Genomic DNA, 1,027,469 nt, shown 5'->3' with positions numbered 1-1,027,469 from the left:
ATGAGATGGCACATTTGTCCAAGTGTCTGTTCACTATTCTAATTTCCTCGGGTGTAAGTGTTCTTATCGCTTGGGTGTATATTATTAACCTGCCCCTAAAGACAGCGCCACCCAGTCCTCAGTAAAGCCCAGTACTGTGTCTATCTTCTCTGGCTGAAACAGTTCCAGTGAATAATAAAGGAATTGGTGGCAGCAGGTTCACATATCCTTTCAACTCTTTCCCATGTGTACTGGCGTGGAGTAAAATGACTGTTCGAGGCTCTTCATAATGTGGCTAGTTTTCCTTTGCTACTTCACCATCAACCCCCATGCCTACACTGACCCCTGTACCTCCATAAACTGGTATAGGGTTTGGCAAATAACAGGTAATTTAATCCACTGTAATAGAATGAATGAAATCACAGGCTGAGCTAACAATGGTTCCCAGAGTGCTTTTTTTGTTTCACCTGCTGTGAAAGCTGTTTCTTTCACCTGCATTGCCTCTACCTTACTTCTCCTCCTACTTAGTTTTCGAGATAGACTATCACCTCCTTTGAAGACTTTCATGATATACACTCTCTCACTTCGCAGAAATGACCTTTCCCACCTCTGTACACAGTGTATCCTATATATCTTATTATAGTTCTTATATCTCCTATAAGTTTTTGTGTGTCTGTTACACTCAGTACAATGTGAATATCTTGAAGTACTCACTTTACTTCTTGGGTATCTAACATGTTTCATGACCCTGGTAGGCACTCAAAACAATTACGTTAAATGAGTAAATGAATAAATGAACAAATAGATGAAGATTTTGGCAGGGGGGCGGGCAGAAAAAGCAAATAACAGGCATTCAAGTAAATGGCATTTGTTGAATCTGAGCCAAGGCATCTTAGTGAGAATCAAATGCACTTTTCACTTTTCACATCCCACTGAAGTCGATTGGCAAACTGTATGTTGCTTTCTGTGCTGAGGGTTATAATGGAGTGCTGCAGCAAGAATGCCAGGTGATCCCCATGCACAAACAACTGCTTCTTAGAAGGATGAAAGCATAAAAGGTGTCAGGGGAAACACATGAGGAGGCAGTGTTTATAATCCTTTACACAGTGCTTTACAGATTGGTAAATTGTTTCACAAGCATTATCTTATTCGGTTCTCACTACAACACTGTGGGGGGCCTAGGTATTCCTACCCCATTTTCCAGTTGAAGAAACTTACATAAAAATAAATTAAGTGACTTGTCCAAGGCTACACAGCTAATACAAGGCAGACAGAATTTGAAACCAGGTCCTTTATCTCCAGACCCAGAGCTCATCACTACATACAAAATATTTTAGTGAGCCTAGTATATATGTGACAAAGAAGGAAAATAAAGAATAAATCAACCTCCCATCTTGACATGCCTCTAAAAATGGTTTTTAGTGGAGTTATGGATACATTCGACTAAATTTTCTTTGACCACCTATCCTGCTTAAGTCCCAGCCTAGGTGCAGGGTAGGACCCCTATGCTCAAGGTACCAACACTCTGAGTTACAAGGTCCTTACATAGAAAGATAAATAATAACAAAAAATGTTTACTAAGTGTAATAAGAATAGGCAACAATTCTAGGGAAAGTGAACACCTAAGGATGAATCTATCAAGGCAGGTTCAAGGAAGAAGAGGAGGAGAGAGTTCAACAGGCCAGTTGATTGGCATGAGTGAAATTTGAAGGCCCGACCAGCAAAAGTGCAGGAATCTTATATTTAGAGGTAAGTCTGGAGAAGAAGGCAGGAAGGAGGTAGCCCATAGCAGAGCTTTAAGCCTGGGAGAATAGGAAAGGCATTCTACAGAGGTCAGGTAATGGTGTGCACATCCGAAGAAACACAAGCAGACAGAGGCATTCTGGGATAACAAAGGCAAATGTGGGGGAAGAAAGTAAAACTGCCAAAGATCTCAAATGCTGGGCAAAAGGTTATTTGTGAAATGTTGGCTCAATGTTTGCCTTGCATGTTTTAAATGGGCACACCTATGAGCTGGGTGAGACATTTCAAGGGAAAATGTCGCATTGATGAGATGGGGTCCCTCCCACTAACAAGCATCTATAAAGGTAAAGCTAAACCATCATTTCTCCTTTTTCCTCCTTTTTGGTGTCAAAGCTATCAGGTCAAAGCAATGCCACCACAGGAGTGCTATTCAAAGTGCTATCATCAAGGAATACTATCCTCAAAGGAACACAGAACTTGGAGTAAGAAGATCTGAGTTCAAGTCCCAGCTCTCCTACCTACTAGCATTGTCCATAACAATTCAACACTCAAAAGCCTCAAAGTCCTTACCTGAAAATTGGGATGATAATACCCACTTCTCAGGATTGTGGCCAAAAAAAAAAAAAAAGAGAGAGAGAGAGAGATTGTGTGAAACAACTTTTAAATGTAAAAACATTATTTTCCATTGTGTTTCTATGTACTTATTGGACTAGAGTACACACCGGGGTCTGAGGTAGTTTTCATCCTTCAATCCAATCATGTTGACACTCAGTATTAACCATCACAAGCACCGTTTGTTGAAATGGCTAGCCTTTATCTATTGAGTTGCTTTGCAACTTTGTCAAAAATCAGTTGGACATATTTGAGTGGTCTGTTTCTGGGTTCTCCATCTTGTTCCATTAACCTATGTATCTATTCTTCCACCAACATCAAGACAGTCTTTAAAATGATATAATGTCTTAAAATCAGATGACTCCTCCCACCTTGTTCTTTTTTAAAATTGTTTTAGCTATTCTATTTCCTCTGCCTTTCCACATACATTTTAGAATAATCTTGTCTATATCTACAAAAATCTTGCTGAAAATTTGGCAGGAATTGCATGAAGTTTGTGTATCAATTTGGGGAAAGTTGACATCTTTCTTATGTTGAAGTTTGTACATGCATGAACACAGTATGCTCTCCATTTATTAGATCTTCTTTGATTTCCTTCATCAGCATTCTGTCATTTGCAGTGTGCATCTTGTACATATTTTGTTAGGTTTACATGCATATCCTTTTTAGCAGCTGTAAATAGTATTGCATTTTAAATTTTGTAGGCTGGGCGCGGTGGCTCAAGCCTGTAATCCCAGCACTTTGGGAGGCCGAGATGGGCGGATCACGAGGTCAGGAGATCGAGACCATCCTGGCTAACACGGTGAAACCCCGTCTCTACTAAAAAAATACAAAAACACTAACCGGGCGAGGTGGCGGGCGCCTGTAGTCCCAGCTACTTGGGAGGCTGAGGCAGGAGAATGGCGTAAACCCTGGAGGCGGAGCTTGCAGTGAGCTGAGATCCGGCCACTGCACTCCAGCCTGGGCAACACAGCGAGACTCCGTCTCAAAAAAAAATAAAAATAAATGTTGTGTCTATATGTTCATTGTTAATATATAGAAATGCAATTTAATTTTGTATGTTTATCTTGTATCCTCTAAGCTTTGCTAAACTTAGTTCTAGGAGGGATTTTTTGGTCATTTTTTGAATTTGGGGATTTTCAGGGTTTTTGTAGATCCTTGGAACTTTGCACATAAACAATCATGTTATCTGCAAATAGGGACAGTTTTATTTCTTCTTTTCTGATCTGTATACCTTTTATGTCCTTTTCCTGTCTTATTGCACTGGCTAGAACTTCCAGTACTATATTGACAAGAATAGTGATAATAGATATCATTGCCTTGCTCTTGATTTTAGAGGGAAATGACTCAGGCCATGATTTTAAGTATAATGTTAGTTAGCTGTAGTTTCTTTGTAGATTTTTTTTTAAGACAAGGTCTCACTTTATTGTCCAGGCTGGAGTTGCCAGGGCACAGCTATGGCTCACTGCATTCTTGGCCTCCCAGGCTCAAGTGATCCTTCCACCTCCTCCTCCTGAGTAGCTGGGACTACAGATGCATACCAACACACCCAGCTAATATTTTTAAAATTTTCTGTAGAGATGGGGTTTTGCCATGCTGCCCAGGCTGGTCTCAAACTCCTGAGCTCAAGCGACTGCCTGCCTTGGCCTCCCAAAGTGTTGGGGTAATGGGTGTGAGCCACCAAGCATGGCCTCTGTAGATGGTCTTTATTTTTAGTTTACTAAGAATTTTTATCATAAATGGATGTTGAATTGTATCAAATGCATTTTCGGCACCAACTGATATCATGTGGTTTTTCTTCTTTAGCTTCTTAATATAGGATTACAGTGATTGATTTTCAAACATTAAACTAGCCTTGTATTCCTGGAATTAACCTTAATTAGTCATATTATGGTGCATAATTCTTTTTATATATTGGGGAATAATCCTTGATAATATTTTGTTAATGATTTTTGATCATACTCATAGAGATTTCATCAGTAGTTTTCTTTTTTTGTGCTGTTTTTGTCTGGTTTTGATGTCAGAGTAATTTTACCTTCAAAATATGAATTGAGAAGTATTCCCTTCACTTCAATTTTCTGGAAGCAATTGTACAGTATTAATGTTATTTCTTCAAATGATAGAATTCTCCAGTGAAACATCTGAACCTGGAATTTCTTTTGGGGAGGTAATTGTGAATTCAGTTTTCATAATCATTATAAAGTTATTCAAATGATCAACTTCATATTGGCTAAATTGCGGTAGTTTGTACTTTTTGAGGAACTGGTCTGTTTCATCTAAGTTGTTGTCAAATTTCTATGTGTAGAACTGTGTGTGGCATTCCCCTGTCATTCTTTTGATGTTTTCAGAGTCTGTCGTGATAAATTATCTTTCATTCACAGGCTAAAACCACTTGTCCCATTACTAAGACTATGGCAAACTATAGACAATTCATCTGGAACACTAATATGTCGATATTTAAATATTTTCCACAGATGCAGATGGCATATTTCACATATGTTTGACACAGTGATTTCATATTATAATTTTTGTCAGTCTATAATTCCAATCATAAAAGGTAACAGGGTCAGGTTCATTACTTTTCCATATGTAATTACAAGTAATAAAATGGCAAAATTAGTAGAAGGAATTGCAAGAAATCTGAAGGTGGGATTAAAAGGATCTCTGTAAGATTGAAATGCATTTGAAGTTGTTCTTGAGCGAAATAACCAATGCTTCAAAATATAGTTTGAGTTTTAATAATAATAACAAGTTGACATTTTTGCTGTAATTCATTTATGGTTACCTGAAAATCTGTACTTATTTCTCTGCAAATTAGCTTTGCCTTCCTGACTAACCCAAAGCCTCTCTAATGCTTTTAGGAGCTTGACTCTCTTCAAAGTCCTCTGTGCTGGATGTACTCCATTTATTTGCCCTTCCAGATCTCCCCCTCTAGTCTTTTCCATCCCCTCTGTTCCCAGGAGGCTGACCTCCAGAACTGCATCAAGGAGCTCCCTTGCTCTCTGTCTTCAAGTTGCTTGGGCCAGTGGAGAATCCCAGCAGGAGATAGATAGGGAGAATAGACAAATGTTGGGTTATTAATGCCCCTCACTGCCACTTAGTTGAGTCAGCAGGGCTGATTGCATTCCTCCACTACAGGCCACAGCTCCTAAAAGGCAGCCCTTGCACACAGCTCCCTCTCCAGATTCGGTTAGCTGTTCTTTCCCTGTTTCCCTTAATTGGCCCCAGGGCACTGCATTCTCCCTCCTGATTTCCCTAAACTCTGTCCACACCTTTGTAAATAGTCCCTTTATTAAATTCACCTTGAATTATCCGGTTTGATTGAGCCAATGTGTTTCCCTGATACATTTTACAAATGACAGTTTCCAAATCCCAAACATCAGACATATTCTGTCAATTGTCACAAAGCAATAATCATTTATTTTTTAAAGTCATTTACAGGTATTTGTAGGCAAACGGATTTCCACTTTAAGACAGATAAAGAATGTGAGATTAAATAAAATAGCATGCAGACATTCCTTTTATTGTTTCCTTTTGTTTTAACTGTGTCTGTGGTATTTTTAAGTGCCGTATTTAACTACTATACTATTACAGTCAAATACTGATTATCCATGTGTACTGCTGACACCATTTACAGTCATTGCATCTATTTGTATCAGGAACTCTTGCTACCAAGTTAATACTCTGCTCAGCTACACTGAGACGACAGCCCTGCTCTGTCTCGGATAAAAGTGGTTAGACTACCCATACATTTCTAATGTCTATACCCATGCTGATCCCCTTTTTAAGAACAAATGATCAAGACCTAAAGTATATGGAAAATTGGTGAAAAGTACATTAATTCTAGTTGTATAAGAGGAAACAAATCCATCTAAAAAGTTAATGGCAGTAGAAATAAAAATCATAAGCCTTTACAGTAAAATATTAGAGTTCAGTATGCTTGGTTTCTAATGATTTCTATCCAAAAGAAGTTCTATTTAAAACTTAGCAAATATATCACAATCACAAAGACTAAGTTGTATCTACATAGCCAAAATGAAATGGAGTTAAGGCAATATCCAGATAACTCAAGATTTAAAAAAAAAAAAACACACACACACCAAAAAAACAAAAACAAAAACATTTTTCTTGCAAAGGCAAGAAAAGGACAGAAGTAGTTTTCTGCTACTCAAACCAAATCCACTTTTATCATCATTCCCTATATTATTCCAAAGTTTCAATATTTTAGACCAAATGGTTTGGAGTCTCAACTTTGTGAATGTTGATCTCAGGTGTGCCATTCATTCTGTGAGTATGGACACAGATTATAGAAGAAAAGCTTAATTTTTTTACCTTAACTGTACAGACTGGTTATCAATAACGACCTCAACAGGAGATCGAGACCATCCTGGCTAACATGGTGAAACCCCGTCTCCACTAAAAACTACAAAAAACTAGCCGGGCGAGGTGGCGGCGTCTGTAGTCCCAGCTACTCGGGAGGCTGAGGCAGGAGAATGGCGTGAAGCCGGGAGGCGGAGCTTGCAGTGAGCTGAGATCCGGCCACAGCACTCCAGCCTGGGTGACAGAGCGAGACTCCGTCTCAAAAAAAAAAAAAAAAAAAAAATAACGACCTCAAACAAATGAAAAACTTGCTTTTTAGAGACTTGTACTAAGTTAGGACTGAAGTAGTCCTCCAAATTCACCTACCCCATTTAGCTCGTTTTATTGCCAAGGAAACTGGAATCCAAACAGATTCAGCAACTTGCTGAAGGTAACACTGATAAGCCTCAGCGTCATGCTTTTCTGTACACCATGCTTAATCACTCTGTTAGTTTACCAGTTGGTCTACATGTGGCAAATCTTTCCAAGTGCTTCATTCAATATGTTTTTTTTTCTTTCTGCATTTTGTCTGATCATATGTATACCAGGTGCTAAGGATATATGTAGGTGAGGAACTATGATTCAGTGTCAGCCAATCAAGAAGAAATTTTCCTATAATTTCAAATAAATTCTGTACTTTTACTAAGAATGAAACCAATTTGAATAGTAAATATGAAGAATACTGGTTTTGTTTGCCATCTTTTAAATCCAAGCACCCATGAGGTTTTTTGTTTTTTTGTTTTTTTGTTTTGTTTTGTTTTGTTTTGTTTTGTTATAGCAGGAAGATGGGGAGAATATAATGAAATCAGAAATGACTGATAGATTTGGCCTCTTCAGTTTGTCACATGCTGCATCTGAACAGTCTGAATAGCAAACACTGAGAAATGCCAGGCCAGAGAATTTGGGGCCCAATCCTTTTAACCAGCAAATGGGACAGTCCAATGAAACAGACAGCCACATGAGTGGCTTTTGATTTGATTCCACTGACATCCACACAGTTCAAATTCAATGTCATATTTATTTTAACATTGCAGTGAAAAACGCTACTAAACAGACAATGTAATAAAGTCAATAAGGCTCAAGAAAAAATGCTTATTTTTTGTAGCAAGAAAAGCTTTTTTTTTTTTTTTTTTGGCAAATGGTTCTGTAGTCATAGAACATGAAGATACTTAGAATTAATCTCCCAATATGAAAATGTCCCCAAATTATCAAGTTGAAAGGCACATACCACTGCCCCAGCAGTTCATTCAAGTTGTCGTTAGCATGTGAAATTTTAGTTGTGCTTTTAGCTTGTTATCAATGCAATATGGCCTTAAAAAGTGACATTCGTGCATACATATAATTTCTTTTAAAATGACCAACCCTCTTCCTCTTTTCTGATTTTCATTACTGAAGATCAATTTTTGTTAGTTCTTCATTTGATAGAGGACCTGATCCATGATGGTCTTGGAAAGATGCACTTCACGGTTTGTGCTCTATTTTATCTACAAACAAAGTTTCAATTATCTTTGTGTCCTAACACAAAATGGGGTTTCTTGAAATATCAGTGTGATGGTGCTTCAATACTGTCATTTGTTGGAATGCAAAAGTGCTGGATTATTATCTTTTCTCACTGGTTGTTTAAGGCTTACTTCACTTCCAGAAGAGATGATTGGCAAACTGTTATCCATATGGTACCTGATAAGGTGGCCGACGTTATCAAATACATGATCCTTGGTCCTCACCTTGAAAAAGAAGTACAAATATATTTAGGTTAAATTATAGTAGTTCTCCTGAAAGATATAAACAATCAGGGGGGAAATGCCAGATATATACTTTGCTGAAGAAAAGGTCCTCTTTTTTTTTTGGAGACAGTCTCACTCTGTCGCCCAGGCTGGAGTGTAGTGGCACGATCTCGACTCACTGCAACCTCCGCCTCCTGAGTTCAAGCAATTCTAGTGCCTCAGCCCGAGTAACTGGGACTACAGGCACGGGCCACCATGCCTGGCTAATTTTTTTGTATTTTAGTAGAGGTGGCGTTTCACCATGTTGCCCAGGTTAGTCTCGAACTCCTGAGCTCAAACGCCCACCTTGGCCTCCCAAAGGGCTAGGAGAAAAGGTGCTTTTAAATAGTTGACTCTGTATTCCCTAGTCAACGATTTCCTCATTCCTCATTACCATTGTAAAGCAACCTTTCCAATAGGTTAGGAAAATGGTAGGCACTTGTCACCCAATCCAAATTTGCAATCAGCCTCTTTGCAGTATTATTGCTTGGTATATTCTATGTTACTATCTCTATGACTATTTTACTGGTTTGCATACAAGCATGAATCCCAGGATTGTAATTATCTTTGTTAACCACAGTGCTTCCATATCACCTTGTCTCTGTCGGAAGCAGGCCTTTCTGGAGAAGTCCTACCTCCTGCCTCTCTTTGGAGGCTCAGCATTCCTGTCTTCTCCAAGAAGCCTCCTCAGACCTTTCTAACAGGCATTCACATCTCCTTCCCACAGACTTCATAGTAGCTGATTCACAGATATTTGTTGCATGGAACTTACTGTCTGCATGCCAAAGAAATTCAATTTTCTTATGGCATGCCTTCTAGGGAATTCCCTTCCTAGTACCCTGTGCATAGACAGAAGATGTACATTACTATCCATTGTGGCTCCACCAGTTTGGTGGCCTGGTTATATATGTGCTCCTGTTTGGAGGGTGGCTAGTAACCATCCAGGAAAGGGAAGGCATGCAACAAGGCAGCTCCTCGTTATGTATTTCTGCTAGTTCTCCTACAAAGGATTCCTGGAGTTCTGTCTAGATGTTGGTTTTTGTCATATTAAAATCATGCATAATTACTGGAATAATTAACACAATTTGAATATGGACTCTGACTTAGATAACAGTATTGTATAAATGTTAAGTTTCCTGATTTTGATCTTTGTACTATGACTGTGGAAGAGAATATCTCTGTTCTTAGGAAATACACATTCAAGGATTTACAGGAAAGGACACAATGGCACCAATTTGCTCTCAAATGGCTCCAAACCTCAGAGAGGTTTTCATCTCATTCCCATCCCATACCAGATGAGCTGACCAATCCTGCCATTCTATGTTCTTACTGCGAAGTTACTCTGCCTTCTTCTTTGTATTTCTTCTGCCTCCATTTTGCCTCAGGCTTTCATTCCTTTTTACCTAGAAGCCTCTAATTACTTTCTCTGTCCCTGGTCTTTCCCGTTCTCTTTAATCAATCCTGTATACAAGTGTCAAATTAATCTTTCAAGTACAGAGATTGTAAACAGGCCACTCTGACCAAATGCCCCATATGCTTCAGTCTGCTAGGGACTAGGATGGGGGTGGGGGGGTTATGCACAGAGAGTTTGAACTATTTTGAATTAAAAATAGGGAGAGTTCCTATAAAACTCTGGTTTTATGACTTATTTGAAAAAAATAAAATCTGGTCCCACTGGGCCTCTGCTCTGCATGACAGCAATTGATTGGAGCTGAGTGGTGACTGCCCCCTTACACAGGATATGTGCCTTTTTTTACACAGCCCACTGTACCTTATGCTCGCTCTATCCCCTGCCCAGCTTTATTCACTTACCGTACTGGCCTAGCCCTGCAAACACTTGTGTTTGTAACCTCACCCACACAAGATTTTTTCCTTGTGGTAAGAAACATATAACATGAGATCTGTTATATATGTATTTAACAGATATATATATGTATTTATAATATAATTCAATTAGTCAAGGATTCATTTTATTTATTTATTTATTATTTGTTTACTTATTTATTTATTTTTGAGACGAGTCTTGCTCTGTCGCCAAGGAGGCTGGAGTGCAGTGGCACCATCTTGGCTTACCGTAAGCTCCGCCTCTCGGGTTTATGCCATTCTCTTGCCTCAGCCTCCCGAGTAGCTGGGACTACAGGCGCCCACCACCTCGCCCGGCTACTTTTTTTGTATTTTTAGTAGAGACGGGGTTTCACCGTGTTAGCCAGGATGGTCTCAATCTCCAGACCTCGTGATCCTCCCGCCTCGGCCTCCCAAAGTGCTGGGATTACAGGCGTGAGCCACCGCAACTGGCGGATATATATGTTATATAACAGTTAACAAGACTGTACACTTAACAGATTTTTAAGTGTACAGTACAGTCTTCTTAACTGTTAAGTACAATGTTATACAGCAGATCTCTGGAACTTTTTCATCTTGCATGTATGACTGAAACTTTTACCCATCAGACAGCAACTACCCATTTCCTTGAGAACATTATAGCATAGGACAGGATTTCCTTCTTTTCTATGGTTGTTCTATGGTGTTCCACTGTATGGATATACTATATTTTCTTTATCCATTAGTCCTGTGGTGGATCTTTGTTTTCACCTCTTGACTATTGTGAATAATGCTGCAATAAACATGGGAGTGCAAATATCTTTTCAAGATCCTGCTTTCGGTTATTTTGGATAATTACCCAGAAGTGAGGTTGCTAGATCATACGGTAGTTCTATTTTTAATTTTTTGAGAAACCTCCAAACTGTGTTCCATAGAGGCTGTACAATTTCACACACCCACCAATAGTGCACGGGGGCTCCCATTCTTCAAATCCTTGCAAACACCTCTTATCTTCTTCCTCTTTTTTTAAAATAATGGCCATCTTAACAAGTGTGAGGTATTATCTCACTGTGGTTTTGATTTGCATTTTCCTGATGATTAATGATGTTGAGCATGTTTTCATATACCTGTTGGTCATTTTTTGGTCTTTTTGGAGAAATCTCTATTCATTCAAGTCCTTTGCCTATGTTTTAATTGGTTGCTTTTTTTTTTTTTTTGCTATCGAGTTGTAGGCGTTTCTTACATATTTTGGATATTAACTCCTTATCAGATACATTGTTTGCAAATAGTTTCTCTCATTCTATAGGTTGCCTTTTCACTAAGCTGACTGTTTTCTTTGCTGTGCAGAAGCTTTTTAGTTTAATGTAATGCCACTTCTCCAGTGTCCCTTTTATTGCCGTGGAAATACCACTTTTCCTTCTGCCTCTAGTTTCATTCCACTGATATTTGGCATGATGTCAGCCTCTTAAATTTGTCAAGACTTGTCTTGTTATCTAACATGATCTACTCTGGAGAATGTTTTGTGTGTACTTGAGAAGAATATGTATTCTGTTGCTGTTGCATGGAATGTTCTGTATATGTATGTTAGATCTATCGTGTTGTTCAAGTTCTTTTTTTCCTCATTGATCTGTCTGGTGTTCTATCCATTATGGAAAGTGGGGCGTTTAATCCCCCTACTATTATTATTTTGCTACCTATTTCCCCCTTTAGTTCTGTCAATGTTTGCTTCATATATTTGGGTACACTGATGTGCATATATATTTATAATCAATATATCTTCCTGAAGAATTGATCCTATTAACATTATATCATGTCCTTCTTGGTCTTTTTTGACATTTTGACTTAAAGTTTATTTTGTTTGATATAAGTATGACCACTCCTGCCCTCTTTTGGTTATCATTTTCATGAAATATCTTTTTCTAAACTTTCACTTTCAACCTACGTGTGTCCTTAAATCAAAGGTGAGTCCTTGCCAGCCATGGTGGCTCACGCCTATAATCCCAACACTTTGGGAGGCCGAAGCAGGTGGATCACCCGAGGTCAGGAGTTTGAGACCAGATTGGCAGACATGGTGAAACCTTGTCTCCATTAAAAATATATAAATTAGCTGGGCATGGTGGCAAACCCCTCTGGTCCCAGCTACTCAGGAGGCTGAGGCAGGAGAATCACTTGAACCCAGGAGGCGGAGGTTGTAGTGAGTTGAGATTGTGCCACTGCACTCCAGCCTGGGCAATAGAGTGAGACTCCATCTCAAAACAAACAAATAAATAAAATAAAATAAAGTGAGTTTCTTATAGATAGCATGTAGTTGGATCTTGTTTTTTTTAAATCAATTCAGCCACTCTATGCTTTTTGATTAGAGAATTTAATATATTTACATTTAAAGTAGTTAATACTAGAGAAGAATTATTACCATTCTATTAATTGTTTTCTGAATTAAAGCTTTTTTTGGTCCTGTTTTTCCTTTCTTGCTGTCTTCCTTTGTGTTTCATTGATTTTTCATAGTGAATAGGCTTTAATTCCTTTATCATTTTGTTTTGTGTATCTTCTAGAAGTATTTTCTTTGTGGTTACCATGGGGCTCACATAAAATGTAGCTACAACAATCTATTTTAAACTGATAACAACTTAACTTCAATCACATACAAATACTCTACACTGTTATTTCTCCACACACAATTTTATGTTATTGATGTCACCAATTACGTTTTAAAGTTTGCGTATTCATTAACATATTTTATAGTTATATGGTTATTGCTGCATAATAACATTTTGGTTAACAACAGACTGCATATACAATGGTGATCCCATAAGATTATAATGAAGCTGAAAAATTCCTGTTGCCTAATGGCAATTGTCCTAAAGAATTGACTAAAGAGTTATTGGAACTGAAACAGGAAGGCATAGCTGAAGAGGAGGCAAAAGGAAAGGAAAGTGCAGGCAAAGAAAAAGAAGAAGAATCCCCTCAAAAATTAACAATAAAGAGTTTAGCAGAAGCTTTTTCAGACCTTAACAAGCTTCTTGAAAAGACTAAAAACATGGACCCCCAACACCAAAAGGTTTTCATTAATAGAAAAGAATGCTCGCCTGTAATCCCAGCACTTTGGGAGGCCGAGGCGGGCGGATCACGAGGTCAGGAGATCGAGACCATCCTGGCTAACATGGTGAAACCCCGTCTCTACTAAAAAAATACAAAAAACTAGCCAGGTGAGGTGGCGGGCGCCTGTAGTCCCAGCTACTCGGGAGGCTGAGGCAGGAGAATGGCGTAAACCCAGGAGACGGAGCTTGCAGTGAGCTGAGATTTGGCCACTGCACTCCAGCCTGGGCGACAGAGCGAGACTCCATCTCAAAAAAAAAAAATAAAAAAAAAAAAAAAAAAAAAAAAAGAATGCTCATGTTGCATTATCTGCATACGAGCAAATCTATGATGAAAAAAGAAACAAAGCAAGCAAACTGCCATGGTCATATTTCTGAAAATAGTGACACTTTCTCAAGAGACTCAGGCAGGTCCTTTAGGAGACATTCTAGAATAAGGCATTGTTATCATAGGAGATGACAACTCTATGCAAGTTATTGCCCCTTGAAGATTGTGGAATAATATGTGGAGATAGAAGACAGTGATATTGATGATCCTGCCCCTGTCTAGTGCTAGCCTAATGTCTGTGTTTCTGTCTATATTTTTAACAACAACAAAAAAGTTTAAAAGTAAAAAATATAAATAAATTTAAAATAGGAAAAACCATATAGAATAAGGATATAAAGAAAAAATATTTTTGTACAGCTGTATAACCCATATTTTAAGCTAAGTGTTATTACAAAAAAGTCAAAAGATTAAAATAATTTAAATGTTTACATGTTTACAAAGTAAAAAAATTACAGTAAACTCAAGTTAATTTATTATTGAAGAAAGAAAATTTTAAAAAATAAATTTAGTGTAGCCTAAGTGTATAGTATTTATAAAGTGTGCAATAGTGTGCAGTAATGTCCTAGGTCTTTACATTCGCTCACCACTCACTCGCTGGCTCACCTGGAGCAATTTCCAGTCCTGCAAGCTTCATTCACAGTAAATGTTCTATATAGGTGTGACATTTCAAATCTTTTATATCCTATTTCACTGCACCTTTTCTATGTTTACATACACAAATATTTACCATTGTGTTACAATTGTCTACAGTATTCAGTACACTAACATGCTGTACAGGTTTGCAACCTACAAGCAATAGGCTATACCATATAGCCTATGTGTTAGTAGGCTATACTATCTAGGTTTGTGTACATATATTCAAAAATGTTTGCACAATGAAAAAACCATCTAGCTATGTATTTCTCATAACATTTCCCCACTGTTAAATGATACACAACTTATTTTTCATACTTTTGTCTTTTAACTTCTATAACCAGAATTATTTACACACTGCCATTACAATATTACAGTATTCTGTATTTTTCTATATATTTACCTTTACCAGCAAGATTTGTACTTTCATATACTTTCATGTTACTGTTTATTATCCTTTTGTTTCAACTTTAAGGACTTTAGCATTTCTTGTAAGGCAGATCTAGTAGTAACAAACTCCTCATCTTTTGTTTATCTCAGAAAGTCTATATTTCTCCTTTATTTTTAAAGGATGGTTTTGGCCAGGCATGGTGGCTCATGCCTATAATCCCAGCACTTTGGGAGGCCGAGGCAGGTGGATAACCTGAGATCTGGAGTTCAAGATCAGCCTGGCCAACATGGCAAAACCCCGTCTCTACTCAAAATACAAAAAATTAGCCAGGTGTGGTGGCAGGCACCTGTAATCCCAGCTACTTGGGAGGCTGAGGCAGGAGAATCGCTTGAACCTGGGAGGCAGAGGTTGCAGTGAACCAAGATGGCGCCATTGCACTCCAGCCTGGGTGACAAGAGTGAAACTGGTCTCAGAAGAAGAAAAAAAAAAAAAAAGAAAGGATAGTTTTGCCAGATAGAGTAGTCTTGGTTGGCAGTCTTTTTTCTTTTAGCATTTTGAATATATTGAACCCACTGATAGTCTTACAGGGGTTAGGATAAATGTGCTGATAGTCTTATGGATGCTCTCTGGTACATAATGAGTCTCTTGCTGCTTTCAAAATTCTCTGGTTTTGACAATTTGATTGTAATGTGTCATGATGTGAATGTCTTTGGGTTCCTCATAGTTGGAGTCCATTGGTCTTCTTGAATCTGATGTTCATTTTTGTCCCTTACTTGGGAAGATTTCAGACATTATTTCTTTAAATAAGCTTTCTGTCCCCTTTCCCTCTCTCCTTCTTCTCCTTCACTCTCTTCTCCTTTTTGAAATCCAATAACGCATAAATTGATCTGCTTGATGGTGTATCATAAATCCCTTAGGCTTTCTTCACTTTTTAAAATTTTGCTGTTGTTGTTGTTGTTCCTTTTTCTGAAGAATTTCAAATGACTTCTCTTTGAGTTTGCTATTTTTTTTCTTCTGCTTAATCAAGCCTGCTGTTGAACCCCTCTAGTGAGTTTTTCAGTTCAGTTATTGTATTCTTCAGGTCCAAAATTTCTGTCTGCCTCTTTTTTGTATTTTCTTTCCCTCTGTTGATATTCTGACTTTGTTCATGGATGGTATTATTGAGCTCATACAGCATCTTTACCACACTTATTTTGAATCCTTTGTCAGTTAATTCATATGCCTCTGTTTCTTTAGGATCTGTTTCTAGAGATTTGTTTTGTTTGTTTGTTTGTTTGTTTGGGCCATGTTTCCCTGATTATTTTTGAGTTTCATAACTCTGTGTTGGGATCTATGCATTTGAGAAACAGCCACCTCTCTTTTTCCTTACAAACTGGCTTCATACAAGGGAAGAATCACACCAACCAGCCCAAATAGAGATTCTGGGGGTCTCTAAAATCTTCTGTGGGAGGATGTGACTTTTCTGGGCCTGTGTGTTCAATTTTTCAATTACAGAAGTTTGCCAGTTTTTCAGGAACTTGTAATCTCTTGCTCCTTCTGATGTCTGTGGCACTGCAAGTTCTCTGGTTCTATAGCAGCAAGCCACCCCACTCTCTCTGTTCTCCGTGGTCACAGGCATCCAAGGTATGCCAGCTTCCTTTCAGTGCCCCAAGCGGCAGGACAGATAACTGGTTCATCAGTCATCCCTCCAAAAAGCTGGAATTCTGGACATACTTCACTCCCCTCCCTCCCTTCTGAAGGAGAACCTTCAAGTTGTGTACTTTCTCCTATTTCTAGTGAGGAGTGCCAGCTGCAGCAAGCTACCCTGTGCTCTTCTTTGTTCTCAGTGGCTCCTGGCATCCAGAATATGGCAGTACCATGAGCACTCCATGTGAAGTGAGACAGAAAGCAGTCCCTCAGGCAACCCACTGAAAAGCCAGAACATGGCATGCAAGCTCTACTCTTCTCTTTCCCCCATTCCCCCAAGGGAGAGGTCATGAGACATGGAATTCCTTCCTGACACTGAGCTATGCTGATTTAGGGAAGGAGTTGATGCAGATAAAGTGAAATTGTTCTTCTTACCTGTTTCAACATGACTGTTTTCAGCTCTATGCTCACCTGAGGTACTACAACTTTTGAAGTGAATTCTGTGGCTCTCATAAAGGTATTTTGGTCGATACAGGTTTGTTAATTCTTTGTTTCTGTTGGGGGAATGAGGGCTGGGACTTCCTATTCTGCCATCTTGCTGATGTCACCACTCACATGGGCTTTGATTGCATCATTTGTCTCAAAACTGCCAATGCCTCCCCACTGCCTGGCAAATTAGGCATTTCTGCCCCATATTGATGGCTCTAACGTGCGTTTCCCAGGATAATTTTCTGTCTACAGGCATCCTTTGCTACTGTCATTCATCTTCTCTTGGCTTAATACCATTCTACGACTCTGTCTGCACCTATGGTTCCTTCCCTATACTCCAAATGTCCCTCTTTTGAAATCTTGCCTTCTTTCAAGGTTTGCTTTACATGATGGACCCTATAAGGAGCCTTCTCAGTTTGCGTCAACCAGAACGACCTCTCTGTTCTGAGAAACACCATAATGCTTTGGTTGAACCATTCTTATCTCATTCAGCTTTACATTATAATTATTTGTTTCTTTTATGAAATTATCAGCACTCTGAGAGCAAGGACTATGTATGTGATACTGAACAACAGTCAGTTGCAAATTCCTTTACTTCGATATAGCAGGTATTCATTTAACTAATTGAATTGAACTGAAAAGGGTAGAAAGAGTCTGTCCTCTGCTTGATACTCCAGGGTGGCCTCCTACTCTAACTCCTCTACTACCCTCTAGTTAGCATGTCCTGCTCCAACTAGAAGGTTCCAGAAAAAGCAAACACTTAGCCTTGAGCACTATTCAATACCAGGTTTTGGAAATGATTCAGGTTATGCTTAATAGAACAACATCCTGTGAAACCTCAAATGAGAAGTCAATGATACCTTGCCTTCAGGATCCACCAGAAGAAGATGTTTTGCTTGGCCTCCCTGTAGTCCACTCAGCACATATTGGCCAGGGGATGTTGCACTCTCTCGAACCAAAAAGTCCCCATCCTTTACCAAGAGGCTCTCTGCCGCCTTCCTGCTCAGCTTGCCATGATAGCATTCTTCACTCCACAGCTGCTGCTTAATGTGTGGCAAAGAATGTGAGCTGGCAGGCTGGGCCGTGGCACCTGGCTGAACAGTTTCTGGTGCTTCTGAAGTCAGAACACAAAGAGAGACATCATCGAGTTACCTCTTCATCCATCCATTCATTCATTTATTCACTCAGCAAATGTAACCTGAGGTCCTACTGTGTGCCAGGCATTGGTTAAATAATACTGCCTGGGAAGAAATGAGATTTTTGTTTTCAGAACTCCCAACAGGCTATAATTTAATGGTAGATCCAAACATTGCCTTTGGCTTCTGTTACCAGGGAAGCCTCGCCCAGGTGCAGGAGTTTTTCTTTCAGATGGGAAATGGAACAGACCCATGAGAACTGCTTTTATAACTGCAGAGAGAGGCTCTTTATGTCCCAGGGGTTGCATGTTAAAGAGAAAAAGGCTTATGCTGTACCTGGATTACAAATAATTTCTACAATGTTTCCAAACGCTTTGAAAATAGCTATAATAACTTTAGGCCATCTCCACTTTTTAGCATTTAGCTCTTGTCCCCCCTTTTTAAAACCAAATTATTAATGTGTCTAGTCATTCTTCTGACCCAAAACTTCAAAACTTTGCTAAACCTCACAGCATTCCTACTGCAGGACCACTTTGTTGTTTGTGTCATTCACCTGCCTGGACAAAAAGAGCTGATGAGGTAAAAGAAGACAAATCATCAGGGAGGAATAGCCCAAGGCAGCTCCCCAAGGCGCTGCCTACTAAGTGTTGTCCAGAGTTGAGAGCACTGGGGATGGGAAGGGACCTCCAATTAGCAGTTTATAGTACTATCTACACTCATAATAGTGGTAATAGTTACTGCATAGTTCTCATTTATCAAGTATGATAGAAACTGCTAAATGCTTTACATACATTATGTTGTTTAACTCTCAAAATTAGACAGGCAAGGAAATGAATCTTTAGAAAGGGTGGCCAGACAGGATGGCTCATGCCTGTTATCCCAGCACTTTGGGAGGCCGAGGTAGGTGGATTACCTGAACTCAGGAGTTCGAGACCAGCCTGGGAAACATGGTGAAACCTGGTCTCTACAAAAAATACAAAAAAAAAAAAAAAAAAAAAAGCCAGGCATAGTGGCACATGCCACGAGGCACATGGCACATGCCACGAGGCAAGAGAATCGCTTGAACCAGGGAGGCAGAGGTTGCAATGAGCCAAGATCACACCACTGCACTCCATCCTAGGCGACAGTGAGACCGTGCCTCAAACAAACAAAAAGGAAGGTTCAGGGACTTAAATTTACACTGCTAATAGTTGTAGATCTGAAATTCGAAACAAGGTCATCTGACTCCAAAGCCTAGATTCTTAATTACTAAACTCTAAGGCCCTTGCCTTGGATGTGAAAATCTTTCTTTTAGTAGAATCTAGCCACTCTACTTCAGTAGTATGGACAAAGATCCCTAGCAGGTACCTAGGCTATCTTATTTGGGTTAGCCTTCAGCATCTCCAAAAGTAATAACGTAAAATCCTTATGTCTGAAACCAGGTTCTTATGTCTGAAACTTGTGTGTTTAATAAGGCAAATTTACCAGGAAAATAACCATAGAAACTACACTTTGTTTTTGTTTTTTTTTAAACACAAAGGGTCTTTTAAATAGAAACCAGTCTTTACCTTTATAAACTCAAAGAAGTGTTTATGTGTCCTTAGGTAAGAGTCTTGCAAATGAGAAATTCTCTTGACTATGAGTTTGTATGACTACAATTTACACATGATCATCCCATGAAGTCACTGGTGTAGGCAACCAGTGTCCTGTAGTCGTAATTCAATTCTATTAATACATTACAGTTTTGTCCCTACTTGAGGGCTTCTTTCTGCACACAGTTATAATGTAGTATTCACAAACACATCTTTTAAAAACTATCATTAATCTAAATCTAATGGCTGGAAACATTCTCTTCTAAAATCAAATCTTTCTATTGTTGCCAGAAATAGCCTGACAAAATGTATGCAGATTTGATGAATAATACTTGTAACTGGCCTTAGTGCTGCCTGCTTTCAGGCACAATGGATAACTTCTAATGAGTCGCTATGTGTGTGTTTGTGTGAGTGAAAAAGCGTGTGAGTGTGGGAGGAATGCATGCACGCATTGTGTGTGGGTATACACATCTTAATGCGTGATGGCTTTTGGTTTATTCTGAGATTATGGTGAACAGCTTTTGGACAAAGACAAAACAATAGAAAAACAGACATTATATCATCTTGAAAAGAGGCAACGGATCATGGGCCAACCAGAGGAAATGGACAATGTTTTCCTAACGGTTTCCCAAATTAGCAGAAGGACAAGGTACTCCACTGGGAGATTTCAATGATCCAAACATTTGCGGAAAACCTGATTCTGCCAGAATAGATGACAATTTGTTTATTTTGTTTAATTTTAAAAGTTACACATACTAGCTTTTTAAAATCTAGCAAAGAGAAAAACAAATAAAATTAATTACCTATGGTCTCATCACTAAATAAAACTGCTCTTAACACTGTGGTACATTATCCATTATCTTGCTCCTTTTCTAATGCATAAGTTGACATTGACAATAATACTTATAATCTAAATATGGTTATTTATATATAATTTATGTATAATATTTAATAAATTGTTGAATTGATATAATCTTATTTTCTCAGAAGAAGTAGTGAAGGTTAAGGAAGTAATAAGGAAGGCCAATCTAGATTTAATTGAAACCATAAAAAAGTGATAGGAATTATGGAAGAAAGTAAATCATATCATCTTGGAGTTCCTATTGGCACTTAAAGACATATTGTTCACAATCAGACCTTAAAGAAAGCACAGTATAGATATGGCTATCCACATCCAAATGGATCTAATGGGCAAAACCTCTAAAAGGGAAAATACAGTTTAAGGAAGAGAAAAAAATCTAACATGCAAAATCTGGATTAAATAATTGAAAGTAATCTCAATGAGAAAGAAAGGATGGGACATTTAAAGAAACCATTATGAACTGTAAAGATGGCACACTGATGAATCCCATTTTTAAAAAGCACCTGTAAAACAATTTTTATAGTATTAATTATTATTTTAGCAAAGCACTGGAAAAATTGGTATGTCCTTCAATAAGGTACTGATTACATAAATCATGATGCACTCATACAATACTATAGAGCAATTTAAAATAGTGAAGATCGTGTGCTTATAGAGACAAATTTCTAAAACAGAGAGTAAAATAAGGAGGTATACAAGGGGATTATTATAACTGAGAGCTGAAACAAGAAAGTGGAACGTTGTCTTGTTTGACATCAGCTGAGAATGTGCACATTGGGTGACTGAAAATTTTTGTTGCTCCGTGCATGGCCACACATGACACAAAAGGACCATGAGTATTGATTTTGGAGTTACAACTAAATTTTAGCAAGTAAGCTAATTCTCGAATATGGAATCTGTGAATAATGATAATTGACTATACTGTTTATTAGTATGGATTATTGGGTATATGAAAACTCTAAAATAAAAATGTATTTGCATTGAGAGGAAAAATATGTGCATTTACACAAAGTATCTGAAAATTTGGTAGAAAAAGATGTTAACATGAAATGTTAAGCATAAATGAGAGAGAGGTTCAGACAGTACCCAGAGAAAAATTATTTATAATGTAAAGAAAGAATTAAATGTCTGTTAGACACGTTACTACGGCATAGCAATTAGTATATAGTAATTAAGATGCTGGTTGAGAAAAGGCAAGGGGCCTAATAGAAAAAACGTAATAAAGATCCCAGAAACAAATTCACATATATACGAAGAGCTTGACATAATAGAAAGTAGCATCAGGGAAAAGAGGAGACCACTCAATCAATAGTGTTTGGAAAATTGACAAACATAGATAAAATTAAGTTAGATTTCCAACCTCACATAATCTATAAAGGTCAAGGGGAATAAATATTTTATTATGAAAATAAAATGATGAAGCCAATATTTAAAAAAATAGTTGTTGGATAAAAAAACAAAAATTTAATCCAAAGCAAGTAGAATGAAAACATGATAAAGATAAAATGGAAATCAATGAAATAGAAAACAAAAAACAACAGAGAAAATTAAACCCAAACCTGGGCACACTGGAAAGATCAATAAAATTAATAAACCTAAAAGAGGACTGATCAAGTAAAAAGGAGAAAACTACCGATAACAGGAAAGAGAGAAGGGATATCACTATGGATGTTTTGGGCAATAAAAAGACAATAGGGAAATATTGTGGAAAGCTTCATACAGAACTGCCTCTAAGCTAATAAAATGGAATGCTGCTAAGTTTTCAAGGAAACTACATTGCCAAATAAATCACAATCCCTTCTTGTCCATGGCTTCTGGCCCCTGAAGCAAACTCGAATCTCTCATGACCACAGTGGGAAATAGGCTGTAAAAGTGGCAAAGCCCCCAAGAAAGGCACATTCTCCAGTATCTACTTTAAGTGTGCACATGGAGAATAATGGCAGCAACAACCCAGATGGCACAGTCTGGGTCCACAGATGACAGTGGACACCAAAAGTCCTTTCATAAAGCCGAACCAGGATCCAAGCAAATTGCTTTCTCCACTTCCAGCTCAGGTAGTCTTCAGAACTCCAGCCTGGCCAGATTTGGTCATCGCTGTGGACCAGTGACTGCTGTCCCATGCTGTTGCATTCCTCCCTTTTGTGAATGTGAGTTTCTACTGCAATTATCTTATTCCTATTCCCCCGTTAATTTGGGGTATGGAGGGTGGCAGACAACTTGGCAGATAATAAGGATCTTCATCTAATCTTAGATGCTGTAATTGTATAAGTACTTGCAATGTCTTCCTTGGGGAGAGGGCAAATATGTTTTATGTGAAAAGAAAAGCTCACGAATATTTGAGTGGCAGATAGGTGTACTGTGGCAGAGATAGTTAGTCATCTACCAGTATCTATCCTCCCTTTCATTACATCACAGAACTCCTAAGTTTAGCTGGGCACCCAGCTAGAGTAATTTTTCTAGCCTTCCTTGCAGCTAGGTGTGGCCACATGTCTATGGTCCACCAATGGCAGGTAAAAAGAAATGATGTCTGCCTCTTCTGGGTCATGTCCTTTAAAGAAATATATATGTGCTCCTCTTGCTTTTCTCCTTTCCCACTAGCTGCATGCAAATGTGATGATGAGCCACTTTGGACCAGAGATGGAAGCCAGATGTTGAGAATGACAAAGCTACCCTACCAATCCCGTGGCACCAATCTTTGAGCTTTTAGGTAAAATAAATAAATGTCAGCCCTTTTTACACTACAGCATTTGGTGGGGGCGGGGGCGGGCAGTATTTGTTATGGCAACTGAGACAGAAACTAACAATAAATCAAACTAAAAATTAGTACCGGAACTCATGGTATCTTTGTGCCATGTTTGGTGAGAATAAAGACTTTGTCAGAACCTTTTTCCTGTTCGTAGTGTGACAGGATGAACTGAGGAGCCCTATGAGCCTGCCTGAGAGATATTTAGTAACTCTGGATGTGTTTTTGTTTGGTTTGGTTATACTGAATTATCAAAAGCTTTTTTTTCCGGCTAAAGGAGGCTAAATATGCCTAAAGAAGCTAAAGAGGATTTTTGAGGGAGGAAGGAAGAAAACAGAAGGATCCATTATGGGGGAAGGTTAAAGGTGAAGTTAAGACATTTTATTAAAAAGTATGTACAAAGCTATCCCCACTCCATCTCTTCATTACTAGACAGACGCTTTAACCAGGTAAGCCATGAAGCCTCACCCCATCTCTTTATTAAATGTTCTTAAATCAACATAATTTAAGGTTTTGGAGTGGATTTGTTTTGGAGGGAGCAATGTTGAATTTAATCTCAAGAAGGCAGCAAGGAGCCCAAGAGGGCTATGGTACATTAAATCCTAATAGGAAATAAAGAGTAAGATCGTACCAAAGGCCTAAATTATTAAATATGTTGCCACCAAAGCAGGGAAAGGGAGAAAGGTGGGGGAAAAAGTCAGAGAAAATACATTTTGACATTACAATTTTGGACAAGGCAGACTTTATTTATTTTCAATGAATGACAGGAATTTTGTTATGTATTAATTTTGCCATTTCATATTATTGAATGACCTATGACAAAAGGCAAAGTTCCTTTGCTTGGATTATGAATAATTTTAACTTTGGAGACTAAATTAAAAAAGAACTGGAGTTGTGAATCAGAGAAAATTCCAAATCACGTAATTTGGGCTACCCACTAAATAAGTTCTCTGATAATATGTGTGGCTCTGAAAAGTCCATGAAATGAAAAGTATCAAGAATATACTCTTATAAAATCTAAGGTCCAGAAAGGGTTTTTTTCCAAAAAGTTGTAACAAACATTACCTATCCACACAGGACATTGCCCATTGCACAGATGAGTAAGCTTAACAGCAAAAATCTAAATTTGTTTTACATCTCATCACCCGCCACATAAGATGTCTTCTGTGGTAGCCACAGAGATGCACTACCCAGATCTCCCTTCAAAGAAGCACCATTGCCCCAGGTGTCAGCAGTCAGCCTGCAGCTAACCAGCCCTTCTGGCTCTGCCTCAGCTGCCAGGGTTTGACCTTCCTGGTGTGGCCCACATCCCAAGACTGAGATAAATGGGGCTATATAGGGCCAGCCATTTGGGCCCAATGTAGGACAACTCTGACAGACCACATGGGCTTTTTGGTGTTGGCCAAGGCTTTGTCAGGCCTGCGTTGTAGTCCCATCTCCCACTCCAGCCAACCCTACTTCCTCTCCGTTGCTTCCTGATATTGATCATGTTACAGACCCTGCCTGCCAAGCTTCATCTTAGCATCTGCTTCCAGAGAATCCAGCTTGGTTGGATAGGGTGTCAGGAGTGATCTTAGACAGTCAGCATAAAGAGGGACCACTTGTCACCTGGCTGACAATGAGGACCCTGGTTCTTCATCTAGACAGTTAAGACGGTCTGCTGAGGTCCAGGCTCAACAAAATCTTTTCAATTTTGTCTTGCATTGCAGCCACACTAGCTGGAAAGCTGTCTTTGGAAGTTCTGGAGAAATCTCCCGGACTATTAAAAGGATCTTCTCAGTGACTGGTTCTCCATCATTGGAGCAAACCAGATTTGACAGCATGCCAATCTCTGAACACAACAAGCTTCAATATTTTATGAAAAGCATTTTTGTTTGTTTATTTTTCCATTGATTATAGACTTTTGGCTTGTTTTATTTTTACTTATGTTCCTGTTTATGCATTTACCCCGATAGTAATTTGACAGGAAAGATGTTTGTCTTATTGTGTTTTACCCACAGTACATGGGTGAAGAAAGGAGCCAACTTATTTTAGTGCTTTATAGATGACTTATTAAGGGGTTTTGAAATGAATAAAATTAATGCTATCCCTAACAGAAACAGTAGCCACTGTAACTCATGCAAATAAACAAATTCAAAATTATCTCCTGGCCTTGACAGCCCTTCTTTCAGCAAAAGTACACAGCAGAAATCAAAAGTTGGAAGTAAATTTAAAGTATTTGAAAGGATTATTCAAAAATCAACATTTCCAAACCTTGAAACCCTAAACAACTCCACAAAGCTCTAATCAATATTAACTGTGGTGAAGGATGGAGGTAAAGAAAGATAACTCAACACCTGAAAATGAGACCAAGAAAACAGCCTCCTTGAAATGCGAGATAGTACAATTAGTTAAACAGTAACCCTCAAAAAGATAAATTCAAGGCTGGGCATGGTGGTGCCTGTAATCCCAATGCTTTGAGAGGCTGAGGCAGGCAGATGGCTTGGGCCCAGGAATTTGAGACCAGCCTGGGCAAACATGATGATACCCTGTCTTTACAAAAAATACAAAAATTAGCTGGGCATGGTGTTGTGTGCCTATAGTCCCAGCTGCTCCAGAGGCTGAGATGAGAGGATCGCTTGAGCTCAGGAGGCAGAGGTTGCAGTGACCTGTGATCATGCCATTGTACCCCAGCCTGGGTGACAGAGTCAGACCCTGCCTCAAAAACAAACAAAAACAAAACAAAACAAAAAAAACACAAAGAAGATAAATTCAAATTCTAATCCCTGGTACCTGTGAACATGACCTAATTTGGCAAAAGGGTCTTTACAGATGTAATTAAATTAACAATCTTGAGATGAGATTAGTCTCATCTCATCCAATCATTTCATCTCCTCCTAAATCTAGTGACTGTTGTCCTGTAACAGGAAGAAGAGGGAGATGAAGAAATAGAGACACAGGGCCAGTCAGTATGAAGACAGTTGCAGAGATTAGAGTGATGTGTCTACAAGCCAAGGAACATCACAAATTGCCAGTAGCCACCAAAAGCTAGGAGAGATGCATAAAATGAATTCTCCTCCAGAGGTCCCGGAAGGAACCAACTCTGCTGACACTTTGATTATGGACTTCCGGCCTCCAGAACTGTGAAAGAATAAATTTCTGTTTGTGGTAATTTGTTACAACAGCCCTAAGAAATGAATACAGACAGTGAGTAGCTACTTACTTCCGCAGTGCCAAGGGCTCCCCAGTGGTTGGGCTGAGCTTTGATTTCCAGCAGAGCCAAGTGTACTTTGAAGAGCCTGTGTATTAATGTAGCAGGGGTCATCGAAGAGATCCACTCGGCACGTGTGCTTCAATAATGAGGTATCTCGCTGGGACTGCACCCCTCTTGGATGGACGTTACCTGTAGTGATTAGTAGTGATCTATACATTATGTTTTTTGCTTTGTAAATAGTAAATAGAATCATGTTTGAGTCTAGAACTGATAGAAACCTAAAGGCCATGCCCCACCCTATACAATGATTGAACATTTAACTTTTAGGTTTGACCTGGAAAATCAAAAGAAGTACCAGTCTCTGAGGGAAAGCCACCCTCTCACTGGGCTTCTTTCCCCTCTCGGGCCCAGCCCACAGCTGACCAATTGTGTCAACAGCAGACAAGACAAGCAAGAAGATCCAAAGAGGACTGACCGGCCATGGAAGAAAGAGGGCTGATAGTCTCAGCAAACAGCACAAACCCACACTCAACATTGCTCAGAGGGGTTGCCCAGGAATCAGGAAAACACACATGTCATATTGAACTTGAATATCTATAATTAAACTCCTTTTCAAAGCTGATTAATTTTAAATCCTTATTTCCTGTGAACTAAATTAATTTATAAATAAGAAATGAATGAATGAATACAATAAAATCCTTAAGAGTAGGAAGTCTGGCTTCTCTCTATGCTCAAAGTTTGTTCTTGCCAACCTCAGCCTTGCACCAACTGCTGATGTTTAATTCTGTTATTCAATGAAAAGAACTCAAGCCTCAGGTTATCTCCTCCTCCTCTATTAATCTGTCCTCTCCCCTTCCATTCTATTCTACACATTGTAGCCCAAATAATCTTCTGAAAACTGCAAATCCAGTCATATTTCTCAGAAGTTTCATGTATCTCTTCAATTGCTTCCCATGCTCTTTAACAAGCTGTAGGCCCTGCTGTGTCTACCCAACTACCCTTCTTCCTCTCTTCTCCCCAGCCTCTGTCTGGGATCACACTGGCTTTCCTGCAGTATGATCTCACATTGAAAGGCTGTTACCTCTAATTAACATGTTCTTCCCTCCTTTTCTCCATCACCGTCATTCTTCAGATGTTAACTTAAACATCTCTTTCTTTAGGAAGGCCTTCCCTGACTTTCCAGACCAGACTAGATCTCTGCTTTCCTAGCAGTTTTCACTAGACCTCTGATATGGTTTGGCTGTGTCCCCACCCAAATCTCACCTTGAATTGTAATAATCTTCATGTGTCAAGGGCAGGGTCAGGTGGAGATAACTGAATCATGGGGGCAGTTTTACCTATACTGTTCTCCTCGTACTGAATGAGTCTCAGATCTGATGGTTTTACAAATGGGAGTTCTCCTGCACAAGATCTTTTGCATGCTGCCATGTAAGATGTGCCTTTGCTTCTCCTTTGCCTTCTGCCATGATTATGAGGCCTCTGCAGCCACGTGGAACTGTGAGTCCATTAAACCTCTTTCCTTTATAAATTACCCAGTCTTGGGTATGTCTTTATTAGCAGCATAAAACCAGATGAATACAACCTCCAAAGTCCATATCACGTGAGTAATTCATTCTATTATTTATGTTCTATTCTATTATTTAGTTAAACAGAGTATGTGCTACCCATATAGCTAGCCAGCTGTGCTCAGGGTCATCATGAGGCTGCACCTGAACTAGTGACATTCCTTTGCCATAATGAAAGACAACATTAGTCCTTCTATTGCTTTAGTCATTAAACCTTTTCAGTGTGGTCCAAGGACCAACCACATATTGAATTTCACATCAGGGTGAATAATGCTATGATACTTGTAACTCATAGTATGGAAACTAAGAATACAGCAAGCAGGAGAAGCCCAGTCAGAAGTCTGCAGTCTTACCACCTGCTTCTCCTTTACTCCTTGTCTGTCAGCTGTGACAAGTCATCTTGAAATGTGCCATGCTCTGTATGTGGGGTATCCTAAAACAGGAGTGAGGTTTCTACAGAGGGAGGAGTTGACAGGGTGCCTCATTTGTTTTGTACATTTTGCCACATATAAGACAGTTTCCATTTGCTTAAGTGGGTTTATAAGTTATATTATCTAGTTTAAACTAAACTTGCTTTTACAAATGGAAAGTGGCTAAAAAATTACTGCAAAGAAATGAAGGATTAAGGATAATTCTTTTAGTACAAGCTCCTCCTTAGCTGCATTACGAGCTTATAAACAAGAATGATCTAATCAGATCAGAGCTTTGGCCCCTCAAATGTTCAAATTATCAGGAATTAAATCTATTTTCTTTTTCAATAAATGCTCTAACTGCATACTAGACCTTGAGATATTATCTAATGATAGCATCCAGCTGTTGTAATTAGCAAGTCTTTGTAAGAAATGTTTATGTATCATCTACTCTAACTTTAAATTTTCCTATATTTGTGTGTTTTATGATACATGCATATTAATATATTAGCACATGTGTATACAACTTATACATTATTAAATAACCATTTATGTAGGAATGCCTGCTCGTAAAAATTTACTGAAAGTGAAATAAAATCAAAAGTGCTTGAAAGAGGCTAAGTCAGTTTTCTTTTTTTTTAAGTTAACATCTCACCCTGTCACCCAGGCTTCAGTATATTGGTGCAATCACAGCTTACTGCAGCCTCGAACTCCTAGGTTAAAGTGATCCTCCCGCCTCAGCCTCCAGAGTCATTGCGATTACAGGTGTGAGCTACCGGGCCTGGCTAGAGGTCAGCTTTTAAATTCATATGGACCTGAGTTCAAGTCCCTGTGGTATCTCTTACTATCTGAGTGGTCTGGGATGAGTTAATTAACCTCTCTAAGACTCAGTTTTCATATCTGTAAAATGTGGGTGCCTGGCTTAAAATACTGTTGTGAGAACTAAGTGAAATAATGTTTGTGAGACACTGCGCATAGTGCCTGCCTTATAGCAGGTATTCGATAAATAGTTCCCACTGATGCTCAGTTATTACTTAGTCATTGATGCTGGGCCTCCATACATGATGCTTATCTCTTACTGCAATATCCTCCCCCTCCTTTTCTTTATCTAATTCTTATTTGTCCTTTAAGATTCTGCTCTGAAACCATCTTTTTTCAGGACGCCTTCCCCTGAATCCATGGTGCCACTTCATGACATACTGCAAGAATCTGTTTACTTCTGTCTTCCCCTTGAGACTGCAAATTCCTCGTGTCCTTGAGGAAAGACTAGAATCCATCTAGTCTGTGTATCTTCTGCACCTTCAGTGCTTGGGATGAAGCTCGTGCTCAAAAGAAAAATGTTTATCAGCTGACTGGACAAATAACTGCATGTCTATCCAATCTTCCTTTGTTGGCATATTTAACCCCACCACGTTTTGAAGACTCTGGATCAACCCATAGCACGGGGTGCTAATGCATCTGCCCCTCACAAAGCGTTAGCCTGAGCTAACCACATCAATTTTACCATCCTGTAGGATGACACCAAAAGCATCAGTGTTCATGTCCAGCCTCTCTTGAAAACTGCCACCTTTAAGTGCACAATAGCGTGCTGAAAAGAAAGAAAGAAACTGCCATCCCTTTCTTTTTCATATGTGCCATCATATTTAAGTTGGTAATGTTGCCTTAAATCAAAAAAAAAAAAAGCCCACCCAGACCCAAATTTAAAATCATTCTAGGCTGAAGTGTATGGTTCACAAGGGCTTAGACACACGTGCCAGCTAGTATGCCTTCCAAAAGTTCTTTGTGCCAAGTATTACTCCAAGACCCCATCCAACTTTCCTAAGAGAAGATTTGTAGAGGAAAATAAATATATACACAGTGTATACACTGTACGTAACAACATTTCAAAGTGTAAGCCCTTAGGGTTTGTGGGAACTTAATGTCTTTTTGATTAAAAATATCAACATTTCAATTTTAACTGGAAGGTCAGGGAAACATTATTCTATTTCGCTAATTATTGTTTTTCATGAGGGAGTTTTTCCACAAGTATGAAGGATAAGAATCTTTTCTATGTCTAGTGATACATAGAATTAACTCTTTCAACAACCAGAGGCTACGGCAGTATTTATAATACACTGGAATTCAAGTTTGAAGTCAATATTTGAATAAATGAATGTCTTGGGAGGTTACTGAAAATATTTCTATAGGTATCTCTCAAATGCCTATATATGAATCTCTGGGAAAAGCCACAAAAACTACGTATTTGCTATTCTGGCAACTGTTCTTAAATTACTCATTGGTAAAGAATTTTGGATTACTTTAAAAACATATGCCCAAGTAGGCCAAGCGCAGTGGGTCACGCCTGTAATCCCAGCACTTTGGGAGGCCAAGGCGGGCGGATCACCTGAGGTTGGGAGTTCGAGACCAACCTGACCAACATGGAGACACCCCATCTCTACTAAAAACACAAAATTAGCCGGGCATGGTGGTGCATGCCTGTAATCCCAGCTACTCGGGAGGCTGAGGCAGGAGAATCGCTTGGACCCAGGAGGCAGAGGTTGCAGTGAGCTGAGATGGAGCCATTGCACTCCAGCCCGGGCAACAAGAGGGGAATTCCATCTAAAAAAAAAAACAAAAAACAAACAAACAAAAAAACACATGCCCAAGTAATCACAGACAGGTCTCAAGGTAGGATTACCTGATTTATAGGTGCCTAGGGATAAAATGACACTGTAGTAGGAAACTCCCTCCTGCCATAGTAGGAGGGAGACCTTACATGTCATGGCCACTGGGACATGGGTTGAGTCCTTCTATCCCACCATGGTTTTACTAGTTAAGGTTTGGAGATATAGCCTCTGAGCATTCTGGTTCCTCACTGGAACTCAGAAATGGCTTTTTTTTTTTTTTTTTTTGAGGCGGAGTCTCGCTCTGTCGCCCGGACTGGAGTGCAGTGGCCAGATCTCAGCTCACTGCAAGCTCCGCCTCCCAGGTTTACGCCATTCTCCTGCCTCAGCCTCCCGAGTAGCTGGGACTACAGGCGCCCGCCACCTCGCCCAGCTAGTTTTTGTATTTTTAGTAGAGACGGGGTTTCACCGTGTTAGCCAGGATGGTCTCGATCTCCTGACCTCGTGATCCGCCCGTCTCGGCCTCCCAGAGTGCTGGGATTACAGGCTTGAGCCACCGCGCCCGGCCAGAAATGGCTTTTTTATGGAAACGATGTTGTAATTCAGTGATTTACGGGGGAGCAAAGTATCTAGGCGGAGGACTTCTCTTAACTGCAAACACCATCTCACCTCCTCAAGATTCTGAAGTTCCCAGTTACAATCATTACCTTAGAGCCACCATTAAGAAAAGTAGTATGCAATAGAACTTTCTATTGTTTTATCTGTCATTACAAAATATACATTTAAGCTTCAATATAGGCACACCAGAATAGTAGAATATAGTATACTTGTCTAAGAGTCAACCATCATGGCTAGGATTACTTCTATAAAAATATATCCCAGGCTCCAAACAAACTTTTATTAAAGTTTGTTCATGTGTTTGGATCTTCTTATAGTGGCTTAGGGAAATATATATGTAAATAAGATTAAGGGGTTATATTGTTTGTTGGTTTAAAGAAGAAAAAAACTAAGATAATCTGAAACAATAAATTATATGGCAAGACTACACTTACAAAAAGAAAAATCTTGAATAAACGTTGAAATACTTTCATATCTATTAATTCCTTCATAAATTTATGTTTTTAGAGATGGGTGTTTTAATAATTTTTTTAAATTAATCAAGTTGAGAACTCTTGGGGGAAAAAAGAAGGGAAGCCATGTCCCTTTTTTCTAGGGGTAGTATTGTGATTTAGCCCATTCAACATAATTCTAGAAATGTCCATTTCTAGACTTTCATTCAGTGAGTTCCCTTCAGAAGCTAGGTTATTGAGGACAGGACGGATGTGGCTATGCTGACTATTTAATGGAGAGGAGGGAAACAAGCTGGGAAGGGAGGTATTTGGGCAGGACTGAACATTATGAAGATCCTTAGGACACTGCTGTAGGTTCGACACTCATCCTTCTCTCTTTACTCCTGAGCTCTCTCTCTGTCCCAGTGATCTGGGAACTGGTCTTGGCATACTTAGTGCTGGTGTCCATTTTTTTTTTTCTCTCTCTCTCTCTCCTTCCCCTGCTCTCTCTTCCTGTCTCCCTATGTTCCTTTCCTACTTGCTTCCTACCTCCCTCTCTGTGCCTGGATAATTCCCACTCATCCTTCAGGCCTTGGTTTGATTGTCACTTCCTTAGAGAGAGCCTCTACAGCCTCCTAGATTAAGTTAGGTTTTCCCATTATTTCTTCCCATAGCATCTTGGGCTTTGAAGCACTCATCATACTTGTAGGCATTTGTTTAAGGTGTGTCTTCCTGGCTAAACTGCAAACTACAAGAGTGCCAGTTGTGTCTCTAGCTCTAGCACCTAGCACAGTGCCTGACCCATGGGAAGTCCTCAATAAGTAGTCATTAAATAAAGAGCTGAATAAATTAAGAATATATGCATGAGATAAAATAGGACATGGAAGTATTTCCAAATGAGCTTCAGTACAGGGGAGAACATGGTTGCAATACCACAAGGCATGCGTGATACATTCCTGACTATTAAATCCTTAGGTTAAGAACCTCCAGGATGAGGGAAAGGAGAGAGGAAGGAATTATGGCTGCCAGAGAGGGTAACTTTTAAGAGAGTCATACTTACCATTAATTTAATTTGTTTAGTAATATTATTAAAGATTGGTTTGGAACTTTAAATAACTTTAAAGAATGGCATGGAATTTTAATTTCTATCATAAGAAGGCATGCTTTTACAGAACTTCAAATACTGCCTTAGCCCTGGCATGGTGGCTCACACCTGTGATCCTAGCACTTTGGGAGGCCAAAGGAGGCGGATCACTTGAAGTCAGGAGTTTGAAACCAGGCTGACCAACATGGCAAAACCCCATTTCTACTAAAAATACAAAAATTAGCTGGGCATGGTGGCAGGTGCCTGTAATCTCAGCTACTCAGGAGGCTGAGGCAGGAGAATTGCTTGAACCTGGGAGGCTGAGGTTGCAGTGAGCCGAGATTGCGCCATTGCACTCCAGCCTGAGCCACAGAGTGAGACACTGTCTCAAAAAAATAAATAAATAAAAATAAAATAAAATGCTGCCTTAGTTCACTACTCTGTTTACAAGATAGAGGAAGGTGGTAATCATACCTATACCAGAAAGAATAAATCTTCATATAGCCTTCATGATATAAAAATAATAAACTTAATATATTACATTGGTGTAATTCCATAAGAAATAAAAAAGTATCCTTGGAAGTGACTGTCTTGTAGATGGCAAGTTCCTGCTAATTTAGTTTGAGTTCTTAAATATGGTTATCCATCTCTATTCTCCACTGCATTATTTACACAGTTCAGTCATCTCCCCCTCTAAAACTATAAAACTTTCCTTCCTGAAGAAATAAATATGCTCAACAACTAATAGGAATTAAAATAACTAACTCACAGTATACTTTGTTTTAATTAAAATATATTTCCAATCTGATAGTTGATGCCGTGGAAACGTTTTGTCCAACATCAATGATCACATGCAGTAATAAAACATTTAATACTCTGGCAAGTATGGGGTGGACAAGCTCCTAATTGAGACTCTCACATTTCAGACATCCTTTCGTTCCCTGTGCCATGCCAGAATAAAGGTTTTATCTTAATCCTAAAGGATCTGACAGGCATCAATTTTCACATTAGCTTACTCCTGATCTTTGAAGTAGAACTCCCTTGGGTTTCAAGCAGAGAAAGCACCTTTCCAGAGAGAGAGCTTTCATGATGTCAAGGCAGTAAAAGACTCCATAAAGCAAAAGCATCAGCATGGCAGATCACACAAGAGCAAGGGAGAACCATGAGCCTTCCTAGTGACACATATGCAACATTCTGGGCCTCTCTGAGAAGCCTACAGCCAAAGGATTGTGTGTTTAGTGGTAGATACCTGACTTTTCAATGAAATATTTAAGAGCAAGGGCCACACATGTCCATAGGACTTACAAGGAATAAGGAGGGTGGCAGATGGAGAAGGGCATTGTACCTACCTATTGCCCTGCTTTGTTCTAAACAGTTCTCATATACACTGCTGCACTTGGAGTTTCCAGGCTGCATGAACAACAAATTATGAAACATTTACAAACATAGTACACATTCATAAACTTAAAAGAAAAAATTAATAATACTCCCAGAAGAATATAGCAGACTTCACTTTCTGACACAGGAAATGTTTGACAAGTAAGAAAAGTAAATGGATATTTTGGGTGAACAGTGTACACTCTTCATAGTTCATCACCTTGGAGCTGCAGAGTTGGTTCTGATTGGGCTGGGGGATTCTAAAGGCTACCAGTGTCCTGTGTCCTGAGGGTTACTGCTTCTGCTTGAGAAGTCGCATTCCAGAACTCAATCCAAGTCTCAGCCAGAAAGTGATTTTCAGGACATTGTTATAAACATTGGCCATGTAGCCAACCTCTATCTAACTTTGAATTGGTAGATTGGATCTCTACTCTACTCAGGTTTGTGCCAGACTCACGTCTCACCCTTGAAAATCTCATCCAGAGAGCTTCGATCATCCCCGTACATACAATCTCATCAGCAATATACTGGGGGGAGGGATCCGCTTGATGCCTTTGAGATGGGCAGTGCCTTTGGAAAGATTAGTTTGGCAGCACTGTGCAGGAGGGTTTGAGGGAATGAGATTGGAGTCAGGAAAGGGTCTTTCAGAATCATCTAGGCAAGTGAGGACCAGTACTTAGAAAGAGGCAGTAGAAGTGGAAAAGTTTGGATAGACTCAAAACATAATTTCATGGTAGAATCCTAGGTCTTGAAGACTGAACTGATATGGGGCCCAAAGTGTGAGAAAAACAGAAGATTGTAGATTAATGAAAGATTGTCAGTGCCATTAATAAACACGAGTAAATCAGTAGAGGAATCAAGTTTGGAGTCAGGGAGAAAATGCTGAGTTCAACCTTGATATAGGTAAGCAATGTAGTGCAATGCGGCATTACAGCTACAGAGATACATAAGAGCCAAAGACAGAGAAGTTAGAGGAAGTGTGTACACAGCTGGCCTGCCAGAAGCAAGATAAAGGCCAAGGGTAGAGCCTGGGAGAGTGCTAATGTGGTGGTATGGCAGGGCTTGTATTTTTATTGGAGGAGATGAAATAAATGATAACGTAAAAAGGTACGACTTACTTTGAAACATATCAAAAATAAGATGGATCAATGGATGATAATCAGCTATATATGTAATAAAGCAAATATAATAAAATGTTAATTGTAGAACTGAGATGGTGAGTTTGTGAGTGTTCACTGCATAATTCTTTCAAATAGTCTATACGTTTAAAAATACTCATAATAAAATGTTGGAAAATGTGAAAAAATGAAAGGACAGCAGCGACTAGAGATGCAGAAAGAGAATGATAAGGTGGAAATGTTTTGGAAGCTTACAGAAGAGGTCTCAAAAAATAAGAGGTGGGGCCGGGCGCGGTGGCTCAAGCCTGTAATCCCAGCACTCTGGGAGGCCGAGACGGGCGGATCACGAGGTCAGGAGATCGAGTCCATCCTGGCTAACACGGTGAAACCCCGTCTCTACTAAAAAATACAAAAAACTAGCCAGGCGATGTGGCGGGCGCCTGTAGTCCCAGCTACGTGGGAGGCTGAGGCAGGAGAATGGCGTGAACCCGGGAGGCGGAGCTTGCAGTGAGCTGAGATCCGGCCACTGCACTCCAGCCTGGGCGGCAGAGCGAGACTCCGTCTCGAAAAAAAAAAAAAAAAAAAAAAAGAGGTGGGGCCAGGTGTGGTGGCTCACGCTTGTAATCTCAGCAATTTTGGGAGGCCGAGGCAGGCAGATTACCTGAGGTCAGGAGTTTGAGACCAGCCTGGCCAACATGGCAAAACCCTGTCTCTACTAAAAATACAAAAATTAGCTGGGCATGGTGGCATGCACCTGTAATCCCAGCTCCTTGGGAGGCTGAGGCAGGAGAATCACTTGAACCCGGGAGGCGGAGGTTGCAGTGAGCCGAGATCACGCCACTGCACTCCAGCCTGGGTGACAGAGTGAGACTCTATCTCAATAAATAAATAAATAAATAAATAAATAAATAAATAAAATAAAAAATAAAAAAATTAAGAGGTGGAAGTCTTAGCCATAGCAATCAGGCAAGAGAAAGAGATAAAAAACATACAAATAGGAAAAGAATAAATCTATTTTTCTTCACTGACTATGATTCTATACCTAGAAAACACTAGACTCTGCCAAAAGGTTCCCAGAACTGATAAACTTCAATAAAGTTTTGGGACACAAAAACAATGTACAAAAATCAGTAGCATTTCTATACACCAATAACATTCAAACTGAGAGCCAAATCAAGAACACAATTTGACTTACAATAGCCACCAAAATATAATAAAATAAAATACCTAGGAATACATCTAACTAAGGAGATTAAAAGTCTCTACAAGGAGAAAAAGAAAACACTGCTGAAAGAAATCACAGATGACACAAATGAAAAAGCATTCCATGCTTACGGATTGGAAGAATCAATATAATAAAAATGGCCATACTAGCCAAAGCCATCTACACATTCAGTGCTATTCCAATAAAACACCAACATCATTTTCCCCAGAAAATGATGGTTCATATGGAACCAAGAGCTCAAATAGCCAAAGCAATCCTAAGCAAAAAGAACAAAGCCAGAGGCATCACATTATCTGACTTCAAACTACACTATAAGCCTACAGTAACCAAAACAGCATGGTACTGGCACAAAACCACACACATAGACTAATGGAACAGAATAGAGAACCCAGAAATAAAGGTGCACACCTGCAGCCATTTGATCTTTGAGAAAAATAAGCAATGGGGAAAATACTCCCTATTCAATAAGTGGTGCTGGGATAGCTGGCTAGCCATATGCAAAAGAACGAAACTGGGCCCTTACTTTTCACCATATACAAGATGTATTAAATATATAAATCTAAGACCTCAAATTGTAAGAATCCTAGAAGTAAACTTAGGAATCTATTCTGGACATCAGCCTTCAGAAAGAATTTGTGACTACATCCTCAAAAACAATTGCAACAAAAATAAAAATGGACAAGTGGGACCTAACTAAAGAGCTTCTAAGCACAGCAAAAGAAACTATCAACAGAGTAAACAGACAATCTACAGAATAGGAGAAAATATTCACAAACACTGTGCATCCAAATAGGTCTAATATGTAGAATCTATAAGAAACTTAATTCAACAGGTAAAAAAACAACCCCACTAAAAAGTGGGCAAATTTCATGAACAGACATTTCTCAAAAGAATACATACAAGCAGCCAACAAATATAGGAAAAAATGCTCAACATTACTAATCATCAGAAAAGTGCAAATCAAAACCACAATGAGATACCATCTCACACCAGTCAGAATGACTATCATTAAAAAGTCAAAAATACAGATGCTGGCGAGGCTGCAGAGAAAGGGGAATGCTCATACACTGTTGGTAGGAATGTAAACTAGTCCAGTCACTGTGAAAAGCAGTTTGGAGAGTTCTCAAAGAACTTAAAACAGCACTGCCATTTGACCCAGCAATCCTAACTGCTGGGTATACACCCAAAGGAAAATAAATTGTTCTATCAAAAAGACACACGCATGCGTATGTTCATCGCAGCACTATTCACAATAGCAAAGACATGGAATCAATCTAGGTGCCCATCAATGGTGGATTGGATAAAGAAAATGTGGTACATACACACCATGGAATACTATGCAGCCAGCCACAAAAAAAGAATAAAGTCATGTCCTTTGCAACAACATGGATGCTGCTGGAGGCCATTATCCTAAGTGATTTGACACAGGAACAGAAAACCAAATACCACATGTTCTCACTTATAAGTAGGAGCTAAATATTGGGTACTAATGGACATAAAGATGGCAACAATTGACACTGGGGACCACTAAAAGGTGGAGGGAAAGAGGGGGGCAAAGGCTGAAAAGCTATCTGTTACTATGCTCATTACCTGGGTGATGGGATCATTTGTATCTCAAACCTCAGCATCGTGCGATATACTGATGTAACAAATGTGCACGCATACTCCCTGAATCTAAAATAAAGATTGAATTTAGTACCCATGGACTCAAAGAAGGGAACAATAGACACACAGGGGCCTATGTGAGGGTGAAGGGTGGGAGGAGGGTGAGGATTTAAAAACTATCTACCAGGTATTATGCTGGGTGACAAAATTATCTGTATGCCAAACCCCCACGACAAACAATTTACCCTTGTTAACAAACCTGCACATGGACCCCTTGAGCCTAAAAGGTGGAAAGAAAAAAAAAACTAAAACTGAAATAAAACAAAATAAAAGTTGAAATTATAAAAATAAAAGCAACAACAAAGAAGAGGGGTCAAACATTATAAACAGACACAGAATACTGAAGAAAAGATTTAGCAATTAAACCACTGGTGACTATTGTAAAAGTAACTTCCATCAAGTTGTCAAGCCGAGCTCAGATTTTCCAGTATAGTACACATGTTAACACAAAGACAGAGACGATGCTTTCTAGAAGTTTGTGGGTGAAAGGAAAATGACAAGGAGGTGGAACATTATTAGGTTGGGTTGAGGGAGTTCAAGTTTTTTGCAGGCAGAAGGAACCAATAGAGAAAGAGCGAAGACTGAGACAGAGGTTACTGGACAGAACTAGGACACAGAGTTGGCAGGAGAGGATTGGATAAGAAGCACAGGGAAAAGATTAGCTTTGGAGATAGTTGCTAAGGAAGAGAAGCAAGGAGAACCTGGGCAGACTTAGAGCTGTGGAGGGGTGAAGCTGAGGATAACATGTTGGATCACCTCAGTATTCCAGTGAAGCGAGATATGAGATCATCGGCTGAGGCTACAATTGGGGGATTAGGAGTAAAAATGATCTAGTGCAGCCTCTGACAGTTACTCACTCTCCGGCTCTGTATTTGAGGAAGACAGGACTTTCTCTAAACTAGCATTTGGAAATCCTCAAAGTAAAGGCTCTAGTGATAAGAGCAGAATTGCACTGCTGGGTCCAATAACAATAAAACATTACATACCAAATAGCACAACTTTTCACACCGTATGGGGCAGTAAGCCATTTGTTCCGTGGCTTGAACTTTGATCCGCATATCGGAAACACCACCTACTGGTGGCTGCTTCCCTGGAATTTCATTGTAATATTCATGATCTTCTCTCTCCTCGGCATGGCTATCAATATGCACCTCCTCACTGCAAAGGAAAAAAGAATCCTCAAAAGGCTGGGCGAAAATTCAAATACTGTAAGGGATGCAAGGGGATCAGAACCAAGCAAATCATCCTGAAAAACTTTGCATTCATGTTTTCAGTTTATAGCTGTGCCTAAGTGATGTTAAACATCTGGATGAAGTGGTCAGATGGTTGAGTTGTTTAGCTTTCTGTAGACAAAATGGGGTAAGCCAATAGAAAGTGCCAAAGGGATGCTTCTGTGTCTCCTCCAGTGATAAAAACAATGATAATAACAATATATGAACTCCCTAAATGTAAGACATTTTTGTCATAATATTATAAAAATACAAAGTATTCTTGAGTATCTCCAGCACACTTTGATTGTTCCATTTTGGAAATGTTTTGCCCATATAAAATTTAAATATTGTTCTTTGGGTACAGGGCCTGTCCCAGTTTATTAATCCAAGATGAAAAAAAAAAAAAATAAGAGAGCTATGGCCAGCTATCTTGTCTGCACAGAACTGGAGGGGTATATGCGATTAATAAAGAAATATTAGAACCGTATGTGGTAAGTGGGTAGATTTATATAAACATGGAATTGTTTTAAAAATTGAAACAGGGCAAGACAAACAAACAAACAGAATTTTCTTCCAAATTGGAATCAGGAATAGTTTCTTACAGAAAAAAAAAAAAAAAAGAATAAATCAAGTCTATTTGGATTGAACTGATTCAACTGACAACTCACACAGTTTTGTTGGGTTCATTACATGCCAATAAAATTATAGCACTAAGACAGAAGTGCTATCCTGGGAAAAATTCAGCATCAAGGCCTCCTGGTAACCGCCTCTCCTTTGCTACCCTAGACTACATCATAAAAGGAGATCTCCAAACTGAGTATTTGTTGATACACAAAGTGACAAAGCAGAGGAAAATGCATTTTAAAGTACCTAAGAGTTTTGTTTCCCCGGCATTAATTGTGTGAGCCAGAGGCATCACCGCATTCCATACTTGGTGGAGTCTGACAGGCCTGAAAGGGTTCAGCTTTCATTGCAGACTTTCTGTGCCTTAGAACAACCAAATTCTTGGGTCCCATCATGTTCCACTCCAACCACAGTTTAGCTGGAGCCTATCTATTTACGTCGCAAACCAACTGACAGGAATTCCTACAAGAGACATTTAATTCTTATTTTGTTCTTTGTTCTTGCTGTTTTTTTTTTTTTTTAACTCATATGCAAAGGATCTGGGGTTGAATCAAATCTAAGAAGTTTATTGATGTTTATTATTTTGACTTCAGTTAATTAATTCAAAGCTCTTTATAGTGCTAGAATAACAGAGATAATCTCTTCTTACTTTTAGTGAGAAGGGATCTACTCTTTTGATCTTGTTATAAAGCAAGAGGATATAACTGGATAAATGTGAATGGAAGGAAAATATTATTTTGTACTGAGACTGTGTCTATTTGTAAGAAAAAAATTACTAATTTGATTAGTTCATTTTAAAATGCCACATGAATGTTATATACACACACAAATAAATATATACAGAAAACTGCACACATATATATATACATATTGTCAAATTATTATAAAACTCTTGGCTGACCTTTCGCAAGACGTATCTAAAGAAGGATTTTTCAAGTACTGTTTAAACCGCAGTTCAAAAGCCTGCCCTATGGTATTTATGACATCTTGGGCCATTCCATTGTGGCATTCCAATATGTGACAGGCTGCAAGAGGACATACAAAAAACAGTATTATAATAAATTTTTAGAAAGAGAAGATTACATAAAATCAAAATACTTCAAAACCATTAACTGATATGAATAAAAAGGAGCAGGACTACAAGTTCTCTGCAGCCATGAAATGGTATAAGGAATACTTCACATTTCACATGAATCAAAGAGAAGAAACATTCAAATTTTACACCAAAATATATCCAACACTTACAAATTGGGGGCTCAAGGCAGGGATCTGGGGGCCACATTTTTATAAAAGTACACTGATTTGACTAACAATGTGACTAATGTTTAACTGCTAGCTCTTGAATTCAGCGTAAATGATGCTTAGGGTAGTAATCTACACAGAGGGCGAAGTTTGAGGTTTCATCTTTGTCCTCTTTGCATGGTATGTTTTGGAAGATTGAAAAAATATGACTTTCCAAATCGCTTCCAAAAGTGGGGAAGGAGCTGTTGGTAAAGATAGGGGCTTTGAAATACCAACCCCCTCCCCTGCCGCCACCCCTTTTTCCTGTCATTGCTACTACAAAACACTGAAAAGTACAGCAATCCACATCTTTGAAATTCCACTAAAGAACTATCTTCAGGGCCGGGCGCGGTGGCTCAAGCCTGTAATCCCAGCACTTTGGGAGGCCGAGACGGGCGGATCATGGGGTCAGGAGATCGAGACCATCCTGGCTAACACGGTGAAACCCCGTCTCTACTAAAATATACAAAAAATTAGCCGGGCGAGATGGCGGGTGCCTGTAGTCCCAGCTACTCGGGAGGCTGAGGCGAGAGAATGGCGTAAACCCGGGAGGCGGAGCTTGCAGTGAGCTGAGATCCGGCCACTGCACTCCAGCCTGGGCGACAGAGCGAGACTCCGTCTCAAAAAAAAAAAAAAAAAAAAAAAAAAGAACTATCTTCAATAAGCATCAGAATCAGCATTGGGTGAAGGTGTCATTACCAGAAGATAAAAGAGTTTATATTAGATACTTTTTCTGAAACACAGTCACCGGGAACTCGCTAGTTTTCACACAAAAATAAACAAGTTGGGGCGCTGGCAGGCATCCGACTATTATAAATGGGTAAACAAATCTGCTGCTGCCACTGAAAAGAGGAGCTTGTGGTTAGGTGCTGTAAATTAATCTCTCTATACCATATGTAACATCATTCCTGCCTTGGTGAGAATATGGCCTTGCAATATGAAGATATAATGACTGAAGTTTCCTAACGATGACCTAGAAAGAGTCCTAAGGATGGCTTAAAGACAGAGGCAATAAGTCTCATGATGAAGTTTTACAAAGGAACACTGGGATAACCTGAAGAATTGAGAGATGAGGAAAAGCCCAATAACAGTTTAATATACACAAGAGTGTTGTAAAAATTGTCAGCTATTCTCTGAGAATAGGAAAGCAGGGAAGAGGCAATGGAGTGTATTGAGAATCAGATTAAACAATAGGGAATGAAATACTCTTAAAGGAGTGCATGGAGAATCAGATTAAATACCAGGGAAAGTATCTTGGGTCTCAGCATTTTGAAAACAAACCTGGAACACATTACTAAGAGGGATATCTGAGGAGAGGAGAGACAGCTGTCTTTATGGACTGGTTTAACTAGGCTAACTTGGAAGCATGATTTTATGCTTTGCATTGTCTTGGAAAAAATTCGTATTTATTTGAAGTAAAAGGCAATTCATTGACATCTAATAGAATTTGTAGAGTTGATAACAGTAAGTTATAACAGAACCTATAACAGTGTTTCTTAGCCTTATGTTAATAATCATCTCAAGGAGTCTCAGATATTCTCATTTCAAAACTAATTTGACTTCTATTTAAAAATTTTGTCTGAACACTTTTGAAAGGGGTGTGTGTGTGTGTGTGTGTGATGGTGGTGTGGTGGCATTACTAAATCAAACAAGGCTAAAGTGTCAAATCTTCATTCTTACAAAGTTGTCCCTTGAAAGTACAAATTGGATCCTGAAATAGACTTAGGAGCTAATTCCAGTTTTGAAACCCAGTTAAGAATATCTATAAATTTATCTTTCCTACCAAAGGAAAATATTTGGTCTATCTTTAGACTGCCATTTTATATTGTTCCTATATTTTTCTCCACAGTAGCTTTACATAGTGACCAACAGATAGAAAGTGCTCTAAACATACTTGTTGAATGAATAAAGACTGATTTCTCTGAATCATATGAATAGTTCTACTGTATGAAATTGTCTTTGAGTTGTTTGAAGTGAGAACTGCAGTGGGTCCCTGCAGTGGGACATGTTCTTATAGCCACTAGGTGATATAAATGATTTCTTTGGTCATTTGTGGAAATAGTCTCCTTTTTGCTAGTCAGGCCTCGTATCCTGAGACCTAAAAAGTACCCTTGGAGATGTATCCTCCAGTTGAGCCAAGAGAAGCTGTGTTACATTATAAGAAAAGGTAATTCACTAGTCCCAGATACTTGGGAGGCTTAAAGGAGGGAGGAGAGAGGTTCACTTGAGCCCAGGGGTTACAGGCTCTAGTGTACTGTGATCACACCTGTAAACAGCCACTGCACCCCAGTCTAGGCAACATTGCAAGACCCTGTCTCTAAAAAAGAAAGGAAGAAAGAGAGAAAGAGAGTTTACACAATATGGCTTAAATTATCAAATATGGCTTAAATGGTAAAATACCTCCTAACACTAATATGCTAACAACCTAACCAAATCAATACTTTTTTTTTTTTTTAAAGAAAAGGTAATCCTTTTGTTTTTAATCTCATAAATTCTCAGTCCAATCAAAAATGAAGTCAAGGCCAGGTGTGGTGGCTCACGACTGTAATCCCAGCACTTTGGGAGGCTGAGGCAGGTGGATCACTTGAGGTCAGGAGCTCAAGACCAGCCTGGCCAACATGGTGAAACCCCATCTCTACTAAAAATACAAAAAAAAAAAAAAAAATTGGCTGGGCATGGTGGCAGGTGCCTGTAATTCCAGTTACTTGGGAGGCTGAGACAGGAAAATCGCTTGAACCTAGGAGGCAGAGGTTGCAGTGAGCCGAGATGACGCCATTGCACTCCAGTCTGGGCGACAAGAGTGAAACTCCATCTCAAAATAATAATAATAATAATAAATAAAAATAAAGTCAAAATAAAAAGTCATATCAAAATGGAAACAACAATTTTTGCAATTTTATTTTTTCTTAGGATTGAGGAGATGTTGAGAGATAAAGATGAGGACGACAATGAGAGAAAAAGGATACTTAAGTATAAATAAATGAATAAATAAATAAATACGAAAAGCTAAATTGTACTTCCAGTAAGGGAGATGAGAGAATAGGACATTTAAAAGAACTCCGTGAAAAGATTCAGATCTGAGTTCAAGTTCCAATTATGCCACTATTTATGTGACCTTGAACAAGTCACTTGATGGCAAGGTTCTTTTCTGCCAAGACAATGCCCTGAGTCATCTTTGAAGCCCCTTTTTGTTTTACAGAAATCCTATTCTTCCTCTGTCACAGAAGCTCAAACTCTCTGAGGAACAGGGCGGCATGTGGGTACACAGAAATGAATGAATCAATCAAACATATCAACTAGCCTCTACCGCTTCTGGCGTACCTCTAGAACCTTTTACTTATCTCAACTTTTCTGATTCTGAGGCCTTAAGGTTTGGGTCCTGTTCATAAGCTGATGCTATCAACATAATTTTCTGCTTTTCTTTGGATTAGCCTATTACTACCATATTACTTTATTTATTATAGAGACAGGTGTCTCACTATGTTGCTTAGACCGGACTTGAACTCCTGGGCTCAAGTGATCCTCTTGCTTCAGCCTCCCAAGTAGCTGGGACTACAGGCATGACCCAGCACACCCAGCTCGAGAAGACTGGACAAAAATAAAAGAACAAACAGTGGTGTCTGTCTGTCCCCAGGCAAGAAGCAACAGCAGACAAACAGACTGACCCCATGCAGATGTTCTGCCCAGTCTCACTACCTCCAGGGAGCACACGTACTTTCACAGTTCCATTGTTGCCACTCATAGACATGCTATGTTGCTCTACGGAAATGGTTTTTTTTAGGTTGGTCATGGGACAGGATAGAGGTGGGCTTTGAATCACATATAAATATGCCCATTTCCCAGGATTAGAACCAATTCCAAAAGCTTGGCCAAGAATTGCCCAATTTTCAGCTAAAGGGAAAGAAGAAAGACACACATATATATGTCTGTATATAAAAAGAGCCAAGTTACAAAAATGCGGGGGCCTTTTCAGTGATGTGGTAACCTTGTTGCCAAGGCCTGAGCTTGGCTTTCTGTGTCGGGAATCAGATGAAAGTCTGGATTTTTTTCATCCCACCTGTAGCAGGATGGGCTCACACTTCCAGCCCTGGGTATCAAGTACTACACTAAGATTCAAAAGAACCTGAGATATATATTAGTCTGTCTTTTTAATTTCGAATTAGGTAGTCATAAACAAGAGGATTAGGTAGTCACAAACAAGAGGATTACAACTATTCTTAAAGGGTAATAGACCCTTCTTTACTAGTTTTATATATGTGTGTGTGTGTGTATGTGTGTGTGTGTGTGTGTGTGTGTGTGTGTATGTGTGTTTGAGACGGAGTCTCTCTTTGTTGCCCAAGCTGGAGTGCAGTGGCGCGATCTCACCTCACTGCAAGTTCTGCCTCCCGGGTTTACGCCATTCTCCTGCCTCAGCCTCCCGAGTAGCTGGGACTACAAGTGCCCGCCACCACGCCTGGCTAATTTTTTGTATTTTTAGTACAGACGGGGTTTCACCATGTTAGCCAGGATGGTCTCAATCTCTTAACCTCGTGATCCGCCCGCCTCGGCCTCCCAAAGTACTGGGATTACAGATGTGAGCCACCGTGCCCGGCTATATTTGTTTTTAATAAACAGTGTTTTGGTTTTGTTTTTGTCTTTTCCTTTTTATACTTAGAAAACTAGAAATTCAAAAGTTCAGCTTTTCAGGTCAACCACCAGATGGTGCTATGGGATCAAAGCAGGGAATCCTCCACACTTTAGGAAAACAACCTCAAAGAGGCAAGCCAGTATTCAGTTCACAGTTAATTAATACCACCAGGACAGTCGTACGCATACTGTATAACTATAAACATAACTAAAAATAAGTGAATTAATTTAAGTTGGTTTTACTGGTTTTGGGTTTTTAAAAAAAAAAAAAAAAAAAAAACTTTCTTCAGAGACCCAGAAGCATGGCCTTCCTATATCCAGGTAGTCCAGGCAGTCCAGTCCTCTTCACAGACTACATTCAGAGAAAATATTAAAACATTCCTGGACCGCCACATATTTGGAGTAAGACAATGTGGATGTCCTGAGGACATTTACAGCAATTACAGAAGCAGAGTGTATTAATCACTAAGTAAACTCAAAATATTCTTACTGGAACTTACCTTTTCTACAGAAAAGGCCTTTGATAAAATGAAGAGTTCACTAAAAGGTCCTAGCCAATATGGCAAAAGTGGAAACTGCCCTGATTTAAATGCACTAATGCTAAAAGCGAATCAAGCAAACGGAAGAATGGGAAGTTTCAGGATTGTCAGCATGAAGCCCAGTCTCCTCTGCTCATCTCCACTTAACATCAACCATACTCTCCTCATACCTGCAGTCTGGCTCCTGCCTTTAGAGTTCCACAGAAATTGAGCTTTCCAGAGTGACCAGTGGCCTGTTAATTGCTGGGCGGAATAGCATCTTCCCACCCTCATGCCCCTTAACTCCTTTCCAGTGTGTGACCATCTGAGATGTCTCCTTCAGAAGAAACTTGCTCTTCCCCTTTGTTAGGTAATACTCATTTCTTGACGTCCTCCCCTCACCTGACAACTCCTTAGGCAAATTACTGTCTCCTGTGGCTTCTCCCATTCCCTGATATCCTTAGCCCTCTTCTTTCTGGGTTCTGCTAAGAAGTTGTAGTTTTTTCCGAACCTGCTGGCCTGCCCTGCCTCCCTCCCCTCCCTGCCAGCCCCAACCCCAGTCCCACCCCTAGCCCTAGACCTACTCTCTGGGCTTCTCTTATCTGCCATTTTATCCTGGATGAACCAAACTTGCTAGTTAATTTTATAACATCATCTTTCTGATTTCACTATTTTAAAACATTTATTCAAGGGTTTAGGATATTTTTTCTTTTTATAAATGTAATAAATATTCACTGTAAGTTTTAGAAAACAAAAAGGCCCCAAGAAGAAATAAAAATTACAGAAAATTTCACTATCCAGTGGTTATCTCAATAACCACTAGGAACATTTTGGAATATGTCTTTCTCATCTTTTTATAATGTGTATCTACCCAGAAAAGTCACCTGGGATTATACTACACACAATCTTCATAATATGTTTTTTGTATTAACAGCATTGTGAATATTTTCCCTATATAATTACTTATTTTTCTACTACTAGCTTTAATTGCTGCATCATAGTACATTCTATGAATTCGTTTAATTTGCTACTCATGAATACTAAATTAATTTTGTCTTATGATATAAATAATATACAAAAATGATCTATATTGCTTAATCTTTGTACATATCCTAATTATTTCCTCAGAAGTAAAACTGCTGGTTCAAAGGCATTTACATTTTTAAGACTTTTGATGCAAATCATCAAATTGCTGTTTAAAATGTTTGAATCTAAACTCTTTATCAGCAGTGTTCAAGAATAGCTACTACTCTAAACCACATCTTATCTTTTTTCAATGTTTGAAATTTGGAGATGAAATATGGTGTCTAATTATAATTTGTGTGTCTTTGATTGCTAGTGAGGCTAAAGTTTTTTATTTTTCAAGTGTTTCTTGGTGCCTTGTCATGTTCTTTTGTGTGCTCAGGACATGGAATCTGTCCATCCATTTATTGGCCGGGTAAACTTAGGAAAACTGCCTTATTTTTCTCACCTCCACTGTTTTCTCCTATAAAAAAAAAAAAAGGAATGATATGTTTACATACTCCCTAGGGCTGCTGTGAGGATAAAATGAGATAATGCAGACGGAGTACTGAAAATGCCTGGCACATAGTGAGCATGAAATAAATGGTAGCCATTTTTCTTTGCCTAATTTTTTACTAGATTATTTGTTTTTTCTATTTATAAGAATCCCTGTTTCTTTAGTGGCAACACCACTCCATATCACACAGAATAGTAATAATAGCTACCATTTATTGCTTAGGTGCTATAAGCCAGGTATTGCGACATTTGCATTGCATACGATATCTCATTAAATCCTCGGGAACATCTGATTCCTATTTCTTCATCAATTTAAATATCTAAATAGTCATCAAGTACTATTAGTTCACAAATTTGATCCAAACTGTTCTTTCCTCCTCCAGTGCCATTTAGAACATTACACACTGCCCGGGACTAATGAGATGTCCTCTAAACTGAACTCTATAATTCCAGACGGCTTTTCTGCTTTCCAATACCATTTTTGTTTTGTTTTGTTTTTGAGACGGAGTCTCGGAGTCTCGCTCTCTGTCGCCCAGGCTGGAGTGCAGTGGGGCTATCTCAGGTCATTGCAAGCTCCGCCTCCTGGGTTCCCACCATTCTCCTGCCTCAGCCTCCTGAGTAGCTGGGACTACAGGCGCCCACCACCTCGCCTGGCTAATTTGTTGGGGTTTTTTTAGTAGAGACGGGATTTCACCATATTAGCCAAGATGGTCTCAATCTCCTGATCTCATGATCCACCTGCCTCGGCCTCCCAAAGTGCTGGGATTACAGGCGTGAGCCACCGTGCCTGGCCTCCAATACCACTTTTAAAGACACAACTGCCAGAAAAATGATCATTTAGTAATTTCAGAATAGCAGAACCCATTATAATTTTTTTAAAGCTCAAAATATTTGATGGCTCCAGTGACCTCCTGGCCAGTATTCAAAGCCCCCCACAATCTGTCTCTGGTCTAACTTTTCAGCTGTGGGACCCCTACTTCCACTCTTTCCTTTCTCTGCAACCCCGCCTTTACACACACATTCACACACTCTGCAAACACTTGGCTGTAAGCTCTCATTACACTGCTCTTTCACCTGTGTCTTTTTTCACTTAACTCCACAAATCCCAAGCATCTGCTATGTTTCAGGCACTGTTCTCTAGGCATCTCTCTTTCTCTATGCGAATCTTATGGGTTATGTTTCTCCCTCCTACTGAATGATATACCATGGTGGGATTTTCCTTCCATATTCTTTAATAATTATTTGTGTATTCAAAAGCTGTGTCATCACCTCTTTGCAGGTACTGTTAGTCCAAGGGCTCAGGTTGGGGGAAAAGATGTAGTACTACAGGAGTGTGTGCAAGCAGGAGGTATGTTGAGAACACAGTGTCTTCTCACAGAGATTTTTATAGCCAACCTATATGAGAGAGGACGAGGAGACCAAAAAAGGAGGAGTAAGTGATAGAGACATATTAACTTTTAAAACCAAGAAAGCTACCCTATGTTTCTAAGTTATCTTCTTGGACACACCCATTTTCCTACAGGAAAGAAAGATGTAATGAGGGAGGAAAGAAAACTATGCTTTCCACGTGTTATGCAGATGTTATTATTCCCACTTAAAAGATAAGGAAATCCAGGTTCGAGGTTGTGAAACAATCTGCCTAACTTCATACAGTGAGATGATGAAATAATTATGATTCCAACCCAGTCTTTTTGACTCCAGCATCAATCTTATTTCCTATACACAAGCTAATGGCTAAAGAAAGAAAAAACTGAAACCTTGATTTGGACCGCTTCTATCCTTCACCTCCCAGCCAGGACCTCACTCAACAGTTCTCACCATCCTGGCTAACATGGTGAAACCCCGTCTCTACTAAAAAATACAAAAAACTAGCCGGGCGACATGGCGGGTGCCTGTAGTCCCAGCTGCTTGGGAGGCTGAGGCAGGAGAATGGCGTAAACCCAGGAGGCGGAGCTTGCAGTGAGCTGAGACCCGGCCACTGCACTCCAGCCTGGGCGGCAGAGCGAGACTCCGTCTCAAAAAAAAAAAAAAAAAAAAAAAAAAAAAAAAAAAAAACAGTTCTCACGAATGGGGATTCTCAAAATCCCCATGCCAGGATCCCCAGGGGTCCTCTTCAAGCAGCTCACTCTGACAAATGACTCAGGCACCAGAACAGGAGCTTTCAAAGTGAATATGCTGCATCATAATTTTATTTGCCTCTCTTGTTTCACTTAAGCAAAGGGAGAGCTTTGCAAGCATGTGGATCTTTCTTGGCCATCACCCTTAGCAACGACATACATTAATCTTTGAACTCTTCACCATCATTTACTTAAAAGCAATGACATGCCCAGAGATATTCCATGACTGATGGCAAAGTTACTAAACATCTAGATTTCCCGATGCATTTTTTTCTTTCTTTCACCCTGTCATTTCCATGTTAAGACAAAAAGTGTTGTTGTTCAGAGGCCTTCCCAGAAATAGCAAGCAGTTATTATTTAGGGAAGTTCAGGCAAGGATTAGAAGTTGCCCTTTTCTGGTATCCTTGGTTGCGCCCTGTTCCTACATCCCCACTGTCCCATTCACTAGTTCCTGTCTCTCTTGCTCACTCTTTGACCATGATTCATTCTTATTTAGTTTAGAGTGGGTCAGTTTTAGTGGAGTATTTTATAGTGTTTATCCTCCATTCCTTCCTTTTCATCTTTTTGCTGCCACATTCTTTTGGCAAACATTTGCTGAGGATCTACTGCGTGCCAGGCTCTGTGCCAGCAGCTGGGCTTCATAATTTCATTTCTGACCATCACAATAGCTTCCAAATGGATATCCCTGCCTTAAGTTTCTCCCCAAACCCATCTACTACATCCTGCTGCCAAACCAATCTGTCTAAACTCTACTTTGTAAACAGTACTCTCCACCCATCTGTCCATGGGATTAAGTCCCTACTTATTAGCTCTCTTGTATCTGTCCTATAGATGCCTTTTAGACTTTTACATTGTGAGGTCCAGGGTGTTCTATTTATTTACTCCCCAGCATGCCATGTGTATTTCCACCTCGGTGTCTCATAGCTCTCTAAATTTTCAAGTCCTACTCCATGTCCACTTAATAAATGTTTGGGGGCAAACTCCATCCCTGGGACAGCAGAGGATGTGGCCTAACTAATATGTTCTAGTTAAGGAGGAGAAGCAACTTAACACTTCTACCTAAGAGGAGTCTGAATGTCCCGGCCTTAGGGATGAGAAGCAATACTAACCATGTGACCTTGCTAAATCCTGAAACAAGAATTCCCATCAAATCACTCTTCCATTCACTCAGTCATTCGATAAAATAGTTTTTGAGTATCACCTATATGCTAGGCATCGTGATGAGTGCTAAGGAACAACAGCAAGTAAGAGAAACAGGTTCCTGCCCTCATAAAGATTTTAGCCTAGGAGAAAGGACACACTAAACATACAAACAAGTGCAATATGTGAGTAAATAAAATATTAGGTTGGTGCAAAAGTAATCGCAGTTTTTGCCATTAAAAGTAATGGCAAACTGTGATTACTTTTGCACTAACCTATAATAGAAATGAGGAGTGTTAATGAAAAGAGAAATAAGTATTGTGATGCAGCAAGGTAGGATATGCTACTGGAGACAGGAGGTGCTATCAAAGAAGGTCTCTGAAAAAGAGGCATTTAAGCAGAAATCCAAATGGTGAAGTCAAGCATTCAAAGAGATACTACAGGCTCTTGAACAGCAAGTACACAGACAGCCAGCCCCATCTACCATAACCACAATAGCTTCTCCTTTGAGTACACAAACAGCTAAGCCTTTGGTTTGTGGATCTTTAAAATGATTTAAATTTCATCTATATAGTTTTTCTACTTTGCTGTGCTAACAGGGTGATTTATTTCCAACTCAAATTTGCATAATATTTCTAGAATCCAACATAGCACCCTGGTGATACTCATCACTCTGTACATTGAAAATAATTGTTGGTTACTTTTTAGAGTTGGTATATACCAGCTCTTTAAAAAACCTGTAAGTTGCTTTCCATACCTCGTTGATTAACTGGATCTTTAGCTACGTAGGCAACATAGTCTGTAGTATCCTATAAAAAAGGGAAAATGACTGTATTTAAAATGGATGAACTGCACTGTTGAAAGAAACATATATTTCGGAAATGATACTGAGGCAAGGACTTAAATACAAATGTTATTATTTAAAGAGACAAGAAAAGCATTGTAAAAGGAAACATAAACAAATATACACTATATAGTTTAACAATTATGGAGTCCATGTTCTCTGTCCATTGGGGAAAGAATCGGAAAATTAAAAATTTAGAGGCAGACTGTCATTAAGAATAAAATAGAAAGCAGATAGGGAATATGTGAGGACATATTCTTTAAAAATGGCTAGGGACTATGATGCTATCCTAGATTGAAAGTTGAAGTATCAGGGATTATGCAATCACAAAGGTGACATAAACTAAGATAGGGCATCATGATTTCCTGTTGTCCAAACGTATACCACATATATCAGAAAGTAAGTTGACTAAAGAGACATGTTGGATTTTGTGGTTGTTAGCTTCCTTGTATGCAGTGCAAGTTAACTTAAGGGATGATAAAGTGAAAACACAATGAATTTATGTGATCAATATACAGAAAAGAAGAATCATTTTTTTAAAAAAGAGAACCCCTGAAAAACTTAAGAAGTTCAAAAAGACATGCACTGCTGACTTTGTAAAAACAAACAAACAAAATGCCACTTGGTAATCTCAGTTTTTATTGAAAACAATAAGCTGATGAATGATAAGGTTTTAATAATTAAAGATGCTTTTTGTTATCTAAGTTCTCGGGAAAAAATACACACAATGCCATTTGCAGATCAGAAGTATGACTCTCTAGAGGGAAGATGCAATCAACTGGCAGGAAATAAAAGCCCATGTTTGTAATACCCTCAAGGACAATCACTTAATAACCCACAATGAATCACACAGGAAGCGGATCTCAGGGTCAGCATAACTCATCTTGGGCAATTAAAAAAATAATAACACATACCTAAGTAAATTTATGCAAAAAGAAAAAAGGTTTTAAATATCCGCTAAATAAATAACGCCATATCTATGGGCTTTGTTTTATATGAATTTAGAAGGAAAACCACAATTGCCGGGGACTTTGCCACTCTTATTCAAGTGAAGAGGTGGTGTGATGCCAGTCATGCTGTCTGGTAGGTCCAATTATGGGAAAGAGGCTGTGAGACCTCTCCAGACCTCAGTTTCCTCATCTTCAAAACAGCCTCCAACACTGGTATAGTTCTAAAATTCTATAGCTGTAAACATTTGGGAGAATTTACAGAATGCTAAAAGTAAAGCACAAATAGCAGGGGAAAATATGTTTAAATGTATTTAATTTTTGACATATTCACAATGCATTTTTTAAGTGGAGAAAGTATATATAGCCATAGAGACATTACCAACAACTGTTTTCAGGGCTGACGGATGGAAAACAAGTTAACTGTTTTTGCAAAGAGAGTAAAAATGAGGGCGAGCAAAGGCCAAGAGATGAGAAGACTTCATTATTTTTGAAATTTTGGAGGAAATCTTGGAGAAAAATTACTATGTTGGACCACAGGGACTTTTAAGTCAGCTTCCAACCCTTGTATGTAGTTCGCCCTAAAGCTGTAAACTATCTCAGTTAGTATCCTAAAACAAATATGGGCATGTGTGAGCAATAGTGATAGTAGTTACTTCTTGTGACTGTGTGCCAGGCACTGTGCTAACACTAACCACGCATCATTTCACTTAATTCCCACAACACTGTCAGGCAATAGGGATTATCCTCCGTTTACATATGAGGACTCTGGAGTTTAGGGAATTTAAATAAGTCAAGTCTACTTGACTCCAAAGCCTGGCAGTACATCACACTGCCTCCCTGACCTGACGGTAAAACTTCATAGAGATGATTTCTAATGCCAGTGCTTAGGGTGGCTCCAGACTTCTATTTTACTAGACAGGTGCTTTAACCAACTAAGCCATGGCACTGCTGCCAGATTTCTATTTTAAATTTGAATCAATAGGCTTTCTCACCAGCTTCAGAGAGCACCTCTCAATGCAGCAGGTACAAACTTTCCCCATAGTGGCCACAAATTATTTACTGTTTGTTTTCGATAGGAACGGTGCTTTGGTCAATTTAAAGAACTAAAGGCACGTGAAGAGAGTAGGAAAAAATTTAAGATTCTGGAGAACAATAATAGAAATCATTCAGGGCATGCCTTGGGTAAATGACTGTTTGCACACCAATTCTAACATGATGACAACCCGGGAGAAATTTAGGGCAAACACCAATAATTATTTTTCATACTACACGTATAAACACTACTTTAAATCTCTTAAGAAAAGTATTTGAATTCCTTCATGGATGACTGAGCTAGGAAGACGAGAAAGTGCTGGTATTTTTCAGCCCGGATTCAGTTGACCCTCTCTGTCAGCCACCATCCTTGGTGTTCCTAATGAGGCCAGATTACAAGGCTGGATGGAAAAGAGTCCAGATAGGCTCTTGGGCTCAAATAGCAGCTGCTAAGCACCTGACACCTTGTATGTCCCTTGTTTGCTAGTGGGAATTCACAATTAGGCATCTGTGGAATTTCTTGGGGAAAAGGTAGAACTCTTAACATTTGGTTTACTTTTAAAAATGGCAGCATCATGGAACTAATATATAATAGTTATTTGAAAATAACTACACCCCAGGCTAAAAGATGAGGAAGTAGTAATGCCTAAAGGGGAAACCGAATATCCATTAATTAGAAAACAAGGGTTTGAAATCCTATGAAGGCTGCTTTTCTTCCATGTGCTTCGTGAGCCAAGATCATGCCACTGCACTCCAGCCTGAGTGACAAGAGTGAGATTACAAAAAAAAAAATCATGTCTTGGGTTGACATGCTTAAATACTTTGGGTCATTGGTAGCCAATGTGAAGACAAGTAATTATTGAAGTGTTTTTAAGAATTGCCTAATTTAAATAGCATTAGCTACATATTTTATACACAGGTAAGTTACACCAACACCCAAGTGGAAGAACCTGCTTAAATACTTTAGATGCCAGTAAATGAAGCAATGATTACAGAGTAACTTCAGAACTTTACTTCCTTTTGCAATATACAATTATTTCTCCCCCATTGAATATTTAGCAAAAATTTAAAACAAATTAAAACTACCATGATATCAGCTGCCAGATTTAGTTTTTAGCATCTTCTATATCTTTCTTGGGTTTCTAGGTTGTCGTCCTATTATTGATGACTCTACATTTTATTCCTCAATTAGAAGTGAAAACTAAATGTGGTAGATAGAAAACAATCAGTTGCTAAACTGAATTTTACTGGTTCGTTCCTGAAGGATATAATTTTTTTAAAAGAAATGCTTTGCAGAAAAGAAGGTAATACATTCTAAGAACAAGGTCTGTGTATGTTCCCCCTGTTTTCTTGACATTACTGATGTTTAACCCCTATGAAAGTTGTACTCTGTCCTCTTCTAACCTTTCATCAAAACATATAGAAGGTTAGAAGAGGAAAGAGTACAATAAAAAGACCGATAATGTCACAGAGTGGCAAAAGCATTCTTCTACTCCCTCAGTTTAAACAGATTTGCTTCTTGCTCAGTTGCAGGCTCCCTGGCTTCAAAGCCCCTCTCCTTTTACTCTGGTCCAGAAATGGTTCAGTAGGGAGTCAAGGAATGACACTCCATTCTGCAAAGTAGGCTTGGAGAAATCCTGTACAATTTCCAGGAAATGAGTACCACACGACCTCTTCTTAGTAGAGAAGAACTACAAGTTCTCTCTCCCCAGCTCAGCATTTCCTCCATGAGCTCCTGCAAACCTGGTTGCTCATTCCAGATTAGACTTAGTTAACTTGGTTGATATACCAAGTCCAGTTGATTAGTAAAGTGTGCCAGAAACTCTGTTGAGAAGAAATTCTAAGGAAGGATTGAGCAACACATGGGTGACATACTTGCTTTTCATGACCTAGACATTATCAACAAGAAGCTTATTAGATGATAACTCCATGGCTAATAACATAATGGAGCACTACTAGTTTCATCTACTAATCCAAATATTTTAAAATGTAATGATAGGAAATATTTTGCCCAAGGTAAATTTTTTATTATCTGCTACATGTAGCTATTCACAGACTGTAATCGTATGTTAGGAAAAGACATGTAGTGGCTAATATGGTTTATGTAAAAGTTATTTTATTTTTTTTATCATCCAGCCCCAAACATCAAGAAGTTATTTTAACTCATAAAAAGAACTTTTGTGAATCCATACTTACAGGATCCCCTCCAGAGGCAAATGAAATAGACTGCATATGATGATTTGCAATAATCTGAAAAACATAAACATGTATGCTAATATAATCATTATTTCTAGTTACATACAGTGTAACAGTAATAGACATACATTTGTTTGTTTTGTTTTTACCTGATCAGCATCCCTTTGGAAACCACCCCACCTACGCTCTATAATAATCTCATTTAAACCACGAGATTCTGGTGATTTTGTGATGCCCATCTCACTGCCCTTGCCCACCCAGGTGGAACATTATCTAGGGCTAGCCAATCAGAAAATACCATCTCTCTGGATACAGCAGAGCCAATCAATGTCTTTTGAGAAGAATTGAAATGAATAATAGGAGAGAAAGCCTCTCTCTCTGCCATTAAAAACTATGTAAGCCCAAAGCTTCTGGGGGCCATATTATGCTGCCATGTGAGAAAAGTCTGCTGGAATATGAAGTTTTTCTTCTGATGAAAATCAGAACGGAGAACTAACAATAGGAAAAAGGTCTGCTGGTAACATTTGTTCCATCACTTTAATCAATATATTTCACCCTGTCCCTTTATATTTTTGTTTATTTTTGCAAAAGTTAGTTTGAATTTGATTTCAGTCATTCACTACTAAATGCATCCTGAGTAAGGCACTAACATTAAGACTTCTAATATGAGTAAGAATCGCCAAGTAAACTGCATTAATCAGCTAAGAAGACTGTCTTTTCTTTGAGAGTCTAGGATTGCTTGTTTGGAAACCACAGTGTAATGACCATTGGCAGAGCCATATTTGTCATGCCATTTTTAAGGTTCATTAAAACACCAACTATGCACCTATTGACCTAATCCTGTTTTCAGAATTGTGTGACAGAATCTACCAAAGCTGATTACATAAGATGACCAAGCAGTTCTATTCCTACATGTATATCCAACACAATTGTGTAAATATGTGCAACAAAAAATATTCTCAAAGAAGATAATAACTGCCCTATTCATAACAGCCCTAAATTGGAAACAATCCCAATGATGACTATTGTAATATTCAAATGGTGGCATACTATATAGCAACAACATGTTTGTTGAGCAAAAGAAGCCTAATACAAAGAATATATACTGCATGGCTTAATTTATATGAAGTTCAAAACTAGGCAAAATTATGGTATTTGAAATCAGAATAGTGGTTATTTCTGGAGCACAGGAAGAAGGGGCAAACGGTTTTCTGGGGTGCTGGAGTTTCTTGATCTGAGTATTGGTTATACAACTGTTCATTTTGTGATAATTATTATGGACTTGTGTACTTGTCTACATTTATATTTCAGTAAAAACAAAGTCAATATACAAAGATCAATGTCACTCCCATATATCAACAATAGTCGGCCGGGCACGGTGGCTCACACCTGTAATCCCAGTACTTTGGGAGGCCGAGGCGGGCAGATCATGAGGTCAGGAGATCGAGACCATCCTGGCTAACGTGGTGAAACCCCATCTCTACTAAAAATACAAAATATTAGCCGGGCATGGTGGTGGGCGCCTGTAGTCCCAGCTACTTGGGAGGCTGAAGCAGGAGAATGGCGTGAACCTGGGAGGTGGAGCTTGCAGTGAGCTGAGATTACACCACAGCACTCCAGCCTGGGCAACAAAGCGAGACTCTGTCTCAAAAAAAAAAAAAAAAAAAGCCAAGTAGACACTGTATTTGGGGGAGAAAGGTACACTTGTAAGAGTACTTTAGTATAAAACTAATAAGGATCATGTAATGCTTTTTGGAAAACTTAATTGAAGAGTATAAATAAGACCTGAACAAATAGGAAGATATATATCACTTTCACGGATGAGAAGATGGTATGACAAAGCTGTCAATCCTACCCCAGATTAATTTATAAATTCCATGCAATTCCAATAAAAATGCTTCTAAAATTCACATGGAAGAATAAATGTGCAAGAGAGCTAAAGCAAATTTTAAAAGAACAAATGCATATGAATTCCCTTACCAGATAAGAAATATTATAATATCATATTCAAGATGCCCCTAAATTCACATGAAAGAATAAATGAATAAGAAGAGTTAAGGCAATTTTTTAAAGAACAAAGACAAAATATTCCTGATCAAACAGCAAGATATAAAAGTGTAGAAATTTCACAAGAATTCAAAGTCTAAAAATAGACTCATGTATTTAAGAACTTTTAGTCTATGATAAATGTGACACCAAGCAGCAGTCAGCCAGAAATTATGTGTCCATGGTGAGGAGAACTAGAACAGAGGCTCCCAACTCCCCTGGCCACAGACCAGTACCAGTCGGTGGCTTGTTAGGAACCGGGCTGCACAGCAGGAGGCGGGCAGTGGGCGAGTGACAGAAGCTTCATGTGTATTTACTGCTGCTTCCTGTTGCTCACATTACTGTCTGAGTTCTGCCTCCTGTCAGATCAACGGTGACATTAGATTCTCATAGGAGAATGAACCCTTTTGTGAACTATGCATATGAGGGATCTATGTTGCATGCTCCTTATGAGAATCTAATGCTTGATGATCTGAGGTAGAGCTGAGGTGGTGATGCTAGCGCTGGGGAGTGGCTGCAAATACAGATTAACAATAGCAGAGAGGTTTGACTGCACAGAGACCATAATAAATCAATTGCTTGCAGACTCATATCAAAACCGTATCAGTAACTAGCAAGTGACACTTAAGCTGCATCTGGTGGCAGGCTACATAGTGGCAAGTGAGTTGATGTACTTCAGTTTGTACAGCTGCAGCTGATGGCAGGCTTTAAGTCAGAATCTGACGATTTTAGTTTGTGCCTGGACCGCCCATTATCTTATTTACCACTTCCATCCATGCCTCTTTCCTGCACCGTGCACTTTCTCAGTCACAGTTTTGGTAAGCCCATAAGCTAACCCCAGCCAAAATGAGTAAAAAACAAACTTCACTGGAGAGCTTCTTTGAAAAGGGAGAAAGATCCACGATGAGACTGCAGAAGACTTTAAGGCTGCCAACAAAAAGAAAGCTGCATTTAAAAGAAAATACCAAGAGTCCTACTTAAAATACCAGTTCATTACAACAGGTGATTCACATTCTCCAAGCTCACTTTGTATAATAGGTAGCAAGTGGCTGTGTAACAAACCCATGAAGCCTTCTAAACTGCTTTGTCACATGGAGACCAAGCACCCTGCATTAATACTAAGCCTTTGCAGTTTTTCAAAAGAAAACAATGTGAACATAAAGAATAGAAGCAATTATTGAAGGCTACCACTTCATCAAATGTGTCTGCACTGAGAGCATCATTCTTAGTGGCTAACCACAAAACTTGCTTACTTGCAAAGTGGCTGCTTTCAAAGTTACACTGGAATCATGGGGGTGACAAATGAACACTGAGATTTCTGACATTTCAAACATTAGCAGAGATTTTGAAAGAGACTGAGCCAGGGTCTTCTTTCTCCCAGCTGGTGCATGATCACCTATCTCAGCTTTCCAAAGATTTTGAGCATTACTTCCCGTATTAGTCAGGGTTCTCTAGAAGGACAGAACTAATGGAATATATATATACACACATATATACATATACACACACATATATATACACATATATATATATGTAAAGGGGAGTTCATTAAGTATTGACTCACACTATCACAAGGTCCCACAATAGGCCGTCTGCAGGCTGAGGAGTGAGGAGAGCCAGTCCGAGTTCTAAAACTGAAGAACTTGGAGTCCGATGTTCGAGGGCAGGAAGCATCCAGCACGGGAGAAAGATTTAGGCTGGGAGGCTAGGCCAGTCTCTTTTCACATTTTTCTGCCTGCTTATATTCTAGCCAAGCTGGCAGCTGATTAGATTGTGCCCACCCAGATTAAGAGTGGGTCTGCCTTTCCCAGTCCACTGACTCAAATGTTAATCTCCTTTGGCAACACCCTCATAGACACACCAAGGATAAATAATTGTATCCTTCAATCCAATCAAGTTGACACACAGTATTAACCATCACACTTCCCATCCACAAAAGACAGAATGGATCTGTGACCCATTTGTGAATAAGCCAGGTGAATCCACTTTGTCCATGCTAGAAGAGGATCAACTGCTTGATATTGCAAATGATGGTGGCCTTAAAAGTATGTTTGAGACAACTTCAAATCTCCATATGTTCTCGATTAAAGTCAAGGCGGAATATCCTGAGATTGCCACAAAAGTACTGAAAAGCCTCCTTTCATTTTCAACATCCTATCTTTGTGAGGCAGGATTTTCTGCAGTAACAGCAACCAAAATGAGATTACAGAATCCACTGGACATAAGGAACACACCTTGGGTGTCACTGTCTCTCATCACCCCCAGATGGGACCATCTAGTTGCAGGTAAACAAGCTCAGGGCTCCCACTGATGCTACATTATGGTGAGTTGTATAATTCTACATAACTACATTGTTATAATAATAGAAATAAAGTGCGGAATAAACGAAATGTGCTTGAATCCTTAAGTATATACAGTCATATAATTCATAGAAGTATATACAACTTAAAAGCTGAGGCTTTTAAGTCGAAGACAGGTAAAACATGTTTTTAAAAAACACACAAAATAGTGTTTTGCTATGAATACATAATGATACATGTAAATGCAAATAAAAAGAATTTAAAGAATACACGCCGCATTGGTAATAGTGGAAAGATACCTACCCGGAGAAAAGAAATGGGACCAAGTATTTCTTCGCTATAACAAACAAACAAAAAAGTACAATATATATATTGTTTGTGAATTTAACTTTTTAAATGACAACACTAAAAGGACAGAATGGAATAGTTCTTAACATGCTGATCTGTGGTTATGGATGTTGTCTGGTTTGGAAACGTGCATGTAGAAGTCATCAGCACATAGATAAATTGCCCTGGGGAGGAGGAAGAAGGGAGGGGAGGAACACTAATGTTACGAAGGCCATGTAAAGTTATTTTCCAGTTTGCTGCATCACAAGCAGCAGCAGGGTTAAGTAACACAGAAACTGTTACGCTCTTGCCTACAGGGTCCCTAGATACGAAGTTCGAATCGATGGAAACGTAGCTCAAAAAGCGACGCCCACACCCCGGGAAAAACATTGAGCTACTCCAACCACAGTGGCGCGCCAAGCAGGAGGCGGTACCTGAGGACCACGCCTGCGCGCGGGGTTACGCAAGCGCGCAGCCTTTGCGCACGCGCACAAACGCACGGCCGCGCAGCGTCTATCTTGCTGGAAGCTTTTTCCGAGAGGTTGAGCGGTTTGCATAATGTCGGAAATGGCCGAGTTGTCCGAGCTATATGAAGAGAGCAGTGACCTGCAAATGGATGTGATGCCTGGCGAGGGTGACCTACCGCAGATGGAGGTAGGCAGCGGGAGCCGGGAGCTATCCCTGCGTCCCTCCCGCAACGGGGCCCCGCCACTGCTCGAGGAGGAAGGCCCAATGGAGGAGGAGGAGGCCCAGCCAATGGCGGCGCCAGAGGGGAAACGGAGCCTTGCTAACGGGCCCAACGCTGGGGAGCAGCCAGGCCAGGTGGCGGGCGCAGACTTCGAGAGCGAGGACGAGGGCGAGGAATTTGATGACTGGGAGGACGACTACGACTATCCCGAAGAGGAGCAGCTTAGTGGTGCCGGCTACAGAGTATCAGCCGCTCTTGAAGAAGCCGACAAGATGTTTCTGAGAACAAGAGAAGCAGCCCTGGATGGCGGGTTTCAGATGCATTATGAGAAGACCCCGTTTGATCAGTTAGCTTTTATCGAAGAGCTTTTTTCACTGATGGTTGTCAATCGTCTGACCGAAGAACTCGGCTGTGATGAGATTATTGATAGAGAGTAGTTACATGCTGTTAAAAGAGGAGGAAACTACTTGAGGAGGGACCCAACTTTCCGCTATCTTTTGGGTTCATTCCAAATAGTTTTGTGCCATGGAAAAACTTGACCTTCAAAAAAATTTGTTTTTCAGAATAGAAGACAATAGGACAGTGACTGCACAGTTGTGAAAAAGGAGGAGAATCATTAAAGAAAAAGAAAAAAAGATTTTAAGACCGTTGAAATCTCTTATCAAGAATGTCCTAAAACACCTATGGCTTTGACTTTGTTATTGATCCAGATTATTTTCCTTGCATTGGGGAAAATAGCTTTCATATTTGTTTGCTGTAAAGATGGTTTTGCAAGAATAAGTCATGACCAAGACAAACTGCCAATACAAGAGCCCACTGATATTAATTATATAATGAGAAAAAATGTATCCAACTAGGACACATATCTTTTGAGTTATTTGGACTGAAAGTTTAAGAAAACTTGGGATATTCTATATTGTGATCTAGTCAAGCCATAGTTATCAAAGGCTAAATTTTCAGTGTAAGATAAATGGAGTATTCTTCATTATTCCAAAAGGATGAGTAAACTCAAAGATGTATCACGTGTGCTCTGTATCTTAAGATGTGTTTCCAAGAGCGTCTGAAATTTTGTTTGTACATGTATCTTGATCATTTATAAAGCCACTGTGATCTATAAATCAAGAAAATTCATTGTCATAACCATTTTTAAAAGTAAAAATTAAGACATCTTCAATTAAAAACTTTGAAATCTAGACACTAAATGTGTGTGAATGTACAAAGAAACCATTGCTCACGCTGTTATATACTAGAGAAATTTTTTTTTGCTTGCTGTTTTAACTTGACAGGTGAAATACTTTAGTTGAACTTCATATTGTAAGAACTGTTAATAAAAAGTTGTCAAGTAAAAAGCCCTATATCTAAAAAAACTTTATGAACAGTTATTCTATCAACTTTTAAAGGTTTTAAACCTACCCAGAAATTACCTTGGTATCTGAAGTTTCCCTCTGTCTCCTCCTCTAATTAAGCTTGTTATTTGTTATGCACCAGCATTGGAGATAATAAAATTTCTTGTTCTGTGTATTTTGTTTGGCTAATAATATTGCATACATACTTTATACTACCTTTTATTGTATGTGTTAACCAGTATTAAGGGAAAATAATCCAGCTTCAGCTATCTAATTCACAAATTAATTTCTGGAAATTAAACTTTGTAAATTACGTTTTTGCCCTACAAGAATTTGCTGGTCTAGGAAAACCTGCCCTATCAATGAGTAGGTTGCCCTGGTTACCTTACTACGATGCTGAGGTTCTAGGAGAGTAATGATTACATCAGAAGGCTATGTTCAGCAAAATGAGTATATCAGCAGGTTTTATCATGATCAGTAAAAAGTTTCCAGATGCTTCTGCTCCATTATAGCCGTAAAGAACAAATATCCAATGCAACAGGATAATTCAGAGCCTTATTTATTTTATGGTCATCCTGTCTTTTGGGGAGAGAGATCTGTAAAAGGTAGGACTGTGACAAGGATGATCAGAATTGTTCAGACACTAGCTGGGTTGGGAGGGAGAGATGGTGGAAGTAAAGTGTTGGTGCTTAGACTTCTTCATCCTACCACGTCCACTGCTATCTCAATTAGCCTGTAGCTACGGTCAGATGAGTGTGGATAGGTAATTAATTGCATGCGTCATGTAAATTAGTGTGGATGGGGGTATGCTAGTGCACAATAAACTGGCTGGTTGTATTTACCTCCAGATGTTTATCTTTACTAGGAAAGATAAACTCTTGGAAAAAAAAAATCTGAGGTCCACAAACCAGAAGGTTGTGATTCTGTTTCTCTCTAGAACTAAGTAGGGCACAAGAGTTGGGGGTGGGAAACACACCCTGTTGCATCTGAAGGCCCATCTTGGGGAGAAAAACCTGGGCTCTGCAATTCGCTGGGTTGTTTTTCAGTCTTAAAAATAGGCAGTAAGCTGAGAGACAATGAAAATTGTAAATACTTAATTGTATTTATTGAGGATAGAAAATTAACATTTTAACACCCCATTTAGGGGTGTAAAATCATTTGTATTTCCTTTACGTGCAGTTACCACAGACAAACCAGACTACTTGGTTAAAATTTGGGTTCTACTATTTGTTAGCTCAGTAACTGGGAAATTAATCTCTCGGGCTTGGGTCCTAAACTGAAAATAGGGAGAATTGGATGTACCTTACAAATTTTGAGGACTAAATGAAGATGTGTGAGAGAGTGTGTGTGTGTGTGTGTGTGTGTGTGTGTGTGTGTATCTTCATTTAAGGGAACTAGAGAAAGGAGTTCTGGGGATAGGGGATTTAAAGAAGCTTTTGAGTACATAGTGTGATTAGGGAGAGTTTTGCAAATTTATCCGTATGTATTATAAATGTTCACTTAGATCAGATATCCCATGTTGGCTGTCTTCAGACCACAGATCTATTTTGTTTGGTTCATGCTTATAATTTTAAGAGACCAACATCTCAGTACAGAGATAGCAGCTAAAAATCTAGATTCTTACCTTTTTATTATTTTTTTAAAGTAAAAGATCTGGGAGCCTTTGACCTATAGACCTATGTAGCCAAAAAACAGACAAAAAAGCAAAAAAAGAAACAAAAAAAAACCCATCTGATTCACCTTTAGACAAGGAAGGTATTCTGTTTGCCAAGTGTCAGTGTTATCTCCCCAACATAGAGGCCAGGTAGCACTTGATATTTATCACTGGACTTGCACCATTGTTTTTTCTTGTGCTTGCACAGCTTGCGTTACCTACTTGGCCTCTAAATATCTCAAGTTGCCTCTCCTTGTGGAGACTAAAGGATGTCTCAGTTTTTGCCTGTTTTACCTTAACTCTATTACCCTTCTGAATTCAGTACCTGTTAGAGTTGTAGAAATCAGTAAGGAATTAGTGGGAGTGTGAGCTACTGAGACTCTGACATTTTTGCTTGAGGCCCTAAAATACTATATTAAAGTATGTCAATAAAGTCTGTTGCTTGAATTTTGAAACAAGGAAATACCTATAACTTACCCTTGCGAAAGTTTATTTTCCCATCCTGATATATGGTAATATTTAAAAATTGCAAGCATTGCATGTTTAATATTTTCTGCCTCTGGAGGTTTGTAAAATATTTTCTGGGAATGAATGGTTATATTCTTGATGTTCTCAGTGACCAAAGATAAATGTGAACTATCTGTTCCACAAATGCTATCATCTATGAATACATCCATAAACTTGAACCTTTGTTTTTAGTCCAAAGTATATCTTAGAAATTAAGTGGGTATGGGGAAAGCATTAGTATTTCTTTGTATTTATTTTAGAACTTCCAGTGGTAGCGTTAAGGATTTAATTAATCCTTTTCTTGTGCTATATCCACAAGGTCTCTAATCTTTGCTGCATTCATTTCTTAAACATTTTAGTTGCCTTTCTCACAGGACATAAAGTTTCTTGAGTTTAGGCCTCTACAGTGGCACATCTCTCCTACCTCCCAGCTATTTCCCCTAGGCCTGCAGAAAAGCTCAAAATAGTTATTAAAAATCAGCCCTCAGGTCTGAGATAAATGAGATCTTAACTTTGGTCCCCACTCCAGCAGTGGGCTGAATACAACACCGTTCCATGGCACCAGTGCAGAAAAGATGTGGATTACTTTAAAAAGCACATCATATTACTACAGTTACTGGTAATGAAAATCAGCCGTTATCCTCACCTCTGTTTTGCCTGAAAGGTTATGGATGGGTAGTAATAGTTTGCCCTAAAGAAGGGTACTGAAGGGGAAAGAGAGGCTGAGAATAAACTCTGCCCCACCACATACACCACAATCCCATTCTTCATAAATTCCTCATTCATTTCAGGAACCCCACAGAAAGGGCCAACTTAAAAAATGATCATTAGATTCTACCCAAAAGGCTGTCATTATGATGGCTTCAGCTTTGCCCACTCTTCCTCCCTTACAAAACTCCGAGATAATCAGAGGGCTGCTCTACTTAGTGAGATCTCATAACTAACAGCATTGAGCTTTCGTGGTACCATCCATGTGAATGAAAACTAAAAATAAATTTTGCATCTACATATGTACTGAAGTCGAAATGTGAGAATGACTGAATGAATGTTTTACCACTCCTATGTGTCGTATCTTCCAAGCGCAGCCCAAAATGTTATGCTCTCATTATACCAATGGCATCACCACTCTTGGAAGATCAATCAGGACCCAAGTAGACAAGAATTTACTTGTAACTGTTTCATATTAGCACTTTTCCTCTAAGGTGTTGTATACTACTGCTTAAACAGTGTATTTTTTTCTGTTTTTTAATTTAGAAAATAAAATAGCCCTCAAAACCTGTACTTATATGTACTGATAATTTTATAATCTTATAATATGTTCTTCCTGTTAAGTACTGAGTATATGAAAAGGTCTCTGAGAATATTTGAGTAAATAATAATAGGTATTATGTGACTGGCACATGCTATATAATTTACATCTATTATCTCATTGAATCCTCTAAACAGACCTATGAGACACTTAAAATCCATCCTCTCAGAAACCTTATAAGTAAGTACCATAATCCTCATTTCACTGATGAAGAAAACTGAAGCCCAGAGTAGTAGAGTCACTTGCCAGTAAGTGGCAAAACCAGCATTTCAACTCATATGTAACCTCAGAGCTTTTAGCATGTTATTATTATTAAGTACACATTAAACCTTGATCAACAGCACTCCACACAATAAAACCTTAACTGTAAAGAAACTTGGATCACAACATATTAGACAAAGAGGAAAATCAGATCCTAATACACATACATAACCTGATAGAAGGAATTTAGTTTAAAAAATTAAAAGCAAGCCAAACAAAATGTCCTTGTTAAGGTACATATTTAGCCCATTGCCTACGTATCTTCTACATTTGCTTCAGCAATGCTGTTCTTTGAGAAATGAGGTTCACAATGAAAACTTAGGCACACCACAGTATCATAAATTATTAAGGAAGAAAACATTATCTTTTATACAATAACATTTTAGAAAGCTTCTCAACCACAAGAATTGGAGGAAAATATTTTCTGCTTAAATTTCAGTTTGCTAGAACACTAACCCCAACATCACCTTTCCCCTTTGTCCCTCATCTGCACCCTGGCCCAACACACAGTCTGTCAGTTGTGATAATAGAATTGCTATCCATTTGGGGAGGGTTGGTGGAGACATCAATGATCAATTTAAGGATATGAGTTGCTAAATGATATTTTCTATGTTCTTTGCACCTTAGTTCTTCATTCAAAGCCAGTTAGGTAGGGGCACGTATGTAGGTGGTTACATGCCCCAGCGATGGGTTAGTAATGCTGTTGTTCTAATGATTGTTATGCATAAATCTTCAACAGATTTTTCCCTTGTGCTGTATTAAGTTGTAGGCATACTCTGTGTAAAACTTTATTCTTTTCATTATCCCCAGGCTTCTCTGGAAAAATAGATATGTTAAACTATAAATGACATTTGTGATCTTACCTGTTGGTTGTCAAGATTCATCAGTGTGAGACTGCATGTTGAGATGGTCAGTTTTATATTCATTCCTGAAAACTGAAGATTACTTTTGCCAAGAACTGTTGATAGGAACTTAACTGGAGGCTTTAAAAATTAAAGAAGAAAAACAAAACACTGTTAGGAATTTTGTCACAGAAAGAATGTTAATGTTTTTTAAATGTTAAAAATGAGTCAAAGTCCAAACTCTTCCTTTCTGTTTTACCTTATATAAATCAAATGAAAGGGAATGATTTTTATTAAATAAACATTTTTTTTGAAATTAGAATGCAGCAAATTCTTTATTAAGTAGTGAAATTTAGGACCTCAGAACTTTCTCATAATTTCTCTCCTCCCCAGGTGCTGGGATTGGACTCCTGCTTGAATGTAAACAAATTCCTGTGAGAGTTTAGACCAGCTGAACTCTTGAGTCCTTTTCAATACTGCAAATCTAAAAAAAGAAAAATTTGACAATCCACTGAATCTAAAGCCACAGAAGGCATTGATGAACTCTCCAATTACACAACTGCTTCCTTCTCCGAAGCCATCCCTGTTCCTCCCTCATCTTTCCCTTGCCAGAGTTAAAAAGTCCTCTCTACTAGTCTAATTGTTACCTTCAGATAATCATGATGCCTGAAATTCTAACATTGGGCACTCTTTTAGGTTAAATCGTTGTTTTCAGAAGGTCCTAATTGTTAAAATGAACAAATATTACTAGGAAGGGGTTAGCCCATTCCACATTAACTTATTAATAAAGATGATTTACCAGAAATTACTAATAGAGATTTCGAAGAAGATCCTGAGGAAAGGGACATTTTTTTTTGTTTGTTTTATTTTTGTTTGTTTGTTTTTTGAGATGGATTCTCGTTCCTTTGCCCAGGCTGGAGTGCAGTGGCGTGATCTGGAAAGGGACATGTTTTGATAAAAGTCAAAATTCTGAACCAGGCATTTCTCAAGAAGAGGAGGTGTGGGGGTTTGGTGAAGAATCATGAGAGTAGGGGGTAACCAGGAATTATAAAGAAAAGCACTGGGGTCATGTGTCCACAAAGACGTACCAGCAGGGGGTCAAGAGGGTGGGCTGGCAGATTTCCTCAGGCAGAAATGCCACTTACCAACTGATGACCTTGGACAAATAACCTTTCTTTTTTTTTTTTTTTTTTTTTTTTTTTTTTTTTTTTTTTTGAGACGGAGTCTTGCTCTGTCGCCCGGGCTGGAGTGCAGTGGCCGGATCTCAGCTCACTGCAAGCGCCGCCTCCCGGGTTTACGCCATTCTCCTGCCTCAGCCTCCGGAGTAGCTGGGACTACAGGCGCCCGCCACCTTGCCTGGCTAGTTTTTTGTATTTTTAGTAGAGACGGTGTTTCACCGTGTTAGCCAGGATGGTCTCGATCTCCTGACCTCGTGATCCGCCCGTCTCGGCCTCCCAAAGTGCTGGGATTACAGGCTTGAGCCACCGCGCCCGGCCGACAAATAACCTTTCTAAGCCTCAATTTCCTTTTATATACAAAGTGGGGGAAAAAACAGTAGCCACATCATAAGGGCTGTTGTGAAGATTAAATAATAACTGGAGAACATTTAGCACAGTCTTTGGCTGGGTACATGAGAGCTGTTATTATTATTATTACTTATTTTTTTAATTTTTTATTTTTTTATTTTTATTATTATACTTTAAGTTCTAGGGTACATGTGCATAACGTGCAGGTTTGTTACATATGTATACTTGTGCCATGTTGGTGTGCTGCACCCATCAACTTGTCAGCACCCATCAATTCGTCATTTATATCAGGTATAACTCCCAATGCAATCCCTCCCCCCACCCCCTCCCCATGATAGGCCCCGGTGTGTGATGTTCCCCTTCCTGTGTACACATGTTCTCATTGTTCAGTTCCTACCTATGAACGAGAACATGTGGTGTTTGGTTTTCTGTTCTTGTGATAGTTTGCTAAGAATGATGGTTTCCAGCTGCATCCATGTCCCTACAAAGGATGCAAACTCATCCTTTTTGATGGCTGCATAGTATTCCATGGTGTATATGTGCCACATTTTCTTAATCCAGTCTGTCACTGATGGACATTTGGGTTGATTCCAAGTCTTTGCTATTGTGAATAGTGCCGCAATAAACATACGTGTGCATGTGTCTTTATAGCAGCATGATTTATAATCCTTTGGGTATATACCCAGTAGTGGGATGGCTGGGTCGTATGGTACATCTAGTTCTAGATCCTTGAGAAATTGCCATACTCTTTTCTATAATGGTTGAACTAGTTTACAATCCCACCAACAGTGTAAAAGTGTTCCTATTTCTCCACATCCTCTCCAGCACCTGTTGTTTCCTGACTTTTTAATGATTGCCATTCTAACTGGTGTGAGATGGTATCTCATTGTGGTTTTGATTTGCATTTCTCTGATGGCCAGTGATGATGAGCATTTTTTCATGTGTCTGTTGGCTGTATGAATGTCTTCTTTTGAGAAATGTCTGTTCATATCCTTTGCCCACTTTTTGATGGGGTTGTTTTTTTCTTGTAAATTTGTTTGAGTTCTTTGTAGATTCTGGATATCAGCCCTTTGTCAGATGAGTAGATTGCAAAAATTTTCTCCCATTCTGCAGGTTGCCTGTTCACTCTGATGGTAGTTTCTTTTGCTGTGCAGAAGCTCTTTAGTTTAATGAGATCCCATTTGTCAATTTTGGCTTTTGTTGCCATTGCTTTTGGTGTTTTAGACATGAAGTCCTTGCCCATGCCTATGTCCTGAATGGTACTACCTAGGTTTTCTTCTAGGGTTTTTATGGTTTTAGGTCTAACATGTAAGTCTCTAATCCATCTTGAATTAATTTTCGTATAAGGAGTAAGGAAAGGATCCAGTTTCAGCTTTCTACTTATGGCTAGCTAATTTTCCCAGCACCATTTATTGAATAGGGAATCCTTTCCCCATTTCTTGTTTCTCTCAGGTTTGTCAAAGATCAGATGGCTATAGATGTGTGGTATTATTTCTGAGGGCTCTGTTCTGTTCCATTGGTCTATATCTCTGTTTTGGTACCAGTACCATGCTGTTTTGGTTACTGTAGCCTTGTAGTATAGTTTGAAGTCAGGTAGCGTGATGCCTCCAGCTTTGTTCTTTTGACTTAGGATTGTCTTGGCAATGCGGGCTCTTTTTTGGTTCCATATGAACTTTAAAGCCGTTTTTTCCAATTTTGTGAAGAAACTCATTGGTAGCTTGATGGGGATGACATTGAATCTATAAATAACCTTGGGCAGTATGGCCATTTTCACGATATTGATTCTTCCTATCCATGAGCATCATATGTTCTTCCGTTTGTTTGTGTCCTCTTTTATTTCACTGAGCAGTGGTTTGTAGTTCTCCTTGAAGAGGTCCTTTACATCCCTTGTAAGTTGGATTCCTAGGTATTTTATTCTCTTTGAAGCAATTGTGAATGGAAGTTCATTCATGATTTGGCTCTCTGTTTGTCTGTTACTGGTGTATAAGAATGCTTGTGATTTTTGCACATTAATTTTGTATCCTGAGACTTTGCTGAAGTTGCTTATCAGCTTAAGGAGATTTTTGGCTGAGACAATGGGGTTTTCTAAATATACAATCATGGCATCTGCAAACAGGGACAATTTGACTTCTTCTTTTCCTAACTGAATACCCTTGATTTCTTTCTCTTGCCTGATTGCCCTAGCCAGAACTTCCAACACTATGTTGAATAGGACCAGTGAGAGAGGGCATCCCTGTCTTGTGCCAGTTTTCAAAGGGAATTTTTCCAGTTTTTGCCCATTCAGTATGATATTGGCTGTGGGTTTGTCATAAATAGCTCTTATTATTTTGAGGTACGTTCCATCAATACCGAATTTATTGAGCGTTTTTAGCATGAAGGGCTGTTGAATTTTGTCAAAAGCCTTTTCTGCGTCTATTGAGATAATCATGTGGTTCTTGTCTTTGGTTCTGTTTATATGCTGGATTACGTTTATTGATTTGCTAATGTTGAACCAGCCTTGCATCCCAGGGATGAAGCCCACTTGATCATAGTGGATAAGCTTTTTGATGTGCTGCTGAATCCAGTTTGCCAGTATTTTATTGAGGATTTTTGCATCGATGTTCATCAGGGATATTGGTCTAAAATTCTCTTTTTTTGTTGTGGCTCTGCCAGGCTTTGGTATCAGGATGATGTTGGCCTCATAAAATGAGTTAGGGAGGATTCCCTCTTTTTCTATTGATTGGAATAGTTTCAGAAGGAATGGTACCCGCTCCTCCTTGTACCTCTGGTAGAATTCAGCTGTGAATCCATCTGGTCCTGGACTTTTTTTGGTTGGTAGGCTATTAATTATTGCCTCAATTTCAGAGCCTGCTATTGGTCTATTCAGGGATTCAACTTCTTCCTGGTTTAGTCTTGGGAGAGTGTAAGTGTCCAGGAAATTATCCATTTCTTCTAGATTTTCTAGTTGATTTGCATAGAGGTGTTTATAGTATTCTCTGATGGTTGTTTGTATTTCTGTGGGGTCGGTGGTGATATCCCCTTTATCATTTTTTATTGCATCTATTTGATTCTTCTCTCTTTCTTCTTTATTAGTCTTGCTAGCGGTCTGTCAATTTTGTTGATCTTTTCAAAAAACCAACTCCTGGATTCATTGATTTTTTGGAGGGTTTTTTGTGTCTCTATCTCCTTCAGTTCTGCTCTGATCTTAGTTATTTCTTGCCTTCTGCTAGCTTTTGACTGTGTTTGTTCTTGCCTCTCTAGTTCTTTTAATTGTGATGTTAGAGTGTCAATTTTAGATTTTTCCAGCTTTCTCTTGTGGGCATTTAGTGGTATAAATTTCCCTCTACACACTGCTTTAAATGTGTCCCAGAGATTCTGGTATGTTGTATCTTTGTTCTCATTGGTTTCAAAGAACATCTTTATTTCTGCCTTCATTTCGTTATGTACCCAGTAGTCATTCAGGAGCAGGTTGTTCAGTTTCCATGTAGTTGAGCGGTTTTGATTGAGTTTCTTAGTCCTGAGTTCTAGTTTGATTGCACTGTGGTCTGAGAGACAGTTTGTTATAATTTCTATTATTTTACATTTGCTGAGGAGTGCTTTACTTCCAATTATGTGATCAATTTTGGAATAAGTGTGATGTGGTGCTGAGAAGACTGTGTATTCTATTGATTTGGGGTGGAGAGTTCTACAGATGTCTATTAGGTCCGCTTGGTGCAGAGATGAGTTCAATTCCTGGATATCCTTGTTAACTTTCTGTCTCGTTGATCTGTCTAATGTTGACAGTGGGGTGTTGAAGTCTCCCATTATTATTGTATGGGAGTCTAAGTCTCTTTGTAAGTTTCTGAGGACTTGCTTTATGAATCTGGGTGCTCCTGTATTGGGTGCATATATATTTAGGATAGTTAGCTCTTCCTGTTGAATTGATCCCTTTACCATTATTTAATGGCCTTCTTTGTCTCTTGATCTTTGATGGTTTAAAGTCTGTTTTATCAGAGACTAGTATTGCAACCCCTACTTTTTTTTGTTCTCCATTTGCTTAGTAGATCTTCCTCCATCCCTTTATTTTGAGCCTATGTATGTCTCTGCATGTGAGATGGGTCTCCTGAATACAGCAGACTGATGGGTCTTGACTCTTTATCCAGTTTGCCAGTCTGTGTCTTTTCATTGGAGCATTTAGTCCATTTACATTTAAGGTTAATATTGTTATGTGTGACCTTGATCCTGCCATTATGATATTAACTGGTTATTTTGCTCGTTAGTTGATGTAGTTTCTTCCTAGCCTCGATGGTCTTTACATTTTGGCATGTTTTTGCAATGGCTGGTACCGGTTGTTCCTTTCCATGTTTAGGGCTTCCTTCAGGGTCTCTTGTAAGGCAGGCCTGGTGGTGACAAAATCTCTAAGCATTTGTTTATCTGTAAAGGATTTTATTTCTCCTTCACTTATGAAACTTAGTTTGGCTGGATATGAAATTCTGGGTTTAAAATTCTTTTCTTTAAGAATGTTGAATATTGGCCCCCACTCTCTTCTGGCTTGTAGAGTTTCTGCCGAGAGATCTGCTGTTAGTCTGATGGGCTTCCCTTTGTGGGTAACCCGACCTTTCTCTCTGGCTGCCCTTAAGATTTTTTCCTTCATTTCAACTTTGGTGAATCTGGCAATTATGTGTCTTGCAGTTGCTCTTCTCGAGGAGTATCTTTGTGGCGTTCTCTGTATTTCCTGAATTTGAATGTTGGCCTGCCCTACTAGGTTGGGGAAGTTCTCCTGGATGATATCCTGAAGAGTGTTTTCCAGCTTGGTTCCATTTTCCCCCTCACTTTCAGGCACCCCAGTCAGACGTAGATTTGGTCTTTTTACATAATCCCATACTTCTTGCAGGCTTTGTTCATTTCTTTTTCTTCTTTTTTCTTTTGGTTTCTCTTCTCACTTCGTTTCATTCATTTGATCCTCAATCGCTGATACTCTTTCTTCCAGTTGATTGAGTCGGTCACTGAAGCTTGTACATTTGTCACGTATTTCTCGTGTCATGGTTTTTATCTCTGTCATTTCGTTTATGACCTTCTCTGCATTAATTATTCTAGCTGTCAATTCTTCCACTTTTTTTTCAAGATTTTTAGTTTCTTTGCACTGGGTACGTAATTCCTCCTTTAGCTCTGAGAAGTTTGATGGACTGAAGCCTTCTTCTCTCATCTCGTCAAAGTCATTCTCTGACCAGCTTTGATCCGTTGCTGGCGATGAGCTGCGCTCCTTTGCAGGGGGAGATGCGCTCTTATTTTTTGAATTTCCAGCTTTTCTGCACTGCTTTTTCCCCATCTTTGTGGTTTTATCTGCCTCTGGTCTTTGATGATGGTGACGTACTGATGGGGTTTTGGTATAGGTGTCCTTCCTGTTTGATAGTTTTCCTTCTAACAGTCAGGACCCTCAGCTGCAGGTCTGTTGGAGATTGCTTGAGGTCCACTCCAGACCCTGTTTGCCTGGGTATCAGCAGCAGAGGTTGCAGAAGATAGAATATTGCTGAACAGCGAGTGTACCTGTCTGATTCTTACTTTGGAAGCTTCCTCTCAGGGGTGTACTCCACCCTGTGAGGTGTGGGGTTTCAGTCTGCCCCTAGTGGGGGATGTCTCCCAGTTAGGCTACTCAGGGGTCAGGGACCCACTTGAGCAGGCAGTCTCTGTCCCTTCTCAGATCTCAACTCCATGTGGGGAGATCCACTGCTCTCTTCAAAGCTATCAGACAGAGTCGTTTGCGTCTGCAAAGGTTCCTGCTGCTTTTTTTGTTGTTGTTGTTTAGCTGTGCCCTGTCCCCAGAGGTGGAGTCTACAGAGACAGGCAGGTTTCCTTGAGCTGCTGTGAGCTCCACCCAGTTCGAGCTTCCCAGCGGCTTTGTTTACCTACTTAAGCCTCAGCAATGGCGGGCGCCCCTCCCCCAGCCTCGCTGCTGCCTTGGGGTTAGATTGCAGACTGCTGTGCTAGCAATGAGGGAGGCTCCATGGCCGTGGGACCCTCCCGGCCAGGTGTGGGATACAATCTCCTGGTGTGCCCGTTTGCTCAAAGCGCAGTATTGGGGTGGGAGTCACCCAATTTTCCAGGTGTTGTGTGTTTCAGTTCCCCTGGCTAGGAAAAGGGACTCCCTTCCCCCCTGTGCTTCCCAGGTGAGGCGATGCCTCGCCCTGCTTCAGCTCTCGCTGGTCGGGCTGCAGCAGCTGACCAGCACCAATTGTCCGGCACTCCCTAGTGAGATGACCCCAGTACCTCAGTTGAAAATGCAGAAATCACCAGTGTTCTGTGTTGCTCGCGCTGGGATTTGGAGACTGGAGCTGTTCCTATTTGGCCATCTTGCCACGCCTCCTCTATTATTATTACTTATTTTTGCCCTTCCCAACATTAAAAATTCTAAGAAATAATTTGAGAGATTTAAATGCTTTGATAGATGCTTGGATTAAGTCCTGAAATCCTCTGCTGGAAAGTGGACCAGCTGATGGAAATCAGTGATTCCTCAGCATATGAATCAATACTTTGAGGCAATCAATGAAAACACAATTTGTTTCTTTCCTAGTTTTGCTCTCATTTGATTCATTCTGGAGCCATACCAAACTGTTAAACACACACTGTTGAAAATTTTTTTTTTTTTTTTGAGACAGAGTCTTGCTCTGTCGCCCAGGCTGGAGTGCAGTGGCCGGATCTCAGCTCACTACAAACTCCGCCTCCTGGGTTTACGCCATTCTCCTGCCTCAGCCTCCCGAGTAGCTGGGACTACAGGTGCCCGCCACCTCACCCGGCTAGTTTTTTTTTCGTATTTTTTAGTAGAGACGGGGTTTCACCGGGTTAGCCAGGATAGTCTCGATCTCCTGACCTCGTGACCCGCCTGTCTCGGACTCCCAAAGTGCTGGGGTTACAGGCTTGAGCCACCGCGCCCAGCCACACTGTTGAAATTTAATGTAGAGTTTTGTTTTTAATTCCAAGCTCATTCTAAAATGTAGTGCAAACAATGTGGGGAAAGAGCCCTAAACCTCACAGCTATCACCACATCATAAAGCTGACTCTTGGTTTACCTTTTTTGCTTCTTACTCGGCTCTGGGCAAAGTGAGCCACTCAGTCAGGGATTTTGTGTTTCCCACAGTGATTTTATCAACAGCAAGTTGTTCATTTGCTTCTCTAGAGTTTCTTTTCCATGCTAGTTTAAAAAATATTATTAAGAGGCTGGTGCGGTGGCTCACGCCTGTAATCCCAGCACTTTGGGAGGCCGAGGTGAGCAGTTCACAAAGTCAGGAGTTCCAGACCAGCCTGACCAACATGGTGAAACCCATCTCTACTAAAAACACAAAAATAAGCCAGGCGTGGTGGCACGTGCCTGTAATCCCAGCTACTCAGGAGGCTGAGGTAGGAGAATCACTTGAACCTGGGAGGCGGAGGTCACAGTGAGCCGAGATCGTGCCACTACACTCCAGCCTGGGCAATAGAGCAAGACTCTGTTGCTCAAAAAAAAAAATATATATATATATATATATATATAAAATTATGAAATACAAATTAAATTATAACACTATCTCATAGTTGAAAAGCATTTTGTTATCTGTAAAGAACTTTTATATAAGTCATCTTAATTTTGTTCTCACCATAACCTTAATCTCGTGGGATATGCCCAAAATATATTTATTATATAGGAGACAAAGTCTTTCATGCCATTATTAGAAATGTCCTAACAGTTAAAAGACCCATGGAAGAGAAAGGAGTGGAAAGCACACAGGATGGGCAGTGAGGCAACTGGAATTCAAGTCCCAGGTGTGATCCTAACTTGTCAAGGGACCTTAGATAACTCTGGAACCCCCTCAATGTCTTTGTTTACAAAACAGGAGTAATGCTATCACTTCCATTCTTCCGCCACTAGCCATGGGAGGTCTTAGGAGAATCAAATTTAGTATTAATAATAAAGTATATGGAAATGCATAGTATACAGCGAAGTGCTAACAAACTGTAGTGATTATAATTACTACTTTCAAAATGAATTTTGGCAATTTTGCTACAGGATTTCTTCTTCAAGAAAGAGATGGGGAGAAACTGTAGACCCTGGCCTTGGGAGAGGTCATTATGGGAATGAGAGGAGGAAGCAACAGAAAGGGGAGGCTGAGGATGGGATACTGAACAACTTTTACAAAAGAGTGGAGGCAGACCTGGCAGAGGTGCTTATCCATATTTTACAAAGAGAAAAGCATTAAGATAGGGAAACATTAATTGACTGTATCTGGGTCAATTTATTGGTACTGACATAGCAGCCTAGCTCTTCTTACTCTATATGGCATAATCTCTCAGGAATCCCCAGTTCTTTCGGTTATTCATTAACTTTTTAGACTTCAAAACTCATGGGAGATCACATAAATAGATAAATCATTTATCCATTAGCACTCCAAACTGCTAATGATGCAATATCTAACAGACCTAAGGAATCAAACAAAGATCTGACTATATTCAACTGGCCCTACATCGTTTTTTGGCTCCCCCCCCACAGGGCAGATGCTTGGCAAAGAAGCAGATAACATCGTGATTAAGTGTGTAGATGCTGGACCAGACTACCTGGGCTTGACCTAGCATCTCCACACACTGACTGGGTCACTAAGCAAGTTACTTAACCTCTCGGGGCCTCAGTTTCCTCATCTGTAAAATGGGGACAAACAATAACACTTGTGGCTAGGTTTTTTGTGATGATTAACCACAGCATGCCAAAACTTATGGGATGCAGTGAAAACAGTGAGTGCTAGGAGGAAAAATCATAGATATAAACACTTTTATTAAAAAAGCAGAAAGATCTCAAGTCAAAAACCTAACATTGGAACTTAAGGAACTAGAAAAAAACAAAACCCAAAGCTAACAGAAGCAAGGAAATCATAAGGATTAGAACAGAGATAAAATAGAGAATAGAAAAATAGATAAAATTAATTAAACCAAAAGTTGGTTCTTCCAAAAGATCGGTAAAACTGACAAACCTTTAACTGGATGAATTAAGCAAAAAAGAGAAAAGACTCAAATTACTAAAAGCAGAAATGAAAGTGAAGACATTACTACCAATTCTACAGAAATAAAAAGGGTTATAAGAGACTACTGTGAATAATTGTATGCCAACAAGTTGGAGAACCTAGGTACAATGGACAAATTGCTAGAATACCTATCAAGACGAAATCACAAATAAACTGAAAATGTGAATAGGCTTGGTGAGAATACGGAGAAATTAGAACCCTTGTGCATTATTGGTGGGAATGTAAAATGGTACAGCTGCTGTAGAAAACAGTATGGTAGTTCCTCAAACAATGAAAAAATAGAATAACCACATGATCCAGCAATTCCACTTCTGGGTATATACCCAAAATAATTGAAAGGAAGGTCTCTAAAAGATTTTGTAACTCACATTCGTAGCAGCATTATTCATAATAGCTAAGCTGTGGGAGCAACCTAGTGTCCATCTACTGAAGAATGGGTAAGCAAAATGTGGTATATACATACAATGCAAAATTATTCAGCTGTAAAAAGGAAGTAAATTCTGACATCTGCTATGACATAGATGAACCTTGAGGACATTATGCTAAGTGAATTAAGCCAGTCATAAAAGGACCCATACTGTATGATTCCATTCATATGAAGTATCTAGAGTACTCAAAATCATAGAGACAGAAAGTAGAATTGTGGTTGCCAGGGGCTGGGGAGATAGGGGACTGGGGAGTTATTGTTTAATGTGTAGAGTTTCAGTTTTGCAAGATGAAAAGAGTTCTAAAGATGGATGATGGTGATGGCTGCACAAAAATATGAATGTACTTAATACCACTGAACTGTACACTTAAAAAGGGTTAAGATGAAGGCTGGGAGTGGTGGCTCATGCCTATAATCCCAGCACTTTGGGAGGGTAGATCACTTGAGGCCAGGGAGTTAGAGACCAGCCTGGCCAACATGGCAAAACCTCATCTCTACTAAAAATACAAAAATCAGCCAGGCATGGTGGCACATGATTGCAATCCCAGCTACTCGGGAGGCTGAGGCATTGAGAATTGTTTGAACCCCTGGGAGGCAGAGGTTGCAGTGAGCCGCTGGACTCCAGCCTGGGTGACAGAGTGAAACTGTCTCAAAAAAAAAAAAGGCTAAGATGGTAAATTTTATGTTATGGATATTTTACCACAATAAAGTGGAGAGAAGTGGAGAGAAAATAAAAGAAAAAAGGGTAAAGTGCTGGAAAGAGTCCCTGGCACACATTAAGTACTCAATACATGCCAGCTGCTTTTCTGATTTTCTCTGCAAGTGTACTTTCCGGATAGATGATAGCCAGGTTTGCTTTGTTTTATTTTGGGATGGGGAATCCCTGCTCCTTAGATGAGAAAATCTTGCCTGTTAGTTGGAATCATCCAGTTGAAGTATCCTAATCAGAAATTATGAGAAGCAGGAAGAGGTTAGAGATTACTTTGGAATCATGGATTCTATGAAAGAAACTAGTCACAGGGAGTCCTTAATAGAATTTAAGAGCCATTTGTCAGAATGTTTCATACCATGTGGGTTCTCTGAGTCACTCTGGGTGACACTGGTTCAGCCCTATGTAATATAATGAAGAATGATAACTGAAAACGGGGCAGAATGGTATAGAAATAGAATCCAAAGCTGGGAATCTGAAGACTTGGCTTCTACAACTGACTCTGACCTTAATCACCCTAGTGACTCAGACAAATACCATCTCTTGTCTCAGACTCAGTTTAGTAGCTGGCAAAATGAAAATGTTAGACCAGAAGATCTCTTAAAAATCCCTTCTCGGCCAGGTGCAGTGGCTCATGCCTGTAGTCCCAGCACTTTGGGAGGCCGAGGCGGGCAGATCACGAGGTCAGGAGATTGAGACCATCCTGGCTAACGTGGTGAAACCCCGTCTCTACTAAAAATACAGAAAAATTAGCCAGGCTTGGTGGCAGGCGCTGTAGTCCCAGCTACTCAGGAGGCTGAGGCAGGAGAATGGCGTGAACCTGGGAGGCAGAGCTTACCGTGAGCCAAGATTGCGCCACTGCACTCCAGCCTGGGTGACAGAGCGAGACTCCGTCTCAAAAACAAGAAACAAAAAAACAAAAAGCAAAACAAAACAAAAAAAACCCTACACTTAAACAGTCTGCAATTCTGTATGATTTATATAGTTATCTTAAGAGCTTTTGCATTGGCCCTTTGGACTTTTCAAACCAACAAAATATTCTAGGGCTTATAGCTTAATAGCAATAACACTAGCTACCATTAACACAGAAAGTGTAATAGATGCCAGACGCTGTGGTAGGTAGTAGGTACACATCACTTCATTTATTTCTTACATAACCCTATAAAGTAAGTGCTATTTTCTCCCATTTTACAAATGAGTAAACCAAGGATCCAAGAGGTTAAGTGACTTGTCCAAGAGTACACCGTTTGTAGGTGGCTGAGGCAGGACTTCAATCCGAGTCTGTCTAACATCAAAACTTTTGCTTTCTTTCCATGGGGAAAGCTACTCTACCTATGCATTATTAGCTCACCTTTACCACTATCCATATTTATACTAGAAAACAGGCCAGAAAGCCTAAAAAGTCTAAAATGTTGTAATGCAGAATACATACATTATCATATGTGGGAACTAGAAGGTACTAAACTGGTCATTCAGTTCAACTCCCTAACTCCACACTCCACAGAAAATAAGAACAGAGTCTCAGCAAGATGAGATCCCATGCTCCCTGGTCAGTAAGAGCCAAGTCCGGCACCCTACATTTCCGACATAAAGCCCAGGGGCTTTCTCCCCTCTGCAGCTGGAGGCATCGCCACATCAGACAGCGTCAGGCAGCTCGGAAAGATTTGAGGGACAAGGGTAGCTTTGAGTGCAGCTCTGATATCATGCCACCTAATAAAGGCTAGGCTGGACTTTGGGTCATAGGGTGGGATGAACTAACAGTGATTTTCATACTCTCTTTGCCATAATGAGGGACACATAAGCAAGAAAACCACAGCAACATTTACCTTTCGCTTTTTAATGGCTCCATTTGCCCCGGGGACAGCTTCACACAGGCGACTTATTGCTTCCCTAAAGAACAGAAACCATACAAATAAAGACTTAGCATACTACCTCTACACAGTAAGGGTTTAAGAAATGTTAGAAATTATCATGACCAAAAAGTACACATATATAATAGTGAGTCCAACACACATGATATTCTCCCAGCCCCACAGGAGGAAATGCTGTACTTACTCCTTCTGCAGGAAAACCTAGCAGCACCCTAATACTGAGCAATTGCTTTACAACAAGGAGCTCTACTATTCGCTTTATTCATCTCTGTTTTTCCTTGGATTTTCAGATTTTGGTTTTTGTGTTGCTGATTTTTAACCAAAAAGGAGGGGCAGGGCATTGTCATCTGGAAATACTTTGCAGTGTTACCTCTAGCAAAATCATCTCTGTAATGTTATGAATAAAAAGCTTCATAGTATCTGAGAACTAAAGACAATTAGATACAAAAATAACCTGACACTAGAGGAAATTTAAAAGGATCAGGAGAACGTTGAACTTCAAGGTGGTCTCAAATGGAGCTTTATTGACTAGGTTGCTGCTACAAGCCATTGAGCTTTCATGTAATTTCACAGAAGAAAAGAAATCAATATCAAATTTCCTCCTTTGCTTACTTTTCTGCCCTTCCTATATATTGCACTTCCTGAGAGAAAGGCACCACTAAAATAAGTAGTTGCTCCTTAATGGAAGTGGTGAAGGAACTGGCGCCCTCCTTTCCAGAAATGCAGTTAAAACTAAAAGCTTTTGTCTCTGGGACTCTGAGCATTCACAACTGCCCAAGCTTTCACTCTGTGTAATTTGAACCTTAGCCTTGTGGCTTTGATCACATATATTAAACTTTTCACAAGGCAAATGAAAATCTCTTCCGGATTCCCCAGAGATCATTGTTTAAATTAATAAACTATATTCTCACACACACACACCCCAGCACACATACACATGCAACATTGTATTATAGTTTATATATATATTATATTTCACAATAGTATTTTCTACAGTTTAGATTCCCAAAGGAAGTGGGGAGACGTCAGAGAGAGGAATGCAGACCCATTTTTGTTTTGTTTTGTTTTTGTTTTGAGACAGAATCTCGCTCTGTTGCCCAGGCTGGAGTGCAGTGGCACAATCTCGGCTCACCGCAAGCTCCGCCCCCCAGGTTCACACTATTCTCCTGCCTCAGCCTCCCGAGTAGCTGGGACTACAGGTGCCCACCACCACGCCCAGCTAATTTTTTTGTATTTTTAGTAGAGACGGGATTTCACCATGTTAGCCAGGATAGTCTCGATCTCCTGACCTCGTGATCTGCCCACCTCAGCCTCCCAAAGTGCTGGGATTACAGGTGTGAGCCATCGTGCCTGGCCATGCAGACCCATTTTTAAAACTACAGCTATGGTAGGTTGTAGTGCAGAGCAATGTTCTTCTAAAAAATACTTTTGAAAGATAATTAGAATTCTCAAAGATTCTAGGCATTATTTTGCACTTATAAATGTATGTTTTAGCTCAGATCATATTTCTATATAAATGAAACTCTTCTTCAAGGTATTATCTTGTTAGATTTTTGCAGAATTATCTGCAATTAAAGGATAGAATGGATCTTTGGTTAGCATATATTCTCAGGATTTCATATTCATTGTTTCTCTAGGATTCTATCCTTTGTTCTCTGGAATCAAATAGAAGGATAACACAGAGAGTCGGGCTCTCTGGCTTGGTTGGTTGATTGATGTTTTGAGTCATCTTAATGATTACTCAGTAATTGATAAGACTCATCATTAATCCAAATTGGCACTGATATTGCCAAAATAGCCAGTCCAGGCACCTCACTATATTGACAGTATTTAATAAAGAGGTATTATAAGATAGGGCAGATCCTTTACTCTATGAGAGTGATTTGGATATTTTGGTCTAAAAATACAAAAAACTAGCCAGGCGTGGTGGCAGGCACCTGTAATCTCAGCTACTTGGGAGGCTGAGGCAGGAGAATTGGTTGAATCTGAGAGGTGGAGGTTGCAGCAAGCCGAGATCGCGCCATTGCACTCCAGCCTGGGCAAAAAGAGCGAAACTCTGGTCTCAATAAATAAATAAATAAATAAATAAATAAGTTGACTATAAATGATGTGAACTTAAAGTAAAAACAAAGGTGAATATTGATGCTGCCAAATATAACAACAACAACAATAATAATATAACAATAATTATATGACAACTATAGTAACTTTTTATTAGAAGTTGTTACTTTTATATAGCGACTTGTAATTTCACAAACTGTTTTCTCACACATTTGTTTTTTTGATTCTCACACCAATTATCAGTATCTTCTAACAAAAAGTAATGCAGTGAATTTAAGTTGAAGGGAATACTTTACAGCATGAATACCTCTCAAGGAGGTTTTAAAAGGATGAACCTTCCTGGAAGGGAGGGGATTAGAATTTCTAGACAGACAGAAGAACATAGGTGAAGACACCAAAACACAAAGTATCATGATATGAGGGGAATTACAGGTACTTTGATATTGCTGGAGCATAACATATGGTAGAACAAGAGTGAATATGAACTAAGAGATAAGAGTCTAAATACTGTTTCTATGAAGTGCCAGACAGTAAATATTTCAGACTTTGCTCTTTTGCAAGTACTCAACTCTGCTACTGTAGTGCAAAAAGCAGCCTTAGACAATATGTAGACAAGTGAGCATGGCTGTGTTCCAATAAAACTTTATAGAAACTGGCGGCTGGCCAGATTTGGCCCATGGGCCACAGTTTCTTGACCCATGGATCCAATAATTCACACAAAAGGAGAGAGAAATCACTTGGTTTTTTAAGATAGGAAAATATTCACATTCATTATAATTTTAAAATTGAAAATTAAAACAACAAGATACTTCACTCATTAAATTCGGGGAAAAAAATACAAAACCCAGTGTTGGAAAAAATGGGAAATATTCTGCTTTAGGCATATTTATCCATTGCCAGGGGCCTCGGTTAGTGTTAATACAATCTTTCTAGAGAGTAATTTGGTAAAAGTTGACAAATGTCAAAATTTCTCAGAGCATGGGCGGGGCATGGTGGCACACACTTGTAGTCCCAGCTACTTGGGAGGCTTGCTTGATCCCAGGAGTTCAAGGCTGCAGTGCCACTGCACTCCCGCCTGGGTGACAGAGCGAGACCCTGTCTCTAAAAACAATTTGTTTAAATAATTTATTACAGCCTTTGACAAGGTGGGGAGAAGCCTGTATTGGGATAGCATTGAGTATATAAGTAAAAGAAACACTTCACATAAGAAACCAACCCAAAGTCTTGTGATATAGATAAAACATATCAAAATGGATATTGCCACTTGGACTACAGAAATATGAAGAAGTCTATAGAAATTAGTGTGAAAAAGTAGAACTTGCAACAGTATATACACATTGGTAGCAGCTATATCAAATTAATCCTGTGTAAAGAGTAATGTAGAAAAAGCTTATGAACTATGGCTTGGTTTTAGGCGTTTTTTGTGTGTGTGATTTGCTATTTCATTTCTGATTCTACTGGTGTTTAGATATAAACAAGGTAAAAAATGTTATGTTTTACTTTCATTGTGCACTTGATTGGATAAGTAATCCTTTAAAATATTGAAAACAATGCACAGTAAGTTCCTTCAGCAGGAGTTTTGCTAGTGTGAGGCAAAGGTGTTGAGATGTGAAGGCACATCAAAAATGTCCCAATGGAAAGCTGACACCCATAGAGAGATGGGACAATGTTCATGTTATGGATACTAGCAGGTGTTCTTTATTTCTCTCTCTGCTCCCATTCCAGCTTAGCTTTTAACCCCTCCATCTTTGTAGCCACTAAATCCATATTTCCTTTTTCAGTTTTTTTTAAGTAGAGCTACCTGTTTCTATTCCCAAAAGTTTCATAAAGATAAAAAATTTTGAGCGCATTTAGTAAAGCCTTTAAGAATTGTACACCTTGCAGTAGCAGGGAGCCCAAGTTTCAGTGAAAGAACAGCCCCATTTATATTTATTTGTTTAATTTTTTGTTTTTGTAGAGATGGGGTCTCACTCTGTTGCCCAGGTTGGAGTGCAGTGGGTGCGATCATAGCTCACTGCAGCCTCAACCTCCTTGGCCTCAAGCAATCCTCCCACCTCATGTAGCTGGGACCACTACAACTGGTAAGCACCACCATAATTGGCTAAGTTTTTCTTTTCCTTTTTTATTTTGTGTAGAGACAGGGTCTCCCTATGTTGCCTGAGTTGGTCTTGAACTCCTGGGCTCAAGTGAGACTCCCACCTCAGCCTACCAAGGTTCTGGGATTAGAGGTGTGAGCCATAGCTCCTGGCCAGCCTCTATTTACTGAGCACTCTCTATGGTCAGGCTCAGAAGTGAACACCTTATGTACATCATTTCATTGCGTCATAACAGTATCATTCCAAGGTATGGACTTTACCCTCATTTTACCAATGAGGATACTAAAGTTCAAAGAATTTAAATAACTGTGTACAAATAAGGCAATTGACAGTGGGAGAGACAGAATGCAAATCCGCTTCTGACTTCAAAACCCACAAGCACTGGGAAGGAACCACACTGCCAGATGGATGAAAAGGAGGGAGTCATAGGCTCTAGAGGCTAGGGGAAGTAGTACATTGACTGTCCTTCCCTTGCTCACTCCCCTAACACAGTGAGGGGAGGCTCTTTGGCCAATCGCTAACACCAGCGTGGCTGGGGTAAACCACCCAGGCAAAAGGACAAAGTGGTAGGGGTGGACTCTAGAAAAGACTTACTCAGATGCCCCTGCCCTTCCCCAGCCCTCTGCTGTCTATGCGCTGGCTGCCACCTCCTGGAAGAAACGAGCATCTGGAGCCAGGCTCTGCCCACATGGGCAACATACATGAGTACTCACACGCTCACTGAGAACTGTATATTTGAGGCATGTGAGGCTTTACAGAGCCCCCAGAATCTCTTGATGTACAAAACTCTGCTCAAAAGAAAAAAAGGGGAAAACTTGTGCTTATGAACTTGCTTTAAAAAGTAATTATCAGCCAGGCACAGTGGCTCATGCCTGTAGTCCCACCACGCAGGGAGGCCGAGGCAGGAGGATCCCTCAAGGCCAGGACTTTGAGACAAACTGGACAACACAGTGAGACCTTGTCTCCACAAAAATATATATTTTTAAATTGCCAGGCATAGCAGTGCACACCTGTGGCCACAGCTACCCAGGAGCCCAGTGCAGGAGGATTGCTTGAACTTAGGAGTTCAAGGCTGCAGTGAGCTAGGATCACATCACTGCACTACAGTCTGGGTGACAGAGCAAGACCCTGTCTCAAAAAAATAGTACTTATTAATTGTTTGAATTGGAGACTCCAAGGTGAGTCATGCCTCTCTCCAGTAAAAGGCCTATTTGTGCAAACTTTTCTTTCTTTCTTTCTTTTTTTTTTTTTTTTGAGATGTAGTCTCGCTCTCGTTGCCTAGTCTGGAGTGCAATGGCGCGATCTCGGCTCACTGCAACCTCCGCCTCCAGGGTTCAAGCAATTCTCCTGCCTCAGCCTCCCAAGTAGCTGGAATTACAGGGCCCGCCACCACGCCCCTCTAATTTTTGTATTTTTAGTGGAGATGGGGTTTCACCACGTTGGCCAGGCTGGTCTCAAACTCCTGACCTCAGGTGATCTGCCCACCTGGCCTTTCAAAGTGCTGGGATTACAGACATGAGCCCCCGCGCCCGGCCTGTACAAACTTTTCTATTCCGTTTAAGAAGGTCCACTCCTCACCCCAAAGCTCCCCACAACATTCTGTGGACCTCTTAGAAATCACAGATCCCGGGTTAAGAATTACTGCTTTAAATTAACCTCTCAAATTCCACTTGCCTTGCTGATAGCAGCGTTAACAAATCTGAAATCCCAGCGAGGAAAGGCAGATAGATGCCTGCATTCTGTTGCTTTTGTTCACAAAGATCTTTTCTTCCCCTACTACTGCGACCAAGACATTAACTGTAACATTTTCAAGAACAAATAGTACTTTCAGTGCTTTTCTGGAGTCTCAGCCACACCCTTGGGCCAACTTTACAAATGCTGAGGAAAAAGAAAAAGACAACAGAGCTGAGCGCAATTTCTCCTGGGACCGGGGAGGGGGCCCCGCCATTCTTGTAGCCCCAAAATTCCTGCAGAACCTTTTTGGAGCTGAGTGGCGATGAGACTTTCTCCAGCTAGCAAACATTCAGCGAGTGTCTGCTCTTAGAGGAGCAGAATTTTTGGGCTTTCAATGGCTAAAGATTTCCATCTTGGGAGCCTGTATTAGAAAGAAAGAGAAACGCCCCAGAGCACCAACAGTGGCCACTTTGTTTATTGTTTTGCCACATGAGAGAGAAGGGGAGAAGTGGGCTGATGTAAGAGAATGAGAATGCCGTTGAAGATTTGCTTTTAAGCATATAAAACCCTGCCTACGCCATAAGACCAAAAAAAGATATTTTGTCTGTCTTAACAGAGTCCAAACTAATCATCCAAACAAAGCCACCTTTCTTCACCAACTCCTGGCCACTACGACACTGAAGTTAGAATTCTTCTGTGTCTTTAACCCTCAAACAGTTAAGCTCCTCTGGAAGCAATGTCGCCTAACACACACACACACACACACACACACACACACACGTGCACACACACACTTTTTAAATTTTTTTTTTAATTTTGGAAGGCAATATCACAATCCAAGACAAAGGGGAGCATTTAATGGGAGGAGAGGCTGTGGGGCAGATTTTTTCTGGTGAATGTCAGGATGCAGTTCTTCAGTCAATAGGAAAGCCAGAAAATGTGCAACATGAAACCAGGCAAAGGGGCCCAGCTGGAATGATTAAAGGCAATGATCCCCACATCCCCCACCTTTTGACACATACACACAGACACACACACACACACACATCTATAGTCACATATGCAGTGAAGGAATAGTTCCAGTTTTGTCCCTGCAAACAGGAATGAGAATAAAATTTTAATCACAGCAAGAGCCTTTCCAAAATAAAAAGTCAAAGATACTCAGCTAAAACAAATTCACCTGCCATTTCCCAAAGGACTTTCTTTTTCTTTGCATCTCCAACGTAAGTCCTTAAGGAAATCAGTTACCAAAGTCTAAGGGACATGTTGCGCCCTGAATGTCTCAGATTGCCTTCTTGTTATGAATGAAGAGACTTTGAGTAATTCAGACTGCATATCCATGTGGTATTATGCTATTCTGATTGTTCTAGGGAAACCAGCACCATCTTTTTTTAAATCTTTGCCTCCAGGACAGCAAGGCTCAGTGATCTATGTGTTCAATTTTGTCCAGCTCAGTGAAATTAAAGACATCCAAGAATTTGTGAAAGCCCTCAGACCGGACACTTTAGAACAAGAGCCTGCCTCTGTGGTGATAAGCACACAATGAATGCAGTCAATGCCCATAGACCAGTTGAAAATGGAAAGCCTCAAATTTGCTTTGTGCTATTATCAAGGGGCATCACCCGTACACTCCAGGAGGGTGAACTCAGCTCATAAAATACATCCTTTCACTTTAGAAACAGGCACCACGAGTCCCAGGATGGTCAAATAAAACCTTTGAGTACTGCCCACAGCATTTATCCCCACACTGTCTTAGTGTACCCCTCTGTTCACCTGAATTGTATTTAAAGTCCGATTCTAAAGTATAATTGCTAGCCAACCCAGCTCAGTAACCATAGGAAATGGGTTTGTCTGTCTGCTTCATGATTCTGCCCTTTGGCTCCGATGCAAATGTGAACCCATTAATCACACTGGAATGAGGTGAAATACCCTCTCGTCTAGAGTATCACATCTCCCCTATAAATCTCACTAGTTAACGGACATTAAGTGCTGGTGTTCTACTGTCCCCAAAGTGATTTCCTGTAATACAATCATGTATCTCAAAATTCAAACACCTACATCCACAAGCTGATGGCTTATAGGCTTTATAAGTGGTTAAGGAAATGACAATAAGAAGATAGAGTTGGTTTCATATAAAATACATTGGAATTTGTAAATTCAAAAGATTGTTCTCCTTTACTTTAGGATAAACTGGGCTTCTTTAAAACAACTCTGTTTTTGACAAAATATTCAAAATATTATGAAGGTGTGTCTTTTGGAGTTAAAGAGTGCACTGATGCATAATGTGGTCACTTACGAGCCAAAGCTCATTAAAAACAAACAAACAAACAAAACAAAAACAAAAACAGATCTTACTTAGTCACCCACTTTATTCACTCAAGCTCACTCTAAACAATGTATATCTACTTCCAAAAATTCTTCAGAGAGTAATTGGAATTTTAAAGACATTTAAAACAGTTTGGCCAGGTGTGGTGGCTCACACCTGTAATCTTTGCACTTTGGGAGGCCAAAGTAGGCGGATCACTTGAGGTCAAGAGTTCAAGACCAGCCTGGCCAACATCATGAAACCCTGTCTCTAGTAAAAATACAAAAATTAGCCAGGCATGGTGGTGCATGCCTGTAATCCTACCTACTAGGGAGGCTGAGGCAGGAGAATTGCTGGAACTGGGAGGTAGAGGTTGCAGTGAGCTGAGATTGTGCCACTGCTCTCCAGCTTGAGTGACAGAGCAACACTCCATCTAAATAAATAAATAAATAGTAAAACAGTTTGTCATACAGGTGTCTATACCATTGAGCAAGACAGCAATTGGTGTAATGAATATATTACTTCTACCACTGTTTTTTTTTTTTTTTTTTTTTAATAACTCTGGTTCTTTTAAAGGCTATTTGGCATATATGTTGTAAATTTTATTGGGAATTCCATTTTTTTAAATGTGTGTGCACCTCTGGAAGGAAGGAACAACTGGCCTAACCATTTAATCCACCTCAACAAATAATAGTAGGACAACTTCAGCCTGCACATCCACAGAGAGTACACCATTTAGGTAAGTGGTGATCAAACTGTAAAGTTCTTAAGAATCACCTGGGTGCCGGTTAAAATACAGATTTCTAGGACCATTCTTAGAGGTTTTGATTCTGGGGTGAGGCCTAGGAATCTACAGTTTCACAAACCTTCCAAGGGATTCCGATACAGAGTTCATGAACCACACAGCTGATTAAACCTTCTCCTCAGACTCACTGCACAGAGTAACTGGTGCTGTGCTCTATAGCTTAGACCAGATGATTGCGTTAGAGGGTGTTAAGGAATTAGGTCACCTATTCGTAGAGGTTAGAATAGGGAAGGTTACACTGCCTATATGTTTGATGATATTCCATTCTGGGGAATTTTGTTTTCAATGTAGTCACTCTATATTCTGGGATACATATTTGATATAATCCTCTCTTCTCCTCTCTGCCTCCTCCATCCTCATCTCCTCAAGAAGAAGGGCTTTATGGCTGGGCGTGGTGTCTCACGTCTGTAATCCCAGCACTTTGGAAGGCCAAGGTGGGCAGATGACCTGAGGTCAGGAGTTCAAGACCAGCCTGGCCAATATGGTGACACTCCATCTCTACTAAAAATACAAAAGTAGCTGGGAGTGGTGGTGGGCGCCTGTAGTCGTAACTACTCAGGAGGCTGAGGCAGGAGAATCACTTGAACCTGGGAGGCAGAGGTTGCAGTAAGCTGAAATGGTGCCACTGAACTCCTGCCTGGGCAACAGAGTGAGATCCTGTCTCAAAAAAAAAAAAAAAAAAAAGAAGAAGAAGAAGAAGAAGAAGAAGGGCTTTTACCAGAGGGCACATGGAGGTCCTGAACATCTTTGCTTACATCACCCCTTGCACACACAAGCAGTGAGAGAGTGGTCAGCATTCTCTCTCTTATCTGGAGGCAGCAAGGACATCCTGGAGGCAGCAACGTCTAATCCATTTGCCCCTCAAATGCATTCAACACTGTAGGCAGTGGTTGTCAGCCTTGGCTGCACATTGGACTATACCACCAAGAATGTTACGAAGTACTGAAGACTGGGTCTCAGCTCCAGAGATTCTGACTTAATTGGTACAGGACAGGGCTTGGGGATCAGAAGTTTTAAGATCTCTTCCAAATGCTTCCAACAAGGCTAAGGTTGAGAATCACTCTAGCAGCAGTTGGCAAACATTTTCTGAAAAGGGCCAGGTAGGAAATATTTTAGGCTGTGCAGGTTACACAGTTTCTGTTACAGTTACTCAATTCTGCTGTTGTAGCTAGAAATACAGCCATAGGCAATACATAAACAAATGGGTGTGCTTGTGTGCCAGTAACACTTACGGACACTGAAATTTGAATTCCATATGATGTTCATGTGTCACAGAATATTCTTTTGGGGTGTTTTTTCCAACCATTTAAAAAATGTCAAAACCATTCTTGGCTGACAAGGTGGCAAAATCAAAATCAGGTAGTCGATGGTATTTGGCCTGCAGGCTCTTGTTCTCTGATTCTTGCTCTAAAGCAAACCAGGAACAAATGTGAGAGGCTTTGGGGTCGTGGTCAGCTATTAGCTAGTGCATGGTGCAAAGCTTATTAGAGTGCAATCTTTTGCAAGGATTGTTTATACATATTTTGAACTTTGTCTTGTTTGGTTTCTTGCTACAAGAAGTTGTTAAAATTTGATGGCTTTAATTTATCTATAACTCTACTTTCTTACGATAATAGAGAGTGAGGAAAAGCTAGTTAAGTAGACTCTGCAGTTAGACAGCCAGAGTTCAAAATCTAGCTGTCTCTTACAATCTCTGTCACCTTGAACAAGTTTTTTTTTTTTTTTTTTTATGCTTTAAGTTCTAGGGTACATGTGCATAACGTGCAGGTTTGTTACATATGTATACTTGGGGATGTCATGTTGGTGTGCTGCACCTATCAACTCGTCAGCACCCATCAATTCGTCATTTATATCAGGTATAACTCCCAATGCAATCCCTCCCCCCTCCCCCCTCCCCATGATAGGCCCCAGTGTGTGATGTTCCCCTTCCCGAGTCCAAGTGATCTCATTGTTGAACAAGTTTTTAAAGCTCTCTATGTCTCAATTCCTTAAATATAAAAGGTAAGAATAATAATAGTGCTTTGGACAATACCTCAGTAAATGCTAGCCATTATTATTGCTTTATCCTTATAATGGCTATCTACTTTAAGAACTAGGCCGGGTGCAGTGGCTCATGCCTGTAATCCCAGCACTTTGGGAGGCCGAGGCAGGTGGATCGCCTGAGCTCAGGAGTTCGAGAGCAGCCTGTGCAACACGGCAAAACCCTGTCTCTACAAAAAATACAAGTTAGCCAGCTGTATTTGCTTGCGCCTATAGTCCCAGCTACTTGGGGAGGCTGAGGTGGGAAGATTGCTTGAGCCCGGGAGGTCAAGGCTGCAATTAACTGAGATTATGTCACTGCACTCCAGCCTGAGCAAGGAAGTGAGACCATGTCTCAAAAAAAAAAAAAAAAGAACTGGGTCTAACCTAATTTGTACAACACCTAGTACCCAACAAAGTATGCTCTGTATTATAACTGGAATGCTATAGTTAATATGTTACATAGTAGGTCAAATTATGTCTATCATGTGTGTAGTAATGGATAGTATAAGTTTCTATAAAGGCAGAATGCATGTCTGGCTTTCTTTGGCTATTGCATGGAACCTAGTAGGCTGCCTTGGAAATAAACAACGTATTCAATATATGAATGTTAGGTAGCTCTATGTCATCAAAACAAACTGTAACCTTTGTCTCCCTATAGAAATCAAATCCCCCTTCAGGACAGAGGTATTTATTCCACCAGTTGCTGGAGTGCTCACTTCTCATGGATCTTAGCTGAGTTCCTTCCGCAGAAATTGTGCTCTCTAGGGGAAGTTGCCTTGCCCATGTTTTGTCCCCTCCCCAGTGGCAACAGGCATCCAACGACCTGATTGGTCAATATGGGGTTCCAGGGCCTGGTACCCGTCCCTCAATATGGGACAACTCTGAAGGGCCATCCTAGCCCCAGAACTGCCCACGGAGCCTGCTGTGACTTCATTGCTTTTCAGCCTCTCCCTCTGCCAGGCCCTGCTTCCCTCATTCCCTTTACGGTTGATTTCAACAGCCCTCTCAGTAAGTCTTTTGCATTCAACTCTCCATCTCAGAACCTGTTTCAATATCCAGCCTGAGACCTGCTAACAAGCTGTAAGTGTAAGTTAGGCCCCTTACACTTGCATACACTTGCATCTTGAAAGATGATGTCTTTCAAGAATCTGTTTTGTCACAGACAACAGTGAAAAAAATCATTTTCAGAGAATTTCTCATAAGAGACACATATGATCTGGATCAAAAACACCCACTTTTTAATTGTGCGAACATACACTACAGTACACATGTCCTAAAGTAAGTGCAGCTCTCAGAAACTACAACTCAATCACATATAATTAAAGGGACCAGAGCTGTGCACTTACTTAGGCATTTCTCAGCTTCCTGAGAATACCAGCAGGGAATGGAACAAATCTGCCTGGCAGGTAGAGAGATGCACCAATTGTCCTGCATTTACTTTGGCACAAAGCTCTCCTTTTATCAATGAAAAGACTTTCTCTGGATGAGATTAGTTTAGTTTTTTTTTTTTTTTTTTGAGACAGAGTCTCACTCTGTCACCCAGGCTAGAGTGTAGTGGCGCAATCTTGGCTCACTGCAAGCTCCGCCTCCCGGGTTTACACCATTCTCCTGCCTCAGCCTCCCAAGTAGCTGAGACTACGTGCTCCTGCCACCACGCCTGGCCAATTTTTTGTATTTTTAGTAGAGATGGGGGGTTTCACCATGTTAGCCAGGATGGTCTCGATCTCCTGACCTCGTGATCTGCCCGCCTCGGCCTCCCAAAGTGCTGGGATTACAGGATTTATGGACACTGAAATTTGAGCCACCATGCCCGGCGAGATTAGTTTTTGATGAGTTTTGGGTGCCTCCCATCTAACTCACTCTTCCCAAAAGGAATTATATCATTATTTTTTTGTAGCTATTTAGGATGTAGCGTAGTTGAAACTCACTGCTCTCACATTCCCTGATATTCCCATTTTCCTTTCTTAAAAACAAAAACAAAACAACAATTAAAACTTGCAGATGCTTTGGGAGATTTTCTGGGGAACCACCTGCTCACAAATAAGGAGCCTCCTTGTAATCTCTGGTCCAGATTACATGGAGACCTCATTTTGAAATCACTGGATTCCCTTGCACATGTGGGCCTCAAAGTGCAGTCCCCAGACCAGCAGCATTAGCATCGCCTGGAACTCATTAGACAGGCAAATTATTGAATCAAAAACTCTGGGGCTGGGGTCCAATATTATGTGTGTGTGTGTGTGTGTGTGTTTGTTTGTTTCAGAGACAAGGGCTCACTGTGTTGCCCAGGCTGGAGTGCAGTGGCTATTCACAAGTGTGTGATCATGACACACTACAACCTCAAACTCCTGAGCTCAAGTGATCCTCCCACCTCAGCCGCCCAAGTAGCTGGGACTACAGGTGCATGACACCAAGCCCAGCTAACATTCTCTGTTTTAACAAGCCTTCGCATCCTAAAGTTTGAGAACTACTATCTCACACATTTTTTTCTCCTTAGAAATCACAAAAGGACATTAAAGTATCTTTTCCTACAGATTTATGAGTATCTTTATGAAGCCCTTCCAGAAAGAACTCACAAACAAGGAATCTGGCATCTTAAACCCAGGATTAAACATTTCCTTATTCTGTCCCTTCTGGCTTTCAGCACTTCCCCAAGATTTGTTCCTTAAAATTATTCCACTTTGGTCGACCCATAGTGCAAAAGAGGCAGGGCAGATCTGATTTCCAGTTCCACCACCTACTGACTTGCTAGATGACCTTGGTAAATTTTTTCATTTCTCTAAGTCTCAATATTCTTATGGACAAAACAGGGTTAATAGTAATATCTATTTTATAAATGTTAAATTTTGTGATGACAAAGTTGATAAGAGTCACTATAGATTAATAATAAACTGCTATTTCAACAGCGCACTAATAGTTGAAACCATGTTTGATCTCTTCAACTAGAAAGAGGTTAAGGCTCATCCAGTTCCATGTGATTGAAAAATCCTTCCCTTCATCTGAATCAACTTGTGGACCCCAAGGCTGTCTGATCCAAATGAGTATCTTCACAGAATTTATTTTTATTTCTTTGTTCAAAAATATACCTGGCTGGGCACAGTGGCTCACACCTGTAACCCAGCACTTTGGGAGGCTGAGGTGGGAGGATTGCTTGAGGCCTGGAGTTTGAGACCAGCCTGGGCAATATAGCAAGACCTCATCTCCACAAAAAAAAAAAAAAATTAGCCAGATGTGGTGGTGTATGACTGTGGTCCTAGCCACTTGGGAGGCTGAGGCAGGAGGATCACTTGAGCCCAGGAGTCTGAGACTGCAAGGAGCTTTGATCATGCCACTGCGCTCCAGCCTGGGTTACAGCATGAGATCCTGTCTGTAAACACGACACACACTCGCGCGCGAGCGCGCGCACACACACACACACGGATGGCACCATAAACCCAACACTCTCCTGTTGAACTGGGGACCTGACCTAATTGTCCAAGAGCTCCTTGTTTTGGAATCTGGCCGGGTTCAGCATGTCAAATCCTATGTTTTAGATTCTCTAGGTCTTTTCTGCTTTTCTCTAACCAGCAGTGACCATGGAAACTTCAGGACCTCCGGGGGTCATCTCAAGATCTGTGATCCAGGCCTGAGACGCTTAGAAACCTCTCCGTTACACAACAAATAATTATCAACCCAACTATGTCCTAGAAACTATGGCTCTGAATCCTTCCAGCTCCAGGGACTGGGTTTCTGAGGAAAACCTTCAAGCCCAAAAATGATGGATGATGGAGCCCTTGTGGTTGTTGCACTGAAAAAAGACCTTAGGGAACACAATCCCTTCCAGGCCAGACACCCTCCAGGGCACACTGAGCTTTCTCAGGAGGCTGCCTTTCAAATGCAGCTTCTGTGCTTCACGGAACAATGGTTCAAAAGGCCTATTCTTACTTGCATTGTAAAATGATTAAGACTAGAGGCTGGCCACTGTATCCATCAAAATCAAAATTAGAAATCCAGGCTTAAGGAAAGCAAAAAGGGGCCACCAAACAAGAGATACTAGAATGTATTTTCATCTGACTCTGCATGGTAAAGAAGGCCTGGGAAGAAATCACTGGAGAGAGCTATTTCATTCAGCAATCAGGGCTAAAAATACACATGCCTAGGCTTTAACATTCATAGGTTTTAATCTCTGAATTTATTTGTTTCTCTTCAAACACTTGAAGCCATCCATTACCATCTATATTTCAACATGGACAGATATATAACTATTCTTTCTTAGGCTAGTGAATGTGTATATATTGCCTGATTGAGGAGCTGTGTTTGTGTAATAATATCTGCACATCTGTATGTTTCTATAGATTTATATGGATAAATTAGCAGGCCCTGCTTTTAGCCACAACATATTTTTAGAAACCACTTCATAATGTAGATCATATTTTCCATGGAAAAGATGTTATATTTGGGAGTTTCATTCCTGACCAAGGACTCCTCAGCAAATGAAATATAGAAACTGCCAACAGCTTGTCATGGAACGAAAACTATGACTATTTTATATACCCCTATAAATATCTAAAACACTAAAACAATGCCCTAAGTCCTATAAAAGGGACCTAAATATATACAGTACCCATACATGGAGTCTCAAAGTTTAGAAATGTTTACCCACCACATAAAAATATAGCTCAATTGAACTATGTTCTACAATTAACTCTCTGCTATAATAACATCAAACATTTGATTAACAATTTTGCAAATATTAGATTTTAGTAGAGCATATTTGGGGATAATTTAAATAGTCCAAAAAAATTGATCTAATGTCTTCTTTTCCTTTTGAGGGGGAAATCTATTTTTTACTGTATCTACTACCTTCATTTTACAAGCTTCTTTTTCCACCTGATTTTTCTTGTCCTTGTCCTTCCCCCATTTCCCCCTACTCTTCCCCTCTCCTACTCCCCTATCTCATCCCCTTTTTCCTACCCACTCGCCTTCTCAATACAGGATTATCATGGAATTACCATATTGCCACAATACAGTGCTGTTAAAGATGTCTGATCCTGGGTTAAGCCTCAATTGCCATATTTACTGGGAATTAGTATTTGGAATGGAGAGAACCAGAGATGGGGGCATACCAGCACTCCTGCTGCCAAGGCCTCAGAAGACCTGGCCCCAGTCCTTTATTAGTTTGATTGTTTACTGCTCCTCAGGTTCCACGAGGTGCCCCAATATCCTTTGAAGGAATTCCCCTTTTTGCTTAAGCTAGGCAATCATTTTCTGTTACTTAAAACCAAGAAGTAAATATGCCTAGGGCAAGCAGATGAACCGAAAATTATTCCCTCTATCTTAAGGCTCAAATCAAAGCAATTACTGCTCACACTCAATGACCTAGAAAATGTGCCCAACAAGTGACAAAAACATGTTACAAATTATATGCACCATAGGATCCCACTTTAGTTTTTAAACATGCAATTAGAAAAACCATACATCAAACTGTTACTATGAGTTGTCTCCAGTGATTTGCCTTTTTTAAAAGTTTATTCTACTTACCCATTTCTACAATAAGCCAGATTTACTTTTCATAATCAGAAAGGAAATGCAAAAAAAATTAAGAATTAGATGTGGCCCAGAGGATTGACCTTACCAATCAATGATAATGGTCATGGTGATGTGTGATTTCTTTCTTTCTTTTTTTTTCTTTTTTGAGACAGAGCTGTGCTCTGTCTCCCAGGCTGGAGTGCAGTGGCGCTAGCTCAGCTCACTGCAACCACTGCCTCCTGGGTTCAAGCGATTCTCCCCTCAGCCTTCCCAGTAGCTGAGATTACAGGCATGCACCATCATGCCCAGCTAATTTTTGTATTTTTTCTAAGTCTATGTTTTTTTTTTCCATAAGTTATTGGGATACAGGTGGTATTTGGTTACATTAGTAAGGTCTTCAATGGTGATTTGTGAGATTTTGGTGCACCCATCACGTGAGCAGTATACACTGCACCAGATTTGTAGTCTTTTATCCCTCGTCTTCCCCCACTCTTCTCCCCAAGTTCCCAAAGTCCACTGCATCATTCTTATGCCTTTGTGTCCTCATAGCTTAGCTCCCACATATTAGTGAGAACATACGATGTTTGGTTTTCCATTCCTGAGTTACTTCACTTAGAATAATGGTCTCCAGTCTCATCCAGGTCACTGTAAATGCTGTTAATTCATTCCTTTTTATGATTGTGTAGTATTCCATCTCATATATATATATGAGATGGAGATATATATGTGTGTGTGTGTGTGTGTGTGCGTATGTGTATATATCTCACAGTTTCTTTATCCACTTGTTGATTGATGGGCATTTGGGTTAGTTCCATGATTTTGCAGTTATGCTGCTATAAACATGTGTGTGCAAGTATCTTCTTCAAATAATGACTTCTTTTCCTCTGGGTAGATAGAAGGGAAAGTTGAGGCTCAGAGAGGTAAGTGGCCATTCTAACACCACCAGCAAATACCCAGCTGGATCCAATGGTAGTCCTACTTTTAGTTCTTTAAGGAATCTCCACATTGTTTACCATAGTGGCTGTACTAGTTTACATTCCCACCAGCAGTGTAGACGTGTTCCCTGTTCACCACATCCACGCCAACATTTGTTTTTTGATTTTTTTATTATGGCCATTCTTGCAGGAGTGAGGTGGTATTGCATTGTGGTTTTGATTTGCATTTCCCTGATCATTAGTGATGTTGAGCATTTTTTCATATGTTTGTTGGCCATTTGCACATCCTTTTTTGAGAAGTGTCTATTCAAGTCCTTAGCCCACTTTTTGATGGTTTGATGATTGTTTGTTTTTCTTACTGATTTGTTTGAGTTTGTTGTAGATTCTGGATGTTAGTCTTTTGTCAGATGTATAGATTGTGAAGATTTTCTCCCACTCTGTGGATTGTCTGTTTACTCTGCTGATTGTTCCTTTTGCCATGCAAAAGCTCTTTAGTTTAATTAGGTCCTAGCTATTTATCTTTTTTCTTACTGCATTTGCTTTTGGGTTCTTGGTCATGAAATCCTTGCCTAAGCCAATGTCTAAAAGAGTTTTTCCAGTGTTATCTAGAATTTTTATAGTTTCAGGTCTTAGGTTTAAATCCTTAATCCATTTTGAGTTGATTTTTATATAAGGTGAGTGATGAGGATCCAGTTTCATTCTCCTACATGTGGCTAGCCAATTATCCTAGCACCATTTGTTGAAAAGGGTGTCCTTTCCCCACTTTATGTTTTTGTTTGCTTTGTTGAAGATCAGTTGGCTGTAAGTATTTGGGTTTATTTCTGGGTTTATTCTGTTCCATTGGTCTATGTGCCTATTTTTGTACCAGTACCACACTGTTTTGGTGACTATGGCACTATAGTATAGTTTGAAATCAGGTAATGTGATGCCTCCAGATTTGTTCTTTTTGTTTAGTCTTGCTTTTGCTATGTGAGCTCTTTCTTTGTTCCATAGGAATTTTAGAATTGTTTTTTCTAATTCTGTGAAGAATGATGGTGGTATTTTGATGGGAACTGCATTGAATTTGTAGATTGCTTTTGGCAGTATGGTCATTTTCACAATACTGTTTCTGCCCATCCATGCACATGGGATATGTTTCCATTTGTTTGTGTCATCTATGATTTCTTTCAGCATTGTTTTGTAGTTTTCCTTGTAGAGGTCTTTTGACTGCTTTGTTAGGTATATTCCTAGGATTTTCTGCTTATTTGTTGTTGATGTATAGAAGAGCTACTGATCTGTGTACATTAATCTTGTATCCAGAAACTTTGCTGAATTCTTTAATCAGTTCTAGGAGTTTTCTGGAGGAGTCTTTAAGGTTTTCAAGGTAAACGATCATATCTCATATCGTCAGCAAGCAGTGACAGTTTGACTTCCTCTTTACTGATTTGGATGCTGTTTATTTCTTTCTCTTGTCTGATTGCTCTGGCTAGGATTTCCACTACTATGTTGAAGAGGAATGATGACAGTGGGCATCTTTGTCTTGTTCCAGTTCTCAGAGGGAATGTTTTCAACGTTTCCCTGTTCAGTATTATGTTGGCTGTGGTTTTGTCATAGATGGCTTTTATTACATGAAGGTGTGTCCTTTGCATGCCGATTTTGCTGAGAGTTGTAATGATAAAGTGTTGCTGGATTTTGACGAATGTCTTTTCTGTATCTGTTGAAATGATCGTGTGAATTTTAATTTTATTTATGTGGTGTATCACATTTGTTGACATTTGTTTGTATGTTAAACCATCCTGCATCCCTGATATGAAATCCACTTGATCATGGTGGATTATCTTTTTTGATATGTTGTTGGATTCGGTTAGCTAGTATTTTGTTAAGGAGTTTAGCATCTGTGTTCATCAAGGATATTGGTCTGTAGTTTTCTTTTTTGGTTATGTCCTTTTCTGGTTTTGGTATTAGGGTGATGCTGGCCTCATAGAATGAATTAAGAAGGTATGCTTCTTTCTCTATCTTGTGGAATAATGTCAAAAGGATTGGTACCAATTCTTCGAATGTCTGGTAGAATTCTGCTGTGAATCCATCCGGTCCTGGAGGTTGGTAATTTTTAAGTTACCATTTTGTCTGTTATTGGTCTGTTCAGGGTATCTAATTCTTCCTGGTTTAAGCTAGGAGGGTTGTATTTTTCCAGGAATGTATCCATCTCTTCTAGGTTTTCTAGTTTATGTGTGAAAAGGTGCTCATAGTAGCCTTGAATGATCTTTTGTATTTCAGTGGTGTCAGCTGTAATATCTCCTGTTTTGTTTGTTAGTGAGGTTATTTGGATTTTCTCTCTTCTTTTCTTGGTTAATCTTGCTAACGGTCTATCAATTTTATTTATCTTTTCAAAGAACCAGCTTTTTGTTTCATTTATCTTTTGTATTTTTTTGTTTGTTTGTTTCTTTGTTTCAATTTCATTTAGTTCTGCTCTGATCTTGGTTATTTCCTTTCTTCTGCTGGGTTTGGGTTTGGTTTGTTCTTATTTCTCTAGTTCCTTGAGGTGTGACTTTAGACTGTCTGTTTGTGCTCTTTCAGTCTTTTTGATGTAGACATTTAGGGCTATGAACTTTCCTCTTAGCACTGCCTTAGCTGTATCCCAGAGGTTTTGATAGGTTGTGTCATTATTGTTGTGCAGTTCAAAGAATTTTTAAATTTCCATCTTGAGTTTGTTTTTGACCCAAATGCTTATTCAGGAACAGGTTATTTAATTTCCATGTATTTACGTGGTTTTGAAGGTTCCTTTTGGAGTTGATTTCCAGTTTTATTCCACTATGGTCTGAGAGAGTGCTTGATATAATTTCAATTTTCTTAAGTTTTTTGAGGCTTGTCTTATGGTCTATCACATGGTCTATCTTGGAGAAAGTTCCATGTGCTGTTGAATAGAATGTGTATTCTGCAGTTGCTGCATGAAATGTTCTGTATGTATCTGTTAAGTCCACTTGTTCCAAGGTATAGTTTAAATCCATTGTTTCTTTGTTGACTCTCTGTCTTGATGACATGTCTAGTGCTGTCAGTGGAGTATTGAAGTCCCCCACTATTATTGTGTTGCCATCTATCTCATTTCTTAGGACTATTAGTAATTGTTTTATAAATTTGGGAGCTCCAGTGTTAGGTTCATATATGTTTAGGATTGTGATATTTTCCTGTTGGACAAGGCCTTTACCATTATATAATGTCCCTTGTTGTCTCTTCTAACTGCTGTTGCTTTAAGGTTTATTTTGTCTGATTTAAGAATAGCTACCCCTGCTTGCTTTTGGCATCCATTTGCATGAAATGCCTTTTTCCAACCCGTTACATTATGTGAGTCCTTATGTGTTAGGTGAGTCCCCTAAAGGCAGCAGATATTTGGTTGGTGAGTTCTTATCCATTCTGCAGTTGTGTGTCTTTTAAGTGGAGCATTTAGGCCATTTACATTCAATGTTAGTATTGAAGTGTGAGGTTTAGATTGAATAGCATTCATTGTGCTCTTTGTTGCCTGTGTACTTAGGGTTTTTTTGTTTTTGTTTTTGCTTTTTAACTTGTATTTTTGTTTTATAGGTCCTGTGTGATTTATGCTTTAGAGAAGTTCTGTTTTGATGTGTTTCTAGGATTTGTTTCAAGATTTAGAGCTCTTTTTAGCAGTAGTGGTGACTATCAGCATTTGTTTGTCTGAGAAAGACTGTATCTTTCCTTCATTCATGACGCTTAGTTTCACTGGATACAAAATTATTGGCTGATAATTGTTTTGTCTGAGGAGGCTGAAGATAGGGCCCCAATCCCTCCTAGCTTGTAGGGTTTCTGCTGAGAAATCTGCTGTTGATCTAATAGGTTTTCCTTTACAGGTTACCGGGTGCTTCTGTCTCACAGCTCTTAAGATTCTTTCCTTCATCTTTGACTATGTGCCTAGGCAAAGATCTTTTTGTGATGAATTTCCCAGGTGTTCTTTGTGCTTCTTGTATTTGGATGTCTAGGTCTCTAGCAAGACCAGGGAAGTTTTCCTTGATTATTCCCCCAAATACGTCTTCCAAGCTTTGGGAATGCTCTTCTTCCTCTGGAACACCAATTATTCTTAGGTTTGGTCATTTAACATAATCCCAGACTTCTTGGAGGCTTTGTTCATATTTCCTTATTCTTTTTTCTGTGTCTTGGTTGGATTGGGTTCATTAGAAGACCTTGTCTTTGAGCTCTGAATTTCTTTATTCTACTTGTTCAATTCTATTGTTGAGACTTTTCAGAGCATTTCACATTTCTAAAAGTATGTCCACAGTTTCCTGAATTTTTTATTGTTCCTTTTTTTTTTTTTTTTTTAAAGCTATCTACTCCCTTGAATATTTCTCTCTTTACTTCTTGTATCATTTTCTGGATTTCCTTGTATTGGGCTTCACCCTTCTCTGGTCCCTCCCTGATTAGCTTAATAACTAACATCCTGAATTCTTTTTCAGGTAAATCATGGATTTCTTCTTGGTTTGGATCCATTGCTGGTGAACTAGTGTGATTTTGGGGGGATGTTGAAGAGCCTTGTTTTGTCATATTACCAGGGTTGGTTTTCTTTCTGGTTCTTTCTTATTTGGGTAGGCTCCGTCAGAGGGAAGGTCTAGGGCCGAAGGCTGTTGTTCAGATTCTTTTGTCCCACGGGGTGTTCCCTTGATGTAGTTCTCTCTCCCTCTTCCTATGGATGTGGCTTCCTGTGAGCTGAACTGCAGTGATTGTTGTCTCTCTTCCTGGTCTAGCCACCCAGTGAGTCTACCTGGCTCCAGGCTGGTTCTGGAAGTCATCTGCACAGAGTCCTGTGATGTGAACTGTCTATGGGTCTCTCAGCCATGGATACCAGTGTCTGTTCCACTGGGGGACTGGGGGCAGGGACAGGTGCAATGGACTCCATAGGGGTCCTTAGCTTTGGTGGTTTGATGCTCTATTTTGGGGCTGGTTGGCCTCCTGCCAGGAGGTGGCACTTTCCAGAGAGTATCAGCTATAGTAGTATGGAGAGGAGTCCTCAGTGTGTGGGGGCCTAGAACTCCCAAGATTGTATGCCCTTTATCTTCTGCTACCAGAGTGGCAGGGAAGGACCACCAGGTGGGGGTGGGGCTAGGCATGTCTGAGCTCTGACTCTCCTTAGGCAGGTCTTGCTGTGGCTGCTGTGGGGGATGGGGGTGAGGTTCCCAGGTCACTGGAGCTGTGTACCTAGAAGGATTACCGCTGCCTCTGCTGAGTCATGCTGGCTGTCAGGGAAGTCAGGGAAAGCTGGCAGTCACAGGCCTCACCCAGCTCCCATGCAAACCGAAGGTCCGGTTTAATTCCCACCGTGCTCTCCCAGTAGCCCCCAGTCCATTTCTAGATGGAGAGCGATAGGGGCTTGAAAACCTGCCCCAGCTCCAGGCTACCTGCCTCCCAGCTGCAAAAGAAAAGGGCTTGATTCTTTCTCCACATGTGGAGTCTGCGCACCGGATTTGTGCCCTCCCCCAGGTTCTGGCCAGGTGGCTTCTCACCCCATTCAAATTGTCACAAAGTTCAACTAGAGAATTCCTTCTCCCTGTAGAGTTCTACCCCCTGCTCCTCTGGTCACCCTCCCGATGGATCCCTGTGGTTCCAGGCAGGAATGGCCTGCTAGGGAGTCCAGCCAGCTCCCAGGGCCTTTCTGCTGCTTCCTCTACCCCTGTATTTCGCTCAGCTCTCCAAATTGATTCAGCTCCAGGTAAAGTTGGAAACTTCTCCTGCAAACAGATCTTCAGCTTCCCCAGTGGGTGTGTTTGTTCAGGAGAGGATGGTCTCCCTTTCCCACTTCCGCATCTGGGGCACTCACAATTTTGGGGGTTCTCCTGGGTCCTGCAGGACCAATCTGCTTCCTTCAGAGGGTCTATGGGTCCTCTCAAGATTGCTGGTTTCCAATTCTTGTATTTTTGGTAGAGACAGGGTTTCACCATGTTGCCCAGGCTGGTCTCGCACTCCTGGGCTCAAGGGAACCGTCTGCCATGGCCTCCCAAAGTGTTGGGATTACAGGCGTGAGCCCCCGTTCCCGGTGTGACGGTGTGCTTTCTAAAGACTTGAGCCGGGCCGGGCGCGGTGGCTCAAGCCTGTAATCCCAGCACTTTGGGAGGCCGAGACGGGCGGATCACGAGGTCAGGAGATCGAGACCATCCTGGCTAACATGGTGAAACCCCATCTCTACTAAAAAAAAAAAATACAAAAAAAAAAAAAAGACTTGAGCCTTTCGCTTGATTGTCTCCCACATTAGCTCATTCACAGCCCACAAGAACCGTTTCTTAGTTTCAATCCAAAGCAATCTCACTAGGAAACATTAAGTGTGGTAGAGATTTGGAGTGTGAGTACACAGGTGTGAGTCCCCGCAAAACAGCTGTGTGGTCTTAGAATGGCCACTTACCTCTCTAAGCCTCAACTTTCCCTTCTGTAAAAGGGGAAATCACTCCTTTCGGGGTGATTTTGCGTGTGCAGAAGCTCTGTGCAGTGCTAACAAACATTAGCTATTATTAGCTACTCTTTCATTGTCTTGTTCTGCTGCAGCTCCTCTCTGCCAGTGTGGCTTTTGGTTGGGATTCCCTGTCAAGAAATTACAAGAGGCCACTACACACTCCTTACCAAATTCTCTTTGCTATGTGACCTGCTGGAAACTTAAGCCCCGAAGCCTCAATTATCCTTTTCTTATTTGCTTTGCACCCTTTTTAAAAAATAAAATGTATACAATATTGAATACTTCAGTACTCCAGAAATATAACTCATCTAGTAACTACACTTTTAAATATATATAATAAATATACACAATACAAAATTTACCATTTTAATAATTTTTAAGCATACAGCTCAGTGGCATTAAACAGATTCACGTTGTGCAACTATCACCGCCATCCATCTCCAGAACAGAACTTTTTCTATCTTCCCCAACTGAAACTCTATAAGCATTAAACAGTAACTCCCCCATTCTCTCCTTCCCCTACTGCCTGACAGCTACCGTTCTACTTCCTGCTTTGGATTTGACTACTGTAGGTACCCCATTTAAGAGGAATTATGCATATGATTGTATACCTTCTTCAGAGAAACATCTGTTCAAGTCCTCTGCCCAATAGGGTTCTTTATTTTTTGTTGAGTAATAGGAGTTCTTTACATATTATGGATATTAATCCCTTATCAGATATGTGATTTTCAAATATTTTTTCCCATTCTGCGGGTTGCCTTAGCAGTTATGTTTCTTGACTTTACACCTGTTTATTCAAACAAATAGTAACTATGTGCCTGCTATGTGAATGACATTGGGCTAATGACAGAGCAAAAAGGTACAGTTGACTTTCATACCCTCTCTGTCCGCATTTGACTTTGTCATGCTATCAGAACCATTCCCAATTGATTGGAAATTATTTTGTTTAATGACTAGTTCTTTGAAGTCTTCTAAAAGGTATTTAGTTGGCCATTTCAATTATCTCAGGTATCTGAAAAGTGAGATCTTAGATTGGGAAAAACTGGAGAGCAGTGAAACCTGCAACTAGAAGAGGTGGTCACTGTGCATACACTCACATACACAACATCAGACTTCCAGCAAAGGCTTCCTGACATCTGCACGTGTGTGAAAGGAAATCCTCCCTCCACTGACACCAGTGCTCGCTGAGGGGAGACCAACTTTGGATGTTATGTTTTATTGCATGGTTTATTGTTCTAATCAGCGGATAAAGGCCATGAACCTTGACCCTGGGACAGCAGACCATTGTGGGGGTCTTAACACCCTTTCCTGACCAATGAACAACATAACCTGTTTTAACCAACTGTGGACATTCTGCCTTAGCTACAGTGCTTGTTTTCAATGATTGTAATCACTATAAATTAGAAGTTTAAAACTCCTGATTTTTTTCTCCTTAACACTCTTCTCAGTAAATTTCTTCACTGGCGAGTGTTCCTTTGCCTGCTAAATTAATCACTTGGCCTTTTATCCCCCTCTCTGGTTGTCTTTATTTCACATGACATGTGGCTGCAATCCTACTCCAAACTGCAACAAGTCAACACAGAATCCACATACCATATGTTGTTCAACTACTCCAAGGCTTAGCAGAGATACTCTCACTTTATCCATGCATTGCTGTAACTAATCCTGTTCCCACAATCCTCAGAAAATTTAGACAAATGCCAGCCTGTTTCCAAACAAACATATCTTAATTTAGCTACCTAATATACAGATACTTGACCTCTCCAGAATGCTTTTCCTTCTAGAGTTCACATTTCTTGAAACCACATGTACAAGACTTTATGTAATTGTTCAGCTGCATCTTGAATCTGCTTTGCAGCTGATGGTTGCTCACATACACACGCGCGCGCTCACACATACACACACACACACCCATAAGTATGCATTTGTCATTAAAGGCATTTGTCACTGCCTTTAATGTCCTGTTGAAGCCCAGTAATCAAAATTTTCAACATAGTGAATGAAATTTGCAGAATCACTGCTCAGGAGCAATAACATTATACACAGGAAATTAGTCCAATTACAATATCTTCTGAATGATGATCTCTGTTTCCTTGTTGCTTTAGCTAGTAGCAAATCACCCAGAGTGCCTCCTTGCTGTCTATAGTATCAGTAAAAACAAACAAACAAACAAAAACACCACTCAGGGTTTCTTCCTTCACAGAATGGAATGGGACAGATACACCACCAGGCACAGGTCGAGATCAGCTGGAGAAAATGAATCCGAAGCCAAGACCTCAAAAGGCAGCACTTGCCACCCATTCTTTAACAGTTCCCCATTTTCCTTCACCGACCCCCAGATGGCAATCACACAAAGGAGGAAAACCCACTCCAAGCCACTGCTTCTTAGTTGCCCCGTAAGCCTGGCCTGGGCAGATCCTGTGCTGGAAGCCTGGCTGACTTTATTACTGAATACAAGTTACACGTGTAAGGCACTAAATATCAGAAGAGTACAGTGTAGTAAGACAGTGATCTGGAGGTCCCTCCTGCCAATGGTGTGCGCCGCCCCTCGGGGTGAATTATGTACTGTGATGATGAACTAAATGTTCCCTTTGCAATTTCCTTGGGGATCAAAATGTATTCTGTTCTTCAGGGTTGAAAGGCAAGCCCTTTCTCACCAGCTCCACTTACTGGGTTTACCCTGATGTGCCTATTCCTCCTTCAGCGTTTGAGGCAGGTTCCCACCTAGACACAAAGAGGTAGCCATCCTTAGAGGAGAAGGAAGACTTTTTTTCTTCTTTGCTTGATGTGGATGCTTACTCGAGGGAAGGAAGCTGACCTTTAGGTTTTAGTGACCTGATTTCTTGTGTGTGTGTGTGAGATTCCTGATTTAGGTCAGGAGTTTTTGTTGTTGTTGTTGTCATTTTATTTTCTTTAACTGTGTTTTTAAAAACACAAGGAGAACTTTTTTTTTTTTTTTTTTTTTTGAGACGAAGTCTCCCTCTGTCGCCCAGGCTGGAGTGCAGTGGCGCGATTTCGGCTCACTGCAATCTCCGCCTCCCGGGTTCACGCCGTTCTCCTGCCTCAGCCTCCCGAGTAGCTGGGACTACAGGCGCCTGCCACCTCGCCCGGCTAATTTTTTGTATTTTTAGTAGAGACGGGGTTTCACCGTGGTCTCCATCTCCTGACCTTGTGATCCACCCACCTCGGCCTCCCAAAGTGCTGGGATTATAGGCGTGAAGGAGAACATTTTTATAGGAGAGATTAAGTAGCAATGTCATTTTTAGCATAATCTTCACTTTCTTCTCTTGTTTCCTTTTGACACAGTTCCAGACATTTTAAAGACAACCGTGGCTAGGAACCTTTGTTTTCCTAATGATCTTGTTTCTCTTTACTATCAGTAAAAACCTCTTCCTTTGCCCTTTTGCATGAATATTCTATTATTAAAAATTGAGATCTGGTCCAGAATCAGTCAAGGGGATGAATGCCTGGGTGAGAATTAGTGGAGGAACAACAGTAAAAGCCGCTCAAGTGGCTCCCCCAGGGACTAAATCTGGAGTCAAGGTAGGGAAGCAAGATGAGAGCTTTGAAAGGAGTGAGATCCGGGGAATGGCTAAGGAAGTCAATGGCCTCTTGTCTTTTTATTTTCCTCTGCTCTTATTTGAGTACTTTCTGTGTTCTGAGTCTGTGGATTCAGCCCTCAAATGGTTGGCAGAAAGGTTCCTCATAAAGACAAGAATTCTGCTCTATCTTTCTCCTTTGTTTCAAAGGCTCACTCTTAATCACGGCTCTTCCTTTATTACCAGGAATTTCATGTCACTGTCTCCCCGATATTTGGAATCTAGAGAAGGTGAGATATTTACAGTGAGTGAGACATCAGCCTCCAATTGTTTGTATCTGTAATGGTAATTACTCACACCAGTTTGTCAGCATTCACACCTGAATTATTCTATGTTTGGTGATATGTCAATGTCTACAGACAGCTGTGATCACACAAAATACAGTTTTTTCTTGTGAAATCCTAACTCGGTCCATGGAAAATTTTTTTGAAAAAACACAACAGAAAATCCCGTCCATCTCCCTCCCACCCAAATCTCCCATATGTTAACTGGATGGGAATATTTTGAGTGCAGTATCCGTAGGACATCCTCTCACCTTGACTTTAAACTGGCTCATTCAATAATATGTGTTTCTCAAGGCCATATGGACCACTGTCTCAACAACCTCTATTTCCCACCCAACTTCCCAAATACTTCTCTTCCTTCTGATTTTTCCTTTTTTGTCATTCTCCTTTCTTCTTTCAACTGAAATGTATTTTTGATGTTCAACCACCGTTCAGGTTGTTTTGTTATCATTTGTCTTAGATGTTATCATTAAATATTACTGTTGAATCGTTTCCACTTTTTTATTTAAATTTTTTTACATTCATAAAGTCTTTTCATTTAGCTCATAGTCCTATTTAGTTCAAGACCTAGAGTTTCAAAGAAGAGTTTCAAAGATCACCCTCTCTTTCAGCAATATGTGAGCTCCAGAGAAAAAATGTGAAAGTAATTTATTTCCATACCAAACGTTATTTGAAACACCAAGGAATGTACCATTTAAGGAAGTCAGAGGTGAATTTCACAATGTATTTTTTCTGTTCAACAAATTTTGATGTTTGCTAATTCTTTAAAGTGAGAGATAATCTATTTTATATCTTCTCTCTCTTTTTATTTTTTGAGACAGAGTCTTGCTCTGTCGCCCAGGCTGGAGTGCAGTGGTGCGATCTCGGATCTCGGCTCACTGCAAGCTCCGCCTCCTGGGTTCACTCCTGCCTCAGCCTCCCGAGTAGCTGGAACTACAGGCACCTGCCACCACGCCCGGCTAATTTTTTGTATTTTTGGTAGAGACGGGGTTTCACTGCGTTAGCCAGAATGGTCTCAATCTCCTGACCTTGTGATCCTCCCGCCTCAGCCTCCTAAAGTGCTGGGATTACAGGCGTGAGCCACCACGCCCAGCCCTTCTCTCTTTTTTTTAAATTTACCCTTCTTAGACGGGGTTTTTCATTCTCCCTGCTGGGTCAGGGAGTGCCAGGTCTGCTCTACACTCAAGTAGCCACAAGTCACAGCATTTCAAATTCAACAAGCCCCAGGGAAATAGTTCAGGAAGCCAGGACGGGGACAGGATTCTGAAGCAAGGGACTGATGTTTGGCCCTGGCACTTGGAAATCAGCCTCACTGCTTTTAAGGCCCACCGTGGATAAGGTCCCCAGTCTACTGGTGGCTGGAATCTCCAGACTTCAAGTAGGACCACTTGACACCATAGGATGTTTTAAAACTTGATCCTCCCCTCCAGTCAGCCTTTCCCTCTCCTGAGTTGGTGACCGCTGAATGTTTTTGCATCCACTGTTGGGAGAAGATACACATCCTCTCACACTCTTTTAAAAATTTATTCTAATTTTTTTCTTTTTTTTTTTTTAGAGATGGAGTCTTGCTCTGTTGCCCAGTCTGGAGTGCAGTGGTGTGGTCACAATTCACTGCAACTTTGACCTTCCAGGCTCAGGTGATCCTCCCACCTTGGCCTATCGCATATCTGGGACTACAGGCTCGCGCTACTATTCTTTATTTTTGGTAGAGATGGGATTTCACTATGTTGCTCATGCTGATCTCAAATTCCAAGACTCAAGTGATTCTCTCACTTTGGCCTCCCAAAGTGCTGGGACTATAGGTGTGAGCCACCATGCCAGACCTCTCTCACATTTTTATCAAACTCCCTGCCTGAATGTTGCCACCGTGGACCCATGATGTCCACGGCCATCTTCCCTCCACCTTCAGCTCTCTTCTCTCAGACACTTTCATGGCTGGATCCCTTACTTTATTCAGGCCCAAGCTCAAATGTCCTCTCCTTAGATAGGACTTCCTGACCACCAAATCTAAAAATAAAAGACCACCACCCTCGAGCTTCCATAACTGCTCAGAACACAATCAGCCATGCCCGAATCATGTATAGACACATCTACAAGAAACAATATCCAGATACCATACCAGACATCTTCACCTGGCTGTGTACATTAGACATAAACTGAATCCTCATAGCAGAGGGGAAAAAAAACAGTTCACCTTTTACTTTTTATGAAATAATAGGGAAATATAGACTTAGAAGTTTACAGAGATTTTTTAAAGTAGATAAAAATAGATAAATGCCTGGGAAAAGGGGGTATCAATTAGTACAAATAGTCTGCAGAACCATCCAGCAATACATACCAAAAACCTTTAAAACATTTATATTGCTTGACCTAGTGATCCTAATTCTAGAATTTGTCCTTTGGAAATATAATCAAGATAATGTTAATCACAGCATTACTTATAATGATGAAAAGTAGAAGAGGCCAGGCACGGTGGATCATGCCCGTAATCCCAGCACTTTGGAAGGCTGAGGTGGGAGGATCCCCTGAGCCCAGAAGTTCAAGATCAGCCTGGCCAACATATTGAGACCCTGTCTCTATACAGAAAGAAGAGGAAGAAGAAGAAAAAGAAGAAGAGGAAGAATGAGGAGAAGGAGGAGAAGGAGGAGAAGGAGGAGGAGGAGGAGGAGAGAACGTTATGCAGTCACTAAAATTTTAGAAAAACAACCCACATGTCTATTGACTGATGGATGAATAGACAAAATGTAGTACAGACATACAATAGAGTAGTACTGAGCCTTAAAAAGGAATGAAATTCTGACACATGCTACAGCATGAATTAATCTTGAATACATTGTGCTAAAGGAAATAAGCCAGACAGAAAAAGACAAATACTGTATGTTTCCACTTTTATAAGGTACCTAGACCGGTCAAATTCACAGACAGAAAAAGTTGAACAGTGGTTGCCAGGAGCTGGGGAGGAAGAGGAAATGGGAAGTTATCAGGGTTTTGTTTTGTTTTGTTTTGAGATGGATTTTTGCTCTTGTTGCCCATTCTGGAGTGCAATGGTGTGATCTTGGTTCACTGCAACCTCCGCCTCCCGGGTTCAAGCAATTCTCTTGCCTCAGCCTCCCAAGTAATTGAGATTACAGGTGTGTGCCACGAGGCCTGGCTATCTTTGTATTTTTTTTAGTAGAGACGGGATTTCACCATGTTGGTCAGGTGGCCTCAAACTCTTGACCTCAAGTGATCCATCTGCCTCTGCCTCCCAAAGTGCTGGGATTGCAGGCGTGAGCCACCGCGCCCAGCCAGAAGTTATTGTTTAATGGGTACAGAGTTTAACGTGTACAGTTTTTCATCTTTGGGAAGATGAAAAAGTTCTGCAGATGGATGGTGACGATAGTTGCACAACGATGTGAATGTGCTTAATGCCACTGAACTATACACTTATAAACGATTAAAATTGTAAATCTTGTTATATATATTTTACCATGGTAAAACATGCTTTAGAATCTTTAGCAACAGGAAATTGCTCAATATGGGAGACTTAGTATATAATGTTGTTCAGATTTTGTGTAAAATTCTTTGTAAGCTCATGTATAGAAAAAAAATACTGGAAAGGGATTTCAAACACAGGATGTTAATAAACACAGTCTTTAGGAAAGATTCTGAGTAATTTTCTCTTTCATACTTTTCTGTACTTTCCAAATTGTCTAAATAAACATGCAACATTTTATAACTAGAAAATAAAATTAAATTAAAAAACCCGCCACCTAAATCTCTATCCTCATTTCCTGCTTTATTGTTGCAGTAAATAAGTACTTCTTCCTACCTGAAAGTATATTGCTTATTTATCTGTTTCCTTGCCTATAGTCTGTTTCCCCAGCAACAATGCAAATTCCATGAGGGTAGAGGCTTTGTCTTATTCACTGCTTGATCCTTAATGCTTGAAGAGTTTCAGGCACTTTTTGGGTACTCCATAAACATTCGAGTGAAAGAGAAAGAATCAATGAATGAATGGTGAATGAACAGAAAATTAGTCATCCTCAGTGTCTTCGTCCATTCCTGCTGTTAAAACAAAATACCCCAGACTGGGTAATGTATACATAATAGAAATGTATTTCTTACACTTCTTGAGGCTGAGAAGTCCAAGATCAAGGCACCAGTAGATCTGGTGCCTGATGAAGGCTCACAATGCTTCTTAGATGGGTGCTTCTTGCTGCATCCTCACATGGTAGAAGGTGCAAACAGCTCCCTTGCACCTCTTTTATAAGATAACTAATCCCACTCATGAGGGCTCTGGCCAATGAATTAGTCTCCTCCTAAAGGCCCTGCCTCTTAATACTTTCACACTGGGAATTGAGTTTCAATATATAAATGTTGAGGGGACATATTCAGACCATAGCTCTCAGGTTAGGACAGTGAGAATTCCTTTGTCCTGTGCCCACCTGGGGTATCAGCCCTCTTTCTCTCATCTGTAGCCTGCTCAGGATTGGAAGAAAAATTGTCTCAAGATTAAGAATCATCAAAATGGAGTAAACCCTGAAATACATCCACCAACAGGCTAACAGTTTGGAAAGTAGTCTAGATACCATGTCATCTGAAGAGTAATTGAAGGTACTGAGAATGTGTAAGAGAAGATTTAAAGGGGAGAAGAAATGTAGCTGTTTGCAAATACTGGAAGTGTAGTCAGGTGGAACCATGAATTTATTCAATAAATATCCACTGAGCCCCTGCCATGTGCCAGTGACTGATGTAGGTACCAAGAGTACTAAAAACAGGATTATATAATATGTTTGACTTCAGAGGAAATACCAAGGATAGGTTGAGAGAGGTTTGGAAAGGCAGATTTGAATGCATCATAACGCGGAGAGTCCAAATCAGCATTTCCTAAGGCACATTTCATGGAACCCTTGGATATACATTTCTTTTATGTGAGAAAAGGATCCTAGGCCCAATACATTTAGAAAATCTTGAGGTAAGGCCATGAGCGGTGCCTCACGCCTTAATCCCAGAACTTTGGGAGTCCAAGGCAGATGGATCACCTGAGGTTAGGAGTTCAAGACCAGCCTGGCCAACGTAGTAAAACCCCATCTCTACTAAAAATACAAAATTAGCTGGGCATGGTGGCATGGGCCTGTGGTCCTGGCTACTCGGGCACTACAGGAGAATTGCTTGAACCTAGGAGGTGGAGGTTGCAGTGAGCTGAGATTGCATCACTGTACTCTAGCCTGGGAGACAGAGCAAGACTCCATTTCAAAAAAAAAAAAAGAGAGAAGAAAAAGAAAATTTTGAGGGGTAGAGTTTTTTTCAACTACAGTTGCATAGGACTTTTCAGTCTTCTTTTTTTTTTTTTTTTTTTTCAAGAGTCAGGGTCTTGCTGTCACCCACACAGGAGTTAGTGGCACAATCATATCTGACTGAAGCCTTGAACTCCTGGGCTCAAGTGATCCTCCAGCCTCAGCCTCCTGAGTAGCTGGGGCTACTGGCATATGCTAACATGCCTGGCTATGTTCTTTTTACTTTTGTAGAGATGGAGTCTCACTATGTTGCCCCAGCTGGTCTTGAACTCCTGGTCTCAAGCAATCCTCCAACCTCGGCCTCCTGAGTTGCAGGGATTACAAGCGTGAGCCACTGCACCAGGCTCAGAGTCTTCAATATACTATTGTATACTGTAGTCTCCTAAAGAGTGATGTGGCTCCTTTCCCTAAATTTTTGGACCACAGGACACTTCTTTTTCTAGGCCTAGAATTTCACGGGATGAGCATTAGGGAGAGTTATTTTCTACATGACAACATTCACCTTCAGAACAGGAGGCCTGCAAGCACGGATCTAATGTGGCATGCCCCTGAGACACACCTTTGGCACCACATCCAATGAAAGCCCAAGTCTTCATTCTGAACCACTCATGTCAACCCAGTCCTCTCACTCATCTCCCTCACCTCACATTTTTTTCCACCTGCCAGTCTGCACTCACTCCTTCTTTCCATCCTTGCTTTGGGCTTAGCTTTAATGAACCATGCCATATATTTCTGCTTCTGACTTGAGCTCCACACAACAAGGATTCTGATTTCTTCCCCTAAGTTCCCTGGGGTCACCCTGGATAAAGCTTCCCTGGTTCCACTGTTCCATTTGGCTCACTGTACATAGAGGAGGGAGACCCAGACAAGGAATAAGCAGCTTCTCATGTCAGGAAGAGCTTGGGGAAAGCTTAGGCTTTCTCATGTTGAAAGTCTTCCTTGGTCTGATTTTCTGCTACCTCCTTGACAGGTCTGATTCTGTAAAGGCTTCCTGCCAGGCATCATTTTAAATAGTTTTGGTACCTGGGAAACCAGCTATTTCTGTAGACTGTATCAGCTTCATCGTCCTCACAGGAAACACAGAGGCACTACCACACAGTTGAGAAATCTTTCACACAACGAGATCCAGCCGCTCATTGAAGGTCACTGGACGAAGCGTCTGCGCTCCAGTCACATGAAGAAACGTGTACAATGACTTGGAAGGTTTGCATGAAATTCCCGTGGGAGAAATTATTGTGACTTTAAACCATATTCCTCAAAGCCCCTCCCATTTTTGGCTTCTTACCTTGTAACTTGGGTTCTCATCCCAAAATCCAGTGACCTCATTGATTGCAGCACTTCAATACAGCCCATGTACTAGAATAAGAAGAAGAAAAAAAAAGAAGTAGGACAAAAATTCCAAGAAGCTGTCTCTTAGCTTCACAGTGACTTTCGGGGAAGCACCTAAAATCAGCTTCTGCTATCAAGTTACATTTGCACCCTTCGCCTACCATTGATATTTCTGACTATTAATGGACACATGCCTAAAGCTTCAATTCAATGATAAAACACCAGTTAAATCCGAACCATAATATAGATAACACAAGTAACAAAGACCAATATGGGTTCAGTGGTTAAGAGCATGAGCTCAGGGGCCAGATCATGTGACTTTGCATCCTGGCTCTGCTACTTCTTAGTTATGGAACCTCAGCAAGTTAACTTCTGAGCCTCACAGTTTTGTCATTGGTAAAGTGAGGATACAATAGGAATGGTTAGAAGAGTGAAATTATTTCCTACATGTAAATAAAGCTTTTAGAACAATGCTTGGTACATAGAAAGGCCCAAATAGTAGAGGAAGCAAAAATAAAAGTGAGATAAAGAATACAGGAATGTCAAATCTTCTAAGTGGATAGAACAAGCATATAAATGCATAGAATGCCAAACTTAGTAATATAAGATCTTATCATTCTTTTCAGCTGATTTAAATATTAAGGGGGTTCCTGAAAGGACAAAAGTCATATGCTGCATCAGTGATGGGTATGGTTAGCTTGAACACCATGTATTGCAAAAGGAATTGTGACTTATAAAGCTGAAAGATGGTTTATATTTAGTGTGGCAGCAGTGAGGATCCATGGCAGGCTGCTGGCAACAGCATGATGCGATTAGATCTGTGTTGGAGGAGGCTTAAGTCAGCGGCAGTATGAAGGTGGGTTAATGGTGAGGGAATAAGTTAGGATGATCCTGTGGCGAGGGAAGTAATGACAGCCCACACTGAAGAGGGATGGTGTCAATAGGAAAGAGGGGACAGATTCAAGTGACATCATGGAAACAGATACTACAGAACTCGGCAGTTGATTTGATACGGAGAATAAGAGAGAAGGGTGAGTCAAGGATGACTCACTCAGACGTTTCCAGCCAGAGTAGCAGAGGGAACAGTGATGCCATCAATAGAAACAGGAAAGCCAGGAGAAGAGAAGATGATGAATTGGTTTGGGAGCCGTTGACTTAAGGCACTGGTAGGGTATCCAGGAAATAACAGGCTGGCAACTGAAAATTGGATTCTGGAGTCCTGAGAGGATTCAGCCTAGGGATGTGGACTTAGTAGTCTTCTGTGTAGCTTTGCCAGGTGAGGCTGTGAGAGTCAATCCTCCCAGCAGAGCCTGGTTGATGAGGGAGCGTGCTTATTTGAGAATTGCCTTAGAAATGTTACTAGAGCTAAGAGTTCCAATTGAAAGTGATCTGTTGGCTCCTTGGAAATGATATGCTTCCTGTTTAGCTTTCCTTTGGAGGCTTTCCAGCCTCTCTATGCTTGTGAATGGCAAAAGCACTGTCAAAAGATGTCAGGAGCTGGTGGGGAGGGGGTACCTGCCCAGACACTTCTTGTATAATAGTATTTCTTTTTCTTTTTCTTTCTTTTTGTTGAGATGGAGTCTCACTCTGTCACCCAGGCTGGAATGCAGTGGCACGATCTTTGCTCACTGCAACCTCTGCCTCCCAAATTCAAGCAATTCTCCTGCCTCAGTCTTTTGAGTAGCTGGGATTACAGGCATATACCACTGCACCTGGCTAATTTTTGTATTTTTAGTAGAGACGGGGTTTCACCATGTTGGCCAGGCTGGTCTTGAACTCCTGACCTCAAGCAATCTGCCCACCTCGGCCTCCCAAAGTGCTGGGATTACAGGCGTGAGCCACCACGTCCTGCTGTATAATAGTATTTCTGAGCAGATTGTGCAGATAGAACTTCTCAATGCACCAAGTGCTGCCTGGAGCCTGGTGCTGGGAAGAGCATGCTGGCCGGGACAATCACCCTGCCAGTCTCATCCAGACTCCTGTTAGTCACACTCAGTTACACTCCTCTTGGAATCTCTACTACTGATACAAGAACTATTTTAGATATTTTACTCTGTCCCCATCACTCTTAACTTCCCAAGCCTTGGGTACCTTAAGGAAGTGGTGTCTAGAGATTTCTCTTCAACCATAAGGGTTATTAGGAGAAGAAAGCTAGATATAGGAAGTAGGTTAGAAAGCCCGTCTCAGAACTGTCAAGAAAGGAGATTTCAAGCATCCAAGCTTCACGTCCCAGTGGTGTGAAAAGATTGTCCATATGTCTTCACTGACTGCTCTGGCTTTTGGTGCCTTCCAATGCCCTCTTCCGCCCCAGAGCCTAGGTCTTGCTCCCCTATTTCCTGCACTGCTGGCCCTAGAAAGAGTGGACTCCCCACACAGGGTGGGGAGCAGGCCTGGATCCCCTCCAATACCTCCAGGAGGCCCTGTTGGTGAGGAGGTGGGTATCGCCTTTCCCTTTAGCTGTAAATCACCGACTGAAGACAAGGTGATACCAACTGGCCTATCAGTGCAAACTCTTTGAAAAAGTGACCAAGCACCTACATTTTTCACACTCTTCCACAGTGTTTCTTCAAAACAGAATGATCAGATCATGTTCCTCCACCACGTGAAACTCCTGGCATCTATGATCAAAACAAGCTCGTTACTATAAACCCCTAGACCCTGGGGTTCCTGGCCCCGTCTCATCCCTTCAGCTTCAACAGTGTCACTGTCCCCTTGCACACTTTGCTGCCACATTGGCCTCCTTTCTACTCCTCAAATACACCCAGCTCTTCCCTGCACTTGACATTCCCTCCGCCTGGCTCTCCTACACTGTTCTGCAGGACAGATCCCTTCTCATCTTTCAGTTTTCAGTTCGAATGGCACACCTCAGAGGCCCCCTCTTGCCACCCTTCATCTCAGCCCCTATTCATCAGTGATTGATTATTGGTTTACTTGTTAATTTGCTTGTCTAGGACGTCTTTTTATTCCCTTGGCTATAACCACCGTAAGAGTAAAGATCACAATCACTGCCGTATTCCCTGCAACAGTGCCTAGGATCTGGTGGGCACTCAATAAACACATGCTGAAAGAATGAATGAAGCATCTTTTGTTCAATTATATTGTACCCTTACAATGAGTGGGGGGTGGGGAGAGCCGAGGGACTGAGGGAGGTAAAGGCTTGGCTGGTCTCTCCACCCAGGAGTACAGGAGCACCAAGGACTCAGCCTCAGGTGCTACAGGCCAGAACAATGTCTTTGCAAGGTTTCTAGATTTCTCAGCAATGTACTTCATATTTGTTATTTTTGTTGTTCTTCATTTTGGAGTGGTAACACATAACCTAGACCGAGGAGGTTTTGTAGTGAAGTGGGAAGCTGGCAAGAATGTGCCCTACTTCTCAGGCGGGCTATAAGCCGTGGGTGGGAACAGCCCTGGATGATAGAGTTGACAGTGGGAACTTTAAAAGGAATGGAGAGTAGGTTGCACATCTGAACAGGAGGGGGACAAAGGGACAAAAAGAAACAACTGGAACAAGGACACTCAAGGCTGACCAAGTTTGAGACCCACGTGAGGACAGTGTCAAAGTGAAGGCTATCTCAGCCCAGTTATTAGGTAAGTTGCCATTCATTTTGGTTATCAATGAGGAGAGGAATTTTTAGTGTCTTGGGGGTGAGAGGAACCCCTCCAAGGTTTCGTTCTTAATCACGCTTCATGGCTATAATGACCTTATCTGCTTTGGACTAAGGCAAGCCCAAGCATTGCTTTGGGATCCCCTTCCCTTTGTGTGAATCTCTGTTTTGATCCATACACTTGTCTGTCAGCTATGGCACAGGTGACTTCAGCAAGCCTCAGTATGATACAACGGAAGTTTCTGGAAAAACATGAGTCATGGCCTGAGATGACTGACAATGAGGACAGGTCCCCTTCCACTGTGGGCATGTGTCAAGAAAACCACAACTCATTTTTGCCACAATTACCCCAAAGACAACAATGGAGTGGGTCTTCCCATTGACTCACACAATCCATTTCATTTAAAAACCACTGCTGTGAGGAAGCAGGGAGGGGGCGGTGCATAAAAATACTCTGTCCACTTCTTTCTTTGGGTGTTCGATGACTGCATAAGCAGATAGTGGCTGAATATCAAGGCCCGAGGGAGGAGAAGTTTAGTTTGTTAGCTATAAACTGGAGATGACAATACTTCTCATTCGTGTATTAAATGCGGATCTGCATAAGACATGGTCTCTGTTCTTAAGAAACCTGGCCCCTTTCAGATAGGACAACCATGAAAAGAGATGACTTATCTTTCCTTTTTATGAGGTTAGTCATTGTTGCTAACTTTATTTAAGAGATGAGGAAATTGAAGCCTATTAAAGCAAAGTGCCTGGCTCAGTTTCATTTATTCACTGGTACTGAATTAGGGTTTATTCTAGAGTCTGCAGTCCATTGCTAGGACCCTGTATAACAGAAAAATTGAAAAAGAGGAGTTATCCTGCTGGTTGCCACTACTCTCCCTTTGGTCTACCCAGGAACATGGTGACACAGTGTTGAGACGGGGGACCACAATGGTAACAGCAGATGTGAATCCAAACTGCTTTGGGAACTGCAGGAGGTGAGACAGAGGACACTCCCTAATTCCCCACCCTGTGGTGAGGAGAGGACACTGAAGACCTTTATTTGGAGCCATACAGGAACGGTGGGAAAGCTGCGGTGCTCAGACAGCCTGCCCATTCAGCCCCTGGCATGGGTTTACCTAACTCCCAGCTGGCTTCCTCCCTTTATGCCCCAAGGCAGTCATAATATTTTTGTACTGTCTGAGCTTCAACCACTTGCTCCCAAGGAGAGGTGAACAGCCTATTTATGGCCATGTGTATCTTGGGCTTTGCTCTCCGGAGAAGAAATTACTGGGGTTTTCAGAGAAGAGGAATGATAGTTACTTATGGGAAGTCTCATCCTAACTCTCTTACAGAATGAGGACGGCAAGCACATTACCTAAAGAAAAAAAAGATACATATTCTTATACTCTTAGAAAGAAGGTCTGCAGGATAATAAGAAACTAACAGTGGTTGCCTTTGGAAATGTGAGAGAGGCAGATTTTTACTTTTTACTTTATACTTTTGTACTACTTATACAAATAAGTATAAACATACTTATTTTTTAAATAAGTATGTAGTATTAGTTTAGATTTGAAAAATAAAATAAGCAAAGCTCACGACTTTACCAAAAAGAACCACAGTTTTATTAAGTAGGGTGAAATCCCTTTTTATATGTGGTTTATTCCCTTTCTCAGAATATACCTGCCTCTTAGCTAGGAGTATGGGAGAATATTGTTCAAGAGAAGTTTAAGGCACAGGCCCTGCACTTGATAAGTTTATAATAAGAGTGCTAAGACAAGGAAGAAAATTACTTCAGCTACTTGGAAGGCTGAGGCAGGAGGATCACTTGAGCCCAGGAGTTTGAGGCTGCAGTCAGCTATGATCGTGCCATTGCACTCCAGCCTGGGGGACAGAGTGAGACCTTGTCTCTAAATAAAAATAAATAGTTAATGAATTTAAAACAAACACTGAAGAACAGTATATAGTCAACTATGATATAAGGAGGGTCTGATCTTCATGCAATAAATGTTCAACAATGGTAGAGGCCACCAAAATGGCAGGAAAACACAGCAGGATATTTCTGCCACCTTTAAATAATTTTTAGTCTTTCCCATTCTTTAAAAAAATGGGAGAGTAAGAAACAGGGACATTCCCTTCATAACCTTGAAATATTGTCTCTACTTCCTTCCTTTCACTCATGCCTCAACTCACAATAGTAAAGTTTCTGGCCTCAACACTCTAGTGAAATTGCCTGAGCAAACCAACTGCTTCCTCAAAGTTTCTTTAGTGAACGGTTTTTGTTTTCCTACTCACCTATTGGGGTCACCTACCGCTGTTGACCTCTACTCAACCCCTTCATTTTCCTCTGAACCTTTCTTCTTTAGCTTTCCTGAGAACATTTTCTCCAGTTCCTCATCTTTCTTCTCTGACTATTCCTTCTCAGTCTCCTTTGCTAGTTTCTTATTTTTTTAAAAACAATGGTTCCTTCTCTTCTCTCCCTATCCCAGTGGTTCTCAACCCTGATTGCATATTAGAATCACTTGGGAAGTATTAAAATTCTGATTCCTAGGTTCTACTCTAGCCTAATAAAATCAGTCTCTAGCACGTACACTTGTTTGCTTTCAATTACTACCTCATGCTCATGCCACACACATTTTTAGCCCAGGTTTTCTCCCAACTTCAAATGTGTATCAGCATATGAATATTCTAATTGCATCTCAAATTCGGTGCATTCAAATTATTCCTCTACTTACATTTCTGATCTAAAACAATAGTATCACTATCCACCTAATTACATAAACCAGAAAAGTCAACTCTTACTTTTTTTTCAAATCCATCAACCAATCAAGAGGCAAGCCCTGTCCTTTCAATCTCCCTATCATCGTCATAACTTCCCTGTCTTCTTCCCTGAACTCTGCACACCACCTCCAACATTTACTATCCAAGTTTAGGCACATTCTGTCTCTCAATTGCAATACTGGGGTCTCACATCATATTCATGGGCAAAGCATATGAATTCAATTGCATCCACTTGGCAGGCAGAAAGTGAGAGATTAGTCCCTTTGTTCATCTCCTCAGTCTTGCAACCCTACTTGCCAGAGAGTAGGGTAACCATCTGCCCCAGAGAAAGAGTATCTGAATTTATGGAGAGTTAAATAACGTCTTGTGTTTCTGTTTGCAATAATAAATGTCTTGTGTTTCTGTCTGCATTTTTGGAGACATACTCTGCCCCAGAGAAAGAGTATCTCTCCATAAATGCAAACAGAAACACAAGACATTGATTCTGACAACTGATTGTCCAGATGCGCAGGTGTTGGAGATTTCAAGGATGAGCCAGTGTATTCTTTATTCTGAGTTTTATTCTACTGTTGACTTTAGAACATGGCCCTCCCTAAGATAGGGTTTCTGGTGTCCCACTTTTTGAATCTCTTTCCCAGTGCAGCCAGCACGTTACTAAAACACATATATGGCATGTTATCATTCCATCCTATCCCCCAATCATTCTCACTTAAAACACTCCCAAGACTCCCATCCTCAAAGCAGAGCTTCCTAAACTTTAGAGAACTTCAGAATCACCAGGGAAACTTACAAATCAGATTTTAAAAATAAAATTCCCAAGCCCTGAGAGATTCGTCTTCAGTAAGACTGTGAAACTGCATTTTAATAAGCACTCAGGTCCTTCTATTACAGGTTGTCCAGGAATCACACTTTGGAGAAAACACCAGTCTTCAGGAAAAGAGCCAGCTTTCTTAGAATGAGGTACAGGGCCTCTCATGATTTGGTTCCTGCTGAACTCTTTATCCTTTTCCTCCCCGCTTTTGCCCTCTCATTTTACACTCTAGTCATTTGCCTGAACTCACCATGCTTCAAAATTCAGAACAACCCCTTCCTTTACTCCTTCCTCTTGAAATGTCTTTCTTATCCATGTCCATCTGATTAACACCTACTAATCATTCACAAGGAAATGCAAAAGTCGCTTCTTTTATGATATCTCTCCTCTTCTTCGCCATCTCTACCTGCAGCCTTGACCTTCTTTGGGCCCTCTTCTATAATCTGTATGAACTACTAGCAGACCTTTAATAAAACTTACATTGCTAATATAGAACTACTTCTTCGTCAATGTGTCTGTATCTCTTTTATAGCAGAAACAGTGTCTGTTTCTTCTTTATATCCTCTATGTAAAGCCTGGATCAACAATATTCTTGAGATGAGAAAGTAAGATATGGCTTGAGGTAACTTTTAAGAAAGAATGGGGGCCGGGCGCGGTGGCTCAAGCCTGTAATCCCAGCACTTTGGGAGGCCGAGACGGGTGGATCACGAGGTCAGGAGATCGAGACCATCCTGGCTAACACGGTGAAACCCCGTCTCTACTAAAAATACAAAAACTAGCTGGGCGAGGTGGCGGGCGCCTGTAGTCCCAGCTACTCGGGAGGCTGAGGCAGGAGAATGGCGTAAACCCGGGAGGCGGAGCTTGCAGTGAGCTGAGATCCGGCCACTGCACTCCAGTCCGGGAGACAGAGCGAGACTCCGCCTCAAAAAAAAAAAAAAAAAAAGAAAAAAAACAAAGAAAGAATGGGATACGTATATAAAAACAATCACATTAAGGATTTAGATAATATTAACTGCTCTTTCATATTAAATCTCTTCTAACTTAGATTTCCCAAAAGAACAATCATAAAGGCCAAAAACTCAGTGCTTAATAATAAAGATATTAATGAGTAAAGTAAACTAGATATAAGAAAGTAGCTAGATTAGGACAAAGTTGGAACCATATGGCCTACCAAAAGAACAAGGCCCAAACCAATCATTCCAGTCCCTCGTTACCATTTGGGAAACCAGACCCTATGATTTTTCAAAAGAGGTCAGAAATCAGACTTTATTTGTAAGTTTTCCTAATTTTTAATTCCAGCAAGTCACAATGAACAATCCAAAATGAAATTAAGAAAATAATTTCATTTGCAATATGTGATCAAAAAGAATAAAATACTTATGAATAAATTTGACAGGATAAACTTACACTTTGAAAACTGAAAAACATTGCTGAAGGAAATTTAAGAAAAGTGAAATAAATGGAAAAAACATTCCATGTTCATGGATCAGAAGATTTAATAATGTTAAGATAGTAATACTCCCAAAAGCTGATCTAAAACTTCAACACAATCCCTATCAAAATCTCAGATGGCTTCTTTGTAGAGACTAACAAACTGATCCTAAAATTCATGTGTAACTTCAAATTCATGTGTAATTTCCTAAAATTTCATGTGTAATTTCCAAACAATCTGCACAATCTTGAAAAAGAACAAAGTTAGAGAACCCACGTGTCTCAATTTCAAAACTTACTGCTCAGCTACACAATCAAGATAATGTGGTACTAGCATAATGATAGACATACAGATTAGTAAAATAGAACTGAGTCCAAAAGTAAACCCCTGCATTTACTGTCAATTGAATTTTGATAAAGGTGACAAAACAATTCAATGGAAAAATGACATTGTTTTCACCAAAAGGTACCAGAGCAATTGTATATAAAAGTTGGACCTCTATCTCATACGATAAGCAAAACATAAACTCAGAATGGTCACAAGACCTAAACATAAGAGCTAAAACTGTAAAACTCTTTAAAGAAAGCGGGCATAATCACAGGACCTCAGAATAGGCAATGGTTTCTTAGATATGACACCAAAAGCACCAACAACCAAAGGAAAGAAATGTATAGGTTGGACTTCAGAAAAATTAAATTATTTTGTGCTTCCAATGACACTAAGAAGAAAGTGAAAAACCCACTCAGAGAATGGGAGAAAATATTTGCAAATGATATATCTGCTAAGAAACTTGCATCTAAAATATATTTTACAAAACTCTTACAGCTCAATGATAAAAAGACAAATAACTCAATTTTAAAATGGGCAAAAGATCTGAACAGACATTTCTCCAAGAAATATATACAAATAGACAATAGGCACATGAAAAGATGTTCAATGTAATTTACCATTGGGAAGTGCAAATCAAAGCCACAGTGAGGTACAACTTCACACCCTCTGGAATGGCTGTAATTTAAAATACCATCCAGCAAACTGAAAATAAATGTTGGTGAAGATGTGGAGAAATTGGAACCATCATACATTGCTGGTGGGAATGTAAAATGGTAATGCCACTAGGGGAAACAGCTTGGCAATTCCTCAAACAGTTAAACATAGAATTACCCATATGACCCAGCAATTCCACTCCTAGAAATATACCCAATAAAATGGAAAGCATATGTCCACAAAAAAACTTGCACTTAAATGTTTATAGCAGAATTATTCGTAATAGCCAAAAAGTAGAAATAACCCAAATGTCCATCAGCTGATGAATGGACAAATAAAAGGTGGTATATCATGCAATGGAATAGTATTTGGCAATAAAAAGCAATGAAGTATTGATACATGCTACAGCATGAATGCACTTTGAAAATATTAATTCTAAGTGAAAAAGTATAATCATAAAAGACTGATTTTATTTTATTTATGTGAAATGTCCAGAATAGACAAATTTGTAGAGCTAGAAAGTAGGGCTATGTGGTTTTCAGGGAATAGAGTGTGACCTCTAACGGGTACAGGGTTTCTTTGGGGGTTGATAAAAATGTTCTATAATTGGTGATCGTTGCACAACTCTGTGAATATACTAAAAAAACATTGAATTGTATACTGTAAATGGGTGAATTATATGGTATGTGAATTACATCTCAATAAAGCAATTACCAAGAAGCAACAACAACAGAAAGAATCCAAACAAGCAATATCTGCAGGCAGTGTGTGATCCTTGGTATAAACTATTCAGGAAATATGTATGAATGGATGAATAATGGATAAATGAATGAGGCATCAGCAGTTACTACAGTTGTTTGAAATATTCTCCAGCCTTGAGGTAGAGTGCATTGCTCTTCCTTTGGGCTCCCAGAGCATCTCGGTCACACCCCTAGGTTGCAGTCACCCAGTGGTGCTGCAATTTATCTGTTCCAATGTCTATGCCTCCTGCTGGACTATGGGCTTCTCAAGGGCAAGGAGTGAGTCTTAGTCATCATTATGCCCAGCACCTCTTACAGTGCAATTAAATGATTTATTTGAATGAACTAGCCAAGAAATGATGTTCAGGAAGTCTCAAAATAACCTGCATCCTAACTGGACCATCTGTAATGTGTTCCTTCTTAAAGGGGTATATTGTCAATTAAAATAATCCTGAAGTTAAGCTGGCCAAAGCCCTCCTTGTGCCGGGTTTGAGTTGGAATGTGGGTCATGTAAGAAGGGAATGGAAAATTCTTCCCCTTTTAGTGTAACACCAATCAAATGAAAACCTGGGCAGGGTTTTGAAGCAGTGGGGTTAGGGGATCTCCTGATCTGAAATAGAGAAGCAAGTTTAGAGAGAGCTCAGTGAGATGGACAGACAGATGGGCTGCTTGGGACACATCTTTAAGGAATAGGTGCAAGTGGTCTTGGCAAAGACTGACTTTTCTTAGGAAAAATCTTGTAACACCTTTGAATGCTGTAATAATACCATTACATAATAATATATATATATTATAATCTATAGCATCGAGGAGCATAGAGCTGCTAACACTTTCCCCTTCTTCACTATTCTCTTATATTTGCTTTTCTACAGAGCACTTACTGCTGAAATTATTATGTTTTTTTGGCTTGCTCTCTGTCTCCCCAACTAGAAGATCAGTAGCAGAGAACAGGGAGTGTTTTATCCCCAACACCAAGAACATAGTAGATCCTCCAAATATATTTTGATTGATTGAATTGAATATGTATTTTTAAAATACAAACATCTATTTTTGTTGAAAGCTCCTCCTTCTGCTCCAGGTTCAAAAGCCTGAAAACGTGGATTTGTTCAGTCATTCCCATTGCAGACTCAGCAACCAGGAAATTTCAACCCTGTAAGTCATTAGTCATTACAATGATGGAATCTTCTAACAGTAAGTTGGGAGTTCTGTTTGCTCTTACAAAAGGAAGATCTCCCTTCTTCAGGTTCCTGCCCAAGTCAAAAGGCAGGGTTGTGAAGTGAGCAAGGCCTTTCACTTGGCCCAATCCCTCTCCTTCGATGTCTTTCCCTGCTAAGCGGACTCCACCCCAGCAGATGGAGAGAGTCCCATTGTCTCCATCCCCAAGATTCTATTCCCAGTCCCCCTAAAGTAAGCTGAACCAAGATTGTGGCTGCTTCCCTTTTGCCTTCTGCCATGATTGTAAGTTTCCTGAGACCTCCCCAGTCATGGCTCCTGTACAGCCTGCAGAATTGTGAGTCAATTAAACCCCCTTTCTTTATAAATGACCCAGTCTTGGGTAGTTCTTTATAACAATGTCAGAACAGACTAATACACTGGGAAATGAGCTGCCTACAATTGTCCAAATATATCTTTCAATTTCTCTGAAAAAAGTATTGGTCATCTGTGGGCAAGGAAAGTATGACAACCATCTGCATCCCATGAGGCAGCTATGTGCTGTCTCATTCCAAAAGTCCTACTCCCATTGAAAATTCCTTACACAGGGGAATTTCTTTAAACTAAGAGAGGTTTCATCTCTGCCTACAGACTTGAGCACAGACAAAGTCACCCAGCTGGAGGTCATCCCCGTGGCAAAAACTATACTGATAGCATTTGAGAGCTATGACTTCTCCTAGGAATAACTTTGCACCAATGTGTTGGGAGCCACAGGTGGCTCGCTCTGCTGCTGGGCATGGCCAGAAAAGTTGTGTTGTGTGATTGATCATGTGCCTTTGCACAAACAGAGATGTATATTCTGTTTAGTCTCGGGGTATTATATCATTTGATCCTCATAATGAAACTGTGATGAGACCTGAATAGGTAGGTGATCTTCTTTTTTATTTTTGTAAGATGGGGTCTCATTATGTTGCCCAGGTGATCTCAAACTCCTCGCTTCAAGTGATCCTCTCACCTTGGTCTCCCCAAAACCTGGGATTACAGATCTGAGCCACCAAACCTGGCCCTGATGCCTTTTTCCAGGTGGAAGAACTGATTCTCAGAGGTTCAATGCTGTGCTCAAGAGCCACAGGGCTGATTAATGGATAAGAACCCAGATCTTTTGATGTTTAAAGCTGCTGTTCCATGTCATCTCTCTCACCTAAAGAAGTTTACCATCTAGGGGATACTCATGCCCTGCATGTATTATATATGGAAGATAGTACTCCATCACACACACACATTGATAGATAGATAGATAGATAGATAGATAGATAGATAGATATAAATGATATACATAGAGATCTACCTATCCATATCATGAAGAGAAGAGGAGTGGTAAGGCCAGATACCCCCTGTATGTAGCAAATGTTTTACATTATCTAATAACTTATAGTGACTTGACAAAATATTGCTGCATCCAATACCTAAGACAGTAAGTGTTGTGCTCAGTTTTATACTGTGTCAGCCATTCTGTGTTCTCTGAAAACAGGAACTGCTTTGTGCAAAGGTGAATTCTCCTTGACCAAAATATTCTTTGCAGAAATATATATATTCCCAATATATTCTTTGCAGAAATTCCTTGAGGGCTTGTATTTTATATTCAATTTTAATGTTGCTATTGAGATCTAAAAGTTGCAACCAATAACTTTAACCCAAGTCTTTTGTGGGGAGGAGCAAGTGTTGGCATTGTAGCCAAGCCTCCTAAGAAATTTTTAAGATCTTTATCACCACGTAGGCCTAATCCTAGGAAACCAGGAATGCTACTCTGTGTTGTTGGAGAAAGTCTTTAACCTGGTGGGACTGGTTCTCCATAATGAAAATGAGAGTTGGAATACTGGCTTGCAAAAGTTGACCCTATTCAAATGAAGATGCTTTTGTAATAGCAATTGACTACTCTCTCCTGATAGATCCAGCAAAATCCCAGGTTGTGTCAAAGTATTAATCCATTCAGAAGAGAAGAAGGCTTAACAATGCAACTTACAGGAAGAACAACTGAATAATTGATCCCAGCAGCCGTTTAACTGGAGACTTATGGTTTCAAAAGGCAAGCTTTCTCCTATTCCCTGGAAGGCCCTTATTCCTCTGAACACTTTATCCTCTATTATTTTCATTTCTCTATTTCCCTCACTCCTTTATTTTATATTGTGGGAGTCATTGGTGCCATGGCACAAATATTTCCAATTCTTCACTTTCCCAGTACACAGTAGCATTGCACTTCTTCTGCCCCTTTGAAGTTGGGTACAGCACCTGATTCGGCCAATGATATCACTGCGGGAGTGATTTGTTACATCTCCTTTCTCTTGCAACTGGGGAGGCACAGATAGAGAGCCACCTTCAGCCTTGGTTGCTGAGTGAGAATGACATAGAGCGGACGCCCCCAGCCAATGTGCTATGGACCATGGCATAAACAAGAAGTAAACCTTTTTGTCTAAGCCACTGAGATGTTGGAATTATTTGTTAACATAGAATGACCTGCCCTATCCTGACTGATACAATAACCATGAAAGGGGAGAAGGAATATGGCTTAGAGTCTAGGAGTATGGGCTTAGACAGTCAGAAATGCCTGGGTTTGAATCTCAGCTTTGCACATACTGGCTATGAAACCTTGGACAAATAACTTTAATTCTCAAAGCCTCAGTTTCCTCATCCATAAAGCAAGAATAATAGTTTATGTGTTTCATAGGGTTATTGTGAGGATCCAATCAGGTAATGCGTATGCGGTGCTAAGCACAGTGACTGGCACATACAAACATCTCAGCATATGTTCATCATTATAGTGGGATGACTATACTGCTGTTCCTGATTGTCTTCAGTTTCTACCTGCCTTAGTTTGGGGAGCTGATAAACAAGCCTCAATTACTGTGAAGGCACCTTAATCAACAGCGCTTTATAGGAATGTGATGCGCACTGGGATGCAAGGGGCTATGGGAGTGTGTCAGAGAAGCTCCAGACCAGCCTCAGGGAATCAGGGAAGGAGGGTCAGAGGAAGGATGCTGGGGTGAGTTATGAAGGACAGGCAATGAGAGGTGGTGGGGGAAGAATTTCCAGACAATGGGCACAGCATGTGCAAGAGGTAAGGCCAAAAATAAGGGGTGCTCCAAAAATACCAAATACTTCAATTTGACTAATGTCCAGGGATATGGCTGAGATATCAGCAGGGGCAACATTACGTTAATCATCCAATTAACCATCTGCCCACACAATTCAATGAGCTCTTGGAGGGCAGAAGCTGGTTCTCATTTTCCCTTTTGTTCTTGGAATCCAGCACAATATGTGACACGTAGTGGGCTCTCAATACACTATGTTGAATATCTGAGGACGTCCAACCAAGTTTCAGGCCACCATCGCTTAGATGTGATGCCAATTTCTTCTTATTCTTTCATGAGTTTCCCAACTACACTTCCACCCAGCCCACTTCTCAGACCCAAATAAATAAAAGCTAAAAATACAGCCCAGGTCATGAATCATAAATGAGATGGAAGAGCAGTGACTCACAGAAGTTAATCTGCTTCCCAGGAGAGTCTTGCTGAATGTCCTTTGCTCTGAAAGGTTAGGCAAAAAGCCAGAATCATAGCTGTGCAGACAAAGCTAATCTAATGACTAGGCCTGCCATTGGAAGCCCATCTGGTATTCCAAGGCTCCTAGGCAGAGATGCCAAGAGGCAGAAGCCCTGTGTACCCCATCATGGGGCAGCAGAGGGATGGGCCCAGACACAGATGCTAACAAGGGTGCTCTAGGTGTCTGCTAAGAAAATGGCACAGGGCCCTGTCGATTTTCTGAGGCCCAACATATCCACCATCAAGTTGGTTATGGTTACTGCTGTAGCCAAGGCAATGCCCTTGCAGGATGGCTTAGTGAATGACCTAGCAATTATATTTGGTATTCTTGTCTAGTTAAGTTGAGAATATGATATAACCTAATAGTGACACTGTGTTTATGGTCTCTCCTGCCAACACATAATCCACTTACTATTGAACATTTTTGGGGTATTGTGACCTTCATTCTCAATTATAAGCTCCTCAAAAAAATTAAATAATTATATCCTACCCCCTAAAATCACACAAATCTAACTCAGCTTTGAGTACCCAGGACCTCGAGTTTCTATTTAATTAAATATTTATTGGAGGAACTCTGTGTATTCACAAATAAGAGCATCTGCAAGTACTGCCACAAGGTAGACAAACAGCAGCTCAATCAAACTCTTTCTTCTATTCCATTTTCCTCTTGACTCAGCAGTGTCAAAGGCCAAAATTTTTGTCATCAGTTGCCATGTCTGGTCAAAGTTGATATCCCTAGTAGCAGCATTAGTATGATGATGTCCCTAGTAGCAGCATCAATCTTCCCAGTGCTCTAGGACTTTGCATGTCCAACGTGTGGTCATGTCTGGAGACCACGTGGGCAAAGGACCTCATTGACGTCACTCTCTCTCTATGTCACAGCCTGAGGTCCTACATGAATGGTCAATGTTCGTTATACTGAAACCATGACTCACATTAGTCATTCTCCCACATGGTGATAAACTGCTGAATTATGCTGTACTAGTTTTCAGCTTTTATGACTTCTTTGAAAAAGTGGCAGTCAACAATACGGCTTTGCAGAAATGTTAATCAGCTCAAATGGTAATCATTTCTCATTATACTTCTTTTTACATGAAACACAAGAGTTGTCTGTACCTCGAGCAGTGAATTCTGACTCCTGATAATATGACTAAAAGCACACCAGGGCTTGAAGCTACCTTAGAGATGATCTATTCCAACTTCTCTACTTTTGTGTGCATAAAAAATTAAATGGTTTATCTGATGTCACTCAGCATTTAAAGGGAAGGCAGAGAACAGTCTACTAAAGTCACAAAACAAAAGTCAGAGATGTACAAAGAGAATCAGAAGGGTATGAGATAGCAGCAGTCAAGGGTACACAGAGCTCCATGGAGGAAGAAGTTGTTGACTGAATTCGGGGCAGTGGAGAAGGTCAATAGGCTAAGGAACTGGAAAATGTTCATAGGAGTTTGGCAACTGTTGGCTTTTGTGGAAGAATGTCAGTGGAGTAGTCAAAGTAGAAGCCAGGTAGCAAGAGATTTAAAATTTGATATGGAGATGAGGCAGTGAACCGGTGAGCACAGTGCTTTTGTTTTTGTTTTGAGAAATTGGTATTTTAACAATAGGGGAAAAAAAGCTTAGGGGAGGGTGTTATTTTAAGGGCGGAACAGATTTGAGCATATTTGTTGATAGAAAGATTGACAGTAACAGGAGAGAAGAGAAATGATGGTGAGATCACAGTCCCTGGGGAGGCAAGAGTGAAGACTACCCATGAAATGTGAAAGACCTGATTCAAATAAATTATTTTAATTATGAATCAGATTCTCTCAAGTGTTCAAATTAAGTAACTTTGAAAGTTGAAGATACAGTCGCCCTTTTCACGTCTGGATACCTTTTGGGGAGTCTTCTTTTGGTGTTGATTTAAGGGGTACAAGTGCAGTTTCTTTCATGGATATACTGGGTAGTGGTGAAGTCTGGGCATTTAGTGTAACTATCACTCAAATAGTTCACATTGTATTCATTGAGTAATTTTTCATCCTTCCTTCATACCCTTCCACCCTTCTGAGTCTCCAATGACTATCAATTTCAACTCTATGCCCATGTGTACATATTATTTCATTCTCATTTATAAATGAGAACATGCAGTATTTGACTCATATTCTTGTAAATAATCAGGATTGAGCCTGATTTTATGTAAATGGCAATGCTATGAGGATGAACAGAAGCAGGATCCTGTGACTTCAGTAACTGTGGGATTGCTTCAGGATTACATCACAGGGTCATCATGATCAGAGTTAGAATGAGGTGACCTGTTAGTATTTTTTTAAAAAACAAAAACCCCAGATTCATAAAAAACTTTGTGATGGACAACACTATTTGTCCCAACCCCTTTATTTTCAAAGCATTTAAGTGACTTGAACAAGATCACCCAGCAGCACAAAGCTCTAAGCAAGCATAGAAATTTGCTAAGCTATTTGATCACAAACATCAGGTTCCCATTAAAATCAAACATAGATTTTTGAATCAAACTCAAATAACGCCCTTATAACTTAAACAACCAACACCTTCAGGATACAATGTAAATAGGATCCTAGATTCAAGTTACTTATTTTATAGCTTGCATTCTTTTTTTAAAAAGTCAGCATTTTTAGCTAGGAAGAAAGGGCACAGGGAGATCTCTATTTTCCTTTAAAGTCTGCTAGCATGAGTGAATTATTATTAATCATTGGTTATTATTATCCAATTATTTTTTACATTGCTTGAAGTTGTCATGATAATCAATTATTATCATTTGTTATTACATTAAGTAATGACTTTCTGGAAGGATACATAGATTGATGTAAGTAATCAAAAATTTAGGAATGCTGAAGTAAGAGTCTAGGAGAAGGGAGAGGTCAGTTGGTTAGAGCTAATAAGAAGTCTAGTTCAGGCTTGAGATGTTCATAGAAGTTAGGCAGCTTCTTTTCTTGCCCATACTGACTACACACCAAACCTTCAACCATTGCCCTGAATTCCCCTGACCAATGGCATTCATGAGTATACCAATGGAAACCAAGTGTAGGTGATACCATGCTGGCTCTAAGCCAGCCATTCCCACAATACCTAAAGAGGGACTGCTGATAGCATCACTTCCTTTAACATTCTTCTGAAACCCCATATCCTCTAGAAAGTCTCACTGAAGAACTGAGATAGACAATTCAACCATTACCAAAAACAATCCTCTCAAGAATCTCTACGTATGTGGGTAAAAACATCCAACATCTACTCCCTTAGCAAATTTTTCACCTGCAATCCAATGTTACTAACAATAGTCCTCATGCTGCACATTAGATCTCTAGACCTATTCATCCTACATAACTGCAAGTTTGGGACCTTTGACCTATAACTCACCATTTTCTCCCGCTCCCTGGCCTTGTAACCTCTGTTCTACTCTCTGCCTCTATATATTCTAACTTTACAAGATTCCACATGTAAGGGAAATCGTACAGTAGTTTTCTTTCTACATCTGGCTTATTTCACTTAGAATAATGTTCTGTAGGTTCATCCGTGTTGTCACAAATGACAACATTACCTTCTTTTTTAAGGCTAAATAATATTTCATTGTATATATACCACAATTTCTTTATCCATCCATCCATCAGTGGACACTTTGGTTTTTTCCATATCTTGACTACTGTGAATAATGCTACAATGAACATGGGGGTGCAGATAGCACTACAAAATGCTGATTTCATTTCCTTTGGGTATATACCCAGCAATAGGATTGCTGGGTCATATGACAGTTCTACTTTGAATTTTTTGAAGAACCTCCATATTGTTTTCATAATGATTGTGCCAATTTACATTTCCACCAAGAGTGCACAAAAGTTCCCTCTTCTCCACACCTTCATTTATTGTCTCTTGTCTTTTTGATAATAGCCCTCTTAACAGGTGTGAGATGATATCCCATATAGTTTTGATTTGCATTTCCCTGATGATCAGTAATGTTGAGCACCTTTTTACATAGCTGTTGGCCATTTTTATGTCTTCCTTAGAAAAAGGCCTATTTATTTTTCAACAATCTAAGCCTACAAACTTTCAAATGGTAAAGGGATAGACTCTTGCAAAGCTCTGCCCAGCTCTGTGTGCAACACCATGTGGTGTCCACCTCTGTTGCATCCATCTTAAAGCATGAGAGCCTAGGCGGTCAGGGCAGAGACTCTGGGTGTCCCACCTACATCTTTTGTTCCTTTTCCTTTGACTCTTTCTTCCTTACTAACAGATCCCCAATGTACCTAGCTTAAAAACTGCCATTTCTCAGCTTCCCTGGAAGCCAGGAGCCCAAGGAGATGTGAGAGGATGCTATTGGGTAGGATTTCAAGGAAAACTATTTGAAAGGGGGCTGACGCAGCCAGGAGGTACACCATTCGTATTTGCCATTCCTTCTTCCTGCTGCTTGGAAAATGGGTATGATGCTGGGTGCTCCAGCGGCCTTGTTGCAATCTTGAATGAGCCCAAAGATGGAAGCCATGTGTTAAGGATGGCCAAACAGAAAGCTGGAAGAATCCTGGGTTATTGATGACCGAAGCCCTGGCCAACCTACCTAAATGAACAAAAAGGGAAACGTCTATCTTGTTTAAACTCCAGTTATTTGAGTTTTGTAGTCATCTAATCTGAAGTGATAAGGGGGATCTTTCAAACTGTGCTTTCAGATGGCAGCTGAGAAGCCGGGGTTCCTCTGCAGCCCCCTTCCTACCAAAAAAGAGCTCTGTGAAAAGGTTTCTTACTAGAATCAGTTCAGCAGCTCTTAAATAGACTTTCCTGTATGTCAGCAAAAGTAACGTTTTAATCCCCATTATCTGAAAGTAGAGTCTTTATACAATAACATCTTACTGAAAGTATTACACCTAACAACTTCAAATGTCCTAAGCATTGCTAAGAATACAAAAATAAGCACCCAAAAACATCTAAAAATACTACTAAGTCAACACTAATGTTTATGCTTATGTTTTTCTCTTAGGAGAGCAACCCAGTCTTTCATTCAGAGCCCATTTACCCTTGGTTTCGATAACAGTGGTAACAGGCTGCCCTCTCCAGAGCTCAAGAGCCCAAATTGAAATGTTGGGTCCTCCCAGAGACAGACTCACTCTGAAAAGCAAAAAGTGATAGCTGACTGAACAAAAGAAATCTGAAAAAGTATAAAAGTATAGACAGATGAGCTCAGAAAGCTCAACCATTTGGGAACCCAGACTTCAGGGGCAACCAACCATTGCATTCCATGGCTGTTAGAATGAAGGCTCCATTTCCATCAGTAAAAAAAAAGGAGATTGAATTCCAATCAGTATCCACTTCTGGGTGTACACCCAAGAAAGTTAAAAACACATGTCTGCACACCGGGCGTAGTGGCTCATGCCTGTAATCCCAGCACTTTGGAAGGCCGAGGCGGGCAGATCACGAGATGAGGAGATCAAGACCATCCTGGCTAACACGGTGAAGCCCTGTCTCCACTAAAAATACAAAAAATTAGCTGGGTGTGGCAGTATGCGCCTGTAGTCCCAGCTACTAGGGAGGCTGAGGCAGGAGAATCACTTGAAAATGGGAGGCAGAGGTTGCAGTGAGTCAAGATGGTGCCACTGCACTCTAGCCTGGGAGACAGAGTGAGACTCCCGCTAAAAAAAAAAAAAAAAAAAAGCATATCTGCACAAAACTTACCCCTGAATGTTCATTATAGCACTATTCGCAATAGCCCAAAAGTAGAAGCAAGTCCAAGGTCCAGTAACTGGTGAATGGATAACAAAATGTGGTATCGCCATACAATGGACTGTTATTCTGGAATAAAAAGAAAGGAAGAACTGACACATGCTACAACTTGATGAATCTTGAAAACACTGTGCTCAATGACAGGAACCAGACACAAAAGACCACATATTGTACGATTCCATTTATAAGAAACAGCCAGAAGAGACAAATCCACAGAGACAGGAAGTAGATTAGTCTCTGCCAGGGGTTGGAGGGGAAGAAAAGAGAGTGACAGCTAATGGTTCCAGGGTTTCTTTTTGGAGTGTTAAAAATGTTTTAAAACTAGACAGTGGTGATGGTTGCAGAATTTTGTGACTATATGAAAAACAATTGAATTGTACACTTAAAGAGTGAATTTTACAGTATGTGGAATAAAACTGTTACAAAAATAAACCATAGATCTAGAAAAAAACCTGACATTTACCTCCCAAATTTTTTTTCAAACAGTATCATCTGTCTACGAAGAGAAAGAAGCATATAATCTTCATTATAAAGAGGTTTCTATGTAAAATACTACGTTTTTAGAAGACTGACATCTAAAGGGAGAAACTTCAATTATCTGAAAAAGTCAATGATTGCCTGGTGATGTCAACTAAATGAGCTTTACTGTGTCAAGATTCTTACTGGTGACAATGTCTGTGGGCATCTTATTCAGAAGAAATAGCTCCCTTCTCCCTCTTATCACTTAAACAGTTGGGTGATGACTCACAGAGTTTCTGCTCTTTCACTTGCTTAGAGTTGCTCAGTGTGTGTAGGAAGCATTAACTCACTAGCAGGTGAGCCACCTCAAACCTTTTTGGAAGTCAGCAGGGTATAAATCATAAATAAATATATTCCCCATGACTGTGCACATTACGCTTCCTGGAGGCCTCCAGAATCAATACTCACTGCTTGCCAGGGCCCAGGGGCCTCCCACAGCAATGCCCACGTCCTTTCTCATCCTTCCTCTTCCTTCTCCCTCCTCTTTCTCCTCCCCCTTTCCTCTTCCCCTCCTCTTCCTCCTTCTTTTCTTAAGTGATAGCCTAGTTGTAAAATCGGATCCTTATTTTTTCTGAAGAGAAATTTGGAGATTTATCACACATCCCAGGCCAGAATCTCTTTCAATTCTTTCATGTTGAGATTTTCACTGGATGACTGTTCCCCACTCCCTGCTTATCATCTTTTTGCTCTCTGGGCAATGCATTTGGAACATTCTCTCCCTAGAACATTCCTATCACTGGACTAGGCACAGTGATATGGTGTTTGCCTTTATTTCACAGAACTTTGTAAATTATTGCTGCTTGTCACAAAATATAAAAAAAATTCAAGATTTAGTGTTGAATAAGAGTTTCTTTGTTTTTAAGTGAACAGCAGATATCTACTTCAGATGGATTAACATTTTTTTAAACTCACCTCTGCATTTGAAAGGGTTGAGAAGAGACACTTGACATAACTTAGGTCCTGAGAGTCCAGCATTATATAGATAGGCTGGTGAGCTCCTATGAGCTATATAGAACGCTTATGCTGGGGGGTTTAGCAGATGAGGCTTCAGTTAGAGCTACTCTGAAAATGTTTAGTCTTTTATTTCCAACTGTCAGTATTTCCAAGATACATATTTTTTCAAATCAAAAACTATTTCTAAGCATGTCTTCATTTGGCCAAAATGAGTATCTTTAACATCATTTCAGAAGCCAAAAGAAAATCAGCATGAAAACAGACCAGCCTCTGGCCAGGGTCCTCCAGCACCTCTGGGTCTTGTCTTTCAATAGAGGAATGGCTAGAAGTGTGACCCCTTCCCCCAAGACACTCTCCTGCCACTGATGAATCAACAGGTACTGACATTCAAGGGTGCCCTGATCCACAAGAGAGAGAGAGAAAAAAAAACACACATTACAGACAAGCACGCACAGTATAATTTTCATCTGTGTCAACAATTATATTTGTGTGTATATACAAATATGCAACACTTAGGAAAAAAGTCTGAAAGAATACAAAACAAGCTGTTAATAGTGCAATTAGCCCTCAAAAAGTCATTGTTTGTTATTCTTTTTTCTTCTCCTGACTCCTCTATTTAAGAAATACAAGTGAGAGAACAATCTCATTCACCAGGATCTTGGAGGCCTTTGAGTCCCTAGAAGCATTGGGTAAATAAGATCTAAAATATATCCACTTTGTGGGTAAAGTATCTTGGTTTTTGACAGTGTATTTCTAATAGTTAACATCATCACACCTGAGAAAGATACGTATTTTTTTCCAAATGACAAACAAAAGCTATTGAAAAAAATTACACCTACTTTTGTAACACCTTTTATTGTAATTTGTTTAATGTTTACAGTATGCTATGGAGATGCAAAGGGCCCTCCAGAAGATTGAGGTTGTTATCAAGAAAAACAAAAATCAAGGCATCTTCACTTAGTCTTCGGCTGATAAAAACGTTGACAACAGTGGGAGAAACTCAAAACTCACATGTTTTGGCTTTCTTTATAAAGGGAAAGGCCATAGATGAGTTTCTAAATTTAAACCTCTATCCCCAGAGATACCCTTGTAGTTGCTGATTCAGTTTCATCTCATGAATACACAGGGTCTTGGATATTATTCTGCATGGATAGCCAAGATATCTGTTATATTCCTAGCTATGTTTTTTATTTCTAGGTTGCCCTGGGACACTCTTTATATATCATTTTCCCTGAACAGAAACCGTTGTGAGAGTAAGTAGTAAGCACAAGAGCATTTGTTAAATGCTCTTTGCTCTTCAAGGACAAGATGTTGTTGTCAAGTTTAGTAGAAAGGCAATTGAATGTAAAATGGGCTCATTGATTAAAGCTATACAACATAGCATGGATATGTGATGACAAAAATAGGAAACACATCATGAGACATATCAACAAATCATGTTGCTGAATTGTTAACACAAAATTCAATACCATAAAACTCTGCTGACTGATGTCCAGTTGACAACTTGCTTCATGAAGCCAGCAGTCTACCAGTATGTCTATACTTTTTGCTGTGACTATTTGAATTGTGGACCTACCAAGAATTCTGCTGTGTTTGTGCAATTATAATTGCTGTATATGGCACCTGTATATTGCAATTGTAATTGCTATTGAAATCACATAATTGAAGTAGATATTCAACACACTGGGTTGGGCACTGTGGCTCGTGCCTGTAATCACAACACTTTGGGAGGCCGACACAGGAGAATCACTTGAGCCCCTGGAGTTTGAGACCAGCCTAGGCAACATAGCAAGGCCCAGTCTCTACAAAAATTTTAGAAATTAGTCAAGCCTCATGGTGTGTGCCTGGAGTTCCAGCTACTTGAGAGGCTTAGGTGGGAGGATGGCTTGAGCCCAAGAGGTTGAGGCTACAGGGAGCCGTGACTGTACCACTGTATCCCAGCCTGGGTGACAGAGCAAGAACTTGTCTCAAAAAAGAAACACATACACACACACACACACACACACACACACTGATAACATATGAGTGTGGATTTGGATAAGGTAGCCATTCTATGAAAATAAGTCAACAGCTTTGGCAAAACGTAGGAAAGCAAGTTGCTTTTAAAAATAGTATTAAATTAAAACTAGATAAGACTATTTTAAAAGACATATTTAAAAAATGAAACTGCTTCTGTAGTTTCAGATTGCTTTGAAGATGTCTCTAAGAGCTCATCCCACTTTAAAGACACTGAAAGGAGGAATGTGGATTAGGCACTAAGGGCAGAATTTATGCAAGAAGGATGAAAAGGGATATGAATCATTGTATCTATAAAATTCAGAGAAAGAGCCTTGACCCTACAACACAAATGCACATTTATGTACATTTAATTTAAGGGTCAAAAGTATATATGTAACATTTTTATTTTCTTTCTACAATGACAAGTCTCAATAGTATCAGAGAAGACGTCTTCTACTATATAATATTAAGAAACACTCCATTCACCACCTAAAATCTCTTTGCCTTAACAGGATGGTTGTTAGATAAGTGTCCCCAACTGCTTGGCTTGACCAAAAAAGTGTGCCCCAGCCCAGATGTTCTCCCTAACTCTGCCTGCCTGCTGGTCACCTCCCTCTCATCTAGATAACTCTGCCACCTCGAACTCAACATGTTGGGAATGGAGCCTCACCTGTTCTGTCTCAACACGACTTGTCCTGTAGTCCTGTGTCTTCCACTGGCATCTCTCCCATCCCATCCTAGGCCACACACCTCCAAGTTTTAGGCAGGCTGGACTGAATTCTACCATCTCCCCTTACCCTCTTCATCAAATTATTCTTCCATGATATCGCTATCTCTTATGTCATTGCCTCTATCAAGACCCTGATACACACACTTCCAGTCTTGACGATTGCTGTAATCTCCTCTTAATGGGCTTCTCCACCTCCAGGCACTTCGTTCGCCAGTGCAAATCCTCATGCCTCTGCTCAGACACCTACACTTCTTAGGCTGATACTTAAGACTTGTTATAATCTGGCTCAAATCTCAGCATTATTATCCACCATTCTTTGCCAAGCAGCCTTTACTCTGGCTCAACTAAAATTGGTGACCTCCCTTGTGGATAGCCTATAGTTCCTTATCTATGTTCTCTCACTTAGAATACTTAAAAAAAATTATATATACATAAAGTAATATAATTTTATAATTATAAATATGAATTATATAATATAAAATTTATATAATAATTAGTATATAATATATAATTATTCTATATTATATAATTTTATAATGTATATAAATTATAATTATACATGTAATTTATATAACATATTAATATGCATATTTATATTATATATAATTTTTAATATATAAAATATAAAATAGGTTAAATATAAATATGTAACATAACATATTAATAATAATATTCAGATATTAATATTGAAATATTTATTAATAATAAATAATAATATAAATATAATGAATATAATAAATGCAATATATTTATTAACATATGATAAACATATTAAACATAATTTATATATAATATATTAGATATATAATATGTTTATTTTATATTATATAATTGTATGTATATTATTTTCTATTATATAATTGTACTTATTTTTTATATATTTATATTATTATATATTTACTTTATATTATATAATTATATTTATTTATATTATATATATAATTATATTTATTTATATATATATATAATTTATATATTAAATTTCATATGTATTTTAGATAATATATAAAATTCTATGTATATATTCCCTATGGTTAAATTTCTAACCGTTCACTAGGGACCATCTCAGAGGCCATCTCCCTAGGAAGCTTTCCTTGACTACTCAGCTAGAAGACATCTCTACCAGAGAGAAGACATATCTACTTCATCACACTGATGTATCTGACTGTTTTCTATAGGCATATATCATTTTCTACTTTGTATTATGATTATTGATCTCCTAGTTTCAAATGAAAGCTACAACAGCAGAGTTTCCCAATCTGTGTTTCACAGAATATTAGCTCTGTAAGAAACTGATCAAATAAGTTTTAAAATGCTGCATACTAGAGCCCCCACCTTAGAAACTGCAGTGGGGATGGAGGAAAATGGGAGTGTGTGAGGAATGTCCTAAAGGTGGAATTGACAGTTCATGATAAAAGGAGGCTGCGTGCGGCAAGACAGGGTGAGTGGTCTCGAATGGCCCCCAGACTTCTGACAACAGGGAGGCACTAGTCACTGAGCGGGCGGAGGTGACAGTAGAGGTGTGGGATATCCAATGGTGTGCTTGGGTTGTGATGGTTGGCGTTAATATCCTGGAGGAGGGTAGGAGTAGGAAAACAAAAGACCAAGCCCTGTGGTTCTTTCTGAGTTCTCATCTTCCTTGAACCCTCCATGGGTTTTGACATGGTTTTGACCAATCTCTCTCCTGGAAACTCTCTCCACCCTCTCCCTAGGTGACCTGTCTTCTCTCCATCCTGCTCCTCATACTGCCCATTCCCTTCCTCCCTTTCCATAGAACACCTAAATCCTAAATCCTGCTCTACCCTCTCCTTGTGGCAGCCTTGTACATTCCACAGGCCTTGATGACAACAACAACAAAAATAATTTCTCCCCAATCCTAACTATTCTATTTTTTGCTGGAGATTTCCACCTGGATGCTTTGGGTTCACCTTGAACACAGCATGTGCACAATGGGATTCATCCCCAGCCCCATCCATCCTGCCCCCTCACTTTCCTGCCTGTGACCCGTTTCTGAATGGGTGAGAAGCTGGTGGCTTCTTCCTCCTTTAGGTGTCCCATCTTTCCCCTCTCTTCCTAGTGCCACTGCCTTTGTTACCACTCTGCTTTTCTTCTGGTTGCCTTTCTCCAGGCCCCTCCTCTTGCATCCTCTCTGAGCATTGCAGCCCATGTAAACTTCCTAAAGCATATCTCTGCGTTTGTCATTCCCCCCTTAAAAAAATATCCAACGGCTTTATGTTGAAAACCCAGCTTTTCAGGTACTATACAACCTTGTTGTATCAGTCCATCTTATTTTCCCTCTGATTTCCTACATATGCCTCTTGCACTCTTCAACCAAGTCAAACCACTCACTGCTCCCCAAATACATCCTCCACTTTCCCACCTCCATGCCTTCACTTTGCCTAGGGTGTTCTCTCTCCATCTCAGCCTATGGAAACACTACCCATTTCTTAAAACTCAGGTAAGATACCTCTTCCTCCATGAAACTTTCTCTAATCATCTCAAGTGGAAGATGCGCCCTTTCTTCTCTGAACTCCCATAATCCTTCATTGGTATCACGTTGGTTTCATTTATTATAACCTAACATTTATTACAGTAATTTATGTGAACATCCTTGCTTTACTTTCCTACTGCACCTACTTATGCAAGAATTATGTCTCATTCACATAATGTAGTGGAAAGAGCACTGGCTTGGGAGTAAGGAGATGTGAAATTTAGTCTTTGCTCTGCTGCCGATGAGTCCTGTGACCTTGGAGAGTTAACTCACCACGAAACAGAACTTTGTAGTCTAATGTATCAGATGAGTTCTGAGTCCAGGGTTAAAGGAACCAAGCTGAGAGGGACGTGGGAGAGACAATGGCATTTCAAGGAGCCAGGATTGGCATTAGGTTAAAAAAAATTAAGTTTGAATTATGCATTTCACCACTTCCCAATAAATGATTCATCTATATAATAAATTATTCTCTGATGATATTGAGAGTAAAAATCCAATTTCTGGGGTTGTCCTTAAAGCACATGGGTTTTTCAAATCTCCTGCCTTCTGGAATGTCAAACCCTCTAACTAGAGGAAGTTTTCAACCCCAAGACAGGCTCTGCTATTAAAATTTACTTGTAAATTAGTTGTTAAAAATCTTAATGCATTTCTCTGTGGAAATGAAGGTACTGATAACAGTAGGATATGATGATTTAGATACAAAGCTATCTGCATAGCAAAAGAAACTATCAACAGAGTAAACAGACAACCTACAGAAAGGGGGAAAAGTTTTGCAAACTGTGCATCCAACAAAGGTCTAGTACTCACCATCTATAAGGAACTTAAACAAATTTACAAGAAAAAAACAAACCCATTAAAAAGTGGGGACAGGATATAAATGAACAGACACTTCTCAAAAGAAGACATCCATGTGGCCAACTATCATATGAAAAAGGCTCAACATCACTGATCATTAGAGCAATGCAAATCAAAACCAGATGCCATCTCACACCAATCAGAATGGTTATAAAAATGTCAAAAAATAACAGATGCTGGTGAGATTGTGGAGAAAAGGGAATGCTTATACACTGTTGGTGGGCGTGTAAATTAGTTCAACCACTGCGGAAGACAGTGTGGCAATTTCTCAAAGATCTAAAGACAGAAATACCATCCGACCCAGCAATCTCATTACTAGGTATATACCCAAAAGAATATAAATCATTTTATTATAAATACACAGGCACGTGTATGTTCACTGCAGCACTATTCACAATAGCAAAGACATGGAATCAACCTAAATGACCATCAGTGATAGACTGGATAAAGAAAATGTGGTACATATATGCCATGGAATACTATGCAGCCATAAAAAAGAATGAGATTATGTCCTTTGCAGGGACATGGATGGAACTGGAGGCCATTATCCTTAGCAAACTAATGCAGGAACAGAAAACCAAATACTGCATGTTCTCACTTACAAGTGGGAGCTAAATGATGAGAACACGTGGACATACAGAGGGGAACAACACACTCTGGGGCCTATCAGAGGGTGGAGGATGAGAGGAGGGAGAAGATTAGGAAAAATAATTAATGGCTACCAGGTTTAATACCTGTGTGATGAAATAATCTGTACAACAAACCCCCATGATGCAAGTTTACCTATGTAACATGTACCCCTGAACTTAAAATAAAAGTTAAAAAAACAAAACAACAACAACAAAAAAAAAACACTGTGTAAAGCAAATACAACAATGGAGTTGACATGTCGGACTCCCATTTCAATACTGATGCTTGCTACTTACAAGCATCAAGGCCAGATAATGGACCTCTCTTGGTGTCAGTTTCCTCTCCATCTACCCACTCCACAGGGTCATTGTGAGGTAATTGATGCAAGCTTCCTGCAACATACACAGAGCTCAACAAATCATAGCTATTATGTTAATGAGAATGTGATGTTGTGTTCCTATATTTCCAAACAAATGCTAATAAAATCTCATATTTCCGTCCCCCTCCACAGAAAAAGAAACTAAGCTAGCCTGTCAATGCCATTTAGCCCGAGTGCCCCTGGGTTAAGGTAGAATCTGTCCTAATGTGGACATCCTTGATATACGAGTTGCTCATAGCAACATATGGCTCACGTGGTCCACGTTCATCCCATGACCTGAGATCCTGATATGGAAGCCACAGGAGTACTGTTTGGGTGGAAAGTGGCGTGAACTACAATTTTTAGAGAATCTGTAGATTTTAAAGAGGGGAAAGAAGAAAAAGAGAACATTTAGAAGTGGTTTAGATTAGATTTACAGGAATCACTGAACAGTTGTTTATTTTTCCATTTAATATTGCCTCCTAATCTACATCCCTGGTTCATACAGTTCATCCCACTGGCTCAAGGTTTCTTAGCCTCAGCACTTCTGATGCGTTGGGCCTCACAATTCTGTGTTGTGGGAGCTGCCCTGGGCCTTGCAGGCTGTTTAGCTGCATCCTGCCCTCCAGCCACTAAAGGCCAGTAGCACTCACCTCCCCTCCCAGTTATGACAATCAAAAATGTCTCCAGACATTACCAAATGTCCCCTGCATGGCAAAATAATTCCCAGTTGAGAACCATTGCTCTGACTGGACTCAGCAGAGGTTCCCAAATCTTCTCTGCCGCAGAATCACATAAGGAGTTTGCCAAAAATGCAGGTTTCTGGGCCCCAGCCTCAGACATTCTGGTCCAATAAGTCTAAGATGGGGACTGGGAATCTGCATTTTTAACAAGCATTTTTAACTGATACAGGTTGTCCTCAGCAAACTTTGGGAAATGCTACAATAAAGAGTCAGTGAAGTAAATAAACATCTTTCCAAAATGCAGATGCTTTTCGCTGTGCTGCACTGGAGGAGCAGGGGACTAGCGGATAAACATTAGGCAGCTTTAGAAAAGGCAGGCAGGCCCTCCCTGGTGAGCAGTGCATGGCAAGACTTAGGGAAGAAAGTTCTGCCAGGGTGGCGCTGCTGGCCAGGAGAAAGTATGCCAAAGGAATGCAGGGAAATGCCAAAACCAAGTTTAGTCTATCCTGAGTTTTTGGCCCAGAGGCACCCCTAGGCTATTGAAAATCCATTCTCCTCCTTCCACTTGGGACCTACTATGAGACAGGCTCTGTGCTAAGCTTTTTACATACAATTTGTTATTTTATCCTCTCCCTAACTATGAGAAGGCTTATCAAGTTTTAGTTACATTTCTCTGGGAAATTTCATATCTCAAAGAACTGATGTACAAATTAACTCTTCACCTGCAATCTCTTCATGAAATAGGAACAGTCTGTACTAATCCTAGAGTTCTACTACACTTAAAAAGTCTTTGTAACATTGTTAAATGAGAAAAAGCTCCCTGAGTTGAGAAGGTAGGATCCCTCTCTTGGGTCTCACGCAGCCCCCAGTACTCTTTGTCCCTTTGCATAAAAGAAAGACGTCCCAGTATGTTTACCCAGGAAGAAGATGTTCTCAGCTTCTTTCCCACATATTCTGAGTGGAAAATGAAAGATAAAGGGGCTAGAAATGTCTTCACGTTCCAATGCCACTGGTGGGTGTGCAAACCTAGCCATCTTCAGATGCAGATGGATGATGTAAGTAAGTGAAGCTGGGTGGGGCGGGGGCGGGCGGGGGGTGCCCAGCCTGTATGCATCATTTAGATCACCCTCCTGGTGATGGAACTGTCATATTGGGATCCAGGCTTGGTTCGGTCCTTCCATATGATAACACTGTATTGGCTTCAGAGTAATATGAACGTGGAAATGAGAGGAAGCCATATTGGGGAAATGACCCTAAGGTCATTAGAGTTGTAGCAAATGAATGAAATGGGAGCCAGTCCATGCATGTGGTAACAAGTCCTGGCCCAACATGAACCCACAGCCATCCACAGGGACCTCCTTAATCAAAAGGTTGAAACTAGCCAAGTCAGTGCTCTTTGGGCTCATTGCCACTCTTCTATGCTCCCTCTTTTCTTCTCACTGCTATTTTAAGACAATTTTCCTATTAGAAAGAAGTTTTTGTAATTATCTTTCTATAAAGCACACCCAGCATTTTAATCATGTAGAGGCATTTGGTGTAGCACATTTAGTTCAGAGAGTGGGGGAAGATGAAGCAAGATGGAGGTAGAAAATACAGTGCTGTACACAGAACTAGGAGCTCTTGTCTGGGCTCCACCACTGGTAGATGTGTGGCTGGGGGCAAGTCACTTCACATGTCTGAGCCTTAGTTTCCTCAGCTGCAAAATGAAGTGTGTGGACTCACTGATCTCTAAGACTCTTTCTTGCAGTTAAGGCTCTAGTCTAGAAGGGCATGGAAGGACTGGACCAATCAAGGGATATGTGAAGGTCTAGAGAGAACAGGGGAATGAGTCAAACCTGCCAGGCTTTCTCTAAGTTCTAGCAGAATCTACTTCCACATCTACTCCAAGAAAGAAATAGGAAGGAAAATATAATACCCTCAAAGCCAAGTCATCAGTTTTAGCTGGAATTGTTTCCTTCCATCCACACTACCTCCCTCTCAACCACCAATAACTTAGAAAAGAAGGAAATTTACAGAGGCAGAAAGCGATTTCCCTTCACTGTGGGTACCTGAGTGACCCAGGTCTGGCTTCATTGTATAAACCATGGGACTGTCTTTCCAGGAGTCTCCTGGAGTTACAAATCTCCCTCTTTCAAGGTTAGAGTTACCAGGCTATGTGTGCGGCAAGGCCTTTTTTTCTTGGCTCTTTTGTCCAGAGAAAATAGAGAAGGCTTAATTTCTGTCGCTTCTGCAGTCCTCCTGTTGGACACCAAGTCCAGTCAGACCTAACTGGCCAGACACGTGAGGAATGAATGCCATGTTCCCACAATCCCATCCACTATCACTCACCTCTTCCAACCCTGGCCTGCCCCCAAGCTAGCCCACGCTTCAGCCCTCCCTGGAATGCTCTTGGATGCTGTTCTACCACCCTCCATCTCTCTAAAACAAACTGCCTCCACCCATGCCAGTATAACGCCCTCCTTTCTGCCTTACTGGTGAAGCCAGCTCAGTGTTAGCAAGAGGGTGCTAAAATAGAATTGAATGCATCCCTGAAGGACATTCTTTCTCTTCTCTGGTAACACAAAGCAGATAAACATTATTTCCTCAAGGTAACTCTTTCTAACCAAAAGAGATCCTAACAGTAAGGGGGTTCAAACAGGTAGGAAAAAAGACCTGGAGTCTCAGGATTTTAAGCAGCATTTGTTCAAACTACTTCTTCTCATTCTCCTTCTCCTTCTTTTCTTTTTCTTTTTTCTTTGAGACAGAGTCTCGCTCTCTTGCCCAAACTGGAGTGTAGTGGCACAATCTCAGCTCACTACAACCTCCACTTCCCAGGTTCAAGCAAACTTCCCACCTCAGCCGGGTCCCAAGTAGCTGGGAGTGCAGGGACATGTAAACATGCTCGGCTAATTTGTATATTTGTAGTAGAGATGGGGTTTCACCATGTTGGCCAGGCTGGTCTCAAACTCCTGACCTCAAGTGATCTGCATGCCTTGGCCTCCCTAAGTGCTGGGGTTACAGGTGTGAGCCACCGTACCTGGCAGAAACTTCTTTTAAATATGAGAATATGAGGCCCACAGAGGTGAAGTGACTCACCCAAAGTCACACAACTTAGTGTCAGAGCCCTTACTTTAATACAAGTCTTCAAATTCCTAGACCTGTACTCTCCTGTGGAAAAGCTACTTGAGGTAGACATAACATTTGGTACTGTGGACTACATCTAGTCTAGACAATAGATGATTGATAATACTAGTTTACTGGCTCAGTGATAAGATACCTTAGACAGGAGAAGATGGATGGTAAGAGTATACTGTGGGATTTACAAAGGAAGTAAAGAAAATCTTTCAACACAAATTTCTATTTGCACATAAAGCTGATGAGCTTGATACCCAAGAAGGCCTATGTGAGCAAACACATTGCAATAAATGCTCTTGGGGACTGTTTTGGGTTGAATTTTGTCCACCAAAAAAGATATGTCCAAGTCTTAACCCTCAGAACCTGAGAGTGTGACCTTCTTTGGAAAGAGGGTCTTTGCAAATGTCATCAAGTGAAGATGAGATTATACTAGATGAGAGTGAGTCCTAATCCAATGACTGATGCTCTTATAAAAAAGAGGGAAATTTGGCCATGGACACCCAGAGAGAATGCATGTGAAGACAGAGGCAGAGACTGGAGTGATGCACCTACAAGCCAAGGAGCACCAAGAATTGCTGGCAATTACCAAAAGCTAGAAGAGACAAGGAAGAGCTCTAAGAATCCCCCCCTACAGCTTTTAGAGACAGAGTGACTTGACTGATATCTTGATTTCAGACGTCTAACCTCAAGAACTGTGAGAGAATTGATTTCTATAGTAGTAAGCCACCCAGTTTGTGGTACTTGTTACAGGAGCCCTAGGAAACTAATACGATCTAGGAAACAGTTGGCTGTGCTGGGCTGAAGTAAAGAGACTGAAATCACTCACATGGATATGACAAGCAAGTTCCATTGGCTGGTGCTATGATGAGGCTATCCTGCACAGTGTGGCCTTTCATCTATGTTACTCCATTCCCATACTTCAGAGATTGCCCGTCTTGCTTGGAGTCAAGTGAGAGGTTGGGAAGAGGAGGAACATTGGAATGAGACACACCTGGATAGGAATCCTCAGTCTGCTACTTACTAGTTGTGAAGTAGCCTGTGGATCACAAACACCTGGGCTCTCAGTGGCCTCACCTGGAGAACACAGCCTTCTTCAGGGGGTTGTGGTGAGGGCCACTGCGGTTACCTGCCACAGCTTGTCGGGGTTGGTTTCTTTGCCTCTGCTTTATTACGTCTTTGAGCCAAGTTCAGAGGTGGAAAGGAAACTGACATTTTAAACACCTCCTGTGTGAGAAAGGAGCCCTTCATTCATTAAACACTGGTGCTGCGAGGGCTTTCAAGCCAATTCCCTCATTTTAAAGAGGAGAACACTGTCATGGTGTAGACTTTCCACATTCCCCACTATGTTGGGCACCTGGGAGACCTTTAAATGAATGTCTGCTGATGGATGAATGGACTTGGAAAGGCCTCTAAAGAAAGCAGACTTAGTCTTATGGGGAGAATGAAATCATATTTCACACCGTTTAATGGGCTTTGCCCACCTCACTACTTTGCCCAGACTGGGATCTCACTGTCCTATTCCTGGCTCAATATCTTTCAAAGAATGGTTAGGCCCCCTTCCCTGAGAGAACTTCGGGGGGGTCCAAAGTCTGAGTTTACATTAAAGTTACTCAAAACAGGTGCTCAGGATTCATAAAGTGTTTTCAGCTGTATAATTGATTCTCCATCATAAGACCAAATGAGCCATTTTTAAAAAAAGAATGTTTAACCCAAAGTCAACTCTAGCTTAGTGCAGATGGAAAATATAGTCCCTGTTGTAAAGAGAAAAGATGCGAGAAAACAAAATAAAGAGTAGCTATAACAATTCCACTTTTTACCCAAAAGGAATAACTTCCATTCCCACCCAAGCTACTGCCTTTTTCACTTACCCCACTTTATTGCTCTCCACAGCACTTATTACCAACTGAAATAGTATATTTTTTCATTTATGCAATTGAACCTATCTCCACTCACTAAAATATATCACAATGATTCAGACCTAGTCTCTTTTGTTTACTGATGCTTAGAAGTGATTCGTTTTGTTCATAGATGCCCAGTGCCTAGAACAGTTACTGCTGCATAATTGATTCATAATGCAATTTGCATATTTGTATTATTTGTTGAATAAATGGATGAATGGATTAGCAAATAAGTTGGGGCAGGGAGAGGAGCAGTCACATGATATGGATAAGAAGGTAGAATATGAAGTGGCCTTTTTCCTGTAAAATTTGCCCCTAAATCCACCAGCCGTGTGTCAACTAGCCATTAAGATCATCTTTCTCTCAGTTCTCTCCTCTGAATCCATTATTACCAAGCAAGGTTTGATTTAAATGTTTTAACGTGCTTTTTCCTACAGATGGGAATACAGAGCTCACAAGTTTGGTTCATTTGGTATGATATTTTTACTGTAAATTAATAGCTTGTCATTTCATTTTTCAAAATTGGTTCACATCTCAAAAGAATTCTGAGTAACAGAACAACCACCAGCATGGAAACTTGTGGTGAAGACAGGTAAGAATGGCACACAGGAGATTGGGGCTCTAGATCTCACTCTGCTTTAACTCACCTGTGTGGCCTTTGAAAAACCCCTTCTCTGGGATTTGGTTTCACCATAAAGGAATTGACCTTGGTAACTTCTGAGTCTCTTCCATCTTTCAAAGTTAGGATTCTATAAAACTTAATAAAGTAAGTTCTTTCACGTATTTTGACTTCATAAGAGATGTCATTAGCTTGTATTGGATGTCACAGATATTGGCAATCTTGTGAGGTTCATTTGGGTCACGGGGTCGGCACTTTTTCTGGGGTCAGTGATTATTGCCATGAGAAGACAGATGGTGGCCACTTTAAAAATCTAAAATGCCAGAGGAGCCAATCCCTAGGGAAACTGGAGATCACACAGCAACTCTTTTCACATTTAAAATTGTACAGGTGTGTGGGTATGGAGAGGTTGCAGGAGGTACAAGAGGAAAGGAAAGCTGAGGCAGAGGCTAGAGGATATGTAGGTGACAGTAAGGCAGGTGCAGAGAGCCCAGGTTTGGAGAGTCACTCGTTTTCCCATGAGGGCCTGGCACACACCTAATCTTGACAAATGAGAATATGCCCATGAACTTTGAGTAGAAACATGAAAGTATTTCCATTATGTGCCATGTCACTGTGGGGGAGGGCAAGAGCTGCATGTCCCATACATTTATTTGCTTTAGAGGTTTTAGTTACCCATTTGCCAGGACTGCCCAAGCCTGCTCTCTCTGTAAGCCTTCCAGTGTTTACTATTTGGCCTTCCTTGAGATCCTAATTGTCTGTTTGTAACACAGTTATTGGGCTAGCTCTGTATACCTTCAGATCAGACATCTCACCTGAGTGCTAGTCTTATATGACTGTCTACCTACATATTAGCATTATTTAGAGATCATTACATTAAATTTAATATGTCAAAAACAAACTTAAAACGAGTCCACTTCCTAATTTACTCTGCTTCAGTCATTGGCATCACTGACGTCATTCTGAGACTTCAATTTGAAAGGCTTTTCTTCACCCTTTACAACCCTCCATCAATAATCTTCATGACCCCAATAAACAACAATGGTAACAAACCAATCTACCCACTGCTCAATAAATGTTCGCTATTCTATTATTTATATTATGATCTGAAATAATCTGCTTAATCTCCCAGGGTTGTTGAGGTTTCTCTCATTCTTCTCTCACAGAATGGCTTACCATTCACCTCCTTTCTCTCCTCTCCACCTTAATCAGTGTTCTCATTCCCTCATACCTAAACTCTCAGAGTATCTTTCTTACTGCCCTCCAAGTCTCTAATTTTTCCCTGCTTCAATCCATGTCAAATAAATCAACTGACTGGTCTTTTAAAAATTACTTTCAGCAAGTCATGCCCTACAAACCTAGGAGGATTCTCATTTACCAGTCAGAGTATTTACAATCTCCTCATTTGGCATTTAAGAGCTTCGGTCAACTTCGGTCTCTCAAGCTACTTGTGATCTCTGTTTGTCTTTATTCAATTCGTACTTGTTTGAGTACTACAAGCCAGCCCCTCCCTCAGTCCCCCACTATTCTCCAGCATTCCCCTTCCTTTTCCATAAGGCCCAGCCTGTGTGATGCTCCCCTGCAGCCACTACAGTGACTTTGCTCCTATTCTTGGCCTACCAGGAATTTCCTCCTTTCTGCCAACCCGGATTTGACATTTCTTCCAAGATTCACCTTCTCCTGAGGGTTCCCCATGTGAATGAATCCCAGATCACATAATCGTTCCTTTTTTCTGAATTCCCTCAGCATTCTCATATTAGCTATCTATTGCTAAGTATTATTATCTTAGTATTTTGCATGTATTCATTGATCTCCCTCATTGAAATTTGAGCTCCAAAAGGGCACAGGCCAAATCTTCATTTGCCCAAATCTTGATTGAGCAAGGACAGACGCAAGGCCAGCAAGGACCTTGATTTTGCCCATAGCTCATGGACAAGGCCTACTTGCTGCAGCGTAGGCAGTAAAGGCAATAAATGTGCAATGGAGAGCTAAGACTAGCTCCTAGCACAAGGTTAGAGACTCGGACATGTTTTGAGAAGTGTTTGCTAAATGCTGAAATAAATTTTTAAAGAATAATTCAAGCCCCTTAAACACCATGTGTTTCTATAGCACAGAAATCTTTACTGTATTCATCCAAAATACAATGGCCAGTATAACCTATCAAGTCTCAATCACTGATCAGATTTGAAGTCCTTGACTCTTTTTGGCCAGAATACTAGGTCCAGTGGGGACAAAGTGGTGCCATCAGCTACCTCTGTCAGAACTTGCCTCTACACCTGCCAAGTACCCACAAGTTCATGTCCTACAAGTTAGCACCAGTTCATGTCCTTGAACCAAAGGCTGCCTGACTCCGGTACAAGTCAGATAGTTGTAGGGACATTTGTAAACTCAGCTCCCCTCCCCCTTGGTCCAGTTGAATCATGTCCTGTCCAAACACAGAACCCAGGCAGGTAACATTAGACCCCTTGCAGAAAGCAGAGAAGATGCCCCCTTCCACAGAAGTTCTTAGAAAGAGTGCAGAGAGGAAAATGGACTTACCCTCACACAGTAGTTCATGCCCATCCCCAACAGGTGCTGTAGAAAGTGCCTGTCCTGCCTGCTCCTAAGGGGTGGCTCCCCAGGGCCAGGAAGCGGGCACGAATCAGGGGTTAGGGTGGTTGCCCTGTGGCCCACCAGGTCTGGCTGCGGTGGAGGTGCAGTCCCAGACCTACTTAGACTGGTTTCTGGGGAAGAAGGACTGCTGGAACCTGGGTCCCGGCTTTCCTGGAGCTTCAGCCGAGGCACCTCTTTGGTACCCAGGCAAAAGTTTTTCAGACTCAGCAAAGTGGCCGGGTTGGCCAGCTTCATGCTCGCCATGCGGGGGATCAAGGTGCACAGTGGGGTGGGGCTCTCCTGTGACGGCAAGGCGGCATCTTCAGCCGGCAGGTGAGGTGCCAGGGCGGGGTGGGGAGGCTGCGGTGAGCCCTTGTTCCCGACCGAGCCTCCGGAGCTACCTTCGTCCAAGGACGTGATCGACTCGTTCCGAAAGCGGCTGTACTTGGCCCTGTGCAGCATCCCGGGGTGCCCGAAGAGTCCTACATACAGCACGAGTCCTGCCAGGCTGTCCTGGCTGCGTTCTCGCATAGCCTTGGCAGTGCTGAAACAGGATACTGTTGCATAAATCGCCTCGTTGTCTGGTAGATAAACGGTGCAGACATCAAAATGCCTCAACGCCCGGTGCAACTCGCAGCAGCCACCTCTCCAACTCTGCTCTCGAGCTCGCCCACCTCGGCTCCCGGCCCCTTAAGGGTGACAGCCCAGCAGGGAAACGCCTCCCCTGCTCTGATTTCAGTCCCTCCCTGGCCCAGGCAGAGGCACCAGTGTTCTCGCCTTGGAATCCTTGTCGGGAGAGCCTAGACCCAGGCTCCCGGCGGCGGTGGTCGCTCACGGCCAACTCTTAGGCACAGAACACGGGCGAGCGCCGGCCAGGGGGGCCCGCCGCATCACTAGCCTTGCAGGAGCCTAGTAGAAATATTTAGTATTTCTCCCACCCTTACCCCAGCGTTCTGTTCTGCACACAGGAACTTTCGAACCTGCTCCCTTCGGCTCCCACAGGGCGGGGCAAATGACTGGCCTATTAACCCTTTATTTGTTCCAGTGATTGTTCATTCAAAAAGAAAAAAAAAAAATTATATCTATGAGCCAAAGGCCCTTCTGCCTGGGTTCGTTGATTCCGAAGGCTGCCCTCTCTTGGAAGATCTTGTCTTGCATCGTTCTGGGCCACCAGCCAGGAGTACTACTGACGGGCGCTGCTCCGCATTGTTTCACTGACTTGTGATGGGTCCGTGTTCCTCAGATCCCCTCCCAGCCTGCCTACCCTCGCTCAGAGCTTCCCTCCCTCCTGGACTCCTCTCGGAGCTTTTTTCAGAAGCCCATTTGCAGCCGAAAGCTGAGATGTGCAGGATGATACGCAGCGTGTTGAAATTTTTATGAATGAACTTTGCCGAATGAATTTCTCTCTGTGTGTGCAAGCTAATAAATCTGTGAATGAAGCTGAGAATAGCTGTAATTGACTGACGGTCTCAGAGGTGCTTGGTTTTTATCCAATCAGGAGGCAGCTTGATGACTCATAGACCATAAATACACTAAACTAGTAGCCGAGAGAAATAAAGCTAGCGGGAGAGGAGGGACATATTTTATTTTGTGGTATCTGATGAATGAGTTAAAAGGAAAGGCAATCTTTACTACAGATCATTAGCTGGGGAGCAGCAGGTTAAAAGATCTATTTTCTTTCTTGTTGAGATGGCTGGGAGGGCAGAGCAGAAGAGCTAAAAATTAGACCCATTGTTCCAGGGATATTAGGACATATGGTTCACAACTCCTGTGGGAAGCCATGATGCATTTTACTTAGAAACATAGTTCTTTTTTTATTGATTGTTGGTTCCATCTTCCGTCTGGTGCAACTTCCTGTACCTATCAAATGCATCCTGAAGACATGATGACAACTGCAAAGGCTTAGCACACAGGAAGCCAAAACCAGAGCTGGGAAAAGAAAATGCAGGTTCTTCAGGAATGGAGAAGAGGAAACTGCTGAAACACCGGGGGTGTGGGGTGTCAGGGTAGGGTGGAAATCACACATAGGAAGAGATGAAGAACTCTCAGAAAAGATTGCACTATTCCGTGGCTCAAGGTTTTGTCATCTGAAATTGTTCGTTAATTAAAAAATTAAGACAAACTGGCAACCAAAGGAATCAAGGGTGCCACCTTCATTACCTTATTGACCCTAACGCTGCATTAGGCTCATGTATATTGATGACTTTGGGAGCCTGAGCTCCCTTGGGATCCAAACACAGGCTCTGAATTAAATGGTTGAGAGTGACCAGTGAAAGCGGCATCGTCCTCCCAAGCCCCCTGCTCCCCAGGGAGATAACACACCTATCTGCATCCCGTCTGCCAAGGCTGTTCAGACGTTTCTCTAGCTGGAAAGGCCTTTCTGCATCTTCATAAATCTTCCCTTCAACCCTTGCTGACCTCCTTGTCCCTCCCCTACGTCTCCTCCTGGCACAACTGAGGGAAGTAGCTAAACCAGTTGGACCCCACATCCCTAGGGCTGAGGAGATAGGCTCTGGGCAAGATTATTTACCTCTCATTCCTCATCTGCTTTCTTCTTCTCATTTTTCTTGCCTTCCCCTGGTCCCTGCCTTGCTTCTGCTATGCTGTGATGATCTCATCATATGCTTCCTTTAGAAAGTTACTTTACCTCTCCGTGGTTGAATGTCCTCATAGGTCGGCAGCAGCCATCTAATGCGGGTGTTATGAGGGCTTATGAATAATCCTCATCCCTGTAAAGTCTTGGCCCAATGCTCCACACAGTGCCTATCTCACTAAGTACATGTGGGCAGTATGAGAAAATGGCCATTGGAACCAGAGCTGCCTCCCCCTAAGATCATACTCTTACCCCTCACACTGCAGAGTTTACATCATTCTAGGCAACTAAAAAGAAAAATTAGTACAAAGTGGGAGAAGCCAAGAAAGCTAACATTGTCCAAAGAAAACAGTTTTTTAAATCAGCTGGGCCTGGAGAAGGCTGGAAAGGACAGGGACCTGCATGGCTGATAGGAATCCTCACAGAGGTCTCATGACTGCAGGATGGGGTGTCCAGGGGAGCCAGCTCATCTAGGTAGGCACCATGCTGGCCAGACTCCAGGAGCTCAGACCAGTCTACATTCCTCAGAAAGCCTGAGTCCTGGGAGGGTTGGGGGTTGCGAAGTGGGACTAGGTAAGGTAAGAAAGCAGTCGTGGCCATTGTGGGCTCTTTCTCTTCTGAAAGCCTGGAGACCTTGGCTCTCCTAGGTAGCTCTGCCACAGCATTTTATGAGGATGAAAGAGATCAGATCCCCAACTGGGAAGTGGGGAATAGCCTCTAGGCTGAGCCTGCCCAGCTGGACCATTCTCTCAGTCCTAACAGCCCAAGAGAAGGCTCACTGATTGAATTGCTTTTCATTCTAGGTAGATGGGTGGGCAAGGCAGATGGTTTGCTTTTTTCAAGGCATTAGAACATCCTCTTCAATTAGTAATGATTAAAATAATATTAATAAGAGCTACTATCTGTGGAACACCTGACAGTTTACCTACATTCTGTTTCAATTATTGTAACAAATTGTGGAGGCTGGGATTATGTTCCTCACTGCCTTACAGATATGAAAATGAGGCTGAGAGAAAGGGCAGTGACTTGTTCAAGGTGCTCCAGCTGTTGAACAACGATCCTGGGATCCCTCTGGGCCTGGCTGCAAAGCCTGTGCTAGCAGCCACTGTACTCTGCCGCCTCCCAGGGGACCAGAGAGCTCAAGTCTAGTTTCCAGGCCTATGATGGCTACAGGGCATCTTACTACTTCCTAAAGCTCTGAGAAATGACTGGGCAGGAAGAAGACCTGGGGATTTTGGGAGGTTCTAGGGTTGTTGGGAAGCCTACTCCTGAGCTGGCCCTCACAGATCAATGAGATCAGGGTGGGCAGAATATTTTCCTATCTATGGTTTTCCTGTATCTACCCCTCCAAAATCCCCAGGGAAAGTGTATTTAGCCCAAAGATCATTTATCAGAAGATAATACTAGACTAGATGTCTCAGGAAACCTTGATAACTGGGCCACTACCTACAAGCAGTATGCACTCAGCAGCAAAATGTAATTGGATGAACATTTATCTGGGAATTACAGAACCAGCTGTGGGATTTTGAGTAAGTTACTTAACCTGAGACTCAGGTTTTGTATATGTAAAATGTGCACAATAATAATCAATAATATCTGCTGAGCACTAACTCCAAAGCAGGTCCTGAACTAAGTGCTTCACATTTAAGCCCCCCAGCAAGTCTATACAGCAGGTGCTATCTGTCATTTACTGACTTGCTCAAGTCACATAACCAGGGAGTGGTAGTTGTGGTGTAGAACCAAGCACTGACTCACTCTAAACCATGCCCTTAACCACTGTGATATGATCCAGTGTATATGAACCTAACTCCTACTGTATGCTCAATAAATGTTAGTTCTTGCTCCTTTCTCCTCCTTGGATAGCATACCTATAAAATTCACCCTAAATACCTCACAAGTAAAAACATGAATAATAGATAAGAAAAACCACTACTGTCATTAAATCATCTGAGAACCATGAACCCTCATCTTTGCCCTTGGAAAACAGAGTTCTGCTTAGACCCCAGTGGTATGCCTCCTTTACTTTGAGACATCCCCCCTCCAAGGGCATCTGCTAGGAAACAACATGTCAGCTTCTTAAGAGACATCCTGTGCTGGCTGAGCTTCTTGAGTAGAACAGGCAGTTTCAAGGAAGACCTGGGTCAGGCTGGGCCGTGCTAGAATTAGCCAGGTCCAGGAGGAGGAGAGAAGAGAACCTGGCAAAAATGCCAGCCCAGCTTTTGAAGATAATCCAACGTGGAATTTGGAGTAGAGGAAGGTTGTGCTAGAGGATATGGGGAAAAGGAGAGAGAACAAGGCAGAAACATGATAACTCTGGGGGGCTGTAGGCCGATTGCTACTTTGGAACAAAGTGGAGCAGGGGGTATCTGAGCGCTATAGCACAAGGAGTCTTACTCTGTCCCTTCACTACAATTTCTATCATACAGCAGACCTACTAGCGAAGGATTTTCACTGAGCAATACCCACAATGAGTCTAACAGCCTATCAGTTGGGAATGAAAACATTGCTGAAGCTCTATTTTGGGAAAAAAATTCCAAAAATATTTATATAAAGTTCTTGGTAGAGACCAAAATATCTTTTTCAGGATGGGGAAATGAGATGGTGAAGAAGAGTTGTATCTCCAAGGGTAAGGGCCTAGCCTCCCCAAAATTGAGGCAGGATCATATCCCCCAAAGTTGTCACTGACTCTGGAAATAATCACCTTTTGCTTCCTGAACCCAATGTTTTCTGTTTTTTCACAGTCTCCAGCCCTATAGATCGACAGTTTTCTGATGGTTGCTGTTGATCTCAGACTCCTAGAACTTGAACCAGCTAAAAAAATGTACAGGAAAATAGATATTTTCCTATCTGTTGAAAAGAAAATAATGTACCTGGAAAGGCTATGTAAAGAATTAGACAGCATGCAGATGACAAGTAGATGAATTACTTAGGGTCAGGTTCAGTTGAAAATAAAATAAAAATTAAAAATTACAATGGATTAAATAGAAAGTTTATTACTCTGGAGGTGGGAAATCCAGGGGCAGTGTTAGCTCTTGGCTATCCCTGAAGTATAGTCCTTCTCCTCATAGCCCAAAATGGCTGATGGAGCTCCAGATATTTCATCTGCACTCCAGGCAGCAAAACAGATGAAAGGACAAAGAATAATATGCTCTCTCTCTTTAAAGAAACATTCTAGACACCCCACACAATGTTTTAATTTATATTACATTAGCCAGAACTTAATCACATGCTGTACCTAGCTATAAAAGAAGATAAAGTCTTCTTCATCTGAGAATGAAAAAGTCTTTTGTCTGGGTGCATAGTTGCTGCACAAAAAATCACAGTTCTGTTACTGGGGGGAAGAAGATAAAAATAGATATTATCTGCCATGGTAATATTTTTAGAAGACCTTCTACTTTATTAATTTTAAACCTAGCATAGGATTAAAATGTTCTTCGCCAATGTGGTCCAATTTCCCCCTTTTTCATACACGTGCGCGCGCGCGCACACACACACACGCACGATGCTTATAAATGACCCAAGTGAAAACAGGCACTGTTAGAATAGAAGCTTACCTCTGCATAGCCAGGGGACTGATGGAGTCTCTAGGCCTTGCCTGTGAAAGGTGGTCAGGTGCTTCCATGGGCCAGCAGCAAGAAGCAACAGAAAGTGCATCCAGGCCATGTCAGATGGCAGGCCAAGTAGTTAATTGGGGCCAGGAATATTTTATAAGGAGTGAGTGGGTGTTAATGCAGTCCAAGTACAATCATCAGGTGTCTGATTTAGGAGCAGGATCTCCACTCTAACTGTGTCTGGCAAGAGAAAAAGGCAAAGATAGAGTCCAGATAGGTTGAAACTCTGACGCTATGAATGGGCTAATCCAATCCTTTTCCAACTTTCTTTTCCTTTGCCCACCTCCACCAGGAAAAGGCTTCCTTGCAACTGCAGGGAATAGGGGCATTTGATACAGTTCTGATCTGTGAGATGCAAGTGAAAATATGATGGGAACTTCTGGGAAAACATCTGCTTCCTAATTAAAGGGGCACACAAAACTGGAGCCCACTCTCTTCACCCCATGTCTTCTTGTCTTGAATGTGGATATGATAACTGGAGTTGTGGTAGCCATACTGCAACCATGAGGGAAAGACCAACCAAATTATGAAGCCAATGCTTTGACATCACTGAATCCCTGAACCAAGACCAGCAATCACCTCTAGATTTGTTATGTGAGAAAAATGAACCTCAATAGTTCAAGCAACTCAAGGAGCTGTTAGCTGTTAGTTATTACTTATGGCCCAACACACTGCTACCTGACAAAAATACAATGGCAAGAACAGGATCATAAGAAGAGCAGGGCCTCCAGGCATGAGACAGAAGCACAGTTATGAGAGGAGACTATGGAGTCAGGTGGGAAAAGTCCAAAAGCAGTCAGATCAACCTGGGTTCAACTCTGGATGTTGACAGTATGGTAAACAGACTAAACACTCCCAAAGATGTCCACACCCTAATCCCAGGAACATGATGAAAGAAACTTTGCAGATGTGATTAAGATTACAGACCTTGAGATGGGGGAATTATCTGTGTGGGCCCAATCTAAACACATAAGTCTTTCAATGCAGAGAACATTTCCTCATTGTGGTAAGAGCTAGGAGATTTGAGACATAAAAAAACGGAGGAAAAATTTGAAGCATGAGAAGGACTCACCCTACTGTTACTGACTTTGGAGATGGAATAAGGGGTCATGAGCCATGGAAGGGGCCATGAAGACAGGGTCCTCAGCTGACAGCCAACAAAGAAACAGGGATCTCAGACATAGAGCTGTAAAGAATTTAATTCTGCTGAAAGTCTGAATAAGCAAGAAACCAGATTCTTCTCTAAAGTCTCCAGAAAGAAATGTAGCCCTGCCAGTACTTTGATTTAAGCAGGTGATTGGAGAGACCTGTGTCAAACATCTACCCCAATCCTTACAGTAGCAAGATAATAAATGTGTGTTGTTTAAGCTAAATTGGTGATAATTTGTTATGGCAGCAATTGAAAACTAATACAGATTTGGCACCACAAGGGAAGTACTACTATAACAAATATAAAATGTGAAGTGATTTCAAAATTGGGCAATAGGCAGTGGTTGGAAAAATTTTGAGGAGCATGACCAGAAAAGGCTAAATTAAGAATCAATATCATTGTAATAGCCAAACTGCCCAATACAATCTATAGATTCAATGCTATTCCTATCAAAGTACCACCATCATTTTTCCCAGAATTAGAAAAAACTATTCTAAAATTCATATGAAATCAAAAAGGAGCCCAAATAGCCAAAGCAACCCTAAGCAAAAAGAACAAAGCTACCCAACTTCAAACTATACTATAAGACTACAGTAACCAAAACAGCATGGTATAGGTACAAAAACACACACATAGATCAATGGAACAGAACAGAGAACCCAGAAATAAAGCCACACGCCTACAGCCATCTGATTTTTAACAAAGTTGACAAAAACAAGCAATGGGGAAAGGACTGCCTGTTCAATAAACGATGCTGGGATAGCTGGTCAGCCATATTCAGAAGAAAGAAACTAGACCCCTACCTTTCATCATATACAAAAATTAACTCAAGACAAAAGATTTACATTTAACACTTCAAACTATAAGCATCCTAGGAAACACCATTCTGGACGTCAACCTTGGGAAAGAATTTATAACTGAGCCCTCAAAAACAATTGCAACAAAAGGAAAGATGGACAAGAGGGACATAATTAAAGAGCTTCTGCACAGCAAAAGAAACTATCAACAGAGTAAACAGACAACTTACAGAATGGGAGAAAATATTTGTAAACTATGCATCTGACAAAAGTCTAATATGCAGAATCTATAACTTAAGCAATTGAACAAGCAAAAAAATCCATACAACTCTATTAAAAAGTGAGCAAAGACATTAACAGACATTGCTCAAAGGAAAACATACAAGCAGCCAAAAACCATGAAAGGATACTCAATATCACTAATCATCAGAGAAATGCAAATCAAAACCACAATGAGATACCACTCATACCAGTCAGAATGGCTATTATTAAAAAGTCAAAAAACAATAGATATTGGCAAGACTGCAGAGAAAAGGGAATGCTTACACACTGTTGGTGGGAATGTAAATTAGTTCAACCACTGTGGAAAGCAGTTTGGAGATTTCTCAAAGAACTTTAAACAGAACTACCATTAGATCCAGCAATCTCATTACTGGGTAGGTATCCAAAAGAAAATAAAACATTCCACCAAAAAGACACATCACTCATATCTTCATTGCAGCATTTCATTCACCATAGCAAAGACATTACATCTACCTAGGTGCCCATCAATGGTGGATTAGATAAAGAAAATGTCATATAAATATACCATGGAATATTACGCTGCCGTCAAAAAAGACAAAATCGTGTCCTTTGCATTGACATGGATGAAGTTGGAGGTCATTTTCCTAAGTGAATTGACACAGGAACAGAAAACCAAATACTGCATGTTCTCACTTATAAGTGGTAGCTAAATATTGGGTGCTCACGGACATAAATATGGCAAAGATAGATACTGAGACTATTGGGGGAGATGCCAGGAGTGAGGCAAGGGTTGAAAAACTAACTGTGGGACCTAGAAGTAGCTTCTCCGTTCCTTCTCGAATCTCTGCCTGGTTCAGCCTGCCTGCCTCCACTCCTGCCTCCACCATGTCCATCAGGGTGACCCAGAAGTCCTACAAGGTGTCCACCTCTGGGCCCCAGGCCTCCTAATGGGATCATTAGCACCCCAAACCTTAGCATCATGCAATATACCCTTATAACAACCCTGCACATGTATCCCCTGAATATAAAAGTTAAAAGAAATTATTGACTAAGCTTGTTGAGCTTCTCCCGAGTGAGCAGCAGCAGCTTCCGAGATGTCCTGGGCACCAGCATGGGTCTGTGTGGAGGCTATGAGGGGCCAGCGTATGGGAGGCATCACAGCCATCACAGTCAACCAGAACCTGCTGAGCCCCCTTAACCTGGAATTGGACGCCAACATGCAAGCCATGGACACCCAGGAGAAAGAGCAGATCAAGACCCTCAACACGTTTGCCTCCTTCGTTGACAAGATACGGTTCCTGGAGCAGCAGAACAAGATGCCAGAGACCAAGTGGAGCCTCCTGCAGCAGCAGAAGACGGTTTGGAGCAACATGTTCTCGGACAACATGTTCGAAAGCTACATCAACAACCTTCTGCGGCAGCTGGAGACCCTGGGCCAGGAGAAGCTGAAACTGGAGGCGGAACTTGGCAACATGCAGGGGCTCTGGAGGACTTCAAGGAAAAGTACGAGGATGAGATCAGTAAGAGTACAGAGATGGAGAATGAATTTGTCCTGGTCAAGAAGGCTGTGGATGAAGCTTACATGAACAAGGTAGAGCTGGAGTTTCATCTGGAAGGGCCGACTGACGAGATCAGCTTCCTCAGGCAGCTGTATGAAGAGGAGATCCCAGAGCTACAGTCCCAGATCTTGGACACATCTGTGGTGCTGTCCATGGACAACAGCGGCTCCCTGGACATGGACAGCAACATCGCGGAGGTCAAGGCGCAGTACGAGGAGATCGCCAACTGCAGCCGGGCCGAGGCTGAGATTATGTACCAGATCAAGTATGAGGAGCTGCAGACACTGGCTGGGAAGCACTGGGATGACCGGCGTCGCACAAAGACGAAGATCTTTGAGATGAATCGAAATATCAGCAGGCTCCAGGCTGAGATTCAGGGCCTGCCTCAAAGGCCAGAGCAGAGGGCTTCCCTGGAGTCCGTCATGGCAGATACTGAGCAGCGCGGGGAGCTGGCGGTTAAAGACGCCAACGGCCAAGCTGTCCCAGCTGGAGGCCGCCCAGCAGTGGGCCAAGCAGGACAGGGCACATGGCGCGGCAGCTGCCTGAGTACCAGGAGCTGATGAACTGCCAGCTGGTCCTGGACATCGAGATCGCCACCTACAGGAAGCTGCTGGAGCGCGAGGAGAGCCGGCTGGAGTTTGGGATGCAGAATATGAGTATCCGTAGGAAGACCACCCGTGGCTATGCAGGTGCGCTGAGCTCCGCTACTGGTGCGTCACAAGCCTTGACCTCAGCTAAGGCCTGGGGCTCCAGCTTTGGCTCTGGCCGGGCCTCCAGCTCTTTCAGCTGCACCAGCTCCCTCAGGGCCGTGGTTGTGAAGACGATCAAGACCCGCCATGGGAAGCTGGTGTCCGAGTCCTCTGATGTCCTGCCCAAGTGAATGGCCAGGCAGCCCCGCCCAGCCTACCCCTCCTGCCGCTGCCTCAGAGCCTGGGAGGGAGGCCGTTATGCAGGGGAGCACAGGGAACAGGAGGCCCACCTAAGGTTCAGCCCTGGCCCTCAGCCCACCCGTGGGGAAGTTTACGGCCTGGGGGACCTGCCTTGCCCATGCCTCCAGTTACAATTCCATTTCCCCCCCAAAATAAAACCTCAGTTAGCTCTGCCAAAAACAAAAACAAAAACAAAACAACAAAAAACCTATGGGGTACTATGCTCAGTACCTAGGTGATGGGATCATTAGTACCCCAAACCTTAGCATCATGCAATATACCCTTATAACAAGCCTGCACATGTACCCCAGAATATAAAAGTTAAAAAAAAATTTGACTGAGCTTGTTAAACAATGCTTCAGTATTACATTGAAAGGACATGCTGTCTACCTTTTTGCCTTATTCTTAAATTTTTAGTGATTTTTAAAAACCTATCACTAAAGGAGACCAAAATGAAGGAATTTCAGGCACCAGTCAATAGATGTATATGGATAGATACATACAAGTAGATACATTAGAATTTTAATATATAATTCTCCCCTAGAAACCACCTATATGAATGGCTTTGTTGATAAAGTAAATAATGAAATTAGAGAGGAACTTTCCTGAAAGGCTAATTCCATCTGATGAGCTCAGTGATTTTTCAATCAAAAATAAAATTTGACCCACTGGGTGTAGTCTGGTGATCCAAGCATAGCCAAGACTTTCATTTGCTTTTTAGTTAGGTTTTCTCTTGGTAGAATCACACTGGCAACATGGTTAGACAGAAGCAATCTGGAATAAGAAAAAGCCACTGGGAGCAGACAGACTTGAATTTGATTCTAACCATTCCATCAGCCGGTGGTCTGTAAACCTTGGCTTCCTCACCTGCAAGTGGGTAACTCTAAGTATCAAAAACAGTGGAGCACTGTTCCCAAACCACTGATTGTCTGTAAAAAAGTTTTCTCCAGGCCGGGCTCGGTGGCTCAAGCCTGTAATCCCAGCACTTTGGGAGGCCGAGATGGGCGGATCACAAGGTCAGGAGATCAAGACCATCCTGGCTAACACGGTGAAACCCCGTCTCTACTAAAAAAAATACAAAAAACTAGCTGGGCGTGGTGGCGGGCGCCTGTAGTCCCAGCTACTCTAGAGGCTGAGGCAGGAGAATGGCGTAAACCTGGGAGGCGGAGCTTGCAGTGAGCTGAGATCTGGCCACTGCACTCCAGCCTGGGCCACAGAGCGAGACTCCGCCTCAAAAAAAAAAAAAAAGTTTTCTCCAGTTTATATAGAAATGGTAATAATCGTAAAGTACATGGGGGAAAAGGAGGACCTTGTAGTGAAGTTATATTTAAATACTGCTTTTTAAAAAAAGTTTGGAGATTGTCCTTCCTATTTTCTGTGTGTGGTAAAATGTCTTTTGTTATGCAGTAATGGCAAACATGGATACTAGATAGTATCTAAGATACTAGTAGTATACCAGGTAGTATCTAGGATACTAGGTAGTATACCAGGTAGTATCTAGGATACTAGGTAGTATACTAGGTAGTATTCAAATGGCTCTATGTGGCAAAACATAAGTTAGCAACCCTATGTCTATCTCCAAATGATTTTGGATATGCTTTGGGAATCACTGTAAGGGAGTCTGTGGATTTACTTTGTGAACTGAAAATACATGTACAAAGTGAGCTATTATAACTGTAGTCTCCCAAAGTGCCAGTGCTTGTGTAGTGATGAAAATATCATCCAGCTGGTCCTAAAGATTCCTGAAGAACCCACACCAAAAAAAAAAAAAAAAAAAAGCTTTTTCCTGGGAGTCTAACTGGGACAGGCCTCTCACAGAGAGACACGTCAGGGTCTGCCTCTGGGTTAAGCCCCAGACTTCTTTTTAAGAAGAGGAAATTTATCTTACAAGACTTTTGCTTTTAGTGGGAAAAGTGAATAGCATGGTAGGATTCTGTCTTTATAGAGACTAAGGAACCTCTCTGGCTTAAGAGTAAGTGATGAGAGGGAGGAATGCGGTTTGCTGCAGGAAAGCAGGGATAACAGAAGTGAGGATCTAGTGCAAATTTGGGAACCTGTGTGGGGCTGGTGGAGCTGGAAATGGCCAAAAGCGGCGACACAGTAGTGTTTGTATGTGGGCTGGGAGAGCCTAGGACTTCTATCATGATAAATAGTGCTGAAATAATCCCAGGGAGTCTGGTCAGCTTCTTGAGTTGACCACGTTTTAAATTTCTCTTTTTCATTTTGCATGGAAGTACTTCATAAGTCAGATATGAAAACTAAATTCATCCATATCCTAATTTAGCCACTATCCTTATTCACATTTTAGCAACAAAAAACACCTCAGGCTGCTCTTTCCCCTATAAATAATTGCTTTTTCAAACAAAAATAACATCATATTGTGCATACGGTTTTCCACCTGCTTTTTTTTAACTTAAAAAAATCTCCATATCACTGAATATACGATGTTACTTTAAAACGGCTATGTAGTACCATTGTGCAAATGTGGCATAATTTAACAAATCGGAGAGGGGGGATTTAGATTCTTACACACACATACAATAGGACAGTGATAGCCACTGTTGCTAAATCCTTCCATACAAAATGCTAATTGCAGACGCCAGATAGCGGGTATATAGGTATCTATTGTAACATTCTTCCAACTTTTTAGCATGATTGCAAGTTTTCATAGAAATATTTGGCTGAAGAAGTTTTTTTTGACATATCCTCTCACAGATCCCAATCTAATTATCTCAGAATCGGCTCCCAGAGGTACCATTGCCGGGCTCGCGGCTGCCTGTTTTCCGTCTGAAAGGCGTGCCAGGGATGAGTTTCCCGGATGAGCTCCTGCTGCGTGGGCTCCCCGCGGGCAGGCGCAGCGCCCCCTCGGTGCGGCGGAGGGAGCTGCAGGCCGCCGGCTCCGCGGCCGCCCCGGGCTGTGCCCCTCTAGAGAAGCCCCGGCTGGCCGCGGGAAGAGCGTCTGGTCCGCACTTTCGCATGGTCTCCCTGAAAAAGACCAGCGGAGCACCCGGCTGCCAGGCGCGCAGCATCAAAGCTGCGGGCGCCCCGAGAAGAAAAGGGCCAGTGTGCATTCCGTGAAACTCCAAAGCCCTTCTCCAGGCACAGCGACTCAGGGGGAGAGGAGAGGGGGCTGGAACTGCGCTTTCACAGTGTGGGCAGTCAGGCCCTGGGTGCTCCGTCGGGACAATAGGGCCTCAGTGCTGGATACTAGGCGGCCCGGGGGCCTGGTGGGAGCATAAAGGGAAGCTGTGTCTCCGCAGCACTCAAGTTCACCTTTGTCTTCGGAGTCCAAGTCAAAGAAGGCTAAAGAAGGAGCCTGCAGGCTCTCCTCCCTCGTCATGGGTCTGTTTGATAGGAAGGGCCAAGTTCTTTCCCCAAGATGCTGGGAATTCAGATGAAAATAGAAATAGGCTTGCCTGCTAGCTGGGACAGCGGTCAGTGTTTTGTCGAAAGTTGTGTCCTCTGGCCAGGACCTACGAGGAGGGGTACGCCAGTACAAATTACTGGAGCCAGCGGTCCGGAAGGCGCCTGTGCACACGTGTGGTATAGCAATGCGAACTTGTCCTGGTTGGGGAGAAGTAGCGGGTGGGTGGTGGGCAAGTTTCTTCCCACCAACTATCTGCTGTCCAGACTCGGCTACTGCCTCTTCCCCAGAGAGAGAGGCCGCCCTGTATTCTAGCAGATAGCAGCAGCCCACTGACCAGTGCTGGAAGGTGACTTAGGCTACGGTCCTTACACTTGGCCTTGGCCAAGTTTTCTCCTGGAGTTGACACAAGATCGGCTGGCTGGGGTCAGGTCTCTGTTGCCACTTAAGGGAAAACAAAACCTGGCTCTTGGCTGAATTGCCTAAATAATTCCAATGGCTTGCACCAGACAGAGGAGTAGCTGTGATGAAAAGCAATTCACAACACCTGCCCCGCAACACACGCACGTCCACACAACCCAGTTGTACATCAATTTCCTAATCCTACTCTTTGTTATAGAGGGTCAAGATAGTTAAAACAACAACAACAACAACAAACAACTAACTCAAACAAACACAGAAACTTTTTTTTTTCCAACTTTTCTTTTAGGTTCAGGAGTACATGTGCAGGTTTGTTATATAGGAAAATTGCTTCTCATGGGGTTTGGTGTACTGATTATTTCATCACCCTGGTAATAAGCATAGTACCCAATAGATAGTTTTTTTGTTTTTTGTTTTTTTTCTCTTCCCCTTCCCCCCTCCACCCTCACACAGACCCTGGTGTCTTTTGTTTCCTTCTTTATGGCCATAAACATGCAGTATTCCTTCTTTATGGCCAAGAACATGCAGTATTTGGTTTTCTGTTCCTGCGCTGGTTCTTTTAGAATTTATGGCCTTTAGCTTTGTGCATGTTGCTGCAAAGGACATGATCTTGTTCTTTTTTATGGCTGTGTAGTATTTCATGGTGTATATATACCACACTTTCTCTATCCAGTCCACCATTGATGGGCATTTAGGTTGATTCCATGACTTTGCTATTGAACACACAAACTTTGAACTCTTGATCTGAGTTTTGTTCTGACTTTACCACTTACTATGACTTTGGACAACTAACTTAACCTCATTCAATTGCGTGACTTGGTGAAACGGGCATATGAAATCTGCCTTATAGAGTTGCTGTGACAATCAAAAGAGAAAGCATATGTGAACATTCCTAGCATGGTAGTAAGCTTTCAAACAAAGGTACCTATTTATTTGTTTTTCAGATAAAGGTATCTTTTATTTGTTTTAAAATTTTTGATTATTCCTAATATTGTTCCAAATGGATTTGAGGCTACTTACACAAATATGGAGAGTACTATGATGTAATAAATGAATACTTTCAAGTTTTGTTCGGTATACTTCTGAGTTCTTTTCATTATTTACAACAAGAATGTATTATTCATCCATTAACTTATGAAAAAAATGAATGTAAGAAGCAACTGATGGGAAAAAACAAGAAGGAACTTCAGACGAAAGCGGAGGAGATAGTATTTAAAGTGTTTCACAGAAGGGCAAGTAAACTTTCTAAAAGTTTAGGCTGTCAATTTAATTCTGAGCTGCCAAGCAAATATGTCAAACAGGGGAACGTGACTAGTTTCATAATTCATGCTGTTCACTGATGAAACCAAACCTGTTTCTCAGGGTCACAAGCTATTTCTTTGGAAATCTCTCTTGAAAGTTTTTGTGAAAATAAACACTGCAAGAGAGATTAATTTAAGCAGTTAATTGAGGAGAACCCCAGAGAGAAAGTCTTGGGTAAAATACCTGTGCTCAATGCCTTTAGGTGAAGGTGGAGGGTGGAGATTTAGGACGTAGTACCTCTATTCGTCTGCTCAGACTACCATGACAAAGTGACACAGACTGGGTGGCTTTAACCACAGAAATTCATTTTCTCACTGTTCTGGAGGCTGGAGTCCAAGATCAAGGTGCCAGGGTTGGTTCCTGGTGAGGCCTCTCTTCCTGGCTTGCAGATGCGCCTTCTGGCTGTGTCCTCATATGACCTTTCTTCTGAGCATGCTTAGAGAGAGATAATTCTGGTGCCTCCCTCTCTTATAAGGACACTGGTCCTGTCATATTAGGGCCCCATCCTTATGACCTCATTTAATCTTAATTATCTCCTTGGGACTATTTCCAAATGCAGTTACATTGGAGGTGGGAGCTTAAACATATGAGTGGAGGCAGGGGACACAATTCAGTCCATAACAGGAGCCAAAGTGGGTATGGGGGAGTGTTAGTAGAACATAGGGAAGGAGAGAAGTCCACACCTGCCATGAGGACCTTATTTCCTCAGGACACAGCCTAGTTCTACCTGGTAAAGAATGTGGAGAGCTAAGAGGCTCTTTGTCACAGGGTGAAACTTGGGCAGAGTCTGACAAGGGGCCAACATGTGGCATCACTGCATGTCAATGTGAGGACCCTTCTGACCAAATCCCTGGTTCGGAAGCAAATGACCTCTGTGACCTCAGGCCAGTCACTTAAATGCTCACGGCCTCAGTTTCCTTATCTGTAAAATGGGACTGATAATACCTGCCTAGTTTACCTCAGAAGGTAGAAAATTGAGCTACAGTGAGGAGTAGCAGTAGTGAGAAGTAATTCCCAATCTCTCCTGGCCCACCCACCCCAATTGTACATAAATATTGTATATAAATATTACATACAACAAATAAAATGAAATGGTGGATGTCAAAAGTGCTGGGTAGACTAGAAGCTGCCATGTAAATTAGATGTAAAGAATATCTTCAACAATGCCACCCATGACAGCAGTAGAAGCTACACGCTCAGCATCTTGTCAGTTCCACACCCTCCTTGGCTGTGGGTGTGAGAGGCGTTGCCTGGCCAAGGTCAGCGCTCCTCACAGCTGTGGCAATGGGAGGCCCCCAAGGGGACTGCCCTGTGATCTCTGGGTTGAAAAGAGACTTTCTTCCCCTTCAGGCAATAATAGGCCCAAAGACTTCTACCTCTGCTCATTGTCTCTTCCTCTCTACCCTCCAATCTCCCTTATCAACAGAGACGTTGGGAAGGCAAGAGCAGATGGAGATGGAACCTCACATCTTCTTGAACCAGATCAGATCCGAAGCCAGGCACATCCCCTTCTGTCTATCATGGCTGTGAGTGAATGATCAGATGTGTAGTGAGACTTTGAGGTCTGTCCAGCCACGGGGATAGAAGCTCCTCGAGGACCGGAGTTGCCGTCTCTGCTCTGGCACGGGGTGTAGCATAGAGGCTCGAGCACAACAGGGCTCAGCACCCATCTGAAGATATGTGAGCAAGTGAGTGAATGTCACCTACGAAGTGCCCCAGGTCCTTGACGTCTTGGTTTTAGTGGCTCTTCTCTGGGGAGCCAGGTGATAAAAGGAGAATGAGAAGGGAATTGCCATTTCTGCCTATGCCTTGGAAGAAGTTCTCTGAGCCTTGATTTTCTCTTCTGTGAAAAGGGGGTAACACAGTTCGCAGAGGGAGTTTGAGCATTCAGCGAGAGGATGCGTGTGACACATCAACTACAGGGCCTGGTACGTGGCCGTTCTCATGTCATTGCAAGGCTTGCCCTCTCCATGTGCCACCTTGGTGCCTTGTACATGTTTCTACAGTGGCACTTCTTCTATACAATTCTGAAAATCACCCTTTATTGAATGTCTATCACGTGCCGGGCACTGTTTTAAGTGCTGTGCATTCTTTCACTTGATCCTCACAACTCTGTATTATTATTCCTATTTTACAGACAAGGAAGCTGATGCTCACAGCCAGTTGAATAACTCATTCAAGATGAGACTGGACCCCAAGAATGTCTTACCTGCAGGTAAGAGTCTATGTATGCTCTTACCCTCTTTGTGAACGACTTCCCAACTGTTCTGCCATAATATATATATAATATAAAATATTTAGTATAATATAAATATAAAAATAAATAAAGTAAACTTGTTTGTTTAGATCTCCTTCTCCAATCTTCAGTTGTAAGCATTTTAAGAGCCGACACCTCTTTTCTCCAGTACCCAGGAGAGTATCTGGCACATCGTAGGCATATAGTTAAGTAGCTACCATTTATTGGACACGCTATGTGCTAAACGTGTCACAGACATTGTCTCACTTATGTATTAGCGATCGTTATGTCCATTTGTCAGATGAGAAAACTAAAGCCCAGAGAGGTTTTGTCACATGTACATGATCAGTGCTAAGTCTATCCTAGATCTGCCTGACTGCAGAGTGCCTGTGCACTTAACTGTAAGATCCACTGCCCACCTTCCACACAAATAAGCATTATTGATCCCTTTGGAATGTAGCTCCACATGGGCTGAAGTGGAAAATACATATGTTTAAGAGAATAAAAGCTGTCTCTCATTTGTGTTTATACACATGCACATATACACACATACAGATGTATTTCCATACACATATCTCTTGTTGGGATGTGCATAGATGGGCTCTGGAAGGCTGCATCTCTAGGGAGCTGCCTTTGGGGAACGAAGTGGAGAAGAGGAAAGGGACTTGCTTTTCATTGTGCATCTTTTGGTATCTTTGGAATTATGAACCATGTGTAGATATTGTCTATTCAAGAACAATAAAAAATTTTCAAAAGACCGCTCTGTGTTTGTTGGGAAAGATACTGGATCCAAGAGACTCGGGTTCTGATCTTGCCTCTGCCACTGGATACATTTGAAGAATAATCAGATTTATTTTCAGTTTCTTTATCCATAAAATGGGTATAAGGATCACTTCCCTTACCTCCCTCACAGGGCCACCTAAGATCATTTACACAAAAGCATTTTTCAAGGTGTGAACAGCCTTGCACATGGAATACATTATTATACCATAGTTGGATCATTATGGCCAACTCCTTGATCCACCCACTCTGGCAGCCTGAGGACCTCGTAAAGAGCAGCATGGCTTTGAGCAAGATATTGGGTGTTTCCATGTTAGAAAAGAGGTTTGGAGGCTTTTCAGACATCTGCAGACAGAGGGCCGTGGAGAACCAGTGTTACATCTTTTGACAAAGTGTTTGTATTTCCTCTTCCATCACCATCATACACCTACAAAGAGCAGTCTCTCTCTTCTTGAGATTTAAGAACATTCTGGTCAGAAGATGGCCAGAGTGGGGGCAGCTCCTTTCCAACAAGTGGAGATAAACATGGTGAGGATGGGAGACATGTGCCGGTGGTTGGTGGTGCTGCCAATTGCTGATTTCTGCTTGGGAAAAGGAAGATTCTAGGTGCAGAGAAACCGCAGCACCTGTGGTATCATGGGGTGGCAAAGCTTGGCAATATCTGCCTCAAGAGTTCTATGACCTCAACTCAGCAAACACAGCTATATTAGCCAGAAACAAAGCTTCTCTTAGAGAATGTGTTTTGCAAAAGTAGAACTGGGTGTTGGAAGGAGCCCGAGGGGAATTCTAGTTTCTGAGTCTCAGGATGGAGGGACAAGAACACAGTCTGGGGATTGGTGGATCTGGAATCCCAGCCCTAATATGCCTCCACAAAGCTAAGTGGCCTCGGCCAGATTCTTTCACTTCCCTGGGCCTCAGTTTCCCCATCTGTAAATGAGGGGCTTGGACCGAATCATCTTTACGATTTCCTCCATATTAAAGATCCTCTAACCTGGGAACTCTGTGTTGGGGAAACCTGCCACCTGCCCTGTGTCTCTTTTTGACAGACTTGGGGAGTGTGCTGTGTTTTCTTATCCCTGTCATTGTATCCAGAGGCGAGCAGGGGAAAGTGCTCCTGACCTGCCTTTGTACCGGGAAACCTTGGTCCTTGATTCTCACACTGCCCTACTAGAGTTTGGGTAACAGAAAGACCGTGTGTGTATATGTGTGTGTGTGTGGTGTGTGTGTGTGTGTGTGTATTTATATGTGTGAGTAGGAGGGGCCAGGTAATTGGAAATGTGTACTTATTTTCCTGAATTATACACTTTTCTCCTAGAAACAAGGGGAATTCAACAACAGTGTCAATGTATGAAGCTGAAACGCATTTGTAGCAGCATAGTTTCCTATAACTGTGGGTTTTCCCTATCGTTTCAGCTCCAACATGAGTTATGATTAAGGGTTTCTAGGACTTAGCTTGGGAATATAATGAGCACTTTAATATGGCTACTCTGGAATAACGTTCTATGTTTCAAGCAATTTAGGAACTCTCACTACACAGCCATGTGTGAGATGGGGCAGCCTGTGTGTCTGTCAACTCTGCCAGGGCACCTAACTCAACCCTGGCCCACAATCAGCATCAACCAACACTGATTTGATTAAAATATAATAGAGGGTCCTCAGTTTGTGGCTTAGTAAGTCTCCGTATGTCTTGAACAGTAGAGGGACCTTAAGAAGGGAGCTTCTTCTTTGTAGACAGGGGCTTTGTGTTCCATTCTCTCCAGAATTACGGGAGCTGCTCAGGCATTTCCAAGCCCCTGTCCAGTGATTCTCCTGAGGAACTTGGTTCCAGGGCAGCCATTCCCTGAGAGGTGGCTGGAGTATCCTGCAGAGGCGTTCTTGTGTCTGCTTCAGGGATGCTACTCAGCAGGGCAGGCAGCTGGACTCCATGTCACAGTGTCTTAGAAAACTCAGTCCCTGCCACCTTTGCTTGATTCAGTTGTGTAATGGGGCCAGACCAGTGAATTCCTTTGGCCTCCTGTTCACACTTGAGCTGTGCTTTTCTTGGAGTGTTCACTGAGCAGCCCTTGCCAGAGGTGCCTCCTTGCCCTTTTGCTCCTCACACGCCTGCCCACATGATGGGAGGAAACAAGTGGGAGACATGGGAGGAGGTACTGGCACGTCATCAGAAGCTCCAGGCCAAACTCTCTTCATTCTCTTCCCCAGGCGGTTGAAAAAAACTTTTTAAAAATAAGGCCTATTGTATCAGGAAGACCTGGATGTCTCTGGCTAAGCCAACTCTGGAACATTAGAGAATGTATAAACACGTGCCAGAAACATGTGCCAGAAACAGCATTTGATGACTCACCATATGAACACATGCCCACCTGCTTGGGGCCCTGAACCTAGATGGGACTAATGCAGTCTACCAGGGTTGAGTTAGTGCAGGGCCTTTCAACCTCTGCACTGTTGACATTTCAGGCCAGATAGTTCTGTCTTGTGGGGTGGGGTCGCTCTCTTGTGTACTGTAAGGTGCTTAGCAGTATCTCTGGTCTTGACCTGTTAGATGACAGTAGCCCCTTCTTCAGTTGTGACAATCAAAACTATTTCCAGACATTGCCAAATGTCCCCTGCGGCGAAATCGCCCATGGTTGAATTACAGCAGTCCAGCATTCCTTACGTGTCTCATCCTCCTGGACCTTCAGAGTTCATGCAACATAGATTTTGTTGCACATTACATGAAAAACTAGGATGTTCATAGTTCTTGCACAGAAAAAGTGCTCTGTGACTAAATTTGGAGAACTCTGTGTGCCATGGTCCAACATGTTGAGGAAATGCAGCCTGATATATAATAAATCTTTCCTTCATGGAGAGTCAAAATACATGAGGATATTGGAGGCTGTAGAATGTCTGACAGTAAGGAAACCTGTTCAACACTGCCTAACCCAGATTTTGCTTTTTCTTGGCCAAAAATGACTTCAGAGATTCCTCTCTTTAAAGCCAGGCACCCCAAACCATTTGAGCCAAGCTCTCTCAGTCCCAAGTCCAAAATTCCCAAAGAAAAAACCCATTGGCCCAGCATAGATCAACTGTTTCAGGATTTCCAGACTAATCAATGGTTTCAGGGTCATTTCATTGCCTGCTCCTGTTGCAATTAAGAGATTATATCGCTGGTGGGTGTGTAAGGCATGAAGTGTTGCTCCCTGAAGAATGGATGTACTAACCAGACAAAACAGCAGAGGCCTCGTTGACAGTACTTTAGTAGTGATTTCCTTTCAAAGTTCTTTTTTCTTTCTTTATGCTTTTTTTCTAAATGCCTGAGCAGCTTCATCATCTTGATTTGTGTTCGGATTTCTTGGAAGCTGGTGGCAACTAACCTAAAGTGCTGCAAAAGTTACAAGGACATGGAAACACTTTTTAAATTCTGGAATTAAAAGAGACAGTTTGTTTTGTCAGTATTTCCACAGACTGGGCCACTGCAGGGCCCACTGCAGCTGGCCAGGGTGAAGTTGGCTGTGGATACAGGTCCAGAGTGTTCACTATGTTGTATTCCAGATAGTTGCCCCTTTGCTACCATTTATAGGTTTGCTACCATGAATTGGCAGGTGAAAAATAGTGTTTGAAGAGGTGAAGCAGCCCTGAGCAGACCAGGAGCACCATGATCAGCTTACTCAATTTCTATTCCGAGCAAGGAATGTCATTACTTTAAATACTGTGTTCTGGTTGCTAAGGAAACCAAATAAGTGGGTTGCTAACACAATCTTAGAACTTTCTATGAAGATTAAAGCACTTTGCTCTAGCTAAAGAGCAGATGGGAGAGTCATAGATGGAACCCATATTTCTCACTACGTGGGGGAGGGTTAGGCCAGGGAAAAGATGAAGAGTTTTTCATTCGTGGGAAGAAGATAAAATTTGTAGCTCTTGGCTATTTAACAAATAGTCGTTATTTGCTAAATCAATCAAGATAGGGGTTTAAATCTGGCTTCCAGTTCCATTTCCACTACTAATTTTTTTGTTGTTTGTCAATGTATTGAAGTCAGTGCAAAGTCTGAGAAGTCAGTTATGGGATAGAAAATAGTTGCATTTTAGTTGGCCCATTCCTTTTGGTTATTCTTATAAAATATTTTAAGTACATAAAAAGCTCTACACAATTAAGGAAAAGTCGTGTTGATTAAAGCACAGCATGGGCTAAAAAAATGCAAAGTGGTCAGTCTTGCTTTGTTACTTTCATAGCCTCTCTACTTTATGCATACCTGCATACCGTGCACCTGTGCCACTCTGCTTTCTCTGGCCTCCAGTTCAAATTTTAGCAGGGGTTGGAGCGGTAAGAACTAAGGTGATCAGCTTAATTGTCATGACCCATTCTGGGGACAGGACCCTTCCAGGCCACCTTGAGGGTGCTGGCAGTCTTTGGCTATGGTGGCCTTAGGAAAGTGCCCAGCTCACATCCAACTCATGACCATCCTTGACCAAAAAATGGCTTCACCATTTATCTAAAGAGCCAAGTTATGATTCACCCAGTATATCCCCTGATAGAAGAGGAAATCAAGAACCAGAGATTCCAGGGGCTTGCCCAATATTAGAGAATAGAGAAACAAGAATTCAGGCCTTCCAAACCCCAGTACTGTCAAAGCATCCAGGCTTGCTTCTGGTGGTGCTCCTCCCATGCATCTGCATGTCTTCTACCACTGGGCAGAGCTTGGTATGTTTTTTAATGTGTAAAACCACAATAAATGTATCATCTCTAGAGATAAAAGAACTGGGGGTGGGAATCACATGAGTGTAAAATGTTGGACATCATCTCAGTTTTAGAGGTTGGCAAACCGTTTCTGTAAAGGGCCAGAGAATAAATATCTCAGGCTTTGCAGGCCATATGATCTCTCACCTCTGCATTGTAGCACTGAAGCAACCATGGACAATATGTAAATAATGTGTGGCTGTGTTCTAACAAAACTTTATTGACAAAAAGAGGCTGCTGGGCAGAGTTGGCCCACAGGCTATAAGGCAATAGTTTGCTGATCACCTTATCTAAAAGATTATATCATTTAATTGGTACACTTTATTAGGAAAAGAGAACATTAAGAAAACAGTTTTATCTTTCTTGGTCATCACGGTGTTTGAGTATTTGTAAAATAGGAACACAGTAATTTCTTACCTTTCTAATTACAGATGTCACAGGATTTGTTAGAAGTTCACCGTTTTCCTTACAATATTGGCTTTAAGGAGGGGGAAGCAAGGAAAAGGAACAATGAGAGGGATGATGACCTCTAATATTTCTGTGATTGAGAAGCCAATATTTTAAAAGTTTTCTCTCTTTTTATCCAGAGCTAACAAACATTAACTGCTTTAATTTCAATTCATTACTCCATTCTCAAGCTGAGGGTTTACAAGGGAATGAAATTCTCTAACTCAGTTAAACAGAGAGAAGACTGAGAAGTGAAGGGTGAAAACAATTACCTGGAGAAATCTGCACAAGGAAGTAGGAACCGCCTTACTCACATCACTCATCTCCTGGTAGATGAGGATGCAACTGACACTGCCTCCAATCAGAGGCCTACCACAGGAATGCTGTGGCTATCATCTGCTCCCTCTGGGTAATTCAAAGCCATGGCTAGATGAAGCACTCATTCCTTCCACAGAAACCTATTACGCCAGCCTCCAAAACCATAGCTCACCAGATCACAATTCCATTCTTTCGTTGCTTCCTCAGCAATTACATGAAGAACATCATGCTCAGCCAGAAGCTCCAAATTTCACGCAGCTCATTATCTTATTTGCTCTGATCCTCTGCTTTCAACTGAAACCTTAGATACAGGTACAGCCAGTTTATAGTCGCACAATTATCCAACCCATTTCTGCAAGAGTAAGCGTCACCTTGCTTGCTACATGGTTGCCAAATAATTACTCAAAGTGTCAAAATGGAAGGAGTGGGAAGGGAGAAATACAGAGGTTGAGACTGGGTCCAGAACTGAAACACCTCCCATTTCCCAAACCATATTTGGCTCTGCAACCACAAGGCTGCCACTGATGCCTAATACATAAGCCAAGTGTAATATTTCATGACAATAACATCAGAAGAACCCAAATTAAGCCAAAAGTACTGACTGAATTGCTAATCTAGAAATTTCACGTGACCTATTCACCATGTCTAAATGTTCTTTCTAAAATGAAATGACACGCATAGGCACGGTTCCCAGTTCTGAGCTTAGACTCAACTAAGCACCTTTAATGGCAAGGCCCATAGTTCAGGTTACTTCTCCTTCGCCTTTTCCTGCTTTAAAAAAAGTATTAATGTTACATGTAACTTTTGACTGTTTTCAGGTGTGACGCACACCCTCTTCTGGTCAGTCAGGAGAAAAACTGATCACTATCGGGAAAAAATTAGGGAGTGGTACATGTACTGGTTAAAAAGGAAGTATCTGATAACAACTGATGAGGCATCCTCCTTTTCTTTGTGATCACCAAAAAATTCATTTATGAAAATTAGTATCATTACTATTTTCTGGAAGATTAATGTACTCTCAGATTCCCTACATTTCACTGTGACACAGTGACAAGGTCTGGGGCTACTTAGGGAAAGAGCGATGAGGTAAGGCCCAATAACTGCAGTCCCCAAAACCATTTTCAGTCCTCCTGGCTCCACATTCCTGAAGACACATGAAGGTGAAGGAAGCATGTTTGCTTTGCACACCCTATGCACTTTGTGCCAAGACATAACAAAGTACAGTGACTGGGGCGTGGGCTTTCGCATGCGACTGGGTTAACATCTCCATGACTCTTCCATCATCTGAAAACTGAGAAACAGTAACCAGAATCTACTTCCCAGGATTGTTGTAAGGATTAAATGAGTTAATACTGGGAAAAGACAGTGCCCAGCACAGGGGAACTAATATAAAAAGGTGAAGGAATCTACAGAAGCCTTCTCCTAACACTAGGATGGTTTCTGGCTAAATGCCTGGGCCCATGCCACAGGTCACACCAACCACCCCAGATGGAGATTTTTATTCTTAACTCCTTCGTGCCGATTTTAAAGCCTTGTCTGGCAACCCCATGTGACCACCAATCAATACTTGAGCTGGACTCTTTCTTCTGTCTTCCACATGTGGGGAAAGTCATGAACTCTTTAAGTATCTCTTCTGAAAGGACAGATTTCATTTCAATAATTATTTTATTAGTACAGAAGAATCCCCACTAGTATTTACATAGTGCAAAAAAGCTGTTATTACCCCCCAAATGTGATATAACAATTATCCTTCATAGAGCAAAAGATGAAAATCCCTTCATGTTATAACTCACACTAATTTTGCTAGTTTTTTATTAGAGCATTACAGTTAAGACATTAAATTATAAACTTATGTGGTATATTTAGAAATTAAATTATAAAATAATACAAATACTTTCAAGGTGTGATGTGCCAACAAAGTTTAAATTTTTCTCATTAAGATTCAGATTTCAGATTAGGCAAACAGTTTGGTTGATTCTGTGATGTACGTAAAGGTTGGAAGGGATGAGGGAGGAGGAAGATGTCTGTAAATAAATTATTTCACAGAATTTTTTTAAATCAAAAAAAGATAAACATTTTTAAATGGGTTAATGTTCTAACCTGTTGGCCCAACATACAGAAAATACATGACAAGGGTGTTTTTTAAGCAAACAGCAGCTTTACAAACAGTAATACTTCTTTATACATATATTAAAGTAACAACGTGTTAAGACTGAACAGTTGTATGTTAAAGAGTTGAAAATGAATGTAGCATTCACTACTCATTTGCACATTTCAATTCCCACCCCTCCCTCCTCCCCCAGCTTATTTAGAAATCAGACAAGTACATATTTGGATATTAATTTCTCAGTATTTAAACTATGTGAATTCCTTTTGACTAATTCTTTTCGAAATACTGGAATCATATAAAATACCATCTCTGCAAAAACAACCTCCAGTCAAAGCCAGTAAAAACTTCCCAATGTATAACACACATTACTTTTCCATGTTTAGTCAAAAGAAATATATTACATCATTTACAAACATATTTAAACCAAAAATTAAGCTAATATGAACATTTGTCTTTTGAGAAGTAATCTTCACAGCAAACAAACCTACTGAAGCAGAAATCTAACTTTGGAAGTGTAATTCATATTTTAGTTAATATACTTATATACGGAAATAGAAATCTATTATTAATTATTGCCAGTAAAACCACCTCTACACATTAAGAAAAAGAATCACTATGTTTTTTATTTCTTGTGATGATGAACCCTTACTCTTTCCACTGGATCTCTTTATAGGTCTTCAAAGAGCCAAGCACGCCCACTTCAAAAAATACATAAAAACTTTCCTGATTTTCACAACTCCTCCAAAGTCTGTAATTCAATATTCCAAAATTTAAAGGAAACAAGTTACAAAGACATTATTAATATTTATTTAAGCATGCTCTCAAAATGGTAACATTTCCTTTAATAACTCTTGGGTTGTCCTCTAGAGGTGACCTGTCTCATGAAAAGGCTATGGTCCCTTGGATTTGCTGGCAGAAGAGGTACTGCATATGTGAGAGCATTTACCGAACATATAAATAAACACTTCTGAAGTCTATAGCAAAATTAAAAGTTACCAGTGTTCTGAAGATTTCCTCAACTTCTCTTTTGATACAAATGTCAAAAATCTAAAATGACAATTCATGTTCAGAAGAGATATAAAATATAAGAAACCTGTGAAAAGCCATCATCTCAAGGTCAAGAGTTATCTGAATCACTGACATCGAGCAAAGGAAATTTACACCATAAAAAGTATGAAAGTTTTGAAATTCACTTTTAAGACTGTCAGTAGTTCAAAACCTCTATCATTTCTTTAAATCAATGAAGACTTCCAAATGTGTAGAGACAGTAAGATCTGCCACGTATAAATCCATGAGTACTATTTCAGAGGCTTCATTCCTTACCTGCTGTGTTCCTTTAAGTATTGGCTATTTAGTGCCTAGGAAGTCTATACTGGAGAACAGTTTAGACAGGACAGTATAATGTCCCCTTTTAGCACAATAATAAAGTTGATTGACTAACAGTTTCTACACAGCAATGCTCCTAAACTTTCACAATTCACAAATACTAAATCACCAACCAAGAATCCAATCTCTCCAGTAATTAAATGCCAGCATTATAAAACATCAAAACTAGCACAGTAGTCCCAATGAGTTCAGTAAAGAATCTGCCCAATTCTTCTCTCCTGCCTCTGCGAGGCAAAGCCCTGCCCCAGATAATCAGGGCAGGGAAAATACCCCTTCCTTCTCAGTTTTGTGCCTGCTTATGGAAGCTTGTAAGTGGAAAACTGGCATACACACACACACGTGTGTGTGGGGGGGGGCAGTGGGGGGACAGTTGGGAGTGGTGGGGAGTTGGATGGAAGACAAAAAAAAATACAGTTTGTCATTCTTCCACCATTACATAAACTTGTAAAGTCACTCAAGTCCAGGTGGTGACTGACTAGCAAATAAAACATTTAGCTCATTTATTGTCTCCTAAGCAGGTATACAAACTCCTAGAGAAGGGCAGAGATAAATAGTAGTGAATAGAGAATTAATACCTACATATCTGTATACTCTAAATCATCTAATAATTTCAGCACAATTAGAACAACTTTCTCTTATCTTCTAAAACTTCCTCATCTAAGCCTTGATTATCAGGATACATGTCACAAGTTGTGCAAAGTTCCTTTCCCTGACCTCCTGACAGTAACTACGGTCATTGCTATGTGGAAGGTGCTCAAGGCTAGGTGCAAAATAGGTAACTTTTTAAAAGGTGAAACGGTTTTGCACTCAGGACAAGTTTGGATACTCAATCAAATCCATATCTCAAATCAAGAGTCCTGAACCAGAAGCATGCAAGAGAACACACCAGTATAAGACTTTGTTTCTGAAGAGTTTACATGTAAGTGCAGCAGTCATACAATCGGTTACAGTTATTCACCTGTCAAAATGTGCCTAACTTTTTGTAAATAAGTCTATGTACAAGAGCATTCCTGAGGTAAGTAAGAAGCAAATATGAGAGAACCTGGAGGTCCTATCATGGGTGACTGTTCACTATTATAGACAGCATCTATCACTTTCCACAAATGAGGCTAGCTAGCTATAATCTAAGATGGTGGCTCCACTGCTAGCCGAAGTTTTGAAGACTCTGTTTTAGCCCATCCCAACATTAATTAATTACAATAATCAGTGACTTCTGACTAAACATTTGTGGACCACATAAACGTTGCATCGATTTTTTAACATACAACACTGGTGGACTTAGTTACCCTCAGCCTTTCATTTAGTTTTCTGACTCCACCCCCAGTTCTTTTTTAAAGAAGCCCAAACAACTTTTTGGTCAAATCAGAGTACAAGAGGTGGAGTCCTGAAGCAAACACTGATAACTGCTTCTATCCTGAGAACCTTGTTCTTTAATTTTCAAAATAACTTTAAGTAAGCATTTGAAATTTATTTTCTTTAAGATCTGGTCTTCTTTTTATCATTATTTTTGATTACAAAATAAGCTGAAACAGATCTGAATTTTCCACACAGTTCTTAGAAAGAAAGACACTTGGATGCTAATCAAAAGCTAAGCTACAGATCATAACAAAACAAGTAAAAGCTACAAAAATATTGGTTGGGAATTAAATACGTATATTAAATACTGGACAGTGCAAAATGTTGAGATGAAGCATAAATGGTAATGGCTGCAACCCTTCCACAGCTGGAGATAGAGAGCCAACATTTCCTGAGTTATGTAGTTTGGGTTGTGTAATTAGAATCAGAGTGCTCTTTGTTGAGCGAGCTGCAGTTGCTGGACTTCTGCTGCCCAGGACTGGCCTGCTGGTCAGCAGTCCATGCCTCACTATCCATCCCTGGCTCCAGCACCTCGGGCGTCTCTGCTTCCTCTTCTCCACTTTGCTCTACATTGTCTTCCTCAGAACCATTAAGGGTTTTTCCAAGCTGAAGGGTTTCCATAGTTCTCTGGGTCTCTGAGACCCAAGACTCAATTCGACTATTGAGCTGCACTTCTACAGATATGGGTTCATGAGTATAATCTTCCTCCTCCTCCTCATCTTCATCATCTTCTTCTTCAAGCATGCCAGGTACAAGAGTGCTGGTGGTGCTGGTGATGGAGGAATTCAAAAGGTCTCGGCAACTGCCATCCAAAGAGCCAGTCTCTGTACTCTGCTGTGAGGCCCATTCCAGGTCATCTGGCTTCACTTCCTCTTTATCACTTGCTGTGGATTTCCCAGCACTTGTAGCTGAGGTAGTACTGCCTGTAGCCACTAATGATGGCTGCTTACCAATAGGGGGTGTGTCAAATGGGAGTTTACTGGGTTTTTCAGAAGTGCTGTGCTTACAGGATATCTCTTTCTCATTTTCTGATGTTTCCAGTCCATCTGAAGTTTCTACCATGTTTCTCCAATTTGTTTCTACAAATATCAAGCAGATTTTTTAAAAACGTTCTGGAATACTGTTTCAAAATCATGCAACTCTTTAAAAACCCCCAAATAAGAAAGAACAACAAAATATATAAATTTGTTGGCTTAGAAACTGGAAAAACTACAAATTTAGTTTGTTTAGTACTAGTTTGAGAGAGAGAGAGAGAAAGTGTGTGCTTGTGTGTGTTTGTGTGTGTATTTCAGATGGGGTCTTGCTGTCTTTTAGGCTGGAATGCAGCAGCATGATTTTGGCTCACTGCAGCCTTGACCTCCTGGGCTCAAGCTATCCTCCTATCTTGGGCTCCCCAAATGCTGGGATTACAGGTGAGCCACTGTGCCCAACCTAATTTAAATGTTATAAAGGGAAAATAATTCCCAAAAATGTACATTCAAGATAAAGAAACAGGGAGGTAAAAATAAGTATATTAATGCTTCAGAATGCAAGAGATCTTATACCAATAGGAGCTCACTGGCATTCATAAATAAAATCCATACATTCATGAAAATCAATGAACTGCCTAACTTTTCTGTGGCCTAGAGGTGTACTGGGCTCAAGGACCCACAACCCAAGAGATAGAAGAGCCAAGATGTCCAGCAACAATAGTTCTGATTTCATATGTTTGTACCATGCTCACTCAGCAAGTTATTTAAATTATCTTTTGGCCTGTAATGGGACATGTGTTTCCAATTATAAGCAAAGAATCCATCTATACGTTTCTAACATCTGTGAAAGGTTGTTTTATAACATATATATAGCTTGGCTTACAAAGTGATTTTGGAAGACAAAAAAAGTATATACTAGAGTGGTGACAAACTAAATTATTTCTCATGATAGGAAATCAGTTGAAGGCAAAAAACATACCAAGAATCAGTAAAGATCTCTCACCCTTCTATTTTTTCAATTTTTTTTAAAAATAAAAATTCTATCATATTGACATTACAGCTACTATTTGCAGTTTATAGGTATCAGTTGTAGCAAACCTATTCACATTAATATGTTCACTATGGTTACCACCTATGGACGATATATTGATACAGAACGTATTTTGGGCACTTCAAGTCAGGATACATTGTCTGGGAAAAAATTTCTTTCCTGAAGCTTCTTTAGCACAGAATGAGTCCTTTCCACTCTCATTTCTACCTCATGAAAAAACAAACACAGAAACAAACAAAAAACGGTTCCTCCTATATGCTCATTCTCAGCTAATGACATTATCATTTACACGATCTCAAAGCAGAAGAAACCTTATAGTAACCCTTGGTTCTACTTTTCTCTCCTATTATATTATATCCCTTTAGTCCACTGAATTCACCACTATACCATGACACTGGTAGCTCAAAAACTACTAAATCTGTTTACTACTGCCTTAGCTCAGGCCTTCTTTTTCTTGCTGTTCATTTGTAGTATCTTCCTAACCGGTTTTGTGAATTGATTATATCACTGTCTAATTGGCTTTTTATCACCCTAGGATAGAATCCAAAATCCTTGGCGTGGCACAGCAAAGCCCTCCATGATCTGGCCCTTATCTATCACTCTGGTCCTATTTCCTTCTGACCCTGAACCATGGGCCACACGCTCCCTGCTCAGTATCATCTAAATTCTCACTGTTCCCTAAAGTTGTAGATGTGTTTTCCTCCTTTCCCCTTCAGACTCCTATTCATCTTAAACTACTCTTAAATGTTAGTTCCTTCATGAAGTTTTTCCTGACTCCTGAGACAGGCAATCGCTAACCTGAAGTCCCACAGCACTTTTTACATATACAGTCAAAAGCTCCCGTTTTGTGTTTGCTGTTTCACCTTCCTCATCCCTCCTCACTTCCACTCCAGCTCATCTCTGTGTCCCTATGACTGGCATATAGTAAGTGCTGGAAAAAAACAAAAAACAAAAAACCAAACAAACAAACAAAAAGTCTAGTAAGTGAAAATGTTCCCACATATATTTAATCATATATAAAAAAAAAACTCTGAAAGGCATAAAATGTTTTAAAATTTTAGATGCACATTAACATTTCCTTTCAACAGTTTTTTTTCTAAAGAGAAATCCAAGACCCCGAGATTAACTGATTACACCTAAAACCTTTAGGCAGAATATAGAAAAACCAAGGCTTCAATCTTTGAACACTCTGAATCTGGTGCTTTTTGAAAACATCACCTCCATCTCTGAGGCTTTCTTTTTATACTACCTGTGTTCATTTGTGCCCGTATGAATATTATTGGTTACTCTGTCATCTGTCCAAACCCACAGCTTTCTAGGTTTCTCTTATGGCTTGCCTTTGAGATGTGGCATTTCACTCTATAGAGAGGATCGCGCTCATTTACAATGTTAGCACTCTCCCTTTATCTTCTTAATTTTCAACCAGTATCACTCCTGCAAAAGAAACATGGCTGCCTCTAAACCAGTATCACCTGTCCCTGGCCAATAGTTTCCTAAGGGCCCACAACAACTTGTAAATTGCCTCTGCTCTGAAGCTTTATTGAAAGCTTTCCAAACATCTAACTACAATCACAGACAGGGAGGCCAGGAAGGGGACTGTGGGAAGAAAATGAGGACTCACTTTTTTTACATGTTAAATTTTAGGTGGCAACAAACTATTTGATAACCTCCCAGAGAAAAGAAAAAAAGAACGAACAAAGAGTCAAATGAAAGAAGGTGGCTATACTATTTAAATTTTAAGAAAAGAAGAAGAAAGAAAGTTACATAGGGAACACAAATCATAAACTAAACCAAGAAAGAGAATTAAAGAGCTCAAAGTATTATAGAATATAAGGCAAAGAAACTACTGAGATGTAGACTTCAATAAACAAATGTTAAACATTAAGTACTATTTTTTAGTCTGTATCTCTTTTTGATTACAATCTGACTTTACTTAAGGCAAATATCATGTGTAGGTTTTACAAGCTTAGAGTGAATAATATTCAGGTCTGTAGTTTACTTAGTAAATACAACATTAAAAATTTTTTTTAAATTTTTTTCTTTTTAAGCTTAGTGCAGTAGTGAGAAGCAGGGAAAGAGCAGAACAAGGAGATCAATCTGTAACTGACTGTGAACAAATTAGATAATTCACTACCTTCAGACCAGCCCTTAGGAAATATAAAATTTTAGTAACTGAGCATAAAGTATTGGAATAAAACTTCCTAGTGTTTACTTAGTGACAGGTCACAAGTATGGTGTGTTATGCTTTTTAAAGCCCCTGAGGCTTTTTTAAAAATTTGGAACTATGATTAAATTCCAGTGTCTCGTAAGAAGTCTCAGTCCCAAATATTCTCCTGATTTTTAATGAACATGTTTAATCCAATGTTTTAAACCAAATTTTGAGCAACATTTGACTAATCAAGAATAAAGATAGAAATAAAAGGCAGAATAGAAAGTCACTGAAATCATCTCATAGTTTAGGTCATTTAAAACAGTATTCAACAACTTACCATATTCCTTTTCATTTACTTCAGAGATGGGTTCAGAAATGACACTGCAGAAAGAAATGGCACTTGCTGCAGAGGGGTTCCGAGAATGTCCCATGTGGTGTGGCACCTTCTTCACATTCTTCAAGGCTTCCTCAGCCTGCTCCTGTTCCATTGCTGCAACCATATCTTTATATGCTTTCCTGGCTTCCTCAGTGAGTTCTACTAACTTATTAAACAGGCTCTGAAAAGAAAGAGTATTTTGATGAATCCATTTATTGTTACACTTTTTATTCCTATTATGGATAATAAATATCTCTACTGTTTGTTTCAGGGTCAGACATACTTTCAATGGGGATAAAATCCAAATGGTATGCAAACCACAGAACCTTATGAAATTACTCTATAACTTACATTTACTGTTCAATTCTCACAAGTCTGAGGAAATTTCTTGATTCCAACACTAGCCACTAAATGTGATATATTAAAAGTTCTTACAACATTCAGCCAGTGCACTCTTCCTTTAGTGTCTGCCACTACAGAGGGTACAAAGATGACTGAACATCAACTCTACTCTCAAGGAACCTTCTATGTGGCTGGAAAACGATGGTAAGAGACACCTATAATCCAAGGCATAATACCTTAAATGCCTTGAGAGGTGTAAAGTGTTACGGCTTTTAGATGAGACATCAACTCTAAACTGCTGGGCATCACTGAGGAAGTCATGAAGGGAAGATGACATCAGCATTGGCCTGGAAAACGGTACAATTTTGAGGGGTGAAATCAGGGCCTTCAAAGCCAAATATGCAAAATCATTAATAAAGCTACAGACATAAGAAAAGTATAAGGCTTGTTAGGGGAGCAGTAAAGAATCTTATCTGGGTTACAATATAAGGGAATGAGTGTATTCTGAGTGATGTTCAGGAATGTAGAAGAAGATGGCAGTCTCTATAGGAATTAAATTTTCCTGTATTGTTTATTTTTTGGAAGAACTAGACGACAAAAGTAAGTTGGTGATAATATGGATACCTAGGACCTTGAAGATGATGAAAAGATAACACAAGATAGAAAAGCATGACTACTGGGCCAAATGCAAATTAGAATATAGAGCCTGGAAGGAGAATATGGAGCTAAAAAAACCAGAAGTTCTTTCATTGCTGAAACAAAAATAGGAACAAAATAAATAATTTCCGTGAAGTGGTAGGTACACTGAGCATATTCCCATTTAATGAGATGGCAACATTCAGCTGGGCACAGTGGCTCACATCTGTAATCCCAGCACTTTGGGAGGCCGAGGTGGGTGGATCACCTGAAGACAGGAGTTCGAGACCAGCCCTGACCAACAAAGAGAAACCCTATCTCTACTAAAACTACAAAATTAGCCGGGCATAGTGGTGCATGCCTGTAATCCCAGCTACTTGGGAGGCTGAGGCAGGAGAATCACTTGAACCCAGGAGGCGGAGGTTGTGGTGAGCCAAGATCATGCCATTGCACTCCAGCCTGGGCCATAAGAGTGAAACTCTGCCTCAAAAAAAAATTAATAATAATACTAAGATGGCAAAATTCATATAGCATTAAAGTTGTACTTCAATAACTATGATACCTAATGATGTCCAAAGATTTAAGTTTCCACAGCCACCAGAAGGCCAATCTATATGACTTTTAGTTATGCCATGATTCTACAGCATCCCACTCCTGTTAAATGTCCAATTTAGTATCACAATGCAACATACAACATTAAGTAAATAATTTCAAAGAATTAAACATAACCTGGACATTTTTGAGAATCTGTTTAATTTTATAGTAAGTATAAACCTTGAGATGAAAGCACGGCAAAAGGTGCTACATTGCTGTAGAGTAATACGTCTCTGAAAATTCATCTCAAGAAGGAAAAATATAAGTAGCATCCTTTATCCAGCTGCACCTTAAATTGTTTAAAATAGCAGGTATAATATAGGATGCTGCTAATTGTATTAATTTCGAAGAGTGGTGGGTGTTACCTACTGGTAGTGTAAAAAAAATATTCAGGATTTATTATTTTTAAAAAGGAAGACAGATTCTTTTAAAAACAAAAAACAACAGCCCCTATGTGGTTACACGTAACAGGCTTGACAAATATTTGCAGTGTTTAATAAACCATGCATTGAAGTGAAAACAGTAAAAAAATATGCAAATAGATATGTGAGTTTAACATTGGTTTTACAACAGAAAAGAAAGAAATAAATTGTTAGGAATAAAAGAATATAAGGAAAGAGAAGAAAAACTGAAGAGAGATGCTAAGATCAAGGAATAAAAGCCTTGAATGTGAGGGTAAAGATTGGAAGCTTAATTCAAAGATTAGTTGTATCAGACGGTAAAAGTAACAGGTGCACTACCATTCACTGTGAATAGACGTACTTAATAACATACCAAGCTAGTCTGGAACTCCTGGGGTCAAGCGCTCCTCCCACCTCAGCCTCCCAAGTGACTGGGCTAACAGGCAAGAAATTCTCACATATAGTCTAGCATAGCGGTAGATATACATCTATCTCGCAATTTCATTCAACAAACATTTATTGCCTGCTTATACTCAAGTAATGTGAAAGGTGTCAGGAATACAAAGACGAAGGGGGCTGTCACCAAGGAATTCACAGTTAAAGGGAAAGAAACATACATAACCTACAGCAAGGCAGTGTGTTATGCTAAACGTGACAAAAGCATGGGCTATTGTGAGAGCACAAATATTATTTATATGCTCATAGAGCAGGTGGGTAGAGAATTTCATGGGTGGTGGGAAAGAAACAGAATGGACAGGGGAATGTAGGATATGCAAACATGGTGACTGGATAGACACACAAAAATAGTGTGGTTGGCAAAAATAGTCTGTCAATGATATCACAAAGTACTTTAGAATCACCTTCGTAAAAAAACAGTCTTAAACACTACAGTTGATGAGCATTATGCTAAATTAATAACCATTATATTATCAGCTCCTACAGATAAAGATCAATATTAGCAGATTGCCAGAGAGATGATGGTTGATAGTATCATGGCTACAACTATTGTGACAACTGGTTTAGAAATTTCATTTTCTAAAGGAAAATCCCTTCCAATTAAAGGATTCTTTTGTCTCCTGATTCCTAGTAGCACAAAATATACCCATCTAGAGACTGAAGAAATTACGTTACATAATATCAGATATCTTTAACCAGCAGTAAAATAAATTACCAAGTACTATGCAGTTGAGCCCGGAAGAAAAAAACCACTTTGGCAGAAATAGAAACTCAAACCTTTTCAAAATGCTTTAGGATTCATCTACATAAATCTTTTCCACCACTAAAAAAGGAAATGTAATACTCAAAAAATTTCCACTCATTCTTTGAGGGTTGTCAACTCACTCCTTCAAATGCTTAAACATAACACTGGCATATGTCAATTGAAAAATGTGCTATCTGGGGGATGTGCTGGAGAGCAAGAGTGTGTGTCTTCTAAATTCTTACCTCAGCACCAAAGTAGTTGAAGATTCCCACTACGCTAACAGGAACCAGCTTGTTCACACAGCGTCCTAGAGCTTTCCTTCCAAGGGCAAACACAAAAGGAATTTCTTGTTCCCGTGCCATGGCTATAACATTATAGAGAGCCTCATCTAGACCACCTGAGAAAATCAACACATACAGAGGCTTTTAGTTGTTGCCTACATGGAGCTAATTGCACACCCGACAGCTAAAGCATAAAACATTGCAGCAAAGAATTCTATGAACACTTGCAGCACTTAATGCTGTTACATACATTATCCTATTTGATTTTATACTACATATGGAAGTATATACGTATTTTCTTTCTCCCCTATTAAATTCTGAATTCCCTCAAATCCAGTGTTTTTCTTTCTCCATAGGGATTAGCATAGCAGCAATCAAACTGCAATTCAGCCAATATTATAAAGAAATTAATTAAAATTGTTAATGGCTGACTCACAAATCTTTCAGTTCAAGAAAAGATCTCTCACAATGCAATGAGACTGATTACACATTACTGGTCTCACTGATATTCCTCACCATGTATATGCCTACTACTACCTGCTTTGTCTACTATGGTCACCTAAAGTTGCCCATCAAAAAGGACAAATAAGGATGCATGATGTAGTTCAAAGTACTTGTGTGCTGGTTTGCATAAGTGCCTCTAAATGAAACTGCTGCTGAGAGACAAATCATAAAATTTTAAAAGCAGAATATATTTGCAGAAGAAACGCATTCTGGCTAGACCTCCATCTGATCACAACAGAAGGGATAGTTGGTGGGCCAAACTGAAATCTTCCACTGGTGTTCATACATGAGGATTTTATTTACAATCCAGTCTCAATTCTACTTAATTTCAGGTACTGAAAGACTGCATTTTCTTTTCTCATGCTCCAATATTCTGTTTTATACCCAAACTCTGATGAGAAAGACATATGGTTTCCACTTTATATTCACTGAATATCCTACAGCTATACTATCAAAACACTTCAAAAGCAAAAAGCGCATACCTTTTGACTGGATTTTTTCACAGTTTGGAGAAATTATAACACACTTGATCTTGTTTAACTTCATATGTTTGGTAACTTCTCTTAGACCCATAACGAGTCGTCTCCTTGCTTTTGCTCTTACAGGATCTTTTTGGTAGATGCGTTCCTGGAAACTGACAAGCTCTTGGAGAAGAAGAGTCACACATTCATCAATCTCTTTACAAAGAACCTGATTACAATACCTGTAAAGAAAACCAAAATGGGTAACTCCATCCTAATTTTTCCCCTATAGTTATAAAACTACATTAAGGAAATATCTCTAAGAGAAAATATATCCGGTAAGAAGTTTTCATGAAAAGACTTTCAAAGAAGTGTTTAAAACTTCTTAAATCCTTCAGTCAATTACAAAAACAGAAGGGTGATACAGATATTCCTTGTTTCTGCATTTCAAATAGGCAGATTTGATTCCAAAATTTTTTTAAGTATTCAATAAATGCTTGCTTTTATTATGACATTGGTTTTATTCATCACTTTATCCCCATCACCTAGAAAAAGGCACATACTAAGCACTCAAAAATATCTGATAAATCAACAAATATATTTGTTGTCTTCCACGTTGTGTTTTTTTTTTTTTTTTTTTTTTAATTATCCTTTAAGTTCTGGGATACACGTGCAGAATATGCAGGTTTGTTACATAGGTATACACGTGTCATGGTGGTTTGCTGCATCCATCAACCCGTCATCTACATTAGGTATTTCTGCTAATGCTATCCCTCTCCACCCCCCACCCTGACAGGCCCTGGTGTGTGATGTTCCCCTCCCCGTGTCCATGTGTTCTAATTGTTCAACTCCCACTTATGAGTGAAAACATGCGGTGTTTGGTTTTCTGTTCCTGTGTTAGTTTGCTGAGAATCATGGTTTCCAGCTTCATCCATGTCCCTGCAAAGAACATGAACTCATCCTTTTTTATGGCTGTATAGTATTCCACGGTGTGTATGTGCCACATTTTCTTTATCCAGTCTATCATTGATGGGCATTTGGGTTGGTTCCAAGTCTTTGCTATTGTGAACAGTGCTGCAATAAACATACGTGTGCATGTGTCTTTATAGTAGAATGATTTAGAATCCTTTGGGTATATACCCAGTAATGCGATTGCTGGGTCAAATGGTATTTCTGATTCTAGATCCTTGAGGAATCGACACACTGTCTTCCACAATGGCTGAACTAATTTACACTCACGCCAACAGTGTAAAAGCATTCCTATTTCTCTGCATCCTCTCTAGTGTCTGTTGTTTCCTGACTTTTTAATGATTGCCATTCTAACTGGCATGAGATGAGTCAAAACTCATCATGGTTTTGACTTGCATTTCTCTAATGACCAGTGATGATGAGTTTTTCATGTTTCTTGGTCGCATAAATGTCTTCTTTTGAGAAGTGTCTGTTCATATCCTTTGCCCACTTTTTGATGGGGTTGTTTTTTCTTGTAAATTTGTTTAAGTTCTTTGTAGATTCTAATATTAGCCCTTTGTCAAATGGATAGATTGCAAAAATTTTCTCCCATTCTGTAGGTTGCCTGTTCACTCTGATGATAGTTTCTTTTGCTGTGCAGAAGCTCTTCAGTTTAACTAGATCTCATTTGTCAATTTTGGCTTTTGTTGCCATTATTTTTGGTGTTTTAGTCATGCCGTCTTTGCCCATGCCTATGTCCTGAATGTTATTGCCTAGGTTTCCTTCCAGAGTTTTTACGGTTTTAGGTTTTATGTTTAAGCCATTAATCCACTTAATTTTTGTATAAGGTGTAAGAAAGGGGCCCCGTTTCAGTTTTCTGCATATGGCTAGCCAGTTTTCCCAACACCATTTATTAAATAGGGAATCCTTTCCCCATTGCTTGTTTTTGTCAGGTTTGTCAAAGATCAGATGGTGATAGATGTGTGGAGTTATTTCTGAGGCCTCTGTTCTGTTCCATTTGTCTATGTATCTGTTTTGGTACCAGTACCATGCTGTTTTGGTTACTGCAGCCTTGTAGTAAAGTTTGAAGTCAGGTGGCGTGATGTCTCCAGCTTTGTTCTTTTTGCTTAGGATTGTCTTGGCTATATGGGCTCTTTTTTGGTTCCATATGAAGTTTAAAGTAGTTTTTTCTAATTCTGTGAAGAAAGTCTATGGTAGCTTGATGGGGGTAGCACTGAATCTATAAATTACTTTAGGCAGTATGGCCATTTTCACAATACTAATTCTTCCTATCCGTGAGTATGGAAGGTTTTTCCATTTGTTTGTGTCCTCTCTTATTTCCTTGAGCAGTGGTTTGTAGTTCTTCTTGAAGAGGTCCTTCACATCCCTTGTAATTTGTATTCCTAGGTATTTTATTCTCTTTGTAGCAATTGTGAATGGGAGTTCAGTCACGATTTGGCTCTCCATGTGTCTATTATTGGTGTGTATGAATGATTGTGATTTTTGCACATTGATTTTGTACCCTGAGACTTTGCTGAAGTCGCTTATCAGCTTAAGGAGATTTGGGGCTAAGACGATGGGGTTTTCTAAATATACAATCATGTCATCTGCAAACAGAGACAATTTGACTTCCTCTCTTCCTATCTGAATACGCTTTATTTCTTTCTCTTGCCTGATTGCCCTGGTCAGAACTTCCAACACTATGTTGAATAGGAGTGATGAGAGAGAGGGCATCCTTGTCTTGTGTTGGTTTTCAAAGGTAATGCTTCCAGCTTTAGCCCATTCAGTATGATATTGGCTGTGGGTTTGTCACAAATAGCTCTTATTATTTTGAGATACATTCCATCAATATCTAGTTTTTTGAGAGTTTTTAGCATGAAGGGCTGTTGAATTTTATCAAGGGCCTTTTCTGCATCTATTGAGATAATCATGCAAGTTTTATCATTGGATCTGTTTATGTGATGGATTATGTTTATTGATTTGCATATGGTGGACCAGCCTTGCATGGAAGGGATGAAGCCGACTTGATCGTGGTGGATAAGCTTTTTGATGTGCTGCTGGATTTGTTTTGCCAGTATTTTATTGAGGATTTTCGCATCGATGTTCATCAGGGATATTGGCCTGAAATTTTCTTTTTTTGTTGTGTCTCTGCCAGGTCTTGGTATCAGGATGATGCAGACCTCATAAAATGAGTTAGGGAGGAGTCCCTCTTTTTCTATTGTTTGGAATAGTTTCAGAAGGAATAGTACCAGCTCCTCTTTGTAACTCTGGTAGAATTCAGCTGTGAATCTATCCAGTTCTGGGTTTTAGGTTGGTAGGCTATTAATTACTGCCTCAACTTCAGAACTTGTTATTGCTCTATTCAGGGATTCGACTTCTTCCTGGTTTAGTCTTCGGAGGGTGTATGTGTCCAGGAATTTATCCATTTCTTCTAGATTTTCTAGTTTATTTGCATAGAGGTGTGTATAGTACTCTCTGATGGTAGTTTGTATTTCTACGGGATCAGTGGTGATATCCCCTTTATCATTTTTGATTGTGTCTATTTGATTCTTCTCTCTCTTCTATTAGTCTGGCTAGCGGTCTCTTTTGTTAATCTTTTCAAAAAACCAGCTCCTAGATTCATTGATTGTTTGAAGGGTTTTTTTGTGTCTCTGTCTCCTTCAGTTCTGCTCTGATCTCAGTTATTTCTTGTCTTCTGCTACGTTTTCAATTTGTTTGCTCTTGCAAACAATCAAGTTCTTTTAATTGTGATGTTAGGGTGTTGATTTTAGATCTTTCCCACTTTCTCCTGTGGGGATTTAGTGCTATAAATTTCCCTCTAAACACTGCTTTAGCTGTGTCCCAGAGATTCTAGTATATTGTGTCTTTGTTGTCATTGGTTTCAAAGAACTTATTTATCTCTGCCTTAATTTCGTTATTTACCCAGCAGTCATTCGGGAACAGGTTGTTCAGTTTCCATGTAGTTGTGCAGTTTTGAGTGAGTTTCTTAATCCTGAGTTCTAATTTGACTGCACTTGTTTTGAGAGACTGTTTTTTATGATTTCCATTCTTTTGCATTTGCTGAGGAGGGTTTTACATTCCAATTATGTGGTCAATTTTAGAATAAGTGCGATGTAGTGCTGAGAAGAATGTATATTCTGTGATTTGGGGTGGAGAGTTACGTAGATGTCTAATAGGTCCGCTTGGTCCAGAGCTGAGTTCAAGTCTTAAATATCCTTATTAATTTTCTGTCTTGTTGATCTGTCTAATATTGACAGTGGGGTATTAAAGTCTCCCACTACTGGCTGGGTGCAGTGGCTCACTCCTGTAATCCCAGCACTTTGGGAGACCAAGGTGGGTGGATCACCTGAGGTCAGAACATTAAGACCAGCCTGGCCAACATGGCGAAACCCTGTCTCTACTAAAAATACAAAAATTAGCCAGGCATGGTGGCACGGGCCTGTAGTCCCAGCTATTCAGGAGGCTGAGGCAGGAGAATCACTTGAACTTGGGAGACGGAGGTTGCAATGAGCCGAGATCACGCCACTGCACTCCAGCCTGGGTGACAGAGCAAGACTCCATCTCAAAAAAAAGTCTCCCACTATTGTTGTGTGGGAGTCTAAGTCTCTTTGTAGGTCTCCAAGGACTTGCTTTATGGGTGCTCTTGTATTGGGTACATATATATTTGGGATAGTTAGCTCATCTTGATGCACTGATCCCTTTACCATTATGTAATGCCCTTCTTTGTTTCTTTTGATCTTGTTGGTTTAAAGTCTGTTTTATCAGAGAGGAGGATTGCAACCTCTGCATTTTTTTTTTTTTTTTGCTTTCCATTTGCTTGGTAAATATTCCTCCATCCTTTTATTTTGAGCCTATGTGTGTCTTTGCATGTGAGATGGGTCTCCTGAATACAGGACACCAATGGCTCTTGACTCTTTATCCAATTTGACAGTCTGTGTCTTTTAATTGGGGCATTTAGCCCATTTACATTTACAGTTAATATTGTTATGTGTGAATCTGATCCTGTCATTATGATGCTAGCTGGTTATTTTGCCCCTTAGTTGACGCAGTTTCTTCATAGTGCTGATGGTCTTTACAATTTGGTATGTTTTTACAGTGGCTGGTACTGGTTTTTCCTTTCCATATTTAGTGCTTCCTTCAGGAGCTCTTGTAAGGGAGGCCTGGTGGTGACAAAATCTCTCAGCATTTACTTGTCTGCATAGGATTTTATTTCTCCTTTGTTTATGAAGCTTAGTTTGGCTGAATTTGAAATTCTGGGTTGAAAATTCTTTTCTTTTAAGAATGTTGAATATTGGTCCCACTCGGGCTTGTAGGGTTTCTGCAGAGATATCTGCTGTTAGTCTGCTGGGCTTCCCTTTGTGGGTAACCTGACCTTTCTCTCTGGCTGCTCTTAACATTTTTTTCTTCATTTCAACCTTGGTGAATCTGATGCTTTGTGTCTTGGGTTTATTCTTCTCGAGGAGTATCTTTGTGGTGTTCTCTGTATTTCCTGAATTTGAATGTTGGCCTGTCATGCTAGGTTGGGAAAGTTCTGGATAATATCCTGAAGAGTGTTTTCCAACTTGGTTCCATTCTCCTCGTCACTTTCAGGTACACCAATCTAATGCAGGTTTGGCCTTTTCACATATTTCATATCTCTTGGAGGCTTTGTTCCTTCCTTTTCATTCTTTTTTCTCTAATCTTGTCTTTATAATTTATTTCATTAATTTCATCTTCAATCACTGATACCCTTTCTTCCGCTCGATTGATTCAGCTATTGATACTTGTGTATGCTTCACGAAGTTCTCGTGCTGTTTTTCAGCTCCATCAGGCAATTTATTATGTTCTCTAAACTGGTTATTCTAGTTAGCAATTCCTCTAACCTTTTTTCAAAGTTCTTAGCTTCCTTGCATTGAAGTAGAACATACACCTTTAGCTCGGAGGAGTTTGTTATTACCCACCTTCTGAAGCCTACTTCTGTCAATTTGTCATACTCATTCTTCGTCCAGTTTTGTTCCCTTGCTGGCGAGGAGTTGTGATCCTTTGGAGGAGAAGAGGCGTTCTGGTTTTTGGAATTTTCAGCCTTTTTGCGCTGGTTTTTCCTCATCTTCGTGGATTTATCTACCGTTGGTCTTTGATGTTGGTGACCTTCAGTGGGGTTTTTGTGTGGACATCCTTTTTGTTGATGTTGATGCTATTCCTTTCTGTTTGTTAGTTTTCCTTCTAACAGTCAGGCCCCTCTGCGGCAGGTCTGCTGGAGTTTGCTGGAGTTCCACTCCAGACCCTTTTTGCCTGGGTCTCACCAGCAGAGGCTACAGAACAGCAAAGATTGCTGCCTGTTCCTTCCTCTGGAAGCTTCTAGTTAGCAATTCCTCTAACCTTTTTTCAAGGTTCTTAGCTTCCTTGCATTGAAGTAGAACATACACCTTTAGCTCGGAGGAGTTTGTTATTACCCACCTGATGCCAAGCCGAAGCTCTCCTGTATGAGGTTTCTGTCAACCCCTGCTGGGAGGTGTCTCCCGTTCGGAGGCTCAGGGGTCAGGGACCCACTTGAGGAGGCAGTCTGTCCCTTAGCAGAGCTCAAGTGCTATGCTGGGAGATCCGTTGCTCCTTTCAGAGCCAGCAGACAGGAACACTTAAGTCTGCTGAAGCTGCGTCCACAGCTGCCCCTTCCCCCAGATGCTCTGATCCAGGCAGATGGGAGTTTTATCTGTAAGCCCGTGACTGGGGCTGCTGCCTTTCTTTCAGAGATGCCCTGCCCAGAGAGGAGGAATCTAGAGAGGCAGTCTGGCTACAGTGGCTTTGCCAAGTTCGATTCAGATAGATTCTATGTAAAGGATAAGTTAACCTAAGGACTATCAGAATTACTAATTATTAAATTCCTAAGGATATAAACCAAATGACAGCTGCTATTAGATAAAAACAAATATAATGATTTTGGTAAGAGTTCCTAAAGATGCTCCTAGTAGGAAAGATACACGATTTCTAACTGAATGTCCTATTACCAACAATTCCTCCTCTGGGCTTGGATAGATTTCCGGGCATTGGCTTTCTCAGTCATAAAAATAAGGAGCTAGGTAAAATGGCCTCAAGGGTCCCTAGAGCTCCGAAAAGTTATGGCTATGGAGGATGAACTCAATAATTAAACTGAAGCCAAAACCAAAGAGGTCATGAGGTAAAAATCACATGCCTCTACATCAGACAAAGCAAATGAATAGGGCTCTCTGTGAGATTATATATGACTATAATGTGAGAAACAGAAAGTCAGAAGTGTGAGGCCACTACAGCACCTAATTTCTGGGATAAAAAAGTCATCTAAGTATATACTTCTCCTGTATGCTGTTTCCATCTTTTCTAGTAATCGTCCCTCATGTCTACCATAAGCAGGTACTTAATAGGGAGAATCGGTGTTTCTTACCTATGAATAACCAAGGCAAGCAAATTGCTACTTTTAAATTATATTATATAGTGGGAAAATCTGTGCCTCTTCTTCTTTACTGCAAAAAAATTCGCAGTGGAATTTTTTGTATTTCTGTGAAAAATAGTTAAATAAGTACAAGTATGACACTACTTCAGAAGAATATATATAAATGGAGAGACTGAGGAACATTTAACTGTCAAAGTATGCCAAATTCAAGAATGCAATCAGACTAGAACATCCCAAAATGCAATTTTCTTCATTCTTTTTTTCCTTTTTTCCTTCAAGCTGTTCATTTCATACATAACATTTTATCCCCAAGTGTTTCATTTGCTCCACATCTGTGATTTGACATTTAATTAGCTTTCCAAAGCTAGGCAAGAAGTATTTGCTCAAAAACAATGGTATAAGGAAACGGAATAGAATAAACCAAAGTAATTTGGACTCAGATTATACTTTCACCCTGGGATTCTTTCATATGTCATTTCTAAAGGTAAAATCAATTCATCAACATAAATGTTAAAATCTTAAAATCCCTCAAGGCAATAACTATTAAAGCTATCCACAGATGGGGTATCATTTTCTGTGATCCCCCAGTTATCTCAATTTAAGAACTTAGAAATACTTGCACAAATAGTTTTATGTAATAGGTTCATTTCATATAACAGGGTCTTAGAAACCTATTATTAATTGGTTAGAGCGATCTTTTGAAGGGACAATAATATAAACAAAAAAGCAAAAGCATTTGTAGGAGGAAAACTGATAGTACAACATTTAATATATAAGATGTTAAGAGTCTAGATTTGTAGAATAGAAATACTATCTGATATAAAGAGAATATACTCACTGTAAAATCACTCTCACGTGAATACTAACAGCAGACAGAAGGCAATGCTTTAAATAAATAAACTCAGCTGTTAAACAAAATTCGAAAGGAGTTAAAGATCTCTGGTGTTTTGTCTGCTCAACTCACTGAGTAACAATGACAATACTAAATTCACAACTACAATCAAGATCCTTAAACTATTCAACCTCAATAATGAGTATAAAACTTACTCTCTAAATCTTTTGCTGTGGATTTTGGTTATTGTTGAAGATGCCATTGGACTGCCTATTCCAGAACTAGCTGGAGAGCCTTGTGACACAGGTGTCATACAGTATGGAGAGTTCTGACTTGCTGGAGAGAGTGAAGTATCACTGGGCATGCTCAGTCCAGTATCTGTGGAGACGTGGAGTGAAGGGAAAAAATTTAGAAACTTCAAATGCTAAAAAGCTCTACGTTGATCAATGTAATTTAGAATGGCCGTTGTCTTTTGGATCATTTCCAAATTTTCCATAAGCTAATAAAGTGGGCACTTTTCATATCACAAATAAACATGTTCCATACACTAAAAAAATTAAATTCTCCTATTGTCTGTTGAAGTATACTCTTAGCCAGGTGAGGTGGTGCATGCCTGTGGTCCCAGCTACTCGGTAGGGTGAGGTGAGAAAATCACTTGAATCTGGAAGTTTGAGGTCAGACTGAGAAACACTGAGACTTCCATCTCTTTAAAAAAAAATTCCCTCTCTCTTTCAAAAGTTAAGCATAGCCCAGAAGTCTCCACAGGGATGAGGAAGAATATACATTATCTAAAACATGTATTCCTAGAGAATTTACATTACAGAGCAAAAATCTGCACCTCTTAGGCCAGGCCTGGTGGCTCATGACTGTAATCTCAGCACTCTGGGAGGCCAAGGCAGAAGATTACTTGAGGTCCAGGGATCAAGACCAGTCTGGCCAACATGGTGAAACCCCGTCTCTACTAAAAATACAAATAAATTAGCTGGGCATGGTGACACATGCCTATAGTCCCAGCTACTCGGGAGGCTAAGGCAGAAGAATAGCTTGAACCCGGGAGGTGGAGGTTGCAGTGAGCCGAGATCGCGCCACTGCACTCCAGCCTGGGCAACAACAGAGATTCTATCACTCACACACACACACACACACACACACACACAAATCTATACCTCTTTCCAGATCACATTACTCACTTCTTCATTTCTAGTTTTCCATCTGTTTCTTAGAAATCTTTTTTTTTTTTAAACAATCTAAAACGTCCCATTATTGTTGGCAATGACAAATTCTACCTTACCCTCTCCACACCACTCCTGATTCTCCAGGCACCACCCCGGTTTCTCTCTTATTTGGTCTTTGCTTCTGTGTTCAAGAAGCTACATTATTAAATGCCATTTCTTGACTCTACCATCTCCTTCGTTTAGTTATTGCTTCTTTCCTAAACAGTCAAACTCAGGAAATTAGCTCGTATTTGTATATCTAGTCCATTAATTAGCAAAGTTACACATGGTGTTTTTTTTTTTCTTTCTTTCTTTTTTTTTTTTGATACAGGGTCTCACTTTGTCATCCAGGCTGGAGTACAGTGGCATGATCTCCACTCATTGCAGTCTCGACCTCCTGGGCTCAACCAGTCCTCCCACTTCAGTGCCCCATGTAGCTTGGACTGTAAGCATAAGCCAACATGCCCAGCTAATTCTTTTATTTTTTTTTGTAGAGACAGGGTTTCGCCTTGTTGCCCAGGCTGGTCTCAAACTCCTGAGCTCAAGAGATCTGCCCATCTTGGCTTCCCGAAGTGTTAGGATTATAGGCGTCAGCCACTGCGCCCAGCCCACGTGTATCTTCTTACCTTCCTACTAGGCTGTAAGCTCTTCAACAGCAGGACCTGTCTACTATATATCTTTATTACATTCCCCAATGTCCTCTTGCTACTCTAGTTACTAAAATACATGGGGTAAGCATTCAGTAAACATTTGCTGAATGAATGGATGGACGATTACACCTAAAAACAAGGGGAATCATTAAACTGAGAATAAAAGCGAACCCTAAACAAACTTCCCTGGTGAACAATCCTTAGAAATCAACTCATTTTTCTAACAACAATGAAACATTGTTGCTTAATCTACATGTAAAGCAGATTTAAATGTGTTGCAAAAACTTGGGCAATAAAGATATACTAGCAGAAAAATCTTTCTTCTGTGGTGGTATAAATATTAGAAGAAATCTGTAGTTTTGCTAAGTTACCAATTGGAATCATGTGTTGCTACTTAATGTACGACACTGAATCTTACTGACCAACTAGACTCTGCTTTGCAATTGCACTCATTGTGGCATATGTATTAATTCCACAAAAGCAAGAAAGTCAACAAAAATGACTCGATGAAAAATAGCCCCACAAAGAAAGATAGCCAACAGTGTTCTGGATGTAAAAGAAAACAAAATGAAAATACTTGTGACAATTCCAGAGATCTCATGCACTCGTGAGATCTTAATTTTGAGGGTTCACTACAAATTCAGGATTTAAGCTTCAAAAATGTCATAGGCCTACTATGTAACACCTGTCCCCTTCTCTTTAACCATCTCCCTACAAAACCATCTTTAAAAGAAACCACTGTAAAAAATAAAGAGATTTATGTAAAATATGGAGCACATCTTCCAGTCAGGAGCATAACTAGTGATAGCTTACATATCTATTAAAATATTTCAGACCATTCCATGAGAAGAGGAGAAAGGGGGACCTCCTTACCTTCCTGGGAAACAATCTCCTGTGGCAAATCATCAATAAAATCTAAGTGCATTTCTGTTGGTTCCTCAGATCCCAAAAGATTATGGTCCACAGTTAAGCGCCCCTTCTTTTCCTCTCTCTCTTTTAAAATAACCTAAAAGTTATACCAGTCTTTAATTACTGATTACTCTTCAACTATGTACAAATGATGACAATATACATTATAACACAGGTATAGTAGTTCACTTAAACATGAACATGAGAAGTTTGGCTAACTGGCAAAAAGGCAAATGTAATTTCAGACACTGTAAGTTGAAGGAAGTACTGCATACAAAATAAAGAAAAGCAATTATATTATAGAATATACAGCTATCAAACCATACCCATCTGATTCTTTAAATACTGGGTGACAAACTAGTTTCAAAAAAAAAAAAAGAGTAAATTAAAAAGTTTAGAACCCAGGTCATACAGTTACACTTGATTGACATTCTACAGTTTTCAATTATCTGGAACCAAATTATCTCATTTTGAACCTCTCAACAATAGTGAGTTAAATAAAACACGATCCCCAATTTATAGATGAGAAAGATGAGAGTAAAATGGTTGCCTAAAATGATATATAGCACTGAAGTTAGTACTGAAATCCAGGGCTTCTGATTCCTAGAGTCTAATGTTTTGGGATACTAAATATTTAACCTTTTTTTAACCTTATACAAATAATTCATTTTCCAGGGTCCTGTTCTACACCGAAAGACAGTCATGATACTGATGATATCCTGAGCTTCTAATTAACACATTATCGTCAAGATTCATGTGTATGAATACTTCTCACAACAATCTGTTAGCTAAGACACCACAACCTACTTTTACAAAACAGATTAAAATCCTTATTCATCTTATAAAATAAATATCCCAACAGATTTTGGTTTACCTTTTTAAGTGCCGTGGGTCGTTTTAGTTTTGCTATTTCCTTCTCTTTTCCTTTTTTTGCTTTAGAAGAAGCAATGTCCACAGAATTAAAGGATGTCAAACAGGGCTGACTTTTGGTTAAAGGTTTTCTATTAGCAGAGTCTTTAGTGTGAAAAGAAGCTGCAGTAACCACTAAAAACAAAGAGGAACATTAGTTTCACCATTAGGGCCAATCCCACATACTTTCAAAATTTCCAAGGATAACTACAAAAACAAGAACATCCTCCTCCCATGGAAAAAAACGACATCATTAACAGTAGGAGCACTACACATGGCTAGGCAGTGTCCCTCAGATACAGCTTTTACCTATCCTTTAGAGACCAAGCCAATGCAATTAACCAATTTAGAGGTCCATTATAGGGATAAATAATTAGTTCTTCTCTACATACAACCCTCAAACATGGCAATTCCTTGCAACTGATCTTCAGTCAGAACCATTCTACCTTTGAAACTTCACAATGCTGCACTCGTTTTTATTCCTACTGAATCTATTATTTGTTCTTATGTAAGATACCTTATCTACCACTTCTCTCCTTATTTCAGTTGGTCAGTAAAGAATGATGATTTTACCCACTCAGCTGTACTCAGTCCCATTCAGTAATTATTTTTATTTATTTTTTTAATTTTTTGAAACAGAGTCTCACTCTGTCACCCAGGCTGGAGTGCAGTGGCACAATCTTGGCTCACTGACACCTCTGCCTCCTGGGTTCAAGCAATTCTCCTGCCTCAGCCTCTCGAGCAGCTGCGACTACAGGAACATACCACCACGCCCAGCTAATTTTCATATTTTTAGTAGACACAGGGTTTCACCATGTTGGCCGGGATGGTCTCAATCTCTTGACCTTGTGATCCACCCGCACCGGCCTCCCAAAGTGCTGGGATTACAGGCGTGAGCCACTGCACCTGGCCTCAGTAATTCTTTTATGTCTGGCTGATACCCTCAGTTTACACTGGCTTCTTCCAATCCTTTACTATTCCTAAATCCCCAGCCTCAATCCTCTCACTCTAGCAGAGCTTTCCTGCCCCATCCCTGAGAAGATGCTATCCAATATAAACTTACAAACCACCTGAAAGGAGGTGGCAGACATCCTTACTCGTGTCCAAGGCTCACTGACTGTCTCTATTCTTAATATCCCATCTCAGTTTCTCTAGGATCTAACTCTATTCCTATACCCTTGCATCTTTCAAGTTCCTCCCCGACCCTTGACTTTTTTCTTGATCCCCTAATAAGATGCTAAAATCTTCTATCTAAAACTAAGAAAGGGTTTTTTAAAAAGGCAAACCAACTAAACCCTTCCCTTGACTGACTTCTCTTCAAGCTAAGGTGCCATCATTCCCCTTTCCTTCCCTATTAAACTTCTAAACAGTTTTTCTCTCATTATCACTTTTCAAATCATTACAATTTGACCTCTGCCCAACCCATTCTCTTGAAACTTATTGTCAAGGTCACACATAATCTTACAATTGCCAAGTATAATTCTCTGACTCTTCACTCTACTCTAGTTTTCTTCAGCATTTGGTACAAGGACTATATCCTTTTCCTCAAAATTCTATCCTTGCCTTCTGTAACATTACGCTCCTTTATTTTTCTTATTCTTTCTCAAATCTATGTTTCTTATTCTTCTTCATCTCATCCTCTAAATGTGAGCATTCCACAAGGCTTTGTCTGTGAACATCTTTTTCCTAATTTTTCTTTCCCCCAACAATCTGATTTCCACAGCTTCAACAATCATCTGTATTTGAAACTCACTGACTTGTAACCTAAACTATACATTCATAACTATATGCTACATAGGAACCACCAGAATCTCCCGTGCTAGCATTTAAAACACAACAGGCAGCATCTGCTCTTCCCAACAAAATTATTCTATAATCCCTATCTTGTGTAGTAACATCGCAGCCCTTATCACCACCACAGTCATCCAAGATGGAGAGTTTGAAGTCGTCATTGACCTGTTTCCAGATCCATCATTTCCCTATAATCCTTCTTCATCATGATCAGTCTCATCCTTTTCTTGAACATGTGTATATATGGGTATACATATATTAAAAAGATATATATAAAACAATATATAGTTATATAATTTCTAATAATTGTATAATTATATTAACATTTAGTAACTGCTAAATATGTTTATATATGTATATTAACAGTATATGTATATAAACTTATATATTTAGCAGTATATACTGTATATATGTATATTATAACATACATGTATAGTGTATTATATAGCATATACGCCATATATAACATATACAGTATACTGCATATATAACATATACATTATATACCACATATGTATATCATATATACGGTACACACTGTATATATGTACATAATATATATGGTATATATACTGTATATATGTACATATATAAACAAATACATTAACAGTTACTAAATAAAGTTGTAATAAGCCATCTGACGTATCACAGGTTAACAATCTCATCTCCATAATAATATTAAACATTTATTGAGTGATTACAACCCGGATACTCTAAGTACTTTACATATATCATCTCATCTAATTCTCAAGACAATCCTGAAGTAGGTACTCTCATATTAATGTGAGGAAACTGAAGCACAGGAAGGTTAAGTAACTTGCCAATGAAACACATGGAAGAACAGGATTCAAACAAAGGCAACTGGATTCCAGAACCCCAGCTTTTAGCTACTAGGCCATACCCCACCAGAACACTGCTAACTCAGTTTTATTCCCTACTTTTACTCTTAAGTGAGAGATTACTGCCACTCTCCCCAGCTCAACATGCAAGTCTAAAGCTTTATATACATTCAGTACTATTTGTAATAATAGTTACTCAAAGCAAAGGTTGATAGTGGACTGGTAACTAGATAGGTTTAAACATTTTGCACACAGGTTAAAATTATACACTGTAATTTATCTTTCTAATAATAGTCCCTTCACACAGGATCAGAAGAAACACAAAATTCAATTGTGCCTCTCAGCATCGGTGCTGGTACTGTACATTGGTACCTTTCCTGTTCCTTTGTTCTATTCCTCACCCTCTAAAAAGACAATGAAAAGAAATGAGGGAACATGGAAAAGCTGAGCTCTAAATCTGACAAGGTTTGTTAAAATAGAAATTACTGTTTCAGTAGAAAGCCAGATCATTTTCTCATATATACACACACACACAATCTGATAAAAACCCTTGTTTGCAAGTGAGTTTTAAACTGGATAATGTAAGAAAGCCAGATTACTTGTGATTTTTTAATTTCAATTTTGAAAAAGAAAAAAATTTGGGTGAGTCAAAATGCATACCAACTGACATTTATGCAGAGATCCAAAGAACCTGAGGGAAGCAAACTATGCTGATACCTGGGGAAAGAGCGTCCGAGGTAAACGGAATAGCAAGCCCACAGATACTGAGCTAGGATCAGGCTGGGTGTGTCTGAGGACTGCTCACATGGCTAGAGCACAGTGTGTTAGGAGAAAATGGTGACGAAGGCAAAAAGGTAACAGGGTCAGCTAAAATATGGCTTTAGTTAGGAGCCTGGCTTCATGCCAAGTGAAATGAAACACTATTAGAGGATTCTGAGCAGTAAAGTGATATAATCCAGCTTACATTTTAAAAAGGTCACTTCTTTTAACACAGACTAGAGGTTGGGGGGAGGGAAAAACAGGTAGTAGTAAGGAGGCTACTCAGTATAGTATTATACAATAATGGCGGCTACGGTGGTGGCAGGAAATGTGGTCAGTAGTTAGAGTATGGGTATGTTTTGCAGGCAGGACAGACAGGATATGTTAAAGGACTAGGTGTGGAAAGAAAAGGAGCATGGAGAATTTCAAGGCTTGTGGTTTAAGCTGACTTACTTAAAATACACACACACAAACACACATACATATATATATATAGACACACACATACATACATATATAAAACTTTTAAAATTTCAATTAACAACATCTAACATATATTACCAGAGACAAACAGCAAATTGCTCAGACTAATGACATCACCTGTATATGACAGAGGTCTGGTGTTAGTAATTTGCCGTGCTTTCATTGCTTGCTGTTGTTTTTCCAGAGCAGCTAACATGTCCCCCAAATCTAGCTGCACAGGTGTTTTATTCTTTTTTCCAGCTGCTTTTGATAAAGCTTCCTACAAAATAAATATAAAAAATTAAGTTTTTTGTTACAGTATCAAAGTGTGGCATTTTAAGATGACTATATTTATCACTCCTTCTATCTGTTCCATCAAACCTAGCAAGTAAACTATCACATTTGTTCATAAAAAGGAATATGTACCTGTAATTTTTTTTGCTCCATACTTATTTCTGAATATTCTTGAGCTGTGGCAAGGGCTGCTGCTAAAGCTTTCTTCTTCTGACTTTTTGCGCGTTTCGGAACTGAGGTGGTAATGGGAATTGGAGTCTGAACTATATTGATTGGTGAGTTTTCAGGTAAATCATCCAACTATGATAACCAGAAAAAAAACATTTGTTAGTGACCCCATAAAAGTCAATCATAAGGAAAAAGGATCCAGAATGTGGGATGTTCTGCAGTGCAACTGGACTAGACTCTTCAAAGAATTCAATGTCATTAAAAAAAAAAAAAAGAAAGAATTCAATGTCATAAAGAACAGGATTTGACAGTGGGACCATTTCAGACTGGGAGATAATAAAGGGAAAAAACAGCTTAATGCAGAGGGTGATGGTTGCCTGGATCCTTGAATGAAATAAAACAAAATATCTCCAAAGTAAAATTTTGAAATAATTGGGAAAATTTCAGTACAGACTGTATGTTGCATGATGGTATCATTTAATTAATGGTACTTTAGTAACAGAGCTGTGGATTTCATAGGGAATTATCTTTGTGCAGGCTATGCTGGAAAGAAATATTAAAGATAGGTACTAAACACCATCTCCTGCACACTCTGCTGCTCCATGTGCCTTTACATTTATCTTTAATATTTCCCTTCAACATAGCCATTGTTCAAAAGATGTTATATTTTGCTTTTCTTTTTAAAGGGTCACTTACTACTTTAGAAGAAAGTTTTTGTTGAATATTCTCATCCTTAGCATTTCCATTCTCATTTAGTTCTTGAAACCCATCTTCATCCTGAAATATTTCACATTTTAAGTAAAAAGAGTTCAAGGCAAACTCCTAAAAAAAACTTTTTCTAATGCTTAGAAGTACTGAAAAATGAGGAAGTTATTTCTTGTAATCTACTACTGAATTATTCAAAGTTGGTCTTAAAGAGGAAATGTCATTTCTCACATGCTAAAACATCAACAATTTAATTATTCAAGGATGGGGGTGTATCCACACATCTCCATTTTTTGGATTTCTGCACCTACTATTTCATTTTTATTAATAGTTCTACCTTCAGATGGGTGGGTAATTGAAAAGAAATTCAAACTGGATTTTATCACGTTCAGATAATTTGACAAAGTGTTTAATAGACAGCTTCATGTAAACTTTATTAATATATTCCTTGTTCTGCATTACTCCACATGATTGTCAATAAGGTTAAAAAAAAATTTCCATTGAAATTAAGTTCTTAATATCTTCCTTTACCCTGAAAATTATATCTAGTATCTTTAAATATAAGTATGGAACCAAGAGTACAGCTGAATACATGTACTACAATTGCCAGATCTGGATATATTGAAACTATTCTTGAGAGAATAATTGAGATACTCTCAAGTCCTTTGGCTCAATTACTAAACTTATCTAACATATTATTGTTTTTTTGTTTTTTTGTTTTTTTTGAGATGGAGTTTCGCTATTGTTGCCCAGGCTGGAGAGCAATGGCACAATCTCAGCTCACTGCAACCTCTGCCTCCTGGATTCAAGTGATTCTCCTGCCTCAGCCTCCCAAGTAGCTGGAATTACAGGCACCCGCCACCATATCCAGTTAACTTTTTGTATTTTTAGTAGAGATGGGGTTTCACCACGTTGGCCAGGTCTCAAACTCCTGACCTCAAGTGATCCGCCCCACCCTCGGCCTCCCAAAGTGCTGGGATTACAGGCATTAGCCATCACATCCGGCATATTATTGATTTCTATCCTCTGACCTCAAGTAAGTTTTCCAGTGTAATCTCCATCTATTAACTCATTTAATAGAATCCACCCAAAATGAGCTACTCAAATGAGTTTCCAGAGATATGTGGTGAAAAACATCTTGACACATACAAATTCTACTTGTTCTTTAAATTCATTTCAAATGTTACCTACCCTGCCACAAACCCAAAGTGACCTGTCTCTGCGCTCAACTCTAACCACACTCAACTAAGTATTAGGTGTGTATATGCCTACGTTCTCCTACTACACAGCAACGTTCCCAAAGATAGCAGGTCTATCCACCTTTATGTATCATTCAGAGCACCTTACTGCACATATATAGACCACCAATAAGAATCTGTTAGATGAGTAACAATGCAATTAGGATATGAACTGTCTACCAGAGAAAGTAAAACATCTTTCCTCCTCCTCTAAAACTCTCCTGGCTGACAGCACAACTTAACTACATTGAACTACTCAAATCTGAAAAGCCTTTCAAATGAATTGAGTAACAACAAATATTCAGTGAAAAAGCTCCATACCAAATAAAGTCCACATGAAATCAAGTTCTACCTCTACACATTACCTCAAAATGATGAACACACAAGACAAAAATTTATAAAAATAAACATCAGTAAAATTGTTAGATTAAATATATATAACCAAGACAAAAATGAGTTAATACTTCTGAGTAATTTATAATTTAATACTAGAATCACATGTTAAGACATAAAAAGTATTCATAATGTTGACAATGTAACAAATTAATTTCTTAATGGGAACATTTCCTATAACAGCTTACAAATAGAGTTTGAAAAAAATACCTCAAAATATAAAGACTCAGAATTAGGATCGCTTCTATGGGATTGACTAGAGCTTAAATGCTTATTATCTGGTCTCTTTTGCAAATTCTGTCTTCTTTCTGAGGAAGTACTGTGTCCTCGGCATCTGAATCCAACCTAAGTAAACCCCAGAGGGGAAAAAAAAATCTAATTATTTTTAAATAAATGTTTCACTCAAGTACATAACATACTGGCAGAAAAGTACGCACAAGTGTACAACTCAATAAATTTTCACGAAGTGCATCACTTATTTTAAAGATCAAGTTTCTGACAAATAAGGTACTTATAAGAAAAAAAGAAAAATGAGACGATTAATGCACATTACTTTTTTCCCCTCGACATGAATATTTATTAGCAGCTTTATTCACAAAAGTGAAAACAGGAAACAAACCAGATGTTCTACAGTGGGTGAACAGTTAAACTAACTGTGGCGTATCCAGATCATAGTATAGAAGTCTGTATCAACCACAAAAGGGAATAAACTACAGTATTGATAAACTCAACAACCAGAGAACCATGGAAGTGAAAAAGGCCAATCCCAAAGACTGTACAAAGGCATACAAAATTATTGAAACAGCAGAATTAGAAAGGGAGAACAGATCGGTGGACTCTACGGCATAAACAGCAGTTGGTGTGGCTATGAAAGCCAACAGGAGGGTCCTTGTGATGATGAATCTGTTCTGTGTCTTGACTGTATCAAGGCCAATATCTGGGTGTGATATTACACTTTAGTTTTGCAAGATGTTACCACTGGGGGGGAACTGCCTATTACTTATTATTATTTTTTTTTAGAGACGTGATCTTGCTCTGTTGCCCAGGCTGGAGTGCAATGGCTTGATCATAGCTCACTATAGCCTGAACACCTAGGCTCAAGTGATTCTCTTGCCTCAGCCTCCCAAGCAGCTGGGACTACAAACACATGTCACTATACCTAGCTAATTGTTTTATTTGTAGTTTTGTAGAGACAGGGGTCTCGCTATGTTCCCAGGCTGGTCTTGAACTGCTGACTTCAAGCAATCTTCCCACCTTGGCCTCTCAAAGTACTGAGATTAAGGCATGAGTCACACGCCTGGCCTTTTACATTACTTTTTGAGTTAGGATCTTACTCTATCACCCAGGCAGGAGTGCAGTAGTGCCAACAAGGCTCACTGCAGCCTCAACCTCCTGGGCACAAGTGATTCTTTCACCTCAGCCTCCCAAATACCTAGGACCACAGGTATGCACCACCACACCCAGCTAATTTTTTTATTTTCTGTAGAAGCAGGGTCTGCCTATATTGTCCAGGCTGGTCTAGAATTCCTGGGCTCAAGGGATCCTCCTGCCTCGCCTCCCAAAGTGCTGGGATTACATGCATGAGTCATCGTGCCCAGCTACTCTTTAATTTAACTACTATAAGTCTTCTCATACTTGCAGTTTATTTTTTTATAAAATAGATACAACAATTAGGAAAATTATTTAATAAAAACCTTGTTTCCAAGATTTAAGAGAATAAGCTTTTCATTCAATCACATAAATTAGTATTATTATTGTATGTTATGAACTAAAATGTTTCTATGCCCCAAAATTGATGTATTAAAATCCTAACACTCCCTCTGCCCATGAGATGGTATTTGAAAGTGCGGCCTTTGGGAGGTGATTAGGTTATGAGGGCAGAGCCATCATAAATGGGATTAGTGACCTCATATAAGGAACCCCAGAGACCTCCTTCACCCCTTGCACCACATAAGGACAAAGCTAGAAGACAGTCACCTAGGAACCAGGAAGCAGGCCCTTACCACACATCAAATTTGCCAGTGCCTTGGACTTCCCACCCTCCAGAACTGAGAGAAATAAACTTCTGTTGTTTATAAGTCACTGAGTCTACAGCATTATTTTATAGCAGCCAAAACAGACCAAGAAATCCCATTAACAAATCTGCAAAATGTTCAATTGTCATATGGGCAAGAAAAAAAGCATTAAGCATTCTAAGACTCTTAAGACATTTCAAGTTACCTCTCTTAAGTACCAAATGCAACTAACAGTAAATGCCTCTCTTAACCAGGACACTTAAAAGATATGAAAAGTATGATCTTCAGTAACAGCTACTCCAAAATTCTAACAATTGCAAATTGGAAGCAGACCTGGAGAGAAGGTGCTGGTACACAGGCCTTGGATTATGAAATCAAACAGAGGCACACAAAGACCTGGAACCACCTGAATTCTCACGCTTGCTGTTGTAAACCAGAATTAGTATATATGCATTAATGGTGTTACAAATAGTAAAACTATTTCCTTTAAAAACAAATGCAATCTGATTCTTACACTTCGAGACATAAAGCACCACGATTAAATTAAAACCCCCAAACTAATGGTCCCAACAAAGTTCATGTGAGCCAAATGTGCAAGTATTCCAATAAACTCATTAATGAATCAATAACCTCATGACATCTAAACACTTTTTGTCAGCTCTTCTAAAAAAGAGTTTTGTTGATAGAAAGTGGGTATACTGAACAAAACAAAGCAGAAGCTACAGCTCTGAATATATATAAAGATTCCTAAACGAGTAGCGCAAAATTAATTTAAAAATTTTAAAGTTTTCATACCCCATCTGCAATAATAAAAAGGAAAAAATATTAGAAATTGCCACTATGTACAAACTTATTTAAGGAAAACTTTACAACACTTCCATTTATTGACTGACTGATTGACTGCTTAACTGAGACGGGGTCTCTCTGCTGCCCAGACTGCAGTGCAGTGGCGCCATCATAGCTCACTGTAGCCTCAAACTCCTGGGCTCAAGCGTTCCTCCCACCTCAGCCTCCCAAGTAGATAGGACTATGGGTGCATGTCACCATGCCTGCCTTACACCACTTTTCTAAAGAACACAAAAAAATGATTTAAGCCAGGTGCGGTGGCTCATGCCCGTAATCCCAGCACTTTGGGAGGCCAACGTGGGTGGATCGCTTGAGGTCAGAAGTTCAAGGCCAGTCTGGCCAACATGGTGAAACCTGGTCTCTACTGAAATATAAAAATTAGCCACGCATGGTAGCAGGCAACTGTAATCTCAGCTACTCGGGAGGTTGAGGCAGGAGAATCACTTGAACCCAGGAAGTGGAGATTGCAGTGAGCTGAGATTGTGCCACTATACTCCAGCCTAGGCAACAAAGACTTTGTTTCAAAAAAAAAAAAAGATTCAAAAATAGGAAGACATACTGTTTTTGCATAGAAAAATGACACATCATAAAAGGTAGCTGATTCTCTCTAAGTTTATAGATTAATTTAAACACCAATGGAACAGAATAGAAAGTCCAGAAATGGATTCCAATATATTTGGGAACTTATTAAGTGATAAAGGTAATTAAAGTCAGTGAAGAAGAGACAAACTTTTCAACAAATGGTGCTGGAAGATTTTAAAGTCACTTTGAAAATACAAAGTAGGATAATGTCTCACATCATATACCAAGAAAAACTCCAAATGTAATAAAGATTTAAATGTAAAGAAACAAGGCCATGAATACACTAGAGGAAGAAACAAGCAAATTCCTTTACAGCCTTGGGGTAGGGGCAAAGCTTTTCCAACTATGATTTAAAACACTTTAGAAGCCATCAAAAAAAAAGGACCAATAGAGTCAATTTATAAATATAAACTTCTTAATGGTTTTTTTTTTTTTTTTGAGACAGAGTTTCACTCTTGTTGTCCAGGCTGGAGTGCAATGGCACGATCTCGGCTCACCGCAACCTCCGCCTCCCAGGTTCAAGCAATTCTCCTGCCTCAGCCTCCCTGGTAGCTGGGATTATAGGCATGTGCCACCACGCCCAGCTAATTTTGTATTTTTAGTAGAGACGAGGTTTCTCCATGTTGGTCAGGCTGGTCTCGAACTCCCAACCTCAGGTGATCCACCCACCTCGGACTCCCAAAGTGCTGGGATTACAGGCAGGAGCCACAGCGGCCGGCCTTAATGTTATTTTAAAAATAAACTGTGCATGGCAATAATCATGATAATAATGAGCAAAGTAAAAAATAAAAAGGAAAACCTAGCAAAATATTTGCAACTTGCGTTACATATTAAAGACTCCAAGTAACTTCAGGAACTTGATAAAAACTTGATCAAACTGATTTTAAAATGTACCTCAAAAAAGAAAGAAATAGATCAAGATTCAAAAAATGAGCAAAGTATAGGACCAGGTAAGTTCACAGGAAAAGAAGTAAATACAAATGCTCCTTAAACACATGGAAGAATGATCAACTACATTAAGACATAACTTTTATCTAACTGCCATACACCCCAAATCCTGAAGACACACTGTATCTGAAGCCGTATGAAACTAGGCACTTTCCACATTGTTGCTGAGGATGCAGACTGATACAATCTGGTGATATTTACCAAGACAACAGATGAATTTATCTTTTGACTCAGCAGTCCCTTATCTAGAAATTGATTCTATACATACACATTTTTAAATGACACAGCAGCATGTTTACAACAGCAACAGTTTGCAAACAACTCAAGTATCCATTGATAAGACCAGAGAAATCAACAAGGGTATATCCACACAATATTACGAGTTGTCTAAAAGGAAAAAGTGTGGAAGCCCTTTACGTGGTAATACCGAAATTATGAAAATGTCTCCAAGATACACTGTAAAGTGAGCAAAGCAGAGAACACAGTAGATATGCTCTTTTATGTAAAGAAAGAACAAAAATAAGATATATACATCTATTTACTTATAATAAAGTGAAAAAACTCTGGAAGACTACAAGAATATACTCAAAGTGGGAGAGGTATGGGGGAGAGGAGAAGTCAAGGAGAAGCAGGGGTGAAATGAGACTTTTACATTGTATATAATCTTTTTTTTAAAATATCTTTTACTTTTCAACCTATTCTATAAAATAAAGCCGTTTTAAAAGATTTCAAGTTTTTGGATTCTTTCCATCATTTAAAATTAGACTTATACCAGACTAAAGAAATGATCTATGTTACCCAATCTTAAAACACTGGTAAGGATGTTTAAAACTCCTGTAATTAAACAGCATGGTACAAGTGCAAAAATCTCATAAACTGAACAAAATAAATAGCCCCAAAACAGCATATAAGAAATCAGTAGGCCAGTCGCGGTGGCTCACCCCTGTAATCCCAACACTTTGGGAGGCCGAGGTGGGTGGATCACGAGGTCAGGAGTTTGAGACCAGTCTGGGCAACATGGTGAAACCCCGTTTCCACTAAAAATACAAAAATTGCCCAGACGTGGTGGTGGGCACCTGTAATCCCAGCTACTAAGGAGGCTGAGGCAGAAGAATCACTTGAACCCAGGAGGCAGAGGTTGCAGTGAGCTAAGATCGTGCTACTGCATTCCAGCCTGGGCAATAAGAGCGAGACTCTGTCGCAAAAAAAAAAAAAAAAAAAAAAAGAATAAAAGAAAAAAAGAAATCAGCAAATCACTAAAATGGAAACAAAAACCAGGGAAAGAATGTTAGGACAACTGGTTAACTGCTTTGAAAATCCACTCTATTTTGTTTTACCATGGAACAAACTAAATCTCAGATAAAAATGCCCTGAAATATTATATTACAAAAAGTAGCAGAACATACAGGTCAATATTTATTTGATTTCTAAAAGATGTCTAGAGTCTAAAAACAATCAGAAATTGCAAACAGGGAAAACATTTTGACTTAAAAAGATTCTGCATCTCAAAAATCAAACAAATACACTTAAGTCAAGTACAAGGATAACAAAGCATCAGAAGTAGAAAGCAAATACATTGCCAACCATCTGGCTCCAGTTCTTTGGTGCCATATATATTTGCAAAGTTTTCTTTTCTGTTCTTTTAACATTCCTCATCAATTTTGAGAAAGAGATAAAATGTTTTTCATCTCAGTATTATTTCCTCTCTAGTGAGCTACTGATACCAAAACCAATAGTACTGAAACTGTAAACACGGGTAGGACTAGGAATTACAGTCTCAGCAGAAAATTTCAGCCCATATGTAAATATTATGTTGAATTTGTTTATCTAACCTGTATAAATGATTCCTCTTTTAGCTCTTTTGTTTTTAATCAAATAAAGTTAGACTGCCTCGCCAGCTTGCCACAAATGATTTATTTTTGCAATAACCACAGGGAAGAGTGAATTTTGTTTTTTTGACAGCCTAATTAATTAATGTTAAGGTACATATGAAGTACAGGTTGAATTATTCCTTATCTGAAATGCTTGGGACCAGAAGTGTTTTGAATTTCAGATTTTTTCAGATTCTAGAATATCTGCATATACATACTGAGGTATCTTGGGGATGGGATCCAAGACTAAACACGAAATTCACTTGTGTTTCATATACATCTCATACCACACAGCCTGAAGGTAATTTCATACAGTATTTTAAATAACTGTGTGCATTACACAAAGTTGTGTTAAGTACTTATGCATAGAATTTTCTAGTTGTGGTGTCATGGCACTAAAAAAGTTTCATATTTTCAATTAAAAAGTGGGCAAATGATCTGAAGAGTCATTTCTCAAAGGAAGGCATACATGAAAAAATGCTCAGCATCACTATCATCAGGGAAATGTGTATCAAAACCATAATGAGGTATTTTCTCATCTCAGAATGGCTATTCTATTCTCGAAAAAAATGCTGGTATGCTGGTGAGGATGCAGAGAAAATGAAACTCGTATACACACTGATCTTGGGAATGTAAATTAGTATGACCACTACAGAAAATAGTATAAAGTTTCCTCAAAAACTAAAAAAAGAACTACCACATGATCCAGCAATCCCACTAGTAGAGCCAAAGAAAAGGCCATCAGTATGTTAAAGAGATATCTGCCTCTCGTTTATTGCAGCATTATTCACATTAGCCAAGATATGAAATCAACTTAAGTGTCCACCAGCAGATGAATGGATGAAGAAAATGTGGTATATATACAGAATGGAATACTGTTCAGCCAAAAAAAGAACAAAATCCTGTCATTCACAGCAACATGGATGAGCCTAGAGGACAATATGTTTAGTGAAATAAGCAATGCACAGAAAGATAAAGAACACACGTCGTCACTCACATGTAGAAGCTAAAAAAGTTGATCTTACAGAAGTAGAGCGTAGAATAGTGCTTACCAGAGGCTAGGAAGGGTTGAGGGAGAGGGATAGGGAGAGGTTGGTCAATGAATGCAAAATTACAGCTACAAAGAGGGAATAAATTCTAGTGTTCTATAGCACTGGTAGGGTGACTACAGTTAACAATAATTTATTGTATATTTTCAAATAGGGGACAGGATTCTGAATGTTCCCCAAACAAAGAAACGATCTATGTTTGAGATGATGGATATGTTAATCACCCTGATTTGATCATTACACATTGTATACATATATCAATATATCCCATTATACTTTATAACTATGTACAGTTATTATGTGTCAACTAAAAAGAAAAAAGTTTCAGATTTTAGATTTGGATTAGGGATCCCAATCCTAAATCCAAATACTCTAAAATCTGAAACTTTTTCTTGGATGCTCAACCTGTATTCCATTCCAGGAAGGCAAAGGAACAGGCAAATAGTTGGCATATTTAACCCATTAGTAACTTGCTCCTATTTAAGTTTATTCACAGATGAACATATCCATATAGTCATATGATAGTTTTAATTCCTTAATAGAGTTAAGGAATCCAAGAAGGCCATCTAAAAAAATGAAAAGGAAAAATAATGACCATTAAACAACTCCCTGATTTTACAGCCAACCAAAGCAGGAAGATACAGTTATTTGTAGTTCATGGCAGTGCACAGTCCCCTCTACTGTACTGCAGTTACACCTTGTTCCTCTGGGCCTCAGGAAACTGCCCTGACTACCTCATGGCAAGCCATCACTATGGCACTGCCATTAGCACAAAACGGCATTTACAGTCAGGTAAAGACACGTGGACAAGGCTACAATCCCTAAGATCAAAGAATCAATATTTAAAGCACAAAATACTTTTGAATATTTATGTGGGAAAAAGACATGGCAAATGAAACAGGATTAAAGGGCATCCTTTTTTAACACTATAAAATATTTAAATATACAGAAATGTAGAAAAATGGTACCATATATACCCACTCAATACTTTGCCATTTTGTTTCATTATTTAAGTTTATTAGCTAAGCCATTTTAAAGTTACACATGATAGTTCACTTTCAAATCACTCAATGTGCATATCCACTACACCATTGTAACTAACAAATCTAAAATGGCTCATCGCATACCTAATTAATTTTCTCCACCCCAATTCGAATTACCTGTGAATTATTTCTTTGTTCAGTTTGCCTTCCACCTCTAGAAAATGTCTGATTTTTTTCCATCCAAGGTTTTTTCTGAGTTGCCTGGCAAGTTACATTGGACCAATTTACACCACCTATAACAAATAAAATTTTAAATTATAATTTACTTATAAAAGACAGGAAAACCTAAATCGACCTGACTTTATATACTGAAATTCAGTCACTAGAAATGCAATACTGAAAATTTTTCTATAAACCTTTTTTTTTTTTCTGAGACGGAGTTTCGCTCTTCTTTACCAGGCTGGAGTGCAGTGGCAAGATCTTAGCTCACTGCAACCTCCGCCTCCTGGGTTCAAGCAATTCTCCAGCCTTAGCCTCCCAAGTAGCTGGGATTACAGCCGCTCACCACCACGTCCAGCTAATTTTTTTGTATTTTTAGTAGAGATGGGGTTTCATCATGTTGGCCAGACTGGTCTCAAACTCCTGACCTCAGGTGATCCACCCGCCTCGGCCTCCCAAAGTGCTGTGATCACAGGCATGAGCCACCTCACCTAGCCCTATAAACTTTTAAGTAGTACTACAGTTCTTAGTAATACAAGTGTCCTCTTACAGAATATCTCCAGCTGGCATTTTCTCAAGCTGATCAGCAAAACTGTACTTCCAAATTACCTTGAATCTCTGCAAGATTTCTAAGTTTTGTTTGCAGTATCAGCAAGCCTCATGCTTAAAAGGAAAACTCTGATAATGGACAAAGTAGAAAGTGTAGCAAAAACACAATGCAGAAAATAAGTACCTGCACACATAGATGATTCCACATGCTAAAAAAAGAAACAAAAAGACAATTATACTCTACTTGAGAACCAACATTATGTACTTTGCTAAATGTTTTATAATTTAGTGTGAAGCATGCATATCACAATATTATCATACTTATTCAAAAATTAATATTTTTATTAATAAAATACAAAATACATTTGTAACTATCCTATTACTATAGTAATTGTTAATAAAAACAGATACTTAAGCTTTAGCAGAGGATGCAAAATAATAATACTGATATCAATGACCAATAAAGAAATCAAGACGATGCCACATACATTCATGGTCCCAGAATCAGGATTTCTCAAAGCTCCTGCTGCAGGCTGGTTGTTGCTGTGTTTGGGACTGCAGTAACCACTGTCACTGTCAATGTCAGCTTCACTAGCCCCCTGCTCACTAGAAGATTCAGCAGTGGGGTGGGATGCTCTTCTTCTCCTGCCCTTGGACTTCCAGAGCATTGTGGCAGTGGTCTCTGAGAGAGACTTGTTAGCGATATCTGATGGGAAATCTACAAAGGCAAGGAAAGTGTGACAATTCTTTGTGATGAGCAAATTGATAAATTCTCATTAAATCATCATTAAGATTGTAAGAATATAGATACCAAACTTCATAAATGAAGAAATAGGTGACAACTTTTTGAAAAGTTCATTAAAAGGTAAGATGTTCCTGGTAAGTTGGTTAATGTTTTTTGTTTTTCTTGAGGCAGGGTCTCAGTCTGTTTCCCAGGCTGAAGGGCAGTGGCACAATTTTGGCTCACTGCAACCTCTGCCTCCCAGGCTCAAGCAATCCTTCGACCTCAGCCTCCCAAGTAGCTGGGACTACAGGCATGCACCACCACCACACCGGGATTATTTTTTGTAGAGACAGGGTTTCGCAGGGTTTTGCCATGTTGCCCAGGCTGGTCTCAAACTCCTAAGCTCAAGCGATCCACCCGACATGACCTCCCAAAATGCTGGGATTACAGGCATGAGCTACCTCACCCAGCCTGTATGTTTTTATTATGAAGACAGAATAAAATATATCACTAAAATACTAAAATCACCACCAACCATTTAGGAAAGAGAACGTCATCAATCTTTTGAAGGTTGCTGTGTGTTCCCCTCCACTACTATACCATTTTCTTACCCCAGAGCTTACCATCTATTCTGAATTCTGTGCATATCATTCCTTCACTTTTCTTTATAGATTTACCATGGATTTCTGTATTTCTTAAACCTAAATCATATAATTTTCCAGTTTTCAACTTTATTTTAAAATACTACTTTGCCCATGTGACTTCTCAGCCCTGCCACGCCTCAACACTGGCTTTGAGATTGCGGTGCATGTGTTATAATTCATTAATGCCACTGGAATCTAGAATGCCTTTACATGAATATACCTCAGTGTACTTATCCTTTGTACCACTGATGAGACACCTGAGTTGTTTCAGAGTTTTGCTACTAAGAACACTATTACTGTTGACACTGATACACAGACACACGAATGTGCATACATGCATATGTAAGCTTCTCTACTGCCAGAACTTAGGGGATGCACATATCCAACTTTACTTGATGCCTCATCATTTTCAAAGGTACTTAATAGACAGTTACACTCCAACAACAGTATATTCACCCAATGATCCATATATTCATTAAATACTTTACATTATCATCCAGACTGTACCTAATCTGTTGGGTATAAAATGGTGGGCCGGGCGCGGTGGCTCAAGCCTGTAATCCCAGCACTTTGGGAGGCCGAGACGGGCGGATCACGAGGTCAGGAGATCGAGACCATCCTGGCGAACACGGTGAAACCCCGTCTCTACTAAAAAATACAAAAAAATTAGCCAGGCGAGGTGGCGGACGCCTGTAGTCCCAGCTACTCGGGAGGCTGAGGCAGGAGAATGGCGTGAACCCGGGAGGCGGAGCTTGCAGTGAGCTGAGATCTGGCCACAGCACTCCAGCCTGGGCGGCAGAGCGAGACTCCGTCTCAAAAAAAATAAAATAAAATAAAATAAAATGGTGGCTCATTGTAGATTTTAATTAGTACGTTCCTGCTTAATAATGAGGCTGATCTTTTTTTTTCTTTTTTCTTTTAGCCACAAGTGTTTTCCCTTCTGTGAAATTTTTATTAATATTACTTTTGAATTATCTGACTTCTGCATTTTTCTGAGTTGTATTTCTTATTTCACAAATTATAACTGCAGCAAGACATTCCAAAAAAAAAACAAAAAACAAGACTTTCTTTGAACAAATTACAAGTTTTCCTTTTTCCACATTTCTGCTCATTCATAATACAACACTGATTTAATTTTGAGTTGTGCTCTCCTTAAGATGATGTCATATGATGACAAGTCTTCGTAATTATAAGATGACTCCATATTATTCCACTGAGCAGGTGTCCTGTACTTAGAGTAGTGTCCAAGCAGGACTTGTTACCTGCTACTAGTGGACACTTTGAAAGCTGCAGTACTTTTGCTGCACTGCGGCAATATGCACCTTTAATCAAATAGCCCCCTCCCTTTCTAGGGGGAGGCTCCATTTGGATACATTCAAAGGAATGAGATGACTGGGTCTAAAGAAAAATTCCTATATTCCTGCAAAATTGTTGAGCCTACGAGCACAGTGTTCCACGGGCCCCAAGGACAGGGTGGGATCATTCTCTTACTGATTCATGTTAATTCTTTATACATCTCATGCTAATCCTTTGTCAGTTATATACATGGTAAAAGTCTTTTCCAAGTTGGGGCCTATTCTTTCACTTACTTTTAATAAACAGAAATTCTTAATTTTAGAAACAGTTCCCTCCCTGCAGTCATAAAATTATCTGCCTATATTTTCTTCTACCATTGGGCTTCCCTAAGTCCTTAATCAATCTGAAATAGATTTGCATGGGGCCCAAATCGGCAGTGCTATCTCTGTCATCTTCCATATACGTGTTTTCATACACAGGTGGGGTCTGTTTCTAGGCTGGCTGTTCTGTTTGACTTCTGTATACTGCATCGACAAAATAAACCTATAGGAATTAAGATGGCTTTATAAGTTTCCATATCTAGAGGAAAAGTTCTTTTCCAGGGATGTCTTGGGTCTTCTGAGACTACTGTTCCTTTATTTTAGAATTAGTTTATCAAGTTTCCCCAAAATTACTTTGAACATGGTATTTAGGTTTTTCTTAATGTCCCATAATAAAGACTTATCACTTTCTTTTTTATTTTTCTTTCAAGACAGAGTCTTGCTTGGTTGCCAGGCTGGAATGCAGTGATGCAATCTCAGCTCACTGCAACCTCCGCCTCCCAGGTTCAAGTGATTCTCCTACCTCAGCCTCCCAAGTAGCTGGACTACAGGCACCTGCCACCACACAGAGCTGATTTTTGTATTTTTTAGTAGAGATGGGGTTTCACCATATTGGCCAGGGTGGTCTTGAACTCCTGGCTTCAAGTGATCTGTCTGCCTCGGCCTTCCAAAATGCTGGGATTACAGGTGTGAGCCACCACACCCAGCCTAGTCTTACTATTTTCTGCCTACACATCCCATACGTCTTCTCTAAGATTTCCAGAAACTCTCTTTTTCAGTGTTATTGTTAATGACATCTTTTTTTTAAATTTTGTGGGTGACAAACTGAAATGCAATTAACTTTTGTATATTATATTAGATCCAGCCATCTTATTATAAACTCTTATTAAATAATGAGCTTGTGTTCAAATGTAAAAATCTGTTACAAATGGAAAGACATTCCTAATAAACTATAATATTTAATTTGATCTCTGCTTGATACCAATTAATCCTCAGAAATTACAAACTTAACTGAAGAATAAAAATACTGATAGAATTACAATCCTTGAATTTGAAAAATAAAAATAAAAATACTAACAGTATGTACAATATGTAATATTCTATCCAAATGCACCTTTATCTTTTCATTTTCTAATTCCTATGCCTCAGAGTGTCTTTGTGGTTAAAATAACAAGCAACATAAAGAAGTAAGGACATTTTAAAGTCTTCCCAGGGTTAAAAGCACATAGAAATGGGTCACTATGACTAAAGACAACCAAACCAGAAAACTTTGTAATATATTACATTGTGATTCTTTTCCATAGCCACTCCAAGTATTTGTCAGTCTGCTAATCTCAAAGATGCATGCCTTTATGCTTTAACCACACAATAACTGTACCATCAGCAAGACTTTTTAAACTGATTTTCATATCCCTTCTCTGCTCCTAATAGATCTAAGCAACCGTAAAAAGATAAATAGATCTCCAAAAGAAAAGGTATAACCTAAGTGAAAAAAATATAAGTCATCTTATTCATTTCAACTCAGACCTCATTTGAATGGAGGCTGTACAGAGATAGAAAAGCTAATTATGCCTTTGAATGAATCTTGGTCTTGGATCATGAACAAAGACTGTTTACTAGTGTCACTGACTATGGATGAGAGGAGATAAACATCTACTCTACAGATAATAAACTGAGATCAAGGATACAAAGTGAAATTTCATAATATAAACTGCAAAATAGCACATTGTAAGAGTATTAATTCTTGTCTATTACCAGGTGAAAGCTTTTTTATTTAATGCCTGTACAGTCCTCTAAAAATTTTTGACAAAATGATATTTGACTAGTTCAAAATTTATACTTGTTTAACAGGATATACATGACATACATAGGTTTGGTTCAGATATATGCTAAAATATGGCATAGAAAATTTGCTAAGTTCTTTCTATGAAGATGTATAGGATATCAGGATGTTTTATAATGGGTTTTAATCTAGTTATAAAAACATGTGCAATTTTAATTTCAATCAAAATGAGTTCCTCAAATTTCTACAGTACTACAAAATTCCATCTCTGGTTTCTGAACTGCTCCATTATTACAAAAGGAAAAGGACACCTTAAACCCGCCCAAAATTGTACACAAGGCCAGCAAGCAAATTGAAAGAACATTAAGGACATAGATTGCTTTATCCTTCCTAGAGAATTTCACAAAGTGGCAGGACAAATGAAAGGATGAAAGTCTACAATTCAGACAAGTGGTACAGACCACAATTATAAAGTGATGAATGAAAAAAGATCAAAATCAGTGATGCACATGTAAGAACCCTTGCCTTACCAGTTTGCTGTGAAGCATCTACCAGAAGCACAATTTTTGATCGACTATCGGGACCTGCTGCATTTGTTTCTTTCTGAGTAGCTACATTTTTCACCAGTGGCCTTTTGCTTTTTATGTGCTGTTGTAAAAGTTGTTGCTGATTTTAAAAAAACAAAAAACACACAACTATTCAATGTATTAAACATTATAAAATACACATCTATTACAAAATACAGCTAAGTATATGTTCTAAATTCTTGGCTTCCATGGGGCAATAGTATTAGGGTTTCATGAAATATCTGCAGCAAAGCATAATAGCCTAAACAATGTATTATACACACATTTATACACTTTTTCAAATAACAACATAAGTATGATTAATAAATGAATTCATTTTTAACTGCTACTTGTATTTTTTTCCTCAGTCAAAAAGTAATTAATAGCAGGGGTATAATAATGTCATACAAGTATCATTAATAAATGAATTCATTTTTAACTGCTACTTGTATTTTTTATTTTCTCAGTCAAAAAGTAGTTAACAGCAGGGGTATAATAATGTCATAAAAGGGGTTGTAAATTTCTTTAAAAAGGTAGTAACTTATTCCAAAGTAAATTTTAGTTTCAGAAAAGCAATGACACGAAAAATGATTTCTGCTTCAGAATTCAAAAAGAAAATATAAAACAGTTGATTCTGTCAGGGCACAGTAGTTCACACCCATTATCCCAAACTCCTGGGCTCCTAGGCTGGAAGATCACTTGAGGTCAGAAGTTTGGGACAAGCCTGGGCAACAGAGAGACCCCCGATCGCTACCAAAAAAAAAAAAAAAAAAAAAGACATCAGTAGTCTCAGCTACCCAGGAAGCTGAGGTAGAAGGATCACTTGAGCCCAGGAGTTTGAGATTACAGTAAGAAATGATGGTTCCACTGTACTCCGGCATGGCTGACAGAACGAGAACCTGTCAATCAATCAATCAGTATTAAAAAACTGATCTCTTCCTTTACTTTTAAAAATATAAATATTCATCACTTAATAGCAACTTACACAATAGAACTCTGAATTTAACTTCTTGAACTTTCTAAGTTGACGTGCTGGGAATGTATTCTGAGAAATCACGTTCCTTCAACATCTGGAAATTATATACTACTATCTTATTTCCAACACTTTTTTTTTCATTCTGAGTTCCCGAAAGGATATTCCTTGACCAAGAATGTTTCCATGAACAAAAACTAAAAGCTTTTTAAAGCAATCTCTGCTGCTTGTATTTCAATTTTTAGAAATTATACGAGGAGGCAGCAAAGACTTCACTGAAGAAATTGGGCTAATGGAATCTAGGGAAAGTATCAACTCCTTGATGATGCACTCGTAAGATATGTCTAAGATGTACCTCTTCTATCAGCTAAAAAGTGCTAACTTAGAAACATGTTCCTTCTTCCCATTAGCTTTGACAATAAGGCTTCAACTGTAAAATAGCCTTTTAAGTTAAAAAGTTAACTAAAATTAAATCTTAATTCTCTTGTGATTCAAAGCCTTCATTTCTTTTTCTTTTCTTTTTTTTTTTTTTTACTTAGTCAAAAGGCTGGTACTAAATAACTGGTTTCACATATTTATCTTTCATTTTCTTCAGTCCTAGGAGACTCTTGTTCATATAAAAGAAAAGCATCTCTTAAATAATAAACTGCTATTCCTACTAAAAATTCACAGATTAGGAACAATAAAGTTGAAGGGATCTAATGAATCACAAATGTTCTTTTCCATAATGTCTCCTGCTAACTTTTGAAGATTGAAAATATATCTTTTGGGTTTTTTTTTTTTTTGAGACAGGGTATCACTCTGTCACCTAGGCTGGAGTGCAGTGGTGCTATCTCAGCTCACTGCAGTCTTGACCTCCTGGGCTCCAGTGATCTTCCCACCTCAGCCTCCCAAATAGCTGGAGCTACAGGCATGCACTAACATGCCCAGATAATTTCTGTATTTTTGTTAGAGATGGGGTTTCACCATGTTGCCCAGACTGGTCTCAAACTCCTGGGCTCAAGCGACTAGCCTGCCTTGGCCTCCCAAAGTGCTGGGATTATAGGTGTGCGCCACTGCACCTGGCCAATTGAAATATCTTGAAGTGAATTAGCCATTCAACACAACTAGCACAAGATCCACACTAATCACTTATGAAGGTTGGTGTCACCATGCAACTTTTATCACTAAATTAATTTGTAAATATTTCTGCCTTATGTTACGTAAAACTCTCTAAAGGGAACATGAAAATGATTATAAATCACATCACGATTAAGAATGAGGAATAAGCAACACAAAGAAAATTATTTTAAGAATTACATATCCTTTACCATTTCACAATAGGAACAATATGTTTTATAGCAAATTCAGCATTAACAGTCAATCAACCCAAGTAGCAACTTACTTACACTAATTAAGTAATATCAAATTTAAAAGCCAATCAAGACCAGACACTTACTTTTGGGACCACTGATCCTCTGTTACTGTTTCTGTTTCGATGACTGGACAATGGGAAGACCTGTCCAAGCTGACTTGGACGCTCAGTGCATTCTGTGGTAATAGCATTTACAGTATTTGCAGCTTGAAAGGTGTTGGAGTAAGGTGTAGGAAAAGGATGATAGAAACCCATAACCTGGGCACATGGTGCTGGCATCAGCTGATAATATGTATACTCTGTAGAAACAGGTGGCTGAGCAGATATAATGGGGTAGGCAAAGTATGGTCCAGTAGGGTTTGGATTGGGTTGTTGCCATCGTATATCATTGTTATATAAAGGAAACTGTCTGTAAAACCAAATCATAGAAGAATACATCTATTGACAAGTCTAAAAAAACCACTAAAGCAAAATCTCTTATACTAATAAAAGACAAAACAGTACAGAACAGTGGTTTTGTGATAATTTTGGGAAAGGAGACAAAACTATCATCATCTTATACATTTTTTTGCTATAGAGATCATTATGTACATGTAGTAACAATGTAAACAACAGTATAAACAAACCCAACCTGATGGTTTTACAGTATTCCACGTACCAGTATTGTTTGTAACTCTGTCTTCAACTCCCTCAAGATATTTCTGCCTAAAAGTTAAACACTTAGCTACTGGATCTACCAACAATGGCAGTCCAAAGTTCCCATTCAAGGTAAACAACTGTGACAGCCTTCTGTAAAGAACAGAGTAAAGTGACCATTGTGTAAGGTGACCGTTACATAGGGTGATTTAATTCCTCCACCTCTCATTCTTCAGCTCAATCCCAGAGCCTACTCCTCCTCCTCTCATACTCCCCTAATCACTTGGCCAAGTCCAGCTCTTTTCCTGGCTGCCCTCCTGGCAACAGAAGCAGGCTCTGGGTCCAAGGGGAAGAAGAGAAGAGGCAAATCTGTTCACGGACATCTTCAGCGGTGGAGCTTCTTCTAGTGCAGTTCATATAAAACACTAGCAAAATTCTTCCTATCCCAGCAGCCCCTCACCAAATCAATACGGGGTCCTAGGGAGTAGGGAGCTGAAGCATAGAGCTTTTCCTCATTACTCCCATGACAAAGCAAAACAGTAAAATGTTCACGGCCATATTCCTAAAAATATTTTTTAAATAATCTGTTGGCTGGTTTATTCATGAACTCACAAAGATTATTTGGTAAACCAAGAAAATCAATTAAGTTTATCATACTGTATACGTGGCCATTTTTTCAAATAGAAATATAGTAGTATTAAATTCAGTTTCATGAATCAGTTTGCACATTATCCAATATAGGCAAAGATATTTAATATAATACTAACTTCAATTGAAAATGATTCCTTAGTTCCTACTATTTGTCTAACCCTCAAGAGTCTTTATTAAGAGTCTCAGAATATTAACTTGAACACTTAATATCTGAGTAGTTGAATGGCCTTATACACCATACATCCACAATTTCTCAAAGAATGTGCACTGGCACACTAGTGTGCAACAATGGTTTAGAGGTGGGGTAGAAATACTGATTGCCTCAGCCCTCAGGAATGAGAGCCTATAGCCAGTCACCAGCTGTCTCATCCATGCATAGTCCTAGACAAACAAAATTTTCTGTGTGACATAACTTGAAAAAGGCTGAAAGTACTTTTATACAGCAATAAAATAAACTCTACCAATGAAGTGCTCATCACTCAGACAGTGTAAGCAGGGTTAGAATGGCTATCATGACTCTCATAAGTAACACCCTAACCACTAGGTTACACATGACCTAATTGCGGGCAATTTTGCTAAATCATCCTGTAACTATAGCACAGACATAAATTTAAACTAAAATCTGAGTCTAGAAATATTAATATATACTAACCATGACAGCTTCAAAGTTAAGGACTATTGCTTGGTATTTTCTTTTACACCAGAGACTGTCTTGGCAGCTATGAGATTAGATGTTTAATCTCAAAAAAAAAAAAAAAAAAAAAAAAAAAGTTTTTGTTCACCTCTGAATATTTTATTTCTCCCTTTGAGCTGACTTACTTCAAATAAATTTCAATGACTTACTGAAGGAGACACAGCCTAAGAATTCAATTTTCTCTTAGAAAAAATAAGAAACTAATTCATATTAACAATTTCCAAATTTCAATATCATTTTATTTACTCCTAATAGAGAAATGATTAAAGTCTAAAAGTTACAAAAGAAAAATATTAAGTGCACTTTGCCAGCTTTTATAGCCACCCCCACAAAAAAGAAAATAAAAATAAACAAATTACCTATTAGACTGGTTTTCCTGCACAAATGGGTAACAGGTAATCAGGTAGCTGGGAATTGGAGTTGGTTCTACACCAGAAACACTTCCGTTATCATTTGGGAGAGCCATCGGGATCATAAATGTATCAGGACTCTTCTTCTGGGGAATAAATGGCTCTACCTCAGCTGACAGCTTGACATTCTTCAAAGAGAAAGTAGAATACATTAATAACAAACGAGCAAGCAACTTCCTACAAATTCACAATTTAACAACAGCAGAGTCAGTCCTTATAAACAGTAATTAGGTCTCTTCTCAGCATTCAGAAAACATCCAAAAGGAAGAGCAATGTCAATTTTAAAATAATTGAATAATAATCAAGTTATTTAGACAAAGCCACCAAATAAGGAAAATAAATCAAATGTTACATTTCAATATAATTAAAGCTGTTAAAACAATCAAGAAAATACAGAAGTCATACATCAGGGTCTAAAAATAAAGTTGGTAGTAAGAGATGTAGCTCTTCAGACAACGTGTTTTAAACTCATTTTGTTGGGGGAAAAATTGAACAAAATTATGAAGGATAATTAATACTCTGTATTTGTTTCAATAGTCTTAAAAGTTGACTATTTCTGTCCATTTCTGGAAATTAGATCGGTATCATTAAAAGAAAAGAAAATGTCTAAGATGAAAAAATACTTAACATTAAGAAGAAAAAATCTGCACAGTTACACTGGGGAAAATAGGAGTACTTCAGTTTCCCAGTACACATCTGAGTAAACTAAAGTAATCCAAGACATGTAATCCATTTTAGTTTACTTTGTATCTTTTCTTATAAGAAATCTATAGAGCTTTAAAAGACATAAAAAAAAAAAAAACTGTAGTATTTAGGGATGCACACATGGGCGACAAAACTATAAAGAAAAGTAAATAAAATCCATAAAAGTCAAGATAGGAATTATTCTCAGCAAAAAGAGTTGTGATTAAGAGGCATCTGGAGAGCTTCCAGGGTGCCTGGCAACGTTTTATATGCTAACCAGGATAAAATTTACAAGGCGTTTGTCCTGTAACAATTCATCAAGCTGCACACTGGTTTTATGCAGTTTCTATATATTATAGTTAACAACAAATTTAACATTTTAAATTATTTTTTGAAATCCTTAAGTACATTCTGTAAAAAATCATATAAATATAATATCAAATGATATGAACATGTTTTAATGAAACCAGTAAGTGAAATGCAAGTTAACGTTTTTAACTACTCTAAAAAATTACCTTAAAAGCCACGGCCCTAGCCAGAACTCTTCCCCAACAAACCCACTAGGGTGATAGTTATTAGAAGCTCCCATCAAAGCATAGTTGTAAGAATAAATTTCATGTTTCTCACAAAAGCAGTTAGTAAGGAATCCAAGTAAAAAATCTGAAGATGAGATATGTTCATTTGTTTCAGAAAAATTAAGTTCTCTAAAAAGTTCACTGTAAATACTCGTAAACGCTTGTTAAAAGGGATGGGGTGGGGATGGTAAAATCTGAACTGCACAGCAGTGTTAGTTCAGTATCCTTCCTCCCTACCTGATTTGAGGTTTACATTTGTACAATTAACCAAATCAGAAGTAGATGTGCTATAATAATAATATAAATATTAGTGAATTGAAGTTGGTTTCTTAAAGATTAACACAAGAGGCAAAAATATCTTCAAACTCTAATGATACAAGCTAGTAATTTTCACTCTGTGATATGCATTAGAACCCAAACTTACTTATATAGGACACAATATATCAAAACAATAAATATTTCCCCAATTAGGAAAAACAAAAGCCGACTTACAGCAATAATATAAAGATAATGGAAGCTTGCTTTATACAATTCACACATATATGCCGAAGAAAAGAAACTGAAATCACGTTTTAACTGCACTAAAAATATAATTTTTAGGATTTTTTTTTAAGGGTCTCGCTCTGCCACGGGGTGGGGGTGGGGGTAGGGTGCAGTGGTATGATCATGGCTCATTGCAGCCTCAATCTCCTGGACTCAAGTGATCCTCCTGCCTCAGCCTCCCAAATAGTTAGGACTACAGGTGCACATTACCACACCCAGCAAACTTTTTAATGTAGAGATGGGGTTTTGCCATGTTTCCCAGGCTGGTCTTGAACTCCTGGGCTCAAGTGATCCTCCCACCTCGGCCTCCCAAAGTGCTGGGATTATAGGCATGAGCCTGGCCAGGATTTCTTTTAAAAACGAAAAAGTCCTTTACGACATATGAGAACTCACTGAGCAGTTTTATAAATCTGAGCTAGTAGACTTTCCGGGTTTTTTTTCAGCAAGGTATATGGGTACACCAAATTATCAGTCTTAATCACACTAATATAAATAAATACTATTAATAATACTTTTCCTGACCTCTCATAATTATGAGAGGTCATAATTATGACCTCTCCTCATAAATTACTTTGGTAGCAATAAATTCAAATTCTTGCTCAAGTCGAAAGTCGCAAAAAATTTTTATACCCCACTTCATTTGTACTTTATAAAAAGTTTTATAAACTTAGGCAACCTACTGTTTAAAAGGTATTCTGTATAATTCAAAGCTAATGTCTGTACATATATACACTATGTGCCTTTAAATATTAAAGTTTGTATTGGCTTATATTCTAAGTGCAATTCTAGATGTCAGAGCTCAACAATGAAACTCACAAACACTAAAATGATCCTTTGTTTTCAGCACAAAAAAAAAAGAGAGAAAGAGAGAGAAGCTGCTATAGTCAACAGCTGCACAAACAGAAGATGTCACTAGTAGGAACAGACTGGCAAACTTTCTCCTATAGCTACAACTCTGTATGGTTTCAAAAAGCTGTTTATTGTGACTTTGGGGCCTTCAGTAATATACATCAAAATGCAGCATCTGCTGTTCTCAGGACTGAAAAGGAGTGTTAAGACCCCAAACTATTCTTAAAAGTCCACATAATAAAGCCCATATAAATAACATGTTAAATAAATAACAAATTCTGGCAGTATTTTAATTATATTAGTATAGAAATCAAAGAAAAATGCTTTGCATAGTGAACAACAAAATGTGTGAAAAAACTAGACTGGATACATTATAGAACGTTATTCCTCAGTTTGAATTTCTGTTTTGTCTCTCTACTTTCGCCAAGATCTATTTTTTAGGAATAAGAACGTTCAAAGCAGGGAGTTGTCTTCATAAAGGAAATAAATATGGAATAAATGTAAACTACACTTAACAAAGTATAATCATTCTTGTATTATTTGCTTCACAAAAAAGCACGACTATCTATATAGTAAAACTATCATCTTTCAGAACTTATTTCAGAATTTTCCCAATTAATGAAAAAAATCATAGTCCCAGAATCTTTGTAAAAATATTTAAGCAGTTTCATGTTCATTTTTTATTTTGTGTATATTAAGGTAAATGTCTACAAACAAAATGCCTTTGATGTAAATAATCTAGAGAGTTTAAGACTCTGTTAGAGTATGAAACAAAAATATTATTTAAAAGAGTTTATTAGACAAATGTATTCAGATCATGGAGAGCCTCTATACATTCCGGAAAGAGTGCTGTGCTGGACTGGGTTAGGGAAAATGGGCAAACATTACCACAAAGCACACGTCGGCAGAGAATGTACACTAAATTCCTCAGAGATGGAACCTCCAGATGAATGCAAATAATTTTCCCAGATTAAGCAATAAAAAACTGACACCCACTTAAAATCAAAACTGAAGTTGGAACATAACGAGACACTCTCCCACAGTGAAACTCCAGAGTATGTACCATACACCCACAGAAAAAATATGACCATGGAAACCCTCCATATTCTTTCTATGTTAAAGTAAAAATAGGATATCTCAAACTTTAAGATATTTTATATCTCATGGCAAAAGATAAAATAAATATCCTCTGAAGCGAAAAATGATTAATGTTTAAGAGATAACTACTAACTGTGCTGTTTTTTGATTAAAATGCCAAAACAAAACACAGTACTTATATGTGTAAGTTGTACACGCTCCAGACAATAATGAGGAAGAAAAATCAAAGAATTTAACTTAGATTCTGCCCATACTGGGCAGAATGTTTTGCAACCCATATTTTCCTTTTTAAAAAACACACCAAATCTAATGTTTTTTAAAATCTGATGGTTACTTTTAAAAAATAACACCTTTCTAGATTTAATATTAGTTTCTGAATTATCTATTACTTTGTTTTTAACTTATTATTTTCTCTTTTGATTTGATGGCATTTCCCCTCTAACTTCTTGCCTTGGATGCTTAATTTTCATTCTCCTTGTAAACTGTTTAACAACGAAGGCATTTATGACTATGCATTTGCCTCAGAGTATAGCTTCAGCCACATTCCATAGGTTTTTTGTTTGTTTTAGAGATGGGGTCACACTATGTTGTCCAGGCTGGAGTACGGTGGCAATTCACAGGTGTGATCTCACTACTGATCAGCACCAGAGTTTCTACATGCTTCATTTCTGACCTGGGCCAGTTCACCCTTCCTTAGGCAACCTGGAGTTTCCCCACTCCAGGGAGGTCATCATTATTGATGCTGAACTTAGTGCAGACACCTGATTCACATAGCACACTACAGTCCAGAACACCTAGCTAGGGTCAAGCGATGCTCCTGCCTTAGCCTCTTTAGCAGTTGGGACTACAGGTGTATACCACCATGCTGGGCCCCATAGGTTTTTCATATGTGGTATTTTATTATTAACATATTTTTAATAACCTGTCATTCTATTTTTTATTCCTTTTTGACCTAAGAGCTTGAAAATGTCTTTTTGGCCAGGTACAGTGGCTCACACCTGTAATCCCACCACTTTGGGAGGCTGAGGCAGGTGGATCACCTGAGGTTAGAAGTTCGAGACCAGGTTGGCCAACATGGTGAAACCTCATCTCTACTAAAAATACAAAAATTAGCTGGGTGTGGTGGTGCACATCTGTAATCCCAGCTCTGGGAGGCTGAAGCAGGAGAATTGCTTGAACCAGGGAGGCGAGGTTGTAGTGAGCTGAGACAGTGCCACTGCACTCCAGCCTGGGTGACAGAGTGAGACTCTGTCTCAAAAAGAAAAAACAGAAAATGTTTTTCTAAATTTCCAAATGGTATTTTCTCTGAATGTATATATTAATACTTTCCTTTTATTATGAACATACTATTTTCTTAATCTGATAAGACAGGTCATTTACTTATATCTTTACGTAAGGGCCAACTATATGTATTACTGAACAACAAACATTTTAAAATAACTTATTTAGAATATATTTCATTTGCAGTACTGACATTATTTCAAGTTTACAAATTATTTAAAGGAAACAATGAAAAGCTAGACAATTTTGTATCCTTATTGGTAAAAAGCATGTTGCATGAAATCATATGTATTCATTAGTTTTTCCAAAAATTAAAGACATTAATAACCAGTAATTTTATAAATTCTTTTAAAAGAACTATCTAATGCTAATGTACTAAAAATTAAGCCAACAGTTAAATTATTTGTGATAACAGAAAAGAGACTGTTAACCTCAAGTGTCCTGTCACTTCTAAGCCCACTGTTTATTTTTTAAAATCTCAATAAATTTCCTAAAAATAGAAACAGTAAGCTTTTATAAACAAAACAAACTCCATGATTTATTCACATCTCATAATGCAAGTTTTTTTGTTTTTTTTTTTTTTTAAGGGGAAAAAATGCATTATATACCAAGCAACACATCTTCTTAGAACATTTAACTCTGGCAGTTAAAATTAAGCTAGCTATTTTGATTAAATACAGAGAACATCCTATAAAAAGTGCTGAAAGAGGATACTCCTGAGATTTTCTTCTAGTTATAGCATTCTTTCAAATAATCATCATTGCAATTAAGATCATCCATCTAGCACTGTATTCCCGGTAATTTACTTTTTACAATCTTGATCAGCACACATACAATTCACCTTTTCTATAAAAAGATTTTATGTATTTAAAAAAGGTAATTCACAAGAACAAGAACATGAATGCCTTCAGGCAAAAAGAAAGTTTATTTTCTTTTGTAGTTACACTTGTAAAGTACGCAAGGATTTAATTAGGTTAAGATAAAATACAGAAAGTCTATATTAAGTACTACTTTTTAAAAATCAAACTTCTATGAATTGCTAACTACTACAATACTATAATGAGTAAGTTTTAATGCTGTAGGCACTTAGGGAAATTCTGGGTATGTCAACAGTGGTCAAAAGGGAAAAAAAATTCTGTGAGGAAAAATGGAAATCGGCACATATTATCATACTTTTCAATGACTTTTATCTACCTAAATTCACTTCAATAGTAGAAATACAAAAGTATAATCCAAATATCCTGGAAAAGCCATTACATGACTCTATGGTATAATCAAGAATTCCACAAAATTGAGAAATCTCAGTTCCCAATCTACTATTAAGTTAATGGTTCTTAGCCGTCCTTTGAGAATATGATGAAAATAATGGATTCTTGCCCTAGAAAAAGACATATAATGAAGCATACTCCTTCCAGGTCATTCATGGACCCCTGAATTAACTTCCTATCGCATCAACGAGGTGAAAACATTACTTTTCTATATCTATTTTCTGAGTGTATAGGGGAGTGGAGGATTTTCAAATTATTCTTTCATTTAGGGTTAGGTTGGGGAAGAGGGAAGAGGTATTGGAAGAAAAAAAAGTCAACAGAAAACCTTCCATGTTTTTTTCCTAGTTATTAAATTTCTACAAGGTTTTAATAGGTCATAGACTTTGGAAAGATGTGGGATGAAAGAGGAAAAGGCTCTCTAGTTTAAATAATTTGCTCACAGCACTTGCTGCTAGGATAATCACAAACAGCTATGCTAAAAATTACCATCTAAATAGTTAATTATATTTCCTCTAGGATGAAAGGAACTCTAAGTATACATAAGGTAGCATTACTGGTTTTAGTCCTAGCATCCTAGTGAAGGAACAAAATGTTGAACCCTTTCATTAGTAACACACGTACAAGGAAATGATTCAAGGAAAATTCGTATTCATTTGTCAGGCTTTGAAATCTCAGGTATTTTTGATCGATACCTTCAAAAATGTTTTAAAATCAAACTAGATACAGGCTGTATACAGAATACTTCTGGGTCACATAAACGCCTAGGTGTATTTGCCAAGAGGCTCCATATCAATTTCTCTTTGGTAATTCCATGTATTGTTTTACAAAATTCATTTGTGTCTTCAGAGTTATATTCACATAAAGCTTAAAAAAAAAAAAAAAGTCTTGTGTAAAAACAAGTATACACAACTAGGAAGCTGTGCTTTGCCAGCTAAGAGTCCGATTTCAAAATAAAAACGGCTTCAACTACATATAGACACATACAGGAATTTGGGAAATCTTATCTCATTAATTCAGGTGCTCGTTATCCATCTGTAAAATTAATAGACAGAAATTACTAGCCTCTCTTCTTCCGTCATCTAGTCATCAATGGGCAAGGCCTTCGAAGAAGGGAATAGAGGGAATAAACTTGGGCTTCAAATTAAGTCGTTTCGCAGAGATCTTAAGAGTGGAAAATACTGGGGGAAACTACTGTTTTCGATTACTTTTAACACTGTTATTATCCCTGCCTACTAGCACCTACTAGCATGGATAATCAGGAATTTGATGCAATTAAAAACAAAACAGAACACTAATGGGACTACTTTGCGAATATGAAAACGGGTTCGAAAATAAGCTTATGCTTTACACCCTTAAAATAGAAACTAGCTTAAAAAAAAAAACACTAATTACAATTCTTTGCAAAATAACTGGATAAAAGGACAAGGGGGAAATCGTAGTATCGTTTCTTAAAAGAAACACCTCCGTAAAACCACTGCAAAAACAATGCTTCATTCCATTGAACATAGATCTAAAAGGCCCGTGACTTCCCTTCATCTGTAGTTACCACACATTCTCCTTACAGTCTTTCTGGGTGAGAAGCCTTCAAACGCCTTTCCACCTTGAAAACACATTCCAGAGCTGAAGGGAATGGGGGAAGTGGGGAGACTGCTGGAAGTTATAAGCCCTCCTCTCAGGAGAGCAGGGACAACTTGGAGCCTTCTGACCCCTGCACCAAGCCGGGGAGAAGCGGCAACTGCGAGCCCTCCATCTGGGAAGTAATCAGGGTTGGAAAAGCCCCCAAGCCCCAGGCAGCAGCTGGAACAATGAAGGAGAGCCGGGAGCTGCCAGGCTCCCAGGTGAGAGGGTCTGCGACCGCAGGACCGGCCCTCGGTCCCCACGTTCGGAGACCTGGGCCTAGCCTGGAAGGAAGCGGCGACCCCAACCCCCGGCTCAGCGGGCCCAGCCCAAACCCGCGTACCTGCTCTGCGGGAGCTCGGTCCATGGTGCCTGCAGCCGCAACGGGCCCGCGCTAGTCGGTGTAAACAGCGCCTTGGGCCGCTTTCTCCATGGCCCCCCGCTCGGGTCCAGACTGGGTTCCGGACCTCCGCCCCTATCTGGCTGGCCGCGACACCGATTCGGCTACGCCACTGGCCGAGGAGGCGGCTCCAGCTCCAGGAGATGGAGGAGGCGGTGGCAGCTTCGGGGAGGGATCATCTGGGACGGAAGCCGAGGAGGGCCCGAATGGGCGGGAGGCGTAGTTAGAAATGGAGGCGCACGGAAGGGAAAGGAGTAGGGAGGAGGCAGAGAGGGGCAGTGGGCGGAGTGACAGCAAATGGCCTCAGCAAGGGTAGCAGGAACCCGGCCTGGCCTAGAGGCTGAAGCCAGGTGGAGGCGCCCAGGAGCAGGTGCCCCGAACCACACGCCACCCCTGCGACTGTTAAACGAGAAGTGTCAGAAGACCACCTGGGACCCAGGTCACACGGGCCCTCAAAGACCTCTTCAGGATCTGAAACCACCTCTTAAGAGATGTTGGAAAAGCTTTCATCTGCCCACCGTACATCTGCTCCTTCCTTATGTTACGCAAATAAAGGGAGTCATGACTATAAAGGAATGAGAATATTCTGAAAATAATGGAGTCTTGCCCTAGAAAAATGCATATGTAAAACGCATACACAGAATGACTGGAAGAAAGGGCTCCCCACAAATATTTATTGATTAGTTAATTCGTTATCCAGGTTCATGCCCACCTCTAGGCTCACATCCAGGCTGACCTCGCCCATCTCAGAACTCCTAATTTTATGTAGGGTCTCTATAACACCACCCAACAGGTAATTATTTTATCTTCAGATCCTTAGCTCCATAAGGGCAGACACTGTCTTGAAACTGGGCACTACCGTTAGCATGGCAAATACCTTCTGGGCATCTCCTCAGACACACCCTCCAACACCCACACCCTCCGTGAAGATTCAGCCAACCGCGGATAGAAATATTTTGGAGAAAAAAGAAATAACAAGTACAACAATAAAATACAAGTAATACAGTTTAACAACTGCTTATACAGCATTTACACTGTATTATAAGTAATCTAGAGATGATTTAAAGTATATAGGAGGACGTGCATGGATTATATGCAAATACTACACCATTTTATATAAGGATCTTTAGCACGCATGGATTTTGGTATCAGCAGGGATCCTGGAGCCAATATCCCCCTGGGATACTTAGGGACAACTATATAAGCTAAATTACACTTCAGTGAAGGAAGAGAGTTCAGGTGGCTGCTGTTTGGGGCACTGGTGTGGAGATCCACAGCTAGGAATGGGAAGGAGATTTTAAGAAATTTGCTTTGTCATGCTTCAGGAGACATCGGTAAAGACTAATTAGTCTAGGTTATTAGTCTGGTTATTAGATTCCAATATGAGGCTTGTTATGTGAAGGCTCCTTGCTGTACTTATGTTGACACAGGTTGGGTATCTCTAATTGGAAACTATGAAATCCCAAACCCTCCTGAATCCCAAATATTCCAAAATTAGAAACTTTCTGAGCACAGACATGACATTTAAGAGTAATGTTCATTGGAACATTTTAGATTTTGGACTTCCAGATTAGAGATGCTCAATCAGTAAGTATAGTGTAAGTCCTCCGAAATCCCAAATCTGAAACACTTATGGTTTCAAGTATGTTAGATAAGGGACATTCAACCTGTATTATATATTGGCCTGCTGAAAGGAGCTATATTGTGTCAGCAAGACTTACATCAAGGCTGGCAATAGAAACAGTTTGAAAGGAGAAACATTCATATTTACACATTTATATTTAGATTTAAATATATTTATTTAATTTTAGTAACTTTTCTACCTCCTCAAATTTAATATAAATGCATGTGTATTTGAATTGCAAATGTACATAACATTTGTACATATATGTGCAATTAATGTTAGGTCACTAGTGCCTATCACATACCTAGTTGGGATTCAATGAATGCTGAATGAATTTAGGGTTGGTTGCTCAGAAAAATTAAGTTATTTATAAGGAGTAGTTATGTAAACTAACAGATGACCATTCTCCTTCACAATTGAAAGATAAAATAACTCTGAATTTTCAGATTGTCTTCCTACTGGTGGTCTATAGCCATAATATACCCTCATCTGAGTAAAAAGATAATAGCAATGCACTCATAAAAATACTATAGTACTTTTGCTTTTCTTCCTTCTTCTGAGGAATGATCTGAGGAAATTTAAACATAGGATTCCCAAGGATCTTTCCACATTGTCGGATTTTTTATGACTGTAAAATCGTTTTCATTGAGAATCTTCTATGTACAAGACATTCATTAAAATTATAAGAACAAAATCATAAGAATTATAGGAACAGAAATGTCACAATGCCCTTCTCATTTAACGTAATCTTTTAAAAGATGGCAATAGCTAGTAGATAAAAAATTAAAATCTGTGAAAAAAGGAAGGCATTTAAAAAATACTACATTTTACAGATGATATAAATGAATGCAAATTATTTTATTCACCAATAAATATTTAATGTGTGAGGTACTATGCTAAATACTAGAGATACAGCAGTTTATGAGACATCTTGAGGGCTGAGACCATGTTTGTCTTGTGGGCAAGACATGCATAGGACAAGTCGTTATAAGTGAGATGAGTGTCATGAAAAAGGAAGTACAATAGGTGCTACCATGGTAAGGGATGGAAGGTCAGGAAAGGCATATTTGAATAAATAGCATCCACAGAAAGACCTGAAGAGTGAGTAGGAGTTATGATTAGTAAAGGAGAAGAAGTAGGAAAATTGTTTCAAGAAGAGGAAATGGCAAATGTTAGCATTCTGAGGAAAGAGAAAATTCAGCCTTTAGTACTCACACAAGCTCATCCCTTGAGATGAGGGTTCAGAATGTGAGGGATAATCCAACAGATGAAGGCCTCTGAGAAGCTTGGAGGGGATAGAATACAAATACCAGGGGGAAGAAATAGGCCTTTGATGGGAGTAGGGGCATGTTTTCTACTGTAACAGAGGAAAGGAAGAGAAGATTGATATGGCTACAGATTATATACATTTATAAGTTTGGTGCCGAAAGTTGAGGGAATGCCTAATGGCTTCTGTTTTCTCAGTGATGCAGGAGGCAAGGTTACCTGCTGACAATAAAGAGAAGTGGAGTTGTGATGACTAGGCACTCATCAAAATTCAGCAAACATATAGTTAAGATAGGTACATGTCATTATATGTACATTTTATCTCAAAAGAAAAAAATATAACCAAATATTGAATTCTAGCTTTAACAAATGCATACACCTATGTAATTCAAATCTCTATCAAAACATAGAGTGTCACCATTACCTCCAGTGACATTTAAAACTTTTCTACTTATATCAAATGCTTGTCTTAGACATTGTTGTTATTCTTACTACCTATACCAAAGTCTAGCATGCAGCAGGTGCTCAATAAATATTTATTGAATAAATGAACTGTAATATTATATTAAATCAGGATTCTTTCATCCAGGGTTAGGGTTTTGTTAGGCATGTGCATTTTATTGAAGGAGCAGGATTCACTAAGGTGCAAGTAGAATTATTATTTATTGTCCTGTACCTTCAAATTACCTGAAGACTATTTTTCTGCCTTGGATGAAATCTCATGAAGGTCACACAAACTTTATTCGACGTCAAAACTTCTCCTTTTCCCCAGCTCAGTCCTGCTTCAGGCTGGAAGCCTGCGGTGAAGGACGTGGCTTGGTCCACTTCAGTTTTGTTTTCTACGTTTTATGTCTCCGCCTCCTCTACCTTAAACACTCTCTGATTAGGCTTTTAGATTTCTCCAGGTTTGGACTCTGAGGGGGAGGATGGCAGAGCTTCTCAGATGTTTAATTACTACTTTCCTGCATGTTTACATGCAGCAAAGTCATCTCAGAGCAATCACTTATGACCCTAGCCCTCAGCCCTTGGACTTCTGAGGGTTTAAATCTCAACTTGATCACTTTGGGGAACAGCAAGGCAGCCTTATTTGCTGGATTCCCTTTTAAAATGGCTTCAGGCAGAATTCCTGGGATCCCATCAATCTCTGGGATCATTTTGCTACCCTTGATTTATCATATAACTATCCATCCCTCCCTGCCTTCATCCAGCTATTAATTCTTCTTATTTTTGGTGCATGTCAAAGTAGATTGCAGACTTCAGTACACTTTGCCCTGGGAAAAATTCATATAGACACAGTAGGCAAAAATGCAGCTTGTTCCCACTGTTTCTCTCAGATCCTTGCATTCTACCATGATCCAGGCAACATGTATCAAGTTCTCCAAGTGTTTCCCAGAAAGCTTCTCTCACATAGCTTAAGGTAAGCGGAAGCATCTCCTTTTGCCCATGGGAGGTGTGGGTATGTATAAGGTATACAAAACAGTACCCTTCCTGAGTCATTGTCTTAGTCTGTTTTCATGCTGCTGATAAAGACATACCCAAGACTGGGCAATTTACAAAAGGAAGAGGTTTAATGGACTTGCAGTTCCACCTGGCTGCAGAGGCCTCATAATCACGGTGGAAGGTGAAAGGCACATCTCACATGGTGGCAGATAAGAGAACAGAATGAGACCCAAGTGAAAGGGGTTTCCCTTTATAAAACTATCAGATCTCATGAGACTTATTCACTACCATGAGAACGGTATGAGGGAAACTGCCCCATAATTGAATTATCTCCCACTGGGACCCTCCCACAACACGAGGGAATTATGGGAGCTACAATTCAAGATAAGATTTGGGTGGGAACACAGCCAAACCATATCATTCTGCCCCAGCCTCTCCCAAATCTCATGTCCTCACATTTCAAAACCAATCATGCCTTCCCAACAGTCCCCCAAAGTCTTAACTCATTTCAGCATTAACTCAAAAGTCCACAGTCCAAAGTCTCTTTTGAGACAAGGCAAGTCCCTTCTGCCTGTGATCCTGTAAAATCAAAAGCAAGTTAGTTACTCCCTAGACACAATGGGGGTACAGGCATTGGGTAAATATACCCATTCCAAATGAGAGAAATTGGCCAAAACAAAGGGGCTACAGGCCCCATGCAAGTCTGAAATCCAGCAGGGCAGTCAAATCTTAGAGCTCCAAAATTATCTCCTTTGACTCTATGTCTCACATCTAGGTCATGCTGGTGGAAGAGGTGGGTTCCCATGGTCTTGGACAGCTCTTCCCTTGTGGCTTTGCGGGGTATAGCCTTCCTCCCAGCTGCTTTCATGGGCTGGTGTTGTGTCTGCCACTTTTCCGGGTGCAGAGTGCAAGCTGTCAGTGGATCTACCATTCGGGGGTCCGGAGGATGGTGGCACTCTTCTCATAGCTCCACTAGGCAGTACCCCAGTGGGGACTCTGTGTGGGGGTGCCCACCCCACATTTCCCTTCCACACTGCCCTAGCAGAGGTTCTCCATGAGCAGCCCCGCCCCCTGCAGCAAACTTCTGCCTGGACATCCAGGCATTGCCATACAACCTCTGAAATCTAGGCGGAGGTTCCCAAACCTCAATTTTTGACACCTGTGCACCCGCAGGCTCAATACCGCATGGAAGCTGCCAAATCTTGGGGCTCACACCCTCTGAAGCCACAGCTCAAGTTGTACCTTGGTCCCTTTTAGCCACAGCTGGAGCGGCTGGGATGCAGGGCACAAAGTCCCTAGGAGGAAGAAATGGACTACATTAGATGGTTGACCACTGAAGAGGTGATATCTGACATGAGATTTGAGAAATACAAAAAGACAGGGGAAAGACAAGCAAAGGCCCCAGGAGGGGAAATTCTTAAATTGTGGAAACAGAAAGGAGAGACCAGTGTAAATAGTGAATGGCAGGAGGGAGAGAGTAGTATGGACAATAGATAGAATGGAAGTCTAGACCAGGCCAGATTTTGTACTAATTTGCAAGCTATGGTAAAGAATTTGGATTTAACTTTAAGTCAAAAAGCCACTTGGAGAATTTTAAAGAAGTGCACTGAATTCACATTTTGTCTGAATGTGAATAGGTGAAACGTTAAAATTAATACTTCTGGAATATAAAAACACATCTAAATGACTATTGAAAAATTGGATTATTACAATTTTATTATTAAAAGGTTTAGTAGTGTTCAAAGAGAAACTTTAGACAAGTTAAATTTAAGAATTTAATTAAGCAAAAAATGATTTGCCAATTGAGCAGGTCCCCAGAACCAGAATAGGCTCAGGGAGACTCTGGGGCTGACACATGATCCAATCATATTTATAGAAAGTGAGGTACAGAAAATGGAAGTGGGGTACAGAAACAGCTTGACTGGTTACAGCTTGGTACTTGTCTTATTTGAATATGGTTTGAACAGTTGGCCACCTATGATTGGCTGAAACTGCATGATTAGTACAAGAGTAAGTTACAGGGCCGGGCGCGGTGGCTCAAGCCTGTAATCCCAGCACTTTGGGAGGCCGAGATGGGCGGATCACGAGGTCAGGAGATCGAGACCATCCTGGCTAACACGGTGAAACCCCATCTCTACTAAAAATACAAAAACGAGCCGGGCGAGGTGGCGGGCGCCTGTAGTCCCAGCTACTCAGGAGGCTGAGGCAGAAGAATGGCGTAAACCGGGAGGCGGAGCTTGCAGTGAGCTGAGATCTGGCCACTGCACTCCAGTCCGGGCGACAGAGCGAGACTCCGCCTCAAAAAAAAAAAAAAAAAAAAAAAGAGTAAGTTACAGTCTGTTTACACATCCTGTTAGGTGACAGTTTACTATATGTGTAAGGAGGCAGCTTTAACTTAAAATTCACCTTTTGGTCACCATCTCAGTATAGAGGGTGACCAAAACTTTAGGCATTAATGTCAAGGGTTAGATTAGAGAGGATTTCCTTATTAGAATCTCCTGTTTTCAGGAGAAAAAAAAAACAAAAACACTGATCTGTTTTGGGATCGATCTGCTTCCATAACGTTTCACTTTGATTATGCAGCATTTAGCATGAGTGACTCCATGTTGATTTGGTTTGGTGTGTTGGGGCCTACTGCAGGAGCTCTGTCTAGAACAATGGCTTCCTATAATTTTGAATAATAATTCCACCCTTTTGCCCAAGTTCTTACCTGTGAGTGTAACCAAGATTTAGGGTTTAGCACTCCCAGTTGCCATCATTTTGGATTTCTAGTCACAGCACGTCATTCATAGGTTACAGTGTCTTCATGACCACTCATTTCTTTGAGTTTTTGTCATTCCAATAAAAGGGAGATCATTTGACTTTCTACAGATGGCTATATGCAAGCATTTAAAATTTTGGAGAAAATACAGTGCACCAGGGATACTACTCTTACAATTATCAGAAAGATGATACCAAGAGTTGGGAGTATGCTCCCTAGCCAGGGTCCTCATGAACTAAGCCAACTAAAATCAAATAGATCTAAGAATAAGCCTGATAAAGAATCTTGTTTTAACCAACCAGCCCATTTGTTAATCCCCTGCAAGTGAGTCTTTATAAAACCTGATGTATTCATACAACAAGAAGTGTCAGTAACCGCACAGATCCTTCCCTGTTCAGTCTAAAATAATCTAGAATAATTCAGTCATCTAGCACAACTTTAGGAAGAGAATTTTAAAATTTTGTTGTGCAACCATAGCCTTTGCAGTAAAATCTTCTATAAAGTCTATTACAAAGCACACATTTCTAATCATTGTCTGATTTATATTTACCCCATGCCACAGAAAAGAAGGCCTAACAATGACGCCCATCCAGAAAGGTGAAGTCCTCCTGGCAATGTTCTCTTTAACCTATTATATATGTTAAGAAGAGTGGACCAAGGTTCTGTTTTTAACTGGTGGCGGAGCAACAAAGGTACCGTTAAAATTTCTAGTCCAGCTGGCCACAGTGGCTCATGCTTGTAATCCCAGCACTTTGGGAGGCCAAGGCATGAGGATTGCTTGAGCCAAGTAGTTCAAGATCAACCTGGGCAACATAGTGAGATCTCAATTCTACAAAAACACAAATAAATGAAAAATATTTTTTAAAATACCCAAGTGTACTTATGCGTGCCTATAGTCCCAGCTACTCAGGAAGCTGAGGTGGGAGGATTGTTTGAGCCTGGGAGGTCAAGGCTGCAGTGAGCTATGATTGCACCACTCCACTACAGCCTGGGTGACAGAGTGAGACCCCGTCTCAAAAAAAAAAAAAATCCCTAGCACACATTGGCCCCTCATCTTCCATTTCTTAAGGCAGGGGTTCCCAACCGCTGTACTATGAACTTGTACCAGCTAAGGACCTGTTAGAAACTGGGCCACACAGCAGGAAGTGAGTAGTGGGTGAGCAAGTATTATCACCTGAGCTCCGCCTCCTATCAGGTCAGTGGCAGCATTAGATTTTTATAGGAATGAGAACTGCACTGTGAACTGTCCATGTGAAGGATCTAGGTTGCACACTCCTTATGAGAACTGAATGCCCAGTAATCTGGGGTGGAACAGTTTCATTCCAAAACCAACACCCCTACCACCCAACACGTCCAGTCCGTGGAAAAATTGTCTTCCATGAAACCAGTCCCTGGTGCCAAAAAGGTTGGGGACTACTGCATTAAAGCATAAGGTTTCCCCTGTATAAAGTTAGCCATAAAATCCTCCACACATAAAAGTATACCCTATGGGTACACCCAAAGCATCTTTTCCAGTTCTATTGTTCGTAGAGGCATAAGCAAGAAGATGTAAGCGTCACATGATGGCAGGGCCTTGATCCATGATCTTGAGAAAGTTCTTCATGTCTAGGATTCTGTGTGCTTCTGGGGAGAAAATTCCCAGTTAGCTTTACCTTAAGGTCTCCAATAGGTATACAGTAGCAGTCTCCAACCTTTTTGGCACCAGGGACTGGTTTTGTGGAAGACAATTTTTCCATGAACCCAGGGGTGGGGGATGGTATTGGGATGATTCAAGCGCATTACATTTATTGTGTACTTTGTTTCTGTTATTATTACATCATAATATATAATGAAATAATTATACAACTCACCATAACATAGAATCAGTGGGAGCCTTGAGCTTGTTTCCCTGCAACTAAACCAGGGGTCCCCAACCCCAGGCTGTGGACTGGTACCAGTCTGTGGCCTGCTAGGAACCGGGCTGCACAGCAAGAGGTGAGCAGCAGACAAGCAAGCATTACTGCCTAAGCCCTACCTCCTGTCAGATCAGTAACTGCACTAGATTCTCCTAGGAAAGTGAACCTTATTGCCTATGAGAGGGATCTAGGTTGTTGCTCCTTATGAGAATCTAATGCCTGTTGATCCCAGGTGGAACAGTTTCATCTCAAAACCATCCACCTCCTCCTCTCCTCCCCCGTTCATGGAAAACTTGTCTTCCATGAAACCAGTCCCTGATGCCCAAAAGGTTGGGGACCGTTGAACTAGACAGTCCCATCTGGGGGTGATGGGAGACAGTAACAGATCGTCAGGCATTAGATTCTCGTAAGGAGCATGCAACCTAGATCCCTCGTGTGCACAGTTCACAATAGGGTTCACACTCCTGTGAGAATCTAATGCTGCTGCTGATCTGACAGGAGGTGGAGCTCAAGCGGTAATGCCAGAGATGGAGAGCAGCTATAAATACAGATGAAGCTTCACTTGCTTGCCCACTGCTTACCTCCTGCTGTATAGCCTGCTTCCTAACAGGCCATGGAGCAGTACCTGTTAGGGGGACTCCTGGTATGCAGTCCTAAGAATCTGGAAGGACTGTTTAGAGTTATGAGGCTATGGATTCAAGGTTTGCGGTCCCAAAGTTTTGCTGCAGTGTGGGTGGCAAGGGCAGTCTTTCTATTGGGAGATATTTCTCCCAATATCTCGGTTCTATATCATCAATGGTTTAATTATCCTGAGTCAATGGGTCATTAAAATTTCCTTTGCCTGACTAAAATACACTTTGGCATAATGCATTAAAGCCTTGCAGCAATTAGTCATATGAGAGTATAGGAGTGGAAGAGATATAATGTTCTACTATTAGGAGGATAGGCCTTCCAGTGACTGTTTCAAAAGGGCTCAACTTATGTTTTCCTCTGGAAGTGGATCTGATTGCCCTCAATCTTCAATACTTTGGACCAAGGCAATCCAGTCGACTCATTTAGCTTTGCCTAATGTTATAATACCTTATATAACTGTTCTACAACCTGTCCAGTGAAACAAGTACCTCCATCACTGGAGATTTCTTCAGAATTCCCCATGAGGGAAACACATTTTAAAATAACCTTTTAGCTACTGTTATAGCATTGGCCTTTTTGCATGGGAAAGCTTCTATGTAATCAGAAAATGTGTGTAGAAAATGGCAATTGAATGAAATGCCCCCATAAATGTTCAAGTGGCTCATCATGTAGCAGAAATGTACCTGAAATTTTGATATTTTCCCTTAATTACGAATTTGACAAACTAAACATTGATCATAAGCCATTTTAGCAATTTAAAATAGTCATCATACACACACACACACACACACACACACACATATAATTTGAATCATTTTATCTCTTTCCTAATGAGTTATAGGATATACAGCTCTTAATAATGGAAGCTATAAGGACTCAGGAAGGGCCAGGCAGCCATCCAGGCTCTTCATGAGTTCACACTTAACATTGGATTTTTATCATTCTTAAATAGCAATTTTGTTGCACAGCACTGTTTGTTAAATCTGTTATAGGTAATTTGCCTTGGGCCATGGAGTTCATTTAAGTTGAATTTCTTAAGAATTTCAGTACTGGCTCATTTTGCATAACATTTGGCAACATTTTTTCTTGATATTCAATCAATTCTTGTCCTGCTTGGGTTAGCAGTTTTATGAATCAGTCAGTCTCTTCATGAGGGTTCTAGGAATTCTTACCCAATCCAAATGATATGATCCTAAAGTTATCAGAACCCTGTATTCAAGAATGCTTCTCAGGGTCCTTTCTATCCTTTCCACGAGCCTCCTTGAAGGTGCAATACTCTAGGATTTTACTTGCTTATAAATAGCTTTTGGAAAATACACCAGAATTAAGCAATTAACGGGAAGCAAGACTTAAAATGGTCATGGTTAAAGACACGATCCACAAGGACATTTGGTTATTTCTGTGACCTACAATTATTAAACATACTAACTGTAACTATGACTGATAACATATACCAAGACACATCAGAATTTTAGGAGTTTCATACAATTTCAGAACATACATTAATAACATATCCTTAAAAATATAACATGAAGAAGGTTAAACATCATTTCTTATTTGGCAGTAGTCAAACTTCAGAAGCTTGAAATAATGCAGGAACAATTTCTTAGCATTACTAAGGTTCCTACAGTCATGATACTGCACATTGCAATTTTAAATATTAAAGTCCACTATTAACCAAAGTCAGATGAGGAACAAGATTATTTTTGGCTAGCTCTGCTAGTATAGGATACTTCTGATAGTGATGTCATCATCTGTTATTAAGCTTCCATTCCTTTCTAATAGAAACTAAGTTTTATCCTGTCTTCCACTGCTGGACTTGAAGATTTGGCCAATGGACATGATTCCATTTCATTGAAGCCCACTAGAAACTGAAGTTTGTGCTGTGCTTGAAGAAGATGCTTTGTGGATATTTTCAGATGCACACCTAAGATTGTTATTCTCATTTAAAATTTTAATTTCTAATATGTGTTTATTTCTGCATGCCTTTCATTATTAATTAAATTGTATGTATATTGGTGGTTCAAAAAGATGTAATTTTCTTTCTAAATTTATGTAGCCCATCTTTTGTATAATTGTATTAATTTTCAATTATTTTCTTATCTAACTACTTGAAAGTTCTACATTTTTGCATAAAATTAACAATTTTCACAATTACCATTATTACTGAAGTTTATATTAAACCATTAATAGAATTCCAACATGAGGAAATACATCCAAAATGCTTACCCATATTTGAAAGTGCATATTCATATATTAACACTAACTCTGACTAACATACTTTGTTCTTATAATTTACATAGTTATGCTGATTAGATATAATGGTTACCCAGTGAGATCACTTGATGGGGAGGCCATACCAAGTTTAGACTTGCCAGAAGGTGAAATAGAAATTTGACAATATGACCTTCCAAACGCCAAAGCTGAAGGTGAAACTAAAAAGCAAACTTCGGCCAAATACTGAGGCCAGGACACAGCTGAACTGGAGTATATATCTCTCATTATTTGCAGGAGAGTAACATGATCTTATGGCAAGAGGGTGGTTAGGGTGACAGAACAGACCATGGAATCAAACCTGAGTAAAGATAGTATAAATCAAAATTACTAGAGATAGTATCTTTATGTTTTCAGCATATAAGATGAATCCACCAAAATTCCTATAAACTAGTGGCAAACTGATAAGAAAAAAGATTCCATTGATAGTATAAGTGTTATGATGGAAAGAGCACTACTAGACTAAGCCCTGATAACGTGGGTTTAAATTTTATCTATACCCATTTCAGGCCATGTGCCCTCAAAAGTCAGTTATGCTTCCCTGGGCCTCAGTTTCCTCATCTGCACAATGCACGGGGTTGTTCAGGGGTTCAAGTTGAGGAAATGAATGTGTGAACACATTGCAAGCCCTAGAGAAGTGGTTCTCAATCTGTGGCACTTTTAAAGGTAGAATGCTCAGTCCCCTCTTAGACCGATTAAGTCAGAATCTCTGGAGCAGATAATCTCCCAATCAGCCATAGTCAGCCATAACATTTTAAGTCAGATCATGTCACTCTTCTCTTCCAAGGAGCTCCAATGGAGCTTCCTATCTCAGAGTAAAAGCCCAAGTCCTTAGAGTGGCCATTGAAGTCCCTGTGATCAAGCCCCTACCATGCCTCTGACCTTAATTCCTATTCCTCACTCACTTGCTGTTCACTTGCTCACTCCTTGCTGTTCCCCTGTCATTCTAACCACACTCTCATCTTGAGATCCCTTGGCCTTGCTGCTTCCACTGGCAGGAACTCTCTTTCCCCAGTTAACCCACATGGCTCAAGCCCTTACTTTAGGCCTTTTCTTAAATGTGACCTTGGAGTGAGGCCTTTCCTGACCACCTTCTTTAAAGCAGCATGCAATACAGAGTGATATAATGGACGATGGAGACTCAGAAGGAGGAAGGTGGAAGAGAGGATGAGGGATTTAAAAAACTACATATTGGGTATAATGTACACTACTTGGGTGATGTGTGCACTAAAATCTCAGGCTCCATCACTCTATAATTCATCTATGTAACCAAAAACCACTTGTACCCCCAAAGCTATTGAAATTTTTTAAAAAGAAAAAAAAAAAAAGCATGCAAACACACACACTCCCTCTCCTTTCCATAGCACTTATCATCATCTAAAATGTTGTATATTTGTCTTTTTGTTTATTGACTGTCATTTTCATCTCAAATATAAGCTCCAGGAAGGCAGGGATTTTGTTTGTTTGTTTTGCCCAGTGCTCGGTGTTTCCAGTGCTTGGAACACTGCCTAGCACATAGCAAGCCCTCAGAACACATTTAGTATTGCTGTTCCAAATGGAAGTTCTGAGCATTCACCTTAATCTACAAACTTCATTGATGGGTCACTGCCTATCCCAAATGTATTCCGTGCTTTCCCATCTCCCTGACTTTGTTCATACATTTTTTTTTCTAATTAGTGTGTCCTTTTTATATTGAAAATCATTTCCTCCATTTCCTGGATGAAACAGATCCTCCTCAAAATTCCTCTAGCTTGTTGTGCCATATCCTGCCTGAAATTAGTGTACTGTGTATACTTATTTATGTAATTATTTCCTTTCTAAGAGTGTACACCACTTGAGAAATTACTCACCAGTGTTTTTTGAATGAACAAATGAGCTTGCCTTTAGAGCTGAGTCAGACATATTTACCAGAAAAAGGAAGACAGGTAATTAAATGGTGAGTTTAAATGGAAAACTCCCTAGCTCCTTTGAGAATATTAGATGCATGTAAGTAAAATGAAAACAGAAGATGATAACATCAAGAAATGATTTTTGGATGGTAAGATCAACTACATAATTAGCTGTCTTGTGAACAATCTAGTTTAGGTAACAGCGAGTTGAAAAACAAGGAATAAATGCATAAATGGACTTGGAGAACCAGACAAAAATTGGACATGACATTCATTTTTAAGGCAGTGAGGTCTTCAGACCTTTCCAGCTAAAAACAGGAAATAACTTCCCAGATTTATTATGATGTCCTTGCGACTGTTTTCTTTTTTATTTTTGAGACAGAGTCTCATTCTGTCACCTAGGCTGGAGTGCAGTGGCACAATCTTAGCTCAAGACTGTGAGCCAAGATTGGCTCACTGCAACCTCCTAGGCCCGAGTGATTCTCCTGCCTCTGCTTCCCAGTAACTGTAACTACAGGCTCATGCCGCCACACTGGGCTAAATTTTGTATTTTGGTAAAGACAGGTTTTGTAATGTTGCCCAGGCAGTCTCAAAGTCCTGAGCTCAAGTGATCCGCCAGCCTCGGCCCCTCAAAGTGCTGGGATTATAGGCATGAGCCACTGTGCCTGGCCTATCAGATTATTTTCATAAACTATTCCAAATCTCAGTCTTTCTCTAGAGGATGCTGTCTTATGATAGTGAAAACTATAAATCATTTAGAAGTACTGTACAATCTGAAATTGAAAAATCTCCTTCAAAACTCAATGTTTTCTGGCAGGCATGGTGGCTCATGTCTGTAATCCCAGCACTTTGGGTGGACTAGGCTGGCAAATCACTTGAGGCCAGGAGTTCTAGACCACCCTGGCCAACATGGTGAAACCCTGTCTCTATTTTTAATATTTAAAAAAAAAAAAAACTCAATGTATTTTTACTCTGTCTTTAGAAACCTTTGCAAACAAGCTATCTAGATTTTTCATGTCAGTGACTCATATCCACAGCTCCCCAAACCTAACATTCTTTCTGGAATGTCCTTTCTAAACCAGTAGGCGCTTTCTTCATCCGCAGGCCCTGATTCTTAGAATCAAAATGTATAAATCTCAACCTGTGAATGTGTAATTCTTGTTAACCGTGATGTGTCATCAAGTTTCCTTAAGGCTTCCAATGATAAGCAAGATATTGCCAGTTTCAGAGGGAAAATAACAAGCGTTAAATAACTAAAACTAGCAGAGATACCATCTCTGAAAATATTCCTGCTTCAAAGAATACGATGACAGGAAGCATGCATTATAGATGACAGAATTTGTTTTTTTTCCCTAAAGAATGAGTTTTAAATGTTTTTGCATAAATAACATCAGAGCAATAACAGCACAATAAAAAGAAAGAAAATCCACCAACTTAACTTTCTAACATAAGAAAAATATTTCTTAGTTTCTGTTCATCTATGTGCGTGTGACATGATTTTTAATCTATGTGACCTGGAGGTTCTCAGGCCTATTGTGCAATGGAGTGTCTGCCCATTCTCTAGAAATGGGGAGGAAGAAATCACTGCCTCCTTCTCTGGGGCCTGTATAAATGAGGTGTGGAAGCTTAGGAAGAGCCTAAAATAGTCAAGGGGAACGTGAGAGATGAGGCCCAGAACTAACCTGACGGTATGTATCACTTGGCTTGATGCATGATGTGGGATCTCCAGAGATCCACCACTGACTGCAAAACACAACAGGGTATACCCACGAGAATATCATTTCCATCCATTTAAAGGATAGCTAGAATCTTCATGTTGACAGTTATATCAACTAAATCCTCCCTTGCCAAACTATCTAGGCCCTGTGTTATCTGGGTCCTGGGGGTAGAAGGTAGTATAAGATAAATATTGAGGGAAATAAGAAATTGTTTATAATAATATAAAACCCTAAAATTGTTTTGGAGATACAGAGAAGGGCACCAATACTATCCTGTGGAGCTGTAATCTTAAAAGACCCATCAATACCAAAGTCAACCAGAAACTATACTTACTTATAAAACCCCAGCCTCTTCTCCAGTCCATCCTTAATCAGAGTTGGCAGAGCTCTCAAGGAAGACAACTGTTGCAATCCTGGTCTTGTTGCTTCTGGCTGACCTGCCCTGCTTCCTCACATTGATTTGTAACAGGCAGGCCATTCACTCGCCAGCTGACCATGGGGTCTCCAGATTTCCAGCTGTGCCAAACTCTAACAAGTTATAATTCACAGTCTTTGAACTGGTCAAGGACTCTAAAAGAAATAATAGGAACTACAGCCCCTGGCCATCGAGAACAATGAGTGATAAGAGGCTGTTCACAACGACCTCTTACCAAGTAGGAATAATAGCTTACACTGATTGTTCCAGAAACAGTGCTGAGCCCTTTACAGAAAACATTTCATTCAGCCTTCACAAGCACCCTTGAGGTTAAAAAAGCTACTGTCCTTTTTTTCTCCAGGAGAAACTGAGACTTATAAGTTATATACCTGGTATAATTACCATGTATATATGGTAATTAGCTTACACAAAATTCCTGTAGAGATAGAAGTGGCAGAGCTGGAATTTGAATACAGCAAGCAAAAGAACTTGTACATAAGGAAACAACTCCTTCCTGTTGGTGAGACTAATACAGGAGACATTTCATACTTTAGCTTGGAACTCACAGGCTGTTAGGTCCTGGGCAAGGCCTCCTAAATGGTTCATCTCATCACATGTGCCCTGAGTTGTACTATTTGCTCCTCATGCCAGCCAGAAATGCCCTGGCGTAGAAAATAACCACAAACCTAGTGAAGGTGAAATGGGAAAAGTTCCCTTGTTTCCCTTGTAGGGCATGCGATGGGGCTGTGGCCTGCTTCTTCAGTGCTCCCCTGCTCAAACCTCTAGGGGAGCATACAGACACCCCAGGGCAGTGTCTAGGGGTGAATGTTTACAGCCGAAGCCCCAGTGGGCATGTGTTACCATGTGCTCTTTTAGTTTAGCTGTCCATAGGCAGCTTGTGTTAGTCAGCTCAATGAGACCCCTGCCTTATGGCAAGAACAGAGGGCTTTCTGTATCCCAGGGTTCTTTTTTTTTTTTTTTTTTTGAGACGGAGTCTCGCTCTGTCGCCCAGGCTGGAGTGCAGTGGCCGGATCTCAGCTCACTGCAAGCTCCGCCTCCTGGGTTTACGCCATTCTCCTGCCTCAGCCTCCCAAGTAGCTGGGACTACAGGCGCCCGCCAACTCGCCCGGCTAGTTTTTTGTATATTTTAGTAGAGACGGGGTTTCGCCGTGTTAGCCAGGATGGTCTCGATCTCCTGACCTCGCGATCCACCCGTCTCGGCCTCCCAAAGTGCTGGGATTACAGGCTTGAGCCACCGCGCCCGGCCTATCCCAGGGTTCTTGCTTTGGTGTACCGGAAGAATTGGATCACGTGTGGGCTTGGAGAATTAGTGCAAGGTTTTATTGAGTAGAAGTAGCTCTCAGCAAATGTGGGAGCCAGAAAGGAGATGGTTTTCCCCTGGATTTGGGCCACTGGGCAGTCCCGGCTCTCCTCGGACTGCCCGAGCCAAACTCCTCCTCCTTCCTCCAGTCCATAGCCTGCCCTCGTGCCGTCTGTCATGTGCTCTTCCACCAGCATGCTCCCCTCCACGTCCTCTCGTAGTCCAGCTGCTTGTCTCTTCTTTGACCGATGTGTTCCTCTCGACGTCCAGCGGTCTGCTATGGTCTTGTCCTGGGCCTCACCTTTCACATTCCCCTTGACTATTTTAGAGCTCTTCCTAAGCTTCCCACCTCATTTTTACAGGCTCCAGAGCAGGGGGCAGTGACTTCTTCCTACCCCATTTCTAGAGAATGGGCAGACACTCCATGCACAAGCCTGAGAACTTCCAGGTCACACAGATTATAGGCACAGGATGGGGGCATGGTGGGCCAGGGAGGTCTTGGGAAATGCAACATTTGGGCACGAAGGCAGGAGTGCCTGTCCTCACCAAGGTTCGTGAGCATCGGCAGGTGGGCAGAGCCCTAGCCAGGGACCCGCCCTTCCCTTCCCAGCACTTCCCCGCTCCCCTTCCGCATCAATGTGATTCGTCTGGGACAGAAAAGGGAACGAAGCCTCCAGGAGAAAGGTCCTTGTGACAAGTTCGCAACCTGATGACAGTATGAGGAAATGATTTTGGATGTCCCAATCAGCTGGGATTAGAGAAGAGCAGCTGCTGCTTCAGCAAAGCTGCTCCACAGGTATGGATGCCCTATGTCTGTTCATGTATTTTCCCAGGGCCCAAGAAAAATCTAGTGTCTCCTTTGCAGGCAATAAATGTGTCCATTGCAAATGATGGTAAGACAGGGTGTTTGTCAGGAAAGCACAGGGACGAGGAACATGCAGAGGAAATAAAGAAAGGAGAGGAGAAACAAGAGCGACAAGGGAGAAGAAACAAAAGAGAAGCCACATAGGGCAGAGCCCTGTATGTGAAGCTCTTGTTTCTCAACCTACCCGTTACCAAAGCCTGACTGCAGCACCAGCACCAGGGAGGTGTGCTGATGGAACTGCTCACATGCTGACCCTTCTCTGCTGCTCTGTCCCGGCCCATCAGGTTTCTCCTTCTTTCTCTCCTGCTCTTCCTTCCCCATTCTGCCACTCTCTTTCCTTTTTCCATCTGTCAATCACTTACTTTTTTCTTCTCTATTTTCTCACCCTGTAAATGCTCTACTCAGAAGCAGGCAGCACTGAAAGAGCTGCTAGCCCTGGCTGTGGCATGTGGCTCATTACTATGTTGTTGTACTAGGAAATGGACTGAGTGAAATCAAGCAAGTCCGAAGCATTCAGCACCCTTATTCTCATTGCGGTCAGGTCCTAGGTCAGAATTTGATGACATCCTAACACTTTCAATGGTATAACTCAGTCCTGAAGTCCTTGCCTACTCCACCCAGGTCCCTGTGACAGCCTTTGATCTTTATCACATGTAACATTTTGCAATCCCACTGCTGTAGGGGAAAGATGTTTATGTGCAATGGGAATCTGAGATTCAGTGCTGTTACTCTGATTTCTTCTGAGATCTTTGCTGGTGTTTGGGCACTTTCGTGTTCTTGAAATTGTATATTGGTGTGATTAGTTTGTACTCAGTTTCAAGAGCATTAAGATAATCTCTTTACTGCCGGAGGACAGTATGTTTTGAGGGAACATATTCAGAGGGAGAAGATGCAATGCCTTTATATATAAAGTGGCACAACATTAGGTGGTGAAAATTCACTTTCTAGCACTATTAGGAAGTCATTCATTCATTGGACACATACTTAAATATATCAGAAGTTATATATGCTATGAATAAAAATAAAACATGGTAAAGGGATAGAAAATGTAGGGAAGGCTACGTTAGATAAGGTGGACAGGGATGGCCTTCCTGAAAAAGTAACATTTAAACAGAGCCCTGGAAAAAGTAAGGTAGTGAGCCACGAAAACATCTGTGGAAGAGTAATGTTCTGGGTGGAAAGAACAGCAGATGTGATGGCCCTGAGGTGGAAATGAGCCTGATGAATTTGAAGACTAGCAAGAGGGCCAATCAAGTTAGAAAAGACTCATAAAGGTATGCAGAGCTTGGTAGGCTCTATCTCATAGTTGTGAATGTCTTGTAAATGTGAGGAGAAATCACTGGAGGATTTGGGCAGGAGAATGACATAATCTGCTTTATGTTTTATAAAGATTACTCCGGCCTCTGATTAAATAGTAGACATAAGAGAGCAGGGAGAGAAGCATGAAGGCTGTTAGTGTAGCCAAAGTAAGAGAGGGTAGGAACTGTCAGGAATGGGATATATTTTGTAAATAGAGACAAGAGGCTCCCTCTGACTTTGTCTCCTTTAACTGGGTCAAGTCTGTGTGGCATCTCCTCCACCAAGGTTGCTGTTCCACAGCAAGACCCCGCCATTGCACTCATTCACTTGAAAACTAGACAGGTCTATTTCTGCAATTAGAAAAACATGACGATGCTTTGGGTGTGAGGGAAAGAGAAGATTCAAAATCACCCCTAGGTTTTTAGCCTGAGCAATGGGTGAATGATGGAGCCATTTACTGAGATTGGAAAAGTTTGGGAGGAAGGTAGTAAATCCAGTGCTCAGTGTTGAACATATTAAGTTTGAGATGGCCTAAGACATCAAAGTGGAGATGCCAAGTAGGCAGTTGTAAAGCAATTCTGAAGCTTGTTGAGAGGTGCTATGTACTAACTAAAACACAAAATAAATTCAGCCCCTGGCAAGGGCACGGCACTCTCTATCTGGCAGAGCCCTGTTCTCTGTTTCAATTCTATAGGTGAGGGACTGTTAGATGAGATGTCAAGGGATCACCTGGTTTATGGGGTTCACAATCCTACTCTGATACTGCCTTTTGAGCAATTAAAATCTGACATTTAAGAAGGGCTCCTTGACAGGCATGGTGGCTTACATCCATAATCCTAGCACTTTTGGAGGCTGAGGCAGGTGGATGGCTTGAGCTCAGGATTTTTGAGACCAGCCAGGGCAATGTGGTGAAACCTCATCTCTACAAAAAATAGCAAAAAACTTAGCCAGGCATGGTGATGAGCACCTGTAGTCCCAGCTACTTGGGAGGCTGAGGTGGGAGGATCACTGGAGCCCAGGAGGTTGAGGCTGCAGTGAGCTGTGTTCATGCCATTGCACTCCCGACTGTGTAGCAGAGTAAGACTCTGTCCCAACAACAACAACAACAACAACAACAACAACAAAAAGAAGAGCCTGAACTAGTGAGACTATGTGCTCCTTAAATATTGTCCCTAACCTAGGCAGAAACTCTGGACAACAGAGGCAGCTGAACACAAGGAACGCCTGTTCCATAATATCTGCAGATCAGTTTCAAACATCCTAACCTTTTTCAGAGGATGTGGTGAGTCACAGATTTAAAGATATGGAGTGTTGATTCTGAATGAGGAAAGGCCACCTTGAAAGAGCATACTATTCAAATGCTGATGGATGGAAGCCCAGGACTTATGCCATGGGGTCACATCACCTGACATGATGAACTGGATTGTTGACAGGGCACTGAGATCCAAGAGTTGCATCATACTCAGAAAAATTGAGGATATATGCCTTAGGATACTTTAGAGTATATAATAGGATAAGCGAATAAATGAAGCATAGCATGACATTTCAATAATCAATACAGGCTTTGCTCACAATACTTTTTCATGAGATGTTTTGCCAGAATTACCAAATTAGCCAAAACTCCTTTAACATTATAATGCTCACATAGCTGATCTTGCAAGGACTCCTTTGTGAAGACAGTACCATCTATCCTTTCTAGAGGTAACACCTTCTGAGAAGGAACATAGAGACCTGGGTACACAGCATCTGTACCATGAGAAAGTCTGATTGAAGAAGGTGTCAGTAGATTTCTCATGGTATTTCTCCAGACATTGAAAGCTTATAAGGCTCACTCTGACTCTGACTTTGTCTCATTTAACGGGGTCAAGTCTATTTGGCATCTCCTCGACCAAGGTTGTTGTTCACCAGCAAGACCTCATCGTTGCACTCTTCCACTTGGAAACTGGGCAGGTCTATTTCTGCAATTACAAAAATATGTAAAAAGCTTGCTTATCATATCAAACAAGGTTTCTTTACATCAGTTCCATGTACTACCATGAACTGTGTCATTTGTGTCCTTGGCATTATTAACAAAGGCATAGGCTTTAAATCAGTGAGATTAGAGTTTTGAATTCAGCCTGCCCCTTATTGCTCTGGTGGGTAAACTTGGGTTACTGTAAAATTAGAATGATAATGGTACCAACCTTATAGTGTTGTTATGAGAATTAAATGAGTTAATACCCTCAGAAAGATTAGTAGAGCATCTAGAATATAGTAAACACAATAACTGTTAGCTATTATTATGACGATGATGAACATTATTAATTTAAAGCCCATTGGAAAACAGACTGTTGGAACTATAGATCCAATACAAATAAGATACTTAAGTAGACCCATCATCAAGTTTCTGCAGTCAGTTAACACTATACTATTTGTAATTTTAGAGAATAAAGTTTGTTATAAATCTTGACCCAGTTCAAGGTTGTCAGTGATTTTTTTTATTGAGGTGAAATTCACATAACATAATATTAATTTTTCTTTTTCTGAGACAGGGTCTTGCTCTGTCATCCAGGCTGGAGCATGGTGGTGCAGTCATGGTTCATTGCAGCCTCAACTTCCTGGGCTCAAGTGATCCTCCTGCCTCAGCCTCCCAAGTAGCTGGGACTACAGGTATTCACCACTGTGCCTGGCTAATAGAATTAACCATTCCTATCCAGAGGAAGGACAAAGCTTCCAGAGGAAGGAAGTGTATGATTCAGTGGCATTTAGCACATTCACAATGTTTTGCAACCATCATCACTATCTAGTTCCTGACCATTTTCATCACCCCTGAGGAAGACCCCCTATCCTTTAAGCAGTCACTCTCCATTCCTCTCTCCCCCCAGCCACTGGCAACCACCAAACTGCTTTCTGTCTCCACGGATTTACCTATTCTGGATATTTCATGTAAATGGAATAATACCATATGCAACGTTTTGCTTCTGGCTTCTTTCATGTAGAGCGACTTATTATTGAAGATGAAGCTGCAGACTCCCAAAAGAATCTCCATCCCTTCATCTCTGATAGGCTTGGAATTTTCCAGTGCTTCTAATGGAGACTCTGATCTCCAGGACCTCAGATTCTGTCCTCTGTTAATAAAGTACTTGAATCAACAGTGGATAGATTCTTGGGAAAACTTCAGGAAGTTCTAAATTATTTGAATATATCAAGTATCTGAGACAAAAGATGCCCTTTAGATCTATAGATCTTGGCAATCATGCAGTTCAACCCTGTCATTTTATAGAGAAGGATTTTGAGGCATAATATTGTTTTCTTTGGCTACCGTAAGACACATACAACCCTTGATGCACTTATTTTAAAAAGTTCCTCTTATGAGGTTGTATAATGTTCTAGTGCCTAATGAAAGACACAGTCCCCAACTTCAAGCTGCCTACAGTCCACTGGAGGAAAAAGACAAATGATCAGACATTAAAATGCAATATATAGGGAGGTCACTTCCAAGATGGCTGAATAGGAGCACCTCCAGGCTATAGCTCCCAATGAGATCAATGTAGAAGACAGGTGATTTCTGCATCATTTCCAGCTGAGGTACCTGGTTCATCTCATTGGAACTGGCTGGATAGTGGGTGCAGCCCACGGAGGGTGAGCTGAAGCAGGGCGGGGCATCACCTCACCCGGGAAGCACAAGGGGTTGGGGGATTTCCCTTTCCTAGCCAAGGGAAGCCATAAGTGACTGTACCTGGAGAGGCGGTACACTCCTCCCCAAATACTGCACTTTTCCCATGGTCTTTACAACCGCCAGACCAGGAGATCCCCTCCTGTGCCTGGCATGGCAGGTCCCATGCCCATGGAGCCTTGCTCACTGCTAGTGCAGCAGTCTGAGATCAACCTGAGACACGGGAGCTTGGTGGGGGAAGGGGTGTCCGCCATTGCTGAGGCTTGAGTAGGCGGCTCTGTGCTCACAGTGTAAACAAAGTGCCAGGGAAGCTCAAACTGGGCAGAGCCCACTGCAGCTCAGTAAGGCCTACTGCCTCTCTAGACTCCATCCTTGGGAGCAGGGCATATCTGAACAAAAGGCAGCAGACAGTTTCTCCACTTAAACATCCCTGCCTGACAGCTCTGAGGAGAGCAGTGGTTCTCCCAGCATGATGTTTGAGCTCCAATAACAGACAGACAGCCTCCTCAAGTGAGTCCCTTACCCCCATGTAACCTGACTGGGAGACATCTCCCAGTAGGGGTGGACAGACTCTTCATACAGGCAGGTGCCCCTCTGGGACAAAGCTTCCAGAGGAAGGATCAGGCAGCATTATTTGCTGTTCTGCAGCCTCTGTTGGTGATACCCAGGCAAACAGGGTCTGGAGTGGACCTCCAGCAAACTCCAGCAGACCTGCAGCTGAGGGGCCTGTCTGTTAGAAGGAAAACTAACAAACAGAAAGGAATAGCATCAACATCAACAATAAGCACATCCACACCAAAATCCCATTTGTAGGTCACCAACATCAAAGACCAAAGTTAGATAAAACCACAAAGATGGGGAGAAACCAAAGCAGAAAGGCTGAAAATTTCAAAAACCAGAATGTGTCTTCTTCTCCAAAGGCACACAACTCCTCGCCAGCAAGGGAACAAAACTGGATGGAGAATGAGTTTGATGAGTTGATAGAGGTAGGCTTCAGAAGGTCGGTAATAATAAACTTCTCTGAGCTAAAGGAGCATGTTCTAACCCATTGCAAGGAAGCTAAAAATCTTGAAAAAAGGTTAGACGAATGACTAACTAGAATAACCAATGTGGAGAAGAGCTTAAATGACCTGATGGAGCTGAAAGCCACAGTATAAGAACTTCGTGAAGCACACATAAGCTTCAATAGCCGATTTGATCAAGTGGAAGAAAGGGTATCAGTGATTGAAGATCAAATTAATGAAATAAAGTAGGAAGACAAGATTAGAGAAAAAACAGTGAAAACAAACAATCAAAGCCTCCAAGAAATATGGGACTATGTACAAAGACCAAATCTACATTTGATTGGTGTACCTGAAAGTGATGGGGAGAAAGGAACCAAGTTAGAAAACACTCTTCAGGTTATTATCCAGAAGAACTTCCCCTACCTAGCAGGACAGGCCAACATTCAAATTCAGGAAATATAGAGAACACCACAAAGATACTCCTCAAGAAGAGCAACCCCAAGACACATAACCATCAGACTCACCAAGGTTGAAATGAAGGAAAAAAAATGTTAAGGGCAGCCAGAGAGAAAGGTTGGGTTACCCATGAAGGGAAGCCCATCAGACTAACACTGGATCTCTCTGCAGACTAACAGTGGATCTCTCTACAGGCCAGAAGAGAGTGGGGGCCAATATTGAACATTCTTAAAGAAAAGGATTTTCAACCCAGAATTTTATATCCAGCCAAACTAAGCTTCATAAGTGAAGGAGAAATAAAATCCTTTACAGACAAGCAAATGCTGAGAGATTTTGTCTCCACCAGGCCTGCCTGATAAGAGCTCCTGAAGGAAGCACTAAACATGGATAGGAAGAACTGGTACCAGCCACCTCAAAAACATGCCAAATTGTAAAGACCATCAATACTATGAAGAAACTGCATCAATTAATGGGCGAAATAGCCAGCTATCATCATAATGACAGCATCAGATTCACACATAACAATATTAACCTAAAATGTAAATGGGCAAAATGATGCAATTAAAAGACACAGACTATCAAACTGGATAAAGAATCAAGACCCATCAGTGTGCTGTATTCAAGAGACCCATCTCGCGTGCAAAGACACACATAGGCTCAAAATAAAGGGATGGAGGAAGATCTACCAAGCAAATGGAAGGCAAAAAAAAAGCAGAGGTTGCAATCCTGGTCTCTGATAAAACAGACTTTAAAACAGCAAAGATCAAAAGAGACAAAGAAGGCCATTACATAATGGTAAAGCAATCAATGCAACAAGAAGAGCTAACTCTCCTAAATATATATGCACCCAATACAGGAACACCCAGATTCATAAAGCAAGTCCTTTGAGATCTACAAAAAGACTTAGAATCCCACACAATAATAATGGGAGACTTTAACACCCCACTGTCAATATTAGGCAGATCAGCAAGATAGAAAATTAACAAAGATATTCAGGACTTGAACTCAGCTCTGGTCCAAGTGGACCTTATAGACATCTACAGAACTTTCTATCCAAAATCAATAGAATATAAATTCTTCTCAGCACTACATTGCACTCATTCTGATATTGATCACATAATTGAAAGTAAAGCACTCCTCAGCAAATGTAAAAGAACAGAAATCACAACAAACTGTCTCTCAGACCACAGTGCAATCAAATTAGAACTCAGCATTAAGAAATTCACGCAAAACTGCACAACTACATGGAAACTGAAAAACCTGCTCCTGAATGACTACTGGGTACATAACAAAATGAAGGCACAAATAAAGATGTTCTTTGAAACCAATGAGAACAAACACACAACGTACCAGAATCTCTATGACACATTTAAAGCAGTGTGTAGAGGGAAATTTATAGCACTAAATACCCACAAGAGAAAGCAGGAGAGGTCTAAAATCAACACCCTAACATCACAATTAAAAGAACTAGAGAAGCAAGAGCAAACAAATTCAAAAGCTAGCAGAAGACAAGATAAAACTAAGATCAGAGCAGAACTGAAGGAGAAAGAGACACAAAAACCCTTCAAAAAAAAATCAATGAATCCAGGCGCTGGCTTTTTGAAAAGATCAACAAAATAGATAGACCACTAGCAAGACTAACAAAGAAGAAAAGAGAGAAGAATTAAATAGGAGCAATAAAAAGTGATAAAGGGGATATCGCCACTGATCCCACAGAAATACAAACTACCATATAAACACCTCTATGCAAATAAACTAGAAAATGTAGAAGAAATGGATAAATTTCTGGACACATACACCCTCCCAAGACTAAACCAGGAAGAAGTTGAATCTCTGAATAGACCAATAATGGGTTTTGAAATTGAGGCAATAATTAATAGCCTACCAACAAAAAAAAGTCCAGGACAAGATGGATTCACAGCCGAATTCTACCAGAGGTACAAAGAGGAGCTGGTACTATTCCTTCTGAAACTATTCCAATCACAGAAAAAGAGGGAATCCTCCCTAACTCATCTTACGAGGCCAGCATCATCCTGATACCAAAACCTGGCAGAGACACAACAACAACAGAAAAAGAAAATTTCAGGCCAATATTCCTGATGAACATTGATGCAAAAATCCCCAATAAAATACTGGCAAACCGAATCCAACAGTACATCAAAAAGTTTATCCACCAAGATCAAGTTGGCTTCATCCCTGGGATGCAAGCCTGGTTCAACATATGCAAATCAATATGCGTAATCCATCATATATACAGAAAAAACAACAAAAACTACATGATTATCTCAATAGATGCAGAAAAGGCCTTCAACAAAATTCAACAGCCTTTCACACTAAAAACTCTCAATAAACTGGGTATCGATGGAATGTGTCTCAACATAATAATAGCTATTTATGACAAGCCCACAGCCAATATCATACTGAATGGGCAAAAACTGGAGGCATTCCCTTTGAAAACCAGCACAAGACAAGGATGCCCTCTCTCTCACCACTCCTATTCAACATAGTATTGAAAGTTCTGGCCAGGGCAATCAGGCAAGAGAAAGAAATAAAAGGTATTCAAATAGGAAGAGAGGAAGTCAAATTGTCTCTGTTTGCAGATGACATGATTGTATATTTAGAAAACCCTATTGTCTCAGTCCCAAATCTCCTTAAGCTGATAAGCAACTTCAGCAAAGTCTCAGGATACAAAATCAGTGTGCAAAAATCACAAGCATTCCTACACACCAATAATAGACAAACAGAGCCAAATAATGAGTGAACTCCCATTCACAATTGCTACAAAGAAAATAAAATACCTAGGAATCCAACTTACAAGGGATGTGAAGGACCTCTTCAAGGAGAACTACAAACCACTGCTCAAGGAAATAAGAGAGGACACAAACAAATGGAAAAACATTCCATGCTCATGGATAGGAAGAATCAGTATCATGAAAATGGCCTTACTACCCAAAGTAATTTATAGATTCAATGGCATCCCTATCAAGCTACCACTGACTTTCTTCACAGAATTGGAAAAAACTACTTTACACTTCATATGAAACCAAAAAAGAGCCCGCATAGCCAAGACATCCTGGGCAAGAAGAACAAAGCTGGAGGCATCACACTACTTGACTTCACACTTTACTACAAGGCTATAGTAACCAAAACAGCATGGTACTGGTACCAAAACAGATATATAGGCCAATGGAACAGGACAGAGGCCACAGAAATAATAACACACATCTACCACCATCTGATCTTTGACAAATCTGACACACACAAGCAATGGGGAGAAGATTTCCTATTTAATAAATGGTGTTGGGAAATCAGGCAAGAGAAGGAAATAAAGGGTATTCAAGAAGAGAGGAAGTCAGATTGTCTCTGTTTGCAGGCTAGCCGTATGCAGAAAACTGAAACTGAACCCCTTCCTTACGCCTTATACAAAAATCAACTCAAGATGGATCAAAGACTTAAACGTAAGACCTAGGACCATGAAAATCCTAGAAGAAGGCCAGACACGGTGGCTCACACCTGTAATCCCAGCACTTTGGGAGGCCAAGATGGACTGATCACAAGGTCAGGAGATCGAGACCATCCTGGCTAACATGGTGACACCCCATCTCTATTAAAAATACAAAAAAATTAGCTGGGCATGGTGGTGGTTGCCTGTAGTCCCAGCTACTTGGGAGGCTGAGGCGGGAGAATAGTGTGAACCCAGGAGGCAGAGCTTGCATTGAGCAGAGACTGCACCACTGCACTCCAGCCTGGGTGACAGAGTGAGACTCCATCTTAAAAAAAAAAAAAATCCTAGAAGAAAACCCGGGGAATACCATTCAGGACACAGGCAAGGGCAAATGCTTCATGTCTAAAACACTAAAAGCAATGGCAACAAAAGCCAAAATAGACAAATGGGATCTAATTAAACTAAAGAACTTCTGCACAGCAAAAGAAACTATCAGTAGAGTGAACAGGCAACCTACAGAATGGGAGAAAATTTTTGCAATCTATTCATCCCACAAAGGGCTAATATCCAGAATCTACAAGGAACTTAAACAAATGTACAAGAAAAAAAGCAAACAACCCCATTAAAAAATTGGCAAAGCATATGTACAGATACTTCTCAAAAGAAGACATTTATGTAGCCAACAGACATATGAAAAAATGCTCATCATCACTGGTCATTAGAGAAATGCAAATAAAAAACACAATGAGATACCATCTCATGCCATTAAAAAGTCAGGAAACAACAGATGCTGGAAAGGTTGTCAAAAAATAGGAAAACTTTTATACTGTTGGTGGGAGTGTAAATTAGTTCAACCATTGTGGGAGTCAGTGTGTCAATTCCTCAAGGATCTAGAACTAGAAATACCATTTGACCCAGCAATCCCATTACTGGGCATATTCCCAAAGGATTATAAATCATTCTACGATAAAGACACATGCACACGTATGTTTATTGCAGCACTATTCACAATAGGAAAGACTTGGAACCAACCCAAATGTCCATCAGTGATAGACTGAATTAAGAAAATGTGGCACATACACATCATGGAATACTATGCAGCCATAAAAAAGGATGAGTTCATGTCTTTTATAGGGACATGGATGAAGCTGGAAACCATCATTCTCAGCAAACTGTCACAAGATCAGAAAACCAAACACCACATGTTCTCACTCATAAGTGGGAGTTGAACAATGAGAACACATGGATAGAGGGAGCGGAACATCACACACCGGGGCCTGTGGCAGGTGGGAGGCTAGGGGAGGGATAACATTAGGAGAAATACCTAATGTAGGTGATGGGTTGATGGGTGCAGCAAACCACCATGGCACGTGTATACCTATGCAACAGAACTGCACGTTTTGCACATGTAACTGAGAACTTAAAGTATAGTGATAATATTAAAAATGTGATATCATAGGTGCTGTGACTGAATGACGCACAGGGTGCTGCGAAAGCACATATGAAGCTATCCAGCCCCATGGGACACATTGTAGGAACAGTCCTCATACAGATGGTCCCAACACATGATGGTTCAACTTAAGATTTTTCGATTTTATGATAGCGCAAAAGCAATAGGGGTTCAGCAGAAATCATCCTTTGAATTTTGAATTTTAATCTTTTCCTGGGCTAGCGATAATCAGTTTTATACTCTTATATGGGATATTCAACACTTTATTATAAAGTAGGCTTTGTGTTAGATGATTATGCTCAACTGTAGGCTAATATAAGTGTTCTGAGCACATTTAAGGCAGGCTGGGCTAAACGATGATGATCGGGAGGTCAGGTATGTGAAATGCATTTTTGACTTAGAATATTCTCTACTCATGATGGATAGATTAGGATGTAACCCTACTTTAAGTGAAAGAGCATCTGTACTCTATCTGCCTTCCACAAAATAACAAGTTATTGCAGTGCTAGTGGAAAAGCAAATTTTATGCATCACAAAGCAATATTTTTTAGAATGTGAAACAGTTGTTGGCTTCAGAGACTGTGCTAATTTATTATCAGAAAAAGAAAGCACTGTTACCATAGGTGTTTCTCCTTATATTGCTGGTTTCTGTTTGGACACCAATGCCATGTGGCATTAAGGTACAGATTGTTCCTAAAGATAATGTTTCCTGTTGAGTGGAACTACAGTTACTGACCAGGAAATCCTTGCTGGTATAGTGGGAGTTATTCTATCTGACTAAACTCTAACAGCTTAAACTCATCACAGGCTCTGGGGAGGATTCTATTCTAAGAGTAAACATGGTCTCTTAATTACATTCTGTCTCAACTCTTTGCTCCAACCATGACTTTACTCCCATTGTTTGCAACATACAAGTGTTGTCATACTTGACCTTGTCATCTATGCTCAATATCAGTCCCTAACTGGATATCAGCTGATAATATTACAAGTCCCCCAGCATTATGGGCACACCCATTTTCATAATAGCAAGTACAAATGGCTCTGAGCACCATCTCTCATCTCTCTTCTTCCTCAGGGACTCTTGGGGCTTTCATTTCTGCTAGTCATTTCTTCTGACATCTTGTTTTTGCTGAATTATTGATCGTTGCTCTTGGTCTCACCTTCTGTATGTGTTTCTCCTTTTCTGCACCACATCACTGCATGTTGGACACTTCTGATCTCCATTTCCCAAAATACTATTGACTAAGCAATATCAAAATACTTGGAGACAATTGAATGGTTTCTATTGCAGAAAAGGAAAGCAAATAATTTAAAATGGAATATTTCAGTATGTCCCAAAGTCCTTTTGTCCACTTATCTCTAGTCATTTTTCTTCCCCATTTCTATTTTTTTCCCTAATTTTCCCCAGAACTCAAATGTCCTCCCACTCTATTATTATGCAGAGCTCAGTACCTTTTGCTTCTACCTCAAACTCTGCTACTGACCAACTTTTGTACTTACCAAAATGGCCTCATAAATAAATAGCCATTTGCTTTGGAACACTACACTTGAACAGCACAAAGTACCTGTAGAGACTTTACAATTTGTCCTTGCTTTAGCAAGATTAAATGATCAGGCAGTGGTTCTTATAGTCCCCCAACCAACAGCATTGGCATCCCCTGGGAACTTGGTAGAATTTCAAGGTCTCAGGTCCCACCATAGACCTACCAATTGCGAAGCCCATCCACAAGCCCTCCAGGTGATTCTGATGCATGCTAAAGCTTGAGAACCCCTGACTTAGGCAAACTTTGAGTTTATGTATTTGTAATAGGCACATATATAGAGATCTACTTCGTTTTTAGTGGTTGTATGAATTTAATGATTCCATACTCATGGACATTTAGGTTGCTTCCAATTTTGTTTGTTTGTTTGTTTGTTTTGAGACGGAGTCTCGCTCTGTCACCCAGGTGGGAGTGCAGTGGTGTGTTCTTGGCTCACTGCAACCTCTGCCTCCCAGGTTCAAGTGATTCTCCCACCTCAGCCTCCCAAGTAGCTGGGACTACAGGCTCCTGCCACCACACCCAGCTAATTTTAACGAGGCTGGTCTCAAACTCCTGATCTCAAGTGATCCGCCCACCTCGGCCTCCCAAAGTGTTGAGATTACAGCCAACTTCCAATTTTAATACATGAACAAACACTACAAGTGTATGTGGAAAAATAAAAACAATTATGAAAAGATCTAGCTATTTTTTGATAATTTTTTTTCTTAAATCCTCCAATGTTAGAATATTGTTTTAACAATAAACACAAATTGGAAGAGAGAACAATGTTAGGTGAACTAAAGAAGGGAGGGAGGGATGGATTCTCCATAAAGGGTAAAGGGAGCCCACTGCAGTAGGCTGGAATAGCCATGAGGCCAGAGACCATGTCCAATGTGCTTACTTCTCTATGCCCAGTGTCTTCAATGGTGCCTGACACAGGATAGGCACTTAGAAAATATTAAATGAATAAATGGCTTAATCAAATGCTGGCGAGGCTTCAGCTCCTATGTCTGGATTTGGCACAGTTCATGCTCTAGGACTGGAGCTTTTTGACTACCCAGGGCTATAACTGTGGCTCTACTTTGTGCCCAGGTCTCAACTGGGAAGACACTCATGATAGTAGTGCAGTAAGGAGCTGGGTATGCATTTCAGCACAAACCTTTGTTCGTTTCTGTCTTCCAAAAGACCCTACCTATGACCTTTCAGTAGGCAGGGTCAATAATCTGGTTCTACAACAACTCAATAATAGAAGATACTAAGGAATTAGTTAATTTTTAGTTAGTTTGAATAATGGCATAGTAATTACATGTCTGTTTTAAAAGAGTCTAGGATTTGCTTCAAAATCATCTGGATAGGGGAGTTGAAGAATTGGGGTATAGATCAAATAAGATAGGCCATCAGTTGATAATTGCTGAGGCTGGGAGAGTGAAAACATTTTCCAGTACATGGGGGCTCATAATGAATACAAATTGAATACATATATATATTTATTTATAAGGAATAGAATAATGATTGTATCATTATTAAAAAAAAAAAAAAACCTTCAAGTCAGCAGCAGGTGCTCTCCCAATGAGCACAGCATGGCTGTCACACCTGTCGCCAACTCCTGGGTACATGTCTCTTTTTCCTTTTGGTTACAGTAGAAGAACACTCCGGATCCCAATCTTTCTTACATTTTGATGCACTTAGTGACATCAGTTATCTCTTTCTATCCTGTATCAATGTCTACCTCTCATCTGGAGATTTACACTCAGACTTTAAATATAACTCAATTATCTTCCATATTAAAAATCACATAAACATCCCATCCCCTCAGCTCAGACACTTCCTCCAGCGATTGCTTGATTTTTCTTTCATCCAGAACAGCCAAACGTATCCAAAGAGTTACCTATTTTTCTTTTATATTTCTTTGCTTCTGCCTCAATCTACTGGAGTCTGGCTCTGTCCTCACCATTCAACCTTAATGGTTGCTTCATAAAATTTCATCTGCATATTTCAGGTGTAAAATAGCAGCTCTAGCCCAAATACTTCTCCTTAAAGAGACTCTAGTATTCAAAACTTACTGACTTCTATATTTGGATATTGTATGGCTCTATTCAAACTCAGCACTGTATGTCCAAACAGAGCTCATCGTCTTCCTCCCAACCTGTGGTCCTTTCAGTGAATAACCAGTTGCCCAAATAACAGAAACCCTGGCAAAATTTTGCTTTGTTTTGTTCTAAACAGCTTTACTGAGGTATAAGTTATAGACCACAATAAACCACACATATTTACTGCTTTTCTGTCAGTATAGATTAATTTGCAGTTTTCAGAATTTCATATAAATGGAGTCATGCAGCATGTACTTTTTTGTCTGGTTTCTTTCACTAAGCATAATTATTTTGAGATTCATCCATGTTGATGTGTGTATTAATAGTTCATTCCTTTTTATTAGCATGTAGCATACCATTATATGGATATATCATAATTTGTTTATTCACTTGCTTGTTGATGGCCATTTGGGTCATTTCTAGCTTTTGACTATTGCAAATAAAACTATTATTTCATGTACAAGCCTTGGTGTGTACAAATGATTTCATTTCTCTTGGTTAAATTTGCAGGAGCAGAATGTCTAGGTCACATTGATTTTGTGTTAACTTTTAAAGAAACTTCTGGGTGTTACTCTTGACTTTTTGTGGCAGTCCTAGTTGGCTGCCTTCCCAACAACCATCTCATATTCCATCCTCTACTTTTCACTGTCTCTTACACTGCAGAAGCGGAAAAGGTGACATTTGCTTTCCCAGAACACTTTGCATCTGTGGCCAGGGCATGTGGCTGGACCTGGCTGCGGATACTTGAAGAAAACTCCGCTGGGAGTGAGGGGTGGAGAGGGAGGTTCTGAGAAGCCACGAGGGGATGTAGCAGAAGGACTCCCTGGCACTCCTCTAATAGCGTCCTTCCCTGTAAAGGGTGGTGTCTTAGAACCAAGGGGACATTCCCATGCGGAGCTTGTGGCCCCCATCCATACCACTCTCCGCGTACCCAGGACGCAGAACTCCTTAGGCTCATCGCCCCGACCCCTGCCAGGGGCTCAGAGGGCCTCTTCCAGTCCTTTCCCTGACCGACAGCAGGCCCTACCGCTGGCGTGCTTATCCCTAGACACCGAGGGAGGCCAGTTGCAGGAGGAGATGCACTAGGGTGGTCACACGCATGCGTGTAAGGTGCCTAATGGCGCAGGTTTCTACACCGTGTGGAGGAAGTTTTGGGAGAGTTCTGCTTATACTCTTAGGAGCAGAAAGTCTGCTTGTGACACCAGAAAGTGAAACAGATATTCCGAGGCTATAAGGGGCACAGCACCGCCAGCATGCTGAGAATTGTCCTAAAGACACCTCGGAATCCCCCAAACCTTCCCTTCCAACAGCTTTGCCTCTGGTTTATATCATTTTTGTTTTGTTTTTAGAGACAGAGTCTCCCTCTGTCACCCAGGCTGGAGTGCTTTAACATGATCATAGCTCACTGCAGCCTCAAACTCCTGAGCTCAAGCGATCCTCCTGCCTCAGCCACCCGTGTAGCTGAAACCATAGGCCCTCTCCCCCACGCCAGGCTAATTTGGTTTTTAAATTTTTTTGTAGAGACAGGGTCTTGCTCAGTTGTCCAGGCTGGTCTTGAGCTTCTGTTCCTTGCATTGCAAAGCGTCCTGACTGATACTCCCTTCCTTCCTTCCTTCCTTCCTTCCTTCCTTCCTTCCTTCCTTCCTTCCTTCCTTCCTTCCTTCCTTCTTTCCCTCCCTCCCTCCCTCCCTCCCTCCCTCCCTTCCTTCCTCTGGCTCTCTCTTTCTTTTTCTTTCTTCTTTCTCACTTCTTTTAGCCAATCACTAAGTCCTTTCATTCCTATTTCCTTAAGAGTCTTCAAATCTGTCCACTGTTCTCAACCCTTCTGCCCTTGCCTCAGGAGAGACCACTGTTATCTTCGCCTGAATTACCACAGATTCTGAAGGTTACTCTCACAGCACAGACCTAGAGTCACTGGGGTCAAAGGCCAACTTGCTCCTTATGAGCTTAGTGACTTCTCTGTGCCTAAGTTAAAAGTGCTTTTCTGCCGAGATTATCGTGAGGACAAAATGCAATAAAATACATGGAGCATTTAGCACAGTTTCTGGTTTAAAAAAAAATTTTTTTTTTCTTTTTTCTAACTTCCATAAAACCACTTGCATTGATTTTTTTTGTTTGGAAAAGCTTTACTTCTACTTACAAAAACAACAACAACAACAACAAAACTTAAGTGTAAAACAGCCTTAGGCAGGTCCTCCAGGAGATATTCCATAAGGCATTGCGATCACAGGAGATGACAGCTTCATGCGTCATCTGTCCTTGAAGACCATCCAGTGGGACGAGATGTGAAAGTGGAATATGGTGATGTTGATAATTCTGACCCTGTGTAGGCCTAGGCTAATGTGTATGTTTGTGTCTTTGTCTGTAATGAAAAAACTTAAAAAGTTAAAAAAATTAAAAAATGTAAAAGTAGAAAAAAGCCTACAGAATAAAGATATAAAGAAAGAAAATATTTTTGTGCAGCCGTACAATGTTTGTGTTTTAAGATAAGTGTTATTACAAAAGAGTCAAAAAGTTGAAAAAAGTTTAGTTTGTATATAAAGTAAAAAAAATTCACATTGAGCTGAGGTTAATTTATTACTGAAGAAAGAACAAATTTTGCGTAAATGTAATGTAGCCTAAGCGTACAGTAGTTTATAAAATCTATAGTTGTGTACAATAATTTCCTAGGGCTTCTCATTTACTTACCACTCACTCACTGACTCACCCTCCTAGATCCAATCATAATAAGTGTCCTATACAGGTATATCATTTTTTATCTTTTATACCATATTTTTACTGTACTTTCCTATGTTTAGACATACAAATACTTATCACTGTGTTACAACTGCCTGCAGTATTCAGAACAGTAACATGTTGTAGGGGTTTGTAGCCTAAGAGCAACAGGCTACAGGGTATAGCCCCGGAGCATAGCAGGCTACACCATTTAGGTTTGTGTAAGTACACACCATGCTGTTTGTACAGTAAAAAAAATTACCTAACAATGCATTTCTCAGAACATATCCTCACTATTAAGTGGTCCACGACTGCATACATATTTTATATATCTAATAGATATATAAAATTAGGAACCTAAGCACAACTCACTGAAATGAGTCAATTTGGCACTCATTTGCCTCTTATGTGCTAGGGTGGTGGGAATGTGTCTGTGGAGAAATCATCCTTGCCTTTGTAGAGGCAGACATTAAACAAATAATACAATACTACTACTAATTATTATTATTTATATACATTTGATGAAGTGCTATGGAGCTCAGGATCTTCCATAGAAAGTAAAATTTAAGGTGATGCCTGAAGGCCAAGGAGGAGTTAACTCAATAAAAAGGCTCTTCAAAGAGCCTAGGGCCCAGAGGCAACAGTATGTTCCAGGACCCCAAGGCAGAAAGGAGAGGAGGTGCAGGCAGACCAGGCTAGTTGGAATACAGTGAGTAAAGGTGATGAGACTCAGCGGGGACAGAGTGAGCAGAGGGACAACCATACAGGGTTTGAAACCACAATTATGGTTGGAGGCTGCATCCTAGGAACAGTGGGAAACCACTGAAAGATATTAAGTAGGCAACTGATGTGGTCAGGTTTGAATTGAAACAACAACAACAACAACAACAACAACAAACCCTGGATCAGAACGGATCAGAAGGGACAATCTGAAAGTGACTTGACCAGGGAGGAGAGTATTGCTATATTCCAGGTAAGGTAAATAGAAAATGCAAAATACTTAGCTCTTTGTAGACATACTCCAAGTGGCTATGGGCAATGCAGAAGTGGCAAAAGAAAGAGGAAAAGCATGTGGAAATGGCATGAAATATGAGCAGACAGTTCATGGCATGACAAAGCTGAATAAATTGATAGAGATTTTGATACTAATGCTTTTTAAAATAATACCACTTTTGTTACAACAAGTAATAATAAAACAATAACCATAGTAGGTTAATATTTATTGAGTACTTAGCATGTGCCAGATAACTGTTCTATGCTCTTTATATAAATTAATTAATTTCATCCTTGTTCCAGTTATTTCTTGCTTCAAAACAAACCACCTTACAATTTAGTGCTTAAAACAACCACAATATATATTTTGCTCCCAAATCTGCAGCTTGGGCACAGCTTAGGGGTTGAGGGGAGTTCATTGCTACTTCACTTGGTGTCAAAGTGTGACAAAGTCCAACTTCCAGCTTACAGTCTGAGAGCTGGAATCTGAATCTTGCTCACACACATGCCTGTGATTGATGCCAGTTGTGTGCATTCTTCTACTATTACACTCAACACACCACATTGCAATGATTTTGCTTAAATGTCCAATTCTCTGCTAGACCTTGAAATAAGTCTTATTTAACTTTGTATCACCACTGTTTGTTTGGGGCACCATCCACACAGTGGGTGCTACACAAATGTTTATAGAGTAAAGAACAAATGAATAATTCTGATCTTCACTAATATAATGTTTCCTTCCCCAAACCCTTACAGGAAATTCTCCATCTTCTATTTGAACACTCACGGTGACTGGATTTTTTTAACTTTGCAAGACTACCATTTCAGGAAGTTTTCTTTGATCTTCAGCCAAAATCTGCTTTGCATAACTTTTACTTAGTTGTTGTAGTTAGGATTCATAGAACTGCACAGAATGAGTCTAAGTTAACTTCCATAAGACATCCATTCCCTCTAAGCTAAACACCCTAGTTCGCATTTCTGGGCCTCATGGATATGGTTTCCATGATTACCTCATTCTAGATGCATTCTCAGATTGTCATTGTGGTTCACAGAGGTCCAGAACAAAATGCCTGGGGAAATATTAATAGTGAGCCTGTGGACAAAGGAACAAAGTGGGAGAGAAAACCATTCTGAAACTGTCATAAGCAAGTGAGCTGAAAAAGGAAGTGCAGGATGGGAGTGTGGATTGAGGACAGGATGAGTTGGAGACCAGATTCTATCATGGGCCTTCCCTGGAGAGGCTGCCTCTCTGTTGAGAAGTGGAAGGAGAATGTCTAAGAAAGTAGTCTGAGGCACTGACTGAGTGGAAGTGGAGAAGGAAAAACAGGAAAAATGGGGAGGTCATTGAAACCTAGCTGCCCACTTCTATCTGAAAATAACCTTTTTCAAAGCATAGTTTATATTGATCGTGTACGTAAGAATCTCATAACCTGTGGGTTAACATGCAATGCCAGAGCTCAGCTCCATAACTATGGAATGTGCATTCTTCACAAACTCTAAGGTAATTTTTAAATGTGTTGAAAATCTTGTTTTAAAGAATGAGGTAAGGTGGGAACTACGTATATGCAGGTTTAGAAGACTGTTTTTGAAATTTTATGTTTTGCTAAAGACTCTCATGTTCTTCAGAAATTTCTTGGAAATATAAAAAACCCCAGCTTAAGTGTTCCGTTTGCATAAGTTCCAGCCCATAGGTCCTTATCCCAACCCATAAGGGCCTGAAAAACCATTTAAAAAGAGCCTCTTTTGTCAAAAGATCCTATCACAATAACTCTTAGAGTAAGGCCTCCCATCTGCAACCCCCTCCAGCCCTCCTCCAGAAAAATAAGCAGTTGAAGAATTCAAACTCATGATACATTTTTTCCATTCCAAGTCCACCGTTTTATTGAAATATTAAATCCCTTCTCCTTTTCTACCGATGGATTTGAAGACAGATTTTACAATAAATTTTTAGTTAAATAATGAGTAAAAAATGTGAGGTATAGTTGTAGCAAGTACTTTTTGCTTAGAATTAGAAAGAGGCTAAAATGAAATTTAGGCAAAAAATATGGTTTTTGCTCTTTTAGGAAAATGTTTTAAGCACCCTTACAGAGTGTCCCAGGGAGATATAAGTGCATATTTTTTAATGAAGTTGCAACAAGTGAAAATCTAACATTATTACACAAAAATATAAGGACACACTTTTCATATGTGAAAAGATTTTGCCTTAATAAAATAATTCAGCAATAGCATTTCTTTAAATTTCTTATTTGACCCTTAGCCTATCTCCCAGAAGCATTTATTTACAGAGCAGAAGGAAGATCAATAAGAAACAGATTCTTTTAATGAGATAATGTCAAGTGAAGAGCAGGCTGAAATGGGGAGAAGGCATTGGTGATAATTTTACCACAAATCATTGGGGGGAATAATGGATTTAAAGTGGATTCACCTACAGCCTTTCAGAAGCACTGCTTTAAATAGAAACACAGACTACTTCACTCACTCACTGACTCTTCAAATGTTTATTAAGATCGCCTATTGTATGTCAACTGGAGATATAGAAGTTGCCAAGACAGCCACACAGTTCCTCCCTTCAAGATAGAGCTCATAATACCAGGGATCAAGGCATTTAGTTATAATTGTGATAAATATTACAAAGGAAAAGTGCAAAATGCTTTGAGAATGAATTTGTCATCATGACAATATTGAGCCAGAGGTTAATCTAAATGAGGGGACAAATTTAAATAATTTTCCCCAAGCTTCAATGTGGGCTTTCTTCTTTAAGTTTTTGAAAATGGTTTGGGAGAGTGATTTTTTAAAATGTGTATTGTGAGCTAAAGGTAGAACAGGTAGTGAGTCCTGTCGATTGTTTGCAGTCAGCTACAACTCGAACTCCTTGTTCTACTCTGTCCCCACTTCTCATTGCTGCACTAGACTAGTTAAAAAACAACCACTACCACCACTACCGTCTTTTGTGTGTCAAAGCCTGGATGTAAAACTCAGATGAAGAGGTGACTTACTGTTTTCCAGTGACTTTGCTTTGCTGGTGTAATTTCCTACAAGATCCTTCTCTGAGGGCAAGGACATTCACATTTATTGAGTGCTGATTCTTTTGCAAGAATTGGATCAATTTTGCTCAGCAATCCTAAGATGGTGTATTTGCAAATGAGAAAACGGAGGTTCAGAAAGACAAAATAATTCATTTCAAGTCAGCTGTGCCTGTTCCTGTCACTACACTAAGCTAGAAAATGGAGGAGGGGAGAGGGTGACAGATAAAACACAAGTTTCAGTGACAATTAGTTTATTGTTAGCAAAGCTAATGGGTTGAGCCAAACCTAATTACAGCCAACAAAATGCTGCCTTTTTATTAAAAGTAAACGCAGAGTCTACAGGTGAAAGAATAACTGGAGTTTCCTGAGCGAGAAATAGTAGTTGAGATTTTGTGTGAAAAATAGTTTGTAATAAAATTAGATTGTACTAAAATGCATGAGGAGACCGAGCATTGTACTCAAGCACTTTTTGAGATGTTTATTTTACCTTTAGCAAAGTTTGCAATAGATAACAAGATAAGATTGTAGAGAATTTATTTTGTGAAATAGAAGAAATTGTGCAATGTCAGTTTACACAACCAACTTCAAGTTTTTAATTCTAAGCAAGGAATGAGGGGAAAAGCTAAAGTAATTAGACCAGAGAAAGTATAGAAAACTAGAGATAAGCTGAATATATAATGTTTGTTAACAAACAGTAAGGTGAAAGATCAAGATTTGCTTTCTCCCGGATAATCAATCAAGAACAGAAAGCAACAACTACCAAGATTGGCAAATTCTAGTCTTAGCTCTGCTACGTCTACCCAGTGAAGACCAGATAGATGTCAGTTAATCAAAAGAGTTTGAAGATTGTATAAACATCTCAAAACAATTGGTGAGAGTCAATCCATTTTCAATTCAAAGCCACCAGGGTCTCATCATTCAACGTGACCCACAGGAAGGTAGGCTATGGTGGAAATAGATTGAGATTCACCTTGAAATTTTATTCTCCACCAAACTGTCACCATTTTTATTTAACTTATTGTGCATTTGTCAATAGAAGTGAGGAAATGCTAAGTATATATTTGTATGCCTAGAAGTATATATTATATAATATTAATATGTTATAGAAAAATATGTATATTTGCACAACATTATAAGAAAGGTTCACTTCTATATACAAAAGAATAGAGTTTTAGAGAGTCTTCAACAATACTATTCTGTTGAACTGGCTACAAGAAATTCTTTCCAATGATAATTTTGCTAGCAAATTGTCTTACAAAGGCTGATTTTTCTGTCTAAACATGCCTGATGGTAATGAGCTCATCACCATTCTTTTATTCTACTACCAAGTAGTAATGACCTGTTACTCTTCCCCCTTTCTCCACTAACCATCTCAGTCACTTCCTAACCAAAAGCAGATCTAAACTCTTAAACCATTTACCAAACAAAATAATATTGTAAAAGGCTAAGACAATTAAAAGAGAAAATAATTTGAGATTAAATTTCATATAGGACATAACCTACTTTCTTCTGTATAAGATAATTTAATCTTTAATTTATTTACTAGATATCATATCAAGTCTGCTCAGCCTCTAGTTCCTATCAGCTTGTGTAAGAATTTTAGTAATTCATCCAGAACAATAGAATCCTACTTCAGTAAAACAATGTGTATATAATTTTAAATATGTATGACATATTTCTGAATACATTTAAATGAATTTGAGTTCATAGTTTTTTCTTTACTAATGTAGTCTTTACTTTCCTTTTGACATGGACTCTCCTGATTGTCTTTTCAATTCTCTTTCAACAAAAAGTAAGAAATGAGTAGCAGAAGGAGGTAATTGATAATAGACTTTTAAATATCCCAGAAAGCAGCAGTCTACACAACTTCTTTTTTTTTTTTTTTTTTGAGATGGAGTCTTGCTCTGTCGCCCAGGCTGGAGGGCAGTGGCGTGGTCTCGGCTCACTGCATACTCCGTCCCCTGGGCTCAAGCAATTCCCCTGTGTCAGCCTTCCGTGTAGCTGGGATCACAGCTACCACGCCCGGCTAATTTTTGTATTTTTAATAGAGACAGAGTTTCACCATGTTTTAATAGAGACAGAGTTTCGCCATGTTGGCCAGGCTAGTCTTGAACCCTTGACCTCAGGTGATCCACCCACCTCGGCCTCCCAAAGTGCTGAGATTGCAGTCATGAGCCACCATGCCAGCGCAGTCTACATAACTTTAAACAGACGCCCATTCATAAGAATAGCTCTTCAATGTGACAGCACTAAATCAGAACTCTTTCTGTTCAGTATGGAATGATAAATTAATTATTACTAATAAGAATAGTAATGATTAAATTATTGACTTACACCAGAATTTCAGGTGGTTTGCAAAAATACATAAAATTCCCATGACAGAGTTGTAACAAAGAAATATAGTGAAAAAAATACTAAAGCCAGCCATGAGATTAGTACATGTGCCTTAAAGTTCCACATACTTGCCAGAGCTGAGTCACACACGTGAGTCTGATCTTTCCTACAATCAAGGGGCCAAAGTCAGTCGCCTGATTCACAGGATCTGTGAGACAGAAACTGGTGAAACACAGCCACACAGATTGGACGTGATGGGTTGACTGAATGACCCTCAGTCAACATGGGGACACGTCAGTGATCCGAGGCCAAATGTCCTATGCCATGGCAGCACAGCTGAGATAACACTAGTGGGGAGCAATTTTTTTTTTTTTTTGAGACGAAGTCTTGCTCTGTTGTCCAGGCTGGAATGCAATGGCACAATCTCAACTCACTGCAACCTCTGCCTTCCAGGTTCAAGAGATTCTCCTGCCTCAGCCTCCTGAGTAGCTGGGATTACAGGCGCCCGCCACCACACCCAGCTAATTTTGTTTTGCATTTTTAGTAGAGATGGGGTTTCACTGTGTTGGCCAGGCTGGTCTCAAACTCCTGACCTCAGGTAATCTGCCCGCTTCAGCCTCCCAAAGTGCTGGGATTACAGGTGTGAGCCACTGCGCCCGGCCAGGAGCATTTTTAAAGCACGTTTTACCAAGTTACAAAAGTGAACACACAAGAAAACTCTACATAAACACCCACAGAAAGCCTAACCATTAGCAATAGATTTGCTGGTGAAGCTTTTAGATTAAATTGTTTGTCAAAGGTATCCCTGGGTAGGTACCTGAATGAAATTCTTGCTGAACACAGTCATTCAGTTTCAGCCAGTTGTATTTTGAGAGATAGCTACCAAAATGGACCACTTTGGCCTTGGAATAATTGGCAGTTCTACGCAAGCATGGCCCTGCCTAGCATCTCACGACAGAACCAGTTCATATGCAACCAAAGAAAATGTAATCTCCTGTCTTCCATAGCTGGATACTCATGCTGAAGGAACAACAGCCCACCACTTTGAGGTGGGTGCAGGAAGCTGTGTGTGGTTGCTGGGTATGTTAGTGTTAAGCCTGCATTCAGGAGAGATAACGTGTACAAGTTACAGGCCTGAGGAGTGGAGAGACAAGAAGCCGAGGAGGGGAGTTACAATTGCAGGCATTGTGTTGAGCTCAATGCTATGTGTGACTTCTTATGGTGCTTGGTATAACAGATTTTGTGGGGGTGCTATGAAAAAGCTTTTCATCCTTTGAAATAATTAAATAAAAAGGAGGATGGTCTGGCACGCTGCATAACTCTGGGGAATTTGTCTCCTCTGGAAAAAAGAGGAGACAATGTCCTGAAAATAGGACATTGACTAGGATACGACTTATGAAATGTTAAAGATTTTCTTAAATTCCACTTTAAGGAATTTGCAAATCCTCGGTTTATAATTTTAAACAATGACATTCAAGTAGGATGGACAACTGCCTTCAAATGTTTAATTTAAAGAGGTGGCACGGGGGATGAAGTCAGGAGGACCCTAACACTGTAGGACAAAGAACTAAAGGAAAAGGAAAGAATGCTTCTTTTTACCAAATGTCGAAGGTCTAACCAAGAATATAGGTTAAAAAGAAGCAAGAGTCAGAACTGAATATTTTGTTTGCTTGTTTTGAGTATGCTCTGGGTGGAAGAATGCTAGAACTTCACTTTCTAGTTTTTCTTATTTTACTTAATGGTTCCAGTACTTATTTAAGTATGCATGTATTGGTGAACCTGAGTCACTTTCCCTCCTCTATGGTCTGGAAGGAAAGGATTGCTTTAAAAAGAATTCAAACAGGGCTGAGTACGGGGTGTCACACCTGTAAGCCCAACACTTTGGGAGGTCGAGGCAGGAGGGTCACTTGAGCCCAGGGGTTCGAGATCAGCCTGGGCAACAAACTGAGACACCCCCCACCACATCTCTACATTAGAAAAAAAAAGAAAATAGCCAGGCTTGGTGGTGTATACCTGTGGCCCCAGCTGCAGGGGAGACTCAGCGGGGAGGATCAGTGGAGTCCAGGGGGGTCAAGGTTGCAGTGAACCATGTTTGTACCACTGCACTCCAGCCTGGGCAATAGAGGGAGATGCTGTCTTAAAAAAAAAAAAAAAAAAATCAAACAGATGACGTCCATGGTTATGTTTTTCCAGTAGTAAAAATACCATCCCTAGCTACAGCGTATCTTAAACTGTGTCATGTGATGCTTTGGGTTGATTGGTTTCTTAGCTGGGCTAAAACTAAATATGGCTTTGTTGTAAAACAGATTCTTTCACAGTCCAGCAGGCATTTGCTGTAAGACTTTTATTTAATAATCTGCACACAGCCTTAAGTTCAAAGTAATGTGGATAAATAAAAGTCAAAAAATTTTCAACATTGGCTGGGCGCGGTGACTCACGCCTCTAATCCCAGAATTTCGGGAGGCTGAGGCAGGTGGATCACCTGAGGTCACCTGAGGTCAGGAGTTTGAAACCAGCCTGGCCAATATGGTGAAACCCCATTTCTACTAAAAATACAAAAAATTAGCCGGGTGTGGTGGTGGGAGCCTATAATCTCAGCTACTCGAGAGGGCGAGAGGCTGAGGCAAGAAAATCACTTGAACCTGGGAGGCAGAGGTTGCAGTGAGCCAATATTGTGCCACTGCACTTCAGCCTGGGTGACAAGAGTGAAACCCCATCTCAAAAAAAAAAAAAAATTTCAACATTAAAAGAAATGCTTAAGTTAAACAGATTATAAATGTTTCATCTTTTTCTTTTTTTTTTTTTTTGAGGTGGGGTCTCACTCACACCTAGGCTGGAGTACAGTGGCAAGATCTCGGCTCACTGCAACTTCAACCTCCTGGACTCAAGTGATTCTCCTGTCTCAGCCTCCTGAGTAGCTGGGATAACAGGTGCATGCCACCACACCTGGCTAATTTTTGTGTTTTTAGCAGAGACGAGGTTTTACCCTTTTGTCTAGGCTGGCCTCAAACTCCTGACCTCAAGTGATCTGCCTGCCTCGGCCTCCCAAAGTGCTGCGGTTACAAGTGTGAGCCCCCTCTCCCAGCCTTCATTAGTTTTTAAAAATGTCTTTTATCAGATTAACTACATACTTTGATTTTAATTTGCTATATTTCAATAATTTTATTGATATGTAGCAATAATTAGGCCATAATCAGTTCACTTACTCAAAAATATTTGTGGAGGGTCTATTATATACAAGGTATCATGCTGGCCTTGAAAAGCAGGGTTAGGTGCTGGGGTAATGGTTAGCTTATTTTCCTTAAATCATAGGGAGTTAGATAGTAACACAACTGCTACCAAAAAAAAAATCTCTTATGCAAAGTTTGCCATTTACAGAGCAGCCCATTCCTCTGCCTATAGCAGTAATTAAAAGAAGTTATTTCTCATTATGGCCCAATATCTACTTCCCACTGGGCTCCTAATTTTAACTTTTAAAGCAACACCTTGCAAGACCAATTTCTCTTTCTCTGAATACATTTTAAATACTTGAAAACTGCTATTTTCTCCCTGCTAAGTCTTCTCTCATCTACACTAAAAATTCCAAGAGATGCAAAATTTTCTGGAACCCAGTATAAAATTTTATATCAATTACTGCTAAATTTTACTTTATTGCTTTCATCAGCTAGTCCACTTTATGGAAATATTTAAATATTTATTCTAGATTCCATGTATTAGACATCTCTTTAAGTTTATCTTCCTGCCTTTGAAATATACTGAGAAAATATTTAAGAATTTTAACAGTAGGAGTCATCTTTCTTTTCCAGTTTAAAATAATAATGAAAAAAATAGGATAGTGAAGATAAAATGATTTAATCTATTTTAAAAATGTCTCAGCTGGGCATGGTGGCTCACGGCTGTAATCCCAGAACTTTGGAAGACCAAGGTCAGAGAATCACTTGAGGCCAGGTGTTTGAGACCAGCCTGATCAACATAGTGAGACCCCCATTTCTACAAAACATTTAAAAAATTGGCCGGGCGCGGTGGCTCAAGCCTGTAATCCCAGCACTTTGGGAGGCCGAGACGGGCGGATCACGAGGTCAGGAGATCAAGACCATCCTGGCTAACACGGTGAAACCCCGTCTCTACTAAAAATACAAAAACTAGCCGGGCGAGGTGGCGGGTGCCTGTAGTCCCAGCTACTCGGGAGGCTGAGGCAGGAGAATGGCGTAAACCCGGGAGGCGGAGCTTGCAGTGAGCTGAGATCTGGCCACTGCACTCCAGTCCGGGCGACAGAGCGAGACTCCGCCTCAAAAAAAAAAAAAAAAATTAGCTGGACTTGGTAGTGCATACTTGTAGTCCCAGCTACTTGGGAGGTTGAGACTGGAGGATGGCTTAAGCCCAGGAGTTCAAGGCTGCAGTGAGCCATGATTGGTCTACGGTACTCCATCCTGATGGACAGAGTGAAATCCTGTCTTAAATAAATAAATAAACCTTTCTCATGTGAACCCATCTGAAGTATTTAACTTTTATTTTTAAATGGCACGTAAAAGTCATATATATGCACACGTGTTTTGTTTTTTAGGTATCTGAAACACATTTTTAAAATTCTAATAAGATAATGTAAGTAGTGACAGATGTTTTACTGTCTAAAAATATTTCCAGAATAATCAGATTAAGCTCATGAATTAGAGATGATTTCTTTTAACTTCATAAACATTAGTTTGGTTTGTCAAATAATAAAATAAGTTCAATTTTTCAGTGATACAAATTTGAAATATGCTATATTACGGCTTTAAATAAAACCTCCAAATACATATATATCTTTTATATATATTATATATATTTTAGATATATGTATACACACACACACACACACACATATATATATATACACACACACACATATATATATATACACACACACACAATTTTTTTTTTTGAGTCATGGTCTTGCTCTGTCACCGAGGCTGGAGTGCGGTAGCGTGATCATAGGCTGCTGCAGCCTTGAACTCCTGAGGCATGAGCCTCTAGCTTTTCCTCCTCCCCTCCCCTCCCCTCCCCTCCCCTTCCCTTCCTTCCTAGAGACAAGACCTTGCTAGCTGACCAGGCTGGTCTCAAACGCCTGGCCTCAAGTGATCCTCCTGTCTCTACCTCCCAAAGTGTTAGAATTACAGGTGTGAGCCACCATGCCCAGTCCATCTATCTTTAGGTTGCGAAGAGTATGCTTTAGGATTTTTCCAAACAATACTATATACCTTTTTTTTTTTTTTTTTTTGAGACAGGGTCTCACTGTGTCACCCAGGCTAGAGTGCAGTGGTGTGATCTCAGCTCACTGCAGCCTCAACCTCTCAGCCTCAAATGATACTCCCACCTCAGCCTCCTGAGTAGCTGGGACTACAGGCACTCACCACCATGAGCAGTTAGTTTTTGTATTTTTTGTAGAGATGGGGTTTCACCATGTTGGCCAGGCTGGTCTTGAACTCCTGAGCTCAAGCAATCCATCTGCCTTGGTCTTCCAAAGTGCTGGGATTACAGGTGTGAGTCACTGTGCCTGGCCAAAAGCACTTTTAAAATAAGCAGATTAGGTTACATAATCTTTAAGGTCACTTCTAGTTAAGAGGGAGAGAGTAGCAGCTGTATTTGGTATTTTCACAAAGAAAATATTTGCCAGTAGAAGAGGCCAAGATGTGAGAAGATAAGTCAGGTTGTCCTACATAGCTATAATCTCAAATTGACTTTTTTTTGGGATATAATTGAAAAACCAGACAAAAACTCTGCACAAGAACAACAGAAGGTAACTTTATTTGCTCCCTTATGCCCCTGCTATTTTTTTCTCTTCTTTTAGCTCTTACAAGCACCCTGCGTTTTCATATTTCCCTGGATTCCTTTTGTCACAGGAGAAAAGCACGTCTCACAGAGCAAGTTCTCTGAACCGAGCTGAATGTGTTGCCTCTCCAGAATAATTCATCCTTAAAAACCACAGAATGGCATCTCTTGACAGGCAAAGAAACATTAGAATAAACATTGTTAGAGAAAAATCATTCTCCTCTTTCTCTTACACTGCTGTTAGCATTTTAATTTCTGCTAAAGATTTTTCCTTTGCTTAGGCTTTTTCTATGTGTATAATATATGGATTCCACAACTTGGTTTTCCACAGACTTTTTTTTTTTTGAGATGGAGTCTCACTCTGTAACCCAGGCTGGAGTGCAATGGTGCGATCTCAGCTCACTGCAACCTCTGCCTCCTGGGTTCACGTGATTCTTGTGCCTCAGCCTCCCGGTTAGTCACCATGCCTGGCTAATTTTTATATTTTTAGTAGAGACGGGGTTTCACCATGTTGGCCAGGCTAGTTTTGAACTCCTGACCTCAGGTGATCCACCCACCTCAGCTTCCCAAAGTGTTGGGATTACAGGCATGAGCCACTGGGCCTGGGCCATTCCACAGCCTTTAATGCCTATGCACTAAACCCTTCAGGGACAAGTAGCATGTATTCTTAACCACCATTTCTCTTTCTTAGCCCTGGGAGTTGGGTATCTCAGGGTAGCTTGACGGTTAGATGAAGCAATAGAATGATACGGAGGAATCAGTTCTCACTGTTGAAACCTTATGTTCATTGGGAGGCAGATGGGGTAGAGATTTTGAACATGGGGAGAAGTTCATAGGCCCTATCCTCTAGATATTAAAAGACTAGTCCATCACGGTCAGTTTCTCTTTTTGAGATAAAATTCACGTATAATACAATTCACCTATTTAAAGGGTACAATTCAGTGATGTCTAGTATAGTCACTGAGTTTGTGCAGCCGTCACCATAGTCAATTTTATGACCTTCAGGGTCAATTTCTATGAGTGATGAGAAAGTGACTACTTTTATTTCACAAGGCATTTGAAATCTGTACCCATTCATTACCTTTATACAATTATTTATTTAAAATGACATTTCTCACACCAAGACTGATGGGTTAACACCCTCTAACTCCAGTCCTACCTCTGGATAGGTAGGAAGGTTAACTAGAGTTTCTATATACCAGCACACAGTTCCTTTGGGTCACCATGTGAGAGAGCATTTAGCAAACAGTCTTTGCCCTAGGGCCAGGTTCACTTCTGGTTCCTGGTGCTGTGTTTCGATCTACCTTTGTTTCTGCCAGGAGTTGGGAGAGCTGATGACTTCTTTCTGCTTCAGACCCTTTGGCTTCCAGACTCCAGCCCACTCTTGACTATAGGTTACCCACTGACACCCTGGAGCCTGCTCTGTTGCCTTGGCCACTTTTCCTAGGGCTCTTGGCCTTGTTCCTGACCTCTTGCTGCACTGGAGTCCTCACCCTCTATTGCAGATCCCAGTCCCTGACACTGGCATGGCCTTCTCACCAGAGCAAGCAGGCCCAGCCAGTTTCATTCTATTGTAACCCTTGCCCTATTTTGAAATCATGAGTGATTCTCTGCACTTCAGCAGGGCTCACTTCACCAACTGAAGATAAGGAAGCCCCATTACCAAGGTCATATTTCTAAATTCAAGACTTGTAAGATAGACTGAGAACCAGAAATAAACTAGATTGAAAAATCTAGTTTAGCCTTAGTGACTTTTTTGTACAAATATATTCAGCACGTGTTATTTATAAAATTGAAATGTCCAGCAATAGAGCGTAGTTGAATGAATTATAATATATTCCCATGATGAAATATTGCTCAGCAATTGATATTTACCAAATGGCTTTGATGAAGGTAAATGCTTATCATATAATAGTCAGAAAATCAGGATATAAAATTGCACACAGAATGGTATCAACTGTGTAAAACACACACATTTTTAAAAAAAAGACCAGAAAGAAATAGCTAATTTTTAATCTCTGGATAGGTATTATTTATTTTTCTATACTTTTCTGTACTTTCTGAGTATGCATTCCTTTTACAAGCAGAAAAAAGGTAATATTAACTTAAAAAAACAATTTTAGGCTAAGCGTTATGACTCACACCTGTAATTCCAGTGCTTTGGGAGGCCAAGGTGGGAGGACTACTTGAGCCCAGGTGTTTGAAACCAGCCTAGGCAACATAGCAAGACCCTGTCTATAGAAAAAAAAAGTTTTTTCAAATTAGCCAGGAACACACCTATAGCTACTGGGGAGGCTGAAGCGGGAGGCTTGCTTGAGCCCAGGAGATACAGGGAGCTATGATCACTCCATTGCACTCCAGCCTGGGCAACAGAGTGAGGCTCCATCATAAAATTCATCCATTTCAAGTGTACAAATCAATGTTTCTTTTCTTTTCTTTTCTTTTGGAGACAGAATCTTGCTGTCACTCAGGCTGGAGTGTAGTGGTGTCATCTCAACTCACTGCACCCTTTGTCTCCCGGGTTCAAGCGATTCTTGGGCCTTAGCCTCCTGAGTAGCTGGGATTACAGGTGTGCACCACCATCTTTGGCTAATTTTTTTATATTTTTAGTAGAGACAGGGTTTCACCATATTAGCCAGGCTGGTCTCGAATTTTTGACCTCAAGTGATCCGCCCGCCTTTGCTTCCCAAAGTGCTGGGATTACAGGCGTGAGCCACTGCACCTGGCCAAATCAATAGTTTTTAATAACTCTCTCAAGTGGCACAGCCATCATCATAAATCAGTTTTATAACATTCTCTTCACCCCAGTAAGAATCCTCATGTTCATTTATAGTTAATACTCCTCCCCCTCAGCCACAGCACCAAGCAACCACTAATCTACTTTCTGTCTCATTACTTTTCTGAATATTTTATGTAACAGATTCATACAACATGTGGTTATTTGTGTCTGGCTTCTTTCACTTAACATAATGTTTTTGAGGTTCATCCAGGTAGCATGTATCAATTTATTTTCTTTTATCGCTCTGTATTCTATCATATGAACAAACTACATTTTATGTATTCATTCCTCCATTGATGGACATTTAGGTTGTTTCCATTTGGGGGCTATCATGAATACTGTCATGAACATTTGTGTACAAGTTTCTGTGTGTACATATGTTTTCATTTCTCTTGTTTGTAGATACTCAGGTGTGAAACACTGGGTCATACAGCAACTTTGTGTTTAACTTTTTGAGAAACTGTCAAACTGTTTTCCAAGGTGGCTACATTAACATTTTTTTCTGACCCTTTTCTGTAAGTATATATTAGCTTCTAGAACTCCACCCTAGAACTCAAAGTGTACCTCTTGGCATTTAGATAGACAGCTGGATCCGGCTTTTTCATCCTCTTCTCAGCAGATTTAACTGGTGACTGAGGAGACAGACTATTACAAAAGATATAACCATACTTGTATTGGCCTAAGACATCACCTGAGAAATTATTGATGATTCTTGTGCGTCCTTCATATTTCCTTAAGCTTCCAATAAACAACAGACCCTTTGGCTTGGCTTTTCCGGGCTATGAAAATCTCTGTCATAAAGAATTTGAGGCCGGGCGCGGTGGCTCAAGCCTGTAATCCCAGCACTTTGGGAGGCCGAGACGGGCGGATCACAAGGTCAGGAGATCGAGACCACCCTGGCTAACACGGTGACACCCCGTCTCTACTAAAGAATACAAAAAACTAGCCGGGCGACGAGGCGGGCGCCTGTAGTCCCAGCTACTTGGGAGGCGGAGGCAGGAGAATGGCGTAAACCCGGGAGGCGGAGCTTGCAGTGAGCTGAGATCCGGCCACCGCACTCCAGCCTGGGCGACAGAGCCAGACTCCGTCTCAAAAAAAAAAAAAAAAAAAAAAAGAATTTGAGTGTTCAAGAAGGAAGTATACCTTTGGCCTACTTGTCTGCCCCTTTGAAAATTTTTATAGTTATCCAATAGGCAGCCTCACCTTGAAAGACTCTAGTTTACTGTAGATAGAATCTAATCATCAAGAATCTAATGAATGTTGACTACGTGCCCAGCACTCTGCTAGGAGCTGTGGATTGCAGAAAAGAAATCCTCTGTTGTCTTTGTCCTCAAAAGTTACAATTTGGCTGGGAAGATTTAAAAAACAAGCACATGTTAAACAGAACAACTGACGTCTGAACAGATTGAAGGTGACAGTACTAAGGTTCGGGATAGTAAACCAGAAAAATTAAATCAGACAGGAAAAGAAAGGCAGAGGCCCTGGGATTCATTTAATTTGTTTTTCTTGAACAGTCAGGCATTGCTCTAGTCACTGGAAATCTAGCAATGAATAAAGTTGACAAAATCTCTACCCTCAGAGAGCTTACATTCTAAGGACATGAAAATAAGAAAAAATAAAGTAAAATAAATAGTATGACAGATGGTGGCCATGGAAAAATAAAGCAGAAAGTGGGATGTGTGTGTGCAAATTAAAATAGGTTGGTCAGGGACCATGTCTCTTAGAAGGTGATATATATGAGCAAAGGGCTGAAGAAATGAAGGAAGCAGTCATGTGGCTGTCCAGGGGAAACAGTATTCCAGACACAGAAAACAGCAAGTGCAACAGCCGGAGGAGGGATGTGCCTGGCAGGTTGGAGAAACTACAAGAAGACGAATATGGCGGGGGCGAAAGGAACAAGAAAGTAGTAGGTGATCGGGTATGAAAGACAATAGGGGAACTTTTTGGGCAGGGTCTTGGGGGCTGTTTTAAGAATATGATCTTCTACTCTGAGTGAGATGGGAATGCAATGGGAGGTTTTGGACAGGGGAGTAAGATATTTGGCCATGCTTTAATGGAATCACTTGACAGCTGTGCTAGGAGTAGACTGAAGATAAACTGAAGGTGAAAGGCACAGAGACCAACTGGGAGGCTGTTGAAATAATCTGTTGGCATGGTCCTATTTTGAAGCAGGAGCCACCACGAACAAAAGCTAGTATTCAGGAAACACTGAAGGGCCATACTTGACTGCAGAGAATGCCAAGTTGGCGATGATATGTAACTATGGTAGGATTGGATTTGGTAGGGGGTATAAAGGAGTCTAGAGTCAGAAAAAAGGGAGTTACCCTAGTATACTAGTCTGGTAGGGTTGCCACAAGAAAATAACATAATCTGGATGCTTTAAACAACAGAAACTTATTTTTTCACAGTCCTGGAGGCTAGAAGTTCCATATCAAGGTGCCAACTAATTTAGTCCCTGGTGAAGGCTCTCTTCTTGGCTTATAGATAATTGCTTCTCACTGTGTCTTCACATGGCCTTTCCTGGGATGGCATAAAGAGAGAAAGCTCTGGTCTGTCTTTCTTTTCTTACAAGGGCACCAATATTGGATTGGGAACCCACTCTTATTACCTCATTTAACCTTAATTATCTTCTTAGAGGCCCTATCACCAAATACATTCCCATTAAGGGTTAGGGCTTCAATGTATGAATTTGGGAGAGGGGGTAGGGGGAGCAACATAATTCAGCTCATAATACGTAGGTTATCAATTAGAGAATTTTGGGGAGACAAATCTGATATTGGCTACTAGGATGAATTGAAAGAGAAAAGTTTAGGGGACTAATCTGGAAGCTGTAAGTAAGGATCAAGACAAGAGATATTGCAAGCCTTGACTAGGGCACAAGTTAGCTAGTGAGGGAGAAAGACAGCCTTAGAGAAATTCCCTAGCTCTACTTTCACATTTCTGTTATAGGAAAGGAATTTTGTGTCTTTATTAGCACTTATTTATCACATTTCTTGAACATATACCAGAGCATATATCAGAGAGTGAATTGGGCACAGAAATATGCCATTTGCTCATCCATACACATACACACCAAGACACTCCACTATATGTACTTTCACTCACCCTTCCCCACTTGCACATGCCTATGAGCATCTATGAAACAGTATTTCAAGGATGCAAATACAGAAGAAAAAGAACACACAACATTCGTTTGTGAGAGAAAAGACTGGGTAGATAGGAAGGAGAATCGGGAGTATGACAGTTGAGAGAATTGACATCCAAATTTCTTAAGCCCAGGAGAAGAGTCATGACCAGGTAAGGTGAGTTTCTCTGTAACATATTCTGCTACCGAGTTACACTCATTTTCCACTATTTTGTGGATGTAGGTCATATTAAAAGCCAGTGTTTTGTAAACGGGCATACGTGGCATACAGAGTTGGTATTCATTTGATGGTTATCTTTGTTCCAGTTTCAGAAAGAGACTACCTGGCCGATGTGAACTCCCCACTTTCAGGTTAATAGCTAGTGTCTGCGGACCCTTCTTGTACTAGGGTGGTCTGAGCTGAATGAGGACAGGGTTTTCTAAAAGGGAGATTCAAAAGAAGCAAACAGAAGGTAAAGGCAATCTGCTGCTTCAGCTAACACTGCAGAGGTGCTGAGTAGGGTGCAAGGGCAATAGGTGGGAAGAGAAGGGACACAATACTGCACAGGAGAAGCTAGGTAGCACAGAGGTTAGCAAACAGCCTTGGAGTTACACACATCTTGGTCTCAAGCTCAGCTTCTCCACTTAGTGATGTGGTCTTGAACACATTATTTAACCTTTGTGTGCCTTTGTTTTGTTAACAGAAAGGAAATCAGAAAAGAACAGTATTTACCTCATAGGTTGCAGTGAAGATTAAATGACATATCATATCAAAAGCATTCATCATAGCTTGGCACACAGTAGGCATGAAAATTAACTGATGGAAGTTGTTTTTCTAAAAGCCCAAAGTGGAAACATTTGCAGTGCTAAAAATAATAAGCATTAAGCTTTCTGTTTACAAATCTAACTAGATTATAGGTCTCGAGAATGGTGGGAGTATCTTGGTCAAAAAAATTTTTGTGAAACATCCCACTGGTAAAATGAGTTTTCTCACAATCTCATTCTTTGTGAGACTGAATATGGAATGCCACAGAACTAGACAGGAATCTCACTCCAAGTTTGCTGACCACCAGATGCATGATGACATTTTCCCAAGATATTTGCTAGGTTTTTTTCCTCCAAATAATGAGTCATTATTGTAAGATATTGTTTATTGTAAAACTCTTGTGTTCCTGCCATACATACTAAAACAAAAGGTCACTTTAAAGGCACACTATGTTGTAGTCAAGAATAAAAGAATACAATGTTGTGAAATGTCATACTGTATGATGGGCCCTGTCTTGCTGTGCCTTCTTTGTATCTATTTAAAATAGACATATTAGATACAAAGCAAGTGGCAGAACATTTAGTTGGACCCCACTTATGCAAAAATTATATGTTTCCATATGCACAGAGTTTCTGGAAGGACAGAAAAAAATCTACTGATAATGATTATATCTAAGGTCAAGATTCTTTTGCTTTGCTTTTTTTTTTTTTTTGAGACAGAGTTTCACTGTTGTTGCCCAGGCTGGAGTTCAATGGCGCGATCTTGGCTCACTGCAACCTCTGCCTCCCGGGTTCAAGTGATTCTCCTGCCTCAGCCTCCTGAGTAGCTGGGATTACAGGCATACACACCCGACTAATTTTGTATTTTTAGCAGAGACGGGGTTTCTCCATGTTGGTCAGGTTGGTCTCAAACTCCTGACCTCAGGTGATCCACTCACCTCAGCCTCCCAAAGTGCTGGGATTACAGGTGTGAGCCACTGCACTCGGCCTGATTCTTTTGCTTTTCATGATATATCCTGTGTACCTTGAGTTTTTTTCTCTTTTGTTTTTGTTTTTTACCCAATGAACATGTATTATTTGCAGAATAATTTTCTAAGCCATATGAAAATGCATACAGAAAAAAAAATTACACTGCCAGATTAACAGTAGGCTTCAAAACTGTAGAAGTAATTTAAGGAGAAGGCATAAGAGATGTCATCTGAGATTGTCTTTCAAGATAAAAGACAAACATAACAGATAAAAAATAAATATATGTATGTGCACATAACTATTAAAACATTATGACACGCTGGGCTCAGTGGCTCACGCCTGTAATCCCAGCACTTTGGGAGGCTGAGGCGGGAGGATCACCTGAGGTCAGGAGTTCGAGACCAGTCGGATCAACATGGAGAAACCCCATCTCTACCAAAAATACTACATTAACCGGGCGTGGTGGCACACGCCTGTAATCGCAGCTACTCGGGAGGCTGAGGTAGGAGAATCGCTTGAACCTGGGAGGCAGAGGTTGCAGTGAGCTGAGATCATGCCACTGCACTCCAGCCTAGGCGACAGTGTGAAACTCCATCTCAAAAACAAAACAAAACAAAACAAAACAAAACAAAACACCACATTATGAAACCTACAGGCTAATTCATGTAGAGAACCAGGATCTCTTCATGGGTAATCTCATGAAGAATTACCTCCAAGTATTCCAAGGGTTATTCCATAAATGTGGGGGTTTGAGCTACAGCATTTTCACTAAAATGAGGGAACCCATGGAGCTCAATCCAGAAGAAACTTTTGACTCAGAGGTTCTAGCCACATTTAGTATCTGGATGTATCTATGCTGCTACACCCAATTCTGCTCAGCACCTTTCCTTCACTGAGTCAGAATAATGACTCTAGGCCTGTATCTGTATCATAGTAGTCATGGAACCCCCACCCCTATATTGACTGAAAGCACATTTCTAAGCACTTTGCTTTTTGTCCTGCGCCCTCACTCTGACTCTTGGATATTATGATAAAAAAGCCAAATAACTTGCTCATAATTAAATGTCATGCACTCTTACACAAAATGGACATTTAACTAGTGAAAAATTAAAATATCTTGATAAGAAGTCTGTTGATATGGGGGTATAGCCATAAGTGACCTAAACCAGAGAATGAAGTCACTAAGAGCCCTCCCAAAAGCTTCAAACTAAGAAAAGCTTTCTAAAAATTAAGGAAAAACCTTCCAAAAATAGGAGTCTTGGTGAAGATAAGACAAAATGCCATTTCATTGACAGAGTCCTCTCTAAGTTATGGAGATTGTTGTAACCTCCCCTGCAGGGGTCTTCAGTAAATATTTTGCTCTACAAAACAAAACAATCCAAAAATTTGTAGCTTCTCTGCCCAAAGAATGATCATTTTTAACTGCTCTATGGACAGTGAGTGAACCTATATATATGGGTAGCATGAGAAGAGTTTATGGGGCATGAGGCTTTACTTTGTTCAAGCTTACAGAAAGAAATCACTGGCCAATATAAATTTCCTGCTTTCAACTAACATGACAGTGTGTTATAGCCTTTCTTATGGTCTGGGCTAAATGAGGACAGGACTCTGCAGAGGAGATTCAAGAGGAAGTTGCAAAAATATGTCTTCTGTCACTGTGAATCTGTAGGTCTCATCTGGGTTTCTCTGTGTTTTTCAAAACCATCTTATAATCTATTCCTCTATACCTGATTTCCCAGATAGAAGCACTATAAAAAACCAAACCCTTGCAATGGGCACGGTGGCCCAGGCATATAATCTCAGCACTTTGAAAGGCCAAGGTGGGAGGATTGCTTGAGGCTAGGAGTTCGAGACCAGCTTGGGCAACATAGTGAGATCCCATCTCTTAAAAAACAACAACAACAACAACAAAACACAAACACTAGACAGGTGTGGTGGTGTGTACCTATAGTTTCAGCTACTCAGGAAACTGAGTTGGGAGGATTTCTTGAGGCTGGGAGGCTGAGGTCACAGTGAGCCATGAGCCATGATCATGCCACTGCACTCCAGCCTGGGCAACAGAGTGAGACCTGTCTCAAAGGAAAAAAAAAAAAAAAAGAGTAAGAAGTAAAAAACCCAAATCCTTAAATATATTGATTCAAAGTCACAGGAAAGAGGAAACTGGCTGGATTCTGTCCCTGGCACAAGTATAAAATACACATTATTAACAAGTACCTGGAGAAAAAACAAGAGAGAAGACTAATGTTAAGATTATTGAATTGTTTGGATTAGTTTTAGCTTTTGACTATTATAACAAATGCTCCAGATTTCATCTAAGCCAAGCTATCTGCTCAGCCTTCAACCCCCTTTTTTCTTTTGCTGCATTATAAGCAAATAAGTTACAATGGTGGTGGTGACGGCAGACCCCAAACCTGTGTCACTGGAGACAAGGAGAGAGAGCCGGGACTCTGTTAAAGAAAAGTGTGTAGGACAAGGGTATAGCCTACCAGGGAAAGGTGAGAAACAAGTAAGGAAAGAAGGGAGGTGTCCTTTTACTTGGGTTAAGATAGCACAATATAGGCCGGGCACAGGGGCTCACGCCTGTAATCCCAGGACCATGGGAAGCCGAGGCAGGTGGATCACCTGAGGTTGGGAGTTCTAGACCAGCCTGACCAACATGGAGAAACCCCATCTCTACTAAAAAAAAAAAAAAAAAATACAAAATTAGCCAGGCAAGGTGGTGCGTGCCTGTAATCCCAGCTATTCGGGAGGCTTAGAGAGGAGAATCACTTGAATCCAGGAGGCGGAGGTTGCAGTGAGCTGAGATCATGCCATTGCACTCCAGCCTAGGCAACAAGAGTGAAATTCCATCTCAAAACAAAAAACAAAAAACAAAAAACAACAAAACAAAACAAAAAAAAACAGATAGTACAATGTAGAAGACACATTAAAGTGGGGGCTTTAGGCAGCTAGCTGTGAGAAACCATGGAATGTCAATTTGTTGAAAATGTTAGATCATTTTCTGCAATCAATGGTATTCAAACTCCATATAGTACCATAGTTTCATATTTGACATTATATAAGATCTGACTTTCAGTTCCCAGGTGGAAGTTTAATGCATACCTGGATTAGTTGTACACTTGACTCTCATTGTTTGCAGATTTCATATTTGCAAATTCACCTACTCATTAAAATGTATTCGTAACCAGAAAATCAATATTTCTGGTGCTTTCACAGTCATTCATAAACACACATTTGCACAGACTAATGAAAAATTTGAGTAACCCAAAGTGCACATTCCGAGCTGGGACTGATGCTTTGTCTTCTAGTTTCAGCTCTCAGAATACACGCAACTGTTCTTGTGATCTATTTAGTGCCGCAGTTTTTGCATTTCTGGGCTTTGTGTTGGTGACTTAGCTGTGTAATGGCCCTGAAAACACAGTGCTAAAGTGCTGTCTAGTGTTCCTAAGTGTAGGAAGGCTGTATCTTAGGGAGAAAATACGTGTGTTAGGTAAGCTATGTTCAGGCATGAGTTATAGTGCTGTTGGCCATGAGGTCAACCTTAATGAATCAATAATACACATTAGATAAGTTGTTTTTAAACAGAAACACACACAAAACAAAGGTATGTATGACTGACTGACAAACTGGCTCACAGGAATTTCCTGTAAATGTTGGAAAATAACTTTATAGATAGGGATATTTGTTTCCTAGGACTGCTAGAACAAACTACCACAAACCTGGTAGCTTAAAACAACAGACAGTTATTCTCTCACAGTTCTGGAGCCAGAAGTCTGAAATCAAGGTGCTGGCAGGGTTACCTTTTCTTTGAAGGCTTTAAAATGGAAATTCTTGCTTGCCTTTCTCCTACCTTCTGGTGTTTCTTGGCTCTTGGTTTCCTGGCTTATGGCAGCAAAACTCCAATCTCTGCTTCTGTCTTCATGTTGACCTCTTCCCTGTGTGTCTGCGTCCAAATTTTCCTCTCCTTTCTCTTATAAAGAAATCAATCATTGAATTTAGAGCCCATCCTAAATCCAGGATGCTTTCATCTTAAGATATTTAATTACATCTGCAAAGACCCTGCTTCCAAATGAGGTCACATTCTGACGTCTTAGTATACATGAATTTTGGGTGACATTATTCAACTCACTACAATGGGCTTACTAATGGATTACACACAGCTAAGTGACAATATAAAACCTGGAAAAAAAAAGGCAAACGAAAATCCAAAATAAAGCATATAAAGGCAAAAAAAAAAAAAAAAAAAAAAGGAAGAAAATCAAAATCAAGGTTAGAGACATAGGATACGATGAAAAGGTCTAATATATGCTTATATGGGGTTTCAGAAAAAAAAAAAAAGAGAGAAAATATGGCAGAAGCAATACCCAAGGAGACAATATCTGATATTCTGCTATAACTGGTGAGAAATATCAATCTGTAGATTCAAGAGACCCAAAGGATGCCAAGAGGATGCATTTTTAAAAGTCCACATCTAGGTACATCACAGTAAAATTGTGGAAAACCAAAGACAAAGAGAACATCTTCAAAGCAGCTAAAGTTAAAAAGATAGCTAATTTTCAAAGGCAAAACAATTAGATTGACAGCTGACTTCTCAAAAGAAACAATAAAAACCATAAGACAGTAAAATATCTTTGATGCACTGGAAGGAAATAACAGCACACTTAGATTTACATACCCAGTGAAAATATCCTTCAAAAATGAAGAGGAAATAAAGATATTTTCAGACCAACAAATACGAGAGGAATTTATTATCCGCAGATCTAAATAAGGAAAATATCAAAGAGAATTTTCATATAGTTTTGAGCAAATTTACTATAATTTAATTTTTAAATGATTCAATTCAAGAAACTAGAAAAGGAGCCATAGAATATATATTTAAAGAAATGAGAATAAAGGTAGTCATACAGATCAAGGCAAAAATCAATAAGAGAACAAAAAACATAATAAAGATGATCCCCAAACTGGAAATTTAGAAAGACTAATTGGATAGACATAATAAACAAATACAGAACAAAAAAGGGGAATAATCATAAATATAATGGATATTAAAAATAAAAAGTATCACAAACTATATCCTAATAAATTTGAAGGCTGATATAAATCAGGTATATTTCTGAAAACAAATAAAATGCCAAAATAGCACAAGCTTTTGAAAGGATGAATAATCATTAAAGAAATTGCAAGATTAATTTAAAAACCTTACTATCTTTAAAATGTCTCAGTCCAAACAGCATTACAAGTGAGTTCCTTCAAGAACATATTATACATATGTGTTAACATGCTACATATTATATGTAAATATAATAATGTATCATATTGTATATATTGTTGTAATAAACAGAAAGAGTGAAAGCTGCCTATTCAGTTCATGATGTAAAATAACCTTGATAACTAAACCAATTAAAGATGGCCCAAGAAGACAAAATTATAGCCCAATTTTACTTAAAACCATAGGTGGCAAACCTCTAAATAAAATATTGGCTATTAAATGCAAAATTGTATTGAAAAGGAAGATATAATCATCAGTCTGAGTTTCTCCCAGAATGTTGGGATGATTTAACATCACATAATTCACTATGTGAACACATATGTTCATCTTACTAGGTCGAGAAATATTTAATATAGCTCATAAAACCTATTTTCATAAATCTATTTTTGATTTTTAAAGAGCTTTTAGAAGACAAAAAACAGAAGAGAATTTTCATAATTTAATGAATGCTAACTCCTCAAAACTGCTAACGAACTTCACACCTACTGGAGAAACTTGAGATGCTTATAAATAAATAAATGTGTGTGTGTGTATTTTTGATATGATTATCCACATTAAAAACACAAGTGATTGGGAGGCTGAGGTGGGAGTATCACGAGGTTAGGAGATCGAGACCATCCTGGCTAACACGGTAAAACCCCATCTCTACTAAAAATACAAAAAATTAGCTGGGCGTGGTGGCATGTGCCTGTAATACAAGCTACCTGGGAGGCTGAGGCAGGAGAGTAACTTGAACCCGGGAGGCGGAGGTTGCAGTGAGCCAAGATCACACCACTGCACTCCAGCCTGGGCGACAGAGCAACACTCTGTCTCAAACACACACACACACACACACACACACACACACACACACACACGTGAATCAAAGACCAACTATTGACAAATAAGGTTCAGCAAGGTTGGTAAACATAAAAATCAGTATGCAAATATCAGTATCATTCTTCTATTTCAATAATAACCAACTAGAAAATATTTTAGAAAATAACAGACCATAAGCTATAAAGATTTTGAAATTAATATAAGAAAGAATGCTCAAAATCTTTATAGTGAAAAAACCTAAAAATTCTCAAGTCACATAAAAGGAAACAAATCTATCTCTGAATTTAATGTAATTCCAATTAAAACTCCACAGTACCTTAAAGAAACTTGACAAACTGATGGCAAAATTGATACAGAAAAATAAAGATATGTGAATACTAAAATAATTTTCAAAATGAGCAGAAAATTGGGTGGAGAGATTCTCCTATCATGAAGACATCACTCAGCTCAGTAATAAAAACACAATGTGGCACTGGTGAGGAAACAAACAGAACTAGACTAGAGAACCTAGAAATATACCCCTTGCCTTTGTAGAAATGGTAGTTAAAAAAGGTAGTATCACGAATCAGTGGGGAATAATAATTTAGTAGATGAAATTGAGAAAATGTGCTTCATTATAAAGAAATCAAAAGTTTGATGCTTACCTCAAATCATACACCATAATAAACTCCAAATAAAGATCTAAATATAAAAGGGAAACTATAAAAGAACACTTCTGTGTTGGAAAAGATTTCTTAAATGAGTTCTTAAAAAGTATGGGTGATGAGGAGGAAAAAGAATAGACATCATTAGAATGAAAGTTTTATGTTCAATAAGGACATAAGAGACAATGCTTTGGAGAATAGTTGCAAATCTAAAATAAGACAGACAAGAGTTTAATATCTAGAATGCACAAATGACCTGACATAGATCAGTAAAAAAAAAACCAATAACAGATTGTGAAGAGTAGATAGTCCATAGAAAGGGACAACTAAATGGCTAATAAATGTATGAAGAGATGTACAAGCTCAAGAGTAATAAAAAGGTGCATTAAAAATAACAATATGATACCTAAGTTAAGTTAGATATTATCAAGGGCTGTCAAGGATAAAAGAAAACTGGACTCATGCATGACTGGTGGGAACATAAACAGTACAGCCATTTTGACGAGTTATCTGGCAGTACTTGGTGAAATTAAGTACTATGCCCTAAACCCAGCATTTCCAGATATACACACTAGAATAATTTTTGCACATGTACATAAGGAGATATGGATAAAGTGTCCATCACAGAATTATTTATGTAGAAAGGATTTGGAAGGAACCTTCACAGATGTCTATCACAGGATAAATAGGTAAATTGTGGCATGTATATGAGATATAAGTGACAAAACAACTAGATTTAAAATCTAGAAGTCAGAAGTAATAAACTAGATTTAAAAATAACATGGATAAAAGCATAGTTTAAAAAGGTAGAGTGTCAGAGGGACAGGTTCAAGAGGACTGAGTAGAGGCATTTGATACTTGTCTCCTCAACAAAGAACCAAAAATAGCAAGCAGATAATCATACTTTGAATGGATCATCTAAGAAAGAAAACTAGAATTCAACATAGAAGTGACAGGAAACAACTAAGTCAAAGAAGGAGAGGGAATCAAGACAGAGCTAGGATTGGCTGGTAGCCTAAAGAGGCTGCTCAATGTGCAGAAAGGAAGTGAGAGACTGCCCGTGGTCCACATTCCTATGGAGGACTCCCACAGTCCTAGACAAAGGAGAGTCCCTTACCTTCACAGGCCCTGAGACTAACATAGGGAACTGCCTGGAGACCATACCATACAGCACCCTTGCTCCAAAGAGGAAACTCATGCTAGGTCCCACGCATCCCTATGTGTTGTAGCTACAACATGGCTGGATACTGAGAGCCCAGTCTCCAGTAGCTGCATTCTGCCATGGGGCCCAACAGTCTCTGCATCTCCACATTCCTGGAGTCCCACTGACATGCCCTGCCTACAGCCACTGCCACTGCTGGCTACTGCTGCCAGGGCTGAAGTGGGAGCCATTGGCAATAATCCTGTTGTCCCCAGAAGCAGGGCTGTGGCATATTTATGAGTGCCATGAGGACAGGCTATCCTAGCCACAGCCATACCCTGAGGCCAAATCATGTGCTATCCAGCCACCTGCCTTCTGCTGCTACCACTGAAAGCAACCCTGCCATCCCCACAGTTGCTGTGACCCTCACCTGAGCATTCCACTGGGGGCCTGGGGATCACTCTGCCTCTGCCAACAATAGCCAGTACCCACTGAGGGACCTGAGGACAGGCCTGCCCAGCCCAGCTCCACCCTCCGGTCAGTGTCTGAGAATGTCATCTGGGGCCTGGGATCACCCTGCCTCATCCATCATCATTGGCACCTGAGCACTCCTCCCAGGGTCCTAAGGATGGGACCACCCAACCTGCCACCACCACAGCTGGCACCCACCTGAATGCATCACCTGAGGGCCTGAGTACCTGTTGCAGCCACCTCCAACACCAGTGTGAACCTCTTGGGAGCCAGGGAGTTGTTCTGTCACTACCACTGCCTTGTTCACATACCACCCACTGCCCAGGAGCTCAACAACCTGCCCACACACCAGGCCACCAATGCCACTGCTGGCACCCAAGCAAGGTACTGGAAGGCCCAAGAAGTGGCCCACCTGAAGCAACTAACACAAGTGCCAGTGTATGCTGTCCTGGGGCCCACGGACAGGAATGTCCAGTCTTCCATGGCCACCACTGGGGCCAGAGGAGCAGTCTACCTGGTGTCTCTGTTCCCAGTAAAATTTCACCAAGACCCCCACTAACAACCACACCCTAAGCCACTGAGAAAATCACCTACATACAACAGAGATGCTATTTATAGCCGAATAAATCATACAGAAACTACACTGCTGCACACACTCATAATCAAAGCCAAAGTGTCCTACCCAACAAACATTATAGATACATCATCAGGAAAAAGGCCTCCTCTAAGAGGGAGAAGTGACTATTACACAGATATCAATGTAAGGACACAGAAACACGAAAAAGCAAAGAGATATGACACCTGCAAAGGAACACAGTAATTCCCTAACAACAGATTCCAATGAAAAAGAAATTTATGAAACCCCAGAAAAAGAATTCAAAATGATATTAAAAGTATCAGTGAGATACAGGGGAACACAGATAAACAATATAAAGAATAAGAAAAACAATTCAGGAGATGAATGAGAAATTTAGCCAAGAGATAGGTATCATAAAAGGGAACTAAACAACAATTATTGAAGAATTCAATGAATGAAATAAAAAATACAATATAAAGCTTCCACAGTATACTAGAACAAGCAGAAGAATTTCAGAACTTGAAGACAAGTCTTTTGAAATAACCCAGTCAATTTTTTTTTAAGAAATAAAAAAGAACGAACAAAGCATACATGACACATTGGACTCCATAAAGCAACCAAACATTCAAAATTTCAGTGTCCCAGAAGGTGAAGAGTTAACCAAAGGGATACAAAACCTATTTCACAAGATAATAGCTAAAAACTTCCCATCTAGCAAGAGATTTACACATACAGATTCAGAGAGCTGAGAGATCCCCAAGCAGATACAATTCAAAAAACCTCCATACATTATAGTCAAACTGTCAAAGTGAAAAACAATGAGATAATTCTAAAAGCAGCAAGAGAAAGCATCTGGTCACTTATAAGGGAACCTCCATTGACTAACAGTAGATTCTCACCAGAAACCTTACAGGCCGGGAGAAAATTGGATGATATATAAGTGCTGGAAGAAAAAAAAACCATCAGCCAAGGATACTATACCCAGCAAAGTTATCCTTCATAAATGAAGGAAAAATAAAGTCTTACCCAGACAAGCAAAAGCTGAGGGAATCCATCACCACTAGACTGGTCCTACAAGATGTGCTCTGAAGGGTCCTACATTTAGAAGTGAAAGGATATTATCTACCATCATGAAACACATAAGTGTATAAAATCAACTGGTAAAGTAAACACACAAATAAGGAACAGCAAGGACTCAAAAGTTACCAATAAAGAAAATCACCAAACCACAATGACAAACAAGAAATAAGAAGAAAGGTACAAGGATATATAAAATGACCAGAAATCAATTAATAAAATGACAAGAATAAGTTCTTACATATTAATAACATTGAATTTGAACAGATTAAATGTTGCACTTAAAAGATATAGACGGCTGAATAGATTTTTTTTTTTAAATAACCATGACCTAATTATATGCTGCCTACAAAAAACTAATCTATCTATAAAAGCACATATAGTCTAAAAGTCAAAGGATGAAAAAATATCCACCCATGCAAATGGGTTAAAAAAGCAAGCAGGAGTAGCTTTATTTATATTAGATAAAAAAGACTTTAAGTCAAAAATAGTAAAAAGAGACAAAGAAGGTCATTATGTAATGACAAAGGGATCAATTCACAATAGGATAGGGTAATTTTAAACATATATATACGCAACACCTAAGCACTCACATATATAAGGCAAATATTATTAGCTCTAAAAGGAGAGATGAGATAGACTCCAATACAATAATAGTTGAGGACATCAACACATCACTCTCAGCATTAACCAGTTCATATAGACAGAAAATTAACAAAGAAACATGGATTTAAAGTGCACTATAGAACAAATGGACATAACAGACATATACAGAACATTTCATCCAACAGCTCCAGAATACACATTCTTCTCATCAGCACATGGAACATTCTTCAGGATAGACTATATGCTAGGACACAAAGCAAGTCTTAACAATTTTTGAAAAACAGAAATCATATCAAGTATTTTCTCAGACCACAATGAAATAAAACCAGATATCAATAACAATAGGAACTTTAAAAATTCCACAAAGACATAAAAATTAAACAACATGCTCCTCAATGACCACTGGGTCAAGAAAGAAACTAAGGAGAAAATTTTAAAAAGCTCTTAAAATAAATGAAAATCGAACGCAACATACCAAAACCTATGGGATATAGCAAAAGCACTGCTAAGAGGAAATTTTGTAGCAATAAATGCGTACATCAAAGAAGAAAGATTTCAATAAACAATCCAATGATGTACCTCTAAGAACTATAAAAGCAAGAACAAGTAAACCCAAAAGTTAATAGGGGAGAAATAAAGATTAGAGAACTAAACAAAATAGACCATAAAAAAATACAAAGAATCAATAAAACAAAAAGTTTACTTTTTTAAAAGATAAACAAAATCAATACACTACTAGCTAGTCTAACCAAGAAAAAAAAAAAAAAAAAAAGGAAGACAGAAGACACAAATAATATTAGAAAAGAAAATGAAGACATTACAACGGATACCCACAAAAACACAAAAGATTGTCAGAGATTATCACGAACAAACTGGGAAATACAGAGGAAATGGATAAATTCCTGTACATATACAATCTACCAAGATTGAATCAGGAAAAAATAGAAAACCTGAATAGACTGATAATGAGTAATAAATCAGTAATAAAAAGTCTCCCAACAACAAAAAAGTCCATGACTGAATGGCTTCATTGCTGAATTCTACCAAATTTACAAAAAAAAGAACTAACACCATTTTTTTTTCAAATTATTTCAAAAAATTGAGGAGGGTATTCTTTTTTTTTTGAGACCAAATCTCACTCTGTTGCCCCACCTGGAGTGCAACGGCATCATCATCATATATGTGTGTGTGTGTGTGTGTGTGTGTGGGTATGTGTATATACATCTCAGCTCACTGCAGCCTCTGCCTCCTGGGTTCAAGCAATCCTCCTGCCTCAGACTCCCATGTGGCTAGGATTACTGGCGCATGCTGCCACACCCAGCTAATTTGAATTTTTAACAGAGATGGGGTTTCACCATGTTGGCCAGGTTGGTCTCAAACTCCTAACTTCAGGTGATCCACCCACCTCGGCCTCCCAAAGTGTTGGGAATATAGGTGGGAGCCACCATGTCTGGCTGAGGAAGGTATTCTTTTTAACTCATTCTATGAGGCCAGCATCATCCTGATATTACAACCAGAAGAGGATACAATAAAACAAGAAAACTACAGGCCAATATCCCTGATAAACACAGACACAAAAATCCTCAAGAAAATACTAGCAAACCAAACCCAGCAGCACATTCAAAAGATAATACACGACTATCAAGTGGGGTTTATCCCAGGGATGAAAGGATGGTGTAACATATGCAAATCCACAAGAGTGAAACATCACATCAACAGAATGAAGGACAAAACCATACGATCACCTCAAAAGACACAGAAAACGCATTTGATAATATTTCACATCTCTTTATGACAAAAGTTCTTAACAAATTGGGTACAGAAAGAAAGTATCTCAACATAATAAAGATCATATATGACAAACCCACAGCTAACATCATACTGAATGGGGAAAAATGGGAAGCTTTTTATTTAAAAACTGGAACACGAAAGCATGCCTACTTTCACCACTGTCATTTAACATAGTACTAGAAGTTTCACCATAGCAGTTAGGCAAGAGAAAAAAATAAAAGATATCCAAACTCAAAAAGAGGAAGTCCTTGTTTGCAGACAGCATGATATACATAGAAAAGACTCCACCAGAAAACTCTTAGAACTAATAAATGAATTTAGTAAAGTTGCAAGATACAAAATGAACTTTAAAAATCACTAGTGTTTCTATACACCAATAGCAAACTATTTGAAAAAGAAATCAACCAAGCAATCCTATTTACAATAGGCACAAAAATCAAATAAAATACACAGGGATAAATTTAATCAAGTAGGAGAAAGACCTTTTCAAGGAAAACTACAAAACACTGATGAAAGAAATGGATATAACTTATTGAAAGACATCCATTCTTACGGATTAAAGAATACCGTTAAAATGACCATACTACACAAAGCACCTACAGATTCAATGCGGTCCTTATCAAAATGCCACTGTCATTTTCACAGAAATAGAAAAAACAATCCTAACATTCACTTGAAACCAAAAAGAGCTCAAATAGCCAAAGCATCCTGAGCAAAACCAAAAACCACCAAAGCTAGAGCCATTATACTACCTGACCTCAAAAATACTACAAGGCTATAGCAACCAAAGCAGCACAGCAATGGTAAAAAATAGACACAAAGACCAATGAAACAAAATAGGGAACTCAGAAATAAATCCACATGTTGGGGAAAGAATACCCTGTTAAATAAGTGGTGCTGGGAAAACTGGATATCCATACGCAGAAGAATGACACTGGACTTCTATCTCTCACCATACACAAATACCTATTCAACGTGGATTCAAGACTTAAAACATACCACATACAATTATAAAAGTGCTAGAAGAAAACATAGGGGAAATGCTTCAGGACATTGGCATAGGCAAAGATTTTATGGTTAAGTCTTTGAAAGCACAGGCAACAAAAACAAAAATACACAAATGGGATTATATATATATATATATTTTCTTTTTTTGAGACGGAGTTTCGCTCTGTCACCCAGGCTGAAGTGCAGTGGCCGGATCTCAGCTCACTGCAAGCTCCGCCTCCCAGGTTTATGCCATTCTCCTGCCTCAGCCTCTCGAGTAGCTGGGACTACAGGCGCCCGCCACCTCACCCGGCTATTTTTTTGTATTTTTTTTAGTAGAGACGGGGTTTCACCGTGTTAGCCAGGATGGTCTCGATCTCCTGATCTCGTGATCCGCCCGTCTCGGCCTCCCAAAGTGCTGGGATTACAGGCTTGAGCCACCGCGCCTGGCCAACAAATGGGATTATGTTAAACTAAGGAGCTTCTGCACGACAAGGAAACAATCAACAGAGTGAAAAGACAACTTGTTGAATCGGAGAAAATATATGCAAACTACTCATCTAACAAGGGACTAATATCCAGAATATACAAGGAACTCAACTAATCAGTTAAAAAAAAAAAAAAAAAACCATTAAAAAGTAGTCAAAGGATTTACGAACAGACATTTCTCAAAAGACATTCAAATGGCCAACAGGTACATGAAATAATGTACAACATCACTAAACATCAGAGACATGGAAATCAAAACCACAATGACATATCATCTTACACCAGTTAAAATGGTTATTATCAAAAAGACAAAAATAACAGATGCTGGGAAGGACAGAGAAAAAGGAACTCTTACATACTGTTGATAGGAATGTGAGTTAGTACAGTCATTATGGAAAACAGTATGGTGATTTCTCAAAGAACTAAAAAGAGAACTATCATATGATCCAGCAATCCCACTACTGAATAATTATCAAAAGGAAAAAAATCAGTATATTGAAGGGATACTTGCACCCTGTGTTTATTATAGAATGATTCACAACAGCAAATATATGAAAAGAACCTGTGTTCATCAACAGACCAACGAATAAAGGAAGAAAATGTGGTGTGTACACACACGAATACTATTCAGCCATAGAAAATAATGATATCCTTGTCAATTTGCCACAACATGGATGGAACCAGAGGTCATTATGTTAAATGAAATAAGCCAGGCACAGAAAGACAAATATCACATGTTCTTACTTACATGTGAGGGCTAAAAAAATTTGATGTAATGGAGACAGAGATTAGCAAGGATAGATACCAGAGGCTGGGAAGGGTGTTTATGTGGGGTGGTTGAAGAAAGGTTGGTTAATGGGTATAAATACACAGAAGGAATAAATTCTAATGTTCCATAGTGGAGTAGTGTGACTATGTATTGTATATTTTAAAATAGCTAGAAGATAGGACTGGAAACATTCCCAGCACATAGGAATGATAAATTCTCAAGTTGAAGGATACCCTAAATAGCCAGACTTGATCACTACACAACCTATGTAAAAAAAATTACATATGCCTCATAAATATGTACAAGTATTATTTATCAATAAAATTTGTCATTTATAAAAATTAAAGGCTGGGGGTGGTGGTTCACGCCTGTAATCCCAGCACTTTGGGAGGCTGAGGCAGGTGGACCACTTGAGGTCAGGAGTTTGAGATCAGCCTGGCCAACATGGCGAAATCCCGTCTCTACTAAAAATGCAAAAATTAGCCAGGCATGGTAGCCAATACCTGTAATCCCAGCTACTCAGGAGGCTGAGGCAGAAGAATCACTTGAACCCAGGAGGTGGAGGTTGCAGTGAGCCAAGATTGCGCCATTGCACTCCAGCCTGCGTGACAGAGCAAGACTCTGTCTCAAAAAAAAAAAAAAAAAAAGTTAAAAATAGGCATATGTATATTATTTTTTCAAAATATACATATAACTAAATACATGGAAAGTAAACTGAAAAGACATGCCAGTATGCCAGGTGGCAAGGATTATGATTTTCTGTTCTATATACTTGAGATTAAAAAGAATCACTCAAGTAAAAAAAATGAACCCCAGAGAGATTAAGTTGCAGGATCTCAATTCTTAGTCAACTATATAATGCAGGTCGCCTATTTCCCAGGTCTTTCTACTCTACCACACTCCTCTTTCCCGGGAAGCTGAAAGTGGCATCTATTAAGATAACAACCTTGGGCACGGTGGCTCACGACTGTAATCCCAGCACTTTGGGAGGCCGAGGCAGGTGGATCACCTGAGGTCAGGAGTTTGAGACCAGCCTGACCACATGGTGAAACCCTGTCTACTAAAAATTCAAAAATTAGCCAGGTGTGATGGCGGATGCCTATAATACTAGCTACTTGGGAGGCTGAGACAGGAAAATTGCTTGAATCCAGGAGGCGGAGGTTGCAGTGAGTCGAGATTGCATCACTGCACTCCAACCTGGGTGACAGACTGAGACTCTCTTTCAAAAAAAAAAAAAAAGATAGCAACCTAATTCCTAGAATTCATTATTTTTTCCACAGAAGCACAATCTCACTCAACTGTTTCCTGATTTTCTATTGAGGAAAAATGGCCATTACTTCTCAGATATGATTGCCTGTAAATTCAGTTATTCTTGGTTCATGAGTGTTCAAATATGTAAAGCCAAGTATGTACTTTCAGATATTAGGCTGGTGCAAAAGTAACTGCAGTTTTTTCCATTACCTTCAATGGCAAAACCTGCAATTACTTTTGCACCAACCTAATAAAACATGGTAATTTCAGATGTATTGTTATTCTACTGTGAATTTGAGATTACTCAAAATACAATCTTTCAATATTATTTATATTTGAACTGGTTCATTTCTTCTAGACAAACCCAAACTTTTCTATAATTCATGATTTTTATATTAACATCTAGCTATAATGATATTCTGAGATATCATGAAAATTGATAAACCAAAAGGGCTTTGTTTACATATAGAAAACTCATTCTTCATCAATGAGGAAAAATTGACAGCTTCTGTGGGGATATACAAATGTTAGGTAAAGCCATGGATTTCAACCATTTTATAGTTAATAGGCGTCAAAGAAAAACTTTAAAGTTAAACGCTTATAAATACACAGTGTTAGGCCAGGCACAGTGGCTCACTCCTGTAATCCCAGCACTCTGGGAGGCTGAGGCAGGCAGATCACCTGAGGCTAGGAGTTCAAGACAAGCCTGGCCAACATGGTGAAACCCCGTCTTTACTAAAAATTAAAGAATTAGCTGGGTGTGGTGGCACGCACCTGTAATCCCAGCCACTTGGGAGGCTGAGGCAGGAGAATCGCTTGAACCCAGGAGGTGGAGGCTGCAGTGAGCCCAGATCGCACCACTGTACTCCAGCCTAGGCAACAAAAGCGACACTCCATCTGAAAAATAATAATAATATATATATAAATACACACACACACACAGTGTTAGACAGTAAACACACTGGTTTTAAAATATTTTATAGGAAAAGACGTTTTATAGAAAGCTGTTTGTTATTAATGTCTGGAGTTACATACAGTTGGCTTTATTTCAAAATTTCCTAAGTTATTCTACTTAACATTCAGAAGATGGAAAAAAGAAACAACTTTCAGGTAAGGACAAATACTGCATGATCATTTATGCGAGGTATCTAAAATAGTCAAACTCACTGAAGCAAAGAATAAAATGGTTGCCAGGGGCTGGGGGTTGGGGAAATGGGGAGTTGCTAATCAATCAGTATAAAGTCAGTTATGCAAGATGAAAAAGTTCTAGAGGTCTGCTGCATAATGTGCCTGTAGTTAACAATACTCTATTGTACCCTTAAAAATCTCTAGTGTTCTTACTACCCCCACAACCACTAAATAAAGGACTTTTAAAAAAACCTTTAGGCCAAGTGCAGTGGCTCACACCTATAATCCCAGCACTTTGGGAGGCAGAGGCAGGCAGAACACGAGGTCAGGAGATCGAGATCATCCTAGCCAACATGGAGAAACTCCGTCTCTACTAAAAATACAAAAATTAGCTGGGCGTGGTGGTGCACATCTGTAGTCTCAGCTACACGGGAGGCTGAGGCAGGAGAATCGTTTGAACCTGGGAGGCAGAGGTTGCAGTGAGCCAAGATCATTCCACTGCACTCCAGCCTGGGCAACAATAGCAAAACTCTGTCTCAAAAAAAAAAAAACAAAAAAAAAAACTTTAATTTATAATGAGAAATTAAGGATGATTATTTAAATGAAATTACTGATAGTTCAATAGAAGAGCTGGAATATCTCCATCATTCCACTGAAAATGCTTATTAACATTACCAAAGACTTGCATCTTGCTAAATCCTAGGTCCCTTCTCTGCCCTATTTAACCTCTCAGCAGCATTCAGTTGATTAATACTTCCTGTTTGAAATGCCCGTTTCTGTGATATCACTCTCATTTATTTCCAAGCTCCTAGTCCACTGTTTCTTTCACCAAAAAAAAGTTCCTAGTCTTCTCATTTCATTTAATGATACCACTGCCTACCAGTTACTCAGTAAGAAATCCGAGAGCCATCCTGGATGTTTCTCTCCTTCATAACTCCCAATTTCAACTCATAAGCAAATCCTTGTTGGCCTTATCCTAATCTTACCCACTTGTCCCGTCCTAGTCCAAAAATCGCCATCATCTTTCATCCAGACTTCTGCAATGGGCTCCTACTGTCTTCTGGCCCACACTCCTGCCCCATACAGTAATTTTTCCACATAATAGCAAGTATCATCTTTTAAATTTCCAGTCTTCCCAGTGTGTTTAGAGTAAAATCTCTAAGACTACACATAATCTGGTCCCCACCCACTTCTAAAGTCTTAACATCATACCCTACCTCATTTGAATCTGAGATACCCATCCCTATGAAGATGCACTTAACCTCTGCCTGAACTGCTCTTCCTCTAGATCTGCACGTCCAGCTTCTTTCCTCATTCAAGTGTGAAATAAACTTTTGATAGAATTTTTCTCTAAAATTAACTGTGTATCTGCCTCTTCCCATACAGCTAAGCTCTTTGAACACAAGCATAATTTATTCCATATGGTACTCTTCAACTTTATAATGGTCCCTAGCACATGGTAGGCACAATAAATACCTGTCTCAACAGATTAAGCGGTTAGAGAAAGCATACAACCCTTTTAGTATTCTAGCATGTTTGAATTCCTTTCTTACCTACCTGTTGGTGGTAAAGACAGTAATAATGACAGTGACTAAGTTTTACCAACCAACCCTACCTTACCCAAAAAAGTACATTAGTTTATTATCTATACTTAGTCCCTAAATTTTTTGAGACAAGGTCTCACTGTCGCCCAGGCTGGACTATAGTGGCATGATCATGGCTCACTGCAGTCTCAACCTCTGTGGGCTCAGGTGATCCTCCCACAACAGCTCTGGATAAGCTGGGACTGCAACCCATACCATCAGGCTGGCTAATTTTTCTATTTTTTTTGTAGAGATGGGGTTTCGCCATGTTGCTGGTTTCAAACTCCTGGGCTCAAGCGATCTGCCCGCCTTGGTCTCCCAAAGTGCTGGGATTACAGAAGTGAGCCACCTTGCCTGGCCACAAAACTTATTTTTTGAGTTAGGTAACTCTTCAGGTGAAGACCACTAACCTACAAGGGTTCATAATCTGAAGCTTAAAATAAGTTTCTGGAAAGAAAGAAAAAAATTCCATTCATTACTCTAAAAATTGAGAGTTGGGAATATAAAACTATCAAGTATCACAAAATAATAACTCAAATGTCAGATGTATATTGCTTATGTAGTTTCTTGCTGGGCTAATACTATCAACATAATACCACCTACCACTGCTGTATGAAATGCAGCTGAAACAGAAGTAGCTAATCTGTTTTACTCCTCTTCTACTCCCACAACTTGGAAGGCCAAAGGATTTGCAATGACAATTTGCAGTGATATTAGTTTCAGACAGGGTTATACGGCTATTAGTCTGAAAGTTCTTTTAGACTTTCAAAAGCTGTTTGATTGCATTATCACTGTACTTTGAGATTAGGGTGGTCCATTCCACCAGGTGAACATTACATCTGAGAACACTATTTTTGGATATATAATAAATTCACAAGTGGTTTCTTAGATGTTGCAGTCCTTAAATAGTTCATTTTAAAGCACCATAACAAGGCTTACAAAGCTTGGGAGAGAACATTTCTTACCCCATGTCTTTCCTTGGCTTAATTTCCTGCTTTAAAGTATTTAATTTTATACTGAAGGAATAATTCCTAAGAGACATTTGTTTGCAACATGAATTGTTCCAGGTCAGATAATTAAACAGCTCAGGAGAGACCAGCTCCTTCATGAATGCTTCAAAGCCTAATAAAAAGGTAATCTTAAACATGGAAAATACTAAATCCCTTTCAAACCAAACGAACAAGATTTTCAGTACTTTACAGAAATATTCTTAAAACATTCAACAGCTATTTTAGAGAAGTATACATTTTTGAAGTACTTGATCAAGCATATATATTGTAGTTTAAAGTTACTGTGCTGATCTTGGGCATTGTAACTAATATAACACAGTAAATACTTAAGAAGTAGATGAAGTACTTTTTATTAACAATAAGGGAATGTGCACTTCCAGATAAGTAAAAAAATCCTTGAGTATTTAAGCCTTATAGCATCTTATGACACATCCTGCACATATAATCAGTTCTCAAGTATTAATTGGTGGAACTGACCATTTTAGGCAGACATCCTGTTACATTCCTAATCACCTACTACTTCCTTCCCAACCAGTGTTAGCTCAAGGAAATTGTTACCTTTTACATTAGCTTATGACGAACAAAAGGGAGAAAATTCGTAATGCAACCAATTATGTAACACATTGCAAAACCAAACAATTTTCTATTTTCCATGTCATTGCTCCATTTCTTGAAATATAATTTTCTTCAGTGTTATTTAAAACAGATGCGCAAAAATTTATTACTGTAGTAAACAGTAGGGGATAGGCAAACATTTTTAACAGAAATTAGATACTCAACACTTGGCATTAGTATGTTGCTAATAAGCATGCCAGAACTTTGACAACTTCATGGGATGACGCTCGAGATTACTTTTTCTACTCTCTAAACTCCCATAAAATGGATGTCCAATAAAACAACCTTTAGCAATTAAAAATGTCCTTACTTCAGAATTAAAAAATTACTCTAGATGATGTAAATTTGGACAGTCTTCCACATGAAACCTAGTCATAACATGCAAGTTACTGGTACAATGGTAATTCTTTTCATGGCATATGACATTTGCCCGTTGTCAGAAATAAGTGATATTAAGTAAAATGGAAAACTGGAAAATGACTGTGATAAACTGGTGATGAATTCTGTACCCCCACAGTATGTTTCACTTATTACATATGTATACATATGCACACAAAAAAGTTTTGGCCAGCTATTCATGTGGAAATTCTGAGCAAAGCTTATAATTTTGCCAACACGGAACAAAGTTGCCCCCAAATAGTAAGTATTTAAGAAATAATTTTTTCTTTTTTCATGTCACAGGGTTTTAAGTTAGACTTGGCATATACCTTTGATGCCATAATATTTTTAACTACTACAGGTAATTTAGATATTATTATACGTGACACTAAAAAAGTAAAATTTTAGAGAACCACACACTGGTTTCTTCTGACACATTACCTAAGATAAATCTCCTTAAAATTCAAAAGCAAGTAAGTGACGCTAAATTTTAGTGTTTTGAGAAACATGTAGAATCACTACTGACAGTTTAAATTTGTGGTGCTTAATATAACACAAATCCTCCAAATGGCATTTAAAATCAAGTTCTAATGGCCCAAGAAGTTACTATAAATTTAATAATCTCGAGTTAAAAAGAACCTCCGATTTGTCTTCGTTACGAAATTTCTGCCAAACTCCTACTTAAAAATGTACCAGGCCGAGCGCAGTGGCTCATGCCTGTAATCCCAGCACTATGGGAGGCCAGGGTGGTGGATCACCTGGGTCAGGAGTCCGAGACCAGCCTGGCCAACATGGTGAAATCCCATCTCTACTAATAATACAAAAATCAGCTGGGCGTGGTGGCAGGTGCCTGTAATCCCAGCTACTCCGGAGGCTGCGGCAGGAGAATCACTTGAACCCAGAAGGTGGAGGTGGCAGTGAGCTGAGATTGCACCACTGCACTCCAGCCTGGGTGACAAGAGCAAAACTGTTTCCAAAGAAAGCAAAAACAAAAACAAAAAAACCATACCAAACAAATATAAACAGGATGCTGATTTGGGGGGGGGGGGACCTAAAACAATGAAAACAAAAAGAAATCCTCCAGAAAAAGAAAAAAAGAGGAAAATTTTAATTTTGGTCACATGAATGAAGACCAAATGCCTTTTGTATTCTGAAACCTGATACTCCACCTCTTGTTCTGGATAGTGTTCTTAAACACTTTGAAACACAATAGTTAAATGTCAAATTCCTTTTTATTTTTTGTTACATATTTCAGTTCAAAATGTTTATCTTCCTCAAAATGGTAGAAATATTTAGTCATAAATCCCATACGAAGAATGAAACTCCCAGTTTTACTTGTTTTGTATGCTCAAGCCTCACTTCAACAATGTAAATCAAAAGAGAAATTTTCAGGTTTAAAAGTGACTAAAATAATATTTCAAAAAATCCTTAGTAAATTAATGATTACAGATCTCTGAGCTTCTTAAAAAGAGGTAAAGAGAATCCACTAGGCAAATAATTTTTTGTCTTATGGACTAACTGCTTCACCCATAGATTTAGACTGACACTGACACCACAGAAGTATACATACCTGTGTTTACTGAAGAATTACAAACTGATTAAAAAAGAAAATTTCTCACAAAGTTTCTACCATCATGGATATTTTAAATATTAAGAATAAGAGTTTTTCAGTTTAAGACAAACCTAAGTCTTACATAAGGTAACAAAGAGTACCACCCACAGCATAGCCCATTTAAAAAAGGCCTCACTTAAATATTAGGTTCTCAGTTTTCTTGAAAGATGTATCAGCCTGTATATATATACTCATCTTTAAAAAGAAATCAGTTATTTTACATTAAGATGTGGAGAAAAAGTATTTAATCAACAACTTTAATGTAAGAGCAAGAATGAGCAATGGAAATCCAGCTCTTGTAGTAGATAGCATCTACTTGTGGCAGCCAAAGACTTCTTTGCAGTAACTTTTAGCTAGGTTGAGGGATAAAAAGAAAAATGAGATGAACACATTACAATATGATGTAAACCACTGGTACGGTTTTCACAAAAGTGGAAAAGATTTAATCAGTGAATAAATGCTACAAATTTGCCAATCGATTTTTAACTTCCCCTAAATTTATATTTTGATAAGCAATCTCTAAGATTTCAACTCTACAATATTTGATGCACAAAAACACAGAAAAATGTTTTAAGGGAAGAATAAATTATTTTAAGTTAGTCAGACTGTTAAGATATATTTAAAAACCTGTATTCCAGAACAGAAGTCACAGATGACTAACAGAAAAAAAAGAACGCACCTATATCTGGGTAAACAAAGCTACGTAATACACAATTACAATAAATTATTATGGTATAACTTTGGATACTGTTATATATTTAGCCCAGTTTTCCACAGAAAAACAAGTGCATGCTTTCTCTCTAGAAAGTGGAAGATGCACTATTGTACAAAGCAAAGATAGCACAGGAGAACTGGGCACTGCAAGAATTGGAGGATAAAGGTTAAATCATTTCATTCAAATCCTTTGAATTCTAATTCCATCAACTCAAAGTTAAGAAGCGGTTTAGCTTTCAAGGGTTATCACATGCATACATATTTGAATACAGGCACAGAAACTCATCATTTTTATTTGGATAACAAAGGGTCTCCAAATTATATTGAAAAATAAATCCTAATTAATATCACTCTTGTAAAAAAAGTTTAGCACACTTTTCACAAATGATTTATGTAAAAGAGAAGAAAATACACATAATTTTATAATATCTTAAACTCTTTTATTCCCTACCATAGACATTTTGTCTTTTGTTTTCTTTCCGTTTTCTACAATTTCCAACTTGTACCTGTGTTTAATACTGCTTTAGTCTGCTAAAGACATTAACTGATTGCTTTTCTAAATCTAAGGATTATATAGTTTTAGTATAAATATATATCACATATTTTCGTAAAATTTTGACAAAACCGAATAAGCATGCCTTGTTTTAAGTCCATGCTCCTTCCACTGTTTATAAAATCTGATTTAATGATCAAAAAATTCTTGGTTGTCACTCTTCTGTTACAACAATCTTCCTTCTGAACTGCCACCCAGTTTTTACATAATAACAAGCAATAGAAAAACCAAAGAAATTATGTTAATCTTAGTTCTTCCTTTAGACACTATAAAATAATGTGAACTTTTTAAAAAATGAAACAAATACATCCAAAACTCAATACATTCAAATGAGCTGAGTTCCTTTAAGGTAGTTTGTTACCTTGGAAGGCCACAGTTCATTCTCCTAAGTATACTGCACTGCTCAAAAAACCTTTAAAACTCTTTTGGGATTGCTTTCAAAGCCAGTTGTATACTTCCTGCATTACCTCAAAGTTAGGTGGAAGTTTTGGAAACTTTCACTTGGTGCCAAATAATGGTAACTAAAAATAATCAAGCTTCCTAATACTGTATTTTTTAAAACAACATATAAGCACAAAGTTAATAGTGTCTGTGACGAATTAACTTTGAATGCAATTCTAAAAGAGTAAACCCAACAGGTTTTGGGCAATGGTAGATTGCTGGCATTAGGAAATAACCTTCCAGCATGATCACTATTCAGAGTAACATTCATTTAGCTGTCTATGTTCTGGCATATTTGTTTAAAGTGAACATTCTGAGAGTCAGTATTCTTTTGAAAAGGAATATCACTCTTTAAAAAAAAAAGAATTTTATTCCTTTAAAGCATCACTGTCATAACTATGCAAGTGTTTTGTTAGAAAGTAGTTCTCCTTACTGCATCAATAAAGACTACTTTTAAAAACTTGAAAGCAAATAACCAGCTTATTTGCCCCCAGGCTTTTTAAAATCATTAACTGAAGATAAAATAATTTGAAATTTCGAAGGTACTAAAAAACAAAACAACAACTTCAAATGTAATAAAAACACATCAAGAACCAAACTACAATTTCTGAGCTGCACTGTTTATTTTGCTGCTTGAAACCTAAGTGACAGTATGCCACTATAATTACGGGGTTTCGTCTAAACCTTTACTACACTGCAGGTACAGAAATATACGGACACATTTTTAGAGAATTGACATTTTGCAAAATGCAGCAAACATTTTAATTTATACATGAGAAAAGGAAGTGTTCAAAAGGGTATGCATTTCAAGTTATTGCAGGTTATTTGTGAGAGAATTTCTGCAGGTAAAACATGTTTAAATTTAACCAACAGTAGCGTGTCAGTGTATTTAAAATCATGACAAAAATCTTCTCTCTGGTCATGTTGCCCATGACAAATTACTATGATGTTGTATGTTTAGGGCAAGATGTCAATACAGCATAAATCCCATGGTATTTTGGTTTTCTTCTGGAGATTAAAGCTGTTTTTCTTGGGATAAATGCAGCAGCAAAACACAAACCAGTTGATCAAAAAAGCACTTCTGCCATAACTCCAATAATTTTCAGGACACATCAACCGACAGTAGTTTTGCCATTCCCAGTTCTTTTAAGGATTACATCTCTGCACTGTTGCCTTAAGGACGTCTGTAAAAGCTTGTTCTCTGTTAAGCCAGTTTACTGACTACAGCCTGGTTGAGAGAATTTAGTTGGTTGGTCCATTTATCTAGTGCAGTATATCGTGCACCACCCCTCTTCTGATGATCCAGTTCAAGGAGTTGGTTGACTTGATCAATTCGGCCATGAATAGTGCTAGAAATAAATAAATAAGATGTGTCTACAAAAGACTTTCATCAAGCACAGTTTCTGGACTAATGTTTCATAAAATACAGTATCAACAAATGCAAAAAAAAAAAAAAAGCAGCTGCCTACATTAAATGAGTTCAGTGTTAGTTTTAACTTCACTGTGTTATTCAAACTCCAGATAGAAACCAGATTTCAGATACTTTTCATCAGTTTCACTGAAAGAACCATGAGGCATAGATTTATCCAATTAATCAAAGGCAAAAATCATCTGTGAAGTTTTAAGCACTGTACTGTTTTTAAGAAAGATGTAATTTCAAAAATGTTATGTACCACATACCCTATACTTAAAAACATACACAAATACTATTCATTAAATAATTCTTTGGCTGTATATAATAACAAATCCTTCTGAAAAATCATTTAGAACTTTTTATGAGATGTGTTTAATATGACCATTCATCAAAAACCATCACACATACATGTATGTCTCTTCTAATAGAAAACCATAACACGAGGGTGCTTTTTATGAATAATCAATAATCCAATTGCTACCTTTGTCACTATTATTCAAAACTTATGGTACCAAATATTTTGTGATAAAAAATAGTACTTACTTATCCAATATGCACTGCACCAGCAAGCTCTCCACATCAGCTACATCTATGTTTAACTCCTAAGACAAAAGACTTGTTATATACTAATTCACATTTTAAAGACTTCATAATTTTACATAATCATTCTAATTTTAATTCATTTCTATCACTTAAAGGAAAATTAGTGAAAATTTTTAAACATATTACATTATCACTTCAAAATATCTCTGAGAACACAGCTCTGATAAGGACTTAAAATTTTAACTTCTGAAGTATATTCCTACAAATATTTTATTGTAGTTGAAGTTAACCCTTCATCAATTATATATTTTAGCCACTACTCTCCCCTACAAATTTTCTCTGAGGGTGAAAGTATGTTTAAAAAGAAATTTAGTGATTCCTAATTTCTTTGTTACAATGTTAAGGCTCTTTGCTGTTAACTCAATTTATGCCAAGAAAACAGAAAAAGTCACATTAAAAGTAAAGCCCAGTCCCAGCTACTGAGGCGGCTGAGGTAGGAGGCTTGCCTGAGGTCAGGAGTTCAAGACTATAGTGTGCCACACTGTGTCTGTGAATAGACATTGTACTCCAGCCTGGGCTATACAGCAAGACCCTGTCTCTTAAAAAATAAATAAAAATAAATAAAAAATTAAAAGTAAAGCCCTTATGTTTAACTTAAAAAATGTATTATTATAATAAAATGTTACCAAGTTAGAGTGACTCTTAAATGGAAGACTGGTATACTGCATTTATAACTATAAACTATAAACACCATTAAAATCCATGAATGTAAGTACCTTAGAAATAAAAGGAATATGTATTCTTGTGTAAGGCTTAATTAATTTTATAAGCACTTGTGTTCTGATGTTTCGCAAAAGCTCTGAAAGACAAAAAATTAAAGTAACATTTAAGTTTGTATGATATCTTTATGAATCATTATGTACTCCTAATTATCTTCTCAAAATACATTTTCCTGATTGGCAAGGATATAAAGTGTTTAGATTTTAAAATACCTGGGTCAATGGATGCACAGTTTGATCAGCTGCTGCCTATCCCATAACTTCTTGTTCCCACCTCCTTGATTTTGTTGATGTTGACACTTTACTAAAATATTGTCTTGCCTTCTCAATATTACACTACTTATCATGTCCTCAACAGTTAACATACTTTAAGAAGCTCTGATTTATATCAGCCAGCCAAGTTCCTTGTTTTAGACTCTCTCAAAACCTAGAGTACTATATTTCATATAATGGGTTTACAATTTCCTCCAGTTTTGTCTTAAAATTTTTTAAAATCAGGTTGAAATTCATGTACAAAGATTCTACATTTTTCTATATCTATAAACTGCAGTATCATTCTAGGTTCATGTAAGAACTTTTCAAATGTCTGTTGATTAAAAGAGAAAGGAAGATGGGGAACAAGAGAACATTACTTCTGATGCATCAGACATCTAGTTCCAAATGGTCATTTAAAAACTTTCAAATAGCTCCATAATAGGTGGGAAAATTGGAGCTATAAAAGAGGTTCAAGAACAAAGAGATGATTGTAGTCTTTGGTAATTCAATGTAACTTGCTAAAAACCTCATTCACTTACTGGTATGAAACCTTCACAATGTTACCTTATCTTTCACAGTACATACATCTGAGCATTATCTACAGCAGGATATTTTCAAAACTTTTGTTATTTGTCAAAAATAAACCCTAAAAATTAACTTTGAACCTAAGCATCAATAATAAACATGCAACAGCATCTATATTAGATTTTTAAAAAAAGGGACAGTTACCTTAAACAAAATGGACATTATATATAAACTTGACTATACTAATACAAAATTGGCTAATTTCTTTAAACAGCTTCATAATTTTAAGGAATATCCCATCCAGTGACAGCATTTAGAAACATATCTATACTTTGCAATAGACAGAAGAAAAACAGCTTAATGCCATGCAGCTTCATTAAGAAGCATTTGACAGTGGCAAAGAAAGTAATAGAATCCAGTTGGCAGAAAGAACATACCTTCGATGTGTTCTCTTATGAAAGGATCATCCATGATGTTGCTGTGATTTGTTTTCAGAATCTTTTCAAATTCAGTGATGTCATTATTCTGATAGGCACTAAGAGAAAAACAAAAAGTGTAAATTATGTCAAACATGAAGAAGTTATGTATTAAATCAGATAATTCAAAGAGCCTGTTTCTCAATTTTCATATGCAAAAATCTAAATAATATTATACTTTATGTCATGGAAATCAGAGTTAAACAAGCACATATATCCTTCTGCCAAAAAAATATAAATTTCCTTTTCATGCTTTCGGTTTTTTAAAAGAAAGATTAAATAAATCTTCTTTTGGGGTTATATACTATATTTATACATAGTTAATTAAAATCACTTCAATATCTTATTTTTGTTAAAAGTTAGCAATAAAACATTTAACGACTATTTAATGTTCGATGTTTCCAAATGAAATTGTGCATTTAATTCCTAATTGTTCATAATGAAAGGAACCGGGTTTCATGTACACTACTACATGAATGGGTGTAGCTGTGTCTTTCAAATAAGAGAGTATATCCTCTGTGTAGGTTATTCAGAAAATGCAGCTTCCTAACTTTTATATTCTAGAAAGCTACCAGCAACTGTCAAAATTTTCAAAAGGAACATTTCTCAAGTCTCTCTAACCTTAAAATCCCACTGAGCTATAAAGCAGAGACATCAGTGGCAGATAATTAGTGCCAACTAGGTGTACACACAAAGTCAAGAGTGATGGAATCCCCTGTTGCAGAAGGCCAAAGGCTGATTTATAGTCATAATTCTCTGAGGTATCTAGTATCTCCTCTTGAAATAATTCTGTAAAGCTCTATGGGGATTGCTAAAGGTGCTGAGAAGGAAGAATCCAACCTTCTGGATATGGCACCACTGTCTGCTTTATATGTATCATCAGCTATTCTGCACGCCCTCTGCTAGTGCTTCCATCTGCTGGGTCCCAATGTAACTTCATGTTAGGGGCAGCTGATTCAAGTGCTTCAACAGGAATTATTTTCCTCTAGTCTCCTGGCAACTGACTAGGAAGATAAAATTAGGAAGCATTACTTTCTTACCTACCCCAAATACACGGCTGTAATATACTATATAAGAGGACCTATTCAAGAATTGAAAACACTTGCATAAACATTTATTTTATATTTGTATACATACATATTTTAACTGTAAGACATTCTTCCATTTCTTAAGCGGGGTTTAAAAAAAAAACATCTTATACAAAATTGTGGGACACCATGGGTCACATCATGTGGGTCAAAATTTACCATTAAAATGTTTTGAGTTCCAATACAGTGGCTTCACTGGAGTAGTTGGATATAATAAATATATAAATATTATTATATATTCTGATGTAAGTCAGATAAAGTTCTGATAAATCAGTCCTTTAACCAATTTTAATGTACTTAGCCAATTTAATTTATATAAAATATCAATGTCTAGGGCAAAGCTTTTCCTCCATATTTCTTTCTAAATTGCTGCTCAGCAATTTAACATTATAAACAACTTTGGTTCTTAATTAATGTGACCAAATGTGAATGAAATAAACTACCTGAAATAAAGATGAAGTTTTCTTCATCTTTATTAAAAGCATCATAATTAAAAGTAACCTAATTCAAGAACCAAATTAAAATAAACAATAAAGAAATTGATTTAATGTGGTAACTTAAGGTATTTAATTCCCAACTGTTCTTAGTCCCTCTAAAAAAACCCTTTTATTTTTTTTTTTGCAGCCAAAATTAAGGTTTAAAAGTTAAATGAGGACATTTTACACAGGAACTTTAATATCATGAAATAAGTTATTTTCTCCAAGTACATACAATTTATATGTAGGTGACCCATAATTTGCAGTCTAATAGTATTTTCTGTTCAATGAAAAAGTACTATAAATAGAACGTCTGGTCACCTAAATTATTTACATATATCTGAAAAAAAAAAAAAAAAGCCCTGCTTTATGTCCCTAACTACGTTTTTCCAGCTGTGGTAAAACTCAGCTGTACAACTTAAAATAAAAGATCTGAAGAAACTTGGTAAATTTCTTATACTTTTTAATGAATAAAACCCACAAAAACCCTGGGTTCCATTTATTCTATGCCTGGAGGAAAGTTTCTCTTACTAATTCCTTCTGCAAAACTGGGCCTTTTCTTCTAGGTTTTTTGTTTGGTCTTCCATAATTTTGTTGAATATTAATTGACTATGGTAGGTTCTTCAGTGGTTAACCATCACTACGAATCATTCAATAAATCTTGGGTTTCTTACCAGTACGACCCTTCTGCCACCCCACACTCCACCTCAGAAAATTATCCATTGTAAACATTTTAAAAAATACTTCCATCTTATCATTGAGAAAATATATGAGTAAAGAAATATGCTTATGCCGTCTTGTCTTACTGAAAATTCTTGACTCATCTTGGACTAGTTCAGAATTTCATTTTGGATTAAGAGAGGTATAGGCAGTACTATTGTGAAATAACGTTTTAAGACATCCACAATCAATTTTCCACTGAAAGACGCAGGTGCATGTGTGTGTGCGCAGACAGACAGACACACACACGGATAATAGGAAAACTAAGTAGTGGATACTTTATAAAATCTTATGGCTACAAAAAACACCATATAAGTAACTTCAGAAAATAAAAATTCTACAAACTTTTCTAAGAAAATACAAAAGGGCAAATGTTGAATATCAACTGAGTTCTGAAAAGTTTTATCTCTCGCTCCTTTATGAACTGCTTTAAGGAAATTTATCTTAACTGAAATATAAAATCTTACCTTACTAAATTCGTCATTGCTAAAATTTCTGGATCATTTTTGTACGGCTTGGCCTAAACACAGTAAAGAAAAAAATTAGCTAAATATATGTACAAAGAAATAACATTTTAAAAAAAGAAATAACATTCATTTCCAGATAGCTGATAAGAGAAATTAACAATTAAAACACACGCACCTCCTGTGAGTCAAATGGATTTATTCCCGATTTCATAAGCATATTTGCTAAGACCAAATATTTTAAGCAAGTGGTTCGTCTTGGACTTCCCGATTCATCATAATTCTTGAAGGCTTCAAAAAAATCAGTGTGTGCCTTTTCAAATTCACCTTCTCTCAAGTGCATTTTACCACCACATTCTGTGAAGAATAAGACACGAGAAAATAGGACATTTTCATTCTGTAATAACAAGATTGACCACCTCATAAAGGCCAAATGAAAACTATTTCAGTGCCTCTCAGTTTTTCAATTCTGTAACTTGAAGAGTACTGGCCCCAAGGTATACACTGAAGTTCTAAAAAGCAAGAGCTTAATTAAACACTTTGATCTCTCCCCATGCCACTGCCCACCCTCTCCAAACCAAACTTGCCTCTGATAACTCCCATAATCAGTGGATGAGGGATGGCAGACTTGATGTGAAGTGACTGTTCATAGAGTGCTTTAAGTTTTTTGTTATTTTTCTGTGCTGTGTACATTTGAATTTCCAAAGCATATATTTCTAATAACTGTGTACCTTTTTTCAGATCATCTTCTCCATCATCAGTCTAGGAAAGCAAATATTTAACTTTAGACAAGATAGAATTCAGACAATAATTCTTATTTGCATTAGCCTGGAAATCTTACATTTATAATACTATTTCCATGTGAAAAGGCAATACAAATTTTAATTGGAAGCTACAGTACTAAGAATACCACTTGTAATGGCCAAAAAGAAACTAACACATCCTTTCCACTTTTTAGTTATAAGGAAAAAGTACAAAGGTTTTTTGTACAGTAGTCCTTCCTTATCCATAGCGAATATATTCTAAGACCTCCAGTGGATGTCTGAAACTATGTATAGTACTATGTTTTTTCCTATATAGTAAGTCCTCATTCAACGCTGTCGATAGGTTCTTGGAAACCATGACCTTAAGCAAAACAATGTACAATGAAATCATTTTTTCCCCTCATCAATGTGGTGTTGAACAAAAGAACATTAAATCACAGTTTCTAAGAACCTATTAACAATGTTAAGTGAAAACTTACTGTACATACATACCTATGATTAAGTTTAATTTATAAATCAAGTACAGTAAGACATTAACAATAACTGATCATAAAATAGAACACATAATACACTGTAATAAAAGTTATGTGAATGTGATCTCTCTCTCTCTCAAAATATCTTATTTTCAGACCACAGGAAATAAGTTGACCACACGAAACTGAAATTGAGGAACACAAACTGTGGATAAGGGTTGGGGGGACTGCTCTATGTATGAAATGTTTTAATGTTTATGTTTTTATCTAGGAGATTTATTATTGTCTTCCCCAAATCTTCACAACTGCTTTAGAACCACTTATTCAAGTAAAAAGCCCTTCCTAAGTCCCTTCCACATGCCAGGTGCTGGGTCTATCATGGGGAAATAAAAGTTAAAAACCCCAAGGTTCTTGGTCTCAAAAAGTTCACACTCTAGCAGAAGATTAATCTGTCACAGTAGATAAATTACAATATAAATGACAATGACTAGGTGAAGCATAAACCAAGTGCCTAGGAGAATGAAATAGGGACTAACTTTCCTGGAGGACGTCACATGAATCACAAAAAGGTGATGACATTTGAGCATGCCTTTAAAGTTGACCAACAGCCCACGAAATGTGGGCCATGAAAAATAGCAATCTGATCAGCAGTAAGATATTCATAAATATCTCACACTGACATACACTAAGCCAAAATTTATTGTTTATTGGGTCTTCAAACTTAAAATTCTGTTTAATTATTCACTAATGAATCACAACCAGAGTAAAACATACAATATACAAAACAATTTCTACATCTAGAGTATCCTTCATCTTTCCCTGAACATACTTCCACCAAAGTACTAAGTAATATAATGCTATTTACCATCCTGATAGCATTTTTCTTACGTTCTTAAAGCAAAACTTCTTCAAAGGGTTTTCTCAAATTCCTTATATACATACTGAAAGACCCTCCATCATTCAGAGATGGCTGCTCCAACATTTCCATTTCACAGGGAACTGAACCTCCAGTTGGTTACGAATCAGACTAAAGCATCCTAACAATGCGTAGACAAGAAATAATTCCTAAGTGACTAATCCGCTTTACAAAACTATTGAGTATCTGCAGGTGATTCATTTACAACAGTCTCTTGATCATTTCTCCCATTCACAGAAATGACACATATATCATTTAAATAATACTACATGGTGGCGGGGGTGGGAGGGGTTGGAAAAAAAATAGTACATGGCACTGGAAGAGTTTAAAAATATTTAAATTTAAACTAGTATTAAATGATGTATTTGGTTAAGACAAAAAAGGGAATATAAAATGAAAGCCTGGTTAAAAAGTTATAGAGCCATTCTGTCGTGACCATATGGCTTTTCAAATATAAAGTAATTAATAACAGAAAATAAAGAACTCAGTACCTCTGTCACACTAGCCATACTTCAAATGCTTGATAGCTACACATAGCTGGTGGTACCATATTGGACAACAGATATAGAACATTCCCAGTATGACTTAAAGTTCTGTTGGACAATGCTGCTAGGATTCATATAAATCGGAATATAAAAATACCTTTATTACACATGCTTATAATATCCCGGCTCTGTTTTCATAGGGTATATAACTAAATATCAATATAATAGGTAAGTATTACAACAGGCCTGTTTGTTTATTGATACTTGGTACCCCATTACACAAAGAATAAAGATTGAGGGGCCAGGCATGGTGGCTCACGCTTGTAATCCCATCACTTTGGGTGGCCGAGGTGGGTGGATTGCCTGAGCTCAGGAGTTCAAGACCAGCCTGGGCAACACGGCAAAACTCCACCTCTTCAAAAAAATACAAAAAATTAGCTGGGCATGGTAGTGTGCGCTTATAGTCCCAGCTACTTAGGAGGCTGAGGTGGGAAGACTGCTTCAGCCCAGGAGGCAGAGGTTGCAGTGAGCCAAGATTGCGCCACTGCACTCTCCAGCCTGGGTGACAAAGCCAGACCCTCTCTCAAAAAAAAAAAGAAGGCCGGGCGCGGTGGCTCACGCCTGTAATCCCAGCACTTTGGGAGTCCGAGACGAGCAGATCACGAGGTCAGGAGATCGAGACCATCCTGGCTAATACGGTGAAACCCCGTCTCTACTAAAAAATACAAAAAACTAGCCGGGCGAGATGGCAGGCGCCTGTAGTCCCAGCTACTCGGGAGGCTGAGGCAGGAGAATGGTGTGAACCTGGAAGGCGGAGCTTGCAGTGAGCTGAGATCCGGCCACTGCACTCCAGCCTGGGCAACAGAGCGAGACTCCACCTCAAAAAAAAAAAAAAAAAAAAAGAAAAAAAAGGTAATTTTATAACGTATTTTCTAAATTTTATTTTTGGGATAATGCTTAAACAAAAACATCCCTAAACAATATTTTGAATATAATTATTGATTATACTTTTATTATGAAGAAATATTCAGAAAAAAATAAGGGAAAGCTACCTGGCAGGACTGATGTAACTGGCGTAAAATTTTTTGAAGCTTTCCATATTCCTCTCGTTCTAAATATAATTTTCCAAGCTGCAAGAAAGCAAACTTATTAAAATCAAGATTTCAACAGAAGATGTGTATCTTCAGGAGACTTTATTAAAAACACCCACCCACTTTTCAAAAGAAAAGTGTAAGTAATTATAATTGTTACCTTTGTGTTTGTCTTAAACCACAGTCTATCATTCTTAGCATCTTTCAAAGCTTCCAGTGTTGTTTCATAGAATTCCTGCAGTAAATCCATCTGACATAAAAAATCAGAATTCTATAATTGTAAACAGCAAATTTGTACCTGTTAATAAAGTTAATTTGAACAAACTAAAAGTGCATCTTTGAACTTTAATACACATAAGATACACTATCTGTATCTTACTGAATGTCTTCTACAGTCCAAAAAATTAACAAACTGAAGCAAAATACAGACCAAATTTACAAGTGCCATGATTGGTTGTTTTATAAAACCCAGAAAATATTTCCCCATAAAAACATACTGCGGTAAGTTCTCATGCTGTAATAGTATATGTTTGTCCTTCCCAAACTAATAATTCATTCTGTATTTTATTTTACTTTTTAAAAAGCTAGTCAAGTGAAGCAGTAGGAGTGGAGAAGGAACAAAGTAATCTGTAACTGGTTGTGCTCAATTAGTTGTAAATACCACTCGACTCAGATCAGCCACTCATTTCACATTAACAGCAGTAAATGAAATGCACATAGAACTAGTTGTATTGTTACTAAGAGTGTATATCTTATTCACTCAACCCTTATCTGGAGCCTACAATGTGGCAAACACTAAGCATGCTGGTGAAGAAAGAAATAAGCTCCTTCCCTCAAAATTCTTCTATAAATGTGACTAAGTAACTCAACTGCATAGTTTTTAAGTCCCTGGTAAACCATGGAGGTGGGTGGAAAGAAACGTCTAGTATAATTTTAGCTATGTCTAATCACCACCAATTCACCAATCTGTGCGGCATTTCTTCATGGAAATCATTATTTGTTTTACATCTTGTTAAGTTCCCCTGCCCACCCTCTTCCCCCTACTTCTGGCTTTGCTGTTGTTTGAATATCTAATTCTCTGCTTAACTGGATCAAGAAGAGGACTGTAAGAGCAGGAAAATTTCACATTTTCAGAAAACACCATCTATTTATGCATGACTACTGATGGCATATTGAATAGAACAGAGTACCGCCCACCCAGTATCTGTTGTTACTTTCAAAAGACAAAAACCTTACATATAACAGCACACAGAGCATGCAGTCCTGAAGTTTCAAAATCACTGGATTCCCTCTCCTTGCTCCAATTACTGGCATAATATTTATAAACAGTGTATCAAATATGTTTTGATGACACTCGTTTTTAAGAGTTGGAAAACATTTCCCCACTTTAGGAAAGCTCCACGATATATAACTTAACTCTAGAATTAGTGTCGTTAAGTGTTAATATTCTCACAAAGCATGGAAGTTTACCTTCCTCTATTTGCATTACATAAAATTTAAATATAAAGAGTAGAAACTGCCTGAAAAAAATGACATCTAGTAGAAAAGACATTAAATGAGGCTGATTTTGATCTGAACATTCTTTGATTGTAAGTACAAAAAATATCAAATATTCTAAGAAATACTAAATGATATAGAGACTGTATCTTGTACCCAAATATCACAGAGTACGAGGATGAAAAACTAAAGCTGAGGACTACACTGCTTACAAGGATAAGACCAAATGACCCAATTAAAAATTATCTTGCAAAAAAATTTATAAAATAATCATTGGTTTTCTTAACAACCAAAATCTAGACTCATAATGAAAGCACTATCACTCCCAATACCTTCTTTAGTTTCTTTCATCAGTAGCTCTTCTTTCATTATCCACCCATCCTTTGCAGAAGCATTTACTGAGCACCTGTTGAGTAATGCCAAACACTAACTGATAAGAGCACAGGCACTTCTCAAAGATTTTAATATAACCAAATCCATACAAATAACCTGTAATTCAGTGTATTCAACACCTCGGAATGGCTAGCTGAAGTGCTAATGGAGTTTACTAGAAGGACCCGTGGTAGCAACTGTATAAGAGTCTAATAAAAGGCTGAAAAGTTGTTTACAAATTTTAGTATCTGAAGCAATTATTTAAAGAGATCAAGCTGGAGTTATTACCTTTTACTATTATATAATCAGTAATATAACCAGGAAAATAGTACTTATCATTTTTAAAGCACACTAATAACTAGCATAACTACTTAAATAAAGGCTCTAGGTCTTTTCATTTGTAAAGAACAAAGCCCTTACTATAAATAATAAACACACTGATAGTGTCAAGAGGGGAAAATTGAGTCTAACCTGTTTAGAAGTAGAGATATAATCAAGAATAGAATTAATGGATTTTTCAGAATAATTTCTTGTGACTGCACTCCGAATATAGGTCAATAGCTGTTTATATCTATTCATCATTTCTGGAAAGTTTGTCTGTGAGAAAAGAAAAGTGAATTATCAGATGCAAATTTAGGTACTAAAATATGTACACATGATTAAGGTTATAGAATACACTACTACATAATGAAATGTAGTTCATATAGTTCCTAATATAGTTTTGTAAAAGAGGAACTATGTATGACAGGAACATTATAAACATTATCCTAAATTTGAAATGATTAGATTACTCAAACCAAATGTATAAAGTTAGCTTATAAAACAAGTACAACTGCTAAACTTTCCAAATTTCAGAAGTTGTCATTGCACAACATATTTAAATCATAAAACCTACTAAAATATTCATAAGCCAAAACACACAAATAAAATCCAAGCTTTTTCTTTTTTTTTTGAGACGGAGTTTCACTTTTGTTGTCCAGGCTGGAGTGCAATGGCACGATCTTGGCTCGCCGCAACCTCTGCCTTCCAGGTTCAAGCGATTCTCCTGCCTCAGCCTCCCGAGTAGCTGGGATTACAGGCATGTGCCACCACAGTTGGCTAATTTTGTATTATTATTATTTGTTTTTTAGTAGGGACAGGGTTTCTCCATATTGGTCAGGCTGGTCTTGAACTCCCAATCTCAGGTGATCTGCCCACCTCGGCCTCCCAAAGTGCTGGGATTACAGGTGTGAGCCAACGCACTCGACCAAAATCCAAGTTTTCAAATGCCTTGGGTACCTGCTATGCAGGTTATTAGCTATATTCTCCCCTGTAATTTTATCCCTTCCTCAGAAAGCTCTGCAATAAGAGTTACTTGTTTCTTTTCTCCCTATAACTGGCTGGCTATATATGAAAATGTGAAATTAAACAATCTTTTCAAGCATCAATACTAATTTCATGTCAAGAAAAGTCTCCCCATCTAAGGTTCTACTCAATAGTAGATATAGTTAATGTTGTTATTCCTTGTATTTGTACTATTGAGGTTGTTCCAGGAAACAAGAATGGTCTAAAAAATAAAGGTGTACTGAGACTTATTCTGGGAGAGGTGTACCATTCCTAAGTATATCCTCTAAGTCAACTTATGAGTCTAACCTTATAACCTGCATCCACAATCCTCACAATTTGCAACTGCTATTGATCTCTTTTTTTCCTGAGTTCTATTCTATTTTTTTTAATCAAAGACATGAAGCACTGGCAGATGCAAATGCTTCTTTCCCTGACTAATTAAACATATGTATTTATTAGGGTGAGGAATAAACTAATAATGTTATAATTATCTTGCTTACGACAACATATTCTGCCCGGAGGCACAGCATGAAGAACAAGAAAACTTGAGAACAATCCCCGAAACCTTCTAAGCAAGAACTGAATTACAATAAAGAAAACAGTAGAGGTGGATGAGACAAAAAAAGGATAGAACTATGGAAATACATATAGATTTATAACCATTTTTGTTTCCAAGTTTCATGTGGGGGTAAATGATAGGTAACATCCTGTCAATGAGCTGCTAAATCCACATTACAGTACATACCTTGTAGCAAAAGGGAAATCAGAGAAATACGACTATCCTAACTTTGAAGTTGTACCTTGCCACTGAAATAGGAGTTTTGCAAAAAGTTACAGTTTTTGGTTGGGCTTGGTGGCTCACTCCTGTAATCCCAGCACTTTGAGAGGCTACAAGCATCACTTAAGTCCAGGAGTTTGAGACCAGCCTGAGTAACATGGTGAAACCCCGTCTTTACAAAAAACACAAAAATTAGTCAGGTGTGGTGGCATGCGCCTGCAGTCCCAGTTACTTGGAGGCTGAGGCAGGAGGACAGCTTGAGCCTGGGAGGCAGAGGTTGCAGTGATACAGTGATACAGTGAACCAAGATTGCACCACTGCACTCCAGCCTGAGCAACAGAGTAAGACTTCATCTCAAAAAAAAAAAAAGTTGCAGTTTTGAATTTATCTCCTTATGTTATAATAATTTATAGCTCATTAAAAAACAATTACATTATAATTAAAGACTGAAGGAAGAGTAGGTAAATTGGTCCCAGAGCAGTTGATAGTGAACACTTCCAACTTTTTACTATCTAAAATCACTACACACAACATAGGTCCTACTCTGAGTCCAATCAGAAAACGAGAGGGGGAGGTACAGAAGCTGAAATCACTCTTGTGAACCGTAACTTATTCACAGATGCTGCTATAGCAAACAAAAGGTAGGTAAGGTGGACAAAATAACATAAAATGCAAAAAACCCTCTCCCTTCCTTCCCACTCTGCTCAAGGTACAATGGCAAAACCAAGTCTTAAGGGTAACACAGTGTTCAAATGGATTCAAAATGAAACCACTGCTAGTAAGTTAAAATAGCGAATTTCTATAGGGAGTCTTGGTATTGTCTCAAATCACAGAACCTACGAGTTAAACATTCAGTCCCTAATGTCACAGATTGTTTAATCACAAATTTCTGTTCCTTGAAACGCTTGGTGCTTCTTCCACAGCCTTCTAAGTTATTAATCTGAATACAGTAAATGTTTGTGTTTAATATTCTTGCAAATAAAAAATGGAAAGAAAGCACAGGGGCTCTGGGCAACATAGAAACGTTTTGAGAGTGTCAGAGCAGTAGGAGTAGAAAGGGTAAATATAATGCAGATAATTTTCATTCTTTAACTAGATTTAAATGCAATATACAATATACTTAATAACATTTAATGTGTTTTGAATTATTCTGATATATTTTGGGGAAAAAATGAACAAAAACATTTTGTGAACAGCTTCCGTAGGAGATGCCATGGAGTGCCCCTCCTACTAAAGGGGAGATAAACGATACCAGAGTGAGAGTACCTCAAAAAGAGGAGGTACAAGATTAGTAAGTTACCTGGATACAAGTACTAGTCAGATGGGATAGAGAAGCTAATGGGGAGGAGGAAGAAACAAATCATATGGGAAATACAAAAATAGGGGAAAAGGGAAGTGGCAACATATCAGCTATTCTTCTATTTGACATGGTTTCTGAACCTTCCAACTGCTTCACTCCCTGCTAATCTGAGCTTCAACTTTATCTTTCTCTTAAAAGTTCTTCTCCTTTAGTGATCTAAGATTCATGTTTGTACCTTATAACCATTATAGGTTCTAAGAATATAACAACAAACAAAACAAAGTTCTGCTCTCATGGAGCTTACAACTTACTTGGGGTGAGGGGTGGTGTGAAGAGGGGCAAAAAATAATAGATCACATGGTGACATATGCAAAGAAGAAAAAGAGCAAAGAAGAAGTTTAAGTGATGATGGGAAGAATGTTATTTTATATCGGGTGGTCATGGGAAGGCCATCCTGATAAGCAGTGCCATTTGAGCAGAGACCTGAATCAAATGAATAAAAAACCTGTATGGTTACAACAGAGACGAGCTTCTGAGGCAGAAGAAACAGCAGGTGCAAATCTTCACACAGGATTGTGCTTGGGATGACTTCAGGAACAGCAAGAAGGCCAGTGATGGAGCAAATAAAACAGCAGCAAAGGATGAGCTTACATAGGGACTTGTAGGTGATGGTAAGAATTCTGGATTTTACTGAGGGAGATGGGGACCACTAGAAGATATGGAGCAAAAGAATGGCATAATCTGATTTACATTTTAAAAGGATCACTCTGCTACTTGTGGAGAACTGTAGCAGGGTAATGATGAAAGTAAGGAGACCAGTTAAGAGGCTATCGCAATAATCCAGGTAAGAAATCATGGTGCCTTGGACCAGAGTAGTAGAGGTAGAAATGGTAAGTAGCAGTCATACTGGATATAAAGCCATGTGGATTTGCCAATGGATTATTTGTGGGGTAAGAGACAATAAGAAGAGATAAGCATAATGCTAATGTTTTGGCCCTAGTCAATGGAAGAGAAACCCTTTATAATAAACAGGAGAATTTTAAAACTCCAAAGTAAACACTAATCCTTTGTGGAAAAGTCAATCTATTAATAATGGTGGCTCACGCCTGTAATCTCAGCACTTTGGGAGGCCGAGGCGGACAGATCACGAGGTCAGGAGATCGAGACCATCCTGCTTAACATGGTGAAACCCCGTCTCTACTAAAAATACAAAAAACCAGCTGAGAATGGTGGCACACGCCTGTAGTCCCAGCTACTCAGGAAGCTAAGGCAGGAGAATCGCTTGAACTCAGGAGGCAGAGGTTGCAGTGAACCAAGATCGCACCACTGCACTTTAGTCTGGGTGACAGAACGGGGGAAAAAAAGCAGCCCAATACTGTAAATGCATCTAAAAGAGTAAGTTTTCTTAAATAGAAAACTTCTGTATCCTATGAGGAATCTTTTTTTTTTTTTTTTTTACTTAGTATTTACTATAGCTCTAGCTGCAAAGCAGACTAAATATAAAAACACATCCAAAGTAGTACTTGAGAAAAGTAGATATAATAGCACTTCGTCGTAATGAGGTTTTTACCTAAAAAATTTATTTCATTAGTTTAATTCTCCTCAAAACAAATCTTACCAACTTGAAGTTAATCTTAATCATTTGTTTCAGTGCTTTAAATCCCCATTCTCCTTTTTCACCTTCAAGTTCCAAAACCTAAAAAGAGGAAGACATTTTTAGTTTATCTTAATATTAACATTATTTTCTAAGGATGTCCAATGTGTAAGTATTGAATTAATTTTATACTATATACATAAAAAACATTTCCCCAAGGATACCACCATTTCTCAATGTCATTTTTAAGTCTCTAAAAAAAACAAGTTGTAAGATGCTTACATAAGGATAAGCAAGCTTAAAGTTCCTTCATCAGGAAAATTAAGAGCTACTTCTTGATTACTATACAGTTCCTGAAATATTTTTTCCCTCGAATAACCAACCTATGGTAAAAATAATCCGTAAGTGTAACAGTAAGTCAAGAAATCAAGCTATTTATAATAACGAAACCACAACTGTGTGATTTACCCCTAAAAGAAACAAGACTGCAGTGATAATACCTATTGACCATCATGTTGGTGGTTCTTCTGCCAGAACCATCCTAGCTTTTCAGGACAATGGCCCTGCTCCACAGACAGCTTGATTGCAAAAAACATCAGGATAACCCTTTTGAAACATTTGCTTGTGCTGCCTAACGCTAACTGATAGGATAATTAAGTATTCAAAACACATTTCTGAGATAAAATCACCTGGGACTTATTTGTTCTAGCATATCATTAAAAAAAAATTAACACATAGAATCAAATGGAAAAGAATATAAACCTTTTGGAAACTGCTTAATGCTGCTTTTGGGTCATCTTCTTTTAATGCTTTGGAATTATAGTACTGATTTTCCAAATCCACATTTGGCTCGGAGTTACTATCTTCAGAGTATTCCTGTGTTGGAAAGAAAGAAATATTAAAAGAAAAAAAAAACAAAACTCCACACATAGCAATGTAAAAAGTGAATGCTGTTAAGACAGAAAAACCACGTATTTTTACAAAACAAAACAACCTTGAATATATACATAAAATGCCAACTGATATTCAACTGTTATATAAAACCAGGGGTTGAAGAAAGGAGGAGGGTGTATAGCAGAATATAATCATTTCTTTCTTCCAGATGAAAGTTAAAATTTCTATAGAATCAACATAAAAGAAGAATGCAAAGACCTAATATTGGTTAATGACCCCAATTCTGTAGTGGTTAAGCTTTCGTTGGTCATGAAATCTGAGGGAAACCTAATGTAGATGTGTTCTAATTATTAATCTTTGGTTCTATAATTTTTTTCTATTCCCCAAGTCTAAATTTCATTATTGTAACATGTTTTAAAACTAGCTAGGATGGTAATCTACACATGGCAAAGCCATCTAGCACTAAATATAATTATGTTAATAAGAATATTTGCTTTATGTGCACTATACAACAGCTGTTTATACTAATGTTAATGAGCTTTATAACAAATCAAAATAAATAAAACAAAATGGATTTATATAATTCTATGAGACTTTCCATTACATGAGTTCTATTCTTAGTGGAAAAAAACAAGGCAGAAGGGAAAACTGGAATAAAACAACTATTTTGTAGCGTAAACAAGAGTTTTACACAGTTCCAGGACATTCAGTCTAATAACGAGGATTACAAAATACACATGGATTGGTGTAATGGAAATAATTATCTTATGGTCATAAGATAAAGATTATTTCCTTCTCAGCTATAAGTCATTACAAAGGGCTATATCAAATTAAGAATAGTACCTGGAAACAAACACAAAAAGACAAGAATAGTTTTATAGTTATTTCTAAATCCAAATACAAGTAACAAATTTCTTTATGAGATATTTATGAAAAATTATGTTACAGTCTCATAAAAGCACAGGAGAGAAGAAAGGTATGCTGTGTATAAGTTATTCGAAAGCTCAAAAATACATTAACACAAGATGAATTTTTCAGTAATCAAGAGTGGCTTTGTAATGTGCGCCCTCTGGAGGATAATTCCTTCCTCGTGTGAAGACATGAGTCTGTCAGCCTTACAGATTTAAGACCTGGAATTCCGTTGTGTTTAACATATGAAAATCACTTGATGAAACTAGGTAGTAAGTAAGTTTCATAATTACTCATTTACTTCTTAACCCTTGTAATCTAGGCTTGACAACAAAGAAACTGATCAAGCTAAAAAAAAGAGAAATTAGTAAAGAATGAACAAGCCAACCATATACAGAATGATGCTGTGACAGTGATGGCTTCAAAGCTGGGTTTTGAAAGATAAATGGAAGTTTGCCCGCTAGATGAAACGAGAGAGAATAAAGAGAATAGTACATGTAGTAACAACATAAACAATGGAAGGTAACTATTTGTTGGAACATAAAAATCCTTATTGACTCTACCTTCAAAATAAACCTCAAATCTATCCACTCCCAAACCCCCTGCTTACTACCATCCTACCCTACCCAACTACTTTCATCTCTCCACAAACTTTAACAGCGTTCTCATTCTCCTTTTTAAGTTCTAATATCCTCATGGTTAAGCAGGTGAAATAATTCTCACAAAATGTAAATTATCTTATTCCTCTCCTCAAAAATGGTTCCCATTCCTCTTAAAATCCACAGCGAAATCATCAAAACTTGACTCCGGTGTCCAGCCTTATATCCTATCAAGTTCTCCCTCATTCACTTTGCTGCAGCCATCCTGGCCTTAACTCAATGGCCTTAACTCAACAAGTGCCAAATTCTCCCACTTTTATGTGTTATTCCTGTCTCTTTCCACCTCTACCTCTACCTCTCTTCATCTGGTTAACTACTGCATATCATTTCAGATCTCAGCCTAAGGGTATTCTTTAGGGAAGACTTGGAGTAAAGAATCACAGCTATAAAACCTACTCTATGCCTTTGGAAATCAGCTCTTTTCTAATTGTTTTATTAAGTTGGAACAAATACAAATGGATTTACCACATATGATTTATCATACAATAACTAAAATAAAAACTTCACTTAACACTGTTGAATAAGATAGAGGAATAGCTCGCTGAACCAGAGAATTATTTTTTTTTGCAACCCAAACCTTCAGAATGCAGCCTTGAACCTGGAAGTAAAATGAAAAGTATTTCTGATTTACGTTGATCATAAAGTAAAAATTCAGAGTCCATTTATTTTTCGTTTCTTGGCTCAAAACAAATTAGAAAAAACAATTAGGTCAGGTTTTGAGAAGAGGAAAGTAGAAGCTGAAAGGTATACATGACAACAGTAGGACTAGTGTTTTGGAGCTTCCTAGCAAATGAGAAACAACAGTATTTTAGAAAGGGAAGAGATCAACTTCAATTTTCTAGAAATTACTGAACCAATTATAACACTGTTAAAAACAGAATCCTTGACATTTCCTGTCATATCTCACACAGTATCTTGTCATTCAATCATGGACTACTTATAATATGACTAGTTACCTGTAACTTCTGGGACCTGATAGATTTCAGATAGAGATTTCTAAACTTTAGATGTTACAACTCCAAAAAAACAAAAAACAAAAAACAAAACAAAACAATGACTGAGACAAGATTTGATTTAGCCCTCTACATTTTGTGACTATATTCCTTTGGTTTTTCATATCATATGGATTAAGAAATGGCATGTATAATGTTTTTGCATAATTGCAATTCAACTCTTCCCCTCAAGGTACTCATGGTCTATTAAGGAAGAGATATGCAAACAAAACTGTATTATAATAAATAATAGACACACATACTAAGTCCACTGGCATCTCAAAAAGGAGTAATCAACTACTTCTGAGTTAGAGGAAGGAAAAAGATACCCGAGTCAGGTATAAAAGTATGAATAGGAATCGCCAGCAATGAGGAAGGGCAGCTGAAATAAAGCAATTAACGTGCAAATGCAAGGAAGCTTGAAATAGTATGAATAGTTTGGGCTGAAGCACAGGATGTTATGTAAGGGGTTGATGAAAGATGAACTGGTATTGAACAGAGGAAGAGGACAACAGAAATCTTGCAAGGAGATTAGATCCAATAAAGAGCCTCTAAAAGATTTTACAAGGAAATAACCAGATTTGTGTTTCTGGAAGAGTACTCTGGTAGCAATGAGGTAGTCCATTGGATAATCTTAAAAGTCTGTCCAGGAGTTGTGAAGGCCTGATCCCAAGAAGTAGAATGAGGAGAAAAGGCAGGGGACACAATAAATGATGGAATAAACACAGAAGATGTTAAACAATGTTAGGGAGGTAAAATAAAAGTGCCCATATGGGCACAAGATAAAGGAAAATAAAGTGATCTATAATGACTATCAAAGGCTTGGTAACACATGATGCCATCACTCAGAATAGGAAATCTAGGAGTACTGAGTAAGTATTGCTAAACTGAAATAGTTACGTCAAATGAAAAAGAGATAATAATTTGTAAAAGTTTAAATGTTTTTTAACAGAAGAGAAAGTGAAATTTTAATTAGTATATAAAGAATGCTTTAAAAACAAATGAAGAGTTTAATACATGAAAAATAAACAAGCACTTGTTTTACAAGAACAGTTGGAAAAGGGATTAAAAATAAAAAAAATCTAAAATTCAATAATAGTTTCAACCTACTCATGTCCTGATAATTCCCCCAAGCAATTTGTGATCCATCCACACAACCAAAATCTACTCTTTCTCAAACACGTCACACAATTTTAAATCTCTGCTTTGGCATAAACTGCTCTTTTTGCTAGAATTCTAAACCACTTTCCCTCCTAACAATCTTTCTGCTTTTCTCCTAAGATACTTCCCTGCCCTAATACTGCTGGGGAAATGTGTTCATTAACTCATCTTAGCATCACTCTTCTTAGCAAACTAAATTTTTTTTCTTAGTCATGCTTCCATATGACATGCATCTCTCTACCATAGAGCTCTGTATGTTAAAATAGGCCAAATTGTGAACTTCTCAGAAGCAGGAACTTTCTTATTCATCTGTGTATTCCGAGAGCCTGGGATATTACAAAACGCTTAGTGTTTGGTTAATTAAAATAAAAGGTGGGTAAACATTTCAAAATGACACAACATACAGCAGCCAGGGTCAATTTTGACTATATCAGGTATGTAGCTACTGCTGAACAGGATCAGTTCCATAGTTCACTTACTTACTCTTATATCTATTGCCAATAGAAGTCCTAAGAAATGTACTTTAGGAAAACAACAGTCACCATTAAGAATGCTTTCTGAGCCTTGTCTAACAGCTGACAAGATGCTGGGCACACTAAGAGGTGTGGGCAGTGTTTCATTATCCTTAAAAACCAGACATGATTCAAATCCTAGGTAGCCATTTATAGTTTAGCTACTGATAAAGTTATCCATTTAAAAAAATCCACACAAATTAATGGGTGCTGATTTGTTAACTATGAAGTTAGAATTAAAAAAACAAAACAAAAAACTGTCTGCTGGGCACGATGGCTAACACCTGTAATCCCAGCACTTTGGGAGGCTAAGCAGGGGTGGATCACCTGAGGTCCGGGGTTCAAGACCAGCCTGACCAACATGGAGAAACCCTGTCTCTACTAAAAATACAAAAAAAGTTAGCCGGGCATGGGGGCGCATGCCTATAATCTCAGCTACTCAGGAGGTTGAGGCAGGAGAATCGGGAGGCAGAGGTTGTGGTGAGCCAAGATAGTGACACTGCACTCCAGCATGGGCAACAAGAGCGAAACTGTTTCAAAAAAAAAAAAAAAAGTTGTTCTAAATTTTCAGTGTTCAAATTATATTTCCCAGGTAGAAGGTAGAGCTATCATAAAGTCACATTTGTGTTTTAGCATCCTAAAAGAGCTACTATAAAACCTGGGGTCTAGTTCTGACTCTCCCACAAATTTGTCCTGTAAATTTAGGTAATCACTCATTCTCTATGCTTTAGTTCCTCTTGTGTCAAATTTGGGGATTGAACCCTGTAGGAAGTTTCTAATTCCCACTAAGGTCCATATGTTCATTTCGGGATATAATGTACAAGTACAAATTCACTTTGTTGGATAGTTGTAGTTTACAGATTTAAGTTGTCAGTGAAAAGTCTTAAGTTCATTTTTTATTAAATTTATGTATGCTTATTATTAAATAATCGTTTATTATTACTTAAATGTATATAACTTTATTTTATTCTTAGCATGTAAAAGTTGTCTCCCATTGTTTTAGCTATCCTTGTTGGAACCTCTCCAATTTCATTATACAAGGTACACTAACGAGGTAATACAACAGGCCTTTTTGAAAAGTTGCCAATTTAAGTTCCAAATCAATATTTTTCTTTGAAGTAGTAGCTTTAAGGTGCAGTAAAATTATTCCAATGATACTGACATGGATTACAACAAGTAATGCTTCTGAAATCCTCAAGAAAACCAACATCACCAGAGTCGTGTGTTTGTATCCTGAAACAGCAGCATACAATTTAATGGCTCAACTTATTTATCAAACCTGATTCTTAATTTTCAACTACATCTACAAAAATGAAAAAATCTGGCTAGCTTATTTTTTAAAAATAAGCTGCACATTGTTTTTTCAAAATATTGAAAACAGGCCAAATTCTTATCAATACAGAACTGTTTAAATAAAGGATGGTACATCCATACAATCAATGCAGCCATAAAAAAAAGTAAGCTCCTTGTATACTTAATACAGAATAATCTCTCAGATAAATTAAAAAGCACAGAGCAAGATTTATAATATGCTATATCAACATTAAAAAAATAAAAAAAGAGGCCGGGCGCGGTGGCTCAAGCCTGTAATCCCAGCACTTTGGGAGGCCGAGACGGGTGGATCACGAGGTCAGGAGATCGAGACCATCCTGGCTAACACGGTGAAACCCCGTCTCTACTAAAAAAATACAAAAAACTAGCCGGGCGAGGTGGCGGGCGCCTGTAGTCCCAGCTACTCGGGAGGCTGAGGCAGGAGAATGGCGTAAACCCGGGAGGCGGAGCTTGCAGTGAGCTGATATCCGGCCATTGCACTCCAGCCTGGGCGGCAGAGCAAGACTCCGTCTCAAAAAAAAAAATAAAATAAAAAAAAAAAAAATAAAAAAAGAGAGGATGAATAAGAATCTATATTTGGTTATCTACTGAGAATGGAAACCAGACAGATGAAGAACAGAATGGAGGAAAAAACTTTGATGCACATATTTTTACATTTTCTGGTTTTGAACCATGTGCACGTATTATCTATTTTAAAAAGAGTGACAGAGTCACTCTCTGGCCTCTAAAGTAACATTTTTGCTCATCATTTACACCCTGCAACCTGCCCACCCCCAGCAATAAAAGCAATATAGGTTCCCTGTGAAAAGTCTGCCAGACAAAAACAAATTTAAAAAAATTAAAACTGGATGGGCGCGATGGCTCACACCTGTAATCCCAACACTTTGGGAGGCTGAGGTGGGTGAATCATCTGAGGTCGGGAGTTCGAGACCAACCTGGCCAGAAAGGTGAAACATGTCTCTACTAAAAATACAAAAATTAGCCAGGCGTACTGGCTTGCGCCTGTAATCCCAGCCATTTGGGAGGCTGAGGCAGAGAACTGCACCACTGCACTCCAGCCTGGGCAACAGAGTAAGACTCTGTTTCAAAAATAAATAAATAAATAAAACCATTGATAATTTATTTCCAGACATTTTTCTATATTTTTCCCACCTAACAAAATTAGGATAATATGGATTATATTGTCTTTGACATTTCTGGAACTTAACATTTATACTGGATACATGTTCACTATGTACATAGCACTGGCAATTGACCATCATCTTTCTACTGATCTTATTAAAAGGGTGACAAATACGAGAGTCTGTAAGAGATCCTGTAGCTAAGATTCATTTTCCTCTCCACTACACACACACAAAAAAGAAAAAGAAGTAAAAATGCAGAGCATTAAAACTGCTATACCATAAAAAATAATGGGAACATGGGTGGAGCTGGAGGCCATTACTCCTAGCAAACTAATGCAGGAACAGAAAACCAAATACTGCATGTTCTCTGTTACAAGTGGGAGCTAAATGATGAGAACTCATGAACACAAAGAAGGGAACAGACACCAGGGCCTACTTGAGGGTGAAGGGTGGGAGGAGGGAGAGGAGCAGAAAAAATAACTATTGGGTACTTGGCTTAGTACCTCGGTGACGAAATAATCTGTATAATAAACTCTTGTAATAAGAGCTTATCTATATAACTAACCTGCACATGTACCCTTGAACCTAAAAGTTAAAAAAATAAATAAAACTGCTATATATCAAGACAAGAAAAACAATACTAGGAAACATTTATTCCCTAATCCCAACTATGAGCTTGACTAGGGGAATATAATGAGGCTCACAGTTGGTCATATATTTAACCAAGTGGAATTATTCTAACTTTTAGACAACGTTTTCCTTGTAATACATTTAAATAATTATATCCAAATACAGGCCGGGCATGGTGGCTCAGCCTGTAATCTCAGCACTTTGGGAGGGCAAGGAATGTCGATCACCTGAGGTCAGGAGTTCGGGACCAGACTGGCCAACATGGTGAAACCCTGTCTCTACTAAAATATAAAAATTAGCTGGGCATGGTGGCGGGCACCTGTGGTTCCAGCTATTCAGGAGGCTGAGGCAAGAGAATCGCTTGAACCCGGGAGGCAGAGGTTGCAGTGAGCCGAGATCACACCACTGCACTCCAGCCTGGGCGACAGAGCACAACTCCACCTCAAAAAAAAATTTATATATATTCAAATATATAATACCCTACACATAACAGGACTTACGGAAGAATAATTTTTGGTATAAAGTCAATTTGTCTTAAATCCTTTCTAAAAAGATTATTAGAAGTTTCATGGTACAATGATTGGACTGTGGAATTAAAACAGTTAGCTTATCAATGGCCTTACCTACTTAATGAATGGCACTATGGTTATTATTTAGTATCATGGATCAGCAAATAATCTATAAACCTGTAAAATTAGCATTGCATTAAATGTAATTTATTAGCACCATCGCCTACCACAGATTACTATGTTTAGAAATGCCTGCTTCTGCCTCTAAAAATCAAACAGATCTTAGAACATACATGACCATACATGTATGTTGAATTTCTTTTACATTCATTTCTTTCACATTCATTTCTTCTTTCTTAAAAAAAACAAACAAAAAAAATTTGTTTTATTTTAGATCCTTCTTGGGCAGAAATCATTATTTACTTCCTTGGGTAAAAACAGTACAGTTTTAGAAACAGAGTTAATTTTTCAGGTGGTATCCTAACTACCTATTTCTACCAGATTGGGGAAGAACAAAGTGATTTAGGGTGTTAAAATGTATCAATGGGCGACCAATAAAGATATGCTGAGTATCACTGTGGTCAGCAATACTCATGGCTCTCAGTTAACACTTTAACTAAAAGGAGGTGATAATCAATTTTCCAAAAAAAATAATTTTTTATAAAAATAAATCTTGAGAAAGCAAGTCAATTCTGTAGATTTTTAAAAATACTAATAAACAGAAAAAAAAAAAAATCCCAGACAAAATAAGTATTTTAAAAAAAGAAAAACTCTTTTGGCAAAAGGTAAGCATGAAATGGTAACCACCTCCATTAATCTTTTTTTTAAAAAATATATGATTTAAGGAAATGAAAAACAAATTACTAAATAAATTTTATGCCACCAAAAGTTTTAACTGTTAGTAAATTAATCACAAATAATTTTACAACTAGACACCTGATGAGAGACAGACGGGAAGAGTTATTTAATAGAATGCTAGGGGAAGAAAAACAAAAAATCCAACAGAAAACTCCAACATTTCATTTCATTATGTAGTAGTGCAAAATCTTACTTTAAGAAATAAAAAAGTTAAGACACAGCTGGTTGTGGTGACTAACACCTGTAATCCCAGCACTTTGGAAGGCCGAGGGGGGCAGATCACTTGAGGTCAGGAATTCGAGACCAGCCTGACCAACACGGTAAAACCCCGCCTCTAATAAAAACACAAAAAATTAGCCGGGTATGGTGGCAGGCGCCTGTAATCTCAGCTACTAAGGAGGCTGAGGCAGAATTGCTCGAACCTGGGAGGCAGAGGTTGCAGTGAGCTGAGATTGTGCCACTGTTCTTTAGCCTGGGCAACACAGTGAGACTCCGTTTCAAAAAAAAAAAGTTAAAGCAATTATATATTCAACTTCATTATACTGCTCATGTAGTGTAGGCCCTAAAAGGCTGGGAAAACATGGCCAAGTTAAAACATTCTATGTTTAATAAAAAATCTTGCAAAAGTTAATCAAGTACTTCACAAGACAAAAAGATTCTCACTGCTATTACTACATTACATTCTCAAAGATGATCAACTTAATCACAGCGGTAATAAGTTATGTATCCGACAGACTATTGTTTAGGAAGGAGATAAGCAGAAACATCTACAAACACAAACTAATAATACAAATGCAATTTCTCAAGAGATGACATACAGCTGGGCACGGTGGCAAGTGCCAGTAGTCTCAGCTACTTAAGAGGCTGAGGCGGGATGATTGGTTGGGCCCAGGACTTTGGGCTCAGCCTGGGTAACACAGCAAAATCCCATCTCTAAAAATATACACATGTGTAAATAAATAAAGAAGACATAAAAATGGCCGACATATACATAAAAAAAAAGCTCAATATCACTACCATCAAAGAAATGCAAATCAAAACCACAATTAGAATGGTTATTCATCAAAAAGACCAAAAATAACAGAATGCTGGCAAGAAAGTGGAGAAAACAGAACTCTTCTACACTGTTGATGGAGATGTAAATTAGTATAGCCATTATGGAGATTTCTCAAAAACTAGAAGTAGAACTACCATAAGATCCTGCAATCCACCCCTGGGTTTATCCAAAGGAAAGAAAATAGGTCTATTAAAGGGATACCTGCACTCCATGTTCATTGCAGCATTACTCATAACAGCAAAGACAGCGAATCAATCTAAGTAGTAATGGATAAATGGATGAAGAAAATGTGGTGTATATACTTAAAGGAATATTATTTGGCTATAAAAAAGAATGAAATTCTGTCAATTTGCAGCAACGTGGATCTGGAGATTTAGGTTAAGTGAAATAAGCCAGGCGCAGAAAGACAATTATCACATGTTCTCACTCAGATGTGGGAGCAAAAGAAGTTGATTTCATGGTGGTAGAGAGTAGAATGATAGGAAGGGTGTGGGGGGAAAGAGGAGTAGGGAAGTAAGAGAAGTTGGTTAATGTGTACAAACCAACAGTTAGATAGAAGGAATAAGTGCTAATGTTTAGAACTTATTAAACATTAGATAGCGGGGGAGGGTGACTATGGTTAAAACGTATTTCATATTTCAAAATATCTAGAAGAGATGACTTTAAATATTCCCAAGACACAGAAATGATAAAAACACAAGGTGATGGATATCCTAAATACCGACTTGATCATTACATATCCTGTGCATGTAACAAAACCCCCCATAACTATGTACAAAATACTATGAATCAATTAAAAAAATACAAGCACATTTAAAAGAAACATTTTGATAACAATAACAAAACACCTGTAATATGAATAAACAGGTAGTAACTAGAAATGGACAGATACATATTAATGAACTGAAGTCACTGCCTACAACTGGCTTGCACAAACTAAAATGTAAGGTAGAAACCATAACTGTTAGCGAAACCACATTTAACTTTAAAAATTATAAAAATCTCTACTATGACTTTCAGATAATAGCGAGAATTTCCGTTCTCCCTTTTGCAAAGTGTGCCTTATTTTAAAATGCAAAAAACTGAAAATACACACGAAGTTATAGACTAATTCAAAACAATGTATTAATATTTTGACAATCTCTGGCACTTAAAATGAATCAGACGTCCCAAAACATCTATTTTGTAACTTTATGATAATGCAGCATCACCATAAAAGAACCATATGAAATACCCCCAAAATAAAGAAACAAAGCAAAGTTGACGTTAATTCTGGGTCAAGATAATTTTCAGAGTTTCCACACGATGTTTTTGAATAGCAAACGTTATTCAAACTTGTAAATCCATTAATAAATGAAGCTCTGAATCTTTAAAAATCTCCATTCAGTCAGATAAATTCGTTTATTTCTATGCTGTTGCTGTTTTAAACTTTGTATACTGGAAAATTTCTAAGGGAAAAGCTATGGGTTCAATTACCTTACACCCGTCCCCCAAAAACACAACATGCAAAACCTCCTAGCCAGCTTTTCTTTATAAAGAACTGAAAAAGTAGTTCAACTACCTTTTTTTCAGTTATCCTTGCTCTGAACCCTCTACTACACACTTACCTCGGACCAAAACTGGCCCTGGACAAGACAAGACTATTTAAGCTACGTCTCCAGGCGACTCACAAGTTGCGTTTCGCGGTCAAGCCTGGGAGCAGTAAGGACCCCCCAGTTTTCAGACTTCTCCTAGCATTTCGCACATGTGAACGCTCAGTTCAAGTGTGAAGAAGTGGGGGCCCGAACGCTGGGCCCGAAAGGGCAAAGCCAGGGCCTACACCGCAGCATGGTCACCGGGGCGGCTCGCGCCGTGGGGAGGCATGAGGCACAGAGAACCGAACGCCTGGGGCCAGGGGCATCCGTGTAAACCGAAGAGGCGCTCAGACTCGGAGTGCAAGGCCCGGGACCCCCTTCGCTGCCTGCTTTGACCTCCCTTCCCCCATGCTGGAGAAGCAGGGCCCGGGCCCGGTGCGGGAACGGGGAGGAGGTAAACCAGTCCTGTCACTGCACTGAGAGAGGCTGGAAACGGCACATGCTCTACGGGGAGAGGCCGCGGCCGGTCCAGACCGGACCCCGAAAACTAGACACATCTCCACCCCCAGAGTTCCATTCCCTGCGCCTCACCAGGTCGTAGTCCTCCTCATCATCGCACATGAAATCATCCTCCATGTCAGACATCTTGGCCGGGAGGGGGAGGAGAAATTGGAGACAACCTCCTCCCACAATCCTCCGCGGCTCAGAGGCGTCAGTCTCAGCTTCTTTCCGCCTTCCCGTCCCTCTTAGAGGAGCTGTTTCCTGCCGGAACCAATTATCTCGACCTCTAGATGATTCGCTACGTCTCCAAAAGAGACTGCACCGCCCCCCTTTTCCTCCGAAGCGGTTGGTGCCTTAGCAACTAAACCTAGCAACTGAGACTTCGTCAGGTGCTGCGGGTCTCAGCCAAAGGGCGTCAGAAACTGCGCTCGTAGCGAGCAGTTTCCAGCCTCCTGGGTAAGGGAGCAGTCTCCTCCCTTGCTTGGGACTCTGGAAGCGTCTCATTCCGGTGAAAGTAAGGGACAGCTTAGGACCAGAAGCCTTTCGCGGAGAAAAGGCTGGCATGCCCGTCCTATATGACAGGTATTATTTCTGCTATCATTGTATGTGTGCATTTAGCCCACACATTGCGGTGGGTGTTCCTAAGATATTTGGAGTACTTTTCAGCAAAACAGTTTACACTTAATGCTTGTTATATTTGTAGTTGACAAAACAATTCTATGGATATCCCAAATTAGGTATGCAGCTATCAGTTGAGTTGCCTTAAATCTTACTTAGTTGTTCAACGAATTATAAACTTACCTTTACAACCCTTGGGACCAAATTAAGGTAACAACGACTGGTTTTTTAAAAAAATACGTTACTGTGAAACCGAGGGCACCATGTTATGAGGAGATGGGAGCTGCGGTGACTCGCGAGATAGGAATTTCAAGAGAACCGAGCGGAACGGGAAATCGGCAACAAGAAGCCCTCTCCGGCTCCCAGGCACCCCTATACCTACAGCCTCCTGTCAGAGCGGATTTGTCTCTATCCAGAAATTAAGGGAGAGATTGCTCGTAAAGATGACAAGCTGCTGTCATTTCTAAAATATGTGTATGTTGATTCCAAAGATCCTCTGTCTTCCGTGCAGGTGAAAACTACTGAAACACGTCAGGAGCCAAAGGAATTCAGATTGCCAAAAGGCCATCACTTTGATATGATAAATATTAAGAGCATTCCCAAAGGCAAAATTTCCATTGTAGAAACATTGACACTTTTCAGTAATCATAAACTCTATCCAGAAACATGAACTGCTGAGAAAAGAGTGCAAGAATATCATTTAGAACAGAAAGATGTGAATTCCCTTCTTAAATCTTTTGTTACTTTTGAAGTCAAAATCTTCCCTCCTAAAGACCAGAAAGCAATACAATCAAAATGAAGAAAATTACAAAAATTTCCTATGTGTACTCCTCATCCCTCATCCTGTATATTTTCTCATTTTTGCATATTAAATTACGTTAATTACCAAGTGTTTAATGCTCTCATTGTGAGAGCATACTCTTAATATTTATTGAGCTCCCTGAATTTTCAAGATTGCCATGGACTGTATTTTGTTTTCTTTTAATTTGGTTTAGGCATATTTCATATGTACATGTTACCATGACTATCAACACATCTGTACCTTTATTTTAAGTAAAAGAGTTAATTTGTTATTTTAGACACATCGTACCAACTTTTAAATTGGTCATAAGAGCCCTCGGGAAGTGTCCTGAATCTCTCATTTAAGTTTTCCTTTCCAAGTTAGGTGTTTAGTTCATTCTTCATATGTGATAAAGTAAAAGCTTTCCTGACTCTTAAGACTGACATTTTCTTGTTAGGGAAAGAGACTCAATAGTAAGGTAGACTAACAGTATTTCCCAAATAAAGGCACAGAGGAGAAAATAACGATTCAATAGAATCTAACTAAAATTACTACCCCAGGGAATAAGAAGTATTGAGGATTTATTTTATTTTGAATTGGTTTTAAGTATGGAATAATTGCCTTTACAGTTATAAAAAGTAATTAGTGGTGTTTACAAAATGTTGGGAATTTCTGCTTTGACAAATAGGTAAGTCCCATGGCCTTCAGAGAGGGAGGCAATAGTGGAAACTTTTGAAAAAGTAATTTCTCTGGATTTAACATGAAACTAGAAAAATTTAAAGAATAATTAAATAAAAAAACCATGGTAAATGAAATTTGGGGATTTTATACATAGTTTCGGATGTTAATACTGGTTGAGAGAAGAGAGAAAAAATAGCAAGTAGAAGCAGAGAACAGGATCATTGGAAGGGACCTGAGAAATTGCTGCTTCATCCATTTTAGCAAATTTATTAGTACAGCATGTACCAGTACTAGGATCTTGAGTAAGAGTGTGTGAGTTTAGCTCTGCCTGATACATTACTACTTGTGGGATCTTTGGGTGACTATATCCTTTTTGAGATTGAATTTCTTCTATAAAATGAGCATAATGCTGCCTTACTTAAGCAGCATTAGTAGTTAACCAGTTAGTAGCAGGTTATTAATTAATTAATATTAATATTAGTTAGTATTAATATTAATATTAGTTAGTATTAATACTAATACTAACTCTTACTTAAATTTAAGAGTTATCGTGAAGATAAATGAAATAGTAAAGGACTACAAAAGACCAATGAAATATGATTTTTTTTTTTTTTTGTAGTGGAGAAACAAATGCCTGGGGAGGATATATGACCTAAGGTTTCTGTAGTTTATGACCTAACCAGGCCCAGAACTTAGTTTTTCAAATCCTAGTAGTGTGTTTTTTCTGATGTGCCAAAAAGCAGCACACCTCAGAGAAGGGAATAAGTGTAAATTATGGGTACATTGGGGTTATCAGTTTGCTTCTGAGGGAAGATAGGCATCACTACTTCCCAGAGATGCCCCTGGAAATGATATAGAAGATGCTAAAGAATTCAACGTGATGACAGAATGAGGCATTTGTAGTAATGCTGATAACAGAAAAATGGACTAAGTGGAAAATTTGTAAGATTGTCTCTGTATATAGATTTGTTATGTGAACAAACTACCTAGTTTATTTTTAGTTCAATACAATAATTGTTTTAAGAAAACAAATAACTACTCAATATAAAATGCATTTTAAAACTCCTGTAAATCAGTCAAAACTTTATTCCATTTATCATAATGGTCACTAGTTGAGTCACTAATACTAGTACACTCTATTTCTGAGCCATCTTTATTCATTTCTACATTGTGTGGTTAGGCAGCTGTTATATGGTGTCACATGATAAAGGATTTCTTCCCATACCATTAAAAAAATACATTACTATTACACAAAATCATTGGCAGAATTCAAAATAAAGAAAAAATGAAATAAAGGGGAAAAACTGCTTTTCAAATAGGTAGCATTTCCATGTAAACTTCCAGTTCTGTCCACATGAATCCACAAATGTTATGTAGTTAAGCATAGATATAGATTTGGATTCTTTTTGCATCTATATAGCAGCATAGGTCGATGTTTGGTTGGTTGTTTATATTTAGAGACAAGATCTTGCTCTGTCACCCAGACTGGAGTGCAGTGGCACCATCATAGCTTACTGCAGCCTTGAACTCCTTGGTTTAAGTGATCTTCCCATCTTAGCCTCCTCAGTGGCTGGGACTTCAGGTACATGCCACCATTCCTGACAAATTTAAAATATTTTTTTTGTAGAGACAGGGGTCTCACTATATTGCCCAGGCTGGTCTTGCAATCCTCCCACTTCAACCTTCCAAAGTACTGGTATTACAGGTGTGAACCACATTACCCAGTCTTAAAATATATGCCTAATACTAATTATTTTAGTGGCTGTGTAATAATCCTTTGTTGAATGTACCAGTGCACCATAATTCGTGCCATTATTATACATTCAGAGTATTGCAGAAATAACACTATTTTAAGCAATTCTGCAGTGAATATCTTTGAAATTTTATTCTTTAAAAAATAATTCTGGCTGGCGCAGTGGCTCACACCTGTAATCCCGGCACTTTGGGAGGCCGAGGTGGATGGACCACCTGAGGTCAGGAGTTCGAGACCAACCTGGCCAACGTGGTAAAACCCTGTCTCTATGAAAAATACAAATAGAATTAGCCAGGCATGGTGGCGGGCACCTGTAATCCCAACTACGCAGGAGGCTGAGGCAGGAGAATCTCTTGAACCAGGGAGGTGGAGGTTGCAGTGAGCCGAGATCGCACCATTGCACTCCAGCCTGGGCAACGGAGCAAGACTCTGTCTCAAAAATAAATAAATAAATAAATAAATAAATAAATAAATAAAATAAACAAACCGAAAGAAAGAATTCCAAGTTCCAAGAAGAGAAATTACAGGCTTGATTCTTTTTTAGTAATTACTTGAATTGGATCTTTTTGATCATAGTTCTTTTAAGTTGTGTTTGCAACAATAATGTGTTCTCACCTATGAATACAAATATTTTTCCCTAACAATCTTTTCTTCTCAATGTTTTATTATGATAAATTTCAAGCATATGTAAAATTGTAATAATAATAGTACAGTGGACGTGTATATACCCACTATCAGCCATGATTGTATGTATGTGTGTGTTCCCTGTATCAGTTGAAAGGAGGATTCAGATATCATGACACATCACCCCTAAATGCAGCTATGTGTATTTCCTAAAAATAAGAACATTCTCCTATATAATCACATCATTGTTACATATAAGATTAATAATATTTGCCAGGCATGATGGTTTGTGCCTATAATCCCAGCACTTTGGGAGGCTGAGGCAGGTAGACCACCTGAGGTTAGGAGTTCGAGACCAGCCTGGCCAACATGGAGAAATCCCGTCTCTACTAAAAATACAAAAATTATCCAGGCATGGTGGCGCATGCCTGTAATCCCAGATACTCGGGAGCCTTAGGCAAGAGAATCGCTTGCACCTGGGAGGCGGAAGTTGCAGTGAGCCAAGATTGTGCCACTACACTCCAGCCTGGGCGACAGAGTGAGTTTGTCTCAAAAAAGAAAAAAAAAAAAGATTAATAATAATTCCCTATCATTCAAAATCCAGTTTATATTCAAAATTACCATATTAAGTGTAGAACTTAGAATTGGAAGAGCCTTTAATGATATCACTTTACGGTCTAAGGCTTCCCAAATCCCACAGTAGAGATTCGGATTCAGTAGTTCTGAGTGGAGCTCAGAAACCTATACTTGTAACTTTACAACAAAACAAACCTCCCTAAACTTGGGGAGACTGTACATCCCTGTTTTCCTGGGACAGATCTGGTTTAGTACTGTTGACCCATCATAATAGTAATAACACCCAGGCTGGGTGTGGTGGCTTACACCTGGAATCCTAGCACTTTGGGAGGCTGAGGTGGGTGGATCACGAGGTCAAGAGATTGAGACCATCCTGGCCAACATGATGAAACGTCTCTACTAAAAATACAAAAATTATGTGGGCTCGGTGGCTTGCCTGTAGTCCCAGCTACCTGAGGCTGAGGCAGGAGAATCGCTTGAACCAGGGAGGCGGAGGTTGCAGTGAGCTGAGATTGTGACACTGCACTCCAGCCTGGTGACAGAGCAAGACTCCATCTCAGAAAAAAAATAGTTAAGAGCACCCATCACTTTCAGAAGTTGGACAATAAATCACATGGTTATTCTACTTGTAATTGTTCAAAAGAGAAAATAGGATCCCGAGGTAGTTAAGAGGTTTATTTGCTCAGAGTAATCAAAGTTTCATAGTTTTACTTTGTACACAAGATAGCAGTTGCGAAATGGATAATATGCTTAACAAATGAATACTGATCACATACATGTAACTGCATATTGATTTACATGTAAATATATTACATAATTTGCTGCTTTTAAATGTAATGCCTTATTCCTACAATGGGAAAATAAGTATGCAAATAAGGTGGTAAGTAGGAAGACTGGGTGAATGGCAGCTAAATTTTGAATAGAATTTCCTTGGCCATGACCAAATTTTTTAAGTCCAGTCTGGAAATTTAGTAACAGCAGTTGAAAAGGTCTTCATTGTGCAGAACATGCTGTTTGAGTACACAGGTGCTAATAAGTGCTTGTTGGATAAATAAACATGTTAATAGATTAATCTTTTTGTATCACACATCAAAATCTTTTTCTGTCCTTAAAAATCCATGTAAATGTGACCTCATTCACATAGCCTATCCTGAATACTTTATACAGTTAAGATAGTCTCTTTTATTTTTTTCTTGACATTAATTTTATTCAATGGTGAATAATAGAAAATTGTAATTTCAACAAAGTGCATTTGTGTGACATGGTGCCCTTGTTGAAAGTGGATCCTATGTTTTTAAAACATATTTTCATAAACTGGCATTATTGAGGTATTATTCAGTAGCTTGATTTACCTCAGTAAGGCAAATTAAGCTACACATACTTAAAGTATACAACTTATTTATTTATTTTATTTTATTTTTTGAGATGGAGTCTTGTTCTGTTGCCCAGGCTAGAGTGCAGTGGCACGAGCTCGGCTCACTACAACCTCTGCCTCCTGAGTTCAAGCGATTCTCCTGCCTCAGCCTCCCTAGTGGCTGGGATTACAGGCGCCCACCACCATGCCCAGCTAGTTTTTGTGTTTTTAGTAGTGACGAGGTTTAGCCACGTTGGCCAGGCTGGTCTCGAATTCCTGACCTCAGGTGATCCACCCACCTTGGCCTCCCAAAGTGCTGGGACTACAGGCATGAGCCACCACTCCCAGCCTTACAGTATAGAATTTAATGGACTTTGACATATGTATACACCTGTGAAACTATCATGACACAAGATAATGAACATATTATCACTGCAAAAGTTTCCTCATAGATTCCTTGCAGAAATTTCTCTCCTTCCCCTTAACTTTTCCCAGGTAACTGCTGATCTACTTTTTGTCACTATAGATTAGTTTACATTTTCATGAATTTTATATAAATGGAATCATGCAATATGTACTCTCATTTTCCTGATTTCTTTCACACATAGTATAATTATGTTGAGATTTGAGATTTGTCCAGGTTGTTGCATGTATCAGTTGGTTGTTTCTTTTTATTGCTGAATATTCATTACATGGATATATTACAATTCATCTTACCCACTTATCTATTGATATAAGTTTTTTTCAGTTTGTGGCTAGTATAAATGAACCTGCTAAGAACATTTGTGTACAAGTTTTTGTGTGGACATATGTTTTGTTTCTCTTGGGTAATTTATGGTAGACAGACTCTATGGTGGCTAACCCATTCTATTTCCTTGAATAATTATTTGCCTTTTGGGTGTGAGTGGGATCTGTGACTTGCTTTTAAGTAAGATACAGCAAAGGTGATAAGCATGATTATATGTACATGATTACATTATACAAGATTGTTAAGTCAATCCTGATAGGAAAGATGATCTCCTTTGCTGGCTTTGAGGAAGGCAAAGCCAGCAAAGGAGATCATGTTGGGAAGGACGACACAACAGGGAGCTGATGGTGGCATCTGGCTAGTAGCCAGCCAGAAAAAAAAAAAAAAGTGGTTTTAGTTTGACAACCCACAAGCAACTGAATGCTGCTAACAGCCATGTGCTCTTGAAAGTGAATCCTTCCCCAGTTGAGCCTCAGATAAGCCTTTGTGAGACCCTAAAACAGAGGACAGAAAATTGTGAGACAATAAATGTATATTTATTTATACTACTACATTTGTAGTAATATTGTTATGCAGAAATAGATGTGAATACAGGTAAATATCTTGTAGTGAAATGATTGGCTCATATGGTAGGTATATATTTAACTTTTTAAGAAACGCTCAAACTGTTTTCCTAAGTGGTTTTACCATTTTGCATATCCCAACAGCAGTGCATAAGAGTTCTGGTTGCTCTACCACATCCCTGCCAACATTTAGTGTGGTCAATCTTTTTAACTTTAGCTACTCTAGCAGGAATGTAGCAGTATACTATTGTAGTTTTAATTTGCATTTACTTAATGACTAATGTTGAACATTTTTTGTGTGCTTATTTGTCATCCACATATCTTCTTTGGTGAAATCTTTTTTAAATATATTTTGCCTATTTTAAAAATTGGGTTGTTTATCTTACATCTGTTGAGTTGTAAGAGTTTTTTATGCTTTTTGTGTTGTATTTATCTTTGTCATACTCAAGGGCACTGAGATTTTCACTTACTTTTTTTCTGGAAGTTTTATATAGTTTTACCTCTTACATTTAGGTCTATGATCCATTTCAAATTTAATTTTCATATATAATGTGAATGAATGTGGAGGTTCATTATTTTGCATATGGATATCAAATTGTTTCAGCATCATTTGTTGAAAAGATACGCTTTTTCTATTGAGTTGTCTTGACATCTTTGTCAAAAATCCAATGACAGTTTAATTGCCAGCATAATTTGATCCTTTAAAAATATATTTTTCATAATTGTATGCTATCTTGTATTACAATTATTTCCATTCATTCATTATTAAACAGAAAACTCCTTGAGGACACAACTATCTTTCTTACTTCTGAATCCTCTGAAACGCAGCATATGCCTTGCTTATAGAAGATTCTCAGTGAAAATGTGATGTGTTTAAGTGCACTTTAGCATTCATGACTCTTCACTGGCCTTGGCTGAGTCATACCAAACGGGTTTATGATTTGGCATCCTTTCAGACCAATCATCTTTTAAATTTTTTTTGCTATATTAATTTGGGGAAACTGAACACTGTGTTAGAAGAGCAGAAAAAGAGGACTCCTTTTGTATTAATAAAGGTCTGGAAAGAAAACTCATGGCATACTCAGGGGAGTTAACAGGAAAGTGTTTAATGAAGGGACTATTTATAGAGATGGAGGCAGGATTAAGGGAACCAACAACTACTTACACTAAGCCTTCAGCATGCTCCAGACTGCAATTATATCTTTCATCTCTATAGTTAACATAGGAGGAATATGCTAATAGAGTATGATTAAGCATTGAAGGGGTTCAGAATATGCCACCCCAAAGTATGCTACTTTGGCCTAAGTATTATTTTGAGTTGAAGCCAATTGACAACCAATAGATGCAGTTATGTCAGTCACTGGAGAGCCTTAGCAAACGTATTCCAAAAAAAAAAAAAAGAAAAAATTGCTTAAGATAATAATCATAATCAGCTCCGCATTGAGGTGGGCAACATTGGATGGTTATGATAAGGTGAGGAAAGAATTGTCTAGTTTGAAGATTCTTGGTACTATATTTAGTTTCTGGGTTAAGAAATAAAAAGGAAGACTGGGTGTGGTGGCTCACGCCTGTAATCCCAGCACTTTGGGAGGCCGAGGCAGGTGGATCACCTGAGATCAGGAGTTCGAGATCAGCCTGGCCAACGTGTTATAACCCCATCTCTACTTATCATACAAAAATTAGCCGGGTGTGGTGGTGCATGCCTGTAATCCCAGATGCTCCAGAGGCTGAGGCAGAAGAATCGCTTGAACCCGGCAGGCAGAGGTTGCAGTGAGCCGAGATTGTGCCATTGCACTCAGCGTGGGCGACAACAGCAAAACTCGGTCTCAAAAAAATAAATAAATAAATAAAAAGGAAAAGACAAAATATAGTTTTAAATTGGGGCAATTTGGTCAGGCTAATGTACACTGTAAGCTTGAAATGTAAACTTCTAATTTCGGAATCTAAATTTTTTTTATTCAATTTCATTTTAATCATGGAATACATACTAGATGCAGAGTTTGCATCAATTTTTGTAACATATTCATTTATTTGCTTAACTAATTTTAATTTGCCATAAAGCAGGAGCTTTTTGTTTATGTTTATTGTTGTGTCCCCAGTGCCTAGAATTGTGCTTAGAACATAGTAGCACAGAGAAACTTTTGTTGAATGAATGAATGAATGAATGATAGAATAATGGATGAAACATAGAATATGAATTCTAGTGGAGGTGACAGATAATATGTATAAAAATCAATATATAATGTAATTTCAGATAGCCTTAAAGACAGCAAACCAGATTTAGGTGATAGAGAATAACTGGAGAGAATGTTGGGATGGTTTTTAAAATCTTCATAATAACCCTATGAAGTAGTTGTTTTTATCTCTCTTTAGAGAAGAAGAATTTCAAACTTACCTAGGGTCGCAAAGTAGCTGAACCACACAAATCCAGTTTCATTAATTGATTCTTTCATTAAACATTCCTTGAGTGCCTGTTCAACACTGAGCCTGAGTCTGTAAAATCAGAGTAAAACAGTCTTTGCCTTCAGGGAGCTTATAATCTAGCTCTGTGCTGTCTAATATAGCAGCCACTTGTTTCTCATCAGAATTCAGATATGCTGTAATTGAGATATGCTGGAATTTGGAGACTTATTATAAAAAAGTAAAATTTCTGAATAATTTAAAATATTATATTTAAAATAATATTTTGGTATAGTAGATAAAATATTAAATTCAACATTTCTTTTTACTGTTTTGAAAGTGGCTTCTAGAAAATTTAAAATGACATGTTTGACTTGCATTGTAGATTCTGATTCAGTAGGTCTGGGCCCAAGATAATGTGTTTCTAAAAACTTTCAAGTGATGCTGATGCTGCTGTTCTGAGGACCACACTTTGAGTAGCAAAATTTAGACTAGGCAGAAAACACAAGTAATTAGAGGACTGATGTGATGCTTTGTATGACTGGGCAAGCAGAAGGTGCTTAGAGGCTTCATTTTGTTTTGCCTTGTTTTTCACTCTGCAAAACAATCTATGTTCAGTTAAAGCATTTTTACACAACTTTTATTTCCTCCATAACTACATAAATACAGATTTCTCTGATTCATGAGTTTATTTTTTGCCATTTAATGATTATATACACTAGAGAGCAGTATCTATTCTATATACATAAGAATAAGGGGCCAGGTGCGGTAGCTCACACCTGTAATCCCAGCACTTTGGGAGGCCGAGGCGGATGGATGGCCTCAGGTCAGGAGTTTGGGACCAGCCTGGTCAACATGGTGAAACCCCACCTCCACTAAAAATACAAAAATTAGCTGGGCGTGGTGGCAGGCGCCTGTAATCCCAGCTACTCGGGAGGCTGAGGCAGGAGAATCACTTGAACCCGGAAGGCGGAGGTTGCAGTGAGTGAGATGGTGCCATTGCACTCCGGCCTAGGTGACAAGAGCAAGACTTCGTCTCAAAAAAAAAAAAAAGAAGAAGAAGGAATGGAATGTAGCATCATTATAAAGAAGACATAAAGAAGTATTACGTATTATTTACTATGATGAGAAAATATCCAAAATAGGTCACTGAAGTAGTCTCCCAATTGTGAACAGTAGTTTTTATTATAAGTCAAAATAGGAAATATTTTCCAGGGATTGCACAAACAGATTAAACCACAGAAATAACATTATTCCAGATAAATGGTCAATCCCTCTATGGTCTTAGACACTTAGTTTTGGATAGAGATAGGCCCAGGGAACATAGAAAACTTCCTGAAGGAAGTGATTTCTAAGCTGAGAAACATCAATAGGTATTAGCCAGGTCTGTAAGACTCTTAACACCCATGCTTTAACTCATATTTTGGATCAAGTTTTTGTTTTATGTCATTTTAGTGTTTGTTTTGTTTTTGTTTAGTTTGCTATAATATTTTATCTGAATGGAGACTAATATCCTTTGAGGATAAACAATTTCAAGTTTATTAATTAGGTATCTGTTTAAGACTCCATTATAATATACCATTTATTAGTTTATAATTCAGATTCTAAACCTATTGTAACTGTGCCTACTTGCAAAAAGCAAAGAACCAAGAGGTTCAGGATTTGTGAAAATAAAAGTACTGTAAGATATAAATGTTTAAATATTTTCTTTTCTTTTTTTTTTTTTTTTTGAGACGGAGTTTCCCTCTTAGTTGCCCAGGCTGGAGTGCAATGGCATGATCTCGGCTTACTCAACCTCCCTCTCCCAGGTTCAAGCGATTCTCCAGCCTCAGCCTCCCGAATTGCTGGGATTACAGGTGCCCGCCACCATACCTGGCTATATTTTTGTATTTTTAGTAGAGATGGGGTTTCACCATGTTGACCAGGCTGGTCTCAAACTCCTGACCTCAGGTGATCTGCCCGCCTCGGCCTCCCAAAGTGCTGGGATTACAGGCGTGAGCCCTGCGCCCAGCCAAATGTTTAAATATTTTCACTATTAGATATGTCTAATAAGAACTAAAGGAATATCTTCTTGAAATTGAAAAGGAAATAATATTTTTCTATCCCATAAGGATTGTCGGAAAGGTTTAAAGAGAAAATAATATATGCAAAGTGCTTACTTAGCAAGATGCCTAGCATTAGGAAGGTAGTATAAGAAAGTAATGTTAATTTTGTTTTTGGTGTCTATTTGGGGTTATCTAGTAGTTTGGACAGGTTATTTTAATAACAATACTTTATGAAAATTATAAGGTACACATTTTAATTTTTGACAAGGATTCTAATAATTTCAATAATTTAAGCACAGTTTACTGGGGTCTCAACAAAGGTCACACATTCAGAAGTGGTATGGCCTTTAGGCTAGGAGTCTAGAGACCTAAGTTTTAATTCTTGCTCTGTTATCTTGTTGTATTTTGGACCAATCATTTCAAAAAAGGATGTTTTACTAGTTGCTCTGTAAGGTGCTTTCTAGTCTGCATCAGTTTTGTTGAGACTGCAATAGCAGTGTATCCAAGATCCAAACTAATGATTTGCCATCGGTTTCATTTAGCAAAGTTAATGTTCGGTCATCAAATACACATTCAATAGGAAGTATTCTTTTATGAAACAGTTCCTACAGTCATTTTTTCAACCCTGTATAAAATGAGTTTATTTTGGACTATTAAAAAAATTTCAAAACTTTAAAATTTATTATTTTTCAACTAATGCAAAATATTACATTAGAAATATCTGAATAAAAATGATTCTGGGCCGGGCGCAGTGGCTTACGCCTTTAATCCCAGAATTTTGGAAGGCCGAGGTGGGCGGATCACCTGAGGTCAGGAGTTTGAGACTAGCCTGGCCAACATGGTGAAACCCCATCTTTACTAAAAATACACAAATCAGCCGGGTGTGGTGGTGGGTGTCTGTAATCCTAGCTACTCAGGAGGCTGAGACAGGAGAATCGTTTGAACCTGGGAGGTGGAGGTTGCAGTGAGCAGAGATCGTGCCACTGCAGTCCAGCCTGGGCAACAAAGAGTGAAACTCCATCTCAAAAAAAAAAAAAAAAGATTCTGTTCTTTTCTGTATTTACTGATGTTCTTAAACATCTTACATTTTTTAAAATTTAGGTTACCTCCCTCTTGAAACTATTTACAAGTGACAGTGATGACTCCTGTTACTCAAAATTAAACCAAAATGAACATCAACCTGGGATTTATTGGGGCTCAGAAACAAGAAGATACAATTCGTTCATTTGAAAATGATAAAGAGGGACTGAAATAGTAGTGAGAAAGCTGCCCTGAGACCAGAGTAACTTTGCTTCTTTGAAGTACCATTTACAGTAATAACCCAAAGGGGTGCCAAGGGGCTGCCACTCTTTGGCTACGCTTTATTGTCCCTTCATACTTGGTCTCCATGTGTCCTTCCCCCTTCCTCCTGTATACATGTATACAGAAGAGGGAAGGACACATGGAGACAAAGTATGCATATACATACAGAAATTCTGGAGCAGCAGCTTACTGATGTATACAACTTACAGAATCTCTCTGAGTTATGCTACTACCACTAGTATGTTGGGCATGTTGGCCCAAACTTCCTTAATCAGGCAACTTTGGATAGGTGTATTGCTAGCGGCCTTCACTTGGGTTTAATCTCAACATTTCTGTGGTGCAAAGTGCACTAGATTGAGAGTTAATAGATCTGAATTTTAATTCCAATTTTGCTCCCAATGATCACTGTGACCTAAGGGACATCACTTCATCCTTCATCGTTCATTCAGTTTATCTTATCTATTCATTAAAAACTAATCTGCCTGCCTGCCTCCAGTTGCTTTCTAGTGGTAGTGATGATGGAGGTAGTGAGACACACAATAAATACGTAAGCAAATAGGAGAACTATGAAGGAAAGAAAAGTAAATGATATACTAGGGATAGTGTGCTTTTTAAAATAGGGCATCTAGGATTTCTCTAGGTAAGTGAAAAATGAAGAGGTTTAACTGGATGCTAAGGGGTCTTGCACATTAAAAGGCATGTGTTTCCGTCTTTTCAGAAGTGTGTTCTAGGAAGGCCTACGAATGCCTCTAACTATAAATGCAAATCTATTTAAATCAAGTGATACATCAATTTTTCGTTGCTTGATTTGGAAATAATCCGCAAAAGAAGCAATAGCTAAACATTTTAGTGTTGTTTGGGGAGTAGCTGCTGGACAATAAAGACCAAAACATAACTTACAAACAAAACAAAACAAAAAAACACACAGCCCAAGACAGATCAGAAACTAGGTGTATGCAGGGCGCCAGGTTATGACACTGTTCTCAGACATCCACGTGGCGCAAAAAGAAAACCTCACTAGGCAGCTTCGCACGTGCTCGGCGTAGGGGCTCCTGCGAGGTCCTAGTCCCTCCCTGGGAGCTAAGAGCGGAACAGAGGCTGTACCTGACTGCTGCTTGGAGGAAACCCTGGCTGAGTCCAGGGAGGAGGAGCCAGAGGCGGGGCGATTGGAAGCAGCCACCTCAGCGAAGCTGCAGGATTTCCGCAGGGCGGGGGCTGGTTATCTCCCGGAAGAAAACGGCTCCTGTCACAGAAGTCTCGTGATTGCTCTGGGAGCTTTGCTTAACCACTTGGAACTACAGAAGAAAGAAGGATCTAGCGAAATATGGCTGCAGAGAGCCCTGCTATGCGTTGGGTCCAGGTGGCAGAACATCCCAGGTTGGGGAGAGGAGACGCCGGGCTTTGGGATCTCCTGGGTTGGCTAGGTGTAGTTCCGGTCCACAGCATTTGGCTGCTCCCTTGGGGCGCTGCTTTTGGTCCCGGGGAGCAGGTAGAACCCTTGGGATTCTATAAGGACACGTGGCTGGGCTTGCAAAAAAGATCACATTGCGCATACTACCAGGGGTTGTATGTTTTTTGCTTCATCCATGCTGATTCTTGTTTTCCTTTTCTTGCTGTAATTAGTGCGTTCTTTCTACTGGGCTTCAGCAGAAATGCCCAAATCCACACTGAACTCCTCTCTTTGTCTTACATGCCAGTTGATACTGCTTTTTAAAAGTCTTCTTTCTAAATATTCATTGAAAACAAACACAAAAACCCTCTTGGTCTCTGCATCCTCTTTAAAAAACAAAAAACAAACAAAAAAACACGAGACTCTCTGAACTGCCACTTAGGGAATTAATTTGATGGCAGTCCCTAGCTACAGAGTAATCGTTTAGTGATGTCTCGGGGAGGATCTTTTCAGTTACAGGTACTTTGTAGAAATACTTTATTCTGACTAATGAGGCTGAAGTCTCATAAAATGAAGTTTCTCACCTGCTACTTTAGCCAAGAACTTTTTTGACTCTGCCTTTGCTGTTTTTGTTTTTTGTTTTTGTTTTGAGACGGAGTTTCGCTCTTGTTGCACAGGCTAGAGTGCAATGGCGCTATCTTGGCTCACCGCAACCTCCGCCTCCCGGATTCGACTGATTCAACTGACTCAGCCTCCCGAGTAGCTGGGATTACAGGCATGCACCAGCACACCCGGCTACTTTTGTATTTTTAGTAGAGACAGGGTTTCTCTATGTTGGTCAGGCTGGTCTCGAGCTCCCGACCTCAGGTGATCCGCCCGCCCCGGTCTCTCAAAGTTTTGGGATTATGGGCATGAGCCGTCGCGCCTGGCGTCTGCTTTTGCTGTTTTTAGCCTTTTTTATGTTAACTTTTTTCTTTGACATCAAGTCCTTAAGCTCTTCCTACTTGGTTTCTTACCACCATGTGTCAATTGATGATAATATATTTTACTACAACTTGAAAATGTTCTTTGATCCTTAAACCAGCAAACAGGGTGTCTTTAGTTATCAGAAAGAAACATAATTTCTTATTATAGAGTCCAGCACAGCTTTGGACTACTTCCCAATGTCTTTGAATGTTTTAATATACTCTAGAGGTTCTTGTGTAGCACTGTTGCCCTTATATATTTGAATGAATTAAAACAGTGTTAAAGGCATGCTTCCAATAAGATTAATGAGAAATTTGCTACATGAAAATAACCTGATCCCTTGTAGTTTTTTTTTTGTTGTTGCTTTTTTTTTCTCTTTTTTGAGACAGAGTCTTGCTCTGTTGCCCAGGCTGGAGTACAGTGGCGCGATCTCTGCTCACTGCAACCTCCCAGGTTCAAGCCATTCTCCTGCCTCAGTCTCCCGAGTAGCTGGGATTACAGGTGCCGCTACCACGCCTGGTTTTTTTTTCTGTTTTTGGTAGAGACGGGGTTTTGCCATGTTGGCCAGGCTGGTCTTGAACTCCTGACCTCAGGTGATCCGCCCGTCTTGGCCTCCCAAAGTGCTGGGATTACAGGCATGAGCCACCATGCCCAGCCTGTAGTTTAGTCTTTTACATAAAACATATTCATGTGTAAATTCCTAATGTGTTTCCATTTTATGTGATTTTAATACTAAAGATCAACATTTGTATCTATATTTACTCTGTTTGGGGGAGGATGGTGTAACAATATAGGTACATGTACTCAAAGTGAAGAATTGCTTACTGAATTTCCTTAGTGTTCCTTCTTGCTTTTCATGATTTTCATATTATTAATTCATGCAGGCCGGGCGCGGTGGCTCAAGCCTGTAATCCCAGCACTTTGGGAGGCCGAGACGGGTGGATCACGAGGTCAGGAGATCGAGACCATCCTGGCTAACACGGTGAAACCCCGTCTCTACAAAAAATACAAAAACTAGCCGGGCGAGGTGGCAGGCACCTGTAGTCCCAGCTACTTGGGAGGCTGAGGCAGGAGAATGGCGTAAACCCGGGAGGCGGAGCTTGCAGTGAGCTGAGATCCGGCCACTGCACTCCAGTCCGGGCGACAAAGCGAGACTCCGCCTCAAAAAAAAAAAAAAATTCATGCAACAAATATAAATATTGTTAATATTTATCTGTATTATCCACAGAAGAGATCATAATAGGTAAGCTCTACCATTTTCCTGTTGTTCATTTGTGCACAAAATGCAATTATTAGCTTCATGCAATGTTTTGTTTGCAGGAATCTTTTGCAGCCACTTACTCATTTTAGGAGGGATGTATTTTGTTAAATCTAAATAGTATAATCTATAAATTCACCTAACCAGTCAAATATTGCAATATGCTGAGAAGGAAAAAAAAATGAATAAATGGTCAGCCTGCCTCCTTGTGGAACTCTTGTTCTTTTTCAGGATGCCTCTTCAACCTCACAAGGCATGTGATCCTTTGAGTAAAGGCACTGGTCAACCGTATTATACACTTTAGTAAAACTTAATTTCCTTTTTATTATTTTTATGTAAAAATCAAATAGAAATTGAAGTTCTAATATTTTCTTTCTGTGTCCCACTCTTGTGTGGTACCTGTACTGTAAGACTCTAAATTTCTCTGTTCTGGCTTTCTTTGCATTCTTAGCAAGCTATATCTCTTTACTTTCTCTTTTGGATTAAGTTTCTAAACTTGTTGGATTATTGTTATTTTTGTAGCAGTTTTATTGACATTCACGTATCACATAACTAATTCATTTAAAGGTTGCAATTAAATGAGTTTAGTATATTCATAGAGCTGTGCAACCATCACCATAATCAAATTTAGAATGTTTTCTTCTCAAAGAACCCCGCCATCTCTTGTATTATCACACCCCAGAACTCCATTCCCTTTCCCCTCACCTGGCCTTAAACAACTACTAATCTATTTTCTGTATTTATAGATTTAGTCACTTTGGACATTTCAAATGAATGGAATCATAGAAAATGTTTGTTTTTTTGGTGACTGGCTTCTTCCATGTGGCATAATGTTCTGAAGATTCATGTATCAGTACGTCATTTAACATGTATCAGTACATCATTCCTTTTTATCATCAAATAATATTCTAGTTTATGGATACTCATTTTGTTTATATATTCAACAATTGATGGACATTTGGGTTGCCTCCACCTTTTGGCTCTTATGAATAATGCTTGCTGCTGTATGAACACATTCTTTGGTCTCTATTCTACCAGTTGAGCTAGCAGGGTGACATGGAATACATTCTTAATATTAAAAATTTGGATTAATTAAAAGTATATTCAGTAAAGCCTGAAAATCCCTGTTTCTTTCCTGATTGTTTCTGATTTCTACCCTAGACTGCCAATTTCTACTTCCCTTCTTAGAAGTTATCCATTTGGTTTGTATCCTTATAATATCATTGTGTCCTTATATCATTGTTACTATATTTTATAAAAATGATATATTCACTTAAGTCCAATAATTATATGATATTTGTTGTTTTTTGCTTACTTTTTTCATTTAATCTTTCTCAGATATCCTGGTATATCAGTTCATACAGATATATTTCATTATTTTTATTTATTTTATTTTATTTTTTGAGACGGAGTCTCGCTCTGTCTGCTGGAGTGCAGTGGCGTGATCTTGGCTCACTGCAACCTCCACCTCTTGGGTTCAAGAGATTCTCCTGTCTCAGCCTTCCAAGTAGTTGGGATCACAGGCATGTGCCACCATGCCTGGCTAATTTTTGTATTTTTAGTAGAGACAGGATTTCACCATATTGGCCAGGCTGGTCTTGAACTCCTGACCTCAAGTGATCCACCCACCTTGGCCTCCCTGGGATTACAGATTGAGCCACTGTACCCTGGACTATTTCACTGTTTTTAAGGGCTGAGAGTATTTTGTAGTATGAATACTATTATTTATTTAACCACTCAACATTTAGTACACTTAGATTTCTAGTTTTTCTCTCTTGTAAACAATGCTGCAATAAACATCCTTGTGTGTGTATATATGTATGCACACACAGAGAGCCTCCAGTGTGGACTAAAGGTGCTCTAACTTTGAGTAGGGAAGAGGAAGTTTGGGTTTTAGGCCCCACAGAGTCTGTGTGTATGTATATATACATATACATATATATACATACACACGAAATATATATGTGTATATATATTCTCTGAGCATTTGTCTGAATTTTTTAAAGCTTGTTCATAAAAATGGAAGCAGAGCCAAAGGTAATAAACATTTAAAATTTTGATAGCTATTGTCAAATGGCCCTGCAAAAAAGATGTTATTGGATTGTCTATTTCTTGTTTTTTTTTTTTGTTTGTTTGTTTCTTTTGTTTTTAAGATAGAGTCTCGCTCTGTTGCCCCAGCTGGAGTGCAGTGGCATGATCTCGGCTCACCACAACCATTGCTTCCTGGGTTCAAGCAATTCTCCTGCCTTAGCCTCCCAAGTAGCTGGGATATAGGTGTATGCCACCACGCCTGGCTAATTTTTATATTTTTAGTAGAGATGGGGTTTTACTATGTTGGCCAGGCTGGTCTCGAGCTCCTGACCTGGTGATCTGCCTGCCTTGGCCTCCCAAAGTGCTGGGATTACAGGTGTGAGCCATGGCACTTGGCCTATTTCTTGTTATTTTTAGAAACTCTTTTTATATGCATGTATTTTTGTATGTATATGTATTTTCAATAGAAATCATTTATTCTATATATATTATTAATAGAGTTTCTAGTTTAACTTTATGACACCTTTTGTTGTGTAGACATTTTATAATTTATGCAGAGTCGTATGTTGAATAATAATGATGATAGCATTTTGTCTTCACCCTTGTTTTAATGTGTCATCCAAATGACCACCACGGTGGCGCGAGATAGTAGAAAGGAGAGCTTTATTGGCAATATCAGTTTGTAGACCAGGAAGAGAGAGTCTCCAGTGTGGACTGAAGGTGCTGTAACTTCGAGTAGGGAAGAGGAAGTTTGGGTTTTAGGCTCCACAGAGTCTGTCTTATAAAATAGAATCATACATATTTGGCAGGTTTTGGGGAAAAGCCATACATATTTATGAGGGGAGCCAAGCACATAGGCAGTGGGTAAACATATATGTAACATACATCCCATGTTCACTTTGTGGCAGGTTTTACCATTAAAATGAGATGGAATTTGGCTCTTTACATCAAAAGGTGAACTATAGGACACAAAGACAACTAGTGCACAGCCTCTATAGGCTGGCTGAAACTGGCTTAAGGTCTGCAGTTGTTTATCAGAAAAGAATGTTTGTAAGGCTGGTCCTCTGTCTGATCAGAGTTGTAGTGGTCTGGATCATAAGTCAGAGTTAGGAGGTGTCCAATATTGCTAGGGGATTTAGCCAGAGTGTCGTTTTACTTGTAGCCATGAGAATTTAAGAAGTTGTCATGCCTCAACCTGTAACTTTTGTTACCTTAACTTTAGGGTCCCCCTTACTTGATAAAGGGGCATCTACTTTAGTTTCTCAGATCACAAATAGGAATGCTTCTAATATTTTGCCATCAAATATGATGTTTGCTGTTTCTGGTAAACATCGTTTATTAAATTAAGGACATGCCCTTTTCTAGTAGGTGAGAAAAGAAAAATAGCTCTGAGCCATCTGAGGTATGTGAGATGTGCAAAAATTTATCAGGCCCAGAGAGACATGAATATGGCACTTTAGTCACATCCCTCCCCCTCCTTGCACCCATGTGCCAGGGGGCAGTCATTTAAAGGCCTTTTCTTCCTGACTAGCTGCTTCCCCTGTTATCTTCATGTTCCTGTAATCTGTGATACTAAGAACAACGTACAGCCGATCAATAGGTTATGCTATTTTAATGTAAATTCTTGGTAAACAAATTAGGAACCACCCCATTTTTTTCCTTTAAAAACCACTAGTAACTACTGCTAATCAGAGGGTATATTCATGTTAACTTGAATCTGTGCTCCTGGGTTGCAGTCTTCAAACTTGGCCCAAATAAACTCTGTGTTAAGTTTGCCTCACTTTTTTTGTCTTTAGATCAATGCATGACAGAGGTTTAAAAATAATTTTATTTTATTTTAAAAAATAGGGAATAGTTATGAAAATGCATTTGTTTCTTCTTTGGGTTTTTTGAGAGGATCGTGAAGTCATAGAATTTTCCTCTTTTTATTCTGTTAGCATAGTGTATTTAATCAACAGATTTCTGGTGCTGATTACCTTCACATTCCTGGAATGAACTCTGCTTGGTCACATAGGTTATTTTAGGTAATTACTGCATTAAATTTACCAACATTTTATTTAGAGTTTTTCTATCTATTTTCACAAGTGAGATTAGCCTGTAGTTTGCTTTTGAGGGCCATTCTTGTCAAGTTTAAGCATCTGGGTTAGACTAGCCTCCTAAAATAAGATGGGAAACTTTCCACAGCTTCTATTATTTAGAATTATTTATAAAAAGAAAAGACCATTTTTTTTTTCCTTGAAGATCCAACTAACTTTATAACACTTTTTGGGCTTTGTTTCTGACAACTTTTCTATTTCTTTATTTTTAACCTCTTGTGTCAATTTTAGAAATTTGTAGTTTTTCTAGACAAATCAGCCTTCTGGATTTAAAAATTTTTAAATCCTTTTAAAATTTATGTTTGTCTGTTATTTCTAGTATTGGTTATGTTTAATGACACTCAAAGTTTTTTTCTATATTTTTTTTTAATTGAAGAAACACCTTGTAATTTTTTAATCCAATCTGCTATTTTCCCCTAGTTCATTAAATTTTGCTTTTATCTGTTAATTTGTTTCTTCTAATTTCTTTAATTTCTTTTTGCTAGGTTCCTGTGTTATATACATACTTTATTTATTTTCATTATTTCTTTTCTTTTTTTTAAAAGAATTTATTTTAAACCTATTATACCACACAGTATGTTTTAAACACTGCCATATAACCCCCTAATTAGATAAAGACAAAAAAGTTTATCTTATTAGAAACAAGATACATCATCACTTACAGAGTTTTCAAACATTATTGCACTTTAACTTTCATAATTTGACAAAATTCATGAAACAATCTACAGACTAGTTTTAACAGACAAATAACACTTGTAAGCAGACATGACTGTCCTAAATTGTTTTTTAAGTATCAATTTTACAAACATTACTTACATTAGTGGCAACGGTGGAGTTGGAGAGTATTGCGCCTTTTCCAAGATGCACGGTGAGAATCACCAGGAGTGTGGTGGAACTTATGACCTTACCAAGGCCACGGATCTTTTGGCCTGCAGGTGTCAGCCCATGCATCACACTTTGCTTGTGGACTGGTTTGGTTATCCACTGGGTGTCAGGATTTTTTCTGACAGCTTTATGGAATGGATGAATGGGGATAACCTCAAACATTTTGTGTGTTGAATCTTCACCAAAGTAAGAACTCAGGACTCTCAGTCGGGCATGGTGGCTCATGCCTGTAATCCCATCACTTTGGGAGGCCAAGGTGGGTGGATCACTTGAGGCCAGGAGTTCAAGACCAGCCTGGCCAACATGGTGAAACCTTGTTTCTACTAAACATATAACAATTAGCTAGGTGTGGTGGCGCACGCCTATAATCCCAGCTACTCTGGAGGCTGAGGCATGAGAATTGGTTGAACCCAGGAGGCGGAGGTTGCAGTGAGTGGAGATTGTGCCACTGCACTCCAGCCTGGGTGACAGAGCAAGACTCTGTCTCAAAAAAAAATAGAAAAGAAATATATATATATATATATATAGAGAGAGAGAGAGAGAGAGAGAGAAATAAAATGTATAAATATGTCTGTATATATGTATAAATAAAAATATATATGTACATGTATATATGTATATGTGTGTGTGTGTGTATGTGTGTGTATATATATATGAATTTAGTACTCTTACAATCCCACAGTGGAGTCCAGCTTTCTCCTCTTCAATGGACTTCGAGCATACTTTAGCTGGTTAACACCACAATGGACACGCTTGCTATAAGCTGCGCCCTTAGGAACTGGGCATTTTCGGCCACCATGGTGCACAGGAATCCTATATATAACGTAACCTTGCTTGACCTTGTAGCCCAGTCAGTGCACTGTTTTGGGCTGGGTGGGATGTGGAGCCCTGTGGTAGAGCAGAGAGCTGTCAGTACTGCTAGCAGGGACTCTCAGAAGATAGTGCATGATATCAGACTGTTGCTTCTTCCATAGCTCCTGAATGTACTTGTATGCAGCTCTCTTGGCTTACCTGATGGCTCTTGCCAGACAGAAAGGAAAGCGCCTTTCTCCCCCATGATTTATTTTCTTATATGAATAGAAGGCTAGAAAATTTTCTGAGTGCCATTATGGTTGTATCTCATGGGTTTTGATATGTAGACCTCTCATTATTTTCAAAATAGCTATAGCTGTGGCCTTAATTTCCACTTTCCTTCAACTTCTTGCTCATTAATTTGCTCTTCAACTCTTTTCATTCTTCTATTCAACCTACTATTTTTATTTTCACCATCATAACCTTGTTTTGTAAGATCTCTAATATAATTATAGTTTTATTTTTGTTTAATTTTTGATCTTGGAGAAATTTATTGTGATGAAAGAACAAAACAGAGATTCAAATTCACCCTCCTTTCCCAATGATAATTACCATACTTTGAAATTCCACCTGTAACATATATTAAATTCTCAAATATAACAGTAATAATAGTAATAACTATAATTATTTTATACTTATAAAACCCTCAAACAAACCTTTGCAGTGAGTTCTAGTATTAGCCTCAGTTTGTAGGTGAGGAAATTTGAGGCGTAGAGCAACTCATACAAATTAACATAATTAATGTTATAACCAATTGTTCTTAAATTAGTATTAAAAATTAACATTTTCTATAATGCCATGCCTCGGTATCGTGATATTGAAGAGAAAACAAGCACAGACAGGATGGGGGACTTGCCCAAGGTCACAGTGGAAGACTGAAAATACATGTCATAGCTCCTGAAATTTTAATTCATTCATTTCTGCAGTTTGCCACATGGTCTGAGAGAATTAGTACTTTTAGTAAAGTCCATTTCATTCATGACAGTCATAGCTTTGTTTCTCATGTTCTGTTACTAATACTGCTATTCTTTTTTCTTTGTTTCTTTTTCTTTCTTTTTTTTAAGATTTTAAGTCAAAAGAGCATTCAGAGCACCAGAGTCAGCAATTCGTGCTGCAGTGCTTTGCCCAATTCCCCTTTTAACAATATGATCTTTGTAGGAGCTCTTGTTTTCATATTGAAATGCTCATTGTATTTTTTGGGGGGCATACTTTCAGTGACTGCATTAAGACACAAGGTCTTGTTGGTTAACACCACAATGGACACGCTTGCTATAAGCTGCGCCCTTAGGAACTGGGCATTTTCGGCCACCATGGTGCACAGGAATCCTATATATAACGTAACCTTGCTTGACCTTGTAGCCCAGTCAGTGCACCTAGAGGTAAAATACAGCTACTTTTACCCCAGTTACAGCCCACCATTCATTATTAGAGGATTAGGTATGAAGTTTAGAAAAACACTGTTCACTTCAGTTCTTTCTGTTTTTAGAGAAAAATGCTTTCCTTGTTTGCCTCCATGCATTTGAATTTCAAAGGTAGTAATGTTGTATAGTAAGCCTCTTGGTGATGAAGCAGTTACAAGCCATGAACGGACTGCCTTCCCAAGGAAGTCTAGGAAAATGACAAAGTTTTATAATTCAAAATAATTTCATTAAGACACATTTTAGGAGACTTATTCTAACTCTGCTGTTAGCACTTCTTGTTATTTGTGTTTGTAGTCCTTATAAAAACAAATTAATAAGGATTCAAGTTCAGGAGAACTTGAATTTCATCTGTATATGATTTTCACAGGCAGAAACATTAACCCCTATTAAGGCTAGCAGGATTACCTAAACCAGAAAAGTGGGAGTTAATCGCTCTCTTTCCCACATTTAATTGTACCAATTCCTTTGGATTTGACATTTTAAATATCATCTTAATTTCACCCTTCTCTACCTATAGCTTTAAAGTATTTTCAGCATTTCTCTCTAGATATATTACAATGAACTGCTATTAGATCTCTTTATTTCTACAATCCAAATTCCACACACTACCCAGTGAGCTTTTTCAAATGCAAAATTGATGATTTACTTCATTTTAAAATGTCTGTTCACATCCATTGCCTGTATATTGAAAGCCAGGTTTCTCAATATGGCATAATAAGGCCCTTTAAGATCTGAGGCTTGATACCCTCCAACCTCCTCCCCTCCTGTTCTCTTCTGACGTTTTTAGAACCCTGTTTGTAGTTTTCCGAATGCAGTATGCTTGGGCCTTTTCATGCCAATTTCCTAGAATGCTTCACCCTACCCCACCTGTCTGACATCATCCTTTAAAATTTATTTCAAACATTACATCTTTGGGAATCCTTTAATGTACCTTCCCTCTTTTTGATTTATCTTACCACTCATATTCTCTCATAGCAGGGACTAAATGATGTTTCTCTGTGCTCCCAAAGGACTATGTTTGGCCAACTTGTCACTCTGTATTGTTCCCCTGTATTGTGACTTTTGGCTTACCTATTTTCCTCTTTTGCTAGACCCTTCCTCTTCCTCTTCCTCTTCATCTCCTCTTCTTTCTTTTGAGACAGGGTCTCACTCTGTTGCCCAGATTGAAGTGCAGTGGCACAATTATGGCTCACTGCAGCCTTGACTTCCTGGCCTCAGGTGATTCTCCTACCTCAGCCTCCCGAGTAGCTAGGACTACAGGCATGCATGTGCCATGGTGCCCAGCTAATATTTTGTATTTTTTGTAGAGATGGGGTTTTGCCATGTTGCCCAGGCTGGTCTGCAATTCCTGAGCTCAAGTAATCTGCCTTGCCCTCCCAAAGTGCTGGGATTAAGTACATGAGCCACCGCACCTAGCCAACTTTTAAATTTCTTAAGGCCAAGGATTCTTACTCATCTCCTTTCAAAGAGTACTTAGTAAAGCATCAGTAAATGTTTCTTTTTTTTAAAAAAGACTTTTTTTTTGAAACAGAGTCTCAATCTGTTGCCCAGGCTGGAGTGCAGTGGTTGCCGTGGCACGTTCTCGGCTCACTGCAGCCTCCACCTCCTGGGTTCAAGCGATTCTTGTGCCTCAGCCTCCTGAGTAGCTGGGATTATAGGCGCCCACCACCAGGCCTGGCTAATTTTTGTATTAAAAAAAAAGTTTTTTATTTTGAAATACTTTTAGACTTATAGAAAACTCAAATAATAGTTGAAAAATTACTGTATATTCCTCTCCCAAATTCCCCAAACTTAACATTTTACAACATTTACTTTATCATTCTCTGTTTTAATTTTTTTAATTTTTAATTTTTATGGGCATATAATATAGATGTATATATTTATGGGGTACATGAGATATTTTGATACAGGCATACAATGTATAATAATCCCATCAGGGTAAATGGGGTATTCATCACCTCCAACATTTATAATTTCTTTGTGTTATAAACATTCCAGTTATCTTTTAGTTATTGTAAAATGTAAAATAAATTTTTGTTGACTGTAATAACTGTTATGCTATCAAATACTAGATCTTATTCATTCTATCTAACTATATTTTTTTATCTATTAACCATCCCCACTCCCTCACCTCTGCTACCCTTCGCAACCTCTGGTAGCCATCATTCTACTCTCTTTCTCCATGAGTTCAGTTGTTTTAATTTTTAGCTCCTGCAGGTGAGTGATAATGTATGAAGTTTGTATTTCTGTGCATGACTTGTTTCATTTAACATAATGTCCCCCAGATCCATCCATGTAGTTGCAAATGACAGGATCTCATTCTTTTTTATGGCTGAGTAGCACTCCATTGTGTGTATATACATTTCTTTATCCATTTATTTGTTGCTGGACACTTAGGTTGTCTCCAAATCTTGGCTATTGTAAATGGTGCTACAATAAACATAGAGTGCGGGTATCTTTTTGATACACCGATTTCCTTTTGGATAGATACCTAGCAGTGGGATTGCTGGATCATAAGGTAGTTCTATTTTTAGTTTTTTGAAGAACCTCTCAACTGTTCTCGATAGTGGTTGTACTAATTCACATTTCCACCAACAGTGTATGAGGGTTCTCTTTTCTCCACATCCTTACCAGCATTTGTTATTACCTGTTTTTTGGATAAAAGTCATTTTTTTAATGCAGTGAGATGATATCTTACTGCAGTTTTAATTTGCATTTCTCTGATGATCAGTGATGTTAATCACTTTTTCATATGCCTGGTTGCCATTTTTATGTCTTTTGAAAAATGTTTATTCAGATCTTTTGCCCATTTTTGAATTGAATTATTACATTTTTTCCTATTACATTGTTTAAGCTCATTATGTTTTCTGGTAATTAATCCCTGTCAGATAGTTTGCAAATATTTTTTCTCATTCTGTAGGTTGTGTCTTCACTGCATTGATTTTTTCCTTTGCTGTACAGAAGCTTTTTAACTTGATGTGATCTGATTTGTCCACTTTTGCTTTGGTAGCCTTTACTTTTAGGGCATTAGACAGAAAATCTTTGCTCAAACCAATGTCCTGGACGTTTCCCCAATGTTTTCTTGTCTATCTTTTCAAAATACCAACTTCTCCTTTTGTGTATCTTTTGTATTTTTTGCTTTAATTGCATTTATTTCTGCTCTCATCTTTATTATTTCTTCTACTAATTTCAGATTTGGCTTTCTCTTGTTTTTCTATGTTAAGATGCATCATTAGGTCATTTATTCAGTGTTTTTCTACTTTTTTGATGTGAGCATTTATTTCTATAAACTTTCCTCTTAGCATTCCATCACTGTAACCCAAAGGTTTTTCTGTGTTGTGTTTCCATTTTTATTTGTTTCAAGAAATTTTTAAATTTTCTTCTTAACTTCTTCATTGACTTACTGGTCATTCAGGAACATATTGTTTAATTGTGTTTGTATAGTTTCTAAAGTTCCTCCTCTTGATTTCTAGTTTTATTCCATTGTTGTCAGAAAAGATACATGATATGATTTCATTTTTTTGAATTTTTAAAGGCTAGTTTTGGCTGGGTGTAGTGGCTCATGCCAGTAATCCCAGCACTTTGGCAGGCCAAGGCGGGCGGATCACTTGAGGTCGGGAGTTTGAGACCAACCTGACCAACATGGAGAAACCCTGACTTTACTAAAAATACAAAATTAGCTGGGTGTGGTGGCGCATGCCTGTAATCCAAGCTGCTTGGGAGGCTGAGGCAGGAGAATGGCTTGAACCTGGGAGGCAGAGGTTGCGGTGAGCCAAGATCACACCATTGCACTCCAGCCTGGGTAACAAGAGCGAAACTGTGTCTCAAAAAAAAAAAAAAAAAAAAAAAAAAGACTAGTTTTGTGGCCTAAGATATGGTCTGTTTTTGAGACTCAACCATGTGCCCAGGAGAAGAATGTGTATTCTGTTGCCGCTGGGTGAAATGTTCTGTAAATAACTATTAGGTCTATTTGGTATAGTGCAGATTAAATCTCATGTTTCTTTGTTGATTTTCTCTCTGGATGATCTGTCCAATGCTGAAAGTGGAGTGTTGAAGTCTCCAGCTATTATTGTTTTGGGGCCTCTCTTTTTAGCTCTGATAATATTTGTTTTATATATTTGGATGCTCCAGTATAAGGTGCATATATATTTACAACTGTTACTTCTCTTGCTGAATTGACCCCTTTATCATTATATAATGACCTTCTTTTCCTCTTCTTATGGTTTTTATTTTGAAATCTATTTTGTATGATATAAGTATAGCTACTTCTGCTCTTTTTTGGTTTCCATTGGCACGGAATATCTTTTTTCATCCCTTTTCTTTTTCAGTCTATGTGTGTCTTTAGAGGTGAAGTATGTTTCTTGTAGGCAACAGATCATTGGATTTTGTTTTGTTTTTAATCCATTCAGCCATTCTATGTCCTTTGACTGGAGAGCTGAGTCCATTTACGTTCAATGTTATTGTTGATAAGTAAGGACTTTTCTGCCATTTTATTGTTGTGTTCTTGTTGTTTTGTAGTCTTCTCTTCCTTCTTTCCTGTCTTGCTTTTTGTGAAGGTGATTTTCTCTGGTTTTTAATTTCTAGGTTTTTATTTTTTGTGTATCTGTTTTGTGTTTTTTATTTGAGGTTACCATAAGGCTTGCAAATAACATCTTATTACCCATTTTTTTAAACTGATATTAACACCGATTACAAAAAGAAACAAGCAAGAAAAGAGAAAACAAAAAAAAAAACACTTCAAATTCATCTACCTTCTTTTTTAACTTTTTGTTGTTTTTATTCATATCTTGTTGTCTATGTCTTGAGAATTTATTGTAGTTATTATTTTTGATGGGTTTATGTTTTAGTCTTTCTACTCAAGATATGAGTAGTATACACACCACAGTTACAGTGTTACAATCTTCTGTGTTTGTGTCTTTCTTATTACCAGTGAATTTTCTATCGTCAGATGATTTCTTTTTTGAAAAAAATTAACTTTTACTGTTGATATGTGAGTACATGTGCACATTTGTTATATGAGAATATTGTGTGATCCTGGGGTTTGGGGCCTGTATCCTGTCATTCAGGTAATAAGCATAGTACCTGATAGTTTTTCAACCCGTACCCTGTTCCTCCTCTCCTCCCTCTAGTAGTCTGGAGTGTCTTTTGTGTCCATGTTTATGTCCATGTGTACTCAATGTTTAGCTCTTACTTATAAGTAAGAACATGCGATATTTTGTTTTCTGTTCATGTGTTTATTTGCTTAGGATAATGACTTCCCACTGCATCCATTTTACTGCAGAGAATTCGGTATTACTCTTTTTTATGGCTATGTAGTATTACAGGGTGTTTATGTGCTACATTTTTTTAATCCAGTCTACCATTGATAGGCACCTGGATTTGATTCCATGTCTTTCTTACTGTGAATAGCACAGCAGTGAACACATGAGTACATTTGTCTTTTTGGTAGAATGATTTATTTTCCTTTGGATGTATACCCAGTAATGGGATTGCTGGGTCAAATGATAGGTCTGTTTTAAGTTCTTTGAAGAAACTCCAGACACTTTCTAATTTATATTTCCATCAGCAGATTATAAATGTCCCCTTTTCGTTGCAGCCTCATCAACATCTGTTAGTTTTTGACACATTTTGGTAATAGCCATTCTGACTAGTGTGAGACGGGTATGTCATTGTGGTTTTGGTTTTGATTTGCATTTCTTCAGATGATTTCTTATTGCTTATTAACATCCTTTTCTCTCAGTTTGAAGTTTCCTTAGCATTTCTTGTAGGATGTGTCTGCTGTCAGTGACAGCAGTTTTTGTCTGTCTCAGAAAGTCTTTGTTTCTTTTTTATGTTTGAAGTATATTTTTGCTGGATATACTATTCTAGGATAAACATTTTTTTTCTTTCAGCACTTTAAGTATGTCTTGCCATTCTCTCCTAGCCTGTACGGTCTCCACTGAGAAGTGTGCTGACAGATGTAATGGAGCTCCTTTACATGTTACTGGTTTCTCTTCTCTTCCTGCTTTTGGGATCTTTCTTTATCCTTGACCTTTGGGAGTTTGATTATTAAATGTCTGGAGGTAGTCTTATTTGGGTTAAATCTGCTTGGTGTTCCATAACCTTCTTGTACTTGAATATTGATATATTTCTCTAGGTTTATAAGGTTCTCTTTTATTATCCCTTTGAATAAACGTCCTACCCCAGTCTCTCTCACTGTCTATGTTTTTCAGGCCGATAAATCTTAGACTTGCCCTTTAGAGGCTATTTTCTGTAACTTGTTGGCATGCTATATTCTTTTTTATTCTTTTTTCTTTTGTGTCCTCTCACTGTGTATTTTCAAATACCCTGCCTTCAAGCTCACCAATTCTTTCTTCTACTTGATCAATTCTGCTATTGAGTGACTCTGATGCATTCTTCAGTATTTCAATTGAGTGTTTCACTCTAGAATTTGTTTGATTCCTTTAACTTATTTTGATCTCTTTGTTAAAAGTATCTGATAGGATTCTGAATTTTTTCTCTGTATTATCCTGATTTTTTTTTTTTGAGACAGTGTCTCACTCTGTCGCCAGGCTGGAGTGCAGTGGTACAATCTCAGCTCACTGCAACCTCTGCTTCCTGGGTTCAAGCAATTGTCCTGCCTCAGCCTCCCGAGTAGCTGGGACTACAGGTGTGCACTACCACACCCAGCTAATTTGTGTATTTTTAGTAGAGACGGGGTTTCACCATGTTGGCCAGAATGGTCTTGATCTCTTGACCTCATGATCCGCCCACCTTGGCCTCCCAAAGTGCTGGGATTACCGGCGTGAGCCACTGCACCTGGTCTGTTACCCTGAATTTTGTTGAGCTTCTTCAAAACAGCTATTTTGAATTCTCTGTGTGAAAGGTCACTTATCTCTGTCACTCTGGGAATAGCCACTGGTGCCTCATTTAGTTCATTTGGTGATGTCATATTTTCCTCGATGGTCTTGATGCTTGTGGATGTTCACTGATGTCTGGACATTGAAGACTCAAGTATTTATGGTAGTCTTTGCAGTCTGGATTTATTTGTACCTTTTTGGGCAGGCTTTCTAGGTATTTGAAGGGAATTGAGTGTTATGATCTAAGTCTTTGGTCACTGCAGCTATATCTTTATTAGGGGGTGCCCCACACCCAGTAACACTGTGTCTCTTGCCTTCTTGTAGAGGTACTGCCTTGGTGGTGTTGGGTAAGATCTGGGAGAATTCCCTGGATTACCAGGCAGAGTCTGTTATTCTTTACCATAATTTTCCCCCAAACAGATTTTCTTTCTCCATGCTGAGTTTCTTGGAGTTGGGGGATGGGAAACACAAGTACCCTTGTGGCCACTGTCACTGGGTCTACACTGGGTCAGACCCAGAGTTCACACAGCACTGGGTCTTGCCTGAGGCCTGCAGAAACCATGTCAGGGTTACCACTGATGCTCCCTCAAGGCCCAAGCAGGTGGCAAACCCAGCCAGACTTGTGGCCTTCTCTTTAGGGTGATGAACTCCCGCTTAGCCCAGGATTGGTCCAGAAATGCTGTCTAGGAGTCAGGACATAGAGTAAGGAACCTTAGGAATCTACTTGGTGCTCTATTCCACTGAGGCTGAGCTGGCACCCAAGCTGCAAGACAAAGTCCTTCCTACTCTTCCTTCCTCTTTCCTCAAGCAGAAGTATTTCCCTGTGGCTACCTCCCCCTTGTCTGTAGTGAGTAATGCCTGGTTATTGCTGATGTTTACTGCCTGGCTACCACTGTTTACCCAAGAACTCTTTTGTCAGCTTGTAGGGCATGCTGCTGGGCCTGGGATGCTCCCTTCAGGGTAGTGAGCTCCTCTCTGGTCCAGCACAGGTCCAAAAATGCCATCCAGGGTCAAGTCCTAGATTGGGGACCCCAGGAGTCCTTGGGTGGTCTGTATCACAGTAACCAGACTGGTACCCATGCTTCAGGAGAAAGTTCCCTTTAATCTTCCTTCTTTCCTCAAGTAGAACAAATCTCTTCCCATGGCCATTACACTGGGAATGCACAGGGTCATCCAAGTCCTATGACAAATACTACCTGGCAACCACTGATGTTCTTTCAAGGTCTGACAGCTCTGTAGTCAGCAGGCAATGAATTCTCCCAGGACTAGTTCCTTCTCTTCAAGGCAGTAGATTCCCCCTGGCCCAGGATGTGTAGAAATGTTGTCAGGGTTTTCAGTGCCTTACAAAGACTTAGAGTGACTTTCAGATTTGTTTAGGAACCTGTTGTGCTTTAGCCCATGGTGGTTGGGCTAGCCAGAACTTACTTTCAGGCTGCTGGGATGGTCAATTTCCCTCTAGCTAAGGCTGGTCTAAATGCTCCTTCCAGGGGCACTGGCTGATTTCTGCACTGTGTTACTTTCTACTGATACAGGACCGCACTGAATTCCAAAGCAAAGCCCCATAATCACTGTACTCCTCCATGTGCACAGATTCTCTCTCCATGCTACATGGCCACCACCATTGCTGGAGGATAAGAGAGGGGTGGTGTCAATGATTCAAGACTATCTTTCCCACCGTCTTCAGTGTCAAATTCCTTGACATGATTTTAAAACCAGATATTGTGATTATTCACCTGATTTTGGGTTCTTATGAAGGTGCTTTCTTCTGTGGTAGATAGTTGTTCAGCTTGTTATTTCTGCAGGAAGATGATCCCTAGAGGGTTCTACTTGGCTATCTTGCTCCTATCCCCTTATAATATTTTTCCTGAACAGTTTGAGATTAAGTTGAGGACCTCATGCCTGTTAGAAGACAAAATCTCAACTAATTTAAATACTCTAATTAGCTTTTATTATTATTTTCAATTCATGAATTGGGCAGCATCTAAAAATAGAGAGGTACTATGCTAGGCATGGCAGAACAGTTGGGTTTTACAAAATAGCTTGAAGAAGAACAAGTGAAACAGCAATAATAAAAAGCAGATTGGTTAATATCAGGTTACTTCAGGTTCCTTTTCTTGTAAGGGTTAAAACAGAGGGGACTTCCTTACCATGCTGGCTAAAACTGGCTTGTTTAGGAATTTGGCTACCATGTATCTCCTGCTTTTTTATAGATCAGATAAACAACTTAGTTTTGGTTTGGTGATGGGGAACTTTAGCATGAATGACTCCATTTTGGCCTAGTGGAGGAACTCAGCCCAAAATAATGATCTTCCATAAATTTTATTTAGCATGCTCTTTTAACCTTAAATACTTGAATGCATATTTCCTAAAAACAAGGATATTCTTTTATATAATCAGAGCATAATGATTAAAATTAGGAAATTAACATTGATAGAACAGTGTTATCCAATTGACAGATATGATGTGTTAGCAGTTATCCTACTCATGTCCTTTATAGCAAAATACAGCATACATGGGTGGATACATTCCAAGACCCCTCAGTGGATGCCTGAAACCACAGATAGTACTGAATCCTATATATACTATTTGCTTTTTTCCTATATATAAATACTTATGATAAAGTTTAATTTATAAATTAGGCATAGCAAGAGATTAACAATGATAACTAAAAATAAAGCAGAACAATTTTAACAGTATACCAACAACACTACTCATAGGCTTTGGAGTCATTATTAAGTAAAATTATGGTTACTTGAACACAAGCACTGCAATATAGAGACAATACAGACGTCAAGCTGATAATGAGATGACTACCAAGTGACTAGTGGATGTGTAGCGTATATAGTGTGGATATCCTGTACAAAGGGAAGACTCATGTCCTGGACAGTACAGAATGGGACAGTGTGAGATTTTATCATGCTACTCAGAATGGTGTGCAATTTAAAACTTAGGAATTGTTTATTTCTGTATTTTTCCATTTAATATTCTCAAACCATGGTTGACAGCAGATAACTGAAGTCACAGAAAACAAAACCACAAATAAGGGTGGACTGCTATATTTTTTCCTGTTCTAAGACCCAATCTAGGATATATACTATACTTACTTGTTGCCTCTTTAATGTTTTTTTGTTTGTTTGTTTGTTTGTTTTGAGATGGAGTCTTGCTCTGTCGCCCAGGCTGGAGTGCAGTGGCGCAATCTTGGCTCACTGCAAGCTCCGCCTCCTGGGTTCACGCCATTCTCCTGCCTCAGCCTCCCAAGGAGCTGGGACTACAGGCGCTTGCCACCACGTCCGGCTAATTTTTTTTGTAGTTTTCGTAGAGATGGGGTTTCACTGTGTTAGCCAGGATGGTCTTGATCTCCTGACCTCGTCTTGTGATCCACCCGCCTCGGCCTCCCAAAGTGCTGGGATTACAGGCATGAGCCACCGTGCCCGGCCTAATCTTTTTTATTGTGGAACACTTCCTCAGCCTTTCTATGTGTTTTATGAGCAGCTGTTTTACAGAATATTCCTCAGTTTGAGTTTTAGGGAAAATTGTGAAAAACTTTGAAATGGACCAAAAGATTATCAGGTATCTTCAAAGGAAAACTAGAAGTTGTCTAGTATACCTTTCAAGTTATCTGATTTCTATGTGAGTTCTGAGACTTTCATTGTATTCATGGATTCATGGTATTTTACAACTCTGTAGGTCATATAAAACTGTTAGCAATGCAAATTATGTATTATTTTCCATAGAAATTGCAAATCCTGTCTGGTGGAATGCAATTGATTGCCCCCTGGCTATTAATGTTTTCCAGTTTTTTTGTATACATTTCTTTTTTTTTTTCCCCTAATATCACATTTGTTATTTTATGAAAGAGGGAAATGTGATTATCACTGATATTTTAAATGCACTTTTTTTAAAATTATACTTTAAGTTCTAGGGTACATGTGCACAGTGTGCAGGTTTGTTACATATGTATACATGTGCCATGTTAGTGTCCTGCACCCATTAACTGGTCATTTACATTAGGTATATCTCATAGTGCTATCCCTCCCCCTTCCCCCAATCCCACAACAGGCCCTGGTATGTGATGTTCCCCTTCCTGTGTCCAAGTGTTCTCATTGTTCAATTCCCACCTATGAGTGATAACATGTGGTGTTTGGTTTTTTGTCCTTGCGATAGTTTGCTGAAAATGATGGTTTCCAGCTGCATCCATGTCCCTACAAAGGACATGAACTCATCCTTTTTTATGTCTGCACAGTATTCCATGGTGTATATGTGCTACATTTTCTTAATCCAGTCTATCATTGATCGACATTTGGGTTGATTCCAAGTCTTTGCTATTGTGAATAGTGCTGCAATAAACATACATGTGCATGTGTCTTTATAGCAGCATGATTTATAATCCTTTGGGTATATATCCAGTAATGCGATGGCTGGGTCAAATGGTATTTTTAATTCTAGATCCTTGAGGAATCGCCACACTGTCTTCTACAGTGGTTGAACTAGTTTACAATCCCACCAACAGTGTAAAAGCGTTCCTATTTCTCCACATCCTCTCTAGCACCTGTTGTTTCCTGACTTTTTAATGATCACCATTCTAACTTGTGTGAGATGGTATCTCATTGTGGTTTTGATTTACATTTCTCTGATGGCCAGTGATGATGAGCATTTTTTCATGTGTCTGTTGGCTGCATAAATGTCTTCTTTTGAGAAGTTCTGTTCATATCCTTTGCCCACTTTTTGATGGGGTTGTTTTTTTCTTGCAAATTTGTTTGAGTTCTTAGTGGATTCTGGATATTAGCCCTTTGTCAGATGAGTAGATTGCAAAAATTTTCTCCCATTCTGTAGGTTGCCTGTTCACTCTGATGGTAGTTTCCTTTGCTGTGCAGAAGCTCTTTAGTTTAATTAGATCCCATTTGTCAATTTTGGCTTTTGTTGCTATTGCTTTTGGTGTTTTAGACATGAAGTCCTTGCCCATGCCTATGTCCTGAATGGTATTGCCTAGGTTTTCTTCTAGGGTTTTGATGGTTTTAGGTCTAATATTTAGGTCTTTAATCCATCTTGAATTAATCTTTGTATAAAGTGTAAGGGAAGGATTCAGTTTCAGCTTTCTACTTATGGCTAGCCAATTTTCCCAGCACCATTTATTAAATAGGGAATCCTTTCCCCATTTCTTGTTTCTCTCAGGTTTGTCAAAGATCAGATGGCTGTAGATGTGTGGTATTATTTCTGAGGACTCTGTTCTGTTCCATTGGTCTATATCTCTGTTTTGGTACCAGTACCATGCTGTTTTGGTTACTGTAGCCTTGTAGTATAGTTTGAAGTCAGGTAGCGTGACGCCTCCAGCTTTGCATATATTTCTAAATGCATATTGGCCATTCCTTATTTTACTGTATAGGGGTGAGACTTTGGATTCTTTTTTCTGATTGGTTATAACATCTTACCAGTTCTGTTATTAGTTACTGAGATAAATAAAATCTTTAACATATGTTCATATTTTATGTCATGATGGATACTTGTCGAAAGACAAAATCACAACAATTTTAGTTTTGTTAAAGCAAATTAAATATGGCCTGAGAAAGCCTCTCTGCTTCTATATTTGTGTCCTTGTGGATGAGCTGCAACCTAACTTAATAGGTAGACAAGATTGAAAACCTAACTTAAGAGTATGCTCCTGTAACAATAGTTGAGTCTTGGCCAGTCCCACCAGCCTTACTTCAACCAGTCATACATTGCTGAGTGTTCAAACTGTGTTTGAGTAAGGCAAACATGGAACTGTAAGTAATCCAGTTGTTTCTGTACCTCACTTCTGATTTCTGTATGTCACTTCCCTTTTTTTGTCTATAAATTCCCTTTTTTTGGTCTATAAAATTCTGACCATGAGGCATCCCTGGAGTCTCTCTGAATCTACTGTGATTCTGGGGGCTGTCTAATTCATGAATTGTTCATTGCTCAGTTAAACCCCTTTAAATTTAACTAGACTGAAGTTTTTATTTTAACAGTTTAAATACCTTACTTGGTGTTATTTGGAATTCTAGAATTGGGCAGCACTCCATTCTGTAAGATAGAATAAGTGTTCCAATGGACTGAACAGAGGAGATTGGTTTTATAGACAAAGAACTGAAGAAAGCAGAAACAAAGAACAAAAAATGGATTGGTCATTTTAAAGTTAATTTCCTATTAAGGCAAGAATAGGGAAAAAAACAATACAAAAATAACTAGTTGGTCAACATCAGGCTACTTAGGTTACTTTTTGTTGTTAAAGGCAGAGGGAATTTTATTATTATGCTGACTAAGACTGGTCTGTTTGGGAAATTTGGCTATTATCTCCCTCTCTCTCTCTCCTGATTTCTTGGAAAGTCAGATAACAACTTACTTTTGGTTTGCTGATGTGGAACTTTAGTTCCAGTACTACATTTTGGTTTGGTCTGTTGGGTCTAGTGCAACAGCTTAGTCTAAAACAATGGCCTCCTATAATTTTCATTTAGCATGCTTTAAAGAAATTTCTCCCTTAATGTAGCTTGTCTTAATATTTCTTCATGATTAGATTCAGTTTATGCATTTTTAGGAGGAATACAACGAAATTGATTTTGTTTCTTTAGTACACCATATCAAAAGGCGTATGATGTCTATGTCCCATTACCAATTCTGTTAACCTAAATCACTTAAGGAGGTGCCTGCTGGTTTTTCCAGTATAGTTTCTGTTTTCTCTTCTGTAATTTATAAGTATCCTTTTGGTGAAAGACTTTGAGAATATGTTGGTATCCTGTTTCTGACCAAATTTGCATTTACTGATTTTAGCATCCATTGTTGATTCTTGCCTGAATTGCTTATTACTACAGTGATTTCTAAGTGGTGATTTTCTGTTTTTTTTTTTTTCCCATACTTTTTCATTTATTAATTGGCATTATACTATAAGGAAATGCTTTTCCTTTTCTTCCTTTTCTATCACTATGCACTCAGGTTTTTATTTTATTCTGTGGATTCTAATGTTTCCATTATTATTGTATTTATTTTGATGCTCAGTTGTTTCATGTTCAGATTTGGGCAGTGGGAACCTCTTCAGGTGGACTTCTGTGTCATTGCGAAATGCCACTATCATTGAGCACTTCCTTACTTTCTGGCACAGCAAGATGTTTCAGGTTTATATTGTATTGTCTCTTACCCAGTTCTGGAATCAGCCATTTCTTTAGGGAACTGTAATTTATTTTGAAATAAAGATCTGGGCACTAGAGATGCTCATTGCTAATATGATAGTAATCATCCTAGGCCATCTCAGCAGATAAAGCACTTTGCTTTTTTCTTTTAACGTAATATTTCTGGAAATCGCTAGATCAACATTTCTAGAAATGATTTTCTTTTTAATAGTTTCATTGCACTTCATTTTGGAAACAAGTCAGAATTTATTCAAACATTCTCCTATGTAAGAGTGTTTAGATTGTTTCTAGTATTTTGCAATTATAAACTATTCTACAATGAATATTTTATATATATATATGTTATATTGTTGGAGGTGTATCTTCAGGGCAAATTCTTAGACAGTGAATTGCTAGGTAAAAATCAACACCTATATATTCTTGTTAGACAATGCCCAGTTCCCCTCTGAAAGTGTTGTACCAAATTTGTATTGCCAAAACAGTGTATAATAGAAGAGTGCCTGTTTACTCAGAACCTCAGCATCAGAATACATTGTTACTTTTTAATTTTCACCATCTGATAGTATCTCAGTGTAGTTTTAATTTGTATTTCTAACTAAAACTTAAGGCTGAACAACATCTTTTCATATGTTTAAGGGCCTTCTTTTTTGTTTTTTTAGAGACAGGTCACCCTATGTGGCCTAAACTAGTCTCCAACTCCTGGCCTCAAGCAATCTTTCTGCCTTGGCATCCCAAAATACTGGGATTACAGGTGTGGGCCACTGTGCCTGGCCTAGGGTCATTATGAAACTGTCTTTTGCTATGAATTTTCTGTTTATATCTTTTTTTTTTTCTTTGATGGAATCTCGCTCTGTTGCCCAGGCTGGAGTGCAGTGGTTCAATCTTGGCTCACTGCAACCTCTGCCTCCTGGATTCAAGCGATTCTCCTGCTTCAGCCTCCCAAGTAGCTGGGACTACAGGCATGGACTACCACTCCTGGCTAATTTTTATATTTTTAGTAGAGACGGGGTTTCACCATGTTAGCCAGGCTCGTCTCGAACTCTTGACCTCTGGCAATCCACCCACACTGGCGTCCCAAAGTACTGGGATTACAAGTGTGAGCCACCATGCCTGACCTGTTTATACCTTCTACACAGTTTTCTATCAAGGTTTTGGTCTTTTTTCACATGGTTTTTAAGAGGCTTTTTTTTTTTTTTTTCAAATGTAAGGGATATTAGCTGTTTATCTACAATATATGTTATTTTCTGTTAGTTATTTTTTAAATTCTGTAGTGTTTTTGCCATAAAAGTTTTAAAAAAATTTTTATATAGTCAACTCTATCAAATTTAAAAAATTTGCGTCTGTGTTTTGAGTCATGGTTAGAAAACCTTTCCCTTAAGCCTGAGTTATATTGAAATTCACTTGTGTTTTCTTCTTGTTTTCTGTAGTTTCTTTTTTACATTTAGACTCCTGATCCATTTGGAGAGTATTATTGTGTATGATTAAGATATGGATCTAATTTTACCTTTTCCCAGAAGTCTAACCAATTGTACTAGCACTCTATTTTTATTTTTATTTTTATTTTTTGAGATGGAGTCTCTCTCTCTTGTCCAGGCTGGAGTGCAGTGGCGCAGTCTCAGCTCACAGCAACCTGTGCCTCCTGGGTTCAAGTGAGTCTTCTGCCTTAGCCTCCCACGTAGCTGGGATTACAGGCACCCGGCTGATTTTTTGTATTTTTAGTAGAGACGAGGTTTCACCGTGTTAGCCAGGATGGTCTCAATCTGTTGAACTCGTGATCTGCCCACCTCGGCCTCTGAATGTGCTGGGATTACAGGTGTGATGTACTAGCACTCTATTAAAAATTTACCTTTGTGGGCCAGGTGCAGTGGCTCATGCCTGTAATCCCAGCACTTTGGGAGATCACGAGGTCAGGAGTTTGAGACCAGCCTGGCCGATATGGTGAAACCCCTGTCTCTACTAAAAATACAAAAATTATCCGGGTGTGGTGGCACACGCCTGTAGTCACAGCTACTTGGGAGGCTGAGGCAGAAGAATCACTTGAACCAGGGAGGCGGCGGTTGGAGTGAGTTGAGATCCGTCACTGCACTGCAGCCTAGGTGACAAAGCGAGACTACGTCTCAAAAAAAGAAAAAAAAAATTACCTTTATGTCATGATTTGAGATGCCACCATCATCATATATTAAATTTTTATTTGAATCTGTTTCTAGACATGATATTCCACTGAAGTCTGCTAGTCTATTTATGTGCTGATATCTCACTGTTTTCATTATGGAGGTCTTTTAGTATGTTTTAATGTTTGGTAGGGTTACTCCTCTCTCAAAGCGGTTTTTTTTTGTTTGTTTGTTTTTTCTTTTTTTAGTGTTTTGCCCACTATTGTTACATACTTGTTTTTCTTTTCTTTTTCTTTTTTTAAGATGGAATTTCACTGTTATTGCCCAGGCTGGAGTGCAATGGCACAATCTTGGCTCACTGCAACCTCTGCTTTCCAGGTTTAAGTGATTTTCCTGCCTCAGCCTCCCGAGTAGCTAGGATTACAAGCCTGTGCCACCATGCCCAGCTCATTTTGTATTTTCACTAGATATGGGGTTTCTCCCTGTTGGTCAGGCTGCTCTTAAACTCCTGCCCTCAGGTGATCTGCCTGCCTTGGCCTCCCAAAATGCTGGGATTTCAGGCATGAGCCACCATGCCTGGCTACGTATTTGTTTGTCATACGATCTTTTTTACTAACTTGTCTATCTCCATAAGAAAAGTTTATTGGTATTTTTCGGGAGATTTAGTTGAATTTGTAAATTAACTTTGGGAGAACTACATCTTTATGATGTTGTATCATCTTATCCAAAACAGGGATGTCTTTTCATTTCTTTTTTCTTTTTTTTGAGATGGAGTCTTGCACTGTCGCCTGCGCTGGAGGCTGGAGTGCAGTGGCACGATCTTGGCTCACTGCAACCTCCGCCTCCCAGGTTCAAGCGATTCTTCAGCCTCAGCCTCAGGAGTAGCTGAGATTATAGGCACGTGCCACCATGCCTGGCTAATTTTTTGTATTTTTAGTAGAGACTGAATTTCACTATGTTGGCAAAGCTGGTCTGGAACTCTTGACCTGTGATCTGCCCGCCTCGGCCTCCCAAAGTGCTGGGATTACAGGCGTGAGCCACAGTGCCCAGCCCATTTATTTGTCTTTCAAGAATGTTTTAAAACTTTTCTCAAATAGGTTTTGCACTTTTATTAAGTTTGTTTCTAAGCGTTTAGTGTTTTTTGGTGCTAACATTAATGGTATTTTCTTTAGCATTCTAGTCTCTAACTGGTTTTTGTTTTTGCATATGAAGTCTACTGATTACTGTATATTAATCTTAAACCCTGTTACCTTAGTGAATTCTTTTATTATTAAATTTGGTTTTTATCATTAATTCTCTGTGGTTTTCTAGAATTTTATTACTGACATTATAAGGCTTTCTGGGGGAGCATGGCAGGTTGCCTAAGCTGGTCCAAAACTGGTTTGAGAGAGCAGGGAAAGGAGACTGACTTGGGGTTTTTATGATGGTTATAGGGTGGAGCCAGCGAGAGGATTTCTACATGTGGTTTGGCCCATGGCAAAAGGGGGGGCTTTATTTTTATCCATTAGTTTAATGTGAGGTAGAAAGGGGAAAGAGGGAGAGTTAAGGTCTAAAAGCTGGTAGCAGTCAAACAAAAAATGGAATCAGATTATTATAATTTCTGATATATTTGGATAGAGGTCTGCAGAGTCATTTCTTATTTTTGAAGAATGTCTTCTGTTTAGTAGTGTTTTCCCTTTGTTACTTTTTTATTTTGTACATTTGTGCTTTATCCCCCATATTAATTCATTTGCTAATGGCTTATTTTGTTAACTTTTTTCTTAAAAACCCAGGCTTTGAATTTATTAACTTAGGTCTGCTGTTTTCTACTCCCCATATCATTACTTTCTGTTCTTATCTTTTTTGTGTCATTCTTTTTGTTTATTTTCTAGCCTATGGAGATGAGAATTTATTATCCTTTTTTCATTTTTACTGCTAAAGTGTTTAGAACTATGGAGTTTTCTGACTGCTTTAAATGTATCCCATATATTTTTAATGAGTAGAGCTTTTAATGTTATTATTATTTTTAGATTCTTTCACTTTATTTCCCCTTTCACCCAAGAGTTGTTTAAAAGACACTTAAGAAATTTGCAGGTAGGAGGACGTTTTGTCATTTTTCTTGTTAATAATTTCTAGTTCTATTGCATTGAGTGTTGTTTGTATTATTTCTACTTTATGGAATTTACTAATGTTTCATTGTAACCAAATATATGATCAGTATTTGTGAATGTTCCATGTACTCTTGAGAAGTTGTATTGCCTATTATGAGGGTACAATGTTTGATATGTGTATATATCCATAAAATTTACTTTATCAAGTTTATTGAGTCTTTTCTATGTGATTTGGCCTCCTTGATGTACTAAGGTGTCTTATAATCTCTTATTGCTAATGTATTTCTACCTGTGTTTCCTTAAATTGCCTTGTAGTTTTGCCTTATACAAGTGATTACTGTTTCATTTGGGATATTTCTTAACTGCCGTATCTTCATTTTGATTTGTGGCTCTCAGCATTAAGAAATATCCTTCTCGTAGGCTGAGACAGGAGGATCCCTGGAAGCCAGAAGTTTGCGACCATCCTAGGCAACATAGTGAGATTATGCCTCTACAAAAAATTAAAAAATATTTTACCTAGGCATGGCAGCATGCCTCTGTAGTTCTGCTGAGGCTGGGACTGCAGGATTGCCTGAGCCCAGGAGTTCTAGGCTGCAGTGAGCCATGATCATGCCACTGCCCATTGCACTTTAGCCTGGGCAACAGAGTGAGACCCGAGACCCTATCTCTCTCTCTCTAAAGAAAGGTATCCTTCTATGTACATTTAGTGCGTAACCTTAAATCCTACAATTTTGATCATGATTACTACTTGTTTTCTTATTGTTTTCATTTGCCTATAATACCTTTGGCCATTTCTTGATATTTAGTCTTTCAGAATCACCTTGTTTTAGTTATGTGTCTAGTATACAGCATAATACATTCAGTCCTGTTTTAGGAGCAAAATTGCAAATCTTTTTGTTTTAATAGTTGAGGCTCATTCACATTTATTAATGTGATTAATATGTTTGATTTCAGTTGTTGTATTATTTTATACAGGTTGAGTATCCCTTGTCCAAAATGCTTGAGACTAGAAGTTTTTCAGATTTCAGATTTATTGGATTTTGGAATATTTACATATATATAATGAGATATCTTGGAGATAGCACCCAAATGTAAGCATGAAGTTTATTTGTTTCATATACATCTTATTCATATAGCATGAAAGTAGTTTTATACAATATTTAAAATAATTTTATTCATGAAACAGTTTGCGTTAAATACTTAGGTGTGGAATTTTCCACTTATGACATCATGGCTGTGCTTAAAAAGCTTCAAAGTTTGGAATGATTTGGATTTTGAAATTTTGAATTAGGGATGCTCGACCTGTAATTGTATGCTATGGTACATTTTATGTTTTTCCTATCTACCAGATATTTTTCTTTTCTCCTTTATTTTTAAAATTTCTATGGTATTTAGGAAGATTTATATTTTTGTTTTATTGGTTACCTTTGTACTTACATTTTTAAAACACCCTTAGAAAACAGGGGACTATTTTCTTATTTAACTTCTACTATCTGCTTTGTCAGTTTTTAATTTTTTTCCAGTGGTGGTTGTTGAAAAGCACCAATTTTATGTCATTCTATTTCAAATCCAGACAAATAACCTCAGTTGCTTCAACAAACTTCTCTATAAAATAGAAGAAGCTGGACAGAGAGCACCAAGATTTATCAATAGCATCATTAAAATTACCCAGTGCACTAACATTGCTTCCTATCCTGACACAAACACACCTACCATCTCTCATTGCTTATGATGTATTCTTATTCACCTGCTACAGAGTGGAAATGATACTGAACCCAGGAACTAAGATACAATCATAACGACCATTTATTAAACACATACTTCATGCCAGTGCTGGACTGGACACTGTTCCAAATGACCTTATTAATCTTCCCAACAAATCTATGGGATACATATTTCTATCCAGTTTAAAGGTTAATCCAGTTTAATGAATTTCATCATGTGTAGAGGAGAGTTTTAAGCCCAGGTCTACCTGACTGCACAGGACCTGTTCTTTCTATGCTTTTGTTTCTTTAATAATATCCTTGTATATGTCTGTACTATAATTTAAAAAAAATCATTGCTTTGTCAGTTTTTTTTTTGTATCTTTTAACTTTTACCTCTTGCCTATTTAGTAATCAATGAGCTTATTCTACTTTCCTCTTTTTCTTTCCCACACCTCCTGTTTTTTAATAGGTGGACTTTTTCTTTCTGGTAGTGGTTTTAGATTAATCTTAGTTTTGGTGGCTCCCTTCTTTTCTCTTTATTTTACTCAATTTTCCCTCCCTCCCCCTCTCTCTCCTTCCCTCCCTCCCTCCATTTCATTCTTTCTTTTTTTTTTTTTTTTTTCAAAGACAGGGTCTCATGTTGCCCAGGCTAGAGTGCAGTGGCTACTCGCAGACAGGATCTTGCCATTGATCAGTGCGGCAGTTTTGACCTGCTCCATTTCCCTCCTAGGTTGGTTTACTCCTCCTTAGGCAACCTGGTAATCCCGTGGCCCCCACAGGTCACCATATTGAAGCCCAACTTAGTGTAGACACCTGGACGGCGTAGCGCACTGCAGCCCAGAACTTCTAGGCTCAAGCGATCCTTCTGCCTTCACCTCCAGAGTAGCTGGAACTACAGGCACACCCAGGGTGCCTGGCTTTTTTGCTCAATTTTTGTTTCCAGTAGTTCAATGTGGTCTTCTTTTCTCTCTTCTTTTTTCCCCCTATTATAGGTAACTTGAAGTTTGGCATTTTTGTCTTCTAGTTATACTGAAGACAGAGTTTTTGTATACTTTTGTTTGTTCTTGTTTTGTTTTTTGAGGATATATAGAGAAACTCAGATTTAGGCAGCCACATCTACCAGGTAGTCCAGTAAATGTATTTTGAGTCATATGTTAGAGATTCTGTTATTGTCTTCCTGCTGAGATCTTTTGTTCTCTTCCACAGCCTCTGCTGAAAGAGTAAGCACAAGTGATCATATTTGTAACTAAAACAAGTGACCTTATTTGTACTAAACGACCTCACCCTTTGGCCACAGATATCTAGACCTGTATGAATACAGGACCTAAACTCTGCCAAGCTGATTATATCTTTCGAGAATTTGAACGAAAGGACACAGCAATGTAATCAGTTAGTATAGGACACTGGAGCTGTTAAGTCTTGTAGAGTCAAGGCCACAGTGTCATGAAAACTGAAGGTATGGAGGAGCAGAAACTAAGAGGTTCACAGAGGCAGGTGGAATGCAAAGAGTACCGAGCAGAGAGAAATTATAATGGTGTCTTTGGAGCAATAAGAGAATGAGGCAGGAAGAGAGCCAAAGAAACTGGTATAAACAGTTTCTGATGACTATTCAATTCCCAAGAGATGAGCTTGAATAACTTCCAACAATATTCCACATATTTTTATATTATTATATTAAATTTTCTTGAGTTTTTTTGGGTGCGGGTGTCTGTTTCTTAATTAATTAATATCCTGAATATTTAGGCTTTAATAAATGTTTATCATCCCGGTGTTAGTACCCAGATACAATATGATGTGGGACTACAAATAATAAGGGCTATTCACAGAATTGACTTGAGATAATTTGAGAGTATCAAGTTATTAAATATATTACAAGAATTTTGGGTCTGGAAGGGACCTATGAGGAATATCTAGTTCAAATTCTCATATTTTAGAGAAGAGAGGCCAGGAGAAAATGATTTGCCAAACTTCGACATTGAATTAGAGATCTCATTAGAATTACAACTGTGGTTTCCTGATGTCCAGTCTAGATTTTATTTGACTACATGTTCTGAGTTAGACAGTATAACCCCCCAAATTCATATCTACTTGAAACTGCAGAATGTGACCTTATTTGGACTAGCATCTTCACAAATGTAATCAATTAAGATGAGGTCATACTCAATTAGAGTGGATGGACTTTAATCCAATATGACTGGTGTCCTTACAAGAAGGAAAAACAGAGAGAATGCCATGTGGTGACACAGGAGAGATAAGAGTGATGAAGCTGAAAGCCAAGGAATACCAAGGATTGACGGCTGCTACCAGAAGATAGAAAGAGGCAGGGAAGAAAGGATTCTCCTCTACAGCTTTCAGAGGTACTACTGACCTCTGACTTTAGACTTCTGGCTGCAGAATTGTGATTATAAATCTCTGTTGTGTTAAGCCATCCAGTTTATAGTTCTTTGTTATGACAGCCTTAGGAAACTAAATAAACTACTGCATGGTGCACCTTTTAATATAAGAGATTCTGCCCTGAATGTCACCAAAAAAGTATACAGAAACTAGATTCTTCAAAAGGGAAGGAAGTAGTTTTTTCTGTTGGGTATATCAATCTTAACTTTTAAATTCTTCAGTGTACTTAGCTATACTTTTGTGCCATTTAGAGATTACAATATTGTTCATTTGGGATTTTCAAGGAAGTATGTCACTAGGAAATTTTGCTTTTATTCTTTTAAGGAATAATGAATGGTGGCAGGCCTATGGAGTGTGTGTGTGTCTGTGTGTGTATGTTATGGATTTTCTGTTATATGATAATCTGAAATATTGTACTTTTATTTTCAGATTACTGAAGCTAAAGGAGATGTTTAACTCCAAGTTTGGATCTATTCCCAAGTTTTATGTTCGAGCACCAGGAAGAGTCAACATAATAGGTATTTCAAAAGTTCCTTCTCTTAAGTTTTTTCTTCATCCTTTGGTAAGATCTAAATTTTTAAAAACATATTTTTCTTAATTTTTCCCAAAATAGAATATTTCACATATATCTACTAATAGTAAGATGTGTCTTTGCATAAGGAACACACTTTACTTTTATCTTTCCCTATCCATGTTATTAGTATTGTTCATTCATTTTTTAAATGTATAAATTTGTTGAAACCACGTTGTTAATATTGTTTTCATAAAAAATGAAAATATTTTTCTAGGCCACAGGTTAAAATTTTAGACTGTGGTAAGTAGTTTTGATGGTTTTATATTTACTCACTGGGTTAGAGAGGCACAGGGAAACCTTATAATTCCTTGCTACTAAAAGTGTGGTCCAGATTTTGCAGGTCTTCTAGATGAATTTATCTTTTCCTTTGTTTATCCTGTGAAGTACTTTGAATTTTACTACCTTTTAGTGGTAAATAACACAGCCTGTCAACATTTTGTTTACTATCATTTTATCAATGTCCATGTATATAATAATTGACATAGTTGTACTTAGACTACATACCATTTTTATCTTTTTTTCATTTAATATATCATAAATATTTCTATGTATCTATTTCCATTTTCTGCTGGCATAACAGAATTCCACAGATAGGGTAATTTATCAACAATGGAAGTTTATTTGACTCATGATTCTGGAGGCAGAGAAGTTCAAGATCATGGTACTGGCATCTGGTGAGGGCCTTCTTATTGCGTTATTCTCTTCTCTTTTTATTTTTTCTGAGACGGAGTTTTGCTCTTATTGCCCAGGCTGGTGTGCAATGGTGCAATCTCAGCTCACTGCAATGTCCGCCTCCCGGGTTCAAGTGATTCTCCTGCCTCAGCCTCCCGAGTAGCTAGGATTACAGGCATGTGCCACCATGCCTGGCTAATTTTTTGTATTTTTAGTAGAGATGGGGTTTCTCCATGTTGGTCAGGCTGGTCTCGAATTCCCGACCTCAAGTGATCTGCCCGCCTCGGCCTCACAAAGTGCTGGGATTACAGGCATGAGCTACCATGCCTGGCCTTCTTATTGAGTTATTGTATGGTGGAAGGGTAGGAGGGCATGAGATCATGCAAGATATAGAAAGGCAGAGCGAGACTCCGTCTCAAAAAAAAAAAAAAAGATATAGAAAGGATGTGCACTGAACCCACTCCTGAGGTCACTAACCTGTTCCAGAGTTAGTGGCATTATCTAAGGGGCGATACTAAGGGGAGAGCGCTCATGATCTACTCACCTCTTAAAGGTCCCACCTCTTAATATTGTCACAGTGGCAATTAAATTTCAGTGTGAGTTTTGGAGGAGACATTCAAACCACAGCACTGTGGTTCTGTGTAGTGCTCGTAGTTATTTTAATGACTTCATGATAGCTTACTAAATTAATGTAATTTATTTAACAACTTTCTCTCATTGTAGCTAAAGCTATTTCCAGGTTTTGTTTTTGTGTTTACTATTATAGCAGGTAATTTCATAAAAGGATACCTTAGGTTCATTTTATCATTTTATTATTTCCAATGAGTATTACTTTTTTAGTTTATGTGTTTTCAAGGATGGAAACTAGATATAGTAGAAGAGAGGATGTACTCCCTTTCATAAGATTTAGTAAGTTGCTCATTTCCACAAAAGGTACTGAGCTTAACAACTACAGACTTGTGAAGGTCCCTGACTTAATGATGGCTCAATTTATGATTTTTTTGACTTTTTTTTTTTTTTTTTTGAGATAGAGTTTTGCTCTGTCACCCAGGCTGCAGTACAGTGGCTCCATCTTGGCTCACTGCAACCTCTGCCTCCCGGGTTCAAGTGGTTCTCCTGCCTCAGCCTCCCAAGTAGCTGGAATATAGGTGTGCACCACCACACCTTATTAATTTTTGTATTTTTAGCAGAGACGGGAGCTTATCATGTTGGCCATACTGGTCTTGAACTCCTGACCTCAAGCGATCCACCTGTCTTGGCCTCCCAAAGTGCTGAGATTACAGGCGTGAGCCTCCACACCTGGCCTCTTGTGTCTGCTAACTGACCTCTCCCTACCTGCCCTTCCTGTCCTCCCTATATGTTATCCTTCCCAGCTTCTAGTAACCACTATTTTACCTTCTATTTTTATGAGATCAACTCTTTTAGCTTCCATATATGAGTGAGAACATGAGGTATGTGTCTTTCTGTGCCTGACTTATTTCACTTAACATAACGTTCTCTAAGCTCATCCGTGTTGCTGTGAATAACAGGATTTCACTCTTTTAGGTGGCTGAATAGTATTCCATTGCATACATTCACCACATTTTAAAAATCGATTCATCTGTTAATGGACATTTATGTTGATTCCGTATCTTGACTATTGTGAATAGTGGTGCAGTAAACAAGAGAGCCACATATCTCTTTGACATACTGATGTCCTTTTCTTTGGATATATACCTAGTAATAGTATTGCTGGATCATATGGTGGTTCTATTTTTAGTTTCTTGAGGAGCCTTCATACTGTTTTCCATATGGCTATACTATACTATACTTTCCCACCAATAGTGTAGAAGAGTTCTCATTTCTCTGCATTCTCTCTAGCACTTATTATTTTTTGTCTTTTTGATAATAGTCATCCTAACTGAAGTGAGATAATATCTCCTGGTGGTTTTGATTTGCATTTTCCTGGTTATTAGTGATGCTGAGCATTTTTCTATGATTGTAAGTCATTTTTATGTCTTTTTTTGAGAAATGTCTATTTAGATCATTTGCCAATTTTTATTTTATTTTATTTATTTGTTTAATTAATTTATTTATTTTGAGACAGAGTCTCTGTTGCCCAGGCTGGAGTGCAGTGGCACGATCTGGGCTCACTGCAGTCTCCACCTCCTGGGTTCGAGGAATTCTCCTGCCTCAGCCTCCTGAGTAGCTGGGACTACAGGCACGTGCCACCATGCCCAGCTAATTTTTGTAGTGTTAGTAGAGACGGGGTTTCACTGTGTTGGCCAGGATGAACTCCTGACCTCAGATGATCTGCCCATTTTGGCCTCCCAAAGTGCTGGGATTACAGGCGTGAGCTACCACACCCAGACCATTTGCCAATTTTTAAATTGGGATATTTGTTTTACTGCTGTTAAGTTTTTTATATATTCTGGAGATTAATTCCTTGTTGGACAAATATTTTATCCCTTTCAACAGGTTGTCTCTTCACTCTATTGGCAGGTTTCCTTTCCTATGCAGAACCTTTTTAGTTTGATATAATTTCATTTGTCTATTTTTGTTTCTTTGTCTGGCTTTTATAGTCTTATTCATAAAATCTTTGCCTAGACCAATGTCTTAAAGTGTTTCCTTTATGTTTTCTTCTAGTAGTTTCATAGTTTCAGTTATGATGTTTTAAGTCTTTAATCCATTTAAAATTGATTTCTGTAAATGGTGAGATATTGGGGCCTATTTTTATTCTTTTGCATATGTATATCTAGTTTTTCCATCACCATTTATTAAACAGATTGTCCTTTTCCCAATGAATAAAGGTAATTTTGTTGAAAATCAGTTGGCCTTGGCCAGGCATGGTGGCTCGTGCTTGTAATCCCAGCACTTTAGGAAGCCAAGGCGGGTGGGTCACTTGAGGTTAGAAGTTTGAGAGCAGCCTGGCCAACATGATGAAACCTCGTCTCTACTAAAACTATAAAAATTAGCTGGGTGTGGTGGCACACACCTGTAATCCCAGCTACGCAGGGGCCTGAGGCATGAGAATCTCTTAAACCTGGGAGGCGGAGGCTGCAGTGAGCCGAGATCAAACTGCTGCACTCCAGCAGGATCCTGTCTCAAAAATAAATAAATAAAATAAAATAAAATAAAATAAAATAAAATAAAAAAGTTGGCTGTAAATACGTGGATTTAGCTCTGGGTTCTCCATTCTGTTCTATTGGTCTGTATGTCTGTTTTTACGCCAAAACCATAGTATTACTGTAGCTTTGTAGTGTATTTGAAGTCAGATAGTGTAATGCCTCCAGCTTTTTCTTCTTCTTGTTCTTTTTTTCTCAGTATTGCTTTGGTTATTTGGGGTCTTTTGTGGTTCCCTACAAATTTTAGAATTTCTTTTCTATTTCTGTGAAGAATGTCATTGGTATCGTACTAGGAATTGCATTGAATCTGTAGTAGTACGGTCGTTTTAACAACATTAATTCTTCCAGTCCAAGAATGTGGGATGTCTTTCCATTTTTTTTGTATCCTCTTCAGTTTCTTTCATCCGTGTTTTATTGTTTTCATTGTATAGGTCTTTTATTGCCTTGGTTAAATTTATTCCTAGATATTCATTTTTTTATAGCTATTTCAAATGGGATTGCTTGCTTCATTTCTTTTTCAGGTAGTCTGTTATTGGTGTTTAGAAACACTAGTGATTTAAAAAAATTTTTTCAAAGTACTTTTATTTATTATTATTTAAATTTTATTTTTCCCTTAGTTATTGGGGTACAGGTGGCATTTGGTTACATGAGTAAGTTCTTTCGTAGTGATTTGTGAGATTTTGGTGTACCCATCACCCAAGCAGCATACACTGCACCACATTTGTAGTCTTCTATCTTGTGCCCCCCTCCCACTCTTCCCTGCAAGTCCCCAATGTTCATTTCCTAATTCTTATGTCTTTGCGTCCTCATAGTTTAGCCCCCACATATCAGTGAGAACATGCGATATTTGGTTTTCCATTTCTGAGTTATTTAACTTAGAATAATAGTCTCCAATCTCATCCAGGTCACTGCAAATACTGTTAACTGATTCCTTTTTACGGCTGTATAGTATTCCATTGTATATATGCCAGTTTCTTTTTTTTTAATTAATTAATTTTTTAAATTGTAATTTAAGATCTCTGGTACATGTGCACAACGTGCAGGTTTGTTACATATGTATACATGTGCCATGTTGGTGTGCTGCACCCATTAACTCGTCATTTACATTCGGTATATCTCCTAATGCTATCCCTCCCTGCTTCCCCAACCCCATGACAAGCCCTGGTGTATGATGTTCCCCTTCCTGTGTACACATGTTCTCATTGTTCAGTTCCCACCTATGAGTGAGAACATGCGGTGTTTGGTTTTCTGTTCTTGCGATAGTTTGCTGAGAATGATGGTTTCCAGCTGCATCCATGTCCCTACAAAGGATACGAACTCATCCTTTTTTATGTCTGCACAGTATTCCATGGTGTATATGTGCCACATTTTCTTAATCCAGTCTGTCATTGATGGACATTTGGATTGGTTCTAAGTCTTTGCTATTGTGAATAGTGCCGCAATAAACATACATGTGCATGTGTCTTTATAGCAGCATGTTTTATAATCCTTTGGGTATATACCCAGTAATGGGATGGCTGGGTCAAATGGTATTTCTAGTTCAAAATCCTTGAGGAATCGCCACACTGTCTTCCATGATGGTTGAACTAGTTTATGGTCCCACTAACAGTGTGAAAGTGTTCCTATTTCTCCACATCCTATCCAGCATCTGTTGTTTCTTGACTTTTTAACGATCACCATTCTAACTGGTGTGAGATGGTATCTGATTGTGGTTTTGATTTGCATTTCTCTAATGACCAGTGATGATGAGCTATCCAGATTTCCCAGCACCATTTATAAAATAGGGAATCCTTTCCCCATTTCTTGTTTTTGTCATGTTTGTCAAAGATCAGATGGTTGTAGCTGTGTGGTATTATTTCTGAGAGCTCTGTTCTGTTCCATTGGTCTATATCTCTGTTTTGGTACCAGTACCATGCTGTTTTGGTTACTGTAGCCTTGTGGTATAGTTTGAAGTCAGGTAGCGTGATGCCTCCAGCTTTGTTCTTTTGGCTTAGGATTGTCTTGGCAATGCGGGCTCTTTTTTGCTTCCATATGAACTTTATTTTTATTTTTATTTTTTTTTGAGGCGGAGTCTCGCTCTGTCGCCCAGACTGGAGTGCAGTGGCCAGATCTCAGCTCACTGCAAGCTCCGCCTCCTGGGTTTACGCCATTCTCCTGCCTCAGCCTCCTGAGTAGCTGGGACTACAGGTGCCCGCCATCTCGCCCGGCTAGTTTTTGTATTTTTTTTTTAGTAGAGATGGGGTTTCACCGTGTCAGCCAGGATGGTCTCGATCTCCTGACCTCGTGATCCGCCCGTCTCGGCCTCCCAAAGTGCTGGGATTACAGGCTTGAGCCACCGCACCCGGCCGGTTCCATATGAACTTTAAAGTAGTTTTTTCGAATTCTGTGAAGAAAGTCATTGGTAGCTTAATGGGGATGCCATTGAATCCATAGATTACCTTGGGCAGTATGGCCATTTTCATGATATTGATTCTTCTCATCCATGAGCATGAAATGTTCTTCCATTTGTTTGTGTCCTCTTTTATTTCATTGAGCAGAAGTTTGTAGTTCTCCTTGAAGAAGTCCTTCACATCCCTTGTAAGTTGGATTCCTAGGTATTTTATTCTCTTTGAAGCAATTGTGAATGGGAGTTCACTCATAATTTGGCTCTCTGTTGGTCTGTTATTGGTGTATAGGAGTGCTTGTGATTTTTGCACATTGATATTGTATCCTGAGACTTTGCTGAAGTTGCTTATCAGCTTAAGGAGATTTTGGGCTGAGACGATGGGGTTTTCTACATATACAATCATGTCATCTGCAAACAGGGACAATTTGACTTCCTCTTTTCCTAATTGAATACGCTTGATTTCTTTCTCTTGCCTGATTGCCCTAGCCAGAGCTTCCAACACTATGTTGAATAGGAGTGGTGAGAGAAGGCATCCTTGTCTTGTGCCAGTTTTCAAAGGGAATGCTTCCAGTTTTTGCCCATTCAGTATGATATTGGCTGTGGATTTATCATAAATAGCTGTTATTATTTTGAGATACGTTCTATCAATACTGAATTTATTGAGCGTTTTTAGCATGAAGGGCTGTTGAATTTTGTCAAAGGCCTTTTCTTCATCTATTGAGATATTCATGTGGATTTTGTCTTTGGTTCTGTTTATATGCTGGATTACATTTATTGATTTGCATATATTGAACCCGCCTTGCATCCCAGAGATGAAGCCCACTTGATCATGGTGGATAAGCTTTTTGATGTGCTGCTGGATTCGGTTTGCCAGTATTTTATTCAGGATTTTTGCATCGATGTTCATCAGGGATATTGGTCTAAAATTCTCTTTCTTTGTTGTGTCTCTGCCAGGCTTTGGTATCAGGATGATGTTGGCCTCATAAAATGAGTTAGGGAGGATGCCCTCTTTTTCTATTGATTGGAATAGTTTCAGAAGGAATGGTACCAGCTCCTCCTTGTACCTCTGGTAGAATTCTACTGTGAATCCATCTGGTCCTGGACGTTTTTTAGTTGGTAGGCTATTAATTATCGCCTCAATTTCAGATCCTGTTATTGGTCTCTTCAGGGATTCAACTTCTTCCTGCTTTAGTCTTGGGAGAGTGTATGTGTCCAGGAATTTATCCATTTCTTCTAGGTTTTCTAGTTTATTTGCATAGAGGTGTTTATAGAATTCTCTGATGGTAGTTTGTATTTCTGTGAGGTCAGTGGTGATATCCCCTTTATCATTTTTTATTGCGTCTATTTGATTCTTCTCTCTTTTCTTCTTTTTAGTCTTGCTGGCAGTCTATCAATTTTGTTGATCTTTTTGAAAAACCAGCTCCTAGATTCATTGATTTTTTTTAAGGGTTTTTTGTGTTTCTATCTCCTTCAGTTCTGCTCTCAGTTATTTCTTGTCTTCTGCTAGCTTTTGAACATGTTTGCTCTCGCTTCTCTAGTTCTTTTAATTGTGATGTTAGGGTGTCAATTTTAGACCTTTCCTGCTTCCTTTTGAGGGCATTTAGTGCTATAAATTTTCCTCTACACACTGCTTTAAATGTGTGCCAGAAATTCTGGTATGTTGTATCTTTGTTCTCATTGGTTTCAAAGAACATCTTTATTTCTGCCTTCATTTCCTTATGTACCCTGCAGTCATTCAGGAGCAGGTTGTTCAGTTTCCATGTAGTTAAGCGGTTTTGATTGAGTTTCTTAATCCTGACTTCTAGTTTGATTGCACTGTGATCTGAGAGACAGTTTGTTATAATTTCTGTTCTTTTACATTTACTGAAGAGTGCTTTACTTTCAACTATGTGGTCAATTTTGGAATAAGTGTGATGTGGTGCTGAGAGGAATGTAAATTGTGTTGATTTGGGGTGGAGAGTTCTGTAGATGTCTATTAGGTTGGTTTGGTGCAGAGCTGAGTTCAATTCCTGATATCCTTGTTAACTTTCTGTCTCATTGATCTGTCTAATGTTGACAGTGGGGTGTTAAAGTCCCCCATTATTATTGTGTGGAAGTCTAAGTCTCTTTGTAAGTCTCTAAGGACTTGCTTTACGAATCTGGGTGCTCCTGTATTGGGTGCATATATATTTAGGAGAGTTAGCTCTTCTTGTTGAATTGATCCCTTTACCATTATGTAATGGCCTTCTTTGTCTCTTTTGATCTTTGATGGTTTAAAGTCTGGTTTATCAAAGACTAGGATTGCAACCCCTGCCTTTTTTTGTTTTCCATTTGCTTGGTAGATCTTCCTCCATTCCTTTATTTTGAGCCTATGTGTGTCTCTGCATGTGAGATGGGTCTCCTGAATACAGCAAACTGATGGGTCTTGACTCTTTATCCAATTTGCCAGTCTGTGTCTTTTAGTTGGAACATTTAGCCGATTTATATTTAAGGTTAATGTTGTTATGTGTGAACTTGATCTTGTCATTATGATGATAGCTGGTTATTTTGCTCATTAGTTGATGCAGTTTCTTCCTAGCATGGATGGTCTTTATATTTTGGCATGTTTTTTCAGTGGCTGGTACCGGTTGTTCCTATCCATGTTTAGTGCTTCCTTCAGGAGCTCTTGTAGGGCAAGCCTGCTGGTGATAAAATCTCCCAGCATTTGCTTGTCTGTAAAGGATTTTATTTCTCCTTCACTTATGAAACTTAGGTTGGCTGGATATGAAATTCTGGGTTGAAAATTCTTTTCTTTAAGAATGTTGAATATTGGCCCCCACTGTCTTCTGGCTTGTAGAGTTTCTGCCGAGAGACCCGCTGTTAGTCTGATAGGCTTCCCTTTGTGGGTTACCTGACCTTTCTCTCCGGCTGCCCTTAACATTTTTTCCTTCTTTTCAACTTTGGTGAATCTGACAATTATGTGTCTTGGAGTTGCTCTTCTTGAGGAGTTTCAGTTGTGGTGTTCTCTGTATTTCCTGAATTTGAATGTTGGCCTGCCTTGCTAGGTTGGGGAAGTTCTCCTGGATAATATCCTGCAGCGTGTTTTCCAACTTGGTTCCATTCTCCCCATCACTTTCAGGTACACCAATCAGATGTAGATTTGGTCTTTTCACATAGTCCCATATTTCTTGGAGGCTTTGTTCATTTCTTTTTACTCTTTTTTCTCTAAACTTCTCTTCTCGTTTCATTTAAGTCATTTGATCTTCAATTACTGATACCCTTTCTTCCAGTTGATCGAGTTGGTTACCGACGCTTGTGCATTTGTCATGTAGTTCTCGTGTCATGGTTTTCAGCTCTATCGGGTCATTTAAAGACTTCTCTACATTGGTTATTCTAGTTAGCCATTTGTATAATCTTTTTTCAAGGTTTTTTAGCTTCTTTGTGATGATTCAGACTTCCTCCTTTAGCTTGGAGAAGTTTGATCGCCTGAAGTCTTCTTCTCTCAACTCGTCAAAGTCATTCTCCATCCAACTTTGTTCCGTTGCTGGCGAGGAGCTGCATTTCTTTGAAGGGGGAGAGGTGCTCTGATTTTTAGAATTTTCAGCTCTTCTGCACTGCTTTTTCCCCATCTTTGTGGTTTTGTCTACCTTTGGTCTTTGATGATGGTGATGTACAGATGTGGTTTTGGTGTGGGTGTCCTTTCTGTTTGTTAGTTTTCCTTCTAAAAGTCAGGACCCTCAGCTGCAGGTCTGTTGGAGTTTGCTCGAGGTCTACCCCAGGGCCTGTTTGCCTGGGTATCAGCAGCAGAGGCTGCAGAAGAGTGAATATTGCTGAACAGCAAATTGCTGCCTGATCATTCCTCTGGAAGCTTTGTCTCACAGGGTTACCGGCCGTGCGAGGTGTGAGGTGTCAGTCTGCCCCTACTGGGGGGTGTCCCCCAGTTAGGCTACTCGGGGGTCAGAGACCCACTTGAGCTGGCTGTCTGTCCATTCTCAGATCTCAAACTCTGTGCTGGGAGAATCACTACTCTCTTCAAAGCTGTCAGACAGGGACATTTAAATCTGCAGAGGTTTCTGCTACCTTTTGTTTGGCTATGCCCTGTCCCCAGAGGTGGAGTCTACAGAGGCAAGCAGGCCTCCTTGAGCTGTATTGGGCTCCACCCAGTTCCAGCTTCTTGACTGCTTTGTTTACCTACACACACCACAGCAATGGTAGATGCCCCTCCCCCAGCCTTGCTCCTGCCTTGCAATTAGATCTCAGACTGCTGTGCTAGCAATGAAGGAGGCCCTGTGTGCGTGGGACCCTCCAAGCCAGGCACGGGATATAATCTCCTAGTGTGCCATTTGCTAAGACCCTTGGTAAAGCACTGTATTATGGTGGCAGTGACCCGGTTTTCCAGCTGTTGTGTGTCATGGTTTCCCTTGGCTGGGAAAGGGAATTCGCTTACCCCTTGCACTTCTCAGGTGAGGCGATGCCTTGCCCGGCTTTGGCTCTCACTTGGTGGACTGTACCCACTATCCTGCAGCCACTGTCCAACACGCCCCAGTGAGATGATCCCGGTACCTCAGTTGGAAATGCAGAAATCACCCGTCTTCTGTGTCGCTCACGCCGGGAGCTGGAGGCTGGAGGTGTTCCTATTTGGCCATCTTGGAACCGCCCCCTCTTCAACTATTATAAAAGAGATTGAATTCTTTCTGTTTTTTTTTTTTTTGAGATGGAGTCTTGCTCTGTCACCCAGGCTGGAGTGCAGTGGCCTGATCTCGGCTCACTGCAAGCTCCACCTCTTGGGTTCATGCCATTCTCCTGCCTCAGCTTCCCAAGTAGCTGGGACTACAGGCGCCTGCCACCAGGCCCAGCTAATTTTTTTGTATTTTTAGTAGAGACGGGATGTCACCATGTTAGCCAGGATGGTCTTGATTTCCTGACCTCATGATCTGGCCCCCTCCGCCTCCCAAAGTGCTGGGATTACAGGCGTGAGCCACTGTGCCCACCCAAAAGGGGTTGAATTCTTGATTTGATTCTCTGTTTGTTCGCTGTTGGTATACAGAAGAGCTACATTTGTATAGCTTGTTTCTGGAATCTTAATCTTGTATCTGGAAACTTTGCTGAATTCTTTTATCAGTTCTAGGAGCTTTCTGAAGGAGTCTATAGGGTTTTCAAAGTAAATGATCGTATCGTCAGCAAACAGTGACAGTTTGACTTCCTCTTTACTAATTTGGATGCCCTATTTTTCTTTTTCTTGTCTGATTGCTCTGGCTAGGACTTCCAGTACCATGTTGAAAAGGGTTGGTGAGAGTAGGCATCTTAGTCTTGTTGCAGTTCTCAGAGGGAATGCTTTCAACTTTTCCTCATTCAGTATTATGTTGGCTATGGATCTGTCATAGATGGCTTTTATCACATTAAGGTATGTCCCTTTTGTGCCAATTTTGCTGAGAGTTTTAATCGTAAAGCTTGCTAGATTTTGTTGAATGCTTTTTCTGCATCTGTTGAGATGATCATGTGATTTTTGTTTTTAATTCTGTTTATGTGGTGTATCACATGTACAGACTTGCATATGTTAAACCATCCCTGCATCCCTGATATGAAACCCACTTGATCATGGTAGATTAACTTTTTGATATGTTGTTAGATTTGGTTAGGTAGGATTTCCTTAAGGATTTTAGCGTCTATGTTCATGAAGGATATCGATCTGTAGTTCTCTTTCTTGGTTATGTCTTCCCTGGTTTTGATATTAGGGTGATGCTGGCTTCATAGAATGAATTAGGAAAGATTCATTCTTTCTCTATCTTGTGGAATAGTGTCAACAGGATTCGTTCCCATTCTTCTTTGAATGTCTGATGTAGTTCTGCTGTGAATCTGTCTGGTCCTGTATTTTTTTTTTTGTTGGTATTTTTAAATTACCATTTCAATCTCACTGCTTGTTATTGGTCTGTTCAGGGTATCTAATTCTTCCTGATTTAAGCTAGGAGGGTTGTATTTTTCCAGGAATTTATCCATCTCTTCTAGGTTTTCTAGTTTATTTGCATAAAGAAGTTCATAGTAGCCTTGAGTGATCTTTTGTATTTCAGTGGTGTCAACTGTAATATCTCCTCTTTTGTTTCTTAGCAGGGTTATTTGGATTTTCTCTCTTCTTTTCTTGGGTTAATCTTGCTAATGGTCTATCAATTTTACCTTTTATTTTGCTTTGTTTTTTCAGATGGAGTCTCACTCTTGTCATCCAGGCTGGAGTGCAGTGGTGCGATCTCAGCTCACTGCAGTGTCCGCCACCTGGTTCAAGCTTCTCCTGCCTCAGCCTCCTGAGTAGCTAGGATTACAGGCGCCCACCACCATGCCCAGCTAATTTTTGTACGTTTACTAGAGACGGGGTTTCTCCATGTTGGTCAGGCTGGTCTTGAACTCCCGACCTCAGGTGATCCGCCTCAGACTCCCAAAGTGCTGGGATTACAGGCATGAGCCACCACCCCGGCCCAATTTTATCTTTTCAAAGAACCACCTTTTTGTTTCATTTACCTTTTGTATTTTTGTTTGTTTCAATTTCATTTAGTTCTGCTCTGATCTTGGTTATTTCCTTTCTTCTGCTGAGTTTGGGTTTGGTTTGGTCTTGTTTCTTTAGTTTGTTGAGGTGTAACCTTAGATTGTCTGTGCTCTTTCAGATTTTTTGATGTAGGTGTTTAGGGCTATGAACTTTCCTCTTAGCACTGTCCTAGCTGTATCCCAGAGGTTTTGATAGGTTGTGTCATTATTGTCATTCCATTCAAAGAATTTTTAGATTTCCATCTTGATCTTGTTTTTGACCCAATGCTCATTCAGGAGCAGGTTATTTAATTTCCATGTGTTTGCATGGTTTTGAAGGTTCCTTTTGTAGTTGATTTCCAGTTTTATTTCATTGTAGTCTGAGAGAGTGCTTGATATAATTTCAATTTTCTTAAATTTATTGAGGCTTCTTTTGTGGCCTATCACATGGTCTATCTTGGAGACAGTTCCATGCCCTGTTGAATAGGATGTGTTTTCTGTAGTTGTTGGATGAAATGTTCTGTATATATGTGTTAAGGCCATTTATTCCAAGGCATAGTTTAAATCCATTGATTCTGTGTTGACTTTCTGTCTTGATGACCTGTCTAGTGCTGTCAGTGGAGTATTGAAGTCCCCCACTGTTATTATGTTGCTGTCTATCTCATTTCTTAGGTCTGTTGGTAATTGTTTTATAAATTTGGGAGCTCTAGTGTTAGGTGCATATATCTTTAGGATTGTGATATTTTCCTGTTACACAAAGCCTTTTTACCATTGTATAATGTCCCTTTTTGTCTCTTTTAACTGCTCTTGCTTTAAAGTTTGTTTTGTCTGATATAAGACGAGATACCCCTTCTCACTTTGGTGTCCATTTGCATGAAATGCCCTTTTCCACCCCTTTACTTTAAGTTTATGTGAGTTCTTATGTGTTAGATGAGTCTCCTGAAGGCAGCAGACAGTTGGTTAGTTAGTCCTTATCCTTTTTGTGGTTTTCTATCTTTTAAATGGAGCATTTGGGCCATTTGCATTCAATGAAACACTAGCTATTTTTTATACTGATTTTGTATCTTGTGACTTTACTGAATTTATCAGCTGTAAAAGCTTTTTGTGGTCTTTAGGTTTTTCTACGTTAGATCATGTTGTATACAAATACAGACCATCTGACTTTCTCCTTTCCAATTTGGATGCTCTTTATATTTTTCTCTTGCTAGTTGCTCTGGCTCAGACTTCCAGTACTATTTTGAATACGAGTGGTGAAATTGGGTATGCTTGTCTTGTTCTAGTGTTTATACAAAAAGCTTTCCATTTTTCCTCATTTGGTATGATGTTAGCTATGAGTTTGTCATATATGGCCTTTATTGTATATTGAGACACGTTCCTTCTGTACCTAATATGTTAAAACTTTTTATCATAAAGGCATGTTGAATATTATCAAATGCTTTTACTGAATTGATTGTAAAGATTATATGTTTTTTTTCCTTCATTCTGTTGATGTGATATATCATATTTTTGGATTTGTGTATGTTGAACCCCTTCCTTGCATCTCTAGGATTAATCCCACTTGATCATGTTATATAATCTTTTTATGGGCTCTTGGGTTCATTTTGCCAACATTTTATTGAGGATTTTTGATTGTATGTTCAACTGAGATATTGTCCTATAGTTTCCTTTTTCTGTTGTGTCCTTGTTCAGTTTTGGTATCAGAGTAATGCTGGCCTCATAGAATAGTTTCAAAGAATTCCCTGCCTGTCAATTTTTTTGCAAGTCTGAAAAGAAGTGGTGTTAGTTCTTCTTTAAAGGTTTGGTAGAATTCATGAGTGAAGCCCTCTGGTCCTGAGCATTTCTTTGTTGGGAGACTTTTTATTATTGCTTCAATCTTGTTACTTGTTATTGGTGTGTTCACGTTTTCTATTTCTACCTGGTTCAATCTTCATAGGTTTTCTGTGTCCAGGAACTTATGCATGTCCTTTAGGTTTTTCAATTTGTTGGCATAATAGTTGTTCACAATAGACTTTAATGATCCTTTGTATTTTGTGGTGTCACTTGTAATGTCTCCTTTTCTGTTTTGTTTGTTTGTTTTATTTTATTTATTTGTGTGTTCTCTTTTTCTCAGTCTAGCTAAAGATTTGCTATTATGTTTACCTTTTCATTTCATTAATTTTTGTCTCAAATTTACTTCTGCTCTGATCTTTATTATTTCTTTCCTTCTACTAATTTTGGATTTGGATTTTTTTGCTAGAGGTGTACCATTAGGTTGTTTATATGCAAAATTTCTACTTTTTTTTTTAGTGGCTGAGTGTTTATTTTATTTTATTTTATTTTTATTATTATTTTTTGAGACAGAGTTTTGCTCTTATTGCCCAAGCTGGAGTGCAATGGTGCGATCTCAGCTTACTGCAATATCTGCCTCCTGGATTCAAGTGATTCTCCTGCCTCAGCCTCCCAAGTAGCTGGGATTACAGGCACCCGCCACCATGCTTGGCTAATTTTTTATATTTTTACTAAAGATGGGGTTTCACCATGTTGGCCAGACTGGTTGTGAACTCCTGACCTCAGGTGATTCACCCGCCTCGGCCTCCCAGAGAGTTAGGATTACAGGTGTGAACCACCGTGCCTGGCCTATTTTATTTTATTTTTAACTTTTGAGATGGAATCTTGCCCTGTTGCCCAGGCTGGAGTGTAGTGGCACAATCTTGGCTCACTGCAACGTACACCTCCTGGACTCAAGTGATTCTTGTGCCTCAGCCTCCTGAGTAGCTGGGATTACAGGCACGTGCCACCATGCCTGGCCAATTTTTGTATTCTTACTAGAGATGGGGTTTCCCAAAGTTGGCTACAGTAAAAAAAAAAAAAAAAAAAAAAAAGGCCTTTTCATTTCTACCACATGGCTGGGCTTCAAGTATTTCAAACTTGTTCACTCTGCTTCCCTTTTAAATATAAATTCCAGTTTCAGGTCATTTCTTTGCTCAAGAATAAGAGCATAGGTTGTTAGAAGCAGCCGTACTACATCTTGAATGCTTTGCTGCTTAGAAATTTTTTTCACCAGATAACCTAAATCATCACTCTCAAGTTCAAAGTTCCACAGGTCTCTAGAGCAGGGGCACAATGCCTCCAGACTTTTTGCTAAAGCATAACAAAAGTGACCTTTACTCTAGTTATCAATAAGTTTTATATTTTCATCTGAGACCTCTTTAGCTGGGACTTCATTGTTCATATTATTATCAGCATTTTGGACACAACCATTCAACCAGTTTTTTGGAAGTTCCAAACTTTTCCTCATCTTCCTGTGTTTTTTTTTCTCAGCCCTCCGAACTGTTCCAACCTCTGCCACTTTACCTAGTTCCAAAGGTGCTCTCACATTTTCAGTTATCTTTATAGCAATGCCCTACTTCTGATACCAATTTTCTGTATTGGTCTGCTCTTGCACTGCTATAAAGAAGTATCTGAGACTGGATAATTTATAAAGAAAAGAGGTTTAATTGGCTCACAATTTTGCAGGCTGTACAGGAAGCATGGCTGGGAAAGCCTCAGGAAACTTACAAGTGTAGTGGAAGGCAAAGGGGAAGGAGGCACACCTTACATGGCTGGAGCAAGAGGACGAGAGGGAGGGAAAGTGTTATACTCTTTTAAACTGTCAGATCTTGTGAGAACTCTATCATGAGAACCACACTCAGGAGATTGTGTTAAGCCATTAGAAACCACCTCCATGATTCAATCGATACCCACCAGGCTTCACTTCCAGCATTTGGTATTACATTTCAACATGAGATTTGGGTGGGGACACAGATCCAAGCCATATCATATGGGTCTAGGCATTGATACCTTTCTTCTTGGTTTTCTAATTTGTTGGTATATAGTTGCTCATAATAGTCTCTAATGATGCCTTCAGTCTCTGCTATCAGTTATAATATCTTTTAAAAAAATTCTCTATTTGAATCTTCTTTATTTTTTTCTTTTTCTTTTTTGTCTGCGATGGAGTCTCACTCTCTTGCCTAGGCTGGAGTCCAGTAGCGCTGTCTCAACTCACTGCAACCTCTGCCTCCTGGGTTCAAGTGATTGTCCTGCCTCAGCCTCTTGAGTAGCTGGGATTACAAGTACCTGCCACCATGCCCAGCTGATTTTTGTATTTTTAGTACAGATGGGGTTTCACCACGTTGGCCAGGCTGGTCTCGAACACCTGGCCTTGTGATCCACCCACCTTGGCTTCCCAAAGTGCTGAGATTACAGGTGTGAGCCTCTGTGCCCGGACTCTTTTTTTCTTAGTGTGGCTAAAGGTTTTTTGATTTAGTTTATATTTGCAAAACACCAGTTTTTAATTTCATTGATTTTTTTTGTATTTTTAAATTTCAATTTTACTTATTTTTGCTCTGATCTGAGTTCTTTCTTTTCCTCTACCAATTGTGCATTTCATTTACTTTTGTCTTTCTTATTTGTTAAGATGCATCTTTAGGTTGCTTATTTGACATATTTCTACCTTGTTGATATAGGTATTGTTTTAAATGTCCTTTTTTGTACTGCTCTTTCTGTGTCATGGAGATTTTGGTCTATTGTGTTTTCACTCCCACATGTTTCATGAAATTTAAAAATCTCTTAATTTTTTCATTGACAAACTGGTCATTCAGGAGCATATTTTTACTTTCCATGTGTTTGCTTAGTTTCCAAAGTTTTTCTTCATATTGATTTCTAGTTTTATTTCATTATGATCAGAGAAGATACTTGATGTTATTTTAATTTTTTTGAACTTTTTGAGACTTGTTTTGTGGTCTAACTTATGATCTATCCTGGAGAATATGCCAGGCACTGATGAGAAGAATGTGTATTCTGGGGCTGTTGAATGAAATGTTTTATAAATATCCATTTGGTCTATAGTGCAGATTAAGTCTGATGTTTCTTTGTTGATTTTCTCCTAGATGAATACCCCAGGGCTGAAAGTGAGGTTTTGAAGTCCCCAGTTATTATTGTATAGGCATCTATCCTTTTTTTAGTTTTAATAATATTTGTTTTGTATAGCTGAGTGCTCCAGCACTGGGTGCATATATATTTACAATTGTTATATCCTGTTGCTGAATTGACTCCTTTGACATTATATAATGACCTTTGTCTCTTTTTATAGTTTTTGTCTTGAATCCTGTTTATTTGTGCGTAACTACTCTTGTTCTCATTTGGTTTTCATTTGCCTGGATTATCTTTTTCTTTTTTAAAACATTTTACTTTATGTTCCAGGATGTAAGTGCAGAATGTGTAGGTTTGATACATAGGTATACGTGTGCCATGGTGGTTTGCTGCACCTGTCAACGCATCATCTAGGTTTTAAGCCTTGCGTGTGTTAGCTATGTGTCCTAATGCTCTCCCTCCCCTTCTCCTCCACCCCACAATTGGCCCTGGTGTGTGTTCCGGAATCTTTTTCTTTTCTTTTCTTTTCTTTTTTTTGGTCTGTGTATCTTTATAGATGAGGTTAGCGTATTGTTTTTGTTTTTTTAATCCATTCATCCACTTTGTCTTTTATTGGGAATTTATATTCAATGTTATAGTTATAAGGTACAGGCTTACTAGTGCCATTTTGTTATTTATTTTCTGGTTGTTTTGTTGGTTCTCTCTTTCTTCCTTTCTTCTCGTCTTCCTTTGTGTGAAAGTGACTTTTTCTGACAAGTTTTAATTTATGATTTACAACTTTTTTTGGGCCAGGTGCATTGCCCCATGCCTGTAATCCCAGCACTTTGGAAGGCGGAGGCGGGTGGATCACGAGGTCAGGAGATTGAGACCGTCCTGGCTAACACAGTGAAACCCCATCTGTACTAAAAAATACAAAAAAAATTTAGCCAGGTGAGGTGGTGGGCTCCTGTAGTCCCACCTACTCGGTAGGCTGAGGCCAGAGAATGGCGTGAACCTGGAAGGCGGAGCTTGCAGTGAGCCGAGGTTGCACGACTGCACTCCAGCCTGGGCAACAGAGCGAGACTCTGCCTCAAAAAAAAAAAAAAAAACCCCAAAAAACCAACTTTTTTTGTATGCGATATAGGTTTTTGTTTTGTGGTTACTGTGAGGCTTGCAAATAACATAACCAATTATTTCAAGCAGATGACAACTTAACTCTGACTACAATGAAAATAAAAAAATAAGCAAAAAGAAAACAAACAAAAAAACCAAAACTACACCTTCACCCCATTTCTTCACTTTGTCACTTCTTTTTTTTTTTTTTTTTTTTTTTTGAGACGGAGTCTCACTCTGTCATCCAGGCTGGAGTACAGTGGCGTGATCTTGGCTCACTGCAATCCCTGCCTCCCAGGTTCAAGTGATTCTCTTTCCTCAGCCTTCCAAGTAGCTGGGACTACAGGCACCTGCTACCACACCTGGCTTTTTTTTTTTTTTTTTTTTTGTACTTTTAGTAGAGATGGAGTTTCACCATGTTAGCCAGGATAGTCTCGATCTCCTGACCTCGTGATCTGCCTCCCTTGGCCTCCCAAAGTGCTGGGATTACAGGCTTGAGCCACCATGCCTGGCTGCTTTGTCACTTTTGATTGTCTCTATTTATATCTTTTTATGCTCAGAAAGCTGTTTCAGTTACTATTTTTGATAGGTTTGTCTTTTAATCTTCCTACTAAGATATGAGTGTTTTAACACTATAGTTACAGTGTTAGAGTATTCTGTATTCATCTGTTCATTTACCACTACCACTGAGTTCTATACCACCATGTGATATATATTTTTTACATTAATGTGCTTTTCTTTCAGATTGAAGAACTCTCTGTAGCATTTTTTTGCAAGACAGGTTTGGTGTTGATGAAACCCGTCAGCTGTGTTTGTCTGGGAGAGTATTTCTCTTTCATGTTTGAAGGATGGTTTTATTGGAAATAATATTCTAGTTCAAAAGTTGTTTTTCTTAAACACTTTGACTATGTCATCTGCCTCTCTCATGGCCTCTAAGTTCCCTGCTGAGTTGTCTCCTGCCAGACATACTGTTCTTTATATGTTCTTTATATATGTTCTTTGCTTTGTATGTTTTTTTATATGTTCTTTGCTTCTTTTCTTTTTCTGCTTTTAGGATACTTTATTTATCCTTGACCTTTGACAGTTTGATTAATATATTAATTGAGTTAGTCTTATTTGGGTTGAATCATTTTGGTGGTGTGTGATCTTCTAATACCTTAATATTCATATCTTTTCCTAGGTTTGGAAAGTTTTCTATCAGTATTTCACTGAATGAACTTCCTACCCTACCTCTCTATCTCTACATCCTCTTTAAAGCCATTAACTCTTAGATTTGCCCCTTTGAGGCTATTTTCTAGCTCTTGTAGAGAAGCTTCATTCTTTTTAAATTGTTTTTCTTTTGTCTCCTCTGACTGTGTATTTTTATATAGCCTGTCTTCAGGTTCACTAATTATTTCTTTTTCTTGATTGATTCTGCTGTTGAGAGACTGAGACATTTTTGAGTTTGTCAGTTGAATTTTTCAGCTGCAGAACTTCTGTTTGAAATTTCAAAAGCTGTTTTAATCTCTTTGTTAAATTTCTCTGGTAAAATAATGAATTTCTTCCCTGTGTTATCTTTTAAGTTTGTTGAGCTTCCTCAAGACAGCTCTTTTGAATTCTCTGTCTGAAAGGACATATATCTTCATCTTTCTGGGATTGGTCACTGGTGTCTTCTGTAGTTCATTTAATGAGGTCATGTTTTCCTGGATACTCTTGATGCTTGTGGACATTCATCACTTATGGGCATTAACAAATTAGGTAATAATTTGTCTGTGTAGTCTGGGCTTGTTTGTACCCTTCATTCTTGAGAAGACTTTTCATGTATTCAAATGGGGTTGAGTGTTGTTCTCTAAGAATGTGGTCCTTACGGGCATAAAGGAGGTGCTCTAAGCCCAGGAATACTGCAGTTCTTGCTGACATCTAGAGGTGCTGCCTTGACGAGTTTGGGTAAGGTAAAGGAGAATTCCCTGGGTTGTCAGGCAAAGTCCTCTTGATGTCTTCCCTTTACTCCTTCCAATCAGAAGTAGTCTCTGTACTGGGCTGCCTAGAGCACTTCTGTGGCTTCCACAGCTGGCACTGTGCTGGGTCACACCTGAAGCCTGTACAATACTGGATCTTGCCTGGTTACTGCTGATGTTTATTCAAGGCCCAAGGGCTCTTTAGTGATCAAGTGAATCCTGCCAAGACTGGGTCCTTCTCTTCAGGGCAGTGGATTCCCTTTGAATGAGGTTGGGTCTAGAAATCCCCTTCAGGAACTAAGTCCTGGAATTGACAGCTTCAGGAATCTCCTTGGTGCTTTACTTTGGCTGAGCTGGTACCCAAATTGCAAGATAGTCTTCTGTACTCTTCCCACTTCTTTCCTTAAGCTAAAGGAGTCTCTCCCCAAGCTGTACTTCCTGGAGTTGGGTGCAGTGTGATCCAGCCACTCCCCTGGCTGCCACAGCTGGTGTCACACTTGGTCACACATCCCAAGTCTACTGCCTCGAAATCCAGCACAGTACCAGAGCTTGCCCGAGGACTGCAGTACTTGTGGCCTGACAGCCAATTAAGCTTATTCTGGGCATGAGGCCACTTTAGTTAGCCAGAGGTGAGGTCAGTTGGGACTCAGGTTCTTCTTGCTGAGACTGAGAATTCTGTCTTGCCCAGGGCTGATCTAAATGCTGCTCCTTGGATGCTAGCAGAATTCTTCTCTGTTTTGTGTTTTGCTGTAACATGGCAGCACTGAGTTTCAGTGCAAAGACCCACACTCACTTCACCCTCCCTCCCCCAAACAGTTTTTCTCTCTCCATACTGGGAGGGATCCTGTAGGCAATGCAAGACTGTCTTTCCTGTGCTCTTCAATTCCTCTATCCCTGATGTTATGTGAAAACCAGGTACTGTGATTTTCAGGTACTCACCTGAATTTTCTGGGTTCTTATGAAGGTGTTTATTGCATAGATAGTTGTTCAATTTGGTGTAAGATCATGGAAGGGTTCTATTTCGCCATCTTGCTCTGCTTTCCTTTATTTTTATTTACTGTTAAAACCTGGCTCATGGTCAGTTTTTTCCCGTATGTAAACTTTCTTGAGATGCTTTTGTTTTATATATTAGCAATGATTAAAAAAGCTTTCTCTTTTTTCTAGGAGAGCATATAGATTACTGTGGATATTCTGTTCTTCCTATGGCTATAGAACAAGATGTGCTAATAGCTGTAGAACCTGTGAAAACATATACTCTCCAACTGGCCAATACAAATCCCTTGTATCCGTGAGTATTTAAAATTGCTAATTTGTGTGTATGTATGGTTCTGTTTGTACCCAAATGAACTCTTTAGGAGACATCAGATTTATAACAAGTCATTTAATTTGTTGATATTTTGTACCTGACATTAAAAAAATTCTAAGACCATTATTTATTGTTTGTTCGTTTTGTTCATTTGTCAATTAATTTAAGGAATATTTACCAAAGACTTACCATAGTCTTAGATACCAGGTAATACAAAGATAAATAACTCTGTCCTTGTGCGATAGGTACTTATCATCTATTGATCTAATTATCTCCAGCAAAGTAAGGTCTGATGTTTTCCTATGTTACTATGGCAGCTTCTAAGTATCTCGTCATAGCATCTTACTATGCTGTATTATTATTATCTGTTTATTTACCTGTGTCACCCAGTAGACTGTAAACTCTGTGACTTCAGGCACTGTTGCCTCTCTTCTTCAATGCCCTAGCATATAAAACAGAGTCCGATGCCTAATAAAGGTAAGTTTCTAGTACATATGCTTTATCAAGTTAACAAAGTCTTTAAAAAAAAATCTTAGTTTGCTAAGATTAAAAAAGTTTACTAATGGGTATTGAATTTAATTAAATGTCTATTTAGTATTGAAGATCCGTTTTTTAAAAATATGGTGAATTAGTCTGATGAAGTTTTTAATGTTGAGCCCTTTTTGCATTTCTGGGATAAACTCTACTTGCTTTTAATGTATTATAACGGATTTGACTTGATAATACAGAAAAAGATTTTGGCTTATGTTTGGCATGTTATATGTTTGGCTTGTTCATTGGTTAGTTTACCTGCAATAACATTCATTTATTCAGAAAATATTTTTGATAAGACTCTATACCAGCTTGTGCAAGATGTAGAAGATTTTACTTTTATATAGAACTTATTGTAGGAGATCTTTTTTTCCTTTTCATTTCACATGTCTGATAATATATCTTGTGTGCATTTTGGACCCTTGAAAAGCTCACATTATCTCAAACATATTTTCGTGTCATTGTTTATGAACATTGAAAAACTGGTGCATAATATTTTGTCATCTTGATTTAGTAAAATTTACTTAATCATTCCCACAATAATGAATGTGTGGTTTCAGTTTCGTTTTTCACAAAAGTAGATCCTGAGACAGACCTGGATGCAGGTAGTATATTTGAGAAATGGTCCCAGGAGCAGTAGGAAAGATCATGAAGAATGAGTTGGGCAATTAGAGGTGAATTATCAAGATATATAGTCCCTGCTAGAGGCAGGAGACTTGAATCTGCTAGGACCCCTAGGAAGCATGTAGTATGCCTCCTAGAATTGTCCATTTGTTTTAGCATTCATTGTGTAGGTATATCTTAATTTGTTTATCTATTTACCGATAATGGACATTTAGATCATTCCCAGTTTTTGCCTGTATGAATAATACTGCTACAAATATTTATGTACAAATGTATGTGTGGACATGTTTCATTTCTGTTGGGTAAATACCTAAGATTGGAGTGTCTGGTTTGCCATTTATTTATTTATTGAGACGGGGTCTCACCCTGTTGCTCAGCCTGGAGTGTAGTGGGGTGATCTCGGCTCAACTCAACCTTTGCCTCCTGGGTTCAAGAGATTCTCCCGCTTCAGTCTCCTGAGTAGCTGGGACTACAGGCAGATACCATCACACCTGGCTAATTTTTGTATTTTTTGGTGGAGATGGGATTTCACCATGTTGACCAGGCTGGTCTTGAACTACTGACCTCAAGTGATCCATCTGCGTCAGCCTCCCAAAGTGCTGGGATTACAGGTTTGAGCCACTGCATCCATCCCGGTTTGCCTTTGATATGGTTTGGTGGTGTCCCCACCCAAATCTCATCTTGAATTTTAACTCCCACAATTCCCACGTGTCCTGGGAGGAACGTGATGGAAGGTAATTGAATCATGGGGGCGGGTCTTTCCCATGCTGTTCTTGTGATAATGAATAAGTCTCATGAGATCTGATGGTTTTAAAAATGGAAAGTTCCCTGCACAAGCTCTCTTTTTGCCTGCCATCATCCATATAGGACGTGACTTGCTCCTCCTTGCCTTCTGCCATGATTGTGAGGCTCCCGCAGCCATGTGGAACTGTAAGTCCATTAAAGTTCTTGCTTTTGTAAATTGCTCAGTCTCAGGTATGTCTTTATCAACAGCATGAAAACGAACTAATATAGCCTTTTAAAGAAGTTTTCTGGCTGGGCACAGTGGTTCACGCCTGTAATCCCAGCATTTTGGGAGGCTGAGGTGGGTGGATTCCTTGAGCCTGCAAGTTCTAGACCACCCTTGGCAGCATGGTGAAAGCCTGTCTCCACTAAAAATACAAAAAGCTTAGTTGGGCATTGTGGCATGCACCTGTAATCCCAGCTACTCAGGAGGCTGAGGAAGGAGAATTGCTTGAACCTGGGAGGTGGAGGTTGCAGTGAGCCAAGATTGCGCCACTGCACTCCAGCCAGGGTGACAGAGTGAGACTCTGTCTCAGAAAAAAAAAAAAAAAGAAATTTTCTGCTTGCCAAAGTTGTATAATTTTACATTCTCACCAGTGGTGTTACTAGCATGTTTTAAAATTTTAGCTGTTCTCCTAAATGTGTAGTAGTATATTTCAAGTTTTTAAATTTCTCTGACTAATGATGTTGAACATCTTTTCATCTACTTATTTGCTACCTAGATGTATTCTTTGTTGAAGGGTCTTTTCAAATCATTTTCCTATTTTTGAGTTTCTTATAGATATAAGCCTTTTTTATTTTTTGAGATAGAGTCTTGCTGTGTCATTTCTGTATTGGGACATTACAGGTCCTCTCTTCTAGCTATTTTGAAATATACAATGCATGGTTGTTAACCACAGTCACCCTACTCTGCTATAGACCATTAGAACTTATTCCTTCTATCTAACCTTATGTTTTTATCTATTTGCCAACTTCTTTTTATCCCCCATTCACTGACCCTTCCTCACCTCTACTATCTATCATTCTACCCTGTTCCTTCATGAGATCAATTTTTTAAGTTCCCACATATGAGTGAGAATATCTGATGTTTGTTTTTTTCTGTACCTGGCTTATTCCATCCACATTGCTCCAAATGCCATGATTTTATTTTATTTTTTTATGGCTGAATAGTATTCCATTGTGTATATATACATTTTCTTTATTTATTCATCTGTTGGTGGGCACTTAGATTGATTCCCTATCTTTGCTATTGTGAATGGTGCTGGAATAAACATGGAGTGCAGGTATCCTCCTGATACACTGATTTCTTTTCCTTTAGATAAATATGCAGTATTACGGTTGCTGGATCATATGGTAGTTGTGTTTTTAGTGCTCTGAGAAATCTCCCTACTGTTTTCTGTAATGGCTGCACTAATTTACATTCCCACCAACAGTGTATAAGTGTTCCCTTTTTTCTGTGTCCTTATCAGCATCTGTTATCTTTTGTCTTATTAGTAGTAGCCATTCTAACTTGGGTAAGATGATGTCTCATTGTGGTTTTGATTTCCATTTTGCTGATGATTAGTGATGGTAAGCAGTTTTTCATATACCCATCTGCCGTCTGTATGGATGTCTTTGGAAAAATGTCTCTTCATGTCATTTGTCCACCTTTAAGTGGGATTATTATTAGTTTTTACTATCGAGTGTTTTGAGTTCCTTGTGTATTCTGGATATTAGTTCCTTGTTGGATGAATAGTTTGCAAATATTTTCTCCCATTCAACAGGTTGTCTCCCCACTCTGTTGATTGCTTCCTATGTGGGCAGAAGCTTTTTAGTTTAAAATAGTTTTATTTATTTATTTTTGTTTTGTTTTCTGTACTTTTGAGAACTTAGCCATAAACCCTTTGGCTATATCCTGAAGTGTTTCCCCTATATTTCTTTCTAGTAGTTTTATAGTTGTAGGTGTTATGTTTAAGTCTTTAACCTATCTTGGATTGAATTTTGTATATGGTGAGAAATAGGGGTTCAATTCATTCTTCTGTGTATGGGCATTGAGTTTTCCCAGCGCCATTTATTCAAGAGGGTTTTCTTTCCTGAATGTATTTTCTTGATACCTTTGTTGAAAATGAGTTTGCTGTCCAGGCATGGTGGCTCATGCCTGTAATCCCTGCACTTTGGGAGGCCAAGGTGGGCAGATCACCTGAGGTCAGGAGTTCGAGACCAGTCTGGCCAACATGATGAAACCCTGTCTCTATTAAAAATACAAAAAATTAGCTGGGTGTGGTGGTGCATGCCTATAATCCCAACTACTCAGGAGGCTGAAGCAGGAGAATTGCTTGAACCCAGGAGGTGGAGGTTGCAGTGAGCCGAGATCATGCCACTGCACTCTAGCCTGGGCAACAAGAGCAAAAAACTCTGTCTCAGAAAAAAAAAAAAAAAAGAGAAAATGAGGTTGCTGTACATACATGGATTTTTTCTGGGTTCTCTCTTCTATCCCATTAGTATTTGTGTCTGTTTTGATGCTAATACCTTGCTGTTTTGGTTTTTATAGCCTTGTAATATATTTTGAGGTCAGATAGTGTGATGCCTCTTGCTTTGTTCTTTTTGCCCAGGAGTGCTTTGGCTATTTGGGCTCTTTTTGTTTGGTTTTATACATATTTTAGGATTTTTTTTTTCTATTTTTGTGAAAAAGGAGTATTTTCATAAGGATTGCATTCAATTTGCAGATTGCTTTGGCAGTATGTTCATTTTAACATTATTAATTTTTTCAGTCCATGAACATGGGATGTCTTCATTTGTGTCCTCTTCAATTTCATTCATCAGTGTTTTCTAGTTTTCCTTAGAGATCTTTCATCTCCTTGGTTAAACTTATTCTTAGGATTTTTTTTTTTTTTTTTTTGGAGCTATTGTAAACAGGATTTCTGGCTTAATTTCTTTCTCAGCTAGTTCATTATTGGCATATTGAAATGCTGCAAATTTTTGTATACTGGTTTTTTATACTGCAACTTTACTGAATTTGTTTATCAGATGTAAGAGGTTTTTTTTAGAGTCTTCAGCTTTTTCTGGATATAAAATCATGTCACCTATGAAACGGAACAATGTAACTTCCTCCTTTTCAACTTGGATCCTTCTATTTTTATTCTTGCCTGATTACTCTGGCTAAGATTTCCAGTATTATGTTGACTAGGAGTGGTGATTTTGGGCATCTTTGCTGGGTTCCAGGTTTTACAGGAAAGGCTTCAACTTTTCTTTATTTGATACAATGTTAGCTGTGGGTTTGTCATATGAGACCTTTATTGTGTTGTGGTATATTTATTTTATGCCTGATAATTGAGAGTTTTTATTGTGAAAGGATATTGAATTTTATTACATGCTTTCTCTATGTCTATTGAGATGATTGTATGGTTTTTGTCCTTTATTCTACTGATGTGTTGTGTCACATTTAGTGATTTGTGTTTCTTGAACAATCCTTGCATCCCTGGATAAATCCCACTTGATCATGGTGTTTTATATTTTTGATGTTCTGTTGGATTCAGTTTGCTGCAATTTTGTTGAAGATTTTTACATATATTTAAATAGAGATCTTGGTCTGCAGTTTTGGTTTTTGTTACACCTTTGTCTGATTTTAGTATCAGAGTGATGCTTGCCTTTTGGGACTAGGTTAATTCCCTTCTCTTCAATTTATTGGAATTGTTTGAAGAGGATTGGTGTTTGTGCTTTGTAAGTTTGGTAGAATTTTTCAGTGAAGCTGTCCAGTCTTGGGCTTTTCTTTGTTGGAAGCCTTTTCATTTTACTATTTCAATCTTGGTACTTGTCACTAGTCTGTTTATGTTTTTTGTTTCTTCCTGATTTAATCTTGGTATGTTGTGTGTTTAGGAATTTATCAATTTCCTTTAGGTTTTCTGGTTTGTTTGTGTATGTACAGTTATTCATAACAGTGTCTGATAAGCTTTTGTATTTCTATAGTATCAGTTGTAATGTTCCTTTTTGGATTCTGATTTTGTTTATTTGGCTCTTCTCACTTGTTTTCATGATTAATCTGGCTAGCAGTTCATTAATTTTTTTCTTCTTTTCAAATAATCAACTTTCCATTTTCTTGATTCTTTGTATTTTTTCAATAAAATAATTTCAACTTTTATTTCAGATTCAGGGGTTACATGTGCAGGTTTGTTACTTGGGTATATTTTGTAATGGTGATGTTTGGGGTACAGATGATCCCATCACCCAGGTAGTTAGCATAGCAGCCAATAGGCAGTTTTTCAGCCCACACTTCCTTCCTCCCTACTGTCCTCGCCATCGCATTCTAGTCCTCAGTGTCTATTATTCCCATCTTTATGTCCCTGTGTATTCATATTTAGCGCCCACTTATAAGTGAGAACATGTAGCAGTACTTGATTTTCTGTTTCTGTGTTAATTTGCTTAGGGTAATAGCCTCCAGCTGCATCCATGTCGCTACAAAAGATATGATTTCATTCTTTTTATGGCTGCATAGTATTCCCTGGTGTATGTATACCACAGTTTCTTTATCCAACCCACCATTGATGGGCACCTGGGTTGATTCCATGTCTTTGCTATGGTAAATAGTACTTCAAGGAACATATGAGTCCATGTGTCTTTTTTTTTTTTAAGAATAATTTATTTTCCTATGGGTATATACCCAGTAATGGGATTGCTGGGTTAAATGATAGTTCTGTTTTAAGTTCTTTGAGGAAACTCCAAAATGCTTTCCACAGTGGCTGAACTAATTTACACTCCCACCAACAGTGTATAAGCATTCCTTTTTCTACACAGCCTTGCCAGCATCTGTTTCTTGTTGACATTTACATAATAGCCATTCTGACTGGAGTGAGATGGTATCTCATTGTGGTTTTGATTTACATTTGTATGTCTTCCTTTGAGAAGTGTTTGTTCATATACTTTGCCCATTTTTAAATGGGATTATTTGTTTTTTGCTTGTTGATTTGTTTACATTTTTTTTACAGATTCTGGATATTAGACCTTTGTCGGATGCATAGTTTGTGAATATTTTCTCTCATTTTGTGAATTATCTGTTTACTCTGTTGATAGTTTCTTTCGCTGCGCAGAAGCTCTTTAATTAGGTCTCACTTGTCAATTTTTGTTTTTGTCACAGTTGCTTTTGGAGAGTTAGCCATAAAATCTTTGCCATATTCTAACCATTTCCTAGGTTTTCTTCTAGGATTCGTACAACTTGAGGTCTTATATTTAAATCGTTCATGCATCTTGAATAAATTTTTGTGTATGCTGAAAGATAGGGGTCCAGTTTCATTCTACTGCATGTGGCTAACCAGTTATACCAGCACCGTTTATTGAATAGGAAGCCCTTCCTTCATTGCTTATTTTTGTTGACTTTGTGGAAGATCAGATGGATGTAGGTGTTCAGCTTTATTTCTGGGTTTTCTATTCTGTTCTATAAGTCTATGTCTATGTATCTGTTTTTGTACCAATATTATGCTGTTTTGGTTACTATAGCCGTGTAGTGTAATTTGAAGTTGGGTAATGTGATAACTCCAACTTTTTTCCTTTTCCTTTAGTTTTTTCACTGATTCTCCTCTGAGAGAACTGATGTTCTTTTAGCTGTGGTTTAAATTGAGGATAGTCAATTGGCTTCATTTCTGGTTGCTTTCAGAGGGCCAAGGCTTTGTACAGGATCTTTTTTTGTGGCTGGATTCTTGCCCCCGGTTTCACAAGTGATGTATATTGGCAGATTATTTTTGGTGTTGTAATTTGGGCTGTGATCCAGTAAATGGTGCTTAAGAGTGGTGGCCAGCAGATAGGCTCTTAATAAGCTGCACAGCTTTTTTTGTATTTTAGTGCATTTACAGTAGTGCTCTGTAGTGGGGTAGGGGGAGCCAGATGACCCTCTCACCAGGTCTGTTCCTGAGCTTTGAGGAAGCTCCCTCTGATCGCTGGCACTGATCCTGTCTTTTCTTTATTAGGTCTTCTGGGCTGCAGGGCTCCCTCAGGCAGAGGCTGTGACCTGCAGATAGGCCACACTATTCTTGGACTGGTCCTGTAGAGCAGGGTTCCCCAGTCCCTGTTACTGCTCCCTGGCCTGTTCAGAACTGGGCCACACAGCAGGAGGTGAGTAGTGGGCGAGGGAGCATTACTACCACCTGAGCTCTGTCTCCCGTCAGATCAGCAGCGGCATTAGACTCTCATAGAAGCATGAACCCTATTGTGGACTGCATGTGGGAGGGATCTAGGTTGCATGCTCCTTATGATAATCCAATGCCTGATGATCTGAGGTAGAACAGTTTCAACCTGAAACCGTCCCCTCCTCCCCACCATACACTATCCATGGAAAAATTGCCTTCTACAAAACTGGTCCCTATGCTAAAAAGGTTGGGGACTGCTGCTGTAGAGGGAGAGATGCCCTTCTCTGGTGCTGGCTGACAAGCCTGTGTGTCTCACTCCTCTCTGTCTTCTGAGCATATGGACTCCTTCCCTGCTCTAGCACGGGCTACAGATCTTGGCTCATGATTCTCAGGCCCTGAGCCATTGGGACTAGCCCACAACTCCATCTTTTGGCTCACTTTGGCGCAGCACCAGCTGTGCTGGGGGATTCCAAGTGCTTCCAGACCTCTGAGAAAGTACTCAGGCTGGCCTTTTGGTAAAGCACCCGTACTGGGCAGTGGAGGCTGTACTGTACACATGCTCCTGTTAGAGCAGCTGCACAGAGGCCTTGGAATGGGCTGGTGGACAGGAGTGCCTACAGAACAGACATGCCCTGTTCCCACTGGAAAGTCAGCCTTGTTCTCTTGACCCAGTAGTCAACTGGGGTTAGAGTTACTCAGAGAAGAAGGGGAGCCTTGGGGGATGGCACCTATGGTTGTATTCTGCTGCAGCTGCCATGTGTGCCAAACCTCATTCCATATAGGCTGGAGTACTTTTTCTGCCTACTCTGCAGGCAGATCCCCTTGCCAGTTTGAATGTTTATGGGGGTCATAGGATCTCTTGTACTTAGGATTGGAGATCTGCAGCAAGAGTGGGTTGGCCCACCATCCCTTCACTAACCCCTCTCTTAGGAGGCTTTCAGGGCTGAGAATGAGCCCTAGCATTTAGCAACCCCACACAAGGTTCCCAGCTTCTTCTCTTTTCAGCCTCAGTGTCTGTGTTGCTTCTGTATCTACTCTTGGTGTTTTCTTTCTAAGATTTGCTCAAAGTGCGTTAGTTTACTTAATATTTAGTCTTGCAGTGGGAGTGGTGCTTCCTGGCTGTGTCTAGTCAGCCACCTTGTCTGCTATCCCTCCAAAAACTTTAACCCTTTGTGTTTTTTTTAGTAGCTACTTTATTTAGTTCTACTCTGATCTTCATTATTTCTTTCCTTCTACTATTTTTGAGTTTAGATTTTTATTGCTTTTCTAATTCCCTGAGATGCATCATTAGGTTGCTTATTTGAATTCTTTCTTTTTAGATGTAGGCATTCATTGCTATGATTTTCTCTGTTAGCATTGTTTTTAATATATTCCATAGATTTTGGTATGTTGTGTTTCAGTTCTCCTTTATTTGAATAAATTTTTTGATTTATGTGTTAATTTTTTCCTTGAGCCAGTGGTCATTCAGAATCATGCTGTTAAATTTCCTTGTATTTATACAGTATCACAAATTTTCTTTTTATTACTATCTAATTTTAATCCATTGGTTCTAAGAATATATTTGATACATACTGTCTAGTTTTATTCTGTTGTATCTAAGAAGATATTTGACATGATTTCCATTTTAAAAAATTTGTTGAGGCTTGTTATATGTCCTAACATACGGTCTATCCTGGAGAATGTTTCATCTGCTGGTAAGAAGAATGTATATTCTGTAGCTGCTGGATGAAATGTTTTGTAAATTTCTGTTAGGTCTATTTGGTCAGTAGTGCAGTCTAAATCCAGTGTTTCTTTTTAAATTTTCTGTTGTGATGATCTCTGTAATGGTGAGAGTGGGCTGCTGAAGTCCCCAAGTATTATTGTATTGTGATCTCTCTCTCCCTTTAGTTGTAATAATATTTGCTTTACATATCTGGGTGCTCTGTTGTTGAGTGCATATGTGTCTAGAGTTGTCATATCCTTTGCTAATTTGATAGCTTTGTCGTTATATAATACCCCTTTGTCTGTTTTTACTGTTTTTGACTTAAAGTCTATTTTATCTGGTACAAGCATGGCTATTCCTGCTTGCTTTTGGTTTCTGTTTGCATGGAATATATTGTTTTCATTCCCTTACTTTCAATATATATGTGTTTTTTTCCAGATGAAATGAGGTTTTATTTTTGTAGGGGGCTTATTATAGATAGGGTCATGTTTTAAAATCAGTTATCCTAGTTTATATCTTTTAATTGGAAAATTTAATCTGTTTACATTCAATGTTATTATTGATATGGGAGGGCTTATTCCTGTCATTTTGTTGATTGACTTCTGGTTGTTTTATATATCTTTTTTTGTTTTTTTAAATTTCTCTCTTGTTTATTGTGGTTTGGTGGTGGTCTGTAGTGGTAACATTTGAGTCCTTTCTCTCTTTTTTTTTTTTTTTTTTTTTTGAGACGGAGTCTTGCTCTGCCGCCCAGGCTGGAGTGCAGTGGCCGGGTCTCAGCTCACTGCAAGCTCCGCCTCCCGGTTTACGCCATTCTCCTGCCTCAGCCTCCCGAGCAGCTGGGACTACAGGCGCCCGCCACGTCGCCCGGCTAGTTTTTTTTGTATTTTTTAGTAGAGACGGGGTTTCACCATGTTAGCCAGGATGGTCTCGATCTCCTGACCTCGTGATCCGCCCGTCTCGGCCTCCCAAAGTGCTGGGATTACAGGCTTGAGCCACCGCGCCCGGCCGATTGAGTCCTTTCTCTTCCTTATTCATGAGTTTGCTCTACCAGTGGGCTTTATACTTTTATGTGTTTTCCTGTTGGTGTATATATTATCCATTTGCTTACAGGTATAGTGCTCCCTTAAGCATTGCTTGTAGGTTCTGCCCATTCATGATGAATGCGTTCAGCTTTTGTTTTTCTGGGAAAGACTTCAGTTCTTCATTTATGAAGGATGATTTTGTTGAGTATAGTATCCTTGGCTGCCAGTCTTTATCTATCTACACTTTGAATATATCATCCCATTTTCTCAGGGCCTGTATGGTTTCTGCTGAGAAATCCACTGTTGTTTTGGTGGGGCTCCTTTATAAGTGTCTAGATGCTTTTCTTTTGCTGTTTTAAGAATTATCTTGTTGTCTTTGACTTTTGACCACTTTACTATAATGTGCCATGGAGAAGACCTTTTAAAGTCTTATTTGTTTGGGGATCTCTGAGCTTCCTGTATCAGAATATGTAAATCTGTTACTGGACTGGGGAAGTTTTCAGCTATTATTTTGTTAAGTAGGTTTTCTATCCTTTTGGTTTTCTCTTCTTTCTGGGACACCAAAAATTCAAATATTTGGTTGCTTTATGATGCTTCATAAGTTACATCAAGTTTTTTCATTCTGTCTTATCCTTTTTTCCTTATATTTGTCTGACTGTGTTATTTCAAAAGAGTTATCTTCAGATACTGAAATTCTTTCTTTTGCTCGATTAGTTTATTGTTGAAGCTTTCCAATGTATGTTTTATTTCATTCAGTGAATTGTTCTGTTCCAAGATTTTTGTTTATGATATCCATTTGTTAAATTTCTTTTTCATATTCTGGATTTTTTTTCCGATTTCTTTGTATCTGTGTTCTCCTGTCTTTCACTGATTTTTTTTTTTTTTTTTTGAGATGGAGTCTCAATCTGTTGCCCAGATTGGAGTGCAGTGGCATGATGTTGCTTCACTACAGCCTCTGCATCCTGGGTTCAAGTGATTCTCATGCCTCAGCCTCCCGAGTAGCTGGGATTACAGGCACTCACCACCACACCTGGCTAATTTTTGTATTTTTAGTAGAGATAGTGTTTCACCATGTTGGCTGGGCTGGTCTCAAACTCCTGACCTTAAGTGATCTGCCTGCTTCAGCCTCCCAAAGTGCTGGGATTACAGGTATGAACCACTACACCTGGCTTCACTGTGCTTTTTAAATGTCATTACTTTGAATTCTATTTCTGGAATTTAATAAATTTCTTTGTCATTGGAATCTGTTGCTGGTGAATGATTTTGCTTCTTCCAAGTTTTTGAATTTGCTTTTATCGAGAATGACTTCTCAAAGATGTACCTATGGTATTGGTTGGGTTGGCATGTTGGCATTGATTCTTGGCACTTGTAGTATTGTAGTCTCTGTATAATTCCTTTGGCCATAAACAGTATCAGTGGTCTCTGATTTCCTCAGTGACTTAGGACATGGTTGTTGTTGGAGATTGTGGATCCTGGAAGTTGTAGCAGTGAGCTGGGTGAGTGGCTGGGTCCTTGGACCTCTGGGTAGTTAGTGTCACCTGTGTGATGGCAGTAGCAGTGGTAGAACAACCCTCTGGCTCCTAAGCATTCTGCATTGTTGTTGGTGGCTATGTTAGGCTGGGTGAGTTGGTCCTCAGTGCCACAGGTGTTGCATGCAGGTGGAAGCTAGCTGTGGTAGTAGTAGTAGGTTGGGTGGGCTCATCTTTAGGTCTCTGGGAGAGTGTTCAGGTGCCAATGGTGGTAGATTGGACATAGCCATTCTTAGTACCCTGGATGGTATGCTTAGACATAGGCATGGAGTCTGGCAGGGCGGGCCTATCCTCAGGCCTCCTGGTGGTGTATGCAAGTGGTAGGCAGGAGTAGAGTGAACCAAGCCACCTAGTGGAATGCTCAGGTGGTAGTGGCAGTGGCTGTGCTGTGGCCCAGCTGCTGGGGAGAGTGGGGTTGCTTTCACTGGCAGCAGTCATAGACAACTGGTTGGGGAGCATCCAGGTGGTGCCTGCAGGTGGGGTAGCCTTTCCTCGGGGCACATGAAAGTGCATGGTGGCTCTGCTGCTGTGAATACCAGGGGTCTGCCAGTGGCTCGTGGTTTGGCCCCAGCAGTGCAATGGCAGTTGCTTTGAGTAAGGGAGTCTGTATTTAGGGCTCGTGAAAATGCACAGCAGCCCCACTGCTGGGAGTATTGTAGTTATTGCCAGTGGCTTGCATTTTGGCTCTGACAACAGCAGTTAGCACTCGTGTTGTCTGTGGGTAGGGGATATCAGAGAGGTTGCAGGGATGTAGAGATAGGAGCTGTTGGTCCCCATGGCAGGATGCAGTCTAATAGAGTCTGGGATCTCAGTATAGTGACGTGCAGATTGTTTAAGACTTGGGGGTGTGTGGAACCCAGCATTAATTTCCTCTTTGGAGCAGTGCCATCATGTGATCTCCAAGCAGTTTCTCTGTCAGTCGCATGGACCTCAAGGATTGAGGGGCTGTCCTATGGCTAGGATTGCAGGAGTCCTTAATAGTAATGTGGACCACTTGGGGTGTTTCTCTTGCCCTTTACCCACATTGGAGAGCCTCTCTAGGCTCCCAGCTGATTCTGGCTGAGCGGGCTACCCTGATTTCCTCTCCTTCCTTGCCTTAGGTGTTTCCTGTCACTTCTTGTTGAATTCAGTGTTCTCTCTTACATGATCTTTTCTAACTATCATTGTCAACTTGTTATTTTGGTTCTTCTTTGTGGAGAAGGCAAGTACCAGATGCCTACAGACATTCCTCTGTGCCTCCAACTTCATATTTTTTTTGATGCTACTCTTATTATAAATGGTCTACCCCAGATCCAGACACAAACAGGTGTCTTGCAATGGTCTACCTACCCCAGGTCCAGACACACACAGGGAAGACACTGGGCAGATGTTTCTTTGAAGAACAAGTAAATGAATAAAATATGTAAATGGAAAGTATTAATGTAATAATGGGGCATGTCTGCTCATTTTCAGGATTCTTTTCTCAGAATTCTACAACCTGGAAGTGGGGATAGAGAAAGCAAATGCATAATGTAATGCAGGGTAGAGAATTGGTGGGAAAATGAGTGTCTGGTTTTGAACCTCAGGAAAAGGCTAGGCAGAGAGGTGAGACAGGGATGTGGGAAAGAGCAAAGATCATTAACTAATCAACACGCAGTTTTTGTTTTGTTTTGTTTTGTTTTGTTTTCTGACAGACTTAAGCTATACTTCTAATTCTGTGGGAGCTAGCACTTTTCAATTTGTATTAGTCCATTCTCACACTGCTATAAAGAAATACCTGAGATTGGGTAATTTCATAAATAAAAGAGGTATAATTGGCCCATGATTCTCTGCAGGATGTACAGGAAGCACGGCTGGGGAGGCCTCAAGCAACTTACAAACACGGTGGAAGGCAAAGAAGCAGGCATGTCTTACATGAGTGGAGCAGGAGGAAGAGGGCTGGGGGCAGCTACACACTTTTTACACAACCAAGTCAAGTGAGAACTGTATCATGAGAAGAGTACCAAAGGGGGAAATCCACCTCTGTGATCCAATCATTTTCTACCAGGCCCCACTTCCAAAACTGGAGATTATAATTTGACATGAGATTTGGGCAGGGACACAAATCCAAACCATTTTATTCTGTCCCTGGCCCCTCCCAAGTCTTGTGTCTTCACATTCCAAAATTCAGTCATCCCTTCTCAACAGTCCTCAGAGTCTTAACTCATTCCAGCATTAACTCACAAGTCCATAGTCCAAAGTCTTATCTGAGACAAGGCAAGTCCCTTCTGCCTATAAGCCTGTAAAATAAAAAATGGATTAGTTATTACTTCCAACATACAATGAGGGTACAAGCACTGGGTAAATACTTCTTTTCCAAAAGGGAGGAATTAGCCAAAAGAAAGGGGCTATAGGCCCCATGTGAGTTCGAAATCCAACAAGGGAGTCATTACATCTTAAAGCTCCAAATAATCTCCTTTGACCCCACGTCTCACTTCCAGGGCACACTGGGGCAAGGGGTGGGCTCCTAAGGCCTTTGGAAGCTCCACCCCTGAGGCTTTGCAAAGTAGAGTTCATGGGTTGGTGTTCAAGCACATGTGACTTTTACATGTGCATGGTGCAAGCTGCTGGGTTGATCTACCATTCTGCAGTCTCGAAGACGATGGCCCTCTTCTCACAGCTCCACTGGGTAGTGCCCCAGTGGGGACTCTGTGTGGGGGATCCAACCCCAGATTTCCCTTCCACGCTGCCCTAGTAGAGGTAGAGATTCTCCATGAGGGCTCTGCTCCTGCAGCAGGCTTCTGCCTGGACATTTAGGCTTTTCTACACATCCTCTGAAATCTAGGCAGAGGCTCCCCAAGTCTTAACTCTTGCACTCTGAACATTGGCAGGCTTAACACCTCATGGAAGCACCAAGTTTTATGGCTTGCACCCCCTGAAGCAGCAGCCTGAGCTGTATCTGGAGTCCTTTTAGCCACCCCTGGAGGCGGAGAGGCCAGGATGTGGGGAGCAGTGTCTTGAGGCTGTGCAGGGCAGTGGGACCCTGGTCCCTGTTCATGAAACCATTCTTCCTTCTTAGACCTCCATGGCTGTGATGGAAGGAGCTGCTGCAAAGGTTTCTGAAATGCCTTGGAGGTCTTTTCCCCTTTGTCTTGGCTATCAGCATTTGACTGTTCTTTACTTATGCAAATTTCTGTAGCTGGCTTGAACTCCTCCAAAAAGGCCTTTTCTTTTCTACCACATGACCAGGCTTCAAATTTTTCAAACTCGTACACTTTGCTTCCCCTTTAAATATAAGTTTCAGTTTCAGGTCATTTCTTTGCTCATGCATATGAACATAGGTTGTTAGAAGCAGCAGGCTGTATCTTGAATGCTTTGCTGCTTAGAAATTTCTTCTGCCAGATATCCTAAATCATCATTCTCAAGTTCAAAGTTCTACATATCCCTAGAGCAGAGGCACAATGCCTCCAGGCTCTTTGCTAATGCATAACAAAATGACCTTTACATTAGTTCCCAAGAAGTTCCTCATTTTCATCTGAGACCTTAGCTGGGAGTTCATTGTCCATATCACTATCAGCATTTTGGAAACAACCATTCAACAAGTCTCTAGGAAGTTACAAATTTTCCTCATCTTCCTGTCTTTTCTGAGCCCTCTAAATTGGTCCAACCTCTACCTGTTACCCAGTTCCACACCCAAATTCACATTTTCAGGTATCTTTGTACCAATGCCCCTTTCCTTGTTACCAATTTTCCATATTAGTTCATTCTTGCACTGCTATGAAGAAATACCTGAGACTGGGTAATTTATAAAGAAAAGAGGTTTAATTGGCTCACAGTTCTACAGGCTGTACAGGAAGCATGGCTAGGGAGGCCTCAGGAAACTTACAAGCATGATGGAAGGCAAAGGGAAAGCAGGCATGTCTACATGGCCAGAGCCAGGAGGAAGAGAGAGAGGTGGGAAGTGCCACACACTTTTTAAACAACCAGATCTAGTGAGAGCTCTATCATGAAAACAATACCAAAGGGGGAAATCCACCCCCATGATCCAATCACCTCCCACCAGGTCCCACCTCTAACACTGGGGATTACAACTTGGCATGAGATTTCGGCAGGGATGCAAATCCAAATTATTTCATAGTTCTTTCTGGAATGTGGCTCATGTAGCTTCCTACATATTTGAACTTTCCTCTTTTTCTCCTCATGTCTGCCTACCCCCTCTGTTCATTTTTCACCGTCAGAATCTCTTTCTGGTTTTCTTTTCTTAGTGACTTTCAAGATGTCCTCTTAACTAGGAACAGAACCTGTCAGATATGCTAACATAACTTTATCTGCTTTCAAAATCTGTGACCTCTTATTGACTGTGAGCAACATATTTTAACTTCTGTGAGTGACAGTAGAGTAAAATTGTGATGAGCTGATGTCAGACTGCATTTTTGGAAAGCAACTAATCCTCTCTGATCCTCCAGGAAGACATCCTCTCTCTATCAAATGCGGACTTTTAGAGATAATACTCTCTCAGCCACATATCCCACCCAATATTATCATCACATGCCATTACTGTCTGGTAGTTATTTATGTTCATATCATCTTGGCTAGATAGTGAACTTTTAAAAGGCAAGCCTTCTGCCTTTTACCTTTATATTCCCATGCATGCTTTGTATGCTTAAGTGGTGAGTCACTTAATATATTTTGAAAGAGATAATGTATCCATGTTGTTGAGTTAAAATAATCCATGGAAGGTATCTATTACAATGACTGGCATATAGTAGATATTTAGTTAATTATATTAGAGCACTCAGTCAATATGGGGAATTTTACCTCATTTCCTCCTCTTTAATTGATTCTCCCATTTCACACACATTGTTCTTTGACTGATTATAGGAGCCTATTTATTTATCTACCTATTTTTCATTTTGAAGTATTTTTTTGACTTACAAAGAAGTCACAAGACTTGCATAAGGAAATCCCACATTCCATGGATGTATGCTTAGTACATTGTATCAAGGAGGCACAAAACATCCCTTTACTGGTGGTGTTAATTTTGATCATTTGATTTAAGGTGCCATCTGTCAGATCTTTCTACCATAAAGATACTATATTAGTCCATTTTCATGCTGTTAATAAAGACAAACCCAAGACTGGGTAATTTATGAAGGAAAGAGGTTTAATTGACTCACAGTTCCATATGGCGGGGGAAGCCTCACAATCATGGCAGAAGACAAATGAAGAGCAAAGTCACATCTTACATGGCAGCAGGCAAAGAGAGCATGTGCAGGGGAACTCCTGTTTGTAAAACCATCAGATCTCATGAGACTTATTCACTATCATGACAAAAGCACAAGAAAGACCCACCCCCATGATCCAGTTACCTACCATTGGGTCCCTCCCACAACATGTGAGAATTATGGGAGCTACAATTCAAGATGCGACTTGAGTGGGGACAGAGCCAAACCATATCAGATACTTTTTTTTTTTTTTTGAGATGGAATCTCGCTCTGTCACCCAGGCTGGAGTGCAGTGGCATGATCGCAGCTCACTACAACCTTCACCTCCCGGGTTCAAGCAATTCTTCTGCCTCAGCCTCTCAAGTAACTGGGACTACAGGCACGTGCCACCACACCTGGCTAATTTTTGTATTTTTAGTAGAGATGGATTCCACCATATTGGCCAGGCTTATCTCAAACTCCTGACCTCATGATCCGCCTGGCTCGGCCTCCCAAAGTGCTGAGATTAGAGGTGTGAGCCGTTAACACCCAGCCCAGATACTATGTTTTTCCATTGTAGTTCATAAGTGTCTGGTGGGGAAATACTGTAAATATCTTACTTCTCATTACATTTTTGCTGTCTTAAGTTTAGCATCCATTGATAATTGTTTCTTGAAACAAATTATCATAAAGTTTACTGTGTAGTGACTTTTCTAGTCACATCATTTCTTCTATATCAGTTGGCGTTTTACCATAATAGAGAGTTTTTCCTTTCTCTTCATTTAGCTTTTTATTCATTTGTTAACTTACATTAGTATAGACTCATGGAATCTTATTTTGTTAAATTGATTATGCATCAGAATCATTATTTTGTTTGTTTGTTTTTTTCTTAAATTGTGCAGATGGTAAAATTGGATGGGTGGCAGAGGTGGCTTTGAGTACTCCTGTTTCAGTTTGAGGGTGTGCCAAACAGCAGGCCCAGAGGATAAGCATTCATGTGGTTTATACCAGTTTAACAAGGACCAACATGAAAGAGAAAATAGTTGTAGATTACTCTAAAATATATTGTTTCCTCTCTGTTTCAGGAAATAAAAAGGGTCAGTTGGAGGTAGTTTAGTCATTAAGGCCACTACAACTTCCTCTCTTAACTCTTAGCAGCTGGAGATGTTTTGCTGTAGACACAGTTTGAACATAAATGGGAAAGGAGAGTCAGTATCACTGTGTTGGCACTAGATGGCAGCAGTCAGCCATTGATTTTGCAGCTCAAGGCCTACAGATTTTAAATTAATGGTGTCTTTTGTCTTCGCAGGGACTTCAGTACTAGTGCTAATAACATTCAGATTGATAAAACCAAGGCTTTGTGGCACAACTATTTCTTATGTGGACTTAAAGGAATTCAGGTAAATCAGTTTATAAGACACTTACTACCAGTTGAGATTATCATGTGTATTCTGTCAGATTTACTTTATTTACTACATCTTTTTCATCTCCTTACAGTACTAACCAATGCTTCTGTTCTATTTTGCTAGTTTGTGTTTCAGAGTGGGGAAGATATGACTGTTTTTCGGGTAGTGTTCACAGGGGGCAGTAGTGGTTTTCAATATAGCTGGCTTTTCATAAATAGGTGCATCTGACAAACATCTGTCTGGTTTTAAAATCTTTGTTTAAACATACCTTTGAGGATATGTTTTAGTACTATTATTTACATTTATACTTGGGATATAGAGGGGTATACTGTAATAGGATTTAGAATCAGCCCACGTTTGAATCTGGGCTCTTCCCAGCTGTGGTAATTTAACCTCTTAAGTCTCAGATTAATCCGTAAAATGATGTCATTGCTATCCTGACAAAGAGTTGTTAAAAGAATCACATAAGGCTTGATGGTAGCCATTTAATAAATGGTAGCTAGTATTGTTATTGCTACTTCAGATGGGATTAAAAAAAGACATAATGAAATATATTAGTATAAGTATTTTCCTAGAAACATTGAATAATTACTTTGAAAATGTCTAATGTTACATTAGAACAAGAACAAGAAAATAAAATGTTTTCACTCTCTCTCATAGTTGAAAAAGTATCAAGGACCAAAAGAAAATTGATATTTGCTGTTTTTAGAGCCACTTTTATATTGCAATAATTATTTTAGATATAGTGACTTGTATAGAATCATAGGTAGGACAATAAGCAGTAAATTTTGCCCTTGTGAGCTAAAAGTAAACAAACAAACTGACTGGTGTTTTAGAGAGCTTGTGTTCCTTACTGCCTGGCAGTCCTATCTGAAACTTTGTAATGAGCAGCTAGGACTTAGTGGCATGTCCATTACAGAAATACATCACATTTATTTCTTTTTTTTTTTTTTTTTTTTTTTTGAGACGGAGTCTCGCTCTGTCGCCCAGGCTGGAGTACAGTGGCCGGATCTCAGCTCACTGCAAGCTCCGCCTCCCGGGCTTACGCCATTCTCCTGCCTCAGCCTCCCAAGTAGCTGGGACTACAGGTGCCTGCCACCTCGCTCGGCTAGTTTTTTGTATTTTTTAGTAGAGACGGGGTTTCACCGTGTTAGCCAGGATGGTCTCGATCTCCTGACCTCGTGATCCGCCCGTCTCGGCCTCCCAAAGTGCTGGGATTACAGGCTTGAGCCACCGCGCCCGGCCCATCACATTTATTTCTAACGTGTAGTCCTATACTGTAACAGTGGTGGTTTTTGTTCTTAAAGTTAATGAATTCATTTCTTTCTTTCTTTTGTGTTTTCCTTCCTCTCAGACACATGGTAATAACTTACAGGAAAAGTTATTGGCAGGTTTTAAATCTTCAAATCATCTGGCTTATCATATACATTAGTGGGAATTACAGTATTTGGAAGCATTTGCCTGGCAAATGCAATTTAAATCTTCCTTGTAACAACATGCCTTTTTGCAGCATATGGGTAAAGTGGCCTAAATAATGCATGTTGCTTTGTGTTATTTTTGAGCATTTCAGGTTTTAAAGCCTTCCTGTTTGGTTTGACAACTTATGTGCAAAAGCAAACTTATCCAATAAGCTTTTGGCAGAAAGGTAATTTAAATGCTAGCGTGTTCAGAAACTTTCAGATTCAAATACTAGAAAGTTTCAGAGGATAATTCGTTTATATTAAATTGATCATGTTATCCTTTTGGGATAGAGCTATTACAGAATGTGGCATATACCCATTTGCATTTTGAATTTGTTATACGTTTTCATGTAAACATTGCATGATAAGTTCTGTTTTTTTTTTTTTTTTTTTTTTTGAGATAGAGTCTTGCTCCGTGGCCCAGGCTGGAGTGCAGTGGCGCGATCTTAGCTCACTGCAACCTCTGCCCCTGGGTTCAAGCAATTCTCCTGCCTCAGCCTCCCGAGTAGCTGGGATTACAGGCGCCTGCCACCGCGCCCAGCTGATTTTTGTATTTTTAGTAGAGATGGGGTTTCACCATATTGGCCAGGCTGGTCTTGAACTCCTGATTTCATGACCCACCTGCCTTGACCTCCCAAAGTGCTGGGATTACAGGCGTGAGCCACCACACCTGGCTGATAAGTTCTTAAGTATGATTCCCACTCAAGACACCCATGTTTGATCAGTTTATAGTATTCTTCAAGTTTTTTTTTTTTTTTTTTTAAACAAACTGTCTGATATTCTGTATGAAACGGCATTGGCAACAGTACAGTTTCAGTTTATAATTTGTATTTCTGGAAGGAAATTTTTAGATGACTTGAAATCAGAAAGAGAAGTACACCCAGCTAAATTTCTTCTTAGTGTGGTGCGAGAGTTTTGCTAGCTAGGACAGACAGATGAAACATTAAGGAAAAAAGTCTTTTATTTGCAGAATTTTGTTATTTTAGTTATTCTAGCTAGCTTATTGAAATTCTCCCTTGTATAATATGTAGATGAACTGCTTAATTAAGTAATAGTATTTCATATGTTAATCTTCAGTCATTTGAGTAATTTGCAAAGACTATGATACTTTTTCTTGAGAAGGAGATAGACTTGAATTTATTTGTAAACTTAAACCACAAAGGTTATGATATGATATCATTCCAAAGTGTCCTAGTGTTAGAAATTCGTGTAAGTATACTAGAGCTTTCCATATTTAAATCAGAATCTGATTATTTCTTTGGGCTTTCCTATTTGTAGAAATAGAGTTTTCTTGACTTGTTTAGGGTCTGTATTCTCATTTGTGGCTGAATTCTAATTTCACTATCTTTAAAGCTACCATATGGCTAAACTGTATCTATAAACTGTAGTAAAAATCTGGATTTTCTCATCTAGCTGGCATATTAAATCACAATGACAGTTTGCTGGCTCAGGTTTCTAACTGCAATGGAGAAGTTTTCAAACAGGAATCAGAGACCTGGGCCCTACTCTTGTCTCTGTGTGGGTCATCTTGGGAAAATTTCTTCATCTCTTAGTGCCTAGGTTTTTTCATAAGTGAAACAGAACTGAGAAAGTTTGGAACTCTTTTTTTTTTCAGAGAATCTTCTAAAGTAAGGCACTCTTTAGAAACAAGTCACTGCTTGGGGGTTGGACTTTTGTAATAACAGAATGCTGGAGATGTGCTGCACGGAGATTTAAATTACCTCATAGATAATTGTATGCTTCTTGTCTTGCTACTTGACAAGTTGACTTATAATTGTTTTATATTTTTTCCATATTTGTTCAAATCAATTAATACTCAAGAAAAAGAACATTCAAGGCAAGAAAATTAAAGGCATTTAAAGGAATTACCCTGTGGCCAAGAGTCGTTAAACAAAATGTCACGATTGAATCGCGCAAGTAGTTTCTATAACTATTATAAGTCTATTGATAGACTTTTGTTCTCTGGGGAATGAAGGAAGCTTTCACTACTCCTTGAATTCAATATTGAATTACTGTTACTGTTTTTCCTTATATTCTTAGGAACACTTTGGTCTTAGTAACCTGACTGGAATGAACTGCCTGGTAGATGGAAATATCCCACCAAGTTCTGGCCTCTCCAGCTCCAGTGCTTTGGTCTGTTGTGCTGGCTTGGTGACGCTCACAGTGCTAGGAAGGAATCTATCCAAGGTAACTATGTTTGATAGGAAACCTTGTAGAACCCTCTCCTTCTAAAATCATTAGCGTCCAAATCTCAAATCAGAATGCCTTCCTTGACTGAAAAACTGTCTTCTTTAAAATGACTGCACATGTGGGCGAGCATTGTAACTTAACAAGTGATAAATCACTATAAAGTAGCTTATACCCTCCAAACAGTGCATGAATAAATCTGTGAATAACTGTATAAAAATACTTTGTATTGGCCTGGTGTGGTGACTCACGCCTGTAATCCCAGCACTTTGGGAGTCTGAGGCGGGCGGATCACGAGGTCAGGAGATCGAGACCATCCTGGCTAACACGGTGAAATCCTGTCTCTACTAAATATACAAAAAAATTAGCCGAGCGTGGTGGCGGGTGCCTGTAGTCCCAGCTATTCGGGAGGCTGAGGCAGGAGAATGGTGTGAACCTGGGAAGTAGAGCTTGCAGTGAGCTGAGATCGCACCACTGCACTCCAGCCTGGGCAACAGAGCGAGACTCTGTCTCAAAACAAATAAAAAAAAAAAACAATACTTTGTATTAAATATGGAATTTGAATGTATGGATATCGTTTTAGATCAGCTCATTAACAAGTTAAATTTAGGGCAAGAAATTCTTCCCCTCATGGTTGAGCCTGCTTATTTTCACCCAAAACCTTAAATTAAAAATTTGACAAGTAGTGGGTTACAAGGGTAAAGACTAGGTAATAAAGGAACTGAATATGCCAGCAGATTAGTCACAGAAATAAACTTTAAAATATTGCATTACAAGGAGGAAATGCTTATTTAAAGGAAATATAAATTGTATAAGAGGTCAGAAAGCCTCAAGTTTATAAGTTCACATAAATCTCTGACTCTGCAGTTTAGAGCAGGTGTGCTTAGCTTTAATTAATGCTTTAGCATTCTGGTTCAAATAAAATGTTATCATAGGTTCTTTTTACCCCATGTACATACACTACCAGGTTTACAGATGGTTTGAGCAGATCAAGAGAAAGGCAGCCACATGCTTAGTCTCTTTTAAGCATGTTTTAACTTTCAGTTTGAAAATTTTATATATAGGAGGAAAGGCAGAAATGAAGGAGAAAGCAAAGGTTCAGACAGAATCCTTCTTTTTAGCTGTCCTGTGTAAGTATACATTAATTAGCCCTTAGTAAGCAATGGCTGGTTGGGAGGGAAAGGGGGCTTACATATTATTATTATTTTTTGAGAAGAGAAGAAGCAAGGGACAGGAAGTCCATATGTAAAATGTGTTTCCCCTGGTACAACTTTTTATCTGATTTGTTTATTTACTCATTTGTTTGTTCATCATTCAACCATTATTTATTTAGTGCCTATTTTGTGCCAGATAATGTTCAAGCCACTGGAGATATAATAGGTATAGTCTCAACTTTCATTGTGCTTATAATCTAAAAGGGAAAAGAGACAAGTAAATAGGCAACTGCAATAGAATATAGTAAGTGGATAAGTAGTTTTCTATGGGAGCAGATATAACCCCGGTTTAGAGAGCATAGGACATCTAAATGGAGACACCAAAGATTAAATGAATTGTGGATATTGATGGCATAACACTGATAACATCAGATAAGCATGTATTGGGTGGAGAGAACATCATGTGGAAATGTCCAGAGTAAAAGCAATCATGGCTTGTTGGAGTAACTGAAAAATGTCTCAGTATGGCTGAAGCATACAGTAATTTGGATAACAGAGCAGGAGATCAGATGCTGGGCCTTGTAAACTTTGTTAAGGAGTTTAGGCATCATCTTCATAGCAGTGGGAAACCATTGCAGGGTTTTAGGAAGAGGGTAAGGTGTTCATATCTGTATTTTAGAAAGATCTCCCTGGCTATATTACAAAGTCTGTATTTCAGGGTTTTAGCAGTAGGGAGATGATTTGGTCTAGAGAAGTAGCAATGAGAATGGTTAGAATTAGATGGATTCAAGATCTCAGAATCAGTAGGACTTGATCATTGATTGGGCATGGGAATGGGGAAGAGCAAAGACTCAAAGATTTTATCGGTGTCTGGCTTGGTATGGTTCATTGGAATAAGAGATATGGGGGAAAAACAGGTTTGAGCGGAAGCTGAAATGTTGAGTGCGAGGAATCGGTGGGCATACTGATGGAGTTATTTAGTATTTAGTTATGAAAAAAATATGAAGGTCAGGAGGAGATCTGGACTTGAGATGGTGCATTTGAGAATCATTAGTTTATCATCGTTTTTGAAGCCATAGGAGTGGATCAAGATACCTGGTGGTGGAATATAGGTGGAAAGATAAGGAAAACTACAACAGAGCCCCAAGAAACATGAACATTTGAGGAATGGGCAGAGGAAGAGATGTCCACTGAAGGGATTGAGGAGTAGTCCAGTAAGTATGAGAGAAACCAGAAAGGTGAGGCAACAGCAAAGACAAAGAAGATAATGTTTCATGAAAGGAGTGGTAGTGTTGTCATATGCTTCTGAGAGGTTACCACAAGTTCTGAGAAGTATCCATTGAATATCACAACAAAGAAGTTGTACAAAACTTTGGCAAGAGCAGTTTTAGATGGAAATGAGTTGAAGGGTCTATAAGGGGTAAGAAAGTGGTAAAGTTCAGTGGATACAAAAAGTCTGGCGATGCATGGAAAAAGATAATTTAGTATTTGGAGGAGGTTGTGAAGTCAAGGAATTCATTTCACTTTTAATGGGAGGATTGGTGAAACTTAGTTTTTCTCTTTTTCTGGTGTTTTGATAATATATATCTAAGAAACAGGAAGGAAAGAAGATAAAGAGAAACACTTGAACCCTTGGAATTAATTCTGATTGTCTGTTTTCAAAGTCAGAAATAGCAAATACATTTTTTATCAGAACTGTCTTATTGCAGTGCCTAAGCAAAAAGGGAACAATATGTATATTCTGGCTTTCGCAGCTAGTCTAAGTTGTACTAAAAATATTTATATTTTCTAAGGACTGAGCATAATTATTTGGAGAATTACTTTTTTTCTGGAGTGAGATAGAATCTTGAATGAAAGGAAGTCTGTAATTTGTTCAGAGTCTTTAATTTGAATGCCATGTGATTTTACTCTTGTAAAAATCATAGACTCTAAGAACTCAAGGGACTTTAGAGATGAGCTAGTTCAAAATGCTCCTTTTACTGATGTATTAGTGGTACCATAGGAAACAAATGACATGTTAGGTATAACTCAAGAGAGTTTAATAAAGAGACTTTTACAGAGGTGTGGGTAAGGTCAAGGGAACTAACTAGGAAGGGTTCTCTTGTGAAGCTGGAAGCCATTATACTTTAGGAGCGGCGAATATAGTGTAATGTTGCCAGAAATGCAGCAAGGCAGAGAAAGAATGGCACAGGTGAAAATGGCAATGAGTGGGAATAGTTGAGGGGAATTGTCTATAGAGGTCAGCCTCTTGGGGTAGGGGAATTGTGAGAATAGAGGGACAGAGAGACAACTGAAAATAACCAGCCTATTTGATAAGGACACTAAGTCCCACAACAGATTGGTGACTAAAGCCTTTCCTATTATTTTATACTAAGTAAACCCCATTCAGTTGCAGACAACAATTACTGCAGATGGGATATGATAAGTAGATGTAGAACTTGTTAATTCATTAATACACTAAATGTTGCGTATCTGAAACCAGAAAACAGTATGACTAATCACCCAGAGAATGTGGAAGCCAGAAATTATGAATCAGAATGTTGCTGGTACAAGAGAGTATGATGTGGTAAAAGATCTATGAAAAAGGAAAATCTAGAGACTTCTGATTTCAAGATGTCAGAATAAGACTTATCTACTCTTTTTCTGTATCCCTAAATTAATCTTATTAATCTTCTTTTCTCAAAAATAATTTCTAAACAACAGGGAAAATAAGAAAAGGAAGCACAAGCTTTATCTTCGGTAAACCAAGGAGACATAAATAACCATAAACCACAAAATACAGAGATGGAAAGTGGATAGAGGAATGGTACATGACTTAGCAGAATGGAGAAAGGTCAGAGCCAAGTGCCTGTGGAGGGAGTTGTAGATGGAAAGGCAGCTGACTCATCCCACAGCTCTCTGGCAAGCCTTAGGAAGAAAGCAGGGTAATATGATAGGTGAGGATTTATCTGAAAGCCTTTATGAGGACTATTTAGACCCTAAAAGGCCTCTCTTCACCTGGGACCATTTCCCCCTACTGTTGCAGGAGTCTCTAGAGAAACCACCAGAGATCATTTGTACTTGGGGGCACTGAGCACTGAGAAAGGCAGGATGAGAAAGACTTGAAAATCAGGAGATTAGAGGACTTCTGCATCTGAAGAGTGAAATCCTTAGCTTCATTCTTCTAGTTATTACTGGCACACTGGCAACCTCACCACCCTACACTCCAGCAGGAATGTTGGAGGATCCTTCTCAAAGGAAACTGAACCATCCCAGAGATGGTTCATACAGATACGGACATTTGGTGACCCCCTTCTCCAGCTCCTCTATGACCCTGTTAGAAGCCCATTTATAAAGCTTCTAATAAGCTTTTTAGTGACTCACTCTTAAATATGATAGGGCATCAACGGATAGTAAGATTTTGGAAGAAAACCTCCAAAATGAACCAAACAAACAAAAAAACAGAAAACAGGAACCCAGAGGAAACAGAGACAATGCTGAGAGCAGAAGAATGCTTCAAAGACATGATGTCCTCAGAGAGATAAAAGAAAATATTAAGTCCTTAAAAAATAAGAGTGTTACTTTTTTTAAAAAGGAGCAAACAATAAGATAGAGTTTTTGCATATTAAAAATGTGACAGCAAGACAAAATTTAGGAAAAAGATTGCAATTGCTGGGCATGGTGGCTCGTGCCTGCAATCTCAGCACTTTGGGAGGCTGAGGCAGGAGGATTACTTGAGCCCAGGAGTTCAAGACCAGCCTGGGCAACACAGTGAGACCTTTTCTCAAAAAAAGAGACCAGACTGGAAGAACTCTCTGATATAGTAGGGAATAAAAGAGCTGGACAATAAGAGAGAAAAGCAGGAAAATTTATGGATCAATTCCAGAAATCCATATCCAACTAGCAAGGAAAAACAGAAAAAACAGTTATTAGAAAATTATTATAATTATAAAAAATAGATATGGGGTCTATGTTGCCCAGGCTGGTCTCAAACTCTTGACCTCAAGTGATCCTCCCTCACTGGCCTCTCAGAGCTCTGGGATTATAGGTGTGAGCCACTGTGTCTGTCCAGAAGATTATTTTTTCCAAAGTGAAAATGTGAATTCTGATTGGAAGGGCTCACTGGGTGTTTGGTGTAATAAATGTGAAAGGCCAAACCAAAGAATATCATCTGGAAATTTTGAAACTTGAGTGTTTATAGAAAAGACACTAAAAGGTAGTTGACAGAGCAAGAGAAAAGAAGGGAAAGGGATCATAATCAAAGGATCAGGAATGTAAACGAATTTCTCAGAAACAGTATTGGAAGATAAAGGCAGTTGATAAATGTCTCTAAAATATTAATACATTTTAGTTTAGGATATCTGTTTAAATGAATTAATCAAATGTGAGGATATAGTAAAACATTTTCAACATGTAAAGTGTAAAAGTCTAGAGGATGTAATCCACTAAAACTAGGGAGTAAACCAAGAAAGAAGATCGCATGGGAACTAGGAAATGAGAAATCCAATACAGGAGAGAGGAGTTGGGTATTTATTGAACATTGGTATTTATAGAACATAAGGGAAATTCCAACATAACACCCATAATATCTAGCAGCTTAGAAAGCAGTGCAGATTAAAATGAGGAGAGAGAAAAATGGAACTTATAAATCTTATCAGTTAAAAAGCCAAAAAACCTGATAAATCTGATATGTTCAATCATGTAGAAAACAGATTCAGAGTAATTTCACAGAGCTGTTGTAGGATATGACAAAGCTCAGCTAGATAAACAAATCTAAGCAAATGAGGAAATGAGGCAATTATTAAATACAGGAAAAACAAAAAAAGTTTGTAACAGAAATGAAATCAATCATTTTTCAGTATTTGGCTCGTAAGTGAACAATAATCTCAGTAATTAACCGACCGAATATGAATTTAAACAAAATTTTGGGCATAACTTTATTGAGAAAGGTGGAGGAGGGTAAAGGAAAGGTGGACATAAGAGAGCTAAAATCCTCACTTACCATAATAGGAAAGCAATAAATAATGTTTAAAATGAAACAACAGGCAATAACATTTACCATTGTTATTTGGAATTGGAAGCAAGAGCAGAGAGTCAAAAGTATTTGCCGCTGTACACATTGCATTGGGGATAGGGATGACAGAGTGAGCTAGGGCTGCTTTTGTTGTTGTTATAAGCCTTTTACCTCTATTTAATCTTTTAGAAAGTAAAATAAAGGATAGAGAGAAGAAGTGAATAGAATGAAAAATAAGAATGCAAATAGAATGAAAAGTTAGATGACCTGTATGAGCACACCTGGGGGAACCTGGAAGATGAAGAGATGAGAAGGGATTCAGTGAGTCAAGGCTAGAGATTGAGAACAGATGAGCTGTTGGAATGTGACCAAATCAGCGGTTTAGGGTGAGGCCTGTTGATGGGTTTTGGGTGGAAGAATCCAAGAAAATACAGGCATCTTCCATTTAGTGGCTGTAGTCCATTCCAACAAATCAGATGTTCTGCACAAAATTATTGAGCAGGGGCCTATTTTTTTTAAAATAGGAAAAAGTATAATGCATTATTCCTCAACTCAAAACCTCTAATTTCCTACAATGTTAAAAAATACAGTAAAACTTTCTTTATATAAGTCACACAGAAGTAGCATGAAAAATGCTTAAACCAATTTTCTGGAATGTTAAACAATTAATATGGTTGTTAACAAGCAGTTACTGTATATAGTAATACCTGTATGTCTTCTGTATTGACACCTGGTATTTCAGTACTCTGCATACTATTTTGTTAACAATATTGTGTTTAGGTTTTAGGGTGTAAATACGTATTTTTTCCTACATCAACACCTTTTGGAAAGTGTTGTTTTGAGAGATATGAACATTCTATGAAGTTTGGGTATCAAAAATCAAGAAGTCTTTCACCAAGAAAACATTAGTTGCTGAGGTGTTCTATAAGGTATGCCTGTGTTTTGTAAGAATGGGATTTGGGTTGCTCTACTGTCCAGTTTCTGTCTGTTCTTGGAGTTGTCCTTGGAGGCCAAGAAGAAAGGACCAAGTACCTCTTAGGAATGTTAGAACAGAAATAGCTGGCCTACTTGGGAAACAGGTTGCAACTCTAAAAGCTAGTCTTGGGTAGTAAGGTATGTTAGACTAGCATCTATCCACAAATTCCTCCTTCTGGTGTGGGGTTGGGAGTAGATTTTGAATTCATGAGGTTGTAGACTGAGCAAATGATATTCAGAAGATCCACTTTGGAGAATCTGGGAGGTACAGTAGAGAAGTATAGGGTTGAACTGCATGCCCCATACTGAAGTCTAAGGAAGGAAAAGAAAACCCATATTATCTTGGTTGATGAAGACTGAAATGGCCAGCTGGGAATAGTGGGGTAAGGGAGAATTCTTGTACATGGGTATCTCTGGCATTTTGTCAAAAACACAATTTACATGATTCTGAGTTACCCAGAATACGAGTTGGACATAAAACCTTCCTTTGAGTTATAGCTCACTGAGGAAGCTGGGGAATCTCTCAGATGGCATCAAGAATCCTGTATTGGGAAGCCCGGAATAACATGTATAATACTGGATTTGTGAGGAGTGCTTTCAAGAGAAGACAGTATAAACTTCCTATTCTACCACTTGAAAGCAGTGATTCAGTGGCGTTTGTTGAATACCTGCTATATGCCATGCATTGTTCTAGGCACTGGAAATACAACTGTGAATAAAACCAGTGAAGTGCCCCTGCTTTCATGGAGTTTCCATACTGGTGGCGGGAGTGATGGTATGAGATAGATAATGAAGAGCTATACAAATAAATATATAATATCAGCTAGGCCATAGTTAAGGGAAATCTTACATTGTATCTAGGGAGTTAGGAGAAGTTCTCTCCAAGGAGAGGACATTTGAACAGAGACCTTAGGGAGTGAGCAGCTGAGAAAGAGTGTCAGAGGGAACAGCAAGTGCAAAAGCCCTAAGGTGAAAGTGAGTTTGTCATGTCTCAGGAATAAGAGGTCCCTGTGGTTGGGGTGTGGTGAGAGAGAAGCAGGGAGAGGTGGAAGGTGAGTTGAGACAGTTGGTCAAGGGTGTGTAGCATCTTCTTTGGCTTTCATTCTAAGTGTAATGGAAAACCTTTGGAGGGCTGTGAGCTGGGGATGGCAAGATGTGATTTACAAGGATTAAGTTCTTTTACCTGGGAGTACTATACCATACCCCTGACAGTGGCAAGAGGGGAAACAATAAGAAAGAAAAGAGAAAAAAGAAAAGAAGGAAGGAAGACAAATGGTCAATGCCCTTATGGAACTTAAATGCATATAGTGGAATAGTAACAGAAGATTTATTAACTGACCATCTATTTCATACAAAGTGTAAGGTATTTTATATGTAAATGAATAAAGAGGTTGAAATAATGGCTCCTTGGGGAAGTTAAACAGGGACAATTTCAAGTAATTGGTGAGTTCTAAGAAAATGTTAGGCTGGGCGCGGTGGCTCAAGCCTGTAATCCCAGCACTTTGGGAGGCCGAGACGGGCGGATCACGAGGTCAGGAGATCGAGACCATCCTGGCGAACACGGTGAAACCCCGTCTCTACTAAAAATACAAAAACTAGCCGGGCGAGGTGGCGGGCGCCTGTAGTCCCAGCTACTCAGGAGGCTGAGGCAGGAGAATGGCGTAAACCTGGGAGACAGAGCTTGCAGTGAGCTGAGATCCGGCCACTGCACTCCAGCCTGGGCGACAGAGCGAGACTCCGCCTCAAAAAAAAAAAAAAAAAAAAAAAAAGAAAATGTTAAAGGAAGGAAAGGCTGGGAAAGAAAGCACTGGGAGGAGCCCAAGGGCATTTCAGGCAGAGTGAACCCATAAGTGTATTTTAACAGTTCTCTGAGCCAGACTTATAAATATGTGTCAGCCAAGGCCTAAAAATTCTTATGCAGCCTCATGAAATTCAGTTTAAAAACTTTTTGACTACAGGGATGCTTTCTCATTGCTTAAGTCCCTGAACAGATTTACTTAATTTCATTTCAGGGGCAAATTAGTTATATAGACATGGGTTGATACTCTTTTCAGGGGAGTGTTTTTGAAGTTTGAAATCCATACTGTACTGGAGCCCTCTAAGGTTCATAAACAGAGTAAGTGGAATGTTCCAAGTTCTGTGCCAAATATGTCCACATTTTCACTTTTCTGAGTTTATAAGTGCTGTTTCCTTGAGAAAGTACAAGACTATATTTTTCTTCACATATAGCTGCATTTCAGTGAAATACTTCTTGGCCTTCAGAATAAGACCTTGTGCCTGAAAAATAAAGACATGTCTATGTTATAAAATGAAAAGGATCTCACAATTATATAAACTATGATTTGAATGTTTTAATAGTTTGCTACATGGTATAAGAAAAATCAGAAACCAATTTGCACTGTCACTATTATGCTTAGAAGTCCACACAAGGACATTGTTTCAGTTTGCTTAGAATAATGAAACCTCATCCATATAACGGTTAAGGAAAATAGTAGTTTAAAACATTCCAGCCAGATGTTGAGTGCTAATGAACTGCAGCAGTATGGCCTCTGAAAAGATGGTAAATCCAGAATACAATCTTTGAAAAGAATCTCTTAATTAAGTGTTGAACATGGACTGAAGCCACGTGCGCAGGAAGCTATAGTGTTAGCTCTGGGTGGCCTGTGTTTAAATGTGTTTTAAGTTTTTAGTTAATAATGTTAATACAAAACCATTCACGTAGTTTTGTCAATTAAAGGAGAGCCTCTGGTTGTATTCTTTTTTAGGAGTAGGATTGGAGACTGAATCATTTATTTAATGATTTTGAGTGGTTTGGATTCACTTGGGTGATGTGACTAAGCTATTTGATTGCAGATTACAACCCCTGCTTTGCAGACATTGTTTGGGTCACTTCTGGTTTTTTTTCCGTTTCCTTTTCTGGGCTAAATACATGTTTACCTTTAGCATAAACGAAGGCAAACAAGAATAATTAGGGAACAGCAGATTTGAGGAGTATGGGTCATGAAACCACTGTTGCTACAAATTGATATGTATGCCTGGCTGTGTTTTGAACTTTTGTTGTGATCCTTAAATCATTATTACTCAGTGACTGTGTTTCAAGGCCTCCAGATTTTGACTTGTACCCCACAGTAAGTTAAGTATGATACAGTATTTAAAGAATTAACTGGAACAGTGCAAGTGATGTTAAGTACTACACATATGTGCATAGCCTTTACCTACTACATCAGTTGTGTGCATTGAAAATAACTTAAAGATGAAAATACAAGGATGGATAACCCCTCTACCAAATTCAGAAATGTTTCTCATTTATTTTCATGCATTTCTGTTTCACAGAGGTGATGGTAACCATCTTGGTCAAGAGTTACCCATGCTGACTCCCAGACTAATATTTGGTAGAGTAAGGCAGACAATAAAAGGCTGACTTAACTTTGTCCCTTCTTTGGCCAATTCGCTCTGTAACTTGTGATAACTTCCCCTTGCCTCAGTTTCTGTTTCTAAAATGAGGGTGAGAATAGTTCTTCCTTTAACTTCACAAGGATGACTCTGTTAAACTGGCTTAATACCTGCAGTTCTCTGATCTTCCTGATAGGAGATTTTGATGAAGTTCAGGGAAAGAGTTTAGCAAGAAAATAGGCAAGGTAGGAAAAGAAATTAGTAGTCAGGGAAGTTTTTGTAATTGTATGAAGTCTTGTTGAGTGTATTGGTGGTGTAAAAAATAAAGTAGAGGTTCCTCTTCGAAGAGACTCTCCTCCCCGTCTAATTAGGAATAAATAGTAACTTCTCTTAGAAGCAAAATTTATTCAAAGAGCTGTGCTAACATTCTTAAATATCTGCTAGCTCTAATGAAGAAATCAATGTACTTTATGTTCTGTGCTCCCACAATTTAGCCTAAATATTTGCCCTGGCATGCTTATACTGGTCCAAGCGGGCATTAGGTCATAGCCTGTTCCTCTTCCTTATTTGGAGGTGTTTTTACCTTTCTCAGCATTCCACAAGTTATTTCCTCCTTCCTTTGTTCTTGTCTGCCTGTGCCTCTTTTAAAAAGTTGTCAGTTGCTAGCCAATCAGGACAAATACAGAATGTGAGGTCCCGTTCTAGCCAGTGGAAACTGGACATAGCAGTAGGGTGGACGCGTCAGGTTATAAATGACTCTGTCTCCTTTGTTCGGTGTACTCTTGTGGCAAAACTGCTGGCGAGTGTACCCTTTCTGCAGAAAGTAAAAATGGCCTTGCTGAGGAAATTAAATTTATGTTCAAGTGTTATTTCTTTGTGGCACTGGAAAACAAGCATTTCTAACAGTGGTCATGGGAAGAGTAAGGAGCCAAATGATATTGTGTGGAGAAGAAAGTGATTCAAAGAGAAAAGGTTAGTAAATGAGACTGGTTAAAGCAGGCACTGAGGTATTGGAGACACAAAGATTTGGAGGTTATTACTGCAAAATATGACTTTCAAGTTTTATGTTAGAATTTTCATGACAGTAAAAGATGTCTTTTTTAAAAAATTACTATTAAGCACCCAGATGTTTTACGCACATCACCTCTAACTTTGTGGCAGTCTTGTAAATAAGTTTTACTACTATTTCAATTTTGTAGAGGAAAATATGAGGCCCAGAGAATTTATATAATGTCACCAAAGACAAATCACATGTAAGTGTAGTTGTCTGGATTCCAGCTCACATATTTTTGATCCAAAATAGATACTTTTCTACTCAGCCATGCTGCTACTATCACAGACATAGGGAACACCCTGGAGATGAGGTCCAGCCCTAACACTCTGTGATCCTTCTGATGTCCTAAAAGAGAGGGAAGTAAATTATAAATTTTCGTGTATTTAATTAATGTGAATTGGATTTTTAAAATAAATCGACAGATTTTATACTTTGTCAAGGTAATAATGATTTTTTTTTGAAATCCTACTATATCCAAAGCAAAGGGTTGAATTCTCAGGATATAGGAAACCCTAGGTATAGTCTTTGGGCCTTAGACGTTTATAATTTCAGTAGGGAGATTAGATTAATATAAAAATGGAAATGTCATGTAAAAGTAGCATATACAAATTCTTCCAAAGAATATGAAAACAAAGAACACTTCCAAACTTGTATTATGAGGCCAGTAAAACCTTGCTGCCAAACGAAATGTGATACCTTGATACCAAATCTGACAAGGACATTACAAGAAAAGAGAATTACAGGTCAATCTCTCTCATGACATTGGATGCAAAAAATTCTGAACAAAGTGTTCACAAATTTAATCTGGTAGTATGATAGGCTAATACATAGTGGCCAAGATGAGTTTATTCTAATAATTTAAGGTTGGTTTATCATTTAAAAATCAATCAGTGTTATTTACCATATTAACAATAAAACGTGTCATCTTGATATATAAAGGAAAGAATTTGATAAGATTTAACATGCTCACCATCATACCCAGCTAATTTTTTTGTATTTTTAGTAGAGACAGAGTTTCACCGTATGGGCCAGGCTGGTCTCAAACTCCTGACCTCAAGTGATCCACCCGCCTCTGCCTCCCAAAGTGCTGGGATTACAGGCATGAGGCACCACACCTGGCATATATATATATATATATATGGCATTTATATATATATAAATTTGCTGGGTGTTTTACAAAAAGGGGATACGTAGGTATATAGTACATTGGATAGAGTATTTCTGGAAGGATTCATTAAAAATCTTTAACAGTGGTTGATCCTAGGGTTGAAGAAAGTCTTGCTATTTTTTATGTTTAGGAAGTTTAGGACACAGAGAAAAGCATATAAAGCATAAAAATAAAGCTCAAAAATTAGCGGGTGTGGTGGCGGGCGCCTGTAATCCCAGCTATCAGGAGGCTGAAGCAGGAGAATCGCTTGAACCCGTGAAGCAAAGGTTGCAGTGAGCCAAGATCACGCCATTGCACTCCAGTTTGGGTGACAGAGTAAGACTTCATCTCAAAAAAAAGAAATACACACACACACACACAGACACACACACACACACACACAATTTTCCCCTTTGCTTTGCTTTTTCACTTAAAACCATAAATATGGGAATCATTCCATGTCAGCACATCTACATATACTGAATTCTCTTTTATGGCTGCCTTGTTTTCTAATATATAGGTCATACTATAATGCCCAATTATAGATTTTGGTGTGATGGCAATGTTCTAAAATTGGCCCGATTACTGGACACTTCAGTTATTTCCAGGGTTTTGTATAACATCAGTTTTAATACTTAATAATATTTCTTTATAAGGATATGCTATAATTTATTTAACTAGACCTGTATGATGGAAATGTAGGCAGTTTTCAGGTTTCCACTATTATAAAGAAGGCTCTGATGAAATTCTTGTGGGCAATGATTTTCATACTTGTTCACTTTTTTTTCTTAGCATAAATCCCAGAACATAAAGTTATTGGGTTAAAAGATGATAATTTTAACTTTTGAAATACACTGCCCAATCTGGAAAGATTTTACCAGCAATGCAACAACATTGCATGAGAGGATTTATTTCCCCACTACTAAAGTTCTATCAATCTTTCTAATCTTTCCTAATCTGAAAGATGTTGTCATGGCCATTTCTGTAATTATTAGATAGTTTAATTAGATAGTTTAGATGTTTAATCTTTTCCATGTCTTTTATTGGTCACTTGCTTTTTTTGATTTGGCTGTATATCAACTCAACTCATTTTCTCCTGGAGTATTTATCAATCATCTTACTACTTTATAAGAACTCTTTATATGCTAACCATTCATCTATTATATGCTGCGAGTATTTATCCCTACTCAAACTAATTTTCTGTTTGAATTCTTTTTAACTAACAATTGTGAAGCAAAAGTCGCTTTAGTCATATTTAATCACATATAGCATAGGATCATTGTATGTGCATTCAATTTTATCTTCCTTGAGTTGAAAATACACCACAATCTCTCATTTCATTTTGAAGTACTTGGACACAGGGAGCCTTATAGACTCAGGGATTTTATTTGGGATCTCTCAGGAGTAAGCCACCTTCTCCACTAAATGGATCCCAGGGCTCTCTTGTCTACTACGTGTGTGACCTTTTATCTTTAGAAGCTTACTCAGAGGAACCAAAACTGTGACTGATTTGTATTGTAAGCAGGAATATTTTTTCTTTTCTTTTTTTTTAATAGTGAAAGCAAGTTTATTAAGAAAGGAATGAAAGAATCACTACTCCATAGACAGAGCAGCCAGCAGGAATATGTTTCCCAATAGCATTTGTGCAGTAAGAGATATACTTTTGAATCATGAATAATGTAAATTAGCATCTGTTTAGCACTTGGAAAGTTTCAAAGAACTGTACCATCATCCATATAGTAGGCCATTTAACTCTGTTAAGTGAGGTACAACTGCCAACTTCTTAAACCAGAGCCCTGCCTCTCAGAGACTCCCTGAAGCCTAGTTATAGGAGTGTTTACTTAGGACTCTAGACTTTATGTTATATCAAAGAGATATGGAAGATTTCACTTTTATAACAACGTTGTCCCCATTTCATCTTTGGACCTTAAAACACCAAGCATCATCATCATCATCATCAACAACAACAACATAATAACTATACAGAATTGTCGAGGGGCACAGTCACTGGGTGGGTAGGCTTCATTCAGCCCTTCTGGATCTTGGGGCAGCCACTGGTATTGACAACAGGGATGAATTTTCAATCTTGAAGGACATATAAATTCGTTAAGAATAAAAGAAGTGCAGTTAGTCTGGCAAATTGTAAATAACCTTAAAACTTTTCTCCCTAAAGAGAGATGATTGTATCACTTTCTTATGAGCATCTTTATAATGCCTGACATAAAGGAGGCAAGTAATTGGTTTGGATTGAATTAGCGAACTACCGTCATCTATAAAACAGCCATTTTCCCCTAGTGTTAGTACTATATTTGGATGAATTAAAGAAAATCATAAAATGAATACTTCTCTCCAAAGAAAGCAGTATCTTTTCCTAGTAGGATGCATTGATTTTTACTATGAATGAAAGGTGGGACTTAAAAATAGATTTGGTTTGAATTCTGGCTTTGTTACTCTCCAGGTTTATAATCCAGGGAAATCTGTTACTGTTTCTGGATCTCAGTTTCCTCATTAGTAAGATAAGAAAATTTAGACTACTAAATCTTTGAGATCCCTTTTAGCATTAAGATTCTGTGCTCTAAGAGATGAAGAAATTCTTAAGACTATAATTTTTTGAAGAGTTGGAAAACAATTAAACATGTTTATATCTAAATTTTCTAATGGATTTTTCAAGATTCTTGATCCTAATGACAAGAAAATTGTAATTGGAAACAAAGCAAAAAAACTGGACAGCTATATCCACATTTTAACAAAACTGGAACACTCTGGATTAGGTACTTGTTATAATGTAATAATGTAACATGACTCTCCTAGTATTGCCCATTAAGAGTTTCATCCCTAGAAAGATACCTGCTGCCTTTCTTTTTATCTTGCTCACATTTATTTTGCTTAATAAACTTAACAATCAGGAATTTATTGGATAAAATAAACCTTATAATCTCAATGCCCACTAGATGGAGATACTGGGGCAAACAATTGAATTGACGATGTGTATTTTTACTTCTGAGGTATGCTCTTAGTTTTAATGAAAATAAATGAATAAGTAAAAAAAGGTAAAGAAAAAGAACAAAAAAGTGGGGGTGAGGACTGAGAATGAAACCTAGTCTCCAGTGGCTCTAATGAAAGCTGCAAATACTATAAATCATTGTGAAACATTTTGAAGCTGTACTTCATATTTCTTGCAATTATGCTATTAACCTAATTTGCAAATACCCATACTATGAAATGATTGTATTCAACTGATTATCTTTGAAAAATCTAGTAATAACTCATAAGAAAGTATCATTTATCAAATTTGCCTCTTTTTCAAATTCCAGTTTTAGGGTTAGTCTTTATAGATGTAATTTTTATTTTCCCATTCGAGGACTTTTTCCTATTAAATTTTTAGAAGTTCAGTCTCTTAGAAGCACATTGAATAATCTATATGTATTAATACTTTTTCAGGTTGGGAAGCATTTTAGCAAGCATATTGTGACTTTCAATTCAGTCATTCTAAGGCCTTTGATGATTTTGAAATGAGATTGGGGTTCAAATTCTAGGTTATAATGCTAAGGAGTGAGACTAGGAAAATAATATATTTATAGAAGATTTTAGTGAAGCCAGTGCCTACATTATTTACTACAGTATAGAATAAGCTAGGCGTATATAAATAATGTAATAATATTTTATCTATATATTCCTCAAATGAATGACCAAGAAAAAGAAATATTTTACAATTTAATTTTTCCTTGGTTACTAATATATCAAATGCTTTAGAAGTACTATTGGAGATTTAGAATTTAGATGAATGGATATAACTTCTTGATTTTAAAACTAGTAGAATTGGTAAGGGATCAGGAGACAGGAAAGCAACTTGGCCTCATCGTAAAGACTGAAACATGGAATTAAAAGGAGATTATTTTAGTTCAGCAATCCACGGGAATGTTATGGTGGGAAAAGCATGGCCTCTGGAGTCCACCAGACCTTAGACTCCTGACTTAGTTCCTCAAGGGTTGTGTGAACTTGATCACATTTCTTAAGCTCTCTAAACCTGTTTCTTTGTCTGTAAAATTGGAATAATGTTTACTCAGTAATGTTACAAGGATTAATGTGCATAAAGTACAGGGCCTAACTTATAATAAGTTGTAATGATCATTATTATTATCATCACATAATAATAATTATGATGATAATAATAGTATTAACAATTTATAATTCGCATTTTGAATGGCATGAACCTGGGAGGCGGAACTTGCTTTCAATCTCAGCTTTTCAGTGAGCCAAGATTGCGCCACTGCATTCCAGCCTGGGCGACAGAGCAAGACTCCGTCTCAACAACAACAACAAAAAAACAATTTATAATCTCATTTCAGCTATTGAAAGGTAGAGTTTTCTCTGCAGGTAAGGAATTCTTGGTCACTGAAAATGATTAAACTAGTTTCACCTGATGCTTTTTTGTTTTCCTTCTAACCCTGAAATCCAGGGTACCATGAACTGCAAATGGATTAGCATAGTAAAAAGAACTTTACATTTCATTTCTTTATTAAACAATGTTTATTGGAGCAGGCACTGTTCTAGAATTAAGGTGGAGTGGGAAAGTAGACAAAGAGCTTATGTTTTGAATGGGGGAGACATATATAAGACAAAAGTAAATAGGCAAGATACTTTCACATAGAGTTAGTATATGTAAGGAAAATGAAGCCTAGTAATGATGGAGAATGACTTCAGGAAAGGCTACTTCAAGTTATAAGCACAAAGAAAGTAAGAAAAGTTTGAAGAGAAAATATCACCAATGAAAACAGTAACCAATTATTGGTAAAACTGAGTATTGTGCATAGCTAATAACATGAGAATGTAGGAAATGACATTTAAGTGAATATTAAACATTTAACTATTAGTTATTTTGAAATTTTCTTCACTGATAATGTCCACCTGGCTGGTTTTCAAAGTTTTCCTCTTAAGGGGACTGGTAATACTCCTTGGATGTAGTCTTCTCGATTCTCCTGACCCAGTGCCATCTTGTTGGTACGCAGCCATGGTACAGTGGAGTACTCCAAGGCCCCGGTGGTGGTGGGCTTTTCCCTCCTTTATGTGGGATATCTGAGGTTAGTGAAAGTAGAGTCAATGGGAATGGCAACCTCAAGGGCAGCCTTCTTTGGGTAAGGATCTTCTAGTGGATTTCCAAACTTTGCTTTGTCACGTTTCCTTTCCAGTTTTCCTGGGAGTTCCACTTGGAGCTGAACACTGGGGACAAAAGTATCATTTCCCTTGCCCAGCCTGGGGAATCAAACATGGTCATTATTAGATTATAGCATTAACATCCAGGGAAAGAAACAAAATTAGAGAAGAAATTATGCCTATTGTGTATGCCAATCAAATTATTACTTAGTATTTGAAAGATCTGACTTGCTATTATAAAATACTGGATTGTGAAGCTACTCTTCTGGAGCTGGCCTGAGAAAGTTCCGCCTCTTTGACACTTGTTACAGTTAGGTATACAAATACTGCCAGTTGCCTTGAGTTACTTTTTATGACCAAATCTTATTCTATAGTCCAGTGTGTAAAATTTATGCCTTTTACCCTTCTCTCAGGACTTCGTCATTTTTCTCTATTGTAATTTCACTGTTATATGGCAAGAGACCCCACTATAAATGACTAAAAAGGGTTAACATAAAAGCCGGAGTTCCTATTGTTTTTCTTGTTAATTTTCTTAAAAATAAATCTTTTAAAGAATAAATCCTTCATAGCAGAAAGGATTTGTTGTCCAGGTGTACAAATGGTAAAATTGGCATTTGCCAATGTTTCCTTTCACATGTGTAGACTATTCACACAGTCAGATTGGCAATCAGACATGGTAAAATAATTTACCTTGGGAAAGTCTTTATCTGTAATTAAGCTATTTCCCATGGAACATTATAACTTCTTGGAGCAATAGTGGAAGCAGGAGTAAGATCCCCTTTTGTTTCGTTTTGGGAAAGGACAGGGAAAGTTTATACAATTCATACTTTAGGAACCCAGGTTGTGCTGTTTACACCCAGGTGCCCTGCTTTGTATCAATACCAGTCTGGACTTACTAAGGACAGCATAGGAGGAGATTGGCCTTTTTTGGTATCACTTTGAAATAATAGTTGTTTTTTTTTTTGAGACAGAATTTCGCTCTTGTCGCCCAGGCTGGAGTGCAATGGCGTAGTCTCGCCTCACTGTAACCTCCATTTCCTGGGTTCAAGCGATTCTCCTGCCTCAGCCACTCAAGTAGCTGGAATTACAGGCATGCACATGATGCCTGACTAATTTTTGTAGTTTTAGTGGAGATGGGTTTTCACCATGTTGGTCAGGCTGGTCTCGAAGTTCTCACCTCAGGTGATCCACCCACCTTGGCCTCCTAAAGTGCTGGGATTACAGGCGTGAGCCACCAGGCCTAGCCCTCAAATGATAGATTTTAATGAGTGCCACTCAGATTACTCTTTGACCAATATGCTGATTTAATTCTTTTAAGCATGCAAATGAAATACAATTGTTTCAAAGATCTTGGGTAATATCTCACATAAGAAAACATTCTGGGCTGTTAACCAGTTGTTAATTTTGACTATGTTTATTTCAATTAAAGGGAAGCAAGACCCTGTGGAATTTATTTATGACCATCAAAGACCATAAATCTCTTATATTTTAAGTAAGTTACAGGGAAAGTAAAATTGGTGATGGGTCCTATGGTTACAAAGATATGCAGAGATTATCTGATTATTTCTTCTTCTGATAAAATTGTGTTATTGCTTTGTAAAATATAAGCAAAAATCTAAGCAATCAGGACTCTTTATGCTGTCAAGACCTTTTCATTGTAATGAAAGTACTCCTTTTTATTTTTATAATTTAATTTGTATTTATGTTTATTTTCATGACAAAATGTTTTAATTCTCATCAGGTTTTATAAATAATTCTTCAAATAATGTCACTGTGGTTTAAATTTGGTGATAAAGGAAGAAATTTATTGGAAAAATTTAAAAGATGTAGATTTTTTTAGGGATAGTTCACAGAAACCTATGTGTTAATGCAGGATGCTTTTATATTTAGAAGTTTTCATTGATTTTCTTCAATTATTTGGGATAATATTGTTACCTATTGACAGCAATGTTACATCTCTCTCACACACATGATTAGATGTATTGTTAATGTACCATTTAAATTTTTTTTCCAACTTTTAATTATGAGAAAATTTCAAAAGTATAGAATAGGCAAGAATAGGCAATCAACATGTATGTCTTTAACATAGATCTGTGGAAATATTTTGCCACATTTGCTTTATCTTTCTCTCTACTTTTTTTTCTGAGCCATTTGGGAATTAATTGCAGACATCACCTTGAGTACATCAATATTCATCCCCTCAGAGCAAGGCATTCTTTAACATGCCACACTATCTCATTGGAACATTTAACATTGATATAATATTATTATCTAATATGCAGTTCATATTCAAATTTTCCAATTGTCTCAATAGTAATGTCTTAGAACTTCTTTTTCTTGTTCTTTTTCTTTCTTTTAAATTTTTCAGATTGAGAATTTACTTATTCAAGACAATTGAATACATTCTGGATCAGGAAAATTAAAGAGAAAGGAATTAAATACTACTTAGAATAATACTCGGTTTTACCAATAATTGGATTTAATTAATATCATCTTTGCATTTAGTTTTTTTTTTTTCATTTTTTAAAGTTTATTTTAGAACAGGTCCCCAACATTTTTTTGTCTTTTATGACACTGACGATTTTGAAGAGTCTAGGCCAAATGTTTTTGTTCACATTTCCTGAATTTGGATTTGTCAGACTGTTGCCTTATTATTAGATTGAGACTAAGGTTTTTTCCCCCCGAGAATACTATATAGGTGATGGATGTCCTTCTTGGTGAATTGCATCACATGGTTTCTGTTTCTCCAATTGTACTTAACATTATTTAATACACAGAGATAGGTAAAGATCTGCTGCCTATCAAAATAATGCCATAGTTTAGGTATGTCATATGAATTTCCTTTTATAAAGGCAGAGTTTTTGTTAATAAAAGTTCTTATAAAAGTGTATTAAAAGTGATGATAGAGACTATAGCATAGTCTTCTATTACATTTTAATAAATATAATAATGCATATTTATCAAATGAGTGAAAAATACCGATGACTTAAAAATCACAAATTCTCAACTTTGTCAACAAATTTCAATTCTTCATTATTGCACTGCTATTTAAGTCTGTTCACGTTCTTCATTGTTTTGTTTAGGAATAACTTGGAATAAACTAGGAATAACTTGGAATAAACTGTTTGAAATGTCTAACATAAAAATAACCAAAGCAGATGTAATTTTAAACTGCCACTGTGTATATAGGGTTACATTATTTCACTTGCAGTCACTTAGGGTTTGTATATATCACATTTCAGTATAATGACATGGGCAGGCTCCAAGAAAATACCAGGCAACGCAAATTTGGTTTGACTAACAATATTTACATGTCTTTGTGTCTGTAATTATTGTAATCTTTTAAGGGGTTTATGCTACACAGGCTTAATTCTCTGGAGCTCTGTGTTAGATTAAAAGAGGCTGATCAGTAGTATATATAACTGTAAAAATGATACTGTAGCCCATCTAGATAAATTGGTATAAGCCAGAGCTTCTGCAGGGAACAGGTGGACTTAAGAGAGCCCTGACATGGGCAGATAGCTGCCTTTCATGTGCATGCTTTCTTATGTGTTTTAGCCTTTTCTTTCTTTCTGGATGGGTGGTGGTGATGGAACCATCATTTGATTGTTATTTGATTTTTTCAGGTTTCTCTAGTCATGTAGTTAGCACAATAGAAGAAAGAAAAGATAAACAGTGTAGTCCTTTCCTCATCTATAGGAGGCAGACAGATAGTTGTATTGCTAGTACTGATCCATTCACGTATATTTGCTTACTCAGTACCATCCATGTCAATTTGCAAGCTTTAGCCAGATGTAATTGTTTAAATAGATTATCCCCTGTTGCCCCCTTGATTAAAGCTCCTTGGCCGGTAAGATGTCAATATCCTGTTAACTTTTAACTTCACTATAGCACTTCTCACTTTGTATTGCAAAGATGTTTCCCTCTAGACCATCATGGGGTTTTCAAGCATAGAGACTATTTATTTTTTAAATGTTTGGATCCCCATAGACTCAAATCACAACTGATTTAGATCAGGCAGTATGGTGCCTAACTGAATTAATTTAAAAAATGTAATCTAATTTGCAACATGATAATTTCCTGGTGATGACATAAATAATTATTTGAGTTTTAACTTCAGATTCTATCAATTTTACAATTTGGTTTAATCCAGAGGATTTATTCATTTATCCACATTTACTGAGGAGTTATTATGCTCCAGGCAGGGTTGATCCACTGGTCTCTCTCCTGCCTCTCTTATGGCTGATGTCTATTGTAATTTGTTGGTGACTCTACCTACACTAGCTGATGACTGTCATTCTTAGTTTTAGGCATTTGTGCTGGGTGCTGGGTTCCCCCTAGTTGCTAATAGGCTTTGTCTGTTATATACATAAATAAATCCCATAAATTTAAGCATGTGAATTAGTAAAGCTGTCATAGTAACAGTACTAGTAAAGACTGTTCCTCTTGGATGTCACACTTGAACTTGCTGAATTTTTTCACCTGTCTCTTACATTCTCACGTGAAGGAGTTATTACACAGGGAGGTGGTAAAGGAACAACAGAGGCAAGAAAATGGGATGCACTTCTATAATACATAATTGGCTAGCCAAAATGGAAATGTTTCTAAAGGCACGAATATCTCTTGATGCATGTGGAAAATTCCCTTTTATTCCTAATTGTGTTCTTTAATGTAAAGAATAGGCATTACATAGCTATTGTTACTAGTAAAGTTAGAGTTTTTGTTTATCAGAAATTTAAGATCAATTAAATATCTTCTAATTACAGTGTCATAGTTAAAAATTATAAATATTGACTGAATGCAATGGCAGTGAGAATACAGTTTTCAAGTGTGAGTTTTAGCACTGAGGGCTGGTTCATGAGCTGGATGTTCCCAAAGCCATGGGTAGAAGTGGGAAACACAGCAGAACATCTTAAATGGGTGAAACCAGATTTCTTAATAACCCTAGGTTTTCCTGATCTCATTAGAAATGATTATATGTTCCTTAAAATTTTTTTAGCTGTAAACGCAGTATATTCTATTGTACAAGATTAGGGGTTATTTTATTTAATTATAATTATAATTATAATTAATAAAATAAAATTTTATTTAATTAGAAATTAAAGAAAATTATCCATAATCTTATACAACCAAATATTGGACTCACGGTCACCTTAAGTATTGTGAGGAAAATAAAATCTTTGTATCTTCAAATATTACAACTCAAAGAGACTACATTTAGCTCATATGTTGATTCAATTAACAATTTTTAATAACATATCTATTTTGTGTCAGGCACTGTTCTTGGCACCGGGGTAGAGCAATTACTAAAATGCAGTGTCTGCTCTCATGGAGCTTACATTTACGTGGGGAAAGAAGGGTGATAGAAAATAAATAAGTGAAAAGATAACCTAAAGTGGTAAAAGTCTTGAAGAAAAAGCAGGGTTTGAGATGGAGAGTGGCAGGGGGTATTAGTATATTTTAAGGAAGTGAGGGAAGGTCTGTCTGATGAGGTAACATTTGAGCAGAGATTTTAGGATAAGAGCATTCCAGACTGTAGGACTGGTAGATATAAAGATCCTGAAGTGGTGGGATATTGATGCACTAACTATATGTATGCTAGGCTTTTAAAATCTTAACAGTGACACAATGAAGTAGGTAATTATTATAATTTGTATTTTGCAGAGGAGGAAACTTACATGCTTTAACTGCTGTGCTATACACGCACGTGATGTAATAGAGCAGAGAGTTAAAGTATGAAACTCAGATCCCAGGAGGCCAGGAAAAGTTCCCCAGAGGAGTTGCTCCTTGAATTTAGTTGTAGTGAAAGAGCAAGTAGAAAATGAGAATGGTTTAGAATTCCGGTCTGTTTTCTCCTGTCACTATATCCCCAGAAGCACATTTATTTGGAAGCACATATATATATACTAAAAATTGATAAGCCATAGAGAAGACCATCATAGACCTCAGGGAAGATAAAGTGAGTAGTTCCATTTTTTTTAACTGAATGGAACAAAGTGTTTAACATTGTTTGAATGTTTGAATATTCTTTGGGCTTCTGTGAAGATAAAATATTCCAAAAGCACATGTAAGTTTTTAAGATTCTTGCTAGCAAGGAAAAATAGCCCACTCAAGCCAACTTCATTAAAAAAGGAATGTTTGCTTTAAGTAGGTGTCCTAAAATGCAAAAGAGGGTATGTCAGTTAGCTTTTGCTGTGTAACAAATTTTTTCAAAATATAGTGGCTTAAGACAACCACCACTTGGACTGGATTCAACTTGACAATAATTCTATCTATTTTGACTGGACTCATTAAGACATCTGATCTCAGCTGCTGGTCAGGTTGACAGTTGTGCTTCTGGATTGGCTGGCTGTCAGCCGACATGATAGGAGGACTTGGGCCACATGTCTGTCATCCTCCAGGCTAGTCCAGGCTTATCTAAATGGAGATCTCCAGCTTCCAGGAACAGGTAGAGGGCAAACTCCAATGTACAAGTGCTTTTCAAGTTTCTGTTTATGTCTCATATGCATCTATCAAAATTGAGCAAAGCAAGTTTTATCACAGATCTCCATCTGAGTGGAGAAACAGATCTCATCTTTTGATGGGAGGAGCTACAAAGTCACATTGCAAGGGAACGGAAACAGAGAAGGGAAGAATTTGTGGTCATTTTGCAGTCTAATATAATGGAGCTGAGTTTCAGGAATGCACAGAAACCAGAAACCTAAGTGTTGCTAAGACTGCCTCTCTCACTTGTCTTGCTCTCTGTTTTGCTTGTCTGTTTCATTCTTCTTAATCTTCAGACCAGCTTCATCTATTTCTCAGGTCTCCATTTTAGAAAATATGGCTGCTGACAGCTTCTATGATCATATGAGATAGACATAGATCGTTTAAAACTGACTCTTTCCCCATTGGGAAAATTTTACTGAAGAAGGAACTCTAGAAGGGAATCTGGTTAGTGTCTTCAGTCAGGTACCCACTCCTGGATCTATGAACTGTGATAAAGCATTTTGTTGGGTGGATGGGAGATTGGGGGGATTACAGTGTGTGAATCTGGCAATTATGAGTTATATTGTTATAACCTTGTGGCATTAATAGTTGGAGGTAGAGTGCTAAGAAAGAGAAAAAAGAGTTCAGTGTCCCCAGAGAAGTGTAGAGATGGGAAGAGGGTGGCTAGACATCTCACATGGGTCCATTACGGTGAGTTTTATAACTATTGTATTAATTTCAGGGGATTGAGAGTAGTGGCTGGGACCTTGGAGGAACAACAGATGATGAACTAAAAACCAGTATGGAAGGGAGGAACTTGAGCAAAGTAAAGGGGTAAAGGGTGTTAAAGAAAAAATATTCAATGATACTTGTTAAAGCATGGCAAAGCAGGCTTTCTTAAGGACCATTGTGACGAGATTTTGCAATGGGAGAGAGAAGTTGGGCTCAACTCTGAATACAGCATAACCAAGTGGGAAGCTATAGCCAAGGAGCAGGGTGGGAGCCAGTGAATGGGAAATTAAACAGCAGGAGTAATGAGGATTCCAGCTAACCTGACCTAAAAGGATTCTTGCTTAATGCAGGCCAAGCTGATCAGTCATTACCTGGGGGATGGTGGAAGATGAGGAACCTGATCAGATATCAAGGGTGATCGGATATTGAGGGTGGGGTGTTCTCACTAACCTGATTTAGCAGGGTGAACAGATAGGGCTAGTAGCTGGTTCAGGAGCACGACTAAAGTTTGGTGAAGCAAAGAATCTTTGCAAGGTCTTCTGTCTCCAGAGTCTCAGTCCAATGGGGAATCCCTTCAATAGCGGCAGCAGTGTTTTTAGTAACAGACTGGAAAACCTGTTTGGGAATGTCTTGGATGGTTTCATCACTTAAACCGTTTTTCTTCTACACATAATGCCATTTCTGTGATAACATGTTATTTCTATTTTAGTGGAATTTTCTAGTTCTTTATTTCCTCCTTTTCATGTTGGTCATATTATAGATGTTTTGATAGTTATTGGCACATTTTTCTTGAATAAATCAGAAAAATGGAAAGAAGTAAAATTACCTCTTTCATATTTTTATCAAAGAAGGAAGTTGGAAAATATTGACTATAATGAATTGTCTGGATTTTTTTGTTCTGTATCTCAGCACATAAACATATAAAGAAGAATGAGATAGATTTTTCTATTGTAAAACTCTAAATGTAGAGAATAAAGTGATATTTCACTCTCCAAGATGTGCCAATGTCATATAATGACTGCATAGTTCCAGGGTTTTAATTTGGTGCATATTCATTTATTAGGGGAAGATTTTTGTCTCTGAATATGGTGGGTTAGCAGGGAAATGGGGAGTTGACATTGTATACTCATTTGTTCATTCATTTAGTCAGCATTCATTTATCAACAAATAGTTTAGGCATTAGAGATACAAGGTGAACAGAATGCCTCCTCCCCTCATGGAGCTTAGACTAATGGAGGAAGACTAATATTAAACAAACATACACAAATATCTATACACAGATTGTGATAAATGTTATGAAGGAAACAGATTATGAGAGAGAACAGGGAGAACCCAATTTAAATGGGGAAGGGAGATTTTGGGAAAGGCTTTGTGGTGTCAGTTGAGACGTAGAAGCTGAGTTGCAGGTGCAAGCCAAAAATTACTCATTTTTTAAAGTCACTATGTCATATGTCAATGTAAAATGCAGAGTGTTCTAGAGTGCTTTGCAGAGCTAAAACTTTGGCTATAGAAATAAGTAATATATCCTCTGAAATACGTGGATAGAAAGAATCATGAAGTGAAGAGAGAAAGTGAGCAGAGCTGCAGTCTGAGGCACAGGTGGTGTAAGGACAGTGGCTGATGTTGCGGGCTGCTGTTTGGTCCATTGGCAATGAGCCCATTATCCACCTTGCAAAGCAGCCAGCCAGGGTTCTATCCTTACTGGTATATCTTGGAATGATCTTTTTCTCCCCTTCTACTGTCTCTCTTTAGACAGTGTTAGCGTCTTTTGTTCCATGGATTGGCAGTGTATAAAATGGATTTATTTTCTAGCAAATTACCTTACCAATTGGGTACATCTCCTGGTCTAGGTTAGTTTTTGTTCCATTAGAAATTACTTCCCTCTCCGTTGAGCCCTTCTACCAATAGTGTGCTAAACTAAATGACATTTTTATATTTACATCCAAGATAGTGATTGTGCAACATCATCTGCAATATTGTTTCTATTTTTAAGTCTTTTGTTAAGCATAGTATTTATAACATTTATAATTTGGGGGAGTGTCAGGAGTAACTATACATAGGTACTCAAGGAATGAAAATCTAGAGAAAGAGATTACAATCATTTACTTTTCAAAGGATAAGTTTTCTAGGTCAGTTTTTTGCCTTATGGATTAGGCTGTACTTGGGCTGTGATTTGTAATTAGATTGTTCATGAACGTTATTGTTTGTCAGCACTTCTTTTGGTTCTCCCACGGCGTGTAGCTTAGACCCGCAAATATATATTTAAAAAGTGCTATACAAGACATCAAATTAATCTGTCCCTAAGGTATTCTTCCATATGGTATATTGTGCAGTGCAAGGTCAGGGTCCTGGTAGATTGCATGGAGGGTGAAGGTGAACTCTTGTGGTAGCCTCAACTTAGCATAGGCCTCACAAACATTGTTTTGAGTAGAGTTGTGCCCAAGAATCCACATGTTGGAAGACAGGACAAAATGGAAATTCTCTACTGTTTCATGAAGTTTTCCTTTTACTTCCCTCTCCTATTTTGCAAAGAGCAAGGAATTTAACCCTTTTGTTTCAGCATTTCTACATTCATTTTCATCTTTTGGAGAACAGAATATTTATAAATTTTTAAAATTTGGAGGAGGACAAGGAAGTGTAGTTTCCCTAGGAATCGAAGTTAAGAGACTGCTGTCCCTGAACCCCAGAACTCAGGGGCCCTCTCCCTATGTGCATTTTTATTCCAGTCACCTCCCAACTTGAGATATTAATAGGAAATCATTTTCTTTTCTTTTTTTTTTTTTTTTGAGACAGAGTCTTGCTCTTTCGCCCGGGCTGGAGTGCAGTGGCCGGATCTCAGCTCACTGCAAGCTCCGCCTCCCGGGTTCCCGCCATTCTCCTGCCTCAGCCTCCCGAGTAGCTGGGACTACAGGCGCCCGCCACCTCGCCCGGCTAGTTTTTTGTATTTTTAGTAGAGACGGGGTTTCACCGTGTTAGCCAGGATGGTCTCGATCTCCTGACCTCGTGATCCGCCCGTCTCGGCCTCCCAAAGTGCTGGGATTACAGGCTTGAGCCACCGCGCCCGGCCTAGGAAATCATTTTCTAGCCTCTGTTACCCTAGTGATCTCACTGCTTCACAAATTAGCCCTTCTCATTCTTGGACCACTCTAGTCATTGGAAAGATTTTCCTTCTGTTTAATCAAACTCTACCCTTTCTACCCATGTATCCCCAATTGTCTCCTTTTGATATTAGAATCCTTTGAAGTTTGAAGGAACTGCTTGTGGGTCCTCTTACTCTTTCTGTAAGCCACACGTCCAGTGTTGTTTCAACTATTCTTCATGGAATATGGCTACTGGACCTCCTCACCATTCTTACTCCCCCTTCTTAGAGTGTACTCTTGTTTATCATTGCTACCTTAACATAACTATTCCTCCCGTCTGCTATGTCTCAATTTTCTATTCTACTTGTACCAAGTGCCTACTTTCTTTATGTTTAAAGTGTCTAGGAATTATACAACCCAAAATATTCAATGAGGTTAATAAATTAGAAAATAATAAATTAGAAAACTAGGACAAAAGAAAGAAGAATAAAAACATACCAACTGTTAATTACTTAATGTAGTTGTTTTGTTTAATCTTACTGAGATTCCTGGAGGCCAAGGTAAAAAGGGCAATATTAAGTTATAGAGGTCTCATGATCAGAATAGAGGAATCATTCCAGTTCTTCAGAAGAGGCAGTATTTTCCCTGGGGGTGCTAAATTCTGAAGTGCATTTCCCACATGGATTCTTTAGAGCACATAAAATATAATGAAAATCACCTCTGCAATGTCTGAAAACAGATGCAAAAGTGGTGTTCACATGACTGTTTCTTACAATGACCTTCAGTAGATGCTCTGAGCATAACATTTGAGCACAATGCAGTGAAATCAATTTATTTCATGTAGCAACTCTTGGAACACCCTCATCATTTCCTGACCCTAAAGATGCTTCCCACTACATGTCAAAGTGTTTGCGAATTAACTACTGTATACATAAAACCCTTTCCCTAAGGCAAATATGTACACTGAATTCCGTATTTGGTTGATTCAGATGATGATTCGTAGAGGTTCTTTCTTTCTCTTTGGTTTGTGTCTATATCTGTATGATCAGATCCATATTAGGAAAATTAGCAAGTATTCTCATAGTTATTATTATGCTAGGGAAAGAAATAACTAGTCATCGAATGCCCCCTCTTCTTTCTTTCTCTAGGACAGTGCAGATTGGTTTACCACTAGAAGTCCTGCAGTTAGGACCTCAAGGGTGGGACAGGACTGTTCTGCTCACAACACAGTATGAGGAACCCTTCCTCCAGGGAATAGGAGGTTCTTCTATCCATGGGAAGGAACATGCAATTCCAGGACATGCTTGCCAAACCACAGAGATCGTAAGCCTGGCGCCTATCCATTGTTATCATTATTTAGCATTTTTAGAAGGTCAGAGCCAAAATAAGTATTCTGCCAGCCAAAGGAGCGACACCAGCCTTTACCACAGGCATTGAAGGCCCCGTTGGTATTTAGTAGCAGTGACTTGGGTCCTGTTATTGTCTGATTCCTTCAGGCTGGCCAGGCTGCTGCCTCCTGGTGGCTTTCCCCAACAACTGTTTTTTTAGGCAGTTTTTTTCCTCCCCTCTTCTCCTCTTCCCAGTAGTAGTTACTTTGGTATGTGTTTGCTGACTATTCCCTCCAACTCCCACCCTGTGTTTTTTAAGAATTTAAACAGTGGAAGGGATTCAGTCAATTGTGCTAGAGGGAGATAAGTATGGAGGGAAGGCTTTGGGGGCTCCTGAATTTTGGGTTCCTGGTCTACTCCCGAAACCTTTCCCTAAGAAATAAGGTATAGTATTATGCTTAAAAGCATAGAACCAAGACCCTGAGCTCAAATTCTGGCTTTGCCATTTACTAGCTGAATGATCTTGGGCAGTTTACTCAACCTCTCTATGCTTCCGTTTCTTCATTATAAAATGGATTTGAAACTCCCTCCCTCACAGATTTGAAACTAGATGGAACACAAAAAGTGCTTAGAACAGTGTCTGAGGCATTGTGTTAGCTGGCATTACTATTATCGGGCTATAGAAATCATACCAAGATATTAGCCTTATATTGAGATCACTCTGGGTTGTGAAACAATGAAGAACATTGGGGTCTTTGGGAGGCAAGTATTTGGGAATTGTGTTTGGAGATGGATAATGGCAAAGCCCTCCAAGCCTCAGACCATCCAGCAAGGTACACGTTTTTTAACTTGAAGAGAAAATGGAGGAACATTGTGATGAATCAGAAATGTCTGCTTCCTATAACTTACAGTCAACTTCATTGTTTATTCTAATGAAAAGGAGTTTCAGTCCTGATATGCATAAATTGTGCTCCGTTGGCTCACCAGGGCCCAATTTTGGGCACAGCCTCTGTTTCGTGAAGGAGAATGACAAGGTAGCTTGGTGGACTTTGGAGCCAGGCCTTTCTGGCTTTGAATCTTAGGTCAGTTTATTGACCTTTTTGAGTCTCAATTTCCTTCTCTATGAAATAGAGAAGTTACAATTCTATAAAACCTTATAATTCTTTTTCTGGGTTGTTTTGTTAATTAAATAAGATGTACAAAATACCCTGCACAGTGTCTAGCCTTAGAAGACATTTGGTATTTGTCAGCTTTCTTCACTTTTTTATTAATATTATTTCCCAATTTGTTTAATTTATCAAGAAAGTCTTGTCATGTAGGAAGTCATTTAAAGAGCTGTTTCAGATTTAACGTGCATGCAGATCACCTGGGGATCTTGTTAAGCTGCAGATTCTGATTCAGTAGGTCTGGGATGGAGCATGAGATTGTACACGGTTAACCTGTTCCTGGTGACACCAATGCTGTGTGTGAAGGCCGCACTTGGAGTAGCAGAGTATACTGTACTCTTTTGTCCCTTTGCATCTCATTATTACCTTTTAGATTCATGTTAATATTTTAACAGTTTTACCACACACATTTGCATATCCAGAATCATCATCTGGAGAAACATCCAAGTTTGTACATTGTTAGGTACTAATAAGATTCCTCCTCATCCAGTACAGGCCGTGATGGTTGAGGTCTAGAAGAAACCTATCATAGACATTTCCCCAGGATTCCCGTGGGCCTAGGATCCCACAGTGTCTGAATAAAATACTTTGCTCCAGCCTCATTGTTGAAGGCCCCTTCTTAGAATCTGGGTCCCTCTGTGACTTGGATTGCAGGTCAGTTAAGTTAAGGAAGTGGTCTTTGTCTTTCTCTTGTTGACGAGTCTGGAGGGAGCCACTGGAAGACTGCATTTCTGCCTTCACTGAGCACCTGAGATATTTTTAGAGCCACATGTCCCAACTACTAGCTTTCTCCAGGTTCATTAGATCATGTTCTCTCCACTGTACACAGATAGGAGAGTGTACTTTTGTTCTTTTGTGATACACACTTTCTGAGCCCATTGAGCTTTTATAGGAACATACGAATATCCAGTCCTAGCTGTGTGTGAAAAAGCATGAGTGCTTAACGCAAACTCTGTGGTGTTTCTACATTTTCGCAGATTTCTTAGATTAACTTTGGAGAAACCTCCTCACTGTTGTTGTTTTTTTCTAGTTTCTGCTTGTTTTGATATTTAAACTCCTTCCTTTCTTTCCTGTATTATTTACAGGAACTTTTCAGCCTGAACCAGCAGGGTCATTTGCATCTGCTATGCCCGTTTTGGGAATTGGCTGTCTTTGTCCTCAGGCAACTTTTCTTGAAGTAAAAAATGGAAAAGTTACTAATTCCTTTGTGTTACATCTCTTTGAGTTAGAGATGTGAAGAAGAAATAATAGCCTCCTTCTTGAAAAAAAAAAATACTAGAACAGGCTTTTTTCTTTTCCTTACAAAGTGTCTATAAGTTAGAACTTGGTCATCAGCCATGTTTCAAAACAAAGCAAGTCTGCTTCAGTCTCTTTAGAGTTATCTTAGTGCCATTTCATGGAGAATTTCTCTGTCCTGGCTGGGCTTTACCTAATATGTTTGCCAGCTTGGGGAAGAATTTGAAAATAGCCCCAGGTAAGAACTCAGAAATTTTGAAAGTTAGGGTGGAGAAGGATTATAGGGAGAGAAAATAGAGAAAATATTTGAGGTAAAGTCAGGGGAGCCATTAATGTTTTTACCTTGTCTAGATGAAACAGTCAGGGCTGTAACAGAAAACAGATGGCACACTCAATACGAAAGGACAGTTTATTTCACTGGGACTGTTTACAAAGATGTGGGTTTAGGGGACACCCAGGACTAGTTGTAGCTGTGCTGTTACTGCCCTTGGGCCTGAAGGTACACTTGAGACCTGACTTCACTCGCCCTCCCTTCCCCACTTCCTGCCAGAGTCCTCTGTTAGAAGAACCTAATGGGAAGCAGAGAGCACTGGAGCCTGTTGATGCACAATTATGCGTTGCTTAACAATGGAGTTATGGACTGAGAAATGCACTGTTAGGTGATTTAGTCATTGTGTCAACATCACAGAGTGTACTAACACAAACCTAGATGGTGTAGCCTACTACACACCTAGTCTATATGGTACAGCTTATTGCTTCTAGGCTATAGAACCAGTGAAGCATATTACTGTACTGAATACTATAGGCAGTTGTAACACAATGGTAAGTATTTGTGTATCTAAACATAAAAAAGGTAAAAATATGGTTTAAAAGAAAAAATGGTACAGTTATATTGGGCATTTATCATGAGTGGAGCTTGCAGGACTGGCAGTTGCTCTGGGTGAGTCTGTGAGTGGTGAGTGAATGTGAAGGCCCAGGACATGACTGTACACTACTGTAGACTTTACCAACACTGTACACGTAGGCTACACTAAATTTATACAAAAATGTTTTCCTTCAGTAATAAACTAACCTTAGCTTGCTGTAACTTTCTTACTTTATAAACTTAAAAAAAAAAAGTTTTGACTCTTGTAATAACACTTAGCTTAAAACATAAACACATTGTATAACTGTACAAAATGTTTCTTTATATCCTTATTCTATGAACTCTTTTCTATTTTTAAAAATTTTAATTTTTTTAACTTTTTAAACTTTTAATTTTTTTGTTAAAAACTAAAACAGAGTCAGGATCATCAATATCACTGTATTCCACCTCCACATCTTTCCTACTGGAAGGTCTTCAGGGGCAATAACATGCATGGAGCTGTCATCTCCTGTGATAACAGTGCCTTCTTCTGGCATACCTCCCAAAAACCTGTCTTGAGACTGTTTTACAGTTAACTTTTTTTTTTTAGTAAGTAGGAGTATGCTCTATCATAATGATAAAAAGTATAATAAATATGTGCACCAGTAGCATAGCCATTTATTACCGTTATCAAGTGTTATGTACTGTGCATAATCATATGTACTACACTTTTATATGACTGGCAGTGCAGTAGGTTTGTTTACGTCAACATCACCACAGATGTAATGTGATGTTACAACTGCTCTGAGCTATGGTGTCACAGGTGATAGGAATTGTTCAGCTCCATTTTACTCTTAGGAGACCACTCCAAAATGTTTTTGTGCAGCACATGACTGTAGTTCATCCTGGGCAGCCTTCTGGGATAGCAGGATGAAGACAAGTGGACAGATGTGGAGAGGCAACCAGAAGCTGTCTGGCACTCTAGGTTTACATTTTCTTTTGGAAGACTTGTTCACCTAAAGGCACTATCAATATTGTGTGCTCCTTGAGGGCAGACACTGGCTTATTCACTTACCTGTTAGGTCACTATTTAAATGATTGTTGAATGAATGAATGGGTCTGTTTATTTCTTTCCTTTCTCTTGACTTACACTTATGGCAGCCAACTGTAACAGTGTAATTTTGTCTTGGTTAGAGCCTTGTGTTCTGAATAGTTAGGCTTCCCTTAGGCATGGTTACCTAACTCAGAGAAACATTCCTTCCAGTGTAATTCAACTTTTTTTTTTTTTTTTTTTTTTTTTGAGGCGGAGTCTCGCTCTGTCGCCCAGGCTGGAGTGCAGTGGCCGGATCTCAGCTCACTGCAAGCTCCGCCTCCCGGGTTTACGCCATTCTCCTGCCTCAGCCTCCCGAGTAGCTGGGACTACAGGCGCCCGCCACCTCGCCCGGCTAGTTTTTGTATTTTTTAGTAGAGACGGGGTTTCACTGTATTAGCCAGGAGGGTCTCGATCTCCTGACCTCATGATCCGCCCGTCTCGGCCTCCCAAAGTGCTGGGATTACAGGCTTGAGCCACCGCGCCCGGCCTAATTCAACTTTTAACAGTCTCATTAGTAAAACTGCTAAACAAAAACAGGTCACTGTATTAATATCTTGAGTCTTTTTGTATCCTTATTATTGTTATTTTTGTGGATATCCAGGTTTAGCGAAGCATAACATTCATAAATATTTAGCCCTTCTCAGTTCTAATCAGTTAGATTTAATTAGATTCTCTATTAAATTGAACCCTGTTATTTCATTTCTCCTCTTACCTGGAGTTCCGGTGGTGTGCAGATGGACAAACTGTTTAATTTAGGAAGCCCACAGGCCTTTTGTTTCCTTCCCAGGCTGCTTCAAGAGAACCACACAAAGGACTAAAATAGCTTCATTAACTATCTTCAGTAGCTTTAAAAGATCTGTAAATAATGTCAGGTTTCTCCTAACTGTCCAGAGGTCAGAAGTCTGAATAGATATAAGCCTATTGGTTATACACTTTGGAAAAGTTTCCCATGCAGCCAAATTGTCTTCCGTAATGATTCTCAGTCATTAGGATTTTGAAGGAAGGGATAGAGAGCAGAATGTTTTAGGGGCATTCAGATTCTTTAAATTCTATCTCCCTGAACACTTAAAAAATGGTCTTATATTCTATAGTAATTATAATTTGTCTTTACGTTTGGCTTGGGACTTAGCTGCTTTCTTGTGTAAATCAGATGATTCCTTATTCATCACGTAAAGATAGCAACAACTGTGTAGTACTTTAGAGCACTATGAGGTGCTTTTATTTGAAGTTTTAAACTTTAGTTTCTTGGATCATTACAATAATACTATGGCTAGGGAGGTGGGTATTTTTCTCCTTATTACGGATAGGAGGTAATATATGGTGGTGGTTAAGATTATGGGTGCTGAAGTCAGATAATTTGAGTTTGAATCATATCTTTAATAATTACTAGCCTAGTCTCAACTAATAAACCCACTCAGTTTCCTAATCTGTAAACCGCAGAGACCTAGTTTATAGGTGTATTAGTCCGTTATCACACTGCTATGAAGAAATACTTGACTGAGTAATTTATAAAGGAAAGAGATATAATTGACTGACAGTTCCACATTGCTGGGGCGGCCTCAGGAAATTTATGATCATGGGAAGGTAAAAGAGAAGCAGGTGCTTCCTTCACAGGGCAGCAGGGCGGAGTGAGTGCAAGCAGGGGAAATGCCAGACACTTATAAAATCATCAGATCTCCTGAGACTCACTCACTCTCATGAGAACAGCATGGGGGAAACCAACCCTGTGATCCAATTACCTCCACCTGGTCCTGCCCTTGACACGTGGGGATTATGGGGATTACAATTCAAGATGAACTTTTGGGTGGGGGCACAGCCAAACCATATCAATAGGGTTGTGTGAGAAATAAATAATTCAGGCAAAGCAATTAGAACACCACCTAGCACATAATAAGTGCTCAATAAACCTTAACTACTAAAACCATTAGCATTGTTAATAGAATATGAATAAATGGAAAAAATAATTACTAAGCATAAACTTGTCAAACTTCTCCATGTTCTGGTTTTTTCCTCTTAAGAGGGAAGATACTTAAATTTTGGTGAATCTCATTTGTCTTTTCATATCCCTTTGAGGTAGTGAAAAATAGATTGCATCATCTCCATTTTGCAGGGAGTAGTTGAAGTCCAGTGAGAAACGAATACAGGCTTTGGAGTCAGACAGATGAGGTTCAAATCCTGGCTCTTCCACTTCTGGTTATATATCTCTAAACTCCATTTTTTTCATCTCTATAATGGGGATAAGCAGAACATTGTTTGGAGGTTTGAAGGAGATAATGCTTACAAAAGAAATATTGCAAGGTACTGAGTATACTTACCATATACTGTCACTCAGTAAATGTGGCTGTTATTGCTGTTGAGGGGAGGGGACTTTTGACACTGGCCCAGGGTCACAGTTAGATGGGCACCCAGGTTCCATCATCTCTTACGTAATGATGAATGTACTGCTTCATCTGGGTATGTTGTTTCTCTACATTTTAAATCCAAGTGTTTTGATCTTTTGGTTCCTAATTTATTTTTAATGTACATATTATGGACACTGGCTCTGTGTGTCAGCAGGCCGTGAACAATGCCTATTGCATCAAAATCCTAAGTTTACCTCAAGTCACAAGACAAAGGTAATGTTAGTGAATCCACATGACCAACAAGGAATGTGACACTTGCAGAATCTGTCAGATGGTGTTTGGGCAACTATTCTCAGAAATTGAAAGCAGCAGGTGTTTATTAATATTTACTATGTGTTTGGCATTATGTGAAGTAAGGGACACAAAAGAAACACCGTACTTTATTCATCTCTCACAACAAACAGATGTGATAGAAACGTGAAACAAGGAACAATAATAACACTGTGATTCAGCTCATATTAAGTGGGCTCTGATCTAGGTCCTGCGTGGACTCTCACAGACATGTAGATAAAAAGACAGGTAGGGCCGGGCGCGGTGGCTCAAGCCTGTAATCCCAGCACTTTGGGAGGCCGAGACGGGCGGATCACGAGGTCAGGAGATCGAGACCATCCTGGCTAACATGGTGAAACCCCGTCTCTACTAAAAATACAAAAAACTAGCCGGGCGAGGTGGCGGGCGCCTGTAGTCCCAGCTACTCGGGAGGCTGAGGCAGGAGAATGGCGTGAACCCGGGAGGCGGAGCTTGCAGTGAGCCGAGGTTGCGCCACTGCACTCCAGTCTGGGCGACAGAGCGAGACTCCGCCTCAAAAAAAAAAAAAAAAAAAAAAAAGACAGGTAGATCCACACTTAAAGCATAGTCAATACATGATAATAGAGTTATTAACAGGGAGTGCTGAGGAGGGGTTATGTGGTATGTGTGCATTTGGGTGGTGGTGCAGGTTCCACAGCAAGGTGCTGCTTGAATTGTTGACTAGTTGGGAATGCTGGGTAGGGAGGTATTGAGTGAAGAGAATAGAAAATCATATTATAAAGACAATGGGATGTGAAAGAGCCTGGGGTGGTAAAGAACAGCATTTGTTTAGTATCCCTCATGGCTGGAACTTAGGGTTTACAGGAGGAGTGGTGGGAGAGCAGGCTGGAGAAGTGCACTAGGGTTAAGTCATTAGAGACCTTGTGTACCATGCTGAGGACTATGAGCATTAAGGTGTTGACAACCAAGCAGGCAAGAGATGATTATATCAGTGTTTCAGAATAATTATTCTAGAAACATCATATAGTAAAACAGAAATAAGGGCCTGAATAAAGTCTTACAAGAAAGAAAAACTGAATAGATGAATGAATGAATAGTAGTGTATTAGATGATACTAACTATAAATGTTTTAGGAGTTTAGAAAAAGGGGACACCATGATGGGAATAATATTTGAAGAAGACTCCATAATGAAGAAAGATTGTTTTGTTTTTTTAGAAGGGGTCTCACTCTGTCACCAGGTTGGAGTGCAGTGGTGCAATCTCAGCTCACTGCAACCTCCGCCGCTCAGGTTCAAGTGATTCTCCTGCCTCAGCCTCCTGAGTAGCTGGGACTATAGGTGTGCACCACCACACCCACCTAATTTTTATATTTTTCATAGAGACAGGGTTTCACCATGTTGGCCAGGATGGTCTTGATCTCTTGACCTCGTGATCCACCAACCTTGGCTTCCCAAAGTGCTGGGATTACAGGTGTAAGCCACAGTGCCCGGCCATGAAGAAAGATTTGAGTGGTCAGCCCAGGGATTTATCTATAGTACCTAGCCAATAAACTGGATATTGAACAAAAGTACAATTTATACAGGAGAGAAGACAGGAAGTAATACCAAGTTGCATAACATGTGTGAAATGGTCAAAGAGACAAATCTAACTGGATAAGAATGGTAAATGATACAATTTCATGTGCATAACGTCCCAGATTTTGGAAGCCTTCGAAATGCCTGGTTGAGGGGTTTAGATTTATTTCTTAATCAATAGGAAACCACTAAAGATTATTAAACATATTTCAAGATTTTCAGTTTGGATTAGAACTGTGTGCATCTATTGGGTCTCTTCATCTTGGTTGGAGGAAGATGAGTCTGATGAGATGACACCAGTTCTGATTCTTACATTTAATGGAAATGCCAGAGAGACTTCATTAATTTTGGGCAGGAAAATACAGTTTAGTGTCCCCACTTTGGTTATGGGTAGGCTGTGGAATAGTTCACTGTTGGGAGACAAAGGAAGCTGAGGCAAAAATGAATGATTGCCCATATGAGATTTTCAGTGATACCAGTCTAGGGAAGGATAGAGTAAATAGAAAGATGGTAGAAACTGCTTGCTTTGTGGAGACTTTTAGGGATGACAGAAACGTAGCTTGCACAGTCAATATCTTATTTCATACCCATAGCAGACATTGTTAATTGATTTTGGTATGTTTTCCTATAGTCTGGAGCCCTTTTTAATGCAGTGCTCCAGGCAGGCTACTATTAGTTGATCAGAGTTGGCACTGAAATTCAAACCTATTTGTCATGCCTGTAGTAAGAAATGAATGAGAAATGAGTTATGACTACTCACAGTACAAATCAGTTTTTACCTTTCCAGGTGGAACTTGCAGAAATCTGTGCCAAGAGTGAGCGTTACATTGGTACTGAAGGAGGAGGCATGGACCAGTCTATATCATTTCTTGCAGAAGAAGGAACTGTAGGTAGCATTCCAAATAGGAACCATTTGGAAATTCCTAGTGGGAAAATTTACATGGAGAGGAAGGCCCTGAGAGCCTCAGGATGCTTGGTTATGGACAGCCTCCTATATTAGGCTCTATTGTAGGATATTATTTCCCAGCTGCTTGTAACTCAAGGCTGCCACCAGTTAACCTACTCTATTTCATGTTGATTGCCTTTCTCTTACACTTCCAGAATGATACCTCAGGTCTCTTTTTCTCATGTGTCTAGCTTTTTCCCTTCTATTTTTCTTCATTGTTAAGATGAGCTTTTTCAAATCCCTATTTATTAGAACCTCATTTCCCGCTCCTGTCCTAAATCACTTCATCTCATGGCATTTTTATAATCTCATGTTGGTTTTAAACCCAAATCATAGTTCTCTTACCACATATATTCATAGTCCCTCTTTTTATAATTTACCCTTTGGTATCATTTTTCTTTGTCAACATTTTTGGGGCTTCAGTGGTGGGAAAAAGAATGTTGACAGTAAGCCAGGAATGAATTCCTTAGCTGGATACCACTTCCCCTTGGCTATCAACTCCTTTAGGCAGAGCAGAGGTTTGAGTTGTTGCCCATAAGCTGCTCATTTCCAAAATAGAGCAAACATTTCTTTAAAACATTTTCTTAGTTTTTCATCAGATTCCTACAGGCTTGGCTATTTTCCAAGAACACCTGGATTCCTTCTTATTAAGAATATTTGTTATTGATTCCCCTAAGCCAAAGATATGAGGCATGAGGAAATTTGTTTTAATACTAAGAAAATACTTTGGGTGTTTTGGATGAGACTCAACAGGCAGACATGAGGGCCAGAGTCCTGATATTAATGTAAGTTAGCTATAAAATCTGAACACAGTCCAAGTTCTTTGGGCTTACAAAACACTTGACCATCTGACCCCTGCTTTACCCCTCTATCCTAACCTCTTACCACTTCTCACCCCTCAAACTGTAAGCCCCAAACCAAATTTCCATGCCCGTAGCTCCATTAACATCCCATGTTGTTTTTTGCTCCAGGACTTGCCTAAGTTCTTCCCTCTTCTTGACATGCTTTTTGAGGAAAGAAACCCTCTGTCTGCCCTACTTTTGCTCATCTTTTAGGACTCAGTTTAGATTTCTCTTTTTCAACTGGGTGGAGCCTACACTAGGCTGTATCTGATCGGATGCTTCAGCTATGTGTCCATATAGCATCTGTGCTTTGCTACCATTGTAACACAACTTGGAAATGTATTTGTCTATCTACTAGACTGTCTTTCCCACTTGACTGTAGGCTCTATGAGAGGAGTGACAGTGTCTTTCTTGTTCACTGTTGTATTTCCAGTGCCTAGTACAGCACCTGGAGGTCAATAAGTAATATTTGAATGAATGAATGCATTTTTGAGAAAATGCTTTGTTAAGATAAATAAATACATCAACACTTGAACATTTTCTGCATTCTAATAAATTATATTTCTCCTTTCATTTTTCTTCTAACAGGCCAAGTTGATAGAATTTAGTCCTCTGAGGGCAACTGATGTAAAACTCCCAAGTGGAGCAGTGTTTGTGATTGCCAACAGTTGTGTGGAGATGAATAAGGCAGCAACTTCTCATTTCAATATCAGGGTGATGGAGTGTCGGCTGGCTGCGAAGGTATGAACTTGGCAAGCTAGTGAAACTTGAAGTAAGGTTTTTCTTGTCTTTATTTTCATTGTTCTCTATTACTTTATCTCTTTCCCCAAATTTTCGGTCAACATTCTGACTGCAGCAACATTCCAACTGAAGGTCTTTGGGTACAGAGAAATCTGATTTCTAACTCAGAAGACAGATGAACCAGTTGAGTCTTCTAGGGTGGCACTGGGAAGAAAAGGGCAGCTTATATATGTGAAGCAGAGTTATGGGTTAGGTCTATGGGTGGAGAAAGACAATTGATAGGAATGACCACAGCTGGTCTTGTTTCCTCAACAAAAGTGATGGCAGCCTCACCCCTTCTGGTCCTCTTAGATGCAGTTTTTGTATTGGGTTATCATTCGTCACTCCAAAAATACAGGATTGGTGCAGTCCCCCCACACCCAGTACCCAGGAAGAAGATTTTTCCATGTCTACTAGGGAAACACAAACCAGCAGGGAGTCTTGGAAGTTTCTCTTTAGAAAACCCCCACAGTTAAACCTTAAATCTATTTAGGTAGTTTTCATTGGGTAGCTATTGTAGTTCTAGCAGCATGAAGATATACAAAGGGGCATAGGACATGGGACTAGAGAGAGTGGACAGTAGAGTTGAGTTCAAGTTGAGGGATTATGAAACAGGAAATGGTTAATATGTGATCACATAGTAAGTAATCCAGTGATCCAAAAAGTGACACAGGAATTGAATGTTATAAATAATCCAGAATAGCTCATAATATGACTAGAAAGTTGGAGAGAGAACTGAGGCTGGAGGCTAGGAAGTGGATTCTGGGTCAGGAGCTCCACTGTGTTTTCTTCCACTCTTGCTTTGATCTCCTGATGGATACTGATAGATATCACCTAAGACTTACGATTACCAACCTTTACCAGGTCCTAAATACAGCCTGAAATCTATTTTCTCAGTAGTAATAATTTCAGAACTTCTTTACTTCTCTCAAACACCCATTACTTGATTCAGCCTAACTTCCAAAAGTGATCTTCTCCTATATTTCATGTTGGAAATAGATGTGGTCACATAGACTTTGGCTTCCTGCCATCATATCTGCATGTCTCTCTATATCTGCATCTCCTGTCAAAGCCAGCCCTTCCGTGTGTGGCTGCAGGGAACTCACTCCATCTTTAACCTGTTCCTCACCTCTATTTCTCTACTAAATCCTTTCTATCAGACTCTACCTATTCTAGTATTTTGTATTAGAAAAGTCTACCCTAAGCCTCACAATTCTCTCCATCTACTATTTCTATTTCTACTTTTTCATTCTCTTCACAGCTAAACTTCTCAAAAATTGCTTTATATGTGTTCTCTTTACTCCTCTACCTCCCTCTTATTCCTAAATTTACTAAAATCTCACTTCTGCCTTCTCCATAATATTGAATTTGCTCTTTCTTAGGCCACCAAAGATTTTTTCATTGGTAAATCCAGTGGACCCTTTTCAGTCTTCATCTTATTTCTCATTGTTATTTCTTACCTTTCAACAGAGTTAAGCAGTCTTTCCCTCTTGAAACATTCTCTTCCTTTGGTTTCCAGTATACTTCACTTCCATTTTTTTCCCCCTTATATTTTTGTTGCTATTTCTTTTGGGTTTTAGCCATTCCCCCCACTGACCCACCCTGGGCAGGGATGAAGAGATGGCAGGAATTCACTCCTCCTCCCACAGATGTTTAAATTCGGTGTTCTTCAAGGCCTTGGCCTTGGTCTTCTTCTTTCTAGTGGTCTTTCTTCTGTTGGTCTCATGCCCTCAGCTTCAAGTTCCATCTCTATGATGATGACTTCCTAATAAACATCTTCAACTAAGGCTTTCTTGGCTGAGCTCCAAACCTCTATATCCAATGCCTTATTGACCATCTTTACTTGAATGAATCATAGACCTCTCAAACTGAGCATGTTGAAATTGAACTCAATCTTTCCCATACCTTATATTTTTCCATGGGTCTCATCATCAGTCATTGACTATCACATTAGCCTTCTCACTGTTCCTTAAATTCATGCTCATCTCTTTCCCAATCATTCTTTAAATAACAGCATGACAGTTTAGAAATTTAAATCTGAGCAATTTAAATTCCCCTGCTTCACACCTTTCAAAAGCTTCCTATTTCGTTGGAGTAAAGTAAAAAGTCCATATCACCACCTGGAGAGCCATCATATCTGAGACCTGTGCACCTCATCCTCTTCATCTCTTAGCATCACCTGCTTTCCTTACACTCCAGCCATGAGACTCACTCTCATTTCAGAGACTTTGCACCTGCCCAGGACATTCTTCCTTCAGCCCTCTTTGAAGTCTTAGTCTAAATGTCCCTCAAGGAAGCCTTCCCTGACTTGCTTAATCCTGCACTAAGTTAGAGCCCCCTTTATATTTTGAAGCACTTTATTTTTCAGTTATGGCACTTATCACAATCATTTATTCAATGTCTGTCTCTTCTTTCAGATTCAGTTTTACCTGAGAGCTGAGGTGGTATTTGTCTTGTTAACTCTTATATCCCTAATGCTTGATGTGGTGCTTAAGCTGAAGAGACACAGGATAAACATTTGTTGAATAGATGAATGACTACTCCCTGCATCACCTGCTCTGTACTTTATTTTGCACAATTTCGCAGTTTTTTACAAGTACCTATTATATGCTCAGCACTGGACTAGATCCTGTGGAGGTGTGTAAAGTGTAGTTTTCCCTTGTTACTGACTTAGCACTTCTCTTACTTCTATCCTCTGAGGTTGGGAAATTCAGGAAATTAGAGATATACTGAGCCAGGAAAATAAAGCTTTTTGTTTCTGGAATATTTGGAGGGTATACATTTTTTGAACAATTATGATTTAAATGTTTTATTTTTTAAATTTACTTATTAAGATAATGTCTAAAAATAATGTAATAGAAGTGCTTTAATGTTGAACTCTTCATAGTATTTGATCAGTGCATATGTGTAGAGAAACAGTGCTGTAAACTTTTTAATATCAAAGGTTCGATGAACTTCTTTTTCTTTTACGACACACTTCCTTTTTCAGAAGATGGAAGAAATTAGTGTCTTATTTGTTTGAGGGCTTAGTCTTGTTGACCTTTCATCTTGAGGTTGATGAGTAAGTGTTGCCTTCCTAAGGAGACCTCAAACATACACAACATTGTTTTCAAAGTTTTATCACGAAATTAGATATCCTCTACCAGATCCATAGGTGAGCTGAAATAAGTATTAGACATGTAAAATCAGTTCATGTTGTGACTACTCTCCCAAAGATACAAGAAGAAAATGATGGATGAAATTGTGGTGCTGAGTCTCTGTTGTAAAAGTTATTGGGATTGGGGGAATGTTTTTTGAGAGTTAACTAGAAAAAGGGCATCTCCTTTGGAAGCAGTAGTAGCTGAAGATCTTAATCCACTGCAGAACCTCCTGTTCTTGAGGATGTTTTCTCAGTTTAACTGCATAACCCCATATGCATTTTAGAGGTACTTTGGTCAGCAAAATTGGCATCTGAATTTGGCTTTTTGCTACACACTCCTCCCAATTGACGTAGATAAACACATTGTTTTAAATACTATGAATTTTTCTCTTTTACAATGTGGAAGAAAGAAAAATGAAAGACTTTATCAAGATGGAAAATGTTTCTAAATCATGTTGCTGCAAATCACTAAAATCCCAGGTTTCATACAAAAGGGAAATGAAGATAAAACTGCTAATATGCACTTTACTCAGAGATATTGATATTAGGAATATGCTTTTGCTTAGGAATATAGACTGGAATTCTAAGCATATTTTCTTTGCAATATGGTTCTATTCTTCCATTTTTGGCAACATGTGAATGAATATAATTTTTGTTTGAAGATGGTCTCATTAAATAAAGAAATAAACTCTCATGTAAAAATATTTTTAAAAAAAAGCTTATCTCAGTCTGAGCAAACTTTCTGTTTTCCAGCAATAATAATGAAGTGTCAGTTGAAGAATGGCCAGGTCAAGATAGTTTTGAAAATGAGACTGATCAGCTAGGGCTCCACATGGCAAAGTTGTAATGAATAACATTTATTTTTCCTTTCTTCCTATTTTTCTCAGATCTTTTTTGGAAAAAGAGTACTTTTCTTTTCTTTTTTTTTTTTTATCAAGTTAACACAGAGAAGTACACTAAACCAATAAAGACCATTTTTCTTTGTTTTGCCTTAATGCTAGCAATTTCTTCTATTCTCAACTTCTGTCTCACCTTGTTTCTCTGTCTCTATCTCTGTCTCTTTCTCTCTGTCTACCAGCTTTCAAAAGCTAATTGATGCAAATTCATAAAAAGTCAGAGCCTTGTAGAGCATTTGACTAAAATTAAAATTTTTTCAAAGCAAACTCAATAGAGATTTATAATTACTACTTGTATAAATGATATTTTAATAAAACACATTTTCATGATAAAGTAGCCAGGGATCTTTAGTAGGTACAAAATTTTTCATCGTTTACACATATTTGGGGCTTAAATGTTTCCAGAAGTGCTTTCCTTATACAGTATCCCTTAGTCATATTGAATAATAAAATGTGTGATGCGCATAGCAAGTATTATGGGAAGTCAAGTAGGGAAGAGAAATTATACTGTTGCTTTTTGCATACCCTGAGCTCCTTGTGACAACATGAGAAGCAGTGAAGGAGAGAGTTTCATATGATCCTCTGACACTTCAAGGAAAATTTACAGTGATTCTTTACAAGGCCTGTCTGGTCGGGGTCCATCAGTCACAAGTTTTTAGTTCCTGTCACTTAGTATCAGTATGAAACTTATTCTTTGTCTGGTGATAGAATGTGAGGAGAAGTTGGCATAATATTCTCATGGTTTTGGCATTTCCTTGAATTTGAGCAGAGAAAAATTAAATACTTAAGAACGTAGCCAATTTCACTCAGCCAGTTGATTCAATAGTGCATACTCTGCCAAGACTCTGTCATGGAGTATTCAGGCAATGGTGAGTCCAAGCTGCATGGCAGAGGACATACATACTGGGGAATAGGGGTAATGTGTTTAGTGGAACCAGACTGTGGCAGGACCTTCAGTGCTATGCTCAGGCTTACCCAGGCTTGGCTTTGAAAGCAGTGGTTGTTATAGGTATTTTAGAAATATTAATATGGTAGCAGGAGCTTTTGTCTTGGTTGAAGAGAAGTAGGTACTAGAGTATCAGTGAGGATGGGATAAAAAGGGAGAGATATGAGAGAAGCTCTGACTGGACCTAGTAAGGGTTGGGTACAGGCTCTCTATGATTCGATTTTTGTTTTCCTTCTGGCATATACTTCATTACTTTGAGGAAGTTTTCCTTGACTGCCTTCTGGCCTCAGTTAGGTTAAACACTCTTTTATGTTCCCTTACCATGTCATGTATTTTTCTATTATAGCAGTTTATCACAATTAGATTAAGTTCTTTATGTTAAATGTAGTTTTAATTTAACCTCTGTCTTTTCTGGTGGACTGTGAGCTGCACATGGTCAGGAGCCATGTATGCCTTACTCACTGCTGTCTGCCTGGGGCCTGGAAAGTAATAGGCACTCAGTAAACACTCATTGGGAGCAGATGCACATGAATGAAAGAAATGAAGAAAAAGCTTTGAGTCAATAAGGGCTGCAGCTTCAAGACACAATGGTTGGTGAAAAGCATAGTGCTGCCATTGATAGGTTTTGAGAAGGTAGGATGGACTAGAAGTTGACCAAAAAGTAGGAGATGATGAGAGTTCTTAATGAATATCTTAACACTTTCTCTACCATACCCTCTTACCAGAAGACCCAGGGAGTCTCAGACCAAGAGCAGAGGGCTTAGTATTTTTGTTTGTGTCTGGGACAACCTGAAAGTGCTAAGGAGTTAATATCCTTGAGAGCCGCCTCAATCAGTGATAACTGGGAGTTATTGGGTAAATACTTTGGCTTTCTTGCCCATGGTGGGACAGGACTGAGCTTAACACATACAGGTTCCAGAAGACCTGTGATTTGAAGCTCAGCAGGCCCAGACTCACCTGCCAACATCAGTATACCTCATATTGACTTCTCTTCCTGTCTCACTTTCCATTCCTCTATTAATGTTTCTTAGGATCACCTTCCCCTCAAATTCTTACCCTCAAATTTTTGTCACAGGGCCTGCATCTGAGAGAAACCAACCTAAAACAGAGTTTTAGCACTATTTATCAGTGCCTCTTTCCATGACTGTGGACAAAGCACTTGTTGCCTGCTTTCTTGTCCACAGAGCATGGAACAGAGCTCAGGAACCTCTCAGAAGTGGTATCTGATATGAATACTTAATGTTTGCCATGGTGAAAAAAAAATGGTGAATGTGGACAAAGAACTGCCTTCTCTTATTTCCCCACCCTACTACTGAGTGAGAAAGTTGTGGCAAAATAACCCATAGCCCTGACTCATAGCCTTGCTTCACAAATGTGAAGGAGGTCAGTCACCTGGGCCACAAGTGCCTTCATGAAGCTCTGTCTTTGAGCAACGATGATCTTATCCACCCATTTCCTTCATCTGCAAGTCATCTTTCTGTTTTACAAGCCAAATTTCAAAGAGCTTAAGAGGCTTTTCTATTTGACTCCCTCAATGTAGTATAATTCAATAGCTCATGGGCTGTACAGCTGTCATTGGGGGCATATGGTAGATTTCATCCTTAATTGAAATACACACCAAATTGGTTGTGTGGATTCTCAGCTGAGGGCTCACTGGACAACTCATGTCACAGTAAAGTGGGATATTGCTGGAGTGAATGTGAACTGTATGTTAGTGCCTCAATCTGCAGAAGAGCACATCGGGAGGCTGCCTTTGAAAACTGAATATTGTGGGCTGCAGCCATCTCTTGCAGACTTTCTCCCCACACGTCACTGGCCCAGTTTTCTTGGATCAAGTGCCTGGGACAATGTGACTGGTTCCAGAGAGAATGGGAATGGGAACTTGGAGATCAAAAACTTCTTAGAAAGAGCCCACTGTCATCTCTTGGGGGCAGTTCTCTGATGTTTTTCTTTTTTTGTTTGGAAGGAACCCATTTATCAAAGTGTTTTTAAATTACTGGAATGTTCACTTCTAGCACAGATCTAGGTTTGTGTTTTGAAATGCGTTTCTAAACTTGATCAGTGATTTGAACTCATATGGGTAACATGATATAGTCATCATCCATACCTCATTGAGAATGTGGCCTAGGGGAAGCAAGAAAGAGTTATAAGACCCGGATTCAGTTTCCAACTCTGTTATTAACTAGTTGAGTTACTTTGTTTTTTTGAGACAGAGTCTCACTTCATCACCCAGGCTGGATCATAGTGGCCCCATCTCTACTCACTGCAACTCTGCCTCCTGGGTTCAAACGATTTTCATTCCTCAGCCTCTTTTGAGTAGCTGGGATGACAGGCACATGCCACCACGCCCAGCTAATTTTTGTATTTTTAGTAGAGACGAGGTTTCGCCATGTTGGTCAGGCTTGCCTTGAACTCATGACCTCAAGTGATCTGTCCACCTCAGCCTTCCAAAGCTGGGATTAATGAGGCCACCACACCTGGCCTTGTTAAGTGACTTTGGACAAGTCACTTACTATTATTATTATTTTTGGAGACGGAGTTTCGCTCTTGTTGCCCAGGATGGAGTGCAATGGCATGATCTCAGCTCACTGCAACCTCCGCTTCCTGGGTTCAAGTGTTTCTTCTACCTCAGCCTTCCGAGTAGCTGGGATTACAGGCATGCACCACCACGCTCAGCTAATTTTTGTATTATTAGTAGAGATGGGGTTTCACCATGTTGGCCAGGCTGGTCTTGAACTCCTGACCTCAAGTGATCCACTCGCCTTGGCTTCCCAAAGTGCTGGGATTACAGGCTTGAGCCACCGCACCCGGCCTACTATTATTTTCTAAATAGAGTAGTAATATCTGTCTCACGGGATTATTGAAGATTATAAGAAATATGGGGCATATTTTAGACTATATTGCACTATTATTTTTGTTAGCTTCATTGCTTATCTCAGTTGGATTGTGGATGTGTTGCCAGAAAGCATCATTGTAGGAGATCATTGACTTCAGCTCTTTTAAAATGAATATATATTTATTCTTTTGTATTATGTATATCTTTGTAAGTTTTCTCAAATTATTTTTGGAATACATTGGAATATAGAACATGAATGAGCGAATGAAATGAATGAATGAATGAATGAGTGAATGAATGAATGGGTCAGTCTGTGGAGCTATCAACCCAGTACTGCTAAGGAACTAAATGTGCTAAGCAAACAGGTCGGAAGAAGTCTTAGCTCATGTTTTTTTTTTTTTTTTTAATGACACCACGTTCCATGAAATAATTGAACCGAAAATCATAGTTCTGTTGTTTTGTTTCCCAGTTTGGCCTTAAAATCATTAACTCATTTCAAATATACAAGCCAGGGTTTTAAAAAGAGGATTAAATTAATATAAGAACTTCTGTTATTAACATTCTTCAGAAGTCAGTGGCTGTAACCAGAGTACAATAGTCTTTTGGTAAACCCCGCTTCCTGTCAAAAAGAAAGAAAATCATCAACATAATGGAAGAGTAAATCAGATGCACATTTTCTTGAAGACTGATTTCCCCTTCTCTTGTTTCTTTTTGCTGTTTAAACTGCCCCTCTGTCCTCACACCCAGGCCATGAATATTGTAGACTTCAGGATGAGAGAAATCTTCCCTGTTTTGATTGCCACCTACTCTGATATTGTTTGGGGAGAATGACAGAAATATATTCTGGATTGGGGTTCCCATGGGTGGTTACAGATTTGGTTTGTACTTAACCTTCGCCGTCAGATTGAGGAGATGCCTCAGGATGCAGTTAGAAGCCAAACTCTTTTTCTTGAGGGTAGAGGAATATACAACTCTACTACCACCAGTGACCTAATGAAGTGCTTCACATAAGGTCACCAAGGAGGTTTTCATTTCAAATTTATGACTTTACCCCAAATGCCCATATAATGCCATTTTCAAAGAGACATATAGTAAACAGGAAGTACCCTAATTGGACGTACAGTATCCTTTCAGGACCCAGGTCACATGAGATGTAAGTAGTTTTCTCTTGACTTCCTAGGGAGGAATGCAGTAGGCATGAACTGAATAGGGATAAAAGAGTAAAATTATTCAAAGAAATAGCCCCGAGGGAAAGTGGTGACAGGCCAAAAAAAAAAAAAAAAAAAAAAAATCAGTGAGGGATTAGTTGAGTGTACGTGCATGTGTGTGTGTGTGTTTCAGGACAAATACTTAACTAGTCAGTGAGTGTCATACAAACATGTTTAATTCCAGGCATCTGAAGCCAGTATGCATTTCCAAGTAATGGTGGGAAATTTAGAGAGGTTGAATGGAAAACAACAACAACAACAAAAAACAGCTTGAAGTTGAATCTGGCTAATTAAAATAGTACATATCAAATTCTGAAATAAAAATTGACCATTATCTCGGTTTGGATTTGCAGCTCCTGGCTAAATACAAAAACTTGCAATGGGACAACGTACTGCGGCTGGAGGAGGTGCAGGCTAAACTAGGAATTAGTCTAGAAGAAATGTTGTTGGTCACAGAAGATGCCCTTCATCCTGAACCCTATAACCCCGAGGAGATCTGTAGGTGTCTGGGAATTAGCCTGGAGGAACTCCGAACCCAAATCCTGAGTCCAAACACTCAAGGTGGTGAGTTGGCTGCAGAAAGTAAGATATAGGTTATTCCCTCACAGCTGGAAGGTTTCAACTTCTCCACTGGTTTTAGAGCATACTTGAGGGAATTTGGAAACTGTGTTTCAGCAAGCTTAGTTATTTAGAATCTTAGCTTCATAAATGTATTCATTCATTCATTCATTCATTTTCATTCATTCATTCATTCATTCATCACTATGCTGGGTAGGTAAGAGTGAATGAGACATGATTCCTGTCTTCCAGGGGCTTATAATTCAGTAAGCTTCTCTTTTTTATCCTTTTTTTCCCTTATCCATTTTTTTCTGGTTATTATGCTACTTGTATAAAAAATGGACTAGGTTAGAGTACTGCTCTAACTCTGTGAAACAATGCTCAGAACACTATGAAGTGTTCACTTCTTAGGTTGAAACTTGTGGCCCACTTTAGTGTGGAAGCTTGTTTCTACTTGTGGTCTGCTTTCAGTTAACTTTATTTTTATACCAGTAACATCAGAAACTGAGATGAAGGCCAGGTAAATGTTGCAGGCACAGGATGGAGTCCTGGGCTGGCTGTTCCTCTTGGACTAAAGGTTATCTAATGGTGAGAAATCAGTACTGGGGGCAAGGACATCTAGTTAAGATCCAGTTGCCCTTAGCGGAGGGTTATGGGGGATAAGTGGGAGATTAACACAAACATCAGCCTCAGGGCCCCATTTCTGTCTCATTCAGTTCAGTTCTATAACTGATTGTTGAGTTGCTACAAAGTAATTTCTTAAAGGTTTCATGTACTGAAAACTTTGGGATGAGATAAGGGAATCATTTGGAAGCAGGGATTGGGTTTTAGCTTCTAACACTGTCGATCCAATTTAATTTGATGAAGCTTGATTGAGTCTTTAGAACCAGTATAAGCAAACTATGGCCTACTGGCCAAATCAGGCCTGCCATCTGTTTTTATGAAATAAACTTTTACTAGAACATGGCCATGTATTAGCTGTGGCTGCCTTTGCACTATAAGAGTTGAGTAGTTGCGATAGAGATTGAATAGTCCACAAAACCTAAAATATTTAATATCTGGTTCTTTGCAGAAAATGTTTCCTGGCTCTCATTCCAGAAAGGCAGTAGACTAAAGTTTACGTCAGTTTTGCCATGAAAATAGGCATAACAGGGATGCTTCTCTTATAAGAATAATCTGTATAATGTGCTAAGAATAATGCTTGGTAGTGGAGGTACTAATAGAGTGGTGATGGAGTTGTCTTTGGGTCTAGGGAGACCAGAAAACAAAGAAGACAAAGCCAGCTTAAGGCTGGGTGCAGGGGCTCATGCCTGTAATTCCAGCACTTTGGGAGGCCGAGGTGGGTGGATCACTTGAGGCCAGGAGTTTGAGACCAGCCTGGCCAACGTAGTAAAACCCTGTCTCTACCAGAAACACAAAAATAAGCCAGGCATGGTGGCAAGCACCTGTAATCCCAGCTACTCAGGTGACTGAGGCATGAGAATTTTTTTAATCCAGGAAACAGAGGTTGCAGTGAGCTGACATTGTGCCACTGCACTCCAGGGTGAGACACTGTCTCAAATAAATAAATAAGTAAATAAATAAGCAAGCCAGCCAGCTTAACTAAGGGGTCAGCAACTAGCCAAAAATTAAATAAAAAAATAGGTATTTCCTAGGTAGGCAAACAGTCAGAAAGAATTCCAGTCTGACCAAACAATAGATACAGAGGCAGAAAGAAGTGAGAGAACATTATATGTCCAGAGAACTACAGATAGTTGAGTGTTTCTTGAAAATAATGTACACAGTAGAGAATGATATGGTATCAGGCCAAGGTTGTAGACAGACCTAGATCACCAAAGGGCTTATTAAATAATTGTGTGTGTGTGTGTTGTATAGATAATGTGGGAGGTAATCTATTTATTGAATGAAGAAGTTGGGTAAGGTATTGGATAGGGAGAGGTTCAGGGGAATAGCCTTTCTCCTTTGACCTAAGATATTGATTTCTTTAACAAATATGTATTGACTTCTGTGGACTGGAAATTGTGCTAGATGCTGGGATGCAAAGATAAGCAGGACACAGTCTCTACTTTATAGTGACTTAGTGTCTAATTGGGGGAGAGTGCCACACAACAATCACAATAAATAATACCTGCTGTAATAAAGGTATTTATCAAGAACCCTAAAAGTATGGACGGAAAAGTGGCTCAGGTCCTGTAGATGGTGGTTCCATTTTGAGCTGCATCCTTAGAGAAAGTTATGAATGTCTTAGACTTAGAGAGATGACCAGCCATTCCAGGCAGAGAGTAGAGCTTGAATGAAGACAAAGTAGCACAAGGAGTGGAGTATTGGAGAACATGCACCAAGAGGTATTGTGTGCAGTATGAGTTGGAGGACAAAAAGACTGCCTAAAAGGATGCCAATTAGGGAACTATTGCTCTATACTCTATACTGAATGAGAAGAGCCTGAAGTAGGGTAGATTGCTCAACTGGTAGATTCTCAAGACTGTAAAATGGAATTCAGTTGCATTTAGCAATTGCTGGTATCTAGGAGTGAAGGAAAGAAGAAAGGGAAGAAGGAAGGGAAGGAGGGAGAGGAAGAAGGAAGGAAGGAAGGGAAGAAGAAAAGAAATATAAGGTAAATAGGTCCAAGGTATGGATAACTGGGAATGTTAGGAAATTATAGTGTCGAAGTGATTTTGGCAGTAAGATGACAAGCTCGTTTCTCTCTCTCTATACATAGATAGATAGATAGATAGATAGATAGATAGATAGATAGATAGACAGACAGATCTATCTATCATTGAATTTGTCTGGTGTGATAGCAAGATATCTAAATAGAGATGTAAAACAGGTAAAGATCCAAATGATATAGTAATTAGATTTGGGAGTTATTGTTGAAAAGGTGAGAAAGTCTTAATAGACATTGAAAATGTTGACTGTCAAATGATCTTAAGAGTCATTTCATGGTGTCACTTAGTTCAGAAGCCTTCAGAGGCTTACCATTACCTAATTGCCTGAACTCTTCTAATCCTGTCTTAACTACGTTCTGTCCTGTGTCCCTTTGGAGCCCATATGTGCCCGTGTGGACAGTGTTACCTTGGTTGGGCCATTCCACTTACTAATTGGAAGCTTCGTCTTCCCTCTGGGCTTTTAATCCTAAACACCAGTGTGCTTTTATAAATGAATTTTCTCCCTTTTCTGAAATGCAGTTTTTACCTGTCTTAAAAGCTTAATGTAATTCTTATCTTTTGCTTATACTTCTTAATCCACAACCTATTATCTTTCTCTGTATCCATCTTCCTTTCTTTCTACATCTGCCTGTATTTCCTTCCCTTCTTTTAGAATTTTTTTGAATAAGTAAATTTCCCAGAATGCTTTGGAAAATACGAAGAGCAATTTGCTTATCATACAACATGTATTTCTGTCTCTCTGCCTCTCTTTCTATGTATATATTCATAAGCTCTTCCCCCTGAAGAATAGTAACTTCACAGTTTTTATGAAAATGAGGCATGCTTCATCTTCTTTTTTTCCAGAACTTTTTTTTCTTTTTGAACTTAATTTTAGGTTCAGGGCATACACATGTAGGTTTCTTACATGTATAAATTGCATGTTTCTGGGGTTTGGTGTACACATGATTTTGTCACCCAGGTAGTGAACATAGTATCCAAAGAGTAGTTTTTTGACTCTCACTCTCCTCCCACTCACCATCCTCAGTTAGGCTCTGGTGTGTATTTTTCCTCTCTTTGTCACCATATGTACTCAGTGTTTACCTCCCACTTACAATTAAGAACATATGGCATTTTTTCTGTTCCTGCATTAATTTGTTTAGGATAATGTCCTCCAGGTGCATCCATGTTGCTACATAGGACATTATATCATTCCTTTTTATGGCAGCATAGTATTCCACAGTGTATTTGCACCAGATTGTCTTTATCCAGTCAACCATTGGGCATCTAGTTTGATTCCATGTCTTTGCTATTGTGAATAGTGCTGCAGTGAATATATAAGTGCTTGTGTTTTGTTTGTTTTTTTTTTTTTGACAAGAGTCTCACTCTGTTGCCTGGACTGGTATGCAGTGGTGTGCTCTTGGCTCACTGCAGCCTCCGCCTCCCTGGTTCAAGAGATTCTCCTGCCTCAGCCTCCTGAGTAGCCAGGATTACAGGCACCCGCCATGACGCCCAGCTAATTTTTTGTATTTTTAGTAGAGATAGGGTTTCACCATGTTGGCCAGGCTGGTCTCGAGCTCCTGACCTCGTGATTCGCCCGCCTTGGCCTCCCAAAGTGTTGGGATTACAGGCGTGAGCCACCACACCCGACCACATGTGTCTTTTTGGAAGAATGATTTATATTCATCTGGGTATATACCCAGTAATGGGATTGCTGAGTTGAATGGTAGTTCTGTTTTAAGTTCTGTGAAAAATCTCCAAACTGTTTTCCACAATGGCTGAATTAATTTACATTCTCACCAGCAGTGTATAAGCATTCCCTTTTCTTGGCAAACTTGGCAACATCTGTTATTTTATGACTTTAGTAATAGCCATTCTGACTGGTGTGAGATGATATCTCATTATGGTTTTAATTTGCATTTCTGTAATGATTAGTGATGTTGAACTTTTTTTTATATGCTTGTTGACCATGTGTATGTCTTCTTTTGAGAAGTATCTGTCCATGTCCTTTGTCCATTTTTTAATGAAGTTATTTGTTTCTTGCTTGTTGATTTGTTTATAATTTTTATAGATTCTGGATATTAGACATTTGTAAGATGCATAGTTTGCAAAAATTTTATCCTATTCTATAGGTTGTCTGTTTACTCTGTTGACAGTTTCTTTTGCTGTACAGAAGCTCTTTAGTTTAGGTCCCACTTGTCAATTTTTGTTTTTGTTGCAGTTGCTTTTGGAGATTTCATCATGAAATCTTTGTCAAAGTCTATGTTCAGAACTGAATATACTGGCTTTTTTTTTTCTAGGATTTTTATAGTTTTAAGTCTTACATTTAAGTTTTTAATCTATCTTGAGTTGATTTTTGTATATGGTAAAAGGAAGGGGTCCAGTTTCCATTATCTGTGTATGAATAGCCAGTTATCTCAGTACCATTTATTGAATAGGGAGTCATTTCTCCATTGCTTATTTTTGTTGACTTTGTCAAAGATCAGATGGCTGTAGGTGTATGGATTTATTTCTGAGTTTTCTATTCTGTTGCATCAGTCTATGTGTCTGTTGTTTTACTAGACATCAGTCTATATATCTGTTGTTTCATGCTGTTTTGGTTACTGTAGCCTGGTAGTATAGTTTAAAGTTGAGTGGTGTAATGACTCTGTTCTTTCTCCTTAGGATTGCTTTGGCTATTTGGGCCCGTTTTTGATTTGAGTTTTTGAATTTTTTTTCTAATTCTGTGAGAAATGACATTGGTAGTTTGATAGGAAAAGCATTGAATCTGTAAATTGCTTTGGGCAGTGTGGCCATTTTGATAATATTGATTCTTCCAACCCATGATCATGGAGTGTTTTCCTGTTTGTTTGTGTTGTCTCTGATTTCTTTCAGCCATGTTTTGTAATTCTTCTTGGAGAGATCTTTCACTTCCTTGGTTAGCTATATTCCTAAGTATTTCGTTCTTTTTGTGGCTATTGTGAATGGTATTGTGTTCTTGATTTGGCTCTTAGCTTGGACATTACTGGTGTATGAAAATACTGCTGATTTTTGTACATGGATTTTGTATTCTGAAACTTTACTGAAGTTATTTGTCAGTTCCACAAGCCTTTGGGCAGAGACTATGGGGTTTTCTAGCTATAGTATCATATTGTCAGTGTAGAGAGATAGTTTGACTTCCTATTTTCCTACTTGGATGCCTTTTCTTTCTTTCTCTTGCCTGATTGCTGTGGCTAGGACCTCCAATACTATGTTGAATAGGTGAGAATGAGCATCCTTTTTTGTTCTGGTTCTCAGGGGAATGTCTCTAGCTTTTGCCTGTTCAGTATGATGTTGACTGTGGGTTTGTTATAGATGGCTCTCATTATTTTGAGGTATGTTCTTTTGATGCCCAGTTTGTTGGTAGTTTTTAACATAAAGAGTTCTTGAATTTTATTGAAAGTCTTTTTATTTTTATTGAGATGATCATATGGTTTTTGTTTTTAATTCTGTTTATGTGGCAAATCACACTTATTGATTTGCCTATGCTGAACTAACCTTGCATCCAAGGAATGAAGGCTGCTTGATTGTGGTGGACTTGCTTTGTGATGCGCTGCTGGATTCAGTTTCCTAGTTTTTGCTGAGTAGTTTTGCATCTATATTCATCAGGGATATTGACCTGAAGTTTTCTTTTTTTGTTGTGTCTTTGCCAGGTTTTGATATCAGAATCATGCTGGCCTCATAGAATGAGTTAGGCAGGTGTCCCTCCTCTTCAATTTTTGGAAATAATTCCAGTAGGATTGGTAACAGGTCTTCTTTATATGTTTGGTAGAATTTGACTGTGAATCCATCTGCTCCAGGGGTTTTTCTGATTGGTAGGTTTTTTATTGCGGATTCAATTTTAGAACTTTTTATTTGTCTGTTCAGGAATTCAGTTTCCTCCTGGTTCAGTCTTGGGAGGTTTTAGAGTTCCAGGAGTTTATCCATTTCTTTTAGGGTTTCTAGTTTGAGTGCACAGAGGTGTCTGCTATAGTGTCTGAGGGTTTTTTGTATTTCTCTGAGGTCAGTGGCAATATCACCTTTGTCGTTTCTGATTATGTTTATTTGGATCTTCTCCCTTTTTTCTTTATTAATCTAGGCAGCAGTCTGTCAATCTTATTTATTCATTCAAAGAACTAGTTTTGGTTTTGTTGATCTTTTGTGTGGATTTTTATGTCTCAATTTCATTTGGTTCAGCTCTGATTTTGGTTGTTTACTTTCTTCTGCTAGCTTTGTGGTTGGTTTGCTATTGCTTTCCTAGTTCCTTTAGGTGTGATGTTTGGTTATTAATTTGAGATCTTTTTAATGTTTTGATGTAGGTGTTTAGTGCTATAAACTTTTCTCTTAACACTACGTTAGCTGTGTCTTACAAATTCTGATATATTTTTGTTTTCATTAGTTTTACAGAATTAATTTCATTGCCTTAATATCATTCTTTACCTAAAAGTTATTCAGGAGCAAGTTGTTTAGTTTTCATGGAATTGTATGGTTTTGAGAAATCTTCTTGGTATTGCATTCCTCTTTGATTATTTATTTATTTATTTATTTATGTATTGTGATATAGTCTGAGAGCATGATTGTTATGATTTTTTTTTTATTTGTTGAGAATTACTTTATGGCTGGGCATGTGGTCAGTCTTATAATACATGCCATGTGCAGATGAGAAGAATGTATATTCTGTTGTTGGGTGGAGTATTCTGTAGATATCTGTTAGGTCCATTTGGTCAAGTGCTGAGTTTAAGTCCCTAATATCTTTGTTAGTTTTCTGCCTGGATGATCTGAGTAGGGTGTTAATGTCTCCCACTATTATTGTTTGGTTATCTAAGTCTCTTTGTGGGTCTCTAAGAACTTGGTTTTGTAAACCTGGGTGCTCTAATGTTGGGTGAATATATATTTAGGACAGTTAAGTCATCTTGCTGAATTGAACGCTTTATCATTATGTAATGCCCATTTTTGACCTTTTTGATCATTGTTAGCTTAAAGTCTGTTTTGTCTGAAATAAGAATAGCAACCCCTGCTGTTTTGTCTTCTCTTTGCTTGATAGATCTTTCTCCATCCCTTTACTTTGAGCCTACAGGTGTCATTGCATGTGAGATGAGTCTCTTGAAGACAGCACGCAATTTGTTCTTGCTTCTTTATCCAACTCATCACTCTGTGTCTTTTAAGTGGGGCATTTAGCCTGTTTAAATTCCAAGCTAATATTGACATGTGAGGGTCTGATCTTGTCATTGCTTTGTTAGCTGGTTTTTTTGTAGAATTGATTATATAATTGCTTTATAGTTGATATCATTTGGCTATGTCCCCACCCAAACCTTATCTTGAATTGTAGTTCCCATAATCACAACATGTCATGGGAGAGATCCTGGGAGGTAATTGAATCATGGGGCCAGTTATCCTCATGCTGCTGTTTTCATGATTGTGAGTGAGTTCTCTTGAGAACTGATGGTTTTATAAGGGGCTTTTCCACCATTCACTTGGCACTTCTCCTTGCTGCCACCATGTGAAGAAGGACATTTTGCTTCTCATTCCGCCATGATTGTAAGTTCCTGAGGCTTCCCCAGTCATGCAGAACTATGTCAATTAAACCTCTTTCCTTTATAAATTGCTCAGTCTCTGGTATGTCCTTATTGGCAGCATGAGAATGGACTAATACAATAGTGTTGGTGGGCTGTGTACTTAAGTGTGTTTTGTGGTGGAAGGTACCAGTTTTTTGTTTCCATGTTTAACACTTCCTTAAGGATCTTTTGTAAGGCAGCTCTGATGGTCATGAATTCCCTTAGCCTTTGCTGGTCTTAAAAGGATTTTATTTCCTCTTCACTTATAAAACTTAGTTTGTCTGGATATGAAACTCTTGGTTGGAATTTCTTTTTTTTAAGGATGTTGACCTTGAGGTGACAGTGTAGGGAGAGATGTTCAAATCAAGCTGTGGCTTGAAGCTTCTGTTAAACCAGCCAGACTTCCAAAGGCCCATGTGCAGTTCTTATTTTCTGTTTCCAAATTTCTAATAATTAGATATAGAAATGCTCAGTGGCCATTCAAATTAAACACACACAAAGCAAAATCCTTCAATGCTTTAGATGTTGTTTAGAAATTGTCTAGGAATAGTTTCAGGATTATTTGCCAGGCCTTACCCACAGGTAGGAATTGTCTAAGGGTATGGTAGAGTGGTCTGGAGTCTTGAGCCTCAGGGGCCAGACGTAATTGGGAGGGATGTTTCCCATGGTGTGACCCAAGAGGAAAATGTGAAGCTGTGGCCAGGGCGAGGAGAGATAGGCACGTGTATCACGCATATAACTCAGGAACACACATTGGGGGACAGAAGAATTTGTGAGGAAGTAAATAGGCAGTAAAGTAGAGAGAATGGGTCAGGTGGTTTAGATTCTAGCTTTAAAAAAAAAGGAATTTGTTGGGAGCATTTCTTTTGGGAGTGTCCAAACTGCTCTGGGTTGGGGTGGCCCAGCTGCTTAGCCACACTGTGCTGGGGTTGACCCAAATTTCATTACTTCAGTTACCAACTTTGCCTGTGACCACATGCTGACAAAGTGCTGGTCAGTTCCTGACTCATTTGTTTGCCTTGTATGATCTCCAGAGTCATGGGTGATAATCATGGTTTTTAATAAAGAACAAAGCCCTGACATAGATTGCTCTTTAGGAAGACACTTAGAGTCAATTGTAAAGAAAAAAAGAACAAAACAACTTGTTATACCTTTTATAGTTCCAACATGATCCTTTACACATACCATCTAATTTGAATCTCACACCAACCCTGGGGCACAGGGTTATCAGCATGAAGAAACTGAGGTGAGAGAATTTAGTGATTTGTCAGGACCACATGGGTGGTATGAGCTGGAGCCAGATCCCAAATCCTAGTCTTCTAACTTAATCCAATACTTTTTCTGCCATCACTTTTTAAATTCTGGCACACTTACAAGCTGCCCTTAGCAATCCTGCACCAATTACGGGAGGTGATATCTAATTTTGACTTTGCTTGGCTCTAATTTTTTCTTGAGACTAAGCAGTAGTGATAAAGATAGGTAGCTTTATGTCCAAAGAGTTTCTTTTATGGCTATTTCCCATTCTAGTGTTTTGGCCTTACAAGAGATAAGACTGTGTGGCATCTAGAAGCCTGCTTTATTTAAGGAACAACTCAACTTGGCCATAATATGCATAAGCTGTTGTGTTCTAGAAGAGCCATGAGAAGTGCTATGGAATTTTCACATTTAATAAAAATGCAGTTCTCATAGATTATCTTGGTTAAGTCTAAGAAGAGTAGTTTGTTTTTATCTAATAAAAAGTATAAAGGTGCTTTACAATGTAAAATGGGTCAGTTGTTTAGTAATTTAAATGTCCATTAAGGGTTTTCAATTTTGAAGAAAATTGATTTAAATGTGGCTTATAAGCTGTCAAGCAGTAAAAACTCTGTGATCTCAACTGATTCCATTGTTCTTCTTGTAAATGTTTTGGAAGAAAAGTTTTCCATAAAGCGAGATGAAACTCCAAAGGAAATTACAGACCCTTCTAGAGTTTACAGATGTTGGTTGAACAGAAATCCTTAAAATCTGTGAGATGGACTTCTAATGAGAAAGCCAATAAAATGGGTGCTTTGGTTTTGTCTGTTGTTTCCATTTTTATAAGATGAAATAATAGACTGTTGTAAAATAAAGTATAAAAGAATAAATTAAATGATAATGATTTTTCTTCCACACAAAAGATATTATGCTTTAAGTTGTTTTGGAAGTCAAGTTTTCAGAAAATTTGCTTTCATTAGTCCTTTTTTGTTTCTCTCTCTGCCTGGTCACTTCTTTTTGCCCATCAGCTTCTATTGACTTCTCAGTTGTCTGGCTGTGGAGGACAGGTTCATGTCGGGAGTAAAGGTTCCTACCTTGTTTCCTTGCAAAAAAAATGGCCTTACCTGATATCGCAGATAACCGGGGAATTCCACTTCCTCTTTCAGATGTGTGCATGATATGTCCCTATTCATTGGTTCACCTTCCTCCTTCAAAACTAAAAATGAATGTGAACATACCTTATTAAGTAGGATATTTAAAGGCACGGCATCATAAAACTTTCAACTTCTGTAGGTAGAGCCTAGGATATGTGTTGGAATCACACCAGTGATTTGTGTTGTGTGTTGGTCAGCTTCTCAGCCACTGGTAGGTAGGTAAGTACTCACAGTGTGCCTCTTGTCCCACAAGGCTAATGATGGCATGGTTCTGGCTTCTGAGGCCAGCAGAAAAGTAACAATGTAACTGAACTGCCGTGGCACCAGTTGCTCCTATGTAGACCTTTGAAGCATGAAAAACACATGTATCTCATCATTCTTAGTATATTTACTTATTTGCTCATTCTCCCTGTATGTACCTGGTTTCCTGACCCTGCTAACTATCTTCTTCACCACAGCTGCCTCCTTGGCCTTGGCATCACTGACCCCCTTGGTCTCCTCAGCTCTGACCACCACCTTGGTCCAGCCTTGCGGGCCTCTTTGTTTCTGACCCTGTATTTCCTATACACCTCCTCAGCCCCAGCTGCTTCTTTGGCTATAGGTCTTGCTGGTCTTCTCATTTGTGGCTGCCTCAAGGGGAAGGAAGGGAAGAAAAGGAAAGGAAAATGTATAATTTCTAAACTTGTAAATATATGTATTTAAGTCTAAGGAAATGTTACCCAGTATGCCCTTTGCTTAAATTTATCATGGATGTATCTCTCTCTTTCAGGAGTGAAATTATCAAAGGATCAGCTGTGACGTTATTAGATACTATGTTTTGAGTAGAATGAGGCTTCTGCAGATATAAGGACATCTCATTGTCTCCTCTGTCACTCCTCTGCTGGTTTGGAAACATCTATAGGAAAGCATCTTCCATAGTCATCATCTACCTAAGAGGCCAACATCTTGCCATCCTATTTTCCTTTTTTGCTACTTATGCTTTCATTTTTACATTTTGTAGGTTTCCGCATAAGTAAATGTTCTCTTTGTATACAAAGCAGCTTTTCTTATGGTGAAATTCATTTATTTTGGTCAAAGTGATTCTCCTGTATTGGTAAGTTCAAACTAATGGTGCTTTAGTAACAAATAATTTCAAAGTCTCAGTGGCTTGACCAAACAAAAGTGTATTTCTTACTCACTCTGTATATCTGACATAAGTCAGCGACAGAGTTCATTCATCCAAGACACTTATGGAGCTAGGCTTAGAGGGCTCCATCTCAACACGTTTGTCCACAATCATTGTGGCAGGAGGAAAGTAATGTTGTTAATTGCTCTCTGGCTCTTAACAATGAGCATCACCCCGATGCTCATTCGATTGGCCAAAGCAAGTCAGATGGATGTGATGAACTTCAGTGAGGGTGAGGAAGAGTACAGCCTTAATATGTGTGAGGAGAGCTGGAATATTTGGAAGCAGCCTGATGACAACTGTACTTTCCCAGGTTGAGTGGCTATGAGTCTCATCCCATCAAATCTCGGTGAACCAATGAGAACCAATTTACTTTCTCATATGCAAATATGAAGTTGACATTTTTTCCAAACATCTGGGACAATGAATATTGCTCTTGATCAAATTTTAAGTTATTTTCATTTAAGAATTAGACAAACATACTGTGATCTCTTTTTATGTTGCACATTTCTCTTATACTGGCATTTTATCTGCACATGATCTGGTGAAAGCTTACTTGGTAATGATGGCTTGTCACTTTCTTCCCTGTCTTGCAGAATTCATGTTCTCTTCAGGAGCCAGTCATTCAAGAAAACATCTCCTTCTGTTTATTAGTTGTTCAATTTCTGTAGTCCTCTTTCAAAGTACTTAGCTTCAGGTGGAAGAAAGTTTCCTAATAGTTTCTAAATTAGAAATTGTATGCTACTTTCTACCTACTGTGCCATTTGTTTCCATGAGAATCAGCTGAGGTGAGTAACTGTGAATGGATCTAGTGGCTTTTAGCAGGTTATTGCCAAATATCAATAGTAATGACAACAAAAATAATGACCTATTATATGTGTATAGACACTAACAGTTTAACTATATGAGATCTGACTTGATCATCATTCATGCTGCAGGTTTCAGATGAAAATATGACAGGCCACCACTCTATATTCAGGGTAGAGATGCTCCATAGTTTTTTAGAAAATGTTTGAGGAAGATGGTTTCTTGTTTTGTCTTTAGAAAGGATTAGAATGGGAGAGACCGCAAAGATTAACACCCTTAGTCCATTAGGACTTCTCTAATACTGGGAAACCCTTATTCTGTCAAGGGCCGCTGATGGAACAGTAAAAAAGACCAGAGACCATCTACATTGGAAAGCAATATAATTTAGTCTTTTAATGAGAAGTTATAAAATATTCCAAGAAGAAGCAATATAAAAGTCTACTTAATTAACACAAGAAATAGCAAGATATATGCTTCATTTATCTTATTTTAGCCTAAAAAGTGAAGGGGGACAGAGAGGATGAGGACCGCAATGGAAAGAATCATATGAATAAAGAAAACAGGAAAAAGAATCTGATAAAGGGGGGAAGGTTGCTTATGGAAAAGCACATAAACACAAATGCAGAGAAACTACCAACAAACACACCTGTGTGCATTCACTTCCCAACTGGCTTCCGGAGAAATGCATAAGCACATTTGCAATCATGGAGTGCTGTGAAATAGCAGCATCTTGATTTATTCTTTCAGGGTATTGCCAGTTGTAGCGTAAACACCTTGAGAATAGGGACATCTCTAGATGTTTGTGAAAGTGAAAGATTTTTATCTTCTTAATGCTGCACGGCATTTTGGAAAGTTCAGGTATAGTGCAGGTGTATTGTCCTTCAATACTTGCCTTGAGGAAATTCAGAGAAGGGCCACATTTGGCACATGATTCAGAGCTCCCTCACTTTCAGTCCCTAGATGGCTCTTCCTGTTCTGCTCCAGCGCCTGCCTTCCAAAAGCAAATTCCGGACAACAGCCTATGTAATCTAGTAGGGTCATTTCACATGCCAGATAACAAAACTGTTGATGTAATCTGGTCACCTCCTGCTTTTTCATCATATTGGGAAATAAATAACATAAGTAAATAGAGGTAGATTTTTATTCCTTTATCAGCAAATGTTTGACTGAGAACCAACTATTTAAGCACTGTGCTAGGTACTGTGTATTAGAATCAGCAAGGCCAGCATAATCCTTATTCTTACTTAATATTGTGGGAAGACAACATTAAAACAATAACTAAAGTGTCCTAATAGAAATATGCTACTTATTTCACAGGTAGGCACTAATTTTTCTTTTGCCTCTCTTTCATCCCTTTTTATTCCCTTATATATTTTTCCTGTAATTCAATTAATAGAAGAAATCTAGGACAAGATCTTATTCCCTTTCATGTAAAAATACCAGGCCAGGCCAGCTCTAGGCAAGCATGACCACTGTTTCTCATAGTCCTTCTTGCAGCTCTGCATTGACCAAGATTCCCTCTTAACTCTCTAAGCTCCTTTTCAAATGGCTTGAAATTGTTTCCTCTTTTCATGTTTTCCAAGAATAAAGTTTTAGGAAAGTTCTGGAAAATTAATGGGAAAGTAGTTCCCTCAAGAGAGTGAGACACAAAAATATGGCTCATCCAGGGAGCAGCTTCAGATTCTTCCCTTGCTAATAGGATGAGAGCAAAATGATGTGTATTGAGAACCTGCCATATTCAAGACACTCTATTAGGTTCCAAAGGGGCTATAAAGATATGAGGAGGGCACAGTCCCTGCCCTCCTAAAGCAATATATGGTAACTATAATTAGAAAGGACCACAAAGTAATTAAAGTGTGCCGAGGTGGGAGGTATGGATGCCTCTGACTTATGTTTTTTGAGAGTTTTGTAAAAGAGGTGGCATCCAGGCTGATACTGAAAGAGATGTGGGGATTGCAGAATCAGACTGGGTAGGATGCTGATGCAGTGTCTTCATTCTGGGACTCTGCATGCTGCCAGTGGACAGGCAATGATGGTGCAGGGCAAGCATCTCAAGTCAACAGGGAGAGGATAGTGTCACAACCATACCATTTGGGGGACTGTTGATGTGTCTTGATGAATTGAAATGTGGGGGCTTTAATTTGTTGGGCAATGGAAAAATATGCTAGATTTTGATGCAATGAAATATTCACAAATGCCACAATCAAAATGGCACTTCGGGAAGTTTGTCATGGTATGTATGAGCAGGTTGATTAGAGGGGAGAGGGATACCAGTTAGAAGATAGTGCAATGGTACAGACATGGGATGGTAAGAATCCATACTACAAAGGTAGAGGGTAGAATGGAAAGAAGAGAGTGATGGGCTCTGTCTTGTAACGTGAATGACTCTGGACTTATTTACAGGAGCTTAGCATATGCCAGCGTGTAAAATGCAGGTGAAGGTGACTACAGTGGAGTGAGGCAAAGGGTTTGATCAGGGGAGTAATATGTACTACGGAACAGACCTTGAAGGCGCTTACTACTTTGGAAATCTGAGAAAGGGAAGCCATAAACACGAGGAGCACTGTTACTCTCCATAACACAGTTTTATGCTGTTGATTTTCAAATATTCACAAATGCTTTTTGGAATGTACTTTTCCATGGATTAGTGTGTTTTATGTTGAAAGTGCATTTTTTTTTTTTCCACCAGCGGGTTTGCTTTTAAAATCAGGTAAAGATATTTTCCCTTTAAATGTAAAATGCTAATTTAATTTGGTCTTTGCTGCATGGGAATGGGATACTAATGTGGCTGAAAACAGCAGTTTATTTTATGTGGGTTTCACCATTTCAGAAGTTTAACATTTTAAAAAAATATTATTACTAGGAAAATAAATTTGAAACCACATTCCAGCTTCAATGAGGATTATTCAAGTGTTTTTCAATTATATTGCTTAAATGCTCCAAAGAGTCTTTGCCTCAGAGCACAGAGTCCTTATTGTAACTTTGCTGCAAAGGAAAACAGGACTCTGTTCTGGGTTCTGAAGTGGTTTTCCTCATCCACCTCTGGATTGCTCTTCTTGGAGACCAACTCTTGGTTTAGCCTAGTGGAGCTTTCTATTTGTTAGATAAATTGACCAGTAATGTGTAGCTATATGATTGTGCACAGCCAGCTACAGCCACAACTACTTTTCGCCCCTCACTCAGTGGGAAAATATTCTGGGGTATGAAAGTCTCAGAAAGATTAATTATACATTTACATGGTAAAGATTTCCAATTATCTCAGACCAGCATATTTATTCTTTATGATTAATTATCCCAAGATAGTCTTCATTTAAGGTAATAAAATATTCTTAAAATACTACTTTTTAGCTTGATAGCTGAAAACAAATGCTCTGCATTCTTCTGTATTTACAAACCTTTATGCAGTTTGGTGATATGAGGCTACGTGGAGAAAGTCACTGCATAAAGAATGAGGGAGATGATGGTCCAGCTCTCCCTTGCAGTCATCAGACTGACGTCCAGAACTGCATTCAGGCCTGGGAACCACCCTTCGAGAAGGGCATACACAGACTAAAGTGTATTTGGAAGAATAAACAGGTGAAGGAGACTGGAAATTCAATCATGTTGGAACTTGGAAGGTTGCTCTGGAGAGAAGACTCAAATAGTGGTATTTCACTGCTGCAGGGGGCAGGTAGCAGCTGCCAGTTTTGGCTACCTAGCATCTGGGCCCCTTTTCCATCTCAGGGGAATCTGCTATGTGTATGTTGGTGATGGGAGGGTCTGCCTTCTATGGTAGAAGTTGAAGGGTCAGATTTGTCTCTTTTGAGTCACTTGACACTTGCATGTGGACAAGGGTACTAGGCTGCTTCTGGTGTCCGGGCACGTGTTTATGGCTGGAGCTTTGAGTCTAACAGGCATATGTCAGTTGATAAAGTGTCTAAATTCCAATGTCACATCCAGACTGCTCTTGTGGAATGATGTTGGCAGTTCTTCACTGGCTGCTTCCCTTAGCTTCTAACCTCTTCCCACCTGGTTTCACGTTCTAATAGAGAATGAAAATATCTAATCCTAAAAGATTTTGTGAGCTTCTTAGTATCTTCAAAATAAGTTTCTTTTTTGCTTGAGGTAGTTGGTGTAGGTTTCTGTTGTTCACAAACAAGAATCCTGACTGATATAATTACTAAAAACATAATGATTTCTTATTTCTAACTGGAATTATTTTATTTTTTACTATTTAGTGAATTTTTTCTTTAATTTTTAGTTAACATATGATAATCGTACATATTTATAGGGTACAGAGTGATATTTCAATACAGGTATACAAATGTGTAATGATCAAATCAAGATAATTAGGCTATACATCACCTCAAACATTTAGCATGGCTTTGTGTTGGGAACATTCAGAATCCTCTTTTCTAGTTGCTTGTTTTTTGTTTTCATTTTTGTTTTTGAGATGGAGTTTCGTTCTTGTTGCCCAGGCTGGAGTGCAGTGGCATGATCTTGGCTCACCGTAACCTCTGCTTCCTGGGTTCAAGCAATTCTTATGCCTCAGCCTCCTGAGTGGCTGAGATTATAGGCATGCGCCACCATTCCCGGCTAATTTTGTATTTCTAGTAGAGATGGGTTTCTCCATGTTGGTCAGGCTGGTCTCGAACTCCCAACCTCAGGTGATCCTGGGATTACAGGCATGAGCCACCATGCCCGGCCTCTTCTAGTGTTTTTGAACATGTATAATAAATTATTGTTAACTGTAGTCACTCTACAGTGCTATAGGACACTATAACTTATTCCTCCTATCTAGCTACAATTTTGTAACCATTCTCTTCTACCTGCCTTCCCCCACTACCCTTCCTAGCCTCTAATAACTATAATTCTATTCTCTACTTCCATGAGCTTAGTTATTTTTAGCTCCTGCAGATGGGTGAGATCATGTGGTTTTTTAAATCTCTGCCTGATTTATCTCACATAACATAATGCCTTCTAGGTTTATCCATATTTCTGCTAATGACAGGATTTCATTCTTTTTTTATTGTTCAATAGTATTCTATTGTGTGTACATGCCACATTTTCTTTATTCATTCATCTGTTGGTGAACATTTAGGTTGATCCTATATCTTGCCTATTGTGAATAGTGCTGAAATAAACATGGGGCACAGATACCCTTTGATATACTGATTTTCTTTCTTTTGGATAAATACCCAGTAGTGAGATTGATGAATCATGGTAGTTCTATTTTTAGTTTTTTCGGAAACCTCTATACTGTTTTCCATAATGGCTGTACTAATTTACATTCCCACCAACAGTGTAGAAGAGTTCCCTCTTCTCTGCATCCTCACCAGCACTTGTTATTTTTTTGTCTTTTTGATAGTAGCCATTCTAACTGGGTGAGACGATATCTCATGGTGGTTTTGATTTGCATTTCCCTGATGATTAGTGATGTTAAGCATTTTTTCATATACCTGTCAGCCATTTATATGTCTTCTTTTGAGAAATCTCTATTCAGACCCTTTGCCTATTTTTTAACTGCATTTTTGTTGTTGTTGTTGAGTTGTTTGAGTTCTTTGTATATTCTGGATGTTAGTTCCTTGTTAAAGGAGTAGTTTGCAGGTATTCTCTCCCATTCTGCAGGTCGTCTCTTCACTCTGTTGATAGGTTTCCTTTGCTGTGTAGAATCTTTTTAGTTTCATGTTGTCCTGTTTGTTTATTTTTGTTGTTGTCACTGGTGACTTTTGTCGTCTTACGCATAAGATCTTTGCCTATACCAGTGTCCTGACGCATTTCCCCTCTGTTCTAGTAGTTTTATAGTTTTGGTTTTTACATTTAAGTCTTTAATTCATCTTGATTTTTTTATATGGTGAGAGATAGGAGTCTATTTGTCTTCTTCTGCATATAAATATCCAGTTTTCTCAGCACCATTTGTTGACAAGCATATCCTTTTCTCAATCTAACTGAAATTTTTTTTTTTTTTTTTTTTTTTTTTGAGACAGAGTCTCGCTCTGTCGCCCAGGCTGGAGTGCAGTGGCACGATCTCAGCTCACTGCAAGCTCCGCCTCCCGGTTTACGCCATTCTCCTGCCTCAGCCTCCCGAGTAGCTGGGACTACAGGCGCCCGCCACCTCGCCCGGCTAGTTTTTTTTTTTTTTTTTTTTTTTGTATTTTTTAGTAGAGACGAGGTTTCACCGTGTTCGCCAGGATGGTCTCGATCTCCTGACCTCGTGATCCGCCCATCTCGGCCTCCCAAAGTGCTGGGATTACAGGCTTGAGCCACCACGCCCGGCTAACTAACTGAAATTTTTAACGTGGATTCAACAATAGCTTTATGGAATCTGTGTGTTTGTTGTGTTATATGCAGTATTTTGGTTATTTGTTCATTCACATGGGGGAGAGGGTACACTGTTTTATTTAATTCTCAAAAGGTTCTAAAATCCTTAAAGGGCCAAGAACCACTTATCTGCAGGATACAATTTAAACATCTTAGCATGACATTCAAAGTTCTCATTATCTGGCCTCAGCCCATTGCTTTGATTTTCTCTCCCATTACATTCTCTGCTGCTTCTATTTCTTTATCCTCTTTTCATGCTCCAGTAGTCAAAGTACTCTGTGTTCTCTAAACGCACCTAATGATTTATAGTCTCTACGTCTTTGCTCTTGATGTTCTTTCTGCCCAACCCTTTTCTTTGGTTCTTATTCCACCGTTCCATTGGTTTGCTGAACACCTTGGCCTACCTGATTTCGGCATTGCTGGCAGCCCATGTTAAGCTAGCAGCTTGTATGAGTGCCTCTTCTTTGTAGCCTTTGTGCATTCTCCACAGTCACTGAAGGCAGACGTGTTACCCAGGCATATCTTTGTAGAGAAGTTAACCCTTCTTAGGGGAAACACTCAAACAATGAGAATGTGAGTGGGTCAATGCCCCAGCCTTCCCATTGCCTGTGGCCCAATGGTAGGCACATTCAACATGACTCTTCAGAGAGATCCCTGAGAGATGAGGCCGGGAGCTGTCCACATAGTTAATCTGCTCCCTAAGTCCCTTTTTTGGCTTGCTTTCTTTCCTGAATCGCTTTTCTTCCTCTTTCACCCCTGCTTCCTAGATTTCTGCTCTCTGCATCCAAGTCTTTATCTCAAGCTCTACTCTCATATGCATCTAGATCCAGACACCCTCTTGACTGTGTGCCTCTATTTTAGCTGTGAGATGCTGCTTTAGCATATCTCGCCCTTTATTGATCTCATTTAATGATTTCTTTCTAGTAGACTATTACTTGTGGAAAGTAAAGAGCTTATCTTATTGTGATGTGAGTGGGCACCATCCAAGTGGCTGCCAGTATGGGTAGAACAAAGCAGGTGGAAGAAGATGGGTTTTGCTGAGTCCTCTTGCTCCCTTTCTCTTCCTGTGTCAGATGCTTGCTTCCTCTCCTCCTGCCCTTAGACATCAGATTCTAGGTTCTTCAGCCTTGGATTCTGGGACTTACACCAGCAGCCTTCTGGGGGGGCCTAGGGCCTTTGGCTTCAGACTGAGGGCTGCACTGTTGGCTTCTCTGGTTTTGAGGTTCTCAGACTTGGACTGAGTCATACTACTGTCCTCTCTCCCTCCCCAGCTTGGAGATAGCCTATCAGGAGACTTCTCCTTGTGATTATATCAGCCAATTCTCCTTCTTTTATATACCTATATATCCTGTTCGTTCTGTCCCACTGGAGAACCCTGTTTAATACACTTATTCATTATTGGTCCCTAAGCAGGTACATAGTGGACCCTCCACAATGTGTAAAAGGCATGGTGCATGAGAGCTGTCTTCAGATATCAGAAGGGTTACCTTGTGTTTACATATGTCTGGGGAACAGAACCAAGACCAAAGAGTAGAGGTTACAGGAAGACAGATTATAATTCAATACATTGTTTATCAGTGCAACTATGGGAGGTGATATTTGATAGTAACAGTAACAGTGGCTCGTTATGGCATGATGACCCACTCAGGGAAGATACATGCCCACTCTTCTGCTGAGAAGTCCTATTATAGAAAGTTTTATAGAACAGGGACCACAAGCACATACCTGCAAGGACCAGCCGGGCATATAAACTAGTGAGGCAGGCTAAGGGTCACATAGTTGGGAATGGTGAGAACTGTGTGGAATAAAGTGTATGTACCCTGTCTCAAAGGGGTAGGTACTCCTCAGCTCCAGTCAACAGTTGCTAGACAGTAATGCAGATCCAGCACTCTCAGACCTTCCGATTTTCCAAAGTAGAAATCCAGATTCTTAGGCAAATCTTCCAGCATAAAGACGTTTGAATCAAGAAGGCATCACCGTGGCTGGCTGTGGCGCATGGGTTGTTAGTTTGTAATCTTTGTATAGTGGATGTAGCCGAGGATGTTAAAGCCTCAGATGTGAGGATGGCTTTCTAGAGAGCCAGATTCTAGTCAGCTTGCTCTCTTCAGGCCCATGAACACACTCTGCCTGTTCCCACCTTGGGCCTTGGGCCATTTTCTCTTCACAGCAGGGACACTGTGTGGCTCAGACCCCTCTCCTGTGACATCTCCCACTGCTGGTCCTTCCCCAGCAAGCCCTGTCTTCTTAGTGCACCTTCAGCATTTCCAGCACTCAGATGTCTGCTGCAATTGCTCACTGTCTATTGGCGTCGTGGTTTGTCTTATCTGAATAAGTAAGTTATAAGTCCCCTTAATGCAGAGGTTCTACTTCCTGTGGCTTTCCCGTCATTTGGAGCATGGTATTGGGTGCATAGTAGGTGCTCAATAAGAACTGTTGGTTCACTGTTGCTAGATGACTATCATACTAAGTGCTTATGGCATCACTTTTAGCAGAAGATGATGTAATAAAGAAGAGGCCACCAGCTCTTGCATGGAGAACTTAAAATTAAATCAGTGAAGCTCTTTCAGATGACTCAGTGCTTTTGGCATTGCTCTTAGCAGACGATGAGGTAATAAAGAAGAGGCCACTAGCTCTTGCATGCAGAGGTTAAATTTAAATCAGTGGGACTCTTTCAGAGACGAAATAGACATGTCCTCTGTCTACTGTTGACCTGCTGTCCTCAGAGCTTAAAATGGTGCTCAGTGTGCCTCACCTGTCAAAGGCTTTCCCTCACCCTTTCCCACCAGAGATCCAACAAAATAACTAATTATGTGTGCCCTGATTTAGATTCCTTGGTTAGAGATGGGTTCTGATCATAAACTATGTAACCATCTTTTAAAGGAAAATGTTAATAGGCAACTCTTTGTTACAAAGATTGCCTAAAAGAAAAAAAACTAATTTTAACTGTTTACGATTATCTATTTTTGTATTCTTTCTCTTTTATTTGAAACACATTTTGTTTTAGAAATCTCTTTTTCTCTCACATCTATAAAGCAAAATACAACATAAACAATTCTCAGCCATCTGTGATAATGAGTATTAGGGTATACTATGGGCACTGAAGTTTACTAATTGTTTCCAAACTTTTTAGCAAACTTTCCCCACTTTGTGGTGAGGATGCCAGTGAGTATAAATTGTCAAAATAGTACGTCTCCTTTATATTCTGTATTGTACTTGTTTCACTACTGTTTATTTAGCCTAGTTTCAGTGCAGTTTTGTTACAAGGAGAAGGATCAGAATCATTCATTCAATAAACATTTATTGAACCCCTACTAAGTGCCAGATCCTATTTTAGCTGCTAGAGATAGTTGTGAAGAAATTAGACATTGGTGGGAGACAACCACAAACCAATGAACAAATGAACACACAGGAAAATACTGGATGGTGATAGGTGTTGGGAGCATAAAACAGAATGGAGAAAATGGGGCTACTCCAGATTGGAGTTGAGTCTTTTTAAAGCTGTGACATCTGAGTCTTGAACCACAAGAAGGAACCAGCCATGTGAAGATCATGGGGAAGAGCATTTCAGGACAACAAAACAGCTACTGCCACAGACCTATCGCAGGAGCCACGTAGTGTGCTGGAAGCACAGCTAGGAGGCCAGTCAGAAGGAATTTAGCCAATAGAATTTATTATACAAGTCAAAATTACTAGCAACAAAATGAAATATGTATTTTGCAGTTTAAGTATATATGGCCATGAACATTTAGGTTTCAGAATTTGTGCCGTGATTTCATGACTAGATTCAGTGATTATGTAAGATTCACATTGGAGAAAATCAGTGTTCTGAAGACTATGCAGTGCACCCCACTTTGAAGCTTTGGATTTCTCATGAATAGGATAGGCCATTAATAATATTGGAGGAAAGTATCATCTAGTGTTATATTCTTCAATTGAATTTGCCTTGAAAGTAATCATGCATACAATGAACATAGTAAGAAACAGCTTCCTTCATCCTTTAATGTAATAATTGCTCCCAATGATTACAAGAGCTCATAGACAGCTGGAACATCCGGCTATCATGTTAGCTGGACAAGGAAGAAAACGGTTATGGATAAAGCTTCAGATTTTCTTGCATTTTTTGATATCTGTATAACAGAGACCTGATGAGTTGCCAGTACATAACAAGCCAGAACCCTGAATCCAGAGAGCATTTGTGACATTCAGCCAACACAGAACTGCTTTCCCACCCAAAGGGTGGTCTCCAAATCTGTTGTGGCTTTTGGCAGGATTTTTATTTCACAATTGAAAACAGATGCCCTTTCTGCCCTTTCCCTTGTTGTCTGAGTTACTACCATTCAGGAGATTGCAAGCCATGGCAATCTCTCATGCACCTTCAGAATGCCCAGCAAGAGTCCTCGTTAGACACTAAGGTATTCAGAAGTCCTGCTGTGAAACACTTCCTCTGCAAGAAGAGAATAGATTCAGGAAGGTGCCAGGATTGTGAAGTTCCGGTAGTCTGGTGGGTATCTTGTGAATGTTTTCTGTCAAAATCAAAGCACCAGTCCTGGGTTTAATAGAAAACATCTCTCTGGATAGTTTCTATTTTAAAATATTTAATCCTAAAAGAAAATATTTAATCCTAAAGAAGTATGTAATCCTAAAGGAAAACCAAAGTGTACTCTCCCTAATGGACTGTATTGAGTTTCATTATAGGATATGGCCCTAAAATATGCTTGGATAGGATATTGCAAATCCAGAGTATCAAAAATCAGTAAACTACTAAATTCTTGATTGACTAAAAGAGACTTATTAAACATAACAACTGAATATAATGTGTGGAATTTGTTTGGATCTTGGTGTAAACCAACTGAAATTTGAACTGGTGGACAATTGGGAAAATTTAAATATGGACTTAATATGAGGCAATATTAAGGAACCACTGGTAATTTTGTTAGGTGTGATAATGATATAGTGGTTATCTAAGAAAATAAGAGTTATAAAGACAGTGCTGTAGAGGGGAAAAAATGAAACCTGAAACTTTAATAAGATTTATTGGTTCATTAGTAGAAATGTAAAAGTGCTTCCGTAAAAGCAATCATAGTTTAGGGGAGAGGAACCTAGAGGCAGACCCAGGAGGAGAGAGTCATGTAGAAAAGGAGATTTTGAAGGATGTTCAATGTCCTTCAGTAGAGGGACAGTGCCAGCTCTAAATGGCTCTGCAAGGGAGGAGCGGGGGGATAAATCCTCCTCACTCTTTTCCCTCCCATCTGTTGCTGATCTTTTCCTGCTCTCAAATCTAGATGGCAGGGGACTCACTGGTGTAGTCTATACAGGTCAGCCTTTGGGGCTGATAGTAGGGTGGAAAAGGGCAGAGAGTAGAACTGGGGATGTAAACAAAAGCTACCAGTAACAGCATCTTCTTTATAAAGTAAAACAATATGGGCAGAATGTTGAAGGACTCTTGGAAGAAGCCCTTCATAGAATTATAAAGTGTTAGGGCTGGAAGGATCCGAGAAGTGACTCTCAACCTCATTTTAGAGGTGAGGAAATAAAAAGGTAGCAATTTGTATATAGCTAGTTGTCACAGAGCTGTTAAGAAATTACAGACTTTTTGATGTGAACAGACACTTCTCAAAAGAAGATATTTAGGTGGCCAACAAACATGTGAAAAAAAAGCTCATCATCACTGGTCATTAAAGAAATGCAAATCAAAACCACAATGAGATACCATCTGACACCAGTTAGAAAGGCAATTATTAAAAAGACAGGAAGCAACAGATGCTCGAGAGGATGTGGAGAAATAGGAACACTTTTACACTGTTGTTGGGAGTGTAAATTAGTTCAACCATTGTGGAAGACAGTGTGGCAATTCCTCAAGGATCTTGAACTAGAAATACCATTTGACCCAGCAATCCCATTACTGGGGATATACCCAAAGGACTATACATCATTCTACTATAAAGACACATGCACACATATGTTTATTGTGGCACTATTCACAATAGCAAAGACTTGGAACCAATCCATATGTCCATCAATGATAGATTGGATAAAGAAAATATGGCACATATACACCATGGAATACTATGCAGCCATAAAAAAGGATGAGTTCATGTCCTTTACAGGGATGTGGATGAAGCTGGAAACTATCATTCTCAGCAAACTAACACAGGAACAGAAAACCAAACACCACATGTTCTCACTCATAAGGAGGAGTTGAACAATGAGAACACATGGACACAGGGAGGGGAACATCACACACTGGGGCCTGTCAGTGGTTGGGAGGTAAGGGAGGTAGCATTAGGAGAAATACCTAATAGAGATGACGAGTTGATGGGTGCAGCAAACCATCATGGCATGCGTATATCTATGTAACAAACCTGCATGTTCTGCACATGTATCCCAGAATTTAAAGTAAAATTAAAAAAATAAATAAATTATAAACTTCTTGATTTTCAGCCCTGTCTCTTTCCCCTAGGCCTGGGAATTTTCATAAATATTCCAGAATTTTCCCAGACCCACCACACTAGCTAAGCCACTGTTCAATATGGGTGAAAATGGTAAGGAAGTCTAAGTTGTTATTCACAGGAATGTGTAAGCATTATAGACATAGCCATTGCAATAGGCCATATTTCTGTAGCTGAAATTACAGAGTCATTGTGGGTAATCTGGAAAAAGTACCCATAATGGACCACAGAGATAACTACTATTAACATTTTGGTGCTTTCCTATCAGTTTTTTAAATTAAAATGTACATAAATATATGTATGTGTGTATGGAAAATTAGTATCAGTTGTACATATAGTTTTGCAGGTTGTTTTTTCACTTAATAATGAATAATTTCCTATATATCAAATTGCCTTAGAATCTGAGTCTTGATAGCAGTAATATTTCAAAAATGAATATAGCATAATTTTTTAAAGTCCTCTGTTATTAGATACTTGAGTTGTTTCTTTCTTCTATGATAAATAATGTTGCAGTGTATATATATACACACATACACATATATATATAGGTATATATATATTATATGTCCCATATAAATAATTGTGTTTATCTGGGATATATATTATTTTTATTAAAAAATTGCCACTGTTAAGAATTTCCAGGGGTCCTTTCTATTGGGGCAGAGTGGAAAGAACATGGCTCTAGGGTCAGGCATCCCTGATCTGTTTAGCTTCCGCCACGTTCTGGATGTGTGACCTTAAGCATGTCAGTTCACTCTATTGAGCCTCCTCCTTTCTGTTAACAGGGATCATACTGTACATCCCTCAGTGCTGTGATGAGAACTATACAAGGTAGTACTTTTTTTTTCGAGATGGAGTCTTGCTCTGTCACCCAGGTTGGAGTGCAATGGCGTGATCTCAGCTTACTGCAACCTCTGCCTCCCAGGTTCAAGCAATTCTCCTGCTTCAGCCTCCCAAATAGCTGAGATTACAGGCACCCACCACCATGCCCAGGTAATTTTTGTATTTTTAGTAGAGACGGGTTTTCACCGTGTTGGTCAGGCTGGTCTTGAACTCCTGACCGCAGGTGATCCACCTGCCTCGGCCTCCCAAAGTGCTGGGTTTACAGATGTGAGCTACTGCACCCGGCCTACACAAAGTAGTACTTTCAAAGTATCTGGCATGTAGGGTGTACTCAATACATGTTACGTCTCTCTTCATTTGGGATGGATTAGATTGCACATAAGTGTATGCACATGTGTGTTGAGTGAAGTGAAGGAAATATCGTTACAAGATTTTATTCAGTATCAAGAAAAAAGTAAAACTGACTTGCAAATAGACACATTTCAATGGAAAGAATCCTTTCAGTGAAAGAGAGACCTATTACAGTTTAAGATATTGATAATGAAAACAGAAATGAAAGTCTTCAGAAGTGTATTTTTCTTTATACTTGGTTGTCCAGTAACTATTCCCAACCTCCCTCCCCATCTCCTTCCTTCGTCAGTGCTTATCTTCAAACTCTATCAGCGGGCAAAGCATGTGTACAGCGAGGCTGCGCGAGTGCTCCAGTTTAAGAAGATATGTGAAGAAGCACCTGAAAACATGGTCCAGCTGCTGGGAGAGCTGATGAACCAGAGCCACATGAGCTGCCAGGACATGTATGAATGCAGCTGCCCTGAGCTGGATCAGCTGGTGGACATCTGTCGGTGAGGCAGCCTGGTGGGGGCCAATGGATGCCATCAAATAATATTGTTTAAATAAATGGAAAAAGATGCAACATTTCGTAATCTATGGGAATGAAGATTGTTCCCCACTTCCTATATGAGGGGTCTCCGATGATATAGAGCTAAACTTGTTCCCTTCTAAATGCCTGTAGGATGAAAGATTTGATACCTGGCTCCATGATTTTATGGGGCTCTGGGTTTGGAGTCAGTTTGGAGTCAGCTCTTTACATCATGGGAAAGACCTTTCCATCTTTGGATGATTAGGCCTTTCAGGATGGTAACTTTGCTCAGAGCTGGGCCCTGTTAACTTTCTCATGATATGTTTTATTATACTGCTGCTCTGCCAGAAACTCCTGTCCAGTGTCCTAGTTAAGTTTAGTAGTTCTACTCAGAAGAAGGGAGAAAACTGACAGAGGATCTCAAGTTTGATGGGAGTGTGTGGGGAGACTGCTGAAGGAATCACCCAGAAAGCCAGCATTTCCTGCTTTCCAGGTTTAGTTTAGGCATTTTGAGGAAATAAGGGCTGAAGAAAACCCAGGTGATACATGGTTAATTGAGGCAGAAATGTAAAGAGGACAACTCTTTCACAAAGCCTAAACACAGCTTCCCTAAAATTGTGAAAGAATGGAGATAATAGAGTTAGTCGTCTTACCCAGGAAGGAGCTCAGTGACCTGGGGAGAACTGAAACTGGGAGAGCTCTCAAACGCTAGATGTTACTTCACTGTGAGAACACAATGCCACACTACAATTAGTAACAGAAATGTAATTAACCACTTGGCACTTGTGGCTTGCCTCAGTCATTGCCACACTCCCAGCCTGAGAAGTTTAAACCAAGTAACTCCAGTGATCACAAATGGCCTGGGTAACCCAACTTGTCAAAACACTTGAACACAGCATTGATGAAGATCACTCTGCCGACATGGTTGCTCACTGATTGCCAAAAGCCTTCCCCAGCTTGTTTCATTTTAAGTACTCTTTTCTGAAAATATCAAGGGCCTACTATATGGAAGGGACAAATATTGTTCAGTTCTGGAAATAAGAGGGAGTGGAATTATTTGTGCAGAGATCAGGAAGAACTGTCTTTGCCTGGAAGGAAGTGGGATGGTTTGAATCCCACCTGAAAAACTGTGGAAGGGCATTTGCCAGCTTCCTGGAATTCTCAAATGAACTTTCTCTTCCTAAAGTGGTCGACCTGTACTTGTTCTCATGGAGCTTACATTCTCGTGGCGAAAGAGAGAAATGACCATTAAAAATAATTTGAATGGTAGTGATAAGTGCTATGGAAAAAAGTGAGAAGGAGTCGAGATTACAGGGTTAGGTGGGTACTCTTTCTATGGAGTGGTTGAAGAAGGTCACTCTGAGGAAGAGATATTTGAGCAGAGACCTGAAGGAGGTGAATAAATGAGAACAGCAAGTGCACAGGCCCTGAGGTGGATACTTGGCTGTCAGGTGTGAGGCTGAGCAAGCTCAGCATGGCAGAGGGCCAGGAAGGAAGGAGAGGTAGTAGATGAAGTAAGGGAGGAAGTGGGCAGCCATGCCACATGGGCTGTGTAGGCCATTGGAAGGCTTCTAGCTTTGAGAAGAGAAAGGGGGCAATGGAAATGCTAGGCAATTCTATGCCAAATATGCCTGGAAGGAAGACTTTTTTGCTGTGTGGGTAAAAGAGAGAAATCAAGACGACTGGTGGGTTTTTGCCCTGAGAAACTTTCCTTGTGCCTCTAAAAGCCACATTTTTGAAAAGCACTCTTCACCATTGTGGGTTAGAGTTATCTTAGAGTACCATCAAATATTAGATCAGGAAGGGGTCTTAGAGATCCAAGAAGGCACTAAGAGATTAAATAATTTGGGTAAGTTTCACATAATGAGTTCATTGGAAAGCCTGGCTCCCAATCCAGTGATTTTGTCACACCTGCCTCTCCCCTTGGGTTATACTGAGATGTGATTACACTCAAATGTCGGTCATATATATGTGTGTGTATGTGTGTGTTTGTAACCTATTTTCATCTCCTAGCTTTGAAGCTTTATGATGGAGGCCTTTGTTGTCATAGTCTCTAGCCTTTGAACATTAAGCAAAGTCGTGTTGAGCAGGAACGTAATGTGTAGAGTAGGATGAAAAGTGGGCTGGAAGTTAGGAAGGTTGGATTCTGGCTCTCTTTTTATTCTGTGCTCTGTGAGTTGGAACTGTTGCTTCACTTTGTGATCTTCATTGGCTTTTTCTGTTCTAGCAGTCTATAGATCTATACATTTAAAAAATATGGCTCTAGTGGAAAAGTTTATGGCTATGTCTTACAGGGGTTTGGAAGAGTACCTCTTATTTATCTTTTCATTTTATTTGTTTTTGGAAAATCCTTTCTTAATGGCAGCTAAAGTGTTTCATTTTCATTTGCTGTATTAATTTTCTGAGAAAAATTCAGCTTTGTGAAAAACTTAGGAGCTCCATCACTTTTTCATGATTGTTTTGTTTGGACAATTGCTAAGTATCAAAGTTATTTTCTACTTATTCCATAACCATAAAGGGTTCAACTTTTCCATATTGAAAGATTATCTTCTGGCTTGTTGAAGATATTGGCCAGAATAGTTGTCTGGTCCTTAAAGCTTCTTAGATAATTAATTTTTTCTTTTCTGTCACTGTGACCAGCAGATAATATTCTTCTTTTTTTTTTTTTTGAGACGGAGTCTGGCTCTGTCGCCCAGGCTGGAGTGCGGTGGCCGGATCTCAGCTCACTGCAAGCTCCGCCTCCCGGGTTTACGCCATTCTCCTGCCTCCGCCTCCCAAGTAGCTGGGACTACAGGCGCCCGCCTCCTCGCCCGACTAGTTTTTTGTATTCTTTAGTAGAGACGGGGTTTCACCGTATTAGCCAGGGTGGTCTCGATCTCCTGACCTTGTGATCCACCCGTCTCGGCCTCCCAAAGTGCTGGGATTACAGGCTTGAGCCACCGCACCTGGCCAATATTCTTCAAATGTTTCAGTTGGTTGCAATTTACTGAAAGGTCCTAAGTGGCAGAGCAACCTCAGAGGAGGATAGCCCCAGGGGAGTTAAGCTGATGCAGACATTGATGTCATTCCCTCCTTCAGTCAATACATATTTTCACATGGGTATCTGTGTACCATGGGAAATTGCAGTCTACTGTCCACTTTCAAAAGCTGTGACTTTCTCTTGTAAAGATGTCTGAGAAGCAATGAGGGAAGAAGGAGGGGTCCAGAAGAATGCAGAAATTAGGAGTAAGATAAAGGATGGATAAAGGATAGTTAAAAAGGATGGGGAAGACAGACGGTGGAAGAGTAGCAGGTAGTAACATGGGGAAAAGTTCAAATAAATGAACAGTGGAGCTACTCATAAGCCCTAGTTCTTTCTGAAACCGTGCGACTGTCTCACTGGGTCAGGCAGAAAAGGTGTTGGACATACTGGAAAGGGTCCTGGCAAGGCCTGGTGTGAGCCACTGGTGCCACAGACACAACCTCTGGCAAAGTACTGCCTTATTTAAAAACCACCACCACCCCCACAATTCCCAGCCACCATTAAAAATGTTAACATCAGTACGGAAGGTATGACTAAGACTGGGCAGCCTGAGCAGGTTGCTTGTCTTCCCCAAATGAGGGAAGAGTAGGGAAGCTGAAATGGGTTCAAGGAGGAGCATTGCCAAAAATAATCTTTACATCACCCTCCCTGGTTCATTTATGGCACTTCAAAATTCCTTTAGTGTTTCTGAAGGGTTTCTTGGAAACTATTTGTATGAAAAGACAACTAATTGAATGAGTGGATTAAGGACTTGAATACCTAGAATACCTAAGGTGCTATACACAAGCAGAAAATCTTAGAGTGATCTGAGCTAGACTGAATTAAAAAGGCATCTCCTAGTTAGCATATAGGACAATGTATAGAACAACTTTGTGACCCAAGTGGGAAGAAGGGGGTTGGGAAAGAGCACCATTGCTAGCTCTCTTTTTTGGTTGAACCTTTTCCTGCTCTTCAAGAGAAAATCAGTTTAGAATGTAAAGAAAGGAGCAGGGAGGAGGAAGGAAACTATACTTAAAGAGTGGGGCTTTTTAAAAAAATTAATGTTAGAACTTAAATTATATGAAACAAAGTATAATAATGAAGGAAAAAGATAATGTTTGCTGAATTATAAAATATCTTTTGTAACCAAACAAAATGTTAACAGAAAGAAATGACTAAATTTTAAGTAGAATTTACTGGAGAACACAAAACAGTTTTGAAACCAAGTCAGTTATATATGAGACAGCTCATTCACTATTGGTTTCCTGGTTTTACTTAAGACAAAATAGTTAATGTCTTTTATTTCCATTTTGACACTTGTTGAAATTAGAGAAGATTAATTGCTGCATTATTGCCCAAGCTATTAAGGGAGATGAATGACAAATTTTAGTGGATCAACTATGATTACAAAAGTTAATTTACTTTGTCTTCCTCAGAAGTCTTTCTGCAACGGATTCCATGGTAAGGCTGCTCAGCCTCTTGCACCCATTCTTTGACAAGGTCATAGTGGGGAAGAATGAAGTGCAAATCCATTGTTGCATGCTCTTTCTCCATGACCTTAAGTGCTAATCTGCATACCCTGTCAAAAAAAAAAAAAAAGAGGGAACCAGCCATTTCAACTCCCCTTAGGGCTTCACTTCTCTTTGGGCCTCTTTGACTTATGAATATATATGCCATTTGCAGGACCCAAACCCACTGCTCTTCAATAGCCTTTAAGTGGCTTACATTTCTGAAGTAGACTTGCGGGCATATTTTCTTATCCTTTCTCATTTGAACACTGAAGGCTGTGGTTTCTTGACTCTAAAGCAATTTGAAGGTACAGTGTCTAACCTGGCTGTAAAAATCATAGAAACTGCTAGAAGGTCCCTTACCTGTGATTCTTGCCATTTCCCAGAGAGCAGAAGCTAGAAGTCTTCCCAAGTAAAAAATACACTGCTGACTGCTTATATTACATATAATTTTTTAAATATTTTAAGGGAAATATTGTAGTCCAGCAGCCATTTATTAGAACCTATTAAATTCCTAGAATTGTGCTGGGCTAGGTTCAGAGAGATAGATGTGACCTGTTCCTAAATTCAAGATTTCTTGAAATAATTTATTTCATATCCATTTGTATCATATATATTTACTTATTTAGAAAGAAATGACACAGAATTTAAATACGAGGCATAATTTCTTACCTTCCGTCTTTCTCAAGTGTGTAGTGCAGTTGGGTCTCTCTGGATCTCCTCCCCACCCTCTCCATTGCTCTGTATCTTGCAACTTAGCGCTTTATGGTCAAATTAGTTCACTTAAAAGTAGGAAATTTGACTTTGGCTACTTGGGTGCCTGGACAGTTAATTCTGTGAATACACAAGGGTCAAAGAGAACATTCCTCATAATCTCCATCCCTCGTCTGCCCTAGCCTTTGCCATCATGCTTTATAAAGCAGAGGCTGCCTTTGTTGCTTTAACAAACCCTTCCACATTATTCCCAATCCAGTCATCATAGTTATCAAAGTGGGATCTGAGGGATTTTAGGGTTTTGGGTTCTGTAATTCTTGTATTGCCTCTCTGATATGCAATAGTTCGGAAGATAAATCTTTCATGTTTTCTTGTTCTTCCAGAAAAAGTCGCAAACATGAAAAGTTCACTAAACACCCTTGGTTCACTTACTTTTCTTTCTTTATTTAAAGTGTATAGTGGTCTCCTAACTTTTGGTCTTCTCAGAATTTCTATGGCATATGCCAAAGGGCCTATTAAGTACCAGCAGGGAACACTGCAGACAGACCTTTCTGCCTTTGTAAGTGTATGCAGCTTGGCAGGCTGCTGACCAGCTGCTGGGGCAGCCCTGACTTGTGATCAGATGTGCCACTGACTCGGGGGCAGAAGGCTATTTATAATAGCACTTACCATTCTTGATTTGGGAAATTTGAGCCCTAGTGATTTCAGACCATGTGATGGATGCAGTTGAGTCCATTTTCATCTGTAACAGGCAGGGTGGCGACAGAGCAGCTCTGGAGACTCAGTAGTGAATATCTTGACTTACAAAGACTTCCAGCTTCTGCTCCCTGGAAACTGGTAAAAGTCTCAGGAAAATAGACCTCGGGCCCAATTCCTATAGGTTTTACAGCCAGATTAAAAACAATACTCTCAGTTTGCTTTAGGCTCAATTTTGAAAAACCACAGCTTTCAAAAATTGTTCAAATGAGAAAGTATAATAAAATATGCCTTTTAGAAGTTGGACTGAAGACCCTTAAAGACTTGTTAACTTGAATGCAGCAAAATGGCATATTTTGGATCTTAGAAAATCAAATAAGAAGGCACAGTGTTCTTCTTTAGACCATGTCATGGCTGGCTTTAATGCCCATATTTTAAGGTCTTCCAGAGACACTTGAGTGACACCTCAGTTTTCCACAGTAAGAGTCTGATGTGACTGCATATGGCAACCATTTTTTTAAATCCAACAAACTGTAAACAGGCTCTTTGCCAACCTAGGAATTTAGAATAATCCAAGGATCCCAAGGTCAGAGAAATTTTTTAGCCTGGATGATGGGATTTCAGGCTTAGTTCAGCTATTGGGCCATAAGCTGAATGTTTAAGGGATAGGAAGAGATCAGTGATATTTATTTATTTGTAAGCATTTTTTTCTTTCTTAAATACGTATTTTCATTTGAAAAGCATATTTTAATATATATAATAAAGCAGGTGATAAAAAGAAATCAACTGAGAAGAATCAATGATGGTAAAATCAATTACTGACATGCAGTAATTCTGATGTTCTAGGGTAGAGGTAGTAGTCTATTGATACGTCCAGGAAGTAAAGTATCTCATTTAGATTGAAAAAAAGAGACAAAATTGTACTAAATTAATCAGAGAGCCTTTAATCCACTAATAATTTGGAGTGGATTTTATTAAGAAGAATTAATTATAAGTACATGTTAACTTTCTTGTCAGGATAAACTGCATCTTTTAAAGCTAAGTGATCTGTGTACATTGTGATAGGGCCTTTCACTTTGGTTAAAATCTTAGGTTTGAAACTGTGCCTGGTTTACAGTAACTAAAATTAACTCTTGCTGTGTGGTCCTTTATATAGTTGTTGCTATCCCAATCAGATACATCTCATCTGATGTCAAATTCTGAGTCCAGTAATCAGACCAGCTCTAGAAGGCACAGGGAAGGTGGTGTGGAACTCTAGGGACTGCCATCCTCTTTGTGGAAAGGTTTGCTTAATTTTCCATTAGAGAGTCAACCAATCACCCACCCAACCTGGAGTTCAACAACAAGCTTTTTGTTGATAAGTTTATTCAGTGAACTAGGCTATCTGTTCTAGGGGACTGATTCTTCTTTGTGAAATAGCCCGGACTTAAGAATGCAGCTGAAATAGCCACTGGGGAAAACTTGTATAAGACTGTACATTTTAAATTTTGATTTGCCCTCATTTGGAGTGACTTTCTGATTCAGGGTTGCCTACATTTCTTTTACCATTGCCTGTTTTATTTTAACACCTTCTTCCTGATTTACCTGTAAGCTTGCTATACAACTCTTCAAGTGGCTACTTTATGGAATCAATATTACAGTGGGTTATTGCCAGTCATGAAATGGGAGGAGTACTGTTGACTTACTACTTGGAGTCAAAACCAGGGACTAGATTTAGATACAATGAAAAAATTCCAAATCACTCTCTGAAACAGTATAAATGTCTTAATGTCCTAAAACGTTTGATGACACCTAAAAACCCCTCATGTATTTTCTTCTTAGAACTTAGGCTATGTGTTCTACAAACATCAAGCAAATCACTTGCATTTTCATTTATAGGTTCTAATATTTTTTTTTTCTCATTGTTTTAGGAAGTTTGGGGCTCAAGGGTCACGACTTACTGGAGCAGGATGGGGAGGCTGCACAGTATCAATAGTACCTGCGGACAAGCTGCCCAGCTTCCTAGCAAATGTGCACAAAGCTTATTACCAGAGGAGTGATGGAAGCTTAGCACCAGAGAAGCAGAGTTTGTTTGCTACCAAACCTGGAGGCGGGGCTTTGGTTTTCCTTGAGGCCTGAAAAAATGTAAAAAATCTCAGAGAAACTATTTAGGACACTTAGGAATTGGCAGGACTTTCTATGCCACAGTAAATTAATTCTTCTTTCTATTTTGTATTATGATGAATGGTTGCTATTATATCAAGATATATTTTCAAAGAAATGATTGAAAGCTCTCTATGCTTCATAATGATTATTTTTCCATCTTAAAATATGGTTTTACTATTAAGAGTCAAGATCATGCTTGGACAGATCTTTTAAGAATAATTTACTGAGATTTATTCATTTGAAGATTTTAAAGATGAATGGTAAAACACACTCTTAATACTGATTACACTTGAATTAAATATATTGTTACAATTAAACTGATACCATTGAATTGTACACATTATTCTTGAATAGAGTTCATTTCCGGTTTCTCTTAGTACTCTTCTTCCTCAAAGTTGTAGTTCTCTGTTGATGATGATGATGATGACGACAGTGATGCCACACATTCTCTCTCAATTTCAGCTTCAGAACGCTATAAAAAAATACATGATTAAAATTTCACAGATTTTCTTGGACATTGTATAATTGAATGTGAGATTTCTCCATTTATCAAGAGAGTTAAGGATTTTTTTTTTCTGACAAAAGGAGGATATGGGAAGAAAATTCAGACTCATTTGAATATTTTTAAACCATGCGATATCATTTAAATAACCACTTTCAATTCTTTTGGCCCTGAGCTATCACCATTACTTAACAGAAAAACTTAGATAAAAAACACTTTAAGTCTCTTCTATTCACATTGAAATAAAGAATTATCTAGACGATAATTCAGATAATTCAGTTTGTTCATAGAACTTACTTTCTTATCACTCTTTTTCTACTACTTTTTCTCAAATACCTCTCTAATTCAAGAGGCACTTCCAAGAAATCCCACACATTCCTTATATCCCTTTTTTGTTTATCTAGCAAAGCTTGTTTGTATATACGCACCCCAGTATAAAGCAGGTATGCAGGTATGTGGGTGAAAGTGACTATGAAAAGACTTAATGAATTCTGGGATTTGTAATGGTATTGATGGGTACCTCTGTATGTATATCAAGAGTGGGCAGAAATGTTTGGCTAGTGATGGCAAATGACTGGCTTTCTCTTGTGGATGGACTATAGGAAGCACTTTCTGAATTACGTAATGATTTGGACCAAAAAGTATTTTGCTGAAATACTCAGGTAACTGAGATAGCAATGGTTTTATGGCATGAATTATCCAGAAATATCACAATTACTTATGATTCTGTGATTTCATTAGCTCATTAATGTTTAACTCACAGATTGGGCATCACCCTTTAGAATTTCAGTTTAAGGGAGGCCTGCGCAAAGCTGGTTTTATTTCTTAAAGGATAACAGTCATACATAGAATACTAGGAAAGCTGATATTCTATTTTAAAATAAACTTCTGATGCATTTTCATTCTTAGCAGAAAGGTAAATGCTTGAGAAAGCTTGAGTCAAATTTGTTAAAAGAATTTTGAGTTCTATAAACCCAAAAATCCAAAACCTGAATTTATTTAAATTTATAATCCTTTATTTTTTAATACTGTGCCATTTTCCACAAAGGATTTGTGGTTGGTATATAATTCTTTAAAGATACCTGGATCAGTGTAACAACAAAAAAAAAAAGGCGCCTGTCATTGCTTTGCTGTTCCATTTAAAATTTTCACTAGGTGATTTCTTCTTCACAAAAGGTGAGTAAAAATTTCCAATGTGCACTCTTCTTTGGGGGACACACATGGTCATCTAAGCGAGGGATCTATTCTATATGTGTTTTGATTTCTCTCTTGAAAAAAAGAACTATGTTTCAGTCTTACCATCACCATGTGGTATTCTAGACATTATGAGAGATGCTAAACTTACCTGGAAGGGATAGGGCCGGGGCCATTAGAAGAAAGATCATGCAGTAAATGGATTTTGAGCATGGCCCTAAAGGATGAGTAGAGTTTAAAAGCTGTGGAGTGCACACTGCAGATGAGCAAAGCCTATGGGTACAGGCCGACATGGTGCATGCAGGAGGCTCAGTGAGAGTGAAGGGTTTGCTTTGGTATGTAGTGAAGAATAAGATTGACTTCACTGGCTGGAGTTAGCTTTTGAAGAGTCAAATCCAGGCAACATTTAGATCAGGGGTTACAGCCCAGCAGCCCACGGGCCACATCTGGTCTGCAGATGTATATAGTTTGACCCACAGAATGATAAAAACTTGGGCTCCAAATCAGGAGATTGTACAAGCAGTATCAGATATTCTGGATTACTCAGAATCTGGATTACTGAGTGGCGGAATATCTGATACTACTTGTCCTACATTTCTGCAGGGCATCAATGAACTAGGGCTGAGATAGTAGCTGTCTTGTTAGATGAGGCACGGCTTCCCAGTGTGCTACAGTTTCCACAACTGCTTGAATAATAATTTCCCTGACACTCAAATCATTTACCATTTACCAGCTGGGGTCACTTGCCCTTTATCAGCACACTTGCACTGTTGTTTTCCTATTCTAATTAGGTATTGCTCTGTGCCCATGTCTCTATCAATAGTAGGGAAGATAGACCAAAAAAAAAAGGGAGAATGAATATTTTCGTGTGTGGATGTAAAAAATAGTCTTTAGCTGGGAGTGGTGGCATATGCCTGCTGTCCCAGCTACTCGGGAGGCTGAGACAGGAGGATCACTTGACCTGAGGACCTCAAGGCTGTAGCACTGCACTCCAGTCTGGGTGACAGGTGACAGAGTGAGACCCTGTTTCAACAACAAAAAAATAAAAAGAATAGTCCTGTTTGCTTATTATACTGTCCTATTTGTATATTATACAACACCCAGGTGTTTCACTACTTTCTCACTTTTCTGCCCCATGTAGGAATTTGATTTGACCCATTTTTGACATTATACTAGCAGCCAATGGGATTGCTCTAGATTTTTGAGTGGAAGCCTTGACATGCTGAAAATAAAAGGCTCTCTTCTATTCCTGACCTCCAATTGTCCAACTTTCAGACATATTGTACACTAGTCTCTACGTGTTCTTGTCTGTTGGGAGGGAAGAGGCCCTTCAGACTTAACAAGACTGCCCGTAGGTAAAGAGAAGTGAAAGAGAAGATGATAAGGAAAATCAGAAAGATGGAACAGGCTCCTTTCTTTCCTTTCTTTCTCATACTTGAGTCCTATTTAGAACCTTATCATATTCTGCCTTGGGTTTCCATTAATTGAGGGCAGGTTCCACCCATATAACACAGCTGTTGGTACCCAATATGATTTTGTTGAATTATTAATGAAAAACAAAATACAGCTTCAAACATCAGTGATTATTAGTTTGTAATTCTAACTGCATTTGGAGCTTTTCAGTTACATAAACTGTTCCTGGTCAGAAGCTGGAAATGGGGAACGTGAACGTGAGTTGTCACTAAATACGTAAAACAGAGATTTTCTTACATGTGCATGTGGATGATTAAATGACAAGAATGTATCCTCTTCTGCCACTGTAATTTGGATGTGCCACCATACATTCTTATGAAATACTGTCCAGTCTATATAAAAGAAGCTAGAGAGAGAATTCTCAATTATTTTCAGAAAGAAAACATACCAGTTCATGTAGGAACTTCTCAAAGTCCTGTTTCACTTCGTGAGGTTTCTTGGTAGCCTTTGCTTGGAGTCTAATAATGGAATAAAGAAAATCAGTAACCAAACTAATTGTCCTTATACTGACACCATCTAATAAGCAACATTTATTAAGAATTTAATATACTGGGCATTTGCCAAGCACTTTATATATATTAATTCAATTACCCTTAAAACTTCTGAAGTAGGTACTACTATTACCCTATTTTATAAATGAGAAAACAGGCTTAGATAGGTTCAGACACCCACCCCCGCTGCATGTGAGTGCACACACACACACACACAGCAGTCATACACCTAGCAAGGAGACAGTCTGAACCCAAGCATTGTGACTGAAGCCTTCAATTCCACCCACTGTGTGGTTCTCACCCCAGCAGTGGCACATCCTCTTCAGTTAGATGGTTCACATAGTATTGCTTTAACTGATTCCACTCATGAGGCTCTAGCCCAGACTTTTAAGGAGTGACAGTGGGGAGAGAAGAGTAAAAGAGACTGGCAAGGGTGAGATACAGGGAAGAAAGAGAGGGAGATGGAAAAGGCCAGTGGGTGAGAGTGCTTACTAGACTGTAAGCTCATTGTGAGCAGGGATCCAGGAATCTCATCGTATCTATCACCAAGTATTCATTCAAGAAATATTTATGAAGGACTTGAATGGTTGAATTCAGGAAGCAGCAGGAACCTTTCCAGAGATGTAAGAATGAGGGGAGAAGCAATGGTAGCTAGGCAAGGAAGGATAGAAACTTGAGACAAGGAGAAACATTAGTAAAGGTAACACAGATGAGAGAAAGAGAAATGGAATAAAGGATATATAAGACTATTAACTTCACTGGCAATTTTCAAGTGAAATACTTAACAACTATTTTTCCATGAAATTGGCAGGAAGTAAAATTTTCTGCAAATCCCAAATACACGTTGCTGAAGCAGCCAGTTTAGATGAGCTATTTAACTCCTTGCCAGGCCTATCCGAGGTGTCTTCAGCATTTAGACCAGGGCACCCCTGAAGGCAGCGTGGGATTCCTTAGTCGGAGGTTCTCTTGCATTTGTGCTCTGTGACTGGCACATGCCCCCTCACTCATTCTCTCTCTGCTTATTCTCTCTCTGCTTGTCTTCCCAAGCTGGGTTTCCTCCTCACTGATTGCTCTTTAGGCCTCACATTTTTCCTTCCATGCTTGTCTCAAATCTGGCTCTTACCGTGTCAATTCTCAGTAACACCTTCTTAGAATCTCCTTGAACTGCACAGTATCCTTAGAATCTGTCTCATTTCACTAAGTTAAAATCACTCCCTCTTCCAAGTCACTCTTCTAGTTTACAATCTCCCCTCTTAAAAAAAATAAGTTTTATTGAGATATATGTTACATACCATAAAACTGACCCATTAAAGTGTATGTACAGTTCAGTGGTTTTAGTATATTCATGAAGTTTTATAACATTACTAATCCTCCCTCTTTCTGATTGCCTTTCCTCTCGTGAATATCTCTTTTCAAGATTACAAATGGAAGCGCATACACTGTGCCTATAACTTTAACAAGCACGTGGGATTTATATATCCAAATACGTATTTTTCAACAATGTGCCATTGCATTAAACATATTTGAATACTTCTTGTGAGTTACTCTGAAAATTGTCCTACATTCTTCCACATATTCTCAGTGGTGAAAATTCTTGTCCTGTGTGGGTTGATCTTTGGAAACTTGTAAGAGTCACCTGGAATGGAACCTTATAACAGGTGTTGTGAAGCAGAAAGCTGGGTGATAAAGTTTTTGGTGAAAAGTGAGATAAGATCCTAAAGTAATGGGTTTAATTTTCTCATGTGACTGGAAAACTAGTTTGTAAGTTCTAATAGTATTTAGAAGTATGAAGTGTGGCTGGCACAAAGTTAGAGTCTCCCTAGGGGGCTTGTTTGAAGGCTGGACTTGTCTGATACTTCTTATTCTGCACGTGCTTGTGGGTGTGTTGTAAGAAGTAGGTTAATCTCAATACTTTATAGTTTTTCTTCTTATGGTTTAATTTATAAAATAAATAAATGAGTCCCTTCATTGAGGAAAAATGTTTATATGCATAGGGGAAGAAGGGAAATAAAAAACTAGCCCAAGAGAGACCAGCTAAATCGATTGTTTTTCTAGTTTACAACTTTCATAGGATGGGGCACGTTTATCGGTTTATTTTGAAAAGGACTTGAGCTTAAGTCCTATGGCTGGAGAGGAAAAAGTAGATGATGATAATGTTTAGCGATTCATTAAATTATCAGAGTAGATTATTTTGTGATTAAAGAAAGTTAACTAGAAAACTTTTTTTGCAGTTTTGTGGTTTTATGTAACATCTTTTCAATTAAAGATGATCTTAAGCACTACCAAGTTGAATAAGAGACAAACCTATCAAGCTCCTTGTCAATTCTTTCCTGCTGCCATTTTAGAAGTTTTATTTCTTCATTAATTCTGAGTTTTTCCCTATAAAGTCAAAATTTGAAGTTAAATTTTAAAATAATGCAGGCATTACTAATTGGAAAAGAATAAATCAATTTACTGATATACATGTGTTAATAAAAGCCCTCGACAAACCAATTCATTCCCTCCCTATGCACTATTTAGTGTAAAGAATCCCTCAGCACATTCCCTCTTACAAACATGTGCCGACGGTATCGCCCACCACGCCTGAGGACAGCTGGACTCTACCTTCTGCTACCACGGGGACCCTCTAGAAAGGTGTCCATCCCTGTTTTTCCCACGAAGTGCAGGAAGTCTAAGGGGTATGTGTATGTGGACGTACACATGCGTCTGTGGGTGGGTGGGCGGGAGCGAGGGGAATGGGAACCCTTGGAAAACGGGGGTGCAGGCTTTTAGATCTGCCCACTGGATAGGACATAACTGGTGGTCCTCCATTTACCTCTCTTGGAGGTGCTCCTTGGACAGCAGGAGGCACCCAAAAGGGAGGATCATCTTTTCTCCTCCTAAAGGCAACGACATCTCAAGGCAGTAACCTTGATAGCATGGACAGAAGAACTGGACCCTGCCAATTTGTTCTTGTAAAAATTGATGGATATTCTCTCATTAACCCATTCCTAGCTTCCTAGCACCTAAGATTACCATGACTGACCACAAGCAATTATTTAAATTAAGTACAAATAACTGAAAACGTTCCCCCAAGAAAACATTTCAGGAAGGACTTTGCTGTCTTGATTTCCTTGCTTGACACTAGCCCGGCTGCCACCCCAGCTCCAGGGAATTCTTTCTACTGCAGGGAACATTTCTGCTAGTCTTCCAGGGCTTATCTTTGTAAATGAATGATACTCCAATCTCCATTCCCTGGAGCTCTTGCCTCTTCCTGTTGGGGTGCACCCCTCCAGTCACACCAAGCAAAGCTTTCCTTTCTTCTGTCCCTCTCACTTGCCATGGTTCCATGGTTACAACATACACCCTTGACACTTACCTGAAAAGAATCTCTGAGTCTGTAAGATGCTCAGACATGACTCTCATGATTAACATAAGGAACTTAGTTTAGATTATTTCTGTTTCCAGCTCTAAAAAAGTATTATATTTAACAATAGTATAGCATCAACTTACATCCTAAAATCCTTTTGGTTCCTTGCAAATTGTCTTTTTGCCTCCTTTATAACATCACGGTATGTTGGAGCAGGTAGTGTGCTAGGCTTATTATTAAGGAATGATTTTCAATTAGGAACATTTGGGAAGTAAATAGTACCCTTCACAGAGGGACCAAGGGGACTGTGTGACCTTCATTTTTCAGTAATGAAGAGTCTCAAGTATAATCATGAATATTATGTCTGGAGTTACACCCAGAGGACTGAAAGAAGGCAACACCACTTTAAACTTCTCCCATTATCTCAACCATAGCAACCATAGGGCACTATGATTTAATAGTTTCATAAATCCTGTAATTACCTTACCTTTTGTGTGTCTTTATTTTAAAAGCAGCAACTTGTTAAATGTAAATACTAAAAATTACCAAAATATTAAAAATGTACCAAAATTCATTTTTTTCTTATTTATTTATTTTTGAGACAGGTTTTGCTTTGTCACCCAGGCTGGAGTGTGGTAGCATGATCATAGTTTACTGTGGCCTCAAACTCCTGGGCTCAAAGAAATCCTCCTGCCTCAGCTTCCTAAGTACTTGTAGACAGGATCTGCTCTCTTGCCCAGACTGGTCTTTCACTTCAAACTCCTGGGCTCAAGCAATCCTCCTGCCTCGGCCTCCCAAAATATTGGGATTATAGGCATGAGCCACAACACCCAGCTTTCATTTTCACATATACTGAGAACCTTAAAGACTCTTTACTTCTAAGAGGCTTTGGGGGTAACTGGCAGCATGTGTGGCTGCCTTAGTTAGCCTGGTTTCTGCTCTCTGCTCAGAAGAAAGGTGGTAATCAGAATGTCCAAGTATGCTGCTAAAGAAGCTGGGTTCCTCTGTCCTGTCTGTTTCTGGTACAGCCTGTGGATATGTCCTAACCTTGGCCTTAACCCATGCCTGATCTGGCAAAGCAGCCACTTCCCTTTTGAAGTGGCAATTGACCAGTATTGGCCAATATTAGCAAGGAGACAAGCTCCTCCGCTTGTGTTAAATGAGGACCTTAGCCTCGGTGTTAACACTAGGAGCTCTTAAACTTCTGCCATCACTAAGATATAGGGGATGAACTGTCCTCTTACAGCCCTGCTCCCATTGTGAAACTTCAGTATTACCTCTTTCTCTGAATGTAGTTTGCCCATTTTTTAAAAAACTTTATTTTCTGTTTCAAGGCTGTTGCTGATGCTCATTTTATTTATTTTTCACTAAGTATTTTATTCATTTATTTGAATAATTTATTTTTCGCTTGGTACTTTTTAAAAAATAGTTTCAACTTTTATTTTAGATTCAGGAGGTACATGTGCAGGTTTGGTGCATGGGTATATTTCATGATGTTGAGGTTTGGGGTACGAATGATCCTGTCACCCAGGTAGTGCACAGAGAACACGATAGTTTTTCAACACTTGCTCCCCTCCCTTCCCTTCTCTTATAGTATGCAGTGTCTACTGTTGACACCTTTATGTCCATGAGTACCCAATATTTAGCTCCCACTTATAGTGAGAACATGTGGTATTTGGTTTTCTGCTCCTGTGTTATTTACTTAGGATAATGGCCTCCATCTGCATTCATGTTGCTGCAAAGGAAATGAGTTCATCCTTTATTTATGAACATGTAGAATTCCATGGTGTATATATATTACATTTTCTTTATCCAGTCTGCCATTGGTGGGGATCTACGTTGATTCCATGTCTTTGCTATTGTGAATAGTGCTGCAATGAATATATGAGTACATGTGTCTTTTTGGTAGAATAATTTATTTTTCTTTTGAGTATATACTCAGTAATGGGACTGCTGGGTCGAATGGTAGTTCTGTTTTAAGTTCTTTGAGAAGTCTCCAACTACTTTTGACAGTGCCTGAACTAATTTACGTTCCCACCAACAATGTATAATCATTCCTTTTCTCTGCAGCCCATCAGCATCTGTTGTTTTTTGACTTTTGAATAATAGTCATCCTGACTGGAGTAAGATGATATCTCATTGTGGTTTTCATTTGCATTTCTCTGGCGATGAGTGATGCTAAGCATATTTGCATATGTTTGTTGGACACTTGCATGTCTTTGTTTGAAAAGTGCCTGTTCATATCATTTGCCCACTTTTCTTTTTTTTTTTTAGTATTATACTTTAAGTTCTGGGATACATGTGCAGAACATGTAGGTTTGCTACATAGGTATACACGTGTCATGGTAGTTTGCTGCACCCATCAACCCATCATCTACATTAGGTATTTCTCCTAATGCTATCTCTCCCATAGCCCCACTCCCCCGAGAGGCCCTGGTGTGTGATGTTCCCCTCCCTGTGTCCATGTGTTCTCATTGTTCACCTCCCACTTATGAGTGAGAACATGTGGTGTTTGGTTTTTCTGTTCTTGTGTTAGTTTGCTGAGAATGATGGTTTCCAGCTTCATCCATGTCCCTGCAAAGAACATGAACTCATCTTTTTTATGGCTGCATAGTATTCCATGGTGTATATGTGCCACATTTTCTTTATCCAGTCAATCATTGATGGGCATTTGAGTTGGTTCCAAGTCTTTGCTATTATGAACAGTGCTGCAATAAACATATGTGTGCATGTGTCTTTACAGTAGAATGATTTAGCATCCTTTGGGTATAGACCCAGTAATGGGATTGCTGGGTCAAATGGCATTTCTAGTTCTAGATCCTTGAGGAATCGCCACATTGTCTTCCATAATGGTCGAACTAATTTACACTACCACCAACAGTGTAAAAGTGTTCCTATTTCTCCACATCCTCTCCAGCATCTGTTGTTTCCTGACTTTTTGATGATCACTATTCTAACTGGCGTGAGATGGTATCTCATTGTAGTTTTGATTTGCATTTCTCTAATGACCAGTGATGATAAGCTTTTTTTCATATGTTTGTTGGCTGCATAAATGTCTTCTTTTGAGAAGTATCTGTTCTTATCTTTTGCCCACTTTTTCATGGGGCTGTTTTCTTCTTGTAAATTTGTTTAAGTTCCTTATGGATTCTGGATATTAGCCCTTTGTCGGATGGATAGATTGCAAAAATCTCCCATTCTGTAGGTTCCCTGTTCACTCTGCTGACAGTTTCTTTTGCTGTGCAAAAGCTCTTTAGTTTAATCAGATCCCATTTATCAATTTTGGCTTTCATTGCCATTGCTTTTGGTGTTTTAGTCATGAAGCCTTCCATGCCTATGTCCTGAATGGTATTGCCTACAGTTTTAGGTCTTACATTTAAGTCTTTAATCCATCTTGAGTTAATTTTTATATAAGGTGTAAGGAAGGGATCCAGTTTCAGCTTTCTGCATATAGCTAGCCAGTTTTCCCAACACCATTTATTAAATAGGGACTCCTTTCCCCATTGCTTGTTTTATCACATTTGTCAAAGATCAGATGGTTGTAGATGCATGGCATTATTTCTTAGGCCTCTGTTCTGTTCCATTGGTCTATATATCTGTTTTGGTACCAATGCCATGCTGTTTTGGTTACTGTAGCCTTGTAGTATAGTTTGAAGTCAGGTAGTGTGATGCCTCCAGATTTGTTCTTTTTGCTTAGGATTGTCTTGGCTATGTGGGCTCTTTTTAGGTTCCATATGAAATTTAAAGTCGTTTTATTCCAATTATGTGAAGAAAGTTAATGGTAGCTTGATGGGGATAGCACTGAATCTATAAGTTACTTTGGGCAGTATGGACATTTTCATGATATTGATTCTTCCTATCCATAAGCATGGAAAGTTTTTCCATTTGTTTGTGTCATCTTTTATTTCATTGAGCAGTGGTTTGTAGTTCTCCTTGAAGAGGTCCTTCACATCCCTTGTAAGTTGGATTCTTAGGTATTTTATTCCCTTTGTAGCAATTGTGAATGGGAGTTCACTCATGATTTGGCTCTCTGTTTGTCTGTTATTGGTGTATAGAAATGCTTGTAATTTTTGCACATTGATTTTGTATCCTGAGACTTTGCTGAAGTTGCTTATTAATTTGAGGAGATTTTGGGCTGAGATGATGGTGTTTTCTAAATATACAGTCATGTCATCTGCAAACAGAGACACTTTGATTTCCTCATTTCCTAATTGAATACCCTTTATTTGCTTCTCTTGCCTGGTTGCCCTGGACAGAACTTCCAATACTATGTTGAATAGGAGTGGTGAGAGAGGGCATCCTTATCTTGTGCTGGTTTTCCAAGGGAATGCTTCCAATTTTTGCCCATTCAGTATGATATTAGCTGTGTTTGTCATAAATAGCTCTTATTATTTTGAGATACGTTCCATCAATGCCTAGTTTATTGAGAGTTTTTAGCATGAAGGGCTGTTGAATTTTGTCAAAGGCCTTTTCTGCATCTATTGAGATAATCATGTGGTTTTTGTCGTTGGTTCTGTTTATGTGATGGATTATGTTTATTGATTTGCATATGTTGAACCAGGCTTGCATCCCAAGGATGAAGCCGACTTGATCGTGGTGGATAAGCTTTTTGATGTGCTGCTGGATTCTGTTTGCCAGTATTTTATTGAGGATTTTTGCATCGATGTTCATCAGGGATAATGGCCTGAAATTTTCTTTTTTTGTTGTGTCACTGCCACGTTTTGGTATCAGGATGATGCTGGCCTCATAAAATGAGTTAGGGAGGATTCCCTCTTTTTCTATCGTTTGGAATAGTTTCAGGAGAAATGGTACCAGCTCCTCTTTGTACTTCTGGTAGAATTCAGCTGTGAATCCGTCTGGTCCTGGACTTTTTTGGCTGGTAGGCTATTAATTGCTACCTCAACTTCAGAACTTGTTATTGCTCTATTTAGGGATTCAACTTCTTCCTGGTTTAGTCTTGAGAGGGTGTATGTGTCCAATAATTTATCCATTTCTTCTAGATTTTCTAGTTTATTTGTGTAGAGATGTTTATAGTATTCTCTGACGGTAGCTTGTATTTCTGTGGGATCAGTGGTGATATCCCCTTTACCATTTTTTATTGCATCTATTTGATTCTTCTCTTTTTTTTCTTTTAGTCTGGCTAGTGGTCTATTTTATTGATCTTTTCAAAAAACCAGCTCCTAGAATCATGGATTTTTTGAAGGGTTTTCGTGTCTCTTTTTCAGTTCTGCTCTGATCTTAGTTATTTCTTGCCTTCTGCTAGCTTTTGAAGTTGTTTGCTCTTGCTTCTCTAGTTCTTTCAATTGTGATGTTAGGGTGTTGATTTTAGATCTTTCCTGCTTTCTCTTGTGGGCATTTAGTGCTATACATTTCCCTCTACACACTGCTTTAAATCTGTCCCAGAGATTCTGGTACATTGTGTCTTTGTTCTTATTGGTTTCAAAGAACATCTTTATTGCTGCCTTCATTTCGTTATTTACCCAGTAGTCATTCAGGAGCAGGCTGTTCCTGTTTCCGTGTAGTTGAGCAGTTTCCGTGTAGTTGTGCAGTTTTGAGTGAGTTTCTTAATCCTGAGTTCTGATTTGATTGCACTGTGGTCTGAGAGACTGTTTGTTATGATTACCATTCTTTTGCATTTGATGAGGAGTGTTTTACTTCCAATTATGTGGTCAATTTTAGAATAAGTGCGATGTGGTGCTGAGAAGAAGGAAGAATGTATATTCTGTTGATTTGGGGTGGAGGGTTCTGTAGATGTCTATTAGGTCTGCTTGGTCCAGAGCTGAGTTCAAGTCCTGGATATCCTTGTTAATTTTTTGATTTGTTGATCTAATATTGACAGTGGGGTGTTAAAGTCTCCCACTATTATTTTGAGGGAGTCTAAGTCTTTTTGTAGGTCTCTAAGAACTTGCTTTATGAATCTGGGTCCTCCTGTATTGGGTGCATATGTATTTAGGATAGTTAGCTCTTCTTGTTGCACTGATCCCTTTACTATTAAGTAATGCCCTTCTTTGTCTCTCTTGATCTTTGTTGGTTTAAAGTCTGTTTTATGAGAGACTAGGATTGCAACCCCTGCTTTTTTTTTTTTTTTTTTTGCTTTCCATTTGCTTGGTAAATATTCCTCCATCCCTTTATTTTGAGCCTATGTGTGTCTTTGCACAAGAGATGGGTCTCCTAAATATAGCACACTGATGGGACTTGACTCTTTATCCAATTTGACAGTCTGTGTCTTTTAATTGGGGTATTTAGTCCATTTACATTTAAGGTTAATATTGTTATGTGTGAATTTGATCCTGCCATTATGATTCTATCTGGTTGTTTTGCCCACTAATTGATGTAGTTTCTTCATAGCATTGATGGTCTTTACAATTTGGCATGTTTCTGCAGTGGCTGGTACCGGTTATTCCTTTCCAAGTTTAGTGCTTCCTTCAGGAGCTCTTGTGGGGCAGGCCTGATGGTGACAAAATCTCTCGGCATTTCCTTGTCTGTAAAGGATTTTATTTCTCCTTCACTTATGAAGCTTAGTTTGGCTGGATATGAAATTCTGGGTTGAAAATTCTTTTCTTTAAAAATGTTGAATATTGGCCGCCAATCTCTTCTGGCTAGCAGGGTTCCTGCCGAGAGATTCACTGTTAGTCTGATGGGCTTCCCTTTGTGAGTAACCTGACCTTTCTCTCTGGCTGACCTTAACATCTTTTCCTTCATTTCAACCTTGGTGATCTGAGAATTATGTGTCTTGTGGTTGCTATTCTCAAGGAATATCTTTGTGGCATTCTCTGTATTTCCTGAATTTGAATGTTGGCCTGCCTTGCTAGGTTGGGGATATTCTCCTGGATAATATCCTGAAGAGTGTTTTCCAACTTGGTTCCATTCTCTCTGTCACTTTCAGGTACACCAATCAAATGTTTGGTCTTTTCACATAGTCACATATTTGTTGGAGGCTTTGTTCGTTTCTTTTCACTCTTTTTTCTCTAATCTTGTCTTCTTGCTTTATTTCATTGAGTTGATCTTCAGTCTCTGATATCCTTTCTTCCACTTGATCGATTCGGCTATCGATACTTGTGTATGTTTCACGAAGTTCTCTTGGTATGTTTTTCAGCTCTGTCAGGTCATTTATGTTCTTCTCTAAACTGGTTATTCTAGTTAGCAATTCATCTAACCTTTTTTCAAGGTTCTTAGCTTGCTTGCATTGGATCAGAACATACTCCTTTAGCTCACAGGAGTTTGTTATTACCCACCTTCTGAAGCCCACTTCTGTCAGTTTATCAAACTTATTCTCCGTCCAGTTTTGTTCCCTTGCTGGTAAGGAGCTGTGGTTCTTTGGCAGAGAAGAGGTGTTCTGGTTTTTGGAATTTTCAGTCTTTTTGCACTGGTTTCTCCTCATCTTCATGAATTTATCTACCTTTGGCCTTTGAAGTTGGTGACCTTTGGATGGGGTCTCTGAGTGGACATCCTTTGTGTTGATGTTGATATTATTCCTTTCTGTTTGTTAGTTTTCCTTCTAACAATTAGGTCCCTCTGCTGCAGGTCTGCTGGAGTTTGCTGGAGGTCCGCCCCAGACCCTGTTTGCCTGGGTATCACTGGCAGAGGCTGCACAACAGTAAAGACTGCTGCCTGTTCCTTCCTCTGGAAGCTTTGTCCCAGAGGGGCACCTGCCAGATGCCAGCCAGCTCTGGTGAGTTTCTTAATCCTGAGTTCTGATTTGATTGCACTGTGGTCGGAGAGACTGTTTGTTATGATTACCATTCTTTTGCATTTGCTGAGGAGTGTTTTACTTCCAATATGAGGTTAATTTTAGAATAAGTGCAATGTGGTGCTGAGAAGAAGGAAGAATGTGGCGCTGAGAAAAGGAAGACACATCTGTAGGAGGTGTCTGTTGGCCCCTACTGGGAGGTGCTTCTCAAGTCAGGATGCACAGGGGTCAGGGACCCACTTGAGGGAGGCAGGCTGTCCCTTATCAGAGCTCTAATGCTGTGCTGGGAGATCCGCTGCTCTCTTCAGAGCTACCAGGTATGGACATTGAGGTCTGCTGAAGCTGTGCCCACAACCGCCCCTTCCCCCAGGTGCTCTGTCCCAGGTAGGTGAGGGTTTTATCTGTTAAGTCCCTGACTGAGGCTGGTGCCTTTTTTTCAGAAATGCCCTGCCCATAGAGGAAGGAATCTAGAGGCAGCGGCAGCCTTGCTGAGCTGCAGTGGGCTCCACCCAGTTCGAACTTCCCGGAGGCTTTGTTTACACTGTGAGGGTAAAACTGCCTACTCAAGCCTCAGCAATGGTGGACGCCCTTCCCGGCACCAAGCTTGAGGGTCCCAGACTGCTGTGCTGGTACAAGAATTTCAAGCCAGTGGATCTTAACCTGCTGGGCTCCGTGGGGGCGGGACCTCCCGAGCCAGACCACTTGGCTCCGTGGCTTCAGCCCCCTTTCCAGGGGAGTGAATGGTTCTGTCTCACTGGTGTTCGAGGTGCCACTGGGGTATGAAAGAAAACTCCTGTGGCTAGCTTGGTGTCTGTCCAAACAGCCGCCCAGTTTTGTGCTGGAAACCCAGGACCCTGGTGGTGTAGGCACCGGAGGGAATCTCCTGGTTTGCAGGTTGCAAAGACCATGAGAAAAGCGCAGTATCTGGGCTGGAGTACACGGTACAGTCCCTAATGGCTTCCCTTGGGTGGGAGAGGGAGTTCCCCGAACCCCTTGCGCTTCCTGGGTGGGGCATGCTTTGCCTCACTCTCCTTGGGCTGCACTTACTGTCCAACCAGTGCCAATGAGATGAACCAGGTACCTCAGTTGGAAATACAGAAATCACCTGCCTTCTGGGTCAATCTCGCTGGAAGCTGCAGACTGAGCTGTTCCTATTTGGCCATCTTGCCAGCAAAATCCTTGCCCACTTTTTAATGGGGCTATTTATTATTTGTTTGTTCAGTTCTTTAGGTTCCTTTTAGATTCTGGATATAAGACCTTTGTTGGATGCATAGTTTGTGAATATTTTCTCCCATTCTGTAGATTGTTTATTGACTATGTTGATGTTTTATCTTACTGTGCAGAAGCTCTTTAATTAGGTCCCATTCATCAATTTTTGTTTTTGTTGCATTTGCTTTTGAGGACTTAGTCACAGATTATTTCTCTATGCCAATGTACAGAATGGTGTTTTCTAGGTTTTCTTCTGGGATTCTTATAGTATGAAGTCTTACATTTAAATACTTAATCCATTTTGAGTTAATTTTTGTATATGATGAAAGGAAAGGGTCCAGTTCCAATCTTTGGCAGATGGGTGGCCAGCTATCCCAGTACCATGTACTGAGTAGGGAGTCCTTTCCCCATTGCTTATTTTTGTTGACTTTTTTGGAGATCACATAGTTGTAGGTGTGTGACTTTATTTCTGAGTTCTCTATTCTGTTCCATCAGTCTTTGTGTCTGTTCTTGTACCAGTATCATGCTGTCTGGGTTACTGTAGCCTTATTGTATAGTTTGAAGTTGAGTAATGTGATGTCTCCAGCTTTGTTCTTTTTGCTTAGGATTTTTTTTTTCTTTTTTTGCTATTTGGGCTTTTTTGGTTTTATGTGAATTTTAGAATAGTTTTTTCTAATTCTGTGAAAAATTACATTGGTAATTGGATAGAAATAGCATGGAATCTGTAAATTGCTTTGGGTAGTATGGCAAGTTTAACAGTATTGATTCTTCCACCCCATGAGCATAGGATGTTTTTCCATTTGTTTGTGTCACCTATGATTTCTTTCCACAGTGTTTTGTAGTTTTCCTTGTAGAGATCTTGCACCTCCTGGGTTAGATGTAGCTGTGATTACAGGTGTGCGCCACCATGCCTGGCTATTTTTTGTATTTTCAGTAGAGATGGAATTTCATCATGTTGCCCAGGCGGGTTTCAAACTCTTGAGCTCAAGTGATTTGCTCACCTCAACCTCCCAAAGTACTGGGATTACATGTTTGAGCCCCTGTGTCTGGCTGAGATCTTTCTAACTTTTTGAGGTAAGCATTAATGCTATAAACTTTTGTCTTAATGTGGTTTTTGCTGCATCCCAAAAATTTTGGTATGTTGTGGTTCTGTTTTCATTTCTTTTAAATATTTTTTTCCTTTCTGCCTTAATTTCATTGCTTACCCCAAAGTCATGCAGGGACAATTTGTTTGATTTTCATTCAATTGTGTGGTCTTGGGAAATCTTTTTGGTATTGACTCCTATTTCTATTTCAAGAATATGGTTGGTAAGAGTTTGGTTTTTTGAATTTATCAAAACTTGCTTTATGGCCGAGCTTGTGGTTGATATTAGAGTATGTTCTGTGTGCAGATGATAGCAATGTATATTCTGTGGTGAATGGGTGAAGTATTTTGTAGGTATCTCTTATGTCCTATTGGTTAAGTGCCTGAATCATGTCCTGAGTTTTTTTGTTGGGTTCTGCCTGGATGATCTGCCTTAGATTGTCAGTAGGGTGTTGAAGTTCCCCCGCCCCATTATTGTGTGGCTATTTCTTTTGGTATGTCTAAAAGTAGTTGTTTTATGAATCTCGGTGCTCCAATGTTGTGTGCATTTATATTTAGGATAGTTAAGTCTCCTTGTTGAATTGAACCCTTTATCATTATGTAATACCCTTTGTCTTTTTTTGACTGTTGTTGGTTTAAAGTCTGTTTTATCTGGTATAAGAATAGTGACTCCTGCTCTTTTTTGTTTTCCTTTTGTGTGACAGAACTCTCTCCAATCCTTTAATGTGAGGTGGTGTTGTTACATGTAAAAAGGGTCTCTTGAAGACAGCAGATGGACTGATCTTGTTCTTTTATCTACCTTGCAACTCTGTGCCTTTTCAGTGGAGCATTTAGACTGTTTGTATTCAAGGTAATAATTAATATGTGAGGCTTTGGTGCTATCGTGAAGTTGTTAGCTTGTTGCTTTGTAGTTTCTACTGTGTCACTGGTTTATAGTATCTGTGGTCTATATATTCAAGGGTGTTTCTGTGGTAGAAGGTATCCTTCTTTTGTTTTCTCTTTTAGAATTCCCTTAAAGATCTCTTATGAGACGGGTCTAGTGGCAATGAATTCCCTTAGTGCTTGCTTGTCTAGAAAAGATTTTGTTTCTCCTTTGCTTATGAAGCTTAGTTTGGTGGAATATGAAATTCTTGGTTGGAATTTCTTTTCTTTAAGAATTCTGAAAATAGGCCCCCAATCTCTCCTGGCTTATAAGTTTCTGCTGAGAAGTCTGCTATGGTTTGAAGGTGTTCCCTTTTTACAAGATCTGGCTTTTTTCTCTATCTGCTTTTAAGATTTTTAAGATTTTTTCTTTAGCACTGATCTTGGAAAGTCTGGTGAGTATGTGCTTTCGTGATGTTCATTTTGTATAGTATCTCGCAGGTGTTCTCTGGATTTCTTGAATCTGGTTGTCTGCGTCTCTAACAAGATAACAAGACTAGGGACACTTTTTGAATTATTCCTTCAAATATGTTTTCTGTGTTGTATACTTTTTCTCCTCTCTCAGGAATGCCAGTAATTTATAGGTTTGGTCACTTTACATAATCCTGTATTTCTCAAAGATTTTGTTCATTTTTCTTAATTCTTGTTTTTTTTTTTAAATTTTGTGTCAGATTTGGTTATTTTAAAAGACTGGTCTTTAAGCTCTGAAATTTTTTCTTCTGCTTGGCACAGTCGATTGATAAAACTTTCAACTGTGTTTTGAAAATTTTAATTGAGTTTTTCAATTCCAGAAGCTCTGACTGATTTCCTAAGATGTGTATCTCTTACTTCATTTCCTGAATTGATTTAGGAGTTTCTTTGTGTTGACTTTCAACACACTCCAGTGCCTGTGGTTAAGGCTGTTGAGCAAGATGGAAGAGTGACTGTATTTTCACTTACATGAAAATAGCTCTACCCAATACAATTTTATTTGTTGCTTGACAGAGGCCATCCTAGGACGTTTCTACCCAGTTAAGGCCTCATTTTGAGATAAGATTTGTTTCCATTGTGTTCCTGAGGGCAACTCACTTTACTCCAGAAGAGAAATGTAATAGTGATGTATGTATATTCAAACAGTAACTAACTGAATGGCCAGTTTATCCACTGGAATTTCCTGCTTTCAACTTATTGTTCTGGCAACCTACAGTCTGAAAGATAGCATTGTCTTCAGGTATCACATGATATCCATGAGATCTGATCACACTACACAAATTACCCTGTATTCAGGAATTTCCTAAATGACATTGCTGGAATAGGTGTCCATATGAACTACAGTTTTACTGATATGAATCAATTCTGCATGGTATTATTTAAAAATAAAACATCCTTAGGCTGAATCCAGGTTACTTTCAAATTTTGGCTTTGAGATTTCATTCTGCATGGTAATATTTTTTATCATTTAATAAACATTCAATATTAACACACTAGTCCTCAAATCTAAAAGGAAAGTAGTGGAAGCCTCATTTTAAATAATTGAAGCAGGGAAGAACTAAACCTTATGAAATCTCATATTGAATGTTTTAGCATGACTTAAAAATATGATTGTACAAAGAATATTATAGAAGCATTAATGTAATCAAAAGAAAATTACCATAATCCCATTCTCCAACAAATAAAAATTATTTTCATTTTTCTGTGTCTTTCCATCTGTTACATACAAATACATATTTTACAATATTGTTATAACGGTATGGTTGCTTTCTTTACCCAACATACTATCATGATTTCTTTATGCATTCAAGTTTTATAATAATTATTTTAATGTTTGCAAAAGGTTACAGTGAGTGTACATACCTAAGGTGCTCTATTTCCCTGATAATATAGCATAGTACAAACTTTGTTGTGTTTCTTTATGTGAAATCACCAATTTCTCCTCTCATCCCCAGTTGTGTGTTCCAATATGACACTTTCCCCACAAGGGCCTAGCAAAGGAGGACTGTAATTCTTTTATCTGAAATCCCTCTGAATTCGAAGGAAAGATAGCCCTGGTCTTGCTTAGCTAGGACTTGGAGTGATACACATGATTGAAAATAGAGGTGGTGGTCCTATTCACTACATAAACAAGAAGTCTGCAGCCTCAGTCGTGCCAGGTTTCCATCTTTATCGCTTTTCCTCACTTTGGCTGTCACAGACTGTGAAGGAGTCTGGCAGCCTTCAAATAAAAGGTTCAGCAATCTTCCTGAAATGACTGAAACTTGAAGGTATCAAGTTACTTTCAATGCCCGCCTTACTCCCTCCTGCTACATCAAGTGATTGAATGCCTAAAATCTTTTCTGAGTAAAAGTTGCAGAAAATTGAATATCATTCTTCTTGTAGAATGATTAATACAACCAATGATACTCTTCTTCTAAAGTATAAATGGTGTTGAGCTGCTTAAACTTATTTGCATACAGCTATTACCTGCTACTATTTAATTTCTTCCTCAGGTGCCTGTTAGAACTTCAAAGATTTTATTTTTCTACAAAGTTATTGTGTTCTCTTGAGTATCGCTTCCACGATTATTTGTGAGGGAGGTGATATATTTGTCACTTTGAACAAATTTTGGATTTTCTTTGACTTGTACATTTATTATATACTATTGGTATTGAAACCAAGAATTATGTTTTCTTTTTTTTTTTTTTTTTGAGACACAGTCTCGCTCTGTAGCCCAGGCTGGAGTGCAGTGGCGCGATCTCCGCTCACTGCAAGCTCCGCCTCCCGGGTTCACACCATTCTCCTGCCTCAGCCTCCCAAGTAACTGGGACTACAGGCGCCTGCCACCACGCCCGGCTAATTTTTTGTATTTTTCGTAGAGATGGGCTTTCACTGTGTTAGTCAGGATGGTCTTGATCTCCTGACCTCGTGATCCGCCCGCCTCGGCCTCCCAAAGTGCTGGGATTACAGGCGTGAGCCACCGCGCCTGACCATTTTATTTCTTATAAAGTGTTAATTTTGAACATACGACTTTATTGAAATGAACTGGGTAGACATATGTTCCTTATAAACTCATTCTAATTGTAAAATTTGGTCATGGGTGTACATTTGTGCTGTATAATGAAGTTCTGGACTGTATGATGTTGGTGTTCACGGAAATCTTAGCATTTTCTTGTACAACTCAGTGGTGATGGTTTTCAGTTGATATCTGTTGATGTGTGTTGATGAGTATCTTAACTTTTATTCTTTTTAGACACTTAAAACCATAATTTTTTTCCCAATTAGAAAAAAACAGAATACTTAGACCCTATAAATTATGAATAATGGTTATATTCTACTCCTTGGGGATGAATGTGGCAACATGTTTTTCAATTCCACCACCTGAATTGGCCTCATACTCTATATTCCCATGCACTACTACATGGTTAGCCACTGAATGGAAGATTTATTTGGGTACAAATAACATAGTCCTTTTCTGGGACTTCACAACAGTACTTGGGATGTAACTAACTAAGACCTTCTCAACTCAAGACTCTGGGGTTTTTCATCTCCCTTTATAATCACAGATTATTGGAGAAACCAAGGGGTCTTAGAAATTGTAGGATCAAATTTAATTATGTTAGAAATGAAGAAATGGAAGCTTCTAGAAGTGAAGTACGTTGCCTTTGAGAGACTGAGTGCCTGTGAGAGACTCAGGAAAAGAATGGCCCAGGGGCAAATTTCATACTTATTTGCCAAAAGTATTGTCCTAGAATTGAAACCAAGAGGTTAATTTGATCAGGTCTGCCTACCCTGCTTGCTTTTGGTCACTTGCTTTTTGTTATTTTATTTTTCTTTTCCTTTTTCCATAAAGCTGAAAGCCATGCTGCTGAACGCAAAACTTAACCTTTACTGGCTACTTGATAGATAACATTCATAGTTCACTAAAACAACACTTCTGTTGCTTTTCAGAAACTTGGGCCAGCTCCTGTCCAATTCAAACTAGTTGAGACCACCAACCCTTGAGCTGGGCCTGTGCAAGTGCGCAACAAGTGGCCTTTTGACCTTAGAGGGCCAAAAATTCTACCCTCAGGTTGTGCTAACTCGATTTTGTATACATATATCCTACAAAATGCTATGAATCCTGACTATGCTTGCACAGAATGAACCTGTTACTTCATTTTCCCCATTGCCAATCACCTTTCCCTACACCTTAGGCCACCCCATTTCCCTAGCCCAGAAATATCCCTAAGCCTTATTTTAGGGGAAGTGGATGTGAGAGCTGTTCTCCTGCCTCCTTGGTTGGCAGCTTTGCCAATAAATCTTTTCTCTTTTGCAAAACCCATGTCACAGTGATTGATTCACTGTGCATGGGCTGAACAGACCTGGACCTCAGTGATAACAGAATGAAGCTTCAGGAGGCTTTGCTGTCTACCTTGTATGCCCTAGAGATAGTCTTTGGAGTATTCTCAGAGTTGTTTCTGAGCATCTCAGGCTTAAGGTGAAATGCCCATTATATACATAATGCTAATTGTATAACAAGTAAAAGGAAGCTAGGCAGCAAGCTGTGGCCAGAATTGCCTACTTTATACACTAAAATTCACTTAGTTTTTAATCCTAAAAACTAAATTACTGAAATAAGCTTATTAGCATGTGGCCTAATATGATCTTAAAGCAGTTATATTCTGTTTAATGTTTACCTTTGCCTATATGTAAAATATTGTAATGTTAGATTTGTAGTTTACCCAACATCCATGTATCAAAAAGAATTTTTTTTTAAGTTTATAAGCCCATGTGACTTATTCTATAGGAAATAACATTGTTGGACTCTTACCCAGATTCTAAATGGCCTAGAATTATATGTAAAATAGGATTGCAATTCTAGTAAGTTTCACTATTTAATACATCATTAGCAGCAGTTTTGTAGTATACTCAGGAAATTGAGGGAACAGGGCAGTTGAAAACATTAACACTTATTCAAGTAAAATAATTCAACAAAATTGCCAGGATTTTATTAGGCATCGAGACACAAAAATAAGTAGAGACATGGTGTTTTGCCATTAAGAAATTAGTAATAATGAGAAGTGACAACAGTGTTGAAATAGGAGACAGAAGAACTATAACATTTAGGAATAAAGACTGTAATAGCTTAGTGATCTGTGCTTTTAGTGCAGGGTTGTTTAAAAGTGGATGAAGGTGCTTTTCCATTCTACTATAGCATTCTATGCATAGGACAGATTACTGATGACCCTACTTCCTGTCTTTGCTATTGGATTGCTTAGCACCCTTGTACTAGTACCAGTGCTGGTATGTAACAGGTATTTGGTAAAACAAACAGCAAATGTTTACTGTTCTTTGTCTACTAAACAAGTATTCCTATTAGTATCTAGGTGCAATTGAGTTATAGATTTCATCCTGAGAAGCTTAGTTATTACCATAAAGTTAATTAGTTTTTGCTATATTGTTTAAGAAGTCAGAGAAGTATTGATAACCTTCAATGAAAACTTCCATTAAAATGGATAACATTGGCTAGGGATGGTTGCTCACGCCGGTAATCCCAACACTTTGGGAGGCTGAGGTGGGTGGATCACCTGAGGTCAGGAGTTCAAGACCAGCCTGGCCAACATGGTGAAACCCTGTCTCTACTAAAAATATAGAAATTAGCTGGGCATGGTGGCAAATGCCTGTAGTGCCAGCTACTTGGGAGGCTGAGGCAGGAGAATCACTTGAACCTGGGAGGCAGAGGCTGCAGTGAGCTGAGATTGCGCCATTGTACTCCAGCCTGGGTGATAAGAGCGAAACTCTGTCTCAAAAAAAAAAAAAGGTTAACATAAAAGGTTTTAGTACTTCAAATGATCAGCTTTAGTTATCTGGAAAATTTAATTATGGGCCACAGTTCACTCCCTGATAAGGCTGGATAAACAAGTTGTTGATTTATAGAAATTCCAGCATTTTTATAATTTATGTCCTTTAATAGAGACAGCTCCAAGGGTTGCTTCATTCACCCCTCTACCCTCCACAAAGCTATTCCAAATAAATATACAAACTTTGGGTTTGCTTTACAAAATACATGTTCAAGACAAGTTCCCTAGCTCTCTGCTTGAAACTTAATTGAATATCCAAGTCCTTCATATAAAGATAGAATTTCTGGAACTCCCACTTTGAAATTTGATATATCACTAAAAAAACAGAAAACAGATACATGTGAGGCAACCACAAAAAGGAGCCAATTTCATTTTTCCTTCAATAAACAGGACTTTAGCTCTAAACTAGAATATAGGTTTCTACTTTCTGAAATTTTAGAGCACCTCACAGAGGTTAGAAGTGATTTTTGTGGGGCGAATACATGGTAATAGAGTAGGTTTTGTTTACTTTCTCCTTTGCCTGTCCACCTCCTAAGAGAGTAGGTTGGGAGAACACAAAATTATCATCCGATCAATATTTACTTGAGGTATTGCTTTTGAGTCCTAAATTCCAAGCATTCAAAAGGTTTGGCTTTTCCACCTGATGTTATTGACCAACAATATTTATAGCAAGAGGGTTTTTACCCCAGCCTTTGATAATCACTTAAACTATTTGAAAATGAAGTTTTCTTCTCTTATTTGATACAAATGTGGCTTTACCACATTTCTCTTAAATTGAACAAACCAAGCTATTACTAACTCTCCAGAATGAGAATTCATATTTCCCCCCTTATTTTTCTGTTGACTCATGTTTATAATCTAAAGCCCAAATTGTGCTTTAAAAAATGATATAACTCACTCCCTGGAACCTGATTACCTAAAGCAACTTAAGTCTTTGATTTAATTCACTAGTTAGTGTTAATAACAAGTTGGTGATTTGTAGTCTGTATCTTGTGTATTTTATTAAAAGAAAATCCCTAACTAGAACTTAAACTGAGTTTGTAAGAAAAAATAGCCAGATATTGCATTTTTAAAATTGTCTCTGGCTCAAGGTGGCTGACAATACTTACAATACTCATACTCACTGATGTGAAACAAAACCCCTTTGTTCATCAAGTTCTTATAAAATTATTATTTTCATTTTCATTTTAAAACTCAACCTCCCCTCTTAACTGGCAGAGTTTATAAAAGGAATAAACTAGCAATTTACTCATCAAAGTTTAGAATAGCTTCAAGTGTAAGCCATCTAAAAATAAAATAAAATGTCTTTCTCTTTTCTGAGAGCAAAATTTAAATACTTGGTATATCCTTTATTTTACTATGCCTTCCCAATATTTTTATGTTTATACTCTATTACTTAAGTTTTAAATGCATTTTTAAAAATCTGAAATTGGTTCCTTTATGGAATCCCTGGGGGCCAAGTAGAGGAGTTATTAGGTTATTTTAGGTATTTGATATATGGTAGCATCAAAGGGAATTAAGCAGAGATTCAGTGATCAGAAATATTCTAACTGTAAAAAGGCAATCACAGACTTTTAGACAGAGGTAAGTTACTAATAGTCATTGACCTCTAGTGACCTCTGGGCTTATACAGAGAGTGACTAGCTTTTTTCTATGGGTTGAAACCATGTGTATGGATCAAAACGCTGCATGTTGCTGAAAGTATTTTTCTGTAAGCAAAAACGATAAACAAAACAAAACACAGAATAACCCAAAACTAGAATGAAAGGAGAAAAAAAATCTAACCAAAACAAAATGAGAGGGAGAATTTAAGAATTTAGATGGGGGCCGGGCGCGGTGGCTCAAGCCTGTAATCCCAGCACTTTGGGAGGCCGAGGCGGGCGGATCACGAGGTCAGGAGATCGAGACCATCCTGGCGAACACTGTGAAACCCCGTCTCTACTAAAAAATACAAAAAACTAGCCGGGCGAGGTGGCGGGCGTCTGTAGTCCCAGCTACTCGGGAGGCTGAGGCAGGAGAATGGCGTGAACCCGGGAGGCGGAGCTTGCAGTGAGCTGAGATCCGGCCACTGCACTCCAGCCCCGGCGACAGAGCGAGACTCCGTCTCAAAAAAAAAAAAAAAAAAAAAAGAATTTAGATGGGAAAGTAACTTTGTTGGTAACTTTGTTGGATGGATGAATAAGGTAATATGTAAACTCTTAAGCCCCTAAACTTCTAAAATTAGAAGGCTGCACGTGACAAAGTAAAATACAGTTCTGTGTGTGTTGGCTGTCTGATATCCCTAGGTGGCATATCAAGTTCTATAGAGTAAATTAAACTTTTCTTCTTATTCAAGGCAGTGTTGTTCATAGTACTTTCTGTGACAATGGAAATGTTTGACGTTTGCATTGTCCAATAGTCACATATGGTTAATGAGCACTTATACTTAATTTAATTAATTTAAATAACCACACATGGCTAGTGGCTACCATACTGGACAGTGCAGGTCTAGAATGATGACAAACATCATAAATATCTGTGTGCACATACTTATATCTCTTTGAATTTTCCTCTAAATAATATATATTGCATTTTGGGTAATGTTGTAAAAGTATCATTGACTATATCACATACTAATTCTCGATCTATTAAACACTGTTAAGTTTTTACTTGGAGATGCTACCAAGGTTATAAGAATAGTGGGGGAAAGCAAATAGTTAAACTGTCTTTTATGGGCTAGTTCCACAAAACTGAGCTTAAAAGTAAGAACAAATCATTCATCTCTTAAAACAACAGATTCAGAACCCCTAACTGTGATTTGTCTTTTTCCATAATCTAATTTTTTACTTTGGTGGGTCTTCCTGCACCATTTGCCTTTTATAATCCCTAACACTCAGGAAGCTTCGCTCTTATTTGCTCCAGGGTGAGCATGACTTTTCCTTTCCTAACAGTGCTCTCTGAGATATGCAAGCCAAAGGCAAAGTGAGCTGGGCCAACAGTAGGGATAAATGAGAGTGAATAAGTACAAAGGAGAGACTGCTGATAGGCTCATCCTAATCCACTGCATGGAACAGGTTTCTCCGTGTGCATCACATTCCCCCTTAAAAGCATGTTATTAAGGCCACCATGTACCGCTAAGCACATACATGCTACACAGTTCTTAGAGGAACCACACTGGCCAGTGCATAACCTACTCAACCATATGCTGTGGTTTGATCTCTATCATCAATGAATTTTTCTCATTCTCTCCTATAGAAATTATCCATTGTGTAGATCATTTATTTTTGTTAGCCTTGTTTGCAACTATTTGAATTCATGTAGTAGAGAAATAAGAACAGCATAGGTACAGTGTGTGATTATACACTGGTTCTATACAAATAAAATATTTAGAGTTTTAAATGTCTTCCACACAATGCAAAAATGACTACTAGCTATGGAATTGTTAGTTTAATTCAGTACTTAGCCACTCCTTTTAGATCATGTTAAAGTCTTTCCCGGAAGATATGGAAAGAAGATATGGCCAATTCCGTCCAAACTCTAGAGCATGCAACTCTAAGTCATGACAGCAAATGAGATCTTACCATAGGACAATGTTGATTTTTTTCTAAAACATATAATTCCCATATAGTTTTTTAAAATCTGCTTCCATCTAATCGACTATTGGAGATCTAGAAGAAAAGTAGTGAGCAATCAATGGATTGTTTTCTCTGTAATGGTGAGAACTGAAACTAACACGCATACTGTCCCAAGTTGGGTTTTCCAGAAAGCGGACCTAGAGACAGAGATCAGCGTGTAGGACGGTTATTTGAGTGCTCTTGGAATCAGCACCTGTGGTTTCAATGGAATAAAGTAACATCGGGCAGACAGAAAAGTTGAACTGTGATAACAGTTCCAATGGATGTCTCAGCTGACCCTATAGTGGGTCTGAAGCTCAGATGACTCTTCAGAATTGTTCTGAATTGGGGCCAATGGGCCATATCTTTATATTTCACCTTAATCAGTGGATGTGGGCTAGCTTGGGAAGGGAATATGGTCTAGTTGTCTACTGCTATATAACAAACAACCTCAAACTTAGGGGTATAAAACAACTCTGATTTATATTATTACCTCTGTAGTTCCAGGTGTTGACTGGGCTCAGCTAGGCTATTCTAAGATGGAGTCTATCATGTAGTTGAGGTCAATTGTTGGCTGGGACTGGAGTCATCTCAAAGATTTCCTCATTTATGTGTCTGGGGTTGATACTTGCTGTGGCCCATCCTCAGCTGTGCTAACCGGAACATGGACTCTCCATATGGTCTGAACTTCTTACTAATACAGCAGCTAGTTCCAAGACTAAGCATCCCAAAGGCAAGAGTGAAACAGGCAGAAGCTGTCAAGCCATTTATCACCTTGTCTCGAAGTTACGAAGTCACACTCTAATGGTTGAGGAAATGACAAAAGACTGTCCAAATTCAAGGGCAGTGGACATTGGTGCTATCTCTTGATGGAAGAATTGGTGAGGTCACATGTAATAGGAGCATTTGGGAAGGGCAATATTGTTATGGCCTCTTGAAAAATATAATCTGCCATAGGACTCACCTTAAGTAAGTCCACTATTATCAGCTGAGGAAATCCTTGTAGGCTACTGGTAGCCAAGGGTCTTCTGCCTTCAGTATTGTCCCACCCCAGCAGCTGAAGAATGTCTTTTATTTTTCTTTATCTAGGCTTCAGAGCATCTACCTTATTTATTTTCCTGTTCCTGTGTTATGCATAATTTTTTGTCTCTATGTTTAATAATATTGAGAGTAAGCAAAAATAACTTAGTTGCTTGCTCCAGAACATCCTTTTCCCTGAAGATAAGACTGTGAACAAACTAAAATAGCTTGCTCATCACAGTTCACTTGAAGACCTTTGCTCCACTGGTCCCTCCAATCCAAAATTATAATATCATAACCTCTACCGAATCCCAAGTGCCATTCCCTATCTTGCAAAGCCTGCCTCAAAATCACCTACCTCAGGTCTTAAAACCCCATAAATATCCTCCTGGAATTTCTCGGTTTTGAGACATTCCTAAAGCTCTGTTATATTGGTGTTCTGTCTTACTGCAATCAGTGTATTCAACTTAGCTTTGCTTGGTCAACAAGTTATTCTGGTAGTCTTTTAGGGGAGTCAACAGCAGACAATGGCAAAAACAGTATCTAAGCATTCTTTTTCTTAGTGCAGCTTCAGAAGAACTTGGTTCTATGGTGAGTTGACGAAATGAGAACGTCATCATTTCAGGGAAAAATGGAAATAGTTGCCAATTCAGCCACTGATAGTGTGGAAAGTCAAATTCCTCCAACAAAATCATAGGGACTTGACATTTATTTAGTCCAACTCATTTGCTTAACATGAATGGAGAAGAGGCTCAAATTTGGGCTCAAATTAGAGTAAATTTTTTTCCTATACTGCTGAAGAGTCCTCAGAGGTTTTATGTTTCCTCTCTGATCCTCATCTTCCTTCTTCCTTTCTGTTTGGGATCACACTGTGTCTCCATTTTTCCTCTTTTCAGACAATGAGAGGAAGTATCAATTCTCCATCATATTTTGGCAGAGAAAGTCTTTTATCTCTGTGTTGCCACAGGATTTTTAGGCCTGTATGTTTTGAACAAAAATGTATTTTTTAAAGATCTCATTTTTCATCAAGTTAACATGTGCTTTCTATTATCTGAAAAATCTCATTAATGGATAATTTTATGACATTGACAGCCAATTTTTGAAGTTGAAGGAAAATGGAAAATAAGGGTTTTTTCTTTTGTAAAATCTCATAAATAATGGAACAAACTTTCTTGCAGTATAGGCTTTCCTATTCACTTCACCCAGAGTATTTTAGAAGGACTGAGGGAAAAAAGATATTTTACCTTGTATATATTGGAAAAATAACTAGATGGGAGGGTTCTGGATTTGATGGTTTTTTCAGATATTTGTATTTCAGCTAATTTATCCTTTTAAAAATGTGATTGCATTACCAGGTTCTTACCATATATTAATTAAGTAGTCATTGACTTGAAATGAAAAATACAATTGATAGTCACTTTGATAATAACTTACAAGTTGTTATTCACATATTGGTTAATGGGAAAAATATGTGTGTTCATGTGATGAAGATTATTGGAAATCATTATATAAATAATGGTAAAAAGAATACAAAGCTGGTGACACTTCTGGAGTCTCAGAGTTCTTTTTTTCACTGTTGACAATTTTCTTCTCCCACATCACAGATAATTCACAACAGATTATTTCTTTGCATAGCTTTTATTTTTATGCTAGGATAAGTGCTGATATATCTCACATTATTTTCTTTTCTTTTTTTTTTTTTTTTGAGGCGGACTCTCGCTCTCTCGCCCGGACTGGAGTGCAGTGGCCGGATCTCAGCTCACTGCAAGCTCCGCCTCCCGGGTTCACGCCATTCTCCTGCCTCAGCCTCCCTAGTAGCTGGGACTACAGGCGCCCGCCACGTCGCCCAGCTAGTTTTTGTATTTTTAGTAGAGACGGGGTTTCACCGTGTTAGCCAGGATGGTCTCGATCTCCTGACCTCGTGGTCCGCCCGTCTCGGCCTCCCAAAGTGCTGGGATTACAGGCTTGAGCCACCGCGCCCGGCCTATCCCACATTATTTTCAATTGTTGAGTTTAAACAAGTCATTCCTGGACACTATTTACATGTTTAAAAAGTCTGTGTATGCATGTGTGATAGTGGAAGCATGTGTTTATAGTAACAATGTACTCATTATGACACTACATTGAGTTCAGATTTTTCTTTTTTTTTTTTTTTTTTTTTTCATTATTGTTCTTTATAGCTTGTAGCTTTTTTAGCTCTTGTTTCATACATTATTGTCATTTGCATTTCATTGACTTTTTAATAGTAAAACTTTTAATTCTTTTTTTTTTTTTTTTTTTTTATTATACTTCAAGTTCTAGGGTACATGTGCATGACGTTTATATCATGTATAATCCCCAATGCAATCCCTCCCTCCTCCCCCTCCCCATGATAGGCCCCAGTGTGTGATGTTCCCCTTCCCGAGTCCAAGTGATCTCATTGTTCAGTTCCCACCTATGAGTGAGAACATGCGGGTTTGGTTTTCTCTCTTGTGATAGTTTGCTAAGAATGATGGTTTCCAGCTGCATCCATGTCCCTACAAAGGACGCAAACTCATCCTTTTTGATGGCTGCATAGTATTCCATGGTGTATATGTGCCACATTTTCTTATCCAGTCTGTCACAGATGGACATTTGGGTTGATTCCAAGTCTTTGCTATTGTGAATAGTGCCGCAATAAACAAACGTGTGCATGTGTCTTTGTAGTAGAGTAATTTATAATCCTTTGGGTATATACCCAGTAGTGGATGGCTGGGTCATATGGTACATCTAGTTCTAGATCCTTGAGGAATCGCCATACTGTTTTCCATAATGGTTGAACTAGTTTACAATCCCACCACAGTGTAAAAGTGTTCCTATTTCTCCACATCCTCTCCAACACCTGTTGTTTCCTGACTTCTTAATGATTGCCATTCTAACTGGTGTGAGATGGTATCTCATTGTGGTTTTGATTTGCATTTCTCTGATGGCAAATGGTGCTGGGAAAATTGGCTAGCCATAAGTAGAAAGCTGAAACTGGATCCTTTCCTTACCCCTTATACGAAAATGAGTTCAGATTTTTCTAAACTGCAACAAAATGTGAATGTTTAAAACTCATGTTAGAAATACAGATATAGCTTATACACTTTTCTTTTTAACAAGACACATGCAGACTACACCAACATTTTGGCTCTGAGTTTTCAATTTTTAAAATAATTTTGATTTCGCATGTTTAAAAAATTATTAAAATTTTGGGTATTCTTTGGGTAGCTTAGTCTCAACACCTAAAGGGCTTGAGGTGGCTTATAAAAATATAGACAAAGTATGAAGGGAGAATTAGGAGCTCTAAATATATTTTATCCAATATTCAGCAGTTTAAAGATACACCATGCATTCAGCTCTAAATCCTAGCTAGACATCAAAGTTTTTCTTCTCTTTTACTCATAATTCAAATATTAAGTGATCAAGTTTTTAATACAACTCAAAAGATCATTCAAAAATTATATTTAAATGTTCTGCGAATGAATTAGTGTACATTAACTAGTAATCAAGTTTATTACTTTATAAATATACATTTAAAATCATGTCAGAAGACATAAGCAGTCCTGTGATGTGAAATTTCATTGACTCCCTCCAGTCCTCTCCATACATACCTCCAATCTACTCAATGTTTACATGTGAATCCTTACACATTGACAATAATGTCATCCTCCCTCCTGTGATTTAGGCAAATCACTCCTTATCAATAGAAATATTACCTGTGGGGTTGCAGAATGTGGAGGTTTTGGTTAAAAAGGACAAAATTTTAGTTAGGAGGGATAAATGATAAGTATTTAAGGTGATGAATATGTTAATTAGCTTGATTCAGTCATTCCACAATGTATACATATATCATAACATCACTTTTTACCCCACAAATATATACAATTGTAATTTGTTAATTAAAAAAATTAATTTAAAAACTTAAAGTAAAAAATATTGCCTATGATGTAAAATTATTTTTTTAACTTTTATTTTAGGTTCAGGGGTACATGTGCAGGTTTGTTACCTAGGTAAATTGATGTTACAAGGATTTGGTGTATAGATTATTTCACCACTGGGGTAAGAAGCATAATACTCAGTAGGCAGTTTTTTGATCCTCACCCTCCTCCTTTCCTCCACCCTCACGTAGGTCCTGGTGTCTGTTGTTCCCTTCTTTGTGTCCACATGTACTCAATGTTTAGCTCCCACTTATTAGTGAGAACATGTGGTTTTGGTTTTCTATTCCTGCATTAGTTCACTTAGGTTAATAGCCTCCAGCTCCATCCATATTGCTGCAAAGGACATGATCTTGTTAGTTTATAGCTGCACAGTATTCCTCGGTGTATATGTACTGCGTTTTCTTTACCTAGTCCTGTTGATGGGCATCTAGGTTGATTCCTTGTCTTTGCTATTGTGAATAGTGTTGCAAGGAGCATATGCGTGAATGCATCTTCCTGGTAGAATGATTTATATTCCTTTGGGTATGTACTCCATAACAGTATTGCTGAGTTGAATGGTAATTCTGTTTTGAGTTCTTTGAGAAATTGCCAAACTGCTTTCCACAATGGTTGAACTAATTTACATTCCCACCAGCAGTGTATAAGCATTTCTTTTCTCTACAACCTCTCCAGGATCTGTTGTTTTTTGACTTTTCCTTAGTAACCATTCTAACTGGTCTGAGATGGTACCTCATCGTGGCTTTGATTTGCATTTCTCTAATTATTAGTGATGTTGAGCATGTTTTCATATGCTTGTGGGTTACGTGTATGTCTTCTTTTGAAATGTGCTCATTCATGTCTTTTGCCCACTTCTTAATAGGGTTGTTTGTTTTGTGCTTGTTGATATAAGTTCCTTATTGACATAGTTTGGTTCTGTGTCCCCACCCAAATCTCACGTTGAATCGTAATCCCCATGTGTTGGGGGAGGGTTCTGGTGGGAGGTGATTGGATCATGGGGGTGGATTTCCCTCCTGCTGTTCTCATGATAGTGAAAGTTCTCATGAGATATGCTGGTTTAAAAGTGTATAGCACTTCCCCCTTCACTCTCCTACCACCATGTGAAGAAGATTCTTGCTTCCCCTTCACCTTGTGCGATGATTGTAAGTTTCGTGAGGCTCCCCAGTCATGCTTCCTGTCAAACCTGCAGAACTGTGAGTCAGTTAAACCTCTTTTCTTCATAAATTACCCAGTTTCAGGTAGTTCTTTATAGCAGCATGAGAACAGACTAATACACTTACAGATTCTGGACATTGGATCTTTGTCACATGCATAGTTTGCAAATATTTCTACGCATTCTGTAGGTTGTCTGTTTACAGAGTAAACCTTTTGCTGTGCAGAAGGTCTTTAATTAGATTTCATCTGTCAATTTTTGTTTTTCTTGCAGTTGCTTTTGGCATCTTTACCGTGAAATCTTTGCCATTTCCCATGTTCAGAATGTCCTAGGTTATCTTCCAGAGTTTTTTATAGGTTTAGGTTTTACATTTAAGTCTTTAATCCATCTTAAGTTGATTTTTGTATGTGGTGTATGGAAGGGGTCCAGTTTCAATCTTCTGCATATAGCTAGCCAGTTTCTCAGCATCATTTATTGAATAGGGAGTCCTTTCCCCATTACTTGTTTTGTCAACTTTGTCGAAGGTTAGATGGTTGTAGGGTGCAGCATTATTTCTGAGCTCTCTCTTCTGTTCCATAAGTCTTTGTGTCTGCTTTCATATCAGTGCCATGCTGTTTTGGTTATTGTAGCCTTGTAGTGGAGTTTGAATTTGGGTAACATGATTCCTCCAGCTTTGTCCTTTTTGCTTAAGATTGTCTTGGCTATTCAAGCTCTTTTTTTTGGTTCAACATAAATTTTAATATAGTTTTTCCTAATTATGTGAAGAATGTCATTGGTAGTTTGATAGGAATAGCACTGAATCTGTAAATTGCTTTGGGCAGTATGGCCATTTAAATGGTATTGATTCTTCCTATTCACAATCATTGAATTTTTTTCCATTTGTTTGTGGCATCTCTGATTTCTTTGAGCAGTGTTTTGTAATTATTATTATAGAGATCTTTTGCTTACATGGTTAGATGTATTCCTAGGTATTTTGTTCTTTTTGTGGCTATTGTCATTGGGAATGCAGACTTGATTTGATTCTCAGCTTGGATGTTGTTGGTATGTGGGAATGCTATTGATTTTTGTACATTGATTTTGTATCCTGAAACTTTGCTGAAGTTGTTTATCAGCTTAAGGAGCTTTTGGGCAGAGACTATTGGTTTTTCTACATGTAGGATCATATTGTCTATAAACAGGGATAGTTTCACTTCCTCTCTTCTTATTTGAATGCCTTTTACTTCTTTCTCTTGTCTGATTGCTCTGGCCAGGACTTCCAATACTACGTTCAATAGGAGTGTTGAGAGTGGGTATCCTTGTCTTGTTCTGGTTTTCAAGGTGAATGCTCCCAGCTTTTGTCCATTCAGTATGCTGTTTGCTGTGGGTTTGTCATAGATGGCTCTTATTATTTTGAAGTAGGTTCCTTCAATGTCTAGTTTGATGAGGGTTTTTATCATGAAGGGATGTTGAATTGTATCAAAAGCCTTTTTTGCATGTACTGAGATCATCTTTTGGGCTTGTTGTTAATTTTGTTTCATGTGATGAATTACATTTATTGATTTCCACATGTTGCATGAACCTTGTGTCCAAGAGATAAAGCCTACTTTGTCATGGTGGATTCGCTTTTTGACATGCTGCTGGATTCAGTTTGCTAGTGTTTTGTTGAGAATTTTTGCATCTATGTCCATCAAGCATATTGGCCAGATGTTTTCTTTTTTTATTGTGTCTGTGCCAGGTTTTGATATTAGGATGATGCTGGCCTCAGAATGAGTTAGGAAAGAGTCCCTCCTCCTAAATGTTTTGGAATAGTTTCAGTAGGAATGGTACTAGCTCTTCTTTATACATCTGGTGGAATTCAGCTGTGAATCCATCTGGTCCTGGGCTTTTTCTGGTTGGTAGGCTTTTTATTACTGATACAATTTCAGAACTTGTTATTGGTCTGTTCAGGGATTCAGTTGATTCCTAGTTCAATCTTAGTAGGTTGTATCTTCCAGGAATTTATCCATTTCTTGTAGGTTTCTAGCTTGTGTGCAGAGAGATGTTTGTAGTAGTCTTTGAGGTTGTTTGATATTTCTGTGGGGTTGGTAGTAATGTCTTCTTTGTCATTTCTGATTATGTTTATTTGGATCTACTTTTTTTTCTTTATTAGTCTAGCTAGCAGTCTATCTGCATTATTCTTTCAAAAAACAAAATCCTAGACTCATGATCTTTGGTATTATTTCTCACATCTCAATTTCCTTCAGTTTGGCTCTGGTTTTGGTTATTTCTTATCTTCTGCTAGATTTGGGATTGGTTAAATTTATTTTTAAATATGTCTGTTCCACAGATTCTAATTTAAAGACTTTGTTATGATCAAATATGATATTGTTTTGTGTTTGAGTTTGTTTAAGTAAGTTTAAAAATATCTTGTTAAAATAGAAAGATTCTAAAATAGAATTTGCCTGGTAATGTAACCTTAAAGGTCTGGAGGGAAAAGTGCTAAAGTGATTTAACACAGCAACAATGGTAGAAATTTCAACTAACTGTGTATCCTTACATATGAGGGACTATTCTAGCATCCCTTCTTTTTTGTCTTCTGTTGACTTCTCTGACTCTTATCACCCTTCCCCCAAGCCATAATTGTGATTATCTTTAAAAGCCGATAATATGCCTTTATTTTCTGGAGCTAAAGTCCCTTATGGTAGCGGCCCCCAACCTTTTGGGTACCAGGGACCAGTTTCATGGAAGACAATTTTTCAGGGTACCAGGTGTGAGGGGGATGTTTTCAGAATGATTCAAGCACATTACATTTATTGTGCACTTTATTTCTATTATTACATTGTAATATATAATGAAACTATTATACACATCATCATAATGTAGAATCAGTGAGAGCCCTGAGCTTGTTTTCCTGCACTAGATGGTCATATCTGGGAGTGACGGGAGACAGTGATAGATCATCCAGCATTAGATTCTCAAAAGGAGTATGCAACCCTAGATCCCTTGCATGTGCAGTTCACAGTAGGGTTTGTGCTTCTATGAAAATCAGACACTGCCAATGCTCTGACAAGAGGCAGAACTCAGGAGGTAATGCAAGCAATGGAGGGTGACTGTAAATACAGGTGAAGCTTCGCTTGCTCACCTGCCACTCACTTCCTGCTGTGCAGCCTGGTTCCTAACAGGCCACGAACCGGTATCAGGGGTTGGGGACCTCTGCTCTATGGTAAACAATTAAGTACCAGAGGTTGTTAGTGCATCAGATCTGAAACTAGTCTGCCAATGAGAGATTCCAAGTGCTGTCATTTATTCTAGTATCTTCAGGCAAATTACCTAAATTTCTGTGCTTAGTTTCCTTATCAGTAAAATAGAGACAAAAATAGTGTCTATCTCAGAAGTTTAAATGAGAATTAAATGGATTAGTAAATGTACTTAGAACAGTGTCTGGTACGCAATTATTTGATTTTTTTTAAACATCAGTTTGATAATAATAACTTCAAAGATTATCTCTATCTCTGTCCTCTAGTTTTCTTCATTTTAGCTATGTGTCATGTTTCATTGAAAAATACAAAATTTGATCTTATCTTTACATAAAGTCATGCAACCCTACACATCATACATTTATTTAATACTTATTGTGTACTAGATACTTTTCTCAGGTGTCAGGGATACAAATTAGTCTTTGTTTTCTATGGGGTGAGAAAAACAAGCAGACAAATGGTTACGCTAGAATGTGATCAAGTAATTGAGGCTATAGAAATCTTAATGACAGTTATCTAAGTCAGAGTTTGTTCATACAATGTATTAGTTTTCTATTCATGTATAACAAATTACCCCCACATTTAGCAGTTTTCAACAGCAAACATTTATTATTACTTTCATAGACCAGGAATCTGGGCCTGGCTTAGCTGGATGCTTCTGGCTCAGGGTCTCTTGCAGGTTGCAATCAAGTTGTGGGCAGGGGATGCAGTCATCTCAAGGCTCAACTGAGGGAAGATCTGCTTCCAAGTTCACTCACACAGTTACTGGCAAGACGTTTTTTGTCATGCATTGTTAGACTAAGGGCCTCAGTCTCTCACTGGCTGTTGACTGAAGGCCATCCTTACTTCCTTACCATGTGGGCTTCCTTCAGCTCACAACATGGCTGCTGGCTTCTCCCAGAGAGCTCTCAGAGAGTGAGCAAGGAAGAGTAAGCAGTAGTGATATCAGTCTTTTTGTAACCGAATCTCAGAAGAGACTTCCCATTATATTTATTATAATCTCTTTGTTAGAAGCAAGTCATAGATTCAACTCTCACTCAAATGGAAGGAATTACATAAATGCATGAATATCAGAAGGTGGGGATCATTGATTGACTACCATCTTAGAGTCTGCCTACCTCAAATATGATGGATTATTCTATCTTTTTTTGTTATGAGTTTTCTCCATCTACATCTCTGCTTTCTCTCATTTTCTCACTCTGTGTAGGTACACTTGCTGTAACATGTTGTCTGGAGTCTCCACTTCAGGAAAACCATACAATTGCAGTGAGTTCAGAGAAAACTAATAAGAATGTTATATATGCTGAATAGCATCAATGTAAAATTTGAGTGAGATAGAGATAAATTCAATGATCAAAATCTCCACATGTAATTATAGGAAATCTACACAAATTTTGGAAATAGCTTATCAGTATCTTGGATAAAATATTTTTTGGCTCCGCCAGCAGCCACTGATATCATGCTCAGGGAGAATTCTAGCCTGGATCGTGATGTCAGGAAAGCACCCATGGGTCAGTAATTAAATGGCACTGCTGCATGAATCACCTGAGCAAGCCACCTAACCTCTGTGCTCTGGTTTTCTTATCCGTAGAGTGACTGTGATGGGTGCCTGCTGTGCCCATTTGTCACAGGACTCTTGTCATTTCCAACAATAATATATAGGGGGAATCTGATTCATTTTTTGAAAAACTCCTAGTGATGATGTAAGTGAGGCATCATTATCATTATCATGTTGCTCATTAAGTCTAGAAACATTTATACTTATCAGTGGCCATTATACTTTATAAGCTCAGAAAGACGCTTTACTTTCTAAAGGGTGATTTCTTTCAGATTTGAATGGGATCAAATCCTCCGCTAAGTTACTTACTTTAGGTCTCCACTTCTCCCTTCCCCGCCCCACACATACTCACACTCTTCCCACATTCTCAGTTAACTGGTGGATGAATCCTTGTATAGCTGTTGGACAAATTCATGCCCATCAAAAATCAAACACAATCAAAGCCTAATCACAATAAAAGTAGTTAAAAATAAAAGTAATCTATTGTGAAAGGTTTTAGATACCTTTCAACTTTCATTTCCAAACATTTAAAAAATTTTGCTTTGGACATAATTCAACCTTGATGAGAATTCTTCCATCACTACTCAAGTCACAAATCTGAGAACCTGCCCTGTAGTCTGATTTAACCCTGTAGTTTGCCTCTCTACTTGTGTTCCAGGGCTGTCCATGGTATTTCCATGTGCTTGTGGTCAGTGAAACTCAGGAAGTTGTCTTGACTGAAATATGGGAGAAATGTCCTGGGAAGGGTCCTGAGAATTAGCTAGAACAGTGATCTCTACACCCTCTTGATCATGTATCCTATGAGTTAAAGATATGTGAGTATACTCCCATGTAGGTATAAATTTAAATTTATAAATTATATTCACATCAATCTGTATTAATATATTATGTACATTATAAAAGATAAGCAATCTATAAATAGAAAAGAGTGAGACGAGAAAAATATTTTAAAAGCAAAATTCAACTTATTTCACTTATTAACAGTACCTCAAACCCTTTTGTCCTGAAATCATAGAGATTTGTATTGATGTTCTGGACAGTTTGTTTTTAAATGCTTTGGTAATTAAACCAGCATTATACTATCACTGAACATTGAAAAATAAAAAATACACTTAGGATTAGATTCATTGCTTATAATAATAATGTATACACATATTTCAAAAACTCTTTCTGAATATTTTTATTTTTATTTTTTTGACCTACATCTTGGCAGAACTGATTAGGTCATCATTGATTTTATCTCATAGCATGGCTGAAAAAGATCTCCTTCAGGGAGTAGAAGAAATATTATTCTGCCATTTTCTTGTTTTTAAAAATGTATTCTTGTATTATTAAATATTATCATCAAGACACTGTTTCTTTTCAGGAGTCTTTTAAAGCTATTGGCTCATTAGTGAGTGTTAGTTTGGTTAGAACTAGATGATATAATCCATAAATCTGCTTAACTACCCAAAGAAAACAGCACTATGTTATGATAGTCAGAAAACAACACAAGTAAAAGATGTCATCGTTATTGCTCAACATAGGAGAGTGCAGCATAAAATATCAGCTGAGTGAGGGAAACTGCTTACTAAATATTTGTAAGATACAATTTGTGTTTCATTTTTGAAGATATAAACATATAAATAAGAATTTTAAGTTTTTTATACCCAGAGCTATATACACTCCATTTTTTATTTTAAAATAGAATTTGTTGAATACTATAGTAAATTTATACATAATTTTTTTTTCATGTCAGTATTGGCACATAATGATAGTTTAAAGTACTGCTGAATTAACACTTCAAAAATTTCAAATTTTAAAACATATTCCACAAAAATATAAAGCCTAATATTGTTATAAAAGTATTAATTTACACTAACTTACATATCAAAGTGTTAAGAAACTCCACACCCAAGCCAATGATCTGAGAAGTAAAAATTCAATCATGTGTTTTCAAAACTGTTTTCATTTGAACAAAATACAACAGAAGGTATAAAACAGGCAAAAATTACTTAATATATTGACTTGTCCTACTAGAAAATGTTGCAGGTTAACTTTAGATATTAAAAAGATTCATATTCCAAAGGAACAGAAAAGCTGTTTGCAATACTTTTTATGCCTAATCAAAGAACCACATGATGACATTAAATATTCTACATTTTTTTGGTTGCTCCTTAATTGCCAGTAATGGAGGACTAATATAAAAATTTAGTTTTAAAAATAACTTTTCTTCCAATGAACATATTTATATACAAAGACTGCCCTAACTTTTGAAACATTAAACAAGGAAATTTATACTTATGATCTTCACTATAATATGGCCTATATATTACCCTGTTAATAATTTTTTTACTCTGAAAATTCAGTAATCTCACATATGAGTATTACAGTAGAGGATCAAATTCCAAAAAGTTGAGTAATTTGATTCAGATCTTTTGAATTTATAGGGTACCTTTCTTCCAGGAAATATATAAAGTTATTTATATATATTATATATATATATAATATATATAGAACTAAAACTATATTATATAATATATAGATGCAAAGCAATGTAATATAATATATAAAGTATATAGTATATTATATAATACATAATATATAATAAATAATGTAATATATATTATATATTATGATATATAATTATATATAATACATTATATATACTATATATTATACAATATATATTATAGATATATTTCTTTTTAATGGTCTACACTGAATTCAATTCAATTATAAACTGAAGTACAGTTTTTGTTTTTGAAATTTCATTGGTTAAGATCAGGCTGAAATTTTAGAGCTCAAGCTTAAATAAATTAGTTCAAATATTTTTTAGTCAAATGTAAAATATGTCTGTAACTCTAAGGATAAATGCTTGAGGGAATGGATATCCCATTCTCCACGATGTGCTTATTTGACATTGCATGCCTGTATCAAAACATCTCATGCACCCCATAAATATATACACCTACTATGTACCCACGAAAATTTTTAAAAACGTAAAAATAATAAGTTTTGCTTATACTAAAGCATAAATTGAAAGAACAAGGAAAACTGGAACGCTCATTTGTATTTACTATAAATTTATCAATTCACTAAAATCTCTTTGGACATGTAAGTAAAATATATGAATGACAATACCTGATGAGTTAAAATTCTCTTTCTTTAAAAGAGAAATAAATTGCAGACTCTAATAACAAGGAATTGCTAATCTAAAAAACATTTACAAGCTAGAGGAAAATATAATTATAATGTATTAGACTATCAAGGCTTTTCCGAGCAAACCTCACATTTATTTTTGCTAAACTAAACCGAGGTAAAAGTAATCTACATTACAATTTGAGATTGTGATTTGTTGATAAGCCACAAAACTGTTCATAGGGACTTTCTAACTAAGAACATTTTTTTGCATTGAAAATTAATAAATACAGTGTATCATTATTTTAAAGACATGTGTAGGGGGAAAAAACAGCTTCTCTTGCCCTTAAAGTTACTGGTGGTAAGAGAACAAGAGAGGAAGAGATGACAGCTTTTTAAATCAAGTTTTCATCTCCCCTATCCTTTGTTCATTTTGACTCCCCAAATAAAATATTTCTGTACTTTAATTTTTTAATCACTATTGCCAGCTTGGTTGCTGTACATTTAATTACAATATAAAGTTGACATTGAGGATAAAGAAACTTGAGTAATTACACTTTTTCTTATTTCTATTTAACTAATAAGATTTTAATAGCAAATTAGAACAAGATTTTACCTCCGTAATAACTAATGGTTGGATAAGGTAGAATTTGTATCAAATAACTCAGACTTCAGATTTCTGGATGTACCATAACTATGCTATTGAGGAACAAAATCTAAATAATGAAGTTAAAATATTAATTACTACTCCAGTCATATGAAACCAAATATTTTGACAAATTATCTTATTTCAATGTAGTAAAAACAAAAAAAAACTCAATCATTTTATTTAACATTCTTTATAAAATGTGATTGAGGCTTTTAAATATCATAAAGCTGGGATGAGGCTGCAGATAAAAAAAACTGTATTTTGGCAAATACCTTATTAATATTATAAATGAAAATATAGTTAGAGTTTTAAAATGGCACTTAATGTGTTCTCTCTCTCAGAGTCTGCCAAATAAATCAGATTTCTTGGAAGAAAACGAAACTTGATACAATGAAGGCACAATTAAGTCAGATAAGTCAAAATTAAGTCAAAATTAACGTCAGATAAGTCATTTGCCATAAACGAAAGGACCCCTGACCGCATTAAGCAGAGGGACTGATGGTCAGTGGAGCTTCTCTGTTTGCAATTTATTCAGCAAAAGCGAACAATTGTTTAAAAGTCTCTAATACAATAAGTAGAAAGCTGATACTGGATCCTTTCCTTATTCCTTATACGAAAATTAATTCAAGATGGATTAGAGACTTAAATGTTAGACCTAAAACCATAAAAACCCTAGAAGAAAACCTAGGTAATACCATTCAGGACATAAGCATGGGCAAGGACTTCATGTCTAAAACACCAAAAGCAACGGCAACAAAAGCCAAAATTGACAAATGGGATCTAATTAAATTAAAGAGCTTCTGCACAGCAAAAGAAACTACCATCAGGGTGAACAGGCAACCTGCAGAATGGGAGAAAATTTTGGCAATCTACTCATCTGACAAAGGGCTAATATCCAGAACCCACTAAGAACTCAATCAAATTTACAAGAAAAAAACAAACAACCCCACCAAAAAGTAGGCAAAGGATATGAACAGACACTTCTCAAAAGAAGACATTCATACAGCCAACAGGCACATGAAAAAATGCTCATCATCACTGGCCATCAGAGAAATGCAAATCAAAACCACAATCAGATACCATCTCACACCAGTTAGAATGGCAATCACTAAAAAATCAGGAAACAACAGGTGCTGGAGAGGATGTGGACAAATAGGAACACTTTTACACTGTTGGTGGGACCGTAAACTAGTTCAACCATTGTGGAAAACAGTGTGGCAATTCCTCAAGGATCTAGAACTAGAAATACCATTTGACCCAGCCATCCCATTACTGGGGATATACCCAAAGGATTATAAATCATGCTGCTATAAAGACACATGCACATGTATGTTTATTGCAGCACTATTCACAATAGCAAAGACTTGGAATCAATCCAAATGTCCATTAGTGACAGACTGGATTAAGAAAATGTGGCACATATACACCATGGAATACTATGCAGCCATAAAAAAGGATGAGCTCATGTCCTTTGTGGGGACATGGATGCAGCTGGAAACCATCATTCTCAGCAAACTATCGCAAGAACAGAAAGCTAAATACCGCATGTTCTCACTCATAGGTGGGAAATGAACAATGAGATCACTTAGACACAGGAAGGGGAACATCACACACCGGGTCCTATTGTGGGAAGGGATAGAAGGGAGGGATAGCATTAGGAGATATACCTAATGTAAATGATGAGTTAATGAGTGCAGCACACCAACATGGCACATGTATACATATGTAACAAACCTGCACGTTGTGCACACGTACCCTAGAACTTAAAGTATAATAATAATAAAAAAAAGAAAAAGTATTAAAAAAAGTCTCTAATACAAAATCTAGTTCAAATATCAAAGGTCTGATCCATTTTAAAAGGATTAAGCTTATTTTTTAAATAAGTTGAACTGGCTTTAGATGAAAGATATAGATCTATTCACATATTTTATACATTATTTACAGAGAAATGAAAAATCCTGCTGCCTTTGTTATCACTCGTCATTTGGGAATTTCTTAGATAAAATAAAAGAAAATGGAAAGATAATTTGACCTCTGACTCCCAGGAGAATGTTCAAGCCACATCTGAAATTTACCAAAGAATGAAGAGAAAAAATTTTTCAAGTTGGAAGGTACCAGAGTGATTAGCTGGTCTAACCTACTTAATTTTGCAGATGAGAAGGCTGAGATACAAGTGTCTTGAGCTGTGGCAAATTACTCAGCTCTTCCTTGTATTGTAATTAAACCGAGACTAACACCAAGTCTCTTGCTGTTGTTGCCAGTTCTTTTCTCTGAACCGCACTTCGTACATCCTCCACCAAGATTAACAGCCACAGCCACTACCTATGGGGCAAGGGGTGGGAATCAGGAAGCAAAAAAAGATAAAGGGTGGGGGTGGGGGAATGTGGGATAATGTTAGGCATGTTGTACTCAACAATAAGTCATATGTATTAATACATAATTTCTTAAGAAAAATAATTTTAAAAAAATCAAAGCTTAACATCAACAGAACCAAATTTCAAAGATCAGAAATACCAAAGTGAAACTGAATGTTAGTACTGAAATTTAAGCTACATTTTCAAAAAAACAGCCAGCAGACCACTAGATTTCAGTTTCTGTCTCCTTTTAGTGACTAGTTCTATATATTATGTTTCTCTACACCTGAAAAAATGTTCTTAATATAATACACATGCAGTCTGAAGTAATTTCAGTTCTCAAGTTTATGAAAGGAGTTTTAAAAAAAATACTACAAAAATATGCACTTATATTTATTCCAAAACTATACATTTCTAACCTCTGCAGTGATATAAGGTCCAAATTTTCACTGTTGAACCGCCTTCTTGCGTGGTCTTAAACAGTTACTTCTATAAAGCAGATAAAGTTTGCATAATTCTTTACAGTAAAACCCATTCAGAAACTCACTTTGATAGTAATGCTTTTATCTACCATTACAGTTGGAAGAAACATTTCAGTAAAAAAGTATAGGGGTGGGTCAAAGCATGTTTTTTTTTGTTTGTTTGTTTGTTTTTCTTTTTAGAAAAATATACTGTATGTAAAACATCTTGGAAACTACACATACCATATCCTTTTATTTAATTTGAAGGCACAACTTTAACATGATGTAACTGTCAGTACCAGCTCATAAAAATACATATTTGCAAACATATCATTGAAGACTTTCAGATTGTCAATTCAAAAATCAATTTAAAAAGTCAAAGTCTATTTGCAGAAAATCAATAACACATTATAGCAGTTCCACGTAATATTATCGCAGGACAATCTGTTCACCAGACATCATTTGTTGCATAATCCAGATGGTCCATCATCATATAGCTGTTACCTTTCCAGAACTTTTTCATTTCCTTACGTTTCCAGGCAACAACTGAGGCAGTAATAAGTGTGCAAGGTACTAAATAGAGGAGAGCAGGTTGCCCCTTTTCATCAGCACCAGAACAACAAATGTAAGTATCATGCCAATAGCATAGGCTGCCATAGAGGAAACACAGTCTATATAAGAAGAACCAGTGTGAACATCAACTCTTCTACAGTAGGCAATCAACAGGCCTCTACTGTCTCCAAAACCCAATATTGAAACAGGCATGATGCACACACTCATTACTGAGAAACAGATTAACTTTGGTACTCTGATGACTACTGGCAATGTTTCAGTATTTCCAAAAAGTCCAGCTGCAAGTTCAACCATGCTACTCTCACCACTCTTTGTGATGAATGGTGTTATGAAAACAAAAAATACATCATAGAGGAGGAGAAGGCCTAGAAGTATCACACATGACTTGAAGCTGGGCAACTTCAGTGTTTTAATTAAACTCAGACAGAAAGCAATCCCCAAGATATCTTGTAAAATCCAAGCCCACCTGTCTTCATTTCGAAACACAGCCCAAACAATAACTATAGCTATTCATAGTCCAGAGAGAAAAATAAGTCTCATGTCCATGCTTTTGCCACGACACACAATCGTGCATTGTCCATATGGTATCTTATGAATTAGTGCTGCAAGAGAGTTGTACAGACTCATTGCTGATGCTATGCAGAAAATTGCTATCATAACATAAACTAACCATTTGTAGAAGAAATAAAGACCATCATAACACAGCAGATGACCACAAATATTAGAACTGTAAGAGGATAAAAGTCAGATATTCTTCCTTTTTTTCCCTTATTTCTCTATCTTCAGTTGTCACTGCTTTCAAGTTTCCAATTCATCTAGTCCACTCCAGTACCCACCTAATGCCACAGTGAACACAACAGTTACAAAAATAACCACCATAGTATAATCAAAGTTAGGCCACGATGGAGAATACATTTTTCACAGTAATGTTATTTCCTAGAGTCTGCTTCATATCTTTAAAGTCTTTGTGGCTTATAAATGCAATCAGTATTTTCACATCAGGAAATTCAGATCTGTTATCTGAGGTAGGAAATAGGATACTGTTATTGACAACTAACATTGCTTCAGCACCTCTTTTCTGTTCAATTCCAGTGTTTTCAAGAAAATGTCAGCTTCCCCATTGCACCACAACTGCTTTGTTCTAATTTACGCCAACAAGAGGAACATCAGAAAGGTTGCATAGTGGTGTGGAAGTCAGATTCATCAACCTAATGTAAGTTGCATTTTCTAGGGTATTTGGAAGAGCTGACCAATGGGGGTTATAAAGCATGCAGTAGTCCTTGGATGTGCCATTTCCAGACGCATGCAAGATTGCTTCCTGAGCTGCTAGCAGGGGGAGCAGGAAGCCCCAGAGCAGGGCGGCAGGCAGGGGACAGCCGCAGCTGCGGCCCCATCGGACTGCTGGGTGCCGGGTGGGGTGGCGCGGCGCGGCTCACTAGGCGGGATAGGCTCGGAGCCCCGCCACTGCGCTGCCTCCGTGGCCGGACTGGACCGGACCGGACAGGCGCGGGCGGACGGGCTAGGTTGGGATCGCCGCTGCTGCAGGGGCCGCCACTGCAGCCCACACTCCAATTTAGTGGCTAGTGTTCTAATTCCTTTGGGGTTCACCTGAGTCCTTAATGAGGACTGGGCCAAGAAAAGTTATACTGAAGATAGACAGGACTGGAAAACACAGAACTCTGGGCCCTAACCCTGCTTCAACCAAAGAACTCCGCTTTTTACTTATTTTTTATTTTACACATAAAAATAAATTTTTTTATGTGTAAAAATTGTTCTGATCAATTTTCACTGGAGCAAAGAATTCTACAGCTAAAACATGCCTAAAACTCTCTCTGGAGAAGGCTAGAAGCCCATGCCTCATAATTCTGAAAAATGTTTGAAACCAGTCACTGAACAGTAAAGTTGCAAATATAGCCTTTTATCAAAGAACCAAGTATACCAGTTTTAAAAGTTCTTTAGGTTAATGTTTGTTTTATTTTCCTTACATGCAAAATCATAGCATTAGATCTAAAAAAGAAGATAGTTTAGCCAAAAGTTTTAAGCATAAGTAAATATTAATACTAAAGAGAAGCATTGATAAAACATGCATTCAATTTTTTTCTCAGTTGAGACATTCAGTGAAACGTTTTGAATATTATTTTTGAAACAAATCATATTAAAGCAAAGCTTTAAAAAGGATATGGTTCCTGGAATATCTTAGTGAGTTTAATCTCGGTTTTCTTAGGTGCTTTGGAAATACCAGCCAGCTCATGCATCTTAAGATAATATAAAATCAATGGACTCTGACCTCCAAAATTGAAGAGAACACGATTAAACTCTGGACCAGTACTACTATAGTGCGACTGTAAGAGGAAGAAAAGAATCACGATGATGATTACTTTTATGTTTCTAAAAAAGTGTGAATAAAATATAACTTCATATTTAGCATAAAGTTACAATTTGATATATTAAAATAAAGGAAATTCCAGAAAGCATCTTCTTAATTAGAGGAATTTACCAAAGTAAGAGTCTATAAGTATGTGCAGTAAGGCTCTTCTACCCTTTTGATTTATCAGGCTTGTATATAGGCAATAGACATTATTCAGTCTTAAGAACAGAAAAAAAAAACAAAATGAAGAAAATGAACAAAGTCAGGAAAAGGCATAGGAAAAATATCTGAAGAAATGATGGTCTGAATTTTCAAAATTTATGAAAAACCCATCCAAGAAGTTCAGCAATCTCTAAGTAGAATAAATTTACACCTAGCACATCCTAGACAAAGTTTTAAAAAATAAAGACAAGGAGAAAAATCTCAAAAGCAGCAAGAGAAAGCAACTCATATATAGGTGAACTTTAATAAGATTAATAACTAACTTCTTATCATAACAAAACAGACCAGAAGGCAGTAGGATAGCATCAAGGTGCTGATGGGAAAAAAAAAACAAAAAAAAACAAAAAACCTGTTGACCAAAAATCCTATGTCAAGAATACAACAACCATAAATATAATTACTCCAAGATTCTATTATTCCCTTCTTATGGGAGAAATGTCAGTATGGCAACTACTAATATTTTAAGTTTTCCTCAATCTTTGTAATACCATTATGAGATTTTTTTATTGATTAGACTTCCTGTGGGGAAATAAAATTTTGTTTTCATTTGCTTTTATTGATACATACAGTTCTCTTGAATTTCTTTTGCTTATGGTCACTTTTTTATTCTATAGGTTTTTGCAAAAAATATGTTTCAGAATTCCTAGCAGCTACAGAATCAGTTCAAATAATGGGACTATCATAATCAATAGCAATTCTTTGCCAGGAAAAAGTTAATGTCAGTATCAGACATGTTTTCTCTGATGTAAATCACTCCTTCATTTTAAGCTCCCATAATTCACAATGGGTTATATATAGCTCGATTTTCAAAATGTATGCAAAACTAGCCCAAGCTCAGTTTAGATTTTTAAAAAGTTTGCCTGTCTAGATAGATGTTTTGCAATGCCCTTCCTGTTTCTTTCTTGGGTACTATAAGATAAACATTCCATCTTACTAAAATTCTAGAAATAGACATTTCTGTTATTTTTCTGCAGTTATCAGTTATTAAGAAAATCAGTTTGCAGCCTTTTTTCCTCTATAAGAATTCATGGTTTTTAAGAGTAGTTCAGGCAGGTAAGAGGCAAATAGGTGTTAAATGCAAATCTGGTGGTTTTTTTTTTTTTTTTTTTCGATGGAGTCTTGCTCTGTCACCCAGGCACCCAGGCTGGAGTGCAGTGGCGCGATCTTGGCTAACTGCAAGCTCTGCCTCCCGGGTTCATGCCATTCTTCTGCCTCAGCCTCCCGAGTAGCTAGTACTACAGACGCCCGCCACCACGCCTGGCTAATTTTTTTTGTATTTTTAGTAGATATGGGTTTTCACCGTGTTAGCCAGGATGGTCTCCATCTCCTGACCTCACAATCCACCTGCCTGGGCCTCCTGAAGTGCTGGGATTACAGGCGTGAGCCACCGCACCTGGCCTGGTTTTCTGTTTTTTAAAGCAGAATGCCGCAAGTTGACCAAAAACCTCTTGCTAGAGACACTCCAAATAGCCAAACCAATGAACAGAAATCCTAATGTTTCCATTCATCCCACGAAAGATAATAGCAGAAATTTGTCAGAGCACTTTAAGATTCCATGAAGCAAGACTTTTATTGTCAAGTCAACCTAGCCCTAAAATCAAAGAATCAAGCAACTCCATAAACTTAAGAATGATCATAAAGGATGAAATAGAAAGTCCAAGGGGTGATTTAGGGGCCTAATTTCTCAGTTAATTTATTGAAGGATAATTGCTACAATGAATAGAATGCTAAACACTGATTTTTGAGGCTTGAATATGTGTTCTGCCAATGCTCATACCCAATGTTACTTTCAGGGACTGGAAACCCACAGGCACCCGTTTAGCATTTGGACAACTTTGGTGTCTGGAAAATTTTTCATGTTGAGCTGAAATCTATATCCCTGTATCTTTCGCTTATTTATTGGCAAAAGTTATACTTTTTTTGGAGCCACACAGAAAAACTCTAATTCTGCTTTCCTACAGTAGCTCTCTACATATTTGAAAACAGTTATTGTGGCCTTCAGAGTCTTTTCCTTCCAGAAGAAATACTTATAAATAGTTTGGCCATTGCTCAAGCAGTATTATTTCAGAGCTCTTCATAATTAGGTTTAGATGAGGTTGTCAGTGATGGGATTGGAGTCCTTATAAGAAGAAGAGACAGAGCTCATTCTCTCTGCCATATGAGGACACAACAAGGAAGAGGCCGTCTGCAAGACAGAAAGAGAGGCTTCACCAGAAAACCAAATTGGCTGGCTCCTTGATCTTGGATTTCCCATCCTCCAGAACTATGAGAAATGAATTTCTGTTGTTTAAGCTACCCAGTCCATGGTATTTTGTTATGGCAGTCCAAGCTGATTAGTACAAAGGGACAGGGCAAAAAATGCAGCAATGTGCTGTTACTACTAAAGATGTATTTCCAATGTCTATCTGTTAACAGCATCCTCTGAAAAAGGTTGTTTAATCTGTTGCAAACCCATGTGTTAATTACTAAACAAAGTTCGAGAGACCATTTTTGGTGTTTGCTGAAGATCAGATATATAATTTCTATTACTTATCTCTGATTTCTAAACTGGCAATATTTCCCCAAAGGAAATGGTGTGACATTGTTATTGATTCAAAATTGACTTCTATACATCACCAGTTAGTATCTGAAGGGCCTGAAAACCATCCTTAGCCTCACTGTGAAGGTCAGAATACAGTAGGAAGATATTTTATTAAGCTTGGGTTATTAAATACTGGGAAAAACATAAATACTGACTTTCAGAAAGTGGTTTTTATATAGGCATAATTTTTAATTTTAAATAAATTATCTTATCAGACTTGATAAGATGATGTAGACAACATTTTAGCAATAAAAACTATGACCAACTTAAAACTTAATTGTCTAACAGATTAAGATATCAAATTCAGAATTTCAGGTCAATGATCTCATCAAATTTTGGCTAAGGCAACACATGGTAGTGAGTCCATGAAATCTCTACTTGCAAGGCACCTTCAAGAATGTCGAGAAACTAAGCATTCAAGACTCAAGAGTAACAGTATCTACATGTGGTCAATTATTCTAGGACCATGGCTTAAGAAGTAAGGACAGGTCAACTATCGTTGATACTCCTTTGAAGTTTTCCCTGCAACTTTGCTGCTTATTGAGATCATATTCATGTGCAAACACCAGATGGAGCCTCTGTATGTCAACCAAAGGAGAAACAGTGACAAGACATGTTGTGAGGAAAAAAGATAAATATTATGATATTTTTCATTAGAGATGGGGATATTTTCAGAAGAAAATAAAACTTTTTAATATTAAGATTAAACCTTCACACAAATCTCTTTTGACCATTAAATTCTTTTCTAAAATATATGTTAAGAATGTAATAACCAGCACTGCCTGTGTACAGCACAAATTGCAAATTAAACAAATAAGAAATTTTTTCATAATTATTATACTCCAAACCTTTTTTGCTAGTCTTGATAATCCTGATTCTTCCTTGGATATGGGCAACGCAGATGCTCTTGGGTTGTTTAGAATCTTGATAATATTGAAGTCGATAGCTAAAACAGAAAATAAAATACTTTTAAAAATTCTGGTATTTTTTTCCTTCACAGAAAAAGCATGATACCTCTTTTGCCTTTTAACGATGCACCCTAAATGCAGAGAAGGGCAAACATGGATAAAGAGTGTAAAGACATTGTTATAACTTGTCCCAAAGAGGAAATAAATATTACATTTCGTATTTTTACTCAATAGGGCTTTAGAGTTTATAAAATTCATTTATTTACATTATGTCATTCTCACAAACCATTCAGTGAGCTAAGAAACATTTTCCATAATTTACAGTTGAGAAGACTAAAGTACAAGTTCTATGACTTGTTTAAGCTACTATTTACTAAGTAGTAGAAGGAGAGGACACAAATCTAGGTCTTTTGCTTCTAAGTCCAGAGTGATGACCCTCTAATTAGATGCAATAAGCAACTTGGGCCTCTGCCTGTCAGAGTCCTGTTTTTCTATATTCTGACAATACACCCAGATAAGAAGAGACTTGGTGACCTTTCCTTTCAACCTGCATGAATACGCATGAGGGTACAGAGGGAATCGTGCCACTTCTTAAAGGAAAAGAGAGCCATGTGATTTAATCAGGCATGTCAATCAGCCTAAAAGCATAAGCTAGGTATTAAGTGTATCTTAACATCAGAGAAAAAAGGTGATCTGAGAGGTTTGTTCTAGACTCTGCACTGATTATCAGTTACTGGGTAGACTAATCAGATCTAGTGATTATAACGTTGATGACAAACCTCTTAAGAGTTAAAGAAAGTTACTTGGTTGATTTTTGACATTAGACATTAGGAAATATCAGGCATTAGCTTGAAATATGAAAGGCAGGTAAGCATTTATGTCCACCGGGATTAAAAAAATTGGTTAGCAAGGAACTTACATTTAAACATTTTGAGTAGAAAAAATATTAGATTTAGAATTAGAATGGGTAAGAAAAGTAATAAACCATATTTTTTTCTTCAAAACTTGCTCAATTTTGAAAATTCTTAAGTATATATATAATACTTAATATATATGATATTACTTAATTTCTAGTCTTCTATGAACCAGTATAATTAAAAATAAAACAACCTCTTTTTCCTGTTCACTGTACACACAATAAAAAGTTTACTTTTCAGATCACCTGAGCTTAATTGTGGAATTGCTGTTTAACAGATAGTAGTATACATTAATATGAGGTAAAATATCTAAGCTGAGAGTAATGGCAATGGCAAAATAGTAAAGCAAAGCAATTTAAGCACAAAAAGAGTCAAAAATTGCAAAGAAACTCATCTAGATATGATGACTAATCAATAACATTAAAATGCCTGTATTTATTAGCTTTTTTTCCTCTAACCCATTGATTAGTTTTAGGGAAAAGTGTTAATATTCCCCTTAATGATAGTTTTAGTGCTTCTTCTGTTCTCAGCATCTCTGAAAGCTTGGAATATTACCTGAAAATCCCCAATGATTCTTTTTTTTTTTTTTTTTTTTTTGAGGCGGTGTCTCGCTCTGTCGCCCGGACTGGAGTGCAGTGGCCGGATCTCAGCTCACTGCAAGCTCCGCCTCCCGGGTTCACGCCATTCTCCTGCCTCAGCCTCCCGAGCAGCTGGGACTACAGGCGCCCGCCACCTCGCCCAGCTAGTTTTTTGTATTTTTAGTAGAGACGGGGTTTCACCGTGTTAGCCAGGATGGTCTCGATCTCCTGACCTCGTGATCCGCCCGTCTCGGCCTCCCAAAGTGCTGGGATTACAGGCTTGAGCCACCGCGCCCGGCCCCCAAATGATTCTATCTGATAAAACTATGATAAAATATGTCTTCACTGTTCTAACTAAGTCTCCAGAAATTTCACTTGTGAAAAAATGTTCCAGTCTTCCTCCACTTGCACTGGGAAAGTTTTATTTCCATAATTATCCCCTGTTTATTTTTGAGGTGTTATCCCCTCTAAAAGGGAGACATGTAAGTAAGTATGGTTATTGCTATCCACTTTTGCAGTTTTTATTCTAATAGTCTTTCTGAAATGCAAATAACTCACATATCTTAGAAAAATTAAAGAAAGGTCAAGTGTAGGCCACAAATATTAATACAATAATTGACTATAGAAACAGAAAAAGTATTGCTGATAGATATACTTTACAATATATGTAAATAAAATCAGAACTACTCTCAGAAAGAGACTGTTAATCTAGTATTGAAATGCAAGATAATTCAAGAAAAGGCCTTATACCTGCATTAAAAGACAGACAAATGATGCAATATTTAACTTGTTTTAAGTTAAAATGGTAAGAGACACAAGTATCATTTTCCATGATTCCTGATTTGGGTAACTGTTTTTTCCATTAACCAACTACACTAGATAAAAGTTCTACTTCATAGATAGTTGGTATCAAAGCAAGAATTTTTGAGGCTAGAATACTTCAAGATCAGATCTTTCCGAGTCATTTTACAAAGAGAATACCTGAGACCTAAGCCTGATATAATTTTACAGTCGACTTTTAAATCCTGTAAACGGTCAGAATTTCCGAGATTTTTAGTTGTTCTAACAAAGTCTAGGAAGGAATCCAATAACCCTCATAAATAAGAAGAACTATAGAATGCACCAAAATAGCACAGTAATAATAATTTTAGAAGCTCAAGAGTTGGAATGTACCTTGGAGAGAGGGGTAGAAAAGAAATGCCAGGAGAAATAAAGAGAAAATATAGGTATCCAGTAGGCAAAATGTATGTGATCTGAGCAAATAAAAAATAAAATGTTAATGCAATTTTGTCCAATAATATAGGAAAATGATGAGTATTTCAAACAAAGTATTGCATATTCATGAGTTTTTGAGACCTAGTCTGGCTCTGTTGCCCAGGCTGGAGTGCAGTGGTGCCATCTAGGCTCCGCCTCCCAGGTTTAAGTGATTCTCCTGCCTCAGCCTCCTGAGTACTGAGATTACAGGCGTTCACCACTATGGCCAGCTGATTTTTACTATTTTTGGTAGAAACTGGGTTGACCATGTTGGTCAGGCTGTTCTTGAACTGGTGACCTCAAATGATCCTCCTACCTTGGCTTCCCAAAGTGCTGGGATTATAGGTGTGAGCCACCGTGTCTGGCCTCATGAGTATATTCTTAATGTCTTATTGTGTGTATTTTCTGATCATGCTTCTCTGCCTGTTTCAGATCTTTATATGCATACTTCCAAGTCCTTTCAATCTGATCATCTGTAGGCCCACTCACTGGTTTGTATAGATATTAAACCTCAAATGAGTTATATCTCTCTACGTACCTACTTACAGATCCATCCTCCCACCTCTCTGTGTGAAATTCATGGTTCAAATTGGCAGACTGAAAGATTAAGGACCTTCACAATGCTCTACATTAGAATTGCTTCTCCTAGTAATGTTATGTTAACATAATACACGTAATTGTAAATAACTTCACAAAAAGATTATACAGTCTGAGTGTTTATCCACATACTTTGTTAACTATGAAGTGTATGCATATGTAGATCACTAGCATCCTTACGTTTCACTAACTTTGCACCAAATTTAGTATATCCAAGAACATGAAGATTTTTATGTTATAATAAATTAGTGATTCATATCACATTTGGTTCCCAAGGAAAGTGCCATCTTATTATTGCTTTATTTTGGCATTTTTGGGAGTTACTTTTACCCATTATTTCTTACTATGAATTATATTTGTATCTCTAAGGACCAAATCACTGCTCAGGCAAGTTATAGATGCAAGATACAAGTTATTAGTTTTTAAAGTATTTCTATTGTTTTTTTATAAGAACCAAAGTGAAAAGTATCTGAATAAGAAACTGATCTATTTATGAACTAAGGCTCTGTGGAGCCAAACATTACATATGTTTTATAAAAGAGTAGCTTTTAAGCTTAAGATTTGATCAAAGGTGCTGGTGAAGAAACTTATTGACCCATTTAAAAATCTTTCCTGTAGAATGAAAAACATATTTTAAAAATCCACCACTAAATGGGTTCAGAGGCAAATCTTAGAGCACACCATCTGATAAATTACTTTTCCCATGATATGTACATTTATCTACACAAGAACTTTTAGAATGATATAAAATTGAGACTAATTTAATTGTATGTGGAGTACAAACTCTGCTTATTGAGAATAACAAAATTAGGAGGAATTGAGACTATCTTTATTTTATAACCAAATCTTGACAGTCTTGACTGGTACTGTCATAAAAATTCTTAACCATTTTTGTATTAGTGATTGTTTGAACTTATTATTGATTGATGTGTTCCTCCTTTGTATTAGTGATTGTGTGAACTTATTATTGATGCGTTCCTTGTTGAAACCATGTTTCCACAGTTCCATATCTAAAAATGTCTCCTAAAAGAGAAGGCCAGGAAAATTTGCAATACTTTATGTGAAAGGCAAATATTCAACTTTTTTTTTTCCCGGATAATTTCTATCATGTACCACATTTTTCTTTTAAACTTGTCTGCAATCCTCATGGTTTCATATGCTACTCTTCACAGTAGGACTGTTCTCTATTATTTCTTTTGATCTCATTTAATGAGCAAAATCTAAATTATTAGCAATAGCATTCATGGGGTGTTTACATATTTGATATGCTCAGCACATTCTGTGCTTCAGTGTGGGAAAGAATAATTAAAACTGCAATAAAAGCTAAATGATTACAGAAAAACTAGAATCATTAGACAAATAGTATGAAAGACAACATATATGATATAGAAAATAATAACACTGGTAATTTGATAGGAATAATGTTTTATCTGTAAATTGCTTTGGGAAGTATGGCCATTTTAACATTATGATTCTTCCAATACATGAGCATGGGATGTTTTTCCACTTGTTTGTGTAACATACAATTTCTTTCCACAGTGTTTTGTCGTTTTCTTTCTAGAGATCTTGCACCTCTTTGGTTAGATGTATTCCTAGGTATTTTATTTTTTGTATGTGACTATTGTAAATGAGATTGCATTCTTGATTTGGTTCTCAGCTTGAATGTTACTGGTATATAGAAATGTCACTGACTTTTGTACATTGATTTGTCTTTCTGTGCCTGGCTTATTTCACTTAAAATAATGACCTCCAGTTTCTTCCATGTTGTTGCAAATGCCTGGACCTCACTCTTTTTATGGCTGAATAGTACTCCATTGTGTATATATACCACATTTTCTTATTCTTTCATCTATTGATGGACATTTAGGTTGCTTTCAAATCTTAGCTATTGTAAACAGTGCTGCACCATACAGGAGTGCAGATATTTCTTTGATATACTGATTTCCTTTCTTTTGGGAGTATATATCCAGCAGTAAGATTACTCAATTATATTGTAGCTCAATGTTTAGTTTTTTGAGGAACCTCCCAACTGTTCTCCATAGTGGCTGTACTAATTTATGTTTCCACAAACAGTGTATGAGGGTTCCCTTTTCTCCATATCCTCACCTATTATTGCCTGTCTTTTGGATATAAACCATTTTAAGTAGGGTGAGATGGTATCTTGTAGTTTTGATTTGCATTTCTCTGATGATCAATAATGTTGAGCACTTTTTCATATACCTGTTTGCCATTTGTATGTCTTCTTTTGAGAAATGTCTATTCAAGTCTTTTGCTCATTTTTTGACTAGATTATTCAATTCTTTTCCCATAGAGTTACTTGAGCTCCTTATATATCCTGGTTATTAATCCCTTGTCCGATGAGTAGTTTGCAAATATTTTCTGACATTCTGTGGGTTGTCTCTTGATTTTGTTGATTGTATCTTTTCCTATGCAGAAGCTTTTTAACTTGATGTGATCACATCTGTCAATGTTGCCTTTGATTGCCTGTGCTTGTGGGGTATTGCTCAAAAAATTGTTGCCCAGACCAATGTCCTGGAGAGTTTCCCTGATGTTTTCTTGAAGTAGTTTTGTAGTTTGAGGTCTCAGATTTAAGTCTTTATTTCATTTTGATTTCATTTTGTATATGACAAGAGATAGTGGTATAGTTTCAGTCTTCTGAATATGGAGATCTAGTTTTCTCAGCATCACTTTTGAAGAGACTGTCTTTTCCCTAATGTATGTTCTTGGCACTTTTGTTAAAAATGAGTTCACTATAAGTGTATGGGTTTGTTTCTGGGTTCTACATTCTGTTCCATTGGTCTGTGTGTCTGTTTTTATGCCAGTACCATGCTGTTTTGGTTACTGTAGTTCTGTAGTATAATTAGAAGTCAGGTAATGTCATTCCTCTAGTTTTGCTCTTTTTGCTTTGGTTTTTCTTGGTATTCTTTTAGGATTGTTTTTTTCTATTTCTGTAAAGAATGTCATTGGTATTTTGATAGGGATAATATTGAATCTGTAGATTGCTTTGGTTAGTATGAACATGTTAACAATATTGATTATTCCAATCTGTGAACATTGAATATTTTTCCAATATTTCTATTTTTTTGGTGTCCTCTTCACTTTATTTCATCAGTGTTTTATAGTTTTCATTATAGAGTTCTTTCACTTCTTTGATAATTCCTAGGTATTTAATTTTATGTGTGGCTACTGTAAATGGGTTACTTTTAAATTTTTTTAATTTTTAAAAATTTTTTTTATTATTATACTTTAAGTTCTAGGGTACATGGGCATAACGTGCAGGCTTGTTACATATGTATACTTGTGCCATGTTGGTGTGCTGCACCCAAAAATTTCTTATTCAGATTGTTCACTGTTGGCATATAGATATGCTACTGATTTTTGTATGTTGATTTTGTATCCTGAAGCTTTACTGAATTTGTTTATCAGTTCTAATAGCTTTCTTGTGGAGTCTTTAGGTTTTTCCAAATATAAGATCAACTCATCTGAAAATAACAATCATTTGACTTCTTCCTTTCCAATTTGGATGCCCTTTATTTCTTTCTCTTGTCTGATTGCTCTAGCCAGGACTTCCAGTACTATGTTGAATAATAGAGGTGAAAGTGGGCATCCTTGTCATGCTCTAGATCTTAGAGCTTTTAGTTTTTCCTCACTCAGTATAATACTAGATGTGGGTCTGTTGCATATGGCTTTTATTATGTTGAGGTATGTTCCTGCTATTCCCAGTTTTTTGAGAGTTTTTTTTATCATGAAGGGATGTTAAACTTTATCAAATGCTTTTTCAGCATCAATTGAAATGATCATATGGTTTTTATCTTTCATTTTGTTAATATGATGTATTACATTGATCAATTTGTATATGTTGAACCATCCTTGCATCCCTGGAATAAATCCCACTTGGATCTGATGAATAATCTTTCTAATGTATTGTTGAATTTCTAATGTATTGTTTGCTAGTGGTTTTTTCAGGGTTTTCACATCAATATTAATCAGAGATATTGGTTTTCTTTTTTTGATGTGTCTTTATCTGGTTTTGGTATCAGGGTAATACTGGCCTTGTAGAGTAAATTTGGAAGTATGCCCTCCTTCTCTGGTTTTTGATTTTGAGTAGGATAGGTGTTAGTTCTTCTTTAAATGTTTGCTAGAATTCAGCCATGAGATCCTGGGCTCTTCTTTACCAGGAGGCTTTTTGTTAGGACTTTGATCTCAATATTTGTTATTCATCTGTTGAGGTTTTGGATTTATTTATGGCTCAATCTTGGTAGGTTGTATGTGTCTAGAAATTTGTCCATTTATTCTAGACTTTCCAATGTATTGCCATATGTTTGCTCACAGTAGCCCCTAATGATCCTTTGAATTTCTGTGGTATCAGTTTTATTGCTTCCTTTTTCATTTCTAATTTTATTTATTTGTATTTTGATGATTTTTGACATAATCCAGCAGAATCCTCTGGATTACAAGATAGAGACTCTTTTCTCACCCCTTACTTTCTCCCAAACAAACAGGGTTTCTTTCTCCATTCTAAGGCACCTGAAGCTGGAGCTGGAGTGACACATACACCACTGTGGCCACCACCACTATGACTGTACTGGGTCAGACCTGAAGCCAGCACAGCACTGGGTCTTGCTCAAGGCTGGCTGTAACCACTCCCTGGCTACTGCCCATGTTTGCTCAAGGTCCCAGGGCTTTACAATCAGCTGGTGGCAAAGCCATCCAGGCCTATTTCCTTCCCTTCAGGGTGTTGAGGTACCCCAGGCCCTGGGTGGGTCCAGAGGTGCCATCCAGGAGTCAGGAACTAGTGTCAAAAACCCTAGAAGTCTAACTGGTGTTCTACTGTATTGCAGCTGAGCTGGCACTCAAACCACAGGATCTCTTTCTTCCCCTTTCCAAAGGCAGAGGAGTCTCACCCCATAGCCACTGACACCCAAGGCCATGGGAAGTACTGCCAGACTACTACCTAAGTTCCCTGAAGGCCCACAGGCTCTTCAGTCAGCTTGTGGTGAATGCTGCCTGCCTTGGGTCTCACCCTTCATGGTGGCGTGCTCCCCTCTGTCCAAGGGCAGGTCCAGAAATGCTGTCCAAGAGTCAAATCCTAGAATCAAGAACCCCAAGAGCCCACGTGGTGCTCTGCCCTGCCATTGCTTTCCTGGCACCTAAGGTGAAGACAAAGTCCTCTTTACCTTTCCCTCTGCTTTTCTCAAGCAGAAGGAGTTTTGCATTGATTAAAAAATATATATTTAATAAAATGTAATATTCATTCCAAATGAAACACTAAGCAAACCCATAAAAGAAGGTTATGTCTCTAACATGCTAAAGAATATATATCTTGAAATAAAAATTCAAAATATTACTTAAATGCAGAATAATTTGAGGCATGCCATTAAAATCAGGGACAAAGTTTGGATTCTTTCTATGGTAGTTATGTAAATTGGCTCATTTAACATCCACTTCAAAGTCCTTTTCTCTTTACTTTTTTCTACTCAAGCTAAACACTTGAGTTACTTAACTTCTCTGAATTTGACTTGATTTGATTTAATTGGCCCCTTTTAACACAGTTGTGGCCAATGAAATGTAGGCAGAAGCCCCTTGTGTTAGTCCATTCTTGAATTGCTGTAAAGAAATACCGGAGGCTGGGTAACTAATAGAGAAAATATGTTTAATTGGATCATGGTACTGCGGGATGTACAAGAAACATGGTGCCAGCATCTGCTTCAGGTGCACGCCTCAGGGAGCTTACAATCAAGGTAAAAGGTAAAGGAGGAGCCCATGTGTCATCTGGTGAGAAACAAAGCAAGAGCAAGGGGGAGGGGAGGTGTCATGCATTTTACAACAACCGAACAACTGATCTCACGTGAACTCAGAGCAAGAGCTCACTCATCACCTAAGGGATGGTGGTAAGCCATTCATGAGGGATCTGCCCCTGCCTCCTGGTCCAAATACCTCCCTCTAGGCCCATTTCCAACACTGGGGATTATATCTCAACATGAGATATGGAGGGGACACACATCCAAATCATATCACCCCTGGGGAAGGTTTTATTTCCTAAATAAAAAGGCAAAACCTGATAAAGAAAAGGTTTACTATATGCCTGGTGTCTTTTCTCCTTTTTCCTGTGTGGCTGGAATGCCAGGAGATACAGCAACTATCCTGTGACAATATAAAAGTTACATGCTAAGGATGCTGAAGCAGGAAGACATAAGAAACATGGTTCCTTGGTGACATCCATGAGAAGTAATAGCTACCTTTATATTTCTTCTCATGTAAAAAGTATTTTTTGTTACCTAAAATATTAACTCTTTACTTGCTTCAGTGATATTTATAAGGTACTTTGTATTTGCTGATAGCTGAAATTTTAGTAGATATTTCCACCATCACAACTGTTATTTAACACTGCTCTGTAAATCCCAACCAATTCAGTAAGCCAATAAAAATAAACAGGAAGTGTAAATATTAGAATGAGGAAGACAACAGTATTTTTTTTTGTTTTTACAGGTAATATTATGGTCTTCCAAGCAAATACAAGACAATCATTTTAATAAGCATTGTTAAATAGGACAGTTTAGTCACAAATTACAAATACATAAAAATTTATGGCTGTTATAAATGTCAGCAGTTGACCAGTTAGACAATAAAATATTTTAAAATTTCATTCCTAATTTTAAAATATATGAAATATGTAGGAAGAAATTATTTAAGAAATGTTAAGACCTAGATGAAGAACATTATAAACTAAAGATACATATGATATTTCTGAATGTATAGAATAAATATTATGAAGGTATAAGTTCTCCTCCAAATAACTTATAAATATTAAATATAATTCTAAACAATCTATACATGATTGTTTGGTGGGGAGGGGAACAGGCCAAACTTATTCTAAAGTGCAAATTAAAAAATTTAGTATAGGTACAACATGCAGGAAGTAGTGAAAAAAGTCATGATAGGAGAATTATACTGTCAGATATTAAAATCTATAAAACAATAATGATTGAAATAATATGGTATGGACATAAAATTAGGTATACCAATCATTAGGGAAGAGTAACATAATTTATAGTTTCATGCAAATATTAATGAGTTTACTATTTAGCAAATGTGACATTCCTAATCATTAAGAAAAGATGAATCATTGAATAAAAAGAAATAAGGCAAGTGTTAACTCTTTAGGAAAAATAAATTTGATCTCTACCACATCACATATTGAAATGAAATTTCTTTCCCTTTTTTTCTTATTCTCCCCATATTCATGTAGAAATGACTTGTCCACTTACAAAGGTACCTAAATACTGTAAACGTAGCATGCAATTAAAGTGTAATGAAAGGACAGAGAAAAGCAGAAGTGGCAACAAAATGGGCCAGGAATCATTCTCAAAATGCATACTGTTTTTAACAGCTGACTTAAAAAACAAGGACATCTTATTCATTACACTGCTCACAGTGTCTACGAGATAAAAAAGAACAATCGCTGTGAAGATTCCCAGCTAGCTATTCTTGTTACTAGGGTAAGATGGAGCTCTCTTTTTTATGGAGGCCTTATAAAGAAAACACTCTATGGGTAGTTGATAAAGGTTTTGAGAATATCTTTACCATGATGAGAACGAAATTCACAATCTTTTAAAAAGTAACAATCATAGGCAGATACTGAGTACAATTTTAAAAAGCACAATTTTAAAAAGCCATTAAACTCAGAAGCAAGGTGTGAATTCTCATTGTGGTAGAAATGTAAATTGGTTCATTTAACATTCACTTCAATCTTCTTCTTCTCTTGTCTTTTTTTCCTACTTTGTGCTATTATGCAGAATCATTTTGAGGTGATCCATTCTTGTGTAATCTTAGCTCTCTAACAAAGAATAAATGGTTGATGGATTGGAAAATTAAATCTGGATTTAAAAAAGCAGAACAATAATATAAACTAGAAAAAATATATGTATAGGTGGTGGAGAAGTCTACAAAAGATAAGATTATAGAGTAAAACATTAATATACAGGCATAATTTGTTTAACTGCACTTTATTGTACTTCACAGATACTGCTTTTTTACAAATGGAATGTTCATGGAACTCAGTGTACAACAAGTCTGTTGTTGCCATTTTTCCAACACCTGTGTTTACTTCCTGTCTCTGTGTCAGCATTTTTTAGCAGTAAAGTATTTTTAAATTAAGGTATGTACTTTTTATTAGACAAAATGCTATTACATCCTTAAGAGACTATAATATAGTAGAAACATAACTTTTATATACACTGGGAAAACAAAACAGTTGTGTGACTCACTTTGCTGCAATATTTGCTTTATTGCAATGGTCTTACACAAAGCCTGCAATACCTCTGAGGTATGCCTACATTTTATTATGTAAAAATTCAAAAGTCCTGCTAGGCAAAAAGTACAGTACCACAAAAGGAAAACTGGCAAAAAAATTTCTAATAGAATGACAGATGAAACAAAAACCTCAGTAGATAACAGATGATGGACATAAGAAGTAAGTAATAAAAAAGGAATACGATTGGCAAATAATTTTTTAAGTTTAATTTCACCAGAAACTAAAGCAATCAAAGAACTGCTGATATGCTATTTAAAGACAAACAAACAAAGAAAAAGATAATGTGCCAGGTTGTTGAGACTCATAAATCATCTCACGTGCTAATGATGGGCCATAGTTTTCTCTACCATTTGTCATACTCCCTCCAAATATAGGAGACACCTGGCTTTGAATGAGGAGGCCAAGCTTCTGTTTCTTGGTTTCTTTAACATCCCAATGTGTTCCTCACTGGGACTGAGGGAAAAAGTATTCCAAAGGTACTTCTGTCCTCCTAAGGAATTCTCTTGATTCCTCAACACTCCTCTTTGCCATGTTTTATAGGTTCAAGGTGGGTTAATATCCTGCAAGGTAGGACTTCTCTTTAGGATGCACCTACTAATGTCATCAGCCTTTAAGAATTCAGAAGAAACTAGAACAGAAACAGCCTCATTTTAACATCCATTACACAGTTCAAGTGGATTTGTGTTCTAACCAAAAAATCTTTGACTAAGAAACTTGTATGAACTCCTCAATTTCTCAAGGGTATTTTACTCTCTGAGCACTAGTAGCAAAAACTGCTATATATTATCACTCGTTCTACCCATATTTATTCATTACATAAGTGTCTACTGAGTGTTAATTATGCTCAATGCCTAGGAGACAAAGATGAAGATAGGGCTCACTGTCTGTGGGGATGGGGTGGGGACTAGTCTCAGATGTATTCTTAAGTAGTTGCAATGCAACATAATAGCTCTATAGTAGAAAAAAAGATGGAAGTGCCACAGGAATACAGTGATCCTCTTAGTTGTTGATCACTTGGGAATTTCAAGGAATTGGAAAACATTCTTGTGTGTGTGTCTTTCCTACCAACTGAATTAAACAGTCATATTATTACCAGATTGGCATTGTTTTCATTCTACCACTCAAAGTATAAATAAGCTGTGGTCTAAAAATGCCTTATAAATCATTCTGCTGTGACTAGTAATAGTTAAGATTATACATCCAAGATTTAAAATGACAAAATGTATTAAAGTATTAATAATTCCCTTAAATATTTCTCCTTATCTTATTTTCTTGCTGTATTTTATACTTTCTCTACAGTTACTTTGACAAGATTTTTTACTTGATTGGGACATTTATTGGAACAATATTTTATATGTATGATTCTATACACACTATTCTATTTTTCAGGCTCCAGTTTTTTTTCCATGAAAAGCATCAGTTATACTCAAAGTGAAAGGACCACCAATGGCAGAGAATTTCAGGACCTTGCTCTTCCTGTAAAACGTGCTCAAAAAGCAGTTAAGTCTTCTCTGAAGGTATCTCCTAAGACAATTTCACTCAAGAGTTTGAAGGTTTGGAGACAGGTTTGGCAAGGTTTATCAGGCCAGGTTTTCTCCTCTCCTAAATAGGAGAGTGGATCTAACTCTCTCTTGACCAATTGTTTAAAGTACATTCATGTAACCTTAAGCTGCATTTCTGATGCAGAGTAGTGTATTAGTTAAGCACATAGGCCTTGGAGTCAGATGGACACAAATTTAAATGCCAGCTCTGCCATTTGTTGACTAAGTGACTTTAGGCAAATTAATTTCTTTAAGCCCATTTCTTCAAACATAATTTGGGAATTATAATAATTACCTTATAAACTTGGTAAGTGGATAAAATGAGAATATATATGCAAAAACACAGTGTCTGGCATATTGTAAAGGTTGTATAAATGGTAATCAATATTGTTATTAATAAAAGGAGTTCTAAACCTTAAAACAAAAGTCCAATATACATCAAAATGGAACCTCTTGAAAGCTTAAAACTCACAGGGCCTATAAAGCAATAACACAATGAAAAGAAAAAACTGTCTAGGTAACAACATGAGGAAGAGAACAGCACCTTACATCTCAATATTAATGTTGACTGTAAATGACCTAAATGCTCCACTTAAAAGATACAGAATGGCAGAATGGATAAAAAAAATTACAACAGAAATATCTACTTCAAGAGACTCACCTAACATGGGAAGATTCAAATAAACTCAAGGTAAAAGTGTGTAAAAAGGTATTCCATGCAAACGGAAACCAAAAGCAAGCAAGAGTAGCTATTCTTTTATCAGGCAAAACAGACTTCAAAGCAACAATACTAAATAAAGAAAGATGGTCCCTATTATAATGATAAAAGAATCAATTCAACAAGAAGAGATTACAATCCTAAATTTATATGCACCAAACACTGAGGCATCTACATTTATAAAGCAGTCACTACTAGACCTAAGAAACGAGATAGACAGCAAAACAATAGTGGGAGATTTCAGTGTGCCACTCACAGCACTAGCAGATCTTCAAGACAGAAAGTCAACAGAGGAACAGTGGACTTAAATGACATGCTAGAACAAATGAACTTAAAGATATTTACAGATAATGCTACCCAAGATTTCCAGAATATACATTCTTCTCATGAGCACATGGAACATTCTCCAAGATAGACCATATAATAGGCCGTAAAACAAGTCTCAATAAATTTAAAAAAATCAAAATTATATCAGGTATCTTCTCAGGCCACAGTGGAATAAGGCTAGAAATCAACTCCAAAAGGAACCCTCAAAACTGTACAAAGACATGGAAATTAAATAAGCTGCTTCTGACTGATATCTGGGTTAACAATGAAATCAAGATGGGAATTTACAAGTTATTTGAATTGAATGACGATAATGACGCAAGGTGTCAAAACCTCTGGAATACAGCAAAAGCAGTGGAACTTAGAGGAAAGTTTATAGTGCTAAATACCTACATCAAGAAGTCTGAAAGAGCACAAATTGATGACCTAATGTCACACCTCAAGGAACTAGGGAAACGAGAACAGACTAAACCTGAAGCTAGAAGAAAAGAAATAACACAGAGCAGAACTAAATAAAATTCAAACAAACAAAACAATACAAAAGATCAATGAAACAGAAAGCTGGTTCTTTGAAAAAAATAAACAAAATTGATAGACCATTAGCTAGATTAACCAAGAAGAAGGAAGATCCAAATAAGCTCAATTAGAAATGAAACTGGAGACATTACAACCAACACCACAGAATTACAGAAACAATCATTCACGACTATTATGAATACCTTTATGTGCACAAACTAGCCTAGAGGAAATGGATGAATTCCTGGAAACATACAATCCTCCTAGGTTAAATCAGGAATAGGAACCTTGAAAAGACTGATAAGAAGCAGTGAGATTGAATCAGTAATTTAAAAATTGTCAACAAAATAAAAGACCAGGACCAGATGGATTCACACCTGAATTCTACCAGACATTCAAAGAATTGGTACTAATCCTACTGAAACTATTCCAAAAGATGATTCCAATCATTCTATGAAGCTAGCTAGCTAGGATCATCCTGATACCAAATCCAGGAAAAGATACAACAAAAAACAAAACTACAGATCAATTTTCCTTATGAACATAGATTCAAAAATCCCCCCCCCAAAATATTAGCTAAACAAATCCCACAGGATGTCAAAAAGGTAATTCATCATGGTCAAGTGAGTTTCATCCCAGGGATGCTGGGATGGTTTAACATACGCAAGCATGTTAAATCAATAAATGTGATACATCACATAACAGAATTAAAAAAAAAACATATTATTATCTCGATAGATGCAGAAAAAGCACTTGATAAAATACAGCATCCCTTTATAATAAGAACCAGGCATAGAAGGCACCTATCTCAAAATAATAAAATTCATATATGACAAACCCATAGCCAACATCTTATTGAATGGGGAAAAGTTGTAAGCATTTCCCCTGAGAACAGAAATAAGACAAGGATGCCCACTTTCACTACTCCTATTCAACATAGCTCTGGAAGTGCTATCCAGACCAATCAGGTAAGAGAAATAAATAAAGGACATTGAAACTGGAAAAGAGGAAGTCCAACTATCACTGTTTGCAGATGATATGACTGTATACCTAGAAAATTCTAACTACTCCTCCAAAAGACTCTTAGATTTAATAAACGAATTCAGTAAAGTCTCAGGTTTCAAAGTCAATGTACAACAATATCATTGTTGATGTATAGCATCAAGCTGAGAATCAGATCAAGAATGTGATCTCTTTTATAAGAGCTCTAAAAAAGAAAAAATAAATAAAATACCTAGGAATATATTTAACTATGGAAGTAAAAGATCTCTACAAGGAGGACTACAAAACACTGCAGAAAGTAATTATAGATGACAGAAACAAATGAAAACACATTTCATGCTCATGGATTGGAAGATGTGCAAATGACCATACTGCCCAAAGGAATCTACAGATTTAATACAATTCCCATCAAAATACCAACATTGTTTTTCACAGAATTAGAAAGAACAATCCTAAAATTCATATGGAACCAAAAAAGAGCCCAAATAGCCACAGGAATCCTAAGCAAAAAGAACAAATTTGGAGGCATCACATTACCTGACTTCAAATTATACTAAAAGCCTGCAGTTACTAAAACAGCATGATACTGATATAAAAGTGGGTACCTAGACCAGTGGAACAGAATAGAGAACCCAGAAATAAAGCCAAATATGTACAGCCAACTGATCTTTAACAAAGTACACAAAAACATAAGTTAGGGGATTGACATGATTTATTACATTAAATGGTGCTAGGAAAACTGGCAAGCCACATGTGGAAGAATGAAACTGGATTCCTATCTCTCACCTTATACAAAAATCAACTCAAGATGAATCAATGACTTAAATATAGGACCTGAAACTGTACAAATTATAGAAGACAACATTGGAAAAACTCTTCTAGCCACTAACCTAGGAAAAGAATTTATAACAAATATCCCAAAAGCAAATGCAACAAAAACAAAAATAAATAAATGAGACCTAATTAAACTAAAAACCCTCTGCACAACAAAAGAAATAATCGACAGAGTAAACAGAAAACCCACAGAATGGGAAACAATATTTGCAAACTTCACATCCAAAAAAGGACTAGTATCCAGAATGTACAAGGAACTCAAACAAATTACCAAGAAAAAAATACAAATAATTCCATCAAAAAGTGGGCAAAGGACATGAATAGACATTTCTTAAAAGAAGATATACAAATGGCCAATAAATATATGAAAAAATGCTCAACATCAGTAATCATCAGGGAAATGCAAATTAAAACCACAATGAAATACCACAATGAATTCTGAAAGAATGGCCATTATTATTAAATAGAGGTTGGCATGGATGTGGGAAAAAGGGAACACTTATTCACTATTGGTGGGAATGTAAATTAGTACAACCTCTATGGAAAACCTCAATGGAGGGCCCTTGAAGAGTTAAAAATAGAACTACCATTTGATCCAGCAATCCTATTACAGGGTATCTACCCAAAGGAAATAAGTCATTATATGAAAAAGACACTTGCCCATGTATGTTTACAGCAGCACAATTCACAATTGCAAAGATGTAGAACCAACCTAAGTGCCCATCAACTAATGAGTGGATAAAGAAAATGTGGTACATACACACCATGGAATACTACTAAGCCATTCAAAGGAATGAAATTACCTCTTTTGCAGCAACTTAGATGGAGCTGGAGGCCATTATTCTAAGTGAAGTAACATAGGAGTAGAAAACCAAAAACCATATGTTCTCACTTTTAAGTGGGAGCTAACCTACGAGTACGCAAAGGCATACAGAGTGGTATAATAGATTTTAGAGACTCAGAGCAGGGAGGGTGAGAGAGGGCTAGGGATACAAAACTACACATTAGGTAAAATGTACACTACTTGGGTGATGGGTGCACTAAAATATCAGAATTCAGCACTATGTAATTCATCCATCCATGTAAAAAAAAAACCCATTGTACCTCAAAAGCTATTTTTAAAAAAGAAGAAAAAAGTATTGTTATTAATATTATTTCTTAAGGGATATAAATGCAAACTCACTATTAGTTCATACATATAAAAGCTTTGTTGAGAGACGCAATATGTATTTAGGAGTAACTTTTATCCCTTTCTTTAGGAAAGCTGAAACATACTCCTGAATTAAGGTAGACCAGTAAAGAGCTATATATCAGAACTGATTTTTCCTAGCCACAGGTAGAACCATTTTTACCAGCTTTTGCCTTGTCTTTATGCCCTTGGTCAACATAGTGCAATGTCATAGACTCAGTTATGGCTGTATTTTCTATGTCAACATAACTCTTTACTTTAGTGCAGAGTTACTTCATAACTCTTTATGCAGTGCTTCTCTATGGAGAGTGTGGTAATCAGTTGGGCTGTTCAGAAATATTCACCTTTTTATCCTTCCAAGGCACAAGGTTGGACTGCAAATTATCTTTAAGTTCATTGAAGATAAGTATGAACATGGGGCTTGCTCTGGGAAATGAAATGAAGAAATCTGAGCTCAAACGAAATGTGTCTTTTCCAAGTGGAAGCTTTAAGAACCACTATACAGGCCACTCATTTCTCTTCCTCCTGCTGCACTGATTATAAATGAGATGAAGTCTCCTCTGGCTTGTATGTATGAGTTGCTGTGGTAGATAGAGACCCCATCTTATATGCAATGGACACACAGTGTGAGTGAAAAATAAACCTTTGTCAGCATAAGCCACTAAGATTTTACTAATGCTTGTTACTATAGCATAATTCTGTCTATCGTGTTTGATATAGGGATCCACAAGAAAACAATATTATCTTGTCTTAGTATAGGGAATAGGTGTACTTGATGTGTACATTGTTTTGTTTTTGGATACTTCCCAATTATCCAAAGCGGCATTGTCATTTCCTCTGCCTTGACAGATAGAATGCTCAGAGTCAATCTAATTCATGGACCAAGTCTTAACAAAAGTAAAAGATTTTTCAATAGAATTTCACATTCTAACCTCATTTCAGGCTTTTATCTTCCCTTCTATCTCACTTTTTAATCCTCTTTTCCTTATCTGCTTATTTAAAATATTATTCTATGCTATTGTATTCAACACATTTATGTACAACTATGTAAAATAAACCTTATGTGAAAAAATGGGCATATACATAATTAAATATATATACAAATATATTGCCCATTGTTTTAATAATAATAAAAGTTTTAAACATGTGACATCCAATATGAACTGACCTGTGTGCTTTGCCATACCTTTCAGTTATCCCCTCCTTGAAACAGCCTGACAACCGAGACACTGCTGTTAACCTGGTATCTCCAGTGGAAAGAATTGTTCTTAGGAAGACCATGGGATGAAGATTCAGGACTGGTTCTAGTTTAAATTTTTCGGACTATATATGTAGTTTCCAGCAACTCACTTTCCAATTGGGTCTCAACTTCTTCATTTGTAAAAGTGAGGCCTTTTAAAAACTTTAATTTATATTCAAATTATGTCCTTTATTTTAGATTATATGAATTAAGACATGAGGAAATATATCAAATTAATCTACCTCTATTAAGCAGGAAAAAAACCTCCAGTATTATTTCCCCAGCCTAAATCAGCTATTTGCCATTTATTCATTTATTTACACATTTCTTTAAGAAATATCTCTTGTAGCAAGACAGAACAGAGACCCCTCTTAGGGGCTTGCTGCAACACCCCAAGTATGAAATAAGGGAAAGTCTTGAGTCCCTTCAAGAGAAATTCCAGGCATATAGCTAGCCTTGAGAAGTAAATCAGCAACTTAATAAGCAAGGAGGACAAGATGTTTGGTTCCCTATAGAAACTAAAGATGACACATGTCCCTAAGTTGTTTTTCAGAAACCCAGACCCCCATCAGATGGAAAAGGCCAACTGCAGTCACGTAGACTTCAGATAAGAAGAATATGAAATCTGATTGTTGTTCTTTGTTCTAAATTTTTTCCTGAAGGGCCTGGAGAGAGTAATGCCCACAGGTCAAACCTCAACTTTCCCTTCTGATGACCCCAAGTTTTTTTTTTTTTTTTTGAGACGGAGTCTCGCTCTGTCACCCAGGCTGGAGTGCAGTGGCCGGATCTCAGCTCACTGCAAGCTCCGCCTCCCGGGTTTATGCCATTCTCCTGCCTCAGCCTCCTGAGTAGCTGGGACTACAGGACCCCAAGTTTTTAAACAAAGCCTTGACTTCCTTAAGCAATTGCAAATCAAAAGAATCTCCGAATCCACCTATGACCTGTAAACCCCCACTTCAAGATAGTCTGCCATTTTGGGCCAAACCAATGTATTAATATAACCTCCAAGTATTGATTTACAATTTTGACTGTAACTTCTGCTTTCCTAAAAAGAAGTGTCTGCTTTTAAGAGCCCTTGCTTATAGGCCATTGGGGAGGCCAGCTCTTAAGGATTAGCTGCCCAATTCTCCTTGCTTGGCACCCTGTAAATAAACGTCCTCCTTACTCTTACTGCAAACCTTGGTGTGAGTGTTTGGCTTTACTGTGCCAGGCAAGCAGACCCACATTTAGTTTAGTAATAGCAGACTATGTGAAAAACACTGCAAGTTTCAAGACAAGTAAAGAATACAGCCTTTAACAGCCAATTATGATCAAACGAGTTGATAAAACATATTACAGATCATACTTGGGGAAAAATTCAACGTCTATTATAAAGTTAATATGAGATAAAGGGGCAAATATATTGCATCAGAAATGAAACTTTTAGGATGTAAAAGAGACTGTGAACACCATCAGAAACTTCATTTGCAAGAAACTAATGGAATGTATGAAGGGCTTGAATTAGTACCTTGGAGAAGGATTGAGTTGTAGTAAAACATAATCTAAGAACCTATTTTATTTTTTAAATGATTGGTGCTACTATACTATAGTGGAATGTGCATGGGGAAGGACATACAAAAGATGTCTGTGCGATGAGGTTGCAAGAGACTGTGCGATGAGGTAGTCAGTGGGGTCTTACTTAAAAACGGATTCGATTTTCAGGGGTTCAAACATGGAAAATGAATTCAGGCAGTGGAGTGTACATAAAAGTGAAGTTGAGTAACAAGGCAAGACAATGAAAAGACCACCCTGAATGTCCTTTAAGAACGTGAAGAAGACAAAGAGCAAAGGACATTAAGATGGAGTGGTTATCCAAGTGTAAGAAGCTTTTAAAAATGTGTCTGTCAGGAAATAATGCATTGAACTCAAATCTTTGAGGATGATTGAAATAACTGGTGGGTAATTATAAATTCATTTAAATATTATAGTTGCTTAATGAACGACGTGGGTGATGTGGCTTTACCCCTTAAGTCATAAGTTGTTAATGAGTCTAACTATTTCAAATGGTCATAGATTTAATTTCCCCACAGATTATTTGTAATGGAGAAAGATGATAGTCTATTGGAAGATTTTGAATTGGAAGAGAGAATTTTGAAATGTTTGCCAAGGGCTTGAAACTTTTTGTTAGCTGAGTGTAGTTTTTTCGTAATAGCAACAGGAATGGACCAATCCTACCCCTATGAAAATCATGAAGAAAAGAGGAGCCAAGGAGTACATAGTTACCTGTTACTGTAGAAGTATAAAGTGGAGTATTTTTAATTTAAACATTTAAAACCTTGAAATAATGCAATCAAAGTGATAACAAAATTTATGTTTTGGTGAGGTCAGTGTATGTATACTTTATTTGAAATGCAGTTTTCTTTCAAAATGTGGGGAGAGGGCTCAAATGTAAAAGAGAGAAAACTTTCATGAGAGTTCAGTGTCTTCCTCTTAGTGTAAATGGAGGGTGCTGTGGTTCACTCACATCATTTCCTCTTTGTTTGGAGCCATTGTGCTCTAATGGGAAAAATGCTAGCAGAAGTCTTAATGACGTAGTGTCAGTTCCCTACCCTTTCACTAAAATATTTCCATCAGAATGTTTACTGTCAGTCAGACTTCTGCACTGAACAAAAAACTAAAATTTAGTTCCATTATTTTAAAAAATAAATTATAGGCTCTCAAATTTTTTCCATAGGTGGATTCTCAATATTCACCACTAACAATTTGCCTTAAAATAAGTCCATATACCAAGATCAAATTTGCAAAATTTTGTTCTGTTGTTAATTAAACCAAGTCCTTTCTCAGTGAATGAGAAATTAACAGTTAAAATGAATGAATACAATAAGGACTGGCTCTTACAAGGCTGGTAATTCCAAATTCTTTGATCTGGCTACCACCAAGCTCCTACCCTGACTACTGAGACTAACTGAATCCAAACTTAATCAAATCAATCACACCAAAAGAAGGAACATCATCAGAAACTTCGTTTGCAAGAAACTAATAGAATTTATGGAGGGCTTGAATTAGTACCTTGGAGAAGGATTGAGTTCTAGTAAAACATAATCTAAGAACCAATTTTATGTTTTAAATAATTGGTGCCACTATACTATAGTGGAATGTGCATGGGGAAGGACAGACTGATATACAGGAGTGTTCTTTCAATATCAAAGAGCATAAGAAACACTTGAGAATCTTTTTAAAATGCATCCCTTTTTTGGATTAATTAGGTCTGGGGCCCAAAAACATCACAGGTATTGGTGATGCTACTGATCTGCGGAATCACCTCTGAGTAACAAGGCAATAGAGAACACAGAGCTAGAACGGTTCTTCTATAATGATTTGACTTTGAACCTTTCCCCCCAGCTGTAAAATGATACCATCAACACCAGTTCATAGGATAATTGGAGGAGTAAATGAAGTTATATTTGTGAAATGCTAGGAAAAGTTGACCTTAGGTAGGAGCAAAGAAGGGAAAGCAGAGAATATGGTACATAATGCTGCTAATTGGGTAGATGTGGTGGTGGGAATTTGTGGAGGTTCTTATTGCTTTAAATTTCTAACTGAAGTAGAAAGCAAAGTCACCATCTGAGATTAAAGATGGGGAGGTGGTGCTGGAGAGCTGAAGAGAAATAAAGGAGGAAGTAGTTGTCTAGGTGAACGGGAGAAATAAAGTAATAGGGAATGCAGTAGGATTGTCTGACAGAATTAAGACCGATTTGAGTTATATAATTATGAATTAAAAATGAGACTACTTAGCATGGTTGTATAATTTCTGAATACATTTAGCTGCACAAACTCAGATGTGGAGAATTATCTCTAATTAGGTTTGTGGCTTTTTCAGTGAACTGAAAAGGTGAAGAACTGCAAAAGAGATGAAGGTGAGTGTGAATAAATAACTATAATGATTAGCCATGTTTAATCTAGGTAAGGAAGAAAGGACATCAGCGGGTGAGGAGCAGTAGGAAGGTAATAAAGTCTATATATTGCTGAGATTTCATTTATGATAGTATGTGGAAAATGTCTGCAATTGTTCCATTTGTATCTTCACTTGAAAAGAATGTATAGTCTTGACTGTTGAATGCAGTGTCTAATACGCACACACACACACACACACACACACCAAACTTACAAATGTTTTCCTAATAAATATTCTTTAACAACTATTTGTCAGATTTAACTATTGTTATTTAAGGGAGGAGGATTAAAATATTATATTGTTGTTACAGACTTGTTGGTTAATCCATGAGAGTCTGAACATTTTTGCTTTACATATTTCTATGCAATATTTTTGATACATACATATTAATACTTACCAATGTCTTCTTCCTTAAATTTTAATTTATTCTACATGAATATTACTATGTTAGCTTTCTTTTGGTAAATAGTTACATGGTATTTCTTTTTCTATTGCTTTGTTTTCAACTTTTCTAGGGGGTTTTAAGTTTTTTTTTTTGTAAGAAGAATAAAGACAGTTTAAACAATCACTTTTGCTTCTCAGTAGGATACAGCAGTTCTTGTAGGCAATGTTTCCACTTCAATAATGAGAAAAAAGTAGAGATACTACAAAAATGCTATTTTAAGGACACTGCAAACAATGGGCAAGGGAGAGGTTAAAATTCTAGGGAGGGAAGAGTCAATCCTATGTGAGCTGTCACTCTCAGTTATTTTCATCCCTTGAAAGCATGTACAGATTCTGAGTACTGCTGAGAATCAGGGTTAGCATAGGCAGAAGTACATTACTATGGGAGGGATGAACCATCAGAACTTTGGACGATTATGCAGGCAGGTATAAAAATTTAAAGCAGTATCACATACATGGCAGCTAATTTTTACCACAAGATATTTGCTGAGTTATGTGGTGTTTTGAAAGGCTGAGGCAGGGCTGGGTCAGAAACTTTTGAAGTCTCTATGAAGTCTTTTACAGTTCTTACAGTGACTACGAGGTAGTCTCGCAAATACCTGGTTGGTCTTCTCTTCAAGACATATATTAAATTTTGAAGATGTGTAGTATCGAAGAATAAAGAGTTAAGCTCAACACATACAAAGGATAGAATTGAATCTCTCTAAATTTTCATGGCTGAGGATTCAGAAACTTCCAGTTTCTTAATTTAAGGCTCATGAATGCCATATCCAAAGAACAGAGGAGAACAAAATGTGAATTAATCTTACCAAAACTGCATTCCAGCTCTGATCCAGCTCAACCACTGATTAAATCATAGTCTCAGTTCCTCATCCTAAATGAGAAAAGGAAGAACCACCTCTGGTGACAAATAACATCATCTTCAGACTCTACAGTTCTTTTATACACAAGCTTGGTGTACAATACAATATTACAAGACAAACAAAGGGCATGATAGAAAGACACAGAGATGATGTGTATATTGGCTGTTCTTTGTTTTTGGAGAGAAAGGGTTTTGGCCTCTTTTTTGATTCCACATAAATTGTAAAAGTTTTTCCTAATTCTGTGAAGAATGCCAGTGTCACTGAATCTATAAATTACTTTGGGCTGAATGGCCATTTTCACAATATTGATTCTGTCTATCCATGAGCATGGAATGTTTTTCCATTTGTTTGTGTCCTCTAATTTCTTTGAGCAGTGTTTTGTAGTTCTCCTTGAAAAGGTCCTTCACTTCCCTTGTTAGCTGTAATTCCTAGGTATTTTATTCTTTTTGTAGCAATTGTGAATGGGAGTTCATTCATAATTCATGATTTGGTTCTCTGCTTACCTATTGTATGTATATGGGAATGAGAGCAATTTTTGCAGATTGATTTTGTATCCTGGGACTTTGCTGAAGTTGTTTATCAGCTTAAGAAGCTTCTGGACTGAGGCAATGGGGTTTTCTAGATATAGGATCATGTCATCTGAACAGAAAGATAATTTTACTTCCTGTCTTCCTATTTGAATACTTCTCTTGCCTGATTGCCCTGGCCAGAGGTTCCAATGCTATGTTGAATAGGAGTGGTGAGAGTGGATATCCTTGTGTTGTGCCGATTTTCAACAGGAATGCTTCCAGCTTTTGTCTATTCAGTATGATATTGGCTGTGGGTTTGTCATATATGGCTCTTATTATTTTGAGGTATGTTCCTTCAATACCTAGTTTATTGAGAGTTTTTAACTTGAAAGCGTGTTGAATTTTATTGAAGGCCTTTTTCTGCATCTATTGAGATAATCATGTGGTTTTTGTCTTATTTCTGTTTACATGATGAATTACATTTACTGATTTACGTATGTTGAACCAATCTTGCATCCCAGGGATGAAGCCAACTTGATCATGGTGGATAAGCTTTTGGATGTGCTGCTGGATTTAGTTTGCCAGTATTTGGTTGAGGATTTTAGCATCTATGTTCATCAAGGGTAGTGGCCTGAAGTTGTATCTCTGCCAGGTTTTGGTATCAGGATGATGCTGGCCTCATAGAATGAGCTAGAGAGGGGTCCCTCTGCAATTTTTTGGAATAGTTTCAGTAGAAACGGTCCAGCTCTTCTTTGTACCTTTTGGTAGAATTCAGCTATGAATCTGGTGCTGCATTTTTATTGGCTGGTAGGCTATTTATTACGGCCTCAGTTTCAGAACTTGTTATTCGTCTATTCAGAGATTCAATTTCTTCCTGGTGCAGTCTTGGGAGTGTGTATGTGTCCAGGAATTTATCCATTCCTTCTAGATTTTCTAGTTTATGTGCACAGAGGTGTTTATAGTATTCTCTGATGGTTGTTTGTATTTCTGTGAGGTAGGAGTAATATCCCCTTTGTCTTTTGTGATTGTGTTTGTTTGGATCTTCTCTCTTTTCTTTATTGGTCTAGCTAGCAGTCTATCTTGAGCAGTCTATCTTGTTGATTAATTAAAAAAACAACTGCTAGATTCGTTGATCTTTTGAATGATTTTTCATGTCTGAATCTCCTTCAGTTTAGCTCTCATCTTGGTTATTTCTTGTTTTCTGCTAGCTTTGGGGTTGGTTTTCTCTTGGTTCTCTAGTTCTTTTAGTTGTGATGTTAGGTTGTTAACTTGAGATCTTTTTATCTCTTTTATGTGGGCATTTAGTCCTATAAATTTCCCTCTTAACACTGCCTTAGCTGTGTCCCAGAGATTCTGGTATGTTGCATCTTTGTTCTCATTAACTTCAAAGAACTTCTTAATTTCTTCTTGAATTTCATTATTTACCCAAAAGTTATTCAGGAGTAGGTTATTCAATTTCCATGTAATTGTATGATTTTGAATGAATTTCTTATTCTTGATTTCTAATTTTATTGTGCTGTGGTCCAAGAGATTGGTTGTTATGATTTCAGTTCTGCATTTGCTGAGGAATGTTCTATGTTCAATTGTATGATCAATTTTAGAGTATATACCATGTGGCAACGAAAAGAATGTGTATTCTGTTGTTTTGGGTGGAGAATTCTGTAGATATCTATCAGGTCCATTTGATCCAGTGCTAAGTTCAGGTCTTGAGTATCTTTGTTAATTTTCTGCCTCAATGATCTGTATTAATACTGTCAGTGGGGTGTTAAAGTCCCCCACTGTCATTGTATGAGAGTCTAAGTGTGTTTTAAGGTCTCTAAGAAGTTGCTTTATGAATCTGGGTGCTCCTGTGTTGGGTGCATATATATTTAGGATAGTTAGGTCTTCTTACTGAATTGAACCCTTTATCATTATGTAACACTCGTCCTTGTCTTTTTTTATCTTTGTTGGTTTAAAGTCTGTTTTGTCTGATATTAGGATTGAAACTCCATTTTTTTCACTTTTCCATTTTCTTGGTAGTTTTTTTTTCCATCCCTTTACTTTGAGACTATGGGTGTCACTGCAAGTGAGACGCATCTCTTGAAGACAGTATACTAATGGGTCTTGGTTCTTTACTCAGCATGCCACTCTGTGCCTTTTAATTGGGGCATTTACCCCATTTACATTCATGGTTAGTATTGTTATGTGTGGATTTAATCCTGTCATGATGTTAGCTGGTTCGTATGGGCACTTGTTTATGTGGTTGTTTTATAGTGTCACTGGTCTGTGTGTTTTGTAGTGGCTAGCAATGGTTTTTCCTTTCCATATTTAGTGCTTCCTACAGGAGCTCTTGTAAGGCAGGTCTGGAGGTAACTAATTCCCACAGCATTTGCTTGTCTGAAAAGGACATTATTTCTCCTTCACTTATGAAGCTAGTTTGGCGAGAAATGAAATTCTAGGTTGGAATTTACTTTCTTTAATAATGTTGAATATTGGCCCCCAGTCTCTTCTGGCTTGTAGGGTTTCTTCTGAGAAGCCCTCTGTTAGTCTGATGGACTTCCACTTGTAGGTGCAGGTGACCTGACCTTTCTCTCTAGCTGCCTTTAACATTTTTTCTTTCATTTCGACCTTAGAGAATCTGATGGCTATGTGTCTTGGGATAATCTTCTTGTGCAAAATATCTTACCGGGGTTCTCTGCCTTCCTGAATTTGAATGTTGACCTCTTTAGCTAAGTTGAGGAAGTTCTTATGAATGATGTGCTGAAATATGTTTTTCAAGTTGCTTTTACTCACCCCATCTCTTTCAGGGACACCAATGAGTCATAGAGTTGGTTTCTTTAAATAATCCCATATTTCTCAGATATTTTGTTTGCTGCTTTTTATTCTTTTTTCTCTATTCTTTTCTGACTGTCTTATTTCAGAAGCCAGTATTCAAGCTCTGAGATTCTTTCCTCCATGTGGTCTATTCTGCTATTAACACTTGTGATCACATTGTAAAATTATTGTAGCATGTTTTTCAGCTCTATCAGGTTGATTATGTTTCTTTCTATAGTGGCTATTTTGTCTGTCAGCTTTTACATCATTTTATTGTGATTCTTAGCTTCCTTCAATTGGGTTTCAATGTACTCCTGCATCTCAATGATATTCATTTCTATCCATATTCTGAATTCTATTTCTATCATTTCAGTCATCTCAGCCTGGTTCAGAACCCTTGCTGGAGAAGTGGTGCAGTCATGTGGAGCAAAGAAGGCACTCTGGCTTTTTGAGTTGTCAGGATTCTTGAGCTGGTTCTTTCTCATTTTTGTGGGCTTATGTTCCTTCAGTCGTTGAAGTGCTGACCTTTGAATGGTTATTTCTTTCATCCTATTTGATGACCTTGCAGGTTTGATTGTGGTATAAGGTAGATTTAGCCAACTGGCTTCATTTCTGGAAGATTCTAGGAGGCCAACGCTCAGTTCCCAACTCCTGGACTGTGAGCTCTAACTCTGAGGGACTTGTATTGGGCCCTGACTTTGTTCTCTGGCTCCTCAAGGTTAGCAATCCACTGTCCTGGGGCAGCTGAGTTGCTCCCAGACCACTGGTCACTACACTCTGATGGGTGGTGTCGGTCAAAGCATTTCATAGTGCAGTGACAGCAGGATCCATCTTTGTTCACACATGCCAGCAGCAGCAGCAGCAATAGCAATGTGTTGGGGTGCACAATCATTGGCTGAAGCAGGGTGCTAGTGGATGCCAGGGTTCCTGTTTTCATATGGGCATTCATCACAGTGGTGGAGGCAATATGGCTCCAGGACTGATGGGTTGGTGGGGGGGTCTCTGCTGGTGACTGCAGGCGGTTGCACTGTTGGTAGTGTTGGCACAGGGTTGGGACGCTGGAGGGCACAGGACCGTGTGTGATCTATGCACTGCAGGCAGGGACAGTCACTCAGGGCAGGGGATGGTCTGCTGTTCTCCATGCTTAGCTTCACTCCCACAGCAGCAGCTTTGGAGGGAGGGTGGGGTGCTGGTGGGGGTGGGGCTGGCTAGCTGGGTAAGTGCCTGCCAAGGCTCCAACTGCAATGATGGTTAGTGGTGGGGAGTGCTGTGGGGGAGCAGAGTGCACTTCTGCCCCAGCAGTGGCAGGGCAGGATGCATACACACACACACACACACACACACACACTGTTAGGGCAAGGAAAGCAAAACCCACCCATACACACGTGTGCCGGTAACATGATTGGGGGGATTGCTGTGGGCCTGGGGGAAGACACATGTGGAGAGGGAGCAGGCAGAGTGGCCGGGCTGGCCCTGGGGGCTGCCCCACTGGCGCTCTCCACCAGTCAAGCATGATCCACCAGCGCAGGAGCTATGAGGCAGGCCCCCAGAACACCGGAGGATGCCCTGCAAGCAGATGTGGCAAGGCTGGGGCCACAGGAGAAGCCAGCAGACCAAGAGGTGCTCAGGCTGGACTGGCCCCGTCTGATGGGCAAGACTGACCTGCAGAGTTCAGGTCTGACAGTTCTCCTGAGGCTCAAGTCTCCTATGGGAGCAAGCCAAACCTAGGAGGATGGCTGTCCCTGGCCGTGTTCTGCTACAGATGCTCTCACGCCAAACCCTCTGGGCTCCACATCAGCTGGCTTGCTGTCCCTACCACTTCTCTAAGCAGTCTCCCTGTCAACTCGAGTATCTGTGGTGGTTTAGGAGTCTCCTCCTGCACTGAGGCCCGTTGTGAGAGCTGGTTGCTCCTTGCCAGTTCAACTGGCCCATTCTCCTTGAGTCGTTGGGAACCAGGAACAAGTCCTGGTGCACCATAGCCCTGGGCAGGGTTCCTGGCTTTTTCCCCACTTCAGCCCAGCTTCTGTGTTTTCCCTGTGACCACACTTGGTGCCTTCCCTCTGAAGATCTGTTAGGAGTACACCAGTCACCTCAGTCCCTCCGTGGCAACTGTTTCACCTGGCTTTGTCTAGTCTGCCATCTTGCCCTCTCCCCTGTTTTTAAAACTTTAACACTGAGATTCAAATATATATTTAACTAGTTTCTTTACTCTCCGCTGTTTTGTCCCCTCATTAGTACACATATATGTATGTATTTATATATGAGGTATCATTTATACGCTGTCATTTTCACCTTTAGTTTTGTGAGTTCTGCCAAAAGCACATGATTGTGTAACTGCCCCCACAATCAAGATACAGAACTGTTCCATCACCCAAATAATCCTTTCATGCCCCATTGTTGTCAATCTCTCATCCCCACTACACATCCTCTGGCAATCTGTTTCTGTACCTATAGTTTTTGCCTTTCTAGAATGTAAAATGGAATCATACAGCATGTAGCCTTTTGGGTCTGGCTTCTTTCACTTAGCATAATGCATTTGAGATTCATGCACATGTTCTACATACTAGTAAATCATTTATTTTTATTGTTGAGTAGTATTTCATCCTTTTTGTTTTGTATCTCACACTTCCTCTTGGAAACATTTTTTATTTTGCCACAGTAATTATTTCAGGAAGAGTCTAAAGTTGGTAAACATTTAAAGTTCTTATTTGCATGAAAATGTTTTTATTTATACTTGCATCTGAATGATATTTTAACTGGTATATATTTTAGCTTAATATCATTTTGCTCAAATCTTTGTAGGTATTCTGTACTTTCTTCCAGCATCGAGTGCTGCCTAATGATATAATCTGATGCCAATCTGATTCTAGTTCCTTTATAAGCAACTTGTGCAAATTTTATTTTTAGAAACTTTCAATATTTTCTACTTATTGTTTGAGTTCAGAGATTTCACCGTGACATAGTTCTTTACTCATTATGCTTAGCCATTGGTGGGCCATTTCAATTGATCACTTGAGTTCTTATTCAGTTTTGTGAAGTGTTCATTGCTCTCTTGCTTTTCCTTCATATTTTCTTCCTGGAATTCGTTTTGAAGTGAAGACAAACTATCTAAATTGATCTTCCATATCCTTTAACATTTCTCTATTTTCTACCTCTCTTTTTTGCTCTAATTTTGAATGCTGGACATTAAAAATATTTTATTTGCTTTTTAGCCATATTCAGTCTATTACTTAACCATTCTGCCAAATTATTTGTTCTGCTATCATATTCTTGATTCCTAATCCCGTTTTTTTTTTTCCTGCTTCATTTTCTGTCAGATTATGCTTTTAAAATAATGCAATATAATTTCAAATAAGCTCCATGGGAGCAAGTAACAGGTGTTGCTGTTGTTGTTTTTTCTGAAGGTGGAGGGGTGGGGTTATATCACCATGGCATTTACTACCACAATTTGGAGTCTGAAACACAGTAGGAGGTGTATAGTGAATATTTTTTAAATGAATGAGTATATAAATTCTAGTAAGAATTTGAAATATATATTTTATATTTCTTGGATTGCCTTTATGAAGGATCAGTTTTCTTGGTGCCTTCACTTTGATCTTTCTTCTTTTCTCCAAATGTTTGTCATCTTTGGTTCATATGTATTATTAAAGATTAAGTTTAGTATTATGGCTGGCTGGCATGAGAGTCCTCTGGAGATGAGTATTTTTTTTTTCTTAGTAAGTTTCACTTCAGTATTGGAGGGCTTCTTATTTGGGTTCTTTACATGTGAGCTGACCATGTCAACTAGCATATTCCACTTTAAGATGCCACATACTTGAAAAAGTGAATCATGTTAGGGACACCCTCCCCACCCCCTTTATGAAAATAAATCCTATGTTGCAAGTAATAGTGACTAAAGGCTCAGGCTTTAGATTAGCCCATCTGTATCAATATTCCAATTTATTTCAAACTTTATTAACTTGTGAAAGTTAAACTCTCTTGTGCCTTGTTTCTTCATCTGGAAAATGAGGATAAAGGAGTACTCATACTCTTCCATTACTGTTCCTTCTCTCTCTCTCTTTCTATATATATATATATAAATAGGAATATATATGTGCCAAAAGATAGATAGATATATATATATATATATATATATACACATACATACTTAAAACAGTGACTGGCACTTAATAAAGGCTCAATAAATGCTGCTGTTGTAATTATTAGTGTTATTACTATTTTCTTCCTGGACAGAACTATCTGTCCTTTAACTTTCTAGCAATGTTTGCTGGAGAACTGAAGTCACCTCAAATTTTATTCCACTTCTTTCCCTGTTCTGGCAAACTATACCTAAGACTAGTTTCATCACTTGCAAAATGAGGATAAAAATAATGCCAACTTAATATGACTGCATTATTTAATTTTATAAAATGCTTAGAAAATTGCCTGGCACACAGTAAATGCTATGTAAGCCTTTAATATATAAAATAGAGATGTATGCCAGAAGATTAGTCTCTGTTTTCTACTGTATTCATCTCTGCTTTTACTGTTTATTAGGATCATTCAGCCTCTAGTATTTCCCTTCTTCTCACTTCTTTTCAGGCTGACCTTCCCACACGAGTTTCTGCTCAATCTCACCTATAATGCTGCCACTAGAATTATCTAATTATCTTCTTTCGAACTGTACTCTCACTTCAGATCTTCTAAAGCACCCTATTTATTTTTTACATCCACTCGCCAGCCCTTTAGGCTTCTTCCAGTGGAAATTTGTCCTCTATTATTTTTGTAACATGTGATGGACTCAGAGAAGTTAAATAAACTTGCCTATGTCACACAATTATTAAGAACAATAATTCAAATGCAGAATGTCTGATTGCAAATCATTTGAATCCTGACAACTCCCCATAGGTCACGTTGTTTCATACTACCTCTGAACACTGTATATTCTCATAATGCACATAGCTTTATATTTTGTAAGTAGTTTTCAATAATTTCTCACTAACATCTACTTGCTTTTCTTAGTAGTTATAATGTTTTTGTCTTCCTTTTTCAGTACACAGGCTTCACTATCACCTCATTTCCATAGCACATAAGTTGTATGTGTCATTTCAATTGTGAACTCTCAGAAATGAATTGCTACTGAAAATAGCGCATCATTTTCCATGTTTAGTTTCAAAAATTTCTCATTTTGAAAAAGTAGGTTTCCAAATACACCTCACCTCCATAAACTTTTATCTTAAAAAAAAGGCTGCCAAGTTAGACTACATGAATAGCTCTTTTTTTTTTTTTTTTTTTTCTGTTTTTATTTTTTTTATTTTTTTTATTTTTTATTATACTTTAAGTTCTAGGGTACATGTGCATAACGTTTATATCATGTATAACTCCCCAATGCAATCCCTCCCTCCTCCCCCCTCCCCATGATAGGCCCCAGTGTGTGATGTTCCCCTTCCCGAGTCCAAGTGATCTCATTGTTCAGTCCCCACCTATGAGTGAGAACATGCGGTGTTTGGTTTTCTCTTCTTGTGATAGTTTGCTAAGAATGATGGTTTCCAGCTGCATCCATGTCCCTACAAAGGACGCAAACTCATCCTTTTTGATGGCTGCATAGTATTCCATGGTGTATATGTGCCACATTTTCTTAATCCAGTCTGTCACAGATGGACATTTGGGTTGATTCCAAGTCTTTGCTATTGTGAATAGTGAATAGCTCTTTTAAAGTTACTAGATAAAAGTTTAAATTACCAGAAGATGCATCATTATGTGTTATTATTTGAGAATTCTTTGACTTGTATAACATGATGCTACTCTCAGAGGAATACATATTAGAATGGAAACCAGATGTGTTTTTCAAGACTAGGCTGAAAAAATGATAAACAAGTAGAAAATTAATATAAGAATGATCTAAGGAGTTTTCTAGAAACCTGAAGCATGGGTATGACAGAAAAAGCATTTGAGAGAGAGAGAGAGAGAGAGAGTGTGTGTGTGTGTGTGTGTGTATGTGTATCTGTGTATGGGGGGTGTGGGGAGAGAGGGAGTGAAAGTAAGCAAATGAGAGAGGGAGCTAGGAAAAAAATATAACAAAGTGGAAAATAAAAATGCAGACAAAGGGAAGGAGGATGGATAGGATTAAAAAACAGTTGCAGAATTGAAAATAGAACCCCGTAAAAAAATTCCCAAATCTTTGTAAATATTTGGTATCACCAAGGTAATAGCACAATATAATTTTATCTGTAAACCAAGGAAGTAAAAAACAGAAAAAAAGATGAATTCTCATTCTAAAAGGGATAAATTAAGTACTAACGAGATGAGGAACATTGTTGAAAGAAAAAAAGTCCCCTTTAAAATCAAAATATATTCTAGGTATGCTAAAATAATCCAAAAATTTTATATATTTCATTCTTTCTTGTCCACCTTTTTGAGAAATAAAATGAACAATGAAATTTTTGATACTTCTGAGTTTGCATTCTGGTTTTATATTCGATGACATTGGAAATAAAGTATATTTATTGTCACAATATGTCAACATGCTGAGTGGCATAAAATGGAATGGAAGGCATAAAGAAGGCAATCAAGGTAAAGGATGAGTACATATAAAAAATTTCATTACCATTTTTGAAGCAGACTTTTACTTAATCCTTTAGTTTTACTAAGAACTAGAATTATCCCCTTTAATTTTATTTATTCAAGGCAAAAATAATAAATATTATCCTAATAAACCATGTATTTTTAGCATAATTTAAAATATGGCAAAAGTTCTTATATTTGAAATCTCTTAATTCAGAATTTGTTACCATTCAAATTGGGTTTTGAATTCAAACTTGTCTTTTTTGCTTTGCAGACATTTCCAAAATTGTGCAAAAATAATAGGATATATCAATTGTTTTTTTTATTTTTTTTTATTTTTTTTTATTATACTTTAAGTTCTAGGGTACATGTGCATGACGTTTATATCATGTATAACTCCCCCATGCAATCCCTCCCTCCTCCCCCCTCCCCATGATAGGCCCCAGTGTGTGATGTTCCCCTTCCCGAGTCCAAGTGATCTCATTGTTCAGTTCCCACCTATGAGTGAGAACATGCGGTGTTTGGTTTCTCTTCTTGTGATAGTTTGCTAAGAATGATGGTTTCCAGCTGCATCCATGTCCCTACAAAGGATGCAAACTCATCCTTTTTTATGGCTGCATAGTATTCCATGGTGTATATGTGCCACATTTTCTTAATCCAGTCTGTCACAGATGGACATTTGGGTTGATTCCAAGTCTTTGCTATTGTGAATAGTGCCGCAATAAACATACGTGTGCATGTGTCTTTGTAGTAGAGTAATTTATAATCCTTTGGGTATATACCCAGTAGTGGGATGGCTGGGTCATATGGTACATCTAGTTCTAGATCCTTGAGGAATCGCCATACTGTTTTCCATAATGGTTGAACTAGTTTACAATCCCACCAACACTGTAAAAGTGTTCCTATTTCTCCACATCCTCTCCAACACCTGTTGTTTCCTGACTTCTTAATGATTGCCATTCTAACTGGTGTGAGATGGTATCTCATTGTAGTTTTGATTTGCATTTCTCTGATGGCGAGTGATGACGAGCATTTTTTCATGTGTCTGTTGGCTGTATGGATGTCTTCTTTTGAGAAATGTCTGTTCATATCCTTTCGCCACTTTTTGATGGGGTTGTTTTTTTCTTGTATATTTGTTTGAGTTCTTTGTAGATTCTGGATATTAGCCCTTTGTCAGATGAGTAGGTTGCAAAAATTTTTTCCCATTCTGTAGGTTGCCTGTTCACTCTGATGGTAGTTTCTTTAGCTGTGCAAAAGCTCTTTAGTTTAATTAGATCCCATGTGTCAATTTTTGCTTTTGCTGCCGTTGCTTTTGGTGTTTTAGACATGAAGTCCTTGCCCATGCCTATGTCCTGAATGGTACTACCTAGATTTTCTTCTAGGGTTTTTATGGTATTAGGTCTAACATTTAAGTCTCTAATCCATCTTGAATTAATTTTCGTATAAGGGGTAAGGAAAGGATCCAGTTTCAGCTTTCTACTTATGGCTAGCCAATTTTCCCAGCACCATTTATTAAATAGGGAATCCTTTCCCCATTTCTTGTTTCTCTCAGGTTTGTCAAAGATCAGATGGCTGTAGATGTGTGGTATTATTTCTGAGGACTCTGTTCTGTTCCATTGGTCTATATCTCTGTTGTGGTACCAGTACCATGCTGTTTTGGTTACTGTAGCCTTGTAGTATAGTTTGAAGTCAGGTAGCGTGACGCCTCCAGCTTTGTCCTTTTGACTTAGGATTGTCTTGGCAATGCGGGCTCTTTTTTGGTTCCATATGAACTTTAAAGCACTTTTTTCCAATTCTGTGAAGAAAGTCATTGGTAGCTTGATGGGGATGGCATTAAATCTATAAATAACCTTGGGCAGTATGGCCATTTTCACGATATTGATTCTTCCTATCCATGAGCATGGTATGTTCTTCCATTTGTTTGTGTCCTCTTTGATTTCACTGAGCAGTGGTTTGTAGTTCTCCTTGAAGAGGTCCTTTACATCCCTTGTAAGCTGGATTCCTAGGTATTTGATTCTCTTTGAAGCAATTGTGAATGGAAGTTCATTCCTGATTTGGCTCTCTGCTTGTCTGTTACTGGTGTATAAGAATGCTTGTGATTTTTGCACATTAATTTTGTATCCTGAGACTTTGCTGAAGTTGCTTATCAGCTTAAGGAGATTTTGGGCTGAGACTATGGGGTTTTCTAAATATACAATCATGTCATCTGCAAACAGGGACAATTTGACTTCTTCTTTTCCTAACTGGATACCCTTGATTTCTTTCTCTTGCCTGATTGCCCTAGCCAGAACTTCCAACACTATGTTGAATAGGAGTGGTGAGAGAGGGCATCCCTGTCTTGTGCCAGTTTTCAAAGGGAATTTTTCCAGTTTTTGCCCATTCAGTATGATATTAGCTGTGGTTTGTCATAAATAGCTCTTATTATTTTGAGGTACGTTCCATCAATACAAATTTATTGAGCGTTTTTAGCATAAAGGGCTGTTGAATTTTGTCAAAAGCCTTTTCTGCATCTATTGAGATAATTATGTGGTTCTTGTCTTTGGTTCTGTTTATATGCTGGATTACGTTTATTGATTTGCGAATGTTGAACCAGCCTTGCATCCCAGGGATGAAGCCCACTTGATCGTGGTGGATAAGCTTTTTGATGTGCTGCTGAATCCGGTTTGCCAGTATTTTATTGAGGATTTTTGCATCGATGTTCATCAGGGATATTGGTCTAAAATTCTCTTTTTTTGTTGTGTCTCTGCCAGGCTTTGGTATCAGGATGATGTTGGCCTCATAAAAAGAGTTAGGGAGGATTCCCTCTTTTTCTATTGATTGGAAAAGTTTCAGAAGGAATGGTACCAGCTCCTCCTTGTACCTCTGGTAGAATTCAGCTGTGAATCCATCTGGTCCTGGACTTTTTTTGGTGGGTAGGCTATTAATTGTTGCCTCAATTTCAGAGCCTGCTATTGGTCTATTCAGGGATTCAACTTCTTCCTGGTTTAGTCTTGGAAGAGTGTAAGTGTCCAGGAAATTATCCATTTCTTCTAGATTTTCTAGTTGATTTGCGTAGAGGCATTTATAGTATTCTCTGATGGTTGTTTGTATTTCTGTGGGGTCGGTGGTGATATCCCCTTTATCATTTTTTATTGCGTCTATTTGATTCTTCTCTCTTTTCTTCTTTATTAGTCTAGCTAGCGGTCTGTCAATTTTGTTGATCTTTTCAAAAAACCAACTCCTGGATTCATTGATTTTTTGGAGGGTTTTTTGTGTCTCTATCTCCTTCAGTTCTGCTCTGATCTTAGTTATTTCTTGCCTTCTGCTAGCTTTTGAATGTGTTTGCTCTTGCCTCTCTAGTTCTTTTAATTGTGATGTTAGAGTGTCAATTTTAGATCTCTCCTGCTTTCTCTTGTGGGCATTTAGTGCTATAAATTTCCCTCTACACACTGCTTTAAATGTGTCCCAGAGATTCTGGTATGTTGTATCTTTGTTCTCATTGGTTTCAAAGAACCTCTTTATTTCTGCTTTCATTTCGTTATGTACCCAGTAGTCATTCAGGAGCAGGTTGTTCAGTTTCCATGTAGTTGAGCGTTTTGATTGAGTTTCTTAGTCCTGAGTTCTAGTTTGATTGCACTGTGGTCTGAGAGACAGTTTGTTATAATTTCAGTTCTTGTACATTTGCTGAGGAGTGCTTTACTTCCAATTATGTGGTCAATTTTGGAATAAGTGCGATGTGGTGCTGAGAAGAATGTATATTCTGTTGATTTGGGATGGAGAGTTCTATAGATGTCTATTAGGTCCGCTTGGTGCAGAGATGAGTTCAATTCCTGGATATCCTTGTTAACTTTCTGTCTGGTTGATCTGTCTAATGTTGACAGTGGAGTGTTGAAGTCTCCCATTATTATTGTATGGGAGTCTAAGTCTCTTTGTAGGTCTCTAAGGACTTGCTTTATGAATCTGGGTGCTCCTGTATTGGGTGCATATATATTTAGGAGAGTTAGCTCTTCCTGTTGAATTGATCCCTTTACCATTATGTAATGGCCTTCTTTGTCTCTTTTGATCTTTGATGGTTTAAAGTCTGTTTTATCAGAGACTAGGATTGCAACCCCTGCTTTTTTTTGTTCTCCATTTGCTTGGTAGATCTTCCTCCATCCCTTTATTTTGAGCCTATGTATGTCTCTGCATGTGAGATGGGTCTCCTGAATACAGCAGACTGATGGGTCTTGACTCTTTATCCAGTTTGCCAGTCTGTGTCTTTTAATTGGAGCATTTAGTCCATTGACATTTAAGGTTAATATTGTTATGTGTGAACTTGATCCTGTCATTATGATATTAACTGGTTATTTTGCTCGTTAGTTGATGCAGTTTCTTCCTAGCCTCGATGGTCTTTACATTTTGGCATGTTTTTGCAATGGCTGGTACCGGTTGTTCCTTTCCATGTTTAGGGCTTCCTTCAGGGTCTCTTGTAAGGCAGGCCTGGTGGTGACAAAATCTCTAAGCATTTGCTTATCTGTAAAGGATTTTATTTCTCCTTCACTGATGAAGCTTAGTTTGGCTGGATATGAAATTCTGGGTTGAAAATTCTTTTCTTTAAGAACGTTGAATATTGGCCCCCACTCTCTTCTGGCTTGTAGAGTTTCTGCCGAGAGGTCTGCTGTTATTCTGATGGGCTTCCCTTTGTGGGTAACCCGACCTTTCTCTCTGGCTGCCCTTAAGATTTTTTCCTTCATTTCAACTTTGGTGAATCTGGCAATTATGTGTCTTGGAGTTGCTCTTCTGGAGGAGTATCTTTGTGGCGTTCTCTGTATTTCCTGAATTTGAATGTTGGCCTGCCCTACTAGGTTGGGGAAGTTCTCCTGGATGATATCCTGAAGAGTGTTTTCCAACTTGGTTCCATTTTCCCCCTCACTTTCAGGCACCCCAATCAGACGTAGATTTGGTCTTTTTACATAATCCCATACTTCTTGCAGGCTTTGTTCATTTCTTTTTCTTCTTTTTTCTTTTGGTTTCTCTTCTCGCTTCATTTCATTCATTTGATCCTCAATCGCTGATACTCTTTCCTCCAGTTGATCGAGTCGGTTACTGAAGCTTGTGCATTTGTCACGTATTTCTCGTGTCATGGTTTTCATCTCTGTCATTTCGTTTATGATCTTCTCTGCATTAATTAGTCTAGCTGTCAATTCTTCCACTTTTTTTTCAAGATTTTTTGTTTCTTTGCGCTGGGTACGTAATTCCTCCTTTAGCTCTGAGAGGTTTGATGGACTGAAGCCTTCTTCTCTCATCTCGTCAAAGTCATTCTCTGACCAGCTTTGATCCGTTGCTGGCGATGGGCTGCGCTCCTTTGCAGGGGGAGATGCGCTCTTATTTTTTGAATTTCCAGCTTTTCTGCCCTGCTTCTTCCCCATCTTTGTGGTTTTATCTGTCTCTGGACTTTGATGATGGTGACGTACTGATGGGGTTTTGGTATAGGTGTCCTTCCTGTTTGATAGTTTTCCGTCTGACAGTCAGAAGGACTGTCTGTTGGTCTGTTAGAGATTGCTTGAGGTCCACTCCAGACCCTGTTTGCCTGGGTATCAGCAGCAGAGGTTGCCGAAGATAGAATATTGCTGAACAGCGAGTGTACCTGTCTGATTCTTCCTTTGGAAGTTTCCTCTCAGGGGTGACGCCACCCTGTGAGGTGTGGGGTATCAGACTGCCCCTAGTGGGGGATGTCTCCCAGCTAGGCTACTCAGGGGTCAGGGACCCACCTGAGCAGGCAGTCTGTCCGTTCTCAGATCTCAACCTCCGCGTTAGGAGATCCACGGCTCTCCCCAAAGCTGTCAGACAGAGTCGTTCGGGTCTGCACCGCCCCCGCTCTTTCCCCTAATGGACTGCAGCTGTGCGCTGTCCGCAGCGGTAGAGTCTACAGAGACAGGCAGGCTTCCTTGAGCTGCTGTGAGCTCCACCCAGTTCGAGCTTCCCAGCGGCTTTGTTTACCTACTTAAGCCTCAGCAATGGCGGGCGCCCCTCCCCCAGCCTCGCTGCTGCCTTGCGGATAGATCGCCGCAGACGGCTGTGTTAGCAGTGAGGGAGGCTCCGTGGGCGTGGGACCCTCCCGGCAAGGTGTGGGATATATTCTCCTGGTGTGCCTGTTTCCTTAAAGCGCAGTATTGGGGTGGGAGTTACCCGATTTTCCAGGTGTTGTGTGTCTCAGTTCCCCTGGCTAGGAAAAGGGATTTCCTTCCCCCTTGCGCTTCCAGGTGAGGCGATGCCTCGCCCTGCTTCAGCTCACGCTGGTCAGGCTGCAGCAGCTGACCCGCACCGATTGTCCGGCACTCCCTAGAGAGATGACCCCAGTACCTCAGTTGAAAATGCAGAAATCACCGGTCTTCTGTGTCGCTCGCGCTGGGAGTTGGAGACTGGAGCTGTTCCTATTCGGCCATCTTGCTCCGCCCCCCCAGGATATATCAATTGTTATAGAGAATTTTAAATATTTTAGAGAAAAAGCAATTTTCAAACATCTTTCAGTACTTTTACAACCTCATTTGCAGATAAGCTAATAAGCTATTTCCATATTATTTTATTGATTCAATTAAACCAGGTGACAGTTTGATTTATTACACATACAGTACTTGGCATTAAGAAGCAATATTTCTTCTAAAACATGCTATAATTTTGTATTTCTACTTATTCAGCAGCTTTCTAAGCTCATGCTACAATGTTTCCAACTTCCAAACTACTTAGGCTAAGAAATCAAAGCTATAATCATGTGTAGCCAAAAAAATTATATTAGAAAAAAATCAGTCTTGGCCGGGCGCGGTGGCTCAAGCCTGTAATCCCAGCACTTTGGGAGGCCGAGACGGGCGGATCACAAGGTCAGGAGATCGAGACCATCCTGGCTAACACGGTGAAATCCCGTCTCTACTAAAAATACAAAAAACTAGCCCGGCGAGGTGGTGGCGCCTGTAGTCCCAGCTACTCGGGAGGCTGAGGCAGGAGAATGGCGTGAACCCGGGAGGCGGAGCTTGCAGTGAGCTGAGATCTGGCCACTGCACTCCAGCCTGGGTGACAGAGCGAGACTCCGTCTCAAAAAAAAAAAAAAAAAAAAAATCAGTCTTATTTTATTGTTCTTCTGGGCACTATAAAATGACTAATATAATTTTTGCCAAATTAGCCATTTTTTCTTGGCATTAGACAAGATTTTAGTTTTAATATATTCTTTTTGTTGAGCAATTCAGGGTGGTGTTATAATCTGATATGAGCAACTCTGCTACTATGTTTCTCTGCTAACATCCTTCTATGTAAAGAAGTATAGCTTTCAGGAATATGAAAGCAATTTTCTTTCAGGTAAAATAACCAGAGAGGGTACTCAGGATTAAACTTTTTTCAAAATATCAACACTGTTGTTCTTACAATTTTTTTCTCCATGTCACAAGAATTGATTTGAATACTAAGTACATTAACTTATATTTTGGCAACTTTGAAACCCATTTACAGCTGAAATCAAAGAATAAATCAGTTTTAGGTTTTCACAATAAAGTCTCATAATATAGTTTGACTTCTGATATTTTTCATGTATTATACTACTGGGGCCTATGATACGCTGGTTGTCAGAGACATCCTTAATTAGAAAAATGAGGGAGGATGGCCCTTATTATTTTCATTAAAATGCATAGTTAACAAAAACTTTCCTTTTGCACCAGATATCCTTAAAAAGAGATACTGTTTCTACTTCCACACTTGTGTGGAAATTGAATTTCAAGATGCTTCTTGGTTCAAAGGAGTAAAAGGTCCAGATCTCTCTGATCCAGAATGAATTGGCCCTTGGGTGATAGCATTTCTCTCAGCCAAACTTTCCAGTTGTCTGATTTTCCCCTCTAATCATGGTCTTCTCCCAGTCTCCCTTAGCTCAGCAAATGACATCACCATTTATCTAGTTACAAATATTGGACATCTGGAATTTAACCTTGACTCCTCTTTGTCTCTTACATTGAATCAGGCTTTGTCCCTGATATGGTTTGGCTCTGTGTCCTCACCCAAATCTCATCTTGAATTGTATTCCCATAATTCCCACGTGTTGTGGGAGGGACCTGGAAGGAGGTAACTGAATCATGGGAGCAGTTTCCCCCATACTGTTCTCATGGTAGTGAATAAGTGTTACGAGATCTGGTGGTTTTGTAAGGGGTTTCCACTTTTGATTCTCTCTCATTCTCTCTCTTTACCTGCTACCATCTGTGTAAGACCTGCCACGCTCCTCCTTGCCTTCTACCATGATCATGAGGCCTCCCCAGCCATGTGGAACTGTACGTCGATTAAACCTCTTTCTTTTGTAAATTGCCCAGTCACTGGTATGAATTTATCAGCAGCATGAGAACAGACTAATACAGTCTCCAACATACATCTACCTACTCCTTTCCATCTCCCCTACCATAATTAGTCTAAGATATCATCTCTGACCTGTATTTCAATCATGGCCTCCTAACCAGTCTCCTTACTTCAACTTTTGCCATCTCCCATTCTCCAAAAAATTTTCAGAATGATTATACCCATTATACTTGCTAATTATAACTTATTATGCTTAGGATCAAAAGTCTTTAATGTTGGTATCAAGGTCTTAGGTACATTGGTCTTGTATTGCCCAACTTTCCCTTTGTTCAGTATGCTCCAGTTATACTACATTTTGGTTTCTAGAACACAACAAGCTCATTTTCACCTCATAGCTTTTGCTCTTGTTACCTTTATCTAGAATGCTCTACCTCCACTTTGGATTTCTTTTTATTTATCAGATCTCAGCTTAATGACAATTCTACAGAAAGACATTTTGTAATGAGATTTGAAACATCCTTCTCCTTTCTGTGTTATTTGACATCATAGTAACCTATTTATTTCCTCCTGAAATAGCCATCAGAGTTATTTTTAATGTCTATTATCTGCCCCCTCCTCCAATAATTTAGGCTCTAAGTCAGGGACCTTGCTTATCTTATTGAACAGTATGTCATAATGCACACTATCTGAATACAGAGTAAGTGTTGATTTAATATAATTAGCTGAGTTATCAGTTAAATAAGACCAAGGACTTTATTGCATCACAAACTCAATATGTAAAATTTCAAAGGAAATGTCTGATAATTGGTTACATGACTCTTGGGTTCCTCATGCAGACTGAATATATATATGAGAAAGAGAGAGAGAGAGAGAGAGAGAGAGAGAGAGAGAGAGAGAGAGAGAGAGATGGGGAGATAGTGAGGGAGAGAAGGTAGAGAGGGAGAGAATTTGTGAGGGGAATTTCTTCTCTGTTAGTCCACTTCTCCTTTTGGTTGCGGGGAGGAGGGAGGGGGGAATCTCCCTACACCCCAAACCAAGTGAGAAAGCCTAGTGTTTGGGGGATGTTGAGGATCACAGAGGACACTGGAAACAATAGTCTGCATATTGGAAAAAGAAGAGTAGAGTTTTATTTAGGAAAAATGGGGATGTCACTGATGACTTTGGGGCAGAGAAATAACATGGTTGCAATTATGTTTTAGAAACATAACAACATTTAAAATGGATTGGAGATTGGGGAGAGAAGATACAAAGAGGTGGATTAGGAGTAGAATTAATGTGAACTATAACAATAACTTGATCTAGGATGTGAAAATGATAACTGATAGGAAGAAACAGGTGTAGAATAAGTTGTGGTAGAATTGACATTTTTTGGAATTAATTAGAGGAATAAGGAGGACTCACTATGTTTGAATTAATACTTAAAACTATGGAAGGAAAAATATAAGTCATAGCTGAGGATAGAAAGAACGTTTAGCTTGAAGAGGAGCTTAAGCAGAAGTATAAACCTCCTTTCTCGTGCATAAGCGATTGTGATAGCCACCAGTTTTACACAAATACAAATTTTTACTGAATACTTGGCTTTTCATGGATGTAGCTCTATAATTAAGGTGGTGGACTCCATGACTTTCTTTTTCTTCTTTACTATCATAATTACTTTTACTCTGCCTGTTTTTCTCACTTTTGAACATGCTTTGAAAGTTAATGAATTAAAACTTAAGCCAGTTTTGCTACTAACACATTTTGCTACATTGCTACTAACATGAAACATTTTTAAAAGAAAAATTACTATTGCTAGATTTACCCCTCATTTTGCTGCCTTGCTACACAGACAATTCATGTAGAACCAAATAATGACAATTTAGAGCTAACAATGTAATAACCTCAATTGCACAGGGTCTTTGTTTGTCATGATGTTCTTCTGGGGATGAAGCAAAACTCTCTCTGTTAGAACATTTTTCAACATTTAGAATGGCATGAAGCTGTCAAAACTAGGCACCAATGTAAAGCATTGACTCAAGGAAATTGATTATTTCCTAAAGTTAAGCAGTAACTTAAGGGAAATCAAGACAATCAAGAATGAATTATATAATATGCTTTCATTATATAGAAATGTAAAAGTGGAAAAAAAAAAAAAACAAAACAAACCCAAACTAGTAGCTCCAACTAGAGATTTTGCTCCAGGTCTAAAGTTGTATCACAATTCAGTAAATTCATAATATAATTTTAAGAACTTTAAATTTAGATTAGCATTTCAGATAACTTCTTATAAATATAAAATTAAAGCATAAATTTTTATAGACTCAGAGATACAAGAGTCAAGTAACTTTCGTAAACTGAGATATTTATAAATTTGAGTCACAGGCACACCACAATTTTGAGCATGTGACTCATACTTTGTATCTTATATACAGTTAGTTTTAAAACGTTAGAGCATTATGCCAAGGGTAAGCACAAGTTTACATAATTGAGGATTTACAGGGACCTCAGGCTTGCTCAATTACGTTTGGGATTTTATGCCAGAGTTTAAACTACTGTCTTTGACCAGGCCCATCAGGTTTGGGTTGACATGTCCATACTACAGCCTCCTTTTATATTAATACTTAGAATAAACCCAAACTCCTATTACCATGACCTACAAAGTTCATTATGATCTGGTCCCTGCCCACCTCTTCAGGTTCATTCATCTCTCACTACTTTTTCCACTTTTCATTCATATTAGCCTTCTTTCAGTTCTTGGAACACACCAAGATCCACCCCCCACATCACACCCCCCACCAATCTACTTGTTTATGTTTGTTCTCTCACTGGAATGCATGCTCTGTTAGGGCAGAGGTCACTTCCAGAATATTCACCATATATCTCCAAAAGGCCAGGACAACATCTGGCACCAAGTATCTATTTGATAAATATTTGTTAGATGGATGAATCAAAGAAATAAGTAAGATTGGTTATATGGCATGACCCAGGGTTCAAGCTGATTTATGGAATGGGGTGGACAGAAGAAAAGAGGAAGATAAATTCATAGTGTAAGGACAGCACTGAGAATGTAGTAGAAATATATCTTGGACAAAGATGCCCTCTCTCACCACTTCTATTCAACATCGTACCTGAAGTCCCGGTCAGAACTATCAGGCAAGAAAAAGAAATAAAAGGCATCCAAATAGGAAGAGAGGAAGTCAAACTATCCCTGTTTGCAGATGACATGATTTTCTACATATAAAACCCCATAGTCTCTGTCCAAAAGCTCTTTGAACTGATAAATAAGTTTAGCAAAGTTTTGGGATACAAAATCAATGTACAAAAATCACTAGCATTCCTATACACCAACAGTCAAGCTGAAAGCCAAATCAGGAACGCAATCTCATTCACAATTGCCACACACACACGCACACACACACACACACACAAATACCTTCCTAGGAATACAACTAACCAGGGAGGTGAAAGATCTCCAAAATGAAAATTATAAAACATTGCTCAAAGAAATCAGAGATGACACAGATGCATGGAAAAACATTCCATGTTCATGGATAGGAAGAATCAAGATCATTAAAATGGCCTTACTGCTCAAAGCAATTTATAGATTCAATGCTATTCCTATCAAACTACCAAAGACATTCTTCACATAACTAAAGAAAACTAGCTTAAAATTCATATGGAACCATAAAAGAGCCTGAAGATCCAAGGCAATCCTAGGCCAAAAGAACATAGCTGGTTGGGTGCAGTTGCTCACACCTGCAATCCCAGCATGTTGGGAGTCCCAGGTAGGCAGATTGCTTGAGGCTAGGAGTTTGAGACCAGCCTGGGCAATATGGAAAAATCCTGTCTTTATAAAAAATACAAAAAAAATAGCCTGGTATGGTGATGCATACCTACAGTCCTGGCTACTCAGGAGGCGGAAGGATCACCTGAGCCCACGAAGTCGAGGCTGCAGTAAGCCGTGATTATGCCACTGCACTCCAGCCTGAGTGACTCTCTTAAAAAAATAACAAAGCTGGAGGTATCATGCTACCTGACTTCAAACTATAATATAAGGCTAAGGCTACAGTACTAAAACAGTATGGTACTGGTACAGAAAGAGATACATAGACCAATGTATCAGAATGAGCCTAGAAATAGGGCTGCATACCCACAACTATCTGATCTTTGAGAAATCTCACAAAAACAAGCAATGAAGAAATAACTCCCTGTTCAATAAATGGTGCTGGGATAACTGGCTAGCCATATGCAGCAGATTGAAGCTGGACCCCTTCCTTACACCACATACAAAAATAAACTAAAGATGGATTAAAGACTTAAATGTAAAACTTAAAACTATAAAAACCCTGGAAGGTAACCTAGTAAATACCATTCTGGACATAGGAACTAGCAAACATTTCATGACAAACATGCCAAAAGCAACTGCAACAAAAGCAAAAATTGACAAATGAGATCTAATTAAGCTAAAGAGCTCCTGCATAGCAAAGGAAATTATCAACAAAGTAAACAGACAACCTACAGAATAGGAGAAAATTTTTGCAAACAATGCATCTGACAAAGATTTAACATCCAGCATCTATAAGTAGCTTAAACAAATTTACAGGCAAAATCAAACAGCCCCATTAAAAAGTGGGCAAAGGACATGAACAATTTTGAAAAACATACGTGTGTCTAAAAAACATATGAAAAAATGCTCAATATCACTAATCATTAGAGAAATGCAAATAAAAAACACTGAGATCCTATCTCAGATCAGTCAGAATGGCTATTATTAAAAAGTCAAAAAATAAATGCTGGCAAGCTTGCAGAGAAAGGGGAACACTTATACACTGCTGATAGGAGTGTAAATTAGCTCAACCATTATGGAAAGAAGTGTGGCAATTCCTCAAAGAACTAAAAACACAATTACCATTTAGGATCCTATTACTGGGTATGTACCCAAAGGAATATAAATCATTTTACCATAAAGACACATGCACGTGTGTGTTCACTGCAGCACTATTCACAATAGCAAAGACAGGGAATCAATCTAAATGCCCTCAATGGTAGACTGGAATAAAGACAATGTGGTACATATAGACTACACAATACTTTGCAGCCAATAAAGAGGACAGGATCATGTCCTTTGCAGGAACATGGATGGAGCTGGAAGCCATTATTCTTAGCAAACTAACACAGGAATAGCAAATCAAATACCATATTCTCTCACTTATAAATACAGCTAAATAGTGAGAACAAATGAACAGAATTAGAGGAACAACAGATATTGGGGTCTACTTGAGGGTAGAGGGAGGGAAGAGGGAGAGGATCAGAAAATATAACTATCAGGTACTATGCTTAGTGCTTCGGTGATAATCTGTACACCGAACCCTTGTGACATGAGTTTAACTGTATAACAAATCTGCACATGTACCCCTGAACCTAAAAGATAAAAAAAAGAGAGAAAAAAAGAAATATGTGTTGGACCACAATTTCAGATATGCAAAGAATAACATATAAATTTATATCTATAAATATAAATAAACTTAGCCATAATTTCGAGAATTCTGCTCTTCCAGTTTGGTAAAAAACTTAACCTCGGTTATTCTTGGGTTTCCCTCTTCTGTTTCAAGATGGGATAGATTTCAAGAGTTTTATGCATGGCCAAAGCTAGGGTATCTGGCTGAGTCATTTGTCTACCCTGATTCCTCTTCTGGGGTATTCACTCACTCTGTTCACATAATTTCTACAGGTCTGAACTCCCGGCTACTTCCAGAATTATTTTAAAATATGGGAAATATTTATGAGGGGTCCTTATGGACCTATTTGTTCAGACACATTAGGCAGCTCTGATTCTCTGGAGTATTGCTGCCTCTGCTATGTGCTGTGGTGCTGTGGTACAGATACATATATACAAGCGTGGCTCCCCAAATATGGGGGCCATAAACTTTTATCTATGCTCCTAGGTCCATGGGGCTCTATGATAGTTTCCCTGGGCTGCTTCTCAAATGCACTCTAGTGCTTCCTTTATTTTCAGTGCACTTGGCATGACGTTTGGAAAAGGATTCATGTTTTAACCTAGTCAGGAAGCATTTATGACTTTTTCCCCTCAACCTTTCCTTTCCAATATCTTTTTGAAAATACGAAGAACAGAAAAAATGGGATAAATGAACCCAACTTAATATTTCATAAGCCCATTCTGCCAATTAAGTTTTGACCACAACAAAACTGGAATTAAGTTTTGACCACAACAGAGGCAGAGTACAATTCTGATCATGTCACTCTTCTGCTTACCATACTATAATGGCTTCCTACTGCTCTTGGAATACAGATCATATGTTTTAATAAAGCACACGGAGATCCTGTCTGCCTCTCCAACCTCTTCATGCACCACAGTCCCTTCTCATTCTCTCTACTAGGACTAAACCTGTGTTTCACTGTGAAAAGGACAGGTTTTTTTTTGTTTTTTTTGTTTTTTTTTTTTTTTTGTACAGTACCTCTTCACCTGGTTAACTCCCATTCATGCTGCAAAGTTGCAGCATTAGTGGAATTTTTTTCAGGGAAAGCTTACATATTGCCACTTATTATAGATACTCATGGCACTATGTATCTTTTCTTTGTAGCACTTGTCCATGATGGTTACCTTGTCTCATAAGAAGATAAATGCAAAGGATAACTACAATTTAATGGCATTTTCACTTGTCAGATTAACAAAACTCCAAATGTTTTGATAACAAATTTTTTGAAATAAATGGGCACTCTTATGTACTGCTGGTGGGATTATAAAACTAGTACAACCTGTGTGGAGGATAAGTTGACAATAACTTGTTTTTAATACCTTTTGTCCCAGGCAGTCTACTTCTGGAAATTGATCCTATAGATTTATTTTCATAGTATAAAATGACATATTTTATGTCTTTATTCATTACAGCATTTTTTTGGTAATAGAAAACTACTGAAAAAAATTAAATGTTCCTCAATAAGAGGCTGCTCAAATACATTGCGGTATACCCATTCAAAAGAATACCCTGTAGCTATAACAACAAAAAAAATGTGAGAAGCTTCCTAAATAATGAGGTAGGAAGATTTTTCTATTTTTATTAAGTAAAAAAACAACATACAGAACAATGCATATGGCGTGCTACCTTTTGTATAAAAAGGGGAAAAGTAAAAAAGTAAACAAGTAAAAATCATATGTATGTCCACACAAACATATGTATCCAGTTTGCCTGTATAAGCATAAGGAAACTTTGAAAAGATACACAAGAAACTAATAAAAAGAATTATCTATATTTTGGGGAAGAAAGAAAACTGAGAGGATATGGAACAAAATAAGATGTAAGAATGCAAAGTAATGAAAATATTTAATTATGTTCCCTTCTACTGATTATATTATACATGATTATGAATGAGGCAAAGTTTTAAAATTAACTATCAAAACATAAAATTAATGAAAACAAGTTATTTTCTTTCATTTACTTTTACATGGATAAAGAATATAATGGAGGTTGCTTAAGAAAAGTTAGGTGGCTAATTATTACTTCAACAACTGCCTGCTTTCGCGATACTTTATGAAATAGATTCTCTCTATTGGTTTAATACATTCCATCCCCAAATCAACTATCCAAGTATTAGGCATTGTTTCCTTTTGAAGGATTACCAGTGTTAGCCTTTACTCCAAAGCACATTTTAAAAAGCCAATATTTAGGAACAGATGCAATAATCTTTTGTTTTAAAAATTTAAAACTCATGAGATGTAGGTATTTCCAATTTAAAATGAAGTTAATTATTATTATTATTATTTATTGAGATGAAGTCTCACTCTGTTGCCCAGGCTGGAGTGCAGCGGCGTGATCTCGCCTCACTGCAACCTCTACCTCCCAGACTAAAGTGATTCTCCCACCTCAGCCCCCAGAGGAGCTGGGATTACAGGTGCCCAACTATTTTTTTTTTTTTTTTTGAGGCGGAGTCTCGCTCTGTCGCCGGGACTGGAGTGCAGTGGCCAGATCTCAGCTCACTGCAAGCTCCGCCTCCCGGGTTTATGCCATTCTCCTGCCTCAGCCTCCCGAGTAGCTGGGACTACAGGCGCCCGCCATCTCGCCCGGCTAGTTTTTGTATTTTTAGTAGAGACGGGGTTTCACCGTGTTAGCCAGGATGGTCTCGATCTCCTGACCTCGTGATCCGCCCGTCTCGGCCTCCCAAAGTGCTGGGATTACAGGCTTGAGCCACCGCGCCCGGCCACTAATTTTTGTATTTTTAGTAGAGATGGGGTTTTGCAGTGTTGGTCAGGCTGGTCTCAAACTCCTGACCTCAAGTGATCCTTCTGCCTTGGCCTCCCAAAATGCTGGGATTACAGGCATGAGCCACCGTGCCAGGCCAGTTAATTCTTTCAAGCCAGCAATGGTGTGTTAAAAAAAGAAATTCAATCTACAAATAACAAAAGAAAGACAATGGTTCAAAGTATTTCTGTGCTTAGTCTATCACTATAGGTCTGTTAAAACAAGAGCAACAAATGGTTGCCAATGTATAACTTAAAATATCCAGAGGGTTACCCCATCTACAGTTACCCAGTTATTCTTAGTTCCTAGAGAATTCCTTTAGAAGCATAAGCACAATAAGGGCACAGTGAAATCTAAATTTGGTTCTCCATTATAGCTGTGGTCCTAATGAATTGTGGGCCCATCCTGAATTAATAATTCTCCAATAAGAAAAATGATAATCAAAGAATTTAAACCATTGATATAGTTCCCTTGTTGAGATTAATCTGTTCATTAATATTACTGGGATCATATTTCCAAATTACAGAGTGTAACAGCATCTAATGCACTTTAAGTGCATAGATCACAATTTTATCCTTTTGTTTCCCATTTTACAGTCAATCCTATATAGCAGATATTAAGGAGGAACTAAGCACTCTTTGCTAACAAACTATCCATTTCTTTTAAGTATTTAGCACTTAGTTAGCAAATGTTGACTTCTAACTTCTGATTTCTTGGTTTAAAATCCATGGGGTCAGTATGGAACAAATGGATTTAGTAGCTCTTGAGTATCTTTACATTGTAAACTTACTAATGATGACTTTTATTTCTTTAGAAGCAATATCTAAGTCCCAGGAATTCTGAACCTGCTCATTATTGCTACCTCCCAAACTAGTGGAGTGTGATTCAGAACACAGTAACATTATATTTTCTTTCCTCCTTCTCTTCCTCCTTTTAGAGAATACATGATGGGATGTTTTCAGCTTTCTAGCTTTCAACAGATGCAATTATCAGAGTCTGTCCCCCTCTGCTTTAATAAATGTGGAACATTCAACATTTGGCATATAAAGAGTAACTGGGTACATCTGAACTATTCTGTGCTCTTGATTCTGTTCCCTAAAGGGACAGATACAAAGAGAAATCACATAAACTATAATCCAGTTGAGTAGATTTAATTTTCCTATTTGGTCTACATGCACCACCTGGTGGTAAAGTAGTGCATTTCAAGTAGAGAAGAGTGTGTGTGTGTGTGTGTGTGTGTGTGGTGTGTGTGTGTGTGTTTTGAGGTGTATATAACATGAAAAAGATAATTTTAATATATTTCTTAACACTGATTTAAATAGACAACATAATTATTCTACACCAAGAATCTAATACAACACTTGAGCACTACTTCATGTATACCAGAACAGGAAGTAAAGGAGAGAACTCATGCTGGAAAGGAAAATAGCTTACTCTTATTTACCTTAGCAATACGTCTTATAATTCCATCTCTAAATTAACATTTATTGTTACAATATTCTTACTGAGGCAAAATTCAAACACTGATAATCAATGCGAAACCATTTCCTCCTTTTTAATTTTTAAGAATAACAGCTTTTAAAAGTAGGTGCCCTGTTCCTTATATTAATAGTGACCATAAGTCACAGATCATGGAATTATAAAGCACCATAAAGTCATTAGACCAATACACCAATTTTACAAATGTAGCAGCTGAGACTCTGGAACAGCAGGTAACTTGCCCAAAGTCATATCGGTTATTAGTGGTCCAACTCAAATAAGAATCTAGATCGTCTCATTTTCAGCCTAGGAATACAATACATAAAAATTGTACTTAAATTCATATTCAATGAATTGTCTCTGTATGATGTGATAATATTCACCTTATCTACACAGTGCTTTAAGGCACTCATATGTTAGTTAATACATTGTTCTAACATTCTGAGCACAAAGAAGTAATTGAAGAAATGCATGTATCATAAAGCTATGGAAAAGATTTTCTAAGTATTAAAAAACCCTATATATATGTCCAAATGAATAATTTTCCAAGTATAATACAACTTCTATATTGCAAAGAAGGTTTAAAAAATTCCCTTTCCCCTTCTAACTGCTTCAGAACCAGAGATCTGTTTCTACAAAGTAGGTACCCACTTGTAGATTTAAGCATAAAACATGTTCATAGCTCCCTCTCATGACCATTGAATACTATACAAGCCTCCTTTTATTCTCGCTGTTGTATTCAACTAACAGCTCACTGGCTAAGTTTTAATTGCTTCCAATGAGGTCAGCAAAGGTATTTATCGAAAAGCCCTGAATAAAAGGCTCACACACACACACACAAGCACACATGCGCTCACACACAGAGAGAAAATCCTCCTGCCCGTTGATTTATGGAAACAATTATGATTCTGCTGGAGAATTTTTCAGCTGAGAAATAGTTTGTAGCTACAGTAGAAAGGCTCAAGTTGCACAAGGCAGACAACAGACATGGAATTCTTATACATCCAGCTGTTATCAACAAAACAAGTAAGTTACTGTTATTTGTCTTTAAAAACAATGCTGAATGTTTTCTAAAAGTTTATCTCTTTCTCTGATTTTAGTACTGAGCAGGAAAGTAAAGTTACAAGATTTTTGAGCCATGTAACTATCTATAGTAATTATGCTGTAGAACATAAAGATAAGGTTGAAGTTCTCCAGAGCAATCCTGACATTTAACTTAAAAAACCTGGGCAGTTCAGGAGAAAATAATTGATTAACCACAAATGTAAAAGCATATAATAAAGAAGCCTAGGGAGAAAGCACTTATACTTTGTTAGTGGTAATTGTAAAAACTTAATTTAAATAAATAGTTCTGAGTGCAGTATGGTTCTCACAAAACAGCAATTGGAATGAATGGTACAGTCATATTCTGTTTTGTCTCTACTCAGGCATAAATTTTATAAATGTACACATAAAGTGGTAAAGATTTTGACATCCTCCATGAAGGCTGTTTTAAACGTATCTTCAGAGAATAACCTATACTGTATATTATGCTACTACTTACCCACTAAAATTTATACATACAATTTTTATCTTCCTCTCTCTTCCCCTCCCTATTCTTAATCTCTCATTGCAAACAGAAGTCAAATAGCAAACAGCGTCACAGCAACTGAACTTACTACGAACTGTTTTTATGAGGATTTATCAACAGAGTTATTTAAAGAGGAATCCTGTGTTGTTATCAGGAACTAAAAGGATTAGGCTAACAATTTGGAAAGAGCAACTACTCTTTCTTAAATCAATCTACAATTCACAGATAGGAAGAGGTCAATGACCTAGGAGTAACAATCAACTCAAGATTCAATTTTCATTATGTTATTCATGAACACCCGGAGCACTACACTATAATGCACAAATGGATACTGACATGGATCCTGCCAACTTTGCTCTACAGATCATGCTTTCACATTATCTGTCTAGTGGGTACTATATCTTTAGCTTGCAATGACATGACTCCAGAGCAAATGGCTACAAATGTGAACTGTTCCAGCCCTGAGCGACACACAAGAAGTTATGATTACATGGAAGGAGGGGATATAAGAGTGAGAAGACTCTTCTGTCGAACACAGTGGTATCTGAGGATTGATAAAAGAGGCAAAGTAAAAGGGACCCAAGAGATGAAGAATAATTACAGTAAGTAATTTTATTTTAAGTACTGCTTATGAACCTTAGCAATCTGTTAATGGATCAATTGGTGATGTGTTTTCTCAGCTTCCTTTTGCTGCTTGGAAAAAAAATTAAATAAAATGTCACCTAATTTCTCTAAATTGAACTATGTTGAACTATGCCCCTAAAAATATCTCTTGGAACAGGGCAAATCTACTTATATTATAGTTGGATCTGATAATCCAAGCCCATTTGAAAATATATACTCCTTGTCCTGAAAATGCTCATAAGCAAAATGTAAATAATATTATTCACACCAAAATGTGACTTAATATTGTCTAGCAAAACTCATTAAGATATCTAATTTAGAATTTCATAAATTATCACTAAAAGCTATTTATCACTAGTTTAAAGAGTAGGGAATTTATTTTTATTAATTTGATTTTCTTTGAAATAATATTTTCATGATGTAAATTAAAATATTTAATCTGTCCTAAGATATGCATTCCTTTGCATAATGCATCTATTCCTTTGTATAATGATAAAAATAGAAGGGAATCTGTGGTATCCTTATTCATTTGAGTCATAATGAGCTTGTATTAGGTTAATTATCAACTTATGCAGAAAAACAGATCTCTCCTAACATTTTCCTTAACTAAATCTTTTATGTCATGAAAGTTCTATGCTACCTTAAGAAAAACATAAATGTGAGGGGAAAAAAAGTGAGCTGGAAGAGATGGTAATTCCATGTTTTTCAATTTACAGCCTTATATTTTTCCCAAGAATCAGTTATTCTTCTTATGTTAAAATATCAGGGTTGTGTTTTGCATTAAATGATTATGATTAATAACGAACTTCAATAGTATTAAATGTAATGGAATAAGATACACACCTCAACATATACATTAAGGATTTAAAATATTTAGTAAAAATAAATTTTGTTTACATTACTAGCACTCAGGCAACATTGTTATTAATATATAATTTCATATTAATTGTGTTAAAGTCATTTGAAAAAGAATGCATGGGGAGACTGGTGTAAACATGTGCAAATCACAGAGCCAGGCTTGCAGCAATTACTCAAACTTTTGTTGCCTGTTTACTGAATGACTTTTAGGGTTCTGAACTAATCAACCAATAAATGGGAATTTCAGAGAATTATGTTTCCAATATGAAAATGAGAGGACCTTCTTTTTAACCATAATTGATACAGAATGTTACGGCCATTTTAATGACTGGACAGTTATGGTTTTATTATTATTATTTATTATTACCGAGATTAACAAAGGTATCATGTTAGTCCTAGAAGACCATTCTGATTATACTGAAGTTTATCTAAGGAAATGACTACTTGGAGAAAATTTTTTTGATATCTACTTCTATATGAGCAACAGAATTTGGCTTATAATTAATTAATGTAAAAGTTACTCAGATTTATCATGGATGATAAAACCTGGTAGAGAGGACAGAGCCCAGGTGAAAATTATGACACGTGGGTCAACTCCCTGTCTGTGAATGATGAGGGGACAATTTCTTAGTTTTTCTGACCCTCGATTTTTCATCTATAAAATGTGGGATAGGTAAGATGATTTCCAAGATACTTGCCAGTTCTTATAGTCTATTCTATTTTAAACCACAGAGTATATTTCATAAATATAAAGAAATCTACATACCCACTGCATAATTATCTCACACAATGAATGAGATGGAAGTGATAGGATGAGCTGTTAAAACTAATTTCAAATTATAGTAATAAGGTTACCAAACCTTAACTGTGGAATTCTATATGCTGACTACTCCTTCTGAATCCTTTTACCAAGTAATAAAAAAGTAAAAAAGTAAATGTAAAATCCAGTGAAAATGAATAGAATGCATAATACTATTAGGATCAACAGTATCTTCAATTGGAATACATTCACATAAGTAAATTTTATTTTGTTGTGTTAAAATTTCTTGAAACGATGAAACTCAGGTAGTACACATACATAAAACGCTAAAATTATTTTATAGTTTGAAACACAATTTAGTGCTAACTTTGAGTAAGCCTAAAGCCAATTTTGTAAACCATCTCCTCTAACACCAATTCTATAATACAAAAGAAAAAAATGGCAGTCGCCCTATATTGTTATAAATTAGAATGTCACAATACCAGTGTCCTAAAAAGACAAGATAAACATCGTGTAAATAATTTTTACTTCTATAAACTTTTTAATAGGCTGTATATACAGTATATACCATTAATTATCCTGGAAAAGAAAACTTTCATCAGAATCCTTTAAGTAAACCCTAAAACTGTTGTCAGGTTATGTGGCTATCTTATTGGAGAAGGAGTCAGTAAGATTTCTCCAAAGTTAAAAAGAGGATAAAGCCCCCCCTTTTTTTTCCTATAGGAAGTCCTTAGGTACAGAAGGAAATGGTACAATGAAGAATATATGGAGAGTAACATGTTAGAAGAAAATTCTGATAGCCATTTCCTATTATTTGAAGGGTAGCCTTACTATAATAATTTTAAGAGTGAATGTCCATACATAAATGTGCTAATTGACACATGTGAAGTTGAAGCTGCTATATTAGGAAATACAGGTTAAAAAAATGCTCGAGAATTTGTTTAAGATAACAAGAATGGAAATTTGAAATTATGACATTTGAAGATTGTTTACATTCCTCAATCATTAATTGAATGAATGAACAAATAAATGAAAGAAAGAATGTATTCTTCCTATTTTCATTAAAATGAGAGTAAAAGGTAATTGGATTGTCTACTAGAATGAAATGCAGCAGGATTCAGAAAGTGGTAAAGATCAGAATCCAACTCAGAATTTCATTTTCAATGTTTTGATGCCTTAAATTTTTTTCAACAGGTTGTCAATCACCTTTCTTTGGAGGTCCTTTAAGTTGGTATAGATTTTAGTGTCTTGGAAGATAAAGTTTTACATGAAAAGTAATATGCCAGCTATGCAAAATATAATTGTTCTTTTGGTTACCATCAGAAAGTTCCCAATCTTTTCTTATGACTTTTTTTTTGAATGAAAGAGAATTGACCTGAGAATGTCAATAGGCTTCAGAGGACTACTCACCTCACCAGCAGAAGCACAGCTTCCACACAGGAATGTGGTTAAGATACTAGTAAATACAAATTGGAGCTAGCAGGAGAAGTAAAATATCTAGATGTATAATTCTGCTTCCAGAATGTTTTGGGCTGGGGTAGATGGATGGAGGGCACGGATAAAGGAAAGGGAGTGGTGGGCAAGTGGATGTGACTGCTCATGTCTCATAGCTTTAGGGAATTTTAAAAAATTACTTAAGTATCCTGGATTGTGAGGTTGTCACTTACTTTAGTCTTACCTTAATTACTGTGTTGTTTTGTGAAATACTTTAAGTTTAGATTTGAATGAATATATTACAGAAAGAGTGCACCAAGGAACCCAACAGAAATAAGACTTACATTAGTAGACATACAAATAAGAACTATGAAGATGGGGGAATTCATGAGAATCCAAGAGATACTGGACCACATTTCTGACTCTTGAGGGGACAGAAGCTGTTACGAGAGAACTGGTCATAAGGATTGCGTTCTACTGTTACCCAGGAGGCAGAAAGTCTCTCACCTTTACCTGTCTCTCTGGTGGTTTCACATTTAGCCTAACAGTAGGTTTCCAGGTGATGAAACTGGTACCTAACCTTAACTAATAATAAGAATACTAAAAGCATAAAATGTCCCTCCAAAATACACATTCAAAATGAAGTAAATGTTCATTTTCTCTGCGGAAGAAGAGCACTGAGAACATCATTAAAGGGCGAAATGAATGGTCAATACTTCCACTTTTGTTGTCAGAGCTCTCCCCGTGGGGACAAGATCAGAGGGTGAATTTAGATAACTGCTGCACTAGGCAGTCCAACAGCAGACAGAGGCTATCATTCTGCACCTGACAGAAATAACACTGCTGTTTAAGCTGAGTATTGAGGTGCCAAGTGAGAGACAGCAGCAGTGCACTGGGCACTCAGTGACCGCCTTGAGAGACAGATGTGGAAGACAGAATCCAATCCCTCAGGATAATTTTCTTGCTTTTGGTGTCCAATTACTAAAAAGTTGTGCTCTTCCCAATAATAGTCAATATCATCTTCTCCTTTTAAGAAGTCATAAATTGCCTCACTTGGTTATAATGAAGCATTGTTAGTTCCATAGCAAGAAAAGGGTTAGCCATTCTGAAAACTGGCCAATGATTTGGCAATATTCTCTTTTGGACTGTTAGACTGTGATGGGATATGGCCTAACAATTGGCAAAAGGCAAATAAACACAGCGTTGCTGAATTTGACTTTGGCTACAAAACCTTCAGCGACTCATTGGTCAACAATTCTTTGGATAGGCTCCTACTTAACAATAATGTCTGTTAGAAGCTAGGAAATACACATATCGCCTCTGAATATGGAGATGGTAAATTTGCTCATATTTGAAACAGTTCTTAGCAAGTTATCTAACAGAACAATAATTCACATTATCAGAATCAAAAATAGCAATGCAAGGACAATCCCTCCCTTTAAAAAAATAGATAATAAGTAACATATCTATGCAGTCAAACCAAAATCCTAGCAATTATAGACAAGGTAGAATCTTGTAGAACTAGTGACCTGTATTCCCTTAAGTAACTTGTTAGGGCTTTAAATGATGGAGAATGGATAAATTCCTGGGGAGCAGATTTGGAAATATTAGCTATTCTTTGATTAGTTTTTAATTTTATCATCTTTTCTTTTTGGCTATCACATGTGCCTGGCACTTATGAAGTGCTAATAAGTTCATTCATTGCCATGAGTGCATCTCTGATCATCTCTTGTCTCTTTTGTAAATCCTCATCTAGACTGACCCTTATGACTCAGCTGTACAAATAACTCTTTAGCCTACAGTTTTAGAGCATTCAGAGGCCCAAGTGAATTACAGAGAATGGAAGAAGTCAGCTCTTAGATATATTGAAAGGGTTGCCTTTTCTAGATTTTTCTATTTCTCAACCTTGTCTAAATATTACAATCACCTGGGGAACTTTAAAAAAATACTGATGCCAGGTTCCACCCACAAAAAAATTGTCATTAAATTGATCTGAGGTACAGTTTGGGCATTAGGAATTTTAAAAGCTCCCCAGATAATTCTGACATGCTGCCAAGGATGAGAACCACTGGGCTAAGGGGATCACATTAGATTACTGGGGAATTAAGTCAGAATCTCACAAAGACGGGAAGGACCACGCATTAGTATTTGTCAAAGTTCTCCAATGATTCTAAAGTGCAGCTAAGGTTGCACACCACTGCTTATGGAGACCAGGAATTCTAATTCAGCCTGGACCATCTCAGGTGTCTTGGGAATGTTTCAGACCCTGTAGAGCGATTCAAAGTTAACTTGAACCCTAGATGATTTTGAAATAGGCTTGATTAGGCATAAATCTCTGAATTATGCACTGGGCTCATTTGACCTCTCTGACAAATCTTAGTGGCTCCAGCATTTGGTGAACTGGCCTGGAAATGCACGTGATGACAGCTCTGTAGCTACTATGTTAAGAAGACTGCTTTGGGGAATGAGTTAGCTGCAGGGAAGAATAGGATCTGTGCCATAGTCTCACAATGACAGGCAGGTCTGCATCTCTTCTGACACTTTAAAGTAGTGTTGCAGCAGGGTACTTGGAGTACAGGCCTCAATGTCTGCTTATTCTGCACTTAAATGAGCCACCTTATGACTATGAACTCAGATGCCCCCAGATTAGGATCTCACGAACATGGCCACACCACCAAGTTCAAAGGCAGAGATTTAAGGAGACAACCTCCAGCCTAGGAAACCCAGGGGGAGGGAACTACAATTCTAGAGGGTTGGCTTAGTCTGCTTTGTGTTGATATAAGAGAATACTGCAGACTGGATAATTTATAAAGAAAAGAAACTTATTATTCACAGTTCTGGAGGCTTGGAAGTCCAATATCAAGTTAATGGCATCTGGCAAGGGCCTGCTTGCTGTGTCATTCCATGGTGGAAGGTAGAAGGGCAAGAACGTATGAGAGTAAGAGAGTATGAGACAGACAGGGCTGAAATAATTTTTTGTAACAATCCATTCTCTTGATAACCCACTTCTGAGAAAATGACATTAATCTATTCAGGAGGTTGAAGCCTTCATGGCCTAATCACCTCTTAATGGTCCCATCTCTTAATACCATCACAATGGCACTTAAATTTCAACATGAGTTTTGGAGGGGACATTCAAACCATAGCAAGGGTCTATCCAGATCAGAGAAAGGACGTAAAGCTAGAGGATTGTTCCCTTTTTAAGACTGGAGTGATGCACAACATTAAGGCAAAGCTTTTTTTTGTTTGTTTTCTAAGGATAATAGCTTTCTTCCTTTGTATCAGACAATTTTTGGTAGCACAATAACTTCTCTAACATCACTATTTGAATACAATACTTTTCCATTTTTAAATTTTATATATATCACATATAATAAAATTATGTATATTTAAGTAATATGGAGAAAAATGATTCTTGTTCAATGAAATAGACTTCAATGTAAACTCCTTTACTAAACAATATCTAACATTTTTACCCCTCAAACAGGTTGTAAATGAAAATTCTCTGCCTTTCAAATGATTTGGAAAACTATGTTAAAGAGTTACTGAATGTTTAACTGCTTTTGGACCAAGTTTTATGTCTACACTTGAGATTATATCTGGACATATCTTTAGTAGAGAAGTTGTGTCAAATTCACTAACAAAAATGTCATTAAAGTTCCTTAACTATGTGTATGAATGGGTGTGTGTAGTAATACACACAGACAAAATGATTAAGATGGGGAGTGGCAGAGGAGAATTATTCAGTATCCTTGCCCAGGTAAAACCTTGTCTTTAGGCAGGCAACATCATTCTCAGATGAAAAAAATTTGATATATACTGAGGATAATTGGCTCTAGAGATTCTCCCAGTTGCTTAGTTAACTTCCCTCCAGAAGAAAGTAATCTCTTCTACTGGAGTGGTCATGAGTACTTGATAGAGTCATTAGCTAGTGTCCATCTAAAAATAAAGAGGAAGAAAACATCTTTGTGAACAGGAGGAAAAAGAGCAAAAGAGAAAAGGAAAAAGAATTTATATAAAAATTTATGGATTTTAAATCTTCTGTAAACTTAAAATGAAGCAAAGTTTCTCATAAAATATAGCTCCACTAACTTTCTTAATGCACTTAAATAATGAGGACAATAGAATGACAAGAGAGTAGAGGGAAAAAACAAAACCGCTAAAATGCTGGGGGTTGGATTTAACTAGAAATTGAAATAATAATTTCAGATAATAATACAGAGGGGTTGAAATGATAATAGATTATTATAGGTATAACCCAAATAGGTTTGAATCTCTTAGTTGATTTTGTGCCAAAAACTGTAATAATCTTTACTTATTAATTATTCAGAATTATTCTGAAACTGAATTTATTTTTAAGATTGATGTAATATAAGAGAAATAAGACATGTTTCAACATCCTCAAATACCATATTTATTATATTCTATTGTGATATTTCCCATTTTGTCTGGCTATTTGAATTTTAGATGTAACTGTAAGTAATGCTAAGAAAATGGTTTGAGACCACATTTAGAATGAACTCAGCTTGCAGAATTTTCTTAAGGTAATATTTCCAAACTGTGTTTCTTTATAACACTAGTGCCCCCTGACATATTAAGGCTGTTTGCTGCAGCATGGCTTCTCTAACTAACCCGCTGGGAAATACGAGGTTAAATAAAATTGAACAATTTTTTTTTCAGCAGAATTTCTCCGAGTCTATACTATACTGATATGAATTTTAAAAACTCTAGTAAAAGAGTATACATGATTTCTTAAACTTATTTGACAACATAACACTCCTCCTCTCCCTCACCTCCATTCTCGGTCCCTAGTTTGGGTAGGATATTTAAATTTTATTAAATTTCAACTTGAGAGCTATTGTCTAAGGATCTATCTTCAGCATTGTCGAGAACTAAATGAAGTCGCCACTAAATTGTTTGAACCAAATAAAAAAAAACACTATACAATTGACCTGAACAAACATTTTAATAATGACCAACTAAGCACGTATGCCGAAGTCAGAAGATTACATATGATTTCAGACTACTAGAGTAGCATTTTGTGCATGAATACCGGACAGAAATCCAGGGATTTGCAGTGGGATTTAAGCCTAATTTAACATTCTTTCTGAGTTCTGAGCAGATTTATAGGACCACCCTCCTGTAACAAGAAATCATGCCCAACAGCTATTATTTGGGCCACCAATAAACTGACCAAAAACATTTCCTATGCCATAACCTTAAAATGCTTTAGGATCCTAATATGATTGGAAAATTCTTACTGTATGTACCTAAAACAATAAACTTTTACTTTTCAAAAAAGTAGTTGGAGCAAAAGTTGTTGCTATTTCAATTATTTCAATAAAGAAATAAGTTTCATTTACTGGCTAAACAGTATTTAGAAATTTAACATAACCTGATGAAAGCACTACAAATTTAATGAATTAATCTCCATATTCTTTGAAGAAATCAATTATTTGAGATTTTAAATACAGAGCCAGTGATGGTCTTATTCTCTTCCTATGCTCCAATTGCTTTTCTACCTGTGCATAGCACTGCCTTGTCTTATAGTTCTTTCTGTTTACATTTGGCACTGTCACTAGAATGTCAGTTCTGGGAAAATAAGTACCATATCTTACTTTTTATTTTTTTTAATCTTCCAGTGGTAGAAGCAGCAGCACTTAGCCCAATGTAAGAGGTGCAAGGGTGAAAAAGGGGAGAAAGATTGGTGATCACGCAATATATTTATCCTTTAATTTATTACACATTTAAAATTAGTTGTAAATAAGAAATAGATTACTAAATTATCATGAAAATTTAATGTGGGCAAGAATTAAAAGCCTTGCTGAAATAAAAGAGAAATACACCTCACTTCCCTCTCATTCTCTATCATTAAAAAAAATTGGCCTCCAGGACCAATTTGATTTGATGTCTTTCTAGGTGATTTCAAGGAACTAGTGGAAAATGTGGTTTATTGTAGAGTCCAACTATATAAGCAGACACAGTTATCACTGGTGACACTGGAAGGTTGATTGGCAGGGCATAGTGAAGACCAATTCTAGAGGAGCTGTGGCCTCCATGACACCCATTCTTGTTCCCACCTGAATGCCAGCTAATCCATGCATACCAAAAACTATAAATAGAAAAAAAAATAGTAATTCATAGTTGACACTGGTTTAAGGAATATCTGCATTAGAGACAAAAAGAGACAAAGTCTTTAATAATTAAATGAGCTATACTAGAAAACAAGCAGTGGACTGATAATTTTGGGGAAGGGGGTCTGCCTACTAATATGGATCCTGGAGTTGGTGATCTGCACTGAAGGGAGGAGAGGGCATATGTATAGGAAGAGAGAGCTGGGAAGAAGTCGAGAAAGTTGGTGAATCCACTCTCAATTTGTTTTAGTGCCAGTAGCCTGATCTTCAGGAGTCTTTTGGTATCTTACGGGGTCTCTAACTGTACTTCTGACCAGAGACCTAGTATGTCTGGTTCATATCGAGGCAGCTCTCATAGGAAGGTCACTTGTAGGTGCTACATAGTTTCCTCCTTTGTTTGCATGAATAATGAAGATATGCAAAATTTTAAAGGCCAGTGACTTTTTTATTTATTTATTTATTTTTATTTATTTATTTTTTTTGAGACGGAGTCTCGCTCTGTCGCCCAGGCTGGAGTGCAGTGGCCGGATCTCAGCTCACTGCAAGCTCCGCCTCCCGGGTTCACGCCATTCTCCTGCCTCAGCCTCCCGAGTAGCTGGGACTACAGGCGCCCGCCACCTCGCCCGGCTAGTTTTTTTTGTATTTTTTAGTAGAGACGGGGTTTCACCGTGTTCGCCAGGATGGTCTCTATCTCCTGACCTCGTGATCCGCCCGTCTCGGCCTTCCAAAGTGCTAAGATTACAGGCTTGAGCCACCGCGCCCGGCCTGACTTTTTTATTTTTAAAAATTAATTCAACCAAGTTATTTGTACCTCCTTTTGCTAGACTAAGAATACAATAGTAAACAAATATACAGTCCATACTTTTACAGAATTCACAGTTGGGAGTCAAGGGAGAACTCCAAGTCAGAGTGGGTAAATTTAGAGCACATCGTGGGCTGTCTAACCCAACACAAGGAGCAGGGCCTGGAAATCTTTTCGGAGAGGAAATGGCCTGAAGGATGAATAGGACAAAAGATAGAGGACAGATGTATTATCCTCAGAGGAGATGCTTTTTGGAGATGTTTGGTAGTAACAGCACTGCCAGACTGGGAAATGAAAAGTGATTTAACATCTTTCCAAGTATCAATGTTAAACTCACCAAGGTAAAACTTTTTTGTTTCTATTAAAACTATAGGAACATTTACTATTTATTAATTTGTATGCTTTGAATGATTCCTCTGTTTATTAAAAACATAACTACCAGCAACTTAAATTCTCTAAAAACATAGACTGTGAATTTGTTGACTGTGTATGCTCAATCTGGCAAGGGGAAATATCAAAGATTATTGGTTGAATTAATAAAAAAAGAGGTAGCCAATTTCTCAACGTTCATATAATGTTTTTCCTTTAAAGAGAAATTTTGAAGGCATAATTCAATTAGAATAATATATTTTTTTCTGAATAACTGCATATTTTTCACTTTTTAATGCCTTTTTAATCTTTGATCACAAGTGTAACTTGCCTATGTCAGTTGTTGACAAATAATCACTGTAAAATTGAAGTTATTTTTATGGAGTTTTTTCCCTAACAGTTTCTAAAACGTGAGAAAAACAATAATTTTGAGTCATATGTTTGGCGCGTAAGGACAAAATTATGAAGGTTATCTACCACATTCTTTAAGACATACTTTTACTACCATGAGCACTGGATCACCTGTTTCAACTACGTAATCAAGACACTGATTAGTCAAGCAGCTGTGCATAGTTTTATGCCCTCTAATTCATGAACTATGCTACTTTCATAAAACTACTGATATGTCTTTGTTTTTGAAAAATTAGGCTCACCTCCTTTCTTGTATAAATAATGTGTTATAAAATAATGTTGGATGTTTAACAGGCACACAGAAGTGCTTTCAGCTTTGAAAAGATTCTGGCCAAATTTGGTCTTCAAATTTTCTCTTAACTAGCTGGAAGATGGCCAGATATTGAATAATAATAGATACCCCAAAGAAGATGAGCATAAATCTATATCATAGTTGCTAAGTTGTAATTTAAAATTTATGATGTTTTGAAGTACTATTTAGTACTTTATTAGGTATTCAAATTAATATTACCACTAAAATTACTGCACTGTACAGAAGTAAATTTGTTACTGTTGCCATAAATCTTTTAATTTAGTCTATGCAAAATCTTACAATGTACAACTGGGAACATTTTTATTGAGTGAATAAATATAAGTAATTAAAATAATGTTAATTATTTAAAAGTACATATGTCAACACTGAAATTGGTACAGAGTACTTTATTCCATTCTGATTAATTCTCAAAATATCTCCATACCGTAAGCTTGCAATTACACTGTTACTTCATTTCAAGGAAGAAAAAAAGACCCTCAGGAAATTGGCCAGCTTGATAAGTTTGCTGGTATATAAGTTCTGTTTTGAAATTACACATGGGCCTGTTTTATTTCCTATTTAGATGTTCTTTTTAATGAAGGAAGACAGGTGTTCAGAATTAGCCAGCGTTTCAAATGATCCTATCGAAAATCTTTGCATGCAATGTTGATTGTTTTCTGAAATATTTGAGTAGTCAGTTAACTTACAAAGATTGCACAGTAGGTCTGATGATTCTACTGTGTGACTGACATCATTGTATATTAAGGAGCAAGAAGTTCATATACAGAATCCTGCTTTAAACCTTCCAGCTTTCTTATAATCAACACAAGCTGGTTACTGAGAGACTCTGAAGAGGAAAAATGAGACATTTTTAAGTAACACTTTTTTCCCTCAATGAAAACATGGGCCATTAATATTAAGATAACAAAAATGACTACTACAACAAAAATTAAATGTGTGAGTGGTTTCTATGTGCCTGGCACCGTGTTGAATACTTTATATACATTATTTAATTTAATATTCACAGGGCTATTTATTTATTTATTTTTGAGACTGAGTCTCGCTCTGTTGCCCAGGCTGGGGTGCAGTGGTGCGATCTTGGCTCACTGCAAACTCCACCTTCCAGGTTCACGCCATTCTCCTGCCTCAGCCTCCCGAGTAGCTGGTACTACAGGTGCACGCTGCCACACCAGGCTAATTTTTTGTATTTTTAGTAGAGACGGGGTTTCACCGTGTTGACCAGGATGGTCTCGATCTTCTGACCTTGTGATCTGCCCGCCTCAGCCTCCCAAAGTGCTGGGATTACAGGCGTGAGCCACTGCACCCGGCCTCCAGGGCTCTTATTAGGTGGCCAGACTTATGCTCATTTGCAGATGGGGGAACTTTGGCTCACAGAGTTAAGTAACTTGCTCTAGGTTACATAGCTAGTAACTGTCAAAGTTGGGATGTGAATCCAAGTAGGTTTAACTCCAAAGCATAGTTTTAGTATCACCGTATGTATCACTATACTGTCACTGGTACTATTAAAACATCGCATATTAATTTGTATCAAGCAGTGGGATAATTTGCATCTGAGGAAATATAAACAACTGAAATTTTCTTCTCTGTAATATGACCTAATGAATACTTGGCATTATCTTTGTCTTATTAAATAAAAACTTACTCCAACTTTCCTTGTACAAAACATATCCATCTGTCTTCCCCTGATAAGGTGTAGTGACCTTCAGTTTATTTTGCTTACACATTGCTAAAGATCCTACAAAATTTTACTTGGTTGTATTTTAAACACATGTCTGACATTTATTAAAACGATTTATACTTCTGTTCTTTAGTGTCTGGAAAATTATTATAGAATGCGCAATAATTATCCAGATGCTACATATATTATATATTAAATTGTATATATACAGTTTAATTTCAGATAACTTAGTCATATTTAGGAATGCCTAATTTTCTTCCCTAAAGCCACTAAATCCAAATACAAAGCAACACAAAAACAAATAAAAGAAACAGCAGTGAGTTTGTTTTAACAAGCGTATCTGAAGGATAGTGAAAAAGAAACAGTTTACTGGCAAATAGGTTCTTTCTTTTGTCCATGTCCTTAGTTTATTTTTAATCCTTTTAGGACTGCTCCACAAAAATTAAGAGGCAAAAGAAAGGGAATAAGAATGATGAATTAATGCAAAGATAGGATATCTGGAATTCTATTTTAAGGATTTTTTGGGGGGTACGCTTCTGGGTAAATCATATCTCTGTTTCTCAGTATTTTTCTGAAAACTAGACATGCATTATTTGTGACTTGATTAACTTTAGGTTCTTTCAGTGTCTTAAGAATATCTTAGAGGGTTTGTATTCTGAAAGTTGCAGTGGCTCTTTCCAGCAATTAGAATACTATGTATTGCAATATTTACTGAGCATATATTACATATTATGTACTGTGCATGCATAGATACACAGTGCAAGGACCCACTACTGAAAAATTCAGCCTACGTGTGGATACCAATACCAAAGAGTCAATTTCAGTAGAATATAGTAAGTACTGTGATAAAGATGGGTTCAGGGAGTTAGAGGACTCTAGTGGAGGCCAGCTAACAGAACCTGGGAAAGAAAAGGCAAGACTCTCAAAAAACATATTTTAACCACATCTCAAAGAGCCAGTGGGAGTGAATCAGGCTAGAGAAGAGGGTAGAAAATGGGGAAGGGAGTCAGAAGAAATGGTATCCCTTTTTGGAAAACAGTACATGAAGAAAAAGCTGAGTTGTGTGTCAGTAGGTTTGTATGGGAATTAGTGTTTCAGGAAGTAGGAAGAGATAGGACTGCAGGGAAGTCTCATATCTTGAAAAGTTGTTTTAGGGAATATGAACTTTACCCATAGGCTATAAGGAGCCATTGAAGAATAGTAGAAGCAGTAACTAATCAAAAACAGTCATTTACATTATTCACAAAAATGACCTGGATAGTTAATATCAATTAATAACTCAAATATTACTTTGTTAAAAAATTTAACCTTTCTTACCAAATCCTTTTACCAGAACTACCCACAAAGTAATGAAATTAACTCATAATAATGAATATCCATTCGGTCTTTGATATAGGGATTTATAAATGGACCAGATTGTTAATTGCAGAAGAGAAAAGGGAGAAAAGTAGGCTTGAAAAATTCACCAATGGTTTATCAGTCTTAGTTTATCACACCAATAATGCTATTTTGTATAAATACTAATACACATTATGTATAGCATAGGAGTAGATTGAGTTGACAAGAAAGTGAGAGGGAGCATGAGGACAAGGAAATAACACTGTATCATATATTATGGAACCTGGGTGTTAATCCTTTTTCTTCTAGTAATTAACTGAATGACCTTGGGCAAATATTTGACTATCCTGAGCCTCAGTTTTTGTTTTTGTTTTATAAATAAAAATTGAAGAGAGGTAGGTCAGATTTCTGGAATAGATTTCAGTTGTTAAATGTTACCAATAGTGCTAAGCAACTGAGACAGAAAGACAGAGAGTGGGTGGTGCGGTGAGAGAAGGAGAGAAAGAGAAGAGAGAGAGAGAAAAAAGAGAGAGAAAGAGAGAGAGAGAAAATTAGTTATCTATTGTTGCATAACAAGTTACCTAAAATTTATCAGCTTAAAACAGTATTTATTATCTTGCAGTTTCAGAAGGTCAGGAAATTGGGAGTAGCCTAGCTGAGTGGGTTGGTCTCAGGGACTCTTATGAGGTTGCAATCAAACTGTCAGCTAGGGCTGAAGTCTTCTCAAGACTTGACTGGGGTAAAGGATCTATATAAAGCTGTTGTTGGCAGGCCTCTGTTTCTATGAGGCTGTTGGCCGGAAACTTCCTCTTTGCTATGTGGGACTCTCCACAGGCTTCCTGAGTGTCCTTATAACATGGCAACTGGCCTCCTTCAGACTGAGCAATGCGGGGGTAGGAGGGGTGGGGGGGGGGAGAAAGAGAGATAGAAAGGGAGGCAAAGAGAGAGAGAATCTTTAAGATGGAAATTGCAGTGTGACATACCATCATTTCTGCCTTATTTTATTGGTCACACAGACCAACCCTAGTAATAGTAAAATGTTGAGGGAAGGAACTAGTGAATAGTGAATACTAAGTGTTAGGGATCATTGGGGTCAAACCAGGGACTAACTACCATGCATGGTTTTTGCATCTCAAGAACTTTTAGTCAAGTTGAAATACTAAGTACACATAAAATTAAGTTAAATCAACAATAGAAGAGAAACAGAGCAATAAGTCTGTGGAATAAAGTTGTTTCTCAACAGGCCTGAGGAGTAGATAGCTTTCCTTATTGGAACTGCTAATTTGGGTTAGGGTCTCCTGAGGAGGCATGTGGTTCTCTTCTCTTACTGCAGACACAGGGAAGAAACCTTATACCATGTGTTAATACCCTACTTCGAAGCATTGAGAAAGAAACTGGATTATTTGCTTGCTTAAAATCACACTAATGGTTGTATGAAACAAAGACAACTCCATTCTGGAGTTATAGGTCTGGAAGGAAGCCATGAGATCATAGAGTCCAGAGATTTTGACATGAAGATTGCCGATAGCCCTCAGGGAAACTGAAAAGGAAAAAAATATACACAAATACTGGGGACAGGATTCAAACCGTTTATCACATTCTCAAAAGTATCTGTGTTTCCAATAAAAGTTTAAGAAGCACTGATCTAGTCTATCATGTTTATTTTATTTGATAAGGGAAATGAGTCACAAGAAGATAACTTTCCAAAATGACATCATGAATTAGTGGCAGTGGTGGTTTGGACTGGAATTGAAGTCTTCTAGTTTTTAGTTCAGCATACTTTTAGTTAAACCCACTGTGTAAGCAATATGCATTATTACTGTGGTTTGTAACACCAGTAGCTTAGTTGATTTCCTTCTGTTTATACACTCTTGCAATTTGGATCATTTCCCCTTTTGTTCCCCCACCAAATGTCAAAAAGTGGATATATTTCTTATAAGTGAAAGAGTCATCATAGAGGGGTAGAATATTGCTCCAAAGTATTTATAATGTGAAAAACCAATGTTTATATATAGGAAAAAGAGATCAGCAAATTGATTATAGTTGGCCTTCTATAATATAAAACCAAATACTTAATTGAAACTGAAATTAAAACTACTTAATGTCCTACTATTTACATAAAATTATCTAAAATGGACATATTGTTGTACAGTCATATAGGTAAAATAAAATTAACCAAATTAATGTATTAATATTTAAAAAATAAATAGATGGGGGAATAAAAACTTTTTATTGGGTATTAACTATTTGTCAGGCACAGTGCTTGGTGCTTTACATGATTTCTCTCATCTAATTCCATTTTATAAATGAGGAAAATGAGGCTCAGTTTGACAGTCAGAGAGTGGTTTGGTGCCAGTAAACACAAGAATCAGGATCTGAGCTCAGGGCTCTAAAAAAATGAAAAGCCGATGCTCTTTCCACCCATTGAGTTGTTTTGTCATATAAAATTCTGAAGTTGATTACTGAAGTATTATTAAACATTCTAGTATTTTTAACATTTTAAGTTTTCTATCAAGATGATACTGGTTATAAGTTGGTTTAGATTCAAAAAACTGTAACAAGAAAACTCAACTTGCCTACTTAACTGATATCAGATATTCCACAAATAGAGATTCATTCTTTTTGGCTTAATGTTTTATCTTCCAAAGTGTAAATTACCCCCAAAACATAATGTTTAAATACTTATGAATAGCTTACACCTTTAAAATGAATGAGTAAATAAGATAATTTCCTGAATGTGGGTTTTGATTGGGTAGAACACAGAGAACATGAAATCACCTTAAAAGGGGAAGAGAATACAGAAGTGGAAGAGACTGCAGAAAAAGGAGGTCAGAGGCCTCACCAATCAATACTGCCAATGTTGCCTAGGTGCCCATGACTTAGATTTTCAAATTAAACACTCAATTCATACTTATTTAGCATCAATTTAAGTCTGCAGTGTTATAGGCTCATTAGGGGATACAACGATTAGGAAGCATAACATATGTCTTGGATCCAGCCTCTAAGAATCCAATTTTAGAAATAAAACTAATATCAACACAAGATGAAGTAAAATAAAAATAAAATTAGAGAGACATTAAATGCTAAATCATATGGTATTGGCCATAGTTCCAACAGGAGCTCCAGAGGATTGAAGTAGACCAGGAAGCATTACAGACAAAGTAGGACATAAAGATTAGTTAGGATTTCCATATACAGAGAGAAAAGGAGAGGGCATTTCATGACATGGTATAATTTTCTTCTCATTCACCACAGCAGTACTTCTCAGGGGCTCCACATCATTTCATATGTTCAGTCTCTCAAAAACAATGATAATGATTATAATACTATTTTATTTTATTCATAATTCTTATTCTTTCTTTTATTAGACATTCTTCATAATTCCTATTCTTAATAGCAGTATTGTGTAAAGTTTTTAAAGAAAATGTATTATCTCATTGAATTCCTATCAGTCACGTGTCTAATCGCATACAATGTTTCTCAGTGGTCAGTAGGAGAAGGGAGCAACCTTCTCATTGTACTTATGCATTTATTTTTATCATTTTGTGTAGTGCTCAAGTATTATAACTATTTGCATATGTCTGTCTGGTTAGCGCTCTTTGAGGGCAGGGAACTTTTCTTTTTCATCTTTTTATCAAAAGATCCATTACAGTATCCAGCACATTAGGAAATAATGTATTCAAGTAACTGAATTAAGTAAGAAGCAATAAAAACTTGAGTGAATAAAGGTATTATAAGGCTTCTCTCAGCTTATCATTAAGAAACTCTATCAATTGGCTCTTTTTTTCTTTTAACTTATTTTCTACTGTTTGCTAATGGAAAGATTCTATTCTAGCCAGCCAATCTATTCACTCTTTTTCCTAGACTATAAACATCCATACTTTTTCACTCTGCATGACAATATTGACTAGAATTTTTCTTCTCAGTATCTACTCATTCTTCAGGGCCCAGATTAAGTCTCAACTCTCCATGAAGCTCCTCTTGGCCATTTCAGTCTACCCCTGAGCACTACTGAGTACCTCGTGAGAGTAAATATGAGAACTGTACAACAGTATACAAATATAAGGCATTACTGTTACGATTTTCTCCTTAGATTATTGTATTCTCCTAGACTTTAGAACCAGGAGTTGGAAGTATTATAGGTCTTTCCATCTACTATATCAACTCTTTTCCAATTCCCTTGTTACTCTCTCCCCTTTCCTTATCCCTCACCTCCCATCTCAGCGTTAGACTAGTGCTTTGCATAGAGTAGTTACTAATTACATGAATGCAGTGTCTTTTATTGTTGCCTGCCATTATAGAGCTGCAGGTAAAGGAAATCTACTACCATGGTTATTTAAACATTTGACAGAAAAAGCTCAGTTCTAATTTGTTACTATTTACAATAGACAGTTCAAATACCCAACCATTGGCTTTTCTTCTTTTTAAATCCCTGTTTGGGCTTCCACACAACACCTATATCCCTACTAAGTCACTACAATCCACCAAATATGTGCTACTCACACCACTAATGATTAGGTTGATTAGGAAAAAGAGATTGGAAGTGGGAAAGTCAAAGACTGTTGGAAATTGTGTGAAGGCAGAAATAGTTTCTATCTCGAACTCTGTTGTATTGCATCTCACAAAACTAGCACAATTCCTGGCACATATTAAGTGTTCGAAAATATGTAGCCAATGAATGTTTGAACATATGGGATTAGTTATAAGTAGGGTGACCATATTCAGTGGTCTGCTGAAGCCACTTGTACCGATCCATGAGAGCCAATTGTTAAATTTTCAAAAATTTTGTAAACTTGTTAAATACAGCCATTATTAAACATTTAATTACATAAACTTAGAATGAAATAAATAACATTAAAACAAAAGTAATAAATACTCAAACTCTTTACTACTGAATTTCTTTACTATTATATATGTTTTTGAGGTAATTTCTAATGTATTTATATGATGGAAATACTAGATAATGGTATGCGACTGTATATTTCTTCCCAACTCTGTTTAGTGATGTTTTGTTGGTAGCTTGGACCCAACTATGATAAGAGCACCTATACCACATAAATTGGACACTGCTACAAATCAGGGCTTGATTCACTGTTTCGTTGATGTTCTACATTTAAGCAAATGATACAAAATCCACATATTAACAAAAATGTTAATAATGTAGATTAAGGTCTTGAGTCTATAACTGTTTCATTGTGAATAGAACAAAAATGAGAAAATAGTTTTCTAGTATCTCTAAAAACTATGATCTAATTCAGCAAAGAAGTCACTCATATCATTGAAAAGTGAGTGAAGTACCAATATACATCTTCATTGATTTACCTTCTTCTTATAACATAGATGAAAATATCAACAAATATTATTGTCAGAACTATACTTGTTCCTCTATTACAACCATGGTTTGGCTTCAGAGAAAAACGGAAATAGTGAAAGCATTTTGTGAGTATTGTATTTTATTATTTATATGCTTGTGTGCTATGCTTCCTTTATATCAGTAGAATTTGTAATGAGCTATGTATGCATATATATGTACACATTTTTTCCCCTGAGAGTCAGTTGTTAAACATTTACATCATGCTTCTACATATAATCTATCATCCAAACTGGAATGCTTTTGAGAATAAAAGATTGTGCTGTAAACAAACACATCAGGATAGCAGGTATAAACTGAGATTGTGCTGGGCAAACAAGGATGCAAGGTCACCTTTCTTATAAGGACCTTAGGGCAGTATTGGAAGCAGTGTTGGGGTAGGCAGTGGCATTGCTGGGATAGCAGAAAACTCATTAATGAGAACCATATGTACTGTTTAATTTTTCATTATAGTATCCCTTCTCCCTTATCAGAATTTATGATTGCTCTCAAGACAATGAAAAAACAGAGAATGGAAGGCCACAATCCAGCTATTTAGCCCAGTGTTTATTCTTTTTAACATTTTAACATTTCAGTAAAACATGCTGCTACAAAAAGATTTGAAAATGCAGGAAACCAAAGTTCGTTTAAAGAGTGACAGATTCTGTTTTATAGTATGAAAAAGTAAAAAATAAAGAATATAGATGATCACATGTTTGTTTTAAAAAATTTTTAGGATAAAAAGTAAGTAGACAAAGAAATACCATTGAAATTATCTGCTTCAAAACATCAATAGATTGTAGTACGTGGGTCTAATTACATTCAGTTAAAATGCTATGTGTGTGAGAGAACATACGGTTTATGTCAAGCTCAAATAACTTGATATCTAATGAAGCCTAATGAAGCAGATTTAAGTTGGATCAGGAATCTTCTTAGCCTAATATTCTGTTGCTGACTGTAGACCAAGGACCCTTTGTGAATATCTTCTGTGGTCTATCTTAAAGGCTAGAAATAAATCGCAAATATCTCCAGCTTTTTAAATACTTTGCATGAATCTGTCATTCAAGAATCAATTTAAGCCATCTTGAATCGATGTTTTTGTGATATACTTTGAATTATAAAAGATAAATTTACAACCTAATGCATAAAGTTTGGCCTCTCTTTTTTTGTTTTTGTTTATCACATCTCAGAATACTGGTAATTAGAAGCTTTGTGTGTAAATTTAAATAAGATACTTTAGAACAAATATTCATGTATTCATATTCATTCATATTCATATTCATATATTCATACATGAATTCATATTCATTCTGGTTAAAGTCATAATTATATAAATTTCAGACATATCCTCTGTAATCCTTTTCTTTCCAGACTAAAATTTTATAATTTAAAAAGGCTGGTGTTTTTTCAACTTTTATTTTAGATTCAGGGAGTACATGTGTAGGTTTGTTACTTGGGTATATTGTGTGATGCTAAGGTTTGGGGTATGAATGATCCCACTACCCAGGTTCTGAGCATAGTACCCAATAGTTAAGTTTTCAACCCTTGCCTACATCTCTACCTCCTGCTAGTAGTTCTCAGTTTGTATTGTTGCCATTTTTATGTCCATGACTACTCAATGTTTAGCTCTCATATTTTAACTTCATTATTATAAAGAGAGAAGATAGCACAAAACAAGGATAAATGGGAGAGACAGAATTAAAGGAAGGATGTTAGGAAGTAAATGTTGAAAGATACAAGCAGGGGGAGAAGTGAGGAAGAGGTGCTCACTAACGAGAAGGAAAAGCAATACACAGATATATCAAGAAAGCAGGAGAGATAAAAGGCAGAGAGATATTCTGGAAGTTCTGAAGTTTCTAGAGATTTTGACAGGTATAACCAGAACACTCACGGGAATTTGGGGGTGTGGGAATTCATCCTGAATTCATCCTTATAAGTGAAAACATGCAGCATTTGGTTTTCTGTTCCTGTGGCAAACTTATTTTTATCATGCTAAATTTTCCTCTGGAGACATTTTTCCCACTTGAAATGTAAGTTTTCTATTGTTTTTCCTTTAGAACATTTTTATCCAAAACAAATGGGCCTTTTGCTTAAGCTGTTTTACATTTTGTTAATTTTCTACTAGTTTGGTTCAGATAAATGTCTAGATCATGGACATACTAATTACCTTGCTCTGATCACTATACACTGTACATATGAAAACATCACTGTGTACACCATAAATATGTACAATTATTACATCAATTGAAAGAATAAAACAAAATATAGAAAATTATATGATCCATCAAGTCAGATGATAATAGCTGTCCAGTTTTTAAAAACTGCAAGTATCTGTTTAAAGTCCTGCTCATGTTAGCCAAGAAATAATAGTAAAAGAGAGTGTATTTGAAACTCTCTTATCACCAGATTCCAATTATCAGATAATTTCAAACTAAAATTTAATATGATCATTTGAAATTAGAGAGAAAGTTTACTAGACAAACATATCTATACTATTATTAATACTTTCATGTTAAAAATGCCCAAATATCAGACTTCCCCATCTACATTATAATTTTATATAAATTCATGATTTTTTTCCTTACTGGAATAAACATGTTTACAATGTTAGTTTTCTTGTACATTAAAACTATGGTGTATTTCTAAATAACAATATTTTATTAAATGATTCATTACCTTTTAAGTAAAGATTAAGAAATTAGTGTATTATAATTGGGAGTAGGTTGACAACAATTTCACTGAGGAAGACTTCACTCATTGATAAATATGGGAACACTTTTTTCTTTTTAAGTTAAGAACCACTCATCTTAGAAAATCTTAGCTGAATGTTACATGGACTCAAAGGGCAATTAGATCTAGTTTATTAAGATTTAAATTAGTGCAGTTCAATTCAGCACTCATGGAGTACCTTCCATGTACAAGTGACATTGTGTAATAATGGATACAAAGATAAACAATGTGACTTTTACCCTTAATGTACTTCTATAGGAAATAATTTGGTAAGTTATGATAGCTGCTAGTAAGTTTCATAGGAACAAAGGAGTGATAAGGAGACTGAAAGAGAATATTTCTGGGTGCACCTAAGGAGGTAAAGGGGATAGAATGGAAGAACTGGGAAAGAAAAATGTCCTGGTAAAGGTGCATTTGCTTGAAGGAAGGATTGGTAGGAGGATTTCATAGAGGGTAAATAGCTTTTACAAAGAAGAGAACAAAATGTGAAAAAAAGGTGCAGATGCATTAGGACAACAGTGAGGAATGGGGATTTCTGTCCTGTCTAGCCAGAGAATATGGTGCAAAGAAAGTGGTAACACAGAGCTAGTGAACAGATAAAATGCTTCAAAATGTATTTTAACTTTGTATTATAAAAAGAGAAGATAGCACAAAACAAGGATAAATGGGAGAGACAGAATTAAGGGAAGGATGTTAGGAAGTAAATGGAGAAAGATACAAACGGAGAGAAGTGAGGAAGGAGTGCTCACTAAAGAGAAGGAAAAGCAATATACAGATATATCCAGAAAGCAGGAGTGATAAAAGGCAGAGAGATACTCTGGAAGTTCTGAAGTTTCTAGAGATTTTGACAGGTATAACCAGAACACTCACTGGAATTTGGGGGTGCGGGAATTCATCCTGAATAAATGAACTGTGATTCTACTGATGTTACCCTAAACACTAAATAAAATCATGTTAAAGGTAAACATGCAAGCCTGTGGTTTCCCACACTGATGTAAGGCTTTCAAAAAGTGATCCCTGTATTAATAATTTAGGTGGACAAAGTGTTATTATATAATCCACCAGGCCCATTGTAAATAATCTTGCACTGTATTGTTACTTCTTTTGACACTTGTAAGAGCTTGAGAATATTAACTAAGAAACTCTGTAACATGGCTGTCAAAATACTCTCTTATCACTTTGAACTTTACTTAGATGTAAATACATTTTGAGCTTCTGTAAGGTTAAGAAGTAAGCAAAGATTACAGAGCTAGTTAGTGATAGAGTCAGATTTGGAACATATGTTTCTAGATACCCAGATGTGCATTAAAAGAGTCAAAGTGAACAATATGGCAGCTAGTATAGAAATCATGATAGAATAAGAGCTTCTCAATCTTAATGTGATTTAATTACTAAGTCTTGGTAGCATATGTATTGATGTATTGTTTGTCAGGTTTAAAATAAATGTTCACCATCAGTGGTGTATTTGCTTGGAGTGAATTTTCTGGTAAATTTATGCAAATTGGTAGATTTCAAAACCATCTCCTTCATTTTTTAAGAAGATGATTTGGGTAAAACATGCAATCTATTCATGGATAATTGTTAATGCTTACGGACATTTTTATGTGGAATGACTTTGTCCTCATTACTGCTTGCTCCAAACTAATTCAACTAACTGGTCACCAACATGATGGAGAAAACATAAAATCCAAGATTCACAGAATGAGAATGAATTGAATAAACAGTTGGTTTGCCTTTTGTTTTTAATGCAGATTAACATAACGTAGAGGTAGAATCCTCAGGCTCTTGTCCTTTAAAGACCCAGCTTTTACTTCTGCAACCAGAAAAGAACTTTGCCATTCAAAAGCTGCTCCAGATATCTTATTGATTTGAGAGTTTGAAATTATTTTAATGTCCAAGAGCATATACAGATTTATAATCAGTAATTAACAAACTTATCAGAACTTCAAAAGACAGAAATATGAGGCAACATATTATGCTCCTATTTACCACTAACATATTTGAGGGCCAGATGAATGAAGGTTATCTCAGGATCTCTATCATAAATTACTAGAACTTTCTTTTCAACCTTCTCCCTCACATTTCACTATTGTTGTCCCCCCAGCTATTCTCTTTTTTTCTGTATCTCCCTCCAACTTTGTCTCCTTTCCTGTTACCTTTTCTGCCTCTTTTCTTTTCCTTATTCTTTTTTCTCTTCCCTTCTCTCCTTTCTTTCCATCTAACTCTTTTAATTCCTTTTCTCCATTTCTTTGCTTTAACCACAATAGAGAACTGAAGTGCATATTAATTGTTCATTAAAGTGATTGGGTAAGTTCCTTGTGCTTAAATTTAAAAAGCAATTTTAAAAGAGTATATTTATTGTTTTAAAAAACTCCTAAGTTAATCAAAATTCACAGAAAAATGATTAAAAATAAATATACTACATTACAATAGTGATATTTCTGGGTTTTTTTTTTTTTTACTTTTTTCAGTGATTTCCAAATATTCTTTGATGGGCATATACTATTTTTTGATGAACATCCACATGTGTGTGTGTATATATATATATACATAATAAACTGTGTTGCTTTTAATACATGTGGCTGTCAATTTCCTCTCAGTCACACTCTGATAAGATAAGGAAGGCTCCCTCAAATACCCAGTAGTCTAAGCAATCCAAGACAGATAACTGGGAAAACTTTTCTTGAAGCTCTCCAAGAAAGAACCCTCTACAATTTTCTTTAGCAGTCAATTCCAATAGTGTATTACCCTAACACTTGGATACTTTCTCATATTTAGGGAAATTACTCCTGCTTCAGTTTAAGGCCCTTTCCTCATACTCTATTTTTGCATAAGAATAATATGGATATGCCACTAAAAAAACACTTTCACAGGAGAAATAACATTCTTTTCTGTCTGCACTCATCCCGTTGATAAGTAATTTTTGGCTATTTCAAATGCTGGTCTGGCTAACAGATAGGAATTCGAACAGAGACTTGAATGATAGCTTCAGTCTGTAGAGAAGTGCTCACTCTAGAACTATCTCAGACTACATTACTAAGTCTAAGTTTTTCTTGGTGCCTAATTTCCATCTGCATAGGTTCTTATTGGGCTCCTAGTATTTATTGCTAGTTATTTCTATATGGAATAAAACAATCATGAAATCAATCTAAAATAAGACCATAAATCGGTAAATGGTTTTTACTTCTGTATCTACAAATTGTCCCCTATAGGATAGTGATTTTAGTATATAAAGACAGTTATATTTCTATTTAATCTTATCTTTTCTAGGCTAAGTAATGTAAATTCACTCAACCATTACACTTAAACATGATTTCTCAGATTTTCACCACCCACCAGTCCTCTTAAGAATACCACCTAAAATAGGATATCCAGAATGCAGTGCTCCAAATTGCACAGGGTGGGGCCAGAATCAGCAAGATTACTGCCTCCTTGGCAACCTTACACTTCTATTAAAGCAGCCAAGCTTGCCTTCCCATTAATATAGTTTAAGGCAAATATGCCATACTGTCGGCTCATCTTAAGTTTGTCCAGCTCCCTTTCAGATGAATTGCTGCCAAGTTAGGTCTCCTTTGTTTCTGTGCTTGTGCAATTGCTTTTAGTATTTATAGTGCCTTGCTTTTCTCTTTCTTAAATGTTGTTAGCTTCATCCCAGTATCACAGGCAATTATAAATAAAGATACATGTAAATGAGATCAGATATCCATAAAGATTACTTAACTTTAGAGATATTGTCATCCTGTGAATTCTAATGTTATAATTTCTGAGTTGGAAAACAGGTTTTTAGAAATGTATAGAGGGAACACTCCACAGACATATGCAAAGAAAATGTCATGCTCAATCACAAACTAGACCGTGACACTGCCATTCATACAAATGTGGTTGCATGAGCCCATAAGGAATGGATCAGCAATGCATGTGCCAAAGTTGTATAAATCCGTAAGACTGAGAAGAAACAAATTAAAAACAGAGTTATAGAATAAACATCCCTTCTTACAGGGAAATTCACTATAAAGAAATTCGCAATAATGGAATTAGAATGGCAGAAGAGTGAATTTAGTTTCTTTGTCAAGACTCATCTGACAGAAGAATAACTGACAATTGAACAACTGATGAAGTGTGTGTTCATTGCCCTCCTCATCATCTTTTAGCAGTTTCCTGTCAATACAGGCTATCTCTTTCTTCCAAATCTTGGAACTTTTATTGTGTTCCTGACTGTCTAGAGTTCATTTCTCTGGGCCTATGTCACTGATTATGTTGCTACAGATAATATTTTTCCCTTACACTGACCCTTCAAAACTATCCTGAATGCCACTTTTAAGCTCCTCCTCTTAGCCAACCACACCGTTACAGAGCCATTTTATAAACTGACATTATTAATGGTAAATAGTTCAATGTGTAAACTTTCTCAGAAATATTTACTCTTTAGTTATGTGCCCCTGAAAATATGATGCTTAATGCAGAGCAATTAGTTTCCAATGGTACAATTCAAGGGCTGCGGCCGGCAAGAGTCTGAATAAGAAAGACATTTTAGAGAACAAAAACTTCCTTATGCCTCTTGATTCCCACATCATAGGTTTTCAATTACGTTCTTGATCTTTAAATCCAATTTAACAAAATTAATAACACTGAGTTTATGATAGTTCATTTAAAAATAAACCTCATCTGTTTTACTGTAAAATCTGTTACAGGCAATTGGATAGCTTACGGTTTTTGTCTGAAGCTGCCCAGTTATTCTTTTCCACATGTAGGCTGAACCTATTTGGGAAAAAAACTAAACTAGAGATGTAGTTAGCATAGCTACAGCTAATCAACTCATTCGAATGCTCCTTCCCCCGAAAATATATTTCCCTGGTCAGTGCCATCTGCATGTGTGTGAGTGGGGAAATATATGTCTAAAAACAGTTTGGTTTTTTTTTTTTTTTTTTTTTTTGAGACGGACTCTCGCTCTGTCACCCAGGCTGGAGTGCAGTGGCACAATCTCGGCTCACTGCAAGCTATGCCCCCCGGGTTCACGCCATTCTCCTGCCTCAGCCTCCCGATTAGCTGGGACTACAGGCGCACGCCACCGCGCCCGGCCAATTTTTTGTATTTTTTGTAGAGACGGGGTTTCACCGTGTTAGCCAGGATGGTCTCGAACTCCTGACCTCGTGATCCACCCGCCTCGGATTCCCAAAGTGCTGGGATTACAGACGTGAGCCACCGCGCCCGACCAAGGTTTTTTTTTTTTTTTTTTAATGACAGTTTAATTCAATCAAAATTTTAAGTCGGATAGAAATCCCATGACCTAGAAAAAGTATATCAAAAACCAATTTTCTTTAGGGCTTATATGTATTTGTTTCCAAATATTAACTAAGAATATGGATACTTACATACAAAATACATAATACTGTCATTTAAAATTTTAACCAATTAGAACTTGCCAATTTCTACAGAAAACTTGACAACTACATATATTTATGTATCATAGAGGCTAAGGTTTTGTGAAAGAAGAAATTATAAAAACTAAAAAAGTTTTATTAGACACAAAATTAGTATCACAATGATAAAGTATTTTTTCTTCTGTAAAGTGTTGCAATGAATAGTATATATTTTTAAGCAACATTCAAAATTACAGAGAAGTCTATGCATTGCTGAGAAACATGTATATATGTTTGCTGAAATCTATATGTATATACAGATTATAATATCAACAATGAGATTAAATTCTGAAATCTCAACATTACTAAAATTTTAGTCTTTATATTTTTTTCTAAAGCTTGTTACAATTCCTCTTCAATTCAACTTTAAATATATTGACTACACATTCATCGACCTTGATAATTTCAGTAAACATGAAGTGAAACACAGCACAAGCCAAACTTAACTCTAATTTTTATGCATGTCTCAAATCATGAAACATGTCTTCTAAATTTGAAGGCTTTATTGGGGATTAATACTCCTAAGTTTTATTTAGAATCATTTATTAAGTAAGTTTTAAAAGTAATATTTATATAGCAATCAAGAGAGGTCAAGTAAATCTTTTGCCTAGGAGAAAAAAACAAAGACCCACTTTGTAATCTCCTAGGAATTATTTTGCATGTGGTTCTTCCAGTAACTCCAGGATCCAGGATGCTCTCAGAATTTGAGAGACTGTGTTTAATAACTAGTGAAAAAATGCTATTTGAGAAACTTTCTCTCAATATGATATTCTACATCACTACTTGACATAGATTCAAAATTTGATTTAATACCAAGCAGATTTTTTTTTTTTTTTTTGAGACAGAGTCTTGCTCTGTTGCCCAGGCTGATGTGCAGTGGCACGGTCTTGGCTCACTGCAGCCTACGCCTTCTAGGTTGAAGCAATTCTCCTGCCTCAGCCTCCCAAGTATCTGGCACTACAGGTGCACGCCACCACGCCCAGCTAATTTTTGTATTTTTAGTACAAATATTACTGGACTGGGGTTTCACCATGTTGGCCAGGATGGTCTTGAACTCCTAACCTCAAAGTGATCTGCCTGCCTTGGCTTCCCATTGTTCTGGGATTACAGGTGTGAGCCACCACACCCGGCCCCAGCCAGAATTTTAAATGCTAGTTACCTTACTATTTCAAATTTATGAAAATTAAAATGAATGCTTGTTGATATCTATTTCTATACTTGCTGTGAGAAAAAATGTTTGGTAAACAAATTAGTAAGTAAAAAGCTGCCAGAGAAACTGGATGTTATTTTCTGGTTCTTCATAAAAATATCTATGCAGATTTTTTAATGCAGTTACAAGTTATTATTTTTTTTTTAACTTAAGCAACTACCTTAAAGAAAGCTCTTTTGGATGAAGTCTTTAGGAAATATAATAAAAAGACCTTAGTTTGGGTTCAAATCTGAGATTTGACAGAAATCCTATCGTTTCTGGGCAAATGACTTAATCTCTCTGAATCTTGGTTTCTTTATTGGGTGACTGAGATAGTATCTAATTTATGTGCTTACAAGATTATTAAAATAACAAATACTGTATATGTGAATCACAGCACAGGGCACAGGATAATATAAGCACTCAGTAAATGTTAGCTGTTATATGCCTTGCTTACTATGGTATAAACAAAAAGATGATAAAACTAAATTTCTTTAAATATTTTAAATAATTCAAAGTCAGGACTTTATCACTTTAAATTTTTATCACTTTAAAAGGTTTTCCTTCCATAGGGCCAAAATTCACAAATTACTCTAGTTAAAAATTGTACTGCTAATATAATAATCACTTTTCTCCTTTCTCTTACCACTGTGGAAATGTGATTTTCATAAATAATCTTAGATAATCATCCTAAAATATTGCATTGAGGTCAACGAAAAGTGGTAGTAGCATGTTTGGTTCCCATTTTATATTCTCTGTAATAACAACTGTATTTTTCTTTTTAAAAAATTTGAATATGTTCTATTTAATGTAATAAATCATTTCAACACATAATCAGTATAAAATATATACATATTTTCATTATTATTATTATTTTTTTTTAACTTAAGCAACTACCTTAAAGAAAGCTCTTTTGGATGAAGTCTTTAGGAAATATAATAAAAAGACCTTAGTTTGGGTTCAAATCTGAGATTTGACAGAAATCCTATCGTTTCTGGGCAAATGACTTAATCTCTCTGAATCTTGGTTTCTTTATTGGGTGACTGAGATAGTATCTAATTTATGTGCTTACAAGATTATTAAAATAACGAATACTGTATATGTGAATCACAGCACAGGGCACAGGATAATATAAGCACTCAGTAAATGTTAGCTGTTATATGCCTTGCTTACTATGGTATAAACAAAAAGATGATAAAACTAAATTTCTTTAAATATTTTAAATAATTCAAAGTCAGGACTTTATCACTTTAAATTTTTATCACTTTAAAAGGTTTTCCTTCCATAGGGCCAAAATTCACAAATTACTCTAGTTAAAAATTGTACTGCTAATATAATAATCACTTTTCTCCTTTCTCTTACCACTGTGGAAATGTGATTTTCATAAATAATCTTAGATAATCATCCTAAAATATTGCATTGAGGTCAACGAAAAGTGGTAGTAGCATGTTTGGTTCCCATTTTATATTCTCTGTAATAACAACTGTATTTTTCTTTTTAAAAAATTTGAATATGTTCTATTTAATGTAATAAATCATTTCAACACATAATCAGTATAAAATATATACATATTTTCATTATTATTATTATTTTTTATTTTAAGGTGTAATTTCACCATGTTACTCAGGTTGGTCTCGTATGCCTGAGTTCAAGCCATTTGCCCACCTCCACCTCCCAAAGTGCTGAAATTACAAGCATGCGCTACCGTGTCTGGCCCAGTATAAAAATATTGATGAGATATTTCACATTCTTCCTTTTTGTACAGGGTCTTCAAAATCCAATGCATGTTTTTTTCTTTACAGCACACCTCAATTCCAACTATTCACATTGCAAGGGTTCAGTAGCCACATGTGGCACGTGGCTCAGGCAGGACAGTGCAGTGTAGACCACGTGACCGTCAGGGACCATGTGTTACTCTGCTCATAACAACCATATTTTTCTACTCATACATTCCGAGGTAATTGTATCTAGACTCATGACTTCAATTATGACCCAGATGCTGTTTAATCTGAATTCTGAAATTTCATGTCTTTTCCTTTTCTCGAGCTCTTGTTACATATATCTAATGGTCACTAGACAGCTCTCCTGATGACCTCCAGGAAATTCAATTTCAGCACGTTCCCAATGGAACTCATGATCTTCCCCCTCAAACCTGCTCTTATCTTATACACTTTATATAAGAGTTCTGCCATCACTTACTCATTTGACCAAAATGAAAGCCTTGCATTTCTCCATCTCTTCTAGCTCCTATTTTTAGTCACCAAGTCCTACTATTCTATCACTTGAAATGTGATACAATTTTTTTAGTATTCTCTTAAACTGAATCCTCACATCTCCTAGGAATTTTATATGGCTAGGGAGGCAGAGTAGTGTGATAGAAAAGATGTGTCAGACAGGTGTAGATTTGAAACTCTGCTTCACCTCTAGTTAATGTATAACATAGACGGGGCATACTTTTATAAAAGAAATACAAAGTGAATGACATATTGAAGATCATATAGTTAGCATTTTATCCTCAGAAATACAGACTAAATAAACTGTATTGGAATCTCTGAAATGTACCATGGATTTCCAGAAGTTCATAGAGGGCAGTGCACTTGTTGGGTCTCTCTTATGCATTTTCTTCTCTTTTCCCCCTTTCCAGTTTAATTCCAGAAACACATCATTTATAAAGTAAAGGAAGAAACACTAATACCATCCTAGGTAAAAGTCTTGGTAATAGTAAGAGCCAATATTTATTGAGTGCCTGCTCTGTTTATAGAAAGTATTTAGCTATTAGCATATCCTCAAGTAAATTCAGTTTTGCTGTGGAACTCCCTACTAATGAGAAAACATTGTTTCCACTCAACTTATCTGTACTTTAAGACTAGAAGAGGTCTCCAACATCTAGATATTCCCCATAATTATACTCTTTATTTTATTTTTTATATTATTTTATTGTTTTTGAGACGAAGTCTCGCTCTGTCACCTAGGCTGGAGTGCAGTGGAGCAATCTCGGCTCACTGCAACCTCTGCCTCCCGAGTTCAAGTGATTCTCCTGCCTCAGCCTCCCGAGTAGCTGGGATTATTAGGCACGTGCCACGATGCCCGGCTAAATTTTTGTATTTTTAGTAGAGACAGGGTTTCACTGTGTTAGCCAGGATGGTCTCGATCTCCTGACCTCGTGATCTGCGTGCCTCGGCTTCCCAAAGTGCTGGGATTACAGGTGTGAGCCACCGCACCCGGCCGTAATATATTCTTAAAGCACTCTCTGCAGGCCTTCAGTCTCACCCTGTTCCATTAGCCAATTCCAGGGATTTTAGTGAGGTGCAATGGAAAACAGGTACCTTGCCCCTATACAGCAGTATGATTTAAAGTGTAGTTGGGGAATCACCTGTATTAGGATCACCTATTTTACTTGTTTTAAAGCATATTCCCTAAGATTCAACCCTCATCTATTGAGTCAAAATCTCTGTTGTTCATTGGCATCTCAGGTGATTTGTATGCATGCAATGTGACAGGCACCTCAAGTCTGGTGATATTCCTGTTCAACTATGTGTCAGGCATTCTGCTAGGTGATGAATACACAGTGTTAACAAAGTGGCCATGGTATCCCTAATGTATAGTGCTTATATTTGGCATGAAAATCAAGGTCAACCTGTATTATACACAGCTTTCATTTTTAAAAGTATCTATTTCATGATGAATAGTGTGTGCAAAAAAATGCATAAAACCCCAGAATTTTTCAAACAAATTGTGTGTTTTCTTAAGTAAAAAAATTGCAGTAAGGCAATGTTAAAAATAATGGGCATGATACCATATGGGTGCTCAACTGCACTACTCTGAAAAAGATAAGACAAATATTCTTTACTGAATTTCTGGGTAGGTCCATCATCAGTTATAAAAAAGTTTTTGGATTTAGACAAAAGTCTTTTAAGAAATATTTTTAACAATTTTTAATCGAATGTCCTATATTTCTAAACAGACATATTTTTAAATGGCAGCATTTAAAACAAATAAGTGGTTTTGATGTTTTAAACATCTATATATGCTATTTTCTTGCTTAAAATGGAGAAAATAAAATGTTCTCCACTTTGGGTACAGTCAGTAGAAGAAATTTTTCAGTGTGTCTCAAGTAGCTTATCTTATCACTGTTGGGTATTATTGAACCATGGTTTTATTCTTCTTTTTCTTTTTGTACCCAGAAATACACTCCTTTTAATTTTTCACTCGAGTGCTCAAAATTTGTTGGAAATTACTACAGAATGGGAACTATTGTTTAGGGGAGTATCAGAAACACTCTAGAAGAGCTTTCTATTAACATAAATAACTAAGAACTGGCTCAACATGCTGGTACATGCTGTAACGTGACCACATATTGATGTCACTTCTGCCTTTTACTAACTTGTAAGACATCCTAAAATGTTAAAAGTAAGTCTAGACTCTGTATTATAATTTTGTTAAACATATTTGATTGAGATTTTTTCAGTTCTTTTTCTAGATATGCTATATTTCAGAATTCTTTAGAATTTCATTTTTTACCCTATTTCCCTCTGAGACTTGAATTATTACCCCAGTTCCCAAAATGTGTTTGATGATCATAATAGAATGCTTTGTGAAAGAAGTACAAAGTGCAGAGTTCTATTTAGAAGCTAAAAGAAGTAATGGAAATGGAAAGCAGCTGGACAGTGTCTTATATGACAAGTCATTTCTGCCAATTAAAATTTCTTGACAGGGTTAAGAAAGGTTAATGTAAAATGTAATGCTATGTGGGTAACATACTTGAAGTAAAATTTCCCAACCATTATATTTCCATTTATTCAATAAATTCAGCATCTCTACTATAGGCAAGCATTCAACTGGATATTTATAAAAGTAAGACTAGGAATTACTTTTTTTCTTTGACTTTCTCTCCTCAAGGAATAAATGTTTGAGAAGGACAGATAACTAACATAAGTAACTACAAAATGAGGCCGGATAAGTGTTTTTTCTAAAAAGAGTGAGAGATACTATATTTTGTGAATTTCTGAAAAGGAAAAAAGGGGAAAGGATCAGGGAAGGAACTTGAGCCTCGCTTTGAAAGATGAACAGGGTATTGACAGGTTATGGGAAGTCACAAATAAACAAAAGATGCAAAGTTGTGAGAACCACTGGCAGTCCAAGTTTGTTGATGAAAAATAAGACCAGAAAAAGGCAACTGTTTTTACTGTGTTAAGTGCATTACAATTCAATTCAATTTAATTTTTAAAAAGATACCTTCATATTATAGAGAAGGGAACTCAGAATTGAAAAAGTTAGTCACTTTGCTCAAAATCACAGAGCTAGTGAGTGGATGAATCTAGATTTAAAGCCATGGCTCAAGGACAGTATCATTTTTACTACTACACCACTATGCCTGCCAAAATAGGAAGACTCCACAATTTACAGCAAGATGTTTGGGTTTCATTTCATGAACAGTAGAGAACTATTAAAACTTTTAACAGTGTTTTTTCTTTGGGAAAGCAGGAAGCAGTGTATTGGATTGATTGGAATGGGGAGAAAGTAGGCCAAGAGAGAAAGAGTTCGTTTAATACTATAGTATTCCAAATGCGGTAGCAATGGTGTTGGTAATAGAAATGGAAAAAAATCAAATCAGTGTGTAAACTACCCTATAGGTGGAATCCATACAAAGTGATAATTAGATGTTGGTTATGAGGGAGAATTCTTTTTAAAAGCATTCAAATTTCAAAGCTGAATGGTTTGGAAAATTATGATGCCATTAACTAAAACAGGAAAATAAAGAGGACTGAACTTTTCGGTAAAATATAAATACTTCAGTCACTTTTTCTTAAAAATCTATAACTTTTTATGAGTGAATGTATTATCAAATTCCTTAGAGAACAGAAATTTTTCTACTTCCATTTCTCAAGAGGAGAGAAAACTTGAGTACAGACTTGAAAAATGAGTCCATAAAACGAGTATGATCTTAGAGCAGAATCTATGAAGTGGTCCCAGGTCCCAATGACAATAGATTTCCAATGCCTATTAATTCAGTATTTAGAAAATAGATGGCAAGTCTTGAGGCTTTATTTAGTATATTTAAAATTAAAAGAATTGGTTAATGCATTATGTTAGAGAATAGGAGTTTTTATAGTCATCAGTTAAATGGTATACTTTTGGAAAGTGTTCATAATGGTATAACAAACTTACAATTAAATGAATCTAATCATTTTTGTGCTAATTTTAGCACAAGTTAAACATTTAATTAATGTTAGAACAATTAAGCCTTTACTGATGTTATTTATCTTTCGTTAGGCATCACTTTCTTGATTGATGATTTTTTTTCCCAAAAAGCACAATATTCACTTTATAGCAAGATTGTTGTTGGGGAGATCAAATGAGATAGAACATATAAAAATTCTCTGAAAACTTAGTGAAAGGTGCTGAGGCAGGGCTTCAGTTTGATAAGATGGGTAACTGAAGGTATTTATAATTACCAACATAAACTGTTGATTTGAGTATGATCTTGAAGCAGGATTTTCGAAGTGGTCCTCAGGTCCCACTGACAATAGATTTCCAATGTATACTAATTCATTTATACTGAATTAATATACTGTGGAGAAAAAGAACGCCCCTCCCCCACCTGCCAAATAGTATGTTTAAATAGTCATAATCCACAAATAAGCTATTACTTGGCTTTGAGTCATCTTTAAAGGTCACTTAAACTCATAAACATGCACTTCCAGCAGTTAACTTGTGTTTCTAATTAATTCTCATTTAAAGGTTTTGGTTTTATTTTGATTATTTTTCATCCAAGGTTTTCCTGTTCCCTCTTTACCAATTTAAGATTCAACACACTTTATGCATTTTAAGATAATACTCACTAGAAGAAACTCTTTTAAGAACAGAATGACTAAAAATTGCTTTTTACCATTGCCAAGCTCTTGTCTTTATAGAAATCAGAGGGAAGTTTATGTTCCCATATTTTCTGACTTTCATACAAATGAAAATCTAATACATCAGAAAGCAAAACTCAAAATCAACTTCATAATAATGTTTCATAAAAAGCAATAGGATTAGTTATAGTGGTGGATATTTTTGAAGTTCCTAAAATCTTGTCTTTTAGAAATTTATTCTATAAATTCAATTTATAAACAAAAAATACGTCTTGCAGATGAATTCAAAGTATTTTCCCCCTGCACCAGTATTTTGTCTATTTTTTCTAGACTGACCAACATCTACTACTCTCTTTAGTAATAATTATTTTTTATGAGACTAGTTGATAAAAATTACCACTGCCTATAAAAATATTGATCTGCTATCCAGAACAATAAGGCAATTCATTTGATTGTCCTTAATTTCTATTAAAATAGACACAAAAGCTACAGTCATATTGCTAATACTCAACTAATATATCTTCCTTCTCTGGTGATACATATACAAACATTACTGAGTATCTTCTGAGTTTCCCAGAAAGTTTCAAAATGCTTTGAATATTTGTCCAGGAGAAAGAGTGTGTGTGTATGTTTCTCACACCACATTGTAGTTGGTGTGCAGATGTCAGCTGTCCTGGCCAGAGGAGGAGAGATTTGTACATTTGGCTACTTTCAAACACGGAGGAGTAGGCTCCCAATAGGTTCTCTGCATTAGGTGCTTTCTAGGGGAGCAGCACACCACGTGATGCCTGCAACAAATTCAAAAATTCTCTTAGAATCAGAACACCTGCAATAAATTCATTCCACGAATTTTCTGAACCTCCTAGTCCATGTGTTGCACATTCTTGCAGTGCCGTTTTCTTTCTTTTATTTTTTTTGAGATAGAAGAGTGAAAAGAGATTTTTTAAATGAACCTGCATTTCAGCATTATGTTAAGTGCTTTTCTTTCCCCATCCTCTATCTTTATCTTAATTAATATATCTTAAAGTCCTCTTGTTTTATCTCCTCTACATTTTACAAATATTGCTTTTATGTAAATTCATAGAGTTTGAGGAATAATTACAACTAGTATTTATATAGTGCTCTACACTATTATTTTATGCTTTCAAAAATGGTTTTACACATTTTCAGGGGCCAAAACCAGGCTATAGTTCATGACATAAACTGTGCTTGAGATTTGTAGCTGGTGGTGTGCTGGAGATGGCTCATCCTGGCTCCTGAGTGCATCTCTTTCCAACTCCACATTCATCTCTTCCCAACACCATGTTGGTATCTTGACATGGGCATAAAATTGGCCATGGTGGAGGTGTTTACACAATGTAAATGGGCAAATGCCACACATTAGAGACTTTTCTTTTCTTCTGGAGAGCCTGTTCTTAAATATTTATCCACCCACACACTGCCTGTAGATGAAATTTCCATAGCTATCACTTTCTTCCCTTGACACCACACCTCACCACTGCCTAGTTTGTCTCTACCAACAACACACTTTATGTTTTTGTTAGCACTGTGACAACCCGTGCAAGGAATGTCAAGCCAGAGCATCAGGTATCATGGAAGAGGCAAGCCACAAGAGAGGAAGAAAAGTGAAATCATTTTTCCTAGTACCTGCTAAAGTTACTTCTGAAGCCTTAGGAAAAAAAAGTCCAAAAACCTCAGTGCCCCTAGAAGTAGGTAAGCTGCACAGTTACTTACATAGTACATAAATACTGATCCATCCACAGATAACAATATGTTAAGACAAACATATAGTCATACTTATGGAAGGTGAAGTTTGATTTTAGTGGAATGACGTATAATTTAAGTGTTTTAGTTGTGTAGTGGATGTCCATATATGATCTCTGATTCCACTGCAAAGTCTGAATGCATGTGATCAAATTAGCTCAAATTCTAAATCTGTGGTACCAGGATTCCTTTTGAAGGACTACGTTTTTACTACTTATATTTTGACATTTCTTCACAGTTCAGGCGATCATTACTAAATATTCGAGGTGGGAGTACTAGCCAATCCCAAAAATGTTCTAGCAACAGCCAAGTCATAAAACAAATATTTTAACCCACACATATTGTATCCATTATAGTCTGAAAAAAATAGGACTCTTGATACCAGTCATGTATATAATAATTAAACAATCTAAAACCCCTGTGGCACTTGTAAAAACTGTGCTTCTTTGCTTTGGCAATATGATTTTCTGTCCGTAGCAGAGACATATTAGAGGGAAAAGCTTTGTGTTTGAGGCACATATCAAAGAAGAGCGTTGTTTGTTTGTTTGAGTGTGCTTTGTTTTGTCTTTTTCAGAATGCGTTTGGTTTGTTTTTAATTTTTCTTTCTTAAGGGAATACTGTCCAAGCCAAATTTCACTATGTCAAAGTTCAGTGTTGATAGCTGGCATCCATGTAGACCATAAAGAATGAGTGATATTTATCTTGTGGGGCCAGCCTTTCCCTGAAAATACTACCCTTCATTCCACCTCTGCCATTTTTCTTAGTCTATTTCCTTCTAGTCTGTTTCTCCCCGACTCAAATATCTCTTCCATCCTGATGGGCTTCTTCTTCCTATCTATCGAAGTCCTCCTTGACTGCACTAGTGACACAGATCTTTTCCTTACTACTTTTGCACTCATAGTCTTGCTTGTCATTTGGGCTAATTGCAGGTCTCATTATCTCAAAAGTTCCTCAAAGATAGAGAGCTAACAATTTATTTTTTGTGTTCCCTGAAGAAATCCATGTACAATGTTAGATACTGAGTAGGTATACAGTCAATAACTTTGATTCATTTTATGTAGATTTGAAAAACATTAAATACACATTCCTTGGCCATTATCAAAGCTATGAAAAAAGGAGTGGCTTATGTGACATCACGTCTATTTTTCAATGCAGACTTTAGCTAATCTGAGAAACTGCATATTTCATGCTCTATACTTCTCCTACTTACTGCTAGATGTCCTGTTTATCTCTGAAAGAGCCACGTACTTCTGTTTAATTTAGGCATATGAAGTTAATCCCTGCAGATAATGGTTAGAATAAGTTGTACACTATGTATTCAAATAGTGCAGGTACAATATGTACATTCTCAAAGCATCAAAAAGAATAACAGCAATCCTGATTTTTTTTTGAGGAAAAATTTTTATACTCCATTAAAACTTAAAGAGATACCATGTGAAATTCAAGTTGAATTTTCTTATGCTAATTATGGTATTGATTTAATTTCAAATTAAACAACTGGGAGCTCACTATCTACATATGGTTACTAGGGTATCCTGATTTACCTAATACACGTAGCTTTAAGATTGATTATTGCCCAGGGGCAGTGGCTCTGTAATCCTAGCACTTTGGGAGGCGAGGCAGGCAGATCACTTGAGGTAAGGAGTTCGAGATCAGCCTGGCCAACATGGCAAAACCCCATCTCTACTAAAAATACAAAAATTAGTCAGAAATTGCTTGAACCCAGGAGGTGGCGGCTGCAGTGAGCTGAGATTGTGCCACTGTACTCCAGCCTGGGTGACAGAGTGAGACTCCGTCTCAAAAAAAAAAAAAAATACAATTTTTTTGAGACGGAGTTTCGCTCTTGTTGCCCAGGCTGGAGTGCAATGGCGCGATCTCGGCTCACTGCAACCTCTGCCCCCTGGGTTCAAGCGATTCTCCTGCCTCAGCCTCCCAAGTAGCTGGGATTACAGTCATGCACCACCATGCCCAGCTCATTTTGTATTTTTTTGGTCAAGACGGAGTTTTTCCATGTCGGTCAGGCTAGTCCTGAACTCCCGACCACAAGTGATCCACCCGCCTCAGCCTCCCAAAGTGCTGGGATTACAGGTGTGAGCCACTGCACCCGGCCAAAAAAATTATATTTAAAGGTAGTATGAGAGCACGGGGAAAGGAGAAATGTATGAGGATCTGGGATGACTTAGGAGGATCTGGGATGAAAAAAAGATTGACTATTGCTTTTTTGTACTTTAATCATATATGAGTGCACTGAAAATGTTCTCATTATTTAAAATATCTTGCAGAAAATAATTTCTAAACATGCATTTTGCAAGATAAATAGTAAGCTCCTAACATATATTTACTAAAAATAGATGTTTCAGATGATATTTCTTAATCACAAATCTTTTTCTCCTTGTACTCACTAGAGAGCCAGCCTTAGTCCAGCAATATTTTTAGTCCAGTCTCATAATTCTCTTTTCCAGCATGGGCAAATATAATTTCTAATATAATTTGTTAAAAAGTCTCTACGGATTCTATTTTAACTTTGTATCTCTTTGATTCATTGTGCATGATCCACTTTCCTTGGCACAGAACTGGAAAGCATAGAGTAGGGAGGTAAGAGTAGGTAGGCTACAGTGACGCTTACCAAGAAGAGGAAAGCTAACTTACTGTTGCTCACAGATTCTATGACTGCTCTTCTCTCCTCTTTCTCTCATTCATTTTACTTCCAATTAAGTTACAATACAGCTTTGAAAGATAAGATATGATATATCAGGTTATGAAAGCAGCTTAGATTAGTGGAGACTTTGGCATGTATAGAAAGGATGACTGTATTCTGAAAGATTATTGATAAATTATAAATGATATTACATTCAAAATAAATAAATACATTTTATTCTCTGGGTCCTAACTTAGGCACTTTATACATTCAATTTTGGCATAATGGAACTGTGTCGTGATAAGTATAGCATTATTGGATTCTCTAAATATCAACAATACTTTGAGGTCTTTAAAGAGGTTGTGTCTTAAATCACTCAAAATAGATTCAGGATCTATATGAACCATTTATGGAAATATAACCTGTTTGAGGAAACAAGTTCACTCTCTCCCAATCCCGATGATTAATGCCCTGGAGTAGGCCTCCAACAGCTCCTGCTTAGATCAGTACCACAATCTCTTCACTGGTCTTGCCTCTTGCCAATTTATCTCCCACACTGCTGCTAGAAGTATTTTTCTAAACTTTTCAGTGGCTTATCATCCCCTACAGAATAAAAATTCAAATTCGGCCAGGCACAGTAGCTCACAGCTGTAATCTCGCACTTTGGGAGGCAGAGGTAGGTGGATCACCTGAAGTCAGGGGTTCAAGACAAGCCTGGCCAACATAGTGAAACCTTGCCTCTACTAAAAATACAAAAATTACCCAGGTGTGGTGGTGGGCGCCTGTAATCCCAGCTACTTGGGAGGCCACAGGAGAATCACTGGAACCCAGCAGACAGAGGTTGCAGTGAGCCGAGATCGTGCCTCTGCACTCTAGCCTGGGTGACACAGTGAGATTCCGTCTAAAAAAAAAAAAAAAAAAAAAAAAATCCAAACTCAACTAGCTGCATAAGTTCTTCATGGTCTAGCCTTGCCTATATTTCTTATTTCTTTTCCTGGAAGTTCACTGTGTATAAGTTGCAAGCACACCAAGTTAACCCCCAAATGCCACAGTGTTTTATGCTTCCGTGCCTTTCTCATACGGTTCCTTCTGTCTGATTTTCTCTGTTTCACTATTATGCTGCTACAAAGTACTTATAATGTTTATGGAATAGATTCTGAGGAAAGGAAAGGCAGTTTCTGTAAGGGGAAAATTGTAAATATTTGCTAATGTTCTTATAAGCACATAAATATCATTTTTTAGACTACTTCAAACCGATTTGATGTGGCTCAACAAACAACGTTTTTGTTTGTTTGCTTGTTTGTTTTAGAGTTACTATTATTATCCTAGGATGAAACTGATTTTTTTCATTGGTGGAGGTGAGACACTTTAAAACCTGGCTTTGAATAAGTTGTGATTTTTTTTTCCATCCCCAAACACCTGTTGTATGGACAATAATTCTATTAGTTTCATTGGCTAACTACTGTGATAAGCCTCATGAGAGATGGGTTAGGCAGGGGATGGATTTTCCAAATCAGGCTGTAGGGAGGGTAGGTAATCAGAATCTCCACAGAGCATGTGGAGATTAAAAAAGCAGTGATTCTGACACTTTTTTCCCGAAGGATATGTTTTGCCCAACAATTTCTGCTCCCATCCCTAGTCTATCATGTTGAGAATCACTGGTTCTTAAAAGATAAACAGAAAAGGAATTAGTTTGAATTAATATTTTAAATAAAAATGTGTTAACAGTGAGATTCCTCTAAAATGATCCAACTTAGTTGACATTTTTATAAATGATCTAAAAGTATGTATGTGTAGTGAAAATTCCAAGTTTGTAGGTTAGGCTAACATCTCTAAATTCATGAACTAAGATAATGATGATAAAATGTTGGAAGACAGAACATTTATATATAGGCAGGCAAAAAACTGGCAGATGACTTTTAATGTATTAAATGTTGTAATACAATTTAAATTATATTTACAAGATAAAAGTCACTGAATACTGAGTTCCTTGCAAAAATGACACCAATAAATCATTTTGGATGTTTCCATAAAAATGTTATCTTAGTGTGCACTGGTCCCAAATGACCAATAAAATAGTGGACACTATCAGGAAGAATGTAAGACGCAAAACAGAACATATAATATCTCTGTGTAAACAGTGTGGTCTATCTACATCTGGAAGACAGACGCCATTCTCCTTGCTTAGCATTAATAAAAACTATACAGTACAATGGAAGCATCCTGCAATTAGAATGAATGAATGAGTAATGTAAGACATACATGACATACCTAAAAATCATTTTGGCTATCATCTAGAATAATAAATGTTTATTAAGGTGATAATAAACACCTTAACTAGTTTCTAGTTAAGAAACTATAATGTTATAAAGGTCTGGTTAAGAAACTATAATGGACTGTATTCAATGTATATAAAATCATAATATAGATAAGAACAGAGGCTTGGATAATTCATGAAATATTGGAACTAGAATGTACTTCTTAGTTTTATTTTTATTTTTTGAGATGGAGTCTCACATTGTTGCCAGGCTGGAGTGCAGTGACACGATCTCAACTCATTGCAACCTCTGCCTCCTGGATTAAAGCAATTCTCCTGCCTCAGCCTCCCAAATAGGTGGGATTACAGGCACCTGCCACCATGTCTGGCTTTTTTTTTTTTTTTGGTAGAGACAGGTTTCGTCATGTTGACCAGGCTGCTCAAAATCCTGAGCTCAAGTGATCTGCCCACCTTGGCCTCCCAAAGTGCTGGGATTACAGGCATGAGCCGCCACGCCTGGCCTACTTCTTAAAGTGTTAATGTGTTAGGAGCAAGATAGATAAATAGATATGCTATCTTACACAGTACACAGAAAACATATGTAAGTTGTTACCCATAATATGAGTGTTGCTTGCTGAAAATATAAATAGATTCAAGAGAGATTTAGCCAAAATAAAAAAAGAGAGACCTATAATTGATTGGAAAACTAGAGATATTTGGGATTCTCTCAACCTTTTTGAGTTGGCATCATAAAATACAATCTGAGATAAAGTATTATTTAAATTAACCATGGAATTTTGTGCTTATTTAATTAAACTAAAAAATGTAATGAAAATTAGAAGGAAATTTAGCAAATATTTTGTTATTCAATCTAACCTTAGTTTTTCAGATATTCAGTATGATTAGAAAACTTGTTAATTCTTTAATCTTGGAATAATAACGTTCATATGCCAACTTATAATTTGACACACTACTCAACATGGTGTTTTTGTATCTCTATCTATTTCAGCATTTATTGAGGGTGTGTCAAATACAAATCCCTGTACCAATACTGGGGGTTAGCAGAAACATAAGATAGTCTCTTCAAATAGTTTACAACCTAGATTTTAAAATAGGCAAAATTTATAAATAAAAAGAGAACAATAGAGGTGGGTGCTAATTAATAGTACAGTAGTATGTTCTTAAAGTAAAACAGAGCTAATTAATAGTACAATAGTATGTTCTTAAAGTAAAATAGATGACAACAGATTAAAAACTACTAATCACTATGGAGAAACTGGAATTTCAATTTGGTTACTCAGGTAGGTGGAAGCTGTTAAAATACTAATTATCAAGCTTTACCTCAGACCTATTGGATCAGACTTTCTGAGGAATGGGAACTGGAAACCTGACAATCTTTTAGAGTTTATCTTGTGATTCCATGCAATCAGTCTATGAGGCAATATTTGGGAAATATTTGAGTAGAGAATTCTGTGTAATTCTAGGAACTGGTAGGCAGAGCAGGTAAAGACTCCAACATTTTGCATGGGAGAGGAAGACAAGGAATAAATTTGTTTGAAGTCAAAGGATGTTCTAAGTTGTAAATAAAAGATGTTTTAGTTTGCTTTTAATAGAGTACACCACTGAAACTTTTGGAGCAGAAGAGTAATCTTTATAACATATATCTTATGAATACATAAAGGGTTAAAGTCAGAAGGGCTGGAGGCAAAGGTCTAGTTAAGAAACTATAATAATAGGTGAGGCACAAGAAAATGAAGGCCTGGACTAATGTGATGGCAATGGAAACAGAAGAGAACTGCTGGATATACATTGGTAATATAGAGAGGAAACATAATTGTTTCTGCTAAGAGCTTGGGGGTCTTTAACCTTTTTAAAATCTTTTAATTATCTTCTTAAGTAAACTCAGATGTTTTTATTTCTGCCTCTTTTTCCTTTCACTTTCATTTCTGTGAAAAAATATTAACTACTCCACATAAGAATTCCTTGTTTAGACTGCTAGCAAAGAACATACGCTTTAAAAGTCCTAAGAAAGCCAATGACCAAAATGACTTTAAATCATGCTTTAATTTTTCCATGCTGATGACCAGCATGATTTGAAACTAAAATATTTAGAATTATCTTATGCCTGGGTAGCAGAACATTTAAACACAACTTAAAGAGGGAGGGAAGAAAGATTACATTATATACCTACTGGATAGTAAATTTCATGGAGCATGTAAGTATTTAAAATAAAGGGAGAAAGTGGATGTGTAGTTTATCATCTAAGCTGGTGTCTCTGAATTAGATAAAGTGTAGCATAACATGCTTTGTGACTCCTAGAGGTAGCTATGAACAAAGTGTTAATGAAAGTGTCTATAACTTCTTTTTCTGACCATTTTCCCCCTTCAATTTCACTCTTAGTGCCTTTGTGATCACTTCCTTCTAGCCCAATCAAATTCTGCTCTAAGAGAAGGTATAGTCACTTATACACAGTATAAATGTATGCATAGGTGTTAACTCCTCCCGGGTACATTTGTATTTTGAAACTTATCTCTCATCCTATGTAATGAAAATCTGGTTTCCTGTTGAAGATATTTTAGACTTTAGGAAAATCGAGAAAATGGAAGAGATTTTCTAGATGGTGGGAAGAGATCGCTTCAACTGTTTCCATTTCACATAAAAATCTGATACTTCCTCACATGTTCTGGGACTATAATATCCACACCTATTCTGATAATTCTGGAGCCATTTTTGAAAAAACGTAATGAAGTGTTGTATTTAGCAGATGTAAACAGTCTACAATATCAGAGAAATAATTCTTTCTGGATAAAAGTTTAGAATCTTTAGCGATTAGAGAATAAACAAAGATTATTTCCTCCTGTCTGATTCAGGGAATGTATCTTCTCTGGCCCAAAGGAGAAAGGTGGGTCCCTTGCATTCCTGAGAGGCCATAAATGATAAGGAAAACGATCAGTACATTGGTATGGAAATGTAAGTCTGTGCAATATAGTTCAATGATGTTCCCATGACATTCTTCAGTAATTTGCTACTGGATAAATTTCACACGGTGTATTGCACAACCAAATAGTTTGCTTCAAATTCTGATATAGTTCTAACCCTGCTGAAACAAGCTGCTGTAACTTAAATTCTTTCAAAAGAAAATATTGCTATAATTGTACCACATGCTGATGTACTTTCTAAAGATTTTCTAATGTTTTTCTTTATAAATCCCTGAATGAATGACATGATTATTTTTAGTTAACCAGACATGCCATTTAAATGGTTTTTGCTATCATTATAAAATAGGTACAGGATTAATAAGAAGTATATTTGATTTATTCCCTAATAATGAGGATGATGTGGAATCAGTTCTCTTGTTGCAGGACATTTCAGTGATACTTGACACCAGCAATTACACAATCATGTGGAACTGTTTTCAATTTCATGCTGGTTTGAGGGGAATTATACTTTCTATATAATTTCAGTAATAATTTATCTACTTGTGTTTCTTTCTTGCAGGCTTCGATTAGTTTTCTAACTTCTTTCAGTGTATTCCAAGGTTCTGACTTAAATCTGTTATTTAACAGCTACAGGGCATGCTTTCTTAGGGTAAAGTGATCCAACGACAAGATTAGTTTTATCAACCATATGTATCATTGTGTTTTCGTACAATAGTGGACTCCAGGGTTCATGGGAAAAGAGAAGAATCTGGAAGCAGGTTCTGTATCCAGCCTGCTGGAGGTCACTACCTCCACAGAGTCCTTTGTGTTGTCCCTTCAAAGTGAAAGTCAATAAAGAAATGTGGAGAAAGTGAACTCAATTCTTTCCTAACTCAAACACTGAATCATTTCCTCCAGGCAGCAAAACCAACACGTACACAGCATATCCAATTAATGGTCCTACCCCAACACTAACACCAACAAAAGCGGTTTGTCTTCCATGCTAAGCAGTCACTCTGCTTAAGTGATGGAACAAGTTTATTTCAACTTAAGTGCTCATAATTTGGGCTTTTTCTATTTCACTGTCACTTTTGAAAAAGTCAATTCTGAATAACATGCATACATTACTGAAGGTCATTTGCTTATGCTTCAGGTTGACACCTTAAAAAATACAGCTACATGTTTTATGTATATGTATATATCTTACATGATTTTGACTTGGTTCATGATGGAGGTAACTTATACAAGTTGTTTACAAGAAAATAAATGACTCATAAAACATCTGTAAAATAAACGTAAGACGGAATGAAATTAATGTAAAATGGTACTTGAGTCATTTATTTTCTAAGACATTTGTCTGTAACAGTTGATATAAAACTTATATTACTCTGCTTTCAAACGTATTTTCTTTTGGAGAAACAGTTCTTGATTAGAGATAATTACACAACCTATCTCATTGAATATTGTCTATACAGAAAACTGCTGTTTACTCCAGGGATACTCTTAAAATTAAATTAAATTAAATTCTATTTCTATTTGAAGGATATGGAGCATTACAATTAATCATAAAAATATTTTATATTTAATTTTAATAAATTATATGTGACTAATAAGCACTATCTTTACTTCATTCTAAAATCTCAGACTAATGAATCACTTGGCTTTTCATAGCACAATTTTTACTCCTTTCTTAGAGTCGGAACAAGAAAAATTTATTTCTTAGTCAAGACCAAAACAGTGGCTTATGGATTAAATTATTAGGTGTCACTTCAATAAAGTATTGAATTGAAGTAATTCAATAAAGTATTTACTTAAATTTCTTGATTTTACTATGAGGCAGACAAAAAGTAGCCAAGGATTTCATTTGCAACAACTAATTAGTAGTTGGCAGAGAATGAAATAATCTTCATTATCAAGATACTGGTTACAACTAAGCTATGCTTTTAAAAGTGATTGATAATAGCAATAATGTGATTGAGAAGCGACTGGCTGAAATATATTGTCATTATCTTTCAATTTTTTATGACTCTAAGAAGTCATAATGATAAGCAAACTCAAAAAGAGAAATGGTGATAAATAGAACTGAGAAAATGTAAATCCACTTCAAACCGAAGAATTCTCACCTTCACAGTACAATTAAGAGTTTAATGATTCCATCTTTTCATTAGAGGATAGCATTAAATAGAAATGGTAGCTATGTTTAAATATATTTCTTAATTCTCTGGTAAAATTTAAGCCCTGTATACAACCATAATCAAAATGGGACATTCTAATGTTGCTGCATCTTTTGAAGAGCACAGTGTTATGATCAGAGCATGGAAAATGATGGAATTCTAAAATGTTACTGTAGATTGTAAATTAAAGAGGGAGGCAGGGGTAGAAAAACCACATGTGAGGATACCTTAAGTGACACCTGATAATTCTTGAACACTGAGGATACCTTAAGTGACACCTGATAATTCTTTAACATTGGAAACATTGGGAACACTGAGTACATATTAAATATTTTTAAAATTAAAACACTAACATTATCACTATATTTTTAAAAGTCAGATATGAAATATTTTGGTGCTGAGCAAATTTCTTTTTTATTACCAATAAGCAATTCTGTTGATCCTACATATCTAGTACAGCTACAATTTCGCTGTGGATCTAGATCACAAAGTGATTTTCTTATGCCAAATTTAGGACCAGTATATACAAAACCATTATGACTTCAAATTTAATATCTTCATAAAAACTCCAACACATTATCACTCCCACCTAGTAAAAATAGCATCCCCTTGACCTTTCTCATACCTTAATTCTCAAAATGACCTGTGTTTGAAATGATACTTGACTTCTCTAATGTCTTTTGCTTTAGCCTCAACATCCATTGGGCCTGGAAGTTGAAAAAATGGGCATAGCAAGAGGAATGTGTAAATGTGATAGAAATAATTTGGATCACTGCTGTTAAGTATAAATGAGTATTTGTGATCTATCATGTTTGCTGAAGTTTGACATTAAGGTGGTACATTCCAGTATTATGTATCACTTCCTAGAAGATCAACAAAGTAGAAATGCAGTGACAAGGGTGTCATCTAGAAAGAATGAAAAGAAATACTTCCAAGAACTCGAACAGCTTGCTGGGAGAAATTCCAGGATGTAAGGACACCAAGGGAACTACTGCAGCCCACTTGGAACATATTTGTTGTGTTTGTTCCACATCTTCTGTCTGAGATGGTCACCAATCATGTATAATGTAAACTGTTTTTCTTGACTAGATGTGAAAGTGAAAAGTCTTGTTGATACTCTTTTCTATGCTACAGCTTATTAGAAAAGGTAAGTACTTTTAGAGGGAGTAGAAAAACTAATTCAGAAAGGAAGCCAAGAAGAAAAAATCTAAAGAGGCTAGGGAATCCAAACCATCGTTAAGAATATGGCAAATGTAAGGCTGGGTACAGTGACTCGTGCCTGTAATCCCAGCACTTTGGGAGGCCGAGGTAGGCGGATCACCTGAGGTCAGGAGTTCGAGACCAGGCTGGCTAACATGGCAAAACCCCTTCTCTACTAAAAATACAAAAATTAGCTGGTGTGGTGGCACACACCTGTAATTCCAGCTACTCGGGAGGCTTAGGGAGGAGAATTGCTTGAACCTGGGAGGTGGAGGTTGTAGTGCGCCTAGATGGCGCCACTGCACCGTAGCCTGGGCTACAGAATGAGACTATCTCAAAAAAAAAAAAAAAAAAGAATGTGGCAAATGTAATGCATTTATATACAGAAGAAAGATGACAGATATGTAGAGTACTGAACATAGTTAAGTAATCAATAACTTGTTTTATTTAAAAATGAAAAGTTATGATTTTCTAATCAAGAATGGTGAACCTGGTCTTTTTGAGAGTGGCAACAGCATCTCATGCTTTATGTAACAATAATGAGTATCCAGAAAAGCTAGCTGACATTAGGTAATTTCTTGGCTAGGAAGCAGCTGAACACAGGTTTGACAGTTTGCTGAGGGGGGAGCTATGGTCTTCCTGACATGTGTATCAAGATGTAAAGGGCAGCCAGAAAAGATTTATCAAGCTAACTAAATGCTGACACATGTAGGAATAAATGATAGCACCAGAAGAAACTTGGAATCCCTCGTGACAGTGAAGTTCTGGATAGGAAAATGAAAGACATGACAACACAGGTGTTTTCATTTTTTCTTCTAGTTTTATCTCATGACTTAAGAAGTAAAAAAAAAAAAAAAAAAAAAAAAAGCTGTGAAAGTAAACACCTGGCCATTAACAACAGTGTTGAAAATAAGACTTGTCTTTCTGGCTGCTGGCTTAGAATAACTGAAAAAATAGGCTCGTGGAGTTTTATGTACATTTTTTGAAGAATGCATTTGAAGTAAAATGAAATTGGGGTGCATTAGTTAAGATTCAGTTTGGCTTAAAAAATTGTTTATTTCTCCATGCAATAAACGTCTGGAGGAGTGACAACTCTGCTCCACAAAAACATCTGGAAGTTTCCAGGTCCATTTAGCTCACTGTTCCACAATCTCTTTGTTCTCATAACCCAAGGTAGAATCCAAATTCCAGCAGGCATATGGAATAAAGGGATTAAAAGTGAGCACAAAGGGCTTCTGCTGGCTATCTTTTATGGAAGACTTTTGGAAGTTGCCATAGGACATTGCAGTTAAATCACATCAGCTAAAACGTGGTCACATGGCCACATTAAGCTGCAAAAAAGACTGGAAAATGGAAAGTTTATTTTATGCAGTCAGCTAAAAATTCTATTTCCATGGAAAATGGAGAGAATAAAAGTTGGGAACAATCAAGAATCTTTACTCAGAAAGTTGGGGAGAAAAATGCCTACACATGATTGAAGTAATGAACATCATAATGAATGACATTATACTGTCATAAGCCTGAAGACTTATGGGGCAAAGATATGACAAGAAGAGAATAGAAAGCTTATTATGCCTTATAAGAAAAGGGCCAGAATCAAAACGTGTAACCTCAAATGGGTAGAATAAAAGCACAGATGCAATGATAAACAGTAGATGGAAAAGTTACATGACATTATAGACGAAGACATTTCCCAAATTTGCCAACGACAAATAAGAGAATGGAGTTGCTAATTTTTTGGGTACCATAAATTTTAATATAGTCATGTATCAGTTACTTGTGATTTATTCTATGCCAAATTATAAACAGAATTGAAGTGGCTGAATTAAAACTCACCATTTCTTAAGCAATTGTATGTGGACCACTCAAATGTTTCCAAAGGTACTTGGGCGATTAATTTAACTAAAGGCACACTGTAATCTTTTTTAACTGATAAATTTTTAAAAAATAATGTTGTATTTTTTTTCAATTTAGAAAAGAATGGTTTGAGTGCCTCCACAAAGATATCAAATATGAATGCCTGGAATTTAGAAATATGAGATAGATTTACTCACAATTTAGTTAACTCATTCTTTCGTCATTTAATGAAGTCATGATGATGTTCACTGTTATATAAATAAGTTCATTCATTGTCATATGTTGCTAAATTTATAACCTTAACAAACCATTGGTTAATAAGAGAAAGCATAAAGAACACTGAGTTAAATATGTTATTAGAAGCATAAAATAACTCAAAAATTCGCTTTTATTTTATTTTTTAAACTGACGTTTTACGGTTAACTTTTAGATAATTTGACAATTTACGGTTAACTTTTAGATAATTTTCTTCAGATCAGTACAGTCCTAGTGCCAAGAATGGGTCTGGAAATAAATAATAAACACTTGTTAAATATCTTTGTATGCTACAGAAAATATTCTGACAATCATATTGGAGTTGGTCTCACGTTTTGGAGGGGTACAACGACTCTCTACACCTGCAATGTTTTATTTTTGGAGGGCTATTTGCACTATTTGCAAATAGAAGAATAAAATTATTTCTCTTATTTCAACATTTAGAAACCAAAGAAATTTTAAAAATAAGTGAATTTTTTTAAAGCATAGAAAGAATTTTAATGATTAGATCCCAAAACTAGATTTTGTCATCTTTGATGCTATACCATTTGTATTTCAACATATATTTATTTAACTCACTTTTAATTCTACACATGCTATATGAGGTCATTTTGAAATTTATGCTTTCAAAAATCATGAGGTTTTTAAAAATGTAATTAATTTAAAGAAAATGAAGAACATTCATCATTTGTTGAAGGGGAACAGTTGACATTTGCCTTTATATATAAAATATATTTAATCAAACTTTATAATATAACCTTGAAAAATACACTAACCTAAAACAAAACTTACTTTTGATAGGCATGCTTTTAATTGTATTCAAATTCTAAAATAATGACAGAATTATAAATATTTTTAAGGAGATGGTGAGATTGTGTTACTGTAAAATACGTTTATGGTCTACATCAAGGAAAATAATGAACAATATTCTGTCTTAGGCTTTCTATATCAGTCCAGTTCTTGCTGAGACACTTATTTCAAGTAAATAATATAGCTGGTAAAGAGTCTGGAATTCATGCCATATGAGAAAGGGCCAAAGGAACTATGGATGATGGGAAGCATGATTATTGTCTTCACCTCTTTCAAGGGCTGTTATGTGGAAATGGTATGATTTATTCTGCACAGCTTCAGAGGATATATTCACGTATAATTGGTAACACAATCAGAGCTACTTGCAAATGTAATGAACCACCTGAAAACTGGTAACCTACAATAAATTAATGAGATTATATTGCTGACAGGCAGGTAAATCAATGGGACAAAACAGTCAATAAAAGGTAAAAGAGAAGCATCAGTAAAAAAAGGAATAGAATGTTTAATAAATTATGTTGGAAAAAAACTAGATTGCTATTTGAAGGAATAAAATATCAGTTTAGGGCAGGAGCCCCCAACCCCTGGGCTGCGGACCTGTACTCGTCTGTGGTCTGTTAGGAACTAGGCCACAGAGCAGGAAGTGAGTGGCGGGTGAGCAAGCATTCCACCTCCTGTCAGATTAGCTGCGGCATTAGAATTACATAGGAGCGTGAACCCTACTGTGAACTGCATATGCCAGGGATCTAGGTTGTGTACTCCTTATGAAAATCTCACTAATGCTTGACGATTTGAAGTGGAACGGTTTCATCCTGAATCTCCCCTTGGTCCCCGGCCCCTGACTGCTGGTTTAGAGTATCATCTCACACCATACCCCAGAATTAATTCCAGATGAATTTAAAATAATTTGAATTTATATTTAAAATTCACACTATAAAAGTTAGAATAAACTATATTTCAGACAATGGTATGGAAAACATACTTTTAAGCATAGATACAATATAATAAATTATCACAAAAGATCTATATAGAATTGGCTACACAAAAATTGATCAGTTTGATTAACTTTTCACCCTGCACTCCGGTAGGGCACGATTAATGAAATATGAGAATTAGGAATAGAATAAGGAATGTCAACCGAGCCAAATAGTGCATAAAAGAAAGCGTTATTGAAAGCACTCTTGGATTTGGCAATTAGGAGTTTATTCATGAGCTTGAAGAGAGAATGCCAATAAAGAGATTAGAAGTTAGGATGTAAAAGTTAAATTGAAGAAAAATGAGCAGATTCTAGCTACATGTTTAAAAAAGTTGGTGCTAGTGAAAAGGAACCAGGGTAGTCCTTTGAAAAGATTTCAGAGTTAAGGACAGGGACATTTTATTCATTTGACCCATAGGCACAGAGCTGGGAGCCTGTGGAAATTTCAAAGGCTTGCAAATGTATTTAAACTTTAATATTAAGATAATGACAGTAAAATTTGAAAATAAAATATACAGATTAGCAGACATTTAACAAATAAAATATTACACTAATTTTATTATTACATTTATTAATTTTTTCATGACATCTAAAAACAATTTGATTTTTTTTACTTTGTAACAATTCCCAAGAATGTACACAATTTGCAGAAAATTTACAGCTAGAGATAGGCGCGGTGGCTCATACCTGTAATCCCAACGCTTTGGGAGGCTGAGGCAGGTGGATCACTTGAGGTCAGGAGTTTGAGACCAGCCTGGCCAACATGGCGAAACCGGGTCTCTACTAAAAATACAAAAATTAGGTGGCCGTGGTAGCGCATGCCTGTAATTACAGCTACTCGGGAGGCTGAGGAACAAGAATTCCTTGAACCTAGGAGGTTCAAGACCCTTGACAATTTGGACCTAACTCTTTTTCCACCCTCTCACTATTTTGTTACACTTCCTATTCCAGACATATAAGCTCTAATTTCAATCTTCTGAACATGACTTTTGAATCTCTGCTTCCGTGGCCTTGCACATAGTACTTTCATCTCTCAATTAGCATGTTTCCATCTTTTCTACCTATGTCAGTTCTATTCATCCATCAAGATCTAATTCAAGCTCTGTTCCTCAAATCCTCCCTTGACCACTTCTTTCTTTTGAATTCCTATTTACTTTCCTGTTTTTTTTTTTTTTTTTTTTTTTTGCAATTGGCATATACTGCTAGGTTTTATTTTTTTCTGTGGAAAGAGAAAATACTAACTGAATTTTTGTATATATTTATTAATATCCAGATGTGATATCATAATTAATCAGATCAAGTTTCTAAAATATTACTGGCTCTGATTTTCCATTCCCAAACACCTGAGAGATACTGTACACTTAACAAGTGAAACAGTGGTCTGTATGTCGAGTATTTGTATCCTACAATTTCCAAAGTGTGTTTTTATTATGACCTTACTCCTCCTTACTGTCTGTATTTCACAAAAATAAGTTATCCATTGGGTAAGCAGATCTTAATCTATTACCAAAGACATTTTTAATAGTAATTAATAACAAATCCCGTATGTTCTATATATTCGGGACACGAATAAATAATGCAAAATGTCAGCACAAATAGTTTCTCTACACTCAATATTATATTATTAAAGACAGCTGCATTTAAAAATTAGTAGACTTTGTATTTTAGAACACTTTTAGATTTACAAAAAAAAAAAAATTGAGCAGATAGGCTGGGCATGGCGGCTCACGCCTATAATCCCAGCACTTTGGGAGGCCGAGGCGGGCGAATCACAAGGTCAGGAGATCGAGACCATCCTGACTAACCCAGTGAAACCCTGTCTCTATTAAAAATACAAAAAATTAGCCGGGTGTGGTGGCGGGCGCCTGTAGTCCCAGCTCCTCCGGAGGCTGAGGCAGGAGAATGGGGTGAACCTGGGAGGCGGAGCTTGCAGTGAGACGAGATCTCGCCACCGCACTCCAGCCTGGGCAACAGAGCCAGACTCCGTCTCAAAAATAAAAAATAAAAGCAGATAATAGAGTTCCCATAAACAATTTCCCCCCACAGTTCCTCCATTATAAACATCTTGCATTAATGTGGCACATTTGTTAGAATAGATGAGCCAATATTTATTTATACTGTTAGTTTATACTAAGGTCCAGGCTTTGCTCTGTATAGTTGTATGAGTTCTGACAAATGTATATTATGTATCCACTATTACAGTATTATGCAGAAGAGTTTCACTGATTTAAAAATCCCCTGTGATTCAGCTTTTCATCCTTTTTCTGCTCTCCTCAAGGCCCTTGCAACCACTGACCTTACTGTCTCTGAAGTTTTGCCTTTGCCAGAATGTCATATGGCTGGACTCATACAGTATGTGGCTTTTTCAGACTGGTTTCTTTCACTTAGCAATATGTACTTAAGGTTACCCTTGTCTTTTTGTGGCTTCACAGCTCAATATCTTTTTATTGCTAAATAATATTCCAATGTATACATGTACCATAGTTTGTTTATCCATTTACCTATTGGATATGTTGTGTCTAGTTTTTGATGGTATGGATAAAGCTGCTATAAATAGTCATGTTCAGGTTTTTGTGTGGACATAAGTTTTCAATTCAATTGGGCAAACACCTGGGGGCATGACTGCTGGATTATATAGTAAGAGTATGTTTAGTTTTTAAGAAACCGCCAAACTGTTTTACCATGTGACCGCACCATTTTGCATTCCCACTAGTAATGGAAGAGTTTTGGTTGCTTTGCATCCTTGCCAGCATACGGCATTCTCAGTTTTTTGGAGTTTAGTTGTATAGAGGTATCTCATTGTTGTTTCAATTTGCAATTCCTTTTAAAATAATTTTAACTTTTATTTTAGATTCAGGGGGTACATGTACAGGACTGTTACCTGGGTATACTGTGTGATACTGAGGTTTGAGGTATGACTGCTCCCATCACCCAGGTACTGAGTATAGTACGTAATGGTTTTTCAACACTTCCCTCATCTGCTCCCCACCAGTAGTCCCCAGTGTCAGTTGTTGCCATCTTTATGTCCTCAAGTACCTAGTGTTTAGCTGCCACTTATAAGTGAAAACATGTAGTATTTAGTTTTCTGTTCCTGTGTTAATTTGCTTAGGATAATGGCCTCCAGCTGCATCCATGTTGCGATTCCTTAATGATCTATGATATTGAGCATCTTTTCATATGCTTATTTGCCCTTTGTGTATCTTTAGTGAGGTGTCCAGATTTTGCCCACTTTTTAACTAGGTTTTTTTTTCTTATTGTTGTGTTTTCAGTGTTTTTTGTATATGTTTGATATACTCATGTATTTTTTGCATATATGTGTATGTTGGTGTGTTTTAATGATGTAAAATGAATGGAATCTATAGCCTTAAACATAATATAAATTTATAATGGTTAAGATTTCCCACTCAACAATCCAGGCTTGACAGAAAACCGTAAAATTTACTTAAATTTAAATGTTTTCTTCTTTGTTGATACTAGTTCTTAGTTTTAACATGCCCAAGAGGGTATATTTGATCAAGGACAAGATTAAATGTTCTGATTGGCTAACCATCAAACCGCTGCCTCCACTTTTTTTCCCAACTTGAAAATAATATTTAGTTATCATGCTAGCACAGCCATATTAATATATACCCCCTCAAAACTTTAAATATAAAGCTTTAAAGGTTTCAGGAAAAAGAAATATTCATGATGCTGAGATTGGTGGGCATGGATTCTATATGGTGAGACACTAAAAAGTAATTTTTCAAACAGAAAAGTTAAAGCACTTTAAAGTCACAAAGCTATTGGTAATTAAAAAAAGAATTAGTATCAATTTCTGAAATACAAGATTAGAGGGACACCTAAAATTCTGAAAGATTTTAGAGAATTTTTTTGAAAAGTAATTGCAATTTAGATCAAAATTCCTCACTTTTCATTCCAAGTGTGATATAGGTTTAAATAACAAACAGACAAAAAGGTTTAGATAAATTCATGAATTATTGAACCAGAGGATAAAAAATAGGGAAGTCATTTAGGGCATAGTCTCTAGTGTGTAAGGGTGACATCCTAAATAATAAATTTATGCTATTGCTGACAATATTGCTGACGAGGCTAAATGGTCAAAGAGTTTGACACATTGCCTGGTTTTTCATGTTATATTGCATGAGCTGATTCTCTCCCTCTCTTTTATTTATATTTTTGAACTGTACCATTATGCTACCATGGACATCATGTCCACAATTTGATGGATCTATGTAATATGCTTTAAATCTTTGGGAATAAATTTACTGAGTGCTACTTATGTGAACAAACTTCTCTTAAGCACAAATGGAAATCCACAAAGAAAGATAGCCTCTTCTATTTGTTTTATGTGAGGCAACAGATACACTGCTGGCAAAAAGACCAAGTATAATTAACTTATATTCGTAGCTAACTTAATATCTGCATATTACATATTTTTCTAATATGTATTCTGAGCAACTTCGTGGCTTCTGATTTGGAGGGTAGGATTTCATAGTTAATATTTCTTTTTTTTTTTTTTTTTTTCTTTTTTGAGATGGAGTCTAGCTCTTGTTGTCCAGGCTGGAGTGCAATGGTGAAATCTCAGCCCATTGCAACCTCCAACTCAAGGTTCAAGTGATTCTCCTGCCTCAGCCTCCCGAGTAACTGGGATTACAGACACCCACCATCATGCCTGGCTAATTTTTGTATTTTTAGTAGAGACGGGATTTCACCATGTTTGCCAGACTGGTCTTGAACTCCTGACCTCAGGTGATCTGCCAGCCTTGGCCTCCCAAAGTGTTAGGATTACAGGCGTGAGCCACTGCACCCGGCCCATAGTAAATACTTCTATAAATATTTGTGCATACTGAAAGGAACATCACTCCCCAAACTGCAACTGAACAAAAGAGTGAAAATGTTAATTTCTTTATTCTTGAGCTTTTCTTGAATAAAAGAGGGTCATAGGACATGGAGCAAAATGGACTAGAAAATCAGGGTTGACAAGGTATTGATTCTGACAACACTGCTTAATGCTCTCCCCAAGAATTGTCTTTTAGATACATTGATTTCCTAGTATTAATGGTATTTTTCAAATATGTCAAGCAATTAAGAATATACGTCTATTCTAATCTCAGCTAAAGGTAGAATCTTTTCAAAGAATTTTTGGTATCCTTAACCCTAATATGTGGAGGGATAAGATTAAAAATGTTCATCACCTTATTTTTATTTATTTATTTATTTATTTATTTATTTATTTATTTATTTATTTTTTGAGACAGAGCCTCACTCCACCCAGACTGGAGTGCAGTGGTGTGACCTCGGCTCATTGCAACCTCTGCCTCCCGGGTTCAAGTGATTCTCCTGCCTCAGCCTCTCAAGTAGCTAGAACTACAGGAATGCACCACCATGCCCAACTAATTTTTTTTGTGTGTGTGTGAGATGGAGTCTCACTCTGTCGCCTAGGCTAGAGGGCAATGGCACTGTCTTGGCTCACTGCAGCCTCCACTTTCCGCGTTCAAGCCATTCTCCTTCTTCAGCCTCCTGAGTAGCTGGGATTACAGGCACCCACCACCACACCTGGATAATGTTTTGTATTTTTAGTAGAAACGGGGTTTCGCCATGTTGGTCAGGGTAGTATTGAACTCCTGACCTCAAGTGATCCGCTTGACTCGGCCTCCCAAAGTGCTAGGATTACAGGTGTGAGCTACCACACCTAGCCATCACCTCTTGTAAAGTGCAGTAAAGAAACAGTGGGCAATAGACAGGCAGGGGATAGAAGAAAACATTTTGGGAGTAGGGCAATATGAACTTATTGTCATGACTGGACCTAAAAGGGAAGATGTCTGCCTATCATAATTAACAATAACTCTATCAGTCAACATTTATGTTTTACAATTGTTCTGTCAAAGAAAAGCCAGCAAACGTTACAGATTCCAGTCCCTAATAACTGATCATGAAAGATATTCCAAGCTTGGCATTCTCTTTTTATCTAAAAGAAAATATATTAAATAAAGGGAGGAATAGCAGGAGTAAAGAGACTTGAAGGAAAAGAAAATATTTACTTCCTAATGATATTTTACAATGCTAAGATCTTTAGAAACCAACTATTCCATATGTCTTTTAAATATTAGGTTGATGCAAAGGTAATTACAGTTTTTGTCATAAAAGTAATGGCAAAGCCACAATTAGTTTTGCACCAACCTAATTGATACATTTATTCCATTTTGGAGGCAAATATGTTGAATCAATGAATTTCTTCAGTATTTTTCATTGTATTAGTACAAATTTAACCTAATAGTATTCTTCTGCATGTTATTTCCCTTTGTGATTCCTTTAATGAAGTGAAGTTATAGTTACCAAACAGAGTGCTTTAAAAGGGCAAGGCTTGTCTGTGAATTGAGCCTGGCACAGAATTGGCTCTTGGTGAAGATCTGTTGAATGTTACATGAATGCATCAACGTCATAATCCTTCATGTGCTTGTAAGCAATTACTAAATTTTTCTCTAGCCTATTCAAGCCTGTGTTCTTCAAAATGCTTTCTTTTAATTAAGATTATATATAAACAGAAATAAGAACAAATGGCCATTCTTGGATCATCTGCAAAGCTGAATGAATACTTGACATGTCTTTCTGTGATTCCTTGCAGATATCATGGAAATCAGGACAGTGGCAGTCGGAATTGTGGCAATCAAAGGGGTGGAAAGTGAATTCTATCTTGCAATGAACAAGGAAGGAAAACTCTATGCAAAGGTATTGATAATTGATAGCTTAGGCTTAATTTTTAAAACTAATTTTTGTCAAAATATCTCACCTTTCTGAAAAGTAAAAATGGAATTAATTTATCTCCAACTGTATTAATATAATGATTTTATTAAAATACTTTTTACTCAAACATTAAGAAAAAAATGTTTTCTGTGTGACTTTGGACAAATGGCTTGTTCTTTATATTTTGGTTTCTTCATCTGTAAAATGAGTTGAATGAACTGACCTCTAAGCATCCTTCCAACTCTAAAATTCCATGTGCATTTTAGATATTTAAAATCCAAAATTTCCATTTGCCAGTATTAAAGCTCTTTTTGTTAAAGGTCACCCAATTTGCACATTGCTGACATGAAAATTCTTGGGAAAAAAATCTTGAAATGTTTAGTTCATATATCAACATCAATCTCACAATCATGGGCTTTGAACTGTAATTATTCACATTGTTCCTACTTCACTACAATGCAAAATATGTAACAGTTCATCCCACTATAATAAAATATAATTGGCTTTCCTTTATATTCCCACAGCTCAGCATAATGCCTGGGACAGGCTAATTACATAATGATATAGGTTTAATTGAATGAACAAATGATTGCATGGATGAACAAACAAATTAACCTTTTATCTTCCATTACCATTGAAGACAATGTAGAAGTAAATAAAGAAAAGTTGTGAAACAAGTCTCTCACCTGAGGGAGGCAGAGGTTCTGCTAATTACACCAAATTTCCAATGGTTAAAGAATGAGTGATGTGGGAATAGTAATGAGACCTGTTACTTAGGAGGAACTAGGTCCTAATTTTATTTTTGTTTTTTTTTTTTTTTGTTTTTTTTTTTGAGACGGAGTCTCGCTCTGTCGCCCAGGCTGGAGTACAGTGGCCGGATCTCAGCTCACTGCAAGCTCCGCCTCCTGGGTTTACGCCATTCTCCTGCCTCAGCCTCCGAGTAGCTGGGACTACAGGCGCCCGCCACCTCGCCCGGCTAGTTTTTTGTATTTTTTAGTAGAGACGGGGTTTCACCGTGTTAGCCAGGATGGTCTCGATCTCCTGACCTCGTGATCCGCCCGTCTCGGCCTCCCAAAGTGCTGGGATTACAGGCTTGAGCCACCGCGCCGGCCCCTAATTTTAAAGAATAGTTGACATGAACTGCCAAAAAGCTACACATATTTCATAACTAACTGTGTAGTACATGGTGTTTTTATTTTAAATTTAAGATATCTTTTTATGCAAATATACTACATAAGTATAGCTAATAAACTACATTTGGCCTGCTCAATCTGAGGGTTAAAAAAAGTCGTGTATGTTTCAATTCTACCAAATATTACCTGCTTACTCTTCGTTTAATTGAGCCTCTCTAAAAATCATTTGGATAATGTTTGTTTGTTTGTTTGTTTGTTTTAACAGAAAGAATGCAATGAAGATTGTAACTTCAAAGAACTAATTCTGGAAAACCATTACAACACATATGCATCAGCTAAATGGACACACAATGGAGGGGAAATGTTTGTTGCCTTAAATCAAAAGGGGATTCCTGTAAGAGGAAAAAAAACGAAGAAAGAACAAAAAACAGCCCACTTTCTTCCTATGGCAATAACTTAATTGTATATGGTATATAAAGAACCAGTTCCAGCAGGGAGATTTCTTTAAGTGGACTGTTTTCTTTCTTCTCAAAATTTTCTTTCCTTTTATTTTTTAGTAATCAAGAAAGGCTGGAAAACTACTGAAAAACTGATCAAGCTGGACTTGTGCATTTATGTTTAAGACACTGCATTAAAGAAAGATTTGAAAAGTATACACAAAAATCAGATTTAGTAACTAAAGGTTGTAAAAAATTGTAAAACTGGTTGTACAATCATGGTGTTAGTAATAGTAATTTTTTTCTTAAATTAATTTACCCTTAAGAGTATGTTAGATTTGATTATCTGATAATGATTATTTAAATATTCCTATCTGCTTATAAAATGGCTGCTATAATAATAATAATGCAGATGATGTTATATAAGGTATATCAGACCTACAGGCTGCTGGCAGGATTTGTCAGATAATCAAGCCACCTAACTATGGAAAATTAGCAGCATTTTAAATGCTTTCTAGTGAAAAATTATAATCTACTTAAACTCTAATCAGAATAAAAGAATATTCTCAAAAAATATATATGAAAGTCAGTAAAATAGATAATTTAACAAAAGTACAGGATTAGAACATGCTTATACCTATTAACAAGAACTAAATTTCTAATGCTGCTCAAGTGGAAAGGGTATTGCTAAAAGGATGTTTCCAAAAATCTTGTATATAAAATAGCAACAGTGATTGATGATAATACTGTACTTCATCTCACTTGCCACAAAATAACATTTTATAATTCCTCAAAGTAAAATTGAGAAATCTTTAAGTTTTTTTCAAGTAACATAATCTATCTTTGTATAATTCATATTTGGGAATATGGCTTTTAATAATGTTCTTCCCACAAATAATCATGCTCTTTTTCCTATGGTTACAGCATTAAACTCTATTTTAAGTTGTTTTTGAACTTTATTGTTTTGTTATTTAAGTTTATGTTATTTATAAAAAAAACTTAATAAGCTGTATCTGTTTCATATGCTTTTAATTTTAAAGGAATAACAAAACTGGCTCAACTGCAAGTTTCCCTCCCCTTTGTGACTGACACTAAGTCTAGCACACAGCACTTGGGCCAGCAAATCCTGGAAGGCAGACAAAAATGAAAGCCTGAAGCAATGCTTACAATAGATGTCTCACACGGAACAATACAAATGTGTAAAAAATCTTTTGCCACATATTCTTGCCAACTAATTGGATCATATAAGTAAAATCATTACAAATATAAGTGTTTACAGGATTTTAAAGTTAGAATATATTTGAATGCATGAGTAGAAAAGTATCATATTTTAAAACTATGTGTATTTAAATTTAGTCATTTTCCAATCTCTAGAAATCTCTGCTGTTCAAAAGGTGGCAGCACTGAAAGTTGTTTTCCTGTTAGATGGCAAGAGCACAATGCCCAAAATAGAAGATACAGTTAGGAATAAGGGGCCCTGAATGTCATGAAGGCTTGAGGTCAGCCTACAGATACCAGGATTATTACAAAGATGAATTTCCACTTCAAAAGTCTTTCATTGGTAGATCTTGATAGCACTTTATATGTTCACCAATGGAGGTCAACATTTATCTAACTTAAAAGGTATGCTAACCATTGTGGTTTTAATTTCAAAATATTTGTCATTCAAGTCCCTTTACATAAACAGTATTTGGTAATACATTTATAGATGAGAGTCATAAGAAAAGACTAGGTCAACAAAAACAAAAGATTCATTTGATTTTCCTGTGGTTCATCTACATGACTAGGATGTAGGAAATTAGAAAGAACTGCCCTTCCTCAGATATACTCTTGGGAGAGAGCATGAATGGTATTCTGAACTATCACCTGATTCAAGGACTTTGCTAGCTAGGTTTTGAGGTCAGGCTTCAGTAACTGTATGTAGTCTTGCGAGCATACTGAGGGCAGAGGAGGACTTTGTTTTTCACATGTGTTTCCTTAGTGCCTAGCAGACTATCTGTCCATAATCAGTTTTCAGTGTGAATTCACTGAATGTTTATAGACAAAAGAAAATACATAATAAAACTAATCTTCATTTTTTAAAAGGGTAAAACATGACTATACAGAAATTTAAATAGAAATAGTGTATATACATATAAAATACAAGCTATGTTAGGACCAAATGCTCTTTGTCTATGGAGTTATACTTCCATTAAATTACACAGCAATGCTGAATTAGGCAAAACCAATATTTAGTGGTAAATCCATTCCTGGTAGTGTAAGTCACCTAAAAAAGACTTCTAGAAACGTGTACTTTAATTATTTGTTTTTCTCCTATTTTTAAATTTATTATGCAAATTTTACAAAATAAAATTTGCTCTAGTTACACACACTTAGAATTCTAGAATCTTAAAACTGTAAGAGGTCTCCATCCCTCTTACTCATTTGTAGTCTAGGAAATTGAGATTTTGATACACCTAAAGTCATGCAGCTGTCACAAGAGTCTAGATCAATTAGCACATGCTTTCTACCCTTAGACTATTAGTATTATTAGCTAGTGGTCTTCTGGGATTCTTGTTTTTTATTTCTATTGAGATATACATTTGTACACAAACGTATACATTTGTACACAAACATAACTATGTCTTGGCAATGCACTTCATACAGAATTACTAATCTATATTGTGATGATTTGACTCAAAAGGAGAAAAGAAATTATGTAGTTTTCAATTCTGATTCCTATCCGTCTTTTGTTTACGAATGGAAAGCTTTGCAAAATATACATATAAGCAGAGTAAGACTTTCTAAAGTGTTCTTTGAAAGAGAAAATTAAATATATGAATTTCTAACAATTAAAAAGGAAAAAATCAAAATACAAAATGATAACAAAAGTAAACAAAAGATACTTTCAAAGCAGTGAACAAAACATTTTGGCATAAGCCATAATATAAATTATAATATAAAAATATAAAAGCCATAGTATAAATTGTCAGCCTGTGAGCTGGCTACATATTCAATTTAATGACAGAAGAGAAGGGGTGCTGGAGGTAAATTCTTAGGGTTTCTATCTCATAGAGTTTGCTCTTCTGGTTCTCTAGACTGCCAAACAACATAAAGATGTACGAGGGGACCTAGCTGTAGTAAAAGCAACCCTATAACAACAAAAACTCTAAAACAGTGCCCCTCACGATTTTCTACTGAAATATCTCTAATAGTAGAGGTATAAAATAAGAGGTTAGAGAATAATGCAAAGGGGGCCCACCACAGGCAGAACATTTCTTTTCTCCTAAGTGTGATTTTTGCATCTTACTCCATAATATATTTGTGGTTGTGTTAATATGACAATGTCTGCAATTAAACACCAGTAAGCAAAATTGATACATCAGAATGACTTATAGGGCTTATCATGCAGTTTCATTTACATCCCTACCCAACTGCCATTTACTTGAGTGTGAATGAGACACAAGAGATTCTTTGCCTCCCATAATCCAACTTTACACATAAATAACACAAAGCTAAAGGAAACCAGAATTCAAATTCATCATGCATAGGAGCAATAACAAAAATATTTAACAGTCAGTATGGGTGATTGCTGGCCAATCAGAATACATCACTGATATATCAAAACGGAGGCAGGCCAGTAGGACTAACCTGTGGGTATCATTCCTATGATCACCCTAAAACAGAGTTGGGAAAATATCTATTAACTTGTCTCTCTGGTTTGAATTCTCAATATGTATCTTAATATAAAATAGCTCATTAAAACTTCATGTGTAACTATTTCAGCATTGTTGTCAGCTTTATTCCACTTCTGTACAGTATTTATTTAACCAAGCTGCTGCTTTCAGTGAAGGTCACTTGTTCCTTCAGGGACACATATACACCCATCCTTTAATTTTGAATGGTTTGTTGAGAAAATTTACTTTCTCTTGAGTTGAAAAGACTTAGCAGGAAGCAAGAAATAATACAGTCCTAGCCTCTTTCCAGTAATATCTGATTTCTCCATTCTCAAACTATACTTCTCAGGGAACCAGATATTTACTCTCGTCTGGGAAAATGCCTCTTATATTTTCCTTTTACTTTCTGGTTATCATGTGGTTGCACTTTCCAAATCTTTATCATTGAATTTATGAGAGCCTACCCAAATGTATTTTCTTTCATTTATATTCTAATAATTGAAATGTGAGATGAGAATAACATTTCACTTATGAAAAACCCTTCTCTTGATGAATCCTTCCACGTGTTAGTTATCTATTGCTGTGTAACAAATTAACTTAATGGCTTGAAATAAATATTTGTTTTCTCATAGTTTATGTGGCTCAGGAACCTGGGCATGGTTCAGCACAGTGTTTTTAGTCAGAATTCCTCATGAGGCTGCAATCAAGGTGCCGATCAGGGCTGTAGTCATCTACCTCAATATTCAACTCAGAAAGGGATCCACCTTAGATCCTCAGTGGCTGTTGTCAGGACCTATCACTTCCTTATCACGTGGACCTCTCCATAGCACTGCTTACAACATTACAGTCTGTTTCCCACAGAGCAAGAAATCAGAGGGTGTGAGATAAAGTACCCAAAATGGAAGCCACAGGTTTGTTTTTTTTAATACATATAACCTAGTTTCAAAAGTGATGTTACCTCTGCCTACACTCATGAGGAGGGTATTATACAAGGGCATACATACCAGAAGGTGGGGCTCACTGGAAACCATTTTACAGGCTGCCTAATCCAAGTCATAAACTAGATGTTTTTAATGTCACTGCCATAAGCTGGGATTCTACAGGGTCAAATAAGCGTAATTCATGGCTTTCAGTGGAGATCCATTCAGCAGAGAAAGAGATGAAATATGTATATTCTCTGTGGAAACATTCTTGATTCTTCCTTGGGGGATACTGCATAGTCCATTCCTACACAGGATAATTAAGAAAAGGTTTGAACCACAGTCTGGACTTCCTATTAGCTTGAGATGTGCCTACTTAGAACTCCCAATGTAGCGGAAAAACTAACAATATCCCTTTGCCTCCACATGAAGCAAATTACCCTGCCATCAGGTTCAACATGAAGATAATCCTCCCTTTAGCTGCCCTGCCTCAAGAGAATAAGATCACAGATGCCAGCTGAAATTCCTTTGGGCCATAGTGTTTTGTTCTACACAATGAAGGCAATAAGCCACAATTTACCCAAGACCATCTGAGAACAAGACCTAAAAAGACTTGAAAACAATTGATTTCAATGGTAGGTGCACACTGGTATCCCCTGTTCTATATATAATATATATATATTGCCTCTGCCTACACTCATGAGGAGGGTATTATACAAGGGCATACATACCAGAAGGCAGGGATCACTGGAAGCCATTTTACAGGCTGTCTAATCCAAGTCATAAACTTGGATTACATATATAGAGAACAGGGGATATATATATATATATATATATAATATATATATACACACACACACACAGAGAGAGAGAGAGAGAGAGAGGAGAGAAAGAGAGAGAGAGAGACAGAGAGAGAGAGAGAGAGAGAGATAGAGAGAGAGAGAGTTAGGCCCCAACACAGGCCAGTTACATCAGTGTATACGAGAGGCAGCCCATGCAGTGGTATTTTTAAAATTCCCCAGAAGATTCTAATGTGCCTCTGCAGTTGAGAACTAATTAGGTAAACGCAAACAACAACAAAAACCAAAAAAACCTCTTCCGAAACTATGCCTGCTTCTTCATCTTTGTCTCTTCTTTAAAAACTTTGAAAGGCCTTATTCCCTTCCAGTCCCTCCCGCCCCTAGGTTTTCCTAGATGCCTCTGTATTTTCTGCTATTCACAACTGGGGCTCACAGGAAATGCACACACTAGAAAGAGAGCTACAATTGTTTTTGCATCAGAATGATTATGGAATACAAAGTGCACAAAAGTTCTCCCTCCCCCACCACTCTCAAACAGAACAGTCAGAGTGATTCTGTTAAAATATATTTCAGATCATGCATCCTCTGTTTAAAACTGCGATTGTTTTCCATATTCTTCAGAATAGGAGCCTGTCCTTACAGTGGCTAAGGAGTGGCAATGGAAGAAGGTGAGTAATTAAAAACTTTGTTGCTGAATTAGGTGGGCAAAACAACAAGAAAAAGTAATAAAAATCTAGAGAAATTATGCACTTAAGTTGTTTAGCAGATATCCCTGAATTCTCAGTTCATTTTAAAGAAATACTGGATACTATAGACAATATTGAATGGGTATAATCATTATTAGAATCATATTCAGAGGAAGGGGCATAGCTCTACATCAAAAAATGACAAATGAATGTATCTTTCTATGTTTGAAGTAAATATATTTAGGGCATGTACATATCACCTTAATAATTCTTCACTTGACTGAAATTTTTCCATTAATCAACCAATTAATAGATACAACTAGGCTAGATGAGAGGGCTTCTACTTTACTATTACTTCTTTATTATATATCTCCTATTGTTGATTGTTTTTGGTTACTTCAATTTTTTTTCTAAGATAAACATGAACAATTTATATATGCTTTTTTATATTTCTCATTTTCTTAGGACGATTACAGGAAATAAAATTGAAAAACCGATTTTCTGAAAGTTTTTTCCAGAGTACATTTTAATCAGCAGTGCTGGGAGTAAATATTCTTATTTTTATACTCAAAATTTAGTCAGCTCTTATTCTTGTCTCTTCTTCCCTTTGACTCTGTGAATATGGTAAATCACCAACACTCAGCTAAGTTCTTTCTCAACATCTATTCAGATTCATCTCTTTCTTCATCCTTCTACAGCTTTATTACTTCATGCCTAGAATTTAGCAATAGTTCCTTAATCTTTCTTGTTTCAAATTCCTTCCCGTCTCATATGCTGCCTAATTCTTTAATCTTCCTATAATACTGCTTTGACTATTTCAGTTGCCAACTGAAGACCCATATTGGCTCTTTTTTGCCTATTGGGTTTAGTTTAAATCTCTTAAATTAGCACCCAAAGCTGTCAAACAATTGGCTGTAACGTGACTGTCCAATCTTCTCATTGTTCAATATAAACCTCATAGTTTCTTTAGTTCATTGTATTTATCATGATTTACACAAGTTGTAAATTGATTCTGCCTTTGAGTTTTGTCTATACTGTCCCCACTGATTAGAATATCTCTACGTCCTACTTTCAATCAATCCATACCCTGCTCTGCTCTTAAGGACAAGGCTCAAGTTTAATGAGCTATTCCCAAACTTGCCCCTGCCTTATAACAATTTTTTCCTTCTCTGAATCCTATTGCACTCTAATATAGTAATTGATTGCACACACACACACACACACACATATATATGCAATGTTTATGTATATGTGTCTTCATCTACTTCAGTTAAACAAGCATATTTTGACAATTCTACCATGTTTGTATCAGGCACTGTATGATAAATATATGTTGAGTGTGAAAAAAGTAAAAATAACTATTGCCTTTTTAAAATTCCACATGGAATCTAGTAGGGAAATAGAACCTCAAAAAGTGCTTAATACTATTAATACTTGCTTACTAATTGATCCATATTAATAATCTATTGATAAAATATATAATAAATTTTATATACAAAGATCTTTCCAGTCTTGTCATCATGCCTACATAATCTTATCTATTGCTATACAAAGGTCTGTGTTATATATTGGCAAGTTCCTTTAGAGTCTGTTTTTAAAAATATGCTATTTAACAAATGCAGCAATCACTATGTGAGGTAAAAACACATCTATATTTTTATAAAATTCTGTCAGTCACAGGTTTCAGAGCACAAAATATTTGATAGCATTGATAGTGATGCTAGTCCTGTATACAGTTTAAATAGCATCCATTAGGAAAAGCAAGAGATCAAAAGTACTTTTTGCTTTTGAAGTACTTCATCTCTTATCCTTGAAAGCTTAGTGTGTTCAGCAATTCATGCTCATAGGCCTTCTTAGAATGAATCATGTAACAATTGTGTAACATTTTTCAGCTTTTCTCCCTGTTCTTTATTCCTCTCTGTCATTGTTTTGCTAGGTGACAGTGCTTATCTCAATTCAACTCTAAGTTTCTACAGTTAACAACGTTAATTGTTAATTTTTCATGTTTCTCATTTATTGTACATGTCACTCAACTAGCTACTCATTTGTCTAACTTTTATGATATTGCTCTATAATGAAAAAAGAAAAATGTTACTGTTTTGCTAATAAATCTTCCTAATTAGCTCCATTCACTGTTTCAAAAATAATATTTGGATTTTTATTCTCTTTCAGAAGAGAAATATTTACCATGCTTTAATGTTATTAAGGTTAAATCACAGGTGATATTTTATTGTTTTCTAAATACTTCATTATTCAAATTTTCTACATTAATATATATGATCTTTATTATCAGAATAACAATGGCAACTGTAGTTTAAAAAATTATCTTTTCCACATTCGGTTTTTATGGAGCTGGAAGAGTGGATGTGGGTGCCGCATTGATGTAATAAATAGCATGGTCTTCTCATGAATGATCAAACCTGGTACCCACATTGCTCATCTCATTCAATTAACTAAACTCACTGAAACTCCATAATTTCATAACAATGTAGTCATTGTTACCATATTTTAGTGGTGACTGTGTCCTGAATCTTCTTCTTGAATCTGTTCCTTTATCCAGTAATCACCAGGATTGCTCAACTCTTCTTACCTAATGTCCCTGTCTCATCTCTTCCTCACTACTTTCATGACCTCATTAAGTTGTACCTAAAGTTTAGCAATAGCATCCTATTTGTTTTTCTGTTTCAGGCCCTCATTGTCTCAATTCCTGTTTAGTTACCTAATATTCCTAAGATGTCATTTAAACTATGTCAATTACTAATTGTAGAACCCACATGGTCTCTCTAGGGCTCACTGAATTTGGGTAAAATTCTTTAAACTGGAAATCAAAACCATCAACAAATTGGTTCCATCCATCCGGTCCAATCTCCTCACTGTTCACAAACTTCATAGTCTGCTTAGACACACATTGTTCATGTCATTTTGTATACACACCATACTTCGTCCTGTCTCTGGGATTTGTCTATATTGTCTTTATCCTCCAGAATGTCTCAACTTCTCACTATCAACCAATACCCTGCTCTGCCATCAAGAACAAAATCAAGATTCTCCTTTTTAATGAATTATTACCAGACTTGGTCCTGCCTTACAATGATTTTTCTCTTCTGTAAATTCTCACTGCATGTCAATCTATGCCATTGATCTAGCATTTAGAGAATTTTTATCTCTATCTCAACAGAGGATGGATAGGCATACCTATATGTCTATCTATCCATGCATCTACACTTATCTACTTAAGCAACACAAATACACACATACTTATATAAATATATGTCCACATTTATTTCAGTTACACAAATATATAAAGGGGTCTGGGTACGTATGTACGTGTATATATATATGTGTGTGTGTGTGTGTATGTGTGTGGTCAATAGTACAGTGTCAGGCACTGTAATAGTGATAATAAAATCCATGCCTCAAAATTTAAAACAACTACATACCTATAGATATATAACCAATTTTATGAAGATCAGATTTGGAACAAATGAGCCTTTGGAACCACTAAGAACCATAAGTGATAGCTGACAGACTGTCAAGAAAAAAACTTCCTAAGTCTTTAGCATGTCAATTGTAGAGCACATGTATAAGTTACCATTGTGCTTTGACCCTAATAGCAATTTTAATGCTTGAGTCTTATATATAAATATGTATATATTAAACAACTGCCAAACCAGTATCATCTCTATTGCCTTAGTGGGAGACACACACACACACACACACACCACACACACACACACCCCCTAAACATAGACTCAGCAATAAATTCAAAAAATTCAATTGAATAGAGAAATGTGTATTGTCAAGAACTTCAATTTCAGTCTCATCTTTGTTGCAAACTTTCTCGTTGACTTCATTCTGTGTTTAACAAGGTCCAGTATTGTCCTGGAAGTCCATGTTACAAGATGGACTTTATTAGTGAAAACTTTTCCTAACATTTTGCTAGATTTATACATTGCGCTGATTTACTCTAATGAAAACTTAGCTGCCCTCTTAGGATACTGCTTCCCCTGCAATCCTCTCAGTTGGAGGCTCTTTTTTTTTCCCCTCACACAGTACTCATACCACTGTCGAGAGGTGTGTGGTAGGTATATGTATGCCTGCTACACATTCTATATAACTTATTTAATCACATTTGTTGGTTACTGTCTTGTCTCTCCTCACTAGCCATAAGTTCCATAAGGAAAAGGATATTGTCTGTTTTGTTCCCTTATGTATCCAAAGCTCCTTTAAGAGTATCTGTTAAGCACTCAGTAAATATATTTAATACTCAAGAAATGAAAGGACTCAGTAAATGTTCATCGCACTCAGCAAATATTTATTAAACTAATGGACAAACCAATTTCAATTCAGTGACAGAATGATAGGCACATCTCACTGTAAAGAGTCATTCTAATACCTAAGCATGATACAAATGTGATTGTTGCAAATGAATAGAAATATATCACCTTGTTTTGTGCAAACTGATAACTAAATCTCTCAGGTATTCAAACTCTTAGCATTCACTTCTTCATAACACAGGATTTTCATGTCATTTAGTATAATATGCTAATAATTCATTTCACAATATAATGGAAACCCGCTGTTTTAAAATTAAACCCAGCCCCTCTGACTACTGCTACCAACCAACAGACCAATATATCTGGGGGAGGTATTTGCAGGTGATCTTATGGTAGACATGGAAAATCATCTTGGAAGTTATTTAACTTGAAATTGCTTGGTGAGCATGGCATCAAAGCAAAAGGAGACAAAATGCGTTTGAAATATACATATTCTCCAAATTATGATGAAATCTAACTCATAATGATCTGAATAGTTCCGTTAAATTTCTACCAAATTTCTGGTTCTCTGGGCTACTCTATGCTTTATATTATTCACTCTGCTCCTGTTCATATAGTCTTTCTCTACATAATATAAAATATAACTAACAACAATACAACCTATTAAATTGCTACCACAATGGGAGTTTGTATGTCTGACCATCTTAATAGCATATTTCTGGGGTTTCCTCACTCCTTAGCTGTGCAAATTTCTTGGTTTTCTTTTCATGATATATAATGAAAAGCATAATGTGGAAATTTTACTGGCTTAGTTCTCAAAGTCCTATTTGATATCCTACTTTTAATGGTTTCTTTTTTATTATCCCTGAGCATTGCTAATAGTGAAGAGGTAGCAAAATTAGAGGTGCAAACTAAAATCCGGGCCGGGCATGGTGGCTCATGCTGTAATCCCAGCACTCTGGGAGGCAAACGTGGGCAGATCACTTGAGGTTAGGAGTTTGAGACCAGTCTGACCCACATGGAGAATCCCTGTTTTTACTAAAAATACAAAAATTAGCTGAATATGGTGGTGTATACCTGTAGTCCCAGCTACTTGGGAGACTGAGGCAGAAGAGTTGCTTGAACCCAAGAGGAAGAGGTTGCAGTGAGACAAGATCCCACCACTACACTTCAGCCTGGGTGACAGAGTGAGAATCTGTCTCGAAAAATAAAATAAAAATAAAATCCAAGTAGCTCTTTATAATATAAGGAATCCTAAACCATCTGGCTATTACTTTAAATATTTCTGTAACATGTCATTTGCTAAATATCACCTAGTACTTGTGTATGAGTAACTATTGTGTTTCTTTTTATTTTTTATCTCCCTACAGTGTCAAGTACAGTAATGTGTACTAGGTATATAAAAGTACATGTTAGTTGAATATAAGGATTTTTCTTACTGCTTATGGTTTAAGCTATAGTTCACAAAAATAATGAGATTTGTTAGTGTTTTAACCTTAAAATCCAGACAAAGAGAAAAAATTGGATTTAGCAACTGGGGGAGAGGTATAAAAACAGTTTTTAAAAATGATCTTTATTTGAGTTCAAAAGCTTAAATGGCATTGTACCACAATAAAGAAATTAACATTAAAACTTTAGTCTTGTAAATAATGTAACAATACACTGTTTAAGAAGAGCTGGCTTATAAATTATGAGTCATTCCAGATACTGAAATTCTATAACTGCTTACATTCCAGTCCTAAAAAGGGAGATATCATGACGTTTTGTTTGGAAGGCAAATTTTAACTATCCACAGCGTGTTTATTTCATTAAAACAAAACAGAAAGTCCTCTTTGTTAAAATTCTGGAAAAAACTTAACTTCACATTACAATAAGCATCTCAAATGTTGAAAAAAAGAAATCATGTTTTAAATATGCTTTGGATTAGAAGAAGCAGTTCTAAGACAGCAGTATATATGGAGCACAGAATATTTATTTTAAGTCATATATACATATATGCATTCATGTGTACATATACTTATGTTTTACCCCAGTTCCGCTCTTTATCTGCCTTAGCCTTCCTCCAGCACACAGAATAAGGTTTTAGTACACACAGAGTCTCACACTCACACACACACACACACACACACACACACACACACACAGCTATAGAGAAGGAGGAGTTCTCAAATCATGAATCCTAAACCACCAGTCTCTATTACTAATTACACCTGAACAGTCAGCAATCACTTTGGAAGATTATTCAGCATCTATGGATAGAAGTCATTAAAGAACAAAATGTTAGAAAAGGGGAATATAGAAATATTCTACTCACCTCATTTTTCAGTTGTAAAAATAAAGCTCAGAGGGGTTGTATGACCTGCTCAAAGACATTCAAGTTCTTTATGTGCAAGTTGAATACATTATAGCAGATGAAACATTAGGGACTATAGTATAGAAATGCCTCCAAAGAAAAACATACTTATGGCACCAGTAAATACATGATCTGAATCTTATGTTCAAAGAATTCTCCACAATGATGACTGTATCCAGACTGGGGGTAAGGAACACAGAAACTGTAAAGCAACAAGCACGATAGGGAAGCTCTCAGATACCATGAGCCAAGTCCCTTTGCAATGATTTCCTATAGGATAGGAATGTTTTAATTTGTCACTGTCAATCCATACCCTGCTCTGCCATCAAAGACAAAATCAATGAGTTGGGGGGGAGGTACTCACTGGCCACTAACTGATATAAAAACACAGAAGATAGTTTTAAAAGTAGATTAAAGCTCTGGAGAAATATGAGATGCTCAAAGTTCAAAAAAAAATTTGAACAAACTTCTTTCTTAAGTAGATTTCCTAGTAGTCACAATCTAAGCAGAAGATTATAGAAAAAATACCTCTTTAGTGATCTTTATCTTTCTGAAATGGTACAACAACTTCTCTTTTAATTCCACCATCAGAAACAGTGGTGTGTGGTAGACATGTAATTCTCGATGGAGGCTGTGTGGCCTCCTATTAGCCTTTCTGGCCTTTCTACTAGCATCTTTCTTCATTCACCCTCACCTATTAAAATTTAATCCAGGAAAAGACATAAAAACTCATTCACATTTGCCATAAATGAAGGATTAAGGCTATGGTAACTCTCATAAGTTACGACACTTATTCTATGATGATAATTTTAAACCTTAATATAATTACAAGCCTGTAAACTCAAATGGCTGATAGGCAGTATGTGAAGTGGTTATGAGTTCAGCTCTATGGCCAAAATTTCTTGAATTTCAATTCATATTCTAGCACTGATCAGTTATGTGGCTTTGGGAAAGTTACTTAACTTATATTTTGGTTTCATCACTTATAAAATGAAGATGATAATAAAAGTCACCTGTCACATAAAAAGATTACTCATTTATGAGAGTAAGGCAGTTAATAGAGCCTTAGCTCCATTAAGTTAACACACTTTATCAAGTACATATTTCAAACTGAAGATTTTCCCAGGTTGAACACGAATTATTAAAATAAAATTTCAGCAATAAATTAAAAGAAACAGCCACTATAACCTGGCCCTTGCTCCCACAGCTTAGACCATCTCATCCAGAAACAAAAAAATCTTGTCATGTTTTAGCATCAGATATAAAAAGTATATTTCAAATATTTAGGGATAAATAAAATATATAATACACTTTCAAGCTTTCCATTTAAAAGGCATAGAGTGCCAAGCTGAAAAAAGAATCAAGATCCAATACTTTGCTATCTTCAAGAGATCCATCTCACGTGAAATGACACCCATAGACTCAAACTAAAAGGATGGAAAAGGATCTGTCAGCCAAATGGAAAACAAAAAGAGCAAGGGTTACTATTCTTATATCAGACAAAACAGACTCTAAAACAACAATAATCAAAAAGGACAAAGAAGGGCTTTACATAATGATAAAGTATTCAATATAACAAAAAGACTTAACTATTCTAAATATACATGCACCCAATAAAAATGCAAAATAAAAAGTTTTTTTCTATATAGTAGCATGAATAATCAAAGTTTAAAATGCCATATATAATTGGAAAAAGATGTGTCTGTACAGTAAAAACTAGAAAACATTGCTGAGAAAAATTAAAGAAGTATTATATAAATATAGGCATATTCTATGTTTGTGAACTGAAAAACTCACTTTAAGATACCAATTCTCCCCAACTTGATCAATACAATGTATTTAAAATAAAGATGACCGAGTATATATTTTAGAAACTGACTAGCAGTTTTTCAAATTTATATTGAAATGAAAAGAATCTAGAATCATCAAAATAATTGTGTAAAAGAAGCACAAAGCTGGAGGACTTATAGTACCTGACTTCAAGATATATTATTAAACTACAGTTTTAAAGGTAGCTGGTTATTGGCATCAATGGAACAGAATACAGAGAACAGACATAAACCAATATGTATGGTCAATTGATTTCCAAGATAATTCGATGAGGAGAGTAAAATCTTTTCAACAAATGGTGCTGAAGCAATATGCAAAGAAGTGATTCTTAATGTTTATACATATAATTAAGAAAAATTACTCAAAATGAATTAGAGACCTAAAAGTAAGAGCTACAACTGTAAACTATAAAGCTATATACTATAAAATTTTTAGAAGAAAATATAAAATATAACCTTAGTGAAATTTGGTTAACAAATACTATTAAATAGAATGCAAAAAGCACAAACTACATTAAAAAATTGATAAATGGGTTTCTTCTAATTATAAACTTTTGCTCTTTAAAAGATGTAATTAAGAAATGAAAGGGCAAGCCACATACTGGGAAAAAATATTTGCAAAATATATATCTGAAAAAGGAACTGTTTCTAAACATATGAATAACTTCTTTCTAGGCTGCAGTGAGTTATGATCATGCCACTGTACTCCAGCCTGGGTGACAGAGCAAGATCCTGTCTTTAAAAACGAACTAACTAAAAAAAACTAAAAAACAAACAAACAAACAAAAAACGAACTAACTAAATAAATAAGCATAAAATATATAAAGAACTCTTATAACTCAATAAGAAGACAAACAACTCAAGTAAAAATGGCCAAGATATTTGAACCGACACTTCAGCAGGCACTCAATAACCTGTGAGAGCAGCTGTGGGGGCAGAACCCCACAAAGCCACAGGGGTGAAACTGCTCAAGGCCTTTGATGCCCATCCTTTGCACCAGTGTGCCCTAGATGTGGGACATAAAGTCAAAGGAGGTTATTTTGGAGCTTTAAGATACATGGTTGGCAAATAAGACATGAAAAGAAGCTCATCATGATTGGTCATTAGAGAAATTAAAATAAAACCTAACTAAATACCAGTATATAACTCACAAGAATAGCTACAATTAAAAAGACCATACCAAGTGTTAGTAAGGAAGTAGAGTAACTATAACTTGTATAGTGCTAGAAATGTAAAATTTTGGATAAGATATTGGCAATTTCTTAAAATGTTATACATACGTGATATAGTTTGGATATCTACCCCCAATCAAATCTCATGTTGAAATGTAATCCCCAATGTTGGATATGGGGCCTGGTAGGAGGTGGCTGGATCATGGGGGCAGATCCCTCAAGAATGGCTTGGGCCATTCCCTTGGTGATAAGTGAGTTCTTGCTCTGAGTTCACGTGAGGTCTGGTTGTTTAAAATTGTGTGGCACCTCTGCCCCCCTCTTGCTTGATCCTGCTTTTGCCATGTGACACGCCTGCTCTCCCTTCACCTTCTTGCCATGATTGTAAGCTTCCTGAGGCCTCTCTAGAAGCTGAATAGATGCCACTGCCATGCTTCCTGTAAAGCTTCTAGAACCATGAGCCAATTAAACCTCTTTTTGTTGTAAATTACCTAGTCACAGGTATTCTTTTATAGCAATACATGAATGAACTAATACAGAACATAGGTACCAGGAGTAGGGCATTGCTGTAAAGATACCTGAAAATGCAGAAGCAGATTTGGAACTGCATAATGGACAGAGGCTCAGAAGAGGACAGGAAGATGAGAGAAAGTTCAGAACTTCTTGGAAACTAGTTAAATGGTTGTGGTCAAAATGCTGCCAGTGAAGCCCAGGCTGATGAGGTCTCGGATGGAAACTTATTGGGAACTGGAGCAAAGGTCACCTGTGTTGTGCCTTATCAAAGAACTTGGCTGCATTGTTTCCTTACCCTAGGGATCCGTGAAAGCTTGAACTTCAGAGTGATAATTTAAGGTATCTGGTGGAAGACATTTCTAGGCAACAGGGTATTCAAGATGTAACCCTGGCTGCTTGTAACAGCTGACACTCAGATGCAGTAGCAAAGAAATGATCAATGTGGAACTTATATTTGAACAGGAAGCATAACATGAAAGTTTAGAAAATTGGCAGCCTAGCCATGTGGCAGAGAAAGATAAGGCTTTTTTGGGAGAATAATTCAAGTAGGCTTTATAGCAATCGCTTGCTAGAGAAATTTGCATAACAAAAAGGGAGCCAAGTGCTAATAGCCAAGACAATGGGAAAAAGACCTTGAAGGCATTCCAGAAATCTAAGACACAGGCCCTCTAGTTACAGGCCCTGAGGCCTAGGAAGACTAAAAGATTTTATGGGTCAGGCCCAGGGACCTGCTGCCCTGCATAGTCTTGGGCCACTGCTCTCTGCATCCCAGCTGCTTCAGTTCTAGCTGGGGCTTTAAAAGGCCCAGGTACAGCTTGAGCTGCCACTTTGGAGAATGCAAGCTATAAAATTTGGCAGCTTCCTCATGGTGTTAAGCCTGTAGGTGAACAGAATGCAAGAGTGAAGAATGTTTTGCAGCCTCTGCTTAGATTTGAGGATGTATGAAAAAGCCAGGCTGCCCAAGCAGACGCCTGCTGCAGGGGCAGAGCCCTCATAGATAACCTTTATTAGGGTAGTAAAGAGGGAAAATGTAGGGTAAGAGCCCCCACACAGAGTACCCACTGGGGCACTGCCTAGTCGAGCTGTGAGAAGGGGCCACTGCCCTCCAGACCCGAGAATGGTAGATCTACTGGCAGTTTGCACCCTGAACCTGAAAAAGCTACAGGCATTCAATAACCCGTGAGAGCAGCTGTGGGGGCAGAACCCCACAAAGCCACAGGAGTGAAGCTACCCAAGGCGTTTGGTGCCCATCCTTTGCATCAGTGTACCCTAGATGTGGGACATAAAGTCAAAGGAGGTTATTTTGGAGCTTTAAGATTTAGTGACTGCTCTGCCAGGTTTGAACTTGCATTGAGCCTTCAGTTCTTTTCTTTTGGCTGATTTCTCCCTTTTGGAGTGGCAGTGTTAACCCAATGCCTATACTCCCATTGTATTTTGGAAGTAAGTAACTTGTTTTTGACCTTACAGGCTCATAGGCTGAAGAGACTTGCCTTGTTTTAGATGAGACTTTGGACTTTTGAGTTAATGCTGGAATGAGTTAAGATTTTTGGGTACTGTTGGGAAAGCATGATTGTATTTTGCAATGTGAGAAGAATAAGATTTGGGAGGGGTCAGGGGTGAAATGATATAGTTTGGATATTTGTCCCTGTCCAAATCTCATGTTGAAATGTAATCTCCAGTGTTGGAGGTGGGGCCTGGGGGGAAGTGGTTGGATCATGAAGGCAGAGCCCTCATTAATGACTTGGGCCATCCCTTGGTGATAAGTAAGCTCTCACTCTGGGTTAACATAAAATTTGGTTGTTTAAAAGGGTGTGGCACCTCCCTTCCACTTTCTGTCACTTGCTGCTTCTTTCACCATGTGATGTGCCTGCTCCCCCTTTGCCTCCTGCCATGATTGCAAGCTTCCTGAGGCCTTCCTAGAAGCTGAGCAAATACCAACACCATGCTCTCTGTAAAGCCTGCAGAACCATTAGCCAATTAAACCTCTTTTTTCCTAAATTACCCAGGTTCAGATATTTATTTATAGTAATGCAAGAATGACCTCATATACTACATAACCATGCTGCTCTGCCATCCTACTGCTAGATGTTTATCAAAGAGAAATAAAATTCTATATCCAAACAAATACTTGTATATAAATGTTCATAGCAGCTGTATTTATAATAGCTAAATACTGAAAACAATACAAATAACCACCAAGAGATGAATGAACAAATCATATTATAGTCCTACTATGGAGGACTACTATTCAACAATACAAAGGAACAGATTATTAATACATGTAACAACATGAATGAATCTCAGAATAATTATGTGGAATAAAAAAAGTTAGTTGAAAAATAGCATGCACTCTATATAATTTCATTTATGTAAAATTCTAGAAAATTGCAATCTAACCTATAGTGACAAAAATCACGTAAATGATTGCCTGGGAATTGGTGGCAAGAAGGAATTACAAAAAAAGCATAACGAACTTTTGAGAGAGATAGATATGTTTTTTAGTTCGAATTGTAATGGTTTTAAAAATTTATGCATATGTCAAAACTCATCAAATTTTACACTTTAAATATATGCAGTTTATTGTACACCAATTAGATCTCAAAAAAGCTGAAAAAACATGTAATTATTTGAAACAAAAGTCATGACACTATATAACACGAGGCTATTATTTATGTAGATATATCTGACAATAGCACAAAAGCCAAGGGGGTGTATATGTAACTATACTGCTCCAAGGTCCTACATTTTAAGTGAAGTAGGACAATATTAACTTTAGATAGTATTTTGATAATTTAAGAATGCATTTTGTAAGCATTAAAGCGGCCTCAAAAAATACAAAAGTGGTATAGGTAAACAGCCACTAGAGGAATTAAAATAGAATGACAAAAATATTCAATTAACCAAAAGAAGACAGGAAAGTATAACTGAAAAACAAAGAACAGATGGGATAAATCTCTAAACAAATAGAAACTAGTAGAAATAAGATTAACCATATCAGTAATTACTTTAAACGTAAATGAAGTAACACTCCCAATTAAAGTGAAGAGATTGTCATCCTGAATAAAAAAAACAAGACTCAACTACAGGTTGTTTACAAAAAGTATGCTTTATAAGAACATGAACTAGTTATATGTAAAATGATGAGAAAAAATACCATGTGAACCATAAGCATAGGAAATCTGAGGTGTCTATATTAAGATAGGACAAAATAGAACTCAAAAAAAAGAGAATTATCATAGTTACAAGGGAACATTTTATATTAAAGGAAAAACTTAATAAAAGTATATTTGCTCAACAATTTAAAAATGGATACTGCAAAAACCAATAACATTAAAGGGAGAAATAGATAATCCTAAAATTATATTTTAATATCCTCTCCAGTAATTAACAGAACTAAATAAAATATCAATAAAGACATAAAATTAGGGTGAGCAAAATTTTTCTATAAAAGGCAAGTCAGTATTGTAGGATTTTCAGACCAATGTAGTCTCTGTCGCATATTCTTTATTTTGTTTTATGTTTTTGTTTTTTTACAACCCTTAAAAATGTAGAAACCATTCTAAGTTCATAGGATGTATAAAAACATGCTACACACCAGATTTAATCCACAGGCTACAGTTAGCTGACTCGATACAGAAGATCTGAATAATACTATTAGCCACCTTGATCTGAGTTTTTTTTTTAACTGCAGATATACATTCTTCTCAAGTATACATGGAATGTTCACCAAGATAGACCACATTCTGGACCATAAAACAAGTCTCAATACATTGCAAAAGATCATACAGAGTATGTCCTCAGACCATAGTTTTTTAAATTAGAAATCAGTAATTTTAAGATACCTAGAAAAGTCCCAAACATTTGGAAATTAAACAACACTTTTCTAAATAACCCTACTTTGACCTACTGATGGCTCAAAGTAGGAATTATAGTAAATATTAGAACATTTTAAATTAAGTGATAAAATACAACATATCTAAATACAACACACTTAAAGCAGTGCTTAGGGAAATTTAATCTTTAATTGCTTATATGAAAAAAGAAGAAAGAAAATGATTTAAAGAACAAGGAAAATATAAATAATGGGTAGGTAAAGGATATATGGAGTTCTTTATGCTATTCTTATCACTTTTCTGTTACTTAAAATTAAAAAGAAAATGGAAAGTTCACAAAAAATCTCTTAATTTAGTTAGTCACATGTGAGGGTGAGAAGCAAAAACAGATAAACAAAATTGGCTCAAGGTAGCAGACTATTCCTCTTTCTATTAGAAATCCCTAGAAATGAGCCCCCCACCCCCCATAACAAATATGTACAAAGTTTTGTTAAACCACTGAGGATGACAGCAAACAAGAAAATTTCTTGTAACTAATAAAAGATAGAAATCATATTGGATGATATATACTGGGATAAGAATACAGAAAACCACAGTTAAAACAGTGATGCTCTAAATTCAAAATTCTCAGATCTGAAGAAGAATAATTAACTAATTAAATAATTCCAGAATCAGAGATTAACTAAAGAATAACTTCCCAAAGAGTAGGCTGGGTAGGTTAATTCCTCCTCTTCCTTGGCCTATATCAAGGTATAGGTTAGAAAGCTATTTCCCTCTGCATTAGTGGTTTGTTAACATTGCCTGCACATGAAATCATCTGAGGCACTGAGGAGTTTTAAACATTATTCAGCCTAGATTCTAATTTAACTGGTGAGACATGAAACCTGAGCATTAGACTTATGTTTGGTATTAAAGAAATAGCATAAACAGGAGGGAAATAAACTCGCCTTATAAAGCTTATTAATGTAGAGTAACTGAGGACTTTGGTCCTGGCACAAGAATTTGGCATGTGGCTCAAAGGAACAGAAAAGAATATTAAAATGTAAATGAACTGGTATTTCAAGTAGGCTATAAGTGGACTATTTAATAAACAGATCATTTGGAAAAAAAAAAAACCCCATCATATTGGAATACAACTATGCTGCTTATAACAAAGAGTTAAATTAAATATGGAAATTTTAAAATACTAGAAAAAATGTAGGTACTTTTATAATCTTAGTTAAGTCTTGACAAATACACCACAAAACTGAAACCCTAAAGAAAACATAATTTAAATGAACAAAATAAAAAATGTAAATTTATCTATTGAGACAACACATGATTAATAGCAATACAAGTAAAAGTGAGAATATCTGTAGTATACATAAAGACAAAAAGGATAAAAATTTTTAAAAATCATTATTTTATAACAGGCAAATGGAAAAAGGACTTAAGTGTGTACCACTATAACATCAATCTATAAATCAAATGTTATTAAAATAACATTTAAAAATAAATAAGTAAATCATTAGAAAATTCTGCCTAATAAATAACTTAATTGATTTTTGCTACCTATTCCATTTTGCAGTATACAAAAACTTTACTTACTAGTTGTTATACGTTCTTGACTGTCTGCAATTCTTTCCTTTACTGATTTTGCATGTGCTTTTTTGCTACCATGAATGGTGGTTGTGGAGAGTTCTTTCAGTTTCCAGTGGGTCCAAAAGCCTTTTTGAGGTTTTAAACCTGTTAATATAAAATACATATTTAGCCAAATAAATTCGGATTTTGAAAATACCTTTTAATTTGTCAAAGCATTTTTATGATAATTATACATTTCATCCTCACAACAAAAAAGTTGCTTTTTTGTTCCTTTTAAGCTGTGTAGGATTAGATAAGTCATTTAACCACTCTAAACATCTGTATCCTCAGCAATACAAATAAGAATAATATAAATTATTTTAAAATATATGTCAAAGTATGATAAATGGGAAAGCACTACACAAATATGAACTATTATTATTATTATTATGTTAATAACTATGACTATAAACTACCATGCTCATAAATGTAGCCAATATTTTCTCAGTGGTGAGTGTTCAATGAGGATTATTCACTAGACTGGGCCATCAAATTATAATTTTCTAAATGTTTTTAGATATAGTTATCACTTATTTAGCAGAAGACTTCAGTTTGATTCACTTGAGTGCTTCTAGATAGATTGCCTATGTTTTAAAATACTGTGCATTAAGAGAAAAATTGAAGTATAGCAAGGCCAACAGATCAGCAGATTGAGTTTGTAAAGATGGTTTATTACTCACAGTTCTCAAGAGTAGGGGGATGTCATGCCACAGGCGGCTGCATGGGCAAGCCCTGGGGCCAGTCAGGAGACAGAGAAAGAGGGGATAACTGTGGGTAAGAGTCTTTATTGTGCTTTCCTTAGGAAGGAAGAGGCAAGGCAAGAAGGCCTATGGTTGACTAGTTTTAATAATTTCAGCAGGCTTAAGTGCATAGGAGCTATGCCTAGTCTGGTACCTAGTCCCAGAGCCAAATAAAGTAAGAGCCAAATAAAGGAAATGGTTGTGTGTGACCTCTGAACTGGTTGGTTTAAAAATCAAAAAGCATTTAAAAAACATGCTCACGGGCAAGTTGCCTCTAGGAATTAACTAACCCAAGGAAGTGCGGTCCTTCTAGGGTCAACAAGGTCCCAGATGTCCAAGTATCAGAATATAGAAAATAAAATACATGGTTAATACTGTCCAGTATTGAATAAACCCTACTTGGTCCTGATATATAAAGAGAGAGAGGGCGTACTATGTACCAAACTATCTGCTGGACACAAGGGGCACAAAATTCATTTAAATCTAGTCCCCGTCTGCCATCAAGGCAGATGTGAAATTATTTAGCATAGTGCCTGATCCACAGTAAGCACTTAATATAAGTTACTTTTACTGTTACTTTTTTTTTTTTTTGCAAATTAGCCACTGGTTGATATCTGACTACATTCCAACATTATTTACAAGTTTTAATTCATACTGGTCACAAAACATGAATTGCTCCAAAGAATGACACTAATATAGAGCCTCAACACTTGAAATTTATATTTTCACATTGCCAATTTTTAAAAACTAAACTCTAGTAGGATCTATTCAAGTATTTCCTAGGAAATCGTTATCCTACAGGATTTAGAAACAAATGGCATATAAAATAAGGGAGCTAAAAACCTAAAATGTCTTTGCAATTATTTGGTAACTTACATATATTCTAATTTTCATTTTTCATTTTATAAAATTTATACAGACATATAATTTAAAGAGTAAAACTATATGTCAAACTATTTGTTTAATTTCCAAAGTCTCATTGTTCCTCACATATCCCCAAGACTGCATCTTGCTTTCCAGAATCAACTATCTTTATTTGGGACCCATAACCACAGCAGACAAAAAAAGGGCTGTATTGTTAGATTTTGATGTGTTAATTTTAGGCATTATCTATTGACGTCCAACTAGGGAAGATAAAAGATTTAATGATCTTTCACTATCCTATCTCATTATCACCACATACAAGCTAACTTCCTATTCTTTACATAATATCAAATGTTATAATTTTCATTGTGTGAATATCAGCATTTATATTATTATAATTACATAAAATCTTGTTGACAGCTAAACTAGTTCTCTCTTTTTGAATATACAGAATAATGTGGAGAATTGAGAGTTTAAAAATGAATCTGCTATACTTATTTTCTTAAGAAAATTTCTTTATCTGAAGTTAATAATTGTTGGATGTTTTTGTTTTCTTATGTTCTATGTACTTATAATTAACTCCAAACTACTCCCCCCATTATTGTCTAAATTGCTTTTGAATATATTCAGATGCATCAGAGATTCTTTCAGTTTAATATTCTTGGAGACATGTCTCCCAAAGCCTGCCAGTGTGCTCAAATCTGAACATATTTTTTCATTAGGCTTGTGCAGTTATCATCTAAGGAGCTCCCTTCACCATTATTTTGGGGATTCAATTTACATGTCCCATGTGTTTAAGCCTCCATTCCTTGACTCTCATCTTAACCTCTTCGTTAATTTGTGCCTTATTTTGGTGGTTTTTTTCTCCAATAACTTGATGAGAAAAGATGTATATAAGTTAACAATGTCTTTAGTTCATCCTTACACTTACCTGACAAATTGGTTGGGTCTAGGGTCCTAGGTTATAAATAGTTCCCCCTTAGAATTTGCAAGACATTGTTCCATTCTCTTCCTTCTTTCAAAGTTGCTGATAAGAGGGACGATACAATTCTGTTTCTTAATCCTTCTGTTCTCTGAAAGTTTTTTTCAGCATTTTCTTTTTGTTCTCTGGGTTCTGAGGACTCACAACAATTTACTGTGGCATACAGCAATTTTTATCCATTGTCCTAAAAACTAGATAATCTCTTTCAAACTGGAAACTCAAGATTTCCAAGCATGGAAAACTTCTTGAAATAATTATTTGATTATTTCTTACTTTGCTTTCTCTCTGTTTTCTCTATTTGAATATAATATAGAGAATTGAGATGTCAAAAACAAAAAGGCTTCTAAAGGGTTAGTTTCTTCCCATCTGAGACGGATGCTTAAATAGATCACTGGTCTTCAGTCTTTATACTTTTTTGAAAATACACATTAAAGGCCATAAATTACCTTCCAAGAACCTTAGATGTCATCTTATATATTTTGAGACATAGTATTTATTCTTGTCAACTTGTTCAAAACTAGTTTCCATTTCTCTAATTTCCATTATGATTTCTTCTTTGAAGATTGAGTTAGTAGGCACATATTTCTTATTTTATTTTTTCATTAACTTTTAAGTTCCAGGGAACATGTGTGGATGTGCAGGTTTGTTACACAGGTAAACATGTACTATGGTGATTTGCTGCACAGATCCCCGTCACCTAGGTACTAAGCCCAGCATCCATTAGCTATTCTTCCTGATGCTCTCCCTCCCTCTGCATCCCCCAAAGGCCCTAGTGTGTGTTGTTCCCCTGCATATGTCTGTGTGTTCTCATTGTTCAGCTCCCACTTATAAGTGAGAACACGCAGTGTTTGGTTTTCTGTTCCTGGGTTAGTTTGCTGAGGAAAATAGCTTCCAGGTCCATCCATATCCTTGCAAAGGACATGATCTCATTCCTTTTTGTGGTTGCATAGTATTCCATGGTGTATATGTACCGCATATTCTTTATCCAGCCTATCATTGATGGGCATTTGGGTTGATTCTATGTCTTTGCTATTGTGAATAGTACTGTAATGAACATACACGTACATGTCTTTATAACAGAATGATTTATATTTCTTTGGGTATATACCCAGTGATCACAATGCCTCTCCAGCAAGGGAACAGAACTGGGTGGAGGCTGAGATAGAGGAGCATGTTATTAGGCACATATTTCTTTTTATTATTATTATACTTTCAGTTCTGGGGTACATGTGCAGAACGTGCGTGTTTGTTACATAGTTATACACATAGGCACATATTTTTAATTTTCAACTTACATAAAGACATTTCCTATTTTTGGGTCATAGTTTCTAATGTACTGCATTGCATTCAATTAACAACTCCATATGATTTAAATCTCTTGAAAGCTGGAAGTATTTGATTTTTGACTGAATGTAAAAAGAATTTTTATAAATATTTTGTGTTTGAAAGTAATGTATATTTTTCAATTGTAGTGTTCGACGTGTATACATTACTTCATGCTTGTTAATCATGTTATTTAAATCGTTTATACCTGTCCTAGGTTTCATTTTTTGGCTTGCTTCTTCTATTAATTACTAAAAGTTCTACATTTCTTTCTGAACTATTTTTTGTCTTATCATTACCCACAATCTTCCAGAATTATTATGGCTATGCCAATAATTGAGATGATGTTCTTAGGTTCATACAAATTCTTTGATGAGGTGCCTATTCAAATATTTATTTTTAAAATTATTTATTTATTTAACTTTACATTCTGGGATACATGTGCAGAATGTACAGGTTTGTTACATAGGTATCCATGTGCCATGGTCGTTTGCTGCACCTATGAATCTGTCACCTAGGTTTTAAGCCCTGCATGCATTAGCAATTTGTCCTGATGCTCTCCCCTCTCTCACCTCACCCCTTACTCCCTCAACAGGCCCTGGTGTGTGTGTTTCTCATCCCTGTGTTCACGTGTTCTCATTGTTCCAGGAGTAAGAACACCAGGTGTTTGGTTTTCTGTTCCTGTGTTAGTTTGTTGAGGATGATGGCTTCTAGCTTCATCCATGTCCCCGCGGAGGACATGATCGGATTCTTTTTTGTGGCTGCATAGTATTCCACTGTGTATACGTAACACATTTTCTTTATCCAGTCTATCATTGATGGGAATTTGGGCTGGTTTCACGTCTTTGATACTGTGAATAGTGCTGAAATAAACATACATGTGCATGTATCTTTATAATGATTTATATTCCTTTGGGTATATATCTAGCAATGGAATTGCTGGATCAAATGGTATTTCTGGTTCCAGATCCTTGAGGAATTGCCACACTGTCTTCCACGGTGGTTGAACTAATTTACATTCCCACCAACAAGGTTAAAGTGTACCTACTTCTCCACAGCCTCACCAACATCTGTTGTTTCTTGACTTTTTAATAACCACCATTCTGACTGGTGTGAGATGCTATCTTACTGTGGCTTTGATTTGCATTTCTCTAATGATCAGTGATATTGAGCTTTTTTTGATATATTTCTTGGCCACATAAATATCTTCTTTTGAGAAGTGTCCATATATATTTGCCCACTTTTTGATGGGGTTGTTTTTTCTTGTAAATTTGTTTAAGTTCCTTGTATATTCTGGATATTAAACCTTTGTCAGATGGGTAGCTTGCAAACATTTTCTCCCATTCTGTAGGTTGCCTGTTTGCTCCGATGATCTCTTGCTGTGCAGAAGTTCTTTAGTTTAATTAGATTCCCATTTGTCAATTTCAGCTTTTGTTGCAATTGCTTTTGGCAATTTCATCATTAAATCTTCACCCATGCCTGTGTCCTGTATGGTATTACCTAGGTTTTCTTCTAGGGTTTTCATGGTTTTCGGTTTTACATTTAAGTCTTTAATCCATCTTGAGTTAATTTTTATATAAGGTATAAGGAAGGGGTCCAGTTTTAGTTTTCTGCATATGGCTAGCCAGTTTCCCCAGCACCTTATTAAATAGGTAATCCTTTCCCCATTGCTTGTTTTTGTCAGGTTTGTCAAAGATCAAATAGTTGTAGATGTGTGGTCTTATTTCTGAGGTTTCTATTCTGTTCCATTGGTCTGTATGTCTCTTTTGGTATCAGTACCTTGCTGTTTTAGTTACTGTAACCTTGTAGGATAGTTTGAAGTCATGTAGTGTGATGCCTCCAGCTTTGTTCTTTTTGCTTAGGATGGTCTTGGCTATGTGGGCTCTTTTTTTGGTTCCATCTGAATTTTAAAGTAGTTTTTGCTAATTCTGTGAAGAATGTCAATGGTAGTTTGATGGAAATAGAATTGAATTTACAAATTACTTTGGGCAGTATGGCCATTTTCACGATATTGTTTCTTCCTATCCATGAGGATGGAATGTTTTCCCATTTGTTTGTGTCCTCTCTTATTTCCTTGAGCAGTGGTTTGTAGTTCTCATTGAAGAGGTCTTTCATGTCCCTTGTTAGCTGTATTCCTAAGTATTTTATTCTCTTTGTAGCAATTGTGAATGGGAGCTTATTTATGATTTGGCTCTTTGCTTGTCTACGCGTATAGGAATGCTTGTGACGTTTGTACATTGATTTTGTGTTCTAAGACTTTGCTGAAGTTACTTATCAGCTTAAGGAGTTTTGGGGCTGAGATGATGGTGTTTTCTAAATATAGGGTCATGTCATCTTCAAACAGACATAATATGACTTCCTCTCTTCCTGTTCCATTTAAATATTTCACCCATTTTTAAATTGAGATGTTTGATTTCTTTTCAGTGAATTTTGAGTTCTTCATATGTCTCGATAAAAATCTTTTATTATAAATATGACATGCCAGTGTTTTCTTTCAGGCTGTGAATTTTCTTTTCATTTCTATTACTAATGTCTTCTGAGTAACAGAAGTTCTTAATTTTCATTAAATCCAGTTTGTCAAGATTTTTATTTTATGCATTATGCTTTTGGTGTCTTAGCTAAGAAATTGTGCCTAACCTAATGTCACAAAAATTTCTTTCATGCTTTCTTCTGAAAGTTTTATAGTTTTAAGTTTTACACTTAGGGTTACAATCCATTTCAGTTAATTTTTTCATAGGTTAGAAGATTTGAATCAAAGTTTATTTTTCAACTTATGGATATCCAGGAGCTCCAGGACAATGTTTTGAAAAGACTACTCTTTTCCATTTAGGAAGATCTCAGCCATTACCTTCCCAAATATTTCTTTTATAATATATTCTCTCTTTTCTCCTTTAGGGATTCCAATTACATATATACCTGACAGTTTGAGGTTGTCTTACAGCCCTTGAATGCTCTGTTTTGTGTTTTTTGCTCTTTCTCTTTGTGTTTCAGTTTGGGTAATTTCTCTGATCTATGTTCAAGTTAATGGATTCTTTCCTTGGGTGTGAAAAGTTTATTTGATAAGTTTGTCAGTGACATTCTTCATCTCTGTTCATGTGGTTTTCATTTGATCCTTTCTTAGAGTTTTCAATGTCTCCGCTGAAATTACACATCCAATCATGAATGTTATGTACCTTTTCCACTAAAACCTTTCACACATTAATTATCGTTATTTCAAATTTCCTGTCTGATATTCCAATATCTGAGCCTTACCTGAAACTGATTCTGTTGATAGCTTTTTTGCTTGACAGTGTTTTCTTTTTCTATGGCTTTTTTGCATACTTTATAATTTTTGTTGAAGACCAAATATACTAGGCAGTGTAGTAAAGATGAGGTAAGTAGTTTTCATGCCTCAAAATGGGCTTCTTCTTTTGCTCAAATTTAGTGTGAGAAATTGACCAAATCTAGTCTAGAATGAACTGTGTTTATGTTTTCTTGTTGCTATTATTACTTTTAGTACTGCATATGCTTCAAATTCCTCTTAGAATGAGAACTATTTTTCCAGAAGTGTTTTGTTGTGTTTGTCTGTTTGTCTATCAACTTTAGATCCTCTCTTTGTGCCTTCTTCTCAAAAACAATATTTTTGTACACTACTTTCCCCTCTCTCAGAAATAAACTGCTGATATTTGTTAGTTGATGTTTGTTAGATGGGTGGCAGTGGGATATCCTCCGTTGCCCTGAATCAGCTCAGTGATGGGCTATGTTCCTGTGTCTTGGAATGGGGTCTTCTCAATGATCCAGACTTGTCCCAGCTGTAGCACACCTCTAATATTTTGGACCTAGTATGTAGTCCTGACCTCACAGGTAAAGGGTTTTTTTCTCTGCTTCTTTCTTGTAGGTAAATCAGGTCTTCACCAGTTCTTTAAGGACAACAGGGTTTGCTGTCCCCATGCCACGACTTAAAAAAATTTTTTTATTGTTATTTTTTACATAGAGTAGGGGCTTTATCCCTTTCCTTCAGTGACTGCTCTTCCATTCTCCCAGACATTCTCAGGATTGTCACACTATTCCTAAGCTTTCTTATGAGGTCCATGCTGTAAAAACATAAATGTAGGGCAATTTCTCTTTTATCCGCAAACTAACCTATGCTCAGCTTCTAGCAATTCACTAAAAATTTCTGCTAAATTGTTCTTACTTGATTTTATGGCAAAGTACTGCATCTCCTCCAGGTAAACAAGGCTTGCATCCCCTCTGTGCTTGGAGGCTACTTTTTAAAAATAGATTTTGGATTGGTGCCTACAACTCTGATGGGTTCAGGAAAGGTTTTGAAATTGCAGATAGTTCAGTGTTTTTTGGTAGAAGTGAGGGAGCAATATATTTTTAGATTTCTAAATCCTAGGCAGAAGCCATAAGTAAGGGCACAGGTTTTAATCTTGCTTTTTGTAAGGCTAGGATGTGGAATTCAGTCATAAAGCTTGTGACATAGTCTAGCCAGTTATACAAAACCTTAAGGTGTCTCTGTGGTGGGCAGAAGTAGCCTCAAAGTCACCCATGTTCTAATCCCCCCAAAATATGAATATGTCTTGTTATATGGTGAAGGGGACTTAAGGGAGAAGACAGAATTAAGTTTGCTAATTGGCTGACCATAAAATAGGGTGATTATCTTGTTCAGGCAGGCTCAATGAATTCACAAGAATCCTTAAATATGGAAGACAGAGGCAAAGCAGTCAGTGTCAAAGTGATGTGATATGAGATCAGACACTTACGGCTTTGAAAATGGAAAAGGGCTATGAGGCAAATACAGGGAGTTTTTAGAAGCTACAAAGAAACAGATTCTCCCCTAAAGCCTCTAAAGGAACACATCTCTGTCAATATCTTGATTTTACTCCAGTTGGACTTCTAACTTCCATAACTGTAAGATGTACATTTGTGTTGTTATAAATCACTAAATGGCAACTTGTTACAGCAGAAATAGAAAACTAATACAGCCTCTCATGATCCTTTTTTTTTTCTTATTGTGTATAAGTCACTTAGGCAACGAAAATTTTAGTTGTGAAAAAATGAACAAAAACTAAAGTCAGTTGTTAATGAAATTAATGGAACTCAGTATACTGTAAAGAGTCTAAGATAATGATTACTTCATCCTGAAGAAGACTATATGATACATTAAAGAGAACACTGAATATAGTATTTTAGATCTATAATACAAACATTTCGGCAACAAAGAAATAAGAAAAATATGTTTTACAAAATTCTTTCAACAAGTGCTTTTGCCAGTGCAAAATAGTCACAAATGAAAGATAAAAATCTATTAGAGTCACAAATATAAGTTGAGAAAATCATTTATGAGAATTAGACACAGAAAACATGTGATTCTTGATGGATATAAACTGTTAGAGAAAGCAGTGTAAGAGAAATCTATACAAACACATTAATGGTTAAATAAATCATAGAGGCTTTACTGCAGCTACTGCCTTTGTTTTCAATTTAACTTTTCATTAATTCATATAAATATTCAAAAATTAACAAATCATAAATGTATAGTTCAATTAATTTTTTACAAATTTAAAATATAGTGCTCACATAACCAGCACCTAAGAGTCCTCTGTTCTAGTTACTACCCATTCCAAGGGTAACTATTAGTCTCACTACTAACACAATACATTAGTTTTATAGATGTTAACCTTTACATAAATAGACTCATACAGCATCTACTCACTTGTGTCTGGCTCTTTCTTTTTGTTTAACTAAGTTTGTGTGACTTATCCATATTGTTGTATGTAGATATAATTTGTTCACTCTTATTTCTGATAATATTTCATTGTATGAATATTCTGCAATTTATGTAAACTTCATATTACTGATGGACATTTTTAAAGTTTCTGTCTTGATGATTATAGATAGGCCTGACATGAACATTTTGCAATTTTTTTGGTGTACAGAAATGTGCACATTTCTGTAGGGCATGTACCTGGGAGTCACATATTCTGTGCCAAAAGTATGCATATGCTCGGCTTTAGTAGATATTGGCAATTGTCCAAAATTATTGTATTAACTTACACTCTCACCAGCATGGTTATCTTTTATCTCAAAAAATATAGGTTTGTGTTTTCACAGGTTTTTAGGATGGCTGCCTATGGATGTTGAATGCCAGTATTCCTCAGAAAAATTAAAGTTACAGGTTGATGATCATGACCTGAGTGAAAAGCTAAGGGAATTATGCTCAAAACTGCTGGAGAACACTGTATTAGTTCATTTGATATGGCTATGAAGAAAATACCCAAGACTGGGTAATTTATAAAGAAAAAAGAGGTTTAATGGACTCACAGTTTCACATGGCTGGGAGGCCTCACAATCATGGCAGAAGGCAAAGTAGGAGCAAAAGTAGGTCTTACATGGCAGCAGGCAAGAATTATCATGTTTAGGGGAACGGCCCTTTATAAAACCTTCAGATCTCGGGAGACTTATTCACTATCATGAGAACAGCATGGAAAAAAACCACCCCCATGATTCAATTATTTTCCACCGGGTCCCTCCCATGACACATGGGGATTATGGGCTACAATTCAAGATGAGATTTGGGTGGGGACACAGCCAAACCATATCATTGCACACCTGGCCCCTCCCAAAACTCATGTCCTGACATTTCAAAATACAATCATGCCCTTGCAACAGTTCCCCCAAGTCTCAACTCATTCTGCCATTAATTCAAAAGTCTACAGTCCAAAATCTCATCTGAGACAAAGCAAGTCCCTTCTGACTATGAGCCTGTAATATCACAAGCAAGTTAATTACTTCCTAGATAAAATGGGGGTACAGATATTGGGTAAATACATCTGTTCCAAATGGGAGAAATTGGGCAAAATGAAGGGGCTACAGGCCCCATGCAACTCTGAAATCCAGCAGGACCGTCAAATCTTAAAGCTTCAAAATGATCTCCTACGGCTCCATGTCTCACATCTAGGTCATGCTGGTGCAAGAGATGGGCTCCCATGGCCTTGGGCAGCTCCACCCCTGTGGCTTTGCAGGGTACAGCTTCCCTCTTGGCTGTTTTCATGGGCTGGCATTGAGTGTCTGTGGCTTTTATAGGCACATGGTGCAAGCTGTCAGTGGAGCTACCATTCTGGGGTCTGGAGGACAGTGACCCTCTTCTCACAGCTCCACTAGGCAGTACCCCAGTGGGGACTCTGTGTGGGGACTCTCACCACACATTTCCCTTTCACACTGCCCTTGCAGAGGTTCTCCATGAGGGTTCCACCACTGCAGCACACCTCTGCCTGGATATCCAGGCATTTCCATACATCCTCTAAAATCTAGGCAGAGGGTACCAAACCCCAATGCTTAACTTCTGTGCACCTGCAGGCCCAACACCGTGTGTAAGCCACCAAGGATTGCACCCTCTGAAGCAATGACCTAAGCTGTACATTGCATGTTGGCCCCCTTTTAGCCATGGCTGGGACACAGGGCACCAAGTTCCAAGACTGCACAAAGCAGCAAGACACTGGACCCAGCCCACGAAACCACTTTTTCTTCCTAGGCCTCCCAGCTTGTGATGAGAGGGGTGCTGTGAAGACCTCTGACACGCCCTGGAGATGTTTTCCCCACTGTCTTGGCAATTAACACTTGGCTCCTCATTACTTATGCAAATTCCTGCAGCTGGCTTCAATTTCTCCTCAGAAAATGGGTTTTTTCTGTTGCATTATTGGGCTGCAAATTTTCTGAACATAAGTTCCAATTCCAAGCCATATATTTGTGACTACATAAAGCTGAATGTTTTTAAGAGCACCCAAGTCACATCTTGAATGCTTTGCTGCTTAGAAATTTCTTCTGCCAGATACTCTAAATCATCTCTCTCAAGTTAAAAGTTCCACAGGTATCTAAGGTAGGGGGAAAATACCATCAGTCTCTTTGCTAAAGCATAGCAAGAAACACTTTTGCTCCAGTTCCCAATAAATTCTCATCTCCGTCTGAGACCACCTCATCCTGGACTTTACTGTCCATATCACTATCAGCATCAAAATGCTGATAGTCAAAGCCATTCAACAAATCTCTGGGAATTCCAAACTTTCCCACATCTTCCTGTCTTCTGAGCCCTCCAAGTCTCTAGGAAGTTCCAAACTTTTCCATATGTTTATGTTTTCTTCTGAGCCCTCCAAACTGTTCTAACCTCTCTGCCTGTTATCCAGTTCCAAAGTCGCTTCCACATTTTTGGGTGTCTTAATAGTAGTACCCTGCTCTCCTGGTGCCAATTTACTGTATTAGTCTGTTGTCATACTGCTGTGAAGAAATACCTGAGACTGGGTAAATTATAAAGAAAAAGGTTTAATAAATTCATAGTTTCACACAGCCGGGGAGACCTCATAATCATGGTGGAAGGCAAAGGAGGAGCAAAGGTACATCTTACATGGTGGCTGGCAAGAGACAGCATGGGCAAGGGGATTTGCCCTTTTTTAAACCATCAGATCTTGAGAGACTTATTTACTATCATGAGAACAGCATGGGAAAAACTCATCCCCATGATTCAATTACCTCCCACCAAGTCCCTTCCATGACACGTGGGAGCTGCAATTCAAGATGAGATTTGGGTGGGGACACAGCCAAACCGTATCAAACCCCCAGGAAGAAGCTGGGCTGCAGGAAAAGGAAGACAGCAAGAGTCTGGTGAAGATTGATGCCTGGAGAACTTGAAGTCCCACTGAAAAGATAGGTGGAAATATTACTTTGCTCCCCTCACCCCAAGACAGACTGCTGACCACTGAATTGTCAGAGTCCCTCTTCCCTTGTGAGCCCAAGCAATGATGTTGGAGGTGACATGGGAACTTCCTGGGGGTGGAGCACAGGGTGGCCAGATTGTGCATGTGTGTTCACGCTCCCCTCAAACCTGAATTGAGGTGGTGGGTGCCATACTGCTTGTACACTTGTTGTGGGACAGTCTCTCACCCAGGGAATCTTAGCCCTGTGTTGTTGCATCACCAGATCACCTGGAAACATGCTCTGGAACACACTCTGACTTTGGCAATCACAGGGGACCAGCAAGACCCTAGGGAGCTGCGGGATTCCTGGAGACCTAGCCCTCAGCATGGGCTACCCCAAGGAAAAGGGGGAGTACAGCCCATTAAAGTGCCATTTGAAACAAAGGAAACATGGGTGTGTGGTGATCTCTGAAAGGGGCAATGTTGTTCCGCCTAGCAAAAGGACAGCACCAGTGGCTGAGAATGGACATGGAGAGGGGTTCATCTCTTACTCCCTTTGTCTACAGCTATGGATATAGCCAAGGATTTCCCCACTGGGAACTAAAGCAAAGGAACTTGGAGACAGCCTTTCCTATGCTATTTGTGTCAGTTACACCTCCCTGAAAGTGTGCCTGCTGCCACCTGAGCTTGCACAAAGGGAGGGCTCATCTCCCCTTCCTGCAACAGAGTGCAGACCAGTTGCAGAGCTGTTCGGAGCTGAGGAGAGAGGTTCCTCCCCAAGCCATTTTGGGAGCTACCAGACGGGCATTTTCTGTGGACCTAGTCACATTGTGGTCTTGAGATAAAGAACAGAATCTATTTTAACTGAAGCTTGCAAGCCCTATGACAGGGGCATGATAGGAAAGCAAATTATATTTCTACCTGCCAAAGATGAGGAGATGGTGCAGCCCCCACCCAATTTCTCCACCCCAGACCTCAGCACATTCAACCATGAACTCCCTCCACCACCCCTATCACGGCCGCATTTCCACTCATTATCAAGATACTGGAGGGTGATCTGGCTTCCACTCTTAAGCACCACCTACTGTACTTAGGACTGAACTGCACCACCAAATAACCTGCTGAAGCACACCATGCTAGGGCAGGAGATAAGCTTCCTAAGACGTCCACACTCTCAGCCCCACAGAAGACAGTGAGTCAGCTCACACACCCAATACACAGCTACAACAAGAGCCATTTGAGAAAATCATGTCCAAAAACTATCTATAAGCAAGGAACCCATAACAGTGTCTTAGTCCCTGGAGATCACCCAGGAACAAATCAAAATGATCATACACAACATACACTACAGTCAGACTCACAAAGGAGAAAATAATAAAAAACTTAAAAGTACCATCTAAATGATAGCAAATTTAAAAATAAGAAGTGATAGCTTCTTCAGTTGAGAAGGATTCTGTGCAAAAACTCTGGAAGCAAATAAGACAGAGTGTTTTGACATCCCCAAAAGAATCACACTAATTTCTCTAGTAATGTATATGAACCAAATGAAAACTCTAAAATGACACATAAAGAATTCAAAATATGGATTGTATGGAAGCTCAATAAGATCCAAGACAAAGTTGAAAAACAACACAGATAAAAAATTCAGCATATGAAAGATGAAATAGATATATTTCAAGGAACCAACAAAACTTCTAAAAACAAAAAACTCTCTGAAACCATTTCAAAATACAGTTTAAAGCTTTAACAATAGACTAGACCAAGTAGAAGAAAAAAATTTCAGAGCTTGAAAACTAGTCTTTCAAATTAACCCAATCATACAAAAAATAAAAAAGAAATAATTTTCTAAAATTATTGAAGTCTTTAAGAGATACGGGATTATGTAAAGCAACCAAACCTATGACTTATAAACATTTCTGAGGGAGAAGAAGAAAAAGCAATTTGAAAACATATTTGAGGGAATAATTCAGGAAAATTTCCCTGATCTTGCTACAGATGAACACATCCAAATACAAGAAATTCAAGGACACCTGGGAGATACTATACAAAACAATCTTCACTAAAGCAAACAGTAATCAGACTCTCCATCTCTACCCTTCATACAGTACTCAGACTCTCTTTCTTTTACTCTCTTCAATGTGAAAGAAAAAATCTTAAGAGCAGATGTAGAGAAGCAGCAAATCAACTATAAAGAAAATCTCATCAGACTAACAGCAGACTTCTAAGCAGAAACCTTGAAGCTAGAAGAGAAGCTAGAAGAGTGGGCCTAGGGTTAGTCTTCTTAAAGAAGTGTCTTCAAGACACTTACAGTGTTTAAAGAAGTGTCTTTAAACACAGACATTTCTTAAAGAAAACAAAAAGCCAGATGATATGGTTTGGCTTGGCCCATCGAAATCTCATCTTCAATGCCCACATGTTGTGGGAGGGTTGCAGTGGGAAGTAACTGAATCATCAGGGCAGGTTTTTCCCTGCTGTTCTTGGGATGCTGAATAAGTCTCACAAGATCTGATAGTTTTAAAAATGGGAGTTTCCCTGAATAAGCTCTCTCTTTGCCTGCTACCATCCATGTAAAACATGACTTGCTTCTCCCTGCCTTCCACCATGATTGTGAGGTCTCCCCAGCAATGTAGAACTCTAAGTCCATTAAATCTTTTTCCTGTATAAATTACCCAATCTCACGTATGTCTTTATTAGCAGCACAAAAACAAACTAATTCAGTAAATTGGTACCAGTATAGTGGGGCACTGCTAAAAAAATAACAAAAAATGTGGAGGAGACTTTGGAATTGGGCAACAGGCAGAGGTTGGAACAATTTGGAGGGCCCAGAAGACAGGAAGATGTGACGAAGTTTGGAACTTCCTAGTAATTTGTTGAATGGTTTTCACTATCAACATTTTCATGCTAATAGTGATATGGAAAATGAAATCCAGTCTGAAGTGGTCTCAGATGGAGATGAGGAACTTGTTGGGAACTGGAGGAAAGGTGACTCTTGTTATATTTTAGCAAAGGGACTGGTGGCATTTTGGCCCTGCCCTAGAGATCTGTGGAACTTTGAACTTGAGAGACATGAATTAGGTTATTTGGCAGAAGAAATTTCTACACAGCAAAGCATTCAAGATGTGACTTGGATGCTGTTAAAAGCATTCAGTTTCAAAGGGAAATAGAGCACAAAAGATCAAAAAATTTGCAGCCTGATGATGAAATACAAATGAAAATCCCATTTTCTAAAGAGAAATTCAAGGCAGTCGCAAAATTTGCATAAGTAACGGAGAGCTAAATGTTAATCCCCAAGACAATGGGGAAAATGTCTCCAGGGCACGTCAGAGGTCTTCATGGCAGCCCCTCCTATCACAGGCTTGGAGGCCTAGAAGGGAAAGATGGTTTTGCCAGCTGGGCCCAGTACTCTCTGCTCTGTGCAGCCTAGGGACTTGGTTCCCTGTGTTCCAGCCACTCCAGTCATAGCATAAAGGGGCTCAGGTAGTTTGTTCAGGGGGTAGAAGTCCCAAGCCTTGGCAGCCTCCATGTAGTGTTGAGCCTGCAGGTGCACAGAAGTCAAGAATTGAGGTTTGGGAATCTCTGCCTAGATTTCATAGGATGTATGGAAATGCCTGGATGCCCAGGCAGAAGTTTGCTGTATGGGAGGGACTTTCATGGGGAACCTCTGCTAGGGCAGTGCAGAAGGAAAATGTGGGGTTAGAGCCCCCACAGAGTCCCTACTGGGGCACTGCCTAGTGGAACTGTGAGAAGAGGGCCACTGTCCTCCAGTCTCTGGAATGGTAGATCCACTGACTGCCTTCACTGTGCACCTGGAAAAGCCACAGACACTCAACACCAGCTGGTGAAAGCAGCCTGGAGGAGGGATACACCCTGCAAAGCCACAGGTGTGGAGCTGCCCAAGGCCGTGGAAGTCCACCTCTTGCATCAGTGTGACCTGGATGTGAGACACGGAGTCAAAGGAGATCAGTTTGGAGCTTTAAGATTTGACTCCGGCACTGGATTTCAGACTTGCATGGGGCCCGTAGCCCCTCTGTTTTGACCAATTTCTCCCATTTGGAATGGCTGTATTTACCCAATGCCTGTACTTCCATTGTATCTAGGAAGTAACTAACTTGCTTTTGATTTCACAGGCTCACAGGCAGAAGGGACTTGCCTTGTCTTGGATGAGACTTTGGATTGTGGACTTTTAGTTAATGCTGAAATGAGTTAAGACTTTGAGGGACTGTTGGGAAGGCATTATTGGTTTTGAAATGTGAGGACATGAGATTTGGTAGGGAATGGGGGTAAAATGATACGGTTTGGCTGTGTCCCCACCCAAATCTCATCTTGAATTCCCACATGTCGTGGGAAGGACCCAGTGGGAGGTAATTGAATCATGCGGGCAGGTTTTTCCCTGCTGTTCTTGGGATAGTGAATAAGTCTCATGAGATCTGATGGTTTTAAAAATGGGAGTTTCCCTGCAAAGCTCTCTCTTTGCCTGCTGCCATCCATGTAAGACATGACTTGTTCCTCCTTGCCTTCTGCCATGATTGTGAGGCCTCCAAAGCCATGTGGAACTGTAAGTCCATTAAAACTTTTTCCTGTATGAATTACCCAATCTCGAATGTCTTTATTAGCAGCATGAAAACAGACTAATAAACCAGCCAATCATTTTATATGCTGCCAAATTGAGCTTCCTAAATGAAGGAGAAATGAAACACTAAGGTAATTTGTCACCATTAGACCAGTTCTACAGGACCTGCCTATAACAGACCCATCAAATGTGTACAGATACCTAGAGACTCAAAGTTAAAGGGTAGAGAAATATATATATATATATACATACACACACACACACATAACAGAATACAAAAATGAACAGGAGTAGTTACTCTTAAATCAAATAAAGCAGACTTTAAAACAACAATGGTAAAAAAAGACAAAGAAGGACATATAATATTAAAGGGTTCAATTCAACAAGATTTAACAATCTTACATATATATGAAGCCAACCCTGGAGCACAAAGATTCATAAAACAAAGAACACTAAACCTTAGAAAAGAGATGGACAGCAATACAATAATAGTGGAGGACTTTGACACCCCACTGACAGGCCTAGATACCATCAAGGTAGAAAATCAAGAAAGGAACTCTGGACTTAAACTTGACTCTAGACCAAATGAACCTAATAGACATTTAAAGAAGATTCTACCCAACAATTGTAAAAGATATATTTTTCTCATCAGCATATGGAACATTTTCCAAAACTGACCAGATGCTTAACAATAAAGCAAGTCTCAATAAATTTTAAAATCTGAAATTGTATGAAGTATCTTATCAGACCACAGTGGAATAAAATTAAAAATCAATCTCAAGATGAACTCTCAAAGTTACAGGGAAATGAAACAACTTGCTCCTGAAGGACTTTTGGGTAAAACACGAAATTTGGAAAGCAATAAAAAAATTTTGAAATCAATGAAGCACACACACAATATACCAAAACATCTAAGATATGGTAAAATCTGTGCTGAGAGTAATGTTTACAGTGTTAAATGCCAACATCAAAAATATCAAGATCTCAAATTAACAACCTAACATTGTACCTCAAGGAACTAAAAAAACAAGAAGAAACTAAACCCAAAGCTACAAGAAGAAAATAAATCACAAAGATCAGAACAGAAGTAAATGTAATTGAGAATAAGAAAGTGATACAAAGTATTAATGAAATGAGAAGTTGGTTATTTGGAAGGAGAAACAAGATTGATAGACCACTAGGTAGATTTATCAAGCAAAAAAGAGAGAAGATTCAAATAAGCACAGTCAGAAATGATAAAACTGACTTACCACTGATATCAGAGAAATACAAAGGATCATCAGAGATTATTTTGAACATCTCTATGTGTACAAACTAGAAAGCCTAGGAGAAATGGATAAATTTTGGGGAATATACAACTTCTCATGATTGAACCAGGAAGAAATAAAAATTCTGAACAGATCAAGAAGGAGTAATAAAATTGAATAATAAAAAAAAAACAACAAAAAAGCCTAGGACCAGACAAATTCATAGCCAAATGTCACCAGATGTTCTAAGAGCTAGTTTCAATCTTATTGAAACTATTCCAAAACATCAGGGAGGAGGGAATCTCATCAAACTGATTCTACAAAACTAGTATCACCCAGTACCAAAATCAGGTAAGGACACTGTAAAAAAGAAAACTACAGTCCAATATCTCTGATGAACATGGATGTAAAAATTTTCAAAAAAACAACCAGCAAACTGATTCCAATAGCACATCCAAAAAGATAATGCATCACCGTCAAGTGGGTTTTATTCCAGTGATGTAAGCACGGCTCAAAATATGAAAATCAATACTGTGATATGCTATAAAAATAGAATTGAAAACAAAAACCACTCAATCATCTCAATATATGCAGAATAAGCATTCAGCAAAATCCAACATCCCTTCAGTCATCCAAGGAACCATGCCTCAAAATAGTAAGAACCATCAAACACACAGCCAACATCATACTAAATGGGAAAAAGCTGGAAACATTCCTCATGGGAACCAAAATAAGACAAGGATGCATGCTCTCACCACTCCTATTCAGCACTGTACTGGAAGTTTGTCCAGAAAACTCAGGCAAGAGAGAAATAATAGAAGACACCCAAACTGGAAAAAAAGTCAAATTATTTGTTTGCTATGACATGATCTTTTACCTAGAAAACCTTAAATATTCCTCCAAAAGACTCATAGATTCAATAAATGATTTCAGTAATGTTTCAGGAAATAAAACAATGTACAGAAATCAGTAGCATTTCTATACACTGATAATGTTCAAGCTAAAACCAAATCAAAACTCAGTCCCATTTACAACAGACATATACACAAAAATTAAATACCCAGGAATACACTTAACTAAGAAAGTGGAAGATCCCTACAAAGAGAAATACGTAACACTGATGAAACAAATCACAGAAGACACAAACGAATTTAAAAAATCACATGTTCATGGGTTGGAAGAATCAATATCATTAAAATAACCATGATGCCCAAAGCAATCTACTGATTCAGTGCAATTCCTATCAAATTACTAATGTCTTTTTTTGACAGGATTAGAAAAAGCAATCCTAAAATTAATGTGGAATGAAAAAATGCCTGTAAAGCCAAAGCAATTCAGCAAAAACAACAAAGTTGGAGATATCACATCACATCACATGACTTCAAGTTAAACTACAAAGCTACAGTAACCCAAATAACATAGTGCTGGTACAACAGAAACATAGATCAATGAAACAAAATAGAGAACCTATAAATAAACCCACATATCTACAATTGATCTTTGACTAAGTCAACGAAAATAAGCAATAGAGAAAGAACACCTATTCAATAAATGGTTCTGGGAAAACTGGATAGCCACATGCAGCAAATGAAACTGGACCCCTGTCTCTCATTATATGCAAGAATTAACCTAAGATAGATGAAAGACTAAAATATAAGAACTGAAACTACAAAATAATTCCAGGAAAAAAAAATCTAGGAAGAACTCTTCTTGACATTGTCCTGGGCAAAGAATTCATGACTAAGACTTCAAAGGCAAAGGCAATGAAAACAAAACAGACCCATGAGATGTAAACTAAAAATCTTCTGCACAGCAAAAGAAATAATAAACAGAGTAAACAAACAATCTACAGAATGAGTAAAAGTATTTGCAAATTGTGCCTCTGACAAAGGACTAATTTTCACAATCTACAAACAACTCAACAAGAGAAAAACACTCCATTAGAAAGTGGACAAAGGACATGAACAGACATTTCTCAAAAGAAAACATAAAAGCAACCAACAAACATAAGGAAAAATGCTTAACATCACTGATTATCAGAGGAGCACATTAAAACCACAATGAGATACCATCTCAAACCAATCAGAATGGCTATTACCAAAAAATCAAAAAATAACAGATATTGGTAAGGATGTGGAGAAAAGGTAACATACACCATTGATGGGAATGTATAATACAGTAACCCCTATGGGAAAAGGCATGGAGATTTCTCAAAGAATTAAAAATAAAACTACCATTGAGCCCAGCAGTCCTACTACCGGGTATAAACCTAAAGGAAGGCAAATCACTATACAAAAAAGACACCTGCACTCATGTTTATCACAACACTATTCACAATAGCAAAGTCTTGGAATAAACCTAAGTGTCTATCAATGGATGATCAGATAAAGAAAATATGGAATATATACACCATGGAATACTATGCAGCCATAAAAGGGAATACAATCATGTTTTTGCAGTGATATAGATGGAGCTGGATGTCATTATTCTATGTGAAATAACTCAGAAACTGTAAACCAAATACCATATATTCTCATTTGTAAGTGGGAACCAAACAATGGGTACAGATGGATATAAAGATAAAAAATGACACTGGGGACTCTAAAAGAGGGGAGGTTGAGAGGAGGGTCAGAGTTGAAAAATGAACTATTGGGTACAGTGTTTACTATTTGGGTGATGGGTTTACTAGAAGCCCAAATATCACCATTACACAATATATCTGTGACAAACCTGCACATATACCTGCATCAAAAATAATCTAAAATAATCATAAAGACAACATACACACAAAAGAAAATGCAGGTTTGATTTTTTAAATTAAACTTGTTTGAGATAATTGTAGATGTACATACAGTTGCAAGAAATAATACAAGGAAATACTCCGTCCTTTTTACTCAGTTTCCCACAATGGTAACACCTTGTAAAACTATAGTGCAATATCACACTAGAATACAGACATTGATAGAATCAAGATACAGAACAGATCCATCACAAGTATCTCTCAAATTGCTTGCTTATATCCACACTTACTCTTTTTCCTTCCCAGTTTCTTCTCTCATCTCTAAATCTTGGCTAATACTAATCTTTTCCCAATTTCTGTAATTTGAAGATTGTTATATAAATGAAATCAAGTAGTATATGAACTTTTGGCATTGACTTTATTCACTCAGCATAATTCTTTAGAGACTTATCCAAGTTATTTCATATATCCATAATCCATTCCCTTTTCATTGCTGAGTAGTTTTTCATGGCACAGAAGCACCATAGTTTGTTTAATCATTCACCCTTAAGTTTTTATATGTGGCTATCTTATGAAACCCTTTTGTTCAAATTAGTTTTACTATTGACTGTCTAGAGTTTTCCATGGATATATCATATTATCTACAAATACAATTTTAATACTTTTTTTGCAATTATTATGCTTTTAATTGATTTCTATTATGTATTTAGAAAATAATATATGTAACAGATGGAGATGAGGCAATATCAATTATCTAGGAGATTTACACAGAATGGTTTTGAAATCCTGTGTTAAATTCAGTTCGGAATATGTACTTTAGGCCACTCCTATGGGTCTTCAAAGCATACTTCAAAGCATCAATAAAATCAGTCCACATACAAACTGCCTAGCAAGAACACTAATATAAATGATCTATACTACTTAAATAGCAGAAAGGTAGTTCTAACTAAAGTAAACAAAAACTGATCTTGTTTCAGGAAGTTTTATAAGGTTATGACCAGTAGAATTAATCTGAAGATATCAAAATAATTATGGCAAGTGACTAAGAGCTTCTTTCTGCAAGAAAAAAAAGTTAACTTTTTTTGAGATACCATTGGGTAAAAGTGAAATCAATTTGTTTGCCTCTGTTGTAATAGAAATAAAATGAAAGGCTAGAAAAAATTGAATTGTATGTATCTATAAAATTGCTCCAATGTTAAATTATTAGTAGCTAAAATAACAAAAGCATATTTATTGTAAAAAGAAGAGTAAGAAATGTATCTAAACTGTTCAAGTAAAGATATATGTTAGACAAAAAAGAGAGTATTTTTCTTATTTGTAAACTCATTTGAGTTTTTTTTTTTTTTTTTTTTTGAGACGGAGTCTTGCTCTGCCGCCCAGGCTGGAGTGCAGTGGCCGGCTCTCAGCTCACTGCAAGCTCCGCCTCCCGGGTTCACGCCATTCTCCTGTCTCAGCCTCCCCAGTAGCTGGGACTACAGGCGCCCGCCTCGTCGCCCGGCTAGTTTTTTGTATTTTTTAGTAGAGACGGGGTTTCACCGTATTAGCCAGGATGGTCTCGATCTCCTGACCTCGTGATCCGCCCGTCTCGGCCTCCCAAAGTGCTGGGATTACAGGCTTGAGCCACCGCGCCCGGCTCATTTGAGTTTTAATAGAAGGAAATATATTTGTATTAATTAAAAGTGCAACACACATTAAAACTACTATAAATATAAAGAAATATAAATATAAAGAAAACCCTACAGTAGCACAAGTGTACAGCATTCTATAGAATCACAAATATAATACATAGAATTCTATTTCCAATAGAGAATATTCTTTTGTTTTCAAGTCATTAGATTCCATTTATAATGTTTTACTATGCATTATTACATGACAAGAACAACTCAATACATTCTAAAATACAACGATAATACACAGGCCACAGTGTTTAAGATAATATTAATAAGTGTAAACTAATAATTAAATTATAAACATGAAATTATTTGTCACTAAAAGCACTATTTTGAAAGATTCTTAGGTAAAAATACAAACAAAATTGCAACTACATGCTGGAAATGTTCTGTACCTTGATGTGTATGTTGATTTCATGTATATATGTCTGTGTATATATATTATGTATTGTGTATGTTTATATATGCTATATACTATGTATCAAGGCGCACCCTACAGATTTGTGTAATGTACTGGATGTATATTAGATTTCAGTAAAATAATGTTAAAAAATAATCATACAAAAATTTAAAAATCAGTAATAAAATGTTTAAAGTGTAGGGAAATATGATATCTCTCACTATCAGAACTCTTCAAGATTTGAATTCTTTATAACAACTGGCAAATATTTAAAATCAAAATTCCATTTCTGAGTATAAAAACACAAAATATCTCATTCATTGTGAAAATGTTTAGATTTCTTGGGAGCCTAGGTGAGAAGATATAGCTAATGCTACACTTATACATCAGCTATTTTCCAGAAAGGATCATGTCTCATGCTTTTGCTGTTTAAAAGCATTGTTCATTACTCCCATCATCTTGCCCGTCTTTAGACTGTGGGTTTAGTCCTCCAAGAGTCCCAATGTTTCTCTCTGCCAAATGCCCTAGAGAATGTGCAACCCTGGCACGATTTAGATAATATACTCAATATGTTTACTATATATTTCATTGTTCATTTACATTTTAGGACTTATTCATTGCCTTAAGAAGGGAAATATAATTTGTGGCCATTATTGTACATTGTTGTTGAATATTGCCAAAAAACATAACCATTAATAAGTTTGTTACTGGATAAACAGGTAGTTACTTTGTCTATTAAATGACTTATGAAGAAATTCTTGGTGGGTTATTATATAGATATTTAAGGGAATATCTATATATAATATATATAATATTATATAGATATTTAAGGGATTATCTATATATAACAGATAAATGATAACAGATATTAAGGGAAGCAGGGTGGGGTTTTTGAATGGCTTGGGAGCACATTGATATTCCTCTCAATTAAATTATGAAATGTTAGTTGCGACTATTTGAAAATTTGCTATTTGACACATTTTTAGGGATTAGAGTCATATAATGAAGCAAGCCTGTGGTGAAAAAATTATAGTTAAACATCATGAGATATAAATAAAGGTTTACTGAGGGGTAAACTCATAGACTTGAATCTTTTATACTAAGCAATAAATATGAAAATAATGTACAAAACTTTCAGCTCTGTAAGTTAAAAAAGAACAGAAAACAATCATTTAAGGCTCAAGCCTGTAATCCCAGCACTTTGGGAGGCCGAGACGGGCGGATCACGAGGTCAGGAGATCGAGACCATCCTGGCTAACACGGTGAAACCCCGTCTCTACTAAAAAATACAAAAAACTAGCCAGGCGAGGTGGCGGGCGCTTGTAGTCCCAGCTACTCGGGAGGCTGAGGCAGGAGAATGGCGTAAACCCGGGAGGCAGAGATTGCAGTGAGCTGAGATCCGGCCACTGCACTCCAGCCTGGGCGACAGAGCGAGACTCTGTCTCAAAAAAAAAAAAAAAAAAAAAAAAAAAAAAAGGCTGAGAGAAAGTAATGACAATAAAAGCAAAATTAATGCACGAATATTTTTGTCAAGTAAAAATTGCAAATAAAATCATTGCTTCTTTGGTGGAAAATTAGACAAATAGTCTGGAGAAAACAGGAATGAAAATTGTTCCAGAATAATGCCAAAAGTATCAAGTATCCCATATCTTCTTAAAAAAAAGGCATTTACAGAATTTTTCCAATTATAATAGTAATTAATATTCAACAATATTAAAAATACTAGAATTCTCAAAAAACCATTTTATTGTTTAGCCAGAACAACTTTACAAAGTAAACAGATCAAAAAAAGATATGATTTTTCTAAGATCATAGAGTCACACAGCTCTAACTGCAAAGTTAAATAAGAAGAAAAAACAACTTATGCTCATTCACCAAAATATTTATTTATCTTTACAAATCTTTGTATGTACAAACCATATAATCTTTTTCATATTTTATTTGGCTAGTATATGGTCACTTGTAATTGCTTAAGAAAGGCTCATGTGAATAAAACTCCCTAAATGTTTTACGTTTAAAACAGTTTGTGGTGCACATTTGTATGTGACCCCCCACTGCTCCATCAATGGTGCATCCTCAAATTGCTTTTGTTGTATTCCGTAAGTTTTGATATATTGCTTCCATTTTCATTTTTGCCTCAAGATATTTTGATTTTCCTTTTGAGTTGACCCAATGGGTATTCAGTTTCCATATATTTATAAATTTTCCAGTTCTCTTCCTATTACTGATTTCTAATTTCATGCCATTGCGGTCAGAAGAGATGCTTGATGTGATTTCAGTCTCCTTAAAGTGGTAAAGACTTGTTTTGTGGCCCACGATATGATCTATACTGGAAAATGTTTTGTGTGCACATGAGAAAAATGTGCATTCTGCTGCTTTGGATGGAATGTTCTGTATATGTCTGTTAGGTACATTTTGTCTAGAGTGTTGTCAAGTCCTTTGTTTCCCTATTAGTTTTTCGTGTAGATGATCTATCAATTATTTGAAAATAGGGTCTTACAGTCTCCTATTATTATTGCATTGTAGTCTACTTCTTCCTTCAGTTCTGTTAATATTTGCTTTATATATTTAGGTGCTCCAATATCTAGTGTGTATATATTTACAATTGTTATATCCTCTTTATGAATTGACCACTTTATTATTATATGAATAACCTCTTTGTCTCTTTTTTTTTTGTTTTAATGTCCATTTTATCTGATAGAAGCAGAGCTTTTCTCACTCTCTTTTATTACCATTTGCATGGATTATCTGTTTTCCTCTTGTAACTTTCTGTCTAAGTGCATCCTCAAAGCTGAAATAAGTCTCTTGTAGGCAGCATATAGTTGGGTATTTTTTTTTAATCCATTCAGCCCCTCCATCTTTTGACTGGAGATTGTAATCCATTTAAATTCAATGTAATTGACATATAAAGACTTACTCCTACCATTTTGTTTTTCATTTTCTGGTTATTTTGTAGATCCTTTGCTCATTTATTACTTTCTTGCTATCTTCCTTTGTGATTTTATTATTTTCTCTGGCTGTATAATTTGATTCTTTTCTGTCTGTCTTTTGCGTGCCTACTGTAGGTTTTTACTTTGTGGTTACCATGTGACTTACATAAATCCTATTATAATTACAACAGTCTATTATGATATCATAACACACTCACAGGAAGAACCATTTCAGGTTCATGGGAGCAAGAACTCACTACCTTAAGACCAACAGCAAGTCACCTCTGCAGGTAGAGCCCAAATGATTCAGACACCTCCTAATAAACTCTACTTAAACTTTCACCTCTCAATATTACCATGCTGAGAAATAAGGTTCCACATGAGTTTGGCAAGAACACTCATACCATAGCAAAACAAAGTAGACTTTAAGCCAAAAACTGTCACAAGGTACAAATAACATTATTTTTTAATGATAAAGGGATCAATTTATCAAGAGGATGTAACAATTAAAAGTATATATGCACCCAACATCAGAATGCCTAAATAAACCAAAGATTATTTCACATGAGATGAGAAATCCATAGCAATACAATAATAACAAGAGACTTTAATACTCTGCTTTCAACATTGGATAAATTAAGAAGACAGAAGATTAATCATGAAATTACTGGCTTGCACTGTGATAACAGACATATACAGACCATTCCATCCAACAGCAGTAGATTATACATTTCTGTCTTATGCAAATGGGACATTCTCTAGGATAGACCATATGTTAGGCCACAAATAAATTTTAATAAATTTAAGAAGTTTGAAATCATATCTAGTATTGTTTTCAATCACAATGGCTGGAAACTACAAGTTAATAATGAGGAATGTGGGAAAATTAAAAAATACCTGGAAATCAATGTAATCTTGGCCAATGGGCCAAAGAAGAAATCAAAAAGGAAGTTAAAGAAAACCTTGGAACAAAGGAAAATGGAAACATGACATAGTAAAACCTGTGGGATGCAGCAAATGGAGTTCTGAGTTGGAAATGTACAGCTGCAAATGCCTATATGAAAAAAAAAATCCCAAATAAATAACCTAACATTATTCCTTAAGGAACTAAAATAACAAGAGCAAATTAAAATCAAAGTTAGCAGGAGGAAGGAAATACCAAAATCAGAACAGAAACAAAGCAAATAGAGAATAGAAAAATCATCTAAAAAATCAATAAAACTAAGAGTTCATTTTTTGAGGAAATAACATGGACAAACCTTTAGCGAGACTAAAAAAAGAGAATATTCAAATAAAACAAAAAGGAAAGTGGAGATATTACAATAGACACCTCTGAAATAAAAAGAATTATGAGACTATTATAAATAATCATATGTCAGCAAATTGAAAAAACCTAAATGGAATGGACAAATACCTAGAAAATTGCAACCTATTAATATTAATCAGGAAGAAAGAGGAAGCTGGAACATACCAATAACAAATAAAGACATTGAAGAGGTAATTAAAAACCTGCTAACAATGAAGAGCCCAACACCAGATGGCTTTATGGGTGAATTCTACTAAACAAACATATAAAGAAGAATTAGTATCAATACTCTTTAAACTCTGGAAATAAAACTAGAGAGAATACTCCCAAACACACTTAGTGAGGTCAGCGTCACCTTGGTACTGAAACCAGACAGAGATATCACAAGAAAACTACAGGTCAATTTCTCTGATGAACAATGATGTAAAAATCCTTAATAAGATATTAGCAAACCAAATTTAAAAACACATGAAAAAGATTACACATCATCATTAAGTGGGCTTTATCCCTAGCACGCAAGGCTGGTTTAATAAATGCAATTCAATCAATGTGACACGTCATACCAATAGAATCAATTATGATAGCCTCATGATCATATTAATTAATGCAAAAAAAACCATTTGATAAAGTTCAATATTCTTTTTTTGGATAAAAACTCTCACCAGTTTAGATGTAGAAATAAAGTTCCTAAATGTAATGAAGGCCATTTATGAAAAACCCATGGCTAACATTATAATCAATTGGAAAAACCAGAACATTTTTCCACTAAGATCCAGTACAAGACAAGGATACTCTCTCTTGGCATTTCTCTTTAACACAGTGCTGGAAGTACTAGCAAGGACTATCAGACAAAAAAAGAAACAGAAAAAGAAAAAACATGAAAATAGGAAAGGAACACATAAAATTGTCTGTATTTACAGATTACATGATTGTATCTGCAGAAAATCCTAAAGTGTTCACAAAAAAGTTAGAACTGACTGATTTCTGCAAAGTTACAGAATACTAAATCAATATACAAGAATCAATTGCATTTCTATATATTAACAACAAACTATCCAAAAAAGATATTTAAAAATTCCATTTAATAAGAGTGTCAAGAATAACTATTTAAGAATAAATTTAACTAAGGGGGTGAAAAATCTGCAGACTGAATATTGTAAGACACTGAAGAAAGAAATTGAAGAAGACAACAATAAAGATATCCCATGCTATGTATCAGAAAAATCAATATGGTTAACATGTCTATACTACCCAAACCTATATACAATGTCAACACAATCTCTAACAAAATCTTAATGACATTCTTCACAGAAACAGAATAAACAATTCTAAAATTTGTATAGAGCCACAAAATATCCTGAGAGGGCAAAGCAATTATGAGAAAAAAAAAGTTGTAGGCAATAAACCTCTTGATTTAAAATTGTATTAAAAAGATATAGAAATAATAATTTTAAAAAACTATGGTATTGGCACGAACACTGACACAGAGATCAGTGGTACAGAATACAGTGCCCAAAAATAAATGACAAACAATGTGGTGAACTAATTTTTGACAAGGGCACCAAAAGAATACAATGAAGAAAAGATAGTTTCTTCAATAAATGGTGCTGGGAAAACTGAATTTCCACATGCAAAAGGATGAAATGGACCCTTATTTTATGCCACTCAAAAACTCCACAAAAAATGGATAGGCTACCTAAATGTAAGACATAAAGCTACAAAACTTCTAAATGAGAACACAGGGCAATAGCTTCTTGACACTGACATATGTGATGAATATTTGGATATCATACCAATAGCCTGGGCTACAACAGCAAAAATAAACAAATGGGACAATATCTAACTAAATGTCTTCTGCACATCAAAGAAAATAATCAATGAAATGAAATAGCAACCTATGAATTAGGAAAATATATTGACAGATAATATAACTACTACCATCTACTAACTGTAGTATCTATAATTTATAAAGAATTCATACAACTCAAAGTAGAAAACAATCCAATTAACAAGCCAGTAACTTGAATAGATATTCCTTCAAAGAAGACATAGAAATATATGAAAAGACATGCAGGTATTTGAAAAGGTGCTCAACATCATTAAGTTTTAGGGAAATGCAAATTAAAACCACTATGAATATCACCTCACATAGAATGGCTATTAAAAAGTCAAGAGGCCGGGTGCGGTGGCCCAAGCCTGTAATCCCAGCACTTTAGGAGGCCAAGACGGGCAGATCACGAGGTCAGGAGATCGAGACCATCCTGGCTAACACAGTGAAACCCCGTCTCTACTAAAAAAATACAAAAAAAAAAAAAAAAACCTAGCCGGGTGTAGTGGCAGGCGCCTGTAGTCCCAGCTACTCGGGAGGCTAAGGCAGGAGAATGGCATAAACCAGGGAGACGGAGCTTGCAGTGAACCGAGAACCTGCCACTGCACTCCAGCCTGGGCGACAGAGCGAGACTCTGTCTCAAAAAAACAAAAAAAAAGTCAAGAGACAAACAAATTTGGTAAGCGTGTGCATAAATGGGAACCCTTATACACTATTGGTAAGAATGTAGACTGATGCAGCTATTGAGGAAAACAGTGTGAGAGTTCCTAAAGAAATTTAAAACAGAACTACCATGTGACCCAGCAATCTCACTTTTGGGTATATTAACCAAAGGAAATGAAATCACCACATCACAAGGGTATCTGCACTCCCATGTTCATTGCAGTATTCTTCACAATAGCCAAGGTATAGACACAGCCTAAGTGCTTACTGATTAATGAATGGATAAAAATATTTTGGTGTTTATGTAAAACAGAATATTATTTAGCTAATATTTTTAAAAAGGAGATCCTGCCATTTGCCCCACAATGTAGAACCTGGAAGGAATAATCCAGTGAAATAAGCCAGACACGGAAATAAAAGTATTTCATGATCTCACTGATATTTGGAAAATAAGAAAAATCAAAGATACAGAAATAAACAATAAAACATTGATTACTGGGACCAGGCAAGGTGGGTGGGGTAGAGCATGAATGGGAAGATAGAGGTTAGAGGTTATGAAGGAGCAGATACGTAGGATGAACTAGTCTAAAGATCTAATGTACAACATGAAGGAACTAGTCAATAAAATTGTACTGTTAATCCCCAAGGGGTTGGGTGCTACTTCACTTTGGGTACCAGGGGGTACAAATGCTCCAGTGGGTCAAGGCTTCAGGTCCTGCCCCTTTCTCTCTCTTCATCTGAAAAGGTTGCAATGTAAAATTTAACTCTTTCAATGGTTTCCTATAAACCCTGCAGCCTTTCTTCATTCTTTTTTCCTTTTGCTCCTCTGACTGGATACTTTCAACTGACCTGTCTTAGAGTTCACAGATTCCTTCTTCTGCTTGATCAAGTCTGCTGTTGACACTGTCTATTGCATTTTTTATTTCATTCACTGTATTCTTAAGCTCCAGAGTTCTGGTTTTTTAAATTCCTATTTCTTTATTGATCTCATTTTATTCAAGTATCTTTTTCTATTGTTTAGTTGTCTATCTGTATTCTCTTTTAGTTCTCTTAGTTTCCTTAAAGCAATTATTTTGAATTCTTTATCAGGAAATTATTGAGTATCCATTTATTTTGGGTTACTAGAAAATTATTGCATTCTGTTGGTGGTATCATGTTTGTTTTCCTTGTTTCTTTTTGCCTTGCATTAATGTCTGCACATTTGATGGTGTAGTCACCTCTTCCAGAATTTACATGTTGGTTTTGGTGGGGAAAGAGCTTCAACTATGGGTGGATGTGAAGGCATTGGCTAGGTGAGGTGTCGTGTTTCTGGCTTGGTGAGCATGCAACAGCTTACATTTCCCACGCAGCTCTGTCAGATGAAGTCAGCATCAGTGAAAATTGCAGCATCCTCAGTCGCCAAGGCTAGCGGTGTCTGCGATGGCTGTGAGGGTTGTTAGGGTCTTCAGTTAGAAAGGCTGCTGGGATCTTACTAATCTCTTTTTCTCCCATAGTGGAATTCATGCCCACAGATATTCCTAAAAATGCCAGGTTCAGTTTGTGGGCATCCTCGTGGTGGTGATGGTGGCATCAGTGTCTGATGTCTGGTGCCCACAAAGTGGCCATGGTGCCAGGAGTATGAATACAGATGAAGAGTCAGTGGCTCCAGGGTCTGGGGCAGCAGGGACATTGGTGCCTGTGGTGCAGGTTCCTTTGTAGCAGCATTAATAATGGTGTGTGAGACATGTGAACTTTTGGATAAACGAGAAAATGAGGTCTAGAGAATAAATTCATGCAGAGCTCAGGAATCTGAGGTGGTGTTGCAGTGGGTCCAGTGTCATGGGTGCAGGTGTCTGCCCTGGGATCTGGGGTCCAGAGCATGGACATGTGCAAATTCACTGTTGCTCTCGAGTCCACAATGCTGATGCAGCTGCTGCAGCAGTGGCTCTGGTGTCCATATGAGGTGTTTATAGAGCAGCTGTAGAGCTAGAGTTTAAAGTGCAGACATGTATGGAGTAAAAGTGGTTCCATGGTCCCAGGTGCAGGCTAGCTTGCTGTGGAAATGACTTTGGAATATGAAACATGGACATGCATGCTCCTGCAACAAAGCTGAGGCCTAGAATGTGGGTATGCAAAGGGTGTGTGTGGCTCTAGAGTCTGTGGCATGCATGGTTTTGGATGCGAGTAGCCCTGGATAGCACAACAGTGGCTTCTTATTGAGGTTGGAGCACAGCAGTGTCTCTCTCTCTCTCCAGGAGGTCAAAACAGCAATGGCTGTTGGTTAACCATCTCAGTGGCAAAAGCCAGCAGCGTCCTCAAGACAAAAAGGATGAACACTAAGGGGACGTCTGATGTGAAAGCTGCAGGGAGTGTGTGGCTGCCTCAGGAACTGTTGAAGTCCTTAGTAGAAAAGGCTGCTAGGATCCTTTGCAGAGCAGGCCACTGGAGACCAGAGTGGTACCTGCCTCATGACTGATTCTGATATTCTCCACCTTTCTTTGTTCCTAGGTGTATACAGACCTCTCACATATGTCAATCTCCCCAGAAATCCTTTCTGTGCAATTATTGGGTTTTGCTGTACTGTATTGCTGTAGGTTTTAAACATGACATTTAAGCCCTTCTAGGACTATTTTTGTTCATAGGTAGCAGTCTAACTATTTTGTGTGTGTGTGAGAGAGAGATAAAAGCTGATATAACCTAATCCACCATGTTGCTCATATCATTTATCTCTCCCACTTCTTATAAGGACACCAATCATATTGGATTAGAGCCCACCCATGTAATGCCATTTAACCTTAATTACCTCTTTAAAGATCACACCTCCAAATACAGTCACATTGTGAGGTGTAGTAGAGATTAGGAATTTACTTCAACATATGAATTTTGGGGAAGATACAATTCAGTTCATAACAGGTCTGTAGAACACTATTCTACCCTTCATCATGTTCTTTTCTTATTGTATCTTTGTATGAATGCTGCGGTCATTTCGTTTTTGTTTCTTATGTTTGAATTAATTTGATTTTTTATGTAACTAGCAGGAGATTCTTACCTGTGTGTATATTCATAGGTGGTTTCTCAGGGTTATTTTCAAGTCTTTACCTCTCAAAGCCTCCCTCCATAAGGTATAAAACATTTTCTTATAAAAGTGATTTGGTTAGTAAAAACTGACATTAAGCAGTTTTAAAAATCAGATAACATTTAGATAGAAATATTTACAAGAACTATGTGAAAAGTTAATAGCTTCTGGTGGTTAGTAATAATGACCTTATTAAAAAACGCCAGGAGGTCATTCCAGGAACATGAAACTATATTTCTCAACCTTAGTTTTAAACCCTAGTACTTACATCTCTTGATAAATGTTCTAGGATTGAGTTTTACTTTCCTTTAGCTTTTCAATCCTACCATTTTCACCTACACAGTGATTAAAAAACAGGTTTTCCTTGATTAATGTTCTCTGAGAAATTAAATTATTTCTAGATTTTTCCTAAATAATATTATTTGCTAATTAAATATAAGTAGTATTCTAAAAGCAGTTTAAAACATGTATGGTCCAAATATAGTACATACATGGTATGACTTTATTTCTGTGACATTTCCATAATAATTTTCCATAATATTTCCATAATAATTCCATTGCTTATAAGATATTGGCTTCTAAATTTAATAAGTAATTAATTATGGTAAAATGAAATTTTCAGAAGAAAGTAAATAACATTTATTTTAACACATGGGTATAGCCATGGCATACTTTGTGAGAAAAAGAACCACCAATATTTTTGGATGGAATAAATAAAACACTGCAACCCCAAAATTTTAGAAACCAAAACAGTGATCAATATTTAAATGATATATTCATACCTGAACACCAAAGAAAAATGGTATTCCCTAGATCTTCTTTAAATTCATCATTAAAGAGGTAACTAGATTCTGGAAATGCTTCATGGAATGTTGCATATATGGCTTGTGCCAAACAATCAGGATATATCTACCAAAATAAAATCATATCAGATTAATTTTATATTTTTAAATTTTAATATATGTCAGCTGCGAAAGAAATTATTATTTTTTAAATTTGCCTTACAATTTATTAACCAAATAAAAATTCGCCATTTTTTAAATTCTAAAATCACATTTATATAAATTAATGTACATCACTATGCCTGAAAGCCAAATTTGAACTGGAATATGTTTCAGTAAGGAGCAATGCCACCCTCTCCACTCCCTCCAACCACCTGGAAATTAAATTTCTTTGGTTTCCTTATGATTTTTAATTTTAGTTCTTAAAACTACTTACACATTTATTTAATATTTTTAACTTTTATTTTATCTTCAAGGGTATATGTGCAGGTTTCTTATATAGGCAAATTGCACATTAAGGAGGCTTTGTGAACAGATTATTTCTTTTAATAAACACTAGTACAATTTATTGAGAAAGTAAGTCTGAGTCATAGCCAGTGGAGGGAGAAGATGATGAAATTATTGGGTTGCATTGTTGTTGTTGTTTTAAAATTTTATTTTGATTTCAATAGTTTTTGGGGAACAGGTGGTGTCTGATTGCATGCAAAAGTTCTTCAGTGGTGATTTCTGAGATTTTGATGCACTCATCACCTGAGCAATGCACACTGACCCAATTTGTAGGCTTTTATCCCTCGTGTCCCTCCCATTCCCATCCCCCGCATCCTTCCCCGAGTCCCCAAAGTCCATTATATGCATGCCTCTGCATTCTCATAGCTTAGCTCCCGCGTATAAGTGAGACCATGTGATGTTTGGATTTCCATTCTTGAGTTACTCCACTTACAATAATTGTCCCCAGCCCCATCCAGGTTGCTGTGAATGCCATTATTTCATTCCTTTTAATGCCTGAGTAGTATTCATATATATATACACACCACATTTTCTTTATCCATTTGTTGGTTGATAGGCATTTAGGCTGGTTTCATATATTTGCAATTGCAAATTATATGTGCTGCTATAAATATGCGTGTGCAAGTGACTTTTTCATATAATGTCTTCTTTTTCTCTAGGTAGATACCCAGTAGTGGGATTGCTGGATCAAACAGTAGTTCTACTTTTAGTTCTTTAAGGAATCCCATACTGTTTTCCATAGTTGTTTTATTAGTTTATATTACCACCAGCAGTGTAAAAGTGTTCCCTTTTCACCACACCCATGCCAACATATATTTTTTTGGATTTTTTAATTATAGCAATTCTTGCAGGAGTAAAATGGTATCATATTGTGGTTTTGATTTGTATTTCCCTGATAATCAGTGATGTAGAGCGTTTTTTTCATATGTTTGTTGGCCATGTGTATATCTTCTTTTAAGAAATGTCTACTCATGTCCATTGTCCACTTTTTAATGGAATTATTTGTTTTTTCTTGCTGATTCGTTTGAGTTTCTTGTAGATTCTGGATATTAGTCCTTTGTCGGATGCATAGTCTGCAAACATTTGCACTCACTCAGGAGCCTGTTTACTTTGCTGATTATTTCTTTCGTTGTGGAGAAGCTTTTTAGTTTAATTAAGTCTCACCTAATTGTTTTTGTTGAATTTGCTTTTGGTTTCTTGGTCATGAACTCTTTGCCTAAGCCAATGCCTAGAAGAGTTTTTCCAATGTTATCGTCTAGAGTTTTTATGGTTTCAGGTCTTAGATTTAAGTCTTTGAGTCATCTTGAGTTGACTTTTGTATAAGAGACAAGTATCCAGCTTTATTCTTCTACATGTGGCTTACCAATTATCCCAGAACCATTTGTTAAATAGGGTGTCCTTTCCCCACCTTACGTTTTTGTTTGCTTTGTCAAAGATCAGTTGGCTCCAAGTATTTGGCTTTATTTAAGTGTTTACTATGCTGTTCCATTTGTCTACATACCTATTTTTAAACTAGTACCATGGTGTTTTGGTAACATAGCCTTGTAGTATAATTTGAAGTTGGGTAATATAATGCTTCCAAATTTATTCTTTTTGCTTAGTCTTACTTTGGCTGTGTGGGCTTTTTGGTTCCATATGAATTTTAGGATTTTTTCTAGTTCTGTGAAGAAAGATGATGTTATTTTTATGGGAATTGCATTGAATTTGTAGGTTGCTTTTGGCAGTATGATCATTTTCACAAATTGATTCTACCCATCTGTGAGCATGGGATATGTTTTTGTTTGTTTGTCTCATCTATGATTTGTTTCAGCAGTGTTTTATAGTTTTCCTTGTAGGGGTCTTTCATCACCTTGGTAAGGTATATTCCCAAGTTATTTATGTATTTATTTATTTTATATTTGCAGCTGTTGTAAAAGGGACTGAGTTCTTCATTTGATTCTCAGCTTGGTTGTTGTTGGTATATAGCAGTGCTACTTATTTGTGTATATTGATTTCATATCCTGAAACTTTAGTGAATTAATTTGTCAGATATAGGAGCTTTTTGGATGAGTCTTTAGGGTTTTCTAGTATACAATCATATCATCAGAAAATAGTGACAGTTTGACTTCCTTTTTGCTCATTTGGATGCCCTTTATTTCATTCTCTTGTTTGATTGCTCTGGCTAGAACTTCCAGTATGTTAAATAGAAGTGGTGAAAGTGGGCATCCTTGTCTTGTTCCAGTTCTCAGAGGGAATGCTTTCAACTTCTCCCTATTCAGTATAATGTTGGCTGTGTATGTGTCATAGATGACTTTATTACCCTGAGGTATGTCTCCTCTATGCCAATTTTGCTGAGGGTTTTAATCATAAAGTGATGCTGGATTTTGTCAAATACTTTTTCTGCATCTATTGAGATAATCATATGGTTTTTAATTTTGTTTCTGTGATGTATCACATTTATTGACTTGGGTATGTTAAACCATCCCTGCATCCCTGTTATGAAACCTACTTGATCATGTTAAGTATGTTATATTTTTATATTTTTATTATATATTTATATTTTTGATATTATATATTATTTTATTTTTATAAAATTATATATTTTTGATATACTGTTGAATCAGTTAGCTAAAATTTTGTTTAGGATTTTTGCATCTATGTTCATCAAGAATATTGGTCTGTAGTTTTCTTTTTTTGTTATGTTCTTTCCTGGTTTTGGTATTAGGGTGATACTGGTTTCATAGAACGAATCATGGAGGAATCCCTCTTTCACTATCTTTTGGAATAGTTTCAGTAAAATTGGTACCAATTCTTCTTTAAATGTCTGATGGAATTCAGCTGTGAATCCATCTGATCCTGAAATTATTTTTTGGCAATTTTTAAATTACTGTTTCAATCTCATTACTTGTTATTGCTCCGTTCAGAGTTTCTATTTCTTCCTGATATAATCTAGGAGAGTTGTATATTTCCTGGAATTTATCCATCTCCTTTAGATTTTGTAATTTGTGAGCATAAAGGTGTTCATAGTAGCCTTAAAAGATCTTTCGTATTTTGTGGTATCAGTTGTAGTATCTCCCATTTTGTTTCTAATTGAGCTTACTTGGATCTTCTATCTTCTTGCTTAATCATGCTAATGGTCAAATTTGTTAATCTTTTCAAAGAATCAACTTTTTGTTTTGTTGATTTTATATTTTTTGTTTTTTTAAATTTTTTAATATTTTATATCTTTTATATTTTTTGGTTTCAATTTCATTTAGTTCTGCTCTGATCTTTGTTGTTGATTTTCTTCAGCTGGGTTTGGGATTGGTTCGTTCTTGTTTCTCTAGTTTCTTGAGATGTGACCTTAGATTGTCTATTTGTGCTTTTTTAGGCTTTTCGATATAGACATGTAATGCTATGAACCTTCCTCTTAGCACTGCTTTTGCTGTGTCCCAGAGGTTTAGATAGGTCATGTCAGTATTATTATTCAGTTCAAAGAATTTTACAATTTTTATCTTGATTTCATTGTTCAAAGATCATTCAGGAGCAGATTATTTAACTTCCATGTATTGGTATCATTTTGAGGGTTCCTTCTGGAGTAATTTCTAATTTTATTCTACTGTGGTCTGAAAGAGTACTTCATACAATTTTGATTTTCTTAAATTTATTGAGACTTGTTTTGTGGCCTACCATATGATCTCACCAGAAGGGAGCAGGAATAGATATCCTTATATCAGACAAAATAAACTTTAAAGCAACAGCAGTTTAAAAAGACAAAGAGGGACATTTATATAATGATAAAGCAATCAGTCCAACAGGAAAATGTCACAACCATAAATTTATATGCATCTAACATGGGAACTCACAAATTTGTAAAACAATTGTTACTAGGCACAAGAAATTAGATAGATAGCAACACAATAATAGCGGAGGACTTCACTATTCCACTGACAACACCAAACAGGTCATCAAGATGGAAAGTCAACAAAGAAATAATGCACACAAATTATGCCCTAGAACAAATGGACTTAACAGATATTTACAGAATGGTCTACCAACAACTTCAGTATATACATTTTCTTCACATGGAATTCCAGTACTACACTGAACAACTGGTGACAGTGCATATCCTTGTCATGTTCCAGATCTTAGAGGAAAAATTTTCAGTTTTTCCCCATTCAACATGATACTAGCTCTGAGTCTGTCATATATGGTTTTTATTATGCTGAGGTATATTCCTTATATCACCAATTTTTTGATAATTTTTATCATGAAGGGATATGGAATTTTATCAAGCACTTTTTTTCAGCATCAATTGAAATGATCATATGGTTTTTATCCTTCATTCTGTTAATATGATGTATCACACCGATTGATTTGCATATGTTGAACCATCCTTCCACTTTAGGAATAAATGCCACTTGGTATTGATGAATGATCCTTCTAATGTATTGTTGAATTTGGTTTGCAGTATCTCGTTGAGGATTTTTGCATCAATATCCATCACTGATACTGATCTGTGGTTTTCTTTTCTTTTCTTGATATGCCTTTGTCTAGTTTTGGTATCCAAATAATACTGCCTTGTAGAATGAGTTTGGGAGTATTCCCTCCTCCTCTTTTTCTTTGAAATAGTTTGAGTAGAATTCGTATTAGTTTTGCTTGGAATGTTTGGTAGAATTCAGCAGTGAAGCCAGCAAGTCCTGGGCTTTTCCTTACTGGGATACTTTTTAATATGGCTTTGATCTCATTACTTTGTTCAGAATTTGAATTTGTTCCAGGTTCAATCTTGGGAGGTGGTAATATTAAGAAATCTGTCAATTTCTTCTAGATTTTCTAATTTATTGGCATACAGTTGCTCATGGTAGCAACTAATAATCCCTTGACTTTCTGCAGTATCAGTTGCAATATCTCCTTTCTCATTTCTGATTTTATTTGTGTCTTGTCTTTTTTACTTAGTCTGGCTAATGATTTGTCAATTTTTTCTAACTTTTCAGAAAACAAACTTGTTTTATTGATCTTTCTTGTCAGTTGTTTTCATTTCAATTTCATTTACTTCTGCTCTGATCTTTATTATTTCTTTTCTTCTACTAATTTGGGTTTGGTTTGCTCTTGCTTTTCTAATTATTTAAGACACATGGTGAGACTGTTTCTTTTAAGTTGTTCTTTATTGATGTAGGCACTTACAGCTATAAATATGCCTTTTAATACTGCTTTCACTCTATTCCATAGATTTTGGCATGTTGTGTTCCCATAATCATTTGTTTAAAGAGATTTTTCAAATTCTTTCTTAATTTCTTCATTGACCCACTGGTCATTAGGAGCATATTGTTTAATTTCCACGTGTTTGCTTTCCAAATTTCTTCTCGTTATTCATTTTCACATATATTTTTACATTGTTATATCCTTTTGCTGAATTGACCCCTTTATTATTACATAATAACCTTCTTTGTTTCTTCTTACAGTTTCTGTATTTAAGTCTATTTTGTCTACGTATAGCAACTCCTCCTTTTTGGTTTCCATTGGCATAGAGTATCTTTCTTCATACCTTTATTTTCAGTCTATGTGTATCTTTATAGGTGAAGTGTGTTTTTTGTCAGCAATAGAACAATGAGTCTTGTTTTTTCATCCATTCAGCCAGTCTTTTAATTAGAGTTTAGTCCACTTACACTCAATATTATTATTGATAAGGGCTTACTTCTGTGATTTTGTTATTTGTTTTCTTGTTGTTCTGTGATCTTCTCTTCCTTCTTTCTTTGCTCCTGTCTTCCTATAGTGAACATGATTTTTCTCTGGTGACATGCTTTAGTTTCTTGCTTTGTATTTTTTGTGTATCTACTGTGTGTTTTTTGGTTTGAGGTTACCATGAGGCTTGCAAATACTATTTTAAGACCCATATTTTAACCTGGTAACAACATAACACTATTTCCATAGACAAACTAATAAAAACTCAACGTTTTAAATTTGGCCCCCCACTTTTTAACTTTTTGTTGTTTCTATTTATATCTTAATTTATTATGTCTTAAAAAGTTGTTGAAATTATAATTTTTTAATGGTTCCTCCTTTATTTAGTCTTTCTACTTAGGATAAGGGTAGTTTATACAACAGTTGCAGTGTTTTAATATTCTGTGTTTTTTCTGTGTACTACTACCCGTGAGTTTTGTAAATGTAAGTGATTATTTATTGCTCATTAATGTTTTTTCTTTTTGATTTGAGTCCTCTCTTTAGCATTTCTTGTAGGATAGGTCTGGTATTGATGAAATCCCTCAGCTTTTGTGTGGGAATATCTTTATCTCTTCTTCATGTTTGAAGGATATTTTTACCAGATATACTACTTTAGGGTAAATGTTTTTGTTCCTTCAGCACTTTAAATATATCATTCCATTCTCTTCTGGCCAGTAAGGTTTCACTGAAAAGCCTGCTGCCAGATGTATTGGAGCATTATTGTATGTTGTTTGTTTCTTTTATATTGCTACTCTCAGGATTCTTTCTTTATCCTTGACCTTTGGGAGTCTGATTATTAAACATCTTAAGTAATTTTCAGGTTAAACCTGCTTAGTGTTCTATAACCTCCTTGTACTTGGATACTGATATTTTTCTTTAGGTTTAGGAAATTGTCTATTATCTCTTTCAATAATCTTTCTACCCCATCTCTCTACCTCCTTTTTAAAGCCAATAACTCAGATTTGCCCTTTTGAGGCTATTTTCCAGATCCTATAGGCATGTTTCATTGTTTTTTATTCTTTTTTCTTTTGATTCCTTCGTGTGTTTTCAAATAGCCTATCTTCAAGCTAATTCTTTTTTCTGCTTGATCCATTCTGCTATTTAAGAACTCTGATGCATTCTGCAGTGTGCCCATTGCATTTTCAGCTCCAGAATTTCTGCTTCTTTTTATTTCTATTTCTTTGTTAAATTTATCTGATATAATTCTGATTCCTTCTCTGTGTTACTCTGAATTGATTTGAGTTTCTTCAATGCAGCTATTTTTAAATCTCGTCTGAAAGGTCACATATCTCTGTTTCTCCAAGACTGGTCCCTGGTGCCTTATTTAGTTAATTGCTGAAGTCTTTTCATGGATGTGTTGATGCCACTTGATGTTCTTTCGTGTCTGGGCATTAAAGAGTTAGATATTTATTATAATATTCACTGTCTGCGCTTATTTGTAGCTGTCCTACTTGGGAAGCTTTCCAGATACTTGAAATAACTTGGATGTTGTGATATAAGCTGTATCTACTTTAAGGGACACCCCAAGCCCAGTAACACTGTGGTTCTTGCAGACTTGTGGAGGCAATTCTCTGAATTACCAGGCAGAGGCTTTTGTTCTCCTCTCTTACTTTCTCCCAAACATACAGAATCTCTCTTTCTGTTCTGATACCTAAAGATGTAGGTGGAGTGACATAAGCACTCCTGTGGCTATCACCATTATGACTGCATTGGGTAAGACCTGAAGCCAGAACAGTGCTGGGTCTCACTGAAGGCCTGCAGCAATCACTCCCTGACTACTGTATATGTCTGCTCAAGGCCCTGGGGCTCTACAATCAGCAAGTGGCTAAGCCAGCCAGGCCTATGTCCTTCCCTTCAGGGTGGCGAGGTTCCCCAGGCCCCTGGTAGGTCCAGGTGTGCTGCCTGGGAGCCAGAGACTACAGAAAAAAACCTTAGTGCTGGCACTCAAACCACAAGATGCAGTCCTTCCCACTCTTCCCTCCCCTTTCAAAAGGCACAGTCATCTCACCCTGTAGCCACTGTCACACCATGCCATGAGTAATATAGCCAATCTTTCCTTAAGGGCCACAGGCTCTTAAATCAGCTCTTACTGAATGCCGCCTGGCCTGGGACACAACCTTCAGGGAAGTGGGCTCCTCTCTGGCCCAGGGCAGGTTGAGAAATGCTGCCCAAGAGTCAAGTCCTGGAATCAGGGACCCCAAGAGCCCACCTGGTACTCTTCCTGCCTGTGGCCATGTTGCAACCTGAAGCCAGCAAGTCTCAGAGTATCACCCAGGGCCCTCACTGTAGTACTTGGGTATTGCTGCTAGTTATTCAGGGCTCAAGGGCTCTTCAGTTAGCAGGTGATAATGCTGCCAGGACTGGGCCCTTTCCTTCAAGGCAGTGTGTTCCATTTTTGCCCATGGTGCATCTAGAAATGTCATCTGGAAGCTAGGGCCTGGAATAAGGGCCTCACATCTCTGTCTGATGCCCTATCCTGCTGGGGCTGAGCTGGTATCCAAGATGCAAGTCAAAGTCCTCCCCACTCTTCCCTCTCCTTTCCTCTAGCAGAAGGAAGGAGTCTCTTTTGGAGCTGCGAGCTGTGCAGCCTGGCGTTATGAGAGAGGTGATGCCAGTACTCCCTTGGCTGCCCCTACTGATGTGTCAATATGTTGCTTGCACACTCCAGTCCATTGTCTCTGGACCTAGTTTAGTAATAGGTCTTGCTTAAGAGTCGCAGTCCTTATGGCCCAGACTTTCAGATTTACTTGGAGATACAGAATGTGTAGCCCTCTGTGGCAAGGTTTACAGGTTCTCAAGTTCTGACCACTGGGATCCACAATTCCCCTCTGTCTAGGGCTGGTTTAAATGCTCCCTCTGTGGGCCGGTATCAGCTGAGTTTGGTTTGGTTTTCTTTCTGCTCTAACAGGACAGCACTGATTAACTGCCTCACAATGTTGTGTTCTCCTTTCCCCAGCACCCAGAAATGCTCTCTGCACTACACTGCACTGCTGGGGGTTGGGGAGGGGTGGTGTTGGTGATTTCGGGCTGCTTTTCCTATCTCTTCAGTGCCTCTTTCAGTGATATTAAGCTAAAAACCAGGCACTATAAGTACTTGCCTGATTTTTGTTTTTTATGAAGGTGTTTTTTTCTGTGTAGACAGTTGTTAACTTGGTGTCCTTGTGGGGGGACAATCAGTGAGGCTTCTATTCTGCCATTGTGCTCTGCCTCTGCCTGTTTTATCTTCAAGTAGAATAGCAACTTCTGCTTTTTTCCCATTTGCTAAGAGATTTTTCTCCATCCCTTTACTTTGAGCCTATGGGTACCATTGTATGTGAGATTGGTCTCTTGAAGACAGCATGCAGTTGGGTATTCTTTATTCAAACTTGCCACTCTGTCCCTTTTAATTGAAGCATTCAGCCCATTTACATTCAAGGTTATTATTGATATATGCAGATTTAATCCAGTCATTGTGTTTTTAGCTGGTTATATGCAGACTTCTTTATGTGATTGCTTTATAATGTCGTTGGTTTAGTGGCCAATAAAAATCTTTCCTTTCCATATTTAGCACTCTCTTCAGGACCTCTTATAAAGCCGATTTGTTGGTAGTGAATTCCCTTAATATTTGCTTATCTGAAAAGGACCTTATTTCTCCTTCACTTATGAAGTTTAGTTTTGCTGGATATTAATTCTTGTTTGGAAATTCTTTTAAGAATGCTGAATATAGGCTGCCAATCTCTTCTGGGTTGCAGGGCTCTTGCTGGAAGGTCTGCTGGTAAATTGGTGAGGTTTCCTTTGTAGGTGATTGCCTCCTCTCTCTAGCTGCCATTAATGTTTTTCTTTCATGTCAACCTTGGAGAATCTGATGACTATGTGTCTTGGAGATGGTCTTCTTGTATAGTATTTTGTAGTTCTTCACATTTCCTGAATTTGAATGTTGGCCTCTCTAGCAAAGTTGGGTAATTTTTCATAAACAATATTCTGAAATGTTTTCCATGCTGCTTGCTTTCTCTCCCTTTTTCAGGGATGTCAATGAGTCATAGATTTGGTATCTTTACATAATCCCATATTTCTAGAAGGTTTTGTTCATTCATATTTATTGTTTTTTATCTATATTTGTCTGACTGGTTGATTTTGGAGAATCAGTCTTTGAGCTGTGAAGAGTCTTTCCTCAGCTTGGTCTATTCTCAATACTTGCAACTATATTCTGAAATTCTTGAAGTGAGTTTTTCAGCTGTATCAGTGCTTCTTCTTTTTAAAAATGGCCATTTTGTCTTTTACCACCTGTATAATTTTATTGCATTCCTTAGAATCCTTGGATTGAGTTTCAATGAATTCTTTTTAATCTGTATTCTAAATTCTATATCTAGAATTAGGTTATTATTGATATACGCAGATTTGACTGGCTCATTGAGTTTGGCAAGTGACCCGGGAACCATTTCATCCTGACTGAGAACCATTGCTGGGGAACTAGTATAGTTATTTGGAGGTAAGCAGTCTATCTTTTTGAGTTCCCAGAGTTCTTGCACTTACTCCTTCTCATCTTTGTGAGCTGATGTTTCTTCAATCTTTAAAGTTGCTTTCTTTGGATTTTTTTTTTCTTTTATTTGATTTTGTCATGGGTTTAATTGTGGTATAAGGTGGGTTCAGTTTATTGACTTTGTTTCTGAAAGAAATTAGAAAGCTATACAGCTCAGCCCAGCACTCCTCTCCAGGGTGCTCCAACTCTGGAGAGCTAGTATCCTGCCCTAGCTTTGTTCCCTGGCCCCTTGAGGTTAGAAACCTGCTGTGCTGGTGGGCCAAAGTGTTCTTGGGCCACAGGCCACAACACTCTGATGTGTGGTGCCAGCGAAAGCACTTCAACAGACAGGGGCCATTCTGCTGGAACTCTTGATGGTCAGGCACTGTTTGTCACTGCAAGAGCTTTAATGTAGGCCCCCAGGAGGCAGCCCATTTGGTCATCCAATGACATACTGCAAGCAACCATGGACAGGCTGGACCAAAGGAGAGGCTGGTAGACGGGGTCACTCAGGTCAGACTGGCCCATCTCCCAGGCAAGGATATCCTGCTCTGTTCAGGTCTGACAGTTCCCCTAAAATGAAAGTCTCCTAGGGCAGCATGGTAAGCCTTCAGGTATGGGCATTCCTGTTGTGCTCCATCACAGACATTCCCCCACTAATCCCTCTGGCCTCTGCACAGGCTAGAGTTCTGCCCCAACATATCTCCAACCAGCTCTCCCTGCTAGCTCAAGTGTCCATAGGGGTCACTGGTCCTTTGTTGCCAGGATTCCAGAGGTCCCCGGTGAGAGTGGGTTGCCCCTTGCCTGCTCACTTCACCTCTTCCCCAGGAGTCACTGGGGCCAGGAAGAAGTCCCCATGCATGACAGCCCCATGCAGAGTTCCCATATTCCTCTCCCTCCAGCCCAGCATGTGTGTTCTCTCTACATCCACTCTCAATGCCTTCCCTCTGATGACATGCTCAGAGTGCACCAGTCTTCCCAATATCCCAGTCCCTTGGTAGCAGATATTCCTCCTGATTGCATCTAGTCAGCCACCTTAGAAATTATTATTTACTTTATGAAATACACATGTCTTTTTTTCTTATAACTTGCTTTTGGCCATTTTATTACTTCTTTGTACCTTTAATAGAGGGACATAAACAAGTAAGAGTTAAAAATCCAGTCAATCTGACAATGTTTTGTGAAAAAACCTTAATTCAGATAGAGAATAAAACTAACAATTAAGGCTTCATAATTATTCATTTCACTTAACTTTGCTGTTGTTATCCTCTTTTAGAAAGTCATGTATAAAGGAGTTTAAGATGGCAGATGGGAAGCAGCTAGTATATGCTGCTCTCATGGAGAAGAAACAAACTGGTGAGTAAATACTAGTTCCTCAAGTGGATTGTCAACGAGATCCCATGAAGACTCACCAAGGAAGCAACAGGACCAACAAAGAACAAAGAGGATTGAAGCCAGGCAGCTGCCCACCCAGAACTGATGTAGAGTTGGGGGAAGCTCCCTAATGCAGGGAAAGGTGAGTGAGTGAGAGTCCTGAGGGGATCTACACTTCTGTGATAGACCTTTGCAATCCCAGACATGAGAGATATTCCTGACCCCCAGGAGCCTCCAGATTGAGACAAAGAGCCACCTAGAGTCTTTGCAGAAGAACCATTCAAGCCCACCTGGAGCCCTACAGGCCTTGAATCCCTGAGTAGTGCAGTGCCATCTGCTGTAGCCCCAACAGAGGCTACAGTCATGGTGCAAAGAAGCAGCCACACTGCCCCACTGCTCCTCAGTAGGCAATGCTTGCCAGCATGGGGTTCCAGCAGAGTGGTCCCACCCCTACCTGAACCTGGGTGGTCACGGCTCTGAGCTTCTCCAGGAAGTACACAGGCTACAGATTATGTGACCACCTATCCCCACTGCTCCTCACCAGGCAGGGCTTGCTGACTTGGGCTCCTAATGTGGCAGCCCCAACTTTGCCTGAATACTGTGGGTGGTCACAACTGCATTTCTCCAGGAAGTACCAAGACTGAAGACCGTGTGACCCCTAGCCACACTGCTCCTTGCAAGGCAGGGCTTGTCAACTTGGGTTCCCAGTGCAGCAGCCCTGGATCCACCTAAACACCTGCTGTCCATCACAGGTCTGCATTTCTCTGTGACAAAACCCAAAAGGCAACAAACAAGGCTTGGCACCTTTGCATTATTCTGACAGTGAAGTCCAGCACTGCTTAGGTAAGAGTAAAGTACAAGTGTGCCATGTGCCCCACAGCTGCCAGTCTCCACTTCCCCAGCTGAGGGATCTTCCCCTCCTCAGTGAAAGGCCCACTGCACAGCCAACCTTACCTTACTTGAACATTTCATCTGCAGTCCAGAGCCATTCTGAAAACCCAACTCCCACAGGTTTGTGATATTCCTTTTGGTTCCCCCCCACCTAAGTGTTCTGCCTGCCCCTGGTTTCCATCATCTAAGCATTCTACCTGCTGCCACCTAAGAGTTTGGCCAGTGATCCAGGGACCAACCCACCACTCTTCACCACAACCAACATTTGAACTTTGGGTTCCCCTGATTCTGGCACAGCCCTTTCAGGACTCATACCCCCTGTTCTGCAAGCCATCTAGGAGCCTGGGAATTACCTACCTATACCCTATCTACCCTGTTCCAACTCTACAGGCACTGGACCACTTCCCCAGGGCCTGAAGTCAGGTTGACCTAACCAGCCACCACCACCAGAACAAAAACTCACTCATGTGGGCCCAAAGGTGAAGACTGCCCCCCACCCACCCACCATTTACAAGCAGCAGCAGTACTGTTACACTGGCAAATAGGTGAGCCATAAAACTGTCTGAACAGGTTCAGAGATTAAATTATGCCCTGAAACCACTCCCACAGATAGCCACAAAACAGGTATTTATTGTGGCTCTCAACCTCACTGTAGTCCAGAGATAGACTAGAATATGAATCTAAACTAGGAGTCATGAGCCCTGGAACAGTTGTGTAATAGGAAAACAGATCAAGTTCCTGCCTATGTAGGACAAGAAGCTGGTGCAGCCATCTCAACTCCCTGCAAAGTCTTTAGTGTACTTCATAAGGAACTCCTCCCATTAACCCTCATCAGGGCAGGTGCCTGTGCTTGCCATTTGTGTATCTGTGTGAAAGCAAGGGGCTCCAGCTTGATGCAGCTGTGTCTCTCCAACCCCACAGAACAGAAAGCTTAGCTTACGGCACCAGGTACTCCAATGTCCAGTCCTTCACTTGAAACAACAGAGAGCACCTCAATAAACAAAGATCAGGTACATACCTACCTGCTTATGTTGCAACTGGCTCTCACCTGAAAGCACTATTGACCAACTTGTAGGTCAAACTGCACAGCTCAATATAAAACCAGCCCACAGAAGTGCATAAAGAAATAGAAGCAAAGCCAAAACACCTTAAGGCAATAGAGGCAAAGCCAAAAGACCCACCTACTCCTCTCCAGATGAGCAGGAACTAGCATAAGAATTCTGACACCATGGGCCAGGTGCGGTGGCTCACGCCTGTAATCCCTGCACTTTGGGAGGCTGAGGTGGGCAGATCACAAGGTCAGGAGTTCGAGACTAGCCTGACCAACATGGTGAAACCCCGTCTCTACTAAAAATACAAAAATTGGCAGGGCATGGTGGCACATGCCTGTAATCCCTGATACTCAGGAGGCTGAGGCAGGAGAATCACTTGAACCTGAAAGGTGGAGGTTGCAGTGAGCTGAGATTGTGCCACTGCATTCCAGCCTGGGTGACAGAATGAGACTCCAAGACTGTCTCCAAAAAAAAAAATTCTGACACCAAAAATATCTGAATGTTGCAACACCACCAAAGAATCACTCTAGTTCCTCTGCAATGGTTCCTGACCAAAAAAGAAACTCAGAAATGACAAGTAAGAATTTAAAGCATGGATTGCAAGGAAGCTCAATGAGATTCAAGAAAAACACAAAGAAACTTCTAAAGCAATCCAGGGAATGAAGGAAGAGCTAAACATCATGAAAAGAAATCAATTAGAGCACTGGAAATAAAAATCTCACTGAAGAAATTTCAAAATACTACTGAAAGTTTTATCAATAGTCTAGACGAAGCAGAAGAAAAACTTTCAGAGCTTGAAGACCAGTATTTTGAACTAACCCAGTCAGACAAAAATAAAGAAAAAATAATTTAAAAAATGAACAAAGTATCAAAAAATGGGATTATGTAAAGCAACCAAACATATTAATTACTGGTATTCCTGAAAGAGAAGGAGAACAAGTTCACAACCTGGAAAACATATTTGAAAAAATAATTCAAGAAAAATTTCCTAATTTTGCTAGAGATATAGACACTCAGATTTAAGAAATCAAGAGAACACCCGCCAGATACCATAGAAAATGAATATCATGAAGGCATACAGTCACCAGAGTGTCTAAGGCCAATGCTAATAAAAATATCTTACAGTCACCTAGAGAAAATGGTCAGATTATGTATGAAGGGAATCCCATCAGGCTTACAGCAGATTTCTCAGCAGAAACCTTTCAAGCCAGAATAGATTGGAGGTCTATTTTCAGCACTGTCAAAGAAAATGAATTCCCACCAAGAATTTCATATCCCACTAAACTAAGCTTCATAAGTAAAGGAGGAACAGAATATTTTTCAGACAAGCAATCACTAAGGTAATTCAGTACCACTATACCAGCCTTATAAGATATCATTAAGAGAGTTCTAAATGTAGAAACAAAAAAATGACGCCTACTAACACAAAATTAAACTTAAGTATATAACCCACATACTCAATAAAGCAACTACATAATAGAAGATACAAAACAATAAGCTAAGAACTTCACAATAGAATCAAAATTTCACATATCAATACTTACTTTAAATGTATATGGTCTTAATGCCCCACTTAAAAGGAACAGAGTGGCAAGTTGACTTAAAAGACAAGACCCATCTATCTACTTTCCTCAAGAGACCCAACTCACATATAATGATACCCACAGCCTCAGGGTTGGAGAAAGATCTACCATGCAAATGGAAAACAAAAAAAGAGCAAGAGGAGCTATTCTTATAAGATAAAACAGACATTTAACTGATAACAGTAAAAAAGGACAAAGAAGGCCCTACATAACGATAAAGGGTTCAATTCAACAAGAAGCCTTAACTTTCCCAAATATATACACATCCAATATTGAAGCACCCAGATTCATAAAACAAGTACTTATGGATCTATGAAAAGACTTAGCCACACAGTATTAGTGGGAAACTTCAACACCCCACTGACAGCATTAGACAGATCATCAAGGCAAAAAACTGACACAGAAGTTCTGAACTATATTCAACACTTGATCAGTTGGACCTAATAAATATCTACAGAGCACTCCACCTATCAACTAAAAATGTGCATTATTCTCATCTTCACATAGAACCTACTCTAAGATCAACCACATGCTCAGCCATAAAGCAGGTCTCAATAAATTCAAAAAAAGTTAAATAATACCACAGTGGAATAAAAACACAAATCAATATCAAGAAGATCTTTCAAAACCACAAAATTACATGAAAATTACACAACTTGCTCCTAAATGATTTTTGGGTAAACAACTAAGTTAGGCAGAAATAAACAAAGTATTTGGAATGAATGAAAACAGAGATACAACATGCCCAAATTTCTGGTAAGGCAGCCAAAGCAATGTTAAGAGCAAAGTTTATGGCACTAAACACCTACATAGAGAAGTTACAAGGATCTCAAATTAACAGTATAACATTACATCTAAAGGAACCAGAAAAATTAGAACAATACAACCCCAAAGCTAGTAGAAGACAAGAAGTAACTAAAATCAGAGCAGGTCTTAATGAAGTTGAGACCCAGAAATCCAGACAAAAGATCATCCAAGTCAAAAGCTGATTCTTTGAAAGGATAAACAATGTCAATAGACTACTGTCTAGATTAATAAAGAGAAAAAGAGAGAAGATACAAATAAACATGGTCAGAAATGACAAAGGAGATATTACAAACAATCCCACAAAAATACAATAGATTCTCAGAGACTATTATGAACTCTACACACACAAATTAGAAAATCTAGAATAAATCATAAATTCCTAGAAATATAAAACTTCCCATGACTGAACCAGGAAGAAATTGAAACCCTGAACAGACCAATATCAAATTCTGAAGTTGAATCAGTAATAATAATAATAATAATAATAATAATAATAAACCTATGTACCAAAAGGAACCCTGGACCAGATAGACTCATAGTACAATCTACCAGTTGAACAAAGAAGAGCTGGTACCAATCCTACTTAAACTATTCAAAGAAACTGAGGAATCTTAGTGGGGCTTCTCCTCACATATTCTACCAAACCAGCATCAGGGTTGGAGAAAGATCTACCATGCAAAGGGAAAACAAAAAAAGAGCAAGAGTAGCTATTCTTATAAGATAAAACAGACATTTAACTGATAACAGTAAAAAAGGACAAAGAAGGCCCTACATAATGATAAAGTGTTCAATTCAAAAACTCTGATACCAAAATCTGGAAAAGACAAAAGGAAAAAAAAAAAAACTATAGGCCAATATCCCTGACGAACACAGAGGCAAAAATTCTCAACAAAATTCTAGCCAACAAATACAGCAGTATATCAAAATGTGAATTCACCATGATCAAATAAGCTTTATTCCTGTGATGCAACATTGGCTCAATGTACACAAATCAACAAACGTGGTTCACCACATAAACAGAATTTTTTTTTTAAATGATCATCTCAACAGATACAGAAAAAGCATTTGATAAAACTCAACATGGCTTCATGATAAAAATCCTCACAAAAGTAGGCACTGAAGGAACATACCTCAAAATAATAAGAGCCATACGTGACAAATCCATAGCCAATATGATACTAAAAGGGCAAAGGCTGGGAGCATTCCCCACAAGAACTGAAAAACAGCAAGGATGCCCACTGTTGCCATTCCTAATTAACTAGTACTGGAAATCCTAGCCAGAGCAATCAGGCAAGAAAAAGAAATAAAAGGTATACAAATAGTAAAAGAAGTCAAATTATCTCTCTTCACTAATGATATAATTGCATACCTAGAACATCCTAAAGACTCTGCCAAAAGGTCCCTAAGACTGATCAACAACTCCAGTAGTTTCAGAATACAAAACCAACGTACAAAACTCAGTAGCATTTCTATACACCCATAATGTTAAAGTTGAGAGCCAAATCAAGAATGCAATTGTATTTACAAAAGCCAAAAATAAAATACCCAGGAATGCAGCTAACCAGGGAGGTGAAAGGCCTCTACAAGGAAAACTACAAAACACTGCTCAAAGAAATCACAGATGACACGAACAAATGGAAAAACATTCCATACTTGTGGAATGGAAGAATCAACATTGTTAAAAATGGCCATACTGCCCAAAGCAATCCACAAATTTAATGCTATTCCTATCAAACTACTAATGCTATTTTTCACAGAAGTAGAAAAATCTATTCTAAAATTCATACTGAACCACAAAAGAGCCCAAACAGCCAAAGCAATCCCAAGCAAAAAGAATAAATTCAGAGACATCACATTACCTGAGTTCTGACTATATTGTAAGGTTACAGTAACCAAAATAGCATGGTACTGGTTCAACAGCAGACACATATTCAAACAGAACAGGACAGAGAAGCCGGAAATAAAGCTGCACACTTATAAACATCTGATCTTCAACAAGCAGACAAAACAAGCAATCAGGAAAGGACTCTTTAGTCAATAAATGGTGCTGGGGTAACTGGCTAGCCATATGCTGAAGAATAAAACTGGACTCCTACCTATCACCATATACAAAGATTGCCTCAAGACGGATTAAAGACAAATATAAGATGTAATACTATAAAAATCCTAGAAGAAAACCTAGGAAGTACCTTTCTGGACATTGGCCTTGGCAGACATGACTAAGTCTGCAAAAGCAACTACAACAAAAACAGAAATTGACAAGCAGGATCTAATTAAACATAAAAGCTTCTGCACAACGTAGGAAACTATCAACAGCATAAACAGGCAACCTAGAGAATAGGAGAAAATATTCACAAACTAATTATCCAACAAAGACTCAATATCCAAAATCTATAAAGGAACTTAAGCAATTCAACAAAGAAGAAATAATCCCATTAAAAAGTGGATAAAGGCCAACAGCCAATTCTCAAAGGAAGACATACACACAGCAAACAAACATATGAAAAAATGCTTAACATCACCAATCATTAGAGAAATGCAAATCAAAACCACAGTGATATACTACCTGACATCAGTCTGAGCATGCATTATTAAAGATTTAAAAACAATGGATGCTGGCAAGGCTGCAGAGAAAAAGGAATGCTCATGCACTGTTGGTGTAAATGTTTATTAGTTCAGCCACTGTGGAAAACAGTTTAGAGATTTCTCAAATAACTTAAAAAACAGAACTACTATTAGACCCAGGAATCCCATAACGGCATGTTTACTCAAAGGAAAATAAGTCATTCTATCAAAAAGACACATGCACTTGTATGTTCATCATGGTACTATGCCCAATAGCAAAGACATGGAATCACCCTAACTATCCATCAGTGGTGGACTGGATGAAGAAAATGTGGTACATAAACAACATTGAATACCATATAGCTATAAAAGGGAACAAAATCATGTCCTTTGCAGCAACATAGTTGCAGCTCCATTAATCTAAGCTAATTAACACAGAAACAGAAAACCAAATACCACATGTTCTCTAAGTGGGAGCTAAACATTGAATACATATGGACATAAAGATGAGAACAACAGACACTGGGGACTACTAGATAGGGGAGGGAGGTGTGGGGAGTGAGGGGTGAAAAACTCACTATGCTATGCTTACTACCTGAATGACAGGATCTTTCATAAAATATACCCATGTAATGAACTGCATGTGCACTCCCTGAACCTAAAAGTAATTTTTGTAAATGATGCATATGAGCCATAACAATAAAAAGTATATTTTAAAGTAACTGGAGGTTGTTTGCATGAGTTTACATAGTGCAATCAGTATTATTTCAATATTAAAACCATAATCAGAGGCCATGGGTGCAGTAGTTCACACCTGTAATCCCAGCACTTTGGGAGGCTGAGGCAGGTGGATCATGAGGTCAGGAGTTCGAGAACAGTGTGGCCCATATGGTGAAACCCCGTCTCTACTAAAAATACAAAAATTAGCTGGGGATGGTAGTGGGCACCTGTAGTTCCAGCTACTCGGGAGGCTGAGGCAGAAGTTTCAGTGAGCTGAGATTGCACCACTGAACTCCAGCCTGGGTGACAGAGTGAGACTCCATCTCAAAAAAAAGAAAAAAAAAATCAGAAATCAACAAATAAAAGGGACTACCAGTGTCCTGTTAGCTTTCAAATCCCTAAACTATTAAATTCCTCTCAGGGAGTGACTCAACATAGAAAAACACAATATTTTTAAAGACAAATTGATCCAACTACTTGCATACTCTGCATTCAGATAAGTATTTACAATCACACATTAAGGTCATCACTTTGCAAAATTTTAGAATTAGAAGGTCTCTTACAAGTCATTGTGACAGACTGAATATTGGTGCAAAATATATACATGTTCTAATCCCTGGAACCTGTAAATGTTACCTTATAAGGCAAAAGTATATTGCAAATGTGGTAAAGATCTTCAGTGGGGGTTAAGATTAAAGATCTTAATTTAATCCCCACTTAAAAAAAGGAGATTATCCCATGGGCTCTAAATGTAATCACAAGTGTCCTTGTAAGAGAGCAGCTGAGGGAAATTTGACTATAGAAAATGAGAACGCAATTCAAAAACAGAAGCAGAGATTGGAGTGATACAACCATAAGCTAAGGAATACTGGCAACCACCAGAAGACAGAAGAGGCAAGGAATAGATTCTCCTCTGGGCCCTCTTAAAGACATTGGTCCTGCTGATGCCTTGATTTTAGCCCTGTAAGACTCATTTGGGGCTTCTGGCCTCCATAGCCAAGAAAATTAATTTCTATTGCTTTAAGCCACTAAATATATAATTTTTACAACATTAGTAGGAGACTAATACAGTCACTTAATCTATTAGTGCTCAAATTTGCTGGTAAGTGACAGTATTCTTTTAAGATCTCCATCATTTTTCTCGGGAAGTGAAGGGAGAAAGGAAAAACTCTATAATATGTTGACATATTTAATTTTATTAAATGAGTCATGAGCATTTTTTTCTACCAGAAATGATTGCATATTCTATTTGTGATACATAAATTATACCAATGGTTAAAATTAAAATGCTGAATAAGGTGAATAAAGGGAACTTCTAAACACTTTCTATGAATATCCTGCCTTCAGGAGATGGAGATTAAGTGTCAAACTATTTGGAAAATTTCTGAGAGAATATCAGTGTGACAATGGAAGAAAGGAAAGTAAAAGCCATACAAAATATATTTAGGTTCAGATTAACTGTGCTAAATAGTGGACCAGAAGATAGTTTTTGTTTTCTTTCTTAAATATTAATACATTTATCTTCCTTAGGAAATATAAATCAGATGCATTGATAGTAGCAAAACACTCACTTTTTGAATTAGTTAAAAATAATTGAAATTATGGTCCATAAGAGATGAGATCCTGAAGGGAGGTGGCTCTCACATATAAATGCATGGACAGGGAGTTTTAAAGGAAGACAGTGCAAGTCAAGGAGTCTAATCATTAAGTACATCTTTTCTGTTCTCAAATGAGGCTTCGTGACTTAATCACACAACTTCTAATTTCTTCTTAGAAAAAGTTACTGAAAATCAGAACCCAGAAAACGTCAAATCATGGTTTGAGAGAGGTTGTAAGTATAAGATCTATCAAAGGACATATCCATCACAAGCAAGAATATTTGGATCATAAAAGCAGAAACAGAAACTAAAGAATGGGGGATACACAATGTTACCACCATTTTATTCTTTGTCCATATTTAAAAGCCTCTTATCCTTTTCTTAAGGACCCTGTATTAAAGCATGCTTGATTTAATAAAATCATGTAGGTGGACTAGGCACTCTCAGTAAATAGTTAAAATATAAAAACCATAGAAGAATAGACTAACTGAAAGAATATGGGTAGCAGAAACAGGTGTTTTTGTGATGTTTAGACAATTTAATTGCAACATGCCTAATCATTAACTTTTTGCTGCAAATAAGTAAAAACCTGTCAGAACATCACTGTTTGATAACAATTTAAGAATCACTGTCTTAAAAGAATCAAGATCTAATCAACCTCTTCATTTGATACACAACCCAGCTGTCAACCTGAGAGACTGAGTGGCTTGCTGAAATCACCCAGGTAATCAGTAGCAAATTCTGGACATGAAGCCAAGTCTCCTTATTTCCAGTCTATTAATGGTAGTTTCTTTCTATCATACTTTAAAAATGTGTTTGTGAGTAAGATAGGTCAAGATTAAATATAAATATTTGGCAAATTTGTGAATTTAGGCTTGTTTATATTTTCATCATGAAAGACACTTACCTTTTTATTTTGGGTATGGCTTTCTCATGAAAACATTTACAAACTCCAAAGTATTTACTATGATTTCTGATTTATAAACTGCTAATGTAACAACGTATCTGAATATGGCTTGTGTTTTGAAATGCTAAGAAGTAAACTTAAAAAAACTCAGTGAGATTCCTACCATCTTCATTTCACACTACCCAGGGACATTACTTATTTGAGTCAATCCTATCCATCAGTTAGTACAATAACAGAAAAGCTCGGCAAGCATTTGATTCATAATTTTATGCACTGTACTTTACTGTAACAGGTGCTTAGTCCTTGGGCATAAAATAAACTTGCAAAGTCCTCCTAAATGGATCAAGATTCATTATAAAGTAAAAGTCATAAATAATTTTGTAGGTAAACAGAAAAAAGACAGGAACATACATAGAATGAGTCAATAGTTTTAAAATTATTAATATGCAAACAAAGTACCTGTAGTCACTAAGGAGATTAAATAAGACCTTGATGCCAGGGAATACAATATTTTGAGGGGTTAATAAGAACATAACTTTTAAAATATTACTAATACTCTACACCAGACAACTTTGCTTTCAAAAGTAACAAAATATATTCTCATACAGTTTTAAATAAAATAACTATTTTTTCTATTTCATTCACTTTAAAAATAATTAGCATAACTGTTAATTTCAATGTTTACCTGAAAGAATGCATCCTTTCGACTTAGAGGTATGCTCATGAAAAGTGTCACATAACTTTCTGAAATTCTATCGAATAAGCAATCTTGGTTTTCTCTGTCAGGCTTAAAAAAATGTGTGAAATTAAAGTCAATATTACAATTTAAAACTGGAATTTGTTTACATGATGACAGCAATTTTATTTATTTTTATGAGCAGATCAATTGGTATAGGAGAATCAGCATGGGTTTTGGCATAATGCAGACCCAAATTTTAACACTGGCTGTTTTGCATTAGCTGCATTACCCTGGGCAAGTTAATTAAGTCCCAGGTTTCTCATCTGTCAAATGTAGGTAATATATACTTATCTTAAAAGAGTATAGTAAGATTAAAAAAGAACAGGGATCATATTTTTGCAACTTTGTATTTCAAGGCCTTAGCACAGTACCTGACAACAAAAAGCATGCAAACATTTGATGAGTTAATTATCCTTGCATTCCAGGAATAAATCCCATTGGTTATGGTGTATAATCCTTTTAATATGCTGTTGCTTTTGATTTGCTGGTATTTTGTTGAGGATTTTTGGGTCAAAATTCATCATAAAAGATATTGGTAGTTTCTGTTCTTTTTATTGTAGTGTCTTTTTTGGGCTTTAGTATCAGAGTAATACCTTCTAACTCACAGGTTGAGTTAGAAAGTGTTTCCTCTTCAACTTTTTGAAAGAGTTTCAGAAGGACTGGTGTTTATTCTTTAAATGTTGGTAGAATTCCCCAGTGATGCCATCTAGTACAGGGCTTTTCTTTGATGGGAGGTTTTTGATTACTGATTCAATCTCCTTAATAGTTACAATCTGTTTAGATTGTCTATTTCTTTGTGATTCCATCTTGTTAAATTGTATGTTTCGAAGAATTTGTCCACTTCAACTACATTATTCCAATTTGTTGGCATATATTTGTTCACAGCACTTATAATCCCTTTTAACTCCATTAAACTGAAAATATTGTCCCCACTTTCATTTATAATTTTAGTAATTAGTCTTCCCTATTTTTTAATAGTCATTCCAGCTAAAGGTTTGTCCATTTTGTTCTCAGAGACAGAACTCCTAGTTTTGTTAATTTTTTTCTGTTTTTCTATTCTTTACTTCATTTATCTCTGCTGCAATATTTATTATTTCCTTCCTTCTGTTAACTTAGGATTTAATTTGTTCTGTTTCCGGTTACTTAATATGTGAGATGGTGTGGTTGATTTCAGATCTTTCTTCTTTGATTTTTAATGTTTTATTATTTTTAATTTATAAATCATAATTGTACGTATAGGGTACAATGTATCATTTTGATATATGAATACAATGTGAAATGATTAAATCAAGCTACTTAATGTATCCATTATCTCAGTTACTTATAATTTGTTGAGGTGAGACATTTAAAATTTACTTTCTTAGCAATTTTGAAGTATATAATATAGTACTATTAACTGTAGTGACCACGTTGTGCAACGGGTCTCAAAGTTATTCCTCCTGTCTCACTGGAACTCTTTACCCTTTGAACATGTGTCCATTCCCAGCCTTCAGCTCAGCCTCTGTTACTGCTCTGCTCTCTACTTCTGTGAGTTCAACTTTTTCAGATTCCACATATAAGTGAGATCATGTGATGTTTGTCTTTATAAGCCTGGCTTATTCCACTTGGCAATATGTCCTCCAGGTTCATTCAGGCTGTCACAAATGTTAGGATTTCCTTTTCTAAGGCCCAAGAATATTCTACTGTGCATTTACACCACATTATCCATTCACTCATTGACAGACAATTAGGCTGATTTCCATGATAGACACTTAGGTTGATCTCCTGTCTTAGCTATTGTGCTGCAATGAACGTGGACAGAGAGATATCTATTTGACATATTGATTTCAATTCCTTTGGATGTATACCCAGAAGTGGGATTACTGGAGCATGTGGTAGTTCCATTTTTCGTTTTTGAGAAATCCATACTGTTTTCCATATTAGCTGTAGTAATTCACATTTCCAACTGTATACAAGTGTTTCTTTTTCTCCATATCCTCACCAAAACTTGTTATCTTGCATCTTTTTGATAATAGCCATGTGAGATAACATCTCATACATCAAATAGGTGTGTGAGATAACATCTCATACATCAAATAGGTGTGTGAGATGACATCCCATTGTGGTTTTGGTTTGTATTTCCCTAATGATGAGTGATGTTGAGCATTTTTTCACATACTGTTCACATAGCTATTTTTATGTCTTCCTTTGGGAAGCATTTGATTAGAGCCTTTGCCCATTTTAAAAATTTTATCAAATTATTTTATCAAATTTGAAACGTATTATTTACTGTGGTCACCATGCAGTATAACAGATCATTAAAACTTATTTCTCTGGTGTAACTGAAACTTTGTACCATTTGATAATTGCACCTTTCCCCATTTCTCCCACCCTCGGCCTCTGGTAACTACCTTTCTGCTCTTTGTTTCTATGAAATTGACTTTTTTAGATTCCACATGTGAGATCATACAGTATTTGTCTTTCTGTACCTGGCTTATTTCAGTTAGCAAAATATCCTCCAGTTTCATCTATGTTGTTGGAAATTACAGAATATCCTTGTTTTTAAAGGTCATATAGTAACCCATATAAACTATAAACCATATAAACTATATATATAATATATATATTTGTGAAATATATTTGTGATGGATTACTATATTATATATTTTAATACATATATAATGTTATATATTATATATACCAATATATATAGTATATATATATTTATATACCAAATCTTCTTTATCCATTCATCCATTGATGGACATTCAGGTTGCTTTCATGTCTTGGCTATTGTGATTAATGCTAAAATGAACATGAAAGTGCAAATCTTTTCAACACAGGAATTTTAACTCCTTTGGATATAAACAGAAATGAGATTGCTGGATCTTACGGTGATTCTATTTTCAGTTTTTTTTTTTTTTTTTTTTTTTTTGAGACGGAGTCTCACTCTGTCGCCCGGGCTGGAGTGCAGTGGCCGGATCTCAGCTCACTGCACTCTCCGCCTCCCGGGTTTACGCCATTCTCCTGCCTCAGCCTCCCGAGTAGCTGGGACTACAGACGCCCGCCACCTCGCCCGGCTAGCTTTTTGTATTTTTTTTTTTTTTTTTTTTTGAGACGGAGTCTTGCTCTGTCGCCGGGGCTGGAGTGCAGTGGCCGGATCTCAGCTCACTGCAAGCTCCGCCTCCCGGGTTCACGCCATTCTCCTGCCTCAGCCTCCCGAGTAGCTGGGACTACAGACGCCCGCCACCTCGCCCGGCTAGTTTTTTGTTTTTTTTTTTTTTTTTTTTTTTTTTTAGTAGAGACGGGGTTTCACAGTGTTCGCCAGGATGGTCTCGATCTCCTGACCTCGTGATCCGCCCGTCTCGGCCTCCCAAAGTGCTGGGATTACAGGCTTGAGCCACCGCGCCCGGCCTATTTTCAGTTTTTTTGTGGAAACTTCATACTGTTTTCTAAAATGACTGTACTAATTTACTAATTTACTTTGTTCCTTTTAAAATCAGGTTGCTTTCCTGCTATTAACTTGTTTAAATTGCTTATATATTTCAGACATTAACCCCTTATCAGATGTATGGTTTTCAAATGTTTTCTCCCATTCTACAGGTTCTCTCTTCAATCTATTGACTGTTTGCTTTGCTGTGCTGAAGCTTTTTAGTTTTATGCAATTCCATTTGTCTATTTTTTGCTTTTGTTGCCTGTACGTTTGGCTTCATATTCAAAAAATCATTGTACAAACCAATGTCATGGAGCTTTTCCTGTTTTCTTCTAGTAGTTTTACAGTTTCAGATCTTATATTTAAGTCTTTAATTCATGCTGACTTGATTTTTGTAAATGATGTGAAATAAGGGCTCAATTTCCTTCTTCTGCATGTGGATACTCAGTTATCCCAACAACAGTTACTGAAGACTGGCCATTCTCCATCATGTGTTCTTGGCACTTTTGTTGAAAACCAATTAATTGTAAATGTGTAGATTTATTTGGGGGCTCTCTGTTCTATTGGTATGTGTGTCTGTTTTTATGCCAATTCTCTGTTTTTTTTTTGTTTTTTTGTTTTGTTTTACTACAATACTACAGCATTATAGTATATTTTTGAAGTTAGGTAGTCTGATACTTCAAGCTTTGTTCTTTTTGCTCAAGATTGCTCAGACTATTCAGGATTTTCTGTAGTACCATAAAAAATTTAGGACTGTTTTTTTCTATCTCTGTGAAAACACCACTGGAATTTTGTTAGTGATTGCATTGATTCTGTAGGTTGCTTTGGGTAGTAAAGACATTTTAATTAAACTAATTCTTTCCATCTATAAGCACAGGATATCTTTCCATTTATTTGTGTCATCTTCAATTTCTTTTATCAGTGTTTTATATTTCTAGTATACAGATTTCTCACCTCCCTGGTTAAGTTTAAATCTAACTATTTTACTTTTTGTTATTACTATTGTAAACAGAATTGTTTTCTTGATTTCTTTTTTGTATAATTCATTGTAACTGTACAGAAATACTACTGATTTTTGAATGCTGATTTTGTATCCTGCAACTTAATTCATATAATATATCAGACAGTTTTTTGCGGGAATTTTTAGGATTTTCTGTATATAAGATGTTGTTACCAACAGATATTTCACTTCTTCCTTTTCTATTAGGATACCTTTATTTCTTTCTCTGGCCTAATTGCTATGGGTTTCTTATTTTTTAATGTAAGAATTTACAGCTATAAATTTCCCTCTTTGCATTGCTTGTGCTACATCTCGTAAGTTTTGGTATGTTGTGTTTTTGTTTTCATTTGTCTCAAGATATTTTCTGACTTCCTTTTTGATTTCTTCTTTGACCCACTGGTTGTTCAGGAACAATGGGAACTCAATATATTAACGGGAGTATAAAATTGTATATTCACCTGGAAAAACAATGTGACATTTTCTCATTAAGCTGATCATTTTCATACCAAACAACCCCACAATTCCTTTCCTTCTTTATATGTCTTATACCTTCTGTTTGAGAGCTGGGCATCTTTCATAGGCCTGTAGAAACTGAGGTACATAATATTTATGCTTGGGAATAGGCATTCCTCTTCTTTTGCTAAGCCTTTAGGAGCTTGACTCAATTAAGTTAAGTAATGAGCTGTATTTGGGTTTTGTTTCTTCTATGGTCACTCTCAGTGAAACAGAGGCTTCAGTTTGCTCTTGTGCTACCTCATTTTTAGAATTCTGGAATAACCAACTTTTGGCCTAACTGAGTTTCTTTGTTTTCTCTTTTTAATGTTATTAATTTTCTCTCTGGTCTTTATTATTTTATTTTCTTCTGCTCTCCATAGGTTTGGTTTTTTTTTCTTTTTCCACTTTCTTAAGGTAGAAGCTAAACTTCCTTTGTTTGGAGAACTCCCTCTTTTTTCTAATGTAGGCATTTTAATTCTATGATTTTCTCTCTAAATACTGCTTTAGTTATATCTCACACATTTTAATCTGTGTTTTCATTTTCATTTAGTTCAAAAGAATTTCTGATTTCCTTATTGATTCCTGATTTGATCCATGGTTACTGAGAATTGTGTTCATTTCCAAATATTTGGGGATTTTTTAGATATCTGTTATTATTTTATAATATAATTCCATGTTGATCTGAAAATACTGTGTTTGACTTGAATTCTTATAAACTTATTAGGATATTTTCCTAGCTCAGAATATAGTTAATCTTAAATGTTTAATGTGAACTTGAAAAAAATGTGTATTCTGCTGTTATTGGGAGATGCTATGATTTGAATGTGTCCCCCAAAGTTCATGTATTGAAAACTTGATCCCCAATGCAGTGGTGTTGGGAGATGAGGCCTAATGGGAGGTGTTTGGGTCTTGGGGACATTACCCTCATGAACAGATTATGCAATTATCACAGAAGTGGGTTTGTTATCATAGGAGGGGCCCTCTTGCTTGTTCCCTCTCTCATCTTCTACCTGCTGCCAAGGGATGATGCAGCAAAAAGGTCCTCACCACATGCTGGCCCCTCTATCTTGGACTTCCTAGCCTACTGTGAGTCAATTCATTCTGTTCACTATAAATCACCATTCTGTTATATTCTGTTATTGTAGCACAAAACCAATGAATACAGGAGATGTTTAATAAATGTCAATTACGTCAAGTTGCTTGAGAGTGTTGTTTAAGCCTTCTATATCATTCTGTATCCTTACTAATTTTCTGTATATTCTACCAACTATTCAAAGAAGGGACTGAAGTTTCTATACGTATTGATTTGTGTATTTCTTTTTAAAGTATTACAAGTTTTTATTAAATGTGTTTTGAAGCATTTTTATTAGGTGCATAAATATTTGGAATTGTTAAGTCAGGTTGATGAGTTGACCACTTCAGCATTATAAAATTACTTTCTTTATCCCTGGTAACATTCTTTGCTTTGAAATCTAATTTATATGATGGGTTAAAAAAACCTGACTTTGTAAGTTAAATGTCTTTATTTTGTTGTTTTGGAGGGGAATGATGCACTTTCCAGGTACTTGTCTTTTTTGTAGTCAAGGTCCCAAGAGCTATTTTTTAGAACATTAAGGGTATTATATTATTATTACTGAAATTCTTCTAGTAAAACACAGTTTCATGTGCTGCTTATTTCTTCTCTTATTGATTCCCAGATACCACATCTGATATGGTTTGGCTCTGTCTCCCCAACCAAATCTCATCTTGAATGATAATCCCCACATGTTGAGGGAGGGACTTGATGGGAGGTGACTGGATCATGGGAATGGTTTCCCCCATGATGTTCTCATAATAGTCAGTGAGTTTTCACGAGATCTGTGGTTTAAAAAGTGTGGCACTTTCCCTTCCCTTTCTCTCTTTCCTGCCTCCCTGTGAAGAAGGTGCCTGCTTCCCTTTTGCCTTCCACCATGTATGTAAGTTTCGTGAGGCCTCCACAGCCATGTGGAAATGTGAGTCAATTAAATCTCTTTCCTTCAAAAATTGCCCAGTCTTAGGTGGTTCTTCATAAGAGTGTGAAAACAGACTAATACACCTTCTTTATCTGTTCAATCCTAATCAGAATTCTCACCTTTCTAATTCTGCATCTTCTGATTAAAAATCTGACTTAGACTCTAATTATATGTGATATATATTATGATATATATAATATATGAAGTCTAATTTCAAAGATCCAGAATCTTTTGAAATCTATATTAAAGTTTTAACTCCTCTGAAAGAACTCTAGACTTCAAATAGGATTTCTAATGTGTGGAATGCTCAAAAACTCATCTCTGTAGTTGCATCCAGAAAAGCATTTTTGTACTAGACTTATCTCTACTAAAAAATTAATTAAGCCAAAAAATCAACTTAAAAAGAAATTTTTAAAAATCACTATACCCTGAATTTATGGAGGAACCACCACCAAAAGGAGTCATGCAAAAGAGCAATGGAGGCTTCTGAGAGAAAATGAGTCTTCCAGATTTTAAAAACTCTTTCCTATGGAAAAAAACAAAAGAGAGATGCATGGAGATTAAAATATATTACAAAACATATTAATGTAAATAGGCTTTATAAAGAGTATGCTTTCAATGCTTACAGATCAGCACTGTCCAACAGAAATTTAACATGAGCCACATACATAATGTTAAATTTTCTTGTAGCCACATTAAAAAAGTAAAGAGTGAAATTAATTTTAGTGACATTTTATTTAACCAAATATATTTAAAATATTTCAACACATAATTTTTATAAAAATTATTAAAATATTTTGCATTCCATTTTTAGTACTAGGCATTTGAAATATGGTATATATTTTTGATAGCATATCTTAACTTGAACGCTACATTTTCATCAGAAGTATTAGATTAATATTTAGACTTCATAGAATACATGTTTGTAATTTTGTTCCAAGCATAATTAAAAGCATTTTAATAACTAAATGAAATTTAGTTTTTAGATTTATATATAAAGTAGTTAAAAGAAATACAATAAAAAATTCAGCTCCTCAGTCATACTAGCCACATTTCACATGCTCAATAACCATGTTTGGCTAGTAGATATCGAAAGGACAACCAAGAACAGCAAACATGTAAGATTCCTGCCATTATTTCCACCTTTTCCACTGAGGACAAATATAAACAATCATGGACTTCTATTCCAATAAGCCCCTATCCTAAGCCTGTCTAGTGTTCTTTCTAATCAAAATTGGATTAAATGGCAATGTATCCATTTAATCATGGATAATTTAGTCACGGAGGGCAAAATGAGCAGTTTTACCAGGTAATCATCTTATCCTCATTTTAGCCCTGGTATTCACTGGTAATTGATCTAATGACCTCCCAACAACTGCAGTTTTTCATCATTTGGTTACCCTATAGGGATACTACCCAAAAATTCCTACAGACACTTGCAGACTCAAAAGAAACACCCAGAAGGGTTGTGAAGAAGAGCACTCACAACTTATTTCAGGATCAAAAATGATCAGGCTAAAACATCCTGAGCTGACAGAGCAGGAACAGACAAGAAGGAAAACACACCTGTTACGGTTACATGCCAAGCCAGTGTACACTAGCAACCTCAGGGTCCCAAAGCAGTAACACAGAGTTTAAAACATTCTTTTCTGGTAATCAGTGGGTTAGAAACATCACTTGTCTTTCCTGCCAAATTTAATGCCCAAAGGATCAAATCTTGCTAAACACCTAATTTCTCATAGCTTTAAATATAGGTCTGATTCATTAAATCATACTGTCAAAATTTATCCTATGATAAAAAGAAATATTTACATACATCAAAATTATGGGCTTTTAAAATAAAAAGATAAATTCGTTCGGCATCCAAATGTCTGGGTAGCTTAGTAAGTTCATTTGCTTTGAATCCTGTGAAGCTGCAACCCTAGAAAGAGGAAAATATAACAGGAGAGTAAATATTTCATTCTTCTCAATATAGTAGACTCGTATAACTACAGAAGACCAACATTTAACTAAGACTCATTAACATAATTATTTTACTTCTTTTTACTAAATTAACTAAAAATTATATATCCCATCTAAGAAACACCTTCGGCCAGGTACAGTGGCTCACGCCTGTAATCCCAGCACACTGGGAGGCCGAAGTGGGTGGATCACTTGAGGTCAGGAGTTTGGGACCAGCCTGGACAACATGGTGAAACTCCATCTCTATTAAAAATATAAAAATTAGCTGTGCATGGTGGCATGCACCTGTAATCACAGCTACTTGGGAGGTTGAGGCAGGAGAATCACTTGAACCTGGAAGGCAGAGGTTGCAGTGAGCCAACGTTGTGCCACTGCACTCCAGCCTGGACCACAGAGTGAGGCTCCATTCCCCACACCCCCTGCAAAAAAAAAGAAAAACCTTCATATGTTCCGCTTCTCTGAAATTAAAAACCCTGGTACATTCATATGCCATACCTAAAATAAAAACAAAATCATATTTCAGAACTAATTTTGACATAAACTCAAGTGATCAAGAATTTTAGCTAGACTACACACAAGTAAATAAAGACTAGGCAGAAAGAGAAAGCTTCTATACCTGTTTCCAACCCTCTCCTCTGGTACCTCTCTCTATATTTAGAGCTATATTTATATTGTTGTAAACATTATTTTAGTCCTACATAATACACTTGATATACAATCTGGCAGAACAGAAATTTTAAGTACCTCTATATTCTTCTCTGTCTCCATTTCATCTGAAAGCTGGAAAACATTTTAAATAAAATCTTTAAAACTCTAAATTAAAGAAATTTTACATTTAGTAAATTTGTTTAGTTAACTAGTATGCATAGATAAATATAGATACATGTGTGTGTGTGTGTATATATATATATATATATATATATATATATTCTACAGAGGCCTAAAATACTATTGCTGTGTTTAATACCAGAAATTCAAAGATGAATCTTGCCCTCAAACTAGTTATGGTTCAAAAATGGAATCAGATATATACACAAACAAAACAAATAGAGATAAGGGCTGTAATAAACAAACTACTTATTACAGTTAGGTTCCTGGGAAATAGACTCTCTGGGGAAGTTTAGTGTTCAGAATGTTTATTGCGAATGCCTTTGGAATCAATGCCTTTGGCAGTCAAGGGAAGAGGCAGGATTGGGCAGATGGAGAAATTAGCTATGATGGAGGCCTAATAGCCACAACTGGCTCGAAGAAGAGTTCTAGAGCTGAAAGTACCGATCATAGTTGTCCTTCATTGGACTGAAATAGCCAAGCCTTTCTGCTCCAACTTGAGCAGTCACTGGATGGTTCCTGGAAAGAAGCTTCCTCAGAAGAGGAAGTTCTCTGGAGGTCAGGAAACCAATGAAGGGACTGATAGTTGAAGGGTGTCCCTTAACAGCACTCTTAGCCCGTAGAGCACAGATCCTTCTTTGAAAGGGAATCTGGGTGTCAAATTTGAATGTCTACTACACTGCTTTATACACATAGATTAGGTTTTGATCATCTAGTCATGTTTACATATATATAAAACATATATAATATATATATACTATAGACAGACATAGATAGATAGCTGGTTAATTTCCACATTCTTACTCACTCCAATAATAACTAAGCTTACAAGTAAGTTTAACACACACAATACCACACATACACACATATTACACATACACATATTTTAGAAAGGAGATGACATATGACATATAAAACAAATTGGAAAGAATGATGTAATGCTTCCAGAAAGAGGATCATATTATTCTCATTTTTTAAAGTGTACACAAGAATAAGAAAGAGAGACTTTTTAGGAAAAATGAGATCAAATACGATTGGAAAGAAGGCTACGTGCTTGAAAGTTATAGATCAATAAAGATGGGGTCAGAAATGGGACTATATTAAAATATGAGGCTTCTGTACAACAAAGGAAACAATTAACAGAGTGATGAGACAACCTGTGTAATGGGAGAAAATATTTGCAAACCATTTATTTAATAAGAGACTAATATCCGGAATATATTAGTATTCAAGGAACTAGAACAACTCAACAGCAAAAATAAACAACAAATAATACCATCAAAAAGTGGGTAACGGATCTGAATATACATTTCTCAAAAGAAGACATACAAATGGCCTATGAAAAACGTTCAACATCACAAATCATCAGAGAAATGCAAGTCAAACCACAATGAAATATCATCTTATCCAAGTTGGAATGGCTATTACCAAAAAACAACAAATGCTAGTAAGGATGAAGAGAAAAGAGAATTCTTATAATACTGTTGGTGGGAATGTAAATTAGTACAGCTATCACGGAAAACAGCACAGAGGTTTCTCAAAAAACTAAAAATAGAACTATCATACAATTAGTCCAGCAATCCCGCTACTCAGTGTCTCTCCAAAAGAGAGGAAATCAAAGGGATACCTGCACTCTCAGGTTTACTGGAACACTATTCACTACAGCTAAGGTATAGAACCAACCTAAGTTTCCATCAAAGGATAAATAGATAAAATGTGGCATATATACACAATGGAATATTATGTAGCCATTAAATGAATGAAATCCTGTCATTTGCAGCAATATGGATAAAACTGGAGGTAGTCTGTTAAGTGAAATAAGACAGGCACAGAAAGACAAGTATTATGTGTTCTTACTCATATGTGGGCACTAAAAAGTTTATCTTGTGGAGGTATAGGTATAGAGTAGAATGGTGGTTACCAGAGGCTGTGAGAAGAGTGTTGGGGGAGTGGAGGGGATTAAGAGAGGTTGGTTAATGTGTAAAAACATATAGTTATTTAGAATAGTTAAGTTCTACTGTTTGATAGCATAGTAGGGCAACTATAGTTAGCAACAATGTCTTATACATTTGAAAATAGCTATAAAAGAAGATTTGAAATATTCCTGACACAAAAATGATAGCTATTTTAAATAACCTGATTTGATCATTACACATTGCATGCATGCATCAAAATATCACATGTACCCTGTAAATGGGTACAATGATTATGTATCAATAAAAAAGATGAAGTCAGATTTAATTAAATGTTAAGGTTAATCTCCAAGGTTTATTCTGCAGGAGGAAAAAAAACAGTGGAAGTTTTCAAGCAGCAGAGTTGCAGTAACAAAAACCATAGTTTTTGGTCATATAACCTGAAAAATGAGACCACAAAAATATAAATACATGTTAAAATTCTGATTGATAAATCCAATAAAACTTTTATATTTAACAAAAAGAATAACTATTAAAACTTTTGTTAGTACAATTTACCTAAAGGCCATTTCAATAGATTTTGAAAAGTCATTTGATAAAATTAAGTAGTCAGAATTTTAAAACTTCTTTGAAAGGAGCATGCCTTGTAAATGTGAGGAAATACAGAAGAACCATTTGGCTGAGCAAGTGCCTAGCTACTAACCAGTATGTTTAAGCACCATCTACTGAATCACATCCCAAACTTCAACACTAAAAATATTGTGCAAATACATTTCCCGATAACACTAACGACAATAATTCAGCTACAAAAAAACACCCAAGACAAAGTCTCAGCCCTCGGAAAATATCCAGAAACAAAGCCAACTGACTACACTCAAACTACACCACAGTTAAAGGAACATCAGCCCACACAGATGAGAAAGAATCAGCACAAGAACTCTGGCAATTCAAAAAGCCAAAGTGTCTTTTTCCTCCAAATGTCTGCACTAGTTCCACTAATGGTGCTTAACCAGGTTGAAATGGTTGAAATAACAGGCAAAGAATTCAGAACACGGCTAGAAATAAAGATCATGAAAATTCAGGAGAAAGTGAAACCGACTCCAAAGAATCTAAGGATTACAATAAAACAATACAGGAGCTGAAGGTTGAAACGATAATTTTAAGAAAGAACCAAACTGAACTGACAGAGCTAAAAAACACACTACAAGTATTTAATAATACAATCACAAGTATTAACAGCAGAATAGACCAAGCTGAGGAATGAATCTCAGACCTCAAAGATTGCTTCTCAGAAATAACTCAGTCACACAAAAATAAATAAAAAATAATGAACAAAACCTCTGAGAAATAAGAGATTATGTGAAGAGATCAAATCTATACTCACTAGTGTTCCTGAAAAAGAGGGAGAGAAAAGGAACTTGTAAAACATATTTCAGGACATCATCCATGATAATTTCCCAAACCTCATCAGAGAGGCCAACATTTAAATTCAGGAAACACAGAGAGAACCCTTGTGAGATACTATACAAGATGACCATCCACAAGACACATAGTTATCAGATTCTCCAAGGCTGACACGAAAGAAAAAATATTAAATGCAGCTAGAAAGAAAGGCAGGTAAACCTACAAAGGGAATCTCACCAGGCTAACAGCAGACTTTTCAGCAAAAATCCTACAAGCCAGAAGAGATTGGGGGCCTATATTCAGTATTCTTTTTTTTTTTTTTTTTTGAGACAGAGTTTTGCTCTTGTTGCCCAGGCTGGAGTGCAGTGGCACAATCTTGGCTCACTTCAACCTCCCCCTCTTGGATTCAAGTGATTCTCCTACCTCAGCCTCCCAAGTAGCTGGGATTATGCACCACCGCACCTAGCTAATTTTGTATTTTTAGTAGAGATGGGGTTTCACCATGTTGGTCAGGATGGTCTCAAATTCTTGACCTCACGTGATCCACCTGCCTCGGCCTCCCAAAGTGCTGGATTACAGGCTGAGCCACTGTACCCAGCTGTATTCAGTATTCTTAAAGAAAAGAAATTCCAACTAAGAATTTCCTATCTAGCCAAACTAAGCTTCATAAGTGAAGGAGAAATAAGATCTTTTTCAGATAAGCAAATGTTAAAGGAATTCGTTACCAACACACCTGCCTTGCAAGAGGTCCTTCAGGGAGTGCTAAATACGGAAATCAAAGACTGTTACTAGCCACCAGAAAAACATTATTTAAGTACATACACCAATGACACTAAAAAGCACCCACACAATCAAGTCTGCATAATAACCAACTAACAACAAGACGACAGCCCTAGAGGAACTGTCAGACCTGAACTATACAAGGTCACCTTGCCCAAAAGATGGGGCCAATCCATCTTGGGCACCCCATGGTCTGCTGGCCTCTCCCAGGGCCCCAGCCTGGCTGCACCTGCTTGCAGTACATACACCAGTGACACTATAAAGCAAACACATAAACAAATCTGCATAATAACCAGCTAACATCATGATGACAGGATCAAATCAACATATATCAATACTAACCTTGAATGTAAATGGGGGCTAAATGCCCCCATTAAAAGGCACAGAGTGGAAAGCTGGATAAAGAACCAAGATGCATTAGTATGCTATCTTCCAGAGACCCATCTTGCATGCAATGACACACATAGGCTCAAAGTAAAGAAATGGAGAAAAATTTACCATGAAACTGAGAAACAGAAAAAAGCAGGAGTTGCAATCCTAATTTCAGACAAAACAGACTTTAAACCAAAAAAATCAAAAAAGACAAGGGAATTACATAACACTAAAAGTCTCAATTCAACAAGAAGACCTAACTATCCTAAATATGTATGCACCCAAAACAGGAGCAACCAGATTCATAAAGCAAGCTCTCGGAGACCTTCAAAGAGACTTAGACTCCCATACAGTAATACTGGAAGACTTTTAACAGCCCACTGACAGTATTAGGACAGACCACTGAGGCAGAAAATTAACAAAGGTATTTAGGACCTAAACCCAGCACTGGGTCAAATGGACCTGGTAGACATCTACAGAACTCACCACACCAAAATAATAGAATACACATTCTCATTGCCCACATGGGAAATACTCTAAAATCGATCACATAATTGGAAGTAAAACACTCCTCAGCAAATGCAAAAGAACTGAATTCATGACAGTCTCTTGGACTATATAGCAATCAAATTAGAAATCAAGACTAAGAAATTCACTCACAACCATACAATTACATGGAAATTGAATAACCTGCTACTGAAGGACTTTTAGAAAAAAAAATGGAATTAAGGCAGAAATCAAGAAGTCCTTTGACACTAATGAGAACAAAGATATAACATACCAGAATCTCTGGGACACAGCTAAGGCAGTGTTAAGAGGGAAATTTATATCACTAAATGTTGACATCGAAAAGTCAAAAAAGATCTGAAGTTAACAACCTAACATCACAACTAAAAGAACCAGGGAACCAAAGAAAACCAACCCCAAAGCTAGTAGAAGACAAAAAATAACCAAAATCAGAGCTGAACTGAAGGAGACTGAGGCACAAAAAAACATTAAAAAGATCAACGAATCCAGGACAACTCCTGTTTTTTGTTTTTTTTTTTTTAATTAACAAAATAGACTGCTAGCTAGACTAATAAAGAGGAAAAGAGAGAAGAATCAAATAAACACAATCAGAAATGATAAGGGAATAGGAGGTCAGAACAAAAGTTTACAGATCATAAAGACCTTGCTGATAAAACAGGTTGCAGTAAAGGAGGCAGCCAAAACCCACCAAAACCAAAATGGCGACGAGAGTGACCAACCTCAAGTCATCCTCACTGCTACGCTCCCACCAGTGCCATCACAGTTTACAAATGTCATGGCAATGTCAGGAAGTTACCCTTTTTGGTCTAAAAAGGGAAGGCTTGAATAATCCACCCCTTGTTTAGCATATCATCAAAAATAACCATAAAAATGGGCAACCAGCAGTCGTTTGGGCTGCTCTGCCTATGGAATAGTCATTTTTTCATCCCTTTATTTTTAAAATAAACTTGCTTTCATTTTGCAAAAAAATAAAAAAGAAATGATAAGGGGGATATCACCACTGACCCCACAGAAATACAACCATCAGAGACTACTATAAACGCCTCCGTGCACATAAACTAGAAAATCTGGAAGAAACTGATAACCCTCCCAAGACTGAGCCAAAAAGAAACTGAATCCCTGAACAGACCAATAATGAGGTCTGAAATTGAATCAGTAATAAAGAGCCTATCAACCTATTAAAGCCCAGGACCAGAAAGATTCACAACTGAATTCTACCAGATATACAAAGAAGAGCTGATACCATACCTGCTGAAACTATTCCAAAAATTTAAGGAAGAAGGACTCCTCCCTAACTCATTCTATGAGGCCAGCATCATCCTATTACTAAAACCGGGCAGAGATACAACAAAAAAAGAGAACTACAGGCCAATATTCTTGATGAACACTGATGTGAAAATCATCAACAAAATACTGGCAAATTGAATCCAGCAGTACATCAAAAAGCCTATCCACCACAATCAAGTAGGCTTTATCCTTGGGATGCAAAGTTGGATCAACATATGCAAATCAATAAATGTGATTCATTACATAAATAAAACTAAAATAAAAAACTACATGATTACCTCAATAGATGCAGAAAAGGCTTTCAATAAAATTCAACACCCTTTCATGTGAAAAACTCTCATTAAACTACATATTGAAGGTACATACCTCAAAATAATAATAGCCATCTATGACAAACTTACAGCCAATGTCATAATAAATGGGCAAAAGTTGGAAGCATTCCCCTTGAAAACCGGCACAAGACAAGGATGCCCTCTCTCACCACTTCTATTGAACATAGTATTGGAAGCCCTAGGCAGAGCTATCAGGCAACAAAAAGAAAGAAAGAAAGGAAGTCCAATCGACTTCCTTTTAGAAGTCAAAATAGAAATAGAAAGGAAGTCATACCACCCTGTTTTCAGATGACATGATCCTATACCTAGAAAACCCCATAGTCTCAAAGCCTCCTTAAGCTGATAAACAACTTCAGCGAAGTCTCAGGATACAAAATTAATGTATAAAAATCACTAGTACTCCTATATAACAACAACAGTCAAGCCAAGAGCCAAATCAGAAACACAATCCCATTCACGATTGCCACAGACACACAAAAATATCTAGGAATACTGCTTACCAGGGAGGTGAAAGATCTCTACAAGAACTACAAAACACTTCTCAAAGAAATCAGAGATGACACAAACAAATGGAAAAACATTCCATGCTCGTGAACAGGAAGAATCAGTATCGTTAAAATGGCCACACTGCCCAAAGCAATTTGTAGATTCAATGCCATTCCTATTAAACTACCAATCACATTCATCACAGAACTAGAAAAGGCTATTTTTAAATTCATATGGAACCAAAAAAAGAGCTCAAATACCCAAGACAATCCTAAGCAAAAACAACAAAGCTGTTCATGCTACTTAACTTCAAACTATTTTAAACTACTGGGCTACAGCCACCCAAACAGCATGGAACTGGTACAAAAACAGACACATAGACCAATGGAACAGAATAAAGAACCCATAAATAAGGCCACATATCTACAACTATCTGATCTTTGACAAAGCCGACAAAAACCAGCAATGGGAAAAGGACTCTCTATTCAATAAATAGTGCTGGGATAACTGGCTAGCCATATGCAGAAGATTGAAACTGAACCCTTTCCTTGCACCTTATACAAAAGTTAACTCAAGATACATTAAAGATCAAAATGTAAAACCCAAAACTATGAAAACCCTGGAAGACAACCTAGGTCATACCATTCTGGACACAGGTATGGGCAAAGATTTCATGACAAAGATACCAAATGCAATTGCAACAAAAACAAAAATTGACAAATAGGATCCAATTGAACTAAAAAGCTTCTGCATAGCAAAATAAATTACCAACAGAGTAAACAACCAACCTACAGAATGGGAGAAAATATTTTCAAACTACGCATCTTACAAAGGTCTAATATCCAAAACTCATATGGAACTTAACAAGAAAAAAGCACATAACCCCATTAAAAAGTGAGCAAAAGGCATGAACTAACAACTTTCAAAAGAAAACATATGCAGCGAACAAACATGAAAAAAGCTCGACATCACTGATCATTAGAGAAGTGCAAGTCAAAACCACAATGAGATACCATCTCGCACCCGTCAGAATAACTATTATTAAAAAGTCAAAAAATAACAGAAGCTGACGAGGTTGTAGAGAAAAGGGAATGCTTATAATACACAGCTCGTGGGAATATAAATTAGTTCAGCCACTGTGGGAAGCAGTTTGATGATTTCTAAAAGAACTCAAAAGGAATATATATCATTCTACCATAAAGACACATGCAAATATATGTTCACTGCAGCACTATTCACAATAACAAAAGCATGGAATCAACCCAAATGTCTATCAGTGGTTGACGGCATAAAGAAAATGTGGTATATAGACACCATGGAATACTATGCAGCCATAAGAAACAACAAGATCATGTCCTTTGCAGGTATATGGATCCAGCTGGAGGCCATTATCCTTAGCAAACTAATGCAGGAACAGAAAAACAAATACTGCATGCTCTCACTTATAAGTGGGAGCTAAATTATGAGAACACATGAACTCATAGAGGGGAACAACAGACACTGGGGCCTATCGAAGGGTGGATGGCAGGAGGAGGCAGAAAATCAGGAAAAATAACGAATGGACACTAAGTTTAACACCTGGGTGACAAAATAATCTGTACAACAAACCCACATGTCACAAGTCTATTTATATAACAGACCTGCACGTGTACCCCTGAACTGAAAATAAAAGTTAAATTTTTAAAAATAAAGCATTATATGAGATGGCTAGACCAATGGTGACACACAGTTTTTCTAGCTCTAACATTATATAATTTTAGAACATATTTTTTAAAAGACTAAGTATCTGAAAGTAATTCAAAAGACTTGCCATTTTTATCAAAATCTTGAAGATTTTTTAAATTGGCAAAGTAATCTAAAGGTCATCAAAAAGAATTAATTTTCTAAAAGAAGAGGGCTGATAGGGGACCTGCACTACTAAGTATGTTATAAATTATTAAATAACCAAAAAATGGAACAGTATACCTTGAAATAAGTCTTCAAATAACTTGTAGTTATGTGGAGATGCCAATACTCAATACTGAGTATGAAAAGAAGGTAAGCACAGCTATCTTTAAAATATAGAGATAGATGATAGATTGGTAACAGTAGACTAAAAGGACATTTACAAAATTGTTATCAGTGCTCATCTGTGGAAATGTAGTGTTTATATTTTCTGTGAAAATCCAATTTTCAAAGATGATAAAAACATAAGATACTATACCATTATCTTTTTTTTCTTATGGTACTTCTTTAGAAATTCCCCATATCTTTTCAATTTTCTATAAGAACCTTTAAGAAAATAAGAATTCACAGTATATTATATACATGTACCTCTTCTAAAAATAAAATTTTAAATACTTTAAATAAATTATATACAAAATTATTCAATGAAATCAACTAGCAATTTTGATAAGCATATGTTTAATACACAGTTAGTTGAATTAATAATTGGAACTATTATATAAAGTATATCTTGTTTCCTTTTTCTGAAATATCATGTTCCAACTAACATGTCTGTGGCACTTACTCCTATGTCTAAAGTTTTACGTCAATCCCTCTCTCCTAAAAAAGTCCACATTTTTCAAATAGCTCAGCCACTTACACTTGGTTGTTTCATGGTCACCTTAATTTCAATAAAGTGCAGTGCTATAGAGCATGGCCCAGTGAGACAATATGGGGGGCTCTGAAGTCAGATAACCTAGATAGACTTGAATCCAAGTTCTGATATCTACATATTGAGGACAATATGTATATAAAACATTACCTTTTTTAAAAAACAGGAGGAAGATATAAAAGGATATGTTCATACTTTACTTGTGGATATTTTATTTCATTATGAGATGAATTTATATGCACACACGGGTGTCTGTGTGTATACAAGATATATACATGTGTGTGTATTTATATATACATACACAGAAGCTATATATAACTTTTATACATTAAAAAATATAAAATTTTTAAAATGTACAATTTAAATACGAAAATTTAAAAAGTTAATTTTGAAGTGTATTTAAACACATCTTCAGAATTACATAAATCTAAGTCCAAAAAAGAATATTAAATACCAAAATAACATAATGAATCTAATTTGATATCTAAAAATATCTTATAAGTACAATTGATATCATTTTCAAGACATCTATATGACAAATTTGCCCATTAAATCAAGAATAAGACAAGAATAAGTATTTAAAACTATTCTGGAAATGTTCATACAATTAGATAAGAAAAATGTTGTACAAATATCGAAAAGTAAAAATTATCATTACTTGCTGTATGCTTTGTCATTCATTCAGTTATTCCATAGTGAATACCAGCGACTCCTACAAACTAGCCTGCGAGCCCATATAGGCTAACTATCACTCCTTTTACTTTCAGTTTTAGATATTTCTGTTCTATCCTGACCCTTGCTGATATGTTTGTTTCCAGTAAGAATATTAGTTGATGCAATCTTGCTCTCCTGTTTTTGTAATACTCTGTACCTCTACTCCAATTTAACAAAAGCTTAACAGTTTAACAACCGTTTTAAGGCTTTTAGTAATACTTCCTTTGAAACCACACATTTATGTTCAACTAAAAAAATCTGTATTGAACCAGTTTGAAATGAAGAGGTTTTAAAATAAAATATTTTTAAAATGTATTTTATACCTTAGAATTTCATTATTTATGAGATTACACACAAACATACACAGAGAGCTGACCAACCATTACTTTACTAATACAAAAAATAAGGACTGGCCAGGTGCACTGGCTTATGCTTGTAATTCCAACACTTTTGGAGGGTGACTTAGGAGGATCACTTTAGGCTAAGATTCGGAGACCAGCCTGGGAAACATAGTGAGACTCCATTTCTATAAAAGATAAAAATAAATAAGGCTCACTTGTCTCAGAAATCATGCTTTTCCACTTAAATATTTTAGAGGTGTGGTTTTGCAAAATAAGTGAATATTCCTTTAATTTTGATTCCATGATCAAAACTGCTTCAAATATTCGAGGAACATTTTCCCATAGGTGTGTATAAATTGAAACAAATGAACTATCTTCTTTTATTTTTTTCAGAGTGCATGACCATTCATCATCATCTCTAAAATGGATTTCCCTTGGCCAATAATCCTGCAAAAAATGTGAAAGAGAGAATACAGCTTAAGTCATTTTTAATGAATTTAAATAACAGAGTTCAAAACCAATGAGCTATAATTGAGATTTTATTCCACAGAATTGTTTTTAAATTACTTTTTAAAAATTTGAAACAATCACAAACATCATAAAAGTTACAAGTGCTTTACTAAAACTATTTTCCTGAATCATTTCAGAATAATTTGCTTATATGATAGCCCATCATCCTTTAAAACTTCAATGTATAGTTCCGAAAACCAAAAACATTCTCCTACATAACAAATGCAACCATTAAAATCAGGAAATTGGCACTGATACATTATTTATATTTAATACAAAGACTCTATTCAAGTTTCAGTGGAACCAATTATGCCCTTTATAGCAAAAGAATCTAGTTCAGAACAAAAATGTTAGGTTTTGACTTCATGTCTCTTTGGTCCCTTTCAGTCTACATCTGTTCCATAGTATCTGTGGGGATGCGAAGGGGGAAGATTAGAAGAGATAATTTTAATTTATTTTCATTTTTTTCTATTTTTATTAAAGCATAAAATTTTAAATATTTATAGTGTACAATGTGAAGCTTCGATAGATGTATACACTGTGCAATGATTGCCAAAAGGTAATTAACATATCCATCACCTCGCATAGTTAACGTGTGTGTTGAGAACATTTAAGATCCACTCTTTTAGCAATTTTCAAGTACACAATACACTATTATTAATTATGATCATGATGCTGACCAATTGATTCCCAGAATTTATCTATTCTGTCTGAAACTTTGCACCCTTTAATCCATTTCTCCTTTGCTTTCACAAGCCCCAGTAAGACTCCATTCTACTTTCTGCTCCTATGAGTTCCATTTTTATACATTCCACTTATAAGTGAGATCATGCCACAGTTTCCTTTTGGTGCCTGGCTTATTTTTTACAAAGCATCCTGTCCTCCAAGCTCATCCACATTGTCAAAAATAGAGACAGACTCCCTCCCTCCCGCCATTCCTTCCTGACAGAGTCTTGTTCTATTGCCCAAGTTTGAGTGCAGCGGCATGATCTCGGCTCACCACAACCTCCACCTCCCAGGTTCAAGCGATTCTCCTATCTCAGCCTCCCAAGTAGCTGGGATTACAGGCACGCAACCACCATGCCCAACTAATTTTTATATTTTTTAAAAGAGATGCGGTTTCGCTATGTTGGCCAGGCTGGTCTCAAACTCCGGACCTCATGATCCGCTCGCCTGGGCCTCCAAAGTGCTGGGATTAGAGGCATAAGCCACCGCGCCCAGCCTCTTTCTTAAGGCTGAATAATATTCTAATATTCTACTGTGTGTATAATATGTGTGCATGTATACACACACACACCCACAAAGAAAATGTGTTTTACGTATATATAGCCACACATACAACACATTTTCTTTTTCCATTCTTATGTTGAAAAGCACTTAGGTTGATTCCGTATCTGGGATATTGTGAATAATGCTGTAATGACCATCAGGGTGCAGACATCTCTTTGACATATTCATATCATCCCCTTTGAATGTTACCTTAGAAATGAAATTGCTAGATCACGTGGTAGCTCTATTATAATTTTTTGAGGAATATCCTTATGGTTTTTCATAACGGCTGTATTAATTTACATTCCCATCAGCAGTTTTCAAATGTTCCATTCTCTACATTTTTGTCAAATCTAGTTATTTTTGTTTTTTTCATAACAGCCATTCTAACAGGCAAGGTGATGTCTCACTGTGCTTTTAATTTGTATTTTCCAGATAACTAATGATGTTGATTATCTTTTCACATTGCTGTTGGCTGTTTTGATGTCTTCTTTTAAGAAATGTCTATTCCAGTCCTTTGCCCATTTTTAAATCAGGTTATTAGTTTTGTTGCTACAGAGTTGAGTCCCATTACATATTTTGGGCATTAAGCCCTTATTAGATCTATGGTTTTCAAATATTTTCACCCATTCTACAGGTTGTCTCTTTCACTCCTGATTGTTTCCCTTGCTGGGCAGAAATTTTTAGTTTGATATTATCCCATTTATTTATTTTTGCCTGTGCTTTTGGTTTCACATCCAAAAATTCACTGTACAGACCAATGTTATGGAGTTTTTCCCCTATGTTATCTTCTAGTAGTTTTACAGTTTTGGTTTTACATTTAAATCTTTAATCCATGTTGCACTGATTTTTGTATATTATGTGAGATAAGGGTTCAATCTGATTCTTCTGCGTGTGGATACTCAGTTGTCCCAACAAAATTTACTGAAGAGACTATCATGTCTCCATTGTGCATTCTTGACACTGCTGTAAAAAATCAATTGACTGGCCGGGCGCGGTGGCTCAAGCCTGTAATCCCAGCACTTTGGGAGGCCGAGGCGGGCGGATCACGAGGTCAGGAGATAGAGACCATCCTGGCGAACACTGTGAAACCCCGTCTCTACTAAAAAAATACAAAAAACTAGCCGGGCGAGGTGGCGGGCGTCTGTAGTCCCAGCTACTCGGGAGGCTGAGGCAGGAGAATGGCGTGAACCCGGGAGGCGGAGCTTGCAGTGAGCTGAGATCCGGCCACTGCACTCCAGCCCCGGCGACAGAGCAAGACTCCGTCTCAAAAAAAAAAAAAAAAAAAAAAAAAAAATCAATTGACTGTAAATGTGTGGACTTATTTCTGAGTTCTGTATTCAGTTTTATTATTATACATGTCTGTTTTTATGTCATTACCATGTTGCCTTGATTACTATAACTTTGTAGTATATTTTATAAGTGAGGGTCGAGTGAGGTGGCTCATGTCTGTAATTTCAGCACTTTGGGAGGCTGAGGTGGGTAAATCACTTGAGTACAGGAATTCAAGACCAGCCTGGGCAACACAGAGAAACCCTGTCTCTAAAATATACAAAAAACTTGGCCAGGCATGGTGGCACATGCCTGTAGTCCCAGCTACTAGGGAGATGAGGTGGGAGGATTGTTTGAATCCAGGAATTTGAGGCTGCAGTGAACCATGATCACACCACTACACCCCAGCCTGGGTGACAGAATAAAAAAAAAAAAGTCAGGTAGTGATATCCCCAGCTTTGTTCTTTTTTTTCTTTTCTTTTCTTTTTTTTTTTTTTTTTTTTTTTTTTTGTGAGACGAAGTGTTGCTCTGTCGCCCAGGCTGGAGTACAGCAGAGCAATCTCAGTTCACTGCAAGCCCCATCTCCCAGGTTCATGCCATTCTTCTGCCTCAGCCTCCCAAGTACCAGCTTTGTTCCTTTTTATTCAAGATTGATTTGGCAATTACAAATCTTTGGGTACCACACAAATTTTAGAATTTTTTTCTATGTTTGTGAAAAAGGCCATTAAAATTTTGATAAAAATTGCACTAAATATGTAGGTCACATTGGGTAGTAGACATTTTGACAACATTAATTCATCTAATCCATAAACACAAGACACTTTTCCATTTACTTGTCTTATCTTCAATTTCTTTTTCTTAATACTTTAAAGTTATAGGGTACACATGCATAATGTGCAGGTTTGTAACATAGGTGTACATGTGCTATGTTGGTTTGCTGCACCCATCAACTAGTCATTTACCTTAGTTATTTCTCATAATGCTATCCCTCCCCCAGGCTCCTACCCACTGATAGGCCCCAGTGTGTGATGTTCCCTGCCCTGTGTCCAAGTTTTCTCATTGTTTAATTCCCACCTATGAGTGAGAACATGTGGTGCCTGGTTTTCTGTCCTTGTGATAGTTTGCTGAGAATAATGGTTTCCAGCTTCACCCATGTCCCTGCAAAGGACATGAACTCATCCTTTTTTATGGCTGCACAGTATTTCATGGTATATATGTGCCACATTTTCTTAATCCAATCTATCATTGATGGACATTTGGGTTGCTTCCAAGTCTTTGCTATTGGGAATAGTGCTGCAATAAACACACGTGTGCATGTGTCTTTACAGTAGCATGATTTATAATCCTTTGGGTATATACCCAGTAATGGGATGGCTGGGTCAAATGGTATTTCTAGTTCTAGACCACTGAGGAATCGCCACCCTGTCTTCCACAATGGTTGAACTAATTTACAATCCCACCAACAGTGTAAAAGTGTTCCTATTTCTCCACATACTCTCCAGCATCTGTTGTTTTCTGACTTTTTAATGATTGCCATTCTAACAGGAATGAGATGGTATCTCATTGTGGTTTTGATTTGCATTTCTCTGACGACCAGTGATGATGAGCATTTTTTCATCTGTCTGTTGCCTGCATAAATGTCTTCTTTTGAGAAGTGCCTGCTCATATCCTTTGCCCACTTTTTGATGGGGTTGTTTTTTTCTTGTAAACTTGTTTAAGTTATTTGTAGATTCTGGATATTAGCCCTTTGTCAGATGGACAGATTGTAAAAATTTTCTTCCATCTGTAGGTTGCCTGTTCACTATAATGATAGTTTCTTTTGCTGTGCAGAAGCTCTTTAGTTTTAAAGTAGATCCTATTTGTCTATTTTGGCTTTTGTTGCCATTGCTTTTGGTGTTTTAGCCATTAAGTCTTTGCCCATGCCTATGTCCTGAATGGTATTGCCTAGGTTTTCTTCTAGGGTTTTTATGATTTTAGGCCTTACATTTAAGTCTTTAATAAAAATTGAGTTAATTTTTGTATAAAGTGTAAGGAAGGGATCCCATTTCAGCTTTCTACGTATAGCTAGCCAGTTTTCCCAGCACCACTTATTGAATAAGAAATCCTTTCCCCATTTCTTGTTTTTGTTGGGTTTGTCAAAGATCAGATGGTTGTAGGTGGGTGGTGTTATTTCTGAGGCCTCTGTTCGGTTTCATTGGTCTATATATCTGTTTTGGTACCAGTGCCATGCTGTTTTGGTTACTGTAGCCTTGCAGTATAGTTTGAAGTCAGGGAGAGGGATGCCTCCAGCTTTGTTCTTTTTGCTTAGGATTGTCTTGGCTATGTGAGCTTTTTTTTGGTTCCACATGAACTTTAAGGTAGTTTTTTTCCAATTCTTTGAAGAAAGTCAGTGGTAGCTTGATGGGGAAGGCACTGAATCTATAAATTACCTTGGGCAGTATGGCCATTTCACAATATTGACTCTTCCTATCAATGAACATGGAATATGCTTCCATTTGTTTGCATCCTCTTTTATTGCATTGACCAGTGGTTTGTGGTTCTCCTTGAAGAGTTCCTTCACATCCCTTGTAAGTTGGATTCCTAGGTATTTTATTCTCTTTGTAGCAATTGTGAATGAGAGTTCATCCATGATTTGATTCTCTGTCTGTCTGTTATTGGTGTGTAGGAATGCTTGTGATTTCTGCACACTGATTTTGTATCATGAGACTTTGCTGAAGTTGCTTATCAGCTTAAGGCGATTTGGTGCTGAGACAATGGGGTTGTCTAAATATATAATCATGTCATCTGCAAACAGAGACAATTTAACTTCCACTCTTCCTATTTGAACACCCTTTATTTCTTTCTCTTGCCTGATTGCCCTGGCCAGAACTTTCAACACTATGTTGAATAGGAGTGGTGAGAGAGGGCATCCTTGTCTTCTGCCGGTTTTCAAAGGGAATGCTTCCAGTTTTTGCCCATTCAGTATGATACTGGTTGTGGGTTTGTCATAAATAGCTCTTATTATTTTGAGATACGTCCCATCAATACCTAGTTTGTTGAGAGTTTTTAGCATGAAGGGCTGTTGAAATTTGTCGATGGCCTTTTCTGCATCTGTTGAGATAATCATGTGGTTTTTGTCATTGGTTCTGCTTATGTGATGGATTACATTTATTAACCAGCCTTGCATCCCAGGGATGAAGCCAACTTGATTGTGGTGGATACGCTTTTTGATGTACTGCTGGATTCAGTCTGCCAGTATTTTATTGAGGATTTTTGCATTGATGTTCATCAGGGATATTGGCCTAAAATTCTCTTTTTGTGTGTGTGTGTCTGCCAGGCTTTGGTATCAGGATGATGCTGGTCTCATAAAATGAGTTAGGGAGGATTCCCTCTTTTTCTATTGATTGGAATAGTTTCAGAAGGAATGGTACCAGTTCCTTTTTGTACCTCTGGTGAATTCGGCTGTGAATCCCTCTGGTCCTGGACTTTTTTTGGTTGGTAGGCTATTAATTATTGCCTCAATTTCAGAGCCTGTTATTGGTCTGTTCAGACATTCAACTTCTTCCTGGTTTAGTCTTGGGAGGGTGTATGTGTCCGGGAATGTATCCATTTCTTCTAGATTTTCTAGTTTATTTGCATAGAGGTGTTTATAGCATTCTCTGATGGCAGTTTTCATTTCTGTGGGATTGGTGGTGTTATCCCCTTTATCATTTTTTATTGTGTCTATTTGATTCTTCTCTCTTTACTTCTTTATTAGTCTTGCTAGCAGTCTATCAATTTTGTTTATCTTTTCAAAAAACCAGCTCCTGGATTCATTGATTTTTTTGAAGGGTGTTTTGTGTCTCTGTCTCCTTCATTTCTGCTCTGATTTTAGTTATTTCTTGCTTCCTGCTAGCTTTTGAATTTGTTTGTTCTTGCTTCTCTAGTTCTTTTAATCGTGATGTTAGGGTGTTGATTTTATATCTTTCCTGCTCTCTCTTGTGGGCATTTAGTGCTATAAATTTCCCTCTACGCACTGCTTTAAATTTGTTCCAGTGATTCTGGTACATTGTGTCTTTCTCATTGGTTTCAAAGAACATCTTTTTTTCTGCCTTTATTTCATCACTTACCCAGTAGTTATTCGGGAGTAGGTTGTTCAGTTTCCATGTAGTCGTGTGGTTTTGAGTGAGTTTCTTAATCCTGAGTTCTAATTTGATTGCACTGTGGTCTGAGAGACAGTTTGTTGTGATTTCTATTCTTTTACATTTGCTGCGGAGTGCTTTACTTCCAATTATGTGGTCAATTTTAGAATCAATGCGACGTGGTACTGAGAAGAATGTATATTTTGTTGATTTGAGGTGAAGAGTTCCGTAGATGTCTATTAGGTCTGCTTGGTGTAGAGATGAGTTCAAGTCCTGGATATCCTTGTTAACCTTCTCTCTTGTTGATGTGTCTAATACTGACAGTGAGGTGTTAAAGTCTCCTATTATTATTGTGTGGGAGTCTAAGTCTCCTTGTAGGTCTCTAAGGACTTGCTTTATGAATCTGGGTGCTCCTGTATTGGGTGCATATATATATTTAGGATAGTTAGTTCCTCTTGTTGAATTGATCCCTTTGCCATTATGTAATGGCCTTCTTTGTGTCTTTTGATCTTTGATGGTTTAAAATCTGTTTTATCAGAGACTAGAATTGCAACCCCTGATTTTTTTTTGCTTTCCATTTGCTTGGTAGATCTTCCTCCATCCCTTTATTTTGAGGCTACATGTGTCTCTGCACATGAGATGGGTGTCCTGAATATAGTACACTGATGGGTCTTGACTTTTTACCCAATTTACCAGTCTGTGTCTTTTAATTGGGGCATTTAGCGCATTTACATTTAAGGTTAACATTGTTATGTGTGAATTTGATACTATCATTATGATGTTAGCTGGTTATTTTGCTCATTAATTGATGCGGTTTCTTCATAGCATCGATGGTCTTTACAATTTGGCATGCTTTTGCAGCGGCTGGTACTGTTTGTTCCTTTCCATGTTTAGTGCTTCCTTCAGGAGCTCTTGTAAGGCAGGCCTGGGAGTGACAAAATATCTCAGCATTTACTTGTCTGTAAAGGATTTTATTTCTCCTTCACTTATGAAGCTTAGTTTGGCTGGATATGAAATTCTGGGTTGAAAATTCTTTTCTTTAAGAATATTGAATATTGGCCCCCTCTCTCTTCTGGCTTGTGGGGTTTCTGATGAGAGATCCACTGTTAGTCTGATGGGTTTTTCTTTGTGGGTAACCCAACCTTTCTCACTGGCTGCTCTTAACAATTTTTCCTTCATTTCAACCTTGGTGAATCTGATGATTACGTTTCTTGGGGTTGCTCTTCTCGAGGAGTATCTTTGTGGTGTTCTCTTTATTTGCTGAATTTGAATGTTGGTCTGCCTTGCTAGGTTGGGGAAGTTCTCCTGGGTAATATGCTGAAGAATGTTTTCCAACTTGGTTCCATTCTCCCTGTCACCTTCAGGTACACCAATCAAACGCAGATTTGGTCTCTTCACACAGTCCCATATTTCTTGAAGGTTTTGTTCATTTCTTTTTACTCTTTTTTCTCTGATCTTGTCTTCTCTTTATTTCATTAATTTGATCTTCAATCACTGATATCCTTTCTTCCACTTGATCGAATTGGCTATTGAAGCTTGCGCATGTGTCATGAAGTTCTTGTGCCAATGTTTTTCGCTCCATCAGCTCATTTAAGGCCTTCTCTACACTGTTTATTATAGTTAGCTATTCATCTTTTTTCAAGGTTTTTAGCTTCCTTGAGATGGGTTAGAATATGTTTCTTTAGCTCAGAGAAGTTTGTTACTACCGATCTTCTAAAGCCTACTTCTGTCAACTCATCAAAGTCATTCTTCATCCAGCTTTGTTCCATTGCTGGTGAGGGGCTGTGATCCTTTGGAGAGAAGAGGCACTCTGGTTTTTAGAATTTTCAGGTTTTCTGCTCTGGTTTCTCCCCATCTTTGTGGTTTTACTTAACTTTGGTCTTTGATGTTGGTGACCTAAAGAAGAGATTTTGGTATGGATGTCCTTTTTGTTGATGTTGATGCTATTCCTTTCTGTTTGTTAGTTTTTATTCTAACATTCAGGTCCCTCAGGTTTAGGTCTGTTGGAGTTTGCTGGTGGTCCACTCCAGACCCTGTTTGCCTGGGTATCACCAGGAGAGGCTGCAGAACAGCAAATATTAAAGAAGAGCAAATATTGTTGCCCAATCCTTACTCTGGAAGCTTCATCCCAGAGCTGCACCTGCCTGTATGAGGTGTCTGTCGGCCCCTACTGGGAAGTGTCTCCCAGTTAGGCTACATGGCGGTCAGGGATCCACTTGAGGAGGCAGTCTGTTCATTTTCAGAGATCAAATGCCATGCTGGGAGAACCACTGCTCTCTTCAGAGCTGTCAGATAGGGACGTTTAAGTCTGCAGAAGTTGTCTGCTGCCTTTTATTCAGCTATGCCTTGTCCACAGAGGTGGAGTCTATAGAGGCAGTAGGCCTTGCTGAGCTGCAGTAGGCTCCATCCAGTTCGAGCTTCCCACCCACTTTGTTTACCTACTCAAGCCTCAGCAATGGTGGATGCCCCTCCCCCTGCCAGACTTCGGCCTTGCAGATCGATTTCAGACTGCTGCACCAGCAGTGAACAAAGTTCTGTGGGCGTGGGACCCACTGAGCCAGGCACAGGAGTCTCCTGGTCTGCCAGTTGCTAACACCATGGGAAAGGTGCGGTACTTGGGCAGGAGTGTACCGATTTTCCAGGTACAGTCTGTCACAGCTTCCCTTGACCAGGAAAGGGAAATTCCCCAACCCCTCACACTTCCTGGGTGAGATGACACCCTGCTTTGGCTAACCCTCTGTGGGCTGCACCCTCTGTCCAAACAGTCCCAATGAGTGGAACCTGGTACCTCAGTTGGAAATGCAGAAATCACCTGTCTTCTACATCAATCACGCTGGGAGTTGCAGACTGGAGGTGTTCCTGTTTGGCCATTTTGGAGCTGCTATCATCTTCAACTTCTTTCATCAATATTTTATAGTTTTCAGTGTATAGATCATTTACCTCCTTATTTTAAAAAATTTTTTTGCTGTCAGAATCTGCATTTTATTTTTTATTTTTGTTATTTTTTATTTCAATAGTTTTGGGGGAACAGGTGGTTTTTGTTACATGAATAGGTTCTTCAGTGGTATTTCTGAGATTTTGGTACACCTATCACCTGAGCAGTCTACACTGTACCCAATGTGTAGTCTTTTGTACCTCACCCCCTGAATCCTTCCCCCAAGTCCCCAAAGTCCACTGTATTATTCTAATATTTTTGTGTCCTCATAGCTTAGCTGCCACTTGTGAGAACATACAATGTTTGATTTTCCATTCTTACGTTACTTCACTTACAATATGGCTCCAACTCCATCCAGGTTGCTTCAAATGCCATTATTTGGTTCCTTTTTATGACTGAGTAGTATTCTACGGAATATGTACACCACATTTTCTTTATCAACTTGTTGATTGGGCATTTGGGCTGGTTCCATGTTTTTGCAAATGCAAATTGTGCAGCTATAAACATGCGAGTGCAAGTGTCTTTTTTATATAATGACTTCTTTTCCTCTGGGTACATATCTAATAGTGGGATTACTGGATCAAATGGTAGATCTACTTTTAGTTCTTTAAGGAATCTCCATATTGTTTTCCATAGTGATTGTACTAGTTTACATTCACACCAGCGGAGTAAAAGTGTTCCCTTTCCACCACATCCACAAAAATAAAAAAAAAAAAAAATATATATATATATATAATTTTTAGATTTTTTAATTATAGCAATTCTTGCAGGAGTAAGGTGGTATTGCATTGTGGTTTTCATTGCTATTTTCCTGATAATTTGTGATGTTGAGCATCTTTTCATAGGTTTTTTGGCCATTTGTATATCGTCTTTTGAGAATTGTCTACTCATATCCTTAGCACACTTTTTGATGGAATTATTTCTTTTTTTTTTTCTTGCTGATTTGAGTTCCTTGTAGATTCAGGATATTAGCCCTTTGTCCAATGCACAGCTTACAAAGACTTTTCTCCCACTCTATGGGTTGTCTGTTTACTCTGCTGATTATTTATTTTGCTGGGGAGAAGCTTTTCAGTTTAATTAAGTCCCATCTATTTATCTTTGTCTTTGTTGCATTTGTTTTTGGGTTCTTGGTCATGAATTCTTTGCCTCTGCCAATGTCTAGAAGGGTTTTTCCAATATTATCTTCAGATCTTTATGGTTTCAGGTCTTAGATTTAAGTCTTTGATCCATCTTGATTTGGTTATTGTATATGGTGAGTCATGAGGATCCAGTTTCATTCTTCTACACGTGGCTTGCCAATTATCCCAGCAACATTTGTTGAACAGGGTTTCCTTCCTCGCTTTATGTTTTTGTTGGCTTTGTTGAAGATCAGTTGGCTGTCAATATTTGACTTTATTAAAAGGTTCTCTGTTCTGTCCATTGGTCTATGTGCCTATTTTTACACCAGTACCATGCTGTTTTGGTGACTACAGCCTTATACTATAGTTTGAAGTTGGGTATTATAATGCCTCCAGATTTGTTCTTTTTGCTTAGTCTTGCTTTGGGCATGAAGGCATTTTTTTGGTTACACATAAATTTTAGGATTGTTTTTTCTACTTCTGCGAAGAATGGTTGTTAATTTGACGGGAATTGCACTGAAATTTGTAGATTGCTTTTGGCAGTATGGTCATTTTCACGATATTGATTCTACCCATCCATGAGCATGAGATGTGTTTCCATTTGTTTGTGTCACCTATGATTTCTTTCAGTAGTGTTTTGTAGTTTATCTTGTAGAGGTCTTTCATCTCCTTGGTTAGACACACTCCTAAGTATTTTTAATTTTATTTTATATTTTATTAATTTAATTCAATTAATTATAAAAGAGATGGAGTTCCTGATTTGATTCTTAGCTTGGTTGTTATTTGCATATAGCAGTGCTACTATTTGTAAACATTGATATTGTATCCTGAGACTTTACAGAATTCATTTATCAGATCTAGGAGCTTTTCAAGTGAGTCTTTATCATCTTCTAGGTATATAATCATATCAACAGTGAACAGTGACAGTTTGACGTACTCTTTACCTATTTGGATGCCCTTTATTTCTTTCTCTTATCTGATTGTTCTAGCTAGGACTTCAGTACTGTGTTGAACAGAAGTGGTGAAAGTGGGCATATTTGTCTTGTTCAAGTTCTCAGAAGGAATGTTTTAAACATTTCCCTGTTCAGTATAATGTTGCCTGTGGGTTTGACATAGCTTTTATTACCTTAATCTATGTCCCTTCTGTGTCGATTTTGCTGAGGGTTTTAATCATAGAGGGATGCTAAATTTTGTACTCAAGGAAGCACCAGAGAAAGGCGAAAACAAATATGAAGGAATTAAAAATAAATACAGAATATGGACCAAAAAAATTCCAGAGAAATATATATCATAAATAAAAATCACAAATTCTGGAATGAAAGACACACTTAGAGAAACACAAAACACACTGAAAAGTTTCAACAATAGAATCAAACAAGTAGAAGAAAGAACTTCAGAGCTCAAAGTCAAGAGGCTTTTGAATTGACCCAGTCCAACAAAGACAAAGGAAAAATAATTTTTAAAAAATGAACAAAGCCTCCAAGGAGTTTGAGATTATGTTACATGACGAAACCAAAATAAACTGGTATTCCTTAGAAAGAAATCTAAAAGTTTCAAAAACTTATTTGAGGGAATAATCAAGAAAGACTTCCCTGCCTTGCTAGAAATTTAGACATGCAAACAAAGGAAGCTCAATGGACATCCAGGAAAATCACTGCAATAGAATCATCACCTAGGCACACAGTCATTAGGTTATCTAAAGTCAAAACGAAGTAAAGAATTTTAAGAGCTGTGAGGCAAAAGCATCAGGTAACCTATAGAGGAAAACCTATCAGATTAACAACAGATTTTTCAGTAGAAACATCATAAGCCAGAAGAGACTGGGGTCCTATCTTTAGCCTCCTTAAACAAAATTATTATCAGTCAAGAATTTTGTATCCAGCAAAACTAAGATTCATAAATGAAGACAAGATAAAGTCTTCTTTAGACAAACAAAAGATGAGAGAATTTGCCACTACCAAGCCAGCACTAAAAGAACTGCTAAAAGGAGTTCTAAATCTTGAAACCAATCTTGAAAACAAAACAAAATAGAACAAGCACAAGGCATAAATCTCACAGGGCCTATAAAACAATAACACAATGAAAAAAAAACCCATGGTATTCAAGTAATAACTGGCATGATGAATAGAATAGCACCTCACATCTCAATACATTGGATGTAAATGGCATAAATGCTCCAACTTAGAAGATACAGAATGGCAGAATGGATAAGAATTCATCAACCCAGTATCTGTTATCTTCAAGAGACTCACCTAACACATAAAGACTCACATAAACTTAAGGTAAAGGGGTGGAAAATGATATTCCATGCAAATTGACACCAAAAGTGCAGGAGTAGCTATTCTTATATCAGACAAAATAAACTTTAAAGCAACAACTTTAAGACAAAGAGGGACATTACATAATGATGAAAGGACTAGTCCAACAGGAATATATCACAATCCTAAATATATATGCACCTAACACTGGAGCTCCCAAATTTATAAAACAATTACTACTAGACCCAAGAAATGAGATAGATGGGAACACAAAAATAGTGGGGAACTTCAGTACTCCACTGACAGCACCAAACAAGTCATCAAGACAGAAAGTCAACAAAGAAATGATGGACTTAAACTATACCATACAACAAATGGACTTAACACATATTTACAGAACATACTGGCCAACAAATGCAGAATATACATTCTATTTATCACCTCATGGTTCTCCAAGATAGACCATATGACAGGCCACAAAACAAGTCTCAATAAATTCAAGAAAATCAAAGTTATATGAAGTACTCTTTCAGACCACAATGGAATAAAACTGGAAATCAACTCCAAAAGGAACCCTCAAAACCACGCAAATACCTGGAAATAAAATAACCTGCTCCTGAATGGTCGGTGCATCAACAATGAAATCAAGATGGAAATTTAAAAATTGAACTGAACAATAATACTGATACAACCTATCAAAACCTCTGAGGTACAGCAAAACCAGTGCTAAGAGGAATGTTCACAGCATTAAATACCTACATCAAAAAGCCTGAAAGAGCAAAACAAGACAATCTAAGGTGACACCTCAAGGAACTAGAGAAACAGGAACCAAACCAAACCCAAACCCAGCTGAAGAAAATAAATAAGAACACAGCAGAACTAAATGAAATTGAAACAACAAAAACAAGACAAAGATAAATGAAACAAAAAGCTGGTTCTTTTCTTTGAAAAGATTAACAAAGTTGACAGACCATTAGCGAGATTAAGCAAGAAGAGAAGAGAGAAGATCCAAATAAGCCCAACTAGGAAAGAAAGGGGAGATATTACAACTGATAACACAGAGATACACAAGTTTGTTCAAGGCTACTGTGAACACCTTTTCACACACAAACTAGAAAACCTAGAGGAGACGGATAAATACCTGGAAATATACAACACTCATAGATTACACCAGGAAAACACAGAAACTCTGAACAGACAAATAATGAGCAGCAATATTGAAATGGCAATGAATAATTACCAACAAAAAAAAAGTCCAGGACAAGATGGATTCACAGCTGAATTATATTAGACATTCAAAGAATTGGTACCAATCCTACTGAAAGTATTCCAAAAGACAGAGAAGGAAGGAATCCTCTCTAAATCATTCTATGAAGCCAGTATCACCTTAATACCAAAACTAGAAAAAGACATAACAAAAAAAAAGCTACATGCCAATACTCCTTCTTTAAATTTATCCATTTTTCACGTTATTGTAAAAGAGATTGTTTTCTTGATTTCTTTTTTAAATAGTTCATTGCTAGTACCTAGAAATACTACTCATTTTTGAATGTTGATTCTATATTGTGCAAATTTACTTAATTCATTCAATATTTCTAACAGTTTTTAGAGTCTTTAGAGTTTTGTATACACAAGATTATGTTATCTGCAGAGACAATTTCACTTCTTCCTTTCCTATTTGGATGGTTTGTTTCTTTTTTTCTAACTGCTCTAGTAGAACTTTCAATACTAGAATGAATAGGAGTGCTGAGTGGGAATCCTTGTGTTGTTTCTGTTCTTAGGGGAAAACCTTTCCATTTTTCACTATTGCTTATGATGTTAGATGTGGGCTTTCATATATGGTCCTTATAATCTCAAAGTACATTCCTTCTGTACCTAATTTGCTGAGAGTTTTTAAAATCATGAAGCGGCTGGGCGCGGTGGCTCAAGCCTGTAATCCCAGCACTTTGGGAGGCCGAGATGGGCGGATCACGAGGTCAGGAAATCGAGACCATCCTGGCTAACATGGTGAAACCCCGTCTCTACTAAAAATACAAAAAAAAAAACAACTAGCCGGGCGAGGTGGCGGGCGCCTGTAGTCCCAGCTACTCCGGAGGCTGAGGCAGGAGAATGGTGTAAACCCGGGAGGCGGAGCTTGCAGTGAGCTGAGATCCGGCCACTGCACTTCAGCCTGGGAGACAGAGCCAGACTCCGCCTCAAAAAAAAAAAAAAAAAAAAAAAAAATCATGAAGCAATGCTAAATTTTGTTACGTGCTTTTTCTTCATCTGTTGAGATGATGATTTTATTCTTTATTCTGCTAATGTGGTTTATCACATTTATTGATTTGTATATGTTGAATCATCCTTGCATCCCATGAATAAGTCCTACTTGATCATGGTATATGATCCTTTAAATGTACTGTTGAATTGGGTTCACTTGTTTTTGTTGAGGATTTTGCCATTACTATTCATTGTAAGAGAAATGGTCCACAGTTTCCTTCTCTTGTAGTGTCCTTGTAGTATCAGGGTAACCCTAGCCTCATAAAATGAATTTGAAAGTATTCTTTCCTCTTCTGTTTTTCAGAAGAGCCTGAGAAAGATTGATATTAATTCTTCTTTCAATGTTCGGTAGGATTCACCAGTAAAGTTAAAGCATCCTGGGCTTTCGTTTATTGGGAGGTTTTCAATTACTGATTCAATCTCTTTACTTACTATTGGTCTGTTCAAATTTTCTATTTTTTCATGATCTAGTCATGGTAGGTTGTATATTTCAAGGAATTTATTCATTTATTCTAGGTTATTCAATTTATTTGTATATAATTTCTCATGGTAGCCTATTATAATTATTTATATTTCTGTGGTATCAATTTCAATGTCTCCTCTTTCATTTCTGATTCTATTTATTTGAATCTTCCTTTTTTTTCCCCTTAGTTTAGCTAGAGATTTGACAGTTTATTTATTTGAATCTTCCAGTTTTTTTCCCTTAGTTTAGCTAGAGATTTGCAAAAAAACGCAATTCAGTTTTGTTGATCATCTCTATTGTTTTTCCAGCCTCTCCATTTATTTCTGCTCTGATCTTTGTTATTTCCTTCCTTCTACTGACTTTGGGCTTAGTTAGTTCTGCTTGTTCTAGTTACTTGAGATATAAGTTAGATTGTTTACTTGAGATTTTTTTCTTAATGTAGGCATTTATTGCTATAAAATTCCCTCTTAGAAATTCTTTGTTGTATTCCATAAATTTTGGGACATTATTTCCATTTTCATGTGTTTCAAGATAATTTGATTTCCCTTTTGATTTCCTCCTTGACCCACTGACTATTCAAGAGCATTTTGTTCAATTTCCAGTTCTCCTTCTATTACTGATTTCTAGTTTAATATTACTGTGGTCAGAAGAGATACTTGATAAGACTTGAATCTTATAAAATTCATTAAGTCTTGTTTGTGGCCCAACATATAATCCATCCTGGAGAGTTTTCTTTGTTCACTTGAGAAAAATGTGCATTCTGTTTCTTTTGGATACAATGATCTGTACATGTCTGTTAGGACCATTTTGTCTAGAGAGTTGTTCAAGTCCTCCAGATCCCTATTAATTTTCTCTCCAGATGATCTATTTTTGAAAATACAGCCTTATAGTCTCCTACTGTTAATGTATTGCTGTCTATTTCTCCCTTCAATTTTGTTAATATTTGCTTCATATATTTAGGTGTTCTGACAGTGGGTGCATATATATTTACAATTGTTAGACACTATTTGCAAATTGACCCCTTTATTATTATATGAATACCCTCTTTGTCTCTCTTAAAAGATTTTGACTTAAAGTTTACTTAATCTGATAGAAGTAGAGCTATCCTAGTTCTCTTTTATTGCCATTGCATAAATTTCCTTTTCTCATCTCTTCACCTTCAGTCCATGTGTGTCCTTAAAGCTAAAGTGAGTCTTTTGTATGCAGCATATAGCTGCTGCTTGTTTGTTTGTTTTTTTAATCCGGCCAGGCATGGTGGCTCATGCCTGTAATCTCAGCACTTTGGGAGGCCAAGGTGGGTGGGTCACCTGAGGTTAGGAGTTCGAGACCAGCCTGACCAATATGGTGAAACCCCATCTCTATTAAAAATACAAAAATTACCCAGGTGTGGTGGTGTGTGCCTGTAGTTCCAGCTACTCAGGAGGCTGAGGCAGGGAGAATCACTTGAACCCGGGAGGGAGAGGCTGCAGTGAGCTGAGATCACACCACTGCACTCCAGCCTGGGTGACAGAGCAAGACTCCATCTCAAAAAAAAAAAAAAAAAAAATCCATCTAGCCACTTTCATCTGTTGATTGAAGACTTTAACTCATTTACATTTAAAGCAATTATTGACAAGGAATAATTTACTACTGCCAGTTCGGGTGTGGTGGCTCACACTTGTAATCCCAGCACTTTGGGAGGCTGAGGCAGGTGGATCATGAGGTCAGGAGTTCAAGACGAGCTTGGCCAACATGGTGAAACCCCATCTCCACTAAAAATACCAAAAATTAGCCAAGTGTGGTGGTGTGTGCCTGTAATCCCAGCTACACAGGAGGCTGAGACAGGAGAATCTCTTGAATCCAGGAGGCAGAGGTTGCAGTGAGCAGAGATTGCGCCACTGCACTCCAGCCTGGGTGACAGAGCAAGACTCTGTCTCAAAAAAAAAAAAAAAGAATTTAATACCACCACTTTGTTCACTGTTTTCTGATTGTTTTGTATTAGGTTGCAGCAAAAGTAATTGTGGTTTTTGCCGCAAAAGTAACGCTGAGTGAAATAAGCCAGGCACAGAAAGACAAACATTGCATTTCTCACTTATTTACAGGTTATTGACAAAAAACCACAATTACTTTTGCTCCAACCTAATAGTAACTTCATTCTCTTCTTCCTCTATTCCTCTCTTCCTTTGTGATTTGATGGTTTTTTAAATAATGGTACACTTTGATTCCTTTCTCTTTATCTCTTGTGTATGTACACAAGGTTTTTCCTTGTGGTTATATAAGGCGTACATAAAACATCTTACAGTTATTACATTATATTTTGGGATGATAACAACTTAACATGTACCACATACAAAAACTCTACACTTTAACTCTCACCCTCACATTTTATGCAACATAGATGGAATTGAAAATTGTTACATTGAGTGAAGCCAGGCACAGAAAGACAATTTCACTATTTACATTTTATTTCACTATTTACATTTTTTATATATTGTATATCCATTATGAAATTATTGTAATAATTATTTTTAATTTTAACTTTTGTGGGTGCATAGTAGGTACATATCTTTCTGGTGTATATGAGAGGTTTTGATACAGGCATGCAATGCATAATAATCACATCATGAAAAATGGGGTATCCATCCCCTCAAGCATTTATCCTATGTGTCACAAATAATCCAATTATACTCTTTTAGTTATTTTAAATGTACAATTAAATCATTATTGACTATACTCACCTTATTGTGCTATTAATACTAGGTCTTATTCATTTTTTCTAACTAATATTTTTATACCTATTAACCATACCATCTCCTCCCAATCCTCCAACTCCTTTTCCCAGTTTCTGGTAACCCTCCGCCTACTCTCTATTTCCATGAGTTCAATTGTTTTGATTTTTAGAACCCACAAATAAGTGAGAAATGCAATGTTTGTCTTTCTGTGCCTGGCGTATTTCACTCAACATAATAATTCTCAGTTCCATCTATGCTGTGTGGATAACAGGATCTTACAGTTTTTAATGGCTGAACAATACTCCATGTATAAAGGTATCACATTCTCTTTATACATTCATCAGCTTGTGGACACTTAAGATTGCTTCCTAATCTTAGCTATTGTGAACAGTGCTGCAACAAACCCGGGAGTGCAGATACCTCTATGACATACTGATTTTTTTTTTTCCTCTGGGGTATATACTCAGCAGTGGGACTGCTAGACTATGGTAGCTCTATCTTTAGATTTTTAAGGAACCTTCAGATTGTTCACCATAGTGCTTGTACTAACTTACATCCCCACCAACAGTGTACGAGGGTTCTCTTTTCTCCACATCCTCACCAGCATTTGTTATTGCCTGTCTTTTGGATATAAGCCATTTTAACTGGGGTGAGACAATATGTCATTATAGTTTTGATTTGCATTTCTCTGATGATCAGTGATGTTGAGCAACTTTTCATATGACTGTCTGCCATTTGTACGTCTCCTTTTGAGAAATGTCTATTCAAATATATCGCCCATTTGTTAATCAGATTATTAGTCTTCCTATAGAGTTGCTTAAGCTCCTTATATATTCTGGTTATTAATCATCCCTTATCAGATGAGTAATTTGCAAATATTTTCTCTCATTCTATGGGCTGTCTCTTCACTTTACTGGTAGTCTCCTTTGCTGGTCAGAAGCTTTTCAGCTTGATGTGATCCCATTTGTCCATGTTTGCTTTGGTTGCCTGTATTTGTGGCATATTGTTCAAGAAATCTTTGCCCAGACCAATGTGCTAGAGAGTTTTCTCAATGTCTTCTTGTAGTAGTTTCATAGTTTGAGATCCTAAATTTAAGTCTTTAATCCATTTTGATTTGATTTTTGTATATGGCAAGAAGATAGGGGTCTAGTTTCATTCTTCTGCATATGGATATCCAGTTTTCCCAGCACCATGTATTGAAGAAACTGTCCTTTATTCAATGTACATACTTAGCACCTTTGTTGAAAATGAGTTCAGTGCAGATGTATGGATTTGTTTCTGGGTTCTCTTATTTTGTTCCATTGGTGTATATATGTTTTTATGCCAGTACCATGCTGTTTTGGTTAACACAGCTTGTAGTATAATTTGAAGTCAGGTAATGTGATTTCTCTGGTTTTACTCTTTTTGCTTAGAATAGCTTTGGCTATTCTGGGTCTTTTGCCGTTTCATATAAATTTTAGGATTTTTTCTTCTATTTCTGTGAAGAATGTCATTGGTATTTTGATAGGGATTGCATTACATCTGTAAATTGCTTTGGGCAGTTTGGACATTTTAACAATATTGATTATTCCAATCCATAAACATGGACTATCTTTCCATGTTTTGGTGTCCTTTTAAATTTCTTTCATTAGTGTTTGATAGTTTTCATTGTAGAGATCTTTCACTTCTTTGGTTAATTTAATTCCTAGGTATTTCACTTATTTTTGGCTACTATATATGGGATTACCTTTTACTTTCTTTTTCAGATTTTTCTCTCTTGGTATGTAGAAATGCTGATTTTTGTATGTTGTTTTGTATCCTGAAGGCTTACTGAATTTGTTTATCAGTTCTAGAGGGTTTTTTGATGAAGTCTTTAGGTTTTTCCAAATATAAGATCATACCATCTGCAAACAAGGATAATTTGACTTCTTCCTTTGCAATTTAGATGCCATTTATTTATTTCTTTTGTTTGATTGCTCTACCTAGGACTTCAAGTACTATGGTTGAATAATAGTGGTGAAAGTTAGAATAACAGTGGCAAAAGTGGGCATCCTTGTTGTGTTCCTGACCTTAGAGGAAAGGGATTCAGCTTTTCTCCATTCAGTATGTTACTAGCTGTGGGTCTGTCATATATAGCTTTTATTATGTTAAAGTGTATTCCTTCTCTATCCAGTTTTTTGAGGATTTTTATCTTGAAGGAATGTTGGATTTTATCAAATGGTTTTTCAGCATCAACGGAAATCATAAGGGTTTTGTCCTTCATTCTGTTGATATGACATATCACGTTGACTGATTTGTATATGCTGAACCATCCCTGCATCCCTGGAATAAATCCCACTTGGCCATGATGAATGATACTTTTAATGTTTTGTTGAATTCAGTTTGATGTATAGTTATTTTTTATATTTTTGCCTTTTAACTCTTATAATAGAGTTAAAAGTAATTTACATACTACCAACACACTATTACAGTATTCTGATTTTGACTATATTCTTACATTTATAGTGAGTTTTATAGTTTAATATGTTTTTATATCGTTTGTGTTCTTCACTTGAACTTGAAGAACTCCCTTTAGCATCTAATGCAAGTCACATCTAGTGGTGATAAACTCCCAACATTTTTTCCATGTGTGTGAAAGTTGTTATCTTGACTTCCATTTTTGAAGGAGAACATTGCCAGGTTATCAAATTCTTTGTTTTTTTTTTTCAGCACTTCGTATCATCCCACTCCCTCCTGGATTTCAAGGTATCTGCTGATAAATCTGCTTAAAATCTTATATCTGTATATAATAAATAACTTTCTTCTTGCTGCTTTCAAAATTACCTTGTCTTTGACTTTTGAGAATTTCATTATAGTGTTATCTTGGGGAAGATTTCTTCTTTGTCTTAATCTATCTGGAGATTTTTGGGCTTCACGGATCCTGCTGTTTATTTTGCTCTCTCAATTTAGGAATATTTCTATCATTCTTTCTTTAAATAAGTTTTCTACCCCTTTCTCTTCTCCTTCTGGAATTCCTGTTATGTATGTATGTTTCACTTGACAATGTCCCATGTCTTATAGGCTTTATTCACTATTTTTCACTCTATATTTTTGTTCCTCTGACAGCAATTTCAAATGATCTGTTTTTGAGTACCCCTATTCTTTCTTCTGCTTGATCACATCTGCTGTTAAAGGTTTCTATGGATTATTTTGGTTTAATCATTATGTTCTTCAGCTCCCAGAATCCCTGTGTCTGGATCTTTTTCATGATTTTTATCTCTTTTTTAAACCTCTACTTTTGTTCCTTTATTGTTTTCTTGATTTTCTTTGTCTGTGTTCTCTTGTTTACTAAGCTTCTTGAAGATGACATTTTTAAGTCTTCATCAGGCAGTTTGTAGATCTCTATTTTTTTAGGCAACTGATGCTTCATTTTGTTACTTTGGTGATATTATGTTTCCCTGACTATTTGTGACCTCTGTGGCCTTGTTTTGATGTCTGCACATTTGAAGAACAGGCGCTTCTTCTGGTCTTTACAGGCTGGCTTCAGCACAAAAGCCCTTCACCTGTCAGCCCACACAGAAAATGTAGGCAGGCCAGCTGGTGGGGTCCACGGATCTCCTGCTGGAATTGTCAAGTAAGGTAACTTGGTATCTGGTTCAGTATGTGGGCAGGCCTGATACCTGAGCCCACAGTGGCTAGCCTTGTACTTTGGTTTATGGGGTTGAGCCTCTGGGTTCCCTTAGGTGGTATTACCTCTTGGGTCCACTGGAGTGGTCCTGAATCCTAGGCTCAAGGGGTGTTAACATGGCACAGCAGTCCAATGGGTGGAGTCTGTACACTTAATCTGTGGAGGCAGGACTGAAGCCTGGGTCCACAGGGACCAACCTGACACCGAAGTGGGGGCTGGCCTGCTGCTGGGGTGGGCCTGGAATCTGTTTTGGGGGATGTCCTGGTTCCTGGACTTGTGGGGTTTGGCCTTGAGCCTAGGTCTTAGGAGCAGTCCTGGAGCCTGGGTCCATGGGCTGGCCTGGTGCTGGGGTCTACCGGTGCAGACCTGGTCCTGAGTACACCAGAGTGGACCTGAAGTCTGACTGCCCAGGAGACTGCCACCCCTGGAAATGGCCTGGAGCCTGCAGCAGCCTGGTGCTAGAGAGGGCCTGGAGCCTGGGGCCTCATGTGCTAGCCTAAAGTCAAAAATCCAAGGGGCTGGCATGGTGTTGGGGGGGAGCTGGAGTTTGAGTCTGAGAAGGATAGCCTGGGGCTGTGGGAGCTATCCTGCCACTGGAGTGGGCCTGGAGACTGAGTCTACAGGTGCTGGCCTGGAGCGTGGGGCTGTGGAGGGTGGGCTTGCACAGTCCTCTTGCTGGGATCCATGGCAAAGTTATGTGCTCAGTTCACTCTCCTTTCCCTTTCCCACATGAAAGGTATCTCTCTCTACACTGTTTTGCCCTTGCTTGGTAACTTGAAAATGTCCTTCCTAACCTCTTCAAGGTATCTTTTCTTATTTCTGTGCTAAGTCTAGGACTCCCATATAGTGAAGGCTAGTAATATCTCACCTGGATTCCTTAGCCCTTGTAAAGGTCTTTTTCTTGCAAGGATAGTTGTTCAAATTGATATTTCTGCAAAGGGATAAAGGCTATTTTGCCATCTTCCCGGAGTAATTCCTCCTCACTTTTTTTTTTTTTTTTTACTTTTATATATTCAAAGCCATGAGTTCACACTGATGCCTCTAATTCCAATTCTAACCATTCTACTTTTCTCTTTCCATATTATAATTTCCATCCCTAACAATTAAAAACCTAGCTGCCATTATCTTTAATATATTTACTCATTTGATCAATCCTTTTATGTAACCAATCTCTCATATTTGCTCCCAGACTCTTCCCTATGTGGATACCCTTTTCATACTACTTGGGCTCTAATACTCCATGTTAGGTTGCCAATTCTGCGAGGACATCCTCCTTACCCCTACTTGATCTCTGACCTCCCACATCAGAGTGAAGGCTACCTTCCTCTTCTCCCTTTATGTATGAATATCATCATCATTCCCTTGGATTCTGATACCTGTGGTGTCACATGGACATCCTCCTAACCATTATTGGACTCAGAAATCTTGCTCAGGACCACCACAGCAAACCCTTCTTTCTCAATGTGGAAGTCTGCCTTGTTTTGGCCGCCAAATGGCTTTAATACTAAATTGTTTAGGAAAGGAAGGAGATGGAATCAAAGGGAAACAAGGGAAATGAAGAGAAGAAGGGAAGTGGAACCACAACATTAATATTTGCAAATCTAAGTATAAGATCTTTTAATATAATCAAATAATAGCAAAACAAAGAAAGTTAGTCAACATAATTAAAAGCTTATAAATAAGAGAATACATTTTGGAATGGTGGGAGACTTGCGTAGGATGAAACTCTGCAATGGAGTTTGGGTAAAATACACTGGGAGACTTAGCTTAAGAGGAAGAAATCTGAAGTCTGCAGATCAGAAATTTCAAACCCACCTAGGACTGTGCCATCTCCTTTTCTCTTCCTTTAAAAGCAATCCTAAACTCATCATACACGTGTTCATTTATTAACTGTGCTAACAGTAAGATATGAAAATAATACCCAGTGTTTAACACTGGAAAACTTTTCCAAAAAGGTCCCTCTGTCATTTTGAAAAAAAGAGTGTTATATAAATACGAAGTGCCCTCTTTCAAATCCTGCAAATGTGTATCTTAAATAAGACGCATAGCCACTTGGGAAAGTTTTCCAACATTGAAATCTGGAAAACTGTGTCAAAAATGTAAAAGACTTTGAAGAATAAGAAAAGGTCACAGGGTAAAATCCATGAAGACAAACACTGTCAATTTAGAATGGCAGATACTTTGAAACATAGTCCTTATGAGTCATGTGTTGCTGTTGTTAGGGGAGTTGAGGGAGTAGGAAGAGGCTAAAAGGAATCTGAAAAGATGTTATAATATGTACAAATCTTTATGAATATGTATTCTTTATGTCAGGCTTGAGATATCACAATCCTTTTTCCCAAGATATTGAAATATTATGAGCTGAATAAAGTTTCCAGAAATTCTACAAGGCTGATGAGACTCTGTCTTCTCTACATTACCAACGTAATCAAGGGATTGACAGGTATCCTGAAGCCATTAATACAAAGAAGGTGATTTTTAAATTCTTTTAATGAATTCTTTGTGGCTGTATTATTAAATGGATACCAGATGATTATATTGGAGTAGATCATATCTTATAGCAGATCATAATCTATCTTCCCCATTTCATTTCTCTGTTACTTTCCTTCCTTATTCCTTTATATTTTGCCTTCAGTAAGATATCTCTTGAATAGAGTGTTATCTAAAAAATAAATTTTGTGGCCAGACCTAAAAAGGCAAACTGAGTCAACTAGCAGCTGACAGGCAGATGAGATGTCAGGCAGCTCATACTGCCAGAAAGGAAATCAACACTACTACTAGAGTATGAACATCCAGAGTCTATGGTGATTATATTAATTAAAAGTAAATAAATGTATTCAAATTCCAAAGGAACAAAAGAATTGGACTAGAAGTTATTGTTCCCTATGGAGTTAAATTCTACATTATAGCACTGTGGTCCTTAGTGATAAGTAAGAAGAACATTTATCTTATTTAAAACAGGGTCAGTGAAGCAAGAACTGGCTATGTATTTGTTATGTTTATTTTAATTACTGCAATTAACTATGGCAGTGGCAGAAGCACAAATTATTATATGCTAATATAAAACTAGAGATGGAGAAGGGACAGTAGACAGACAAAAGGGCTCTCGTGGAGTTTAGAGACGAATTTTTTTTATTGAATATATAGTTAAGTCTTCACCCATGTCCCAAAGCCCAAGAGACAATGCTGAAGTATCAAACAAAAGGTAAGAAATAAGAACCATGACTAGAATTAGTAGGAAAAGTGACTATTATTTAGCTCTTCTTCCCTTATATTAAGCTTTGATATAAGGATTTAAATGGATTAATGAATAAATAAATGAATAAACAAATAAGCAAATAAATCAGGCTATTCCCTCAATAAAGAGAACGGGATTGAAATAATTATTTTCTCTATCATAAAATAATTTTGATCCTCTAAGAAAAATCATAGCATGGATCTGAGTACTCTCCAGATATAGATTACAAATCTAACAGCCCTGTTAACAAAAATTAACATTGATGAACTAAGAGAAGATGAATTAAAGTTCTACCAGATAAAAGTTGCATGGACACAGAAAAAAGGTAGTCAGAAATAAATAACATGAAAAATAAAAAGTATAATAAATAAATATGGAAGAAATTGGAATCAACATTTTAGTACTTGAAGAACCAAAAAGAGTTTTTTAAAGTGTGATAGTAAAGAGAAATGAGACAAAAAGGAGGAAGATAATATAGATTCCATAAGAGTAGAAATTTTTGTCTTTGTTCATTGCTGTAACTCCAGTGTTCAGAAAAATATTGGGCAAATAGTGGGTAGTGAACAGAAATAACTAAACGAGTGAATGAATAGAATAAGCAAGAGAGCTGACACTGATACAACAATAGTGGAAAAAGAAGAAGTTATAAAAATAAAATATAAAAATATTTTTATAAAAATAAAACTAGGAACAGAATTGTGATGGAGTGAAGGGAATGTGGGAAATGATCAACAGAGAAATGAGAGGATAAAAACAATTGAAGATAAAAAGATACATGGAAGTATAACAGGAGATAGGAAGAGGTGAAAGAGTAGATGATATAAAATATTAAAATTACCAAAAAAGATAGAAATGGTAGGAACTGGCAAAAAAGAGAAGACTTTAGATGATATGATAAAAGATTAAGTAGAAGACAAGAGAAACTAGTAGCTAACATGTAGGTTGCAAGTACTGTTATAATGCTAGTTAATAGCAGAGCTTGGATTAATAATATGCTTCAATTCTAAAAGAATAACAGCTCCACGAGGGCAGGCATCTTTCCTTGTTTTTATTCACTGATGTATCTTAAGCATCCATGTGCCTGGCACATAGCAGGTGTTCAAAAATATTTCTTTTTTTAAATTTATTTTTTTTTTTTTTTGTTTTTTTTTTTTTTTTTTTTTTGTTTTTTTTGCTTTTTCTTTTTTTGTTTTTTCTTTTTTTGTTTTGTTTTGTTTTGTTTTTTCTGAAGAAAAAACAAAAAATAAAAATAAATAAATAAATAAGAAAAAATATTTCTTAAATGAATTCATGGCAGTCACTACTTTTTTTTTTTTTTTTTTTTTTGAGACTGAGTCTTGCTCTGTCAACCAGGCTGGAGTGCAGCAGCGCAATCTCGGCTCACAGGAAGCTCCGCCTCCCAGGTTCACGTCATTCTCCCGCCTTAGCCTCCGAGTAGCTGGGACTACAGGCGCCCACCACCACGCCCGGCTAATTTTTTTGTGTTTTTTAGTACAGACGGGGTTTCACCATGTTAGCCAGGATGGTCTCTATCTCCCGACCTCGCGATCCACCCGCCTCGGCCTCCCAAAGTGCTGGGATTACAGGCGTGAGCCACCGCGCCCGGCCAGCAGTCATTACTTTTTTACCATCGTCTATTAGACAAAGACTTTGTATAGCAAACAAAAAATTAAACATCTAGTCATTTTATTCCTGAATATTTTCAAATATCCAATAGTTTGGCAATGTATAAACATACTCAAACCATAAAAAATAACTACAGAATATGAGTATTTGGTTGTGAAATTCAGACAATAAGAAAAGATTTACAGATAAACCTATAAATGACAAAATGATACAAATAGATATGTTGTTTTATCAAATGCTATCTGATAAAAATTGAAGGCTATAAATATAGCCTTTGAATACAAATATAAATATGTCCTTTGCATACAAAGATGATACTACTGACATACTATTAATAATACATGGTTTGATTTGGTTTTATCCTATATTTAGTGAAGAGCTGGCATAAACCTATTATCTTGATTTGATTGGTATCATTCTCAATTTAAACACAGGGATTACATATTTACTACTTCAAATAATTAGAATATTTTATTTAAAATCATAGGTCCTCAAATATGTATAATAATACAGTCTCCATTATTTGCTGAATTTAGCTTAATTTTAACTTAAAACTTAAAACATTAAAAAGTCCTGAAACATTGTCATTAGGCTGCAGCACATTTGCATCATTATTTAAATCAAAAATAGTTACAAAAAGTTTGTCCTAAAAGTATTTCAACATACTTAGCTACACCATGTGACTGAAGTAAACTTTTGTAACTAGGAATGTTTTCATCCAAGTGCAATCCTTTCCCAAAACATTGAAAGTAAAACAAAACAAACAAACAAACAAACAAAAATCTTACCTAAACAAATATAAAAACAGAAAATATATATTTAAAAGTAGATATTTCTGAAACTACATTGTTAGCAGTTTAATCACAGCAAGCACTATTTATATTTAAGCATAAATAAATGTAGATTATTTATATTTCAATCCACTCAAAATACAAACATACCTCATTAAAAAGCCATCTTTTCTCTGTTTTCTATACTGACATGTTTATTCTGACCCTTACTTGACATTCCTCAATGCAAAACAAATATGACCTTCACACTTGCAGTTGCATGGATCCAAGGGAAGACTTATAGCAAGACCAAAAACTCCAGGCAAAGTCAATAATTAAACATAACAATGGAAACTGAACTTTCAACAGGAAAACACATTTTGAATTTTTCACTCTGATTCAATACAGGGAATATTGATGTAACACCTCTACAAATTACCTGTCTCAGGTGTGGTGCATAAATAAATGAGGTAAGTAAGTATAATTGTTGGATATTCTTTAAGGTGTAAATACGTAAGACAAAAATCTTACATTAACAAAAGTATATAGAAATGTCTGTATAGAGCTAGAATTTTTTTAATGTGAAAAAGAGAACAGAATGTTGACAAGAGGGAAAGACTACAACATAGAGCCTACTCAAAGGACATAAGTATTTATATACACACTTTCCACACTGAAACATATTTCAGAAATTTCTAGTCTTAAAGTTTGTTCTAAGCCTTCTACATCTCCATAACTGATATTTTAAAATGATGTATTGGCACAGAAAATAAGATGCTCTACTCACCCAATTTTGAAACTTCAAGAATTCTTCAATGCTCCTTGGAGGTTCTTGCATTTTCTAATAAAGTAATATCAATATTGTTCATTGGCATAAACTCACTAGACTATTCATAATATTTACAAAGAATTTACTCAAATGAAAAAATACTCTAAGTTATCATTTTTAGAGCAGGAAGATATCATAAAATGTTCACTTTGTACCATCCCTCCACTTTGAAAAGGGACACACATAAATGTTTAAATTCTTAGCCTCCAAACCAAATTTTATAATAGGCTTCCCTCTTATACACTAGCCCTAGAGAAAAACTCCACATGAATCTTGCTTAAGGTCCTCATTTCAGATTCCTAAAAGAGTTCCAAGATATTTTGGGCTATCATGGATAGTCTCTATAATAAATCCAGAGCCAAAAATATAATATGTTCTTGCTGAGAAAGTATTTTTAAAAGTTAACTACTTACATAGTTAAAATAAATTTAAATGTTTGGATGTTCCAGTCTAATAGAAAAAAATCACATTTTTAGTAGTTTCTTTGTGATTTCAAATGTATTCAACATTAGACAAACTAATTTTAATCCAGACCACACCTTTCTCCTTTGTGCCTTAGAGACTTTGCCTACATTCTTTCTTCTGCCTAGAAGTCTCCCTTTCCCAAACCCTCTTCTTCCAATTCTTTCTTGGCCTATTTAACTCTTACTTCAAATAACAAATTAAAAGTCACTTTGTCCATCAAGCCTTTCTTATCCCCCAAAGTTTTCTCCATGGTAAAATACAGCAGATTATCTCTATGAGGACAGAAACTATGGTGCAATCACAGTTTCACACACTGGCTGGTTCATAGTCAATGCATAATAAGTACTTGCAGTGTGCATAAATGAAAGCATAAATGAGTAGATGAATGTCAGAAATGTATAGGTACTTGAAAAATAATAAAAATACTTCTAGAGAATGAAAATCCAGTGAGAAGGCAAAAATAAGAAGAATTCAGAAGTCTAATGCCCTAATATCCATGGTGATATCACTGAAAAGATTGTATTACATTTTTATTTATTAAAACACATATTTCATATCAATATATAAAGCGGTCAAGATTACAGAATCACAAGTCCATGTTTTAGAAAAAAGTTTCTAAAAAATAATTACATATTTGAGTTGGGGGATATTTCATTCATCTAAATGTATGATGAGTATAAGGAAATATATAACTGATAATACACGAAGAAGATAAACAGTGTATGTGACAACCATTACAGAAAATGAGTATTCAGTGAGGGTTAAAAAATTAAACAATTGAACTCATGGAGATAGAGGTAGAATGATAGTTGCCAGAAGCCGGGAAGGGAATGGGAAGTGAGGGGAAAGTGGGTATGGTCAATGGGTACAAAAATATAGGGTCAAGCACAGTAGCTCATGCCTCTAATACCACCACACTTTGGGAAGCCAAGACAGGAGGACTGCTTGAGCCCAGGAGTTTGAGACCAGCTTGGGCAACACAGCAAGAGCCCATCTCCATAAAAAAGAAAAAAAAAGTAAAACAAAACAAAACAAAACAGAGTGTCCAGGCATGGTGGCTCATGTCTATAATCCCAGCACTTTGGAAGGCCAAGGCAGGTGGATTGCTTGAGGTCAACAATGCAGGAGACCAGCCTGGCCAACGTGGTAAAACCCCCCCGTCTCTACTAAAAATGCAAAAAAAGTAGCCAGGTGTCCTAGCTACTCAAGAGGCTGAGGTGGGAGAATCACTTGAACCCCAGAGGTGGAGGTTGCAGTGAGCCAAGATTGTGCCACTATACTCCAGCCTGGGTGACAGAGCGAGACTCTCTCTAAAAAACAGACAAAAACAGCTAGAGAGAATGAATATGATCTAATATTTGATAGAACAACTGGCTAACTATAGTCCACAATAATTTACTGCACCTTTTGAAATAAATAAAAGAGTATAATTGGAATGTCTACAACACAAATAAATGATAAATGTTTGAAATGATGGATACCCCACTTACTCTGATATAATTATTATATACTGCATGTACCAAAAGTTATCTCATATATGCCATAAATATATATATATACTTACAATATACCCTTAAAAATTAAAAATAAAAATTTAAAAAAGGAAAACAAACGTTTAGACAGAAGCAAAGATGCATAGAGATGTGAAGAAAATGTTATGGGAAACAGGGAACTCTAGAGCTAGTCAGATTGAAAAGAGTGAGAGATATGAGAGATGGTATGCACAAAAGGCTTACAGACAGAAAAATACTCATGATATATCTTCAGGGATAGTGGGTATAGCAGTTTGGCTAAAAGGAATTCGAAATACATTTACAAATGTACAGAATTAAACTTAATGAAAACAATTTAAGTATTGACTTTTTTTCTTGTAGTGGCTGTCAAACCACTCCAAGTACAAAGCACCACAAGTAATATGCACATTTAATTAAAGGGAATTAGAAAAGTGGATTAAGAAAGTCAAACTTGGCCGGGCGCGGTGGCTCAAGCCTGTAATCACAGCACTTTGGGAGGCCGAGACGGGTGGATCACGAGGTCAGGAGATCGAGACCATCCTGGCTAACACGGTGAAACCCCGTCTCTACTAAAAAATACAAAAAAAACTAGCCGGGCGAGGTGGTGGGCGCCTGTAGTCCCAGCTACTCGGGAGGCTGAGGCAGGAGAATGGCGTAAACCTGGGAGGCAGAGCTTGCAGTGAGCTGAGATCCGGCCAGAGCAAGACTCCGCCTCAAAAAAAAAAGAAAGTCAAACTTGCATAGTGAAGTTCTAACCAATTTCAAAAATTCCATGTTTCTCTTGGGGTAAAATTAAAATAAGGTAAAGTATAAGTTAAACAGATTTCTACTTTTGGTAGGATGTAGAAGGATATAAAACACCTATACTTCCATGATAACAGTAAGACAAACTTGGACAAAAAAAAAATCATACTTTTCTATGGGGTTAGTGAAAAGTGGTGAATGCCAGGAGGCAGGACCAGTTAAATAACCTGTAAACATTCAGAGTTCCTTGTTCAAAATTATTAAGAGTTTGAAGATAATAACATCAGAGCATTAGACCAAATGCATGGTACTTCTCAGCATAAGGGGCCTTATGCAACTGCAGAAATTGTAAACCCATGAAGCTGAAAACAAGCATAATTGTTCCATAGAACTAACGTTTATGGTTTCTTTAAATAAATATAGAAATTAATCCTCCTAGTCTTAAAACTTCAGAAAGTTACATTGGTCTTATCTGAGTTCCTTTCCCAGAAAACTAACCATCAAGCCTCCCAGATAGTGTCAAGGAACTAAAACATACCACATCACTATATCTTGACAATTAGCCTCTAGACTCCTTACCATCACCCATCATGATTGCCTAGCTGACCACCTGTTTCCTGTTAACCAACTCCTCCTCCTTACCACCACTCCCTAATTTCTGTTTTCCCACACATGGTTACATTTCTTCCCTGCTCTAAAAAACTCTAAGTTTAGTTAGTCAGGGAGATGGATTTGAGACTGATCTCCCATCTCCTCGGCTTCAGCACCCTATTAAAGCTTTCTTCCTTGGCAATACTCATCTCAGTGATTGGCTATCTGTGCAGCAAGCATCAAGACCTAGACCAAACCCTTGGTGTTTCACTAACAAAGCCAGCTCTACCTGGGAGCCCTGATTACCTAAAACTCCAAGAGAAATATAAACTTTGTAAGTGAACATAAAGCTGTGGAAGCTTCCTTACCTTGGGGCCAGCTCTGCTGCTCTTCCTTTGACATGTTCGTTGGCCTGCCATGGTACAGTAACTTTGCAGAAATGAAGAGAAATCAGCTGGGTCTTAGGCATCAATGTGAGTTGGGCGACCAAACTGGGGTATGAAAGACACCCAAATGCAAAAATAAATGACTCAGCCAAACAATCCCTTTCCCCTCACCTCCAAACCTCACTTTTGACTTTTACCAAGTCATATATCTTCAACTCTGTATCTCCACTCAAATCTCACGTTGAACTGTTGGAATCCCCAGTGTTGGAGGTGGGGCCTGGTAGGAGGTGACTGGATCGTGGGGGTGGTTTCTAAAGATTTTGCAACATCCCCCTAGTGCTGTTTTGTGATAGACTTCTCACGAGATCTGGTTGTTTAAAAGTGTGTAGCACCTCCCCCTTCACCCTTTTCCTCCTGCTCCAGCCATGTAGGACGCATCTGCTTCCCCTTCACCTTCTGCCATGATTGTAAGTTTCCTGAGGCCTCCCCAGCCATGCTTCCTGTACAGCCCGTGGGACTGTGAGTCAATTAAACTTCTTTTCTTTAAAATTACCCAGTCTCTGGTAGTTCTTTATAGCAATGTGAGAATGGACTAATGCACCAAGAAAGCAGCAGGGGACGAGGGGCTGGAAAATATATTCTGCTCATGAAGCTGGAGGTTCTACTATGTCATATGAAAAAGGGCATGCATATAACAAGAAATGGACAAGGGAAGGCTAATAATACAAGCTATTATACTGTTTATAAGAAAGATTGGTCTGAATTTTTCTATCTTATAATGTGAAGATTTGGAATTAAGGCTATTATGGTCACAAAAAAAAGAGTTGGTAAATGCCTCTGTTTTTTCTATTATCTGAAAGAATTTAAAAATCTGAAAGATCAGTACTACTCCTTCCTTTCTTCCTTAAATGTTTGGTGGACACTGCTACTTATGTTCCCTGAACCTGAACCTGAAATTATGGGGGAGTTTTAAATTAAGGATACTGTAATGGACCTAATCATGCCCCCACCCCAAATTCATATGTTGAAGCCCTAACACTTATAACAATATGTGACTTTATTTGGAGATGGAGTCTTTGAGGAGACAATTAAGGTTAAAAGAGGCTAAAAGAGTGGGGCTCTAATATGATTGGTGTCATTATAAGAACAGACACCAGAGAGCTTGCTTGCTCATGCTCTCTCTCCATATATACACGAATATTTTATCTGTGAAAATATCTAGAATTGTGAAATAATAAACTTTATGTTGTTTTAAGTCACTTTGCTTGTTTGCTGTTATAGCAGCAATAAAAACTAATATGAGGAGAAAGAGTGAATTTTTTTTTTTAGTATTTTGCAGATGTGAAAAATGTCACACACTTAACTGATGCTCTGTCTATATCAGAGAAGACGCTTTGTAAGGACGTGGTGAGAAGGCAGTGGTCTACGAGCCACGAAGAGAGGCCTCACTAGAAACTAACACTGATGGCACCTTGGTCTTGGACTTTTGGCCTTTAAAACTGTGAGAAAATAAACTACAGTTGTTTAAGTCATCCACTCTGTGGTACTGTATTATAGCATCCTAGGTAGACTAATACAGACGTAAGCTATCAAAATTAATATAGGATCATTCAGCTATTCTATTGCTTCTTAATTTTGGTAAATTATCTTTCAAGAAAAATTAAAATGTCAGGTATTTTGATATAAATATTTATTCTTAATATCCTCTTACTATCTTTACAATCTGTAGTGTCTGTGGTGATGTTTCATTTTTCATTTCTGAAATTTGTACTTTTCTTTATCTTGGTCAGTCTATCTAAAGGCTTATCAATTTTATTACTCTTTGCAAAGAACTAGTTTTGGCCTTGTTGCTTTTCTTTAGTGCACATTTGTTTTCAATTTCATTGATTTATTCTTATCTTTATTGTCCCTTTCCTTCTTTAAATGTTTGAGAAACTTCCAATGATAAACCCTGCTCTACTATGAAGCTGAAGGCTTGACAATTCCTGTTCAGACACCATGAGGCTTTCTATCACCATTTTAATCCCTGTATTTCAAAATGGATAGAAAGTTAAAGATTATTAGATATTTACAGAATAATTGTGAAATAAAAAACATAAAAACAAAAAAATAGAAATTCAAACAAATGACTAAAAATAAAATCTAGGCATGTACAGACAATGTGGGGAACAGAAGGAAACTTCAAAAAAGTCTTTAAGATTCTTAGAGAGCTATAATAAGATAATGCATCCCTGAAACCAAAACTTCACGTTATAAATCAATACAGAATAAGAGAAAACGCAAAGTACAAATATAATGATATAAATTATCCAACAACAGTCTAGTGAAAAACAGCTGAAGAAATCTTCTAGAAATTGGAACAAACATGTTAAAGTAAGCAAGAATCAGAGGATAAAAGAACAATAAGTTAGAGGATTATGCCAGGAAAATGACTTTCAATCTGTAAATTTAAATATAGACGGAGCATCAATTAAGTGTGTGGCATTTTTCAGATTTGCAAGATACTAAAAAAAAATTATCCTCATATTAGTTTCTTATTGCTGCTATAACAAATAGTCAACAAAGTGCCTTAAAAAATCACAGTTTATTATTTCACAGGTCTAGAGGTCAGGAATCTGAAATGGGTCTGCAGGCCTATGCTCTTTTCATGTTTTGTGTGTGTGTATGTGATGGAGTTTCACTCTTGTCGCCCTGCATAGTAAATTTACTTGCATAACAAAAAAATGCAAAATATCGATGGTTTAATACACATAATGTTTTTCTCCCAGAAGATCTTTTGTGAGAAAGGGGGCTTCTAGCAGTCACCTGCTATCCTTTGCTCAGAACTCCACCCTCTATCTTCAAAGCCAGCAGTGTAGAATCTTCTCCCCTCTCTTGACATCTTGTCTCCCTCTTATAAGGACTCTTTGATTATGTACAGCCATACAGCCATCCAGACAATCCAGGGTAATTTTCCCCATCTCCTTAATCACATATGCAGTTCCTTTTGCCATATAAGATAAAATATCAATAGGTTCTTAAGATTAGGATATAGACATCTTTGGGGGCTATTATTCTGTCTACTACACTTCTATTTACCTTTTTTCAGGAAGGCATTAGAGAATGTAGTTCATTTTTAAAAAGGGATTAAACAAAGAAAAAGGAAACAAGTGATCTAACACACAGGAGAACAGTATTACATTGCAGAAACCAGTAATCTTGAATAAACTAAAGGTTGTAACGCTGTATCTGTAAGGAAAAAAAAATCTACTGGATTAACTGATGTATTTCACTGTGATGCTTTAGCAGTTTGCCAAAGTGTTTGAGGACAGATTAATAATACGTTAAAAATGGCAGTTATTAAGAAAAAGGAAAGTAAAAGGCTGTATTAAAAGTGAATGTGATCTTAGTATACTATGTGCCTTGGGGTTGAATGACATTTACCTAGACAGTAGTGATAACACTAAATGTTAATTTAGCCAAAGCCTATGATATCACTATATTGACAGGTAAAGGGACAAGAAGAGTGTATGAGGTAGAGAGGGAATGTTCACACACTTGGAGGTGGTGCTGTTATAAAAGACCTATATCACTGCCTTCCATAGGAGAAAGTCAATGGGTAATGTCTGAAATTGGAAAACCAAGAAATTACAATGTAAGTATATCTAGACATGGGGGTAACAGACGAAATATTTAAAAGACTTGAATTTTCCTTTGGTGAGCAGAATTGAGAATAGAGCAGAAGGGTTGGGGACTACAGGGTTTTCTTTAACCTCAGAATGTGGCAAACTGTTAGTGCTCACCAATATGTGTGTGTTTCTCTACATTTCCCAGGATCCCCTGCAGTTAAAGTGGGGGCCTTGGGACTAAATTCTGGCCAATAGAATGTGGCCAAATTGATATATGTCATTTTTAGGGTTGACCTTGGGTGATTCACCATACTTTCTTTCTTGTCAGATAAGCTAGTCCTAGAAGGCAGCAGAACCATTAAAAATAAAAATATTTGGCCTTGAATTTAACATTTCATCCGACTAGAAATAGCCAAAATGGATCTTCTGTGAGAAAAAATAAAATAAAAAACATGTATTAAACTGTTGATATTTTGGGGTTTTCTGTTACAGAAGTAAATTCACTATGCTGATTTTAAAACATCGACAAGAATTATTTGCCAATCCTTTGAGAAGAGGGATCTATGTCTCCTTTCTTAAAATGGAACAGGACTTTAACACACTTGTAAGCAAAAGAAAGTGAGGGAAGTAGCACCGTGTTACTTTTTGAGGCAAGGTCAGAAAAGGTCAGGCAATTTTTGCCTTGTTCATTGCAACACTCCCTTTGGAGCTCTGAGTTTAAGCTAAGAAGTCTGACTACCTTGCTGCCATACTGTGAGGAAGCCCCGGCCATATAGTTACAGAAGCTCTGCTAGCATGCCTACTCTAGTCTTTCTGAGATACCAAAGAAGAGCTGATGATTGTGCCCTACTGACAACATCACCTGTGAACATAACAAAATGGTTGTTTTAAGCCACCATATTTTGGAGTAATTTATTACATACAATAGCAACCCAATGCTCAATCTAACAAATAGTATCATTTACTTTTTAATCTGTGCAATTGAACTATTTTGATAAAACTTAGAGTTAAGCTAAAAAGGAAAATGGGTGTGAATTACTTATTCCTGGCTTATAGACTTTGCTATTCTACTTTCCCTACCCAGAAAGTTCACCTTTCTCCCTAAATCACTGGCTTTCAAACTTTTTAGAGTTTGAAATACACTAAAAAATACATTTTACAAAGAAGCCGTAGTGCACACACACATGCATATATATAATTAAAAGCTCCATACAGCAGTACTTTACTAAGTAACACTAAATTTACTTACATGCGCTGATATTTTCAATCTATATTGTTTCAATTTTTTTTTAAGTGTAAAAGAGATTTCCTTGCTTACAAATGGGTCAAGACCTCCACTAATGGGGTCCCACACAATCCCCTTTCCAGTTGAAAACACTATCCTAAACCTAAATCATTCTTCAAGGCCTTGCCCAAGTCAGAAAAAGAAGCCTTTATTGACCACTCCATTCTCAGCTTTCTTGAATTTCCTGTAATTTATTCAGTTGCATTTTTTATCTCAGTAGTGAGAATACTGCATTTTCTGTACTTAAATTTAACATGCTTTACTTGATATCGTGAGTACTTCTAGGGCATTGTAATGCCCTTTATCTACCACTCGATAAATTCAGAGTACTCAATAAAACATTGCTCAGCATTTGACCATTGTGTTTTAAAATCTTAGTTGTTAGAGTGCACTTCAGTTTGGGCATTCTTTGGGGAGGGGCACGGACAAATGTTCTAATAATTCATCCACATATTACACTTCAAACTGGAAAAACACACAAAATAGTCTTCACTCTATATGCGTGTTTTTATGCAAACTAAATCATAAAGATACAAATGATTTTTCTAATAGCTTTCATTACCATACAGCGCACGAAATAATGATATTGATATAGCCACGAAAGAGTAATAAATATAACCAAGTTCTCATAACTAAAATATCTTTGAGGTGGGCAAAATGCAAACTTTTCTCTGGGATCAACATTTCTTCACAACTCACTGCAACTACGCCTTGAGAGTATGTTTCGAGAACCGCTTCCCAATTATGCTGTCCCAGCAAGAATCGGGAGGAAACCGGGTGAAACGCTGCGAGGCTTGAGGCGGGTCCCAGACGAACGCGGCCCTGCCGCACGCCAGAGCCTCTCAGAAGTGCGACACCGCCGCTGAGAGAGAGGCTGAGGCGGAACTTCCAGTCTAACCCCGCCCCGCTGTCGTCCCAGCCTGTTGCTTAGGCCGCGCGGTCTCCGTTGTGCGCGGCCCCGGCCCTAGCAACGACTCTAGTAACTGCCTGGCTCCTCCCTCTGGTGTCGCGGGGAAAGCGCTCCGTCTGGTCCGTGCGCTATCACGGCCCGGTGCGTGGCTTGGGCTCGTGGGGAGCTGGAGACGCGTGGAGCTGTTCGAGGACTCGCGGGTGTGCAGGTCTGAGTACCACTCTGATCCCTGGTGGAGGTCTCCGCGCCTCTCTGGAGACCAGTGGTCTGGCCCCAGAGGTGCGGCCGCGGGAAGTGGACATTCTTTGTCAGGACCCTAGCGGAGGTCGCGCTGGGTGTCGCCTGTGAGGGGGATCCTCGGTCCCTGCGCGGTCTCTTGCTTTTTTTAGGATCTTGCGGGCCCTTTGGGGAAAAGGTTTCCAAATTTTTCCTCAAAAAAAAAAAAAAAATTGTTTTTCCTACCAATGATTTTCGGTGCATTCCGCCCCAACGAAAAATATGTTCTGGCAAAGTCAGTTCCCTAGGAACCCCATAGTTTATTTTTTTTTTTTAGTATTTGGAATGGTTTGTGGGGGTTTGGTTATTACGGAAGGGGAAGCGTAGTACAGACGTAGAATTAGCGATGCCATGCAGTGTAGTTAAAATATTGAGGTTGTGGTTACATAATAAGCAAAAGAGCCTTTTCTTACGTCTAAATTATTTATTGGGAATGTAGGACAAATAAGGAAGTATGTTAACATTTTTCGGTCGCCAGGTCCACAAAGTTGGATGGTAAAATCAATACTTTAGATCGCAGCGTTTAAGGGCTAACCCAATGCACCATGAAAACGAATGCAAGACAGACTGCTACCATATGGCGGGTGGTGTGGGAGGGGCCATTGATCCTGTATAAAAAAGGGTACTAGCTTGGATTGTGAAAAATGAATGTTGGACCTGTAGGTCCTATGTGACCAGGTTCTTAAAAATACTCTAAAGAAAAATTGTTTTTTTTCTAATACTGAATTGGTCCACAATATAGGACGGGGAGTCTATATAATGTTCCATTGGGAGGTGAGTCAGCTTACAATAATGGAAGAGGTAGAAACTTTTTCTGTTATTATTTTGGGAAAAAAAAAATTGCCAGCCTGCCACTTGTGCTAGACTGCAGATGGCCCATAAAGATAGTTTGTCAGATACTTCAGTAGTGAGATGCTTCCTGGATGCGTTTTGCAGAATGGTTTTGATTTAGTTAACTAGTGTTTGTTGAGTGCCTCCTGTTGCATAAGAATCAGGAATAGATGAGATAGGTAAGATAGGGGAAGGAATCTGCTCTTACAGAGTTGAATGGTAGAGGGGATAGATTCGCTAAAGTACCTCCACAATAAATGCATTTTTCCATGTCAAATATGTGGAACCAATAATAAGTACTCAAAGATAAAGAGATTTAAGACATTGCTGTGACCCATCTATGAGTTAATAAGGAACTGAATTAGAGTCCTGACTTTGAGGGTGAAGATAGGGGATTATGTACAAGGTAGAACTGATGCAACTTGGTGAGTATAATTAATTTGGGGTGGAAATTGAGTAGAAGGAGGAATAAAAAATCAATGTATTTTTAGCCTTAAGTTCCAGAATGATGAATGCACCATCAAGGTGTTAAAATTGTTAGTTCCTTAGGAATAGTCTTTATGTTTTCTAAGTCTTTCTAGCCCCCATGACTCAAATTGTATTTCCTTGCACATATTTGATGTTAACAAGTATGTTTTAAAGATTTTAAATAACCCCATTTGCAACAAATGATTTACTCACAGTCGAGACAGGCTGTTGGCTAGGTTAGGACAGATACCCTGATCATGTAGGAAGCTGCCCATGATTTACGATTGCTGGCCTCTTCTGCATGGCCACCTCAGCCGTAAGTGAGAGTATGTAGGTGAACTAGGAGGTGGAGCCATAAACATTTCTCTTTTATTGTCTTACAGGTATTTGTGGTGGTTGATTTTTTGTAGGGGAAGGTTATTTATATAAGGTTTCACTAATATCCATTTAGTTATGTGGATAGCAGGTCTGTGAACTGCAAAGTGATATTTCTGAGGTATCTCTAGGAGGAATGCATGTCGAGGATCCTAGGATAACTCCAAAAACTCACCAGTAGTTTTCTGTTAAATGTCAGGCAACCACAGTAATTTTCATGACATCCACAGGGATTGCATTTTTCAATCCCACTATGCCTGGTCCTTTGAGTGGCACATGCAGTCCCACTAAATAGCTACTGGAATACCCAGGAAAATGAAGTCAGGTTAAGCTAGTCCAATCAAATTTCATTTTTTAGGATGAATCACATCATCTGAATAACTCAGGACTATTAAAGCCTCAAAATGTTTCTCTGTAAGAACTCAGGCAACACCAGGACAAACCCAAAGAGAGTTTGGGTGAAACTTAGCTTCTTATGTGCAGTAAAGAGATGCCAACAGAGCATTTGCAACTCTCATTTCTGGGGACTATTAGGATCTCTTCCCAAACTTTTTTTTTCTCTGTTTTAGAGATGGGATCTCACTTTGTTGTCCAGACTGTTCTCAAACTCCTGTGCTCAAGTAATCCTCCCACCTTAACCTCCCAAATGCTAGTATTAAAGGCATGAGCCACCAAGTCCGGCCCTTCCCAAGCTTGGAACTTCTTTACCTGGGTCGTAGATGGACTCTAGGAGAGCTCCAAACCTCCTGAAATTGTGTGCAAAATATTGTGTCCATATATTCATCTAGGGATGAGGTTTACGATTTTCATGTGATTCCTAAAAGAATCTGAGGTTCAAGAAAAGAGGGCATCTTAATATCCTGCACTTTTAGTCATTTAGGGCATGGTCACAAAGATCAAAGCCATTTTTAGGCAGGTGATTTGGAGAGACAGAAATAGGTAAGATTTTCTATTTGTGTGTTAGGAAGAAAGGTTTGGACCATTGTTCTTAAATACTGCTTTCTTACCCAAAATGTAAACCTGTACCTAATCAGTACACAGCAAAAATATTTACTGTATTTTGGTTTTCCCCTTGGGTACATTTGGCTAGTACCTTTTTCTACTATAACCGATGTCTTTGCATCTCCTTATTTGGGTCTCAAGCTCACTGGGATTTACAATTAAAAAAAAAAAAATTCACTTGATGAGTAATTAAATTAGTGCCACTAACTTCTTCTCAGCAAATTATGTTGTATTTTATGTTTCTCTGGACTTTTTGTTCACTTTCTATATGGGAGACCACAAAACGTGTCCTGCTCGAGTCACAGCATTCCTGTTGTCACTGTTCCTACTTAAAGTGTCTCGAGCTTCGTAGTTAAACCACAATGCCAGAAGGCTTTATAATAAGAGTATTATTTTATAGCTGTGGAATGCATATCAAATCAATAGGGTACCAGTGTTGTTTCTCCCTTGAAAGATATCTTCCTTACAGGGTATGCAGATAACAATTTTGTCAGCCATCACCCTTCTTTGAAGAAAATATTAAGTGGGAAAGTTATTTTACCGTTTTTCTCTAGTTCTAAAGAATCAGAATGATGTATGTTTTTAAAAAGCATAAATTCTTAGAGTAAGCGAACATTAATGTTACTCTGTAAATTTTTAAGATTTATAAGATAATATATTTTACCTTATGGGGTATTTTATAAATTATAATGAGTAGTAGATGCCTCTTATTTTTTATTGGATATTTAGTTGTATATGTATATGCACACTTGTACACACACACACACGTAGTGTGTGTTTTAAGTTGGAGAGGGCTGTATCTTTCAGAACATAACCAACTAAATTTTGCCGATTCCACTAGAATCTTCTGTTTTTCATTAATGTCAGTTCAAAGTCAGAGCCAACAGGTTAAGTACATTCCTGTTTGATACTAACATGAAACCATTGCATTCCTAATATCTAGAAAACAAAATTGCCATCTCTGGAACAAAAAAGGGTTCTTGAAAAATGGATTCTCAGTACCTGAACTTTATATTTGAAATACCTTTGAGTTTATTGCTTTTAATCTTATGTTTTAAAGTATGTCAATTTGGTGGTTTAAAACATGTTTAGTAAGTACTAAAACAGCACACAATTGTGACTTGAGTAATTTTCTTTGTAGACTGAGTAAAATGTTTTCTGTTTTTATTTTGCCTTCTCTTGACACTTTTTTTTTTTTTTTACAGTGCACCTATGATACGTGTTTTAGAAATAGCTGTTAAACTTTGGTTTGAATGAAGAATGTCTCTCAATTCACCTATATTTCTCAAACGAAGTGAAGAAAATAATTCAAAATTTGTGGAAACAAAACAGTCACAAACTACTTCCATAGCTTCAGAAGATCCCCTTCAAAACTTATGTTTAGCATCTCAAGAAGTTCTTCAAAAAGCTCAGCAAAGTGGGAGATCAAAATGTCTCAAATGTGGTGGTTCCAGAATGTTCTACTGCTATACATGTTATGTTCCAGTTGAAAATGTACCTATTGAACAGATTCCACTTGTGAAGGTTAGTAAGAAATTTAATTGTTTGAAAGTATGAAAATAGATTTTTAAAAAACATCTCATATATACCTACTCTAATTGATAAACTTAATAAATAATGTTATTATTTATTAAGTTCCTGTCCCTGTGTCCTTCCCTTATTGGCTAGAGTTGGACTGCAAAATCTAAACTGATTCCAGTTGGCTAAGACTTAAACTTTTCCAAATAGGGTAAATGCACGATTTGTAAAAGGAGGGCTTAGGAGTGGTCTGTCTGTTATAGTATAAGGCATGTCTGGACATGTTTGGGTATGTCAGGGCACAACAAGAGTGGAAGGGTTGTTTGCAGGCTGGAAACGAGAGTACAAGGAGCTTGGGCTTCTGAACAAAGAACAAAAACATCACACAAGTAAATCTTTTGAAGAGGAATTTATCATTGTTAACATTATGAAAACGAAGTGTATTTATGGAAAATTTAGTCCTGCAGACTACTAAACCTCTTTGTTTTTCTTGTCTCTGGGTCTGAAATGGTGTTTTTAATGAGACCCATTAATTTTTCATTAATGATTTTAATTTATTTACAGCATAGGAAAAAAATGTGTGATATAAACGTATGAATACTACAAAATAAGTTTATAGACACCCTGAAGGAGCTCCAAAAACTCATGTCTTTGGACTGCCCCTTGAGAAAACACTATTCTAGTAGAATTAGAGTTGATTTTTACCTAGGATTTTGTTACTTATCCTATACATGGGGATGGAGTAGATTTCATTGACCAAAATGAAAATAAAGTAAAATTTGAAAACTAAGACCAGTTCCCTAGGCTGTGTGATTTTAGAGTGATTTTAAGCCTGATTTAAAAGGTCATTTGAATTGATTGCTTACCTTTGTACTTTTTGGTGTTTACCAAGACTACTTTTGTATAGGTAAAAGGTCTGTAGAACATCATGTCTACATAATCAAAGAAGAATTTATTATATATATGTTAACTTGTCTAACAGTATCCCAAACTTTAGGAATAAATCAATTAATGTATAAAATTTGACTACTGTTTATTAACACTTTAGAGAGACTAAACTCTACACATGGACTCATTAGAACTTTCCAGTAAAAAAAATGAGTTGTAGCTATATTTTAAAATATTTGTTTTGATGATTTTAAATTTCATTTAAATTTGAAGTAAGAAAAGTACTTTGACACTCATATTTTATTTGAATTCCAATTTAACCTATATCATCTTAGCCAGTCCATGGTCTCCTCCGCATCTAAAATCACATATATAGGCTAATGGAAAGTTTACTGGCCAAGAATAAGTAAGTGTGGAATTTAAGCTTCACAGTTTGCTCAGAAAAAACAAGAACTTGAGGGTAATAATTATTTTCAAGTTTCCCATTATCTTACAGGAATGTTACATTTTGAAGTATGGTTTTTGAAGTATATGTAGAATTATTATATCTTACATTTCTCTCATAGCCACATAAAGAAGGGATTCCATTAAACGTTTTATCCTAAGGTGTATTATATTTAAAAATGGATTGTATATTATAATAATAAAAATCAGTAATGTAGTTACAGGGCTGATATTTTCATAGATATTTAATAATAGAGGATATTTTCCAAATCATTGGTCTAATATACACCATTTAATAGAAATGACTCAAGACGTTAGTGTTTGATCATCTCTAGATGGTCTGGACTGTGCAGTTTTCTAAAGTGTTTATATTTTAATGGCCTTGTATGAAAGTTGATACTTTAATATACATTAATGGTAATAACAACTCTGCAAAATGTTCTTTCTAATTTTTATTTTTATTTTAGCAAATCATTCAGCATTTGCTTTTAGATAGCCTACTTCAAAAGGGAGGATGACAATACAATGAGTAATTCCCTCCCAATTTTAGTCTAGGGAATGCATTCATAAATATAGTCATATGTCTCCTAATGACAGGGATACATCCTGAGAAATGTGTCCTCAGAATTGAGTCGTTAGGCAAATTCACTGTTGTGCGAACATCTTAGAATGTACTTACACAACCTTCATAGTATAGCCTACTATACCCCTGGGCTATACCTATTACTCCTAGCCTACAAAATCTGTACAGCATGTTACTGTACTGCATACTGTATGTAGTTGTACATACAATGGTATTACTGTATCTAAACAAATATAAGCATAGAAAAGTACAGTAGAAGTACAGTATAAAATAGTAATCCTTTATGGGTACTTAGCGGGAATGGAGTTTGCAGGACTGGAAGTTGTTCTTGGTGAGTCAATGGTGAGTTGTGAGTGAGTGTGAAGGCCTGTGATGTTACTGTACACTATTGTAGTTTTGATAAACACTGCATATTTAGGGTACACTACATTTATGAAAAATATTTTTCTTCAATAATAAGCTTACTGTGACTTTTTTACTTTATAAACTTTTTAAAAAACTTGTGATAACACTTTAAATACAAACACATTGTACAGCTGAACAAAAATATTTTTTATTTACATTCTTATTCTATAACCTTTTTCCTATTTTTATTATTTATTTTTACTTTTTAAACTTTTTTGTTGAAAACTAAGACACAAACACATTACCCTAGGCTTACACAGTGTCAGGATCATCAATATCACTGTCTTCTTCCACCTCCACATTTGTCCCACTGGAAACTCTTCAGGGGCAATGTATGGAGCAATGCCTTCTTCTGGAATACCTCCTTAAGGACCTGCCTGAGGCTGTTTTACAGTTAACATTTCTTTTTTCTAATTAGGATGAGTAACTCTAAAACTAAAAAAATTAAGTGTAGTATAGTAAATACATAAACCAGTAACAGATTTATATAATCATTATTAAGCATTATTGTATAGCATGCTTTTTTATGACTGGCAGTGCAGTAGGTTTGTTTACATCAGGATCATCACAAGCATATGAGTACTGCACTATGGTACAATGTTACAATGGTTACACTTCACTAGGCCATAGGAATTTAGAGCCTAGAATTTAAAAGGCTCTGTTGGGGAAAGTTGATAATCCCATGGGAAAATGCTGAGGTCTCCTTGTCAGTAGCATTTTGATAAACTTGGGTGGAAAGATTTGTGGTAAGTCTCTTTTATAAAACATAGGTGTTAGAGAGCTGATTGGTATTCTTTACTTGTTTGAAAACAGAATGCCTCTACTAAGACTGCCCTCTGGTCAACACTTTTTTTTTTTTTTAAACATAGTTAAGCTTTAATGTCCATACAAAGCCTCAGAGCAATGTTTTTGTAGCTTGTAAAAAAGCAAAAATTTTCTTTCTTTCTTTTTTTTTTTTTTTTAAACTTCAAGTTCTCAGATATATGTGCAGAACTTGCAGGTTTGTTATATAGATATGCACGTGCCATGGTGGTTTGCTGCACCCGTCATCTACATTAGGTATTTCTCCTAATACTATCCCTCCCCTAGCCCCCCACCCCCAGACAGGCTCCAGTGTGTGATGTTCCCCTGCCTGTGTCCATGTGTTCTCATTGTTCAACTCCCACTTATGAGTGAGAACATGCGTTGTTTGGTTGTTTGGTTTTCTGTTCCTGTGTGGTCAACACTATTATTGTTACTCTGTACTCTTGTCATTATTTAAGAAATAATCTTCTTTTAACATGTGTAAACTAGAACACAAATATGGATTTCCATGATTTGATCTGTTTCTGTGCTTTGATTTTATGATGCGAGAGATCTCATGCTCATGGAGAACTAACAATACCTGGATTGTGTACAGGTTTTGCATAATTATATTATGCTTGCAGACTTTAGTTCCTAAAGCTTTTTATTTTATCATATAATTAAAAAATAGGCTAGGCACATGATTTATAAAATTTGTCAATAACACTCCTGTGTTCTTGATATAAATGATACCCTCCAAGATAGCTAGCTGGTCAGAAATATTGATAACTTTTGGAATTTTCAACTTTACTCATCAGTCATATAAGAAGGTCACTTTTATGATCTGCTTTCTTTTTCTTTTCTTATCATGATCTGCTTTTTTTTCTTATTTCCTACCTTCCCTGGATTAAGATAATACTGACATGGTGCTCAGAGACCTTAGGGAGAGGGAGAGTAGTGTCAGCTGAGACCGAGCGTCATGAGGAAATTCTGATGTAGTGTTCAGCCAGAAATAGACTGATGTAAAATCATTTGTGAACTGCCTACTTAAATGGTAAATTTTCCGTAATTAGAAGTTGGTTTGATGATTAGAAGCAATTGGACCTAACTTATAAATGATCATTGGGCCTAACTTATAAATGATTGCTAGGCCTAAGCGGGGAGGGTAGGAGACACAGTGTTTGAAACCCTAATTGAAAACTATTTGGGGAATTTATTTGTAGGCCAAGGTCCTCCTAGGGTGTATTATTTATACTGTTCTGTCCCCAACATAATTGTCCAGGAAGAAGAAAATTTGAAATTGGAATTATTTAGTAGCTGCTCCATTCAAAAATAGTTTTGGAACTAATGACACACAACATGGAAGAACCTCAAAATAACTTATTCTTAGCTAAAGTCAAATGAAGAGTGTACATTGTATGATTTTATTTATATAAAATTCTAGAAAGTACAAACTATAGTGGCAATGGATTACTGATTGCCTGAGGAGGGCAGTGGTCGATGGTGAGAGGAGAAAGAAGAGCATGAGAAGACTTGATAGTGGCAAATCATTATTTTGACTGTAGCAATGGATTCAAGGATTTAACATATGTTAAAACTTATTAGATTGTACACTTTAAATATGTACGGTTTAAGACATAAGAAAAATAGTTTTGTCTTCCAGGGTAAAATAGTGTGCCCAGGGTAAATTCCTAGAATCCTACTTATTTAGTATGGGATGGGAACTTGGAGATGGTGGGAACTACTAAATAAAACAAAAGGTCATTTAAAAGCTGAAGTCAAGAACACATCTCCAGAGGGTTTCTTATATATAGTAAGGGAGATATGACCTAGCATTTTTTTCATAGTCATGGCTGAATGCAGTGCTTGTATAAGCATTACAAAGAGAGCTAAACCAAAAAGCCAAAGTGAAATAAGAAAAATATAATTTAAGAAATCCAAGAGAATATTATTTTTACATAGAGACATGTTACAGACAACATCTATAACAAATAATGAAACTTTAAGGGAAATACTTAGGCAACAGGGGTCCCCAATCCCCAGACCACAGACCAGTACCGGTCCTAAGGAACCAGGCCACACACGAAGAGGTGAGCTGCTGGAGAGCAAGCGAAGTCTCCGTCTGTATTTACAGTCACTCCCCATCACTCACATTACCACCTGAGCTCTGCCTCCTGTCAGATCAGTGACAGTGTTAGATTCTCATAGGAGCATGAACCTTGCTGTGAACTGTGCATACAAAGGACCTAGATTGCACGCTCCTTATGAGAATCTAATGCCTGAAGATCTGTCACTGTCTCCCATTACCCCCAGATGGGACCATCAAGTTGCAGGAAAACAAGCTCAGGCTCCCACTGATTCTACATTACGGTGAGTTGTATAGTTATTTCATTATATATTATCATGTAATAATAATAGAAATAAAGTGCACAATAAGTGTAATGCGCTCGAATCATCCCCAAACCCTCTCCCCTAACCCTGGTCTGTGGAAAAATTGTCTTTCACGAAACCAGTCCTTCTTGGTGCCAGAAAGAATGGGGACTATTTACACAACATGATTTTGAAGAGAGTTTTGTGATATAAAGATTACACCTCTTAGACCTATTGTTACTGTTTTTTAATTGATAATTATTTAATTTGTGCTGTTGAAAATGTGATGCCGAAAATCACGATGTTTCCTGCAAAGGATAACAGTTTTGACTTGAAAGTATGTATAAGGAACAGAATTTCAACTTGAAGTTTAGATCTGAAACTTTTTGCCCAAACTTACATTTCCTTTTAAAATAGCATAAGAGGCCAGGTATGGTGGCTCTTTCCTAATCTGAACACTTGGGAGGCTGAGACAGGCGGATCACTTGCAGTCAGGAGTTCAAGACCAACCTGGCCAACATGGTGAAAACCCATCTCTACTAAAAAAATACAACAATTAGCTGGGCATGGTGGCAGGTGCCTGTAATGCCAACTACTTGGGAGGCTGAGGCAGAATTGCTTAACCCAGGAGACGGAGGTTGCAGTGAGCCGAGATCACACCACTGCACTCTAGCCTGGGCGGCAGAGTGAGAGTCCATCTCAAGATAAATAAATAAAAATAAAATAAAATAGCATAAAATAGGCAAACCTAGAGTTTATAGGATTTATAAAAATGTCCTTGGCACATATAGTGAAATGCAAAGAATTGGAGTTAATATAACTTAAATGAAAATGACATTGGAGCTTTGCTTTAAGAGAAGATTCTGTTAAATGAGTTGAAAATAGTTGTCCTAATACATGATTAACAATGCCAAGGAAGAAATTTGGGTTGGTTTTGTAACGATCACCATTCTTAATATTCTGGCATATCTTTTAAACCATATGTGTATTTATAGGAATTTATTGTAAGCTTCCTATTTAGCTTTAAAGACCCTTTTTATTAACATAAAAATTAGAATGTTTATTTTTTGATTTGTCCTTTTTTTTTTACCTTTAGCTTCCATTGAAGATTGACATCATTAAACATCCAAATGAAACAGATGGCAAAAGTACTGCTATACATGCAAAACTCTTAGCACCTGAATTTGTAAACATTTACACGTATCCTTGTATTCCAGAATATGAAGAAAAGGACCATGAAGTAGGCAACTTAGTTTTTATAACTCTTCACATTGGATATACAAATGAATTTTAACCTCCATTGCCTTTCTGATCTTACTCAAACATAATTTAATATTTTTCTTAATAAAGAATTATGCTTAGGTAGCATTAGACAATATACAGTTTATTTCATTGATATCTTCAAAGATCAGATGATTCTAGACTGCTATGTGTTTTTGAGTCTGCATTTTATAGCTCTTCTGCCTTATTTCTTCAGGTTTTTACTACTTGCCAATATTATTATGTCTGCTTTTACTTTTTCTCTTCTTCTCCTGTTTGTGCTACATATAGATGATCTAATTTGATGCAAACTGGGAAACCAGATTACAAATATTGTTGGAATTTCTCTAAAAGAAGAAAGACTGAGTTAGGATATTCAGGAATCCTCCTAAATTAAGAGCTTTAGTGCATAGCCTTTATAACATTTCTTTCAGCTGCTCAGAGGCCTTCCTTGCTCATTTTTAGATTCTTAATTGGTTTTCACCCAGTTGCAATTGTCACATTGGTGAGATATTATGGGTCTTCTTGGAGAAAAATAATTTTACAATGTGTCTTAAAAAATTAGGCCTTGGGTACTGAAAGAAGCATGTAAAAGCCTTTTGGTCTCTTGGAAGCCATTTGTTGGTGTGGCTAATATAGAAACAAAATTAGAAATTAGTGCATTTATTTGTTCCAGGAAGAACTTGGTAAATTTTTACTTTTCTGTTTATATATCTTTTTTTGGTTGAGTTTATATAAAAAATTATGTTTGTAAATAATATTTGAGTTTTGGATCTAGGAAAATGTTTCCTTCTCTGGTCAGCTAGACTCCATTTAAGTTGATTAAATAGAATGTAGTGCTATGTTCTGTAAGGAGATGTGATATGTTTATAATCTAAGAAAATTCAGAAGCCCTGGACTTTGCTGACTGGATATAGGGAGAAATATAGACGTGTATTATGAATATTTAAAAACTTTGACAACTTTGAAATTTATAAAATTCAAGGTTTTTGCTTTTTAACAGTTTTGCTCTGTTGCCCAGGTTGGAATGCAGTGGCATGATCCCAGCTTGCTGTAGCTTTAAACTTCTGGGCCCAAGCAATCCCCATACCTCAGGCTCCTGAGTAGCTGAGGCCATGGGCATTGCACCACTACTCCCAGCTAATGTTTTTATTCTTTGTAGGGACAAGTCTCACTATGTTGCCCAGGCTGGGCTCAAACTGCTAGGGCTCAAGTGATCCTCTCACCTTGGCCTCCCAAAGTGCTGGGATTACAGGCACTGTGCCCGACCAAGATTTTTTGTTCCTAATTTTATTTTATTATGATTTTGTTTTTATCTTTTTATTTTAAAAATTTGTATGCTCATTGAAGAAAATATGGGAAATAAAGAAACATATGGGGATAAAATTCCCTTGATTCTCCAACATTTATTCATTTAACAAATATTTACTTGGTGCCTGCTTTGTGCCAGGAGTTGTTCAGACATTGGAAGCTCTAACAATATAAATCTCAGTAAAAATGTGCTGAAAGAAAAGAGGTATCTTAGGTAATTTTTCCTGGAAAGTTAGATGTTTTCATTTTAATTTTTCACTGTAATAAATATACTTAGATATTGGCTGGGCGCGGTGGCTCAAGCCTGTAATCCCAGCACTTTGGGAGGCCGACACGGGCGGATCACGAGGTCAGGAGATCGAGACCATCCTGGCTAACACAGTGAAACCCCGTCTCTACTAAAAAATACAAAAAACTAGCCGGGTGAGGTGGCGGGCGCCTGTAGTCCCAGCTACTCGAGAGGCTGAGGCAGGAGAATGGCGTAAACTCGGGAGGTGGAGCTTGCAGTGAGCTGAGATCCGGCCACTGCACTCCAGCCCGGGCGACAGAGCGAGACTCCGTCTCAAAAAATAAATAAATAAATAAATATACTTAGATATTGTAAGTGTCTGTGTTTAGGTTTATTTTATTACGTTCCCATAATGAAATGGTTGAACCAAAGGGTATGAATAATTTTAAGACTCTTGATTTAAATTGTCAAATTGCTTCCATGAAGAGTTACGCTATTTAATCCTGCCCTCAAACCACCATTTCCTCACCAGCATTCACTGTATCATTTGATTTATCTTTGGCTTATGATATAGATGCAAATGGCATTTAATCATTGAACAGTTTTCAGTGGTTCTTTTACAAAGTATCATGTACTTTGCTTTTTATCTTATGAAAAATTATATAATTTAATCTTTTTATTTCAAGTATGATTAACTGGACATCTATCAGTCAGTGAATACCTTATTTTGAAATAATAGTTTTAATTAGTATATTATGATTATAAATTACTAGGGGAGAGCCAAAAACTTTACCATACATGTTAAAGAACCATATACAATAGAACCAACCTAATGCTTGTTTCTCAGATATGCAACATGTCTTTCTGAAAATTTTAAGTCAATCAAAATTTATATATTTTGAAGATCATAGTAGCACACTGCTAACCCAATTTTCTTTGTTTTAGGTTGCACTCATTTTTCCTGGACCTCAGTCTATCTCAATAAAAGATATTTCTTTTCATCTGCAAAAAAGGATTCAAAATAATGTTAGAGGCAAAAATGATGACCCTGACAAGCCACCTTTTAAACGCAAAAGAACTGAAGAACAACAGTTCTGTGATTTGAATGACAGCAAGTGCAAAGGCACACCACTGAAAAAAATTATATTTATAGATAGTACCTGGAACCAAACAAACAAAATATTCACTGATGAGCGACTTCAAGGTAAAAAAAAAAAATGTTTTTTTGGACTGTTCCTCCCTCAGACTTATTTTGAAAAAGCTTCAAACTTATAGATAATTTGAAAGAAGAGTTGCATTGAATACCTATACATTTTGCCGCATTTACTTTATTTCTCTATTTCTCTTTATTATATATGTGAGTGTGTATTTATATATTATATATATTTTTGATTGATCAATTAAGTTTCAGGCTTTGTAACACTTTACCCTTAAATATTAAGTATACATTTTCCTTTTTTTGTTTGACACAGTCCCAGTCTGTTGCCCAGGCTGGAGTGCAATGGTGCAATCTTGGCTCACTGCAACCCTCCTCCTCCTGGGTTCAAGTGATCCTCCCACCTCAGCCTCCCAAGTAGCTGGGATTACAGGTGCCCACCACCACACCTGGCTAAATTTTGTGTTTTTAGTAGAGACAGGGATTCGCCATGTTGGCCAGGCTTGTCTCAAACTACTGACCTCAGTAGTATTTCGTTGTATGGATATGCTACGATTAGTATTATCTATTTATCTGTTGATGGACATTTACACTGGTTGTTTCCCATTTTCTACTATTTCAAATAAAGTTGCTATGACACTTGTGTTAAAAAAAGAAAAAGGATGTTCTCCTGTATAATAAATACAGTACCACTATCACTCCTAAGAAAATTAATGAAAATTGCATAATATCATCTAATATACTGTCCATATTCAAATTTCCCTAGTTGACCCAAAAGTACCTTTTGTACCTTCCCCCCATATAGCATTTAAACTCATCACAGTTTATTTGGTTATTATGTATCTTTAGTCTCTTTTAATCTAGAGTAGTCCTGTTTTTGTTTTTCATGACTTAGACCTTTGTGAAGAGGACAGGTCAATTGTCTGTTTAATTGTGATTAGTTTCAGTCTAAATATGTTGGCTAGGATACTTACAGGTAAGGATAAATCCAGCGTTGTCTGTCTAGTTTATATCTATTGTTCGGGTATAATTATTAATAACATGTAATTTCACTCTCAGAAATGAACCTTTTAGCTGATAAATTGTATGGTTAACCAATTCATAGATGAATTCATACTTTATTGTTGCATCAAATTAGGATGCACATAATGCAAATTGTTCTATTATTTGTGATAACTTTCATTACTTGATTAAAGTGGTGATTGCCCAATCTCTCCATTATAAAGGTTTATTTTTTCTCTTTGTAAGTAGTAGTAATCTATGGGGTGATGTTTTCACACTATGGACTGTTTCCCAAAAACTTTTCACCAGTGATTTTAGTGTTCATTGATGATCCCTGCATAAATCGAATAATTACATTGAGAATTGAAAAATGGTGAAATTTTAATTACATGGTTTCTTCCTACATTAGTTAGCCAATATTCTTATGTAAAGAAGAGCTTTTCCTTTTTCCCCTGTTCTTTATTTCTCTCTCTTTGCACCCCTTTTTGAGATCACTATGATCTTATGGATTTTCTTTTTAATTCAATATACTATAATTTATTATAGCATATCCATGCTAATCTTTTTGATAATAATCTTTTTGATGTTGTAGTTCTCTCAAATTTTGCCAGTGGAAACCCTTCAAGTACTTCATGGCATGGCCTCATTTGTCTTTTTGGTACAACAGACAAGTTCACTTGTATTTCTTTCTGCCTCAGACCTATAATCAATTGTTTTTCTAAGAAGCTATAGTTTCTTTTAATAGGAAATAGTATCAGAAACTAAGATCTGGTAAATTCATTACTTTTGGGATGTCATTGCTTCATTGGATAGAACCAGGAAAAATGCACAGTTATGTGTCATGAGTTCACACAGATAGTTCCAATTCATATTTAACATTATAGGGATTTTTATTTCTTTTAGAGTGAAAAACTTCATTCCTAATAATAGTGATTTAAAACAGTTACTTTATTTGTCCATGTGTGATTAGAAGGCAAGAAAGCTATTCAGTTGATATTAGGCAGTTGCTAAAACAGTTTGTTTCAAACTGGGAGAGCTTCTCTCAGGCTATTGTTAAAAATGTGCATTATCTGGAAAAGAACATTTTGACACTTTTGGAGTCTGACTGGTGTTCATTAATTCCAAGCTGAAGTGAGTGACAACACTAGATTTAACGAGCTTAATTTATGTAGTTTATGCATCTGAGATCTTCATATAAGTTAGTAAAGTTGCTTTGAAAGTCTAATTGTGTGTGCTTTGTGTCTTATGTGTGTGGGAGAGAGTAAAGGGCAGGTACTAGGGAGCATAGGATCTTTAAGAAATTTTGTTGCCGATGTTTGATAGAAAGACAAATGCCTAAGCCCTAAGGCTGTGCTCTTTAAAAAAGAGAAAGGGAACACCGCCTGCCACATTCCTGTGGATGTTTATAGCAGCAGGTTATTTGCCAGTTCGAAGATTTTTCTGAGCCATTTTTCTTTATAGTTACCTTATATGGTAATTGAAAAGATCAAATGAAAATACATACATAAAAACCCTTGACAAAACTATAAAAGGAATTATTGTGGTATTATTCGAAATCTCTTTTCAGAGTGTCCGCATTTGGCTTGCCTAAAATCAGATTTGTACAAAAGATTTTTGTTATTCCTCCCAAATTCACATGGAAAGTATCATATATTTCAGTTCTGTGCTAGAGCAAAAATTTTTGAAGGGGCTTCTTAATCTCTTTAAAATCATGAAAGGAACAGATTTCTAGAGGCAAATTTTCTGCATGACCTACTTCAACCCCTATCCTTTGTGGCTCCTCATTGCACCACAGGAAACAATTAGGGCTCTACACATATTTATAACCTCTGTATATGTGAAATACTAATTTCTGAATAAACCAAGTTACTTCCATAAGAAACAATCCATGGTTTTTATAAATTGTTGGCTTTAGGCTTTAAAACTTTTTGTCATTTCATGGGATTAATCTGAACAAACTAAGTCTAAACCTCAATTAAACCCTCAGGTGTATCGGAAATTATGTTTCCATTATCTTATTATGAATGCTGAGGTTAGGAATCCCCTTAACAATGTAAAACCATACTGTTTTGCCAAATTTTTACAGAAAAATAGCTCTGTGTGTTCTACCAATGTCAAAACATTTGAAGGTAGAGTGCCTAATTTAATCACAAAAGGTAAACCTAAACCTGCAAGTGAAGAATGATATAACATTCTTGAAGATTTGTCGTAGGAAGCCTTGGCAGAATGTAGGGGGAGACATCGTTTCTTTTTGTTGGGTGGGAGTCCAGATTATATTTAAACAGCATTATACTGAAATTTGTTATAAAATTAGCCAGCTCTTTCCCTTCAGTTTGACTGTATTGATACAACTTTTAAAGTGACAACTTTGTTCGCATTATAAGCATTGCCTAAACTACACTCCACGTGTCAGTGAGTGCTGTGTCCTATACTAATTTATTCAATCCTCACATCGAATATATGAGGTAAAGGATGTCATCCTCACTTTGCAATTGAAGAAACTGAGGCAGCACTTTTGGAAGGAAAAGCCATTTGTAATTATCTACTTTAAGTTTCTACTGCTAAAATATTTTACTAGTTTTGAGACAGATGTAGTGGCTCATTCCTGTAATCCCAGCACTTTGGGAGATGAAGGTGGAAGTATCATTTGAACACAGGAGTTCTAGACTAGCCTAGGCATCATAGCAAGGCCTACATCTCAACAAAAAAGAAAGTAATTAGCAAGGTGTAGTGTGCACCTGTAGTCTCAGGTACTTGGGAGACTGAGGCAGGAGGATTGCTTGAGCCCAGGAGTTCAAGGATGTGGTGAGCTATGATCATGCCACTGAACTCCAGCCTGGGCAACAGAGCAAAATCCCTCAGGAAAAAATGTTTATGATTTTTACTATAATTTTATTATAAAGTTACTGATTGTTAGAAATACTAGGGTATAAAAATATTTTGCATTCAAGAAACTGAAATATTTAATGTGGTCTAGAATGTATACATATATGAGAATGGTAAAAGAGACTGGAGAAATTCAAATTATAAATATCTTATTTTATCCAGCACGCCTGGGCATTTGTTCTTTTATCCATAGTGCTGTGGCATCATTAAAAAATTTTAAGCTTGTCATTGACATGATTAGATTGTATTTTAAGTCTAATGGAAAGAATTGGGCTGGAACATGACTTTAAGCTCCAGTTCCTTCACTAAATAAGCAAAGAGGTTTTGTTTGTTTGTTTTTAACTGTTTTATATTTTTAAATAAATTGTGATACATATGAAATATATACACACACACACATATATATGTAACGTTAAGTTATAAAGCATAATGATATAATGAATAATTAAGAAGGCAAGCACCAGTATTTCTAACTTCCATTTACCCATATTCTCCCTTGTGCCATTCCCCTTCTTCCCCTGACAGTTATTTTCCTGAATTATGCTTTTTTAGATTATAGTGTTATATGTATCTGTTTTCATAAACTATATATAATTTAGTTTTGCTTTATTTTAACCTGTGTGTTGTTTTCTTGGGGTTTGCTTTCTAAAGTCACATTTTGTTTCTAGGGTTTATATTGTCATATCACTGTAGCTGTAGTTTATTCGATTTCACTGCTGAATAATATCTGTGAATATACTACAGTTTATCTGGTTTCCTGCTAATGAAACACTTTGGTTATTTCTAGTTTTTGCTATTACAAATAATGCTACTACACACATTCTTGTGCATATACAAGCTCCTCTAGGAAACATAGCTAGGAGTCACATTGCTGAGTTGTTGAGTATGAGAATATTCACCTTTACAAGATAATGCCAAATTGTTTTTCAAAGTGGACATACAAAGGAATATTTCCATTATTAATGTATAAGCTCTCCATTGATCCATAATCTCTCCTACCTTGGTATTATCAAATGTCTGATTTTTGCCAATCTGGTATTTTAAAATGGTGTCTCATTGTCATCTTCTTTTACTGTTCTCTAATTACTAATTGGATTGAGAATTACATTGTTTATTTGGCCATATACATGTCCTATTCTGTGAAATATCTATGCCCATTTTTCTAGTGTTTTAATTGATTTGTAGAAATTCTTTATATATTCTAGAATATAGATAATGTTGTAAAATATCTTATTGCAATTTGTGGTTCATCTTTTTAATTTCTTTGTTTTGAGAAAAAAACTCTTAGTGTGGAATTTATCAATATGTTTGTGTCTTGTCTGAGTCCTTCTCTTCTGCAAGATACTATATGGCTAATGATTTGCCTGAGATTTTATTGTATTTTCTGTGTAAGTAGTGCCAATTGCATTTCTTTCCAGTTCTTATCCATCTAATTAATTTGTTGTTCTTTATTACTATGTTAAAGAAGACCTCTAATGCAGTATTTAATTGAAGCCCAATTATTTAATTGTAGAGGTCATCCTTCTCATGTTTCAATCTGATAATCTATGTCTTTTAAATAGTAAGTTTATTTACAGTTGCTGTGAGTATCGAAGTAATTGGATCTACTTTCTACCATCTTTTTATTTCTATTTGTGCTTTTTTATAATTTTTGTTTCTTTTTTTGATTGAATGAGGTTTTTTCTTATTGCATTTTTATTCCTATTTCAGCTATTTTAGAGAATTGCCCATATCAATTAAAAAGTTCAAAGCCAAACAATGTTTAACCTCTCCTTTTTTACATTGTATGGACTTCATATGCTGAAGCTTCATTCAGCCTCCTCCTGAAGGTTCACAATGTTATTGTTAATATCATTATTTTTGTTCTGTCCTTTATTGTCAGTCTACAAATTAGTTACTATTACTGTTTTTGTTTTATACAGGTAACATTTATCTGGATTTGCACAGATGTTTACCATTTTCTTTACTCAGTGTTTTATCAAATCTATCCTTTAGGAATTCCTTTAATTTGGTCTCTTGTTGCCGTATGTTCAGTTTTCATTTGTCTATTAATGTTTGTCTCTTTTTTCTTGATATATTGTTCTGCTGGGTTCACAATTTTAGGTTGCCAGTCTGTTTTTTGTTTGTTTGTTTGTTTGTTTGTTTGAGACTTGGAAGATACTATTCTAGTGTCTTCAATATTCTGTTGTTGCCAATGGGAAGTCTTTGGTCATTCTAATTACCTTTTCATTGTATATGATCATCTCCATGACTTCTTTTAAAATCTTCTCTTTATCTTTGGTGTTTTGCAGTTACGTAAATATGTAATAGATCTAGGCACTGATTTGTTTGTGTTTATCTTGCTTGAGACACATGATGTTTCATGTATCTGTGGCTTTTTATAGTTTAAAATAATTTCTGGAAAAGTCATTGGCATTATCTCTTTAACCACTCCCTCTCTTCCATTCTCTTTGTTCTCTCTTCCTTGAACTCTTATCAGTCATTTGATCTCCATATCTCTGAATATTTTTGTGTTTCTTTTATTATTTCTTGTCTGTGCTACATTTTACATTGAGTAAAAGTGGGATGTGACAGTGGGAAATCATTAATGACTTAGAAGTTCCAGTTGGTCACTGGGCCAATTTTGATGCCACCTTCTCTCTTTTATTTCTCACTTTCAAATAAAATTTGCAAAAACAAGAAAATAAATATAGTATGAGTCCAATTACTGGCCTAAGGAGCTAAAAGCATTCTGGGTTTGTGTGATGACAGCTGAGTTATAACAGATGAGAGTTCTATTCTGTTATTGCATTAATTATTCCCTCTTTAAATGTATAAGAACAAGGCCGGGTGCGGTGGCTCAAGCCTGTAATCCCAGCACTTTGGGAGGCCGAGACGGGCGGATCACGAGGTCAGGAGATCGAGACCATCCTGGCTAACATGGTGAAACCCCGTCTCTACTAAAAATACAAAAAAAATTAGCCGGGCGAGGTGGCGGCCGCCTGTAGTCCCAGCTACTCCGGAGGCTGAGGCAGGAGAATGGCGTAAACCCGGGAGGCGGAGCTTGCAGTGAGCTGAGATCCGGCCACTGCACTCTAGCCCAGGCAACAGAGCAAGACTCCGTCTCAAAAAAAAAAAAAAAAAAAAAAAAAGTATAAGAACAAGACATTCTACCTGACTCTGTTATTGAGCTCTACAGCATACATGTGACAGAGCTGTTAAAACAAACAAACAAACAAAAGAAACCATAGCTTTAGGATACTCTGTTCATGAATATAGCCTGAAAGTGATAATCAAGAAGTAAACTTTTACCACTATTAAGGAACATTAAGCTACCTATCTCTCAGTGAATTTCAGAATGATATTTTAAAAGTCAGTTTAGGCTGTAATCCCAGCACTTGGGGAGGCTGAGGCGGGCGGATCATGAGGTCAAGAGATCAAGACCATCCTGGCTAACACAGTGAAAACCCATCTCTACTAAAAATACAAAAAATTAGCTCAGCATGGTGGCGGGCCCCTGTAGTCCCAGCTACTTGGGAGGCTGAGGCAGGAGAATGGCGTGTGAACCCAAGAGGCGAAGCTTGCAGTGAGCCGACATCATGCCACTGCACTCCTGCCTGCGTGACAGAGCAAGACTCCGTCTCAAACAAACAAACAAAAAGTTAGTTTAGGCTGGGCACTGTAGCTCATACCTATAATCCCAGCACTTTGAGAGGCCAAGGCAGGAGGATCACTTGAGCCCAGGATTTTGAGACCAGTCTGGGCAACATAGCAAGACACTATCTCTAAAAAAAATAAAAATAAAAAATCTTAGCTGGATATGGTGGTGTGCACATGTAGTCCCAGCTACTTGGGAGGCTGAGACGGGAGGATCACTGAGTCCAGAGTTTGAGGTAACTGTGAGCTATGAACACGCTGCTGCAGTCTAGCCTGGGTGACAGAGCGAGACTTCATCTCTAAACAAACAAAAAAGTTAGTTTGTCAAGGAAATGAAACCATTCTGAAAATTAGTGAATGTAGTCCTATCAGAGATTCAGATTTTTGAAGATACTGATACATAGAAGATTGGAAGACATGAATATCTTAAATGTTAACTACTTTTAATTCATTGGTCTAAGACTCAGTATAACTGTCATGTGTAAGATTTTATTATTTGTTTTATGTTGCTTCTGTATATACCTTAAGGTGTTTAAGAAAATGTCTTGTTTCAAACTGGGATTAAAGGAAGTTAACTGTAGTCTTAAAAAAAAAATCCTTAGAATAATTAAGAGAAATTATTATTATTATACCAAGCCTGTGGTTAAGAAGACATATTTATATATTTTTCTTTCTTTCTTTCTTTTTTTCTTTCTTTCTTTTTTTTTTTTTTTTTTTTGACAGGGTTGTTACAAGTTGAGTTGAAAACAAGAAAAACTTGCTTTTGGCGCCATCAAAAAGGAAAGCCAGATACTTTCCTTTCTACAATTGAAGCCATTTACTACTTTCTGGTAGACTACCATACTGATATATTAAAAGAGAAATACAGAGGGCAATATGACAATCTTTTATTTTTCTATTCTTTTATGTACCAGTTGATAAAGAATGCCAAATGCTCTGGAGATAAGGAAACAGCAAAACTTACACATTAGTTTTTAACAAGCCACTTATGTCTTTTTATTTTGCTAACATTAATAAACTTTTATTTGTGCTTTGTTTTTTTCTTAAGAAATAATCATATATAATGCCTGTAAGACCATTTGAAAAAATTCCAGTTTTATATATATTACTTCATATTTCTTAAAGGGAAGGAAATTGTATCTAGGGGAATTTTTCAGAGATACTGTTGATAGAAAAACTTACTTCAGAAGTTATTTGCTCAGTGAAACCGCAGTTTCATTACTACATTTTAATATAGTGTGTTATGTCTCTGTGATTAGATATATTCAATTAGATCTAATTAGCTATTTATTTCAAAATCTTTATATCTTTTCACCTGTACTCATGACCACCTTTAGAAGTAAATGGGGTTACAATCTACTGGCTGAAAAATAGGTCATAAGTGATTTTTCTTGAGGTTAGTAGCAAACATAGGCAGAACTAGAATTAGAGTTCCAGTGTCTAGGGCTGTTTCTTTAAGCCCTAAGGTTGTTAAAAGCAGAGATTCTGGAGCTAGACTACCTGAATCTAAATCTCAGCCTTTCTGCTTATCAGCCATGCCATTTTCTTCGATTTGTACAAAGCAAGCAATACTGAGCAACTACCTTATAGGATTAACTGGGAATTAACTGAGTTAATATCTAAGTGACTTTCAGCAGTACCTGAAATATAGTGTTACATATATATAATATATGTATATGTTTATATATATTATATATATATGTTTACTCTTTCTATTTTATTTGGAATTATGAACTAAGAATAATTGAAGCCCAGCTGCTAGTGGCCATCTCTGCTACTAGATGAAAAGAGCCTGATTTAGAATGAAGTCAGCAAACGAAAGCAGAGTGGAGAGAGAAAGACTGAGTCCTGATGACATCATTTATTCACCTAGACCTAGCTGCTTTTGAATAGAGTCCTACTGTACTGAATAGCTTTTGTCTGCTCTTTTCTATTCTGCTCCCTACTCTGTGAGGTAGATTCCCTTGCTCTCTTGCTTTTGGTTGGGTTCAACAAATGGGAAGCACCAGTGGGAGATTAGAAGTTGAGAGGAAAATGAAATGATGTTATTTATTTCCCTGGCTCCATTCCTGCCATGTCATCATCAGTTGGCTGTGTTCCTCTGCTAAATAGTACCCTATCAGGAATCCTATCCCCTCTGTTCCCAAGCAGTTATCCCAGTTACCTCACTAGGTTTAGTTCCTGCTCCCTCCTTTACCCCTTTTCACTTAGGGCTGGTAATAGCTTACAGTTATTACTAGCCCCAGGGTAGTTCACTACCACTTGTTGCTTTCCCTAAACCCTGCTAATACGTTTGTAATACTGAAGTTGTTTTATTACAGTCTTCTCAAATGTCCCCATTTGAAGTTGCCTTCTATTTCTTTTGGGGACTCTGATAAATTCACTTGTTTGGGTGAAATAATAGCACATTTCCTGAAGTCTATACAGTGGCACACATCATGTGTTATGGGGGAAAGAGTTGTTGGTGAAATTAATTTGCTGTACATTACTTTGTTTCCCTCCCAGAGATTCAGAAGGCAAAACATATTAAAGGTTCTGAAAAGTCTTGAAATAAACATTTTGAACTTTATTTAAGCTGATATATCTTAAACTTACTTGAATATGTAGCACCTATTAACATCCCGTGGAAATAGGACATTTGGAATATTGTAATTAAGATCAATTCCTACTAATGTACATGGGGCAACTGAGAATTAAAGAGGTAAGTAAATTGTTGATAGATCATACACCTAGTTAGTAGCAGAGCCTGTTCTAGAATCTGGAACTTCTGATTTGGTTTGGTTCAGTAAGGCCACCATTATATTATGCTATTCATAAAAAGGAATGTGGATTATATAAGGTTTGAACATTATTAGTCTTGTAGTCTTAGCCAAATAAACTAACTGGCTTGCTTATTTTAGCAGTTATTTTACAAGAATGGAATTAAAATAGATTTTTTTTCGTGTTTAGAACTTGGCCCTGGGCATAGAGGAAGGCTTGAATTGATTTAAGCAGGGCCAAAGTTGGATTTCTCTAGGCTAAATTTGGACTTCTCTGAGCCAAAATCTATTGCATTTAACTGGCTTTACAAACCAACTAAACATAACAGTTCAGAGGGAAAAGAAAAAAAAGCGAGAGACGGAGAACAATTCTATCACTCATTTGCCTCCATCTCTCAGCTGGCATAAGAAAGATGACCCACGTACTTCATAAGAGGCTAATTTACAGCTAAGGCCAGATAAAATCTTACGTTCTTTTCAAAAGAAGTTAGTAATACCTGTTAGAACAATGAATTGGCTATACTTGTCTTGTTTTTTTTTTTTTTTTTTTTTTTTTTTTGGTGTGATAGATGTAACAATGGCCCTAATTCTTTATTCTTCCCTGTATTCATGGTCATTTTTCAGGTTCCTTTGAACTACTCCCCCCACTGTGATTCTGGGTCATCTGCATCCAGAGATTTAGTGCATTTTTACTTACACTTGTGCTTCTGCTGTTGACATAAGAATATGCATAGCTGAGTTAGCCTGCTGGAGGGTGAGACATCCATGGAGCAGAGCCAGGTTGCCCTACTCACCCTCACTGAATCCTGTCTAGATTGGCTGATGGCCATCCAAACCCAAGATATATGGATGATTCCAGCCAAGATCAGCAGAGTCATCTGACACCTACCTGATTCCAAATATGTGAGCAAGGAATGTCTATTATGCCACCAATGTTTTATAGCTATTTATTGTGGCATTATTGTGGCTGTAGATATCTCATCTTTGGATGCATTATCAGACCATCATCTTCAAGTACCTTAGAAGATTCTCAGTCTCGTGTTTCTTGTGCTCTTGACCACTTGCTTTGCCTTAGCTACTACCTCACATAGTAACAGATTACAAGCAGGCTTGTATGATTCCTCTGCTTGAGATTGGTTAGCCATATGTTCAAAATTCCTGGCCTATACCAACACTTCTGGACTTTAAAAACCCCATGCCACAGTGACTGTTAAAAGGGCTAGGTGATGCGGTCTGGTGGGTTCGTGAAGTTAACTGTCTGAAAAACTTGGATCAATGGACTAGAAAAAGCTGCTGGGTATATTGCTCTTCTTCTGATGGACTGTATAGAGACACTGTTTTTCATCTTGCCTGTCCAGAAGTGTACTGTGTGGCCCAGCAAGTGTACTTGCCACATGATTGGCAGCGTCTCTTCATGGCTTTTCATGAAACAGCAGCAAGTGCTACACAGTAATTTGTCAATTTGCATTTGCCTCCCATTATTGCTATCCTCACTTCCTTTCTTCCTCGCTCTTACCAGCCTGGATTGTACCTTTAATAAAGTAGTGGATATATTTCCTTTAGGGTCTCTTTTCTAGGGAAGTCAGATGTTTTAGTCTGGATTTAGTTAGAAAAGCAGCATCATTACAAGTATTACATGAATAAAGAAGTTTAGTAAATAAATTAAGGTTTACCCACCCCAAAGTGAGAATTACTGGGGTAATAAAGGTCTGGAAGGCCGCAGCAGGAGAGATTTAGAGAAGCAGTGACTAACTAGGTTAGCTGGAGATTCTCAAAGTACTCATGACTTCATTTGTAGAAACATGTATATCTTAAGCATATCAAGCGTCTCATTCTCTAATCTTTCTAGGAGCCCTTTGCTTCATCCTGAAGGTCCCCCTAAATCCCTTCAGAAGTCTTATAAAGGAGTAAATGGCCACACTTTTTATTTGTTCTTTTCTTTGAGGCCATGTTAATGGCAGTCCCCTTGATTTGGTCTTTGTACTAGGCTGTTTTTAATGATCACATTTTATTTGATGAGAAACCATTTTATTTTCCAGTTCTGCATATCCTAGGTTATGTATTTCATTTCAGTTCCATTTGCATACCCATTGCCTTAATTTTGACCTTGTCTGTTTCTTAACATTTCTTATTTTGAAAGAATAAGTTGATTATTATTAAGTACAATAGATAAGGTACTTAAGAGCCTCAAAATATCACCAAATGCCATGAATGCATTAGGTACATTTTTTGTCTTCCATGTTACTGGAAGCATTAATTATAGCAACTTTTTATCTCCAAATACTGTCTCTGTCTCTTGCTTTTTTTTCTTTTCCCTCTAAACTGTTATGTTTAGTTGGTTTGTAAAGCCAATTGAAAGACCCTAGTGAAAACTTTAGCCATAAACACTGACCGTACATTGAAGGCCATCAGCCAAAAATCACCACCCATACATAAGAGCCAAACATCACTAGACACTTGCTGAAATGCTTCAAATAAAAAAGGGGAAAAGGAGGGGAGAATATCCAAAGCATATAGATAAAAAGAGAATAATGGCAACAAAAAAACAACTATCTTCAAAATAAGAGAGAGTATATTGTATTCACAAAACAAGAATAGGAGAGTGTGAATAAGAACAAGCAAAAAGATCTCAGAAATTTAAAAAGTGACTGCTGAAATAAAATTTAAATATAAGAGTGAAGATAAAATATAGCATAAGAATAGAAAATTCTGAATTCTAAATACCTAAGGCCAATCTTAAAAGTTGTAATTGCAACCATAGGCTACATATTACATTGTATTTAATTAAAAACCTTAAGGAGAAAGGCAATAGAGCTTGTAATAGCTATTACCCTTGGTTGTAAAGGAGAAGACTGGAGATTATTTGTATACCAACTACATAAGTTTACAAAAAATAATGAGTATTAGGTAGATGGAATGAAACTCTATTCATACACTGTATATTAAGCTCTATATACACTGCATATCATCATCATGAAATTGAGTTTCTATCTGGATTGCAGAGATGAGCCAAAGGGCTTCTCCCCAAATTATTATTTATTTATTTTTGAGACAGAGTCTCGCTCTTGTCTCCCAGGCTGGAGTGCAGTGGTGTGATCTAGGCTCACTACAACCTCCACCTCCCAGGTTCAAGCAATTCTCATGCCTCAGCCCCCAGAGTTGCGGGGATCACAGGCTTGTGCCACCACACCCAGCTAGTTTTTGTATTTTTAGTGAAGATGGGGTTTCGCCATGTTGGCCAGCCTCGTCTCGAACTCCTGACCTCAAGTGATCCTGCGTTGGCTTCCCAAAATGCTGGGATTAACAGGCCTGAGATACCACGCCCAGCCTGAATTATTTTTAATTATGACATTTTTTGTATTCCCTTGAGGCACTGGCAATTATAATCTTATTTTATATGTTAGTTATAGTGAATCATATTTATCTCATTATATATTATAGAATATTTTGTTTGATGGAGAAAATTCACTGACTTGTGCTGTAATGTTTATACCAGCACTTAGCTGATTAATTTACTATGACCTCACTCTTCATTCAGCAATTCTGCCACTATTACTAGTGTAAACTAACTAGCTAGTCCAACAACGAGGCCTTATTTTGGCTTTCTTTCGAAAGGTCATTTCTGACCCTAGCTTGAAGTTTATTTTCACTTGAAGAGATCTCTCAGAAAGTCAAAGAAAATAGGAGGAAAAAAATTAAAATTAAGGGCCAATCTAAGAGATCCCTCATTTGAATAATAGGTGTAACAGAGAGAATGGGAAAGGCATGAAAAAAACATTTGTGATTTCTAAAATTGACATTAAGTCATTAGAGTAAAAAAAAGATGTACATTAAGGCTTATCGTCAAGGAATTTCAGAACACTATAGGTAGAAAATACTAAAAGATTTCAAACAGAAGAAATAGGTCGTACATCGACCAATAATCAGGATATTAAAGGACTTCTTAAAAACAGCATTGGAAACTAGAAGACATGGGGTGATGCCTTTAGAACTTTAAGTGAAAATAATTTTCTATTTGGATTATATTTTTAGTTGTATAATCAATCAAGTATGAATATAGTATAAAGACATACAAGGTCTCAAAAGTATTACCTCCCATATATTCTTGAGCTAAAGATGCTTAGGAGAATACTGAAGAATGTTTTCCAGTAAAATGGAGAAGGAAACCAAAAACCAAAAAAGAGAGCATTAAGCAGAAATCAGCAGGCCAGGTGCGATGGTTCACACCTGTAATCCCAGCACTTTGGGAGGCCAAGGCAGGTGGATCGCCTGAGGTCAGGAGTATGAGACCAGCCTGGCCAACACGGTGAAACTCTGTCTCTACTAAAAATACAAAAATTAGCTGGGCGTGATGGCATGTGCCTGTAATCCCAGCTACTCAGGAGGCTGAAGCAGGAGAATCGCTTAGAACTTGGGAGACAGAGGTTGCAATGAGCCGAGATGGTGCCATTGCATTCCAGTCTGGGCAACAGAGCGAGACTCAGTCTCAAAAAAAAAAAAAAAAAAAAGTCAGCAAAGGGAAGTTTCAGGGTTTCAGGATTCATTCATTCATCCATTCTAAAAAATTTTGGGTGCATACTATGTGTCAAATTGTCTAGGTGATGGCTATAGCATGCCAAGTTAGTAAGTGCTGAGAAGAAAGTAAAGCAGAGTAAGGAACTGATAGTGACTGGTGCAGGAAATAGGGTGCCAATTTAAATAGCATGGTCAGATGGGAAAGCCTGTGATAAGGTAAAATTGAGCAGAGACCTAAATGGAGAGAGAGTGAGCCATGCAAATAATTAAGTGAATAATGTTTTAATTATAGGGAACAGTATGTGTATGTATGTATATATATACACACAAAGGTACTGAGGCAGCAGTATACTTGACATGTTTGAGGAATAACAAGAACAGCAGTTTGTAACAGTGTGTGGGAGGGAAAAAATGATAGAAGATGAGATCATAGGGAGTAATTATGGTGTGGAGCCACGGTGAGATGTTAAGGTTTTACTCTGAGTGGTGAGATAGGAAGCCATCAGAGAATTTAAGCAAAGGAGTGACAAGATGTGACTTATATTTTTAAAGGATTATTTGGCTTCTATATGAAAAATAGACTGCAGGAGAGAAGTAAAATAGGAAGATCAATTAGAATGCTATTTCAGTAGTCCATTTGAGAGATGATATTTGCCTGGACAAGGGTTGTGATCATGGGCGAGTGGTACAGAATGACAAGATCCTACATATATTTTGAAGGTAGAGCCAGTATTTGCAGATAGGTTAGACATTGTGGTAGATGTGAAAATGTGCTGCCTAGATTCCCCATTCTAGAAAGCACTTGCTAATTAGCTGCAGGGAGTGTGGAGGACAGAAATCCACCAGTATCAGCACTTCATCTGCAACAGCTATAGAAAAAGCTTCACCTGAGTTTACCCTCACCTTAGATCTCAGGGCTGCGCTCAGTGGAGATGTAAGGCCTTGCTACTTCAGCCTCATTTATTACACTGTCAGGCAAAACCTTCCCCAGAGCTCCTTCTGTTACAACTTAATTTCTTCTTCTGCCCAATCCTGCTTCCTCCCCTTCACCTGACTGGTGTCTTACACCCCAAACTCCATCTCAACATTTCTCTTTAGAGGATTCAACCTGTGGTAATTGTTAGCAGGAGTGATCTGAGCTGCAGTGAGGATCCCATCACATGTGGCATATGGAACAAAAAAAGCCCATGGCTCAAGGTGGTAACTTTTATTAGTGGTAAAATGAGAAGATTTACCCATGGAAGAGAATGTGCCAGCAAGTGCAGTATATCAGGTATTTGAGACTTATGAAGGAAATAGTAGATTTAAGAACAACAGAATTGAATGGCCAAGTGCCATTAATGCTCTATAGAAAGAGGGCTTCTTTGGTTGCATATAAAGCTCATCTAGAATTTAATAGTCCAAGTAGCCAAGCTGGTATTTGTCCTTAAGAATAAATACTGGAAGATCAAGCACAGAAAGTCCAGAGTAGAGGCATGTGAATAGACATACTTGTGTCAGATATGTACATGAACTGTAAAGGTCTCTGTATTGCGTGCATTGCTCACCAGAGAGCATTCAGTACTGAAGAGTCACCAAACAATAAAGCAAACTAAACACATTGCCCAGTTGACATCGTCCATCCTGCTTCAGTTATTCACCACCCAATGCTAGCACATAAATGCTAGCACATGAATGGAGTATCCACTGTGGAAGGGATGAAGACTAAGCATAAGTTCAGTAGCTTGAGATTCAACTTACCGAGGCTGCCTTAGCTGCTGCTGCTGTTGAATGTCCAACGTGAGAGCGACAGAGACAATACCGCACCCCTGATATAACACCGTTCTTCAAGATCAAGTTGGTTACATTGGGCCCCTTCCATCCTGGAAGGACCAGCATTTCCTTGTCATAGAAATAGACACAATTTCCAGATAGGAGTTTGCTTTTCCTGTTTCCAGAGCCTCAGTAAATATCACCATTTGAGTTTACTTAGTATTATATTCACCAGCATGGGATCTCACATTATATCATATCAGATCGGGAAACCTATTTTATGGAAAAGCAAGTGCAGGAGTGGACCCATATCCACAGGATCCACTACTAATATCACTTTTTTCACCACTTGGAATCTGTCAGCTTGATAGAACATTGGAATAACCTGCTGAAGGTACAGCTGAACACCAGTTCATAGGCAATATTCTACAAGGATAGGATGCCATACTCCAAGATACAGAATATATATTGGATCAATTATCCTTATATAGCCTGTGCCCCAATATGAAGAATAGATGGGTCCTGGAACCCATTTATTCCTAGGAGTAGATGCAAAGAGGGTGGAAAAAGAGGTGCCTCCCCTCCTTGCCATCCCTTTTAATGACCCATATGGTACTTTGCATCTCTTCGTAACTCTGAACTCTGCAGTGGGAGGTCTTGGGCCCACAAGGGGGCACACTTTTGCCGGGAGATATATCAAAAATCTCACTGAAAAACATAAGCTGCAGCAGCTACCTGGACATTTTGGGTTCCTTGTGTCCAGTGAGCAGCAGCCAATAAAAGGAGTCCAGATCAGTTGACCCTGATCAAGAGGAGATTGGAATCCTGGTTACACAATCTGGGCAGAAGTAATAAGTGTGGTGCCCAAGTGATAAACCTACCAATTTAAGACTGTAATGTGTAGGTGTGGCAACCCATCCTTAAAAGGGCATGATGGCCTGGAACTCAGGCCTCTCAAGGAATGTGGGTCTGAGTTATACCAGCTAAACCACCAGGAGCAGCAGAGGTGGTAGCAGATGCTGAGGGAAATCTAGAATTGATAGTGGAGGTTGAGGGGATGTGACAACTATTGATGGCATTCCTGAACCTGACTGAAGCAGCAGGCACTGTAGTTTGGTCTGTTTACTTCCATCTTCTATTGGATTCCCAAGCCCCACTGCAGCAGCAAGCACTGTAATTTGTCCCACTAATCTCTATCTTCTAAATTTCTGAGGGGTCAGGAAAAGATGTCTCTTGACTCCTTTAGGAACTGCTCCCTAAACATACAGGGAGACATAGATCTATGTGGAACAAAGGGTGGATTGTAATAAGCAAAGAGATACACTGCCTGATTCACTTTCAAGAAAGGACTGACCTCCCAGTTGTAAGGAATGAGGTCAGCAGCTTCCAACTGTCAGCTCCTTCAGAGTCTGCTTCAACTGCAGAAGGACACTGTGCTTGAGGTCATACCCTTCCCATGTCTGGTGACTGAAGTCCAGCTGAATGTAGCTGCCAAAGTTACCTTAATGCACATGGGAAGCAAAAAATCAAAAAGTTTAAACAGAGGATTTTGAGAAATCGCAAATCAGTTTTTTTCAGCATATGATATTTTGGAGTAGTTTGTTATTCAGCAATAGATAACAGAAATTGGTATCAGGAGTGGGGTGTTACCATAAGAAAAGATTAAACCTTACATGGTAAAAAGGACTTTGCCTCTGTCATTAAGTTAAGCACTTTGAAATGTAGAGATTATCCTGAATTATCTAGGTAGGCCCAATATAAGCATGAGACCTTAAAAGTGGAAGACGGATACATAAGAGGACGTCAGAATGATGTGAAATGAGAAGGACTCAACCTGCTATTGATGGCTTTACAGAAGAGTGATAGGAACCACAAGCCCCAAGCAGCTTCTGGAAGCTGGAAAAAGCAAAGAAACAGATTCTCTCCAGAGTGTCCAGAAAGGAATGCTGTTCAGCTAACATCTTGATTTTAGATCAGTGAGATTTTTGTGTTGGACTTCTATAGAACTTTGTAAGAATAAATTGTGTTGCTTAAGCACACTATAATACATGTGACAAGAAGCTACCAGCTAAGTTTTGAAGAAGAGTGAACAAACTCTTACTGGAGGATGGGCAAGGCAGTAAATAAATTATTGAATTATTGAAGGAAATGGAAGATTGAGTTATGCATTGACAGAATGCTTGGCAATAATTTTGCCTGTCTTAATATGGAGTAGAAAATGAAACTTAATTGCTTGTAGATGTCTTAAGGAGATTTCCAGGTGAATGTTGAAAATACTGATTAACTTATTATAGCTGCTTCTCATAGTGTACAGGAAGACATTTACTGAGTGAACTAAAGAAGGAACTGTTCAATTTGAAAGCAGAATTTAGAGGAAATTTTCCAACCGAGTACTTGTCATTTTTTTATAGAAAAGGAAAAAAGAATGGAACATGGAGCCAAAACCCCAGAGCGAGGAGCCAAGAAGCAAGGAGAGCAATGGATTAGGAAACCACTACCAGAGGGATGAACTGAACCACAATCAAGGAGTAGCCTCTTCCTTTGGTGTAGGGGAGCCCTGAAAACAATTTTAGTTGTATGCTTCCTGTTTTCTTGTCTCCTTTTTTGAATGATAGTCTCTGTGTGGTATTCCTATCCTAGAAAACCTTAACTGGGACAAGCTACTCTCAAGCATCTTCACTTGAGAAACAGTAACTGAGGAAGTTTGTTATATCTGGACATGGTTTAGATGATAAGATTCTGAACTTAAACTTATGCCATAATGGAATGAGACTCTTAGGGTACAGAGTGAGTATATTTTTGCATGTTAGTGAGACAAAAACTGTGGCCAGGGGGCAGACTGTGATCATTTTCAGATGTCCCTCAAACAATTCCTTCCCTTCCTTGGACTCCTGTCTTCAGAGGGTAGAGTCCATTTCCTTTGCCTTTTAATCTGTATTGGCCTTCTAACTCACTTTGACCAATAAACTGTGGTAAAAGTAAGGTCTGACAGTTTTCACTTTCACTCTCCTGAGCCTTCATGTTAGAATTCCAGGATATCCTTCTAGAGATATCCGTATCTCTAGGGACACAGTGAGTCCCTAGAGACACCACATGGAAAGGCCACCTAGGGAAGAACAGAGATGCCCCAGTCAATAGCACTGCCTTAGTCACTTTGGGCTACTATAACAGGAATATCATAGATTGAGTGACTTTTTTTTTCTTTAAAAAAAATGAGATTGTGGAACCTGAAAATACAGTGTAGTAAGAGTGGAGAGAAAAGCCACCTAGGGAGGAACTGAGACGCCCCAGTCAATAGCACTGCCTTAGTCAATTGGAGCTACTATAACAGAAATATCATAGATTGAGTGACTTAAACAACAAATTTATATCTTACATTTCTGGAGACTGAAAATCTGGAAATCCAAGATCAGGGTGTCAGCATGGTTGGGTGTTTAGTGGGTGCTCCCTTCTTGGTTTGCAGACAGCCATCTTCCTGCTATATCCTCACATGATGGAGAGAGAGAGCACTCTGGTATCTTTGTTCCCTTATAAGGGCACCAATCCAATCATGAAGGGTCTTCAACCTCATGACTTCTTGGAACCAAATTACTTTCCAAAGTTCTCATCTCCAAATCTAGCACATTGAGGTTTAGGGCTTCAACATATGAACTTCATTGCATAGAAAGCACCAAGGCCCCAGACAAGTTAGAGAGATCTTGAACCTTCTAACTCAACTTAGCCACTGTCTGCATGCAACCACATAAGTGACCCCAGGTAACACCATTTGGAGCTGAAGAACCACCAGCCAGTACACAGAAATGAGAAATTTTAAAATCATCGATTTAGGTAATTAAGTTTTAGGGTGGTTTATTACATGGCAATTGATAACTGATACAACAGTCTTTTTGTTTGTAGAAGAGGGGGTAAGAAAAAAGACTTATGAAGAAAAGACCTGTAGAAAATCGGGGGCCTATGTACCTCTATTTTTTTCATACTGCTATGTTTCTTTTAATCCGTGCTGCTGATATCTTCATCAATGCAATTTTCTTTAAAACTCTGTGAGCCTTTATATCAGATTAGTCCACCCCATTAGAAAAAAAAGCCACTTCTATAAATATTGAGACATTCCCTTTCTACCTTTGGCTAAGATCAGGGTGCTATAGAAAATTTCCATAAGATTATCTAGCCTACAGGGCCGATGAGGTATTGCTTGAAGTCATTCTAAAGTCTTCACAAAGATCTTACAGCCTTTGATTTTATTATCACTCTGGGACCATGTTTTACTGTTGGCATGTTCAGCTTTTCTCATCTTTTCCCTGAGATCATTTATGATGCAGAAAATACTTTGCTGGCTGAAGCTGGGAATAGAAAACAGTAGAGAATACTTCAAAGGGTATTCTAGATATGCACTATAGTAAGATATGCTGTCTACATATTTTACTTTCCTCTCTAGGCCTATCATAAAAATCTTTGAAAAATTAATACTACATTTTAGTATGAATATAAGTTAAACTTAGAGGTGATATCTATTTTGTGGTTAAATGTATTATAAACATTTATTTAGTGAAATACAGTACAATTATAACAAGCGTCAATGAATATTTAATGAGCAGCTGTTAATATCTGAAGCAGAAAGAAAGATGAATAAAAATTCTGGTTTTGCTTTTAAAAGCAAAGGCTAATTATTAGCTCAAGAAATACTTTGTGTTTGTCCTATGTGAAAGTATTGATTGCACCTGGTTCTCTGCTGTAAATTAAATAAAAATTCAAATATTTGTAAAAGAATATTTAACCTTGAACACGAAGACCTTAATGTTTATAATTGTATTATCAATGTCAACTTTTAAAAACAAACATACATATTTGGCAATGCTGCAAATAGAATCTAAATTATTGAATCAATTTTTCTAATTGTTGATTGTTATTTTTTTAATTGATCATATATTTTGAAATTTTTACCCTGATTCTGAAAAATAAATTATTTTGTTGCCTTTAAGGATTCTTAGGTCTAAGTAAAATGGATTCTAAAACTAAAATTAAGTGAAATCTAGATTGATTATATTCTGAGATTACCTAGTCTTATCATTTATTATAGAGGATTTTTTCACAGTCACAGCGATGTATATTTCTGTCTCTTTTTGTATTATTAAATATTTGCTATTGTAACATTTTTTTCCCTTCCAGTTTCTCAAGCAAATATTTCACAAATGTTTTAGGCAACTCTAGATAAATTTTTAAGTCTTCAATGCACAATACATTCTGATTTTCATGCACTTTGTCCAGAGGGAAGGGAAGAAGGAAGGAAAGGAGGAAAGAAAGGAAGAAGGGAAGAAAAAAAGAAGGGAGGGAGAGAGGAAGGAAGGGAGGGAAATGGAAGGGAGGGAGAAGGCAAGAAGGAAGGAAGCAGGGAGAGAGATAAAAGGGAATGAAAGAAGGGAGGGAGGGAGTGAGAAATGGAGGAAAGGAGGAAAGAATGGATGAAGGAAGGGTGGGAAAGGAGGGAGGGAAGGAAGGAAGGAGAGAGGAAGCAAATACACTGGCTGAACCAAGTGGCCTAATGTTTTGTAATCTTAGGGAAAATAATTTCTTTTTTTTCTTCCAAGACACATTTCCCTGAAAACATGTTATTTGAATTTAAAAAATAGAAGTCTTTGTTATTTTTGGAAACTATTTTTTTTTCTTTTTTTTTTTCTTTCTTTCTTTCTTTCTTTCTTTATTTTTATACTTTAAGTTCTAGGGTACATGTGCATAACGTTTATATCATGTATAACTCCCCAATGCAATCCCTCCCTCCTCCCCCCTCCCCCTGATAGGCCCCAGTGTGTGATGTTCCCCTTCCCGAGTCCAAGTGATCTCATTGTTCAGTTCCCACCTATGAGTGAGAACATGCGGTGTTTGGTTTTCTCTTCTTGTGATAGTTTGCTAAGAATGATGGTTTCCAGCTGCATCCATGTCCCTACAAAGGACGCAAACTCATCCTTTTTGATGGCTGCATAGTATTCCATGGTGTATATGTGCCACATTTTCTTAATCCAGTCTGTCACAGATGGACATTTGGGTTGATTCCAAGTCTTTGCTATTGTGAATAGTGCCGCAATAAACATACGTGTGCATGTGTTTTTGTAGTAGAGTAATTTATAATCCTTTGGGTATATACCCAGTAGTGGGATGGCTGGGTCATATGGTACATCTAGTTCTAGATCCTTGAGGAATCGCCATACTGTTTTCCATAATGGTTGAACTAGTTTACAATCCCACCAACAGTGTAAAAGTGTTCCTATTTCTCCACATCCTCTCCAACATCTATTGTTTCCTGACTTCTTAATGATTGCCATTCTAACTGGTGTGAGATGGTATCTCATTGTGGTTTTGATTTGCATTTCTCTGATGGCGAGTGATGACGAGCATTTTTTCATGTGTCTGTTGGCTGTATGGATGTCTTCTTTTGAGAAATGTCTGTTCATATCCTTTGCCCACTTTTTGATGGGGTTGTTTGTTTTTTTCTTGTATATTTGTTTGAGTTCTTTGTAGATTCTGGATATTAGCCCTTTGTCAGATGAGTAGGTTGCAAAAATTTTCTCCCAATCTGTAGGTTGCCTGTTCACTCTGATGGTAGTTTCTTTTGCTGTGCAAAAGCTCTTTAGTTTAATTAGATCCCATTTGTCAATTTTAGCTTTCGCTGCCGTTGCTTTTGGTGTTTTAGACATGAAGTCCTTGCCCATGCCTATGTCCTGAATGGTACTACCTAGATTTTCTTCTAGGGTTTTTATGGTATTAGGTCTAACATTTAAGTCTCTAATCTATCTTGAATTAATTTTCGTATAAGGGGTAAGGAAAGGATCCAGTTTCAGCTTTCTACTTATGGCTAGCCAATTTTCCCAGCACCATTTATTAAATAGGGAATCCTTTCCCCATTTCTTGTTTCTCTCAGGTTTGTCAAAGATCAGATGGCTGTAGATGTGTGGTATTATTTCTGAGGACTCTGTTCTGTTCCATTGGTCTATTTCTCTGTTGTGGTACCAGTACCATGCTGTTTTGGTTACTGTAGCCTTGTAGTATAGTTTGAAGTCAGGTAGCGTGACGCCTCCAGCTTTGTCCTTTTGACCTAGGATTGTCTTGGCAATGCGGGCTCTTTTTTGGTTCCCTATGAACTTTAAAGCAGTTTTTTCCAATTCTGTGGAGAAAGTCATTGGTAGCTTGATGGGGATGGCATTGAATCTATAAATAACCTTGGGCAGTATGGCCATTTTCACGATATTGATTCTTCCTATCCATGAGCATGGTATGTTCTTCCATTTGTTTGTGTCCTCTTTGATTTCACTGAGCAGTGGTTTGTAGTTCTCCTTGAAGAGGTCCTTTACATCCCTTGTAAGCTGGATTCCTAGGTATTTTATTCTCTTTGAAGCAATTGTGAATGGAAGTTGATTCCTGATTTGGCTCTCTGCTTGTCTGTTACTGGTGTATAAGAATGCTTGTGATTTTTGCACATTAATTTTGTATCCTGAGACTTTGCTGAAGTTTCTTATCAGCTTAAGGAGATTTTGGGCTGAGACGATGGGGTTTTCTAAATATACAATCATGTCATCTGCAAACAGGGACAATTTGACTTCTTCTTTTCCTAACTGGATACCCTTGATTTCTTTCTCTTGCCTGATTGCCCTAGCCAGAACTTCCAACACTATGTTAGGGAGGCCGAGACGGGCGGATCACGAGGTCAGGAGATCGAGACCATCCTGGCTAATACGGTGAAACCCTGTCTGTACTTAAAAATACAAAAAACTAGCCGGGCGACGAGGCGGGCGCCTGTAGTCCCAGCTACTCGGGAGGCTGAGGCAGGAGAATGGCGTAAACCCGGGAGGCGGAGCTTGCAGTGAGCTGAGATCCGGCCACTGCACTCCAGCCTGGGTGGCAGAGCAAGACTCCGTCTCAAAAAAAAAAAAAAAAAAGGAGTGGTGAGAGAGGGCATCCCTGTCTTGTGCCAGTTTTCAGAGGGAATTTTTCCAGTTTTTGCCCATTCAGTATGATATTAGCTGTGGGTTTGTCGTAAATAGCTCTTATTATTTTGAGGTACGTTCCATCAATACCGAATTTATTGAGCGTTTTTAGCATAAAGGGCTGTTGAATTTTGTCAAAAGCCTTTTCTGCATCTATTGAGATAATCATGTGGTTCTTGTCTTTGGTTCTGTTTATATGCTGGATTACGTTTATTGATTTGCGAATGTTGAACCAGCCTTGCATCCCAGGGATGAAGCCCACTTGATCATGGTGGATAAGCTTTTTGATGTGCTGCTGAATCCGGTTTGCCAGTATTTTATTGAGGATTTTTGCATCGATGTTCATCAGGGATATTGGTCTAAAATTCTCTTTTTTTGTTGTGTCTCTGCCAGGCTTTGGTATCAGGATGATGTTGGCCTCATAAAAGGAGTTAGGGAGGATTCCCTCTTTTTCTATTGATTGGAATAGTTTCAGAAGGAATGGTACCAGCTCCTCCTTGTACCTCTGGTAGAATTCAGCTGTGAATCCATCTGGTCCTGGACTTTTTTTCGTGGGTAGGCTATTAATTGTTGCCTCAATTTCAGAGCCTGTTATTGGTCTATTCAGGGATTCAACTTCCTGGTTCAGTCTTGGGAGAGTGTAAGTGTCCAGGAAATTATCCATTTCTTCTAGATTTTCTAGTTGATTTGCGTAGAGGCATTTATAGTATTCTCTGATGGTTGTTTGTATTTCTGTGGGGTCGGTGGTGATATCCCCTTTATCATTTTTTATTGCCTCTATTTGATTCCTCTGGCTTTTCTTCTTTATTAGTCTTGCTAGCGGTCTGTCAATTTTGTTGATCTTTTCAAAAAACCAACTCCTGGATTCATTGATTTTTTGGAGGGTTTTTTGTGTCTCTATCTCCTTCAGTTCTGCTCTGATCTTAGTTATTTCTTGCCTTCTGCTAGCTTTTGAATGTGTTTGCTCTTGCCTCTCTAGTTCTTTTAATTGTGATGTTAGAGTGTCAATTTTAGATCTTTCCTGCTTTCTCTTGTGGGCATTTAGTGCTATAAATTTCCCTCTACACACTGCTTTAACTGTGTCCCAGAGATTCTGGTATGTTGTATCTTTGTTCTCATTGGTTTCAAAGAACATCTTTATTTCTGCTTTCATTTCGTTATGTACCCAGTAGTCATTCAGGAGCAGGTTGTTCAGTTTCCATGTAGTTGAGCGGTTTTGATTGAGTTTCTTAGTCCTGAGTTCTAGTTTGATTGCACTGTGGTCTGAGAGACAGTTTGTTATAATTTCTGTTCTTGTACATTTGCTGAGGAGTGCTTTACTTCCAATTATGTGGTCAATTTTGGAATAAGTGCGATGTGGTGCTGAGAAGAATGTATATTCTGTTGATTTGGGGTGGAGAGTTCTATAGATGTCTATTAGGTCCGCTTGGTGCAGAGATGAGTTCAATTCCTGGATATCCTTGTTAACTTTCTGTCTCGTTGATCTGTCTGATGTTGACAGTGGAGTGTTGAAATCTCCCATTATTATTGTATGGGAGTCTAAGTCTCTTTGTAGGTCTCTAAGGACTTGCTTTATGAATCTGGGTGCTCCTGTATTGGGTGCATATATATTTAGGAGAGTTAGCTCTTCCTGTTGAATTGATCCTTTACCATTATGTAATGGCCTTCTTTGTCTCTTTTGATCTTTGATGGTTTAAAGTCTGTTTTATCAGAGACTAGGATTGCAACCCCTGCTTTTTTTTGTTCTCCATTTGCTTGGTAGATCTTCCTCCATCCCTTTATTTTGAGCCTATGTATGTCTCTGCATGTGAGATGGGTCTCCTGAATACAGCAGACTGATGGGTCTTGACTCTTTATCCAGTTTGCCAGTCTGTGTCTTTTAATTGGAGCATTTAGTCCATTGACATTTAAGGTTAATATTGTTATGTGTGAACTTGATCCTGTCATTATGATATTAACTGGTTATTTTGCTCATTAGTTGATGCAGTTTCTTCCTAGCCTCAATGGTCTTTACATTTTGGCATGTTTTTGCGATGGCTGGTACCGGTTGTTCCTTTCCATGTTTAGGGCTTCCTTCAGGGTCTCTTGTAAGGCAGGCCTGGTGGTGACAAAATCTCTAAGCATTTGCTTATCTGTAAAGGATTTTATTTCTCCTTCACTGATGAAACTTAGTTTGGCTGGATATGAAATTCTGGGTTGAAAATTCTTTTCTTTAAGAACGTTGAATACTGGCCCCCACTCTCTTCTGGCTTGTAGAGTTTCTGCCGAGAGATCTGCTGTTAGTCTGATGGGCTTCCCTTTGTGGGTAACCCGACCTTTCTCTCTGGCTGCCCTTAAGATTTTTTTCCTTCATTTCAACTTTGGTGAATCTGGCAATTATGTGTCTTGGAGTTGCTCTTCTGGAGGAGTATCTTTGTGGCGTTCTCTGTATTTCCTGAATTTGAATGTTGGCCTGCCCTACGAGGTTGGGGAAGTTCTCCTGGATGATATCCTGAAGAGTGTTTTCCAACTTGGTTCCATTTTCCCCCTCACTTTCAGGCACCCCAATCAGACGTAGATTTGGTCTTTTTACATAATCCCATACTTCTTGCAGGCTTTGTTCATTTCTTTTTCTTCTTTTTTCTTTTGGTTTCTCTTCTCACTTCATCTCATTCATTTGATCCTCAAGTGCTGATACTCTTTCTTCCAGTTGATCGAGTCGGTTACTGAAGCTTGTGCATTTGTCACGTATTTCTCGTGTCATGGTTTTCATCTCTGTCATTTCGTTTATGATCTTCTCTGCATTAATTAGTCTAGCTGTCAATTTTTCCACTCTTTTTTCAAGATTTTTAGTTTCTTTGCAGTGGGTACGTAATTCCTCCTTTAGCTCTGAGAAGTTTGATGGGCTGAAGCCTTCTTCTCTCATCTCGTCAAAGTCATTCTCTGACCAGCTTTGATCTGTTGCTGGTGATGGGCTGCGCTCCTTTGCAGGGGGAGATGCGCTCTTATTTTTTGAATTTCCAGCTTTTCTGCCCTGCTTCTTCCCCATCTTTGTGGTTTTATCTGTCTCTGCACTTTGATGACGGTGACGTACTGATGGGGTTTTCGTGTGTGTCCTTTCTGTTTGATAGTTTTCCGTCTGACAGTCAGAAGGACTGTCTGTTGGTCTGCTGGAGATTGCTTGAGGTCCAATCCAGACCCTGTTTGCCTGGGTATCAGCAGCAGAGGTTGCCGAAGATAGAATATTGCTGAACAGCGAGTGTACCTGTCTGATTCTTCCTTTGGAAGTTTCCTCTCAGGGATGACTCCACCCTGTGAGGTGTGGGGTGTCAGACTGCCCCTAGTGGGGGATGTCTCCCAGCTAGGCTACTCAGGGGTCAGGGACCCACCTGAGCAGGCAGTCTGTCCGTTCTCGGATCTCAACCTCCGCGTTGGGAGATCCACGGCTCTCCCCAAAGCTGTCAGACAGAGTCGTTCGCCTCTGCACCGGCCCCCGCTGCTTTCCCTATTGGACCTCAGCTGTGGGCTGTCCCCAGAGGTGGAGTCTACAGAGACAGGCAGGTTTCCTTGAGCTGCTGTGAGCTCCACCCAGTTCGAGCTTCCCAGCGGCTTTGTTTACCTACTTAAGCCTCAGCAATGGCGGGCGCCCCTCCCCCAGCCTCGCTGCTGCCTTGCGGATAGATCGCGGCGGACTGCTGAGTTAGCAGTGAGGGAGGCTCCGTGGGCGTGGGACCCTCCCGGCCAGGTGTGGGATATATTCCCCTGGTGTGCCTGTTTCCTTAAAGCGCAGTATTGGGGTGGGAGTTACCCGATTTTCCAGGTGTTATGTGTCTCAGTTCCCCTGGCTAGGAAAACGGATTTCCTTCCCCCTTGTGCTTCCAGGTGAGGCGATGCCTCGCCCTGCTTCAGCTCACACTGGTCAGGCTGCAGCAGCTGACCAGCACCGATTGTCCGGTACTCCCTAGAGAGATGACCCCAGTACCTCAGTTGAAAATGCAGAAATCAGTGGTCTTCTGTGTCACTCGCGCTAGGAGTTGGAGACTGGAGCTGTTCCTATTCGGCCATCTTGCTCCGCCCTGGAAACTATTTTTGAAAGTTAAAAATGTTTTCCAAATTTAAGCTTAGGCACCTCAGTTTATTTGAACAATGGGAATTAAGAAGCTATTCCAAAAGTAAATTAAGATAAAATCAATGCATAGAGATATTTAAAGCTGGAAGATGGCATCTTCAGAAATCTAGGCTATCCTGCTGGAGAGAAGGACCATGTGGCAAGTCCCTGGAGACACTACAAGGAAAGAAAGGCCACATAGAAAAGAAAAGGAATAATTGAAGTACTTCAGTCATTAACACCAAGGAAAGAAGGGGAATAACTGAAGTACCCCAGTCAACACCAAGGCCCCAGCCAGGTAAGAGAAGCCTTCATGAACTTGCTCATTCAGCTTACCCAACAGGTGAACTCAGCCATCACCTAACTAACATCACTTGAAGAGCAACCCCAACTAACATCACTTGAAGCAGCTATTGACAATAGTTAAGCTGAATAACACATAAGCACCATATCAATAAACCAGGTAGTTGACTAATTTTTTTCATTATCTAGTCATTAATTCTGTTATATGCTGACAATTTGTTGCATATGGCCTTTATTGTATTGAGGTTCACTTCTTCTATACCTTAATTTGTTGAGAGTTTTGTCATGAAAGGATGTTGAATTTTGTCAAATGCATTTTCTGCATCGGTTGAGATGATCATTTTTTTGTCTTTCATTCTGCTAATGTGGTGTATCACATTTATAGATTTGCGTTTGTTGAATGATTCTTGTATCCCTGGGATAAACCCCACTTGGTCATGGTGAATGACCCTTTTAGTTGAATTTGGTTTGCTAGTATTTCATTGAGGATTTTTGCATCTGTGTTCATCAGGGATATCAGCCTGTAGTTTCTTTTTTCTTGCAGTGCTCTTGTCTGGCTTTGGAAGTATTCACTCTTCAAATATTTGAGGCATTTGAGAAGGACTGGTATTAGTTATTCATTTAATATTTGGTAGAATTCAGGCTTTTCCTTGATGGGTGACTTGTTTATTATTGACTCAATCTCCTAATGTGTCACTGGTCTGTTCGGATTTTCTGTTTCTTCATGATTCAGTCTTGGAAGGTTGTATGTGTCCAGGAATTTATCCATTTCTTGTAGATAATTCAAATCATTGGCATATAATTGTTCATGGTAATCTTCTTGTATGATACTTTGTTTCTGTAGAATCAGTTGTAATGTCTCTTCTTTCGTTTCTGATTTTTTTATTTGAGTCTTCTCTCTTTTGTTCTTAGTCGAGCTAAAGATTTCTCTATTTTGTTTATCTTTATAAAAACCAACTTTTGGTTTCATTGGTCATCCTTTTTTTATAATCTATATGTCATTTATTTCTGCTCTGATTTTTATTATTTCCCGCTTTCTGCTAACTTTGGGCTTTGTTCTTATTTCTCTAGTACTTGAGGTGTAACTTTAGGTTGTTTATTTCAGATCTAGCTTCTTTTTGATGTAAGTGTTTGTTGATTTAAACTTCCATCTTTGAAATGCTTCTGCTGCATCCTTATTTGTAGTCTAATTTTCCAATCCATGCTAGAATAATGACAAACTCCATTTTATTTCGATCTAGGAACATAGTGCAATCAATCTTTTTTTTTTTTCGATAAGCCTTTTGTACTTCTATCAGTCTTCTGATTATAGGTCATTGGCCAAATGAGTATTTTGGTAGTTATAAATATTTTTGCTTTGACTACAATTTTAATAAATAAAGTAATGGTTCTTTGTATGTCAGTAGATGAGCCAGTTATAATTTAGAAGTTTTTTAAAGCTCTTAGCTTATTTTTAAAAAATTTATATATTTAGGGTTAGGCACAGTGGTTCACACCTGTAATTCCAGCACTGTGGAAGGCCGAAGTGGGCAGATCACTTGAGGCCTGGAGTTCGAGACCAGCCTGGCCAACATAGAGAAACTCTCTACTAAAAATACAAAAATTTAGCTAGGCGTGGTGATGCATGCCTGTAATCCCAGCTACTCGGCATGAGAATCACTTGACCTTGGGAGGTGGAGGTTTCAGTGACCCAAGATGGCACCACTATACTCCAGCCTGGGCGACAGAGCGAGACTCTGTCTAAAACGAAAAGAAAGAAGAGAAGAGAAGAAGAGGAGAGGAGAGGAGAGGAGAGGAGAGAGAAGGGGAGGGGAAGGGAGGGGAGGGGAGGGGATGGGAGAAAGAAATGAGAAAAGCAAGCAAAGACAATAAATTTATATATTTAGAGCCCATTTGTCTGTTTGAATAGTTAGATAAAAATAGTTTTATTACTGAATGCTTTAAAATGAAGGCTGTGTTTCCGTTTTGGTGTCTCAAAGAAACTTTCCCACTTCGCCCACTAATATAGAACATGTGCTCCAACTATTAAAAAAGCTACAGTTTATGAATATAATAATGCAACAAACTAAAATTAATCACAAATAACCAGTATGTATTGACTTCACCAAAGAGGTATCTTGTCTGACTAGACACCTCTTGTCTGACTAGATACCACCTGTCTGTGATTTTCATTCTAAAATTAGGGTTGGAAATAGGTGTATAATACTAATTTGGGGGGACCTTGTTACTAATTTGGAGACTGCCATTTTCAGAAATGTTGGTCTTGAGATTTGTCCGTCTTCATTTGCACTGAAAGATGAATAAGTTCAGTGTAATTAAGGCCACTAAGATTATGCAGATATAATATAATTTTTAATTTTTAATGATAAATGTTAACCCAAGTGTACACAGCATATAACATATGACAGAGGTACATGAGGCTAACATTTTTGTAGAAGTTTATCTTACAAGAAGGATACAATACCGATTTCAATACCACAGGTAAAGGGAATTCAATCAAAATTAAGGTAGATTATTCAATATAATGTTTTAAGCCTGTTTGGCTGCTTCTAGCTATATAGCTTATTCTACAGTGCTATTGTCCATGAACAATTGTTATACTGTCAAGGATATCAGACCATGTTAATAATACCTAGAAGAACATATCTTGAAATGTAAATGTATTGAAAAACAAAAATAGAATACAGTTGAAAGTCCAATTGCATTACTCATTCAGTAAATATTTACTGAGTATCCACTACATGTCAGATATATCTACCATGCTTGTGACTGTTTTTAAAACTTTTTTATTTTCAAATATTCATTGCTAGTACATATGCTCCTCCACTTAACTATAGTTACTTCCTGATGAATGCACTGTAAATTGAAAGAATTTTAAGTCGAAAGTGCACATAATACACATAACCTACCAAACATCATAGCTTAGTCTAGCCTACCTTAAATGTGCTCAGAACACTTACATTAGCCTATAGTTGGACGAAATCATCTGGCAACACAATACACTGTAGAGTATCAGATGTTTACCCCTCTGATCTCCTGGCTAACTGGGAGCTGCAGCTTGCTGCCACTGTGTAGCATCATGAGTGAGCATCTTGTAGCATATCTAGCCTGGAAAAAGATAAAAACTCAAAGTTCAAAGTACAGTTCCTACTGAATGCACATCCCTTTTGCACTATTGTAAAGCAGAAAAATTACAAGTCAAACTATTGGAAGCTGGGGACCATCTCTTTATAAAATGTGATTTATTTTATGTAGTGACCTTGTATCCTGTGAATTTGCTGAACTCACTTATTCTGTGAACATTTCGCTAGATTCCTTGGGATTTTCTATATAGACAATCACATCATCCCTGAGTAAACAACGTTTTATTTCTTCCTTTTCAGTAAGTATGCTTTTTGTTTCTTTTTCTTGACCAATTGAATTGGCAAGGACTTGAATATTGGATAGATGTATAAGAACAGACATCCTTTCCTTGTTCTCAATCTTGGAGGAAGGGAGTTTAAACCTTCACCATTAAGTATGCTAGGTTTAAGTTGTGTGTGCATGTTCATGTGCATGTGTGCACATGCTACCCATTATGGGATTAAGAAAGTTCCTTTATGTTCCTAGTTTGCTAAGAAGCTGTTGAAAAATATACAATGAATGGAATTTGAACTTTATCATTTTTTTCCTGCATATATGTCGTTTTTCTTCTTTAGTATGTTTATATGGTAAAATACATTAATTGTATTTTCTAATTTGGGACCAATCTTGCATTCCTGGGATAGACTTTGCTTGGTTATTTATTATCATTTTTATGTTTTTGCATTTGATTTGCTAATACTTTATTGAGAATTTTTGCATTTCTGTTTGTGAGGTATATCGGGCCATAGTTTTCTTGTGCTGTGTTTCTGTAGTTGTAGTATCAGGGTAATGCTACCCTCCTAAAATGAGATGGGTAGTGTTATCTCCTTTTTGCTTGAAGACTTGCAATTTTTGTATTTATAGATTTTTACTCTTTCTTTCCTAAATCTTTGGTAGAATTAGCCAGGGAAACCATCACAGCCTGGACTTTTTTATTTTTGGAAGCTTTATACTTAAAATTCATTTTTTAAAACAGATATAGAAACATTTAGGTTAACTTTTTTCTTGAGTGACTTTGGCAGTTTGTCTCTTTCAAGAATTGGTTCAGTTCATCTAACCTGTGGAATCTATAAGCAGTGATTGTAGGATTCCCTTCTACATTTAATGCCTGTAAGGTCTATAGTTTTCTATTTTCTTGATAAATCTAAGTAGAGATTTATCAATTTTATTGATCATTTCAAAGAACAAGCTTTTTGTTCTCTTTTGTTTCCTTTACTTTTTATCAATTTTATTGATTTATTCTATTTATCCTTTCCTTTTTTGCTTGATTTGGGTTTAATTAGCTTTTTTTCCTACTGTTTTAAGATTGAAACTTAGATTATTGATTTGAGCTTTTTCTGCCTTTTCAATATAAACATTTAATACTATAAACTTCCTTCTAAGCACTGCTGAGAAGGACGTAGCTGTAGCTGCATCCCACAAATTTTGACATGTTGTATCTTCATTTTCAATCAGTTCAAAATAATTTCCAATTTCATTTGAAACTTCCCCTTTGACCCTTGGGTTATTTAGAAGTGTGCCATTTAACTTCCAAGTATTTGGAGATTTTCCAGAATTTTTGTTATTGATTCCTAATTTAATACCTATTTGATTAGAGAATATACTTTGTATGATTTAAATTATTTTTAATTTTTTAGGATTTGTGTTATAGTCCAGGATATTATCTGCATTCGTGAATATCCATTTTCAATTAAAAAAAAATGTTTGGAGTCTGCTTTAAGTATCAGTTAGGTCGGGTTGGTTGATAGGGTTAGTCAAGTGTTCTAGAATCAATGGGAAAGATAGGTTTAAGTGGGATTACTCTTGGCCAGCAGAAGTTTAAATTGGATTTTGAACTCAGATTTTTCTGGCTCTACAGTTGATATTCTTTCCATTACGCCACAATGAAACATGAAAAGCTCCTAAAAGGTCTAAAATCTGCTAGGTATTATGTAGCAAACATAATTCTTGATCCTAAATTTACTTTTATGCCACAAGAAAATTCTATTTTTTGCTTAAAGCGGAAAAGTCAAAACATACTTAGGAAATGTACAAGTTTTCTTTTTCTTTGCAAACAGACATTAAATATTTTGTTTCATTTCTCATTGGAAACAGGCTTTAAATATGTTTTCTAGTATGCCCAATTTTCAAAGGCATGTCCTTCAATCTCTTTTAAAAGTTAATAACTTTGGAGTCAAAGGGCTACTTCCCTTTTACTATAGAGGGAAAGACTGAGGCATAATGGCGAAAGAAATATCTTAAACCACTGCATTAGGTATCAAATTTGAGCTTTTCTTCACTTTTCACTCACACTCCTCCCTGCTTCCTTCTATTCCATATGAGTTAGAGGGGTAGATTAGAGAAGTATTTTCTAGTCTTAAGAAAAAGAAAAAAAAAAAACACCCCCATTCTCTGTTCACAAATATCAGTATCCCACACTCTCCTTCTGTTACATTTAAATTTTACAAGTAAATGAAACATTTTTTACTTAAAAGTTTTAAATAGTCATTTTAATTTTTTTCAAATTTTTCATGTCCCTCTCTCCTGAATTTCATATATACTCCCTAAGGATGACATTCCATGTTGGAAGTGCAAATAATTTCTCCTTCCAGATTCGTCTAGAGCTGCCCATCTGGGGATCCTTTGGCAGTCTTCTTGTTCTCCTCAAAGTCTTTTTCACCTTGTCACACCGTGGCTTATATGTATGCTCCGAAATGGATCCATCATCATAGATGACCTTATCCTTTCTCCTGTAAACCCATGCCTTCCATAATGCAGCAGGCCACAAAGCTTGCTAACCCATGCAGAAGTGTGCAAAAGAATCTTCTATGTCACAACTTATGAGGACACTAGTGACAGGTCAGGGTTGATTGGTCAAGGGCTAAGGCCAAGCAAGTTCTCCAAGGAAGGTTAGGCATCACCAGCAGGTCACTAGTAATGAAAAACTTTCTTTGCTGTTTAATATGGCAGTGAAACCATATTTGGCTCTGCTACCAATTCTGCCATTATTTAATCAGAGCCAGCAAAGAGGCTACCAGACACATCTATTCTTTAACAGGTGCCTTCTCCAAAATACTTAATAATAATGGAAAATGCAATAATATTTCTATGGGTCATATTAATCTCTCACTTTTTCATAAGTTGGTTTTGGAGCTTGGGCATATTTGCTATGGGATGATGCAGGATATTTTTAAGGATTTGTCCTAAAATTTCTGTAGTATTACATAAAATATAAGAAAGGGTTAGAGAAGTATGGAAGAAAGGTGGTAATTAAAATAGAAGAGAGAGAGGTGAGCAAGAGAACGGGTGAGAGTGAGAATGAGTGTGCATGAGACTAAAGACTTCGTGTATTTTAAACCTGAAAACAACATTGTTTTTAAATCCATCCTCTTGCCTTCTTTACCACCCTCCTTTAATTGAGCTTCTGCTCCTATGCCAGTGTCAGTCCTTGCAAATGTAACTGTATTGGTCCTTTGCTTAAAACATTTTAGGGAATGAAGTCTCTCCATGATCTGATTCCAAACTTCTGCTTTAGCCTCACCAGCTGCCACCCTTAACCTTTTGTTTAGACAATTTTGATTTCTTTTGAGTTTCTGAAGAACACTAGGCTATGTCATTCATCTATGCCTCTGTGGTTTTTATTCCTTCTGCCTGCCACGTGTGATTCTCTTTTGTGCTGGGCAATTATTCTGCAACACCTGCTCTGTGATCTCTTCCCTGATCATGCATTCAGTGAGAATTAATAACTTGTTCTCCCACAAAACATTGTATATAGTATTTTCATTATAATAAGCAATTGTTATATGGTTATTATGGGTTTGCTTTGTTTTCTCACTGGTCTGTGAACTCCTTGTGGGCTGGGTCAATGTCTTTTTGTCATTCTGTCATATATATTTAACACTGTGCCTGATACAGTGTAGGATCTTAGAGAATATTGTTTGATCTAAATCAAACAGCTTATATAACAAGAAGTCACCAAACAGTCTTTCACTTTGTAGATTCTTATGTCAAATACACTGCTGTGTTGTCACTATTATGGCATATAATGTATCTGCTCTAGGGGAGATAAAAGATTTTTAGGCAGATCAAGCTAGATCAAGCAATCATCTCTTTTTTTCATTTGAATAAGGATACCCCAAAGGAAAATGTAATAAACAGAATACTCTTACATCAATATTTTATATTTAGGGGAGAAGAGGATTTGTAATTTTTTTTTCATGAGCTAGTTAGAAAAACTAAGCCCCTGTGCAATGTTGTACTTCTGAAAATAATATCCAAAGGAACAGCAATTCTAGACTAAATACTAAATCCAAATGTGGCTAGATTCCATCTTTATTTTGGAAACAGCCACAGCTGTAGCCAGCCCAGCAGACGATGGAATGCAGTTGAGGGTTTGATATGGGGGAAAGGAAAGGTTTTCTGCCCAAAGGCAGTTGGTGCATAGACTCTGCCCTTCCCTGCCCCTGCCTTCTGTTCCCAAAACCCCATCACTACCAAGGAAATATATTGGTAATCTTGCCAAGATCTGGCACTTGGATTCTGTACTGTTGGGAATATCATGGTAAAGGGCCTCAAAATAAAATCCAAGATGACAATATTATATTGTATGTCTCAAACTCTCACCAAGTGTGGACAAATATCGAGTTAAGCCACAGAAAATGCTTAGAAAATTTCTATAAATTGTATTTTGCAATTTATCCAAGGCAAAAGAAACATAATAGTTCCAATGTAATGAAGCCTTTCCTTTTCCAAGTATAAAATCATATGCCTGCTGGAAATGACACACTAGTCTTAACCAGCAAATTATGGAGAAGATAATTTCCAGTCCTTTCTTCTGTGTCTGCCCCTATACTCTACCCACTTTACCCCCATTCTTTATTAACTCATCGGGAAGCACATTTGACAAAAAATGAGTGTCTGATCTTTAAGAGCTATTAGCGTTTCCATGGATGTAGCATATCTATCCTGTTAAAGGACTACTAGGAAAACTAATTATGGCTGTGGAAGTCAGGATAGTGGTAACCTTTAAGTGGAAGGATTGGAAGGAGGCACAAGGGGGGTTTCTGGGGTGCTGCTTATGCTCTGTTTCTTGATCTGGGTGCTGGTTACATGTGTGTGTTCAAGTTGTGAAAAAAAATTGAGCTATAACCTTATTATTTATACACTTTTCTATATGTATGATTCATACATACAAAAATAATATATTCAATAAAATAATAATTATAATGATTATGATAATCAGAGTATCAGCCTTGTTTGGTTCAAAATATGAGTTTATGTCTTCAGCTAGATATCAGTTTATAGTCTTCACAGACTATAAAGACCAGTAAGTCTATGTCTAGACTATAAAGTCAATACAGGTATGTGGAATGTACCTTTTAGTAAGAGGTCATTTGTTTACTTTGGGAACAGGAGGCCCAGAAACCAGCTGAAGAGGCCTGTTTCTCGGTGAGTAGAAAGGCTTGAAAGGTTCTTTCCAGCTCTTGTTGCCCACTGCCCAGTTCTTCTTCAGTCATCTTCATGTTGTTACTGAACAACCCTTTGGGAAAGACAGAGCAGATATAATCAACCTAACTTTTAAAAAGAGGAGACTGAGGCACATAGTTTAACTTTTATTTTAAGTTCAGGGGTACAAGTGCAGGTTTGTTACATAGGTAAACTTGTGTTTACCTATGTGTTAACATAGGCTATGGGGGTGTGTTGTACAGATTATTTCATCACCCAGGTATTAAGCCTAGATCCAATTAGTTATTTTTTCTGGTCCTTTCCCTCCTCCTACCCTCCCCCACTGATAGGCCCCAGTGTATGTTGTTCCCCTTATGTGTCTATGTGTTCTCATCATTTAGCTCCCACTTGTAAGTGAGAACAGACAGTATTTGGTTTTCTGTTCCTACATTAGTTTGTGAAGGATAATAGCCTCCCCAGCTCCTTCCATGTCCCTGCAAAGGACATGATCTCATTCTTTTTTATGGCTGTGTAATATTCCATGCTGTATACATACCATATTTTCTTTATCCAATCTATCATTGATGGGCATTTAGGTTGCTATTGTAAATGGTGCTGCAGTGAACATATATATGCATGTGTCTTTATGGTAGAATGATTTATATTCCTTTGGGTATACACCCAGTAATAGGATTGCTGGGTCAAATGGTAGTTCTGCTTTAGGTCTTTGAGGAATTGCCACACTGTCTTCCACAATGGCTGAAGTAATTTGTACTCCCACCAACAGTGTATAAGTGTTCCTCTTTCCCCGCAAGCTTGAGGCATGTAATTATTAATAATCTGTTTAAACTAATAAAGTCGGTGGTGATGCTAGGATTAGGACCCAGATCTGCTGGTTCCTGATGTAGAATTTCTACTTTGTACAAGTCAGTGCAATGCATCCAAGTCAACAATCACTGTGTCCAGTTCCCTCTTTTTGACATTAAATCAAGAAAATACTATGATTATTGACATAGCGTTTGGACTTTATTGACCTTGATCAAAGCCTTCATGCTTACACTCTTTTTCCTGACTAATCCTACCTAACCTCTTACCAAGGAAACAATATCCATCCCTCTCCTGTGTTCTCCTGCAGGCAGAAAACCATTATATTTCTCAGCTTTCCTCAAGTAGCAGACAAAATTAGCAGGTCTGTGAGAGGAATTTTTGGTGAAAGAGGATGGTGGAATTTTCTGGGGTACCCCCACTATGAGAGTCCAGCAGTGGCTTCCCAAAGGGAGGCTATAGGGTGGGAGGATCTGTGGGAGCAGTCTGCTATGGGTACAGGCAATTAGAGGGTGTATTTTCTGTAGGGAATTTGAAAACAGTAATAAAGCCAACTAAAAGTCGTTGGTCAGCTTTTTATTATCACCATGTGCCTAAAAATCCTGAGCAGCCCTTCCTGCAGATATTCCTACAGACTGGACCTGAGAGTAGTGGTGAGTAGTACAACTGACCATTTCCCTTCCTCCACCCTTTTGCTGCATTTTGACATTAAAACTCTTGTAATTGTAGGACATGACATTGCCAGCACACTGAGAGGCGTGAACTGTTTGTCTCTAGGGCCAGAGGGATAAGGCATTTGTTTGAGGAAGGTGTTATAAGTAGATATTCCAGTTGGTTCTAGGTCAGCATCTTTCTCATGAACACATTTCCAGCATCTATACATAGAACTGGAGCCCACAGACCTTGAGCAGATAATTGAGAACACACAGACTTCAGATGCAGAGTTTGGCTCAGAGGGCTTCGTGGAGGTGGCACTTTCACTTGGCTCATCTTTCAAGACTACAGTCTTTCCAAGGTGGTGCCCACCTACCTTGGTTAGTTGAATAACTTCACCTTTTCTCCTCTGATATTGATCCTCTGTGACTTTAACTAAACTTTAGTTTCAGAAGTGCTTTCTTTTAAAAGGAAGAGAATTTTGTTATTCTTAACTTTTCTTTCCTAATGGCTTCATACCTCCTTGATCCCAGCCCAGAACACGATAGGTGATTACAAAGATATTTTCTTCAAGGAGCCTCATCTGGATTTACCTACACCAAGCTGAAATGCCTGAGTACCATCCAAAAGGGAAGAAAAAAAAATGTGTCCTATAGTATCAAAAATGCCGGAATGGAGATATAAAATAGCATATAGTCAGTGAGAGCATGTTTTGTATCTGTGACAGAATATTCTGATATTAGAAGCTCAGACTAAAATCAAACAAAATGAAACAATAGTATGTCCAGCACTCAGCTTTGTAAAAATGCCAGACTGTAAACACATGTAATTTATTTTTCAGGATGACACAACAGCTAAAACAATTTAGTCCACAAGAAGATTCCACAAAGAATGCATCAACAATCTCCCAAAATATACATATTTACTTTTAATTCCTCAGTTGAGGCCATGGAAATAAAAATGGAGGTAAGTGAGAAAGTTATTGTGGATACTGATAATCACTGAACTATTGATAATGGGGATAAAATAAATGTTTGGGGGACTTTACTGGCTACTCACTGTTATACCCATTTACGTTAGAGGTTGAATTCTTAAGGAATGATTTATGAAAAAATAAAGGGATTCTACTTGAACTTCTTGAGACATACAAACCCTAAGGGAGGCTTAGTATTTAAAAGAAAACCTATAGAAAAATTTGCACTTGGATAATCCTGTAGTACCCCAATTAATTAGAAGAAATATGTTCCAGGGAAGCATTTCATTTCTGGAATCTTGCAACACTTCCCCTAAGATAATGAACAGGATTTACTGTGGCTACTAAGTCGTCAGTGACCCTGAAGATTGGTTTCATTCAATCTCTGTGGTTCAAAAAAACCACACCCAGCTCACCATTTTGATGGTTTTTGTTGTTTCTTTTTGACATACCATGTGATTTTATTCTAAGGAGGTCAAGAACAGGCAAAAATATAGGAAAAATTTAAACCGTGGTTGCCTCAGAAAGTAGAGGTCAGGGTTGATTACCAAGGGGCATAAGGGTACTTTTGTTTTATATCTTCATTGGAGGAGCTGGTTACACAGGCATACACTGTCAAAACATTTAACGGTTTACGTGACATCTGTGTATTACGTTATATGTAAATTTTATCCGAAAATGTGAGCTGAATATGACGGTGCTCAGAACTAATGGAAAAGTGTAGACCTTCCTAAACTTTTTTGGCCATTCCTCTCAACCCCTGGGGGTGATGCTCTAAAGCCAGCAAGGTTTCTCCGTATCCAGACAGAGAATGTGAATCCCAGTAAAGAACAAGACAAGAAGTGGAGGCTAGGCTGAGACTGAGTATGACATGAGGCAGTGTCAGTCATACTAAGAAGACAACCTAGGACAGGGATGTAGGCTGCAGGCAGATGCCCCTTAGGACCAAAACTGTATAGGGTAAGTGCCTGCTAGGAGCTAACTTCTGAAAATGGGCATCTAACCTTATTAAGAAAGGTTGGTTGGGTTACTGTTGAAGGTCTCTAGCTAGCTCTTGTACATGGCTGAATTATCTGATGGAACCAGGGGGAGCTTAATGTTTCTGAGAAGCTTCACAGTATGGTGCTTCTCTTCCCCAGCCCCACTCTACCTCATTCTACCTCTAGTAAGCATAGCTGGTCTATTTACTCACTAATTGGTCTATAATTGTCAATGCTTCTTCACAGGGGGAAAAGGACTTGAAATCTTACAGGAAGTTTAAAATATTCACTAATAGACTGTCGAAGGCGACTGAGAAAAAATCCTAGAATGTTAAATGCCATAAGACATTTCTCTCACCTTTCGTTTTACACAAAGAAATAAAGATACCAAGAAATGGTTAAAATAAAGATAAAAAGGCATATAAAGATATAAAGATTAAAAGGCATTTTTCTTAGTTTTTAAAAAAAATACAGACATAGACTAATTTTTACTTTGTAGATTTTAAAATAAAGTGCAAATGCAAAGGCCATATTTATATGGGGATCTCACAAATAAGCATTATTTGTCTTGTGGCTCAAATGACTACTAATAAAGCTACAAATAGCGTTTACTAGGGGGAAAACAGTGATCTTCAACTGTTTACCACTTAGTCAACAAATATTTGTTAAACAAGGAACTTCTCACTAAAGAAGATTCACAAGGTAAAAAATGAGGAGAACATTGTAAGAGTGAATTACTCAGAGAGAAAAAGGGAAAGTATGAACACACACAAACATGAGAGAAAACACCTGCTTGTCTATGAACATTTGACTTAATATAGTTCCCAGAAATGTTACAATGAAATAGCTGTTAACAAAAAAATCAGATTCAATTAAATGGCATTACAGTTTCAAAGGTCAAGAGGTAAAAATGCCTTTCTTCTCTTTTTACTTCTGAGATTTCTCTTTTTCCAGAATTCCCTGGTGATGAAATCAACAGATGGAATTATTTCTTTTTAAGCTTAAAGAAAGGTCACCAATAGCTTTTAACAGATTACAAATGATTTGACACATGATTTCAAAAGTGGGGAAAATTCTATGGAGGCAGAAACACTTCAAGAATTGATGGAAAAAGATTTCATAACAGCACAGGCCAAAATTAACACTGCTAAAGTGGTTCTATTTTAATTAACTAGGTGCAAACCATCTCATAGTCCTCTAAATCAATTGTGACTGTTGTACTAGACAATTTTGAAAATTCTTTAATATTTAAATTTGATGTTATTGCTTAATAGTGAAAGGCCTTTTGTTACCTTAAGGTAAAACCTCTACTTTCATACCCAGGCCCAGTCTGTGGTGTAATTACAAAGGCATTTGCCTGTCCAACATTATTTTCATTAGACTCAACCGAAACAATATTCCCATTCTATGCTCCCTACCTGTCATAGAGACCATTTTTGTTGCTGTGAGTGTCAGGACTTTCCTTCATAAAGATGGAGTGATCCTTAGAAATGACTGGTCTTGGCCGGGCGCGGTGGCTCAAGCCTGTAATCCCAGCACTTTGGGAGGCCGAGACGGGCGGATCACGAGGTCAGGAGATCAAGACCATCCTGGCTAACACTAACACGGTGAAACCCCGTCTCTACTAAAAAAAATACAAAAATCTAGCCGGGCGAGGTGGCAGGCACTTGTAGTCCCAGCTACTCGGGAGGCTGAGGCGGGAGAATGGCGTAAACCTGGGAGGAGGAGCTTGCAGTGAGCTGAGATCCGGGGCCACTGCACTCCAGCCTGGGCGACAGAGTGAGACTCCATCTCAAAAAAAAAAAAAAAAAAGAAATGACTGGTCCCCAATTTTCCTGAAAAGTTTCTTATGTTGGGAGAAGCTCTAGGATATCAAAGCTGTACTTAGAAAAGGGAGGTCAGAGGTTAAAAAAGAAGGTATTTTATTGCTTAAAGGAGAGAAACTTTGAGATCCCTTTAACCTTGCCATGTGAATCCTCAAAATACAATATTTTTATTTTTAATTTTTATTTTATATCTTTTCTAAGTGATTTCAAAGAGATCGAATGGGCTTGCTGGAACCACCAGAAGTCTTAAGCTATCTTTAGTTATTAATCAATGGAGGTCAGTGAGTTACAGCAATATGTAGTAAATACATTTATCTCAGGATCATTATTAATAAGCCAGTGCCCTGTACTAGTAGTGGTTAGGAAGAATTGCTTTAATAGGGATACAATTACGCTTACCTCTTTCTTTCTCACCTCTGCCCATGCTTAACCTGGTAGCTTAGGGTGTCACAAGCTTCCTCTCAAAGTTAAAAAGAATTTGTTAAATTATTTTTCTGAATAGTCTTATATATGTTTCATAAATGTGTAACCTTAAGTCTTATATATGTTTCATAAATGTGTCACCTATATCAGTCTTGATTTCCTCATTGGTGAAATGACGGGTAGTTTAAAAAATTTCTTCCAACTCTAAACATCTTATGATCAGTGCAGATTTTTTGGATGAATGATGTGATTCTATGATACTCAGGAGTCTATGTTCACCACCCATGCATCCTTCCTCCCAAAATTCTAAAAAATATGCTTCACCAATATAAGGAATTAATTAAAGAAAGAGGAATACAGAGGATCTAGGATATTGATAAGTCAATACAGGAAACATTAGGGAAATCCAAAAGAGAACATTGAACAAAAATCATAGAACAATGTCTGTGTAGCAGGACTGCAGAGTAGCTAGTCCAGATCAAAATAAGAGGACAGAGGCCTTCAGAAAGGCTACTCTTAATGAAAAGATAAATGGAACTTCTAACTTTTCTGTTGACGTTGACATATTGGAAAGAGTTTTAGAATTCTTTAGAAGAATTTAGGGGTGAATTAGAGTTAGTATATAGAAGAATAAGCTTTGTTTTCCCTGGAGTTATTAATTCCAGGGAAAACATAAGTTGTACATGGAAGATAATATATACTACGTGATTCTGCTATAAACCATATTTATATCTTAATAATGATGTCCCTTTTTATTCAATCAAAGATTGTTATATTAAGAGATTGGGTAGGAGTTCAGAGAAGGAGTTTAGAATGTGTGTATGCTGGGGGAAGGCATTGGTCTGTGTAAGGAGCTAGATCCTAATTTTTATAGATAAAAATCAACAGATATTGTCTAAAATAGTAATAACATTTTATGCATGCAACCTAGAAATATGGAAGTAAACTCCAGGAAAAACAAAACAAATTAGAAGTGGGTTGCCTCTGGGAAGTGGGGCTCCACAGTAGGGGAGGGCAGAATAGGGACAGTGTCCCTACTCTGAGTAGAGGTGGTAATCCCCTGAATTACTGTAGGCAGAGTAGGGACGGTAAGGTAATCCCCTGTATTACTCTACTGCTATTTGATTTCTCAAAATATGTAAAACAAACACTTCAATAAAAATTAACATGTTTTTTAAAGAGTTGTCCCGTATATGTTCAGAGGGAAAGGCACCATAATTTCAACTATTTCTACAGTAGAGTAATCCCCTGTATTACTCTACTGCTATTTGATTTCTCAAAATATGTAAAACAAACACTTTATAAAAATTAACATGTTTTTAAAAGAGTTGTCTCGTATATGTTCAGAGGGAAAGGTACCATAATTTCAACTATTTCTACTGAGACAAAATGATTCACTTTTTTTCAGAGTGGTGCTTGTATTTTTGTTGTTCTTTACATTTGTAGAAATGAGATTGTCTATACACTGATAAATAATAGGTCTTATACATCTATCTCAATATGGATAGGAAATCAGTCACCAAGATTTGAGTACTGAAGATGGTACATGGGCTGATTTTCAGCAGTCACCCCTGACACAGTCCCCTCTTTGCCACTTGCAACATGTTCTGCTTGCCACTTGCTAAGATCACCAGATAAAATACAGGCTGCCTTGTTAAATTTGAATTTCAGATAAATAACATTTTTTAAGTATTTAAGTGTATCCTAAATGCATGGGATAAACAGTTTAGTATGGTATTTTGTTCTCAAACTAATTATATTAGAATAAAAAATTTGAAGGATTTAACAAATATTGTTTGGTTCTGGACATGGTTTGTTAAGTCAGTTTCATCAACTGATATTTATCTGGATAGAGCATGTTTCTTTTTTTTTTTTTCTACGATGCCAATAAAGGACTTTCACTGCAGGTTTGAGGCAAATTACACAATGTGAGGGGTAAAGTGTACAACACATAAAATCCCCAGCATCAAACAAACAAGGAAGACAAAATACCAGCATCACACATTTCCTCTAAATTCACAGTAAAAAAGCAAATTATGGAAATGATGCGGGAGGGAATAAACACTGGCATATTTTCTTCTTCCTTAAAGAAAGTCACATCAGTCATTAATATTTATTCCCCTGTGAAGTTCTTTGTTCTAATTTCCATTATCCAACGGGGAAGTTCTGTCCTTGAGGACACCTAAAATGATACCATTACACAGTGGCATCAGCAGCATTCTCAGCACTGGAGGCCAAGCAGGTCATTCTCTGTACAACGTTGTTGCTCCATAAATAGTGTAACAATAGGATCATTTCACCATTACCAGGGCTCCTGCAAGGGTCCCCACGTGCCTTGTTCAGTGAGGTCCTGAGGTCAGAAGAGTCACAGCTGAAGAGGGCACGGGCACTTCTAAGTAGTAAGGCACAACAGTATGGGAGAAGTTTCAAGCAGTGGAAGCTTTCTGCAGTTCACACGACACTTCAGATGAACTAGGTATAGTTTCCCAGAAGAAATCAAAAGTTCAATTCTGATAGCTTTATCTTGCTTAAGCAGGACTTTTCAGGGCTGCTTCAACTCTTAAACTTCAAAAAGCTAAGGAGGAGAAAAATGAGCCTCGTTTCTAGGATTTGAGATTCCAACCTCTACTCACTTGGCGGATGGATACTGAAAACTGCTAGGTGTCAGGCTTTGCACGCTTCCTGTCTCTGAGTTGGCCTGATGGCTTTAGTAAGAGTAAGTTGGGAGCAGTAGCACATACATTTGCTTAACTTTAACATTTTCCTTTTTAAAATAGTAGATTCTACACATTGCCTCTTTTAGCTATTTTTACTTTAGAAAACCCAAATACCTGAGGCTTTAAGGAGTTTCAAATGCCTGATGAAGACATAGTGGGGTGATCCACAAAATAATCAAAATGAATAAATAGCATTAGGTATTCAAATCAAATAATCTAATGACTCAAACTTCTGTGACTAATCTTGTGTCCAAACAGTTAATGGAAGAAATAAACTCCCATGGAGCTTTTTGAATCTGTAATTCAGTGGTACTCCTAGTTTTAATAAGAAGCAGAGGTTTAGTAATGTACAGATAATCTTTATCAGAAGCTATGTTGATACTTGAAATGGAGATTGACTACTGATGGACTTGCTTCAGTTGATCCGGCATCAGTGGTTCTTAGAAAAATAGCCACACGTGTTATTTGGATAGAAACAAGAAAATTTCCAACCCTGAATGCTTTCGTGGCTAAAAATAAAATATAGATCCAGAATCACAAAAGCAAATAAATCAACAAACAACCCCAAACTCCATTTCAGGTGGAATTAGAAACCACAGACTTAATATAGATGACCTTATCTCATAGTAACTGACATTCTGGAGCACTCTATAGTGCTACTTTTGTTTGAGCAGTTTGCTCAGACAAGACTTTCTGGCAATTTGCACAGGAAAAGTATACTAAAAATTTCTCTGAACTGTAAAATATTTGTTTTATGCAAATGTTGAAAGAATCCTGAGACCAAAAGAAAGGGAGGGGGAGTAGAGAGAAGAAGAAAACAAATGTAGATGGCTTAAGTTCTGACCATCAGACAGATTTCCCAATGGCTTCTTACATCTTTTACTGCTGTATTTTTAAAATTACAAGGAAAAAAAAAGAAAATTGTTGAGCATCTGAATGTTATTAAAACAGAAAGACCACACAAACATTTAAATGATCCCTAAATGGCATTGTCTACTTCAATTCATCATTCTTTGGCATGTTTTTGACCCCTTTGTTTTTATTGTTAGGAGAAAAACAGGAGGAAAAACTTTTTTTTTTAAAGGAGGAAAAATAAAGTTTTCTGTATCAGACCTATAATCACCTTCTACAGTTACCCTGGCATCTTTGCTAACATTTTAAGACCATGTACATTTGTAGTGCTAAAACTATTAATTTGCATAATTTAAAGCCTTATTTCATGGAACTTTGAGATTCTGGAAAGAACTTGCTTGTTTATACCTCCTTTCTGTAGACTTTCTCTGAGCTTCCTATCTTCTTGTAACCCCAACAACTGGCTTGACTAATTTTCTACGTTGAGATCAGAAAATAGTTTGCAGTTGAGTAAACACAATCTGAATCATCTCATGGGTGAGGTTTAAACAATGGGATGAGAAGGTTCAGCCAATTGTGAGTTTTATTTACACATCTGATATCCATGGGCCTAAGTAGCAGCAGCAGAACTGAACACTCACCTCTACCAGCAGGGGCAACAAAGGAGTTTCTCTTCTTACAGTAGCTTTGTAGGATATTGTTAGGCATCATTCAGAAAAGGATGAGAGAGTTTGACTGTTTTAGCAAGTATGGATTCAAGGGAAATTATTATTTTAAATTTTTGTAAAACTGAAACTTTGAGATCTTTGTATTAGAAAACCTTGATCTATAAATTGGCATTAGTTAAAGATCTTGGAACCCAAAAGGCTATTCCTTAAGAATGAGACCTAGTAAACCAAGAATTCCTAACTGATAAATAAATTGACAGCAAAAGAGAGAAAAAAAAGGAATGTGTAAACATACTATTCTAAACCTAAGAGCACAAAACTTTGTGCCTTATTTCTCCTAATTTTCATTTTCCCCTTAAAGAAGAAAAAGCCAAGACATGTTTTCTTTAAACATGTTTTTATAACTATTTATTAGGTTCAATATTCTTCTATATAAGCTTAACCCTGTTGCTGTTGCTAAAAAGTCAAGACATATTTTCTATAAACATGTTTTTACAACTATTTATTAGGTTGAATATTCTTGTACATAAGCTTAACCCTGTTGCTGATAGAAATTTCAAAAAGTAAAGTAAAAGTTATGAAAAATACATCTTCTAATCCTGTCTGCCTTCTATGTGACCAGAGGGAAAAAATGTACTTCCAATGTTTCTTTAACTTTTGTTCATTAATCAAATATCTTTATGACTGAAACATGGGGCATCACTAGCAGAGGTAGGAGAATCTATTCTTGAGACGGTTGCAATTATTGGCTTTGGATACAGAGTATTGACTTTAAAGTAATGATGTTGGTATATCTTTGTGGAAATATCCAGCAGAGAGAAAGAAAATCCAAACTGGGTCTTGGGATATTCATGACTGAAGATACTGATTTGGTGTCATCCACCCTTACAAGTGTAGAGGAGAGGATAGAGAGAAGGAAAAGCAGAAGTTCAAGATATAAAGCAAGTAAAGCACCCACAGTTATAGGCAGAAGAAATGAAAAAACAGAAGATGCATGATTTGAAACAGAGAACTGAGAATTGTAGAAGCCAAGAGGAAAATATTTTAAATAATAAAGTGGGTTTCAAGAATGACAAATAGTGTAAAGAGGGCAAGAAGAACAAAGACTGAGAAAAAGATGAGGAGATTGTCATTGGTGACCATTCAATGGATGCTGAATGATCTAATAAGGGTTGAAAACTTATGTTTGAATCTGTTTCATTTAGAGAATAGAATTATTCTTAGGGCTGTCCTCATGTGATTCCCTGATATTTGAATTACATAGGAGGACCTTATATAAGGATGTAGTTGTGCAAAGGCATGCTATCTATAAACCGTGAATATAAGCTCTTCAGTTTACCATGGGAGGAGAGATGAGAGACCACTTCACCAAACGAGGACAACTCATAAGTTCCTTTTAGGAGACCAGTGTGTGAATAAATACTTCATTTACTGCTTGTGATATATAAAGATAATCTGTATCGACAAATAGTAACATTCTTTGTCTAATTTAAGTTTGGTAAGTCATTTTGTGAAATTGAGGACCCATTTATGCCAATGGGCCACAATTTTTCAGGGCCACAATTATTTACACATGGATAACTGAAACTTACAATTATAGAAATGCTATTTCTGATCTCTAAAATAGCCATGGAGTGTACATGGTTTTCTATTCCTAGTTAGAAGCATTTTTTTTTTCCACCAGCTCTTAGTACACACTATCTACAATATGATAGCAATGGTGAGGGTTTATCCTATTTTTATGGACCAGGTACAGCAAACTTAAAAGTATCGCCCAAGATCACCCAATAAAGAGGAATAAATGAAATACAAATGGGTACAAGGAATACAGCTTCAGATAAACGGGAATGACTATCTTAATCCAGACAAGAACAGCTTCTCAGAGTTGGCGACATTTGAGCTGATGTTTGTTTGTTTGTTTGTTTGAGATAGGATCTAGCCCTTTCTTGGAGTTCAGTGGTGTGATCACAGGTCACTGTAGCCTTGACCTCCCAGACTCAAGTGATCCTCCCATCTCAGCCTCCCAAGTAGCTGGAACTACAGGCACATGCCACTATGCCTAGATAATTTATTTTTATTTTAATTTTTGTAGAGATAAGGTCTCACTGTGTTGCCCAAGCTGGTCTTGAACTCCTGGGCCCAAGCAGTCTCCCAGCTTGGCCTCTCAAAGTGTTGCGATTACAGGCATGACCCACCATGCCTGGCTTGATCTGGGTTTTGAAGGACAATGAAGGGCATCTGTAATTAATAGAGGGTGGAGACGGCGTTGTTGTACAAAGGCAGAAACTCATTCCACCACCAAGATGGACTCTTTTTGGGATCTAACATGAGGAACTTGGTATAGGATGTAGGGATGGAGTATCACTTGCCTGAGGGCTTGCCTGCTTGGAACCAGATGTGAGAAAACAAGAGGAAAGCTTTAAAGAGAAACTAGGTAAAAAACTAAGTAGGTCATGGAACTCTACTGAGAACCAAAGGAACTTGGCAGAGAAGGAAAATATAGATATAACATGACAGTTATGGAACCTAGATAAGAGGCACTCCTGGATAATTCCCTGAATAACACCCAAAGCATCCATAAAGACCCCATACAGCTATTTAGGATGTGCTGCATGGGGTCTTTATAGATGCTTTGGGTGTTACTCAAATAGTAACTGTGAAGACACTAACTCAGTCTGAATAGGGACAGAGGCATGAAACACCTTGGAAGGTTCAGGACACCTCACTATTGGAGGATAAAGAAAAACTAGAGCACAGTTTCAAAGGGCTAGATCATAAAGGGCCTTAGGCGCCATACTGAGGAGCTTGAACTTTCATATGTAAGAATTTAGATGCCACTGGGAGTTGGGGTTAAGAAAGGGAATTATAAGATTGTGACTTAGAAATTTCGCTTTTATGGCTTAGTGAAGGAAGAATAGGTAGGATGGGTAAAGAGACTAGAAGTGGTTGAGACTAGTTTTAAGGTAATTGCAATTGCCCAGAGGATAGGTAATATGGGCCTGAAATAAGGCAATGGTTGTGGCAATGGTGATAGAGAAGAGAGATTGTATTTGAGAGATGTTTAGAAGATCATACCTAAAGCCAAGTCTGGTTGATCGGTATGGAGAATCAGGGAAATGTAGGAGTTGGAAGGTCCTCTTGGCTTCCTAGTTTAGGTACGTGATGATGCCACTAACTAAAGTAGAAACTCTACAAGGAAGAATTTGTCTTGAAGAGAAGATATTAGTTATGTTGAGGTTGAAGTATCTATGACAACCTAGTAAAGATGACTTATGTGCTGTCTGATATATAAATCCTGAGTCCCTAAAAGAAAAAGTCACTAACTCTCTCCAAGTATAGTAATATAGTATCTTAATACAAACCCATGTGTTGGTATCAGAAGCACTGTTTTGAGTAGTTTCACATGCTTATCATTCTGTATGGGTACAGCTCGTACTTGGAGAGAGATGCCCCTAATATAATCTACAAACTCTGCCAGACACTTAGAAGTGTTTGTCTGCTGTGGTTTTCTGACTTCCTGACTTGTGAACTTCTGGGAGAAATTAAGGAAGAATTCACTATGCTCTAGGACAATGGGAAAACTATTGAATGAGTGTTATATCATGGAAACTTAGAAAACTGTATGCACATATAAAGAGTCAGAGAATGAATTCAGAGACATTCCCAGAGGAACCATTGCACATCAAACAACACTTCTTCGAATATAAAACAATTTGCCTTTCCCTGTCCCATCCCCTAGTTTCATGACAGGACAAAATGTCAAGACTTCCTTTACCTATTTGTTGAGAAATTGTTTTATTTCTTTCCTCTCCCAAGACAAGAATATTAAGGAATGGAATTCAACAACCACCAAAGTTTTGAAACCTGCTTCAAAAATTTGTTTTATCTTTTACCCTATTCCACACCCTGGCAAGTGAGAAAAAATAAAACTAACAATAAGCAACAGATAAAAGGCACTTGCAAAATGATACATCATAGACTGAGTTGCCTCTTTTAAATATTTCTGAATAATTCCAGCTGACAGCAATGAAAGTTGAATCTGAGGGTTTGGGCAGAAGTTTGGCTGAGTTTAGTCCTCTTAAGTAGATATCACTTTCATTGCTTTCTCTTAATGAATTAAAGTGAAATCTTCTAGATGCTTACTTATTTGACATTTTTGTCACTATGATCCTAACTCAGTAACCTCTGGATTATGACCATTGTTCAAAACATGCTCAATAAAATGTAAAAGGTCTTTTACCTTTGCAGTGGATTTGAGAGACAAAAAGGAGAAAAGAACTGCAGATTTCCGAACTTATGTAAAAAACTCAGGGTAGTACAGGTCTCAGTGATTTGCCCCATATTGGGGTCTGACTTAAGGGAATTTGGGTAGTAGGCAGAAGGACTATGAGTACACATGTCCTGCCTCCTGTGGTGTGCCACTGCTTTCAGCTTACACTGCCAGGTTCCCCAGAAGCTTTAGACCAGCACTGACACTTAGCCCACTTTCTAGAGCTCTAGAAATAATCAGCTACAGTCAACAATTATCTGTTGTGATACAGGTCTAGGCAAAATAATGAGCAGAAGGATCTGAAACTCAACATATCTAAAACTGAACTCATTAGCTCCACATGTGTCTGAAAGACATCTGTTGCTCCTTCTACGGTCCCAGTCTCCATAAATGGAATGCTATTCACCTATTTCCCCAAGTCATAGTTACAAAAAGGCAGTGTGGTCTAGTGGTTAAGAGGAAGGAGGCTAGAGCCAAACTGCCTAGGTTCAAATTTTAGCCTCATCATTCATGAGCTTTGTTAACTTAAGCAAAAGTCTTGGTGTTTGTTACTTGGTCTTCTCATCCATAAAGTGAGGATGCTTATAATACTACTAACCCTCATAGTGATGTTATAAGCTATACAGGATGAGTTAATATTTATAAAGTGCTTAGATCATGGCTTGACACATTAGCACTATGGAATTCTCATGAAATAAATTCAATTATGTGTCATCCTCAGATCCTTACCAATCACCTGGACTCTTTGTATAACAGACTTCCAAATGGTTCCTATTTGAAGCTGCCCAACCTATTCCATTTCCAATACCAAGTTCAAGCATTCATTGATCCACTGGACCATTCTCCTTATCTAACATAGGCACAGTTAGATATTCCCTTCTCTGTGCTCTCATAGCACTTAGCACATCATCTGTCAGCACGTTGTATTATAAATATCTGTCTGTCCTTGTCTCCTCTACCAGGCTAGAGTTTCCATCATAACCCCAGTACCCAATTCAGGGCATGTCATGTAATTGGAGATAAAACATAAATAAAGCACAAAAAATTTACCTTTGTCTCTCTAAAGAGTAAGAATGTACCATTATGTATTTCAGAAATGTATGGTTAACACATGCAGAAATTTATAATCAAAACTCTTTATGAGGTTAAAGTGAGCTGGTTAAATAAGATTTAACTAATGATCAACTAATAGTTTGTTTAGAAATAGTATTTTCCCTTCTGAGTAGCAGATAAAGACCTTAACACTTATTTTTATGAAATATTTGAACTGTAGCTTGCCAATGCTTATTCTTACACTGTACCTGGCATGTACTTCACTTGATTCTCCATAGAGTCATAGAGAAGTTTCTATCGATATAATAATTATAACAATATTAGTTATAAAGAGTTAATTCAAGCCTAAAGCTCCTCAAAGGAATGCTCTCACTATTATGAAAGAGCAGTGAAAGTATTAAAATGGAACAGAATAGATAACTCAGAAATAACTCCACATATGTACAGTCAACTAATTTTTTTACAAAGGTACCAAGAACATACAATGGGGACAGGACGCCTTCTTCATTAAATGGTTCTGGGAAAATAAAATGCCTGTATTCAGAAGAATGAAACTAATTCCCTGTCTCCCACCATTAAAAAAAATAAACTCAAAATGGATTAAAGACTTAAATGTATAGGCCTGAAGCCATAAAACTGCTAGAAGAAAACATAAGGGAAACACTCCAGGACATTGATCTAGGCAAAGATTTTATGGACAAGACTGCAGAAGCACAAGCAACAACAACAACAAAATAGACAAATGGGACTATATTAAATTGAAAAGCTCTGAACAGCAAAGAAAACAATGAACAGAGTGAACAGATAATCTGTAAAATGAGAGAAAATATTTGCAAACTATCCAACAAGGGACTAATATCCAGAATCTACAAGGTACACAAACAACTCAACAGCAAAAAACAAATAATCCCATTAAAAAGTGGGCAAAGAACATGAATAGACATTTCTCAAAAGAAGACACATAAATGGCCAACAGGTATATGACAAAATGCTCAGCATCACTAACCATCAGGGTAATGCAAATCAAAACCACAATGAGTTACCATTTTACTGCAGTTAGAATGGCTGTTATTAAAAAGACAAAAAATAACAGATGTTGGTAAGGAGATGAAGAAAAGAGAACTTCTCTATGCTTTTAGTGGAATGCAAATTAGTTCAAGCATTAGGAAAAATAGTATAGCAATTACTCAAAAAACTAACCATGGAACTGCCATGTGATCCAGCAATCCCCACTACTGGATATTTATCCAAGAGAAAGAAAATCAATATATCAAAGACATACCTGCACAACATGTTTATTACATCACTGTTCACAATTCCAAATATATGGAATCAAATTTAATGTCCATCAACAGATGAATGAATAAAGAAAAATGTGGTATATATAATATACCTAAGAGAATACTATTCAGCCATAAAAATGAATTAAATCCTGTCATTTGCAGCAACATGGATGGAACTGGAAGTCATTATGTTAAGTATAATAAGCCAGACACAGAAACAAATATCACGTGTTCTCACTCATATGGGAGCTTAAAAAGTGGATCTCATGGGGCTGGAGAGTAGAATGATACATACCATAGGCTTGGAAGGGTGCCTGTGGGGTGAGGGGAATAAAGAGAGGTAGGTTAATGGGTACAACCATGCAGTCATGTAGAAGAAATAAGTTCTAACGTTTGATCGCACAGTAAGGTAACTATAGTTAACAACAACGTATTGCATATTTCACAATAACTAGAAGAGAGGATTTAAAGTGTTCCCAACACAAATAAATGATAAATGCTCGAGGTGATGGATATCCTAAATACTCTGACTTGATCATTACACATTCAATGCATTTATCAAAATTCACATGTGCCCCATAAAAACATACAAGTATTATGTATCAATTTAAAATTTTTAAAAATAGGAATAAGGGTGCCAAATATTTTTGAAACTAGATTTGTTATTCCTTGGTTAAAGGCATTCCTTTCCAAGGACTCAAAATGGCATGTCCCTCTATCTTCAAGGAGAGAATTAGGATGGGTAATTCATAAGTAACCTATCAATCCTACTGTGTGACATTGCTAAGCAAAAAGCCATAACTGTAACACTAGTGCATATGTATGAAGTGATCATGTATACTTAGAAACATAGGACATTCATTGAGTACTGTATAAGCTAAATTTTTAATGTTTCCTTAAAAAGTCCCCTGTCCCTCTGTTGCAACTCCAGCTCTCTGGTATTCAGTAATCAATTGCAACTTCATATTTTCCCTAACCCACCGGTCTTTGGACAAAATCTTCCTGCCTTCCTTACAAAGTCCCTTAGATAATTAGGCTTTTCAAGAAAGACTGTTCTTTATGAAAGATATTCACAAGGAATTGGAAAATTTCTAGTTTTCTTTTACAGGTGAAAACATACAATTTTTAATATGGCTTCTTCAAGTTTTTTTTTTTTTTTTCCCCCAGTGTTTTGATCATTCACCCATTCGTTGGCATCTAAATTCATATGTCTTCCAGTCACTGGTTAGGAACCATTCTGAGTAGTTAGGAAATCTGTAACCAAAGTATCTCTTTTCCTGCATGTTAGTATTATTGAAGGGTACCTATTCCTCAGTCGATTAAGCTGGGATGTTTTTCTTTCTTTGGAATTTATTTCAGCTCCAACAGTTACCCATTCCCTGGAATGAATACACTGTTTCAAAAGAGCCAACATACTCTTTCTCCTCCCCAACTCCACAAAACCAGTACTTTTTTAATCTGTTGATACTTTCTTAAATTGTCCCAGAATATTGATAGTTGTACCTAAATGGAACATTTCTTATTTTGTGTCAACCACAAACTGAAAATAAAGCATAGAGTGCCCAGTCTTAATAAATGAATCTCCCAATTTTTATTGTCAATTAATTTATTCAGATTTTTCTTGAATATTAAATTCCAATGGATAAAAAAGTGACATCTCCATCTTTAAGTCATAAATTGGCTATTTGGTTCAGTCAAACCTGAATAATTCTATTCAGTATTCATGTTGTAACTGACAAGATAAGCACAACTATCATTTCATTCTCACTTTCCATATCATTGTTTCTCTGATGATTCCATCAAATCCCTTACTAAAACTCATCCTTTGGCTTGAGGTAAAAATAGTCATTGCATGGAGAAAGAGTTTTTAATCAACTCAAGATGTAGCCGTAATAAATGCTACTGGCCTGAGTAGCCATTGTTCTTGGCAAATCCCTCTAAGCAGTAAATAGTGGACACCACACCCTTTTGAGAAAGTAGGAGAGGGATGAGGATAGCCATTGTTTCATGTCATACTCCTAAATTCTATTATGGTCCATTTACATGCAGTTGGAACTGACATGTAATATATTTGATGAATACAGAACAATCAGCAAAGAAACAACGCTGAGCTGCTGCAGACAACTATTCCAATTGCTTAGTTTTATAAGCTTTGCATTCAGTCATGAAACTAGTGCTTGTTGCGGAATCTATTAAAAACCACTATCAATAAGCCAATAGCAGATGATTTTGGAAGTTGTTCAAGGATTAAGCTGTAGATCCACTTGGTAGAGAGAAAGGAACAAAATATTTGAAGCTTTGAAAACATTCATTGCTTTTCCAATACCATTTACATATTAGCAGTGAGTACCTTGTCAATTGTGTTCTCATTCAATCATTAAATAAGATTTTAATAAGTGATAGTTTTTATAATTATGTATTTTTGATATTCTTAAAACAGAATTCCTAAAACATTCTCTATCATGTTAAAATTGATATTTGTGGTTCAATGAGGGTGGGAAGTCCAATTCCACAACTCCAAACACTTCATGGATTTGAACTTTGGAGCCCATACCTTAAATTGAGAAGAATTCCTTATAGCATTGATCACCCTTCCTATTAAAGAATTCAGACCTAAATATCTGGGCTGAATATCTTGCCAATTCATTTCATGGGTAGTCAATGTTTTATGCCATACAGGTTAAGTGAAAAGAGAGACTGCTATGATTGACAGTATAAGTCAGCTCTAGATTATACTCTCAAAAAAGTGATGCTTTGGAAATACAGACCATCCCTTGACCTCTACCCAGAAAGGGAAGCAATTTTGAAGTCAAGAAAAGCTCATGAGATGCACCATATTTAGGGAGGCAATTCAGCATAATGGCTAAGAACATAGGCTTTGGATTCGGGGACCCCAAGACAGAAGTTTTGGCTCTACTCTTTTCAAATCTGGGGAAAGTTACTCAATCTCAATTTGCACACTGTCATAAAACTAGTACCTACCTCATGGAGTTACTCCAAGGATTAAATAGGGTAATACACATAAAGTGCTTGGCAGAGAGGCTGAATGTCACATTATATACACACACATACACACACGCACATGCGCGTGCATGCACACACACACACAATCTTCTTTCATGGATTCTGTATTTGTAACTTTGCCTACTTACTAAAATTTATTTGTAACCACAAAATCAATATTGGGTGATCTAAGGTAATAATCTAATATATGACACAGTATAAAGAGCACTTTTCCAAGAGGCAGAAAACATGGGTCATAATCTGGAGATAATCTGCTACTAACTTGCTGCATGACCTTGGGCAATTTTTTAATCCCCATGGGTCTCGCTTTCCCCATTTGTAAAAATTATGAGTTTGGACCAGTTGACAAGAAGTCCTTCCAGCATTCTATAATCATGCAACGGTGAACAGAATTCAGTTCTTCTTTCACAGAGGGAGAGCTGATGGAGGCCCAAAAACAGAGTTAAGGCCTACCGGATCAGGTCTCTGACTGAAAGCAATATGGGAAACTTCTGCCAGGATCTGCCATGTGCAGCAAGATGCTAAAGAGTGGAGACACCTTTATGCAAAGGTTGGATAAAGTCCCAAAGAGACCTGATTTTTTAAATCTGTATAGCTAATGCTTTTTTATATGGTAGACAGACCTGCATGAGAAGCCAGATTGTAATGAGGATTGCATAGTGTGCATAGAATTACAGCAATGGAGCAAGGGAATAAAAGGAGGAAGAGTTGAATGTCAAGTGTTTATTTGCTAATAGAGTTTGAGACCCCTTTTTCAGCACAACCAGTAATGTTATTCTTGTAATTGTAAAAGTCTGATTGCCAACAATTGCTCCCTTCTAACAGTGCTTTGGTGTTTGCTGCTAAAGTTTGCTTTTGTGACCTTCCTTTTCTATCTCCTAGGGCAGACCCTCTGATATTCCTTCTGTATGTATTCTTTCTTTGGTTAATACTTTTGTTTTGCCACATTCTGATCTAAAAAATGAACAAACAAACAGAAACTGCCTCAAGTATTTACAACAGTGAAGTTTTTACTTGGAGAATTGGTTACACAAGTGATTTAGTATATAAAAAGCAAAACAAGGGATGATGGTGAAGCAACCCAAAGATTACCTGTAGTAGGAAACAACTCTCACCAGTAAGCTAGAACTATGCTGCCCAGTATGGTAGCAACCAGCCATACCTGGCTGTCAGCACTTGAAATGTGGCTAGCCTGAACTGAGTTGTATTCTTGATGTAAAATGCACACCAATGTTGAAGACTTACCGTGAAAAGAAGAATATAAACTAGCTCATTTATACATCAATTATATTCAATATGACTTTTGTATTGAATATACAGATAAGTGATATGTTGAATTTATTGGGTTAAAATATAGTAGTTTAATTAATTTCACTTTTTAATTTTGACTTTTTTCTTTTTTTTTTTTTGAGACAGAGTCTTGCTCTGTTGCCCAGGCTGGAGTGCAGTGGCGCAATCTCAACTCACTGCAACTTCTGCCACCTGGGTTCAGGTGACTCTCGTGCCTTAGCTTCCTGAGTAGCTGGGATTACAGGCAGGTGCCATCATGTCCAGCTAATTTTTGTATTTTTTGTAGAGATGAGGTTTTGCCAGGCTGGTCTTGAACTCCTGACCTCAAGTGATCTTCCTGCCTCAGCCTCCCAAAGTGCTGGGATTACAGGCAAGAGCCATAGCGCCCGGCCTAATTTTGACTTTTTAATGTGACCATAGTAAATTAAAACTGATATAAGTGACTCGTATTGTGTTTCTATTAGACAGTGCTGGGCTAGAGAGACAAATATAGGAGGACATTTACTCTAGGTGCCCTGTAGAGTTATTGCCCTGAATTGCCTGGAGTTCCTGACCCTTAAAGTTGAGATTGCTTGATTTGTTTCCAGATTCCCTCACTGCCTAGACTGTGATCTGGATACTTAACAACTTCCCTGGACATTAATCAAATGAGTCACCCTGTTCTTTGTTATGTTTTGACATTTCTCAGTATTTGAATCCATTGTCTTATCTTGTTTTCCTAATTCCTAGTAGTCTGTTTGGGATTTTCACCCAATTTCTCATTCTATGTTATTTATAGTACCTATATAATTAATGGTGCCAAACATGGTGCTCCTTCCCTAAAAGTATCAGCTACTATAGCAGCCTTGGAAACCACGAGCCTTCTTTCTGGCTCTCTGCTTGCTTTCCTTTTTTTTTTTTTTTTTTTTTTTTTTGAGGCGGAGTCTCGCTCTGTCGCCCGGACTGGAGTGCAGTGGCCAGATCTCAGCTCACTGCAAGCTCCGCCTCCTGGGTTTCCGCCATTCTCCTGCCTCAGCCTCCCAAGTAGCTGGGACTACAGGCGCCCGCCACCTCGCCCGGCTAGTTTTTGTATTTTTAGTAGAGACGGGGTTTCACCGTATTAGCCAGGATGGTCTCGATCTCCTGACCTCGTGATCCGCCCGTCTCGGCCTCCCAAAGTGCTGGGATTACAGGCTTGAGCCACCGCGCCCGGCCTGCTTTCCATAGTACGCCACCATGTTTGGGACTAATTACAAAGAAAGTTTGCCTTGTGATCCATGCAGATACCTAAAAGAAAAATGCAGGCCCTAAGTCTAAGGGTAAATTTCTGTGACCAAAAACTAATTGTCACAAAGTGTTTACCTGCGAAAAGTTTATTCTTTAGGCCTGATAATTGTCAAATTAATAGAGAAATATGTGTTATCATTAAGAAACATTTTCAAGGTAGCCATGATGTGCTAGGCACTTTTCTAAACAACAGGATGCAAAGATGAAAAAGTCAAAAACTCCTGGAGGGTAGATATGAGAAGAAACAAATAATCCAAGGAGTCATGACAACAAGAGAATGAATGTCCTGGGAATTTTGAGGCAAAGAACTCTCTTGTGCCGGAGAAAGTTTCAAAGAATATGGGAACCTGAGCTGGGATTTGAAGGAAGGCAAGAATTAGATAAACAAAGTAGAAAGAAAAAGTTTTCTAGGAAGGGCAAATTGTATACATAGCAAGAATATACAGAAGCAGGAATAAATTTACTCCATATTTGAAGTGGAATATATTATGGTCAGGAAGCTCAAGTCTTTCAAGAACTGTCTTCACCTCAGTGAGACCCAAGAACGGTTTCAACTTGAGTCAAAAACTCTATAGCATTTTTATTAAGATTGAAAAATAGATCTCGAAAGTGAAGCTTGTTGGGAAGTGGTGTGGGACTCTTTCATGATAATATCTGATTACACTAAAATGTGGTTCCTACTTTTGAACTATAAACTTCCCAAAGGACGATGCCTGTCCTGTTCACTGTCGAATCTCAAAGTATGGCCCAGAGTAGATGCTTAGTGATTCTGTGTAGAATGAATGAATGCCAGCAAATGGTGTGATAGTACATGAGTCCCTGTAATGACAGACACAAAGCAAGTATTGATTCAATATCTATGTATTCCAGAATAGAGTTTAGGGAATTAGAAATGGAGTTAGGCAGCATATTCCAATTATTAGGAGAACTCCCTTCAAGGATTTGGGCAGTGTGTCCCCTGGCCCGCGGTTATGGGAGAATCAGAAATCCTAGTGAAGAATTGGATCAGCCTGACATGTTGCCAGGTGTGATAAAATTTAAAATATAATTTTCACCACTCACACCTTTGTAAGAATTTTCTTTATCATAATACCTATTTAAGGCTACCTCCATTAGGCACATCTGGATTGGATCAAGAAGAATATGAGATCCATCTCAAGCTAGTAATTCAGAGACCAGATCCTGCAGGCCATTGCTAATTCATTAAATTTTGAGATGTGAAAACACGTACATTATCATCATTGAACCCAGACAATCATAAGGATCTTTGGAAATCTCAGGGAAACAGCATTATATGAGGGAAAGTTTTAAGGAGGTCCCATTCCATTCACTTAGACACGGGGAGTGTTGCTGTATATCAAATGCAGGCTGTGTTAGTCCAGCATTCTACCACATGGAGGCCATATGGCTGTTCCAAGTGGATGTTGTCTCTAGAAACAGCCAGAGCTGCATTCACAGCCTGAATTCAACATTTCTTACTCTGAGAGCTTTAACAAGTGATGGAGATAAACACAGTACTTGCATTATAACATTGTTGCAATAATTCAATAAGATAATGCAAGCAAAGCTCTTAGCACAGTGCCTATCACCAAAAAAGTGCTTAGTAAATGTTAGCTCTCTCTTCAAGAACAATGAAAGTGCAGCTATGCCCCCAAGAGTCTTTACTTTCCCAAAGAGAATCATCCCCAACGACACTCCCCACTTGCCCATTCCCTGTCCTGACAAAGCTGGGAATTTATCCAGACCAACTGCATGTATGCCCTATTTCTTTTTTTTTTTTTTAATTAAAAAATGTATTTTATTGAGGTATGATTAAATACAAAAAGTTATACGTATTTAATGTATAAAACTTGAATTTGGAGATAAGTATACACGTGAAACTATCACCACAATCTATGCCTTGAACATAGTCATCACCTCTAAAAGTTTTCTTATGCCTCTTTATTATTGTTAAACATTTTATAATAACAACACTTAAGATCTACCTCCTTAGCAGTACTTTAATTATACAATATAGTATTGTTAGCTATAGGCACTATGCTGTGCAGATTTCTTGGACTTACTCATCTTGCATAGCTGAAAATTTGTATCCTTTCACGATTACCTCCCTGTTTCTCCTCCCTACTCCCTGGCAAGCACCACTCTAGTCTTTTCTTGTATGAGTTTGATTTTTTTTTTTTTTAATTATACTTTAAGTTCTAGGGTACATGTGCATAACGTGCAGGTTTGTTACATATGTATACTTATGCCATGTTGGTGTGCTGCACCCATCAACTCGTCAGCACCCATCAATTCATCATTTATATCATATATAACTCCCCAATGCAATCCCTCCCCCTCCCCCCTCCCCAAGATAGGCCCCAGTGTGTGATGTTCCCCTTCTCGAGTCCAAGTGATCTCATTGTTCAGTTCCCACCTATGAGTGAGAACATGCAGTGTTTGGTTTTCTGTTTTTGTGATAGTTTGCTAAGAATGATGGTTTCCAGCTGCATCCATGTCCCTACAAAGGACGCAAACTAATCCTTTTTTATGGCTGCATAGTATTCCATGGTGTATATGTGCCACATTTTCTTAATCCAGTCTGTCACAGATGGACATTTGGTTGATTCCAAGTCTTTGCTATTGTGAATAGTGCTGCAATAAACATACGTGTGCATGTGTCTTTGTAGTAGAGTAATTTATAATCCTTTGGGTATATACCCAGTAGTGGGATGGCTGGGTCACATGGTACATCTAGTTCTAGATCCTTGAGGAATCGCCATACTGTTTTCCATAATGGTTGAACTAGTTTACAATCCCACCAACAGTGTAAAAGTGTTCTTATTTCTCCACATCCTCTCCAACATCTGTTGTTTCCTGACTTCTTAATGATTGCCATTCTAACTGGTGTGAGATGGTATCTCATTGTGGTTTTGATTTGCATTTCTCTGATGGCGAGTGATGATGAGCATTTTTTCATGTGTCTGTTGGCTGTATGGATGTCTTCTTTTGAGAAATGTCTGTTCATATCCTTTGCCCACTTTTTGATGGGGTTGTTTTTTTCTTGTATATTTGTTTGAGTTCTTTGTAGATTCTGGATATTAGCCCTTTGTCAGATGAGTAGGTTGCAAAAATTTTCTCCCATTCTGTAGGTTGCCTGTTCACTCTGATGGTAGTTTCTTTTGCTGTGCAGAAGCTCTTTAGTTTAATTAGATCCCATTTGTCAATTTTGGCTTTTGCTGCCATTGCTTTTGGTGTTTTAGACATGAAGTCCTTGCCCATGCCTATGTCCTGAATGGTACTACCTAGATTTTCTTCTAGGGTTTTTATGGTATTAGGTCTAACATTTAAGTCTCTAATCCATCTTGAATTAATCTTCGTATAAGGGGTAAGGAAAGGATCCAGTTTCAGCTTTCTACTTATGGCTAGCCAATTTTCCCAGCACCATTTATTAAATAGGAATCCTTTCCCCATTTCTTGTTTCTCTCAGGTTTGTCAAAGATCAGATGGCTGTAGATGTGTGGTATTATTTCTGAGGACTCTGTTCTGTTCCATTGGTCTATATCTCTGTTGTGGTACCAGTACCATGCTGTTTTGGTTACTGTAGCCTTGTAGTATAGTTTGAAGTCAGGTAGCATGACGCCTCCAGCTTTGTCCTTTTGACTTAGGATTGTCTTGGCAATGCGGGCTCTTTTTTGGTTCATTTCGTTATGTACCCAGTAGTCATTCAGGAGCAGGTTATTCAGTTTCCATGTAGTTGAACGGTTTTGATTGAGTTTCTTAGTCCTGAGTTCTAGTTTGATTGCACTGTGGTCTGTGAGACAGTTTGTTATCATTTCTGTTCTTTGACATTTGCTGAGGAGTGCTTTAAAGCAGTTTTTTCCAATTCTGTGAAGAAAGTCATTGGTAGCTTGATGGGGATGGCATTGAATCTTTAAATAACCTTGGGCAGTATGGCCATTTTCACGATATTGATTCTTCCTATCCATGAGCATGGTATGTTCTTCCATTTGTTTGTGTCCTCTTTTATTTCACTGAGCAGTGGTTTGTAGTTCTCCTTGAAGAGGTCCATTACATCCCTTGTAAGCTGGATTCCTAGGTATTTTATTCTCTTTGAAGCAATTGTGAATGGAAGTTCATTCCTGATTTGGCTCTCTGCTTGTTTGTTACTGGTGTATAAGAATGCTTGTGATTTTTGCACATTAATTTTGTATCCTGAGACTTTGCTGAAGTTGCTTATCAGCTTAAGGAGATTTTGGGCTGAGACGATGGGGTTTTCTAAATATACAATCATGTCATCTGCAAACAGGGACAATTTGACTTCTTCTTTTCCTAACTGGATACCCTTGATTTCTTTCTCTTGCCTGATTGCCCTAGCCAGAACTTCCAACACTATGTTGAATAGGAATGGTGAGAGAGGGCATCCCTGTCTTGTGCCAGTTTTCAAAGGGAATTTTTCCAGTTTTTGCCCATTCAGTATGATATTAGCTGTGGGTTTGTCATAAATAGCTCTTATTATTTTGAGGTACGTTCCATCAATACCGAATTTATTGAGCGTTTTTAGCATAAAGGGCTGTTGAATTTTGTCAAAAGCCTTTTCTGCATCTATTGAGATAATCATGTGGTTCTTGTCTTTGGTTCTGTTTATATGCTGGATTACGTTTATTGATTTGCGAATGTTGAACCAGCCTTGCATCCCAGGGATGAAGCCCACTTGATCGTGGTGGATAAGCTTTTTGATGTGCTGCTGAATCCGGTTTGCCAGTATTTTATTGAGAATTTTTGCATCGATGCTCATCAGGGATATTGGTCTAAAATTCTCTTTTTTTGTTGTGTCTCTGCCAGGCTTTGGTATCAGGATGATGTTGGCCTCATAAAATGAGTTAGGGAGGATTCCCTCTTTTTCTATTGATTGGAATAGTTTCAGAAGGAATGGTACCAGCTCCTCCTTGTACCTCTGGTAGAATTCAGCTGTGAATCCATCTGGTCCTGGACTTTTTTTGGTGGGTAGGCTATTAATTATTGCCTCAATTTCAGAGCCTGCTATTGGTCTATTCAGGGATTCAACTTCTTCCTGGTTTAGTCTTGGGAGAGTGTAAGTGTCCAGGAAATTATCCATTTCTTCTAGATTTTCTAGTTGATTTGCATAGAGGCAATTATAGTATTCTCTGATGGTTGTTTGTATTTCTGTGGGGTCGGTGGTGATATCCCCTTTATCATTTTTTATTGCGTCTATTTGATTCCTCTCTCTTTTCTTCTTTATTAGTCTTGCTAGCGGTCTGTCAATTTTGTTGATCTTTTCAAAAAACCAACTCCTGGATTCATTGATTTTTTGGAGGTTTTTTGTGTCTCTATCTCCTTCAGTTCTGCTCTGATCTTAGTTATTCTTGCCTTCTGCTAGCTTTTGAATGTGTTTGCTCTTGCCTCTCTAGTTCTTTTAATTGTGATGTTAGAGTGTCAATTTTAGATCTTTCCTGCTTTCTCTTGTGGGCATTTAGTGCTATAAATTTCCCTCTACACACTGCTTTAAATGTGTCCCAGAGATTCTGGTATGTTGTATCTTTGTTCTCATTGGTTTCAAAGAACATCTTTATTTCTACTTTCATTTCGTTATGTACCCAGTAGTCATTCAGGAGCAGGTTATTCAGTTTCCATGTAGTTGAACGGTTTTGATTGAGTTTCTTAGTCCTGAGTTCTAGTTTGATTGCACTGTGGTCTGTGAGACAGTTTGTTATCATTTCTGTTCTTTGACATTTGCTGAGGAGTGCTTTACTTCCAATTATGTGGTCAATTTTGGAATAAGTGCGATGTGGTGCTGAGAAGAATGTATATTCTGTTGATTTGGGGTGGAGAGTTCTATAGATGTCTATTAGGTCCGCTTGGTGCAGAGATGAGTTCAATTCCTGGATATCCTTGTTAACTTTCTGTCTCGTTGATCTGTCTAATGTTGACACTGGAGTGTTGAAGTCTCCCATTATTATTGTATGGGAGTCTAAGTCTCTTTGTAAGTCTCTAAGGACTTGCTTTATGAATCTGGGTGCTCCTGTATTGGGTGCATATATATTTAGGAGAGTTAGCTCTTCCTGTTGAATTGATCCCTTTACCATGATGTAATGGCCTTCTTTGTCTCTTTTGATCTTTGATGGCTTAAAGTCTGTTTTATCAGAGACTAGGATTGCAACCCCTGCTTTTTTTTGTTCTCCATTTGCTTGGTAGATCTTCCTCCATCCATTTATTTTGAGCCTATGTATGTCTCTGTATGTGAGATGGGTCTCCTGAATACAGCAGACTGATGGGTCTTGACTCTTTATCCAGTTTGCCAGTCTGTGTCTTTTAATTGGAGCATTTAGTCCATTGACATTTAAGGTTAATATTGTTATGTGTGAACTTGATCCTGTCATTATGATAGTAACTGGTTATTTTGCTCTTTAGTTGATGCAGTTTCTTCCTAGCCTCGATGGTCTTTACATTTTGGCATGTTTTTGCAATGGCTGGTACCGGTTGTTCCTTTCCATGTTTAGGGCTTCCTTCAGGGTCTCTTGTAAGGCAGGCCTGGTGGTGACAAAATCTCTAAGCATTTGCTTATCTGTAAAGGATTTTATTTCTCCTTCACTGATGAAACTTAGTTTGGCTGGATATGAAATTCTGGGTTGAAAATTCTTTTCTTTAAGAACGTTGAATATTGGCCCCCACTCTCTTCTGGCTTGGAGAGTTTCTGCCGAGAGATCTGCTGTTAGTCTGATAGGCTTCCCTTTGTGGGTAACCCGACCTTTCTCTCTGGCTGCCCTTCAGATTTTTTCCTTCATTTCAACTTTGGTGAATCTGGCAATTATGTGTCTTGGAGTTGCTCTTCTGGAGGAGTATCTTTGTGGCGTTCTCTGTATTTCCTGAATTTGAATGTTGGCCTGCCCTACGAGGTTGGGGAAGTTCTCCTGGATGATATCCTGAAGAGTGTTTTCCAACTTGGTTCCATTTTCCCCCTCACTTTCAGGCACCCCAATCAGACGTAGATTTGGTCTTTTTACATAATCCCATACTTCTTGCAGGCTTTGTTCATTTCTTTTTCTTCTTTTTTCTTTTGGTTTCTCTTCTCCCTTCATTTCATTCATTTGATCCTCGATCGCTGATACTCTTTCTTCCAGTTGATCGAGTCGGTTACTGAAGCTTGTGCATTTGTCACGTATTTCTCGTGTCATGGTTTTCGTCTCTGTCATTTCGTTTATGATCTTCTCTGCATTAATTAGTCTAGCTGTCAATTCTTCCACTCTTTTTTCAAGATTTTTAGTTTCTTTGCGCTGGGTACGTAATTCCTCCTTTAGCTCTGAGAAGTTTGATGGACTGAAGCCTTCTTCTCTCATCTCGTCAAAGTCATTCTCTGACCAGCTTTGATCCGTTGCTGGCGATGGGCTGCGCTCCTTTGCAGGGGGAGATGCGCTCTTATTTTTTGAATTTCCAGCTTTTCTGCCCTGCTTCTTCCCCATCTTTGTGGTTTTATCTGTCTCTGGTCTTTGATGATGGTGACGTACTGATGGGGTTTTGGTATAGGTGTCCTTCCTGTTTGATAGTTTTCCGTCTGACAGTCAGAAGGACTGTCTGTTGGTCTGTTGGAGATTGCTTGAGGTCCACTCCAGACCCTGTTTGCCTGGGTATCAGCAGCAGAGGTTGCCGAAGATAGAATATTGCTGAACAGCGAGTGTACCTGTCTGATTCTTCCTTTGGAAATTTCCTCTCAGGGGTGACTCCACCCTGTGAGGTGTGGGGTGTCAGACTGCCCCTAGTGGGGGATGTCTCCCAGTTAGGCTACTCAGGGTTCAGGGACCCACCTGAGCAGGCAGTCTGTCCGTTCTCAGATCTCAACCTCCGCGTTGGGAGATCCACGGCTCTCCCCAAAGCTGTCAGACAGAGTCATTCGTGTCTGCACCGGCCCCCGCTGCTTCCCCTATTGGACTTCAGCTGTGCGCTGTCCCCAGAGGTGGAGTCTACCAAGACAGGCAGGCCTCCTTGAGCTGCTGTGAGCTGCACCCAGTTCGAGCTTCCCAGCGGCTTTGTTTACCTACTTAAGCCTCAGCAATGGCGGGCGCCCCTCCCCCAGCCTCGCTGCTGCCTTGTGGATAGATCGCTGCAGACTGCTGTGTTAGCAGTGAGGGAGGCTCCGTGGGCGTGGGACCCTCCCGTCCAGGTGTGGGATATATTCCCCTGGTGTGCCTGTTTCCTTAAAGTGCAGTATTGGGGTGGGAGTTACCCGATTTTCCAGGTGTTGTGTGTCTCAGTTCCCCTGGCTAGGAAAACGGATTTCCTTCCCCCTTGCGCTTCCAGGTGAGGCGATGCCTCGCCCTGCTTCAGCTGTCGCTGGTCAGGCTGCAGCAGCTGACCAGCACCGATTTTCCGGCACTCCCTAGTGAGATGACCCCAGTACCTCAGTTGAAAATGCAGAAATCACCGGTCTTCTGTGTCGCTCGCGCTGGGAGTTGGAGACTGGAGCTGTTCCTATTCGGCCATCTTCCTCCGCCCCCATGCCCTATTTCTTAAGCCTTACTAAAAAACATAATACGTTGAACCCTTTACCCACATTGGGACTGGATTCATTATTTGATCTTAGAATAATTTTTGTATATGCCATTTCCTCAAATTACTACCTCTTGCTCTGACTCCAGCACAATCCCTGACCTGGTTTTGTTTCACTGACAAAGTTTTGTCTGGTGGGTTTTGATTTCCCCAGTGCCTGAATAAGTTTCTCCTAATTTTTTAGTTCAATCTTCCTGACAGCTCACAGCGACCTTCACCCTGCTGCAGAGCTGAAACGTATTTCACAGAGACAAAACAAAACAAGTAGCCTTATATTTGAGGAATAAATGATTTATATCAGATTATTTTCTGAAAGAAGCTCTTGACTAGGGAGGAGAATGACAAGTGAAATGAATAGACCACAAGATGACTGTCCTTTGGTTGGAAATGGAAGGGCAGGGAAAGAGGGCTCCCAGAAGGGAGGGATACACAAAACACACTTACTTCTCTTACTTTGTGATCCTGTCTGGGGATTTTGACAGTTAATATTGGCCTGGGTGGCAGTTAGTAGGGCTTAGTCACTTAATTTCTGATTTCTGATTAAGGAATCAATCAGAAATCTCTTTATCCTTAAAAATGCCATCTATTTTTCCACTTTTAAAAATGGAAAGAAAAAGCTATTTCTGTGATTTCTCAAATCCCTGAACTTGCAGTCTGGGTGCAAATTTTCAGGGTGGTCTTTGCCAGAGTGTTGCTTTTATAACCCTAGAACCAGACGTGTATAGACATGTAGTTTTAGGGAAGCCAGGGATTTGGAGGTGAGCTGTGGTAGGCCTGGCACCAGCTCTTGGAATGATGTCTTATGGCATTAACAACTCACCATTGTCTATTGATACCATTGCCTTAAAAGAAAGGAATAAGAAATATGACCATGTGAAGAGTCATCCTTATCAGGGAACTGACCAAGATAATTGGGATACCTGCTGTATTATGGGAAACCTTATGGTTGGAGCATTGATATACTTCAATATGGCAAAGACTGGAGGAAACTGATGCAAACAATGGTGACATTTCCACCTCCGGTATCTCATGTACAAATAATGTATGCCTGCAATCTCTCTGTCTTTCCACTAATATCTCCCAGGATCATTAGGACAATATGGAAGCCATGAGAGCTGATTGCCCAGCAACATCAGCCCTGCCCACAGAAAGAAAGCTCTTTTTTACAAACCACAGTCTCTTTCCTCAGTGTCTCTGCCCAGTCCTTCTTCTTTTAGTCTGCTACCTCCTGACTGTCATAATGTCCTGGGAGATTCTCTCCATACCCACTAACACAGGATAGGCATTCCCTTCTAACAAAAAATATAGCATGTGAGGTAGTTTTAACATGCATTGGAGGAAAATTAACCAGGATTAGGGAGACAGAAAGTTGCTACTTTATGTTAATGTGGTCAGAGAAATTATCTCTAATAAAGTGACAATTGAGCATATAATTGAATAAAATAAGGGGTGAAACTTGGAAATATTAAAGAAAATTATTCTAATCAAGGGAACAGCCAATGCAAAGGCCCTGAGATGGCAGAGTGCTAGGAATTCAAAGAAAAGCAAAAAAGCCAGTAAGACTAGAGCACAATGAATAAAGAAAAGAGTGACAGAAGAGAGGACAAGAGCTATTGGGGGGCCAAGTCATTTAAGGCTTTATAGGCTTTACTCTGAAAAAAATAGGAAACCTTTGGTGATTTTGAGCAGAAGGAGGACATGACCTGACTCAAGTTTTAAAAGGCTCACTCTGGCTATTGAGAATAGACTATAGGGAAGTCGAAAAGAAAGGGAGAAAAAAAAAGACAAAGTTATTGCAATAATCAAGGTAAGAGATGATATCTTTTTTTTTTTTTTTTTTTTTTGAGACAGAGTCTTGCTCTGTCACCCAGGCTGGAGTGCAGTGGTACAATCTCAGCTCACTGCAGCCTCCACCTCCCAGGTTCAAGCAATTCTCCTGTCTCACCTTCCCAAGTAGCTGGAACCACAGGCACATGCCACTATGCCTGGCTAATTTTTGATTTTTAGTTTTTAGTAGAGATGGGGTTTTACCATGTTGGCCAGGCTGGTCTCAAACTCCTGACCTCAGGTGATCCACCCACCTCAGCCTCCCAAAGTTAGGATTACAGGCATGAGCCACTGTGCCCAGCCTGAGAGATGATATCTCGACAAAAGTCATAGCAGTGGATGTGGGTAAGAAAATTGGAACAGAAAGAGATGATTATAATTAGTAGTATTATGGGTGTATTTTTAAGGTGGAGCCAACAAGATTTCCTGAAAGATTGGTGCAGGGGTGTGAGAAAAAGAGAGGAATCAAAGGAAAGTACAGGGGTTTTGGCCCAAGCAACTGGATAGATGAATTGCTGTTAGTAGAGATGAAGCTGAAGGCAGGAGAATTAGAGTTGAGGGGAAAACTTTGGAGTTATGTTTTAAACATGTTGACTTTAAATTAATATTAAAAATCTTTGTGGAGATTTTTGAATAGACAGAAAGGACTTCAGGTGACAGGTCCAGGCTTTGAGCATCAGTGGTAGATGCTTTTAAAAGATAGGATAGTACTTTAAGAATGATACATGCACATGTATGTTTATTGTGGCACTATTCACAATAGCAAAGACTTGGAATCAACCCAAATGTCCATCTGTGACAGACTGGATTAAGAAAATGTGGCACATATACACCATGGAATATTATGCAGTCATAAAAAAGGATGAGTTTGCGTCCTTTGTAGGGACATGGATGCAGCTGGAAACCATCATTCTTAGCAAACTATCACAAGAACAGAAAACCAAACACCGCATGTTCTCACTCATAGGTGGGAACTGAACAGTGACATCACTTGGACTCGGGAAGGGGAACATCACACACCGGGGCCTATCATGGGGAGGGGGAAGGGGGGAGGGATTGCATTGGGAGTTATACCTCATATAAATGATGAATTGATGGGTGCTGACAAGTTGATGGGTGCAGCACACCAACATGGCACAAATATACATATGTAACAAACCTGCACGTTATGCACATGTACCCTAGAACTTAAAGTATAATTTAAAAAAATAAATAAATAAATAAAAAGATAGGATAGTTTTTAAAAGCCATGAGACCACAGGAAATTGTAGATATATAAAAATGTTCAAAGATTGCCCCCTGAGGTGGGACAAGGTCTAGAGGTCAAGTATATTTGGAGGAGCCACCAAACGAGATGAGAGAGAACAGCCAGTGATGTAAAGGGAACACTAAGAGAGAGTGGTACACAAAGGCCAAGTAAAGAAAATATTCAAGAAAGGAAGTGGTCAATTTTATTGAAAGCTGCTGTTAGATCAAGAAAGATGAGGACTGAGAAATGACCAAAGTAAAGTCAAAGGTTAAAAAAATAGAAGTATACTTACAGCTGAACATTTAATGCATTTTCTCTTACATAATATTTTAACAGACCCAAATGAAAACATGTGAGATGCAAACATTTATCATTTTCACCATAAGTTTGGTGACCATATTTCCCAAATACCAAAATTAATGCAAGTAGTGTCAAAATGGAGCAATATATTTGAAAGTAGGATTGATCTCTCAAACTCGAGCCATATTTACAGCAGATCAAGAAAAAAAACCCTCAAAAGAGAGATTCACTCATTTCATTCTGGGTCACTTTTCACCCCACTGAGAATCAGTGACTCATTCCTCCATTTACTCCTTTATGTTATAAATCATTGATGTGTATAGCTCTCTGTCCCTTTATCCACCTATCTAACCATTCTCTACCTACCTATTCACAAAAGAAATGCTACTTCTAAAAGAAGATAGTCCTAACAGGCTGGTAGAATTTTTGCCAACAAGATCGGAAGAGTTGGTAACATTTTTTTCATTAATATCTATAGTCATTATAGAAGATACTATTATTTGCTGCAAGAACAAAACCCACTGTGAGAAACACAGACTAAAACTATCATTGGTAATTTATGTCTCTTAGTGCAAGGAGATTTTGAATCTTTAAGGGGAAGGTCAAGGATGAGCTATTTCCAAATGCAGCAGTAATGACAACGCTTCTCAAAAGGACCACAAATTACAGTGAAGATGATGAAGATATATTCAGTGGATTTGAAGCTCCTGAAGGATGTTCAGGAGTAAATATCAGATAGGAAGGGATATATAGATGTATGGGTTTGTAGAACAAGAGCGAACTCTATTCTGGATTTATAAAGTTAACAATTTGAGCTATTGTATGGTGTGAAAGCGTTGGTATACATGGAGTCACACAGAGAGATTGTTGAGAATTGAAAGAGCTGAATGACTACCCTGTTAAATTTTTCAGGGGGCCTCCCTCTCTTTCAGAACAATGCTTTATCAACATTACAGCAGTGTTTTTCTTTTAAAATGCTATTTCTCATCAAATGGTTATAAAAATAAACCATGGGCGAAAATAGTAAAAGCAATCCATCATCAGTCTTCATATCTCATCAAGGAACACACTGAGAGGTCTTTTCTACTTTCCACTGTCTCCTGCCCTGCTATTTTAGGACTGCAGTTGTTCCTCTATTTTGTTCAAGGCTATGGTATTTTCTTGGGGACATTTCTGAATGGGGATATTCAGAACAGAATAATCTTCATAAAAACAACAGAGCATTAAGCCTTCTGAGATGGAATGTGTCATGATAGTATTTTGTTTGCCGTTTCATTTCTTCTGAACCATAATGTGCTTCATTCTTGTGTGTAAGCACTGTGTGAACAGACATGAAATGGCTCTGAAAAAAAAACACTGCTGCTTCTCTTCTATGATGTTTATTACTTTCCTCTTGATAAAAACAGTAATGGCATTATTAGGACTTTCTCTGATAAAACTATTTCTTTAAAAAGTCAGATTTGATTCTACAGGCATTTTAAATTCAACACACTACATCTTGCACTAGCATCTAATTCAAGTTTCTAATTACAGACCTTCTTTCCTTGCTCTCATTACCTTTTTGTGATTAGGACTGTTGACTTTTTTTCTTGTGACATCCATAACCCAGCATCTTGGAAACCACATACATTTGCATAACTCACTGACGTAGAAAAAGTGTTACAAATCCATGTCTTAGTCTTGAATTACTAGAAACATTTAAAATTGTATGGCTATTTTAATACTGTGAAGACTTTAGCATGAGTTTAAACTTGTCAGTTAACAGAACTGGAGATGTACTTTGCCATTAAGTTTCCTCTTAGCACTTCAATTCAAAATATTTTCCTGTTATTTTCCCTGAGAAATTTAACTTGAAACTTTCGTTATAATTGAAGCAGGGGTTGTTTTTTGCCCCAGAAAAAAAATCATGAACAAAGTTCACAACATGAATAATGTATATGGGAGAATATTTAAAAGATGTGTGTGCTTGTATTCATATGCAGAGATAGAAGGTGTTCAACAACTAGGAACCCAAATTACCAAACTGAGTACCAGAAGTTGCCTTGGCATGAAGCATTGAGGCAAAATAGAGGTTGACAGGATGGTGAGAGTTAGGCAGAATAAGGATGTGGGGGATAAAGGCACTCTGAGGTTGCTTTTTAAGGCAGTCAATTTTATGTATGGACTTTTTCACACAACTCCCAAACAAACCATATTACAATTTCAACTTTTTAATTTTAATTTTTTTTATTTTTAAAGATGAGGTCTCACTATGTTGCACAGGCTGGACTTTAACTCCTCGTCTCAAGTGATCCTCCAGCCTCATCAACTGTTTTTAGTATTAAGACATGTGTGATATAATCATCTTCACCTTATTGCTGTTGGCATAGGGCTGAGCAAGGCATGAGCTGAGGATCACGGAAGAGTAAGAATGAGGAGACACCTAGACACAATCTGAAAGACAAACTACAGATAACCCAGAGGTCTGTATTTACCAAGCTCGCTCATTTCACAGAAGGCCATCAATCATTCTTAACATAAGCATCCGACCATTCTCTAGAAATTTACATGAATGAATGCTCCGACTGTCATGATTTCTCTTTTAAAGTTATAATGGCCATACTCATTTACTTTAAATGAATACATAGAATTTCTGCTTAATAATGATAGCTGTTTTTTTAATTTGAAAATTTTGGAGTTCCTAATATGTTTCCACACACATATACACACAGACACACAAACCTATATATGTATATATGGAATTTGGGAAAGGGGGGACATTTGAGTAGTAGTAATTTGATCTACTAATTTAGCATCAGTCTCCATGGGGAATTCTTAATTATATATTTAATGATTCTCTCAGCACTCAAAAAACATATGCCAATATCCTTAAAACAAAAGTCTCCTAAGATTGTGTGGGGTTAATGTGTTGCAGATATTTCTTGGTAATAAAAAAGGGGGGAAACTTGCACATTTCAAGTCACTTTAATGCATTTTGACTCAGCTATGACAAATAGCTGCCCCAAGTAAATGCATCAGAATGACTTTCTAGTAAACAGCCTTGCAAAACTGACTTCAAGTTTCCTTGTTACAGGTAACAACTTAGGGGTAGAAATTACTTTAGACTTATAGAATGTAGAGAATTTTGCTCTTTTCATGATGAGAATGATGGATGGAAAGCCTTCTTTCCCTTACTGCTTTGAAGGATGTATGATTGTGCCTTTTGGAAACTTCAGAACCAATCTTTATTTTCTACTGCAACAAATGTCAGATAGAATATTTGAGAAATGGTGAGATCTGGTTGGCTTGCTATTTTGTTTTTCTGATGTTTAAGAACGTTTTTTTTCTTTGCATGTTTGTTTCAGCAATCACTTTAGGAGAAAAGGTGGGTACAAGGAGAACATTATAAAATATATTAGTCCTTTCTCCTGCCTTAGTTGAGTATGTATTAATTCAATAAATACTTATTGATCATCTTTGTGCTAGTCAATGTGAATTAAGAACTATATGTTTTTGCCCCCCACAAAAGCTCACTATTTAGCAGTAAGAGATAGGCATATAAATGCAATTATGTAGTATATTAGTCAGAATAGGTTAAATGCTATAACAAACAGAGTTATTTTCAGTGTTTTAACACAACAAAGATTTATTATTTGGTTACATCACCAACGACTGGGGATACACAGAGAGGATATGGTGGGGTTTCTGCTTCACATAGTCAACTAGGGACCCAGGCTTCTTCCAGAGTGATTCTGCCATCTTTTGGGGCCTCAGAGAGCTCCACCAGATTTTCTTTATCTGTTCAGCAGGCAAGGGAGGTTTCATGGTCCAGGCCTGCAAGAACCATTTTTACGGGTCCTGTTGGTCAAAATTCAGACGTATGACTATATCAAACTTCTGACAGGCTGGAAAATATAGTTTAGAATTTTCCATTTATCTTTTGCCAGTGAAATATAGACTACTAGGCATTTCAGGTTCCTCTGCATTCTAGCTTCATTGTGTCTTTCCAACTATATATCCCATTTCTTCCTTCACATGATCTGGTCAAATAATTATTCCTTGTTCCCTGAGCTAGTTTTCTACATCCCCATGCTTAGTTTGTTTTTATGAAAGGCTCCACCTCTTCTATGAAACCTCCATTATAGGAATAGTACAAATTAACTTAGTCATCACTCAAACATGAAAATAAAATGTTTTGGTTTTTTATTTGTAATTGATCAATACTTCCTCACAAGTTCTGTGCTTCCCAACATAAGAGTAAAAAGAAAAAAAATAAAACTAAGCACAACTTCCAACATAAGAGTAGGAAAAAAACTAGTTCCTATGAGTTTCAAAATGCAGCTCAATTTAATACATTAAACATCTTTAAAGCCCTTTGAGCTGGATCAAAACATCTTTAGAGGTGTTGTTTAATGTGTAATATACAGTCATGTATTTAACATTTCAGTCAATGACTGATGGCATATATGATGGTTGTCCCATAGGATTACAATGAGCTGGAAAATTCCTATCACCGAGTGGTGGTGTAGCCATTATAAGTCATTGCACAACGCATTACTTACATGTTTGTGGTGATGTTGGTGTGAACAAACCTATTGCACTGCCATTTGTATAAAAGTCTAGCACGTACAGTTTTGTATAGTACATAATACTTGATAATAAGAAACAACTATGTTACTGATTTATTATTCACTATACTATAAATATTATTATTTGCCTTCTATTTAGAAAAGAAAAAAGTTAACTGTAAAACAGCCTTAGACTAGTCCTTCAGGAGGTATTCCAGAAGAAGGTGTTGTTGTCATAGGAGAGTACAGCATCATGCATTGCCCCTGAAGACCTTCCACTGGGACAAGATGTGGAGGTATAAGATAGTGATATTGATGATCCTGACCCTGTGTAGGCCTAGGCTAATGTGTGTTTGTCTTCTTTTTTTTTTTTTTTTTTTGAGACGGAGTCTCGCTCTGTCGCCCAGGCTGGAGTGCAGTGGCCGGATCTCAGCTCACTGCAAGCTCCGCCTCCCGGGTTTACGCCATTCTCCCGCCTCAGCCTCCCGAGTAGCTGGGACTACAGGCGCCCACCACCTCGCCCGGCTAGTTTTTTGTAATTTTTAGTAGAGACGGGGTTTCACCGTGTTAGCCAGGATGGTCTCGATCTCCTGACCTCGTGATCCGCCCGTCTCGGCCTCCCAAAGTGCTGGGATTACAGGCTTGAGCCACCGCGCCCGGCCTGTCTTCATTTTTAACAAAAAAAAGTTCATAAAGTAAAAAAAAAAATCTTAAAAACAGAAAAAAGTTATAGAATACAGATACAAAGAAAAAATATTTTAGTAGAGTTGTACATTTTTGTGTTCAAAGTTGTGTCATTAGAAGATTCAAAAAGTTTTAAAAATTAAAAAGTTTATAAAGTGAAAAAGTTACAGTAAGCTAAAGTTAATTTACTGTTGAAGAAACATTTTTTTTATAAATGTAATGTGGCCTAAGTGTACAATGTATATAAAAACCACAATAGTGTACAGTCACAGGCCTTCACATTCACTCACCACTTACTCACTGACTCACCCAGAACAACTTCCAGTCCTGCAAGCTCCATTCATGTTAAGTGCCCTATGGAGGTATACCATTTTTTATCCTATATACTATATTTTTACTGTGCCTTTTCTCTGTTTAGATACACAAATACTTACCACTGTGTTATAATCACCTACAGCATGTAGTACAGTAACCTGCTATACACATTTGTAGCCTAGGAGCAACAGGCTATATCATATAGCTTGGGCATGTAGTAAATTATAGCATCTAGGTTTGTGTCAGTGTTTTTTTTTTTTTTATTATACTATAAATATCATTATTTTAGAGTATGTGCCTTCTATTTAGAAAAGAAAAAAGTCAACTGTAAAACAGCCTCAGACTCGTCCTTTGGGAGGTATTCCAGAAGAAGGCATTGTTATCATAGGAGAGGACAGCAGGCTTGTGTAAGTGTGCTCTGTGATGTTCAAACAACAACAAAATTGCCTAATGATGCATTTCTCAGAATGTATTCCCATTGTGATGTGACACATGATTGTATACCTGTTTCTATATTTTTATCTATCTTCTCTATCTGAAAGGTATAAATAGAACAAACAGCTATGAACCTAATACTCAGCTTAAGCAATAAAACATTATTAATGCAGCTGAATCCTCTTATACCTCCCAGTCACATCTCCCTTTTTATTGAGTATTTTATACATAACCTTTCAGATTCTCTCTCCCTCACACGTCTCCTGGACCCTTGGCTGTTCCATGTGAGCTGCCAGTGCCACTGCAGTATACTCAGGGCAGAGGTTTCACTGCCTGAGTTCCAGCAGGCAAGCACTAGAAATCTCTGGATCTTCTTACTACTTCCAGATTTGAATGAAGCATCATGCTACAAAGCACTGGAGATGCCTTCCATGGCAGTTGTGCAAAGGCCAGGTGAGGGAACCTAGAAGCATGGGAAAATTAGTTTCCTGACAGTAAATTATGACCGATGAGAGCAAAAAGACTGGAAGAATACAAAACAATCATTTCCTCTCCCTTCCTTTCTCTAATGGACTGTTCTGAGGATAGTTCTTTGTGCTGCCTGTGCAGTTAACACATTGCTGTGCTTCTCTTCCTTATCCTTTCCTGTCTCATTTTGCCTTTCCTTCACTCTTGCTGCCTTCAGATCACATCTCCCAATATTTATCCCTATATTAGGCTCTGTTTTGGGGCCTGACCTAAGGTGCTCCCCACCACCCAGAGGTAATAATTATCATAAATTTTAGGTATAATATTTCATTTAATTTTGTATGCTTTTATATGTATATGCATAAATCCATAACAACATATAATATTCTTACATGCTCTCAAAATTTATATACATTTAAAACATAAGTATAATCTATATGTCTTTATCAAACTTGCATTTAAAATCTAATGTTATATTCATGAAAATTACTCATATTGAAAGATACCATTCTAGTCCATTTTCACTCCTGTAGTGTATTTCATAATTTATCTGTTTTCTTGTTGATGTACTTTTGAATTGTTTCCAATCTGCTGCTCCTATAAGTAATGCTGTAAAGAATACTCTTACACATGTTTTCTTGTGCAAATGTGACAGAATTTCTCATGGAATTGCTAGGCCACAGGGCACATGCATATTCAACTTTATTAGGTATTGCTGCATTGCTCTGCAGTCTGTATAATGCCCACCTGCAATACATGAACGTTCTCATTGTATCCTTGCTAACATTTCATATTGTCAGGTTTAAGCATTCATCATTCTGATAGTCATGATATAATGTGTCACCTTTGTTTAATCTGCCATTGTTGAAGTTCAATATCGTTTCAAGAGTTTACTGACTATTTGGATTTCTTCATCCTTCATCCATTTTCAATTGGATTGCTTTCTTATTGATTGACAGGAGTTCTTTCTGTGTTCCACATACCTGTTAGTCCCAGTTTGAGGCTTGTAGTTTCCATGTGTTTATGGTGTCTTTTTATTCAGAAAATTTCTAATTTAGCCAGATTTTATTGTAAGCAATTGATGAATATATTTAATGAATTTTACTATTGTATTGCTTAAGAAATTCTAACAATGCAAAGACAGTGTCCTATATTAACTATTTTCTACATATTTTACAGATTTTCTTTTCACGTTTAGGCCTTTAATTCACCTGAAATTGGTTTTTGTGGAGGGTGTGAAATAAGAATTTTATTGGATTATTTTCATATAGATAATTAATTGCCCTAGTACCATGTATTGAATAGCCTGTTTTTTCCTTGCTGACCTGTATACTGTCTTTGCTTTCACATATGTTCCATATATATATACACATATATATATATACACACACATCTAAGTCTGTTTCTGGTTTTCCTGTTGTGATCCATTGGACTACTTATTTTTCCCTGTAATAATACAAACTGTCTGTATTATAAGTCTGGTATCTCGTAGATAGAAATGTCTTACTTTGTTCTCTTTTTGCAAAATAATCCTGGAAGATTTTGGCCTTTTGCTTTTTCATCAGAATTTTAAGTGAACTTATAAAAGTTCCATGAAAAAAACTTTTTTCCATGAAAAGTTTTTATATGAATCGCATTTGTTTATTATTTTATTAGAATTAAATTTCTATTTGATTCATCTCAGACTTTATTACAAAGTAGTCGCTCAGTAAATACTCATTAGCTAAATGAAAGAAGGATAACAATCCTAAGTTTCAGGACAGTGTGCCCACCATAAGCTTTAACTATGCTTAGAATTGCAAACTAATTTTTAAATTATGCAAAATAAAATTTAAAAATTAACTGTTCATCATGTAATGAAATCAGAAGATCTTAATTTTTTCTAAGGGTATTGAACTTATTCATATATTTAAATATAACATATATAACATATAACATATGTAAAGTCCCTAGCACATCTGTTATTATTGTTATACATGGTAACTATTCATGGCATAGTTGACTGCACCCTAATTCCCTTTTGATATGCCATTGTTCTATTTTAATAGCCAAGATCATTAAATGCCTATGTGTGATTTTTTAATAGGCTAGGGAAACAAATATAACTCTTTATTGCTTTAAAAATACTATACATTTTTTTTAAAATGTATTACTTACTACCTTTTTAATCCATTGATTTGAAATGCTAGTAGCCTCTCATCAAACTATAACTACTAGTCATGTATGGCTATTTGCTTGCTGAAGTTTAACAGTAGCAGTAGCAGACATAAATCTAAAAGTTACTTTTATGAAACTTAAGATAATCTTTTAAATACCTAATAAAAATACAGATTTCTGCTTCTGTGCTTTTTCTAAGAGATAAATGGACTACCAGTGTGAGCTAATGTGACACGAAGGATTTTCTTTTTTTTTCTCTTTTTTTTTTTTTTTTTTTTTTTTTTTGACACGAAGGATTTTCTAAGGCAAGGAAGCAAATACTGACTAGTATCTTTACCTACATAAGCATATCCTAATTGAATGACATAATCCAGGGTTGGAAGTTGCCTTGGTAAGATTTATTACTATTTCCTTCCTCTCTCCCCATTTCACTTCCCCAATAATGTCTCTGTTCCTCATTATGAAAAATAAAGTTCATGTCTGAAAGGCAGTTTTCAAATCCACATGGGTATGCTTTACAAACTGAGATGGAGAAATTGACATGGTCTATTAAATTGATGGGCTCATAAATACCCCACTCTTTCCCTGAACCTGTAGACAGAAGTGAAAGGTAAAGGGATTCAGATAGTTCAATGTGATACAGTCACATTACAAGTGATGAGACAGATGTAAGTCAACCCCAAACTCTTGCCAGGAGATGGTAAATCTAGTGAAGGGGTTGGCGGGGGAGAAACAACCCTCACTTCAACTTCTAACCTTATTTTACTTCCATTGACTGAAACTGCCCCAGATCTTGTACCCAAAGGACATGTAGAGCTCCTACACTCTGAAGCAAGCAGTTTGGTGTTGTAATAAACTGGCAGAATATAGCTCTGAAGTGAATATCACTCATGAAACTGTCTTGAACACTGGCAACAAATGTAATTAATAATTTGAGTTCTCTCCTGCCGGGCTTCAGCTTAGAAATAACAGAAAATTGCCAAACCTAGGGAGCAAGCTCATTCTTGGTGTCTTCATAGCCCAGAAATTAATTGCACACCCTTCTGCTCCACCAGAGTGAAGAGAGGAGTGTGAACCCTGGAGTCAGGCAGGTTTGGGTGGATACCAGTTCTCTGTTACTTACTAGCCATATCCTCAAACTAGTAAGTAACAAGCCATGACAAGTCCACATAAACTCAGTTCCTCTCTCTATAGTGTAGGCATAACAATACTTACCAATCAGGTTGATATAAGAATAAAATAAATGAAGTAGCTCCGGCTAAAAAAGGTCCCCATTCCCCAGATTTGTCACTATTGACTCTCAAATTGCCTAAAATTCCTACAAGGCTCATGATTATGGGATAAGGCAGAGGTGATACATTAAAAATGAAAATGTATGGGGTGGTGGTTGTTGGAGCGTATGACACTTTCAAATTAGCAACTTTGTCCTCATTTTCTTTTGCAAAATCGCTAGTCAGTTACTATGCAGGGAATTTGTAGGCTAGAACACGATATTAAAAAGTTTGGAATGTAAAAATACATTTAGAAGTAGAATATGAGGAACCACTGAAGCGGGAAGGCTGGGGTAGTACAGAAAGGTCATACTGAGATAGTACTTTGGTAATTAAATGTGAGAGTCCTCAGGATTAGAAGAGGGTAATAAAACAAAGTAGGAGTGGGGGTGGGGGTTGGGGAGTGACTGTGCACAGAAATGGTGCTAGGAAGGCAACGGGCCACCCTGCCAACTTGGCCAAATTTGGAGTCATCCTTCCTTCCCCTCTCTCACACAACTGTAGCTAAATCATTAGCAAATTCTACTTCCAAACTTTATCCAGGATCCAATAAATTCAATCATCTCCAAAGATACTCTAGTCTTATTCTCATGTCCTTATTATCACAATGGCCTCCTCCTCATGCTCTGCTTACCCTTCCCTCCTACTGCCTGTTCTCTGCAGAGTAGCCAGAGTCAGCCTTTTGTTTTATTTTTCCCAGTTTATTAAGATATAATTGGCAAAAGTTGGATATACATAAGATATACAATGTCATGTTTTGGTGTACAAATATATTGTAAAATCATTACTACTATCAAGCTAATTAACATATCAATTGACTTGCATAGTTACCTTTTTTGTGATGAAAACATTCAAGATTTACTATCTTAGCAAATGTCAAGTAATGCAATACAGTATTATTAACTATAGTTACCATGCTGTAGACCAGATATCTAGAAATTATTCATGCTGCATAACTGAAATTTGTGCCATTTGACCAACATCTTTTCATTTCTCTTCCCCACTTCCCCCACCCACCACCAGCTGCTGGCTACCACCATTCTACTCGATGCTTCCATGAGTTTGATTCTTTTAGATTCCACATTTCAGTGAGATCATGTAATATTTATCTTTCTGTGCCTGGCTTATCTTAAAGTGTCCTTGTCTGGCTTTGATATTGAGGTAATGCTGGACGCATAAAGTGAGTTTGGAAGCATTGCCTCCTCTTCAAATTTTTAGAATCGTTTGAGAAAAACAGACAGTAATTCCTCTTTAAATGTTTGGTGGAGCTCAAGAGAGAAGCCATCAGATCCTGGGCTTTTCTTTATTGGGAGGCTTTTAATCACTGATTCAATTTCCTTACTCATTATTAGTCTGCTCAGATTCTCTATTCATGATTCAGTCTTGGTAGGTTGTATGTTTCTAGGAATTTATCTATTTCTTCAAAGTTATCCAATATGTTGGCATGTTCATAGTATTCTCTTGTGATTGTTGTATTTCTGTGGTATCATACTGTCTTCTCTTTCATTCATAATTTTATTTAGTTGGGTCTTTTCTCTCTTTTTTTTCTGGATGATCTGCCTAACATTTATCAATTTTGCTGATCTTTTTCAAAAACCAATTTTTAGTTTCATTGATTTTTTTTCTAGGCTCTCTTTCACTTAATTCTGCTCTAATCTTTACTGTTTCCTTTCTTCTGCTAAGTTGTTCTTCTTTTTCTAGTTCCTCGAGAGATAAACTTAGGTTGTTTATTTGAGCTCTTTCTTTTTTCTTAATGTAGGCATTTATCACTATAAAATTCCTTTTTAAATTTGTTTTTGCTATACCCATAATTTTGGTATGTTTTGTTTCCATTTTCATTTGTCTCAAGATGTTTTTCTTTCTCTTTTGATTTCAGGAGCATGTTGGTTAATTTTCACATGTTTATGAATTTTCCAATTTTACTCTTGTTATTGACTTCTAGTTTCATACTATTATAGTTGGAAAAGATACTTGATATGATCTCAATCTTCTTATATTTGTTAATACTTGTTTGGTGACCTAACATATGATCTATCCTAGAAAATGTTACATGTGCACTTCAGAAGAAAGTGTATTATTTTGCTGTTGGATGAAATGTTCTATATATGTCTGTTAGATCCATTGGATCTATAGTATTGTTCAAGTCTACCATTTCTTTATTAATTTTCTGTCTGGATGATCTATCCTTTGTGAAGCAGGGTATTGATACACCCTACCACGATTGTATTGCTGTCTATGTCTCCACTTAGCTTTGTTAATATTTGCTTTATATCTTCCGATGCTAAAATGTTGGGTGCATATATACTTATAACCATTATATTCTCTTGATGAACTGACATTTTTAAATTGTATAATAACTTTCTTTTTGTCTTATGACAGTGTTTTCCTTAAAGTCTATCTTTTCTGATATAAATATAGCTACCCCTGCTATCTTTTAGATATCATTTGCATGGAATATCTTTTTCCATATCTTCACTTTCTTACTATCTATGTCCTTAATGCTAAAGTGAGTCTCTTGTAGAAAGTATATAGTTGGATGTTGGTTTTATAATCCATTCAGCCACTCTACCTTTTGATCAGATAATTTAATCAGTTTACATTTAAACTAATTATTGATATGCAAGTATTTACTATTGTAATTTTAAAAGTTGTTTTCTGACTCTTTTGTAATTCTTTCTTTAACTTTTGTTTTAGGTTTGGGAGTACATGTGAAGGTTGGTTACACAGTTAAGCTCATGTCACAAGAATTTGTTGTACATATTATTTCATCACCCAAGAATTAAGCACAGTATCCAATAGTTATCTTTTCCGCTCCTCTCCCTTCTCCCACCCTTCACCCTCAATTAGACCCTATTGTCTGTTGTTTTCTTCTTTGTGTTCATAAATTCTCATCTTTTAGCTCCCATTTGTAAGTGAGAACATGTGGTATTTGGTTTTCTGTTCCTGTGTTAGTTTGCTGAGGATAATAGCCTCTAACTCCATCCATGTTCCCACAAAAGACATAATCTCATTTTTTCATGGCTGCATAGTATTCCATGGTGTCTGTGTACCAAAATTTCTTTATCCAGTCTGTCATTAATAGGCATTTAGGTTGATTCCATGTCTTTGCTATTGTGAATAGTGCTACAGTGAATATTCACATGCATGTGTCTTTATGGTAGAATGGTTTATATTCCTCTGGGCATACATCCAGTAATGGGATTGCTGGGTTGAATGGTAGTTCTGCTTTTAGCTCATTGAGTAATCATCATACTGCTTTCCACAATGGTTGAACTAATTTACACTCCCAACAGCAGTGTATAAGAGCTCCCTTTTCTCTGCAACCTCACTAGCATCTGTTATTTTTGACTTTTTAATAATAGTCATTCTGACTGGTGTGAGATGATATCTCACTGTGGTTTTGATTTGCATTGCTCTAATAATCACTGATATTGAGCTTCTTTTTCATATGCTTCTTGGCCACATGTATGCCTTCTTTTGAAAAGTGTCTGTTCATTTCCTCTGCCCCCTTTAATGGGATTGGTTATTTTCTCTTGTAAATTCGTTTAAGTTCCTTATAGATGTTGATATTAGACCTTATAGATCTGAATATTAGATGCATAGTTTGCAAATATTTTCTTTCATTCTGTAGGTTGTCTGTTTACTCTGTTCACAGTTTCTTTTGCTGCGCAGAAGCTCTTAAGTTTAATAAGATTCCACGTGTCAATTTTTGCTTTGTTGTGATTGCTTTTGGTGTCTTTGTCATGAAATCTTTGCCTGTTCCTATGTCCAGGATAGTATTGCTGAAGTTGTCTTCCAGAGCTTTTATAGTTTGGGGATTTACATTTAAGTCTTTAATTCATCTTGAGTTGATTTTTGTGTATGGTGTAAGGAAGGGGTCCAGCTTCTTCTGCATATGGCTAGCCGGTTATCTCAGCACCATTTATTGAATAGTGAGTCTTTTCCCATTGCTTTTGTCAACTTTGTCAAAGATCAGGTGGTTGTAGGTGTGCAGCCTTATTTCTGGGCATTCTATTATGTTCCATTAATCTCTGTACCTGTTTTTGTACTAGTACCATGCTGTTTTGGTGACTGCAGCCCTGTAGTATAGTTTGAAATCAGATAACATGATGCCTCCAGCTTTGTTATTTTTGCTTAGGATTGCCTTGGCTAGTTGGGCTCTTTTCTTTATTCCTCTCTTCCTCTCCTCTTTTGTGATTGGATTTTTTTTTTTTTTTTTTTTTTTTTTGGCAGTGGTGTGCTTTGACTTCTTTATCATTTCCTTTTGGGTATCTGCTACAGGATTTTTTCTTTGTGATTATAATGAGACTTACATAAATTATCTTATAGTTATAACAGACTATTTTAGATTGTAAGCAACTCAACATACAAAAACTCTGTATTTTAAGTTCTCCTTCCCTTACATATTGCTAATATTACAAATTACATCTTTCTATATTGTGTATTCCTTGACACATTATTGTAGCTATAGTTATTTTAAATAATTTTGTCTTTTTAACTTTATGCTAGAGTTAAAAGTGATTTTCACACAATTGTTACAGTATTAGAGTACTGTGAATTTGACTATCTCTCAACTTTCCAGTGAGTTTTATACTGTTACATGTTGTTAGCATTTTTCATTACAACTTGAAGGATTTACAAAGCATTTCTTGTAAGGCAGATTTAGTGGTGAAAACTTCCCTCATTTTCTATTTGTCTTGGACAGTCTCTATCGCTACTTCATTTCTGAAGGACAGTTTTGCTGAGTATAGTATTGTTGGTTGCCAAGATATTTTCTTTCAGCACTTGATTATCCTACTGTCTCCTGGCATGCAAGTTTTCTTCTGAGATATCTACCTATAGTTTTGTAGTGGTTCTGTTGTAAGCGATGAGTTGCTTTTCTCTTACTGCTTTCAAAATTCTTTTTTTAAAAGAATTTTATAACAATGTGTTTCAATCAAGATCTCATTATGTTTAATCTATTGGGATTCATTGAGCTTCTTGGATACAGATGTTCATTTCCTTTTCTAGATTTGAAAATGCTTCTGTCATTGTTTCTTCACATAAGCTTTCTGCTTCTTTCTCTTTCTCTTTTCCTTTTGGTAATGCAAAAAAGGCATATATTCATTTGTTTGATGGTGTCCCAAGTTCCATAGGCTTTCTTCACTTTTTATCTTTTTATTCTTCTGCCTGGCTAATTTTTAAAAACACATCTTTGTGTGCCTTGATTCTTCTGTCTGATGAAGTCTGCTGCTGAAGGTTTCTATGGAATTTTTCAGTACAGTCATTGTGTTCTTCAGCTCCAAATTTCTATTTGGTTTTTGTTTGGTTTTGTTTCTCTTTATTGAACTTGTCGTTGTGTTTATGTATTGTTTTTCTGATACCATTTAGTTGTCTATGTTCTCTTGTAGCTTACTAAACTTCTTTAAGATAATTATTTTGAAGTCTTTGTCAGGAAGTTTATAGGTCTCCATTTCTGAGGGTCAGTTATTGGTACTTTATTTTGTTCCTTTGGTGGTGTCATATTTCCCTGATTATTTGTGATCCTTGTGGATTTGCAGTAGTGTCTGCATTTGAACAAGTGGGCATCTTTTCCAGTCTTTATAGACTGACATCTCCAGTGAAAGTCCTTTACCAGTCAGCTTGTCCAGAGACTCTGAGCAGAGTAGCCAGCAGGGTATGCAGGCAGGCTTGCTGTGAAAGTCTCCAGGTCAACTGGCATAGTGCCTGGGTCAGTGGGTAGGTGATCCCAATACCTGGGTCCACAGAGACTGGCCTGGTACCTGGATCCATAGAGCTTAGGACCCTAGGGGCCAGCCTGGAAGCTGTCTGTGAGGTCAGCCTGGTGATGGGGCAGGCCTGGAGGCTAGGTTCACAGGTGACATCCTGGATCCCTGAACTGTGAGGGCTGGCCTAAAGCCTGGGTCTTCAGGGGGTAGACTGTCTCTGGAGGAAACCCAGAGCCTGAGTTCACTTGGGTGGGACTGATGCTGGTGTCCGCAGTGGGCCAGACTGGTACTAGGGGGACCTGGAGCCTGTGGTCATAAGAGCTGTCCTAGTGCTGAGGTAGGCCTAGAAGCTAGATCTTCAGGGACTAGTCTAGAGCCTAGGGCTACAGGAGCCAACCTGATGTTGGGGTGGACCTGGAACCTGAGACCATGATGACTGGCCTGGCACTGTAGTGGGCTTGGAAGCTGGGTCCATGGGGGCTAGCCTTGGTCAGAGTGAGCCTTTTAACACACAATGTTGGATTATATCACCCCTTGCTTACAACTCTCTAATAATTCCCCATCTCTCCCTTTCTCTGTCTCTCTGTCTGTCTGTCTGTCTCTCTCTCTTTTTCTCACACACACACATGCACACACACACACAACAATCCCAAGTCCTTCCCTCAGTCTGCTTACCTGGCCCACAGGATCTAGCCCTTTGACCTTTCCTTTGTTCACTGTGTCCAGTTGCACTTATCTTCTTCCTGTAACTTGAACATTCACCACCCTTGGTATGTTTGTACAGTTTCTTCTTTTTCTCTGGAATTTTCTACTTCCAGAAGTCTATAATTCATTCCCTTACTTTATTCTAGTTTGAATGCAAATATCACCTTCTCATGGAGGCCTTTCTGAACTTCCCTGTCTAAAATAGGACTGTGTACCCCATCATCCTCTATCCTCTGATACTGATCCTGTATTTGACCACTCTGTCCAATGACAGGATTCTGGATTTGCACAGTCATAAAACAACCTCATAGAAACATAAGCTTCTGTGCATGGAATCTGAAGCCCTTTCTTTGAACCTTACTCTAATCTACCCTCAGAGCCAGAAAACGGGTTTCATGGCCTTCCGATGACCCTTCTCTGAAATCTATCCAGCAAAGCAGGATGCCAGGGGCATGGCCAGTTGTGAGAGCCTGGATAGTACACAAGTGACCAAGGACACATATCTTTTGCAATTTGTCTATTTCACCCTCACAGAAACTATTTGCCAGGAGGCCTAACAGAGAACACCTTGAAAATACTTACTTTAGTATACTGTTAAACAATCTCAGAAAAAAAATTAAAATACATTTATCTTACTGAGCCAAATTTCCCCATGGAAAATAGCAAGATGATTTTCTCCTTATAGCTGTGGTATCAGCTGCAGAGAAATCCCAATGACAAGTGAGTCTCAATGATGGCTGGTTGCCATTGAGTCAGCCAGAACATCTATAAGCATAATGAATTCTGCAGTATGCTACCCTTATTCCCCTGAAGAATAGATGCACTCATTCCTCCAGTGCTAGGGGATGTCTATGTAGTTCACTGCTGTATCCACAGTGGCTGGGACAGTACTAGACATATGGTAGGTGTTCAATAAATGCACTGGATGAAAAATGAATATCCTGTTCATTTATTAGTCTTCTCTACACAATACCAGAAGCTATATGAGACAGCTATTGATGCACAAGTACAAAAGCTCTTCTTCAAGGAACTGGCCAGGGCCCAAACTACAAGATCTGGGGAAAGGCTTTTTTCTATTGTTTGTGTTTATAATGCTGGTTGTGAGGGTTGGTAGAGATTGTGGGGTGTATAATTTGTGAATAGAAAATAGCATGGGTGGGGTGGGAGTTTCTATTTGATGCCACACACAGTTGAAATGCAGTGTCTCCTTGAAGCAGTAAAACTGACTTCCCTGGTACAGTTCACGTAAGGAGAATGGAACTTACATAGCTTAGCCTTTCTAACTGGGACTTAGAGTAGAGCAATTTTTGGAGCACTACAGAAAGTTCTGACTGATATTGACTGCTGCCAGTCTAATAGAAGAATGGCTAAAAGCAAGATGGCTGTGTCTGTTCTCGATGCATACATTGGAAGTCCTGCAGGAGTAGAGGGTGTATGCTCTTGTATTGGCTCCTCTTCTCATCAGTACTACCACACTTGCAGGACCTTATGATAGTTACAGGGTGCTTGAACCTGCATGCATCCTCCCAGTTCATATCCCAGGCAGTCTCCGCTGGAGAACCACCACATCATCAGAAGATGTTAAAGTCAGAAGGGACTTTAGGGCTCATCCCCTGCAGTTGTGTTTATGCTAGTTCCCTTGCTTTAGCCAGAACAGCTCTGCTTTTCATCTGTTTTCTTCATTTCACTTGAGAATGGCAATATATTTCTGAATAAATTACAAACCAGCAAATATACAAGCTCTTTATATTACAGTCTTGGAAACCCAAGCCCCAAGATGTGTTGAGACAGACTTAAGTCCCAAGGCAGTTAGTGGCAGAATCAAACCATGACTATGGGTATTGTGTCATCAAGCCTAGCTCTGTTTCTCCACTCCATGCATTACCGCCTGTGCCAGTCATTTGATGTGGCCATCTTTATTACTTAACTTTCTCCATATGTTAATATTGTTCTACCCACCAGTTTTTACAGGCCTTAAAGAGCAGAGCATGTCACACCTGTCTGTACACAAACCCCAACCCCACAGAGCCACAGCCTAGGGATTTACACCTCCTAGGTACTCAGGTGCTGTAGTGCTTGAATGGTCACAGCTGACTGCTCCTGGCTGACTACAACTTGAGAAGCAGAGCCAGCTCCACCCTCTTTGCTTGACAAAGCTCTCACCTCCTTGAGTTCCAGAAATAAGCAGAACTGTGAGGAAAGTGGAAGAAGAAGAGTGTCTTTTTGTCTAATCCCATCACTCCTCTGCCCTCTGGTAGGCCACACTCCTCTAGGGTATGTTATCTGGTTCCTCAGAGCAGCACTACTGAAGCCATTCTGACTGTCCAGGGTTGGGGATAAGTAAAGATGTGATTGCTCCCAAACCAGCTCGGCCCAGTACACATGTGCTGTTTGGTCCCTACCTTCCCTCTACCACCTTCCCTTTTTTGGCAGGTGTGAGGAGGATTGTTGGTGGTGAAATACAGGAAGAAGGGTTGTGTTAGTTAACCATTGCTGCATTAAAAAACGAATGCTTTTTTTCATATGTTTGTTGGCCGCATAAATATCTTCTTTTGAAAAGTGTCTGTTCATATCCTTCACCCACTTTTTGATGGGGTTGTTTGTTTTTTTCTTGTAAATTTGTTTAAGCTCCTTGTAGAATCTGGATATTAGCCCTTTGTCAGATGGATAGATTGCAAAAATGTTTTCCCATTCTGTAGGTTGCCTGTTCACTCTGATAGTTTCCTTTGCTGTGCAGAATCTCTTTAAATTAATTCGATCCCATTTGTCAATTTTGGCTTTTGTTGCAATTGCTTTGGATGTTTTAGACATGAAGTCTTTGCCCATGCCTAGTCATCATCACTGGTCATCATAACTGGGCATTAGAGAAATGCAAATCAAAACCACAGTGAGGTACCATCTCACGCCAGTTAGAATGGCGATCATTAAAAAAGTCAGGAAACAACAGATGCTGGAGAGGATTTGGAGAAATAGGAATGCTTTCACACTGTTTGTGGGAGTGTAAATTAGTTCACACAGGAACAGAAAACCAAACACCGCATGTTCTCACTCATAAGTGGGAGTTGAACAATGAGAACACATGGACACTGGGAGGGGAACATCACACACTGGGGTCTGTTGAGGGGTGGGGGGCAATGGGAGGGATAGCATTAGGAGAAATACCTAATATAGATGACGGGTTAATGGGTGCAGCAAACCACCATGGCACATGTATACCTATGTAACAAACCTGCACATTCTGCATATGTGTCCTAGAACTTAAAGTGTAATAATAAATAAATAAATAATGCAAACTTAGCAGCTTTAAACAACATGCATTTATTATTTCACAGTTTCCGTGGATCAGGAGTCTGGGCAAAACTTACCTGACTCCTCTGCTTAGGATCTCACAAGACTATGTGCAAGAGGCTGCAGTGTTATCTGAGACTTGGGGTCCTCTTGCAAGTCCAGGTGGATTCTGGCAAAATTTATTTCTGTACATCTGTAAAATTAATAATGGCTTACTTCTTTAGGGTTGGCGGAAGAGGGAGTCTGCTATCTGGAATCTCTAAGCTTAGGGAAGGAATAAGCCCCCTTTAAAAGGACTACTTGATTAGGGGAGATTAGAACAGAGGTTCTACAGAGGTTCTGAGGTTCTGCAGATTAGAACTTTAACAATTTCACTTGCAAAATCCCTTCACTCATAACACAGTATAATCATGGGAGTGATATCCCATCACCTTGGTCACATCCTATTAGCAAGTCACAGGTCCTGCTCATACTCAAGAGGAGATTGTTTCACAAAGGCATGAATACATGGAGTCAGAGGTTGCAGGGGTTATTTTAGGTTGCTATTATCACAACGGGATTATTAGAAGGATAAGTAACTTACTCATGGTTACCTCATGGCAGAATCAGGTTTCCAATCAAGAGTGTCTGAAGTTAGGGCTTCTATTCTTAACCTCTACTGCCTAAATCATACATTTGAAAAATGAACCGACTCTTGTGCTGTTTAATGGCAAGCAACCTGTACAGGCACATTTATCTAACTAGCTTGGTATAACCTTAGGTAGCTCCTTCACGCTGTGTCTCATTCCTTCCCCCTGTAAAAGCACCTGATTTTTGTGAGGACTGATGAAAAAGCACAAAGCATTGCAAATAGCGGATACCTATAAATGCTATTAAACTGAAATGAAAAGTAGCAGTTTTCAGTAGAGGAAGTTGTCCAATTTAACTTCTTCCTCCTTCTGCCAAAGTTGGTCTAGAATGCTATGAGTATTGGTGTGATTGGAGGAAGGAAGAGGATGACTGAAAGTGAAAATTAATGTCTCTGAGACCTCACCTTCCTTCCTCTCTGCTGAAGGCCAAGGGGGTACACTGGAGAAATTCTGAGCAGCACAGTTTTAGGATCACATTTCTGTTTCAGGAAACTTTCTGTGATGGTGGAATGAAAATGAGTTGAAGGATGGTAAGAAAAGAATATCAAATATAGAAAGCTCTTGCAGAATTGTGAGTGAGAGATAATTGTTACCTGAATCAAGAGGTGAGAAGGGGACTGGAGAGGAAGAGCCTCTGCAGATATTTAGGATACAGAACCTATAGAATTTTGTGGTCATGTATGTGTGAGGGGTAAAATAAATGAGCCTAAAAAGAGGTGTAAAATAAACATAAAAGAGGTTGGAATAAAACCAGCAAGATTCCTAAAGAAGATGAAATGCATCATATTCACCATCTCCCCCTTACATGGGATATAGCCTTTTGCTGAGTGAGGGAAAAGAGAGGGCTTATCAGAGTGTGTGGTAGCCCTGTACGGCGATTAGCATCATATCTATGACTGGGTCCTAAGCAGCCATTGCTTATAGCCCTGAACCCTGGGACTAGCCGTAAGTATCACTTGGGAACTTGCTAGTGTTTGTTTCATCCTAGATCTACTGAATTAGAAGGTAGGGATGGGGCTCAGCAATCTACATTTTAACGAGTTTTCCTGGTGATTTTCATTCAGAATAAAATTTGAACATTGCTGTAGAGAATTCATTTTGGTTCTGAAAATAGATCCACACACAAAATCCCTGGGCAGTTAGGTGAAATGAATATATACACAGGGTCTTCCACAATGGACCATTATTCAAGCTGAAGTACAATTGGCTGGACATATAGGAACTCAGTGAGGGTAAGGTTCACTTTTCTGCCATACCTGAAGATGCCAGTGATACCTTCTAAATTCTCAAGAGAAAGAAGACGCCTCTGATTCATATTTTGTTTGCTATTGAGTATTGCTCATAATAAAACATTTTTAAAAGGAAAGAAAAATGAAGGATAGGAGATGGGGGAGGAAAAGACCGTATTATTTGGTTTTGCCCTTGAGAATTCCAGGCCCTGACTCCTCACCTTGCATTTTCAGTTACCAGCTTCATAGCTTGCTCAAAGGCCTGTACCCAGAATCCTCTGGCGGTTTAGAATCTACAGGGCAGAGGTGTGGATGTAAGGGGGTGTCCATAGGGACCCCCTAACTCTGTCAGACTCAGTCACTCAAGACCAGTGCAGGCCGGGCACAGTAGCTCACGCCTGTAATCCCAGCACTTTGGGAGGGCCAGGCGGGCAGATCACGAGGTCAGGAGATCGAGACCATCCTGGCTAACACGGTGAAACCTCGTCTCTACTAAAAATACAAAAAATTAGCCGGGCGTGGTGGCGGGCGCCTGTAGTCCCAGCTACTCGGGAGGCTGAGGCAGGAGAATGGCGTGAACCCGGGAGGCGCAGCTTGCAGTGAGCCGAAATCGCGCCACTGCACTCCAGCCTGGGCGACAGAGCGAGACTACTTCACAGTTCCCTGATCACTGTAGCAAGATGAAGGATAAGGCCTTGGGTGAGGCCTGTGTCTGAGGCCTGATCCACATTACTTTCAGCAGTGGTCTCAGGATAAGTTCCAGTGTGCATCTCTATCTCTGAGCCTCAGCTACCTTATTTTCAAAATGGAAGAGTTAATGGTATACCCAATATTTTTATTTTTACCTGTTCATTCATGTCCCACAATTCTTAACCCTACAGATGATATCAGTTTAGCTCTGGAGGCAAGGGAGAGAGCTACTCACTGTATTTATTATCTGAGGGAAAGGTCTTCAAGATTTTCAGTATTGGGTTCACTTTAAAGCAAGACAAAGCCAGCCAAATTCATAACTCTGAAAAGTTCTGTGAATATTTTTGCCTCTGTATATAGGAAGCTAGTATTTTTGTGGGGAGAATATTAAATTTGGAATGACAGAGAGATCTGAAGTAAGCAGAAAAAGGCAGTTTCTCTGACCTTAGAAATTGTTCAAGAGGAAGGTTTTGTGATCTTTCAAATGTCTTTGAGGCACAGAGAAACAGCTCTTTCTGAAGGAACGACTCAGTCCAACCATTCTTTCATCTTCAAATTAGAAAGCATTAAATAAGTTGATTTTTTTTTCAAACTTTTGAACCCAGAGATTCCACAGTTTTATTTTCCTTCTGCACAAAATTAATTCCTTGACTTTTAGTCTGTTTATTTCGTCTTTCCTTTTTTCATTTGAAAAAATATATTTTGAGCAACACTCAAAAGCAAACAGAATGTGAGCCAGAGGCATTTTGTTTTTCTAAAATATTTGTTTCTCTAAAAGTTTCATTCGACAACTTCAGGTAGAGTAGAAAGGTGAGACTTTTCCTCACTGTGCTCTTAAATATCCAGCCAACTGTACTTCAGTTTGAGTCCTGCCCATTTCAGAGAGCTATACATCTGTTTTGTTGGCTTCCCAGAGGTTAAATGAATGGGTGCATTTTCAGAAACAAACATAATAACAAAAATTTTAAAATTCACACAAAATTTTTTGGAAAAAATACCATAAATTGTTTTCTTGATTTCAAATAATTATGGTACCCTTTTATCACAACGTGAACCAAAATGTTCATTCTCTCACCGAAATGCACTTCCTTGTTTATTCCCTTACACAAGACATAATTTTGTCTCGAACATAATCCTCCTCTGTAATTTATCTTAGTAACTGAAAGCAATTTTCAGATTTATTTTGAAAGTCAAATGATTCCTCATAACAGTCCTACTAATTATATTTGTGGACGATTTGGAATAATTGTTTTTTTTTAACAGAAAGTAAAGGCAAAGAAAGATGAGGTGATGGATTAAGACTATACAGGGAATCCCTGTTTATGCTAGATGAGAATTTAGTTCATTCATTCAGTAATGTTCCCATTACTAATCTAATTCTTTATATACTGGAATATAGTTCTTGTGTTTTGCCTTATGTTCCTTGTGCCTTTTAAAGGGACAATTTTATCCCAATATTTTCCTGATTCTCCCAACATGCATCCCAAACTCATACAATCACACCATTAGGAGGAAACCTTACACTACTTTGTATCTAAAAGAAAAGAAGAAAGAAAAGCAAAGGAAAGTAGAAAAGCTAACAGGAGTCTAGAAAAAGCATACTAGAATGATTTTTACCCTTCAGCTATAATAGAGGAAAATGAAAGGTTTCCCAAAACAGAACTAACATTTTCCCTTGCTTCCGATTAAGCAATGACTCTTACACAAGACTTTCTGTGTAATTTCTCTTTATGTAAGTCCTGATTCACAAAACCCTTGGCATTAAAAAACTGAGTAACTTCAGAAGCTCAAGACCTTATTATAACTGAAATGTCTATTGTAAAGATGGTAAAATGGCTTTCCTATTTAAAGTAAAAGCATAAAAGAGTATTAGAGCTAGAAGAGACTCTAGAGATCATCTACTTCAGGGAGCCAGATAGGTTTTATTTCATATTGTTTAATACAGGTTTTATTATTATTAGTTATGGTAAGGCCAACAGATAAGGAGATGACTTCCATTGGAAAGACAGTTATATTCACAGATCCCAAGAGAAGGGGGCATGCCACAAGCACACATGGGGAAGCACCAGGGCCAGTTAGGAGACAGAGGGAGAGGGGAGAACTGCAGGAAATAACATTATTATTTTTGTTTCTGTGGGAAGGAATAAGTGATGTCGTGGGAACAGAATTAGGGTTAGCTAGTTTGAATAATTTCAGCAGATTCTGGGGCATAAGTGCTGTCCCTGGTTGTTTGGTACCTGGCCTTGGGGTGCTTAGAGCAAGTGGATAGAGGCTCAGAATATGAGAGTTCTAATAATAAAGGAAGTGCTTGGGGTGTGGGCTCTTGATTGGTTGGTTTGCATTTGAATTGATTCGTTTGGTTGCCAGTGTGCTCCTGGGCAGTTTCTTTACTGTCTCTAGGAACTGATTAACCCTGGGAAGGGGAGTCTGTCTAGAGTCAGCAAGGCAGTAGTCTAACATTTCTGAATTTCCAAGGTTGGGCATTCTAAGGATTTTAAGATTTCCCTTGCCTTATATGGATGTGACATGACACAAGCTGACAGCTCTCTAGGCTCATTGTTTCTCCCTCTTGAACTCTCAAACAAAACTGGGAGTTCAAAGGAAATTGCCCAAGTACTCATGATTCTTACAATAGGGCAGAAATTATTTAGACACATGGCTGACCCTGACTGTCTCCTCAGTGCAATTACTGGAGACTAAAAAGCCCACACAAATGACGGACGAGAAGCAAAGGCAAACTTGTGAAGTAGATGTAATTTTCCTTTCATGTGTTTAAATTTCCCCTAAAAACTCTCTACTCTCCTTACACCTATTTTCTGGAGCCATAGTACATGCATTCTCCCAGTCAGATGCCCAGGAGCTCCCAAATTTAGCACTTTTCTCTGGTCTTCCAATTTTCAGATGTCATTATCCACTTCACATCTTAATCACTAAACCTGCTCAAATTTCGAACTAAAATACCATGATGGGTTGTGGGTGTGTAGGCTACAATGTTGCTGAAAGAGAACCTAGCATTCTCACGAAACAGTCCATTAGGTTACATCTGTCTATAATTAGCTGGATAATACCTTGGGTCCAAAAGGGAATACAGAAAATCTTGCAAAATAAAAGTGAGAAGGTGTTAGGGAAAATGCTGTCTGTTCTGTTTAAGAATGGTTCTGACTTTATAACATTTTTTTTTCCTGAGAAAACATGCGTAGGCAAAAGTAGTGAGCGACACACACCCAAGAGAATTGAACAGGTGATATGCTTTGCAAAATGCAAGTTGCAAATGCCGAAGGTCATTCATCTGCTGTAATATTCATCAATAGTTAAGAATGCCCTGGGTAAGTTATTTGCCTGACTGAAAAAACAGCATCCTGTTTTTTATAAATGTGTTTAGGGCGGTGAAAATAATTGCTTTTGTCATTTTGTCTCATTTTTATAAGATAGTTGATTCTGTTTGAGGCTAGCTTATGAATTTGGGTTTGTTCTGATTTATGTGACCTTTGGATGAATCTATAGTTGTTCCTGGAATTTATACCACAGGGATTCCCTTTCTGTCCTCCTTACTTAATTACCAAACACATCACACATAAATGTGATGGGAGGGCCGACCAACATTTAAATTACTTTCGAAAGGAAGCTTATGTTGGAAAATATTTGAGCTACATCCATCTTTTGGGTTTTTTAAAAAATTGAATTCAAGCATTCTTTTATAATTTAGCCATCCTGATAAATTAATACTTAAAATCACTTAAGCTTATTGTTCTCCAGAGTACTGGTGGTAACCCAACAAATTGTTATTTAAATGTGGCCTCTCACTTCAATATTTGGTAACCCGACCATACTATTTAATGAAACGTTCCATGTGAAAGGTCACCCTTGGAATCTCAGTGCCTGAGAGGGGAAACTTTCTTACCATGCTGAAAGGTTAGTTTCTAGGATCTACTATGGCAAGTCTGCACCCTTTCTATTCATGTAACATTTTAGAGATAGGAAATGAAGCGAAGAAGCTGCTTCCAGAAGCTATGAATGTTTGTCCCCTTGGTGACCTGAATGACAAATGTGGGCAGGATGGCAATGAGAAAGTGATAAGCCTGCCAGAATATCAGCAGATGTCCTTCTGGATGCATCATCTGCATTGTACTAAAAACACATGGAAGCTGTTTTCCACAGAGGCAGAGCTCTGCTCTAAGCTTGGCGCCAGATCAGTTCATACTGGGTAATTATTGGAGAATGTTTTCTCAATACCACTGTTATTATGCCACTTTCTTGCTAAAAACTGTCCCGTGGTGTGGTAAACAGAATAATGGACCTTAAAAGATGTCCATGTTCTAATACCCAGAAGCTGTGACTATGTTACCCTACATGGAAAAGGGCCTTTGTTGATGTGATTAAGGTAAATGACCTTGAGTTGGGAAGATTAGGGCCTATTACCCAGGTGGACCCAATATAATCACATGTTCTCAAAAGCACAGAGCCTTTTCTAGAGGTGGAGATAGAAAGAGAGTGCGAGGAGGGAGAGAAAACATGATAATGGAAGAAAGGTCAGAGAGGTGAAGTGGAAGAAGAGATTTCAAGCATGAGAGACACTCTCACTGCTTCACTGCTTGATTCACTACTGATTGGCTCAGAGAACTCCAAATCTACCATGACTGTTCTTACTATTATGCCTTTTCTCATACTGTTCCTTCTCTGGTTCTTTCATCTAAATCTTAGCAGTCTGTGGTCTACATCCCACCCTGGAACAAAGCCAATTCCAACCCATACTGTATCTTCTACTTTTGCATTCCTGTACCACTTACTTTACTATATTGCACTCATAGCACAGAGATTTTCAAATTTATTGTTCTAAGGATTTGTTTACACTCTTACAAATTACTGAGGACTCCAAAGATCTTTTGCTAGTATAAGTTATAGCTATACTGCTTACTATAGTAGAAATTAAAAACAAAAGTATTTTTAATAATAATTTATTATTTAAAAATAACCCCATGTCATGTTAACATAAAAACATTTTAATAAAGATAGCTGTATTTTCCAAAACAAGAAAAGATAATGAGAAGTATTATGTTGTGTTATATTTTCGCAAATCTCTTTTATGTCTGGCTTAATAGAAGACAGCTGGAATTTCAGCCTATTTTCCATCTGTTGTTATATATTGTCTTGATTAAAGTATTTGAAGAAAATCTGGCCTCAAACAGTTTGGGTTGTAACAGGTAAATTATTTTAAAAGCTTTCCAGATAATTCTATATATTTTTTGATCAATAAGTGCTAGTTTATTAAAGGTAATATACTCTGTTACCTTAAAATCCATCACTTCCTCTGCACTTTGAAGGAAATTTTTAACCCATGCATGACTTTGTAGTATGCCTGATTGTTTATTTGGAAAATATTGGTTTATTGAGTTATGTAAATCTTATAAGTATTGACAAAACTAATATTATTAGGCCATATGAAAAACTAATCAGACTTGTTAAAATCAACACCAACATTATCAGATAAGTATTTCCATGTTGAGAGGGCGTCAAGTCACAGTGGTGAATGTAAGATTTCAAAAGTTCTAGTTTTCTCTTGAAAGCTTAAATTTGATTGCTGTCAACAAATATTGTCAGTCATTTTTTTTTATGTAGAAGACTCATTTCATTCATTTTTCAAAGATGCTATCAAAAACGCAAGCCTGAACACCCAAACTGACTCAGTGTGTCAGTCATTATTTTATGAAAAAAAGTGGCTAGTTCAACTTGCAACTCAAATCGCTCTGAGGAAAGGAATTGACATATGATGTCTTCACTTTTGACTTCCAGCAGGACATAGATTTCCATTAAAGTGAACATCAAAGTTCCAAAGGGACTGTCCAACATTCTTTGGATTAGAGAAATTACATCCACATGCATGCAACAGCCCCAGAAGTGGATGATATTGCCTTAGAGCCCTGCTTGGCACAAAATAGCAGTGAGGCACAGCAGAGGACAAAATCACACTGACCTTGAAACTTTTTCTCTCTCTCACTCCCTAAGTGATGGATATTAGGAAGTGAGGGCAGGCAAAGGAAGAAGAGAATTTTATAGTGTGTATGTTTTATAAAAATGATAACAATTATGATTTAGAAAAGGGGCACAGTAATAGCTACGTTACAGGATTTTTTTGAGAATTAAATGATTTGATATGTATTAGGAGCTTAGCATAATGTTTGGTTTGTAGTAAGGACTCAGTAAAAATTGTTATTCTTACTATCGTTAGGAAGAAAATAGAAAGAGGAAAGGGAGGAGGAAGTTCATTTGTAGCCAAATTGATCTGATCCTATGTAGCACTGGACTATTTAGAGTGTAGCAATTTATCCATGATGAATCTGGGATTTCATGTGGTTTTCATTAGGATTACTGGAGATGGCCACGAATCCATCATTTGATGTCAACTCTGTGTAGAATGATGTTCTTGAGGAGGAGAGTGATCGTGGCATAGTCACCACTATGAAAAAGGCTTAGTCCTTCCATTTAATTAATAAAGTCTCCATCTATTTGGTATATTCCTTCAATGAAGGACAGTATAACTAATTGCTTTCTTGTGGACACTATCAACAAATCTATTGACCAATAGTGTCTTTAGAGGCAGGAGATAAGTCACCACCACATCTCTAAAGTTAACACACACACACACACACACACACACACACACACACACGTCCTGATGAATAGAGGGCATAGCTGAGCTTCACCACAGAAGAAGGACCTTTTCAAAAGAAAATTCATGGTGGTTAATAGGGTTTTAACATTTTCTTCCTCTAAGAAAGGATATATGTAGATTAAGAAAATGTTTAATTTTTTAATGATTATTGGATTATATAAGAGCTGTCAGCAAAATGCTTGAAAAAATGTTCTTCCTGATTTTGTTTATAGTTTTACAAAGACTAATCATATTGACTAGGCTAACTTTACCATTGGTGGTTTTTTTTTCCTATCTAGCAGTGTTATAATTGGATACATGAGAGTGATTCATATGATCCTGCTTATATGACAGCAAAAGCAGAAAAATAGTACATGAGTACATGTGGTATAACTTGGCTAGAGAAGTGTATAAATATGGATATAAAATTACAATGGGAGACGAAATTTCCAGTGAGTAAACAATTCTGCATAATATGCACAAGGCCAAGAATGCCATACCCTGCTACATAGATACCTTAGGAGAAGCAGAAATAGACAAATGGACTTGGACACTTGGTTAGGTCTCATTTCAGATATGTAACAGATCTGAAAGAACATAGGCATTGGTATCAAAAACACCTAATTCTAAAACCTAACACTGCCTCTTTGTTTTATTAAGTTTTAACAAATTAGGTACTTAAAATCTACTAAAGTGATAGTTTTTCTCATTTATAACAAAAAAACATTAACAATGTCACCTACTATATGATTGCTATGAAAACCGATGTAATAACGTATATGACAAACCTAGCACGATGCATAGTAGGATAAGTTCTCACTAAATGGCAGTTAGATATGGCCAATTAAGAAAAAATCAGTGTCAGCAAGATGACTGACTAAACTAACCTAACACTCCCCTCCGCCCCTGCATACACACACACACACACACACACACACACACACACACAAAGGAACACAACAACAAATAAACAACTACATTTCAATTAGAGTATCTGAAGGTGGGCAATCAAGTACAACAGAGGAGAGGCAGAGGACCTGTGGAGCATAGAGACTCAGGATGGCCACAAAAAAATGAAAATGAAATGCCCTGACTTTACCACCCTATCTCCCCAGTCAGGATCAGCTTGAAACAGGAGCGATTCTCTCTGCAGAGAAAAGGTAAGCAGGAGGCCCCTAGCAGCCCCCGCTAAAACTATGGACACCTAATCTTTTTGTTGGAGAACTCTGGAGTCCTCCTGGTACCTAAGACCAGTCTAGGGAGCTTCCTGGAGTTCACATAGCTGCATGACTCCAAAGAAGGAGCACATGTTGTGCCCCTTCCCTCACCACAATCTAAGCTGCTACTATACAGCACCATCTTGAGACTAGAGTCTCAAGGACTACTAAAGTGTGTCCTGCTCTGGGGGCTAGTAGCCACTGTGTCTGCTCATCTCTGAAGTTCTGCCACCACTACATTGCACCAACACAAGGTAGTGTACCACTCCACAACGGAGTAGCTATACATCCCTACACCCTGGGAATAGACTGCCTAAGAAGCACTCCATCTTCTTCATCCCAGTGGCTGCAGCACCCCAACCTTGGCTACTTGTAACCTAGGCCCAATAAAACACCCATAACTCCAGTGCTTGAGCCCACATGGCACCCTACCTCCCAAGGAACAGGCACCGATGGTGCACAAAACAGCTCAGCATCCCCTCCCCCCAGCAGAGAAGCCACATCCAACCATGGTAAAGCAGCCCCTATGTACCTACAGTGCATGGAGCGGCTCAGTGACCCTGCCTGCAGCTGAGAGCTTGCAGCCAACCCTCGCAGAACATCCCCCATGCACCCATAACACGTGGACCAGCCTGGTACCCCTGACCCTAGTGAGGAAGATGCACCCAACTCCGCAGAGCAGTTGCACAAACTCTTGGAGCCTCAGCCACTGAAGTATTCATAGGCATTGCTGACATTGACTGTAGCTGAAGAAACAGCACAGAGACTATACTACCGAACCCAGCCGGAACCAAAGCCTACACACCCTAGCCAACTGAAACTAAGTTACATCTAGTTTCAAGCAAAATATCTTTCTCTACAATAGCTATTCTGTGAAATTGGAAGAGGTGATTATTTCACCAAATGCACAGATGTCAATGCAGGTACACAAGAAATATGAAAAAGCAAAGATACATGACACTATGAAAGAAACACAATAACTCTCCAGTAATTGACCCCAAAGACACAGAAATTTACAGATTGCCTAGAAAATAATTCAAAATAATTACCTTAAGAAACTTAATGAGATACAAGAGAATATAGATAAAAAAACTCAATGAAATTAGGAAAACAATTCATGATCTGAATGAAAAATTCAAGAGATAGATATCATCAAAAAAACAGAAATCTTGGGACCGAAGACATCAAAGACAAATAAAAAAAATACAGTTGAGAACTTCAATAGCAGACTAGATGAAGCAGAAGAAAAAAAAAAATCTAAACTTGAAGACAGGTCTTTTGAAATAACCCAGCCAGGGGAAAAGAAAAAAAAAAATGAATGAAAAAGAGCAAGGAAAACCTACAAGGCCTATGAGATACCATTAATAAAAAAAAAATTCACATAATGGTAATTACACATGGAGAAGAGGTTAAAAGGGCACAGAAAACTTATTTAACAAAATCATAGCTGAAACTTCCCAAGACTTGATAGAGATATGCACATCCAGATCCATGAAGCTCAGGAACCTCAACTAGATTGAAACGAAAGAGGTCCTCTCTAAGTAACATGGCAATCAGACTGTCAAAAATCAAAGACAAAGAGATAATTCTAAAAGCAGCAACAGAAAAGTGTCAAGTCACATATTTCTCAGCAGAAACTTTTCAAGCCAGGAGAGGTTGGGTTCAGATATTCAAAGTGCTGAAACGGGGGTGGGGGGTTTGGGGGTAAAGCTTTTAGCCAAGAATACTATACCCAGCAAATCTATGCTTCAGAAATGAAGAAAAAATATTTTCCAGAGAAGCAAAACCTGAGGAACTTCAGCACTAGACCAGCTTTATAAGAAATGCTTCAGGGAGTGACTCAACCAGAGGTGAAAGGACATTAATTACTACCATGAAATTGTATAAAAGTATAACTCATTGGTAGAGGTAAACTCATAATAAAATTCGGAATACTCCCTTACTATAATTTAAGTGGTGTATAGTTTTTCAAACCTTTAGTATGAAAGCTAAAATTTTAAATGTTTGTATGTTAATTGCAGCACTTTTTACAATAGCAAAGACATGGAATCAACCCAAATGCTCATCAGTGATAGAGTAGATACAGATAATGTGGTACACAGACACCATGGAATACTATACAGCCATAAAAGGAACAAGATCATGTCCTTTATAGGGACATAGATGGAGGTGGCAGCTGTTATCCTCAGCAAACTAACACAGGAACAGAAAACCAAACACCACATGCTCTCACTTATAAGTGGGAGCTGAACAATGAGAACACATGGACACAGTGTGGAAATACACACACTGGGGCCTGTGGGGGTGTGGAGGGAGAGCAACAGAAAAAAATAGCTAATGGATGCTGGAGTTCATACCTAGGTGATGGGTTGATCTGTACAGAAAACCACTTTAGGTTTGGCTGTGTCCTCACCCAAATCTCATCTTGAATTGTAGCTCTCATAATTCCCACATGTTGTGGGAGGGATCCCGTGGGAGTTAATTGAATCCTGGTGGTGGTTTCCCCGATACTGTTCTCATGGTAGTGAATAAGTCTCATGAGATCTGGTGGTTTTATAAGAGGTTTCCCCTTTCGCTTGGCTCTCATTCTCTCATCTGCCACCACTTAAGACGCGCTAATCGCCTTCTGCCATGATTGTGAGGCCTCCCCAGCCACATGAAACTGTGAGTCCATGAAACTTCTTTTTCTTTATAAATTACCCAGTCTTGGGTATGTCTTTGTCAACAGCATGAAAATGGACTACTACAACCACCATGGCACACTTTTACCTATGTAACAAACCTGCACATTCTGCACATGTACCCTGGAACTTAAAAGTTGAAGGGGGAAGAAAAGGACTCACCACTAGAGAACATCAGAATCTGTATTTGAAGCCAGGCTCCTCTAATTTCACAGTGCCCACTCATTATTGTTGGATATTTTCTCTTAGTTCCATCAGCCCTTTGAAAATAATTCTCTAATAGGACAAAATACATAGTTTCAAAGTAATTATTCTATTTTCTTAATGTCTCTTCCAAGAAATTGTGAGCTCTTTAATGGCAAGGCCAATGTTGAATGTTGATTTAATAAATTAATGATGACTTGTTACTGAAGCCCTCAGAGTGATTCAGGGTTTAGGAACTGGGTCTACAAGTTAGCATTAACTGAAGTACAGACTGGGAATGAGTTGCAGGGGGAGGGATTTGTAAGTGGCCAGATAAGCTTCAGGGAGCCAAGAAAACAGGGGAAGTAAGGCTATAATCTGCAGGCTGTCTCCAGGTCAAATTGTCCAGGAATAAATCTTGTCTTTGAATTTTTGCCTACATTTCTGTGCTCCCATCTTACTGTTCTCTTCTCAGGTGGGCTGAGTTCTTTAAAAGGAAAACATTATTAATGGGAACAAAAACAATTCAACAATAAGTTGTTAAGAAATATACAATATAAAAAGATACACATAAAGGCAGAAAACTACAAATTGCAGGGGGGAGTGTAAAAGTCTAGAATATTTGTATGCAGCCAATGTAAAGTTATCACCTTAAAATAGTCTTTCATAACTATAAGGTTTTTTTTTAAATCCCCAAGGTACCCACAAAGAAAAAAAAATAGAACAGAGACACAAATTAGAAAGGAAAGGGAATCAAAACTTATCATTACAGAAAACCACCAAGCCACAAAGGTAAACAAGAGAGGAAAAAAATCAACAAGAGATCTACAAAATAACCAGAAAACAATTAGCAGAATGGTGGGAATAAATTCTTACCTATGAAAAATAACTTGAATATTTTTTATTAAGTTATTCAATTAAAAAATAAGATCTAACTATGTGCTGCAAAGAAGACATCAAGACATTCATTCTATCTGTAAGGACATACATAGACTGAAAATAAAAAGATGGAAGATGATTTCCCATGTAAACGGAAATTTAAAAAAGCAGGATTAGCTATACCTATGTCAGATAAATATAGGCATTAAGTAAAAAACTGTAAAAAGAATCAAAGACGGTCATTATATAATGATAAAGGAGTCATTTCAGCAAGAGGGTATAATAATTGTAAATACATATGCACTCAACACCAGAGCACCTAAATATATAAATCAAATAATATTCTATCTAAAGGGAGTGATAGACTGCAACACAAGAATTGTAGGGTACTTCGAATTCCACTTTCAGCAATGGACAGATCATCCAGACAGATCCATCAAAGAAACATGAGATATAAAATGCACTCTAGATCAAATGAATCTAACAGAGATTTGCAGAACATTTCCACCCAACAGCTGCAGTATACACATCCTTTTCATCAGCACATGTAACTTTCTCCAGGATAGATCATATTTTAGCTCACAAAACAAGTCTCAACAAATTTTTCAAAATTGAAATTATATCAAGTATTTTTTTTACCACAATGAAATAAAACTAGAAAACAATAACAGGAGGAGCTCTGGAAACTATACAAAGACATAGAAATTAAACAACATGCTCCTCAACAACAAATGGGTCAATAAATAAAGTAATTTTAAAGTAAATTTTAAATATTCTTGAGATAAATGAAAATGGGAATGCAAACATACCAAAACCAATTAGATACAGAAAAAGCAATTCTAAAAGTGAAGTTTATAGCAAGAAAAACTTACATTAAAAAATTAGAAAGATCCTAAGTACATAACCTAATATTGCACCTCAAGAAATTAGATAAACATGAACAGGCCAGGCACAATGCTTTATGCCTGTAATCCCAGTGCTGTAAAAGGCCAAGGCAGAAGGATCACTCGAAGCCAGAAGTTTCAAACCAGCTTAGGCAAAAGGTGAGACTGTGTCTCTACAAAAAAACAAAAAAATTAAACAGGTGTCGGGGTATGCACCTGTAGTCTTAGCTACTCAGGAGACTGAGGTAGGAGGATCACTTGAACCCAGGAGTTTGAGGCTATTATTGCCACACTGCACTCCAGCCTGTGTGACAGAGCAAAACTATGTTTCAAAATTAAAAAAAAAAAAAAGTAGAAACAAAGAAATAATGAAGATCAGAACAGAAATACAAATATAGACATAAAAAATGCAAAGATCAGCCAAACAAGGGTTGGTTTTTCTAAAATATAAACAAAATTGACAAATCTTTAAGCCAGACTAAGCAAAAACAGACAAAATTTAAATACATAAAATCAGAGATGAAAAAGGAGACATTACAACTGATACCACAGAAATATTTAAAATAACAGACTATTATAAATAACTATAGGCCAATGAATCAAAAAAACTAGAAAAAATGGTTAAATTCCTGGACACATACAATCTTACAAATTAAACTATAAGAAATAGAAAATCTGAACAGACCAATACTGAATAGTGAGATTAAATCAATAATAAAATGTCTCCCAAAAAAGAAAAGCCTAGGACTGGAAGGAGTCACTGATGAATTCTAACAAACATTTAAAGAACTAATAACAATCATTCTAAAACTCCCCAAAATTAAAGAGGGAACTCTTCCAAATTGATTCTATAAGGCTCTACAACAAAAAAAGAGAAAACTATAGGCTAATGGCCCTGATGAACATAGATGTAAAAATCAACAAAATACTAGCAAGCTGAATTTAACAGCTCATTTTAAAAATTATTTGGGGAGGGGAGGTCAAGATAGCAGACTAGAAGCAGCTCATGTGTACGGTTCTCGCGGAGAGAAAACAAAAGGGCTAGTATCATTGACCCTATATGCCAATCATTTGAGAAACCATATCAGGATCCATCAAGGCAGCAGAAGGACACAGAACAGAGAGGACCAAAGCTGGCACTGGCCTGTTTTGGCTCAGCATGGAGCCAGGAGAACATCTCCAAAAGCAAAAGGGAGGGTGAGTGAGAGCCCAGTTGAGGAATTCGCACTCTCCACAGGAACCTATGCACACCAGGAACAGGAAAATGCCCCTGGCCTCACTGTATACCTTCACCACAGTTCTAGATTGAGGCAGAGAGCCTCCCAGACATTTTCCAAGGGCAACTCTTGAATCCAAGGGGACCTCTACAAGCCTTGGGCCCTGGAGTAGACCAGCACAGATACCATAGCCCCAGTAGAGGCCACAGTTGCAGTGCCTGGGAGCAGTAAGATTGCTCCACAACCCCTCACCAGGTGGTGCTCAGTACCATGTTGTGGCCCAGCAGTCCCACTTCTGTGTAAACTCAGCCAGAAGGTGCAGCCTCTTGTCCCAGGAAACACCTAGATAGCAGGGTGGGTGATCCCACCCTCACCCACCACTGGTAGCCAGACAGGCAACACGTGCTAGAGCTTCTGGCCCAGTGGTCCTGCTTCTGTGTGAACTCAGCCAGAGGGTGCAACCTCTTGTTGTCCTAGGAAGCATCCAGATGGAAGGGCAAGTGTTTCAACCCATTCCCACCACTGGTAGCCAGGCAGGAAATGCCTGCTAGAGTTTCCAGCCCAGCAGTCTTGTTTCTCTGGGGCCTCAGCTTATGTGTACAGCCTCCTGTTTTCCCAGTAAGCATCTAGATTGCAGGGCAGGCTACCTCACTGCCCCAACCACACATTGGTAGTCAGGCAGGCAACTCCTACTTAAGCTTCCAGCCCAGCAGTCCCACTTCTGCCTGAACTCAGCCAGCAGGAGCAGCCTACTGTTGTCCTGAGAAATACCCAGCAGGGCAGGTAACCCCACTGTATTAGTCTGTTCTCACAGTGGTGTGAAGAAATACCCAAGACTGAGTAATGTATGAAGGAAAGAGGTTTAATTGACTCACAGTTTTGCATTGCTGGGGAGGCCTCAGGAAATTTACAATCATGGCAGAAGGCAAAGGAGAAGCAGGCACCTACTTTACAGGGTGGCAGGATGAAATGAGTACAAGCAGAGGAAATGCCCGATAAAACCATCAGATCTCATGAGACTCATTCACTATCACAGGAACAGCATCGGGGAAACCACCCCATGATCCAATTACCTCCACCTGGTCCCACCCTTGACATGTGGGGATTATGGTGTGGCAGGATGAGCCACAGACAAAACTCCTCAGACACTGAGTTAAAGAAGGAAGGGGTTTATTCAGCCGGGAGCATTGGCAAGCCTCCTGTCTCAAGAGCTGAGCTCCCCGAGTGAGCAATTCCTGTCCCTTTTAAGGGCTCACAACTCTAAAGGGGTCTGCGTTAGAGGCTCATGATCGATTGAGCAAGCAGGGGGTACATGACTGGGGGCTGCATGCAGCGGTAATCAGAACCAAACAGAACAGGACAGGGATTTTCACAGTGCTTTTCCATACAATGTCTGGAATATTCAGATAACATAACCGATTAGATCAGGGGTTGATCTTTAACTACCAGACCCAGGGCGCGGTGCCGAGCTGTCTGCCTGTGGATTTCATTTCTGCCTTTTAGTTTTTACTTCTTCTTTCTTTGGAGGCAGAAATTGGGCATAAGACAATATGAGGGGTGGTTTCCTCCCTTAATGGGGATTACAATTCAAGGTGAGATTTGGTTGGGGACACAGAGCCAAACCATATCATTCTGTCCTGGACTCTCTTAACTCTCACGTCTTTTCACATTTCCAAACCCATCATGCCTTCCCCAAAGTCCCCCAAAGTCTTAACCATTTCAGCATTAATAAAAAGTCCATAGTCCAAAGTCTCATCTGAGACAAGGCAAGTCCCTTCAGCCTATGAGCCTGTAAAATCAAAAGCAAGTTAGTTACTTTGTAGATACAATGAGGGTACAGGTATTGGGTAAATACAGCTGTTCAAATGGGAGAAACTGGCCAAAACCAAGGGGCTACAGGCCCCATGCAAGTCCAAAACCTAACAGGGCAGTCATTAAACCTTAAAGTTCCAAAATGATTTCCTTTGACTCCATGTTTCAAATCCAGATCACTCTGATGTAAGAGGGGTGTTCCCATGGCCTTGGGCAGCTCTGCCCCTATGGCTTTGCAGGGTATAACCTCTGTCTGTTACTCAGTTCCAAAGTCATTTCCACATTTTCAGGTATCTTTATATCAGCACCTGACTACTTTGGTATCAATTTACTGTATTAGTACATTCACACCCTGCTATGAAGAAATACCTGAGGCTAGGTAATTTATAAAGGAAAGAGGTTTAATTGACTCACATTTCCACATTGCTGGGGAGGCCTCAGGAAACTTACAATCATTGTGGAAGGCAAGGGAGAAGTGGGTGCCTTCTTTACAGGGTGGCAGGAAGGAGTGAGTGCAAGCAGGAGAAATGCCAGACACTTATAAAATCATCAGATTTCATGAGACTCACTCACTATCGTGAGAACAGCATGAGAACCACCACCTCGTCCCACACTTGACACATGGGGATTATGCAGATTACAATTTGAGGTGAGATTTGGGTGGCAACACAGAGCCAAACCATATTACCCACTCACCCTCATTGCTGGTCACCAGGCAAAAAATGGCAGCTAGAGCTTCTAGCCCAGTGTTCCTGCTTCTTTGTGAACTCAGCCAGTGGGTACAGTCTCCTGTTGTTCTGAGAAATACCCAGATGGCAGAGTGGGTGACTCCACCCGCCCCCAACTGTCACAAGCAGGTGAACAATACTTGTTAGAACTTCCAAACCAGCAGTCCTCCTTCTGCCTAAATTTGCTGAGGGGCATAGCCTCTTGTTGCCCAGGGAACATCTGGAAGACAGGATGGGAAACTCCACCAACCCCTGCTTCTCAAATCCAGACAGGCCACACTGGCTAGAACTTCTACCCAGCAGTCCTGCTCCTGCCCGAAGTCTGCAAGCAAGTGCAACCATATGTTGCTGTGGAAAGCACACAGACAACAGATTAGGGCAGACCTGGCAAAGATATGGCCTGTCTGCCACCTTCAGCCCCTGTTTGAGGGAGTCCCATGGACCAGAACCCCATGCATAAAAGTAATGTGGGCACAGAAACAGTGATCGGAGGGGCTCCTTCAAGACCCAGGAGCAAACTATAATTGAAGCCTGTGAACTCACCCCACCTCACACCACAATCAAACCTCAAAGGGCATCAAAGAAGATAAAAGCAAAAATAGCTCTCCAAAAAACAGCAGCTTCAAAGATTGAAGGAACATCAGCCAACACAGATGAGAAAGAACCCACACAAGAATTCTGGCAACTCAAAAAGCTAGAGTGACTTTTTACCTCCAAACGACTGCACTAGCTCCCTATCAATGCATCTTCACCAGGCTGAAATGGCAGAAATAAAATACAGATTATGGATAGAATGAAGATCATTGACATGGAGAAGAAAGTTTAAACTCAATCCAAGGAATCTAAAGAATACAATAAAATGATACAGGAGATAAAAGACAAAATGGTCATTTTAAGAAAGAACCAAACTAAAGTGACAGAGCTGAAAACTTGCTTCAAGAATTTCATAATACAATTGAAAGTGTTAATAGTAGAATTGACCAAGCTAATGAAAAAAATCTCAGAAGTCAAAGACCAGTTCTGCAAAATAACACAGCAATAATAAATAACAATAAAGAAGAATGAACAAAATCTCCAAGAAATATGTGATAATGTAAAGAGACCAAATCTATGACTCATTGGTGTCCCTGAAAGAGAGGGAGAGAAAGCAAGCAACATGGAAAACACATTTGAGAATATCATCCGTGAAAATTTCTTCAACCAAGCTAAAGAGTCCGACATTCAAATCAAGTAAACGCAGAGAATGTCTGTGACATACTATACAAGACAACCACAACCAAGGCACATAGTTACCAAATTTTCCGAGGCTGAAGTGAAAGAAAAAATGATAAAGGCAGCTAGAAAGAAGGGGCATATCACCTATAAGGGGTATAAGCCCATTAAGCTTACAGCAGACATTGCAATAGAAACCTTACAATCCAGGAGAAATTGAAGGCCTATATCCAGCATTCTTAGAGAAAAGAAATCCCAACAGAGAATTTTATATCCAGCCAAATGAAGCTTCATAAGGGAAGAAGAAATAAGATCTTTTTCAGATAAGCAAATGCTAAGGAAATTCATTACCACTACATCTACCTTAAAAGAGATCCTTAAAGGAATGCTCAATATGGACAGGAAAGACCGTTATTGGGGTCACCACAATAACACACTTACCTACATAGACTATTCACACTATAAAACAATCACATGATCAAGTCTACATAGTAACCAGCAAGAAACATGATGACAGGATCAAACCTGCACATATCAATATTAACCTTGAATATAAGAGATCTAAATGCCCCAAATTAAAAGGGCCAGAGTGGCAAGATGAATAAAGAAGCAACACCCAACTGTATGCTATCCACAAGAGAACCATCTCACATGCAATGACATGTGTAAGCTCAAAGGAAAATAATGGAGAAAAAATGTACCAAGCAAGTGGAAAACAGCAAAAAGCAGGGGTTGCTAATCTCATTTCAGTCAAAGCAGACTTTAAACCAACAACAATCAAAAGAGACAATAAAGGGCATTACATAATGGTAATAGGTTGAGTTCCATTAGACCTTATAGTCCTAAATTTACCTGTACCCTATACAGGAGCACCCAGATTCATAAAGCAAGTTATTAGACCTCTGAAGAGACTTAGATAACCACAAAATAATAGTGGGAGACTACAACACCCTCACTGACAGTATTAAACAGACCACTGCAGCAGAAAACTAACAAAGATATTCAGAACATGAATTTGACATTGGACTAAATGGTCCTAACAGATATCTACAGAAATCTCCACCCTACACTAACAGAATGTACATTCTTCTCATCTGCACAGCTCACATACTCTAAAATTGACCACGCAACCATTCATAAAAGAACCCTCAACGCATTTGAATAAACCAAAATTATACAAAACACATTCTCAGACCACAGCAAAATAAAAATAGAAATCAATACTAAGAACATTGCTCAAAACCATACTATTGCATGGAAATTAAACCACCTGCTCCTGAATGACTTTTGGGTAAATAATAAAATTAAGGCAGAAGTTGAGAATTTATTTGAAGCTGATGGCAACAAAGATACAACATACCAAAAATCTCTGGGACACAGTTAAAGCAGTTTTGGATGGAAGTTTATAGCGCTAATGCCTGCATCAAAAAGTTAGAAAGATCTCAAATTAACAACCTAACATCACACCTAGAGGAAGTACAGAAACAAGAGCAAACCAACCCCAAAGCTAGCAGAAGAGAAGAAATAACCAAAATCAGAGCTAAACTGGAGGAAATTGAGACATGAAAAACCATACAAAAGATCAGCAAATATACAGGTTGGTTCTTTGAAAGAATATAATAAGATTGATAGACTACTAGCTAGACTAATAAAGAAAAAAAAAGAGAAGATCCAAATAAACAAGTAGAAATGACAAATTGGGACATTACCATAGACCTCACTGAAATAAAGAAAGAAAGAAGAAAGAAAGAAAGAAAGAAGAAAGAAAGAAAGAAAGAAAGAAAGAAAGAAAGAAAGAAAGAAAAGAAAGGAGGGAGGGAGGGAGGGAGGGAGGAGGGAGGGAGGGAGGGAGGAAGGAAGGAAGGAAGGAAGGAAGGAAGGAAAGAAAAGAACCCTCGGAGACTGCTATGAACACCTCTGTGCACAAAAACTAGAAAAACCAGAAGAAATAGATACATTCTTGGAAACATACAACCTCTCAAGATTGAACCAGGAAGAAATCGAATTCCTGAATGACTAATAATGAATTCCGAAACTGAATCAGTAATAAAAAGCCTACTAACCAGAAAAAGCCCAGGACCAGAGAGATTCACAGCCAGATACTACCAGACATATATAAAGAATAGCTGGTACCATTCCTACTGAAACTAGTCCAAAAAATGGAGAAGGAGGGACTCCTCCCTAACACATTCCACGAGGCCAGCATCATCCTGATACTAAACCCTGGCAAAACACAATGAACAAAGAAAACTACAGGCAAGTATCTTTGATAAATACCGACACAAAATCCTCAACAAAATAATAGCAAACCAAATCGAGCAGCACATCAAAGTGCTAATCCACCATGATCAGCAGGCTTTAACCCTGAGATGTAAGGTTGGTTCAACATATGCAGATCAACAAATGTGAGTCACCACATGGACAGAACTAAAAATAAAAACCACATGATCATCTCAGTAGATGCAGAAAAAGCATTCAATAAAATTCAACATTCGTTCATATTAAAAGCCTTCACCAAATTAAGCATCAAAGGAACATACCTCAAATTAACAAGAGAGATCTGTGACAAACACAGCCAATATCATAATGCATAAACAAAAGCTGGAAACATTCCCATTGGGAACCAGAATAAGACAAGAATGCCCACTATCACCATTCTTAGTCAACATAGTAGTAGAAGTTTTAGCCAGAGCAATTAGTTAAGAGAAAGAAATAAAAAACATGCAAATAGAGAGAGAGGAAGGCAAACTATCTCTGTTTGCAGACAATATGATTATATGCCTAGAAAACCCCATTGTTTGTACCCCAGAGCTCCCAGCTCTAATAAACAACATCAACAAATTTTCAGGATACAAAATCATATACAAAAATCAGTAGCATTTCTATACACCAATAAATTTCAAGCTGAGTGCCAAACCAAGAATGCAACCCCACTGGCAATAGCGACACACAAAAAAACCCTAAGAACAAACCTAACCAGGGAGATGAAATATCTCTACAAAGAAAACTACAAACACTGCTGATAGAAATCGGAGATGGCATAACAAATGGAGGAACATTTCCTGCTCATGGATTGGAAGAGTCAATATCATTAAGATGGCCAAACTTCCCAAAGCAATGTGCAGATTCAATGCTATTCCAATCAAACTACCAACTTCATTTATCACAGAAGTGGAAAAAAACTATTCTAAAATTCATATGGAACAAAAAGGGAGCCTGAATAGCCAAAGCAATAGTAAGAAAATGAACAAAGCTAGAGGTATCACATAACCTGACTTTAAACCACTGTAAAGTTACAGTAACCCAAACAGTATGATCCTGGAACAAAAACAGACATATAGACCAATGAAACAGAATAGAGAACCCAGAGTTAAAGCCAGATACCTATAGCCATGTGATCTTTAACAAAATTGACACAAATAAGCAATGGGTAAAGGATGGTGCTGAGATAGCTGGCTGGCCATTGCAGAAGAATGAAACTGGACTCTTATCTTCCACCATATACAAAATTAGCTCAAGATGGATTAAAGATTTAAATGTAAGACCTTAAACTATAAGAATCCTGGAAGAAAACCTAGGAAACACCAGTCTGGACATCAGCCTTGGGAAAGAATTTATGACTAAGTTCATAAAAGCAATTACAACAAAAACAAAAATTGACAAGTGGGATCTAATTAAACTGAAGAGCTTCTGTACAGGAAAGAAAGCTATCAAAAGAGTAAACAGACAACCTACAAAATGATAGAAAATAGTCTCTGTGCATCTGACAAAGGTCTAATATCCAGAATCCATAAGGAACTCAAACAATTGAACAAGTAAAATACAAATAACCCCATTAAAAAGTGCACAAAAGACCTTAACAGACACTTCTCGAAAGAATACAAACAGCCAATAACATGAAAAAATGCTTAACATCAGTAATTATCAGAGAAATGCAAATCAAAACCACAATGAGATACCATCTCACACCAGTTAGAATGGCTATTACAAAAAAATGTCAAAAAACAACAGATGATGGTGAGGCTTCAAAGAAAAGGGAATGCTTATACACTGTTGGTGAGAATGCAAATTAGCTTGGCCACTGTATAAAGCAGTTTTGAGATGTCTCAAAGAACTTAAAACAGTTACCATTTGACCTAGCAATCCCATTACTGGGTGTATGTCCAATATAAAATAAGTTGTCCTGCCAAAAAGGTATATGCATTTCTATGTTTATCACAGCACTATTCACAATAGTAAAGATATGGAATCAACCTAGGTGCCCATCACTGGTGATTGAATAAAGAAAATGTAGTAAATATATGCATGGAGCCATAAAAAATGAAATCACTGTCTTTGCAGCAACATGGATGCAGCTGGAGGTCATTATCCTAAATGTATTAATTCAGTAACAGACAACCAAATGTTGCATGTTCTCACTTGTAAGTGGGAGCTGAAGATTGGGTACTGATGCACTTAGAGATGGCAACAATAGACACTGGGGACTACAAGAGATGGAAATGGGGAAAGGGGACAAAGGTTGAAAAACTAACTGTTGGGTAGTATGCTCCCTACCTGGGTGATGGGATTATTTGTATCCCAAACCTCCACATCATGCAGTATACTCATGTAACAAACCTGCATGTATACCCCCTGAACCTAAAATAAAAGTTTAAATTATTTTAAAAAAGAAAATGTGGTATGTAAACAAAGTGGAATACTATTCAATCACAAAACAGAATGAAATATTGTTATTTGAAGTAACATGGATGCACCTAAAGGACATTATGTTAAGTGACATAAGCCCAGCACAGAAATGCAAATACCGCATGATCTCAGCTATTTGTAAAACCAAACAAAAGGTGATCTCACAGAAGTACAGAGTACAATAGTGGTTACCAGAAGCTGGGGAAGGTAGGAGGAAGGGCCAATGGAGAAGTTGGTAAATGGATAGAAAATTACAGTTAGTTAGGAGGAATAAGTTATGGTGTTATGTTGCACAGTAAGGTGGTTATAGTTAACAATATCATATATTTCAAAATAACTGAAGAAGAGGGTTTCCAATGTACTTGATAAAAGAAAATGTCAAATGTTTGAGATGATGGATATGGTAAATACCATGAGTTTATCATTACACAATGTATACATGATTTGAAACATCACACAGTAACCCACGAATATATACAACTATTATGTATCAAAAATAATATAGAATTTTAAAAAATACAAAAAGCAAACATCCTTAGATACAGAAGGCAGGAGAGGGATGGAGTAAATGGCTGAATAAAAGATTATACCATTCACTCTCCCCTCCCACCTGGAACACCAAATTACCTATCTACACAAAAAAGCACCCTCATACGAACCAAAAATTAGTAGAGCAGTCTTCATATCACTGAAAGAGCCATTGAAGAGAATAGAAAAGACAGTCTTGAATTGCTGATGCCACCCTTCTCTCATGCCCCAACCGTGGCCATCTGGCACAGAGAGAAAATCTGTGTTCTTGGGAGAGAGAGGGTGTAGCAATTGGGAGACTTTGCATTGAATTCAGTTATGCCCTGTCATAGTGGAAAGCAAATCCGGGCTGAACTCAGTGGACACCCACCTATAGAAAGAGTATTTAGTCCAGGCCTAGTCAGAGGGGAATTGTCCATCCCATTGGACAGAACTTGAGTTCCAGCAAGCATCACCACTGTGGGGAAAAGTGCTCTGGGGCACTGAATACCTTGCAAGGCAGTCTAGGCCACAAGAATTGCAACTCCTAGGTGTATCCTAATGCTGAGCTGGGCTCAGAGCCAGTGGATGTGGGGGATATGTGACCTACTGAGACACCAGCTGGGACAGCTAAGGGTGTTCTTGTGCCACTTCTCCCCAATCCCCAGGCAGTGTAGCTTATAGCTGTAAAAGAGATCTCTTCCTTCTGCTTGAGGAGAGGAGGGGGAAGAGTAAACAGGACTTTGTCTTGCATCTTGCATACCAGCTCAGCCACAGAAGAGTAAGTCAGAGTCATGAGACCCCCATTGCAGGCTCTAGCTTCTGGATGACATTTCTAGACATAAACAGGGCTAGAATAGAACCCACTGCCTTTCAGGGATAGACCCAGTCCAGGAAGTACCCAACACCTGCTGACTAAAGGGGCCTTGGTCCTTGAATATCTAGCAGTGATACTCAGGTACTGCACTGTGGGCCTTGGGTGAGACAGAGACATGCTGGCTTCAGGTGAGACCCAGCACATTCCCAGCTGTGGTGGCTACAGTTAGAAACTGTTTTTGCCTGAGAAAGGAAAAGGGAAAAGTGAAAGGGGACTTTGACTTGCACCTTAGGTTCCAGCTCAGCCACAAGGAAGTAGAGCACCAAGCAGGCTCTTAGAGTTACTGATCCCAAGTGTTGACTCAGTTGGCATTTCTGGATCTGTCCTGGGCCAGAGGGAAGTCCACTGTCCAGAAGGGTGATTCCCAGGCCTGGCAGACTTGACCACAAGATGCACTTGGGCCACGAGTGAAAATTGGCTGTAGCCTGGCAATGATCCCTATGGGCCTGTGGTGGTGGCCAAAGGGTGAGGCTCCTCTGCCTGTGGAAAGGGGAGGGAAGAGTGGAAAGGGCTGTATCTCATGGTTTAAGTGCCAGCCCAGCTGAACTTGAATAGAATACCAGGTAGTTTTCTATGGTTTATGACTCCAGTCCCTGGCTCCCAGATGGCATCAGTGGATCCACTTAGAGCCTGGGGAAGCTTGCCGCCATAAAAAGAAGGTCATAAGCCTAGCTGGCTTCACCACCTGCTGATTGTAGAGCACTAGGGCCTTGAGCCAACATAGGCAGTAGTCAAGTAGTAGTTACAGTGGGCCTTGAATGAGCCCCAGTGCTATCTTGGCTTTAGGTCTAACCTAATTCAGTCCCAGTGGTGGTGGCCACAGAGGGGCTTGTGTCATGGTAAACTCAAACCAAAAATCATACAACAGATAGACACACAAAAAAAAACAAAATAAAATATACCAAGAAATTAAATCATACGAGCAGAGAAAATCTCCTTCACTAAAAAATAGGAAGGAAGGAAAGAAATGAAGAGAAGACCATATAATAACCAGAAAACAAATTTTAAAATGGCAGGAGTGAGTCCTTACTTATCAATAATAACATTGAATGTTATCAGAATTTATCTGCACTATGAAACAAATGGTCCTAATAGACATTTACAGAGCATTTCATCCAAAGCTACAGAGTATACATTCTTTTCCTCAGCACAGGGATCATTCTTAAGGATGGAACATATGTTAGATGATAAAAACAAGTCTTAAAACATTCAAAAAATTGAAATATCAAGCATTTCTCTGACCACAATAGAATAAAACTAAAATTATTAACGAGGGGAATTTTGAAAACTATACATGCATCTGGAAATTAAACAATGTGCTCCTAAGTGACCAGTGGGTCAATGAAGAAATTTAAAAGGAAACTGAAAAATTTCTTGAAACAAATGACAATAGAAACACAACATACCAAAACCTATGGGATACAGGAAAAGCAATACTAAGAGGAAAGTTTATAGCCATATACATCAAAAAGAAGAAAAAAATTCAAATAAACAATCTAATGGTGCTTTTTAAGGAATTAAAAAAGCAAGAGCAAACCAAACCCCAAATTAGTAGAATAAAATAAATAATAAAAATGATAGCAGAAATGAATGAAATTGAAATGAAGAAGACAATACAAAAGATTAATGAAACAAAAAGTGAGTTTTTTGAAAATGTAAACAAAATTGACTAAGAAAAAAAAAAGAGAGAAGGCACGATTAAATAAAATCAGAGGTGAAAAAGAAGACTTTATAATTGATACCACAGGAATTCAAAGGATCATTATTGCTTCTGTGAGCAATTATATGCCGGTGAGTTGGAGAATCCAGAAGAAATGGATAAATTCCTAGACATATACAACCTACCAACAGTGAACCATGAAGAAATCCAAATCCTGAACAGTCCAATAACAAGTAACAATAATGAAACTGTAATAAATAGTCTTCTAGCAAAGACAAGCCTGGAACTCGATGACTTCACAGCTGAATTCTACCAAACACTGAAAGAAGAACTACTATCAATCCTACTCAAGCTATTCCAAAAAATAGAGGAGGAGGGACTGCTTCCAAACTCATTCTATGAGGCCAAAAACAGATAAAGACACATCAAAAAAGAAAACTGCAGGTCAATATCCCTGATGAACACTGACGTAAAAATCCTCAACAAAATGCCAGCAAACCAAATTCAACAACACATTGAAAAGATCATTCATCATGACCAAGGGGGATTTATCCCAAGGATGCAAGCATTGTTCAACATATGTAAATGAATCACTGCAATACATCGTATCAACAGAATGAAGGACAGAAACCATATGACTATTTCAATTGATGCTGAAAAATAATTTGATAGAATTTAACATCCCTTTGTGACAAAAAAAAAAAATTTAAAGTCTGGGTCTAGAAGGAATATATCTCAACATAATAAAAGCTGTATATGATAGACCCATAGCTAGTATCATACTGAATGGGGAAAAACCAAATGTCTTTCCTCTAAGATCTGGACTATGACAAGGATGCCCAATTTTATAAATGTTACTCAACATAGTACTGGAAGTCCTAGCTAGAGCAATTAGGCAAGAGAAAGAAATAAATGGCATCTAAATTGGAAAGAAGTAAGTCAAATTATCCTTATTGCAGATGACATGATCTTATATTTAGGAAAACCTAAAGATGCCACACAAAAAAACTATCAGAACTGATAAACAAATTCAGTAAAGTTGCAGGACACAAAATCACATACTAAAATCAGTAGCATTTCTTATAAGCCAACAGGAAACAATCTGAAAAAGAAATCAAGAAAGGAATCTCCTTTACCATAGCTACAAATAAAATTAAATACCTAGGAATTAACCCAAGAAGCGAAAGATCCCTACAATGAAAATTATAAAACACTGATCGAAGAAATTGAAGAGGACACAAAATATGTAATGGTATTCCACGGTCATGGATTGGAAGAATCAATATTGTTAAAATGTCAACTCTACCCAAAGCAATCTACAGATTTAATGAAATCCATATCAAAATACCAATAACTTTTTTTACAGAAATAGAAAAAAAATCCTAAAATTTATATGAAACCACAAAAGACCCAGAATAACCAAGGCTATCCTAAGCAAAAAGGAAAAAAATGGAGGAATCACATTACCTGACTTCAGATTATACTACAGATCTGTAGTAACCAAAACAGTATGGTACTGACATAAAAACAGATACCTAGACCATTTGAACAGAATAGAGAATGCAGAAATAAGTATGGACATCTACAGTGAACTAATTTTTGACAAAGGTGACAAGAACATACATTGAAAAAAGGACAGTCTACAACAAATGGTGCAGGGAAAACTGGATATCCATATGCAGAAGAATGAAACTAGACTTCTATCTCTCACCACATACAAAAATCAAATGAAAATGGATTAAAGATTTAAATCTAAGACCTCAAACCATGAAACTACTACAAGAAAAAATTGGGGAAACTTTCCAGGATATTGTATTGGGCAAAGATGTCTTCAGTAATACCTCACAAGCACAGGTAACCAAAGCAAACATGGACAAATGGGATCACATAAAATTAAAAAGCTTTTTACCAACAAAGGAAACTGTCAAGAAAGTGAGGCAACAACCCACAGAATGGGAGAAAATATTTGCAAACTACCCATCTCACAAAGGATTAATAACCAGAATGTATAAAAAGCTCAAATGACTGTATAAAAAAAATCTAATAATCCTTTTTTTTTTTTTTTTTTGAGACAGAGTCTTGCTCTTGTCATCCAGATTGGAGTGCAGTGACATGATCTCCGTTCACTGCAACCTCCACCTCCCAGGTTCAAGCAGTTATTCTGCCTCAGCCTCCCAAGTAGCTGGGATTACAGGCACCTGCCATCACACCCAGCTAATTTTTGTATTTTTAGTAGAGACGGGGTTTCACCATGTTGGCCAGGCTGGTTTTGAACTCCTGACCTCCAGTGATCCACCTGTCTCAGCCTCCCAAGGGGCTGAGATTACAGGCGTGAGCCACCATGCCTGTAATAAGTGAGAACATGTGAAGTTTGTCGTTCTATGCCTGACTTGTTTCACTTAAAGAATGACCTCCAGTTCCATTCATGTTGTTGAGCCTCCATGCCTGTAATAAGTGAGAACATGTGAAGTTTGGTCTAATCCAATTTTTAAATGGGCAAAAGATCTGAATAGACATTTCTCAAAAGAAGATATACAAATGGCAAACAGGCATATGAATAGGTGTCCAACATCATTGATCATCAGATAAATGCAAATCAAAGCTACAATGACGTATCATCTCACCCCAGTACAGGCGATAAGAAATGCTGGCAAGGAGATGGAGAAAGGGGAACCCTCGTATGCTGTTGGTGGAGATGTTCATTAGTACGACCACTATGGAGAACGGTTTGGAGATTCTTCAAAAAAACTAAAAATGAGCTACCATATGATCCAGCAATCTCACTGCTGGGCATATACCCAAAAGAAATGAAATCAATATATCTAAGAGATATCTGCACTCCCATGTTTGCTGCGGTATTGTTTACAATAGCTAAGATTTGAAAGCAACCTACGTCATCAACAAATGAATGGATAAAGAAAATGTGGTATATACATGAAATGGAGTACTATTTGGCCATAAAAAAGAATGAGAGCCAGTCATTTGCAAAAACATGAATGGAACTGGAGGTCATTACTTTACGTGAAACAAGCCAGGAATAGAATGACAAACTTCACATGTTCTCACTTATTTGTGGGAGCTAAAATTTAAAACAATTGAACTTATGAGGACAGAGTTGACTCCTCTGTCATCATGTCTGTGTTCTCATAGTATGCTGTCTCTTTTGGAGCTCTTAACCACATTGTTTGGTGGTTAGTTCTTTATATCTCTATTTCACCTACTAGCATATGAGCTCCTTGTAGCTGAGACACTTTGTATCGCCATCATCCAGCAGACTGAGTTGCTTGTAGTAGGAGTTCAACAGACTCCTTGAGAAAGGAGAGAGGAAAGCTAGAAGTGGACAGGAAATGACCAGTTACTAAATATCTAATAAGTGTCAGCCATATACCAAACCCTTCACATGCATTATTTCGTTTATTGTATCGCTCATATCTATTCCTGTGTCTGTTTATTTAATAAATATTAGCCCTATACTACCTGTCAGCCACTGTTCTATATGTTAAGGATACAGCTACTCTTACATGCTTAATTTCAAGTGAGAGAAGACAGACAACAAACAAAATATAACAAATAGGTATATCATTATGTCATGTGGTAATATATTTTATGAAGAAAAATAAAAGTGGGTAAGAAAATAAAGAGTTATGGAAGTTGGGTAGGTTCTATTTTAGATAAAGGAACAAGGAGACACTTTGTGATAAGGTAGTTTTTTGAACAAAAAAAAGTAAACAGAGTAACCTGGTGAACTATAGATATGTGGAAGGAGAGAATTCCTGGAAGAGGGCTAGGCAGTACAAAGGCTCTGAGGCAGAAGTTCGTGTGAATGTTTGAGGCCCAACATGGAGACCACTGTGTTTGTAAATTAGTGATCAAGATGCTGAATGGTTTATGAGAATTAGAGGGAGAGTAAAGGAGAAGCATGTCATATAAACCCTCATGGGAAGGCTTTGGAAAGACCTTGTGATTTAATTCTCTGTGAGAGGCAAAGGCATGCGAGGATTTTGATCAGAGAAGTGACCTCTTTGGATAGCATGTGGAATACAGACTATGATGGAGCGAGATGTATTGAGGGGACCAGTTACTCCTTTATTGCAATAGCTCAGAGAGACAGAGGATTGGAACAGAGTAACAGTGGAGGCCACATTTGGATATAGTTTAAGGTAGAGCCAATAGATTTCCTAATCGATTGAAGTGTGAAGTAAGGTAATGAGGGTTTAGTCATGAGATAATGAGGGTTTAGTCATAAGAAATGAGACAAATGGAGATGTTACTCATTTAGGTAGGGAGGATTGTGGAAAGGACAAATTTGGGGAGGAAAATGAGGAGATTGCTTTGGATATAGTAAGTTTGAAATGCCTATTATATATGCAAGTAGAGTTATTGAGTAGGCAATTCAATATGAGTTAGAATTCAGGGAAAGTTTAGGGCTAGAGATACACATTTGAAGGTCATCAGCATAAAAATGGTATTTAAAGTTATAGAACTGGATGGGTTATTATTATTTTAGTTTTACCTTAAAGTCTTTTATCCTGAAAACTTTATGAGGCTCCAGAAATACCAGTCCCTCTGATAACATGTATGTTTTTATTTAATTAGAAAGGGGTCTCACTGTTTTGGCCAGGCTGGTCTCAAACTCCTGTCTTCAAGCAGTCCTCCTGCCTCAGCCTCCCAAAGAGCTGGGATTACAAGCCTGAGCCACCATTCCCAGTCTGGTCATTATTACTTTATATATTAAATTGCTTTTGTTTGTTTCAAAACTGTACCAATAAAATTTACTTCACCTGAAACAAACAAATAAATCAAGTTATAGGATTGGATGAGGTTCCCTAGGAAATCATTGTAAACAGGTGACAGAAGGTCTGCTGACTGAGTCTTGGGTGCTCCAATGATTAGAAATTGAGAAGGCACAAAGAATTCAGCAAAAGTGGCTGGTAAAATATAGCCACAGGGGCAAGGAAAAATAAATCTAAAATAATGTCCCAGAAGCTAACCAGAAGCAGTGGCTCAAGAAGACGGAAATGATCAAACATGGCAAATGCTGCACATAGGTCAAATGAGGCCTGATAATTGTTTTGGTAGATTGATTAGTGCCATTGGGTTTGGTCATTTGAGTAAGCATCTTTATCCCTCTTTGACATACAATCAAATTGAGGTTCAAATGGATTAAGTAATTTACCCAAGTAGAGACAGCTAGAAAGTGGAGTTGAGACTGAAACACAGATCTGCTGTCTCCAAAGCCCATATTCTTTTTCCTTCTTTGGTTACAGGGTGCAAGCTGTGCCATCCACAAAGCACCCAAGCAACGGAACAATTAGGAAATTAATTCTAGCCTGTGCTCTGCTTGTCAAACCATGTGCCCTGAGGCAGGGAGGATTCAGACTTGGGTAAAGGGTGCCTTTTCCCACAAAGGCAGGGGAGAACTTGAGTGGTGGGAGAGAGAGCAGTAAGAAATTGGACAAGTTAAAATAAAACATAAAAATTAACTTAATAAAGTAAATCTGATCATTAGCTGTGTATCAAATCACCTATAGATATTTTAAAATATGCATGTCTGGGCACCACTCCAGATCTATTAAATCAGACCCTCCAAGAGTGACCATATGTGTACCCTAGCGCTTATAGGTGGATTGTACACTCCATCATCAAAAAACCTTAAGATCTTACCACACTTACATAGTATCCAGAAGATTATACAAAAAGCTCTTTGAATTTGAGTGGGACATTCTAACACATGAAACAACAGAGAGCAATGGAGAGTCTGCAATGGCTTTTCTCATTCTATTCTGGATATCGCTACTCTGATCTTCTTCAATAATAGATACAGGGGCTTAATTCTGGTGTCCCCCCACCCCAACCCCTTACTCCCCCACGTAGCCATCTCCCTTGTGATCAGCAAAGAAATCTCTTTTCTTTGGGCACTCTTCTTTCATGTCCCCTCTCCCAAGACCCTTCAGTTTATATGTTTTGCCAACCCTCCCTTTACTTCCTATCCAAATTCAATCATTTATCTCTGTCTGGTTGAGCTGGGAGGGCTCTGGATACTGCGAGAGGAGGGGAGACAGATAAGAAGCTCTGAAGAAGCATTCACTCTCTAGCATCAGGGTGATTATTTAAAAGGCTAGTAGACCTTTCACACTATCAAAATTAATGTCTGCAAGAAAGGTTTCCATATATTATTATGCTAAAAGGCATCTATCTCCTTCTGTCAACCTAGCTTCAGAATGTGTGAAACCTCAGAAAGGATCTGTGGGATGATAGAGGCTGGAGGAGGATGCAATGAAGTGAAACGAATTTGGACCACTATATCCAAATTATACAAAATTTTCAAAAGCGAATATATTGGGGAATTGGATTTGATAAACAGCGATGTGGTTTCTGCCCAACACCCACCCACTTCCACCTCCTTACAGATAAAAACTTGAAGCCCATGAGAATCCAGTGACTTAGGGCAAGGTCATGCAGCAAATTTAGAAGCCAATCAAGGATTAGAAGCCAGGAGACCCAATTCTCAGTCACAAACAAGAAACAGATGAATTGTGTCATGACTAGTCTAGTGGGATTGCACTAGGAGTATCATGTCATAATCTCCTAGGACACTGAAAGCAACCCTGATACCTGGTCCACCACAAAGATTCTGCTATACTAGTACAAAGTGAGTCCTAGGAATTATAAAACATTTCTGATGCCCAGCCAGGTTCAGGAGCCTTAGACATAAAGCAACAAGCTGTGGTCAGTCCTAGGAGCTTTGAAGCCTGAAGATGACTCTTCTTAGAAGAAATCACCATAACCTGAAAGCAAAATGAATGCAAATAGAGATTGAGAGATATGAAGGGACAATGTGCAGGGGGATGAGAATACCAGATTTAAGTCAACATTTTCCAACTCAGTCTCACCTTAAAGTCTAGCTGAAGACTTCAGGTTCTATGTGCTATCTCTGTCTGGAAACCATCAAGTGAAACTGCAAAGCAGAAAGAAGATGACTCCAGAGGACAGTGGAAGGAATATTGAATCCTTGGCTTCTTGAGTCTGACTTGCATCTATTTCAGATTGACAAGCACCACAAGTCATTAGCATGAGTTGAACTTCCTGTAGTCATGGTGAGCTCAGCCCTGGACTCTCTCCAGTTCCTGGGAGAACAGTATCTCAACTAGCACTGAGTACCTTGGAAGACTTAGCTGAAAGGGCAAGTCAAGAGAGAACAGGACTGGACTTCTTCTTATTCCTGATTTAAAAGACAAGTATCTCTGGAAGCACCTAAGATCAGAGATACCTCAACCAGGGTCTCTGCTTTGCCTTTCACTTTCTAAGACTATGCAACTGTTTTTTTTCCCCCCATTATGTTACAAAAAGCAAGAAAGGATTTAGCATGGCTAATAATAGAAATACACTCTGTTTTCAGGATTTCAAGGAACACATCATTTTCCTCTCATTTGAATAAATTATTGGGTCCCCCTCCAACCAGCTCCTTACATAGTGACCAAGGAAAAAAAAAAAGAAAGCTTGGGTGCATAACCTTTTTGTGCTGGCATAACGGAGACTTGAAACTTGCACAAACCAGTGAGATCCTAAACTATGAAGTTGGAGTGCAGTCAGGGACAGCTAGCAAAGCAAGAAAGATAAGTCTGTCCTTTGGGATACCATCCCAGCAGTGGCATCATCCCAGCTCGGTATGCCACAGCCACTGGCCAGGGAACCATGAAGCAGCCTTAGCAGACAGAGTTCTCTCCCAGTGCTGCCTGGAACAAACTAGAAGCAGTAGCACAGCTGTCTCTGCACTTTCTGTGTTGCTCTAGAGAGCTAGTTCTGACTTTTCTGGATGTGAATGGAGCCCATCTTGTCTGTTTGGAAGGTGAGAGTCGGTGCTGCAAAGAGATAGGGAGTAAGCATTCTCTTCAGTGTGAATAGGTCTTAAAGAAAGCTGTCCTTGCCAACAATAAAAAGGCAATGCTAGAACCTCTTCCAAGGATACTACCTACAGTTCAGTGAGCCAATGTGCCAAACAAGGTTGAGGACCACTGCGCTTAAGCACCTTTCATCTTCCTCACAATTTTATCACAGGGTCAGTGATCAGAAGGGCTTATCCTTACAAACAATTTTCACTTGGAGGGCTAACTTGGTCTGCCTTATTGGTCTTCTAAGTCAAGAATGAATACAGCAGAAAAAGCAGATTAAAATGAAAAAGGCCTTCCAAATGTGGGATAAATGAGACAATTCCTCTCCCAAGCATATACCTCGGGGAAGAGCAGGGCTTTTTGGAGTGGCTTAGTTTCCACTGGCTGAGACCATGACTTTTCTTCGTGTCTCGAGTCCTTTAAGCCTTGGAATTCTTTCAGCCTCTGAAAATGCACAAACAACATCCAAGGAAAGACCAATTGAAATCTGGTGCCTTCCAGTAAGAGATGCTTGTGAAAGCCAGTAACTAATGGGGGTTCCTTGTGCCTTGTCAGTGGTTGGGTGGGGCTGGTATTCAGGGGGATAGGTCAGATTGGCCAAAAAAACCAGCTTCAGAGTGTCCTTGAGATAACATAGTCGTGTGTTGAAAGCCTGTGAGAGATAGGCATGGGAGTAGGATCAAGGAGAAGATTGGTAAAGGATACCTCTTGTTATTCCCCAAATACTTTGGTGATATTTTATATTTTAAATGAGTTGAATCTGTTCATTGTCTGAAGTGATTCAAACCTGAAACCATATTAGCATGTAGCTTGTATCAGACTATAATTGGTGCAATATGAACCAGCGTAGATGATTTTCATTTAATGAGTTCCTTGTCCAAATGACTCTAGAATCATTTCCAAATTTGAATGGATTCAAACTGTGACTATTTATGAATGATGATGGGTTAGGTGGATGTTTCATGGAGCCCTGTAGATATATGTAGGAGGGCCAGGAGAGGAGCAGCAGTAGGATCCTTGCACATCCAGCACTCAGCAGATGAAGGCTTTGGTAACTGGACAATCTAATGGTCCCAGGCCAGCGAGCACAGAGCTGTCACTCATCCCCTGAGTAGAGCCTGTCCCTCCTTGTGACTCACAGTAAAATTTAATCCTGACTCTCCAATGGAGAAAGTGAGATGGGTTTGTCTCCAGCTCCCCTTAACACTTTTCATTCATAGAGGGAAAGCAAGTCCAGGCCTGGGTTTGTATTTGTATGAAACAGAATTATAAAATAGCTGGGTTCTACATTCAGCAGGGCTCAGTACAAGTAGGGTACCACAGTCTTGTGATAATCAGTGCTATCATAAAAAATTGAAGCAACAAATTTGGTCCTGTGTAAAACAGGTTGTCTTCTATAGCAATAACAAACTCTTAATGACATGAAAACAGCTTTGGAGGAGATACATGATTAGTTGGATTCCTGAGATTATAGGCAAGTTAGACATATACCAGATATTTAGTACTTGGTCTGAAGAGTAGTTTCTATATTAGAAGAAGCCTCTATTTTTTGACTAGGGTATGAACCATTTAATGTCTCAATAAGCCATTAAAATGTAGAAAGAATAATTGCTATTTTTAGTTTCTATAAATATCAAAGTGAGTTGTATGAGCTATGTAAGCCAAGACAATCAAGTGGACATCATGCCTTACTCTGTACTTCTATATGTTGCAAACATGGCTGAAAAGAGATTTATATCACATATTTGATAGGATTCTAATTAAAGCCATAAGATCGTAATCAAATAATCTTGCTTTTTATCAACCTGTGGCTCTAGGTGAAGGTCAAAGGTGAAACACCAATGCTGTCTTAAAATACATAGCCAACATATAACCATATTTACTTCTCCTTGTTGAGTTCATTTCCAATAAAAAAAGACAGAGGTATATAGATTTAATAATCTGTATAAGTACATTTCCCCTAATGACTATCTTATTTTGTTTACACAATTAAATTCTATAGACTTTTGCTGGCATTATTTGAAAACTTCTGGGAGTACTGGTCACATTACATTACAAACTCATAATTTTTTTTTTTTTTGATAAACTATCTGATCCAAGGAAGAAGCTATTATGATTTGTTTATGTTCTTTAGATAGTATGTCTCAAATATGGTAGGTATTATTGCTGGTGTGTACATCTTCACAAAAATTGAAGGCCAATTGCTGGCATATTTTCTTCATATCCTGGAAAAATGCAAATACAAATCTCAGATGTCAAGGAGGTACTACCCAGTATATAGGTCTGCCTTTATAAAACATATAAAAAGCAAGAGATGTAATTTCTGATATCTGTACATCATGTTCCAATTCATTTTGAGAGCCTTAGAGAATGACTTTGCTGGAAGAGTTTTCATGTTCTTATTGCAATTAGAATTGTCCAAACTAAACAGGGTTCAATACCTTTGGTAGCACCTTGGGCTTTTAAATCCTTTTTTTAACCACTAGAGACCGGAGAGAGACTTAACATTTATTTAATTTGGCCAACAATACTCAACAAATAAGAACCACAATGGATAAAATGCACTAATATTCCAAAAGTCACTTTTCTGCCCACCACCCATGGCAACAAGTTTATTTGTTTGGAGGAAAACTAAAACTTGAATTCCTACCAATTGTATGAACTGTAGCAAATCTTAAGTTGAATTTGTGTGAGAACTTCGGGGAAGACATATAGGCAAGATGTTTGTCTCATCTTTTCCATTTTTCCTGCTGAATTTATCTTGTAAAGAATGAGACTGGTCCCAATTTCTCTATGCCCCAGTATCGACATCTGGAAAGCATGGGTTATTTATCTCTAAAGTTACTGAGGCTGATTACAAAGGATTTAAAAAAAGAAGGAATCACTCATTTATGCACAGCATGGGGAATCTTCACTACAGGGCAATCTCCTGTACACTGCATTTATTTAGCATAGTTTGGACTTTATACAAATGTAATATATAAAGGCAATAATTTCTTATTAGATTTTGTCTAGGTCTTGTAGTCTTATCTTTTTGGCTGAAATCAAAATAAATCCTTAGAGAAACAGAACTGGGGTCACAGTATCTCTTTTAAAGCCATTTTTGCAGTATTTATAAATAATTTCCAGAACAAATAATAATCTGTACTAAATTGAAGTGAATTCAGGTAATAACTTTTAAAACAAAAGCAAGAATAGATTCCTTAGAAAAAAGGTAGCAGTGTTTTTAACTATTAGACACTTAGTAATGAATGTTTGAGTCAAATTTGATAAGGCATTTCTGTATAGCTATCCACCCTTTCACCTAAAATTCATAATGGAGTTAAAAACTGAAAATAATATTGCCTATCTAGCTTTTTCAATATCAAATCCCGTAAAGAAAAAAATGAAGGGAATGTAAGGTAAGAATTAAATATGTGATAAAGAAACAAGTAGATAATCTATGTGAATTCTTAATGTGACCATGAAGATGATGCAGATAGTTTTCCATTAGGCATTTGATTGCATAGGTGAATTAAATGTCATAGACTATGTTTATTCATGCTTTAATAGCTATTGGAAAGCAAAGTAATTATTCAATTAAAAGAAAAACTTTCAAATAAACAGTTTTATTTAACTAAATTGAATACTTTTTTTGGTTGGACAGTGAAGCTAAGAGAAGGTTGGAGAAAAAAGAAGAAAGTACACAGTCTTAGTTAACACACACAAAAAAAGCAAGGACAGAAAGTATTTTCAAGGATCTTCAAGTGGAATTCTTTTATGATTTTTAAATATATGCATATCTTTTCTTTCTCTATGGGAATGTATCTCCAGAATTAGAATATATTTTAGTGGGCAAATATAGTATGATATACGAATACTTGCTTTATAAGCATCATCTTAAAATGTACTCATCCAGTGTGGCTAGGAAGAGATAGCATATCTCCAAAGGGTTAGTCACATAATCTTTTATGGATTAACTGAAAGGACTTAATTTGATCTATTTAAGATATAAAATCACATCTAATTAAAGATATAAAATTTAGAGATTTTATATCTTGCTAAGGGGCTATCATTGCAGAGTGCACTGGTGAACAGATCACTAAGAATAAGGTGTGAAGCTCAGCTTCATATCCAGGGCAAAAATACAGGGTAGTGGTCAAGCCAAAGAAGAGATAAATGTACCCAAGGATCAGAAAGACTTTAACAAGGTGATTTCAACCTCAAAATTGATTAAGATATTTGCATCAGAAAAACTCAGTGAGTACAAAAAGTAAAATAATTAACAAACAAAGGGGTTCAGAGCCTCTAAATTCAAGGCAAGACTGTTGCTAAAATTAAGCAAAAAAATAAGAACCAAAGTATATGATTCCAAACACAAGACCAAAGACCATAATTGAAAGCTGGTAGGAAGACAGGAAGTAATTACACTACAAGAAACGCAATAGGTGGTGCCATCCATACTTGGGCAAAAAGTCTAGACAGCCAATATGCAGCACCTCAATACTGAGAGCAATTTTCATCTCATTTCACTTCCTGCTATAACAGTCCATTCTAGGACTGTAAACTCAGAGTTTGCAGGTTGTAGCAGATAAATTAACTCAAAAAATGAATATCCTGACTTAACTGGGGAGTATGAGGGCACTTCAGTGACCACACATAGTTCCAATTAATTCATTTATTAATTTGCTCCTTCAAAAACATGTACTGAGGATGAAAGGAAACATGGTGAAGTAGCACTTCCAAAAATCCTCTCTTTCCTAAAAGCAATGAGAACAGCAGCAAAAAAAAATATTGTCAGAATCAACATTTTTAGAATTCCAAAAAATGAATCAAAAGCTTACAGCAACCTGAGGATAATTTATTCAAGAAAAATGGACAAATCCCAATAAGAAAAGTGAGCCTTGTGATTTAACTTACACTATTCCCAGCCCCCAATACTTCAGCTCTGTGGTGACCTTAAAAACCAACAGCCTATAAGTATGGTGAAAGCCAGAAGTCCAGCAGCCACTGGAGGAAACAGAATGGGACTGGAGTTTCTATAAAGCCATCTTCCCAGATAAGCATCATTATTTGTCCTGTCTGGTGATTCCATGGAAGCCCTACTTCAAGGGTGTCTGACCTGGCACAGATCCAACACAGCTTATCCAATGAAAACGATATTTTCTGAGGACATTTGTCAAAAACAATTACAGGCAAGCATGGCTGACTGAGGTGGTGTATAGCATTTGGGACAAATAACAGGCTAACCATATTTTGAAAGGAAAATCTGGAGAATGAGATATCCATAGGGGGCTTTGAAAAGCTCTGACACATTCCTGGAACTGTAGAAAGTCATGTGCATATGTAGGACAGTGAGCATGACCAGGGCTGTGCACATACTCAAGAAAGACCTGTAAAGGTCCAATGCACTCACATCTGGCTAAACTTGAGGTTCTGTAAAAGCAGGGAATGAAATTTCAAAACTTTCTGCAAAACTGTAGTAAACAAGATTGTGTGGAACTGTCATTAGAATAGACACATAAATCAATATAATGAAATTGAAAGTCCAAAATGAATCCATATATTTATGATTAATTGATTTTGGAAAGGGATGTCAAGACAATTCATTAGGGGAGAGAATAGTCTTCAATAAATAGTGCAGAGACATATTCATAGCCACATATAAAACATGAAGTTATACTCTTATCACACATCATATACAGAAATTAACTCAAAATTAATCAAAGACCAAAGTGTAAAAGCTAAAATTATACAATTCTTGGAAGAAAATATAGGTGTAAATCTTCATGACCTTGGATTAGGCAAGGATTTCTCAAGTATGACATCAAAAACACAAGAAAACAAAAGAAAAAATAGATAAATTCAATTTCATCAAAATTAAAAACTTACGTGCATCAAACCATCAAGAAAGTGAAGAGACAACCCACATAATGGAGAACATATTGAAAAAATAACATATCTGATAAGAGTCTAGTATCCACAATATATCAAGAACTTTCACACTCCATAATAAAAGGAAAAATTAACCAATTTAAAAATGGGCAACTAATAATCATATGAAAAGGTGAGCAATATCATTACTCATTAGAGAAATGCAAATCAAAACCATAATGAGATTCCACTCATATCCACATAGATGGCTATCATCAATAAAACAGACAAGAACAAGTGTTGGCAAGGATTCTGAGAAACTGGAACCCTCATAGACTGCAGGTAGGAGTATAAAATGATGCAGAAACCTTGAAAAACAGTTTGCCAGTTTCACAAAAAGTTAAATACAGAGTTACAAGAAATTCCACTTCTACACATGTAATCCAAGGGAACTGAGAACATATATTCATGCAAAAACTTGTATACAAATGTTCATAGCAATATTATTACTGATAGCCAAAAAGTGGAAACAGTCAAAGTGCTCATCAGCATCTGTTTGAATAAACAAAATATGGTATATCTGTAGAATGGAATATTATTCACCCATGAAAAGCAATAGAATACTCATTTATGCTACAACATGGAAGAGCCTTGAAATTTTTATGCTAAGTAAAAGAAGTCAGACACAAAAAGCCACCTATTGTGTGATTTTGTTTATTTGAAATTTCCAGAATAGGTAAGCCCATAAATATGGAAAACAGATTAATGGTTTCCAGGGACTAAGGAGGGTGGAAAATGAGGAGAGTCTGACAATAGGTATGGGGTTTCTGTTTAGGGCAATGAAACTATCAGGGGATTATGTAGTGGTAATTGTTGCACAACTTTATTAATAAACTAAAACCACTGAATTGTACATTTTAAATCGGTGAATTTTGATGTTTGAATTTTATATTTGAAAAAATGTGCTGAGGATCTAACAACTGTTAGTTGCTATATTGGGCACTGAAGATCATGAGAAGAGTGAGGTTATGCTTGTGCCCTTGTGAGATTCTGGTAAGGAAGAGAGACACAAATAATTCACTGCCATGACAAGCACTATAGGAGAATATCAGAAAACAAAGAGAAGCCAGAAGAGAAAGCATGTGATGTTGTTGAGATATTAGGTAAAACTTTACAAAGGGGACCATTTTGAGCACTGTAGCATATAGTTCACTAGACAAGAAAAAAGGAGGACATTGAAAGCATCAGAAAAAAAAAAGTTCAAAGACTGAGAAATCAGACAGAGCAGGCCCTGACAGAAATTCAGTACATAACATAGTGACTTCCCACTTCTAAGTTTACTCTAAGAGAAACCCTTTTAAAAATGAGACAAGGCAATGAACAATCAGTCTAGCTATGTCTCACCAGCTGTATCTCCAAATAGCAATCACATGGCAAGAACTGTTTATACCAGTCAAGATTAGTCAAGTACATGCAGCCAAGATTTTTGTTAAATCATTTCTGGGTGACCACCTACATGACAAGCAAATAAATGATTCAGAACAAATGGATGAACTTATTGACATACCTTTGTATGAATTAAAATCTGTAAAGTTCAGTCCCTTGTATCTCACATTTTGACCCTCAGAAGTAGCCTCAAGTTATTATAAACTTTAGTTAAGTTTTCATTAAAATAAGGGGTGGAATAGCAATAAAAGTGAAGAATCAAAAAACTTTCTCAACCAATTTTTACAGAATGAAGAAATTTCATATGCTTATTCATTTATTCAGCCATTCATCAACATTTATTTTGTGTCAATTTTGTGCCAAATATGGGGCCAATTGTTTTTCAGTTGTCTCAAGCTAGACAAGGAGTAAGGATTAAGGGAAGAGTGGCGGCAATACACTTATTTATTTATATTACTATTTAATAATACACTTATAATAATATAATACACTTATATTAATAAGTAATACACTTATTAATATATTATTTATATATAGAAGGATGGAATCATAAGCACCTTTAAAGAAACTATAGGGTTGTAATTCAAAGGATTACGTATATATTTCTCAGATACAGTTAGTACAAAAACCTTTCTCAAAGCTTCAAAGATAAAAAGATAAAAGAAAGAGTCTATTTAGAGCTTTAGATAAAGAATAATTCTAGAATTTGTTTATGTTGCCATTCAGGGAAAGTTGAAACCAGACATCAGGGCCAGGTTTTGTATAGAAATAATTTGACATTTTCTCTAAACAAAATCCTAAAATTCTAAATCAGTACTTCCAGGCAGAATACGCATTTCCACTTCTGACTATCATAGAATAATTGAGAACAATTATAAAAGTCAGGCAAAATATCGTAAGACAGTAGTCTGTACAGATAAGAGGGCAAGCAGGGCAACCAGAATTTGAGGGGCCAAGATCCCAGAGAGCAGGGGCATGCTTGAGAGGGTCCCATATTTGCCACTGTTTTTCCCCACCACAGGGCATTTTCAAATCAAATCATGGGGCAGGGAAATAATGAAGAAAATGGGGGCCTCGTGCTTGTAGTAGCCTCACTGACATGAAAAGACAAAAGCTACAGAACTTGACTGAGGGGCCAAGTTCCTGGATAAAAGATGAACCAAATAAAAGTGTGGCTGATTTTCTGCAGGCAATTTTTGTTTTGATGTGTTTTTAACTCCTACGCTGTGCATCTGCAAGATAAGAAACCAAGAATCAAAGCAAAAAGCAGCTACCAACAGGCTCAAATGCTGAGCAGATATTTTGGTAATCCATGGTGCTAGGTAGGGATATAAAAGTTGGAGTTCAAGACCCTTAAGTAGAAAAGGTAGATGGATCACCTTGGTTTTTAATAGAGATCTCTAAAAGGACTATAACATAATAATAAGAGCAGATCAAATTACACCAACCTTGACTAGATCAAGGTGATCTGTGCATATGTTAACTGCCTGCCAGAAGAAAATTAAATCATCTTATTTAAGATAATGATATTATTCAGAGAACCCTTATAACATTTCAGATATTAGGTCCAACATTCAATTAAACTTTATTCAGCATAGCATAAAACAAACAAAAACAACACAACACAGCAAAAGCCCAAGTGACTGAACAATAAGAGAAGAGATAGATAATAGAAACAGACCAACAGGTGGTTTAAACATGGGTATTATCAAATATAGACCTTAAAATCATTATAATTAATATGTTTGACAAGTGCATAATAATATGGGGAATTTTCTAAAATAGAATATGTGAAAAAGAATCCAAGGGAAATTTTAGAAAAAATTTGAATTAAGAATGTAAAGAATGGACTTAACAATATTGGGCCCAATAGAAGAGAGGATTAGTGAACTGGAAGATAGGTCAGCAGAAAGTGTCCAGAATACAGTCCAGAGAGGGAAAAAACACGAAGAATATTTTTTAAAGAAATCATAAGAGACATATGAGAACCCATTTAAAAGTCTAACATAAATGTAATTTGAGGTGAGATTGAAAAAGAAGCAATTTTGAAGAGCTACTACCTGAGAATTTTCCAAAACTGCCCGAAAAAACTCCACACAGAGTCATAGATTCAAACCAAATAAACTCAAAGAAAGCCAAACACAGGCATATCATAGTAAAACTGCTGAAAACCAAGGAAGACAAGAAACACTGTTAAAGCAGCAAGGAAAAACACACATTACCTTCAAATAAGCAGTAATGACAGCCAATTTTTCAATAGAACCAACAGAAGTCATTAAAAAATGGAATCACATCTTTGAAATAGTGAAAGATAAGTGTTAATTGAGAATTCTATACTCAATTAAAATATCAGTGAAAAACGCAGACAAAATATACACTTTTCAAAGACAAAAACAAACTCCTGATAATTTACCACTATCAGATTTACATTAAGGGAATACAAAAGGGGATTGTTTTGGCAGAAGAAAAATGATTCTAGACACAAATGTAATAATGCAAGAAGGAACAAAAACAAAAGAAAGAGTGACTATAGTGGAAAATAGAAATAAATATTATTTAAAAGCAATACAAATGTCTGTTGCTTTTAAAGTATATGTAGAATTGAAATACATAATAGCCAAATCACAACGAGTAGAGAGTTAAATGAAGTTAAAGTATTACAAGGTCTTTGCATGATATGGAAAGTTTGTAAAATTATTAATTGACATTAAATTGTAATAAGTCAAAGATGCCTGTTGCAATAATAGGGGTATACAACAAAAGGAAAGTTTTAAAAATTAAAAACAAACTAATAGAGGGAGAAATGCAATAATTAAAAATTATTTAGTATGTAGTATTAGTAGATACAAAGTATATTTTTGTGTGTCACAATTTAGAGATAAAGAAAAAATCATTTTGGAAAATTCAAAAGGAAGGTTTAAATACTATGAAATATTTCTTTCTTTTTTTTTTTTTTTTTTTTTTTGAGATGGAGTCTCGCTCTGTTGCCCAGGCTGGAGTGCAGTGGTGTGATCTCGGCTCACGGCAAGCTCCGCCTCCCGGGTTCACGCCATTCTCCTGCCTCAGCCTCCCGAGTAGCTGGGACAACAGGCGCCTGCCACCACGCCCGGCTAGTTTTTTGTATTTTTAGTAGAGATGGAGTTTCACCGAGTTAGCCAGGTTGGTCTCGATCTCCTGACCTTGTGATCCACCCGCCTCGATCTCCCAAAGTGCTGGGATTACAGGCGTGAGCCACTGTGCCCGGCGAATACTTTGAAATATTTCTATATCCATTTTGCATGACCAGAACTCTAGTCCCATTGAACAGCAGCTCCTTATTTCACCCTTTCCTCTAGCCCCAAGGAAACACCATTCAATGTTCTTTACTTATCAATTTGACTACTTTAGATACCTCATGTAAATAAAATCACGCAGTATTTGTCCTATCCCCTTCAGCACAATGTCCCCCAGGTTCATCTGTGTTGTAGCAAATGACAGAATTTCTTTTTGATGGCTGGATAAGCACATCCATTGTGTGTGTGTGTGTGTGTGTGTATGTGTGTGTGTGTATATATATGTATATATATGCACCACAATCAAATTTTCTTTGTGCATTTATCCATTGATGTGTTTTTACATTGTTTTCAACTCTTGGCTGTTGCAAATAATGCTGTAATGAGTATGAGAGTACAACCAGCTCTTCGAGATCCTGATTTCTTTTAGATAAACATCCAGAAGTGGAACTGCTGGATCATATTGCTGTACTATTTTTCATTTTGGGAGGAACCCCATACTGTTTTACATAGACAATTAACAATTTTACTTTGCCATCAGTGGTCCACAAGGGTTCCAATTTGTCCACATATTCACAATACTTGCTATTTTCTGGTTTTCTTTTTTATTTTTTTTTTTTTAAAGAAAATCCTAATAGGTGTCAGGTGATACCTCATTGTGGTTTTTATTTGCATTTCCCTGATTAATGATGTTGAGCATCTTTTTATATACCTGTTGATTTTTTGTATGTTTTCTTTTGAGAAACGTCTATTCAAGTCCTTTGCTCATTTTAAAATCAAGTTACTGTTTTTAAACTTTTGAGCTATAGGAATTTCTTATATATTAACCTCTCATCCAATATATGGCTTTCAAATATTTTCTTTCATTTTGTAGGTTGTCTTTTCACTCTCTGGATGGTTTCCTTTTCTGTGTAGAAGGTTTTTAGTTTGATGTAGTTTCAGTTGTCTACTTTTGCTTTTGTTCCCTGGGCTTTTGATGTCAAATCCAAGAAATTATTGCCAAGACCAATGTTATGAGGATTTTCTCCTGTAAGTTCTTCTAGGAGTTTTATTATTTCTGGTCTTGCATTTAATTCTTTCATTCATTTTCAGTTGATTTTTGTATATGGCATAAGGTCTGTGTTCAATTTCATTCTTTTGCATGGGGATATCTAGTTTTCTCAATGTTTGTTGAAGAGACTATCCTTTCCCCATTTTGTAGTCTTAACACCATTATTGAAGATTGTTTGACCATTGTGATGGTTACTTTTAATGTGTCAACTTGACTGGGTTAAGGGATGCCCACAAAACTGGTAAAACATAGTTTCTGAGTGAGTGTGTGTGTGTGTGTGTGTGTGTGTGTGTGTGTGTATTCCCAGGATCAGGATAGACTGGCACTTACCTTAGGAAACTAAGTAAAAATCACCCTTCCAACATGGGTGAGTATCATCTAATCCTTTGAGTTCCTGAATAGAACAGAAAGATGAAGGAAGGGCAAATTCACTATTTGAGCTGGAACATCCATCTTCTCCTGCCCTGGGATGCCAGCACTGCTGGTTCTTGAGCCTTAGGACTTGGGCTAGAAATTATAACAGTGGCTCTCCTGGTTCTCAGCCCTTTGAGTTTGAACTGGCACTATACCACTGGCTTTCATGGACCTCAGCTTGCAGATAGCAGATTATGGAATTTCTCAGCCCCCATAATCAAGTGAGCCCATCCGTCATAATAAATATCTGTCTGGTACTATTTTTCTGGAGAACCATGACTTATAAAGCCATATATGTGTAAGTTATTTCTGATCACCATATTCTGATCTATAACTGGTCTGTCACTAAAGACAGTATCGTATCATTTTGATTACTGCAGGTTTGTAATATATTTTGAAATTAGGAAGTGTGGGGCTTCCATCTTTGTTCTTCTTTCTCAAGGTTGTTTTGGCTATTTGGAATGCTTGTGGTTCTATAAACTTTAGAATTGTTTTTGTATTTCAAAAATTTTTTTAACTTTTATTTTAGGTTCATGGGTACATGTGCAAGTTGGTTATATAGGTAAACTCATAACTCGGGTGCTTTCTGTACAGATTATTTTGTCACCCGGGGACTAAGCATAGTAACTGATAGGTTTTTTTTCCGCAAACCTTTCCCACTTCCCACCTCTAGTCTCAAACAGGCCACAGCATCTGTTGTTCCCTTCTTTCTGTCCATGTGTTCTCATTATTTAGGTCCCACTTTTAAGTGAGAACATGTAGTATTTGGTTTCCTGATCCTTCATTAGTTTGCTGAAAATAATGGCCTTTGGTTTCATCCATGTTTCAACAAAGGACATGATCTTGTTCTTTTTTATGGCTATGTGGAATTCCATGGTGTATATGTACCACATTTTCTTTATCCAGTCTACTGTTGATGGGCATTTAGATTGCTTCCATGTCTTTGCTATTGTGAAGTGCTACAATAAACATACAAATGCATATGTCTTTATGTTTTTTATATTTCTGTGAAAAATGCCACCAGGATTTTGATATAGATTGTATTGAATCTTTAGATTACTTTGGATAGTATGGCCATTTTAATAATATTAATCTTTCCAATCCAAGAGCATAGGATATCTTTGCATTTGTTTTATTTATTTTATTTTTGTCAAATCCATGAGCACTAGATGTCTTCCATTTATTTGTATCTTCTCTAATTTATTTCAGAAATGTTTTGCAATTTTCAATGTATAAGCCTTTTGTCTCCTTGGTTAAGATTTTTCCTAAATATTTTGTTCTTATTGATGCTATTTTAAATGGGATTGTTTTCTGAATTTCCCTTTGATTGTTCATTGTTGGTATATAAAAATACAACTGATCTTTGTATGTTGATTTTTGCATCCTGTTATTCATAAATTTGCTATTAGTTCTAACAATTTTATTCTTGTTTTTGCTTTTTGTTTTTGTGAAATCCTTATGATTTTCTACATATAAGATCATGTCATTTGTGAACAGAGACAATTTTACTTCACTTCCAACTTGGGTGCATTTTATTTCTTCTTATTGCCTAATTGCTCTAGCTAGTACTTCCAATACTATGGTGATTAGAAGTGGTGAGGGTAAGTATCCTTGTCTTATTCCTGATCTTAGAGGAAAAGTTCTCCATTTTTCAGCATTGAATATGAAGCTAACAATGAGTTTTTCATGTATAAACTTTATGAGGTCAATATAATTTCATTCTACAGATAGTTACTTAAGTGGGTTTTAAATCATTAATGAGTGTTTAATTTTGTCAAGTGCCTTTTACACATCTATTGAGATGGTCATGTGGTTTTTATATTTCATTCTGTTAACATGGTATATTACAGATTGATTTTCATTTGCTGAACCATCCTTGAATTCCACAAATAAATCCCAATTGACATAGTGTATGATACTTTTAATGTGCTATTGAATTTAGTTTTCTTGTATTTTGTTGAAGACATTTGCATCTATATTCATCAAGAATATTGGCCTTTAGTTTTCTTTTCTTTGTCATCAGGATAATTCTGGCCTCAAAATTAGTTTGGAAGTATTCTTTCCCCTTAAATTTTTTGGAAGAAATATCAGAAAAACTGCAATTCTTCTTTAAATATTTGCAGTAATTCACCAGTGAAACCATCTGGTCTTGGGCTTTTGTTGTTGTTGTTGTGAGGTTCTTTGATTAGGGATTTAATCTTTTTGCTAGTTATAGGTCTGTTCATATTTTCTATTTATTCATAATCCTGTCTTGGTAAGGTAATAAGGTAGGTGAATAAATTCCTAGGAATTTATTCATTTCTGTTGGTTATACAATTTGTTGGCAATATAATTGTTCTTAGTACTCTCTTATAATCCTTTAGTTTCTGTAGCATCAGTTGTAATGGGTCCTATTTCATTTCTGATTTTATTTATTTCAGTCTTTCATCTTTTTTCTTTGTTGGTCTAGCTAAAGACTTGTCAATTTTGTTTATCTTTCAAAAAACCAAAAATCAGCCTTTAGTTGTATTGTTTTAGTTTTAATTTTTCTAATCTGTCTTATTTATTTATGCTCTGGTATTTATTATGTTCTTCTACTAAATTTAAACTTAGTTCACTCTTTTTGTAGTTCCTTGAGGTATAAAGTTACATTGTCTTTCTTTTTTCTTAATGTAGGCATTTATCACTACAAACTGCCTTGTTAGATTTGCTTTTGCTGCAACCCATAATATTGGTATGTTATGCTTCCATTTTCACTTGTCCCAAGATTTTCTTTTCTAATTTCAGGAGCCTGTTAGTTAATTTTCACATATTTATGAATTTTCCAATTATTTTATTATTGACTTTTAGTTTTAAACTACTGTGGTTTGAAAAGATACTTGACATGATTACAATCTCTTAAAATTTGTTAGTACTTGTTTTGTGGCCTAACATATGATCTATCCCAGACAATGTTCCATGTGCATTTGAGGAAAATATGTTTTTTGCTATTGTTACATGAAATATTCTGCTTATGTCTGTTATGTCATATTGTTCAAGTATTGTTCAAGTTCACTATTTCTTTATTGATGTTTGGTCTGGATGGTCTACTCATTGTCAAAAGTGGGGTATTGATGTGCTCTACTATTACTGTATCGCTATTTCTCCTTTTATTTCTCTTAATATTTGCTTTATATATCCAGATGCTCAAATGATGGGTGCATATATATTTTCAACTGTTATATCCTCTCAATCAATTGACCAATTTTCTTAATAAAATGATTCTGAATCTGAACGTCCATTTTCTTCCCATTTGGGAAGTTTTCAGCCATTATTTATTTAAATAAACTTTCTTCTCATTTTTTTCCCTCCTCTGAAATTCCTGTAATGTATAAATGTGTATATTGATCTGCTTGATGATATCTCATAAGTCCCTTAGGCTTTCTTTACTCTTTTCCAGTTTTTAAAAAAATGTTTGATTTCTGACTGCATAATTTCAAATGACTTCTCTTTAAGCTTATTGAGTATTTTGCTTGATCAAGTCTACTATTGATCCCTCCAGTGAATTTTTCTGTTCAGTTATTGTATTCTTCATGTTCACAGTTTCTGTTTGGTTTGTTCTTTTTTTATATTTCCAACTCTATTGATATTCTTATTTTGTTCATGTATTTTTTTTTAGCTCATAAAGCATTTTTTATAACAGTTATTTTTAATTATTTTTGGGTAATTCATGTGCCTCAGTTTCTTTACTATCAGTTATGTATGTATTTTGTTTCCTTCTTTGGATCATATTTCCCTGTTTCTTCATGTGTCTCATAGCTGCTTCCAGGCATTCAAACTATGCCTGTTTCATTAGCACTTTGAATGAGGGGAGACAGAAAATCCCCCAGGTATCCCCTACTTCAAGAAAGAAGTTGTGAGCCAGGACTTTCTCTCCATGGGAAAGGGGGTAGGTGAAGTGAAATTGCCCTATTAACCTATTTCAATGTGGCTATTCTTTGTGCTTGTCTTAGGTACTGAAATGTCTTAACTAGATTTCAACATTCTTATGAAGGTATTTTGGTCCATGTATCATTGAATTGGTGTTTCTGTGGAAGAACAAGAACTACGAATTCCTACTCCACCACCTTGTTGATGTTACTCCTCCTCTCTTGATTTTTAAGAGAATAAGTAAACACTTAAATCCTCTGAATTGCAAATGTATAATCTTACTAATAAAAGCAGAGAGACAAAGTCATTGAAACCTATGTTTGCTTACAGAGATGTTCAGGAGGAATGACAATGCCAAACACAAAGGCAGAAGGAATGGCCATGAAACTTCAGCACTGAACAGCAAACCATGAGTGGAAAGTCTGGTTGTTTTAATAGTGCAGACTACATTCCCCCATAAGAAAACACTTTGAGTAAAGCCCAGCCTTAGACTGCTACAAAAACTCACCATTCTTCTTATCCCCAGTGCCATTTACTCTGACATATAAAATGATTCTATGAATTCTTTAGAAATGTAAATCCAGGGGTGCCCCAGCAGCCCAGAAACACATGTTCCCCATTAAGCTAATCACCACCAAATCTCTGGAAGATTCATGTTGTCACTGAGAGGAACTGCTAGTACTCTACAGTCAGTTCTGGATTTGGCCAATAGTCCTATTTTTTGAGAATTTATACCCCTTTTGGGTCATTAGTTGTTTTGTTTTATAGTCATAGAAGCCTAGCCAATGACAATAATTTGCCTGAGATACAGGTACAGTGCCACTTTTCTGTCTGTATAAAAAGGAATAACAGCAAGTTCCAACAGATCCTGTCAGGAAGGAAGTCAGCATCATGACTGGTAAACCTGTCTCAGATTGACTACTTAGTTTCACTGTTACACGGCCCATTTGTGAAGGGTGGGAATAACAAGAACAGCATTTTGTGATATTTGGGTGACTATGGAGACTAATTTTAGGCCTACACATGGAGTACAAGGACAGGGCCGTCTTCCCCAGACAAGTGTTGCCCTTAGAGCCTGACAAAATACATGCAGAGGAATTTCAAAGGCACTACTGTGAAATTATTTTTTCTTGCCTTGTTATAATTTTTTCTTTTAATTTAAGAAAAAATGGTGCATTGGCATCATTTCCCAGAAAGTACATGATTCTTCTCTCTGCAATACCCATCCCTTGGTGAAAGAGAGAACTATCACAGACACATCAAGGTAAAGCAAAACATTTTAACCACACTTAAAACCCATTCCTTAATCTAGGTTAAAGAACTTTAGAGTGGAAAAATTATGAACTTATTCCCTTCCATTTTTACTTTACTCTCTTTCTTATGTGCACATTTTATCCCTGCATCAATAATCAAGGACTCAGAAATGTGCTTAGAGGGTTATCCCTCCCTCCCGCCCCTGCCATTAATTCACTAGCTCCCTTTTCTTAAGGACTGTGTTCTACAGTCTCATCATAGACAACATTATTCTCTTGCTAACTCCTACTCATCATGTGTCTGCGATATTATGCAGATCCAGGCCTTTAGTAGAACCTGGAATAGTGAAGAAAACCCAAAGACATTGTTTGAAAGCCATACTAACAATACAATGGGGAGGGTATTACAGTGAAGTGCTGGTTTAAGGCCAAGGGAGTGAGTGGGTCCCCCCAGCAACAGGCGCATTCACTTCCACATCCACTTTGGTCTGTCCTAATTAGCATGTCATTTCAGTTGTCAAGGCCACCAATGATGACTGTACCTCAGCTTCCAATGAACAGGAATTAAAGAAAAATTAACTCAAAGATATCTTCCTCTCCGTCTGTTATAGAGTTACTAGAGTTTATTAAGTGTCTAGAGTCTATTTGTTGGACAATCCTTTGGCTTAAGCTGCCTTCACACTCTGATTCATCCTTCCCCTGACCCATTCCTTGCCCCACACCCATCTCCCATCGTATTTTGAAAGGTTAATGGCTGGCTCCAATCACTGGCAGTCCTCTTTGCTATTAAGCATGGTTTTGATTTCCTTGTTTTTATAAACTGGTAACCATCTAAGTTTGCTCCTAGGACTGCAACATGCAGTGCCAGAACAAGCCAGCTAAAGCTTTGCTTCTTCAGGTCATAAACCATTCCTGAACACCAACTGGGTGGAACCAGGAGTTGGCAAAAGAGATCCAATCCAAATTTGGCATGACTGGTGGGAGAAACTGAAGGAAACAATGTCCTTACAAAAGATAAGAGTCATCTGATTGGTTGTATCATTATCTGGTGGATTCTATATCAAATATATTTCCTCCACTGGCCCTAAATATTGTCGCATTACATGAGTTAGCAAAGGAAAATAAGAAAGCCTTTAAATGTTGGGGAGTGCTAAAGGAGAGAGAAAAAGTATGGATGATGTACTTTGTAGTCCTCAGTTTGAAAGTGTGTGCAACTCCATCATTCTTATCTCCATCTCTGACCCAAGCAAGTTCCTGATCCTCTTTCTGCCTCAGTTTTATTATCATTGAAATGGGAATCTCAATACAACCTTCCTCATAGGAAATAATACATTGTAAAATATATAAAGTACTTAGTCTAGTGAAAAATACATAATGGGGGCTCAGCAAATGGTAAATGTAAGATAAAATTATATTTGTATTAACAAAGTTCGCCTGGCTTACCCAAACCTGTTCATGTGCTCAGATACAGAAAGAAGTACATGTACTCAGACACTGATGACTCTGGGACTCGGGGGTTCTTTGTTCCAATTGCAACCTGTTGAAGCTTGGGTAGGTTAGACAATGGCTGCAGAGAGAATCTCTGAATCTATAAAAACACAAGGCATGTCTGAGTGGATGAATCGACTGCCTCCCCTCAAAGATATGAAGATACGGTATTTTTACAGCCTAAGCCCCATTGCACATTCACATTAGCCTTGGGACTAGTCCCATCCAAGCTTTCAATTTACCTAGAAGGGGCCAGGTATACCTTTTATTCTGAGGTCAGAGTAATGGAGGTATATGAGCCTCTGATATATGAGCCAACACACACACACACGCACACACACCTACACACATATGCATGTGTGCACACACACATATCCAAAGTTAACCTAAATCCAAAGAGTCACTCTTAGGGAGTCTTCCATGGAGACTTGGTTGGATATTGGCTCTGTATTTATCAAATTCTTTGAGTTTGATTAACAGTCTTACCTCTTCCTAACTCCTCAGCAACTTACTAAACCTCTCTATGCTTCATTTTTCTCTTTGTAAAATGGGAATTACAACAGTTCTTACTATTCGTTTAAATTATATGATGCATGTAACATGCCTGGCATGCACGGTACATCTTTTTATTTTATTTATTTATTTATTTATTTGAGAAGGAGTCTCGCTCTGTCGACCAGGCTGGAGTGCAGTGGCCGGATCTCGGCTCACTGCAAGCTCCGCCTCCCGGGTTCACGCCATTCTCCTGCCTCAGCCTCCTGGCATGATACATCTTTTAGTAAATATTAGCTATTGACTTTATTTTTGTTTTAATTTAAAAAAAAAGACATATCATAAGCCCAATCTGGAGCCCCAAGGCAAAGCTTCTTTTCACCAAAGACAAAACAATTATATTTCATTCAGAGGTTTCTTTCAAAATATCTGTCAGATATTAGCAAAAGGAAAAATACAAAGACTCAGAGACTGAAAGAAAATAACCCAAAACATCCAGTGACTTTCTCTTAGTGATGGGCTTATAGAAAATTATTTTTTGCTTTATATTTTTCAAAAATTCTAAGACTCTATAATGGGCACAAATTACTTATATAGTCACAAAAAGTCATTATTTTTACAAATATTCACACACATAATTGTCTTATGACAGTACATGTACCTTAGCCTCTCTACTCAGTTCCTCATACTTACCTGCATATCTCCAAGGTGGTCTTTGCTGAACTCTCTGGTCGATGATGGTGCCTAATGACTGGGAGATTATAAATCTCTCTCTCTTTCTCTCTCTCTCTCTCTCTCCTGCTCGCTCGCTCTCTGTCTTTCTCACTCTCTCTGCGGCTCTGTGTGTGTGTGTGTGTGTGTGTGTGTGTGTGTGTAAAGTTATTAGTCTAATTTAAACTTTTTTGCTCTCTTTCATTTTTGAAATGTTCAAATAAAATACCAAAATCTACAAAGAACCCACTCTCAAGGATGATCACACGTTACTATTTAGTCATTTTGCTCCAGATATTTTGTTTAAATGTATAAAACATAATACTATAAGTGAAATCAAGTTTCTTTTGTTTCTTCAAGTTCCAACCCCTTATCTCTTTCTTTATGAGAAGCTATTATTATAAATTTGAAGGGTACCATTTCAGTCCGCATTTTTGTATTTGAATTGCATGTGTGTGTCTTCATAAACATGCTTTGCATGCCTTGAAGTGTTTACAGATTCTTTCGTGCTGTATCATTTTAAGCTTGCTTATTTTCACTCAAATTATGTTTTATAGATCAGTGTGATCTGATAAAAATATAATATGAGCCATACATGTAATTTTAAATTGTTTAGTGGCTGCATCATAAAAAGTAAAAAGAAGCAGTTAAAATCAAATTTATTGTATATTTTATGTAACCAAATATATTGAAAATATTATTTACTTTTATTATTTTTTTATTATACTTTAAGTTCTACGGTACATGTGCATAACGTGCAGGTTTGTTACATATGTATACTTGTGCCATGTTGGTGTGCTGTACCCATCAACTCGTCAGCACCCATCAATTCGTCATTTATATCAGGTATAACCCCCATTGCAATCCCTCGCCCTACCCCCTCCCCATGATAGGCCCCAATGTGTGATGTTCCCCTTCCCGAGTCCAAGTGATGTCATTGTTCAGTTCCCACCTATGAGTGAGAACATGCGGTGTTTGGTTTTCTGTTTTTGTGATAGTTTGCTAAGAATGATGGTTTCCAGCTGCATCCATGTCCCTACAAAGGATGCAAACTCATCCTTTTTTATGGCTGCATAATATTCCATGGTGTATATGTGCCACATTTTCTTAATCCAGTCTGTCACAGATGGACATTTGGGTTGATTCCAGGTCTTTGCTATTGTGAATAGTGTCGCAGTAAACATACGTGTGCATGTGTCTTTATAGCAGTATGATTTATAATCCTTTGGGTATATACCCAGTAGTGGGATGGCTGGGTCATATGGTACATCTAGTTCTAGATCCTTGAGGAATCGCCATACTGTTTTCCATAATGGTTGAACTAGTTACAATCCCACCAACAGTGTAAAAGTGTTCCTATTTCTCCACATCCTCTCCAGCACCTGTTGTTTCCTGACTTTTTAATGATTGCCATTCTAACTGGTGTGAGATGGTATCTCATTGTGGTTTTGATTTGCATTTCTCTGATGGCGAGTGATGATGAGCATTTTTTCATGTGTCTGTTGGCTGTATGGATGTCTTCTTTTGAGAAATGTCTGTTCATATCCTTTGCCCACTTTTTGATGGGGGGGGTTGTTTGTTTTTTTCTTGTATATTTGTTTGAGTTCTTTGTAGATTCTGGATATTAGCCCTTTGTCAGATGAGTAGATTGCAAAAATTTTCTCCCATTCTGTAGGTTGCCTGTTCACTCTGATGGTAGTTTCTTTTGCTGTGCAGAAGCTCTTTAGTTTAATTAGATCCCATTTGTCAATTTTGGCTTTTGCTGCCGTTGCTTTTGGTGTTTTAGACATGAAGTCCTTGCCCATGCCTATGTCCTGAATGGTATTACCTAGGTTTTCTTCTAGGGTTTTTATGGTATTAGGTCTAACATTTAAGTCTCTGATCCATCTAGAATTAATTTTCGTATAAGGGGTAAGGAAAGGATCCAGTTTCAGCTTTCTACTTATGGCTAGCCAATTTTCCCAGCACCATTTATTAAATAGGGAATCCTTTCCCCATTTCTTGTTTCTCTCAGGTCTGTCAAAGATCAGATGGCTGTAGATGTGTGGTATTATTTCTGAGGACTCTGTTCTGTTCCATTGGTCTATATCTCTGTTTTGGTACCAGTACCATGCTGCTTTGGTTACTGTAGCCTTGTAGTATAGTTTGAAGTCAGGTAGCATGATGCCTCCAGCTTTGTTTTTATGACTTAGGATTGCCTTGGCAATGCGGGCTCTTTTTTGGTTCCATATGAACTTTAAAGCCATTTTTTCCAATTCTGTGAAGAAACTCATTGGTAGCTTGATGGGGATGGCATTGAATCTATAAATAACCTTGGGCAGTATGGCCATTTTCACGATATTGATTCTTCCTATCCATGAGCATGGTATGTTCTTCCATTTGTTTATGTCCTCTTTTATTTCACTGAGCAGTGGTTTGTAGTTCTCCTTGAAGAGGTCCTTGACATCCCTTGTAAGTTGGATTCCTAGGTATTTTATTCTCTTTGAAGCATTGTGAATGGAAGTTCATTCATGATTTGGCTCTCTGTTTGTCTGTTACTGGTGTAAAGAATGCTTGTGATTTTTGCACATTGATTTTGTATCCTGAGACTTTGCTGAAGTTGCTTATCAGCTTAAGAGATTTTGGGCTGAGACAATGGGGTTTTCTATATATACAATCATGTCATCTGCAAACAGGGACAATTTGACTTCTTCTTTTCCTAACTGAATACCCTTGATTTCTTTCTCTTGCCTGATTGCCCTAGCCAGACTTCCAACACTATGTTGAATAGGAGTGGTGAGAGAGGGCATCCCTGTCTTGTGCCAGTTTTCAAGGAATTTTTCCAGTTTTTGCCCATTCAGTATATTGGCTGTGGTTTGTTATAATAGCTCTTATTATTTTGAGGTACGTTCCATCAATACCGAATTTATTGAGCGTTTTTAGCATGAAGGCTGTTGAATTTTGTCAAAAGCCTTTTCTGCATCTATTGAGATAATCATGTGGTTCTCGTCTTTGGTTCTGTTTATATGCTGGATTACGTTTACTGATTTGCAAATGTTGAGCCAGCCTTGCATCCCAGGGATGAAGCCCACTTGATCATGGTGGATAAGCTTTTTGATGTGCTGCTGAATCCGGTTTGCCAGTATTTTATTGAGGATTTTTGCATCGATGTTCATCAGGGATATTGTCTAAAATTCTCTTTTTTGTTGTTGTGTCTCTGCCAGGCTTTGGTATCAGGATGATGTTGGCCTCATAAAAGGAGTTAGGGAGGATTCCTCTTTTCTATTGATTGGAATAGTTTCAGAAGGAATGGTACCAGCTCCTCCTTGTACCTCTGGTAGAATTCAGCTGTGAATCCATCTAGTTCTGGACTTTTTTTGTGGTAGGCTATTAATTATTGCCTCAATTTCAGAGCCTGCTATTGTCTATTCAGGGATTCAGCTTCTTCCTGGTTTAGTCTTAGAAGAGTGTAAGTTTCCAGGTAATTATCCATTCTTCTAGATTTTCTAGTTGATTTGCGTAGAGGTTTTATAGTATTATTTGATGGTAGTTTGTATTTCTGTGGGGGGTGGTGATATCCCCTTTATCATTTTTTATTGCGTCTATTTGATTCTTCTCTCTTTTCTTCTTTATTAGTCTTGCTAGTGTCTGTCATTTTGTTGATTTTTTCAAAAAACCAACTCCTGGATTCATTGATTTTTTGGAGGGTTTTTTGTGTCTCTATCTCCTTCAGTTCTGCTCTGATCTTAGTTATTTCTTGCCTTCTGCTAGCTTTTGAATGTGTTTGCTCTTGCTTCTCTAGTTCTTTTAATTGTGATGTTAGAGGTGTCAATTTTAGATCTTTCCAGCTTTCTCTTGTGGGCATTTAGTGCTATAAATTTCCCTCTACACAATGCTTTAAATGTGTCCCAGAGATTCTGGTAGTGTATCTTTGTTCTCATTCGTTTCAAAGAACATCTTTATTTCTGCCTTCATTTCGTTATGTACCCAGTAGTCATTCAGGAGCAGGTTGTTCAGTTTCCATGTAGTTGAGAGGTTTTGATTGAGTTTCTTAGTCCTGAGTTCTAGTTTGATTGCACTGTGGTCTGAGAGACAGTTTGTTATAATTTCTGTTCTTTTACATTTGCTGAGGAGTGGTTTACTTCTAATTATGTGGTCAATTTTGGAATAAGTGTGATGTGGTGCTGAGAAGAATGTATATTCTGTTGATCTGGGGTGGAGAGTTCTACAGATGTCTATTAGGTCCGCTTGGTGCAGAGATGAGTTCAATTCCTGGATATCCTTGTTAACTTTCTGTCTCGTTGATCTGTCTAATGTTGACAGTGGAGTGTTGAAGTCTCCCATTATTATTGTATGGGAGTCTAAGTCTCTTTGTAAGTCTCTAAGGACTTGCTTTATGAATCTGGGTGCTCCTGTATTGGGTGCATAGATATTTAGGATAGTTAGCTCTTCCTGTTGAATTGATCCCTTTACCATTATGTAATGGCCTTCTTTGTCTCTTTTGATCTTTGATGGTTTAAAGTCTATTTTATCAGAGACTAGGATTGCAACCCCTGCTTTTTTTTGTTCTCCATTTGCTTGGTAGATCTTCCTCCATCCCTTTATTTTGAGCCTATGTATGTTTCTGCATGTGAAATGGGTCTCCTGAATACAGCAGACTGATGGGTCTTCACTCTATCCAGTTTGCCAGTCTGTGTCTTTTAATTAGAGCATTTACTCCATTAACATTTAAGGTTAATATTGTTATGTGTGAACTTGATCCTGCCATTATGATATGAACTGGTTATTTTGCTCGTTAGTTGATGCAGTTTCTTCCTAGCCTCGATGGTCTTTACCTTTTGGCATGTTTTTGCAATGGCTGGTACCGGTTGTTCCTTTCCATGTTTAGGGCTTCCTTCAGGGTCTCTTGTAAGGCAGGCCTGGTGGTGACAAAATCTCTAAGCATTTGCTTATCTGTAAAGGATTTTATTTCTCCTTCACTGATGAAACTTAGTTTGGCTGGATATGAAATTCTGGGTTTAAAATTCTTTTCTTTAAGAACGTTGAATATTGGCCCTCATTCTCTTCTGGCTTGTAGAGTTTGTGCTGAGAGGTCTGCTGTTAGTCTGATGGGCTTCCCTTTGTGGGTAACCCGACCTTTCTCTCTGGCTGCCCTTAAGACTTTTTCCTTCATTTCAACTTTGGTGAATCTGGCAATTATGTGTCTTGGAGTTGCTCTTCTCGAGGAGTATCTTTGTGGCGTTCTCTGTATTTCCTGAATTTGAATGTTGGCCTGCCCTACTAGGTTGGGGAAGTTCTCCTGGATGATATCCTGAAGAGTGTTTTCCAACTTGGTTCCATTTTCCCCCTCACTTTCAGGCACCCCAATCAGACGTAGATTTGGTCTTTTTACATAACCCATACTTCTTGCAGGCTTTGTTCATTTCTTTTTCTTCTTTTTTCTTTTGGTTTCTCTTCTTGCTTCATTTCATTCATTTGATCCTCAATCGCTGATACTCTTTCTTCCAGTTGATTGAGTCGGTTACTGAAGCTTGTGGATTTGTCACGTATTTCTCGTGTCATGGTTTTCATCTCTGTCATTTCATTTATGACCTTCTCTGCATTAATTATTCTAGCTATCAATTCTTCAACTCTTTTTTCAAGATTTTTAGTTTCTTTGCGCTGGGTACGTAATTCCTCCTTTAGCTCTGAGAAGTTTGATGGACTGAAGCCTTCTTCTCTCATCTCGTCAAAGTCATTCTCTGACCAGCTTTGATCCGTTTCTGGCGATGAGCTGCACTCCTTTGCAGAGGGAGATGCGCTGTTATTTTTTGAGTTTCCAGCCTTTCTGCTCTGCTTCTTCCCCATCTTTGTGGTTTTATCTGCCTCTGGTCTTTGATGATGGTGATGTACTGATGGGGTTTTGGTATAGGTGTCCTTCCTGTTTGATAGTTTTCCTTCTAATAGTCAGAACCCTCAGCTGTAGGTTGGAGATTTCTTGAGGTCCACTCCAGACCCTGCTTGCCTGGGTATCAGCAGCAGAGGTTGCAGAAGATAGAATATTGCTGAACAGCGAGTGTACCTGTCTGGTTCTTACTTTGGAAGCTTCCTCTCTGGGGTGTACTCCACCTTGTGAGGTGTGGGGTGTCAGACTGCCCCTAGTGGGGGATGTCTCCCAGTTAGGCTACTCAGGGGTCAGGGATCCACTTGAGCAGGTAGTCTGTCCATTCTCAGATCTCAACCTCCATGTTGGGAGATCCACTGCTCTCTTCAAAGCTGTCAGACAGAGTCATTCGCGTCTGCACAGGCCTCTCCTGCTTCCCCTGTTTTTGTTTATCTGTGCCCTGTCCCCAGAGGTGGAGTCTACAGAGACAGGCAGGTTTCCTTGAGCTGCTGTGAGCTCCACCCAGTTTGAGCTTCCCAGAGGCTTTGTTTACCTACTTAAGTCTCAGCAATGGCGGGCACCCCTCCCCCAGCCTCACTGCTGCCTTGCGGTTAGATCGCAGACTGCTGTGCTAGCAATGAGGGAGGCTCCGTGGCAGTGGGACCCTCCCGGCCAGGTGTGGGTATAATCTCCTGGTGTGCCCGTTTGCTTAAAGCGCAGTATTGGGTGGGAGTTACCCGATTTTCCAGTAGTTGTGTGTCTCAGTTCCCCTGGCTAGGAAAAGGGATTCCCTTCCCCCTTGCGCTTCCCAGGTGAGGCAATGCCTCGCCCTGCTTCAGCTCTCGCTGGTCGGGCTGCAGCAGCTGACCAGCACCGATTATCTGGCACTCCCCAGTGAGATGACCCCAGTACCTCAGTTGAAAATGCAGAAATCACCGGTCTTCTGTGTCGCTCATGCTGGGAGTTGGAGACTGGAGCTGTTCCTATTCAGTCATCTTGCAGCTGAAAATATTATTTTAATGTATGGCCTTAGCCACATTTCAAGTGCTGAATAGCTTTATGTGGCTAGTGGCTACCATATTGGATAGTATAATTCTAGTTGTATTCATATTGATATACATTCACTTGTTAAATACATATACTATAATATCTATCATATATTTATATATAATTATATATATTTAGAATAAATAAATACATATATAATTTACCATAACAGATGTACCCATTCAGTTATTGATGGACCATTCACATAATAATGCAAAGTTACATTTTTCCCTGTTGCAAATAATGTTTTGTTGGACTTTTCTGTCTTGTCTTCTGCTGTGCATAAACAAGAATTTCTTTTGATGACTATCTGTGAGTGGAGTGCCAGGTTCATAGGAGTGAGCATCTAGTTGTACAACTGTTACCACATTGTTAAGCATTAGTGATATCAATTTGGTAAAACTGTTATCTAAATTGTTATCCATTAGTAAATTAGTGATTGTATTAATTTACATTATCTACAGTAGGGGTCAAGAGAGTTTGATTCCAAACATCTTTACGACAGACTGCCAGGATGAAATCGCACTTCTACTTCTTATTAATTGAGAGAACTAAGCAAAACAACCTCTGTTTACTTTTATGTGGAGTTGGAATAATAAAAAATGTACCCATCTCGTTGTATTAGATGAGCTAATACATGCAAAGAAAACATTTAGATCCATCCTGTAAAATAGTAATCCCTCAATAAATGTAACCAATTATTATTGTTGTTATTATCATCTTATTTGTTCTTCATAGCTGCTTTGTGTAGTAAGCTGTACAGGTGTTATTATTACCAAGATAAGGGGATTGAATAAGACTCAATCCAAGTCTAGGATTCATTAAATGATATAATGTTACAGCTACAATAAGATCATTTTACCCCATCTTCCTCTTGCTTTAAAGAAGAAAAAAATTGGGGTTTCCTGGGATATTAATTAACTTCTCCAAATTTGGTAAGTATCAGAATCTAGATGTAAGTCTTCTTACTCTTAGATATTACTAGTGGGGGAAATCCATCTCTTCCTCAAGAAACATTGGAAGAAACATAATTTCAGCCATGATCAAATGACAAAGTTCATGGGAAATACCACAGATGTATAATTTCATTTAATTAAAACAAAAATCTAGAATACTTTCCTCCTGCATTTTGATATTTGGTTAGAATTTCAGTTCTGTCTATCACCACTACACCAACATCATTAATACCACCACACCACCAGTACTACCATGCACACTCTTCCCGGTTGCAATTATACCTACTTAAACTGGAATATGTGGTGCTTCTCAGTATTGATTATGCCTCCATAATACTGAGTGAGAGTAAATTAGAACCCAATGCTTGGCTTAGAAGAGATATCAAGGCCAAAGCAGGTAAGAATTATAGGACTTAAATTCTGCTGAAATTCTCCCCTTCTTTTCAATCATTGTGTGTATATTTCTCTTTGAGTCTTTGGGCATATTTATTATGGCTGTTTTAAAGTCCTTGTCTGGAATTTCTATTACCTGGATCCTCCTCAGGGTCAGTTTCTATTGAATGCCTTTTTTCTCTAGATTATTTGTTGTTGTCTTTGTGTGTCTGGTGATCTTTGACGACAACTGGACATTATAAATTATACATTGCAGAGTCTCTGGATTCTACCATGTTCTTTTGAAGAGTAATTTATTTATTTATTTATTTATTTATTTAGAGACAGAATCTTGCTCTGTTGCCCAGACAGGAGCACAATGGCGCAATCTCAGCTCACTGCAACCTCCACCTCCCGGGTTCAAGCAATTCTCCTGCCTCAGCCTCCTGAGTAGCTGGAAATACAGGTGTGTGCCACCAGCCCAGCTAATTTTTGTATTTTTAGTAGAGACAGGTTTCATCACTTTGGCCAGGCTGGTCTCAAACTCCTGACCTCAAGTGATCCACCCACCTTGACCTCTCAAAGTGCTGGAATTACAGGTGTGAGTCACTGCGCCTGGCCTCAAGATATGCTTTGAAGGAAGATCTGATAAACTGCTTAATTTTCTGTGCCTTAATTTTATCATTTGTAAAATGGAAATAATAATTATACCTACCTTATAGTAGGTTATAGTAAGGATTAAATATGATATGATGATATGTAAAATTCTCAGCACACTCAATAAATATTAGCTCCTCTTATTGTGAAAAGAGTACTGGGTAGAAGAGAGTAAATCTATGCTGTATTTCAGTTCTACGATAAGCTCAAGATATGGCCTCAGTTTCTTACCAGTATAATGTTGGGATGGGGTGGTGATTATAAAGTCATGGAATAGTAGAGCTGTATGGGGCCTTTGGGATTTTTCTTTCCTTTCTTTCTTTTTTTTTGGACAGGGTCTCACTCTGCTGTCTAGGCTGGGGTGCATTGGCATGATCTGGGCTCACTGCAACCTCTGCCTCCTGGGCTTAACTGATCTCCCACCTCAGCCTTATGACTACCTGGGACTATAGGCACATGCCACCACACCTGGCTACTTTTTGCAGTTTTTGTAGAGACAGGGTTTTACCATGTTGCCCAGGCTGGTCTCAAACTCCTGAGCTTAAGATTAGCTTCCCAAAGTGTTAGGATTACAGGTATGGGATATTGCACGGCTGACCTTTGAGATTATTGATGTCATCCTATCAGTGAGGGAAGAATAGGCAGCCCAGGAAGGTAAAACCATAGCGTTGAACTTTGTGGCATTATGAGGTTGTGAGAAACTTCAGTTATTCTCAGTATTCCATTATGTTACTGAACATTCTTTTATAAGGGCTCTTTTAGACCTCTGTCATACCTTCTCCTCATACTTAAGTTATCATATTCCTTTTCTGATCTTCCGAGTTCACAGATTTCTCAGGAGCAGGGCAGAGAACATGTCAAATCACCATTTAATTATCTTTCCTGCTTCTCCACATCTGTACATTCAATGACTCATACCATTAGGAGTACTACCCATCTCTACTAAAACTACAAAAATTTGCTGGGCATGGTGGTGCACGACTGTAGTCCCAGTTACTCAGGTGGGTGAGGCAGGAGAATTGCTTGAACCTGGGAGGCAGAGGTTGCAGTGAGCCGAGATCATGCCACTGCACTCTATCCTGGGCAACAGAGAGAGACTCTATCTCACACACACACACACACGAAGCATATCTTGAATCCATCATTAATTTTTCTCACCAGCATCATCACTACCATAGTCCAAGCCTATGCCATCTCTCTCCTAGATACCTATATTCTAACTGCTCTACCATTTTCCACTCTTGCCCCCTCCCAGTCCATCATCTCTCAGAAGCCAACGTCATCTTTCAAAAATGTAAATCAAATTATGTTACACTTCTGCTTATACTCTCTAATAGTTTATCATTGCACTTAGAATAAAATATAGACTCCTTTCCATGACCAGGCCTTTATCTGTCTTTCTGACCTCACCTGCTGCCATAGTCTTCTGGCGGGTTGTTATTAAAATCCCTGTCTTCACATTCTTCAAACAGGAAGCTTCTGCTGGGCTCCAGCCCTTCACATTGCACAGACTGCTCTTTCCCAGCATCTTTAAATCTCATCATTCAGCTTTCAACTAGAATGTCACCTTCTCAGAGAAATCTTCCCTGCCCATTCAAGCTAAGAACAATATGCCTTATCCCCACTCACCACCCATGGCCATCGCTCTATTCCACTATACTACTTTTTTTTTTTTTTACCTTAACTAATTATCACCTCTGAAATTACCTTATTATTTACTTGTTTATGTTTTCTCTCCTCCACTAGAATGTACTCCATATGTTAGTCTTAGGTTCTCTAAGAAGCAAACACTAAAATGGGATTAAACATGCCAGAATTTTTATCAGGTGAAATGCCTGAGAGAGAAAATGGGGAGGGAGCATAAGTTTGAGAGAGCCCTGAAAACATACTGGAAGCTGGATCCTGAGTGAAGGACAGAGGAGAGGAAAATTAGGTTGAAGTGAACTACACTGCTGTGCAGTCTAAAGAATGCTCAACAAGACCATCACCAAGTTTTCTGGCTGTGTCTCCCAGGAATGAATATGCCTTAGCATCCCTACTGTAGTCAGTCACTCTTGGGGAGCAGCCCATGGAAAGCATAGCCTGGTGCAAATGTTACACTGGATTTCAGAACACAGAATCTGAGGACCTCAATCAATTCTGCTCCTGTAGTTGGAGATCTCTGAGGTACACTGTCATGGCTGCCACACTTTATAAGAACAAGGGCTGTGTTACTCGTCCATTGTCAGCGATTTCCACAGTATCTGACATATAGAAAATATTCGAGACATATTTGTAGGATTTATGAATGAATTAACACAAGAATGAAGAACGTTGCCCAAGATCACATAGGTGGAAGAGCAGAATTTAGAAAACAACCTCTCTAATTTTAGACAGTTAGTGCTCTTGCTGCTTCTCGGCTATACTCACTATATTATACTACTTCTTACATCGTAAACCAGGGAAAACAAAACAAAAAAAGTACGCTTGATTAAACCTTTCAGGTATATTTATGTCCCTTCTGCAACATATTGTCTATAACACAGATTTATTTCTTGTATCTGGTCAAAAAGAACAGAAAGGCTTACCCACCATCATGCAAAAGAAATAGCGCTAACCATCTCCCATCCAGCCGAATATATTAGATACACAAAGTATAACATGTTTTCTTTAAGCGCAGTTACAAAGGAGAGAGGAAAAACAAAAGCCCATGCCCTTCCGGAAGGATTGGGAATGAGCATTAACTGAACTTTTTTTATTTTTCTGAGACTGAGTTTAGCTCTTTCGCCCAGACTGGAGTGCAGTGGTGCAATCTTGGCTCACTGCAACCTCCACCTTCCAGTTTCAAGTGATTCTCCTGCCTCAGCCTCCCAAGTAACTGGGATTACAGGCACCCGCCACCACGGCCAGCTGATTTTTGTATTTTTAGTAGAGACAGGGTTTCACCATGTTGGCCAGGCTGGTTTTGAACTCCTGACCTTGTGATCCACCCACCTCGGCCTCCCAAAGTGCTGGGATTACAGGCGTGAGCAACCGCGCCAGGCTAACTGAACTTTCATTAAATGTCATGCATAGAAGAGTTGTGCATTCATGTTACCTCTGTCTGATACAATAATCAATAAAGTCTGGGATATTTATATAAAGGAATTGAGTTTTATCACAAAGTACAAACATCTAACTTGACCATCTTACAAAAATGCTAAAAACCAGAAAAGACATCTTAAAATAAGCCTCAGTGCATTCAAGACAGGCAAAATAATAGAAACCACATAAAATTATTTTTAAATGTTATACTTTGAAGCTGATAGTTTGAGATCAAAGACAGTAGTGAACTGCTTATCTAAAACATCTCCTCAGAAACTTGGATGACAAAAAATAAAACAACTTTGTTCTTAGCCTTAATAATTTTTCTTAAAACCAAAATAGGATAGCACTAGTTGTCCATAGACAGAGTCAAACACAGTGAGTAAATAAAGAAAAACTGTTGGCATGTAAGAGAACCTGATACAGTGACTTGTGTAATCCAGAATAGCTCATTTGCTGTAAATAAATATTTATTTTGAAACCCTTTTCATTCTATGTAGTGAAGGGGTTTCCTTCTGTATCCTTAACCTGGAGCCAAGAGAAGAGTATTATGTATTAGCCTGGGATCTTCAAGTTATTTTGACTCAGGGATTGGAAAGGCTACAGTGGTTGAAGAGAGATGAGAAGAAATGAAGTAGGAAGAAATGGTTAATCATAAAAGAAGAGATGGAATTTGGGATAAATGGGTTCTACAATATCACCATTATTTGCTTAGGTGGAAATTAGGCAAGTGAGAGAGGAGTTAACGTGGCATGAGAGGAAGAGAGGACAGCAGCCTGACGATGGAGGGCTCTGTTGGAGTCAAGTGTAAAACACTTGCTTGCATGCTAATTTTGCCTAATGCATTTGTTTCTAATTATGGTTTATATACAGATCCCTGAATTCCACTTTAGACTTACTAAATCAAAATCTCTGCTAGAGCCACTGCTAGCAGGACATGCCCCTACACATGCATAGTTTCCCCCATTAGCAACATCTCCCCAACAAAGTGGTACATTTGTTACAATTGAGGAACCTCCTTTAGCACATCATAATCACTGGAAGTCCATAGTTTATTACAGTCAGCTCTGAGTGTTGTACATTCTATGGGGTTGGACAAATGTATAATAGCAAGTATCTACCGCTATAGTATAATACAGAGTATTTTCACTACCTTAAACATCCTCTCTGCTCTGCCTATTCATCTCTGTATCCCCCACCCCAAACTCCTGGGAACTAGTGATCTTTTATTGTCTTTTTAATTTTGCTTTTTCCACAATATTACAGTTAAAATTTTACAGTATGTGGCTTTTTCATATTGCCTTCTTTCGCTTAATTATGTGTTTAAGATCTCCGTGTTTGTTCATGGAGGAATGAAGGTTTGATAGCTTATTTCTTTTTATCACTGAATAATATTCCCTTGTCTGGTTGTACCAGTTTAGTTATCCACTCAGCTGCTGAAAGATATCTTAGTTGCTTCCAAGTTTTAACAATTATCAATAAAGCTGCTATAAACATCTATGCAGAATTTTGTGTGGATATCAAGTTTTCAACTCCTTTGAGTGGGTGTCAAGGAGTGCAATTGCTGGATCATATGATAAGAGTATGTTTAGTTTTGTAAGAAACTGTCAAACTGTCTTCCAAAGTGGCATTCCCATTAGCAGTAAGTGAGAGTTCTTGTTGTTCCACATCCTCACCGACATTTGGTGTTGTCAGGGTTCCAGATTTTAGTGATTCTAATAAGTGTATAGTGGTATCTTGTTTTGGTTTGAATTTGCATTTCCCTGTGGGCATCTTTTTATATGCTTATTTCCCATCTGTATATCTTCTTCAGTGAGATGTTCATTAAGGGCTTTGGCCCATTTAATTGGGTTTTTTTTTATTATTATTGTTTAGTTTTAAGAGTTCCTTGTATATTTTGAATAACAATCCTTTATCAGATGTGTCTTTTGCAAATATATGGCTTGCATTTTTATTCTTTTGACATTATCTTTTGCAAAGCAGAAGTTTTAAATTTTAATGAAGCCCAGCTTATCAATTATTTCTTTCATGGATCATGACTTTAGTGTTGTATATAAAAGTCATCACCATATCCAAGGTCATCTAGGTTTTCTCCTATGTTATCTTCCAGGACTTTTTTAGTTTTGTGTTTTACATTAGGTCTATGATTCATTTTGAGTTAAATTTTATGAAGGGTGTAAGATCTGTGTCTAGATTAAATTTTTTGCATGTGGATGTCCAGTTGTTTCAAACCCATTTGTTGAACGACTATCTTTACTTCATTGTTTGCCTTTTGTGCTTTATCAAAGATCAGTTGACTATATGTGGCTTTATCTCTAGGCTTTATCTCTAGGCTAGCTGACTATATCTCTAGGCTTTCTGTTTAGTTCTATTGATCTATTTGTCTAGTCTTTTATCAATATCACACTGCCTTGATTAGTGTAGTAAGTATTGAAGGTGGGTAGTGTCCGTCCTCCAACTTTGTTCTTCTCTTTCAACATTGTGTTGGCTGTTCTGGGACTTTTTGCCTTTCCATATGAATTTTAAATTTAATTTGTTGATATCTAAAAAAGTAACTTGCTGGGATTTTGTCATTGCATTTCATCTGTAGATAAAGTTGGGAAGAACTGACATCTTAACAATATTGTCTTCCTATCCATGAAGATGGACAGCCTCTTCATTTATGTAATTTTTAAAAATTTTGTTCATGAGAATTTTGTGCTTTTTCTCATGTAGATCTTGTACATATTTTGTTAAATTCATACTCGCATATTGCATTTTGTGGGTACTATTGTAAATAGTGTATTTTTAATGTTGAATTCCACTTGTTTATTGCTGGTACACAGGAAAACAATGAACTTTTGTATATTAACTTTATATCCTGCAACCTTGATTACTTCCTGGATTTTTGTTGTTTATGTTTTCAGGTTTTCTACACAGAGGATCATGTCATCTGCAAACAAAGTTTTATTTCTTCCTTCCCAGTCTGTATATTTCTTATTTCCTTTTTCTTTTAAATCTTATTTTATTAGTTAAGACTTCCAGTACTGTGTTGTAAAGGAGTGGTGACAGGAAACATCCTTACCTTGTTTCTGATCTTAGTGAGAAAGCTACTAGTTTTTCACCATTAAATATGATGTTAACTATAAATGCTTTTGCAGATATTCTTTATCACATTAAGGAAGTCCCCCTCTGTTCCTAGTTTATCGAGGGTTTTTTTTTTTTTATCATAAATGGGTACTGGATTTTGTCAAATGTTTTTCCTTTTCTAATAATATGATCATGTGATTTTTCTTTTTCAGCCTGTTGATATAATGAATTACATTAATTTATGTTCAAATGTTGAACCAGTCTTGAGCAACTGGGTCAAATCCCACTTGGTCATGGTGTACAACTCCTTTAATATACTGTTAGGTTTAATTGGTAATTTGTTGAGACTTTTTGAGAAACAGATATTAATCTGTAGTGACCCACCTATTTAACAGTTTTAGTGAGATAAGATTGACATACAATTGAGTGTATATATTTAAGTGTACAGTTTGTTTACACCTGTAAAATCATCACCACAATTGAGATGATGCACACATCTATTACTCCAAATTTTCCTTGAGCCCTTTTGAAATTTCTCCTTCCCATCTTTCCTTGTTTCTCTTTTTTTAATCCCCAGGCAGTAGCCAAACTGCTTTCTATCAGTTTAGTTTGCATTTTCTAGAATTTTATGCAATGGGAATGAAAATGTATATTCTTTCTTTTGTCTGGCATCTTTCACTAAGCATAATTAGTTTTAGATTCATCTATATTCTTAATCCCTATAGAATCTGCAGTGATATCACCTCTATTGTTCTTGGTATTGATAATTTGTATATATTATCTCTTTTATTTTCCTGATTAGTTTGGCTAGATGTTTTATAATTTTTTGATCTTCTCAAAGAAGCAGTGTTTACTATTTTCTTTTTTCTATTTACCTTTCTATTCTATTATTTCATTTCTTCTGCTTACTATATTTTCTTTCTATTTAATTCTTTTTCTATTTACTTTAGGTGAGATTTGCTCTTCTTTTTTTAGTTTCTTAATGTGGAAACAGATCTTTGATAAAATTATTCTTCTTTTCTGATATATGTGTTTAGTGCTATAAATGTCTCCATAATTACTTTTTCGTAGCACATTTTAGTAGCATCAAATTTGATATTTTGAATTTGTATTTTAATTTTATTCAAAATACTTTCTTAGTGCCCTTTTGATTTATTCTTTAACCCTTGGACTACTTAGAAGAGTATTAAGCTAATCAAATTTGTTTAATAATTTCTCAATATTTGGGGATTTTTCAGAAATCATTGTTATTGATTTATAATTTAATTATATAGTTGTCAGAGAACATACTTCAAATGGCTTGGATCCTTGTAAATCTATTGAGACTTGTTTTATGATCTAAATATGGTCTGTCATATGATTTATCTTGATAAATGTTTTATGTGCACTTAAAAAGAATACACATTTTGAGACTTTTAAGTGGATTGTTCTATAAACGTCAATTAGGTCGAGTTGATTGATGATACTATTTAAGTGTTCTATATCTTTAACGATATTCTATCTACTTGTCCTATCAATTATTGAGGGAAAAGTATTAAAGTCTCCTACATTAATTGGGGATTTGTCTACTTATTTTTACAGTTCTGTTTTTGCTTTGGGTTTTAAAGGTTTATATATATATATATATATATATATATAAACTTTTAGGATTGCTTTGAGGAATTAACCTCTTTATTTTTATGAAATGACCTTATTTATCCTGGTTACATTTTTTGCTTTGCAGTCTACTTAATCTGATATTAATATGGCCATCCTAGCTGTCTTTTGACTCATGTTAGAATGGTGTATATTTTTACATTTTTTTACTTTTAACCCTTTTGTGCCTTTATATTTAGAGGGCATTCTTGTAGGCAGCATAGAGTTGGGTCTTCCTTTGTAACCACTCTGACAATCTCTGCCTTTTATGGTGTTTAGACAATTTACATTTTTTATGATTATCAATATGGTTAAGTTTACAACTATTATCTTGCCATTTGTTTTCTATTTGCTCCATCATTCTTTCACCTTTTTTCTTTTTCTTCATTATAAAATCTTTTTTTGTTATTCCATTTATCTCCTTTGTTGGCGTGCTTATTTTCTTGTTTTACTGGTTGCTTTAGGGTTTATAGTATATATCTTTAAGCTATCACAGTCTATCTCCAAATGATATTAAACCACTTTAGGTATAGATGTATAGTATAAGGGCTTTGCAGCAATATATTCCATTTTGCCCTTCCTGGCCTTTATCCTATTGTTGCCCATGTTTTACTTTTATATATGTTATTAATACCATACTACATTGTCAATGTTTTTATTTAAACTGTCAAGTATATTTTTTAAATATTTAAATAAGAAGATTATTATTTACTCATATAGTATCTTTTCCTGTGCTTTTCATGCCTTTGTATAGATTCATATTTCCATCAGGTAGCATTTTCCGTCTGACTGAAGTAATTCTTTGAATACTTACCATAGTGTGGGTCTGCTAATGATTAATTCTTTCAGCTTTTGTATGTTTGCAATAATCTTTATTTTACTTTTAATTTTCAAAGATATTGTTGCTGGGTATACAGAGTTCTACTTTTACATTTACAGAGTTTTTTTTTTTTTCTTTCTCTCTAGTACTTTTTACTTTGTGATATTGTTCTATTGTCTTCTTACCTGCATTGTTTCTCATGAGAAATCTGTTGTCATTCTTTATAATTATCCCTCTACTTTTTCTGTGGCTGTTTTTAAGATTTTATCTTTATCAGTTGTTTTGAGCAATTTGATTATGATGCTCGTTGGCATTGTTTTCTTCATGTTTATGTACTCGGGGTTAATTTAGCTTCTTAGGTCCATAGATTTTAGTTTTATCAAATTTGGAAAATTTTTGGTCATTATTTCTGCAAATATTTTGCCCCCCTTTATGAAACTACTCCCATTGCAAATACATTAGACCATTTGAATTATCCCACAGCTCAGTTATTCTCTGTTCATTTTATTTTATGTTTTCTTTTAGTGTTTTATTTTGGATAGTTTCTATTAAACTGTCTTTGAGTCCATTACTTTTTCCTTTCAAATTTCCAATCTGTAGTGAATTCCATTCAGTGTACTTTTTATCTCAGATATTGTACTTTTTATTTCTGGAAATTTTGAGTCTTTTTATATCTTTCATATCTTTACTTCACTTTTTGAATATATGACATGCAGTTATAAAAACTGTTTTTATGACCTTGTCTTTTAATTTTAATATTTTTGTCAGTTCTTGATTGTTGAAATTGATTTTGTTTCTCCTCATCAAAGGTTATAGTTTTCTGCTTCTTTTCATGTCTAGTAGTTTTTTATTGTATTCTAGACATGGGGAAATTTTCTTTCTTGAATTCTGGATATTTTTGTATTCTTATAATGATTGAGTTTTATTCTAGGATGCATTTAAGTTACTTGGAAACTATCTAATCCTTTTGGATCTTGCTTTTATGATTCACAAGGTGGGACCAGAGCTGTGCATATCATAGGACTAATTATTCCCCACTACTAATCTGGTTTATGGAACCAGGAACTAGTCCTACACCTGCATGAGCAGCACTGAGTATTCTTTCCTTTAATCCTTTTGGTGGTTACATTCCTAGCCTTAGGTAGTTTTCTCACATGCATGTGCTGATGAGTACATAGAAGATAACCATAGCCATCACCACACACTGGCTTCACACTAAACTTCTCTTGTTTTCTGAAAATAGAATCACAAATCAGGCACAATATCACTGTGATTAAGTACGTTACTGTGATTCTCAATTTTCTGATAGGTTTCATCAGTATGACTTTTAATAATAGTTGAATTATTTTTGCTAGGGAAAAAGTTATTCCATTCTGTTTTTTGTTTTTGTTTGTTTGTTTGTTTTTTGCTCTGCATCTCAAGTAAAATCCTGTTGCTGGCTAGTGAGTGTGGTCTGCAAGCTGGGGTTAAGACTTGGATCTGAAATGCTCATACAATAGGCTTTGGAAAGGAACTGTAAATTGAGAAAAAGAATAGAGATGAGAGAGCTGTCTGTACAGGAAGAAATTTGAAGAGACTGATATGTGTAATGGCAAAATGTGTGAGGTATCTCTGATGTGAATCATCTACTTGTCAAGCCTCAGAACTTTCAGTTTAAACTCTTACTCACCAAATTTCCATTTTGGAAATTAATCTTTGTTTCAACAACATGACATAATAATTAAACTGGCCTATTGATGACACAGGTTGAAAACAGGATCCCTAGGCCAAAGATAGCTATTCATATACTTATTAATATTATGGTTGCATACTTACTTAAAATAATGATTATGTGGAGGCTGAGGCAGGAGGATTGCTTGAGCCCATGAGTTGAAGTCCAGCCGAGGCAACATAGTGAGACCCCCCATCTCTAAAATAAAATAAAATAATTATTATGTGCAGTCAAATGACTGATTCTCTCTCTTCTAAACTGCAGAAAATGAAGACTTATTCTCTACAGAAATTGAGTAGGGGTGTTCTGGGTACTGAGACAAGGGCAGTGTTAGAATATAAAATGAGTAATTAAGCAAAGTCTGACTATTCAATAAATGGAACTCTGTAGCACTTTCCTCTACTCTGCTCCCAGAACACTCTAGACAATTGTATCTGCTTTTTGCAGCAGATTTAAGGATTCCTCCCTGAAAACACTGGAAATCCCAGAGAAAAGTCCTGCAGATACCAATGTTTTAGGGTTCCTGAACAAAAAGTTAGTCACTTTCTGATTACCCTACTATAAGGCCCACAAGTTAACAAGCCCTGCACAGACACAAAGAATATGCAACCGGCTTTCTAGATCTCATTCTGAAATATGAATGGACAATCAAAAGTCATGAGATGAGCCTCAACATGAAAAATAAAGATCAAAATCAAAACAAGGAAAAAACTTGAAAAAATAGATGCAGAGTAAAGAAAGTATAATTAATATCTTCAGAGAGAGAGAAGTGAAGATATTATATCCATGGAATAATTTGAAAATTATACTCCACTCAGATGAACAGTAAAAACCAATGTACTGGAATTATCTTTGTTCTGCCTGGCATTTGAGGATATCCAAGGACCTGTGCTTTTAACAAAGATGACTTTGTGACTGCCTCAGGAGTGAACAGATTCCTTCACAGGGTGCCTGGTTTCAACTTATATTCTCTTAGTATAAGCTCTCTTTTCTGAATGTAAACGTATTTGCATTGTTATTTCTAAAACTCCAGTAGGTTTCTGGACATTGTAAAGATACTGAGTACAGATACAATTGTATAAATTTTATAGTGTTTAATGTTGAGGTAAGAGTTTTGTTACAGATTATAAAAGATATTTTCCTATTCAGACCTCAGGGCTATTATGGGACCTACAAATTAATGTGATTCCCAGCAGCTTCAGTTTTTGATATTCAAAAAGTTAATAATCTTTAAGTTAAATATGTGACATTATTTAGCAAAAAGAATGTGCTTTACTTTTTAATTTCTAACAAATTATGTGTCTAATGTTTAAAAATATGAAAAAATGTGATAATGCAAAAATGTGGGAGAACTGTGGCTAAAGAACAAAAAATCACTTGCTAAATAAAAAAAAGAAAACAAGGATAAATCAGGGTATGTAAAAGAATTTTTAGGAAAAATAAAGTTTGAGCGAAAAGAAAAAAACAATAAAGTATTGGAATGTGAAGTTGAGGATATTTTCCAGAAAGCAGGATTTTTAAAAGCTGAGATAGTAAAGAGAAAAGAAAAAGTTTTTAAAAAATTAAGGAATCACCTGGGAGGTCCAACATAAGACTAATAGGAATTTCAGACAGAGAAAATGACAATGTAGAATTTTTATATTTTATTTTATTTTTTTAGACACATGGCCTCATTCTGTCACCCAAGCTAGAGTGCAGTGGTACAGTCACAACTCACTGCAGCCTCGAACTTCTGGGCTCAAGTGATCTTCCTGTCTCAGGCTCCAAGTTCCCAGCTCATACCCAGCTATGTTTCTTTTTATTTTACGTAGAGACAGAGTCTCATTATAACATAATGAGACTGGTCTTGAACTCCTGGGCTCAAGCGATCCTCCTGCCTCAGCCTCTTGAAGCGCCGGGATTACAGATGTGAGCCACTACACCAGGTCAAATTTTTATTTTTAATCCATAGACACAAATTTCCAGAATGAAAGAGTCTATTGTGTTACCTACAGTTTTGAATGAAAATGGGTAAAACAATCCATGAAGGAGCATAGTGAAATTTTCAATGCTTAAATTTCAAAAATAAAACAAATGGACAATAGCAACAACCAAAACAGGCAACAGCCAAAGATTGTGAATAAGAAAGGCACGAAACTTTAAAAGCCAGAAAACAATGAAGCAATGCATTAGAAATTCTGAGGGAAGGTTATCTTGTATTCATGACTATGCTATTAAGCTTGAAGTAGATACTATAGAATAAACGTATTTTAGCCACGTAATACTGGAGGATATTCTTCACCACAATAAGGGGTTATACCAAGAGAGAGGAAGATGTGAGAATGGCCCCAGCATAGGAAATCCTAGAGAAAATACTCAGAGACATAGAAAATGCCTATTCATGGGAAATGCCTAAAGAAAACCAGTCAAGAGTTTTCCTGTGGCTGCTTGGTAACAATGGGGAAGATAATGGCTGCCAGAGCAACGTCTGGCAGGTGCTGGGCTTAGAGGAGGGTCTCAATCAGCCCATTGGTGGCCGCTTGAGAGCTGTGGCCAGGCGGCTGCGGAGCAGCCTCGGCGGCAGCAGCCAAACCAACAGAGTTGGATGCTGATCCTAAAACCTAGTAATTTTCCACTTGTTCATCAATATGGAAAACTCAGATTCTAACGACAAAGGAAGTGGTGATCAGTCTGCAGCACAGCACAGAATTCAGATGGACCGATTGGATCGGGAAGAAGCTTTCTATAAATTTGTAAATAACCTGAGTGAAGAGGATTATAGGCTTAGGAGAGAGAACAGTTTGCTAGGCACCCCAGGTGAAAGTACTGAGGAAGAGTTGCTGAGAAGACTACAGCAAATTAAAGAAAGCCCACCACAGCAAAACTCAGGCGAAAATAGAGGAGGAGACTCTTCAGATGATGTATCTAATGGTGACTCTGCAATAGACTGGCTTAACTCTGTCAGACAAACTGGAAATACAACAAGAAGTGGACAAAGAGGAAACCAATCTTGGAGAGCGGTGAGCCGGACTAATCCAAACAGTGGTGATTTCAGATTCAGTTTAGAGATAAATGTTAACAGTAATAATGGGAGCCAAAATTCAGAGAATGAAAATGAGCCATCTGCAAGACATTCTAGTGGAGAAAATGTGGAAAACAACAGCCAAAGGCAAGTGGAAAACCCATGACCTGAATCAACATCTGCAAGGCCATCTAGATCAGAACGAAATTCAACTGAAGCAGTAACAGAAGTTCCACTTACCAGAGGTCAGAGGAGGACAGGAAGCAGGAGCCTAGACCATCGGAGAAACAGAGCAAGAGCTGAGAGAAGGAGGTCACCTCTGCATCCAATGAGTGAAATTCCACGAAGATCTCATCATCATATCTCATCTCAGATTTTTGAACATCCTTTGGTAAATGAGATGGAGGGAAGTTCTAGAACCCGGCCCCGTGTGACATTGAGAGAGCAAATATCTGGGCCTGAGTTGCTAAGTAGAGGTATTTTTGCAGCTTCTGGAACAAGAAATGCCTCTCAAGGAGCAGGTTCTTCAGACACAGCTGCCAATGGTGAATCTACAGGATCAGGATACAAACCAACCATAGTCCTTGATCTTCACGTAAGAAGAGTTCGTCCTGGAGAATATCAGCAGAGAGATAGCATAGTCAATGAAACTTGGTCTAGGTCTCAGATGCCAAACGATACTGTCACCTACGAAAGTGAACGAGGAGATTTTAGGTGTACATTTTCACGTTCTGAGCAGGGAGGTGTGAGGACCTATGTCAGTACCATCAGAATTCCCTTTCGTAGAATCTTAAATACTGGTCTAAGTGAGACTACATCTGTTGTAATTCAGACCATGTTAAGGCAGATAATAACAGGTTTTGGTTAAGCTATTTTATGTACAGTGATAGCGACTCAGAGCCTACTGGCTCAGTCCCAAATCAAAATATGGAAAGGGCAGAATCACGGAGGGATTCTGGTGGTGGTAGTAGTTCTGGTTCCAGTTCGAATTCCAGCTCAAGTTCCAGTTCAAGTTCTAGTTTGCCCTAGTTCCAGTTCTGGTGGTGAAAGTTCAGAAACTAGCTCAGATTTATTTGAAGGCAGTAATGAAGGAAGCTCATCATCAGGCTCATCAGGTGCCAGGAGGGAGGGCTGACATAGGACCTCAGTCATATTTGATGAAAGTGGCGCTTTGCACTTCCTTAGCCTGGCTCAGTTTTTCCTCTTAAATGAGGATGATGATGACCAACCTAGAGGACTCATCAAAGAACAGATTGACAACGTGGCAATGACAAGTTTTGGTGAAAGTGATGCATTAAAAACCTGTAGTGTTTGCATTACAGAATATAGAGAAGGCAACAAACTTCGTAAACTACCTTGTTCCCATGAGTACCATGTCCACTGCATCAATCGCTGGTTATCTGAGAATTCTACCTGTCCTATTGTCGCGGAGCAGTCTTAGCTTCTGGTAACAGAGAAAGTGTTGTGTAATTAAGATCTGAACTCTCAGCTATGTAGCTGATATAGTGATGGGCAAACAGGAATCACTTGCTTTTATGTCCACTTTTTGAGTGGTACTTAAATGTAAAGTAACAACCTGAATTGAGTCATTGCTTCCTGAAGGAATCATCGTCCTTTCTCCAGTTTTTGTTCCAGAATAAAAGGAAATATTTTAAAAGCCACATTTTATGACATAAAAATCTGATTTCTCTAACAGTTAAATTGGTAGCATCACTGTTACTGATAATTTATCATATACACTTGTCAATTTTTCCTTTGTTATCTTAAAAGATCTGCCTCAGCAATGGCTCCATTTCATGTTGATCTTTAAATTTTCCCAAGCCGTAAGAGAGAGGGGTGAAGGAAATTAAGTTTAGACTAAGTTACAGTATGTGTTTCTTAAGTGATTAAAGCTATACCATTCCCAGTTATTAGCTGACACAAATTAAGCCACATTCTGAATATTGTTTGTTTACCTTTCAGAGTTGATGATACTGGACATCTCAGTGTAAATAACACTTAGTGTATCTTCTAAGTGTACAGCTGTCTCCTAAGTCCATCACTGTGGTACACTGTAGAGTGAGCTTATAGTTTGAGATATTTATCTTGTGGAAATATTAAAAATCCTATGCTTAAGTGAAAAAAAAATCACATTCATTTGTTTAAAAATGTAAAGCTATTTTGTAAAGGCTCAGTACTTTTCCAATGTACTGTTGTACGAATGCATTAAAAATTGTAAAGTACCATGCTCAGACCCGAGAAAACTGCTTTTTGTGAGCTACCATAGTAACAAACACACCAAACAAAGTACAGAGCTGCTTTTGTAAGTGTATAGATGTCAAGAGCAGAACATATCTATAATATTTAATATATGTGAACAACTACTGTGACATGCAAAGGAAAGGACAGTGCAGAATCAAACTGTGTTGAAGACCAGTGGAAACTGTATAATTTAACTTGGATTTAGGCAGGAAGTGAAAGATGGGAGGAGTAAAGAAAACTGCTCTGAAGAATTTAAAGTTATCCTAAAGACAGTAATAATGCAGACACAAACTGGTTTCATATGGTGAGAGCAGCCACAGCAGCAGCTTGATCTGGTATTCTACCTGAGTAGATGAAGCAGAAGATCGACAAGTTTGGCAGAGTTTTGGTTTAAGAAAAACAAACCCCTACCACTTAGCACAAGTTAAATTGGTGTTTTTACAAGTTTGCTTCTCAAAAATGAAAAGATGGAGGAAATAGACTATAAAACCACTTTTAGCATATGAAATGCAATTGGTACACATGTGTGTGTTAATAGGAAAGTCTCGAATTTGTGTTGTTTTTGAGATTTGGCATTTAAGGTAGCAGTGCACACTTCATAATATTTCGTTACTATCTCTAACACAGACCTAACATCTCAAATTTAAAGACCAGTTGAAGATTAAGGGATTTTTATCTTTTGTTGAAAGTGAGTCATGTTGGGTTATTTGAAATTCACATTTTAATTGTGCTGCCCATATGTGAAAATGAGACTGCTGCCTCACTATCTATGGACATGCACTTTATGTTAGTTTCGTAGTAGTAAGAGTAACTTCATGATAACCCCAGTCCTCTTGCCTAATTTCTTTTTTGAAGCTAGTTGGGGTTAGGATTAGAATGACTATGGAGCAGATATTTGTTCTTCTGGGAAAAGCTTTAACAGGCCAAAATAGGGATTGAACTTGTCCCTGGTCTTTATAAAAGCAAGCTAGCTACCCAGACATAGTCAAATACTCTACAAAATCAACAAGTCTGCTTCAGGAATTGTCTGGCTACCTTCACTGTTATCAGCTTAGCTGTAAAGATTATTTCAAAGCTCACTCTTTCATGATTTCTCCTGGCTTTCAATCCTGCCTAAGTATCAAAGAAATTAACTTGTAAATATGGTAGTTGTTTACTAAGGACATGTATTGCTCTTGCAAGGAAATAATGTCCAAACAAAGCTTCACTTATTTTTTTTTTCAAATATAAGCAGATTTCACTGTTATGGCGCTTATGTAACACATTTTATCTTTTTTTTTTTTTTTTTTTTTTAAAGAAAACCAGTCAAGATTAGAACAAAAGAACTTCTGGATGGAGACCTGCGTAAACAAACAAACAAACTGATGCATCTGGCTATGTGAAAAATGGAATGAAAATGAAGTTTTTTTTTCATATCTGTCATTATATTTGGAGAAAATTGTGCATCTATTTTATACTGGTACATAGTAAGCTAAGCAGATAAAAGAATGAAGTAATAATAAAGAAAAACAAAATTTGTATAAAAAGAAACTATTTTAGTACTCTACCTGCCTAACAGTGAGGAACATTTACATAGACATTATAATACAAATGTAAAATATTTATTTAACAAACATAGTGATATTAAATTGATAATATCAATTATTACATGGATAAATTGTAATAAAGGTATGGAAGAGAAGTAGGGAGAACAGAAAAATTCTCATCTGCAATAACATGAAGGCAAGACATTATATCTAAAATAGGTAAATATAAAGATGAGTATAGACATAGTAGTTACAAATATGAAGATAGATTTCAGAAGAGAAAGCTAAGAAACAGTACTGGGACATGAGTAAGGGTATAGCTTGGGACCACATTTTTCCTTGATAAGCCTCATAGTACTACTTAACCTTTTAAACTATGCATTTATTGTTTTTATAAAAATAAAAATGAATTTTAGATAGACTAAAATTATCACTAATCTCCACTACTGTAATGTTGATAGGAAACTTCCTAATGTACCTTCTTTGTTGGGTCACAATACCTACTAATAATTCTTTCATTACTTATAAGATAGAGATCCCTAGTGTCTTAGACACTTGTATCAGTTAGCTATTACTAGGTAACAAACTTCCCTCAAAATGTAGTGGCATAAAGCAACGAGCATCTATGATTGCTCACAAGTTGATGGGTCAGCTGGATACTTTTCATTTCCTTAGGGCTCACTCATCTATCTGATATCAGTTGTGGGTCAGTGAGGCATCTCTGCTGCTGTAGGCAGAGTTCTCTCACATGTTTGGAGATTGCTGGTTCTTCGGTGCTCTAGGATGGAATTGGCTAGAACAACCATGTGGCTCTCTGCCATATGGTCTCTTATCCTCCAACATGTTAGCTGGACTTGTTCACCTGGCAGCTTTCCATATGGTGAAAAAGGGTTCAAAGACTCTCAAGTCTAGGCTCAAGACTGGCAGTTCATTACTTCTGTCTCATTCTGTCAGTCGGTGCAATTAGTAGGCAAACCCAGATTCGAGGAGTAAGGGAACAGATTCCATCTGTTCATGAGAGGAGCTGTAGTCATGTTGAAATGGGTATGGATATGGGAAAGGACAGAGTATTGTAAAGACCATTTTTGCACTTAGTATCCTTTACCACTCAAAGAAAGTCCCACTTCCCTTCCTCCATGGGTTTTCCCAAGTTCATATACATACATGCCTCTATGTCCTTGCTTTAACCAAAAGGCTTTTCCTACCTTCTACATGCCATTCAAAACTCCTTCCATCCATTCAGAGTATAAGTCAAGTTTCTTTTCTCCTTTTAAGCCTTTCCTGGCCTTTCTAAGCCTTTTGTGATCTCCTATATTGTCAGTATCATTCACTTGCCATTTGATAATTTATTGCTACCGTGGAGATATCTTAGCCTTGAACTAGGCCATACCTTCCTTAATGACAGGAATTGTGTCTTATGATGTTTTGAAAAATACTACCATATGCCCATAAGACTGTCCATAAAGAAGGAATGAATGAGTGGACAAACAGACTACCTCCTCTAATTTGGGACAAACTCTGCCTATATAAAACTGGAAGAGCAGAGAATTGGAGGCTATAAAGAGATAATGTAAGGGAGTTTTGGGGGAGATGAAACTGATCTGTATCCTGATTATGGTCATGGTAACACAAATCTACATGTTAAGATTCATAGAACTGTATACCAAAAGAAAAAGAAAAGTAACTTTTACTCTATGATGATGAAAAAAAAGCCTCTTAACTCTATAAAATCATGACTCCAGTGTGAATAAATTGAGCAATTTTCCTGGAATCCAAAAAGTAAATAAGTAAACGGAAGACAGAAAGAAGAAAGGAAGCAAGCTACTTCCTATTTTAGCATCAAAAAGTACAAATCACTACATACAGAGTCACTGAATCTCCTTGTGAACTAAAATTATGGATGCTGCTCAATCCTCTTCTGCTGAAATTGTCCAACCTGTGTCTATGATGTTGGAAAATGCCCTTGCCCTGGTTGGACTCACCTCTGTTTGGGCTACATGGAAAGAGGGCTTACTGGAAGGTGTGCTGAGAGACACTGCTTCTCCCCAGCATTAGGGCAGAGATGACAAAAGGCATTCCCGCCCCTCTTGTATTCCTTTCCTGCTGCATGAGTATCTTGGCCTAAGGCACATTGGACAATCTCACAGGAGCCAGATATTAGGCATCCAACATTCCTTTTATTGATTATTATGAGGAGCTGAGTGCCAGTATTCAGAGAAATTGGCCCTCTCACCCTCCACTGGCTTCCCTTTAGGAAAGAGAGAACCTGTTACCATGTCTCCCAAACACCCCTGCCAATGTGCTTTTAAAATCTCCTCTCTTGCCCATCTGTATTTGATCTGCAGTATATTTTGTTGTTCATTTTCTGGTAAAATATTTTAAAGCTTAGATATTTGTTGTTTAGGTACTCCTTTGTGAGTTTCATTAATTCTTCCTGTAAAGATATCATATTTTCTATACTGAGAAATTTGTTCCTGGATTGTGTGGTCACCATAAAAGCTTCTGACAACTTTTCTTTTCCAATGTAAATGTAGTCTGTCAGCTGCTGAATGTTTTAAGATTCTTATGACTAGTAACAAGACCATCCAAATCATCTGCACTCCGTAAAATCAGAATTCTCCACAGCCCTGGTCAGTCTGGAGAATTGGCACTATCTCAGGCCTTCTTTTTCTCTATTGCCCCAGAATTTAAAAGAGACATCATCAGTTTAGTTTAACCCTACATTCTGAGATGTCTAAAAATAGTTGTAAAAATCTGATAATTAAAATGTTTTCAAAGTTTAAAATGTTTTACATGTCTTACGTATTTTGATTCCTGTGTTGAGACAACTTATTTTTTTGACAGCAAAAAAATCAATCCATATTGTTAGGGAAAAAAAGAAGAAAGGAGGTGGATAGCAAATGAACTGTGCTGGTTGTTTGAGTTGCCCATGCTGAAGATGCATATTAAACAAAACAAAATTAGTAGACACCAGAAGAGAGAACAAACAGTAACTTCAGCTGTGAAGCTGTTGATCCTTATCTCTCCTGTCAAATTCTGGGCAAGAAAACCACACAGATAGTCCATGTAGCCCTGGGCACCTCTGTGTTTTCTTAAAGACAGCCCTGATGTGTAAAAATTGTGTACACATATGACCTTCTCTCTGAATATTGCACAACACCACCTGGTAAACTCCCTGCAATTCCTCAGCATTTTATTGACCTCTTTGTATCCTCCTCTTTCCATTTCTCTCCCTGACCCTTCAGTAGTCTATTTGTTCAGAATATCTCAGCATGGTGTGTCAGTGTTCCCAGCTGAATGGAGAAAATTTATCTCAACCATACAAGGATTTTTAAACAAAGTGAATAAAGCATCATCTCAAGATTTTTCACTTGCATGAGCTTGTTCCAAGGCTCTATTTCTAATTTTGTATTTATATTATTTTTGTTGAAATTCCTCCCCTAAATTGTACAAGATCCAGATCTCACAAAGCCCACATATATCCCTGGTCTCCACTCACCCCTGGACCCTTTCTTACCCAATACTCCATTAAAAATCAAAATATGATTAAAGAAACACCAAACTTGCTTGTCTTTGAGTCTCTCTATCAAATGGACAATTCATCAAAACAGTTTTTAAAGGCATCTGTATTTTTCTGTTTTCATGCTGCTGATAAACACATACCCAAGACTGGGCAATTTACAAAAGGAAGAAGTTTGTTGGACTTAACAGTTCCACGTGGCTAGGAAGGCCTCACAATCATGGCAGACGGTGAAAAGCACATCTCACATGACAGCAGACAAGAGAAAAGAGAGCTTGTGCACGGAAACTCCGTTTTGAAAACCATCAGATCCTGTGAGACTCATTTGCTATCACAAGAACAGTACAGGAAAGACCCACCCCAGTAATTCAACCACCTTTCACCCAGTTCCTATCATGACATGTGGGAATTGTGGGAGTTACAATTCAAGATGAAATTTGGGTGGGGACACAGCCAAACCACATCATTCTACCACTGGCCCCTCCCAAATCTCATGTCCTCACATTTCAAAACCAATCATGCCTTCCCATCAGTCCCCAAAAATCTTAACTCATTTCAGCATTAACTCAAATGTCCACAGTGCAAAGTCTCATCTGAGACTAGGCAAGTCTTCCACCTATGAGCCTGTAAAATCAAAAGCAAGGTAGTTACTTCCTAGATACAATGTAGGTACAGGCATTGGGTAAATACAGCTGTTCCAAATGGGATAAATTGGTCAAAACAAGGGGCTACAGCCCCTATGCAAGTCCGAAATCCAGCAGGGCAGTAAAATCTGAAAGTTCCAAAATGATCTCTTAACTCCATGTCTCATGCTGATGCAAGAGGTGGGTTCCCAGGGTCTTGGAGTAACTCCACCCCCATGGCTTTGCAGGGTTAGCCCCCTTCCTGCTACTTTGATGGGCTGGCATTGAGTGTCTGTGATTTTCCAGGTGCATGGTGCAAGCAGTCAGTGGATCTACCATTCTGGGGTCTGGGGTCCTCTTCTCACAGCTCCACTAGGTGGTGCCCCAGTAGGGACTCTGTGTAGGGGTTTTGACCCCACATTCCCCTTCTGCACTGCCCTAGCAGAGGTTCTCCATGAGGGTCCCACCCCTGCAGCAAATTTCTGCCTGGCCATCTAGGCATTTTCATATATCCTCTGAAATCTAAGCAGCGGTTCCCAAACCTCAATTCTTGACTTCTGTGCACCTGCAGGCTCAACACCACATCTCAACACCAAGCTACCAAGGCTTGCGGCTTCCACCCTCTGAAGCTATGGCCCAAGCTCTATGTTGGCCCCTTTCAGCCATGGCTGGAGCAGCTGGGATGCAAGGCACCAAGTCCCAAGACTGCACAAAGCAACAAGGCCATGGGCCTGACCCACAAAACCACTTTTTCCTCCTAGGTCTCCAGGCCTGTGATGGGAGGGGCTGCTGTGAAGACCTCTGACATCCCCCGGTGACATTTTCCTCATTGTCTTGGGGATTAACATTTGGCTCTTTGTTATTTATGTAAATTTTTGCAGCCATCTTGATTTTCTCCTCAGAAAATGGGATTTTCTTTTCTATTGCGTTGTCAAGCTGCAAAATTTCCAAACTTTTATGCTCTGTTTCTCTTACAAAACTGAATGCCTTTAACAGCACCCAAGTCACTTCTTGGATGCTTTGCTGCTTAGAAATTTCTTCCACCAGATACCCTAAGTTATCTCTCTCAAGTTCAAAGTTCCACAAATCTCTAGGGCAGGGGCAAAATGCTGCTAGTCTCTTTGCTAAAACACCAAGAGTTACCATTGCTCCAGTTCCCAACAAGTTCCTCATCTCCATCTGAGACCACTTCAGCCTGGATTTCATTGTCCATATCATTATCAGCATTTTGGTCAAAGCCATTCAACAAGTCTCTGGGCAATTCCAAACTTTCCCACATTTTCCTGTCTTCTTCTGAGCCCTCCAAACTGTTCCAACCTCTGCCTGTTACCCAGTTCCAAAGTCGCTTCCACATTTTTGGATATCTTTTCAGCAGCACCCCACTCTACTGGTACCAATTTACTATATTAGTCCATTTTCACACTGTTAATAAAGACATACCTGGCTGGGCGCGGTGGCTCAAGCCTGTAATCCCAGCACTTTGGGAGGCCGAGACGGGCGAATCACGAGGTCAGGAGATCGAGACCATCCTGGCGAACACGGTGAAACCCCGTCTCTACTAAAAAAATACAAAAAATTAGCCGGGCGAGATGGCGGGCGCCTGTAGTCCCAGCTACTCGGGAGGCTGAGGCGAGAGAATGGCGTCAACCCGGGAGGCGGAGCTTGCAGTGAGCTGAGATCCGGCCACTGCACTCCAGTCCGGGCGACAGAGCGAGACTCCGTCTCAACCAAAAAAAAAAAAAAGACATACCTGAGACTGGGCAATTTACCAAAGAAAGAGGTTTACTGGACTTACAGTTCCACATGGCTGGGGAGGTCTCACAATCATGGCAAAAGGTGAAAGGCACATCTCACATGGCAGCAGACAAGAGAAGAGAGAGCTTGTGCAGGGAAACTCCTGTTTTTAAAACCATTCAGATCTCATGAGACTCATTCACCAACAGAAGAACAGATGAGGAAAGATCTGCTCCCATAATTCAATCACCTCCCAGCAGGTTCCTCCCACAACACATGGGAATTATGAGAGTTATAATTCAAGATGAGTGGGAACGCAGCCAAACCATATCAGCATATTTTCTTTCTTCTTGAGTTCTTCTTTCATATTTATGTGTGCCATCATGTTTTCTTATCAACTGAAAAAAATTTATCCCTTTTGCTTCTCCCTGTCACTTCATCATCTTCAATGTAGAGAGTTAAGTCATGCCAGTGAACAGTTGTTAGCCTTCCTCCATGAAGCAAAAGACCTTCAGTCTCCAAATAGAAGACTAAAAATGCAGGGAGGCTGAATTTAAGATAAATGCTTTTGCAGCCCCAAAATAGCTGGACACTTTCTGTGATGTCTCATGTCTTCTTTATTTTCTTAGGGCTAAGGTTCCAAAGTCATTGGTAATGAACATAAAGCAATCATCTTATTAGTCTTTCAGCTCAGTAGAGAAGGTACTATATGACTAGTTTTGTTATGATTTTTTTGAGACAGTCTCACTCTATTGCCCAGGTTGGAGTGCAGTGGCATGATCTCTGCTCACTGCAACCTCCACCTCTCAGGTTCAAGTGATTTCCATGCCTCAGCCTCCTCACTAGCAGAAACTACAGGTGCACACCATCATGCCCAGCTAATTTTTGTATTTCTGGTAGAGACTGGGTTTCACCATGTTGGCCAGGCTGGTCTCGAACTGCTGGCCTCAAGCGATCTGCCCACCTTGGCCTCCCAAAGTGCTGGGATTACAGGCATGAGCCATCATGCCCAGCCTAGTTTTGTGATGACTTCCACCAGTGTTTAATTAAAAGGTGAGTTTTCATGCACCTGAATGAGTGATACAGGGGCAGGAAACTAAAATAATAGAGCTGAGAGTCCTGACCCCCACCACTAACTTCACATCTTAGGTTTGATAATCAGAATGACCTGAGCTCAGGGCTGAGCCTGTAGCTTCCTGCATCAGATAGTCTGGGGGTGGGATAGAGAGTCAAGTAAAGGGAGCATATCCTGAGAGCTGTGTGTGTGTTCACCTGAGCAGCCCAAGTCCTGTCTTTAGCTTGAAAAACATGAAATCAAATTTCCATCTAATCCTCCCCATCTTAAAGCTTTTACTTGGCCTTCTGCTTTTCACTCCAAGCTTTGTTTTAGCAGCTTCAGATACAACCACAGAAGAGTCAGTGGTTAGGAGCACAAGAGCACAGAAGTTAGGCCAGGCAGTTCTGGGATTGCACATCATGTCTTGCTTCTCGCACTCATTCTCACCTTGGGTTAACCATTTTTAGCTTTAGTTTCCCTGTGTGTAGAATGGGGCTAGAATTAATGTTGTTAGAAACTAAATGAGATGTCTGTAAAGTCCTTAGCAAATATAATCTTTCAATAAATATTAGCTATTGTGAGTGCCATAATTATCTTTCTGGAGTCTTCTAAACAAAGTGAATCATCAGGTATTTGATAGATAAGAACCAAGTGATATAACACCAGAGAGGATAGAAAGACATGCTTATTGCCCACTCACTGTATCTTTTCCCTCTGCCAGAAGTCCTGAGATGGGTGTGAAGGAGCAGGAAATAGAAAGAGAAGGAAATACATAGAAGATCAAGTGTATTAAAAAATATATGAATCCTGAAGATCCAGAATGATCTAGGGACAGAGTTGGAATTGCTGATGACCATTAGAGGAGGATCCTTGATCTATCGTTAGTATTCCTTCCAACTTCAGGAGGGTTTCTCCCTCCAGATTAGTTTGGTGAACCTCAAAGTCTAGAGAGGGCAGCAGAGAAAAATGTCAGCAGAGAAAACTGGAGTCTCAAGAACAAATTCTTCTTCCTATTGGCAGAAGAGTTCTGGTTAACTTGTCAAGTTAGATATAAATCCACTTATTCAAACTAGCAGGTTTATGACATTTTAAAAGTAGAGATTATTAGTCTATTTCATAAAAGAAAAACTGTGAAGCTTGTTATTAAGTGCAATATAAGTACCACAAGCTCTAAAGTCTAGAAAGCAATGTAAAGACCATTCAGTTCAATCCCAATGTCAGGTGATGTAACTCAAGTTCAGAAGGGCCAAATGACTTGCTCATGGTAACATTGCAAGTTTGACCAGATAGCAAATATAAAAATCAGCTGGGGTAGACAAACAATTGGCTTGGCTTTTAACTTACTAACCCAAAGCTCATCAGTCAAATTGGTTTATAAATGTAGATACAGGTTAGGAAATGCCCACATGTAAATGGAAAAAAAATTAAAAGATTTGATTTATATTTACACAGCTTTTTCTTCTTTAAAGGATACTGTTGATAAGGATTTGTTGACTCACAAGCCACAAACTTCAAGAGAAGGTCATTTCACTTGTATACTTTTTCCTTCTCAGATTTTTTTATTTGAATGTGGGCAAATAATGTGATAGAATAAAAATTATTAATATCTTCCTGTTCCCAGACCTCAGTTCCCCCTTCCCTGTCCATCAAAGGGTAGCCCATCTCTCCCCACCAAGCCTGCAGTCAGATCATAAATAGGACTCTTTCCTACTGGGAGATTTAGTCAATCTAATAAAACAAACAAACAAACAAAAAACACTGGGATAATTAGAGGAGGAAGAAGAAATGGGAGAGAAAACCTTAGTGGGTTGGGTGGAGGAGGATGAATATTATCAGAATGTTTGGGAAATGTGTTTTAAACTATGTGTTTCAATCTCCTTCAATACCCTCCAACAGAATTCCTTTCCAATTCCTTTTTTGCTCTTAAATTATGCTTCTTACAAAATACACTGCCATAAAATGAACCTCCCCTTGAAACTCTTCTCCTGGGCATCTAGGTTATAGGGGTTACAAGCAGTGGTGTACTAGAGACAGCTTGTACTGGCTTAGAGAATAAATGCTGTGCATCTCTTCCCCATACTATTCAGTGATCTCATACTGGTAGTTTGAAATTGGCCGTGGTGGGAGTATTTACACCATAGAAATTGGCAAACATTACAAATCAGGGCTTGCTTTTCCCCCCACTCTCAGAGAGCTGGTTTTACCAGCACACCACTGGACAAAAAAGCACAATGATAAAATAATCCTCCTCCCAGTTTTCATATTCTGATATTGTTGTTTTTGAAACATGATAGCTGGGTTTTCCTTTAGACTCTCTCAATTTTATAAAATACTTCTAAAAAGTTCCAAAGTCACACTCCACACTCTAGAATCTTGCCTGCTGTTTCATGAACACATGCACAAGTGAAGTCAGGGAGTAGCTGAGGGAATGTTTATTGTTTTATTCAAATTCATCCCCCACTGTTAAAATAACAATGTGTGCTATAATAATAGATGAATATCGTTATTGTAATATTTGAAAGATAATACATTTTTATTCCTTAAACGTTTAAATTTATTGTTAACAAAATAGCCCTCTCCTAGGAGCCTTGGCACCTATAAAATATTTTAAAGCAGTGTTCTTACTCTCTTTTTGCCATTTTTTTATCCCTTTGAAAATATTAAGAAAGCTACAGACCCTCTAAACCAGAAAACTTGTAAGGCAAAAGTCCAGTTAACTCCAGGTTAAGAACCCCTGCTTGTAGATAAGGTCCCCATTCTCAAGGCATTTGCAGTCTCCTGGGTAGAACTTTTTGGGAACTTCTGTTCTGAAATTCCCTTAAGAATCCATTTCACTTTTTTTAGTAGTGGCATCTTTATCCTCCTGGGGTAGATTGAACTTAAAAGGAAAAAAAAGGAGCCAAAGGTCATTTGGCACCAAAACTGATGAATACAGTGTGCAATGAAACTGAGTATTACCTTTTTTGGTAAAAACAAATAGGGAGTAGAGTAATAATAGGGCCCTTTTTCTTTCTGACACATAAACTGGCTCTGTAGGCAATTCCAAAAGAGGATTTCTGGAAAAGATCTGGGCCATACAACATCATCACAATAAGTGGGTATCTTCCATTTCTCTGCCCAATATTTATGGGGCAAATGATAAGGGGAAATTTGGATGCATAAATTCTTAATTCCTACCACTTTAATGAAAAGAAATCAGTCTCATTACCATATATATCCTGTTTCCAATAGTTCACATGTATCAAATTTTACCATGTAGCAGGTACTGTGTTGAATGCTCTCCATGCTTCAGATAAGCTCTATGAAATATGTAACACTTCATCTTTAATTTATAAATGAGAAAACTGAGGCTTAGAGTAGGTAAGTAGTGGCAGCTTGGAATTTGAAACATCAATCTTCCCAACTCTGAATCCTGTGCTCTTAACCACTGTTAAGATCACATCTTCCTGTCCACACATGAAAATCACATACCGCCTTTCATTGCTAAATGAAAAGCCACTAGAATGATGCAGGTGTGAATTCAAACAGATGTTTAGAAGCAGCAGCCAGCTGTGTGGGTAGTGATGAGAGAGAGTTGCATGGAGAAAGCAAAACTTTGGTTCAACAAGATTCCAATAGAGAAAAAAGGAATGATTACAAGCAGCCGCAATAGCAAGGACAAAAATTTGAAGGTAAGATCAGCAATGTGCTTTTACTAAAAGAGGACACAGAGGAACAGAACAGAACAGAACTGAACAGATAAAGCAGAATGATAGCAGGGCAGATAAGTAAACCACTGCAAGTGGAGGTGGCAGCCAAGGGAGGCAGGGCAGCTATTACTAACAAAACAAACAAACAAACAAAAACAAACAAAGGCATGTTGCTCACTAAACCCAGGAGGAAGATAAGAATAGCATCTAAGGTAGAGATTCTCATCCCAAAGTTCTACAGAACTTCGGAAAAAATCCCAGAAGCAAGCTCATACACACTATACCCCATATCAGTTAAATTCACATTTCTGGGAATGAAATCCAGGCTCCAGTGTGTTTGGTTCCTTTTTTTTAAGCTCCCCAGTGATTCTAGCATATATACAGGATTAAAGATTACTGGTCTAACATCTTGGCTAAGGTAGATGAAGCAGATAGGGAAGAAGTCTGAGTATGTGAAACAAGCTTGACAGCTGAGAACTAGGCCAAGAAGAGGAGCACAGGCAGAAAGGCAGTAAGGACACAGACATGGGCTGGTACCAAGCTACCAGGTGGGGTAGGAAAGCCATGACAGAGAGAGACTCTGTAAGTAATCAAGAGGTTTTTGGGTTCAAATCAACTCTGTTCATACCAAATTGACGGAGAACCATACCAGATATGCAGAGTGTATAGACATAATCAAAAGTATAGGCTCTGCTATTCCTTCGCTATGGCACCCTGGGCAAGTTACTTGACCTCTGTGAGCCTCAGTGCTTTCCTCTGTAAAAATGGGAATGTTAATCCTATCTATCTTCCAGGGATATACATACACTGGGCATAAGAGAAAGACTATGAAGTGAACGTCCTCTAGGAGATTCCAGTTCTAAAACAGGGTGAAAACTGAAGTGAAAAGTACACATTCCTGAGAACCAGGAGATGGCAATAGAAAGCAGGTTGGTGCCAGGTAGTAGGAGAGCTCACTATTTAAAAAAAAACAAAAACAAAAAAAAAAACTTCGTAGTAATGATAGGGAAGGAAAAGCACAACATTTTTGGAAAGCAGTGTGGAAAAATATAACAAGAGCCAGAAAGATGTTTGTACCATTTTATCCAGTAATCCTACTCTTGGAATTTATCCTAGAAAAATAAATCAACAGAAGAAAAAGAAACTTCAGGGTATAAATATCTATATTATTAAAAAATGGAAACAACTAGAACTGTCAAATATAGGTCAATGGCTAAGTAAATTGTTATATATCCACCATATAGAATATTAACTTTGGAATTCAGGAACCTTGTCTTATTCGTCTTTTAATTTTTTAAAGTTCAACCTTAATTATACAAGGAACACTTTTAAAAGTTGTCATTATAAAAAAATTAATGCAATAAAAAGCTAAAACTCTCCTTAACCAATTTTAGCTTTCCATCTAAAAATTGCCACTGTTAACAGTTCAGTGTGCACTCTGAGACATTTTCCAAGACACTTGTACAAACACCCACAGATACATTTACATATACATATAACTACACTTACATACACATATCTATAGAGCAATCTATTTTGTTTACTGTATGTTACAAAAATGCTATCTTGGCTGTACTTGTTTTTCTGCGTTTTTTTTTTTTTAACTTAGCAATGTGCCTTGGAAGATTTTCATGTCAGTACTGATAGATATATCTCACTGTTTTTAATTTAAGGATGAATATATCACAGCTTATTTAACCATTCCAAGTATTGGTAGGTATTGATGTAGCTTTCAATTTGCATAATGACAGACGTTGTTTAGATGAACACTCTTGCTTCTTGCTTCTCTCTCCTGACACGCTTTAACAACTGTTACTTGAGGGCATGTAAAGAAGAGTGAAATGGTTGGATATAGAGGGTCTGGTCTATGAGTTTAAATGTTAATAGTTAAATGGCTGCACCAGCTTACGTTTTGCCAGCAGAAGAGGGGAGTACCCAATGTCCGAGGCGCTCATCTAAAGTGGATATTATCAAACTTTAATGTTTCCAATCTGCTAGGTAAAAATAGTAACTATTACTTTAATTCGCATTTACCAACGTCTTGTTAGAGTAAGCCTCACCTGGTGGCGGGCGCCTGTAGTCCCAGCTACTCGGGAGGCTGAGGCAGGAGAATGGCGTAAACCCGGGAGGCGGAGCTTGCAGTGAGCTGAGATCCGGCCACTGCACTCCAGTCCGGGCGACA

The 1,027,469-nt window shown here is 37.9% G+C and overlaps 8 protein-coding genes, 2 long non-coding RNA genes and 3 pseudogenes across 35 annotated transcripts; 7 read left to right on the top strand and 6 right to left on the bottom strand.

The window, feature by feature from the left end:
* Positions 1 to 5,731: 5,731 nt before the first annotated feature.
* Positions 5,732 to 154,862, bottom strand: SHC4 (SHC adaptor protein 4). The gene is made up of 13 exons (XM_033190186.1): positions 153,828 to 154,862; positions 115,593 to 115,663; positions 81,271 to 81,334; positions 67,799 to 67,918; positions 56,498 to 56,551; positions 52,233 to 52,284; positions 41,177 to 41,300; positions 39,427 to 39,598; positions 34,405 to 34,465; positions 26,354 to 26,533; positions 17,700 to 17,953; positions 6,945 to 8,417; positions 5,732 to 6,698 (listed from the first exon to the last, which is right to left on the bottom strand). The coding sequence occupies exons 1-12, from the start codon at positions 154,410 to 154,412 to the stop codon at positions 8,262 to 8,264; spliced, it is 1,893 nt and encodes a 630-aa protein (XP_033046077.1). The 5' UTR covers positions 154,413 to 154,862; the 3' UTR covers positions 5,732 to 6,698; positions 6,945 to 8,261.
* On the top strand, positions 61,453 to 63,379 carry EID1 (EP300 interacting inhibitor of differentiation 1). The gene has a single exon (XM_033190187.1). The coding sequence runs from the start codon at positions 61,729 to 61,731 to the stop codon at positions 62,293 to 62,295; it is 567 nt and encodes a 188-aa protein (XP_033046078.1). The 5' UTR covers positions 61,453 to 61,728; the 3' UTR covers positions 62,296 to 63,379.
* A 605-nt stretch (positions 154,863 to 155,467) lies between the features above and the next one.
* LOC117069227 lies at positions 155,468 to 163,945 on the bottom strand. The gene is made up of 3 exons (XR_004431459.1): positions 163,858 to 163,945; positions 160,029 to 160,265; positions 155,468 to 155,810 (listed from the first exon to the last, which is right to left on the bottom strand). It is a non-coding gene; the product is annotated as an uncharacterized LOC117069227 (long non-coding RNA).
* On the top strand, positions 163,161 to 164,801 carry LOC117069226 (annotated as a pseudogene).
* Positions 164,802 to 179,990: 15,189 nt separating this feature from the next.
* SECISBP2L (SECIS binding protein 2 like) lies at positions 179,991 to 238,342 on the bottom strand. Of its 2 annotated transcripts, XM_033190184.1 has the most exons (18): positions 238,055 to 238,277; positions 229,746 to 229,924; positions 227,490 to 227,814; positions 225,043 to 225,178; positions 220,234 to 220,463; positions 219,930 to 219,954; positions 219,155 to 219,270; positions 210,894 to 211,028; positions 209,044 to 209,124; positions 208,312 to 208,479; positions 208,024 to 208,165; positions 204,000 to 204,169; positions 203,090 to 203,222; positions 200,568 to 200,730; positions 192,188 to 192,408; positions 191,163 to 191,317; positions 187,708 to 187,927; positions 179,991 to 184,275 (listed from the first exon to the last, which is right to left on the bottom strand). In XM_033190184.1, the coding sequence occupies exons 1-18, from the start codon at positions 238,076 to 238,078 to the stop codon at positions 183,593 to 183,595; spliced, it is 3,306 nt and encodes a 1,101-aa protein (XP_033046075.1). In that variant the 5' UTR covers positions 238,079 to 238,277; the 3' UTR covers positions 179,991 to 183,592. The 2 variants fall into 2 exon arrangements, with proteins under 2 accessions (XP_033046075.1, XP_033046076.1); XM_033190185.1 differs by lacking the exon at positions 210,894 to 211,028 and having other exon boundaries at positions 180,008 to 184,275; positions 238,055 to 238,342.
* A 77,918-nt stretch (positions 238,343 to 316,260) lies between these two features.
* Positions 316,261 to 347,839, bottom strand: COPS2 (COP9 signalosome subunit 2). Of its 2 annotated transcripts, none has more exons than XM_033190175.1 (13): positions 347,708 to 347,839; positions 335,668 to 335,781; positions 334,930 to 335,007; positions 330,379 to 330,504; positions 328,199 to 328,309; positions 328,000 to 328,077; positions 324,897 to 325,071; positions 324,488 to 324,666; positions 324,313 to 324,365; positions 321,523 to 321,620; positions 320,303 to 320,385; positions 319,527 to 319,585; positions 316,261 to 318,918 (listed from the first exon to the last, which is right to left on the bottom strand). In XM_033190175.1, exons 1-13 carry the CDS (start codon positions 347,759 to 347,761, stop codon positions 318,774 to 318,776), a joined length of 1,353 nt encoding a protein of 450 aa, XP_033046066.1. In that variant the 5' UTR covers positions 347,762 to 347,839; the 3' UTR covers positions 316,261 to 318,773. The 2 variants fall into 2 exon arrangements, with proteins under 2 accessions (XP_033046066.1, XP_033046067.1); XM_033190176.1 differs by having other exon boundaries at positions 316,277 to 318,918; positions 328,199 to 328,288; positions 347,708 to 347,835.
* Positions 347,840 to 347,937: 98 nt separating this feature from the next.
* GALK2 (galactokinase 2) lies at positions 347,938 to 572,711 on the top strand. 13 transcript variants are annotated; one of them, XR_004432003.1, is made up of 13 exons: positions 362,097 to 362,439; positions 394,673 to 394,761; positions 416,534 to 416,657; positions 435,433 to 435,523; positions 439,030 to 439,176; positions 478,003 to 478,101; positions 479,592 to 479,744; positions 489,162 to 489,372; positions 516,155 to 516,356; positions 538,968 to 539,115; positions 562,266 to 562,426; positions 563,275 to 563,431; positions 568,330 to 568,495. XR_004432003.1 is itself a non-coding variant. In XM_033190164.1 (12 exons), the coding sequence occupies exons 1-11, from the start codon at positions 348,180 to 348,182 to the stop codon at positions 570,983 to 570,985; spliced, it is 1,404 nt and encodes a 467-aa protein (XP_033046055.1). In that variant the 5' UTR covers positions 347,941 to 348,179; the 3' UTR covers position 570,986; positions 571,998 to 572,711. The 13 variants fall into 13 exon arrangements, 12 of the variants coding, with proteins under 12 accessions (XP_033046062.1, XP_033046055.1, XP_033046059.1 ...); XM_033190164.1 differs by lacking the exons at positions 362,097 to 362,439; positions 562,266 to 562,426; positions 563,275 to 563,431; positions 568,330 to 568,495 and adding exons at positions 347,941 to 348,199; positions 570,866 to 570,986; positions 571,998 to 572,711; XM_033190163.1 differs by lacking the exons at positions 562,266 to 562,426; positions 563,275 to 563,431; positions 568,330 to 568,495 and adding exons at positions 570,866 to 570,986; positions 571,998 to 572,711.
* FAM227B (family with sequence similarity 227 member B) lies at positions 524,645 to 828,326 on the bottom strand. Of its 8 annotated transcripts, XM_033190155.1 has the most exons (19): positions 828,050 to 828,185; positions 825,263 to 825,440; positions 824,356 to 824,483; positions 822,440 to 822,562; positions 818,716 to 818,769; positions 789,969 to 790,200; positions 788,306 to 788,373; positions 778,917 to 778,952; positions 778,027 to 778,131; positions 776,638 to 776,736; positions 769,259 to 769,360; positions 746,393 to 746,519; positions 712,588 to 712,725; positions 575,793 to 575,890; positions 571,955 to 572,115; positions 531,590 to 531,667; positions 530,402 to 530,476; positions 527,995 to 528,064; positions 524,645 to 524,909 (listed from the first exon to the last, which is right to left on the bottom strand). In XM_033190155.1, the coding sequence occupies exons 4-19, from the start codon at positions 822,488 to 822,490 to the stop codon at positions 524,811 to 524,813; spliced, it is 1,593 nt and encodes a 530-aa protein (XP_033046046.1). In that variant the 5' UTR covers positions 822,491 to 822,562; positions 824,356 to 824,483; positions 825,263 to 825,440; positions 828,050 to 828,185; the 3' UTR covers positions 524,645 to 524,810. The 8 variants fall into 8 exon arrangements, with proteins under 8 accessions (XP_033046046.1, XP_033046047.1, XP_033046045.1 ...); XM_033190156.1 differs by lacking the exon at positions 824,356 to 824,483; XM_033190154.1 differs by lacking the exons at positions 824,356 to 824,483; positions 825,263 to 825,440 and having other exon boundaries at positions 828,050 to 828,326.
* LOC117070682 lies at positions 569,598 to 570,868 on the bottom strand (annotated as a pseudogene).
* On the top strand, positions 628,652 to 694,728 carry FGF7 (fibroblast growth factor 7). The gene is made up of 4 exons (XM_033190183.1): positions 628,652 to 628,993; positions 629,587 to 630,139; positions 689,276 to 689,379; positions 690,793 to 694,728. The coding sequence occupies exons 2-4, from the start codon at positions 629,854 to 629,856 to the stop codon at positions 690,985 to 690,987; spliced, it is 585 nt and encodes a 194-aa protein (XP_033046074.1). The 5' UTR covers positions 628,652 to 628,993; positions 629,587 to 629,853; the 3' UTR covers positions 690,988 to 694,728.
* Positions 696,956 to 823,946, top strand: LOC117070686. The gene is made up of 3 exons (XR_004432005.1): positions 696,956 to 697,008; positions 818,205 to 818,398; positions 823,787 to 823,946. It is a non-coding gene; the product is annotated as an uncharacterized LOC117070686 (long non-coding RNA).
* A 5-nt stretch (positions 828,327 to 828,331) lies between the features above and the next one.
* DTWD1 (DTW domain containing 1) lies at positions 828,332 to 863,762 on the top strand. Of its 5 annotated transcripts, none has more exons than XM_033190177.1 (5): positions 828,332 to 828,468; positions 832,418 to 832,736; positions 839,300 to 839,443; positions 841,949 to 842,207; positions 850,407 to 852,238. In XM_033190177.1, exons 2-5 carry the CDS (start codon positions 832,473 to 832,475, stop codon positions 850,652 to 850,654), a joined length of 915 nt encoding a protein of 304 aa, XP_033046068.1. In that variant the 5' UTR covers positions 828,332 to 828,468; positions 832,418 to 832,472; the 3' UTR covers positions 850,655 to 852,238. The 5 variants fall into 5 exon arrangements, with proteins under 5 accessions (XP_033046068.1, XP_033046072.1, XP_033046071.1 ...); XM_033190181.1 differs by lacking the exon at positions 850,407 to 852,238 and adding an exon at positions 861,121 to 863,762 and having other exon boundaries at positions 828,344 to 828,468; XM_033190178.1 differs by having other exon boundaries at positions 828,428 to 828,539.
* A 146,579-nt stretch (positions 863,763 to 1,010,341) lies between these two features.
* LOC117069225 lies at positions 1,010,342 to 1,012,486 on the top strand (annotated as a pseudogene).
* Positions 1,012,487 to 1,027,469: the final 14,983 nt, after the last annotated feature.

This window comes from Trachypithecus francoisi, unplaced genomic scaffold (assembly GCF_009764315.1).
Source record: "Trachypithecus francoisi isolate TF-2019V2 unplaced genomic scaffold, Tfra_2.0 Lachesis_group3, whole genome shotgun sequence".
In the NCBI taxonomy this organism is placed as follows: Eukaryota; Metazoa; Chordata; class Mammalia; order Primates; family Cercopithecidae; genus Trachypithecus; species Trachypithecus francoisi.
Note: the sequence above shows the minus strand (reverse complement) of the source record. Positions and strands in the feature narration are given on the sequence as shown.

Bases quoted from the DNA above. Each gene is read 5' to 3' on its own strand.
- EID1 (XM_033190187.1), top strand. From the start codon at position 61,729: ATGTCGGAAATGGCCGAGTTGTCCGAGCTATATGAAGAGAGCAGTGAC.
- SHC4 (XM_033190186.1), bottom strand. From the start codon at position 154,412: ATGCGAGAACGCAGCCAGGACAGCCTGGCAGGACTCGTGCTGTATGTA. The intron at 67,919-81,270 runs GTAAATGTTGCT...TAATTTTTAAAG, and splicing joins GAGCCATTAAAAAGCGAAAG to CCTCCAGTTAAGTTCCTATC. The intron at 34,466-39,426 runs GTATGTAATGTT...TTGTTCATGCAG, and splicing joins GTGAAAAGTTGTGCTATTTG to CCTGGAAACTCCAAGTGCAG.
- SECISBP2L (XM_033190184.1), bottom strand. From the start codon at position 238,078: ATGGACCGAGCTCCCGCAGAGCAG. The intron at 211,029-219,154 runs GTAATTCGAATT...GGGTTTACTTAG, and splicing joins AACAAAGAAATAATTCACAG to GTTGGATTCAGATGCCGAGG. The intron at 204,170-208,023 runs GTGATGTCATTA...CTTTGTTTTTAG, and splicing joins CAGACCTCTGTCATATACAG to TGGTTACTGCAGCTTCTTTT.
- COPS2 (XM_033190175.1), bottom strand. From the start codon at position 347,761: ATGTCTGACATGGAGGATGATTTCATGTGCGATGATGAGGAGGACTAC. The intron at 328,310-330,378 runs GTTAGACTCAAT...TTACAATTATAG, and splicing joins ATATCTCTACTTCTAAACAG to AATTCTGATTTTTTATGTCA. The intron at 324,366-324,487 runs GTGCGTGTGTTT...TACTGTGTTTAG, and splicing joins ATCCATTTGACTCACAGGAG to GCCAAGCCGTACAAAAATGA.
- GALK2 (XM_033190163.1), top strand. From the start codon at position 362,387: ATGGCTGCAGAGAGCCCTGCTATGCGTTGGGTCCAGGTGGCAGAACAT. The intron at 478,102-479,591 runs GTAGGTAGCATT...TTCTTCTAACAG, and splicing joins TTCTTGCAGAAGAAGGAACT to GCCAAGTTGATAGAATTTAG. The intron at 489,373-516,154 runs GTGAGTTGGCTG...TTCCTTCGTCAG, and splicing joins GAGTCCAAACACTCAAGGTG to TGCTTATCTTCAAACTCTAT.
- FGF7 (XM_033190183.1), top strand. From the start codon at position 629,854: ATGCACAAATGGATACTGACATGGATCCTGCCAACTTTGCTCTACAGA. The intron at 630,140-689,275 runs GTAAGTAATTTT...GATTCCTTGCAG, and splicing joins AGAGATGAAGAATAATTACA to ATATCATGGAAATCAGGACA. The intron at 689,380-690,792 runs GTATTGATAATT...TTGTTTTAACAG, and splicing joins AAGGAAAACTCTATGCAAAG to AAAGAATGCAATGAAGATTG.
- FAM227B (XM_033190154.1), bottom strand. From the start codon at position 822,490: ATGGCAGGCCAACGAACATGTCAAAGGAAGAGCAGCAGAGCTGGCCCC. The intron at 778,953-788,305 runs GTATAGTATCTT...AATGTTTTCCAG, and splicing joins ATAAGAAAAAAAAGATAATG to CTTTCAGATGAAATGGAGAC. The intron at 746,520-769,258 runs GTAAACATTGAA...TTATTTTGGTAG, and splicing joins GAAAGGATGCATTCTTTCAG to ATATATCCTGATTGTTTGGC.
- DTWD1 (XM_033190179.1), top strand. From the start codon at position 832,473: ATGTCTCTCAATTCACCTATATTTCTCAAACGAAGTGAAGAAAATAAT. The intron at 832,737-839,299 runs GTTAGTAAGAAA...TTTTACCTTTAG, and splicing joins AACAGATTCCACTTGTGAAG to CTTCCATTGAAGATTGACAT. The intron at 839,444-841,948 runs GTAGGCAACTTA...TCTTTGTTTTAG, and splicing joins ATGAAGAAAAGGACCATGAA to GTTGCACTCATTTTTCCTGG.